Source organism: Rhodnius prolixus, unplaced genomic scaffold (assembly GCF_049639745.1).
Source record: "Rhodnius prolixus isolate KJV_2025 unplaced genomic scaffold, Rpr scaffold_5, whole genome shotgun sequence".
In the NCBI taxonomy this organism is placed as follows: domain Eukaryota; kingdom Metazoa; phylum Arthropoda; class Insecta; order Hemiptera; family Reduviidae; genus Rhodnius; species Rhodnius prolixus.
This window is the reverse complement of record NW_027411624.1, coordinates 22,643,577-23,620,293: the sequence shown is the minus strand read 5'-3', so window position 1 is coordinate 23,620,293 and position 976,717 is coordinate 22,643,577. Positions and strand designations below refer to the sequence as shown.

At 34.2% G+C, this 976,717-nt stretch overlaps 11 protein-coding genes, 4 long non-coding RNA genes and 1 pseudogene across 48 annotated transcripts; 11 read left to right on the top strand and 5 right to left on the bottom strand.

The window, feature by feature from the left end:
* Positions 1-14,193: 14,193 nt before the first annotated feature.
* On the bottom strand, positions 14,194-14,270 carry LOC141459033 (U4 spliceosomal RNA; annotated as a pseudogene).
* An 11,220-nt stretch (positions 14,271-25,490) lies between these two features.
* On the top strand, positions 25,491-584,991 carry LOC141458826 (uncharacterized). Of its 17 annotated transcripts, XM_074137335.1 has the most exons (27): positions 25,504-26,278; positions 544,572-544,642; positions 548,264-548,299; positions 548,497-548,532; positions 553,816-553,851; positions 555,362-555,433; positions 555,830-555,898; positions 558,166-558,219; positions 560,079-560,258; positions 560,827-560,932; positions 561,289-561,377; positions 563,739-563,847; positions 565,269-565,357; positions 565,731-565,820; positions 565,913-565,957; positions 566,062-566,088; positions 567,174-567,215; positions 567,302-567,418; positions 568,633-568,677; positions 569,342-569,404; positions 576,868-576,894; positions 578,024-578,077; positions 578,244-578,270; positions 578,645-578,680; positions 579,803-579,937; positions 581,554-581,707; positions 582,368-584,991. In XM_074137335.1, exons 1-26 carry the CDS (start codon positions 25,993-25,995, stop codon positions 581,695-581,697), a joined length of 2,085 nt encoding a protein of 694 aa, XP_073993436.1. In that variant the 5' UTR covers positions 25,504-25,992; the 3' UTR covers positions 581,698-581,707; positions 582,368-584,991. The 17 variants fall into 17 exon arrangements, with proteins under 17 accessions (XP_073993453.1, XP_073993446.1, XP_073993441.1 ...); XM_074137345.1 differs by lacking the exon at positions 581,554-581,707 and having other exon boundaries at positions 25,492-26,278; XM_074137337.1 differs by lacking the exon at positions 548,497-548,532.
* Positions 47,267-72,535, bottom strand: LOC141457693 (uncharacterized). The gene is made up of 4 exons (XR_012460461.1): positions 72,415-72,535; positions 67,327-67,440; positions 59,242-59,491; positions 47,267-47,485 (listed from the first exon to the last, which is right to left on the bottom strand). It is a non-coding gene; the product is annotated as an uncharacterized lncRNA (long non-coding RNA).
* A 26,767-nt stretch (positions 584,992-611,758) lies between the features above and the next one.
* LOC141458260 (uncharacterized) lies at positions 611,759-612,265 on the top strand. Its single transcript, XR_012460858.1, has 2 exons — positions 611,759-611,791; positions 611,871-612,265. It is a non-coding gene; the product is annotated as an uncharacterized lncRNA (long non-coding RNA).
* Positions 612,266-617,666: 5,401 nt separating this feature from the next.
* On the top strand, positions 617,667-736,622 carry Cad89D (cadherin 89D). Of its 2 annotated transcripts, none has more exons than XM_074136590.1 (27): positions 617,667-617,803; positions 697,477-697,569; positions 706,658-706,788; positions 706,885-707,040; positions 711,572-711,680; positions 715,301-715,506; positions 719,515-719,643; positions 722,405-722,608; positions 722,688-722,867; positions 722,994-723,172; positions 723,285-723,411; positions 723,491-723,734; positions 724,883-725,041; positions 726,277-726,439; positions 726,531-726,801; positions 727,440-727,728; positions 727,811-729,096; positions 730,178-730,436; positions 730,512-730,648; positions 730,945-731,163; positions 731,249-731,337; positions 732,189-732,257; positions 732,339-732,407; positions 732,521-732,742; positions 733,525-733,674; positions 733,757-734,005; positions 734,605-736,622. In XM_074136590.1, exons 2-27 carry the CDS (start codon positions 697,512-697,514, stop codon positions 734,807-734,809), a joined length of 5,559 nt encoding a protein of 1,852 aa, XP_073992691.1. In that variant the 5' UTR covers positions 617,667-617,803; positions 697,477-697,511; the 3' UTR covers positions 734,810-736,622. The 2 variants fall into 2 exon arrangements, with proteins under 2 accessions (XP_073992691.1, XP_073992690.1); XM_074136589.1 differs by having other exon boundaries at positions 733,513-733,674.
* LOC141458519 (uncharacterized) lies at positions 720,045-724,876 on the bottom strand. Of its 2 annotated transcripts, none has more exons than XR_012461040.1 (6): positions 724,532-724,876; positions 724,143-724,196; positions 723,846-724,057; positions 723,576-723,731; positions 721,665-721,915; positions 720,045-721,595 (listed from the first exon to the last, which is right to left on the bottom strand). It is a non-coding gene; the product is annotated as an uncharacterized lncRNA (long non-coding RNA). The 2 variants fall into 2 exon arrangements; XR_012461041.1 differs by having other exon boundaries at positions 721,704-721,915.
* Positions 736,623-738,710: 2,088 nt separating the features above from the next.
* Cals (calsyntenin 1) lies at positions 738,711-811,364 on the bottom strand. The gene is made up of 17 exons (XM_074136591.1): positions 811,070-811,364; positions 810,356-810,519; positions 810,154-810,275; positions 767,544-767,752; positions 767,273-767,419; positions 766,870-767,061; positions 761,606-761,881; positions 761,388-761,515; positions 758,995-759,172; positions 758,721-758,894; positions 758,500-758,632; positions 748,908-749,101; positions 746,923-747,110; positions 745,732-745,848; positions 743,627-743,837; positions 743,362-743,537; positions 738,711-741,917 (listed from the first exon to the last, which is right to left on the bottom strand). The coding sequence occupies exons 1-17, from the start codon at positions 811,158-811,160 to the stop codon at positions 741,738-741,740; spliced, it is 2,880 nt and encodes a 959-aa protein (XP_073992692.1). The 5' UTR covers positions 811,161-811,364; the 3' UTR covers positions 738,711-741,737.
* Positions 811,365-815,988: 4,624 nt separating this feature from the next.
* Positions 815,989-890,386, bottom strand: MFS17 (Major Facilitator Superfamily Transporter 17). Of its 5 annotated transcripts, XM_074136651.1 has the most exons (12): positions 856,993-857,492; positions 851,188-851,316; positions 834,068-834,202; positions 829,987-830,198; positions 824,294-824,530; positions 822,143-822,227; positions 821,124-821,344; positions 820,868-821,017; positions 819,846-819,978; positions 819,602-819,757; positions 819,386-819,471; positions 815,989-818,221 (listed from the first exon to the last, which is right to left on the bottom strand). In XM_074136651.1, the coding sequence occupies exons 3-12, from the start codon at positions 834,153-834,155 to the stop codon at positions 818,012-818,014; spliced, it is 1,578 nt and encodes a 525-aa protein (XP_073992752.1). In that variant the 5' UTR covers positions 834,156-834,202; positions 851,188-851,316; positions 856,993-857,492; the 3' UTR covers positions 815,989-818,011. The 5 variants fall into 5 exon arrangements, with proteins under 5 accessions (XP_073992752.1, XP_073992751.1, XP_073992750.1 ...); XM_074136650.1 differs by lacking the exons at positions 851,188-851,316; positions 856,993-857,492 and adding an exon at positions 890,231-890,386; XM_074136649.1 differs by lacking the exon at positions 851,188-851,316 and having other exon boundaries at positions 856,993-857,491.
* LOC141458539 (venom allergen 3-like) lies at positions 837,208-885,408 on the top strand. 4 transcript variants are annotated; one of them, XM_074136656.1, is made up of 7 exons: positions 837,218-837,328; positions 837,406-837,515; positions 872,592-872,750; positions 876,208-876,292; positions 877,568-877,745; positions 882,256-882,500; positions 885,139-885,408. In XM_074136656.1, exons 1-7 carry the CDS (start codon positions 837,259-837,261, stop codon positions 885,228-885,230), a joined length of 939 nt encoding a protein of 312 aa, XP_073992757.1. In that variant the 5' UTR covers positions 837,218-837,258; the 3' UTR covers positions 885,231-885,408. The 4 variants fall into 4 exon arrangements, with proteins under 4 accessions (XP_073992759.1, XP_073992757.1, XP_073992760.1 ...); XM_074136658.1 differs by lacking the exon at positions 837,406-837,515 and having other exon boundaries at positions 837,208-837,328; XM_074136659.1 differs by lacking the exons at positions 882,256-882,500; positions 885,139-885,408 and adding an exon at positions 881,272-882,182.
* Positions 890,387-891,800: 1,414 nt separating the features above from the next.
* On the top strand, positions 891,801-912,508 carry LOC141458541 (scoloptoxin SSD552-like). The gene is made up of 6 exons (XM_074136663.1): positions 891,801-892,178; positions 895,455-895,613; positions 902,473-902,557; positions 903,329-903,464; positions 909,758-910,002; positions 912,268-912,508. The coding sequence occupies exons 1-6, from the start codon at positions 892,047-892,049 to the stop codon at positions 912,357-912,359; spliced, it is 849 nt and encodes a 282-aa protein (XP_073992764.1). The 5' UTR covers positions 891,801-892,046; the 3' UTR covers positions 912,360-912,508.
* A 3,105-nt stretch (positions 912,509-915,613) lies between these two features.
* Positions 915,614-917,901, top strand: LOC141458543 (receptor-binding cancer antigen expressed on SiSo cells). 4 transcript variants are annotated; one of them, XM_074136666.1, is made up of 6 exons: positions 915,614-915,740; positions 915,871-916,102; positions 916,173-916,344; positions 916,657-916,809; positions 916,893-917,000; positions 917,713-917,901. In XM_074136666.1, the coding sequence occupies exons 3-6, from the start codon at positions 916,192-916,194 to the stop codon at positions 917,875-917,877; spliced, it is 579 nt and encodes a 192-aa protein (XP_073992767.1). In that variant the 5' UTR covers positions 915,614-915,740; positions 915,871-916,102; positions 916,173-916,191; the 3' UTR covers positions 917,878-917,901. The 4 variants fall into 4 exon arrangements, with proteins under 4 accessions (XP_073992767.1, XP_073992769.1, XP_073992766.1 ...); XM_074136667.1 differs by having other exon boundaries at positions 915,718-915,775; XM_074136668.1 differs by having other exon boundaries at positions 915,715-916,050.
* A 1,831-nt stretch (positions 917,902-919,732) lies between these two features.
* Prp18 (pre-mRNA processing factor 18) lies at positions 919,733-936,193 on the top strand. The gene is made up of 6 exons (XM_074136654.1): positions 919,733-919,889; positions 919,968-920,085; positions 920,162-920,331; positions 931,799-932,011; positions 932,098-932,310; positions 935,890-936,193. The coding sequence occupies exons 1-6, from the start codon at positions 919,827-919,829 to the stop codon at positions 936,130-936,132; spliced, it is 1,020 nt and encodes a 339-aa protein (XP_073992755.1). The 5' UTR covers positions 919,733-919,826; the 3' UTR covers positions 936,133-936,193.
* LOC141458542 (uncharacterized) lies at positions 920,339-921,977 on the top strand. Its single transcript, XM_074136664.1, has one exon. It carries the CDS (start codon positions 921,049-921,051, stop codon positions 921,808-921,810), a length of 762 nt encoding a protein of 253 aa, XP_073992765.1. The 5' UTR covers positions 920,339-921,048; the 3' UTR covers positions 921,811-921,977.
* LOC141458544 (uncharacterized) lies at positions 925,405-928,333 on the top strand. Its single transcript, XR_012461046.1, has 2 exons — positions 925,405-927,194; positions 927,446-928,333. It is a non-coding gene; the product is annotated as an uncharacterized lncRNA (long non-coding RNA).
* Positions 936,194-936,332: 139 nt separating the features above from the next.
* LOC141458540 (venom allergen 3-like) lies at positions 936,333-949,822 on the top strand. Of its 3 annotated transcripts, XM_074136661.1 has the most exons (7): positions 936,333-938,938; positions 939,096-939,222; positions 944,457-944,612; positions 945,266-945,347; positions 945,880-946,039; positions 946,546-946,805; positions 949,656-949,822. In XM_074136661.1, the coding sequence occupies exons 2-7, from the start codon at positions 939,100-939,102 to the stop codon at positions 949,742-949,744; spliced, it is 870 nt and encodes a 289-aa protein (XP_073992762.1). In that variant the 5' UTR covers positions 936,333-938,938; positions 939,096-939,099; the 3' UTR covers positions 949,745-949,822. The 3 variants fall into 3 exon arrangements, with proteins under 3 accessions (XP_073992762.1, XP_073992761.1, XP_073992763.1); XM_074136660.1 differs by lacking the exon at positions 936,333-938,938 and having other exon boundaries at positions 939,001-939,222; XM_074136662.1 differs by lacking the exons at positions 936,333-938,938; positions 946,546-946,805; positions 949,656-949,822 and adding an exon at positions 946,182-946,487 and having other exon boundaries at positions 939,002-939,222.
* A 3,594-nt stretch (positions 949,823-953,416) lies between these two features.
* Hydr1 (abhydrolase domain containing Hydr1) lies at positions 953,417-963,814 on the top strand. 4 transcript variants are annotated; one of them, XM_074137648.1, is made up of 11 exons: positions 953,417-953,550; positions 953,899-954,079; positions 954,162-954,272; positions 954,577-954,746; positions 958,287-958,387; positions 958,573-958,688; positions 959,617-959,729; positions 960,660-960,836; positions 960,917-960,968; positions 961,202-961,367; positions 962,730-963,814. In XM_074137648.1, exons 3-11 carry the CDS (start codon positions 954,162-954,164, stop codon positions 962,909-962,911), a joined length of 1,188 nt encoding a protein of 395 aa, XP_073993749.1. In that variant the 5' UTR covers positions 953,417-953,550; positions 953,899-954,079; the 3' UTR covers positions 962,912-963,814. The 4 variants fall into 4 exon arrangements, with proteins under 4 accessions (XP_073993749.1, XP_073993751.1, XP_073993753.1 ...); XM_074137650.1 differs by having other exon boundaries at positions 953,512-953,563; XM_074137652.1 differs by lacking the exon at positions 953,417-953,550 and adding an exon at positions 953,572-953,852 and having other exon boundaries at positions 953,962-954,079.
* Positions 963,815-976,717: the final 12,903 nt, after the last annotated feature.

Here is a 976,717-nt window from a genome sequence, read left to right as displayed (position 1 = left end):
ATAAATCCAATTTTTACCAAGATGCTCTATATCGCTTACAGCCAAGCAAGTCATTTTAAAAAAACGCAAGATTTTTTAAATTTCTTTCTGATATTGGAATAAAAAAAAAAAAACAGATCCAGTTATGTACGTGTCTCATCATTTGCTGTTGCGGTATTAAATCTGCCTTGAATTCACTTCTAACTCTTCTTAGATTGCATCTTATTTCCAAAAATGAAATAGAAAACCTCACAAAATTTTTATACTAATTTATGTAAATTAAATTGATGTATTTAAAATCTAGTACACTACCTTTTCTCAAAACGCCAAAAATTAAATACTATCAGATTCATTAGATTTTTTGTTATACATTTCAAAAAACTCTTAAACAGACTTAAACAAATCTTTCATGATTGAAACTCATAAAAATAATAAACAATTTTCTCCTCTTGTTTTATTAACAGATATTTTCTATTGCCGAATACGTTAAAAGAAATATAAGGCTAACTTTATCATAACAAAAATTATAAAAAATATAATTATTAAAAAGCAATCTAGAATAGCAAAACTGTGCGAAATTTAGTGTTTTAATCCAGCATTTGAATTTCCTGATATTGAAATATGGATTATTATTTTTTTTTCAGTCTAATGCACTTCAAAAAATCACATTTCTTGGTGGCAAAAAGTTGGATTTATTGATTCTGAACCCAAGGCACCTCCCAATAAATGTATTTCGGGTGAGGAACACATTATTTTTCAGCAGATGTTATTTTTTCTTTTGAGAACTAGAAACCATCTGTATCACCGGTTGCAAGTACACTACCTTTTAAAAATAATTACAAAAATAAAAGTTTTTTATCGAATACTTTTTAATTCCTTTCCTGTTTTAGGAAAAAAAGGATAATAAACTAAAAGGGGCACTGAAACTGAAATATGTTTTCGCACGCCTGCGCCTTGAATCCACGAAGGTAGCTTAATAAAAATTTAATATTCCACCTTTTTCTCAGTTTGAACGGTGGTTTACTAAAAACCGTAGGCTGAAAAAGTGTAAGAATTGCATTTTGCATTTTTCAGTTAATGTATATTTGAAGAGTTCTTATGCGAATGATATTTAATTTTAAGCACTAAATATGAGGCAAGAGGCAGCTTCTGTGGTTTTTATTTCCTTAAAAAGATTTTTTGGTTATATATACAGAGATTTAAAAGAAAATATAGAACAACGGTGTACAATCATTGTCAACTCTAACTGATGAGCTAACAGGACTGAGCCTTGTGGTTGTCGTCAGCTATCTCCATGTTTCCGGGCAATGTGCCACGGCAATAGGATGGAGCATGCTTTATGGACGTATATGTCTATGAGTCTGTATCCAATGTACTTGATAGCTTTGCCACTAACGTACAATGTACCGGAAGTGGTTTGTGTATACGTTCCATTACGCACTTGATCGATATCCGGGCGTCCAAATTACGCTGACTGGACATCCACTCCTCGCACCAACGTAACCATTCTAGCGAATACGATAAAATATCTGTCACCCCTCTGCCTTATATAATACCACAAAGAAATAGACCTATCAGCCCTTATTATTAAAATAATTATTATTGAATATAGTAAATAATATTAAGGCGCCACGGTTGCTAGGGGTTTGAGGCGAGACCTGCATATCTATTGATGGTTTTGGTTTTCAACAGTTGTTATTAATTGAATAATTAAATTATTAATTATATAATATAATTATATACGAGGTGTGGCTATTAAATAACGAGACTATTGCCGCAAAACATTTTATTTTAAATTTATACATATTTAGTTATTATCACCTGCAATGTACACCCCACCCCTATCCCTACAACGCTCCATGAGAATTTACCATTGTTCGAAACAGTGCTGGAAGTCTTTTTCTGTGAGCTCCTGCATGACGCGTGCCGCTTTTTCTTACACAGCTTCAACGGACTGAAATCCTGTTCCTTATAATGCAGATTTGACTTTGGGGAACAGATAAAAGTCACATGGAGCCAGGTCAGACGAATAAGGCGGTTGGCCTAAAACTGAGATGTTGTACTTGGCTAGAAACGTCTTGACAGACAATACAGTGTGAGCCGGCGCGTTGTCATGATGGAGAACCCATGACTTGATCTTCCACAAATCGGGTCGTTTTTTCCTTACTCTTTCACGGAGTTGAGCAAGCACCTCACGATAGTAATGTTGTTTAATTATAATCGACATTTTCATCCGTTTTGGACGTGGAAGGGCGACCCGGGCGGTCATCATCTCCGACGTCTTCTCGGCCATCTTGGAAACGCTTGAACCACTCCAAAACTCGCGCACGTGATTAACATTCATTACCATAACTTCTTTTAACAAAAGATAAGTTTCAGTAGCGGTTTTACCAAGTTTCATGTGAAATTTCACGACAATTTGTTGCTCTACTACATGTGTAGTATCATGTTTTCGACAAAACGAAACTAACACCTCTTACACAAAAGACCGTTCCGGCCAGACAGATTTCTCTACAAACTCGTGAGACGCTGCAATCGAAAGAGAAGGCTTTAAGCTGTCGGTCGTTAGGATTTGGCGCATGCATAGATCTTCTGTAGCAGCATCAGTCTCGTTATCTACTAGCCACCTCTTGTATTATATAATTATATATTAAGCGCATTATTAATAATTACAATTGAGGTGCGCTCAATAAGTATTGTAAGCAAATTTCTTTGCTTCCCACCAATGTTTCGGTAAATTTATTACCTCCTTCAGGGTATTATAAAATTGTGAAGTTTAATGTTGAGCTATATTATCATAACAGTTATTTAACAGTTTAACAGTTGATAAAATTTGATTCTAAGATTAGATTTAGAATCGAAACTTACCACCAGTTTTTAGAGCAGGAATTTCATAAATAAGTGTAGTCTACATTAGAATAACTTGTATATAATTAGTTATTTCCTTAATAAAACCATTAAAATTTCATTTTTTTGTATAACATATTATTGATATACATTATTTTTCTTACTTTCGGAGAGTGGAACCTCTAAGTGCTAGGTGCGCCTCTGGTTCTACATAACTACAATAATAACTAATGAATTAAATTACGAATAATGTCACAACATTTGTGAATCGAAAATCATAATAGATGAATATTAAATTTCAATATACTTTTTAATTGCTCAGAAAAAATACTTATTATTAACTTCCAGTACCCCAAGCGAAGTAACTAGCTTCATGTGAAAAGTTAGATCCAAAATTGGGACAACCTAGTAGCAGGGCAAATAACTAAATAGTTTCATATGAGCTGTGAAAGTGCTCTCACTGGTCTTTGAAGGAAGTGTTGGCAGAATGGTGTGCTGGGAGCAGATAAGTGAAAATACGGTTTGGTTGTTATCTCCGAACGGAACGAATGTGATTTAGGGAGCATAAGTTAGCGCGTATGAGCGTGTGAGCGACAGAGTGTGGCATGAATGGTCATCGAAGCGAGACTAGCAGTAGTTCCGGCGGCATCAATATTTCCCCACAAGATTTCACATACACATAAACCTGATTATCGGCTGTCCAGAGATGACCGTACTTACCTCACTAATAGCAATTTTAGAACGTTTTCTGAAAACGACGCCTGATCACTTAAATATTGGCTACTATAACTATTCAAGTAGATAGATTTTTTTTTTTTGAGGAGAAAGGATTAAAATCATTATTCTGATTTTGAAAAGTGATTTAGTGTTAAAAAAAGGTAGGGGTTTCTTCTTGGCAAAACATGTTAAAATTGGTTCACTTATTACTGAAAATTATAACAGCCATATGTTCCGATTTATCGGAAATGTACCTATTTTTTACTCTTAATTAATTATTAATAATTAGGACCGCAAGCCGGGAGCCTGAACATCCATCTGGAATCTAATCAAATTTATCGAATGCCACAGATCTGCTCGTACCTCCTTGGGATCCAGAAACTTGCCCGATAACACCATGAACCATCCTGGAACCATCTTTGAATTGATCATACTCTCCGTCTTATTACCATAGCTTCTCCTTTGCCCTTTGTCCCAGTGTCCCAAGAAAGTTCAATCAGGTCGTTAATTTTCCCGAAAGAAAATAATTTCTTTTAATACTTTTAATGTCTACTTTTATGGTTCATTATACATTCAATTCCGAAACGCGAGTGTATTAGAACCTATTACAACAGTAACTATTTAGGAAATTATGAGAACAAATTTATTCCCTTCGAGTGAAAGTTATTTTTCTCAAACGAAAACCAAACCTCTTCCATTTAAAAACCCTTACTGAGAAATGCTCCTGCAAAAAATATAGTTAAGCCATTTTTAGGGATCTAACAAGGTTTGTTAATTAATGTTAATTTTAATTAATGTACTTTGAAAAATGCATTAAATAAAACCAAGGTTTATGTTATTCCAACTTACAAAACTTAGTGCATAGAACAAAATGTACAGTAATAACTATATAAAGCAAATTAAGAAAACTGTTATCGTTCTAATGATAATATAGAAAAACAAAATTATGGCTTACTCAAATTATTAATTGCAATTTTTTTAAATAATAATAAAGCTAAATCAAATGAAATTATTTAAAAAAAATAGAGCTATAAAATGTAAAGTTGTTTAGAGATTTCAACCATAGATGTCAGCAGTTTGAGACTTAGTATTACATGTATTAGACGGTAGATAGCATATAATGTTTTATCCCAGTTATTATCTATGCAGATAATTGCTGAGTTAATTAATTTACTAATCCTGTATAAGATCCCTTCTTATCTTGATAATTGTATTTCGTCTAATAATACTTCGATTTTCGGTTATTAAGGGGAGAATAATTCTGAGGATAATATGGTAACCTGTTAGCAATAAACCTGGATAATAGAGCTTACTTAGCTTCTACCTAAGGATTGGCACTCTAAATTAACTAGAATATTATTCTGTAGGTTTAGAGCAACATTCTGGATGTTTTAGATAAGCAGCCACTATGAAAACTAAAAACTGTATTCGTCTATGTTACTCTCATTATTTATGAAAAATAAATAGCCGAACAGAATATCTGAAAGGCTTGAGATTTAATATATTTTACTTAAATTTGAATAGAAAACAGGCCAGACGTTACACTTGGATAACACTTTTAGATGGCTGTTTAAATCCACCTCTTTCTTAGAACTACTTTAAGAAGCTATCTCAGGGGAAAATGTGACAAATAGATGAGTGCAATGGAGCATATAAAGATTTAAAAAAAAATCGGAGCCGTTTTAGACAGGGCAAGAAAATCAGACCAATTTAGCGTCACTTCCATTTGCTGTTTTGTTCAAAAATTTATCAGATTGTAAATATATGTATATATTTATTTAGATTTTAATAATAAACAAAAAAATGTTTAAACGGAAGACATGACATGGATAACTATCTGTCAAAAGTGTCCCTGATTAAACAAAATTTTTGATTAGCAAAAACAAAAATAAAGTGAAACTAAACGGCCAAATTATTGACAAATAATAAAGCTAATCAAACAAACGACAAAGATTTGCTAATATTTAGTTATAATTAGATTCTACAATTTAAAAGCTTCCAGAAGAGAAAGCACTTTTGAAAAACCATACAATTTTTCCAATCCTTTCTGAAAAGTGAATCAGTCCTTTCCAGAACGACCTTTCTTGAAGCCATGGTGTAATGTCTTTGATATAATTTGGCAAAAGGAAATGATTATGTCCTCAAGTTTTGGAATTTGTGAAAGAATATGTGCAGGAAGACAGTTGGTTATGTTAATCTTGTTACCATTTTTAAAGATCGGAATTATTAAGCTGTTTTTCTTTTGCAATTTTCAATTCTTTACTAACTTCTTAGAAGTTCTCAGTTGTGGACAATTTTTGAGTAAAAAGCATTGCTATATAATGTATGAATTATTTTGTAGTTTATTATTTAAGTTTGTCTTCCTTCAGGCATATTAGGGTGAATACAAATGCAAACACACTCATAATTTTGTGTCGGTAAGAATTTTAAATACAAATCTAATTCTGACAAAATTTAACAACGTCTATTGCGCTTACAGGCGTATTATATTATTTTAGATTAAGAATGGTAGAACATTTAAGATTTGTCATATGGTATAGGAGGATAATGATATGATGCGGATGTAGATGTGGAAGTTAGAAGTTAACTAGTTAATAGAGCTGATGCCTATGTGTTGTATGCTCTTAAATGTATTGTAGAAGAGGGAAGGGAACACTCGACATCATTACATCCGTCCAATCAAACTTGATCATAGTAACAATGTCTCCTGTGATATTCTCTGAGATAGAGCCGGTGATGTGTCAGTTCTCTAGTTGGTCTGCCTAAGCCAGCGCTAGCTCGTAGCTTTCATTCATTCACTAAATCACCACTAATATTTTTGGCCAATAACCTTCCATTACTATTTACAAGATCGGTGGGAAACTTTCAAAGATATTTCAATTATTAAAACAGACATTCTCATTTAATATAGAATTTTTATTTTGATTTGTTGGATCTTGAGACAAAGAATCTTTCAGAATGTGAATGTATTGCACAACTTGAGTAGAGTTTCAGTTACATTAACAAAGTATACTCTGGCTGCGGTGCGTTGAGAAACAAGACCAGTAATAATTATAATTAACTGATTATCTGGCTCGCCACAGAGATATCGTGGACTACCAAAGTATTGCTAGGAAATCAGGGCTGTTGGAACGAGAAATGGCAGACCAAAACCAGTGGTTGTAAATAGCAAAGCTATGCAGCTGTGGGACGTGTAGTCACCACAGAATGGGCAGTCAAAGTCAATAAGCCATATATAATCTCTGACTGGATGGTTTCTAACGCAAGAATTTTGACAGTAAATAAGTGCTCATGAAAATTAGACTGATAAGCTGGAAAAATCAAATTATAGCAACGCTTATTCGTCCAGTTCTGATCTCAGCTCAGATGCTTGGAACCTTAAAAAAAGATTGATGAGCAATGGCTTTTGGAAATTGAGCTTAAGATCTACCGTCTGATATCCGAGAAAACTATTTGGCGGCGTAAGATTAACGGAGAATAAGACTAATAGCGGCCGAATATTGCAACGTGCATAAAGTCTTTAGATTGAATCGGGCCAGACATGTTGTGAGTTTGGGCCAGTAGATGATCTAGAAATGGCAGGAAATCTTCTAGTAGAAGCTCTTACAGGTAATTCCAGTCCGAAAAAGGAGAATTGAAAATCCTAAACTGAGTTTGGTATGTGTAATGCAGGATCTCTCTGCAACAAGAGAAAGAGATGACTTTCGAAGTATGTACGAAAATCAGTTGATGGTTAGATATTACCTTCAGTTATGAGAAAGACATGATGGACAGGAAATGATATAATAAGAAAAACGTGATCTTATCGGCACAGCTAATAGGGAAGTAACACTTAGTATTGTTAGAGGAATTATCATGGACACTTTGGAAGGATCAAAACTTCTCTTCGACTTTCAGGAAAAGTAAGAAAAATTGTTTTGCAAATATTTGTTGGCCCTATTTAATAACTTTTTCACGAAGCATGGTTTCCTTCATTAACTAAGGTAGGGTTATTGCCAAAACTAATGGTGAAGACTGTTACGACTTAGTAGCGCTGGAACAAAAAAAAAAAAGAACAGGTTGAGTGCTATAGTTAGCGCATGCCCGATGGTTTCATGCAGTAATTAGTAAAGGGAGAGTTGAAGAGTCTTCAGTCCGTTTAAATAAAACTGTGTATCTACGTCTAGGTGCTTCAGCTCTGGAGGACGTGACCATTCTTAGATTGGAGCAATCTTATTCTACCCCTCTACTAACAAAGCAGAAGAGAACTTACACACCTAGAATATACGAACACAACGTTAAAACGTCTCCATGAAAATACTCCTCCTAATAAACCAAGTTCTACTAATTAGAAATAAAAGGGGACTTTTAGAAAAACGAAAAAAGGTTTAGATTTCCCAAGTTATTGTGCCCATTTTTACTGGTCCAATTAATAACCAATGAGACAATCCATCAACACTATGTTTAATTGAATTTTTGGAAACAAGATGAAACACTGTTCTCAAAGGATATTACTCATTGCAAAAATATATTTTTTTGATTAAATTTCCTTAAAAGATTGATTTATTAATTTATTTGGAATAATAAATAAAATTTTGCTCAACCTATCTGTCTTGATTAATTTCTCTGTCATTTTATTAAATTTTAATTTTATTTGAAAATAACACAAATCTAAAACAAAACAAATATCATTCTTTATTCATCGTATGAGTGGAAATTTTGAAACAAAGAGCATATGTAGGCATTTGAATAAAACGTCACCATTTTTACACAATACATTTTTATATTTATTTAGCCAAATTGTGCTTAATATCTAACTACATTTATACTATACATGTGCGCAGAAATTTTATTCCATTTCTTGCGCAGTTTACTGCTTAGATTTTGTATTCACTGACTTCATTTATATAATATGTACTTAACTGTAAGAAATTGTTATATTAAGTGATGTCAAAAAGAAAATTACATTTTATTTTCTCTCTTTCTTACTTCAACTTCAAATACATGATACATGGCTGACAAGTAGAAAGAAAATTATATATTCTATAAAAAAAAAAATCTTCACTATAGTACTTAAATTCATATTGTATTCACAAACAAGGTGCCACAGTAGCCGAGAGGTTAAAGGTGAGGCCCCCAAAGCTAACATGTATGTTGTGGGTAATGGGTTCGATTCCCGGTCTAGGCCTTGGATTTTATTTAATGGTTTATCTGAGAAATTAATAGTAAAGTATGTTTACTAGCCGCCTGCGTACTCAACTAATTTGGTTGTTGGTCGTAAAGACTGCCTGAAAAATTAGGCATTACTTGTTTCTGTGATGCCACTTATGAGGGTAAATTCCCTCTTGAAGTTGCTGCAGCCCATCCCTTCAGAAATGGATCTATCGAACGACTCGAACCGGCAACAGGTTTTTCTTTTTTCTGCCAGATAATTCTCGAAAGTGTATTGATGGTTGTAGATATTACATCAACATTTTTGAGGTTCTGCTGTCGAAATCGAAATTCCTCTTTTTCTCATGAATTGTATTATATAAATTTAGCTATTACAAAGAATATTTTATATTAGGGGAGAATAAGTCTCGAGCGAATGAGAAAGATAATTCAGTTTGATACTTTTCTCGAAGCTGCATGGACAGGTTATGCGGAATTGTCTGGGTTTTAAGTTGGTGATTAGCAGGTTTATGCGTGTTCCGGGTTGTATATCACACAAATAGTGTTATATATAAGAGTAAGAAATAAAATATGTTTTACTAACAATAGTTAGAATAAAAAGTACAGATTAGATCTTTGGAAATTATAGCGAGAAAAAGTCGTTTGAGAGTTCGTAAAATATTTTTGTATTTATTAATTTTTAGTTATTTTCTACAAAATGATTTCATTGACTTCCTCCAATTCATGTAAACTATTTCAGTTATGTCTTTTTTCATTAAAAAAAAAATCGGAGGTGGTGAGAGACTGATTAAGGTCTGAAATTGAAACCATTATCAATGATCGACGTTAGCTCAGCACATGTTAATGTCCGAGACGTAACCTTCAAATTCAGTTAGCCGGAATGTGTGATTTATGGCACGCCCAGCTTATAATAATAATGGAACTATTTGAATTAGATCTGATTATATGCGATTATAACCATAGCTCCGACTACGTCACAGAATTAAAAGTGATGAATTCTCATCAACCCTATTAGATTTTTTTGTTTTCCAGTAGTATTGAAAATACTTGAACAATGAAAAGTTCAATCTTTATCTTGTTAATTTGATAAACAATGTTTAGCAGTATCGATTGTTAGGGGCAATTTTAGTTCGGACTACTAACTTTCCTACAGAACGTATTATCTGGTTAATATGTAAGTGTAGATGTGTTGGGCATTTAGGTTGTAAAGGTAAAAGGGTAAAACCTTACTTTCCATGTTCTACATGTGTAGAATATTTATAGAATCCCTAGTGTACAAGGTTAATGTTAGTTCAGGTAAATGAACACTGTAATTAGTTTAAATCACTTTGGTACCCTTCTGCTAGGTAATAACAAATCTAGAACTCCGAAAAAGGGTAGGAAAATACCCAGTTTATGAAGTTAGTTAGAAGGGTTCTTTTCTAACTAAATGTCTAAGCTGCAGCCTATCTGTAGTTACTTTGTTCGTAATTTACGTGAACTAGGTGATAATTAAAGATGTCTACAAAAGAATTATCACTATTGCATTTAAAACTAGTTTCTCATGCCTTTTTTTTTTTTTTTAATGATTACTTACACTTTTATAACTTTACAGCCTCAAAACTTATATTTTACGTCTGCCTCCGTAATATTTTTACTTCTACAAACTCTGAAGACATTTCTGGTTTGCCCTTTGTTAAAGTTTGCTCTAAATACGTAGAAAAAATAGAACACTTTCAAGTTAAATTCATCAAACTAATTGGCTTCAAATGAAGGTTTTTCTTACTGCATTGCCTAGCCTAGTTAACGACTTTATTGTTCGTCTTGGCGTTGAACCAGGGTGGACTAATGAATACCGTTAGTGGCATTTGTTGATTTTAGTGTTCCTCATCTGTAATTCAAAGTATAAACAATGTGATATTTTCTTCTTTTGTCTGACTTTCTTTTACTAATATACTCGAGGATCTAACTCCTAATTTTGATTACTTCCTTCGTATCGCTTTAGAAGACGGAATCCACCTACTTCTTCACTTAGAAGTATCCTTAATCAAAGTTCCAACAAAATGTTGCGAAGTTTGAATAAATTTGTAGTACCTGTTTGCGAAAGATGTTTAATATAAGGAAAATGTTTTCGAGTTGGATACATGGCTGTCTTCATAATTTTTGATGGGAGAAGATATATCGTCTGGGAAGGCGTTGGAGTGGTAATTATTTTGGCACACCTTATTGCTGCTTCTTCCTGTGGTTACCGTAGAAAGCCTGGGCAGTTAGCAGGGTTAAAGGGATTTACACCTTTCCACTTGGGTGACGTTATAAGGATTTAGTTTGGAATATGTGAGAAGGACGTTGAGGGAGCAACAGGAAGTGATTATCCTTTGACCGTAGGCTGCCCTATAGCAAAACTTTCTAGTTAGGACTAGTTCTCTTAATATGGCAAAGCTATACTCGAAGAACATCTAGAAGAGTGGTGGCTATACTGCTAAGTTCCTTCTTTTCTTAAGGCTTCCTTTTGGAGAGCATGGGTAATAACTAGGTGTTTTGAGAGTACAAACATTATCTACTATCCTTCCAATTTCTTTTGATTTGGGGGAACAACTCCAGGAATATCAGAGGAAGGGATGTTGGCACAGCAGGTGGTGTTTCCTATCTGTAGACTTCCCATCTTTCTTAGGAAACCTGAGTGATTTCATCATGTGGGTGTTCTATGGGATAGGAATGTAAGGCACAATAACTCTATTTTGGTAAATAGAGTATTTACTCAATACAGTAGGGGAGAGGAGGGCACCTTTGAACAGTTTTAATTTCTCGCCAAATATTTAAAACATTTATGATTGGTAATATTCTCCATATTTTGTGGTAGACCTGTAGTATAATTGACAGAGTTACCCTTCGTTTTCATTGTTTGTAAAGTCAGAATTGAGGAATGTTATATTTTGTAAAGTGTGTTGTGAAGATTTGTAGTGTACAAGGTGTAAGTCCATATTAATGTTTGGAATTCGTATTCTTAAATCTAGTATTTACGAAAGTCTATTTGCTTGCAAAAAGGGTTGGATATTATATTTTCTTTTATGGAAGGAGAGGGGGTATTGTATTTTCAACATCACAGTAAAAATGTGCCGTACCGACCTGCAAGTTTGTGACTTTTTTTTAGGTTTAATCGCAGAGAAGGGGAAAGTGGTCCGAACCTACATTAAGAAGCGCAATAAAGCGAATATTTTGTTCAAACTTCCTAAACCCATCATACTTCGGGTATAACATCCCAAACTGAGTCATTCTTGATTTTTGAACTAGATTTCAGTGGTTTAAAAGAGATAGTAATGTAGAAGTGAGAGAAATAACTGATAGAAGGTAGATTCAGAGTAAAGTAATATCATTTCTTTCTATTTTATATTGTGTTCAAAGCTACCCCACCAGTGGGGCAGATATTAACATTTGACACAACATTTTTACATTAAAAAAAATATAGATATGTTTGTAAAATACCAACTGTTTATTGATATAGATCTGTTCAGAAGACTTGAAAGATGTAGAAAACAAAATAAAAAGGTTCAATAATACAGATTCTGTGCACTCTGTAACAGAAAATGTAAATTCTGTTCAAATGTGTCCCCCTCTCCCATACCTTATGTTAAAAAGACAAAAAAACAGAATTCCGAAGCTTTAATGAAAAAGGATAGATGTCCATCTTGTGGCTTTTAGGATCACAAGATCTAACCAAAAAATAATTTTACGGAAATTACGTATCATGTAAAAAAGATTGTAGTGTTAACTTGATAATTATTTTGGGACTTTTTCGATATATTAAACTTGGTTTTCATCTATTTTTACTTGAAAATAAACATCAGTATTTAAAACTACAAAGATAGAAGTACAAAACAATCAAATAAATTTATAAAACCGAAAATCCAAACGAATATATTAGCCCAATAGCTGAAAACTATTTTTAAAGCCTAAATCCCCTCAGGAACAAGAAAAAAATTAGTTTATATATCACTGAACATGAACGTAAATCTAAAGGAACACCAACCAGTCAGTTTGGATATTGGGCAAACTTTATAAACCAAAGAGAGAAGGTGATAATTTGAAAGAAGGATTGTGTCTGGAAGTGAAAAGAAGTCAGTGGCTAAAAACTGGAACTGCTTGTTGGTAATTTAGGAGACACAAGAATTGGTCCCTAGGGACTGGTTAGCCAGTCGTCACTTGTAAGACCTTTAAGCCCCTCGGGACTTCACGAGTTATTTCTTTTTGTATTCCTATCCAGTTAAATCTATTCGTCTTCTTGTACAAGGTTTTTTTCTTCTATTTATTTTTATTTTTTGGGGTCTTTTGTTGAAGAATTGTTTAGAAGTTTTTATTAATGAAAACCATATTTTGAAAACATTTCTCACTTTAGGGGAAGTTTTTATTAATGAAAACCATATTTTGAAAACATTTCTCACTTTAGAGGAAATTTTTATTAATGAAAACCATATTTTGAAAACATTTCTCACTTTAGGGGAAGTTTTTATTAATGAAAACCATATTTTGAAAACATTTCTCACTTTAGGGGAAGTTTTTATTAATGAAAACCATATTTTGAAAACATTTCTCACTTTAGGGGAAGTTTTTATTAATGAAAACCATATTTTGAAAACATTTCTCACTTTAGGGGAAGTTTTTATTAATGAAAACCATATTTTGAAAACATTTCTCACTTTAGGGGAAGTTTTTATTATTCTTATAAACCCATAACTGCTTTATTGCGAAATTTTACAAGTTTTGGTATTGCAAATTAAGAGCTGCAGTCCAATAGGTAATAATAATAGTAAAAAGTAAAGTAATAGCCTATTTTTTTCAGGCGGGGCTTAACGTCCAACTACCAAATTAGGTGTCGTGGACGGAGGCGACTAGCAAACATACTTTACTGTAAATTTCTTTTATTAACCATTAAATAAAATCCAAGACCTAAGACCAGGAATCGAACCCAGTACCACAATACATAATTAGCTTTACAGGTCTCGCCTCTAACCGCTCGGCTATCGTGGCCGATTTTTTTTTTTTCAACACCGAGTACTCATTGGACTCAAGCCAGTCTTCAACTTTCATTAATTTGACTAGGAAGATTCGAAAAAGGATACTTCAGGGTGAAGAGGTACTTATAAACAGTGGTAGGTACACCTTGCAACATCTAAGCGCGGTGTGCAGATGGTCAATCGGTGTCCATCTTGGGGAAGCACAATGTCTAACCCGCAAACATTTATTTTGTACACTCTGCAGTTTATGGTAATTGGTAGAGGCCATTGTTGGGCCTTACATACAGAAATCGCATTATAATAGAACCAAGCAAAGATAATAGTAAAGTAATCGCCTATTTCTTAAAGGCGGGGCTTACTAAATTAGGTGTCATGGACGGGGGGCATAAGCTCATACTTCACTATAAACAATTTTTTCTCACAAATAAAAAGTAGTCATACGCGGGATTCAAACTGGCGATCTCCTAATTACAAAGCCACGCTCTTGACCACTAGACCAACACCCGCCCCGTTAAAAGTTTCAACTAGCAATAATCGCACCTCAGGAGGCCTTCATTGGTTACGATATTGCCACTGCGCAAGGTACTCGCTTCGGCGGTACATATACACCCGCCCCGTTAAGCACAATTAATACGTTAGTTTCTTATTGAGACTTCTACCATGTAAGTTTCTTTAAAACAAAATGAATGAATATCTTAGGCAGTTTATATTTGCACAGTGCTTCAAGATTGATGGTTTTATGAAATTAAAATGGTCGAAAAGCGAATATAGCACACCTGAATTATGCTACGTAGTATATGATATTGGACATACTTTCATTAGCAACAAGTGGATACGTGGATAACGCTCATCACGTTCTGGTCGCCCAAAACATCGATGGCCACCCCCAAAGCTTGATAGAAGTCTCCGCGGAAAACCCAGTGACACTGCTTATATGACATGAATCAAACTAGCAGCTCATGTCTTTGAGTTGGACGCTAAGCAGGTACGTATCCAACACCTTTATGCTGATCAGCTTCCATATTACTTTTCTAATTTCCTTATTACTCTAAGGAGAAATAAATATTTCTTCCGAGAATGTTGGCAAAAATCCAGGAAAATATAGCGGACAGAAGGAAATAAAAGTAGAAAGGAATTTAACCAGTAAAGAAAAAGAGGGGTGAAGGAAAATTGCAGGAAGAATGTAAAACACTTTTCCAGCCAATAAGAAGTTGTGAAAATAGAACTTCTTCTTTTCCTTTCTCAATCCTTCCCCTTGAAATGTACAAGGGAGCAGTTTTTCTAGCAAGTTTAGTCGGTATGTTATCCAGTCACGGATGTAACATCTGTCTCATTTCTTTCTATCCCGCAGCATCCGCTTCTTACACCCTTAGCACTGTCAAACATTACCTCTTCTCCAAAAAACAGCAGGACGAATAACGAACTTTATCGATCGTATAAACGAAGTGAATCCACAACCTGTATATGTGTATATGACTGAGTAGTCAAACGAAGGGAGATCGATTTTTGATCAAGAGAGGGGTTGCGATGCAGGCGTAATAGACCCGACAGGAAAACCCCTATGTCGCTGTTCAGGCGGTATAGTTGTTCTGTGGTATAATATGTTCGTGTGCAACCAAGAACCACACGTGGTATCTGCTACTGCGCACGCGTTCACTCCGCAAAAAAAATAAAAGGGAGAGAACAGACATAAAGCACCCTCCAAAACTCGCTGAAAATCATCCTCTACATCCACTTCCGCTTAAGCATAATAATAATAATGATGATACTGATGATGATGATGTGGTTTTTGTAGGAGTCTGTTGTTTTCATTGTTACCAACATTCTCGAATGTTTTCCCATTATTATTTATTGTTTATATGTAAATAAGGAGAATCGATCAATATTTGTGAACCTTGGATTTCCATTTTGTAAATAAAACGGTTAGATAAAGGGAGCCATCAGTTCAATCTTTACATTCTAATTACGAGATCTCATGAGAACTGGACGGGTTATTTACATAATTTTTTCGTTTTTTCCACTTGACTGGTGCGCAAATTTCTGGAAACGCAAAATCAGCTACACAACTAGCTAATTTTGGATATTTACGATCACTCCAAATGCCAGCTACTGGAGAGCTTCTTGCCAAGTTAAGACAAGAAAAAACTTGGTGTCAGTACTTCCTCCTGCAATTAACTGTTGCTCTTTTCTCTTTAATTGGTTAAGAAAGTGTGGCAATGTCATATCAGATTATCTGGACAACAGGGGCTCTACATTGATCTAGAAGGCAAAGGCTTTGTCTGGTATCTCCACAAATTATACATCGACCTCAAACGGTAGTTGAAAGACTGTTTATAGTTTTGTTTTGTTTACCGCTTGTCTATTTAATCTAAACAAATAGTCGATTATACTATTACATTCTTCAAGTCCTATATAAATAGTTGAATTAAAATTAACCACTTATCATGCACCAATAAATTCAATGGATGCTCCCACCAATGAAAAGAATCAATCTAAAAAATAGATAAATAATTTAAAAAAAAATGAATTACAATATAAGAAGTAACTTTAGCTCAACAGTTTGTGGGTGAATAAAAAAAAAATTATGCATTTTAAAGAAGAGAGAATTTTATCGCAGTGTAAAGATCTTTAAAAAAAATTCTTCTTTTTTCTGATTAATGACTTTATTCCCGGAGGGGGTCTCCTGGTTTTTTAAACCTTCCCTCTTTGTATTTTTCTACAATACTCATTCTTAAGAACGTATAATTTCTTTTATGAATTATTAACCCTTTATCAAACATACACTATTTTTTTTTTAAGATCTTCCTTACTGTATTTTATTAAATTTACATATTGAAGAGTTGCTTGTTTATTATTTATTAAAAGGCTATTAAACCGTTATTTCTTTTAATGACTTAATGAAGTTAGAAATTGCGGGGCTTCTTACTTGAGAAGGGCCTGATGTTCGAACATAACCTGCTCGGAGAGGTTCATGTCAGTTTTGTCATCGATTTAATTAAAGCATTCCTTATCGATAACAATGATTGGAAAAAGTCTAAAATACATTTACAAATTTGGCTTGACTACTCACACGTCTTTCTCTAACAAAATTTTCCTTTAAACTCCAAATATTTGAGTAATTTAATGCTGTCAAGTATTAAGACAAAAGTATTTAATGGCACTAAGGCCTATTCAGGACTTGCTTTACCATCTCTTCACCACTTATCCGATTCGGTGAGTTGGATGAAACATTTGCGCTTTTCAAAATCATGTTTTGATAATTGATAATTTAGGAAGTTCTTTCGCCGAATCACTCAGATTTTTTTGCCAGATTCCTTGCCTAGGCATTGTGTTTTTACAAGTCATCTCTTCACAATGGTATTCATAACAGACTTTTTCCAATAAAGTTTGTGAAGGGGAAGATCTTATCCTCCATTGATCTCTGGATGCTTGGGATTTAAAAAGATAGATTCAAGGTCTCTGATCAGATGGCTTCGTTGAAGAATCTTCCGATGTTTCGTCATAAAGTTCCTATCCGAATCATTTATTATTATTACGGATTGCACATTATGCAGACGATTGGTTACCCAGCTCCTCTTTAACTACGTTCTTATTCAACAACATTTAAGTTAACCGTTTTAATTCAACGCAGTCCACCATATTAGCATCACAACAATGGCCGGGTTTACGTCTCGTGGCCCACATTCAAATAGATTTTATATATTCCTTCTTTTTTGCTAAAATCCCCAATTTTCTTGATCTCTGAAACATAAACAATATAAATCGATAAATATGATTTCATTTAAATTGATATTTACAAATAAAATTTTTTATTGCATAATCTGATCATTTATCAAATACCGACGGGAGAAAAATTAGTAAAAGAATTCTAAACTATATTTTTCTATGAAATAATTAGTGTTAAATTATTAACCAATCAGAATGCATAGGTAGAGGTGTGAAATATGGGCGGTGGGATTGACCAATCAGAAGCTGGAACTTTCATGGCGACCACGTCCACAGTCTCGCCCTCTCCTTTGGATTGCAATGGCTTTAAAAATTATGAGTTTTACAGTTTAAAAATAAGTTTTAAACTATGAATACTCATTCATATCTTTTGTATGACTAATAATATACTCGCTAAATTCATCTGGAGCATCTGTGCACAACCTGCAGCTTAGCAATAGGTTCTCTGCAGCCTACCTTTTTTCGAACTAAATATTGTTAAATCATACTTCATTGATTGATCTTTCAAACCTTATTATTTCCGATTTTCTAGAACTAGTTATTATTGCGACCATGTTATCTTTTCGAAATTAATAATTTTTCGGGAATTGCAGAATTTATTAAGCGTTTTAAGGGCCACCCGGAAACAATTGGATTTTTCGCATGCGATTTTTCTGCTTTTTCCTCTCGAAAATGGCACTAGCGACTTCCTTTAAACTTGCGTTTTCATTACTTCATATTTAGCTGTAATCTTGAGTGTCCTTACTGAACAATTTATTGTTCTGCACTGTTAAAAAAAAACTGTGAATAACTATGAGGTGATCATTTGGCGGTGTTTGGGGTGGCTAAGTGGTTAGTTAGCGTTTATATAAACAGTATTCTCTTAATAGCTAATTGGGGGATGTTATTTACTATTTTGACAACTGGAATGACAATGGGAAAAAAGTAAATAAAAGAATGATGAATGGTGGTCAGGACGTTGATGTTGGGAAAGATCATAATGGGATGAAGAGATGAGAATGGGTGCTGGTGATTATATATTTGCATAAAGGCAGAGCGGACGAAGTACTAGGGCCCCCACTGGCGGTGGTAATAGTAATTTAGGTAGGACCTAGTTCACTCGAGTGGAATCTGTACCAGCTGTCCTCCATACTTTTCAACAAAGGTACCAAACTGTACATGATTTGTACACTTCACTAGCGCATACACAGACAACCTAAGGGGAGAGGGTTCATCCCTATCTTAAAGTTTAGGGAGGGAAGGCAAAGTTGAGTGGTACATTGTTCTGTACGAGCTGGTATTCTGGTCCTGGCAAATATTCGCCCCATGTGTATACTAAGGATGAACGTCTAACTGCATATTTTTACGAGTATAAACGTCCAAGTGAGAACAGACATTACCTTCTCTTAGAGTGAAAAACATTGCAGAAAGTTGTCGAGTAAGGGAGGTTATACTCTAAGGATTGTTTACTTCTTACCATGAGAGAATAATGTGCTTGCAGCTGAGACTAGAAATTGGGCTTACCCACAAAACATTTGAAGTTCACTGTGTTTAAAAAAACCAAAAAACTAGTTTTTAAAAGAATTTGTCGAAGTATAACGATCTTAGTAAATTTCCTATTCCGATTTTTTTTCCAGAAATATCTATTTTGTGGTGAACTGATTTTATTCTTTAATAAAATTATCTTTGGTTGGGTGTTTCAAAAAAAGTTTCAGCAAGTTGGGACTTCTTACTCTTATTTTGATTTAGATCTACCAGTGGACCCTATTTCAATATTTCGCATCTGGATTCGATGCCAGAGAACTCGACTGGAAACTTAGTGACTTAGTGATTAAAATACTTCAAATACTTAATGGATTTTCACTATTTTTAGGAAAAGATTTTATGGAAATTGGCTCCAACGATTTCCTATCAACTTTTCATACATTTTGCATTCTTCTTTGTTTACAAATTTCATTTGATTCTTTTTTCGAATAATCTGAATTCAGTTAAATGGTTTTCTCTAAAGCACTAGTCTAGTTAATATGCCCAGAATTCTGATTTGTACGTCATGAAGAACAGTATTGGCGGGGCTTAACGTCCAGCTACCTTAGGTGTCATGGACGGAGGCGTCTAGCAAACATACTTTATTGTAGAATTCCTTTTATTAACCATTAAATAAAATCCAAGGCCTAAGACCGGGAATCGAACCCAGTACCACAATATATATTACGAGTAGCTTCGCAGGTCTTGCCACTAACCGCTCTGCTACCGTTGCGCCCTATGAAAAACAGTATTAAACCACTAAAATTTTGAATGTACATAAAGCTTTACAAATGGAATTAGCATTTTACAGAATGGATTTCTAATTTTCATAAGATTTCTCTAAATTTATATTCAATAACGTTGAAAGAGAAAATATAGTTTCATGTCTCAAAATTCAAGTAATCCGAATACAAAATTTTTGTTACTGTTACATTAAATTTACTGGATTAAATTTTGGATAATAGATAATCCCTAATTAAAATCACATTAGGATTAATGGATTGCTAACTTTCAAAATGGTGACAGGATAATTAATTACTTTTTAATAGTTTTTTGCACTTCGCTCTGCATTATTCATAATCTTATAATAAGCTGGTCCATGCAGCTCCCTTATTTATTTACTTAAATATGAATAAATTCTTAATGCTTATACTAAATTATGAAAATACCAAAATTATTATGTGTATAGGTAATATTAGACTGAGTTCAGCCTCAGTAAACGTTTAATTCAATGATTTATGAACGGTTAGTCTCCTTAGAAAGTGCTGAAGATTAAAAAACTCTTCGGCTGTTTCAGCAGGTTTAAGAACTGGCCGTTTCGAATTGCGGTAAGCCGAGTAAATCCTTACATTATTAAATTGCTTAAGAAATTCAGTTTTTCATACTCAATTAAAGTTTAAGTATATCGCATAAGTCTAACGAAGAGATGTACTTCTTCAAACGATCAAAGCTATTTGTTTTAGAAATGAGAACAGTTTCTATAATTACTTTAACAAAAGAGAGTCAGTACTATTTGAGGGCTACTTTAGCAGCAATTATCAGGTAACTTGATGGTATTCTGGAGGGATCAATGGAGGGTTCTCCCAGTTTTGTTAATTACAAGTCAATCTCCTCCAAAATGGTCAATTTCTAACACAGAATTTTTGAACTTTTTTTTTCGTTTTGAGTGGATTTCTACCTGTAAGGTGGTGAAGAAACTGCTTTGAGTGACTGCTTCTTAGCAGGTTCTTACATATCTGTCTTCTTATTGGTTAAAATTATGAGAAAGCAACTTAATAAATTTTTAGACGACTTCCAAGTTTACCAGACTAAACTTACTTATTCACTTTCAAAGCCTTAATTCTAGTGTTGCTCTAAATATTAGACATAATGGGGTTATTACAAAGAGATATACCGTTCGTTATAACAACAGACTGACTGAAATGTATCTAGCTATCTTTCTTATGGATTATTTAAAACGTTAGTTTACTTCTAATTGATTTATTAATAACAAATTTCATAATAATTGGGCTAAGATTGACAGAGTTATTTATAATAATTTTATGAGGGGGCTTTACGTATGTGGGGGTTAACTCTTCTCTTTGTCGGACACCCTAAAAAACATAATACAGGTGAAATTTGGTTTGCTGAGAGATATCGATTGCACTACTTTCTTTTAATTAGGTGTAAGAACACTTGGCACTTTGATGTTATATGTTGGGACATAGGGGAACCCAATAACTTCTATTCTAGCTAAATCTCATCAGTCTTGTTCCTATATTTTGTTCGTACAACTGTACCTTCAGTTTAAAATTTCGCTTTTCTTTTACGTAACCTTATTTGGAAACGCATTTCTTACGGAAATTTCCAAAAAGAAAAAGTCAAGTGTTTTGGCAACTTAGACAACCAGGAATCCCAATTTGAATTTATCTCTAAAACGATAAGTTAGCTTATTAAACCAGAATGTATACAGAACCATTGCTGCATAAAATTTCCATAACTAGTTCTAACAATGAAAACTTATGTACGTTTATACATTACTTGCTAATTAGTTGTAGAATGTGGTATATATAATTACCAAAGCTTCATTCTCTTTTAAAAAACAGCATAACTGTAACTAAAATGAACACTAAAAATACAGAGTATTGAACAATAGTTATCTAGTTCGTTTTTGTTTTTTTTAACCAAACACAAATGAATTTGGAACAATAATCGCTCTTCTTACTAAGTTTTAGTTGGATCTTCACATTGCTGCCGGGCCAGTACAAATCTAGAGATGAGAATTTGACCATTTCGAGGAGATAGACGTAATCGAGAGATGTACGAGGGTCGTTTGAAAAGTCCGTGCAAAGTCAGAGAGATAGCACTACTGGCGCGTATCGAGGTTATGTTTAGTTAGTAGCATCTCTTGGAAGAACACACACCAAGTTTCAGCCAGATCGGTCTATTTCTTTGTGTTTGGCATTCGTTTGAATCGAGGAAGTCGAGTGATTTTCCAAAAATGGACGAAAAAGAATTTCGTGTGTTGATTAAACACTACTTTATGAAAGGCAAAACGCCTCAGGAGACTAAAGAGAAGCTTGATAAACATTATGGTGACTCTGCACCTTCGATTAGAACAGTTTATAAGTGGTTTCAAATTTTCGGAGTGGCCATATGGGCACAAGTGACGCTGAACATTCTGGACGCCCTGTTGTGGTTACTACTCCAGAAATCATTGATAAAATCCATGATATGGTGATGGATGACAGAAGAGTGAAGGTGCGTGAGATTGCTAGTGCTATGGGCATCTCGAATGAACGGGCACATAATATTTTCAATCAACATTTGGACATGACAAAGCTATCCGCAAGATGGGTGCCGCGATTGCTCACGCTTGACCAAAAACGAAATCGTGTGAAGTGTTGCAAGGACGGTTTGCAGCTGTTCCAGAAGAATCCGCACGACTTTAAGCGTCGTTTCGTCACTGTGGATGAAACATGGATACATCACTACACCCTCGAACCAAAGAACAATCTAAACAATGGGTTCCTTCGGCCGGAAAGATTATGGCGACTGTCTTTTGGGATTCGCAAGGAATAATCCTCATCGACTATCTGGAAAAGGGTAAAACTATTACAGGTTCATATTATTCATCGTTATTGGACCGTTTGAAAACCGAGCTGCAAAAAAAACGCCCACGATTGGCCCACAAAAAAGTCCTTTTCCATCACGACAACGCACCAGCTCACACCACAGCAGTTGTGGTCGCAAAATTAATGGAAATAGGGTTCCAACTCGTTTCACATCCCCCCTATTCACCAGACTTGGCTCCCTCGGACTACTATTTGTTCCCCAATATGAAGAAATGGCTGGCGGGAAAAAGATTTTATTCAAACGAGGAGGTGATTGCAGAAACGAATGGCTATTTTTCAGCCTTGGACAAATCCTATTATTCGGAAGGGATCAACAAACTAGAGCAGCGTTGGACGAAGTGTATAAGCCTAAAAGGAGACTATGTTGAAAAATAAAAAAGGTTTACCCCAAAAAATTAAGTAATTTTTATTTTTGCACGGACTTTTCAAACGACCCTCGTAATTAATCAATTGAAAAACCCACATTGAACTTCCCTCAATTCAGATATTGGCTCCTGAATACCATCGAGTTATTAGACTTAATTAACACTATAACTGATTAATTATATGTTTTTTTTATAACTTGATCTTTCTGGGTAAGGATAATTCTGAGACCATGTCATATTTTACTCGTATATTACGTTTAGCTAACCAGAGGTCTCGACTGTGATTACAATTCTTCCAACTGAAACAAAATACTATTTAATTATGAGTACTTTGTATTAAAACTTGTTTTTTAGTTTATTAAAGTCCATGGTTCGTTCAACAAAATGGTTTCCTGAGTAGATTGGGCTATCAATCATTAAATAAAGTGGTTAAAGTTTTGAGTTGAATAAGTATCAACCTCATTTTTGGAGTGATTTTTTTTAAAGAAGAAATTTAGGTGTCAAGAACTGAGGCAACTAGCAAAAGTAGTTTACCAGCGTATTCCTTTTATTGACCATGAAATAAAAATCCAAGGCCTAGACCTGGAATCGAAGCCACTAACCCAACAATAAATCGGGCCTTGCCTATAACCACTCGGCTACCGTGATGCTTCATAAAAAATGTTATTTATTTAATAATTCTCCTGCATCTGCAATAGACATGAATCAAACAGTTTTATTCTAGCCCCACACTAGACTTAAAAGAACAGAACTAAACAGACGCTATCGACTACTTAAAAGACTTTTAAATGAAAGATCAACAAAATACTAATTTATACTCGTATATTCTTATATTTTGTCAATGTTAATAATTTGTATTTCATAAATAATATTCTTCTGGGTCCTATTCTTTACTCCATTTACACTTCAGACATACCAACTGATCCTAACACCACACTTCTCACATACGCAGACGACAACGCCTTACTGTATACTAATCATGATCCTGTAATAGCTCACAGAAATCTGCAGTCACATATCTCCTCATTAGAACAGTGGTTCACGAAATGGGCTGTAAAGCTTAATGAAACCAAGTCGCAAAACATCACCTTCACTCTTCGTCGTATTACTCTTCCTCCAGTCATCTATAACTTAACACCTCTACCAGTAGTGAACGTTGTCAGCTACCTTGGGCTTTACTTTGACCAAAGACTTTCTTGGAACCCCCACACTAGACTTAAAAGAACAGAACTAAACAGACGCTATCTACTACTAAAAAGACTTTTAAACGAAAGATCAACAAAATACTAATTTTATACTACTATTTTGAAACCCATCCGGGCGTATGGAATAGAGCTGTGGGGTTCAACCAAACGCACAAATCTCCAAAGGATTCAATCTCTTCAATCTAAAATACTTCGAACTATTATACACGCTCCATTTTATGTCTCCAACCTGACTATACACACTGACCTTAACATTCCTTTTTGTCACACAAGTTGCTAAAACAAGATATAGAAAACTCCACTTCAGCCTGCAATCTCATATCAATCCTCTAGCTCAAAATCTTTCTTTAAGAACTCTTCCTGATAACCCGGAAAAGACGCCTTAAGAGATGGTGGCCTCGTGATCTCCTCTCAAGTGAAGAGAGTGACTAACCATATAATGTTTTGGAGTGTTACCACTGGGTAACTTCTCTACTCGTTTGCTTCATTTGTTTCTCGGTTATCACTGTTACTTATAGCGCCAACGCGCTGATTGTAGCATAAATAAACGCCCCCCAAAAGAAGGCATTCTAAACTTAATATTTTTATCTAGAAATTGGAGTAAGTGTATGATAGATTGTATAAGATTCTGTGAGGACGGCCAGTCAGTCTATTCACTCCAATCTAATTGTGGCACTCTCTAGTTACAGTACCTCCTCTAGTCCAATTTAAATTGATTAGACTAAAGTCTGCGAACATACTATAGAGGAAAGCAACGAAACATTCTTTTCCAAAATGCCATACTCTCAGCTACAGTTCCTTCATACTATCATTGAATCTGTATTCAATAATTGTAGCGCCGTCTCTTCTACTTTCTCTCAAATCTCCACACAGGATAAACCTGGACATGTCCCTCTGCACCCTACAATCAGAGGATCAAAGAATGGCTTTGGAAAGTTCTTGCAATCTAAAGAAATGGTTCGTAAGTGACCAAAAGAAAGTAATGGAGGTGTTAACATCGCTTTTACCCACGAATTACAATCAATTGTTCAGATTGTTTAAATTAAAGGCACGATGAACAGAAAAATTTATTAAGGTTTTTCCTTCACTTGGTGAGGATGGTGCACCTTTTTTTCGGCAAAGTGGACATTACGTTATGTAGTGACGTTACATGGGGGCGTACAAGTGGAGACAGGATGATAGTGTTGTAGAGAGCAGGAATATAAATATATATATATATAAAGAAGTTATCTAAAAGGGTAAACGGAAAAGCTACGGGAAGGTTTTGGATGAATGCGAAGGGACGAACGAACGTACGTACAGACAGACCGACCGACGGAGAGTGCAGCAAGCAGTACATTTTTTTTCTCCGAAGGGGGACTCGCAAGGGAGCACTGGCGGACGGGTGGCGTCAGGAATGTGGTGGGGATAGCAACGTACTTGATCAGTCAAAGCCGAACCTTTGTAACGTGCGTTTGGTTCTCGCTGAAAAGGAAGTTCGTACATGGTTTTGTTGATGTTCGCCGGACTCCGTGCTCGTTCGTTCAACATACGTCGTCTGTCATGTGATTCGTGATTATTTTTTTTTTTGTATTCCATATTCTTTTTTTTTTTTTATTGTTTCAACATAGTCCTTCCTCCTTCAGTGGAGATATATATTTTTATTTTTTGTAAATAAGAATTTTGAAACGGAAGTTGTTTTTTTTGATCAGTTAGTTTACGTTTTTTTTTATTTGTTTTAAGTTGATTATCAGAACAAAATTGTGCGATTTATAAAGAAAATTTTGTAAATTTTTTTTTAAAAATAATCTTTGTTTTTCTTTGTCCAAAATTTACTAATAAATTTTAAACAAGTGGACTTGGACAAAAATCCGGGTACAAAAATTATTAAATCTTTAAAGAAGATTCAGTGGCCATGGGCGCAGATGACGGTGGTATTGTAGCAGACACAGGGGGACGTAAATCGTCTCCCTGCCTGTTAGCAGCCGTCTTAACTTTGATCATTTTCTGTCTACTCGGTATTGGCCTGCTAGCCTACCGGACCGTTATATTGGAAACAAGAATTGAAACATTGGAAAATAAAATGCATCAGCTGACTAGAACTACTATTGCTGCGGAGACTATCCACGGTGTACCATTATACCAACGTATTAAGAGGGATTCATATCCGAACGAAACACCCGAATGTGTTTGTCCTCCAGGTAGGAAAGTGATTAATTAATTTATTTTAGTAAGCTAGAAATGTTACCATCATTTCATGTTTGAAGTAAAAGAAATTTTGTTTCTCTTAATGAACTCTCAAAATGAATTCTTTCCAATTTGTAATATAAGTTTTGACTTTACCTTTTTTGACGGATTTACCGAGGACTCGGTAATTTCTATTCTTGCTTTGGATTATTCTGTCTTAAATCATCTGAACAGTGAAATCGTTTGGAGACGTATTTCTCATTTTCTGCCCCATTCAACTTTCATTAATGCAAATTAAGCCGGTTTGAAAATTGTGCTTTTTTTTTTTTTTTTAATAAAAGGCAGGAATCTTTCGCACTTTCCAAAATTGAGAGATAATCATACATATGTGACTGTAATGTTAATTAATTAGTGGTGGTCTTCATTAATTTTTTTGAGCACTACAGAATTTTTTTGGAAATCCAAAACTTTTGGACAGTATATCTGGTTTTATATAGAAATTAATCGAACTTTATTCTAACTGAAAATGAATTTTATTTCATTAGTTTATCTTATATTTTGAAAAGTTAAGGAAATATCTTAGAAAAATCAAAATTATTCTGACTTTTTTTTCCAATAACAATTTTACCAATTTTAATTCCTTGATATTAAAAAAAGAGCCCTATTTTATTAACACTTTAATGTTTCTCACCCCTAAAATCTTATCGTAATTGATGATGGTGCCGTGGATACATTCAATTCTATAATCTCTTGGTTTTTAATTTTGCCCACTTAAATTGATTTTGATATAATTGGTATTGGATAATGTAGATTTGTTAATTACAAATGTTTTTATGTTGTTTTATTTATACGCTCATTTTATTTCACATCAAAATCATTTTGCATTGTTCCGTTGCTAAAGAAGTTTTATTGAAAATGTTTTAAATTTTATCTAAAGAATTCAAATCCATCCACTCCATTTCCACGTATTAATCACAATTAATATTCCTTCTTGAGTTGATTTTCCTTTAACACAATCATCGGTCGAACTAAAAAACATAAATATTTTAATTTTACTTCATTTATAAAAGATATAGTAATCATCTTAATATTTACTTAATTTAATTTATAGCAGGTCTTGCCTTTATGAAAACCTTAAACCAAATTAAGTAACAGCACTTATTTTTTAAAATACCGAAATTGGTACATGTTTTTAGGTACTTTAAATCTGAAATACCAAAATGTGCCTTTAATAAAATTATGTAATAAAATTCTTAAAAAATCATAAAAATATTCATAAATATCCACTAAGTGCGGTAACTATTTTTTTGTTTAAACGTTTATTTATATTTTTATAGCTGCACAGAAATCAATGCAATAAATATAACTGATAATCCATAAATGAGTGTCTTGATAGGCTTGGCCAACAAGCCCGGACGTGAACGGCGGCCATCCAGCGATAGCAGTCGTAAAATGCCCATAATAGCAGGAGATTCACGACTAGATAGTCGACGCTACATTCGTGGTTGGTAGCGTGGCCACAGACGCTTCAATTGTCGAGAAGGATTAGTTGGAAGGGAGGTTGAAAAGGATTGTACTAAAGGATTCTTGTGAGAGGATTGTTGGGAATGGGAATTTGAGGTAAAGGGATTTGGCGTGGACAGTGACGAAGGGGATTTTAAGGTTATTGTGGATAAGAAGTGATTATAGACGTAGAAAGGAGCGTTGACTAGGGTACGAAGGATGGATTGGATGCGATAAAGATTCGAATGTATGGCTGCCCCGCTTAGTTCTATTCCCTTTGTCCATACAGGCGGCTAGCAGTGAACAGTACAGCTGTTGAGCTGTACATCAGGGTTACAGAGTTGTTGACACCGTTGCAACCTCCCTTGAGCGGAGACCGTATTGTCCGGGAGCTTGCCTAGACAAAAAAAATCTTAAAACGAAGATTTATATTTTTGGAATACTTCCCATACTATTCAGTACTGAGAAAAAGGGAACCTTTTGGTTACGGTTTGCAGTAGCCAACCTTACACGAGTGTAAAGAAGGAAATGTTAAATTTTGTCTGTCACGAATCGTATATAAACGCTAGTGAGGATAAAGGGGACCTCGCAAATTTAAAATGTACCTAGAGGAACGTTGAAGACACTAAATATTCCGTCTTGGATATATTTAACAATAATTATGTAGACAGACTGAAACTAGCTGAACATAATCCAATTTAATAATGTGCAACGATTGCATTATTTCAAGAATAGTTAACAGCGGAACCATTTTCGTTCATTGAGAGTTACTTCAATAGACTAGAAAATGATACAACATTTAAGTAACTTGCCACTACGTACCAGCATAAAATGGATGCCAAGTTTCTACGTTGCCGCCATATATGGTATGCAACTCATGCGAATAAATTTGCACAATTGATTAATTTAAGACTAACGGCATTTTAATTAACTGAATTCCGGTGTGGTGCATTAATCTTTACTGCATTAATTACAGAAAGTACGTATTCACTAATAAATTACACTGACTGCACAGTTTTTGATTGATTAGTTTGTTGCATAGTTTCCATTTTTAAGTTTTCAACCGATATATCGGTTTTGGGTGTCCTCTTAGTCTCGAAAAAATGGTTTTACAAAATCATGTGTCTGTACATAGGTATGTCTGGTTTCGCCCTAACTCAAAACTGAACAATCGCAGCATGCTGAAATTTGGTATTTCGCTTTTGTGCCAACTGAGGTAGCCACAATAAGGTTTTGAGCCTGACCAACCACTTTAATGAATAACTTTTTCAATTTTTTTTTTTAAAAAAAAATAGCTTCAACAATTGAGCTGTTATTTTTGAAAGTGGTATAAGTCCAATTTAAAAAAAAATGAGTTAATGAGTCCAACGCTGCTCTAGTTTGTTGATCCCTTCCGAATAATAGGATTTGTCCAAGTCTGAAAAATAGCCATTCGTTTCTCCAATCACCTCCTCGTTTGAATAAAATCTTTTTCCCGCCAGCCATTTCTTTATATTGGGGAACAAATAGTAGTCCGAGGGAGCCAAGTCTGGAGAATAGGGGGGATGTGAAACGAGTTGGAACCCTATTTCCATTAATTTTGCGACCACAACTGCTGAGGTGTGAGCTGGTGCGTTGTCGTAATAGAAAAGGACTTTTTTGTGGGCCAATCGTGGGCGTTTTTCTTGCAGCTCGGTTTTCAAACGGTCCAATAACGATGAATAATATGCACCTGTAATAGTTTTACCCTTTTCCAGATAGTCGATGAGGATTATTCCTTGCGAATCCCAAAAGACAGTCGCCATAATCTTTCCGGCCGAAGGAACGGTCTTCGCCTTTTTTGGCGCAGATTCCCCCTTGGTAACCCATTGTTTAGATTGTTCTTTGGTCTCAGGAGTGTAGTGATGTATCCATGTTTCATCCACAGTGACGAAACGACGCTTAAAGTCCTGCGGATTCTTCTGGAACAGCTGCAAACCGTCCTTGCAACACTTTACACGATTTCGTTTTTGGTCAAGCGTGAGCAATCGCGGCACCCATCTTGCGGATAGCTTTGTCATGTCCAAATGTTGATGCAAAATATTATGTACCCGTTCATTCGAGATGTCCACAGCACTAGCAATCTCACGCACCTTCACTCTTCTGTCATCCATCACCATATCATGGATTTTATCAATGATTTCTGGAGTAGTAACCTCAACAGGGCGTCCAGAACGTTCAGCGTCACCTGTGCCCATATGGTCACTCCGAAAATTTTGAAACCACTTATAAACTGTTCTAATCGAAGGTGCAGAGACACCATAATGTTTATCAAGCTTCTCTTTAGTCTCCTGAGGCGTTTTGCCTTTCATAAAGTAGTGTTTAATCAACACACGAAATTCTTTTTCGTCCATTTTTTGAAAATCACTCGACTTCCTCGATTCAAACGAATGCCAAACACAAAGAAATAGACCGATCTGGCTGAAACTTGGTGTGTGTTCTTCCAAGAGATGCTACTAACTAAACATAACCTCGATACGCGCCAGTGGTGCTATCTCTCTGACTTTGTACGGACTTTTCAAACGACCCTCATAATTTCAGTAAGATATAGACACATTCTTTCCATATTTATAATCATACATTCAATGGAGTACGATTTTTTTTATAAAGTCAACAAAAGAATTTTGACTATAAAATGTTATCACAAAAATATATTTTTGAAAGTGGAATAAGTCCATTTCTAATAATTATAATTAAAACAACTTTCTTATTGCAATTATTTTTGATTATTGCTACTTCAGTTATTTTTTTATTTATATTTTTAAATTAATTCAAATGCAAAACCTTAAATATCTCGATACATGGAAAAATGGACTTATACCACTTTCAAAAATAACCGCTCAATTTACTATAAACTTGATGCAGTAAGTGCATACATGTAGAGTTAAAACATTTATTCCGGAAAAATCAATTCTTTTCTCCTGTAAAGGATGTCCTGATGGATTCACTCTTACACAAAAATGAATCCTAGATTATTCTTGGCGAATACTAATGGACACATAGATTTGTATGGCTTTGACTCTCATTATTTTTCTTTAAAAATTCGTTAGTATTTGGTGAAGACTTCCCTGATTATTTCCTGTAAGATTACATTTCAGGGTAATGTACGTTTTTTTTACAAACTGTAATGTTGATGTTTATCAAATTCTGGCCAAAATATTCCTAATTTGTAGAACGTTAGTTGGTCTGACAGTAGCTGGAAGAGAAAGACTTACGATATGTTCACTAGATTTTTTTTTTTTTTTAAATTTTAAAATAGTAAATAGTAGTTAGTAAATCTAGGCGTCACGGTAGCCGAGCGGTTAAGAGGCGAGACCTGCGAAGCTATTTATTGTGGTACTGGGTTCGATTCCCGGTCTTTAGGCCTTGGATTTTATTTAAAGGGTTAATAAAAGAAATTTTCAGTAAAGTATGTTTTGCTAGTCGCCTACGTCCACGACACCTAATTTGGTAGTTGGACGTAAAGCCAGCCTGAAAAAAATAGGCAATTACTTTATTACAAGTAAATCTTATATTTTAAACACAAAATTGTTTAATTATGTTGGTTTAAATTCTAAAAGGAGAATATTTACAATGTAACCCAAATTAGCCGTAGAATACAGTAAACCTAAAATTCTATAATAAATAAAAGCCCTAATTTAGTGCCATTCTTTGATCAAAAGTAGCTTTTATAATTAATAACTAAAGAACTCTTGTTATGATAGCTAAACGTTTTCATACTTGTCTAAGAACTCTTTTGTATAATTTTATTAAAGTTATTAATTTATTTAAAGATTTTGAATAAACGTTTTGCAGTTTTAAGTAGTTGTCAAGTCATTCAGGGATTTGCATTTCTTTCTTAAGCTTCATGAAATTGATAACTTCTCGACTTTTCTTTTAGTACAGTTTTACGCAATTTCATTTTCTTGTACTAACAAAATTAATATTATAGATGTTCAACGCCGGTTCGAGGCGAGTCCCATAAAGCTCAGATGTATTGTGGTTCTTAGTTTGATTTTATTTAATGGTTAATATGAGGAATTTATGGTTAAATAAGTTTGATAAGCGTCTCGTTCTGGGATACCTATTCCGGAAGTTGGTTGGTAAAGCCAGCCTGAAAAAAAGGCGTGACTTTACTTTTACTTTTTTAAAATTTTTTATTGATGTAAGGCTGACAACCAAGATAATGCCGAACCATCTCCCAGGCGGCCGATAAGTTCTTTAAAGTTTTCCGAGAAGATGTTTAAAATTGAACAAGTTGAAGAGTTGCATTTGAAACAATTTTTAAAAATTAAATATTAGATTCAGTAAAGAAGAAAGTAATTCTAACAATAATTTTACACTTAATGTCTATAAGCAAAAAATGGCAATAAGTAGTGTTAACGACGTACGAGCAAAAAGGAAATGCAAAAAAGAATTGTGGTCGTTAAATTTTTTGCTGTCTTCCAGGTTGGGACAGACTCGATAGCAGAAAGAACCCAAATGGAATGACGGCAGGGAGGTAAGCAAGAGTGGGCGAAGTAGAGATAGACACCAGGAACTAAGAAATAGAAAAGAGTTCCAGGCTTTGGTTGTGGAGAGAGTGTTTAGCCACGAGGTCAGACTTGACTACCGGCGTTCTGCGTTGTTGTTGTTGTTGCAGTCGCTGCGGAGTGGAGGGAAATAGCCGGCTGTTGCACACGCGATAAACAACACTACTGACTCTGCAGCCTTGCACTCCCTCCACATCTTCACGTGGTATAGCGTTTAACTCGAGTCACCTCCTTGGTCTTGCAGAGGCGTGCGCCCTCGCTTCCATCTCTTAGAACACGTTGCCTTCTACCAGGACCTTACTGCTTACTAACATGAGTTCTCTTTATATTTGATTCCTTGCTACGTGCCATCTTTTTCTTTTGTTTTAGTTGTAGTAGCTCAGGCATGAATAAAACCTGTCGCGACATACCAAAATGACTTTCTTTTGCAATTCTGATGAAGAACTTCTTCATTAATGCCTTAAAAATGGCAAAAAATAACCACATACTTCTCTTCCAAATGAAAGCATTAAATGTGAGTGGTGAAGATGTAGATGGTGCGTGTAGAGCTGAAGAAGAGAAACTGAATCCCCAAGATAGTCTCAGGGCAGTAAGTATTTCATCTTGTAGAGTTGTTGAACGAAAGAGATGTTGAGGTCGTCGTGAAGAGTTTTGATTAGAATATCTGTACAGTCCATATGTCCACATATATTTGAGGATAGTGTTGTATATTAAGCGTTTGAGTTCTATGGGCAATTTGGGAGCGTGGTCCAATTAGTCTGTTAAGCAGTTTTGCACGTTTTGTCATTGCTTGTCTTTTAGGTCTAATGTGTGGGTTCCGAGTGCATAAAGAGCCCAAAGTAGCGCACCAAGAAGAAGGCAGAAGGACAAGAGCCTCGCCGATGAGTAAACGTTGGTGGCATGCTGGCATTTCTTAAGGTTCATTTTATAATTCGCCACCCATTTGCCCAACGTTCTATAACTTGTATGCAGCTGATGTAGGGTTGTCCAGGTTAGTTTTCTGTCAAGTTGTAAACTAGTGGTGGTTAACCTAGCAATGTAATAAGTAAAACTACTATGGTAATCAACCTCCCATCGGGGACCTTAAGAAGAAGAAGAACATTAAGAAGTAGAAGAAGAAGTAAGTACTATGAATCGATTGGAAGTGTAAGAAGACTTTTTTTTACCAAGTTTAGGCTCATCACTTTTAGTTTCGAGCTTTGTTTCGAGAGCACTTATTGAAGGAAGTTCAGGGATTGATAGAACTTAAGTTAGCCGAGTTTTTTGATCTGATAAAACGGAATAATTTTATTGTACGCTTCAAATAATTATACTTAATAAAATATTTACTAAAACTTGGAAGGTAATTTGGTAAATTGACGTTTTAGAGGTAGATATTTGATTCATTCACAGCAAATTAATTATTTTAGTATAAGAAAAATATTATCTACGAATCTTCATAGTACCATTTCCGTGAGATATGGCCAGTACGCGTTATTTATCTGTAATATAGATTACTCAGCGTTAATATTAATGATAATATTGAGTATTGATTGGTTGATTTGTGAAATCGTGCAGTTAATTTGCTTAGTGTATACTTTGGCTGAGGTTGATGAATACTTTATCTCCTCTGAGGTTCTTAGAGGGAGAAAGGAAAAATTCTAGTTTACGACAGCTAAGACAATGTTTGCTTCTGTAATTAATAAAGATTATGGGCAAATTTTGACTGAAATAGAAATTATTTTTGTCGCGTAAGGAATGATATCTCAATTCCTTCTTGACGAGGCTCTTGCTGTCATACCCGTCGTCAAACTCTTCATTCAAGTTGCCATAGAGCTTCCCATCCTTTTCCTATCTCTAAACGATGAAATTAATCAACTTCTTAGACCAATCTCTTCCTACTCATTCGCATCACGAGGAACGTTCCATTACAAGTCTCTTCAGATTTCCGAATTAAGAACTTGGAGACTCTACAGCTTCTTCTTTCTTGATCGCCGATCTTTTGTATGGATTCTTATCTTTTAATATCCAACTGGATTAATTTTCTCCAAAGTGCCAATTTTTCAGAATTTGGTTACCAATTCTGCAGTCCCAGCTGCTGAAATCCAGGAACTTTAACTTGGTACCACAAATGCAAATACCAATCATCTTCAATCATGGTCAGAAAAAAGCCGTCCTGCTTTTTAGACTTATCGACTTTAAATCCTAATACTGAGTAGGTTGTGAACAGCTTCCTCATCATGAAAGGTCATCCTCATCTTCAGCAGCTATAACAACTTGATTGTCCGTAAACAAACTGCTGGCAGCTTAAACAGGGTTTTGCTTTTCTATTTATCATTCTCATTTGATAATCATTTTCTCTTCCATTTTGAGAGAAGTGGGCTACTTCGATGAAGATAATAGAGAGAAAAGGTATGCCACATAGTCTTTTTTTTGGATAGAGGAAACGATTCAGAAATCCAGTTCGCATTTTTACACAAATTGAAATTAAATATTCCCAAATACGCTCGTTTTAACCTGAGTTTCACCTAAGAAACAGTAAGTCTTCTGATGGATCTACAAAGACAATTATAGTACTTAGAAGTTACCGTGCACTTCTCTATTCCAGCAGTCGGGTGATGTGGAAATTTGTGATTCGCACAGGATTGTCTTGGATGATGGTTTGATGCAGTAATATTAGCTCAAACTACGGGATATGCCCTCCAGTTTGAGTCCAACGAGTAGCTCCTTTTTTTTTACTTAACTGGTAAAATTTTAATAATATGAGGGTCAGCTTTAATTCCCTGTCTAGCCACCTATTTTGGAGTTGGAAGTTAAACCCTGCAAAACTAGTTGCGAGCACGAAAGCTATACTGTTTCTCTTTCATCTTCAGAGTCCTCTTTCTTAATTCTACTCGAAGTAGAATGAGATCGGAAAAACAGCGGAGCTTCCTTCCACAGCTAATTTAAATTCGATTATTCCATTTGATTATTAAGTTACCAGTTAAATAAAATGCCCCATCTTGTGTCTTAACTAGGAATAAAAAAAAAAGCAATTATTTACCAAACTAAAGAAAATGCACATAAAAAATCTCATTTTTATTTTATTTTACTAGGAAACCCTTATTTCTAAAAAGGGCCTTTCTTTCTCTATCTTATTTATTTATTTTTTTGAAAACTCCGCCCTTTTTATGGAAAGCTTTATAGTAGTGTTATATTTTAAGTAAGCGTACTTTGGCTGGAAAAGTTTTTTTCCTGTAGCCTCACATCTCTGGCTTTACTGCCAGCGCACGGCTCTAACCATTGCAGGTAACTGCAGCATTACTTTTCTTCTTGTGTTACTTATTTCTTTTCTCAAGTAATTTATTATAGAAAAATTTTATGAGTTTAAGTTTATTATTAATTCTATTTTTTTTTTTTGTATTCTTGATGAACGTGGATTTCTAAACATAGTAGCAAGTTTTAATGGATTTATTTTTATTGCGAAGAAATAATGATAAAATAAATAAATTGGCTTTATACGAGGTGTGTTCAAAAAGTAACGGGAATTTTTAAATTTCGCGGGTTTGGAGAGTCTGATTGTAAAATTTTTTTTTTTATTATGTTGGTACACATGCCCCTGAAGTACGATAAAATTTTCAGTAATATTCATTGTTTACTTCTTAAGTGGCAGCCGTTAAGGTAAGACGTGTTTTTCGAGCTTGGCGATTTTTGTTTGTTAAAAAAAATGGATCAAAGAATTTGTATTAAATTTTGCGTAAAAAATGAAATAAAGTGTGTGAAATGTTAATAAAGGCATATGGTGAGTCTGCTATGAGTAAAACAAGGATTTACGAGTGGTATAAGCGTTTCCAAGATGGCCGCGAAAACGTTGAAGATGACGAACGACCTGGACGTCCAAGCACATCAACAACCGATGAAAACGTGAAAAAAGTGAAAGAAATGGTTATGAACGATCGCCGAATCACAATCAGAGAAGTCGCTGATGATGTTGCCATATCAATTGGCTCATGCCATGAAATTTTTTCGGATGTTTTGGGTATGAAACGTGTGGCAGCAAAATTTGTTCCAAAATTGTTGAATTTCGAACAAAAACAGCGGAGAATGGAAGTTGCTCAAGAGTCAGTCAATGAAGTCGACAACGATGCGGATCTACTGAAACGTGTTATAACAGGTGACGAAACATGGGTTTACGGATATGATGTCGAAACTAAGGCTCAATCGTCCCAGTGGAGGCATTCTGGATCGCCAAGACCGAAAAAGGCTCGACAAGTGCGGTCGAATGTGAAGGTTATGCTCACTGTGTTCTTCGATTTTAATGGCATAGTGCATCATGAATTCTTGCCACAAGGTCAAACAATCAATAAGGAGTACTACCTACAAGTTCAACGCCGTTTGCGTGAAGCAATCGGAAAAAAACGCCCGGATTTGTGGCAAAACAATTCATGGATTTTGCACCACGATAATGCACCTGCTCACACACTTCATTGCTTGTTCGTGAATTTTTGGCCAAAAACAAAACTTTAACGATGCCCCAGCCTCCATATTCGCCAGACATGGCTCCATGTGACTTTTTTCTATTTCCAAACATAAAGAGAAGATTAAAAGGCCGTCGTTTTACAAGCATAGATGACATTAAAAGCGAATCGCTGAAAGAGCTGAAAGCTATCACAAAGATCGAGTTTCAGAAGTGTTTCGAGGATTGGAAAAAGCGCTGGCACAAGTGTATTGTATGCGAAGGGGACTACTTTGAAGGCGACAATATTAATGTAGATGAATAAATAAATATTTTTTTCAAAAAACGAAAATTCCCGTTACTTTTTGAACACACCTCGTATACATATATATAAAAGGCTATTTTATTACGTCTGGTTGAACCAAATAATAAGTTTATCTAGTAATACTTTGGTCGAACCAGAGTACACCTGTCTCGACTAGCTGGGTTCTTTTATTTATACATTTCTGAAGATATTCTGGATTTGGCGAAGACATTGTGAATAATTATTATATCTGTTTAGGCTTGCAGTGAATACATTTCATATTTCCTGTATCCTGAGTGTCACCTGTAGTTACTGAGTAAGAGAAAGCATTGTGAAAGGGTTAAATTATCGACGTCGAGTTGCTAGCGGACATTTTATTTTTGAGTTCTTTTAAGTCCATAAAAACCTTTTCTTTTCTTTTTTTTAAATTCGACTGTTTGAATGTGCTTTCCATTTTTCAAGCGTTAAATATGGATCTTCAATTCCATATTTAAAGAAAATTGGCCGAATATAAGTGCTTTTCATTAAACTTTTGGTACAAATTATAAGTTTAATGAAAATTGAATTAGTAACCTGCGGTAATGTAAATAGTGAGCACTCTAGCTTTTTTAAAAAAAGGACTTATTACTCTATTAAGTCGTAGACTGAGCAGGCTCAGAGCGAACCACGCTGTGTGCGGATTGTATCTTCACAGGATCAACAAAAAGGTCCTCTCTCCTCTTTGCGTAGATTGCAACGAGGAGGAGGATTTCAAACATATAATAATGATATGTCCACGTTATGTAGTAGAAAGGAAACGACTGTTTGACGACATATACAGGTATTTAGATGCACCATTTCGCTACGAAGACATTATATTCTCCACCAACATCTATGTGCTTAAATCTGTAGCAGAACTAACAAAGAAATATGAATGTATTTAAAAGTTATAGAATGAATGGAAGAAAATTATTAGAAGGATTACGTGATTTTAATTTCGGTTAAGCTATAAGGATGGCAGGAATATAGAGTACTGATCCATCCATTAGTTGTAAGTTTGTATGTAAATAGTTGTATATAGTAGAGGGATGAATGTGTGTATTTATAAGTAAGAATGGAGAGTGAGTGATATTCTAGTGATAAGCACCTAGACGATGCTGGCTGTATGGCGAAAGCCAATGCCAAAAAAAAAAGTCTTAGACCAAAGAAAAATAGAATAATAGAAATTTGAAGGAGGAATCGCTCGCGATTATACCTAAAATTTACTATCCTAGATTACCATGATAGCAACATAAAAAATAGGGAGATTTGCTTACCAAATAGCAGAAGTTTCCCGTTTCCTTGCATTATATTGTAATAGCATCAATATATTTATCAAACGGTTTAATCTAATGGAGCGACTAATACAGGGGAAGCATGCAGGCGAATTGGAATTATATATGTAAAGCAAGAGTGTCTATGTAAAGTTGTGTGACTGTGGAAAACGATAGGTAGTATCGTGAAAATATTTTTGAGTTTATCGGCGAGAAAAAAAATAGGGAAGATCTGTTTTGCCTGTGGTGTTAAAGTAGTTGAAAGGATAGAGGCTGTTCAGAGAAAGGGGAAACGATATATCTGAGCATGGCCGTGGCTGTGTAGGAGAGTATTCCAGTTCTATGCGAATCCTGGGAGCTTCCAGGTTAGTTATTGCCTAGTGTTGCAGGAGTTGGCTGCTGAAAGAGTATGAAGGCAAGGTGAAAGCGAACTTCCTTTTTAGTTCTTCTTTTCTTCTTTTTTTTACTTTAACGTGTATTTTCACTGCCTCCTAAATCAAAAGACGTTTGTTATTTGTATATTTAGTAGGCATTTTGGGTGTTTACTATTCTTGTCACATGTATTCAATTTAAAATACCAAATTAATCGATCTTCTGCAAGTAAGGGTGTTGATTTATGTTGTTGATTCCTGAAGAACATGTACAGGAAGTTGACCAGGAAATACTTCCTTCTGTCCTTTACATTCAGCCAACCAAGGAGTATGAAGTACGGGGTAAAATGTTTATCCCTTCTTAAATTCAAAATAAAACTACCACAGGAATTCAGAGACTTTCGCCATTTTTAAATTCAGAGAAAGAAAAGAGAGAATAATTTGTAAAAACCACTTTTTCGGCGTTGGGGGACCTCGGAATTGATATTTTCGAGAGAACTTAAATTCCAAATTCTGCACGATTGCAATGCTGTCTTTTACTTTGTAAATAAGTAAAAGACAGTAAAAATATCTAAAGCGTAATGAAACTATTTGTAAAACTTTTCAGGTAGCAGTGTTTTTCAATTTCTATTCATTCAAATCATATTTTTTTCATCTCTATCTCCCTTTGTTGCGTTTGTATGTTTCATATTTGCTTTTCAGATGAAGTATGCACGCACGTTGGTTGATATGATAAAACGATGTATTTGGAAGGTATGGTAGAGATGATGTTAAAAGGAGAGGGGCGAAAAAATGAAGATGCTGGAGGCAAGCATCGATGGACCCCTAAACTCGCTCTGCCTGCTAGAGAACATATTCTGGAATATTTAATAACTTATCCATTATGCAACGAATAGGCAACCATTTAAAGGGTTCCTCTCATACCCAAAACGCTGGCTGTCACTGTTGAAGACGCTCTACAGACACATGCTGTCTCTCTGACTAACTGACAAACCGTTTTTTTTTATTGAAACATTCTTTTACATTTACCTTATCGCTCTATTTACCATTTCTCCAACATATACATTCGCTCCGCTTTTAGCGATTGCATTTAATTTTTTTAAATAATATAACAGAACATCGGATACTTGAGAATAACATATCCTTTATGGTCGGAGATAAACTCTGCGATTCCTCTTGCGTAAAATGAAGTAAACCTACTTTTCTATTTGCCGCTAGTTTTTCAAAATTTAAATTTAAATAGTATTTTCACTTCTCGACATGCGATCTAAACTCTCATTACAGAATAAACGACTTATCTACACTATGATACTGAAACCTGCCTTACGGAACTTTGGGGCACAGCCAAAGCTTCCAATATCTACGTATAAAATCCAATCCTTCCAGTCAAAAACACTCCGTCGAATCGCAAATGCTTCTTACTTTGTATCAAACTCTACCTTGCACTGAGATTTCCTTGTTCCTTACGTTTGAGAAGCTATAAGAACACTTTATATTAAATTCCACACTTCAATCACCTCACAACCAACTTACTGCATTGCCTGGAAATACTTCAAGACGTCTGAAGCGCAGGTGGCCTCGGGATCTTCTAAATGAAGTAAGAGCCATTTTACATTAGTGAACTGTATACCTCTTTGGGAGTTTCACCAATGGGTGAATTTTCCCTTTGCGGAAAGCGGAATATTTCGGCACGAGTTGACATTTAAACGAGTTCATTTAACAAACTGTCAGCTATAAACGAGTTGTCCTAATAAAATAGATACAGTCACTTGAAATGAAAATTATTGTAATTAAAAACAAACTCCATCTTAACTGTAATTAACGAACTGTAATTACTAACTAACTTACACTTAATTTGATCTCACTTAACTAAATATCTTACTCATAGAAAACTAGCCCAAATGACTTATCATAGCTTCATCGCTGTATCTGTGAAGCTGGTAGTTAAAGAAAAAGCAACCAAAACAGATACAGTGAATTTTTGTGCATTTCACCCGTCAATTTCTTGTGGTATGAATCACAGTAAATGGATTATTGTTTATTTGATTTTTTTTTTTAATTTAAGACACATTAACTTCTGTAGAGATCGTTGGGGCAGGAACCTCGCTCGAGTTTATTTACGGATTGTGTCCTCTCTTTACTGACTAATACGTCCAAATGGTGTCAGAAGTTTCTAGATAGAGGAAATCTGGATTCAAAGCGATAATAATTGCTCCAAGATTTGATTTCTTCTTACTAAAAGAAAAACTAGTCACCTGTTTAACAAATAAATGTTTTCAATAGAGATAATGAAATGTGTAATAGAAAATGAAAGAAAATGTATACTGCTTTGCTTTCCACAAATTTTACTTGAAATCTTCGAAGTATTATTTAGATTCCTGTTTAGAAAAATCAAGTCGCTAGTTTAGAAGAGAAGTTAGAATATTTGGTAAAAGAACTAATTTTATGTGTTAAAAAGAACCCTTCGTCCTATGAGTCAACCATTGAGTGAAAAACATTTGGTTTAACTGTCACATAAAACTGACAGAAATAAATTTCAATTTTTTACCCTCACTTGGAAGAAGGGTCCTCCAAAGAACATTTGTAATCTATTACAATTTGTATACATAGAACTCGAGTGAATAGAAAAAAACCTGCCTTTTTCTATTAGGTTATCTCTGAGACGGATGGATTTAGTATTTCAAAATGATAAATGGAATGATGGTCTAAATTCAGCCAGTTTGATCTATCAACACTGCGGAGTAGACTTGTGGTCATTCTAACTGATGGCACATTCATCTAGCCGAGGAAGCAGGAATTCATTAATGATTTTTTTTTATTAAAATATAAAATACATTCTGGGCTCCATTGTGGGTACGAGTACAAGGTGTGGCTATTAAATAACGAGACTGATGCTGCTACAGAAGAACTATGCATGCGCCAAATCCTAACGACCGACAGCTGTGCAGCGTAAAGCCTTCTCTTTCGATTGCAGCGTCTCGCGTGTTTTGTAGAGAAATCTGTCAGACCGGAACCGTCGTTTGTGTAAGAGGTGTTAGTTTCGTTTTGCCGAAAACATGATACTACACATGTAGTAGAGCAACGAATTGTCGTGAAATTTCAAATGAAACTGGGTAAAACCGCTTATCTTTTATTAAAAGAAGTTTATGGCGATGAATGTTAATCATGTGCGTGAGTTTTTGAGTGGTTCAAGCGTTTCCAAGATGGCCGAGAAGACGTCGGAGATGGTGACCGCCCGGGCCGCCCTTCCACGTCCAAAACGGATGAAAATATCAATTATAATTAATCAACATTACTACCGTGAGGTGCTTGCTTAATTCTATGAACGAGTAAGGAAAAAAACAAAAGGATTTGTGAAAGAACAAGTCATGGGTTCTCTATCATCAAGACAACTCGCCGGCTCACACTGCATTGTCTGTCAAGACGTTTCTAGCCAAGTACAACATCCCAGTTTTAGGCCAACCGCCCTATTCGCCTGACCTGACCCCTATATGACTTTTATCTGTTCCCCAAAGTCAAATCTGCATTAAAAGGAACACGATTTCAGGCCGTTGAAGCTGTGAAAGAAAAAGCGGTACGCGTCATGCAGGAGCTCACAGAAAAAGACTTACAGCACGGTTTCGAACAATGGTAAATTCGCATGGAGCGTTGTAGGGATAGGGGAGGGGTGTATATTGAAGGTGATAATAACTAAATATGTATAAATTTAAAATAAAATGTTTTACAGCCAATAGTCTCGTTATTTAATAGCCGCACCTCGTATTCATCAGTAACGTATCTTTTCGTTACCCTTTTTTTAAAAATATGGCCGTTGGGCACAAACGGTACGAAACGGGCTATTTTTTCCCCAATTTTCCTGGAAGATTGCTTCAACAACTTTAATTAAACAATTGTGGGTGTACTGTCTGCTTGTGGCGCTCCATTCCTAAAAAAAATCTGGACCATCTCCAACAGATTCCTCCATTTTTTTCTGATCGTCGGCATTTCAGCGTCATCTACGCTCTCCCATTCTACTTTTGCCCACTTCTACCTCTTCTAGAAACCTCAATGAGGTTATTCTTGAGATAACCAAAGAATATCCTCCCAAGTGGCACTGAAAAGTAAAGTAAAATAATCGCTTATTTTTTCAGGCGGGGCTTAACGACCAACTACCAATTAGGTGTCGTGGACGAAGGCGACTAGCAAACATACTTTACTGCAAATTTCTTTTTATTAACCATTAAATAAAATCCAACGCCTACAGACCGGGAATCGAACCCAGTACCACAATAGATATCAGCTTCGCAGGTTTCGCCTCTAACCGCTCGGCTACCGTGGCGCCTGCCAAGTGGCTCTGTTCTAGAGCCATCCTTCTTAGTTAGTATGTACCTACCTTGAAAGAAAATTCCCTCTTTTTAGAGGGCAATTGGAACTTCATTAACACAGCCCCTTCAGGATGCATTAATGAACGTTTTTTGTGCATTTCTGAAAACGTTTTCTTTGACTTTTGCAGTTTATGGAAAAAAAATACTTACAAAAACCTATACGCCATAATGCTTCTAAGAGTGGCTACAATTCTTGCGAGACGAAGACAGTGAAAGCCTTCAGTCTGGAGCTTGGAAAGAAATTCTACGAATCATCATACTCTTCTTTAAAAAAACCAAACTTGTTTCAGTAGACCTCGAACCAGTTTGTTTCTTCTTATTTTAGAAGGAAACAAATTACGTCCAATATCGATCTATTGATTGGCGGCCTTTAATGGAACGTTTCTTCAGTTATTTATGTTTTTTTATTAATTTTATTTCTTCTTATTGTAGGAATGAATTAAATAAAACGGGACAGTATAAAGTATTAAATTAGGGCAGCTACTTTGAACTCAGCAGGATACTCCATAGCTTACAGTTAACTTTAGGTGACAACTTAGATCGTTATGAACATTCTATTTTATTAGTTTGTTAGTAAAGTTCTTTTTTTTTATCTTTTTTTTTACACTCACCCTTTTTCTTTTAAAAGTAAGTACTGCACTTGGATAGATTTTTGATTTTGAGTAAAAATATGCATTTAAAGACATTGCAGTACGAAAAAGTGGTTTTAACAAATAAAAATGTGCATGTGGATGAATTTTCAACATAATCAACGTCACAGTTACTACTTTTTTATTTTCGGTTAGCCTAGGAAAACTAGCTACAGTTTTTCAGGTTGAGCTAGCTGCAATTAGGTTCTGCGCTACCGTGATTAGTGGGCGAGGAATTATTAATTCTAAGGTCGTAATTTTCTCGGATAGTCAGGCTGCACTACGAGCTATTAGTTCCTACAAGGTCAACTCAAGGCTGGTTTGGGACTGTCTGGGTGTCCTGAAGGAAATTAGTAACCAAAATAAGGTCTTTCTGGTTTGAATACCTGGTCATACATGACTTAAGGGAAACGAAGCGGCAGATTTATTGGCCCGGGAAAGCTCTGCGGGACACTTCGTTGGCCCGAAGCCCTGTTTTGGGTCGAATAACTCTAGCCTGCCCGGATCATGACTTCGCCACCATAAGTGCTGCTACAAGCAAAGCGTGGGAGTCCCAGAGTTTTGGCTTGCCTATCCGTTGATTGTGCCCAGTTTGAACAGATTCTTTAAAAAAAAAATAACCTAATTTTGACAATAAACTGAAATTTATTTTTCATATTTTAAATTACCATAACTTTTGAATAACCCAACCGATTTCAAAAATTTTTTTTTTGTTTATTTTAGGAGCTCAAATACTATTAAAATATGCAAAAAAAAATATAACGTTCCATTTGAAAAACAAAAGTTGGATGCTGTATCTCGAGATACAGGGGTTTAAAAAAATGGGTCTATCACTGAAAATAAACTAGACTAAAAATGATTAAATACGTGTTTTTTATTTTTTTGAAATTTCCCGCCGTTAAAAAAAAAAGTGGGTGGAGCATATAACTTTGGTCACCCTGTATGTTTCAAACTCCGGCAGACGGTAGAAACCATGCCGATTAAACTGTTTTGGTCTCTGTCAAAAATCTTCTGTCTTGTACTTTTTGTTCATTTAAATAAACTTTATTATTACTATTACTACTATTCTGATTTGTTGAATTTACAAATACAATTGTATGTTTCCTGAATCGTTGATTTAGTGTCCGTTGTGTAATATGTTTGTCGTAGAGGATTTACACTTTTTTTAAAACATAAAAAACTGTAAAAAAATACATGATTTGCATAAATAATCAAAATGAGGCGCAAACATAATTTTGAAATTCCTTTACTTTGCTTATTAATTTTCATTCTTTTATTTAGTAAGCCAAATAAATAAAAGCTACAATATTCTTTTATTATAGTTTCCATTAAATTTAATTAAAGACGGTTCTTTTCATCATTATAGTATATACAATGTGTAATTATATTGTGCTACTCATAATAAATTATTTCGTGTCGTAAGAACAGGCGGAGTAGATATTTACCATCATTATATCTGTATACACAAGGTGGTCTAAGGTGAGGAGGATCTTCTGTTGGATGGTGCTGTGAGACACTTGGAATTCCAGGGCTCCTTTATTCTGATTTTGATTCTTTTGATCAAAAATAATTACTGTCTCAACGCTGTAAAGTTTCGATATTGCCAAGGAAATTACGGGTCCACAAAAAAAATGGTGTCACAATTCTACCACCTCATTGGTTACTCTCAATCTCAAAATAGACTAACCATACATCCATTGCCTGGGCAAGGTGATCCAGAAGTCTCCTGTATTCTGCCTTCAGCTTAGAGTTCCAGCTGGATTTAGCTAAAAAACCTTTTAATACCTCCTGCTAATCACAGAAGATCCTGACCTTCTCCGCATTATTTAAGATCCCCTAGTACCTCTCAGCCTCCGTAGAACTGCGACTGTAGCATATTGCCGTCATGTCTGATTGCGTCTTTAAAGTTATTAACTTGTTATCTCACAATTGTATCAAAACATCTCCGTAATCATAATTTGGACGTTTCTTTATATATATAAATATATATATATACAGGGTGACCAGTTATATGCTCCACCCACTTTTTTTTTTTAACGGCGGGAAATTTCGAAAAAATAAAAAACACGTATGTAATCATTTTTAGTCTAGTTTATTTTCAGTGATTGAGCCATTTTTTTAAACCCCTGTATCTCGAGATACAGCATCCAACTTTTGTTTTTCAAATGGAACGTTATATTTTTTTTTGCATATTTTTATAGTATTTGAGCACCTAAAAAAAACAAAAAAAATTTTTTTGAAATCGGTTAGGTTTTTCAAAAGTAATGGTAATTTAATGTCAAACAGTATAACAGTTTAATGTCAAAATTACCTAATTTTTTTTAAAGAATCTGTTCAAACTGGGCACAATCAACGGATAGGCAAGCCAAAACTCTGGACTCCCACGCTTTGCTTAACAGCAATATGCAAACAGAAAATATTTTATTTAATTTATACTACGTTTAAAAAAAATGTTCTGTTCAATAAAAAACAAAATTTGTTGACACCGGTTAACTGATACTTAAAAATCTGTAATTTTTAAGTTTCATAGAAATTGCATTTTAAAATGACCAGTATAATCAAAGTACCTTACTTTATAATTAAACGTTGACAATAAATGTTATTTGAATTCGTTATTTAAAGCAATGTGTTAACCAATTTCAAACAAGTATATTTTCCAAATATTAAAACTAGGTTAAGAATCTAAAATGGAAGTGTTTATTTTCAAACAATGGGATTCTTTAAATCTCATTACTTTATAATAATGAAATAAAAAATCACCACTTGCAATTTTGACGGAATAATATTCCGCGATTAAATACAAATATTTCAATTTATATTAACTTATGTATTTGGTTTAGGACAACAACAGGAGTTTGTGGTTTTAGAGCACGCTTTGGGATTTAGGATAATCTCCATTCTCTGACTTCGAGCCTAAATATGGAATTTAATTTCCGTTGAAAGTATAAATGTAATGTATAATTTTAGAGTTTAATTTACTTAAATATTTCCGTTTCTTTACTTTCTGTCGGCCCATTTAAACACAGGAAATGTGCACATTCAACTTTCATCGGGAATACTAGTTTATTTTTGTAGTCTCTAAATATTTATTGGGTGGTTTTGCTTGTGTGCTTTCCATTAAAAGTTTATTGATTATATTGTGTTTCTTGAATAGTTTCTTGAAATTCTATCTTGAAATTACAAAAAGGCAGTTCCTTGCAGTTGGTTTCCGCTTGGTTTGTATATCGTTCAGTTTATTCCAAGTCCATCCGCCATATGGGTCATGTTGGTTTTATTTTTTTCTTATTTTTTTTTGTAAGATTTCATTTATTCACTTAGCTTTTTGTTTGAGTGACGATCGATGCAATATAAACTTACAATCTTAGTTTTCTTAAATCTTAACCGTTAAATTAATAATGTGATCTTGAGGCGCCACGGTAGCCGAGCGGGTTAAGAGGCGAGACCTGCAAAGCTAATATGCATTGTGGTACTGGGTTCGATTCCTGGTCTTAGGCCTTGGATTTTATTTAATGGTTAAATGAGAAATAGTAAAGTACGTTAGCTAGTCGCCTCCGTCCACGACACCTAGTAAATGATAGTTGGACGTTAAGCCCCGCCTGAAAAAATAGGCGATTACTTTACTTTACTTTTTAATAATGTGATCTTAAGTTGTACTAGATGCATCGTTAAAAAAAACCTAAAAAGGCATCAGATCATCAGGCATCATTTGATTTTATTAAAAACAGTAATTTCATTTTCTTTATGTTTGGCTCGTGGGCGATACTTTTTGATTTGATTTCTCAAGTAATCGTGATTTTTCGATTTGCCGTTTTCACCTAAAATGTTCGTTTTGAATTAGAAATTGGTTTACAAATAGAACTTAACTGAATCAATTTTCCAGTTATTTTAGAAAACCGCTTCAGAGAATTTGCTTTGAATAAATAACTACTTCATAGCAAAGAACTGTCGCTTCTATTTACATTTTTTTTTTTTAATATTGAATATGTATGTTTACCTAAACATAGTATATTTTCAAACAAGGTACTAAAATAGAATGTTAGTTGCCAGAAATAAAGGTTTCCTACTGAAAATACTCATGATTTTCAAATTTTTCCCTGGTTTATGATCTATGCTTTTTAAAACTAGACGACCTAATTTGTTTAATCTAGCCCTGGCCTTTATATAGAATGCAGAAGACAGAAATTGTGGAACTTTTAGTAAATCAAGCCATTATTGATCTTTTTTTTATGTATTTTATGAAAAAAAAAAATAAATCAAAAACTAGAATTACGTAATAGTATTCTCTTAGAAACATAAAAATGTAAAGTTATTAGCCGGAAATAAAGGTTTTGTACTGAAACTATTCATGATTTTTACATTTTTCCCCTGTTTTCGGATCTTTGCTTTTCATAAGAAAATAATCTAATGTATACGATTTAGCCTCGGTCTTACGATTTGGGAATCAAAAAATATTGTAAAACCAACCTTCTTTACCTTTATGAAAAAGAAACATCCAAAACTATACTAACTATACGTGGGTCGTTTGAAAAGTCCGTGCAAAAATAAAAACTACTTAATTTTTTGGGGTAAACCATTTTTAATTTTCAACATAGTCTCCTTTTAGGCTTATACACTTCGTCCAACGCTGCTCTAGTTTGTTGATCCCTTCCGAATAATAGGATTTGTCCAAGTCTGAAAAATAGCCATTCGTTTCTTCAATCACCTCCTCGTTTGAATAAAATCTTTTTCCCGCCAGCCATTTCTTCATATTGGGGAACAAATAATAGTCCGAGGGAGCCAAGTCTGGAGAATAGGGGGGATGTAATACGAGTTGGAACCCTATTTCCATTAATTTGGCGACCACAACTGCTGAGGTGTGAGCTGGTGCGTTGTCGTGATGGAAAAGGACTTTTTTGTGGGCCAATCGTGGGCGATTTTCTTGCAGCTCGGTTTTCAAACGGTCCAATAACGATGAATAATATGCACCTGTAATAGTTTTACCCTTTTCCAGATAGTCGATGAGGATTATTCCTTGCGAATCCCAAAAGACAGTCGCCATGATCTTTCCAACCGAAGGAACCGTCTTCGCCTTTTTTGGCGCAGATTCCCCCTTGGTAACCCATTGTTTAGATTGTTCTTTGGTCTCAGGAGTGTAGTGATGTATCCATGTTTCATCCACAGTCCTGCGGATTCTTCTGGAACAGCTGCAAACCGTCCTTGCAACACTTCACACGATTTCGTTTTTGGTCAAGCGTGAGCAATCGCGGCACCCGTCTTGCGGATAGCTTTGTCATGTCCAAATGTTGATGCAAAATATTATGTACCTGTTCATTCGAGATGCCCACAGCACTAGCAATCTCACGCACCTTTACTCTTCTGTCATCCATCACCATATCATGGATTTTATCAATGATTTCTGGAGTAGTAACCTCAACAGGGCGTCCAGAACGTTCAGCGTCACTTGTGCCCATATGGCCACTCCGAAAATTTTGAAACCACTTATAAACTGTTCTAATCGAAGGTGCAGAGTCACCATAATGTTTATCAAGCTTCTCTTTAGTCTCCTTAGGCTAGAAACATAGTGGAGCGGCGAGCAAAGCTGCGATGATAGCGAAGAGCAAAGCGACAGAAACAAACACTAGAAATAGATAGAGTTGCTCTATCTTCGCTTTGCGCGCCACTATGCGCGGTCCCATATGTTAACTTGTGTTTGATTTCGCCGCTTTGCTCCTCGCTATCATCGCCGCTTTGCTCGCCGCTCCACTATGTTTCCAGCCTTAGGCGTTTATAATAATAATAATATCTTTATTAAACCAAATTAAAAAGAAATAAAAACAAAACATAATCACTGACAACATAAAGATAATACTTTTGGTTTTATAAACCATCAGAGGGAGCTGGCATTAATAAAAATCAATCAAACATTCTGCATACAAATAGCAAACAGTACTTCTGACTTGGATACATTTTGTATGGATACATATTAATACTAAACAAACAAAAATAAAAAATAAATATTACATTTATAAACAAAACCAATACTAATACTAATGAAAGGGAACGTTTAGAGTTTACTATAATAATAATTAAAAATTAAATTCTTGTACTAGGAAATAAATGCCTGTACTGGCAGGCTGTTTTACAATAATTAATTAGAGCTTTAAAATCAACACCATTTAAATAATGTATTAATTCTTCTCTTGTAAGTACAGCCTTTTCAACCACTTCACGCGATACTCTTTTAGGATTGGACAGATTGGACCTAACTATAGTATATTTTCAAATAAGGAAGCAGAATAGTAAGTTAGTAACCGGAAACAAAGGTTTCCTACTGAAAATAATCATGATTTTCAAATTTTTCCCTGGTTTATGATCTTTGCTTTTCAAAACTAGACGACCTAATTTGTTTAATCTAGCCCTGGCCTTAAAATAGAATGCAGAAGACAGAAATTGTGGAACTTTTAGTAAATCAAGCAATTATTTGACCTTTTATATTTATTGTATGAAATAAATACATCCAAAACTAGCCCATTACGTAGACTGAGAAATGTGGAAGAACAGATTTTGAGTAAAGTTGTAACATTTTTAAAGCTTGTTTCTCTTTGGAATCATGTAATTGGCGAAAGACTATTGGTTGAATCCAAGTGAGATAATTTTGAATAAAAGATTCTTTTATTACTTAAAGTAGGAGGCTTAACTTTTATCCTGACTGTGGATAATCACAAAGGAATCTTCAGGGTTGATGTTCTTTCTTTTTATTTTTTTCTTACATGAGTGTACAGTACCCGGTGGAATCAGTCAATTAGAAGAAGAGACGGTCGACTCATCTTCACGCATGTAACGTTTTGTATTAGGGTTATTATGAACAGTTGGGATGCAGTCTGGCTTAAATATGGATTGATTGCTTTAGTTGCAGGTAAAGAAATTCCTTGGAGAGATTACATTTAGGGTTTTGGAGTTTTACTTCTTTTGGTTGGAGGGGTGCAGGGGGAGAGGGTTGGCGGTCTTAACTGATCATGGTCGAGTGAATAAAGCTGGAAGTTTTTTGTTATTGTTCTTTTTTTCTCCAAAGAGTGGGTGTATCGCACGAAAATATGTATTAGAACAAGGACACTTTTTATTTTAAAAACGAGATGATTCTTACTAAAGATTCTTTTGTTGAAATTTCAATTCACCAACTCCAGTGTACTTGAACTTTGCTTTGTCGATTTTTGCTTAGAACGGCAGAATTTTGCACAGGTAAGAATCTGGTGTGAACACTCCCAATACTTTTTCTTACTTCTTTTCTCATGGAATTATTTCACAGTTTTTCTTTCAACTCTGAACATTTGAATCATATTCAATTCTTCACAACATTGTACTAGTTTGTATCCGAATAAAGAACTGTAACCTTACAGGGAAAGCCTTACTCGGAAAACTGTTCTCAAATGATTGTAGAAAAGAATAATGAAAGCAAATGTAATGAAACTATCTGTTGTGATATATAAAAGAGAAGGTTACAAAAAAAAGTCTAGGTGCTATTTCGGAGTAAAGAGGTACATACTTTTAAAAACTCTAGGAACCGTTAAAGATTAAAGAGGTCCATACTTTTAAAAACTCTAGGAACCGTTAAAGATTAAAGAGGTACTTCTAAAAAGTCTAGGAGCCATTTCAGAGTAAAGAGGTACTTCCAAAAAGTCTAGGAGCCGTTCAGGATTAAAGAGGTACTTCCAAAAGGTCTAGGAGCCGTTCAGGATTAAAGAGGTACTTCCAAGAAGTTTAGGAGCTATTTCGGAGTAAAGAGGTACTTCCAAAAAGTCTAGGAGCCGTTCAGGATTAAAGAGGTACTTCCAAAAGGTCTAGGAGCCGTTCAGGATTAAAGAGGTACTTCCAAGAAGTTTAGGAGCTATTTCGGAGTAAAGAGGTACTTCCAAGAAGTCTAGGAGCTATTTCGGAGTAAAGAGGTACTTCCAAAAAGTCTAGAAGCCGTTAAGGATTAAAGAGGTACTTCCAAGAAGTCTAGGAGCTATTTCGGAGTAAAGAGGTACTTCCAAGAAGTCTAGGAGCTATTTCGGAGTAAAGAGGTACTTCCAAAAAGTCTAGAAGCCGTTAAGGATTAAAGAGGTACTTCCAAGAAGTCTAGGAGCTATTTCGGAGTAAAGAGGTACTTCCAAGAAGTCTAGGAGCTATTTCGGAGTAAAGAGGTACTTCCAAAAAGTCTAGAAGCCGTTAAGGATTAAAGAGGTACTTCCAAGAAGTCTAGGAGCTATTTCGGAGTAAAGAGGTACTTCCAAGAAGTCTAGGAGCTATTTCGGAGTAAAGAGGTACTTTCAAAAAAGAGAAATTTTATTTAAAAGGCATTTGTGTTTGATATCACCAGTTTTTTTCTTTTGTTTACAAGATACTCAGTAGGAGGGGAATAGTAAATTTTAAAATGCAATTTACATATGACAATGTGCAATATTAACAGGTTAGCTTAAGCTGCATAGATGAATCAGTCAAAAAATACTTTGAGATTCGAAAAAAAGAACTTTAAACGTTCATTAAAAGGAAAAATATGCAATGCAAAAACTGATTTTTTGGAGATTAAGAGAAGTATGAACAGACTAGGCTTAAATTGGCTAATACAGTATGATGTGCATATGTATACTTAAAGCCTAAGAGTTACGAAAAGTTTATAAAAAGTCCAAGTATTCAAAAAATATTTAAAAATTTGGTGAAAGGTATGAACAAAGTTCTCGGTAAACATTCTTATATGGCTTTCTTTTTAATGAAGTCATTTATACGGTTTTATTTAAATGAATGAAACAAAAAAAATCCAAATGAAACTAAATAATAAAAATGATTTTACTGTGTTATTTCCTTTAAAGAAATGTTAGAAACGCCCTCCAGAAATTCTTGACTAGAGCACAGTTAATTTTCCAATTTCTGTTGACAGCTGAAATATGCGACAGCGACCCGCCATCTTCTTTGGTAACTAGACAACAACCTCCAGCAGTATTTTAAATATTAGTTGGCTGACATTATTTCTCCAAGACTCTAAACATCTTGCAACACCCTATTGTTTTGAGTTCTTTATCAAATTAAATGTCAATTGTTTCGTAAAAGACAGTTCAGGAAACTGTGGAATGGTAAATGTTTATAGAGTTAGGGGAAGGGATGAAATCTAAGAAATTGGTGAACGTTAAAAAACGGAAGTGAGAAGACAAAGTTGACTATATGTATACGTTTCCATTATTCCATGTGATATTTAGCTGGCTGTGGCTCATTCCCCAACAAACTCACCCATTGAATGGTTCCCCCACAGGAGAGGGCATATTCTGGTTACCCCGTACTATAAGAAGGAAGAAAAAACAGGAACTTCTACAAAAAAAAGAATAAATCAAGCGTACTTCCTTCTATTCTGAATATTATCTCTTCTGCACCAATAAAGACTGTTTCCTTCAAAAAATACACTTATCTATCAGAAAGAGCCTGAAAATAAAATTAGAAAGAATTTTTATATAATTCTAAACACGTATTGATTGAAAAAGAAATCGTAAGGTAGCTTTAAAAAGTACAAATAAATTTTTCTGAATTAATAAAGTTTCAGCCCGCAGATTTCCATCAATAATAATAGATTTATTATATTGTTAACAGAATTTAGAGAATGGATTTAAAGTTTATTACACTCATGGTAAAATACGAGGTCTGTAAATTAAGTAATGAGACTGATTTTTTAAATTTTTTTTTATTCAAAAAGAATTACAATTCTATATTGTCACCTTCAAAATAACTTCCTTCTGAAGCCACATAGCGCTGGAGACGTTTCTTCCACTCCTCATAGCAGTGCTCGAACTCCGATACTGGAATAGCCTTCAGCTGGTCGGTTACAGCCGTTTGAATGTTTTCCGACTGTCCCAAAATGAGTTCCCTTCAGGTGATTTTTCAACTTCGGGAAGAGAAAAAAGTCACAAGTGTCATTACTGGTGACGAGCCTTGGGTGTTTCGAGTACGACCCAGAAACCAAGCACAAGAGCATGGAGTGGCACACTTCAACCTCTCCAAGGCCCAAAAAAGCAAGTATGGCGAAGTCGAAGATCAAATTCATGCTGATTTGTTTTTTTCGATATCCACGGAATCGTCCACAAAGAGTTTCTACCTCAAGGTCACAAACGGTCAATCAACACTTTTACCGAGAGGTTCTTGAAAAACATCGAAAAAGGGTCATTCGTGTGAGACCAAACATCAAGAACAAGTGGGTGTTGCATCACGATAATGCTCCTTGTCACACAGCAATTTCAATAAACTGAGTTTTTTGGCCAGTAAAAACATTCCTGTGGCTCCTCAGCCTCCTTATTCGCCTGACTCGAGTCCTTGTGACTTTTTTCTCTTCCCGAAGTTGGAGAAATCACCTCAAGGGGACTCATTTTGGGACAGTCGGAAAACATTCAAACGGCTGTAACCGACCAGCTGAAGGCTATTCCAGTATCGGAGTTCGAGCACTGCTATGAGGAGTGGAAGAAACGTCTCCAGCGCTGTGTGGCTTCAGAAGGAAGTTATTTTGAAGGTGACAATATAGAATTATAATTCTTTTTGATTAAAAAAATCAGTCTCATTACTTAATTTGCAGACCTCGTATTTGAAATTTCCTTACTTAATTTAAGACATAAGCTCAGCAAATTTTACTTCTTTCGCAAGCAATTATGGCTTCCACAAATTTGTATTCACGATATTGCGCTTTAAACACTTCATTTCTTCGAACAGGTATCAAACTGCACTCGCCGTTAAATGGAACAGAAAATGACATGGATCGCCGTGTAAATAGACGGGCCAATAACTTCTACCAAAACGACTGTACCCTCAGCAATCTTTGGCCTCGCTATCTTGCACTCTTCTTAGACCACTGCCTCATCTATCTTTCAAAAGATAGGCTTTAAGTAATAGGTTTCAGCATCCAAGACGATTGGACTAAATAAAATAATGGCAACCTCTGCAATATGGTTGTTATTACATTCGAGGTAATAATTAGTGCTGTCTAGGTTGTGAAGTTTGGTAATGTGCCAAACTTTCAACCTTAACAGAACGCAGACATTCCAATTGGAATACTTCATTGACGCACTAAAAAAAGTAAAGTAAAATAATCGCCTATTTTTTCAGGCGGGGCTTAATGTCCAACTACCAAATTAGGTGTCGTGGACGGAGGCGACTAGCAAACCATACTTTACTGTAAATTTCTTTTATTAACCATTAAATAAAATCCAAGGCCTAAGACCCAGTACCACAATGCATATTAGCTTCGCAGGTCTCGCCTCTAACCGCTTGGCTACCACTGACGCACTATGTTGCATTTAAAAAACAAAAAACTTTACTCCGCAAACTATTAGCGTACATCACAATAATTCGCTCATAGCAACTTCTTAGGACACGCTCACTACCTGAGAAGAGATTGGAGTAGAAGTGTTTCAGGGATAACTTACGCATCTTTCACTTCAACGCTGGAAAGATGATCAATGGCTTCTCAGGTCGGGTTTTTCGTGTCTTCATCCTCATTTTATGAAGTTGCAATTACCGTGTATTTACAGATTTTCAAAACAGTGGTTTGCACATTAACATGACAATCTCCTACTGCAATTCTTGAGGTTAAAACCAATAATTTTTCTCAAAAACCACAAATCTTAAAGATTATTTAATATTACTAACATTATCTAGATTTTGATGCTGCATTTTGCGCCCAAATGTCACTTTCCAAGGAATCTTCTATCCCCCTTCGTCCTCAGAATGCCTTAAACAGTAACTGGTTGCGTAAAAAACCATATTCAATAAGTTATTGATCTAATAGTCATGTATTGTTTACTTATGGAGGAGAATGATGTGAAAGAGGCTGCAGAGCAACTATTCTTTTGAAACAAATGAATATTGGAAAAGATAGAGCTGATTTTTCCTCCAATATATTGGTAAATTGAGGCATTAGGAGCCAACAGTAGCTGTGAATATGTTAGTTTTTCAGCCCTCGTAAACAGTAGATGGTTAATGTGAAAAAGAAAACAACAAAAACACAGAAAATAAATTAATATTTCTGTTTGAATTTTTTGGGAGAAATTAAAATTCTAAGATACGAGTTTAAGAGGTTCTATATCTTGAAGAGAATATTCAATTAATGATAGCCAAATTATATACAATAGATTCGACATAGAAGGCAATTCAGTATGAAAGAAAAAAACAAATGCCATTTAAATAATATTTAGCCCGTGTTATTTTGATATTTATGTAAGTAAAAGTGGTCTTCGGTTTCACCTTTTCTGTCTTTTTTTGGGAGTACAAATGAATTTTCATCCAAATATTGGAGGTTATATCGTAGACCTTTGTCTTTACGGCCGTGCATCCTTCTTCTTTTATCGTCTTCAATACTAAGGCGAAATTCCGGAAACGATCATTACTACTCGTACTTCTGTGCTATTCCTGTTGCAAATTGTCAAACAACGTTTGACTCATTTTTTAAGAAATAAAAGCGGTTATTTTAATTTAATTTACAAAAATTAAATTTAATTGAATCAAGAAGACAAGATTGTGAGGTTTAAATTAAATCTCTTTATATCAGAAGATAGCAAGGTGAACTTTTGGTTAACTCTACGAGGTGAGTTGGAAATAGTAACGACATTCCTGGGACTGTCACTGAGAGAGATGGAAGAGGGACAGATTTGAGGGACGTAAAACTTGGACCTGAATTGGCGGAAGGTCTGAGGCCCTGGGGGAACTGTCTCTGTACAATTTTCCAAAGCCCGCAAGCGGGGTGGAGTAGTTGTTAAAGGTGTTCCAACGGATCTTACTTCTTCTTCTATGTCTTTGTACCGGAAGGGAGCATTGCCAATATCTAGTCCGTCCACAAGTATGAGGGGGGGGGGCCACGCAACTATCTGCTGCGGGGCAAGTGTGGCATAAAGGAGTAAGGAGTTGGCCCAGGGTATAAGTTCTCTCACTGGGTGCTAGCCTGCTGTTACCATCCCACACCTTCCACAGCACCCTGGGTTTAATCAACTATCTCTGGGCTATATCTTCTAGGGTCATTCTGTCTTTCTGTCCTTTCATTTTGCTTCCCTTTTGTATATAGTACGAGAGGGACATTCACACCCACTTCGCCTTCATCCTCTACACCATTTCTGTCTTTATATCTACACAGCATCCAAAAGGGCAAAGCGACTTTAATTTCGTGACAATTCAGAAAGGCGCCTATCCCATCCTTTTCGTATTTCTATTCCTCTCTAGCCCATCCCAGTGAAACTACCCTTCTGACATACTTAGCCAGCTTCTGTATCAATTCTCCAGCCCAAAACTTTTAGCATATCACGTGCCTCGCTTTTATTTTCTTCCTTTCAGATCACTTGCGCGCGTGGCCCACACACAAAGACATTCTATGTGTCTCAACTCCAAATCATTGATACTTCTTTCTTTTTGCAACATTCTTTACCATTCTCCAATCTTTTTTACCAAGTATGTACACGGCCGATATTGGAAATAAGGAGTCACCCTATCCTCCGATCTAAAGCGCGAAGGAAAGAACTTAACTTTTTACCAATTGATTTCCGCTGTTTTTGTCTGCTTCTTCAAATAACATCACCGCTCCCTCACGTCTTTATTTCTTTCGCAACTGTCGATATTTCTTGCTTTATTTTTTATTTTCTGTTATCATTCTGTTATTAGGTATGGCACGCATTGCGCAGGCTAGAAAGGAAACTGTAGAAGGCAATAAAAATGGAAACTGAGAAGTTTGGAAATTATAAATTGGCATTAATGGGTTTTCTATAAATATCTGATGCGAACACTCCTTAGACTTTCTCTTTCGACTAAAATTAGGATTTAATATCGTTGATGTTTATATTCATTAAATTTCTTTCTACTATCCAAACCTTATACATACCTAAACCTTCATAAAATTAATTTAAAAAAATAAGACGTGATATTGCAACTAAATAATTCATTCGAGTCGTTTTTCAGAAAAGTAGAAATTAAAGACTGCAAAATTGGTTTAGTTGTGCCCTTTCGAATTGAATTTTGTCAGCATCTTGTGAAAGAATCTACAACGGACTCAAAACGTTTGATACTCTCTGATTATCGCAGCCCAAGAAGGGCCTGAGTTTCCACAGTCCTTCGTCTCTGTCCGCCCTTCTTCATCAATCCAACGTTACAACCTTCATCTGCTAAATGACAGAGCCTCAAACAGCGCTGAATACTCCTTCGTTTGCCTGATTTTGACACGTTCCGACTATAGCTTTCCTTTCCTTCGTAATCCTCGCTCATCTTCTTGGATTGAAACCAACGTTTTCTTGACAACTGGCCTCAGTAATGCCTTGTAGTTTACTTTACCACTCTCTTCATATCCCACTTTTAGTCTGATGAGTCCGCAGACACCTTTTCCTTACACAGGCTTCCTCAGCTATTGTCTTCCACTGGTACTGTTTTCGGATAACATAAATTCTTCAACTCCTTCGACGGTTCTTTAACTTGAGAATTATTCTTCTCTACCTTGGGTTAACTGTAATTTCTAAATCAAATTCCTTGAACGCTTTTTCAGCTAAGGTTTGACTTCAGTCGTCCTCAGCATATTCTTGTAGAACTAAGCCAAATCCATCTCTTTGTACACGTTCGATCTACCTCCGATTGGTTCATAAGCCATAAATACTTTTGATCCTGAGGACCTAATAAACAAACCTCTATTTTGAAAATTTTTACATGCATTTCTCCTAATATTCATAAACTAATATTTATTTCTGGTAGGGTTAAAAGGGGATAAATCTTCTACAAAGAACATTCAAACAATGAGTCAGGGTTCTGCGGAAGTTGCGAAATGTTGTAACCCTTCTTCTACTTCTTCATCACTGGCACCACAGCCTATATTCATCCTTGCCCTCCACCAGGAAGTCTCTCCACCTGTCCTAGATCCTGAGCTCTTTTCTTCCAGTCTGGCGCTTCCGCATCCTCATCCACCTATTTCCATCTATTTATGTCTTGGCCTTCTCTCTTTCCATGCTTTGATAGCTTTAAACTCCTGCAATCTCTTCAGCAATTGATCCTTCTCCAATCTCATTATGAGCTTAGCTTTTCCTCACCTTTTTCACTTTAATTTTCATTACAATACGAGCCTCAGGATACAGTGAAAGCTAAATCTTGTTGTGACTTATTTTCTTAAGTATTCCCTTCCTTCATTGGACTATAGATCTTTTTCATAGACTGGAGAAAGTTTATCTCATCCAGTAATAAGGTTAAAAGTATCCCATCCTAACTAGTGTTAGAAGAAAGTCAACAAAAGAAAATAATTAGTATACAATTGACTTTCATTTCATTTCATTTAAATATTTATTTAATTTTTACAATGTAAAGTATGGTATAATTATGAAATCAAACATTAGTATTTATCAGCTTATTGTATCGTAAAAATTCCTAGTTGATTGCAGAGAATTAAGATAAAAAAATACAGACGATCTATTAGAGAAGTAAATGAGTTAATGGTGGATTTACAGTCGGTCGGTCTCTATTGATCACATCTTTTATCTATTGTGCATGTAAGCAATATTATCTATTGCGCTTACTTTATGAGAATATAGTTTAGTTAGTTTCATTCAACTTATATATTTACCTTTAGGGCTTCTGTATGCGCTTTCTGTCTCTTTTACACAGTGCACTCTTGTTAATTCCTAGATGTTTGAAACATTGTTATAGAGGTGAATTCTGAATTGTGCTGTTCACAATTTTAGAATCACTTTGTTACTTCTACAAGCCTTTGGCGATTCTCTGTTTGCATATCAGTTTGGTAAACATTCCTTTTTATCTTCCACTCTCAAGTATTTCCATTCACTTCATCTTTTGTAAGTTACTATTATTTTTGCCTACAATCAAACAGAAAATCGATGTTTACCTCCCGATTACGAGTGCGGAAAATCTCTCATAGATACTTCCCACGCAGGTATCAATAAGCGAGACTCTACAAAATTTAAGTGACTACTAATAATGTAAAGTTTTACTAATTACTAAAGTATACAGTTGGTAGAAGAATCCATTCTTTTTTTTTGTGTAGATCTTTCCTCCAAAACAGTGTTTCCCAACCTGTGGTACGCGTACTGGTGGTACGCGAGTTGCTGGTAGGTGGTACGCGAAAAATAATCAATAATGGAGGGCATAAAAAAAAAAATTAAAAATTATTTTAATTGATAATATTATTCAGTAAAGTTGTTAATAAGTACAGTAATAAGGTTGGTATGTCTCAAGATATATGAGAAAATATAATAGCACATTTAACAGGATTAAAATTGTCTTTCATGGAGTATTTTCCAAAACCCGAAAACACAAATGATAATTGAATCTCAAACCCCTTCTAAAAAGAACATTTAGGAAAAGCTACAAAAATGATAAAGAAAATTTAATAGAATTATCATGTGACAGAACTTAAATGATAACTATATAAAAATCTGCTTAAAGAGACTGATTGTAATGAGTAAGCTCCTATCCAAGGAACATTAAATTTAATTGGTACTTACAGGTACGAGGGTCGTTTGAAAAGTCCGTGCAAAGTCAGAGAGATAGCACTACTGGCGCGTGTCGAGGTTATGTTTAGTTAGTAGCATCTCTTGGAAGGACACACACCAAGTTTCAGCCAGATCGGTCTATTTCTTTGTGTTTGGCATTCGTTTGAATCGAGGAAGTCGAGTGATTTTCAAAAAATGGACGAAAAAGAATTTCGTGTGTTGATTAAACACTACTTTATGAAAGGCAAAACGCCTCAGGAGACTAAAGAGAAGCTTGATAAACATTATGGTGACTCTGCACCTTCGATTAGAACAGTTTATAAGTGGTTTCAAAATTTTCGGAGTGGCCATATGGGCACAAGTGACGCTGAACGCTCTGGACGCCCTGTTGAGGTTACTTCTCCAGAAATCATTGATAAAATCCATGATATGGTGATGGATGACAGAAGAGTGAAGGTGCGTGAGATTGCTAGTGCTGTGGGCATCTCGAATCAACGGGTACATAATATTTTGCATCAACATTTGGACATGACAAAGCTATCCGCAAGATTGGTGCCGCGATTGCTCACGCTTGACCAAAAACGAAATGGTGTGAAGTGTTGCAAGGACGGTTTGCACCTGTTCCAGAAGAATCCGCAGGACTTTAAGCGTCGTTTCGTCACTGTGGATGAAACATGGATACATCACTACACTCCTGAGACCAAAGAACAATCTAAACAATGGGTTACCAAGGGGGAATCTGCGCCAAAAAAGGCAAAGACCGTTTCTTCGGCCGGAAAGATTATGGCGACTGTCTTTTGGGATTCGCAAGGAATAATCCTTGTCGACTATCTGGAAAAGGGTAAAACTATTCCAGGTGCATATTATTCATCGTTATTGGACCGTTTGAAAACCGAGCTGCAAGAAAAACGCCCACGATTAGCCCACAAAAAAGTCCTTTTCCATCACGGCAACGCACCAGCTCACACCTCAGCAGTTGTGGTAGCAAAATTAATGGAAATAGGGTTCCAACTCGTTTCACATCCCTCCTATTCTCCAGACTTGGCTCCCTCGGACTACTATTTGTTCCCCAATATGAAGAAATGGCTGGCGGGAAAAAGATTTTATTCAAACGAGGAGGTGATTGCAGAAACGAATGGCTATTTTTCAGACTTGGACAAATCCTATCATTCGGAAGGGATCAACAAACTAGAGCAGCGTTGGACGAAGTGTATAAGCCTAAAAGGAGACTATGTTAAAAATTAACAAAGGTTTACCTCAAAAAATTAAGTAGTTTTTATTTTTGCACGGACTTTTCAAACGACCCTCGTAGTTGAATGCTTAAAAGAAATTAATTTAGAAGATTTGGGCACAAATATAATAATCCTAAAGAAGAACTTTGTAAATCAATTAATAATTTTGAAGAGAAAAATATGTACGCAATTTTAAATTATTTAAAAAAAGTTTTCAAAATAAAATCTTACACTTTACAAAGTTTATAAAGTGAACTTGAACTCCTTTGTAGCTGATATATTGTATCTCTGTACAAGTAACAATAATAGTAATAATAATAACACTCGGAAGGGAAGGGATTAGCTATGAGGTTAGCATACTGGACTCCCACGCGGAGGTCCCGGGTTCGAATCCAGCAGCTGACCCGTAGATTTTCTCTTCCTAGGAGCTTCTTACAGCTCACTGTCCGGTGATGGACAGTGTTGTCTGTAACGAGAGAACACTTTCCGGAGGCCGGCAGTGCACTGGAAAAAGCTCCGGGCGCTAATAACCTCAGATGTTGATGCGCCAAAAAAAAAAAAAAAGAAAAAAAAAAACCGACCTACAAATTTTACAAAATACAAACATTTTTACGAAGTGGTACAGTGTAGCATGATGCACTACCAAGTATGCGAGCCAAAAATGGTTGGGTGACCCTGCTGTACGAGGGTCGTTTGAAAAGTCCGTGCAAAAATAAAAACTACTTAATTTTTTGGGGAAAACCTTTTTTATTTTTCAACATAGTCTCCTTTTAGGCTTATACACTTCGCCCAACGCTGCTCTAGTTTGTTGATCCCTTCCGAATAATAGGATTTGTCCAAGTCTGAAAAATAGCCATTCGTTTCTGCAATCACCTCCTCGTTTGAATAAAATCTTTTTCCCGCCAGCCATTTCTTCATATTGGGGAACAAATAGTAGTCCGAGGGAGCCAAGTCTGGAGAATAGGGGGGATGTGAAACGAGTTGGAACCCTATTTCCAATAATTTTGCGACCACAACTGCTGAGGTGTGAGTTGGTGCGTTGCCGTGATGGAAAAGGACTTTTTTGTGGGCCAATCGTGGGCGTTTTTCTTGCAGCTCGGTTTTCAAACGGTCCAATAACGATGAATAATATGCACCTGTAATAGTTTTACCCTTTTCCAGATAGTCGATGAGGATTATTCCTTGCGAATCCCAAAAGACAGTCGCCATAATCTTTCCGGCCGAAGGAACGGTCTTCGCCTTTTTTGGCACAGATTCCCCCTTGGTAACCCATTGTTTACGAGTAGATTGTTCTGGTCTCAGGAGTGTAGTGATGTATCCATGTTTCATCCACAGTGACGAAACGACGCTTAAAGTCCTGCGGATTCTTCTGGAACAGCTGCAAACCGTCCTTGCAACACTTCACACGATTTCGTTTTTGGTCAAGCGTGAGCAATCGCGGCACCCATCTTGCGGATAGCTTTGTCATGTCCAAATGTTGATGCAAAATATTATGTACCCGTTCATTCCAGATGCCCACAGCACTAGCAATCTCACGCACCTTCACTCTTCTGTCATCCATCACCATATCATGGATTTTATCAATGATTTCTGGAGTAGTAACCTCAACAGGGCGTCCAGAACGTTCAGCGTCACTTGTGCCCATATGGCCACTCCGAAAATTTTGAAACCACTTATAAACTGTTCTAATCGAAGGTGCAGAGTCACCGTAATGTTTATCAAGCTTCTCTTTAGTCTCCTGAGGCGTTTTGCCTTTCATAAAGTAGTGTTTAATCAACACATGAAATTCTTTTTCGTCCATTATTTGAAAATCACTCGACTTCCTCGATTCAAACGAATGCCAAACACAAAGAAATAGACCGATCTGGCTGAAACTTGGTGTGTGTTCTTCCAAGAGATGCTACTAACTAAACATAACCTCGATACGCGCCAGTGGTGCTATCTCTCTGACTTTGCACGGACTTTTCAAACGACCCTCGTAAAATAACCCTCAAATGAACATTACTATATACATATACAATTATTGAATTCAAAGTTCTAAATTTACGTAAAACTAATATTAGTAATTTTAAAGAAAACCTAACCAATTTATGAACAAGTACTGATAACGATAATTTTCTCTTTCAGATAAGAATTCACTTGAACCTGCAGTAAGATTATAATTTATATGATTCAAAAATCAACTAATAACAATTATCGCTAGTTTAAAAGCAACAATAACACCTTCAGTCAGTCCCTGTGCATGGTTGCAATAATGAGAATTAAATCTTTTATCTTTCAAGTTTATTGTCCCCTTATTGTATGTTAGAACAAATTTAAGAGACTTCCGGATTACTTTTAATAATGAGCACGATATATTCTTAATATGAGACGTATTTTGAGTAGGACGTGCTCAAGGAAATGAGTGATTACGTAGGAGTGTAAATCTTTTTCTCTTTCTTTGTTAAAAAAAATATCAAAAAATCCCATAGTCTGGATTGCTCTTAATTGCTAAATGCACGCTATTTATTATATAAAGATAAAAAATCTATTTTCTGATTCAGCATCATTTGCTAGTAAGTTCGTAACTGTTCTCAGATATTTGTGGCACCTTCTCCAAACTCTTTTATATTGGTAAAAAAAAGAAAAAGTAACAAATATTTTTATCTATTTCAATAAATTAATATAATTAAATGTGGGTTGGTCCGGTCGAATGTAGGCAAGGAACAATAGTAGCTGAGTAATGGCATTTTCAAATGAAGTGCGACATTAATGAGTGACCAATGTTAGAATGTGTAGTGTCACAGCGTGGGTAAAGGCGCCTGGGTGCATTCATATCTTTCAACGGCGCCCCTATGTGAAGTTTTTTTTGTAATTAAGGAATGAGTGTAAAATGTAAATCGGATAAAAATCAAAGTTAAAAAAAAGAATTGCTATCTTGTCAAAAATTCAGCGCGTTTTTTCACTGGAAACAGATGGTACCTACAATTATCGTGTAAAAATTAGGCTGTAATCAGTTTTCTTAGAGAAATGTCAAGAAATCTTTGAAATGATCTTTTTAGGCCCTTTATAGTACTCTGTAGAAAAAAAAAAAAAATTATAAGACACTAGTTTTGTCCTCAGTGCCACTTTTCACACTGGTTCGGCAGACGATTAACGAGGTGGTAATATGGGACAGTCGTTTTTTTACCTTGCATATTTTGAACTCAACTGAATTTAAAATCTACTCTGAAGTAAAATCATAGACATACATTATTTGTCTTTATAAATTTGGAGTCCTTGGAGTGGATCGCAGCAAGGAGTCTGGAGTTATAATGAAAAAAGTCTGTGGTGGTGCCATATTGGGTTTTCAGAAAGTGTGGTCGTAATGTGGGGGCACACATAATAATTATAGTTAGGCTTACCATAATTACGAAGAGCCAAACCGGGACGCAGAGGAGGAAGAGGCTCATTTTCGTTTTGCTTTTCGCTTAATTTGTGTTTTTCATATTTGAAATGCAATCAAAATTATTAAGAACTGAAAACATATTAATAAATGGGCGCGGGGGAACGATCGGCCGGGGTGTCGGTGTTGTTCAAGTTTGACCGGGACGCCGGGACAGGGATCTCAAACCGGGACCATCCCGGTCAAACCGGGACGTATGGTAAGCCTAATTATAGTTAATGTTCTCGTTTCTCTATGAATTGTAAAAATAAGCCTTAAATACGAGGGTCGTTTGAAAAGTCCGTGCAAAAATAAAAACTACTTAATTTTTTGGGGTAAACCTTTTTTATTTTTCAACATAGTCTCCTTTTAGGCTTATACACTTCGTCCAACGCTGCTCTAGTTTGTTGATCCCTTCCGAATAATAGGATTTGTCCAAGTCTGAAAAATAGCCATTCGTTTCTGCAATCACCTCCTCGTTTGAATAAAATCTTTTTCCCGCCAGCCATTTCTTCATATTGGAGAACAAATAGTAGTCCGAGGGAGCCAAGTCTGGAGAATAGGGGGGATGTGAAACGAGTTGGAACCCTATTTCTATTAATTTTGCGACCACAACTGCTGAGGTGTGAGCTGGTGCGTTGTCGTGATGGAAAAGGACTTTTTTGTGGGCCAATCGTGGGCGTTTTTCTTGCAGCTCGGTTTTCAAACGGTCTAATAACGATGAATAATATGCACCTGTAATAGTTTTACCCTTTTCCAGATAGTCGATAAGGATTATTCCTTGCGAATCCCAAAAGACAGTCGCCATAATCTTTCCGGCCGAAGGAACGGTCTTCGCCTTTTTTGGCGCAGATACCCCTTGGTAACCCATTGTTTACATTGTTCTTTGGTCTCAGGAGTGTAGTGATGTATTCATGTTCCATCCACAGTGACGAAACGACGCTTAAAGTCCTGCGGATTCTTCTGGAACAGCTGCAAACCGTCCTTGCAACACTTCACACGATTTCGTTTTTGGTCAAGCGTGAGCAATCGCGGCACCCATCTTGCGGATAGCTTTGTCATGTCCAAATGTTGATGCAAAATATTATGTACCCGTTCATTCGAGATGCCCACAGCACTAGCAATCTCACGCACCTTCACTCTTCTGTTATCCATCACCGTATCATGGATTTTATCAATGATTTCTGGAGTAGTAACCTCAACAGGGCGTCCAGAACGTTCAGCGTCGTATGGCCACTCCGAAAATTTTGAAACCACTTATAAACTGTTCTAATCGAAGGTGCAGAGTCACCATAATGTTTATCAAGCTTCTCTTTAGTCTCCTGAGGCGTTTTGCCTCTCATAAAGTAGTGTTTAATCAACACACGAAATTTTTTTTCGTCCATTTTTGGAAAATCACTCGACTTCCTCGATTCAAACGAATGCCAAACACAAAGAAATAGACCGATCTGGCTGAAACTTGGTGTGTGTTCTTCCAAGAGATGCTACTAACTAAACATAACCTCTGCTAGTACTAAACATAGTACTGTGTAGAAAAAACAAAAAAAATTATAAGACACTAGTTTCGTCCTCAGTGCCACTTTTCACACTGGTTCGGCAGACGATTAACGAGGTTGTTATAGGGGACAACGCTGTCCCATAATACCACCATACACCGCGTACAATATAACCTCATTTTTTTCCCAATATACATTCATATTTGAAATCCATAACACTGGCATTTAAAACTCTCTACTTTCTTCATTTTTACTGTCTAAGGGAAATTATTCTAACTTTCCTCGGTATTAACCAAAAGCAGAGGAAAATCAACCTTAAGAAAACTTTTTAGCATTGACAAAATCAACACGGTCCTCTCTTGTGCAAAGCTGCCACCCGATTGGACGCGCTGCCTTCTGCAGCAGAGAAAGCCTACCCCAGAAGAGTAGTAAGGCACCAAAAACTAACAGCACTACTGGTTTCACAAAAACAGGGGTGTCCCAAATTCCAACCCCGCAGGGGCGGCTCTAGCTCGTGTAGCGCCCGTGTGCAATGAAACCCTGGCGCCCCCTAGGCCTGGACCCCCCCCTCGGCTATAACTATTAACTAAGTTATCGCGTTTGATAACTGCCGCCACCGCGCTGGCTGGCCGCTTCTGTCATATCATTGTTGTACCATGATGGTCCAAGACGATGCTCTTAGCTGTCTCAGGGAGCGCCGCGGCGCCCCCTGAGACGGCGGCGCCCGTGTGCATTGCACATCCTGCACTATAGGTTAAGCCGCCCCTGCAACCCCGTCCCATATTACCACCTTCTCCTCTACTCGTTTTGAAAAAAAGGTTTTTAGAAAAAGATTTGTGTGTGAACTGAATGTTTATGTGGACATTTCAACTCCAAAAGAAAAAAGAAATCACGGGTATTTCTAACTTTACTTTTATACAAAGTAAATGGTGCTTTGAATAAGTTGGCTGGATGATGGTAAGTTAAGATTATTTTCTCTTCGCTAGCAGTATCATTGCAATGTCCGGAAAGAGATAAATACAAGACTCGACAATAAATTTAACAAGAATAATAACCAACACAAAATACCTTCTTTTAAAATAGATACAATAAACTGTTGCACAAATCTTCACTGACTTAGTTTTTATCTATTTAGAGCCGTAAGTGTCTTGAACAGTCGCTTGATCTCTTGACTTGTATTTACTAAATAAAATAAGATATAAAAACTAAAACAAAAATCACAAAAAAAGTAAAGATTTATGTTGAGACTTAGTTTTATAACCTCCACCACCAGTGATTCCGATTCTGATTTCACTAGCTTTTATTATATTATCGTCCATTTTTCTTGGTGATCGCTCTCAGTTCTCAGCAGAGAATTCTATAAGGTTTTTACTCAGTCTATTCTGCAAAAGTTCTATTTATAAATAGCATCTTCTAGCTTCTATTGGTAATGTTTACCAGATACCCGTTACCCTCCTCTTAAACCAGGCATCTTCTTTTTCTTTTTTACATTCCTTCACTTATTGATGTAACCTTTTTTTTTTTTTTGTCTGTGTTATAAACTAGCTCTGACAGTTAATGCGAAGTGGAAATCTAAATTTAGATTTAGATCTGATTCTAATTTGATTTCACACCTGGTAATACAGTAGCAAACAAATACTGCTGTGTTCAACTATGCTCTCCGTGACCAAACTGATCAACTTGAAGACAATTGTATTCGTTATTGCTATGACGTATCCTTAATTAACATAAATGAAAATGTCATTCGTTGCCTTTCCGATTAGATCTCATGTTACATTCATTTTAGCCCCAGACTGGCACAGTTGTTTGTAAAAAAGTTAATCTATTTTCCATAGAATTTAGAATATATTTTTGGTGACATTTTTTTTTTTTTTTTTATTATCCTTTTAATGAAATTTACACCTGTACCTACAGGTACAATAGGTAAATGCGATGAAAGTATGTCAATAGCGTGGCATACGTGAATGACGGTCATCCATTGATGGCCGCCGTTAGTCACCCAGTTGGTCACGGGGCCAACGGCGCCTCAGCCGTCTTCGAGGATTGGAGGGTAGCGTAGTTGTAGACAGGTTTGCAGCTAAAGGGTTGGGATGCAGTGAGAGTTTTTGGTGAAAATTTTTGTATCGAATTTTGGCAAGTTCGGAGATAAGTGGAATTTGGAGATCTGTATGTATAGTGTGGTTGCTTACATAGAATGGAGCGTCTAGTATGCGGCGGAGAATTTTGGATTGCAGTGTTTGTAGTCTATTGAGGTTGGATTTTTTAGCTGTACCGTAAAGTTCGAGTCCGTAAGTCCATATTGGTGTGAGAAGGGCTGTATAGAGTCGTCGTTTGTTCTGTAGTGAGAGTTTTGAGCGTTTGTCGAGTAGCCTGGCTAGAAGTTTGTATCGTTTGTTTAGTTCGGTACGTTTAAGTCTCGTATGGGGGTTCCAGGTAAGTCTCTTGTCTAGGTACATTCCAAGGTACCGCACATGGTCGGCTGGTGGGATAGGTGTGTGATGTAAGAAGACAGGTGGCGGAGTTTGACGTTTGAGTGTGAAGACTATGTATTTAGATTTAGTTGGGTTAATTTTTATACGCCAGTTTTCTAACCAAGGTTCTATTGAGTGAAGGTGGGACTGTAGTGAGCGTACTGCGAGGATAGGGTCAGAGTGTGTGGAGAGAATGGCAGTGTCGTCAGCGAAGGTGTAAATAGAGGTATTAAGGTTAGAAGGTAAGTCGGCAGTGTAGATTGTGTAAAGAAGAGGAGCTAAGACACTTCCCTGTGGCACACCAGCAAGGACGGGATAGATGGAAGAGTGAGTAGTGCCTTGAAGAACTTGAAAGAATCTGTCAGAGAGGTAAGAGCTGAGTATGAGGTAATAAGTGCTAGGAAGGATGTGTTTTAGTTTCCACAGTAGACCTTCGTGCCAGACTCGGTCAAAGGCTTGCGAAACATCGAGGAATACTCCAGCGCAGTACTGTTTTCGCTCGAGTGAAGAAGCGATGGTGTCTACAACACGATGGGCCTGCTGGATCGTCGAGTGGCAGCTTCTGAAACCAAACTGATGGTCCGGTATAATTTCGAGAGATTCTGTAATTTCGTAGAGGCGTGGTAACAGAAGTCTCTCGAATATTTTGCCCAAGAGAGGCAGTAGGCTTATCGGTCGATAGGAAGAAGGTAGTTGAGTCGGTTTGTTGGGCTTGGGTATCATTCGAACTGTAGAAAATTTCCAGAGTATAGGGTAGTAAGTAGTTCTGAGAATAGAGTTGTAAATGGTAGTGAGGAAGACTTGCTTTTTTGGGTAGTTGGAGTAGGATGTTGGCAGTAATTAGATCGTAACCAGGGCTCTTTTTTTTATTGAGATTAATAATGACTTGCTTGACTTGGGAGGGTGTGAACGGTTTTGGAGGCATAGAAAGAGGTAAAGGTATGTCTAAGTCCCTAATAACGTCTTGAGTATGTTGTGAGTTGAGAACGTCAGGATGCGGAATGAAGACAGTTGAAAGGTGCGTTGCAAATAGCTCAGCTTTTTCCGAGTCACATTTAGCCCAGGAACCGTCAGTAGTACGAAGAGGAGAGGAGGTAGGTTGAAATTTTAGAATACGTCTAGTGGCAGCCCAAAGGGAGTTGTCTTCAGTAGTCAGAGATTTGGTATATTCGGTGTATTGTTTGTTGTAGTATTTACGGAGTTCTTTTTTAAGTTGGTTTGTCAGGTGATTAAGTTGTTGTTTATGAGATGGGTATTTTGTACGTTGCCAGAGAGATCTCGTTCGTCGTTTGTTAGTTATGAGTGTGCGCAAATAGAGGGGTAAGTTATAAGGTATGCGAGCAGGTTTTTTAGCGGTGCAGTTAGTCGTCGCTTGCCAGATACTCTGCTGGATGGCGGCAGTGAAGTGATCAACGGTATTGTCTAATTCTTGTTTTGAGAGGTATTTTGAGGTCAATTTTCTTCTCAAGTAAGTCTCTGAAGAAGTCCCAGTCTAAAGGTCCGTTTATTAGCGTTGGTTTTGGTGGTCTAAGTTTGTGGTGGATGTCTATTGTGAGGATGACTGGACTATGATCAGAGGAGAGTTCATTTAAGGTGAATGAGTGAGTATGAAATGATGAGATGTTAGAGCAGATGAAAAAGTCAAGCAAGTCAGGGAGTTTATTGGGAGCAGTCGGCCAGTAAGTTGGTTGAGAAGGTGATATGTATGAGTAGCTAGTTAGAGAGAGTGCATTGTAGAGTAGGCGTCCTCTTGGGTTTGCCACCCGACTACCCCAGCGAGGATGCTTCGCATTGTAGTCCCCACCGCTTATGAACCTGGGACCCAGAGACTGGAAGAAGGATAGAAATTGGTTTTGAAGGATTGTGTGATTAGGTGGACAGTACACTGAAGCAATGTTGTAGTGGAAGGGTTCACTTTGGAGAGAGATCACAGTAGGTTGTATGTAGTTTGAGGCATTGTATGGAATGGGAAAGTGAGATAATGAATTTTTTATGAGAATAGCAGAACCGCCATGTGCAGTACCATCAGGATGGTCAGTTCTGTAGGTTTGGTAGCCATTGATGTAGAAGCGTGTTTTCTCAGTGAAGTGGGTCTCTGTTATAAGGGCAATGTCTATCCGTCTGTCGTGTAGGAGGATGTCCAGCTCTTGTCTGTGGTTAGTTAGTCCGTTTGCATTCCATAATAATATAGTAAGAGAGAACTGAGTTAGAGGCATTAAGGAGCGAGACGGGGAAGTAAGGTGTTGACAACGGTGGTGAGAAGAGTGACGAGAGGAGTAAGGAGCGATTTGAAGTCAGAAAGGAAAGAATTTAGCAAAGTGGTAATGTCGGAAGGAGAGGCTGACTGCTGAGGCGGCGGCGGACCCGCGACCACTCGGGCATAAGATGAACAATCGTTGACGTTGGCTGAAATGTTGTTCCGTGGGAGGTTCCCTGATGAGGCAGCAGGTTGCTGAACAGACGCAGCTACTCTGTTGAGGGCTGAGGGATGGTCGTAAACTGGCGGTCTTCTTCTTGAGCGTTGAAGTTCCCGGTGGACTATGCATCCTTTATAGTTCGCAGGATGTTCTCCATCACAAAGAGCGCATTTAGGACGTTCTATGGTGAGCTTGCCACATTCTTGAGTGAAGTGCTCGCCAGCGCACTTGACGCACCTTGGTCGATGCTGGCAATAACTTTTGGTGTGACCATATTCTTGGCAACGTTTACATTGCACAATAAGCCGCTGTTTGTGTTAGTTCAACTGTTATTCTCGTGTAGCAAAGTAATTCTAGGTCAAAAATATCCTTGTTATTATTATTTGGCTCGAGGTCAACGAAAAAAAGTGGTAATGTTTGCTTTGTAACAGGATGAATAACTGGAGTGATACTGCGGGCAATATGCCCATGTTCCGCTAGTTCCTCTTTTATTAAATCGGGAGGTGTGCTTTGATGCAGATACCTTATTACTACCCGATATGCTTTCTCCTGTTCAAGTTGGTAGGTATGAAATTCTGCTTTTTTCTCCCTGAGGTAGTGGATTATTTGTCTGTAGCCGTCAACTGTTTTCGCCTGTATAATTAAATCAGTTGCTCGGGCTTTGCATGTAAAACAGTTTGGACCAATTAACTGTGTCAGTGCTTTACAAAGATCAGCGTACTTGGTTACGTTTTTTAAATATATTGGCGGTGGTTTCGGTATTTTCTGAGACTGAGTAGGCACAGATGCAGGCATTTCATCTGGAGTAGCTAGGGGAGTGAACGGGTTGTAGGTGAGTATTCCTGGAGCTACTATTGTGTCTGGCATGGAATTTGCAGTTGCACTGCTAGGCTCTGGATTCAGCTCGGGGAACAGAGTGGGTTTGCTTGCTAGGCTTGTTTTCGTAGTTGCTGCAGGCGGAGCATTTTTCTTTTTGTCTTTGGGGGGAGAGCTGTGAGGTGAGATTGTTCTTTTTTTAGTTGTTTTTGAACTTACAGAGGAAGTAGATAAGCTGGCGGGAGATGATTTGGAGTTAGATGTGTTGCTGAGACTCATCTTTAGAGTTGAGAATGGAGAATTGGAAGATAAATAAAGAGGGGTGAGAAATTGTCTTAGCACTTGGTTTTACACTCAGAAGGTCAAATACTTACAGAACTGAAGGTTAGAGGTCACTATGAATGTTTTGCACAAAAACTAAGGAAAAAAAAAAAAAAAAAAATTATATTTACATTGTTCTTGCACACCGTTAAACTGGTTAAAAGTACTTTACAATCATCTATTAACACAACTTAAACTCTTTTAAACTGATTATTTAAGAGAGCAAAATAAAATAATTTTACTATCCAAAACGATCATATGGTTCCTATGTTTAATAATTAAAATGACATTTAAAAAAATAAAAGAATCATTCATGTTTCAGTTTGTAATTTCATCCATTTAGAAATCTTCGAAAAAACTATGTTTTTACTCAAATTTTAAGAAAATTCATCTCATTTAAGTAATTTTACTGCCTTTAATTTTCATTAATATTGTTTAGAATGTATGAGATATCACATGCTGGTTATGCTGGCCATTTTCATCTGCAAAATATTTATTAAGCAAAGTGTAGGGATCTTATTTGCTGTGACATTGACTGCCCGCAGTTTTAATGTGATTAAATTTTTATTGACACAGTTTGTACTAAAAATTAGAGGCTTCAATATTATGCATATTCTTTTTATTGTAAAATAACCATTTTTAAAACAATAATCAAAACTAAAAAATAGTTTTTTAAGGAAAGAGGCACTTCTATTCAGCCAAGTATCTGCTAATCAGAAATTTTGAGTGAATATTTGATTTTCATATACAATATCAAAGTAATCAAATTATATTAAAATGAGACTTTAGAAGAAAACGACCACCATTCTCTCTTAAAAGTGCTTTTTTTCGAAATTTTCCCGGTAAAATGTTAGCGGCCATTTTAAGAAAATCTTAAAGAACTGGAATACATTTGGACTCATTAAGTGGCACCAAATATGAAATTTAAATTTTTCCGCGTTTTGTTTTTGACCATTCACAGACAAGCCTCCAGACACCCTTTTAGAACAATTTAATACAAAGCCTTAAGAGCAAGCCTGGGTGCCCTGACTTCTACGCCGACTAATGCGCTCCTAGCAGAGGCCAAGCAACAACCCTTGGGCAATCAGAAGCAAATTGTTAGCTTCACGCTTTTATCATTGAAAGGTTGTGTTTTAAAAAATGGCCAAGGATGGCCGAAGTCGAAGCATCAAATGCATGCTGATTTGTTTTTTTCGATATCCACGGAATCGTCCACAAAGAGTTTCTACCTCAAGGTCACAAACGGTCAATCAACAATTTTACCGGGAGGTTCTTGAAAAAACTTTGAAAAAGGGTCATTCGTGGTGAGACCAAACATCAAGAACAAGTGGGTGTTGCAACACGATAATGCTCCTTGTCACAACAGTAATTTCAATAAACCAGAGTTTTTGGCCAGTAAAAACATTCCTGTGGCTCCTCAGCCTCCTTATTCGTCTAACTTGAGTCCTTGTGACTTTTTTCTCTTCCCGAAGTTGGAAAAATCACCTCTTGTAATTCTTTTTGAATAAACAAATTTAAAAAAATCAGTCTCATTACTTAATTTACAGACCTCATACTAAAGAAGCTTCCAAAGAAGAATGTAAATGGCTGATTTGCTAGCTCAAGAGGCCAATAACAAAGAGGGAGAGAGAAAAAAAACCTTAAAAACTGATATTTTTCAGCGTTTACTCCAAATTTTTTAGACTGAAAGGTTCATGGGTAATAATATAGTAGGTTCTTAACAAAAATCGTGAGTTTTTTTTAACATTTATTGACATTGTAAAAGAAAATTATATTTGAACTTTATTATTTACAATTTTAGTTTCAACTTTTTCGTTATTTATGTTTTTTTAATTGTAGATGGAGTCAATAACAAGCAGGTATTCTAATTAACAGTGTTGTTCAGGTTTTATTAGTTTTGCGAATTGTCAGAAGAGTAATAGCTGCGGTATTAATTACATGTCATTTTATACCAACTGGCCAATGTTTTTGACAATATTGTTCCAGTTACATGAGACCACAGGAGTGGGTCTTCTACAAGAATGCTAATAAATGATTTTTGTTCCTATTTTGTGAATATACTACTCGTATACTATATCTGAGTTCACTGTGAGCTTTGTCATCCCAGTATTACAGTTTTTCATTTATTTTTGCAGGACATAATTTCAACGCTTAATTGAGATAACCAACGATTGAAGTTTTTTGTGTGTGTGAAAACAATCTGAATTTTTAGTATTTATTATCTGAAACGTTACGTTATTCACACAAAAAGTATAGCGGTCATAGACAATTTTTTTTTTTTTTTTTAAATTTATTTTGTAATTTACAATCTGTATAAATATATACAATAAGTAAATAGGAGGTGAATGACTGGAGCGGGAAGAGCAGGAGGAGAGAAGCTACCCAGCGGTAGCACTCTCTATAGGAGAGAGGGGAATATGAGGAGGTGAGAGGAGAGATAGGAGAGTAATGGCGTTTAGTTCTTCAGACAGTAAGGAAGTCGCGGGGCCACTGGCGATTCAGTCGGCGAGTAGGATTTTTAGGGATGTCAGAGGAGGCGAGAGACTGTACAAGAGGATTTGAGCAAGTAGAGAGAGCAGTATGGAATTTTCGATATTTACGAGGGTCGTTTGAAAAATCCGTGCAAAGTCAGAGAGATACCACCAACTGGCGCGTATCGAGGTTATGTTTAGTTAGTAGCATCTCTTGGAAGAACACACACCAAGTTTCAGCCAGATCGGTCTATTTCTTTGTGTTTGGCATTCGTTTGAATCGAGGAAGTCGAGTGATTTTCAAAAAATGGACGAAAAAGAATTTCGTGTGTTGATTAAACACTACTTTATGAAAGGCAAAACGCCTCAGGAGACTAAAGAGAAGCTTGATAAACATTATGGTGACTCTGCACCTTCGATTAGAACAGTTTATAAGTGGTTTCAAAATTTTCGGAGTGGCCATATGGGCACAAGTGACGCTGAACGTTCTGGACGCCCTGTTGAGGTTACTACTCCAGAAATCATTGATAAAATCCATGATATGGTGATGGATGACTGAAGAGTGAAGGTGCGTGAGATTGCTAGTGCTGTGGGCATCTCGAATGAACTGGTACATAATATTTTGCATCAACATTTGGACATGACAAAGCTATCCGCAAGATGGGTGCGGATGACCAAAAACGAAATCGTGTGAAGTGTTGCAAGGACGGTTTGCAGCTGTTCCAGAAGAATCCACAGGACTTTAAGCGTCGTTTCGTCACTGTGGATGAAACATGGATACATCACTACACTCCTGAGACCAAAGAACAATCTAAACAATGGGTTACCAAGGGGGAATCTGCGCCAAAAAAGGCGAAGACCGTTCCTTCGGCCGGAAAGATTATGGCGACTGTCTTTTGGGATTCGCAAGGAATAATCCTCATCGACTATCTGGAAAAGGGTAAAACTATTACAGGTGCATATTATTCATCGTTATTGGACCGTTTGAAAACCGAGCTGCAAGAAAAACGCCCACGATTGGCCCACAAAAAAGTCCTTTTCCATCACGACAACGCACCAGCTCACACCTCAGCAGTTGTGGTCGCAAAATTAATGGAAATAGGGTTCCAACTCGTTTCACATCCCCCCTATTCTCCAGACTTGGCTCCCTCGGACTACTATTTGTTCCCCAATATGAAGAAATGGCTGGCGGGAAAAAGATTTTATTCAAACGAGTAGGTGATTGCAGAAACGAATGGCTATTTTTCAGACTTGGACAAATCCTATTATTCGGAAGGGATCAACAAACTAGAGCAGCGTTGGACAAAGTGTATAAGCCTAAAAGGAGACTATGTTGAAAAATAAAAAAGGTTTACCCTAAAAAATTAAGTAGTTTTTATTTTTGCATGGACTTTTCAAACGATCCTTGTACAGTCCGTACGTTTGTAGGTTTGGCTGAACCCCACAGCTTTAGTCCGTAGGTCCACATAGGTTTGAGGATAGTATTGTAATATTAAGCGTTTGAGTTCTATGAGCAATTTAGAGCGTCGTCCAAATAGTCTGTAAAGCAGTTTCGCACATTTTGTCATTGCTTGTCTTTCAAGTCTAGTGTGTGGGTCCCACGTGAGTCTTATGTCTATGTAGAGCCCAAGGTAGCGCACCCAGATCTGTACAAGGAAGAAGATTGCTGTTAAAGAGGACAGGTGGACAGGAGCCTCGCCGGAGAGTAAACGTGGCATGCTGGCATTTCTTTGAGTTCATGACAAATTTGTAAAAACAACTTATTTTACACAAGGTAAAGTAATCGATATTTCGGATCTTAAAATCGAAAATCTGCACGATTACAATACCAACGTTTACTTTATGTAGAGCAGGAGTAACGGCTTTGTGTTCCTATTTCGATTAGCAAATTCCACAGCTCGAAATAAACATAATTTCGTTGAATCTACTATCATATTTACACCTGAAACAACTAACGAACATTATTGAAAGTTTTTTTTATTGAAATAAACAGTTTTAAATGTCAAATTGTATATATTATGTACAAGTACAGTGTGTTTCTTTCACTGGCCACATAATTGTAAACCGGTTTGTGATATGCAAATTATATAATTCTGTTAACAGTCTATTTATGCATTAAGAAAACAAAGATATTATCTTGTATACATAACGTTACAGTTGCTGTTATTACCGAAGACATAATTGACACGATGTCAACTTTTGTCCGTGCTAATTAAATCTCTTGTTATAACTCTTACCTGTTTATTTGATCGTCTTATTTTATTTATACTTGTATTTATTATACAGTGTATTGAAACATAAAGCATTATAAAATAGTTACATAACAAGTGGTTGGTTATTGTAATTTAAGAGAAAGGAGTTAAATGAAGAATTTTAAATTAATAATTACTGTGATCAACTATGCTCTCCGTGACCAAACTGATCAACTTGAAGACAATTGTTCTCGTTATTGCTGTGACGTATCCTTAATTAACATAAATGAAAATGTCATTCGTTTCCTTTCCTATTAGATCTCAGTTACATTCATTTTAGCACCAGACTGACACAGTTGTTTTTGTAAAGAAGTTGATCTATTTTCCATAGAATTTAGAATATATTTTTGGTGATATTTAGAAAAAAATGAAAGAATCATTCATGTTTCAGCTTGTAATCTCATCCATTTAGAAACCTTCGAAAAAACCATGTTTTTACTCAAATTTTAAAACAATTCATGTCATTTAAGTAATTTTCATTAAAATTTTTTAGAATTTATTAGATGTCACAGATCCTTATGCTGGCCATTTTCATCTACAAAATGTTTGCTCAGCAAAGTGTAGTACCCATTTAACTTATTGTAGATTGATTGTAATAGGAGGTATCAAAGTATTAATCATTTAATATTTAAGAATCGCTAAATTACAGCTCTATTGGAGGTTTTCAAATACCTTCAAATTTCAAACCTTCGTATCTCTGCTAATATGGTTCAGATTTAAGTGAATTATTTATCGAATTGAAAAGAAACGTTTGGTTATAACTGGTGTAAATTGCAATGTTCTAGTTATAATAGTTAATAAGATATAAAAGGTTAAATTTTGAAGGTTTTCAAATACGTTGAAATTTCAATTTCGATTTTTTTTTTCAAATTTCAAACCTTAGTATTGTAACGAAGTTGACCTGGGCATAGAAGAAAGGCCTAGATTGTTCTAGGGGTTGAGCGATCAAAGTCAGTAACAGGCCGCCACTGCATAAACAAAAGGGCGGTATCTACCTGTGGCAGAGAAGAAAGGCCTAGATTGTTCTAGGGGTTAAGCGACCAAAGTCGGTATCAGGCCACCACTGTGTAGACAAAAGGGCCGGTCTTTACCTGAACTAGAAAGGAAAGGGCTAGATTGTTCAAGGAGTTAGTGACCTGTGTAAAAGCCAGCTAAGAGAAAGACCTCAGTTGGGGTGGTGGCATAAGTGTTTTCCCAGCCAGTGATTGACAGGTAGGAGCGAGACAGAGAGTAGGAGGAGGGCGGCCCCAGCTGAGGTGGTGGCAGTATGTTTTCTCCAGCCAATGAACGACAGGAGGGCGTGGAAACTTATGCTCAGAGAGTTGGAGGAGGGCAGTCCCAGTTGGAGGGGCCCCCGCAGTTAAAAGGAGTTCTTAACGAGTTGTTAATCAGTTTTTAATCGAGTTCTAAGAGTTTTACAGTCTTGTAGTTGTACAGTCAGTGAGTTTTGGAGTTAGTCTTGGAGAGTCAGTGTTGAGACATAGTTAGAGAGAGTCAGTGTTGTGGAGTGCTTCAGTGGTAGCTAGTTGGGCAATTAGTCAGTTGATGAGTAGAGCTGTGTTAGTGCAGCTGAGACTAGTGCAATTCGGTGCAGTGCGGACCAGGGGTCAGTCGTGGAACAGTTTTGTGGCGTTACGTAGTGAGTAAGTAACAGTAAACTGTTGGGACTGTGGTAAATGGTAACTGTAATGAATAGTGTTAGTTGTTAGTAAATGTTAATGTTAATGTGTACATAAATCAGGTTATTAGTTACAAATTTAGCGAGTTTTATTATTTAATCAAACCCACATATTATTTAAAGTAACTAGTGGCAGGCACTAGTTGTGTAAGTAAAGTTCTTTCTTAGTAAAAAGACAAGAAAAACTTTACAGTATCTCTCTTCGTATTTTTCAGATTTCCATGATATCTTTACCGATTTGAAGGGAAAACTTAGCACTATAACTGGTATAATTAGTAATGTTTTAGTGATAATAGTTTATGAGATACTGAAGGTTAAATTCTGGAGATTTTTGAATTCGTTCAAATTTCAAACCTTTATAACTTCTCTTCTTGTTGTTCAGATTTAAGTGAATTCTTTATCGAATTGTAAAGAATAGTTTGGTCTATAACTGGTGTAAATGGCTATGTTCTAGTTAAAATTGTTAACGAGATATAGAAGCTTAAATTTTGAAGGTTTTTCAAATACGTTTAAATTTCAATTTCGAACCTTTGTATCTTTCTTCGTATCTTTGAGATTTTCATGAAATCCTTACCGAATTGTAGAGTATAGTTAGCACTATAACTGATATAATTAGCAATGTTTTAGGATCTGTGGCATCTCAAAAAATCTAAAAAAATATTAATGACAAGTTAATACATTAAAATGACTCAAATGATATGAATGCAGCAAAATTACTTAAATTATATCAATGAAGTATTAATGAAATGTTGGGTACTTGCTGATTTGTGTACCTTTTAGCATTTAATCAACCATTATACTTAACTTTTTAAGCAGTAAGTTTTTGTTAGAGAGATAAAAACTGAATTATTTTTATGTGGATCATATAACATTTAAAAATATTATAGAGCACTCATCTTTGGACTTACCACTTACTGTATTTAATTAATATTTTGAATGTATTAAAACTAAAATGAATACTTCATCCAATTTTTTTCTTTTTATTTGACGTCAGCTATTTAGAAAATAATTTAAATACCACATACCATATATGTTATATAGGTAAGTACATATAAATTTACACAAAGCAAACAAGTGTCTGGTTTGTTAATGAAATTTGATATTAATGATATCAGAACATTAATATGGCGACAAGCAAGCTGATACTCGTGCGAAGTATGTAGCAATGTCGACACTGACATTCTATTCTGTGATTTATGTGGATACTTGGTGTGTTCGTTCGTTCGTTTGGTCGTTTTGTGAAACTCTAGAACGAACAAGTTACTGGTAAACACACCTAGAGTACATTCTATATCTGTCAACAGGTCATTGAAATCACGAAACAAACAGATTTTCCCTTTTTAAAAAATGTATTGTTTTTACTTGGTTATTGTTTTTCTTTTTATATTGAATAGAAGTATTTACTTGTTATTTAGATTGCTTTTGTTCAAATTTCATCGAATTTTACTTCATTTCTAGTTATCTTTATTGTCAATTTTTAAACAAAGATTTTTTTTTTTTTAAAGAACCTTCAGGTTTTAGCAGCTTTTCATTTTCAATAAAAATTATGTTTGTAAAAAGTATGTAGAAATTGAATTGACTGAATAGACAAAATTCTGTAGCAAATAAAGAAAGACGAGTTATCAAACACTGCGTCCAACAAATCAAATTCCAATGCGATTCAAAACTCATTCTCGTATTGTAGTTCTTAACGTTCTCATTCGACTTGGAATTTTCATTAAAGGTTGCTTGGTTTTCTTATAAGAGAAGCTATTTAGAATCTATAACATCAACTGACTAGCGGAATTACTTTGACAAGTATCGATTATCGCGCTGTAATATAGCGTGAAGCAGTATGAAATGATTTAAAATTGCTGAGATACATTTAAATTATTTCATTATAATGTTTGTTACAATAAAGAGGCGCCACGATAGCCGAGCGGTTAGAGGTGAGGCCCGCAAAGCTAAGATGGTATTGCTGGTTTAGTGGGTTCGATTCCCGTTCTGGGCCTTAGATTTTTTTTTGATGTTTAATACGTGAACTTTGTAGTAAAGTAATGTATGTTTGCTAATCGCCACCGTCCATGGCACCAAATTGTGAGTTGTTGGGCGAAAAGCCATCATTTTTACGTGAAATTAGTTTCATCGACGTGATAATAGATCAGTACGTTTGATTACTCTTAGATTTCAGATCTGGGGATATCTAATTTTTGTATTTATTATTATTTAAGGCATCACAGTAGTAAGTATGAGGAAGAATCTCCCTCAAATCCTACCTAAAAGATCGATATTTCAGAGTGAACTGTGGAGCAGCAGACTCTGATATCCATCTAGCCAGAGCTGGTGTTCCTCAGGGCAGTGTCCTAGGTCCTCTTCTTTACTCCTTATATGCAGCAGACATACCTCAACATCCAAATACTATCCTCACCACCTTTGCTGACGATACTGCAACCTTATCTCCTCATTCCGATTCTCTCTTATCGCTACACGAGCTCTACAAACACATATCACCCACTTACAGGACTGGCTTTTTAAATGGAGAGTCAAAACTAAATCAAAGTTAAGAAGTCTAAGTTTATAGTATTTACTCTCAGACGGGAAATCCTACCTCCTATCATCTTGAACCAAACTCCTATACTAACTGTGGACAAAGTACGCTACCTTGGACTGCACCTAGACAAACGGTTGACATGGAATCCCCATACTAGACTGAAAAGACAAGAAACTAACGCAGCGCTACAAACTTCTCGCCAGACTACTTGACAAACGTTCAAACTTATCCTACATAACAAAAGACTCTTATATCTACACTTACTGCGACCTATTTGGTCATACGGCATCGAAGTAAGGGGATCGACTAAACGTACCAACTCACTACGCCTCCAGGCATTACAGTCAAAAATACTTCGAAAACTTCTTAACGCTCCGTTCTATGTATCTAACCTCACTATCCATAATGACCTCAAAATCCCTTTCATTACAGATCTTGCTAACACTAGATTCTTCAAATTTCATTCCTCTACAGCAGCTCATCCTAACCCTCTCATAGAACACCTATCTTCCTCCACATTACCAGGTAATCCTCTAAGGAGATTGAAGAGAAGATGGCCTAGTGATCTTCTCTTATCGTGAGAGCAAAGCACGTTACTGGAGTGACACCACTGGGTGCCTTCTCCACTCATGATTTTCTTCTATTTCTTTTTTCTTTTACCATATTTGCTTGTTGCAACAACTGTTGCAGTGGTAAATTCCAATGAAAGATTAAAAAAAATAAAAGAAAAAGGCATCACAGACAGTGATCTCTCGTTACAAAAGTACTGTCTATCACTGACTGGGCCGTAAGAACCATTTAGGAAGAGAAAATCTACAGGCTAGAGCTGGGTTTCGAACCAGCGATCTCAGCTTGGAGATCTATGTTCTTTCTTATATAGACTTCCAACGCGGAGAACCCGGATTCGTAATCCGGCAGTTAGATATTCTTTTTCTAGGAGCTCATTGACCGGTAATGGACAGTGTTGTCTGTAACAAGAGAACACTGTCCGGATATAGGCAGTGCAATGAAAAAAGCTTCGGGTGCTAATAACCTCAGGTTTTGACGCGCCTTGAGTTAATTAATAATAATGGGCCCATTGTTTAGCGAAAACCGTAAAAGGTATTATTCTTTTTAACTTCTTAAACCCCCTACTTTTATTTAAAAACAAAAATTATGTTTAGACAAAATAATAACCAAAGAAATTAAAAAAGATAAAGTTAACAAAAGAGGCTCTTTCTAATAAAGTATAAGCCACAGCTTGCATGATGCCATTTTTTTTTCCCCACTTGTTTTATATACATTATACGAGATGGTTGACAAAAAGTTGGCGCTAAGCAGGCAATACCGAACGGCTTGATGGCAACACACACATGCTAGGGTAATATTTCATCATATCCTATATTAAAAGAGTGATGGTTTTCAAAGTTGATGTTTTTAGGACCCATCGCTTTGGGCGCTTTTTCTCCCCCTTCTTCGTCTTCACTAGAAAGCGCACTCGCACAAAGTGAAGGAAGTAAAAAGTTGATGATGAGCTTATACAGTTGGTGCGTTACCATGGCAAACTTGAGAACCGTCTCCATGCACAAATATACATGTACACCATATACACTTAATTTAGCTTTCCTTCCGTTTCTTTTCATGTAAATATTGTTTGTTTTTCTCTCATTTAAATATTTTTCTGGGTGTATTTGTTTATGATGTCATTGCCTTAGGCGCACCAAGGGGCGATTTAGGTGGTTTAATCCTTCTCAACAAAAACCTATGGAAAATAATTACTTTTTCAAATAAGAGTAACTAAAGTAATCGTCTAAGACGCCACGGAAGCCGAGCGGTTAAGAGGCGAGACCTGCAAAGCTAATATGCATTGTGGTTCTGGGTTCGATTCCCGGTCTTAGGCCTTGGATTTTATTTAATAGTTAATAAAAGAAATTTACAGTACAGCATATTTGCTAATCGCCTCCGTCCACGACACCTAATTGGTAGTTGGACGTCAAGCCCGCCTGAAAGTAATCGCCTATTCTTTCATGCTTAACGTCTACTAAGTACCAATTAGGTTTTGTGGACGGGGAAACGGAAGGAACTTACTTTACTGTTAACTTTTTTTTCTATCTAATAAAAAGTAGCTACTCGCAGTATTCGAACTAGGCATCTCCGACTTACAGATCTACACTTCATAACCTCTACACCAGCACTCTCCCCAAGTTTTACCATTTTTTTGCTACAAAAAATATCATTGTGAAGTATAGTGCGTACATTATGGAGGAAGTTCTTGTTCTAAGATGTGATCAGATGGATTAGAATTAGAATATTAGATGGGACGGGACCTATGCCCCATGGCACCGCAGCCACAGAAGACTTATTGTGCCAGCCCTCTTCATAGTTCTAGTAAGCGAACCCTTCCCTCCTAAAGAGGTTGAGGACTTTCCCTACTAGTTCTTTTTGCGCTACTATCTCCTTCGGCCTCAACGTTCCAAAGGTTTCATAGCGCAAACGCTCGATTGCAACATAATCGAACAACCGGTGAGAGGCCGTTTCCTCCTCTCCCTGACATAATCTGCACAACGGTTCCGAGCTAATAAAGCCTCATCTTGCGCAGATGCTTCCTGAATCTACCGTGCCCCTGTGAATAGGCCTGTAATCAGAGTAATCTGATTTCTACCCAAGCACAGGGTCTCTTTGGCTCTTTGTTTACACAGCCAAGGCATCATAGTCTTGATGTGTTTAACCCCAGGACACATCAACCAGTACTTTTCTGTGCTCCCTCCAGATCCAATCTCTGAGAATCGCACGAACCGAGCCCCTGGTGATCCCCAGGACAGATCAGATGGTTTAACTTCCATTCATCTGTGTAGAATACATCAGTTGCCTGCATTCTAAACACAGTTCTTTAATCTAAAATTGGGATTAAGTTTAGATTAAACTGCAGAAAAAATGGCCTTTACTCTATATGACCGCGATAAGGAGTTCTGTAGTGGAACTCTAGTCAGAGAACCTTCCCAGTCCTGTTTGTTTGTAACACTGAAGAGTCTTTAGTGGGGCTTCTAATTAAAGTTTGAAGATACCATGTTTTCTTCTCAAAAGAGCCGAATTCAACTGCATACACGCCCTTGTAACAATACACAATACGTGTAGTACCCTTACTCCTTCTTCTTCATACTGTCTTAATCTTCACAGACTACCCTTGGTCAGAGACCAGGGCGATGCTCCCTCCGACTATTCTTGAAGCCATAGTAAACTTACACGATTAGCTTACAATAAACTTTTTTTGGCTCAGTAGTAGGTTTAAACCCACCTCCGTGTGCCCTTGGTTTGCTATATTGTAAATTGCTTAGGTCCTTCGAAGATACAATGGGAACGCTCCTGGGCCAGGAATGGTACCGTCTCATTATGCTCTTTTCCTGGATTTTGCCAAGCATCATTTTCACTTAGTTATTGTTAAATTTTCTTCGTTATTTTATACACGAATGTCTGTAGTTTTTTCTAGGAAATGATTTATGGAGATATCCGGAGGCATCCCTTCAATTCTAAAACAGAAGAAGTGATAGAGGATATTGCGAAATAAGGGAACTTGACGTTCAGTTCCAATCTTGATTGTGTTATTCTAATGCAGTGCTTCCCAACCTTTTTCTGGTCCATGGCAGATTAGTCAGATACCAAACAGTAAACGGCATACCGGAACTGAAATGCTCCCATTTCATTTTAGAATGACGTATTATGCTCAACTAGTGCTGTAATAACAACACTATTACAATCCTACAAAAATACAAGTTTTCGTGGCAGGCTGTAACATTAATAACAAACCCAATAATTACCGTTCTCTGTCAGTACAATTAACTATCGTACATGTATACAGTAGCAGTGAATACAAAGCAATTCTTTATTTTAATGCCCATTACTGATGTCAAGAAGCGTCTGTAATTCATGTAAAATTGTAAATCCGTAACTAAAAGAAAGTGATTAAAAGCACCTCTAAATGAGATTAAAGTTACAAAAACTAAACAGTCAATAAAGAAGAACGAAAGCTGTGACATATTTTGCTAAATCTCTATCTTGAATCCTCTTGAAGCAAGTTAACTCCAGTCTTCCAGTGGTCAAGCTAGATAATGACTAAACTGCATTGCTTTAATTTTTATATTTGACTAGCCTATTTTTGTGTTTATGGAGCGCCACCGCCAGGCAGAACTGAGAAGTGATGTTTGTTTTGTGTAGAAACTCATGGTATTTCCGCATTATTTTATGTTTTATTTCATTATAGGAATTTGAGGTTATACTATTTTAACTTATAATTAATTTTAATGCAACGCCATTATAATTTTTTGTATTTTTTTGCCACGGCACACTTCTACCGTAACCGAGGCACATTGGTTGGGAAGCACTGCTCTAATGTGTGAACAAACGGATTCATTACCTACAATAGTTAGATTTAAAGTTATTAATAAGTTGTGCATATGTAGCTGCATTATATTTAATAACATATTGCACCGATATAATTATATCTACAGTCCAGGTGAAGAAGTCGCAGTTAAAGAAATGTCCACTTAAATGAATGTTTATAAATTTTATATAAATTGTATAAATCAGTTAGGTGACATAATTTACATAAGCAATATTTATTGAGTTAGGCATTGTGTAAATGAACGCCTTCTCGATTCTTGAATAAAAGCTTATTTTTGAGGTGGTTATGAAACCAAAATACTATATATTCACAGGGCTTTAACTACAATAGTGTTTTGTAGAAGACCTTTATGTGCACATGTTTGTTTAGCAGAGATTGGTCTGTCCTTTGGAAATCTAAATGAACTTGATAAAATTTGCTACATTCGTTTAGGGGGAAAAAAAAATTAGTTCAGTCGTTAGTACACTGGATTCCCGTGCGGCGATCCTGAATTTGAATCCAGCGGCCGGTTCTTAGATTTTCTCTTCCCAGAAGCCAATTGACAGCTTATTGTTACGGTGTTGCTCAGTGTTATCTGTAAACAGAGAAATAAGAAAACTGAGACTCAAGTCATATTTTACATAAATCTATCGTGAAATTATTAAAACAAATCAATTTGTGTGATATCAATATTCTTTCTCGCAAAAGCAATGGGGAAAAAAAAGAAGTCTACATGTTTTAAAAGAGACCCGTTTAAGTGGTACAAACTTTAAAAGAGTCTTTTAGTGTTTTCTGTTATTTTCAACCAATCTTTCAGAACGTTCTAAATTATTTAGATTTATGTAGACATTTATGTTTTAGCTTACAGCTCGAATATACATCTAAAAAACTAAATGTCACTAAGCTGTAGGCTGTTAGTAGTCTTGAAAGGCTCAAATGACGTATGACTAATAAATCTATTTAGGGCTCAGCCTCTCTTCTGTCTGCATTTTGCTTTAAATAATTTAATCTTGGATTTTTTTTTGTTTTGTTATGCGCATTGTCTTGTACTAAATTTAATGAATTTACTGCAAGATGGTTTAGGTTAACTATAATGCAATTGAAAGGGAATTAATTCATCAGTTACGTGTAACATTATTTAAATAAAATAATAAACTACTTTTAAACGGAAACAACGCTAATTGGAGTTTCGCCAATCAAATAAAGGAAGTTTTGCAGTGTTACCACCATAAGGATACCGATTTCTTGAAACTTGTGAAGCGTACCATAAGCTGACGGCAAAGTTATACGTCCAACTTGAGGCTGTTTTTTGCTAACAATTCCCTACACATTTCCAATATCTGTTAATGTATGTAGAACATTGCTTGAATACATCGAGAATACTCCTGTGAACCAAGATTCACCAACGCTAAAGATAGTTGATACTTGTATTTCTAGGCGACTTTGAGAATCGCGCTAAGAAATGATTCAGTTAACATTAAAATTAGTTGGGCTTAGATTACAGTTTAATTTTCAGACACTTCTTATTGAATAGAGCATGAACAGCTTTAAAATTGTTGCTTCAAATTGAACAATGCCCATGCCCAGAGTGCATTGAAACCAGTCGGAGTCACAGCTTGCTAACCTGCCGGAAATAGTTGTTCGAAATAAACTATTAACTAGAAATAGAATGCACTAAAACTAGTTGGAATTTCTATTCATCTGGTGATTATGTCCAATACTTTTTAGTTTGAAACTAAAATATTTTGACAGAAAACGAAGCTAATTTGCATACCAAGAATGTATTAATGTTAGCCATATATTAAAATAAATCTGTCAACATTTAAGCACGTTACTTCTATCGTTGACTGTCTGCCACAATATGCAGTCTTCAGATTATGTGCTTTAGCTATTCTGTGAGTGATTTAAAGAACGCAATAAAAATGGCTTTTTCGATTTCTATTTATTTTATTTTTGTTTATTATTTTGTCATTCCAATTAAAGTTTAAAAAAAATAAATTCCCTCTTTCTAATTTAATAGAATCTGTTTTCTAAATATTACTCAATATAACAGGTAGGGAAGGGATTAGCTATGAGGTTAGCATTCTGGACTCCCACGCGGAGGTCCCGGGTTCGAATCCAGCAGCTGACCCTTAGATTTTCTCTTCCTAGGAGCTTCTTACAGCTCACTGTCCGGTGATGGACAGTGTTGTCTGTAACGAGAGAACACTGTCTGGAGGCCGGCAGTGCACTGGAAAAAGCTCCGGGCGCTAATAACCTCAGCTGTTGATGCGCCAAAAAAAAAAAAAAATATATATATAGTATATAACAGGTGGTTAGAAGCACAGCCTTCTATGGTTTACTTTTATTTCAACTTTTGAGATTATAATGCAATTTTTTTTCACAATTGGGAGTTTTACTTAATTATTAGTTCCTCGTAAGAGGGAAATTTAGTGTTATCGTTAATCGAATCATCGGGGAAAAATGTTTTAAAGTTGTATATTTAGGTATATGTTCGTGAACTACTTTTTAGGATGACTCAATTAAATTGTTGCTTCTGTTTTTTGAGAGAATATCAAAAAACTGAAAAATATATTCAGTAAAGTTACCACTTTCGGTTAAATGGATTTCATTAAATATGGAAATTTACTCCTACATTTGATTGTTGTTAAAATACTAAATAATAAAATAATAAACTGCTAGCTTGTTAGTTTACAGTAATAATACTTTATTACTCCAATTCTCCCTTGTATGCCCATTATTTTTCAGGCTTTACGTCCTTCACTACCAATCAGGTAGCTTAGAAGTTGCCTTCTATCCCTTCACTACCAATCAGGTATCGTGGACGGAAGCGACTAGCAAACAAACTTAACAATCCTTATACAACTACCGGACTGGAATATAGTTCTCATATTAAGCATTAAATAAAATCCAAAGCCTAGACCAGGAATCAAACCCAGTACATCACAATAGAACTTTTCAGATCTCGTTTTTTCTACTGTTTCCGGACAATATACTCTCATTGCAGACAAATCTGTCCATTACCGGACTGTGAGTTAGAAGAAGCCTGTAGGAAAAGAAAATCCGAAGGCATCAGTTGGAAATCCAACTTCTAAGCTAAAAAATCCCTTCACTTAAAAGGGAATATTAAATTTGAAGTATTCAAAATTTGCCCTGATTCTTGTAAATACCTACCATTATACTAGCTACAATATTTTCTTTCATCAACTCCATAAATCAGTGGTTCCCAACCTGTGGTCCGCAAGAACTAAAATATGGTCCGCGAAACACTTTACATTTTTAAAATAATAATATATTTATTTGACAGGCGGCCGCGTGTGCGGCGACGTCGCCTAAAAACAAGTCAAGGATCCGACTAAAAGCAAATGATGATGTGCGTGTAGCTTTAAACAATCTCATCAATCCCAGGATTACAGATCTTTTTAAGAAAATGCAAGCTCAAAAAGCACATTAATATAACTGAAAACATAATCACAATGTTAATTGAAGTTTATTTTTAAAATCTAAAAGTAGTTTATTGTGATGCTGAACCTTGTGGTCCCTGATAACAAACAAAAAATATTAAAATGGTCCCTGGTCATGAAAAGAGGTTGGGAACCACTGGTCTAAACAGGGAACCTCAGAAGTACGATATATAATCTTTATCATACACTCAGCTAGTGGCGCTTTTGAAAGCTTTGGAACTTGCCGTTTTGGACTACCATTTATCGCTTAGCAAGGAATGCTGTTCTTTAGAAGGCGTCTAAATATTGTAACATGTAAATATATACGAAAAGAAATGGTTAACAAGGAAACGAAGAAGTGAGAGAGCACTGCGGCATGTTCTGTGATAAGAGAGATGCCCAGTGAAGTGGCCATCTCCAGATTGACTTTGTACAACTTTCAAATAATTACTCTTTTCAAAACAAATAAAGTAGGAGGTTCATATTTTGATATTTCCAACCTTTTTGTTTTATTTTTTTTTAGTTTTCCAGGTCTACCGAGATAATTAAATTTTTTAAAACTTAGTTCTTGAAGAGTTTTCGTTTTTTATTTTTCTTCTTAAATTAAAAAACGAAAAAGTTGGTCAATTTTCTCTTCTTGTCTTCTTGGCACAGCCTCCCTTACCTCCACAGTAAGGCATATCCAAATTGGAAGCGAATTATTAGTGTTATTTTTGTTGACCAGAGGAAGTTCTTGTAGAAGTGGTGCCCGCTACTGGAGAGAGGCTCCAGCTAGTGGCTGGAAAGAGAGATAGATCTCTCTCTGCGGCATTTTAATTAAAAATATCTCATCCTCCCAGTTGTGTTAGTTCTTCTGTTTATGCTCCAAGTGGTATTCTGGACTGCTCTCTAAGGCAGTCCACTGGGATAAATCTTTTCTTCTTCCGTTTCCGCATCTAGTGGATTCATCAAATATTTTTCGCTTGGCATTCTATTCTATTTCTTTTCAAATAGGCTACAGAATATAGCTAAGGTTATTTTAATTAAACTCTCTTGATTTTTCAGAGTTTTCTAGGTTTTCCTATAGCGATATCACCACAGGATGCACAACTTAATCTTTTACATAGAAATAGGAATGAGAAATGCCGACTTTGTGAAACACATTAAAAAAGTAAGATTAAAACTGTCCGGTAGGACAGTTGTATAAGGGTTGATCGTCAAAAACTGCACGAAAAAGCGTAACGTTGAAAAACACCCAAATTTGACAATTTTTTTCTCTTTTTCTATAAAAGATAAAATTCCCAAATTTCTTTAAAATAAAGGGCAAACCCTCCTTTATAACTGTAATTTTTTTGCAACAACCCAGATCTAATAGGTTTCGAGAAAAATTTTGCCAAAAATGAGCAAAAACGGCTTTTTCAAAAAATGTTCTTGTTCTTGTTCTTGTTGTTGTTGTTGTTGTTGTTGTTGTTGTTCTTGTTGCCTTTTTTGTAAACAACGTAGCGCCTAAACGCGCGGACCGATTTTCATGAATGAGGTGTCATTCGATTTGGAATTTTATGTAGATGTGCCTTTTGGGGGTCTCGACGCTGTACATCGAATGGGAGAGGAGTTAGCCCCCTTTATGTAAGGTCCCCCTCCAAAATTATTATTTATAATTTCTCTGTAAAACTTGGCCCGATTTTGATGAAATTTGGTAAGATGATAGAGTTAAAGCTTCCCTATGTACCATTAAAGCGACGATCTGCTCTTACACTTGTTAAGAGGAAGTATAACAATCTTTCAAATTATCGAGACGTGAACCGATTTTCTTGAATAAAGTGTCATTCGAATCGAAATTTTGTACAGATTTGTACTTTAAATATCCTAAAAGAAAGCGAACATTAACTAAGGAACAGATTTTGTCTAAGGAACACATTAGCATTTAATACACAACATACTTGCTGAAGTAAACTGACGAATTAAGCAGAAATAGGACTTAAGAGTGTATTTATTGTGTCTCGATACTTGTGGTATGAGTGCTCAAATTTTAGAAAACTATTTCTCCACAATTTGATATTAGTTACTTTCAAATTGAGTTAAATTCCAGAAAAGTCTTCATTGAAACTTTATTTTTTCGCTTATCGAGGGGAAAATGTACTTAAACGTTTTTTTTTTTTTGATAAATTGGTGCTTTGGCCTCTAAAAGTTTCCCGTTACTAGCCTATGAAATAAGTTATATGTACCATGGTGCACTCTACTTCACTCTACACCCTGTATTCAGCGCTTTAAGCACTGCCAAATCTCGCTTAATTTACTATACATTTCTTGTTGGATATTGTCTATTTCATTCTTCATTCATATATTTCAGCTCAACTATTGCAAACGATTATTTAACATTAAAAATCACGTTTTTTCGGACTATCTAGGCCAGTATTACTACTTTTTCCGCTGTTATTTCAACTTATATTTAGAAATAAGGACTACCCAGATTGTAACATCCAGCTCCGCTCCATTAAATGGATGTTTAACATTAAAAATCACGTTTTCGGACTATCTAGGCCAGTATTCCGACTTTTTCTACTGTTATTTCAACTTATACTTAGAAATAAGGACTACTCAGATTGCAACATCCAGCTCCGCCCCATTAAATGGATATTTAACATTAAATCACGTTTTTTCTGCAAATCTATGCCAGAATTTCGATTTTTTCGACTGCTTTTTGAACTTGCATTATGAAAAATGGACGACACAGTTTGTAACATCCAGCTCCGCCCCATTAAATGGATATTTAACATTAAATCACGTTTTTTCTGCAAATCTAAGCCAGAATTTCGATTTTTTCTACTGCTTTTTGAACTTGCATTATGAAAAATGGACGACACAGTTTGTAACATCCAGCTCCGCTCCATTAAATGGATATTTGATATTAAAAATTAGTTCCTTCTGCAAATCTAAGCCAGAATTTCGATTTTTTCTACTGCTTTTTGAACTTGCATTATGAAAAATGGACGACACAGTTTGTAACATCCAGCTCCGCTCCATTAAATGGATATTTGATATTAAAAATTAGTTCCTTCTGCAAATCTAAGCCAGAATTTCGATTTTTTCGACTTCTTTTTGAACTTGCATTATGAAAAATGGACGACACAGTTTGTAACATCCAGCCCCGCTCCATTAAATGGATATTTAAGATTAAAAATCAGTTTTTTCTGCAAATCTAAGCCAGAATTCCGATTTTTTCGACTTCTTTTTGAACTTGCATTGTGAAAAATGGACGACAGTTTGTGGTTCAATCAATAATTTTTTCTGTAATATGGGCCATTATTTCTTCTTCCATTTTCTGCGTTTCATTTCTGGTGCTTATGGGGCTTGCAACAGTTCAATCAAAACAAAAATCAATCTATTTGAAACTCAGTGATCAAATAGCAGTTTTATCCCATTCTTCTGTTACCAATTGTACCAATCATGAGTGTGGTTACTATGCAAGTTACATATCATGGTGCATAAAAAATACTGCAACTTAAGTTAACATATTGGTTGGTGAACAATGAAGAAAGAATGAGTTTGATTATAGATTTGTGTTTATACACTTTTAGATAGTGCGAAGTTTTTATTGTGGCCTCTTTGTATGTTACAATTCTGTTTGAATGATTCTATCGTACATAAAAAGACTGTAACACATTACATCCTGACTCCCTGTTATAAACAAAACATTGCGCTCTTACATCACCCATCCCTACAGCAGTTGCACATCTCCGTCGAATCTCACATCATTCTGATAGATCAAAAATAGTGCAGTCCCAAGAAATATATATTAACAGCCCTAAATACACACAATGCTGACATGTTTAGGCTGAGAATCTTTTTACAAAAATCTGTTTGGTTTAACAGCTGCGCACAATTATGTTCTGCTTCTGTAAATTTACCTACTTTTGTTTTTATCTAATAACTAATCGCATTTAATGTTCAATGACTTTCATTTTTATTTTCTTATTGCTTTGTTCTTGAATCAGAGACTGTTTTGTTATAAATTGGGTTCTCATCGCTTTAAAATAGACATTACCAGAGAATAAATATTTCTATTTTTAATTACTCAAAAGCTTTTTTGTGCTCTTTGCAATTGTCATAATGCTTATTCAGTGTTCTCGGGATTCTTTAAACTAAAGCCAAAGCTAGATTTATCAGAAATGTAGGAAATAAAATAATTTAAAAGCAAGTAACAATGTAAGGAAGGATTAATTTCATTTAAAAAGTGCTTAGGAAGATTTGTAACATATATCTTTGTTAATATCCGTCAGTGTGCATGTTTATTGTATTTCTGATCGGTTTTGGACCTTCATCCATAATCAGAGATGAATTAATCAGTTTGATATTGAGATTTTGACTTCACTTTCGTTACTTTCTTGAACTACTGTTGCTTAACGTCCGATACCGGTCGGGGATATAAACATGCGTGCAGCACTGCAGACCGAATCACATTTCTCTGCACAATCTTGATACTTCTCCACTAATCAAGGCACCACAAGCAACAGACAGAGGATTGTGACAAGATGATTTAAAGCTCTGGTTAAAGCTCTGACCATTCCATAATGGTGAGGCTAGATTTCTTTTAATGAAATCTCACCACAAATCACTCGTGTTTTTCTAATAAAACTACCTAAGATAACCTTAATCTACATCGTATAAAATAGTCATTAATGTGACTAGTACGAGAAGTGAAACTTTACACACGAATATTGCGACACAAGCCAAAAGTAAGAAACTTTTTGACCATTTTTATGGGAAATGTTGATAGGCTAATGCAACAATAGGATTATCAACAGAAATGCCTCAAAGTGCGGATAATTTTTGTTTTTTGGCAATTTTGAGTAGAGTTAACGACTTCCTTTTAATTGCAAGAGAACATGCAGTGTACTATGCGATTGACTAATGCAAATATGGCAAACATTATTGCACGATGATATTTAATTGGATAATTTCAGGTACATTCAAACGATTGGAGTATGAAAAATTATTTATTAAACTGATCATATTTAGCCAATCTAAATTTAGCCAATTTAACTTTTAATTGTAGAAATTATTTATTGTACAATATTTAATGTATTTAAATTGCCGTCAGTAGCTGTGCATACCAATAGTTTGGTTTTTCCAGCCTTAAAAAATAATGGTAACGTGCAAACAAGATCACAAAAACATTTAAATTTAATATTTTGAGAAATTAAAATATATTGCTATTAACCGTTTAATAAATTACTCCCTAAATTACAGCCAGTTAGATAGTAATAACCTAACATCAATATCAGCTGTTTCAGTTGATGAAGTTAGTATGATGAGGGATATTCAGCATGGGGGCTGAATTATAGCTGTAATAGGCACCTGATTGGTTGAAATTATTGAAATGGTGCAAATGGATTTGCTCTTTAGTTAGCGAGTGAAATTATCTTTGAAATACCAAATCAGTAAAACGTCTGTTAATGATTATGTACTACTAATAATTTTGGGGGGATGAAAATTCCAACTTTTTTTTGGAAAACTTTTCGATTAGGAATTCAGGAAATTAGTTGTTCGATATATATAACGTCGAACTACCAATTAGAAGTCGTGGAAGAGGGTAAAAGCCTTTACTTTTAACAGTTTTTTTTTTTTAAATAAATAAAAAGTAAGCTATATGTGGGATTCGAACTGGGGATCTCTCACTTATTAAGCCGTGTTTCATAACACTAGACTAACATCCGCTCTCTTTACGAGCATACATTATTATTAAACGGTAATGAATTATGCAATTTTTTTTTTAAATGCATTTGTTTAGTTACACCAGCGCTAGATACGCTATTAGTAACAATGACAATAACTGACACCACTACAAACTCACTAACTGAGGGGAGAATTTACCTAGTGATAACACTCCCCTAAGTCGTCTCCAGGATTAGCTGGTCTCATCAGAAGAGAGGAAATCGCGAGGCCACTGTTTAATAGCCTGGAAGGATGATCTGCATGGTGATCGAGATGATAAATGGATGACAAGAGGATTGGAATGAGAGTGCAAGTTCTGATGTAAAGATTGAATTCGTTGAAGATTGGAGCGTTTCGTGGAACCCTACAGTTCAATACCATACGTCCAGGCGGGTTTTAGTATGGAATTGTAAATCAGTCGTTTGTTATTAAGTGAAAGTTTTGAACGTTGGTCTAGTAGTCTTTTAAGAAGTCGATAACGTCTGATAACTTCAGTCCGTTTAAGTCGTGTTTGCGGGTTCCAAGGAAGTCTTTTGTCTAAATAAAGCCCAAGATAACGGACAACATTGGCAGGAGGAATTGGAATTGAGTCATACGAGTTATGGCGACTGTCTTTTGGGATTCGCAAGGAATAATCCTCATCGACTATCTGGAAAAGGGTAAAACTATTACAGGTGCATATTATTCATCGTTTGGACCGTTTGAAAACCGAGCTGCAAGAAAAACGCCCACGATTGGCCCAAAAAAAAGTCCTTTTCCATCACGACAACGCACCAGCTCACACCTCAGCAGTTGTGATCGCAAAATTAATGGAAATAGGGTTCCAACTCGTTTCACATCCTTCCTATTCTCCAGACCTGGCTCCCTCGGACTACTATTTGTTCCCCAATATGAAGAAATGGCTGGCGGGAAAAAGATTTTATTCAAACGAGGAGGTGATTGCAGAAACGAATGGCTATTTTTCAGACTTGGACAAATCCTATTATTCGGAAGGGATCAACAAACTAGAGCAGCGTTGGACGAAGTGTATAAGCCTAAAAGGAGACTATGTTGAAAAATAAAAAATGTTTACCCCAAAAAATTAAGTAGTTTTTATTTTTGCACGGACTTTTCAAACGACCCTAGTAGAAGTTCGGAGGAAGAGTGATGCGGCGGAGAGTAAAAGTAATATTTTGAGATTTTGTTTCATTTAACTTGATTTTCCATTTTCTTGAATCATTCCTCAAGAGAAAAGAGATGAGTTTTTGAGGTTTCTGTGTGAAGTTACTGGATCAATGTGAGGAGAAAGTATAGCGGTATCATCTTCATAAGTTAGGAGGACAGTTTCAGGATGGATTGGTATATCTGCTGTGTATATTACATATAGGATAGGTCCTAAGATGCTTCCTTGAGGAACACCCGCTTCAATACGATGTAAATGCAAAAATTAAAAACAAAAAACAATTTGTATCAAGATATCTGTGATAAATGGATTTATTTTCCTTTTAAGACGCCCTTTCATGAACGAGCTGAAGAAGAAGCATTCGTAAAAAAAGATGAATCAACTACTCTATAAAAATAATTATGGTTCTTTATTGATTTATATACATAAAAAAAGGAAAGCAGGTCAAATATTTATAAAATAAATCGATTGTTAGTTTCGATTTATAATTGTTCTTGCCGAAAGGTTAGTAGTCATCGTACTCTGTTTATTTTTTTTTGTTCTTACTTTCCTTTGTTTGTTTAACGATAATTATTGTTAGGGCTATTTATTTTAGAAAACGATGTACTTGTAGGGCAAAGTTGATAATCAATTTTAATGCATTTACACGATCCAAGCTATTATCTCTCCCATTTTGCTTATTTTAATTATGAAAAAATTCAAATAAATATTTAAGAAGCTTTGCCTTTTTTAATTAAATAATTAGACAAACAGCTTAGAGATAGGAGGCACTTGTTTCTAATATAATTTCCCAACCAAGTGCTACACTTCAAAATAATGATTACACCAGTTTCTGGTTTATTTATTTTCTGGTGTGGTAGTGGTTAAAAAAAAATACTCGTTAAAATTATCTCGATGTTTCGCCGCGACTTTTGTTTTCATTCCATTTTATCATTTGTAGGTTTTCCATTTATTTTAAATTATTTTCTTATTTTTTTAAATTGTAAAAGGAAATAATTCACGGAATACGACGACACAGAAAACCATCATACGGGGGTACATTTGGGTGGAGGTCGTCGTGAGGGCGAATGGAATCTATTAAAGTAGTATTATTTCTTTATTGTTCAATGATTCATTTTAGATAGAAGTGGTAGGTAGTAAGCAGATTGGTCGGTATACCAACTGTGGACAAAGTACGCTACCTTGGACTGTACCTAGACAAACGGTTGACATGGAATCCCCCATACTAGACTGAAAAGACAAGAAACTCTACAAAACTTCTCGCCAGACTACTTGACAAACCTTCGAAACTTAACCTACATAAAAAAGGACTCCTATACCTCCTGCTACTGCGACCTATTTGGTCATACGGCATTGAAGTCTGGGGATCGACTAAGCGTTCCAACTCACTACGCCTGCAGACATTACAGTCAAAAATACTTCGAAAACTTCTTAACGCTCCGTTCTACGAGGGTCGTTTGAAAAGTCCGTGCAAAGTCAGAGAGATAGCACTACTGGCGCGTATCGAGGTTATTTTTAGTTAGTAGCATCTCTTGGAAGAACACACACCAAGTTTCAGCCAGATCGGTCTATTTCTTTGTGTTTGGCATTCGTTTGAATCGAGGAAGTCGAGTGATTTTCTCACGCTTGACCAAAAACGAAATCGTGTGAAGTGTTGTAAGGACGGTTTGCAGCTGTTCCAGAAGAATCCGCATGACTTTAAGCGTCGTTTCGTCACTGTGGATGAAACATGGATACATCACTACACTCCTGAGACCAAAGAACAATCTAAACAATGGGTTACCAAGGGGGAATCTGCGCCAAAAAAGGCGAAGACCGTTCCTTCGGCCGGAAAGATTATGGCGACTGTCTTTTGGGATTCGCAAGGAATAATCCTCATCGGCTATCTGGAAAAGGGTAAAACTATTACAGGTGCATATTATTCATCGTTATTGGACCGTTTGAAAACCGAGCTGCAAGAAAAACGCCCACGATTGGCCCACAAAAAAGTCCTTTTCCATCACGACAACGCACCAGCTCACACCTCAGCAGTTGTGGTCGCAAAATTAATGGAAATAGGGTTCCAACTCGTTTCACATCCCCCCTATTCTCCAGACTTGGCTCCCTCGGACTACTATTTGTTCCCCAATATGAAGAAATGGCTGGCGGAAAAAAGATTTTATTCAAACGAGGAGGTGATTGCAGAAACGAATGGCTATTTTTCAGACTTGGACAAATCCTATTATTCGGAAGGGATCAACAAACTAGAGCAGCGTTGGACGAAGTGTATAAGCCTAAAAGGAGACTATGTTGAAAAATAAAAAAGGTTTACCCCAAAAAATTAAGTAGTTTTTATTTTTGCACGGACTTTTCAAACGACCCTCGTATGTATCTAACCTCACCATCCATAATAACCTTAAAATCCCTTTCATTACAGTTCTTGCTAACACTCGTTTTTTCAAAATTTCATTCCTCTACAGCAGCTCATCCTAATCCTCTCACAGAACACCTATGTTCCTCTACATTACCAGGTAATCCTCTAAGGAGATTGAAGAGAAGATGGCCTCGTGATCTACACTTATCGTGAGAGCAGTATAGCACTGGAGTGACACCACTGGGTGCCTTCTCCAAGCGTGATTTTCACGTATTTTTCTATTAGGTAACAAAATTGCTTGTTGTAACAATCGTTGCAGTGGTAAATTCCAATAAAAGATTAAAAAAAAAAATTATTCATTAAAAAAAAGAATCATTTTCGTAAAAAAATCTTCTTTTTTTCCGGCGCGTCAATATTTGAGTTCATTGGCGCCCAGAGCTTTTTTCAGTACACTGCCGACCTCCGAACAGTATCATTATCGGACAGTGACTACAGTGGAAAGTGAATTTTCGAACCCAGGATCTGGTTGCGTTGGAATCCATTAAACGCTAACCTTTTAATAAGCTTCTCTTTCCTATATTTCAACTATACTAAACGGGAATATCTATTTTGAGCATTCCAGCGTTTTAAAATGGTCGTATATCTGCTTGTCTCTCTTGTGGAATGTATGGTTAGCGTATCTATTAAAACGAAAATCGCTGGGAATTTCAAATTTACATCTGCTTTAGGTTCAACTATTAGACACCTTAATGGACTTTCAGGCGAAATCAAAATCGGACGTTTTCTGAATCTATTTTTCAGTTTTTTGGTCCTGTCCCGCCTCTCAAAAACAGCTCTTTCAATTTTATGTTACACTTGTTATTTATTTATTTTTTTTTAATGTCCATAGCTGCTCCTTTATGCAGTTTTTACAATAAGCAATGCTCGGTTTTTAAAATATCTTTTGTTTAACACGAATCAAATCCTTAAAAGTTTAAAGCGATTTAGTTGTTACACATTTACTCCTGAATAATGTACGATTCGTATTGTGCTTAGTTTTAAACAAAATAATGATCTATTTCTTTAATAATAGTTTGTTTGATTTGTTGCAGGTAAGACGAAGCAATCCTGGAATGTTGCGCATGATCTGTGAAGTATACTTTTTTTAAATTCTTTTATTTCTTCGTTTAACTTTATTTTTGAGATTATAGTGTTTCTTTTGGATAAAATAATACTGATATTCTCAAAAACAAATAAGAAAACGTATACAGTGTGAACTCATTAAGTGTAGAATTGTCAATTATATTTTGTTCATTATAGTGTTACTAATTTAGAAATAATAATAATAAGTTGTTTATTGGCATTTCAAAATATACACATAAAAGTAAGTTACACATTTTTAACATATAAGCATGGACTTCTCGTCCGTCTGCTTGAGTTGCACTTTTGTACTAATAATTACAATTCCATCCCGACCAATAACCAAAATTTAAAATAAAAACAAAAAATAAAAACAAAAAATAAACAAAGAGAGACTACTTTTCCTTTATAAATATCGAACTGAAACTTAAGAACAATTTTAAAAATAATACAAAATTAATAATTATAATTTTCCATGAGAAACTGTCTATATCTTCCAGCGGATGTACAGAATTTATTTAAACTAGCCCAATTCTTACCGTTCAGGTATTCTAAAAATTTCGCCCTATCCAACACTCTCTTTCCAAAACAAGCAATTCTAAATCCAATATGGGGCTATATGCCCCATAATGGTAGACATCTTCAGTTTCTGCTATATTGCACATAGAACACAGGTGTTGTTCATTTGTCCGCCCTATTCTAAAATTTTAAATTCATCAGTTGTCCTCTAGCTCTAAACACATTTTTCATTAACTTAAATGAATGCTCATCTCAGATATAATAGTTAGCCCCTAAATCAAGTCGCAATTCTATGATCTATGATAAATAGATCGACCAGCTTTGATAAACAAATCATGTTTGGATTCGGAATCAATTGCATTTAACAATCTCTCCACCTAATTTAGAAATATGTTCATTACTTTCGTCGTGAGATACTTCTCTACATCGCACAAAATAGATCTCGGATAGTTAGGTAATTCTAAATCTTCCGATCTCTTTTTAGTTTTTTGCACTATAAGAAGTGACGACAGAATTTCGTGACAATGTGCAATTAATTCTGCCTAGAAACTTGATTAGAAAAATATATGTCGTAGTTAATAGATTCGTTTACTCTATTGAAAATTTTTATAGTATAATTGTTGGATAATGTAGTTGTTCCAGCCGATATTGCTTAGGTGTCCAAGCAATATGACTCAACTAGTTAATTGTTTGTAATTTAATAATTAAAAACTGAAGAAAACTACTCGAATTAAAGTTGAAGTTGGAAGCTTCAAAAAATTATTTGGCATAGTTTAGTTGAACGGAGTTGTGAAAGAGTCTTTCTAGGTTTGGGCTAATGAAGTGATTATGGCCATTGTAGGAAAGCTGTTCAGGGCAAAGCCCCTCAAGGGTAGTTCATCTCTTCAGTAAGTTGGGCTGGAACTTATTTACCATCACTCACGCCCTTATTATCTCATCTTTCAGACCTTCTAAGCTCTACGTTCTCTGCCTAAGTCTCGTTTAGCTAGTCCTTGCTTTAGTGCTAATTGGTTAATTTTTTGTTATTATTTATTGTTAAGGTTTTTCTCTACCTCCGTTTTAACAAAAGATTTAGAGTAAAGGGTCATTTGTGGTTATTGCGCCGTTTATCATGTTTAATTTTCCTGCGTTAAGACTTTGTAGAATGAGAGTTTTTCCAGCTACGTAATTCTATTATGGTCTAATGTGAGCAAGGTAGAATTCTTTTGCTTAACAGGGTTTTTTCCCCTTGAAAATATCAACAGTAAATCGATCAAATGATAGACTCTCAAAGAAGTCGATGAGAAAACCTCCGCTACGCGACCCAGATTTTGTCACATAACCGACAAACTAGAGCTTAATCTCCAGATCTGTATGATTAATTAGACACAGAAGGTCAACAAGGAGCTTTTGAGCAATGTCTGATTCCCCTTCAGGGCAAAACTTCGTTGTTAGGTGACGTTTGAGCGGCCTTGATCGTGTAGTATCGTTTTCCAAAATGTGCTATAGTACAAATTATAGTAAATTTAGTTCGTTACCAAGAGTTATGGACCAAATTAATCATCTACCTTCTGATTTTGATTTATTTAATACTAACACGGTCGAATGGAAACGAGACAGAGTTTTAACTATTTTCTCAATTACTATTACTATTAATATACTCGTATTTTATTTCTGTAATTTTGCATTATATTAGATTATTATTAACTATACATTATATCATTTGTTACATACATGGTGTTCATTTTAAGACGGCTCAAATGAATTTCATGCATTGAACGGTTGATCTGAGCAAAAAATGGTAGAGGAAAAATTTGTCGCCCGTAACCTCTAGTTTCAGAATATGTGACTTGATTTTAGATTTCTGCCCGCATACGCGGCTGACGCGCGACCAAAAGTGAGGGTTTGCATTTGACCCCCATTTTCATATACTTAGTTTTAAAGAGTATAAAAAGTTGTGAAAGAAACCAGAAACCGCAATTCGATAAAATTGAAGGTGCTAGGCCATTTCAAAATCTGGTATTTACTAATCATATTTCAATTTTTTAACTTGTTATCAAAGAGAAAGAAGAGCACGCGATAGGTCATTTTTATGTATTTTTTCATCCCCTTTCTCCTGAAAATATTGCCAAGGCAGTAAAGCTAGTATTTTTCTTGTTATCGGGAAATAAGTAGTTTTCCGAGTGATTTTCTAAGAAAAATCAAGTGTTAAGAGCTTTAGTTGTTCTCAAGCGTACACAAAATGGCTAAAAAATAATTTTACATCTGATACAAACCAGAAGGTTTGAAAATGGCTTAAAATGAACACCCTGTATGTTGTATATTACATAATATTACATTTTATTAATTATATTTACTTGATAATTGGGTGACCCGTATAGTTAATAAATAAATAAATAATGCTTCTTCAGGAGGTGTACAACTTTAGCAGGAAATAAAAGTGAAGTAAAATAAATTTGATTCCGTTGTAAGAGAAAGTGATAAGGTTTAATTTCTCTGAGAAAGATTTAATTTGATTGAAGTGGGTTTTAACTTGATTGGAGAAGGATTAATTGATTGAAAAAGTGCCGAGTTAAAAATAAAAAGCCAACCCCTATTTAATCGAAACGAGTGAAAACCATTGGGAAAAGAAGCGTTCACCGTAATATCGGTGCTCAGAAAATCGTCAGCACAAGAAAGGATGTACAACTGTGGGAATAAACGGAAATAAGATGGAGCCGAGGAGTGCCTTCCACCCTCACGAGCTTTTTATTAGCCCTGTGGTAACTTCTTGGTCCCAGAGGAGTGATGTAGGTTGTGTGTGCACAACTCTAGACGGTTAAGAACACCCATTCTCTCTCTTTCTTGCATCTGGAGATATCGATTTTCTTCCGTTTTAACAGGAAGGAACAGCAACATCATTGCTACGATGCGCTTATAAAAACGTTTTCCTGTACAGTTTGTAGTAGACCTACTGCTGTTTTCTTCTGGTTACTCTGCCATGTGCAACTGTCTGCCAAGAAGTTTTGTGTGCTCTTAATTGTTTAAATTTTACGGTACTCTTCATTTTTATCTGTCTCACTCTCGTTAAAATGTCATTTTCACCGTTTCATGCGTTCCATTCTAGTTATTGTTACTAGTTTGGATTTTATTTAATATCATTCTTGCACATTCGTATCACTTGAATGAATGGCTGTTCAGTAAGTTTTAAGCAGAGGCAAAAAAACCCTGATCTCTTACTTTCATCACCTTCCAATACTTTTTGCCATCATGAAAAGCGGAAATCAATTAAACACACTGTGATTTCAGAGTTGGTAACTTTTCTAAGTAATGTTTATCACGCAAAATTGTGCTTAACAATTTGTCTTTAATTTAAGACTTGACATTGACTGGGAGATAAGTTTTCTTAGTTTATTGGTAAAACTTCTTTTTTTTTCACTTAAAAAGACGAGTTGAAATTAAGTTCCCATGATCTAATCTGCAATGTTCTCTTAGCGGTGCCTACCAAGTTACTTCGAGTTTGGAGATAGACTGTATCCCATGGTGTTGGGCAGCTCTAACTAGATCTTTCTACGCCAGGGCATGCCTGGAGAATGTGGACAAACTGTCCTGGATATGTTCTTAGTAAAACTTTCATGATTCTTCTGCTGAGTTTCTAGGACGGTTTGTCTGAGTATCTATGACTTGAAGACTGCATTCAGTCTTCTTGAACTGAGTTTGCAGCAGCAAACAGGTGGCCAAGGACAAGCCAGAGGAGTTTATACGAGGATCCACGCCAAAATTTACAGCAGATCTTCGTAATTTAAGAGTTTACCTGGGACGCATGGCTGGGACCGGCAGTTGGATCCAGAAAATACATGAGCCTATCTGGTCGAAGATAGTCATTGTAGATTTTGCTTAAATGAAGAAGAGACACCGCAAAATGGGTGTAGAGGACATAGGTCATGAGCTTGGCTTTGCAAGTGGGAGATCCCCAGTTTGAATCCCGCGTATGGCTACTTTTTATTTGTTAGAAAAAAATTGTTTATAGCAAAGTGTGAGTTTCCTCCCTCCTCCTCGTCCACCTAATTGGTAGTTGAACGTTAAGCTTCGCCTGGAAAAAATAGGCGATAACTTTTAACTTTACTCTAATTGGGCGTAGAACTCAACGGCGTTGAGCTATTGGAGGCGCCTCTTAATCGGCTTTAGGGCATGCTTGTGAGTATTAGGCTTGCCTAATTACTCTGGGTTTGTAACTTTGGTTAACCGGAGCTTGTTTTTAAATTACTTTTAAGGAGATTTTTACAACTGCTCGGAAATAAACGCAACAAGTAAAACTGATGACTTGTAATGGTCCATAAGTATATCACTGAAACTGGCTATAATCTTTGTCCCCGTCAAAAATGGGTATCAATTAGAATTGCTGTGAGAGAAATTCGTATTCCTTGATTATCCTTGATTACAAGTTTGTTTTTTTTTGTATTCCATTTGGTAGTAATGAGCAATGTAAAAGTCCCTTGTTATGTAGAATTGCTCCTATATAACAGAGTTGGGTCTGTTTTTTTTTTCTCGATTTTTGTTTGTTTTGGCGCTGATGTTGTCCAGGTCAAAGTAGGAGCACCAGAGTAGTTAGCAAGGGAATTGGGGGCGGTTTGTGTTTAAGGGCGGGCTACAATTTTAGATTATATTGGATAAAGATTGTAGATGAGTGTGTGAACGAGTGTGCTATAATAAAATTGGGGGGGACGATGATGCCGAGGGCTCCCTGGATGGGGTCATTAGTGCAGCATGGTGCCTGTGGAGTAACGGGCAGGATAGGATCCTTTTTCTGCCGTCGCCCTATTGTTCTTACGTTCCTTTTACATTAGCCACTTCTTTCTTTTTAATCCAATCCTGCCTTTGTCGAGGAAAAATAAAATTGCTTTCATTTACACTGTAGCCCAGTTTTAGCTACTCTTCTTTGTTAATATTTATTTCTTTAAGTCAGTTTACTTCATTAAACTAAACGTGATTTACTGGATGAATGAATGAATGAATGTTTATTTGTTCAAGTTACATAACCCATACAATGAGTTGAGTTGCACATCTGTATACGAGGTCTGTAAATTAAGTAATGAGACTGATTTTTAAAAAAAAAATTTAATAAAAAAGAATTACAATTCTATATTGTCACCTTCAAAATAACTTCCTTCTGAAGCCACACAGCGCTGAAGACGTTTCTTCCACTCCTCGTAGCAGTGCTCGAACTCCGATACTGGAATAGCCTTCAGCTGGTCGGTTACAGCCGTTTGAATGTTTTCCGACTGTCCCAAAATGAGTTCCATTGAGGTGATTTTTCAACTTCGGGAAGAGAAAAAAAGTCACAAGGACTCAAGTCAGGCGAATAAGAGGAGGCTGAGGAGCCATAGGAATGTTTTTACTTACTTACTCAAGGGCTATAACGAGTCCATGAAGGACCCGAGCCTCAGCCACTACAGCTCTCCACCTCTCTCTATCTCTTGCCGACGTACTCCATCTCTGCTGACCAAGGGCTTCCAAATCTTCCTGCACGTCAGTCAACCATCCTAGTCGAGGCCTACCCCTCGGCCTTTTTCCACCAGGGTGTCCATATAGAGCTTTCCTGGGACCTCTCGTCTCCTCTATTCGGTGCAAATCTCCCAGCCATCGTAGTCTACCATACTTTATAGTGGCTACTATATCAGGCTCACCGAACAGTTCAACGACTTCTCGATTCGTCCTGATTCTATAGCCATCCTGCGTCCTTACAGGTCCGAAAATCCTTCTTAATACCTTTCTTTCCCACCTGCACAACCTGTGTTCGTTCGCTTTGGTTAATACCCATGCTTCCGAACCGTAGGTAACGATTAGACGCAGGGTAGTCTGGTATATTCTTAACTTTATGGCTCGGGACAAGCATTTCCTTTTGAAAATTGGCTTGCAGCGCCCAGAGACATCTATTATCGGCTGCGATTCTCTAACAAATATCTGCCCTAACACTATTATTAGAGGTTAAAACTGCCCCTAAGTATTTAAATCCTTTCACCCCATCAAAAGAATATTCCCCCATCCGTAGGTTCCGGAATATTATTCTTCTCCTTATATTGACCATATACTTGGTTTTTTCGCTATTAACCTCTAAACCGAATTCCTTAGCAGCCACATCCAGCTCCAGAAAAGCTAATTTTAGCTCCTGCTGCATGTTTTACTGGCCAAAAACTCCGTTTATTGAAATTGATGTGTCACAAGGAGTATTATCGTGATGCAACACCCACTTGTTCTTGATGTTTGGTCTCACACGAATGACCCTTTTTCGAAGTTTTTCAAGAAACTCTCGGTAAAAGTGTTGATTGACCGTTTGACCTTAAGGTAAAAACTCTTTGTGGACGATTCCGTGGATATCGTATGTATATATACAAAATTATAAAATGAACTTAAATAACATACAAACTGCTTGTCAATAATAATTAATTAATATTATTATTATAACCTTTATTTAAATAAATACAATTATACAAAAGTGATAAGTGCACAAGGTGTACATCATGGCCAATGCCGTCTGCTGGAGTAACTGCTTATAGAAAATACATGAAAAATACATTCAGATAAATGAATTACTAAGATATTTTAAGAATGTTGTATTAATACACTAATGAGAACGAAAAGAGAGGGGGAAAAAGAGATAATATACAATTATAATATGGGAAAATAGAAGATACTTAGAGAGTAAAAATAAAAAATGGGTTATACCAAAAGCTTTTCAATTCTTGTCTGACAAAGAAAATAAACTAAATATATATACTAAATAAAATTAATAATTGAGGCGCTTTAATCTGTAGTTCCAGGCTAGTTTAGCAAACGTAATGACGGATCTACAATCCGGAGAAGAAAGAAGATCAACTATGTGATGACCTGTAACACCAGATTTCCCTAAACACAGATCGAAGCTCTGTTAATAACGGACAATCAATCAAGAAGTGAAAAAGGTCTTCCTGGACACTTTGGGAGCAAAGAGGGCACAGCTTCTGAGAGTCCGCTTTTTCAATCCAAGGAAAACAACTCAAGGGTAATAATTCCCCTCTGAATTTAAAAAGCCAACGCATATCACTCAACAGCAACTTGCTTTTTGCTTTTTCACCGAAGAACAGTCCAAATTGAGAACTAACTTCCACCAGTGTTCTGTACAAAAGAAAGCGTTCTGTACCCCTGGCCCGCCTAAGAGACTCCTCTCGAAAACTATCTTTAATTTTTATGAGGATATCTGACTGACATTTCTGCCATTTATTAAGATTACTCAATGAGAAATTTACCTCGGGCGAAAACTTCTGAGCCAGTGCTGCCCATTGTCTAAAGAAACCCACATTTTTACTGATAAGTTCTACAGCTACAATACGTGGGAGACGAAACTCCGGAAGAGATAAAATTTTATTACAGTAATTAAAATGTAATCTCAAGGTGTACAGGAAGAGAGGATCTATTGCAGTTTCTATATAAAGCATATAAGAAGGTAGAGAAAAGAGCTTCTTAAGAAAATATCTTTGAAATTTATCGAGAAGGTCAAAATTCTGAAAACCCCAAATCGGAGCTCCGTAGCAAACTATGGTTCTCGAGACCGAATTAAATAGCTGATATTTCATACTAAGTGGGACCTCATTCTGACAGATAAAGGACGACCAGTCTTTGTTTATTCCAACCTTAGCCGCTGAGATTTTTTCACTAAAATGACTGTTTAAGGAGAGACTGGACTTTAAGAGGATCCCTAAATATAATTAATTAATAATTATTATAATAAAAGGAAAAGTATCAAATTCTAATAGTACTGAGCACAAAAGATTTCTCTTATGATTATAAAATAAAATAATAAAATAAATAATAGTCCATAAGTCTTCAATGTTATAACTTGAAAGAGAAAAATAAATGGACAAAAACAAAAATTACTTTTAAGTATATTTGAAAAGAGAAAGAATTCAAACAAATTATTGGCATAAGGACTGCCTCAGTTGTAGTACTTTTTAACATAATTAAACACCTTAATTAGGCCTTCTTTCACCGCAGATGACAATAATAGGTAAAATAAGTTGTGCCATAATGAGAAAGGTAGTTTTCTCTAACAGAATGGTATGCTGGACATTCTATAAATACGAGGGTCGTTTGAAAAGTCCGTGCAAAAATAAAAACTACTTAATTTTTTGGGGTAAACCTTTTTCATTTTTCAACATAGTCTCCTTTTAGGCTTATACACTTCGTCCAACGTTGCTCTAGTTTGTTGATCCATTCCGAATAATAGGATTTGTCCAAGTCTGAAAAATAGCCATTCGTTTCTGCAATCACCTCTTCGTTTGAATAAAATCTTTTTCCCGCCAGCCATTTCTTCATATTGGGGAACCAATACTAGTCCGAGGGAGCCAAGTCTGGAGAATAGGGGGGATGTGAAACGAGTTGGAACCCTATTTCCATTAATTTTGCGACCACAACTGCTGAGGTGTGAGCTGGTGCGTTGTCGTGATGGAAAAGGACTTTTTTGTGGGCCAATCGTGGGCGTTTTTCTTGCAGCTCGGTTTTCAAACGGTCCAATAACGATGAATAATGTGCACCTGTAATAGTTTTACCCTTTTCCAGATAGTCGATGAGGATTATTCCTTGCGAATCCCAAAAGACAGTCGCCATAATCTTTCCGACCGAAGGAACGGTCTTCGCCTTTTTTTTTTTGGCGCAGATTCCCCTTTGGTAACCCATTGTTTAGATTGTTCTTTGGTCTCAGGAGTGTAGTGATGTATCCATGTTTCATCCACAGTGACGAAACGACGCTTAAAGTCCTGCGGATTCTTCTGGAACAGCTGCAAACCGTCCTTGCAACACTTCACACGATTTCGTTTTTGGTCAAGCGTGAGCAATCGCGGCACCCATCTTGCGGATAGCTTTGTCATGTCCAAATGTTGATGCAAAATATTATGTACCCGTTCATTCGAGATGCCCACAGCACTAGCAATCTCACGCACCTTCACTCTTTTGTCATCCATCACCATATCATGGATTTTATCAATGATTTCTGGAGTAGTAACCTCAACAGGGCGTCCAGAACGTTCAGCGTAACTTGTGCCCATATGGCCACTCCGAAAATTTTGAAACCACTTATAAACTGTTCTAATCGAAGGTGCAGAGTCACCATAATGTTTATCAAGCTTCTCTTTAGTCTCCTGAGGCGTTTTGCCTTTCATAAAGTAGTGTTTAATCAACACACGAAATTCTTTTTCGTCCATTTTTTGAAAATCACTCGACTTCCTCGATTCAAACGAATGTCAAACACAAAGAAATAGACCGATCTGGCTGAAACTTGGTGTGTGTTCTTCCAAGAGATGCTACTAACTAAACATAACCTCGATACGCGCCAGTAGTGCTATCTCTCTGACTTTGCACGAACTTTTCAAACGACCCTCGTATGTGAATTAAATCTTCATTCACGCTCATATTATAAATACGATAATAATTTTTTGTAGAATTGATTACATAACTGTTATATTCTTTATAGTGAGCTTTATACAATAATTATTACAAGTTCGAAGCTGTGCAATCACTTTTGGTGATTGAAAATGGAATACTTATTGTTTAAATATTCCTGGTTAGTGTCGCCCTTTAACAGAAGTGTGCTATAAACTCTGCTAAACTGTGTGGCAGCCAACTTATTATAATCTGCTTCACGCAATTTACTGGGTGTAACTTCATGTTTCTAAAATTATTCAATTTATATTTCTAAATTAACGCTGATAGAACATCAAGTAAGAAAATCTGGAACGTACCATGAACCTACTTCTTCTTACTGCTATAAAGTTCTTAAAGTTCTCTGTCCTCATAAATTCTTTGTCAGCTCTGAACGTTTAAATCATATTTAGGATTAAACTAGGGAGGATTCGGTCAAGTAATAAACAGCAGCTCAGTCTTTACGGCCGAATGTATGGTCTTCCTCAGGGCATGGTTACGTGAGTTGGTTTAGTCATAGAAAAAAAAAAAAATCGATTGAACTCGTAGATTTGAAGAAAAATGTGTCCAATTTTACAAGTCAAAAATTCTAGAAACAAGGGTGATTGATAATAAGTAAAAGGTCTAGGGAATTTTGATAGAAAGACGTCACCATAGACAATCAGTTAGCTGTATGACCAGGACCGGTATTGACCCAGCAAAATGGTGTCCTATCACACCATTGAATCACTTGTATGGCCGTTAATTTAGGAGCCATTTATAGGTGGATATTGTGGACTGACGCTTTATGGTGGTGCGCACAATTGGCAAATATATGTTTGCTTGGATTAATCCATTGTTGTGACTTGGTCCAATCTCTAATATGGCGATTGGAAGGGCAATTGTCTTTGCCTTAGATCGGAAAGCTGTTGTGGTTTAGCGCGCTGTGACTGGGGGCCGCCTTCAGTAATAATGTAAGAATCTGATGCTCATATTCAATAGACTGTCTGCCACTGAATACCCATGATTTACCCTCTTGTAACACCCAATTTTGTAAAAAAATTTAATGCTTACTACCCTACAGCTTGTAATAATAATATATGCCGGGTTCGAATCCAGCTGCTGACCCTTAGATTTTCTCTTCCTAGGAGCTTCTTACAGCTCACTGTCCGGTGATTGACAGTGTTGTCTATAACGAGAGAACACTGTCCGGAGGCCGGTAGTGCACTGAAAAAAGCTCCGAGCGTCAATAACCTTGGATGTTAACGCGCCTTAAATAATAAATTAAAATAATAATAATATATGTCGCCATAATGCAACTTCAGAAGTAAGCCTCCTGTTCTATCCATTACCCCAGAATCACCTAGTATGCATTTACCTAGAAAATGATATAGATCTAAGTATTTGCTATGTATATTCGAAGTTTAGAAAAATTTTAAGAGACTTCATCAAGAAAATCTAATTTTTTTGGGGGGTTTTCAACTTGTCTGAGTTTCGATCTGCCAGTATAAGTATTTCTTTTTGAGACAACTGCTCAAAATTTCACACAAACGACACTTACAATTTTATTAAAAACATATAAATGTATTATATTATTTGAAACACATTAAAACTGTCCGGTAGGACTGCAGTTGTATAAGGGTTGATCGTCAAAAACTGCACGAAAAAGCGTAACATTGAAACCCAACTTTGACAATTTTTTTCTCTTTTACTACAGAAGATAAAATTCCCAAATTTTCTTTATAATGTAGGGCAAATCCTTGTTTATACCTATAATTTTTTCTTATTAACATAGATTAATTAGTTTTCGAGAATAACGATGCCAAAAATGTGTAAAAACGATATCTTCAAAAAATTTTCTTGTTCTTGTTGTAGTTACCTTTTTTTTTTGTAAACAACGTAGCGCCTAAACGCGCGAACTGATTTTTATGATCTAGAATGGATGATGCATAGATTCTCTCTACAGTGCCCATTTCCGTGTAATGTACGATCCTATTTCTTGTGTACTGTTACGGAGGGTTACATTAGTTATTTTTTAATTCCTAGTTTGATGGAAAAGCCCCAATCCAAAGAATTTCCTTTACTCCATGCATTGTTCACTTTTGGAGATTTCCTCTAAAATGTCTTCTAGGATTTTTGAACAAAGATGTTTTGAGGGGTAGATTACCGGCAACGTTTCCACGTAATGTTTAACTAACTTTATAATATAAATATTGTTATTCGAATGAAATTTTGTGAGTTAGAACTCGGAGAGTAAGAGCAAGACGTGTGAGTGGGCTCATTAGATCATTTTGTGCGTTCAAAATAAATAGTTAATCCATAGAACAATAAAAAAAAACACTAGATTTTATCGATAAAAAAAAAAAAAAATTGCGCCGAAATATTTGAATGTTTATTTCTAGAGAGAATTGGAAAGATCCTGTTGGAGGGAAAAACAGAGGATGAGTAGTTAAAGTGGTGACGGTAATTCCAGTGGAAGACCTCCTTCCCGCGGAAAAACATCACATCCGCTTGTGAACACCGGCTGCCGGTCTGTAACAAATGGTGGCGGGAAATTCACCCAGCCCCACGCCAACCACCACTTGTATTTCCACTTCCCCTTTTTTTCTTTTTTACAACCACTTTCCAACACTTTTCCTACATACCAAACATTTTATGGATGTGAGGTGGCGGGGGAGAGACAACTTGCCCAAGAGGGAAGTGCGGCGAATGCAAGAAATATTTTGACGTATTATTAGTACCGCAAGGTGCCCGTCTTCGAGGTAATTTTGAATGTAGAACTCTCACTTTTTACATCGATGCTGAGATTGTGACTTTTTGAATTTTCACCTGATATACCCGTTTTGAGGTTCTTTGAGTCCGAAAAAATCGCAACAGTAAGTAATCGCAATAACAGCGGATCGATACCATAATAAGATTTGGTTCAAATTGGTTGATCGGAAGTGTGGCTGAGCTAAATCGATTTTTTAAAATAGTTTTTTCGACTTTACTTTTCTCGAAAACAACTCGTGCGTTTTTTTTGCTATTAAACTATAGTAGTTCCTTTCACCACTTATTGGAAACAAGTTTCCTGTTAAATTCGATTAAGTGCACTTTTGATAAAGAAGGCTTTGCACTATATTGTCGTTACTGTTTTATTTAGAGCGATTTTGAGGTCGTTATGGCGGCAAGTGAGGTTTTTTTAAGAAGAAGAAGAAGAAAAAAACCGAGCAATTAGAATCTCCCGAAATATTTTTGCCTGCAATGACTGGAATGCGCAGAGAGTTGTAACATTTAATCGATTCCTATACATCACCGCCGTATGTAGCAGAAGTTATAAGTGTCTTTCGTTATTTAGGTTGAGCTTTGCGCCTGTATCAAGTGGCCTTGCGAAAAGTTTTTAGCGTTATTTAGTCTAGTATGTTCAGAATAATGGACATTCCAGGTCAACTGTTTGTCTCGGTTAAGTCCAAGATACCTTCGAGTATAAGTAGTTGAGAAAAAGTATCGATAGCTGTTTGCGATAACATCTCGATTCAGTGAAAAATCCACTGTGTAAAGGGGGGCGGTACTTCCGTTACAGGGGTTTCCTCCGAAGTCAGAATTTAAGTGCCTTACTTAATCCTTTTTAATAATTTATAGCGCTAAGATCGTAAATTCCCCTAAAACAGCACTCCAGGAGATAAACCTAACCATCCCCTATTTCCAGGAGTGTCCTTAATGGAACCTCCCTGGGTAAACGTTAATAGTAGTTACGAGTACAATAAATAAATCGATTAAAGAAAATTGTGCCAACCATTTTTGAAAAAAATCTAAAGAAAAAAAAAATGGACTTATTTAAGTGGTACATTTGGATCAGAGATTTAAATCGCTAAGTCAAATCTCATGGTGGCACCAAATTAAAATACAATGTAGTTCCTTGCTATTTTTTAGTTTTGTACGTTTTATGACAAAAACTGATGGTTAAGAGAACCACGATAGATCTCGCACGGGTACATTAAAAACATAATTTAGCATAATTTGGCATGATCCATTTATCTAATAAAAAACAAATATCAGTTGAGGAAAGAGTGATGTCACCCTAACATATCTAATGATGTCGAAATTCAAATCAAACCTCAGCAAGGGAACTGTCGGGTTTTTTCAACTTCGACTCTTTTGACAATTATTATTCTTTCAATTAACTCTCTAATTTTTTTAAACATAAATTGTAACGCAAAAAACTCGCCAGGAATAAAATGCTGACAGTATGGATAATTCAAAATCGAATTCGTCCTAATAATTTCATTTTATTATTTTATGATTAAGAAAAGTAAAGCAATGCCTATTTTTTCAGGCGGGCTTAACGTCCAACTACCAATTTAGTTGTCGTGGACGGAGGCGATTAGCAAACATACTTTACTGTAAATTTCTTTTATTACCCATTGAATAAAATCTAAGGCTTAAGACCGGGAATCGAACCCAGTACCACAATACATATTAGTTTTGCAGGCCTCGCCTCTAACCGTTCGGCTACCGAGGCGCCCATATTATTAAATATTAAAGGTGTATAACAGAAACATACATTCCCTTTACCTGGCATGCGCAGGACGTAAGAGTTGCTGTATTTTTAAAATTTGTCCCAATTTTTGGATTCACTAATTAAAATAAATATTTTCGTCGAATTATTACGGCCTACAGGTTATTATTTGCGTTCTAAAATTACTGTCAGATATACCATCACGTTCGCACGTCCATCAGTAACTGAACTTTTACTCTAAACCATAATTACTCTCGAAGAATGATTTGATCTAAAAATTTAAATAAAGAAAATGAGAATTCAAAATTATTAGTTGATCTTTTATAAAAGTTAAAGTTAAGATAATTTTCATCCAAGAATTTTTGTGCCACCATTTATTAAACAAAGACCAGCCAATCTTCATTCAACGCTTTACTTTACCTCCCTCCGGGATTAGGTAAATAAAAATTTATGTTTTACTGTTATGGTGGATCTCATGTACGAAGTAGGAACTCATAACATTCATTAGAGGACGTGTGGAGAATGTTGACATTATCTTGAGCTTACAGTAAATTGTGATTACCAGTTTCGTTGGCAACTTTCATCATATCGATTTGTTCAGTATTAATTTTGTGCTTCGAATAAAAAGCGAGTTCATTTAAAATTAAACATTGCCGATTTTTGAGAACAACATCCTGATATTTACTTTAAACGCATTAAAATATTGTTTCTTTGCGCTTTATTATTGATACTAATTACCAGAAAAATATTTTCACACCAGTCTCAAATTCTAATAGGTAAATGAATTCTAATAAACCGTGGTACTCCTCATTAATTATTGACATAATTAACTAACTTGAACTGATTATGCACTCTTTTCTTCAACTCTGCTATATCTTTAGTCGTATTCTGACTGTGAGCAATACAGGGTAAGTTTTTCCAACTTTCCGGCCAGAAAATGGAAAATATCTGTTCTCCTAACAAAGAACAGTATGTCTTGTTTTGCTTACTTCATTAAGTGTTTTCTCACTATGGTTAGAATGTTTCTTGCACTGCACCATTACAGCCATAAAGATGTTCAATGTGGCTTTCAGCGATGTTTGCATACAAACTTATTATTGTATTTAATTGGCACTACAGTTCAAGGTGGACTTTAGCCTTCCTGACAATGCATCTCTGTTTAGAGCGGTGTTTCCCAACGTGGGGCCCACGCCCCCCAGGGAAGCAATTTGATAGATAAGGGGGGCAATTCGAAAATGGACTCGACATGACTTTAACCCTTTCGCTCCGGGCCATTTAAATGTAATGCTAGATATCGGTGCCAAATTTAACAAAAGAAGCAAATTCTTAAATAATTGCGGTAAATAATTATTAGGTATAATTCCGTTTGACGAGACCAAAATATCAACTGGGTGATTGGCGTCGTCAAGTAAACTTCGTCCGGGGTTCACCGCGGAGCGTGCAGTCTGCCGCGGGGAACCCCGGACGTTTTAAAAACTCGCTAAACAGCGCAGTTGTTGGCACTTAATTGGCCCATCGCTGCATATCAAATATGCAGTATCAAGAAGAACTCGCAGAATTGCAAAATGATGAGTCAGTTAAAACTTTATTTAATATAAAAGGAGCGATGGCACGGCTTTGTGTGGAAACAGAAATCAAATACCTAAATTCAACCAAATGTGCAAGAAAACTATTGCTACCGTTTTCATCTTCATTTTTAGCTGAATGTGGATTTAGTGCTGTACATGATTTACTGGTAAAAAAAAGAAATCGGCTGGATATAACACAACGTGGAGACTTGAGACTGCAGCTAACCAAATTGGAACCTTATATAAAATCTCTGTGCAGCAAGCATCAAGCGCAAGGATCTCACTAAATTAAAATAATAAATTAATATAGAAAAATCTGTATTAAAATTATTTGGAATTGAATTTCAGTTTTTCATTATATGTTTTGAAATTTTACTTACTGTGTTTTGTTAACAATTTCAGAGTGATTTCTTCCTAGAACCTATCATTTATGTTTCTTAAGTGAACGAATCAATTTTTTAATGTTAAAAATTATATATGTTACATGGGGGGGCATGAAAATTTTATAAAGGTTAAGGTGGGGCATGACACAAAAAAGGTTGGGAAACACTGGTCTAGAGCTTTTCGTCTCCCTTTCGGACACTCCGATTTCAGACAGATCATCTTCTGAGTCTTTTTTACTCCAACATTTTCTCAGGCGTCCTCTTTTTCTCTTTCCAAGGGAATACCTCTCTGTTTTTATTCTCTAGACCAGAGATGGCGAACCTTTTTGAGACGTGGGTCAAATTTTGTTCTTTTTTTTTTCTGTAGTACTAGCTCTTGGGTCACTAATGCCCATTTGCACAAGAGTTAAGTTTAAAAATTTTAAACTGAATATTTTCAAAACTAAACACCTTTAAAATTCAGTTGGCTTAACGGGTAAAACGGGACGAAACAAGTGCTATGGAAGTCTCTTTTTACATAACTGAACAAAACCTTACAAAAGTGTGTTATATCTGAAGAAAAATCTAAATATGGTTATTTGCTTTGGGTTGTCGATTTTTTTAACAAACAAAATATGAGTAAAATTATACATTTTATTTGATATTTTGTAAAACACTTTTGCTTTATTTCAAATACTACAAAAGCATTTATCGTCATTTGCGTTTTAGAACTGTAATGATCAAACTAAAGGTTATAGATAGCATTTAAATTGCTTTTGTAACAATGCGTGTTTGAAAAAAATACAGATAGAATATAAATTATCCACACAATTAGAAAATCTAGTCCATCCTCTCATCTGGTAGCCTTTCTACATGTCCAAGCCAGCTTATTCTTTAGTGAAACGTACTATTATCTTCATGACCTATCAGGTCGTCCAATTAGCTATCTAATTCGTCAAGTACCTTGCGTACATACTGGTCCGAATAGACATCTCATTATTCTCCTGTCGAATATTCTCAAAAACTGGATACCGCTCTAAATGACAATAAGAATTAATTAGGTTTCCAAATTTCGGAGTTTGGAAGAAAACATATATAAGAGTTAAACTTTCGACAATTGTAGTAAATAGTGGGAGTGAGCTTATTAGATATTGCTTAAATTACTCCATTAACTAATTATCTTAAAGTTTGGAAACTACTTTTTAGCTTAAGCATGCTGTGGATTGACCAACCTGTTGAATTTAGGCTCGCTCTATAAGCTGCTTCTAATAAGTAATTGTGTAAAGCTCCAAAGTTGAAGTAGTTATTATTAGAAATCAGTTTGTAAACTTACAAATTTCTTGATTGAAAACAAAATTACAAATCATGTCTAATAAAATTCACATGCTATTTAAACAACATTTTCTCTGTAGCTGCGGAAAAAAAAGAATATCAAAATACTTTTCTTTAATACAGTTTCCAAACTACAAGCATGAAAATTTTGTGACGTTACAGAGTTTTAGAAAACAATGCTATTATTATGAAACCAATCCTAAATTTTATTCATAATTTTTCCATAAAAAGTAATGGAATCTAAGCTTCTAATTTTATAGCAATTTGTTTGTTTAAAGATATATGTTATAATTTATAGACAGAAGCTGTATAATGAGATATGTATAGGTTAGCGAAGGCTTTATTTGTTGATGTTTTGGAATTTACATGAATACATTATTATGTACGTAAATACATTTTGGGTAGGACATTAGCCAGACTTTATTGACTGTTCATATACGTTAACAATATTCTCCAGTCCCGTACACTGTGCGCTTGATTGTGTTTACTGGAATTATCGACGGTAGTAGGGGGTTGAACTATAACACACTGGAAAATTGGTATCTCTACGTGGGGTATCTGCTTTGGTTCAAATTATATCCCAATAAACCACTCATTCCGCTTAGTCAATAAGTGGAGATAAATGTATGGACATTAATTTGAACATTACAAACATTGTCCATTGTCCATTTATTGGGATTGGTGGTTATTTGGTTGGTGGTTTCAAAAGGTATGTTTGTTATAAATAATCTGTTTTATAACAATTTGCTTATGATGAATTCTTGTTTTTTGACGCATTAAACTATAGCAATGACGATTCAAACTTATTGATTTCTGTACTAGGTTTTTAACTTTATAAGAATTTTATAGACTGGAGATGTGACTGAATTGAGACTGACCGTAGGGAGTAGCCGCGCTAGATTTCTTCCTTATCTGTCAAAGTGAATTCGATTCATAATGAAATGGAAACCTTCCATCAGCTTTTTACCTACTCTTACCCAAGCATGATAAGACAGCGTTGTAAATCTTAAATAATTTACTACGAATTCAGTTCTACGAGTGAACGAAGCGTTGGTGTTCAAGAATTATCCTAAGGTTACCATTTTTTTTTGCAGCCTTCTGCACCGGCGCAGTTCTCCTCCACCAGTTGCTTTATATTACTGAAAGGGTTCGAAGGCTAAGACAAACGTGTCTAAAATTATCTGCTTTCTAGCTTTATTGGCACTTTTTACGTTCATGTGGAATTTAAGTTTAAAATAGCTGCAGTACCCGTGAAGACTGGGTTTCTTCAGGGAATCATTCTTAGGACTCATTCTGTTCATAATATTCACTTCAGATTATCCAACTTACGCAGTCGTCATACCCATCCTCTTTTCATCTTAAGACCTGTTCCTCACTCATGTCACTTCTTAAGACAATATTTAAATTTTCTAAAAGTATGCTTTTGATAGTGGAAAATGAAAGTAAACTGTCGGAACTCTCTTAGGGTACGTTCACAACGGAGCTGTAAGCATAGATGATAGCAGAGATGGTAACTGATAGAGTAAAATATAATCGCTGATTATGAGCACAACGGAGCTGTGATACATGCAACTTGTCGAGTAGTGAAGAAGAGTTTTTATGTTCAGCAGCCACGAAATGGTATATTTTAAAGAAAAAACGCTTTAGAAAATATCATGTACATCCCCTAAATAAAAAACGAAGTACTTCGGGTGAATTTCACCATTTATATAAGGAACTTAGAAATTATCCGGATCGTTTTTTTGAATATGTGAGGATGGGTCCCCCCCACATTCGACTATATTTTAGAAAACGTTGGAAAAATTGTCATGGAAATCCTATAACCATAGAAGAAAAACTACTGATTACTCTTAGGGTAAGTAATGGTTTTATTGAGAAAAAACAAATAAATACACATGAAAATAAATGTAAGCACGATTTAAAAAACAAAATATTGTTTAAAAGTAAATAATAACCAAAAATAATGAGTAAAGACAGCACTAATTAATTTTTCTACGTCCATTTTGAAGCTCCGATACTGGAGTTCAGCTAGGAGAAAAATGAAATATTTAATTCTATCATCTATGCTGGTTTATAGCAGCGCGTATGAATCACTAGTCGCAGCTTCGTTGAGCACGCTCACATTCGAATGTATTATGTTTTTCTTTAAGCGCTGATGGAGCACTCCTATCATCTATGCTCACAGCTCCGTTGTGAACGTACCCTTAGACATGCCATATGTCCTGTAGTCTGTACTTCCTTGTGCGGACTATTTACGGACAAAGTTTGACTTGGATCTACGAACTGCAAGTTATTGGCAAAACTCATTGAAATCAAAATGGATGCCAAACAACAAAGTACTTATCCATTACGCGCAATTCTAACCTATTTGGATTCACTTTGTGCTGATTCAGCCAAGTATTCCAATATTTATAGCGTCTCCAATCTTTACAATCGAATATCCTACGTCCATACTAAGTTTCTAACAGAACCATTCACTACGATCTAAAAGTACTTTTTATTCAAGATCTAATCTTCGACCTCTACAAGAATGTTCACTCTTGCCTTTCCTCAGTACATTCCAACCCCACTATTGGCTACCTTTCATCTTTTACTCTTCCTGACCATCTTAACCCTCGACTTTATGCATTTACTTGGCAGCAAAGGTCAAGTTGTGATGTTGCGATAAGTTAGCACTTACCGAGAAGTACAGTAAGAGGAATTTGCTAGATTTTTTGTATTGTATTTTGTTATAAATTCCTCGACGGGATAAAGGAGTGAATTAACCAAAAATATATACATTTATAAAAAGAAAATAAAGAACAACCGATGGCAAAAAAAGAAAATCTGGTTTTATAATGAAGGTAAACGAAGCATTATCTTCCAAATAAAGTATCTAAACGGGAAATAAGGGGAAGAGATATGGCGAACTCAAGAAACACTTAACAACTCCATTAACTAATTTAAAGTTGGAATCAACTGTTTTTGTGTGAGAGTGAGGCAGCCTCCAGCGGCATGCGCTTCTCCAGGCTGTTGAGAGCAAGAAGTAAACTCTACTCTACTTATTGAATCTCCATTACGCTGAATTGCTTTAATATATATTCATTTTTTGTGTTTTGTTTTTGTTTCTTTGCTGAATGTCTTTTGCCATGCGCCATTGAATATTATACAGGCTAAAGTTTAACTACAAAATTTTTATTCAATGTTATTAATTGGGAAATAGAAGCAGTTATAACTAAATTGCTTCTATTTTGGAAGTTTGGTATTATCAGAGATTGCGTAGAACCTTTTTTTTTTTTAAAAAAAAAAAATTAGAGGTTATAGAATTAGAAACTTTCTCCTACCAAAAATAGGAAAAAGTGCATAAGGTTGCGTTAAATTTATCGAAATAATCCAAGGTTGAAATAATCCAGAAGGTTGTGTTAAATTTATCGAAATAATCCAACGTTTCGAATTTTTCGACTCTGAAAAGTGGAACGTTCGAAACTTAACCAACATAACAAAAAACTCTTATATTTACTGTTACTGCGACCTATTTGGTCATACTGCATCGAAGTATGGGGATCGACTAAACCGTTTCAACTCACTATGCCTCCAGACATTACAGTCAAAAATACTTCGAAAATTTCGTAACGCTTCGTTCTATGTATCTAACCTCAAAATCCCTTTCATTACAGGTTCTTGCTAACACTCGTTTCTTCAAATTTCATTCCTCTACAGCAGCTCATCCTAACCCTCTCATAGAACACCTATCTTCCTCCACATTACCAGAGTAATCCCCTAAGGAGATTGAAGAGAAGATGGCCTTGTGATCTACTCTTATCGTGAGAGCAAAGCAGGTTACTGGAGTGACACCACTGGGTGCCTTCTCCACTCATGATTTACTTCTATTTCTTTTTTCTTTTACCATAACTGTTGCAGTGGTAAATTCCAATAAAAGATTAAACAAAAAAAAGGAAAGAAAAGTGGACGGTTTCGAAACAATGATGGCTAGTGCCTAAAAACTGTTGGAGTTGCAGCCTCTAAAATCAGACTTAAGCTTTTTCACTGTTATTTCTAATATTGAAGCATTATTAATCAAATGGAGCATTCAGACTCATTCGAACTTTTTCATTAATAAAACCTTTTCTCAATAATAAAAAAAAGGATTCTATTTGTCTTGCTTTTTCACCAAGTGTGCTATCAAAACATAGCCCAAACGTGAGTCTGCAGTAGATGTCTGGATCATCTTAACTAGAGAAAGATGGTTAGACTCTTCTGGATCCTTGAACTTACTGGGATTGAGGATAACAAAACAACTGTAAAAGAGGCCTTTTCAAAACATTACAGTGACTGAGGTTATTAAGAAGAAGCTCTTGACGGAAATATGAGGATCTCTTTAGGCTTAAGATTCGTTCGAAGCTGTATACTGGATACTACAAGAGGCTAGTTAGATCAAGGTGAGAAACTCCTAGGAATTCTGGTGGAAGTGATGACTGGGCAAGTTTTGGGTGGCTGAATGGTATCCGATTACCAACGGAAGGAAGACCATCGCATTTGATCGTGGTTTGAGGACGGGGTGCCAGGCAATGTGTGTTGCAATAGAACTCTATGGTGTGCATTTTCAGCCATAACTTCTTGAAGCCTAATTTTCGAAAGAACATCGTTTTCTTAAGTTTTACGAGGTGTGGCTATTAAATAACGAGACTATTGCTATAAAACATTTTATTTTAAATTTATACATATTTAGTTATTATCACCTTCAATATACACCACTCCCCTATCCCTACAACGCTCCATGTGAATTTACCATTGTTCGAAACAGTGCTGGAAGTCTTTTTCTGTGAGATCCTGCATGACATGTGCCGCTTTTTCTTTCACAGCTTCAACGGACGGAAATCGTGTTCCTTTTAATGCAGATTTGACTTTGGGGAACAGATAAAAGTCATATAGGGGTCAGGTCAGGCGAATAAGGCGGATGGCCTAAAACTGGGATGTTGTACTTGGCTAGAAACGTCTTGACAGACAGTGTGAGCCGGCGCGTTGTCTTGATGGAGAACCCGTGACTTACTCTTTCACAGAGTTGAGCAAGCACCTCACGGTAGTAATGCTGATTAATTATAATCGATATTTTCATCCGTTTTGGACGTGGAAGGGCGACCCGGGCGGCCATCATCTCCGACGTCTTCTCCGCCATCTTGGAAACGCTTGAACCACTATGGTGATTAACATCGCCATAAACTTCTTTTAATAAGAGATAAGTCGCTCTAGCGGTTTTACCCAGTTTCACGACAATTCGTTGCTCTACTACATGTGTAGTATCATGTTTTCGGCAAAACGAAACTAACCCGTCTTACACAAACCACGGTTCCGGTCAGACAGAGTTCTGTACAAACAAGTGAGACGCTGCAATAGTTCTTCTGTAGCAGCATCAGTCTCGTTATTTAATTGCCACATCTCGTATATCTTTAGAGGACACCTCCAAATAACCCATATCCATCTCCTTTTGCATTTATGAACATTGGTTCATGTAGGGGAATAAGAAGAATGAATCTTACTTGCTTATATTTGAAATATTAAATGAGTCAAAAAACAAAAGAAAAAATTAAGCAAAAAATTAATAACTTTTTGAGGAAGAAGTCGTTTTCCTTTAAAATTGTTAATTATTTACTAATTAATGAACATTATATAATTGAAACGTTTCTATAGTAACTATAATTACTGTTCGGTAACATCTGTTTCTCGGTTCTTAGAAACAGTGACAAATTAGTTTGTTAATTTTCTCTAACAGTCCAATTATTGCTTATTAATTACAATGCTGATAATAATTAATAATTAGGGTTTGTTTTGTAGATAAAATTTACCAGAGTGTAAAATTGTTATATTTGAGTTCCCCTTGATGTGGTTACTGACCGAGAATGTACTGTTTTTGCTTGTAATGTGTTTCTTTTTTTTTAGCTGTACTCGTAATTTAATTTAGATTGTTTCATTCGTTTAACCCATTCAAATTGGTATCGAGTTAATCAATAGCCACCACCTTTCTTCACACACGGTTAAGTTCGTAAAAGTATCAACAAAGTTTTTCTTATTTAAGAATTTCCCAACTTTACAGCAAGTAAAATATATAAATTGTACACAAGAAAATTGCCTTAGCGTCTCAGCGAACATACACTGTCTTTTTGAATGGCGGCCATCCAACGATGACAGCCGTTAAAGGCCATTTAAGACCATAGGGAGCCGACTGTTTAGCCGACGTCAAGCATTCATACGGTCGCACGGCCAGCGGCAACTCAAACGTCTAGGAGGATTTAAATAACTGGGTTTGGATTTGGCGGAAACGAAGGGAATTTCCAAGACGGTATGGATGATGAGTTTTGAGAAACAAAAGGGAGCATTGTCTTTGGTACTTAGGATTTTGGATTGTAAGGATTGAATGCGATTGAGGCAGGTGTAGCCCATAAGTTCATTTTTGAACTAGCAAAGTGTTGTACAGTTATAGTTTGTTTTACAAAGTGAGTTTGGAGCGTTTGTCTAACATCGTTTCACTAACATACTGTATCTGTGATTCAGTTTAGTCCTTTTGAGTCGAGTGTAAAGGATAAAATTAGAACTTTAAAGAACATTAATTGCATCTTTTCGAAGAAAATATTAAATAAAATGAGAATTTAGAGGTTAGTCTACCCAAAACCCTTTATCACAACTGCTTTTAATCGAAATTTCCGCTGAAAATGTTTCAAATAAAAGTTTTATATAAATATCTATGTTTGCAATCACTGTACGATGCTTTTAATGTAGTTTTCAGTGTTATTTATGATAAAATCTGTCTAAAGTATTGAAAAATCTGTCACTAAATTGTAGTGCTGTTCAAGAGCTGAGCTCTCAGGGCTCAATGGGTAGCTCGAGTCAGAGCTCGAGCTGAAGCCTCACAGAGAGCTCGGTGAGCCTCCAAGGCTCGAGCCTTTTTTTTTTTTTGTTTTTTATATGAAGCATTTTATTTGTACTATTAATAAATTCATTTCTTAAAATAAAATCAAGTTATAGCAGCTAATGAATTTTTCAAACATATTTTTGTACAAGTGAATACAATAATTTTTAAAATGTCCGTTGTTCATTGATTACTCGTCATTCCTTAAGAAGTTAAAAAGGCTTGCACTTTGTGAGCCTTCAACTCCAGGTTTGTGAGCCTCCAACTTGAGCTTCGAGGGCTATAAGGCTCTAGCTCAAGCCGTAAAGGCTCGAATCGAAGCTCGACTCTGTTGAGTCTTCAGCTCGAACCTCGACTGAACAACACTACTAAATTTGCTTTTTCGTCAGCCAAATTTTGAAATTACATTACATTTGATTCTTATGGATTTTTGTAGTGGACGACAGTAAAAATAACAGACAGCCTGCCCATCTTCCTCTCAAAGAAGTGCCCTCAAGTGGATTTACCTGGAAGTAAATGTTCCAAGTAAATGTTTTAGATCAAATTTGTCAAAACAACTTCTTTTTGGACTCAGGAATACTGGGGAAATCTCAAAATGGGAAATCGGCACGATTACAATCCCCTCTTTTACCAGTTAGAGTATGAGAGAGTTCCAAAATGGTGATCAATGAAACAAAGCGGGACCTACAGTGGACCTTCCACCTGAGATATCACCTGCCAAAAAACAGGGCTTCTGCTAATCCTGAATGCGAGTTTAGAAGTTGCACTTTGCGCCGGGCTTTATTGCACTATAGCGCCAGCAACAATTGGAAAAAATCTCCTGTCTACATGCTGTAATGATGAAATAGCTGGTAGCCTAACTTGCAAATGTTCCCACTGTTTAATTATTTAATTTAAAATCAATAAAATCTTTAATCAGAAAAAAAAGAGAAGAAAAAAGCCCCTGAATGTTCAAATCATGGTTGCTGCTTTTAAATAAAAAGAATAATTCCAGATTTTGCTTGTTAACAAGTTTCTTTTTTTGGAAGTAATGTGATGTAAATAATGGCCCATTTTTCGTTTAATGATTCCGCTTCCTGTGTAAACAACTAATCCATAATTGAAATGGTAATATTGTTATAATGGAATTGCTACATAGAAATTTGTCAACAAATCGCTAAATGGACATTGTTTTTTTGGAAGAATAAGTTATAGCACTGGAACCGGTTTGAGCATGTTTGTCTTCCATTAGCATGAAATCTTGGATGTTGATGTTGAGAAGAGATTTGCTTAAACCACTTTTTATCATCTCTATCATCCCCTCTCATTTCTCCTCTCTTTTATCTAACTATTTATCCTTCTTCCTTAAATAGGATTCCCACGCTAAAATCCCTGGATCTAATCCAGCTGGTGGCCCTTAGATTTTCTCTTTTACTAGACGGTTTGAACGTTGGTCTAAGTAGTCTTTTAAGAAGTCGATAACGCCTGTTAACTTCAGTTCGATTAAGCAGTGTGCGCGGGTTCCAAGTCAGTCTTTTGTCTAAATAAAGCCCCAAGATAACGGACAACATTGGCAGGAGGAATTGGAATTCAGTCATAGAAGTTCGGAGGAAGAGGGATGCGGCGGAGAGTAAAAGTAATATTTTGAGATTTTGTTTCATTTAACTTGATTTTCCATTTTCTTGAACCATTCCTCAAGAGAAAAGAGATGAGTTTGAAGATTTCTGTGTGAAGTTACCGGATCAATGTGAGGAGAAAGTATAGCGGTATTATCTGCATAAGTTAGAAGGACAGTTTCAGGATGGATTGGTATGTCTGCTGTGCACGAGGGTCGTTTGAAAAGTCCGTGCAAAAATAAAAACTACTTAATTTTTTGGGGTAAACCTTTTTTATTTTTCAACATAGTCTCCTTTTAGGCTTATACACTTCGTCCAACGCTGCTCTAGTTTGTTGATCCCTTCCGAATAATAGGATTTGTCCAAGTCTGAAAAATAGCCATTCGTTTCTGCAATCACCTCCTCGTTTGAATAAAATCTTTTTCCCGCCAGCCATTTCTTCATATTGGGGAACAAATAGCAGTTCCAGGGAGCCAAGTCTGGAGAATAGGGGGGATGTGAAACGAGTTGGAACCCTATTTCCATTAATTTTGCGACCACAACTGCTGAGGTGTGAGCTGGTGCGTTGTCGTGATGGAAAAGGACATTTTTGTGGGCCAATCGTGGGCGTTTTTCTTGCAGCTCGGTTTTCAAACGGTCCAATAACGATGAATAATATGCACCTGTAATAGTTTTACCCTTTTCCAGATAGTCGATGAGGATTATTCCCAAAAGACAGTCGCCATAATCTTTCCGGCCGAAGGAACGGTCTTCGCCTTTTTTGGCGCAGATTCCCCCTTGGTAACCCATTGTTTAGATTGTTCTTTGGTCTCAGGAGTGCAGTGATGTATCCATGTTTCATCCACAGTGACGAAACGACGCTTAAAGTCCTGCGGATTCTTCTGGAACAGCTGCAAACCGTTCTTGCAACACTTCAAACGATTTCGTTTTAGGTCAAGTGTGAGCAATCGCGGCACCCATCTTGCGGATAGCTTTGTTATGTCCAAATGTTGATGCAAAATATTATGTACCCGTTCATTCGAGATGCCCACAGCACTAGCAATCTCACGCACCTTCCACTCTTCTGTCATCCATCACCATATCATGGATTTTATCAATGATTTCTGGAGTAGTAACCTCAACAGGGCGTCCAGAACGTTCAGCGTCACTTGTGCCCATATGGCCACTCCGAAAATTTTGAAACCACTTATAAACTGTTCTAATCGAAGGTGCAGAGTCACCATAATGTTTATCAAGCTTCTCTTTACTCTCCTGAGGCGTTTTGCCTTTCAGAAAGTAGTGTTTAATCAACACACGAAATTCTTTTTCGTCCATTTTTTGAAAATCACTCGACTTCCTCGATTCAAACGAATGCCAAACACAAAGAAATAGACCGATCTGGCTGAAACTTGGTGTGTGTTCTTCCAGAGATGCTACTAACTAAACATAACCTCGATACGCGCCAGTGGTGCTATCTCTCTGACTTTGCACGGACTTTTCAAACGACCCTCGTATATAACTTATAGGATAGGTCCTAAGATGCTTCCTTGAGGAACATCCGCTTAAATACGATGTTCCGATTTGAATTTGAAAATAATGGTCTGACAAATAGGACTTCAAGATGAGGAAGTGAGTGAACGGAAGAACGCCCTTGAGTTTCCAGACCAAGCTCGGGTGCCAAACCCGATCGAAGGCTTGCTTCACATCGAGAAAGACACACGAGCAACACTCTTTCTTATCAAGAGAGGTTGAAATCGTGTCTACCACTCGATGGCACTGTTGTACAGTAGAGTGTTGTCGCCTAAATCCAAACTGATGGTCTGGAATAATCTTAATGAGCCTTAAATTAATTTACAAAAAAAAACAAAAACAAATGTCAAAATTCCTATTTCAAGATTTTACTGGATTTATCCGTTTTGTGAACCCACGAATCCGAAATAGTGTGTTTTTAGTAATTGATTTATGAACAAAATACGGCTAAAGCTACAAATCTCTGGTAACTGAAAACTACAAGTTTAAATTGAGCCTCGGCCATGGGTGAAACATGACTAAAACCTAGTTATGAATCGGGATGGCACAGAGAGTGCGATAATGGAATATTTAAGAATAATGTAAGATTTTGTTCATTTTTTTTTTTTAAATGAATAAAAAACGTATCAATAATCTAATTTACAAAAACAATAATAATGATAATTACGTTAATAATAAAAATATTTCAAAGAAATTGTTGAAATCTGGCTTTATTTAGAAAATTTTGTATATCTGTGCCAAAGAAATCTAAGTCAAAATGATTGGCTGTCCGCATCATACGAAAGGTAGGGGAGTAAAAATCGTAATTATGTTTGCAGTACGGTACATTGAACGTAGAAGAATGTCGTGTAGTTTGGGACGAGATATTAAAAGAAATTAGAGAAAAAAGGTAAGGACAGTCTATACATTATAAATACATTATACATTATAAATATATAAATATACATTATAAATAAGGGTTAAATTTGTTGCTTTCCAAGTTAAATGAAAATTCTATCACAAAAGTAAAGTTTTTTGTTGTCTGTAAACAGTTTGTCTCTGAAATTCAATATCGCTGACAGTATTCGACAGTCAATTTTCAATTAATGAGTCTAAATTTTCAATTAGAGAACCTAATTTTTCCTTAGACACACGATCATTATTCTCTAAAAACAGAAACAGCTATCTCCATTAATAATTTATTAGAGGAAATGACTGTTAACCTTTTTTTGCTGGTTATGATGGAAAAACTTCTAAACTTTAACGTTCTAATTTTCTAAAACATTCCACAGCCTTGGTGTACACGAAGTGAGAACTTAGTGTGCTTAGTTTTACAATGAACTAACTCCATAGCTGATAATGTATAAGTTTATGCTTTCATATCATTAATTTTCTCGACAAACCGGCAAGCCCGCTCTCCTTCTTGACGGACAAAAGTTGAAACAATTATGAACGTTAAACTAACTCGAATGTACAGATATATGGTGAAATCTGTATTAGTTTTCTTGTATTAACAGTCTTTCTTATCTCAACTAGTAATTTTATGATTTAGAGCGCCATATTAAAACTTTCCCTTACCCAGTTTAAAGGCCAGTTAATTTAAATTAATTTAATAGTAAAAAGAGATAATATTCTGGGTAATTTTCTTATTAATTAGGTTTTTTTTTGTAGTATTTCTAAAAATACAATGTTAAATTCGAGTCTTATTTCAAAATTGAATTTTCACAATGATTCAAGCTACTCGCATTTTTTGTTTTTAAATTAAATATTCTACTTAACTACACAATGATTCTAAAACCTGCCTTTGAGGCTCAGCCAAAGCTTTCAATATCTACAAAATCCAATCCTTCCAGTCAAAAACACACCGTAGAATCGCTAAAACTGGGCTATCAAACTGAACGAAACAAAATCTCAAAACATTACCTTCACTCTTCGACGCATCACTCATCCTCCTGTCTTTTACAATCTTATCCCTTTACCGGTAGTCAACATAGTCCGCTACCTTGGGCTTTACCTTGACAGAAGACTTACATGGAATCCTCATACTCGATTTAAGAGAACAGAGACTCAACAGACGCTTCCGACAACTGAAAAGACTACACGACAACAGATCAAAACTCAATCTAGACTTATATATGTAAGTATATTAAAGCCAGTCTGGGCTTATGGCATCGAACTGTGGGGTTCAACCAAACGCTCAAATCTCCACAAGATCCAGGCCCTGCAGTCTAAAATTCTTCGCTCTATAGTAAACGCTCCTTTCTACGTCACCAATCAAACCATTCACACAGACTTCAACATTCCTTTCGTCACCAATCTCATCACAATCCACTTGTACAACATCTATCTTCCAGAACATTTCCAGACAACACTTCTAGACGTCTAAAAAGACAGTGGCCTCGCGTCTCCTCTCTGATGAAGAGAGTCAGTAGAATGTAGAATGTTATTGGAGTGTTACCGCTGGGTAACTTCTCCACTCTGATATGTGTGATATGTTGCTTATTGTTACCCTTGTTGCTTATAACGCAATGCGTTGATTGTAACTAAATAAATGATTTAAAAAAAAAGAATCGCTAATTCTCGTTACTTTGTTTCTAATTATACCTTGCACTGAGATTTCCTTATTCCTTATTTTTCAGAAACTGCAAGATCCCGTTACATTACATTCTCTCTTCACGTTACTCATATTTATACATGTGTCATGTTGTATCAGCTTCATTTGTTGCAGAAATGTACTGCAGTTGTGAAAATAAAGTAAAAAAAAAAAAAAATAAATGTACTTTTGGCATATTTCAATTATTCAGTTTAATAATTGAAGCTTTTCTATTATAACAATGCCATCTAAATATGTATCAAATTTTTATGAAATCGTGTTCTTTTATGAACACAGTTAATTTATTAACTTTGAAAATAGGTAATTTCTACCTCTTATTTACATAATTTGTTTGGACTATTATTTGTCAGAGGGGAGGAAATCGCTCGATATTCGCAGCCACTCTAGGCCAATTTGGCTTCTTTAAAGAGAAAAACAACCAAAACCAACCTAGATGAGAACTCGTCAAAGGCCTGAGCCTCTCAAGATTCACAGCTATCCGAAAAAAATTGAACCACCACCTTAAGGAAAAACATTCAAAGCTCCTCTACTGATGCTAATCCTGTCCATAGATCCTGAATCTAGCCTCTGGCCGCCATAAATAATTGGCCACAAGTTGAGTTGGGTGATTCCTTCACCCATCTCACAAAAAGAGCTCTATTTTGAGTGTTATTTTCTTAAACCACCAAGTCCAGCTAAACTGGTCCTGAATCCACATTTTGGACTTTCTATATCTGGCCACATGCCGTTTAGATTTAATTTTTATTCTTGAAGAGGAATCAGCTGTTTAAAATGTTACTCACTGTCGAATAGTCGTATCAGGGCCGAATCTCTCCTTTGCCGAACTAAATAATAGTGGCTCCAAAAGTGGCAGAATCGCAAAATGATTAATCTTTGTTTCCACTTGTTTTCATCCTTGACCGGCATCGTACTAAATTAATGGTCCAGTAGTGTTGCTAGGGTAATCTATTTCAGTTTGATGAATGGAATCGGAGAAAGAAATAATCTAATAAAAACAAATCCCAGTTCAATCGTGATGATACAAACGTTTGAAATAAGATGATCTGTATTCTCTAGTAAGGCCTAAAGTCGTAGAGAAAACGTCGAGCGAGTATCTGATGATCTGATGATGAAGAGATCCGAGGTAGTCCAACCAGCGGGTTACCACATGATATATTGTGGCAGTTCTCTCAGGTCCTCCTCCTCTTTGCCTAGCTACAAAAGGAACTTGGATGGTGTTCCGGTGACGATGTGGCCCTGGTCACTAATGATAACTCTCCAACCCCTCATCACCAATTCGGGCACCTCTCCACTTCCTCTGGAAGCCCTCATGTCCTATCATCCCCTGGCCACTTTCCACTGTTATAGGACCTCTTTTCTCATCGGTTTTGTTACATATTAATGAGGAGTGGGCTAAACCAAATAGTCTCCCCATTAAATGTGATGTCTGTATCTCCTCCATTTTAAATACCCTGTGAAAAAATAAGAAGAAAAAACCATTGTCTTTAGAAAATAATGCAAAAGCATTTAATTGTAAGAGCTGAACACATGAAACTCTACACATATTGATGGATAACCACACATAAGAATCTGTACAACTCATAAGACTCCTCTTTACTACATAATTATAGTTTTAGTTGACAAATTTTCTACTCTCGTAACATTTATTTACCTAAAGAAAATCAGAGCCATTCTGAGTTATTTTAAGAGAAGTTTTCCTGCATTATTTGTATATACACCTTTATATACGAATATCTTTACTGAATTATTCTGGTTGAAGTACAGGTATTTATTAATCTTAAGGGAAGAAAGATTATTGCAAATTTCAGTTTATATATATATTTTTTATTTGTTTTCGATCTGTAAATCATCTGTTTCTGTAAAGTAATCCCATATCTTTTCAGTTTAGGCTTAACATTCAACTACGTTAATTAGGTATCATGTTCAGAAGCGGTATCAGATACTTTACGATTAACATTTTTTGTTTTTTTTTTATTCTTAAAAATACACACGCGGGCTTCAAACTGGATGAACTCTTGCTTCCAAAACGTATGGCTTTAGCCATCAGCGAAATCAGAAGTTTCTAAAGACATGAATTAGAATTAGAATAGTAGATAGGACGGGACCTACGCCCCACGGCACCGCAGCCACAAGAGACTTATTGTGCCAGCCCCCTTCTTAGGTCTAGTAGGCGAAACCTCAACTACTAAAGAGGTGGAGGTCTTTCCCTAATAGTTCTTTTTGCGCTACTATCTTCCTTGGTCTCAAAGTTCCAAAGGTTTCTTAGCGCAATCGAACAACAGGTGAGAGGCCGCCTCCTCCTCTTTCTGACATAATCTGTACAACGGTTCCGAGCTAATAAGCCCCCACCTTGCGCAGATGTTTCCTGAACCTACCGTGCCCCTGTGAATAAGCCTTTAATCAGAGTAATCTGATTTCCACCCAAGCACAGTGTCTCTTTGGGTCTTTGTTTACACAACCAAGGCATCATAGTCTTGCTGGGTTTAACCCCAGGACACATCACCCAGTTCTTTTTCGTGCTCCCTCCATATCCGAGCCGCACGAACCGAGCCCCTGGTGATCCCCAGGACAGGCTCCGGACCGATGAAAGGAGTGTTAGCTCCACATTCCTGGCCAGATGATCAGCCATCTCATTCCCTTCAATCCCCACATGACCCGTCACTCATTCTAGCCGAACTTTGTTGTACCGAGCCAGTAGTTCTAGAGCCTTTCTGCAATCCCAGACTAGGGAAGAGGTCATTCTGAAGGATACAAGAGCCTTCAGTGCAGCCTGGCTGTCCGAAAAGATGCAAATCTCCCTATTTCTAGGTTCCATTTGCAGGTTTTCTTCTAAAGACAAACTCAAAGCCTAATACGGAACTCACTTTGGGTTAATGAATCAGTGACCAAAAATAGAACAGGTGAACAGTTCATAATTTAGTGGTTATTAAGTTTTCTAGTATCCTACTCCTTGAATCCTGGTCCATTTCTTCCTGCTTTTTGTATCCTTGAGAACATTATTCCACACTTTCCTTGTTTTCCCTTCATGGTTGATCTTATTATAGTAATAGAGTAATTTACATATTTAAAAGTGCTTATAGTTTACAGATTATAACTAATAGTATTATTGTACTTTATAGTATATAGTAAATTGTAGTTTTTCATAAACTATTGGCTATAAAATTACTTTTGAAACATATTTGCGAACTTGATTACGATATTTTGGTACAGTTCCACACTTTCTCTAAAGATGAACGATTATAAAAAAAAACTATCTGTTTAATTGTGTTTGAAAGCACTAACTTGACTGGTTTATTTGAATAATTACTCAGTGCGATATTTCCATTTTGTTTGGACAACGATTTCTAACAGCAAGTACTTAGGTCTGAACTTAGTGCATGCACGCCATTTAGCGTGTTAATCTTACATTGCCCTTGGCCTAAATCATTCAGATTTTAACCTGCACTTGTTTTCTATTGCATCACTTTTTTACTAAGTATATCTGAGAGCCATATTTAGTAATGCATTTTTTGCTTACTTTCTTCTGCATCATCTGTAAGGAAGATCGATTAAAATCGTTTTTAATTTGTGAACTTAAAAGAACCTTTTCTTTTTATTTAATCAGAAATCTGTTCGGATAGACTTCTTACATAGTTTGACTAAATCCAATATCTGCAATTCAATTAAGCAAGACTAGTCCATAATTCTTACATTAAATTGGTGATCCGCGAACTAGTAGATACAGACTTGGCCCTTACTTACTTCTGAGTTGTACAACTTTATTTTATATCTTACAAAAAAAATAACATAGATGCTGCCAAACTACATTAGATTGCTAGACACAATCGTAATGAGCAGTCATAATGATATTATAATTAGCAGTGAAATGAATGATGAATATGAATAAAGACAATAAAGTCTACGTCAAAATGGAAAGTAGATTATAAAAAATCAACGCTATGAAAATAATCTAAAATTATCATATTTGAAATTTTATTACAAATTGGTCCTTGTGTGTATCATTTTTCAAAAATTGGAAAATTAGAGAAAGTTCCAGTTTGATATAAATATCTCTCGAAGACCGTGAACTAAGCTTTGGAAATAACAGCTAATCGGAACTACCGGTTTACAATAAATCGTTTTTACAATTTTGGAGGATTTTATCAAAAACAACTGAAACGATTTCGTTGAAACTTTATATACTCATTTCACACGTATAGATCTAATACTTTGATTTGAAATTTTTTCATACGAAAATGCTTCTATAAAGCATTCTTTTATAGTGGAAAGGACGGGTTAAGTAAGCTTCTCTCTAAAGAATCATTAAAATTTTATGGCCGGTTTTAGTAACTAAATTGTTAAATTTGAGAAAAAAAAAGAAAGCTGTTTGATCTTGTGATTTGTATTTATAAGACACGTAGCCAAGGAGACGAGTGGATATCTATTTAGAGAATTAAATAAACTAAGGAATTTAGAATTTAAGAACCACTATTAAATCCTTCTAAAAGATAGAAGAACGTAATATCATTATTTTGCCGACAGCTATTCTCTGCCTTATGAATCACAAAATGGACAAAATATATATGTTCGTAAAATATATACATATTTATTTACATGTTTTAAGTTTTATGACTGTGGTAATTTAGGTTTAAGTTGTCATCGATTGGCGGTGGGCTGTCCCGATTGGTTGTCTATTCCAGCTTCCGTTGGTAGGTCATCTATAAATCTTTGAGTCGACTTATCTGTAAACGTCTTTTATCAGTGGTATTTCTAACTTCGTGTGGATTGGTTCATTGCGCATGAACCATGTTTACTCCAAGGTGATGCGAAGTACTTTGTTTTGGAAGATTTGTAGTTTAGTTAATTGCTGGTTTTACTAGCTTGTATTGAGTTGCGGTCTATGTTTTGTAATATATAGTAGTTTAGAGTATTGTTGTTTCAGTGGGGGACCCTTTGTTAATTATATTATTGAGCTGTCTAAGGGTTAGCTAGGCATGTCTAAATTATAATGTAACTCTAGACTCGAGTTACCATCAGAGGTATTTCGGGTTTTAGGAAGTTTTCTTTCTCTGTCTGTTGCGTTTTGCATAAAGATATTTGATTTTGTCCTGTGTCTACTTTAAGTCAAACGTACCTTTCTGAAACCGGTCCATTATTTTTCAAAAAAAAGAAAAGAAGTTTGTTAGTAATCTAAGACATCAGTAAGATTGTGATGTCTGGCAAGGAGAAGAGTGCCGGCTGCGTTAGAATATCTGTGCAAGAAGGGTCAAATTTAGGAATGTGAAGAGAATAGGGCTCAGAACTGGAACTTGAGGGACATCACTATTTATCGCTCGTCTGCTGCTGCTGGGAGTCGATTTAATTCTTACCTCGAATGTTTGAACAATATAGAGATGAAGTAAAAATGACTTTAAAGTAAGAAATGTTTGTATTAAGTCGTGTTTACAGAAAAGTCTGTCGTGCTAGTTGGTGTCGATCGAATTTTGCTCTCAACGTCTTTATTATTGTTTTATATTGCAGGGAAGTATACTTGGGCCCCGTTCTCGACATATCAGACATACCTGTACAACCCTCTACACTACTCTGTATATGTACAGATGACAGCCATACTAGCTACAAGTACACATCTTTCATCAGCTTCATACAAATTACAGACACACATATATAAAGCAAAGAAGTGGATAATTAAAATGAATCCACAAAAATGCCAGCATGATTTTTTGTGACTGCTGTTCTCTCAGCGTTCCACTTCCTTGCACAGGATCTGTACTTTAGGCTCTTCCTAGACAGAAGCGTCACGTGGAACTCTCATATTAGTCCTAAAAGACAAGCAATGACAAAACGTGCGAACCTTCTTTACAGATTACTTGGACGACGCTCCAAAATTGCTGTGAGAATTTACGGACTAGAGATGTGGGGTTCAGCCAAATATATAGTTATTCCAATCAATACTACTCAAACAGATAGTTGACGTACGTTTCTTCAACACTAACCTTACTCTCCTCAACGAAATCCAACATCCCCTGCGTACTCCAACTCGCCAAGACAAAATATCATTCGATTTCCTCAAAAGAGTTCTTCTACATTTCTAGTGAAACATGTTTAGTGTCTAACATCGCCGTACATCTTCTATTCAAAACATTTTCCCGGTAATTCGATTTAACATCGCCACTGAGAAAGAACCGCATTAGATTTTCTCAAAAGACTTCTTTCTGTCCTGTATCTTGTTCCAAAAATGATAAAATTAAATTGAACAAGTATTAGTATTGAAGTCAACTACTTTTTAGCCCAAATTACATGCTAAAAGAAAATTGAATTACGTAAACAGCGATAAAAGAAAATCGAGTTTTGGTCCCATACCAGATTTTTCAATTATATTTCCATTAAATTATTTTTTAATGAGATACTAGAGTTTTTATATTGCATAAAATGTGCCCAATTCTTTCAAAAATTAATTTATGTTTGATTCATTACCAAACTGCCCCCGCACATAACTCTGGTTATTGAGCGAGCACTTTGTTAAATGAAAGTGTCACACAACTTGAACGGATAACATTGATGGATGGATTGACCTAAAAAAGAAGAATATTTTGTCCAATTGGTTATAACCTCTCCTTTTTTTTAACCTTTTAGTTTTTAATTTATATTAATTTTTCATCAGCTGTTTTTCTATGTGGGTGTTAAACAATTTTTGTTTTCCTTTAGTTTCCACAATCAAGCAATCTTATTCCACATTGGGGTTGGTGTAGTGGTTTTGAATCGTAGGATTTTGAATGTGGGAGGTCCCTAGTTCGAATTCTGCATTTAAGCACCTTTTTATTTGTTAAAAAAAAAAATGTTATGGTAAAAGATGAGCTAGGACATCTAGTAGGTAGTTGATGCGTTAAGCCTCGCCTATAAAAAATAGGCGATTACTTTGCGTTTATTCTGCGCAAAGACTTCGATAAAAGATTAACAACTCTAAATATTCGAACTCTAATAATTACCAACTATTCAAAATAAGAACCATTTTTTTTTGGTTAGTTGGATAGAAATTTTGGGGGTCATTGCTACTTCGAAATAGCATTTATTCTACTGTCTTGTTCTCTATGCTTCGAACATTCGGCGACGGCACAAAGAGCAGATATATTTGTAATATTCATTGGATATTTTAAGAAGCATTACGCAGATTTACCAATAACTTGTAGCAATCAAGATTTTCTGATTTAAAGCCATTACTTTAGAACGAAAGGATTACATAATTAGATGCTAGAAGTTGAGACCACCATGTAAGAAGATTTCTCTTACGTTAGGAAACAGAAATGTCAAAAATTGCTTAAAATTTAAAAGAAGTAGGAAACATATAGGAACTTCTAGGTACCGTTTCAGACAAAACAACTTATTTTGATATCACTTTTCTTATCTATGGTGTTGATATAGCCGTCTTATCTAGCAACCGTGATTCATTAATTGCAGTACCACTTTACCTCTATAGAAGAATGGGCTATAAAACTGAATGAGACCAAATCTCAACACATTACCTTCACTATTCCTTCTGTCTTTTACATTTTATTTCCTTTACCAATTGTGAACGAGGTCCGTAATCTTAGGCTCTATCTCGACTGAACACTTACTCGGAATCCTCATTTATAAAATGACCATATAAGCTCACTTACAATATTTTTTTTTTTTTTTAATTTATTAAGTTATCTACAATCTGTATATACATATATACAATAAGTAAATCAGGAAGTACTTAGACTAATTGGTACGTGAAGAGCAGGAGGAGAGAAACTACCTAGTGGTAGCACTCTCTACGGGATGTAATGATCTTTAGGTTTCAGACCTCAGGGAAGTCGCGGGGCCACTGGCGATGCAGTCTGCGAGATGGATTGTTAGAGGAGGCTACAGTACAAGAGGATAGGAGCAAGTAGAGAGAGTAGTATGGAATTTTTGATATTTAATCTTGGCGAGTTGGTGTGCGAAGGAGATGTTGAGGTCGTTGTGAAGAGTGACAATAATTTAATTTTCTGTTTTATGTATAAGTATATACAAGTTTTATATACTAGACTGAAAAGACAAGAAACTAACTAACGCTACAAACTACTCGCCAGACTGCTTGATAAACGTTCGAAACTCAGCCTACATAACAAAAGACTCTTATACGTTATCTTCTGCTACTGCGACCTATTTGGTCATACGGCATCGAAGTATGGGGATCAACTAAGCGTTCCAACTCACTACGCCTCCAGACATTACAGTCAAAAATACTTCGAAATCTACTTATCGCTCTGTTCTATATTTCTACACCTCACAATCCATAATGATCTCAAAAATCCCTTTCGTTAAAGATCTTACTAAAACTCGTTTCTTAAAATTTCATACCTTTACAGCAGCTCATCCTAATCCTTTAATTGAACACTTATCTTCTTCCACATTACCAGGTAATCCTCCAAGGAGATTGAAGAGAAGATGGCCCCGCTATCTACTCTCCTCATAAGAGCAGTAAAGTGCATCTGTTCACGTTAATGGAGTGTTACCACTGGGTCGCCTTCTCCAATCTTCATTCATGACATTATATTACAACACATTAGCTTGATGCAAAAACCGTTGCTGTCGCAAATTTCAATAAAAGATTTAAAAAAATATACAAGAATACATAAACAATATTTGTTTTTTTAAAATAATTGTCAAACTGAAAGTTTAATAATCAAGCACACATAGTGAAACAGCGTTTGAACACTTATTTTACTAAATTTTGGTGTGTTTGCCTGATTTTGAATCAGGCCCATTATTCAAATGATACGGGCAAAAGTAATATAAAATAGTATTAGAGAAATGAGTGTTATCTAGTTACTGCAATATTTCACTATTGGCGACAGCGGTAAAAGATTCGTACAAAAGGTAAGCAGTTATTAACCAGCTTTCGTTTTTCTAGTCGAACTAGTTCCATTCCTTACAACACAATCACACTAACATACACTTACATACAGGAACCCACCTTCAAAATTAAATATTAAAAAAAAAATGTACCTATATATTTAAGATGAGACTAGAAGTTGGCGATGTTGCCCTGAGGGTAGATTTTAGTTTTGTTGAAATTCGTTACAGACAATTTAGAATGAGCTTGTAATTGTTAGATGTGAAAGAGTTTTTACTGAATTCTTCTCAGCTTGGACTGCCCACAATATGTCGTAATCATTTGATTTAACTCGTGTCTTCCTTATACAGAAAATGGAAGAGGGAGGAGGGAGAATTATATATAAAACAGGTCTTTGACTTTTAAGAGGTGCCACTCTGTTCTGGAGTGTTTATCTTTTAAGATGGGTAGTACTTCGAAGGTCGCCCAACAAGTGTGTAAATATAAAGGGCATTACTTCATGGTGTTGTGACAGGAAATCCTATTATCCTAAAGAAAGTGGTTAAATACTTGACGAAGGCCAACTTTCCTACCAGAAACCAGAGTTCGCTTTAAAGTATAGGATGCCAAATTTTTACTTTGAGTACAAATGAGTTCTTACTTAGACGATCATTCTGGCAATAAAGGTCAAAATGAGCTTTAAAGATTCCAAGTGAATTTCGGTTCTTAGTTGTAGCACTTATCTTTCCAATTGAAGGTAAACTGTTCTCCCCTTACGTCGTTGAAAAGGTTCTTGGCGTTTCCTCCACTCTCTCCATGACTTACGATTTAGGACTAGGTACTTTTTCCAATTTAGACACAACAGCTGCTCCTCCTTTAGATAATAGTTGATATAAGAAGGAGAGCAAGACATCTTACAAAGGATAGAAAATATTCAAACACGCCATTAACAAAAAACATGAACAATCAAATTAACTCGGATTCATTCTTAAAAGTCATTCCGTACACTAGACTAAAAACATTGAAAAGAGGAATACAGTGGTACCTCGGTTCTCGACCACAATTCGTTCCGGAAGTGCGGTCGAGAACCGAAACAATTTATCCCATAAGAAATATTGTAAAATGCATTTCATATTTGGTATAATTATTTCTTTCTTGAGTTCAATAGTTCTTCTCGCAGCTTTTCTCTTGCCTGTATCTTTACTATTATCACTGCTGGCTTTCTTTGGTCCCCATGTCTAAAGGTTAAAATAAGTTTAATGTAAAGGTAAATACTAAGCTTGTCTGACATGGACTGAACAGACAAGACAGAAGACACACCTACCCTCTAATGATTTAATATAATACATTGTAAATTAGCCCTGAAGATGACCTACTCCCTAGGTCGAAAGCTCCGGCAGAATAAAGTTTATAATGACTGAAACTGGCATTAATTTTTCATCCTATTGAAACTATGATTCAGTCACCAAAAATAATGAACAGTAATAATTTTTTACAAAAAGTTGAAATTTAAGTTTCAAAATGTAGAAACTGGTTTGGTTACTGAATTTGTTTGTAATTCAGTAGTTTTGAATTTCGTAAAATTTTCTATGAATAGTCAATGTTGAGAGAAGTACGTATAAATTAAATGCATTGAAATTAATGATACATTATGCACAGATTTAATGCATTTTGCACTAAAAAAAAAAGTACACATCAAAGTTTATTTTTTAAAACTACAAAAAACTATTCATTGAAATGGGACTTCCGATCAGCAAATAGTGTTCACATTTGGAATTCTTAACAAAAAAATAATCATTTAAAAAGTTAAGCATAATTGTTGATTAAATGCAGGAACACAAATCAGCAAGTACCTAACATTTCATTCATACTTCAGCTCGTAATTTCAGCCGTTCAGAAACCTTCCAAGAAGCTTGTCTTGCTTAATTTTGTTTCACATTTTTTCCCAATTTTTTCTAATTTGATTTAACCAGAAAAAAGATTGGATCTTTATTGAATAGCTCAGTTATAAAGATGTTAACAATATAACATTTATAGTCACATGAATTTTAAAAAATTAGTTGCTTTGATCGCTGATGTCAAATGAATGTAGAGAGAAAACATAGAGACTTAAAATTTTGAGCATGTTTTGAACGATGCAAATTTTAGCTAATACATCGTTAGAGTCTGTATTTCACTCGTACGTAGAGCCTAATATTTTAGAGTGTAATATTGATTCTGCAAATGTAATTTCACACTACTAAGCATCTCGCCACGAAGTCAGAACGGATTGGAAATATACGAGGAATCTAGAGGCTAAATTGTTTTAGTCAAAACTAAATTTATATGTTTTGAAGTAGTGCGCATCTCATCTTTTACCACTATAAAGAGGTGGCAAGAAATAATCTAATTGCTATCTTTGTCGATGGAGACTGTAGCATGGGCCATTTCGAGTGGACATTGTAAAGGTTGTTTTACATTATGAATCAGTAATTGCTTAGCTCGAGACAGATGTCCTTTTTCTTCTTCTTCGTCAAAAATATGTTCATCAATCGATAACTGGCTAATATTACTCCCTCCATCCACACTATAGACATCAATTCATTTTGCTTCTTACTTTGATTCTCAAATATCACAAAGTTACATTCGATGAATATATAGTTTTCGTGACCGCAAATTGTTAAACTTAGGATGGAAGATTTGCGAGGAATCGGTCAAATAAAACAACTCGTCTTTTTGCCAACGTTTCGACAAATATATTGTCCTCTTCGAGAAAAAAGACGACAATTCCACGGCGCTACTCAGACATCAGTTATGTTTGTTGTCAATGTGGTGTCTGAGTAGCGCCGTGGAATTGTCGTCTTTTTTTTTGTCTTTCAATCATACTGATGCTGGTATACCCTTGCCTTGAGATACTGACTTGTCTGGCCTATATAACAACTGTCACAAGTTGATGTGCCACATAGTAAAACAGAACAACACAGTTAACTTTAGGACAGACACGTCGAATTTGGCCAACTGCTACAATTTTGTCATTAAAAAATCCAAATTTTGTACATAATTATTGCTGTTTTTTTTTAAATTTACTTCAAATCTTTTGGTTATTAGTTATTTAGTGCATAAGGGCTATCTGGTTTCTCCTGTGTTTTGTGTTCAACGGTTTGTGTTGTTTAAACAAATTTCCCAATATTTATTGTATTTACTCTTTTGTTGTAACTAGTCTATTGTATCTGTCCAATTGTAATTACCAAAATTCCCGTGTAAGTCTCGCTATATCTGTATATATATATATATATATATACAAGTACCTGCTTCTCCATTTCTGGCTCTTAGTTTCTGTAACTCAACCAACCCGCATAGCCACGTAAGTTTCAATAATTATAAACAATTTATTGTATTTTACTGTTTATTTTTGTATTACTGATTTTACTGTTATTTCTATGTTACTGACTCTGTAAATTGTTTTGTATTTGTAATATCCAGACCCTGAAGAGGACAATATATTTGTCGAAACGTTGGCAAAAAGACGAGTTGTTTTATTTGAACGATTCCTCGCAAATCTTCCGTCCTAAGTTACATTCGATAACAAAGTGCATATATTCAATAATGTTTAGAGATGATACGATTACATTACTCTCTCCATCGTAGAAAGAGATTGCAAAAAGCAAGAGTACAGAATATTAAAGAGTGAGAAAAGTATTTGTTTGGAAGGAAATGGCGTTAGGAAAACTTTTCTAAACAAATGAGAAATGAGTAACCAAATAAAATTTCACAAGTTTGTGCTTTCAAAAAACATAAAACTTACATCAAGTGATAAATGTGTTATTTCTATACTTTAACTTTAAATGTATGTTCTCAATTTGTCAGCGAGAGACGTTCGTCTCGTATTTCTGTTGTTTTTCTTCTTCTTTTTTCTGTTTGTTTCAAGTAAAAGATTTAGGTCGCAGTGACTTCATTTATACAACGGCGACAACTGACACTACTTTTAGTTGTGCTTGAGTTGTTTCTAAAGTCCATCCTCTGTGGACTTCCCTTCAAAGTTTATATTTATTCTCATTTTTCAGTGTTATTTTTGCGATAACGCTAACATATATTTACATTAAAAAAACAAAAAAGGTTTATCTTTTCCAATTTTTCTTAAAATATATCTTTTAAAGTAATAAAGTTCTCTAGTTTTGATGAAAACTGAACCTTGTTTGCCGCTTCCTTGTTGGATCTCATTAGAATACATCTACTGGGCAAACTAAATCCTGAACTTATGCCTAGTACTGGACTAATTGATGTACTCTCACTTCATCATGATCTGTCATCACGATTAATTAAAATTGATGAGTATTTTAGTGGTATCTGCGGTGCTTTTGTATAATATCGTTGTTCTTCTTTCGAGTTCTGACTGGTTTAGTCTATTTTTCACTTTTATGTTAAAGAATTTTCTTTCCACTGTTTCTATGTCACACCCTGAGGTTTCCTAACTACAGTTGTACCTCGGTTTTCAAACGACTTGACTTTCGAACAAATCGGTATTCGACCAAGAAATTCGAGAAAATATTGTCCTGAAATCCGAACAAACATTTGGAACTCGAACACCCCGAGATGAGCCGAATGGCGTTCAGTACCAGTCAATCTGCGATCGGAGGAAGATTCACTTTCGACCTAGGGACTAGGTCATCTTCAGGGCTAATTTTTCAATGTACTATATTACATAATTAGAGGGTTCTTCTGTCTTGTCTGTTCAGTCCATGGAAAGAAGGCACACCAACCCTCTAATGATGTAAAAACAGTATACACTCAAACCTGTTTTTATGCGGTCCTTTTTTATGCGATTTTTTATTTGTGCGTTTCTTTTTGTGCGATCTCATAATTTAATTATTGAACTGACAATAATTTCAATGTCAACGAATAAAATGTGCAATACAATGTTGCGATTGAATTTTTGGGTAGCAATGCAAAAATGCATTGATCGCAAATAAACATTAAAGGACATCTGCAGTTTTATATGTATAAAATAAATACATATGTAATTAAAATATTTAACAATGTTCGCATGTGTTTTTTCTAAATCAGGCTCCAATAGGTTTTGCGAGATTCGAAGAGCTGCCATGCCTCGTGTCTTGATTTCGTTTAAAAAAGCAATCGCTAGTTATGGTTATGAGTTATTTTATAAGTGAGATTTTTTTTTAATATTGTTTCGAAAACTATTTCTTATAGCTACTCGTGAAGTTTTATTATGCGTTTCGCAATTTTTTTTATGCGTTTTCTTTTATTCGGTCCCTATCCACCGCACAAAAACAGGTTTGAGTGTATTGTAAATTAGCCCTGAAGATCACCTAGTCCCTAGGTCGAAAGCTCGGCAGAATAAAGTTTATAATGACTGAAACTGGCATTTAATTTTTCATCCTATTGTAAAAAAATAATAAAATTCAAATAATTTCAGTTTCTATTTAATACAATTTTCAGCTTGGAAAATTTTCACACAGTAGCTGAAATATTTTACATAAATTTCAATTCTGTCATTTACACAAAGTTGTAAACCCTTCTAAAAGTTGTAATGTTTGCAAAATTTAACCTTAATTTAAAGTGGAATGTTTCTAAAATTGGATTAAAAGCAAAGTCAAAATATGTAAATTAAATTTTCTCTTCAATACGCTGTAATGATCGTAATAGATTCATTAATTATAAAATATTGAAATTTCCATTTAATAAATACAATTTTCTGAAAATGAATTGAGAAAATTATCTAAGTTTGTGAACAACTTTACTTTTTTTCCTCCCATGAAAACAAGTTTTTCAATTGTTATATTGTAAATAAATAATTAATATAAAATATAAGATAAATAATTTTTGTAAGCAGTTTTTATATCAAATCCTACATTTTAATATGTACGTTTCTACAAAAAATATGGCTGCAATCTTCTTTCTTGTTTTTGGATTAATAAATCAGTAATCAGAAAAAAATCTACAATAAACTTATTTATTTAAACAAATAGGATTACTGCAACAAGAGACTGTGTGATTTTTTTTAACCAAAACTGTTTTTTCTCACTTTTTAAATATCCCAAAGCTTATAAAAGTTGGCCATAAATATAAAGACGATCGTAAAAAGTTAATAATATACTTAAAGGTATCCTCTCCATATCAAGTAAGCAGTGCACTAGGTTAGTGCTTACTCTAAACCTCTGGTTGAACAGAGGCTTTTTTTTCTTCTGTTTGATTTATTTACAAGGCTAAGCACACTGTTTAGATGAAGCTTTTAACTTAGCCCAAGCACTACTCTAAGTACAGAAAAAACAGGTTAAAGAGGCCGCCTTTGGGGATTCCACTTTAGTTTCTTGCTGTACTTTACCCCCTTTCTTTGCTCTTAACGAGGGGGTGTCGAGGTTTGAATTTTTTATTTAGAATCACACCCAACTTTTTTGCTGCTGTAGTGTGACATCATCAGTGAATAGAAACTTAGTTCTTTTGATTTTACAACCGATCTAGTTTAATTATTTAACTTTAAATTTTCAACAGTTTAACGTGTTAATCATATTATGACTCACATACACTAGACTTAAAAGAGAAGCAATGACGAAATGTGCGAAACTGCTTTACTGACTACTTGAACGATGCTCCAAATTACCCATTGAACTCAAACGCTTAATATACAATACTATCCTCAAAACTATGTGGACTTACGGACTAGAGCTGTAGGGTTCAGCCAAGCCTACAAACGTACGGACTGTACAGAAATTTCCGTCAAAAACTCCTCCGACAGATATTTGACGCTCCTTTCCACGGTGACTAACCTCACTCTTCACAACAACCTCAACATCCCCTTCGTACACCAACTCGCCAAGATTAAATATCAAAAGTTCCATACTGCTCTCTCTACTTGCTCCAATCCTCTTGTACTGTCTCTCGCCACCTCTGACATTCCTGACAATCCTCCTCGCCGACTGAATCGCTAGTGGCCCCGCTACTTCCTTGTCGTCTGAAGTCCTAAAAATCAAATCCTGTAGAGAGTGCTACCGCTGGGCAGTTTCTTTTCTCCTGCCTTTCACGCATCCATTTATACACTGCTCCACAAAACAAGTGGCGCACTTTAAAAATGCGTATTTTTTTTTCTCTGTAACTTTTTTGTTCTGCATTTTATTTTAGTTATTTAAAGTTACGGGAGGGCTAAAATAAAATAAAAAATGATCTAAAAGAAATAAAAACCTTTAATTTAACAAAAAAGTACTTCTCGGCAAAATATGAGTTTGAAAAAAAATGTATTTCTTCTAAGAGAAAAAGAATTTTAGTAACATGTATTGCTCGCATTACTGCATCCAATCTCCTCGGCATACTCCTTATTAAATTTCTCACGAAATCTTGTGTTAATTCCTCCTATATCTCCACCAGAGCACCTCGCAACTCTTCTAAGCTCCTGGGAGGATTATTTCTCCATCTTAATCGCCTACCCAGCTCATCCCAAAGATGTTCAATTAGATTTAAATCCGGGCTGCGTGCTGGTCATCTCAGAATACGAATGCCAGTATCGTGGAGATATTGAACAACACAGGCGGCAGTGTGTGGTCGGGCATTATCCTGCATAAAAATAAAATTTTCCCCAATAAAATGGTGCATAGGGTATCACATATTGCTGCAAAATTTCCCTCACATACAAATCTGCATTCAAAATTGCCCTGTTGAACACGTGGAGCTCAGTCTAAGCCCCCAAAGAAATCCCAGCCCACACCATCACTGAACCACCTCCGAATGGTAGTCTACCAGAAATATTGCACGGAGCGTAGCGCTCCCCAGGCTTTCGGTAAACTCGTCGCCTCCCATCAGGTGCGTAGAGAGCAAAACGGGACTCGTCTGAAAAGAGAACGTTTCTGCAATCGTTCTCAGTCCAGTTGCGGTGTTCCCTAGCGAACTCTAGACGGCCTCTCCGATGGTCTATGGTGAGCAATGGTCCTGTGGCTTGCTTCCTAGAGCGTAAATTCATTTCAGCGAGCCTTTTTCGTACATTTTCGGCACTGACTGAAACTTCACGAACAGTAAGCAGTGTTTGAGCTGTTTCAGAAGCAGTTGATGTACGATTTCTCAGAGTGTGAATTCTAATAAATCGGTCATCAACTGCTTCTGTGGCTCTTGGTCGACCCGAACCTTGTCTGCGAGTGCAAAGGCCTGTCTCCCGGTAACGATGGATGGCTCTACGGACGGTGGTCTCAGGCAACCCTAACATTCGTGCTGCGTAACGCTGACTCCATCCATTCTCAACTAATGCAATAATACGGGCCACCTGCTCTGCTGTAATTGAGAGTTTGCAATGCTTTCGGCTTGAAAAAAGTCGAAACGCAACTGTAGAGGTCAATAAATTTATTTACTGTTGAGGTAAAGTTCATGTTGTTGTTTACACAAAAAGACTGAAGGGGATTAAACGAGGCATTGCTTCTCTATTTACAAGAAACTTTGGGCCTTGATTCGATTAATTGTTCCCAGACAGTTTATGAAAATAATTAAAACTAATAATCTTTCCCCAAAATATGATAAAACAAAAAATAAACGCTTTTTTCAAAGTGCGCCACTTTTTTTGTGGAGCAGTTTACTTCATTCTCCCTATTTACTTATTATATAGTATATTATACAGATTGTAAATAACGAAATAAATTTTTAAAAAAATCTTATTATGAATTTATATTTGAAGAAACTTGAGCTTTGGTTAGTTATGAGAAAAGAAAACAAAAATCTATTTAATTCATCTTCAAGGCTAAATAGCAAAAAAAAGAGATCTGGGTGTTAAAAAATTATGGAAAAATTAAAAAAAATTATTTACAATCTGAGTTAGAAGTTCCGGGGTCACTGGGGATTCAGTTGGCGTAATGGGTTGTTAGGAATGCAAATAGAGGCGAGAGAGTGTGCAAATGGATTAGAGAAGCAATTAGAAAGGCAATTAGAAGCTAAAGGTCACAAGAGCCTCAAAATGGACATTTTAGGTGTCTGCGGATACAATCTATTACTTATAGTAAGAAAGATTATTGCCTATTTCAGCTATATTTTTCTGTTTTTTTGTTTTTATTTCTTGCCGCATGGATTTTCGATCTAGCGACTATACCACCTAACCTAAACAGCCAGGATAGAAAAGACACGTTAACTTTAGAAGTAATAATGTGAAAGGATGACCTAGGTCTTTAGGCCATTCTTTCTCAAAGTGAACGATAATGCCCCCTCTTGTGGGGGCGCTGGGAGATGGTAAAGGACCCAGAGAGATTTTGGGAGGAGTTGACGCAGTTTAGGGGTGTGATGGTTGATTTTGATTAGCGAATGACTAATATTTTGTACTAAAATCAAAACCTGGCCTACTACACTACATCGATTACATCGTTGTTTCGATACCTTTGGGTTGCCAAAGCCTATCCCGCAATTGTACCCTCGCATTGTGGCCGATTGTTCACCGAATTTTTGACAGCATTCCCAATATTTGAACGTGGATTTAGTGCTGTGGCAACGCTGCAAAGAGAGGTCGTTTGCATGTTACTGAACGCGGTGACTTACGGCTGTTTTTTGAGTATATTCGAGCCAGATATTAACCAAACATGTTAAAAATCATCTGATTCGTCCCTTCACATTAGATTAGTTTTAAAATTTAAATTGAAATGTTCGTTTGAATTTGAATAAAGTTTTTCTAAACATTATTTATAAAGTTGCCTTTTATTGCTCTCATTAGAACAGTCTCATTTAAAATGTAAGTTCGAACTGAGAAACAGGATAAGACTCATATGTCACGCTATAATTAAGTTAAAATAATGATTGCGATTGTGATTTTTAAGATGTGGTAAAGTTACAAATTTTAGGGGGCGCTAGAAAATAATTGATTCTCAAAGAGAACCTCTGCTCTAAGCCTAAAGCTTGGCGAAAAATAAATTCAAAAGAAAATGACTGAAATTGGCTATATTTTTACTATCTACTAAATGAATTAGTCACCAAAAACGTCCAAACATTGTCTTACTTACTTCAGTAAGAGAAATAATAAAGGAATAGAAATATTTACCTCTACTGTTCTGTTGGGGACCTCTACTGTTCTGTTGGGAACCTCTACTGTTCTGTTGGGAACCTCTACTGTTCTGTTGGAAACCACTACTGTTCTGTTGGGAACCTCTACTGTTCTGTTGGGAACCTCTACTGTTCTGTTGGGAACCTCTACTGTTCTGTTGGGAACCTCTACTGTTCTGTTGGGAACCACTACTGTTCTGTTGGGAACCTCTACTGTTCTGTTGGGAACCTCTACTGTTCTGTTGGGAACCTCTACTGTTCTGTTGGGAACCACTACTGTTCTGTTGGGAACCTCTACTGTTCTGTTGGGAACCACTACTGTTCTGTTGGGAACCTCTACTGTTCTGTTGGGAACCTCTACTGTTCTGTTGGGAACCTCTACTGTTCTGTTGGGAACCTCTACTGTTCTGTTGGGAACCTCTACTGTTCTGTTGGGAACCACTACTGTTCTGTTGGGAACCTCTACTGTTCTGTTGGGAACCTCTACTGTTCTGTTGGGAACCTCTACTGTTCTGTTGGGAACCTCTACTGTTCTGTTGGGAACCTCTACTGTTCTGTTGGGAACCGCTACTGTTCTGTTGGGAACCACTACTGTTCTGTTGGGAACCTCTACTGTTCTGTTGGGAACCTCTACTGTTCTGTTGGGAACCACTACTGTTCTGTTGGGAACCTCTACTGTTCTGTTGGGAACCACTACTGTTCTGTTGGGAACCTCTACTGTTCTGTTGGGAACCTCTACTGTTCTGTTGGGAACCTCTACTGTTCTGTTGGGAACCTCTACTGTTCTGTTGGGAACCTCTACTGTTCTGTTGGGAACCACTACTGTTCTGTTGGGAACAGAATAGTTTTGGGCAAAAATGAAAATTTAGCAAAATTTCTATATTTTGCTTTTGCTGATTTCTTTTTTGTTGTTTTAATCGCTTATGAAAATCGAACATATTTCATAAAGAATAAACATGTTTTACGTGCTTAACCTTTTTCGTTAACAGTTCTGAAATATTTTTTGTTTTGCTGAGAAAAATGGCTCTAACTGAGAAAGACAAGAGTTTATAAAGAAGTTAAAAGCCTAAAAGTTTTGCGTTTCAACTTTTCGTGCAGTTCCATTATCACGGCTGGGTTGATGCCTAATGGACGATGTTTTGCTAGCGCTGTATACTTTGTTTACATTGTTCAAAGTCAACTCTACTTTCTTCAGTTCCTCTACTTAACTCATTCACTCATCCGTTCGTTGTTGGTCTAGAGAAGCTGCACAATGCTCCAGTTCTTCTCACTTCAAATAAGAGCTAGCTCAAGGAGAAACAACCAAAATTCTCTCCTCTTTTTGATTTACTTCTTCTCTTTCAAAACACTATTCAAAGATTTTGGGATAACTATTTAGATAAAGGTTCGCACTTAGATGAGTCAAAAAGTAGGATGTTCAGTAGAATCCGGGTAATAAGACAATCACATGATCAAATCTGGAATGAACAACGTCACGAAGAGAAGGAATTAGCTCTGTGCATAGAAGATCCCATATTCGAATCCAGCTGCTGGCCTCTCTTTCTAGAAGCTTCTTACAACTGTCCGGTGATGGATATTGTTATCTGTAAAGCTTCAGGCGGCTGAAAAAAGCTTCTGGCGCTAATGACTTCATAAGTAGACGCGCCTTAATTTTTTTTTTTTTTAATTTCTTTATTAAGTTACACCAGCGCTAGATGCACTATTAGTAACAGTGACAACAATTGACACCGCTACAAACTCACAAATTAAGGGGAGAAATTACCCAGCGAGAACACTCCCTAGGTCGTCTCCTGGATTAGCTACTCTCTTCAGAAGAGAGAAAATCGCGAGGCCACTGACGTTTTAATCGTCCGGGAGGATGATCTGGAAGGTGATGAGATGATAAATGGTGTACAAGAAGATTGGAATGAGAGTGCAAGTTCTGATGAAAACTTTTGTGGCAAGTTCGTGCAACCTGGACCTACAAACGGAATTTCCAGGTCTTTGTGGATGGTTAGATTTGAAACGTAAAATGGAGCGTTAACGATAGTGCGGAGAATTTTAGACTGAAGCGATTGAATTCGTTGCAGATTGGAGCGTTTCGTTGAACCCCACAGTTCAATACCGTACGTTCAGGTGGGTTTTAGTGTAGAAGTATAAATCAGTCGTTTGTTATTAAGTGAAAGATTTGAACGTTGGTCTAGCAGTCGATAACGCCTGTTTAATTCAGTTCGTTTAAGTCGTGTGTGCGGGTCCCAAGTCAGTCTTTTGTCTAAATACAGCCCAAGATAATGGACAACATTGGCAGGAGGAACAGGAATTGAGTCATAGAAGATCGGAGAAAGAGAGATGTGGCGGAGAGTGAAAGTAATATTTTGAGATTTGGTTTCATTTAACTTGATTTTCCATTTTCTTGAACCATTCCTCAAGAAAAAAGAGATGAGTTGGAAGGTTTCTGTGTGAAGTTACTGGATGAATGTGAGGTGAAAGTATAGCGGTATTATCTGCATAAGGTAGGAGGACAGTTTCAGGATGGATTGGTATGTCTGCTGTGTATATAACTTATAGGATAGGTTCTAAGATGCTTCCTTGAGGAACACCTGCTCCACTGTGATGTTCAGCTGAATACGATGTTCCGATTTGAGTTTGAAAATAACGATTAGACAAATGCGCCTTAAATTAAAAATAAAAACAAAAATAAAAAACACGATAACCTCTTACTTCTAGTCTCAGTTCCTGAAATCAAATTTTCCGTCAATACTAAAAAATGGGATTAATAATATAATGACCCTAATCTTCTCAAAATTCACGTTAAATCAATAATTTGAAGGGTTATTTTGTCTGAAGCTTAACGAAGTGTTTAAATAGAAAGGAAGCGGTAAAATTAAGAAAACAAGCTCTCTTTAATATTTCCGAGCAGAATAATTAGGAAAATATATTTTATAATTTAAATTAGAGGAATTAGCGGAACGTTGGGGATAAATAAATAATTAGAGTGATTAGCGAGAGATAACAGTAATAAGTTGTATAGAAACAGCGGTTACATCCTTCCACCAGCTTGTTAGAGTGGATGAAGCAGGATGGAAGTTATTACTCAAGAACTAGAGGAAGTTATAGCAAGGAGAGAGTCCGACAGATGATCCAAGGATTATGGGAACGGAAACATTCGAGGGAAAACTTATATTTTGTGCAGGAAACTCGGTTTCCAAATGTGAATTAAGTATATAAGGAAAATTTTAATAATAATTCATGTTAGTTGAAACACTGGAGAGTATTTCTAACCAGACAATTCACTTTGGTTAATCTTCTCTTAAATTAGTATATGTACAACAGATGTTTCGATTGCCATAAGCTCTTATATAACCAATCAGTTTTATGTAAATCCTACAACACGTCGATTTACTGTGCACGTTGTATTCAAATATTTATCTTAGTATTAATGTTATCTTTATTTAGAATAACATTAGTATAATGGCGATATAGAAAGAAAACAAAAAAATTGTGTTGATGATGTGGCCGTTACAGGCTGGCCACTTTAAAAAAAATTAATCCATGTTTAATAAAGCTCTAGTGGTGTGGATGGTGTCCATCCTTACTCGTTGAACAATATACTGTTGGATATCCCTGTCTGCAAAACTATATACAGACACAGTATAAACCCCTGCGTTGATGGTCACACGCACAGTCATGGGTTTGAGTATATCTGAACTGTTTACACAATCCGTCATATGAATATTAATTCTGTAAACATGATGAATAATACATTCACATATACAGTATCTAAAACAGTGTATACTCTTGGGTTAAAAACAAATAACGGCCTCCTCTCTCTTTAGAGATCGCCATAAATATGATTATTGCTTTACAAAATTTTACATTTTTGTTTTGTAAATCCTCTAAAAAGAGATATTACATTCTCGTTAATTCTTTAATTTTGGAATTCACTGAAATTAAATCAAACTTTAAAATGGCATTTGAGATTGCTGTAGAATTGAGTAATAATGAAAATAAATTTAGAGTAATTTGGGTTATTGATGTACCAGCTGTTAAACAAAAATCTCATTGAAAACTAACACCACTTCGTTTTTATAGGTTCCTACCCACGAATTATTTTAAATCTCAAATTATTATTAGTAAATTTATTAATATAATAAAGAGAAGGGATTAGCTGTGCGGTTAGTGAATTAGATTCCAACGCGGATATCCTGAGTTCGAATCCAGCTGCTGGCTCTTAAATTTTCTCTTCCTAGTACATGAGAAGGTGGTAATATGGGATAGTCTTTTTTTAACTTGCATATTTTGAACACTACTTAATTTAAAATCTACTCTAAAGTAAAATCATAGATATACATTTGTCTTTTGTAAATTTGGAGTCCTGAGTGGTTCACAGCAATGAGTCTGTGGAGTTACACTGAAAAAAGTCTGTCGTGGTGCCATATTGGTTTTCAGAAAGTGTGGTGGTAATATGGGACACACATAATAATTATAGTTTATGTTCTCATTTCTCCATGAATTGTAAAAATAAGCCTTAAATATGCCACAAAACTATATTTTACACAATTATCGTATATTAAGGATAAAAATTAGGGTGTAATCAGTTTTCTTAGAGAAATGTTAAGAAATCTTTGAAATGATCTTTTTAGGCTCTTTATAGTACTCTGTAGAAAAAACAAAAAAAATTATAAGACACTAGTTTCGTCCACAGTACCACTTTTCACACTTGTTCGGCAGACGATTAACGAGGTTGTTATATGGGACATCGCTGTCCCATAATACCAACATATACCGCGTACAATATAACCTCATTTTTTTCCCCAATATACATTCATATTTGAAATCCATAATACTGGCAATTAAAACTCTCTACCTTCTACATTTTTAATGTCTAAGGGAAATTATTCTAACTTTCCTCGGTATTAACCAAAAGCAGAGGAAAATCAACCTTAAGAAAACTTTTTAGCATTGACAAAATCAACACGGTCCTCTCTTGGACAAAGCTGCCACTCGATTGGACGGCGCTGCCTTCTGCAGCAGACAAAGCCTACCCAAAAGAGAAGTAAAGCATAAAAAACTAACAGATAGCACTACTGGTTTCACAAAAACAGGGGTGTCCCAAATTTCATCCCCGTCCCATATTACCACCTTCTCCACTAGCTTTTTAAAGCCAACGATGAACAATGTTGTCTGTAATAGAGAACACTATGCATAGGCCAGCAGTATAATGGAAAAAGCTCCGAACGCCAGTAACCTTAGATGCTGATGAGCTTATAATAATATATTATTAATAATTAGCAACATGTTTAGCTCAAAAAGCCGTTTTAAAAAGCTGTAAATATGGTTTTAGTATAACACAGTTTAATAGTTAACCTTCCATGTTTGCAACAATCAACAAGCTTATTCACTAATTTCCTATAATCTTCCTTACGACTTAATCTGTAACAGTCCATTGGGATTATTTAAAATATTGCTATCTCTCTCCCATTTTCTCTGTCCTTGTCGTATCAAACAAACTAAAAGAAACAAAGTGGCCAACACTTTTGGTCGGAACGCCATTTTGTTAGAGTAACAGATGTCCTAGGGTTTTGGACTTCAAGCGCGGTTTGCACATCAAATTAGATGTTTTTCTTAACTGAAGAAAATTATCAATTCACGAATCCAACATAATCAAGATGTCCAGCAGAGGCTTGTTCCCTTTGGTAACATCTAGTTTTTCTTCTACACCTTTTATTGATTCACAAGATCGCCTTCCAGAAAATTACATAATAGAATAAGATAAAAGAATATTCCCTCTGAAATAATACGCTCTAGTGGTTCGCTGACATATTGAAGTTGACAGACTGTTTTTGTTATTGCTGCCAGTTCTTTTGGTTGTGATGTAAACTAGAAAAGATGGAAAGGAAAAAACCTAAAATTGGGTACTAAGAAATATATTTCACTGGAGATGGAGTAAATAAATAGAATCTGGTAAGAAATACTTGGATGTAAAGTATGTAAAGCGACAGTTTCAAGGTCTTGATATTATCCGACATTTGTAGAACGGATCTCTTGCCTGTCTTATTTCCTGTATCATCTGGCGGCTGTCTCTTCAGATCTTGTTTGATACACGATACCATTATTCACTGGACTGTTGTGCTCTTTTAAATGATAATTTCTATGGAGATTGGTTAGGAACTTTGTTATTTATCGAATACGAACTGGGTTCACAAAGTATCCAACTTTTAGACCTTTTATTCGAATAGGTACTAGCAACTAGTAGAATAAAGTGGAATTCAACATTACCTAACTGACCCTGACGAGCAAAAGAAAACTATATACCGTCGTACTTGCCCCAATATGGACGCACGGAATACAACTTTAAGGAAGTGCCAAAAATCGAACATCAACCGACTTCATCCCTTACAGTCTAAAATTTTAAGAACAATAGTTAACGCCCCCTCCTACGTCACCAATCACACAATTCACTCTGATCTAAATATTCCTCTCGTCTCTGAAATAGCCCTAATCTCCACTGAAATCTACACAGTCGTTACAACCCTCTAATCAACAACACGTCTACTACAACAATTCCTTCAAATCCACATCGTGGACTAAAGCGGCGGTAGCCACGCGACCATCTCAACATTCGATCTCTTAGGATGGTTGCTGTGTAAACTTGCCAAAGAGGCGAACTAACTAGCTTCCACCACTGGATGGTCGTCGTTTATTCCTCTCATGTCTCTGGGTGCACATGCATGTGCGCGTGTGTGTAATTGCATATTCCTGACATGCTTGTATATGTATTTGCTCCATTTCCTTACCCTCAACTCTTTTGCTTATTGTAAACTAATTTGTAGTTGCAAAATAAGTTATCAAATAAAAAAAACTACCTTAAGTCTAAAACAAATTATTTTATAAGTTCATTTTCATAAATCGAGTTAGCATAAGATTTTATATTACCTAAAACAAAAAAAAATACAACTGCAGGACAACAATGATAAAAGAGAAATCGTTAGATGATTTTGCAAAAATAATATCTATGCTAAATAGAGTTTAGACAGGATTTAAATGTTGTATAAGCTTCGTTCAGCCTCAATAGTCCATTTTTTTTTCAGTATTGAAACGTTACCGGCCAACCTTGCTTCTATTTTCAGTCTAATGAAGAGAAAAAGATAATTAAGGCCAAAATTTATGGTTTATTTAAACAGTTCATCTTAGTTAAACAGTTAGATCATCTGTAATCATTAATCATTATACATCACCATCGTATAATTAGATTTATTTTGACATTAAACGACCCATTTTGGCCAGCTAAATAGCCGCCATGCGTATGTGACCTTTATAATTTCGCATTATCGTTATTAAATTTTTTAAAAATTCCGTATAATTTTATTCTAAAATTCATGTGTTGGTTTTCGAAGCTTATGGTTAGTAATCTGCTACTTTAAATGATAGAGATTGTTCCATTGTCACGCAGAATCTGAATCGTATCGATGCTGAAAAGTTTTGTAAATGTGGGAAGACCAGTTTTCAGAGACCTGTAACTCAAGAACCAGGGTACAAAACTTGAAAGAAGATATTGCTGGTTTTATCGAAAATTCACTGTTAGTACTGGGAATTTATCTCATAAAATAGGACCGTAGTATAGATATTAAAATTTAAGAGCAGTATTGGTTTGGTTCAGTGTTAGTAGTATTTAGATGACGAAGCCATAAGTGCGTAATTTATGACGTGTCTATTTAACCTGATGAACAATAAAGCCAGTCTAACTGACGTAACACCTAGTCACAGGACCTTCTTCTTGGGAGAAAGCCATTGTTCGCCCTTGTGCTTCTCTTCTCCTCTGAGTTCATTCCCTTAGATTAGAGGATCACCGCTTTATTTGTCCCTTGTCCTTCACAATGCCTCCTTCTCGCTAGACTCTATTCTCATATGATTGTAGTAATAACAAATATAAATTAAAACTGTCCGGTAGGACAGTTGTATAAGGATTGATCGTCAAAAAGTGCACGAAAAAGCGTAACGTTAAAAAACACCCAACTTTGACAATTTTTTTCTCTTTTTCTATAAAAGATAAAATTCCCAAATTTTCTTTAAAATATAGGGCAAACCCTCCTTTATAACTGTAATTTTTTTGCAACCCCCCAGACCTAATAGATTTTGAGAAAAAAGTTGCCGAAAATGAGCAAAAACGGCATTTTCAGAAATTGTTGTTGTTCTTCTTCTTCTTCTTCTTCTTGTTGTTGTTACCTTTTTTGTAAACTACGTAGCGCCTAAACGCGAGAACCGATTTTCATGAATGAGGTGACATTCGATTCGGAATTTTATGTAGATGTGCCTTTTGGGGGTCTCGACGCTGTACACCGAATTAGAGAGGTGTTAGCCCCCTTTATGTAAGGCCCCCTTCAAAATTATTATTACTAATTACTCTGTAAATCTTAGCCCGATTTTAATAAAATTTGGTAGGATGATAGAGTTAGGGCTCCCCTACGTAACATTAAAGCGGCGATCTGCTCTTACACTAGTTAAGGGGAAGTATAGCAATCGTTTCAAATTATCGACAAGTGAACTGATTTTCATGAATGAAGTGTCATTTGAATCGAAATTTTGTACAGATTTGCACTTTAAAAGTCTCGTCGCTACGCCTCATATGGAGGGGAGTTTGCCCCACCCAAGTAAGGCCGTTTCTAAAACTATTATTACCAATATTTCTATAACGCTTTGTCCGATTTTGATAAAATTTATCACGAAGAAGTGATTAAAGCTCCTCTACATGGCTGTGAAGTGCCATCATGCTCTTACGCCTACTAAGAGGAAGTACTGAAATCGTTAAAATTATCAATGGGTGAACCTATTTACATTAATGAATTGTCGTTCGATTCAAAATCTTTGCCTCTTTGCCTTTTAGGGAGAAGTACTGTAATCGCCCGTTTATTTTTCTTACTTCTCTTAAAAGGAAGGTCTGAAATCGCAGTTTAAATTTGCTTTTTACGTACAAATACCTTCCTATTTTATATAAAAAGGCTTTCTCAAAAAAATTGTTATTGAGGATGGTTTGGGGACCGCAACTATAATCATTCTTTAAAAAGATCTCTCCAGTGGTAGTTACGGTTCCTACTTAACACCTTATCAGGTTATAATGTTAGAATTGCTTATTCCAAATTTTAAAAAAACAGTAAAGCAGATATGTAACTTAGCAAAATAGACATAAATGAAAATCTATCCAAAAGGTACAAAAATCTCCTTAACAAAAACTTACAGTTTAAAAAGTTAAGTATAAGGGTTGATTAAACGCCAAAAGGTACACAAATCAGCAAGTACCCAACATTTCATTCAAGCTTAGTTGATATAATTTAAGTAATTTTGCTGCATTAACTTTTCCTTCACATTTTTTAGAATTTATTAGATGTCACAGAACCTTATGCTGGCCATTTTCATCTACAAAAAATTTGTTCAAGTAGCACTGTAGATTGACTGTAATATCTATTAATCTATAATAATCAAACTATTAATTACAGGTTAAAAAGAAAACGTTATAAAAAATAAAAAAAATTACGAGGCTACAAAATTTAAAAACTTTTTTAAAAAAATGCTTACACCAACATACATCAATGATTTCGATTATTTTATTTTTAATAAAAATCGTCTGTTTAAGTTCATTCTTCGATTAAAGTAATTGTTACTTTATGTAGTAGTCAAACGTTTATAATAATAGGTAATAATTATCTGGCTTTATAGAAAATAATATAGTTTTCTTCAATCACACTCTCAATGTAGCTGTTCTTCTCACAATGTTATATATATGTTATGTAATATAAAATAAATAAGTATTGCATACTTTTAGGACAGATAATTATTCCAGTATTTTACTGTAAGTAAAATTAAATTACAATTGAGAAATGAATAATTGTTGAATAATATACTTGTTATTAACTGTGTGTTATTTGTGCTCACGAATATTTCGGTTAGACGAATTCAAGTCTGAAATATTGTTTTAAATCCTCCGTGATTCAAATTTAAACAGTAGCCGACTCTAACTTTGTCTTTTTCTACTTTAACATGCATGTATAAGATGTGACAACTTCAGAATAAAGGGCATATTAAAGATAAATCAGAAGAATAATAATTATTTGGAATAGAGTTAAAATAAAGTACCTATTTAAAAACGAAGATATAATATACATTTTATCATAAGTATAACCAAATAATATTATGAACGAACTGGCCAGCATAAGGGTCTGTGACATCTAATAAATTCTAAAAAATGTGAAGGAAAAGTTAATGCAGCAAAATTACTTAAATTATATCAACTAAGCTTGAATGAAATGTTGGGTACTTGCTGATTTGTGTACCTTTTGGCGTTTAATCAACCCTTATACTTAACTTTTTAAACTGTAAGTTTTTGTTAAGGAGATAATATATTTATGTATTTCATTGTCCGATAATATATTAATGTTAACTCACACAGATTTATTGTGTTTTTTTTTTTCATTTAACACAAAAATGATAAATAAATTGTACCTTGTGGGCTTGAAGCAAGTTCGGAGAAGATAGTTTACTGTAGAAACTATAGCCGTGAAAGAGCTATTATTCCATCCATGTTGTTTACTATCCCATTGTATTCTAATGACGATAATGGTTGCAGAAATTGTTTTGTCTTCTTTCGTTTTGATTAATTTATAGTGATTGTTTCGTTGGTAGTTTTCTATTTAATTTCTTGCTGTAACTAAATTCCATTGGTTCCGGGCGCCATTATCCTGAGTTGTTGACGCGCCTTAAAATAAATTAATAAATAAAAATGTCTAACACTTCCAATTTTCTCCAAATTCTGAACGTTTGGGATGTATTTAATTCTTATCACTTAAGAAAAAATCTACCGCCAACTCCTCTTCTCAGGAGGACCAGTAATTAAATTGTTAAGAAAGAAGTTTCTAATAAAAGTTCAAGATTTGTGTGTTTGCAATCAATGTAAACAGGTACATTAAAAACATAGAAGCCATGAGCGAAAAAAAATAAATATACTGAATAAATAATTCGGTAAAATGTAAATTTTGTTGACCAATTTTGACCACAAACGTTTTCGTAGCATAATTACTTTCTGCACATCAATAAAAACCACTTTTTTGGATTCAGGGTTTCGAAACGGATATTCCCAGTATCTTAACTCAAAATAAAAAATCAGCGCGATTCTAGTACCTTTTCTTACTAGTAGAGTGAGCGGATGTAAAAATTATTGCGAAATTCAGGATCTAAGATTTGGAAATCTAAACTATAAACTGTCAATTACCTAAGATTAATGGAGCGTCTTTAAAATTTAAGCGTCCTTAAAATGCCGGAAATAGATCAAGGACTTTTAAAAAAAAACAACATTTAAAATCACTCCCATGCCCACCCACACTTACAGCGATTTCTCGTAATTAGTTTTACCTTGAATTTAGAACAAATAGATGCCAAGATTATTTGTGTCCACATTAATGGGAAATGAATTTGAAAGAATTAAATGTCTGATATGAGTCACAACGACTTTTGTGAAACCTGCACTTGACTTTTTCCTTCCGATTTAAGTCACAAAAATGTCTTGCAACAATTTCGTGCAAAAAACAATCATTTATTCATTAGATTAGTAATTCCGGGCCACCATTTTATTCAAATTTTTAGTTTTATATTTATATACAAGGTAATCTATTTAAAACGCACAAAATAAACCAGTAACTATTTAGGAAAGTGGAACTCCAAAAAAACCCACGAAGTAAATTGTATGTTATTTTTTGACTAGTTTTCAAATTTTCCTCTCCCAATGCTGTATCTCCATTTTTATATAAACGTTATATAAATATATATATATATATATATAAACGAGATATAAACTTTAAAACATGAAATAATTGAAAAACCAGCAATTTTTAACCTTCTATATCTCAACAATTATTATCAGTAAATCATTGCGATTCATACCACTTATAGAGCTTTCTATTCTCTACGATTCGGTAAAAAAATCATTGAAATCGGAACTGTAGAAAAAGAGATATAGATGTTTGAAATTTGGATGAATTGGAAACTTACATTTAAACAATGAAAATTTTAACCTTCCATATTTCAGTACCTATCATCACTAGAATATTCCCGTTTTGGGCGGTGAGAGAACTAACTATTCTCTACAATTTCATACAGAATTCATTAAAATCTAAACAATACGAAGTGAGATATAAACGTTTAAAATTTGAACTAAATCGATAACCAGCAATATTTAACCTTCCATATCTCAACAATTATTATCAGTAAAACATTGCGATTCATTCCACTTATAGAGCTTTCTATTCTGTACGATTCGGTAAAGAAGTCATTAAAATCGGAACTGTAGAAAAAGAGGTATAGATGTTTGAAATTTGGATGAATTGGAAACTTACATTTAAACAATGAACATTTTAACCTTCCATATTTCAGTACCTATCATCACTAGAATATTCCCGTTTTGGGCGTTGATTGAACTAACTATTTGGGTTATTTGTGACGCAAAGAACAAAACTTATTTTAATTGACGATTTAAAAAAATTAATTGTAATGTAATGGTTTTGGTAGAATTAGGATTAATTTTTTTTTATAATCAAATAAAAGCAACTGTATTTCTGATGGAAAAATTAATATTGAAAACCATTCAGGAAGAGATAAAAATTGTAACTTTGATCTTAAATATTTCGACAAATATTAGGGATATCGTAACGGGTTCAACGTCATTTTTCATAAATTTTTTAGTTTGTTTTCATGATCCTTGTCAAAACCAGTGGTCCTTATCTCCACTTTCCGCTTTCCTAAAAAGTTATTGGCGATTGGTGCGTTTTCAATGGATCACCCTCTATATAATATTTGATTCCTACTTGTAGTTCTCAGTTATTCAAGTCACTCTATTGATTTTTATTTTACTCTAGAGTGGAGGTTAACCAACCTCTCTGACAGAACTGTTTCAAAACGACCACGGAAACGTTTTAATTAAAAAAAACAACAACAACGTCTGCGCAAAAAGGCATTTAAACTTTAAAGAAATTCTTAAAAGCCATAAATGCGACAAAAGAATCGATTCATTAAAGATATTTTGAGATGAAATAGTATGGTTATACATAGCCAGGTTTTTTTTTCTGTAATAAATTAATTTAAAAAAGCTACATTCTCGAGAGAATATAATCTGGTTGAGATTTTGATAGAGAAATACATTCTATGAGTGGGAGAAAGACAATAATTCTTATGGGAGAAAGAATGAAGATGACAAGAAGTGAATCTAGTAAGCGGTGAACGGCCGTCCAGCCCCCACCGGCGGTAGATATTTGATGAAGCTTATCCGGGATGTTGTCCATCCCACCAACAGACCTCGTCCCCACGGCAATTACCTTCACACAGTACAGTGTGCTTTTGATAGCAGTAGTCCCGATGTACACGTGCGTAGAGTTATTTATTTATTTCCTACATTTATAACTTCCTATCTTGTCCATTATTAGCGTTTTTATTAAAATAAAAAGATAAAATTATATAAAAAAAAAAACAATGAAAAAAGAACTTTTCTCTGGGAACCCTTAAGTGCAAGACAGTAACTTGAATGGTTTGCATTTGATGCCTAAATTGACAAATAGAGATCATGCAACATTAATTACAAGTTAATTATCTTTTGTAACTTAAAGAACTAAAAAAGAACTTTAACAACAAGGAGAAAATGTTCCTTAATGTAATTGACAGGATGTGGTGGAGTCCAAGAGATCAGCGAAGCGTGATGCTTTTTCAAGGCACGGCCCGACACCATAGGGAATTAGCACGAACTTGAGAAAGATTTATTGCTGGCCACTATCTTATGCGATGGATTTTAAGGGAGTCTTGAGAACGTGTGAAGGCAGCAGTGCATGAACAGGATTTAAATGGAGGATTGGAGAAGTATGGAGGAGTTGGAAAGATCTTAGTGGTTTTCTTTTTGGGGGAACCTGCTGTAAAGACTCGCATGACTTTTATTCGCATCTTTTTTAACATTATCTTACAAGATAAGTAAAGTGTTGCCATTATGTCAAATTTTTTATTTCGTGTTTTGTGGTTCCCTGAATTTGAATTTGAATTTGTGATTTTCACAAATATATGTATAAAGTATCAACCGGAACTCAAAAACCTCTGGGTTATGTCTTCTGGGCTATGAAACATAATTTAGAGAGGGGAAAATTGATTTAAAAAGATAGAGTACAAAAAATTATTTACTTTACTTATTAAATAAATAAATAAATAACTTTATTGCTTATAAGTTTACAACTTTTTGCAATGAGTCGGCTAAACATAAATAAACTTCAATGTTCTACATGAAATGAATATACGAGGGTCGTTTGAAAAGTCCGTGCAAAAATAAAAACTACTTAATTTTTTGGGGTAAACCTTTTTTATTTTTCAACATAGTCTCCTTTTAGGCTTATACACTTCGTCCAACGCTGCTCTAGTTTGTTGATCCCTTCCGAATAATAGGATTTGTCCAAGTCTGAAAAATAGCCATTCGTTTCTGCAATCACCACCTCGTTTGAATAAAATCTTTTTCCCGCCAGCCATTTCTTCATATTGGGGAACAAATAGTAGTCCGAGGGAGCCAAGTCTGGAGAATAGGGGGGGATGTGAAACGAGTTGGAAACCTATTTCCATTAATTTTGCGACCACAACTGCTGAGGTGTGAGCTGGTGCGTTGTCGTGATGGAAAAGGACTTTTTTGTGGGCCAATCGTGGGCGTTTTTCTTGCAGCTCGGTTTTCAAACGGTCCAATAACGATGAATAATATGCACCTGTAATAGTTTTACCCTTTTCCAGATAGTCGATGAGGATTATTCCTTGCGAATCCCAAAAGTCAGTCGCCATAATCTTTCCGGCCGAAGGAACGGTCTTCGCCTTTTTTGGCGCAGATTCCCCCTTGGTAACCCATTGTTTAGTTTGTTCTTTGGTCTCGGAGTGTAGTGATGTATCCATGTTTCATCCACAGTGACGAAACGACGCTTAAAGTCCTGCGGATTCTTTTGGAACAGCTGCAAACCGTCCTTGCAACACTTCACACGATTTCGTTTTTGGTCAAGCGTGAGCAATCACGGCACCCATCTTGCGGATAGCTTTGTCATGTCCAAATGTTGATGCAAAATATTATGTACCCGTTCATTCGAGATGCCCACAGCACTAGCAATCTCACGCACCTTCACTCTTCTGTCATCCATCACCATATCATGGATTTTATCAATGATTTCTGGAGTAGTAACCTCAACAGGGCGTCCAGAACGTTCAGCGTCACTTGTGCCCATATGGCCACTCCGAAAATTTTGAAACCACTTATAAACTGTTCTAATCGAAGGTGCAGAGTCACCATAATGTTTATCAAGCTTCTCTTTAGTCTCCTGAGGCGTTTTGCCTTTCATAAAGTAGTGTTTAATCAACACACGAAATTCTTTTTCGTCCATTTTTTTGAAAATCACTCGACTTCCTCGATTCAAACGAATGCCAAACACAAAGAAATAGACCGATCTGGCTGAAACTTGGTGTGTGTTCTTCCAAGAGATGCTACTAACTAAACATAACCTCGATACGCGCCAGTAGTGCTACCTCTCTGACTTTGCAAGGACTTTTCAAACGACCCTCGTAATGTAAAAAAATAATAATATAATCGTAAACAAAGATAAATGATACATTTCACTAAAAATTATTGTTTTTTCAATTTATTTTTTTTAAATTAATAAACTCAACTGAGAACTTCACTTGAGCCCTAAAATAACACCTGCTTTTTGCCGCTTTTCCAAAGCTTGAGTAACAACAAGGTACAAATTCTGTAACTCTAATTTAAAGCGGAAAGTCAAAAGGGAAACTATTTCCAATGTATATCTATTTAAATGTAGATACCTTAAGGGACTGTAGTAAGGGCACTCTATTAAGAAATGTTCTAACGTGTCCAGATTTAAACAAGGAACAGGTAAAACAGAGGTTTTCTGGCTTAAATTTAAATTTCCTCCCCATTATGTACAAACTAGGAGATTTATTGCTAACAAGCCTTAACTATACAAGTAATCTTAAAACGGCAATGTTCATGTTAACATTAAGAAAATGCTCCTCGATGTCTAAAGCACTTACTAACTGTTACTTATTAAAGGTTGATGGGCCTTCTGTCTTGACTGTTTGAGTACTGAATATGGTTTTAAATTGTTTTTGTTTGTGTCAGATCAATTGTCAAAAAAATGATGGGTTTTACGTGTTTTGTTGTACACAAAGTAAAGTAATTGCCTATTTTTTCAGGCAGGCTTTACGTCCAACTACCTGTAATTAGGTGTCGTGGAGGCGATTAGTAAACATACTTTACTATAAAATTCTCATATTAACCATTAAATAAAATCCAAGGCCTAAGACCGGGGAATCGAACCCAGTACCACAATGCATATTGGCATTTATTCTGTTTTGATTGTAATGAAATTTAAATTAGGTTTTGTCTTTGATACGTAGATCGTTTCTAGTACATTCTATCAATTTGTGTTTCTTACTGATTTTAGAAAGTGAAACAATTTTTAGTTCTGGCTGTGCTGTTTCTAATTTTAAAACTATAGAAAATCGTCTATTTCTAGCATTATTCTTCTTCTTCTTCATTATTATCAAATCGGTACCGCCTCACTAGTGGTTCTGCTCAACAACTTCCGCAACCGGGGTCTTCTTGTTTCTCTTCTCTTCCTGAGTGGTCAGTGGACTGCCTCCTTGATATTTTCGTCTCCTTCATCCTTTCTAGGTGAACCAACCATTAAGCCTCCCTCTGTTCTACCAATCCAACAATATTCTACTCTTTACTCAGTGTAATTCCAAATTGGATCTAATCTTACTAGTGCTGCACGAGAAACGAGACAAATCTCGGTCTCGGTCTCGGTATCGAGACCGAGACCGAGACCGAGACGAGACTTGAGCAACCGAGACCGAGACCGAGATCGAGACATGATATATATCTCGTCGAGAAATCTCGGTCTCGTCTCGGTTTTTCAAATATTAATTTTTAGCTACAAAATTATAAAATTGTGTTCTTTATTAATAAATAATCATTACGGGTATTGAATTAATTATTAAAAGATACGATTTTATTATATATGTTCAATATTACTACATCTATTTGACTTCGAATTACATAAGTAAAGTAAGCAAAGTAATCGCCTATTTTTCAGGCGGGGCTTTACGTCCAACTACGGACGGAGGCGACTAGCAAACATACTTTACTGTAAATTTCTCATATTAACCATTAAATAAAATCCAAGGCCTAAGACCGGGAATCGAACCCAGTACCACAATACTCATTAGCTTCGCAGGTCTCGCACTATTTTCGTTTTTAAGATACTCTTTGCCTAAGCATTGATACATAAAAGAGCTTTTACTGAATCAGAAGTTAAAGAAGATCTTCTATTGGTTATTATCATCGCAGCTTGCGAAAATAATCTTTCCGATGGCACTGAAGTTGCACAGATACTAAAAATATCTTTTGCCATTCTAGACAAATTTTTGAAGGAATCCTCAAGTATTTTCCACCATTCTAAAATGTCAACGTCTACTGGTGCTTGGTCTAATTTGGTATAATTAATTATTTCTGTCTTCCATGCTTCGGTGATATTTGCTGATTTTTGAGCAAATGGTGCAAAAATATTGATGAAGTCGTCGTCGTCGTCAAAAGGTGAATCATCAGATTCTTTATCTTCACCAACAGCCATAACTAATAGAGCGGAAAGTTTCTTGGGAGGTGTATTTTTTATTTCACGAATCAACTTGTTATAGTAGGCAGATATGTTATTTGGGTCTTTCATTTGGCGCGTTTTTAACATCTTTTTGAAATTATATAAAGATATATAACAGTAATAGTAACATATGATGCATTGAAGTGTAAGTAGTTGTCTTCTTTTACACACATTTTCATTACCAATATATAAATTAAAATAATTATTAGAAAATAATAACATTTTTTGAAAAGATTATTAATAGCAAACCACTTTTAATACTTAAACAAAAATTCAAAAAAACTGAGACCGAGACCGAGATATCTCGACGAGACCGAGACCGAGATTTGAGCGACCGAGACCGAGACCGAGACTGCATAATGTCTCGCCTCGTCTCGGTCTCGTGCAGCACTAAATCTTACTGCTACTGCATTCTTTCAAAGCATCGAAATGTTTGTATCCCAGATTTCCACCTTACCTTCTTCGTATTCTTTAACTATCGAATAGTTTTTTCTTGCTGATAAGTGACAACCGTCCTTAAGATGATGTAAATTATCAATTCGTTTTCCCTTAATAGTTATTTGAAGTTTTTTGAAGCGCAAACTTCTTTGCATTGCCAATAAATATTTATTACCAGCTGATATTCTATCTATTATTATTATGTTACTTAATATACTACATTCACTTCGTTTCCGTTCGTAATGAACTCTAGTCCAGGTTGATTAGCTGCTTCCATGAATCTCTCTACGATCGGGGAGAGAGCAACATCCATCGGCCAACGCCTTAGTTTGGCTAATGGATTATTCAAGCTAAATAATAAAAGCTTCAGTTAAAATGATATTTAGTAAACATTTAGAAATTACTTGTTTATTATCAAATGCCACAACAATAGATGACCCTTTTAATTATGACTTATTGCTTACATAAAATCAGAGTAGGGCCGGCAACTTGCAATTTTGGTCATTTAAAAAAAAACAATGAAAATCAAAACAATAGAAAAACTGAGTCTTTCTAACCTTTACTGGTTTTAGGTGACACAGAATCTGCAGAACGTTGAAATTGTTACAAAATTTAAGATAAATTAATCGGAAAACTAGGTATTTCTTCGTTATATCGTATTTAGAATTTACTAAAAATAAAAGCATTTCTCTAAATGGATTAAGGTCGACATCCACTCGACAGTGAAAAAAATAAGAGGAAGAGTTGTGATTCTAAATAGAAATATTGTGGTTTGAGTGTGGTTAAACAGTTGGGGTCTCTCTGGACACCACTTTGCTCGCACAATAAAACCCAGCTCACGTACTATTGCATGCACAAACATAACGCACAGACTTGGCCTAGCTCTCAATGAGATCTCTTTCTTCAGATTCTCCTTCTGTGATTTTTTTATTTTATTTTATTTATTTTTATGTTACATTAATGCTTGTAACATATCGTGTGTGGGTCTATGTTCTTTATCTTTCTCTATTTATGCAATTTTTAATCTTTTCACTGGCGATTGGACTTAAGTTAAAGACTCCTACAATTCATCTGCAATTGATCGAATGATTAGCAGGTTTGGCGAGATTACGGCTATGGAACCGCGCACAATTCTTTACGTGAACGATAAGGATAAAGCGGTAAAACGTCAAGGGAATCAAGAGAAAGGTCAAATTTATAGAATTCTCTAATTTCTTATGATTATAGTGGATCCGAAGAGTATCATGGATGTAGACGACTTTGTGAAAGATATGAACAATCAGTAGTGACAGCAAACCTCACATACTCTTAAACTGCAACCTCTTTGAATTGTGCACTTTCCTCGTATCGCCCCTATCATAAATCAAAGATTGCCAAAGATGCACATAGAGGACGTAGAAGTGAAGTGTACTAAGCCTAGAAAATTTGTTATGCTAATCATAGCTACGGGGTGAAAACTGAAACATAGAGTACTAGTAGGGAGAAATAAGGGCATAGAAGGAACGTTGTCTCTTGAATAAGGGCTGATCTTGCAGCAAGGGGGAAAATCTACAAGAAACTGTGAAAAAGTACTTAAAAAAGTACCTAAAAAGGGACGGTCGCATGAATATTTTATGCCCTAAAAAAAGAGAGAATAAAAAAGAAGAGTAGCAGAATATTTTATTATTTACAACGCCTTACCATGTCTTCACAATACCGGAAGTGTTGGCTGATTTTATCTTAAAACGTATTTCAGGGTCCCTTTCGTAACACCGATTTGAAATATAAAATTTGAACGGTCTAGGACAGGGATCGGCAACCCTCGGCTCGCGAGCCGCATGCGGCTCTTCAGTCTGCCCAAAATAAATTGTATATTTCAATTTTATTGAAACGAATGAAAATTCCATTTATTAAAGGTATTTTTTCAAAAATTATTTTAAATGTGATAGGATCGAAATTGAGTAGAATTATACAATATGAAAATAAAGTACTTGATTTACATTGTAAGACTGCCGCCTTTTCATTCGTTAAGTTATTATTTATTTGTATATTTACTTTGCAATATGTGAAAATAAATATATAAAACAATTAAATGTTAGTGAATATCATAAAATCATAATTTGTGAATACAAATGATCTACATAGGTTTTTGTAATATCAGCCTTGCGGCTCTTGTTAAGATTTATTAAAATTATTTAAGGAGAAATGGCTCTCTACTTAAAATAGGTTGCCGAGCCCTGGTCTAGGATCATCTGTTTTTAAGTTTTACTGCTCATAAATTAATTTATGGCAAAAAAACTGTTTTTTTTGGGGGGGGGGGGACTCAAGAGACCTCAAGCGGACTTTTTCAGTGAGATTCAAAATCAAAACACAAAACACGTAAGCTCATTACTTTCTCCTACTGCAGTGAAGTGAAAAAATATAAACTGAATTAAGTTTTTTTTTTTTTATATTACTTTTATTTTAAATTGAGTTTGTTTTGTAAATGAATTACAATGTCTAGTAAGCATTGACATTGTCAGCGGGGCTGTTTAAGTCAGCGTCTTCGAGTTCTACACAAATTAATAATGCAAAATATAAAAGAAACTTAGTGAACTTATGAAAAAGATACTTTTATAATACAAATGACAATAAAACTAAAAATCTCTTCATTTATATATAATTACTAAGAGGCTGTCCCTAGAAGTGGACTATTTGAATCTGGGACTGGAGAGGTCGCAAATCTGCAGTTTGATTAAAGTAGAGGGCTGAAGCTCTCAATTTAAATTTCAAACCATTTATTGTTGGAGGAAATTACAACTGCTCGATGTGTGACCTTAAGGAAGCCGAGGATGTTTTCCACTTCTTGGGCCGTTGTAGAATTCTTAAAAAGATAAGATTAAGGTTCTTTGGGTGCACAGTCCTTATCGGAAGATGAAATGTTGAGGTATTTGAATGGCGCAAATTGGGCGGTGTTGGCTGGCTTTATAAGGAGACGCCTATCGTTCCTTTTTGGTTAGCCACTTCAATTACTAATTGCTGGTTGGATTAATTACGGTTAATTTTTTTATTAATTTAATTTTCTTGTTTTCTTATTTACATTTTGTTATTGTACACTTTTCAGTTCAATGTAAAAAAATATAAGGTAAGTGGGGGGAAGATGCCACACTTAACACTTATTTCCGTTTTGTAGGAAACTGGGTTATCGAAAAACAACACCAAATGTATCAACGTCCAGGTTGTTTTTTACTCTTTAATTACATCATATATTAGTATATTAGATTAATTGCAAAACCATTAAAAATGCATTTGAATGAAATTTGTCAAAACTGGTATCTTCCCCCATCATGTGGGGAAGATGCCAGTTGGTGCGGGGGAAGATGCAACAAAATCTTAGGATATACATTGAGAAAGAAAAAATTACAAATTTAATGTTAGGTAAACAGCAAAATATTCTCATTAAACACCGGGAAGGAACACCGAACAAAAGACATTTTTTGTTTAATTTTTAACATTTTTTGCAATGCAAATTGTCTTTGCTGCAAATTTCATGTAGCCATCTCTTGCATGTTATGCATTGAAGCCAATCGCATTTTGGGCCCTTCCTATCATAAAAATATCCTTTACATTCATTACAAAAATCATCGTCCTCCTCTTCAATGTCACTCTCACCACTGGTCATTACCAAATTATCGGGAGCGGAGGATGCTGAAGATGAACTGTCCTTCCTTTTCTTTTTCTGCAGTACTTTTCCCCCATTTTGTCGGCAGAGTAACCTTTCTTCTCAATGCCTCCCGTTTCTCCACTGTCGTAAGGACTTCAGCAGTTTTTTTCTTTCTTCGAGTTTGCTTGGGTTTCTGAAATCTGGGGATAGGACTAATTTCTTCAAAAGAAGTGATGGCACCGCTGCTGCTTGTTGAAGCTATTGCCTGAGGTGCGTTAACTTCTTGTGTGACATTCAAATTTTCTTTCATATTGTCAGAAATGGTATAAGCATGTTCTGGAATTTTTTGCGGATCGTATGGATAAATTCCGCATGCAGAAAATCCCACGCTGCCATTTCCAACAGTGGCTGCCCTATTCCACGCGGCGCTCAGCAAAGACCCAAATTGAAGTCTGGTGATCCTGCGTCCCGGGTTAGAATGGATCCAGTTGTTAAGGGCCTGCTGCCAAAAAGTTTTGTCTTTGATTTCTATTCCCTATAACATGATATTAGTTAGTTTTTCCTTTTTATTTAATAGTTTTTAATGCTGGGACAATATGACCCGAGGTGACGGCTTATAGCACTTCACATAAGGCTCAAGGGTTAATAATATTAATGTATTATACAAAAACTATATTTCGTGAGTCAGTAATTGTTTTATATTGATTTTATATTATAAAATATATCATTATAATGTAGTAATGAATGAGAATCAATATGAAATTGAAACACTTCAATAGGTGGCATCTTACCCCAAGCACTGGAGGAAGACGCCACATAGGTTTATTTTTGTACTAAGGCTTCAGTCATGTTGTTTCAAGCTAATACGTACTCACCAAGATGTACACGACACGAATATCACGGAATTATTACGTTTAATCTAGTCAATCCGTCACCAAACCTTAAGTATCGACAACGAAATATTATAACAAGGGTACTCACCAAGTTCAAAGAGTTGAATTTTCACTTTAATGACGATTAAACTAGATATAAATAGAAATACTCACAAGCACGGTATTCACAGTTGTTTACTACACACTTTAACGTAGGAATCGCTGTCATCCAGTTGTAGATATGCGAAATCTGACGATACTTGCATCTTCCCCCAACTGGCATCTTCCCCCCACTTACCTTACATCCTTATTTGAAATTAGCACTCCTGACAGACAGCCAATGGCTATGTCAGCTATTACTTTTGTTAAATTCTTTCTTTGTATACAATGTATGGTGTAAATAAAAAAAAGTTTATCTATCTATCTATCTATCTATCTATCTATCTATCTATACAATTACTAAAACTTGCCCAAAATATTGCACCATCCGTAACTGAAAGCTGTAAAATTTCATTGATTATTTACCTTAAACTGTGTTGTAAATAATTTAAAATAGAAGAACAAAATGATCCAAATTAAATAAGAAATGTTTGGTGCAAAAATAAATTAATATCTTTTTCTAATTAGTACAAATATTTACCCTTTTTTCAGTCTGCTTCTTTCACTATCTCTTTAAAAATGTAAGCTGACTCTTTGAAGCTTGAAAGCTGGCGACGATCGTGCTTCTAAGGGTGAAATCTTTAAAATGGTAAAGCATTTATAATAAAAAAAAAGACAAATCTCTGGAGTCAGTGAACAATTTAATAGTTAATGATGGAAGTTTTAGAATTTCAGGCAGAAACTACTTTCAGTTATTCCATTAACTGACCATTTTAATAACCTGTTGATGGGTTTTTCAAGAACAGACAAGTAATTGGACTGGTTCAGTTACCTGTTTCTGAATTTGTAGTTTATCTACACGTAATAATCACAAAGAGGATTTCTCATATTTCTGCCATTTTGAAGCACTAAGGAAATCCTGTTGTTGTTGTTTGGGGTGTGGTGTGTCTGTGAGAGCAAGAATACAAGATTTACCTTTCAAAGATGTTTTAAAAGATAATTTTATTTAATACATATACGAGAGTTTCAGACTAAATCCTTTGCAGGCCAAATTTTTGTTGACAAAGATAAGTAATCTTCTTTTTTTCTGAATAAGAGGAAATAGCACATCTCACCTTCAAGTTAAAAGGGGATACAAGGATATAATCTGTGCCATCTTGATGTTGAAAAAAAACATTTTACCTTAGAAAGTGGCAGTGAATTTTGTTTAAAGTTGACAGTTCTTCTTTTCATTGACTTGAAAGGAGTATTAAGTATTTTAGACAGATATATATTCGGATAGAAGAGGACAGAGTATTCATCAAATAACTTCAAGGGTAAATGGCTTCTTGTCTAATATTAAAACAATAAACTAATGTTAAATTACTTAATACTTTAAGGAGAATCTCCTAATTAGTAAAGATGTGGATGCAGCAATTTCCAGTTCTTTTAATTCACTCTATAGAACTTATAGTTTGCTAGGTAATTGTGAAGGCTATTTTTAAAGCGAAGTTTCATATAAATAAATTAAGAATTATTTTCCAACTTTTTATCTCAGGAAAGTACACAAACCACTTTAATTATCAAAATTACTCGTGTCAAATTCTGCCTTGATTCTGTCTGTCCACTATGTAATGATGATTTAGATAACATTTTACATCTACTCTTAACATGTCTGGTACTCAATCATTATGAAATAAGTACATCACTAAGTGTTTCTCTCATTACCCTGTCAGTGATAATAGTGATAAAATTACCGATCTGTTGACAATAGATGATCAAGACAATTAGAAAGTCAATAATATCTTTCTATTTTCCACTAACAGTCGCAAATTTAGAAAAATAGCGCTTCAATGAAACCTACTTGCTCATCTTATCAATTTCCAAACTAAACTATATAATGTAGCCACAATAATGATTTAAAAAATAAATATTTTTTTTTTTTTGACGTTTATTTTTGCTACAATCAGCGCATTGGCGCTATAAGTAACAATGATCCAATAGAGTAGTAAATGATTAGGTAACGAGTGGAGAAGTTACCCGTGGTAACACTCCAAAACATTAGTCTGTTAGTCCACTCTCTTCACTTGAGAGGAGATCACGAGGCCACACTGTCCTTTAAGGCGTCTTTTCGGGTTGACGAGAAGAGTTCTAGAAGAAAGATTTTGAGCTAGAGGATTTATATGAGATTGCAGGCTGAAGTGGAGTTTTCTGTATCTTGTTTTCAGCAACTTGTGGTGACAAAATGAATGTTATGGTCAGTATGTATAGTCAGGTTGGAGACATAAAATGGAGCGTTGACAATAGTTCGAAGTATTTTAGATTGAAGGGACCGAATCTTTTGGGGATAGGAGCGTTTGGTTGAACCCTACAGCTCTATTCCATAAGCCCAGATGGATTTCAAAATGGAAGTATAAATTAGTCTTTTTCTGCAACCATGTAGGGAAGTTCTCATTACTCAATTAAAATCAGCTGTGTAATGCCCAACTTCCCACACTAGTGGGGGGAAATTCCCATTAGTGTCACTTTCCGCACAAGTGAGTGGAAAAACTTTATTGTGCTTCCTTGATATAAGAAGTTTTGTTATTAACATAAATATTTTCTGTAAAACTCTAATAAGCTTATTTAAATTTATTTTATTTAAATAATTGAAAAACGAATATTAAAAAATAAAATAAAAATTGAAAGGAATATAGAAATAAAAATAATACTTTAATAAATAATTAGATATTTTTAATTATAACAGTTAAAAAGGTTATAGTGTTACCTTATAGAAATTTAAAATGGATTCTAGTGATGCCTGTTTAGAAAACACTCCTCCATCAATAAAAGAAACAGCAGAAAATGTAATAAGTAATGTAAATACGTAAGTAATGTAAATAATTGTAATATAACAATAAATGTTTATAATAAATAAATTACTTTTTGTAGACTGTAAAAATGAAATTTTTAATTTTATTAGTTAATAAATGGTTGCAGAAAAAATATAATATTTAACTCTAGTGTAAAGTATTTTCCTCACACTCGGCAATTTGCACTTGCACTCGCATCGCTTCGCTCGCTCGTGCGTGCAAACCCTGCCTCGCGTGAGGAAAAGTACTACTTTCCACACTTGTTAAATAAATAACTATTTCTTGTCCACAGAGAGCAAATAAATAAATAAAAATAAAAAACAAAAAATACAAAAGTCAATAAAAGGATGCTGTTTCAGCCAAAATTCCTATTATTATTAATTGTTATGTTATTTTAAATAGATTAATTTCGTTACTGCAATGATTGTCTTTAGTTACAGTTTATCCTTCTATATCTTGTTCTAATTTTATTCTTACTTATGTTCATGAGATTATTCTGTTTAGTTAGTTACATGATGCTTAATACTTTTTCTTTACTTAACTTTACTAATGTATGCTATAATTAATTATTATTGTTGTAATAAAACTATAATAAATTTCGCAATTATAAATTTTGTAATGTCAACTCTGGCTGCGCGATCTGTAATCTCCATAAGCAATAAATAACTAATATTATTAACGAATTATTATGTATAAAAGATTTTTTAAATAAGTATGTACATATAAGCGAAGTAATTGACTGGTTTGTCTTTATAATGTCCAAATAATGATGAAAATCCGACATAGTGGATATAGTGCACTAAAGTTTACTAACCAATAGTTAATTTAGTTGCAATTATTATTTATTATTTTACAAAGGTAATATAGTTAGAATTTCATTTAGATTCATAGCTATGTAAGTAGATTCTTCTGTAGCCATTTTTTATTTTGTTCATTCTATTTTGTTTTTTTAACTTTATTTTTTGTGTATTGTAATTGTGTTTAACTTTATTTTGTAATTCAAACCAAACTCTTCTGTAAGTATCTATTGTCATAATAAAGTTGAATAAAAGAAGTTGAGAAAGATTTTTGGACTTTTCTGGGGAATACTGACCATTTCAGCTGTAACAGAAAGTAACAGTTAAAGGGGAAAAAAACTGCCCATTTTATTTCAAGCTATTTTAACATCCCACTAAACCGTTCATCCTAATGGTAAAAGGCAACATTCACTGGTGTATTAGATGGTACAATAAAAACATTTCCCTTACTTAAAAGAGGCAATGAGTGATAAAAAGAGTAGGCTATACCCTATTCCCATATTGCCTAACCTTCCACTATCCTCCTATATATAGCCTATCATCACGATTGTTCTTAATCCCTAAGGAATCTTTTTTTTTTTTATAACACTGTCTTACTTTCATCGTTGTTTGTGGTGATGGTTTTCTTTCTTTGAAACGATTGGCCACAAGGTAGCGCTACCATGTGTCGGTAATATGAGTAGATTACCTACAACAGCTTTTACTGTCCTATTATATCTACCTTCTTTTCCATACTTAAAAACCATTTTTAAATTACTTCTAACCGAAAGGTCTTCATCATGAATTATACAGATTCTGTCAGGTATTTATTTTTTATTAGTTATATCCTAAGTTCGAAGGAATGACTACTGTGGAATTCGATCTTTCAACGATTTACTTTTAATATTGGTGTGTATGTAGGATCTGTTAGTTTTTGTAACATTTTCTGTCGAAAATTCTATTAAAGATACCGCTGCGAAAAATGATTGGGTAGATTTCCTTTAAAATGCCATTTCTCTGAAATTTACGGTCGTATTTCTTATGTACAGTCAAGAGGAGTTAAATGTTTTGCTAAAATCGAGTATGAAGAAAATTTACTCTATTGTAAGTGCCTCATTATTCAATGGTTCCTTCATATTTTCAAAATAGTAAAGTAAAAAAAAAGTAAAGTAAAGTAATCGCCTATTTTTTCAGGCGGGGCTTAACGTCCAACTACCATTTACTAGGTGTCGTGGACGGAGGCGACTAGCAAACGTACTTTACTATTTCTCATTTAACCATTAAATAAAATTCAAGGCCAAGACCGGGAATCGAACCCAGTACCACAATGCATATTAGCTTTGCAGGTCTCACCTCTTAACCCGCTCGGCTACCGTGGTGCCTATTTTCAAAATATGTTTCTAGGTTTTTCCGCAAACTTCTTATATATATATTATAAGTACAGATTATAAATTTTTTAAAGGAAAATTGTCCAGAGTTTGAAGAAAATTTTTGTGTTAGATCCTTGAGAATTCGGAACCTAAAGAAGTCGGCGAGTGTTAATTAATTTTCCGATCAATTTAGAAAGCAAGGAAGGGCTAATGGGAACTTGCGTAAAAGGGATACTTCTGCTAGAAAGCAAACTTGAGAGCACTTAATTGCAGGGAATCAAACAGTGTAGAAGAATTGTGGACAATATAAATGGATTCGGAAATAATAGAAAAGAAGTAACGGTTTTTACAATCTGCGGTAAGGCTCAATTAATAACTGTTCTTTACAAAACTAACATCGCTTTCGGCCATTCTATTACAGCCAAATTTCCATAAATTAGTCAATTGATAGTTGTAGATTTTAAAAAAGTTAATAACACTTTTAATTAATCCAATCTTAAGAATTCTGTTAGTCTACAGTGTTAACAACCCTCGATATGAATATACCCTCTGTACGTATAAAAACATTTATGGGATACCCTAATAAAGCGGAAATTAGAAGCTGACGGAATATTCTGAAGCTGTACAAAGATTTACATGGCTTCCGTCTTGGTTGTCAGTTTGGGGAGCTGATAAGCGCTACAGTCTTATGAGAAAGTTTATATCATGTAATCAATGTATATAAGGCAATAATTATAAGTCAAATTTATAAAAAGATAATTGATAATTTTGTGTATTCAAACATTATTTAATAAACAGCATTCCGGACAAACTAGTTTTTCTATTGCTTTTTACAGTCTCTTTTCCAGATGAAGACAACCCTGTGTGTTAATTCCAACGATGTCCTTAATAACTCGCTGACAGAGACAGTTGCTTTTCTGTCTAAGGGTACGTTCACAACGGAGCTGTGAGCATAGATGATAGCGGAGATGATAGCAGTGATGCATCAGCGCTTATAGAATAACCTAGTACATTCTTATGTGAGCGTGCACAACGAAGCTGCGACTAGTGACTCATACGCGCTGCTATAAACGAGCATAGATGATAGAATTGAATTTTTCATTTTTCTGCTAGCTGAACTCCAGTATCGGAGCTTCAAAATGGACGTCGAAAAATTATTTAGTGCTGTCTTTACTCATTATTTTCGGTTATTATTTTATTATTTACTTTTAAACAATATTTTGTTTTTTAAATCGTGCTTACATTTATTTTCATGCGTATTTATTTGTTGTTTTTTTTTCAATAAAATCATTACTTACCTAAGAGTAATCAATAGTTTTTCTTCTATGGTTATAGGATTTCCATGACAATTTTTCCAAAGTTTTCTTAATTTTGACCTTATTTTTTCTAAAATATAGTCGAATGTGGGTGGACCCATCCTCACATATTCAAAAAAACGATCCGGATAATTTCTAAGTTCCTTATATAAATGGTGAAATTCGCCCAAAGTACTTCGTTTTTTATTTATGGGATGTACATGATATTTTCTAAAGCGTTTTTTCTTTAAAATATACCTTTTTGTTGCTGCTGAACATAAAAACTCTTCTACACTTCTCGGACATGTTGGATGTATCACAGCTCCGTTGTGCACACTAATCAGCGATTATATTTTACTCTATCAGTTATCATCTCTGCTATCATCTATACTCACAGCTCCATTGTAAACGTACCCTAAGGCTGGAAACATAGTGGAGCGGCGGGCAAAGCGGCGATGATAGCGAAGAGCAAAGCGGCGAAATCAAACACAAGTAAACATATGGGACCGCGCATAGTGGCGAGCAAAGCGAAGATAGAGCAACGCTATCTATAGAGAGTGGAGCAAAGCGTTATGACATGTTTGATTTCTTCGCTCTCATCGCGCTCAATTTTTAAAGGTTATTTGCTCATAGGTTATGGATATTGATACATTTATTGGTTTAGTTTGTTTAAAGAAACCTCTGTGGGACCATAGTATTTGTGAAGCTACAATAGTTTTTAACAATTAATAATTAATCGTTAAAATTAATTAACAATTAGTAGTTAATGGAGAATTCAGGTAATATTTGCTACATTTAATTGGTTCTCAATCCCTTAATGCTAACTTTCATCTAAATACTAGGCAAAATTAAATTACATTTTCACGTCCTACTACTTCTGATCAGAACGAATTCTCCAATCCTTCTGTAGCGTCCTATTACTCCAGTTTTTCAGCTGAATAACATTAATTTACGACTGATTTAATAATTATTAGTAATAATAAAGTGATTTAATAAAATTATTGTTTTTTTTAATTGACTAATTTCTTTTTATCTGCATATATTTCTATTTTGTTTTTATTTATTCTTTTCTAACCTTAAAGGGACTGCTAGGATTAATGGGGTTACACAGATTTGTATTTAGTTAATTTTTCTATATTGTGCCTAACTTTTGTTGTGAGTTGTATTATTCAAAAACAATAAAATTTGATTTTGATTAATGGGGTTACACTGGGCTAGTATATAATCAAATGTTGATAAGACATTCGAAAATGCGCATGAAACTTGCCAGGATGCTCCCGAAGTTGATGGTACAAGTGATGAAATTCACCAAGTTCATTTCTAGACTTATTTATGTCATGTACACTGCAGCTCCTACTACTAAGCTGCTGCAAATACCAAAGTTTCAACGAAGAATTTTCATATAAAAATAGTTCCTCCATCTTGTTTTGTCAAAAGGAGAACGCGACTAAGCTCGTCACTATGTGCATGCGAATCTTTGCTCGCTGCTCGTCGCTCTCTTTGATCTGAAGCAGCTATCATTGCCGCTTTGCCCGCCGCTCCACTATGTTTCCAGCCTAACTAGAAGACAATGCTGCACTTTATCTTTGTTTTTTATCTTTAATTTTGATGAAGACGATCTTTTGTTTTTCAATCTTGTAGTGGTAAAACTAACAACTGAAGAAAACAGTTCATTTCTTTTTTTCGAAAAGTTTGTATATAATTCAAGTTTTTTTATTGATCGGATCCTCGAAAATATAAATTCACAACTATAATACTAATTATGTTTAATTGATGGCCAAGTTGTTGATGAAGAATGCAAGGGCTATGTAGTATAATACTGATGTATTATAATTTTTTACTCAGCTTTGTAACTCTTTTTAGGCTATTATTAATATTATTATTTTATTGATTAAAATTTAATTTAATTTTTAAAATAGCTTTTAAAAGTTAGTTAATCAGTGTTCTTGGGTCCCGTCTGGTAGCATTTTATTTTTTGGCAACTCTTTTTCAGCTGAAAAATCGGTGAAATGCTCCATTCTTTTGTCAGAGTTGCCTCATAATATATTTCTAAAACTTTGAATCGTTCTGAATTTTAAGATGCTACACACATTTTTCCCGAGCTTGTAGTAAGTAATTTAGATACAAAATGTTAAAACTTTATTTTCTAATATTAATAACAATGTTTTAAATCGGTGTAGGTACCCGAATGCATAACATCTACTGAGCAATCTGGTAACAATTTTTCCTTCTTGGAGTTGTGATGTGCAAACACATTAACTTACTATTTTATTTAAGACCACTTTTTGGCGGAGGAGGGCACAGAATATTTCAAAAGCGATAATTCCGGTAATTACCCGCAATAAAAAAATTAGATGCAATCGATCGATGTCAATGAAAGTATGAAAGGAATATGCAAAAGGTGTAGAAGAAACGATTAAGCTAAACTGGATGCAGGTATTCCCAAGGGCAAGAGGTTTTGGACAGGAATAGATATGGAGGACATTGCAAACATAGTGATTCGTGTTTTTGGAGACAGTTTTCTGACTAAACAAAGCTTAAGAAACAAAGTATACGAAAGTGCGAATATTACCGAACAGGTGTCACAAATAACGGATTCCCACTTTATAAATTATAGAAGCCAAAACATTGATTAAATATTCAGGTTAAAAAACAAAAAAAAAAGTGTATGTAAACAAGTCGCGTAAATTATTCTCACAGTATTTTGTAGCAGTAAAGTTGAGATTGGCCCAAGATACGTTGCAGAAGAGCAGGAAGAAGAAGGTTACAAACAGATGTTACATAATTCAATGAGTTTTCCCGTGTGCGAGTAAGTGTATGTTTGAATAGAGCGACCATTAAGTTACCCCATCCCAAACCCATCCTGGGGTATTCATCTGGAAACCTCCTTATCTTTCATCTACATCCGGTTACCACGCGCCAATCTTATTCCAATCTTCCGTTACTTTGTTTTCTTTGTCCCTTCCTCTTTGCTGCACCCTAACTCTTCTAGCATGGATCTACCTTCTCAGTTCTTATTGTTCTGCTTACCTCCAGCGCTTTTTCTTTTTTATTCAGCTTCAGCATTTTGTCTTTATTTATATATACATATATATTGGTTACAAAGTTTGTTTTCTCATAGCTTAGTCTATTCCTGATATGATTGGGCTTTCGGAAGTATTGCGACCCAATCAATTCAGGCAAACAAAAATAATTCTCTCTTAAAACAGTTTTTCACCTTAATCAAGAAGTTCTCGAAGAGTAAAGAATCTTCTTTCTTCAATTTTGTCGTTTGCTTAGGTCACATTTTCTATTCTAATCTACGTCTAGTCAGGCCCGCATGTCTGTATCCGGTGTAAACCGAGTACCCACGCAAAGTTATTATTATTATTAATATTATTTTTATTTTGTTTATGATTTAAGGCGCGTCAACATCTAAGGTTATTGGCGCCCGGAGCTTTTTTCAGTGCACTGCTGGCCTCCGGACAGTATTCTCTCGTTACAGACAACACTGTCCATCCCCGGACAGTGAGCTGTAAGAAGCTCCTAGGAAGAGAAAATCTAAGGGTCAGCAGCTGGATTCGAACCGGGACCTCCGCGTGGGAGTCCAGTATGCTAACCTTATAGCTAATCCCTTCCCTTATTATTGATTATTAATTAATTATTATTATTATTATCATTATTATTATTATGTAGTTAGGATAGTCAAGAAACCCAAGGATATGAGTCTCTAATTACGCTTTTTCATACCAAAAGAAGGAAAAGGTTCCCTAAGGTCCCTTTCAGTCTGCCGGTCTCAATACAATATCCAAGAATAAGGCGCCACGGTAGCCGAGCGGTTAAGAGGCGAGACCTGCAAAGCTAATAAGCATTGTGATACTGGGTTCGATTCCCGGTCTTAGGCCTTGGATTTTATTTAAAGGTTAATAAAAAAAATTTACAGTAAAGTACGTATGTTTGCTAGTCGCCTCCGTTCGCGACACCTAATTGGTAGTTGGACGTAAAGCCCGCCTGAAAAAATAGGCAATTACTTTACTTTACCTTTTTTTTTTTTTACTTTATCAAAGAATATCGCTGACCTTTAGCTGAACAAGATTCTCCCTTAATATCTGGCCAGTACCTATCTTAAACCTAAATCTGAGGAAGCGAGGACTTTTTAACGATTTTTGGTTTTAAACGAAGACGATTAAAAAACAACTTCATTAATCAATAAGTAGTTTTATATTTTTAATAATTTCTACGTAGGACATTTCGTTCAAAGTTTTGCATTTTGTGAGAATCGTAGTAATTCGTGAAAGTCACACCAGATTTTTGTATTTTTTCATTCCAATACATTAAGAACATCTTAAAGCGATTGCAAAAAATAAAATTAATCAAACAACAAATGAGTATTTTCTTCGAGAAGTTAATTTTATAAACTAAAGAGAAAAACTGTGTGGAGACTTCACCTACCGTTTACTAAATAATTAATCATCAATTATTTATATTTCTCGATTAAAGCAAAATATAGAAACACTCCTGAATTTATGCTTTTCGATTGGCTGGAGTTCCATTAAAAGCAATGCTCGGAAATTGATACATTCACACTAATAGCAGAAAGATACTGATTCTATTTGAACTAATAGAGAACTAATTAAAAGCCGGAAATTGAGTTCTCTAGTAGTTAATAGCATTGGACATTGTTAACTGCTATGTTAGGAAATTAATGCAGTTATTATATCAAGCTATAATTTAGTTCCTGTTGTAGCAATAAATTTTATATTAACAACAATAATAAAACCCGAAAAAAATTGTATTTAATATTTCATTTCCGTTGCAATTCTGAAATTAAGTTTTCGTAATTTGTGAATCCAGCTAGAGAGATTTGAGAAATGTCCAGCCAGCTGGTCCACACTTCCTAACCTCTCTGTCCAGACTAGGCTTGTTGAAGCGGTTTTAAGAACCAGAACCGCTTATAGCTCCTCACAGAACCTTTGATATTCACCGCTAAGACAACATAGGATCAGCACCCTTCAGTGTTAAACGCGCTGCGAAGTACAGGGTGCGTTCCAAAAGTAATGCAATAATTTTTTTAAAAAAGTAATTTAGTGAACAGATTTGCACAAACTCTTAAAATTCTTCAAAGTACTATCCTTGGGCCTCTACACATTTTTTTGGCAGCGACTCTGCCATGACCGGTACGCGCCCTGGAAGACGTCTTCGGGGACCTCTCGCAAGGTCTTCGTCAGGGCTGATTGGATCTCATCTATGGAGGAAATACGGGTTCCCTTTCAGGGCTGCCTTAATCCGAGAGTCTGCTGGGGGGACGTCAGGACTATAGGGGGGTGGGTGGTCAGCGTTGGCACCTGGTGTTTGGCCAGGAACTCACGGACTTGTAGCGCGTTGTCGTGATGGTGTTGCCAGGTAGCGGAGATGTCTTTTCTCGTCCTGATGAAACTTTTTCGGAGCCTTTCCAGCACATCCACGTAGTAGGCTGCGTTAACTGTCTGTCCTTGAGGAACAAACTCTTATGCACCACTCCTTTACTGTTGAAACAGACAATGAGCATTGTTTTCACTTTTGATTTGCTCATTCTTGCCTTTTTTGGGCTTGGAGGACTGGTCGGTGTACCACTCAGAGCTTTCTGGGTCGTATTCAAAAACCCAGGTTTCATCACCAGTGATGACGTTGTCCAAATAATCAGGTTCAATTTCCTCTCGGTTGGTTTTTCGTGACACGGTCGGCGCAGCGGTTTACAATAACTGACGTCCTGCCGCTTCCATAGCTTGGAGAGCACTGAGACCGGTTTCGCGGCCCCCCAACCTACTCCGCTTCGGTCCCACTCCGACCCTGTAAATTTAGAAATACCTTCCATCTGCATGACCTTCGTCCAACCGGGAATCTGCACCCACAGGGCACCACCCTGATTTAGATATCCTCAAGATCAACTTGAGGCTAAATTCCCATTTTGTTAGTCTTAGGTAAAGTTTATTAATCAGGATTAATCTTAGGTGAGTAGGATGACATACTAAGAGTTTTGGCGGGCCAAGGACACGTCAGGCTGGCCAATTGTTTGCACAAGAACCCCCTTGTTTAAATCGTCAAAGGAAGTGACGAGAGAGCTGGGAAATTTAGGCATCTTCACCTTAATCAGTGTTAATTTTAATTGAACTGTTAATAAATATAGCTTTTTATTTTTCTTTCAATTATTGAATACAATGTTAGAAATCTTCATGACTGGATCAGAAGCTCAAGGAGAGAATCTGCCCACTGGCAACACCCTCGCAGATATTTCTTACATTACAGCTGGAGATGATCACGAGGCCAACAGCGTTTTAGAGAATGATCTGGAATCGTTGTGGCACCAGAGGATTTTTGCAGAAAGGAAGAGCGTCAAAGAATTTTCTAGATTTAGATTTTGATTCTTCAGGTACATGTAAGAACTTGAGGTAGTGTTTGAGACATAAAATGGAGAATCCGTTATCTGACGAAGTATTTTTTTTGATTGAGAAGAGGATATATAATTGAACAAATTATAAAATGCATAAAAGTGATTAATAAGAACTGGGTGCATATAACAGATTATTACTGTATAACATCCACTAAGTTCATGCAAATTACGTAATACTATATCCAAAGATAAATGTATTTTCATTTTAATGCTTCGGCCATATTTTAGTTATATATTCATCTCTTTTATTATTTCATGTGATGTCGCAGAGTCTGTCCACTCGTAGCTTAATGCTCGTCCTCTGTTTCTCTTCCTTAGTTTTCATCCTGAATATTTTCTATGAATTTAAAACAGGATAAAAATCCAAAGTACAAGCAGTTTCCTTTACTTCTCCTCCATTCGCAGTTTTTTCTTTTTAATTTATTTTTATATATTTTTATTTTGCTTCTCAACTCCTTGCGTTGTTTCTAGTCATGATTTATTTATTTATTTTTTTGGAATACTCAAATACAGTTTTATACCCATATTATTTAAATTAGCCCATTCAGTTTTATTTTTTTAAAAATGGTAATATTATAATAAAATTTTATTAAATAATGTTTCAATTTTTACTAAATGAAATTCATCGTTAATATTGGCAGAAAATTAATCGTTTTTTTTGCAATAGATATGGTTTTGGACTTGTCTTTTTGCAGTCATTGATGTTTCGCTGGTCATTAATTTAACTGGTCAATTAAAAAATTAAGAGGGATGTTGAATATCTCTGTTAATAGTAGGAGATTTTATTGCTTTTATTCCTTCAAATATTCTGCATTGAATTATCTGTGGAAGTTCAAATTTTTAAATCCCTGAAAAGCAAAATGAAAATATTTTAAGCAAATATTCCGTGAAATATTTACTGAGAAAATTATCTTCAAAATTACAAAATCTTTGCGGTTCACTCGAATAAGTTTCTATTACTACTGGTTTCAAGGTTCTAACTGCCAGATTTTCTTCTAATTCTGAACGTTTGTTTTATGCTTCTTCGAGTAGGATTGAGTTGGAAGCAGCATTGCCTTGAAACGCTAGATTTTATCAACTCTTAAGTTTTTCCTTATACTCCGTTCTTCTTGGATGTACTATTAATCACCCAAACGTCCAAGAGTTGCTAAAAATGATTAGTTATGAATATACGCGATAACCTACGAAAGTGGACCACCCACCAGGCTTGCCACTTTTAAGCCAATACTATTCACTTAGTACTCTATGTGACAAACATAAAATAAAAATAATAATAATTCAAGTATTCTGATGGTTAATGGAACCATCAATTTGACATTGTTATAGTGACTTCTTTTTATAAACTGGGGTACATAGAAATGTTCGGATATTAAAACGTTAGCTTAATATAGTAAATGAGAGGATTATGATGAACTGGTGCGGGAGGAGAGCAGGAGGAGAGAAATACCCAGTGGTAGCACTCTCTATAGGAGAGAGGAGAATGTGAGGAGGAGAGAGGAGAGATAGGAGAATAATGGCGTTTACGTCTTCAGACTACAAGGAAATCGCGGGGCCACTGGCGATTCTGTCGGCGAGGCAGTCGAGACAGTACAAGAGGATTAGAGCTAGTCGAGAGAGTAGTATGGAATTTTTGGTATTTAGTCTTAGTGAGTTGGTCTATGAAGGGAATGTTGAGGTCGTTGTGAAGAGTGAGGTTAGTCACGTAGAAAGGAGCGTCAGCTATCTGTCGGAGGAGTTTTGGCTGAAATGTTTGTACCGTTCATATGATTTACAATCTGTATAAATATACACAAATGAGTAAATAGGAAGAACATACTCGTATGATGAACTGGTGCGTGAAATGAAGGAGGAGAGAAACTACCCAGCGGTGGCAATCTCTACAGGATATCGATATTAGTCATGACGATCAAGGAAGACCTCAAGGAAATCGCGAGGCCACTGGCGATTCAGTTGGCGAGGAGGATTGTTTGGGATGTATCATTAATTAATTTAGATCTATTTATAAAGAGAAATTGTACTCTAAACTCTAACAGTTTTTTAAATTTGTTAAATTATTTACTTACTTTTAAAAAGGTTCCTTGCGCTACTGTTATTTTAATATCTTGGTCTGAGTACATCTCAATATATCTAAATAACTAATAGAATGTTTCAATAAATATTGCTTTTAACTATATTACCAGGATAGCATTCTCATATTATTATAGCGCAGAATAATGGGCCAGCGCAAATTAGAAAATTCATTTACTCCATGAGAGAAACGGCTACAGTATTCCGAGGGATAGTCTAACTCTAGTGGGTCAGTTCTAAACTTCTTCACTTACACCTAGAGTTCTGTGAATTGTTGTCAAACTAAATAGTTTATCGTATCTCCTAAGTGACTAAAACAATATCTCCCTTCTACGCCACTAACAATCTCCTATTCAATCCGAAACCTTCAAGCGATTTCATGTTTACTAAAATATAGTCTGTTTGTCAGTATTTAATTATCCAACAATCAAACCATTGAAAGAGATTTGCATTCAGAGAGTTTTTTTTTAGATGTTCTCTTTGTGGAACTATGATTACGACAACATTCAGCCATTACTATGTTTAATATACTTTTCTAAATAATATAGTGTAGTGGTTAATTTTGTGTTAATTTTGTACGCTTATTTAGAGGAGAGGTACTGGTTTGAAGCATTACTGAGATAATAATCTATCATTAAATGACCATACAAATAAGAACAAGAAATGACTGGTTTAGACAAAAGTTAGATTATTCCTGCACTTTTTATTTCCATTATATATTAAAATGTAGTAGCCAATGGAAGGCAGGGTGAGAACCCAAATGAGAGGGTATGATTGATAAAGTAAGTTGCGCAACAAAGAAGTAGCGAGGAAAGAAGTACGGGGAATAATGACGCCCTGAGTGTGTGCCCGGGTCTACTTGCTGGGTGGTCTGTTCTCCGAGCCGACAGACATCGCCGGCCACCCGCTAGCTCCTAACGGACGGTACGACAAGACCTCTCGCTTCTTCCCTTCTTCTACAAGAGGCCTTCACACTCTCAGACGCACACTACATAAACCTTATCAATGACTGCCATTAGATCCCCTCCTCTATCTCTCTGTCTCTCACCTGGAGACCCCACTCTCTCCAAATGCTTCGGCAAGCGTTTAACTTGCTTGTCCTCAATCTTTGTCCCAAAAAAAGTTAAAATCCCTGACCTTACATAAATTTATCGTAATAATTCCTTCTTCTTCCCCTTCTTTTTCTTCCATCACGTTCTCTAGATTGGTATCATTTATTATACAATAGATTGGATGATTTATTGAAAATATACCTTCTACATATCCCACAGTGATTTTTTTTTTCTTTTCTATTTTACGAACTTCGGATCATTCTTTCCCCGGGCAGCCCCAGTATCTGTTGGCCTTTGGTGCCTAATCACATCTTTTGAGGCAGTTTCTAGGTGCTTGTGGTTTATTTCTGGTTGGATTACTAGGGGTACATGTACCAGCGTACACGACACTGATCATGGGCCGGCTGTTAGCTCCACCACGGGTCATTTTCTTTGGATGGTCAGCCGGTTATAAGTCTGTAGGCTCGGCCTTCTTGTTCCTGCGGCTACTCTATAAACTTTTCCTTCCATCGGGTCTCAACAGACTAGCGATAGACCCATGGCGATGCTTCTTTTATTCCATCCTAGCAACCATCTTAGCAACAACTCATAGCTTTTATTGGCCAATTCTTTCGGATTAGGGTATAACTGCTGGTTTTGTCGATACCAAGACAAGCGCTTACTACTGCCACTTAGGTAGATGTTTGGATAGAACTTTACATTTCATGCTAAGGAGCCAACTTGTGCTACGGAGAATACTCGATGTTTGGAATATCTGATTACATAAATGCCGAAGAGACAATTGCCAAATTGTTCATACTGGCAAAACAGAAGCCTAGGCCAGGGGTCGGCAACCTATTTTAAGTAGAGAGCCATTTCTCCTTAAATTATTTTAATAAATCTTACCAAGAGCCGCAAAGATGATAGAGTAAAAAGATCTAGTAGATAATTTGTACTCACAAATTATTATTTTATGATATTCAATAACATTTAAATGTTTTATATATTTATTTTAACATATTGCAAAGTAAATAAACAAATAAATAATAACTTAACGAATGAAAAGGCGGCAGTCTTACAATATAAATCAAGTACTTTATTTTGATTCAATTCAATTTCTATTCAATTTCGAACCTATCATATTTAAAATTATTTTTGAAAAGAAACCTATAAGAAATGGAATTTTCATTCGTTTCAATAAAATTAAAATATACAATATATTTTGGGCAGGCTGAAGAGTCACACAATTTGGATAAAACAGCCAAATGCGGCTCGCGAGCCGAGGGTTACCGACCCCTGACCTAGGCTGAAGGGCTAGTTCATGCTTTTTAGTTAACGATTCGATACCTTGGGATTGATTTCGCTTCAAAACTATTGTGCGTATTGTTACTGATTCCCTCACAGGGAACTACCGACTTCTTGGGCACTTAAAAAAGCTAAGCCTGAATGTGCGGAGACTGAGGAAACTTCTGCTCTCAGAAGATTCAGATTCCTGAGTAAGTTACCCGGTGTTCTCCGCTGGAGGAGGGCATACTCTTCCAAAAACTTTTCCAGATTCTGATCTTTCTCAGAGATTTTTAATTTAGAGGGAATGTTGTAGAAGACTAATCAAATCAATCCGGCACAAACAGATCTATGAAGGTAAAAAAAAACAAACACTATACCCTAAAAAACTCTCAAAAAGTTAACCCTTACCTGTGAGTAATGATACCTAGTTTCTGATAAGCAGACCAAATGTTGTTAATGAGCATCAGAGTACTGAAACTATGCTTTTATACGAAGACCTCGAAGATGCCTAACGAAGAGGTCGTCCCAGACTACTAGGATCGATGAGGTTAAAGAAACTTGCTGTAGCGCCTTTGTACAGAGCCATGTGAGGGAAACTTTGTGCTATTTAACTAAAACAATTACTAGTTTTCTTACATTATAAAACAAAAAAAGAACTCATAATATTCCGCATTATGACCAAGATATTAAATTATTTAAAGTTAATTTACAAAAAAATTGTTCAACTTACCTTGACCAAACATTCTTCTAAAAATCGCCCCGATCGTTAGCAGCCATTGCCCTGCTCTATCTTTGAAGGAGAAATAAAATATCTCTTACTTGATGATCACCAATATCGTATCCTTAACAAAAACTTACAGTTTAAAATGTTAAGTATAAGGGTTGATTAAACGCCAAAAGGTACACAAATCAGCGAGTACCCAACATTTCATTAATACTTCATTGATATAATTTAAGTAATTTTACTGCATTAACTTTTCCTTCACATTTTTTAGAATTTATTAGATGTCACAGACCCTTATGCTGGCCATTTTCATCTACAAAATATTTACTCAAGTAGCACACCATTTAACTTAGATTGACTGTAATATCTATTTATCTGTAATAATCAAACTATTAATCACAGGCTAAAAAGAAAACGTTATAAAAAATATAAAGATATAATATACATTTTATCATAATTGTAACAAAATAATATTATGAATGAACTGGCCAGCATAAGGGTCTGTGACATCTAATAAATTCTAAAAAATGTGAAGGAAAAGTTAATGCAGTAAAATTACTTAAATTATATCAATGAAGTATTAATGAAATGTTGGGTACTCGCTAAATTGTGTACCTTTTGGCGTTTAATCAACCCTTATAATTAACATTTTAAACTGTAAGTTTTTGTTAAGGAGATTTTTGTACCTTTTGGATAGATTTTCCCTTTTGTCTATTTTACAAAGTTACATATCTTCTTTACAGATTTTTTTAAAATTTGGAATAAGCAATTCTATCATTATAATCTGATAAGGTGTTAAGTCGGAACCGTAACTACCACTGGAGAGATCTTTTTATAGAATGATTATAGTTGCGGTCCCCAAACCATCCTCAATAACAATTTTTTTGAGAAAGCGTTTTGAATAAAATAGGAAGGTATTTGTAGGTAAATAGCAAAATTAAACTGCGATTTCAGTACTTCCTTTTAAGAGGAGTAAGAAAAATAAACTACGATTGCAGTACTTCTCCCTAAAAGGCAAAGAGGAAAGATTTTTTAATCGGACGACAATTCATTGAATTAAATCGGTTCACTCATTGATAATTTAAACGATTGCAGTACTTCCTCTTAGTAGGAGTAAAAGCAAGATGGCACTTCACAGCCACGTAGAGGAGCTTTAACCACTTATTCAGGCTGAATTTTATCAAAATCGGACTAAGCGTTATAGAAATATTGGTAATTAAAACTGTCCGGTAGGACAGTTGTATAAGGGTTGACCATCAAAAACTGCACGAAAAAGCGTAACGTTGAAAAACACCCAACTTTGACAATTTTTTGCTATTTTTCTATAAAAGATAAAATTCCCAAATTTTCTTTAAATCTTACTCCGAACCCTCCTTTATAACTGTAATTTTTTTGCAACCACCCAGATCTAATAGGTTTCGAGAAAAAAGTTGCCGAAAATGAGCAAAAACGGCTTTTTCAAAAAATGTTCTTGTTCTTGTTCTTGTTGTTGTTGTTGTTGTTGTTCTTCTTCTTCTTGTTACCTTTTTTGTAAACAACGTAGCGCCTAAACGCGCGAACCGATTTTCATGAATGAGGTGTCATTCGATTCGGAATTTTATGTAGATGTGCCTTTTGGGGGTCTCGACGCTGTACATCGAATGGGAGAGGAGTTAGCCCCCTTTATGTAAGGCCCCCTCCAAAATTATTATTACTAATAACTCTGTAAATCTTGACCCGATTTTGATAGAATTTGGTAGGATGATAGAGTTAGGGCTCCCCTACGTAACAATAAAGCGACGATCTGCTCTTACACTTGTTAAGGGGAAGTATAGCAATCGTTCCAAATTATCGACACGTGAACCGATATTCATGAATGAAGTGTCATTCGAATCGAAATTTTGTACAGATTTGCACTTTAAAAGTCTCGACGCTATGCCTCATAAGGAGGGAAGTTTGCCCCACCCAAATAAGGCCCTTTCTAAAACTATTATTACCAATATTTCTATAACGCTTAGTCCGATTTTGATAAAATTTAGCACGAAAAAGTGATGAAAGCTCCTCTACGTGGCTGTGAAGTGCCATCATGCTCTTACACCTACTAAGAGAAGTACTGCAATCGTTAAAATTATCAATGAGTGAACCGATTTACATCAATGAATTGTCGTTCGATTCAAAATCTTTGCCTTTTAGGGAGAAGTACTGTAATCGCAGTTTATTTTTCTTGCTCCTCTTAAAAGGAAGTACTGAAATCGCAGTTTAATTTTGCTATTTACGTACCTTCCTATTTTATTCAAAACGCTTTCTAAAAAAAATTGTTATTGAGGATGGTTTGGGGACCGCAACTATAATCATTCTTTAAAAAGATCTCTCCAGTGGTAGTTACGGTTCCGATTTAACACCTTATCAGGTTATAATGATAGAATAGCTTATTCCAAATTTTAAAAAATCTGTAAAGCAGACGTAACTTTGCAAATAGACAAAAAGGAAAATCTATCCAAAAGGTACAAAAATCTCCTTAACAAAAACTTACAGTTTTAAAAGTTAAGTATAAGGGTTGATTAAACGCCAAAAGGTACACAAATCAGCAGTTCCCAACATTTCATTAATACTTCATTGATATAATTTAAGTAATTTTACTGCATTAACTTTTCCTTCACATTTTTTAGAATTTATTAGATGTCACAGACCCTTATGCTGGCCATTTTCGTCTACAAAATATTTACTCAAGTAGCACACCATTTAACTTAGATTGACTGTAATATCTATTTATCTATAATAATCAAACTATTAATCACAGGTGAAAAAGAAAACGTTATAAAAAATATTAAAAAAATATGAGGCTAAAAAATTCATAAACTTTTTTAAAAAATGCTTACACCAACATACATCAATGATTTTATTTATTTATTTTTATTTTTAAATAAAAATCATTGGTTTAAGTTCATTCTTCGATTAAAGTAATTGTTACTTTAGTAGTAGTCAAACGTTTATAATAATAGGTAATAAATTATCTGGCTTTATCGCAAATAATATAGTTTTCTTCAATTACATTCTCAATCTAGGTGTTCTTCCCACAATGTTATATATATGTAATATAAAATAAAGAAAATAAAGATATGCATATTTTTAGGACAGCTAATTATTCCAGTATTTTACCATAAGTAAAATTAGGGGGACTAAATTAAATTACAATTGAGAAATGAGTAAATATTGTTGAATAATCTACTTGTTATTAACTGTATGTTATTTGTGCTCACGAATATTTCGGTAAGACGAATTCAAGACTGAAATATTGTTTTGAATCCTCTGTGATTCAAATTTAAACAGTAGCCGACTCTAACTTAGTCTTTTTCTACTTTAACATGCATGTATATGTGACTACTCAGAATAAAGGGCACATTAAAGAGAAATCAGAAGAATAATTTGGAATAGAGTTAAAATAAAAACCTGTTTAATTACGAAGATATAATATACATTTTATCATAATTGTAACAAAATAATATTATGAATGAACTGGCCAGCATAAGGGTCTGTGACATCTAATAAATTCTAAAAAATGTGAAGGAAAAGTTAATGCAGTAAAATTACTTAAATTATATCAATGAAGTATTAATGAAATGTTGGGAACTGCTGATTTGTGTACCTTTTGGCGTTTAATCAACCCTTATACTTAACTTTTAAAACTGTAAGTTTTTGTTAAGGTAATAGTTTTAGAAAGGGCCTGATTTGGGTGGGGCAAACTCTCCTCCTTATGAGGCACGGCGTCGAGACTTTTAAAGTGCAAATCTGTACAAAATTTTGATTCGAATGACCCTTCATTCATGAAAATCGGTTCACGTGTCGATAATTTGCAACGATTGCTATACTTTCCCTTAACAAGTGTAAGAGCTGATCGCCGCTTTAATGTTACGTAGGGGAGCCCTAACCCTATCATCCTACCAAATTTTATCAAAATCGGGCTAAGATTTACAGAGTAATTAGTAATAATAATTTTGGAGGGGGCCTTACATAGAGGGCTAACTCCTTTCCCATTCGATGTACAGCGTCGAGACCCCCAAAAGGCACATCTACATAAAATTCCGAATCGAATGACACCTCATTCATGAATATCGGTTCACGCGTTTAGGCGCTACGTTGTTTACAAAAAAGGTAACAACAAGAAGAAGAACAAGAAGAACAAGAAGAACAAGAAGAACAAGAACAAGAACATTTTTTGAAAAAGCGGTTTTTGCTCATTTTCAGCAACTTTTTTCTCGAAACCTATTAGATCTGGGTGGTTGCAAAAAAATTACAGTTATAAAGGAGGGTTTGGAGTAAGATTTAATTTGGGAATTTTATCTTTTATAGAAAAAGAGAAAAAATTGTCAAAGTTGGGTGTTTTTCAACGTTACGCTTTTTCGTGCAGTTTTTGATGGTCAACCCTTATACAACTGTCCTACCGGACAGTTTTAATAATTATTAAGGCTATTTTAAAATAATTGCCAACTAAAACAGGAACAGGATAGTAGTTACAGAGAATAGGATAACTGTTGCTCCAAGAGCTTTCAATTAAGCTCCTGTTGTAATTAATTGTAATATTAAAAGCAGAAGGGGGTCCCCCCTTTATTGAGATATTTATTCATCTGAAGTAGAATGCATTTTAATAACTTACTTTGGTACTTTGTAGGCTAATAAAGATTTATTACATAATTAGAATGTTGACCCTCTTAGCTCTTCATTATTCTACATCCCTTCTAGTTCCGAGGAGAATGGGGAATACCCGAGATACTCTTGTTATTATGTTCCCATCAGTAAAAAAGTAACTAAAGAGTATAACCTAGTATAAATTGACCGTACAACAACTTGTTTATGTTCCCTAAACTACAGTTTTACAATATTTAAAATTATTTAAAACTTTATTGAAAAAAATTGCTGCTTGTCTGTCCAACTTTCTGAATGATTTTCAGAACTGCAAGTGTCCTATTTTTATCTGAAATTTTCTTGCATAACCTTTCAGTTTTTCATTGTAATGCAATTTTATTTAAAAGATTGATTTCTTACAAAAATTTAATATACAAAAAAGAACTAGTCAGTCGATTCTGATTAGGTACAAAATTTTGAACATTAAAGCATTTAAATAGTTGTAATTGCTTCCTTTAACTTACTTTATTGGTAATCGTGCATTTGAGGTCCCATGAGTCCGAAAAAATTTACAAACTTCCTCAGTAGTCACTAAAAAAAAAATAACCAACAAAGATATTGAAAGTAGAGGGGTGTTCTAAAAGTCTAAGCCACCATGATTTTGAAAGTAAAATTAAGGCTGTTTGTTTCATTATGTAAAATTTTTGAAATACACTGATTTATTTTAAGAAAATAGATGTTAATAACAATAGACGATTTAATACTCGATTGACCGAGAGAACATCAGGAGGTATCCTGCCGACATAATAGCTAGGGGACCACCTTCATCGAATCGAACGATGCACCTTTCTGCTAGACCCCTGCAGTGTTACTCTACAGGAGTAATGTTGATGCATTCATCAAGACCACACCTGCTGCACTTTGTGGTGGAAATTTTCGCTTTAAAGATTTTAGACTAGGCTGGGGCTCTTAAACATTTTTCTATGGCTGCTTACTCTAATAAAAAGTCAATTTCTGTAATACTTAAATCATAGTTTGATCTTATTCACAAATTATAATAAAATGAACGTTACAGAATCAGAAACTTTACAAAACAACTCTCTCGATCATCATTGTAGATCTATTAGTGATTTTTTTGCTAAAGAATTGCTTGTTCCGCTATTATGGAACGGCCTGCATGTCTTTCATTCAGAATAGTTCCGGTATTTCATATATTTTGAGAAGTTAATCTTCTGTTACATGTATACACACTTCTGATTCGTGGAGGCTTGAGCCTTACTAAAGCATTCTAAGTGGTAGTTAAATTTCTCTGTACAAAGATATTGATTTGATCTCTGAAGATTAGATTAGAAAACCAAAAACAGAAAACATGGGTACTGAGCCGTATTATTGGTGATATCATCGTGCATTGGGTTCCAACTAAGGGCTCAAAAAACCGGGGAACAATAAGTTTAATTGTGGTTTGAATCTTGGTACCTCAAATATTTTTGGATAAAAGAACATTCTGTGCCAGATTCTAGTGGTTCTTGGTCGTTGGGTGATCAGTACCTCCCTAGGAAGTCCTAGAGATTTGTGTTCTCCGTTTCTCTAAATAATTCTCCTACGCATTTGATAAGGTAAATTCTCCTTGGGTCTGTACAGCAGAAACTTCTTAATTAGTGCTTTGTCTTACAAAAGGCAGCGATGTTAACCCTGGATACGAATTTATTCCTTTCCTTTGTTTAGAATATTTGATGATCTCATCCACGTTTCGGTGTAAAGGTTTACCAAAGAAAACCATCTTCCTCTGCAACAACTTTTGAAACTGAACAGTCCTATTCTTCGTTAGTTGGTTTCTATTTTAACATTTACTTTACCTCTTTGCTAATGAATGGTGCTCTGGAATGCCTGCCACAGTTTCTAACCTCCACAGCTTCCTTGTTTGCCGATGTTTCTCCATTCTTCTTACGTGGCCGAACTGTTCAGCTCCGCTCGCTCATTTAATTGAACTAGCAGTATGCATTTTAAAGTGGCCCTGTCCCTGAGTGTTTCTAATACGGTCACTTTCTGGTCTTGCCTCAAATTTTTTCGGAGACATTTCATCCCTATAGCCTGAAGTTGACTACAATCAATTTACTTTAATAAGTATTGTGGCGCGTAAATCTCCACATGGTAGTTCATTCCTCAACCTTATCAAAATTCGTTAAAGCTAACATAAACTTGAGATCATTGTAGACATATCTACTGTTTCTGCATTTATTACTGTTCTAAAGCACTGTTCTGTAAAGTACGGACGTGAATTGAGAGCACAGAACAATTTTGGATGAAATGGAGTAGCTTTTGGAAAGCAAAATCTTAAAAACATCTATTGAAAATCCGTTGGTGGCACACTTTGTTCCTAGAATATGGTAAATCTTGAAATATTACAAGTTTAAATAGTTTTAGTTTTCTCTTTATTTGAAATCGTTCAATTAAGTTTAAAGTTCTTCACAATATAGTTTACTCAGATCATAATCATTTCAGGTAATTGGGAATGATTCTCCTGTACATGTGTTTGAGGTTGTTACTTTTACTTAAAAGTAATTCGACTGCGCAAAATTTTAAAACAATGATTTTATTTTTCACGATGTATTTTTTAATTTCCATTCCTGAAATATAATTTGAGAGAAGGTTTCACAAATATTTAGTACAAAATTGAGTAGTTGACTTTATCATGTAATTGAATTTCAGTTTAATTTCCTGCGACTCCCAGGCAACCTCTTTTAATACCAATCTTATTACTAAGCTCACGAAATTACTCTTGTAATTTTTAATTGAAGTTTGAGCTGTTTGATTTTTTTTGTGGATTTTCTTCCTAATAGTTCCTCCTTTTATTAATTGTTCAAAGTATTATGTTGTAAAGAAAAGAGTTAAGCTAAGTTAAGTTGTTAAGTTGAAATGAGAGATTTAAACACTATGGTATCCTTTTAATCAACATTTTGCCTCCGCAGAATCCATCAGTAAATAAATATCCTTGAAGAAGAGTTTTCGCGACCCTTTTGCTACTCAGTTACTTTTAGCTTTTTGACATTATCCAACTAGATGCCCTCAGGAATTGACTTTTCATTGTTTCCAGTCTTAAGAGGGTAGTAATTCTTGTCCAGCAATTGTAGTAATAATTAATTGAGGAAGGATTTTATCACGAACTTTTAACGTACAAAACTAGTTCTTATGTGATTGCCAACGATTTTAACTTCAAACATATCTTGGAAAAAAAAAAGATTTATTCATTCAAAAACTTACGTTAATATGGCTACGCTGTCCCTAGCCAAAGCATTAAGATCGGTTGTTCTGGACTAGGGTTCCCCAAAATTTTTACACAGGGGGCCAGTTCACTGTCCCTCAGACCGTTGGAGGGCCGGAATATAAATCAAACTATTTTAAAGTAAAAAATAACAAAACGGGAACAAATAAAAATATTTAAAATAAAGAACAACTAAATTTAAATCACCAAACTGCCCAACTACGGGAATTATGGACCTGCTTTTGGCTAATGAGATGGTCAATGTCCGGTTTAGTTAAGAGTGCTTTGCCTTTCTTCCTACTTTTGGCTGTTATTTTACACTGTTTTAGGGAGCCGTGACGCGTGCGTCCCGCGTCATCGGAAGTAGTACTGTACATGAGCGATGCAGCGCTTTGCGGCACCGCCACATATAGTGCTCCTTCTTACTGACCACCAATGAAAGAGATACCTCTTCCGGAAGTGCGGCGAGGGCCGGATAAATTTCCTCAGCGGGCCGCATGTGGCCCGCGGGCCGTAGTTTGGACGATTCTTCTCCTACATCTAAAAAATATCTGCCTGAAATCTTTAAAAAGACCCTTGAAATTTCTAAGACATGGTGTTTAGAATTTCATTAACTAAGGCCTCATTCTATTAATATTTTACTAATTTATTTTTTCTTTTTTGCAGGTAATAATATTATTCAATTATTCGATTGTGGGAGCTGTAAGATTGTAAGTAAAATTATTTATTGTTTTTTATGCAGCACTGTAGACTTAATTTTCAAAAATTGTAATTAAAATAGATGCTGGGATAACAGCATAAGAAAGCATAATTACTTTAAAGTTTATTGCTACCCAAAATAAATAATACTGACTGAAAAAGTGAACACTTAAAATTTTGTGAGCCATTAATTGCTAATATTTATTTATTATTATACAAAGTTAAAGTTAAGGTAATTTATAAATGCTGTAGAATACAAAAAACAAGTATTTTCTTCTGAAAGTAGAGGTTCTTACAATTTTCAGACATATATATATATATATATAAAACGGTTGGCCCCATATTATAACCACGATTGCTTCATACGCACTCTATTGTCTCCACTGTCGAGAGGATGTTCCTGGCAATTGTTTGCAGAACTGGCAGACACCTCACTTTCTTTCTTTTTTTCGCCATTCACACATATATTCGCAATACAATAGCCTATTGAATTTTTCCACATTTCCACAATCTCTGCGAGAGTATAATATTTCTGAAAGTCTAATATTTTTTTTTCACACAATGTTCTTGTGGAGTGAGAAAAAAAAAAAACTCGGCCTTCCATAGTTCGCAGTTGATATTCTTTTCCGAGTTACCGCCATTTTTCTGCGTCCTCCATATATATGTATAAAGAATATATAGAAAAAGTAGATAAATCTACCGCCTCCAAATGTATGAACTTAGCGCCACCTCTTATTTGGAAATAATTTTTGAAAGTCACTTTTTTGCTTGGAGTTAAGATGAATTCGTCTTGAGCCAAAAACCATGGTTTATTCACGAGGATTTCCAAGGACTTAATATTATTCCAAGTTGAGGACTTCTTCTGCTTTGTACACCGGCTACTTACTTGCCTTTCTCTCTGCTGGAGATTTCCTACTTTATTTTTTACCCCGCCGCTTCTCGTACTTTCCTGCCGCCTCCCTGTTCTATCTTATCTTCGTTACGGCCGCCCACTTGTTTCTTTTTTTTTTGTTTTGATTTAGTTTTGTATATTTTATTTATCCATTACTAACTTTTTAAAACGCATTACTTATACTTACTTTGAATTTCATAGAAAAAACATTTGAATACTTTTTAATGATTTCTGTTTTTTCTTTACCTTAACTTTTTCATAAAACGTTTCTTGTCCTTTTTACTTAATAAAAAAAGAAGAAATATCGCAAATTTAAATCAAAATATTTATTTAATAAAAGACGTAAATATTGTCAAGCATTGTTGTTCATTCTTTTTGGTGACTGATTCATAGTTTCAATAGGATGAAAAGATGTTAATTAGTGAACAAGCTTTGCTTACTTGCATCGGAAGTTTTTCGAAGATCGTCTTCCGGTTTTACTTCCGCTTATTCTAGAATGCAAGAGAAAGTTTTGCGGTCACGCAGATTTTTGCCATTTTGAGTTTTGATTGGAAAAACGTCTTTTTAAGTTCCTTAAATAAAAAAAAAGTGCTTTTCACAAATTGGTTATTGTATCAGTGTGTACATGTGACTGAACCGGTGCCTCCATAATATTCGGTAATAAGATTTAGGTGAACATCATCCTACCGGAAATGCCTTTCAAACTAAACCATTTTTTTTTTTTCTCGAAAACGGTTAGAGAAACATTTTGTAAATTTGAGTAGATTCAATATCATATTAAACAAGAAAAAATTTATACTTTAGGAAAAATACAAACACAACAAAAATGTGCAGCAAATCTTATAACTCTTCACTATCATTAGTCCTGGCCCAAGACCCAGTTCCTAATGTCTCTGAAAAAGTCATTGTCACTCAGTCTGCATATATCTACGTGGTAATTTGATTACGGTGAGCAACATATATTGTGATGTGAAGGTCTGTAATGCACGAGCAGAGAAGACCAATCCACCAATCTCAGAAGGTGACGCTAATTCGACCTGCTCAACTTTAGGCTGGATATGCATAAAATAACATCAGTCTAACCACTGCATTATTCGAGGGTAGTTTGAAAAGTCCGTGCAAAAATAAAAACTACTTAATTTTTTGAGGTAAACCTTTTTTATTTTTCAACATAGTCTCCTTTTAGGCTTATACACTTCGTCCAACGCTGCACTAGTTTGTTGATCCCTTCCGAATAATAGGATTTGTCCGTCTGAAAAATAGCCATTCGTTTCTGCAATCACCTCCTCGTTTGAATAAAATCTTTTTCCCGCCAGCCATTTCTTCATATTGGGGAACAAATAGTAGTCCGAGGGAGCCAAGTCTGGAGAATAGGGAGGATGTGAAACGAGTTGGAACCCTATTTCCATTAATTTTGCGACCACAACTGCTGAGGTGTGAGCTGGTGCGTTGTCGTGATGGAAAAGGACTTTTTGTGGGCCAATCGTGGGCGTTTTTCTTGCAGCTCGGTTTTCAAACGGTCCAATAACGATGAATAATATGCACCTGTAATAGTTTTATCCTTTTCCAGATAGTCGATGAGGATTATTCCTTGCGAATCCCAAAAGACAGTCGCCATAATCATTACAGCCGAAGGAACGGTCTTCGCCTTTTTTGGCGCAGATTCCCCCTTGGTAACCCATTGTTTAGATTGTTCTTTGGTCTCAGGAGTGTAGTGATTTATCCATGTTTCATCCACAGTGACGAAACGATGCTTAAAGTCCTGCGGATTCTTCTGGAACAGCTGCAAACCGTCCTTGCAACACTTCACACGATTTCGTTTTTGGTCAAGCGTGAGCAATCGCGGCACCCATCTTGCGGATAGCTTTGTCATGTCCAAATGTTGATGCAAAATATTATGTACCCGTTCATTCGAGATGCCCACAGCACTAGCAATCTCACGCACCTTCACTCTTCTGTCATCCATCACCATATTATGGATTTTATCAATGATTACTGGAGTAGTAACCTCAACAGGGCGTCCAGAACGTTCAGCGTCACTTGTGCCCATATGGCCACTCCGAAAATTTTGAAACCACTTATAAACTGTTCTAATCGAAGGTGCAGAGTCACCATATTGTTAATCAAGCTTCTCTTTAGTCTCCTGAGGCGTTTTGCCTTTCATAAAGTAGTGTTTAATCAACACACGAAATTCTTTTTCCTCCATTTTTTGAAAATCACTCGACTTCCTCGATTCAAACGAATGCCAAACACAAAGAAATAGACCGATCTGGCTGAAACTTGGTGTGTGTTCTTCCAAGAGATGCTACTAACTAAACATAACCTCGATACGCGCCAGTGGTGCTATCTCTCTGACTTTGCACGGACTTTTCAAACGACCCTCGTACAAGAGTAGTTGATTTTTCGGGTCAGATTGGATTCTCTACCAAAACAATGGGAAATAGTGTCCGAATGGCTAGCTTTCCTTAGTTTACATTGGCTTCTGATCGAAAAATCACTTCCAGATATTGTGGCAGTGGTTGATCACGGCAGCAGTTGAACTGACGAACGCCGGCTGAACAGAATAGTCTCAGATTTTGGGTGGATTACTCCTAATTTTCTGACTATTTAGTTCTCCAAATGCGGAAAGTTTTATAATCTACTACAAATTGCCAAAGAGAAATTATCATTCTACAATTTTCCAGTTTCTGATAATTCATATACCTAGATTGTTACTTTTTGTGATCCGATGTCCCAACTGGTATAAACATTTTGAAATGCTTGGTTTACAGATTGTTGGAATTTATTGTAAGTACTGTTGACTAGGTTTTTCTCTTAATTAATTCGTTTAAGCTGCCAGCAAATTTATAAATTTCAATTAAAAAAAAAAACAAAAACAATATCAAACCTCACAGACATCTAAATTAAAAAGTAACAAACGATAAATTAATCTAAAAAAACAAAACAAGAAAGTAAAATACAACACAATTAAAAAGAAACTAGTAAATAAACCTAAATATCGTGTTATCTCCGGAGTTGGTAACAGCTGTACTCCAGCTAGAAAAAGGAGAACATTAATACACCTTTAGGGTTTTTTTTTTTTTATCTGTTTTTATTCTTATTTCCTATTTGCCTGTCCGGACCTGTCCAGTTGGAGTGTGTGTGGGTGTATGTGCGTTCGTACGAAGGCCGTTAGTGCGTGTAAGTTGCCAGGACACAATAAACGATTTCATTAAAATAATAAAAAGTAATACTTAGAAGAAGGCCTTCCACAATGGCTCCTTTTTATCCACAGATGGATTTTAATTGAATCGTTCTTCTTTGCCCTGAGGGTTTTTGACGCACTTGATGACGGGCTCAACGATCGTTACAGAAACTTTCTCCCACTCATCTCTTTGTCCTTTCTGGATATCTACTTATTCTGGTACACATCCTCTCTCTCTCTCTCTAATCGGAACTGAGTTGCTGTTCTATGAACATCTTAAGAGTTTCTTCCTTTTACTTTTATGAAAACCTCCATGATTTCCTATAATTACGATTGTCGCATTCGTAAGTGTTACATTTTCTGCAGATTTGACATTTTCAATAAATATTTTCAGCATTTAAATATCGCTTCCCACTCTTTACTTTCGCACGTCCCACATACCCCCTCTCACCACTTGTTCTAACGGTGCGGAGGGTCCTCATGCTTTCTCTTTCTCTCTGGGAGAAAAGAAGATCTAATGTAACCTTGGTTACACCAACCATCATCATCTTTGTAGCTAGTCTCTAACCTTCCATCTCTTCATAACCTTACTTCATGCGTTTATTATTTAAAATCTGTACTATGATAACATTTAGTGTGGGTGCACCCTTTGCACCAGGGCTGTAGGAGTAGAGACGACGGCGTCCTGTTTTTTCCCAATCAGCCAGGACGGGCCCCGATAACCTTACCCCGCTAACTACACCCAAACACCCACAGTTCTTTGCCTTGCCTAGGAGGTCATAATTTTTAAGATTTATTGAGACATCATGGCGTTATGTAGTTAAGTTTGGGCTGCCCTGTTTGATTTATATTGCTAAATATAATGAGCTATGATAGTACGGCTTGATTGACGTCAATTGGCTCCATAGCACCCCCTGCTATGTTCTTCTTTTTGCTCTTAAGATATTGATGCCGAAATCTACTTCTTGGTATAGTTCTAATCATGTTAAAAGTATTTCATCATTGTCCGCCGAACTTGATGGTATTATCATCTACAACAAGCTGTAATAAATTCTCTTGTATTGCTAACTCAAGATGGAATGAAAGTAAAGAGATTAAAGTTTGTTGAGAACACTCACACGACTGTTAATTACCACAGCTTACCATGTTTCCCAAATCTCTCGCAGCTCCATCCACATCCTAAAGCAGTTTAATGGTTCCCGTCGCCAATTAAGACCCCACAACTCCTAGTTTCCTCTCTTGTTTTCCCTCATTTTGACTCTGGTTGCTTAGTGTATGGCCGGACGAAGAAGACATCATTTATATTGTTGAAGAATCAATTTAAACTAAGTAATAATACTTGTAGTATTTGTAACAGAACAGTTATTACTAATTTTTGCTAAAATCTTTAATAAAAAATTGTATATAATGAAGTTTTCTTACAATAGAAATATAAATTTAAAACTGAATTTGAATTAATCATTTTCTTTCACTCGCCAAATCGATTAACTTCCATAATCACGTAAAAATTGTCGTGATAATAACGATATATGTTCCATCTTAAACTTTTAATATTTGGTTCTACATCGTTTATTTGAATTTATTGTTTAACATGAATAGTAAAAAACAATATACACTAGTTTCTCATTTTTCTCAACTTTTTGTTTCATGGAGTTAATCGATATGGCAAGTGAAGCATTCATTTAATGTATCGCTAACCGGTTTTAGACTTACATTCCGATTAAATCAGTTTTAGAGTAGAGCTCTCGATTTTGATCTATGTTTCCGGCTAATGTTGCTGAATTTGCGAAACGGAAACGTAACTGATGTCGAAATTTATGCACCAAACTGATTTAATTGGCCCGTGGTTGCTGAATAGAAGTCTGTAACCGGTTAGCGATACAACGGCGACAGGTAAAATCCAAGACAATACCTTCTTTCACTTTAGTAGAGTAATAGAATGTAATAAAACCAACTATTGACTGTATCGCTGAACTACTTGTCTAGAAGTAATCTGTCTTCTAGTTGTTGCAATTCCTTCTATCCAATAACTGTCCTTTTTTCCGTTGTAAGTCTATGTCTGGAGTAAACTGTGTCTGTTTTTTTGGTGAATAAGTTTGGAATAAAGTGGAACTTGTGTGCGGTATTCCGTTGGGTAGCTCACCAATATCGACCCTTCTTTCTCTTGGGTTTCTGGCCGCTGTTCGTAGTTACTTCTAGGTTTTTCCACCACTTCTCCTCGCGTTCCGTGATGGCTTTTTTTCCCGTCTATATTGCCACCCCTTCACACATACATATATGTAGGCGGTTGTAAAAACCGCTCTGCTCAGTTAAAGTAGAGGCGTATGTTGTACGTCACGTTCTGCGGCTTGATTGCGCAAACTTTAAATGTTTTGAGAAAGAGAGGTGTGGATGTAAAGGAAATCTCATTTTCTCACATAATGAAGGGTTTTAAATGCTTAGGTTTTAATTTTTCCTCACTTGTTCATTTTTTAGGATAAATATTAAGTTTGTTTTTGAGTTACAATAGATACATGTGCCAACAAAAAATTTAGAAATTCATTTAACCACCTTTAATAGAACACAAGAAACGGGAACTTAGATTATTTGTAAAAAAATTGAACTTTAGGGGAAATCTTTAAGTGAAATTGGGTATTGCAGGTGCCATTTTTTCGTAAATCTCAAAATAATGAAAAATATATTTATTAAATATGTCATGTCAATGTAATGTGCAGTTTTACAGTCTAGATAATGTAAAATGTCAAGCAGGGCTGTGTTTTAAGCCCTACTTTGTTTTCACTATTCTTGAACGACATTGAGGACTACCTAGATGGTGGGGGTGTACTGATTGAGGGTGAGAGGATAAATATCATGGCTTATGCTGATGATATTGTATTACTGGCCTCGGAAACGCAATCCCTGCAAAGGCTGATTAATTGTCTCAATAAATATCTCAGCACTTGGAATTTAAATATCAATCTAAGTAAGTCTAAAATAGTTATTTTTGGTAATGGTTGTAAAAGATCGCGAAAAGAAAATTGGTACTTTGATAATGAAGAAATTGAAGTTGTAAATAACTATAAATATCTCGGGCTTACTCTTACCCCAAAATTATCGTTTAAAAAACACCTAATTGGAAAAGTTAATAAAGCAAAGTTAGGGTTAAATTCTGTCTGGCACGAATTGATTGAAAATAAATGTGTATCATTTGATTCTAAAAGTCGGATATTCAATAGTGTTAATCGATCTGTCCTGTGCTATGGGGCACAGATTTGAGGGGGAACGGAATATGTCGAAGTCGAAAAACTATTGAGGTTCTTCTTGAAAAAACTCTTCAGGTTGCCCAATTACACACCAACAGCCTTCTTGCACTTAGAGACCGGAATACTACCCCTATTTTTGTTTACATTAAAATTGCACCACAACTATATTATTAAGATCATGAACCTTCCTGAGGATTGTCTCACTAGGAAACTGGCGGTGCAAGTGATTAAGCAGGACTTATCTTGGTTTAACCATATTAAAAAAGTAATGAAAAGTATAAATATGGAAACTGTCCTGTCACTTAGTAATGTTTCTGAGTGGGATGGTGTATTCCGGAATATTCGAATACGTTTAGAGGCACGGTTCCAAAACAAATTCGTTGAGGGTGTAGCTGACAATGAATATTATAGGCATTATAGAGTGCTTCAATTCAATTTGGAGGATGGTCATTACCTGACTAGTAATATGTCCTTGGACCATATAAGATGGATCATTGGAGTAAAAAGTGGTACAATAAAATTAAACAACTGTCCATTTAAAGATGAATTCGATGTGTGTCCAATGTGTAATATGGAGGTTGTGGAAGATTTGCATCACTTTTTGATTGAATGTCCAGCGTATGGTGATCTAAGATATAAATGTTATAAAAGAACCAATTTGTCCACCATAGAGATGGTCGGTTTACAGAATGGAAAAGACTGGATGGCACTAGACAATTATTGTAAATCTGCATATTTACGAAGAACTGTGAATATTGTATAGATGTCACATTTATTGAATAGTAACCAAGAAGAAGAAATTTTGATTTTGTTTGTTTTTGTGTTGTTGTTCATTAAAGTGTGTATTTTAGTTTATTATCACCATAAGTTGGTTTATTTTATTTTTTGTTCGTACAATTTACTTATTTCATCTTTTAGTTTGTATTTTTATTTATTTTGAATATAAGTATATGTTTTGTTTTTTTTTCCCACTCTGTAACGGTTGTACAACCAACATAGTGCCTTTATGTACATTCATTACAAGAAGTAATTTTTTGTCAAATTTATGTTATTATAAATAAAGATTATTAATGTAAAATATGTTTACAAATTTTGCAGTTATAATCGGATATAAGATAGAACTTTGGTAATTGTAGTAGAAGAGAAAGTCGTGTGAGTCTACGCACTAGATTTTTTGACTTTCACTTTTGACTTTTTGACTTAAAAGCTGCGCACGCGCTGAAAGTTCCTCACAGTTTATCTCCTTAGTTTATAATAAGTTAATTTTCTCTAGAGTTATAAGTTGTATAATGTTAGACAAATTTAGAAGTGGCATTATGTTTACACGATAAAGTCAAGGTCTGAAATAGACCATCTAATTATTTCCTGGCAATCTTGTATCCTTGCATTGTGGTTTAAGTGATTAAAAAAAAGAAAAGTTTTGATAGTTTTTTTAGTTATTTTCTGTTATAATAGTTTCTTTGTATGTACTCTTAGCTTAACCCACGATTTGATAAAAATCAGTGCTTTATTTGTCGTCAGCAGCTAAAGATTTCTCTAATTCTTCTTCCTGAACTACATACTTCCGTAACTACATACACCGAGTTCCTAACTCAACACTCAACATCGTATTTGGGGCTTGCGCGGTAGTGGATGTTAACAACTATTGTTATTAGATCCGTCAGGCGCGTTGACAAGGGTTTGATTTTTATGCCATGGTTGGATCATACACATGAGATCGGCTCGTTTTCGAAATAGATCAAACTCATCAGTTTCTGCTTTTAACTTTCTATTTGTATGCCAAGGATTGAAAATAACCCAAAGGTTTGCTAGTTAGGATGTAGAGGATCCTAATAAAACTGAACAATTAACAGATAATCATTAGATTAACCAGTGATTCCTTAATTTCTCTCTCTTCAGGCCAGGGGTTGATCATACACATAATTTCAGCTTCTTCTTCTTCTTCTTCTTCTTCTATGGGCACTACAGACCGAGACGGTCCATGGCCTGCTCTATGCGGGTAGACCACTCAACCCTATCATTCACCAGGTGGGCCCTCAATTCTATCTTTCTCATATCCGCTCTCACATTGTCCACCCACCTGGTCTTCGGACGTCCCCGGGGGCGAGAGCCGTGCCACTTTCCTTTTAGCACCTTTGATGCTATCCTTTCCTCGGACATCCGGCATACATGCCCATACCATTTCAGCCGCTAGGCCTTCACAGCCGCTTGGCTCCCCATACAGGGCGTACACCTCTTGATTTGGCCTTCTTTTCCAGCTCTGGTTTTCCCTTTTCGGCCCAAAGATCCGTCTTAGGACTCGCCTCTCGAACCTGTCAATCCTCTCACAAGCTGCCTTATTCAGTGTCCATGTTTCGCTTGCGTAGGTCACGACAGGCCTTATCAAGGTCTTATACATCTGGATCTTTGTTCCTCGGTTGACCAGGCTGCTCCTCATTATTTTATATAGACCGTAGTACGCTCTGTTTCCCGCTGCTATCCTTCTTCTGACTTCTTCTTTTTCGTCGGCTATGTCCGAAATGATAGAGCCCAGGTCGGGGAAGTTGGAGAAACCTCGAATTCGTAATCCCCAAAGAGGTAAAACGTCGCGGGATGCACCTGAGGCTTCCTCCTAGCCACCAGCACTTTCGTCTTTCCCTCATTAACGCGGAGCCCGACGCGCTTGGCTTCCGCTCCAGCGTGACGAAGATACTTTTTACGGCTGCCAGGGAATAATTTCAGCTAGTTTTGGAAATAGAAGTTCCTAAAAAAAAGAGAAGAAATGGAAAAATCTATTTGTTTTACTACAAACTTCTCAATTTCTCCTTCTAACCTACTATTTCTATTCCCAGGTTGAATAATACACTACAGGTTGGTTAGATCGGGTATAGAGCAGGGGTCGCCAAACTTTTTTGATCATAGACCCCTATATAATTTTTCGAAATCTCCATCGACCCCCATAAAAGTAATTTTCAGTTAATTAAAATAAAACTATCTATTAGGTACTGTGTTTGTACATTTATTTTATAATTTTGAAACATTTATTAAAGTAATTTAATAAAGTATTATAGTTTAGATCGCTTCGATAAAGAAATTACGCGTGGTTAGGAGATGCGAATTACCAGGATAAGAAGTTGGAGAACATTATGTAACATTGATATTTAATATCTATTAAATAATAAGTAATTATAAATAAGTAAAGTAACACAGTATTGCTTCTTAATTAATGAGATGGGTGTGCCTAGTGTTTCTTTGCAAGGTTCGCTATATTGGGTTCGAAATTGTTTTTCCTTCAACCCCCTGGCTCAGATCGACCGCTACTTTTGTTAATTAGACCCCTGGGCGTCTGTATAGACCACTTTGGCGACCTCTGGTATAGAGGATCCTAAAAAAAACTGAATAATGAATAGGGAATCATTAGATTTACTAGGAATACTTTATTCTCTCGTTCTAGCCTTCTCTTTTATTGCAAAGCCTGAATCATACGCATTAGGTCGACTAGTTTTAGAAGTAGCACTTCTTAAAAAAATGGAAAAATCTTTTGCTATTTTCAGTAGAAATCCCTTATTTTTATCTTTTAGAGTTCGTAAATCTCATACTTTAAACTCACTCATAATGCTGACAAACACAAATAGCTTCAATTGGTTCATGGTCTGATTAGTAGATTGAATATTGATCTAAGGAAATGGAATGGCTAAGTCACTAATATGATTAACGGAAATGGGATGGATAGGATAAGGCACTAATTGAATATGATTGAATATAATATGATCTAAGAAAATGGAATAGCTAAGTTACTAATAAATGAAGAGGCATTATTAAAATAAGTATCTCCTACCGAACAAGTACCGCTGGACATAAAAAAAGAAGTATTAAGCCACTATGTTTGGCAAATTAGGCTAGAGATCTGCGACAAAATATGAAATCCTGCTATTTTATTCAATTCCTAGTTTATAAAAATTCACTAAATTTCACAAAATACTACTTCATACGTCTGTTATTACGGAATAGTCAAAGTGAAACTTTTTTGGGACACTCAAAAGTTTGGATTGTATCTCGAAACATTTTTACCAGAAATTATTTTGTTTCAATTGAATTATACAATTGATTGCTAGAATTGATTCAATAAGAACTAAGACAGCTTTATACAGGGTGGGGCAAAAGGTATGAACCGGTTTTAAAGGGATATAAAACAAAAACAATTCAACTTACAGAAATTATGTTTATATTGTTTAACTCAGTACAAAATCTAGTTTTTTAAATTATGTTTGAAAGATGATATCACGTAGGTGGTGGCCGTCAGCCGCGATGCACTCTTGAAGGCGAATTCTGAAGTTTTCAACCGCTCTTCTGCACATTTCTGCGATGGGTATTGGCCGTAACTTCCTCTCTGATTCTGTCCTTAAGTTCACAAAAATCACAAATGCTCAAATCTGGTTAACGCGCAGGCCTATGTGACAATGTTGGAAGAGTTTTTTGAACCTGAGCTGGAAGAATTGAGTGAAGCAACTAATCTGGGAGACATCTGGTTCCAACAGGACGGGCCTACATCCCACACTTCTAGGATTTCAATGGCGAGATTGAGACAAGTGTTCCCCCAGCGCCTCGTCTCTTTGAGGGATGACGTGGAGTGGCCTGCGCGCTCGCCAGATTTGAGCATTTGTGATTTTTTTTCTTTGGGGGTACATAAAGGAAAAAGTTTTTAAACATCGTCCACATACCTAGGAAGATTCTGTCCTTATCAGAGAGGAAGTTACGGCAACGCCCATCGAAATGTGCAGAAGAGCGGTTGAAAACTTCAGAATTCGCCTTCAAGAGTGCATCGCGGCTGATGGCCGCCACTACGTGATATCATCTTTCAAACTTAATGTAAAAACTTAGATTCTGTACTGAATTAAACAATATAAACATAATTTCTGTAAGTTGAATTGTTTTTGTTTTACATCCCTTTAAAACCTGCCCCACCCTGTATATCAGGGATACCTTGATCATCAATTCTAGTACAAACAAGCATGAAAGAAACTTGTTGATAACAAACGATACTGAAACTTTTAAGCGATATTTCTTAAAAAATAGTACTGCGCGGGTGAGAACTATATTTCCGGCGGAAAGAACTATATTTCCTTAAAAGTCAAGTCAATTTTGCGCTTTTTGTAAAGTTAAGTTTTTAAGTTTCCTATGTTTTATTTTTTATTATTATTTTCTTTTTAATTTTTATTTTTTAAGTCATGTTTCATGGTTAAATCTATTTTATGACGATCGCACATCTCTTGAAATTCCTTAAGAGTTGATTAATTACTAAATTAAAAAAAATTGTTTGCACAAACATCCATTTTTATTAATCTAGGTTTATGAGCTATAAAAAATAAATAAATGTTTTAGTAGAAAGAAGCAAAATGAAATGTAAAAGAAAGTCTAGTACAAGATAAGTGAATAAATGGTTAAAAAAGGCGTTAAATTATTGTATGTGACATTAATTCAAATAGATTCATTTGGCTCCTCTGATTCTCTACAGTCACTGGAACTTTCTCTACTACCTCTTTGGGGCTTTATAATTAAATGTTCTGGACACGTTTTGTACATTTCAAGGTTTTTCTTCTTAATATTATATTGGCTGTGAGTTTAGCAAGTTTTGGACGAGGAAAAGCCCGGATGATGCTGTGAGCCTTCCCCCTAGTTGACAAGTATTTCGAACAGCAAGGACAGATAGGGTCTCCCTCTTCCATCTCTTTCTTCTAGGACGTCTGGAGTCTTGAAACTAAAGTGAGAACTTTACCAATTACGTGGTTCTATTTCAAAAAAAAAAAAAAAGAAGAAGTTTTCACTTGTCTCTTAGTTGTAACTTGACACAGCCAGAGGAAAATGGTTTTGGCCAGAAATAGTAGTTAAAAAGAAATTAAGCTTTTAACAACATTATTTGATATTTATAAAGACTCAATTAGGCCGACAGTAAATGAATGTGTCAGGTTATAAAATAGAATAAAGTTGTTGTCAAACCAATATCTGCTATGAGCAATATCTGAGATATTGAATAAAAACGTTCACCTGTAAAATTTTGTGTGAAGCAGATTTTTTTTTTTAAATCATTTATTTAGTTACAATCAACGCATTTTGCTTTATAAGCAACAAGGGTAACAATAAGCAACATATCACACATATCAGAGTGGAGAAGTTACCCAGCGGTAACACTCCAATAACATTCTAAATTCTACTGACTCTCTTCATCAGAGAGGAGATCGCGAGGCCACTGTCTTTTAAGACGTCTAGAAGTGTTGTCTGGGAAATGTTCTGGAAGATAGATGTTGTACTAGTGGATTGTGATGAGATTGAATGTTAAGATAGAATTTTCTGTAACGTGTTTTCGCAACTTTTGTGATGAAAGGAATGTTCAAGTCTGTGTGAATGGTTTGATTGGTGACGTAGAAAGAAGCGTTTACTGTAGAGCGAAGAATTTTAGATTGCAAGGACTGGATCCTTTGCAGATTTGAGCGTTTGGTTGAACCCCACAGTTCGATGCCATAAGCCCAGACTGGCATTAATATACTTACATATATAAGTCTTTTGTTGTCCAGAGCGAGTTTTGATCTGTTGTCGATTAGTCTTTTCAGTTGTCGGAAGCGTCTGTTGAGTTCTGTTCTCTTAAGTCGAGTATGAGGATTCCAAGGTAGCGGACTACGTTGACAGCTGGTAAAGGAATAAGATTGTAAAAGACAGGAGGAAGAGTGATACGTCGAAGAGTGAAGGTAATATTTTGAGATATTGTTTCGTTCAGTTTGATAGCCCCATTTTTTGAACCATTTTTCTAAGGAGGTGAGGTGAGACTGAAGGTTTCTGTGAGCTATTAATGGATCTTTGTTAGTAGATAAGATGGCAGTATCGTCAGCATGGGTGAGAAGGGTAGTTTGGAGGATGAGTAGGTATGTCTGAGGAGTAGATAGTGTACAGAATGGGGCCTAGTATGCTGCCTTGCGGAACTCCAGCGTCAGCATGGCTGAATGGAGAAAGAATAGTTCCTACCTTCACTCTAAAATGTCTGTCAGTCAAGTATGATTTCAAAATAAGGAAATAGGTGGCTGGAAGGATGGTGAAAACTAATTTAAATTAAAGTTATATGTGTTATACGTTATTTAATTTGATTTATAGGTATTCAAATGTAAAAATTTAATTAGTATTACCATATTACAGTAATTTGAGCACATATCAGGTATTATTAAAAAAACATGTCTAATTTACATTAATATTAGTATTAATGTTGAATAAAAAACAAAACCTGGCATTAATCAGACTTATACTTACGAGGGTCGTTTAAAAAGTCCGTGCAAAGTCAGAGAGATAGCACTACTGGCGCGTATCGAGGTTATGTTTAGTTAGTAGCATCTCTTGGAAGAACACACACCAAGTTTCAGCCAGATCGGTCTATTTCTTTGTGTTTGGCATTCGTTTGAATCGAGGAAGTCGAGTGATTTTCAAAAAATGGACGAAAAAGAATTTCGTGTGTTGATTAAACACTACTTTATGAAAGGCAAAACGCCTGAGGAGACTAAAGAGAAGCTTGATAAACATTATGGTGACTCTGCACCTTCGATTAGAACAGTTTATAAATGGTTTCAAAATTTTCGGAGTGGCCATATGGGCACAAGTGACGCTTAACGTTCTGGACGCCCTGTTGAGGTTACTACTCCAGAAATCATTGATAAAATCCATGATATGGTGATGGATGACAGAAGAGTGAAGGTGCGTGAGATTGCTAGTGCTGTGGGCATCTCGAATGAACGGGTACATAATATTTTGCATCAACATTTGGACATGACAAAGCTATCCGCAAGATGGGTGCCGCGATTGCTCACGCTTGACCAAAAACGAAATCGTGTGAAGTGTTGCAAGGACGGTTTGCAGCTGTTTCAGAAGAATCCGCAGGACTTTAAGCGTCGTTTCGTCACTGTGGATGAAACATGGATACATCACTACACTCCTGAGACCAAAGAACAATCTAAACAATGGGTTACCAAGGGGGAATCTGCGCCAAAAAAGGCGAAGACCGTTCTTTCGGCCGGAAAGATTATGGCGACTGTCTTTTGGGATTCGCAAGGAATAATCCTCATCGACTATCTGGAAAAGGGTAAAACTATTACAGGTGCATATTATTCATCGTTATTGGACCGTTTGAAAACCGAGCTGCAAGAAAAACGCCCACGATTGGCCCACAAAAAGTCCTTTTCCATCACGACAACGCACCAGCTCACACCTCAGCAGTTGTGGTCGCAAAATTAATAGAAATAGGGTTCCAACTCGTTTCACATCCCCCCTATTCTCCAGACTTGGCTCCCTCGGACTACTATTTGTTCCCCAATATTAAGAAATGGCTGGCGGGAAAAAGATTTTATTCAAACGAGGAGGTGATTGCAGAAACGAATGGCTATTTTTCAGACTTGGACAAATCCTATTATTCGGAAGGGATCAACAAACTAGAGCAGCGTTGGACGAAGTGTATAAGCCTAAAAGGAGACTATGTTGAAAAATAAAAAAGGTTTACCCCAAAAAATTAAGTAGTTTTTATTTTTGCACGGACTTTTCAAACGACCCTCGTAAAACAATCTTAAAATGGATGGTGGTAACGGTCAGCAAACGGTTTAAGTTCCTGAACTTAGATCGAGTTATTTCTAAAGGGCCGTCATACAATGTTGAAGGTTCATGATACTCTCGAGGAAGACGCCTTCGTTTAGGAAGTATGTTATAATCATTTGGATGGTGGAAGTCAGAAGCACATTTCACTATTAGACCTGTATAAAAATCCTCTGTGATATCAGAGGGGATCTCCAGGTCTGACAGACCGAAAATTGGTGGTTAGATGCTCGTTATCATATTTGATGACGTTAGTTTTCTTAGTTATTATTCTGGCTGATGCACAGAGCATATTTAGGGACCATAGTTCACCATATAATGCTTAGAATCACATAGCACTCTTTTTTTTACGAAAATTTGGGTAGCAAATAATGTCGAAATCTCCAAAAAGTGCACAAAGCTGATATTGGTTTAACAACGACGATATGATCAAATAATAAAAACATATTAGCGGGCGGAATTAGACACCAAATTTAGTTCTTAAGTATTTTAATGGTGAAGATGTCCGTCAATATCCGTCTTGAGGTCTCCTGAATAAACAATTGTAGAAAAAACAAACTGCATTTGTGGTTTTTACAAAGTGGCATTTGTGTTTTTGAGCATATGTCTGTAAGTATTCAACGTAAATCAAAAACGAGAAACCACAGAAGCTAAAAATTTGTTATTTCCGCTTAGAAGGTCACAAGTAAAGTAAATACTTATGATATTTTGTTTGTTTATTTGATTTATCGGATTTTATCAATGTATCGATAAGCTTAAATGAGGAAAAAAGAGTGCAAATAATAATAAAAGTAATCAGGCTCACTGTAAATGCAGTTTAATTTAATGTAATTCCTTGTTGATGAGTCGGTTTATTCGGCGTTCCTTAATTCCTCAAAAAATAGGCCTAAATTAAACTCGAAATAGCTACTTAACTAAGAAATCGATGTTTCTATTTTGGTTTTTTCTCTAGGGTAAAAAAAGGGTAGATGAATTTCTCCTGGCCGACTTAAGAATTCAAATCATGCATAGTATGGGATGCTAGTTTGGTTGGCTCTGTTACCCCCAACTGTATCGTGAGCTTGCAAGTATAGCACGCTCTGGTGAAGATAACAGTCTAGGCAAGAAGCCTGAACAGGAAAGCAAAAAGGACAAAAAAGAGAATATCTTGGCCTAAACAGACTAGAATGTCTATACTGGAAGAAATATTATCATTCAAGTCTGGTCGAAGGCTTTTTTTTTACTAAATCCTCTAGGCAGTTTTCCATAAGCTAATACGTGATTTTTCTTTTAAAAAACCTGAGAAAGAGAGAATAAAAATATAATAGTATGTTGAGTGAAGAGAAGAAGGTTAAACCGCTATATCAATCATTATTAGTGATGACGGCCAACGATTTTGTGGTCAGGAAAACAAAAAAAAATGTGTTTTGAAAAACTTGTATACTTCTCGTACTCTTTTTGCTGGTCAAATACTTATAATTGAGAGAATTGTCTGGAAATCTTGTTAGTTTATATTTAATTGACCTAAGATTGATGGAACGACAGAAGTTTAGGTATATATTACATTTTTGGGCAATTTAATGAGAGCCGTCAGTCATTGGTCAATACTTAGCTGTGTCATCAAAGATATTCTGTAGCATATTCACTTCTCATGATTAAATGAAACTGAATGAATTGTGAAATATGTTCCATAGCCCTGAAGATGACCTAGTCCCTCTAGGTCAGGGGTCGGCAATCTCGTATTTTAAGTAGAGAGCCATTTCTCCTTAAATAATTTTAATAAATCTTACCAAGAACCGCAAGGATGATAGTGTAAAGAACTCTGTAGATCATTTGTATTCACAAATTATTATTTTATGATATTCAATAACGTTTAATTGTTTTATATATTTATTTTCACATATTGCAAAGTAAATGAACAAATACGAGGGGGTACCCAAAAAAAACCGGAATTATTTTTTAAAAGCTATTTATTTACAAATTTTTTACAGAACAACCTTATCCCCTTCAAAATACTCTCCATTACAACTAATACATTTGTCCCACCGGTGCTTCCACTGTTCGAAACATTTTTTGTAGTCATCTTTAGAAATGGCTGACAGTTCCTTCTTCGTTTTTTTCTTGACCTCTTCAATGTTGTCAAATCGGTGACCTTTCATGCCTTTTTTCATGCGTGGAAATAAGAAAAAGTCGCACGGAGCCAGGTCAGGCGAGTAAGGTGCGTGGGGCAGCGGAACCATGCCATTTTTAGCCAAAAACTGTGTAACAGAGATGGCTGTGAGTGCAGGTGCATTGTCGTGGTGGAAGAACCAGTCTCCTGTTTGCCACAATCGGGTCTTTTTTGGCGAACACTATTGCGCAATCTTTTCAAAACTTCCAAATACAAGGTTTGATTGACGGTCTGACCTGGGGGGACAAACTCTGAATGAACTACGCCTTTGGCATCAAAAAAGCAAATCAGCATTGTTTTGATGTTTGACTTGACTTGACGACATTTTTTTGGTCGGGGTGAAGATGACGTCTTCCATTGGCTCGACTGTTGCTTTGTTTCTGGGTCATAACCATAGCACCATGACTCATCACCAGTAATGACCTTTGACAGAAAGTCTGGATCAGTTTCAAGCTGTTGTTTCAAAGCACGACATGTTTCAACTCGATGTTCTTTTTGATTGTCAGTCAGAACTCGAGGAACAAACTTGGCAGCAACCCTTTTCATCCCCAAATCTTCCGTTAAAATTCGCTGAACCGAGCTCCAAGATAACCCACTACTCTCTGACAGTTGATCAATTGTCTGTCGACGGTCTGGGAACACCAGCTCTCGAATTTTTTCAACATTTTCGTCAACATTTTAAATAATTAATTTAACGAATGAAAAAGCGGCAGTCTTACAGTGTAAATCAAGTACTTTATTTTGATATTGTATAATTCTATTCAATGGAATTTTAATTCGTTTCAATAAATTTAAAATATACAATATATTTTGGGCAGACTGAAGAGCCACACAATTTGGATAAAAGAGCCGCATGCGGCTCGCGAGCCGCTGGTTGCCGACTCCTGCTCTAGGTCAATAGCTCGGCAAAAACAAAAAATCTTGTCTGAATTTGGCATTATTCTTTTCTTCCTATTGGTTTAATGGATCAGTCACCAAAATCAGTGAACAATACTGAATGAAGATATTTCAAATTTCAGCTTCAGTTTCCTCTAGGAACAACAGGATGCAGGGATAATTTCTTCGTGACAACAATGCAACCTCAATGCTTATAGTGAAGTAACATCTTTCCCCAGCTTCATTTATAAAGTCAGTCAGCTAGTCAACCCGAAAGACGGGAGGAATGAAAGGCACGCTGAACTCTATTATTTACGTAACTTAGAAATGAAAGTATATTTCTATTTGATAAATTACCCAACTTTAGGGAGTGTGTTTCTATCCTTACTTCCTTTTCACCAAGAAATGGCCAACCAGTAGCGGAACTCTCTTGCAACTAGACAGAAAAAGCCAACATCCCGATAGACTGATTTTGTCAAATAACTTATTGTCAAATCCGAATATCGAATTTAAAATTATTAATCGAGACGGGTGGTTTAAGGTTAAAACCTTTAGGCCCTAACCTACACAATAGAATACCCTAACTCTTATACTCATTCCCACATTTAAACCTCAACGCAGGTTTATGTTGAACCTAAAAGTCTGATTATAAAGTACCTTCTCATAGTTTTCAGTTTCAGGTTAATAAACTTGTCTCCCTGTATTAAACAGTAAAGTAAGTAAAGTAGAGTAATGCCTATTTTTTCAGGCGGGGCTTTACGTCCAGCTACTAAATTAGGTGCCGTGAACGGAGGCGATTAGCAAACATACTTTACTATTAAATTTCTCATATTAACCATTAAATAGGATCCAAGAACAGACCGGGAATCGAACCCAGTATCGCAATACTTATAGCTTTGCAAGTCTCGCCTCTAACCCCTAGTGTGTAAAGTTATGCCTACTATTTCAGTCGGGCTTTTCGTCCGATCAGGTGGACCAAAACGGACAGCTAACATCCTACAATAAATTTATTTTGATTCAATTAAATAAAATCCGAGATCTAGACCAGGACACGAACACATCTTATCTTTCCTCGCCATGCCTCTTATGGCTCTGTTTATATGCTTTTCTTCTCTCTATTTATTTTGACAACTGCAGTACATTTCTGCAATAAGTGAAGCTGATCCAACGTGATACATAGTATAAACATGAACAGCATGAGGGGAGTATTCACCCATTGGTGAAACTCCCAAAGTGGTACAGTTCACTATTGTGCACTGGCACTTACTTCATTTAGAAGATCGCGTGGCCATCTCCGCTTCAACCGCCTGGGAGAATTTCCTGGTAAAGTAGTAAGTTGAGCTACTAGTGGATTAGGATGTGAGGTAACTGAAGTATGGAATTTAATGTAACGGGATCTTGCAGCTTCTGAAACTTAAGGGAACAAGGAAATCTCGGTGCAAGGTATAATTAGGAACAAAGTAAGGAGCATTAGCGATTCTACGGAGTGTTTTTGACTGGAAGAATTGGATTTTTATAGATATTTGAAGCTTTGGCTGAGCCCCGTATGTCCAGACAGGTAAATAATTAGGATTCCTTCTGGCTACTTGGAATTGAAGGTAGCGATAAGTATATTGAAGAAGAATGGGTAAGGACTGGAATCAGAAGAGTAACAAATGGTGGGACTCCCAAGAAAGGGCCCTCTGACACTTCATCAAGTAAGAGCACATAGCCACTGGCTCTTCAACCATCTTAGAAAATGTTTCTAGCAAAGCAGTAAGTTAGAAAAACTAAAGGGTTAGAATGTGTGGAAACTGAGGCTTGGAAATCTCGGTGCAAGAAGCGTTAGCAACAATGAATTGATTGGAAGGATTCGATTCTCAAGTTATTGATACCTTTGGCTTAGCCTCAAAGTCCTGTAAGTCCAGACAGGTTTGAGTGTCATGGTGTTGATAAGTCGTTTGTTGTTTAATGAAAGTTTAAATCGTTTGTGGAGAAGTCTAGAGAGAAGTTTGAATCGTCTGTTTAGTTCTTTCCGTTTGAGTCTAGTTTGTGGATTCCAGCTGTCTATATGAAAATCGAAAATCTAATACAATACTAACTCTTCTAATGAGGTGAGAAAAAGTGAAATTATAATGATCATTCCTAGCCCACATAAATCAATAATAACTTTGACCAATTTAATGGCGAATTTGACAGAACTAAACTTGGTTCTCCTAAAAGTTGTTCTAATTGAGCTGAGTTAGCTTTATGGTCAAGAACCAGGCGGTTTGTTAAGGAGTTGGTGTAATCTCAAACAGCCGGAGACTCTTTATCATTTTCTTGGATAATGTCCAACATTTCTGGTGTCGGGAAAGTGTTTTCTTAGCTTTTTTTCTTTTTCACTTAGTAATGGTGTTTAATGGTTTGCTAAGATTTGGTTTGATTTTTACTGGAAAGTGTCCACAATATTTGTGGTAAATAAGAAATGGATGAAATGAAATGTTTTAATCTATAAATAAGTTTATTTTATCATTGAATAACTCATCATGAAAAATATACCTGTATATTAATTACAGGGCTAAGTATAGTTTGATTTAGAATTAGTTTTGTAACCCTTACTATACCACCTTACCTTTGATGTGCCGATTAAGCCCAATGTAGCTACTATCTCCTTTTGATTTGTAGAGTCACTTTGTTATTCTTCATCCCTTACATTGCATAGATTTAGATCAATAAATATTATTAGAATAATTAATATGCTTTATTAATTTTGTTCTTTTTAAATTTACAAAAACACAATTTAATTTTAATCTGAAGCACCTACTGCATGGATCGAAGTCCGTCAGCAGAAGTTGACACCTCAGTTGTACTGTATTTTATTATTAAAACATATATTTCATGTGTACATCATTCAATAATAATATAACTAAATACAAAATGAATTAAATTCTATCGAACGAAAATTTTAATTCTACCCAATTAAAAATTAAATTCCTTAACCAAAAAATTTCTGTATTTGCTAGCCGTTACAGTATATCTGTATAGCTAGCCGTTACAGTATATCTGTATAGCTAGCCGTTACAGTATATCTGTATAGCTAGCCGTTACAGTATATCTGTATAGCTAGCCGTTACAGTATATCTGTATAGCTAGCCGTTACAGTATATCTGTATAGCTAGCCGTTACAGTATATCTGTATAGCTAGCCGTTACAGTATATCTGTATAGCTAGCCGTTACAGTATATCTGTATAGCTAGCCGTTACAGTATATCTGTATAGCTAGCCGTTACAGTATATCTGTATAGCTAGCCGTTACAGTATATCTGTATAGCTAGCCGTTACAGTATATCTGTATAGCTAGCCGTTACAGTATATCTGTATAGCTAGCCGTTACAGTATATCTGTATAGCTAGCCGTTACAGTATATTTGTACAGTTTCTCCAAGTTGTTACCGTTCATATAGCGAATAAATTCATTTTTATCTAATACGCCTCTACCAAAACATGTCTCACTGAACTCTGTCAAATTCGGGCAAACACTCTGTCAAAATCGGGCGCACAATTATTAGAACAATTTTTGGGGGAATTTCTTTTCTGGGCGTTCTAAAAGCGGACACAGTTCTCCGATTAAGCAGTTTTAAAAGCTAGACATTGTTAGCAAGAATTTGAATACGTTTCAAAAATTATAGTTTGAAATAAAAGTGTAAAACTCCAGAAGAGTCTCCAGAATTATACTAAGAAAAAGAGATTAGGGTATTCAAAACATTTTTTTACCAACTTATAACTGGCACTAAGACTTGAAAGTCGTACTTCAATGAAAAGATCCATTTTTACTCTTTCAACAGAAGAAAAAAGAAATGGCAGAACTTTTGCTACAGATCTTTTAAATATACCTAAAACTAAACGTTATTTCATGAACCTAATTTTAATTCGTGAAAAGGAATGAAAGTGAATAGAAATACAAACCTGGATATTATGTGAAAAGAAAATGCAATTATAATTCATTTTTATCAAAGAAATAAGAACCAGACAGTACAGTTCAGTTTTTAAAGAGCCTTGAGCAATACTCGTAGCAGAGGAAAATGTAATAAATCAAGAGAATGGAAATGGAATATTTTTGATCTTTTCAATATAAAAAGATTTTTCATTTAAAAAGAAAAATTAGATAAAGACTTTGTAACTTGTTGGTGTTTTTACTGACTTAATGCCATCATTATATTTGTCATCTTCGTATAAATACCCCTCTTCAAAAATATTTAAAAAAGAAGAAAACTTAACTTGAGAAATAATGGTTTTGAAATAATTTATTGGGGAAAGTTACTTTTTGTTGTCGTTTTTAACTTCCATTTTGTTTTTTTGTTTTCACCCTCATTTAGTTTCACGAGCCTCATCCCAAGAGTCAATTAATACTGATAATTTACAGGACGGAAAAAGGGAGCATTTTGAAACTTTTCCCCAAAAAAAATTGTTGGACGAATTCTTCCAAATAAACTACAAAAACGGAAGTCATCTCAATTTTTCTTTCTTTTTAAAACTAAAAGGTATAACTACTTCAGTTTTCCTTTTAATTTTATCGGATTATTGTCGTGTGTCTAATTAGTAAAATTAAATATGTCGCTAAAACTTTTAACTTTACAAAGACAGTTCTTGTTAAAAAAGTAGCAGCAATATTTGTACTTCGTACTTCGCTCCATTGACTTATAATTGATTGCTTTCTTACGATCACTGGCAGCTGAACACACCTTTGTGTTTATTGTAAGGATTTATAAAAATACACAATAAAGTCTTAGTTATGCAAATTATTAAAAACATCTTAAAAAAAAAAATAAACAAATCTCATTAACTTGTCAACTTCGGAGGAGATACAAAAATTAAATTATTCCTTATCACGATCTAGCCATTGTTATAGCCATATACTTGCATGCCAAAATACATTCTACAATAACCCGATTGATATGCAGTTTTTTCTGGTTTTGATAAGCAAACTGTTCTAGCTCATTTTTTTTTCTTTTAGTAATTGTCTAGTTGTGAAACGTTAACAAGATGTTGGTGAGTTGCGTGTTTGTCAGATTTCAAAATAAAAATCAGTGGTTTGTTCTTGCATGCATACCTGTAGATGTTTTTTTAAAATTAACAAGTAGGCGTTTCTGAATGAAGAATTCAAATTGTCCAGTAATTAGTTTATTAAAATTTAAAGTTAAAATTAAAGTTTATGAATAATAACATAATTCTTTCTTTGTTTAAATATCATTTCTAAAACAGTTTTTCAGACTGTAAAGTAGTTCAAAATGCTATTACAACTTTTTATTATCGCAGTTCTTACAGTTTCTATCAGGAATTAAATAAGATTGAAGAATTTAGGAGAAGGCACGATGTTAACTGTAATTATCCATCGCAGACAAAGCAGGTTATCTTTAAATTAAGATATTTTGTAATTTATTTTGGAGTTTCAGTAACATAATTGGTTGATAACATACGTATTTGTTACTCCAGGCAGTTTCGTTTTGGCTAAATGACAAGCCTAAAAGAGCTATGTTGGGCCATTGTATGTGATAGGTGAGCTATCAGCACTAAACTACTCTCTCGATATAACCTAGATAAAAAGAAGTAGAAGGACGGTAGAAATAAAAATGGACGATTTACTAGTATGGGAAGGAAGTAGCTACAAGATCAAGCAGTGCTGGCAATAGTCCTTCTAACATCTCCACTTTACCCACAGCGGCTGAACGGCAGTACATTGGTTATCCTGTCCTCTATTCACCCTGCCGCTCTTCAATACTTCTAGATCTTCCTTAGAACCATCTGTGTAGAACCAGGCTCCATCACACCCCGCACTGGTCTTGGTTCCTTTAACCTACTCCCGTTTGTCTACCTCATCCCACAGTGTGTTGGTCGCTTATATGTATGTCCATCTGGCGGTTAGCAGGGTACTGGGTTACATCACACACTACATCTTTTATGGATCTCTACTTTGTAACGATTTTGATCACTGGTTTTTAGGAAACATCAAGAGTTGTTTGTGAAAGAACACATCAATCGCCTTTATGATCTAGAATTGCGTTCCAAACTGTTCCACTCTGCTTCACATAACAGAATGTACATTACTTATTTATTTCTATTTTCTCTTCTAGTCTCCATTTAATATTACTTTTAGCGAAATGGTTATAATTATTCCTTAATTTCTACCCATTAATCTTCTAAAGAGTCCTTATGCTTAACATTCTTTATAATTTATTGTCTCTTCGACTTTTTGTGCTCCATTTGTACCAGTCTCCTGGACGGGGCCCAAGAGTTAAGTCGGTGGCATCTCTTGTCCATTTCTTGTAATCCCCCACTCTTTGATTCTCGCAGCCCAATTATTGCCAGAAACTTTGTGCCTTCGAAGGGCTGATAAGAGCCTACTTTTGCCAATTCATCATTTATTTCATTACCTAGGATGCTTTGGTGTCCCAGGAAGCTATAAAAGGCTCGCTGTTTTTTTTACTTTGTCCTATTTCATTCAGTCTTCTTCTACGTTCATTGTCCATCTTTGATGAATACTCTAGCTTCTTCAGGGCCTTCAAAACAGCCCGGTTATCCCGAGAAAATTCTTTCATCTCAAATCTGTTGTTCTATAGTTATTTGCTGCAAACTACCACTAGAATCGCCATGTCCTCTGCTTGAAGAACTGCGATGAGTTATCTTTTTTTTTCTATCTATACACCGGCGTCCGCGAGTCTTATAGCCCACATTTGTTTACTTCTATCTGATCATTAAAGCATCAAATATCCAGATTCCGTACTAAAGTTCAACTTTCAATTTATACTTATTTGCAAATTTGGTAATTCTATATGTAGTTGGTCTTTTTACTCTTTAAGCCTCTCTAGATAAGAGGGCAGGATCAACTTTTCTGATCTACGTTCTTAATCCCTGTGGCTGATCTTTAAAGCTTGCACATTTGAGGATTAATAACAATGCTAAGAGAGTTGAAGAAATTTTTATCCGAACCAATCTATTTTCTCTAAATTAACGTTTTTTATTTGATCACGTTTTCTCTACGATAAAATTTTCTCTAGTAATTTCTGGGTGTAATGTATTATCGTTCTTTTTTAGGTTTTTCTATCCAATTAGGGGGCAGCTTTTTGTAATTGCGAATTACTTAATTTGGTTCTTCAACAGTCTTAAATGATACAACTTGTTTTGTAATTAACATTTGTCATTTCAGTTTGCAAAGAAAACATGCTACATACCATACATAAGTCACAATGAGGAATTGGCAAGTGTTCGGTATTCGAAATTGACGAGATTGCGATAGGCTGGCTTTGTTCTGAGTTAAGTGCTACACAGTGAATCAGAATGGAAACTGGAGGCCCAAAATAAGATGTCTGGAAGGTGTCACGAATGATCAAGACACAGCTAAATGTCCCAAACTGGTTGATCGTGGCTAAGGCTAGGTGTGGAATTCTTGAGCAGATCAAGACCAAGGAATGGCGTTGTAACGTCAAGCAGTTAATTTAAACATGTGTTACTACACCGCTTGCTCACATTTCGAAACTGAAACTGATGTAGAAGTAATGGTCGCTAAACCACTACGAATCGTTTACTTCTTGGTTTTGTTTTCTAACTAACTTGACGACTCGAATTGTTCGTGGATTTTTTTTCAAATAATAATTCTTCACCAGTTAAAAAGACGAGGAAACTTTTGAACGACCATAAGTAAGAATTTTTTGAAACAATTCCAGACAACTTTTAATATTTTCCTCGTTCTCAAGTTTTATGGATTTATTTACTTTTTGTTTCTCACTTCCACCAAGGGTAGCTTTTAAACGTAATTGGACTGTAAATCACTCCGAATTCTTCCTTCAAGTTTAATAAAGAGCCTAAATTTAGCTTCTCATTAGTTTCAATGTTGTAACTATTTCTTAACTCTAATACTTAAACACTTTTTAACAGATTTACTTCATTCTCTTATACAGCATCCCTTGGAAGAGATAAATTAATGTAGAATAAAGTCTAAATACAAATAAGAAAAAGTAACTAATTTTATTAAATCTCGCCTCTTGAGTAGTTCGTTTGTTTGAAATAGTTTTACATTCTATAATATATTAACAAACCTGATGAAGTTTTAGTATTTTGATTGAAGATTTTAGGAAGTTAGTCTAGCCAATGTAGAAATAGAATATTCATTTAAATTATTACTTTTTAAAACGATTAGTCGCGTGTTCTCAATTTTGATGGACAGTCATTCTTTAAATTAGGCAATGATTGCTTAATATTAAGTTGTGCAAATCCTTTTGAAAATACCTTTTTATGCAGGAAGTCATAAAATAAAGCACCAAATTACTAAAAAAAGGTGTTAATTACCTGGTGTAATTAGTTGTAGCAATTTTCCTTGTATTTTTTTGACATGAACGATAAATAGCGCTTCGAACGGTGTTTCATGTTTGGATTAATCAACCTTTCAACTAGGTTTCTATCTCACATTATTCTTAAAATCTCTGCAACTAATTGATTAGTCAATCTCTTATAATGAGTGATGGTCTGAAACCGGTCAGGGATACAAAGGACATACGTATTACGACAAATAAAATTATCTAGCACTGTGAACACATCTTTAATATGTGGTATTGCTTTGAACGGCCCAACTCTACAGTAATTTTCCGCAAGTTTTAGTTAATATGATGTCAAATTAACATTCCCGGGTTTTGGTAACATTTTGTAAAGAATGCTTAACTTTATGGTTAACAGTACTCGTTGAAGGGAAAACAATTATTAGTAGAATTTTAGTTCACGTTAGAAAAGTACTCAAAACGAATTCTTTTTGACAATATTATATAAATAATACGAGATATGGCTATTAAATAACGAGACTGATGCTGCTATAGAAGAACTATGCATACGCCAAATCCTAACGACCGACAGCTGTGCAGCGTAAAGCCTTTTTCGATTGCAGCGTCTCGTCGAATCAGTCTAACCGGAACCGTCATTTCTGTAAGAGGTGTTAATTTCGTTTTGCCGAAAACATGATACAACACATGTAGTAGAGCAATGAATTGATAAAACCGCTACTGAAACTTATCTTTTATTAAAAGAAGTTTATGGTGATGAATGTTTATCACGTGCGCTAGTTTTTGAGTGTTTCAAGCGTTTCCAAGATTGCCGAGAAGACGTCGGAGATGATGTCCGCCCGGGTCGCCCTTCCATGTCCAAAACGGATAAAAATATCGATTATAATTAATCAAACATTACTACCGAGAGGTGCTTGCTAAACTCTGTGAAAGAGTAAGGAAAAAACGACCCGATTTGTGGAAGAACAAGTCATGGGTTCTCCATCAAGACAACACGCCGACTCACACAGCATTGTCTGTCAAGACGTTTCTAGGCCACATGTACAACATCCCAGTTTTAGGCTACATCTACCTTATTCGCCTGACCTGGCCCCATGTGACTTTTATCTGTTTCCCAAAGTCAAATCTGCATTAAAAGGAACACGATTTCAGTCCATTGAAGCTGTGAAAGAAAAAGCGGCACGCGTTATGCAGGAGCTCACAGAAAAAGACTTCCAGCACTGTTTCGAACAATGGTAAATTCGCATGGAGCGTTGTAGGGATAGGGGAGGGGTGTATATTGAAGGTGATAATAACTGAATATGTATAAATTTAAAATAAAATGTTTTACAGCAATAGTCTCGGTATTTAATAGCCACACCTCGTATAATAAGATGTAGCAGATCGGTAACCAAATAGTTCGCCCAAACGCTCTAAATTATAACAGACCAATGGAAAAACAAATCTAAAATTGCCTGATGGAACAACTTATTGCATCTCTAATTGTTAATAAAAAGAGTTTTCTTTTTAATGAAACTTTGAATATTTTTATCAACTTCATACCACATTTACAATAGAATCATCGTGGTCATTATCAATGTGTTGCTTATTTTGTAGTTTGTTAGAATCAGATATATGTTGCAGTATTCAAAAACTCGTTACTGCTCATTGATCTTTGTTTAGTTACCACAATAAGTACAGCAGCTTTGATACTATCACTAACAGTACCTTTTGTTGTTTGAAACAGATATTCTCAAACCTGTCATAACTAACAAGCTTCGGTAGACACTATTCAAATCTCTATTATTCTATTGTTTTATAAAAATTGACAGTCATCGTCAGTTATAAGCGGAACAGGAATTAGGGAGTGTAGTTGTTTCACCGGAAATGGTAAAAGTTTGAAGAATACTGAAGTTAAATTAAGAGTAACCGAGGAGAGGAGGCAATGAATGTTAGTGAATAAACAAAAAAACGGTCTACCGGTATTGTAAGAAAGGCTTGACTGGTTGACTGGTATTGTCGTCAGTGAAATTAATGGTGTAATTACTCTGCACTCAGTGTGTGGGTGATGGAGGAAATAGATTGAAGTTTCAAGTTTATATAAAAGATGGCGCACTCAACCACCTGCGTAGACCACAACTGTTCTTCAATGTTGACATCATTGTCTGCTCTTTTCATTCGACTTAATGTACTGTCACCAAGTACCCTACCATACATTCAATTTGCATACATGTACGTGAACTTTAAATAAAGGGACCTTAACTTTAGGCCTTTTATAACTTGTCCTTATTCTTGATATCTTGCCTTACTTCGAATTATCAAGTACCTCAACTTTACAACAAAGTACGCACTTATACAAAAAAAAATTTTTTTGGCATAAAAGTTTAAATAAGTTCAACTGCAACTATTTCTTCAAGTGGTAAGTCTTGGAAGTGATTTTTTTAATTCTTACTCCCTTATATGTTAAGCTTTTATTGGGAATAGGTTGGTCTACTTAAAGTGGGCGTGGCCAACTAATAATCCCGTCTTTTAATTGGGCAAACAACATTTTCACCCACTCAACTCTTCATAGTGATTGGACAGTTATTTATTCCTAATTAATTCCAGGATTTTGGAGATTTCAAGTTCGAGTCCCAGTATAATTACTTAATATTTGTTGAAATGTTAGCATTTTTGCTTCGGATCCTGGGCAAGATGGCTAATTTGATATTTGGGTTAAGCCTGGCCTGAAAAAAATACGCGAAGATTTTACATTATATTTGTATTTTAAATTATTTCTCTTAGGTGTTCAAGAATGTTGAAAATTTTCTGCCTTCGGTCCTTTTGAAATCAAATTTATTGTTTAAAAATTTGCCCTTAAATAATCCTCCCCCCACACTAGACTTAAAAAAACAGAACTAAACAGACGGTATCGACTACTTAAAAGACTCTTAGACGATAGATCAAAACTCTCTCTGGACAACAAAAGACTAATCTATACTTCTATTTTGAAACCCATCTGGGCGTATGGAATAGAGCTGGGGGGTTCAACCAAACGCTCCAATCTCCAAAGAATTCAATCTCGACAATCTAAAATACTTTGAACTATTGTACACGCTCCTTTTTATGTCTCCAACCTGACTATACACACTGACCTTAACATTCCTTTTGTCACACAAGTTGCTAAAACAAGGTACAGAAAACTCCACTTCAACCTGCAATCTCATATAAATCCTCTAGCTAAAAATCTTTCTTCCAGAACTCTTCCTGACAACCCGACAAGACGCCTTAAAAGAGAGTGGCCTCGTGATCTCCTCTCCAGTGAAGAGAGTGGCTAGCCATCTAATGTTTGGGAGTGTTACCACTGGGTAACTTCTCCACTCGTATACTTCTGTTATTCAATGTTACTCTGTTATCACTGTTACTTATAGCGCTAACGCGCTGAAATGACTACATGGGAATTCGCCATCATAATTGTGATTCCTGAGCCCGGTTAACCATTTCACCTACTCTCATCTCTCCGGCCAATCAGCTTATTAGTTGAATGTCTTCTTTGCAAATTACGCTCTTCTGAAATACACTTATGGACAAAATTAACGCACCACCCTTATTTTTTTTATGATTTCCAATTTGTGTAAATTTTGGACTTTCAAAATATTGTTGGCTGAAAAAATAAGCCATTTATAACTATGGCCATCAGAAGAATTTAGGCCTACTCTTACCTCATTTGTGATGAGAACTCTCTTCCAGTTGTCTAAAGTCCAATTCACATGTTTACGTGCAAAATGAAGCCTGGTCATTTTGTGAACTGTGGTAAGGAGAGGGCCACGAGCAGGATGTCGGGCTCTAAGGTTACTTTCATTGTCTTCTTCTAACTGCCCTGCTGGAGATGGAAACATTTCGGACTTGTCTCATGAGACTTTTTATCTCATTTCCCGTTATTCTCCTGTTTCACAAAGCCAGGTGCCGGATGTACCTATCGTCTCTCTCTCTCTCTCTGCTGTACATCTCTTCTTGAATGACCTCTTGTCTCCCTAAATCGCTTTAGACAAGTGATGTACGTCCAAAACAAAAGCGGGAAATAATTTATTTAATTTTAACTAAACAAAAACTGAGTGGTGCGCTAATTTTGTCCACCAGTATATTTACTGCCCACTCAACCATTCATTAATGCTGCTGCATTGATGTCGCTCTAGAGCAAAAGCAGTCTTGCTAGACTTTGCTCAAGTATTTTGGCTAGATGTGACACCCTGTGTGGTAGAAGTCCCCAGAATAATGTCTTCGCTTCTCTCTCCTGTGTATCTTTTACACTGCAGGTGTTCCCACTCGTCCAGAAATATTTTCCTGAAATATAGAGAATTCTAGTAATGATTGATGCTTTATGCTATCAGCAAGTCCACCTGACTTACAAGTATTTACAGATATTGTTAGGTTGGTAGTGTGCAAAGAAAAGGCATGAAAGCAAACTTATCTCCTATCTTGGTTATTCAAGCAATTTAAGACATTTTGAAATTGACAAAAAAAAAGTTAAAAAAATAACGGCCTAAGAATGTAAACTGTTTAATTAATACAAATAATATATGAACTAAAAAATTATGACAACTGCCACCATAATAGCAGCAATAAACATTATCAATGCTGGCTGTCATGTTTAAATTAGGTTTTTGTTTTTATTAGCATTTTTTACCATCTTATGTTTATCAACTGATCCTAAAATAGATATGACGTGTGAATTTTAAAATTTCCCTTCCTGTAAATAAATTCCATTCTCACCAAAAAGTTTTCAGTTTGCAAAATCTGTTCAAGTTACATTTTTATTTTAGCATCTCAGTCATACTGTAAATAAAGTGTTGATTGTTTACATGAATGATTTGGTTGTTTACTAGCTCGAACTTAAAATAATACGTAAATTTGAGAAAAGAATCTAACAGCAAAGATTGGGCACCAAAAAGAATGTTAAATGGAGAAATCTTGTGGCAAAATTCAGCTGTTAAAACATTAATTTTTTTTTGGATAACCTGTTTCATTTTATCTTGTTCGAACATTGTCGGTATTTCATAATCTGGTGATTTCTTGATCGTTTTTGTGATTACAACAATATCAATACATAGGAAAGGGTTAAGCTCATTGGGTTGTACTCTGGATTCCCATGCGGAAAACACGGGTTCGAATCCAGCTGCCTTAGATTTCCTTTATCTAAGAGCTTCTTAGCAGAAGAACTTGAGATAGTAGCCAACTCCCTCGCTAATGTTTCCGTCCTGTATAATAAATAAATAATACTTCTAGAAGATAAAAAGCGAGGTGCCGTTTGGAAGTACGAGGGTCGTTTGAAAAGTCCGTGCAAAAATAAAAACTACTTAATTTTTTGGGGTAAACCTTTTTTATTTTTCAACATAGTCTCCTTTTAGGCTTATACACTTCGTCCAACGCTGCTCTAGTTTGTTGATCCCTTCCGAATAATAGGATTTGTCCAAGTCTGAAAAATAGCCATTTGTTTCTGTAGTCACCTCCTCGTTTGAATAAAATCTTTTTCCCGCCAGCCATTTCTTCATATTGGGGAACAAATAGTAGTCCGAGGGAGCCAAGTCTGGAGAATAGGGAGGATGTGAAACGAGTTGGAACCCTATTTCCATTAATTTTGCGACCACAACTGCTGAGGTGTGAGCTGGTGCGTTGTCGTGATGGAAAAGGACTTTTTGTGGGCCAATCGTGGGCGTTTTTCTTGCAGCTCGGTTTTCAAACGGTCCAATAACGATGAATAATATGCACCTGTAATAGTTTTACCCTTTTCCAGATAGTCGATGAGGATTATTCCTTGCGAATCCCAAAATACAGTCGCCATAATCTTTACAGCCGAAGGAACGGTCTTCGCCTTTTTTGGCGCAGATTCCCCCTTGGTAACCCATTGTTTAGATTGTTCTTTGGTCTCAGGAGTGTAGTGATTTATCCATGTTTCATCCACAGTGACGAAACGATGCTTAAAGTCCTGCGGATTCTTTTGGAACAGCTGCAAACCGTCCTTGAAACACTTCACACGATTTCGTTTTTGGTCAAGCGAGAGCAATCGCGGCACCCATCTTGCGGATAGCTTTGTCATGTCCAAATGTTGTTGCAAAATATTATGTACCCGTTCATTCGAGATGCCCACAGCACTAGCAATCTCACGCACCTTCACTCTTCTGTCATCCATCACCATATTATGGATTTTATCAATGATTACTGGAGTAGTAACCTCAACAGGGCGTCCAGAACGTTCAGCGTCACTTGTGCCCATATGGCCACTCCGAAAATTTTGAAACCACTTATAAACTGTCACCATAATGTTTATCAAGCTTCTCTTTAGTCTCCTGAGGCGTTTTGCCTTTCATAAAGTAGTGTTTAATCAACACACGAAATTCTTTTTCGTCCATTTTTTGAAAATCACTCGACTTCCTCGATTCAAACGAATGCCAAACACAAAGAAATAGACCGATCTGGCTGAAACTTGGTGTGTGTTCTTCCAAGAGATGCTACTAACTAAACATAACCTCGATGCGCGCCAGTGGTGCTATCTCTCTGACTTTGCACGGACTTTTCAAACGACCCTCGTAACGACTTTGAAATAAGAAATACTGAAAGAACTATTTGCATTAACATATTCTGTAATAGATACCCCTTTGTACCGTTCTGACTCCAACATTGAATTAGTTATTATTATTATTATTCTTATTATTAAAACTGTCCGGTAGGACAGTTGTATAAGGGTTGACCATCAAAAACTACACGAAAAAGCGTAACGTTGAAAAACACCCAACTTTGTAAAATAGACAAAAAGGAAAATCTATCCAAAAGGTACAAAAATCTCCTTAACAAAAACTTACAGTTTAAAATGTTAAGTATAAGGGTTGATTAAACGCCAAAAGGTACACAAATCAGCGAGTACCCAACATTTCATTAATACTTCATTAATATTTAAGTAATTCTACTGCATTAATTTTCATTAATAAGTTATTTTTTAGAATTTATTAGATATCACAGACCCTTATGCTGGCCACTTCATTTATATTATTTTTTTGTTATAATTATGATAAATCACATATACGTACATGCATGTTAAAGTAAAGATAAAGTTAGAGTAGGCTACTGTTTTGAATTCGCCTTACCGAAATATTCGTGAGCACAATTAACACACAGTTAATAACAAGTAGATTATTAAACAATAATTATTCATTTCTCTATTGTAATTTAATTTAGTCCCCCTAATTTTACTTATAGTAAAATACTGGAATAATTAGCTGTCCTAAATATATGCATATCTTATTTACTTTATATTACATATATACAACATTGTGGGAAGAACACCTAGATGGAGAATGTAATTGAAGAAAACTATATTATTTGCGATAAAGCCAGATAATTATTACCTATTATTATAAACGTTTGACTACTTCATACAATAACAATTACTTTAATCGAAGAATGAACTTAAACCGACGATTTTTATTTAAGAAATAAAAATAAATAAATAAAATAAACAAAATCATTGATGTAAGTTGGTATAAGCATTTTTTTAAACAAGGTTTTGAATTTTTTAGCCTCATATTTTTATTTTATTTTTTATAACGTTTTTCTTTTTAACCTGTAATTAATAGTTTGATTATTATAAATAACTAGATATTACAGTCAATCTACAGTGCTACTTGAACATATATTTTGTAGACGAAAATGGCCAGCATAAGGGTCTGTGATATCTAATAAATTCTAAAAAATAACTTATTAATGAAAATTAATGCAGTAGAATTACTTAAATATTAATGAAGTATTAATGAAATGTTGGGTACTCGCTGATTTGTGTACCTTTTGGCGTTTAATCAACCCTTATACTTAACATTTTAAACTGTAAGTTTTTGTTAAGGAGTTATTATTAAGCAATTAATTAAATAAAACTAATTTTATAATTATTACTCTTTTGGTCCTCTCTGTGACACTTTCTTCTTCCACATCGCGTCGTCCTGATTATTTTGACACTGCCAGTGTCGCTGGATATACCGCTGAAACGTTTAAAAGTAAATATTCGTATTTGTTAACATCATTTATTTTTAATACCCCATTAAATACAAATAAGATTTCATGTGGGTAAACATTCTAGAAACGACTTCATTATGCTGTGAATATAAAATAAAGTTGCGGTTACTGATTTAAAAGATAAACTAATTTAAACTTTAGCTTAAAGGTCGTACGTAAGCTGAAGGTTAAGTTAGATTTGCAGAATGTTGAATTCATTGTGAGGTTAGATATGTATTAAGTATTGAAAGTATTTTTGATTTTGTGTGGGTAAATATTTAAGCTTACTAATTGAGAGATTAAATTGATGCTAATTTCAGTCATTCTAAATTAACAGATGAAGTTCCTTCCATAAATTTTGTATAATAAAACCAGTTATGAATTTAACGATTGCAAAAAAAAAAAGAAAAGTTTAAAGACAAGATATTTATTTAGTGAAAACAATATTTGCATACACAATAAATTATCAAACCAGCTACGTCCCCAGATATTAACAGAGTCGATAAATAGCCGTCCGCGTAGCTTTAGAATCTTAGCACTTTAGTAATTTCTGCACAAATTTATGCATATAGACAGAGGGAGGTTATTTCTTCATTCTAGTCTATCCTGTTTTCGAATAAAATAATTATTATCTCAATAATAATCCATTTTTGTTAATATTATCTTTTAAACTAACATTGTGTAAGTACCGTCCATTAAATGTTTTAAATATTAATGATAATTTAGATGGAGACCACCCATTTAAACGTTTGTTTTTGTCTTGTTTTGCTTTTATTAACATGAGGCTTAATAATATTTGGCGCCACATTTCTGCCCCCTCACTAATTTAATAATAAGAATTAAGGTTATAAACTTACTTTATTATTAATTCTATATTCATTAGCATAATTTTTAAATTTCTAAACACTGTAGCGAGTTTTATCAGTTTTTTTTATACAAAAAATGTATTTATATTTATTATAAATTTTATTAAAATAATTTTTTTCGTGTATTTATGTACATATTTATTTATTTTAGGTCATCCTAAAGTATACTTTTACCTTACAGTTATTTAAATCAAAACATCTTTTTTTTGCCTCGATTAAGAGCTTTTTTTTTTAGCATTCTAGATCGCTTCGCATCAACTTTATTATCAAGTTGATCCAGAAGACATGTGTAATATTCGCTAAGTATTGTTTTAAACTTTGCTAGGTTAACCATAAAAAGAATCCTCTTTGCGTCCCAGAAAACATTAGACATCTTTCTTTGGTAGACGAGAATTACGCCATTTTCGGTTCTTCGGCCCATAGTTTTCACCCATTGCATTTATTAATTTTTTTTTTCTGGGTAATTGCGTTTCATTAAGAGTAAAAAAATAGTGCACAAATTTAGACGCATCTTAATATTGTCTTAAATATAATTTATTTCAGTATACTTCCAACCTCCGTACGAGTTTAATTTTTTTCGTTACCGATACTGTTCACCATCTAACAGTGAGCAGTAAGAAGATCTAAGAATAGAAAATCGAAGAGTCGACAGCTAGATACGAATCTGCACCTCCGCGGACGAATGTAGTAGACAGATTGCTTAGCTTGATCAGTTTACTTAACTGAGAAAAGTATAGTGTATAAGCGAACAAAATTTCGTACTAATATGCTGTTTCTTGAGGGAGATATAGCGGGCATAATTTGAGAGCGTGTAATGACCCAAAAAAAGTTTGACTTTTCAATATCTACTCAATTTGTGGATCTGTAATCAAAGAAACTATAGCTCACAACTGGAGTAATGGTAAAGCTTTTTAGCTCGGTGTGTCATAATTTTGAATTTGGATTTTTGTTAGTCCAGAACACAATCGAGAATTAAATTCAAAAACGAGTCGTGATTTTTGCATTTTCATGTGAATAATGGAATTTAAAGATCTCATATAAGTTTCCATTCGAGAAAGAAAAAGTTTAATTCCTCTTTGGCGAATGAAAAGTTAGAAAAGTCTTTTCTATTACAATGTGATGACGACAGGTGGCTGTTCTTCTTTGAAAAACCAGAGGGAACCTTGCTACTTTCACAGTTTTATATTATCGTAAAGTTACGAACAGAAAACATTAAATATTTAGGAACTGACTGACGAGGCACCAAGTATAAAACTGCTCAGTTTAAATTTTCTATTGTAATTTCTTTTAGAAATGTTATAAAATTAAAGTTTTATACTCGCGTAACACACCTTTGATTTTCCGACAAATTCATAACAAAACCAAGAACGGCTCTTGTTACCTGTCTGCCAGTTTGTTAAATCAAAAACATTAAAATTTCTTTGCCCTCTTTTCAACTAGCCTGTCTGACAAGAGTTTATAATTACCATGCGCTGTTATTAAGAATTTTAAAATTTACGATTTCTCACTTAAAAAATAAATGAATAAAGAAGTTGCTAATTTACATAATTTTGCATTAATACAACTCCTTGATCATAAGAGCAACTAGAGAGGAAATACTTTATTATATTATTATAAGTTATACTCCTTAATGAGAGTGTATCATGCTTAAAGAGATATTTGCAAACATAGCAGTCAAAACCTCTCAATAACGGACACTGGCGGGGGAAAGCAAAGTGGCCGCTGTTTGGAGGTGGTCGTTAGAAGGAGGTAGGCAAGTTTCATTATGAAAAAATATGGGGTTTTGACGTGAATACGTCTTTAAATTTGAATCATATGGTGGCAAATCAAAAAACCTAATGATAACAAAATCGGGGGATACAGTTTGGTATTATAGTTTCGAATCTATCGTCTACATCCAAAATTAAATTAGACCACCGGATAGCTAAAGGATCAAAAAATTCATTACGATAAGCGAGGACAGTGATAAATCGCGCGCAGTGGAGGGGGAAGCGTCGCCATTTTGAGATAATTTTGCTGCGTATCGAGATTTGCAATTACTATAACTTTTGACTCGGAGAAGCTACGATGTTCGTTTAAGTTTTAATCGTCAGCTGTCGTCGCAACCTATCGATTGTATATAAAACATTAGTGGAAAATAGTGACAGTGAATAAAATAAAGGTGTTAGAATAAACAAATATTATCAAAAATATAAACTGCTCCACAAAAAAAGTGGCGCACTTTGAAAAAAGCGTTTATTTTTTGTTTTATCACATTTTGGGGAAAGATTATTAGTTTTAATTATTTTCATAAACTGTCAGGGAACAATTAATCGAATCAAGGCCCAAAGTTTCTTGTAAATAGAGAAGCAATTCCTCGTTTAATCCCCTTCGGTCTTTTTGTGTAAACAACAACGTGAACTTTACCTCAACAGTAAATAAATTTATTGACCTCTACAGTTGCGTTTCGACTTTTTTCATGCTGAAAACATTGCAAATTCTCAGAAAATGGTGATTACTGCAGAGCAACTGGCCTGTATTTTTGCATTAGTTGAGGTTGGACTGATTCAGCGGTACGCAGCACGAACGTTAGGGTTGCCTGAGACCACCGTCCGTAGAGTCATCCATCATTACCGGGAGACAGGCCTCTGCACTCGCAGGCATGGTTCGGGTCGACCAAGAGCCACAGAAGCACTTGATGACCGATTTATTAGAATTCACACTCTGAGAAATCGTACATCAACTGCTTCTGAGACAGCTCAAACACTGCTTACTGTTCGTGGAGTTTCAGTCAGTGCCGAAACTGTACGAAGAAGGCTCGCTGAAATGAATTTACGCTCTAGGAAGCAAGCCACAGGACCATTGCTCACCGTAGGCCACCGGAGAGCCCGTCTAGAGTTCGCTAGGGAACACCGCAACTGGTCTGAGAACGATTGGAGAAACGTTCTCTTTTCAGACGAGTCCAGTTTTGCTCTCTACGCACCTGATGGGAGGCGACGAGTTTACCGAAGGCCTGGGGAGCGCTACGCTCCGTGCAATATTTCTGGTAGACTACCATTCGGAGGTGGTTCAGTGATGGTGTGGGCTGGGATTTCTATGGGGGCTTAGACTGAGCTCCACGTGTTCAACAGGGCAATCTGGAATGCAGATTTGTATGTGAGGGAAATTGTGCAGCAATATGTGATACCCTATGCACCATTTATTGGGGAAAATTTTATTTTTATGCAAGATAATGCCCGACCACACACTGCCGCCTGTGTTGTTCAATATCTACAGGATACTAGCATTCGTGTTTTGAGGTGGCCAGCACGCAGCCCGGATTTAAATCCAATTGAACATCTTTGGGATGAGCGGGGTAGGCGATTAAGATGGAGAAATAATCCTCCCAGGAGCTTAGAAGAGTTGCTAGGTGCTCTAGTGGAGATATGGGAGGAATTAACACAAGATTTCGTGAGAAATTTAATAAGGAGTATGCCGAGGAGATTGGATGCAGTAATGCGAGCAATACACGTTACTAAAATTCTTTTTCTCTTTTTTTAATCGGAAGAAATACTTTTTTTTTCAAATTCATTTTTTGCCGAGAAGTACTTTTTTGTTAAATTAAAGGTTTTTATTTCTTTTAGATCATTTTTTATTTTATTTTAGCCCTTCCGTAACTTTATACTTCTTATATTTGCTAACTAAAATAAAATGTAGAACAAAAAAGTTACAGAGAAAAAAAAATAACGCATTTTTAAAGTGCGCCACTTTTTTTGTGGAGCAGTGTATAATGTCGGCCTATAAGCGTCGAAAAGCCAAAACCAAATACAGAGATCGTATACGGTTGGAAAAGGCTTCTCAAGAACAATCGAATGGTAAAAGTCGCAAAGCCGGTGGAGTCGCCATATATCGCAACATCAATAGCTTCACTGATTGTAATAAAGTTAACAATGACATTTCGGAAATTTATTTGGAAATGAAAGACGCAAAAGCTGGTGATGTCTGTCTAGTAAACGTAAAGGCCAATGGCATCTTCAAATTCGTACTCGGGTGTGTGTATATCCATCCGGGCACAGCGTTAGCAGAAATTAAACTCTTTATGTTACGATCGTTGTTAAAATATTCCAAAATCATCTCTAAAATTATACCCGATTACGAGCCTGATCTTACTACACCAATTATGATAGTTGGAGACTTTAATGTTGATGTCTCACAAAACCGCTCATTGCCCGACTTCATGCTCAGCGAGTTCAATTTGTCTTATATTGAAACTTCTCCAACAACGTTAGGTAATACCTATATTGATTTAACGTTTACCAGAAATCTCGATGTATCTTGTATGCCATTTGTGTCGTACTTTTCGTATCACAGACCTATAATTAATAGTTATATTGTAACATAGTAATTATTTGTTTCCTTGATTTCATCCTAAATACATAAAGAAAAATATTTTATATAAAAAATATAACCCGTTACGTAAACGTATTCACGTACAACACACGGCCGTTTCCATGACACAGCACAGTAGAGCTTTTTTTTTTTCTTTTTTCAAACATCTATTTAAAAATTGTTTATTATTAATAGATTTAAAAACGTACATAATTGCATAATTATTTAGCTGTATGATATGTATCAAGTTTTTCTTAATTATCCAAATAATTTATCAAAAAACTACATATTATTGACTTCATTAATAATTTTTATAATAATCATCACATTTGTTCAAAACAATAATAATTTATGGTAAAATTATCATCCTACCATCATCTATTATTAGACAAATAGAACAAACCTTTCGGCAAGTTGACGATGGCTCGATTTGGTTTTTGCAAAATCTTCCAACACATTTATTTTCCCTTCTAAAGTTAACCACTTTCGTTTGAGAGACATATCGGAAAAAATTATATTGTTCGTCCAAAGTAATATTGAAAAATGATTAAAATGGTACAAGATGTATGGAGCTTATATAGGAAACTTTAGGAAAAACCAGAAAAACTTGTGAGGGGATAATTACTTTGATCACCGCGTCAAACGAACTTTTAATAAAAAGGTGTTCGTTGGTGGGAGGTGAAACATTTAATCCGTTCCCCTAAAATCAATGTCCGCGGTCGCAATGTAGAGTGACCGTTAGACGGAGGTTCTTTTATATAGAAAGTGTATAGAGGTAAAACGGGGAAATCCAAAAACTGTCCGTAAATGGAGGTGGTCTCTAGTGAGAGTGTCCTTTATGGGAGGCTCGACTATACTTGCAAAAACCTATTACAGGAAATTATTACCTCCGATTGTTGGCATAATGTGAAATTGAAGAACATCCTCTTAAGGCAGGGTAAGAGATGTGATAACAGAAGAAAAGCAATGATAAAATTCGACTGAACGTTTTTGTAAAACTCTTTCCCCCCCGAACATGCAGAAATCATGGAGTAACTAAGCAAGAGCAATGCAATAATAACATTTGCGCAGAAAACTTCTATTTAGTATCGACGTAAGAGAAGCAAGGATGTGAAGTTTAAGCCGGAGTAGAGAGGAGGCGAGAGAAAGATTGTAACGGCAGGCGACCACCTTTTGGTTCTTTGGGATGAGTTTGAGGAAGTGCGGCCGGAGAGGGTTTGGTTGTAGTGGTCGGGATCAACTTTATCCCCAGGGACAAACTCGGTTTGAGGGGAAATACTGAAGAGGAGAGTATTTGTCCGTTGTCCTGGGTTACCTTATCAGCGTGCATCGCAACTTGGGTAAAACTCCCCCAGTCCTTATTGTTGCAATGTTCTTGAGCAGAGTTGTCTTTCATTATTTTGGTTTTGTTTCAAAAATAAAGCTTTAATTTTACTTTCAATTGCAATTAGAACTGAGAAAGTTATTACTTTATTATACTTCTTAATATGCATTTCAATTTCAGAATTTGCATTAAACTTCGGATGAAAATGAAGACTTTCTATGAAATGGCGAAACTTCTTTGTCGTCCTGCCCTTAGGCATCTTAAACTGGATCATTGTCTCGTGTACCACATCAGATGGTTTCCGTCTTTTTAGATTTTCGCGCGATAGGCGATTGAATTTTATCTCAACTTTGTACAATATAATAATTATAAATTCTTCAATTTATAACTTTTTCGTGGTACATTTTTTGCTAAATTAATGTTAGTTCTGAGAGAGGAATTGTTTGTTAACTCCTTTTAAACTTTTGAGCATGAAATTTAACTCAAATTATCTGATATAAAATAAGCAAATGTGATTTAGAAATTTGAGAATGTGAGACAAGTCTTATCCCAACTTCAGGCTCCTCTTTGTTAAATCTTGTGATAACTTACGCAAAAATATAATTTAGATTTGTGATAACTTAATTATTTAATGGGCTGTGAAAATTTATTGTGCGCCATCATTGATGCGACGGAGAAATCTAAAGTAAAGCTTAGGTGGGGGTGGTCTCAAGGCGATATTTTAAGAGCCTAAGGTCATATCCACATTTTATGCGCCACCAGATTCTCCTATCCTACACCAGCAGAAACTATCTGAAGGGATAGACCCTTCTTGAATTATTACATTCCCACATCTTTTACTTATCAGTTGTTATGTCATACGTGCGGGTTGTCCCTCATCTCCATTCCGGACCGACCAATCTTCTTTTATGCACTGAAACCACACAATGTATCCTTTCAAAAGAAACATATCAATAAAAATTAACTGCAATTACATTATTTCATTTTATACTGTGTCGTAATTTAATTTTAAATTTATAGTGATTGTTCCCCCTAAAAGTTATGATCGATTTTTACGACTTCGTTCCTTCTCTTGCTGTTCTTAATCGATTTAAAGCAGTAATGATTGCTATGACTATCATTACTACTTCAATCAATTCCCAACTAGATGCGTAATAGATAGGTAAATACTCTTCTAATATACCTGAATCACGTTCCAATACTTTTTGGCAGTTGACAATCAACTCACTTGGAATCTCAAACTGGACTCGAACAACTAGATCTCAACTAGAGGTACCAAATGCTCTTTAGATTTCTGGACAAAGGATCAAATGTGACTCTCACCATTAATAAATATTTGAGCGACCAAAACATCCACACCGACCTTTTGAATCCCATTCGCCTCTGATCTTACCAAGTCTCGCTAAATATCAAATTCACTTCACACTATCCACTGTCACTTTCCAGTCGAATCCAGTCTTATCCACAGGTGTGGGCGTGCGATAATTTTTGTATAAGAATTTGGTGACGGTTCAAAAAGGTTTGGAAATCTCTGGCGTTTAAGCTTCTCAGAGAAGAGAGGAGAATAAGTTACAACGTTATTTAGTTTTGAATCATTGTCACTGTACAGTTATCGTGCAAATATTTGGATATTTGTATTCCAATTAGCCATGGATCATAATTAGCAACAGACGGGTCCAACTGAAATCCAAATATCCAAATTTTATTTCCACCAAACATTCGAGTCCTGCATTTTAAATATGTTTTGTTAGGATAGTGTTTTGGAGGATTGTTTTGGTGTTTGAATGGCACAATCTATAGCAGGATTTGTTCGCTGAACGCACTGAAAAAACAGATCTAGTAATAATGGTATCATTTGATATTTCAAATAAACATAACTTTGATTATTATTAGCTTTGGATGGTGGCAGAATTAGTCATAACTTTCTGGCTACATGCCAGATCACAGCCTAATGTTGTACAGTATGGCTCTGGCATAGTTAGATAGCTGGATACAGAGACGGCCCTACAACTATCTCGCCCCGCTGGAAACCTAGGGGTGCCGTTGTTTTGGTTACTGTGTTGTCGTCACGTTGGAGATAGATTCCATGTCCACCATTATTCTGCCTTGCTCTGGGGCTACATGATTTACATATTTTTACATTTATTTGTACATATAGCTCTAATTTCATTTCCACGGAACAGCAAACAAATGTGTGGAGAGAGCTAGCTGGTGGTGGCCTGTGACGTCTGGTAAGGGCTACATTGAACCCACTGTTCTGGAGGTGATTAGTGGAGTTTTAATGGGTTGGATGGAGCTAGAGTGAACCTATGTTTATTGGAACAATCGATTTTTATTTCGAAAATTGTGTTTAAAAACCGTAAATCAACCTGATATAGCAAAGCAACACTTTTTGCTGTTTTAATAGTCGAAATCAAAACATTTTCATCAAAACTTTTATTTTATATTTAATTTTTCACAGAAAGTATCGATTGAACTTATCGAGTCTCTAAAAGTGGATTTTACAAAATTGATCAACGTATGGTCAGTATAGCTTAAAAAAATACGGTGCATTCCAAAAAGTTCATTTGATACTTCTGATGAATGCCACAATGTGACACGTCAATGCGACAAGGTTTTAGAAAAACATTAGCCATTTTTTTAAAATTTGATTCCTCAGTTTAATGCTGTTTTCTTGAAAATGGCTCCAAAGAGTTTCTTTAAACTTTTTTCTAAAGAAATTGTTTCTTTTGACAGCTTCTTTTTTTTAAGGATAGGCAGGTTTAGCTTCTCACTAAATTTTTATTTAGGCATTAATAGGTATTGTGTAAGTAAAATTCAAAGAAACGATTGAAGCGAAAGAACCTCTGTACTGAATAAGTTTTAGTGCGTGTTTTTACCCTTCTTTACGCTACCAGTAAATGAAATTATCGATATAGGATCGATTCTCGAGGAAGTCTTCTGCAACCTGTCACATTTTTCATTCTATCATACCTGCCTGCCATACATTTCATAATGTATCTCTCTATGGATTCATAAAATTAATATATTTACTCATATATCGTGGATTAATGGCAAGCATATAAGAGATAATACCAGTGTAATCCCCAGAAGACTGGAGTTATTAGAGAATTGCAAGAAAGAAATAGAGCAATAACTCTAACCGTACCTCTTGGGGGACCAACTTTTTAAATGAATATTTATTTGGGTAATTTACAATCCTCTTGACATACAATTCTTAACGTTTGTTTACTAAAAACTGAAATCATCATTTTTCTACATTATTTGTCACAAAGGTGTAATTATACGTTAGGTATTATTTGGCTAAAAAACATTTCATTTAAATAAGATAAGGGTTGATAAGTAATTAGTGCACATAAAAAGTACATCAAACTCTGACTTTGACGTAACCAGTAGCGGCTAGTGTCTACAAAAAAAGGACTGGGATTGCCAAGATAAACTAAATTTTAGGCGCCACGGTAGCCGAGCGGTTAGAGGCGAGACCTGCAAAGCTAATATGCATTGTGGTACTGGGTTCGATTCCCGGTCTTTAGGCCATGGATTTTATTTAATGGTTAATAAAAGAAATTTACAGTAAAGTACGTTTGCTATTCGCCTCCGTCCACGACACCTAATTGGTAGTTGGACGTTAAGCCCCGCCTGAAAAAATAGGCGATTACTTTACTTTTTAAACTAAGTTTTGTTTTGCTAAGTTTAGGCAGAAATGGAAATTCTAATGTTGAGAAGAGCTTCATACGAAGTACAAATGAATACCAACGTTTCAAAGTATCCGTCCATTTAGGACATCAATATAAAGAGAGGGCGCCACGGTAGCCGAGCGGTCAGAGGCGAGACCTGCGAAGCTAATATTTATTGTGGTACTGGGTTCGATTCCCGGTCTTTAGGCCTTGGATTTTATTTAATGGTTAATAAAAGAAATTTACAGTAAAGTACGTTTACTATTCGCCTCCGTCCACGACACCTAATTGGTAGTTGGACGTTAAGCCCCGCCTGAAAAAATAGGCGATTACTTTACTTTTTAAACTAAGTTTTGTTTTGCTAAGTTTAGGCAGAAATGGAAATTCTAATGTTGAGAAGAGCTTCATACGAAGTACAAATGAATACGAACGTTTCAAAGTATCCGTCCATTTAGGACATCAATATAAAGAGAGGGCGCCACGGTAGCCGAGCGGTCAGAGGCGAGACCTGCGAAGCTAATATTTATTGTGGTACTGGGTTCGATTCCCGGTCTTTAGGCCTTGGATTTTATTTAATGGTTAATACAAGAAATTTACAGTAAAGTACGTTTGCTATTCGCCTCCGTCCACGACACCTAATTGGTAGTTGGACGTTAAGCCCCGCCTGAAAAAATAGGCGATTACTTTACTTTTTAAACTAAGTTTTGTTTTGCTAAGTTTAGGCAGAAATGGAAATTCTAATGTTGAGAAGAGCTTCATACGAAGTACAAATGAATACCAACGTTTCAAAGTATCCGTCCATTTAGGACATCAATATAAAGAGAGGGCGCCACGGTAGCCGAGCGGTTAGAGGCGAGACCTGCGAAGCTAATATTTATTGTGGTACTGGGTTCGATTCCCGGTCTTAGGCCTTGGATTTTATTTAATGGTTAAATGAGAAATTTACAGTAAAGTATGTTTGCTAGTCGCCTCCGTCCACGACACGTAATTGGTAGTTGGACGTTAAGCCCCGCCTGAAAAAAATAGGCAATTACTTTACTATTTATCTTGAGAAGAGCACCTCAGCTATATTGGCCACCTTTGACAACTACTTCCTGGAAGAGATAATCTTCTTCTACATCTTCCCGCCATCTTAAACTTGGATATCCACTAAGTCTGGCTTCTTCTCTTGGACCATTCATCACCTTTCTGGGTAATATTTCAAAAGTCATTCGCTCCATATAGCCAAGCCATTGTAATCTTCTTTAGTTTATAAAAGTCGTGAGGTCATCTTTGATCCTTGTTTGGAGCGAATATTTTATTTTCCGTTCACAGATTTTGAGTTGTTTGAAAGCATTTTCTTAACATTTTCCCTTAAATAAATAATTAACTTTATTGGTTATAGGTTTACAACTTTCTGCAATGAGTTGGCTAAACATAAATAAAAAATAAAATGATTCATTTCCTTAAAAAATTATTATTATTTTAATTGATTTTTTAATTAATAAACTCAACTGAGAACTTTACTTGAGCCCTAATATTACACCTGCTTTTTGCCGCTTTTCCAAAGCTTGAGTTACAAAATGGTACTAATTCTGTAACTCTAATTTAGAGCGGAAAGTCAAAAGGGAAACTATTTCCAATGTATATTTATTTAAATGTAGATACCTTAAGGGACTGTAGTAAGGGCACTCTATTAAGAAATGTTCTAACGTGTCCAGATTTAAACAAGGAACATGTAAAACAGAGGTTTTCTGGCTTAAATTTAAATTTCCTCCCCATTATGAACAAACTAGGAGATTTATTGCTAACAAGCCTTAACTGTACAAATAATCTTAAAACGGCAATGTTCATATTAACATTAAGAAATTGCTCCTCGATGCCTAAAGCACCTACTATCCTGTAGTGGAAGTTAAACCTAGAATTCAGAACATTATTTACATCTTTACACAAAAGGTTATTCTGAAATGCAATTTTTAAATTGGTTAGGTTGTTCTTTAGTAAGACTGGATCTTGACTGTTCCAAATATCTATGGCACCGATGCTATACAACATATTTTTTAAACCTGAACGAACACCAATTGTAAGGAATATTTGTATTAATTTCCTGAACAAATTTTGGGTAACAGATTTTCTGAATTTGATTATTAGGTAATGTTAACAGTTTGTGCCAGAATGTAATCATTCTACTGAATATATGACATTTTAGGTGACAACTATTTACTTCTAAGCGGATATAACAATTTGGGGTATAGGAAGATAAATGTAGCAAGTAATTGAAAAATAACATTTTCTCTTAGAGGATCACTGGTAGACTGTAAGCTTTACTACTTGCGACAAATTCTTAAAACGAACGATCTTCTGTAAGGCAAACAAAGTGTCGATTTCCAGCTGCTATTCTAGCCATTATGTCCTCGCATACTCGCTGCTTTCCGGCATTACGGATGTACGGGACATAAACTAGACATATATGGTGAATTTATCAATCAAAAAATTCATCTTACTTCTATAAAAATTACTCCCGATTGTAAGCACTGATTGCTCGGTGGTCCTTCGGCTTAAGGAACTGATGTCTTTCTGGTCATAGTTACATTATTACCAGCGGCAATGGGGTTACCTTGCCTCAGTCCTCTTCCAACTAAGTAGCTCTAGGAAGGAGAAGAGAAGCGATGGACTGTCATAACACAAAGGACTACCGATTCCACCGACCACCGATACCCCGTATTAAATCAGGTAAATATTCAATTGACAGCAGTAATACTTAAATATTGGCAGTATGCTTACAGCCTGCAATAGCGTGAAACCCAACGCTGCCTCGGGAGGGAACCCCGCTGAATCTAATAAGGGTTGTTTAAATTCTATCTATTTTACCTGCCTTTATCTAAATTATTCTAATTATATAACTGGTTTGCGAATACATAATTAAATATAAACTTTATGGAATTGTTATTTAAAATAATTAATTTGAATTTTTCAATAATGTGGTTTTAAGTGCTAAAACTTTTCCTTTTATTATTATTGTTATTACATATTAAAAGTAAATTTTCTTATCACGAAGGAGATTGAGGTTTTTAGTAACGAGGAGGTAAGGGTAAATGTTAAAGTTTAACCTGGCAAAATTGTGTGGGTATTACCAGTGAGAGGAGAGAATTAGTAAGCTAAATTGAGAGAATTCTGCCCAAGCTTTGCTTACATAGCGAGAAAAGCTAGCCTTCTCCCCTGGCAAACATTACTTGTAGTAATTGTTCTAATTATGTGCTGCTATATTGTGGTAAATCTCCCATTATTTCGTGTGTAAATGTTAGCTGTGTATTTTTATTTTAGGCTGCACACTATTTTTGTGTGCTTCTATTCTGCTGGGCTCCTTTATAAAGGGAACGAGGAACATGTATATATATATTCTAGCCCATGGCGTCTAATTTGATGGACGTTAAGCTCGAAAAAATATGGGTGATTACTTTATAATGGAAATATATACAGAGAAAGATGAAAATTTCTCTGCCTCACAGAGAGATGATGTTCTTATTATGGTTTTCTGTGTGTATTTTCACTCAGCGAGACAATAACGTAAGTGAAGTCGAAATATCTAAATCAAACTGATTAATCTACTTCTAATAATGAATAAAATACGAAAACGGATTCAATAAACAATGCGTGCTACAACAGATGGAATCAAAGGAAATATCTAGCACTGCGTACCTAACTACATATTCAAAAAATGAATTATTCGCAAAAAAATGGTCTCATATATAAAAGCCACCATAAATTATATTTTTTAAAAAAGCGGTGACTGGAAACAGGTGGCTCTTAATTTAAAATGGCGTCGTCGATTTGATCTTCTGGTAAGTTCACAGTGTCCTTTTTTCCTGTTATTCGAAAAGAATTCTGTATTTTGATTCACTTTGTAAAGAGATTAACTGACGCATATTTCGCAAGTCTTCTGTATTCTAATTGGATTAAACGATTCGCAAAAAAGTAATCCAATTTTTAAAAATAATTTACCCTTTACCATTGCAATTCACCAGCTTTTCAAACATCAAAGGAGTCTGGAGTCTTTTTCTAGTTTAGTGCCAGCCTCTGGGCAGTGTTCACTCGTTACAGGCTCCATAGTTTACTGGATATTGAGCTGTTAGAGGCTATTTGGGATAGAACACCTCTAACGCGAGATTTCCCCATGCACAAGTGCATTGTATCACTCCGCTAAACTCTTCCCTACCTGATAAGTTTTAAGATAAATTTTGTAAATGAGTTCTGAATTGCTGTTTTATTAGATATTCGCTCTGTGCTATTTCATATTTTCATTTCTTTATTAAATTAATTTCAAGTAAGGTTTTTAGAATCCCTCGAAATTATACCGGACCATCAGTTTGGTTTCAGAAGCTGCCACTCGACGATCCAGCAGGCCCATCGTGTTGTAGACACCATCGCTTCTTCACTCGAGCGAAAGCAATACTGCGCTGGAGTATTCCTCGATGTATCGCAAGCCTTTGACCGAGTCTGGCACGAAGGTCTACTGTGGAAACTCAAACGCATCCTTCCTAGCACTTATTACCTCATACTCAGCTCTTATCTCTCTGACAGTTTCTTTCAAGTTCTCCAAGGCACTACTCACTCTTCCATCTATCCTGTCCTTGCTGGTGTGCCACAGGAAAGTGTCTTAGCTCCTCTTCTTTACACAATCTACACTGCCGACTTAACTTCTAACCTTAATACCTCTATTTACACCTTCGCTGATGACACTGCCATTCTCTCCACACACTCTGATCCTATCCTCGCAGTACTTCATCCCAACCCTTTAGCTGCAAACTTGACTTCAACTACGCTACCCTCCAATCCTCGAAGACGGCTGAGGCGCCGTTGGCCCCGTGACCAACTGGGTGACTAATGGCGGCCATCACTGGATGACCGTCATTCACGTCTACCACGTTACATTTATCACATTTACTTATTGTACCCTGTAGGTACAGGTGTAAATTTCATTAAAAGCATAAATAAAAAAAAAGTGAGGTTTTTAACTTTTAGAAAGTGAGAAGTCACCCATCTGTCCACGAGAATTCAGTACTTAATATTTTTCATTATGATTCCATTTCGATATTTCGGGTATCTAATTAAGATTTGTTACTAAATGCTGAAAATACGAATTACGATGACTTTGTCTAATCTCTAGGCCTCAAAATTGCGATGTAATCTTTTCTTTAGATTACAATTGAAAAAATTTTAAACTATTTTTCTACTGTTAACCGCAGACTGTTTCCTGCTGTTCAAAACATAACAGCTAAAGTAATCTAATTAGTGAAACTATTCCAGCTGCTCGCGCTGTTGTTTGTTCAGTATTCAAAGAAATATTTACCCACTTTGTTATCTTGAAAATGTTATTTGTACATTGAATTGTTCCAACCTAAACTGTATTAGCGAGTTCGCAGAATTTTTTTGTTTTATAACAAAACTTCTATTCTTTCTCATTTGTTAAAAAAAGGAGCATAAGAATGCTTTGTTTACCATAATAAGATGGACGACTAAAATGGTCGGACTAGACTAGATAAAATAGTGAACTATATTCCTGCTAGAGATAGTGGACCACCTAGTAATGCCGATACACACTGACAGTCGTAAATAAAGCGGTCTAAATTAATCCCAGACTAAGCGACACTATGCTTTCTCATTCTTCTTCTCGGTCTATATTTAGAGTTCTGGTTTTGGATTTTTATTATTTTGAATAATAATATTCCTTAAATAAAACGAAAATTTATATAACTTTCGTTGTAGTTTAGAAGAAAAAAGAAATGTTTAAGGTGATGAGTTCTGCATCAAATGCACATATCACACGGTTCGCCTAGAACAGGGGTCGGCAACCTATTTCAAGTAGAGAGCCATTTCTCCTTAAATAATTTTAATAAATCTTACCAAGAGCCGCAAGGATGATAGTGTAAATAAACTCTGCAGATCATTTGTATTCACAAATTATTATTTTATGATATTCAATAACATTTAAATGTTTTATATATTTATTTTCACATATTGCAAAGTAAATAAACAAATAAATAATAACTAAACCTGTGTTTGAATGAAAATGGCGGCAGACCTATACATTACGTACTGTATTTTAATATAATTCTATTCAATTTCAAACGTATCACATTTAAAATTCATTTTTGGAAAAATATCTTTACTTTAATAAATGAAATTTTCATTTGTTTTTAATAAAATTGAAATATACAATTTATTTTGTACAGGCTGAAGAGCCACAAAATTTGGATAAAAGAGCCGCATGCGGCTCGCGAGCAGCGGGTTGCCGACCCCTGGGCTAGAACGATTTTAATTGAAAAGTTCACCAACATGAAAAATTTTTCTTTCTCCTTATTATTTGGGTCAAAACTAACCAAAATCCACTGAAAACCAAATCGGTTTACGTTGCGGATTTTTAATTTTACAGGTCAAAAAACGGGAAAAACGGCTTTTTTTTTGCATTGTTAAGCCTAATGATTGGAAAAATAATACAGTTTTTTTTGCAAAACCAATGAATGCATTTTGAAGCTGAGGGAATTTCCGATAGAAAAATTATTTGGGCTCTTTTAATCCAAAAAGTTTCATTAAATGAATTTGACTTGGAAAATTTCCCTTTTCCCAGTGTATAAATATTGTATTTTGCAGGAATTTTTCTCATTTTTGAAAAGTCCCATTCCCTTCCACAAAAAAACGATGATTTATTTGTTAAGTAAGCTTTGAAATGTGAGAAACACCTTGTTTTTGCCTTATTTTGCTCAAAAATGTCTTTTTTATTGATTTTGAATGTCGAAATTTCATTTTTATCATTTATAAAATACATCAATCTATCGGAAATTCCCTCAGCTTCAAAATGCATGCATTGGTTTTGCCAAAAAATTGTATTGTTTTTCCATTCATTAGGCCTAACAATGCAAAAAAGACGTTTTTCCCGTTTTTTGACCTGAAAAATTAAAAATCCGCAACGTGAACCGATTTGGTTTTCAGTGGATTTTGGTTAGTTTTGACCCAAATAATAAGGAGAAAGAAAATTTTTTCATGTTGGTGAACTTTTCAATTAAAATCGTTCTAGGCGTGATTATGCTAGAGCTAATAGAGACAAAAGTAAATCAGGCTGGTAGAATATTGATGAATTGACGCTGAACTTGTAATAAATTTCAGTGCCTCTTTTTTAGTAGACAGCTGAATTAAATTTACTAAGAACTTACTGAGCAAAATAAAAGGAAATCGGTACGTGAGTGGCCAATGGGTAAAACAAATGCGCTGCATCTCTCCCGAGTTAAATTTAAAAAAATAAAAAATAAAATAATGGTTTAGTTCAAACTATAGTTCGACCGTCAACACTGGATAATTTAACAAAATACAATTCATAACCAAACCAGTGTCACGATTTGAACATAAAGGTTGCTATGATTGTAGAATTGAAATAATTTTTGGCAAATGTACTTAAAAAAAAGAAAAAAAAAAAGGTAAACAAATGAGAAAGAATAGAAGTTTTGTTATAAAACAAAAAAATTCTGCGAACTCGCCAATACAGTTTAGGTTGGAACAATTCAATGTACAAATAACATTTTCAAGATAACAAAGTGGGTAAATATTTCTTTGAATACTGAACAAACAACAGCGCGAGCAGCTGGAATAGTTTCACTAATTAGATTACTTTAGCTGTTATGTTTTGAACAGCAGGAAAAAATATACAACCAATTAAAATTGTAAACCACTTCCTCTTTTTCGTACATTTTTTTTGTTTAAATATTCTGAACTCCGTAAGTGCGAACTAGTATTTACAAATAACAAACTAAATAACGCTTACCCGTATTTTATTTTTATTTTTAATGTAAACAAGAAGGCGAGAAACTTTACTACCATTATGAACTGTTCAGACTAAAAATGATCTGCTATGAAAACATTTGCCTGCCATTCAGCCCGGGACTCTAGTAAAAAGTGGTACATTTGTTTAGTCTACAGACTGCCAAATAAATACCTTCCAAAGATTATTAGAGTTTTGTTATTGTTTTTTTAAAAACTAGATTAAAAAACTACGCCTTTGACGCCTAAGTTTTTATTCACGCATAATTTTGGTGGCTTAATGAACTCTTAATATTTTGGTGTTTGGCTACAAAACTTGAAGAAAGAGAATTACTATTTATTATTAGTGTAATTTTTGGCTTTAGCATTTTCTTTAGAGCTGTGGGGTTCCAAAGGATTTAATCACTACAATCTAAAATACTTCGAACTATCGTAAACACTCCATTTTATGTCTCCAATCTGACCTTAACATTCCTTTTGCCACCGAAGTCGCTAAAACACTTTACAAAAAACTCCACTTCAACCTGCAATCTCATATAAATCCTCTAGCTCTAAATCTTTCTTCTAGAACTCTTCCTGATAACCCTTAAAAGACAGTGGCCTCGTGATCTCCCCTCAAGTGAAGAGAGTGACTAACCATATAATGTTTTGGAGTGTTACCACTGGGTAACTTCTCCACTCATTTACTTCTATTGTTCACTGTTATCATTGTTACTTATAGCGCTAACGCGCTGATTGTAGCACAAATAAACGCAAAAAAAAGAAAAAAAAAAACATTTTCGTATTAGACGTGAGTAGAGTAGTGTTTCAAAATGGAATGTTTTAATCTAATAACGTGCGAGGAACAGTATTCGCTGAATGCAATAATTCTAATCTCATCTAAATGGCCTTTTTAATAACTAAACCAAAGAACCTACCGAATGGGAACCTCCCATTCGCAAATCACAAATTTCATGCCCATATTAAACATGGTAGACATTGAATCGAGAACATATTTTTTGGTATTCTTTCCTTCAAAATACCCATCTGGGTGATGACAAGCTAAGCGTTCCTTCAACTTCAAATTCAAGTAGTACTTCTCGAAGGAAAGTAAGCACAGAAATCTTCATCAACAGTTAGTTACTGCGATTTTATAAAAATAAAAAAAACTATTCCAAACAGGTTAACTTGACAAAAATTTGAGTTTAATTTTATAAATCCATTACGTTCGATACGCTAAAGATAACTTTGTTGTATGACTTCCGTTTTAAAGTGAATCCCATCTTGCGAGGAAATCCTTTCTATTAGGTCACCTGTCTAGTTTACAAAAGCAAATTTAATAAACTCCCAACATGCTCTCACCTTGAAGTGACTTGATGTTGTCCTCATCTACTTTTCAAATTGTGGCAGGATTGTTGCGTGGCGATGCTGTCTGTAGCAGTTCATTCACAACCAACTCAATTTCAGCAAAAACCAAACAGGCACATAATTTGATTGAACCATAGAGGAATGTTTTCACGTACATTTGAAAATAAACTAAAACTGTAAAATACGAGGGTCGTTTGAAAAGTCCGTGCAAAAATAAAAACTACTTAATTTTTTGGGGTAAACCTTTTTTATTTTTCAACACAGTCTCCTTTTAGGCTTATACACTTCGTCCAACGCTGCTCCAGTTTGTTGATCCCTTCCGAATAATAGGATTTGTCCAAGTCTGAAAAATAGCCATTCGTTTCTGCAATCACCTCCTTGTTTGAATAAAATCTTTTTCCCGCCAGCCATTTCTTCATATTGGGGAAAAAATAGTAGTCCGAGGGAGCCAAGTCTGGAGAATAGGGGGGATGTGAAACGAGTTGGAACCTTATTTCCATTAATTTTGCGACCACAACTGCTGAGGTGTGAGCTGGTGCGTTGTCGTGATGGAAAAGGACTTTTTTGTGGGCCAATCGTGGGCGTTTTTCTTGCAGCTCGGTTTTCAAACGGTCCAATAACGATGAATAATATGCACCTGTAATAGTTTTACCCTTTTCCAGATAGTCGATGAGGATTATTCCTTGCGAATCCCAAAAGACAGTCGCCATAATCTTTCCGGCCGAAGGAACGGTCTTCGCCTTCTTTGGCGCAGATTCCCCCTTGGTAACCAATTGTTTAGATTGTTCTTTGGTCTCAGGAGTGTAGTGATGTATCCATGTTTCATCCACAGTGACGAAACGACGCTTAAAGTCCTGCGGATTCTCCTGGAACAGCTGCAAACCGTCCTTGCAACACTTCACACGATTTCGTTTTTGGTCAAGCGTGAGCAATCGCGGCACCCATCTTGCGGATAGCTTTGTCATGTCCAAATGTTGATGCAAAATATTATGTACCCGTTCATTCGAGATGCCCACAGCACTAGCAATCTCACGCACCTTCACTCTTCTGTCATCCATCACCATATCATGGATTTTATCAATGATTTCTGGAGTAGTAACCTCAACAGGGCGTCCAGAACGTTCAGCGTCACTTCTGCCCATATGGCCACTCCGAAAATTTTGAAACCACTTATAAACTGTTCTAATCGAAGGTGCAGAGTCACCATAATATTTATCAAGCTTCTCTTTAGTCTCCTGAGGCGTTTTGCCTTTCATAAAGTAGTGTTTAATCAACACACGAAATGCTTTTTCGTCCATTTTTTGAAAATCACTCGACTTCCTCGATTCAAACGAATGCCAAACACAAAGAAATAGACCGATCTGGCTGAAACTTGGTGTGCGTTCTTCCAAGAGATGCTACTAACTAAACATAACCTCGATACGCGCCAGTAGTGCTATCTCTCTGACTTTGCACGGACTTTTCAGACGACCCTCGTATGTTCTCTGATCGGCCTTAAAGAAAGCCACTGCTACTTGAAGAATAGCCATCCCTTTGCTTCAAACAAACTATTAAATCAACGTCAAATTATTCCTTTAAAAGTAGTATTTTAATAGCGCAATATATTTTAAAACAATAAAACTAAAGATAAATTCTTAAAAACAATAAAAATAAAAGAGCAGGAATACTTACATACAAACATACTTTAACATAAATTATTTTCATTGTAAATTCTCTTTAAGGGAGTAGCAATGGACCATATAAGGATTTTCCTATTAGAATTGTAAATAATGGTATATATTCAGATTTTAAGTAGAAGAGGCAAGTTGAAAAATAATTCTATCAAGCTTTAAATGAAAACAAAATTGAATTGATATTTTTAAAATTCATATAAGTTCAACTTTTTGGTATTATTTGAATATCTTCCAGACGATAATAATGTATTGATTTTTCTTTGCTCATAATTCTTTACGATCTTTGTAATTTAAATTTTACCAATGATTTGTGTATTCTGGGAGAAATTCCTTCTTTATTATTTGGTACAATTTGTTTTAGAGAATCATTTCCCACGATTCTGTAGGGAAAATTTATTACGTGTTTCCAAAATGAGAGATCTGATAAATCTGTCACTTTTAGTGTAGATTATTTGTGGTTTTATGTGGAAATTTTTAAAAATAAAACTATACTCTAAATGCAACATTGTCTGTAAAAGATTTAGTGGAGAGTGTTCAGTCGTTTGACACATAGAATTGGTATCGTATCTTTCATTTGCTCTTTTTTCTAGCTTAGACAGTCTTGCCACCGGTTTGTGCAAGGTGAACTACAATTTTAGCATGTACCTTCACAGTCTCCTTATTCGCTGACGACCAAGTCCTGATTGCAAATGATGAAGAGGACATCAATTATATGGTCAGTGAGCTGGCAGAAGAATACAGAAAGTGGGGATTAGAAATAAGTACAGAAAAAACTGAATGCATGACCTGTATCCGCACACAATGAAGGTGAAATTGATGGCCGAAAATGAACTAAAGTCAGCAGTTTTAAATACCTGGGTTTCTATCTTCAAGTGGACGAAACATCCGAAATGGATATGGAAAAGAGAGTGACAAGCGCGAGGAAGGCGATTGGAATGCTGAATTCTACCTTATGGAGCAGCAATGTCCAGATCAGCACCAAGAGGCACATTTATAAAGCTCTAGTTCAAAGGATCTTGCTCTACGCATCAGAAACATGGACAGCAAGTAAATGCAGAATAAGATAGAGGCAACTGAAAATGGATTTCTGGAGGCGTTCCGCGAGAATAGCCCGCAAAGAGAGGAGGAGGAATGCGGATATCAGAAAGATGGTGGAGAAGCACAGCATAGTGATCGAAGAAATGGAAGAGAAGAAACTGATATGGTTCGGCCACGTGTTGAGGAGGATGCCAGAAAGTAGAATGCTGAAGACTGTCATGCAATGGGGCCCTCCAGGTACACGGAAAAGAGGCAGGCCTAGGAAGAACTGGCAAAATGGCATCGAAGAGCTAATGACTGGACGAGGGCTGTGCAAGCAAGACGCGCTGGATAGATTGCACTGGAGAAGTAGTATTGATTGAATATGTTAACAATAATACCTGCAGTAAATTTCAAAAGATGCAAGCCTGCTATGACATTTACAATGTAAGATTCGACCTCTTGGATGCTTTTATCAAGTACTCAGGTAGAAAAAAGAATAATATAGTTACTGAAAATTTACCTAGGCTCCACTGTTGCCGAGCGATTAAAGGAGCGACTTTACTAAGCTAGGGGATTGGGTGATGGACCTGGACTGGTCAATTTATCTGTGCTTGGCGCGATCAGCAATCAACGAGCATTAAATTGCCAAAATAATCTTATGTTTTCAGCTGTTACTAACTAATATCACAATTAGCATGGTTTATTTTTGGTTCAGATTTCCCACTTAAAACCACTAAAAAAATAAATCATTATTCGTTTGTAATTGGCCAAGCTGGTATTTATTCTTAGAAGCCAATTCTGAGTTTTGGCTTCGTGTTAGATTAGTTATAGTGTTTTGAGTCATGATCCTACAAATAGTTAGAATAGATACTAACTCTGGTGTTATGCTCACAAATGACTTTCTTTCTCACTGTAATTTATGTAGTGAGAGTTTTCTCTACATTTGGCATTTTTACCAAATGGTTTAGATGTGTCCACAGTTGAGAACTCTAATATAAGGCAGTTTCTTTGACGAATATTCTGTGTACTTTTAAACCAGTGGTTCATTAAAGAAATTTAATTCGAACCTCACAACCCCTGAAATTTATATTTTGCGGATAAATATAACCTACTAAAAACTCAAACACATGGAGTATATAACAAAGAAAGTATACTTTACAAAAAATAATAATTTCCTTGAAATATGTGCAAGATAATAATATCGAGATTCATACTTCCAAAAGATTGCTAATAAAAACTTTTAATTTTATGACTTTTTTTGTTTCTGGTTTATTGCCTACAAGTTTTTCAAAAAGTGGAATAATGTTACTTGTAGCAACACGCAAATCTCCCTGGGCATTCAAGTGAGTCCTAGATTTTGTTTTAATTGACTCGCAGAGATTACTGAATCCTGACTTGCATAAGTATGCAGTATGGATTCATAATCCATTCATCAGACTTTTAAAGTTTTCCCAACGTCAGAATATCGATCAAATGATAATAACATCCGATTATTTACCTGGACTTTTCTCGCACCCCCTGGAAGATGGTCTCGCACCCCAGGTTTGGAACCCTTGTGTAAAATGATACCCTAGAACGGAACTCCCGCTTGGCCCATTTAAGGACAGGTTGAACTCGTACAACCAATTCAATTGTTCAATTTCAGAGTTTGAAAGAAATTCAATCATCCGAAGAACTGCTTTGGTCATCCATGTTTTTAAAGATTTCTTTTCCTTCCGGAAGTGGATCCAACAATTTTTTTTTTAATGATTTAAGGCGCGTCAACATCTAAGGTTATTGGCGCCCGGAGCTTTTTTCAGTTCACTGCTGGCCTCCGGACAGTGTTCTCTCGTTACAGACGGACAGTGAGCTGTAAGAAGCACCTAGGAAGAGAAAATCTAAGGGCCAGCAGCTAGATTTGAACCCGGGACCTCCGCGTGGGAGTCCAGTACTCTAACCCGAAGCTAATCCCTTCCATGGATCCAACAATTCTCTTTATTTTTCGCATATTTTACTCATGGTGGTCTAGAAAGATTTTTCGAGGGGGATTCGATGAAAAACAGTCTACGGGTTGAGTGGGTGGTTAGACTTCGTTCTAAAGTACCATTTTCTTGTAATGAACTTTCCTTCATGATGTATTATTTAAAAGAGCGCTAAATATATTATTAAATTTACGGCTCAAGTCTGATAGAGTCATGCAGACGTATCTCGACGCGGTGAGAGCCCAGTCTGAAGTTCTGCAAAATAAGAAGCAAATGTTTTTTATTGTTCATTCTATATACTATATATAAGGATATAGGGATAGCTTACCGAACCGTACTGTCCTATCTGACAGAGGCCACCACCCTTGCGAACTAACAGCAGATCGGGAACGTTGATGATGGCATGGCGGAGAGAGGTGTATACGTAACGCTCATTGTCAGTCAGTAGCCGAGCCAATTAGAGCCCCAGTCCCTTGGGGATTGCTTTGGTGAAAGGTTGAATGTTCTTGGTTGTTATATTCTGTGTACATGTCTCCTTTGGGTTCCAGGGTGGGTATTGGTGCGCGTATGGGTTTAGACAAGGAGCTAGTGAGATGAACATAGGCTACACAGCCGGACCATACTATTTCACTGTCCACTCTTTCACCAACCCAACACCAGCTGGCTTAGAGAAGATACCTTACCACAAAAGGACATCCCCCCAAATCCTTGTAAAAGCCGGTTGGCAGTCACTATTTCCTTCTGTACCAAACATTTCGGGATGTTGAATATAATTTGGTTTAGTTTTGATTAACAGTTTCGATTATCAAATCGCTGCCTTTTCGTTTGTAACAAGTCCACAAATATGAAAATATTGTTCAAATTCTATTTTAAAAGTTTCCATTCTTATAATTCTTAAAAATTATAGTGAAAAATCAAGATTTTTAGATGATTTGCATTAAATACTCTTATCTTAAGATGATATACAGCTAATTTTTCTATTTTCACGTAGATCTGTAATTTTATTTGAATAATGTTTTAGCAGAAATCGTTTTACGGCAATTCTTTGCAGCTTCCTTTTAATATGGTTTTGTTTAGTTTCAGTGTGAATGAAATATATTTTGAAGTTCTTTGTTTGTAGAACATATTGTAACGAAGTTGACCTGGGCAGAGAAGAAAGGCCTAGGGGTTGAGCGATCAAAGTCAGTAACAGGCCGCCACTGCATAAACAAAAGGGCGGTATCTACCTGTGGCAGAGAAGAAAGGCCTAGATTGTTCTAGGGGTTAAGCGACCAAAGTCGGTATCAGGCCACCACTGTGTAGACAAAAGGGCCGGTCTCTACCTGAATTAGAAAGGAAAGGGGCTAGATTGTTCAAGGAGTTAGTGACCTGTGTAAAAGCCAGCTAAGAGAAAGGCCTCAGTTGGGGTGGTGGCATATGTGTTTTCCCAGCCAGTGATTGACAGGTAGGAGCAAGACAGAGAGTAGGAGGAGGGCGGCCCCAGCTGAGGTGGTGGCAGTATGTTTTCTCCAGCCAATGAACGTCAGGAGGGCGTGGAAACTTATGCTCAGAGAGTTGGAGGAGGGCAGTCCCAGTTGGAGGGAGGCACGCAATTAAAAGGAGGCAGACACAGCTGGAGAAGTCAGTTTTTTAGAGTTCTTAATGAGTTGTTAATCAGTTTTAAAGAGTTATTAGAGTTTAGAGTTATCAGTCAAGTTTAAAAGTTAGTTTTGAGAGAGTCAGTGTTGCGGAGTGCTTCAAAGTGGTAGCTAGTCAGGTGGTTAGTCAGTTAGTGAGTAGAGCTTTGTTTGTGTAGCAGAGACTAGTGCAATTCGGTGCAGTGCGGACCAGTGGTCAGTCGGGGAACAGTTTTGTGGCGTTACGTAGTGAGTAAGTAACAGAAAACTGTTGTGACTGTTGTAAATGGTAACTGTAATGAATAGCGTTAGTTGCTAGTAAATGTTAATGTGAGTAAAGGTAATGTGTTAATAAATCAGGTTATTTCTTACAACTTTAGCGAGTTTTATTATTTATCAAACCCACATATTATTCAATAACTAGTGGCAGGCGTTAGTTGTGTAAGTAAAGTTCTTTCTTAGTAAAAGGACAAGAAAAACTTTACAATATGTTTAGTTAGAACTATCAGATGTAGTGCTACTGTTCACCGCGAGTCTTTAATTAGAACTTATACCAACATAAAATTAATTCTTTCAAAATACTTAAACATACAATATAAACACGAAATATTTAAAATACCTGGTCTAACTAAGCTGATATATGATACAATTATTTAGAAGAATTGATAAATTACCTGAACGTTATCAATAAATTAAGAAATCCAAACTAAACGCCATAAATAACTTAGTAAAAGAGTAGGAAGGTGGGCAGATAACGAGAAGTAGAAATCTGGAGTGGTTATAAAGTTTTGGTGGGATACCCGACTCGCCTACACACTTCAGGCCCATACTTGAACGAAAACTGATAGCTAAAGTACAGATCCGTGGAGTATGTCCCTAAATAACAACTGATTTACCAGCTTGCGATTCGTCCCTTGTGAAGCACGAAATACTTGTTATGAATTGGTCCAGTACTTGTTTGGTATATGTTTAATTTTCTTTATTGAGAAGTAGGTATAAAATCTGGATTAGTCCAGATGGAAACCTCAGTTGATTTAGCAATAATCATTATCAGTAATTCATACGTACAGGTCTTCTTTTTTTTTTAACAAGGTAATTTTGAACAAATTGAGGAGGCGTTTTTAGTCCCCCACTTATCACGTCACCAGTCTTCCTTATTTTACTGTCTCTCAGAACTAGATAAAAGAGATTTAACATTTTTACAGGAAATATAAAGTCCCCTGATGTTGAATAAGTGATTTTTGTAAATCAATCTATGTGCTTTCAAAAGCTCTCAACCTTTGCTACTCAAAAAAGCTCTACTGTGGCTGCGTCACACGGCCGTGTGTTGTACGTGAATACGTTTACGAAACGGGTTATATTTTTTATATAAAATATATTTATTATATATTTAGGATGAAATCAAGGAAACAAATAATTACTGTGTTACAATATAGCTTTATTAATTATAGGTCTGTGATATGAAAAGTACGACACAAATGGCCTACAAGATACATCGAGATTTCTGGTAAACGTTAAATCAATATAGGTATTACCTAACGTTGTTGGAGAAGTTTCAATATAAGACAAATTGAACTCGCTGAGCATGAAGTCGGGCAATGAGCGGTTTTGTGAGACATCAACATTAAAGTCTGCAACTATCATAATTGGTGTAGTAAGATCAGGCTCGTAATCGGGTATAATTTTAGAGATGTTTTTGGAATATTTTATCAACGATCGTAACGTAAAGAGTTTAATTTCTGCTAACGCTGTGTCCGGATGTATATACACACACCCGAGTACGAATTTGAAGATGTCATTGGCCTTTTTCGTTTACTAGACAGACATCACCAGCTTTTGCGTCTTTCATTTCCAAATAAATTTCCGAAATGTCAATGTTAACTCTATTACAATCAGTGAAGCTATTGATGTTGCGATATATGGCGACTCCACCGGCTTTGTGACTTTTACCATTCGATTGTTCTTGAGAAGCCCTTTTCAACCAATTATCAAGTGGAGATCCTGGCTTCGAATCCAGCTGTTGATTCTTAGATTTCATCTTCCTAGGAGCTTCTTACAGTTCACTGTCTGGGGATGGACAGTGTTGTAACTAGAGAACACAATCTGGAAGCCGACAATGCACTGATTAAAAGCTTCGGACGCCAATAACCTTAGATGTTAACGCGCCTTAAATAAAATAACAAAATACTCTAATAATGAAAGTAATTAAGAAAACTTGCTGTACAAAACAGTGATAACAACTTTTCTTATCTCTTGAAATTAAAACCTTCTCTTAATTTATAACAAATACTTTTGAGTTTTCTAAGAGCATCACTTGAGCATCGGTTAACATTCGTTTATATGTAATCCAACACTATCTAGTTAGACATGGCTATCTATTTAGCATAGTTCATTATTAGTCGAAAACTAGGATATATATTGCCTCAAGTAAAAGTCATGATAATGTTCTAAGGTTTTTCTAACGAGGCCCAGTTGACAGATTGCAACAGAGAATTGACGTCGCGAGCTCATTAAGAATACAAATGTTATTATAGCATTCATAATATCTAATTTAAAAAAGAAACTTTTATACATCCAGTCATTTTTATAATAAAAATAACTACTTAAAGAGGGTTTTTTTGTGAAGAATGGCACCACTGATAGATACATTGTAATGCTTATTATTTGTATTAAACCTATCAAGTATATCTAAACATTAATTTCAATTCAAGAAGTAAGAGAATAGGTGTTGCTGAGAATAATCAACCGCAGCGATGAGCTATTTGAGAACAGAGATCCAGCATCTCAAGTGTAATAGATCGTTCTGTTTCACTAAACTGGCTTAAGTTAATTCTACACAAAGATATAATACCAGAAAAAAAGACAATCTGGTCACCGGCCAAATTGGCAACAAACAGTGTTAAAGTGGATGAGACGTCTTAAATAGATATTGTGCAGCGTTTTAATTCTAAGGCCGACAAATATTTGTAAATGTGTACACAAAATAAATATATCCATAGAGATGATATAAATGTGTGGACAACTTGTGGGTCGTGTTATGAACTAGATGTGGGTGCTTATTTTTTTATTAATGGCTAACACACCTTAGCCGATGGGAGGCGACATTTTAGACATTATGTTTTGGTTTAAGGTTTATTGGCGCGTCTATTTTATTCATTTGTTTTGTTGGTTTTCTAAAAATTTATTTTCTTGTTTAAATAAAAGACTGTGCAAATGGAGATAAATCTTTCATGTATATGATTAAGTTTGGGCGAAATTTTGTTTATTAATTGTAAAGTCTCAGAATGCTTGAATTGAGAGTTTAGTTCATACGTAAAACTTCAGAAGGCAGTGTGGAAGTTTTGTATGACACAAACCAATAAAACCAACTGCTTTGAACACTCACTTGACTTTACTTTAATGTTATTTTGCTACGATTATTTTTAGAAGTGAAAAAGTTACCCAAAAATGGAGCGCTAGGAATTCAATCTATTCACTGTCTTCTCCTAGAAGTACCCCTAATCAAATTGTTTGTAAAGAATGTCTCAAAAAAATTAAAAATTAATGATTTATTATAATAAAAATTATATTAATTATTATGATCTAGATGTGGTTCTTTATTTTTATTAATCGCCAGTACACCTTAGCCGAGGGGTGACGGCATTTTAGACATTATAATTAATGTAATTCATAATTAATAAAAATTAATTAATAAATTGAATTGCAGTAATTAATAATTTAATAGAAGTACAAATAAATACCAGAGTTTCATTTTACGTCCATTAGGACATTTGTATAATAAGGTAGTAACTTTTATTTGGATTTAATCTCTGATCTTTTTCTCCTCTGGCTCGCAAGCCAGGTTAGCCAGGAGGTTATCAACTGCTCTCTATATCTGAGGAGGCACCTTTGAAGGCACAGTACATGCTTCATGAAGTTGAGTAAAGGTGCATTGTTTGATAAATTAAGTAATAAGTTTGACCCTTTACATGAAAGATATTGGATCACTTAAATATGTGGCAGGAGGTTTCCAATTTTTTTTTTGGTAATTAAACGCTACTCTCCCAAAATTACCAAATAATTATTAAACCTTCTTGTTTGTAACAAATATAAAATTAATTTTTAGCCATTTTGTGTATGCTTGAGAACATCTATAGCTCTTAACATTTGATTTTTCTTAGAAAAATCACTCAGAAAACGACTTATTTCCCGATATTAAGTAAAAATACTAGCTTTACTGCCTTGGCAATATTTTTAGTAGAAAGGGGATGAAAAAATACATAAAAATGACCTATCGCGTGCTCTTCTTTCTCTTTGATAACAAGTTAAAAAATTGAAATATGATTAATAAATACCAGATTTTGAAATGGCCTAGCACCTTTAATTTTAAAGATACCGAATTGTGGTTTCCGGTTTCTTTCATAACTTTGTATACTCTTTAAAACTGTGTATATGAAAATGGGGGTCAACAGCAAACTCTCACTTTTGGTCGCGCGTCTGCCGCGTATACGGGCAGAAATCTAAAATCAAGTCCCATATTCTGAAACTAGAGGTGACGAGCAACAAATTTTTCCTCAACCATTTTTCGCTCAGATCAACCGTTTAAGCATGAAATGCATTTGAACCGTCTTAAAATGAACACCCTGTATACTTTTCCGTATTTTTAAATAAAGTAATATTTTTATCATTATTATTATTATTAATAATTTAATGTTTTTGTAATTAATACTTCTAAATTTTATATAAAATTATCGAAACTGTTTTTCAGAAAAAGTCTCAAAATACATATTTTTACCATAACCTTATTGTCGCGTCTAACATTCTGATGGCACCAAAGAGGAAATTTTGAATTAGAACTATCTGTCATAGTTCATTTTTGAACTAATTTGTAAAAAAATAATTTTTTCGAGCCTGAAAATGAAAATTTCTTAAAAATTTTAAATCGGCTCAATAATTTTCCTTTCTTGTAGATTTACTTACAACGGCCGTGTTTTAATTACAATATAACGTTAACCTTAAATATTTCTTTTTTTAAGTTACCTTTGAAAGGCTTTTAGAAGGAAAAGTAATGTTTGAAAGTGGCTTAATTTCTGGTATAGGGATGTTAGGAAAGGTAGTTTTTTATTCCAGTGGATGGTAAACGGCTGTAACAGCGTGTGTTTGACATTCAAGATTTTCTTTACAATAAGATGGAAGATTCTTGAATGTTTCTATTCTGTTCTCTTGCCAAGTTAAAGTATCGGTAGAGTATATGATAGCCTTGCCTAACTTCGTCGGCTTATGTATCCCGAGGGTATCGTTTATATGCCCGTAGTAGATGAATGTATCCTGTATTATGTGTTTGAAAAGTGGTAAGGAGTGTTATACAAAAGTAGTAGCTAGAAGTTGGTAGTGATGTCTGCTTTAGAGGATGGTAGTGGGAAATGTAGATGGACGAAGACCTTTAAAAGGGCAACTTTATCCAAAAATGTGATTTAAAGGCGATAGAAGGTTTCTCTAAAACTAGTATAACCTCGCATAACGCCATTATGGTGAGATGGGTTTTGTGGGAGAGCTGCTGAGATAGGCGTCAAACTGAAAAATAGGGTGGATATTCTTTCAGAGAAATGAGAGAGAAGGACCGCCGTTTTAGGCTCCCCTATTTTGAGGGAAGAACTTAAGGTGCTGAAACGTTTCATTTTTAAAGGGTGACATTTTAAGAAAATTTGTAACTACAGATCCTATCATCCAACTATATAAACAATGAAAGAATTGTAAACAAAAAAACAGTAATGCTAACAATGTAAGCATAAAAGTTACGAGATAAAAACCCAGCAAAACGGGTGCGAACGAAACGGAAGTATTACAAAAAATACTCGTTCTCTTATGAATTCGCGTTCCATTACAAATTTATATCATTCTCTAACGATACGCACGGGATATGATTCACCAATTGGTAACAAGTGGGACATGTAACGTAGGAACGGTTACCTAAAGTTTGGAATAAGGGATTTTGAATTTTAACGAGTATTTAGATCAGAAATAACATCAAAAGTGTGGTTCCACTCGCCTTTGAAATAACAGATCAGAACGATACCCTGTTCATCGTATTATAGATTATAAAAAAAAGGTGTTGAATGTGTTTGTAAAATTTCGAATTTGTAGTAAAAGAGGAAGTTACCATTTACTGAATAACAGTATTGCTTTTCTGAGATACTATTTACGATGTTCTCTAAACTCTATGCAAAGGTAGATCAAAAGTTTATGGAATAATCTCTAAAAATTCAATTTAGGGGCATTTTGAAGTAAAAGTACAACAGAATTCAGCATCTAGAGTATTTTAGAGTGAGTGATTGCGTGTTAGTAACAGATTTTTAACAGTGCCGAGTTAGGATTTTGATTTTTTACTTTAATTATTGTTTGAGAGGGCTGGAAAAACCAACATATTGGTCATCACAGTTATTGTTGGCTTCTAAAGACTTAATTTACCAATATATAGGGTGGAAAAAAACCAGCCCCATCTTTTTTAAAAAGAATAGTTGGTTCAAGGAATAGTTCTCTGCAGCCTCTTTCACTTCTATCTTCTCTATGACTCCCACGAGGTAACAGTGACTCTCTTCCACAACTTTCTTCTTCGTGGCTTCTATGAGCTAAGGATAACTTATCACTTACAAGCTTAATTCCTTCCTAGAAATAACACATTGGTAACTGAATGTGACTTCGCTAAGTGTTGGGTGTTTAGCTGTATAGCAAAGTAATCGCCTATTTTTTCAGGCAAGGCTTAACGCAAGGCGGAAGCCTTTACTTTACTATAAACAATTTTTTCTAACAAATAAAAAGTAGTCATACGCTGGATTCGAACTGGCGATCTCCCTCTCACAAAGCCACGCTCTTGACCACTAGACCAACACCCACCCCTTAGTTGTACAGTGATGATACGTAGTGTTTAGCTTGAGTATATCAGAACTGAATGAAGTCTCTGCTTCGTAAATCCTATATTTTTATTTCATTCCCTCTAACGTATATTTATAAATGCTTCATTACGTATCAGGATTCATTACAGCTAATCTACAACTTTAATTTGGATTTTTTTCTTTGAAAATTCATTTAAAGGTAATCCAGCGAGAAGTAGTTTAACATGTTTTTTTTTAATGCGCGTCAACATTTGAGCTTATTGGCGCCCAGAGCTTCTTTTTCAGCGCACTGTGGGTCTCTGGTTACAGACAACACTGTCCATCAGCGGACAGTGAGCTGTAAGAAGCTTCTAGAAAGAGAGAGGGTAAGAGCAAGCAGCTGGTTGGTCGCATCCAGTATATGCTAGCTACTGAGTTTTCCGCTTCGAGAGAGGTGATTAGATTACTTCTAAACGGGTAAGAATTGGTCACAAGTTGCAATTGATAATAAAAGCCATGATTATCAGTTCCTGGTTCTTTTAATTCGTTTTTCTTTTCTTAGACAGTATAAACTGTCGAAAAAGACGAATGTACAAACTTTTCGTGCTTTAAAAATAATATTATATAACTATTTTATTATTCAGTAGATTTTGTACGCCTTATTTTTGTGGTAGAAAGGGTTTGGAAGGATTCTTGTTTGGTTATAGCCCAGCTATAAGGGTAGTAGAAAAAGAACAAGCGCGTCTCTCGCTTTTTCTGGAATAGCCATTGTCCTAACAATAGCCTTCTTTTTTAGCCACGATGAGCAAGGTCTGTGGTAACTTTACTGTTGCCCAGAGACACTCGCCATGAACGCTAGAGGGAGTAGTACTGGCGGAGAAGGTGGACTAACACACACCCTTAAGTTTACTTGGCAGAAACTGGTGTCTCTTGCCTTTTGAATGATGACCATGGTAAAGACGATCGTTTGTCTCCAAGGATAAGAAGCTGTTCCAGTGACCAATGGGGTCCCCCCCCTGGGATCTGCTGGGATATTTCTCCAAACATTACGCACTACTGTCCTCACTCGTGCACACTTACACAAACTATTGCTACTGCTGTTTCTAGTACAACCTTTCCCGGGACATCGAGTCTTCAAAGTCATTATGGTGCTGTTCTATAAAAAAGATAGCTTGTTCTTTTCTTCGTCACGCCGTGATTTATATGTACGAATAGAACTTCATCGGACATCCCCCATCTTCTATTCTTCTCATCTCATTTTACCCTTACTTTCGAATAAAACATAAACGATCAAGTTGCGTATTACAATAAACAAATACTTTTTATAATCATGTAAATTTGATAAAAAATCAAAGAATTTAAATTATTAGTTGATATCGGTACTAGCTACAAATACACATCCTTCATCAGCTTCATACAAGTTACAGACATACCTACATATAATAGAATCCTGGACAAAGAAGTGGCGGATTAAAATGAACCCACAGAAATGCCAGCATGCTACGGTCACTATCCAGTTGGGCTCCTGCCTCCAGGCTTCTTTAAGAGCAATCCTCTTTCTTGCACAGATTTGGGGCGCTTCCTTGGGCCTTCACAGACAAACGATTCCACACACTAGACTTAAAGGCAAGCAATGTCATAAAGTGTGAAACTTCTTTACAGACTGCGTAATTTAAGGTGAAAGAAAGATATTTATGTAGTACGAGTGTTTCAAATCCATATACAGGGTGGGGCAAAAGGTATGAACTGGTTTCAAAGGGATGTAAAACAAAAACAATTCAACTTACAGAAATTATGTTTATATTGTTTAACTCAGTACAAAATCTAGTTTTTTACATTATGTTTGAAAGATGATATCACTTAGGTGGCGGCCGTCAGCCGCGATGCGCTCTTGAAGGCGAATTCTGAAGTTTTCAACCGCTCTTCAGCACAATTTTCGCTATTGGGCTAATGAAAACCCAAGGGAAATTCACCAGAGGCCACTTCACTCCCCTAAAGTGACTGTATGGTGTGAAGTATCCCAATTTGGGATTATTGGTCCTTACTTTTTCGAGGATTATGGGCGAACCGTCACTGTCACCGCTGAGCGCTATGTGACAATGTTGGAAGAGTTTTTTGAACCTGAGCTGGAAGAATTGAGTGAATCTGGGAGACATCTGGTTCCAACAGGATGGGGATACATCTCACACTGCTAGGATTTCAATGGCGAGATTGGGGAAAGTGTTCCCCCAGCGCCTCGTCTCTTTGAGGGGTGACTTGGAGTGGCCTGCGCGCTCACCAGATTTGAGCATTTGTGATTTTTTTTTCTTTGGGGGTACATAAAGGAAAAAGTTTTTAAACATCGTTCACATACCCAGGAAGAACTTAAGGACAGAATCAGAGAGGAAGTTAAGGCAATACCCATCGAAATGTGCAGAAGAGCGGTTGAAAACTTCAGAATTCGGCTTCAAGAGTGCATCGCGGTTGACGGCCGCCACCTACGTGATATCATATTTCAAACTTTATGTAAAACACTAGATTCTGTACTGAATTAAACAATATAAACATAATTTCTGTAAGTTGAATTGTTTTTGTTATACATCCCTTTAAAACCGGTTCATACCTTTTGCCCTACCCTGTACTTTATTTTGTTTTCTAAATTTTTAGGCGCGTCAATGCTTAAAGTCATGGGCGCCTGGAGTTTTTTTTTTCCAGTGTACTGCCTGCCTCCAGGCAGACTTCTCTCGTTACAAAAACACCATCCATCACCTGGCAGTGAGCTATAAGAAGCTCTTGCAAAAAAGAAATCTTCTAAGGGCCAGCAGCTTGATTCAAACCCAGGTCTTTCGCACTGGAGTCCAGTACACGCTAAAAACTGATCTAATCCTCTCCCTAAGATTTGCTATTAACAAAAATTTGATCTTGTAAAAGTAACTCTCTTCATCTATCAATAAGTTGTTCATATTGTAAGATTGTAACTCAATAAAAGAACCTGTCCGAGATTTTATTAGCTTGCCTTTAAGAATAAGAGGATATTTGGACCCAGTTTCTGTTGCTAAGGGGGTAGTTGCACTCAATGATGGCTTTCGGGGAACTATATACTCTATTCAAGAGGGGATATCCCCAGTGGATGTTCTGTTCACAGAAGGGGCCGGAACCAGACACTAGTGCTTGTTTGTGTTATCACCTGTTTCAATATTATTTATTAGGAGTACGTGTATACAGAGACGACCAGCGAGCAATCTCCCAACTATTTCTATATCTTCCACTGCCATTAAATACACGTATCCTGAGCACTCTCAACCCATTTATTTACCCACCGCTTCCAATTTATTGCCAAACAGGCTTTTTCTGATTTATCTATTCAGTCCTTTTGAAACTTGAATCATCTTTTTTCTAGTTAACAAAATTGTGAACATGAAAGTACATTGAATAATTTCCTTATCTTAATCAGAATGTCACTGCCATCTGATTGTCAATGACAATCTTATAAGCTTACCTTTCTTTACCTAAAGATGGAGGTCTCCTTTGGTTTTAAGGTCCTCCTGGATCAGAACGCGAGTCACAACTGACCCTCAAAAAAAAATTCGACATCTAAAGTAATTAAACTTGAAGTTTATTCATCATTAGCTTAATTCAAAACTTTTTATTGTTACGATTATGCCCATCTTTGTTTACTTTGTGTGAAATTAATCAAGCACATTAAAAAATTTTCTCTGAGAATTTCATTTTTTCCATGTTTGAACTTAATTAAAACAATCTTTTAGGCATAGAAATTAAGCATCTAAAGTATGCTTAGGTATAATCAGCCAGATAAGTTCTTTTCAAACAAGGTACTTATTCACTGCTATAATTGGACTCGCCTTTCTTTAAGCAAACGGCTATTTGTTTTTCTAATTGCCAATTCTAAGAATGTTGCTTAGCCTTTGCCTTTCTTCTACTTGAAGGACATCCCAACCAACTAAGTATAAAGTAAATCAAAAACTTTCTTAGATGTTTATTTTAAAATCTCTGTTTCAATATTTGTAAAAGTATACTTTTCTCATCTTCTCTTTTTACTCTTTCTATTTTCAGACCTTCTTCGTAACAAAGTTTTTCACCTTAAAAGAGATTCAACTCCCCTTTTTTCTTTAAAAAAAATTAAAGCACCCCTTGGGAGCTCTTTTAACTCAAGAAACCGCTTTAATTTTATACTTATTTGCTAGTTATGTTTATATTTTAGGAACTTAATTGTAAAGAGATATCGTTTATGGTTTGATATTTATTGGGAAAAGTTCTCAGCTTTTAAAATACTTTTAACTTTTCTAAAATTGTTTAAATTCTTGATAAACCCAAATTACATGACAGTTGTGGACGAAAACTCTTTTCTGTGCGGTTTAATATTTATATATGAAATTTGATTTTGTTCAATATAGTTCAATATTAGTTTAACGATTGAAAAAAGTTTATGTTGGCAGTGCTGGAAGTGTTTAAAATACTATTAAAAACAAAAAACAAAAAATACCTTTTAAATCTGATTCGATTGTAATAGTTTACAATTTAAATCATAAATAGTTTATAACCTGATAAAACAACCAGGTAGTCTTTCAAAACACATACAGTGACTCCCATTAACATTGGGACACCTATTACAAAATGATTTAAAAGGAAAATGAAAACAACAGACAAAAGTTTGGAATTTTTTTTTTTTTTTAAATTACATTAGCAACATCTGTAGAAATTATATATAAGTATAAATCGATGAAATTCCAAACTGTTAGGTAGCACTTTTTGAAAAAGTGTGAAATAAGGCTCTCAAAAATATTGGGACACCAGAAGTGCTAGAGTTTAAATGTTCAATATTTAAAATCTCCTACTAATTGGTTGTTAATAATTTAATAATTGCTTTTTGACTTACAATAGCCCTCAAACGATCAGGCATAGGTGAAACAAGTTTTTGGTTAATTCAGGTGGTGTTTTTTTCCTACTGTTCCAGGAAACATAGTTTTAATTCATTTTTGTTAGATATTATTCGTTTTTCTTAAAGCACTGGCTAAATATTGCCATAAATGTTCAATGGGATTAAGATCTGGTGACTGCGGAGAGGTTTGGAATACTTTTGGGCAATTGTATAACAGTCACTGACGTATCACCCAAGCCGTAGGTTTGGGGTCGTTATCTTGGTAGAATTTAGAAGACCCTAAAATACCAAATGTTTGGGCACTTTTTTCAAATTATATTTTAATATATTACTATAAACCATTTTGTGCATCATTCCATCAATAACACTAATTCTCCAAATCCTGATGCGGATATCCAGCCCCAAACCAGAACTGACCCACCTCCACCCGGAGGTGCAGCTTTAAAACCCTTTAAAGTTAGCTGTAAATTCTTCTTTTCGAGTTCAGCATTCGCTTTCCTCCAGACCACAACCCTTCCATCTGACTGGAAAACATTAAATTTTGATTCATCGCTAGAGTATATCATTCCAAAAGTCACTATTTTCATTAAAATATTTTTCGGCAAATTTCACTCTCTTAACACTATTTATCTTACTGACAAAAGGATTCTTCCAGGCTACTCTACCATGATAGTCGAGTTTTCTTAGCACTCTCCGAACTGTTTCTGCTCCTTTTTTGCTCTCTGAACATGTCAAAAATTTCACATAGAAGTTTTGGAGCACTAAGTCGGTGATCTTTTTTAATTCTTTTAATATATAACGCTGCTCTCTCTCAGAGAGCAGTTGAGGACGGCCTTTTTGTGGGGTTGAAACAATTCTTTTTTCTTTTTGGTAACGCTGAATGATGTTCCACGCAGTAGATGTTTTAGGTCCGATCAGTTTTTCTGTCTCTCTAACACTTTTTATTGTCTTTGTGCAAAGAAATTATAATATTTCTTTGTTCAATCGTTGTATTTGTATTTTTGCGCGACACGTTACACCTGGCTTGATTTATATAAACTAATTTAATTATTAATTTCATATTGAATATATGCTTAAGGTATATATTTACAAATTGTATAAATATTCGGGCAAAACCTTGGACAAACTATAAATTATAATAGTGTCCCAATATTTATGAGAGGTAGAATTTGCACTTATTATTATATATATTTTTTTTAATCTACCAAAACATTTTTATGTACTTATTTAAATAGTTTTTATTTAATTAATAGTAATTATAAAATGAAATGAATTTATAAAAATTTGAATAAATGGGTGCCACTTTTAATTTTCGTCAATTTTTAACTGCTGTATGTACTGTCCCAATATTAATGGGAGTCACTGTAGTAAATAAATAGAATGAAAATAGTTCGAATAGATATTTTACCTGCATGATGTCGGAGATAAAACTAGAATCTGAGTTGGGAAGAGTCTGCTAATGACAACTACATTTCAGCAGTAGTATTAAGTTTTGAAACTAGCAGCTTGGTTTATACTTAATGGCTTTATATACAATAGTCACTAAAACGCTCAGAAACAGCGCTCTCTTCAAAACGAATAAATCTTTTGCCTTTTACTCGTACCTACTTATATTGTACTTTAAAATAAAATGGTCTTAAAAATAAAATTGGAAATATTAAGTGAATAAAAATTTAATAGAGACGTTTCTGTTTCTAAACTCGACAAAGATATTCTCATTAATAACGAAAGAATTGAATCAACTCCATTTATTGATCAGCAGAAGTGGCTAGCAAGAGGAGAAGAACCACTCTGATGATCAATATCGGCATTTGATGGCTTCTCTGATTTTTAAAAGTGTATAGTGGATGATCAGCTACCGCTGAAGAACATAAACGGCAGGGTAGTTTGGGAAATGTTACGTACGAGCAGGTTGAAGTGTTGGAAATATTAGGAATGAAATAGTTTGATTGTTGACATATAAAGGTGCGTTAACGATGCACAAGGATTTCCGATTGGAGGGATTGGATGCGGTTAAAATTGGGGCGCTTAGCTTTGCCGTACAGTACCAAGTCTGTATGTAAGGTACAACCATGTAGAATCAATATGGTGGATCGTTTTTCGAGTAGTTTTGTGATTATTTGGTAACGTAAGTAAAGTTAATGTCGCTTGAGTCTAATGTAAATAATTACCTGAGATGATTAAACCAAAATAAATGTTAAATTTGAGGAATTTCCGGTGTTACGTTATGTTGGCCATACATACGAGGTGTGGCTAATTAAATAACGAGATTATTGCTGTAAAACATTGTATTTTAAATTTATACATATTTAGTTATTATCAACTTCAATATACACCCCTCCCCTATCCCAACAACGCTCCATGCGAATTCACCATCATTCGAAACAGTGCTGGAAGTCTTTTTCTGTGAGCTCCTGCATGACGCGTGCCGCTTCTTCTTTCACAGCTTCAACGGACTGAAATCGTGTTCCTTTTAATGGAGGCTTAGGGAACAGATAAAATTCACATGGGGTCAGGTCAGGCGAATAAGGCGGATGAGGCCTAAAACTGGGATGTTGCTAGAAACGTCTTGACAGACAATACAGTGTTGTCTTGCGTTGGAGAACCCATGACTTGTTCTTCCATAAATCGGGTCGTTTTTTCCTTACTCTTTCACGGAGTTGAGCAAGCTCCTCACGGTAGTAATTTGATCTGTTTTGGACGTGGAAGAGCGACCCGGGCAGTCATCATCTCCGACATCTTCTCGGCCTTCTTGGAAACGCTTGAACCACTCAAAAACTCGCGCACGTGATTAACATTCATCACCATAAACTTCTTTTAATAAAAGATAAGTTTCATGTGAAATTTCTCGACAATTCGTTGCTCTACTACATGTGTAGGATCATGTTTTCGGCAAAACGGAACTAACACCTCTTACACAAACAACGATTCCGGTCAGACAGATTTCTTTACAAACACGTGAGACACTACAATCGAAAGAGAAGGCTTTACGCTGCACAGCTGTTGGTCGTTAGGAATTGGAGCATGCATAGTTCTTCTGTAGCAGCATCAGTCTCGTTATTTAATAGCCACACCTCGTATAACAAACACATTCAGAAACCAAACGAAGATATTGACAGACAAAGAGAAACGAACCGCCAAATTTAAAAGCAAATTTCGTACATTTTGTGCTAAAAATAATCCACTTTCTGGTAACCATTCTGAATCGGAAACCTTCACAATACACTCTGTGCCCTAAAAGAAAGTATGGTTCAGTTAAAATTGGATTCTTATGTAAAAACTTTTTGTCTTGCCGATGGAAGTGAGAGAAGTATTCAGGGACTTCACAAAGTAATAAAGCAGCTCACTCCCAGTGGGACAATAACAAGCAACTACGTGCTACATTTAAGTATTAGTTCCTCCAGGGCAAGTTCACTGTTCGGTGAATGGGTCCAATTCCCGCTGGACTCGCACATCATTTCACCAATTAGCATACATTCAACTACTTCCAATTTCTCTTGGAAATCTTCCTTCTCTTCTTTTGTTTTCCGCTCGTTAATTTCCGCTCTCTACAGTACTTACTTCTCGGAGTATTTTGACTCAGGTAAAAATAATAAAATGCTCAGGCTGAACCTATGAACTATAACAACATAGACGGCACAACCTTTTTATTATTATTATTTATTTTATTTTTTTAAAATTTCGTGGGCGTCAACATCTCAACTTATTGGCGTCCGAAGCTTTTTCAGGACACTACCAGCCTCAGGACAAGGTCCATCACCGGACAGTTGAACCATAAGAAGCTCCTAGAAAGAGAAAATCTAAGAGCCAGCAGCTGGATTCGATCCCGGAATCTACCACTTCGTTCCTGTCCAGTATAGCTTTTCCCTTCGTTAGAGGCAGTGATGGTAGCCTACCGGTTAGCACCGGTTCGTGCGAACCGTTTTTCAAAATTATGAAACCTTAGGGAAACCGGTTATTAAAAATAAATGAATTACTCTGATTTCAGTTTTGAATCGTGCGCCATGCCCTGCAGTGTTGCAACTGCCTAAGTCGGGAGCCGTACAAAATTTTGCAACCGCACCGTAATCTGTGTCGCGGTAGTGTAGACTGCAGAGGTAAAAGTTAGGGCGAAAGTTCAACGAATCAAAAAAATAAAATATTTTACAAATATAATCTTATACATAAACAATCTTGATGTAAAACTGTTTAATATATTATGTATCTTGTTAACCCTGCAATATCAATGTCTACAATTAATAAATAAAATTTTGTAAAAATCTAGGGATATTTCTTCTTTTCGATCCGTTAAACTTCCGCCGTAGTTAGCAGGGTAGACGTTATTTTTGTAATAAGATTTTATATTTTAATGATATGTTGCGTGAAAAGCAAAGTGGGTTTATAAAAGCAAAGTGGGTTTTTAAAAGCAAAGTGGGGTTAGGTAAGTTATTTATTTTTACTCTTAAAAAATAAAGAATAGGTTCCTCCTAGATATCACTTCGACTTTATGGAACTGGTTCCTAAAAATTTAGGCTGCCATGACTGGGAGCTAGTAAGAAGCAACAATTAAAGGTCCAGCAGATGGATTCGAACCCGTGATATCTGCATTGGAATCTAATAATCCCTTTCTCCTTAAATGTTTTTAAATTAGCAAATGGAGGCTACATTAAGTTTCATTGGTATAATCAATAATTTAGTTATAATTTAAGGTAAGAATAATTAAATTCAACTTATATCTTCATTATATTCATCTTAGAATTCTATAAGTCCCTTTCGTCAAAGATGTGGCAAATACTCGTTTTCTCAAATTTCATTCCTCTACAACAGCTTATCCTAATCCTCTAATCAAAAACCTCGGCAATACCAGGCAATTCTTATAGGACAAGGTTGAAGGAAGAAAGTTTAAGAAAGCTTAAAGTTTTTGTGGATAATGATGAGAAGCATTGGCAATTTCGCGGAGGACTTCTGATTGATGGGAATTGCAGTCTTTAGAGATTTAAGCGTTTAGTTGGTTCTTGTTCAGTACGTTTTTTTTAAAAACAAAATATTGTTGCATTTAAGTCGTTCATTGTTTAAGAAGAAGACTGTATCTGTTGTCCTGTGATCGGCAAAGTAGTCGCTTTTTTAAAGACGTTAAAGTCTGTTGTGAGTTCTTTTTAGTTGTGATTTACAAAGTTGAAATTCTTCTTCGTTCCTCCATACCATTGTAGCGAAAAGCAATTTCTTCCAATAGTACTTGGAAACAGATTCTCTCCCACACTTCTACCCCAGTGGTGGCATTGTTCAAATTTCCTTGGACAAATGTTCAAAGTAAAAATTGTTGAACAAAAAAGTGTTTATGTTGTATTGAACAACAGTTTTCGAGAAATACAAGACGCCTGTTAAGTGGTGTGCGTCTCCAGATAAGAGATTTTGATCGCCAACTTTCTGTCAGGACTATCCGAAGGACTTACTGCGATTTGTGGGGGGAGCTAGTGAATACCCTCACGAAGACTTTTTCCTACCTAGAGGTTTCAAAACGCATAGTTCCGAGGAAAGTGCTTATACCTAAACGTCATAATACTTTCATTACATTTAACGTCAGAATAGTACTTCCGATTTTTTCTGAATTTAGCCTAAGCCTCGTTATCAGTTGGAGATAATGTTTTATTCAATTAAATTTTGATTATTTAAGTAATTACTTTTGTGTTTAAATCAATTTTTCACTTTTTAATTTTTGATTTTGTTATTTCTTTTTTGAAAAAACATTTAACCGTTATTCATACAATATTGTCTTTCTTTTTTCTTTTTTTTGGTAAATTTAAAAAGAATATTTTTATTTAATTAATTTTAAATAGAATTAGGGTTCAATTAGGGTTTTATTCTCATAGAACCATGAAGGTCACTAGCTATAGCGACCGCACAACTTGGCACAATTCCATCCTACCCTATTATTTATGCAATATAATATTTGTTTATTAATAATCGCGGCCGACTTTAAACTGGCTCTAATTTATTATTCTGTAATTATTTTAATTGGTTGATCATTACTTTTAGACTGATTCTGAGCTTAATGTATTTTATCAATTATCATGATTATTTTTATTCTATGGGGTGAAAATTGTTTGCAGAACAATTACTGATAAAACTATAAATAGTTTTTTTTTTTTTAAGTTTAGTAGTTATGGCGCTAGAGAAGCGGAAGTCTTTGGTGCGGATCCAGATTACTAATCTAGATCTCTTAGATTACTAAACTACCTAGAAGCACTTAGCTCACTGGCCCAGAATGGTCGGTCTGTATCGGCAGGACACTGTCCGGAGAGCGACAGTGTATTGTGAAAGCTCCGGGACACCATTCACTTCAGGGCACTGAAAATTTAAGTAAATTAGTTTTTCATCTTTGCTTTAATCGTTTGGAACATTAAAATCAAGATGATGGAAGAATTAATCTAAGTTCCTTTGAAAGAAAAATATCATTTAATGAAATATGTTTTTTTTGCTCGAGTTTGATAAGACTTGATAATATTCAGGATGAAAAGGGTGATGAAGTTCAATTAGGAAAATTAAGAAATTAATTTCTTTTCTGGAGGATATTTTTGTTCGCAAGAATAGGATTTGTCAGGATTGGAGCTCTTCTTCGTGTCCTTTTTTGGAATAAAAGTCATTTTTTTGAAGTAGAGCATGTATAAAGAACATTTTAATAATTATTACTTATACGAGTAAACGATTACTTTTAAATGGTAATGTGATAGTCAAGTAACACGCAGTGTAGACAATGACTGAATCAATCTTCAACAACTGATATCCCGATCTTTTATACAGCTGGCTTCGTGAGGTCCTTTATAAAATTGTATTCTCGATTTTTCACTATTCCCCGGTATTGTGCTACAATGTGTGCAACATTTACATTTAATACGTATGTAGTTGCATTTTAATTTTTGGTAACCACTTATAAAACCTACTTTCGCCAATCTGGACTGATCACTTTCATTGATTTAAAAATGTTCAGTTATTAAGAATTCCACTTATTTTTTGTTTGCTAACTTGATTATAAAATTACTCAAATATGAATCTAAATTGCTGATCAATAAATGTTTACCTTTCTATTATAATGCTTGTTTTGCGGCATTAACTGTTGATTACCTTGAAGGCAGCATTCTGCAAGAATATGACTGGGTATGATTAACTTTTGCTTAGATATTTCTGTTCAGCAGTTATATTATTAACCTTGCGAATAAATAGCTTGTACGTACATTTCTATTGTTTTCTTTTTATCCTAGTTGAAAGGAAGCATTTGTGAGCTAGTCAAATTTAGAATTTCAAATTTTTAGATCATTTGATCATAAAAATAAAAGTTTAAATAAACGAAAAACATTTTGAAAATAACTTAAGAAAAAAAAAAATACTTGGCAATCCGCTAGTTTCGCTTAAGACACTCAAGTGCGGCCAAAATTCATCACCTTGAAATGCTAGTGAGCACCCTGCTTTTGGCTAATGAGATGGTCAATGTCCGGTTTAGTTATAGTGCTTTGCCTTTCTTGTCGTTAAGTCGTACTTCTGCTGTTACTTTTTTCGGAGCTGTGACGCGTGCATCCCGCATCATCGGAAGAAGTATATGAGCGATGCCGCTCTTTGCTCCTCTCATTGACCATCAATGAAAGAGGTTCTCCTTCCGGAAGTGCGGCAGGGGCCGGATAAATGGCCTCATGTGGCCCGCGGGCCGTAGTATGGGGACCCCTGATTTAGACCATTGATCGATCTCATGAGAAATTCTGAGTGAAAGCAAACTTTTCTCTTTTGACTTTGCGAAAATCTCTGTACTGTCAATAAAAAGTAGTATAGCATGCCTGAGGTTAGTATAGCGTGTCAATATTGAAGGAGAACCAACTGTCAATCTTAATTTGCTTGTTACTTTGGTTTTTCGACTCAACCTTGTATTGATTATCCGTCAAGATATGGGCATGGAGTTGACTTTGTCCACCAGCAATATTGCACTTTCTTGAAATGTGTTCTAATCTTGAAGAACTTATGTCAACTACTAAAGAAAAGGTTTATTTAAATAAAATTTATATGTAAGTTCTTGATCATCAAGAAATGCTTATATAAGCATTACTGCAAAGATTTTTCTTAAAATCAAGCTAGAAATTTTGCGTTAGATATTGAATTTGAAGGTTTCTGGGCCACTTGTTCACCTGGAGTTTTCAAGAAGAGTGGTAGATGATAATGAAAAGGAATTATCAGGAGATTTTTCTCCCGAGTGAGTAGAAGACTAGTAGTAGTAGAAGACTTTCCTAACATTCTGGTAAACCATACCGGAAACGAAAGAGATATTGAGGCATTATGGAATTGTCAGGATGTGGACGAAAATTATGTAATTCGGCAGAGGATTCTGGATCAGATGACTGGATGCGACGGTTATTAAAGGCTTGGCTGAACTCTTCAGGTAGATCTTAGTCCAGGTTACCTATTTTTAAGTAAACTAATTTTTGGTTTGTTTTTAGTGAAGTTGAGAACGTTTCTCCTTAAAGAAAAGATGATAGAGTTGCCTTTGGTTTCATTTACCTCAATTCTCCATCTATAAAACTATTCTTCATGTTCCTTAACATCTTATAGCGAGCAGCATCACGTTACAGAATCGTTGTACGAGGTGTGGTTACTAAATAATGAGACTGTTGCTGCTACAGAAGAACTATTCATACGCCAAATCCTAACGACCGACAGCTGTGCAGCGTAAAGTCTTCTCTTTCGATTGCAGCGTCTCGCGTATTTGTAGAGAAATCTGTCTGTCCGGAACCGTCGTTTGTGTACGAGGTGTTAGTTTCGTTTTGCCGAAAACATGATACTACACATGTAACATAGTAGAGCAACGAGTTGTTGTGAAATTTCACATGAAACTCGGTAAAACCGCTACTGAAACTTATCTTTTATTAAAAGAAGTTTATGGCGATAAATGTTTATCACGTGTGCAAGTTTTTGAGTGGTACAAGCGTTTCCAAGATGGCCGAGAAGACGTCGGAGATGATGACCGCCCGTGTCGCCCTTCCACGTCCAAAACGGATGAAAATATCGATTATAATTAATCAACATTACTACCGTAAGGTGCTTCCTCAACTCCGTGAAAGAGTAAGGAAAAAACGATTTGTGGAAGAACAAGTCACGGGTTCTCCATCAAGACAACGGGCCGGCTCACACTGCATTGTCTGTCAAGACGTTTCTAGCCAAGTACAACATCCCAGTTTTAGGCCATCCGCCTTATTCGCCTGACCTGGCCCCCATGTGACTTTTATCTGTTCCCCAAAGTCAAATCTGCATTAAAAGGAACACGATTTCACAGTCCGTTAAAGCTGTGAAAGAAAAAGCGGCACGCGTCATGCAGGAGCTCACAGAAAAAGACTTCCAGCACTGTTTTGAACAATGGTAAATTCGCGTGGAGCGTTGTAGGGATAGGGGTGGGGTGTATATTGAAGGTGATAATAACTAAATATGTATAAATTTAAAATAAAATGTTTTACAGCAATAGTCTCGTTATTTAATAGCCACACCTCGTATCTTGTATTACATATTATTTAAAAACAAAGTACATTAATAAACACAACGAAATTTAAGATATTAATTGGCAGTGGATAAATCAATTAGTATTTAAAAATGTAATAATAAACTGACGTATTCGGAAAGACAAGTATGAGGATGGTTAAAAATTCGAGAAGTTAAGAAGATAATTACGGTCAAGTAAAGCTCTTTAAATTTAAATACTAGAATTTTGTTTTCGATTGAATTCAGCTGAATGTTATCCGTCTGAATATGGGATGGAAATTCAATAACTCGAATATCATGTTGCTCTAAAATGTTATAAACTGAATAGCATGTGTTAAATGTAATATTGAAATTCTCCCTACACAAATATTTATGCAGCATTGTAAAATACATTATGTATTCTCATTTATAATAGAACACATGTTTTCTTTTTAAATGTTATGCTATAATTTTAAATTATAATTTATTTTTTTTTGCTTTGAGTGTTGTGGCGGTTATGAGTCTTGTACGTTTTTATTTTTTTTAGGCATCCAACTTTGTGGAAGAATTTTCAAACCGTCACCTGTTTGTGACTATTATTTCTTCTACAAATGTTATTGTAGCTGCACAAAACTTTTTGTAGAAGTCGCTCAAAACATTTCTTATATCCAATTGTTTTACTTTTTATTAAAGCAGAGGTGTTCTGCTTCGCAATTCTCTTCATCAATATTTACTTTACTTTTCTTAATGGGTATGATGTACTGCAAAACGATCAAAACAGTTCTATCGAGCGTACATAGTTCAGACCGCCCATTCCATGGCATCCCCGGTTTGAAACCATTCACCCAGTTTCTCTAGCGAAGTTCTAGAAAGCGACAACCACTTTAGGCGTCAACAATCCTAAGTACCTCCCAAGATATTATGAAATAGGCTCCGCGGTATTAAAAGAAACTGGATGGATGCTAAGACAAATCATGTTTCCTTTCTATCTGAGCCCTTCGATGGATTAAGAGCCGTCAGGGGTACTACTCCTTGATGCATTCATACCTCCTCCTCTTATGCTCAAAATTAAAATGATACATCCTTCTCGGCCAGCTGCCATACAGTAGGTCAGGAAATCCACTCGACAAGAGACAAGAAATGTCCTTGACTTATTCTGCTATTTCCGTACATTGGAAATGAATATATTTTTTCTGCCATCATTAAAGAATTAAGCGTCTTCATGCTTTCAATAATTACTCTCTAAACTCATAAGGGCAAAAAAGCTGAGCTCGGTAAGTAAAAGCTTAATCACACTCCTGGTGAAATAACTATTTCTCTTTAATAAAATTACCTGTTTTAAAAAGTCACACCACCCAGTAAGGCGGAGTGCTTAGGCACATCGTTTTCGGCATTCTGCTCTAGATTTATAGGAAGAGTTTTGATAATGAACTGAAGAATTATGTCACCTGTTCATGTTTCCTTCGCCAAAAAACTGATCCAATAAGTTGATAACCGACAATAACCATACTCACACCATAAATTTATTCCTAAGACAATCTCTATGTTTTTAGCGTTTGCTCTGTCTTAACCCTTAACTGGTATCCTCAAAATCTCAACTTCAACTGGTATCGTCGGGTCAGCTTTGACCCGAAACTTTAAATGCATATTACTTTTAAAAGGTCATTGATATAATTAAAGTCGATTTAGTTTTTCTTAGAAAATTTATTTAGCAAACGAAAATGATGAATATTTTGTTAAATTTGTTTCATAAGATAAGGAAAAACAAAAAATAATATTTACTGAAAAACGTTATCTTCTTAAATTTAGATGTTCATTTCAAGAAAAGAAAAGTCCTAAAGAAAAACATAATTGTTTTTCCATAATTCTGCAAGTACTGAATTATCATGATGCGAGTATAACATACTTGTTTGGTTTTGGTACAAAAAACCACCGTTTTGTTGCCAGTAAAAACAAACAATGAAGTTCCGACGGTAGTTTTTCTTTATTTGGAATTATATAAGAGGGGTTTTCTTTTTTCGTAATGTCCCCGAGTAAGACAAATTTAGCTTTCCTAGTTCATGGACCAGCGTAACTGAACAGAACCAGTTATCAGCAATAATATTAAATATTATGTAATATTTACTGTATAATATTGAATATTATAGAATAATACTAAAAAATAGAACAGAAAACAAATTCCAAAAGAAAAAAATTAAAAAAATTTTAAGGAAAAAAGTTATAACGTAAATGGTATTGTCGGGTCAAATTTGCCCCGCGCGTTTTTTTTTTCTTTTGTGTGGCATTTTGTAGGAATTAACTATAAACATCTCCCCTTCTCTGAATTCTCCTCTTTCATCCTCACCAACAATCGACCAGACAAATCAGTCGTTCTTGAGCAGTGCAAGTAGGTTTTGGGGCAAATTTGGGACTGTGAAATCGTGTTCCTTTTAATGCAGATTTGACTTTGGGGAACAGATAAAAGTCACATGGGGGCTAGGTCAGGCGAATAAGGCGGATGGTCTAAAACTGGGATGTTGTACTTGGCTAGAAACGTCTTGACAGACAATGCAGTGTGAGCCGGCACGTTGTCTTGATGGAGAACCCGTGACTTGTTCTTCCACAAATCGTTTTTTCCTTACTCTTTCACGGAGTTGAGCAAGCACCTTACGGTAGTAATGTTGATTAATTATAATCGATATTTTCATCCGTTTTGGACGTGGAAGGGCGACACGGGCGGTCATCATCTCCGACGTCTTCTCGGCCATCTTGAAAACGCTTGTACCACTCAAAAACTTGCGCACGTGATAAACATTTATCGCCATAAACTTCTTTTAATAAAAGATAAGTTTCAGTAGCGGTTTTACCGAGTTTCATGTGAAATTTCACAACAACTCGTTGCTCTACTATGTTACATGTGTAGTATCATGTTTTCGGCAAAACGAAACTAACGCCTCGTACACAAACGACGGTTCCGGACAGACAGATTTCTCTACAAATACGTGAGACGCTGCAATCAAAAGAGAAGACTTTACGCTGCACAGCTGTCGGTCGTTAGGATTTGGCGTATGAATAGTTCTTCTGTAGCAGCAACAGTCTCATTATTTAGTAACCACACCTCGTACAACGATTCTGTAACGTGATGCTGCTCGCTATAAGATGTTAAGGAACATGAAGAATAGTTTTATAGATGGAGAATTGAGGTAAATGAAACCAAAGGCAACTCTATCATCTTTTCTTTAAGGAGAAACGTTCTCAACTTCACTAAAAACAAACCAAAAATTAGTTTACTTAAAAATAGGTAACCTGGACTAAGATCTACCTGAAGAGTTCAGCCAAGCCTTTTAATAACCGTCGCATCCAGTCATCTGATCCAGAATCCTCTGCCGAATTACATAATTTTCGTCCCCATCCTGACAATTCCATAATGGCCTCAATATCTCTTTCGTTTCCGGTATGGTTTACCAGAATGTTAGGAAAGTCTTCTACTACTACTAGTCTTCTACTCACTCGAGAGAAAAATCTCCTGATAATTCCTTTTCATTATCATCTACCACTCTTCTTGAAAACTCCAGGTGAACAAGTGGCCCAGAAACCTTCAAATTCAATATCTAACGCAATTTAAAAAAAATCTTTGCAGTAATGCTTATATAAGCATTTCTTGATGATCAAGAACTTACATATAAATTTTATTTAAATAAACCTTTTCTTTAGTAGTTGACATAAGTTCTTCAAGATTTTTTTAGTTAATTCCTACAAAATGCCACCCAAAAGAAAAAAAAAACGCGCGGGTCAAATTTGACCCGAAGATACCAGTTAATGTTAAGTAACTACCTCCTTTATTTAGAAGCACCTAGAGCCCTGAATGATGTAATATTCATTGTCCCAGCCGTCAGTTCTCCTACAGAAATCAAATCAAACACTTAGGTATCTTCTACTTCACTGGTGACAGTAATAAGATTGCGGAATGGATGAAGTAACTTGGGTATGGAGAGTTTGGAATTTCAGTTGCAGTGTTAGAACCAACCAAATGTAATCCAGATAAATCTAGTTGGAAAACTAAAATTTCCTATAGCCTATATTTGGAAACTATAAAATAAGTTCACGTCAATGATATCAAGTGATTTGGAAGTGAAGTTTTTAACTGTAAAATTGGTAATTTAAAGAAAAAATTTTGTTTTTTTGCCTTCTCTTTGACTACAGCTGCAATGTTGTGAATAGGTAGCCAAACAATTGGCCCTCTACCTGATCTCCAAACAACTTTGAAATAAAATAGAGCCGTATTTTACGATGAAAGGTGGTTGTTGGTTAGTGAAACCAAAGGACACTTAACTTTCTATGTGTATAGAGGCCCTTTGTAAACCATCTACCCCCTAACTAAGGGGACAAGACGAAATAAAAAAAGCACATACAAACTCGCACATAAAATAGATATTTCTATTCATCCGTTTTTGTAAGTGTTTCAAGTTGTTTATATGTGTATGCACACATATAAACAAATAAAAACTTCAACGTTCACACTAATATACACTAAGGTTAGTGTGTGTATATAAAGCCAGGTAATAGATTTATAGATGGAGTGGTGGAGGTAAGTTAGAAAGGGCCTCCATGTTGCCAACAGTAAGGTTGTGGAGGGCCAAATAGGGCCGGCTTTCTACAATCTAGCCACCCAGTGACTGTGTCCAGATATCTCATCTTGAGAATAGCAACTTTCAAGATAGAAGAATAAATTTGCCAGATACTTTTCTAAATTTTTAATCAGTTTAAAGTGAAGATAGTGTTATAATTGTAGCAATAAATTGTAAGAGACAATCGCAAAGTAGGGCGTGCTGCTTTTATCGGATTTAATGTTTTTTAAGTTCAAATAAGACTTAAAAGTTACGTTGCTACTTCTTTAGCCTATTAAATAATCAAGTCTTTGAGAGATAAGAAAAATAACAGATACATTCTGCGATGTACGAGGTGTGGTTACTAAATAACGAGACTGTTGCTGCTACAGAAGAACTATTCATACGCCAAATCCTAACGACCGACAGCTGTGCAGCGTAAAGTCTTCTCTTTCGATTGCAGCGTCTCACGTATTTGTAGAGAAATCTGTCTGTCCGGAACCGTCGTTTGTGTACGAGGTGTTAGTTTCGTTTTGCCGAAAACATGATACTACACATGTAGTAACATAGTAGAGGAACGAGTTGTTGTGAAATTTCACATGAAACTCAGTAAAACCGCTACTGAAACTTATCTTTTATTAAAAGAAGTTTATGGCGATGAATGTTGTATCACGTGCGCAAGTTTTTGAGTGGTTCAAGCGTTTCCAAGATGGCCGAGAAGGCGTCGGAGATGATGACCACCCGGGCCGCCCTTCCACGTCCAAAACGGATGAAAATATCGATTATAATTAATCGACATTACTACCGCGAAGTGCTTACTTAACTCCGTGAAAGAGTAAGGAAAAACGGCCCGATTTGTGGAAGAACAAGTCATGGATTCTCCATCAAGACAACACGCCGGCTCACATTGCATTGTCTGTCCAAGACGTTTCTAGGCTAAGTACAACATCCCAGTTTATAAGGCCATCCGCCTTATTCACCTGACCTGGCGGTCCCATGTGACTTTTATCTGTTCCCCAAAGTCAAATCTGCATTAAAAGGAACACAATTTCAGTCCGTTGAAGCTGCGAAAGAAAAAGCGGCACGTGGCATGCAGGAGCTCACAGAAAAAGACTTCCAGGACTGTTTCGAACAATGGTAAATTCGCATGGATCGTTGTAGGGATAGGGGAAGGGTGTATATTGAAGGTGATAATAACTAAATATGTATAAATTTAAAATAAAATGTTTTACAGCAATAATCTCGTTATTTAATAGCCACACCTCGTATGCGAAAAATACGACTGAATTAACTGAATTAATACGACTATATTATTTATAAATAAATAATATAATTTCCTGTTAAGGATTTGATAAATTTTAGAACATTATTTGGTGAATTGTAATTTTCTCCTCGGCGCTGAATGCTTTTCCGCCATTAAAAAACTCAGCCCAATAATATTCAACAATACTGAAATGGCTGTCGTCACAATAAATGTATAACCTGTCTTCAAATCCACCGGGCGTAAGCTCCGCAACCATTGTTCCACCGCGCTCATAACATAATAATTGTTACTGTTCATTATTTTTGGTGACTGAATCATGAGTTTCAATAGGATGAAAAATTAATGCCAGTTTCAGTCATGATATATTTGTATTATGCCGAGCTTTCGACCTAGGGACTAGGTCATCTTCAGGGCTGTGGATCAGATTTACAGTGTGTTAACCATTACATTACCAATTCATTATATTGCAATGAATATGTATAATGTAACGAAATTTACAAAAATATTTACCTAATTTACAATATACTGTTTTACATCATTAGAGGGTTGGCTGTCTTGTCTAAAACACAGCACAGAAAATCATCACACTTTCGATTTCCCAAACACAAAGATACTTAAATCAGAAGTCAACACACCAAAAAAAGGAAAGTGCTAGAAATTATATACATATCTAAGACAGAAAACAGTTTAAACTTCAAAACAGACACGAACAATTTAAACAACATATACGCAAACTTACTACAAAATACTTGACAATTGGCAACACTGACTTCCTTACAATCAAACACAATCACATTCAGTCCATGAACAGTCAAGACAGAAGAGACACTAACCCTCTAATGATGTAAAACAGTATATTGTAAATTAGGTGAATATTTTTGTAAATTTCGTTGCATTATACATATTCATCGTAATATAATTAATGGTAATATAGTAATTGTTAACACACTGTAAATACGAGGGCAGTTTGAAAAGTCCGTGCAAAAATAAAAACCACTTAATTTTTTGGGGTGAACCTTTTTTATTTTTCAACATAGTCTCCTTTTAGGCTTATACACTTCGTCCAACGCTGCTCTAGTTTGTTGATCCCTTCCGAATAATAGGATTTGTCCAAGTCTGAAAAATAGCCATTCGTTTCTGCAATCACCTCCTCGTTTGAATAAAATCTTTTTCACGCCAGCCATTTCTTCATATTGGGGAACAAATAGTAGTCCGAGGGAGCCAAGTCTGGAGAATAGGGGGGATGTGAAACGAGTTGGAACCCTATTTCCATTAATTTTGCGACCACAACTGCTGAGGTGTGAGCTGGTGCGTTGTCGTGATGGAAAAGGACTTTTTTGTGGGCCAATCGTGGGCGTTTTTCTTGCAGCTCGGTTTTCAAACGGTCCAATAACGATGAATAATATGCACCTGTAATAGTTTTACCCTTTTCCAGATAGTCGATGAGGATTATTCCTTGCGAATCCCAAAAGACAGTCGCCATAATCTTTCCGGCCGAAGAAACGGTATTCGCATTGTAACCCATTGTTTAGATTGTTCTTTGGTCTCAGGAGTGTAGTGATGTATCCATGTTTCATCCACAGTGACGAAACGACGCTTAAAGTCCTGTGGATTCTTCTGGAACAGCTGCAAACCGTCCTTGAAACACTTCACACGATTTCGTTTTTGGTCAAGCGAGAGCAATCGCGGCACCCATCTTGCGGATAGCTTTGTCATGTCCAAATGTTGATGCAAAATATTATGTACCCGTTCATTCGAGATGCCCACAGCACTAGCAATCTCACGCACCTTCACTCTTCTGTCATCCATCACCATATCATGGATTTTATCAATGATTTCTGGAGTAGGAACCTCAACAGGGCGTCCAGAACGTTCAGCGTCACTTGTGCCCATATGGCCACTCCGAAAATTTTGAAACCACTTATAAACTGTTCTAATCGAAGGTGCAGAGTCACCATAATGTTTATCAAGCTTCTCTTTAGTCTCCTCAGGCGTTTTGCCTTTCATAAAGTAGTGTTTAATCAACACACGAAATTCTTTTTCGTCCATTTTTTGAAAATCACTCGACTTCCTCGATTCAAACGAATGCCAAACACAAAGAAATAGACCGATCTGGCTGAAACTTGGTGTGTGTTCTTCCAAGAGATGCTACTAACTAAACATAACCTCGATACGCGCCAGTGGTGCTATCTCTCTGACTTTGCACGGACTTTTCAAACGACCCTCGTATGTTCCACAGCCCTGAAGTTGACCTAGTCTCTAGGTCGAAAGTTCGGCATAATAAAGTTTATACCAGCGATAGTGTAATTTAACAATAAATTAATAAAATATATGCCTATTTTCAATTAGAATCGTTCTATTTCTGCGTGAATTTTGAAAGTTATTTCGTTAATTGAACAAAACATAAGCTTGCGTAACAGACGTCAATTTTTTAAATACTTCCAAATGTCAACCTTTAGAGGCAAGCTTTTATAATATATAGTCCAATGAGGAGTAGATTAATTAATTTTCCCGCATTCAGCTGATTTTATATATATATATATATATATATATACACATATATTGACAGAATAATATGCTTTAGGGTTTTGGTTTCAGACAGTATTGATGCCAAATATTCAGTATATTGCCGGCCATGTATGCAGTGGTAGAATCTTTGTCTTCTATTGGCTGTTTTGGTTGGCCACTCATCACATCATCAACATCACAAACAGTCTGCCCGACTAAGTGTATCTGTCAATGACATCATCAGACCACCAATTCCCATCTCCTCCTCCATACGTTCAGTTATAAGTTCAATTAATTATTTCAATACGAGCATTGTACTAAACTTTAAACCACGTCATCTAAATCACACACCAGTGATGTGTTTTGCCCGAGTACTAGTTAGAGTTTTTTACAATTTTTTATACTTTTTATTAAAAAAAAAAAAATACTTATAATCGCATGACAAGCATTCTTTAATTAGAAGCAAAATATCAAGAGTTGATTGAACTTCTCAGTTTCCGTTTACATTGTATAGAGACATGCAATATTGACTTGTTTGCAGTAATTACAGGTTGAGTAGGAAGAAAACTTTTATGATATTTGCATGTCGCTCCTTAATATATCTCTGTTTAAGGATAACGCAAACCAATTTGCAAATATCAATTTTTTTTTTCTTATTTAAGGAGTCTCAAACCGGATATTTAGGGTGTAAACTCGAAAATATAAAATTCCTTCACGTAGTAAAATTTAGAGTAAGAGAAATTAAGAAATCTGGTGCGTACACTAACACGATTTACCATCTACCAGCATTTGTAGTTAATTTGTATTAAATTATCTTAAACTTACAATGTTTACCAAAAAGTAGTTCACTTCAGTATTATATATGTTCATTTTAAAAATTTATTTAAGTTATACCAGCACTAGATATTACTTATACTTGTTATATAAGTATTATATATATGATACTTATTAATTAGTAACCAAGACAATAACTGACAATCTGCATACGCACTAACTGAGGGGAGAAGTTACCCAGTGATAACACTCCCTAAGTCGTCTCCAGGATTAGCTGGTCTCTTCAGAAGAGAGAAAATCGCGAGGCTACTGGCAGTTTTAATCGTCTGGGAGGATGATCTGGAAGGTGATGAGATAATAAATGGCGGACAAGAGGATTGGAATGAGAGTGCAAGTTCTGATGAAAACTTTTGTAGCGAGTTTGTAGCAACCTGGACCTACAAACCAGGAATTTCCAGATCTGTGTGGATGGTTAAATTTGAAACGTAAAATGGAGCCGTTAACGATAGTGTGGAGAATTTTAGACTGAAGCGATTGAATTCTTTAAAGTTTGGAACGTTTCGTTGAACCCCCACAGTTCAATACCATACGTCCAGGGCTACCAATCTGTTTGGTAAAATGCATTCTGATCAACCAATTTCACTTAAATTTAGAAATTTGGTTATATATTTCATTCTTTTTAATTTTTAAGAAGTTGGTATGTCCGTACATTGTACTGAAACAGCACATTAGGGGGAATGCTGAATTCTTTTTCTCTTTCCCGGAAATATTTCCCACGTACATTTTTCGAATAAAAGTTGAATTATTTATGATCAATAGTTGTAACAAGTTGAAAGAAAATTGAATAAGCTGTTATTGAGGTAATCTAAAAACATTTATAAATGAAGTTGTATTTCCAATAGGCTTATTTAGTTTAAAACCTTTTGTGGTTGGTTCCAATAGTGGTTCCTATCAAATCTGAAAATTGTGCATTTATCATTCCTTTACAGAGACTAATTTACAATTATTATTAATTTTTTTAATGATTTAAGGCGCGTCAACATCTCAGGTTATTAGCGCCCGGGGCTTTTTTCAGCGCACTGTCGTCCTCCGGACAGTGTTCTCTCGTTACAGACAACACTTTCCATCACCGGACAGTGAACTGTAAGAAGCTCCTAGGAAGAGAAAATCTAAGGGTCAGCAGCTGGATTCGAACCCGGGACCTCCGCATGGGAGTCCAGTTCGCTAACCGCATAGCTAATCCCTTCCCTTATTATTATTATTATTATTCCTATTATTATTATTTTTATGCGTGGAAATTCAAAACAGATATTTGAAGTTGAATCTTTCAAGTCTGAAATCTGGTGATCAAAATATCATTTCTTGTAAAGTACGTAACTTCTAGGTACATAATATTTCTTTATCGCTGTTCACGCCAACAATTCCATGACATTATTGGAGTAAAGCCCATTTCTGGGTCAAGGCCTCTACCATTTCTTCATATACCTTTATAGACTTAGCTGTTCTACTAAAATTTACTCTACTTCTTTTATATCGTCACACCATCTGGTAAACTATCTCCTTCTCATTGTTCTCTTTCTACCAACAGGACATAATCTACGTTGATATACGTATATCCATTAAACCAGACATCTTCGAGTCTAAGTAGGTGGTCTCAGAGCATTAATATTTCATTTTCTTGGTTTACTACATCTTAATCCAAGAACGGCCTTCTTGCTAAGCGTAGCAGTACGACCTTCATCATTCCTCTTTTCAGAATGTCTGTGGCAGGATAAGATAGCAAAGTGGATTATAATTAGTAATAAGGATAAAAATACTTTATTAAATCAAATATCACCAACAATTCTTAGACAAATAAGCAATAGACATTGACTGAAGGTCCGTTTGAGATAAGAGGCGCTCCATTAAAAAAAAAATAAAATATACTTACTAACTTTTAAAACGAGAATTATCGTTAAACTGATCCTTCCAGGAAGAACGCAAAATCCAAAATTGGGAACGAACGTAATTTCTTCCTTAAGAAAAGGTAAAAACCATGAGAGCTGCATGATTCCTAAAATTTGGGGGCCATAGAATCAATCCTCAACTTCTGTTTTTAGTTAGCCCCTGAAACAGTATCCATGACAGAAATCGGCTTCCACTATGAGGCTTCCTAGTTTTAGCCTTAAAGCCTTTTTGCTATCCTCGTGTTCAATCGGCCTCTGTTCATCTCCCATGACGACTGTCATCTTAAGAACGTGATCATGAACTCGTGTAAAAAAATGACTGAAATATTTATAAAATTAGAGAAATAATTTTAATTTCAGTTCTGAGTTTTCCAGTTTTTCAGTGTGCTTTATTTTATTCACTCTGATTTTATCCCTTGAAGCTTGTGAAGTATTGATTGGAGACTTCAATTCTACTACTCAATTTTTTGATTTAATCAATTGAAAGTTAATTTAATGAATTTTAATTAATAGCTCTGTTTGATTTCAGGTAGGTAAAACACCTCGCTTTTTTCTACATCCTCTGCACAGATGGGTGAGCTGGTTTATATTTCACTTTAATAAATTATTTATCTATTCGAACTTAAATAAACACTTCCTAATCGTTTTTTCAGTTTTATTATTTGTCGTTATCAAAGTGAGGTTATAACTGGTTATACTGAAGTTATTAACTTAATTAAATGCCACCAAATCTTGTTAAGATCACCATTTTTATTTATTTAATAACGTAAATGTAGTAGAATATAAATGTTATTACCCGAGATGTTTTTGGGTGAGTGAGGTGGATATGAAGTGAGAAAGTGAAAGATTGGATTTTCTATTATTCTATAATTGACAGTAATTATGTGTAGAAATATAAACTGCTCCATCTATATCAGATTACTTGGTAAGTTTATTATTACAATGTTGCCAACCTCTTTACATAGCAACCTCTCCCACTCGCTCCTTATATCTCACTAACATTACACTAAATGTATATGTATATGTGAGAAGAAAATGTTTTGTTCCAGTCATGTTCAACTTTGCATAAATTCTTGATTTTCATAATAAGGTGGTTTGAAAATAGACTTTCACTTTAATCTGGACTCTTTATAAGAAAGTAAGTGTTGTTGATCGTTTCGATTTTTAGATATTCAACCGGAAATACGATGAATACGAATTACAGATTGGTTAGTGAGTGTTGTGTGTCAATTTGTCTGTTTTATTTGTTTCCTCTAAAACAAAAAAACAGCACAAAATTACAGGAAGTTTGGAGTTAATAATTCGCTTCTCGAATGCGGAACAATAAAGTTTCGGTAAAAATTCGATCTGTAACTTTGATTAGAAAGAGTTTTCAGTAAAAATTCTATTAAGAATACTCCTCTTAATAGGATAGTGGTTAGTCGTTCCTCGGGAAGTGCCATTTCCGTTATTGTATTGTGGTGCTCCGTGCATAACAATATTTACCAAATTTGGGGGGGGGGGGAAATCAGCCGACCAGAAATGTTCTTTGGTTTAAGTCGCTTTTTTCAGATTTTTATATTTTCTCTAAAATTGCTTCTATTGTTTTCTTAAAAGTTGTATACTTACATTTTGATTGGCATGCATACTATTTGTACAGGGGGAAATTGTTTAAGGACACTTTAGAGAGAAAGATTTTTTTGAATAGTTTTTCACGGCCAACTTGTGTTCAGTTTCAAAAATTTTTCTTCAACCCGAAGTACACACTTATTTATTTATCTACTGTTTTTGAGGGCTGGAAAAACCAACATATTGGTATGCCCAGTTACAGTTGGCTTCTAATGCCTTAATTTACTAATATATTGGTGTAAAAAAAACAGCCTTATCTTTTCCCAATACACAATTTGAGGAATAGCGCAGCCTCTTTCACATGTACACATTGCAGTCCAATATACTCTTGTTTACTTGTCAGATTTAGTAAAAATGAAAAGTAACAAATTGAAGTTAGTTTTATTTTTAAAGAAGCTGAAATGTTATGAATTTTACTTTGTTAGCTGGTCGTTACAGTATCACCAGCTTTTGGTAGTTTTGGGAACTACCTAGTCTTTTTTTTTTTTTTTTTTTGTAATTTGCAATCTGTATAAATATATACAATAAGTAAATAGGAGGTGAATGAGATGAACTGGTGCGGGAAGAGCAGGAGGAGAGAAGCTACCCAGCGGTAGCACTTTCTATAGGAGAGAGGGGAATGTGTGGAGGAGAATACGAAGAGGAGAGAGGAGAGATTTAGTTCTTCAGACAGTAAGGAAGTCGCGGGGCCACTGGCGATTCAGTCGGCGAGTATTGATAGGAATGTCAGAGGAGGCGAGAGACTGTACAATATGACGTTTTGTCATTGCTTGTCTTTTAAGTCTAGTGTGTGGGTACCACGTGAGTCGTTAGTCTATGTAGAGCCCAAGGTAGCTAGCACCAGATTTGTACAAGGAAGAGGATTGCTTTTGAAGAGGGCAGGTGGACAGGAGCCCCGCCGGAGAGTAAACGTGGCATGCTGGCATTTCTGTGGGTTCATTTTAATCCGCCACTTCTTTGCCCAGAATTCTATTTTATGTAGATATGTCTGTAACTTGTATGAAGCTGATGAAGGATGTGTACTTGAAGCTAGTATGGCTGTGTCGTCTGCATATGAACAGAGTAGTGTAGAGGGTTTTTTAGAAATTATTATTAAGTTTAACAGAAATGTGTTTCTTTTTCTACAATAATTGATTTCGAAAGTTACACTAGCGCTAGATGCACTATTAGTAACAATGACAATAACTGACACCACTACAAACTCACTAATAGAGGGGAGAAGTTACCCAGTGATAACACTCCCTAAGTCATCTTCAGCATTAACTACTCTCTTCAGAAGAGAGAAAATCGCGAAGCCACTGGCGTTTTAATCGCCTAAGAGAATTATGTGGAAGGTGGAATTATGAGATGATAAATGGCGGACAAGAGGATTGGAATGAGACTGTAAGTTCTGATGAAAGTTTTTGTAGTGGGTTCCAGCCACTTGACTTGCTAAGTGTGTGTGGATGGTTAGACTTGAAACGTAAATTGGAGCGATAACTGTAGAACGGAGAATTTTCGATTGAAGAGATTGAATTCGTTGAAGATTGGAGCGTTTCGTTGAATCCCACAGTTCAATAACATACGTCCAAGTAGGTTTAGTGTAGAATAGTGGGTTATTATAGTCCAGGTAGTGTTTTAAATAGTCAATAACGTCTATAACGTCGGTAACTTCAGTACGTTTAAGTCGTGTGTGCGGGTTCCAAGTCGATCTTTTGGCAAAATACAGCCCAAGAGAACGGATAACATTAGCAGGAAGAATAGGAATTGAATCATAGTAGATCGGAGAAAGAGAGATGCGGCGGAGATTGAAAGTAATCTTTCGAGATTTGGTTTCAATTAACCTGATTTTCCATTTTCCTGAACCATTCGTCAAGAGAAAAGAGATTGATTTGGAGCTTAAAATAAGATGTTCAAATTTAGTTTCCTTGTTCGGTAATACGGGGAAAAAAGTTTTAACTTAATTTTCTTATATATATTGAATGCCACTCTTCTCTTAACTTGGTCGCTTTAAGTTGGTGAATACTTCTAATCTTAGATATTTTGATTATAATCGAAATGATGTCATAATTCTATTAAACATCCTGTGAAATTAATATCACTAGCTTCTTGACGTCATCAAGGCTTTTCAAGGCTTTCCCTTGGTAGTGATGTCTGCCATGTGTAGCTAATGGTGGTGCCTCAGTATTTCATGTAGAAGAGCAGAACGGGTGGAGGAACAAGATGTTCTCATTTATGTATCTAATTCCACTTCTCTCACTCTCTGGGAAATACAATTTTCCTTTTAATTACTTCGCTAATTTAATTATATTGAAGTGGAGGCACACTATTTTGCAACTTAGGTTCGTTATGAGGTTTCTTGAATTTTATAGTGAAATCGCAGTAGCAATAGCTTTCCATTAGCATACTACAATATACGTACAGTATCAGTAAGCGCATCGATTCCTACTTCATATGCAAATGAAGAAATTTCCATAATTATCTTAAGAAACAAAATAAAAAGATAAACATTTGTGTTAGAACCAAGGAGGATACCGCTGGAAAATTGAAACGCATGGATGAAAGTACTGAGTTTCAATTTCAGTTCTTTATTTTAAGGTTTATTTAACCCTTAACTGGTATCCTCAAAGTCTCAGCTTCAACTGGTATCGTCGGGTCAGCTTTGACCCAAAACATTAAATGCACATCACTTTTAAAAGGTCATCGATATAATTAAAGTGGATTTAGTTTTTCTTAGAAAATTTATTTAGCAAACGAAAATGATGAATATTTTGTTAAATTTGTTTCATAAGATTAAGATAACCAAAAATAAGTTAAAAATTTTTTTATCAACTGCAATGTATAAGTTGTTGTACTATTTGTATCGTAAATATGAAAAAGTTGTTATAAAAATGCATAGTGTGGCTGATAACTTGATTTCAATATTTCACTTTCGCGTTTTTTCTGGGCCAGGAAAATTGATCATGAAAGAATAATATGACTTACTTTTTGCTAATCTATCAATAGCTCGCTGAGTACACCTCGTACTGAAATATAGATAATGCGGCTTATCTACCTACGTAAAAAACAATAATCACTTAAAGGGCCAAAAAACTCACATCCAGGGGAATTAAAAGAACATGGATAATTATTAACAATATTTATTAATTCAAAGTAGCTACAGATAAAGACAGATTTAGAATTTACTTTGTTGCCTTAACATTAATGGGGAAGACTGAGTTTGCATGTCTCTAACCAAGGAATCATAATTAGGTGTATAACCTGACAAAGATAATAATAATGAGTCTTCAGTATCAGTCAGGACAGAACGTTGTTTAGTCTTCGTTAGCTTCAAGTATAAAAACATTGCGAACGATCGACAATCGACCAAAACTAGCCTCGCGATCGACTTGTTGGCCACCCCTGATCTAGAAGACACTGTTAAGACCGATATGGGAATTAGGAGAAGTATGGGGCTCAACCCAAAATTCCAAACTGACACAAGCAAAAATTGTACAGCAAATCCTTAATGCATCATACTACTGCAAACATCGTTGCCATTCACACTGGTCATCAGATGCAACTCTTTAATTGTGACCATCATACACTTTATTATTTGGCAGAACTCTTTTAGAAATAATAAATAGCAGATATATACGTATATAAAACTTCAAAACTCTCTGTCAATTGTAGTGATCAATCTTGAGACATATACCCTTCGATTCCAGTCCGTTAACTACCCATTAAGATTGTAAACTTTTTTCCAGATAACTTTGGTGCAATTTTTAGAGTTGGCCTTTTTCGACGGCGATTTTCGCTGCGCTGGGGATGTAGGGAGGAAGTATGAAAAATAAGGGGAAGACGCCAAATGCAATGTGGCGTGATGTGTTTAATGATTTGGACGGATGGCCACCGCGACCAAGTGTCCGGATGAGACTGCATTTAATGAGCCGAAACGATATGTAGACGCCACGACCCGGTATGCATTTCTATCAATTCGTCATTGTGTATTCAGAGATTTAAATTCAAATATTTTGTAGCGTTTAAAAAGTGATAATTTCCGCTGTAAGAAATGTTGATGTTGTTATTTATGTGCAAAAAAAAACAAATGTAAATCTCAGGATGTAAACCAAACAAACGTAAATTAGTACAAACTTATCTAATGCAAAAATATTCATCATTCGCTTCGTATCGAAAGGAAACCGAAGATAAAAGGTGTATCTCGTTAAATTTTAGAAAAGGAGGTTTCTACAATCTGCAACTTGTGATCGAAAAAATGGGTCACTATCAAAAGCTACATTTTAACGAAACGAACAGTGTTCAGAAAAAGTTGTATTGTGGTACTGGATTTTAATTAGTTGTTAATTGAGATTTTTTTAATAATAAAGTATATTGCTAGTTGCCTCCGTTCACGATATTAGTAAAGTTGGACGTAAAGCCAGCCTGAAATGCTTAAAAAGAACAAGATCTGTATTTCGTGTTCGTTTGGAGTAAAAGGTTATCGTCGTAAAAGTTGTCCTTAAAACGTTTTTGCTATGTATGCTTTTTCGAACATGTCGTTTACTTTAAAATAACATTTTTCTACTCCTCTTGTTGAGGAGTTTAACCTCCTAAAAACCAACATGTTGGATCCTGGAAGTTGTGAGCAGATAAATTTGACCAACTGTAATTATTTAAATTAATATATAAATATCCAATGCTTGAATTACAAATGATTGTTGACTGACGCACTTTATGTTGATAAAATTACAAAAATTTTTTTTACTTTGTCTCACCGTTCCTATGTAGAAGTATTACAAAATTTTGCGATATGCATTTCCGGAAATAATTTCTGGTCCTTGAACATGATGGATGTAGTTACCTTCTATGCGAACGTCTTATTATTATTATTATTACTATTATTTTGTAAGAATGCTGAAATAAAATTAAAGAATCCTAGTAGGTATTTAAGGGATATGCATATTTTGTGCGTAGATAATGTTTTGGAATTATAAAATGGAAGTACAGAGAACGTAAGCAGGTAAAACTGAATCATACCTAGTTTATTTGAACTGGGAAATAATTGTTGTTAAATTAAATATTGATGAATATGTAATTCTGATCGTTTAACAAATGCGTTAATAAATGAAATCTTAAATAGAACATTTTCAATAGTAGAGAACATGCTTCTCGCTCGTTATATTCATGCTTTTTTTTTTTTTTTGTGAGGTTTGCTCAGCTGTGTCGGTGTGTTTGGTACTGAATGACTTTAAAGAGTGTATCTGAGCTATAGTTCATTTGGTCTTTCATATTGTTTTGGGAAATTGCTTTCTGATTGTATATTTTTACTCTTTCTAAGATGTCCGTAAGTCTTCTTTTTTTCCTAAATGTACAGAGTCATTGTGTTGTTGATACTGTCTAGTTGATGACTGTGTTTGATAAAAAGATTTGCGTAATTTGTATTAATTATCAATGAGTCAGAGCGACTAGTTTATGTTGAGTAGGATGGTAGAAACTGTTGTGTATAATAGTTCCAGTGGACACTCTGAATATCCCGAATTCTAAGTTGTTTTTTCTCTACATCTAGTTTGAGTATAAGTGGTAAGTGGTCTACATTAAATGGTCTACAGAAAGGTGCGTAAATTGTAACACCGAATTCTTTCTTCAATTGTGGAACGCACGTTCATGTTGCGTAGATATTTCAGACAATATTGCCGATGGGGAGTGTCCCATCCCTAATTTGTCATTAGCAAGGTAAAAGTTATTGTTAAATCTAAAGTAATTTTGTTTGAAGGTAGTTTCGGTTTGGTTTAGAGCTATTGGTTGGTCAGTGTACTGTAGTGTGTTTTCATCTTTTAGTTTCTGTTTTATAATATTTAAAGAGTCTCTGACAGAGAAGAAGTGTAAAGGTTTGTAATGTCAAAGGATATGAGGAGTGATGAGAATGTTAGTTCTGTGTCTTTCAATAATTGGATAATGTGTTGTGTATTTTTTATATGCAAACTTTAGGAACTGTTCTCAGGTTAGGTGCTGTGGAATTCATGGATACGTATTTGGGTACTCCATTTTTTGCATAGGGCTGTTATTCAATGATTTTTAAAGATTTAGTGGTTAATAGTTTGATACCTCTTATAACATAGATATATTAAAAAGGGCCCCAGCAAAGGGTCTGTGACATCTAGATAATTTTAAACAATATTAACAAAAATTTAATGATTCTGTAAGGCTGAAATTACGAGCTGAAATATGAATGAAGTTTTAGGCACTTGGGTACCTTTTTTCGTTTAATCAACTCTTATTCGTAACCTCTTGAAACCGTAAGTTTTTGTTAAGGAGTTAATGATATACTTTTTCTCAAATAGCGTTGGAATATATTGAAATGAATAGATGTTTTATATTTTTACATGACTGATTGATGACTATCCTTTCTCTAATCAACTTAATTAAGTTTAAACACTTAGTTGATTATATTTTAGATGTAGTACGTATAAAATTATGGCATAATTATATACGGCAGTTTTTAGCTAGAAGTTAATTAAATCTGTTACTAAATTACCCTTGCTACAAACGTGTTTGTTTTGCTAACTGTACATCAAATTAAGTTTTAAAAAAATTACCTTGTAATTATTTATAGTAAATACGGTCTTACCTATCATTTGCATACCTCTTGAGCTCTAAAAAAATTTAGAGTGATTGGCCAATTGATTGACCCTATGACCTTATTTATATGGCGCTTTGTAATTTTCCTTTCATGTTTTCTTCCTGATATTGGAAAAAAGTATTCAAATCTATAGTAATCAATTATTAAAATCAATCCTGAATCAATCCACCTTTGTGGATATATTTGCTTTTTTTTAAAATTTTAATAATCTTTATCACTTTTTCTTTTCTGTTTTAAAAGAATACCTAAAACTATTGATTTCCTTCTAACTTAAAAAAAAAACGTATCGATTTACTGGGTCAAACGGCTCATACAGTTTAATTTTTAATACACCATTTTTGTTTGTGGTGTTTAATAGCTCACTTTTACTTGGGTATTCTGCTTTTTGAAACAATTAAATATTCATTAAGGAAGAATGGCCTTATTTGTATTTTATGTACACCTTTAGTGAATTATTGATAGGCTTCTTCTACATCTTGATTTCCCTTCCGTTTATTCACTTTTATTACCAACCTGTATGAGTCATTGATTTTTATAACTATCATCCTAGTTTTATTAAACGATGCTTATTATGGATATTTTATTGCTGTTTTTTTAGTTAACCGTCAACCTTGAACCATCATTACTGTCTTTTAATTTTTATAGTGAATTTCTCTTTATTCTGTGAAGTTATCAGGAAAGAATATGATCGTGTCAGATTTACAAATTGATCATTCACAGGAAATATAAAGTTTTATTAAGATCTTGAATGAATGAATTATTTTTTAAAGATATTGCTAGTGAAATCCTCTGAGACTTACTTACTTACTCAAGGGCTGTAACGGTCCATGAAGGACCCGAGCCTCAGCCACTACAGCTCTCCACCCACTACAGGGCTTCCAAATCGTCCGGTACATCGCTCAACCATCTCTTTTCCAACAGGGTGTCCATATAGCGCTTTCCTGGGACCTCTCGTCTCCTCAATTCGATGCAAATGTCCCAGCCATCGCCGTCTATCAGACTTCTTACTAGCTACTATATCAGGCTCACCGAACCGCTCAACGACTTCTCGATTCGCCCTGATTTTATTGCCATCATCCGTCCTTATAGGTCCAAAAATCCTTCTTAATACGAGGTGTGGCTATTAAATAACGAGACTATTGCTGTAAAACATTTTATTTTAAATTTATACATATTTAGTATCACCTTCAATATTCAGATTTGACTTTGGGGAACAGATGGAAATCACATGGGGGCCAGGTCAGGCGAATAAGGCGCCTAAAACTGGGATGTTGTACTTGGCTAGAAACGTCTTGACAGACGCAGTGTGAGCCAGCGCGTTGTCTTGATGGGGAACCCATGACTTCTTCTTCCACAAATCGGGTCGTTTTTTTCCTTACTCTTTCACGGAGTTGAGCAAGCACCTCACGGTAGTAATGTTGATCCGTTTTGGACGTGGAAGGGCGACCCGGGCGGTCATCATCTCCGACGTCTTCTCGGCCATCTTGGAAACGCTTGAACCACTCAAAAACTTGTGCACGTGATTAATATTCATCGCCATAAACTTCTTTTAATAAAAGATAAGTTTCAGTAGGGGTTTCACCAAGTTTCATGTGAAATTTCACGTCAATTCGTTGCTCTACTACATGTGTAGTATCATGCTTTCGGCAAAACGAAACTAACACCTCTTACACAAACGACAGTTCTGGTCAGACAGATTTGTCTACAATCACGTGAGACGCTGCAATTTAAAGAGAAGGCTTTACGCTGCACAGCTGTCGGTGGTTAGGATTTGGCGCTTGCATAGTTCTTCTGTAGCAGCATCAGTCTCGTTATTTAATAGCCACACCTCGTATGATCGTGTCAGATTTACAAATGGATCATTCGCAGGAAATATAAACCTTTATTTAGATCTTGAATGAATGAATTAGTTCTTATTGATATTGGTAGTGAAATCTACTGAGACTAAATCGCACTATTTCTTTAACTTTATGTATGCTCAAATGTATGGTACAATAAATGAGTTGCAATATGCAATAGTAGGTTTTACTGTGATGGAAGTCTAGATCTAGTAGCGTGGAAGAGGCCATGTTATAGCTCGGAAGACGCCTTGCCCAGACTGGAGGAGAACGCTCTCGTACGTTTTCTCGAATAAAGGAAGATGACCTTTCAAGATCACATTAAAGACTGATACTTTTCACAGTTTACTGTACTTGCATAGTTCTCCATTACATTGTGATTTCTGCAAGAGTTTAGTGTGAAGGCGGATTTGTGCTTATCTTGTTTAACCACTCTGATTTATTTTGCATAAAAACTTCTCACTTTAATCTGATCAGTCAAAACAAAAAACTCCTCCGTCAGTTCCGGTTATAATTTTGTAACTGCAGCGAGTGGTAATGAATGTAATAAGAGGATGGATTGATTGTGACTAACTGAATCACTAGAGTTCGTAATTGAATTGAATTACAAAACCCGGAGCTTGAATGGTCGTTGCTTGGTAAAGATTGGCATTAGAGTTTTCTTCAGAAATACTTGCTTACCACATAGCCGAAACCAGCGAATGACGCTCTATAATCTTTAAAAAAGATGCTGATTTAAAAAAGCACTTTACATTTAAAGGAACAGTAAAGTAAAATAGTATTTACACATCTGTAAGGTTATAATGAATATAAAGCGAGTCTACGGTGCGACTTTAACAATTCTATTATATTAAGATATTTATATTTTTTATTTTAATAATCCTATTTTTATTATTATTTTCTTGCAAAATAGAATTGTTAAGATAGAGTGGCAAGATATGTAGGGCAACTGCCAGCCGCTGGTCCATCGCTGGTAAACCCACCTGCCGGAGGGGCCCATCTCATTCCCTGGCAAATCCATTTTCCAATAAATTTATTCAAGCCCAATTCACTTGGGTATATTGAACAGAAAGTAACACCTCCTCCGTGGGCTGATATAAATATCCCAACTCGTTTTTTATCCGTTATGTACACTACTTCTTTTTTTTTTTTAGATAAATGTACAATATAAATAAAATCTATTGTGAAACACTTTCGACTTTATCTTGTTTCGTTTAATATAAGTAATTATATTTGATTACTTTTTATTGAACATAATGCTCTTAATAAAAGTGACATCGTAATGAGTAAATAGTTCTTTCTTTTGAGGATGTAGTTGTATATCATGTTATCGAATCCACCAAGTCCTATCAACGACTCATCAGTGGAATGGCTGTATGCTTATGCTGATGGAAAGCAGAATAAAATCATCTATTAAGGTGTTATCTGAGCAATTATATACTTGTAGGAGCCTGACTTGTACTAGTAACATCAAGAAACTCCTGGACAACACAGAAAAAATATCACAGTCTTGTGACAGACTCTCGTCGACGCACTTCTCGAGATTGCATCCATTTTCCCTGGACATTTCTTAATTCAAAATCGTCTGCTCAAACTCCTTTCCATCCTAGACTGTCATCCTAATAATCCATTCTGCCACTTACACATCCTTCTATTCCCTACTGACACAAAAGACTAAAACACATCCTTCTCTAACTTTCTACACAAGCTGCAGGTTTTTCCTTCCTTTTTCCCTGCATTCTGTATCCTTCACATCTTAAGCTTTCCACATACCATTGTTATGAAGGTTATTATGTATTGTACATTGGCACTTCATGTCTGTATTTATTGTACATATTTGCAATTAAGATTATTTATCTATCTATAGACAGCACAGATCTGATAAGCAATTTATCATCCCTTAGGGTAAAGTGCCCAAATTTCGTCCCCCTTAAGTATATTGAATTTTATTGTAAAATAAGAAATAATAACTTCGACAAAATTTCTATTGTTAGCTTGAAGATTCAGTTATTAATTTTTGCAATAATATTGTTAAAAAATTCAAATAAAAAAACGCAAAAAATATAATAAAAAATGTACATTTTAATTTTTAAAAAAAGTGTTCGGTAAATTTATAGGCCAAATAGTAAAAGTAAAGTAAAGCAAAGTAATTACCTATTTTTTCAGGCGTGCATTACGTCCAAATATCAATTAGGTGTCATGGACGGAGGCGACTAGCAAACATACTTTACTGTAAATTACTCATATTAACCATTAAATAAAATTCAAGTCCTAAGACCGAGAATCGAACCACAATACATATTAACTTCGCAGGTCTCGATTATCGGCCAAATAATAATTGTTAGGTTTGCAAACAGATTTAGAAGATTAAAATAATTTTGAAAGTTTTCCACAGGGTTGGAAAATACCGAAGGATGTGGGGAAATGTTGAAAAGTAATTCGAAAAAACAAAGGGTATTCGGGAAAAGTGTAATTTCGAAATGCAGGAGCTGGAGCCTCCTTTTTTGGAACGTTATTTATTGTTTACAGTTCTGTTTTGTTTTTAAACAGTAAATAGATATAAATGCAATAACTTTAATCTGCAGTTGCACTAAAATTGAACGAAATATGGCCTACTTTAATATCAATTTCTGTAATTGAATAACTTCCCAACTAAGTTATTTTACATAAGAAAAGTTATTGATCACTGTATAAGTGACTCGTTAGCTTGGAAATGGCAGTTCCGAGGGCTCATTTTAAAAAGACGCATTCATGAGAGTAACAAAGTAGAAATACGAAATCTCCATAGGGAATCGTAAGTTAGCTGCTAAATAAGCTAAGGAGTGTCAGTTTGTTAAACTTGAATGTGAAACTCGGCTAGTTTAAATAAATTAAAACGTTTCATTCCATTGCTTGCAATATGTGTGTAACCATGCTTTATTACTGCGCTAAACTATGGATCATTTCTCATAGAAATAGTTATTTATTAGTTTGGTTTTGGATTATTGTATTTATTATGTTATTTATGTTAATCAGTCTGATAACCACCAAGAAACACTCAACCACAAAGTAAATCTGATTCGATCACTTCCATAACCTTCTCTTAACTTAAATAATCCAATTTTACTTTATTTCTCTCACTAATAAAGATGAGAAGAATTGCGATCATGTCTATATTACTTATGTTTCAAAAGTCACTGTTGATGAAAACGCTACAGTTTAAAACAATTTGGTTTAGGCTGGAAACATAGTGGAGCGGCGGGCAAAGCGGCGATGATAGCGAAGAGCAAAGCGGCGAAATCAAACACAAGTAAACATATGGGACCGCGCATAGTGGCGAGCAAAGCGAAGATAGAGCAACGCTATCTATAGAGAGTAGAGCAAAGCGTTATGACATGTTTGATTTCTTCGCTCTCATCGCGCTCAATTTGTAAAGGTTATTTGCTCATAGGTTATGGATATTGATACATTTATTGGTTTAGTTTGTTTAAAGAAACCTCTGTGGGACCATAATATTTGCGAAGCTACAACAGTTTTTAACAATTAATAATTAATCGTTAAAATTAATTAACAATTAGTAGTTAATGGAGAATTCAGGTAATTTTTGCTACATTTAATTTGGTTCTCAATCCCTTAATGCTAACTTTCATCTAAGTACTAGGCAAAATTAAATTACATTTTCACGTCCTACTACTTCTGATCAGAACGAATTCTCCAATCCTTCTTCTGTAGCGTCGTACTACTCCAGTTTTTCAGATGAACAACATTAATTTACGACAAATCATGGTGTAGTGATTTAATAAAATTATTGTGTTTTTTTAATTGACTAATTTCTTTTTATCTGCATATATTTCTATTTTATTTTTATTTATTCTTTTCTAACCTTAAAGGGACTGCTAGGATTAATGGGGTTACACAGATTTGTATTTAGTTAATTTTTCTATATTGTGCCTAACTTTTGTTGTGAGTTGTATTATTCAAAAACAATAAAATTTGATTTTGATTAATGGGGTTACACTGGGCTAGTATATAATCAAATGTTGATAAGACATTCGAAAATACGCATGAAACTTGCCAGGATGCTCCCGAAGTTGATGGTACAAGTGATGAAATTCACCAAGTTCATTTCTAGACTTATTTATGTCATGTACACTGCAGCTCCTACTACTAAGCTGCTGCAAATACCAAAGTTTCAACGAAGAATTTTCATATAAAAATAGTTCCTCCATCTTGTTTTGTCAAAAAGAGAACGCGACTAAGCTCGTCACTATGTGCATGCGAATCTTTGCTCGCTGCTCGTCGCTCTCTTTGATCTGAAGCAGCTATCATCGCCGCTTTGCCCGCCGCTCCACTATGTTTCCAGCCTTAGATTCCACACACTGCTGCCATTTGTATCTTATTTCCTTGGTACGTATCTCCTTGAATAAAATTTCCTCTGTAATACTTTGATTTTATTCGAAAATATTTTTAATAAACTACAGTTTGACAAATTTAAATTGACAATCTCAACTACCAATATTACTGTTACCAGTAAAAGCATTTAAAAAAAAGCGTTCAAATCAAGTTTTCAGAAAACCAAAAAAACATCGAATTTCTCAGCTGTCTCCAGGCCTGGGCCGCCTACACTGCCACCATAATATTTAAATAAACACAACGGCACAAATCGAATGGCACAACTGAAAGTATCATTTTGCTGAATGGATTTTTCATTCAATGGATTTCCTTTAAATATTGTACTTACCTTAATCTAGGACTTTTATTCGAAACATTTTTCTACGATGATTTGATTAACGGATTCTTAATGAATGAATTTAAGGTTCTCTGTAATGTACGATTTCAACTTTTACGTTCAGATAGATCGATTATTTTATTTTAAATTCTCAAATCCCACTTTGGCGTAATATGAAGTTTTATGATCTACATAAAGTTAATTACAGATAAATATGTTTTTGAATTCTTACTTTGAAAGATGTAAAAGTTAGAAACTCGAAAATTGTTGTAAGAGGATGTGGTTTTCAGTCGATGATTTTGGAAAACAAAGAAAAATTTTTGGTAATTATTATTTCCCTAGAAACAGCCTTGTGCTATCAGATTTCTGTCAGTCACTGTCCATCGAAACACATCAGTTGCATGTGATGCACTCAGTCGATCACCCCAACTTTTTGTGGCCATACTTTAATGATAGTTATCTTTCTGTGTAAAACAAATATTAGTTACAAACTTTAATACGTCATGAATGTTATGTTAATGAAAATACGGTTCAGTTATTTAGCAGTAAATAGTGATGAATGCCCGTGTGAAATGGAGGAGGCTGTTAGTGGTCCATCAAAGAGGGAGGCAAAAGGTGTAAGCCGCTGTAGGGAATATGTTGATTCATCATGACACCATCTCGCGGTTTTGTACTAGCTGAATTATATAGCCTCGCTCTTTGTGTCATCTCCCACTACACCGTTGCTATTCTGCCCGCTGGAGGACTAAATTACTGTGTAAATTTTGTATACTCCTGTTTTCTCTGCAGACATCTACCACTTGTATGTTAATCTGTGGTCTGTACGTCTGACTATCTGCTAATGTTTACTAAATTGTAATGTATGCCATGTTTTGAAGGTCCTATATAAACACAAACACACCTCTCCCCCATCATGTATTATTATACGGTCCAGGAATTTCTAAAATGTTATCAAAAAGGATGGTTGTTATATTTCAGCATTTTGTAAATTTAATTGGGAATTTATTTCTTAAGAGTTTAAAGAAAACTTCTGGAATTTTGAAAAAGCAAAATTGTTATTAATTATTATTTTTCAATAATCCGCCTAATTCCATCAGATTTCTGTCGTATCTCAAGCCGAACGAAATGAAAATGGCCGTGAGCATAAAGCACCGAAGACGGTCTTATTGACGTGTTATCCTGAGGATTTGATATCTCAAAATGCACCTCTTGAATCGAGTACAATTACTCGATTAATTACTACCTTAATAGGCAGTAAGGTGTTTTCCTACGTAGTAACAAGTAAATAACCTATCGAGAAACAAAAACCAAACAATAATTGAAAAACCACTTTTATAACCCTTTAGCGTCGAAATAGAGAGGAGATGAACAGCTGAAGAAAATCACAAGAAAAGGATTTCCTCAGGAGAATATTGCTACTTTTCAAAACCAAAGAAACTGCCTCAGAAGCAATTCTTATACTTCATAAGCAATACTTAAACATTTTATAATGTGATTTAATTTCTTTAAAATAATTACTAACATAAAGTGTTGGGAAAGAAGTACTATTACAATCTAACCTATAAACATTTTTTTACAGATTGCAATTTAAATACTGCGCACATTAAATAAAATCAAAATATGTTTAAAATAATTGAAAAGGTGTATAAAATAATAATCGTCACAGAAAAAGTGGAAAAAACTCATTCTATTGCAAAAACAAATGTAAGATAAAAAAAAGAATTTTTTTTAGAATTAGTGCTGCACGAGAAACGAGACAAATCTCGGTCTCGGTACCGAGGCCGAGACGAGACTTGAGCAACCGAGACCGAGACCGAGATCGAGACATGATATATATCTCGTCGAGAAATCTCGGTCTCGTCTCGGTTTTTCAAATATTAATTTTTAGCTACAAAATTATAAAATTGTGTTCTTTATTAATAAATAATCATTACGGGTATTGAATTAATTATTAAAAGATACGATTTTATTATATATGTTCAATATTACTACATCTATTTGACTTCGAATTACATAAGTAAAGTAAGCAAAGTAAAGTAATCGACTATTTTTTCAGGCGGGGCTTTACGTCCAACTACCAATTAGGTGTCGCGGACGGAGGCGACTAGCAAACATACTTTACTGTAAATTTCTCATATTAACCATTAAATAAAATCCAAGGCCTAAGACCGGGAATCGAACCCAGTACCACAATACACATTAGCTTCGCAGGTCTCGCACCGTTCGGCTACCGTGGCGGCCCCCTTCGAATTACATAATTTTTACATAAATTCACTAAATTTCACTATTCATATCATTCATTCATTCATTCAATTTCATAAATTTCACTATTAATAATCTAATACTTTGAACTTTGATATTATTTGAATTATATTTTAGAATTTTAGAATTAATGAATTTGAAAAAAAAGACCATCTATGCACCTAAAAAATATTGCCACAAATTTTCGTTTTTAAGTTACACTTTGCCCAAGCATTGATACATAAAAGAGCTTTTACTGAGTCAGAAGTTAGAGAAGATCTTCTATTGGTCATTATCATCGCAGCTTGCGAAAATAATCTTTCCGATGGCACTGAAGTTGCACAGATACTAAAAATATCTTTTGCCATTCTAGACAAATTTTTGAAGGAATTCTCAAGTGTTTTCCACCATTCTAAAATGTCAACGTCTACTGGTGTTTGGTCTAATTTGGTGTAATTAATTATTTCTGTCTTCCATGCTTCGGTGATATTTGCTGATTTTTGAGCAAATGGTGCAAAAATATTGATGCAGTCTTCGTCGTCGCCAAAAGGTGAATCATCAGATTCTTTATCTTCACCAACAGACATAACTAATGGAGCGGGAAGTTTGTTGGGAGGTGTATTTTTTTATTTCACGAATCGACTTGTTATAGAAGGCAGATATGTTATTTGGGTCTTTCATTTGGCTCGTTTTTAACATCTTTTTGAAATTATATAAAGATATATAACAGTAATAGTAACATATGATACATTGAAGTGTAAGTAGTTGTCTTCTTTTACACACATTTTCATCACCAATATATAAATTAAAATAATTATTAGAAAATAATAACATTTTTTGAAAAGATTATTAATAGCAAACCGCTTTTAATATTTAAACAAAAATTCAAAAAAACCGAGACCGAGATATCTTGACGAGACCGAGACCGAGACCGAGACCGAGACCTGAGCGACCGAGACCGAGACCGAGATCGAGACTGCATAAAGTCTCGCCTCGTCTCGGTCTCGTGCAGCACTATTTAGAATGGATATAATAAAACGCTGCATAGATTTCGGTATATACAAATATATTTATATAACTGTTAATAATATGATCGATATATGAATATGAAAAACAAATGGAAGAGAAATTATTACCATTTTTAGACACATTTTTTTACTTAATATTCCGAACTTTCGATCTTAGGACTAGCTCATTTTCAGAGATTTGAAATATATTTTACAGAAAAGCTTACATTTAACAATAGTTTGATTATGTACAAAATAGATTAAACTACTTTGATACAATTATTTGATTATTTACTTAATTATTTTTAATACAAAGACGGTTGTATTGGGAAAAGTGATGGTTTAAAGTGTGGGAGATATTTTTAATTGCTACTTATTCGCAGAGAGATCTGGAAGGGACAGAGTTAGGGATTTATGGATCATGAAGATAGGATGTGGAAGAATGAATGTATTTCATTGAAAGGATCTGGTGAATTACTATGCTTTTTGATTATACTGAAATAAGGAATATAGGTAGAAGGGATAAGAAAGGAGTTTAAGAGGTAATGCCTTTAAAAAGATGGTTTAAGAACCAGGATATCTTATTGAGTACACGCATTCATGGCCAAATTCCTTGAAAATTCCAGAGCAGTAATCAAACTAAGGAAGAATGAAAGAACGAACTGTTTGGCGAGCAGATGATGTAAAAAATAATATCGCGAATTTCATTTTTTAGCTGCGCAAAGATTGTAGAATACACGGCGCGGAGAACGCTGCTAATTTCCTATTTAGCATACATCAAGTAGCTTTGAATTTCTCACTGTGAATATAATTTAATTGAATAAGATTTGATTAACTTCCTTAGCTTTAGTAATGAATCTGTTCGCATCAATGAATGCATTAATGAATCTGCATATTATACGAATTTAATATTTGTCTCTGTATTATTGCCCTTTACTTGAATAGATGTAATAATGCTAAGAACAAAGAGCTGATGCAGGTTGTCTTGTTGCTTGAATTAACTGTTGAAATGAAATTTAGACAATATAATTTTTCTTAAATTTTATCATCAGAATGTGATTTTAAAAATTCATTCATTGGGCCTTTTTAAAACGAATTATCTTTTTCTCTTCCATCTTCAGAGTGAAGTGCTTTATCAATTTATTAATTACTTATTGAATTATTATCTCGGAAAACATAGTATTTTTCTGATTAAATTTTTCACCTTTTCTTTTTAAGGGGCCAAAACTGATGAATCAAACCGAAGAAGATACATGAAAATCCGTAAAAGGGCGGAATATGTGCACTAGAACGGAAGTATCAGACACTGTGGAATGTTTAACTTGTTAATCGATATTTTTATTTTTTTATTTTTTGTGGATATTAGCAGCCCTGAAATTAGAAGAGGCATATTGTTCCATCTTCCTGAAAATTTAGAAGGTAAAACGTCCAATTCGTTTGGAGGTCCAGCGACATAATTCTTTCTGACATATTTTACTTCATGTAATTTTTTTTTTTTTTTTTTTTTTAAATCTTTTATTGAAATTTGCGACTGCAACGGTTGTTGCAACAAGCAAATGCGATTTAATATAGTGTGTTGATTGAAGATTGAGAAGGCCCCCGTTGGCGACACTCCATTAACGTGCTCTTGCTATACTGCTCTCACGATAAGAGTAGATCACGGGGCCATCTTCTCTTCAATCTCCTTGGAGGATTACCTGGTAATGTGAAAGAAGATAAGTGTTCAATTAAAGGATTAGGATGAGCTGCTGTAGAGAAATGAAATGTTAAGAAACGAGTTTTAGTAAGGTCGTTAATGAAATGGATTTTGAGATCATTGTAAATGGTGTGGTTAGAAATGTAGAACAGAGCGATAAGTAGTTTTCGAAGTATTTTTGACTGTAATGTCTGGATGCGTAAAGAATTGGAACGTTTAATCTATCCCCATCAGCACTACAAAAATGGCAGACAGATTACAATAATGGTGATAAAGGTAGATTCTATAAAACTATGGTAGATCAGTTACCTAGACAACCATGGTTTAAAGGAACTGTCACTAATAAATGGGTTGTTACGACAATAAGCAGGCTGAGAGCGAACCACGCGGTGTGCGGATCGTATCTACACAGGATCAACAAAAGGTCCTCTCCTCTTTGCGTAGATTGCAATGAGGAGGAGGATTTCAAACATGTAATAATGATATGTCCACGTTATGTGGTAGAAAGGAAACGAATGTTTGACGATATATACAGGTATTTAGATGCACCATTTCGCTACGAAGACATAACATTCTCCACCAACATTTATGTGCTTAAGTCGATAGCAGAGCTAGCAATGAAATATGAATGTATTTAAAAGCTATAGCCGAATTAGAATGAATGGAAGAAAATGCTTAGAGAAGGATTACGTGATTTTAATTTTGGTTAAGCTATAAGGATGGCAGGAGCACAGAGTGCTGCTCCATCCATTAGCAGTAGTTTATGTAAATAACAGTATATAGTAGAATGATGAATGTGTGAAGCAAATGTATTTGTAGGTAAGAATGGAGAGTGAGTGATATTCTAGTGATAAGCACCTAGACGATGCTGGCTGTATGGCGAAAGCCAATGCCAAAAAAAAATCTATCCCCATAGTTCGTTCGATGCCGTATGACCAAATAGGTCGCAGTAACAATAGGTATAACAGTCTATTGTTTTGTAGCTTGAGTTTAGTTCGTTTGTCTAATAGTCTGGCGAGAAGTTTGTAGCGTTGGTTAGTTTGTTGTCTTTTCAGTCTAGTCTGGGGATTCCATGTCAACCGTTTGTCTAGGTACAGTCCAAGGTAGCGAGCGTACTTTGTCCACAGCTGGTATAGGAATTTGGTTCAAGATGATGGGTGGTAGGATTTTTCGTCTTAGAGTAAATACTATAAACTTCATGTAATTAAAATGATATTTCTTTTGGTACAAATAAAATAAATGTGAGGTAGGTGAAATTATGCGGACTAACCCTTTTATTAGGGGTCTAAAAATGGAATGATAGGTGCTCACTCGCCGACCACACGGACGGTAAAATAAAAATAGGTCGATGGGTCAAAGAGAAGGTACGAGGCTGGTTGGTGCCTGACTGGTCCCCTGAATGTCACTTCCTGTCTCTAGTACGTCTTGAAGTGCACTTACACTGCAATAGAGTTCCTCTTGAGTGATGCAGTGTAAAGTGGCTGGTACTTGTAAGATAAGTGCACCAGGAATATTTCCTTCATCTTCTAGAAATCTCGCAACTATTATATTTTCTTGCCAGATTTATTTATGTGTGGTATATGGTTGTTGTTTCGATATAGTTTTCTGAATTTATAAGTCACACCATCCGAATACAATTTAAAAAAATTATTACTGGAGATTTATAGCTAGCTGATTAATCTTCGTTTAATTACTTATGTTAGCTCATATAGGTCTGCCTCACCTCAATGTCTACTGATTTCCCTGTTGCATTCATTATATTTGAAATTTAATATAGCTTCGACATCTAAGTATTTCTGGACGTTTTGCCTATTATTTTTACTATTTCCTGACACAATGATAGGTAGTCGTCAGTATCTAGAACGTATTTCATGCCCTCAAGCATAGTTTTCTCTTTAGTTCGGAGTTATAACTTATTGAATTTTTATTGACATTTCCATGCGGTTATGAATTGTTGAGTTCGCAAATAAACATGAAAATTGTCCAGCTTAAAGTAAATTCGTTAGTTATATTTTTATTTTTTTTTATTTATTGTTACTTGCTTATAATGTACAATTGTAGCAAGGGGTTTGACCCGTGCCTTTACTCGGATAAAATACATGGAAAAAAGAGAACAAAAATAAATTCACTTTTACAAATAAAACAAAAGCTATTAAATTAATGAAAGCAAATTTCTAATTTTTATAGAATTAATTATAAAAAAATACATATATTTAACTTTATTTACCGATTCGAAACATAAGAGACTCTCCAACACAATTTTAGGTTGAATACAGGGAGAAAAGTTAATGTTTTGCGCTTGTAGATAGATACTTGGATCTTAAGACATCTAATATGGGGCAGATAATTAGGAAATGAATTAGATCATCTTTATTGTTCCCAAATAACGGGCAGGGGGAATCAGTATTATACTTATAAACCCTACTGAGGATTAGAGTTGAGGCTTCTTCTCAGACATTAAACTTAATTGGCTGGCAACTCTGATCATGTCAATGTGACATTTAAAGTGAACGTAATGTTCACCCAAATCAAAATTGCTAATATTCCTAAGGAAAGTGTTAAATCTGGCGTTTAACAGAGATTCAACATCCTTACTGATAAGATTATTGTTAAATCTTGCCATGATATCAGTGAGTTTACCATCAGGTGTATTCTGTTTTTTCCAGACATCATCGGAACCAATAATCTCAAATTGTTTTCGCAAATCAGCGGTCTAGTTAAAAAGGGATGCTAGGGCTATCAATGTTGTCAAGCAGCGCAGCATAAACAGATACGTGGCAATCTATTTTCAGGCATGGCTAAAATTTTCTGCCATAAAGAGACTGTTCGTTTACTTTTTTTTTTTTTTGAGTATGTCCAACCTCCAACCTGAAAAATGCATCTTGGAGTATTTCCTAGATAGTTTTAACAAAAATTTTGAAAAATTTTAAAGGTGTTCTCTCTCGGCAATATCGGCATATTTTTGAATAATTCGTTAGTTATAACTAAGGAACGGATTTTTATGTATTTAAAAATGACAAATATTTAATTAAAATATGCATTTATTTTCGCCAATTATGTGGAAAATATGTGATTTTCTTAAAATATTTTCTGGAATATTTAAGTAAAATGGACATTTTTTTTTTATGAAAATGGAATTTTTTTGGGGGGGGCAAGTTATAATTATTTATTCAAGAAAAGAACATTTTTACAATTTATAATAATTTATTAGGAACAAAATAATTTGTTTTTACAAGTTATAATGATTTATACAACAAAGAACATTTTTACTATTTATAAAAAGATGTGTTAAATTTTCAATTTTGAAAACTTCACTCTTCGAAATTGTTTGCAACCACATGAAATTTCAAATGTTGGAACGTAAAGTGACGACGATCTGGGCATAAGATGGACTTGTAACGACTAAAAGATCGTTCAACATCTACAGATGTTATAGGTGCCTTGCTGAAAGAAGTTATCTCGTTGGTTGTAAAGGGTACACGATGTTCTGAGGTGACTTCTGTTCCACTGATAATATCAGAAATCTGGCAGATGGTCTCCCACCCTTTGTTCTTGCTCAGTACTTCTACCAGTTTTGATCTGATCAGATCTCCCTTACTCCCAGGTATTCTTTCCACCTTTTCGATGACTTTTTTAACGTTGGACACGTTTTCTGTCAGTCGAACATTTTGGGACTCAAGTTGGGTAATGGCTTGGTGCAAGAAATACGCAATTGTCAGAAATGAATGCAAGGTCGTTCCTTAAATTAGGTTTCTCGAATAAAGACTTGGCTGTATTTATCGCTACTGCTTCGTCTTCGAGATGTGAAAGGACATTCTTGATTTTATTGTAGTTTTCATAGTAATACTGAGCTGCTTCCAGCCAAGTACCCCATCTTGTCAATATTGGTTCTGGTGGAAGGCACAAGTCTGGATTGAGATCTTTTAGCATTTTAATGCGACTTGGTGCTTTTAAGAACACTTTTTTAACCACTGTGATTCACAGCCCTACAGTCTGTGGTTCACAGTTCCTGTCAACCACCTCCCAATTATGAAAATATGCCCAAAATGAAAAATATGTACATATTTTGATTAAATATGTAGAAATATTTATTTATTTTAATCAAATATGTATAAATATGCGACAACATCCAAATATGTGGAAATATGTGAAATAAAAGTAGGCTCAAACGGCTTAAAGAGTGTCAGTATGAATACTTCTAGTAGAAAAACGTCTGTAAATTGCCTAGAAAAAAATATGTAAATACATACGAATCCGTTCCCTACTTATAACTGTGCTTTTTTTGTAAGAGAAAAATCATATTAAGTGTTTCCTGTAGAATGGCTTGATCAGTGAGTTTCTGTACACAGCAGAAAATTATGCACCAATATTTGAAGCATTTCCTAGATCTAGATCAGTGATGGCGAACCTATGACCCGCGGGTCAGACACTGACCCACAATTGCTAGGCAACCATTTGTTTGTTTACGCGGGTTGATTAAGATTTTCTAATTGTGTGGATAATTTATATTCTATCTGTATTTTTTTTTCAATCACGCATTGACACAAAAGCAATTTAAATGCTATCTATAACCTTTAGTTTGATCATTACAGTTCTAAAACGCAAATGACGACAAATGCTTTTGTAGTATTTGAAATAAAGCAAAAGTGTTTACAAAATATCAAATAAAATGTATAATTTTACTAATATTTTGTTTGTTAAAAAAAATCGACAACCAAAAGCTAATAACCATATTAGGATTTTTCTTCAGATAAAACACACTTTTGTAAGGTTTTGTTCAGTTATGTTTGTAAAAAGAGACTTCCATAGCACTTGTTTCGTCCTGTTTTACTCGTTAAGCCAACTGAATTTTAAAGATGTTTAGTTTTAAAAATATTCAGTTTAAAATTTTTAAACTTAATTCTTGTGCAAATGGGCATTAGTGACCCAAGAGCTAGTACTAAAAAAAGAAAAATGAACAAAATTTGACCCACGTCTCAAAAAAGGTTCGCCGATCTCTGATCCTAGATCTTTACTTTAAAGTTTGTGAGTTTTGATATCTCGCTGTGTTAAAACAAAATCTTGCTGGCACTTACACCAAAAAAATCGATTCACAAATGTTTGTATTTCTTTTAAGCTAGGACCTTTTCAAAAAGCGAGGCCTTCATCAAAGAATTCCTTTAATTTTTGCGTTAATCCAGCTTAGACTTTGTCTGACGACTTTAAAACCAGTTTTATAAGCCAGTGTATGTTTGTAATCAAACTTTAAGCCGATTTATTATTTATTATTTTTTTTTTTAATTTCATCTCGGACTGGAAATATTTTTAACTAAATTTTGGGGAAATAAAGCGCGGTTAACTCTTTTTTCTTTTATTTTTTGTTTGTGCGTAAACGCTTGTTAAAGACCAGTTTATGATATAAAGTCACTTACAAGAGATAATGGGTTAGTTATGTAAACGGCTTGTGGAACCATGTTTTGATACATGGCTGTTAGGGCCCAATATTTCAAGGCACCCCTTGCTAGTCCAGTCTATAATACATTGAGCTTAGAGGCTGCCCCGTCTGCAGTTCGCTCCTGCTGTTTTACATCCCTTACTCCTCCAACAACTCAACACACGATTTATGGTATTGTTTTCAAGCATTTTTTTTTTTTTTTTTGGAAGGGCTTTAACGTCTATTATTGTTTTAAGTGTTTAGTGTGTCTCAATTTAATGCGGCCCTTTTGTTGAGTTGCCTGATATAATGCTCATGTTGTGTTTCAAAATAATGTTCGTTTAGTTGAACTAGGATCTATGGCTCCAGTAAGGAACCTGTAAACAAAAAGTTGATTCCTATTTGTAAATAGTTGCATGTAAATGCAGCAAGATGCTACTGAGCACAGACTTGTTTAATTTAAACTAATTAAAATGAAATAAAGTCAAAGAAATTGAGGAGAAATCTAAACTGAATACGTTTTTAAATTGAACGGAGCCAGGTCTGTTAGAATTCTCTTAAGGATATAAGGATGTTATGACCTCAGCGAGGTAGATACCTAATTCTGAACAACACAATTACCAAGCTGGACGTCGTTATTTGCATGGCCATCTGCATAATCAAGAGTTTGTTACGTATCAAGTAACGCCATTTACCATCAGATTACTATAAATAATCGATTTCCTAGAACCGAATGTTTTTCGGTATACTTATATTATACGTAAACAATGTAGCCCATATCTGTAAGATAAACTAGAAAGGAAGGATCCATTCTGGACGTATAAGATTATGCTGTTCAGCGGAGAGTTTATTCTCTTAATCCCTCATCACAGATTTCTCACAGATTGAGTATACTCTTATCACAAAGATAGGACTTTCTTTACTTTTGATGTGCATTTATCATAATAAATGTCGAGATATAATAATAAATCTTCAAAATCTTAGGCAATATATTTTTTTGTGTCAACTTTCTGTCCATTTGTTTATTTTAACTAACTTATTTACTTCTATTTCTCTTTTACCCAGAAGAAGTTGCAAAAGGTGCACGAAGGTTCTCTATTCTTAGTTGATGTCTAGGTTATGCTTCTTTATTTTTGTCAAGAACCTTCTCATTTCCTTCCAAGTCATTTACTTGGACAATTGAATGTAAATTTATTTCAAGTAAGACCTTTATTAGCATGCATTAAGATCAGATCTAAAATACGAGGGTCGTTTGAAAAGTCCGTGCAAAGTCAGAGAGATAGCACCACTGGCGCGTATCGAGGTTATGTTTAGTTAGTAGCATCTCTTGGAAGAACACACACCAAGTTTCAGCCAGATCGGTCTATTTATTTGTGTTTGGCATTCGTTTGAATCGAGGAAGTCGAGTGATTTTCAAAAAATGGACGAAAAAGAATTTCGTGTGTTGATTAAACACTACTTTATGAAAGGCAAAACGCCTCAGGAGACTAAAGAGAAGCTTGATAAACATTATGGTGACTCTGCACCTTCGATTAGAACAGTTTATAAGTGGTTTCAAAATTTTCGGAGTGGCCATATGGGGCACAAGTGACGCTGAACGTTCTGGACGCCCTGTTGAGGTTACTACTCCAGAAATCATTGATAAAATCCATGATATGGTGATGGATGACAGAAGAGTGAAGGTGCGTGAGATTGCTAGTGCTGTGGGCATCTCGAATGAACGAGTACATAATATTTTGCATCAACATTTGGACATGACAAAGCTATCCGCAAGATGGGTGCCGCGATTGCTCACGCTTGACCAAAAACGAAAGCGTGTGAAGTGTTGCAAGGACGGTTTGCAGCTGTTCCAGAAGAAACCGCAGGACTTTAAGCGTCGTTTCGTCACTGTGGATGAAACATGGATACATCACTACACTCCTGAGACCTAAGAACAATCTAAACAATTGGTTACCAAGGGGGAATCTGCGCCAAAAAAGGCGAAGACCGTTCCTTCGGCCGGAAAGATTATGGCGACTGTCTTTTGGGATTCGCAAGGAATAATCCTCATCGACTATCTGGAAAAGGGTAAAACTATTACAGGTGCACATTATTCATCGTTATTGGACCGTTTGAAAACCGAGCTGCAAGAAAAATGCCCACGATTGGCCCACAAAAAAGTCCTTTTCCATCACGACAACGCACCAGCTCACACCTCAGCAGTTGTGGTCGCAAAATTAATGGAAATAGGGTTCCAACTCGTTTCACATCGCCCCTATTCTCCAGACTTGGCTCCCTCGGACTAGTATTGGTTCCCCAATATGAAGAAATGGCTGGCGGGAAAAAGATTTTATTCAAACGAGGAGGTGATTGCAGAAACGAATGGCTATTTTTCAGACTTGGACAAATCCTATTATTCGGAAGGGATCAACAAACTAGAGCAGCGTTGGACGAAGTGTATAAGCCTAAAAGGAGACTATGTTGAAAAATAAAAAAGGTATACCCCAAAAAATTAAGTAGTTTTTATTTTTGCACGGACTTTTCAAACGACCCTCGTATCTTTAGTGATTCCAAGATTCAAATCCCGCTTTAGCAGTTTTTGCATTTGAAAGGACTTCGGGGAGTTAACCCAAAATATTTTGCGGCTGTCTAATTATTTATTTTCTAGTGGATTTTCTCTCAATTTGGATTCATGACGTTTTCCAAGAAAATGCTCGTCCTTCCAGCCAAATTTATTTCACTTCCTTCACTAGGAATATCCTAATCTTCCTATCTGAATCTTCAGCAGGAACTTTCACATCATCTCTTCTATATCTGATGATGATGATCTTATATATTTTTCCAGACATTCCTAATAATAAGTGATTACAAAATTAGCAAATACTGACTAATTAGAGGGCGTTGAATTCACTAACCAAAGATGACTAAAAGAGATTGGAGTAGTCATGATACAATGCGAACGATACCTAGATTTAAGCTACAATCCTTCTACCGGATATTATTTAAAAATTTCCTGTATAAAAAATTGTTTGTATCATTCAGATCAGGTACAATTAATTGTCCAATAAGTTAAGTAGGAATTCCAGGGAAATTTGTCTTGAAGAAAATATTCTTTCATGGTGTCACCATTTTATATAGATTGCAGTCTGTAATATTTCTATCCTTCTACGATATCATTACCTTCGAGAAAAGAGAGTGGGTAATCCATCTGTCGTTGAAAAGAGCAGATTACAGATTACAGGGCGAAATAGAACTCTGGGTATTTGATTACTATTTCCTTGATATTTCTTTGTGCAAAGAGGGTGTGTGCTAGTTTCTGTCCTACAAAACGTTGGAAGAACTTAGATTTAAGGAGATTGTTGAGAGAGCGGAGAGGAGAAGAATGGAGGAGGTGGTTAAGAAGACGTCATCCTGGTGAGAGATCACTCCATTCACTAGGCCAGAGCAGGTCTCTGCCATCCCTTATTAAGAAGGGCACTGCCAAGATACTGTTGCCTGCAGCTCTTCTCTCTCTGTCCTCAGTTCTTGCCTCCTTCATCTTTATTCCTTCAATCTTTATCCCCCATACCCAGCCAAGCTTTTTTCCCCTTTATCAAATTATGAATAATATATTCTTCTTCCCTTTTTTTGAAGGACCCTATTTTTCTGCTGTCTCGTTATCTTCTCCGGCTAAGATATCTTAATTTTTCTAATAAATAGAGGGAGTTCTTTCTTGTTGCAAGGCCCTCTAGAAAGGATGAAGCATTTTTTTTTTGTTTTTTTGTTTACGCCCCTCTAAAGAAATCGTTATTTCTTTTAAAAAAAGCGAGAAGTATTGTTTATTTTACTGGATTAAATCATCAAAGTAAAATATTTCCATAAATAACTAGTAGATTTTTTTGTAAATATGGAAATACCGAAAAGTAATTAACAAAGGTGCCACGGTAGCCGAGCGGTTATAGGCTAGACCCGCATAGCTAAGATGTTTTGTTGGTTTTAGTGGGTTCGATTCTCCTGGTTTAGGCCTTGGATTTTATTTAATGGTTAACCAGTTAAGCGTGGAATTTAGTTTTAAAGAAACCCCCACAGTGTGCGGAATTAAAATCAGACAATGACGTGTATACACACGTCGAACGCAGGGCAAAACAACCAAACAACAACGTCATAATAGTCACTGCAAGCACTTTTTCTGCAGTCTCTGAGGCATGAGAGTACAGAGGATTCTGTGCTCATTCAAAATCTTGCACCGCTTCACTACGCATTGCTCTAGTTAACTAGAGACGCAAGAGCTTTTACAAGGAAGAAAAGAGCTTTGAATTCTGTGCAAAATGAAATCATGCTCGTACTGAGGTCTGAACCTCTATCTAAGAGGTAAAAACGGCGTTGCACAAGGGTTGAGAGCTTCTATTTGTGTGCCTAATTCCCAATCTCTAATGCGGAGACCAAACATGTTCCAACCACTTATCATTTGGCTGACTCCCACCACAGTTCTATTGGTAAGATAAAGGAAACATCCTACCAAATAATATTCTTATTGTATTTTATTAAAATTTCGAGTTTTTATAGTTAATAGCAATTTTATATTTTTCACAACGAGTATACACGTCAAACGCGCTTAACTGGTTAATTTGAGAACTTTATAGTTAAGTATGTTTGCTAGTCGCCTCGGTACACGTCACCTAATTTCGTAGTTTGACGTAAAGCTCGCCTGAAAAAATAGGCATTACTTTACTTTACTTTTTATTTTACTTTTGATTAACAAAAATTTGGCTTGAACACACTCATTTTTCTCTTACTTCAATAATTTTTATGTTAATTGAACACTTCTCTTTACTTTAATTCTGGATTTTGTAGGGAAGTAGATCAAACTGAATGAAAAATTTCGCTCCAAGCTTTCCTTGATCCATAACCCCTAAATCACAACCTTTCCGACAAATTCTTCTCGTGGACTTGAGGTGACGATGGCCTCGCAATTATCTAGTCGAACGATAAACTGGGCATCCTTCGAATTCAACTCATTCGGTATTTTCATTAACCAACTTATAACACGAGTAGATGTCCTTAATTTTGATTTTTGTTTTGTTTATGATCTACAGTATTCTGTTTTTTAATTTGATTCTTTGTACATTTATCAAATTTACTTGTTGCGTCAGTCATTTGTTACCATTTATCTTGTAAAACTATATTTATTTGGTCAAATAGTTATTTGAAGTTATTTAAGAGTTTAGTGATGTAGAAAAATACCTTCACTTAATACAATTAGCCGCTTTTTCACTTAAACGGCCTTTCGTTTAAGTTCCACCCCCCTTGTAAAACTCGGCTCAAATCATTGTTGGCTTCACTCTTCTAGGTAGTTAGTATTACTTTGACTTTTAAAAAAGAAATTCACCGTCAACTGAGAGTTTATTTCTAAAGATTTACATATTCAATTTTGTGCGTAGTTTGAAATATCTTAATTGCACTATAATTTGCGTTAAATAATTATTTGGATTGGGTTGATTTTCAACAGTGAGGGAAACGCTCAATTCTAGGGAAGAAGTTTGGCAACAATTTTACATTTAGCTCTAAAAAGTTTGAGTTGCTGCAAAGTAAAACATCGATATACGAGGGTCGTTTGAAAAGTCCGTGCAAAAATAAAAACTACTTAATTTTTTGGGGTATACCTTTTTTATTTTTCAACATAGTCTCCTTTTAGGCTTATACACTTCGTCCAACGCTGCTCTAGTTTGTTGATCCCTTCCGAATAATAGGATTTGTCCAAGTCTGAAAAATAGTCATTCGTTTCTGCAATCACCTCCTCGTTTGAATAAAATCTTTTTCCCGCCAGCCATTTCTTCATATTGGGGAACAAATAGTAGTCCGAGGGAGCCAAGTCTGGAAAATAGGGGGGATGTGAAACGAGTTGGAACCCTATTTCCATTAATTTTGCGACCACAACTGCTGAGGTGTGAGCTGGTGCGTTGTCGTGATGGAAAAGGACTTTTTTGTGGGCCAATTGTGGGCGTTTTTCTTGCAGCTCGGTTTTCAAACGGTCCAATAACGATGAATAATATGCACCTGTAATAGTTTTACCCTTTTCCAGATAGTCGATGAGGATTATTCCTTGCGAATCCCAAAAGACAGTCACCATAATCTTTCCGGCCGAAGGAACGGTCTTCGCCTTTTTTTGGCGCAGATTCCCCCTTGGTAACCCATTGTTTAGATTGTTCTTTGGTCTCAGGAGTGTAGTGATGTATCCATGTTTCATCCACAGTGACGGAACGACGCTTAAAGTCCTGCGGATTCTTCTGGAACAGCTGCAAACCGTCCTTGCAACACTTCACACGATTTCGTTTTTGGTCAAGCGTGAGCAATCGCGGCACCCATCTTGCGGATAGCTTTGTCATGTCCAAATGTTGATGCAAAATATTATGTACCCGTTCATTCGAGATGCCCACAGCACTAGCAATCTCACGCACCTTCACTCTTCTGTCATCAATCACCATATCATGGATTTTATCAATGATTTCTGGAGTAGTAACCTCAACAGGGCGTCCAGAACGTTCAGCGTCACTTGTGCCCATATGGCCTCTCCGAAAATTTTGAAACCACTTATAAACTGTTCTAATCGAAGGCGCAGAGTCACCATAGTGTTTATCAAGCTTCTCTTTAGTCTCCTGAGGCGTTTTGCCTTTCATAAAATAGTGTTTAAGCAACACACGAAATTCTTTTTCGTCCAATTTTTGAAAATCACTCGATTTCCTCGATTCAAACGAATGCCAAACACAAAGAAATAGACCGATCTGGCTGAAACTTGGTGTGTGTTCTTCCAAGAGATGCTATTAACTAAACATAACCTCGATACGCGCCAGTAGTGCTATCTCTCTGACTATGCACGGACTTTTCAAACGACCCTCGTATTTTATCATAACTTATCGTGCAATTGGATTATTTGTTTGTTTGTTTTTTTTAAATTAAGTTGTCCGCAAAAAAAAAATTATTCTTCACGATTTAGATCTCAAAGAAGAGACAGCTAAAAAAAAAAAAAAAATGGAAGAGAGGAACTCAGGGCTGCCACCCGACGCTTCTTCTTCTACATTCCTGTCACAGCTTGCTGTCTGGCCAGTTCAGACTTCATGTTTATGTTGCCAAATTAACTCTCCTAAGCTACTGTCAATCATCCCTGAACATGGCCAAACCAAATTTAACTGGCTTCTAAGTGTGTGAACAGTATGTCTAAACTAGACGTAACAAATTTGATGTTCCGCACGTTTTATTATTATTATTTTATTTTTAATTAAGACACTTCCAAGATCTGAGCGGTTGTTGTTGTTCAGAGAATTTTCAGGGTATTCCCGACTTATTGACAGTGTTCCCTTCTTACTGTCTTACTGACTACTCTGTCCTTCACCAAATAGTGAGATGTCAAGATTTGTTTTTAGGAAGAGAAAAATTTAAAGGTAGCACACTCCTAGATTTGAACCTAAGACCTCCGGCTTACTAATCCTACCGCGCTACTAACTGAGCTAATCCATTCCTTTCACTGTTACTTTTTTTTTTTTTTTTTTTTTTTTTTTTTTTTTTTTTTTTTTTTTTTTTTTTTTTTTTGCTGGCGCATCGACGTCTATGGCCATTAGCGCCCACCACACATTATCTCTTTTCTTATTCAATGGCCACTAGAGCTGGGATGGTACCTATTGGCCTATCGGGCTACCACATACATATCTTGCATAGCAAGGCAAGGTGGAGCCTAGGCTATCGGATATCGGACCGCGCTCCCCTCTTACATCATCGAACTGGTCGACGAGGGGGAATGCGGTTTCGCCGATGGTACCATCCCTTAATTCTTAAACTCACATTTGGTCAAGAATCAATCTATTAAAGTAAATTATTTGGGTTTAGCTTCAACTAAACATATATACTATATAATCACAATGCCTTATCCGCTTCAAGTATATAGTCTATCGTAAGGAGGCTATTTCCGTAGAATCTAACTCGAGTGTGCAGTACTTTTAACAAATGTTCCTGCACACTCTAAAAGTGGGACCTAATCCTAAATGAATTTAAACCTAAGGGGGGTTGAAATACTTTTATAAATTTCTTTCAACCCCGGATTAAAAGCCTAAATCTAACATTCGTACCAACATTCTCGCAATAAATACACTTATACTGATAAAATCATTCACACCAATAAATACATTCATGCCAATAAATACACTCACGCTAATAAATACATTCATGCCAATAAATACATTCACACCAATAAATACACTCACGCTATTAAACACAACATAATACTCAGTCATACAAGGGGAAAGTACTCGATATTCCTTTCCCCTTTAAAATTTCTAAACTAAACTAACCTAATCTATACCTAAATTTTATTATAATAATTTATGTTTTTCAAGAAATCAAATAGCCTCCTTACATAAGGAGAACCCTCTCGAAGAATTGCGCGTTTGTCATGTGGCAGGCCTGCTGATTCCCTCTGAATCCGCAGTGCCTGACACCCTTCCAACACGTGCGACACTGTCAGCCTTTCTCGGCATCGCGGGCACCTCGGCCTTCTTTCGGCAATGAGGAGGTACCCATGTGTCACACGTGTATGTCCAATCCTTAGCCTCGTTAAAATTACCGATTCATGCCGCGGGTAGTTCTCGACTTTGGCATTTCGCACACATGGCTTAAATTCTTTAAGTTTTTCAGATACATTATCCCACTGACTTTGCCACTTTTTATTAATAATATTTTTCATATACATTTGTAAGTCAGTGGGTCGAACAAGGATGGTATGATTAGTGTCTATAGAGGCTGCTTGTTTTGCAGCCTCGTCCGCCCTTTCGTTGCCAGACACGCCAATATGGCCCGGCACCCAGGCGAATACCACCTTTAGACCATGTGCGCTTAACTCAGACAATAAATAGTATATTTTTATGACCATTGGGTCTGTCGAGAATCTATCCCGGAGAGCCATTATTGCACTTAGGGAATCTGTTAATATTAATGCTTTGGTGCAATAATTTTCTTAGATGAACTCTATGGCCTGGCAAATAGCATAAATCTCAGCCGTGTACACGGTTGCACAGTGCGGGAGTGTCCAACTGAGGGTGACTCCCTCCGTGTACAAGGCACTTCCAACTCCGTCGTTTACCTTCGACCCGTCTGTGAAGATCGGTCGGAAATCGTTATAAAAGTTTAAAAGTTCCAAAAGTCTTTGTCTGTAAACGACGTGTGGTGTTTCTTCTTTCTTAAATATTGCCAGGTCCATGCGGACGCATGCGGAAGGTAATGTCCAGGGTGGAGAAGGCGAGAAGCCCCAATCCATCACCGAACATAATTGTATTCCCTCCGCGTTTAAGAGCTCTTTGGCCCGAACTCCAAGTGGGCGCGTCCGCGAGCGTTGTCGACGGAATTCATCTTCATGTCGGCTCTCGAATATGTCGGGAAATAAGGGATTAAATCGTTTCCCCCATACTCCGGCTGTGTAGGTCAGGGTAAGCTGTTCTCTTCTTAGCTGAGGAGGCAGCATCCCCGACTCTACATAGAGGCTTTGTAAGGGACTGGTTCGGAAGGCGCCTGTAAACAATCTAATACCTTCATTATACACTCTGTCTAATAGCTTCAGGCGTGACTTACGCGCAGAACTGTAAACTGGGGCTCCATACTCAAGCTTAGAACGGGTGAGACATGTAAAAATACGTTTCAAAATTTCCCGCTCTGTGCCCCATTTGTAGCTTCCTAGAAATTTCAGGATATCGAGGGTTCTCCTTGCTTTTGTACATGTGTACTCAATATGTTGCTGCCAGGTTAACTTAGTGTCGAATACGAGGCCCAGGAAACGAATACTCTCTTTATATTGAATTGGTGTGCCATCCAAATACAGTGTTGGAGGTATATGCTCGTGTCTTAAACGGCAAAAGTGTTAGCACACTGTTTTGGTTATAGAAAACTTGAATCCGTTTCTGGAAGCCTCTTCAGCCACTTTGTCTATTGCCTGTTGTAGGGAATCTCTCATCTCTTCAAGGTCAGTTCCTGATAGATAGATCGCTAGATCGTCAACATATAATGAAACTTGGGTGAGATCCTCTACAACTTCGGCAAGACTATTTACCGCTATTGTGAACAATGTTACACTTAATACCGACCCCTGTGGTATTCCATTCTCTAAAATATGTGAGTCCGAAAGGACCGACCCCAGACGGACTCGGAACCTTCGTGACTCTAAAAAGCCACGGAGAAATCTTGGCAGTTTCCCTCTCAACCCCCATTCATGACACTTTTGCAGAATCGCATGTCTCCACGTTGTATCATAAGCCTTCTCGAGGTCAAAGAACACGGCCAGCACGTGCTCTCTACGCATAAATGCGTTTTGCACGTAGACCTCAAGGCGACTCACTTGGTCCAACGTGGAACGATATCTGCGAAATCCTGCTTGATGCTGGCTGTATAGTCCTCTCGTTTCCTGCATATATACTAGTCTATAATTGATTATGGATTCGAGGACCTTACTCAAGCAGGTAGTCAATGATATGGGCCTATAATTCGAGGGATCACTGGAGTCTTTTCCTTCTTTAGGGATCGGTATAATTATTGCTTCCCGCCAACCATCAGGATATAGTCCGGTCTCCCATATGCTATTGTACAGTCCAAGAAGGCATTCCTTCCCAGTTGGGTTCATATTTCTTATCATACCATATGGGATTCCATCCGCACCTGGGGATGTATCTTTACTTTTCTTTAGAGCATTTTCTAATTCTTGCATGGTCAGCGGTGCATTGTAGGATTCCTCAATAGCGGTTTCAAAGTCTAGTGGCTGTTGCTCCGCGTCACCTTTTCGCCTTAAGAATTCTGTAGAATAGTTTTGTGAACTAGACACCTTAGCAAAGTGTCTAGCCAAGATCTCGGATACTTCTTTTGGCTCGGTGACGACGACATCGTTATTCTTTAGTACTGGTATCGACGGTGTTCTGCGACCGCCAGAGAGGGCTCTTATCTTGTCCCACACCTCCTTCAATGTCGTTGATGTAGATATCTTTGACACATAGGAGGTGAGAGTTTGCTTTTTTGATTTCCTGATTAAACGCCTCTCTCTGGCTCTTAGTCTTTTAAATTGTATTAGATTTTCCTCCGTTGGATACCGTTTTAGTCTATTAAGGGCTCTCTTTTTTGCTGCATTGGCTGCTTTGCATTCCGGGGTCCACCAGGGAACGGGGTTTCTTATGACTTTCCCGCCTACCGAAGGTATTGTATCCCTGGCTGCTTGGGCCAACGCCTTCCCAAATGAAACAGCATCGAGAGTGGCATCCCCTGTTAGGTTAGGTGCCACCACACTTGCTGCATAAGCACACCAATCTGCCCTTTTGATGTCGTATCTCCAAGGCGTTACAAAATTTGCCCTAGAGATGGAGCTCGACACTAATACTGGAAAGTGGTCGCTATGATACAGATCTTTTAGTGTGGTCCATTCTAAACGAACAGCTAAGGTGGGTGTTGCTACACTAAGATCAATAGCGCTGAAACCGCCTGATCGTGCATTGAAATGTGTAGCCTCACCACTGTTGAGGAGCGTCAAATTAGCATTGTCTAGAATCTCCTCAAGAGAGCTGCCCCGCGTATCGGTTCTAGCTGATCCCCACCAGATGTTATGGCAGTTGAAATCTCCCACCAAAAGCACCGGGGCGGGGAGTTGCAAGAGCAAGCTCTCCAAGTCACTTCTCCGCCAGGATGAGTCCGGCAGGTAACCTTTCACTGTTACTGTTATTATTTTTAATTTTAGGCGTGTCATCATCTAAGATCATTGGCGCCAGTGTTCTGCTGTTGGTCTCTATTGTATTAATATACTGTTCTTCATCAAACTTCAACGGACTATAAAAGACTGGTGAATGAGATAGTTTGCTGCAACCTCTCGCGTGTTTTAAGGTCTTAAGGTGTGATTTCTTAAATTTTCTTCATAAGTCTGCCATTGTTTATTATTATTACCATTATCAGGGTGCCTAAACCGTGTGGGATATGAGCTGCTATAGCTCCTAATCTCTTATTCTCATCTATCTCCCTCTAAAAATCTCTTATCCTCTGCTGAAGTAGTCTTTCAATCTATGTGCAATATTCCCTAAGATATCCACCTCATTAGTGGTTTTCCAAGCTGCCTCATCATTTTTTTTTTTCTCTCTTAGGATCAACTTATCTTTTCATTTTTTTTTATAGACAGTCGGGCTACCTCAAGCGTGCCCATATTTCGAGGCTTCTGGGCTCTACGGACTTTTGATAACCTTCTTCAACCATACTTTGAAGCATACCACGTTTATGTTTCTCTTTTCTTGACTGTAGCGTTACGATTTTGTCAAAAAGTTTGAAAATTCTCGCATAAATGACTATAATTATTGTTATTAGCGTTTCAGTAATATAATATTTTGCAAATTACTCTATTAACTTGCAAAATGATCTATGCGCAAAGTTAAACAACATTCTCTTACTTCTATCCTATTTTCCATTTTGTGGAAGTATTTTCAGAAAACCTCTAAAATTTCACCATTCTCAAAACAATAACCGCAAAAAGTTGGTTATGGAAAATGATACATATTTTCCATAACTCATTCCACTGCCTATATAATCAGAGTTTCCAAAGAGAAAAGTTTCTTGGTGAAGTATGTGTAATAATGATCTTATATATGAAGGAAATTTTCCTCTTATATGTATAATGTAAGTTTAGTGACGCTGAAACCAAGCATTTTATAATGTATTGAAAGTACGTCTTTGTTCGTTATTAATACTAAAATTTGTTTGGCATGCTTATTAAACTTGTCAAAACTTTTTACGAAACTTGTGTAGTGAGCGTGCGATAAGATTCTCGAGATGAGCAAGATTCTACTAAATTATAATTTATTATACCTACGCTGACATACGAGGTCTGTAAATTAAGTAATGAGACTGATTTTTTTACATTTTTTTATTCAAAAAGAATTACAATTCTATATTGTCACCTTCAAAATAACTTCCTTCTGAAGCCACACAGCGCTGGAGACGTTTCTTCCACTCCAAAAAACCTCTAAAGAAGTTTTTCAAGAACCTCTCGGTAAAAAGTGTTGATTGACCGTTTGACCTTGAGGTAGAAAAACTCTTTGTGGACTTCGAAAAAGGGCCAGTCATGTGAGACCAAACATCAAGAACAAGTGGGTGTTGTTGCATCACGATAATGCTCCTTGTCATACAGCAATTTCAATAAACGAGTTTTTTGGCCAGTAAAAACATTCCTGTGGCTCCTCAGCCTCCTTATTCGCCTGAATTGAGTCCTTGTGACTTTTTTTCTCTTCCCAAAGTTGAAAAATCACCTCATGGGAACTCATTTTGGGACAGTCGAAAACATTCAAACGGCTGTAACCGACCAGCTGAAGGCTATTCCATTATCGGAGTTCGAGCACTGCTATGAGGAGTGGAAGAAACGTCTCCAGCGCTGTGTGGCTTCAGAAGGAAGTTATTTTGAAGGTGACAATAAAGAATTGTAATTCTTTTTGAATAAAAAAATGTAAAAAAATCTGTCTCATTACTTAATTTACAGACATCGTAAGTTGTACCAATGTTTACCGAGTGTTTGGGATTAGTGGAATGATCTTGGATTTTATGAAAAATCACTTTTCCGGACTCAAGGGACTTTAAAACGGATTTTTCTGAAATTCTGATTTTTCTTTGTGAAAATTCGAAATCTATTATTTGACATAATTACAAAATACTGTCCTTACTTAGTTGTAGAAAGAAATATTATTGATAGTAAATGATAAAAAACAATTTTACTTCAAGAATCAAGATAGCTTTTAACAAAATTACCTAAGTTGTAAAAATAAGGAAATAGAGTGTAGAATTAGGTTAGGGAAGCCCTGGAAAAAGCCCTAACTGATCACAGTTTGAAAAGAAAGACGGTATATTTCGTGTTGACAGACTGCCGCAACCCTAATGGGCCGATCAACAATCCAGCGATTCCACTAGCCTTTGTTTACATGGATGGCGCACATTTTTACGATCTTCTGCTGGCATTGCCTTCACTCTTGCCTATTTTCTTCTTTTTTCCAACTCACATCTTGTTTTTTTTCTGTCCTCGTTCAAAGCTCACATTTCGTGCTTTCTTTGTTTGGCACAAGAAATGGATTTCACAAGCAATATGTAATGCTTACGTTCAAAGCTCTCTTTGTGTGCATTATTTTTTTTCAATTTTTGTTATTGTTGGTGAGAGCAAATATTGTAATTGTAATTTTCAAAATAATGGTTTAACTTGTTCTAAGGTGAAAATGTCTATTTTTGAAACACTCTTATGTCTTTTTTTGATTTCACTTTCACTTACTTGGGTAAGAAAAGTGTTTCACCATAAAATTCTGGGTTTAGGCCCGCTGAGTCAGGAAATTTGGTTGTTTAATGTTTTTTAAATAATTCATTACCAATTTTAGAACCAACATGTCATTTAGTTGTAAAAGTTAAACAAGATAATTTTTCTTTTTGATTAATTTAGGTTTAGAATCGCGTGCACAGAAAGGAAAGTTGTCATATTAAGGTCGCTTTTTAAGTGGGAAACTATATTATACTGAAATCAATAAATGAGTTTAGTATTAATTTTTGATTTGTGGATTGTGTGATCAAATCCATCAACTATAATTGGAATGACGTATTTAATTTATAATTTTCTCTTGTATGCAATATCACGGTCTAAATTCCTGTTTAACTTTACTTTTCAGTTTTTCCTTTTCGAAAATGAGAACTATTAAAATATAAACTGGCAAGAATTGAATTCTTAGGAAGTTGAAACGCTTGGCAGAACCCCATATTGCTTTAAGTAAACTGTTGTAGAAAAGATGTTTGTTCTGGGGATCTGTTGTCTAATAGTCTTTGAAGCTGTCTGAACTTGTATTCATTTCTTCTCGCTTAAGTCAACTGTAAGGCCTTCGGCACACAGAAAGCGGTCTGACGTTGCGGGCAGCGATCCAGCTGTCGTCGCGGCGATTTGCGATATGGGGACATCACACAGGATGCGATTCTTTTGTTAGAATGGTCCAGTTTGATAGCTTTCTTAATGAGAAGTAGTAGTGCGTTTTCTGCTATTAGCTTTGCAAAGCAAAAAGAAGAAAAGACGAAGTTGGGTGCATGAAATCAATAAGAAGAGAGAACAATTAGGGGAATACCACCGCTTATGTATCGAACTGGAGTCACATGAAAATAGGTTAGTAGAGGGAAAATGGCGATTCTGGCGCACCTAAATTGTGCCAGATCCAAACACCTCCAAATCTGACCAAATCATTGAGTTCAACGAAGCTGTAAGCCATACCCATAAGCACCATTCTACCCCGAGATATCATCGAATTTGACGAGGCTGAAATCCGCAACATCACACAAAAAAATAATCGTTTTAAAAGATCTAAAAATTTAAAAGATTTAAATCGGTATAGATATACTCAGATCTCAGAACTGTTAAATATTAATTTTGTTCAGAATAGTGTTTGAAATAAATAGGTATATGACAGAGAAGTTTAAAATAAACAACAGACTAAAGGGTTATTTTAAGCGCATGCTTATTTTTTTCGAAAAATTAGTTTAAAAAAGCACACACGCAAAACAAATTGAAGGGACCGGCAATTTAGAGCTTAAGAAAAAAATCGAGTTTTGTTTAGAATGACTTCCGTTATTTTGGCTCCAGGTGTTGGTTGGTACAATTGTGCCGCTCCATTAGATTGTATTATGTATTCAGTAAATTCAATTTTTATATCAACCAAAAATTATTACTTTTTTAAAGTATTTTAATGACCCGGTGATTGACATACCTAATTTTCGGGGGTACCAGTGTTTGACATGGGGTGGGACCAGTGATTGACAACCAGAAATTTTTTGATGTGAAATTGGGCCCTTATAATTCCCACAGTAAACAACAGATTATTCGTATGAAATTTTGTGCTCTTACACACTCTGTTTTACTGAGTAGAATGCTATAGTTTTCTTAAGAGCAGATCTATTAGTTGAGAAGGTATTGAGAGTTGAAATTTTTTTGGGTCATGGTTTTGCTGTGAAATGGGGCCCTGATAACTCCCACAGTAAACAACAGATTATTCGTATGAAATTTTGTGCCCTTACACACTCTGTTTTACTGAGTAGTATGCTATAGTTTTCTTGAGTACAGATCCATTAGTTGAGAAGGTATTAAGAGTTGAAATTTTTTTGGGTCATGGTTTTGCTGCGAAATGGGGCCCTGATAACTCCCACAGTAAAAAACAGATTATTCGTATGAAATTTTGTGCCCATACACACTCTGTTTTACTGAGTAGTATGCTATAGTTTTCTTGAGTACAGGTCCATTAGTTGAGAAGGTATTGAGAGTTGAAATTTTTTTGGGTCATGGTTTTGATGTGAAATTGGGCCCTTATAATTCCCACAGTAAACAACAGATTATTCGTATGAAATTTTGTGCTCTTACACACTCTGTTTAACTGAGTAGAATGCTATAGTTTTCTTGAGTACAGACCCATTAGTTGAGAAGGTATTGAGAGTTGAAATTTTTTTGGGTCATGGTTTTCTGTGGAATTGGGCCCTTATAATTCCCACAGTAAACAACAGATTATTCGTATGAAATTTTGTACTGTTACACACTCTGTTTTACTGAGTAGTATGCTATAGTTTTCTTGAATACAGATCCATTAGTTGAGAAGGTATTAAGAGTTGAAATTTTTTTGGGTCATGGTTTTGCTGTGGAATTGGGCCGTTATAATTCCCACAGTAAACAGCAGATTATTCGTATGAAATTTTGTGCTCTTACACGCTCTGTTTTACTGAGTAGAATGCTATAGTTTTCTTGAGTACAGACCCATTAGTTGAGAAGGTATTGAGAGTTGAAATTTTTTTGGGTCATGGTTTTCTGCGGAATTGGGCCCTTATAATTCCCACAGTAAACAACAGATTATTCGTATGAAATTTTGTGCTCTTACACACTCTGTTGTACTGAGTAGAATGCCATAGTTTTCTTTAGTACAGACCCATTAGTTGAGAAGGTATTGAGAGTTGAAATTTTTTTGGGTCATGGTTTTGCTGTGAAATTGGGCCCTTATAATTCCCACAGTAAACAACAGATTATTCGTATGAAATTTTGTGCTCTTACACACTCTGTTTAACTGAGTAGAATGCTATAGTTTTCTTGAGTACAGACCCATTAGTTGAGAAGGTATTGAGAGTTGAAATTTTCTTGGGTCATGGTTTTCTGTGGAATTGGGCCCTTATAATTCCCACAGTAAACAACAGATTATTCGTATGAAATTTTGTACTGTTACACACTCTGTTTTACTGAGTAGTATGCTATAGTTTTCTTGAGTACAGATCCGTTAGTTGAGAAGGTATTAAGAGTTGAAATTTTTTTGGGTCATGGTTTTGCTGTGAAATGGGGCCCTTATACCTCCCACTGTAAACAACAGAATATTTGTATGAAATTTTGTGCTCTTACACACTCTGTTTAACTGAGTAGAATGCTATAGTTTTCTTGAGTACAGACCCATTAGTTGAGAAGGTATTGAGAGTTGAAATTTTTTTGGGTCATGGTTTTCTGTGGAATTGGGCCCTTATAATTCCCACAGTAAACAACAGATTATTCGTATGAAATTTTGTACTGTTACACACTCTGTTTTACTGAGTAGTATGCTATAGTTTTCTTGAATACAGATCCATTAGTTGAGAAGGTATTAAGAGTTGAAATTTTTTTGGGTCATGGTTTTGCTGTGGAATTGGGCCGTTATAATTCCCACAGTAAACAGCAAATTATTCGTATGAAATTTTGTGCTCTTACACGCTCTTTTTTACTGAGTAGAATGCCATAGTTTTCTTTAGTACAGACCCATTAGTTGAGAAGGTATTGAGAGTTGAAATTTTTTTGGGTCATGGTTTTGCTGTGAAATTGGGCCCTTATAATTCCCACAGTAAACAACAGATTATTCGTATGAAATTTTGTGCTCTTACACACTCTGTTTAACTGAGTAGAATGCTATAGTTTTCTTGAGTACAGACCCATTAGTTGAGAAGGTATTGAGAGTTGAAATTTTCTTGGGTCATGGTTTTCTGTGGAATTGGGCCCTTATAATTCCCACAGTAAACAACAGATTATTCGTATGAAATTTTGTACTGTTACACACTCTGTTTTACTGAGTAGTATGCTATAGTTTTCTTGAGTACAGATCCGTTAGTTGAGAAGGTATTAAGAGTTGAAATTTTTTTGGGTCATGGTTTTGCTGTGAAATGGGGCCCTTATACCTCCCACTGTAAACAACAGAATATTTGTATGAAATTTTGTGCTCTTACACACTCTGTTTTACTGAGTAGTATGCTATAGTTTTCATGAGTACAGATCCATTAGGTGAAAAGGTATTGAGAGTTGAAATTTTTTTGGGTCATGGTTTTGATGTGAAATTGGGCCCTTATAATTCCCACAGTAAACAACAGATTATTCGTATGAAAATTTGTGCTCTTACACACTCTGTTTAACTGAGTAGAATGCTATAGTTTTCTTGAGTACAGACCCATTAGTTGAGAAGGTATTGAGAGTTGAAATTTTTTTGGGTCATGGTTTTCTGTGGAATTGGGCCCTTATAATTCCCACAGTAAACAACAGATTATTTGTATGAAATTTTGTGCTCTTACACACTCTGTTTTACTGAGTAGTATGCTATAGTTTTCTTGAGTACAGATCCATTAGTTGAGAAGGTATTAGGAGTTGAAATTTTTTTGGGTCATGGTTTTGATGTGAAATTGGGCCCTTATAATTCCCACAGTAAACAACAGATTATTCGTATGAAATTTTGTGCTCTTACACACTCTGTTTAACTGAGTAGAATGCTATAGTTTTCTTGAGTACAGACCCATTAGTTGAGAAGATATTGAGAGTTGAAATTTTTTTGGGTCATGGTTTTCTGTGGAATTGGGCCCTTATAATTCCCACGGTAAACAACAGATTATTCGTATGAAATTTTGTACTGTTACACACTCTGTTTTACTGAGTAGTATGCTATAGTTTTCTTGAGTACCGATCCATTAGGTGAGAAGGTATTGAGAGTTGAAATTTTTTTGGGTCATGGTTTTGATGTGAAATTGGGCCCTTATAATTCCCACAGTAAACAACAGATTATTCGTATGAAATTTTGTGCTCATACACACTCTGTTTTACTGAGTAGAATGCTATAGTTTTCTTAAGAGCAGATCTATTATTTGAGAAGGTATTGAGAGTTGAAATTTTTTTGGGTCATGTTTTTGCTGTGAAATGGGGCCCTGATAGCTCCCACAGTAAACAACAGATTATTCGTATGAAATTTTGTGCCCTTACACACTCTGTTTTACTGAGTAGTATGCTATAGTTTTCTTGAGTACAGGTCCATTAGTAGAGAAGGTATTGAGAGTTGAAATTTTTTTGGGTCATGGTTTTGATGTGAAATTGGGCCCTTATAATTCCCACAGTAAACAACAGATTATTCGTATGAAATTTTGTGCTCTTACACATTCTGTTTAACTGAGTAGAATGCTATAGTTTTCTTGAGTACAGACCCATTAGTTGAGAAGGTATTGAGAGTTGAAATTTTTTTGTGGTCATGGTTTTCTGTGGAATTGGGCCCTTATAATTCCCACAGTAAACAACATATTATTCGCATGAAATTTTGTACTGTTACACACTCTGTTTTACTGAGTAGTATGCTATAGTTTTCTTGAATACAGATCCATTAGTTGAGAAGGTATTAAGAGTTGAAATTTTTTTGGGTCATGGTTTTGCTGTGGAATTGGGCCGTTATAATTCCCACAGCAAACAGCAGATTATTCGTATGAAGTTTTGTGCTCTTACACGCTCTGTTTTACTGAGTAGAATGCCATAGTTTTCTTTAGTACAGACCCATTAGTTGAGAAGGTATTGAGAGTTGAAATTTTTTTGGGTCATGGTTTTGATGTGAAATTGGGCCCTTATAATTCCCACAGTAAACAACAGATTATTCGTATGAAATTTTGTGCTCTTACACACTCTGTTTAACTGAGTAGAATGCTATAGTTTTCTTGAGTACAGACCCATTAGTTGAGAAGATATTGAGAGTTGAAATTTTTTTGGGTCATGGTTTTCTGTGGAATTGGGCCCTTATAATTCCCACGGTAAACAACAGATTATTCGTATGAAATTTTGTACTGTTACACACTCTGTTTTACTGAGTAGTATGCTATAGTTTTCTTGAGTACCGATCCATTAGGTGAGAAGGTATTGAGAGTTGAAATTTTTTTGGGTCATGGTTTTGATGTGAAATTGGGCCCTTATAATTCCCACAGTAAACAACAGATTATTCGTATGAAATTTTGTGCTCATACACACTCTGTTTTACTGAGTAGAATGCTATAGTTTTCTTAAGAGCAGATCTATTATTTGAGAAGGTATTGAGAGTTGAAATTTTTTTGGGTCATGTTTTTGCTGTGAAATGGGGCCCTGATAGCTCCCACAGTAAACAACAGATTATTCGTATGAAATTTTGTGCCCTTACACACTCTGTTTTACTGAGTAGTATGCTATAGTTTTCTTGAGTACAGGTCCATTAGTAGAGAAGGTATTGAGAGTTGAAATTTTTTTGGGTCATGGTTTTGATGTGAAATTGGGCCCTTATAATTCCCACAGTAAACAACAGATTATTCGTATGAAATTTTGTGCTCTTACACATTCTGTTTAACTGAGTAGAATGCTATAGTTTTCTTGAGTACAGACCCATTAGTTGAGAAGGTATTGAGAGTTGAAATTTTTTTGGGTCATGGTTTTCTGTGGAATTGGGCCCTTATAATTCCCACAGTAAACAACAGATTATTCGCATGAAATTTTGTACTGTTACACACTCTGTTTTACTGAGTAGTATGCTATAGTTTTCTTGAATACAGATCCATTAGTTGAGAAGGTATTAAGAGTTGAAATTTTTTTGGGTCATGGTTTTGCTGTGGAATTGGGCCGTTATAATTCCCACAGCAAACAGCAGATTATTCGTATGAAATTTTGTGCTCTTACACGCTCTGTTTTACTGAGTAGAATGCCATAGTTTTCTTTAGTACAGACCCATTAGTTGAGAAGGTATTGAGAGTTGAAATTTTTTTGGGTCATGGTTTTCTGTGGAATTGGGCCCTTATAATTCCCACAGTAAACAACAGATTATTCGTATGAAACTTTGTACTGTTACACACTCTGTTTTACTGAGTAGTATGCTATAGTTTTCTTGAGTACAGATCCATTAGTTGAGAAGGTATTAAGAGTTGAAATTTTTTTGGGTCATGGTTTTGATGTGAAATGGGGCCCTTATAATTCCCACAGTAAACAACAGATTATTCGTATGAAATTTTGTGCTCTTACACACTCTGTTTAACTGAGTAGAATGCTATAGTTTTCTTGAGTACAGACCCATTAGTTGAGAAGGTATTGAGAGTTGAAATTTTTTTGGGTCATGGTTTTCTGTGGAATTGGGCCCTTATAATTCCCACAGTAAACAACAGATTATTCGTATGAAATTTTGTACTGTTACACACTCTGTTTTACTGAGTAGTATGCTATAGTTTTCTTGAGTACAGATCCATTAGTTGAGAAGGTATTAAGAGTTGAAATTTTTTTGGGTCATGGTTTTGCTGTGAAATGGGGCCCTTATACCTCCCACTGTAAACAACAGAATATTTGTATGAAATTTTGTGCTCTTACACACTCTGTTTTACTGAGTAGTATGCTATAGTTTTCTTGGGTACAGATCCATTAGTTGAGAAGGTATTGAGAGTTGAAATTTTTTTGGGTCACGGTTTTGCTTTGAAATGGGGCCCTTATACCACCCACATTAAACAACAGATTATTCGTATGTAATTTTGTGCCCTTACACACTCTGTTTTACTGAGTAGTATGCTATAGTTTTCATGAGTACAGATCCATTAGGTGAAAAGGTATTGAGAGTTGAAATTTTTTTGGGTCATGGTTTTGATGTGAAATTGGGCCCTTATAATTCCCACAGTAAACAACAGATTATTCGTATGAAATTTTGTGCTCTTACACACTCTGTTTAACTGAGTAGAATGCTATAGTTTTCTTGAGTACAGACCCATTAGTTGAGAAGGTATTGAGAGTTGAAATTTTTTTGGGTCATGGTTTTCTGTGGAATTGGGCCCTTATAATTCCCACAGTAAACAACAGATTATTCGTATGAAATTTTGTGCTCTTACACACTCTGTTTTACTGAGTAGTATGCTATAGTTTTCTTGAGTACAGATCCATTAGTTGAGAAGGTATTAGGAGTTGAAATTTTTTTGGGTCATGGTTTTCTGTGGAATTGGGCCCTTATAATTCCCACAGTAAACAACAGATTATTCGTATGAAATTTTGTACTGTTACACACTCTGTTTTACTGAGTAGTATGCTATAGTTTTCTTGAGTACAGATCCATTAGTTGAGAAGGTATTAAGAGTTGAAATTTTTTTGGGTCATGGTTTTGCTGTGAAATGGGGCCCTTATACCTCCCACTGTAAACAACAGAATATTTGTATGAAATTTTGTGCTCTTACACACTCTGTTTTACTGAGTAGTATGCTATAGTTTTCTTGGGTACAGATCCATTAGTTGAGAAGGTATTGAGAGTTGAAATTTTTTTGGGTCACGGTTTTGCTGTGAAATGGGGCCCTTATACCACCCACATTAAACAACAGATTATTCGTATGTAATTTTGTGCCCTTACACACTCTGTTTTACTGAGTAGTATGCTATAGTTTTCATGAGTACAGATCCATTAGGTGAAAAGGTATTGAGAGTTGAAATTTTTTTGGGTCATGGTTTTGATGTGAAATTTGGCCCTTATAATTCCCACAGTAAACAACAGAATATTCGTATGAAATTTTGTGCTCTTACACACTCTGTTTAACTGAGTAGAATGCTATAGTTTTCTTGAGTACAGACCCATTAGTTGAGAAGGTATTGAGAGTTGAATTTTTTTTGTGTCATGGTTTTCTGTGGAATTGGGCCCTTATAATTCCCACAGTAAACAACAGATTATTCGTATGAAATTTTGTGCTCTTACACACTCTGTTTTACTGAGTAGTATGCTATAGTTTTCTTGAGTACAGATCCATTAGTTGAGAAGGTATTAGGAGTTGAAATTTTTTTGGGTCATGGTTTTGATGTGAAATTGGGCCCTTAAAATTCCCACAGTAAACAACAGATTATTCGTATGAAATTTTGTGCTCTTACACACTCTGTTTAACTGAGTAGAATGCTATAGTTTTCTTGAGTACAGACCCATTAGTTGAGAAGGTATTGAGAGTTGAAATTTTTTTGGGTCATGGTTTTGATGTGAAATTGGGCCCTTATAATTCCCACAGTAAACAACAGATTATTCGTATGAAATTTTGTGCTCTTACACACAATTTTTTTTTTCTGAGTAGTATGCTATAGTTTTCTTGAGTACAGATCCATTAGGTGAAAAGTTATTGAGAGTTGAAATTTTTTTGGGTCATGGTTTTGCTGTGAAATGGGGCCCTGATAACTCCCACAGTAAACAACAGATTATTCGTATGAAGTTTTGTGCCCTTACACACTCTGTTTTACTGAGTAGTATGCTATAGTTTTCTTGAGTACAGATCCGTTAGTTGAGAAGGTATTGAGGGTTGAAATTTTTTTGGGTCACGGTTTTGCTGTGAAATGGGGCCCTTATACCTCCCACATTAAACAACAGATTATTCGTATGAAATTTTGTGCCCTTACACACTCTGTTTTACTGAGTAGTATGCTATAGTTTTCTTGAGTACAGATCCATTAGGTGAAAAGGTAGTGAGAGTTGAAATTTTTTTGGGTCATGGTTTTGATGTGAAATTTTCCCTTATAATTCCCACAGTAAACAACAGATTATTCGTATGAAATTTTGTGCTCTTACACACTCTGTTTTACTGAGTAGAATGCTATAGTTTTCTTAAGAGCAGATCTATTAGTTGAGTAGGTATTGAGAGTTGAAATATTTTTGGGTCATGGTTTTGCTGTGAAATGGGGCCCTGATAACTCCCACAGTAAACAACAGATTATTCGTATGAAATTTTGTGCCCTTACACACTCTGTTTAACTGAGTAGAATGCTATAGTTTTCTTGAGTACAGACCCATTAGTTGAGAAGGTATTGAGAGTTGAAATTTTTTGGGGTCATGGTTTTCTGTGGAATTGGGCCCTTATAATTCCCACAGTAAACAACAGATTATACGTATGAAATTTTGTACTGTTACACACTCTGTTTTACTGAGTAGTATGCTATAGTTTTCTTGAGTTCAGATCCATTAGTTGAGAAGGTATTAAGAGTTGAAATTTTTTTGGGTCATGGTTTTGCTGTGAAATGGGGCCCTTATACCTCCCACTGTAAACAACAGAACATTTGTATGAAATTTTGTGCCCTTATACACTCTGTTTTACTGAGTAGTATGCTATAGTTTTCATGAGTACAGATCCATTAGGTGAAAAGGTATTGAGAGTTGAAATTTTTTTGGGTCATGGTTTTGATGTGAAATTGGGCCCTTATAATTCCCACAGTAAACAACAGATTATTCGTATGAAATTTTGTGCTCTTACACACTCTGTTTTACTGAGTAGAATGCTATAGTTTTCTTAAGAGCAGATCTATTAGTTGAGAAGGTATTGAGATTTGAAATTTTTTTGGGTCATGGTTTTGCTGTGAAATGGGGCCCTGATAACTCCCACAGTAAACAACAGATTATTCGTATGAAATTTTGTGCCCTTACACACTCTGTTTTACTGAGTAGTATGCTATAGTTTTCTTGAGTACAGATCCGTTAGTTGAGAAGGTATTGAGAGTTGAAATTTTTTTGGGTCACGGTTTTGCTGTGAAATGGGGCCCTTATACCTCCCACATTAAACAACAGATTATTCGTATGAAATTTTGTGCCCTTACACACTCTGTTTTACTGAGTAGTATGCTATAGTTTTCTTGAGTACAGATCCATTAGGTGAAAAGGTATTGAGAGTTGAAATTTTTTTGGGTCATGGTTTTGATGTGAAATTGTCCCTTATAATTCCCACAGTAAACAACAGATTATTCGTAAGAAATTTTGTGCTCTTACACACTCTGTTTTACTGAGTAGAATGCTATAGTTTTCTTAAGAGCAGATCTATTAGTTGAGTAGGTATTGAGAGTTGAAATATTTTTGGGTCATGGTTTTGCTGTGAAATGGGGCCCTGATAACTCCCACAGTAAACAACAGATTATTCGTATGAAATTTTGTGCCCTTACACACTCTGTTTAACTGAGTAGAATGCTATAGTTTTCTTGAGTACAGACCCATTAGTTGAGAATGTATTGAGAGTTAAAATTTTTTTGGGTCATGGTTTTCTGTGGAATTGGGCCCTTATAATTCCCACTGTAAACAACAGATTATTCGTATGAAATTTTGTACTGTTACACACTCTGTTTTACTGAGTAGTATGCTATAGTTTTCTTAAGTACAGATCCATTAGTTGGGAAGGTATTAAGAGTTGAAATTTTTTTGGGTCATGGTTTTGCTGTGAAATGGGGCCCTTATACCTCCCACTGTAAACAACAGATTATTTGTACGAAATTTTGTGCTCTTACACACTCTGTTTTACTGAGTAGTATGCTATAGTTTTCATGGGTACAGATCCATCAGTTGAGAAGATATTGAGAGTTGAAATTTTTTTGGGTCACGGTTTTGCTGTGAAATGGGGCCCTTATACCTCCCATAGTAAACAACAGATTATTCGTATGAAAATTTGTGCCCTTACACACTCTGTTTTACTGAGTAGTATGCTATAGTTTTCTTGAGTACAGATCCATTAGTTGAGAAGGTATTTAGAGTTGAAATTTTTTTGGGTCATGGTTTTCTGTGGAATTGGGCCCTTATAATTCCCACAGTAAACAACAGATTATTCGTATGAAATTTTGTATTGTTACACACTCTGTTTTACTGAGTAGTATGCTATAGTTTTCTTGGGTACAGATCCATCAGTTGAGAAGATATTGAGAGTTGAAATTTTTTTGGGTCATGGTTTTGCTGTGGAATTGGGCCGTTATAATTCCCACAGTAAACAGCAGATTATTCGTATGAAATTTTGTGCTCTTACACACTCTGTTTTACTGAGTAGAATGCTATAGTTTTCTTAAGAGCAGATCTATTAGTTGAGAAGGTATTGAGAGTTGAAATTTTTTTGGGTCATGGTTTGCTGTGAAATGGGGCCCTGATAACTCCCACAGGAAACAACAGATTATTCGTATGAAATTTTGTGCCCTTACACACTCTGTTTAACTTAGTAGAATGCTATAGTTTTCTTGAGTACAGACCCATCAGTTGAGAAGATATTGAGAGTTGAAATTTTTTTGGGTCACGATTTTGCTGTGAAATGGGGCCCTTATACCTCCCATAGTAAACAACAGATTATTCGTATGAAAATTTGTGCCCTTACACACTCTGTTTTACTGAGTAGTATGCTATAGTTTTCTTGAGTACAGATCCATTAGTTGAGAAGGTATTGAGAGTTGAAATTTTTTTGGGTCATGGTTTTCTGTGGAATTGGGCTCTTATAATTCCCACAGTTAACAACAGATTATTCGTATGAAATTTTGTACTGTTACACACTCTGTTTTACTGAGTAGTATGCTATAGTTTTATAGAGTACAGATCCATTAGTTGAGAAGATATTAAGAGTTGAAATTTTTTTGGGTCATGGTTTTGCTGTGAAATGGGGCCCTTATACCTCCCACTGTAAACAACAGAATATTTGTATGAAATTTTGTGCTCTTACACACTCTGTTTTACTGAGTAGTATGCTATAGTTTTCTTGGGTACAGATCCATCAGTTGAGAAGATATTGAGAGTTGAAATTTTTTTGGGTCATGGTTTTGCTGTGGAATTGGGCCGTTATAATTCCCACAGTAAACAGCAGATTATTCGTATGAAATTTTGTGCTCTTACACACTCTGTTTTACTGAGTAGAATGCTATAGTTTTCTTAAGAGCAGATCTATTAGTTGAGAAGGTATTGAGAGTTGAAATTTTTTTGGGTCATGGTTTTGCTGTGAAATGGGGCCCTGATAACTCCCACAGTAAACAACAGATTATTCGTATGAAATTTTGTGCCCTTACACACTGTTTTACTGAGTAGTATGCTATAGTTTTCTTGAGTACAGGTCCATTAGTTGAGAAGGTATTGAGAGTTGAAATTTTTTTGGGTCATGGTTTTGATGTGAAATTGGGCCCTTATAATTCCCACAGTAAACAACAGATTATTCGTATGAAATTTTGTGCTCTTACACACTCTGTTTTATTGAGTAGTATGCTATATTTTTCTTGAGTACAGATCCATTAGTTGAGAAGGTATTAGGAGTTGAAATTTTTTTGGGTCATGGTTTTGATGTGATATTGGGCCCATATAATTCCTACAGTAAACAGATTATTCGTATGAAATTTTGTGCTCTTACACACTCTGTTTTACTGAGTAGAATGCTATAGTTTTCTTAAGAGCACATCTATTAGTTGAGAAGGTATTGAGAGTTGAAATTTTTTTGGGTCATGGTTTTGCTGTGAAATGGGGCCCTGATAACTCCCACAGTAAACAACAGATTATTCGTATGAAATTTTGTACTGTTACACACTCTGTTTTACTGAGTAGTATGCTATAGTTTTCTTGAGTACAGATCCATTAGTTGAGAAGGTATTAGGAGTTGAAATTTTTTTGGGTCATGGTTTTGATGTGAAATTGGGCCCATATAATTCCCACAGTAAACAGATTATTCGTATGAAATTTTGTGCTCTTACACACTCTGTTTTACTGAGTAGAATGCTATAGTTTTCTTAAGAGCACATCTATTAGTTGAGAAGGTATTGAGAGTTGAAATTTTTTTGGGTCATGGTTTTGCTGTGAAATGGGGCCCTGATAACTCCCACAGTAAACAACAGATTATTCGTATGAAATTTTGTACTGTTACACACTCTGTTTTACTGAGTAGTATGCTATAGTTTTCTTGAGTGCAGATCCATTAGTTGAGAAGATATTAAGAGTTGAAATTTTTTTGGGTCATGGTTTTGCTGTGAAATGGGGCCCTTATACCTCCCACTGTAAACAACAGAATATTTGTATGAAATTTTGTGCTCTTACACACTGTTTTACTGAGTAGTATGCTATAGTTTTCTTGGGTACAGATCCATCAGTTGAGAAGATATTGAGAGTTGAAATATTTTTGGGTCATGGTTTTGCTGTGGAATTGGGCCGTTATAATTCCCACAGTAAACAGCAGATTATTCGTATGAAATTTTGTGCTCTTACACACTCTGTTTTACTGAGTAGAATGCTATAGTTTTCTTAAGAGCAGATCTATTAGTTGAGAAGGTATTGAGAGTTGAAATTTTTTTGGGTCATGGTTTTGCTGTGAAATAGGGCCCTGATAACTCCCACAGTAAACAACAGATTATTCGTATGAAATTTTGTGCCCTTACACACTCTGTTTTACTGAGTAGTATGCTATAGTTTTCTTGAGTACAGATCCGTTAGTTGAGAAGGTATTGAGAGTTGAAATTTTTTTGGGTCACGGTTTTGCTGTGAAATGGGGCCCTTATACCTCCCACATTAAACAACAGATTATTCGTATGAAATTTTGTGCCCTTACACACTCTGTTTTACTGAGTAGTATGCTATATTTTTCTTGAGTACAGATCCATTAGTTGAGAAGGTATTAGGAGTTGAAATTTTTTTGGGTCATGGTTTTGATGTGATATTGGGCCCATATAATTCCTACAGTAAACAGATTATTCGTATGAAATTTTGTGCTCTTACACACTCTGTTTTACTGAGTAGAATGCTATAGTTTTCTTAAGAGCACATCTATTAGTTGAGAAGGTATTGAGAGTTGAAATTTTTTTGGGTCATGGTTTTGCTGTGAAATGGGGCCCTGATAACTCCCACAGTAAACAACAGATTATTCGTATGAAATTTTGTACTGTTACACACTCTGTTTTACTGAGTAGTATGCTATAGTTTTCTTGAGTACAGATCCATTAGTTGAGAAGGTATTAGGAGTTGAAATTTTTTTGGGTCATGGTTTTGATGTGAAATTGGGCCCATATAATTCCCACAGTAAACAGATTATTCGTATGAAATTTTGTGCTCTTACACACTCTGTTTTACTGAGTAGAATGCTATAGTTTTCTTAAGAGCACATCTATTAGTTGAGAAGGTATTGAGAGTTGAAATTTTTTTGGGTCATGGTTTTGCTGTGAAATGGGGCCCTGATAACTCCCACAGTAAACAACAGATTATTCGTATGAAATTTTGTACTGTTACACACTCTGTTTTACTGAGTAGTATGCTATAGTTTTCTTGAGTGCAGATCCATTAGTTGAGAAGATATTAAGAGTTGAAATTTTTTTGGGTCATGGTTTTGCTGTGAAATGGGGCCCTTATACCTCCCACTGTAAACAACAGAATATTTGTATGAAATTTTGTGCTCTTACACACTGTTTTACTGAGTAGTATGCTATAGTTTTCTTGGGTACAGATCCATCAGTTGAGAAGATATTGAGAGTTGAAATATTTTTGGGTCATGGTTTTGCTGTGGAATTGGGCCGTTATAATTCCCACAGTAAACAGCAGATTATTCGTATGAAATTTTGTGCTCTTACACACTCTGTTTTACTGAGTAGAATGCTATAGTTTTCTTAAGAGCAGATCTATTAGTTGAGAAGGTATTGAGAGTTGAAATTTTTTTGGGTCATGGTTTTGCTGTGAAATAGGGCCCTGATAACTCCCACAGTAAACAACAGATTATTCGTATGAAATTTTGTGCCCTTACACACTCTGTTTTACTGAGTAGTATGCTATAGTTTTCTTGAGTACAGATCCGTTAGTTGAGAAGGTATTGAGAGTTGAAATTTTTTTGGGTCACGGTTTTGCTGTGAAATGGGGCCCTTATACCTCCCACATTAAACAACAGATTATTCGTATGAAATTTTGTGCCCTTACACACTCTGTTTTACTGAGTAGTATGCTATAGTTTTCTTGAGCACAGATCCATTAGGTGAAAAGGTATTGAGAGTTGAAATTTTTTTGGGTCATGGTTTTGATGTGAAATTGTCCCTTATAATTCCCACAGTAAACAACAGATTATTCGTAAGAAATTTTGTGCTCTTACACACTCTGTTTTACTGAGTAGAATGCTATAGTTTTCTTAAGAGCAGATCTATTAGTTGAGTAGGTATTGAGAGTTGAAATATTTTTGGGTCATGGTTTTGCTGTGAAATGGGGCCCTGATAACTCCCACAGTAAACAACAGATTATTCGTATGAAATTTTGTGTCCTTACACACTCTTTTTAACTGAGTAGAATGCTATAGTTTTCTTGAGTACAGACCCATTAGTTGAGAATGTATTGAGAGTTAAAATTTTTTTGGGTCATGGTTTTCTGTGGAATTGGGCCCTTATAATTCCCACAGTAAACAACAGATTATTCGTATGAAATTTTGTGCTCTTACACACTCTGTTTTACTGAGTAGAATGCTATAGTTTTCTTAAGAGCAGATCTATTAGTTGAGAAGGTATTGAGATTTGAAATTTTTTTGGGTCATGGTTTTGCTGTGAAATGGGGCCCTTATACCTCCCACTGTAAACAACAGAACATTTGTATGAAATTTTGTGCTCTTACACACTCTGTTTTACTGAGTAGTATGCTATAGTTTTCATGGGTACAGATCCATCAGTTGAGAAGATAATGAGAGTTGAAATTTTTTTGGGTCACGGTTTTGCTGTGAAATGGGGCCCTTATACCTCCCATAGTAAACAACAGATTATTCGTATGAAAATTTGTGCCCTTACACACTCTGTTTTACTGAGTAGTATGCTATAGTTTTCTTGAGTACAGATCCATTAGTTGAGAAGGCATTGAGAGTTGAAGTTTTTTTGGGTCATGGTTTTGCTGTGAAATGGGGCCCTTATACCTCCCACTGTAAACAACAGAATATTTGTATGAAATTTTGTGCTCTTACACACTCTGTTTTACTGAGTAGTATGCTATAGTTTTCTTGGGTACAGATCCATCAGTTGAGAAGATATTGAGAGTTGAAATTTTTTTGGGTCATGGTTTTGCTGTGAAATGGGGCCCTGATAACTCCCACAGTAAACAACAGATTATTCGTATGAAATTTTGTGCCCTTACACACTGTTTTACTGAGTAGTATGCTATAGTTTTCTTGAGTACAGGTCCATTAGTTGAGAAGGTATTGAGAGTTGAAATTTTTTTGGGTCATGGTTTTGATGTGAAATTGGGCCCTTATAATTCCCACAGTAAACAACAGATTATTCGTATGAAATTTTGTGCCCTTACACACTCTGTTTAACTGAGTAGAATGCTATAGTTTTCTTGAGTACAGACCCATTAGTTGAGAAGGTATTGAGAGTTGAAATTTTTTTGGGTCATGGTTTTCTGTGGAATTGGGCCCTTATAATTCCCACAGTAAAAAACAGATTATTCGTATGAAATTTTGTACTGTTACACACTCTGTTTTACTGAGTAGTATGCTATAGTTTTCTTGAGTTCAGATCCATTAGTTGAGAAGGTATTAAGAGTTGAAGTTTTTTTGGGTCATGGTTTTGCTGTGAAATGGGGCCCTTATACCTCCCACTGTAAACAACAGAACATTTGTATGAAATTTTGTGCCCTTATACACTCTGTTTTACTGAGTAGTATGCTATAGTTTTCATGAGTACAGATCCATTAGGTGAAAAGGTATTGAGAGTTGAAATTTTTTTGGGTCATGGTTTTGATGTGAAATTGGGCCCTTATAATTCCCACAGTAAACAACAGATTATTCGTATGAAATTTTGTGCTCTTACACACTCTGTTTTACTGAGTAGAATGCTATAGTTTTCTTAAGAGCAGATCTATTAGTTGAGAAGGTATTGAGATTTGAAATTTTTTTGGGTCATGGTTTTGCTGTGAAATGGGGCCCTGATAACTCCCACAGTAAACAACAGATTATTCGTATGAAATTTTGTGCCCTTACACACTCTGTTTTACTGAGTAGTATGCTATAGTTTTCTTGAGTACAGATCCGTTAGTTGAGAAGGTATTGAGAGTTGAAATTTTTTTGGGTCACGGTTTTGCTGTGAAATGGGGCCCTTATACCTCCCACATTAAACAACAGATTATTCGTATGAAATTTTGTGCTCTTACACACTCTGTTTTACTGAGTAGTATGCTATAGTTTTCTTGAGCACAGATCCATTAGGTGAAAAGGTATTGAGAGTTGAAATTTTTTTGGGTCATGGTTTTGATGTGAAATTGTCCCTTATAATTCCCACAGTAAACAACAGATTATTCGTAAGAAATTTTGTGCTCTTACACACTCTGTTTTACTGAGTAGAATGCTATAGTTTTCTTAAGAGCAGATCTATTAGTTGAGTAGGTATTGAGAGTTGAAATATTTTTGGGTCATGGTTTTGCTGTGAAATGGGGCCCTGATAACTCCCACAGTAAACAACAGATTATTCGTATGAAAATTTGTGCCCTTACACACTCTGTTTTACTGAGTAGTATGCTATAGTTTTCTTGAGTACAGATCCATTAGTTGAGAAGGTATTGAGAGTTGAAATTTTTTTGGGTCATGGTTTTCTGTGGAATTCGGCTCTTATAATTCCCACAGTAAACAACAGATTATTCGTATGAAATTTTGTACTGTTACACACTCTGTTTTACTGAGTAGTATGCTATAGTTTTATAGAGTACAGATCCATTAGTTGAGAAGATATTAAGAGTTGAAATTTTTTTGGGTCATGGTTTTGCTGTGAAATGGGGCCCTTATACCTCCCACTGTAAACAACAGAATATTTGTATGAAATTTTGTGCTCTTACACACTCTGTTTTACTGAGTAGTATGCTATAGTTTTCTTGGGTACAGATCCATCAGTTGAGAAGATATTGAGAGTTGAAATTTTTTTGGGTCATGGTTTTGCTGTGGAATTGGGCCGTTATAATTCCCACAGTAAACAGCAGATTATTCGTATGAAATTTTGTCCTCTTACACACTCTGTTTTACTGAGTAGAATGCTATAGTTTTCTTAAGAGCAGATCTATTAGTTGAGAAGGTATTGAGAGTTGAAATTTTTTTGGGTCATGGTTTTGCTGTGAAATGGGGCCCTGATAACTCCCACAGTAAACAACAGATTATTCGTATGAAATTTTGTGCCCTTACACACTGTTTTACTGAGTAGTATGCTATAGTTTTCTTGAGTACAGGTCCATTAGTTGAGAAGGTATTGAGAGTTGAAATTTTTTTGGGTCATGGTTTTGATGTGAAATTGGGCCCTTATAATTCCCACAGTAAACAACAGATTATTCGTATGAAATTTTGTGCTCTTACACACTCTGTTTTATTGAGTAGTATGCTATATTTTTCTTGAGTACAGATCCATTAGTTGAGAAGGTATTAGGAGTTGAAATTTTTTTGGGTCATGGTTTTGATGTGATATTGGGCCCATATAATTCCTACAGTAAACAGATTATTCGTATGAAATTTTGTGCTCTAACACACTCTGTTTTACTGAGTAGAATGCTATAGTTTTCTTAAGAGCACATCTATTAGTTGAGAAGGTATTGAGAGTTGAAATTTTTTTGGGTCATGGTTTTGCTGTGAAATGGGGCCCTGATAACTCCCACAGTAAACAACAGATTATTCGTATGAAATTTTGTACTGTTACACACTCTGTTTTACTGAGTAGTATGCTATAGTTTTCTTGAGTACAGATCCATTAGTTGAGAAGGTATTAGGAGTTGAAATTTTTTTGGGTCATGGTTTTGATGTGAAATTGGGCCCATATAATTCCCACAGTAAACAGATTATTCGTATGAAATTTTGTGCTCTTACACACTCTGTTTTACTGAGTAGAATGCTATAGTTTTCTTAAGAGCACATCTATTAGTTGAGAAGGTATTGAGAGTTGAAATTTTTTTGGGTCATGGTTTTGCTGTGAAATGGGGCCCTGATAACTCCCACAGTAAACAACAGATTATTCGTATGAAATTTTGTACTGTTACACACTCTGTTTTACTGAGTAGTATGCTATAGTTTTCTTGAGTGCAGATCCATTAGTTGAGAAGATATTAAGAGTTGAAATTTTTTTGGGTCATGGTTTTGCTGTGAAATGGGGCCCTTATACCTCCCACTGTAAACAGCAGAATATTTGTATGAAATGTTGTGCTCTTACACACTGTTTTACTGAGTAGTATGCTATAGTTTTCTTGGGTACAGATCCATCAGTTGAGAAGATATTGAGAGTTGAAATATTTTTGGGTCATGGTTTTGCTGTGGAATTGGGCCGTTATAATTCCCACAGTAAACAGCCGATTATTCGTATGAAATTTTGTGCTCTTACACACTCTGTTTTACTGAGTAGAATGCTATAGTTTTCTTAAGAGCAGATCTATTAGTTGAGAAGGTATTGAGAGTTGAAATTTTTTTGGGTCATGGTTTTGCTGTGAAATAGGGCCCTGATAACTCCCACAGTAAACAACAGATTATTCGTATGAAATTTTGTGCCCTTACACACTCTGTTTTACTGAGTAGTATGCTATAGTTTTCTTGAGTACAGATCCGTTAGTTGAGAAGGTATTGAGAGTTGAAATTTTTTTGGGTCACGGTTTTGCTGTGAAATGGGGCCCTTATACCTCCCACATTAAACAACAGATTATTCGTATGAAATTTTGTGCTCTTACACACTCTGTTTTACTGAGTAGTATGCTATAGTTTTCTTGAGCACAGATCCATTAGGTGAAAAGGTATTGAGAGTTGAAATTTTTTTGGGTCATGGTTTTGATGTGAAATTGTCCCTTATAATTCCCACAGTAAACAACAGATTATTCGTAAGAAATTTTGTGCTCTTACACACTCTGTTTTACTGAGTAGAATGCTATAGTTTTCTTAAGAGCAGATCTATTAGTTGAGTAGGTATTGAGAGTTGAAATATTTTTGGGTCATGGTTTTGCTGTGAAATGGGGCCCTGATAACTCCCACAGTAAACAACAGATTATTCGTATGAAATTTTGTGTCCTTACACACTCTGTTTAACTGAGTAGAATGCTATAGTTTTCTTGAGTACAGACCCATTAGTTGAGAATGTATTGAGAGTTAAAATTTTTTTGGGTCATGGTTTTCTGTGGAATTGGGCCCTTATAATTCCCACAGTAAACAACAGATTATTCGTATGAAATTTTGTGCTCTTACACACTCTGTTTTACTGAGTAGAATGCTATAGTTTTCTTAAGAGCAGATCTATTAGTTGAGAAGGTATTGAGATTTGAAATTTTTTTGGGTCATGGTTTTGCTGTGAAATGGGGCCCTTATACCTCCCACTGTAAACAACAGAACATTTGTATGAAATTTTGTGCTCTTACACACTCTGTTTTACTGAGTAGTATGCTATAGTTTTCATGGGTACAGATCCATCAGTTGAGAAGATAATGAGAGTTGAAATTTTTTTGGGTCACGGTTTTGCTGTGAAATGGGGCCCTTATACCTCCCATAGTAAACAACAGATTATTCGTATGAAAATTTGTGCCCTTACACACTCTGTTTTACTGAGTAGTATGCTATAGTTTTCTTGAGTACAGATCCATTAGTTGAGAAGGTATTGAGAGTTGAAGTTTTTTTGGGTCATGGTTTTGCTGTGAAATGGGGCCCTTATACCTCCCACTGTAAACAACAGAATATTTGTATGAAATTTTGTGCTCTTACACACTCTGTTTTACTGAGTAGTATGCTATAGTTTTCTTGGGTACAGATCCATCAGTTGAGAAGATATTGAGAGTTGAAATTTTTTTGGGTCATGGTTTTGCTGTGAAATGGGGCCCTGATAACTCCCACAGTAAACAACAGATTATTCGTATGAAATTTTGTGCCCTTACACACTGTTTTACTGAGTAGTATGCTATAGTTTTCTTGAGTACAGGTCCATTAGTTGAGAAGGTATTGAGAGTTGAAATTTTTTTGGGTCATGGTTTTGATGTGAAATTGGGCCCTTATAATTCCCACAGTAAACAACAGATTATTCGTATGAAATTTTGTGCCCTTACACACTCTGTTTAACTGAGTAGAATGCTATAGTTTTCTTGAGTACAGACCCATTAGTTGAGAAGGTATTGAGAGTTGAAATTTTTTTGGGTCATGGTTTTCTGTGGAATTGGGCCCTTATAATTCCCACAGTAAAAAACAGATTATTCGTATGAAATTTTGTACTGTTACACACTCTGTTTTACTGAGTAGTATGCTATGGTTTTCTTGAGTTCAGATCCATTAGTTGAGAAGGTATTAAGAGTTGAAGTTTTTTTGGGTCATGGTTTTGCTGTGAAATGGGGCCCTTATACCTCCCACTGTAAACAACAGAACATTTGTATGAAATTTTGTGCCCTTATACACTCTGTTTTACTGAGTAGTATGCTATAGTTTTCATGAGTACAGATCCATTAGGTGAAAAGGTATTGAGAGTTGAAATTTTTTTGGGTCATGGTTTTGATGTGAAATTGGGCCCTTATAATTCCCACAGTAAACAACAGATTATTCGTATGAAATTTTGTGCTCTTACACACTCTGTTTTACTGAGTAGAATGCTATAGTTTTCTTAAGAGCAGATCTATTAGTTGAGAAGGTATTGAGATTTGAAATTTTTTTGGGTCATGGTTTTGCTGTGAAATGGGGCCCTGATAACTCCCACAGTAAACAACAGATTATTCGTATGAAATTTTGTGCCCTTACACACTCTGTTTTACTGAGTAGTATGCTATAGTTTTCTTGAGTACAGATCCGTTAGTTGAGAAGGTATTGAGAGTTGAAATTTTTTTGGGTCACGGTTTTGCTGTGAAATGGGGCCCTTATACCTCCCACATTAAACAACAGATTATTCGTATGAAATTTTGTGCTCTTACACACTCTGTTTTACTGAGTAGTATGCTATAGTTTTCTTGAGCACAGATCCATTAGGTGAAAAGGTATTGAGAGTTGAAATTTTTTTGGGTCATGGTTTTGATGTGAAATTGTCCCTTATAATTCCCACAGTAAACAACAGATTATTCGTAAGAAATTTTGTGCTCTTACACACTCTGTTTTACTGAGTAGAATGCTATAGTTTTCTTAAGAGCAGATCTATTAGTTGAGTAGGTATTGAGAGTTGAAATATTTTTGGGTCATGGTTTTGCTGTGAAATGGGGCCCTGATAACTCCCACAGTAAACAACAGATTATTCGTATGAAATTTTGTGCCCTTACACACTCTGTTTAACTGAGTAGAATGCTATAGCTTTCTTGAGTACAGACCCATTAGTTGAGAAGGTATTGAGAGTTAAAATTTTTTTGGGTCATGGTTTTCTGTGGAATTGGGCCCTTATAATTCCCACAGTAAACAACAGATTATTCGTATGAAATTTTGTACTGTTACACACTCTGTTTTACTGAGTAGAATGCTATAGTTTTCTTAAGAGCAGATCTATTACTTGAGTAGGTATTGAGAGTTGAAATATTTTTGGGTCATGGTTTTGCTGTGAAATGGGGCCCTGATAACTCCCACAGTAAACAACAGATTATTCGTATGAAATTTTGTGCCCTTACACACTCTGTTTAACTGAGTAGAATGCTATAGTTTTCATGGGTACAGATCCATCAGTTGAGAAGATATTGAGAGTTGAAATTTTTTTGGGTCACGGTTTTGCTGTGAAATGGGGCCCTTATACCTCCCATAATAAACAACAGATTATTCGTATGAAAATTTGTGCCCTTACACACTCTGTTTTACTGAGTAGAATGCTATAGTTTTCTTGAGTACAGACCCATTAGTTGAGAAGGTATTGAGAGTTGAAATTTTTTTCGGTCATGGTTTTGATGTGAAATTGGACCCTTATAATTCCCACAGTAAACAACAGATTATTCGTATGAAATTTTGTACTGTTACACACTCTGTTTTACTGAGTAGTATGCTATAGTTTTCTTAAGTACAGATCCATTAGTTGGGAAGGTATTAAGAGTTGAATTTTTTTGGGGTCATGGTTTTGCTGTGAAATTGGGCCCTTATACCTCCCACTGTAAACAACAGATTATTTGTACGAAATTTTGTGCTCTTACACACTCTGTTTTACTGAGTAGTATGCTATAGTTTTCATGGGTACAGATCCATCAGTTGAGAAGATAATGAGAGTTGAAATTTTTTTGGGTCACGGTTTTGCTGTGAAATGGGGCCCTTATACCTCCCATAGTAAACAACAGATTATTCGTATGAAAATTTGTGCCCTTACACACTCTGTTTTACTGAGTAGTATGCTATAGTTTTCTTGAGTACAGATCCATTAGTTGAGAAGGTATTGAGAGTTGAAGTTTTTTTGGGTCATGGTTTTCTGTGGAATTGGGCTCTTATAATTCCCACAGTAAACAACAGATTATTCGTATGAAATTTTGTACTGTTACACACTCTGTTTTACTGAGTAGTATGCTATAGTTTTCTAGAGTACAGATCCATTAGTTGAGAAGATATTAAGAGTTGAAATTTTTTTGGGTCATGGTTTTGCTGTGAAATGGGGCCCTTATACCTCCCACTGTAAACAACAGAATATTTGTATGAAATTTTGTGCTCTTACACACTCTGTTTTACTGAGTAGTATGCTATAGTTTTCTTGGGTACAGATCCATCAGTTGAGAAGATATTGAGAGTTGAAATTTTTTTGGGTCATGGTTTTGCTGTGAAATGGGGCCCTGATAACTCCCACAGTAAACAACAGATTATTCGTATGAAATTTTGTGCCCTTACACACTGTTTTACTGAGTAGTATGCTATAGTTTTCTTGAGTACAGGTCCATTAGTTGAGAAGGTATTGAGAGTTGAAATTTTTTTGGGTCATGGTTTTGATGTGAAATTGGGCCCTTATAATTCCCACAGTAAACAACAGATTATTCGTATGAAATTTTGTGCCCTTAAACACTCTGTTTAACTGAGTAGAATGCTATAGTTTTCTTGAGTACAGACCCATTAGTTGAGAAGGTATTGAGAGTTGAAATTTTTTTGGGTCATGGTTTTCTGTGGAATTGGGCCCTTATAATTCCCACAGTAAAAAACAGATTATTCGTATGAAATTTTGTACTGTTACACACTCTGTTTTACTGAGTAGTATGCTATAGTTTTCTTGAGTTCAGATCCATTAGTTGAGAAGGTATTAAGAGTTGAAGTTTTTTTGGGTCATGGTTTTGCTGTGAAATGGGGCCCTTATACCTCCCACTGTAAACAACAGAACATTTGTATGAAATTTTGTGCCCTTATACACTCTGTTTTACTGAGTAGTATGCTATAGTTTTCATGAGTACAGATCCATTAGGTGAAAAGGTATTGAGAGTTGAAATTTTTTTGGGTCATGGTTTTGATGTGAAATTGGGCCCTTATAATTCCCACAGTAAACAACAGATTATTCGTATGAAATTTTGTGCTCTTACACACTCTGTTTTACTGAGTAGAATGCTATAGTTTTCTTAAGAGCAGATCTATTAGTTGAGAAGGTATTGAGATTTGAAATTTTTTTGGGTCATGGTTTTGCTGTGAAATGGGGCCCTGATAACTCCCACAGTAAACAACAGATTATTCGTATGAAATTTTGTGCCCTTACACACTCTGTTTTACTGAGTAGTATGCTATAGTTTTCTTGAGTACAGATCCGTTAGTTGAGAAGGTATTGAGAGTTGAAATTTTTTTGGGTCACGGTTTTGCTGTGAAATGGGGCCCTTATACCTCCCACATTAAACAACAGATTATTCGTATGAAATTTTGTGCTCTTACACACTCTGTTTTACTGAGTAGTATGCTATAGTTTTCTTGAGCACAGATCCATTAGGTGAAAAGGTATTGAGAGTTGAAATTTTTTTGGGTCATGGTTTTGATGTGAAATTGTCCCTTATAATTCCCACAGTAAACAACAGATTATTCGTAAGAAATTTTGTGCTCTTACACACTCTGTTTTACTGAGTAGAATGCTATAGTTTTCTTAAGAGCAGATCTATTAGTTGAGTAGGTATTGAGAGTTGAAATATTTTTGGGTCATGGTTTTGCTGTGAAATGGGGCCCTGATAACTCCCACAGTAAACAACAGATTATTCGTATGAAATTTTGTGCCCTTACACACTCTGTTTAACTGAGTAGAATGCTATAGTTTTCTTGAGTACAGACCCATTAGTTGAGAAGGTATTGAGAGTTAAAATTTTTTTGGGTCATGGTTTTCTGTGGAATTGGGCCCTTATAATTCCCACAGTAAACAACAGATTATTCGTATGAAATTTTGTACTGTTACACACTCTGTTTTACTGAGTAGAATGCTATAGTTTTCTTAAGAGCAGATCTATTACTTGAGTAGGTATTGAGAGTTGAAATATTTTTGGGTCATGGTTTTGCTGTGAAATGGGGCCCTGATAACTCCCACAGTAAACAACAGATTATTCGTATGAAATTTTGTGCCCTTACACACTCTGTTTAACTGAGTAGAATGCTATAGTTTTCATGGGTACAGATCCATCAGTTGAGAAGATATTGAGAGTTGAAATTTTTTTGGGTCACGGTTTTGCTGTGAAATGGGGCCCTTATACCTCCCATAATAAACAACAGATTATTCGTATGAAAATTTGTGCCCTTACACACTCTGTTTTACTGAGTAGTATGCTATAGTTTTCTTGAGTACAGATCCATTAGTTGAGAAGGTATTGAAAGTTGAAATTTTTTTGGGTCATGGTTTTGATGTGAAATTGGGCCCTTATAATTCCCACAGTAAACAACAGATTATTCGTATGAAATTTTGTGCTCTTACACACTCTGTTTTACTGAGTAGAATGCTATAGTTTTCTTGAGTACAGACCCATTAGTTGAGAAGGTATTGAGAGTTGAAATTTTTTTCGGTCATGGTTTTGATGTGAAATTGGACCCTTATAATTCCCACAGTAAACAACAGATTTTTCGTATGAAATTATGTGCTGTTACACACTCTGTTTTACTGAGTAGTTTGCTATAGTTTACATGAGTACAGATCCATTAGTTGAGAAGGTATTGAGAGTTGAAATTTTTTTGGGTCATGGTTTTGCTGTGAAATTGGGCCCTTATAATTCCCACTGTAAACAGCAGATTATTCGTATGAAATTTGGTACTGTTACACACTCTGTTTTACTGAGTAGTATGCTATAGTTTTCTTGAGTACAGATCCATTAGTTGAGAAGGTATTAAGAGTTGAAATTTTTTTGGGTCATGGTTTTGCTGTGAAATGGGGCCCTTATACCTCCGACTGTAAACAACAGAATATTTGTATGAAATTTTGTGCTCTTACACACTCTGTTTTACTGAGTAGTATGCTATAGTTTTCTTGGGTACAGATCCATTATTTGAGAAGGTATTGAGATTTGAAATTTTTTTGGGTCACGGTTTTGCTGTGAAATGGGGCCCTTATACCTCCCACATTAAACAACAGATTATTCGTATGAAATTTTGTGCCCTTACACACTCTGTTTAACTGAGTAGAATGCTATAGTTTTCTTGAGTACAGACCCATTACTTGAGAAGGTATTGAGAGTTGAAATTTTTTTGGGTCATGGTTTTCTGTGGAATTGGGCCCTTATAATTCCCACAGTAAACAACAGATTATTCGTATGAAATTTTGTACTGTTACACACTCTGTTTTACTGAGTAGTATGCTATAGTTTTCTTAAGTACAGATCCATTAGTTGGGAAGGTATTAAGAGTTGAAATTTTTTTGGGTCATGGTTTTGCTGTGAAATGGGGCTCTTATACCTCCCACTGTAAACAACAGATTATTTGTACGAAATTTTGTGCTCTTACACACTCTGTTTTACTGAGTAGTATGCTATAGTTTTCTTGAGTACAGATCCATTAGGTGAAAAGGTATTGAGAGTTGAAATTTTTTTGGGTCACGGTTTTGCTGTGAAATGGGGCCCTTATACCTCCCATAGTAAACAACAGATTATTCGTATGAAAATTTGTGCCCTTACACACTCTGTTTTACTGAGTAGTATGCTATAGTTTTTTTGAGTACAGATCCATTAGTTGAGAAGGTATTGGAAGTTGAAATTTTTTTGGGTCGTGGTTTTGATGTGAAATTGGGCCCTGATAACTCCCACATGAAACAACAGATTATTTGTATGAAATTTTGTGCTCTTACACACTCTGTTGTACTGAGTAGAATGCTATAGTTTTCTTGAGTACAGACCCATTAGTTGAGAAGGTATTGAGAGTTGAAATTTTTTTGGGTCATGGTTTTGATGTGAAATTGGACCCTTATAATTCCCACAGTAAACAGCAGATTATTCGTATGAATTTTTGTGCTCTTACACACTCTGTTTAACTGAGTAGAATGCTATAGTTATCTTGAGTACAGATCCATTAGGTGAAAAGGTATTGAGAGTTGAAATTTTTTTGGGTCATGGTTTTGCTGTGATATTGGGCCCTTGTAACACCCACAGTAAACAACAGATTTTTCGTATGTAATTATGTGCTGTTACACACTCTGTTTTACTGAGTAGTATGCTATAGTTTTCTTGAGTACAGATCCATTAGTTGAGAAGGTATTGAGAGTTGAAATTTTTTTGGGTCATGGTTTTGTTGTGAAATGGGGCCCTTATTATTCCCACAGTAAACAACGGATTATTCGTATGAAATTTTTTGCTGTTAGACACTCTGTTTTAATGAGTTATATGCTATAGTTTTCTTGAGTACAGACCCATTAATTGAGATGATATTGAGAGTTGAAATTTTTTTGGGTCATGGTTTTGCTGTGGATTTTGGCCCTTATAATTCCCACAGTAAACAACAGATTATTCGAATGAAATTTTTTGATGTTACACACTCTGTTTTACTGAGTAGTATGCTATAGTTTTCTTGAGTACAAATCCATTAGTTGAGAAAAATCGAATTTACTGAATACATAATACAATCTAATGGAGCGGCACAATTGTACCAACCAACACCTGGAGCCAAAATAACGGAAGTTATTTTGAACGAAACTCGAATTTTTTCTTAAGCTCTTAATTACCGGTCCCTTCACCCTATTTTTTTTTTTGTGAGTGCTTTTTTAAACTTATTTTTCAAAAAAAATAAGCATACGCTTAAAAAAACCCTTTAGTCTGTTGTTTATTTTAAACTTCTCGGTCATAAACCTATTTATTTCAAACATTATGCTTAAAAAAATTATTATTTAACAGTTCTGAGATCTGAGTATATCTATACCGATTTAAATCTTTTAAATGTTTAGATCTTTTAAAACGATTTCTTTTTTTTTTTGATGGTACGGATTTCAGTTTCGTTGAACTCGATGATTACCCGGTCAGATTTGGAGGTGTTTGTATCTGGCACAATTTAGGTGCGCTAGAATCGCCATTTTCCCTCTACTTAGGTTCTACTAGTATTTTCGTATTTCGGGAGAATGAAATAAAAAATTTGTAATAATGTTTCTTTATTTCGTATTACTAGTTAGCAAGGCGGTCACGTTGAAATTTGTAATTTTTTGTACTAGCAGATCGCTGGTCGTCGCGACAAAGACTAGCCCGCCGGCGGTAGACCGCGTTCTGTGTGCCCAAGGCTTAAGGGTTTCCATATTAGTCTATATTAGTGTTGTACACGAAACGATTGGTGATAGTCTAACTAGTTTTTAGGCTGTCTTATCGTGGGTTCATTTCTTGTAGTTTAAGTCGAGTGATTTTCTATGTTTGTTTCTATGGTTTCCATGTTAGACTATATTAGTTGTTGTACAAGAAATGTTTGTTCTCTAAAGATAGTCTGGATCTTATGTTCTAATAGTCTTCTGAGCTGTCTGTATTGTGGGCTCATTTATTGTCGCTTAAGTCAAGTGAAAGGATTCCAATTAAATTCCATTTACAAGTGACCCATGTCACTACAATCGGGAATCACTAACTGAAACACCAATCTTTGAAGATAGATGAAAATCCATAAATTATGTGGATGTTTAACAACCAACAAAGTTATGGACGAAAAAAATCTAGGCTTAAAAAAAATATAAATAAATAAAAAAACATTTGGGTATTATCAATTTACAATCAAGTGAACAGCAACAGAACTTTTTAAACATCAAGCATTTAAAACAAGTATTTGATTTAAATGGTCTCTACTAAATTATGCGTGTTGATAAGTTAGTGTTGATAAGTAAGGAGTAGATACGTTCCTGATGATAAGTCAAGCTTTAGACTTGGCAAGCACGCTAGTCAGTCCACTTTTACCCTAAATTAAACTACTATGTATTTAATAATTGTATTATAATGAGTAGATATCTATTTTTAAACAATCCACGTGTGTAAGTTTTTATACATTTGTTATGTTTGGAAACTGCATCAATAAAATGTGGCCAAGAAAATTCAATGAATTCAAGTTTTTCGTTTTAAAACTATTTTTTTAATTAGGATATAACAGGATATATACGAGGGTCGTTTGAAAAGTCCGTGCAAAAATAAAAACTACTTAATTTTTTGGGGTAAACCTTTTTTATTTTTCAAAATAGTCTCCTTTTAGGCTTATACACTTCGTCCAACGCTGCTCTAGTTTGTTGATCCCTTCCGAATAATAGGATTTGTCCAAGTCTGAAAAATAGCCATTCGTTTCTGCAATCACCTCCTCGTTTGAATAAAATCTTTTTCCCGCCAGCCATTTCTTCATATTGGGGAACAAATAGTAGTCCGTGGGAGCCAAGTCTGGTGAATGGGGGGGATGTGAAACGAGTTGGAACCCTATTTCCATTAATTTTGCGACCACAACTGCTGAGGTGTGAGCTGGTGCGTTGTCGTGATGGAAAAGGACTTTTTTGTGGGCCAATCGTGGGCGTTTTTCTTGCAGCTTGGTTTTCAAACGGTCCAATAAGGATGAATAATATGCACCTGTAATAGTTTTACCCTTTTCCAGATAGTCGATGAGGATTATTCCTTGCGAATCCCAAAAGACAGTCGCCATAATCTTTACGGCCGAAGGAACGGTCTTCGCCTTTTTTGGCGCAGATTCCCCCTTGGTAACCCATTGTTTAGATTGTTCTTTGGTCTCAAGAGTGTAGTGATGTATCCATGTTTCATCCACAGTGACGAAACGACGCTTAAAGTCCTGCGGATTCTTCTGGAACAGCTGCAAACCGTCCTTGCAACACTTCACACGATTTCGTTTTTGGACAAGCGTGAGCAATCGCGGCACCCATCTTGCGGATAGCTTTGTCATGTCCAAATGTTGATGCAAAATATTATGTACCCGTTCATTCGAGATGCCCACAGCACAGTTCACTCTTCTGTCATCCATCACCATATCATGGATTTTATCAATGATTTCTAGAGTAGTAACCTCAACAGGGCGTCCAGAACGTTCAGCGTCACTTGTGCCCATATGACCACTCCGAAAATTTTGATACCACTTATAAACTGTTCTAATCGAAGGTGCAGAGTCACCATAATGTTTATCAAGCTTCTCTTTAGTCTCCTGAGGCGTTTTGCCTTTCATAAAATAGTGTTTAATCAACACACGAAATTCTTTTTCGTCCATTTTTTGAAAATCACTCGACTTCCTCGATTCAAACCAATGCCAAACACAAAGAAATAGACCGATCTGGCTGAAACTTGGTGTGTGTTCTTCCAAGAGATGCTACTAACTAAACATAACCTCGATACGCGCCAGTGGTGCTATCTCTCTGACTTTGCACGGACTTTTCAAACGCTATTTCTATCTATAACGAAAACCAGAAAAATAAAAGTAATTTGTTTTCCACCAATCTTGAATGCAAATCATAGAAAACTGTTTTGTCAGTAAACTCTTGCTAAATGTTTTATTAGTTAAACTCTAACTTGGAATATTATACCAGGAGCTGTTATTCTTCACTGTTCAGGCTGTATTATTGTTTAATAAAAATAAAGTTTAATTTAATAATTAAATGAACACAGAATTAAGACCATTGTCTGCCTAAAATTATAATACATAAAATAACATTGTAGTGTTTTTATTAAGAAAATAATCTCGGTTAGGAATGTTATAATATCCCATTGTGGAGTGTGTAGATGGTTGCAGAAGAATGGAAAATGGGAAGAAGTCGGCTGTTGCGAGGAATAATTCTCAGAATCCTACTTACACAGCCGCCATGCTGATTTTGAAGTCAGCACTCAGCCTCTGATTTATGTAGAAACTTTTACTTCAACATCTTAAGCACGAGGGAGTTTGTAGTTCTCGTACAGCTAACAACTGTCTTTAATCGTTTGAACTTATTTGTCCTTATATGAAAGATAAAGAGTTTGACTTACTTTTTTCTTTTTTTTTATTGCGTTTTTTTCTTAAGAAAGATGTTCTTTGACAATGAACGGAGCAAGTATTTTTTTTTTTTTTACAAAAAGTTTATTGGTGCTCCAAGTTTGTTCTACATTGGTGTCCTTCATCAGGAGGTTCAGAGCTGTGGACATAGAGCTGTGGACATTTTAAGCTAAATAAATACTTTTAATTAAGCCACGGCAATATCCGCGGTTATCTGTAAGACACTCCTAAGAACCAGCAATTGTATTTTTGGACCTGGTATCTCGGCGAGGGAATCCCGTTGGCTAAACACTTCACATATCCCTCTCCTTGGAGGGATTATTATACAGTCGAACCTCTCAATAATGGTCACTGGCGGGGGAAAGCAAAGTGGCCGCTGTTTGGAGGTGGCTGTTAGAAGGAGGTAGGCGAGTTCATAATGAAAAAATATGGGTTTTTTTTCCAAACATCTATCTAAAAATTGTTTATTATTAATACGAGAGATTTAAAAAGATTTTAAAAAGAATTATCCCCTCTCAAGTTTTTCATTTTTTCTGGTTTTTCCTTAAGTTTCCTATATAAGCTCATACATCTTGTACCATTTTAATCATTTTTCTCTTAGATTTAAAAACGTACATAATTGCATAATTATTTAGCTAAATGATATGCATCAAATTTTTATTAATTATTCAAAAAATTTATCAAAAAACTACATATTATTGACTTAATTAATAATTTTTATAATAATCATCACATTTATTCGTAACAATAATAATTTATGGTATAATTATCATCATACTATCATCTATTATTAGACAAATAGAACAAACCTTTCGGCTAGTTGACGATGGCTCAAGTTGGTTTTTGCAAAATCTTCCAACACATTTATTTTCTCTTCTAGAGTTAACCACTTTCGTTTGAGAGACATATCGGAAAAAGTAATATTGTTCGCCCAAAGTAATAAAATTATTAAAATGGTGCAAGATGTATGAGCTTATATAGAAAACTTTAGGAAAAACCCAGAAAAAAAAAAAAAACTTGAGAGGGGATAATTATTTTGATCACCGCGTCAAACGAACTTTTAATAATAAGGTGGTCGTTGGTGGGAGGTGAAACATTTAATCCGTTTCCCAAAATCAGTGTCCGCGGTCGCTATTTATAGTGTCCGTTAGACGGAGGTTCTTTTATGTAGAAAGTGCGTAGGGGTAAAACGGGGAAATCCAAAAACTGTCCGTAAATGGCGGTGGTCGCTAGTGAGAGTGTCCTTTATGGGAGGCTCGACTGTACCAACTGTTTCTTTCTAAGTTAGTGAATTAATCATTCGCCTTAGAAGGAATCACCTTCAATTGAATAAGGGTTGATCGTCAAAAATTGCTTTGAACGAAGTGATTGAATTGTTTTTTCAAATGATTTGTTAATCTAATTTTTGTAATAATTAATTTATACGTCAGGATCGAAAGTCAGAACCTTCGTTACAACGTCAGCATTATATTGCATTTTAGTGAAATTGAGGAGATATTAATATTCCAGCTAACAGACCTCTATAATTTATGTTATCAAGAATCATTAAGAATTACTTTAATTATATATTTAATTAGTTGATCATTATTTAAATTAATATTACATTGAGTCATCGAGATATTATTATTAATATTATTTTAAATGACTCCCATACAATGAGGCTATTAAAGTAATAATAATATTATTATGACGTTACAGTAAAGTAATAAATTATATTTATTTTACGACTTATATATAGTTGCTGCATTCCCTTGGCAACTCCCTCTAAGAGTTAATATATAATTTCATGCTTATTTACCATGACAAAGGAGTTAAGCCTCTATTTACTATTGTATAATCTATGAATAAATAAAGGAGAGCTAAATACACCTACATACCTATATAATATAATAGATACATAACTGTATATGGGTTATATACTAAAGTTCTAAGAGTAATTTCAGACTATGCTGGCCCTCATCTTATTCGTACATCCTTTCGAAGGCCATTTTGTTTTTATTTTACCCTTATTAGTCTATTATAGTCCATATTATTATTATTTTATATTATTAATTGTCCTGCTAATTATACAAATATTTTGGGACAGTATTTTCGACTTATTACTAAGTCTTAGTACCAAAAAGGTGTAATCTCAGTGTACTTAATGGTTTTTACAAACTTGTCTTGGGATAGATTGTAAATGTATACAGAACTACGTCAATTATAGTAAAACGGAATTTTGTTTCACATTTTACTAACAAGGAGTTGCTCTCATTAACCATCTCTCTGAAGAACTCTGCGGTTTATCAGAGTAATCGGATGTCGTCATTAGGCTGAGATATCCGCAATAACGCCAACATCCCGGATGTTAGTCCATCCGTTCCTTACAGTGTAATGATGCGTAAACATTAGGTTGAATTTTATTGAACGTCGAAAGTATTTGCAGTTTATTAAGGTTACTTTACAGTTGGTGTGTTTTCATTCAGTTGGGGGGAGAGATTCCACTCCTGCCTAAGCCAAAAATAATGCTTCCTTGATTAAGCTTAAACTCCTTAATTCTTCCACTTCAATCTTCTTTCCCCAGTCCTCTTCACATTTACTTTCAATGTGAATTAGAAAAGTTAATATCTATTTAATGTAAGATGGCGGTGGCTGTAATTTGTAGTTAGGGCGGAAGAGAAGCACTCATCTCGGTTTGGCGTTTCCCAGTGGGGTAGATAACAAAGTCTTGCTGTTGGAGGAGGCCTACCACCACTATCAAAGATTGCTTCCAGGGCTGAAGACTTTCTTCGAAAAGACCTTAATACCTGGAGATTAGAGGTAAATGTTCCTTGGATTAGTTTTACTAAGTCTTCAGTACAAGCGAACTGGAAGAAGGTACATCCTATTTCTTTCTTCTTTCTAGCACTATTTTGTCCACCATTATTTCGTCTTATCTTGATTACTTCTAAGTCAGCCAATCAGAACTTGTGGATGAACAGAAAAGAGCTAAAGAAAGGGGAAAAAAAAGGTGATTTACCAATTTTGGTACTTTCAACTTTGCTGGATTTTCACTCAGGTCAACAAGAATGAAAGCTAAGGGCTAAAATTTCTGGAAATTTCGCGATGTTACAGTTTCATGTAATGTATCGATTGATACAAAGACCAAACCCAAGCAATCTTTTTGTGGTGACTTCTAGGGCGGCTATTTTGGAATAAAGTTTTGGCCAGCTGTACGAATTAGGTTTAATTACCAACTAAGTTAATGAGGATAGAAATAGCAAGTGTAGATAATTAACTATTCGTGGATTCCCATCTTCAGTAATGTGAAAGAAAACGAGGTCTAACAGGTTGGCCTAAAGTAAAGAACAACTTAATGCAGCCTGAGCAAAATGTTACCTTCCCTTTTAGCTGTTTTGGTAATTGGATGAGGAATAGGGATACTACAGGAAGAACATTCTATCAAGGCAAAACTGAAATATCACGAAATCTGAGGTTTTGCTTAAGATTACCGAATTTCTTCTGATCTATAAAAGGAAGTAAGGAAAACTAATCTCTTTTCAAATCAATTTTCCAAAAACAGGTGACCTCAAGAAGCATCTGGAAAACAAATTAAGTTAATGAGTTCTTTGTTTTTCGTGTTTCCTGAAACATGATGCCCACAGTTACTTTTATTTCGGATTGATATAGTTTATAACTAAGTTTCAACTCGTAAAGGCTTTAGTTTCATCATATAAGGTAATTTAACTCTCCATCAATCTGTAAAGATGTTGTAAAAGTACAAAAAAGTTCAGTGACAATGCTACTTTGTCAGGGCACACCTCAGTAGACTAATAATTATCTAAAGTGAATACTCGAACAACTAATTCACAATGTTTCTTCAAATTCTGAACATTATTGTAGTATTTTATACTTATCAAAGTTTGTAACAGTGTATTACCTTGAAGTTAACTTCAATATTTAAATATTGCAGAGTAGGCAAACCCATCTCTTCAAAAAACTACTCTAAAACGAAAGTATGTATGAATGCTATGTGTTTTAGAACAATAATGATGTAGATAATAACTATCTCCACAATTGAGAGAAATATGAATATTGTGGATGAAATAGTTCTGAAGATATCGCAAGATAAGTTTTACTAATCTTTCATATTACCTAAACTTTGAGTCTTAATATCTCGCTTCCTGAATGTACGGAATTCTCGGCAATTTAGCACAATTGTAGATAATAACTATCTCCATAATTGAGAGAAATATGAACATTGTGGATGCTATAGTTCTGGAGATACAGCAAGATAAATTTTACTAATCTTTCATATTACCTAAACTTTGAGTCTTAATATCTCGCTTCCTGAATGTACGGAATTCTCGGCAATTTAGCACAATTGTAGGCAATAACTATCTCCACAAATGAGAGAAATATGAACATTGTGGATGCATCCGGAATTCTGTGCAATTTTAAAGCCTGTGCCCTGTTACATAATGTAAAACCAACGATATTACCCTACCAAAATTTTATATCACATTAGCTTGACAGTCCTTGCACATAATCGCTGTGCTATCAAAATACACAGCAGTGAGACCAAACTTTCCCGTTTGTGAACTTTACAATGTAAACAACTACATTAAACAATTTACCGCATTTAATGAGGTACATACACCTGACGATAGGCAACATGAGCTTAGGCGGGATTGATTGCCACATGAATTTAGCAAGTATAAAGTTCATTTGAAGTAGTTGATTAAATTTTGTCGCCATTCAAGGTTAATTAAGTGCGACTAACCCTTGGTGAACCCAATGGTCGGTGGTTGTTACCATCATCGACCTTTATCTGCCTTACTGTCCCTCCTCGCCCAAGCACCCACCTAGATTGTCTGCACGGCCAACCTTTACTTCCTTCCGCTTTTCGTTATTTAAGGCCTCAACAAGCTTTTCTTTTCTTTTTCTCTACTTTAATATTTTCAATTTCAAGTACTACTTTGTATTTTCTTAATTAATTAAAAATCAACTTGCAGGACTTTCGCCATTCATGAACTCTATTTTAATTAAAATTAATCGCATAGTTTTTTAAGATTCCTATTTTCAAATGTTATTTAACGAATTTTAGCTTGGGCTATTCTTGCCAGATCGGATTTAGCAGCTGAAACCTTCCTCTCTGGTCCTGGACCAGTGGATTATTTCCTACATTATCTAGTTGACCACTGCTTTCTGTCCTAAATAAAGATGGCCACTAATCGCTATATTTTAGATTAGATTAGATTAGACTAGGGCGGCCTCAAAGCCTTCGCCACTGCGACCCCTTTGGATCTATTGTGGGTTCCCTCACTTTAAAGCCCACCCCCCCCAGACCTGTCCTTTTAATCAGACTCTTAATGCTGGAGAGCGACTCTTGGGTAAAGCTCACCGGCTTTGGTTTTTCCTCCCCCGAGAAGTAACATCCTTAGCCAGAGACAAGCCCCTCACAGTGACACAACACATGCAGTGCCGTTTCCTCCTCTTCCATTACTACCGTGAGGTACTTGCTCCGTGAATGAATAAGGAAAAAAACGACCCGATTTGTGGAAGAACAAGTCACGGGTTCACCATCAAGTCAACGCGCCGGCTCACACTGCCATTGTCTGTCAAGACGTTTATAGCCAGGAAGAGGAGGAAACGTCACTGCATGTGTTGTGTCACTGTGAGGGGCTTGTCTCTCGCTAAAGCGAGATATAGCTACAGAGGCTATCATCCTGCCAGGCCCATGCGATGCATCTGTTTTCTGAGCCTGCCTGTGGCCAGTTAATAGTCCTACAATCATCCTTATAGCCCCACGGCCTTGACGGCTCGCTATATGTTACGAAGTACAATAATATTCATTTTTTATTTTCATTTTTAACCTAAAGAATAATTATTACGATCAAAAAATTATTGTAATAAATTATGAGTTATGTTTGGATCTCTATTAATCATATTCTAGGCCAAAGAATGTATTGTAAGCGTGTCAAATTCACTGAAACTGAAATTTTAGGAAGCGACTCCCGTACAAGTTTTCTGACTTAATTACGGTAAAATCTCGCTGTACGCTTACGGTAAATACTGTAATTGTCACAAAGTTTGAAAATCACTACTTCAATAGATTCGAATCAACTTATGCAGCACCAAATTTATATTCATTGCAATATCTATTAAACTATTGTTCAAGATAATCCAACAGACGACCTGAAATCAGTGAATAGATTCAACCCAAAATAATTCTATTGTAATTAAACGCTTTTCTTAATTAATTTAAAGTAAATTCTGAACTTTAATTTGAGAACAGTTGTTATCTTTATGACTAGAAGAAAGAAGTATAACTAGTCTATAAAGAACAATAGTTAGTCATGAAACACCCACATAGAGTTCCAATTAAAGGTGGGCTACAGTGGGCGCAGAAAACCAGCATCCTACATCTTCTCAGCAGCTAGACTTTTCTCTGCTCTTTAGATTACGTCACTCTGGTTTCAAATAGTGTTCTCCATAAGCTGGAATGTTAATAAATCGAACTTATTTTTTTGTAATCACTTAACTAGGCAAAATGGTTTCCTATTTCTTGAACTCTGATATTTTGATTATAAAATACATAATATATGATTTTGATATTCATTTGTTTTGACTAAAGTTTTATTTAATGGAGCTGTAAAGTTTATCCTGAAATTTCACATGAAACTTGGTAAAACCGCTACTGAAACTTATCTTTTATTAAAAGAAGTTTATGGCGATGAATGTTAATCACGTGAGCGAGTTTTTGATTGATTTAAGCGTTTCCAAGATGGCCGAGACGACATCGGACATGATGACCGGCCGGGTCGCCCTTCCACGTCCAAAATGGATGAAAATATCGATCATAATTGATCAACATTACTACCGTGAGGTGCTTACTCAACTCCTGCTGAAAGAGTAAGAAAAAAACGACCCGATTGGTGGAAGAACAAGTCCAGCTCACACTGCATTGTCTGTCAAGACGTTTCTAGCCAAGTACAACATCCCAGTTTTAGGCCATCCGCCTTATTCGCCTGACCTTGCCCCATGTGACTTTTATCTGTTCCCCCAAAGTCAAATCTGCATTACAAGGAACACGATTTCAGTCCGTTGAAGCTGTAAAAGAAAAAGCGGCACGCGTCATGCAGGAGCTGACAGAAAAAGACTTCCAGCGCTGTTTCGAACAATGGTAAATTTGGCATGGAGCGTTGTAGGGATAGGGGAGGGGTGTATATTGAAGGTGATGATAACTAAATGTGTATAAATTTAAAATAAAACGTTTTATAGCAATCGTCTCGTTATTTAATAGCCACACCTCGTATTGTAGTACGTAGGAAATCACTTGTGTAATCACGCTATATTTCTCGCTTTATATGATGCCATATAATTTGATGTGGTACCAAAAAAACGATACACTATGATAGCCATTGTGAGTTAATTACCTTTTAATTTAGTAATTCTTCAGTTTTTTTTAAATTTATGATTAATAAAATATGTGATTGGTGGTTCTACATCTAAGTATTCAAAGTATGAAACAGATTGTGTAATAGATGTGTGGATTGAACCTCAGTGTTAATTATCTTTGTAAAGGTTCCTGTTAATAAACTAGATGGCGCTAATAGGTCTATTAATATGCCATTCATTAGTTCTGTAAGGCTCTATTCTCACCAGCAGTAGCTGCAATAGAACTGCAATGGACCAAAAATATCCCATCTTTAATATGAAATGTCGTAATGAACTTTAGAAAGTACCGATTTCTTTGAAAGTAATTGAAAAAATATCAGTTTATGATTTAAGGTTGTAATTAAAAATATTAACATTATTTAGGGAGTTAAAAACCATCAAAATGTTCTATCTTATGAAGAGTGTTACACCATTTTTCTCAGCTACCATTTACTGTACTTCATTGGACTATGGGCTATCAGTTATAAAATAGAAGTGGTGCAATCGAAGATTCAAAAAGCAGAGAACTCCAAATTGGCTCGGTTAGATTAAAATAAGGTTAGGTTAGGTAAACATTAAAGAAAAATTAGGTTACTTTCTTGTTTTAGTGGGAATGAGCGGGAGCTGGCTGGTTCTCCTGCTCGAATCTTATGATCCGAGAGGGTTGTAGCTCCTGGTAACTTTCCAGGAGAAGAAATCTTCCTTGTACTGTGGCATCAACAAATTTATTACAATTCCATCTATCTCTGCATAAAATCTAACGAGTTACAAAAATCCACCTTTTTTTTTTGAGAAAAATCATTCAGGTAGAGGAATTTATCTTTTTATTCGGACTGAGACTCGCCTCAGATCTGTTCGTGGGTTTTAGTTCGCCCAGACCAGTAGTTTGCTAAGCAAGGCCAGAAAGGTTGGCCCAGATTCTCTCGCGGAAACTCAGGGTTCGAATCCAGCAGCCTGCTCTTTTTACATTTCTCGCCTAGTAATCTGCAGCTCATTGACCAATGATTGGCAGTGTTGTCTGTAACAAGAGAACACCCTTCAGAGGCTGGTAGTTGCTAAGAAAAATAACTCCAGACGCCAATGATATTTATTAGTTATTCACATAACTTAAATAAGAAAATAAATAAAACAAACTTCCAATCAAAAATTTAGACCGTCTTTATCTCAAGCTCCCAATTCCAAAATCCAAAAATCCCAATCACAAAAAGCTTTTTTCTAATTACTATAGTTAGAACTTAAAGAACATGTAACTTGTATTTCTGTGGAACTTAATTTTGAAGACTTGAAGCGATTGCAGTACTTCCCCATTAGAGGAAGTATATATACTTATGTGGTAGCAAAGTGTATCTTGTAATCGATCAAATGTGTGGCCAACTTATACTCTACACTCACAAGCATATTTGTGAGCATATGAATATATGGTATATGTTTATATATTGTTATTAATTTTGTGTTTAAACAGCCGACTTGGCAAACACATCTTTGCTTTGAAGCAACTGTATAATATTCAGCTTTGCTTTCTTCTATCCATCTGTTTTCTTATTTGGTACTGCTTGATGAATTGTACAGAATTCAGTGTGTGCTAGCCAGATGTGGGAGTTTAGTTTCATTAGCTTATATTTTGGAATTTAACTTACTGCAGGCTTTTAGATCCTGCCTATGGCCTACTTTTCGATTCGATTTCCTATCAAGCGGATTTGGCATTTGGCCGGAAGTTGTCTTTCTAGGGATCTTCTCCCTCAAAATATCCTTAAAAGAATTACGCACGTTTTTGCTGCAATTCGGACAGAAAATCAATTCTAGTAAGAGGTTTTTTTTTGTACCTCGATAAATTCCATGAAAATTATGTAAGTTTATCACCTAAGCATTTAGGCAATAAATGTTGATCATATTAAAAAAGAAACACAATGACTACCTTCAAGTTTTACGATTAGCACACAAATTCGATTCACTGAATCATTATGTAAAGATGAGTGTAGCAACCCAGTTTATTGAGCTTCCCTTTGTACGATACCGCTGTAACATTGGGCTCTTAAAAAGAATAAACATGAATGAATCTTGCTTTCGATTTTCATAATCTATGGAAATATAAATCTTATGACACTCAAAAATATCAAGAGGAAAAATCTCAGAATTCTTCGCGAGGAAGACAGCAGAAGGGCTTGAAGTAGAAGTAAATTTCCCTGTATGGGCAGACCAAATTGGTAATCTGGAGTCAAGATAATAACAGAAAATCTACTTATATTACCAATCAGGAGTCGAAATAACTCCGATATATTTACGTGTAATGCTAATCTGGAGTCAAAATGACTCTTATGATTCAAGTAAACTAATCTGCAAAAAAGAAACTAAGAATTCCACGGTCTTCAGCTCCGTGACTATCGAATGGTGAGAGAGTGGGGATAGCATATCTAAGAGCATTTCGGGATAGCTATGAGATGTGGGGAAACAGAGACCAATCCTATTTTTTTTTTGGAACAAATGAACAAATATAAAATAGAAGTAAAACTACTTTTATTTTGCAAATTATAAGTTTCGAGGAAATTTAGTTATTTTAAATTGCTGTACAGAAAATTCGAGTTTGTTCTCACCATTTTTTATTTATTTATTTTATGGAAAAATTTTCTTTAGTTATAGTTCAAGATGGAATAGAAGTTAACATAAAAACTTATTACTGCGGAGTGTTGGCTAGTACACTTGGTGCATGATGCTGATTTGCATGATGCTTATTCCCTAGAGGATTTCAAGCAGTTGACCAAGTATTATAGCCAACAATAGAGCTAATTACGGTCCTGGTTGATAACGCCAGAATTAAACTAAACAAAGCGTTTCCACTTCAAACATGGCTACACTCTTTAAACATAACCTTCGCCGAGTTGTTTTAGTGCAAAAAGTTTAATTTATAGTTTAGTGTAGAGTATATAAATAGTAAGATTAATGAAGCAAACTCATCTCGCTCTCACCTCGGTTGTAAATTCACTCGGCTCCATAATTAGTAGTGTTGGCGTTAGAGCTTAAATAACAAATCATTTTAGAGTTTTAAAATTCTTTTCTGGTGCATACTGAAGTACAATAAGCGTAAAAGAAACCGTGTCTTGATTTCCCATTAAAGTAAAAGCTTTATTTCTCGGCTTCTGTCGCTTTTCAAAATCTCAATTCTTGCAAAATATCAGATTGGAACTTAACCGCCTTCTAAAAGCTTCCACACTCATAGCGAATTGTAATTAATCACTAAAGAACTAATCCTAATTGAGTGATTTAAATTACTGGCCGAATTATTCCATTCTGTCTTAGCCAGTTAGGAAGAGACAGAAAATAAAACGTTAATATTTCAGTGCTGACATTATCGTAGATTTCTCGCTATATTTTGTTTTCAATGTTTATTGCACTTCCTTCTGGTAGAATACAATCTACCTAACTTCTTTTGTTCCTTTTTCACTGCCTTAAATAAAAAAAGGACTTCAACAAAATTAACTAAATGCTCATAAATATTCAGGTTCATTTAGCATAATTAAGCTCAGATTGGAGCAGTGTGGGTTAAGTAAAGTTTCTTCTGCGTTCATTATTCTTTTACTATAAAAACAATCTGGTAAGTTTGCTCTACTTTGACTTTCTCTTCAATAGAGCTTCGAGCAAGAGCATTTAACTAACTCTTATTTCGTGTTCGTTTGGTGTTAAAAGATATTCATTTAGTTGTTCTTAGAATGTGCTTGCTGAGAACGTTCTTGTAAACGCGCTTTTTTTTTTCTTTTTTTTTTTACACAAAAAGAACCTTTTTACAATAGGATGAAAAAATAACAGCCAGTTTCAGTCATGATAAACTTTATTTTGCCGAGCTTTCGACCTCCTGGGACTAGGTCATTTGGGAGGACCCAAAATTTGTAAAAAGTGTTGTATTTCAAAGTGCAGTGTTTTACTGTAATTTGTGCACTTTACGGATAATTTAAATTCAAATATCCTTATATTTTGTCAATGTTAATAATTTGCATTTCATAAATAATATTCTTCCGGGTCCTATTTTCTACTCCATTTACACTTCAGACATACCAACTGACCCTAACACCACACTTCTCACATACGCAGACGACAACGCCTTACTGTATACTAATCATGATCCTGTAATAGCTCACAGAAATCTGCAATCTCATCTCTCCTCATTAGAGCAATGGTTCCAAGAAATGGGCTATAAAGCTTAATGAAACCAAGTCTCAAAACATCACCTTCACTCTTCGGCGCATTATTCTTCCTCCAGTCATCTATAACCTAACACCTCTACCAGTAGTGAACGTTGCCCGCTACCTTGGGCTTTACTTAGACCGAAGACTTTCTTGGAACCCCCACACTAGACTTAAAAGAACAGAACTAAAATACGAATACTTAAAACACTCTTAGACGACAGATCAAAACTCTCTCTGGAAATAAAAGACTAATTTATACTTCTATTTTGAAACCCAACTGGGCGTATGGAATAGAGCTGTGGGGTTCAACCAAACGCTCCAATATCCAAAGGATTCAATCTCTACAATCTAAAATACTTCCAACTATTGTAAACGTTCCATTTTATGTCTCCAACCTGACTATACACACTGACCTTAACATTCCTTTTGTCACCCAAGTTGCTAAAACACGTTACAGAAAACTCAATCTGCAATCTCATATAAATCCTCTAGCTCAAAATCTTTCTTCTAGAACTCTTCCTGACAACTCGGGCAAGACAGTGGTCTCGTGACCTTCTCTCAAATGAAGAGAGTGACTAACCATATAATGTTTTGGAGTGTTACCACTGGGTAACTTCTCTACTCATTTACTTCTACTGTTCACTGTTATCATTGTTACTTATAGCGCTAACGTGCTGATTGTAGCACAAATAAACGCCAAAAAAAAAAGAAAAAAAATAATAATAATATTCATTTTTAGACATTATACGGAGACCAATAGATAATTAGTGTTCTCCCGGAGTTAAAGGGCTTGCATAGGCGAACTACAAGTGGAAAACGCATCCAATAAAACAATGTGGACATCGACAAGAAGAGCATCATTGCAAGTGCACTTTATGCAATTTTCTAATTAATCTAGTGTTGTGGCGGTTATGAAATCATTTAAAAATGTCTAAGCCAGAAAACAGTCTAAATTTCAAAACTGTCACGAACAATTTAAACAACATATTCGCAAACTTACTACAAAATACTTGACAATTGGCAACACTGACTTCCACACAACCAAACACAATCACACACAGACCGATCACATTCAGTCCATGACACAGACAAGACAGAAGGACACACCATCCCTCCAATGATGTAAAACAGTATATTGTAATTATTTTTTTTTTTTTTTTTTTAATAATTTGCAGCTGTACAAAGCATACATCTAGCAAATTAGTAGTACAAAGAAACATTTGATTGTGCCACAACCAGGATGACGGGATGAGAGAAACCAGCCAGCGCTAGAACTCTCTAGGAACTTATTGGGTTTTAGGAAGCAATGAGGTTACGTGGCCAACGCCGTTTTAAGCGACGTGGAGGATTGTCAGGATGGGACGATGTGGATAGTGATTGAGCCAGAGGATTTGGGTGATCACAGAGAGTTTGCTGTGGAAATGTAGGAATCGGGAGTGGATTAACTCATTTACATAGGGGATATTGAGATCGTGATGGAGGGTGCGGTTGGAGACATAGAATGGTGCGTTAACGATTCGGCGGAGGACTTTAGACTGGAGAATGGTGGATGGTTTAGCGGAGCCCCACAATTCTGCTCCATATGTCCATATTGGTCGTAATAGTGTTTTGTAAAGTGTAAGTTATATTGTAAATTAGGTAAATATTTTTGTAAATTTCGTTACATTATACATATTTATTGTAATATAATTAATTGGTAATATAATTATTGTTACCACACTGTAAATATGTTCCACAGCCCTGAAGATGACCTAGTCCCTAGGTCGAAAGCTCGACACAATAAAGTTTATCATGACTGAAACTGGCATTAATTTTTCATCCTATTGAAACTATGATTCAGTCACCAAAAAGAATGAACAGTAACATTTTTTTCTGTTCAATATTGACCTACAATAACTTCCAGAAAAGCAATTTTCAAATTTGTTTGTTTGCAATCACTAATATGAAGTTCTAGATCGTAAAATCTTAAGATACGGAAAATTGATTTAATAAAGATGAACTTGTGGTTGACCGATATTGATCAAAACTTATTGTAGCATCACCTGGGTTGTACTTAAGCGGGTTATTTGAATTTACTTAAGTTAACTTACTTCACAACAATTACATGCCATCTTCTAGATTGTTTTATCATAAAAGAAAACGAGAGAAAATTAAGAACAATTTCTCCTGCTTAGTTATTGTTAGTCATGTCAATATTTTCTCGAGTCAGTATTTTTCCCGAAACTAGAAGGTTAGTCAAACATAATCACTTTTCTATTTCTTTTATTTGCCGTACTGATTGGATTTCTTTTTATATGTTCTGGTCCGTTGTGTTTCTTTTAGATATATTTCTATTTATTTATTATTATTTGTAACTTTTTTTTGTTCTCCTCATTAGAGTATTTTCCTCTCTCGTAGTATTTTCCAAAGCACCACCTCGTACACAATATTATTTACTACCTCAATAAATAAATGGGTAAAAATAAGATAAAATGCTTTACACAGAACTTACCTGCATTGCAGAAGTAAGAAAGTTTACTTTGCCTTATTCTACCTAGTTTTTTCGTGTAGATTTTCTATTTTGATATTCTAGAGAGTGCTCTCTCGTTATAGGAAACTCTTTCCATCACCGAATAGTTTAAGGAGCTCTTAGGAAGAGAACAATCTAAGGGCCAGCTACTTGATTCAAATTAGGGAATGCTAACCACTGAGATTTCCGTAATATATTATTATTATTGTTGTTGTTATTGTTACTGTTCGTTCGATCAATTTATAGTTTTGATTTAAAAGTTCATTTTAATATTGAATTAACATTGTATGAAGGTAATTGAGGTTGTACTTTACACTTAAATGGCTCCTCTCAGGGAATGTTGATTTTAGTAGAAAGTTACTTCGTTTCAACAATATTATCATAATATTGACTTCTACTAACTTTTCAGTAAAAATTCTGATTTTCAAAGTAAACTAAATTTTATGAGTTATAAAGATCTGCCCACAGATTGCTTGTGAAAACTTAATTTTAAAATTTTTTGGGAAAATAATTCCAGGAAATAAAAGATGGTGGTTTTGAATTTCGTTTTTTACCAATTGGGCCCAGAATAAAAGTACGTTAACGTTACCTATTTTACCAAATCACCCTCCCATAAAACATTTCCAATGTTAAAATAAGTTTAAGCGTCCAAATATTATCAACTCATGATATTACTTGCTATAGCTTATATTATTAAAGTTGGAAAATTGTTCATGGTTATGGCTAAGAGATATTACACAGCAGATTGCACTGTAATGTAGAAGGAGTTGCCTCCTATATCGGCTAAACATAGCAGCTTGGGTACGGGAAATAGACCAGTTGAAGGAGTAAGTGTAGGGCTGATGGTACTTCTGGGCTAGAACCAAACACCACCGTAATAGTACCATACTCAGGCGTTGCCCCGCACTCCTTCTTGTCATTTTATAGCTCCTTCAAGGGACATATAACTGTGTTCCAAGTTAACTCGCTTGGCAGATAATACTTGATAAGAGTTCCTGTCTCTCGTCGTTTCCTTCAAATAAAAGCATACTCCCATTTGCACATCTGAAGTCTCTTTACTGTTACTTTATTCTACTTCTAGTTAGAAAAGATATTTAGTACGTGTAGATTTATTATTTTTGCGTTTTTAACAAGAAATATTCATTTTGGGAGGACCCAAAATTTGTAAAAAGTGTTGTATTTCAAAGTGCAGTGTTTTACTGTAATTTGTGCACTTTACGGATAATTTAAATTCAAATATCCTTATATTTTGTCAATGTTAATAATTTGCATTTCATAAATAATATTCTTCTGGGTCCTATTTTCTACTCCATTTACACTTCAGACATACCAACTGACCCTAACACTACACTTCTCAAATACGCAGACGACACCGCCTTAATATCTACTAATCATGATCCTATAATAGCTCACAGAAATCTGCAATCTCATCTCTCCTCATTAGAGCAATGGTTCCAAGAAATGGGCTATAAAGCTTAATGAAACCAAGTATCAAAACATCACCTTCACTCTTCGGCGCATTACTCTTCCTCCAGTCATCTATAACCTAACACCTCTACCAGTAGTGAACGTTGCCCGCTACCTTGGGCTTTACTTAGACCGAAGACTTTCTTGGAACCCCCACACTAGACTTAAAAGAACAGAACTAAACAGACGCTATCGAATACTTAAAACACTCTTAGACGACAGATCAAAACTCTCTCTGGACAATAAAAGACTAATTTATACTTCTATATTAAAACCCATCTGGGCGTATGGTATAGAGTTGTTGGGTTCAACCAAACGCTCAAATCTCCAAAGGATTCAGCCCCTTCAATCTAAAATACTTGCGAACTACTGTACACGCTCCATTTTATGTCTCCAACCTGACTATACACACTGACCTTAACATTCATTTTGTCACACAAGTTGTTGAAAACACGATACAGAAAACTCCACTAAAACCTGCAATCTCGTATAAATCCTCTAGTTCAAAATCTTTCTTCAAGAACTCTTCCTGATAACCCGGACAAGACGCCTTAAGAGACAGTGACCTCGTGATCTCCTCTCAAGTGAAGAGAGTGACTAATAGTCTAATGTTTTGAAGTGTTACCACTCGGTAACTTCACCACTCGTATACTTCTGTTATTTATTGTTACTGTTATCACTGTTACTTATAACGCTGATTGTTAACGCAAAAAAAAAAAATATTTATTTGCTCACGCATAATCACAGTCAGAGGAGAGTTCACAATCGTGCAAACTTTTGAAATCGTGTTTTCATGGGAGAAAACCCAAATTTCTTGTTTTCAGTAGATAAATCATCTTCAGGCCTTGTCTTGTCTGATTCTACATTTCCAAAACAGGTAAGTGAACTCTCAGAAAATATTTCTACCGCAGGTGGATTCCACTAACTGTGGTAGAATGTCAGCAGGACATTTCGTCCCTTCTACCGCTTCTGTTTTATATTAGCACTAGAGGAACGTCTGTAAAATTGGTGAACAGAAAAGACCATACGCAAAAACGACAAGCGAGGAAACCTAAGATCAAGTGTCTTTAACATTCCTTTTGTCACCCAAGTTGCTAAAACACGATACAGAAAACTCAATCTGCAATCTCATATAAATCCTCTAGCTCAAAATCTTTCTTCTAGAACTCTTCCTGACAACTCGGGCAAGACGTCTTAAAAGACAGTGGCCTCGTGACCTCCTCTCAAATGAAGAGAGTGACTAACCATATAATGTTTTGGAGTGTTACCACTGGGTAACTTCTCCACTCATTTACTTCTACTGTTCACTGTTATCATTGTTACTTATAGCGCTAACGTGCTGATTGTTGCACAAATAAACGCCAAAAAAAAAAGAAAAAAAATAATAATAATATTCATTTTTAGACATTATACGGAGACCAATAGATAATTAGTGTTCTCCCGGAGTTAAAGGGCTTGCATAGGCGAACTACAAGTGGAAAACGCATCCAATAAAACAATGTGGACATCGACAAGAAGAGCATCATTGCACGTGCACTTTATGCAATTTTCTAATTAATCTAGTGTTGTGGCGGTTATGCAATCATTTAAAAATGATTCCAGAGCATCTGTGTAAGAGTAGTGGATGGACCGGAAGCCATCTGAGAGATTCAGTTTACCAGGTTTAATTCATTAATTCGTTTAGTGATTCACTAGATAGATATTACTATAAATAAAGCGCCACGGTGGCCGAGCGGTTAGAGATGGGACTTGTAAAGTTAATATTTACTGTGGTAATGGGTTCGATTCCCGGTCTAGGCCTTTGATTTTATTTAATGGTTAATAAAAGAAATTTACAGTAAAGTATGTTTGATAATTGCCTCCGTCCACGACACCTAATTGGTAGTTGGATGTAAAGCCTTCCTAAAAAATAGGCAATTACTTCACTTTTAATTACTTTAAATAGGCAAAATACTTTATTATTATTTTATAATTTCAATTTAGGACAAATTAACCTTTTATGAATGATAAAGCAATTTGGGTAATCTGAAGATGAAGGCTATACAGGAGCATTTAATGTTCAATGTCATTTCTTAAATGTGGTTATCTAGCTCTAAGGAGATGGATTTGGTTTTGAGTTATTTGTAAATTTAATAAATGAAATATAATTTGGAATTAATTTTTTTATTGTCTGTAATACTGATTTTATTATAATTTTGATTTTTTTTAAATCTAAAATAAGAAAATATGCGATTAGCATCACGTTGAGGAGTAAAGGAAACATTTAACACGCTGTTTTCAAACACATTGGTCACCGTATTAGTGAAGATGGCTACTATTGGTGTAAATCATGCGGTAATAAATTCAGTAGCCCCTATGTATATTCATAGTTTTGGGCCCAAAATGTTCATGTACAAGAACCCAGCTATTTACATGGGGGGAAGTTCTAGTATTGTGTAACGAAATAGACGTAGTTCACACAGAATTACTGCGGATTTCGATACAGTACACAAACCCTTCCCAGTAGTACCCCAGTTTTCCATAGCAATGTCCTCCATCCGCTACACTGTTACCAACCTCATGTATATATATGCTATCTAGTTTTCCTGAACTAGTTGTCTAACTTCCTGTTTTTCGCTAAACTTGTTCCACTTTGCGTTATTCTATTTCTCAGAGTGAGTTTGTAAACGAGTTTTCCCTTTAGGTTCATAACAAACTTCTATCATAGATAAATATCTGCCTCGTGTGGTATTTATAGAATAACATTTATTATAATTCGAAGGAAGTTACTTTAATTGCTTTGTTTACATACTGTTATAATGTCAGTCAAAATTTCGGAAAATAATCTTTCTCATCATCAGCTACGCTTAGGCGTCTTCGTCGAGTTATTAAAATTGTTTTATGCACTGCTTTCGCTAATCTATTTGCAATTCTCAAGTATCACGCCTTGAACTTTGTATTTCCTATTATTTAAAACATCTAGAAATACAAATAAAAGATTTCGCTGTGAACGTGCAGAAAATTTGTTTTCACGTCACGGTTACAAATGTAAAATGTACTTCTTTATGCCATGAACTTACTTTCTACAATGAGTGTCAGGTCTGATGATCAGTCCATGATGAGGTTGAATAGGCTGTCCATATCGAGAGACTTCAGAACGTTCAATATATCAGTGCTAAATCAGCTGTAGATCAATACACTCTAGCATCGGCCTTAATATTAAATATCAGATACAGAAACAGCAGCTATCAGGTCAAATTAGAAGACAATTAGCACTTTTTCCGATGGTTTTTACTTCTTATTTCGCAAATCAGATCAACCTTACATGTACAATCGAGCAATGACCTTAATACTAAATATCAAATACAGAAACAGCAGCTATCTAGTCAAATTAGAAGACAATTCGCTCTTTTTCCTACGGTATTTACTCCTTATTTTGCAAATCAGATCAACCTTACATGTACAATCTAGCATTGGCCTTATTACTAACTATAAAATATAGAAACAGCACCTATCAGGTCAAATTAGAAGACAATTCGCTCTTTTTCCTATGGTATTTACTCCTTATTTTGCAAATCAGATCAACCTTACATGTACAATTTAAATTAGACTCTGTCAAACTTAAACATGACTCTGACAAGTCTAAACAGGGAATCCTTTGCGATTCTTTGGTTTATTCAGTCAGCAGTGGCCGTTCAAGATGTCTAGGATGGTCCTAATGGCTTTCCGGCCTTGTTAGAGTAGTAAAGCTCAGTTACAGGTGGGAATAGTTTAATTAACACTGCTTTTCATTACTTACATATTTGTGTAAGATCGTTTTTGTTGTGGTTTAGTAATTTAATTGGAATATTTGCGGCTAGGGTGTCATTATTTGTATTATTGAATAGCTTTTAATAAACGCCAAAGTAAAGGAATTCCCGATGTCCTCAACAATTTTTCTTTAATGGATAAAAGTTTTCTATTTTTTTCTATTTTTAATGGGTGTAAAAATGGTAGCGGTTTTATTTCATCCATCGTTTTTTTCTTTTTTAAAGGCCAGATGGTCTGTCTCTAGAGAAAGGGCGATAAAGGACTGTTTTGGCAGCGTAATATGCGGTAACCACCCAATGAGGTTACACCATTGGTTGGCACAAAACAGTTTTTGTGTTGTAACACTATTTTAGTTCTAACCTTTCCTCTTTACAGTACATTTTCCTTCTTTCTCTGGGCACTCGCGCGCGCGTGTGTCGGCCTCGGCTTGCCGCAACATCTTTACCAATAAAACAGTTGAGTAAACCTAAAGGATATGGGCCAGACTTGATGGCAGAAGGGAGATATGTTCTGGAACGGAATCCCAGTAGTGTGACATTCTACGCTATTTGCGGTGAAGATGGCCGACACAGACGACTGGACAAGAGGGGGACGGTTCTGGCGGACTACACGGATATTGAACTAGGGGAGACTCGGAGGTCTCTGAACACAATGTGTGTGTGTGTGGTTTGACCATTAAAGGGTACGACCACCGGAACTGCCCTAGAATCTCCCGCCCACACAGCACCTACTCACCGAACCGACCACCGAAGAAAGGCGGGTAGAGAAGTGGCTGACTTGGTCCTAACAGAGCTTACTAGCTTGTGATAGTGAAGAAACTGGTAAGCACATCTAAGCTTGCTCACAATAACCAGAAAATCTTTCTTGTCGCTTACTAACTAGACTTAAGAACTTAAGCTCGACTTTGATAGAGATTTCCAGAATATCTGATAAAATATTTACGATAAATTTTCTGATGTGTCTGAAAACTATTAAGTCACAAGTTTACTTAACTAAGATCAAATTCCTCGCCTTCCATATTATTAGTCCTTCACAGTCGTCCCCTACAATGATCATGATACTATTTTCATTCTCTATGGCTTCTTCTTACTTCCGTAAGAAGTATTATTGCGTTTTTTTCCCCAATCCATTTAATTTTCAACCACCTCTGGTTAGACTGATTGCATTTAAACGGGTTGTAATAATTATTAAGTTTGGAATCAAATTTTGAGTAACAGGTTTGGGTTAGATTCATTCAATAATGAATTTTAAGTAATATTTTTTAAGATGCTTTAATTTTAAATTCAATTAAGTATTTAAATTCATTTATTGGTTGGTTTTTAATTAGTGCAACTCTGCAGATAGACTATGTCTATGCACTTTGTTTATTTAAGGTTTATATTTTATTTATGTAAATTTTATAAATTTAAAATTAATAAACAATTTATTATTATTATTATTTTAATAACAGGACATAATAATTACAGGACTGGCTTTTCAAGTGGAGAATCAAAACCAACGTTACGAAATCAATGTTTATAGTATTTACTCTCAGACGGAAAATCCTACCTCCCATCGTCTTGAACCAAACTCCAACTTGAACATCATCTTGTACCAACTGTGGACAAAGTACGCTACCTTGGACTGCACCTAGACAAACGGTTGACATGGAATCCCTATACTAGGTTCGAAAAGACAAGAAACTAACCAACGCTACAAACTTCTCGCCAGACTACTTGACAAACGTTCGAAACTTAACCTACATAACAAAAGACTCTTATAACTACTGTTACTGCGACCTATTTGGTCATACGGCATCGCAGTATGGAGATCGACTAAACCGTTCCAACTCACTACGCCTCCAGACATTATAGTCAAAAAATACTTCGAAAACTTCTTAACGCTCCGTTCTATGTATCTAACCTCACACTATCCATAATAACCTCAAAATCCCTTTCATTACAGATCTTGCTAACACTAGTTTTCTCAAATTTCATTCCACTCTACAGCAGCTCATCCTAACCCTCTCATAATACACTTATCTTCCTCCACATTATCAGGTAATCCTCTAAGGAGATTAAAGAGAAGATGGCCTCGTGATCTTCTCTTATCTTAAGCACGTTACTGGAGTGGCACCACTGAGTGCCTTCTCCACTCGTGATTTTCACGTATTTGTTTTTATCGTGTACCGCATTTGCTTGTTGCAACAATCGTTGCAGTTGTAAATTCCAATAAAAGATTTTAAAAAAAGATGTTTTAATTTAAGTAATCATTAATAAAATAGATCATTATAAGTATTATTACTCTATTAATTTATTATACTATTAATTATGTATTATTTTATTTAAAACGTAATATTTTTTTAATAATCTAATTGATTTGAATAAATCAATAAAAAAATAGCATAGTTAAGTAGAATTAAATTCATGGAATTACTGTGTTGATTTAGAGAGGTATGTGTTGTAAAGTGGGTTTTAGGAACTATAGGAGGGGATTTAAACCTCTCTGTCGTCCCTTCGGCGGATGGTGGCCAAAGCTGAAGGGGTGTGCGGAAAATACTGAGGGCAATCTAACTGAAACTGCCAGTAAAGGTGTGCCAACTGGGATGTCACTGGAAACGATAGGCTGTACTACAATGGGAGCGGACAGATGTGAAACAGTCTCCACACCGAAAACCAGCCTCGCTAGACAATGGAATCAACGACCATTAACTAGCGGTGGCACGTTACAACAGCCGCTCTCTGACAAACAACCGGCTACAGACTCCCTTTGAGTTTCCACAAATACTGATTAAACAACAACAACAACAACAACAACAATGAAGTAAAAAGAAAATAAATAAAAGAAGTAACCAACAAACTCTACAGTAGAATGTTGTTTAAAGATACATTCATTGAATGAGGTCCTTTTTTTGTACCTAGTCTTCTGTAACAATTGTGTGCAATCAGCAGTCTTTTAAAATACTATAATCAATCATTTTTTTTTTTTAATTTAAATTTAGATAAGAAAATTTTATAGAAGAATCTGTCTTCATAAAGGTGAAAATGGCAGCCATATTTTCATTTATTTATTTTTATTTTTTTGGAGGAATTTCGTTGATGTAGTATAATGGTCTTTGATTATATATGTGAATTTCAAAAACTAAAAATTTCAGAGTGTTCAAATTTTATATTTCGATTACTTGGCACCAGTCGAATTGGCTCTTTACTAAAGGGTCATTCCATGTCAAACCAACACGGGGTCTGAACCTCACCATCTCGGATTTTCTTGAAATTTGGCACATGTGTACTATTGGTATAGACTTGGAAAAATATGAAATTTTACTGTGATATATCAACTGGTTTATGAGTTACAGGGTTGTAAAGTTGCCAAAAATGGGCTGAAAAACAGGGAACCCCGTGTTTTTGAATTACTGTAGAAGCTTTCCTAATTGAGCTACAGACTTGGGATTGGTGTCATTTTATAGCATATATGATGCCCTTTCCTGTGATATGTGACACCATATGGGTTAGGATAAATAAAGTTTGTTAAATTTAAATTTAAATTTTAAATTTTAATTTTTTTTAAAAAGTTCATATTTTAAAATTTTAAAATTAATTCCATGAATAGCTAGTAGTGTTATGAATCACTGGGCAAAATATTAATTTGGGACGACAATGGCTTCATTGTTAAAAAAATTTAACTTAAAGCCTTTTGCCGACTTAAACCAACTTAAAGAAGCTGTTATCTCAGCCAAAGAAGACTATTCTTGAACAAAGATATTGAATTGAATTATTTTTGTATAATTTGATTAACTGCATAATTACATTAAAATAATATATTATAACTAATATGATTACTTACTGTAATCATAATTATTAATTCTATAAATGATTTCAAAATCAATATTTTAAATCTTAATAATTATAAATTATGATTCATTGATTCATTATTACTATTTTCAATTTATTTATTACTTTAATTTTATTAAAATATATTTTCCATGAAAAGGAGCTTTAGTCTTAAATTTTTTTAACAATGAAGCCATTGTCGTCCCAAATTAATATTTTGCCCAGTGATTCATAACACTACTAGCTATTCATGGAATTAATTTTAAAATTTTAAAATATGTACTTTTTAAAAAAATTTAAATTTAAATTTAACAAACTTTATTTATCCTAACCCATATGGTGTCACATATCACAGGAAAGGGCATTATATATGCTATAAAATGACACCAATCCCAAGTCTGTAGCTCAATTAGGAAAGCTTCTACAGTAATTCAAAAACACGGGGTTCCCTGTTTTTCAGCCCATTTTTGGCAACTTTACAGCCCTGTAACTCATAAACCAGTTGACATATCACAGTAAAATTTCATATTTTTCCAAGTCTATACCAATAGTACACATGTGCCAAATTTCAAGAAAATCCGAGATGGTGAGGTCAAAAATGGTCTTTTTTTGTGTTGATTTGACATGGAATGACCCTAAATCAATTTATTCAGTCTTTGTGATTTTCACGAAAACAGAACCAACGATTTTCTTTCTTAAAAAAATTTCTTCTGTTCATTTTGATTTCCGTTTGATTGAACATTTTACTAGGGGAAATGATTGTTCAGCAGCAGTTCTAAGGAGAGGTTTCTCTTAATTGCAATAAATGACCGGTGACATAACCTTTGTCTAACTGGTAACAATGGCTATTTAAAAAAAAAATCCAAATCGCTGGTGCGGAAGTAACACTTTATTCACAAATTTATTTCAATAGGAAGTCATGTGAGTTGTCAGTAGATATATGTATATTTCGCTTCCTCCTCATAATAACTGCCATTGAAATAATAAACAAATAAAAACTGATCAGCTGTTCCAGACTGTCAGATTTTGTTTCCCAATGTTACATTATTTTTACTACTTTATTTTTTTTTTAATTTATTTGTAAAGTTAGACCAACGCTAGACGCGCTATAAGTAACAATGACAATAACTGACATCGAACTAACTAATTGAGGGGAGAAGTTACCCAGTGATAAGAACACTCCCTAAGTCTTCTCTAGGATTAGCTACTCTCTTCAGAAGTGAGAAAATCGCAAGACCACTGGCTGATTTTAATCGTCTGGGAGGATGATCTGGATGGTGATGAGATGATAAATGGCAGACAAGAGGATTGGAATGAGAATTGCAAGTTCTGATGAAAACTTTTATAGCGAGTTCGTGCAACCTGGACCTACAAACGGAATTTCTATGTCTGTGTGGATAGTTATATTTGAAACGTAAAATGGAGCTGTTTAACGATAGTGCGGAGAATTGAATTCATTTAAGATTGGAGCGTTTCGTTGAACCCCACAGTTCTATACCGTACGTCCAGGCAGGTTTTAGTATAGAATTGTAAATCAGTCGTTTGTTATTAAGTGAAAGTTTTGAACGTTGGTCTTAGTCTTTTAAGTTGTCGATAACGTCTGTTAACTTCAGTTCGTTTAAGTCGTGTGTGCTGGGTTCCAAGTCCAGTCTTTTGTCTAAATAAAGCCCCAAGATAACGGACAACATTGGCAGGAGAAACTGGAATTGAGTCATAGAAGATCGGAGGAAGAGTGTTTTACTACTTAATTCAAAACTTCCACTAACACTAAAATTTACTGTCTCTAGCCTAAAGTACACAACAGCGGTAATTAAGTACAGCTAAACTCCAGTAAGGTTTAAATTAAAAATGTGAAAACTTGAGAATTGAAGTTAGACATTAAGTTATATCTGCCAGATTTTTTTTGTTTAAATGAAAAACAATTTATAAAAGTTTAGTTGTTTATTGGATAAAATTAATTGGAAAAGACTGTTTTCGCACGCTTTTAGTTGAACAAACTTAAAAAAAAAGATAAAAACTAGTCGAAAAAGAAACAGTAAAATCATTATAATGTACTTAATAATCATCTTGAATGCTACAGTTTTTCCTTTTCTACTTCCGCCTTCTAATCTGCGGACAAAGTTCCTCTTTTCTGCCCCTGGAGCCTTCGAACTTGCTGGTAAACTTCTTTAAAACGAAAAAATAACAAAAAGGAGCAAGAATCTGATAAAATAATTTATAATAAATGTATAATAATTCTACTTTAAACTGGCCGTAACACTTTAAAATTTCGCTTACTGTATTTAAGTAGTTAAAGGTATTTTAAATAAATAAAAATAGAAAAGGTTAAAGTAAAGAAATACCTATTTTTTAGCAAATTAAATATGGTGGACGGAGGCGACTTACAAATAAACTTTACTGTAAATTTCTCTTATTAATCATTAAATAAAATCCAAGGACTAGGGGAATCGAACCCATTAACCAACAGTACACCTTAGCTTGCCACTCGGCTACCGTGGCGCCAAAAAACTGTATCTACACTCAACAGCAAAAAAAACCGGACACTCAGATTTGGTCTAATAATTTTGTTAAATAAGTTAATCTTTTTAATTTATGGTTAGAATTGGTTTATTTATAAGTTATTTACACAAAATCTGCCACAGATGACTAATTTTTATTACTTATTAACACAAAATTATAAAATAAAGAAAAAATAAGAAATTAACACATTTTTTTTTAAACTTTATTCTTCATTTTTATCAGGTTTTCTGACAAGGGATGTTCTTCTAATAGCGGGTATTTCTCTCTCCTCTATGGCGAAGGGCCCTAATCCTGTCAGGCAGAGAAGAAATTAAATTTTGGACGTACTCCACCGGCAGAGCATCCCATTCTTCACGAAGAGCAATTTGGAGCTGATTTAAGTCACTAGGAGGAGGATGACGATGTCTAACATGCCTTCCTAAATTATCCCATAAATGGTCTATGGGATTCATATCGGGAGTTCGTGTAAGCCAGTCCAGAACTGTGATTCCCACTTGCTCCAAGTATTCGGTAACAATTCTGGCGGTATGTGGGCGAGCATTATCCTGCATCAAAATGAATTGGTCACCAATAAATGGAGCCAACGGGATCACAGCCTGTAGGAGTACTTCCTCAATGTACCTTCGAGCAGTCAGAGCCCCCATTATCAATGAAAATCAGTTCAGTACGGGCGTGGAAATTGATTTCACCCTAAACCATAACTGATCTCCTTTCGAAAGGTCGTGACTCGCGAAGAGTATATTGAGCAAATCGCTTCCCTGATCGTCTCCACACTCTGTCTCGATAGTCTGAGTGGTATAGACCAAAGCGAGACTCATCTGTGAATAAAACTGTTCCCCATTGCACTACAGTCCAATGAAAATGCTGGTCGGCAAATAATCGCCTTTCTCTACAATGCCTTTCCAGGAGTTGGGGCCCTGTCGCGGAGCGCCTTGCTTCAAGTCCACGCTCCCTCAGTCACCGCCATACTGTGTCCGAGCTAACACGCGTATTTCGCGCCACTTGAAGCCTGTCCCGAACCTCAGGAGCAGTTAAATGGCGGTCTCTCAATACTAAGAGCGTGATAAATCGATCGTCAACTTCAATTGTGGCCCTTGGTCGGCCACTGCCAGCCCTCCGTTCATAACTGCCAGTCTCCCGGAAACGCCGAATGCATCATTAATGGCGGACTTCGCTACTCCAAGTGTTTCTGTTTTTCTAGATCGGACGCTCCGGGCTTCTCTTGCCAAGGCATCAGCTCAGGCTACGTCTACATTCGAAAGAACCATTATTCTGGACCAAAATGAAAAAAAATCACGTCTATTAATGACAGAAAGGCGCGGTTAATAAATTAAAGATTTTTAAAGGAGCGAAAACCTGCTTACAGTTTAGAAGAGTTCCGTCAGGTAAAGCAGCCTCAAGACAAATAAGCCACATCTGAGTCTTATCTCATGCCCTACTAATCCTGAAGGGATTAGTTCAATGGACTTAGACCCTTCCTTCTCTGTACTAACCAGATTACCCACAAAAACAAACACATCACTGATAATCAGCTTTTAATATAAAAAATATTATGTGTCCGGTTTTTTTTGCTGTTGAGTGTATTTATCTATCGTAACTCAAAAACTAATATCGCAAGAAAATTCAAATTTAATATTTCACTTATGTACCACTAGAGAATGCCATTAGGGTTTTTTTTTTACTTCTTTTTAGTCTAAAAATGCAGTTGTATAGATTTTTCATTTTAATCATTTTTTTTATTGGACATTTTGATTTTAAAAAAAACATTGTAATCGTTTTCAAGAATCTTAAAGAACTAAAAAAAACGCTTTAGTAAAGAAGTACTTTCGGTCGATCGTTTGTGATTAAAACTCCTTAAGGTGGTATCGTCTGGTGTTCAAATTAACAAATTTTTGTTTTTCGTTTGTGATTAAAACACCTTAAGGTGGTATCGTCTGGTGTTCAAATTAGTTGACAAATTTTTGTAGCCAGGGAATTTTTTATTAGTCTCAAAAAAATGAATCATAAATTACAAAAATGGCAAATCATTTTCTCTTAAAAGCAACATATTATAAAGTGTCACCGCCTTTCCATATCAACATGAATTACATAACTCTGATGTATTTAAAATACAAGTCAATATATTTATAATGACCTCTTATAGTTATTTTATTAATAATATTAACGTTGATCACGATTTTTAACATTGATGATGATTGTAAAAGATGGCTGTTCACTCGTGATTTCTTTTTTGCTTTGTCCGCTTTGATTTAGTCTCGTAAAAGTATTCGGTTAAGTGAGTTCTTCGAGTTAAACGTCACCTCTTTCCTCTCCCCTAAAACAAAAAAAAATCCTTCCCTTAAATGAGAAAATAATAATATACATATTGCTTTTGCAAAATTATATCTTATTAAACTAACCGATTGGAAAATGTATGCATTCAGCCGCGCTCGATTGAGTTTTCCACTTCAATGTACTAGATAGGATTTTGTGGCACAGGAAAGGATTTCCTCTGTCGTACCTTTCGCTAAGGGAGGACGCTGCATGGTGGCAGTGGAAAAAATATATATATATATATATATAAAGTCCCTGTGCCACACAGCATCTCCTACTCTTTGCCTCTTTGATATTATTATTCTTCATATTTTGATATTGGACAAACAATATTGGATATCTAATCTTCAATTTTTTGAAAATATTCCCATTCCAGCCCTAGATTAGATTAGTTTTTTGTCTACTACGTGATTTTCCCTTTTTCCCCCCCCCCCCCCAAAAAAAGAAGCATATTTCCAGGGAAGAGCTGCTTTAGAGGTTATTGAAATCAGCATATTGAGAGGGAATTTTATCTAGATGAGATTTTGTTTGTTCTAAAACCAATTTATATATTTTGAAATTTTCTCCGCAATATCGTAGACCTAATTTAATACGAGGGTCGTTTGAAAAGTCCGTGCAAAGTCAGAGAGATAGCATCACTGGCGCAGCAGCCAGCTAAAATTAACGTAATTTAATTTGGGTGGGGAATAATAGGATAAAGATTTCAGCTACCTTTTATCTGAATATTGGCATCCCTGAATCTATCTCAGTTTAACGATAAGAACAAAACTTAAACTGGTTTATGATTCTACAACTAGAGTTAGTGGGATTGTCATTGCCAAAATTCAGCGATTTACACGCCTAACCTATTCCACTACTTGGAACCATCCGAGACCATATATAACCTTCTTCCTCTTTCACAATCTACCTGGTAATCTCGCCCAGAACCCCCATGGATTTCCTTCTAAAAAATATAGTTATCACTTATTTTTTTTTTAAATCAAATCTATTTTTTACGTTTATTCGCTCGCTTAGTGTAAAAGCTTCTGCTCCGCTTGGTTACTCTTATACAAGCTTCAAATTGTGTGCATGTCTAAAATTGGCAGACAATTTTTTTATAAATGGCTAACACCGGCTCCTGTACCTATGAAAGGTTTAGATGGATCCAAATTTTGCCAGTTTGTCTTCTTTTTCTTTTGCCTAAATTCCCCTTATGACCGTGTATTCAGACTATTATCTTGCTCAATTTCGCTGATAACTCCTTCAGCATTCTCCTGCCAGCTTTGATGAACTCTTTTCTAAGGACACCGTTTATGATGAACTTTGTAGTTATTAACACCGAGATTGGCCCCCATAGTCACCTTAAGTATTTGGCCTTAATATCTTTTCTTTTTTTTTTTCTTTTTTTATTATTGCGTTTATTTTTGCTACAATCAGCGCGTTAGCGCTGTAAGTAACAATGATAACAGAGTAACAAATGATAAGGGTAACAAGTGGAGAAGTTATCCAGTGGTAACACTCCAAAAACATTAGGCGGTTAGTCACTCTCTTCACTTGAAAGGAGATCACGAGGCCACAGTCTTTTTGAGACGTCTTGTCCAGGTTATCAGGAAGAGTTCTAGAAGAAAGATTTTGAGCTAGAGGATTTATTAGAGATTGCAGGCTGAAGTGAAGTTTTCTGTATCGTGTTTCTAGCAACTTGGGTGATAAAAGGAATGTTAAGGTCAGTGTGTATAGGTCAGGTTGGGAGACATAAAATGGAGCGTGTACAATAGTTCGAAGTATTTTAGATTGAAGAGATTGAATCCTTTGGAGATTGGAGCGTTTGGTTGAACCCCACAGTTCTAGGTCTTAATGTCAAAAAGAATTCTTGAATTTTATTAAATGTATCGATAGTCCGATCGATCAAAAAGTATTGCGTTCATTAATAATTTTATTACGTCTTTAAATAAATTAAAATTGAAGTTTAACTATCATCTTTGAAGTAAGTGAGAGATGAGAACATAAAAGGGTATTACTATTGATTACTGGTAGTTCTTATCTCAAAAAAGTAATTATTTAAATTAAAAAAAAACATCAAAGAAGCGCCAAGAACCTTAAATTATGTCCAGAGTTATAAAATACAAAATTAATGAGAAATTTCTAAAAAAAGCAATTAGTGATGAAACTAGATTGCCGAATTGTTTTTATATTTCCTCTTAAATCACGTTCAGAGAGAACAGATTTTTATAAAATTGAACAATAACCTGGAATTCGATTGGTTAATTTTGGGGCAGTTCCGCTTTTAAATAATGGACTTTGTTTATATTACGAGTGTAATAATGGACTGAAATCGCTCTTTACAATGCTCAAGATGTTCATTTTATTTCCGTCGGGGATGCTTGCTACCTGTATTTTGGTTGATTTGGTGAATAGAATGCATCCTGCAGTGGGCGAAGCAACTAACCCTCGGTCTTAGTAGCGATGATCTGGCTACTGTTCCAACTACGACCCTTGGAGTTTAAAGCCAGAAGGAGAAAAATTAAAAAATTGTAACACATTGGATTCCAAGTAAAAAAATCTACCAAATTTTCTTTGAATTAATAGGTTTAACCTTGAGAAAGAGGCTCAGCTGGTTTACTCGAAAAGTTAACCAGGAAAATGATGGCGTCTCCCCTTTTGTTGGAACTTATGGCATCACATGTTCGCTCTGCTGCTGCATTCCATGGGAGACACAATTGGCCACCATTATCAGCTTAAACTGGCTTCATCAATTCCTCTGAAGGGTCTTTTCACAAAGAAAGGGTCTTTTTGCCACCCACATGTGTGGCTGCAGACAAATGTTCCCTTTTGAATAATATATGAATTTTTATTGATATCGCTCATCAAGGAATGTTCGATTAAATGGAATATTGTTCATCTTACCTCTATATTAATACTAGAAACAATTCCTATGTGTTCATCAGCTGCAGATAATTTCAGCTCCCTTCCTAAAAGAGGAACGAAATGACTGGACACATTGCAAAGGCTGAAAAGGGAAGAGGTTAACATTTAGAAATCAGGTTTGCTTGGTTCTTAGAGCTCACTATCCACATTATGGAAGTGTTGTCTGTATCGTCAGAATAATGACCGCAGACAGGCAGGGTTCTGTAAAATGGTTCTGGGTGCGCCATAGACCTCAATTGTTAAAAGGTCTTAATTGAAAGAATATTATAGAAAAGATTCGACGGTTTAAAACCGTTGAACTTGTATCAGGAATTATTCATTAAATTTCGTGAACATTTGATTTAAAAAAAAATGAAGTATTGCTTGCTGCATACCAGTACGAACCCAAATACAAGCCAGAAACAAAAAGAGCCACGGTGAAATTAAAAAAAAGAAGTGAAAATAGGAGATAAATTAGATCAAAGAAGGAATGAACAAGGTCAAAGAGGAGTTAGTGGTGAAATAGAAATGAAGAATCAAGTAAGCAAGGTTAAAACAAAATAGATATTGTCCAAGGAGAAATTGAAGCCATATTGAGATGAAGAATAAAGTATATAAGGTCCAAGAAGGCAGAGGAGCCATAACGGAATGAAAAATGAAATAGACAAGATAACAAAAGAAACGGATATTGTCCAATGAAAAATTGGAGCCAGATTGAGATGAAGAATGAAGTAGATAAGATCCAAGAAAAGATGAGAGCCGTAATGAAATGAAAAATTAAGAAGACGATGTAAAAAGCGAAATTGCAATGGCACAAAAAGGGATTAGAGCCAGGATTCATATGAAGAATGAAGTGGACAAGTTCCAAGTAAAGATGAGTATCTCAAGCTATTGGGTTGTTACGACAATAAGTAGGCTGAGAGCGAACCAAGCGGTGTGTGGATCGTATCTTCACAGGATCAACAAAAAGGTCCTCTCTCCTCTTTGCGTAGATTGCAATGAGGAGGAGGATTTCAAACATATAATAATGATATGTCCACGTTATGTAGTAGAAAGGAAACGAATGTTTGATGACATGTACAGGTATTTAAATGCACCATTTCGATACGAAGACATAATATTCTCCACCAACATCTATCTGCTTAAATCTATAGCAGAGCTAGCTAAGAAATATGAATGTATTTAAAAGTTATAGCCGATTAGAATGAATGGAAGAAAATGATTAGAGAAGGATTACGTGATTTTAATTTCGGTTAAGCTATAAGGATGGCAGGAATATAGAGTACTGATCCATCCATTAGCTGTAGTTTATGTAAATAGTTGTTTATAGTAGAGGGATGAATGAGTGAAGCGAATGTATTTATAAGTAAGAATGGAGAGTGAGTGATATTCTAGTGATAAGCACCTAGACGATGCTGGCTGTATGGCGAAAGCCAATGCCAAAAAAAGGCAAATAAAAAAAAATCTCAAGCAAATGAACAGTAAAATAGACAAGGCCAAAAATGAAATAGACTTCGATTTGAAACTGAAAAGGACTTGGACAAAATGAAGAGAAAGCTAGGCAACGTAAAATTTAGTTTACAGAGCTGGGCCTTCCGTTGAGTGGAAACAACATTCTACTCAAAGAAAAGAGGACAGCCATAGGAGAAGAGAAAACTGAAGAAGCAAAGAGCAAACTAAATTGAAGTGGTCTAACAAAAAATAAATTCTTGGTTTAAACTAACATTTTTCTAAAAATATTCCATTGTGTTTTTTTCACCAGCTGGATAAAAATTAAGTCATCATTTATATGAACTTTAAATTCTTTAGGGTAAGATAAAAAAAATAAATGAATTTTATTAAGAACTGTGGCAAAGAGTATAACACGTTTTTATACTTACTTTTATTTTGAAGTTTTGGGTTTTATATAACTGCAGCCATTTAAACCATTTATCATTTCTTGTAATGGTAAATAACTCATTTGGAAAAATATGTCTTGAAGCAACAGCAATATATAGTTAGTTCGTTAGAACGTGAGACAATTAGTCAAGTAATAATTGTGTCTGTGTGCGTGAGAGGGCTTCGTGACGTGAGAGTGAGACACGCTGGAAGGGAGGGTAGTATATCATACCATAGGGCCCTGTGTAGGGCCTAGGAGGCTGTGCGTTGACATTTCAGTTTGGTTGTAAGCAATAGAGTGATCACTCTTAAACCTTAGTTAGCCCGATGCGTTTCCCTTGTTGACAACGCCGTCCAGCGCTATCTATGGTGCTCTCTAGTAATTATATAAGGTGACGTAGCTTGTAGTAAGTTTGTCTTGTGCACCTGGCTGTTAGTTCTTGTTACGTAGGTAAATGTGTGTATAACGGGCATGTCCAGGGCATATTGTAGTTTAGTCACTTCTACTCTCTACAAGTTTTCAAGTTTTTTGATTCTTTTTTTCTCTTTCTCTTTTTTGAACTTTTGACTCCAATTAGGACTGAAACTCCCCTTTATATTGACGTGTAATATAACACCTTTGTTCAAAGATTTTTTTATTTTAATTTATTTTTGTACCTCATTTTAATTAATGAACATCTACAGGACTTTGTCTTTATTCTCAAAGTAACCAACTCTATCACAATCCATTCCATCTCACAGAAAATGGATTTCTATCTGCGTAATCAGAAATTTTAAATATAATCGTTGGAACCGTTTAAGGGCGAATTTCTTCGGAAGGCATTGGCTTCCGCCATACAGTCAGCATCGTCTAGGTGCTTATCACTAGAATATCACTCACTCTCCATTCTTACTTATAAATACATTCGCTTCACTCATTCATCCCTCTACTATATCGCAACTATTTACATAAACTACAGCTAATGGATGGATCAGTACTCTATATTCCTGCCATCCTTATAGCTTAACCGAAATTAAAATCACGTAATCCTTCTCTAATCATTTTCTTGCATTCATTCTATAATTTTTAAATACATTCATATTTCATTGCTAGCTCTGCTATGGACTTAAGCACATTTATGTTGGTGGAGAATATAATGTCTTCGTAGCAAAATGGTGCATCTAAATACCTGTATAAGTCGTGAAACATTCGTTTCCTTTCTACTACATAACGTGGACATATCATTATTATATGTTTGAAATCCTTCTCCTCATTGCAATCTACGCAAAGAGGAGAGAGGACCTTTTTGTTGATCCTGTGAAGATACGATCCACACACCGTGTGGTTCGCTCTCAGCCTGCTTATTGTCGTAACAACCCATTTATTAGTGACAGTTCCCTTAAACCATGGTTGTCTAGGTAACTGATCTGCCATAGTTTTATAGAATCTTCCATTATTACCATTACTGTAATCTGTCTGCCATTTTTGTAGTGCTGCTTTTGCATTTATACGATAGGACGTTTCCTATTCATCAACAATTCTGGTAATTCTCTTCAATTTTCATCAAATTTTGAAATTTAGCCCCTCATAAGATTCTTATTAATATTATTCAGATAACCAGATAGATTGACATGAAGTACTGATGTACAATACATTTTAACCTTCATAACAGTGGTATGTGGAAAGCTTAAGATTTGAAGGAGATAAGAATGCAGGGAAAAAGGAAGGAAAAACCTGCAGCTAGTGGAGAAAGTTAGAGAAGGATGTGTTTGATTGTTTTGTGTCTTTAGGGAATAGAAGGATCTGTAGGAGGCTATGTCGCGGCAGAGTAGATTAGGATGATAGTCTAGGATGGAAAGGAGTTTGAGCAGACGATTTTGGTTGGATGTAGGAGTTTACGGGGATATTGGATGCAGTCTCGTGAAGTGCGTCGAGGAGAGTCTGTCCCAAAGTCTGAAAAATTTGTTCTTGTGTTGTTCTGGTGTTTCTTGATATTGCCTACTATAAATCAGGCTCCAGGCGGAGCAGGCGTAGAGTAACATCGGCCTGATGGCCACTCGCTTCAGCGCAACATATACTATTCTGCTATCAATGGTAATGGCCATTTTCATGGACAAATTTCTCAAAATGTTTAAAATAAAACTTAGAAAAACCTAATTGTAGCATTCTCTGCTGTGGCAAACGGAATGTGTCAAAATTGAGAATTCTCCGCAAAAAACAAAAACGAATATTTGCAGAGATTTCTCAAAATCGAGACTCTCTACACGATTGCAATTACTGCGCGGTGAGAGAATACACGAAAAAAGAGCTAGCCAGATGCCCCTCAATCAATCCCCAGTAAAGATAACTTCAAACATCACTTCTCATCCATGAAATGAACGGCTTTAGTCCAACTGACATTCTGTTTGCAAATCTAGCATTGCTTTTAATGTTACTTAGTGTTATACTAGTATTATCAGTATACAATACTTAGTATTAGTTTGAATAGAAGCGGTCACAGTATAAACTAATAGTTGAAGTAAATGTGCGATTCTAATTAATTACAGCGCAACTATCTCCGTAGTTGAGAATAACTACTATTGAGGTGGCCATTAATTGATGGTTTGCGCTTTCTTGCGTATTGCCTATTTCATGGTTAAATAAAAAGGGCAAAATCGCTGTTCTTTATTTTCTTTCAGTTGTCCGAAGCACAATCTATATAAAGTTATACATTTTTTTGAAGTTATCTCACTTTTTTTTGTTTTAGCCAGAGAACTATTTCCTAAAATTAAGCAAATTTATTGTTAAGACCAGGTATCTAGTCTAGAACCGCAGTAAACTTAGTTTTTTTTTATGTATACCTCGCAACGTCCTGGCATCTTTTCATTGTATCGTTCGAAGTTTTGTGTATTTGTATTGCCGAAGCGATGGCAGTAGTTTTCCTAATGATTTAAAAAAAAAATGTGATTTTTCTTGAAAAGTTTTTACCTTTTAATTAAGAAATAGTTCGTTCAAGGTTACTCCTAGATCAGTTAGAACGCTGGCTGATTGTTTCGACTTAAATCTGGTAGCAAAACATTATTTAGTCGATTCGGCAGGATATAATTAAATGTACTTTGGTTGAAGGGATGGAAAGAATCCCTCTAAAGTGCTATTTTTGTTAATTTTACGGTCCCCTATCTTTTGTACTATCTAGCTGGGTTAAATATGTTGTTAAAATTGCAAATTTTAAGTAAATTTCACTTTACCCAAAGGAATATTCATGCTTTTACTGGAATAATGGCTCCTAGGGTTTTCTTTACACTTCCTATAATAATAATAATAATAATAATAATAATAATAATAATAATAATATAATAATAATATAGGGGAGGGATTAGCTATGTGGTTAGCGTACTCGATTCCCACGCGGAGGTCCCGGGTTCGAATCCAGCTGCTAACCCTTAGATTTTCTCTTCCTAGGAGCTTCTTACAGCTCACTGTCCGGTGATGGACAGTGTTGTCTGTCTTTCTAAGTTTGAAGAATATTAATGGTTGTTAGAACTTTGAGAATAATAGAAAGAGAATGTCATTTGTGTTCATAGAAAATTTTGTTTTTCTTCTATAAGTTGACGTTAATTTGGTTGTAACTACAAGGTGAATTCGAAATCACTTCATATCTAGTTGAAAAAATTATTCAGACAATGAACATATCTTTAATCAATCGTGAGTTTACAAAAGGGATTTTTAAATTTATTGTACCCTCTATTACAACTAGAACACAATATTTAAATACCAATTCAACATACAATAGACGCTTACATACGTACGCTCACAATTACATTAATATTTTATTTGTGCGTACGTTTGTTATGAAGTACTGAGCCTACAAAATTGAAATATAAAAGAGGCAGAAAGATGACTGATTAGATTGGTTTCCGGAGGGGGCCCTATTGTCACAGATATAGTTCAATCTTCCGCCATATTTATGGCCTGAACTAAACCACAGGAGGACATAAATCTAACTTTGATAATTACCCTCCAAAACAAAATAATAAATAAATGGATGTAGGCTCAAATTTTTTTGTTATAATAATCTATTTTTCAAATTATCACTTGAGTCTCGAGATTTTCAAGGTGTATATCTCATTTTATTCTATTTTTAGACCATGTTTTCTCTTATATTTTTATTGGATGTAATAAGCTCGTAATTCTTTTCTAAAATTTTATTAAAAGAGGTCTTTTAGCCTCTTTTAAAAGACCAGACTGAAAAAGACAAACAATCGAATCTGATATACGAAATTGAATGCAAAGACTGTCACAAAAAAAAAAATCACATCACAGTATTTAAAAGAAAGACTGTACCAACACGCTTACGACACAAAACTAAAAAAGAACACCACAGCACTTTCCTTCCACAGCACAGAAAATCATCACACTTTCGATTTTCCAAACACAAAGATACTTAAATCAGAAACCAACACACAAAAAAGGAAAGTGCTAGAAATGATATACATATCTAAGACAAAAAACAGTTTAAACTTCAAAACAGACACGAACAATTTAAACAACATATACGCAAACTTACTACAAAATACTTGACAATTGGCAACACTGACTTCCACACAACCTAAAACATATTACACACAGACGGATCACACTCAGTCCATGAACAGACAAGACAGAAGACACACCAACCCTGTAATGTAAAAATATTACTTTCTAAACTAGGTAAATAATTTTTGTAAATTTCGTTTTATTATACATATTCATTTCAATAGAACCATTGTTAACAAACTGTAAATATGTTCCACAGCCCTGAAGATGACCTAGTCCCCTAAGTAGAAAGCTCGGCAAAATAAATTTTACCAGACTGAAATGGCAATTATTTTTTCAATCCCATTGAAACTATGAATCAGTCACCAAAAAGAGTGAACAACAATAAGCAATAACATTTACTCTTACCTCAAGTATTATTATTACTTATTTATACGCATTCGGGGTCTAGCCCCACACAATAGAGTTTGGCGTAACAACAATGTTAAGTAAAAATACAAATTTACAAAATTTATACGGAATAATACTACAAAAAACTTCTTTTTTTTTGTCGCGGCACACTTTTAACGATTTCAAAATTTGGCGGTACACTAATAATAAGTTAAGTTTAAAAGTATTTCACTTATCCATAATACACTGTGTAAAATAGTTTATTTTTATTTTCAATATAAAATAAAATAATCTGTACCACAAAAACAACAGTATATGTTTATTAAGGGATTAATTACAAGTTAATAACAAGAATACTTTTAATGAGAAATTTGAGCTTTTTGATAATTTAGTTTATATTTGGTCGTATAAATGATAATGTTACTCTCATATCGTCTTCTATATTAATTTATTATATAATTTTTATTGTATGCATTTCTAAACTTTCGCAAAAAACAATTAGCTCTAATAATAATTCTAATAAAAGTTATTGGTCAAAATGAATGAAATTGTGTAAGAAGTTTAAAGAACATTTTAGGGAGCATTTTCGAAAAAACAAAAATATTGAAAATCTATTCTGTGAAGTGGAAAACTTCTAATTGTAGAATTTTGTTGAAACTTGATATTTTAGCAACATAATTATGATGTAAATAACACAGTATCTGGCTTTATGATGAAGTACTAATTTTAGAAGAAGGCCTACCAATTTCTTTAAAGAAATAATAAAGTGCTCTTAATGGTTGTTATAAAATTATTGAGTAATATAAGTAGAATTCGAGTAAAAAATTTAATGAAAATCATTGGAGCTACTTTCTATAAACTCTAAAAAATTTGAAAAGTCATTTTGAGTTAATTGGTACCTCAAACTTGAGGAATTTTCATCGCTATAATTATGATCCTCTCATGGAATCAAATCTTTTTCGTTTTATTTGTTTATTTATTTTGCGACTGTAATAATTACAATAAGCAAAAGAGATGAGTGATAGGACAGTGCAATTACACATATATGCAATTACATACACGCGCACTTGCGCCAAGAGACGTGAGTGCAGTGAACGACGACCATCTAGTGATGGAAGCCGTTAGTTCGCCACGTTGGCAAGCTTACACCAGCAACCATCCTAGGAGGTCGGCGTTATATGTTGAGATGATCGCATGGCCACCGCCGCTTTAATCTGCGCTGTGGATATGAAGGAAGTGTTGTAATAGACATGTTGTGGATCAGAGGGTTGTAATGATTGTGTAGATTTGAGTGGAGTTTTGTGTATCGACATTAGGCTGTATCAGAGACGAGAGGAATATTTAGATCAGAGTGTATTATATGATTGGAGACGAAGAAGGGAGCGTTAACTATGGTTCTTAGAATTTTTGACTGTAAGGTTTGAAGTCGGTTGATGTTCGATTTTTTAGCGCTCCCGTAGAGCTGTATTCCCTACGTCCCATATTGGAGCAAGTAGAGCGGTATATAGTGTTCGTTTGTTCGACAGGGTCAGTTTAGAACGTTTGTCGAGTAGTCTTTTCAACATTTTATATCTGAGATTGAGGTCAATTCGTTTGAGTCTCGTGTGGGGGTTCCAAGTCAGTCGTTTGTCAAGATGTAGTCCGAGATATCGTACTTGGTTAGTAATTGGTATAGAAGTATTGTGGAAGGAGAGAGGAGGGAGAGTTTTCTTGTTTAGAGTGAACACTATGTATTTAGATTTCAATTCAATCACTTTGATTCTCCACTTTTGCAGCCAAGGCAGAATTGCAGTGTCGTCGGCGAATGTGAAAGTAATTGTAGTCGGGTGAGTTGGTAAGTCGGCAGTATAGAGAATATAAAGTAAGGGGGGCTAGAATGCTTCCTTGAGGAACTCCAGCGAGTATTGGAAGGATAAGAGAAGAACAAGAACCTTGTTTGACTTGGAAGAAACGGTCGGAGAGATAAGACTTAAGAATGAGATAAAAGGTAGAAGACAGTAGGCGTTTCAGTTTATAAAGCAGCCCTGCGTGCCATACCCGGTCGAATACCTGAGATATGTCAAGGAAGACACCTGGGCAATTCTGCTAAAATCAAAGCAAAATATAAATCTGTCTGTGGTTTTCTGTTGCTAAGATATTTATAAAAAAACCCAAACACAAAGACCATTTTGATATAGTGGAACCTCAAAATCGATATTTCTGTTGCCATTTTTTTACTTTACCTTGTAAGAGTATTGGAAATCTATTCTTATGATTTTTTTTTTCTAAACTCCAGTTTACCGTAAAAGCTTTTCCTTTTCTTCAAATGGGACGTAGAGAGATTTTTCATGGAAACTATTATATACATAGAGCTTCATAGCGAATAGAAGAAAATCATTTAATGTGAATAGAATATCTGAAATACCATTTCCTTTCGGTGAATGTGGCGCCCATAAGAAGTTAAAAATTCTCCATTTACATTTGGTGTATTTCCTTATGAACGGTACTTTTAGAATATTTTAGCATAGATTTGCTAGCTGGTGAGGATCCATTTTAATGGTCACATTTCTGTATATTTAAAGGGTGTATCCTTACAGGAATTTTTTAACACTAAGCAGCATGGTATTATTAATGGGACATTTTCTGTAAAGTCAAAATGTAAATAAATGTGAGGCGTGTTTTGTAAGTACCGTTTTGAAATTTGGCCGTTGCAGTGCTGCGGCCAGCTTTTTGGCGTATAGTGTGCAGTTCTAGCGAGGCATTTAGCACTCTTAAGTTCATTTTTAACCCTCAACTGGTATCGTTAATCTTAATTATGAAACAAATTTAATAAAATATTCATCATTTTCGTTTGCTAACTAAATTTTTAAGGCAATGAACCTGGGTGGTTATTATGCCCTTCACCTCTCTGTGGCAGTTCATATGCCAACTTTATACCCAACGTTTTGCTAGGGCAACCACTTACGGAACTCCATTCTTAAAGCTATACACACTATACTTAAAGTTAACTCATTCACACTATAAATTACATTCATACCTATATACAATTAAATACAATATATACATTTTTAAAATTTTTGTATATACATGATTCTATATATTAATTTATTTTCCTATATATTGTTAATTAATTTAATGTCCTTCAAAAACTTTATTACATTGTCTATTCTTTTCTGGTCATCTGCTAAGGCTTCCTCCAGTGAGTGCGGAACACCGTGGCGCTGTCTATATTGCTCATACTCGGAACATTCCACCAGAACATGTTGCACAGTTAAGGGTTCATTACATGAACCGCATGTAGGAGGGCTATCCTGACACATGAGGTAACCATGGGTCAACCGGGTATGGCCGATCCTCAGGCGAGAAACCACTACCTCTTCTCTGCGGTTGTCTCGCGATGAGGAGTCCCAGGCTTGGACGACAGTTTTAATCATCCTAAGCTTATTATTCGTCACCTGGGACCACTCATTCTGCCAGGATTCATAAATGTAGCTTCTAATCTGCTTCGCCACGTCTGCTGGCAAGGACCTTCCCATGGTTACCTCCATGTGTGCGGCCTCTCTGGCTGCCAGGTCAGCATCTATATTACCTTGAATTCCCGAGTGACCGGGTACCCAATTGTCCTTTTAAAAGTAATGTGCATTTAAAGTTTCGGGTCAAAGCTGACTCGATTGATACCAGTTGAAGTTGAGATTTTGAGGATACCAGTTAAAGGTTAATTTTAATGTTACAGATCATTTCGTGTGCAATATCTATTCAAGGGAATTCAATGTGCATTTAAAGTTTCAAATTTAAAGAAGAATCGATTAAGCGGAAACGCCATTTTGCTCAAAAACTTTTCTGCTTTTAGCGGTTATTTGTTTTGTTTTTTTTGCACAATTTGTTAGCGAAATTTGTATTCATCAGAGAAGGGTCTAGGGAAATATAGAGAAGTGCTGGTGCATACTCTAGTTAATGGAGACTCTTCTTGTAAATATCTATACCCTTCTTCACCTTCCATCCGCAGACGAGTGAGGTTACCCTTCTGTTTACATTTTCAATTTTCTTTCCTTCTATAGTAGAGTCAATGGCTGACAAATCATATTTGACAATGTGACGTTAGTAAACGAGAGAGCCTGTACGAGTGGGCGACTAAGAGAAATAGAATAGGGTGAGCAATAACGTTCTGTGGATGCTGTGTGTGATGAAGTGAAGAGGCATCATCAAGAAATATAGCTTAAGTGATAACTTGTGCACACATCGCACATTTAACTTGATCAAGAAGCTTATAGGCGTTCGCATTCACATGCTGAAGGAAAAATGCAGCATGCTCTTTTATCTTTTCAGGGCCATGGCAACCTCTACTGCAAACTCACACTCTGTTACAATTCTACCCCCACTCTTATTGTTTAATTATAAAAGTTTTAGTAGTCTATCTAATTTTCATTGTAAAAAGTGAAATTTCTTACAGGAATAAAATTAATATCATTATGCAGATTGCTTTTTAAAAATCTTTTTAAAGAGAACAATGTGTTTTATCTTCGCCATGTTATAATTTGGAAAATGTCGCTCAAAAACGTAAGAGCCAATCAGATTGCTCCACTTCAGTGATTTCAACCAATCATATTTATTTTAATTTAATTCAGCAGATAAATTTTAATCTACTAATAAATAGTGTGTTGATTACTATCTTCTTCCAGATTAACACAGATACAAATAGAGCGTTGAATCTACTACGAATTGCTGTAAAAATTATCAGCATTTACCAATGAAAATGAAGTGGAATTCCCCTCTCCAAAATAAAAGGGTTTAAAGTAGCAAACGATGGAAAAGAGATATTTTTATTCTTTACTTTATTTATTTTGTTTATCCGACGAACTTGTCAATAATGTTGATGAATGTGTGTAACAAGTGGCTTTAATTTTGTGTGACGAAAAAAGGGCGTGATTAACGCTTTTTAAATATAATCCATCAAACATAAATCATTTTTCAACTCATAGATTTTTAAATAATTGAGTGAAATTTTTGATTAACTAAAATTGAAATCTATTTAAAAAGAGAGTAGAATAATTATGCTGTTGTAAAGGCAGTTGTAGGCCAAAAAGGCACAGAGACTGCAGGCAAGCTGACTAATATCTTAATCTTTTCCAAATGGAAAAGGTCTTGTCTGCTGAAAAATTCTGTCCAATCAAACAAAGCCAGTAACAAACAGATCGAGGAATTTTATCTTGTGGCAGATCTTTTCTGGTCGACAACGATCCTTCCTACGACAGAAACATACGTATTTAGTTGAATCCAAATTATTTTCTACTTTTTAATTGTAAGTGAGCTACACAAATAACCATTTTGTTGGTCAAACTTTGTGAGAATTCCTAATTTTTCCACTGTTTGTGAAGTTACACTTTCAAATTAGAGCAAACCTGTTTGCATTATCCATTATAGCCTTTAAATTGTAAGTGAGCCACACAAATAACCATTTTGTAGGTCAAACTTTGTGAGAATTCCTAATTTTTCCACTGTTTGTGAAGTTACACTTTCAAATTAGAGCAAACCTGTTTGCATTATCCATTATAGCCTTTAAATTGTAAGTGAGCCACACAAATAACCATTTTGTAGGTCAAACTTTGTGAGAATTCCTAATTTTTCCACTGTTTGTGAAGTTACACTTTCAAATTAGAGCAAACCTGTTTGCATTATCCATTATAGCCTTTAAATTGTAAGTGAGCAACACAAATAACCATTTTGTTGGTCAAACTATGTGAGAATTCCTAATTTTTCCACTGTTTCTGAAGTTACACTTTCAAATTAGAGCAAACCTGTTTGCATTATCCATTATAGCCTTTAAATTGTAAGTGAGCAACACAAATAACCATTTTGTAGGTCAAACTTTGTGAGAATTCCTAATTTTTCCACTGTTTGTGAAGTTACACTTTCAAATTAGAGCAAACCTGTTTGCATTATCCATTATAGCCTTTATTTGCATTATCCATTATAGCCTTTAAATTGTAAGTGAGCAACACAATAACCATTTTGTAGGTCAAACTTTGTGAGAATTCCTAATTTTTCCACTGTTTGTGAAGTTACACTTTCAAATTAGAGCAAACCTGTTTGCATTATCCATTATAGCCTTTATTTGCATTATCCATTATAGCCTTTAAATTGTAAGTGAGCAACACAAATAACCATTTTGTAGGTCAAACTTTGTGAGAATTCCTAATTTTTCCACTGTTTGTGAAGTTACACTTTCAAATTAGAGCAAACCTGTTTGCATTATCCATTATAGCCTTTAAATTGTAAGTGAGCCACACAAATAACCATTTTGTAGGTCAAACTTTGTGAGAATTCCTAATTTTTCCACTGTTTGTGAAGTTACACTTTCAAATTAGAGCAACCCTGTTTGCATTATCCATTATAGCCTTTAAATTGTAAGTGAGCAACACAATAACCATTTTGTAGGTCAAACTTTGTGAGAATTCCTAATTTTTCCACTGTTTGTGAAGTTACACTTTCAAATTAGAGCAAACCTGTTTGCATTATCCATTATAGCCTTTATTTGCATTATCCATTATAGCCTTTAAATTGTAAGTGAGCAACACAAATAACCATTTTGTAGGTCAAACTTTGTGAGAATTCCTAATTTTTCCACTGTTTGTGAAGTTACACTTTCAAATTAGAGCAAACCTGTTTGCATTATCCATTATAGCCTTTAAATTGTAAGTGAGCAACACAAATAACCATTTTGTAGGTCAAACTATGTGAGAATTCCTAATTTTTCCACTGTTTGTGAAGTTACACTTTCAAATTAGAGCAAACCTGTTTGCATTATCCATTATAGCCTTTAAATTGTAAGTGAGCAACACAAATAACCATTTTGTAGGTCAAACTTTGTGAGAATTCCTAATTTTTCCACTGTTTGTGAAGTTACACTTTCAAATTAGAGCAACCCTGTTTGCATGATCCATTAAAACCTTTTAATTGTAAGAGAGCGACATAAAGAATCATTTTGTGTGTCAAACTATGTGAAAATTCTTAATTTTTTCATGATTATCCATTGTTAATTGCAATGGATATCAACTTCATTGTCCAGTTCAGCGGTACAACCACTTTTTCAACATATATTTAGTTTCTTTAAGAATACTAGTCCAACAATGAGTCCTTGCCTTGAAAATGATTCTTGCAACAGCGGTACATGCTTGTTTTCTATTTTCAAAAATGTTAAGATACGAAGAAGTTGATCCCAATCGTTAAATTACTTAATAAATGTCTATGTTATTACTGTAACATAATTATAGAACAATTACGATAATGTTAACCTAAAATACATATATGTTAACATATTAACCAAACAATATTGTTGACATTTACCTCTATTTATGTTTGTTTTGTGAGTTAGTGTGTGTTTAATATATTCACTAGAAAGGTTGAATAGTTTAGGCAGAGACAGGAGTTACTAATTATTTTACCTATTAATTACCTAACATTGTTATTAAACTAACCAATACTCTTGATTATATTAAAACAATGATATTTGTCCTCATCATTATTTTGGTTGCGTTCAATTTATCAAGATTTTTTGGAATAAAGTATTTGGCGTTTTAATTTCGATTGTCGGATCGATTCCTTCATTTGATTAATTTTAAATTAAACTGTTTATAAGAATATTGAATTTAAGTGTGTAGCGGAGAGGGGGGCACATTTGAACAGAATTTACATTTTCTGTTACAGAGTGCACAGAATCTGTATTATTGAACCTTTTTATTTTGTTTTCTACATCTTTCAAGTCTTCTGTATAGATCTTTATCAATAAACAGTCGGTACTTTACATACATATCTTATATTTTTTTAATTTAAAAATTTTATGCCAAATGTAAATATCTGCCCCACTGGTGGGGTAGCTTTGAACACAATATAAAATAGAAAGAAATGATATTACTTTACTCTGAATCTACCTTCTATCAGTCATTTTTCTCACTACTACATTACTTTCTCTTTTAAACAACTGAAATCTAGTTCAAAAATCAAGAATGACTCAGTTCGGGATGTTGTACCCGAAGTGATGATGGGTTTAGAAAGTTTGAACAAAATATTCGGTTTGTTGCCCTTCTTAATGTAGGTTCGGACCCACTTTTCCCTTCTCTGCGATTAAACAAAAAAAAAGTCACAAACTTGCAGGTCGGTAGGGCACATTTTAACTGTGATGTTGAAATGTGCCCCTTCTCCTTCCATAAAAGATAATATAATATCCAACACTTTTTGCAAGCAAATAGATGTTTGTGAATACTATATTTAAGAATACGAATTCGAAATGTTAATTTGGACTAACAATACTTATACCTTGTACACTACAATCTTCACAATACACTTCCAAAGCTGCAACCAAAATTTTACTTCCACCTTACAAAATATAAACATTCCTCAATTCTGACTTTACAAAACAATGAAAACGAAGGGAAACTCTGCCAATTATACAACAGGTCTACCACACAATGTGGAGAAAATTACCAATCATAAATGTTTTAAATATTTGGCGAGAAATTTAAACTGTTCAAAGGTGCCTCCTCTCCCCTACTATGTCTTTTATTACCTCCAAATTATCAAAATTCTATAAATAACTACAATTATTTTTGTTCAGGTAATTTCGCTTATTAACTATATAACATTTCAAAAATAGTTTTTTTTGGGGGGGGCTTTTTTTGGCATTGGCTTTCGCCATACAGCCAGCTTCGACTAGGTGCTTATCACTAGAATATCACTCACTCTCCATTCTTACTTATAAATACATTCGCTTCACTCATTCATCCCTCTGCTATATACAACTACTTACATATAAACTTACCAACAAATGGATGGATCAGTACTCTATATTCCTGCCATCCTTATAGCTTAACCGAAATTAAAATCACGTAATCCTTTTCTAATCATTTTCTTCCATTCATTCTAATCGGCTATAACTTTTAAATACATTCATATTTCATTGCTAGCTCCGCTATAGACTTAAGCACATAGATGTTGGTGGAGAATGTTATGTCTTCGTAGCGAAATGGTGCATCTAAATTCCTGTATATGTCGTCAAACATTCGTTTCCTTTCTACCATATAACGTGGACATATCATTATTATATGTTTGAAATCCTCCACCTCATTGCTATCTACGCAAAGAGGAGAGGACCTTTTGTTGAACCTGTGCTGCACACCGCGTGGTTCGCTATCAGCCTGCTTATTGTCGTAACCAACCCATTTATTAGTGACAGTTTCCTTAAACCATGGTTGTCTAGGTAACTGATCTGCCATAGTTTTATAGAATCTCCCTTTATTACCATTACTGTAATCTGTCTGCCATTTTTGTAGTGCTGTTTTTTGCTAATTGTACACTTGATATCGGTGTGTGGTAATTTATAATTAGCCATTTCCCCACTATTGGTGGCTTCCTTTGCAAATTTTATCAACAATTTCATTTTCTTTTATACCACAATGACCCCTTACCCACAAAAAATTAATGCAGACCCCCTTTTCTTTAAAAATGGCTATACTCTGAGGTATACAGAAATAGTTATTTATTTGAATAAGGAGTATACTTCAGTGCTCGCATAGGTAAGATGTACTGTTGAGGCTCTGGTTTTCTGGAGAAACAAGAGTTGGGTTAAGAAAAGGGAGAATTAGTGGAAAAAGCAGAAGTTGAACTAAATGGAACTGAATTAAGCGGAATGAGTTTAAAGTAAGACTCATTGGTGGAAGTGAGGTAGCCTTCGGGGAGACGGTTGTGAAAAAGGGGGATCCTATATATATATATATATTGGGAGATGAAGTCCAGTTGGGAGCATGGAACCCTCGAGGGATATTCACTTGCACGTTCTCTGCTTCCCATGGACAAAGTTTGTTTATTTCTCCCGCGCGACTGGATTTGTAACGTTCCACTGTCTAAGCTCTTCTAGTAGAGCTGTTGGTTCTCTTCTAGAAAGAGAAGGAGATGCTCCTATACTCACCACTCAGTCACTGGCCAAATAGTAGGACGGCCACTCATCCTTTAGTTTTTGGAGTTGTTGTATTTGAGATTCACAAGGTGGACTAGTGGTAGGATTCAGCAGGAGACCCTACTAGATAGAGGAATAGCTCTCTCGAGATTGCCAATACCTCACTGCTTGATGTGTGTAGTTGAGCAAACTGTTATCTACTTCAGCAGTACTATCTCCGTCTCACAAGCCCTCCAGGTTAATCTTCTCTGCTTGTCCACTTGGTCCAAACTATTTTCATCGTCGCCAATTTCTTCTTATTTATTCTTCAAACTCTGAGGTATAAATTACCTCCACAAAATCTTCTCTCTGCAACCTTCAATAGATTTTGTTATATAAATCACTCAAATACACTCAATCACTTTAAATGAAATACCTTCTTTTGCTTCTTCTTCTACGCAATAAACCATAAAAATGTGTAAACAATTCTTTCATGAACTCTACGTGACGCAATTTTTGTAAAAGAATAATAATAAGTTAGGAAGTAGGCAATGAATTAATTTCTTTGCTTACTAAATACGAGGTGTGGCTATTAAATAACGAGACTTATACTGCTACAGAAGAACTATGCATGCGCCAAATCCTAACGACCGACAGCTGTACAGCGTAAAGCTTTCTATTTCGATTGCAGCGTCTCACGTGTTCGTAGACAAATCTATCTGACCGGAACCGTCGTCTGTGTAAGAGGTGTTAGTTTCGTTTTGCGAAAACATGATACTACACATGTAGTAGAGCAACGAATTGTCGTGAAATTTCACATGAAACTTGGTAAAACCGCTACTGAAACTTATCTTTTATTAAAAGAAGTTTATGGTGATGAATGTTAATCACGTGCGCGAGTTTTTGAGTGGTTCAAGCGTTTCCAAGAAGGCCGAGAAGATGTCGGAGATGATGACTGCCCGGGTCGCTCTTCCACGTCCAAAACGGATGATATTATCGAATATAATTAATCAACATTACTTCCGTGAGGTGCTTGGTTAACTCAGTGAAAGAGTAAAGAAAAACAGCTACAACATCTTTTGAAGCAAGCAAATGCGATATAAGATTACAATATCATGAATAAGGTTCGGAGAAGGCAACCAGTGGTGTCACTCCATTAACGTGCTCTTACTGAACTGCCCTTATGATGGGAGTAGATCGCGAGGCCATCTTCTCTCTCAATCTCCTTAGAGGATTACCTGGTAATGTGGAGGAAGATAGGTGTTCTATGAAAGGGTGAGGATGAGTTGAGATAGAGGATAGAAATTTTAAGAAACTTTGTTTTAGCAAGATCTTTAACGAAAGGGATTTTGAGATCATTATGGATGGTGAGGTTAGAAATATAGAATGGAGCGTTGAGTAGTTGTAGTATTTTTGACTGTAAAGTCTGGGTGCGTAGAGTGTTGGAACGGTTTAGTCGATCCTCATACTTCGATGCTGTATGACCAAATAGGTCCGCAGTAACAGAAGGTATAAGAGTCTTTTGTTTTGTAGGTTAATTTTAAATCGTATGTCTGGCGAGAAATTTTGTAGCGTTGGTTAGTTTCCTGTCTTTTCAGTCTGGTATGGAAGATTCCATATCAACCGTTTGTCTAGGTACAGTCCAAGATAGCGTACTTTTTTCACAGTTGGTACAGGAGTTTGGTTCATGAAGATAAGTGGTAGGATTTTTCGTCTTAGACTAAATACTACTGTTTATTTTGCTTTCGTAACGTAAGTTTTGATTCGCCATTTGCTGAGCGCGTCCTGCAAGTGGTTGATGTGTGTTTGTAGAGCTCGTGAAGCGATAAGAGGATCGGAATGAGGAGATAAGATTGCAGTATCATCAGCAAAGGTGGAATGGATAGTATTTGGATGTTGAGATATATCTGTTGTATATAAGGAAGAGGGACCTAGGACGCTGCCCTGGGGAACACCAGCTCTGGCTAATGTTTACTTTACAGTTAATAATTAAGCCTCTTAATCAGGCTTTCCTTCATAGTTTAACTTGGATACGAAGCGAATATATTGAAACCTGAGGGATTTCTACTTCTATTCAAACATATTTTACTTTCTGGTATTTCTAAAAAATAACATGAAACCCTACCCGTCTTGTGGAAACAGGAATGTGAAATACTAATTGCACAATTCTGTCCTATACATAACTCAGATGACTTTATGTCCATTTCTGTTAACTTACCATTTGTATGCCAGTAGAAATAGAGAGGCTGAATATAAGCTGAGCGTAGATTTGAACCACAAGATCTTTTAGCATGATTAACTTGGACTAATTTTGCTTAATGCAGTCTCAGTAGTGCTTTGGTTGAGGCCGTTTTGTTGAGGAAGTGGTTTAATACTGGTCGTCCAGCGTACAAGATAACATTAGTTAGATCTGAGCAAACGAGAACGCGTAGTAGTAAAAGTATAGTAGAGGATAGAACAGAGTGAGCGACACAAGTGTAAGTTTGCTCGCTAAAACTTGTACCAGTCCATCCCCCGGTAGTAACCATCTTACTCCAACCGCCTCCAAAACAACTTAACTCTTCTTAAGTTGTTATTCTATTAGAGCCTTGGTAAGTAGCAACACACAGCGTCACTAAACATACAACCGCTAAAACCACTTCTACACAAACCATCTTGTCAAACCACCAAAAACTTAACAAACTTTAATCTTAATTGAATAATTTGCTAAGGTGGAAGCGATGTTTAAGTAATATCACTTAATTGGGAGGATAATCTGGGATTAATTTATATAAAACCAGCTAATTCCAAATCCACTGGAAAAACTAAAAAAATTTATCCTACCAATTGAAAATATTCTAATAGATTTTTAGTTCTTTTGAGCATTTTTTGTTTTTAACTGTTTTCTATTTATAAACAATTGAACGTGATTTTGGGTACTACGAAAAAATATCTACGAAAAAAGTAACTAATTTTAGGTTATTTGATTAGAATTTATCAAATATGAATATAGGTAACAGCAATATCTATACTATTCTTCTTCCCATTTATAACTGCAATTTTATTTATATATTGTGGACAAAGGTTTGGGTTCTGATCTCCCAGCTAATTCTGCACAAAAAAAGGACTAATTCTACCTGTCTTTGAATTACAAAGTCCCCGGGTTTTACTCGCATGCCATTTTCACAACATGAATTCCTCAACATGCCAAAGAGATCATAGCCGCAGATCGTATCGCGAACAGGGCAAACAGGTAGTCTATACCCACTGTCTTCTTTGACCAAGGTTACCCTGAGAAAAAAAAAGTAGCTTTTTATGAGACTTCTTGTAGTTCTAGCAGATTTACGCCGCTTTTACACTTGATCTTAGGTTTCCTCGCTTGTCGTTTTTGCGTATGGTCTTTTCTGTTCACCAATTTTACAGACGTTCCTCTAGTGCTAATATAAAACAGAAGCGGTAGAAGGGACGAAATGTCCTGCTGACATTCTACCACAGTTAGTGGAATCCACCTGCGGTAGAAATATTTTCTGAGAGTTCACTTACCTGTTTTGGAAATGTAGAATCAGACAAGACAAGGCCTGAAGATGATTTATCTACTGAAAACAAGAAATTGGGGTTTTCTCCCATGAAAACACGATTTCAAAAGTTTGCACGATTGTGAACTCTCCTCTGACTGTGATTATGCGTGAGCAAATAAATATTTTTATTTTTTGCGTTAACAATCAGCGTTACAAGTAACAGTGATAACAGTAACAATAAATAACAGAAGTATACGAGTGGAGAAGTTACCGAGTGGTAACACTTCAAAACATTAGACTATTAGTCACTCTCTTCACTTGAGAGGAGATCACGAGGTCACTGTCTCTTAAGGCGTCTTGTCCGGGTTATCAGGAAGAGTTCTTGAAGAAAGATTTTGAACTAGAGGATTTATACGAGATTGCAGGTTTTAGTGGAGTTTTCTGTATCGTGTTTTCAACAACTTGTGTGACAAAATGAATGTTAAGGTCAGTGTGTATAGTCAGGTTGGAGACATAAAATGGAGCGTGTACAGTAGTTCGCAAGTATTTTAGATTGAAGGGGCTGAATCCTTTGGAGATTTGAGCGTTTGGTTGAACCCAACAGCTCTGTACCATACGCCCAGATGGGTTTCAATATAGAAGTATAAATTAGTCTTTTGTCGTCCAGAGAGAGTTTTGATCTTTCGTCTAAAAGTCTTTTAAGAAGTCGATAGCATCTGTTTAGTTCTGTTCTTTTTTAGTCTAGTGTGGGTGTTCCAAGAAAGTCTTCAGTCTAAAAGTAAAGCCCAAGGTAGCGGGCAACGTTCACTACTGGTAGAGGTGTTAGGTTATAGAAGACTGGAGGAAGAGTAATACGACGAAGAATGAAGGTGATATTTTGATACTTGGTTTCATTAAGCTTAACAGCCCATCTCTTGAACTACTGTTCTAATGAGGAGAGACGTGAGTGTGGTAAGAGTTTGCATATTGATTACCTAACGTCACTAGACGATATGTTTTTATTTAGGCAGAAAAACAAAATCAATCTCTTGGTCTATCTTGTCTGGAATGACGCAAATTGTTCCTTTAGCAGTATATCTTATTATAATTCTGAAAGAAGTGAAATCAAGGCGAATGTGAGGTAGAATCAGTTTCTTGGTGAATTAATTTAAAATTAAGTAAATAAGTTCGAACAATTTAATTTGGCCATGATTACCAGTTAATAAAACTAAATGAACTAAAATAAACATACGAGGTGTGTTCAAAAAGTAACGGGAATTTTTAAATTTCGCGGGTTTGGAGAGTCTGATTGTAAAATTTTTTTTTTTTATTATGTTGGTACACATGCCCCTGAAGTACGATAAAATTTTCAGTAATATTCATTGTTTACTTCTTAAGTGGCAGCCGTTAAGGTTAGACGTGTTTTTCGAGCTTGGCGATTTTTGTTTGTTAAAAAAAATGGATCAAAGAATTTGTATTAAATTTTGCGTAAAAAATGAAATAAAGTGTGTGAAATGTTAATAAAGGCATATGGTGAGTCTGCTATGAGTAAAACAAGGATTTACGAGTGGTATAAGCGTTTCCAAGATGGCCGCGAAAACGTTGAAGATGACGAACGACCTGGACGTCCAAGCACATCAACAACCGATGAAAACGTGAAAAAAGTGAAAGAAATGGTTATGAACGATCGCCGAATCACAATCAGAGAAGTCGCTGATGATGTTGCCATATCAATTGGCTCATGCCATGAAATTTTTTCGGATGTTTTGGGTATGAAACGTGTGGCAGCAAAATTTGTTCCAAAATTGTTGAATTTCGAACAAAAACAGCGGAGAATGGAAGTTGCTCAAGAGTCACTCAATGAAGTCGACAACGATGCGGATCTACTGAAACGTGTTATAACAGGTGACGAAACATGGGTTTACGGATATGATGTCGAAACTAAGGCTCAATCGTCCCAGTGGAGGCATTCTGGATCGCCAAGACCGAAAAAGGCGGTCGAATGTGAAGGTTATGCTCACTGTGTTCTTCGATTTTAATGGCATAGTGCATCATGAATTCTTGCCACAAGGTCAAACAATCAATAAGGAGTACTACCTACAAGTTCAACGCCGTTTGCGTGAAGCAATCCGAAAAAAACGCCCGGATTTGTGGCAAAACAATTCATGGATTTTGCACCACGATAATGCACCTGCTCACACTTCATTGCTTGTTCGTGAATTTTTGGCCAAAAACAAAACTTTAACGATGCCCCAGTCTCCATATTCGCCAGACATGGCTCCATGTGACTTTTTTCTATTTCCAAACATAAAGAGAACATTAAAAGGCCGTCGTTTTACAAGCATAGATGACATTAAAAGCGAATCGCTGAAAGAGCTGAAAGCTATCACAAAGATCGAGTTTCAGAAGTGTTTCGAGGATTGGAAAAAGCGCTGGCACAAGTGTATTGTATGCGAAGGGGACTACTTTGAAGGCGACAATATTAATGTAGATGAATAAATAAATATTTTTTTCAAAAAACGAAAATTCCCGTTACTTTTTGAACACACCTCGTATATTCTAGAGAAACCGTTTAAGGAAATGCACCTATTCAGCTAATCCAGTGGGAAGTCTTGGAAAGAATAGTTGGAGAGAATAGTAAGAAGTAGTTTTCATCTTGGACATACAGTCCAACCCATCTCAAGCAAGGACCGCACGGACGCCCACCGATCCTGCGTTTCCAGTCCATTGAATTTCCACCCAGCTACTGCCTCTGTCCGAGTTCATTAACACTAATCAAGTTACTCGAGGATTTCTGTTCCCTTCGCTTTTACCCATATCTTGTCACTGTCATGAAAAAATAGAACTAATCTCTTATCAAGAAACAATCAACGACTCTTTATTTCTCTCACAATTCTAATTGCAAAATTTCCCTACAACTTCTAAGTTGTATCTATAATTTACTAAATTATTATTACCACATAGTGGCGAATCATATCGTAGAAATAGTACTTTCAATTACAGGTATAAGTTGAAATGTACCTTCATCTTTTTCGAGGTCAGAGCGACTCCTTCGATTCTAAGTTGGATTTATCTTTTCACCCAGGCTCACAGTTTAACTCTCATTTGCAGGAGTCGAAGCAGCGATCTTCAGTTAGCTACAAGTCCCACTTCTCGGGTATTATTTTCATGTTTTCATTGATGTAATGGTCATTTATTTAAAGATGTTCTTTCCGTTTACTCCATATTCCTCCATCTTATTTATGCTATATAAAGTAAAGTAAAGTAATCGCCTATTTTTTCAGGCGGGGCTTAACGTCCAACTACTATTTACTAGGTGTCGTGGACGGAGGCTACTAGCAAACGTACTTTACTATGTCTCATTTAACCATTAAATAAAATCCAAGGCCAAGGCCGGGAATCAAACCCATTACCACAATGCATATTAGCTTTGCAGGTCTCGCCTCTTAACCCGCTCGGCTACCGTGGCGCCTTATTTATGCTATATATTTTAAAACATTCCTTTATGCCTTCTCCATACTTTTATAAGGCGGTGTTTACTCCACTTTCAAGAATTCCAGCTTAGCTGCTATCTTAGTTCCTAGTCCAAGAACTTAGCTTTGTTCACAAGTGGATTATGGATTACCCAAGTTTTCCAAACAGTTAACAGTTTTCTAAAAGCTGTAATAATGAGTGCGTAGAGTAATTGTAAAAAGTCAAAGGAAGCTTTAAAAGAACTAGACGAATCCTTTGCACACACTTTGCGTCAAATTTGCTTTGTAGCTAAAATTCGTAGTTCATTATTAAGATTATAGGTTATTTTTTTGTTTCGTCTTAATACGCATGTTTTCTTCAATTCTTGCCGGTTTCGGACACACATCCACCACCTTATAGCTTTAGCGAAGTTATATTTCCAACTTACTCTTAGAATCACAGAAAACAACCACTGAAAGTGGAAATCATATACTCAGTGGATCTGACTTCAAATTTTATTATTTATTGTCTTAGCAAAAATTCTTATGATTGTAGTCTAGAAGAGGAAACGCTTGAACCACTCAAAAACTCGCGCACGTGACTAACATTCATCGCCATAAACTACTTTTAATAAAAGGTAAGTTTCAGTAGCGGTTTTACCCAGTTTCATGTGAAATTTCACGACAATTCGTTGCTCTACTACATGTGTAGTAACATGTTTTCAGGTAAAACGAAACTGACACCTCTTACCCTAACGACGGTTCCGGTCAGACAGATTTCTCTACAAACAAGTGAGACGCTGCAATCGAAAGAGAAGGCTTTACGCTGCACAGCTGTCGGTCTTAGGATTTGGTGCATGCATAGTTCTTTTGTGGCAGCATCAGTCTCGTTATTTAATAGCCACACCTCGTATAGGGACAAGAGTTAAGTTGGCTACGTATCAAGATTATTTCTTGTAATTCCCATTCTCTGATTCTTCTGGCAGCCCAGAAGCTGCCAGAAATTGGCACCACGGGTTTTGAGCCTACGAAAGGTTGAGGAAGGCCTAGATTCCTAGGTATCCTGGAACCAAGAAAAAAACGTACTACTATTTTCTGTCTAGTTCACTCCACTAACCTATCTCTAATTACCTACCATGAACAACACACTCGGAGGTCTTATGTCTAAAAAAAAAACAAGCGTCAGACGCCCCCTCAGTGGTAAGTTGATCTCTACATCCTTATCTTTAACTTACACACCGACTTCTATGAGACCAGAGCTTTAAGTTAAAGATAATATCTTTAAAGACTGGAAGAATTTAATGGTGACCGGTTTTTGTAAACATTTTATAACTTATACTTTTACAAAAAATTTTCTTTTATAATTATTCAATGAAGATTGCAGCACTGCAAACTTTTTAGGAAGGAAGTTTTCTTTGTCTAAGCATAATTAACTGAAAAAATATCGGTTGTAACTCGTAACTTTTAGCGTTGAAAGTTGGGGTTAAGAGTAAATCGTGTAATTTTACTCCAGCAGATTTCCCTCTTCTGTTGATTGAAATATAATTCATAACAGTTTAAAAACTTAAACCAAGAAAATCAGTTTTCCACTTATTAGGAAAACAAACAAAGAAGGTAAACCATGGAATAACCTGCATAAAATAACCTTCTGTTTAGAAAGATGACGACAATTGTATTTATTTTAGGGGAAAAAAAAAATTCCCCTCGCTTACAACCGGCCATTATCTTGTCGCAAAGAAAATTACATCCTGAGGCGGTGAACCGTTTTTTTTTACTACAAAACTTACTTCCAGTTTCAATTTTTGTTTCGTATTTTATTTTTATTGTTTTAAACTTTAGCCAATTAAATCTTTGGGTCAGTTTGTTTTTCAACCAATTATAAAATTTCTGTTAGTCTAGTAAATACCAGCAAAAAGAAAAACAAACAAAATGAAATAACAAAATAACCTTATGAAACATGAAACCTCTTATAATAAAAATGGCAATTGTTACCGTTTATATTTCTCTCAACTAATTTGCTTGCGCCCTCCGCTTATGCCTCCCTCTTTATTAGTATTATTTTTCCCATTTCAACTCCCTGTTCCCTTTTCCTCGTACAATTTTCATATTTTTGTTTGTTTCATTATTGTAGAATGTAGAAGTCTTTTTGCTATTTTTACCTCCTATCCTTGTATTTTTTATTTAACATTCTCATAGTGTTATTTTTAAAGGAAATAGAATTATTCGAATGCAAATTGTGAATGAAATTTTATTTTTATACAAGAATTCTTACTTATTTTATGTACTTTTAATTAATTTTCCTACGGTCGTGCACAAGATCCAGTGCTTACTAAATAAATAAAAAATAAACCGAGTGTGGAAATTACTTCTTTGCGTCATAAACTTATTTTCCGCATTGATAGTGGTCACTTTCTTGACGCATTTTGAAATTGTGGGTAAAATTAGATTTTTTAAAATATTTTAAACAAATATATTTAGTTCATAAACGTAGTTAATTGTTCAGATATGACATTTAACTACAGGGAGGAACTTTGTAATAAGAGTTTAGACAAAATTGAACCACGGGAAGTATCGCTTTTACGGAGGGTATTTTCAATTCTTTAAATTTTTTTCGTAAACCTCGTCAATTATCCTGGCAAAGCGTGTTATTCATTGACGAAAAATTAGGCGTTAGTTTGTTGGCAACATTGCATGCCATCCTTAATTATCAAACAATTAGACATTTAATACTTTTTTTTTTTTTTAAACTTCAGTTCAGGATCTACTTTTTATAAAACTGCTTCTGTTTTGATGTCCGTGATTGGTGTTCTTTACGGTGATATTTTTTGGACCAAAAAGCTCTTACAATTAATGTTTAATTATTTATTAATTGCTGTTCATTATTTTTGGTGACTGATTCATAGTTTCAATTGGATGAAAAAATAAATGCCATTTTTCAGTCGTGATACATTTATTCTGCCGAGCTTTCGACCTAGGGACTAGGTCATCTTCAGGGCTAGTTAACAAAGTAATATTTTACAATAAAGGATTGGTGTGTCTTCTGTCTTGTCTGTTCATGGATGAATTATTTAATTAATAAATACAGTGTTAGTATTTCAGAGTGCGTCTTTTAATTTAATAATAGTTTCAAAAAGTTGGAAGTCCTCAGGTATGAAGACTCGAAGTTCTCTAGGGTTCGAGTTTAAGTAGATTTCTCATGCTGTTCTTATAAAGCTTAAAGCAGTCAATTAAATTTAGCTCCTAAAGTAAAGTAATCGCCTATTTTTTCAGGCGGAGCTTAACCTCTAACTACTAATTAGGTGTCGTGAACGCAGACGGAAGGAAGCTCATACTTTACTATAAACAATTTTTTCTAAGAAATAAAAAGTAGCAGCTATACGCGGGATTCGAACTGGTGACCTTCTACACACAAAGCCATGCTCTTGACCACTAGACCATCACCCACCCCATTAAATATAGCTTTTATAGAAAGTTTTAATTTATTTCACTTCAAAAATTTGCATTATTCACTTTCTTTTTTTTTTCTTTAGCGTATGGGAAAAATTTAAAAGTTGAGCGTTTATTTTTATTTTTCCCAGTTCATCATTCTATCTCTCTCGCTTCCTCGGTCCCACTCACTCTGCCATCTTTCGACGTTCTTTTCTATGTGTCACTTCCAAACATTTTTCTAGAAGTTTATCATGTTAGTGACATCTCTGTCAGTACTTTTAATGATAGGTTGAAAGTTTTTCTAAGGATGTGTATATAGTAGGTAACTTTTCTCATACTTTACTTAACTCACGGTAAAATAATTTTTCTTTTGTGCGAAAAATGGTTGCTCCTGGCACGAAGTTCAGGAGAGTACGTAAAGATTTTTTTTTCTTTAAGTATAGTGCTGAACTAAATTTTGGTCCATAATTTATGTTTATTTACATTTTAGAATCTAAATGATGAAGAAATAAATTTTGACTTTTAAATTTCTCTATCTTACCTGGAGAATTTAAAGTGGGAACAGAACTTTAAAAGAAGTAAAATTGCGAGAGGAAAGCAGTGAGGTATTGTATAAATAAGAGAAATAGAAAGTCCCCAATGTATGTATAATGTAACCCAGATTATATTATACTTGACCAGGGCAGAGAGTTTACTTTACTAAATGATGACTACAGAAGAATACGATGGGACTATTAAAAGAAAAAGAAAACCACGATGAATAAACGGTATTTGGATGGGATTCTTTCACTTCAACTCCATGAATATATTAGATAAAACAATCGCTTGGAATAAGAATGTGGCTTTACTATGCAAACTGGATAACCTTGCTTTGAGAAATGCTGCAGACACGTAAACTAGAGCGGTAAAAAATATTTAAAATGCGCCAAGTAATTGCTGAGGGCGGGGCCGTGCTAAGAACGGAAAGGAGGCGGCGCCTCTTGGCGCCAAATTTCTGAGAGTGTTCAATTAGTTCGAAAGAAGAATTTTTTATTTTTTAAACATTTTGTATTCAGGTTAAAGATATACAAGTTAATTCAATTCTTCAAAAATGTATAGTCATTGAAAAAGAGAAGTTTGGTGAGAATGAACCCGCTCACCACTTTCTCTTACTGCCATTTGTGAATTGAAGTTTTCTCTCAATTTGGGATTTCTCAGAGAGAGAGAAAAAAATCGCTCAATACATCGTAGTTGATTAAATCAATACCAAAAATAATGATACAAAATTTATAATAAGGAAATTGCTTGACTTTTAGCCGTCTGCAGGAGTTAGCTTTTAGATAAAGTAAGGGAAAAATAAATGAATTGAAAAAAATAAAATAAGGTAGAGCTTTTTTAAAAAAACAAAATAAATCATTAAACTTCTTGAAAATAGAAAAATTATTTATTTAAAAATTAAACACCCCCTCATTAGACTTAAAAGAACAGAACTAAACAGACGCTATCGACTACTTAAAAGACTCTTAGGCGATAGATCAAAACTCTCTCTGGACAACAAAAGACTGATTTATACTACTATTTTGAAACCCATCTGGGCTTATGGAATAGAGCTGTGGAGTTCAACCAAACGCTCCAATCTCCAAAGGATTCAATCTCTCCAATCTAAAATACATCGAACTATCGTAAACGCTCCATTTTATGTCTCCAACCTGGACTATATACACTGACCTTAACATTCCTTTTGTCACACAAGTTGCTGAAAACACGATTCAGAAAACTCCACTTCAGCCTACAATCTCATATAAATCCTCTAGCTCAAAATCTTTCTTCTAGAACTCTTCCTGATAACCTGGACAAGACGCCTTAAGAGACAGTGTGGCCTCGTTATCTCCTTTCAAGTGAAGAGAGTGACTAACCATATAATGTTTTGGTAACTTCTCCGCCTTATCATCTACTACTCTATTGTATCATTGTTACTTATAGCGCTAATGCGCTGATTGTAAGCACAAATAAACGCAAAAAAAAAAGAAAATAAAGATATTTAAATTTTAGGCTCTCCATTTATAATTTTACATCTTACATTCCAGGCTCTCCTGGCAAAAGTAATCAATGGAAGATAATACGAGGTAGACAGCAAATTAACAACATAATGGCCAGAAAGACTAGATCTACCCATTATTCGGAGTAGGAGCTCACCTAGAAAATAGCTAGAAAGTAATACGAGATCCTCCTGTACCTCTAAAGGAGCACAAAGAGCACATACCATCATAACCTTGCCGCTCTAACCAAGGGCCACTATTCAGCCTGAGTAGCTCGGCTCGAATTTTTAATAGCCAGGTCTCTGAAATTAATTTTTGCGTTGGCTACGTAATCTATTTACTTAAGTGGTACTTCCGTCCTACCAAAGTTCCTAAAACTTTTGGTAAAAAGTATCGTTAATATGGACATCCTGTGATGGGATGGTTGATGGTGTAATGGTAATTCAGCTGGATTTGTTAGTGGGAGGTTCCCAGATCGAATCACCTGAATAGATACTTTTTATTTATTAGGAAAAAAAATATCAATGATTATGTGCTTCAGCCCTCGTGATATTATAGTATTTTTTATTTATTTATTGCCTGAACATATAAAAATACAAAAGGCACGTCAAAATATTTCGAGACTTCATAATACAATAAAGTATACAAAATTTTAAATGACTGTGATATTTTGTAAATAATTTAGGCGCCACGGTAGCCGAGTGGATTAAGAGGCGAGACCTGCAAAGCTAATATGCATTGTGGTACTGGGTTCGATTCCCGGTCTTTCGGCCTTGGATTTTATTTAATGGTTAAATGAGAAATAGTAAAGTACGTTTGCTAGTTGCCTCCGTCCACGACACCTAATTGGTAGTTGGACGTTAAGCCCCGCTTGAAAAAATAGGCATTTACTTTACTTTACTTTTTATTGTAAATAATTTACGAACTGAAACGACTATGAACTTTAACCTGACAATAATAATAACAATTAATACTGTAAATTGCGATAATTGAGGATTAAAATCCAGTAACTCCCAAAGGTGATGCCTAAGATCGTCCAAACGGAATGTATAGTTTTAAGCTACCTGGATATTTAATTTTTGAGTCAGGAGTATTCGCACACAATGCTATCGTATTCTCTTATTTTTAATTAGGTGAACATCGGATATCTAAAAGGCACGATCACAGTCCTTCCTTTTTACTTGAATCGGTAGTGGTTGATTAAGTAAAGTAAAGTAATTGCCTACTTTATCAGGCGGGCTTTACTACCAATTAGGTGTCGTGGACGGAGGCGACTAGCAAACATACTTTACTGTAAATTTCTTTTCATTTACCATTAAATAAAATCCAAGGGCTAGAGACCGGGAATCGAACCCAGTACCACAATACATATTCTCTTCACAGGTCTCGCCTCTAACCGCTCGGCTACCGTGGCGCCTGCTATGGTTGATTATTTTACGAATTAATTGTCTTAATAATGTTAAAAGAAGCCATTATGTGATTGGTATTCAACGGAGCGTCAAAATTTTGTACTTCACACAACCTTTCTTGAAATTATAATAAAATATGTTCTACTAACTACAGTATTTACCTCCTTAAACAGACAGAAAAACTGGGAGCAACAATCTTATTCCTTTCAATTATTAATATAAACACATTATTATCTATTATCCATTCATATATACAATAAATATAAAGGTGTCGGTATGTATAATTTGTGTACAATGGTAGTAAACAAAATCAAAGCCATGCATTGTCTGAGTTTGGGCGATATTATGAGGTGCCTCTTTTGTTGAGAAGCGAGCTTGCTGAGTAGAGGAGGTGAGCTTTGTTAAGTTCAGTCCTCTGTGCTTATTGTTACCACTACCCTCATATTGAGCTGAACAATATCCAGTCTGTATAAATAGATATACTCTATATGGAGATCTCCATATCTCCTTACAGTGTGTATCTATATTATTATATAATACATAATACACCATTAATAATCTCCCACTAGACACTTAGTAGTGAAGACTACAGTATGGTAAGTCGGTAAGTCTTAACTTAGAATCTATCTTCTGTATTCTTCTATTCAAAACCACTGTCTATTATACGATTTAGTTACTCCTCACATTAAAGTAAAGTAGTAAAGTAAAGTGATTGCCTATTTTTTTAGGCGGACTTTGCGTCCAAATACCAATTAGGTGTCGTAGACGGAGGAGACTAGCAAACATACAATACTTTACTACAAAGCTCTCATATTAAACATGAAATAAAATCCAAGGCCTAAGACCGGGTATCGAACCCGTTACCTCACAATTACATATTAGCATTGCAGGTCTCGCCTCTAACCGCTCGGCTACCGCGGCGCCTTATTCCTCACATTATTATTTTATTGTATTATTATTATTATTTTGTTCATACAGGTTTTTGTCATTTTTTTTTCAAGTAAACTTCATTACCTAAATTGTAATGACACTAACTTGGATTTATTTTTGTTATTAATGTAAGAATGGCCACTTAGTAATTAACCAGTTAAGCGTGTTTGACGTGTGTACACGTCAAACCAAATCTCTATTACGGAGCGTTCGACGTGTACACTCGTTTTGGAAAATATAAAATTGCCATTAACTATAAAATCTCGAAATTTTAATAAAATACTATAAGAATATTATTTGGTGGGATGTTTCCTTTATCTTACCAATAGAACTGCGGTGGGAGTCAGCCAAATGATAAGTGGTTGGTACATGTTTGGTCTCCGCATTAGAGATTGGGAATTACGCACACAAATAGAAGCTCTCAACCCTTGTGCAATGCCGTATTTACCTTATATAGTGGTTCAGACCTCAGTACGAGCATGATTTCATTTTGCACAGAATTCAAAAAGCTAAGCTCTTTTCTTCCTTGTAAAAGTTCTTGCGTCTCTAGTTAACTAGAGTAATACATACGTGAAGCGGTGCAAGATTTTGAATGAGCACAGAATGCTCTGTAATCTGTAAGCCACAGAGATTGCAGAAAAAGTCGCTTGCAGTGACTATTATGACGTTGCAAACTTTTGGTTGTTTTGCCCTGTGTTCGACGTGTATACACGTCATTGTCTGATTTTAATTCTGCACACTGTGGGGGGTTTTTTAAAAATTAAATTCCTTGCTTATCTGGTTAATTGAGACAATTAATCGATTTAAGTTTAAAGCAACACTGCGTAGTAAGATTGACAATATTTTATAGAGATGGAAAATCTATCTTCCTTAAATTAGGGCACTAATTTAGGAAACTGAATTTAGGGCTTTAATGGGTTCATCTTATAAAAAGATCCAGATAAATTAATTTTATCGATAGAAATTAACTTCAGTTCGAACTATAAATGCCGAAGGAGTAAGCTACTTACGGAGCCACTAGTTTTGGAACTTGGTTTGCTGCAAATCAGAGTTATCTGGGAACATATCAGCTTTTTTAGCAAAAATATATTCTCTCTTGGGATTTTAAGGAATTTAGGAGCTGTAGAGATGTGCAGGCTCAATAGGAGCTTAGTTAACAGCGGGGGAGCTATTTTTACCTCCTAAGATCTTAGGAGAAATCTTTACTCGTACGTCACTAAACTATTAATTCAAAAGAGTGTTTCTGTTTTTACAGAATCTTTTGTGTCCCCGACTGGGTTTTATTTTTGATTCGGAACACAAATCTCAAGTTAATGAATTCTGACAGAAATAAATGTATTTCAATCGCACTTTATGTTTTCAGGTTTCAGGCTTAATGTCTTAACTATTAAATTAGCAGGGTTTACTTTTAAAAATAATTAAAACAAAACTTTGTGGATAGCAGGAAATAAAATTACTAATTTGTAACCTTTTCGCTGATTGAAAAGTAAACACAAGAAACCTTTATTTTCAATCAAAATTAGTCGATATTTTTAATAGCTAACCACATGATCGATAACTTTGATGGTGAGTCACTCGTTCAGCGTTGAATCATTTCCGTAAATAAGTTTTTCCTTTGAAATAATTAACCTACCTCATGAAATGTATGGAAATCGATTAAAGTTATCAGGTCTGATATGCTTCAAATTCGTTTTGTGTAAAAGTGTCTAGATCAATTGATGCCTTGTTGGCAATTTCTTAAATACAAGTGCTGCAATAACTAATTACAATTTGAGGAAAAAACTGTTCTCATGACAAATTTGATTCCTGGTTCTGTATTTAATTTTGTCAGCTCCTTTGTGGTGAATAAATATTATAGAACCCTTAAATTAATTCATTAAAAAAAATTCCATTTCTACAAAATACAAAAGAAGTGTTCCCCTTTTACAAGAAGTAATAACAATAGCTGGTCCTGTAATGATGGCCCTTTCCAGCGGTGAAAATACTAGATATTAATTCCTGATGGCTGATCAAAGGGGGTAGCAGCAATGAACAAGTTGGGACATATTGCCATCATCGGGATCCATTAATGGTGTCTGTGTGCATGAGAGGTGGTGGTCATATCACCACTGCAATTAGCCACTCTTTCCAAAGCCTGGGCTTGGAAAGCCAGAATTTTAGCCGCTCGTACGTTCGCTCGCGTATGTGTGTTTGTTATTTGTAAAGTTAAGTGACACATATGTCCTACCAACTACCGTGCGCAAATATTTCGAACCAAAACTAAAAAGAAATGTGTGATTTTCAAGTTACATTTTAGTACCATTTTGTTCTTGCAGTTATCACAATTTATACTGAAACACTTTTTGGTATTTTTTTTAAATATTTTACATGTGCACGTTTTTAGAGGTTGACATTGCTCTGAGTTTTCAACAGTGAAATGCCGGGCAATTTACAGCTGTAACACTAACCCTGACTGTTATTGAAGATTTAATTTTTATTTTTTTTCGTTTTGGTTAATTTAAGACCCATTTTAATTGTTCTTCTTTTACAACAGTTATTACCCACCTGTATTTTATCACGTTATTAAAAGTGGTGGCAAATAAAGTAATAATTTTGCTTTATATTGCTTATGAATATGTATAGAGATTGATGTGCACTCACTTTTTGCATTGTAAATAGTGCTGCACGAGAAACGAGACAAATCTCGGTCTCGGTCTCGGTCTCGGTACCGAGACCGAGACGAGACTTGAGCAACCGAGACCGAGACCGAGATCGAGACATGATATATATCTCGTCGAGAAATCTCGGTCTCGTCTCGGTTTTTCAAATATTAATTTTTAGCTACAAAATTATAAAATTGTGTTCTTTATTAATAAATAATCATTACGGGTATTGAATTAATTATTAAAAGATACGATTTTATTATATATGTTCAATATTACTACATCTATTTGACTTCGAATTACATAAGTAAAGTAAGCAAAGTAAAGTAATCGCCTATTTTTTCAGGCGGGGCTTTACGTCCAACTACCAATTAGGTGTCGCGGACGGAGGCGACTAGCAAACATACTTTACTGTAAATTTCTTATATTAACCATTAAATAAAATCCAAGGCCTAAGACCGGGAATCGAACCCAGTACCACAATACACATTAGCTTCGCAGGTCTCGCACCGCTCGGCTACCGTGGCGGCCCCCTTCGAATTACCTAATTTTTACATAAATTCACTAAATTTCACTATTCATATCATTCATTTATTCAATTTCATAAATTTCACTATTAATAATCTAATACTTTGAACTTAGATATTATTTGAATTATATTTTAGAATTAGTGAATTAATGAATTTGAAAAAAAAACTATCTATGCACCTAAAAAATATTGCCACAAATTTTCGTTTTTAAGATACACTTTGCCCAAGCATTGATTCATAAAAGAGCTTTTACTGAGTCAGAAGTTAGAGAAGATCTTCTATTGGTCATTATCATCGCAGCTTGCGAAAATAATCTTTCCGATGGCACTGAAGTTGCACAGATACTAAAAATATCTTTCGCCATTCTAGACAAATTTTTGAAGGAATTCTCAAGGAATTCCACCATTCTAAAATCTCAACGTCTACTGGTGCTTGGTATAATTTTGAGCAAATGGTGCAAAAATATTGATGCAGTAGTCGTCGTCGTCAAAAGGTGAATCATCAGATTCTTTATCTTCACCAACAGACATAACTAATGGAGCGGGAAGTTTGTTGGGAGGTGTATTTTTTTATTTCACGAATCGACTTGTTATAGCAGGCAGATATGTTATTTGGGTCTTTCATTTGGCGCGTTTTTAACATCTTTTTGAAATTATATTAAGATATATAACAGTAATAGTAACATATGATGCATTGAAGTGTAAGTAGTTGTCTTCTTTTACACACATTTTCATTACCAATATATAAATTAAAATAATTATTAGAAAATAATAACATTTTTTGAAAAGATTATTAATAGCAAACCGCTTTTAATACTTAAACAAAAATTCAAAAAACCGAGACCGACACCGAGACCGAGACTTGAGCGACCGAGACCGAGATCGAGACTGCATAAAGTCTCGCCTCGTCTCGGTCTCGTGCAGCACTAATTGTAAAAACTGTTAAAATTTCGGTTATTAGTTAGTGTCTCATAAAGGATTAGTTTCACTAATTTTTAGTAATGAATAATACAAAATTCACAGACGCCAGAAGACCCGTGCGATTAGAGGCGCTAACCGCGAAAATGTATTGTGGTACTGGGTTCGATTTCTGGTCTTGCTATTTTAGATTTTATAATAATATTAAGGAAAATTTATATTTAATCATGTTTTCTCGCTACCTTGGGCTTTACATAGACCGAAGACTTTCTTGGAAAGGTGAATAGGTGCTTGCAGAACTTTAAGAAGATATATTGCTAAAGGAACAATTTGCGTCATTGCAAACAAGCTAGACCAAGAGATTGATTTTGTTTTTCTGCCTAAATAAAAACATTTCGTCTAGTGACATTAGGTAATCAATATGCAAACTCTTACTAAGCTATGTTACTTTCAAGAATGTTTCTAATTTATACAAAAATACTCATCAGTTATTTTCTACAGTCACATCTATCCTCATTAGAACAGTGGTTCGAGAGATGGGCTATTAAGCTTTATGAAACCCAGTCTCAAAACATCACCTTCAATTTTCGTCGCATTACTCTTCCTCTAGTCTTCTATAACCTAACACCTCTACCAGTAGGGAACGTTGCCCGCTACCTTGGGCTTTACTTAGACCGAAGACCTTATTGGAACCCCCACACTAGACTTAAAAGAATAGAACTGAACAGACGCTATCGACTACTTAAAAGACTTTTAGACGCAAGATCAAAACTCTCTCTGGACAACAAAAGACTAATTTATACTACTATTTTAAAAACCCATCTGGGCGTATGGAATAGAGCTGTGGGGTTCAACCAAACGCTCCAATCTCCAAAGGATTCAATCTCTTCAATCTAAAATACTTCGAACTATCGTAAACGCTCCATTTTACGTCTCCATCATACTGACCTTAACATTTCTTTTGTCACACAAGTCGCTGAAAACACGGTACAGAAAACTTCACTTCATCCTACAATCTCATATAAATCCTCTAGCTCAAAATCTTTCTTCAAGAACTCTTCTTGGCCACCCAACAAGCCCGTCTTAAAAGGCAGTGGTACCTTGTGATCTCCTCTCAAGTGAAGAGAGTGACTAACCATATAATGTTTTGTAGTGTTACCACTGGGTAACTTCTCCACTCGTTTGCTTCAGTTGTTACGTTGTTATCATTGTTACTTATAGCGCCAACGCGCTGATTGTAACAAAAATAAACGCAAAAAAGAAATATGTTTTCAGTTATTTATTCAATAATCTGAAAAGATTATTGTTATTATATTACTATTTAGTGGGGGAAAAAAAAGCAATAAATCCATGGAACAGTTTTAAGATAATGTATAACTACATTGGCCACCTCATGTTTTACTACTACAGATGGTACCACTAGTGAGGGATGAATGTTAGCTCGACGATCTCCACAGAAATAAGCTTCACTCCCCATGTAAGTGGTTTGCCCATAAATCCACATTTTGTGACTGTGCCACGAAATATAGAGAAATATGGTTTTCACAAGTACTTGTGGGTGTGTGTACACGCGCGCGCGCGTATGGCTGTGTTTATAAGCTCTAAAGTGACATTGTGAGGGAATAATTCAAACTCATGCTTCTATCTCCCTCCTCGGCCTGTACCTCTCACTCTACTGTTGGCTCCCTAAATATAATTACTTATTTATGTTGGCAATAATCTCATGTTGCGACTCTCTCTACTGCTGATGTACCTAGTCGGCGTAATGATAGCGACTGATGTTACTGATGATGATGATGATGATGGTGATGATGTTACTGATGATGACAACTCAATAACACTAGCACAGTTTACTACTTAACATATTAAAACTTAAGAGAAAGCCCCTTTCTTAACACTTCTCATGTTAAAGTTTATTGTCTGCCGAGACATTTGTTGACTTGGTGACGCTGGGTAAATCTAAATTTAGTTTTAATAGCTTTCTTCAGTGAATCCGTTTTAGACTTTCCTATTACTACGAGTATTTTAGATTCTATATTTAGTAACAATAAAGAGGGACAGATCATCTGTTTGTTTGAATAAATATTCTAAATACCAAAATATTACTATTAAAAATAATTCTTTTGTAAAAAAAGGCGATGTGTTCTCCGTATCTTATTACCAAATTGAAAACCTCATAGGTAAATACTGTGATGTCATATTCAACACATGTATTTATTTATGTATTTATTATTGTTAGCACGACACTTTATTGACTCATTATATTCGTTATTCTAGAAAAAGGAAAAGTCATTTCCATTTTTCCACAAGTTAATAGAAAAATCGTGCTACGACATGTAGTTAAATTTTACAATGAGTCAATGTTTATTGTTTTATTTTCAATATTGCGCAACATTTCACTTTGTTTTTCTCGGATAGCTTTTTTTTTTTTTTTAAATTTACTATTTACACAGTTTGCGAAACAGGTATGATGGTGCAAGGTTGAAGTTCATAGTTCAAGAAGTATTAATTAGAAAATTAAACAAAGCTAGTAAATGTTTGTTAGTAAAATAATGACAATAATTATTGTAGAAATTTCTAGTTTTGTCATTAGTTGATTTTAATATTTTTGAGGACTATTACTAGGAGATTTAAGTTGTAAAAAGTTTGAATTGTAATATTAAAAAACAATCTGGTTTGAATACTAAAGGGTTTTCTTTAAACTTTTGCACTTTAGAAGTTCAACGCCAGAAAAAAATGCATCCAAAGTATAGGATAAGTGGGGAATTTCAGCCTAAAAAAATAGTTTGACGCTTCTTTTAAGGATAATTTGATTCTTTTAAGCTTATTGGGTTTTATTTTACAGCAACAATAAGTATTTTATAAACATTATATTATATCGTCTTAGGTTAAGTGCTAAAAATATTTCTTGGTGTCCAAGTTTATGAAAAAGCAAAAATAAAGGTAAACATTTATACTATTGTACAATTAAGTGCCGGCAATTTAAGGCAATATTTGAAGCTAAATCTTTAAAAGTGGCTAGAAACGTCCTTGACAGACAATGCAGTGTGAGCCGGCGCGTTGTCTTGATGGAGAGAACCCATGACTTGTTCTTCCACAAATCGGGTCCTTTTTTTCCTTATTCTTTCACGGAATTGAGCTAGCACCTCACGGTAGTAATGTTGATGAATTATAATCGATATTTTCATCCGTTTTGGACGTGGAAGGGCGACCCAGGCGGTCATCATCTCCGACGTCTTCTCGGCCATCTTGGAAACGCTTGAACCACTCCAAAACTCGCGCACGTGATTAACATTCATTGCCATAACTTCTTTTAACAAAAGATAAGTTTCAGTAGCGGTTTTACCAAGTTTCATGTGAAATTTCACGACAATTCGTTGCTCTACTACGTGTGTAGTATCATGTTTTCTGGTAAAACGAAACTAACACCTCTTACACAAACGACGGTTCCGGTTAGACAGATTTCTCTACAAACACGTGAGACGCTGCAAATCGAAAGAGAAGAAAGCTTTATGCTGCACAGCTGACGGTCGTTAAGATTTGGCGCATGCATAGTTTTCTGTAGCTGCATCAGTCTATTTAATAGCCACACCTCGTATTTAACATAATTTTTATCAAAAACTAAATGTTTTGGAGAAAGAAATAGCTTAAACGTTTTCATTTTGGTTCAAGTACAATTAAATTTAATAATAATACAATATTTGGTAAAATTATTAAGTAGAGGTTACAATTCTATGTTTCCTAACAGTATACAAAAAACAAAACTTAAGAACCATTGCCCAATTACTTTTTTTTAGGCTAAATATTGAAATTTAATTTATTCGTGGAAATTTCGGTGATTCTGATTTTCTTATTAATTTTTAATTCATTCAGTTAGCGCCATACTCCATTAGTACAAAGAAATGTCCCATTATTTTTCATTGGATTACCATAGTAATCAAGTTAAGTGGACGTTATAGTTATTTATTTAACAAGTGTGGAAAGTAGTACTTTTCCTCACGCGAGGCAGGGTTTGCACGCACGAGCGAGCGAAGCGAGGCGAGTGCAAGTGCAAATTGCCGAGTGTGAGGTAAATACTTTACACTAGAGTTAAATATTATATTTTTTCTGCAACCATTAGATTTATTAACTAAAAGAATTAAAAATTTCATTTTTACAGTCTACAAAAAGTAATTTATTTATTATAAACATTTATTGTTATATTACAATTATTTACATTACTTACGTATTTACATTACTTATTACATTTTCTGCTGTTTCTTTTATTGATGGAGGAGTGTTTTCTAAACAGGAATCACTAGAATCCATTTTAAATTTCTATAAGGTAACACTATAACCTTTTTAACTGTTATAATTAAAATATCTAATTATTTATTAAAGTATTATTTTTATTTCTATATTCCTATCAATTTTTATTTTATTTTTTAATATTCGTTTTTTAATTATTTAGTTACGTTAAATAAGCTTATTAAAGTTTTACAGAAAATATTTATGTTAATAACAAAACTTCTTATATCAAGGAAGCACAATAAAGTTTTTCCACACACTAGTGCGGAAAGTGACACTAATGGGAATTTCCCCCCACTAGTGTGGGAAGTTGGGCATTACACAGCTGATTTTAATTGAGTAATGAGAACTTCCCTACATGGTTGCAGAAAAATTACTTTTTTTAAAGGAACCATGTTCAGATTTTGCGTTGACCAACAAAGCCAGATAATTTGTTTTTATGAAGTTAAGTAAAATTGCAGATTTTCCTTAATGTAATTGTTTTGTTTCAATTAATCTGTGAAAAAAGAAACTTTTAAAATTTGAAATTAAATTCTAGGATAGTGTTTTAAAGATTAGGCTGAACTTTTTTGTACGAAAATGTAGTTCTCCGTGTGACTTCTGTTTCAGTTCTTTTTTTAAACTTTGGTAGATTACGCCTAATGATGAATGTCAGTCATTCTTCATAACTTCTCTCTCTTCTAGTATGAGGAGCCTATTTTCGATTTTGTGTTTTCACAGAAAACAACCTATGAACAGCTCATCAAGAGTTCATCAAGTTCATTAAGCTCATCTAGAGTTCTGGTCTAAAAACTTAAAAATTTCTAAATGTTGCACCACTTTTTGAATCTCTAATGCAGAGGTAATCTCTAGAAAAATAAATGTCAAATGATGTAATTTTAAATTACTTTATTTAGGATATTTAGAACGATAAAGGCCCTCATACGATACCATTATTTCGAGCTAGGGATTTTTGTAAGCTTGTTTACAAATACTTAATAAATTACATAAGCTTGTTATTTATAATGTTCGCCTAAGTGTCTGCTTTTAACAAAGATTATGAAGAACCACGTGAAGAAGCCGCCTTCTCTCCAGATTGCTTCATCGAAATGCTCACACTTTTACATCCACATTACATTAATACCTAGATAAATAATATAATTTATTAAGTAGCTATGTATATATAACAGTATATAAGACATTATCTAGTTCTTAATTCGTGTTTTATTGCTGTTTTTAACATATTTCTAGAAGCTGGCCTCTTTTAACGGGTAAGGCCTTAGTTAAAACTGCTCGGTAGGGATGATCGTCAAAAACTGTACGAAAATACTGTAAAAACTATGGTCTAGTGGTCAAGAGCGTAGCTTTGTGAATGGGAGGTCCCCAGTTCAAATCCCGCGTATGATTGCTTTTTATTTGTTAATAAAAAAATTGGTTATACGAGGGTCATTCAATAAGTAACGAGACAAATTACTACTGCTCAAAAACAGCTAAATTGATCCGTATGAAACTTTCAGGACATAAAGTTGGCAACCTTGCAATGACATCTGATCAGCTGTTCAATTATATTTTGTAAACATAACCTCAAATTTACTCAGTTAACGATGGCGAGTCCGCTCGAGAATTGCACCGTGGAAGAACAACGTGCCGTGATCAGATTTTTAGTCGCGGAAGGTGAGAAAGGTAGTAAAATCCACAAAAGAATGTTAAAAGTGTACGGAGACAATTGTTTGAATCGTTCGAACGTTTACAAATGGGTAGAACAGTTTCAAAGTGGCCGTACAAAAGTTTCTGACGAGCAACGCAGTGGACGACCGATCGAAGTTGGGACTTCCTCTCTCGAATCTCGGATTGACGCGTTAATTCGGGACAATAGGCGTATCACCGTTGAACTGATAAGTGAAAAAGTAAACGCGAGTGTTGGAACTGTCCATAACATTATTCACAACAAGCTGCAGTACAAGAAAACCTGTGCGAGATGGGTGCCCAGACAACTCACGGACGCTCACAAAGAAACCCGGCTTCAAATCAGTCAACAGTTGAAAAATCGGTATTCGACTGAAGGAGAAGGTTTTTTCAAAAGAATTGTAACGTGTGATGAAACATGGATCCACCACTATGAGCCAGAGTCAAAACGACAGAGCCTTGAGTGGAAGCATACGACTTCTCCCATTCGGAAAAAATTCAGGACCCAGCCATCTGCCGGTAAAGTCATGCTTACAGTATTCTGGGATTTTCAGGGGCCAATTTATTGTGATTTTCTTGAAGGCCAAAAAACAATCAGTACTACAGTGACATGCTGGAAAACAAGATAAGACCTGCAATTCGAACGAAACGCCGTGGGCTCTTGACTGAAGGCGTGATTTTGCTTCATGACAACCCCCGTCCACATACGGCACAGCTGACGAAAGAAAAACTTCAGAAACTGGGATGGGAGATCCTTCCACATCCCCCCTACAGCCCCGACCTCGCCCCATCAGACTTCCATCTGTTTGGACCCCTTAGAGATGGTCTACGAGGGATACATTTTCGATCCAATGAAGAGGTAAAAAATCAGGTGCAAAAGTGGCTTCGAGATCAACCCAAAGAATTTTATACCAAGGGCATTTTCAAATTAGCAGAAAGATGGGACAAGTGTATAAGTGTTGCTGGGGACTATGTTGAAAAGTAACCAAAGTTTTGTACTGATTCAATAAACCGTTTTTGAGCAATAATAATTTGTCTCGTTACTTATTGAATGACCCTCGTAGTAAAGTATGAGCTTGCGCACCCGTCCACGATAGCTAGTTGGACGTTAAGACCCGCCTGAAAAAAATAGGCGATTAATTTATTGTACTTTAATGTACCATCCATTCCGATTTAAAAATTCCCTTCGTTTCCGTCAAAGCCATCTGAATACCTGACGTTGTCCATCCAGAGAAGTAGTAGCAGTTTCTATCAATCACCTTAAGGGACTATTGCGGCTGATAACGCTGAATGACTCGCCATTCACAAAATCAGACCTGTGTATTTGGAAAAAACTGTAAGAATCGTGTTTAAAGCAATACCTGTTTTCAAAGATTGAACTACATTGTGGTAAAAAAAACATAACCTAAAATAAATGACTTTCAAAACAATTAGAATTGCGAGCACAAGAACATCCTAAAAAATGATTTTTGGTGAATATCGAGGTGCGGTCTTAAATAGAAACAACTTTATAAATACCTCTGCAACAGTTATGATGATATACGAGTACTCGTAGCTCTACATTAAACTTCACAAACTTTTTTATAATACCCTGAAGAAGGTAGTAAAAATTACCGAAACGTTGGTATAAAGCAAAAAAGTTGTTTTTATTCAAGACCGCACCTCGATATTCACCAAAAATCATCTCTCAACAACGGTCGAAAAAAACCATAACCATCATCCTAAAAAATATTCGAAATCTTAAAAACTGCTTAAAGTTAAAGATGCTGCTTGTAGGCATTCAAGAACTGTACATCTAAACAAAAAACAAAAAAATTAACATATAATCACCTTGATCATCTCAAAACAAGAACTATTAAAATGTAAATTGAAGAATTTATAGATAAAAAAAAGGTTTCTGTTCTCATAACTCCTTTATTGTCTTTGACGGCATTTTTCTAAAATTATGTATATAAATAACAAGAACTGTACATGTTGTTTGTAGATATGGATCAGTAAATATTTCATATTATTGATACTGTGTTTACAAACAGAATATGTAAGTAAATATTTTAATAACTAAATTATATTGAGGAGAGATGTTCTAAGGCGGTAATTTGGACACTACAACTGTTACAGAAGGTAAGAATCTACATTTCTTGATGATTATCTGCATTACTAACAAATTGAAGCCTTCCAGCACAGATTTGTTTAAGGGTTTCATAAATGGTAGAAAATATTTACATCTTTAAATTTAACATTTTTTTGGGGTACTAGTTGAAGACTTCGAGGTTTATTTTGACCTAAAAACTTACATAAAATCATGCACATTATATTTTTAGTTCAACAGTCTGGCCTAGTAGACTTTTCTTCGCAGTTGAACCTTTCATTATAATGTGCAGGGAAACTCGAATTCAGCAAATCAACCGTCGATGACCACCTCAAGGCAATTGCGAAGGTGATAAAGCTTTTTTTTTCTTTTTTTTTAAGGGGTGGTCCCCGAGCGCTAGCTCATACTCGCACCACGTACACACCTCTTCCGCTCAACCAAATGACCACAAAATGAGCCCTCAACACAAGCATCAAGTCCCGGCCAACAAAGCAACAAAGCCAACAGGCACAGACAATCACAACAACAACAACAACAACAACAACACAACAACAAATCATCAACAACAATCACATAATTACAATTAAATAAAACAAACAAAATCACCCACTCGCAACACCCAACACAAACTCGAAAAACACGCACCAATCCAAACTCCCAACAACACCCTCCAGCCAACCAACCAGATCTACTTCATCTACCAACCACCGAGGTCATCCGCCTCTCAAAGGCCGCCTGCGCGAATTCGCGGAAAGCCACATACGCAGACGCGTTCTCCAGTAACAAGGGGAAAACGTCTCCAGCTACGAAGAACGGCAGCGTCGGGGACAAAACTAAAGGTTGTTCTTCCCTTAGTTGACGCTCGCCACCTATTCCTCCATTCCCGATTCAATTCCTCTTCCACTTCGCCATACATTCTTTCCCTAAACCGTAACCGGTAATCTTCGGTCATATCAGCCACCGACAATCGTAAGGCTCTTAACATGGGGACACGCACCTCTATGCCCCTTCGCAAACCATATCTCACCGCGGCCCTAACCACCTCCAAGTCTAATGGCAAACACCCCGTGAGCGCCTGCAAAGCCTCCGTGGATGTGGTCCGGCTATACCGCCCCATGAGCAACAGAATAGAACGTTGCACGGCCATAAGATGCATCCTCACAATTGCGGCCCCCTCCCCGACGGGCCCAAACCGACGCACAGTAGGTCACCTGAGCGACCAGAACCCCACGGTATAAGGTACTCACTACCTTCCTTTTCAATCCCCATTCTTTCCTCGTTACCGATCTCAATTGTCTGAAGGTGAAAAAGCTTGAAAGTTGGGTTCCTCACACATTAAACGACCGCCAAAAAGATCAGCAGTATGAAATTTGTGCTGCACTTCTTTGCCGAAACAACAGCGATCCTTTTCTGTCTCCAGAATTGTGACTTGCGATGAAAAGTGAATCCTCTACGACAACAGCAGTCGCTCTGGACAGTGGCTTGACAAAGGAAAAGCAGCACGACATTTTCCAAAGCCCCCAAATCATCAAAAAAAAAAAAGGTTATGGTTACAGTTTGGTGGGCTTCATTTGGTCTGGATTCATTACAGCTTCTTGAATCCTGGCGAAACCATCAATGCCGAATCGTATTGCAACCAAATTGACGTAATGCATCAGAAATTGGCAATAATGAAGCCATCTTTAGTCAATAGAAAGGGGCACATTCTGTTGCATGACAACGCTCGGCCACATATCTCACCGTTTGACATCCCGAAAATTGTTGGAGCTTGGCTAAGAGACTCTCTGCCACATCCGCCCTACTCACCGCACCTTTCGCCTACTGATTACCATTTTTTTAGCCATCTGGATCGCTATTTACAAAATAAAAAATTTATTGACCAAAGAACATTAGAAAATGCGTTTTCTGAATTTATAAATTCTAAGGTTTCCAAATTCGATACAGAGGATATGGAAAAGTTACCCACACGTTGGCAGAAATGTATAGAAAGTAATGGCGACTATTTTGATTAATAAAAACGGTTATAAATCATTATTTTTTTTTTTTTCTTTTAAAAACCATAATCCTGCATTATTTTCCGGACAACCCAATAGCTTTAAGAATGTGGTTCTAAGTGTGGTTGTTTTACTAAAAGGTTTCGCGTGAAGTTGGCATATTCACTGCCACAGAACAGCGAAGGGCATAAAAACCAATAGGTTCATTGTCCTGAAAAAAAGAAAATAAGAATAACCTATTTTCTTATTGTATATTGAATTTATTCTGATCTAATTTAAATTTAGCTCCCTTTTGGCGTTGATGGGCTTGTGTTTGTCAATTCAGTTGTTGTTACAATCTATATTTGTGACCTGAACCTCAGCAGTGTTAAAAGTTTTCAATCCACTTATAAATATATTCACTAGATTTTCTTGACTTTTCTTTTTTTTAGTTTTAGTAATTCAGTTGGCATTACCAAATAAATACTACTTACATGGCATTACCAAATAAATACTAGTTACAAAGTATTTTCTAGAAATGCAGGGATAAAAAGACTGTTTTTTCAAGCACCCAAAAGCTATTCAGTTCTTGAGACCAGATGTGTATTGTCGTCGTCTGCAAACACTACAAACGTCCTGGACAACGATGAAATTTAATCTGGATGTATTTAGAGAGATAGAAATACGAGTAGATAGAGCTTACGAATAAATCAGATTTTATTTATAGAATAAAATAAATAAAAGTTTGCTCGCCGCAAAATGAAAACAAAAAAAAAGTTACAAATACATTTACTACCAGATATTTGCTACCTTCTGCAGCAGTAAACATAGTTTGCTGACAGGTCTTTTACATCAAAGAATTTAGAGTTCTTTGTAATTTACATTGTAAATAATTGACTTATAATATACTATTTCTCTATTTTTTTCTTCTCTTAGGAGAAGTAATACTTTGTAGTGCTGCACGAGAAACGAGACAAATCTCGGTCTCGGTCTCGGTCTCAGTACCGAGACCGAGACGAGACTTGAGCAACCGAGACCGAGATCGAGACGTGATGTATATCTCGTCGAGAAATCTCGGTCTCGTCTCGGTTTTTCAAATATTAATTTTAAGCTACAAAATTATAAAATTGTGTTCTTTATTAATAAATAATCATTACGGGTATTGAATTAATTATTAAAAGATACGATTTTATTTTATATTACTACATCTATTTGACTTCGAATTACATAAGTAAAGTAAGCAAAGTAAAGTAATCGCCTATTTTTTCAGGCTGGGCTTTACGTCCAACTACCAATTAGGTGTCGCGGACGGAGGCGACTAGCCAACATACTTTACTGTAAATTTCTCATATTAACCATTAAATAAAATCCAAGGCCTAAGACCGGGAATCGAACCCAGTACCACAATACACATTAGCTTCGCAGGTCTCGCACCGCTCGGCTACCGTGGCGGCCCCCTTCGAATTACCTAATTTTTACATAAATTCACTAAATTTCACTATTCATATCATTCATTCATTCAATTTCATAAATTTCACTATTAATGATCTAATACTTTGAACTTTGATATTATTTGAATTATATTTTAGAATTTTGGAATTAGTGAATTTTAAAAAAAAGACTATCTATGCACCTAAAAAATATTGCCACAAATTTTCGTTTTTAAACGAAATTGTTTAAAAGCATTGATACATAAAAGAGCTTTTACTGAGTCAGAAGTTAGAGAAGATCTTCTATTGGTCATTATCATCGCAGCTTGCGAAAATAATCTTTCCGATGGCACTGAAGTTGCACAGATACTAAAAACATCTTTCACCATTCTAGACAAATTTTTGAAGGAATTCTCAAGTGTTTTCCACCATTCTAAAATGTCAACGTCTACTGGTGCTTTGGTCTAATTTGGTGTAATTAATTATTTCTGTCTTCCATGCTTCGGTGATATTTGCTGATTTTTGAGCAAATAGTGCAAAAATATTGATGCAGTCGTCGTCGTCGTCGTCGTCAAAAAGTGAATCATCAGATTCTTTATTTTCACCAACAGCCATAACTAATGGAGCGGGAAGTTTGTTGGGAGGTGTATTTTTTATTTCACGAATCGACTTGTTATAGCAGGCAGATATGTTATTTGGGTCTTTCATTTGGCGCGTTTTTAACATCTTTTTGAAATTATATAAAGATATATAACAGTAATAGTAACATATGATGCATTGAAGTGTAAGTAGTTGTCTTCTTTTACACACATTTTCATTACCAATATATAAATTAAAATAATTATTAGAAAATAATAACATTTTTTGAAAAGATTATTAATAGCAAACCGCTTTTAATACTTAAACAAAAATTCAAAAAATCGAGACCGAGACCGAGATATCTCGACGAGACCGAGACTTGAGCGACCGAGACCGAGATCGAGACTGCATAAAGTCTCGCCTCGTCTCGGTCTCGTGCAGCACTAATACTTTGTAAGGGACATTCCATTTTGTTAGGCCATTCATCCATTGCCAGACAGCGTGGGAAGGTAACGGAAGCAACCTATTTTTAGCACTGCTTAAGTGTAAGGCGTGTTTGTAAATTGTAAAAAGATATTTCCGTCTGTGAATGACCTGGTCCTTTTTTAAGTGATCATTTGGCAAAGCTTTTATCAAATAACCAACAAAAATTGAAAAACTGTTTAGGACTTTCTTTTAAGGGAGTAAAAAATTATTTTAGGTCATTGACGTAATCAGTTTGTGGTAGAAAACTTATTTCTGAGCCACTTTTAACGTCAGAGTTGTGGAGCCTTTAGCTGTTCACCTACTTCACATTCTTTCGTCCTGTTCAATTCCAATCTGCTGTTGTCATTTCCATTCCTCCATAATATTTTGAATAGAACTATTAACCGTAATCTAGCGGCATCCACAGTTGTTTTCTTATTGTGATTTTGTGGTAGAACAAAAGTACAGACCATTGTAAGAAATAGTTACAGCTAGTGTTGTTCAGTTGAGGACCGAGCAGAAGGCTCAACCGAGTTGAGCTTCGACTCAAGCCTTTACCGGCTTGAGCCTTCAGAGTTCGAGCCTTATAGCCCTTGAAACTGGAGCCGTGAAGCTCAAGTTGGAGGCTCATAAACCTGGAGTTGAAGGCTAATAACGTGCGAGCCTTTTAAAGTTCTTAAGGAATGACGAGTAATCAGTTTCAATGAGCAACGAACATTTTAGAAATTATTGTACTCATATAAATATAATATATAATTTTTGTGTAAACAAAAATATGTTTGAAAAATTCATTAATTGCTATAAGTTCATTTTATTTTAAGAAATAAATTTATTAATAGTACTTCAGACCTTACAGTCCAAAATTCTAAGAACAATAGTTAACGCTCCCTTCTACGTCTCCAATCATACTATACACTCTGATCTCAATATTCCTCTTGTCTCTGAAATAGCCCCAATCTCGCTACACAAAACTCCACTCAAATCTACACAATCATTACAACCCTCTGATCCACAACATGTCTACTACAACACTTCCTTTAAATCCACAGCGCAGACTAAAGCGGCGGTGGCCACGCGACCATCTTAATACATTACGCCGATCTCCTAGGATGGTTGCTGCGTAAGCTTGCCAACCTGGCGAACTAACGGCTTCCATCACTGGATGGTCATCGTTCACTTCCCTCACTCCCTTGGCGCACATGCATGTGTATTTGCGCCATCCCTTATCTCTCATCACTTTTGCCTATTGTACTAATACAGTTGCAAAATAAATAAACAAATCATTATAAAAAAAAAAATAGTACAGATAAAATGTTTTATATAAAAAACAAAAAAAAAGCTCGAGCCTTGGAGGCTAACTAGATCTCTGTGAGGCTTCAGCTCGAGCTCTCTGACTCGAGCCACCCGCTCAGCCCTGAGAGCTCGTGCGCTTAAGACTAAGAACCTTATAGCCTTATGGCTCAGCTGTTGAACAACACTAGTTACGGCTAAAAAACAAGTGCAAAGTCTAGTAGAAAAATAAAAGACTATTTTTCGACATCTTTGCTTACAACAATGTAGATTTTGGTAGCAGACCAATTCACCAATAATCATTACGAATTACCAATTCAGGGCAACGGCAGTTTTACAGCCAACAGAATGAAGGGGATGGGTAGATAACTTTTTGAAGGGATAAGAATTAAATATTATCCAAACTTTTGCAGTTTGTGGAAAGTTTATGAGAACTAAAACTTTTGAAAGTTGTAGTAGTAAAAGTAAGTTGTGTGTGCTCATAACAGATTTTATTCATAAATCTCAATGCATCTCAAGATCAATGGGTTAAATTTAAACTGTATTAAATGAAATTGAAGAAAAAATTTGACGACAAAACTATTAATTGTGTTTCAGAAAAGATAAATCAGGAACTAATTTGTATAAAAACGAGCCGTCTGTCTCTCTCTAAAGGTGGACGACAGGTTTTTCTATTCAAAGTTGTTGAATTCATTCTGGGCACGTGCTACAAGTTGAAGGTGCACACCCCTTCAGAAGATTGCCACCGTGAGGCTGGGCAAGATAGACAGCGGACAGAGAACAGAAGGCGGCAAGAGAACTGAAGAAAAAAGAAGTGGAAGTAGAAATAAGAAGAAGCAATCCACTTTAATTGAACTTTATTGCTTGGTGAATTTTAACACTCCGCTGCCAACAGCACTGGGAACAGCGTTCGACTTTTCTCCACATCCGCCATCCCATTTGTTTGGCACAAGTGAAATTGCCAACAGCCAACTGATTGTTATTCTTCTCTGGTGAGACAAAAAATAAAAGAACGCTGCAGCCTCCCCTATTTTCCCAAAACGGAAAACTCTGCTATTTTCCACCATTACTTTGCCTTCCTATTATCTCCTCATTCTCAAAGCTTGGGAAATAGGTAACTTTTTTTGTCACTGCAATTAGAAGTTACGTTCAAGTAATATTAACAAAACTTAATCTGCTTCATAAAAAATCACCTTGTTTATTTCTAAAGGTATGAGAGAATATAATCTATTCTCACTGGCAATTTAATACTTTTACATTATTATAAAGTTAGGACAGAAGGTGCACCAACCTTAGAATAACAATGCTAAAATATTATATTGTCTGTGAGCCTCGAAGATAGATCATCTCTCGCTGTACCATCAATGATATTCTGTAGATTATTTACTTCTCATAATTAAATGAAAAAATGATATAATTAATAAATAATAATGAATTAAATGAATGATGAAATATGTTCCACAGTCCTAAAGATGATCTACGAATACAGTTATATATTCAGCTTTTCAATAACGTATTTTTACATCAATCATTTTCCTGTTTGATTGATTGATTGTCCAGAATTGGGTGAAGTAAATTTCTTCTTAATATGAGAGAATTTTAATTAATAAATGGGTAAATTTGCATTTTTTTTAAACAAAAGTTTCATCCAACCGTCAAAATTATTTGTGCCTTTTATTATAGTCTAAATTCAGCAAGAACTTTGGGACTTTATTCAAATTTTAGTAAATTATAGCTTTATTTTATAGCTAAGTATTATAAAATTATTATTAAATTTTCATAAATGGCCACTTTATTATATACAGTGTGAACCAGTAAGTAATGTCCATAGGCCTTCTGTGTGTAGTATCTGAATTGGACTTCAAAGACGTATTGGCCAACTTCATATTTCCCACTGTTCTTGAGTGACATCACTAATTTTTTTTTTCTAAAAACCATTACTTTTTTCCAATAAAAATGTTATTACTCAGAAAGTTTTAGTCCGAATTCGATTCTGATGACACGGTTAGAAAGACAGTTAAATTTTCTAAAAATTGACACCATTTTGTAGCATAAATTTTTCTTCAAACAGCCTCAACCTCCCTCTGGAATCTGGGAAAATAAAATTAATCGAAATTTTTAAGAATTTTAAAATATTTTTTAACATTTTTTCAAATATTTCAGTGAGATCAGAAGTAGTTAAATGTTTAAAGTGTAATTTGTAACCTTTGATTCCTTATTTTAAGACAGCCTACTTTAAAATTGACTACTTGCCCATCTAAAAGAGTTTTCAATGAATTAAACAACTTGATAAACTAACACTGTTGAGTGCTCGTGAACACGTTTTCTTGTAAAACAAACGAAATTTCTCATACGAAGATAAAAGGAATCCTGGAAAATGATAAAAACTTACCTTTTGAAAGCCCATTAGACAAGGAAACTTTTATTAAAAGTGCCAGCACCTAGATCTAATAATGATCACATAAGGGCCTAATGAGTTTTCTTAAGAATTTCTATTACTTTTCTTTTCCCAGTTTCCGGAGGAAGATTGAGGCTGTTTGGAAAATAATTTATGCTTCAAAATGGTGTCAATTTTTAGGAAATTTATCTGTCTTTCTAGCCGTGTCATTAGAATCGAATTCGGACTAAAATTTTCCTAGTAACGTTTTTATTGCAAAAAGTAATGATTTTAGAAAAAAAATTTAAATGTGATGTCACTCAAGAACAGTGGAAAATATGGAGTTGGCCAATACGTCTTTGAAGTCCAGATGTACTTCACAGAGTAGGCCTATGGACATTAGTTACTGGTTCACCCTGTATATCTATTCCTAGTTATTCTTCTCAGAAGAATTTACCTTTTTTTCTGATTTACCTTTATTATTTTACGTTTTTTATTCTGAATTATTATTACTCAAACGCAGATTCAAATAAAATAAGCTAAAGTTAGAATTGGTCTGTTACTATTGTAATTTGAATCCCGAACTTAACTTAATTTAATTCCTTTCATGAATTTGTCTTACAGAAGAATACGAGAGCACAAATTACACTGTTAATAATACTGATGATTATATATTTAATTATACAAAAACCTTGAAGAACAATACTATCTTTAATGAAAGAAAAATAATGATATTATCTAGTAAAATCTATTCTCTGAAGAAGACAATAAATTTGTCAAAAGTTGGCGTAAAATTTAAGTTGATTTATTGTCGGAATCCTTGCAAATATAAAACCAGCTACACAAATATAATTATACGAAACTTTAAGGGTAAGTTTTATTCTTTATAAATTGGTAAAGCTAGTTATCTGTCAGACATTATTATAACCCCTAGATCTTTGGTAAAGAATATGAAGATAATCTTATTAAATTTCTTTACTTAAGAAATGTTATATATGAAATAACTGCTGACAACAGCTCGCTTCAAGTTTTACTACTTTATCAGACAATCTACCCGCCAAATAAATGAAAAAAAACTTAATTACTTAGAAAAGAAGTTCTTCTTACATTAGCTGTTATCACTATCAAAGTATCCCATATTTTTTTATATTATTTAGTACTGGACTCCTAATCAAATTAAGGATTCTTTCAGAATAGAAGTAATATTTAAAGTGGAATTACTGTTGACTGTAATTTCCTTCTATGAAACTATATAATAAAAGTTTTCCTTTTAAATTAAAACTTAAGATAACTGTTTCAAAACTAAATTCAAAGTTTGTCTTATATTTTGCCCCTCTTCGATCCGATGAGAAGTTTGCCTCCTTCATTAAGGGTAACCAGACTCTAAGGTTTTTACGTGTTCTTATCAGCAGTTGCCTGATCCCATTCTGCTCGGACTTATCTTAGAATTGGAGTACCTTGCAATCTTGGAATTGGTTTATATATTAAATACTATCGTAACAATAATAAATATATGTATTAATAATCATTATTCTTATTAACAGTGTAATTTGTGCTCTCGTATTTTTCTGAAAAATGAATTCAATATTGGAACTTCGGGCTATGTTTGTGTTACAAATTTCTGTAGTAACCCACCAACTCTAACTTTAGCTTTCTCTTTAGTTATAACTTTGGCTTATTATTATGTATGTGTGAGTGATGATTATTCAGAATAAACACAGTAATCTGGACCATCCTTGTAGCCTATTATCCGGATCCATATACATATACGAGTATAACAGTTAGGCCTCCTTTGCACTGCCACTCTGTAGCAGAGTCTCAATTTAATTCTAACTGTATGTTCTCCTGATATGAAGTCCTTTCTTGATGTCCTTCAATTCCAAATAGATCTCTTGAACTTTGGCCTAAGAATTCTTCTAAAGAAAAGAATGAAGACAAAATAAGGCGAACCATCTTTCTATTAATTTTTATGTAACCCAGACAACTCTTTCCACAACAGATTGTGTTAAGTACCTAGGACTCTTCATGGACAAACGCCTAACTTGGAATCCACAAACTAGACTCACACGGAAAGAACTAATCAGACGATTCAAACTTCTCTCTAGAATTCTCGACCAGCGATCTAAACTTCATTAAACAAACGATTTATCTAACTCTTCATGGACAAATGCCTAACCTGGAATCCACAAACTAGACCCAAACGGAAAGAACTGAACAGACGATCCAAACTTCTTTCTATACTTCTCGAAAAACGATCTAAACTTTCATTTAACAACAAACAAGTTATCAACACCATGATACTGAAACTTGTCTGGACTTACTGGACTTTGAGGCTAAGCCATAGCTACCAACAACTTGTGAATCGAATCCTTCCATTCAATTCATTGTTGCTAACGCTCCTTGCACCGAGATTTCCACGCTTCAGTTTCCACACATTCTAACCCTCTAGTTTTTCTAACTTACTGCTTTGCTAGAAACATTTTCTAAGATGGTTGAAGAGCCAGTGGCCATGTGCTCTTACTTGATGAAGTGTCAGAGAGCCCTTTCTTAGAAGTCCCACCATTTGTGACTCTTCTGATTCCAGTCCTTCAATATACTTATCGCTACCTTCAATTCCAAGTAGCCAGAAGGAATCCTAATTATTTACTAATAAGTTTCATGTATCAACTTCACTTGTCTCAAGGAATGTACTGGAATTGGGAAAATAAATAAAATTTAAACAAAATATATTTATCTTTAGTTTATGTTTAAAAATTATGAAGGTTGGGACAGAATAATGGAAAAATTTGTTAAATGGTGGCCAGAATTCGCTGGCCGTCCGTTAAACACAAACCATAGATGTGTTGTTATTTAAGATACATTAGATCAAAGCTCGTCTGGAGGAAGCTATGTTACTCGAGCCCTAGATTGTAAGCTTTAAGTGATAGCCCACTACACAAGACTATTTTGGTGCTATTCTGCAAAATAATGCAGATTACAACGATCAGTTTTGAAACTAAGTTTTTTTAAAAAAAATATATATATAAGTCCTTCTACATGTGATTGTTATTAATAGACAATGAATGTTAGAAAATGAATTAAATGTTTATATGTAATTCAGTAATTATTTATTGTAATACAAAGGTCTAATCGCTTAAAATATTTTGCTATACTTTAGTAGGGGAGATCGAAAAACCAGGGGTTTGTTTATTATTTTTATTTATTTATTTATTTCCAAGCTTATAGGTAAATACCTTTAGCAGGGAGTTGTAACAGTAATAAACAAATAGTAAAAAATAAAAGTAAATAAATGAAAAATACAAAATACAATAATAAAATAAAATAAAGTAAAATAGATAAATCAAATAACATTTCAATAATATAGTATTGTAATAAAATAAAGAAAACTATTGCTTGTGAGGTAAAAAAGTGGAAAAACTAAAACATAATCATTGACATATGTACATAAGTGAAAAATATCTTAATTATTTAGGCATAGATTACTCAACAGTTATCACTCTAAGAGCAAAGAACTTCTGAGCTTCAGAGCTTGGTGCATAAAACTGTAAATGTCATTAATTTGGTGTACACTATTTATATTTAACAATTTGAGAAGGTTATCATTTTTAGATGCATTTAAAGAATAGTATGAGTTGAGAAAATGACTTCTGATGGGTAATAGTGTGGTACATTCAAAGAGGAAATGAAGAACTGAATCTGGAGAAAAAGAGTTACAGATGAGACAAAGATTGTTTTCGTCAAATTCATAATAGGTGTCATTAATATAGAATCTTGCCTTGGATAAATTGCACAGCCTTAATTGCACTACCACTCTCACTTTTTTAATATTTACTTTCCAATCCAGATATGGCTCTGGTAATCCGAGTGTAGCTAAGGATCTATATAAACAGTTGTATCTGGAGCTGAGTATGCAATCAATATCCTCACTGACACATTTATTTTTAAATTTGTTAATGAGATTGTGAAATTCTTTCCTCAATACAGCAGCACTTTGACAGTGAAAGAGATCCAACGAACCCACAGAGATAAATATATTTTTCAAATTGGAGACCCAGTTGTTATCCTTACTAGAAAAAGAATTACCTAAATTAAAGAGAGCGTTATAAGAGGTTCTGAGCAAACGAAAGTGAGGCATATCTAAAATTTTAATAAGTAATGAAAGCATAGACTGAAATACAATTACTTTAACTGGGAGAAGATTGAATTCAGAACGTTATACGTGTTAGGAGTGTTTCTATTAAGTAAATAAATTTGTTTAAATAATTGAAGTTGAACAGTTTCTAGCTGATTAGCTGATTAGTGTAATTATAGGCCCATATCCCACCGGCATATAATAAGGTGGTTTTAACTAAGCTATCCGTAAGTTTGATTCTAACTTGGTTCGAATTTGCTCCAGAATTAATTAAAATATTTTTGACTTTAGATGCCGCGGCTTTCCCTTTAGAAATAAAGTAGTGACAAGTTTGGTAAAATTTGCCAGATGAGCAAAAAAGAACACCTAAATAAATAATAGAATTCACAATTTCAACTGTTCTGTTGTTAATTACCAATCTTCTAAATCTCTTAGCACGAGTACTTTTTGAAAAATGAACCACCTTAGTTTTGCTTACATTTACAGTTAGCGAGTTAATTTTGCAGTATTCTTCTAAGACAGAAATTTTCTCTTGCACATCAATAATTGAATTAGCAAAAATCACCACATCATCAGCAAAACACAGCAACAAAATCTTATTATTATTATCTATTGTCACTAAAGAGGCATTTCTGGACTTGAAGAAATCAACCAGATCTGAGAGGTAGAAACTAAAAAGCAAGGGTGACAGGGGTTCCAGGGGTTTGTTTAAGGAGATAATGATTCTTCGCAAAATAGAAATACAGTCTATATGTGGTGGTAAAGAAAAATTATCTACCTCAGACAGATCTCCGACTGGAGAAATACAAGTTTCATCTCTTATTTTTTTACTTCCTTCCTTTTAAATGAACGCATTTAATGTCCTATTTAGTCAGCAGAGGCTGCAAACATCGTATTTAACCATCTAAAGTATTTAAGCTAAACGTTTGCTCTGTTTTCCGTTTGGACATTTGCCAGTTCATTACAATGTCAACTAGATTTTAGGAAAGTAAATCCAGAGCAAGCGATCACAAACTTGCCAACTTTTCTGTTGTACTAAATCTAGAATTGTCATTCATAAAGTTAGATGTTGGGAAATTCCTAAATTAAGTTTAGTTTCGATTCTTGTGTCATTAGAGATTGTTGCCAAGGTAAGATGTCGAAATAAACAAACATGGATGCATCTTTCACCTACCTTAAGAATAGGGAACTGAGGAATATGCAGCTCTGTAAACTGACAGTTTCGCAAGCCCATGCTTAGTTCGAAACCGGGTTATAGAATATTAGAAAAAAAAATCGTTTAATAAAGATGATGAAAGGGCTTCTATCCTTATAGAAGTGGAAGTGATTAGCTTAGTGGTTAGCTACTGGATTCCAGATTCGAATTCAGCTTTTTATTCTGCGGCCTTTTCTTCCTAGGAGCTTCTTACTTAAAAATAAGTTCACTTATTTAAATAAATATTGTCATAAATTTTAAATTTTTGTAGTTTAGTCTAAAGTTGTTTATAGTTGTATTTTCTAGTTTACTTTTCACCACTTTTTAGTGAGCAATATTCTTGCATCAAGAAAACCCTGTCCGTTGGCTGGCAGTGTACTGAAATAGGCTGCGAAGCCCAAAGAACTCAGAAGCTGAAAAAATAGTCTAAAATCTGGTTACTTTATATGGATACTTAAAATCATTAAAAACTGAAATTCCATAGTTAGACAAAGTACTATTAACGCGATTCTCCAGTTGAAATTATTCAATAAAGTAAAATCTATTATCAGTTTCTGTAGCTGGTTATTTATTTAAATTATTTTAAAAAATAAATATAATCTTCTCAAAAAAATAATTGGTTTTTGCAAAATTTCAGTTAATAATTTTTTTGGTTTTAATATTTATTTAGTTACAATCAAGACATTTTATTGCGTTATAAGCAACAATAATAACAATAAGCAACATATCACACATATCAGAGTGGAGAAGTTACCCAGCGGTAACACTCCAATAATATTTTACTTTCTACTGACTCTCGTCATCAGAGAGGAGATCACTGTCTTTTAAAACGTCTATAAGTGTTGTCTGGAAATGTTCTGGAAGATAGATGTTGTACAAGTGGATTGTGATGAGATTGAATGTTAAGATGGAATTTTCTGTATCGTGTTTTTGCAACTTGTGTGACGAAAGGAATGTTCAAGTCTGTGTGAATGGTTTGATTGGTGACGTAGAAAGGAGCGTTTACAATAGTTCGAAGAATTTTAGATTGCAAGGATTGGATCCTTTGCAGATTTGAGCATTTGGTTGAACCCCACAGTTCGATGCCATAAGCTCAGACTGGCTTTAATATACTTACATAAATAAGTCTTTTGTTGTCTAGAGTGAGTTTTGTTCTGTTGTCGAGTAGTCTTTTCAGTTGTCGGAAGCGTGTGTTGAGTTCTGTTCTCCTTAAGTCGAGTATGAGGGTTCCATGTAAGTCTTCTGTCAAGGTAAAGCCCAAGGTAGCGGACTCGTTGTCTGCTGGTAAAGGAATAAGATTGTAAAATACAGGACGAAGAATGATGCGTCGTAGAGTGAAGGTTGAGATTTTGTCTCGTTCAGATCTATAGCCCATTTTTTGAATCATTTTTCTCAGGAGGTGAGGTGGGACTGAAGATGTACATTCATGAACATTTAAGAGTTAATAATTAAATGTTTATTTCATTCACTATCTCAGCTGTTTTCATTGCATTTATCAAATTGTGGGAATTATTGTTTACTTCTTTAAGAGAAAATTGGAGTCAGTCACTGACCCACTTATAGTGTAAATCTATTCAATTGAATAGATCGATATGTTAGTAAGCCACTGTATTAAACAGTTAAAGTGGCTATATTGTGGAAAGCAGCTACTTTAAAGTACCCTCAACAGTTCGACTCAGAAATTGATAAAAGTGATTTTATGAAAAATGATTGTTAGGAAAATTGATTTTGTCTTATAAGCAGCTTAGTTGAAGAGTAGATATGTAGATGGTGCTTTTCTAACTGATTCCAACAGTTAATACCAAATTTACGAATTCATCATTCTCTTGTAGAGTGCTACTTCTAAATACCTCTTCTTACCTACTTAAGTTTGTGAATATAAATACAATTCTTCTACTATTATTCAAACTAGAGCCTCGGAAAAGAGCTTCTACTATATTACACGTTCGTTTCGTGTAAATGGTATTCCTCTAGTTATACTTAAAATAGTCTGCGAATGTTCTCTGTAAAACGAGTAAATACTGGAAGAATATTTTGTTGTTCAGCTTATTCACACCTTTCCAATTACAACTAGGCCTTACAATACCAGGATCTCGGGATCCCGAATACCGGAATCCCGGACGATTTTTGTCCGTAATTAAAAACCGGTATTTTTGTATTACATTGGTTGATAAAATTTGAATTTATACACAATTTATCATTTTTCAGATAAAGAATTTAATTTATTATCTTCAATTATTGCTGCTCTTACTCTGTAAAATTAACAGTTGATGCATTATGCCGAAAAGATGCAAATCTTTTGACGGCTGACGCTTCTTTGACATTTATGTTAAATACTCTTTCCCAGCAAAAATCTACAATTGCATTAGAATTATTGGAAGCATTAAAATCTCGAATTTTACTGCGACGAACTGAATTATCACAAATACTTCAGTATCTGCAAAAAGGCTCACAAGATGTTGTAGAAGTATTCAAACGCATATCCAAATTTACAATCATTAAAAAAATTGTAAGCTTAACAAAACGGCTCACACATGAAAATCTAGAAGGTACAGAAGATATGGAAGTTGTGCAAGAAACATCCCTTCCAATATCTTTTCAAATTAGTAACGAAACAATATTAGAATCTGACAAGGTAAACGTAAACGCATTAAAGAGAAAACTACAGGCAGCAATAGACGAAACACTAAATACTTCACCCGTGCCTGCGTTTAAAAAAATTCCAAGTCTGGAACAAAAAATAAAAGATGAAATTACTTTTTTTGAAAAAACAGGAACCAAAGGAACGTATTTACAAAATGTGTATGATTTCTTAATGACAATAGTGCCGACAAGTGTAGAATCAGAAAGAGCTTTTTCAGCGGCTGGTTATATTTGTACGAAAATTCGGTCCTCGCTTGATGATGAAACGATTGATTGTTTATGTTTTTTAAGAGCATACTTTAATAAACAAAACGCAAGTTATTAATATTGTTTCATAAATACTTTCAATTAATTATATTTTTCGCTTCTTTAATTACATAATGCCATGCGAGCCTATTATATGTAAAATATAACATAAAATTTAATATGTACTTTTTTTATTTGCACGATTTTTTTATCTATTCCTACTCTCTATGTAATAAAATTAATAATATCTACTCATTTCAGAACAATATTTATTAGATTTCAGCAATTATTTGTTAACAAGTCAATATAATATCTGATGTAAGTAAAAATATAACTAGAAAATTTTTTATTAATAATACCGGTTTTAATACCGGTATCCCGATATTTCAAATTTCAAATATCAAATACCGGCATTCAGATTTTACTTCGGTATTGTAAGCCCTAATTACAACCTTCTTTAAATTAATTTTCACAGATTAAAAATATTTAAAATCAAAGCTATTTGTAAGTACATGTATTGACTAACTAAATAAAGATTCTGCTAAAGTTTGGAAGATTGAACTGCCAGCAATATTTTGGCTTATGCAGCTAGAGTGTTCCAGGTGCACTAAAATCACAGCTAATTCTTTAACCAGTTAAGCGTGGAATTTAGTTTTTAAAAAACCTCCCACAGAGTGCGGAATTAAAATCAGATAATGACGTGCATTACACGTCGAACGCAAAGGCAAAACAACCAAAAGTTTACAACGTCTATAATATAGTCACTGCAAGCACTTTTTCTGCTTGAGATTACAGAACATTCTGTGCTCATTCAAAATCTTGCACCGCTTCACGTACGCATTGCCTAGTTAACTAGAGACGCAAGAGATTTTACAAGGAAGAAAAGAGCTTTGAATTCTGTGCAAAATGAAATCATGCTCGTACTGAGGTCTGAATCTCTAAGGTAAAAACGGCATTGCACAAGGGTTGAGAGCTTCTATTTATGTGCGTAATTCAGAGACCAAACTTGTACCAACCACTTATCATTTGGAGCTGGCTCCCTCCACACCCCTCCGTATAAGATACTTGGCAGTTCTATCGGTAAGATAAAGGAAACATCTCACCAAATAATATTCTTATTGTATTTTATTAAAAATGTTAATGGCAATTTTATACTTTTCACAACGGGTATATACGAGGGTCGTTTGAAAAGTCCGTGCAAAAATAAAAACTACTTAATTTTTTGGGGTAAACCTTTTTTATTTTCAACATAGTCTCCTTTTAGGCTTATACACTTCGTCCAACGCTGCTCTAGTTTGTTGATCCCTTCCGAATAATAGGATTTGTCCAAGTCTGAAAAATAGCCATTCGTTTCTGCAATCACCTCCTCGTTTGAATAAAATCTTTTTCCCGCCAGCCATTTCTTCATATTGGGGAACAAATAGTAGTCCGAGGGAGCCAAGTCTGGAGAATAGGGGGGATGTGAAACGAGTTGGAACCCTATTTCCATTAATTTTGCGACCACAACTGCTGAGGTGTGAGCTGGGGCGTTGTCGTGATGGAAAAGGACTTTTTTGTGGGCCAATCGTGGGCGTTTTTCTTGCAGCTCGGTTTTCAAACGGTCCAATAACGATGAATAATATACACCTGTAATAGTTTTACCCTTTTCCAGATAGTCGATGAGGATTATTCCTTGCGAATCCCAAAAGACAGTCGCCATAATCTTTCCGGCCGAAGGAACGGTCTTCGCCTTTTTCGGCGCAGATTCCCCCTTCGTAACCCATTGTTTAGATTGTTCTTTGGTCTCAGCAGTGTAGTGATGTATCCATGTTTCATCCACAGTGACGAAACGACGCTTAAAGTCCTGCGGATTCTTCTGGAACAGCTGCAAACCGTTCTTGCAACACTTCACATGATTTCGTTTTTGGTCAAGCGTGAGCAATCGCGGCACCCATCTTGCGGATAGCTTTGTCATGTCCAAATGTTGATGCAAAATATTATGTACCCGTTCATTCGAGATGCCCACAACACTAGCAATCTCACGCACCTTCACTCTTCTGTCATCCATCACCATATCATGGATTTTATCAATGATTTCTGGAGTAGTAACCTCAACAGGGCGTCCAGAACGTTCAGCGTCACTTGTGCCCATATGGCCACTTCGAAAATTTTGAAACCACTTATAAACTGTTCTAATCGAAGGTGCAGAGTCACCATAATGTTTATCAAGCTTCTCTTTAGTCTCCTGAGGCGTTTTGCCTTTCATAAAGTAGTGTTTAATCAACACACGAAATTCTTTTTCGTCCATTTTTTGAAAATCACTCGACTTCCTCGATTCAAACGAATGCCAAACACAAAGAAATAGACCGATCTGGCTGAAACTTGGTGTGTGTTCTTGCAAGAGATGCTACTAACTAAACATAACCTCGATACGCGCCAGTGGTGCTATCTCTCTGACTTTGCACGGACTTTTCAAACGACCCTCGTACGTCGAACGCACCGTAATAGAGATTTGGTTTGACGTGTATTCATGTCAAACACGCTTAACTGGTTAATAAAATTCTGAAAATCTTGTAAATTTAATCACGTATTAATGTTCTAAACACACGTGTTTTTTTTTTTTTTTATCATTACGTTTTCAGGAGCTTCTACTTGTGAGATAAGAGATTGTGATCGCTCGTTTAGTATAAACGTTTCTTTAAGTGTAATTTCATTGTATTAACATCCCCGTGGATTCTACGTCTGCCATTTTAAGGAAAATTATTCACCCTATAATAATACCTACGCCTGAAATTACATTAGAGGCATGGTTGACCCTGTTGTTCGTCACAGCATGTTTACTGTTTCGAACAAGTACGAGGTGTGTTCAAAAAATAAGGTGAATTTTCATTTTTCTCAAAAAATATTTATTTATTCATCGATTTTTATTTGGTCTCCTTCAAAGTAGTCCCCCTCAGATATAATAGATTTGTGCCAGCGTTTTTTCCAATCCTCGAAACAGTTCTGATATGCACTTTTTGGTATGTCCTTGAGCTCTCTCAGCGATTCGGTTTTTATCTCCTCAATCGTCGCAAATCTCCGACCTTTCATGGGTCTCTTCAATCTTGGGAACAGGAAAAAGTCGCAGGGCGCCAAATCTGGTGAATACGGTGGCTGAGGCATGATAATGTCATTCAACAATTCCTGAGCGATGCTCATGCGACGGTTTTTTTTTTTTTATCAAAATTCAGCAATTTTGGAACGAACTTCGCTGCCACACGCTTCATGCCCAAAATTTCAGAAAAAATTGCATGACATGTGCCAACCGATATGCCGACATCCTCAGCAACTTCTCTAATTGTGATTCGACGAGTCTTCATAACAATTTTCTTTACTTTCTTAACATTTTCATCTGTTGTTGATGTGCTGGGGCGTCCAGGGCGAGCGTCGTCATTCGCATCTTCTCGACCTTCTGTGAAAAGCTTGTAACACTTGTAAACCTTTTTTTGACCCAGAGTACTCTCACCGTACGCCACTGTCAACATTTCAAGTGTTTTTGAGCACTTAATTCCATTTTTTACATCGCCGAACTCGCAAAACACTTGTCTTATTTATGCCTCTCACAAACAAACTAAACATGCTATATAGCTACAACTTTGAAAATATGTTCGAGACAAGTGTACCAACATAAAAAAAAAAAAAAACAATCGAAATTCGAATGTACGTAGCCCGCGAAATTTGAAAATTCACCTTATTTATTGAACACACCTCGTATGTCTCATTTAATAGAAAAAAAAAAAGATTTTTTTTAAAATGTTTAATAAAAAATGAACCCTGCCCAATTCCTTGTCTCGAAAATTATTGGCTGACAGAAAGGAAAAGTCTGTACAATGTTGAAATGGAAAACTCACCAACGTGACGAAACAAATTTTTATTATTTTCTTTTCCCCTTTCATCACATAAAGTTGATATGAAAAGTCTTAACTTTAATCTAGCTAGCATTGCATATTTTAACGTAGGAAATATCTCACCATTTTGCCTCATATTTCTACCATTTACCAACCATCTTCTCGGCTCTTCATCCTCTAAGCGCTGGTTACTTTTCCCATCTACCCTCCACTTAATATATTCCTTTCTTATGTAATAATATTTTCTTACGATATTATGTCAAAAACAGAATATAAAGTTACAAATATGTCTCCATTTTTTTCTCTGCCTGACTTACTTAATTCCAGCATCTCTTCACAGACGTCAATATTCGGGTATGTGTTATGAACGTATACGACCTAATTCTATTTATTTTTTCAAAGCTTTTTACTTTATTTAGAAATAAATATGCAAAGAAGGAATAATAAATTTGAGAGCAGGGGAAGGAGTTTATGATAAAAAGAATTTTTCCCGTGTATCTTTTTATTTTTTTGCAAGAGTTACTTGGTATCTAATTACGTATTTTGAAAGTCATTTATTTTCATTTTTGATTTAAATTAGGCGAAACAAAAGACTCTTATACCTGCTGTAATTGCGACCTATTTGGTCATACGGCATCGAAGTATGGGGATCGACTAAGCGTTCCAACTCACTACACCTCCAGACATTACAGTCTAAAAAATACTTCGAAAACTCATACCCCACCATTCATAATGACAACAAAATCCCTTTCATTAACGACCTTACTAAAACTCGTTTCTTAAAATTTCATTCCTTTACAGCAGCTCAGCCTAATCCTTTAATTGAACACTTATCTTCTTCCACATTACCAGGCAATCCTCCAAGGAGATTGAAGAGAAGATAGCCCCGCGACCTACTCTCTTCATAACAGTATAGTGATCTGGTCACGTTAATGGAGTGTCGCCTCTGGAGGTCTTCTCCAATCTTCAATCAAGACACTATATTACATCACATTTGCTTGTTGCAATAACCGTTGCAGTCGCAAATTTCAATAAAAGATTTAAAAAAACAACAGACGAACTGAAATGCAGTATCATTAGTACTTCCAACTGCAGGTTGATTGCTCTTTATTTCTCATACATTCTGACCCATAAATCCCCCGCATAATTTTGGTAATTTTGATAACTGAATAATCCTGACTTTTAAACTTCAATATCCTGCTTGAAATTGGCACAAATTTTAAAATTTTCCCAAAAATTAAAACTAAACTGCTCGCTGTGAATCGATAGTGAATAGAATTTAATTTTAGCCCCATAGTTAGGTACTTTCAGACACTTTTTGTTTCCTCTTGCTGTTCTGATTAAGTTGCAGAAATGTTATTTTTGCACATGATGGGGCAAAATTGACCTCTAATTCCCTTCGTGTTGTACGACGGACTTCTACTCCTAAGAGGTGGCCGACTTCTGGCCTGTCCAAAAACCACGTTTTTACCCTTTCCTCACCTTGTTCAGGCATTCAGCTTGACCCCTTTCTACGAAACATTCAACTTTTTCGGTAAACCTAGACCAGTATTGTAGTTTTTTTCCTGTATCTTTCTAACTTATATTAAGGAAGGATTCTGTAACCTTCTTTGAAAACTTTCAACCTTTTAATATCGGACCAATTTTGGATTATTTGGGAAAGGACTTGCAGGGAAGGGGTGCAAAAGACACTAGAGAGATAAAATATCTGACTAAGGCTCCTCTCACTTCACAGAACTGTCCTGGAGAGTTTGGTTCCCTTTGAGATGGGAGAGACCCTCTTAGACCATCTGAGGTACGCTGGTGAGCCCCTGCAAGTTCTTGGAGAACCTGGGTAGTTACCATATGTTGTTACTGGGGGAAAATTCCCTAGAATAGAATCCTCTTGTAGGAGCTTTTATTTTCTTGAATATTTGGAAATAAGGATGTGCAGGAGGAGTGGAATCTAAGTTGGCTGAAGGGAGAAGTTAACCAGTAAGGCCGCCTTCTACTCCTACAATAATTAGGCATGTTGTTGTCTCGCCGGAAGTAATGCTGGAATTCTGGTGGTTCTTTAGGTGTACATTTAGATCTTAGTGCAGAATACCTCGTCAAAGAAGGTTCAATTTTGTCATCTTGTCGGCTAATTTCTCTAGGTTTCCGCAAGAGTGGTTGGACCAACACCGCTATCTATTGTTGTAAACTAGGATCTTGATTAGTTCTCTTACTTACTTACTTAAATGGCGCAACAACCCACTAATGAGTCTGGGCCTCCTCCATAAGCCTCCGCCAGGCATCTCTCTTTTGTGCGGCAGCCATCCAGTTTGTGACACCAAGTAATGAACTTGTGTCCGCGGCGATACTGTCAATCCTCCTTGCCTTCGAACGGCCAATCTTTCTTAGACGGTGGATCTCGTCTTTTGGCACTCTCTTGGCTACCTCGCCTTCTTTCATTCGAATGACGTGTCCTGCTCATCTTAGCTTTCCTAATTTTATGAACGATTAGTTCTCTGCATATTTCTTTTTTTTTTTTCAACAACGGTAATCTCAAAAATAAATTTTTACAGCTTTTGCAAGGTGATAAATCTTTACTTCTTGATCCAAAATGGGCACATGTTTTGCGTGTCTTTGGAATAAGTATTATTTTAAAAGAAAAAAGTTTGTGTCTCCCATTCTCCTCAAGCTCAAAAAAAAACTTAATAACTTACTGTTGTATAAACTTGAACAAAATTAGAAAAGGAGGATGGATCGAAAGGAAAAGGGAAGAGATTATTTTCCTGCCGAAGGATTAGTGGCGCCTGGTTTTTAATCCTGCTTTGTTTAAATTAGCATTTATATTTGACCATATTTCCGCATAATCTCAAGGTCATTTAATGGTATTAGAATAAACTAAAAAGTTTTCTCTCCTCCTGCATCTTCTTTGTGCGTTGGTGGGCATTAAACAACTAGTTCTTTTCTTCTACTTCTTCCTCTTCTTGCATTTGTTTCACTTCTCTTAACAATTTGAAAAAAAGAAAGAAAGGGTTTTATAAGTTAATTAGAATAAATTTCTCTTTACAAAAAGAAATCTATTAAAATTTGCGCGGGTGAGTTGGAAAACAAGAGTTCTACGTTGAAAGTTGATAATTTCTAGACAGGACTGGGATGGAGTGTTGGCTATAAAAAGGGCCATTAAATAATGTGTTAATTGATAGGAATACATTAAACATCTTTCTTTCCGCCGATGGCGGCGCAGAGCTTAATTATTCCTGAATAATCAAGAGGTTTTGGCGAGGACCGCGCTTTGCAAGTGGTGCTGTTAGGCGCAGACTTCTTTTCAATATCAGAGACCCTTCTTCTTAACTCTATAAGATATTGCAACTTCTTTTCTTTTATTCTCTCTTTCGTTCTTTTAATATTACTTTGTTATTATTAAATTTTCCCTCTCTCATCGTCAATTATTACAATTTTTATTTTTAATTTCCCCCTTTATGATTTCTCACGTCTGTGCATTATGTTATTTCCATTTTCTTTATTTAAAAAGAAAAAAAAAACATTGAATTAATCTCTAACACGATTCTCTTTCTATATATAATAAGTCAGCTTTCAATTTTAGGATTTTATTAACCAGTTAAGCGTGTTTAACCAAATCTCTATTACGGTGCTTCGACGTCTCGAAACTCGAAATTTTAATAAAATACTATAAGAATATTATTTGGTAGGATGTTTCCTTTATCTCACCAATAGAACTGCCAAGTATTTTATACGGAGTCAGCCAAATGATAAGTGGTTGATACATGATTGGTCTCCGCATGAGAGATTGGGAATTACGCACCTCTCAACCCTTGTGCAATGCCGTTTTTAACTCTTAGATAGAGATTCAGACCTCAGTACGAGCATGATTTCATTTTGCACAGAATTCAAAAAGCTCTTTTTTTTTCCTTGTAAAAGCTCTTGCGTCCCCTAGTTAACTAGAGCAATGCATACGTGAAGCGGTGCAAGATTTTTGAATGAGCACAGAATGCTCTGTAATTTCAACCCCTAGAAATTGCCGAAAAAGTGCTTGCTGTGATTATTTTGACGTTGTTTAAACTTTTGGTTGTTTTGTCCTGTGTTCGACGTATATACACGTCATTGTCTGATTTTAATTACGCAGACTGTGGGAGTTTTTTTATATTTTTTTTATTTATCCTTTTAATGTAATTTACACCTGTACCTACAGGGTACAATAGGTAAATGCGATAAGTGTATATAACTAACATCCAGTGATGGCCGCCATTAGTCACCCAGTTGGTCACGGGGCCAACGGCGCCTCAGCCGTCTTCGAGGATTGGAGGGTAGTGTAGTTGAAGATAAGTTTGCAGCTAAAGGGTTGGGATGAAGTGAGAGTTTTTGGTAAAAATTTTTTTATAGAATTTTGGCAAGTTCGCAGATTAGTGAAATTTGGAGATCTGTATGTATTGTGTGGTTGCTAACATAGAATGGAGCGTCTACTATGCGGCGGAGTATTTTGGATTGGAGTGTTTGTAGTCTATTAATGTTGGATTTTTTAGCTGTTCCGTAAATTTCGAGTCCGTAAGTCCATATTGGTGTGAGAAAAGCTGTATAGAGTCGTCGTTTGTTCTGTAGCGAGAGTTTTGAGCGTTTTTAAAAACTAAATTCCACGCCTAACTGGTTAAGAAACCTTGTGTATTTTGGACATGGAATGCATTGGGATAGATTTACTTTTAGACATGGTATGCCCTTTTTCTGCATATTTCTATGCAAGGCACAGTTGATGCCAAGTTCTTATTACTTTGAGATGATACTTACGGCCTAGCCTTGGCCTCAGTACTAACTATCAAATACAGAAGCAGCAGCTATTTGGTGAAATTAGAAGACAATTCGCTCTTTTCCCAATGGTTTTTACTTCTTATTTTGCAAATCAGATCAACCTTACATGTACAGTCGAGCATTGGCCTTAATATTAACGATCAAATACAGAAACAGCAGCTATCTAGTCAAATTAGAAGACAATTCGTTATTTTTCAAGTGGTTTTTACTTCTTATTTTGCAAATCAGATCAACCTTACATGTACAATCTAGCATTGATCTTAATATTAACTATCAAATACAGAAACAGCAGCTATCTAGTCAAATTAGAAGACAATTCGCTATTTTTCAAGTGGTTTTTACTTCTTATTTTGCAAATCAGATCAACCTTACATGTACAATCTAGCATTGGTCTTAATATTAACTATCAAATACAGAAGCAGCAGCTATCTGGTCAAATTAGAAGACAATTCGCTATTTTTCCAATGGGTTTTACTTCTTATTTTGCAAATCAGATCAACCTTACTTGTACAATCGAGCATTGGCCTTAATATTTTGTACACTCTTCATTATGTTATAGTTAATTAGAGCATTATACCACACATTACATTATACACATTCTCCCGTACCCGATATTCTGAACCATAGGATTGAATCAGACTTTATTAATGAGTTAATAGCATTATTAGCAAACGTTATTATTATATTGGTTCTGTCTTCCCAGTGAGATCGTTCCAAAGTCCCTAAATTATTATTTTATTAGAAATTGCATTTAAACGCGTCCTTATTACAGTAGACTTCTTTTGGTTTTCAGAGAAACCAAAATGCCGTTTTGACATTTAGAAAGAAACTGCATCTAAACTATAGTTGGATGATATAAGTTAGTTATATGGCCACAGTCTATGCGTGCACGTTTAGGAACAGCTGATCTGTTGCATTATACAATCAACACTAAGCCCTCATGTACGTCTAATATCTAGCTGTTCACGTAGCCCTACACTAATTGGACAATAACTGGTTACACCACCAATAACATCAGCTAGCTCAACACGTATTTCTGTTTTGCATCTGCGTTTGTATGGATATGAGCTCAGTTACTTCGCCATGAATGATTAATTTCCCAATTATCGTATACTTTCTCGTGTCAGATTTCCTGCGTACAGTTGTTAATGATGCGTTTGAATCGCCCCATTAAAGAAAATCAATGGCTCTAATTCCCATTAAAATTTTGAAGAGCTATTCACTAGTTAAAATTCAATGGATTTTATTGCAGATTTATTATCGCATACGATATCATTTTCATTCCAAGATATAAAAAAGAAAAAATGTAATTACATGCTACTGGCTACGCCTATTACATTATATCTAGTTACTTTATAAATTGTAATAAATTTCCTAAATTTAGATTTCTACCTTAATAAAATATGCTTGCTTAAAATTAAACACTAAGTTGGTTACTATGAATGCATTATGGGTAACGCCCAGGTGTTTTATGAAATGCCATGAAGAAGAGTAATCAATCTGTGAACAATTTGGGCTTGCAGTGTTTGGACAAACAAATAACGGACTTAGATCAGACCCGAAAGGGATGGATAGATCATTAGGGTTTTATAGGAGACATAATAAGGTAGTTGGTGTCCAATTCTCTACATCAAACTGGCGACGGAAGTTCGAAATCGGTCAAAAATAAAAATAAAAATGCGTACTACGACGGAAACAGATATTATCTTGCACTGCAGACTATATTTTATTAATAAATTATTAGATTAGATTAAATTAGGGCGGCCTCAAAGCCTATGCCACTGCGACCCCTTTGGATCTATTGTGGCTCCCCGACTTTAGAGCTCGCCCTCCAGACCCGTCCGTTTAATCAGACTCTTAATTCTGGAGAGTGGCTCCTGTGTAAAGCTCTCGAGCCTTGGGTTTTCTCTCCCCGAGAAGTAACACATATAGTGCCGTTTCCTCTACTTCCTGACAGAATCTACAGAGGCTATCATCTGCCAGGCCCATGCTTTGCATATGTTTTCTGAGCCTGCAGTGGCCACTTAATAAGCCTACAATTTGTGCTTAAAGCCCCACGGTCTTGATGGATTAATTCTGCAGTCATCCTCGGCGAATAGCCTCTAATGAACTCCTTCGCCTGTCTCTGCCCAGTGGTGGCAAGTAACCACTCCTGAGCCCTACTCTGCACACATAAGTTAATGGCCGCATAACTCACTTCAGAACCCCAAAACAGGGCTCCGGACCAACGATGTGTCCCGCAGAGCCTTCTCGGGTCAATAAATCTGCCGCTTCGTTTCCCTTGTGTCCTGAATGACCAGGTACCCAAACTAGAAAGACCTTATTCTGGTCACTAATTTCCTTCAGTGCACCCAGACAGTCCCAAACCAGCCTTGAGTTGACCTGGTAGGAACTAATAGCTCGTAGTCGTAGAGCATCCTGACTATCCGAGAAAATCACGACCTTAGAATTAATAATTCCTCGCCCGTTAATCTCGATAGCACAGAACCTAATTGCAGCTAGCTCAGCGTGAAAAACTGTAGCTAGTTTGCCTAGGCTAATCGAAAACCTACATTTTGACTTCGCCCAGTACACTCCCTCTACCATACCCTCCTCCGTCTTGGAGCCATCCGTGTACCACATCTAATTTCCCGCAACTGGGGGTCCACGTCTTCAAGCCACCCGGTCTCCAATACAGACTTTGAAAGATTTGTCGAAGTTATATTCGGGAGTCATAAAGTCCGAAGGCAGACCCTTATAAATTATAAATTTTCAATTATTTTTAACCCTAACTTTTGAAATAACATCAGCATATAGAATAAAAATATTTGTCTAACTTTTTACTTATTCTCAGCACGCGTTTTATATTGTTTGTTCATTTTCCTTTCTTTTTACTTTAGAAGAATAATATTTTTGTGGGTTAACTTCAACCTAGTAGTTTTTTGGCTTTATTGATTTGGCAACATACCTGTAGTTCTTTTTTGTGCGTTCGAGCACATAACGGCTTCCTCTTGTAGCCAATAAAAAACCTCAAAGAACTCATTATGCCTCAGGCGGTTTCCATATTTTTCTTTGTTTATATGTAAAGATAATTTTTCTTTATATAAATTCATTTTTTTTGTTCTTTAGAACTCTGAAACTTGTTCGTTAGATTAATCAATCCCAAGAATAATTTTTTTTTTTTTGCATGTGTCACATTATAACCTGTTTGAAAAATTGATTCCTCTGCGTAATGAATCTACTTTCTGTGCCATGATTCCGTGTTTAAATTAGAATAAAATGTAATATTTTTCATAAAATCTATTTAGTTCAGTTCGGCTTTACTTAAACTGTCCAGTAGAACAGTTGTATAAGGGTTGATCGTCAAAAAGTGCACAAAAAAAAGTAACGTTGAAAAACACCCAACTTTGACAATTTTTTTTCTCTTTTTCTATAAAAGATAAAATTCCTAAATTTTCTTTAAAATGTTGGGTAAATCCTCCATTATAACTGTAATGAACCCAGGTTTAACGTTGTTAAGAAAAAAGTTGCTGAAAATGAGCAAAAACCGCTTTTTCAAAAAATGTTCTTGTTCTTGTTGTTACCTTTTTTGTAAACAACGTAGTGCCTAAACGCGTGAACCGATTTTCATGAATGTGGTGTCATTCGATTCGGACTTTCGTATAGATATGCCTTTTATGGGTCTCGAAGCTGTAGGAGTTAGCTTCATGTACTCGTATGTGAGGCCACCTCCAAAATTATTGTTACCAAAAACTCTGTAAATCATAGTCTGGTTTTGATAAAATTTGGTAAGATGAAAGAGTTAAGGCTACCCTAAGTAACTTTAAAGCGGCATTCAGCTTTTACTCTTATTAAGGGGGAAGTATAGCAATCGTTTCAAATGATCGACGCGTGAACCGATTTTCATGAATGAAGAATCATTCGAATCAAAATTTTGTACAGATTTGCACTTTTGAAAGTCTCGACGCTGTGGCACTTAAGAAGGGAAGTTTGCCTCACGCAAGTAAGGCTCACTCTAAAACTATTATTACTAATATTTCTATAACGCTTGGTCCGATTTTGACAAAATTTAGCACGAAGAAGTGGTTAAAGCTTCCTTACGTGACTCTAAAACCCATCTTAAACTTACACCTACTAAAAAGAAGGTTTATAACTGGTATAAATTGAATGTTCTAGTGATAATAGTTGATTAAGATATTGGGTTGATAAGTTAAATTTCGGAGGTTTTCAAATACGTTCAAATTTCAATTCGTAAATTCGTTAAAATTACAAACCTTTGTACCGACAGTTGTATTTTTTTAGATTTCAATAAAATCTCCTCTGAATTGTAAAAATATTAATTTTAAATCTATCTTAATTTACTCAAAGTTTTGGTTTGTTTTCTGTTACAGGTAAGTCGCTGTTTGTCAAATTGGATTTTTCTCTTAAGTATCCAAACTGAAAAGCTTCTTCAAATACATTTCTTGGTGTGGACGAGTAAGTGATTCTCATTTGAGTTTTATTTTTCTTCCGAAATGGAGTTGAAGATCAAATAATAAACTTCCATTTAGATTGAAGCTATCTTCAAATTCTACTTAGGAGGTAAATTCCGTGGCTGAGCACACTGATAACCTAATCTAAAGATTCTTCGAGTATAAATGGACACTTAACTGAAGTGTCGACTACTTAACATATTCTTTTATTTTGTCTTTCTAATTCTTTTATCTTGCGGCTAACGTAAAAGATAATTTAAAAAAAAGTCTACTTAATTTGACCGCTAGAAATGGCCTTGGCTGAGGTGGTAAAGAACGTGGACTTGTAACTGTGAGGTCCCCAGTTCGAGACCCACGAATCTACAAGATTTAAATTCTTTGAAAACTTCAAATTCTTTGAAGACTCCGTGCTGGAAGTCTTTTTCCGTGAGCTCCTGCATGACGCGTGCCGCTTTTTCTTTCACAGCTTCAACGGACGACTGAAATCTTGTTCCTTTTAATGCAGATTTGACTTTGAGGAACAGATAAAAGTCACATGGGGCCCAGGTCAGGCGAAAAAGGCGGATGGCCAAAAAAACTGGGATGTTGTACTTGGCTAGAAACGTCTCGACAGACAATGCAGTGTAACCGGCACGTTGTATTGATGGAGAACCCGTGACTTGTTCTTCCACAAATCGGGTCGTTTTTTCCTTACTCTTTCACGGAGTTGAGCAAGCACCTCACGGTAGTAATGTTGATTAATTATAATCGATATTTTTATTCGTTTTGGACGTGGAAGGGCGACCTGGGCGGTCATCATCTCCGACGTCTTCTCGGCCATCTTGGAAACGCTTGAACCACTCAAAAACTCGCGCACGTGATAAACATTCATCGCCATAAACTTCTTTTAATAAAAGATAAGTTTCAGTAGCGGTTTTACCAAGTATCATGTGAAATTTCACGACAATTCGTTGCTCTACTACATGTGTAGTATCATGTTTTCGGCAAAACGAAACTAATACCTCTTAGACAAACGACGGTTCCGGTCTGACAGATTTCTCTACAAACAAATGAGACGCTGCAATCGAAAGAGAAGGCTTTAAGCTGCACAGCTTTCTGTCGTTAGGATTTGGCGCATGCATAGTTTTTCTGTAGCAGCATCAGTCTCGTTATTTAATAGCCACAAGAAAAATGTCTTTGCGCCCATTACGTCAACACCAGGTTCAGTGAATTTGGAATTGGTGAGCGATTCGGAAATTATCAACTTTAAAAAAATAAACCTAAGATTATAAAATATAAAAGAGTCAATTTTAAATATTATTCCATGTATCCTAGACGAATATTACACTTTTAGTACGTCTCTTTAACGTGTCTCTAGGTTCACTTTAAATTTGGGGGGCTCGCTTTGTCCAGAAATTTTGTTTATCTGGCCCACTGCTGAAAAAATTCGGTTGATGAGAAGTCCTAGAAGCGTTGAAAAACGCTTATTTTATAAAATTTGAATCTATTACAATTTTTATTGCGGGAAAAAGTTACCATTTCCATTAGCGTCCTCATCTGATGGCTCCTAATAAACATTAAAATAAATTAAGTAAATACAGTAACGAACTTAGGATTAATAAGAAAATGAAATAATAGCCTAAATTATATTACTGTGAAAACAAAGGTAAATTTAGAAAATGAACTTCACCCTTATCTTTCCTGTTTGAAAGTGGTATTTTAGATAAGACGAAGCAGAAATAACAGAAGGAGGTCTCATTGAGGTTACAACAGGGATTAGCAATTAGGTAAGGTTTGTTTGCCATTTGATAAGGTTGATATTTATTTGGCCGAGCACTCGAGTGTAGAACAAAACACTCTCAAAATATACCATACCATCTTCACTACTAGAGTTAACTTCGCCTGTTATATTCTCTGTGCTGCCATGAAAGCTTATCGTTAAATTAAAGATGGTTGTAGGTTTAGTGGTCGATGAATATACTTATATATCGATAAAATGATAGCTAAGTGCGACAAACCTGTGTTCCGCTCTAAATTCCACTATTATACAAATATTTGATATTTAATTGAATTGGAAATTAAATGCATTTAATCGTGAAATAACCTTAATGTTTATGGTTTTCACTTTTCTACTTTATATTTCTAACAGAAACCTAAATAAGTTGAATATAATAATCGTAATATTCGAATTATCATCTTTTTATTGATGAAAAGTAAGTATATGATAACACAGATTCTCTAAGCAAGTAATTGAACGGGTTTGCAAGGGTTATGAAATCTATTTTTGAAATTTCTAAGTGTGAATAAAAATATTAATGAATCTCTAGTCAATTACAGGTTATGCTAAATAAAATGGTGCCTTCAAAATTAGACGTGAATGAATACAATAGAAGTTTGTTGAACAGCAGAGGTAAATTAGTTATTGGAACATCTTTCACTGGTGAGACTATGAAACAGCGAGGAGAGGAGTAGATTGACAGATAGACTTCGGATGCTTGGTTATGGAGGACTAATAATCTGAGTTCAGAGGGAAATCTAGTAATCGCTGGAGACGTAGTCTGTTGATGACAGATCATCAAGAACAGTCAGAACCGACTGTCATCTTCTCCTTAGTTAATATGCAGCTCTTTGCTGTTTAGTCCTTGAAAGCTAACGAGCAACATATGGTACTGTTAGCGCTCATTTCACTTTTCTCTTTATGTCTATTGTTTTGAAGGTAAATCCATTTTTTGATTACAATATTTTGTAGTAATATTCCAAGCAATAGAAATGGAAACGTTTGACAAGTTAATACTAAATATTTTTAGATTTTAACAGAACATTTAGAGAGGTTGTCCCTTACAATATTAATTTTTAATAATTTATTATTTGCATTGTCAGAGACAATACTCGAAAAAGGGTTTAAAGAGAGATCTGCGATTCGCTTCATTGGAGAGAGGTGAAAGACTTATAAAGTCGGAGGCATATTTAGCAACAAATGTACTTAAAAAACATTACTTAATACTGTGGTTTCGAAACTTTACTGCATCTTTACCCCCATCCAAAGTTTACAGTAAATATTCGAACCTTTTTATTATGTTGACTAGATGGACATCTTCTGGATTTATGCTTGTTTTCAATTATAGTATTTTTTAACATCAATGGTTGGTATCACTTCTGACCTGACTGTTAAGAAACTGTTTTTATCATTTGTTTAAGAATTTCAGTGGTGATTTTGTTGCGTGTTTCTAAATATTTTCCGTTGTATTTTCTAGTTAGTTAAGCCCAAAGATGGGTTCCACTTCAGTAAAAATGTTTGGTCTTACATTGTAGATACTGTAGCTAAACAGTCTGGAAAAAAGACAGACCAACCATTGATGTTAAAAATGTCAAAAAATGTTGTAATTGTTATTAAGTGTAAGCTCTGAAGATGACCTAGTCCCTAGGTCGAAATATTGCCAAATATAAATATAAAATTGTGATTGAAATTGGCAATAATCTATCTTCCTTCTAAGATTTTAGATTTTAGAATTTTTTTTTAGATTAGCAAAATATTTTTTATGGTAATGCGGATGGAAGTAGGTTTTCCGTAAAAGTCCAGTTCGATGTAATGTGCACTACTGTAATATAGATAATGTTAGTTTATTTATTTAGTAATTTACAATCTGGGTATAAATACGAGGGGGTACCCAAAAAAAACCGGAATTATTTTTTAAAAGCTATTTATTTACAAATTTTTTACAGAACAACCTTATCCCCTTCAAAATACTCTCCATTACAACTAATACATTTGTCCCACCGGTGCTTCCACTGTTCGAAACATTTTTTGTAGTCATCTTTAGAAATGGCTGACAGCTCCTTCGTTTTTTTCTTGACCTCTTCAATGTTGACAAATCGGTGACCTTTCATGCCCTTTTTCATGCGTGGAAATAAGAAAAAGTCGCACGGAGCCAGGTCAGGCGAGTAAGGTGCGTGGGGCAGCGGAACCATGCCATTTTTAGCCAAAAACTATGTAACAGAGATGGCTGTGTGTGCAGGTGCATTGTCGTGGTGGAAGAACCAGTCTCCTGTTTGCCACAAATCGGGTCTTTTTTGGCGAACACTATTGCGCAATCTTTTCAAAACTTCCAAATACAAGGTTTGATTGACGGTCTGACCTGGGGGGACAAGCTCTGAATGGACTACGCCTTTGGCATCAAAAAAGCAAATCAGCATTGTTTTGATGTTTGACCTGACTTGACGACATTTTTTTGGCCGGGGTGAAGATGACGTCTTCCATTGGCTCGACTGTTGCTTTGTTTCTGGGTCATAACCATAGCACCATGACTCATCACCAGTAATGACCTTTGACAGAAAGTCTGGATCAGTTTCAAGCTGTTGTTTCAAAGCACGACATGTTTCAACTCGATGTTCTTTTTGATTGTCAGTCAGAACTCGAGGAACAAACTTGGCAGCAACCCTTTTCATCCCCAAATCTTCCGTTAAAATTCGCTGAACCGAGCTCCAAGATAACCCACTACTCTCTGACAGTTGATCAATTGTCTGTCGACGTCTGTGAACACCAGCTCTCGAATTTTTTCAACATTTTCGTCGATTCGGGCAGTTGATGGACGTCCAGAACGAGGTTTGTCATCAATCGACATGTCGCCATTTTTAAACCGAGTAAACCACTCGTATACTTGAGTTTTTCCCATAGCGTCATCTTTGTAAGCTGTTTTCAACATTAAAACACTTTCAGCAGCATTTTTGCAGAGTAGAAAACAAAATTTCAGAGCTGCACGTTGTTCACTTAAACTTGCCATCATAAAAAACGAAAAAAGAACAAAACAGCGCTGGTAAAAACAATCACTGCAGATGAACAGAACAAGCCAGGCAGACAACACAGGCAGGACTGAACTGGCAAGGAATTGCGCTATACACGTCTAGCGGCAGAAATGCGTACTACATAAGCTCCATGCGCGGCAACGCAATTCCGGTTATTTTTGGGTACCCCCTCGTATATATAATGGGAATCGACCATGATCTTCAGACCTCCAGAATGACTCGAACGATTCGTTCGACATGGTAGATTGTCAGGAATTAGAGCCGAAAGACTGTAAGAGAGGATTAGAGCAATTAGAGAGAGCAGTATGGAACTTGCGATATTCCGTTTTGGCGAGATATTGAACGAATGGGAGATGTTGAGTAGAAAGGAGCGTCCAACTATCTGTCAGAGAAGTTTTGACTGGAATGTCTGTACAGTCCGTATGTTTGTAGGATTGGCTGAATCCGCACAGTTCTAGTCTGTATGTGCAAACAGTTTTGAGGATAGTATATATATATATATATATATATATATATATATATATATATATATATATATATATATATATATATATATATATATATATATATATATATATATATATATATATATATATATATATATATATATATATATATATATATATATATATATATATATATATATATATATATATATATATATATATATATATATATATATATATATATATATATATATATATATATATATATATATATATATATATATATATATATATATATATATATATATATATATATATATATATATATACCAATCGTTTCGAGTTCTATAGACAATTTGGAGCTTTGTCCAAGTAGTCTGTAAAAGAATTTCGCTCTTTATGGCTTGACTTGTAAGTCTAGTTTGTGGGCTCCAAGTGAGCCGTTTCTGTCTAAGAAGAGCCCAAAGTTAGCGTAACAGATCTGTACAAGGAAGAGGATAGAAGTAGGATAATGTTAGTAAGAATTAACTTTGTATTGAAATTTGGAGTTTGTAGAAATGGACTAGAATCTTGTGAACAGAAGTCGAGTGTTCACACCAGACTGGCCGTACAAGACGTGATAATTACCTCTTTAACGCCAAATATCGTAGTGAGAATTAAACGCCATTCCAGTAACGAGGTACGCTTTTTAGAATTATTTAAGACCCACTTTTTTTACATAATACGGATACAAAAACCTTAGATTTTAATTATTAAAAACTATAAAACCCTTAGAATAAATAAAAACATCATATTCAGAGCGCGATCAGTTCGCTTACAAATTACTCGATCAAAAAAATAGGGCTGTTGATTTATTGCTTCCAAATTTTATGCCTATAAGAGATAAAATTTATCATCACCGGCTTTCACCTTATCCATTCTTCCAAGCCTTAGCGAGAGTGTGTGTTTATCCTTCAGGACATACTTATCCTGAAGCCTGTGCGCATTTCTTACGCCAATATCCACTCTCTCTATCTCCAGATCTTCTCCTATCACCATCCAGTTAACCTTCCTATACCATCACATTTTCTTGTACTCGCCACCAATCTTTTTCTCTTATACACTAAAAGTAACCGAGTGTTTTTGTAGACGTATTTGTTCGCCCGAGGGCCACCAGCCATACTGCTAGTTCTTCTTTCCTTTCACTCTATCACTTGGGGAATTTCTTTTCATATATAGTTTATATATTTCTTGTGAAAGTGGCTGGCAATCTAATCTAGCTATTCAACTCCATCTTGAAAATATTTTCATTGATTTCTTTCTCACAATACTTCTAAGTTAAACTGTTCATAATTCTTTATTCTCGCAAGTTTATTCAATTTTTCTTTCTACCACCAATTGTAGAAGCTAGAAGTAGATGGCAATTTATAATTTATGAGTTATTCCAGAGCTACTTTTGAGTTCGATGTTGCCTTATAGTTTCTGTATTAAAGTTTCTCTTTCTTTCCATCTATAGTTTTTGCGCAAGAAAGTTTTTACTAAAGTTCTGCCGGTTTTGAATTTTGGCACGAGTTTGTTTTTTACTTCTTTGGAGTTTTATACGCTTTTGGTGCGCATGCGTAATGAGGAGAGAGGGTTTCGTTTCTGGCCAGACTGCAGATAGATAAAAGTTTTTTGTGAAAAAAAAGAAGGAACGAAGTTAAAATAATTTATCTTTGACTTCCCTCTGCAACTTAAAGGGTTGATGGGTTTAAAATAAGTAATAGATTTACGTACAATGAGCAGCCGCTAAATTTAGTAAAATCTTTTAATTATTTAGGTGTGCCGCTGTCTTCATCGGGAAAGTTTAGAAAAGCTTGCGATTGGTTATTCTTAGAGTAGATTAGATTAGATTAGGCTAGGGCGGCCTCAAGGCCTACGCCACTGCGACCCCTTTGGATCTATTGTGGCTCTCTTCACTTTAAAGCTCGCCCTCCAGACCTGTCCTTTTAATCAGACTCTTAATGCTGGAGAGTGACTCTTGGATAAAGCTCGCAGGCCTTGGTTTTTCCTCCCCGAGAAGTAACAGCCTTAGCCACACGAGCCCCTCACACTGACACAACACGTGCAGTGCCGTTTCCTCCTCTTCCTGACAGAACCTTCCGAGCCTATCATCTGCCAGGCCCATGCGATGCATGTGATTTCTGAGCCTGCAGTGGCCAGTTAATTTAGTCCTACAATTATCCTTCTAGCCCCACGGCCTTGACGGATTAATTCTGCAATCAGCCTCGGCGAGTAGCCTTTAATAAACTCCTTCGCCTGTCTCTGCCCAGTGGTGGCAAGCCACCACTCCTGAGACCTACTCTGCACCCGTAAGTTAGTGGTCGCAGTCTTAACACACTTCGGAATCCCAAAACAGGGCTCCGGGCCAACGAAGTGTCCCGCAAAGCCTTCCCGGGCCAATAGATCTGCCGCTTCGTTTCCCTTATGTCCTGAATGACCAGGTACCCAGACCAGAAAGACCTTATTTTAGTCACTAATTTCCTTCAGTGCACCCAGACAGTCCCAAACCAGCCTTGAGTTGATCTGGTTGGAACTAATAGCTCGTAGAGCAGCCTGACTATCCGAGAAAAATTACGACCTTAGAATCAATAATTCCTCGCCCTTTAATCTCGGCAGCACAGAACCTAATTGCACCTAGCTCAGCCTGGAAAACTGTAGCTAATTTCCCTAGGCTAACCGAAAAGCCACATTTCGGCTTCGCCCCGTACACTCTGTGTACCACATTCCTAGAGTAATGAGCATATTATCTCGCTATAGATCTGATGGTTGGAACTCTAAAGTTCATCTCTTTAAGTCACTAATATTGCCGACTCTACTGTATTCCTTCGAAAAGTGGGCTCTTGCTTACTCGGATATATTAGAAAGAGTACGACTAAAATTTTTCAAATACTTGCTACATTTATCTTCCAATACCCCAAATTATCCGCAGAGAAGTAAATAGTTGTCACCTAAAACGTCATATATTCAGAAGCATGATTGAATTCTGGCACAAACTGATATTATCCAAGAATCTAATTTAGAAATTTTTTTATCTGAAATTAGTTCAAGGAAATTAATAATAAAAGTATTCCTTACAATTGGTGTTAGGTTTAAAAAAATATGTTGTATAGCATCGGTGCCATAGATATTTGGAACAGTCAAGATCCAGTCTTACTAAAGAACAACCTAACCAATTTAAAAATTGCATTTCAGAATAACCTTTTGTGTAAAGATGTAAATAATGTTCTGAATTCTAGGTTTAACTTCCACTACAGGATAGTAGGTGCTTTAGGCATTGAGGAGCATTTTCTTAAAGTCAACATGATCATTGCCGTTTTAAGATTATTTGTACAGTTAAGGCTTGCTCTAGTTTTTTCATAATGGGGAGGAAATTTAAATTTAAGCTAGAAAACCTCTGTTTTACCTGTTCCTTGCTTAAATCTGACACGTTAGAACATTTCTTAATAGAGTGCCCTTACTGCAGTCCCTTAAGGTATTAGCATTTAAATAAATATAGAATGGAAATAGTTTCCCTTTTGACTTTCCGCTTTAAATTAGAGTTACAGAATTTGTACCTTTTTGTAACTCAAGCTTTGAAAATGCGGCAAAAAGCAGGTGTAATATTAGGGCTCAAGTAAAGTTCTCAGTTGAGCTTATTAATTAAAAAATAAATTAAAATAATAATAATTTTTTAGGGAAATGAATCATTTTATTTTTTATTTTTGTTTATATTATTTTATTTTTCCATTATTCATGTAGTACGTACATTGCAGTTTATTTATGTTTTGGCTGGAAACAGTGGAGCGGCGATGATAGTTGCTTCTGATCAAAAATGCCGACGAGCAGCGAGCAAAGAGTCCCATGCCACATAGTGACAAGTTTAGTCGCGTTTCTCCTTTCGACGAAACAAGATGGAGGAATTATTTCTATACGAAAATTCTTTCTTGAAAATTTGGTATTTTCAGCAGCTTAGTGGCAGGAGCTGCAGTGTACATGATATAATCAGGGCTAGACATGAATTTGGTGAATTCCATCACTTGTACCAACAACTTCGGGAGCAATCTGGCAAATTTCTTGCGTATTTTCGAATGTCTATTTCAACATTTGATTACATAATAGCCAGTGCTGAAGGTATGTTAATCAAGAAAAAGACGAATTTCAATGTTATCCTGTCCCATTCCTTATCCAGCAGAAATCGGTTGTGATGTAGAAGATCCTTTTGGTCCCACAAAGGTTTCTTTAAAAAAAACTATACCAATAAGTGCAGCAATATCCATTTTAACCTAGAAAATTGTGCGCGATGAAAGCGAAGAAATCGAACATGTCACAACGCGTTGCTCTACTCTCCCTTGGTAGCGTTGCTCTATCTTCGCTTTGCTCCCCACTATGCGCGGTCCCATATGTTAACTTGTGTTTGTTTTCGCCGCTTTGCTCTTCGCTATCATCGCCGCTTTGCTCGCCGCTCCACTATGTTTCCAGCCTTAGCCAACTCATTGCAGAAAGTTGTAAACTTATAAGTAATAAAGTTATTTATTTATTTAACTTAAAGGGTTGATTGTTCGGGCTGAATAGGCTAACCGGTTAGTTTAAGTATTTTAAGAGTAAATACTAGGAGGAGTGGACGATTTGCGTGTTGGGGGAGTAAAACTGTACAGAGCTTAAGCTTGCAGACAACACTTTCTTACAGTTTGCTATCATCAGGTCATGTCTGGCCACAATTTTAGATCGTACTAGCATAGTTTGTTGCAGCTATCTCTCTTCTTGTAGGGTTGTAGGGTGAGAGGCAGCTACCACCCACTGCAGTTTAGCGTGTTTCACGCAGTTTAATTGACTTGGTCATGCAAAACTAAAACTTGACTCTTCTTCTACAGGATCCCGACCATGGTGGCTGATTTCCTGTTTCCGCCCGCCCAGCACCAACCACCAACCACACAGTTGTTTGTGTATCTCCTCCACTAGTTGGTTGGAGAGAGAGACGGCGAAATTTATTGTTTCAATTGTCTGGCGTTCAACACCTAATCGAAAGAGGTTCATGTTAGCATGCAAATTCCATGGGCAAGCTATTATTTCCGTTTAGAATTATTCAAATTATTCCTTGCATTCTCTCTTCTATATCTCTCACACTCACGTTAGAAAGATGCGTTATTGTTATCACTGCGTTATTATTAGTCCTTTAACACTTGATTCACGTACATTTTAATTACTATTTTTTATAGGCAGTTCCCTAGTTGTTGGTGGTAGACAGTGAATGCAATTTCCACTAGAAAAATTGGGGCAAGACTTCTCTGTTAATCGAGTGGTTGCGCTATTAAACCATTGGAACTTTGAGACCAAAGGAGATAGTAGCGCAAAAAGAACTAGTAGGGAAATTTCTCAGCCTCCTTAGTAGGGAAGGTTTCCTCCACTAGATCCAAAAACAGAAAGGCAAAATAAGCCACTATTCGCTGCGGTGCCATGGGGCACAGGTCCCGTCTTGCTATCTTTAATATTAATCTTTAAAAAAAGACTGTACCAACACTCTTACGACACATAACTAAAAAAGGACACCACAACACTTTCCTTAAATTAGATTAGATTAGATTAGATTAGACTAGGACGGCTTAGAACCCCTTTGGATCTATTGTGGCTCCTCTCAATCTAAAACTCGCCCTCCAGACCTGCCCCTCACACTGACACAACACGTGCAGTGCCGTTTCCTCCTCTTCCTGACAGAACCTTCCGAGCCTATCATCTGCCAGGCCCATGCGATGCATGTGTTTTCTGAGCCTGCAGTGGCCAGTTAATTTAGTCCTACAATTATCCTTCTAGCCCCACGGCCTTGACGGATTAATTCTGCAATCAGCCTCGGCGAGTAGCCTTTAATAAACTCCTTCGCCTGTCTCTGCCCAGTGGTGGCAAGCCACCACTTCTGAGCCCTACACTGCACCTATAAGTTAATGGCCTCATAACTCACTTCAAAACCCCAAAACAGGGCTCCGGGCCAACGAAGTATCTCGCAGAGCCTTCCCGGGCCAATAAATCTGCCGCTTCGTTTCCCTTATGTCCTGAATGACCAGGAACCCAGACCAGAAAGACCTTATTTTGGTCACTAATTTCCTTCAGGGCACCCAGACAGTCCCAAACCAGCCTTGAGTTGACCTGGTATGAACTAATTGCCCGTAGAGCAGCCTGACTATCCGAGAAAATTACGACCTCGGAATTAATAATTCCTCGCTCTTTAATCTCGGCAGCACAGAACCTAACACTTTTCTTACACAGCACAGAAAATTTCGGTTTTCCCAAACATAAAGATACTTAAATCAGAAACCAACACACAAGAAAAAGGAAAGTGCTAGAAATAATATACTTATCTAAGACAGAAAACAGTCCTAAACTTACTACAAAATATTTGACAAAATTGGCAACACTGACTTCCTTACAACCAAACAAGTATCACACATAGACCGATCATACTCAGTCCATGAACAGACAAGACAGAAGACACATCAACCCTTTAATGATGAAAAATCTTAAATTGTAAATTAGGTAAATAATTTTGAAAATTTCGTTACATTATACGAGTACATATTCATTGTAATATAATTATTGTTAACACACTGAATATATGTTCCATAGCCCTGAAGATGATCCTAGTCCCTAGGTCGAAAGCTCGTCATAATAAAGTTTATCATGACTGAAACTGGCATTAATTTTTCATCCTATTGATCTTTCTGTTGTTGCAATTTATTGAATCTTTAGTAGGAACGATTTTGTGTGGAAGAAAAACTCTTCACTAAACTGGGCCAATTTTCTTAGAATTTGGACTTTTCTTTTCTTATTAAATTCCTTTCGATATTACAAAGGTGATGAGACCGTTCATTAAACTTAAATGACCTAGTTAGGGTGACCATTCGTCCTTTATTTAAGAGGATTGTCCTTTATTTCATTGCTCTGTCCTCTAACTGTATTTATTTTCAGGAATACGCCCTTTGTCCTTTATTTTGTATAGAGGTCGTAATGTTTTTTTTAAAAAAATCTGAATATTTTCATTGGTGAACAACAATACGTGGACGAATGAAAAAACCTAGTTAAAGGTAAGCACATTATAAGCCATCAAATACAACTTTCAAATGAACTGTATGGAATTTTATGACTTCTTAAAGCATGAACCGGCGCTATTACCACTGCATTGCCAATCCAAAGTCAATTTGACTCCAAAAAAATAAAGGAATGGTCTCTGTTTCCCCACATCTCATAGCTATCCCGAAATGCTCTTAGATATGTGCTATCCCCTCTCTCTCACCATTCGATAGTCACGAGCTGAAGACCATGGAATTCTTAGTTTCTTTTTGCAGATTAGTTTACTTGAATCATAAGAATCATTTTTACTCCAGATTGGCATTACACGTAAATACATCGGAGTCATTTCGACTCCTGATTGGCAATATAAGTAGATTTTCTGTTATTATCTTAACTCCAGATGATTGCCTAAATGCTTATTTGATAAATTTACATAATTTTCATAGAAAGTAACAAGGCACAAAAAAAATCCTCTTTCTATTTTTTTTTTTTTTTTTTGGCGCATCAACAGCTGAGGTCATTAGCGCCCGGAGCTTTTTCCAGTGCACTGCCGGCCTCCGGACAGTGTTCTCTCGTTACAGACAACACTGTACATCACCGGACAGTGAGCTGTAAGAAGCTCCTAGGAAGAGAAAATTTAAGGGTCAGCTGCTGGATTCGAACCCGGGACCTCCGCTTAGGAGTCCAGTATGCTAACCTCATAGCTAACCCCTTCCCTGCCTCTTTCTAGAATTGATTTTCTGACCGAATTGCAGCAAAAACTTGTAGGAATTGGGTTATTTCCGATCCGTGTCAACAGCGCACAGTAACTGAAAAAATAGTGAATGTAATTTTAAAAAAAATGAAAAAGTCCCTGATCAGAAGCAGTCAATCAGTGTTCCAGAAAATACTGAAATTACTGCGATCCTAAGTTGAAGTTAATTCCTTCTGCGTGAAATGTTAAAGCCGATTTGTGGACAAAATTTGTTTTTTCGTTCTTAATTCCTATTCTTTCTCATCCTTTAATGCAAATATTATTATTAAAATTGAAATCAATATAAAAAAAAGATAAAAATAAATTATGGAGTCAATATGACTCCAGATTGGTAATAACTGACTAAGTTTAAGCATTGGCTATTAAAAGAAACTAATTCTTCTGAAAAGTATCACAATAAATGTTATTTTACTTTTTACAAAGGTTGTTTAGTTGTTTATGTGTAATAATTAAGATTGTTTAAAATTTTAATGTATGCATTGTTGTATTGCACTATTTTCGAAATAAATGTTACAATACAAACATGGATTTTATAAGGTATTCTATTTTCTTCGATATCTCCTTTATTTACCTCTCCCCCCTCTAAAATATGGTCTCCGTACCTATAGATCATGTAGATGATACTTAGATTTAAAGTTGCACAATGAGTATTCGTAATTTTAATAACAATCTTTTAAGAAATGCCAAAAAATTTAAAAAAATAGACACATTAAAGTTTTATTTGACTGACTTTTTCTAAATGATAATTACCGTATTCTGTAGTGGAGTTTTTGAGTTATGCTGCTCGAGCTCGAACTCAGTCTAACTTTATTCCGGACTCAGGCGACGGATCGTTGAAAAAGCCAAGTTACATTCAAGGTTTTACAGCCTAGGAAAGAAGAAAGAGTTTATTTAATCTGTTTCTAATTAATTCAATATCCATTGTCTCTGTGTTGTCTTCAATGTTAAAGATTGCTTAGCTGGTTTCAATCTGTGAGTTTATTGAAGCCAAAATGGCGCAAGACTTTAGGTCAATTTATTAAGATACTGTTATTCTAGTTAAAAAAAAAAAAAATCATTATAAATACAAATAGAGAAAGTCAATTAGAATTAGCTTCTGCGCACCGTTTGTGAAGATAAATAGTGTACCGAAATAGACAATGATAAATAGTGGCTCCATCTTAGTACGGATCTATTTAAAGGTAAAACTAAATTGTCGCAACTTGTCTGTTTGTATTTTGAAGGCGAAGACTTAGTCATTTGTCACCTATAACCCCACACTCCTTTGACTTGCACGCCAAGTTGGATCTAGAAGACAACGTCTTGTCTAGTCCCCAGATACGAACTTAGTGAGTGAACTGTACCAGCTGGCTGAATAAGGTTAATATCATTTATCTTTTCCTCATTTCTCTTTGTTTTTATTAATTGCTTTGAAATAAATGGTAGTTAAAGGTTAAGTTTTAATTATTGCAATAGAATGCGTGTATGAAATGGAAACGGGAAAATGGTGGAATGGTGGAATTGCCGAAACGTGTGACGTGATAGAGAAAGAAATATGACGTAATATTTATAATATTTTTGCTTATTTGAACTAAAAAAAAAAAGAAATAAGATAAGAGCTGCACGCCCTCCAAACGCGGATACATGACATGGTGGCCAACTCTGTATATACAGGATCGACTTTTTCTCTGCAAAAAATTTGTCGCGATCTACTTACTTTTGATATTTAGTGCATACAAACTTGTAATAAGTGATATTGGAGGAAAGGGTATTAAATCAACATAATGTCTTATTAGTAATATTTATTAATTGAGAACTAACTACAGGAAAAATATACGATTTATATTTTATTTTACTGTTCTATCATTAATGAGAAGCCTGTATCTGTATGTTTGTAACTAAAGAATCATAATTTGGTGTATATCCTGACAAAGATAATGATAAGGAATCTTCAGTATGGGAATCAGTAGGTAGAGAATCGATGTCTTCGAAAAGTTCGATTCACATATGAAATGTGTAGATCCAAGACAAGAATAAATAGTTAGTAAAGTAAAGTAATCGCCTATTTTTTTCAGGTGGTATAAACAATTTTTTCTAACAAATAAAAAGTAGCCTTACGCTGGATTCGATCTGATGATCTTCCACTCACAAAGCCACGCTCTTGCCCACTAGACCACAACGCCTAGCTTAAGAAGAATAATTATATTCCCTTCATGTGGTGATATTTGAATTTTTTTTAAAAAAAATCATCTTCGAAATTGCTTGACTTTTAAGATAAGATTAGTAGAGATAACAATTTTATTTTCTAACGCCTTTTTTTCCGTATGAAATACGAGTATTATGGCTAAACTTTTTTCGCATATGTTTCACATTTAAATCCATTTTAAAAGGAAAAGTAAGATAATGCACAACATTTTTAATTTCTTCTCATAACGGCTGTGATCGACCAACAGTCATTTCGCATTCGACTTGTTGGCTATAAATGATATAAGGCATTTTTATATTTTAAACAGAATCATACTTTCGCTGGGCAGACCAAAAATTAGGTAAAAAAATAATACATTTAATAATTACCTTAATACACCTCATTTTGTTGTAAATTACTACCGTAGGTTTGTTACCATCTTATTAAAACTGTTTTCGCGTAAAGAACTGAATTAGTTAAGAGTTAATGAATTTTTAGTACGTGAGTATTGATATGGTGTAAATTAGGGTTTATACCAAAAACGACTTTTTTATAAAACCGGTTTTAGAATTTTAAGTTTTCCATAAATTCAGGTTTCGAATTTTTCCGTATTAAAAACAAGAAATACAATTTAAAATAGAAATTTAAATTTTTTTGTTTATTGTAATTCAAAAATACAACAAAGAATAGATAAAGTACGTATGTACGAGCATACATTATTAAAATAAAACAAAACATTTAAGTAATTATACATTAATACTATTAAAAATTACAGAAGTCAAAAAATGTTTAACATTTAACTTTTTAATATGTAAATTATTAATTTATTTCTTAATCTGTTTAACAAAATATGGCTTCAAACAGCGAAGAACGTCAATAGAATTATTATTTAGTTTTGCCCTTATCAGTATTTTGCTTACAATTTAATATTTTAGAAAATTAATATATAAATGTTATGAATACATGAATATATGAATGTTATGAGTACATTTAAAACCGATCGTTTTTATTTTTTTTTTATTTTACAGAAAAACCGGTTTACGAATTCCAAAATTTTCTTTAAAAAACAGGTTTTTAGAACCCTAGTGTAAATTAAGGGTTTTAAGAGGGAAGAAGTGAAGTGTAAGTATTGAGTAATTAGAATAGACGAACAAAACTGCATTGTACAACCAAGGGGCCGGCACTTGGTTTTAATATTTCAGTACCCTGGGGGCTATTTTCTGAACAATCTACAGAACGTGGGACAGACTGTGGAGTTGTTAGGGGTAGGAATGACCAAAGAGTCGGGCGGATCTACACCAAAATAAGATTTGTCTGTATTCAGTTTCAGTGTGCGCAGACATCTGCAACAGCCTCCACTCGCCATGTTTGGCCAGTATCATAATGATTTAGTCTCCAGTGTAATTCCTGTTCTAGTCCCTGCGTTTTCTATTTATTAACACATCCTTCTACAGCAGTATTGCGGCTAATAAAGTATTAATGTAAAGTGGGGAACAGTTGTATGATCTTTTAAGCATCGCTGCAGTGTTTGAGCTACATTAATAAATCTTACCCAAGAAGAAATGTGCAGTGTTTTAACTGTGCATGATGCTACATTGTTCATCCAAACTTGCTGTGCAATTGCAGTTAAGGAGTAAAAAGTTAACTACTTCAGCCTTCTTTTAAATAAAAGTGTTTTACCCATTAGGCCTCGTGATAATTCTATGAATTCTCTTTTTTAACAAACATCAATTAATTTTACATCTACTTATGTTTCTTTTTGCAATTAGCATATGGCCGAGGATTCTGTTTTGTTATCTCTAAAAGAAATCCCAATAATTGATTAACAGAAAGTGTAACTTTATAGATTACATTGTTAAATTGCTTTTTGCTTGTCCGAGACTGATGTGGAACACAGGACTCAACTATTGTTCTTAGAATTTTGGACTGTAAGGTTTGAAGTCGGTTAATGTTCGATTTTTTAGCGCTTCCGTAGAGCTGTATTCCGTACGTCCATATTGGGGCAAGTATAGCTGTATATAGTGTTCGTTTGTTCGTCAGTGTCAATTTTGAACGTTTGTCGAGTAGTCTTTTCAACATTTTATACCTCAGATTGAGGTCAGTTCGTTTGAGTCTCGTGTGAGGGTTCCAAGTTAGTCGTTTGTCAAGATGTAGTCCGAGATATCGTACTTGGTTAGTAATTGGTATAGAAGTATTGTGGAAGGAGAGAGGAGGGAGAGTTTTCTTCTTTAGAGTGAATACTATGTATTTAGATTTCAATTCGTTCACTTTGATTCTCCACTTTTGCAGCCAAGGCTCGAGAAGATTTAGGTGGGATTGGAGTGTACGGCATGCTATTACAGGATCTAGATGTGGAGAAAGAATTGTAGTCGGGCGAGTTGGTAAGTCGGCAGTATAGAGAATATAAAGTAAGGGGGCTAGAATGCTTCCTTGAGGAACTCCAGCGAGTATTGGAATGATAAGAGAAGAAGAAGAACCTTGTTTGACTTGGAAGAAACTTTTGGAGAGATAAGACTTAAGAATGAGCTAAAAAGCAGTATTAAAGCTGTCCAGCATGTCTTTCTTGACATATCTCAGGCATTCGACCGGGTATGGCACTCAGGACTGCTAAATTTAAAATAAAAATTTCTGGTATAAGATTATTTTAAGGAACATTTTCTCTAAGGCGAATTATTCCTTCTCCCGCATACCTAAGCCTCACTCTTCTTTCTACAACAGATTGTGTTAAATACCTAAGACTCTTCATGGACAAACACCTAACCTTGGAATTCACTTACTAGACTCAAACGGAATGAACTGAACAGACGATTCAAACTTCTCTCTAGACTTCTCGACAAACGATATAAACTCTCACTACAGAAAAAACGATCTACTTAATGATACTCAAAACCTGCCTGGACTTACGGAATGGAACTTTGGGGCTCAACCAAAGCTTCCAATATCTACAGAATCCAATCCTTCCAGTTAAAAACACTCCATAGAATCGCTAATGCTCCTTACTTTGTATATCAAACTCTACCTTGCACCAAGATTTCCTTGATCCCTATGTTTCAGAAGCTGTAAGATCCCGTTACAATAAATTCCACACATCAATCACCTCACATCCTAATCCACTAGTATCCCAACTAACTGCATTGACTGGAAATACTCCAAGACAGTTGAAGCGCAGGTGGCCAAGTGATCTTCTCTATGAAGTAACTGCCAGTCGACGATAGTGAACTGTTCTTCTTTGGGAGTTTCACCAATGGGGTGAATTCTCCCCTCATGCTATTCATGTATTTATACTATGTATCATGTTGTATCAGCTTCACTTATTGCAGAAATATGTGTTACTGCAGTTGTGAAAATAAATTAAGTAAAACAAAACAAAAATTTATACCAATAAATAACTGTATTGATTAGGTAAACTTATAGACTTGAAACTTCGTAGTTTATGTTACTTACATCCACCTTCTTAGTGAACCTTCTTCTAGAGAGGGACGAATAATGCAGCACGCAGTTGCGCTCCTTATGTAGTTTGGTAGTTAATACGAGTATGTATATTCTCTTACATAAAGAGCCAAGTTTAAAGCCTGAATGAAATGATCGATGTTCTATTATGGCACCGCATCTTGGAACTCTTCTCCGCTAAGTGATTGCTGATCGTGCGGAACGTCTTGAGCGTCGATCCATCATATACCCACTATTAGGTTTATGGCGAGAATATGAGCGATCTAAGGTAAACTTTTCTAACTATTCTTGGTGTAGAAAACTGGGACAAATTATTGCAACGTGAGGTGGAGCATTTAATAAAGATGGTACCTGTGATTGTTCAATAAAAGTATCATAATGTTATCTTATGATCAAGACGATGACCAAGAATTTATTATTGCTAAGTTATAATCAGGTACCTGGCAGGATCATATGGGAATGTAAAGTTTTATCTTTATGCGCTTTTTCATTTTAAGGATTTTTGTAAAAAGAAAAACTTCTTCTTTTTTTTCTAAAAACCATTTTTCTGACTCCAGGAACTTCAAAACGGGTTTTTCCTTTTTAGATTTTGAAAATTTGAAACTGAAAGATTGACCAATAGTGCAACAATCAAGGAAAGTAACTCTGGAAAACAGCTTTAATTTTATTGCAATTTTGCGGAATTAGTTGTTGCTTTTATTCAGTTAATGGCGATTTTTTTTTTTTTTTAAGAAAAACACGTGATCAGATCAGTGCAGTAAGAATTTTCTTTGAGTCAGATTGCAATGAGAAAACTGCAGTTTTAATGAAAACTGGTGAAGAAAAGATCTAAGAAAAATAAATGTATCAAGGAAGACAAAAACAGTGATTCCTTTCTGTTGTTCCAGAACATCAAAGAATTCTAGGTTACTGGCAGCAATAGGACAACCAGATACAAAGAATGGATATTACAATAGTGGACATGAGATGGTGCCAGCTTAACTGTTGCTCTTAACCAAAGAAATTGGTGAAGAATATTAAGCCTATGGTTTCTTTTCAGGGTATCACATGGAGCATAAAAGATGTAAAGGAATATTGTAGCGCTGATTGCTGGACACGCACCAGTGGCGAGCCACTTGTTTAATATGGAGGTAAATCAGTGGGCTCAGTGACATCAGTGTAGTCTTAACTGGAATCGTAGCATACAGTTAGTTTATAGGATCGAGACAAGTGAAGACGTGGATGCTCAGTTCAGCTCTGGATTACTTGCGCAAACCCATACGAATTTCTTTAAATTTTTTAAAAAACATTTGACCCAGAAAGAAATAAAATATGAGAAATATCTTTCTTTTAAAGTTAAAAATTTTGTTCGACAATATGTTGCAAATAAAAGAAAAGAACATTATGCTTAGTAGCAAGCCGAGCATACTTTGTGAGTGGAGTGGAGAATATTGAAATGGTTACGCCTTCAGCATGCATAAATATCCAACATAAGCCATCCCTATATGTAGTCTTATGTAATATATTTTATTATTTTTGCCACCTAAAGATTATGTGACACTTGATGAACGTGACAAGTGCCAAACTGTTGGGCACACACACCTCAGAGAATAGTAATTCTAAACTCATACACTTTATGCATGTTACATGTATGTAAGTATATATTTACATAATATCTATGTAAATATATACCTGTGAAAATATAATAAAGCGATCCTACATTAGTGTATTCATTTTACAAAGAGTCTGAAGATTTTGTTACAAAAAATATTACTACCTTGTCCTAGGCATGAAATAATGGTTTTAATTTTGCTGCAAAGTTGTCCTTGTTTTGGGGTTATAAAGAAATCTAGTGAAAAGGACTTTTTCTTGGTACAATTCTCGTGGTCCTAACCTATACATTTTTTTCAAATAAGTAAGTAAAGTAATCGCTTATTTTTTCAGGAGGGGGCTTAACATTCATTAACGGTAGCCGAGCAGTTAGAGGCGAGACCAGTAAAGCTAATATGCATTGTGGTACTGGATTCGATCCCGGTCTTATGCCTTGGATTTTATTTAATGGTTAATAAAAGAAATTTACAGTAAAATATGTTTGCTAGTCGCCTCCGTCCATTTTTTCAAATATCCACATTTTAAATTTGAAAATTCTTAGATTACGTGAAGTGGTATGAAAAGAAAAAACAGTTCACTATCGTCTACCAGCACTTTCTTCATTGAGAAGATCGCCAGCGCTTCATCCGTCTTGGAGTATTTCCAGCCAATGCAGTAAGTTAGGATACTAGCGGATTAGGATGTGAGGTGATTGAAGTTTGGAATTTAATGTAACATGATCTTACAGCTTCTTTAAACACAGGGAATAAGGAAATCTCGATGCGAGGTATAATTAGGAACAAAGTAAGGAGCATTAGCAATTCGACGGAGTGTTTTCGACTGGAAGGATTGGATTCTATAGATATTGGAAGCTTTGGCTGAGCCTCAAATTTCCATTAGCGTAAGCCCAGGCAGGTTTCAGTAACATAGTGTAGATAAGTCGTTTATTGTTTATGATTTATTTAAACAAATATTTTTTTATTTTATTTTAATTATACTTTTACTGAAATTTACACCTGTACCTACAGGGTACAATAAGTAAATGCGATGTGTATATGAATAGCGTGGCAGACGTGAATGACGGTCATCCAGTGATGGCCGCCATTAGTCACCCAGTTGGTCACGGGGCCAACGGCGCCTCAGCCGTCTTCGAGGATTGGAGGGTAGCTAATTGAAGATAAGTTTGCAGCTAAAGGGTTGGGATGAAATGAGAGTTTTTGGTGAACATTTTTATATCGAATTTTGGCAAGTTCGGAGATGATTGGAATTTGGAGATCTGTATGTATTGTGTGGTTTCTAACATAGAATGGAGCGTCTACTATGCAGCGGAGTATTTTAAATTGGAGAGTTTGCAGTCTATTGATGTTGGATTTTTTAGCTGTTCCGTAAAGTTCGAGTCCGTAAGTCCATATTGGTGTGAGAAGAGCTGTATAGAGACGTCGTTTGTTCTGCAGTGAGAGTTTTCAGCGTTTGTTGAGTAGTCTGGCCAGAAGTTTGTATCGTTTGTTTAGTTCGGTACGTTTAAGTATCCTATGGGGGTTCCAGGTAAGTATCTTGTCTAGCTACATTCCAAGGTACCGCACATGGTCGGCTGGTGGGATAGGAAACAAATATTTAAAAATAAAATCTCTAAATAATCAGTTTTAGTGAAAAAGTGCACTGTAATACAAATGCGCATGCATATTAATAGATCTTTGCAAATTATAATTAATATTACTTAATTAAACTGAAATGAAATGCAAATAACTTTTTAATTTCAATGCAATCTCTAAATGTTTATTTATGTTAAACAAACAAAACTATCGGTACAAACAAAAAAAGCTCCAAGGCAGGATGGAGGTTAAAGTGTGCGGAAGCGTGGTTGGGATGTAAAGATGATAACAAGGAAATCAGCTGCTGACTTCCTGTACACAGACAGCTATCCGCAAGATGGGTGCCGCGATTGCTCACGCTTGACCAAAAACGAAATCGTGTGAAGTGTTGCAAGGACGGTTTGCAGCTGTTCCAGAAGAATCCGCAGGACTTTAAGCGTCGTTTCGTCATTGTGGATGAAACATGGATACATCACTACACTCCTGAGACCAAAGAACAATCTAAACAATGGGTTACCAAGGGGGAATCTGCGCCAAAAAAGGCGAAGACCGTTCCTTCGGCCGGAAAGATTATGGCGACTTCTTTTGGGATTCGCAAGGAATAATCCTCATCGACTATCTGGAAAAGGATAAAACTATTACAGGTGCATATTATTCATCGTTATTGGACCGTTTGAAAACCGAGCTGCAAGAAAAACGCCCACGATTGGCCCACAAAAAAGTCCTTTTCCTTAACGTCAACGCACCAGCTCACACCTCAGCAGTTGTGGTCGCAAAATTAATGGAAATAGGGTTCCAACTCGTTTCACATCCCCCCTATTCTCCAGACTTGGCTCCCTCGGACTACTATTTGTTCCCCAATATGAAGAAATGGCTGGCGGGAAAAAGATTTTATTCAAACGAGGAGGTGATTGCAGAAACGAATGGCTATTTTTCAGACTTGGACAAATCCTATTATTCGGAAGGGACCAACAAACTAGAGCAGCGTTGGACGAAGTGTATAAGCCTAAAAGGAGACTATGTTGAAAAATAAAAAAGGTTTACCCCAAAAAATTAAGTAGTTTTTATTTTTGCACGGACTTTTCAAACGACCCTCGTATATTGCAAAGTGACAGAGAGTGAGGTTTGACCGAGATGGTAAGTGCATCTTAATATTCAAGTGCAGTGCATACATTATGTAGTGTATTTATGCAAACCTGAAATGATTACAGTAGAACCAATATCTTCTTGCAAAGGGTAGTCCTCCTACTTGCAAACATGAACACACAAAGCCACCTTGATATAACAAGCTGCTTGCACAGAAAACCTACCTCACATCTGGGTGGGTACATGCTTGTACAAATTCTCCTTTTCCTTTACATTCCGCCTTCTATTTAATAAACTGTTCTAATTAAACGCCATTAATTAAACAAATAGAAACAGCGCCCTCTAAATTAAGTTGTAAATTGAAGTTAAATTAACACCATAATGTATTATTTCTTTGGTGTTTACAGTGTTACTAAACAGTGTCCATCGTCTTTTTACAAACAAATTACAAAAAATCTAAATAAAATACATTTCTGTTTAGCTAATGTTCCTCAAATTAATATTTAATGAGTGATATGTCCCAAATACGAGGTGTGGCTATTAAATAACGAGACTATTGCTGTAAAACATTTTATTTTAAATTTATACATATTTAGTTATTAACACCTTCAATGTACACCCCTCCCCCATCCCTACAACGCTCCTTGCGAATTTACCATTGTTCGAAACAGTGCTGGAAGTCTTTTTCTCTGAGCTCCTGCATGACGCGTGCCGCTTTTCCTTTCACAGCTTCAACGGACTGAAATCGTGTTCCTTTTAATGCAGATTTGACTTTGGGGAACTGATAAAAGTCACATGGGACCAGGTCAGGCGAATAAGGCGGATGGCCTAAAACTGGGATGTTGTACTTGGCTAGAAACGTCTTGGCAGACAATGCAGTGTGAGCCGGACGCGTTGTCTTGATGGAGAACCCATGACTTGTTCTTCCACAAATCGGCTCGTTTTTTCCTTACTCTTTCACGGAGTTGAGCAAGCACCTCACGGTAATAATGTTGATTAATTATATTCGATATTTTCATCCGTTTTTAACGTGGAAGGGCGACCCGGGCGGTCATCATCTCCGACTTCTTGGAAACGCTTGAACCAATCAAAAACTCGCTCACGTGATTAACATTCATCGCCATAAACTTCTTTTAATAAAAGATAAGTTTCAGTAGTGGTTTTACCAAGTATCATGTGAAATTTCACGACAATTCGTTGCTCTACTACATGTGTAGTATCATGTTTTCGGCAAAACGAAACTAACACCTCTTACACAAACGACGGTTTCGGTCAGACATATTTCTCTACAAACGGTAAAAGAAGAGACGGTAAAATTTTAATAAGAATTTATTATATTTCTTTCAAAATACAATAAAAAGTCTTAAGGAATATTGTAAAGTCGAGAGTGTCAGACCAGATTTTGGAAGTTGAGGACATAAAGGGGAGGACGAAAGCATTGTTTTTGAATTTACGCCGAACACTATGAAGGAGAGGCCAGCAGAACAACTTTCAACTTCTAGGGAACAACTAGCTTCCTCTTCGCTTTGGGAATAAGGAAAGAAGTTTTGCAAGGAGAACCAAGTAGATTGCTCTGTAGTAATACATCTTGCCGTTGGAAAAAGAACACTCTTGATTAAAAAGGGAGGGTTGATCACAAAGAGAAATAAGATGTGAAGAATAAAAAAAAAAAAAAAAGAACAAGAAGTAGAAAAAGTAAAACGACCTAGCAAAGAATGAAGAACCTGCAAAGTCCCCGCTCGATCTTCTCCGCAGTGTTTGGGGCTGCCGGTGTCTAGGAGGATCATGCCAAGGAGTTTTCATCGTGGAAACTCGTCTATTATCCCTTGGACAATAGCAACTTGTGCCAACCCATCTACTTCTGTAGTCATAGTAGATAAAAGGGCTTTACACCAAGTTACTAAACTGTAGTCACCATTTTTCTACTGGCTCCTTCCAGACAGATTCACTGATCTAGCTTCTTCATCTTCTCTCTGAATTTTGTTTTATATTGATAATTACTGCACTTTACTGCAGCTAGAGTTCTTCAACTATCTTATGTTCTTCAAGGAAACCAATATGTATTTTCAAATTTATTATATATTCATTTTATCTTTAGGATATCGAAATACTTTAAAATTTTATGAATAGTCCTAAGCAATGTACCACAACACCATCTCTTCGCCGTTCACTTTCATCCTCACCGTACCAAAACTATATTTCATTCCTTCTGGTAGGCCAAAAGTTTGCAGTATAATTTATAATGGGTTGGCAAACACGAGTAAGTTCGTTCGGTTTTTGAGGGTGGAATAAATAACAATTTTTTTGATACACAGAATAAATTTTAATCAATTATAGATTGACCATTCTTATTGATAACTTCTTGCCATCTTTCCACCAACTTCATTATACCACGTTCGTAGAACGTCTGTGGCTTATCGTCGAAAAACCAATCAAAATGTTTTATGACAGTCTCTTCTTTATCGAAGGTTTTTCCGTTCATGGAGTTCTGTAACTATCAGAATAAATGATAATCAGAAGGTGCCAGGTTCGGTGAATACGGAGGATGAGGCAAAACATCTCAGAAGTTTATTCCCAGTGGTCAATGACGTATGCGGCCTGGCCTTGTCGAGATGGGAGACGACACCTTTGCGATTTTCCAATTCTGGACGTTTTGTGCAGATTGCATGGTCCAATTTGGGTTAACTGCTAGCAGTATGCGGTTGAATCAATTGTTTTGCCTGACGGTAACAGCTCGTAATAGATAATACCTTTATAATCCCACCATACGGAGAGCATAATCTTCTTCGGATGCAATTCCGCCTTCGAGCTTGTTTGCGGCAGTTCACTGCAGTGCTTCCATGATCTTTCACACACTACATTATTGTAGACGATCCATTTTTCATCTTCCGTTACCATCCGCTTTAAAAATGGGTCGTTTTCTTGACGTTTCCGCAGCGAATCGCAAATGGATATGCCAGTGGCTAAGTTGGTCTCGGTTACTTCATGCGGTACCCAAACAAACACATCTCCCTAACCCTCGCCATCCATTATGTATACAGGAAGGTTACGGTCATGTTATACTAAATTTCTTCATTACTTCATTACATTGACTAAGAATAGAAAATGTTCGTTCATTCTTGCAATTTGTATTAATAGGTCGTACAAGTAAGGTTGGCCAAATTGGGAACTGCCTGTGTAGAAAAAAAAGATTTAAAATAAGATATTTCCGTGTGATGGCGATGCTACACGTAGTGTAGTCATGTCAAACGTAGATTTCCTCTAGTTAAATTTAAAACTTCAACAACAAATTCAATAATATCTCAACAAAATAAAGTTGAAATAAACATTTTAAAGAACAAATTTCTCAGGATCATCTCTTGAAGCAATTTAAATACCTGTTAAAAAATAACGAATGAATACTCTTTAATCAAGTTAAATTAAAATTTGCAAAATAAGAAATAGAGAAAACAGAAAACTCTGGATAAGTCGGGAAAAACATTTTCCACCCAAGCAGGAGGAAAAAAAAATTCTCATTTCCTAGTTAAATGAAGTGGCCCTTAGACCCAGGAAATGAAGATGAAATTCTATTAAAGTCACTTCATTGGAAGAAATAAACATAATTTTTGCTAAACTTAATGCCTCCATTTTATTCTATCCAGTTATTTATTAGATTTTCTTTTGTTATTTCCTGTTCTAACATTTTTATTAGTGAATCTAATTTTTAAATTAGAATAACCAGTTTTATTTTGTGATTTTTGCCAGTTAGTGATTTTTTGTTTACCTTAAAACATCTGCCACTAAAAATACAAATACTTCTTTTAGAATTCCCAAAACTTAATTTCCATTTATTTTGTTTGATTTGGTCATTTTTTTACTAATTTTGGCTAGGTTTTCATACATCCTCTAGAAACAAGGCATCTATTGCCTCGGTAATGAGAGAACAGAAACTTCTGTCTACCTCCTAACTGTACCAAAATTTCGTCCAAACCTTTACGCGTAACAGTAATAAATTTAAATTCATTAAAAAAGATTTTCTTGTGTTATAAATTTATACAATTAAAGAATAATTAAGTATAAAAGTAAAGACCCCCAAAAGGCACATCTACATAAAATTCCGAATCGAATGACACCTCATTCATGAATATCGGTTCGCGCGTTTAGACGCTACGCAGTTTACAAAAAAGGTAACAACAAGACCAATTTTTGAAAGTACTGTTTTTGCTCATTTTCGGCAACTTTTTTCTCGAAATCTATTTAATCTGGGTTGTTGCAAACCAAAAAATTACAGTTACAAAGGAGGATTTGCCCTATATTTTAAAGAAAATTTGGGAATTTTATCTTTTATAGAAAAAGAGAAAAAAATTGTCCAAGTTAGGTGTTTTTCAACGTTACGCTTTTACGTGCAGTTTTTTGACGATCAACCCTTATAGAAGAGAATAGAATAGAATAGAATATATTTTATTTTGCCTGTACATATGTTTTACATACAATAGACTCGTCATAATAATCACAATAAACTAGTTATAATGAACTTTGAAATGATCCGTCAAACAATGTCTTTGTACAATTTACTTCAGTTCACTCAACTTTGAAGTGAGTAACAGTCCATCTACTGGACAAGAAGTCCTCTATTTTATAAAACATATTATTCAATAAGAAGTCTTTAATAATTTTCTGAAATTCCTTCTTCTCTGTATTTCTTATTGATCGAGGAATTTTGTTGAACATCCTGGCTGCCATCATGCCCGGCGCCTTGTCAGTCCTACACAATCTCCTTCTAGGCAAATGTAAGTCATTTTTGCTTCGTAAATTATATGAATGTTCATCACTTCTTAAAACATTTTTCTCGTTGTTTTTTATATGCATTATATTGGCATAAATAAATAACGACGGTAATGTTAATATTCTATTCTCCTTAAATAGTGGTTTGCAGCTGTCCATTTTTCTTCTATGAAACATGATCCGTAAGGCCTTTTTCTGCATTTTAAAAATGATTTTTGCATCTGAGGCTGCTCCCCATAGTAGCAGTGCATAACTCAGCTTGGACTATTGAATACAACTGTCCTACTGGACAGTTTTAATCCAACGAGGTACATTTTACAAAAGAAGATGTACTAGCATTTTTCTAAATTCTCCGCAAGATTTAGCGTGTAGACACCCTAGTAAAACCTTAATGAATCTATTCTTTTTAAGCGGAAATAAAAAATTTATCTTAAAGACAGAATCGAAAGGGAAATAACGGGCATAGTTGAATGACAGGATTAATGTAATGTCAAAAGAATTTATTGTGTTATTAATTACTTCGGCACAACTAACAAACAGCATTATTTTAGAACTAATAGCTATTAAAACAGCTATTAAACCGTATTTATAATGGTTTCTCTATAAAACCTTTTTATCACTTGTAATTAATTGGGCTAAATGTACAATTTATGTTTGTTTTCTAACATTAAAACGCCTCTTTATTATTATTAAAATTATTTAGTTGTTTTATGTTTGGAATTTACATTTTACAAATTAACATCAATAATTTTTACAATGTAGTAGTTTAGCGCAAGCTTACATACAACGGAAGAAATCTTTTTTTAACATTAGTATCTCTTTGAATTTAATGAAGCTGTTGGTGACAGATGGTGTAGCATACAAAGAAAGGGATCTTCAGGAAGTGATGCACTCGACTGAACAGCTGGTTACTAAATCGATGTCACCAGCAGACGTACTGTAAGTCTTCTGTCTGTTTTTGGGGCTAGAAGCAGAGGTCGGGTTTAGAAGTGAGGACATTGATGAAACAATGGACTTAACTCTTTAGAGTGAGAGGGGGGGGACTTTTTAAATTAATTACGTCTGATGATGACGTAACTTGAGTAGACCCAAATTTACTCACGTAATATAAGCCAGATAAAGGGTGAGTATTAGCTTACGAGATTTCCACGCGATGATCCTTGTTTCGAAGCTTTAAGGCCTGAGATTTTCTCTTTCTAGAAGCTTCTTAAAGCTTACTGCCTTATGGAGTTGTCTGTAAGTTGAAAACACTTACTAGAGGCCGACTCTACAATGGAAAAGGTTCCGGGATCAGATGTTTACACGACTTAAATTTAAAAAAATAAACAAAATTTTGCTTGAGTATTTCAGTGCAATTACAAAAAAAAATGGGGTATTTTAGAATAAAATTTCTCATAGAATGAATAAAACTATTTTTACTTTTCTCAACCCTCAACTGGGTATCGTCGGGTCAAATTTGACTCGCGCGTTTTTCTTTTGTGTGGCATTTTGTAGGAATTAACTATAAACATCTCCCCTTCTCTGAATTCTCCTCTTTCATCCTCACCAACAATCCACCAGACAAATCAGTCGTTCTTGAGCAGTGCAAGTAAATAAAATATAGGTTTTGGGGCAAATTTGTCCCGACAATACCATTTACGTTATAACTTTTTTTCTTAATACGAGGGGGTACCCAAAAAAAACCGGAATTATTTTTTAAAAGCTATTTATTTACAAATTTTTTTACAGAACAACCTTATCCCCTTCAAAATACTCTCCATTACAACTAATACATTTGTCCCACCGGTGCTTCCACTGTTCGAAACATTTTTTGTAGTCATCTTTAGAAATGGCTGACAGCTCCTTCTTCGTTTTTTTCTTGACCTCTTCAATGTTGTCAAATCGGTGACCTTTCATGCCCTTTTTCATGCGTGGAAATAAGAAAAAGTCGCACGGAGCCAGGTCAGGCGAGTAAGGTGCGTGGGGCAGCGGAACCATGCCATTTTTAGCCAAAAACTGTGTAACAGAGATGGCTGTGTGTGCAGGTGCATTGTCGTGGTGGAAGAACCAGTCTCCTGTTTGCCACAAATTGGGATTTTTTTTGGCGAACACTATTGCGCAATTTTTTCAAACTTCCAAATACAAGGTTTGATTGACGGTCTGACCTGGGGGGACAAACTCTGAATGGACTACGCCTTTGGCATCAAAAAAGCAAATCAGCATTGTTTTGATGTTTGACTTGACTTGACGACATTTTTTTGGTCGGGGTGAAGATGACGTCTTCCATTGGCTCGACTGTTGCTTTGTTTCTGGGTCATAACCATAGCACCATGACTCATCACCAGTAATGAACTTTGACAGAAAGTCTGGATCAGTTTCAAGCTGTTGTTTCAAAGCACGACATGTTTCAACACGATGTTCTTCTTGATGGTCAGTCAGAACTCGAGGAACAAACTTGGCAGCAACCCTTTTCATCCCCAAATCTTCCGTTAAAATTCGCTGAACCGAGCTCCAAGATAACCCACTACTCTCTGACAGTTGATCAATTGTCTGTCGACGGTCTGTGAACACCAGCTCTCGAATTTTTTCAACATTTTCGTCGATTCGGGCAGTTGATGGACGTCCAGAACGAGGTTCGTCATCAATCGACATGTCGCCATTTTTAAACCGAGTAAACCACTCGTATACTTGAGTTTTTCCCAAAGCGTCATCTTTGTAAGCTGTTTTCAACATTAAAACACTTTCAGCAGCATTTTTGCCGAGTAGAAAACAAAATTTCAGAGCTGCACGTTGTTCACTTAAACTTGCCATCATAAAAAACGAAAAAAGAACAAAACAGCGCTGGTAAAAACAATCACTGCCGATGAACAGAACAAGCCAGGCAGACAACACAGGCAGGACTGAACTGGCAAGGAATTGCGCTATACACGTCTAGCGGCAGAAATGCGTACTACATAAGCTCCATGCGCGGCAACCCAATTCCGGTTATTTTTGGGTACCCCCTCGTATTTTTTATTTTTAAGTTTTGGAGTTTGTTTTCTGTTCTATTTTTTAATATTATTCTATAATATTAAATATTATATAGTAAATATTACATAATATATAATATTATTGCTGATAAATGGTTCTGTTCAGTTAAGCTGGTCCATGAACTAGGAAAGCTATATTTGTCTTACTCGGGGACATTACGAAAAAAAGAAAAAAGAAAACCCCTCTTATATAATTCCAAATAAAGAAAAACTACCGTCGGAACTTCATTGTTTGTTTTTACTGGCAACAAAACGGTGCTTTTGTGTACCAAAACAAAACAAGTATGTTACACTCGCATCATGATAATTCGGTACTTGCAGAATTATGGGGAAACAATTATGTTTTTCTTTAGGACTTTTCTTTTCTTGGAATGAACATCTAACTTTAAGAAAATAACGTTTTTCAGCAACTTTTGCATTTTTTTTTTTAACTTTTTTTTGTTTTTCTAAATCTTATGAAACAAATTTAACAAAATATTCATCATTTTCGTTTGCTAAATAACAAAAACTAAATCGACTTTAAATTATATCGATGATCTTTTAAAAGTAATGTGCATTTAAAGTTTCGGGTCAAAGCTGACCGGACGATACTTAGTTGAAGTTGAGATTGCGAAGATACCAGTTAAGGGTTAATTAATATAAGAAGCGGACCAAACCACATTTTCAACGTAGGAAACGTTGTGCGTAATACATATTAAACCCAGGTTGCATAAATCTTGTAGATTAGTCGTTTCTAAATTGTACAAAAATAAAGATATTTCTAGACAGCATTAAAACATTCTTTTAAACCTCATTCTGTAGAGTCTAGATAATAATCTTTAGCCATCTTTACCGATATTCTCCTTTAGTATAGTTCTCAAGTTACATAAGTTTCATAAGCAAATTATTTTATGGTTTATAAGATGAAAGCAATGTGCTTGGATTTTTGGTTGATTGGCCTTTATTCTCCACTTCTGGAGAGCCAGGGATCCCAGGATGGTCAAGGTGGGCTTGGAGATGGCCAGTACTCTTGGCGAGATCATTAGTGCTTTGAAAAGTATAGCCGTATCTTGGTTTTATGATGAAGTTTGAGATCTGCCGAGTATAGGTTCTCCTTCGTGTGTTATTTGCAAAGAAAGTGGAATGAATCTTCAACTGTTCAACACCAGATGTATTCTAGTAATCTTTAAAGATATTCAGTTGAAACGTATGCGTATCGTTTATGACGTATTCTTTCCTTTTATTATTTTTCTTTTAAATCCCTTTATAAGAATACACGAAACTTCAGAGTTCTCACTTTATACCAAGATATCTTTCCAAATGAAATACCTGGTGAGCCCTTATATTTGAAATGAAGAGTATCCCAGAAGGGAAAATACTTTATCTAAAGCACTAAACCTCCAAAATCTACACAACATTGGGCCAGTAAAGGTTTATGTATTTTATAGGGCTGTAGGTTTTTTAACTGGGCGGGGCTATCAAGTTATAGAGCGACCTCTACTAGGTGAAGATAAAAACATTTCCTTTTTCACTTAACTCTTTCCTTCCTATCAACCTTCCTAAACTATTAGAAGGAAACCCTCTTCGTACATTTAATAACTTTCCCTTTAAAACCGCTGTACGTTAGATGGCCCTCTCTTAAGTGTGGGTCATCCCTTCAAGCCGTTGGCGATATCAATCAGAAACTCCCACTTCGGCCTAAAGTAGGAAAAAATACCTCTCCTCCTGCCACAGAATGTCCTGCCAATCCTTTACTTCCCCGCAAGGACTTGACCACCCTCCCCAATATCCTTGCTTATGATTTCCTACACTGGTTCACCATCGCCAATAATCTTACCCTCTTGCAAAATGAAAAAAGGCTGGACTGCGGCCAATTTTTTCTCTTGTATTTTTTACTCAGACCTCAACTTTAACTTCTATCGATCTCTTAAAGCTTACAATGGTGCAGTAAGATGGTGAATTTTCATCCCTAAAGCAGTGTGGATGTTGAATACATTTCTGGTTTTATTTATTTATTTTTTTTCAGAACCTGAAGACACTTTTTCATGGACTAATTTCTGAGATCATTTTCTTTGAGTACCTGACTAAGAGAAATTTATTAACGCGAAATTTCTCTGAGACTAAATTTCTCATCGTCTTAGTCTCCAATGGATTCCTTCAGAAGTTGAAATTATTACAATAGTTATTTATTTAACAAGTGTGGAAAGTAGTACTTTTCCTCACGTGAGGCAGGGTTTGCACGCACGAGCGAGCGAAGCGATGCGAGTGCAAGTGAAAATTGCCGAGTGTGAGGAAAATACTTTACACTAGAGTTAAATATTATATTTTTTCTGCAACCATTTATTAAATAATAAAATTAAACATTTCATTTTTACAGTCTACAAAAAGTAATTTATTTATTATAAACATTTATTGTTATATTACAATTATTTACATTACTTACGTATTTACATTACTTATTACATTTTCTGCTGTTTCTTTTATTGATGGAGGAGTGTTTTCTAAACAGGCATCACTAGAATCCATTTTAAATTTCTATAAGGTAACACTATAACCTTTTTAACTGTTATAATTAAAAATATCTAATTATTTATTAAAGTATTATTTTTATTTCTATATTCCTTTCAATTTTTATTTTATTTTTTAATATTCGTTTTTTAATTATTTAAATAAAATAAATTTAAATAAGCTTATTAGAGTTTTACAGAAAATATTTATGTTAATAACAAAACTTCTTATATCAAGGAAGCACAATAAAGTTTTTCCACTCACTTGTGCGGAAAGTGACACTAATGGGAATTTCCCCCCACTAGTGTGGGAAGTTGGGCATTACACAGCTGATTTTAATTGAGTAATGAGATCTTCCCTACATGGTTGCAGGAAAAATTCTTTTCATTTATTTCGTAAATTCGAGGTCTGTAAATTAAGTAATGAGACTGATTTTTTTAATTTTTTTTTATACAAAAAGAATTACAATTCTATATTGTCACCTTCAAAATAACTTCCTTCTGAAGCCACACAGCGCTGGAGACGTTTCTTCCACTCCTCATAGCAGTGCTCGAACTCCGATCCTGGATTAGCCTTCAGCTGGTTGGTTACACCCGTTTGAATGTTTTCGACTGTTCCAAAATGAGTTCCCCCTTGAGGAGATTTTTCAACTTCGGGAAGAGAAAAGAAAGTCACAAGGACTCAAGTCAGGCGAATAAGGAGGCTGAGGAGCCACAGGAATGTTTTTACTGGCCAAAAACTCTGGTTTATTGAAATTGCTGTGTGACAAGGAGCATTATCGTGATGGAACACCCACTTGTTCTTGATATTTGGTCTCACACGAATGACCCTTTTTCGAAGTTTTTCAAGAACCTCTCGGTAAAAGTGTTGATTGACCGTTTGACCTTGAGGTAGAAACTCGTATTTTTACTATTCTTACTTGTAAATTTACTGTTTCATGTCGGTTCACAAGTTAAGTTATTAGTCCGCAATTAGTACTTTTGAGTTACGCTAGTTCAGATATGGTAAAGCACACACGTAGTTACAGCAATCTGCGAATGTTTTTTTTTCTTTTTAGCAACGCAGGCGGCACCGGAAACACCTCCGATCTCTCATTATGTTGTTAGTTCCAGAGCAGTGCACAAGTCCGTTAAGTATTTTTCTATGGAGGCGGTGAAATCAACTGGATTCAAAAGTTTCTGTCAAAGTTCTATCAAACTGCCGAATATTTGAGTCATACCTAATTCTTACAACATTATCCTCCTTCTCATTACCCAGAATCCATCCCGTCTTGAAATCCAGAAAATCTTCAGGGTTCTTTTCTTGTACATTTCGTTAAGTATAATTTTGCGCTTTCTTTTATCTTTTAATTGACCTTCCGGTCTAGTCACGGCTTTCTATTCAGCCTGACTTAATGGACTGATGGATCTTAGGATGACAATTTCAATTTTAAACGTTTCCTTGTATGTATAGATCAAATTTCTGCAAAAGTGGAAACGGTAAAGCTAGTGTTTTGCATAAATTCTTAGTTCTCTTTTAGATGATAGGCATATTATAAATGCTAAAACAGAGCAATCTCTTCAGTGTTCATAATTGCAATTAAAGAGGAACTGGATGAACACTTACTACAGAGAGAGGTTCTTGCGGGTTGTTAAGAAAATGGATTGCATCAAGGTTAAACTAAGCTAACTACTGGCAGATAATAGCACTGCTTTCCTCACACTTTAAACAGGATAAAATGGGTTATCTCACATCTAGCTAGCTGTTTAAAAGGAGCAACCCAGGCTGAGGTAAATGAAGTAGCTAAGTGCTAAGACGTTTACAGGATGCAGGATGAGTTGGTTTCTCCCTTTCGACACCAGACAGCGTTAGTACGTAGTAGAGCGGCCTTGGGTTTTTGATCCACTTAGAGCAACCCTATTTCTAATTAAACGCACTCTACTGGAATGAAATTTAAAGGTGTTAACTTTTTACTAAGTACCTACCTGAACGCACTTGCGTAGCCCCTATCAACTTAAAGAAAAGGTACATTAACATCAGGGCTGGGCCCCCCACTTGGTGATACTGGGTTCCCCTCTTCTTTCAAAATTGAACAGGATACATGTTTAAACCATTTTACTACTTGCAGAATTATTTTTTTCTCCCAAACCGAGACAATCTTGAGAGTTTGTTCGAAACAGGAAGTGACGCCTCCAAACGGATACAATAAACCACATTTGGGCTTACCATACGTAAACTTTGTTTGAAGGTTGTTCGCGGCGTTCCAACCAGTATATCATTTTGTTTCTATTATTCATTTGAGAAAGAATTGAAGTGTAAAGTACAATTTGAGGGCTATAAGCAACATTTGATAAATGAAAGTAAAATGCCACTATTTATTATTATTTATGAAGATTTAATACACATTTTATTATTAATTTAACAAAAACATATTACGAATAAGAATGACTGGCATAGTCTATAACATCTACTAAATTCTAAACACAATTCTGAAACTTAAATGCTCAAAACTACTTAACTTAAATGATATCAATTGTAATAAAATGTCAATTAAACACAGGCTTTTTCGTACGTTTCTAAATAGCTGAAATTACAAGCTCGAAGTATAAATGAAATGATCGTTACTTTCTGAATCGTGTACATTTGGTCGTTTAATCAACCCTTATACTTTAATTTTTATACTTTACTTTTTAGACTATAATGATTTTTAAGGAATCATGAAAACTTGGAAAATTCTAGACTAAATCAAAACTCCGTATTCGAGTAAAATAAATAAATAAATAACTTTATTGGTTATGGGTTTACAACTTTCTGCAATGAGTTGGCTAAACATAAATAAACTGAAATGAGTACAATGTAAAAAATAAAATAATATAAACATAAATAAAAAATAAAATGATTCATTTCCCTAAAAAATTATTATTATTTTAATTTATTTTTTAATTAATAAACTCAACTGAGAACTTTATTTGAGCCCTAATATTGCACCTGCTTTTTGCCGCATTTTCAAAGCTTGAGTTACAAAAAGGTACAAATTCTGTAACTCTAATTTAAAGCGGAAAGTCAAAAGGGAAACTATTTCCAATGTATATTTATTTAAATGCTAATACCTTAAGGGACTGCAGTAAGGGCACTCTATTAAGAAATGTTCTAACGTGTCAGATTTAAGCAAGGAACAGGTAAAACAGAGGTTTTCTGGCTTAAATTTAAATTTCCTCCCCATTATGAAAAAAAAACTAGGAGATTTATTGCTAACAAGCCTTAACTATACAAATAATCTTAAAACGGCAATGTTCATGTTGATTTTAAGGAAATGCTCATCGATGCCTAAAGCACTTACTATCCTGTAGAGGAAGTTAAACCTAGAATTCACAACATTATCTACATCTTTATCAATCACAACATTATCAATTTTTAAATTGGTTAGATTGTTCTTTAGTAATTATTCGAGTAAAATATAAACTTTAACGATGAAGTACTTTAGGCGATAATTACTGTTAATCTGCGACAAAACACATTCTAAACTGAAGTAATACACTGTAGTATCACGCTCTGCCTTCATCTATACCCATGGACCCCTGTTTATAGTCAAAACTTGCCCACGGACCCCCAAGTGAAAAAGTTACATAAATGCATAGTCTAAAAATTACAAATTTATAAAAGAATTTTGTTGAAGAAGTTTATTGAAATTATAACTTTTGTTTAAAATAAACTTTAAAAAAATTAATAATTTGGATGAACGCGATGAGATGTTATGAGTGTATTTATATCCGGCTCAATGTGTGTGAGTAGCAACCGCAAATCCCCACGAGTAATCTTTGGTTCAGGTCTGCATGAAGAGCCGTTAAGTGTTGACAGTGAGCAAGCAAATCTTCATCTCTATTTTGCAATTTCGAAAGATTTGGAAACTGAGAACGTTCTCCTCTTTCCAAGTTTTGTTTTTACAGAAAACTTTTTGCAACAAACAGAAATTACGCTTTTAGTTTTGATTAAATTTAATTGGTCACCTTGTTAGTCTCTAATTTCCATAATAATAAAAATGGATCACAGTTTTATTATTTTATATTGAACCTTGCGCGAACCCCTTGACGTTGTTCAGGGACCCCCAAATCAATTTTAATTTTCCACGGACCCCCTGAATGATACCGGGGACCCCTGGGGGTCCGTAGGGACCACTTTGGGAACCACTGATCTATACAAATCATAACAAAATCCATAACACTTTCAGACTACTCTTAGCATTTACGAGGAAAATATTTACTGTAATGATGAAGAAGTTTAGGAAATAATTGCTGTTATACTTTTCGCAGTTTAAAACTAAGATTAGACAAATAGAAAGAAATGGATACATTGTTTCGAACGCCGTGAGCGACCTTCATATAAGGTACAATGTATGGTAAGCCTAATTTTACGATTATAATTGGGTATTTTAAAGGTACAAAGCACAGTTCTATTGCTTGTTACCAGAGAAAAGTCTCTTTTCAATTAAAATACGACTCCATTCTCAAAATTTCCTTCAATTAGTACCTTTTCGCTAAAGAAACTTACAATATCCTTGCTTTTAATGGAAACTTCATTAACTTTTAAAACCTAATCAGTCCATGAGGAGAGGTAATCCATCAAGATGGTGAAGATCCTGCCATCATAACTAATTAATGTTTGACGCTAGCACACACTTTCAACTTAGTATAAAAGATCTGCTTCTCAGTTTCTCTCATCTATTATGTAAAACCTTATATATCAAAAAATATCTATTTAACATGACTCAACTAGTTTAACTAGACAAGTTACAATATTAATTTACATTGTAATCAAACATGACTAGTATCTAACTATATAAAAACCTATAGTTATCAGAAAAGATTAATTAAAAGTGACAATGCGGGCTAAGACATAAAACACAATCTTTACGCCTATTTTTAATTTATTTTCGGTTCTGAAATAAGCAATTCAAGGATGGCACTTAATGGAAGGAACATTCCATTTTTTTATGTTGGTAATGAGATTTTCTTACAGGATAAATTATAGGTAAATAGGCCAAACATAAATTAGGTACGAGTTTACAAAAATAGTTACATTACAATGATGTGAGATTACCAGTAAAGTTTGCTCTCATCTCTTCTAGAACTATACCAAAACGGATTGTACGAGAGTTATAGGTCTAAGAAATGAGTCGTTCTCTGTGCAAATCGATTAACTTCATTTTTTGAAATATCTTAAATTTAAGTGTCAAAGCACTTGGTTCAGTTATAGTTTTTTTGTATTTATAATAAATTTCCCAAATAACAAAGATTAACACCATTAAAGGACAACAAATTTTTTGGACATTTAATAATAAATAATTAATTTCTGAAGCCATTTTGATTAACTTTGTGCTCTAATGTAAGTCGTTGCAGTTATTCAACTCAAATTCAGTAGCAGGCGCTGAATGATAACCGTAAATTTATTTGAATTTATATTATAAACGGAATGTTAAAAAATTATTTCATCGCATTTCTTCCCTTTTTTTGATTTTTGGAGTTAATCGAGTTGAGTAGTGAACGACTCAAATGTAAAAAGGGAGTTGAAATAATGGTGGAAAGCATTTTCAAGAATTACTCTCAGTAAAAGCGATTTTTGGAACTCAGAACTTTATACGAGTAAAATCATTTAATAGCAATTAGAATAAGCAATCTTGATCGCTAAATTACCGTCAGATCTTCTGATTGGACTAAATCTAATTTTAAAATTTCCAGTTTCCTATTTTTTTAAGTCAAGGGACTTAAAAACTTAATTTTTAATGAAAATTTGGCATATTCTAATTTCTTTCCTTAACTATTAAAGAGTAAATTCAAATATGTAGCCTTACAATGTCTTCAACACATTTTATTTCTCTTACAGTTTTTCTGATTGTGCAGCTTTTCAATTTGAAGTTTTCAGAGGAAATGTCCGTGTTTTTAAGTCCCCTAAAATCGAAAAAGTGTTTTTTACAAAATGGCCTTTGTCGTCTGAGTTTCTCTCAGTCTATCTCAAAAACAAAACAAAAAATATCGGAAACTTGAAATTTGAATATTTAATATTTAGAAGACATGAAGTTATAGTTTTGACTAGAAAAAACGATAAATCGAGAGTACTTCTTTACTAATTTTTTTTTTTCCACTTTATTTAGATTTTCTGTAAAATGGCGGTGGGCGATTTTCTTTCCTCCGGGAAATATGATTAAAGGCATTTCTTGAAGAAGACTGCTGTATAAAGTGTTTTTTGTTACCTCTTGGGTACTAAGACGTTTTTAAGGGGCTTAAATTGGTTGCTAAAATCAAATTTTAGGAAAATCTTTTACCTCTTTAGTCAATGGGCTGTGCACTTTTCTCGAAAATGACTTCTTCACTTTTCTTTAAGCTCCGTAGAGCTTACATTGTATTCAAATTGACTTATAGCTTGTTATTTTTTTCGTTTTTCTAGAATAATTTATTTAGCACTGCATTGCCAATACTCAAACTTAGTCAGTTACTGCCAATGTGGAGTCATATTGATTCCTTAATTTATTTTTATCTTTTTTTTATATTGATGTCAATTTTAATAATAAAATTTGCATTAAAGGATGAGAAAGAATTGGAATTAATTACGAAAAAATTGTCTACAAATCGGCTTTAACATTTCATGCAGAAGGAATTAACTTCAACTTAGGATCGCAGTAATTTCAGTATTTTCTAGAACCCTGATTGGCTGCCTTCTGATCAGGGACTTTTTCATTTTTTTTAATTACATTCATTACTTTTTCAATTACTGTGCCGCTGTTGACATGGATCGGAAATTACCCAATTCTCTGCAAGTTTTTGCTGCAATTCGGACAGAAAATCAATTCTAGAAAGAGGCTTTTTTTTTGGTGCCTTGATACTTTCTATGAAAATTATGTAAATTTATCAAATAAGCATTTAGGCAATAATCTGGAGTTAAGATAATAACAGAAAATCTACTTATATTACTAATCAGGAGTCGAAATGACTCCGATATATTTACATGTAATGCCAATCTGGAGTCAAAATGACTCTTATGATTCAAGTAAACTAATCTGCAAAAAGAAACTAAGAATTCCATGGTCTTCAGCTCCGTGACTATCGAATGGTGAGAGAGTGGGGATAGCATATCTAAGAGCATTTCGGGATAGCTATGAGATGTGGGGAAACAGAGACCATTCCTATTTTTTGGGGGGTCAAATTGACTCCGGATTGGCAATGCAGTGTTAAGGATAGGTAATGGATTGGAGTTACCTTCTTTGTAAGGTTATATTACAGTTCAATATAAGGTTGTGAACTATATAATTTAGAATTAATTAAGTTTGAATTTAATAAATTTAAATATTACTTAAAATATTCGGAGTTAGAAGGAAATTTGCCTTTTAGAACCGTGAGCGATAAATATAGATTATTTTTTTGGGTTTTAGTATTGCAATAAACCCCATCCTCTTGCATTAATTCTGATCTATAATCACATTGCTGCTTCCCCTCGATGCAATTATACTCCAATCCATGATAATGCATTCGCTTCTATCAGTCAGCAGTTTAGTTAGTATCAGGCTGAATCAAATTCTCTGTTCCCTCCCGCTGCTCCCAGTACACTCTTTCATGTCCAATTTCTCGTCTACTCTGACAACTTCAATAGATTGACGTCAAATTGTACAGCACTTGGGATAACTGAATTGTTTAATACAGTGAAAAAGAAGAGCTTTGTATTAGTAAAGAGAGTTGATTGTGTCTGGAAATGATATTTGCATTTACTGTCTCAATTTTTAATTTTAAAGTCCATGATGATGATGATTTTATATTTTTTGCTAACTGCTTTTTGTTATAGGAAATTTGCGGCCATTTAAATTTATTTAAAATCATTTCGCACCAGAAATATTTCACATTATATCCAATAATCCTAACTGGTTTCTGTTATAAAATTGTAAACTTTTATTTATATAACTGTTCATTGTTTAGAAACGTCCATTAAAAGTTGTTGTAAATACAGCCTAACCAGATTTTGTTATCTGTTATTTTCCAAGCTACTTTGCCGCTAGTGCTTGCTCAATAAAAACACACAGATATTGATTTTTTACCCAAATATATCTCCTCCATATTATATTTATTGTTCATCTCAAATCCTATTTTTAATATATTTTTATAAACAAACAATAAAAATATAAAAATGGTTACCCAGAAATTATGTAAATGCAGTAAATTATAAGTGAAAGTGTTGGGATTATTTTATTTGATCCTTTTTTTATAATATAAAAATATAATGCTGATAATTCTACATTTTAAGGGATCAACAGGGCAGGACTTGAAAACCTCATTAAGTGACTAAGTGATTGCTTTATTGGTATCCTTTAAAAGATTAAAAAAAAAAGAACTAAACTTTGTGAGAACTTCTAAATAGTTTTCTATTATGACTATTTATAAGTTACTTTTAAATCCTTTCAAGGTGAAAGCATTGTTCCTGGAGTATAGAATGATAAGAAAGAATTCTTCGTAAGTTGGGCATTACTTCAGGACACTATTTTGTACTTAACTCATGCTTTTGCTCTTATAAACTTGTATCTTTACAGGATATAGAATTCCAATGCTCCTGTGTAGGTCTAAAGGATTAATTTAAAATAAAGGAGGCGCTACTTTTTAAAAAAAAATACTTTTAATCTGCCTAGATGCAAACGAAATTTACATTTTATAAACGTGGATTCTATATTTATTTTCAGGAAAACTTAGGAATTTTATCTTTTAATTCAAAAGAGGTGAAAAATGTAAGAGTTAAGTGTTTTCAACGTACGCTTTTCCGGCCAGTTTTTGACAATCACTTCTTAGTTACTAATATCTAATACAGGATTATACTTTACTTTACTAAATAGCTCTACAGCTCTGGTCGAGCCTTGGCCTTCCTGACTTCGAACCACCTCTCTCTTAAGCAATTATAATACCGGATCATCCTAAAAATAAAGAAGATTGATATTTATATTCAATTAGAAAACCTACTATGCACCATTCTTGAACCTTGATAGACCAACAGCATACCTGTGTTTTTAGATCCCTAGAAGCTTCAAAAGCTGTATCCTACCTAGCTTTATATATACGTCCTTCGAAAGTAATTTTTATAGCACAAAAAAAGGCCTAACTAAAAACTGCTTCGTCAAAAGAAAAACCAATTAACTATAAATTTTTGGACTGGTACTGAAATATCTTTTAGTAGAAGATGGATTGAAGACACAAACTCGACATTTACTGTGCCTTCTTCATTGTCCACCAGCAAGCTTCCTTTCTGAACTTGTTAGTAAATAAATAAATAAAATATTCTCACGTAGACAAATTTACGTCTGAGATAATTACAATGATGGTTATCTGTGGAGTGTGGTGTATAAAGTTTCTTTGTCTCACTGTATTTCTGAAGAGTGAACAACCTCACAAATATACACGCACAAATAAACTAAAATACATAAATAAAAAATTATTTACACATGTTCACTAATAAAATTGATCATAATCTAAATTTTTGCTACATAGAATGTATAGTGTTGTTTTGATTGGTCCCAACCTGGCCAATAATGTTCGTGTTTCAATTTGAATGTTTCATTGGTGAACCGTATTTTGTATTATTTATTTGTGTTCCTGTAATCAATGTGATTGGAATAAATTACTTATTTCTTTATTTATTTTACAGTTTTATTGTTTCAATTAGATGGTTTTTCAGTAACCATTAAAATTTTTTTCTTTTCTTTTTTTGCGTTTATAGCGCTACAATCAGCGCGTTAGCGCTATAAGTAACAATGATACAATAGAGTAATAAATGATAAGGTAACGAGTAGAGAATTTACCCAGTGGTAACACTCCAAAACATTATATGGTTAGTCACTCTCTTCACTTGAGAGGAGATCACGAGGCCACTGTCTTTTAAGACGTCTTGTCCGGGTTGACAAGAAGAGTTCTAGAAGAAAGATTTTTAGCTAGAGGATTTATATGAGATTGCAGGTTGAAGTGGAGTTTTCTGTACCTTGTTTTAGCAACTTGTGTGACAAAAGGAATGTTAAGGTCAGTGTGTATAGTCCAGGTTGGAGACATAAAATGGAGCGTTTACAATAGTTCGAAGTATTTTAGATTGAAGAGATTGAATTCTTTGAAGATTGGAGCGTTTGGTTGAACCTCACAGCTCTATTCCATACGCCCAGATGGGTTTCAAAATAGAAGTATAAATCAGTCTTTTGTTGTCCAGAGAGAGTTTTGACGTACCGTCTAAGAGTCTTTTAAGTAGTCGATAGCGTCTGTTTAGTTGTGTTTAATCATAACTTTAACGGTGACCAAATTCTGAGATACATCTGTACTCTTCTTTATCTCAAGATGAACATTCGCCTTTTTTCTGAAGATACATCTCATCTAATCTGATGCACTTCTTGCAGATGTTATCCTATTTCTTTAATTCTCCATGACCATTCAGTTTTTTTGTAGATGGAACTAATTTTACATTTTAAACTTTTGCATTTTGATTATTTCTGACCGGCCAGGAACATTTACAGTTCGCAGGTTACATTCAGAATGGCTTCAAAACTTGTGATTCCTTTGAAAATCAGTCTCGAAAGTTCAATTTAAATTAGGATTTAAACGATTTAGATATGATTTCTAAATCTCTTTCCTCTGAGAACTGGAAAAATATAGCTTATTTCTATCTTTTTAACTGAAGGCACATTATCATCTAAGGTCGTTGGCGCTTGGAGTCTTATCAGTGCCTCAAGACAGTGTATATAAACATCGCTATCCATTACAGGCTGCCGTGGCTCCTAGAAAGAAAAAAACCTACTCCTAACCTAACCAACTCAGCTAGCTGAAAACCTTGCGTACAGCCTCAGATCTGGAATATTTTCATCTCCCTGGGACTTCTCAATGATTCCAGCACCTTTATCGCTTATCTCGCTTTATTTCTGAATCCATTCTCCAATTTTAAACTTCGCTGCACCTTCTATATCTTAAGTCCCACATCAGAGGGTCTGAAAAATGTAACAAAGAATCTGTCAGTCGATTTTGAACAGCCACAAAGTAACTTGAAGTATAAATAGGCAGTCATGGTAAAAATTCGTTAAATTAAATACCAGCAAAATGAGATTAAAGACAGAAAGTGTTGAAAATCATTAAAAGAAGCAACTAAACTGTAACAATTTTACTGCCAAGACATGTATATAAATGTAAATATCCTAAAGAGTGACTAAAATAAATAATTTAAACGCGAAGTTATCTAGTAATAGAAGAAGTTAATATGAATGAGCTTGCCACCCCCACTCTCGTTAATGCGTTAACGGTTGCAAAATGCATTTAGCGAAGAGAACGGCTAGAGAGAGAGAGAGAGAGAGAGAGAACGCTGACGGTTCTAAATATGCAGATTGCTACGTCTACTCTCATCTTCAATAAATGGATATTGTTTTAGCGAATCATGGTTCCATCCAGTCGTTATAAAAGCTTTTGAATTACACCAGCCCTTGTTATTGTAGCAAAATTGAAAATATGTAAATTCCTTAGATATCAATAATAATCTAAACGGGGTTTTCCTTCGCTGGAAATATTTTACTGGAATTTCCAAGTAATAGATTCGTGGCCTGAAGGGGACATTCTGATTTTAGTCTAAGTCCATCGGAATTAGGCATTCTTCAGACGTTGCTTGTGGAACATTGTGAATTATACGTGTAAGTCTCTTATCATTATTATTTATTTAACTTCTTAGCTGAGTCAACATGGGCGCAGAATATTATTAGGCCATTTTCATGGTCAAAATATCGTTAATAACCCTTTTTATGATCTGTTTTCAGCCATAAAATTGGCCAAATAATATTCGGCTTTTTTTTACAAGTTAATCACTACATTTTTACTTAAATTTTCTTTAATACACTTCAGCTTAGTAATAATAATGCAACTAATGTACATTTTTTAAAAATAACAAAAATATCTATGATTTTTGGTGAATATCGAGGTGCGGTCTTAAATAAAAACAACTTTTTTGCTTTATACCAACGTTTCGGTAATTTTTACTACCTTCTTCAGGGTATTATAAAAAAAGTTTGTAAAGTTTAATGTAAAGCTTCAAGACCGTACCTCGATATTCACAAAAAATCATCTATCAACAACGGTCGAAAAAACCAAAACCATCATTAAAAATATCTATATTTGTCCTTTAAGATTTTAAATAAACATATTGCCATATAAATAATTGTATTTTTCTTAGCAGATGGGCTCAAGGTAGCGTTTCCATTTAAATAATAAAACGAAGAGGTTAATAATTAAATCAACATTTGACTTTGTGATTACTTACATTAAGAGAACTCTACGCCTCTGTCCTCTTTAAGGGACGAAGAGTTTGTCTGGTAGATTAAGTGAGGAGAGCTGTTGTATTAGAGCAGCGTTTCCCAACCTGTGGTACGCGAGTTGCTGGTTGGTGGTACGCGAAAAATAATCAATAATGGCGGACATAAAAAATTAAATCATAAAAATATCATAGATACGTTTTTTTTCCCCTATAATTCATAAAAATTATTTAAATTAAATATTATACAGTAAAGTTATTAATACGTACAGGAATAAAGTAAGTCTGTGTCAAGATATACGAGGAAATATAATAGCACATTTAATAGTATTAAAATTGTCTTTCATGGAGTATTTTCCAAAACCCGAAAATACAAATGATAATTAGATTTCAAACCCCTTCTATAAAGAAAATTTAGGGAAAACTACATCAATATCAATAAAAGATAAAGAAAATTTAGTAGAATTATCATTTGACAGAACTTAAATGATAACTATGTAAAGATCTGCTTAAAGAGACTGATTGTAATGAGTAAGCTCTATCCAAGCAACATTAAATTTAATTTTAATGAAGTTTTAAAGCTAAGATCTTACACTTTGCAAAGTTTATAAAGTGAACATGAACTTGAACTCCTTAGTAACAGATACATTGTATCTCTGTACAAATAAAGATAATCATAATGATAATGACACACTTAGAATTACGAATTTCACGAAATACAATTATTTTTACGAAGTGATACAATTCAGCATTATGTACTACCAAGTGATACGCGAGCCAAAAAAGGTTGGGAAACGCTGTATTAGAGAATTATGATGTAGAACTAGAAGGCTGATGAACACAAAAAAAGATACGAAAGTCTTTATGGATAATATGGTTTGAAATGTAAAATGTATTACGTTATTAGAATTTTAGACTGCATTGTTTTTGTATCCATTTAGAATAAACAGAATTCCATAAGGATCTTTATGTTTGATCTGGGGTCAAATAGACGAGAAAAAAGTTTGAAACGTCTAATACGTATCCTAACGTTTCGGTCGGATACACGTCAGTCTGTTGTAAAACTACAGTCCTAAGTATGATGCTATGTAATCAGTTTTGGTTGTAATGCCGTACAACTCCTCTAATGGGCAAACAGATTTTCTTAATGCGAATGTTACATGTCCAGATTTTGGTTCATTTGGTTTTATTTTCAATTTACGAAACTAAGTTTCAAGTATACTTAAGTGAAATAATATTATCTACACTCGCTTGAACGGATCTCCGTTTAAACTGAAAGGTTCACAGACAACGGAAAATCAATCATTTTCTTTAGAAGGATGTCCTAAATGATTAAAAACAAAGGCCGTTACGAAAAGTTTAAATACCAAGGATAAGGAAAATCGCTGAAAATGAATAAGAAATCAGCAGCGGCTGTTATAGTTAAACTAAGATTGTCAACTCAGACAAGAGGTAGATACGTAATTGAGTTTCTTAGATATTTCTTTTTATAATTTATTCAATATTAATACAATGGTGTAGATTTTATAAATTAGCAAAAATATCTGTTATATTTGTATTTCCTTTGAGATTTTAAGACTGAGTCGTCTTATCTTTAAGAATAATAAATAGTAATTAAGTGAAAATGATAACAGGTAGATTAAAGATTGGCTCAAGGTAGCCCAATTAGATTAGAAAAGGGACACGAACTATGCCCCATGGTTCCGCTGCCACAAGACGCTTATTGTGCCAGCCCCCTTTTTTGGATCTAGTAGACGAAACCTCCCCTACTAAAGAGGTTGAGGACTTTTCCTACTAGTTCCTTTTTGCGCTACTATCTCCTTTGGTCTCAAAGAGCCAAAGATTTCATAGCGTAACCACTCGATAGCAATTGATCAACAAGCAAGAGGTCTCCTTCCTGACACAATCTACACAATGGTTCCGAGCTAATAAAGCCCCACCTTGTACAGATGCTTCCTGAACCTAGCATGCCTCTGTGAATAGGCCTGTGATCAGTGTAATCTGATTTCTACCCAAACTTAGGGTCTCTTTGGCTCTTCGTTTACAAAGCCAAAGCATCATAGTCTGGCTGTGTTTGACCCCAGAACACATCCTCCAGTTCTTTTTATGCTCTCTCCAGATCCAATTTTTGAGATCCGTACGAACTGCACCCCTGTTGATCCCCAGGATAGGTTCAGGGCCAATGAAAGGTAGCCCAAACATTCAATTTAAATAATAAAACGAAATTTGAGACTGAAAAATTTACTGTCAATGATTTTTACCTCTTGGGTGGGGCGTTTTCCCTTTGCTAATCAAGCGAAGATACATCTACCTAATTCATAACATTAACTACTTACAGTTTTATTGCTAAGTTAATATTGCAGTTAAATGAGAAAACAAAAAAAAATCTTAATTATTTATTTAAAGGAAAATTATCAGATCAAGTTAAATAGATGGAAGGTTGCAGAAGGAAGCGAGGCTTGGGTGTTGTCCTGAATTTTGATCATGCGCATTCACTTTCTTAAAGGGAAAACCTAGGGGAAGGATTCCTGATGATGTCTTCGGAGTGGCGAAACTACTTGGCTCAGCACTAATTTGTTACAACTCTTCTTGCCAGTGATGTGGGGCTGTGTATGAATGGGGAAGTAAAGGGCCTTTAGTACGGCCGACGAAGAAGTTCCTTCAATGTCACAGCCGGCCCCTCCTTTTGAAGGGTTCATTCTATACGGAGCTATACACACCAATTTCTTGGACGCCCAGTCTACGTTACATCTCCCACAAAGTCCATAACTCATTAATTGTCATTCGTATTTATATGGGGTTCCGCCCATTTACAACTTGGGGCGGTTGTTGTAGAAGCTGGGGAGAAATCGAGTGAGTGAGAGGGTTATGGGTGGGAAGAAGGAGAAAGCCCGAGTGAAGGTTTCTCCTCCTAACACAATAAGAAGGGAACTGGGAAGGTTAACAGGAAGGCCTCGTTAGTAAATGTCCGCCCCTCCGGGTCACGCTGCACGGGGAAACTGCTCACATCACTCACCTCCGCCCAAAGGCCAAATACCTAAACTGGTTACCGTCGCTAGCTCTCAAAAGCACTGATTACTTGCTTGTACACAATTCTACCTAATGCGGCCTATTTGGGGGGAAACAAGATCTCTCTTACTTCTATCTCCTCCAAAAATTCTTGTTTCTTTTAACAGACGATTCGGGTATCCGGGGGGAATTAGCGTTCTATAAAGGCCTTTAATGATCGCCTTTCATGAAAGTTTCTTTACCAAGAAAGCATCGCTCCGTCTCCGCAGTCATGTAAATTGCGTCGCGCATAAACTGAGAATTATTGCTGCCTTACTTTTAAACTATATTTCTTAGCTTTCTATGATAAGAGGTGTGGCTATTAAATAACGAGACTGATGCTGCTACAGCGTAAAGCCTTCTCTTTCGATTACAGCGTCTCACGTGTTTGTAGAGAAATCTGTCTGACTGGAACCGTCGTTTGTGTAAGAGGTGTTAGTTTCGTTTTGCCGAAAACATGAGACTACACATATAGTAGAGCAACGAATTGTCGTGAAATTTCACATCAAAACTTGATAAAACCACTACTGAAACTTATCTTTTATTAAAAGAAGTCTATGGTGATGAATGTTTATCACGTGCGCGAGTTTTTGAGTGGTTCAAGCGTTTCCAAGATGGCCGAGAAGACGTTGGAGATGATAACCGCCCGGGTCGCCCTTCCACGTCCAAAACGGATGAAAATATAGATTATAATTAATCAGGTGCTTGCCCAACTCCGTGAAAGAGTAAGGAAAAAACCCACCCGATTTGTGATAGAACAAGTCATAGGTTCTCCATCAAGGCAGGGCGTTCCAGTTCACACTGTATTGTCTTTCAAGACGTTTCTAGCCAAGTACAACATCCCAGTTTTAGGCCATTCGCCTTATTCGCTTGACCTGGCCCCATGTGACTTTTATCAGTTACCCAAAGTCAAATCTGCATTAAAAGTAACACGATTTCTTTCCGTTGAAGCTATGAAAGAAAAATGTGGCACGCGTCATGCAGGAGCTGACAGAAAAAGACTTCCAGCACGGGAATCAGTGAATCCTTAACACTGCATTGCCAATCCGAAATCAATTTGACTCCCAAAAAAAATAGGAATGGTCTCTGTTTCCCCACATCTCATAGCTATCCCAAATTGCTCTTAGATATGCTATCCCTATTCTCTCACCATTCGGTAGTCACGGAGCTGAAAACCATGGAATTCTTAGTTTTTTTTTTTGCAGATTAGTTTACTTGAATCATAGGAGTCATTTTGACTCCAGATTGGCATTACACGTAAATATATCGGAGTCATTTCGTCTCCTGATTGGCAATATAAGTAGATTTTCTGTTATCAACTTGACTCCAGATTATTGCCTAAATGCTTATTTGATAAATTTACATAATTTTCATAGAAAGTATCAATGCACAAAAATAAAAGCCTCTTTCTAGAATTGATTTTCTGTCCGAATTGCAGCAAAAACTTGCAGCGAATTGGGTAATTTCCGATCCGTGTCAACAGCGCACAGTAATTGAAAAAATAGCGAATGTAATTCAAAAAAAGGAAAAAGTCCCTGATCAGAAGGCAGCCAATCCAGGATTCTAGAAAATACTGAAATTACTGCGATCCTAAGTTGAAGTTAATTCCTTCTGCGTGAAATGTTAAAGCCGATTTGTGGACAAAATTTGTTTTTTCGTTCTAAATTCCTATTCTTTCTCATCCTTTAATGCAAATTTTATTTTTAAAATTGAAATCAATATAAAAAGAAATATAAAAATAAATTATGGAGTCAATATGACTCCACATTGGCAATAACTGACTAAGTTCGAGCATTGGCAATGCAGTGTTAAACACATAAAATTAAGATAAAAAGAACTCTCAATATATTACATTTAATCAGTTTTTTAAATGCAATATAATTTTTTAAAAACAAGATGGTAGTTTGCAATAAACAAAAGTTGAAGATAGATCATTTATTCTGGATTATATTAAGCAAATATTACGCTTCAAAAACTAAACTAATTGGCTTTTCTATCTCTTGAATTTTCTTTTATAATTAAATTCTTGCGCGATATAGAAAACTTTTGTTAGGTTTTCCCCAAAAATGGAGTTTGCTTACAGAGAAACACATTTTCCGGAAGGATACTAAAAATAGGAGGGAAAAAGAAGAGAAAAACATTTTTCTGTCAAAATAAATCTTTTCTTTCTCGCTGTTTTTAAACCTTACTTTTCCAAGGGTTTTTATTTTTTTCCTCTGGCTCATTATAAAGATAATAGAAATGTAAGCGGAGCTATAAAAACGGCCATACTAAAAGGAAAACTGTAGGCCTACCTATCCAGAGTAGCAATAATTAAGAACAAAAGAGGTAAAACTAAGTGGTCGCTTTTCTCCTTCTCATTCAGGTGAACAGTCAGTCATCTGTAATCTGCAGATAGAAATGAAAGCAGTAGTGTGGAAAACCAGAATCTCCATGAGAAACGGTTGCTTTTCTCATGAAGAAATGTGAAGATAATCAAGAAACTAGATTTTCTTTCTTAGAATCCAGAATTTCTTTTTCCCTTCCAAGAAGTTTTTCTTTTATTTAAATGGTTCTTGAAACTTTAATGAAACATAATTATCTAAACGGCCTAAACTTGTAAAAAGAAAATAACTCGCATAATTTATATAATGTTGAAGAGAGTGAGACAGATGGAACTTTTTCTCTCTTTTGTTAAGTTTATTTATATGAGAGAAAACATAATTAAAAATTCTAATTTATTTTATTTTTAGAAAAAACAAGCGAAATAAATTAGCGTTAGCGATCTTTTTCTTTTCTCTCGCTAAATTACCATTAAAACTGTTTTTCTTATATTTTGTTGATTTAATATTTCATCTTTGTACGTCTTGCTCTGTTAAAATAAGTTTACTACCATTTCCACTTAGCTGTTCTTGTTCTTAATGAGGTCATTTTATTTTTAAAGTTGAACCTTGAGTATGAACTTTATGAAATATGTATTTCTAAAATCAAATTCAAGTTTTACTTGTTTATATTACTGTTGTAAGGCAAGTCAGGGATTTAAAATTTTCTACGTAGAATTTCCATCAGAAATCCAGGGATTGTTCGAGATCTCCTGAAAAGTGTTTATAGAAAACGCTCTTTGTGGATTTGATCGTCTTTTAGCGATCAAAACTCCGAAGGAGGAATTTAATATCCATTCTTGTAAGTGGAATTAACGTTTGTTGTTTTTCTCTTGCCCTACTAGTAAGAGAAATTGTTGTTACAGTTTAAATTTTAGATTTTGAGAATTCACTGGAGAGATACAATCTCTGCTGAATTCGAAAAGGGGGTTTTCAAATATTAGACGGCGTTTGGGTGGTACGTAACTAAAATAACTAAACAAAAACTCGCTTGGTTTTAAAATTAAAATAATTAAGATTGCAATCATTAGTAGGTTTGATGGCTAAACTCAACCGTGTACAGTCGTCTTTTAGGCTGGAAACATAGTGGAGCGGCGAGCAAAGCGGCGATGATAGTCGCTTCAAATCAAAGAGACCGACGAGCAGCGAGCAAAGAGTCGTATGCACATAGTGAAGATTTTAGTCGCGTTTCTCCTTTAAACGAGACGTGATAGAGGAATTATTTCTATACAAAAATTCTTCCTTGAAAATTTTGGTATTTACAGCAGCTTAGTAGCAGGAGCTGCAGTGTTCATGATATAATCAGGACTAGGACATGAACTTGGTGAAATCCATCACTAGTACCAATGACTTCGGGAGCATCCTGGCAAGTTTTATTCGTATTTTCGACTGTCTATTTCAACATTTTATTACATACTAACCAGTGATGAAGGCATGTTAATCAAGAAAAGGACGAATTTCAATGTTAACCCCATTAAACCTGTCCCATTCTTTATCCAACTCAAATCGGTTGTGATGGAGTGGATCCTTTTGGTCCCACAGAGGTTTCTTTACAAAAAACTACACCAATAAATGTAGCAATATCCATTTTAACCTTGAAAATTTATGAGAGCGAAGAAATCGAAACATGTCACAACGCGTTGCTCTACTCTCCCTCTTGGTAGCGTTGCTCTATCTTCGCTTTGCTCCCCATTAAGCGCGGTCCCATATGTTAATTTGTGTTTGTTTTCGCCGCTTTACTCTTCGCTATCATCACCGCTTTGCTCGCCGCTCCACTATGTTTCCAGCCTTAGAGATTTCATGAGAAGAAACTAGATCTGGAACGTGATGCTATACCAGGATTCTGTGAAAAGATAGAGAAAACTGCGATACACTTCCTGGACTGACTGTCGTGCAACTATCGAAGATAGATTTAGAGTTCTGGCCAGTTACTAGCAGCTGGATGGTCCCATCTTAGAACACTCTCAGATAAGCGATATCTTTGAGTGGATATGTACGATTTCGTCTAGCACCAATAAGGAGGACATAAAAGGTCGCGGTGCATTAATATGCAGTATCTGATAAAGACTGTTCCTTAAAGAAAAGAAAGACGGCAACACTAAAGGCATTTCCTCAACGCAGGAGTCATTGTGTACCGTTAATTAGTCGAGGATTTGATACAGTCTTCACTAACTTGATGATGGTAGTGGCGAAAAGTATTTAAGGAGCTCCAATTTGCTTGTACTTCATGGCACTACAAGAGGGTAGAAGAAACCCCCATTTGGACGTTCTCGCCAAAGGGAAGTACAGGGTAGTTGGAAAAAGCTTCTTGATTACGACAATCAACAATCAATTCTCGAGGCACTTGATTGTATTAGTAAGAAATGCAAAATAAACTGAAGGTTTTGATTTACAAGTATATCTAAAAAACTAAGATTTTATTTCGAGTTGAGATTTTAAAAAGAAAAAGCAATAATCGAATGAAATGCGAACATAAGGAATAAAAAAAAAGTAAGTCATATTAGAATGAGAAGCGTATGATACTCGAGCATGTAGTTAGAATGAGGTTCATGACGTTTACACAACTGAACACATATTTCCGCTGGTGTTTACACAAGTACGTGTGTGGTCCTCTCTCTACCTCACCCCTAAACATACTTCGTGAACCTTCACATCGCCCGCTGAACCATTTCAATCTTTCATACCCACGCTGAACCTACTCAAGGGAACATTCACAACTTCTTCTGATTGTATATGAGAGTTCATAAAATTCGTACGTTCACCATGGTGAATCTTCCACAATTCCTCTTCAGCGGGGGATATTTTATTCAGAAGCTAAATCTTACGACTATATCTAGTTTTATCTAATTTGAGATTATCAAAACAAAAAAGTAGTCTCGGAGGATAAGTGAAATTTGAAGTTACATTTAAGTTAAGAACAGAAGTAGTAGCAAACCCAAGGATGCAACAGCGGTTGCTTGCTTACCGAACTTACCTCAAGAAAAACTGTCGCCTTTGCTTTGGTTATCAAGCGAAACATTTCAAGATTCCACTTGATTCTGAAAATGTAATTTTCAAAATATATTCAGGATATCTGTATGTAATGTTTGCATCTCTGTATTTGTGAACAAAATATTTTTAAAACCAATAATCACAGAAAGATTGAAACATTATATTTCCATTAAATCTTACCAAGAGACCAAAATGTAAGTTGGTTAGTACCTAAATCAAAAAAGTATCACCTTATGTGAATTTTTGGCATTTTTTTGATAGATTTTTTTCGAAAATCCATCCTACGATTTATCCAAACTTGGTAACATGTACACTAGTACGAGGGTCGTTTGAAAAGTCCCTGCAAAGTCAGAGAGATAGCACTACTGGCTCGTATCGAGGTTATGTTTAGTTAGTAGCATCTCTTGGAAGAACACACACCAAGTTTCAGCCAGATCGGTCTATTTCTTTGTGTTTGGCATTCGTTTGAATCGAGGAAGTCGAGTGATTTTCAAAAAATGGACGAAAAAGAATTTCGTGTGTTGATTAAACACTACTTTATGAAAGGCAAAACGCCTCAGGAGACTAAAGAGAAGCTTGATAAACATTATGGTGACTCTGCACCTTCGATTAGAACAGTTTATAAGTGGTTTCAAAATTTTCGGAGTGGCCATATGGGCACAAGTGACGCTGAACGTTCTGGACGCCCTGTTGAGGTTACTACTCCAGAAATCATTGATAAAATCCATGATATGGTGATGGATGACAGAAGAGTGAAGGTGCGTGAGATTGCTAGTGCTGTGGGCATCTCGAATGAACGGGTACATAATATTTTGCATCAACATTTGGACATGACAAAGCTATCCGCAAGATGGGTGCCGCGATTGCTCACGCTTGACCAAAAACGAAATCGTGTGAAGTGTTGCAAGGACGGTTTGCAGCTGTTCCAGAAGAATCCGCAGGACTTTAAGCGTCGTTTCGTCACTGTGGATGAAACATGGATACATCACTACACTCCTGAGACCAAAGAACAATCTAAACAATGGGTTACCAAGGGGGAATCTGCGCCAAAAAAGGCTAAGACCGTTCCTTCGGCCGGAAAGATTATGGCGACTGTCTTTTGGGATTTGCAAGGAATAATCCTCATCGACTATCTGGAAAAGGGTAAAACTATTACAGGTGCATATTATTCATCGTTATTGGACCGTTTAAAAACCGAGCTGCAAGAAAAACGCCCACGATTGGCCCACAAAAATGTCCTTTTCCATCTCGACAACGCACCAGCTCACATCTCAGCAGTTGTGGTCGCAAAATTAATGGAAATAGGGTTCCAACTCGTTTCACATCCCCCCTATTCTCCAGACTTGGCTCCCTCGGACTACTATTTGTTCCCCAATATGAAGAAATGGCTGGCGGGAAAAAGATTTTATTCAAACGAGGAGGTGATTGCAGAAACGAATGGCTATTTTTCAGTCTTGGACAAATCCTATTATTCGGAAGGGATCAAACAAACTAGAGCAGCGTTGGACGAAGTGTATAAGCCTAGATGGAGACTATGTTGAAAAATAAAAAAGGTTTACCCCAAAAAATTAAGTAGTTTTTATTTTTGCACGGACTTTTCAAACGACCCTCGTATGCGCATACGAGTAACTTGTACAGTAGAATGGTTCTGCACTGTAGTTAAGCTACCCCTATAAACATATGATTTGTTCCAGCATACATTTGTCTGTGGTTTCCAGGCGGCTAAGATGTAGAATACTTTTGCACTAAATAAATCAACCATTGATATTTACATAGCATAAAACAAAAAAGATATTTGAATTTTTTGGACATTGAATAGTTCTACTTTCAAGGGACAATTTATTTATTATAATTTTTTGTTTTATATCAGGGAAATTTTTGTTTATGGTATTTTGAGGACGATTTATAAAAATTAATTCATTAAAAATGATGAAGTGGGGTTTTAAGCTCTCAAAAATCTCATTTTGTCTTAATTTACAGACTTACCCACTGAATAAAGTTGACCAGTATGAAATAGGTTCCAAAATTCGTAGGTTAAAATAAGATATAGAGGTTAGAATGTTGAAAATTGTACTAACAATGTCGTGAGAGAAAATACAGATTTTTTTCAAGTTGCAGAAACGCCATTGTTGATGAACAGTTGATTTAAATAAAACTAATCGATTCTAAGTGAAGGAATAGTCCTGTTCGATTGGTTTGGTTTGGTTAACCTTTTTTTCTTTCGGATTATTGAAATAAATTCACTTTTTACAGCAAATAATTTAAAGTTATTTGATAAAAAACGAATATGAAGAATGAATTGAAGACAGTTTTGGCTTGCTATGGTTTACGTATGTGGAATAGTTTGCACCAACTTCTGAGCAACGGTTGTTTGCAGTGGTGGTTTAAAATTTTGGACTTAGTTTACTGCTTTCCAAAACCATATATTTTTTTTGTTTATTACATATTTTTTTAATTTAGAGCGCGTCAACATCTGGAGGTAATTGGCACCCTCAGCTTTTTTTCAGTTCACTGCTGACCTCCGGACAATGTTTTCTCGTTACTGACAACAGTAAAAGATAATTTAAAGGATAGCAGCTGATGTGAATCTCAACTCGAATTCTTAGCGTTGAAATCCAGCGAGCTAATCACTGAGCTGTTTCTTTCCTTTATATTGTTAATATTTGTAAATGGTGTTTTCTTCTTGATTGTATTAAACATTACTGTGCTTTACAATAAGTAATGAGTGCAATGTAGTCTTTTCACTTAAATGTTACCTTAAAATGATTTGTTTAAGTGTTTGTTTAATTATATAAATTAGTAGTGAGTCATTTTATTATTAAGACTAATGTTTAGTCCTAATGTGTGGAAGTCGCTGTCTAACAGGCAGAGTAGTTGGTTGCAATAAAGAGTCCCTTGTTATCACCTCGTGAATACACGTTTCACAATGAGACATTCCCTGGCTGTTCACACATATCTCTGTCACATACCTTACACACATATACATATATATATATATAGCCTAGAACAGCACATGAGGATGCTGTAACAGCTACAAAACACGCTGTAGAGCACCTTTCATCTAGCTAATGAAAATGTTGCTCATCCCAGACTTTGCAAGACTCCCCCGCCTCCAACCAAACTGAAACACAAGCTAACATACACATGTGTTATTAAACCTACTCGTTTAAACTAAATATTAAGGTATATGCGCATTTTATTGCTTTTGGCTGTGATTAAAATTATGCAGTTAAACGCTGGTCCCCACGAATCATCTGTCTTAAGTATGGCCATTCTTGTAAATTAGTTGTAAGGCGTAAGACCGCCACTGGTGAATGTCACTAATACCGAGAGAACAACATTGATGAAAATACGCTAGCAATTATCTCAGAAATTTACAAAAGGCTTCCTTGGTCCTCTCCCTTTTTCAAGATATTTCTGGAAGTTTTTGGATGTATTATTGGATGAATCCCAAACTTTTTAGATAATCATTCGTGTCGTTGAAGATAACCAATGTTATACAGCTTTTTAACATAGAAAAAATAAACTTGTACATCAATGATAATTTTTTTTCTGAAAAAGATTGTAATGGTTGTAGAATTAGGTGAATCAATAATTAAAAATTATAAAAACTCAAAACATACTGAGTTTAAAACAAACTTAAAATTCCTTCCTTTTTTCCAAGGGGTATACCAAAAAAGAATGCAAAGAAAGCATTTTGTATATTAGGACTTACTAGCAGAAACAATAGCCTAAATTTAATGGTTAGCCACGCTGTATTTGTGTTAGTTTGCCTAGACATTAAGTAATGCTTACTCTATACTCTTCACCAAACGCAGAACCTCTTTTAATCGACAAATTAGACTCAATAATTCTCTAATCCCGTGGTCTACCCACGTTAAAGTACCTAGGCCTAACATTGACTTTCACTACGCACTTGCAGGACAAAGTAAACTCAGGAAAACTGGACTACAAATACTTATTATTTCCTCTACACTTACGTGACTCCAAAATGACTGTGTCCAGCGAACTCCACCATTACAAAGGGGTCATTTCGGCCGATGTTGCTGGAGCCTGGACTTGTAGTAGCAACATCAAGAAACTCCAGGACAACACAGAACAAATTTCTGAGACTTGCAACAGACTCTTCTCGGCGCACTTCACGAGACTGCATCAATTATCCCCGTACACTCCTATATCCAAAAATCGTCTGCTGAAACTCCTTTCCATCCTAGACTGTCATCCTAATCCACCCTGCCGCGACATAGCCTCCTACAGATCCTTCTATTCCCTACAAAAGAATCAAACACTTACTTCTCTAACTTCCTACACTAGCTACAGGTTTTTTCTCTTTTTCCCTGCCATCTTATCCTTCAAATCTTAAGCTTTCCACATACCATTGTTATGAAGGTTATAATGTGTTGTACAATGGCACTTCATGTCTGTATTTATTGTACATATTTATAGTAAAGATTTATTTATGTATCTATCTAAAGTAATACCTACTTTTCCAGGCGTGCTTTACGTCCAACTACCAATTAGGTGTCGTGGACGGAGGCGACTAGCAAACATACTTTACTGTAAATTTCTTTTATTAACCATTAAATAAAATCCAAGGCGTAGACCGGGAATCGAACCCATTTTCTTGTAGACATCAAATTAATTAATTTAAAAGATTCATAAAGTCAATATTACTGATCTCTTATTAATTCTTCATAGGAAGAGAATATCTAAGGGGCTGGCAGTCAAATTCGAACTTGAGGATCTCCTAATCACTGAGCTCATCCCATCTGTCCTGTTTAATGATTCTGTTTATTTATGTAAATTTGGCTGTAGCTTAACTAAGTGGCCGTTCTAAAATGCATTAAACAATTACTCAGCAGCCAAACTAAAAGATCGCCCACCATTTTCTATTGTCTCGAAACTTTCTAAATCTTGTTTAAGTAAGAGTACCATCAATTGAAACTTTCAAAAGATCCTTAGAGATATCTATCTTTGTCTTTGCCATTTTTACATTTTAATACTCTTTACAGATATTTCAGCCCTTTTAGTTCTTAACTGAATTTATCTTAAACTACTCTAATCTAAAACTCAAGCTTCCGTAATGAAGTACTACTGTAAAAAGCAACTCACAACGGTGCAGGTCCAAGAATGCAAGGGCAGAGACCAAGAGTGACTTGAATCACCTGTTTGGCACCACTTTAGTGCATATTATTCTCTTCAAGGAGATGGAAAAGAATGACATTTTCGGAGCTGCATTTCCTGCCTAGCGGTTCCCACTGCAAGAACTATCCTGTTAACTGGATACGATACTCGATACTTGTAGATTACTAAAGAGATTATCACTTTTCAATGGCATTTTCGCTTTTCTTGAAATGAAACTTTTTTTTTTTTAAATTCATTTTGTGATTTATAATTTGCATACATTGTATACAATAAGTCGAATAAGTAAATATGGAGAGAGTGATGAACTGGTGCGGGAGGAGAGCAGGAGGAGAGAAACTACCCTGCGGTAGCACTCTCTATAGGAGAGAGGAGAATATGAGGAGGAGAGAGGAGAGATAGGAGAATAATGATTTAGGTCTTCAGCCTACAAGGAAGTCGCGAGGCCACTGGCGATTCAGTCGGCGAGGAGTATTGGGATGTCAGAGGAAGCGAGAGACAGTACAAGAGGATTAGAACTAGTCGAGAGAGCAGTATGGAATTTTTGATATTTAGTCTTGGCGAGTTGGTCTATGAAGGGGATGTTGAGGTCGTTGTTAAGAGTGAGGTTAGTCACGTAGAAAGGAGCGTCAGCTATCTGTCGGAGGAGTTTTGACTGAAATGTCCAACAAACACTGTCCGTTTGTTTTGTGGTTTGGCTGAACCCCACAGCTCTAATCCGTAAGTCCACATAGGTTTGAGAATAGTATTGTATATTAAGCGTTTGAGATCTATGGGTAATTTGGAGGGTCGTCCAAGAAGTCTGTAAAGCAGTTTCACACGTTTCGTCATTGCTTGTCTTTTAAGTCTAATGTGTGGGTTCCACGTGAGCCGTTTGTCCTATGTAGAGCCCAAGGTAGCGCACCAGATCTGTACAAGGAAGAGAATTGCTGTTGAAGAGGACAGGTGGACTGGAGCTCCGCCGGAGAGTAAACGTGGCATGCTGGCATTTCTGTGGGTTCATTTTAATCCGCCACTTCTTTGCCCAGGATTCTATTTTATGTAAGTGTGTCTGTAACTTGTATGAAGCTGATGAAGGATGTGTACTTGTGGCTAGTATGGCTGTATCGTCTGCAAATGTACAGAGTAGTGTAGAGGGTTGTACAGGTATGTCTGATGTGTATACTGTGTAGAGAACGGGGCCAAGTATACTCCCCTGCGGTACTCCCGCCTCCACTGTCGAGAAAGAAGATGGAAGATCAAATTACTTACAGGAAGTTATCTTCTGCAAAAGAGGTTAAGCGTGTGAAGAAATGTGTTCATGCAGCGGAAGTCGTGGATAAGGTGAACTGGAAATCTGCAAACAAGATTAACAATACCCAATCTATCTCATAATCGGCAAAGTTCCAACGATTAACTCGCAAGCCTTAAGATTATTCAAGATAGGCAAGAAGTAAGTGATGTCTTAGTTCGACATCGGTTGCTAGAGAATTGAAGAGCCAATAGAAAGAGAATACCATTGTACATTGAGCGCACATAAATCAAAGAGATTGTGTATAAGCTTCTCTCACTGCTGGCAAGATGTCTTCAACTTTGTGGGCAGATAGTTCCCTGTAGTTTATTGTACCAGTACTAACTTTATCCTCCTAGCTGGGGCATCACACATATACCACATGCGGCACCCCAGTATGTACTACCAAGTGCTTGCTGTAAACAAATAAAATATAGTGCAACGTTTTACCCCCAACGGTGACGACAACCATAATGTCATACACAAGTTGGCAAGCGTGTACACTACTTACCCCTTCTACGTCTGGCATATCTTCATGGTATATTTCTTCTGATATCCCTTACTATATAACCTTCTATACATGTCAACCAAGTATGAAACCTCATACACTATACTTATATTAACTTTTTATTTACTCCTGTCACTTTTTATTTTTGTTACTTTAACTGTATATGTACGCACGAACAATATTATAAAAGGTTTACATGGGCAATAAATCTACTATGAACAAACTGATAATGTCCTAAAACAAATACACTATTTATATTCTAGGTAGTGGGTGTATAGAACATTCAATTTCTTATAAATCCAAAATAAAAACACTGTTATTAACTCTAAAAATATTTAATACGTCTCAAACATTTTTCTAACTTACTGAATTGTTTTAAGCCTAAGGTTCAGTGCGCGAAAAATTTCAAAAAAAATAGATTATTGCTGAAAATTGATTCAAATATTGTAGAAAGATTACTATTATCTGTGATGAAGCCCAAGCCTACCCATTGGTTAGCGTGCTCTTAATATTGTCAACAACTAATTTTAATTCACAAGTGCATCAGTGAATCCTTAACACTGCATTGCCAATCCGAAATCAATTTGACTCCCAAAAAAAATAGGAATGGTCTCTGTTTCCCCACATCTTATAGCTATCCCGAAATGCTCTTAGATATGCTATCCCCACTCTCTCACCATTCGATAGTCACGAGCTGAAGACCATGGAATTCTTAGTTTCTTTTTGCAGATTAGTTTACTTGAATCATAAGATTCATTTTGGCTCCAGATTAGCATTACACGTAAATATATCGGAGTCATTTCGACTCCTTATTGGCAATATAAGTAGATTTTCTGTTATTAACTTGACTCCAGATTATGGCCTAAATGCTTATTTGATAAATTTACATAATTTTCATAGAAAGTATCAAGGCACAAAAGAAAACCTCTTTCTAGAATTGATTTTCTGTCCGAATTGCAGCAAAAAACTTGCAGCGAATTGGGTAATTTCCGATCCGTGTCAACAGCGCACAGTAATTGAAAAAATAGTGAATGTAATTAAAAAAAATGCAAATGTCATTGATCAGAAGGCAGTCAATCAGGGTTCTAGAAAATACTAAATTTACTGCGATCCAATGAAGTTAATTCCTTCTGCGTGAAATGTTAAAGCCGATTTGTGGACAAAATTTTGTTTTTTCGTACTTAATTCCTATTCTTTCTCATCCTTTAATGCAAATTTTATTATTAAAATTGAACTAAATGTAAAAAAAAGATAAAAATAAATTATGGAGTCAATATGAACTCCACATTAGCAATAACTAACTTAGTTCGAGCATTGGCAATGCAGTGTTAAACGCAATAAAAACAGTTGGTTACTTACAAATTGTTTTAAAATTGCCTACAAGTGTCTTATATTTACTAGGATTTTACGAAAAATTCTTGTTGGAGGAGTGTTCTGAAACAATTCTGTTTGGCTTTAACCACAAATGAATATTTTCTTTGCTTCTAATGTTGTATTGGTGCTGAATTCCTCTAGATACAACTTATTTACTTTCTTTTTGCCTTAGAGCCAGCTTGTATATACACAGTGAAGGTAGAGTCATGATGTGTAGTCGCTGGAAAAGCGGTTTTCCTCTTTCATATATTTATATATATATATATATATATATATATATATATATATATATATATATATACATATATATATACAGGGTGTCCCAAGCTATATGGATAACGACTTTTTCTCGGAAACTAAGATAGCTAGAAAAAAACTAAAAAATACGTGTTCCCTTAGTTTTTTTTTAGGAATCCAAATTTACTTTGTAATTTTTTTTCGGTGCTTCCAGAAGCGAGATACAGGCACCAACTTCATTTTTTCAAATGGGAAGGTGCGGTTTTTATTTCAGAAATAGATTCCTCTATTTTTTTAAAGAAAAATTTACTTGATCGGTTTTTTTCTGTGAGCGATATTTTACAAGTTATGAATGAAAACATGATTCTTATAAGAAATGTCAAAATGATAATATTATAATGGTTTTTTGATAGAATAAGAAGAAAAGTACTATTTTATTATAAATTTTACTCCTCATTAATATTACAGATCATGCTCGAAATGGCCTCCACCATTAGAGATGCATAGACATGCTCTTTCCTGCCAATTGCCCCTTACTGCCAAAGAAATAGATTCGGCTTTAACCGAGTTACAAGGCATCTATTATTCTCTGCTTTAGTTCATCTACAGATGCAATTCCGGCTTGATTCTGATGCACCTAGATTTAGAAATGCTTTTAGGTAAGCAGAAATAAGAAAAGAAAGAAAAAAGTTATGAATAATCACCTTGTTTTTCAGGTATCCCCAAAGGAAATAGTCCATAGGTGTCAAATCCGGTGAACGAGGTGGACACTGAATCGCCCCCCGAGTTGATATAACACCATCAGGCATGTAAAGAGATATCTCGACAGGCTATTTGATTGGCGTGTTAGATGCAAGCTGGGTTGGCATCTGTAGATGAGCTAAAGCGAAGAATAATCTCGCTTCTGGAAGCACCGAAAAAAAATTACAAAGTAAATTTGGATTCCTAAAAAAAAACTAAGGGATCACGTATTTTTTAGTTTCTTTCTAGCTATCTTAGTTTCCGAGAAAAAGTCGTTATCCATATAGCTTGGGACACCCTGTATATATATATTTGTTTGCAACATCGTTTGAAGTTGTATCAGGTGTAATCTCCATAACTCTGTTCCGTAGATCATTCTTGAAAGGAATAATGTAAATAAACTATTCTCAATACTTGCAATTTCTCAATTTCCTCAATTTTCTCAATAGTTACACTATCTGGGATAGCCTATTACTCGGAGAATATGGGTTTTCCAAGACAGTGACAGCCTAATGTACCTCATTTGAAACAGTGCTCCGTATCACCAAGCCCCGCCATCTTTGCAGAGATGCTGTATGTTACTCTTACGTTCTTTGTCTTTCTTCCATTTAGTTTCAGCTTATTTTTCCCTAACCACTCTTTTAAATATAAAATCTTTTTATGTGTGTCCTTTGTTGCCATGATAAAACCCCTTCCTTTGCGCGTTAGGTGTTATGTCGTCATCTGCGTACAGAATATTTTTAGTTGGGAACAACTATTCCCACGTCATTAATCGGTGCCACGGACTGCCTTTATAAGGTTTACATGCTAGGAAGGGGCTTTTATTACACCCAAGTAATCTCCCCCTTTGGTTGGGATTATAAGTGTTTATTGTGCGTATGTATGCAAAATGCGTGTGCAACAGTACTATACTTGTAAAATTGTGCGGTTAATACCCAGAGATCTCGACCCCCATTGTTACCCTAAAGTGTACTTAGAAAATATAAGAAGCAAGATCCTGGCAAAAATGACTTGCTTCCTTTCTATTCTAAGACTTTTAAGTGCATTACTCAGGCAATGCATAATACGTAGCTATACAGATATGTAGTTGGATTGTTTAAGAAGTACCACTGTTTCAACGTCATTACCGCAAGGCTGTTATACTGAATACGCGAGTAATTAGTATGAAAGAATTCCTCTCTTCTTTGTATTTCAGTTTACTGCTGACACCATTCTGGTTTTTATGTCCTTTGAATATTTATTCCAAAGATAAGTCTTTGTTAATCACTTAGAAACATTGAAATGTACAGATCTGGCATTAAAGCAATATGCTGTTTACTTTTTTACGAACACCTATAGTCATTCGGCACGTACAAGAAAGTTCTTAAGATGTAGATGAACAAGATGCAAATTTATTAGAACTTTCACGGAATGAGAATTAATTTTGAGATACAGAAAATGAAAAAAAAGATTTATTAATAATTATTAGTTCTGAGACCAGACTGAGAAGACAACGTCAACGCTCTGATCGGTATTTTTGTAACCATCAATGTTCTTTTGGCACTGTGCTGTTGGCAGTCATTTACAGAAGGAAGTAGGCTATGATACTTGCGGTGTAGGCATTTTATAGATGTGTAGCAAAATAGGATGTGAAGGTGGTCGTGAATTAGTAGAGGAAGTGGTGATAATGTGGAACCCTGCTGGTATTATGGAACCCAATAATAATTTGGCAGCAAGTGATCGTGTTTTAACAGATCTGACTCAAACTGTAGCTAGATAGCAGTAGTGTGCAAAGCAGGTGGTTGGTTCAGTTGCTGCTGTATGTTCATCTTGAAATTTTCAATTTTGCTTTTAATCGATTCTTGAAAACTTTAAGAAGGCAAGTTCAAACTGTTATTTCTGTTTTTTTATCAAAATAGTGGTAGTTATCCGCACTATATATTGGTTCAAAGGGATGTATTGCAGCGATTTTCATTTGTGAATTAGTTCTTATGTCTCCCAGTTTTTAGTTGGTGACATATCAAATACAAGATAGCGATGCTTGCAATATGGAACCCCATGTGTGCTGGTAATACGGAAGCCTGCTCCATACTACAAGCATTACAAGCAAATCACTTATATTTCTGGGAAAAAAGGAGAAGAATCTAAAATGGGGCTGAAAAAAAACTGCAAAAATATCCATTGTACCTAAAAACCCAAGGCACTACGGCGACTAGCCATAAAAATACTAAGGTGTTCCATATTACCGGCACCTCAAGTCAGAGGCACCACTTTCCACTTTTTCCATAAAATTGAAGGTTGCTCTTCTGGTGGTTGGAGGAGAGTAAATTTGAAGACAATAGTGCCAGACTAATATATAAAGCTAATAATTACCAGAGAAAGCAATACAATTTTTTGAATTGTCTAGCATAAGTAAGTCAAAAACAAAGAAGGGTTCCATATTACCACCACTTCTTCTAAGGTATAGAACAGTAAAATTGAGCAGTAAAGATTTTTCTTATTATTTTAGTCTGCATTATTTGTATCCTTTCAAAATTGGAATGTTTAGATGAGCCCCAAACTTCTGCTCCGTATGTCCATATCGGTCTTAACAGTGTCTTGTAGATGGTAAGACAAATGGAGGTTTAATCCAAATATAGTATGGAACATCCGTTGACATTTGTCATTTCGATCAAGATTGCAGACTCCAGAGTCTGTTATCAATCTACCGCACTATGTCAATTGGTGGCATATTTAATGTGCAAAGATGTTTGTTCTATCTCTTTTCTTTGTTTTTGTTTTTCTTATTTTTCCCCATCTTCGAGACCACATTTTCGGGAAGATTGAAATGATTTTGAATATTCTGGGATAGCTTGGATAGGGTTAGAGTGTGGTAAGAGAGTAGGTGCATCTTCGGCGAATTTCGAAATTAAATTACATTTTGGGTTAAAGGTAGATCAGCAATGTATATTAGAAAAATGATTAAGATCTAGTAGACTTTCTTGAGGGATTCCAGCTTTCAAGGGAATGAAAGAGAGGACCGATCTCTTGCCGATCGTTTAAATAAGATTTGATGATTAAAGTAGTTGAATGGATGATGATTTTTTAAGTTTTTGCAAAAAGCAAGAGTGACCACTCGATCAAAGGCCTGAGCTATGTCGGAAATAAGGAGCATTTATCCTTGATGAGAAAATTTCTTGTAGTGGGCTAAAAACCATTTATGCGATTAAATAAGTATCCGCCCAAATATTCTTTGCGTGAAAAGCCTTCCTTGAGGTTATCCTGTTTCCTCACCAACTCCTGGGTATTATCCTCCTGTGCAGGTTTTCAAAACAAATACTTCTGGCTTAACGCTCACTGTTGAAGCTGAAAGAACATGATCTAATTGGAACTTACTCACCAAACTGAAATTTTAAAACGTTGTTCAAATCAATTCTAACTCAACCTACATGTTATCTCAGTTCTGGGAGTACTGACCAAATTGAGACGCAATAAACGTATTGAAACAGAAAGCTATGGTTTTGTAACTCAAGATGGAGTATCTCTAACGGAAGTATCAGCAGTCTAATTTGATCTACGTCAGGGTAGTGTTTATATGATGGGTTCAGTAACTAGAACTAACCAGCTACCATGTAGCCCTATCTATTTGTTGATCGTCCCCTCCATTAAAGAGCTACTGTATAAGGTAAATCCCCACAACATTTATTCTATTCCCCTATCGATTGGGTCTATAATCTTCATTACGAATTTGTTTCTGTGTCTATCAGCAATTACACTACCAGTCTTTGATATATCAGCTTTATTAAATTTATGATTTTTATCAATTAGTCAAGAAATATTTAATGAGAACATAGAAGGTAGCAGATAGCAATGTGTAAGTAAGTAATTGCCTATTTTTTCAGGCGGACTTTATGTCCAACTACCAAATTAGGTATCGTGGAAGGAGGCGACTAGCAAACATACTTTACTGTTAAATTTTTCATATTAACCATTAAATAAAAATCCAAAGCCTAAGGCCGGGGGAATCGAACTCAGTAACACAAAACATATTAGCTTTACAGATCGGTCTCGCCTCTTAACCGCTCGGCTACCGTGGTGGCGCCTTAATAATGTGTTTTTAATAGAAATTAAATCTTTCTTGCCGCTTTGAATTTCATTTTCTCTTATTTTTGGATTTCGTTCATACGCTCGGCCATTTGTCCGTTTGAAGCACTTTCAAGTTTGTACACTATTACAGTGGCTGTATTTTCACTGCGTCGTATTAGTATTCTGCAACGCTACTCTCTATACTTAGGAACAGATATTTGACAATGAATTTAAAGATTAATAGATAAATATTTAAGAATGTTTGGTGCCCGACTACTCAACGTACTTCGCTCGATGGGCAAACGAATGCGTCCTGATTATGGACAAATGCCGTTGCGTGAGTCTACTAACCACCTCTTCATTCTGTAGGTAAGAATGTAATGCAGGTTGAATAAGACTTCTACAGCCTCAGTAGAGTTAGTTCTCATAGCTCCTGTTGAGACCATACAAAACCTTAGCTTTATCCTTCTATAAGACTTCCGCCATCTAGTCACCCACTCAAGGGTCTAACGAACCTCGATTCACAGAACTATTGGGATATAACTCCTCTGCCAATTATTCCCGCACAGCCTTTTGATAAGATTCTTACAATCTAGACCTAGGCTATTTAGGTAGTTAGATATTTTAATCATATGGTTCTAACATGAACTCAGTCTAAAAGTACTAATTCAAAAAAATATAATAAAAGAACTAAGAATACATAGTACAAAAAAAAAGTTATGTATTTATTAAAAAACATAGTTACTCTTAACTCTACTGAACTCTTAACGTCTACTGAAGATGGACCAGGGTGATCTGAAACGTCCTTTTTCTAAATAAAAAGGATTTAGACTGAAATATGGTTTTAATATAAAACATTCCTTTTATCGCACAAGTTGCTAAACCAAGATACAGAAAACTCCACTTCAACCTACAATCTCATATAAATCCTCTAGCTCCAAATCTTTCTTCTAGAACTCTTCCTGACTACCCGACAAGACGTCTTAAGAGACAGTGTGGCCTCGTGATCTCCTCTCAAGTGAAGAGAGTGACTAACCGTCTAATGTTTTGGAGTGTTACCACTGGGTAACTTCTCCACTCGTTTGCTTCATTTGTTACTCTGTTATCATTGTTTCTTAAAACTAATTAGTCATGTACAAAATCAATAGTGGTACAATTAGTGAAAGTGACGATCACGTTCAGTAGCAAACTAGTTTGAAGTTGGTTTTATTAGAACGAGAAAAATTGGGCCAAAAAGCGCTAACTTAAGATCATCTAGGTCTTAACATTAACATACAAGTGGGCACTATTTGAACGCGATCTATTTTACTCTTCAATGGAGAACCGAAGCAAGTTTATTTTGTGAGATAGAGGTCATTGTTATTGATCTGAAAGAGAGCAATCATATTTGTTTTGTGGAAAATGGCTTCTTTCTTAATGATCTATTCCGTTCAAATATCTTTGCTTGCTTCAGGCTATACTCGAAGCTCGAATTCTTGCTTATTCGTATTAAAGTTGCAGAGTTTCTGTAGTGCACGCTTTGTAACATGGCTGAGTTAAAGGAATATCATTCAGTTCTCTGCACTTCTCTAACTTTGAATGCCTATCATGAAGTTAGAGGCAAAATTATTTAACCTGGGAATTCAAGAATGACCAAAAAAGGCGCCCATATGTGGCTAATCAAAAAGTAGGTTTAGCAACATATTATGCGATTACTAAGCAATTCATGGAGACCTCTATGCGTCGAAAGTTTACTGCAGAAAATTGTACTATATGTCCGTTCTGATATTAGCCTCCTCCACCTTAACGACAGATTCTGCGACACTTGCTGTCCCCAGCAATTACTGCGAATCTTCCTTTCGTCAGCCAACGCGCTAATTGTAGCACAAATAAACGCAAAAAAATATATAAAGCATAAAATATTTTTCTCTGATATTTAATCATCTTTGAAAAGAGATAAAAAGATTCTCACCTCCCATATTCAGCTTGAATGGCTCTTTAAGTTCTTTAGATTTTTATTCTTTTTTTAGAAATTTCACCAAGATAATAAAACTAATTTGTCAAAGAAATTGAATTATTAGGTAAAAGATAAACACAGTTCTCTAAGTTCCATCCGGCTCTGTAGTTATATCAACATCCCGACAAGAATAATGACGAGCTAAGAAAAGACTTCCTATTGCCTCAGGCTGACTGATAATACTTACAACCTCAGTATTCTTTCCCCCTTTTTCTCTGTTCGTTGAAGGGAAGATCCCCCTACAGGGGACCAAGACTGGCTGGGTAAACTTCACTTCCCCACTTTATATACATGAGAAAACACAGAAATAAGGAGAAGGGAAATAAGGAAAAAGGACAGGATTATTTGTTCTTCTCTGGGTATTGTTGGCAATTTCTTGCGGCTTAAACCCAATCTGTGTACACCTTCTTTGCCACCCTAACCACTATTTACATCTAATTTCAGACCGTCCGCCTTGTCCTTCCATTCTTCTAGATGACACTTATTGCCATAGAAGAAGGTATTCTATCTATTTATTTAGTATTTAGGTTGAACTCAGATAACTAATGATTCAAGCAACAGCAAAAAACATTCTCCAGGGAATGTGTAAAATTAAAGTGAATGAAGCAAATAACGAAGCGTTAACATTAAAGATTCTTAAATCAGTTATAAGCTGAGGAAACGAGTTCTGCCAAAAGCGCTAGAGATACTCTATAAAGTGGTATACGAGGTGTGGCTATTAAATAACAAGACTATTGCTGTAAAACATTTTATTTTAAATTTATACATATTTAGTTATTATCTCCTTCAATATACACCACTCCCCTATCCCTACAACGCTCCATGCGAATTTACCATTGTTCGAAACAGTGCTGGAAGTCTTTTTCTGTGAGCTCCTGCAAGACGCGTGGCGCATTTTCTTTCACAGCTTCAACGGACTGAAATCGTGTTCCCTTTTACTGCAGATTTGACTTTGGGGAACAGATAAAAGTCATATGGGGCCAGGTCAGGCGAATAAGGCAGATGAGGCCTAAAATTGGGATGTTGTACTTGGCTAGAAACGTCTTGTCAGAAAATACAGTGTGAGCCGGCGCATTGTCTTGATGGAGAACCCTGTGACTTGTTCTTCCACAAATCGGGTGGGTTTTTTCCTTACTTTTTCACGGAGTTGAGCAAGCACATCACGGTAGTAATGTTGATTAATTATAATCGATATTTTCATCCGTTTTGGACGTGGAAGGGCGACCCGGGCGGTCATCATCTTCGACGTCTTCTCCTGGCCATCTTGGAAACGCTTGAACCACTCAAAAACTCGCGCACGTGATATACATTCATCGCCATAAACTTCTTTTAATAAAAGATAAGTTTCAGTAGCGGTTTTACCCAGTTTCATGTGAAATTTCACGACTATTCGTTGCTCTACTACATGTGTAGCAACATGTTTTCAGGTAAAACGAAACTAACACCTCTTACACAGACGACGGTTCCGGTCAGACAGATTTCTCTACAAACACGTGAGACGCTGCAATCGAAAGAGAAGGCTTTACGCAGCACAGCTGTCAGTCGTTAGCATTTGGCGCATGCATAGTTCTTCTGTAGTAGCATCAGTCTCGTTATTTAATAGCCACACCTCGTATTTGTTAACAGCGGATCTTCTAATGAGGGAAAAAGCACAATCACTGAGACGAATGTCTACAAATTATTTTGCAGTTTGTACCCAGCTCACGGATGAATTTATAAGTTTTGAGGGCAGCGGGTGAAACTTTTTTTTTTAGCAGAATTATCTATTTTACTTCAAAATTAAACTCAAAAATTATTATGGAAATTGTTGTTAAAAAAAAGAGCAAAAACCATTTTAGAATTTAATAAGTAACACTTAGCAGCGGAAACGAAACATTATATGATCTGGAATTACAATTTCTTAAAAATAAACACGAGAAGCCCTCTTTGGAAGGTTAATGTTAGTAGTAGTATTGTTTTATAGGGCGTTTTCTGTCAAAACACTTTCAAAGTCCGCAGCCGTTAACTAGATTGGTTGGCTGGCTTCAGGCGGCACAGCTAATTTAACCTCCTTCTTCCAATTTGTTCTCTCCTCCGCTTGGTTTACTTCCGCTTCCTGCTACTTATTAAGTTCATCTGCATACAAGCGTCTTGATGATGTTCACAGTGAATAAGGCGTACATCTCTTGGTAAACATCCTAAAACAACAGCTACATTGAAAACAAGAAGGGTTAAGAAATTCGCTATACATTCTGACTGCGACAACAATACGCCTGTTAATACAACTATAACAACAAAACAGTTTTTACAAAGGTCAACTGGAATTTGCTTTAAAATGGCTACCTTCTCTCTTCGAATGGTCATGTACAAAATCAATGACGGTACAATTAGCGTAAGTGACGTCCACGTTCAGTAGCAAACTAGCTTGAAGTTGGTTTTATTAGAACGAGAAAAATTGGGCCAAAAAGCGCTAACTTAAGATCATCTAGGTCTTAACATTAACATACAAGTGGGCACTATTTGAACGCGATCTATTTTACTCTTCAATGGAGAACCGAAGCATGGTTATTGTGTGAGCTAGAGGCCATTGTTATTGATCTGAAAGAGAGCAATCAATTTTGTTTTGTGGAAAATGGATTCTTTCTTAATGATCTATTCCGTTCAAACAACTTTGCCTGCTTCAGGCTATACTCGAAGCTTAAATTCTTGCTTATTCACCGTAATAATGTTGCAGATTTTCTATATTACACGCTTTGTAACATGGTTGATTTAAAAGAATATCATTTAGTTCTCTGCACTTCTCTAACTTTAGATGCCTATCATGAAGGTAGAGGCGAAATTTTTTATACTGGGAATTCAAGAAAGACCAAAAAAAGGCCTCCATATGTGGCTAATCAAAAAGTAGGTTTAGCAACATATTATGCGATTACTATGCATTTTATGGAGACCTCTATGAATCAAAGTTAACCGTGGAAAATTGTACTATAAAATGTCCGTTCTGATATTAGCCTCCTCTACCTTAAGACAGATTCTGCGACACTTGCTGTCCTAGCTATTACAGCGAATCTTCCATTCGTCAGTAGATTGATTGCTTTCATTGCTTTTTTAAACGCTTTTAACGAAAAGCGTATAAAAATATCAGCTAAACTTTACCTCTTTCTAGAAGAGAATCAGGCTTTTCATACCTATCTATTTCACAATCTGGGTTCCATTGCTACATCCGCATTAAACTTAATCGCGTAGTCTTCGCAGCAGTGCCTATTCTGTAGCAACAAAAACTACAGAAAGAGTATATTTTTGGAGACAAATCGTCCTCCAAGAAGCCATTGCTTCTAGCACCGAGCATGTTTCATTATTAACTCCTCTAGTTGATTCAAGTTATTGAAATGTTGGTCATATCGAAGTACCATCAACAATTCAAAACAGATTATAACTATCTACCTTAAAGTTTAGCCGCTTGTTGACTTAACTGAATATTTACTTTGCTAATTATTATTTTGTGAATTAGTGCAAAAAAAGGGTAAGCAAATTTCATAACTTTGGTTAGCTGGACTCAATGTTTTTGATTGGGATGTGATGTTGATCTCATTAAGTGATACGATCTTAGGTCTGGCCATCACTGGAAATAGCGACTTTCCCAAGCCTGTTGCTCGAATGGTTTTAGAAACTTAAAAGAGTACAATCGAGGCTTATTTCTCTCTCTCAAAATTCTCTGTAGAACTAGATTTCTAATTTTCTTGGAGTGATAACAAACAAATAGGAGGAGTCTAGAACCTCTTCCATTTCTCCTCACTATTCTTAACATCCAACAACGTGTCCTGCTTCTTCCGTTGCACAACAAATCTGCATCACCTCTGGATAAACTGTTTCCCTCATTACCTTCCGTTATGTTCATAAAACATATGTATAACCTGCCGTCTTAGATTCCTAGAAGAGATTTAAAAGGATTCAAAAAATTGGTTCAGTGATTTCACTTGTTCAGAAAGCTAAATCTTTCATTTATGTAGGGACTATTTTCGGGTTTCACGACATGATTATGGTAATTAGTTTAGCAAAGCATATTAGAGTTTATGTTCAATGAAATGTATTATGAGTCTGTGGCTGTAGATGTGTGTTTTTGAATGGAGCCTCTGGCTAAGTAATGTTAATGTGATTGCGTTCATTTAGAGATTTGAAATCAATCAACTGGAAGACATTAAAGCAACAAGCGAGGGCAATATGGGGAATAGAAATGGAAAATTGGAAACTGCAGAGCACCATTCAGGTCAGAGGTGTGTTTTGGAGGAGCTGTGTTCTGGGTGATGGGGAAAACGTATGACGCGTGTTAGGGGCAAACTTTGTCCAATATCCATTTAAACTATTAATGTAATTACCTTCGCTAATCACCCAGCCGTAATTTGAATAAATTGTTGGTAGTCAAAGTTTTAAAAATGAAAATTCGTGACGTATTTAAAATAGATTGATTGATTTATTAATAATTAAGATAGATTCGTGTTATGGAGAAAAAAAAATAATATACTTTGAACTTCGTTCTGTTTTAATTGATTCTTACTGCTATCTGTCACAACCTGATAAGTTGTGGTGAAATAAATTTTGACATTTTAAAATCTATGGATTTTTGATGTTATTCTAATTAACACTGCATTGCCAATGCTCGAACTTAGTCAATTATTACCAATGTGGAGTCATATTGACTCCATAATTTATTTTTATCTTTTTTTTATATTGATTTCAATTTTAATTATAAAATTTGCATTAAAGGATGAGAAAGAATAGGAATTAAGAACGAAAAAACAAATTTTGTCCACAAATCGGCTTTAACATTTCACGCAGAAGGAATTAACTTCTACTTAGGATCGCAGTAATTTCAGTATTTTCTAGAACCCTGATTGGCTATCTTCTGATCAGGGGCTCATTCATTTTTTTAATTACATTCACTATTTTTTCAATTACTGTGCGCTGTTGATACGGATCGGAAATTACCCAATTCGCTGCAAGTTTTTGCTGCAATTCGGACAGAAAATCAATTCTAGAAAAAGACTTTTTTTTTGTGCCTTGATACTTTCTATGAAAATTATGTAAGTTTATCACCTAAGCATTTAGGCAATAAATGTTGATCATATTAGAAAAGAAATACAATGACTACCTTCAAGTTTTACGATTAGCACACGAATTTCGATTCACTGAATCATTATGTAAAGATGAGTGTAGCAACCCAGTTTATTGAGCTTTTCTTTGTATGATGCCGCTGTAACATTTAGCTCAAAAGAGAATAAACATGAATGAATCCTTGATTTCGATTTTCATAATCTGTGGAAATATAAATATCCCAAAAATATCAAGAGCAAAATCTTAGAATTCTTCGCGAAGAAGACAGCAGGGGGTTTGAAGTAGAAGTAAATTTCCCTGTATGGGCAGACCAAATTGGTAATCTGGAGTCAAGTTAATAACAGAAAATCTACTTATACTACCAATCAGGAATTGAAATGACTCCGATGTATTTACTAAATAGTAATAAGTGTAATGCCAATCTGGAGTCAAAATGACTTCTATGATTCAAGTAAACTAATCTGCAAAAAGAAACTAAGAATTCCATGGTCTTCAGCTCGTGACCATCAAATGGTGAGAGAGTGGGGATAGCATACCTAAGAGCATTTTGGGATAACTATGAGATGTGGGAAAACAGAGACCATTCCTATTTTTTTAGAGTCAAATTGACTTCGGATTGGCAATGCTGAGTTAACGGATTCGAAAGTGCGACTAAAAGGCTGTTAAGCACTTTCTGAAGGGATCGCTTAGATTTGGTCAGGAAGAAGTGATATCCCACAGAGTTAAACTCTTCCAGAATTGAATGCCTTCATATTTGGTCCAGAAGTATACACTCCTAAGAATAATAAAACGTTGGAAAGAAGTGCTGTAACTAGTGGATGCAACAGTAGACTCTTTGTATCACCAAAAGAGCAGCAATAGCGTCGGCTTTCTCGCCAATTCTCGAAGAATCTAATATCTAAAAGATCTATTGTGCTTCTCTTGGTTCTAGATAAGGCCATTTCTGAGAAATCATACAATCTAAAAGAGCTCTAGAGTGTTATTATGCCCTCCTCTAGTTGCTGGTAACTACCCTGACTGTTTGGATAATTTCTAGAATGAGAGAGAAGCCTTACGGTTAAGGGTAACCACATTTCTCCCTTCCAATGAATTCCTTAAATATTCTGTGGTTTGCTCGGCCGTATTTAAAGGAATCTGAGAGGAAAAAAAGCAAATAAGGACAAAGAATTAACTATTACAAAGTTCAATTTAGAATAATATTAAAAAATTTACAAGCGAAGTACAATAATAGCAAACAAATGCTATAATTCTGAACGCTTCAATTAGCAATTGGCAAGGGGGAGAATAAATCTTTAAAACAAACGCAAAAATCTTCTCTACTGAGCTTTCGGCAATCCATGGATTACTGTCCTGATGTTTTATGTATAAACATATTGGTTTATTATTTAGGATTAAAATTAATGTGACGTCTTCGGTTAGTGTTAGTGAGTTTGGATGTTTATGCTCGAATGAGGTTAAGCGAGCATTTCGCTAAGGATTTGTGTAGAATTTGGGAACAATTTATCCGTTGATTTATGGGTAAACTTTTATCAGTAACACTCCTTGTTATAATCAAGATCGTTTTATATTATTCCAACCAGTAATACGTCACAAATGTTGTTGTTGTATTAATCCTATTCAGAAATATACATATGTACGTCCAGCTTTCTTTTGGAGTTTCAGTTTATACCATAATCTCCAAACTGGTTTACAGCTATGGAAGGATCAAAATCAGAAAATTTAAATTAAGGACACAATTTATCAAAAGCCCTAATCATTGGAAGCTCACTACATGACGTTTTTAACCCTCTGATGTCTATACTCAACCCTAACGTTATAGTTCCCTGTGCTCCTACAAAGTTTCTACAAAGCGGGTAAAGGCAAAAACTTGAATTGCAGCGAGGTCGATGATAGAAACTTGAATTGCATTATCTGCAGGCCATCAATTTTGGATTTGCAATTTATACTCTATAAGGAACAAGCATCTAATCTATAAAGTTATTGGACTAATTGGACTAAAAATGAACAAGTCATGTTCTTTCGCTCGATGTCGATATGGCTGTTCATTCTGGCTATAGTCGCTTGTATAGAGATATCAGTTTATTGGGTCTAAGTGAGGATTACATTTATTATAACATACTTGCGCTTTAGACAAACTCAGAGTGGTCAGCCAGATTCAAGTATCTAGTGATGACACTGAGAATCAGGTCTAGAAATGGTTATTACCACATAAACACCAACTCAATCTGTACAATGTGCAATCTAAATAGAATTGAAACCCTGGAGCACTTTCTCTTTGTCTGTCCGCTGTATTCACCGCTGAGGAGACATTACCTGGGACAGTTTCTTCAAAAAGAGCCCCAATTAATAAATATTCTAAAAGCAAACACATATGATCGCCCAAATAAGATCTACCATTAAGTTATAGAATCTTTAAAACTAAGATCATTTGTAAGAAGTGAATAAAGAAATAGAATTTATTGTAGCTCAAATGTTTAATTTACATCAGTATGATTATTATTATCTAATATTTATAATAATAATAATAATAATTATTATTATTATTATTATTATAATTATTATAATTATTATTAATAATTATTATTATTATTATTATTATTATTATTATTATTATTATTATTATTATTTGGTTTATACAGAGCCGTTAAATTAATTTTATTATATTTAATGTTTATATTTTCAATACAGTAGTGGTTATTTAAAATTATTGTACATTTCAGAACCCCTGTAATATGTAAATTACATCAAATTCAGAAATTTATCTATCTATCTTGAGTTAGAGTACTACCTTGTATAACAACAGCTTGTTTCTTGCGGTCAGTTTAGACTATGCAGAATATCGGGAATAGTGCTTAGATCGTCGCCTCGCCTTTGTTAATATGATCCTTAAGGTTACATTCCGTTCGTGAGTGACACCTATATATAGGGCAGAACTTGACTTCGGAAGTGTACATAATTCTTTCCAAAGCATGAATTTATGTTTGAAAATTGAGATGGCTTCAGTTTTGCTGTTGTTAATTTTAATTTTCCATCTTTCGCAATAATAGCTGATGCTGGTCCATTACTTCTAACAATCTGAGCTCTATCGTGTCTTTTCTCTACGATGAAGAATAGATTACAACGTATTCAGCATAAAAGACCAAACTAACAATCTTGAGGTTAGGCAGCGTGTTGAAGAGACTAGAAAAACTGTCGATTTTTTCCCCTATACTGATTAACAAGTTGCACGTTAATTTTTGTTACATAATTTACTATATTATATATTTAACATACTATTTGTAAATTTACTATTTAAATAAAGAGTAAAACTGAATTGATCAGAATCGATCACCAAAAAATGTGTAACAATGCAATACAATTATACTGTAAGACAATAAAGTTGGTTCCATAATAGTACACTATATACATACATCCAAGCAACCGAGCATAGACTACTATGATGCTAAAGAATTTGATATAATGAACTAGGAAATGTTTTATATGAAATAATTAGTGTATGGGCTTGGCTGAAAATATGGTATGATGAATATAAGAGTTGAAATAAACAAGTGATGCAAGTCGTTAGGCGATACAAGTGATCTTCCGTGGCCCAAAGCTGATCCTTTTTGTATATTTTCTAGAAGTGGAGAAAAAGAATGAATGTTTCCTCTCACCTTGGTTTCTAAGAGGTAGTAAGTCTGTTTTCTTAGTCTCCTTTAAGTGTCAATTCTAGTTTACTCACCGTGGATAGAAAATTGCATGTACCATTTCAATACTTACTATTTCATTTTATGTATTATAAATTCATGTTTTGCGATGGTGGCTCCATTTCTAACATTTGCTACCGTCCTATATATCCATCTACCAACCGAAAACCACTCTTCATCTCGTCAAACTAACTCTGAGATTAATACTTATCTTTTGTTTTTCGCAAACATAGAAAAGAAAACCGTCTGCTCCATTTCTACCAATTTTACAGTCCTATATAATAACCATGTACGTATATACCGTTCATCTCGCCAAACTAGCTCACAGTTTCTTACTTTTCTCTTCGCAAAGAAAGAAAATAATAAGTTCTACTGTTACGGTTAGCTTTAGCTGCATCTGTTCATTCCAATCTAAGCAGTAACCTTTAAATAGAAATAGAAAATATATTTGATAGACTGTGACAATATTTAAATTGCAGTTCATATTCCACAGAACTAGTCTGCGTCATCCTGGATAAAAGATAAAAATCAGACATTTAATCGCTTTCCAAAGCATTTGTCATATTGGGTCATCAAATTGCTTTGTTAGTGACAATTTTTCGATTTCATATTTTAACAATGGCAATAAAAGTGTGCTCAAAAGCCTTGTTGGTGATGTTTCATTCTAGTTTTTGTTTCAAAGTCCCACTCATTCTATTTAGAATCCAAGCCTAAATAAATACAGTTTATTATTATTTTTGTAGATTGTTTGATTATTTGAATTGATTTTTTTTTTTAAATATAAATATTTAATATTGCTCTTCTGTTTCTTTGTGTACAGGACCACCAGGTATTCCAGGAAAGCGAGGTAAAAGAGGCAAAAAGGGTGACGCGGGAGAACCTGGACCAGCGGTGAGTAATCGACTCGTAGTCGATCTAAAAAACAATGTTCATTAATATTGTGGTAGTTAACCAAAGTTTTAATATTTTGTAATGATTTGCTTTTTCTTTTCTTTTTAAATAAAAAGCTGTGCTTAGTATATTTAAACATGTTTTTCTATAATAAACAAATATTTGTATAAGTGTTATAATATTATAATTTGTATAAAGAGATTTATTTAAGTAGTTAGTAGACTGTGGTAAAACAATTTTTGAAATTATTCTTTGAATTCACATTTGGAAAATGGTGGGAATATTGATCACATTAACCAGTTAAGCGTGGAATTTAATTTTTAAAAAAACGCCCCACAGTGTGCGGAATTAACATCAGACAATGACGCGTATACCCACGTCGAACGCAGGGCAAAACAACCAAAAGTTTACAACGTCATAATAGTCACAGCAAACGACTTTTTCTGCAATTTCTGGGGCTTGAGATTACAGAGCATTCTGTGCTCATTCTAAATCTTTCACTGCTTCATGCGTATGCATTGCTCTAGTTAAGAAGAGACGCAAGAGCTTTTACAAGGAAGAAAAGAGTTTTTTGAATTCTGTGCAAAATGAAATCATGTACTGAGGTCTGAATCTCTATCTAAGAGGTAAAAACGGCACAAGGGTTAAGAGCTTCTATTTGTGTGCGTAATTCCCCAATCTCTAATGCGGAGCCCAAACATGTACCAACCACTTATCATTTGGCTGGCTCCCTCCACCCCCTCTGTATAAAATACTTGGCAGTTCTATTGGGGGTGCGTTCCACTAAGCGACCACAACGACCAAAACATACTTTCAGGCGTTCCACTTGGCGACCGCGGTCGTTGTGGTCGTGGCGAAAACGTCACTAATGACGTCACTATTTTCGCTCACACAACGACCACAACGCCCCACCTTAAGAGCTGGGTCGAAGTGGGCGTTCAGAGTTGGCGCAATTTTTAAAACAAAATATGGCGACCGAAAAAATTATCTCATGTAAATGAAAGTATTATTTCATGTAAATAATAGAATGTGTTTCTCGAAAGTCTACAATAAATAAATAAATACTTATCCCTTTACATACTAAATCACTGAATAACACAAAATCATTTACCTGAAATAACTTTTAAATTCTTCATCTGAATAAAGATCAATTACTCTGATAGCTAATAATACGTGGCCTAAGTTTTCGCTTTTTATCATTGCGATTTTGTAAAATTGCATTCCACTCTAATCGGAACTAGATAAAGAACATTCTAAAGCATTATTAATAAATATCCAACAGTTGCCACAAAAGACACTTTAATTTTATTTAAACGTAAATTTTATAAATACTCCAAAATGTAATATAAAAAATTGAATTATATATATTCTTTTAATATAAGTCAACTTTACCAATAATTAATAAAGTTTATTATAACTGCTTATAAACGGGGTTAAAATTAAAAAATAACCTCTTCAAGCTTCAAACTTATTTTCGAGGCCGCCATATATAATGTTTACATGAACGGTTAAAACGCCCACAGACCATTCCACTTGGGTTTTCGATCGCAACGCTCACAAGCAAGTGGAACGGCCAAAACCGCGGTCGTGAGCGTGGTCGTTGTGGTCGCTTAGTGGAACGCACCCTGGTAAGATAAAGGAAACATCTCACCAAATAATATGCTTATTGTATTTTATTAAAATTTCGAGTTTTTATAGTTAATGGCAATTTTATGGATGCACGTCGAACGCACCATGACAGAGATTTGGTTTAACGTGTATATACACTTCAAACGCGCTTAACTGGTTAAAGGGCATATATTGAGAATTGACATCAAAAACGGCGAATGCCAGTTTGATTATCAATATCGTAATTTTGGGGAAGGGACTATCTCAGTGTTAGCGTACGGGATTTCCACGCTAAGTTTCCGGGTTCAAAGTCAGCTACTGGCCCTTAGATGTTTTTATTTGTTTCCTTTGGAGCCTCTTATTGATCTCTGACTTTAGTGAGAGAACACTATCCGGAGAACAGCACTGTCGTGAATGAGGCTCCAATGAGCCTTCAGGTGTTTGTGCTTCATTTACTTATTCAAGTTAAGTACTATTGGTTTCAACTTGTTGTGTGAAGAAGTCTGCTTTCAACCGTTCATTTAGAAGGAATGCTTGCTTCCAGGTCGATTTAATGGTGTAATTGAAATATAAAAACATAAGGTTGTTTCAAGCTGTTTTTTACTCTTTGAAGTTCACTGAACTTCAACATTAGTAGTTTTTTGGGGACGCCGCAGTCAACGCATACCTTTCTTTGTTCTGACTTTTTCCGAAGGTTCGCCTGAAAAAATGTTGCAAGTTAGAAAAGTTAGGAAATTAATATTTTGTGATTATTCCACTTCTAACAAAATTGTAAAGTGTGTGGAGTGCTCAACTATTTGGCTGATTGCTAATTATTTTTTTTCATGGGACTAGCAGTCTTTTGATTAATATTCTCAGTGCAGGATCTTGAACAATCCTTTTCTTCTGATAAGGATCTTGCTAAATCAACTTCCTTATAATTCCTTTTAACTAAGTCAAGTAGGAATGCCTTGTGACTTTGACAACGCTATGTACTCTGTTTTAGATTGTTTAACGAAAGCATTAGTTTTAGTCAACACCAATAAAATGATTTGAGATAAAGCTTTACCGTAGTCTGTTGTAAAAATTCTTACATTAAATCAGATTTTACAATTATGTTAATAGTTTTCGTCGTTCTTCGTTGTATACACAGTGTAGTTTCCCCAATTTCTCCGCTGTATCTGCTACTATATTCACGTTCTAGTCCCAGCTTCTTGAAAAAAAAAAAGCCCTCTAATTCGACAAAGCCCCCGTGGATGAAATTACGGAATTTATCTTTGCTCAGGTTGACGCACGCTTTAAGCATATTGTGCTTATGATTTTCCAGCAGTTTGTGTATCGCCTGCTGCAGACCAGGAAGGCTGATTCACAGCGAAACTCTGCCTACTCTCTTCTCCTTCCTCAGGTTACCCCGAAGATAACCTACCCCATAAAAGTGGTTTCTTCTTTTGTTAAAGATACTTCTTTGAGTTTTGGAAGGAATATTCTAAAAGAAACATCTTACCAAGTTGCACATACTTTCTCTCAATGGTTTAATAGGGTAGAAGATGGTGACCAATTCAGTGGAATAATACCTAATTGATCCAAGTATTGTGTAAAGCAACTCTAGCTTAATATTGAAAGACAACTTAACTGATGGCCATCATTTATAGCTTGAAAGGGATGGCTAGCAATAAATGGAATGTTCGTGAAGAACTGCAAGAGTTGCGTGTTAAGTAATGTTCAATTTGTTTTTCTAAAGATGGCTGGACGAATTTGTTTCTATGTCGAACATCTTATAAACTAAATAAGTTTCAAAACTTTCCTAGAAGAGCTCTCTAGTGTGACTTCAAAAAAACAATTAAACCAAAATAACTAATAACATTGTGAATTCAAGGTTAATTTCTTAAGTAATAGATTTACTTCTTTTTTTTCTGTAGGTGTTAATATAAGTAGCCATTTATTTATTGTGTATTTTATAGAATTTTATTTATTTTTGCCTTTATTTAGTAGCGATCATTATTGGTTTGAGTTTTGCTTTTTCTGTTTTCACAGGGACCTGCCGGTCAGCCTGGCAAGAATGGCTTCCCGGTATTTTATTTTTGTTATTCTTATTTTATTTATTCATTTTGTCAAGTATGTGCCAATATTATTTACTGTAGCATGTTTGGCATGTGACTATTATTGTATTTCTTATTTTTGATTAATTATGATCCGATAATAGAAGACAATAGAGGAAAATAAGTTTGCTTTATTTAAAAAATATATAATTTAAAATTATGTTGCAGGGATTCAAGGGAGGCAAAGGGGATAGGGGATTTCTGGTAAGAATTATTTCAAACAAAAAAAAGCAACGATTAAAGTATTTTTTTCTAACCATCTGGTGGTGGACTAACAAGAATAAAAAGTATTAATCGATTAACCCGATTGTAATTTAAGAAAAACAAAAATAATTTGTCCTAAATATTTTTTGTGTTAATGTTATTTGAAAGGGGAATGGTATGATTGGAATAGGAATAATGCAGTAGAATGGTGTATTAATATTAAGCAGGGTCAATTGTCTTGTTTATGATTTGAGATTGAGCAATACAAATATTTTTAAAAATGAGATTTTAATTGTTGGGTTAATTGTTAATATAAAAAAAAGAACAAGCAATCATTCCATTCCAACTAAAACCCGTAAATGGATATTAACGACTAGTACAGTTTGCTAGTTTTTTAAAAGATGGTTACTTTTAGCGATTCGAATTCCTTTAAGGATTTTTTTGTAGGACATGTAACTACTCGTCAAGTTAATATTATCTATAACATTAGTTGTGCAATAACTAAATTTTGTTTTATAGACTCAACTCCCCATTATTGTTTACGCCATTGCTCCGTACTTTTCCTCACAATTTGCAGGCTTCCTGGATAAAGAACCTTTCCACCTGATCTCTTAAGTTTGTGGACAATCTGTGAAGATTCGATACCCAAGCCCGTGCTAGTTTTTTAAAAGAAGGTTACTTCTAGAGATTCGAATTCCTTTAAGGATTTTTTTTGTAGGACATGTAACTAACTACTCGTCAAGTTAATATTATCTCAAAAGTTTAGAAATAGTTGTGCAATAACTAAATTTTGTTTTATAGACTCAATTCCTCCTTTTTTTTGTTTACGCCATTGCTCCGTATTATTCCTTACAATTTGCAGACTTCCTGGATAAAGAACCTTTCCACCTGATCTCTTTAGTTTGTTGACAATCTGTGAAGATTCGACACCCAAGCTGTGCTATCAGAACGCATGCATGACTGCCTTATACGAACCTATGACCCGCGGATCAGACACTGACCCACAATTGCTAGGGGCAACCATTTGTTTTTTTACGCGGGTTGATTTAGATTTTCTAATTGTTGAGGATAATTTATGTTCTGTCTGTATTTTTTTCAATTACGCATTGGCACAAACGAAATTTAAATGCTATCTATAACCATTAGTTTGATCATTTCAGTTCTAAAACGCAAATGACGACAAAAATGCTTTTGTAGTATTTGAAATAAAGCAAGTGTTTACAAAATATCAAATAAAATGTATAATTTTACTCATATTTTGTTTGTTAAAAAAATTCGACAACCCAAAGCAAATAACCATATTTAGATTTTTCTTCAGATAAAACACACTTTTGTAAGGTTTTGTTCCATTATATTTGTAAAAAGTGACTTCCACAGCACTTGTTTCGTCCCGTTTTACCCGTTAAGCCAACTGAATTTTAAATATGTTTAGTTTTGAAAATTTAAAAACTACTCTTGTGCAAATGGGCATTAGTGACCCAAGAGCTAGTACTAAAAAATAAATGAACAAAATTTGACCCACGTCTCAAAAAGGTTCGCCATCCCTAGCCTATACCATCATATTCTTTTCTCCATATATTATTTAATGTGTTTAATCACAAGTCCAATTTTGGAGAAAACTTCTTTAACAAGTTAACATACAATAAGAGAAAGTTTGGTGAGGTTTTACTTCAATTTTGAAAACTTAAAGAACAGTTTTACCACTAAAATCTTCATAAATTTTAATAAAACAGCTTCTACTTTTTTTTTAGTCTAAATTTATCATTACTTGTAAGGCTATAAAATATACATACGCTCAAAATTCACATATTCATGCACAGTTAGAATTTAATCTTACTAATGTCTTCTACAGAATGCGGTAGTGTGTTTATGTTATGTCGGTACATTTATTTATTTGTGTTTAACCGCATTTGGTTTGTACATAAATTTTTCGGTAACCACTTTTAAGCGTGTAAACTTAGTTTACGGTAGAAACATTTTGCATAAATTTGTTATACTACGCCATTAGTTTAAATTTATTTACGAGTATTTGACTGTGATAAAACCCTTACTTGTACTCAACACAAATTAGTGTTTTTGGGTGGGCATTAAACATATTACTTGTTTTTATGTTAGCTACTGTAAGCAATGTTTAGTTTTAAATTACAACAAACAAACAAAAATTGTTGGCGATTTGACGAATTTGAATTAAACTAAGTCGCGAGTATATTTGCGAATTGTGGCTTTAACTATTTTGCACATTTAAGCACTGTTCTTGACGTTCCCTGCTTTGCTAAAATCTTATCAAATTTCTTAATTATACTTTCATATTTTGTGGTTCTTTTCAACTTCCAGCAAGATTTAGTGCAGATTTTGGTTTTTCTTCGGAGATAAGCAGTTGTTTCGTAGACTTTTGAGTAAGAAAAACAATTTTCACGTTGACTTATGAGGGGTCACTCTGCCTGTTTGTTGTTCTTCAAAATTCAAAAATGAAAAGTCTGGTGTACACTCTCACCTAACTTTTTCGTTTTTACAATTCCTTAGGTTGAAGCTTATACATTTTGCATCATTTATTCCACTTTATGGAAACGGAGAAGGCAAATATTAAGTATATACTGTGGCATAAACATCATTGTAACAAAGACTGTGTGCACATGAAGATCTGAAGGCATAATGAACTAGAGAAAAAAGTAGTGCAATTTAACGGGAACTATATCTGGTGCTAGAAAAGTTTCTATTTCCTCGGTGCCTTTGTAATTTGATGTAGAAGTTGAAATAAAAGCTAAAATAGCACCAGATTGCTGATTCTTATTTTGCTTTAAATAAAGTGCTACGCTTCAGGTCCACTCTCCAATGCTGCAAAGTCGTATTTATAAGACTGCCGCTGTTTATCTAAATGAGAGCTTGCTACTCACAGAGAAGAATGAAATGTTCATGAATTTCTGGGATAGAAAATGACTTGAGACAGCTTTTCCAGTAAAAGAAAGTAGGACTTCAAGAATTATTAACAATATAGAGTTTTCTAAGTTAATGGGAGAGCCAAGCCTAGTGGCCTTCGCTAGAAAAGAAAGATTGCGATTTCTTAGAGAACGTCTAGAGGGGGCACCTTTGAACAGTTTTAATTTCCGGTAAAATATTTAAAACATTTATGATTGGTAATTTTCTCCATATTTTGTGGTAGACCTGTTGTATAATTGGCAGAGTTTCCCTTCGTTTTCATTGTTTGGTAAAGTCAGAATTGAGGAATGTTATATTTTGTAAGGTGGAAGTAAAATTTTTGTTGCGCCTTTGGAAGTGTATTGTGAAGATTGTAGTGGACAAGGTGTAAGTGTTGTTAGTCCATATTAACATTTGGAATTCGTATTTTTAAATCTAGTATTTACAAAAGTCTATTTGCTTGCAAAAAGTGTTGGATATTATATTTTCTTTTATGGAAGGAGAGGTGGCACATTTCAACATCACAGTTAAAATGTGCCGCCCTACCGAGCTGCAAGTTTGTGACTTTTTTTCTTTGTTTAATCGCAGAGAAGGGGAAAGTGGTCCGAACCTACATTAAGAAGGGCAACAAACCGAATATTTTGTTCAAACTTCCTAAACCAATCACACTTCGGGTACAACGACCCGAACTGAGTCAGTCTTGATTTTTGAACTAGATTTCAGTGGTTTAAAAGAGAAAATAATGTAGTAGTGAGAGAAATGACTGATATAAGGTAGATTCAGAGTAAAGTAATATCATTTCTTTCTATTTTATATTGTGTTCAAAGGTATCCAACCAGTGGGGCAGATAATTAACATTTGACACAAAAATTTTAAATTAAAAAAATAAAGATATGTATGTAAAGTACAAACTGTTTATTGATATAGATCTCTTAAGAAGACTTGAAAGTTGTAGAAAACAAAATAAAAAGGTTCAATAATACAGACTCTGTGCACTCAGAAAATGTAAATTCTGTTCAAATGTGGGGCCCCCCCTCTCACCTACCTGAAAAGATATAGGCGAGATGGCCTGGTTAAAAGTAAGCCTAAGATAAAGACCGAAATTGAGGATGGCTTCAACTGGATTGGCTGGAGAAGATGGGTGAAGTAAAGCTAAGGTAGGCAAGAAGGCAGTTCTTTCTGGAGGTGGCCCAGACTGAAGCGATATTAAGCAGTAGTAAGCACGTACAAAATCGATATTTCCAGTTCAATATCGAGAATTTTACAAGCTCATCCTCGGGCTAGGGTAATAAGAAAAAGAAAATCCAATTTAAAAGAGGAATTACACAAAAATAATCTAGAATCTCTAACTAAAATAACAAACTATATTTATGTACCCAGTAAATTGCGAATTTTCTACAAACTAGCTAACAGAATGGGTTTACACGGCCAAAGTAACTGGTTATAACAGGCAGCTTTTACTGTTAGAATGCCAAAAAAAAATTCGAACGAATGACAGGCCACTAAGCTATACCAATATACAGATATAGTTGGGAGGTTTTTGAGAGAGTAGAGTAGCCATAGTAAGGGGCCAGTGTAGGGAGTGGCGCACAGGGATGACAGAAACACCTACACATACAAGCAAGCACAAAGATTTATATACTCCTAGCGGAGGCAGCAGCGTGAAGTCTCGTATCCGGCAGTCAGCCGCCTCCGCCGGTAATCGTTGCCGCCTCTAGCTTTCTCATCCATCTGGCAACTTCAACTTTCCTCTCTACCACATTCCCAGAGTTATACCTCTATTCATTTTTTTTTCAACACAATTTTTTTTGCCAGCAACCGACCGTGATTCCACTGATAAGTAAAGCGCGAGCCATTCTCCTTTCTTTACTTTTTAAATGTTACATGTTCCGTAACAACTAAAAGTACTGCAGACACAACCTAGGACAGCTTGTGTTACAATCTCCTGACAACCATAATATAAAATACACCATCACAATTTATTACATACCTTTTTATACTCCTTTATGTATAATTTCAAAAGTAGTATTACTTTTTTCTTTTTTGGAAATTTGCCATTTATTTTTCCTTCTTGTTTTCAATTTCAAAATGTAATAAGTTTTGGTTTTCTGTAAATATTTAAAAAAAAAAAATCTTCATCTAAATTAACCGCACTAACACAGTTAAATTAAAATTTCCTCTTTTGTCTAACTAAGCAAATTTTTGTTGTATTACTCTTTGCATGCTTCGCTTCACTTTATTTTTTATTTTTGTATTTGTTTCATATTTAAATTATTGTATTCTTTATTTTCAGATTTATTTTGATTAAAAGTAATAATTAAATATATTCTCTGTTACCGACTAAAACATAGTTTTCTTGTTTCTCAGGGACCTATTGGTTTAGACGGACCCAAGGGAGATCCAGTGAGTAACATTGCTATTTTTATTTTGTACAATTTTAATGCGCATGCCCTGCAAAACTTATCCAGTTAATTTAAAAAATAAATGGTAATCTTGGATCTATAACTTCATAAACAAACGCTTCAGGTCTAAACTGTAATCCTTCAAAAGAAAAAAATGCAATGTTATTTAAACAATAATAATTAATAAACAATTTAAATTTGTTTATTAGGACGAACACAAATTCTTCATATATCTATTTCAGTGTAAATTACGCTTTGACGAACACATTTAACGAGCTATCGATATAAGTATTCAGTGCTTTGTCTTTGTATCTTTTTTTAAATTATTTTTTGCTACATACATCCAATATTTCACCGGATGAAAATTCAATGAAAACGACCAAGAACTGATGTAAAATTTTTACAAGGGATGTAAAAAACAACCCCCCACTTTTTTTGATTTTTCAAATTTCTATTGAATTTTATATTTATTATGGCGAAATGTTCAACCTGAAAATTGGACAAGTTAAGAAGCTGTCGTTTGCAAACAAACCTCGTGTCCATTCTTGGCCATCAGTCTTGATTGTGGCGTGTTGGTGAGTTCAGTGAAGTTCTTTTCTTGGTTTATTTATTGATAGAATTATTACATAATTATCATGAGTTATGCATTCTCATAATAAAATTTAACACCTCATCAGCCACTTTTTTGCTTTGGCTTTTGTTTTTATGATTTAAAGGCGCGTTAACATCTGAGGTTATTGACGCCCGGAGGTTTTTTCAGTGTACTCCGGAAAGTGTTCTCTTGTTACAGATAACACTGTCCATCACCGGACAGTGTGCTGTAAGAAGCTCCTAGGAACAGAAAATCTAAGGGCCATAATTCGAACCCATAATCTCCACGTGAGAATCCAATATGCTAACTTCATAGCAATCCCTTCCATATCTTTTGTTATTATTACTTTTTTTTTCTTTTAGAAACCTGAAAACTTTAACCAATGTACATTACTCAGCTTTCCAACCAGACCAGCCTTTTTACCAGACACTTTTGATGCATGTTTTAAAAATCTGTTAAAACAATATTTAAATTTGTTTATTACAGATTGGAGGCAGTTTGCATCCAATATATGTTTATATGTTTATAACAAAGGTTGTTACATAAAATATCATTTACTTAATTAAAATCTAAACAAAGCTTGTAAACCAAATTAATTGGAAATAGACTCGCTTTTCCTTCCAAAAATTAAAATTTAAAGAAAAATCTTATTGACGAAAGATAGAATGGTTGGCTGGAGCAACTTTAGAAACTGAAGATAGAGAATGTTATAGTTTTGTGGAAGATGATGATGATGATGTTACCTTCCACATTAACCAGACGTGTCCAAAACATCGTAATTTCTTTAAGGAAATTGGTGTTTTGTTGGCCCCAATCAACCATTAAGTTTATTTTTATAGAGTCAAACTTCGAATTATTTCATTAGAATTTATTGTTTTATCTATTCTATTAGCAACAGTACATTAGTTTGTTTTCACAGGGTAGGCCAGGAGAGAAGGGCCAAAAAGGTGAACTTGGAAGTCCAGGATTTGATGTTTATGCAGCTGTAAAGGTACTAGAATTAATCTTTTCATTTATTTTCTTTAAAGAAATAAAATATAAATATCTATTAAAAAACAAAAAAAAATACTTTGCAGTTATAATTACGATGTTTGTGTGTAAGTTTTTATACTAATAACTAAAAATTAATTATAATTAATTAATTTATTTAAGAAAGTCTGATCAAATTTAACAATTACCTAATAATTCGGGTTGGTTCTACCAAATCTTTATTATCACTAAAAATTCAGGCAATGAGCTGTTGTGAAGGATCGTTAATATACTAAGTATATCTTTAATTAAAGACAGATCTGTCTGTTTAGTGTTAGGAAAGGTGAATAATCATTTTTCTTTCATTTAATACCATACTTTTATATTACATTGGTGTGTGCGTTAATATTGTATATAGGGACTGAAGAGGTCGGTGACAACCCTTCGTGGAGGTACTCTAGGATATGCAGAAATTGTAGCTGTTAAGGTAAAAATAATGATGTCCGCGATCTGTAAATGAAATTATTTTATTCATCGGTGTCCATCGTATTGTCTATTTTGATTATATCTATTAGCTAGTTGATTTATCCATTTTTTGGCACTAAAGTAGTTACTTCTTTTTTTAAAATTTTTTTTTGGCAACTTTTTATGGATTTTACCAAATGTGCATTCAAAAGTTTGAAAAAATGTAGGTCGCTCTGAAAGTGCGACAGCTATATCTATCTCCCCTTGTAAACATATTATTATGTTAGTATGAAATTTTGTTCTCTTATACCCTATACTTTTCTCAGTTATAGGCTATAGTTTTTTTTTTGTGAACAGATCCATAAATTGGGAAGATATTGAGAGTTGATATCTTTTTGGGTCATGGTTTGCTGTAAAATTGCGCCCGCTAGATCTCCCTCTGTCAACAACATATTAGTATGAAATGTTGTTCTCTTATAGACTATACTTTTCTCAGTTAAAAGCTAGTTTCTTTGTGAATAGATCCATAAATTGAGAAGATATTAAGTGTTGAAATGTTTTTGGATCATGACACGCTCTGAAATAGCGCCAGCTATATCACCCTCCATCTATAAACAACATATTAGTATGAAATTTTGTTCTCTTGTATACTATACTTTTGTCAGTTATAAGCTATAGTTTGTTTGTGAACAGATCTATAAGTTAAAAAGATATTGAGAGTTGAAATTATTCCTGTAAAATTGCGCCCGCTAGATCACCCTTTGTATACAAGATATTGCTATGAAACATAATTGTCTTATACATTATTCTTTTCTCAGTTATAAGCTATAGTTTTCTTGTGAACAGATCCATAGGTTTTGAAGATATTAAGAATTGAATTTTTTTTGTGGACATTGCTGTAAAGTTGCACCCTCTAGATCACTCTCTGTAAGAAATGACGGTATTTATTGAGAATCTGACAAATTTTCCCCTCAGATCAGTGATTATAAAGTGGGACATTTAATAATTTGTTTATGAACTATAATTGAAAATATTAAAAAATTGCGAATGTTTCTATACATATGTCACTATACCAGTGATAAGGATTTTCAAAATTTGGACACGTCGAGCTCAATAGGTTCGCCATTATTGATCTAGTTTTTATGTACAGCCTATTTAAGAATATTGTGTCTTATGTTTTCTTCTCAGTAGTCTTACAGCAAGAGATTTGGCTTCAGTGAGTTTTCTCTAGTTTTTAGTCCGCAGTCTTTTCCATTTGAAAATTCGAATAGTTAATGACCAACTTGGTGAACGCTATTTCTCTCTCTAAAAGAGGAAACCTTACGGTTAGTTTATTTTGTCATTAAGCCCCCTTTTTCGACAAGGTCTAGCCACATTTATTCCTTAGAGCTGACACAGTCCGTGGCAAGTTCCTTTAGCGTCAACTGTAGAAGACTGTCAACTCTTCTCTGATAACAGCCCATCTTTCAATGATAAGTCAAATGCTGAAGAATGTAGTTTATGGTTTTGCAAAGAGATGATAGTAGGAAACATTAACAAATCTAATTTCTGTTTGAGCCTCCTCTGTTAAATTATAATTTATTTTTTCTTTTAGATTTTTCAAGCATATTCCAATCCAAAATTTTGTTCATTTATAGATAAGAAATGCCGCCTATTTGCTTTATTTCTTCCACCCCAGGTCCCATCTAGTTTGTGACAGTTCTATTTAAAAGAGCTAGAAAATTGCTTTTAGAGTCTCCTAATTACCAAAAATAAAAAGTCTCATTTAATGTTAATGCATATTGGCCCATTTTGAAGTTTCTACATTCTAACAGAAACTTTTCAGATCAGTCTAGTCAAAAAAATAAATAAATAAAAATAACTGACGAACTATATTCTAGTTCGAGAAGTCCAAATCAATATTAAAACAGCTTTGAAAAAATCCATAAAATGTTAAATCCATCTGTTGTATAAAATTTTCATTTCCTTTGTTTCCATGATTCTTTGCTATTGATGGGGACTTTTATTTTAGAATTAATTTAGAATAGTGGTTACTTTTTTTGATTATTCTTATAGCTTCAATATTTGGTGTATTTGGCATAGATCGGTAGTAAATCCGTTTTTGTAATTTAGTTATATATTCAAAATCTTCAGTAATGTATTATTTATAAGACGCATGCCATATTATTTTATATTAACACTTTCTGTTTTACTTTTCTATCTACATTTTTATTAATTTATTTATAATTTATTTTTCATTTTAATTTTCTTTTTTTTTCTTTTTGTTTCCTATTGCGTTAATGGCTTTAGGGTCTTCAAGAACAGGGCCATAACATTTCGGCGCAGAGTGTCATAATGCTTAAAGTAAGTTATTCTCAAAAAAAAAAAAAAGCAAAAAAAAAACAATAAACTTTAAAATACTCAAACATAAAATTGAAAAAAACAAAGTGAGGCTTGTAAAAAGAACGATCAATTTTCTCACAAATAAAGGAAAGCACACTTTCCAATGCAATTTGAAAGAAAGATCTAAAGAACTAAATAATTAAATATTAGATTGCACTTTTAACACTCTTTTTATGCCAAGTTAGAATTTTTTTTTTTATCTATTTATTATATAATTATGTTTGAATAAAATAATATTTACTTGCTAAGTGCATGAAGTGCATGTCAATTTAAATATTTATAGTGCATGCCATGTAGGGTGATAACAATATTATTGATGTAGGTTTATTGCTTCTTACAGATGTTGTATAATTAAAATGAATGAATTAAAGGCAGAAAACTTGAATTCAGGTCAAATTAGAATTTCTTGATCAAAACTACATAATTCTATTCGTATAAGGAGTATAATCTTCCCAACTGGTGATTAATCACCGCTATCAGCTGAGTGTCTAAATAGAATTTATTCAACCCAGCTTACCATTTTTTTTTGAGATGCAAAAGCGATTTAACCCACTATTTAATGGAAATTTCTTCTTAATTAACTATTAAATTAAACCAGTTAACTAAAAGTAATAAGTATAAGCTGCGTGATGGTTAATTTTCGTAGAGAGGTTATCTTAAAGTTTCTAATTGATTACAATCTAATCCAATAGTTCAAAATTGATAGCAGAAACCACGTTGGCCCACAATGAAAACCATGTTATCTTGGCAGACGACAGATTAGTACTTAGTAGCTTTTAAAGAGGGCTTAAATTATTGTACTTAGCTGGAGGTAACAGTTGGTACTTAAGGCCAATATTGTAATTTAATAATTCTACTTCTTAATTAATAATACGTTTGTTTCTAACAAGAAGACTCTTTCTGAAATTAGGAACAAACCGCAAGATAGAATCGAGCCACAATGAGCTCTGATTTCCTAACTCTAAGATGAAAAATAAAGTCAACCCAAATAGAAGAATTAGCAGCAGTCAAGCAATTTCTTTTTAACTGTGAATATGTAAGAAAAAAAAAGAAAAGACAAAACAAACCAGACTGAATTGCATGAGAATGACAAAAATAAATAAATACAAATAATCAGAAAAAAAAACAGTAGTTTACCACAGTGCTATCTTTGTTGAGAGGTTAGCAATGTTCACATCATGAAATACCAATATTCAATGAAATTACACTGAATGTATGTATTGCAAATAATCGTTATGAAACAATTCACTTTTATGTAGCCAATAACATTCTTTTAACCAATGAATCTCCACTTTGAAATTGATAAAAACTTTCACAGGCATCTGATGTAGACTACCAATACTTACACTCTTAAACTCGCCTCTAATGCCAGGTCTGAATTTTGGTTTTTTCACCCAAAATAAATGAACACAGAATCCGGGAATTCATTGGGGAGAGAGCATCATATAAGTTTTAAAAAAAAGTGTGTACTAATAATTTTCTGGATTTCTAACAAAAACTTGAAAAAGTTTATAACTCTTTTTTATCTGAATTTAAGTTCTGCCATCTGTATGCTTTAATTATATTGATTATTATTGAACGTGTTTTTTTTTAATTTTAAAGAAAAACAATCACAATAGAATAGGATATTTTTTTAAAAATGTTTTAATACTAGTAATTACAAAATGTATTTTTGTTAAAAAAATAATAATTTGAATTTAATAATTTAATAATAGAATCGTAGGAGAACACTTTTCTTAGAGAAATAAGTTTATTTATGTCAAGAAAAAATTGACCATTACTAATTTTTTTTTTTTTTTTTTTACGCGGAATTATTATAGGGAGAACCTGGAGAACCAGGTCCACCCGGGCCACCAGGACCTCAAGGTCCTGAAGGATTGCCAGGACATGACGGACGGCAAGGACTGCCTGGAGATCCAGGCGTGCCTGGAGAAAAGGGATCTCAGGGACCTCCAGGACCACAAGGCGTACAAGGAGAACCAGGACCAACAGGTGCCATTGTAAGTTGATTTGATAAGTTTTTAATTTTTCTGTTTTGAAAAATGAAAATCAACTCTTGCCGTATTATTATATTATTACGTTGAAAAAGATACAGCTGGTTTTTTTCCCCCATCAATATATTGATAAATTGAGGCATTAGAAGCCAACAGTTGAAGTGAATACCAATATATACTTATTAAAAATCTTTTATTTTAATGATTTATTTATTTTAATGTCAAAAAACTACCATTTTACTCAGCTTAGTTAAATATTTTTCTTATATTATGCTTTGAACGTTTGAAGAAACCATTTATTTTTTCTGGGTCTTGGGGATATTTTTTTCTTGTTCATTAAACATTTTTGAAAAGGGCTTTAAAATGGAGTCAATTCTTCACAAACATGGTTAAAGTCAGATTTTGGTTATGGAAGAAAACTACCAACTCAGTTCAGCTTCTTTTTCATTTCATCATAGCCAGTCTAGTTTAAATTCGTTTACTAAAAATGCAAAATGCAAAAACGAAGTAACCAAATTTTCAATATAATTATAAAATGATTTTCACAATTAGTAATCTAAAAACCAAATTTTAGGGTGAGAAAGGCGACAAAGGGGAACGAGGCTTGACAACCACGCTGAAAGGTGACCAGTTTCCCACAGGAATTATCGAAGGACCACCAGGACCTCCCGGACCGCCAGGTCAGTAGTGATCTTAAAAATTCAGCTCACCACTCCACACCCATGTAGAACATCAACTCTAGTGAAAACCTAAAAAAAAAACTTCTTTCTGAATCCTCTAAAAAACAAATAAGGAAGTGAATACAAACTGTTCTGATGCTACTTATACATGTTTTGGAATTTAGATTTACCTTCTTGATTTGATTTATTTATTTGTTTTGTTGGAGTACCTTCATTTATCTTTTTTTCTTTAAGTTTTCTTTATTTTATTTTTTCTTTACAAATCTTTCCATTAAAATCGGTAAAAAGTCCCGCAAAAAACAAATTTATATATCATAAACTGAAACCCCATGAGTGGAAAAATATCTTTTTCTAAGGTGGAAAAGGCGAAAAAGGTGATGTCGGGCCAACAGGACCTCCGGGTCAGCCTGGAGAGAAAGGTGCCAGAGGCAAACGTGGAAAAAGGGTAAGAAAAGCATGATTAGTGTTTCCAATAATTGTTTTTCATATATTTTTTTCAAGTTTTTCTTATAGTTTTCCTCTTTCTCTGACAATCTTATTACTATTATTATTATTATTTCTATACGTATATATCCTTTTTTTTTATCGTGGTTCTACATTGTCATGCATTTTTCTCCAGCATTTGAAATTAATTTATTTACTTATTTTGCATTAAAATAGCATGTATTTGTTTTGTTTTGTTTTTTTATTTTTATTTTTGAAAGCTTATAAATTTTCTTTTTGAAAAGCTGCCTGAGCAGTTAGCTGATTGTATTGCAATTAAGTTTATCAGCACATAATTTATTTTTATCCTTTAATTATTATTTCTACTTTCCTATTTTGTTTTTATATTTCATTTCCCTTTATCCTTAAATTTGTATTTAGATTTATTTTTTTATAAACCAGAAAAATTCATTTTAACATTTAATAGCAAACAAAAGCTTTACATGTAATGTGAGCTGTAAAATTATTTTTGTTGCTTTAATTAATAATAATTTTAATAAAACAGCTTATTTTAATTTATTAATAATTGTCATAAAAGCTCATATTATATTTTGCTTTTAATTAATATTTTTTATAAATGTGATTTTTAATATTGTATTATTTCTTTTTTTTTTAGTAGTAATTAATTTACTGTTGATTTTTATTTTTAATTTTTTTAATTAAATGTAAATTAACCTTGAAAGTAGTTATTGCCTGTATCTCTTGTAAAATAGTATCACATAACTGCTCTAGTTCAACTTTATTTTTTGCTGTTTAATGTTCGGCAAAAAATAAAATATAACTCTTTTGTTGTGGGGGATAAAGTTTGTTGGTGTCATTAAAATTAACGTGCAAAATTTGTCTTAATTTTTTTGTAACAAATAATTAAATCCCTCGGAATATTTAACTAATATTATAATATATATATTTTTTTTTATAATATTATTTGAATTGGGTCTCTTGTGTACATTAATGGTTCGCATATTTTTTAGAATTTTCATGGAATCTCGGTCTGAAGTTCGCATAATGTACTGTAAAGAATATATGAATGTACGTTATTAGAATATAATTTACCTACTTAATAGCTAATCTAGTCAAGCCGCGTCATCGGAAGATCTTAAATCTTCGAACACCGAACTATTTCGTATCCCTCGATATCCCACGGTATTTGGCCAATTTAATTACTATTATTAATTTTCATATTACTGTCTGGTCAAACAGGGATATACCTGGATAAATAATGAAAATATTAATAGTGGACATTTAAATAATTTACTGTGATTTACATGTAAGAATTGTATAAAAACTATAACCTACGTGTATTTTAAAAATTTAAACCGAAAGTTACCACATCTGTGTATTTAACAGATTCATTTCTTCTCAGCAGGACTTTTGTTTTGTTTTTTTGGGATCTTCGTTTCAACATTAAATTTCAATGATCTGAATTTCATTCTTCTTAATGTTTTTCATTAAGAACATTATTTGTATTAATTAATTATGTGTACAAAAAATTCGTATCTCATAGGTTAAGAAAAAATAAGAATGTAGATACTTTCTTATTGATCACTTCTTTGATTGATTTAAGGGAAATGATTTTTTCCTTACAAGACAGATCGGTTGAACAAATAAGATTGGTAACCTCTAAAGTCTTATGCTGGCATTCAAAGTTAAAACCACAGTTCAATGAATTTTGCTGAGTTTATGACGTTCATCTATCTCTGCATCTTAATCAATTTAGAAACAAAGAAATTAGAGCAGTTTTGTGATTAGTAGTATATTGTTATATTTCTTTATTTAATTGTGCTTTATTAACAAAAAAAAACAAAAACAAAAAAGAAAAATGGTAGTATATAAATAAAAGTATAATAATGCAAAAAATAAGAGACCAGAGCACTCATCAACCTGCAAGGTGTGGAAAAAGTTATAACAGTAGAACATTAATTTGATCAAGAAGCTGACAAAGGTAAGAGAGATAGTTATCTCTTTGTTTTCATTTGACTGTCATCTCATCACCTTCACCAATTTTGTTCTCGTTCGATCAACTTTATTCTTTTTCTCTTTATTTATGAAAACAAAAGAAAAACTTTTTTCGAGTTTCTTCGTAAATAGAGTGAAAAAAAACCTTCCTTTAACCTCTTTATCCTTCTTTGGTAACACAAAGGTGATTTGGGAGGCATTTCTTTTACGTTTGATTGTGTTTACAGCCTTAATTTTTTTTAAGTTGTTTTCATATTTAGCATATCTATTTTATTTTTATTTTTATTTTTTTTAATTATCTTTTTATTTGTTGAGTACGTATATGTTTTGAGACAGAAAATATTGTACATGAGAGGACTTTACACAGGGTATAGCTGGGGCTGTGAACGCTAGGGGATTGCCAGGATTTCCTGGGCAGAAAGGTGAGCCTGGCCAAGCAGGTGATAAAGGGGACAGAGGATATGTGGGGCTCCCAGGTAGGGAAATTCCACTTCAAATAAAAACCAACCTGCTCTATATTATTATAGTTCATTATTATTATTGTTTTTGTTTACACTTGCTACACCTGTTCACATGAATAAATTTATTTAATTTTTAAGTAATCCGAACATTTGTATATCACTTCCAAATGATTCATAAGAGACAAAAACTGGTCTCAACTATAAAGTAATGTTCATGTTCTTCTTTTTTTATTTTTACGGCTTTTAAAAGAAACTCTGACTCTGTTCTAAATGTAGGTTTCAAAACCATTTTAACATAATTTAGTTATGATAGATTTAGATCTTAGAAACTATAAATTCGTTCTTCACTACGAATTATTTAACAATGTCCAGTTTATGATGTGAGGTCTTCGTGGAACGAGGATAATGTGGTTAATTTTTTTATCCAGCATTTAATCCTTCTACATTTATTAGTGGCGTTTCTCTCACAAAATCTTTAGGATGGAAGAAAAGCACTTTATTTCTTTGCAACACCAAAAGATTTCTAAAAATAATAATTATTATTATGTGAAGCAATTTTTATCTTTGAACGAATATCTTTACTGTGTGTTAAAATTTGTTAAAATTAATAAAACTGTTTTGTTTTTCCTGGAAAAATGAATAACACAGAACTAAAGTCTAAAAATATGTATATACAAATTTCAGTTGTTCGATTAAAAAAACTGGATATTATAAAAAGCCTCTTTGGCTTCTCTTGACGTCAAGATAATGGATAAAAAATAATAGTGGTTCAAAAGGAGCTTTGAGAACTACTCTGAAAATTTTCAGATATTTACAAAACGCCTTATTCTTCCCGAAAATGGATGTTGTTATCTGCTACGAGTGAGTAGAAACCAATAGACCACTGAGAATACTCCAAGCATCAAAAACTTCAGATAGTAAGTATTTTTTTCGGTCCTGACAATGGGTGATCTTGTTCGAGTTGAGTGAGTTCCTCATAATGGATCACTAATTTCATCTGGGATAAAAATTAAAGGCGTAAAATCTAAAATTGTTTACGTCAGGTTTGATTCAAACTGAATTAAAGTAGTCCGTGCAAAGCTAGTAGAAATAGCAAAAATTGCAGGTTTAGATTCTTCTTTTTTCTCTTTTTGAACTTTTTAATATTTAGAACGGAGTTAAGAGTTCATTAAAGTAAGCTAAAAGTAAAACGAAACCACAGTTGTTATTCCAAAATTTTAATGAGGCGTAAATAGCTGGATAAATAATAAAAAAGTTACAGCTTTTTGTATTTTAAGTAGTTAACACATTTGTGAAAAAAAAAATTAATATCCAATTTGAAATCTTCAATTTTAAAATTTTAATTAAAAAAAAAGAGTGTTTGTTGAATAATTAGAAATATATAATTCATTAAATAGATATAATTTGTAAAATATATAAGAAAACTAATTGCCCAGGTAATAAAGGTGAGATGGGTCCTCAAGGACCTCCTGGAGAACCAGGACTTCATGGAGAACCTGGATTACAAGGACCACCTGGACTTCCTGTAAGTATCCTGTAATTTGGGTAGTTTATTTATGCAACTTTTAATGGCATATTTACGTTTTTATTTTTATACTAAAACAAAAATTATATATCAGAGAAACTTACAGTTTTTGATGGTAACTATTTTTCAAATTGGAAAAGCAAAATATGGAAATACAAACTTATTTTTATCAAAATTTGAAGCTGGTCTTATTTGAAATTTATTATATTTTTATAAAATGAATTGACTAACTAGTAGCGAAAAAAACGAAACGTTATATCAGCTTCGCTTATTGCAGAAATGTACTGCATTTTTAATTATTAAAACCTTTAAATATCTTGAAATCTTGGATATTACGGACTTCGTTAAACGTAAGTTTTACCAATTTGTTAAGGGTATGTACGGTCCTAAAGGAGAAAAAGGTGATTACGGAGATATAGGACCTCCTGGCTTGATGGGCCCTCCAGGGCTTCCTGGGCCCCCTGTAAGTATTTTTTGTTTTTTTATGAACCTCAGTCCTAATTACCTATCTCTCAGATTGTTTTTGATTACAAATGTTCTTCCCATTATTTACAGGGATATCCGGGCCAAAAAGGTGAAAAAGGTGATAAGGGCGAATCGGTAATTTGACAATCCATACTAATTATTACTTATATAATTTTATTTCATTTTCAATATATTTTTAATTTGATTACGTTTTCCATTTTTATATGTGGGGCTGACAGAAGTATAAGAAACTGAGGAGGCGACAGGTGAGATAATTTTTATTTAAAAATCTATTTATCTAATATATTTAATAATTAGTAGGTCAGGATGTTCCTTAGGGAGGTTTTAGGCGTTGAACCTTGTTGCGATACTCTCTAAATAGAGGGCGACATCCCTCCAGTTTGGTCTGATTTGATTTAAGAGTAGTAAAGTAATGCCTACTTTTTCTAGCACATTGACTTAACTGTAAATTTCTCAAATTAACTATTCAATAAAATCCAAGGCCCAGACCGGGAATCGAACCCAGTATCAGTATCTTAGCCTTGCGCACCTCGCCTCCAATCGAACGGCTACCATGGCGCCTTAATGCTAGTTGAGAACTTTTTTGTAGACTTAGAGTTATTGAGGGCTACCTGAATGAATAGAACTTGAAAGGACGAGTTTTTCCTCTACAAAGAGCCGAACTTTAAATCCTTTTTACAATGTCAAGAAATACGTGTTAGACCGCTTTTTATTCTGTCATACTAATCTGTCTGGCTATTCGTACACAAGTCCCTTGTGTTTACTAAGTATGCATTGGTTCTTCAAGATGTCTAGCATCGTCGTAATGGTTCTCCGGCTTTGTTAGAGTAATGACGTAGTAAACTAACACGAGTGGCTGCCAATAACGGAACCTGCCACTGGTAATGGAACGCGTGCAACTGTCCTTGGGTTACAGCTACAATAACTACGACTATTTGTGCCTCATCGCATTGTTGGTACACTACTGCGGCAGTTTCCTTTGCTATGGCTCTAGTTACTTTGAAGTCACTTCATTCTGAAAGCCTGGGCACCAAGATAATGCGTGTCGTGACGAATTAGAAGGTCCATCCAGGCCGTGCCTTGAAGTAAAATACTTAATACACGATAACCAATAAAGCTCTCTGGATAACTGAGAAAGTCATTGATTCTTTTACTTGTCAGATGTACAACTCTTAAAGCAGCTCTGTCTAAAAGAGTTAGTCCAGTTTTCCTAGGTTTACCAAGATGTCTTCCTCTGAATAGCCCACACTCTGGCGTTATATTTATTTTTAATATTTGAAAAGTTCATATTTTAATGAGTATGTGATAGTTTTATTTAAATTTATTACAGGGTGACGGTACATTTGATTCAAATGGAAGCGGTGGGGACACAGTAAGTAGTTGTAAAATTACGTGGAAGTAAGTATTCTTTCAGCATAGTTGAACGAGATGAATAATAAAGATTACGCCATTTTTCAGCGATATGTACAGGTAGTTGGACCCCCTGGGCCGCCGGGTCCTGCAGGTGTACCAGGACTTCAAGGACCACCTGGTATTAAAGGTGACCGAGGCATGGACGGAGCCAAAGGAGAACAAGTAAAAAATTATTACTTTTTACATTAATTGTTAAAGTGGTCAATCTCAATACCATCGCAGCTTGAATTAAATTGAATTGATATTAGCCATTCAATAAGACTGTAAGTCATTTTTCTCTGCACAAACTGAATAAGAAATTCATATAAAGATTGTAATTAGTCTAGAACATCAAGGGTCATTTCTTTACTCTCTGTTCCAAATAACTTAGCTGTATAATTATAATTAAGTACCGCTATTAAAGTAAGCCCCTTGTGAATTACGAATCATTAAAGTTGTAAGCAAAAGAATTAAAACAAAATAAAACAAACTCCTGTTTGTGAAATAATATAAAAAATTCTTGCTGTTAATCAAAAGTAAAAGAAGTAAAATCTAATTAGAGGTAAATGTCTCAATAGTAGTTGATTATTTTTCCTTATTTATTTGAACAACCTGTAACCATCAGTACAAATAAACAATAAAATTCCTCATCAAAATGAAATTATAAAATGAACATATCCAAAATTAAATAACATTACAAGTTGTTTTTAAATCAGAAACAGTTTTTGGTACATAATATGACATATCTTTCCTTCAGTAAGCAACCTTAGCAAATGGCAATCGATTCCTTTCACTAGAATTGATTCTGTGGCCTATTTACTAATAATAAATGATCTAATATTTGTTATAATAATATACATAGTATTATTTACTCTGTGTAAATCTTGATTACATAATACAGATTCCAGACTATTGTCTTATTTTTCTAGTAAAAGTGAGCGAATGATTTTACATAGAACAGAATATAAATAGTGATTTCTAGTTTTCTTGAGGTCACATATGGTATACATCTCTAAACACACAATATAAAAGAGAATATAGCATTGTTAAAGTAGTGTCTTAGTACCATTTTTAAAAGACAATCTAATTTTACAAACAATTCTTTGATTGGTGTTGTTAAAATTCAGTACCTTTAGGTATTGCTCTCTGGTACCAAACCGATTCACTGATCTGTTTAGTTTATTGCACCTGGCATTATAAACACAATCGAATCAATAAATAAGTAATGATTGGCATACATTTTTTTAAACTTGGCAGAGATTTTCTAATAATCCCTGCAGTTCATATCAATTCAATTTCAGTATCTAAATTTTTTTTCAATTTTACTGTATTACAATTCTTTTTACTGTAACCAATTAATTTAATTAGTATTTTATAAATGATATTTTTAATTTCAGGGTGAAAAAGGTTCTAAAGGAGATCCTGGGCCAATGGGCTTGCCAGTAAGTTTCTAACCCACTTTCATGTTTTGTTCAATTCATATCTTTAGATGTTTAAAATGTATCTACTTTTTAGGTATATTTATTTCTTAACAGATTACAATTTTTATTTTTTGAGAATCCTAATAAATTCACTGAATTTGACAGTCAAAAATCCTAATTATTCTTCCAAAAATGAGTGTTTTAGCATCCAGTTAGTGTACTGATTTTGAGCTTCATTCTATTTATTGCCGAAAGCTTGGAAATAATGATTCGAACAGCTTATTTTTCTTTTACCCCGTTTATATTATATCAAATATAATTCATGCTTGAATTATGCTAATATATAGATAACATTATTTTCCGCAGACTTGAATGAAATCTCCGTGAACTCTTTGCTAATTTGCTCAAGAAGTTTGCTTTAGTTTGTGTGATTATGTATTTGTTCTCTTCGGTTCCTGAAGATCTAGATTGAATTCTATTAGTGCTATTTAAGAAAATTCGTGATTTGTTTTCGAAAAACTGTACTCTGCGGCAGATAATATCGCTGATATTATTCAGCACTGCGCAGATACCCGCATTCTGTACACTCTAATAACTTATTCTTTTCTCTTTTACTGCATACTACTAGATGTTATTATAATGTTATTTGACTCTTGTGTTGTCTTTTCATTTTATAATTTTCCAGGGCCCGATGGGTTTAAGAGGAGAATCAGGTGTGCCTGGTGTTGTGGGCAAACCGGGACTAATGGTAAGGCCTGTCTACTCATAGAAACAAATCCAAACAAAATAAAAAAGTTGATTTTTAATAATTAAAAAACAAAAACAAACAAAGCCAACAATTAATTAAAAACCTGCAATTTTCATTACAATTTTTAACTAACCGACTAACTAAATTTAATTTTTATTCGTTCCCCCCCCCCCTAATATGTTTTTCAAAATTCAAGCAGTTTCCATCCCTGATTCTAACTCCTTTTTCCTTAATTTTAACTTATTTTGAATTTATTATCTTCTAGTTCAACTAACATTTACCACTTTATATAAATATTATAAATATAAATAAGATATAAATATTCCCTTTTGTACATATAGCTGCTAGATAGGGCTATTTTTTAAAAATGAATAAAGAATATAAATAAAAATTATATATAAATATATACATATAACATACTCGCAAAAATGAAAACAAAAATAAATAAAGCTAAAAAAAGTAAAAAAAAAAAAAAAAAAATGGTATGCAGTAAGTCCTGCCATATTTTCTAGTAAGTACCATGGTTCCATGTTGCATTCATTCTCTCGACATTTTATCACGTCCTATAAATATTAAAGGTGCCCGTTGAATACTGAAGAAATCTTAGGGTTTTCATCCATTCTAACATGCATGTTTTGTTATCCGGACCGGTTTTCTGATTTTCGTTTTTTTTTTTTTTTTCGAATTTTTGTGTTGAGAATTTCACATCTACTTCAATCCGTTTCTGTTTAGAAATGGTATTGTTTGATAGAATAAGTCAGAATGTGAAACGTCAAAGTATGATATTGCGCATAAAGTTGTTTCGAATTTGTCCATTTTTCACATACTGTTATTAATATTTTCAGAAAATTTTACAGATCATTTTGTTTATCTTATTTTATGATTTACTCAATCAAGATGTTCTTGGAATTATTTTGTTTTTCATATTGAAGTGTTCACGGAGTGGGGTTTATTGTTTTTTTAAGTAACTTTAGATTTAAATTCCCCTTTCTTATTCGTGAGATGGATTTAGATAGATGGATGGATTAGATGGATTTAGTAAGGCCAATACTCCTTTTTCAAATCGAGGAATTATTTTTCTACGTTAAAATATCAATTATCACCTTTCTATAAACATTTTTCTTTAGAATGTCGCCACAATACTGTGACAAGAGAGAAAGGGGAATGGCGGGATTTAGTTTGTAAGCTATGCAGTCCACTAGTGAATCCCAATATTGTTTTGCAGTAGCTATGGCGATTAATAGATTAGAAAAGTACCATTTTACAGCACTTTAAGAACTTTAAGAATTTTAAGCGTGATAAAATGTCTTGATCAACATACCATTGGAACTTAAATCAAGTTTTTTTAAATTTTTTAAATAATATATATTGTACATTTTTTTCTATTATGTATTTCTATGAACAGGATTTGTGAATATATATAAAGTTTTTTTTATATAGTAATTAAGAGATTTAATTTTGTTTTTATAAGTGTATGATAGCATTTTTTATTTTATTTTTTTTAAATAAAAATTAAGAAAAACACTTAAGTGGTTGAATTTACAAATGGACTAACAACAGATGGTGCATTGTGTATGCGAATTTTAATAATTATATTAACTTTATAATGAAGTACTTTATTTATAATATAATTAAAATTATTCATTTAAAATAAAAAATAAAAAAAAAAGAATAATCAAATAATGAAAAACTTTTCTTTTTGAATGGTATTACTGGAGGAAAGATTAATTTCCGTAAAAAGACTGAAATTAGAAGAAAAAAAATTCATAATTCTTTAAATGAAGAAAACGTTTTGTAAATCCTCTTATTTATTTGTTATTATTTTCTTATAAAACTAAAAAAATTTTGATTTTCTCTGTTTTACTTTTATTACATTGTTACTTTGTAGTATTTTTCAACAATTACGAAGTTTGATCAAAAAAGATATAGAGGGAGAGCGTGATTTAAATGCTATGTAGCGGATTAACATCGCGTACAATTTCTATTTCCCGCTTTATTTTTATCAATTTTCAAATATTCAATATCAAATCTTCTTATTGATTTTTCACAAGTTTAACACAAACGGTATAAAGTTTTAATACAAACTTTTTAAGTGAAAAGTTCTGTTAAAATTTAGCAGATGAATGGAGGAGCCATATATTATTATTTGGGAATTTAATTTGCTAGGATCCAGAATCCCTTCTTTTCCTGACTTATTGCAATATTTTTTGAAATGTTGAAGTGATTGTAAACAGTAGTTTGACATCAATATTGGATGCAAATGCGCATTTAATGTGCAATCAAAAAATACATTCTTGTCTCTAGTTTTTCTCCGTTTGATGATACGGTAAAAAATAAATAAATGACTAAAAAAATTTGTTTTTTTTACTCCTAATATATTAATATATGTTTAGGTATTGTTTTGTGACTTTCATTAAAGAAAATTAGAAATTAACTTCAAATTTTGATTCACTGTAACTGAAGTAATCGAATTTATTGTAAAGTATAGGCATGTTTATTTACTCTTGTTTCACTATTTTTGTACCCAAGAGATTATGTGTGTTTATGGCAATAAATATGTTTATTCAATGTTTTCTGTAATTCCCAATTTTGTAAAAAACTGAATTAGTTTTAAAAAGGAGCATTTCAACCCGAAATATTTTGCAATATTACCAACATCTAGTGAAGCGTTATATATGTTATTTATTATTTTTTCAAAGCACGTTAACATCTAAGGCGGCCGGAGCTTTTTTAGTAGACTCCCGACCTCTGAACAGTGTTCTCTTGTACAGACATCACTGTCTATGCTTCACGATTGGAGGAAAGACGTTTTTATTGAGTATGACTATATCTCCATAGAACGATCTCAATTTTTTACTTTATTTTAAACAATCATACTTCAACAAAAATACTAAACATTTTATTTAGCGCTAAATTCCTAGTGAATTTCGGTTATGCAGTCTGCAAAGCGCCATCCCCTATATTCAACTTTTTTTCTTTTTTTGATCAAATTTCGTGAATAAATTTGTAAAAATATTATTTACAAAAGTTGGGAATAGTTATTGAAAAATTCCATAGATTTTAGAGAACCTTTTTATTTCTTCATGAAAAAAAATAATAAATCCTAAAAATACATTAGAAATTTTAAAAAAGTAAAATAGGTAATTAATCTACAATTAAATATATAAATATGTACATTTTAACATTTAACATCGTAAGTAATCTACCTCTTTGATTTTTATTTTTTAAAGTAAATGTAATGAAAATGAAAGAAATAATTTGATCTCCGAAGAAAGGTAAACAAAATAGAGATATAATTAAAATGTAGGTGTTTACACAAAAAAAAAGATGAAAGAATCATTGTTTTCAATTCCATTCAATTGTTAGTCCTATTACTTTTAATCATTTTGTCTGTGTCTCGTAAGAATCCATCCATCTTGTAAAATGTTTTCTTATTTATTATTATTTTAATATGTAAATAGTTTATATATAATTATTGTATTTAGAAAATTAATAGTTGTATTTTATAAATGGAACAAAGTTTCTATTTTGTTATTTCATTTTTTTAATAACTTTTACTATTTCTTATTACTAGTTTTAATTATTTCTGATGTGCATAAAAAAGAATACCAATTTTTATATTTGAAAGATTTGTCTGAGATTTCAGAGTGGCTTAAATTAAGTTGAAAACTGTCAGAACTGAGAACTGAAATATTGTCATTAAACTAAATCGTTTCAATCTAAAAATAATTATTAAATGCAGATTTTTCTTTTTTTTATATATAGGTTTTTAATATATATCAACGATATAGGAAAGTTTTTGAATAAAAATCATTCGGTCTAAATTCTCTGAAAAGCTAGAAACTTTACTGAACAATAACTTGTTATTCCTTTTGTAGTAACTAACAGTTAAAGTTCTTTTCCTCTGATAGAAATTAATTTTCATAATTTCAGTTGAGCAATTTAATTTAAATGAATAATTTAGTTGAATTCATTGCTGGTTGCTTTAAAAAGCTGTCCCGCATACTCATCTTCTGCCATTTTTCATTATCTGTTTATAACAATCTGGAATTCAACAATTTAGTTGAATTTCTTCCGAGTCAATTCACGCAATGCCCCACTTGTAGTAAATCCTGCCCTGACCGACGAAACTCTCAAATGGAGACGATTCTTTATTATAGCTGATTAAACTCGACTTGAATTTTTCAACTCTTTATGTCCACCCCTTTTTTTGAAGACATTACAGATTTTTCAAAAAATTAAAAAGAGATTAACCTTTACACTCTTTGTATGGACTAAGATTGTAATTCCATAAGTCAGCGTGATCATATCGTTTAGTTATATCATTGATTGTAGTAGAATGTAAAATTTGTGTATTACGAAAAATAATTCCAAATTGTTTTTAGATCCAGATTGATTGATTCACTTATCAAAAAGAATCAAATATAATTTGCACAATTTTACCAGAAAATAATCATTAAGATACAGTTCAATAACCTACCTCTGATTATGACTATTCAGATGCGCTGAATATTCTGCTTAATATTTCACGCTGCTTGTTTGTAACAATTTGGTGGATGCAGAATGAGGGAATAGTAACATTTTAATTTTTACCTACTGAAATGTTTTCTATACTTTCACCTAAAACCATTCACTAACTGGTCCAGAATCACAGAATCATGATCAGATTTGTTCCTAATTCACGGGTTTTCATAATTTGTATAGTGAGCAGCGCAGTCTTCTGATAAACATTGAAGTTTTGTTTTAGCTTCAATACTAGAAACTAATCAGCGGTCGATTTTCAATAGAGGGAAAGTGCTCTTAAAATAAGCATGCTCCTTGATTTCCCTATCTCTTCCGTCCCCATAAAGCCGATGTTGTCATCTTAACTAAGCGTTGAATGAGCTGAAATGGTGCAGCTAGTTGGAAATGATCTGTCACGACACCTAATGTTCGTTAGTTGGACGTAAAGTCCTCCTGAAAAAAATGGCATTACTTTTAGATGGAAATGATGAGCGGAATTGATGTTTAAAAGGCAATTCGAGGAAATCTTACTTTTTACGAGTTACAGGCTCTACCGGAAGGTTGGAGTAAACAATGAGGAATAGATGCGACCCGAATAATTCCAGATATTGATTCCACACAACAATTTTTCGACTCTAAAGTTGACGGCAGATCTTTAAAATATATTTCTCAGAGAAGCAGGATTTGGGTTTCATAATTATGTTTTCATAAAACTAAAATGTCTTGAGGCATAGTTAAAATTGGAGATATTAATTTTTTAATTAGAAATACCTTTATCCCATCTTTTTTTCTTTTTCTCTTAATATTAAAGTGTGACTTAGTCTTTAAAAATAGTTTAAAACTCTCTTTTTTCCTTAATTTTTGTTAATATTTCTTTTTCATTAATAAGTTACCGGGAAATCGTTTTTTTTTAATTTAATTCTTCTTATTTACTTTTATAATTATCTGCGTGTGTAATCTGTGTGGTTTATTTATGGAAATATTGGTTAATGAAAAAATTAAAACAAAAAACAGAAGAAAAAGAACAATAAAAATGAATTAAAAAAAAATATTCATAAAACCTTTTGTTTATTTTGGACACTGAAAAGAAATGTTTAAAGATGACTTAAATAATCCCATAAACATTTAAATAAATTAAAATTTTTTTAAATGATTTATTAGTTATATTTATTGTGCTGCCCAAAATTAAGTTAAATTCGGGCTGGTCAAATTATATTCAAAAAATCCAAAGAATTGGGCAGAGTCCTAAATCTAAACCAGTACAGAAATATTGTGTACTCTGCCCACATTTGTATTTACTGGAAAAATTGTAAAGAAATAAACTAACAGAAAGAATTATGTATATTATAGTATTATTATTATTTAATAATAATTCCATTGAAAGCAAAAAAAATGTATTTGTAATATAATAAATAATTTGGTACTAATACTGCCGTTTAATGATAATTGAAGTTTATATATATACACAAATACAAAAATATATATATAAATATGTTTAAAAAACAACTCTTATGTATGTGGATGGTATTTAAATGTGAACAATAAAAAGTTTAGTTATTATTGTCCAGAAAAGATAACAATTTTTTTTTTTCTCAATTTCTTTTCATTTATTTATTGATTTACATTTTGCAGTATAATTTTATTTTTATCACCTTGATTCCTTTTTTTTTAAAAAAAAAAAAAAAGAAAAGTATTTTAATTAGCTAAATAACTAACCATTTTGTAAGTTTTTTTTTTTAATAAATGCTACTTCGTACTTAATTTACCAGCATCGCACATCAAATCGAAAATTTCCTTACAAAAAAGTACTTATCTTAAAAGGTATTCATTATTGTTATTATTATTAGTACCTGAATTTAAATCACGCTTGCATGTCTGTTTTTGCTTCTTTTATTTATTTATCTATTTATATTTAAATTTTCAGAGAGCATGGCTGTTCCAAAATAAAAACAAAAAAAATCTCATACGACTAATAAACAATAATTAAAAAATATTTTTAGTTTTTCTTGTTCTTTTCCTTTATATAAAAAAGCACATTTCCCAAATCATTTTAATTTCTTCAAATAAAAGCTCTCTTTTTTTGTGCTGATGCATGGTTTTTGAACGAATTTTATTTATTTTAATCCTTAATCTAGTTTTTATTTATTGGTAAGCATATGTATACTCTTTTTATTTATTTATTTTATTAAGAAAATTTCTTTTCGTCCGTAATTTTGGCTAAAATTAGTTGTAGGAGTAAAGTGGCATTTTTCCATACTTGAAGTTGATTAAAGTTGCCTTGACTAGAAATGGTGAACAGTTGTAAAACATTTTACTCATTCGTTTAAACTTCTTTTTTTTTTGCGTCAGTTATAGCAATGGAGTAAAAGTAAAATAAAATAACACGAGTTTTTTTTAACTTAAAAAAGTTTTCTTAAAAATGTTGAAGTGTATATACAACAGACTGAATGGGAGACTAGTTTTTGATAGAAGACCATTTTACATAAATTTAAACGTTCCTCTGTAACTATGAAACTTTCATTTTCAAGAAATTACGAACTAAAACAAAAAATATTTCTAAATACCTAAACCAACCTTTGGTTAATGACATAATCTTACTATCTGTTCTTACGCACTGGTGAAAAATTAGTGTTTATTGGAGATAAAACGTGAAATAAATATTCAAGTACATTTAATTACTTAATTTTAATATTTTTTTATTGAAATATGGTAATTGCGAGTTGCAAAACATTTTACTTGTAAAACCTTAGGCATTGAACAAGATTTTTTATTATTTTTTTTCGTGAAATTTATTATTTTAAATTATCTATTATTTTCTGTCTTTTATATTAAGTTAACTCTCATTTCTTTATTAATTCAAGAACAAAATTTTAGATTATCAATTTTGGCATGATTTATTTTCAATTTTTAAGAAATAAATTTATAATTATAGAAATAACATAATTTGTTTCATTTTCCAGGGTCCCCCTGGACTTGACGGCATGAAAGTAAGTTTGTTTACATCATGTGGAACATTATTTTTGGTTATGTTGCAGTTAATTCAATTTATTTATCGGTTTTTAGCTTTTGATTCTGCGAGGTATAAGCTTAGCTTCTTTTTTTTTATAGCAGTTGTTTTAATAACGTTGTGATTCAGTTTTGCAACCAGAATTCAAACTTGGTCAATTGAATTTTTCTTTTGTAACTATCTGAGAAGTTACCATTCCTTGTTTATTTTGTGTACATTCAAAAAATATTAAAGAAGTCGTCCGGAAAAGGCTTACCGTAAGAAATCTAATTGTACACTTGAAATAGAAACTTATCCAATTAATAAATTAAAGTTCTTACATATTTTCCCTCGAGCGGAGCCTTCTAGAGCAACAAAGGATAATTTACTCTATTCGCTTAAGGCTTATTTCTTAATCTCAAGTGTAGATTTTATCCTACCTGGCAAAACAATTCATTGCTAGGGAGATTCCTTAGAGAACCATCAGTAATGTACCTATCGACCAATCTTTCCACAGACCCTAAAAAGAGATGTGTAATAGTGGCAGGTCTGTATGCCTTAAGAGACTGAATAGTCCATTCCTTCCCAATTTGGGAATGAAGACCATCCACTTTTCTCTTTCTCTTTAATGTTGGGTCTAAGTTGATTATCAATCAATCTTTAAAGATACTGAATAAACCAATTGTCAGTAAATTCTTGCCATTTTGAAGGATCATGCGTTAAACACTATTTCTCATAATTTAAATGGTGAGAAACTTTGTCTGTCCAAACTATTTTTGCCAGGGTAACCATATTAATCACAGAGAAGTAACAGTAAGTAAAGAAGGAAGAAATATTTTTTATAACCCTGAAGGAATATGAATCTAAACATTCTATAGCGGATATTGGAGTTAGAAACTTTAATTTTTTATAAAAAGGAATTACCTTTTTTTAAAAAAGTGTTAACACAAAACAGTAGGTGACAGTAGAAAAAATAAATAATTAAAAATGACTATTGCGAGTTCTTTCTGCTGAAATTTCCTCTGCTTGTCAAATTACTGCAACATTTCCAAATATTTTGAGTATGGTTTCTATTTAATCACTAATTATAACATGTTCGAACGCTACCCAATAATGCTTTCTTATTTTAGGGTGGTCAAGGTGAACCAGGGGCTAAAGGAGAACGCGGTGATCCAGGCCTACCTGTATGTGTCCAACTGCTATCTGTGTCTTTTGATAACTTACTTTTTATACAGCTTAATTAGAATGCTTAATTAAAATTTTAAAAATTGTTCCTCTAATTAATCAAATTAATATTCTATACTAATCAATAGCTTTGTTTAATGCCAAACCTTTCTCTCTTTTTTATAGGGTACTGATGGAATCCCAGGCTCCGAGGTAGAACCTTCTAACATCATTAACAATTCAATCAGTAATATTTATTGTCCTTACTAAAATTTTATTAACGTATTGTTTTTTTATGTTGATACTGTTAACAAAAAGTTCATAGAATTCCTTTTTCAATCCCCGAATTATAAGCTATCCCACTTGCATGATACTTATATATTTCTATTTCAAAATAATAATAATGGAAGCTTCAAAAATGCTGTATGGATCAATTTTGTTTTCAATCTTGTTTTCTTCTTCTTCTTTTTTTAGTCCCTTTTTGAATTTTGCTTTGTTGGTGTCTGTATATAAATAAAGGAAAAATGCGATTCATTTTTGTTAATGCACACTGGCATGTATTCATTCACATAAGGCTTCTTTTACAGGGACCTAAAGGGGATAGGGGTCAGAAAGGTGAACCAGTAAGTAATTTTGTTATCTTATAACTTCTCTTAATTTTAAAAATAATTTTCTCACAAGGTTGTGGCAATTTCAATTTTTAGAAGTCCAATGTCAATCTTGTTTGGAGATTTTTAACTTTTTTTGAAACGCGTTATCTGAGCTTCTAACACACTCATTTAAACATTCATTATTCTGTAACGGATGGAATTAAATTTTAAGAGTAATTATGTCATCTTTAAGCCCAATTTTTAAATTTACACCACTGTTTTCTTGCAGGAAGGTTGTCTGATGAGTGTGACATAAACAGTATTCTCTAACCGTGGCGGTAACAATACTTACATTTCATTACAAATAAACTTCGATTGCTACGAGAGAAATGAAGCAAGATTCTTCATGAACATGATGTTTTAAAATTGCGATTATTACTAATTATACGGGCATTAACGTTGTAAAAATTAAACTTAGGATTGAAGATCGACGAGAAATCGGTCAAATAAAAAACAAACTCGTCTTTTTGCCAACGTTTCGACAAATATATTGCCTTCTTCAGCGCGTGGCTATGCGGGTTGGTTGAGTTTCAGAAACTCCAGTTACTTTCAGTTTCTGTTCAATTTCAACCAACCCGCATAGCCACGCCCTGAAAAAGACAATATTTTTGTCGAAATGTTGGCAAAAAGACGAGTTTGTTTTTTATTTGACCGATTCCTCGTCAATCTTGAATCCTTAGTTTAACAATTTACGGTCACGAAACCTGTATATTCATCGTTGTTCCTGTTCATTCATATACTTTCATGTTATAGAAAGTGGCAGAATTTGCAATAAAAATGGTCTAGGTTGATAAACGTTACAATTGTCAAACGTAATTGAATAACAATCGAGTAGCTTAACCTCTTAAAGTTTTTGAACAGCTAATAACTGATAATGTCATCAAAGTGTCAGGGAACCTCAGGCTTCATCTAGGTGATACTTTAAAATATGCTTACATTTCAATAATACCAAGTCGTACCGAGTTCCAGTAAGCTCACAATTTTTATTGCCTAATCTTTTTATTTAGATTCATACAGAACATTATATGAATTTTAATATCATCTTTCTCTGTAGCTAGTAATGATGCTATAATAAAATCTATTTTTATATTGCAGGGCCCGATAGGTAAACGAGGAAGGAAAGGTGACAGAGGAGATAAAGGTGACCAAGGTGTTCCAGGACTGGACGCTCCCTGCCCGATAGGTCCGGACGGGTTACCGCTGCCCGGATGTGGATGGAGGCCGCCTAAGGTAGATTTACTGAGTTTTTCACACTGTAAATTTGTTGTAAATATCAGTATTGAAGTTTACTAAATAATGACACATGTATACATATTTAAATCATATTAGCTCACAAAATCTAACAATAAAAGTGATGCTTCTTATTAACTGAGCACAATTTTAATTTTTTTTTTGTTTCTTCAAATCTGGATAGTTAACTTTTTGTCTTAAAATTATGTGGTTGTTTCCTTGTAGCGTTAAAGTTTCACAGTATTCTTCAAATGATGCGTACTTAAAAGCAAATGAATTGTACGATAAGTGTACTGCTTTTTAGAAAAATCTTCACTGTCTAAAAGAGCTCTCTGTTATGTTCCTCATTTGCAAATTGTCATTGGCTATTTACTAAACAAGAAAAGTCACTGAAGAGATGCATTTGAGATGAATCCATAAAACTCAAAAAGTAAAACTTTGTAGAAAAAGTTTTTATTTGAAAGGATTGACCTGAACACTCATAAAAATGTGGAATAATAAAAAAAAAACATATTTCCAACCATTATTAAGAAATTGGGATATCTGAAAATAACTTTCGCTGAAAGTCTTTGCTTAGAGTAGGTTCTTAAAAGAAGTCTTTATTTGGAAACTTGTTTATCAAACGGCATGGCTCGTTAAAATGATACATGATATCAGTTGCAAAAGTAGGCTCTTAACAGCTGAAATACTACTGGAATTTGCTGTATCAGTTTTAATCAAGTTAGAAGAACTGTCTCCGAAGAAGTGGTGGTTTGCTGCAATCATTATTTTAGTAACCAAATTGATTTAAAATACTCTGGCGATCAAACAATCCATCTGCATTCGATTTGACCTTGAGTATTATTCTAGTGTTATTCATAGATCCTTGATTGGTAGATGAACTCCTCTACCTACATTTTTATAGGAAGTTTCGGCCTAATAAGGCCATCCGCAGCATACTTTGGCCTGTATATAGTATAATATTAATTCTCTCCTCTGGTTTTTGCCTGTTTGGTTATTGGTAGTGAACAATTTTAAACACCTCTTCTTTTTCTTCATAATTATTAAATTATTGTTTTAATTCTCAAAAACACAGTGTAGTAACTTTAAAGCAGTAAGGTTATGATTATAAAAGAAAAGGTAAATGAGAGAAGAGGTTTTTACCAAAGATTTAAACCAATAACCAAATAGGTAAACATCAAAAGAATCTATTGAAGCTTTTTTTATATTCATATAAAAAAAATCATAATAAAAAGAAATCCATCTGGAATAATCTGTTTTTTGGCAGCACACCATAGTTTACCTTATTAGTAGGTTCAATCTGATCATGTTTTAATATTTTTCACAGACTTTCAACTCTAAGTGTACACACATGTACTCTGTGAATTATGAATTAAATATGGCTATCAAATGTTCTCATTCTTATTTGTTATCATTTTCTTGTTAAAAATATTTCTTTATTATTATAAAACTTAACAAAATATTTAAAATAAATAGTAACATCACAAAATATTTAGAAAATTTAGGAGACTAGTCCATAATGGTTAACAAGAGTAATTTTATGTTTTGCTTGTTTTGTGTTGGTGACTAACAACTTTGCTTATTTTGTGTTCTTTTGCGATAATTGCATGATTTAGGAATTACTGGAAGTGCATACCACACCGTCGACTCCTGCACCACCACCGGATGATCCAATCGACGAAGGTGATTATGATGATGGCGGAGATGAAGACTATGAGGAATACGCTGATCCACAGAATAATGGATACCGCAGGAAATAATCTCATTGAGGTGTACAATTTGTACAGTTTGTTTATGCTTAACTACAAGCTTGAATTTGAATTATTTTCTAATTATATTTATTGGCCTAACATTTGTTTATAAATTCTGTAGAATAGTACTCAGGTAGCCAGTGGTGTTACATTTTAATTAAGTAAAGGCATATCTGAGGTCATTAGAGTCGCAATGTGAAATTCAAATATTAATTTAATTTGTTAAAACAGAAAGTAAGATAGTGCAGTGGCTTGTGTTAGAATCCTTGTGGGTGGAAGTCAAGATTCTCTGCACAAAACTAACGCTATTCTATCTCTGAGGATGCTTGAAAAGACGAGACCGGTCAAAATATTTTAGAACGAAGCATTTTATTTACATATTCGATAAATTTTATTCTATTTCTTTTCTAGTGTTTCATGTTGGTTCAACCTTAACTTCGTTGCCAAAAATGCATTGACGGACAGAGTCATTGTTTGCATAAATAACTTCCTTACTTTTCCTAATTGTTATATAAACATGAGTATAATTGGTATACTAACCCCAAACTCAGCGGAATGTCGGCTAGAAGACTTACTTTCATGTCAATCCTAGTAAAACAATTTAATTTATAAAAAGACACCCTTGTGTATTAAAACATTACCTAAGCATTCTTTATTAATTTGAATTTAATTTGTTCAGTTCCAGAAATTCTCTGTGGAGCATAACTGAATGGCGGACAACAAAAATTCTTACAAAATAGATTAAAAAAAATTAAATTATTTTCGACAAGTTTCAATGGACAGAAATTTATGTGAAAGTGTTGTGTTTCATTTTGCCATTGAAAATCTTATTTTGATATCTTGTTATTTAAAAATAACATTCCCGTAAATTATGCGGTGTACCATAAAAGTTAACAAAAAAAAGGTGCCATTTTGTGGGACATTGTTTAATTTTGTTTTTTTAAAAAAAGTATCAACTGTATGTCTTTATTGAAACCAAAAATTACTATTATTTTTTTCTTAGTTTTTAAGTGAATGATATTTTTTTTTTTAATTTAGTTTTTTTGAGTTTTTATCTTTCAGAATTGTGAAAAAAGTAATAAATAATTCGGTGAAGCTTTAAGTAATTGTATTCTATTGTTTGAAACAAAGAAAATAATTTGAATATTGAATATAAATATAACAAAAAAGCAAAATAATTGAATATAAAGCAATGAATATTTTTAATAACAAAGAATAATTAACCATGATATTAAGAAATCGATATTAAGTCTGACGGATTATGAATGTTTTGTGTATGCTCGTGAAGGTTTTTTTAAAAAATTATGTTAATAATTATTTAATTTATAAAAAAGTATTGTAAAAAAAAATTAAAATAATTTTTTATATACTTTATAATATTATGTAAATAATAATAATAGTAGTACCATTTTCAATTTAGCAATAAGTTTTTATAAATATGTAAACTGTACCAAAATTTATATATTCATAAGAAATAAGATTATTAATAAATTAGTGCTTTGTAAAGAGTAAATTGAAAATAAATTACCTTAACTGTTGAGGATTATCTCCATTAAATTCAACTTCACTCTCTTATTAAAGCCTCTTCAATGTTTATTCTTAATTTTCCTATTTTCATTTGCTGCTTTGATTTCAAAAATTACTAATCACCGAGCTTGGTATTAAATAATGTACATTTTCCTTTTCCAGCTCTTTCTCTTTTATTTTATTATTTTAATTTATGGAGCGTATACATCTAAGTTGTATATTCATACCCTAAAATTAAAAAAACACCGAGGCAAAAAAAAATTGTGAAGTTAAAGTTAAAAATTTATTTATTAATGAAGTTAAACCTCAACAGTCAAACCGATTCAACTTAACTTTTATTTTACAAATCTCTGATTTAATTATTTATTATATTTCAATATATAAACATGGAATTATAGAATGTAACATTTTGTTTATCATTATTACCAATTTTCGGAATTATTTTAAACTAGTTGCATAATACAAATTTGTTTACCTGTAAATATTTAAAATTTCTAATTTTAATTAAGAGATCAACTTTGTAATTTTTCTTTGATCAAAATTTTTTTTTTTAAATCTTTTGTCAAGAAACTCCTCAAATGTCTATAGTGTGGTGATCAGATTTGCTTAATGTTACCTATTGTGGCTAATTTCTGTGTCTGTAGTCAGCCTATAAAAAATGAAAAGGTTTGCCTCCATCTCGCAATGGTTATTTATGATAGTGATAATTGGAATGATAAAGTCAATACTATTTGCATATGTTGTTTTCAGAAGCACTTTTTAGCTCTTCTTAGTCATTCTAACTACTGAACATAGCATGCCCTCATGGACTTTTCTTCATTTAAGGGCTCAAGTCATTGGCATCGACAACGTACAACCCAATTGTTGGAATATAAGTTTGGTTGCATTACTAATTAATGCTTATTGGTGTAAGTACCTAACATTTTCAAGATGACAAAACAAAAGGTGGAGGGAATATTAATAAAAAAAAGAGTAATTTAAGCAACCGCGGGTAGCAGCTAAAGGTCTGTAGAAAAATAAAGTCAGATAATGTAAATTATTTTAAGCCAAGACTTAATTTTATCATCTCCTTAAAAATGCGCTAGATGTGCTCATAAATCCTAATCCCACATTTTCTTCAGATTAATATAATTCCGTAAATCTAAAACTGAATAATAAATAATATTTAATTTCGTTAAATATTCTAAATTATATCCTAAATTATAAAACCTAGTATACTATTCTAAATTATATCAAATCTTCTTTAGATTTAGTTAAAATGCTTTTATTAGCATTTGTAGATCTTTTCAAAAATGCTTAGTGTACATATTAGTGTTGATGTCTAAATGTGCAAAATGTTACGAAAATTTACACGATTCAAAATACAATAGATGTTCAGTAACAGGCAAAGTAAATTATTCTCCTAAAATGAAATGTTGAAAGCTACCTTTAGTGTTTACACTGTTCTTTTTTTTAAAATAGTTATGTACTTCAAAATTATACCACTGATTTCATGATCACATTTAATTCATACTACCTTTTACCTAGTCTGCAAACATTCCTAATGGGTTGTAGGTGATGGCTTAAGAATGGTACAGAAAGAATTCTAAATAATCAAAACTACCATAAGTGGCAAATTTATTTATACGGAATATTAATTTATTTGTGTTGACATTTTGGATTTCATAAACACTTGTTAAATTGAACTAATTGATTAAACAATAAATTGTTCCTCTTTACATTGTAATAAATGTAAAAGTTAATCTTGTTAAAATTAGTTGTAGAAAAATAGTTTTATTTTGAAAAAGTTCGATAGATTTTATTTTGAATACTAATGCAAGTGCTATTATCTCAGAGTGCAAAGAAATTATCTACACAGGATAATTTCTATTGTTGAATCAAGGGATGAAATTGTAGCAAAGCTATTCAGAGAATAAAAGAAACGATTTAACTGAATTAGATAATTTAATACTCACAAGCTTTTTCAAAAGAAAAAGTATGTATCCTATTTAAAAATAATTTTAAATGTTTACTAGTTTTCCTTTCTTATTAGAACAAATTAGGTTACAATTTCTACAGATTTTGAAGTCAAAAGTATTGTTAAAGTAATAGTCCATGAATTATCTACACAATAAGAGCCTATCAAAAAGCAAATACCATCGAAATTCATAATTAATTGATAAATATGTAATAAGCAACCGTAGTTACTTGTAAAAACGTTGACGTTGATTACAAAGTTCTTGTAAGAATTTTTTCTTTTTAAATAATAGTATCAAATTAGATGTAAAAGTTTTTAGATAAAATAATCAATCCTAGTAATGAAACGCTAGATTTAATAAACTATAAACTAATGTTTATAATAAGAAAGAATTTTCCTCTTTCTTTAATTAAATAAATTTATATATTATATAGGTATACCTTATTTTGCACAAGGTACAAAAAGAAAACGTAAGAATTTATACGCAAATTTTTATGTTGTTTTTATGTGAAATAAAAATATTTTTTATGGAAATGTAATTTGTGTGTTTCATGTTTCATTGTTTTGAAATTGAAAGGATTTTGAGGTTAGAACACATTTTTCAAACTGAGTTGAGTTGCTTCAATTTTGTTATTTACTAAAAAAAAAAAAAACAACAACAAAAAACGACGTGTTGAGTGAGTCAGTTAGCAACCGGAGTCTTCTCAATGCACTTCTCACTTGGGGCAGTGCACTCTCGTCTCAGACATACTATCCATTACTAGCTACATCACTCCATCTCAGGGCATCCACGTTCGAAACCAATGTACTGCTAACCAGTTAATTTCTTTTCATAAATAAACATCGAATTGGCGCATCTAGTTCGTCTAGATTTCTACTTTTTCCTGTCCTGTCACCTGGTTATATGAGCAAGGCTAAAGTATACACTAAGGGTAACCTTCTTTTGATGAATAAAAGGTAAAATATAATGGAAAAATTCCGAATTGGCTCATTACAAGGCGCGGGCCTGAGAATTTCAGAACAGAATAGAAAAACAAAAAATCTTTGCTAGTTTTACTATAAATTCTTTGTTTTCTTTCTATAACATTCTTTTGCTATGATAGGTTGGAGAACATACCTTGCGTCGGCTAGTTCTGGAGGTGTAGAGGAACAAATAATTAGGCACAGTGGTTAATGTTTGCTATCTTTACTAGAAACTCCTTATTTTCTGCTTCCAGCATTCAGAACTCTTATTCCAGAACTTGATCATAAACGATAGGTCGGCCTTCCATGAAAGTACAAGTTCAGGATTAAAGGAAAACATGGAAAATCCTTATTAGTTTTACTAGTAATTCCTTAATTAACATTCTATTTCTATTCCGGGGTTAGATAATCCACAGTAAGTCGACTAGTTTAAGATGAAGAAGTTGAGAGAAAGGTAAAAAAAATAAGCCTTGGCTATTTTAACTAGAATTTTCTCCTTATTTTCTACTTCCAAAACTCAATACTTATGCCATAGCTTGAAAATACACTTTAGTTCCGAAAAGAAGTTCAGAAAAAATTGAAAATCTTTGCTAGTTTTACTAGAAATTTTATATTTTCTGCTTCTAAATTCAATTCTTACGACAGAGCTTGATTATGTACAATAAGTTAACTAATTTTACAAGTCGAAGTTTAGAAAAAAGAAAGAATTAGGAAATCATTTCTAGTTTTAATAGGAATTCCTTATTTTTAACTTCCAGGGTTCAATTTTTATGCCAAGGTTGGATCATGCACATTAGGTGGGCTAGTTTTTGGAAATGACAGTTTATGAAAAGAAAAAAATGGAAAATATTAGCTAGTTTGACCAGAAATTACTTAATTTTAATTCCCGAGTTCAATTTTTATGCTAAGGTCGGATCATAGACATTAGGTCAGCTATTTTTGGAAATAATGTTTTAATTAGTGTAGTTGCCAACTGACCCAAAAAAACCAAGATCTAATTCGAAAAAATGCCTGAAAGTCCAGGTTACTTTGGGTCTTCTTAACACCAGAAGTTGATGCAAATAAATAAAATGGCAGTTTACTTTAAAGATATGATCAATTTTTCATTTAATCGTTTCCCAATAAAATAAACAATAATCTTAACTTTTTTCCTTCTCTATTACATTATAATGTAAAATGCAGGTACTGTAATATAGGAAAAATCTTTATTTTAAACGTTTTTATAACTTTAATTTTTTATTGCATAAATCGATAATTTATCAAATACCTATGGGGGAAAAATTAGTAAAAAAAATTTAAATAGTATTTTTCCTAGAAATAATTAGAGAAAAGAATTGGGTTATCTCATTGGCGAATTGGAAGTGTGAAACGTAGGCGGTCTAATGGTATTGTTGCCTGATGACGTCGGAATACCGTAAGCCACGCCCTGACCAATAAAAGCACAGCTATCCAGTACATAAAATGGTGCACTTTCACTTCCATTCAATTATCTAGATTTTACTTTCTTTTACTTCAGGATAATATTTCGTTAACTTTTTTAGTTCTGCATTACATTAGAAGTATAAAACCGGAAATATAATGGTCAAAACATATTTATTTTGGACATTTTTACTATATCAATTTTCATGGCTTTATTCTATAATTTGTCAAATACCTATGGGGGAAAAATTAGTAAAAAAAATTTAAATAGTATTTTTCCTACAAATAATTAGAGAAAAGAATTGGGTAATCTCATTGGCGAACGGGATGTGTGAAATGGGCGGACTGTAGCTGATGACGTTGTAAGCCACTCCCTCACCAATAAAAGCACAGTTATCCAGCACATAAAATGGTGCCCTTTCACTTCCATTCAATTATCTAGATTTTACTTTCTTTTACTTCAGGATAATATTTCGTTAACTTTTTTGGTTCTGCATTACATTAGAAGTATAAAACCGGAAATATAATGTTCAAAACATATTTATTTTGGACATTTTTACTATATCAATTTTCATGGCTTTATTCTATAATTTGTCAAATACCTATGGCGGAAAAATTAGTAAAAAAAAAATTTAAATAGTATTTTTCCTAGAAATAATTACCAAAAACGATTGGCTAATCTCATTGGCGAGTTGAAAATGTGAAACGTAGGCGGTCTGGTCTGATGACGTCAGGATACCGTAAGCCACGCCCTGACCAATCAAAGCAGAGTTAGCCAGAAGAAAAGGTAGTCTTTTACTTTTATTTTTTTCTATCTACATTTTACCTTTTTTTACATCTGGAATATATTTTGTTCACTTTTTTGATTCTGGATTACATTAGAAGTATAAAACAGTAAATAAACTGTAGGTTAAACGTTCATTTTTGCCATTTTTACGATATATATTTTTATTGCATAAATCGATAATTTATCAAATACCAATGGGGGAAAAATTAGTTAAAAAAATTAAATAGTATTTTTCCTACAAATAATTAAAAAAAAGAATGAGCTAATCCCATTGGCGAATTGAAAGTGTGAAACGTAGGCGGTCTGATCTGATGACGTCGTGGTACCGTAAGCCACGCCCTGACCAATCAAAGCAGAGTCAGCCAGAAAAAAAATGGTAGTCTTTTGCTTTTATTTTTGTTATCTACATTTTACTTTCTTTTACATCTGGAATATATTTCGTTCACTTTTTTTATTTTGGATTACTTTAGAAGTATAAAATAGAAAATATACTGAAGATAAAAGGTTTATTTTTGCGATATGTATTTTTATTGTATAATTCAATAAAGTATCAAATACCTACTGGCAAAAAATTAGTAAAAAAAAATTAAATAGCATTTTTCCTAAAAATAACTAGAAAAAAAAGAATAAGCTAATCTCATTGAGTTCTGAGTTATAGTGGAGCAGTGGAGAATTATATTTTAATGCAAAGATTGTATCATATTAGGACGGCTAGTTTTGGATATAGAAGTTCAGAAAAAAGGGGAAAATGGAAAATCTTGGCTAGTTCTACCAGAAACTCCTTATTTTTAACTTCAAGAGTTTGATTTTCATGCCAGAGTTGCCAGGGTTAGGTCGGCCTGTTTTTGAAGAAAAAAAGGGATAAAATGGGATATCTTAGCTTTTATCCTAAAAATTCCTTATTTCTAACTTTCAGAGTTCGATTTTAATGCCATGGGTTGATCATACACATTAATTATCTCCTTAACAAAAACTTACAGTTTAAAGTAAATTATAAGGGTATATTAAACGACGAAAGGTACACAAAATAGATATGTATTGTAAAAAGATACGTTATATAAGTGGGTAAGCTCTATATTTTAAAGTAAATTTGGGAATTTTATCTTTTAAGCAAAAGAGAAAAAAAATGGTTAAAGTTGGGTGTTTTTCAACGTTACGCTTTTTTCGAGTACTTTTTGACGATCAACCCTTATACAACTGTTTTAATAACAATCACGAAAACGGTTATATGTACATATATACATTTCTGAGACGAATTTATATAAATTTATATAATACCAAGAAAAATTACTGCTGAAATCTAAAACCAGAGACATATTAGTTCCTACAAACTGCCGCTAGATGGCACGAAAATGAGCTGTGATACCTATAATTGAAATGATTTTAAATGGCTAATTTTAAATGATTTTAACGATTTTCTTTAACCCAGCAATATTTATTTTATCGTGCATATAATAAATACATTAAAATTTCCCAAGGGAAACTTGTCGGCGGGGGGGAGTGGAAGTGGATATGCTCACTCTAAAGTGCTGTACTAGTAGAGTGAACGGTTCTTGGTGTTAAATATTGTTTAAGAGAATCAAATGAGTTGTTTTGTTATTTATCGTTCTATTGGAATTAAATGTTTTTTTTTTAACTTTATTTTTTCTTATGAAGTTTCCAGTGTTATCGTTTATTCCATTTTAAATCATTTAGCCAGAAGATAATTGGAAAAAAAATGGTTTGGATAGCAACCCGTGTAGTCGTCGTTCAAAGCCAAACTATTTTTTTTATTTCTATGTTGTCAATCATCAAAGGTTGAAGTGAATAAATATTGCTAATTTTGTGGTTAGTCATACAGGCTTATTACTGTACTGATAAATGAATTATTTGGAATCTTCTTCATTCATCGACAAATTAGTTACAATCTCCGCTCATCAACAATTATTTTCTTTTTTATGTTAATTTAATCTCCAACAGACAAAATAAAAATTAATTCATACTATCAAACTTATCTACTTTTATTTTAAGGAAGTGCATGCTTGTTAATTGGCAGATAACGTAAACTAGACGGCTGTATGGATTAAAACAATGTTGCAGACGACCGCCCAAGCGAATATCTGAGGACCTGCCTGCCACTACTTTGCGTAGATTTTAATTGTATATAAGTTATTATTTTACTACCGTTTCAATTGAAATGTATAATAGTTTCTTGAGAGAATTTATTTATTGTTTTGATTCGAGTTTTTACAATGGATTCTGGTGCTGGGCTCAGAAGCAAAGAAGCGTAGAAAAGATCCAGTTACATTGATAAGGAAATAATTGATAAAATATTAAAAAAGTTCATAGGATCATGTTAAATTTTCAAAAACTGTTCGATTAAAATAATAGTGATTGTTTAACATAATTTCTATATGTCCACTCATAATAGCCAATCTGTTTAACCGATTCTTAACCACAGTGTTTCGTAGTATGTCGTTATCTTTCACAGAATGCTGAAAGGCTGCTCTACTGTACTGATTGTGGTAAATGACCGGGCGAGCATCATTAAGCGAAGGTTTAGTCTTTTTCTTTCTTTTTTTCAGGATTAGGAGTCTTTACTCTATTTAGCAGAATGCACGCTAAGGGAACGGGTGCCAATTTCAGAGAGCGTTAATAACAATGTAAAGAAACAGTTGTTTTAAAAGGTAATTTATACAGTGTGATGATATATAATTAATTCTACAAAGAAAAAAGAAGAAGTTAAAATCCTCGGCCCCACAAATAGTCGAATAAATTACCAGAAAAAAGTAACAAGTAAAACCTACACATAGTTAGGCAGATAAACAATGTTTGAATGCTTAGCACAATTTTTTTTTTTTTTTTAAAGAAATAACGAAAACTTAACGAATCAGGAAATTCGCACTTCTGATCACTCAGTTTTCCTCAAATACGACATGATAGCAAATAATTTAAGCTTTAATAGAAAATAAGTAATTTAAAAAAAAAGAAGTAAATATAAGTAAATACGCATCCCACGAAAATTAGATTAGAAGTAACCTTAACCACCTCCTCATCAAAAAGTGCCTTTAATCGAATTTACCTTGATAAATATATCAAGTAAAAATTGTAATACTGTTTAAGTCATCATCAATAAATATTCACAGCGAAAAGTGGTATATCCCGTAGAGTTACCTTCGTCGTTACTATACGAGTAGTGTCTCTACCCAAGCAAACAAATGTTTCTACTTTTGAGCTAGAATGTAATTTCAAATTTAAAATGTGTTTCCGGTAAAAAACATTAAATTGAAAATTTGAGGCAACTGCCGTACCTCCTCCTACTTTTGGACTAGAAAAAAAGAAATAAAAACTTGGTACATCTGTTTGGCCAAAAGTATTTGAGTTTTTCCATCTCAACCAACCATGTTTTGCTTTTAATGTAAGTGTAGTTCTATGATATGATGATTATGGTGAGAAAGTATTTTCTTAAAAATGTTTATAGAGCCCAGTGCAGGTGCCATATTATTGATCATTCCTGGGCGCCAATTTTCCTTTGCTCTCTAAGTTACCAAATTCCTTGTATATTAGGAACGCTACTAGAACCACTAAACGGTAGAAGCTATGTAATAAAGCTGTCTCTTCCTTCAATTTATAGAGTGCTACGAATACAGATTGTAAACGTGAGAGTGGCATCATGGCTTTCTCATTGGCAAGCTACTGATAAACTCAAGATAACATCCTGGAGCGAGGTAGTATCATAGGTTATAAATTAACTTCTTAAAAAGAAGTTAAGAATATGAGTTTAGAAATAGGAGAGTTTAAAACGCAATTACTGTACTTGAGGAAGCTAAAATTGCTAAGTATGGGTCTCAGAGTCGTAGAACACATTTTCATTTTAGGAAATTCCAAAATTATCGGCAATTCTAGATAGAACAGGTGGGTGTTTAGGCTAGACTAGGCTGACTAGTTTTTCATTTAAAAAGCAGCTGAAGAAGGAATGCTTTTGGCCTCTTCAGTAGATGCTAGCTTAACTTTGAATAATAATAATAAATATAAACTTAAAAATTATATTATTATAATAATTATAATAAACAAATCTTAATTGGGCAAAGAATAACTGCACAATACTTCAGGATAGATACATTATTAGTTAATATATATTTTAAGTAATATCAATGGCGGAAAAAACTAGCTGCCAAGTTTGGGCATAAATAAAGATTACACTTTCTTTGATTTTCTAATTTCATTTTAGAAATTCGTTTTAAGTAGTACATAAATAAATCTCTTTAACAAAAACTTACAGTTTAAAAAGTTAAGTATAAGGGTTGATTAAACGCCAAAAGGTACACAAATCAGCAAGTACCCAACATTTCATTAATACTTCATTGATATTATTTAAGTAATTTTACTGCATTAATTTTCATTAATATTTTTTAGAATTCATTAGATGTCACAGACCCTTATGCTGGCCATTTTCATCTACAAAATATATGTTCAAGTAGCACTGTAGATTGATTGTAGTATCTATTTATCTATAATAATCAAACTATTAATCACAGGTTAAAAAAAAAATCATAAAAAATATGAGGCTAAAAATTCAAAAACTGTTTTTAAAAAATGCTTACACCAACATACATCAATGATTTTGCTTATTTTATTTATTTATTTTTATTTTTAAACAAAAATATATAAGTTCATTCTTCGATTAATGTAATTGTTACTTTATGTAGTAGTCAAACGTTTATAATAATAGGTAATAATTAATCTGGCTTTATCGCAAATAATATAGTTTTCTTCAATTACATTCTCAATCTAGGTATTCTTCTAGGTATATATGTAATATAAAATAAATAAAATATGCATAAATAAAATTAGGGGGACTAAATTAAATTACAATTGAGAAATGAATAATTATTGTTGCACAATCTACTTGTTATTAACTGTGTGTTATTTGTGCTCACGAATATTTCGGTAAGACGAATTCAATACTAAAATATTGTTTTAAATCCTCCGAGATTCAAATTTAATCAGTAGCCGACTCTAACTTTGTCTTTTTCTACTTTAACATGCATGAACATATATGTGACAACTTCAGAATAAAGCATATTAAAGATAAATCAGAAGAATAATTTGGAATACACTTAAAATAAAGTACCTATTTAATAACGAAGTTATAATATACATTTTATCATAATTATAACAAAAAAATATTATGAATGAACTGGCCAGCATAAGGGTCTGTGACATCTAATGAATTCTAAAAAATATTAATGAAAATTAATGCAGTAAAATTACTTAAATAATATCAATGAAGTATTAATGAAATGTTGGGTACTTGCTGATTTGTGTACCTTTTGGCGTTTAATCAACCCTTATACTTAACTTTTTAAACTGTAAGTTTTTGTTAAAGAGATTTTTGTACCTTTTGGATAGATTTTCCTTTTTGTCTATTTTACAAAGTTACTTATCTGCTTCACAGATTTTTTTAAAATTTAGAATAAGCAATTCTATCATTATAACCTGATAAGGTGTTAAGTCGGAACCATAACTACCATTGGAGAGATCTTTTTAAAGAATGATTATAGTTGCCATCCTCAATAACAACTTTTTTGAGAAAGCGTTTTGAATAAAATAGGAAGGTATTTGTACGTAAATAGCAAAATTAAATTGCGATTTAAGTACTTCCTTTTAAGAGGAGTAAGAAAAATAAACTGCGATTACAGTACTTCTCCCTAAAAGGCTGAGAAGCAAAGATTTTGAATCGAACGACAATTCATTGATGTAAATCGGTTCACTCAGTGATAATTTTATCGATTGCAATACTTCCTCTTAGTAGGTGTAAGAGCATGAAGGCACTTCACACCCACGTAGAGGAGCTTTAACCACTTCTTCCTGCTAAATTTTATCAAAATCGGCATAAGCGATATAGAAATATTGGTAATAATAGTTTTAGAATGGGCCTTATTTGGGTGGGGCGAACTCCCCTCCTTATGAGGCACGGCGTCGAGACTTTTAAAGTTCAAATCTGTACAAAATTTCTATTCGATTGACACTTCATTCATGAAAATCGGTTCACTTGTCGATAATTTGAAACGATTGCTATACTTCCCCTTAACAAGTGTAAGAGCAGATCGTCGCTTTAATGTTACGTAGGGGAGCCCTGACCCTGTCATCCTACCAAATTTTATCAAAATCGGGCTAAGATTTACAGAGTAATTAGTAATAATAATTTTGGAGGGGGCTTTACATAAAGGGGGCTAACTCCTCTCCCATTCAATGTACAGCACCGAGACCCCCAAAAGGCACATCTACATAAAATTCCGAATCGAATGACACCTCATTCATGAAAATCGGTTCGCGCGTTTAGGCGCTACGCAGTTTACAAAAAAGGTAACAACAACAAGAACAAGAACAAGAACAAGAACAACAACAATTTCTGAAAATGCCGTTTTTGCTCATTTTCGGCAACTTTTTTCTCAAAAACTATTAGATCTGGGTTGTTGCAAAAAAATTACAGTGATAAAGGAGGGTTTGCCCTATATTTTAAAGAAAATTTGGGAATTTTATCTTTTATAGAAAAAGAGAAAAAAATTGTCAAAGTTGGGTGTTTTTCAACGTTACGCTTTTTCGTGCAGTTTTTGACGATCAACCCTTATACAACTGTCCTACCGGACAGTTTTAATAAAGCTTCCTCAGAGAGATTAAATGAGGAAATAAGTTCAATATTTTGAGGATATCAGTTAAATTTTAATTTGATTAATAGTGTTTGATAGATAGAAATCTGTGCCATAACTATTTGTGTTGGTCAGGTAAGGTGTGCCAGCAGGTCTGGGCTGAATTAGCAATTAACTATGCGCACCGCACAGGTTAAAAGGTTGCACACATAGAATAGTGTTACAACTACAAAAGTTGGCGACTAACATAGGCGATATATCAAAGATTTCTTTCTAGTGATATTAGAGCTGATTTCTACATATGTACCTACTTAGATCCAACATCATCACATACTATTGTCCAGAGATCAAATAAAAATTTGACCCCCCCTAGTAAGGTGATTTTCACTTCGAAGAACTTCTTCTTGGAGAAGCTACTTTAGGATGACCTCATGAGAAATTAAAGAAATTCCCACTCTTTCTTGGTAATCAGGTCTCAATAAAAATATTTTCACTTTATGTTTCACTTTCTTCAGCATTTATTTTCTTATTTTTAGAGTACTTTTCTTTATTTTTAGAAATATTAGCATTATAGAGCTTTAAATAATGTTGAGCTGACGTTGATTGCAACCAATAATGTCTTCTAAAACATAATTTAGTTCAAACTGTGTTTTTGTATCCTTCAGGTATCTTTATAACGGTTTAAGAGTAATATTTGTTTTTTGTTTTGTAAAACTTCCCAATTTTTTTTTAATAGACGCAGAAAATACGCAATCATAAACATTGCAATATTACTGGTTATGAATGGGATTGAAAAAATAACTGCCTTTTCAGCCTAGAAAAATTTATTTTGCCGAGCTTATAGATAGTTTTCAATCCATTGAAACTATGAATCAGTCACCAAAAAGAATGAACAACAATTATTGGTTATGTTAAGTTATAGTTCAATTAACGATTCCCCACGATTAAGGAGTCCCTCACGATCTTGGGACCCCAGGTGGTCGTCCTAACTGTCTTCAGATGGACTTTTATGAAGCGAGAATTACACTATTTCACACAAGAAGTGAAAGAAGTTCACTTCATTTTCAAACAGAAAGATTTATCTATAATTTGAAACGTAAAAAAGAACGTTAACATTTTTTATTTTTAGCAGTTTCGTAGAGTTCTATTTCTACCACCAAGTTGAGTCCTGACAGTGCAAGGGAAAAGAACCGCCAAGAGAAAAGGAGGCTACCCTATTCTATGACCATTTCCTAGAAGCAAACAATTTTAACTGAACTCAAAGTCAAAGTTTGTGTATTTTTTTTCATTACAAGTGAAAACTAGTTATTAAGAATTACTTTCTTCAAAAAATGTAAAAAGAAAAATTGCCTATACACATGACAAAAAAAGGATTGCTGATTTTCGCTAGACATGAGTCAGACTTAATTTAAAAGAATATAAAATTTTACATCACCACGCTGCATTCCTTCACCACAAAAACAAGTACAAGATTTAAGTACAACCAAAGAGAAATTAACGTTAATTATTCATAATATTAGAGAAAAAAAGTAACGAAATCATGTAATTTGATCTCTCATGAAAATTATTAACATTAATTTGAAGCAGAAGGAGGTGAATCACAGGTGAATAGGTTAATCTTAAACCGGCTATAAAATTACCTCCCGGTTGGGAAAAATGTGTTGTACCTTGTTTTATTGACTGTACTTATTAGGCAGAGATGCATTTCTAGCAAAATTCGTGATTTTTTTTGTTAGTTTTTATTTTGCATCGTGCACTTTCTCTGTAAATCTCAAATCACAGTACTGTCTCCTTGTTTTACAATCAAAGCAATTCTAACCTGCTAGAGAAATACCTTTCCGAAGATTATTGCTTTTAAACTGAGTTTTCCTTTTGCCAAACCCAAATTTCGCTATCTCCGTTTCAGAAATTCTCCTGTATCAACAATTTTGTAATGTTCTTTTTATAGAATTATGCTTTAAGCATTTCCTTTGCACCTATCTTTGCAACGTCATAAAATAAAGCAAGGTGATTTTGTTTAGTCTTGAAATATGAATGGGTATTTTCATGTCGGCTTAGTCCCACAATACAACGCAAGAAGACAGGACATCCTGCTGCAAATTGATACGAACACGATGAGTTGTTTGAAGTCCTCAATAGAGAAAAAAAAAAAAAAAAAAAAAAAAAAAAATGGTAGTCTGAGGACAAAGTTATTTTCAACCCTAGACGCCACGATAGCCGAGAGATTTGAGCCTAAGCCCAGTAAGCTAAGATGTAATGTAGTACTGGGTTCGATTTCTGGTCTAGGCCTTGGATTTTAATTAATATCTAAGATAAGAACTTTAAAGCAAAGGCGGTATGCCTCCTGAAGTAATGAAGCTCGCCTGAAATAATCAACAGAAATACTCCCAAAAATTATAAATTGTAAATATAGGTCTCTTGCTATTATTACATTGTTAGCTTATTAATACTATTTTTCTGTCGAGGCGGGTGTCTAGTCGTCAAGAGCGTGGCTTTGTAAGTGGGAGATCCTCAGTTCGAATCCCGCGTAACACTACTTTTTATTTGTTAGAAAAAATTGTTTACAGTAAAGTAAGAGCTTCCGCCTCCGTCCACGACACCTAATTGGTAGTTGGATGTTAAGCCCCGCCTGAAAAAATAGACGATTGATTACCTTGCTTTACTTTATTTTACTATTTTTCTGTCTCACCTACACTTGCTGACACGCCAAATACTCAGTAGCAGTCAAATTCAATGCTCCAAACTAATTTATCAACCGAAGTCCGAAACCAGTCTGGGTCACAAGTAAAACACGCCAAGATGGATTAAAACAGCGATATTATTCAGCAGTGTGCACCTAACTAAATTTCAAAAAAATTGTCATTTTAATGGCATGTGCATAACTTTATCAATATGTAAAATGACGTAATTTCTTTCTTTATGCCCTCTCTCTTGCTCTATCGCACACTAACCCTAAGCAATAAAAATGTCTTCTCATCCTCAGAAGATCTGCATTATTTTAAGAGATAATTCTCTTTTGGAAATTCGCCACTCTTCCTCCACAAGATTACGTTATGAAATATAATGATTGCACTATCGGAACTGCAAAAATGAGATTCACTGATCCAAATATATTTGTTAAATAAAAGTAGTTTTTCCATTCGATTAAAAGTTACGATTAATTTGAAAATAATAATAGTTCATTGAGGGAAAAAACCACAAAACTGTTCGAATTAATTATTCATGTATAAAATTTAGTTTTTCTTAGGATTTCATCTGTAATATTTACAGCTCATTTAATATTTATCGTGATGACACTGGTAAACAAAAAATAAATAGATAAAAAATACTGTTATATCATTACTTTGCAAGCAACTTTAACTAGTGAAAAGCGTTATATAATATAAATTGACTTTACATCTTTACATTATATTATAAATTTAGTACACATGTATATTGCTTAATATCTTAAACTGATTATGTATACACTGAGCTATAAATTTTATAATTTTATTACTTCAATGTATTGTCAACAATTTAAGGACTATTTTATTTCGTCTCTCAATAAAATAAAACAATATGGCAGAATTATTTAAAGTACTTGGAGCAGTCAATTCTTAGCTCGAGTTTTACTGGAGTAAAAACCAATGAGATAATGTTTTTCAGTGCTTAAATTCGAAGCAAAAATAATAATTTACAACCAAGAATAAAATTAAGATAATCTTAATATGTAGATTCAGATATAAGATAGATTTATTATTATTATTATTATTATTTTTATTATTATTATTGGAGCTGAGCTCTTAAAGGAGTAAGTTGTTCATGACAAATTAAGCAACAAAACAAATCACACAAATATACAACATGTAGCTGGAGAAACAGTCTCATTAAAAAAATAAACTAGATAAAATGGACTGCTGCTAATAAATATAAGGAAAAAAGAACTAAATGTTTTATTATTGTAGAATAAAAAAAAAAGAATAAACACGTTTATGTTTTAGAATAAAGAATAACAATGTAGCGTGCAATTTTTTTAATATTCAAGTAATCACTTACTTATCTCAGATAAACTTCCTTAATTTAATAACATTTTTGCCTTCTCTAATTCTACTTTCATTTCATTTTCTGTGTTAAAAAAGAGATTCAATTGTAAGTAGATAGGATTTGGGGGTTCTGGCACACCTAAAATACAAAATGGCGGCCATCCCCTCCCCTCCCACCCCCTCCCCTAACCCTACCCCCACCCTTCCTTATTGACCAATCATCGATTTCGACGAGGGTTTAAGCCACGCCCCCTACCCCCACCCCACCTTATTGACCAATAATCGAACTCGACGAGGGCTTTAGGCCACGCCCCTTCCCCCACCCCACCCTTTTTAATCGACCAATCAGCGAATTCGATGACACCACCTTTACCCCCACTCCTACCCCCACCCTTCTTAATCGACCAATCAGCGTACTCGACGACATCCCTTTACCCCCACCCTAGCCCTACTCCTATCACATGACACCTACCTTTACCCCCTCCACTCCCACCACCCCTAGGTCGTCGTATTCGTTGGCCTCCTAAGCTCCTCCTACAAGATAGCGTCTCTTCCAACAGCTGTAGTACACAAGATGGCGGACCTCGTACCAGCTGTAGACCACAAGATGGCGGACCTCGTACCAGTCAATGAAACATACCTCCACCCCCCTCGCCCATTGATAGACAGGAGGGTGAATTTTTTTTATTTTAATTATTTTTACTTACCTGGGATTCGATCCTACAACCTTCGTGCTGGTAGACACGTCATCTGCACCAGTCGGCCACAGTGGTAGTCTCGCTTTCTCTAGTTTTGAATGTTCTCTTATGTTTTAACTTGGAATTATTTTTTAAAAAATCTAACCCCCCTCACCAAGAATTTTTTTTTTTAAATTTAAATTACCCCCACTATCACAAAAATATTCAACTTAAATAAAAATGGATAACCTCACATTAGGTAATAGAAAAATTATTTACTTACCCCCCTCCACCTGGACTGCTTCTGCTGCTGATGACGCGACCTACACTCACTGAAAACTAAACCCGAACTGACATTTGGACTGCGATACTAGCTATTACTAGCATTAACCCCCACCACAATTACGTCACACTCTAACTAGCCAATAGAATTGCATCTTTTTTTCCAAATGATTACCTCACTGGACAGGTCTCTGTAGCAAGCCCCCCTTTCCCTTCCACAGCTTTTATCGTACCTGTTAGTTTATATATATATATGCCAACAGCTGTTTTTTAACTAAGAAAAATAATTTACACTGCTAACATAATCATCTGCGCATGCATATAACCACTGCTGTTTAAATAGCAATATGTTTTACACTGCTAACCTAATCAACTGCGCATGCGTAAACCTTGGTCAATTGTACCAGCTGTTTTAAATAAGAAAATAATTTACACTGCTAACTTAATCAACTGCGCATGCGTAAACTACAGTCAATTGTGTGATACCTTAATACAGCAGGCAGTTGCAATATCGATTATTCCTATCGATTATCACATTGACTATATGTATTGATTAATATCGATTTATTTCTTAATTCAAGTAATATATATAACCACTGCTATTTAAATAAGAATATGTTTTACACTGCTAACTTAATCATCTGCGCATGCGCAAACTCCTGTAAATTGTGTGAGATCTTAATACAGAAGGCAATTGCACCCAAATACATATGCGCTGCATTTATTAATTTTTTTTTTTGAAAAATTAAATAAAATTTGAACTTATTATGACGCAACTTGTTGCAACCTTAACTAATTACCATATCTTCCGTTTACATACAAACCTGTATGATCATATCGTTGTAGTCTCAATATGATGACTCATATATTATTTCCGTTTTATTTATATTTTTGAATAAATATAGAAAAAATTAAAACATTATGACACAACTTGTTACAACCGTAACTAATTAGCATATATCTTATTATTTCCGTTTACCAACTATACAAACCTGTATGAACATATCGTTATAGTCTCAATAGTATGACACGTATGATTACCTGAACATGCTCCAACAAGTCTGGACATGTAGCCAGCTGCCTCTTTCGCTTTAACCGTTTTTTTGTTATTATGAAGTTAAAAGTAAGTTGAACTTTGAACTTATTAATAAAATATAAATAAGTTTTAATTAACTTTTCTTTATTTATCTCATTATTTGTATATGGCTTAATATTGCTCAACTTGCTTGTCTGAGCATGCCTTGTTTGTATTGGTCAGTAACTAACTGATATCTCCCACCCTTGGGTATGACGTCATTTATAGTTAGCCAATAGCATTTGATGTTTTTACTAATAATCGATTATCATAATCGATTCTTCTGATGCTATAAAAGTCGCTCCGAATTCTGCTGCGGTCATAAAGTGTTTAGTGTTCTTAGTGTCAACAGTTTTTCCAGCATCCTGCCTTCTTTAAACTGTAAGTACTTATTTTTATTAATTTTTTACAAATATATAAATATATATTCGTATTATTTCACTTTTTTTAGTATTTCATTTTTTCTAAGTTTTCAATTTTTAATTTCATTTTATATAGTTAATTTTACTTCTTGTGTATATTTCTTTAGTAATTTAATCTTAGTCTAGTTTATATTCTTTATTCATTTTTATTCTTAATTTTTACATTCGTGTTTTATAAATATATATATATATATATTTGTATTTATTTTGTGTTTTAATAATTTAATAATAATAATGGAGTGTCAGTATTGTGCAAAAATATTTTTACGGGGGGACTATAAGGAACGTCATGAACGTGCTTGCGCCGCAAATGAGCAATCTCGTCAATGCCCGAATTGTAGAGAAACCAATTCTTCTAGAAAAACGATGCTTGCTCATTTGCGACGCTGCGGTACTGAAACACCAGTCATGGCAAAACGAGCTCGTATTGAGGCAGCTCAAGGCCATTTGTATGAAGTGGAGTCAGCCTTTGGGAGGACTCTTCGAACTTTTTTCCTTCCAAGTTCCGGGGCAGTCGACGCAATGGAATTTCTAACAGGTCAGATAGAAACATTGCGTCGTCTGCTTCAGGAAGTAATGGCAGACAGCGATTCTCCCCTGAAATATAACTTGGTCTTGGAGGCGACCTTTGAAAACATCAAAGGTGAAACTTGTGATCGCGCCTTCAAGACTAAGAACAAAGTAATTTATGAAGACTCCTCCATCGACGACTCTCTTAATGAGAGCTTCAAGAAGATTATAGTAGAGATGGAGGAGTCAACACTAAAGGGGAGCGGCTGGTGCCTAAAAGAGTTCGACGGAGTCCTCTTAAAAGTAAATAAATTTACCCCTCTCGGCGGCTCCAGCTTTACTCCTCTTCCTCCTCACATTGCCAATAAAAAAGCCGTCATCAATGTCCAAAATACAGATGACCGGTGTTTTCAGTACGCGATACTCTCTTGCTTCATCACAAAGAATCCACAACGCGTTAGTAAGTATGCTAATATAGAGCACAGGTACAATTTTGACTGCATTTCCTTCCCCACTCCTCTCCATGAGGTGAAAAAATTTGAAAAGTACAACAACATCACGATAAATGTTTTCACCCTTGGAGAAAAAGGAAACGTGTACCCTCTAAAAGTGGTAAAGCAGGAGAAGGAGGACCATCGAGATCTCCTTCTTCTGACTTTAGAGAATGGCCGAAGTCATTACACGTATATTAAAGATTTTGATAGATTAGTCGTCAGTCAAATAACAAAACATAAAGATAGGGTACACGTTTGTAAGCGGTGCTTTACCCATTTCAACTTGGATGGTGAAAGCATCGCCGAGCGGGTGAGGGAACATATGGAGTATTGTGGAGTAAATAGACCGACCCGGATTGTATTGCCAGCCTGTAACGACGATGGGACCCCTCCAAAAATATCTTTCACAAAAATACAAAACCAAATGAGGGTTCCCTTCGTCGTTTATGCTGATTTTGAGGCAATTTTAAAAAAAATTGATACAAACAGAAACAATCTGGGCCGGTCATACACAACTCCCTACCAGAGCCACCTTCCTATGAGTTTCTGCACTTATGTGAAAGTGGCAGAAGACATATGCCACTGCCTTCCTGCCGATTTTCCTGCGGAACCTTACATCTATACGGGTGAAGATTCCGCAGAGAAATTTATGGCTTACATAAAGGCGGTGGCCGAGAAGGTGGCTCTGGTATACTCCATTAAGCGGCCAATGCTACCCCTGACACCATCTCAGCTGGAAGACTTTAAACGGTCCCAAAAATGTCACCTCTGTAATCTTCCCTTCAATAGCACCGATCCTAAAGTGGCGGATCACGATCACATCACTGGTGTGTATCGTGGTCCTGCTCACAATTCCTGCAATATCCTTTACCGCACTCCTCGTTTCCTTCCCGTCTTCCTCCACAATCTGAGCGGCTATGACGCCCACTTTATTGTTCGCCAGTTGGGGTATGACTCAAGTCGCATTGACGTCATCCCCAACAGCGAAGAGAAATACATCTCATTCAGCAAGCAAGTGGGCGCTCTAACCGTCAGATTTGTGGACACCTTCCGTTTCATGTCTTCTAGCTTAGATAGGTTGGCCAAGAATTTGCCCAACAATAAATTTATAGACACGGGCAAATTCTTCCCCGCCGACAAGATGGATCTGGTCGTAAGAAAAGGAGTGTACCCCTATGACTACACAGATTCGTTCGAGAAACTTAGGGAGACGGTTCTACCCCCTAAGGAGGCATTCTATAGCACCCTTAATGAATGCCACATCTCGGACGAAGACTATCAGCATGCCCAGTCAGTTTGGGAGGCCTTTGAAATTAGAACCCTAGGGGGGTACAGCGAACTCTACCTTAAGGTAGACGTAATGCTCTTATGTGACATCTTTGAAAATTTCAGAGATGTTTGCATAAGAGCATATTCGCTGGACCCTGCCTGGTATTTCACGGCCCCAGGACTGGCTTGGGATGCCATGCTGAAGTGTACAGGGGTACAATTAGATCTACTCACTGATTATGACCAGCTCCTGATGGTTGAGCGGGGCATTAGGGGTGGCATTTGCCAGTGCAGTCTTCGCTATGGTAAAGCTGACAATGCTTATCTGTACCCAGATCGAGATCCTCATAAGGAATCTAGCTACATTGCCTACCTAGATGCAAATAATTTGTACGGGTGGGCAATGTCAAATCCACTTCCTTACGGGGCTTTCGAATGGGTATCAGATCCGGATACTCTAGACTGGGGCAATATGCAGGAAGATGGTCCCTTCGGGTATATTGTCGAAGCCGATATTGAGTATCCGGCCGAGTTGCACGAACTGCACAACGATTTCCCCCTTCTCCCGGAGAATAGGGACAGGTTAATAAGAAATTGTTGGCTCCATTGACCAACAGGGAGAAATACGTTGTTCACTTCGTCAACTTGAGGCAGGCTATGGGTTTAGGTCTGCGGTTGGTACGCGTACATAGAGCGCTACGATTCAGGCAGTCCCGTTGGCTTCGTCCCTACATCGACCTCAACACCCAAATGAGACAACAGGCGACCAACGACTTTGACAAAGACTTCTACAAACTAATGAACAACGCGGTATTTGGTAAATTCATGGAGGACGTACGAAAACGAACAAAAATAGAACTGGTAACTGACGAACGTAGAATACGGAAACTAATAGCGAAACCTACTTTTAAAGACAGGACGATCTACTCAGAGACGCTGACTGCTGTACATCTGGACTTTGAACAGATCACGATGAACAAACCAATCTATGTTGGGATGGCCATTCTTGATCTGTCCAAAGTCCGGATGTATGACTTTCACTACGCTACAATGCTGACAAAATACGGACCTGACAAACTAAAACTTTTATACACAGACACTGACAGCCTCATGTACTTAGTAAAGACGAGAGACTTTTACAAGGACATAACTACAATGATGGACGAGTTTGACACCAGCGACTACCCAGACGGACATCCATGTAAGAGCAACAGAAATAAGAAGGTGTTGGGGAAGTTCAAGGATGAAGCCAGTGGAGAGCCTGTCTCTGAATTCGTGGGCCTCCGCGCAAAGATGTACGCAGTACGCATCCGCGGCCTAGAGAAGAAACGGGCGAAAGGGATAAAGAAGGCAGCCGTAGATAAAAAAATCACCTTTGATGATTATATGGCTGCCCTGTTCGAGGGAAAAGAGTTTACAACAACGTTTAGAACAATAATTTCTAAAGAACATAAACTCTTTTCCGTCGAACAGAGAAAAGTATCCCTTTCGCCCCACGACGACAAACGCCATCTAGTCGATCGCATTCACACTCTCGCCCATGGCCACTTTACCATAGCGGACTAGCCTGTGCAACGTTGTGGATTTTTTGTAAATATATATATTTCATATACTATGTACATGGTTACCTTGTTTAGAGTAGGTCGTTTTTGTTTTTTTTTAATTGTTCTAGTCAATCTTTATTTATTAATTTTTTAAACGTATTTTTGTAAATATTTTTTCTATTTATTATTAGTATATAGTATTAAGTTTTTTCTAATTAATAGTTTATTAAAATAAAAAAAAAAAAAAAAAAAATTAATAAATAAAAAAAAAAAAGGTGGTGGGTATTTTAGTTTTAGTTATTTTATTTTATGTAAATAGGATGTGTGAATGTTGGTGGCGGGTGTGTGAATGCAGTGTAGATAGATTTCCTGTGCCATGTACATAGCTTAGTTATATATATATACAGAAGCGAGAGAGCGTTCCTTATTAGTTCCCATCATGCGCTTGATAAAGCAACATCACACCCTCTCCGTGCAAAACCTTGACGACAGGGCCTCTTCCAAGAAATGTTCCAAACACGGTCCGCTTTTCCCAGATTCCATTAGATGTTTAATATGTGGACCGTCTAATTGTGGGAAAACTAACCTGATGTTGAGCTTAATATACGATCCAAAGGGGTTGAGATATGAAAATATATATTTGTTTGCAAAGTCATTACAACAGCCCAAGTACCGGAAGTTAGCTCAAATTTTAGAACCTTTAAAAGATATTGGGTACTTTGAATTTGAAGACAATTCTCAAGTTCCCCCACCTAAAGAGGCCCTGCCAAATTCAATAATTATTTTCGATGATATAGCATGTGACAAGCAAGATAATGTAAGAGCCTATTTTTGTATGGGGCGCCACAGCGGAGTTGATATATTTTATCTAAGTCAAAGTTATACTAGAGTTCCTAAGCACTTAGTAAGAGAAAATGCAAATTTCCTAATACTCTTTCGGCAAGATGAATTAAATTTGAGAAGAATTTACGATGACCATATCAATTCCGACATGGAATTCAAAACTTTTAGAAAAATTTGCCACTGGTGTTGGAAAGAAAATAGATATGGTTTTCTAGTGTTGGACAAAGATAGACAGATTAATGAGGGAAGGTATCGAAAAGGTTTCGAAGCCTATATAATACCTTAACTACGTACTTGAAGATCATTGTTCATTGAGCCATGGAGGGGTCAACTAGTGACGTTGTAATGCGTGAAATAATCGAAACCAGAAAGGCGATTCAAGAAAAGTGTAATTTATTGAAGAGAAACAGAGAAGAGACCGATGAATATTTGAAAATGAAATATCAACCTTTATTGAGTCCATTGAAAGCATTGGTGGAAAAGCAGGAAAAGCCACCACTTGAATTAATACAATCTCCTAAACCGGAAGTAGCTACTTGTGAAACACCCCTTCCACCTCCAAAGAGACTAAAATTTCTGAGGCTGGAATCAGCTACAACACCACCGTCAAGATTTACAAAAACATGGCATGAAGAACTTTCAACCCCAAAGCGACCGGAAGTTCTAAAGTTATCTTCTTCTGCTTTTGCTGAAGCAACCAGCCCGCTTCAAGAGGTACGAGAACAAGCACAAACGCCTGAAGGGAAGGAAATTTCAGCAAAATATTTGAAGGAAGTTGGAGAAATGTCTTCAAAATATATCAAAAAATTTGTCAAAAATGAGACCAAGGACTTGGATATGATATATGGTGTAGTTTATGACGGTCGGAGATTTAGTATTGGTGACTCAGTGGTCTCCATCAGCAAAGATATTCTATCTGTTGGTGATAATACCTATTTCGGCACACCAGGTCTTTTCGAGTTATTATTCATGACAAATCCAAACTTGTCTATGGTGAAAAAGACGGATTATATCAATTATAAGAGCATACTGCAACAGACGAACGCTCATAGAGAAGGGCACAGCCCTTCCGGACCAATTAAAGTTCTAAACACAAACATGAAATACAAGAATGTGATTTCAAAATTATTTTCAACAAAAAGAGGTGCCGGATATGTAGATCCTAACATGCTCGTAGATCGATTAAGAAGCTTACTTGGCACCAACAATGCCAGCGCGGAAATAAAAAGTATTGAAGCCCAGCTGAGAGATGGAGGTATAATAGCGTAGTGTGGACATGAGCAAGCTTCATTTCATCATGGCCTCTGTTAAGGAACAGATCGTTAACGAGTTGCACAGACCAGCAAGAAGAGTTTTCAAGAGAAGAGCAGTCCTTCTGAAGGGCTTAGATGACCTATGGCAAGCCGACCTGGTGGAACTAATACCCTACGCTAGATTCAATAAAGGCCACAAATATCTGTTGACCGTGATTGATTGTTTCTCCAAATATGCATGGGCGATCCCTCTGAAGAATAAGACAGCCCTGGAAGTGAGTCAAGCATTCGAGAAAGTATTAGCCGATCGGAAGCCAAACAATTTGCAAACGGATAATGGAAAAGAGTTTTACAACAAGATATTTGGCAAGCTGATGAACGTGAACGGTATAAATCACTATTCTACCTATAGTAACTTGAAAGCTTCAATAGTGGAGAGATTCAATCGTACTCTGAAAGCGGCAATGTGGAAAAAATTTAGTCTCCAAGGATCGTACGACTGGTTAACCAGTATTAAATCGCTAGTGAACAAATATAATAACACTAAACATAGAACTATCAAAATGACACCGGCTTCAGTACGGGGAAAAGAAATAGAAGAACAGCTGTTACGTGAAGTATATGCGAAGAAAACTTTGAAAAACGCCAGCATTCCCAAGTTCAAAGCTGGTGATCATGTACGCATATCCAAATATAAAGCGCAATTTGCTAAAGGCTACTGCCCTTCATGGTCTACAGAAATATTTAAAGTTGCTGAAGTGAAAAATACCATACCGGTCACCTATCATCTGAAAGATTATAAGGGGCAAATGATTGCTGGAGGTTTCTATCAAGAGGAACTGCAGCTGGCCAAACATCCCGACAGTTACCTAGTGGAGAAGGTTATTAAACGGAAAGGTGATAGAATTTTGGTGAAATGGTTGGGCTTAGATAATTCACACAACAGTTGGGAGAATGTTAAAAATGTTCATATATAAAGCCAGAAACAACTAACAGCGATTCAGTTTATCATGAGACGTGCTAAAGATAAGAAGAAAAAGAAGAGAATCATCCCCACTCCTAGACGAATGGGTGGCAAATCTTCAAAATTGAGTGGAAAAGCTAAACGAATGCTGGATACGCTACCTCGCCTGCGGCTAAGTAATTTTGATCTAATTAAGTTGGCGAAATCAAATAAAATTCCTCATTTCAGAGGAGTATTCATGATTGATGAATTTCCAAAGAAACCTTGGAAAAATGAACGAGTCATTTTTAATTTGGATAGCAGTGTTGGCAGTGGTACTCACTGGGTTTGTTACAAGAAGAGAGGAGAATATGTTCAATTCTTCGATAGCAGTGGTGCCAATCCCCCTGCTGAATTTGTCCGATATGTAAAGGGAAGTCGAATTTCATGGAACAGGAAGCAGTATCAGAAAGTTGGCACTAACAACTGCGGTCAGCTTTGTCTACTCTTCCTGCTGGATATCTTATAAAAGAGAGGCTCACAACTGAAGTTGGCCATTTGATCACTAGACGGAGATGGGTTTAGACTTTAGAAGAGGGGATAAAAGGACAGTTGCGGAGAAAAAGAGCATCATTCCAGTGAGAACAGTTGCCGAGCGAACATCGCTGACCAAAAGCAGTATTCGATTTCTTCAGTCTGCAGGTTACTACGTTCTATCATCATCATGGAAGTGTTAGATTTGGAAGAGAAATGTCAGTTTGACAATTCAATCGAGTGCATAGAATTGCATTCCCATCACCCATATGCTTCTTCAAAACTACTGTCAGGCGATGAAATACGCATTAGTGTACAACATCAAGACCTATATACGCTACCCAGTCAAAGTTTGCTCTACTTGGAAGGCAAGTTTTTAAAGGAAGACGGCTCTGCAGTTCCTGTTTCATCCAAATTGACCAATAATGCTTTTGCATTTCTATTTGATGAAATAAGATACGAACTAAGTGGAGTTGAAATAGATCGAGTAAAAAACCCAGGAATAGCTTGTACACTTAAAGGGCTGGTTTCGCTTAAGGCAGGCTGCCAGTATATTACAAACTGGGGCTGGTGCTATCCTCAAAGCGATGCTCTCAACATCACTTCAGCAGAAGGATGTTTTAATTTATGCATTCCGCTGTCATCGCTGCTGGGATTTTGTGAAGATTACCAGAAAATTGTGATTAATGTTAAACAAGAATTGATACTTGTTAGAAGCAGACAAGATGGAAATGCCTATAAATTCAACAGATTGAATGAAGAACAAGCGGTGGAGAGGTGTAAAATTGAAATGGTGAAGCTTTGCTGGATGCTGCCCTATGTAACAGTCAACGAACATCAGAGATTGGCTCTTATGCGACATCTTAAATCTGCTAAGGTATTTGCTCTAAGTTTTAGAAGTTGGGAACTCTATGATTACCCTTTGTTGCCGGCCACTCAGAGGCAAATCTGGTCAGTGAAGACTTCTAGTCAAATGGAAAAGCCCCGATATATCATTCTAGCTTTTCAGACCGGACGTGCTAATAATGTGGAAAGCAACGCTAGTCACTTTGACCACTGTTCAATTTCAAATGTAAAACTTTATCTTAATTGTAAAGCTTTCCCATACGGCGATTTGAATGTAGATTTTTCCTCTAACCGTTTTGCCATTCTATATCATATGTATGCTTCCTTTCAAATGTCATATTATGGAGAACAAATGTATCCTCTAAGTTCTTTACAAAATTTCAAAGAGAAAACACCCTTAATTGTAATAGATTGTTCTAAACAGTGTGAATCTATCAAATGTGGCCCGGTAGATGTTAGATTGGAATTTGAATCAAAAGAAATGTTCCCGCCCAACACCACTGCCTATTGTCTTATTATTCACGACAGGGTGGTAGAATATAATCCTTTGACAGGTATTGTACGTCGTATGGTATAAGAAGGCTTGAAGAGCTAGTTCAGTGTTCAGTATGGCTCAAACAGGCATGCTGATAGCTGACTTCCAGTGCTTTGTAGACAGTGTAGGAGGTTATATTGTTAAAGAGCTTTCTCTATTAGACTATAATTTTCAATCAGTCAGACACTGGATATTCAAGCCACCTGCCCAACATAAACAATGTGAAAAAAGTAGAAGAACCAATTATTGGTTAGAAAATTATTATCATAAAATTAAATGGAATGACGGGGATATTGAATATGAAATGATTAGAGATATTTTCAAGTTTATTGATTGTAATTATAAATTTGTGTTTGTTAAGGGTTATGAAAAGAAAAGATTTCTTTTGCAAAATCTGTACAGTTGTTGTGTAATTAATTTAGAAGATTATGACTGTCCAAAACTTGATTCATTAGAAACAGCAGGAAATCAGTGTATTATACACAATACTTGTAAAGAGAAATGTACGCAATATCGAATTAAAGCCATCAATTGCTGGCTCAATAATAAGTTTGGTTGGAATGAGACGGTAATATTTTTGCCTTAAAGAACGAATGTGGTCACTGGCGAATGCATTGAGTTGCACACAAACCTGAATGTTGGTCACTGGCGGGGTGTAAAATCCCCGTAAACCATGAATGGATTTGTGCAGATTCTGTACAATGTATGAATGCGATTGATGCAAGGCAGCTAAAATTCCAACAACCATTAAAATAAACTGATTCGATAGCAAAACATTTCTTATTTATTTCACTTTAATGTACTAATTAGAAATTAAATATTTTATGTGTATTAGAAGTTGATTTTTAAGTTTTTATATATTTTTCTGAGGTATATGTATCTTTTTAAGTTTTATTTCAATAAATGTATTGAAGTTAAATTATTGCTTTATTTTTCAATTATTCCTTTTATTATTATAAAATTATTTAAAAAAAAAAATAAAAAAAAACAATCTTCCTCGATGACCTCCACCTTGACGTGGTGAGGAAGCTTAAGGCGGAAGCCGAACTAAGAGGGGCGCATATACAAAATTTATTTAGTTAAAAAAAGAAAAAAACTAAGCTGCAGTTTGTGCACGTTGAGGATATGACAATGGTATGAGTCATCATTATTTTTCCTTGCCTGTTCAAACATGTTGTGCAAGCGTGTTAACATTTTTTAATAAGTAAGTTTTTAAGTCTACAAACATTCAAAGTTTTATTATTTATAAAACAATAAAAGCTAATAGGGGAAAATTCAGTTTTAAAAATATTGTTTTTTTTTTTTTTTCTAAGAAACATATATGAAGTTAACGGACAGGTTGAGTCCTGCATCAAAGGTGGGAGGTATGATTTACCTTAGAGAGAGAGAGAGAGAGAGAGAGACACTTGCAAGAGAGAGAGGGAAGACAAGCACGCAATTCTATTGGCTAACTATAAGTGACGTCATAGAGTGGGGGGGGGGGACTCCGTAACGGTAAAGTAGTGAAGCTTGTAAGGTAATTCGTCATTTGTTGCCCACAGCTCGAGAAGTTAACTTCATACTTCAAAGGTAAGTAATAATACTTTTTTTTTATTGAAACAATATTTTGATCATGATGTGATACTTTCATGTAATATTCTTCTTTTAGATGTCAAAGTTGGCAAGCTTTTTGAATGATGTGAATACAAGGTCTGCGGGCATTGGCAAATTATCAGATCTAAGAACCGGATACTCATACGAAGTGAAGCAATTCGAAAGAATCAACACTAAATTTGGAGATGCCATCGTTGCCCATTTACATTATATTGGCCCGACAATGGACTACCCAACGAGGATCTTCCTTCCACGCAGATTTGCGTCAGTGATAACTGATGAAATGGTGGAAGATTACCAACAATCAAAGAAAAAACTGTTAATAATGTACAAAGGCTTTAATAATGGAAGATATGACATAGAATTTAAATAAAATTTATACTGTGAAATAAATGTTATTATTTTACTTGTATACTTCCTTTAAATAAAAATAAAATGTTTTAATTAATGTTTGTTCATTCGTATTTTTCCTTTTTACACTTAAAATTACAGGAAAGTTTTATAGGGTTAAGGTAAATAAATTATTAAATATAACCGGAAATAATATGAATCATTCTATTACAAAAAAAAAAAAAAAAAAAAATGATTAAAGCGAAAGAGGCAGCTGGCTACATGTCCAGACTTGTTGGAGCATGTTCAGGTAATCATACGTGTCATCCTATTGAGACTATAACGATATGTTCATACAGGTTTGTATAGTTGGTAAACGGAAATAATAAGATATATGCTAATTAGTTACGGTTGTAACAAGTTGTGTCATAATGTTTTAATTTTTTCTATATTTATTCAAAAATATAAATAAAACGGAAATAATATGTGAGTCATCATATTGAGACTACAACGATATGATCATACAGGTTTGTATGTAAACGGAAGATATGGTAATTAGTTAAGGTTGCAACAAGTTGCGTCATAATAAGTTCAAATTTTATTTAATTTTTCAAAAAAAAAATTAATAAATGCAGCGCATATGTATTTGGGTGGAATTGCCTTCTGTATTAAGATCTCACACAATTTACTGGAGTATGCGCATGCGCAGATGATTAAGTTAGCAGTGTAAAACATATTCTTATTTAAATAGCAGTGGTTATATATATTACTTGAATTAAGAAATAAATCGATATTAATCAATACATATAGTCAATGTGATAATCGATAGGAATAATCGATATTGCAACTGCCTGCTGTATTAAGGTATCACACAATTGACTGTAGTTTACGCATGCGCAGTTGATTAAGTTAGCAGTGTAAATTATTTTCTTATTTAAAACAGCTGGTACAATTGACCAAGGTTTACGCATGCGCAGTTGATTAGGTTAGCAGTGTAAAACATATTGCTATTTAAACAGCAGTGGTTATATGCATGCGCAGATGATTATGTTAGCAGTGTAAATTATTTTTCTTAGTTAAAAAACAGCTGTTGGCATATATATATATAAACTAACAGGTACGATAAAAGCTGTGGAAGGGAAAGGGGGGCTTGCTACAGAGACCTGTCCAGTGAGGTAATCATTTGGAAAAAAAGATGCAATTCTATTGGCTAGTTAGAGTGTGACGTAATTGTGGTGGGGGTTAATGCTAGTAATAGCTAGTATCGCAGTCCAAATGTCAGTTCGGGTTTAGTTTTCAGTGAGTGTAGGTCGCGTCATCAGCAGCAGAAGCAGTCCAGGTGGAGGGGGGTAAGTAAATAATTTTTCTATTACCTAATGTGAGGTTATCCATTTTTATTTAAGTTGAATATTTTTGTGATAGTGGGGGTAATTTAAATTTAAAAAAAAAAATTCTTGGTGAGGGGGGTTAGATTTTTTAAAAAATAATTCCAAGTTAAAACATAAGAGAACATTCAAAACTAGAGAAAGCGAGACTACCACTGTGGCCGACTGGTGCAGATGACGTGTCTACCAGCACGAAGGTTGTAGGATCGAATCCCAGGTAAGTAAAAATAATTAAAATAAAAAAAATTCACCCTCCTGTCTATCAATGGGCGAGGGGGGTGGAGGTATGTTTCATTGACTGGTACGAGGTCCGCCATCTTGTGGTCTACAGCTGGTACGAGGTCCGCCATCTTGTGTACTACAGCTGTTGGAAGAGACGCCATCTTGTAGGAGGAGCTTAGGAGGCCAACGAATACGACGACCTAGGGGTGGTGGGAGTGGAGGGGGTAAAGGTAGGTGTCATGTGATAGGAGTAGGGCTAGGGTGGGGGTAAAGGGATGTCGTCGAGTACGCTGATTGGTCGATTAAGAAGGGTGGGGGTAGGAGTGGGGGTAAAGGTGGTGTCATCGAATTCGCTGATTGGTCGATTAAAAAGGGTGGGGTGGGGGAAGGGGCGTGGCCTAAAGCCCTCGTCGAGTTCGATTATTGGTCAATAAGGTGGGGTGGGGGTAGGGGGCGTGGCTTAAACCCTCGTCGAAATCGATGATTGGTCAATAAGGAAGGGTGGGGGTAGGGTTAGGGGAGGGGGTGGGAGGGGAGGGGATGGCCGCCATTTTGTATTTTAGGTGTGCCAGAACCCCCAAATCCTATCTACTATTGTAGTTTGCTTGCATTCGTTGTATTATTATATTCTTTTAATAGGTAAGGAAAATATTTTTTTTCTTGTTAAACTGGTATGGACTGATATAAAATTTAAATTTGAATATTATTTTAAGAGATAAAAAATTCATTTATTTAGTTTATTTGAATGCTTTAAAGTTAGAAACAGCTTGCAAAAATCTAATTCTGCTTTATAGGCTGTAATTCTCCGATGCACTGTTAATGTTTGTAATAATTTGACATTAGGGAACAGTTAAAACCCCATTTAATGTATACTAATATTATTAAATTATAACGTTCTATTAAATTAAAAGACCAACGAATATAAGACCGTTCAAACGAATAATTTTAATTCATGTTTGTTGAAAATTTCATCGACAATCTTACAATAATAGAAAATGAGGATGAAAAAGTAAGGGAATTGGACACAAATACTAAGTTACTAGTTAATAGGGTCACACGATTAAAGAATCAGTGTGTGTCAATGGGTAAGACACTTTGATTACAAAGAACAAAACATAGATAAGGTCAGCAAGAAGTTCAAAGGCTGGAATTACATTGGGAAGGTCATGACTGAGGGAAGATACTTTTGTCTTCTCTCGTCAAGATGTTTTCTAGGTGGCCGCAAAACAGGCATTAATCATAGACTTGTATTCTAGGAAGTTGGAAAGAGAACGTTTTTGATGTTTGGTCCGGGTCATGAGGGTCAATAGAAAATCTAAAAAGAGAATTTGTAACTTTCTATTATTGACTCAATTATGAGATCAATTCGTAATTATTAGGCGACCGAAAACATATTTTATAGAATAATGAATGAAAGAATCTATAGAACAATATATGTTTTCACCAATTTAAAGTAGAAATACGATGAAATATGTCTAACCAAATTAGAAACGTCAATTACAAATTGCAAATTTTTTTTGTACAATGCTGATAGAAATTGTAATAATTCAGCTTATTTTTTAAGGTTATAAATCTTCAGATAGTAAATTTTTTCTGAAATTTCCCAGGTTGTTTTTAGTCTGATTTTTAACTGAGTAAGTTACTCGAGGTGCACCCAGTTTTATTTCCTTAATTTTGAGAAATAAATTAATTTTTTTTTTATTTTTAAACTTTTCTTTCATTCAATTTTGCAAAACAATCACTTTCTTAATGAGATTATTTCTTTTAATTAATAATTTAGGTTCATGATCTCTGAAAGCTGTAAAATAAACATTAATTAAGTGGCAGTAACCATAAATGTAATTTTTGTATGCTTATTTCTCTGAAAAGTTACCAGACGATAGTAGAAGAATTTAGCTAGCTAATTTTAGCTATGATATCTCTATAAGTCCAACAAATTAGCCAAAGCCTTTTAGACAGAGCATTTTTGTAGCTTACTCAAGTTCTTAAAACTGAGGAGGTTAATTAATAATAGACAAGTAAATTTCTCAGACATTACAGGCTACTAAAGCTCACGACTGTTTACTCATTCACACTGATTACAGCCAATGTTACGATTTTGGCGTGGTTTAGGGCAGGGGTCACCAAACTGGTGACGCCAGTTTTTCAGGCCTTGAATTTACTTGATAAAATGTATGGAACACGAGAGGTTGTGATACAATTTTAATTTATATATTATGTTTAGGGTGCTAGGAGAACTTTCTGGCTGCTGCTATTAAATTTTCTATTTTCAATTTTAAATTATTTAATTGGGATTTTCTTGTTTATTGCAATGTTTGATTATTTTGCATCACCCCTAGATTTTAACACTGCATTGCCAATCCGGAGTCAATTTGACTCCAAAAAAAAAGTAGAAATGGCTCTGTTTCCCCACATCTCATAGCTATCCCGAAATGCTCTTAGATATGCTATCTACACTCTCTCACCATTCGATAGTCACGAGCTGAAGACCGCGGAATTGTTAGTTTCTTTTTGCTGATTAGTTTACTTGAATCATAGGAGTCATTTCGACTCCTGATTGGTAATATAAGTAGATTTCCTGTTATTATCTTGACTCCAGATTACCAATTTGGACTGCCCTTACAGGGAAATTTACTTCTACTCCAAACCCTTCTGCTGTCTTCCTCGCGAAGAATTCTGAGATTTTCCTCGTGATATTTTTGAGTCTCATAAAATTTATAGTTCAATAGATTATGAAAATTGAAAGCAAGATTCATTTATCTTTATTCTTTTTTGAGCTAAATGTTACAGCGGTATCGAACAAAGGGAAGCTCAATAAACTGGGTTGCTACACTCATCTTGATTCAGTGAATCGAAATTTGTGTGCTAATCGTAAAACTTGAAGGTAGTCATTGTGTTTCTTTTTTAATATGATCAACATTTATTACCTAAATGCTTATTTGATAAATTTATATAATTTTCATAGAAAGTATCAAGGCACCAAAAGCCTCTTTCTAGAAGTGATTTTCTGTCCGAATTGCAGCAAAAACTTGCAGCGAATTGGGTAATTACCGATTCGTGCCAACAGCGCAGAGTAATTGAGGAAATTGTGAATGTAATTAAAAAAATTAAAATGTCCCTGATCAGAAGGCAGCCAATCAGAGTTCTAGAAAATACTGAAATTACTGTGATCCTAAGTTGAAGTTAATTTCTTCTGCGTGAAATGTTAAAGCCGATTTGTGGACAAAATTTGTTTTTTCGTCCTTAATTCCTATTCTTTCTCATCCTTTAATGCAAATTTTATTTTTAAAATTGAAATCAATATAAAAAAAGTTCGAGCATTGGCAATGCAGTGTTAAGTATTATCATTTCATTAGGGCTACTAAGGAATGCAAAGTGGACACCGAGTGACGCGTTTTCGATGAAGAATTGTGACTAAAGTACCTCTTATTGTACATAATGTTTTTGCGGCCCACACTCGTCATTTTGTCAGTTATCCAGCCCACTGGGCAAAAAGGTTTGCTGACCCCTAGTTTAGGAAAACCTACGACATCACTTTTCTTTTGACTATGTCATTTTGGTATAGTAAGCATGCATAATATCGATGTATTTTTTGTCGTTTGTAAGTAGAAATTACAAGTCTAAAGAAAACTTTATTTGGTGTGAGAAAACCGTATGTTGTGTTCACACCAGGCGAGAAAAGCTGTTACATAGAAAAGATAAGTATGAAAATGAAGAGGAAGCTGTGACAGATGGGAGAGATGGTAAAAGAGATGGTAGTGCCGTACTGTATGAAGCATTGAAAGAGATTCAAAAGTAGTGGAAGGTAAAGGATACAGTAAACTATCAACTAATATTACAAGAGAACCCGCTACACGAGGAATGGAAAGTGTTATAGCCAAGCCGTAGTGGGGAACAACGCCGACAAACTAACAGGTAGTTGTTCGACATCGCATAGTACTGTGTACATCGTTAGCAACACACTTCTCTGCGCGCTAACTTTTGAATTCGACTTGAGAAATAAACTATCAGCTTGGATTTTATATTAACTATTAATTTTTTCTGCAATATAGTAAGTAAACAATGTGTTTTTTAAATTGCTATCTTCTACAATATTTCATGTTTTTTAACTTTTCTGCATCCGAATTACAGATTAATTACTAATGTATATTTTAATCCACGTACTAATATTTTAATAATCTTAAGAACGATCGATTAATTCTAAAAAGAAGAATTAATTAATGAAATTATATTCTTGTTAACAATAACGACGAGTTCAGTCGTTTATCCATTATTATCCAGCTCATTTGAAATTTGAGACGGCGAGTTTTCGTCTAAAATTAGAATTAAGTTCACGTAACCTAGAGCGTTATTTGTGGGTACCTTTTTTTCTAATTGATATCTTATTTACAATATCGGAAAGGGATTAGTTCAGACGTCAGAGTACGTGGAGATCCCGGGTTTGAACCCAGCTCCTCTTTCTATGATAGCTTCTTATAGCTCGCATTCCCGGTAATGGACAGATTGCTGTTGGTGACAACGAGAACACTGTTTTTGCCGACCGGTAGTGCACTAAAAAAAAAAGCTCCGGGCGCCAATGAATTCAGATGTGGACGTGCCTTAAATTTTTTTTAAAAAAAGGCACACACAATACCGATTGTTTATAACATATCTTGTAAAAAGCCTTCACATATTTGAATAAGCAAATTCAAGTTTGCAAACATTTTCTTCCACACAGTCACGGCGGTCTAAAACGTCTTCTTCTTCGTGATAATTTTGGATTCGTCTTTCTTTGTTTTTGTTTTGCTCAATAACTGGCAAATATAAACTTCTCTCGTTGCCGGCGTGTTCCTTGACTTGTTTATCTTTTTGTTTCCCGAAATCCAATTGAACCTTACCAACTCTTTCTTCCTTATCAAAGCAAAAGAACGGATATTACGTCTTAAATACCGGTAAATAAACATCCTTTACTAATTCGCCATTGTTTTGTAAGTTGTTTAAATTCGTTTTATTTATTTAGGAAACTTTTTCATGTTCTGCCAATCAAGTACTTCCGAGGGATTCTGTTCCCTTTTATTTTATACAATCCTTGAATAAATGAAAGATAAATTCTTTTTCTTTTTTTTCTAAATTTTTCGCATTCTCAGCAGCTGTAATATAATTGAAGGGTAACTTTAACGAGTTTGAGAGCAGGGAAAACCAATTCTGTATAAACATTCTGGAATAGAAGCGTTCTTTTGTTGGAATTTCAGTTATTAAATAATTCCCATTTTAACATGAATGAAGATAAAAGATTTTATTGTTTTTTTTTCTACTTTGCGATTTATTGTTAGATTAACTTTCCTTTTAACATAAGCAAGAAAAGCGTGTGATGAAATAAATATCACTTTTTATTCGTGACGTTCATTATTTGTTAAACAAAAAAAACAATCATTTGAACGGAACTGCCAACTTTTCATTTAAATTTTCCGTGATTTTCATCACATCTTAAGATGATTCGAAAACTTGATCTCGAATTTAAAGCTATTTGGAGCTTTTTATTCATTTTTACAGCATACAATAGTGAATGAGAATGAATTTAAACAAGATTATTTAAGAAATATTTTCCAAATCGATTTCTCCCTCTTGTCACGGTATTAGACACTACATATAAAGGCTTAAATAAAAAATAATAATATGCTTTATGTACAATTTTAAATAATAATTGACGTAGTAATCAACATATTAGATAATTTATTGAATTTTATAAAAAATTATATAAATGACATGATTTCATACTTTGCTGATGGATCATAACATCATAATTTTATAGTTTTGACACGATGAAAATAACTGTAAAATAGAAAGATCATTGTTAAGTCCTTTAATATTAGTCGAGGAATATTTGCAATCGTAAATACAAGCTGATGTATTTGTTAACTAGTTTGGACATTCGATTCCATTTAATGCCTTAATAAGAGGAAGTTTATGCTGTTCAGGTCCTAAGGATATGATTTGTAGATAAAGGCTAAATAGTAAAGTACTCTAATTCTTCTTGGTGGATAGTGGATAGAAGTTGAAAATTATATTAGGCTCATCCTACGATTTCAGGCTTGCCAATCATAATTACACCTGGATATCACAGCCTTTAAACAGTCTGGACTTCACATGTCTCTATCAGTCCCTTGTTTGTCTATGTCCAAACCACGTTGGCCTATTGCATCTAAGTGGTCCTCTACGGGACACAGCTATCTCAGCCTTAGGTGCTTTATCTCACTAGGATGACCATATTGTTGCTTTGTTTCCTCTATTGTCCTCCATTCGGTGTATTGCCCCAACCATAGTAGTCTACCAGATTTTATGGGCAAGATACAAATATCAGATCTGCAAAAGGTTTTCATCCACTTTCTGGTTCGTCCAAAGCCTGAAGCTTACAGATTACAGCCATTACAGATCCAAATATTCTTAAGATTTCACTTTTATACCTGCATAAACTTTGCACATATGCTCTTGTCAAAACCCACACATCTGGGCCATAAGTGGCGCTTACGCAATGTCTTAGAACTAAACACATCACCATTTCTAATCATAATTTGAAAAGACATCTGTATTCAGCAGCCATTTGTCCACAAACATCATCTGTTACATTGTTCTTTGACGTTAACTCTATGCCCAAATTCTTGAAATCTTTTTCATTAATCTTCTATACATTCTTTTCTTCCAAAAATAATAATAATATGTGAAGTTCGAGGTAAAGTTTAATCGATTTCTTCCTCCGTCCTTAACACCTGCTGGTAGATGGACATCAAGCCCTTCAGGCTTTACTACTTTTTTCCCCGATATTTGAACTCATTTTTTATTTAAAAAAACTTATATCAAAAATATATTTGCTAGCTTCCACGTTAGAAGAGATATTTAAAAAATCCAAATCATTCTGAATACCGATAACTAAAAACGCAAGAATTGCATTTATTATCAACTGTTACAATCGATTTAGTACTTAAACGTGATGCTGAGACATGTGCCCACGCTATACGTGAAGTATAGCAACCATTCTAGAATTATTTTATACCCCCCGCCATTGTCCGTTATATTCAAATTACGTGACAGCATGGTCACGTAATTTTCAAAGTCAAGGTGCAATTGAATCCGACTGGAACAACGGACTTTAATATAAACCCTCCGGTATCCTTTTTAAGGATTTACCGTTTTTTTAATTAGACGAGTTAACATTAGAAGTTCGATGTACCGACAAAGTATTCAATATTTCATTTGAAGATATTATCTTTTGGGTATTCATTTTTTGCAAATATTAATCCTTTAATTTATTCATATTATCCTTTCTCTCCTTTATTTTAATTTAAAGTTTGTAGATTTAATAGCTTAAATTGTAATTATTTGAAAGAGCAATTAAGAAAGATATTTAAAAGGACATTATTTACTTAATGATTAAAATAAAAATTAATAATTTTAATAAGTTAATTTTGTAAATCTAAATTAACATCACCGTTACAATTCATAATTAACAAATCTTATAACTAGCAATCAATCTGGAAATGATTAGGACTGCCAGTCTGTCTCTCTTATTGATGAAAACAGAATCATTTCCTAGGTTTAAACTTTAGAATTTGATTAATGGTTGGAAAACTCATTACACGAGTTTTAATCAGAAAGAAAATGCGTTTCAATCTTTTAAAAGAGGTTATTAAACCAAATTAGATTCACACACAGATTGTATTGTCTTTCATGTAAGTCTCTTTCAAGCAAAATCTTTCTTTCGGGAGTAATAACAATATTGTCAGCCAATAACTTAATACATTTATCAAGTTATTCTTCAAGTGAGTTCTAGTTGGAGTATAAGTTGACGCAAAGGCGCACCTAGTGTGGTGGGATTGAAACACTACCAGAAATAGTTTTTACAAAATCAAAATTTTTCACTAATACGCTGCAAAAAAAAATGTATTTGTATCGTCCACTATGTAATACATTATCTAGGACAATCCAGTTTAAAGTCAATACTAAATGGTTTAACTCTCCTTCTTCTGTAAAGAACAATTTCTGTTTTTTGTATTGTTACACTTGCATTTGTATTGTTATAAGTAGCACTGATTGCACTGAATGCATACTTCTTGAATATGCTCACACCGAGCGATGAAGCTACCCAGCGTTGACACTTACTAATTGCTGAGTTAAAACGCTCTTGTCACACTGGTGTTTTGACCGTCTTGAAGGGCCACCTGGAATGGTGCGAGATTAGAAGTTGCAAATCAAGGGATTAGGATAGGATTGCAGGGATAGGTGGAATTTGTCTGCTTACTAAACATAAATAAATCTCAAATCAATTGCTGATTTACCTGTCCCTAACGTGAACCAGAGGATCGTTATGGCCTTTACCTTGTTAAGAAATCCTCTCAAGTAACGTCTGTTTGATAAGACTGAAGTTTCTGAAGAGGAACGGCTGGGAAAACATGAAAACATGAGATTTTCTTCCCAAAAATGCCGTACACATGCATTTTTCCACACTGAAGGGGAATTCAACACCGTTTCTTCCTCTTTTTTTCGACCTTTATAGTGTATCTTTTGACCAGGTTCTTGTGATTTGATATTTGTTCAAGTACACTGGTCCATCAAGAGGTCTAAGATAGTCCACAGTGGCCTCTCAGGCTTCAGGGCTTCTTAGGGCATGATCTTTACTAAAACAGTCACCCAGAATAGAGATGGTTGGTATTCCAATTACATCTAATTGATAATCAGCCTCTATTTCGAAGCACTGCACTGATAATTCTTTTAAAACAAGGTACAGCTACCAAACTGTTTTTAATTTATACTGGGCCGCCAGAAGTCATGCAGCGACATTGACAAGAAAAACCTAATTTGGTAGATGGACGTAAAGTCTGCCTAAAAGAAATAGGCATTACTTTACTTTAACTTTAACAAAAAAGTAAATATTTAAAAAGCGTTACCAATTTCTTTATGTAATAATTATTTACATCGATCAATTTAATTAATACATAAATAATATAAACTCAAAAATATTTTATATATTATTACTGTTCATTTCTTCTTTATTTTATGTAAAACATTTTTTACGACTTATGAAGGCCATAAAATGATCGTATTGGCCGTGGACCAAATCTTCTTTTATATTCTTCTTGTGGCTATAGCAGGAGATCGTGTGCGCTCCGTAACTTTTATTTTAAAGCGCCGATTTATTTATCCCTTTGAACAGTAAATTTTCCAATTGAAATTAACAGTTAGTTCTACATTAAATTACCTTGTTGATTTAGATATTTTATGTTAAATTTATGTTAGTCACCCAAAAAAAAACCTGTTTAACTTGTCAATACCTGGAAGCCTTAGCTGTCAATGTGAAATTCGAGTTAAGGAAGATTATTGTTCCAATTGATCTTTAAAAACGTATCCTTAAAGATCCTTAAAAAAGTATCTAAGTGGAATAGAGCCGCTGCATTGTATTCGCAAGCGATTCTCTAAAGTTTGGCTCTTAGAGTTAAATTGGAGGTTGAATCTTTCACTTGCCTCTGCCTTGGCGTCTTTAAAACCAACAGGGCTGATGGGATCTGTTTTCTACGGCGTAGAGCGTACATTTACGCCCGCTTGAGGCTGAAATAGATATCTTATTTTCTTGTGGTGGTCCCGCTTCTAAAATTATACCAGATTAGATTCATAGTTTCTTGTAACTCGTTACAAATCAAAAGTACCTTAAACGATTGAGAAGATAATTTACGGTAGTTGCAACTATTGATATGTACGCTTCAATCCTTCAGAACTAAATTTAAAAGAGACGGAAGGTGTCTAGATTCACCTTGACAACCTAGACCAAGTAGGAATGTAGGAACCGAAATATTAACAACTCATTATATAATAGAAGACCAGTGGATAATAATACAGCTGGTCAACTGCAGCTAGAGTTTAGTAACTACCGCTAGACAACTTCGTTAAATATCCTGTTTGAGAAAATCTATAAAAACTATAAAAATAAAAAATCTTAAATTCATTTATATCCAATTATATAGTCCAGTAAAGCTGGTTTCATCTCTCCTAAAATCTCTCTCCAGAACCGGTTCTTTATTTAACAAAGAAATAAAAATTATTTAAAGGTCCCTAATGAAGGGTTAGGTTAACCGAAGGGCTTACTAGTGTTTTGAGTATTTCTAAGTTTAGTGATAAGTATCAAAACTTTAGAGCTTTAGCTTCTAATTTTTCGGAGGATCTACACATGAAACAGACGTTGAACAGATAACTTTTTAAGTAAGTGAAGAACTAAACTTTTATGATGGTTAAAATATATGATAAAAAATAAATACATAATAAGTGGGACACAATTCATCACAATGTGACTTCAGATATTTAAACACGATAGTTCCCAAGCTGGGAACAAACATTAATGCAGTCAATTTGATGTTTTACATGTGTTTTCGGAATAGATTATAGGTTCTATATTGGAAGCAAAACTTACTCTTAATAAAAACATTCATACGCGTTTTTGTTGCTGCAATGATCGAACTTCATTCTCGAGGGAAGAATTTTTCACTCTGAACAGTCGAAAATAGATGGTATCGATTACTCTCGAGAAAAGAATCTCCCACTTCACAACCAAAGAAAGATTTTTTTTACTTTTCACTCTCGAAAATAGAATTGTTATTCTTCATTCCCGATAATAGAATAGAGGTTACTCTTCACTGTTTAGAGTATTTTACTCTTGAGGAAGACCAAGGGAAGAAGAGGTGGTGTTCTATGGTAATATCTTCGGTTTGTCCTCAAGGAAAAATTCGCTCTGAAATCCAACTCACTAATTTCTCTAAAATCTGTCATATTGGCAAAAATATTATAAATAACATTTATTTATAATTCTATTATTGGCTAAATGTTACTCGTAAATTAGTTTAATAACCCATTTCCACAAATAATAGAAAGAATGTGTGCGGAAATTGACCAGGCAGTTTTGCATTCTGCATTATTACTGAACTGCCCTCTTTCTTTATAATAAATATTATAAATAACCTCATCTTTTATGTCGTTTATTTAGCTTATATTCGCTCAAAAATGTTCCTAATCGTTCCACGAATGGCCACAGTCTCATCATCTACTCAGTAGCTTAACATTTCACTCCCGATAATAGGAAGACTGGTTACTCTTCACTGAGTTAATTTATCGTAACTTCCCTTTTTTGTAAAGTATGTTCTGTTACAATCACTTAGCTTTTTTGAGAAATTGTTTATCGTTTTTGATGACTGATCCAAAAGGAAGAATAATCATTCTGAAATTGGCAATACTGTTCCTTCGTTTTGGGGTTTTATTGAGAAATCTTTTAATCTTCCAACGTTTTTGGAGGAACTTTCATAATTTTTCTAAATTAATAAATAATAGCATTGAAGAAAAAAAAACTTAAATAATTAAATTATTATTGAAAAATCCTTTGATAGAATAGTTTGTCCATAATTATCGTTAAAACCGCACAAACCTCTACATCTTAGTTCCATGTCATTAACCTGTCACCCCCCTAAACGTCTTGGTTATTTCACAAAATAATCTCTGCATTGCATAGAACAGCAGGAACCGACAATTATTATTAGAATTATTAATTAATTATTGCAATTATTGTCTCTCTCTTTCTCTAATTATACCATGTTTATGCCAAATCGCCAGTATTACAAACCTATATTTTGGGGAGTACTCATAATAATTACAAAGTTCAATGTGTTTATTTAACCTTTTCATTATTAGATTATTTACCTAGTACTCATGAACATGGGAAAAATCAATCATCTTCACCTTCTGTAACCAATTATTTAAACTAATTTATTTTTTTACTCAATTATTTACTTTCCTGTTAACCAGTAAAAATATTATTTCCACTAAAATGTTGAAGTAAACCAAACAGTTAGTATGTACTTTGTGTGGTGACCTGTAACGGCTAAGAATATAATCTTTGAAGGCCGATGTTTAAGGCTGTAATAACATTATTTGACATTCTTGACGTTTCATCCGCAGCTGAGTTGCAATACTCTCTCTGCATGATCGCTGTGTCTGACTTTCTGAAGTTATTTCTTTCTTTTTCACCAGCTATTTTGGTATAGTTATCTATACAAACACCAAATATAGGTAACTATATTGATCAAACTGTTTCGATCTAAAATAGATTTATATTTACATTTTGCTGTATATTTCCCGTGAGAAAAAACATGTATTCAGTTTTATGATTTACAGATAAAAATTAATATAGTTTTGGCTAATTATTTAATGCAACTATGCCGCTTTCTATAGCGGTTATGCATTTGCAATCGGAAATTTATCCCCTAAGAGAAAATGCAGCTCTTAACATGAAGAGAGACTAGCAAGATTGATTACTGGGAGAAAGATAGACCACCTGAAGTCGCAAGGCTAAAAACTCAAGTGAAATTTTCAACTCAAGTAGATGCTATTCGCCGAAAAAATAATTTATCCTTTACTACGAGAGAGCCTCTGTACAATGAGTCGACTGGAAAATGAGGAGAACACCTTTGGTACCATTTTGATACTTTGGTACTCCATCTCACGGAGTCCGTAAACTGGAGGCAACAGTAAGACTTAGTTGAGAGCTCTAGCCCTTGAAATGTTTGGAGAATCTATCCATTTCCTCCTTGGACCCACATCTATATCGACGGTTCAGCAGAAGGTGCCTCTAAAAATGCGAAAGCTGGAGTGTATGGTATCGACTTTCAGTTTTCAGAAATTGTTGGAATGAGGGCTTCAACTTTCAATGGGGAGACCTGGGCTATCCTGATGTGGTCTAAGATATATGGTTGAAAAGAAATTGGACAAACTAATGTTTTTCAATGACTCCCAAGCTGCGTTAATAGTCGTAACGGGAGCTCATAGAGGAATTTCCGCAGACGTAAGAGCGTGCCAGGAAATGGTTGAAAAGGTACTTACAGAAGGGAAGCACCTGGCTTTCCAGTGGATTTCGACACAATGACGATTACCAGGGAACGATCAGGCCGATAACCTTGCGAAGCAGAGGAGTCAATGTGACCAGCTCGACCACGCAATGTGCTTCGCTTCGGCTAGAAGAGTTATAGGTAACCACTTAAAGGGGAAATTACACGCGGAATTCAGGAGCATGGCCACTGGAAAACAGTGGGTAATGCTGCTAGAAGACAGAAAAGATTCTGTCGTCGTGCTCTTCCGAGGAATTACAGGGCACGATTATCACCAAGCACACCTCCACAAAATAGGTATTAGAGACTCGCTGATTTGCCTATTACGCAATAACGGCGTAATGACTTTTCAGCATTTAAACGAGTGCTTGGCATTACAGGGCATAAGTATAATATGAGAAATGTTGGGCTGCCAGGCAAAAAAATGGCTTAACCCCTTTGTCGCAGGATAGGGGGCGAAAAACTAAAATGAGCTTACAATCACAATAATTTTATTCACTCAATGAGCTGAGTATAAAAAAATCTGACGTCAAAAGCTCATAAAATTTTCCGTTTAAGTATTACACACAAATAATCTTCATATAACATGCAAAAGAGTTCTTTTGTGATAATTAAACAGACGATGGAAACATTCAATGAAGTTCCTAACAAGTTATAATAATGATAACATATTTTGGTGCATTTTAACATATACACTGTTTTGGAATAAACGCTAAAATATAAATTGATCTCACAACAGTAAGGCTTCTCTAAAGAGGAAATTAAATATGAAAATCCAAAAAATTACTAAGGGGATTTTCCAAGTTTAGTACTTGCAAAGAGAGAAAACAAATCACTATTATTAATTTAGGCAAACTAAGAATTAAGAAAAAGAAGTGCAATAAGAAACACAAAGCATGTCCGATAAAGTTGTCAAGTTAAATAAGGAATGATCGTCAAAAAAACGGTACCAAAAAGCGGACTGTTGTAAACAGATCTAAAACATATTTATTCACTTTTTCTTCAAAAGATAATATAAAAAGTAGAAAGAATATCATTAGAAAATATCATTATTTTAATTTCTTTAAAATAAAGGGCATACTCCTGTTTGTTAATGAAATTTTTCCCAACAACCAAGATTAAATAGATTTTGAGAGAGACAAAGTGTCAAAAATGTGTATTAACCCAAATTTTCAGAAATTTCGTTTCCTGTTATTACTTTGACTTTAAAGAACGTAGCGGCTAATCGCGTGAACTTCTTTTCACTAATGAAGTGTAATTCAACTGGAAATTTTATGTAGATTTGTCTTTTTAGGATTCTGTGCATCCTAGAAGAGAGAAGAGTTAAGCCTCACATATGCTCCAATAAAATTATTTCTTTTTAATTTAAAGCGCTTCAACATCGCAGGTCAAAAAGCCCCGGATCATTTTCTAAAAGCAAGAACCCAGGATAATCGTTTTACAAAACCTCTCTAATGATTATATCCTTTGTTTTATTTTTTTCCTAACAAGTTGTAAGTTGTGCACTTTTCTACACTTATAAGGTAAAAATAATTCATTTGAAAAGACCACCATATATTGAATGCCAGTCCTCGAGCATGTGCTAAAACCAGTCACAACTAACTTACTAACTTTTAATTTCACATTAATCATACATTACTTTCTCTTTAATTAAATCAACGTTAGACTATTCAGCCATCTTTACTCGATAGCCATCCGTTAATAATCGATTAATTTATAACGTACATTACTTTTAAATATGAAAGAAAACAAATTTGAAAATAACATTAAAAAAAATCTGAAAATTTAAAAAGAAATTAATAAATTACTTGATACAAAAACTATAACTCTTTATGCTGGACATTCACTTTTAGTGAAGTTTTATTTTAGCAGTAATAACTAACTGCACATTCACTTGTAATAATATAAATGTATTAGTGCAGTTACTATGCATGTAATGCATGGGATACGTACATAAATTCATGTCAATACATTGTCTAAAAACAGTTAAAAAAGGTACAATAATCACCAAGCTTTACATAAAATGTTTAGCGCATGTGCACTGGAGAGAAACCAGAACTTTCATTTTGATCTGTTTATCCGATTATCACCTACTTTTACTTTTCCGGGCTCTAGATGTTATTAATTATAATAACGCGTGTCTTTTCTTTAAAAAGTTGTTTTGTTTCCTTAAATATTGTTAAATTATTCAACTGTTTTAAATCAATATTGTAGCCGAGATTGTTTTAGAGAGAGGCTTTAACACATTGTAAACTCCCTGAGTTTCATTCGATACCCTCCGTTGCTGCCTAATTGGAATCTGGAGTTTTTCAAATTGCGTTTGAAATGAAGTAAAAATATAACTTTATTTTGAGTCAGGTTCTCTAAAAATGAAAACACAAGTACATAAAAAGAGCCCTGATCTGGCTAACAAACGGTAATTGAAAAAAAAATTAAAAATGCCGAATCAGAAATAGAAAACTAGTAAAAGTAAATTGCGGTAAAATAACAAACTGTTCACACTTTAAAGAAAAATTTAAAATGCTGCAGAAATGGCAAGCTGGAGTTTGGAAGAGATGATGATTGGGGCTAGTTTTGAAGACTGATGGAGGAGTCACGAATGCAAGCATGTAGAGAGTTCCAAAGTTACTTGGCACGGATTAGGAAGGATTTGTGATAAGGCTGTTGTCCTGTGGGATGGAATGTAAAAGGTTAGAAGGACGAAAGAGGATTTGACATTGAATGCAAAGTGGATTTAAAATGGAGAAATTGAAGGAAATAGAGAGGTTTTTGGTATTTAAAAGCTCGAAACAGGAAGGCTCTTTCAAAACATAATGAAGGAGGGATGCAGAGCCAATTTAAAGATATGTAAGGCTGGGTGACGTGAGCATCCCCGGGGATCCCGAAGATAAAACGTAGAAAACAATTCATCAAATGTCTTAAGCGTATTTGGCGTTTTTGGAATTTCTCAGATCTTACGGAAACTTGAATGACAATAGAGTTGTTAAAATAAGATTGTAATCAGTTTTGAAAAGTAATCTTTGCGACAGAGATATTAAAAGTTTAACTGGGAGTCTCAAGTTGTGCATCTTGCTTTAATTAATAAACTGTAAAGTTGTTCTAATCTAAAATGTTTGGTATCGTTTTCGAAGGAGACGTCCGACTAGCTAGAGGTTTGCTGAGATCTATCTAAAAGATACAGATTCGGATCTTCTTCTGACGGAAGGAACTCAGTCGTATTTATTACCAAATGTGTAATAAATTACATTCGGAATGATTCATCCAGATGGCATTGGCAAAAAAGCTTATGCTAAATTTACTGTAAAGAGAAATAAGCGTATTATTTTGTGTGACAGAAAGTCGAACTTGAAATGTATCCAAGAATATTACTAATTTATTGCTATACAAGATATGTTCTCACAAAAAAGAAATCCCCTCTCTACAATACAGACCCAGAAAAAAAATTTAAGATTTATATCGAAGATAGAAATTATTCAAGATATCAGTGAATTAGTAACCTGTTCATCCACTCCAAGTCCAAAAGGAGCCAAATATAGGAAGTAATTAAAAGCAGTAGCGTAGCTTTCTATTGGGCTCCAAAGCTGAGCCTCCTCAAAGAATTTTTTCGGAACAAAGAATGCATTTCATTTATTAGTTTTTTTTTATTTTTTGTATGACTGTTTTAAAGCCCACACAAATGCAATATTGGTTAGTTGCATAATTTTGAATAACGCGTTTTATGAATATATAAAAGTCGCGAGTGTTTATTACCTACATATTTACATTAATGGCTTTAAACCAATGCAGGAAAAGATTAACTACAGCTGTTTAAGATTAACTCCTCAATTAGTCAGCAGTTATTACAAAGTTTATCTAAAGGCTCGTTCGGAAATCTTTGGAATTTATTTAGGTTTGCTAGAGATTTTCAAATTTACATATTTCGTCTACTGCCCAATTTGAGAATCAATTATTTTCCAGTACCCCCTAAAATATGTAACTTTACCACATCTTAAAATTCACAATCGCAATCATTACTTTAATTTAATTATAGCGTGCCATATGAGTCTTATCCTGTTTCTGAATTCGAACTTACATTTTAAATGAGACTGTTCTAATGAGAGCAATAAAAGGCAACTTTAAAAATAATATTTATAAAAACTTGTATTCAAATGAAAACGAACATTTCAATTTAAATGTTAAAACTAATCTAAGGTTAAGGATGAATCTGATGATTTTTAACAAGTTTGGTTAATATCAGGCTCGAATTTATTCAAAAAACAGCCGTAAGTCACCGAGTTCGGTAACATGCAAACGATTTCTAGACTAGTTGCCACAGCACTAAATCCGAGTTCACACAAATAAAACGATGGGAAAGCTGTCAAAAATCGTTGAACAATTGACCACAATCCAGGGGTACAATTGCGGGATTGGCTTTTGTAGCCCAAAATTAAGGAAACAACGAAATAATCGATGTACTGTAGTAGGCAGGTTTTGATTTTAGTTTAAAATTTTAGAAAAACACAAATCAGCCATCGCCGCCTCCATAAACCGCTTTAACACCCCTCAAATTTTCTCTGGGCCCTTTACCGCCCCCTGCAGGCCTCCAACGCCCTCAAGGAGGCGTTATCGCCCACTTTTATAAAGACTATTGTAAAAAAGAAAAGACTTTTCATCTTTGAGATGTTTTATTAAATCGCACACATACAGACTACGCGCTGAAAGCATTTAGATGGACCGTAAAACATAGACTTCCCGAGAACATTTAGTTTCGAAATTTGACACATCACAATTCCATCTCTTAATAGAAGCCAAACAAAAACAAAAAAAAAAGAGTAAAAAACCTGCAATAACTTTCCTAATACAAAGAACAGAGATTTTTGTACCAAGATAAGCTGTCAAAAAAACAAACAAAATCATAAAGCTGGCAAAAATTGACTTTTTTTTTAATAAAAAAGTATAAAATTAATTATCCATTGTGATCTTATAAATAAATATAAAAGTATTAATATAAAACACAATTCACTTTAAAGGCATGAATAAATTATAGAACTTTCTCAGATTGTAGAAGAAATGAAATTACAATTGAACAGAACGTGAGATCTGTTAAGAATAAACGACCTCACTAGAAATCGATTTACCTTATCGATTGTTTTATAAATTGAAAGTTTTAACTTGCACCCTCACTTTTCCTGTCAGTCTCAGTGTATTTATAAACCTGTACGACAACAAAGTATAACCTTCTTGTCGGATTTCAAGGGTGAAGGTGACCTATTTTGTTTTCAGTAACTTAGTGAATGAAAAACGTGACGAAAGTGTCCTATTTAGTATGGTAACGAGAAGATGGCACTCACTGGGGTTAGAATGGTAAGGTCAAGGGGTAGCTGTTAAGGTTAGCTATCTATAGCCATATCAGGTTTTAGAATCTATTAGTGGCTAGTATAGGATGGTAACAATCCTTAATAGATCCTTTATAAATATGTGATCGTCATGGAATTCAGTCATGCGATGTACATGAGATGTCGCCAGATATTTTTACTTTTTGTTAAATAAATAATGATTGCATTGTATACAGTTACGTCGTTATTTTATCCGAGTTGCTGCGATCAGGATGCTTCTCCAATTTTAGATCAGTAAACTGCGAATGTCAGACTTACGTATATGTGCATCAAGAAAAAACTCACTGTAAATTAGTAATAGCCATTTTGCTGACAGAAATACTTAACTTAAATAGAGATCACAACTTTTAATTTTAATTCCCTTTCCCCCAAATTCTATTGGGTTGTCCGGAAAATAATGCAGGATTATGGTTTTAAAAGAAAAAAAAGAAAAATTAATGATTTATAACTGTTTTTATTAATCAAAATAGTCTCCATTACTTTCTATACATTTCTGCCAACGTGTGGGTAACTTTTCCATACCCTCTGTATCGAATTTGGAATCCTTAGAATTTATAAATTCAGAAAACGCATTTTCTAATGTTCTTTGGTCAATAAATTTTTTATTTTGTAAATAGCGATTCAGGTGGCTAAAAAAATGGTAATCAGTAGGCGAGAGGTCCGGTGAGTAGGGCGGGTGTGGCAGAGTCTCATAGCCAAGCTCCAACAATTTTCAGGGAAGTCAAACGTGAGATATGTGGCCGAGCGTTGTCATGCGACAGAATGGGCCCCTTTTAATTGACTAAAAATGGCTTCATTATTGCCAATTTCTGATGCATTACATCAATTTGGTTACAATACGATTCAGTATTGATGGTTTCGCCAGAATCAGATCAAATGAAGCCCACCAAACAGTAACCATCACCTTTTTTTTTTTTTTTGATGATTTGGGGACTTTGGAAAATGTCATGCTGCTTCTCCTTTGTCAAGCCACTGTCCAGAGCGTCTGCTGTTGTCGTAGAGGATCCACTTTTCATCGCAAGTCACAATTCTGGACAGAAAAGGATCGCTGTTGTTTCGGCAAAGAAGTGCAGCACAAATTTCATACCGCTGATCTTTTTTGGCGGTCGTTTAATGTGTGAGGAACCCAACTTTCAAGCCTTTTTCACCTTCCCAATCGCCTTGAGATGGTCATAGACGGTTGATTTGCTGACTTCGAGTTTCCCTGCCAGTTCTCGAACAGTTGTTCTGGGATTTTCTTCCACCAAAGTACTCGGAGAACATCGTCATCAAGGGCAGAACTTCTTTCACGGCCTTCTTTGTTTTCAAGGCTTTCTCTCGAAATCTCCGGAACCACCGTTTGAACAGTGCACTCACTTACACAGCCATCGCCCCATACATCGTTGATATTTCTGGTCGTTTGGGCTCCGTTCCGACCGAGTTTGAACTCGTAAAACAAAATTATGCGAAAATCACGCTTTGACTTCTTTCTAGACTTTATTATTTCCAAGTAGCAAAAAGTTACAGAGGAAAACAAACATTTTTGTTTGAAAGAGGATTAATAAGTGTTTACATTTATAAAAGTAGATAGGGGAAGGGATTAGCTATGCGGTTAGCATACTGGACTCCCACGCGGAGGTCCCGGGTTCGAATCCAGCTGCTGACCCTTAGATTTTCTCTTCCTAGGAGCTTCTTACAGCTCACTGCCCGGTGATGGACAGTGTTGTCTGTAACGAGAGAACACTGTCCGGAGGCCCGCAGTGCACTGAAAAAAGCTCCGGGCGCCAATAACCTTAGATGTTGACGCGCCTTAAATCATAAATCATCAAAAGTAGATAGATAGATAAATGTTCTGTATTTAGTGTTTAAATATACACATTACAGGGGTTCTGTGCTATAATTTTCCAATACAATGAAATAAAAATCAATATAAACTGCGTGCAATACGTAAACTTAATTAAACTAATTATAATATATACAAGTATATTAAACTAAAATATTAACTAAAATTTAATAACATAAAGTAATACCTATTCGTTAAGGCAAAATGATCTTATCTTTAATGCTTCTATTGTAAACAAATACATTCTATTTAGGTGGTCCTTATTTTCAATACATAGAAATTTATTAAGAGCATTTCCGTTGACAAACTCTGATAGATGGTGGCGCCTAATTGGTTGATAAATGGGACATTCTATTAGAAGGTGTTCTAGAATTTCGTACTTATTCAAATTGCACATTGTGCAGACAGATTGCGTATCAATAGAGTGGTAGCCTCCACTTTTAAACCAGACTTTTATACTTTTATCATTTGCTACACGTAGCTGGCTCACAACCCTAATTTTGTCAATCGCACAATTGAATGTAATGTATTCCTCTATCATACCTAGCCCACTAATATGCCTATAGACCGAACTATACGAGGGTCGTTTGAAAAGTCCGTGCAAAAATAAAAACTACTTAATTTTTGGGGGTAAACCTTTTTTATTTTTCAACATAGTCTCCTTTTAGGCTTATACACTTCGTCCAACGCTGCTCTAGTTTGTTGATCCCTTCCGAATAATAGGATTTGTCCAAGTCTGAAAAATAGCCAGCCATTTCTTCATATTGGGGAACAAATAGTAGTCCGAGGGAGCCAAGTCTGGAGAATAGGGGGGATGTGAAACGAGTTGGAACCCTATTTCCATTAATTTTGCGACCACAACTGCTGAGGTGTGAGCTGGTGCGTTGTCGTGATGGAAAAGGACTTTTTTGTGGGCCAATCGTGGGCGTTTTTCTTGCAGCTCGGTTTTCAAACGGTCCAATAACGATGAATAATATGCACCTGTAATAGTTTTACCCTTTTCCAGATAGTCGATGAGGATTATTCCTTGCGAATCCCAAAAGACAGTCGCCATAATCTTTCCGGCCGAAGGAACGGTCTTCGCCTTTTTTGGCGCAGATCCCCCCTCGGTAACCCATTGTTTAGATTGTTCTTTGGTCTCAGGAATGTAGTGATGTATCCATGTTTCATCCACAGTGACGAAACGACGCTTAAAGTCCTGCGGATTCTTCTGGAACAGCTGCAAACCGTCCTTGCAACACTTCACACGATTTCGTTTTTGGTCAAGCGTGAGCAATCGCGGCACCCATCTTGCGGATAGCTTTGTCATGTCCAAATGTTGATGCAAAATATTATGTACCCGTTCATTCGAGATGCCCACAGCACTAGCAATCTTACGCACCTTCACTCTTCTGTCATCCATCACCATATCATGGATTTTATCAATGATTTCTGGAGTAGTAACCTCAACAGGGCGTCCAGAACGTTCAGCGTCACTTGTACCCATATGGCCACTCCGAAAATTTTGAAACCACTTATAAACTGTTCTAATCGAAGGTGCAGAGTCACCATAATGTTTATCAAGCTTCTCTTTAGTCTCCTCAGGCGTTTTGCCTTTCATAAAGTAGTGTTTAATCAACACACGAAATTCTTTTTCGTCCATTTTTTGAAAATCATTCGACTTCCTCGATTCAAACGAATGTCAAACACAAAGAAATAGACCGATCTGGCTGAAACTTGGTGTGCGTTCTTCCAAGAGATGCTACTAACTAAACATAACCTCGATACGCGCCAGTGGTGCTATCTCTCTGACTTTGCACGGACTTTTCAAACGACCCTCGTAGCTTGAGTTAACTGCTTTTTGAATATCTATAGACCTCACATGATTTGTCCACTTCTCTATCAGATCCGGCATATTTTTCTTAATTACTGCGACGTCTGTTTCAAAAATAACATTTGGCTCTCCGATAACAGTCAGCCATCGCCGCAACTGACTGAACCAATTCCTGTCTGCTCCTCCTGTACCTACTGTTTCTAACTGTTTGAGCTTGTTAAAACACAATTTTGGCAACCTACTCTCTTCCATTGCCAGAACCCTAGTCCAATAGGACAACATTTTCTTAAAAACGGTGACGCTTAATCCTTCCAACCTTCCAACCATCCATTTATAAAAGTAAAAAAATCCAACAAACATAAACAGTTTACTATTTGGAGGGGCATTTTAAAGAAAAAATAAAATCATGCATTATTTTCCGGACAACCCAATAGCACAAACAAAAAACCTTATTATATATTTCCGCAGAAAATCCACTCTAAAAAAGCCACAATAGCTAAAAGTTCGGTTGAAAGTTGAACTGCAGTTGGCAACAAAATAACAATACAGCTAAAAATGTTTAAGACATTATGTAGCACTCATTTCTTTAGAAAAATCCAACTCAAGTTTTACAATGAATTACTTTTACTTTTCTTTTTTTTGTTCAGCAACGTTTTTCTTCAGTTATTTCCGGTTTTATTATGATGATAAACTAAACCATCATCTAACATCCTCACTATAATTAGCTATAAAAATGAGAAACAATTTCAGTTAGACACGGTGTTCAGTTTGTTGAACACAATGCGCGGAGAATCGGTGATAATAACACGTAGTATTGAATGTAATCTTTGCATGTAACTTGTAACCTCATATTGTACTTCAGTTAGCATTATGTACAGATCTACCTACCTTCCTAGTAATTGTGTAATTGTAAATAAATAATAAAAATCTAGATTTAAATTTAATCAACTGCATTGAATGAAAAAAAAAAAAATGCACTTGCAATTTATGTATACATATAAAGGCCATATTATATCACGAAAACATGTCAGGTGTGACGAAGTTTATTTCGTGCCCAAGTGTCTGTAATTTTTCTCATGAGTGAAGGCGTTGATTTCAGTTGTACATCTTAGCCGGAAGTTGTTGGTAGTTATTTTACGTCATCAATTAACATTTAAATGAGTTAACAACCATTAAAAAATACTCGCCATACTGTTTGTTTTCAGTTATTTAATGATTAATTTATATTAAAAAAAAAAAAAACAAATTCTACCAGAAGTAGTACTTTTAATTATTCTAAGTACTGAGTTTATTGACCTGCTTAATATTTGGCTGACTACGCTTTGAGAAGAAGCTTAGTATTTATTATTCAACTATTTAATTGCATTTGAGTCAAATTATGCACTCGACCACTCTTTCGAAGACTGAAGCATGAAGGCACCGTAATTGGGCGGTATGATTAGTAGAGGTCACTGTTTTTATAGTGTACGTATAGTTACAGGGTGTTCATTTTAAGACGGCTCAAATCCATTTCATGCTTAAACGGTTAATCTGAGCAAAACATGGTAGGGGAAAAATTTGTTGCCCGTCATCTCTAGTTTCAGAATATGTAATTTGATTTTAGATTCCTGCCCGCATACGCGGCTGACGCGCGACCAAAAGTGAGGGTTTGCTGTTGTCTCTCATTTTCGTATACACGGCTTTAAAGAGTATACAAAGTTATGAAAGAAACCGGAAACCGCAATTCGATATCTTCAAAATTAAAGGTGCTAGGCCATTTCAAAATCTGGTATTTATTAATCATATTTCAATTTTTTAACTTGTTATCAAAGAGAAAGAAGAGCACGCGATAGGCCATTTTTATGTATTTTTTCATCCCCTTTCTACTAAAAATATTGCCAAGGCAGTAAAGCTAGTAGTTTTCTTAATATCTGGAAAAAAGTCATTTTCCGAGTGATTTTTCTAAGAAAAATCAAATGTTAAGAGCTTTAGATGTTCTCAAGCATACACAAAATGGCTAAAAATTAATTTTACATCTGTTACAAACAAGAAGGTTTAATAATTATTTGGTAATTTTGGGAGAGTTGCGTTTAATTACCAAAAGAATTGGAAACCTCCTGCCACATATTTAAGTGATCAATATCTTTCATGTAAAAGATCAAACTTATTCCTTAATTTATCAAATAATGCACTTTACTCAACTTGTGAAGCATGTACTGTGCCTTCAAAGGTGCCTCCTCTGGCTCGCAAGCCAGGTTAGCTAGGAGCTTATCAACTGCTCTCTGCATCTGAGGAGGCATCTTTGAAGGCACAGTACATGCTTCACAAGTACAGTAAAGTGCATTATTTGATAAATTAAGGAATAAGTTTGATTTTTTACATGAAAGATATTGATCACTTAAATATATGGCTTAAATATATATTGAACGTGGATTTACTCCTGAAGTCCACCGTAAATTAGTAATTGTAGCTGTAACAGTTTTATTTAGTCGCTAGTAGAAATTACGATGTCATGTATTTGGTTCAACTTCAAGGCAGCATTAACCTCTTTATTTTGGTTTTTAATAACATTTTTAGCATTAATAATAAAAATTAACGTATTGTAAGTGCCTAATTCTATCCTTATTTTGGGGGGCTTAAGGAGGGGCTAATTTATTTATAAAACCAATTGTCCTGGCGAACCTTATACGACAGGAATGTACGATAGATAGCAATTCGGTGATGATATTAAGGATTTAATTTTTTAACACCAACCATTTACCTAAACCTCACTCCTCTTCCCACAACAGATTGTGTTGAGTACCTAGGAGTCTTCATGGACAAACCCCTAACCTGGAATCCACATACTAGACTCAAACGGAAAGAACTGAACAGACGATTCAAACAAACGATCTATACTTTCAATAAACAACAGACTACTTATCTACACCATGATACTGAAACCTACCTGTCTGCACTTACGGAACGGAACTTTGGGGCTCAGCCAAAGCTTCCAATATCTATAAAATCCAATTCCTCCAGTCAAAAACATTCCATCGACTCGCTAATGCTCCTTACTTTGTATCAAACTCTACCTTGCACCGAAATCTTCTGTTCCCCCATTTTCTGAAGCTGCAAGATCTCTTTAAGTTAAATTCCAATCTTCAATTACCTCACATCCTAATCCTCTAGCTACCCAACTTACTACATTGTCTGGGAATCCTCCAAGACGGTTGAACCGCAGGTAGCCACGTGGACTTCTTATTGATGTAAGAGCTAATGCACAGTAATACTGTTCTTTGGGCGTTTAACCAATGGGTGAATTCGCCCCTTATGTTTATACTATGTATCACGTTGTTACAGCTTCACATGTTGCAGAAATATACTGCAGTTGTGAAAATAAATAAAGTACAAAAAAAATAGATTATAAATACTGCATATTCTTAAAGCAATTTTTAATAATTGATGATATATTACTAACAGACTGGGGTTTTTTGTCCAGTCAATTTTAAAATACAATTATAACTCTAAAATAATAAACAACTATTTATAATAAAATAAAACTAACACTTAAACTTGCATATTAATACGCTAAAACAGGGGTCGGCAACCTATTTCAAGTAGAGAGCCATTTCTTCTTAAATAATTTTAATAAATCTTACCAAGAGCCGCAAGGATGATAGTGTAAAGAACTCTGTAGATCATTTGTAGTCACAAATTATTATTTTATGATGTTGTATACTAAAGCGGCCAAGGGATGAAGTCCAGTATACAAGCTCTTCTTCTCACCGCTCGCAGGTACAAGTGACTGGATGGCCCTGAAAAGGACCGTTCACAAAAATATGTCGGCGCTTGACTCGCCTATGGCGCTCCCCAGCGGGGAAGCCGTACAGTTGGGTGGCCCTGAAAAGGACCGTTCACACTGTTGGTTGAAGTTACTGCGCCGCTCCGAGAATGGCTTGATCCCAGCGCAAGGCCACAGCCAAAGGGATGTGAGAGGCCCTGAAAAGGGCCGTTCGCTAATACCAGTCAACCGGCTTTGGGAGCCCCGGCAGTGTGGCCAGCACCCCGATAAACCCCGGTACCAATTGGCCTGGTCCTCGCTCGTATCTCACACTGTGGCAGCGCTGGTGATTCGTCTTGCCTTCGTAGCTGGTGACTAAGGCGACTCGTGTGCTGCACTTCCTTCTTTCTTCTTTCTTCAAAATACAGGGGTTAAGTGATCGATTTTTTTGTTCTGGTCCGGACAGTGAGGTCCTTTGGCCGGTACAGAGATCCAGGTTTTGAGAGTAAGGCCAGTCAGCAATCTTCCAGCTAAGGTAGCTATTGTGGATGTCTTCCAGTTGAAAAATTTTCTTAGACTGATGCAGACACGGCCGATTCTGCCCTTTTTATAGCGAAGTCGACCGTGCCGCGCCCTGGCGTCGCGACTGCGTCGCTATCTCTGTACCGTCCAAAGAACCACACTGCCATTCCAGAGTCTTGAGAAAGACTTTTTAAAATGGGCTATTTGCCTCTTTTCCTTTTTTATTTTTCTTTAATAAACAATTCTATATACATATAAAAATTATTTTTTTCCCATTTACAAAAATTATGTAGCTGTTCAATTATGCAGCAAAGTGAAGTTGGGGTTCCAACAATGATATTCAATAACGTTTAATTGTTTTATATATTTATTTTCACATATTGCAAAGTAAATAAACAAATAAATAACAACTAAACCTTGTTTGAATGAAAAGGCGGCAGTCTTATAAAATTACGTACTTTGTTTTAATATAATTCTATTCCAATTACTAACCTATCACATTTAAAATTCTTTTTGAAAAAATATCTTTATTTTATTAAAAGAAATTTTCATTTTGTTTCAACAAAATCAAAATACACAATATATTTTGGGCAGGCTGAAGAGCCACACAATTTGGATAAAAGAGCCGCATGCAACTCGCGAGCCGCGGGTTGCCGATCGCTGCGTTAGCATAAGAAAGATATAATTTCTGAAGGTTCTAGATGCTAGCAAAGTAGACTTGATCACTTGGTCCTTGATATGCCATCTTGTTTGGACACTTTTTCGGATTTCTTTATCATTTTTCAAGGTACGCGATGGACACATGGCTAAGATGGCCCCAGGGCAATCGGACACTCAACCTCTTTCCCTGGTCATTTAGCGCCTGCTTCCCTTGTCAGTAGTATACGATCATAAAGACTCTTAAAGCTTACTTTCTGCATATAAATATTGGCTATTTATCTGCTCGCGATTTATCGTTTCATTCACAACTATTTTACATGAATGAAGCCCAGAGAAAATAAAGGTATAGTTTACGAAAGTGGGAGAGAAATCGCAACAATCACGACCTTTCCTACTACTTACAGACAACACACTTTGCGAGAGAGTTGGCCGAATGTTAACGATGTCTCTGCCAACACAGATACCCCATACAGAACGTCACGCATTACCAGAAAGCTGTTTTCACATATATTAACCTCTCTGACCGTTTTGTTTGTTCGTGTTTGACCTTAGGTCGGTCATGATGCATCGCTCTTCTCTGCTGAAATTGATGTTAACTGGATAAAATAAAAAATAATTAAATTACTGGATTTACCATTCAATCAAGTTCCACCTAATTGTAAAAACTTCCACTTTGTTGTTAAAAACAATTCAATTATGTGGAAATGAACTCGATTGTAGGGAAACATTTTTTTTTAATTCAAATAACAAGTAACATTAATCCATTTATGCAATAATATATGTAGTTAATAATCTTAATAATAACCGCATGTTGAGTTTTTGTACTAACTTATTTGGAAGAGAGTTTCCCATCTTGGAAGGATCTGCTATATTTACAATGAAAGATATAATAATTTAAGTAATCTTTTCTTGAACGCATGTATACGAATTCTCGTAAAAGTAATGAGGGACATTAATGTTGATGTGTATATAGGCATGAACCATATGTTTATACCCAAATCTGGAAGCAAAAATGTCTTTCACACCAAATTTTTGGCACAAATCAAAAAATTGGATTTAGCGCTCACTCATGGCTTTATGAATAAATTTAGAAGGAATTTAATGATTCAAACCGAATATCTTGCTCAAACCTAAAGGGAACTATCGTTTTTCACCAAATATTTAGCCCAAATCTTGGTGACCAAGAGTTTAACAGCATATGTTTTTCAAATCTAGTAGGATCCCAATTTGGTTTGCATGATTAGTTATGATTAATTATTCTATTACTTATATCTTATTAATTGTAAAAAAAATTTCACTTTATTAGTATATTTACAACTGCAACAAATGTTGCATCAAGTAAATTTGATGAAACTGGTTAAGTTCTCATGAATGTCATGTAAGTGCAATCATCCATTGGTGAAACTCTTTCTCAGAGGATTGCACTCATATCAGTAGGTCCCTAGGCCACTTCCGCTTCAAACGACGAGGAGGATTGTCTGGAAGGTGAGGAGAGGAGAGTTGCTGCAAAATAGGATTAGGATGGAGAGAGCTAGGAGGCTGTGAAAGTTGCTGTAGCGAGACTTTATTAGATCAGAGACAAAAGGGATGTGGAGATCAGTGTGTGTTGTAAGGTTAGAAATGTGGTATGCAGCAATAAGGATTTTAGACTGTAGTGTCTGCAGGCGTTTGAAGTTAGAGGATTTGGTTGAGCCCCACACGGGGTCTTAACAGTGTCTTGTAGATTGTGAGCTTGTGATTCGAGTTTGGATCTGCGGTCAATTAGTCTAGTAACTAGCTTGTAGCGTCTGTTCACGTCTTGTCGTTTCAGTCGAGTATGTGGGTTCCACGTGAGTCTCTTGTCAAAGTACAGTCCTAAGTATCTTACTATGTCAGCAGGAGGAATCGTTACACCGTTCAATTGAACTGGTGGACTCGCAGTTTTCTTTAAAGTAAACGTAATGTGTACTGATTTTTGCTCATTAATTTTTATTTTCCATTTTCGGAACCAGGTTTAAAAAAAAAATTAAATGTTAAGTTTTAAAATGCAATTATAACTCTAAAATAATGCACAATTATTTATAATAAAATGAAACTAACACTTTAAATTGCAAATTAGTACGCTAGCATAAAAAAGGAGGTTCCAGAAGTTAGCAAAGTAGATTTGGACAGTTTATCGGATTTCTTTATCATTTTTGCAAGGCACATATTATACCACGATTTCCCAATTATGCCAAACAATAAATGATCTGTTTGGTCAGTAAGATTTTAACAAACATCATGTTTTCACCAAATCACAAAAATTTAAAAATAAAAAAGAAGGAAATTCTTAGCAAAACAAACAGAAGGAAACCCGAAGAGAATTTTGTCCATGTAAGGAAATAAAGAATTACTTTCAGTAAGGAAACTTTACTTAGTAAAGTCAAAACCGTTATCGCATTCTGCTTTTGGATATCAGTAATTATGGTGCTATGCCAACTCTTAGTAGATCCGAACGTTTGCGATATTTTTTTTTTTAATTGCTTCCTTGCGTGAGAAACATTCACACATCATTAATCATCTTACAGCTTACTGTTGACATTTTATACTCGACAAAGTGTTTTCTAGGAATTGTAAACACAATAACCTTCTCCAGGTAAACGACTTTTTGCCTTAATAGTCGCTGGCTTTTAATTTCACTATCGGCTATTACAGCAATTATTCGCAGTTTATTGTTACTTAGTGTTAGAACAATTAAAAATGTAATTTCAAAAACCTTAGTCGAAGAATCTTTCCATTCACTATTAATTTGGACCAAACTTTGGTAATCTTAGAAGAGGTAGTGAACAATGGTGGATTGTGTAGTTTTTAGATATCTTAGTGGAGGAATCTAATGCAAGGCGCCATGCGACCCGTGGTGAACGATGAATGCTACGGCACGGATGTGTCAAAGTTGGATCAAAGAGGTACCGGGCGACCCCTCGAAGTACTTTCCATGTTAACAGAAGCTTTAGACGGCATTTAACTTGTTCAGAAAGCTTTCTAAATAAGACAGTGAGATAGATATACCTTTACTTGGGAAGTACGAGTGTTTTTGGAGGTTTCAAGGACTTGGAACTGCCGATTGCCCTTCTCTTCTTGGAAGTTCTTCAGAGAACTTGAATAGTTTCGAGGTTTTGTGAGATAAATCCTTTCCTAATTCCTTGTGGGGAAGAGTCTGATACCCAAAAGTGGTCTATCTCAATCTGCCGACTCCCTAATCCATGGCAATTTTCTAAAGATCCTGCTAAGTTTCTTTAAAGCGGAGTGTATACCTTTCTTAGCATGCTCCATCCTTTAATTTAGGGAATTTCGAAGAACCTTAACGATACCAAAGTCGACTATTGAAGATATTGGACTAAGAAGAAGCTGAAATTTTAATGTCTAATATCTGGTTTTTCTTGATACTAGCTAATTAAATATAATTCCGATAACTAGACATTTATAAAATCCACATTTATGATGGATAAAATAGTTATTCCTAAACGGATAAAAGATAGATTCATTTACAATTCCTAGCATGATCATAAGAATGACATGTTTTACCTCATTAGAGGTGCCCATCTTTGTATTGGCAATACCAACCTGTTTGCATTGATCTTGACCAAGAACTATTGCTTCCTCATCGAATTGTTCCTTTCTTCTTTCTGATTGTTTCAAAAGGTTCAAAATGGTTTGAAACTATTTTTTTATTTAAAATAATTCAATCATAAGTGCCAGAAATATATAACTTATTTGACTTTACTAAGTTACTTCCGGCTTAATCCTTCCTGATGTGTCCGGATTTGGATTTTATCGATCACCAAAGAGTTGGGCCATCGAATCATACACATAACTCGATTTCCATTTTCAATTTTATTTTATTTATTTATTTTTTTTTTTGGCGAACTTGAAGAATCTAACTCTAGTTAATATAGTCAAAAATTCAAAACTGATCAGCACCATAAGACATAAAATCTAGGATGTCTCTCAGATTTGGGCAATCTCTAAAGCCTAGTAAAATTGGTAATAAAAATGTTAATTTAATTTTGGGAAGGGATTAGCTATGCGGTTAGCGTGCTGGACTCCCACGCGGAGGTCCCGGGTTCGAATCCAGCTACTGACCCATAGATTTTCTCTTCCTAGGAGCTTCTTACGGTCCGGAGGCCGGCAGTGCACTGTTAAAAGCTCCGGGCGCCAATTACCTTAGATGTTGACGCGCCCTAAATCATTAAAAAAAAATTTAATTCGTAGCTATTTAATTTTTATTTAAAATTAATTCTATCTGGACGTTTAGAAATGAGTTCAACCAAAAACGCATCAATCTCTAAAGAATTCAAACTTCGATCTTAGCAAACGCTTCTTTTGGGCGTTTTTAACCAAACTGTACAGAACTAAACATTTTTTTTTTCCTATAACCCAAGCCGCGAAAAACACAATACAGGACACTCCACTTTCATCTGCAATCACACGCAAATCCTCTCTAGCTCAAAATCTTGCTTCCTATACCTGACAATCCAACAAGACAGTGTCCTCGAGATCTCATCTCTAGTGAAATAAGTGACTAATAGTTCAGTATTTTGATTTGTTGTCACTGGCCCAAAACCTCCTTTAAATCGTTTGCATTGTTCAGTTTGATCATTGTTACAGCGCCACTGCTCAGATTGAAGCGAAAATTTGAGTGAAATAAATAATTGAAAAAGTAACACTTTATCAACTAATTATCTAGTTCATAGTTAGATGGTCCTTTAATTATAAGAAGAAAATAGTGTTTAGCATTGCCCAGAGTAAGGGTTTTACAAAGATGTGTTTAATGATGCTCTACGTTTTGGGTACCATCAAAGTTACGCTTCTTCATCAATAACTTTGAAGTTAACGAGATCTGTACCTTATAAAATTACTACAAATTTTCTTTGCAACTGAGGAATGGCAGGAAGTAATGTATCCGTATCACAGCCTTTAGAATAAATATTGTATCCACAACAGAGCAACAATTAGAGGATGTGTTAAATCCTTATCAGAGCAATTAGAAGTTTCTGTAACAGATTATATTAACCTTTCTTTTAACATACAAATTTTTTTGCGTTATAATTGGATCTATAAATGATATCATAAATTTACTATAAAAGAAAAGTGACCAAGTTCTCTTGCGCTATAAAAATGAGAAATACTATAAAATTATCTATAAGTTATAAGAACCGGTTTTTTTTGTTCACATTTGTACAGTATTTATAGCCTTTTTACAAATCGAAACTGTATTTTCATTAGTAGGAAGAAAGATGGTATCAACGTCGTGGCTAAATACGATCCTGGAGGTCAGTGATCCTCATGGCGAAGTGAGAGAATAACGCACCCACTATTATCGGATTCTTTATCTGATCGAAATGCATAAACCTACACTCTGCATATTTGTTATATTTATACATATAAATAAATGTTATAGAGCCATATTGATCCATAAACAAGCGTTAGTAACCCCAAGGAAATGTGTATTCAATAAAAGGATCTAAAAACAGCTGGAAATGGTTAAAAAAATAACGGATATTATAGTCACATTAAGATACTACTTTACGACATATTCTTTAAAAAGAATAAGAAGAAATAAACAAAAATATTCAATGATATTTCTAAATTTCAATTTGATTATATAGTGTAAACTTAATAGCTAAAATTTATTGAGAGTTTAGATACAATTTGAGACACCTAAAATCTACTTTTAAGAATTAAAATACATTAAATAGAATCTCTATTGTCTGAAATCAATGGTTGTATCTAAAAATGTAGTTTTGATTGCGTGCTTTACTTTACGCTCGTTCACTAATCATTGTTGCTAAATCTCGAAACCAGAAGATATTTCTACTTTAGTTTTGGCAACAGAGTAAATTTAGTAGAGTAATATTAACCAAAACTTTACCTACCAAAACTATAACAGAGTTTTGGCAATAGAATAATTTACCAATGTAAGTTTTTTATTAAAACAATTTCTTGACAAATATATAATGCTTACTAGGTTTTTTCGGCAACCATGTAGGGAAGTTCTCATTACTCAATTAAAATCAGCTGTGTAATGTCCAACTTCCCACACTAGTGGGGGGAAATTCCCATTAGTGTCACTTTCCGCACTAGTGTGTGGAAAAACTTTATTGTGCTTCCTTGATATAAGAAGTTTTGTTATTAACATAAATATTTTCTGTAAAACTTTAATAAGCTTATTTAACGTAACTAAATAATTAAAAACCGAATATTAAAAAATAAAATAAAAATTGAAAGGAATATAGAAATAAAAATAATACTTTAATAAATAATTAGATATTTTTAATTATAACAGTTAAAAAGGTTATAGTGTTACCTTATAGAAATTTAAAATGGATTCTAGTGATGCCTGTTTAGAAAACACTCCTCCATCAATAAAAGAAACAGCAGAAAATGTAATAAGTAATGTAAATACGTAAGTAATGTAAATAATTGTAATATAACAATAAATGTTTATAATAAATAAATTACTTTTTGTAGACTGTAAAAATGAAATTTTTAATTTTTTTAGTTAATAAATGGTTGCAGAAAAAATATAATATTTAACTCTAGTGTAAAGTATTTTCCTCACACTCGGCAATTTGCACTTGCACTCGCATCGCTTCGCTCGCTCGTGCGTGCAAACCCTGCCTCGCGTGAGGAAAAGTACTACTTTCCACACTTGTTAAATAAATAACTATTTATTAAAGAAATGATCCTTAAAAATGAAAGTAATTCCTCGTGAAGTTCGCTTTTCCAATAATTAATTAATTGCTGTTGTCATTACAGTTTTTATGGTTGTAAACTAAAGTGTTATGAGAAATTTTCAGTATTCTTCAAATGTCCCAAATGACTAAAATGAAATAAGAAATATTTCTATTGTTTTTCTTTGCTTTCATTTTTTTGGAAGAAAAATTTAGGTTAATTGGAAAAAGATTAATGTATAACAAATGATTTAAACCCAAGACAATAGAGAAATCCATAACTTTATACATAATTAATATCAAATATAAGTTAACGATTGCTTTAGAAAGGTACACATTCCAATAATAAAGAATACAAAAAAAAAAAAAATAAAGTAAAAATACAACAAAAAGTAAAGAATTAATACTTGAAATAAATAAGAGTTAGGGACGGGATTAGCTCAGTGCTTAACGTAAACAGGTTTCCAATGCGAAAAACCCGGGCTCGAATCCAAGGTGCTCCCTCTTAAATTTTCTCTTCCCTAGAGCTTCTTTCATCTCACTGTCCGGTGATGGTCAGTGTTTGTCTGTAACTGTCCGAAGGCTTATTTACTATTTTAATTTTTATTAGATCTATTGTGGCTCCACTAGTGTCAGCTGAGATCCTCCTGCAGCCGCAGGTGCTGAAAAAAAAAACAGTTCACTCAGGAACTCTAAGGTAGTTTTCAAGGAGAAGAAGTGGAGCTACAGTTAGGGATAATTACTCCCTGGGAGCCAAAGCAACCCTCTCCAACATTGCCCATTCAAAATATACTGAAGAAAGCTTTTCTTCTTAACCAGTTAAGCGTGGGATTTAGTTTTAAAAAAACCCTCCCACAGTATGCGGAATTAAAATCAAACAATGACGTGTGTACACGTCGAACGCAGCAGGGCAAAACAACCAAAAGTTTACTACGTCATAATAGCCACTGCAAGCGACTTTTTCTGCAATCTCTAGGGCTTGAGATTACAGAGCATTCGGTGCATTTCAAAATCTTGCACCGCTTCACGTCTTGCATTGCCTAGTTAACTAGGGAAGCAAGAGCTTTTACAAGGAAGAGAAGAGCTTTGAATTCTTGTGCAAAATGGAATCATGCTCGTAGAGAGGACTGAATCTCTATCTAAAGGTTAAAAGCGGCATTGCACAAGGGTTGAGAGCTTTTATTTGAGTGCGTAATTCCCAATCTCTAATGCGGAGACCAAACATGTACCAACCACTTATCATTTGGCTGACTGCCCCCGCAGTTCCATTGGTAAGATAAAGAAAACATCCTACCAAATAATATTCTTATTGTATTTTATTAAAATTTCGAGTTTTTATAGTTAATGGCGATTTTATAATTTTCACAACGAGTATACACGTCGAACACAACGTAATAGAGATTTGGTATGAACTGTATACACGTCAAATACGCTTAACTGGTTAAAAGATTTTAGTTAGGGAACATCCACCTTTAACGTCTAATAACTACGCAGGCGGTTGTTGAATCTATTGGGGAAGTTAACCGACCAAAATCATTCCTGCACTTTCTGCTGAACTTACAGTAACTATAGATAGATATCCTTAACAAAAACTTACAGTTTAAAATGTTAAGTATAAGGGTTGATTAAACGCCAAACGGTACACAAATCAGCGAGTACCCAACATTTCATTAATACTTCATTAATAGTTAAGTAATTCTACTGCATTAATTTTCATTAATAAGTTATTTTTTAGAATTTATTAGATGTCACAGACCCTTATGCTGGCCATTTTCGTCTACAAAATATATGTTCAAGTAGCACTGCAGATTGACTGTAATATCTAGTTATTTATAATAATCAAACTATTAATTACAGGTTAAAAAGAAAAACGTTATAAAAAATATAAAAAAATTATGAGTCTAAAAAATTCAAAACTTCTTTTTATAAAAAACTTACATCAATGATTTTGTTTATTTTATTTATTTATTTTTATTTTTAAATAAAAATCGTCGGTTTAAGTTCATTCTTTGATTAAAGCAATTGTTATTTTATGAAGTAGTCAAACGTTTATAATAATAGGTAATAATTATCTGGCTTTATCGCAAATAATATAGTTTTCTTCAATTACATTCTCAATCTAGGTATTCATCCCACAATGTTGTATATATGTAATATAAAGTAAATAAGATATGCATATTTTTAGGGCAGCTAATTATTCCAGTATTTTACTATAAGTAAAATTAGGGGGACTAAATTAAATTACAATTGAGAAATGAATAATTTTTGTTGAATAATCTACTTGTTATAACTGTGTGTTATTTGTGCTCACGAATATTTCGGTAAGACGAATTCAAGACAGTAGCCTACTCTAACTTTGTCTTTTTCTACTTTAACACACATATATATGTGACTTATCATAATTATAACAAAAAAATATTATAATGAAGTGGCCAGCTGTGACATCTAATAAATTCTAAAAAATAACTTATTAATGAAAATTAATGCAGTAGAATTACTTAAATATTAATGAAGTATTAATGAAATGTTGGGTACTCGCTGATTTGTGTACCTTTTGGCGTTTAATCAACCCTTATACTTAACATGTTAAACTGTAAGTTTTTGTTAAGGAGATTTTTGTACCTTTTGGATAGATTTTCCTTTTTGTCTATTTCGCAATTTTTACAGACTTTTTTAAAATTTGGAATAAGCAATTCTATCATTATAATCTGATAAGGTGTTAAGTCGGAACCGTAACTACCACTGGAGGGATCTTTTTGCAAATCTGTACAAAATTTCGATTCGAATGACACTTCATTCATGAAAATCGGTTCACGTGTCGATAATTTACAACGATCGCTATACTTCCCCTTAACAAGTGTAAGAGCTGATCGCCGCTTTAATGTTACGTAGGGGAGCCCTAACCTTATCATCCTACCAAATTTTATCAAAATCGGGCCAAGATTTACAGAGTAATTAGTAATAATAATTTTGGAGGGGGCCTTACATAAAGGGGGCTATCTCCTCTCCCATTTGATGTACAGGGTCGAGACCCACAAAAGGCACATCTACATAAAATTCCGAATCGAACGATACCTCATTCATGAAAATCGGTTCGCGCGTTAAGGCGCTACGTTGTTTACAAAAAAGGTAACAAGAAGAAGAAGAACAAGAACAAGAAGAACAAGAACATTTTTTGAAAAAGTCGTTTTTGCTCATTTTTAGCAACATTTTTCTCGAAACCTATTAGATCTGGGTTGTTGCAAAAAAAGTACAGTTATAAAGGAGGGTTTGCCCTTTATTTTAAAGAAATTTGGGAATTTTATCTTTTATAGAAAAAGAGAAAAAAATTGTCAAATTTGGATATTTTTCAACGTTACGCTTTTTCGTGCAGTTTTTGACGATCAACCCTTATACAACTATCCTACCGGACAGTTTTAAAACTGTCCGGTAGGACAGTTTTAATAATGTTTAGACACGGATAATATCAAAGCAGATGTAGGTCAGTGTCGTATGAAACTTGCTGCACGAGGAAAATGAAATAGATATTAGTCAACTTCTCCATAAACGTTCATCTGATAAACGCTTTTACAAAAAAAAAAAGAAACGAAGTTACTAAATGATAAACAATGAGTATGCAGCCATTTTATTTTTGTCTGTTTTTAACTTTCTGTTACTGAACTAGATTAGAAGTACTGCAATAAAAACCAAAAACAAAAAACGGAAACTTCAAATTTGATATTAAATTCAGTTTCCACTACCGGAAACGACAGTAAGCTTTTGGAAAAAAAAATTCAATATTTGTGAGAGAAATGTATTTTTTCACCCCCTCGTTACATTTAAATAATACATTTATATAATTATAATTGAAGAAATTTGACTTAATTTATCTTTAAAAGTCGATATTTAATAATTGCCAAAGTTTTAAGCCCGGACATTTACCTTCTTCAATGGTTTGACAATTTAAAATACTTTACAATTGTTTTAAGTGCAACTGCAGTGAAGTGGAAGTGTCACACTAAATTTTGGTTCCGTGGATACCTGTTATAAATATATTATCTCAATAAATATATTAAGCAAATCTCATTATTAACATTACACACAAAAATGTAAAAAACTAACGCATTGTAAGATACAAAAGTAAATACTAGAAAATAGTTATTACTAGGGAACGGATTCGTATGTATTTACATATTTTTTTCTAGGCAATTTACAGACGTTTTTCAACTAGAAGTATTCATACTGACACTTTTTAAGCCGTTTGAGTCTACTTTTATTTCACATATTTCCACATATTTGGATGTTATCGCATATTTATACATATTTCATTAAAATAAATAAATATTTCTACATATTTAATCAAAATATGTACATATTTTTCATTTTGGTCATATTTTCATAATTGGGAGGTGGTTGACAGGAACTGTGAACCACAGACTGTGAATCACAGTGGTTAAAAAAGTGTTCTTAAAAGCACCAAGTCGCATTAAAATGCTAAAAGATCTCTATCCAGACTTGTGCCTTCCACCAGAACCAATATTGACAAGATGGGGTACTTGGCTGGAAGCAGCTCAGTATTACTATGAAAACTACAATAAAATCAAGAATGTCCTTTCACATCTCGAAGACGAAGCAGTAGCGATAAATACAGCCGAGTCTTTATTCGAGAAACCTAATTTAAGGAATGACCTTGCATTCATTTCTGACAATTGCGTATTTCTTGCACAAGCCATTACCCAACTTGAATCCCAAAATGTTCGACTGACAGAAAACGTGTCCAACGTTAAAAAAGTCATCGAAAAGGTGGAAGGAATACCTGGGAGTAAGGGAGATCTGATCAGATCAAAACTGGTAGAAGTACTGAGCAAGAACAAAGGGTGGGAGACCATCTGCCAGATTTCTGATATTATCAGTGGAACAGAAGTCACCTCAGAACATCGTGTACCCTTTACAACCAACGAGATAACTTCTTTTAGCAAGGCACCTATAACATCTGTAGATGTTGAACGATCTTTTAGTCGTTACAAGTCCATCTTACGCCCAGATCGTCGTCACTTTACGTTCCAACATTTGAAATTTCATGTGGTTGCAAACTATTTCGAAGAGTGAAGTTTTCAAAATTGAAAATTTAACACATCTTTTTATAAATAGTAAAAATGTTCTTTGTTGTATAAATCATTATAACTTGTAAAAACAAATTATTTTGTTCCTAATAAATTATTATAAATTGTAAAAATATTCTTTTCTTGTATAAATAATTATAACTTCCCCCCCCCTCAAAAAAAAATCCATTTTCATAAAAAAAAATGTCCATTTTACTTAAATATTCCAGAAAATATTTTAAGAAAATCACATATTTTCCACATAATTGACGAAAATAAATGCATATTTTAGTTAAATATTTGGCATTTTTAAATACATAAAAATCCGTTCCTTAGTTATTACCCTTGATTGAACTTAAGAAATAATCCCTGCTCTCCCATCATAAACATTAGTTAAGATAGATTGAAGTTGTCGCAGAGTATAAAACGGATTCAAGATAGGCGAATAACGGTAAAGTATTGCAGGTATTTTAGATTTATTATGGCCAGCTTGTTGGTTTTAATGGACGGACACACATGGTCGTTGGTAGGCCGTGTATAGCTTGCATGCCTAATACAGCCGTATTTTTCATTCTCAATTCTATGAAATCATGTTAGGGGCATATAATATATATTTTTGGTACTTTTACCATGCCTAGTTTGTTTACATTTTTATACTATAAGCTTATAACGGGCCACCTCATAAATTTTAGAATTTATATCGTACGAGGAAGGTATGAACAAAATCTGTTGTGAACAAAACACGACTTTCTCTTAAAACTATTCTCAAGGTCTTAACTCAGTAATTTTCTCCAAAAAAAACTGCATATTTGCAGTCATATTTAATTCTTACTTATACTATACAGTTTTTGCAAAAATACAACTTTACAGAAATGCCTAGTAAGTCATTTTCAAGAAAGTGATCCATTGAGTGAGTAGATACTCAAATTTGTGAAATTTTCTTCAAATTCGAATGAAAAATGACACTTTCGAGATATTAGAGAAACCAATTATCTTTTATTCCAACATACGTGCGACAATCGCGATACTAACACCAACACTACCATCTTCATAATAACATCTTGAATTGAAATAGATTTAACTTCAGTCTATCTTTCTCCTAGAAGGAGCTGCGTTGATAACAATGACTTCTCAGCCCATTATCCCTGTATCCTATCGACGTTGTAGAACAAAGGTGGAGCAGTGGATTTTGAAAGAACATCGGAAACGGTGGAGATCCCGAGCTGACTGCCGTCACGCTAAGGAAATCCTTGGCCTGTCAAAAACGGCTATAGTTGGTTTTAGCAGGTCCCAGGATCCGCCAGTTGGTTCAGATGTTGAGTGGACATGCGAATTTAGCGTATCATCTTTTCAAATGCGGCCTTATCCAGTCGCCAATTTGTGCTGGCAGTGGTGAGTCCGATGAAACTGGGCGGCACTTTGTAGAGGTGTGTCCAGTTTATTCTAAAACTAGATTCCTCGTCTTCGGAAGGTCAAATGTCAAATGTCTCCCTACCGGAGATTGTAGCATCTGGTAATCTTAACGAATTTTCTAGGTTTATTCATTGCACTGGGCGATTGAGTCGCCATGCTCCCTAGTGCCCTGTTACTACTTTATTGGTTTATTGTATTGGCATCTGGCAACTTTTAGCCGGATTTGTTTCTAAACCCCGGTATCTCCTATGAGATGAGCGGCGGGCAGGGAACAATGGGCATTTTGGAATTGCCTGCGTTCCTTCCCCTTTTTGGTGGAGCCGCCCATCTAAAGCAATATAATTTAATCTTTCTCCTGAATCATCTTTAATCCACTGTTATTCCTGGTTGGAATCAAAGTTGTAATAGAACAACTATCTTTGAATAAAGTCATAACATTTTGCAACCAATTAATTATATGAAAAAACAAAAGCGACAATTACAACGTATTTAACAAGAATTTCTTTTAAAATTGTTGTTAAACAATTACGGTTTAACCATTTGTATGCATCAGAAAAAGTAAGGTTACTAATGGCACCGGTTATCGCATAGTTGAGGAAAAGAAAGATTGTACAAGAGCGAATTCTGTTAATTGTCCTTCTGGTTTGCAGCGTGCAGCGGTTCTGCCACGGCGTATTCTTTACAAGACCAACTACTAGCTGAACTTGTTTTTTCTTGCTCCTTTTCTTTGATTCATCCTTCATCTTTCATTTCTTTTTTTCTAAACATCCCTTATTTTCCTGGTTGTTTTCTAGGAAGTTGATTATAAACGGGAGTTGGTACATTCTTAATAAGCAATAATACAGTTATGAGCTGCAGCTTATTCACAAGCTACAGCCACAGGTATCTTTTCCTCTCTACCACTTTACGATATATACGAGTAAATACTATGGCTTAGAATCGTTACTTTTGAGCATACCACTCACATATTTGGTAATATACACCATTTCAATAATTTCAGCCACACTCAGTGGCAAGTTGCAACAATAATTTCATTTACAAACTTGTCTACCAATCATTTTGCACAATTTCAAGGATTTCGATTAATCTGGTACGTGTAACGGAGATGATTCAACTTTAACCTGTACTTCCATAAAATCAGCTGTAATTTATAGCAATAACTGAGCCTTTAACACTGCATTGCCAATGCTCAAACTTAGGGTACGTTTACAACGGAGCTGTGAGTATAGATGATAGCAGAGATGATAACTGCTAGAGTAAAATATAATCGCTGATTAGTGTGCACAACGGAGCTGTGATACATGCAACATGTCCGAGGAGTGAAGAAGAGTTTTTATGCTCAGCAGCAACAAAAAGGTATATTTTAAAGAAAAAACGCTTTAGAAAATATCATGTACATCCCATAAATAAAAAACGAAGTACTTTGGGCGAATTTCACTATTTATATAAGGAACTTAGAAAGGAAAAGATGAGAACTGCGGATTACAATAATGGTGATAAAGGTAGATTCTATAAAACTATGGCAGATCAGTTACCTAGACAACCATGGTTTAAGGGAACTGGCACTAATAAATGGGTTGTTACGACAATAAGCAGGCTGAGAGCGAACCACGCGGTGTGCGGATCGTATCTACACAGGATCAACAAAAGGTCCTCTCCTCTTTGCGTAGATTGCAATGAGGAGGAGGATTTCAAACATATAATAATGATATGTCCACGTTATGTGGTAGAAAGGAAACGAATGTTTGACGATATATACAGGTATTTAGATGCACCATTTCGCTACGAAGACATTATATTCTCCAACAACAGTTATGTGCTTAAGTCGATAGCAGAGCTAGCAATGAAATATGAATGTATTTAGAAGCTATAGCCGAATTAGAATGAATGGAACAAAATGCTTAGAGAAGGATTACGTGATTTTAATTTTGGTTAAGCGAGAAGGATGGCAGGAGCACAGAGTGCTGCTCCATCCATTAGCAGTAGTTTATGTAAATAGCGGTATATAGTAGAATGATGAATGTGTGAAGCGAATGTATTTGTAGGTAAGAACGGAGAGTAAGTGATATTCTAGTGATAAGCACCTAGACGATGCTGGCTGTAGGGCGGAAGCCAATGCCAAAAAAAAAAAACAGAAATTATCCGGATCGTTTTTTTGAATATGTGAGGATGGGTCCACCCACATTCGACTATATTTCAGAAAAAATAAGGTCAAAATTAAGAAAACTTTGGAAAAATTGCCATGGAAATCCTATAGCCATAGAAGAAAAACTAGTGATTACTCTTAGGTAAGTAATGATTTTATTGAAAAAAAAACAACAAATAAATACGCATGAAAATAAATGTAAGCACGATTTAAAAAACAAAATATTGTTTAAAAGTAAATAATAAAATAATAACCGAAAATAATGAGTAAAGACAGCACTAAATAATTTTTCGACGTCCATTTTGAAGTTCCGATACTGTAGTTCAGCTAGGAGAAAAATGAAAAATTCAATTCTATCATCTATGCTCGTTTATAGCAGCGAGTATGAGTCACTAGTCGAAGCTTCGTTGTGCACGCTCACATAAGAATGTACTAGGTTATTCTATAAGCGCTGATGCATCACTGCTATCATCTCCTCTATCATCTATGCTCACAGCTCCGTTGTGAACGTACCCTTAGTCAGTAACAGCCAATGTGGTGTCATATTGACTCCATAATTTATTTTTACCTTTTTTTTTATATTGATTTCAGTTTTAATAATAAAATTTGCATTAAAGGATGAGAAAGAATAGGAATTAAGAACGTAAAAACAAATTTTAGCGCTGTCCACAAATCGGCTTTAACATTTCACAGGAATTAACTTCAAATTAAGATCGCAGTAATTTCAGTATTTTCCAGAACCCTGATTGGCTGCCTTCTGATCACGGAAATTTTCAAGTTTTTAATTACATTTACTCTTTTCTCAATTACTGTGCGCTGTTAACTCAGATCGGAAATTACCCAATTCGCAGCAAGTTTTGGCTGCAATTCGGACATAAAACAAATTCTAGAAAGAGGTTTTCTTTTGTGCCTTGATACTTTCTATGATGTAAATTTATCAAATAAGCATTTAGGCAATAATCTGGAGTCATGATAATAACAGAAAATCTACTTATATTACCAATTAGCAGTCGAAATGACTCCGATATATTTACGTGTAATGCCAATCTGGAGTCAAAATGACTCTTATGATTCAAGTAAACTAATCTGTAAAAAGGAAACTAAGAATTCCATGGTCTTCAGCTCGTGACTATCGAATGGTGAGAGAGTGGGGATAGCATATCTAAGAGCATTTCGGGATAGCTATGAGTTGTGGGGAAACAGAGACCATTCCTATTTTTTTTTTAATCAAATTCACTTCGGATTGGCAATGCAGTGTTACTTGTAATTTGTAAACATACACTGCTCCACAAAAAAAGTGGCGCACTTTAAAAATGCGTTATTTTTTTTTCTCTTTAACTTTTTTGTTCTACATTTTATTTTAGTTAGCAAATATAAGAAGTATAAAGTTACGGGAGGGCTAAAATAAAATAAAAAATGATCTAAAAGAAATGAAAACCTTTAATTTAACAAAAAAGTACTTCTCGGCAAAAAATGAATTTAAAAAAAAAGTATTTCTTCCGATTAAAAAAGAGAAAAAGAATTTTAGTAACGTGTATTGCTCGCATTATTGCATCCAATCTCCTCGGCATACTCCTTATTAAATTTCTCACGAAATCTTGTGTTAATTCCTCCCATATCACCACCAGAGCACCTCGCAAATTCTAAGCTCCTGGGAGGATTATTTCTCCATCTTAATCGCCTACCCAGCTCATCCCAAAGATGTTCAATTGGATTTAAATCCGGGCTGCGTGCTGGCCACCTCAAAACACGAATGCTAGTGTCCTGTAGATATTGAACAACACAGGCGGCAGTGTGTGGTCGGGCATTATCTCGCATAAAAATAAAATTCTCCCCAATAAATGATGCACAGGGTATCACATATTGCTGCAAAATTTCCCTCACATACAAATCTGCATTCAAGATTGCCCTGTTGAACACGTGGAGCTCAGTCTTAGCCTCCATAGAAATCCAAGCCATCACCAGCACTGAACCACCTCCGAATGGTAGTCTATCAGAAATATTGCACGGAGCGTAGCGCTCCCCCGGCTTTCGGTAAACTGGGTAAACCCATCAGGTGCATAGAGAGCAAAACGGGACTCGTCTGAAGTGAGAACGTTTCTCCAATCGTTCTCAGACCTGTTGCGGTGTTCCCTAGCAAACTCTAGACGGGCTCTCCGATGGTCTACGGTGAGCAAATGGTCCCGTGGCTTGCTTCCTAGAGCGTAAATTCATTTCAGCAAACCTTCTTCATACGGTTTCGGTACTGAGTGAAACTCCACGAACAGTAAGCAGTGTTTGAGCTGTTTCAGAAGCAGTTGATGTACGATTTCTTAGAGTGTGAATTCTGATAAATCGGTCATCAAGTGCTTCTGTGGCTCTTGGTCGACCCGAACCTTGTCTGCGAGTGCAGAGGCCTGTCTCCTGGTAACAATGGATGGCTCTACGGACGGTGGTCTCAGGCAACCCTAACGTTCGAGCTGCGTACCGCTGACTCTGTCCATCCTCAACTAATGCAATAATACGGGCCACTTGCTCTGCTGTAACTGAGAGTTTGCAATGCTTTCAGCTTGAAAAAAGTCGAAACGCAACTGTAGAGGTAAATAAATTTATTTACTAATGAGATGAAGTTCATGTTGTTGTTTACACAAAAAGACTGAAGGGGATTAAACGAGGAATTGGTTCTCTATTTACGTGAAACTTAGGACCTTGATTCGATTAATTGTTCCCTGACAGTTTATGAAAATAATTAAAACTAATAATCTTTACCCAAAATGTGATAAAACAAAAAATAAACGTTTTTTTCAAAGTGCGCCACTTTTTTTGTGGAGCAGTTTATTATTACTCAAAATAACTAACACTCTATTTTTAATCATATCTGCTTGTCAAAGATCAACAATTTAATTAGAACTTCTTTACTCCAATTGTTTGCAAAATTATCCACACTCAAATAACAATCGTGTTTTATTTTTTCATTAGTTATTGGTAATATAGATTGAAAACATAATATTGGAGTATGTGTTGTGTGTAAATAAACGAAAATATCATTTTTTCCCATTAGTTTGTAATTTATCGTAAATGAATTGTATGTATAAAACATAATGTGCAATTAATATATATTTTTTACAAGTTAACCTTGTGAAATATGCAAGAGATTTGCGATCTGTTCAAGGTTGGAGTATTGTCTGAATACACCGTCCAGTGAAAGTACAGAATACTTTCGCTCCCAGACTTACTTCTTCAACATAAGAAACCACAGATTTGTGTCATTCTAATGACAAATCGACAAGTGTTTGACGGCCCAATAGTCTAGTTTGAATAGTGCTTTTATTTCTGCTACCTTTACTTTCACAGCTTCTCAACTGAAGAAGAAGAAAAATCTTTTCTTGAATGGAAGTTTTGGTTTAGTTAGTTTTTTCACAAGAGTTTTAGTATTTCTGAGGTTCATTTACCAACAAATCTTAAATAGGCATTATTACTTCTTATGAAGTTAGTTTTTCGTTAACTTTTACAGTGTCTTTTCTCCTCGTAAAATAAGTATATAATGCACGGATTTATACTGAATGCGAAAAATAAAATTAATTTAAAATCGTAGTTTTTTTTTTTTAACGGACAGTATTTTAACCTACGCCTGAAAATTTTGTAAATTTGAAACTGCATATATTAAAAATTACACGTAAATATATCGAAGTCATTTCGACTCCTGATTGGTAAAATACGAGGGTCGTTTGAAAAGTCCGTGCAAAAATAAAAACTACTTAATTTTTTGGGGTAAACCTTTATTATTTTTCAACATAGTCTCCTTTTAGGCTTATACACTTCGTCCAACGCTGCTCTAGTTTGTTGATCCCTTCCGAATAATAGGATTTGTCCAAGTCTGAAAAATAGCCATTCGTTTCTGCAATCACCTCCTCGTTTGAATAAAATCGTTTTCCCGCCAGCCATTTCTTCATATTGGGGAACAAATAGTAGTCCGAGGGAGCCAAGTCTGGAGAATAGGGGGGGGATGTGAAACGAGTTGGAACCCTATTTCCATTAATTTTGCGACCACAACTGCTGAGGTGTGAGCTGGTGCGTTGTCGTGATGGAAAAGGACTTTTTTGTGAGCCAATCGTGGGCGTTTTTCTTGCAGCTCGGTTTTCAAACGGTCCAATAACGATGAATAATATGCACCTGTAATAGTTTTACCCTTTTCCACATAGTCGATGAGGATTATTCCTTGCGAATCCCAAAAGACAGTCGCCATAATCTTTCCGGCCTAAGGAACGGTCTTCGCCTTTTTTGGCGCAGATTCCCCCTTGGTAACCCATTGTTTAGATTGTTCTTTGGTCTCAGGAGTGTAGTGATGTATCCATGTTTCATCCACAGTGACGAAACGACGCTTAAAGTCCTGCGGATTCTTCTGGAACAGCTGCAAACCGTCCTTGCAACACTTCACACGATTTCGTTTTTGGTCAAGCGTGAGCAATCGCGGAAACCATCTTGCGGATAGCTTTGTCATGTCCAAATGTTCATGCAAAATATTATGTACCCGTTCATTCGAGATGCCCACAGCACTAGCAATCTCACGCACCTTCACTCTTCTGTCATCCATCACCATATCATGGATTTTATCAATGATTTCTGGAGTAGTAACCTCAACAGGGCGTCCAGAACGTTCAGCGTCACTTGTGCCCATATGGCCACTCTGAAAATTTTGAAACCACTTATAAACTGTTCTAATCGAAGGTGCAGAGTCACCATAATGTTTATCAAGCTTCTCTTTAGTCTCCTGAGGCGTTTTGCCTTTCATAAAGTAGTGTTTAATCAACACACGAAATTCTTTTTCGTCCATTTTTTGAAAATCACTCGACTTCCTCGATTCAAACGAATGCCAAACACAAAGAAATAGACCGATCTGGCTGAAACTTGGTGTGTGTTCTTCCAAGAGATGCTACTAACTAAACATAACCTCGATATGCGCCAGTGGTGCTATCTCTCTGACTTTGCACGGACTTTTCAAACGACCCTCGTACATCATTGCAGCCTCTGTGCCTGCCTTGACTGTTGAGGACTGAGCCAGTTGATAGATTCTTTAAACAAACCGCAGGAACGGGATTCCACCAATACAGGATACCAATAGCTGAAACATCTGTGACAAATCTATGTTCAGCTGTGGATAATTAGATTTTCTGTTATTAACTTGACTCCAGATTATGGCCTAAATTTACATAATTTTCATAGAAAGTATCAAGGCACAAAAAAAAGCCTCTTTCTAGAATTGATTTTCTGTCCGAATTGCAGCAAAAACTTGTAGCGAATTGGGTAATTTCCGATCCATGTCAACAGCGCACAGTAATTGAAAAAATAGTGAATGTAATTAAAAAAATGAAAAAGTCCCTGATCAGAATGCAGCCAATCAGGGTTCTAGAAAATACTGAAATTACTGCGATCCTAAGTTGAAGTTAATTCCTTCTGCGTGAAATGTTAGAAGCTGATTTGTGGACAATATTTGTTTTTTCGTTCTTAATTCCTACTCTTTCTCATCCTTTAATGCAAATTTTATTATTAAAATTGAAATCAATATAAAAAAAGATGAAAGTAAATTATGGAGTCAATATGACTATACATTGGCAATACTTGACTAAGTTCGAGCATTGGCAATGCAGTGATAAATAGAAACGTGAGCTGTTGTGTTACATTCAAATGTATGTAATTAATAAATACACCAATGGGGCAGAAAAAGAGGTGAAAAATTTCAAATATGGTGTGGAATTTTGGGGTTAAATGATTATGCGCATAATATTTAATACATATTATACCATTTAAATTCTCTGTCTATCAGAAAAAAGCAAATGTTTGCCGAAAGCAGGCGCTTAGAGGTTATGTGCTGGGCGAGTAGTATATGAAAAAATACGTGTTAGTATGTAACGCTCTGTTCGGTCTCACAATCATGCCCAGGCCGTTACAATATTAGCATAAGTCCATGAACTTGTGCTATTAACAACTAATAGATTTAAAGATTTTATAAAGCAACCTGTTATTAAGAAAGATGGTGGTGAAGACTAAATAATGAGCTTTAATAAATATGTTTATCTAATTAACTTATTAGCATCAGACTAATTTGATTTAAATCAAATTAGTATGGCCAATAAATCTTTGAACTACATACTAACACCTATAATTACGGACTCCACGAACTAAACAACTGTTGCTCTCAAAAATAGGGAGAAAATTACTTTGTAAGATTTACTCATCTTTTTTCAGTCATTTTGTTAAGTTCTAATTTACTAATTTCTTTAAAGTTAGCACATTAATAAACAGTTGTCTAACACATTAAAAACTGGTCAGTTTAATGTCTCTAAATTCACTGAAAAGGAAGTACGAGTATATTTTTTTTAATGATTTAAGGCGCGTCACAAGCTGAGGTTATTGGCGCCCAGAGCATTTTTTTTCAGTGCACTGCCGTGTTATCTTGTTACGCTGTCCATCAATGAGCTGTAAGAAGCTCTGAGGAAGAGAAAAATCTAAAAGGCCAGCAGCTGGATTCGAACCCGTGATCTCCGTGTGGGAATCCAATACTAGCTTAAGTACGAATGTCATGTTGGGCACTTGCTGATTTGTGCACTATTTGTCTTTTGAGTAACCCTTATACTTAACTTTTTAAACTGTTTTTTGATAAAGGAGATAAAGTAGTGGTAGCAATCAATAGAATTCGGTTCGCACGTTAAGGCGCTGCGTTGTTTACAAAAAAAGTAACAACAAGAAGAACAAGAACATTTTCTGAAAATGCTGTTTTTGCCCATTTTCGTGTTTCTCGAAATCTATTAGATCTGGGTTGTTGCAAAAAAGGATGATTTGCCCTCTAATTTAAAGGAAATTTGGGAATTTTATCTTTTATAGAAAAATTAATGAAAAAAATTGTCAAAGTTTGGTGTTTTTCAACGTTACGTTTTTTCGTGCAGTTTTTGACGATCAACCCTTATACAACTGTCCTACCGGGCAGTTTTAATAACCAAATTATTTCTCTAAACTGGTGTCTGAGTTATGGTCTTATTTGACCATTACAGAAAGAGTAGGCTATGAAAAGTAAATCCAAAGATACGAGTATTTTACTTCGTATTTTAACTTCTTTGATAATGATATATCAAGTGAGAAGTTTGATTTAATTTACAATTATACAAATTTTATTGCAGGAATATCCGCACATTCGGAGTCGTTTAACAATATACGGTCTCTTTGATCAAAAGATGCAAGTTTGTGATTCAATTATGTTTGGCGAGTGAAAATAAGTACCAAAATATTTGTTGAAGACAATATGTACCTATTTTCGGACCAAGCGTGTTGTCCAGTTTGTTTTCAGGACTGAGGTGGAAACAACGCGCTTTCCGTTTTACATTCAAATTTATTTAGGACAGAGAGAAATGGATACCCAAAAACTATCTTACTTCTGATAGAAACTGTATGACTTCCTGGTCTTGTAAAAATAGCCTAAAAATAAGAAAGTTACTGACTGTAGTCCAACTTAATTAAGTAATTATCGTGCTTTTTGTTCCAATTTTAGCAGAATGTTCGTTAATACATATAATAATATTGTTAATAATATAGGGTTATATCTTTATGTTTTGATTAAAAGCTTCGTTTTTATTGACTTTCATGAATGTAATCTCTTTATTATTTACAAAGAGATTTGCATGAACTCCTCATTAGCAAACTTTTTACCATTTTAAGAATTAATAATACATATACTGCACATTTATAGAGCCTTCAAAAGTCTTTTAGCAATACACGAAGAAAACATATTATTATCTGACTTTTTAATGAACGTAGTAAAATATGAGGGAAGAGTTGAACCCAATGGTTGCTGAGTCCTTCTTCCTTCAAGTCTATATACATTCATCTTTAATGCTTTACAGGTGAACTAGTGAAGGTAGTTAGTTTGCAGCATCCACCTGGCAAGTTACCATAGTTACCGGTATGAATCTAGTCCCTACTATGTTTGGTACATATGTACAGTTAGTTACATTGCTGGTGACTCGCTAACGCACAGCTATCTCCTCTACACGCTTCGTGCTTTCCTTAACTCCTAGAATCTCTTATACGTCCTGCCTTTCTTTTGCCGCTACCTCACTCTCCTCTAAGTGGTCTTTCCTTCAGGATTTTTTTTTTCTTCTTCCTTGATATAACCAGCAATTATTTATTAGAACGACAACAACTCTTGGGGAATCATTCAGTTTATCTTTCTATGTATATTTATTAACATCAGTCGACCAACCATATGTCTTTTCTCAAAATGGTAATACATTGCGTATGTCATTTAGTTTTAAAATATGTGAACATACGTAATCACTAAATTTTATTATCTCATACCATCCAAGGAAGTTACCAAGATTAACTTCAGATTAATTGCAGGAATCCAGTCACAATATGGAAGCAGCTGCTTTCTAGATCCACAGCTGAACATAGATTTGTCACAGATGTTTCAGCTATTGGTATCCTGTATTGGTGGAATCCCGTTCCTGCGGTTTGTTTAAAGAATCTTTCAACTGGCTCAGTCCTCAACAGTCAAGGCAGACACAGAGGCTGCAATGATGTACTAGGGTCGTTTGAAAAGTCCGTGCAAAGTCAGAGAGATAGCACCACTGGCGCGTATCGAGGTTATGTTTAATTAGTAGCATCTCTTGGAAGAACACACACCAAGTTTCAGCCAGATCGGTCTAATTCTTTGTGTTTGGCATTCGTTTGAATCGAGGAAGTCGAGTGATTTTCAAAAAATGGACGAAAAAGAATTTCGTGTGTTGATTAAACACTACTTTATGAAAGGCAAAACGCCTCAGGAGACTAAAGAGAAGCTTGATAAACATTATGGTGACTCTGCACCTTCGATTAGAACAGTTTATAAGTGGTTTCAAAATTTTCGGAGTGGCCATATGGGCACAAGTGACGCTGAACGTTCTGGACGCCCTGTTGAGGTTACTACTCCAGAAATCATTGATAAAATCCATGATATGGTGATGGATGACAGAAGAGTGAAGGTGCGTGAGATTGCTAGTGCTGTGGGCATCTCGAATGAACGGGTACATAATATTTTGCATGAACATTTGGACATGACAAAGCTATCCGCAAGATGGGTGCCGCGATTGCTCACGCTTGACCAAAAACGAAATCGTGTGAAGTGTTGCAAGGACGGTTTGCAGCTGTTCCAGAAGAATCCGCAGGACTTTAAGCGTCGTTTCGTCACTGTGGATGAAACATGGATACATCACTACACTCCTGAGACCAAAGAACAATCTAAACAATGGGTTACCAAGGGGGAATCTGCGGCAAAAAAGGCGAAGACCGTTCCATAAAGATTATGGCGACTGTCTTTTGGATTCGCAAGGAATAATCCTCATCGACTATCTGGAAAAGGGTAAAACTATTACAGGTGCATATTATTCATCGTTATTGGACCGTTTGAAAACCGAGCTGCAAGAAAAACGCCCACGATTGGCCCACAAAAAAGTCCTTTTCCATCACGACAACGCACCAGCTCACACCTCAGCAGTTGTGGTCGCAAAATTAATGGAAATAGGGTTCCAACTCGTTTCACATCCCCCCCCCTATTCTCAAGACTTGGCTCCCTCGGACTACTATTTGTTCCCCAATATGAAGAAATGGCTGGCGGGAAAAAGATTTTATTCAAACGAGGAGGTGATTGCAGAAACGAATGGCTATTTTTCAGACTTGGACAAATCCTATTATTCGGAAGGGATCAACAAACTAGAGCAGCGTTGGACGAAGTGTATAAGCCTAAAAGAAGACTATGTTGAAAAATAAAAAAGGTTTACCCCAAAAAATTAAGTAGTTTTTATTTTTGCACGAAAACGACCCTCGTAGAAAAAAGAAGTTTAAAAGTTTCCTGCTATTTCCTGCAGTGTGTGAATCTTTTTTCATCCATCTGTTCAGTGTTGGGAGTCCCGGTTGTAGATGTAAGAGATACGAAAATGTGATTCTTTAATAAACTTGCCTACTAATCTGGATTAATTGAAGAAACCTGCTCTGGCCACCAACAAGATAATTCCCGGTCTATCCCCTGCAGAGCCTTCGTTCACTAATCTTTCCGCTATCAATCTGGATTAATCACAGCATTATCTAACTTCCTATGTTACCCTATGGTTCTGCACTTAGCCATTAGACTTCTGCATTCTTCTTCCAGTACACCTTATCTATCGTTCTTTGAGTGGCTCCTTTTTCTAACTAAAAAGTACTCAATCAATGCCGAAGACAATTTGATTTGTCTCTTTTTGTGACCAAAACCTTTTCTTAAAAGTTACTGTCGAATACACCAAGTCTTTATTAATTTCGTTTTCTACTATCAGTCCAACGTTCCAAACGTACATTGCTTGACTAAAGTTTTATACATGTGTCTGTATTTAAGACCCGACACAGGAACTACCGTTACAATCCATAATAACTTCTGTTTGAAACTAGTATATCTGGCATTCTTTTTTTGGATGGACGCCATTACAGCAATTATATAGGAACTTAAATACAGAAATCTGACAACTTTTTAAAAGAATTGCAGATTATTATCAACAGGGCATTTACTCTTCGCTACCTGGTTCTTCTTGGCGTTGAACATAGACCTTTTTAGCTACTTTTGTCTAATGCATTCCAGATCCTACTCATAACATCTACGTAGGCTGCTAATAACGGCACGCTTCCGTAAAAAATATATACCATATCTAAGTAGACCTGAATGGCCGATATCTGTACTCTTTTATAAAGATATGCCCACTTCTAAAATGTACTTTATAACTGGTTTACTTATCATTAGAATAAAATTAACTCCTTATTTTAGCACCATCGGAAAAAAGATCACCTGACACCGAATTCATTAATCAAGTTATGAATGTTAAAACCTTTTAGGCAAACGAGTGGAGTTAATATTCTTGGCAAACCATAAGTAAAGTCAAATCCTGTGCCCCGTTACATTCAAGGTTAGAAGAGCGGTATGGTTAACCAACTTCTCCTTTTTAAACTTTTGTAGAGTGGAATTTGAATGTTTTGCGTTCGAGAAATGACTCACAAAATGTTCCATCTTACAGCCAAAGAACGACTATAAGAGAAAGAAACATCTCCATTCCTTCTGAAGATTATTTGACATCCAGATGTGGATTTTGGCCTTACTCGGAGAACTATGGTGCTACTTTTGTGGACTCCATAAATATCCAAGGAAAGTTTGGACATTTAGAACTTGGTCCCTACCATAATAATTTAATTGTTTTGTATTTTCAAATTCAGTTGAAGAGCGAAAACCAAACATGTACGAGGGTCGTTTGAAAAGTCCGTGCAAAGTCAGAGAGATAGCACCACTGGCGCGTATCAAGGTTATGTTTAGTTAGTAGCATCTCTTGGAAGAACACACACCAAGTTTCAGCCAGATCGGTCTATTTCTTTGTGTTTGGCATTCGTTTGAATCGAGGAAGTCGAGTGATTTTCAAAAAATGGACGAAAAAGAATTTCGTGTGTTGATTAAACACTACTTTATGAAAGGCAAAACGCCTCAGGAGACTAAAGAGAAGCTTGATAAACATTATGGTGACTCTGCACCTTCGATTAGAACAGTTTATAAGTGGTTTCAAAATTTTCGGAGTGGCCATATGGGCACAAGTGACGCTGAACGTTCTGGACGCCCTGTTGAGGTTACTACTCCAGAAATCATTGATAAAATCCATGATATGGTGATGGATGACAGAAGAGTGAAGGTGCGTGAGATTGCTAGTGCTGTGGGCATCTCGAATGAACGGGTACATAATATTTTGCATCAACATTTGGACATGACAAAGCTAGATTATGGCGACTGTCTTTTGGGATTCGCAAGGAATAATCCTCACTATCTGGAAAAGGGTAAAACTATTACAGGTGCATATTATCCATCGTTATTGGACCGTTTGAAAACCGAGCTGCATGAAAAACGCCCACGATTGGCCCACAAAAAAGTCCTTTTCCATCACGACAACGCACCAGCTCACACCTCAGCAGTTGTGGTCGCAAAATTAATGGAAATAGGGTTCCAACTCGTTTCACATCCCCCTATTCTCCAGACTTGGCTCCCTCGGACTACTATTTGTTCCCCAATATGAAGAAATGGCTGGCGGGAAAAAGATTTTATTCAGACGAGGAGGTGATTGCAGAAACGAATGGCTATTTTTCAGACTTGGACAAATCCTATTATTCGGAAGGGATCAACAAACTAGAGTAGCGTTGGACGAAGTGTATAAGCCTAAAAGGAGACTATGTTGAAAAATAAAAAAGGTTTACCCCCAAAAATTAAGTAGTTTTTATTTTTGCATGGACTTTTCAAACGACCCTCGTATATGGTTTTGAGTGACTAATAACTGTCAAATAATAGAAATTACGATAATTAATCTCTGGAAAATAAATTCATTTGATTAAATGTCATAATTAAAAGTTCATATTAATAAAAAACGCTTTACTACAGTAGATAACCTGGTCGTCGCAGGTCTCAGATTATTAATGCGACTGAATTCCACCGTATCAAATAATTCACATACATACACTCCTGTATATTTATAAAAGTATATCTAAAAAATGTGAAAGTTTAACTAATATTATGAATTTCTAAAACTTTTCGAACTTAAATTGCAATTTATTTACAATTTCTTTGCTCTAGTATTTAAAAAAATAAAATATTTTACAAACATTACTCTTTATTCTAAATGCAATTACATTTACGTATAAAGAATTATTTGTAATTGCATTTTGATACTTCACTATTTCTATAAATTGAGAGAGAAAAGAACAAACATAAACATAATTTAAGCAAAACATATTTATTTTCTTTCTTATCTTCAGTGACCATTAACATACAAACCAATGTTTATTATCTAAATAATATGTTTGAAAAATAGTGTTTGATCAAAATTAGAAAACAATTTTAATTTATTAAAATTGTTTAACTTTCACATTTATATTTATATCAATGTAATTTGGCATTTCTTTTTACCTCTTCCTTGAAGCACCATTTATCCTCTTGCTTATCAAAGATTTTGCGTGTAAACCAATTTCTTCTTTCTATAGAATTGATTTTTATTCTAGGTTTCTTGTGTATTAAAAAAAACTTAGAATAACAGGAGTCACAAATGATAATAATTTCAATTCCTTTTTCAGAGATTTTTGGCACTTAGAAAGTAAGCTTAAATATCTAGAAAGATTTAGGTCTTTACTTTCGAAACTTCATTTCATAAAACTTGTAACTTCAGGCAAACAAATATGGAGAAAATGAAGGTAACTTTTCATTCTCAACCAATTGCTTATTTTAGTGGATTTGTTTTTCTTTTACTTTTCCTTCTGTTAAAGTAAAGAGAAATACGGATATTTTTTGGACTTGCTTTACGTCCAACTTCCAAATTATGTGTCGTGGACGAAGCAACTAGCGAACATATTTTGTTATAAATAACTTTTCCAATCATTAAATAAATCCTAGACCACAATACTTTGTGGGCCTCGCCTCTAACCTCTCGGCTATCATGCTGCCCACTTTCCGTTCTGTAGATTGTTCAATAAATGGAAACAAATCCAAATCCACTGTCCATCAGATCTTTCGTGGTTAACTGCTTTATAGAACTTCGCTCATCGTGAATTTCTTGGGTATTAAAAAAGTCTGTTCTAAAATAAAGAAAACTGTTAAGAATCTGTATGGAAGAAGTTACTAGTCTGGTAATGTCTTTTGTAGTCTATTTTTGGAAGCTTCTGATAAAAGAAAAAAGAATTTTTCTGGCCATTGGCGATAAAAACTTACTCATTAAAACTGTCCAGTAGGACAGATGTATTAGGGTTGATTGCCAAAAACTACACGAAAAAGCGTAACGTTGAAAAACAACCAACTTTGACAATTGTTTTTCTCTTTTTCTATAAAAGATAAAATTCCTAACTTTTCTTTAAAATAAAGAGCATATCTTTGTTTATAAGAGAAAATTTTTTTGCAACAACCTAGAATAAATAGATTTTGGGAATATACTTGCCAAAAATGAGCAAATACGGCATTTTCAGAAATTGTTCTTGTTCTTGTAACCTTTTTTGTAAATACAGTCGAACCTCGCTTAACGAGCATAATTCGTTCCAGAACCTTACTCGTTATGCGAAATACTCGTTAAGCGAAACAATTTTTTTATATAAATTAAAATAAAAGGGGATAATTGCTAGATCAGCCACACTTACACCATTTTCTCGTTTCTCAATGATTTTACGTTTCAATTCTAACGTTATTTTAATTCTTTTCGAAGCCATTTTGTTAGAGGGATAACAAAATAAACACAATAATATTTAAACACAAATATCATTATATGGACTTCCCCTATACACCACTCATTCGGTGAAGTTCGGTTTCGACTATACAGTCGATTGATACCAATGCATTAGATACGTGGAGAATATGAAACGCATATGCGTAAACAGGAATGACTAATCGAAGAATGCGCAGTTTTCGATGAGTCAGCGAAAACTGCGCAGTCAGCGAAATGTCATTGGAAAACTATCGTTATGCGAAACATCGCTCGCTATAAGAATCAATTTGTTTTACTCGTTATGCGAATTACTCGTTAAGAGAGGTGCTCGTTATGCGAGGTTCCACTGTAACGTGCACCTAAACGCATGAACTGATTGTAATTATTGAAGTGTCATTCGATTCGGAATTACAAATATAATATTTTAAATTGTATATATGTATATTTAATGTAACTCATTTGCATATTCCTCACTTTGCAAAAAAAAAAAAAAAAAGTACAAGAATCACTCTGTACATTTACTAGTTTTTTAAAGATAATTTTACTTCTAATTTTAATCAGATAATTAAGAATACTTTATCCTGGAGGTTTGTGATTTTTCCACTACTTTCCAGAGCCTAATTCTGAATATTGTACATCTGAATAGTATTAGATAGTATTAAAATCTGAGGTAAATTTGAGACATTAAAATAACTTGTCTTGATCCGATTTAGAATGCGGTATTTTTTTTTTAATGCCAATGGCATGGTACATGTGTTCTCCATAATATTAATTATGGAAATAATTCAAATACATAACATAATACAAATGCAACACATTTTAAAATGTAAAGATGACTGAACAGAATACGGGGCTCCCAAAAACTGGCTTCAAAATATTTTAAGATATTCCTTATTGTGCACAAATTCTAACACATATTTTCAAGAGACTTCTATTGAGGCCACTTTTTGCCAAGGGGGGTGGATTGACTTTTTTTCTAAAATAATATTATGGTCTTAATACCATAAAAGATTAATAATAATAAATATGTAATCAAAAGTCCAAAAGTGAAGATAATTTGCTGACTTAAAGTGTAATTTCACTGAGCAGATTTTTACCAAATTTATCGAAATTGGTATTGCCAGCTGAAGAACAGCGTGAACAGCTGTAAGAGAAAGTATTAAGTGTTCACACCAGGTTTTTTATTTACTTTATAATTGGCCAATTTTTCCAGTAAAACATAGTCCATACTCCATACTTTACATACGTTAAATAGTTGGTGTTGTTTTTTTAGAAATGCAACTGTTAAACTATGTTATTAAATTAAGTTACAGGAAATTACGAAGGATAGTGAAACTATGGAACTTAATTATAGGACACCACACTGTTGGCCAAAGGAAAACGACCGACGTTTCTGTCAATTTCCTAAAAACTTCCACATGATACTGTGCCTTATTTTATTCTTAGTTTTTAATTAAATGACGTAACTTGATGATGTGAAAGTTATGAATTGCAACGATTAATTTTTTTTAATACTAGAAACTGTAGTGGGTGGAATATTAAGGATTTGGAGCATGAATGAACATAAAAATAAAGATAAGTTATTAGTTCAAGAAAATAATATTAATAAAGCAATTTTACTTAATTCTTATTATATAAACGTTTTGTTGTTGATGAGTTTTCACTTGGAAGCATTAAATATTATTATAAAAATATTCACTATTTATTAGAAAGAGGTTAAGTATGATTCGATCTTTAACTAGTTTTATTGATTTACTAAATCAGTTTAATGGACAAGCAAATAAATTTATATACTCGACTGCTTCTTGTGTTTTCCTCACGCTATGTGGCCATCCAGTTTTAGTGTAGCTGAATTTCAATTAGTGTGAATAACTACTCGATATTAATCAACTAGTCCATGTAACTTTTTATGAGTTTCAAGCTTTTCAAGTCGTCCGTTTGTCGTTTCATGAGTTTCATGCCTAATTTGTACTTGATACAGATCAATCTAAATGATCTAAATGCTCAACAGCAGGAGGACATGCAAAAAAAGAGTGGTATTAATTTTAATACAAGCAGAATGTACATATTTATAACTGTTAGGAATCGGGATGCAGTAAGCATGCTTTATTTGTTTACTTTATTTCGGTTAATTTGAGGTGTTGTTTCGAAAATTGTCAGATAGTATTCTTCTTCTCAATTTTTACACACTTTCAAATCTCTTATTCATACTTCTACTTACATGTATACTCTTACAACTTACTGACTAAATTATGTGGAGTACTTGATATCGGTCAAATCTCTACAAACTTATTTTTTTAAAACCTAGTTATAAATTTGATATGTCTATATACAAATCAATTTGTATAAATAATTAATCTAATCTAAAAACACCACGTTAATATTAGGATTTCTACTTCAGTATAAAATTAAGCCAGAGGTGGAATAAATACATAGAGTAGTCAGAATTTTGAGTTACAATTACAAAATAAAAAGAAAAATAAGAAATTTTCGTCTAGTTTCACTGGAAAGAATGAGATTTCTGATTCAGTGTACTAATAATTAAGCAAAAGGTAGATTGTATACTCAGAACAGCCCAGAATTTAATATTACGCCTTGCACACTGTCAATTCATACTATCCACCAATCTCGTAGTTCCTAATGAATTCAGCTAGAGGCTGTACAACCTCGATGTTGTTAGAAAATAAAATATCGTGTTCCAGGTGTTCGTACAGCTATTTTAAACAGATTATTTCTATTTTTGTTGTATAGTGAACAGCCCATAGTTATTAGGTTGAAGTTTTACTCTACATTTCGTACATTTTTGAATAGCGCTTGCAGCTACATAAAAGATAAAATAGTCTGAATCCACGAAAGTCACTTTCAAACCTGTAAACTCATATCTCAGAAAGATTTTACTTTTTCTTAGAAGTATTATTCCAAACAAAAATCAGTGTCAGTACCTTCGATAAATAAATGTTGATTGGCTGGATTTGTTGAATGATATAGACTAAAAATATTAGTCTCATAAATAGCTACAACATTATTGTATATAAATGTAGGATTCCTGTTTCCAATATTTATAACGATCACAAAGTTAGGAAAGAGACAAGCATCTAAAATTTCCTCATTTTGAGAAGTTATGATTCAGTCTAGTAACAATTTTCTTTATAACAATGATTGACAACATAAGGATTTCATGTGTTGTTTCACAAGGGACAACATTAACCAAGAATAATAAAACATTTTATGTTATGTATATCGCATTGAAATTGGTTTTTAGATATCTATTCAGAATTATTTACAATGTCCATAATGTACATTGAGTAGCGAGTGAGTGGTCCATCTATCAACAAACTTGACGTCACAATATTATCCACTTTCTCGTTATACTTTGTCATAATTAGATTTTTGTTTTTAATAATTTCCTAAACAGATCATTATATAAGGTGAACGTAACGTTGGTATTCTAAATACAGAGTAGCCGAGATTAGAATTGTTAATTTTCCCATTTAATATTTATGGTGAGGATGTTTCTGATTTTTCCCGATAGATAACACTGCATTATTAACTCATGGAAAAATGTCTAATTTGACAAGTACCAGTATAAGTATAATTAGTATTACTTTATAATAAGCAACTATTATTTTCCATTCTTTTTTTTACCATCTCAAACTTCTATTTATTTTCATTTCAGGAAATAAATCAACATTCTACCAGTAATTACATATTTATCAGAAATCTTATCTTCTTATCTGATGTTACAGTCCTGCGGTAGGGCTAGATCTACATGCATAAGAATCTGTCACTCCTTCCTACTGGCCTTCTTTATTTGCCATCTCCTTATGCCTGTCCGGCTAAGATCACCATCCACTTGGTGGCCGAGTAAAGTCTAGCTATTGCCGGACTTCCATGCATCATCTTTCTGGGCAATCTATCAAGGGTAATTCCAAGGCCAAGCCGTCGCAAATTTCCTTTTATTTATAAAATAGACTATGTTGTGTTCATTGAATAGTCCCTTTAATTCTTATTTGGAATGAATTTTTTATTCTTCGTACGTAAATACGACACCATTGATTTTCCACGCGTATAGCTTTTAAAACTTTTCTTTCTCAGATATTGAACATTTTTTAAAATTTTTTTATGAACAACAGATAAGTTCTCGCTTACAGGAACACCGGCCTAATTACTGTGCAGATATATTTTATAATAGTTTTTTTGACTCAAGGATTTTTTTAATCTATCGTAAGTTCGAGGGCCGTTTGAAAAGTCCGTGCAAAGTCAGAGAGATAGCACCACTGGCGCGTATCGAGGTTATGTTTAGTTAGTAGCATCTCTTGAAAGAACACACACCAAGTTTCAGCCAGATCTGTCTATTTCTTTGTGTTTGGCATTCGTTTGAATCGAGGAAGTCGAGTGATTTTCAAAAAATGGACGAAAAAGAATTTCATGTGTTGATTAAACACTACTTTATGAAAGGCAAAACGCCTCAGGAGACTAAAGAGAAGCTTGATAAATATTATGGTGACTCTGCACCTTCGATTAGAACAGTTTATAAGTGGTTTCAAAATTTTCGGAGTGGCCATATGGGCACAAGTGACGCTGAACGTTCTGGACGCCCTGTTGAGGTTACTACTCCAGAAATCATTGATAAAATCCATGATATGGTGATGGATGACAGAAGAGTGAAGGTGCGTGAGATTGCTAGTGCTGTGGGCATCTCGAATGAACGGGTACATAATATTTTGCATAAACATTTGGACATGACAAAGCTAACCGCATGATGGGTGACGCGATTGCTCACGCTTGACCAAAAACGAAATCGTGTGAAGTGTTGCAAGGACGGTTTGCAGCTGTTCCAGAAGAATCCGCAGGACTTTAAGCGTCTTTTCGTCACTGTGGATGAAACATGGATACATCACTACACTCCTGAGACCAGAGAACAATCTAAACAATGGGTTACCAAGGGGAAATCTGCGCCAAAAAAGGCGAAGACCGTTCCTTCGGCCGGAAAGATTATGGCGACTGTCTTTTGGGATTCGCAAGGAATAATCCTCATCCCGTATTAGAAGACATGACACTCTGACCAATTATCGGCGGGACCTCTTGGAAATGTGCCGTTTGCCTCGACCAGCAGAGGCTACAATATTGACACTTGTTGAACATAAGAAACATGCTTTTAAAACCTATAGAGGTCCAAATACCGCAAGTGAAAGCGAATCTCATGGAACAGTAGCCGAAACAACGCTTCTTTTGGGATATAAGGTTTCCCAATGAAGGAAGCCCGATGAAGCCCCAGAAGACCACTAACATTGGCCCAAAATTATTTAGCAAGCATCCAAGTGTATAAAAAAAAACCTACTCTACTTTAAATAAACTCACCATAACCTTCCCGAGACATGATCAGTGAAAGAAGAAACTTAAGCATGGTGAGATCAGCTTTAATAATATAAGATTCTAAATAAATTTTACATTTTTTTTTTAAAGTTCTGAATCTCAGAATGGATAAATTCGAACCGCAGACAACATTGAACTAAGTTCACGATTAAAGACACCATTAGCTGCTATAATGTATATATTTATGCATGAGTTTAGATATGCACGTTTAAAGTAAGCGTTTATAAGACTTTTTCCAAGTTTATTTCTAAATTACTGCTATAAAATTGACTTAACATAAACATTTTGCTATTAAACAAAGATAAAGTGAAATCATCCTCATTGTAAAACTAGTGAAACAAAGTATAAAGAAATTAACATATCTTTTTATTCTAAAAGTTGTAAATCTTCACTTCTCCTACACAAACCCCATCATTAATAAAAAAATAGAAATATGGAAGTTTTAAATTGCATATCACCTTTTGACCTTCGACCGGCCATTGAATCGACTTAGCTGTCTTAGTGGCCCATTGGCCCACTAGAAACTCTGGATCTGCGAGAATCAACGAGGATGTAAATATGTTCAAAGTGAAAAGGACCTGTTCAGAAGGATGTACCGTTAGCTAAGATTGATTTTGTGATTTTATTTTCAATTGATTTTTTTTTAAGTTACATTTCCTTTTTAATGGAATCAAGGATAGTCATCTATGGTATTGTAGTTTCTCTAATCTTCGTAATCTGAGGTTAGAAGAGGAATGGAATGTGCATGTAAGAAAGCAGGGAAAGAGACCAAATAGATCAAACAAAAGTATGTGCAAGAGGCATCACATGACCTGTACACAGGTTTGATCACGTATCAAATTAATTACTTGCCTGCGGGATTCTTCGAAAACGGATATTTATAATTCATAAAAGATGATGACCTTTAAAAACAACTACTTATTCTTCTGAAATTTTCTTTTGGTGCTTCTGTTCTATTTTCCATTTATATATATATAAAAAAAAAAATTGTTTGCCTTAAAACAATTGTTGGTAATTAATACATAAACCCTTTTTATAAACTAAAAACAGTACTGCATAATCAAAGAATACCGTTATAGATTTTAAAGAAACCGTAAGTCCATGCGAAGCTGAATGCAACAAACTGAGCAATCATAATAAGAATTATGTGAAAACCATAATATCAAATCCAACGATTTTACTTGGAGCTCCTACTGATTGCTAGGCTAGCATGCCGAGGTTGACTTCGTTATCCCATTCACTGGGTGCACATTTACTAGATGCCAGTATAACTCAACGTTGAGTATTGCTCTAAAATTATTTATTGTAATAAAAAAACACATTATTTGTTTGAATGCTGAAGTATTAGTCGTTATAAAGCTTTCAGCGACCAACAATATCTATTATTTGCTCCTTAGATACATTCTAAGCGGAATGCAGTCATTTGTAAAGTGCATTGATTGTGTATGTGCATACAGTTTGATTATAACAAATATTGGTTTATATATAAACTAACAAGATCGCTGCTTCTATCTTCATTATGGTTCGTATTTGCCTTTCGAGGACGCGAAAATGCACAATCCTTCTTTCCATACTGCTTTAGTTAATAATATCATTACTATTATTTTATTTTTTTAATTGGTTTGCGTTCCAATAAAAATGGCTATTTTGCTAAATTTGATCTCTGATTCGTATAGTTATTTTTTGTTTATAAATTATGGCAATTTGGTCAAAAATAATACAGTGAAAGGTATTAGCTCAGTATTGTGCCAACTTACATAGGGTTCCTATTCGGGAACTCCCTAGGAGCTTCTTACAGCTTCTGGTAATGGACAGTGTTGCCTGTAACGAGAGAACATTGTCTAGTGATAGTCAGTGCACTAAAAAAGATTCGGGCGCTAATAACCTTAGATAACATTAAAAATAAAACACTAACTTTCATAGGTGTTTAGTTTTCTGACCCGTTAAAATTTATAAGTGATTTTTTTTTATTTTTATTTTTATTATTTTTTTATTTTTATTGATCATAATAGAATATTATAGAGTGCAGTCACACTTTCTCTGATAACAATCATTAAACGGTACGCAAATTGTCGCATGTCATTATGACAGTTGCCACACGACACAAACTGTGACTGTTGCCTGTAAAGTACGGAAGCAAAGTAACACATATGTGCACAAAATGTCCTATTGTTCATGCACATACCATTGAAGAGAAGAGTGTGGTCCTGATCAAGAAAAAGTAAGAGCCTTTTCTCATTGTTCAGGATAAATTGATTTCACATTCTAAAAAGAAATCTAGAGCTCATCTTCCTGACATTTGCACAATGAATAATCATCTATGAACTTAAATAAATACTGACTTCATATCAACCTCTCTTTGTGCTACATATGAAACAATTGGGTAATTTTAAATTATGTACTGAATTAGTTGCGAACCATTAATACTAGTATTGTATTTTACTAGGATTATACAATCATTATATTTACAAACTACAGTGGTCATGAATTTATTTTAGAGAAGTACAACTAACTGAAAAAAATATAAAGGAATAATGCCAATAATTTTCACATCGTGTAATTAACTTCTGCATTCAGCTTTACATAACATCTTCTCTTTTTTTATAGATTTAAAATTTACGTATTCTAATTCCATGGTTAATTTAAAGAATGAAGACCACCAGTTACATTCTATTGTACCTAGAACGTTGAAATTTTTGCCTATTTTGTAGCTTAAGTAAGACAAAATTTGAGCAAAATTTTAAAAAGTTCAGATCATTACACTACGATATATCGCGAATCTAAAATAGAATAGAATGAAATGAAAGTTGTACAAAATAACATTCAAAACTCTATAACTCCATTTCTATTAGAACTACAACGTTCAAATTTCTGCCAATTCTGTACTTAAACTTAGTCGTTATTTAAACAAAATTTTAAATATTTCTGATCGTTAAGCGATATCACAATTCAAGGATTTAGAGAAGTTTATTAGGCATTTTTTAAGCTGCTTAAATTTCAAAACCCTATAACTTCGCTTCTATTGCAACTAGGAAGATTAAATTTCTGTCTATTATAAGGCTAAACATTGTCTGTAATTGAGTAAATTTTTAAACTGTTCTGATCATTACAATAAGAGATATCGCGATTCAAAGATTTTGTGAAATAGAAGTTGTTTAAATCTCAAAACCCTATAACTTCGCTTCTATTGCAACTAGGAAGATTAAATTTCTGTCTATTATATAGCTAATCTGTCTGTAATTGAGTAAATTTTTAAACTGTTCTGATCATTACAATAAGAGATATCGCGATTCAAAGATTTTGTGAAATAGAAGTTGTTTAAATCTCAAAACCCTATAACTTCGCTTCTATTGCAACTAGGAAGATTAAATTTCTGTCTATTATAAAGCTAATCTGTCTGTAATTGAGTAAATTTTTAAACTGTTCTGATCATTACAATAAGAGATATCGCGATTCAAAGATTTTGTGAAATAGATGTTGCTTAAATCTCAAAACCCTATAACTTCGCTTCTATTGCAACTAGGAAGATTAAATTTCTGTCTATTATAAAGCTAATCTGTCTGTAATTGAGTAAATTTTTAAACTGTTCTGATCATTACAATAAGAGATATCGCGATTCAAAGATTTTGTGAAATAGATGTTGCTTAAATCTCAAAACCCTATAACTTCGCTTCTATTGTACCTAGAACGTTGAAATTTCTGTTAATTTTGTAGTTAAACTAAGTCAACATTTGAGCAAATTGGTAAAGATTTTTGATAATTACACTTCGATATGTCAAGATTCTAAAATAGGGTGAAATGAAATTTGTTTAATTTTCAAAAGCCAATAACTCCGCTTCTATTGTACCTAGAAAATTGAAATTTCTGTCTATTTTGTAGTTATAGATAGTCGATATTTGAGATTACATTTTATTCTAGTTTCTCATTTGCTTGTTTAAATTCCACAGTAGAAATAAATAAATGGATGATAAAAAAAAGAAAAAAAAAATTAAACTCATCTGAAGTTTACCAAGCATAATATTCAAGATACCGAAACATTTATTAAAATCTTGTTATTAAAGAACATTTGATAATTAGAAATTTGAGAATTTTATTTAAAGAAAATGAAAACCTCTCTCGCTCTTTCTCTTACGCAAGGAACAGTATAAACAAAAAGTAAAAATGTCCGCTCTCAAAAATATTAATCCTTAAATTTATCGAATTGCAGTATATTTAACTGATGGTTGCGTAAGCAAGCGTCTTGATGGCGGAATAAAGTCAGTTAATTAGAAATGTAACCATATCTTATTGAAATAAAATGTCAAGCCGAAACCTTTTCTAATATTTTGTCTAATCTGTTCGAAATGTTAGTTTATTTTATTTCCTGTTATGCATTCAAAACACTGTGGGTCATCATCGGAATTATTTAACATTTTGTTTTACTTTACTATTTCCGATGACTTATTTTTTCGGTTGATTCGTTCTTTCCGTAAAAATTAGTTACCAAAAAAAAACAAAACTTTTTGGTGTTTTGTGTTGTATAACAATGTATACTTCCTTAAAGATTGGAGATGGTCTGTGAGGAATGCAGTAAAATATCTTTAAATTTGTGTTATTCTTTTCAATTTTACATATAGTTTCTTTACCTGTACTTTTTTTAAGTTTTATTTAGAGAATTAGGTAATATTTTATTTTGATCTAAACCTAGTTGCTAACGCCCATAATTTAAAAATTAATTTGAAATCCGATTTAATAGTTTTTTGTATAGAAGTAACTATTTCATCACTGAAGTTTGCTGCTGAAACAAATAGCCGCAAATAAAATAGAATAAAACTGTGATTACCTTTAGGCTCAAGAATATAGATAGCTCTTTGGGTAAATTACTGCTCAGATTACAGTTTTTAACGAGTCTAAATAAAAAAACCTAAAAGGCATTAATAATGATAAAATAAGTAAAACTGCATAAGTTATTTACTTTCTAGTGAGTTAGTTAACTGAAATTAAATTAATAGCAGAAATAATTACGATCTCATCTCGGTTAGAATTTCTTTGTTGTTCCAATATCTAAAATCATTGGTGCCGAAGTCTTTTTTCAGTAGTGCACTCGGCATCCTCCCAGTATTCTCTGTTCATTTAGTACCGTATGCACTATGCAAGAGTTCTGTGGCCCATGAGAAAAAAGTAGAGATTGGTTTCTAGTTTCATTCTGTCAGCAACCCGACAGTTGATCATGTATATCATGCCTTCTCATGCATAACTGTTTGTTTTTGGCACGTTGGCAGACAAAAATAGTAGTTTACACCTAGGTTTGTCCTCTGAAACAAAAGCTAAAATGTTTTAAATTGTTTAAAATTGTTGGAACTCTTACGAGGGTCGTTTGAAAAGTCCGTGCAAAGACAGAGAGATAGCACCACTGGCGCGTATCGAGGTTATGTTTAGTTAGTAGCATCTCTTGGAAGAACACACACCAAGTTTCAGCCAGATCGGTCTATTTCTTTGTGTTTGGCATTCGTTTGAATCGAGGAAGTCGAGTGTTTTTCAAAAAATGGACGAAAAAGAATTTCGTTTGTTGATTAAACACTACTTTATGAAAGGCAAAACGCCTGAGGAGACTAAAGAGAAGCTTGTTAAAAACATTATGGTGACTCTGCACCTTCGATTAGAACAGTTTATAAGTGGTTTCAAAATTTTCGGAGTGGCCATATGGGCACAAGTGACGCTGAACGTTCTGGACGCCCTGTTGAGGTTACTACTCCAGAAATCATTGATAAAATCCATGATATGGTGATGGATGACAGAAGAGTGAAGGTGCGTGAGATTGCTAGTGCTGTGGGCATCTCGAATGAACGGGTACATAATATTTTGCATCAACATTTGGACATGGCAAAGCTATCCGCAAGATGGGTGCCGCGATTGCTCACGCTTGACCAAAAACGAAATCGTGTGAAGTGTTGTAAGGACGGTTTGCAGCTGTTCCAGAAGAATCCGCAGGACTTTAAGCGTCGTTTCGTCACTGTGGATGAAACATGGACACATCACTACACTCCTGAGACCAAAGAACAATCTAAACAATGGGTTACCAAAGGGGAATCTGCGCCAAAAAAGGCGAAGACCGTTCCTTCGGCCGGAAAGATTATGGCGACTGTCTTTTGGGATTCGCAAGGAATAATCCTCATCGACTATCTGGAAAAGGGTAAAACTATTACAGGTGCATATTATTCATCGTTATTGGACCGTTTGAAAACCGAGCTGCAAGAAAAACGCCCACGATTGGCCCACAAAAAAGTCCTTTTCCATCACGACAACGCACCAGCTCACACCTCAGCAGTTGTGGTCGCAAAATTAATGGAAATAGGGTTCCAACTCGTTTCACATCCCCCCTATTCTCCAGACTTGGCTCCCTCGGACTACTATTTGTTCCCCAATATGAAGAAATGGCTGGCGGGAAAAAGATTTTATTCAAACGAGGAGGTGATCGCAGAAACGAATGGCTATTTTTTAGACTTGGACAAATCCTATTATTCGGAAGGGATCAACAAACTAGAGCAGCGTTGGACGAAGTGTATAAGCCTAAAAGGAGACTATGTTGAAAAATAAAAAAGGTTTACCCCAAAAAATTAAGTAGTTTTTATTTTTGCACGGACTTTTCAAACGACCCTCGTACTTGTAGAGGATAATAGAAACATTATTTAATAAGTAAAGTAAAATTGATGAAGAAAAGAAAAAATCTGCATTTATGCAATAAATTTACAATATTATACAAGTATTTAAATGCAAGACATAAAGTTCGACTGCCAAAATTAAAAAAAAAAAATATCCAATGGGATATTTCCATATCCAAACCCATCATTTTGTCTGTTAAGACCAATAAAACCTGCATGAATGGAAGATATACTTGGAACTACTTGTTGCCCCAGTTGATCCTCTAGTCGCAGTAGCTAGGCTTTTTCGGTCATTATCCATTGAATATAATTTACAAAAATACCTGAAATAATTTAACTTAAATATTTAACCAAGATTACTGCTTTACAACGGAGTTGTGATCCAGGAATCCCTCTAAATTATATTTTATCTTTATTTTGTGATATTGTTAAAGAATCGTAAATTTTAGCTAGTCATTTTTTTAAATCCTACATTTAATATTACTATTCAAAGTTTTAATTGGTAACCTATTAAAATGTTAAAAAAGAAACTTTTAGGATTAAATTTTTTTTCGAAATTGTTGTACTGATTTTTATAATTAAAAATTGCAACCATAGCTGATGAAGAATATATTGTTTGAAACGAAAATTCTGGTATTTCGAGTTTTGGTTTCTGTGGAAACTACAGTTTATTTTATTATTATTATTTAGGTAGAGACGAATGTATCCAATCATAAATATTGTTTTAAATGTGAAATGCATTCTTCTTGTTGTTCCATTGATTTTTTCACAATTTTCTAATGAAATTACAACCATCACATATGTAATTGCAGTTAAATTCCACTAGAATGCGTCTAGTTCGCAATTATCTTAATGCATACATTTCTTTAAAATAATTATTATTTGACAAAAAAAGAGTAATAATGGCGGAAGAAAATGGCTAGGTGAAAGCTTTCTATAAATAGTTGGCTATTTTATAAATCTGATAATCTAAGAGGCACATTTCACTTTTTTTAACATGTTTAAAGAAATACATATAATATCCCTAAGTTATAACAGATAGGGAGGGTATGTTAAGAAAGTCGTCGATCCACTTCTTCAGTTCTTCTGTACCACCAACGGAGGTACTGTATATCAATTAACGTTTCTGCTTGTGCAATAAATCGTTTGCTCTAGAGTTGCTAGAGCTTAACTGCCTATTACACAGTAGTCCAACGGTTGCACTTGGTATTTGCTACCTGATCAACTGTTTGTACAGAGTATGGCGGCCCGTTCCTTGATTCAATAAACTGTCATAAAAAAAAAAGATCTAGTAGCTAAGATAAACTGCACGAGTAATTTTTCCTGATTAACATTATCTTTCGTTTACATAAGCAAAATGTAAGCTACTGTTAGTGTCTCGTTTTCATAGACAATTAAAAGGCTTTCTATCTAGACCCTACATGTTTACTAACATGATGAACCTGCCCCATACTAAAATGTACAAATAAAGAAGAAATTAATATAGGATGGCTCTTGTATCTCTGCCGTGGAAGATATTATTTGTTGTAATAAAAATACATTTACTTCGTTCGTCAATTTTGTTGAAGACCTATATCTAAACACCAGTACCTGCTACCTCTTTCTGGCATTACAAAAGTCAAATTAAAGGAAAAACTTGATCGGCTGGAAAAGATTAGCTACTTGCTACCAAATTAAACACTTCTTCTTAACTGGCGCTACAACTCGCTTGCGCGAATCTTGGCCTCCTCTATCAAAGTTTGCCAGTTGTCCCTGTCCAATGCTGCCACCGTCTAGTTTCGGACAACAAGGAGAGTTCTTGCATCCTTCGAAACACCATCACTCCATCGCTACCTCGGTCTGCCCACTCGTCGCCTGCCATATACTTTTTCTTTTATTATCTTGTGTGGTATTTACTCGGGATTCATTCTGCCTACGTGTCCTGCCCAACGAAGGCGTCCAAGTTTCACCACACTCACCATGTCGACTTCCCTGTACAAACTCCTTAGTTCTGCATTACTTCTCCGTCTCCATGTTTCGCCATCCAAAATGGCTCCATAGATCCTTCGAAGAATTTTTTTTCTTTCGAACCTAAGGAGAAAGAAGCTCGTCATTTTTGGTAGTGACCCAGCACTCTGAGGCGTATGTTAAGACGGGTCGGATAAAGGTCTTATAAAGCATTATCTTAGTCGACCTGGAGAGTAACTGACTTTTAAAATGATCTTGCAAACCAAAGTATGTCCTGTTAGCCAGCAGTATTCTTCCATTAATTTCACTGGGCACGTTGTTGTCGGAATTCACCTGCGTGCCTAGATAAATAAAATTATCCACCCACTCGAAGGCGTAATTTCCGAATTGCACAGTATCCTGTTTCTGCTCCTCTCCAGAAGTAAATTAAACACTACTAATCTTTAATTCTTTAAAAACACACAAACAAAACATAGAATACTTCAAAGATGAAATTGTGAACGTAGTTCAAACTAGCCTAATTGCTAATATGCAAGAAAACGATTTATACTTCAATTAGTAAAATGAAAAAAAAAGCAATCTTTCAAGATCCTAAGTTTTGTTGCCCGTAAAATTGCAAGACATTTGCACACGCACTTAGTATTTTACAGTAATAAGGAAGTAAATAGTAACTTACAACATTAAACAGAGAAAACATTACTTGCTGAATACCCATTATGACTCACTTTTTTCTTATTCTTTTTTTTATTTGCCTGTTAAAAAACAATGTTTTACTGTTAGTCCAAAGTACCTTGCCTGAGATAACTAATAGTGTTTTCAAATTTAAATCATCTTTTAAAAAAATAACAAAATAGTATCGTTTTGTTAAAATAAAAAGCACAAAATAAGTATACCACACCTTAAAACAGAATTTTCAAGTTGATCTTTTCCAGTATTCAGACTTAGCACGTACGCTGGGCAATTGTATTTCCAACAATAACATTCTTCTTGTTTCACAAACCTGATCATAAATAATTAATGACTCGCTATACGAGGGTCGTTTGAAAAGTCCGTGCAAAAATAAAAACTACTTAATTTTTTGGGGTAAACCTTTTTTATTTTTCAACATAGTCTCTTTTTAGGCTTATACACTTCGTCCAACGCTGCTCTAGTTTGTTGATCCTTTCCGAATAATAGGATTTGTCCAAGTCTGAAAAATAGCCATTCGTTTCTGCAATCACCTCCTCGTTTGAATAAAATCTTTTTCCCGCCAGCCATTTCTTCGTATTGGGGAACAAATAGGATTTCGTTTTTGGTCAAGCGTGAGCAATCGCGGCACCCATCTTGCGGATAGCTTTGTCATGTCCAAATGTTGATGCAAAATATTATGTACCCGTTCATTCGAGATGCCCACAGCACTAGCAATCTCACGCACCTTCACTCTTCTGTCATCCATCACCATATCATGGATTTTATCAATGATTTCTGGAGTAGTAACCTCAACAGGGCGTCCAGAACGTTCAGCGTCACTTGTGCCCATATGGCCACTCCGAAAATTTTGAAACCACTTATAAACTGTCCTAATCGAAGGTGCAGAGCCACCATAATGTTTATCAAGCTTCTCTTTAGTCTCCTGAGGCGTTTTGCCTTTCATAAAGTAGTGTTTAATCAACAAACGAAATTCTTTTTCGTCCATTTTTTGAAAATCATTCGGCTTCCTCGATTCAAACGAATGCCAAACACAAAGAAATAGACCGATCTGGCTGAAACTTGGTGTGTGTTCTTCCAAGAGATGCTACTAACTAAACATAACCTCGATACGCGCCAGTGGTGCTATCTCTCTGACTTTGCACGGACTTTTCAAACGACCCTCGTATTAATTGAAGGGCTATTCACTTCATTTTTCATTTTATTTTTCTTTTGCATATTTATCTTCTTTTTTACTGACCTTTATTTATCTCGTACCATCTCTTTTAGACATATTATCAATAATTATCTATAGCAAAATAAACCTAAGAGTGGTTTATTTTAACTGAACTTCATTCTTCTATTAGGTATCTATTTGATTAAAACCTAGTTGAATTTATTATGTTCCCTGAAGCTGAAATGACAGATTATATTGATGCCAACTTGTAACCACCATCGTACCTAAAAAAGTGTGCTTCTTTGAAGCTAAATCCTCAAAAGATTAGATTTTTGTCCGAAAATGTATGAAAAAATTATAATTGGACGGTTTTAGAAGAATGGTGAGTAATCTCGATTAGGAAAACTGTCACAATTTTTCAAACAGTGCTTGTTGCAAGAAAATTTCGGCTGCTTAGTTAATGAGAAAAGGATAAACAATTTTAGAGTAGTAATTTTTATCATGTCCTAGGTTAAATCAAGAATAGTGTGGCACTGCCTAGACATCCTGATGAGGTTGGTAAAAACTGCCTAGTCGCTTGTGCATAAGGACATTTGGGTAAAAAGACAGTAGCTTGTTGGGTTCACGTTTCTAAATACCCTTAAAATAAGTATGTCAATAACTGCACATAAAAAATGCATTTGCGTCAACATATCGTGGGTGCACATAAACTCTAAGGTAACCAGAAGCGAATGATTACTTCTGGCAAGAGACAGGCGAAAAGTACACAAGCCACTCTCATAAAGTTTGTTATGGTAATGTCACAACATGGCCGTTTTCGGTTCCAAAAGGTCATTGACTCTTTGTCAGGCTACCGAGTAAACTCCAGCATCGAGTGAGTTAAGCCTGATAACGCTTAGCCTGTTAAGTTTGGTCAAATAACATAGAAAAAGGCTAAATTTGTACAATATCCTGTGTGAAGGAACGTCTTTGACTGAAAGTTCAGTACTTTGACGAAGAGGAACTAGTGACGAAATTTTACTTAAAGGCTCTCTTTCCAAACCCTTTAAGCTACAACTGGAGAGTATCAGAAGAAATCTCTTGAGACACGGTATTAAATACTAAATGACCAACTCTCACGGAATCTAGTCAATCTAAACTTAAGTCTAATTTTTAGACTTAGAGAATTATGTTTAGAATTAGATGGATTCAACTTTCTGCACAAGCACCCTTAATATTAAAGCATCTTTTCTTAGAGCAGCAATTAATGTAATGCACGTCGACTTAAATAGAATTACATGGTTTAAAAATGCTATTCCAATTGCAGTAAAAAAATTTTTATAAAAAGAACGAAATAAAGAAATAAGTGGTTAGCTAATTACATTGCTAACAAGTAAAATGATTGAGCAGCTTCTTTCTATTTTAATAATTTATTTCTTCTTTTTTAGTTTTTCTGGTTACTTTAAGAAATTGTATTTAATAATAATTGTGAATAGTAAATTAATGTAACCATCTATTTAATTAAACTAACCATTAATGGGTATACGAAGTGTGGCTATTAAATAACGAGACTGATGCTGCTACAGAAGAACTATGCATGCGCCAAATCCTAACGACTGACAGCTGTGCAGCGTAAAGCCTTCTCTTTCGATTGCAGCGTCTCACGAATTTGTAGAGGAACCGTCGTTTGTGTAAGAGGTGTTAGTTTCGTTTTGCCGAAAACAAGATATTACACATGTAGTAGAGCAACGAATTGTCGTGAAATTTCACGTGAAACTTGGTGAAACCGCTACTGAAACTTATCTTTTATTAAAAGAAGTTTATGGCGATGAATGTTTAACACGTGCGCAAGTTTTTGTGTGGTTCAAGCGTTTCCCAGATGGCCGAGAAGATGTCGGAGATGATGACCGCCCAGGTCGCCCTTCCACGTCCAAAACGGATGAAAATATCGATTATAATTAATCAACATTACTACCGTGAGGTATTTGCTCAACTCCGTGAAAGTGTAAGGAAAAAACGACCCGCTTTGTGAAAGAACAAGTCATGGGTTCTCCATCTAGACAACGCGCCGACTCACCCTGCATTGTCTGTCCAAGACGTTTCTAGCCAAGTACAACATCCCAGTTTTAGGCCATCCGCCTTATTCGCCTGACCTGGCCCCCATGTGATTTTTATCTGTTCCCCAAAGTCAAACCTGCATTAAAAGGTACACAAATTCAGTCCGTTGAAGCTGTAAAAGAAAAAGCAGCACGCGTCATGCAGGAGTTCACAGAAAAAGATTTCCAGCACTGTTTCGAACAATGGTAAATTCGCATGGAGCGTTGTAGGGATAGGGGAGGGGTGATAATAACTAAATATTTATAAATTTAAAATAAAATGTTTTACAGCAATAGTCTCGTTATTTAATAGCCACACCTCGTAAAAGGTTCTAATTCACAACGTACACTTGAATCCAATTCGGGCTTGGGTCCTCGAACTGTGGGGATCAGCCAAGATCATTCATTAAAGACATCAACTCAGTTAGCTACATTAAATTTTATTCTCACCTTTCAAGTGACTCAAATGCTTAAATTCATCTCTTTTATTTATCCTTTCCAAGCCAACCATTCGTCAACTAAAGTGGCGCTGGCTTATTCCTCGCCGTTAAAGGTCATCACAAAATAAATACAAAGAATTTATAGATGAAACCTCTACTAGCTAAACTGCTAGAGGTGACCCTGGTGGCAACTTTTAGAAACAACCCTTTGGAGCCTATAGTAATCATAAAGCTGTGAATTTATTGCTTTTATCAAAGTGACGATTCTCACAAATATTGTTCAACTTAGTAAGAAATAATTTCTTGATTTTTAGATTTAGGTATGTTCTACGCTAGTTCTGAATTGTCGGACGTGATCCGTATTCAACCTTAGATAGTTCGACTATAATGTATGTTTACTGGTAAAGAAATTACTAAAAATGTTAATAATTTTATTTAAATTTAATATATTTGTAAAAAAAAATTACATTATTTTGATTGCTTACCTACTGTAAATCTTCGTATGCTCATTCAACTTCTTTCAGGATATTTATTTTTTAAAAAAGCGTGAAAAATATGCAGGTTCTTTCTGCTGTTTGTTCACGAAGGTAGATTCATCCGTGACATTTTATATTTATATTATCTTCAATAAAATCATGTTTCTGTAAAAGGAAAATAATAATAATAATAATGAAATAAATATCCGATAATAATTCATTTAGAAAGCGAGCGTTATTAGTGGAAACAAAAGTGAAACTTTGTGGGATAAATTACTGTTTCAGTATTTTTCCTTCCTGCTGAAGCAAGAAGTTTTGGATTTGTCTCCAATGTTCGAATGAAGACTTTGTTGGAACATCATGAATCTGAATGAGATAATAAAGTGAAATACTCGCATGATTTCACTTCTTGTTGTAATCATAACAGTTTCGTAATCAGTGACGTAGTTTACTTTTGAGTTCCAAAACCTCATAGGTAAGGAGTTCATAAAATTAGATAATTAACAGTTTTCAAAATATATCTGTAGAAAGTGCAACTAATACTAACAAAAGGGACGAAATAGCTGATATTATAAATAAAAATAAAAATGAGGACATTCAACATTATTTCTTCCAAATATATCTGAAGAAACAGATGTAACAATTGGAGAAATTTGACAACTGCAGAGCGACAGTCTCGCTAATAGCTCGATGAAACCTTTCTTGAAATGCAAAAATAAATAAATAATAATAATTTGCAAGAACGTCAGCTGACAATTATATTTATCATAAAGATTCTAACTTCAAAAATAAGCCATTATGAGGAATAACTATTAACGAATGGTGGACAGAGATGAAACAGTGAACAGAGATGTGCAATTTTTTTGAAGTCTAATGGCCAGAATTTCTGCACAAATGCAAAAAAGAAGCACTCCAAGGACCTATATGAGCTTATTCCACATAAGTTCATTTATTACTCTTATAAAATTATTAATGAAAACATAATTTAAATAATACGTTGCACATTAATTATTTTTGGATTGCAATCCAGTAAACTGAACAAGGAGGAATGGTGCTGGCCTCTATGTGTGAAATTTGTAACGATGGTAACATTTGCTCGTACTAGGGAGATAGAAAAAGAATGATATAACAATGTTTTGTATCTGATTTGAATGAAAACTGATTTACTCTTTTATAACGGGAAGCCGAAGGAAATAGACTGTTGGGTCCGCAAACCTTGTAAGAAGGACTTATTTCTCCTTCAGGAAGTACAAGTGGTCGGCCCAATAAGCCTGGCTGCATTGCCTGCGAAGCAGCACCCGGCCTTAGATCTTCTATTAGACTAACTTCTTCGTGTTTCTTTATGCCTTTCAAATTCTCTTAAGTAAAAAAAAGAAAGGAAAAAATTAAGTATATTTTATTAAAAGAATAAAATTAATTTAAAGTTTCTCTTAAATAAATTAAAAAATATTATACAAAACTGGAGAGAATAATTTTTAGAAAAGAGAATATTTGTTTCAGTCGGTCCATTGGCTACAAATTTTCATAGCTACCAACACAACCAAACACTGATATTGTACGAGAAAGCGGAAATGAAGGCAGTGATATTGAACAGGTCACACTTTCCTCCAATTCTTACGCCATTCTACACGCTAATAGTGTTTTCACATAGATTGGAATCATATAGGCTTATTGGTTTTTCACAATAATTGGCAAATATACATTGGCAAAGTAATCTAGAAGGCAGAAAAAATAATGCCCATTCCAATCATTAGTTTTTATTTTTTCCAAGTTTCGGACTCAGCAACTAGGTCATCTTCAGAATTTATGCATTATATTTTTACATTGCTGTAAGGTTAGTGTGTCTTCTGTCCTGTCTGCTTATGAGCATTTCTTCTTTCTGGGTTAATAACAATGACTAATAATAATTACCAGTAACGTTAAAATCATTAAACTCATTTAACATTAAAATCATTCAGGAAACATCTGAATCTGTATCGTCTAAACATGATTTATAACTAAACAGGTAGAGCAAACTTGAAAGTTTTAAGTTTTGAGATTAAATGTCGCTTTCGTAAAAATAGCCATTGGAGTATTTTTGTTTCTTGCGTAGCTCACTGCCTGGTGGTAGACTGCATCTCTAGAAGACATTGTGCAGAGCCCGGCCGTGCACTGGTAAAAAGCCACGAACTGCAATTACCTTCAGATGTGGCGCCTCTGTCACAGGTTCAGTCGAGTCAATTGGATAATAAAGCCATGTTTATTTTATTTAAATGGCGGAGACTGGATCAGTTTAGTTAAGTTTATTAATACAGCATCTTCCTAAAGAAATGTTTTAATCACAGAATTTAATCTTTAGTTACAAAGGAATAATTATTATTAGTTTCACGAGTATGCCATTTTGTTCATTTTACTTATGAGTATTACAATAATCTTTTTTCCCTTTTGTTGTTAAATTGGAGCATATTATTTCATTTATTTTATCTTTATTGGATGTATACAGAGTGTCCCAAGCTATATGGATAACGACTTTTTCTCGGAAACTAAGATAGCTAGAAAAAAACTAAAAAATACGTGTTCCCTTAGTTTTCTGATAGAAATCCAAATTTACTTTGTAAATTTTTTTCGGTGCTTCCAGAAGCGAGATACAGACACCAACTTCATTTTTTCAAATGGGAAGGGGCGGTTTTTATTTCAGAAATAGATTCCTCTATTTTTTAAAAGAAAAATTTACTTGAACGGTTTTTTTCTGTGAGCGATAATTTAGAAGTTATGAATGAAAACATGATTCTTATAAGAAATTTCAAAATGATATTATAACGGTTTTTTGATTGAATATGAAGAAAAGTACTATTTTATTATAAATTTTACTCCTCATTAATATTACAGGTGTCCATAGGTGTCAAATCCGGTGAGAGAGGTGGCCACTGAATCGCCCCCTGTGTCGATACACACCACCAGGCATGTAAAGAGATTTTTCGATAGGCAATTTGATGGGCGTATTATATCAACTCGGGGGGGCGATTCAGTGATACCTCTCTCACCGGATTTGACACCTATGGACTATTTCCTTTGGGTATCCCTGAAAAACAAGGTGTTTATTCATAACTTTTTTCTTTCTTTCCTTATTTCTGCTTACCTAAAAGCATTTCTAAATCTAGGTGCATCAGAATCAAGCCGGAATTGCATCTGTAGATGAACTAAAGCAGAGAATAACAGATACCTGTAAGTCGGTTAAAGCCGAATCTATTTCTTTGACAGTAAGGAGCAATTGGCAGGAAAGTGCATGTCTTTGCATCTCTAATGGTGGAGGCCATTTCGAGCATGATCTGTAATATTAATGAGGAGTAAAATTTATAATAAAATAGTACTTTGCTTCTTATTCGATCAAAAAACCATTAAAATATTATCATTTTGACATTTCTTATAAGAATCATGTTTTCATTCATAACTTGCAAAATATCGTTCACAGAAAAAAACCGTTCAAGTAAATTTTTCTTTAAAAAAATAGAGGAATCTATTTCTGAAATAAAAACCGCACCTTCCCATTTGAAAAAATGAAGTTGGTGTCTGTATCTCGCTTCTGGTGGCACCGAAAAAAAATTACAAATTAAATTTGGATTCCTAACAAAAAACTAAGGGAATACGTATTTTTTAGTTTTTTTCTAACTATCTTAGTTTCCGAGAAAAAGTCGTTATCCATATAGGTTGGGACACCCTGTATATTTGTTCCTTATTAATATTACTCGTATATTGATAACAACTTGACAGACGGTCGTAACGATCATTGTCTTGTGATGTTTCTTTATGAACCTGTATAATAAATAATAATAAACATCTTTACCTATCTATCTGTAGGTTCAGTCTTTTTTACTCTTTTATTAGTAAAGTAATTGCCTATTTTTTTAGGCGGGCTTTACGTCCAACTACCAATTAGGTGTCGTGGATGGAGACGACTAGCAAACATACTTTTATGTAAATTTCTTTTATTAACCATTAAATAAAATCTGCTTCGCAGGTCTCGCCTCTAACCGCTCGGCTACTGCGGCGCCTTACTTTTTATTATACTCTTTTACTATAAACTTTTATTATTTACTCTTTATATAATGAACCAGTTAAAATTTTTGGCGAGTGTTGCGATGGAGTTTCGAGGACCTTAAAGAATCCACTTACAAATTGCTCCGTTGTCCTGAAACATCCACAAGTATGTAGCAGCAAGATTCTGTAGCAGATACTTTAAGAAATATTATAAGACAAGGCAACTGTTAAGCGTGTTATCAGTTAATTTTATTTATTTATTTTTTTGTTTTTATTATTATTATTTTGCAAAGAAATGACATGGTTACTCATTAGTTACTGTAATTTATAGAATTTTCTTCTTCGTTAGAGATGGTAAACAAAGTAAGTACAGTCTAAAGTTCAGACAGGCTTGAAGTTCAGAGGTAATACGATATAAGAGTTTTACTTAAGAAACACCGGTACTTGAATAATAAGTAGCTATACAGGGATTTATTTTTTTTATTTTATAAAATTGAATTCTCAGAAAGTGGAAACATGCAGTGCATAAAACACAAAATCGTGTTATAAAAAAGAACTCCCAAAAATAAATAAATTGGTAGCAACGCTTTTGTGTGATAACAATTTGTTAAAATTATAGTAATTTAAATAACTTACCTTGAATTAACATATATTCATGGCCAATTTGGAAATATAATTTAAAAATTGCTAAACAACCAAAAGTAGAAGAATCAAAGAAATGAAAAAAAAAGAAAAGATAAACCTGCTAGAACATCTTAATAAGTGGTGCAAGTCATGTCATCTGAACATATAAAATCAGAAGAAAAAAAAAAGAGGTTGCTCTGGACCATAACGGCAACTGTTACGTGTAATCATAAAAATAACTTTTACTGGTCGGACAAGTTTCAAGAAACACCCCGTGATCTGCGTATTCTACAGGCTTTATAATATAATAGATGAGAGAGCAAGCGGTTTGAAGAGAGAAAAAGTGAGATAGTTTGTGTTTATGTGTGACACAATATACTCGAAGAATATATAATCGATTTAGCAGTGCATATAAACGCTTCGTTATGTTAAATTCTACTTAAATATCACAGTTCCAGTTCCCCATAAATTTACGTAACTTGAGTTTTATTATTATTATTATTACATCTTTTCTGAACTCAGATATCCTGGTATGGTGCTATGTAACAGTATATGGGTTACCAGTCAACCACATTATTTATTAGGGTCACCTTGAAATTTGCGGACAAAGCAGTACGTATGTGCTTTAAGATCGCCGCTTTTTGTAGAAGGATTTAAATATTTCAGTCCATTCCCAAGGCCTGATTACTGGAGTTCAGGTCGAACTCCAGTTGCCATTCTACAGGCACTATCCAGAAAAAAGGACGTCATCCACTTCCCTTTAGCCTCTTTATTTCAAAACCCTAGTTCTGAGTAAGGGAGAGGGGGCACCTTTGAACAGTTTTAATTTCTCGCCAAATATTTAAAACATTTATGATTGATAATTTTCTCCATATTTTGTGGTAGACCTGTTGTATAATTAACAGAGTTTCCCTTCGTTTTCATTGTTTGTAAAGTCAGAATTGAGGAATATATTATATTTTGTAAGGTGGAAGTAAAATTTTTGTTGCTGCTTTGGAAGTGTATTGTGAAGATTGTAGTGTACAAGGTATAAGTATTTTTAGTCCATATTAACATTTGGAATTCGTATTCTTAAATCTAGTATTTACAAAAGTCTATTTGCTTGCAAAAAGTGTTGGATATTATATTTTCTTTTATGGAAGGAGAGGGGGCAGATTTCAACATCTCAGTTAAAATGTGCCGCCCTACCGACCTGCAAGTTTGTGACTTTTTTTTTGTTTAATCGCAAACAAAAAACTCTGGACTGTCACCCGACGAATATTAAAATTTCAACAAACCTCCTCCCCTCTCCGTTCTGCTGACAACTCCTGGGCCAAATCTGATCAAGAGAAAGCTGACTTACTTGCAGCTCACCTCTCTTCCGTCTTCACCCCACATCCTGACACCCAAAATCTACAACACACCCAAGACGTCAATACCGACTTGGACATTCCTTTACCAGTTTCTCTTCCTCCTAAATCATTCACACCCAAGCAAGTCAAGGAGGCCATTATCAATCTTCCCCCTAAAAAGAGTCCAGGTTATGATTTAATCACAGCACACATTCTCCTTCAACTTCCTAGAAAAGCAATAGTCCTCCTTACAACCATCTACAATTCAATACTGAGAACTACCTATTATCCTATTCTTTGGAAATTCTCCACCATCTGTATGATACCTAAACCTTCAAAACCCACGCATCTACCTTCCTCTTACCGCCCTATCAGCCTCCTTTCGATTCTAGGCAAAATTTTTGAGAGACTCCTCCTACCACGCCTTCAAGAAAATTTTGATGGCCTTGGAATTATCCCAAATCATCAATTTGGTTTTCGCAGTTGCCACTCTACAATCCAGCAGGCCCATCGCGTTGTGGACACCATCGCTACATCACTGGAGCTTAAACATTTCTGCGCTGGAGTATTCTTGGATGTCTCACAGGCCTTTGACCGAGTATGGCACAAGGGTTTGCTATGGAAGCTTAAGGGTATTCTACCAAGCACATACTATCTTATACTCAAATCCTATCTCTCCGACCGATTCTTCCTAGTAACTCAAGGCTCTTCTCGATCATCTATTTTTCCTGTCCTTGCTGGTGTACCACAAGGTAGCGTCTTAGCTCCTCTTCTCTACACAATCTTTACAGCCGACTTACCTTCAAATCCCAACACCTCCATATACACCTTCGCTGACGACACTGCCATTCTCTCCACACATACTGATCCTGTCTTCGCTATCCGCTCTCTACAATCTCACCTTCACTCACTAGAACCCTGGCTACAAAAATGGCGAATAAAAATCAACCCAAACAAATCCAAACACATAGTCTTCACACTCAAACGAACAACTCTTGGACCTGTCTTCTTATATAACACTCCTATCCCACCAGCCGACCATGTGCGGTACCTTGGACTGTACCTAGACAAAAGACTAACTTGGAACCCTCATACGAGACTTAAACGGGCTGAATTACACAAAAATACAAACTCCTTGCTAGACTACTGGACAAACGCTCAAAACTAACATTACAGAACAAGCGTCGACTGTACACTTCCCTTCTTGCTCCAATATGGACTTACGGACTTGAACTTTACGGGACAGCTAAACGATCTAACATCAACAGATTACAAACACTCCAATCTAAAATACTCCGCCGCATTGTAAATGCTCCCTTTTATGTCAGTAACCACTCCATACACACAGACCTCAACATTCCATTTATACCAGAACTTGCCAAAACCCGCTACAACACATTCCACCAAAAACTATCATTTCACCCTAATCCTTTAGCTGCAAACCTATTCTCAACCACACTTCCCTCCAACCCCCGAAGACGGCTGAGGCGCCGTTGGCCCCGTGACCAACTGGTAGACTAATGATGGTCATCACTGGATGATCATCATTCATGATTGCCACGCCATTTTTATTGTACGCACAGCGTATTTACTTATTGTACTGCACGAGTGCAGGTGTAAATTTCAAATAAAAGATATAAAAAAAAAAAAAAAAAAATCGCAAAGAAGGGGAAAGTGGTGTGAAGCTACTTTAAGAAGCGCAACAAACCGAATATATTGTTCAAACTTCCTAAACCCATCACACTTCGGGTACAACATCCCGAACTGAGTCATTCTTGATTTTTGAACTATATTTCAGAGGTTTAAAAGAGAAAGTAATGTAGTAGTGAGAGAAATAACTGATAGAAGGTAGATTCAGAGTAAAGTAATATCATTTCTTTCTATTTTATATTGTGTTCTAAGGTACCCCACCGGTGGGGCAGATATTAACATTTGACACATTTTTAAATTAAAAAAATATAGATATGTATGTAAAGTACCAACTGTTTATTGATATAGATCTGTTAAGAAGACGTGAAAGTTGTAGAAAACAAAATAAAAAGGTTCAATAATACGATTCTGTGCACTCTGTAAGAGAAAATGTAAATTCTGTTCAAAATGTGCCCCCCCTCTCAACTACTTTATCTTTCTCTCCTGAAACTGGATGGAGATTGTTAGTGCTGAAGGCAGCTATTTCCACCATTAATACCGTCCGTCCATTTCGGTGCAATTACAGTTTTACTATTTGGGAAATAAATATCAAGTCAGATATCTGTTTTTTTGTGATATTTTGTTCTAATAAAAACCCACTTTCAAAATTTTATCACGATCGCAAAACATTTGGAAAAAATTCATTTTTATCTAATAAGAGAAATTAAAAATAATATACATAGATTGTAGAGAAAACAACAACAAAAAATCGTCGAAGTTGCAGAGTCCACTTTTATTTTCTGAGGATCTGAGGAAAGTTATGGAACTATGATTTAATTGAACACTTTTTTAAAATATCAATTTAATAGCCATTCAAAGAACAGTAATAATTGATTTATTAATAAATGTTACAGGTTCGCTCAGTTATGACTGCCAGACAAAAGTGAAAATGGGCGTAATTATAGTTGCTCTATTAGCTGCAACGTCTACTTTTGCCCTCGCTGAAGGTAAATAGTTTTTTTTTTAAGATAAAAAAAAATTCTAATTACAAACAATTTTTCACTTTATAAATTAAATGTTTACAGTTGTTAATTCACAGGTAATTCATTTAAGTTCATTGAAGTTAACATTTGCTTTATTTGAAGTAATCAATTTGAGGACGACTAATGCTAAATTCTAAACTGTCATATTATTATTAAACAATCTATCACTTAATTTGATCTAGGAATTAAAGAAAAAAAAAAAGCAGTCGTATTTATCATTTAATGGACCTTGTTTTTTATTGCGTTTTGTTGTTTAAATCATTGGTATACTAACAAAGTTATTGGCTCAATACAAAAAGCAATGGGCGAGCAGAAAACGACTGTTTCCTAATTAAATCATTTTCTTGGCGATTTTGGCAAAAATGGTATAATAACATTACATTTTGTAATAATCAGCTTAAAAAATTATATCATCCGACTTTAACGTGACAAAAGTCTCACATAGGCTCCACATACAAGATTAAAAAGACAGTATTTTAACAGAAGTCACCCAAGCCTTTCTAGACTTCTTGACAGGCGCTCGAAACTCATACTTAAATACCAAATACTTCTCTATAAACTAATATTATAAAACCCCTTCAAAAAAACTGAGGCGTGGTTTGGATTCAACCAAGGATTTCAACTTCTATCCCTCCAAGCAATAGTGCTCAGAAAAATTACCAACGCTCTATTATATTATCAAACAACCGTTCATACTGATCTTAAAATTTCTTTTGAAATATCATTCGTTAAACTAAACAAATCTGATGATTCCAAAACCCAACCATATCAACCGTTTATTGACAAACTCTCCTCACTCACAATCTCAAACAAACCTCTTGGAAAACTGAAATTGCTCTCTGGCGTTGCGACCATTTTCTTTAAAGGGATAACTTCAAACAGTCATCTGAAGAAGTATTGAAGGTCCTTTATTGAGTGGCATATCCCTAGACATTTTTAATAAATTTATCTTTAAACGTACCTAGAACATAATCACTTACACTTTTTTAATAATTGTGGATGCCTAAATAAAATTAAATGGTAATAAATCAGAATAGGCTATATAAATATTAAAAAGCAATTAACAAGAAATCTACAAACGAATACTTCTTCCTACTAAGTAGTCAAAGGAGTAAAACATTCATTTTTAAGCGAGGAAAGGTCATGTTTGTTTGTAAGCATTAAAATTTTAGTTTTCCTCCAATTGAATAAATCTATTAGTGTCCATCCTTTCACTCTACTCTCCAATTGGTACAATTATCTTCAAACTCTTTGGCACCCCATCTACAAATTCTTCTTAATGACAGCTAGTTGATGAAACTTAATTAATGGCTGCTTTATTCTTAAACAGACACACAACTTTCTATGCGGATTAACACCATTTTTTGTATCTTATAAAGACAAATTTCATAGAAGCCCAAAATTCTATAAAAATCAATATTTCCTGGTGGCTTCATGTTTAAAGAAATTGTTAACACTTTAGTTTTAATATTCTCACATCTTCCAACAAGTTTGTTTGATGATTCTGACACACCAGGTTAATAAACTTATAATAATATGTAGTAGCTTCAACTAAAGTGCGATTTACTGCATTTGTTTTTTAGTTAATCTTCGTTACCTTTAAAACGAAGTTTATAAATTTTGTCTTTATACAAACTTAAGGCGTTCAACTAGACCTACAAGTTTTATTAAGAACCCTTAGACTATAAATACGATTCAATTGACCAGTAAACATAGGTTCATTAAATACTTAGCTAAAATCCAGTGAATGTATCAGATAGTGAACTATTTGACATGAGTATACTTTTTTTTTTAAATGTAAAAATCAGTTCTTAGAAAGATTGCCCGTTTAATATAATTCAAGTTCTGTTTTCAATACGATGTTCAAAAATAATATCAAGTAAATTTTGAGCTTGTTGTCTCGCTGCATCCATTTCTTTTCACCTTTTCGAAATTGATGTTGGATGGTACAATCTTACAACTTCTTTTTATTACTCTGGCAACAACATAGAAATCTTTTAGAACTCCCTAATTCGAACATTAGACTCGAAACAATTCTCATTTAAAACAAAATCTTTTTTTAAACAAATACGTATAAACCTGATACAATCACACAATACAAAGATACTACAAAAACAAAAACTTGTTACTACTACAACAAGAAGTATGTGACTAAATTTGCAAAATTAGATACTACATAACTTACTTTAAAAATATTGACTCATTAAAAGCTGAACTTAAAAAAACTAAAGTAGAATTACTCTGTTCTTTTTGGAATTGATCCAAAGGTACGAAATTTTTTGTTGGCTGTGAGATTATTGTTTGGTATGGTTCAATTTCTTCTCAAGATATTGTCCAGTACTATACTCTTAATTACTTCAAATGTTTATAGACATACAGTTTACAGTCGTTCATAAAATCTAGGAGAAATCAATCGTTACTTTCTGATGAACATTCTTGGTACAATGTTTTGTAAACATGTTATAAACTAATGTATATATCTGACCCACATCAACGCATTCGCTCCCACCTACAACTCTAAATAGGTATATTGAAAACAACTTAGGGAAAACATTTATTACTTTCACATATCGTGGTTTTGATGATGTTACTGGAATTAAATGAAATTAAAAATTTCACTTTTCAGTTTTAATTTGACACAGGGTCAAGGAGTCTTTCCAAAATGACCCTTTCTCTTTAAATATTGATGAGCTTTTTGCTGGTTTATTTACAGAGATAACGTCCCAGTAATTCCTTACTGAAATAATTTCTAATTTCAATCACCACTACATTGATGTTAGTTTGAAGTCTAAAAGTGGCTTTTTTTTTTCTCTCTTTTTTTTTATGTTCTGCACTTCCAGAATGATGTACAGTACAAAATGTTTTTTTTTGAATGGATAATATGTTAACTAAAAGTTGGATGGATCTTTTATGCAGCTCATTATTTTGATTATATCTCCAGTATTGATGATTTTAGCATAACGAAAAATTTTCATTTTAACAAGTTTCGGATTTGCATCTATAATCAGGGTCAAATAGAGGTTGATTCTTAAATTTAGTCAAAAGAATTTGTCTTCTAGTTTCTACATATAAAACTTTTGTTGTTCACAATCCCATCTAACTGCGTAACACAGTGATAGAAAAGCATTCCAACCGATTAAAAAAAATCTTCAGATGAAAGTAACGCTGTTCAAATAAATTCCATCTAATCTCGAATTGGTTTGTGTTCAGATTATTATAGTAATTAATTATAATTATAGTTATAAACAAGTAAGTGGACTGGCTGCAAAGTTTATTTATTTACGTTGATTTTGCTTGCACATTTACCATTCTTTTCTGAGGGCTATAACATGCTGACAATTCTAATCACTGTTGGCTTCTAATATCTGCAAAAGTCAGCAAACTGATGGGGGAAAAAAAAGCTATTTTTTTCAACTTTATTCACCTTTTGAAGTGGATCTTCAGCCACTTTTGTTTTTGTCTTCTCTTGGATTAAGGGGCACTTGATCATTACAATTCCTTTGCTCACTCTGTTCGTTGCTGGTAATAATCGTCTTTAATTTACCTGAAACAAGAGCTTTGTTAATGAATGTTATTTGGTAATGTACGCTTGTGTGAAATATGAAAGCTCGAGACATGTGGATTTGTGTGTTGACATTAACCTTCTAACACATCCACATCACCTAAATCTATATTTTCTTCCTAATAATTAAATCATGAATACTCAGGCAGCGATTCTGGATTCATGAGGGCTAGAATACTTCTAGCGCTGCAAGAGAAACGTATATTTCCAGACAGATCACGCACAAACTTGACGTGTTTGGTGTTTAGAAGAATTTGAAGGAGTTCAAACTCATTCTTAGTAAGTGGTGTAGACATTCTAGCCTTCTTTTTTTTTTTGACCCTGGAGGTAACAAGAAATTATGTATCAAGTTGATAGCTCGATTCTGCTAACTTCTAACAATTGATAAAACACTCTGCTCTAGTTTTCTTAGCAATGACGATACTGGCCCTTTATTTAGCCTGGTTCTTAGTCGAGTTCCTCACTTTATTACATTTTTGTTTCTTCGCTTTCACGTGCTACATCGCCCGGCTTCGGAGCAGTACTAGAAGACGCGAGTTGTACAGAAGATGAAACATAGGTAGGGTTACCTTATGTCCCGGTTTGGCCGGGACTGTCCTGATTTTAAGCATTTGTCCCAGCAGGTTGTTAAATGTGTCCCGGTTTTTAAAGGTTAAAAACAAAGATTTAATATTTGTTAAATATAAAGAAATCGTTTGCTTGAGTGTAACGTTGGTGACTTATTATTTTGTAAAACTAATCTAAATTTGAAATGTAGTAAATTTTATGATTTAATTAGAAATGACGAAAACTTTTTCAAAAAAGTACAATGTTCTGAGAAATACTCTTGTACAAGTAAATAATATACATATATTACTACTATTAATATGTATAAGTGCATTTTATTACATTTTTATATTTAATACCTACATTTTTTGTGATTTTTTTCGATATACGTTCAGTTTTGTGACACTCAATAATATTAATAATTTGTAATAGCAAAATATTCATAAAAGTGTAAGTTATAGTTTATTAACAATAAAAAAATCTAACAAATTATGATATTTGTTTGACTGTCCCGGTTTGCCGTAAAAAATATATGGTAACCCTATACATAGGTGGGTGTTTTCTTGTGTATTGAAAGACCTGCGAGATTTCTTGTCAGGTGCAATTGGTTCCTTTCTTACTTATCTACTTACTTCGATGGCTCTACAACTCTTGGTCTCCCCAATGAGCGTCCGCCAACCAGCTCTGTCCTGTGCTGCCGCCCTCCACTCAGAGACTCGTAACAGACTCCCAGCGTCCACCCTCACACCGTCTGCCCACCTCAGCCTCGGCCTACCAGCTCTCCGAGTTCGGAACAAGATCTCATCCAGAGTTTTCCTAGGCATCTCGGACTCGTCCATTCTTGCTAGGTGGCCCGCCCAGCTACTTCCTACTTCCTACTTCCTTTCTAACGGGGTTAAAAATCCTGTCCACAGAACCTATTCTTTCATCTCATTCTTCTTCTGGATATCTTTGTAATGTCTTCAGATATCACGATGTGACTACCTTATCTGTATCCACTTCTTTATTTCTCACTTGAAGCTTTATGGAGGCATTATATTCCAAAAAGGAAGGTTTAATAATTTTAATGAGGAAAAGAAAGATATATTATTTATAATTTATAAATTTTAGACATAAAGAAAACACAGGTGGCCGTAATGTAGACAGTCAGTTATTTCAAAAGCATTAACATTAGCTCTCCCCTTTAACTCTTCCAGCCCTCCGCTCCTTATTAAATATTAATGGCCGTTGTGACCCGTTAAAAGTATTCCCTGTTGATAATAATAATATTTAATCCGAGCACGTTAGAAAGTCTCCTCTCTCACCATTGGTTATTTAATCAACTAATTACTATGACCATGCGCGTAAATAAATAAAACAAAACTTTAGCTAATGGTGTTCAATGTGTGATTTTGCCTCGGTGAAAATTGCTCGTCAAAAATAATCTTGTTAAAACTAGAGCACTGTCCAAAGATCTAAGAGAATGTGTTGTTTGTTGTAAACACTAAATTAATAATATGAAAATTTAATTCCAGAACATAACTCACATAACTTACAGCAATTTCTGAAATTGTAACTAGCCAATTCCCTTCAAACTTTTACCAAACTCGATCTCAAATTTGGATCCACACCAAATGCAAGTAGAATACATTTTACAGATTATAGAACATCATGTGCAGCTGATTTTAAATGTAACCAGCTGCAATAAACTTTTGGCACACGTTTGCTATTCTATTAATCCCAAACTGCTATTAAGAGAAGATAAGGTTAGTAATGCCGTTCAAGGGCATTCTTTAAAATGTTTATAACAGTAAAAATGTTTAAATAGTAGTTGTATGGGCATTAAGGGAAGGTTAAAATGCCTACTTTAAAGAAAGAAATCGTTATCGTTGGAGCTATTAACCGAAAAATCAAAATAAGAAACTAAAACCACAATTGGCAAGTGTGGCTAATAGTTGACAAGACCACATTTATCCCTAAGACAGTCTGAAGTCAGATTGCGTATGTGTCTTGAGAATCTTCTTTGGTCCATCTTCTACAAATTCAGCTTAATGAATGCCATTGTTGGTAAACGTACTTTCATCCGTCCAGAGAATATATGTACATATTTATTAGAAAGTCTGCATCTATTGACTTCTGAATATTTATCCTTGCAAGTCCATGATCTGTGGGGCGCAATCTATTTTTTGCGTTGGCTGTAAAGGCTTTGTACGTTCTAAGTCTTCTAGATCTACCAGGATGTACTTAATATCCAAGCTCAAGCTTACTCAATTCATTATTAAATCAACGGACAGGTTTTAAATCATTATGGTGTCTGAAATTTGACTCAACTAATCCAGATGCCTGTTTTTTTTTATCTTTGCTGGATCTAACAAGAGCCTAGCTCCTAGAAATGTAAACGTAAATTGAAAGAGATCAAATTTATGTATTTAGGGTTGCTACATAAAATTGTACATTCTTGATCTTGTATCCAGTACAACGCATTACAAAAAAATAAACCGGACTACAGTCTCTGAAATTTATACAGAGCTCAGTAATAGATCCAATAATGAACTCAATTTTTTTAAGAAAGAGTTACTAAACCTGCAACTTACTATAAGCACGATAAAAATGCACTTGATCACTTGAAACGAACAAAGCTGTAGCTGTAGGTATGGAAAGGAACATATTGTATAAGCTCCTGTAAATTTGTGAACAATACTTAGTAAATGTAATTCTATACGAGTTTTCACTTTCGGGAGATTAATAGTTCTGAATTTCATCGAAGAAACATGTTTTTAGTTATAAGTACTAAAATAGCATAACAGTAAATTTTATCAACCAAACAAATGAATATATTTCCAGCGAATACTATACTTTCCCATTTGAATAAAAGAAGTGATGCCTGAAACTATCTTCAGCAGCAAAAAAGAAAAAAAAGAAGTGTAAGTTGAATTTCTAACAAAAAACTAAGAACACTTGTTAATGAATTTTAAATTGGCTGTCGAAATGATTTAGTATCGTCCGTCATATGATATATTTAGTAAAAATTCCAACTTTGAGACTTTATAAAATAAAGATTAATTGTTTAGTGAAAGGCAGTTATTTCTCATCACTTTTTTTTGTCTATTACGTTGAAAATTAATTCTTTTTTTATTAATTAGTAATGTACAGTATCCGTACATTCGCCTAGGATTATTCAAAAAAGAAAGTAGACGCATTAGTAAATAATTAAAATTAATTAAAAATGGAAAAATTCGTATTCTTTTTGAAAAGAAACTTATTCCAAATAAAATTATTATTCATTAAATATCAATTTGGTATTTTCTATAAGCAATTATTATTTGTTAAATAAAGTTAGAAATAAAAGAAATAGAAATGAAATCAGAGTAAAAGAACTCGCTAAATATGTAGGATACAAGTTTAAAATTAATAACATATATTCGGGCAATACTGTTCCGTAGTGACCGAACGCTGAAGAGTAGGTCATCCATGGCCACCACCTTAAATTACAGCTCTTATATCAAGTAAATCTTAATTTTCTGTATTCGCCTGTTTATTCAATATGTAATTTACTAAGTAGATAACTGATTTATTATTAGGTTTATTATTTTTTATTAAGTTTAAGGATGGATTTTCTTCTGCAGTTAAGGAACTATTTTCATCAAAATAGTTTGAGCCAGTAGGATTAACAAACGTCTTATTAGTGGCTGATCTTGTAGCCAATGTTTTTGGGCAGTTTCCGAGCTCTCAGTAAGATTGGGACTTAATGTAGAGTGAATAGAAATAGGTAATGATAGGGATAGATAATACAGCTTCATCTTTCATCTCAATTATGGACCGGACAAAAATGGAAATAAATAAATAATTTAAAAACAATATTACTTATTATTTTTAATGAATTATAAAATGCTTTTCTCCTATTTTGAGGAAAAAATTTCAATGTCAAAAAACTTTGTATTTCATTTTGGTCTTCCATTGACCTGACAGATAACAAAATCACTCAGTAGTACCACATTCTTAATCTTTTTTTCTCTGAATAAATAAGTAATAAGTGATATAATGATTTCTATACAGTTTCCAAAATGTTTTTTTTTAAAGCAACAAGTCTTGAAATAAAATCCTGTTCTAGGATTGTTCTTCGTCTTATTTTGGACCCAAAACCAATACCTAAATGTGCCACACCCTTAGAACGAGAGAGAGTACTGAAGAAGTATTGGAAGCCCTAAAAATTCGAAACGAATTGTCACAATTTGCCAAAAGAAATTTTACTTTTTAATTTCAGAATGATGAACTTGAAGCATGCCATATAGCTAAAAAAGAAATGGTTGCTTTATAATGGACCAAAAGTAATTGGAACAATAATTCACTCTCGGATTTGACTCCATTTGTACACATTAGACAATATTTATAAATCCTACTGAGAAAAAGATCAATAATTGCAAATAAGAAAATGTTAAAAATAGCTATTTATCAAATTAGAACGGGAGTTATTTTACCAAAAAGTTTGTCCAATCATTTTAAATAATGTAATGCGCAGAGAGTGTGGCTTTCAAAATATTAATATGTATACGTGCATCCGGATATTATTTATTTAATTTTTTTTAATTGGTTGTTCTAGCCATTTTTATAACTCTTTTATGACTCTGTTCAATGTTTATAAAAACTTAATTATTCTGATTAATAAAAGATTCAATGAATTTAACTTAATGTTAATATAATTTGTATTTCTGAACAAATACTTTTTTGCATTTAAAATTCTCGTCACTCCTCGCTATTAATTTATTAGTTTCGCGAGATATTAAATACTTACTGTTAATAGAAAACTTTGATTTCTCACCTATAACCAAGTCTCTCTTTGCTATAATAACAATGTCTAGAGGATTTTCAACTCATACAAACCTAGCAGAGCTCTATTCGAATTAAAATTAAACTTAAGTCGTTGTCACATCAATTTTATTTGACTTTTTTTTAAATTATTTGCAGGTTGTCAATTTTATCCGTTAGGTGAATACCTGCGATTTGTAAGAGTACCAGAATCTTTGCCAGTTGGTGATGAGGTCTTGCTGGTCGAAGTACATCCTCGAAGGAATCTCACCATTCAACCAGTGGATCAGGTGAAATGTTTTTGTTTTTTTTAAAGAATTATTTAATCACTAACTTTTGTCTTTATCTTTTCTAATTACTTTTGTTTTTCTTTAAAAAATATTTAGAAAGAAGATGCACATTTTTTCAAATTTAAAACAGTAAATCGAACGCATATATCATTGAAATTGGCGCAATCTTTAGAAAATTTAGTAGATAATCCTGTACCACAAAATGTGCTTAAATTTAGACTGGTCTGTGATTATCAAGATGGGGAAGATACGGTAAGTTCTTTGGTTCTAATAGTTATTCAAATTTTATCTGTATTCAAATTAATTTTTTATTTACTTTGCAGTAGCCTACCTTTTCCCTACTTATTTTCCTTCCTTGTTACAAAAGTACTTTGATGTAATGGTGTACAAAAAAGTAGTTTGAAAGTTAACCCAAATAAATACACAAGAGAAAGAAACCAAAAGGCCTTATTAGATGGAACCGAATCTTCCATGGCAGTAAAAAATCTACTTAGATTAATAGACATATGGAAAATAGTGTGACTTTGAAAATCATTTTCAGGGGTGAAAAGTACTATGTTAAACAGACCCTAAGTTGCTGAAACTCTCCTACAAAATCTACAGAATCATTTGACCCAATCTCTAAGCAAATCCTCCTTGAAAATCTTGTTTTAATTTATGAGCGTTGACTACTCCTCGCTGATTTCTCCCAAACTCCTATTTTATCGTGGGAAGTAGCGCTGCCTAATTCTTTCTATCACGTAAGCAGTTTATGAAGATGCCAGTAAATAGATTGAAATTTCCATCGTTGAAAGTAATTGTTAACATATTTAACCGAGGTAGTCAATTAATAATTACTTCATTTTTGAAAATTAATTTATTTAGATTTTTCTGAATACAGTGACATTAAGATTGATTATGTTAACTCAGTAACTTAAGAACTTTAATGTTCTTAACAGATTTTTCAGTCAGACTGATGATGCCACCGATAGTAACTCTTGCACAATCACCTAATGCAATCAAAACACTTATTTTACAGTTTTCTTAATATTGAATCATCAAAAAAATGCATTAATACGATTCACATGACGAAGTTATAATGAGCATGATAGACTATAAAGCTTCCACATTACCAGCTTTGTAAGTAGGAAGTCAAAGTACTGTACAACTTATAAATCAATCTCTGATGCTGCTTAAAAGTCTCCAAAACCGGATAAAAATTAAGAAATGGTGTGTGCCACAGGTGATAAAAGCAATGATGAGTTTACCACGTTTTTAATAAAAATTGATGATTGCGTAAAAAGCTACTTGGACTCTTTACTGATTGATTATTCGCTCAGATTTGTAATTTATTATTAAATAATCCCATTTATTCTCAGATTAATTGCAACAGATTGGTGAAAAATTACTCCTCTGTAGAAAACACAGCATCCACTATTGATTAAATTTCCTTCTTGTTCATCTGTCTCAAGATCTTGCTTGAAAAGCGACTGCTAATTTGCTTGTAGAAGTGAAAGTCAGCTTGTCTTTTTTAAAATAGAAGTTGGCATGTATTAATTCTCCTTGGAGTTAGTTCATGCAGCCTTGTACTTATTTGTTCTTTTGAGTTTTCTTACGACGTAAGCGGAGATAGCGGCTACCTTTAGCGATTACCTGTTCCGCAACAAGTGCTGGAAGACTTATGTTTGATTCGACTTAACAGCTTCCATAAAGCTTCATTAAAATTACAGGATATTCACAATGAATCTGTCTTTCTAAAGCCATATTATTCAAGCAATTTTTGAAACCAACAAAGAGCAGTACACTGATCAAGAAGCATTTCCTTTGATCTCATATTGAGCAGCAAATGTCCAGCTTTTTTTTTTTTTTTTGTCCTCACCCTTTCTCTAAGGACGAACAATTTCTAATATATTACAAGATATAGTATTGGTTTTCAGAAAGTGCTTAAATTAAAGCTATTTGAAGATACAACAACTCGCTACACACTAAAGTATACTTTAACCTATGGGTTCTCAAAGTGGATTATACCGTTCTCCTGGAGGTGATGAAACGATATATGATTTGATTGAAGATATTTCTTGTTCCATAATGGCTTAATTGCGACAAAATCTTTATAATAATAATAATAATAATAATAATATTTTTATCCAGCTACTGACCCTTAGATTTTCTCTTCCTAGGAGCTTCTTACAGCTCACTGTCCGGTGATGGACAGTGTTGTCTGTAACGAGAGAACACTGTCCGGAGGCCGGCAGTGCACTGGAAAAAGCTCCGGGCGCCAATAACCTTAGATGTTGACGCGCCTTAAATCACAAAAAAAAAAAATAAAAAAAAATAATATTTTTATTTAAGACTTGTACAGAACAATTATGAAAAAAACATAATATATAGGCAATGGCAAATGCCGTCTGCCAGAGTTTACTGCATGAACAATTAAAGAAAAAATAAGTAAATAATAAGTAAAATAAGTGAATAAAGAGTACAAATAAACAACATAAATTTAAACAATAATAAATTATCTACTACCATTAAACTATACACAAAAAAAAAATTGTAGCAAACTTATTGAGAAGAAAAATCAAAAAAGAAAAACACGTTTGTTCAAAAAGAAAAATAAGGAAGGAAAAAAATAAAATAAATAAATAAATGAAGAAATTACAATTCTAAAATTATCTTATAATGTCTATTCTAAATAATGTCAGAAAGCCAGTGATACCTGACCCTCCAGGCATGGCGAGCATAGCGTAGCAGCGGGCAAGGTTGGACCTGGCCAGACAAGAACCCAATGATCTCCTCCCTGGAGAGAGTAGCCTTTTTGAAATAAATTTGACGAAACTCAGATAGTAGAGGACATTCCCCCAGAAAGTGGTAAATCTCCTCGCGAACATTATAATTACACAGAGAACACTTTTCTTCGTCAAAGTCTCTATCTAACCAAGGCCTATGGTTCAAATACAAAAGTTCTCAAAGTGGATTATACCGTTCTCCTGGAGGTGATGAAACGATATATGATTTGATTGAAGATATTTCTTGTTCCATAATGGCTTAATTGCGACAAAATCTTTCAGACTATTATTGCTAAGAAACCACTAAAATGTAGTATTTTCATCATATCGTTCACTCATAAAAGATACATTTGCAAGGGGTGGTAAGTGATATTTTTTTTTAAAGGAGCGATGAGGGAAAAAATTTGGGAATCTATAGCTTAGAGATAAATAGAACCAAAAGCTAGTAAATATAAAATGTCTATGAATGTTGTTGAAGCCAAGGAAATTCTTCAGTCAGAAAATCTTATTTCTTTTTTCTTTTTTTTAATACTTTTATACAGGCCCTATTATTTATCATCAGCCATACAACTTCAAAGCTGATTTTTGTAGATTATCCGCTACTTTATTGCTAGAACCAAAATTAAAGATAAATTACACTAAGAAAGAAAAAAAACAACACTTTTGATACTGACAAAACATTTTTCTACAAAACAAGATATAAATGACATTACTGGCATGATAACTTGTTAACCGTTATTTCTTGTAATGTGGCAACAATGAAAATCACCTTATTGCTAAAGCGATATCGGTTGATGTGTGTAACAAACAAGGAAAAGACAAAGCAAGAAAGAACTTTAAAGAAAATAAGTGGTAAACTTCTTGTCACTGTATTTAATCGAAGCAAACTACCTGTTTATTGTCAGCATTTTGGAAAATGATGATTTTTATCTTCATGATGACTTAATCGTTATTATCTACTCTTTCCTCATTTCCGATTTTAGTAATGCATTTATTAGAATTATTTTTCTTAAACACTAATCCTAAAAGGAAGTAGTTAGAACAATTTTTATTAAAACAGAACAGTACTTTTTTGGTTTCTAGGGCCAATAAAATTTGAGATTTTAGCCAGATTTTCCTACTAATGAAAACTGGTTATCATTAAGTTTGTTCAAACTTTGAAAGAGTTGCTGATGTAAAATTTCAAAAAATTCTATAGATTTCAAACTCATCACGAGTTCATCCTCAGTTTGTTACTTTATGAATGATACATTGAGTGAAAAATCCTTCCTAAAAATGTATGGACTGTAACAATCTAATTGATGGTTAGCCGAAGTGTGACATACATTACGTATGTTAGCCATTGTCTCTGGTCTCTTATGATTATTCGTCTGCCAGAACCATCTCTCGTTCATAAAAAAATATTCAATATAATTGGTAAATCTTTTTCAAATAACACCTAGCATATGGCCTTGGTTATTCTTGATTATCTTTATTTTATTGTTTTACAAATATGTCTTAAGAGATGATGGCAAATACATCTTAGACCCAGCAAATTGCCTATAGAACACAAACGATTGATATACAATACTATCCTTAAACCTATGTGGACATATAGAGCGTTGAGTGCAAAAAAACATGCGGACTGTACATGCATTTCAATCAAAACTATCCGACTGATATTTAATGCTCCTTTCTACGTTAATAACCTTACTCTTTATAACTACCTCAACATCCCATTTGTACAATAACTCGCCAAGACGAAACAACCCAAGTTCCTTAATGCTCTCTCTGATTGTTGTAATCTTTTCGTACAGTCTCTCGCCTCCATTGTCGTTCCTAACAATCCTCCACGCCGTCTGACGCGTCAATGGGCCTCGAGACTTCCTTGAGATCTGAAGTTCATCATTGATATGTATAGAGTGCTACCACTGGGTAGTTTCTCTACTCCAGCTCTTCATGCATCATTTACATCTTCACTCATTTTGCTAAATATATATGCGTACATACATAGTATTAATTTACAACAAAAATTTCAGATAAATTCCTACCTCTCAGCAACAGTTTATGTGGAAGACGTAAATGACCACGGTCCTACGTTTGTTGATGCCCCATACCATGTGAACGTTGACGAATTAACGCCCACAGGTATGTACCTCATTTATAACTTAATTAACAAAAAATTTATTATCCGTATCAACTTGGACCCAAAACATACTTCATTTTTTATTTATTGTTTCGAACACAGGGGACCTCGGTTCAAATTTTTTTAGGATAAAAATGAAAACTTAATTTCAAAAATTGGACATTACTGTAATACTTTTTCTTACATGTTAGTGAATTTTCTGTCAAGTTAAATGAAGAAACAGGTTTGTAAAAAGTTCATGGCCTGTTGTACTGACCAGGAGATAGATCCTGGATTAATTAATTAATTAATTAATTTTAATTCCAGGGTTACTTAATTTTAACAAATTTACACACAAAATGAAATTCCCTTATTACTTATTGATTAACACTCATTTCAAAAATACCAGCGTGGTTGAAGTAAGAACATTTAGTATGAAATTACCCAGGAAAGAGACTAATTTAATTTGTAATGGAATCACACTGGAGATCTCCGGGTCCACCTATAGTTTTTTGTTGGTTGAATGTAAATTTGGAATTACTTATTTTCAAACTATTGGAAGCATGTTAAAAAAGCTTATCGAGTGCACGAGCATTGCAACGCCTCAAATTAATATTGAATGCATTATTTAACAGGAAACATCTGATTTACAAGAAATTAATATATGATTATTTAATCATAGTCGTATGTAATAAATATGGCATACCTGTACAACATGAACAAGCTGTATATTGGCTATAAAATGTTAGCATGATGGATGCGGGTTATGAACAGACATTCGTAACTGTTACTGCTATATTAAAAGTTACTCTTACGTGTTTAATGTCTTAATTTATAAATTTGTAATAAAGTTACTACTGGCATAATAATCTCTGTAAAAATTATCCCTCTTTAATGTAACATATTTCGTAATTGAGTCAATAAACTGAATAAACTTGGTTGTTTTTGTTGAGTGCTATTCTTTTATATTTATTTTTATAACTAACTGACCAACATACAATCACTAAAAAGTTAACTTACCCAATTTACCATGTAAAATATGGGCAATGTGCAATTTAAACACTTTATTATTGATCATTGTTTAATGTTTAATGACAGAATTTGTTCATGAGTCTGAAACGTGACCATACTTGAATTAATCAAAATTACATAAGTAATAGTTGCTGACATTTACTGAACACTACTGGAAATTAATGTTTCAATTAATGGAATACGCGAAGAGACTAATATTGAACTGGTCGGCTCCATAAGTAAAAAGTTGTCGAGCCATTATTGTTTTCAGTTCTATTCAGTGCATCAATTAGTTATTTATATATTCATATTGCAAAGTATAATTTGTTTGGATGCGAAACTTGGATCGTAGAGATCAATCAGCAATAGAAGCTGAGGACAGCTGATTTAAATTATCTACGAAGATCTGCTATGTAGTAGTGCCTAGAAAAAAAAAAAAAAGAGATGTAAGGTAATTATTTGTAAAATGATGGAAATAAAAGAGGAGGTACTAGCATCAGAAGAAAGAAAGAAAGCTACAATGGTTTGGCTGTGTCAGAATGGATGTAGAAGAAAGACTGTTCGAAAAGTTTTAAAAATCTACGCCTGAAAGAAGAAGAAAAAGTTGAAGATATAATTAAAGGCTTGCAGGATGAGGTTAGGCTGAGGAATGCCAAAACTACTGGAGAAATGCTTCAAGACGTGAAATATCTACTTAAATATTATTTGACGTAAAAAATAATAATAATAAAACTCATAAAATGGAAAATAAATAATAAAAATAGATTACTAATTTCAAAACAAAAAGAATTTAAGGTAAGCCCAAATTTATGTTTTTCTCAGTTCTCGATTAGCCTAAAGGACATCTACTTAAAAGAAAATATACAGTGTAATAAAGACCGAGAGGAAAAATCATTACGACTAACCAGTGGTTTATCCTCCATTATTTGACATTTTTTTATGCCAATCCTGATAAAGTTATTCTTTCAAATGATTTCACGTGATTTATTACATAATTTTTCATTTTGTAACTCAATTAGCTGTTACTTGTAAGTTTGTAACGCAGAATAAAATTACACAAAAAAAGAGAAAAGTAAAATTCTGCTGGCAACATGATCCTTCCTGATATGTGAAATGGATGAACTGGCTTATATATTGGATATACATTTTTGATGAGAAGAAGATACCACCTGACATATCCGTTCCGCTTTCGCTGTTTATGTATCTTCTTACATATATTGTAAACCACCTGATATTAAAATTGTCACCATGATTACAAACAAATGACTGAGGTTTCTAGGGTCTAAAATGTCTACAATGCGTTTTTTTTTTTTTTGCTGTACTCTTTATTATCAGGCACACGGCCATCTCCTTATTTATCCTTTCTTTCCACGCGAATTTCACGAATCTTTTAAGAATCATTTTGTGTTTAGCATAGGAAAAGTGAAAATTTCAATAAGACATAGAAAAACCTTAAAATAATTTTCTCCTTCATGTTGTTAGGATTTTGTTATTCTGAAAAAGTTAGATGTTATTTATACCAATAATATTTATGCAATACTTTCCTTAGTTGGAAAAAATTTATCAAAGCTTCTCAACAGAAATCTTAAAGCGTATTCTCCGCCTGAAGTTTACAATGAAAAAATAATTATTGTTTGTAGGCGCGTTCCGGACCTGTTCTTTTTCAGAACCTCAGGTTATTACCTCCTCAGCTTAGACGAGAACAGCTTAGCCTGACCTACATAGCTAGAGCCATAGATTGCACTCTACGATATCTGAGAGCCAATTAGTTGAAGTGTTCCTCAAATGCTCGCAGATGGAGCCCCAGTGAAGTCTGATCTAAGAAATTATTACAAACGGCAGGAAAAGTATTGAATCCAGCGGTAGGATGAGGTCCCAACCTCTCCAATGTCACCACACTCTGCATGCATTCAGTTACCTGGCAGTTCATAGAAAAGAGGAGACTGCATCCATCGCCTATTGAAAAAAATTTATTAGAATTCTTTGATTCTATCCAGAATCCAGACCTGCTTTCACAGATGTGTAAAAGATACATAGGTGATGGCGTAGGTAGTGCAGTGTCCACAGAGGGGTTTATTCTTAGAAAACTTCCACAGTACGCATCTATATTTATAACTGAAGTACATTCAATCAACCAATCAATCATGCCATTGACAAATCACTTTTGTTTTTCTTATGGCTGGAAGCAAACAATGTTGATGTTTACAATAACTACAAGTTTCTATTTATCTTCATTTACTGTAAGTTAGTGGACAAAACATAACTTATCTTTTCAATGTGACATAGATCTTCTCTAAATTCTTTTTTCTCTGTGAACTTCTACTACTTCTTTCTTGCCTTTATATAAGAAATAAACTGAAATAAGTTAATCTTGGAGACAGTAGGATCTTCATCGTTGTGATTCAGAAATTCATGGATCGCTTAACAATTCATCTGCTTCCTTCAATGATTGAGTTCACAAATGAGAATAGAAACTGATGCTAAAGTTCTCTGTAGCTAATATTTAATATCGTACAACTAAAAAAGAAAAGAGATTAAGATTGAACTATGATTACTATTTTAAACATATTTTTATTGGATGCATAAAATCTAATATTATTCTTTCTTATAATGTTTCTCTTTTGATTTTCAGGTTTAACTGTATTTCGTGGCATACATGCAGTCGATATGGACAAACCGAATACTCCAAACTCAGAAATTATTTATAGCTTGACCGGTGGAAATACTGGCTCTAAATTCTCTTTAGAAATGCAAGGACAAAGACCGGCGTTAGTTTTGAAGAAAGGATTGGACTATGATCAGGGAGATAAGCAGTTTAAGTTGATAGTAACAGCTATGGTATGCATTAAATTTTAGTAATTTTCGTCTTTAATTTAAAGAGTTGTTGATATTTAACGTTTGCTTTAAGTCGTAAACTCCTTTCGCTGCAGAATACATTTAAAATTTAGAAAAATTGGTTGAGATAAAATCGACATTCAAAAGTAACAAACTGAATGTACAATTAACGAAAACAAAAATAAATTAAAATCAACTTGTTTTTGAAATGTGATATTAAAAAGAAAACTAGTGATTATAGGGTAGGGGCATAAGTTCTTCGCCTTAGGGCATCCATCTTAAATAATAATAAACAAACAATTAATAAAAATCAAACTTCATTGGAAAATGAGAAGCATTACTCTATAGAATGAAAAATGTTTCTGTAACAATCTTGATTAATTCATCAAGCACCTGTCAATCAAGATGCCTGTCTTATAATTGTTAAAGAAATGAAACTGATGAATTGCTTTAAAAGGGGAAAACAAATTGTATATATACATGTTTACATTTACGTTGTTACAAAAACTGGTTAGTCAAAACTTTACTAAATATTTCTCTAAACTCAGTTAAGTTGATTTTTTTTTTTAAGTCATTCTATTTAAAAAAAATTCACAGCTCCTACTAATAAAAGCGGATTCTAGAAAAAGAAATTTAATTAAAATATAATTTTAATTATAATTAGGTATTACTTTTTCAGACTGCAAAATGAAGCAGTGCAATATTGCCACGCTTTAATGAGAGAAGATTTTCTCAGCAATTCCTCGAATAAAGTATATCAATTTGTGAAAATTAGGAGTCAGAAAGAAAATGCAGAGAAATGAGTTTTTTCACCGTTTTCTTGTCACTTCCCAAAAATGAAGGGAAAAACATAATTTTTCACAAACTTGATATACTAGCTTTGCTTTTAATGGTCCGAAGGAATTTTATAGATGCAGAATTGTGAATGCAGGAGGGTCAGTTTGGAGAGAAGGTTAGGTTGTGGTTTATAAGAATTTTCAAAAATAAATTTTCCGGGCAAAAGGTTTAAATGGCAATGGACCGACATGTATTCTAAATGAAAACGAAATGTAAAGAAAATAATTACATTAATTTCCTAAATAATTTTTTAATCATTTCTTGTTGGTGAACAAGAGAGGTAGTTAAATAATTAACATGAATCATTCTCGTAAAATCTACAAATAAAATTCTTCTAAAATAAGATCTTCTAAAGATTAATTGTATAACTTTATATTTTTTCTTATTACCTTAATTTGAAAAAAATATCTGGTACAAAGCTAATAAATGGTAAACAGATTCTAAAATTACAGCGTTAACCCCAAAACAAAACAAAAGAAAAAACAAAAATATTTAGAAAATTATGTGAAATATTTTTCTCTTTAAAAAAAGAATGAATAAACCACAAATAAAAGTGTTGAAAAGTGAGCGATAATATCGGTTACGGTGTATGCACAAAGAATAACAGGGAATGGAAGATTTTTTAACAAAGAGATTATTATTACCTATTAAATATTGCGGTTTGTGAATGCGTACGTTTTTTAAGCTTTTTTTTTTAAATCATTATTATTATCCAACATAGAGCGGTTCTTGAATACATGTAAACTAGATCGAATCATTTCTTCGTCTAATGTATACTATCTAGAGGTCATCTCATTTTCTTTCCATCGCTCCTCCATTGGGCAACGCCGTCGCGAGAAAATGAAAACAAATAAATCTAATTTCTAAATAAATAGGTGAAATCTAAGTAGGCATTATAAATTTAAATTTACAATAAAAGTAACTACGTCGAATTTTATTAAGGCTTTGATCCCTGAGAAATCAGTTCTCGTTGTCGGTGTCCATGCTATTTACCATCATATTGTATTTACACGACAGACATTCCTACGTTCAGTGCTTTTGTATTTGCACCTTTGCGTACCATCCTTCTTTCAAAACATTACATATAATTCTAAAACATTAAGTACTACTCGTACATTGCTCGTCTAAATAGCTGTCAGGTTCCATAAGTGGAAAGTAGGCATAAATGTTCAGAGAAGATTTACAAAAACTTATTCACTCCGTAGAATGCATCAAAAGTAAGTTGAAAAATTTAACTACTATGGCTTATAGTGGACCAAGTCGGTACGGAAACTTAAAATATGTTGGTTTAGAACAAACTCAGCATATGTCTGGACAACACGCATAAATTAAATTTAAGACGGACCTGCCTAATGCCATGGGAAGGGAAAATTGCGCCTAGGGCAAAGTTCCTGCCAAAAGAAAATAATAATAGTAGTGACAATATGTATTTTTTAATTAATTATAATCACTAACAATTAATTATTATTTTGACGATTTCATTGATTAAAAAAAATTAATACTTAACATTGAGTGTTTAATTTATATTTTAAATGATTGTCAAATCATTATGATGCATTCCTAATCCAACAATCAGTAATTCAGCTTGTGATGCTCTCTGAAATTCAAATGCGGTGGTCCCTTTCATATCTCTTTGGCGCAACTCAGGACCTACCAGATACCTAGTTAGGTCTAACTTCTGATTAGCCGAACACTAATAAAACTGCAAATGCTCCAGTCTTCGCCTCTACACTTCTAAACACTAACTCTTATTTATATTTTGCTTAGACTTAACTCGTATGGAAAAGAGTTGTAATTGTAATTTTTTTTTTTTTTTTTTTTTTTTTTTTTTTTTTTTTTTTTTTTGGCGCATCAACAGCTGAGGTCATTAGCGCCCGGAGCTTTTTTCAGTGCACTGCCGGCCTCCGGACAGTGTTCTCTCGTTACAGACAACACTGTACATCACCGGACAGTGAGCTGTAAGAAGCTCCTAGGAAGAGAAAATCTAAGGGTCAGCTGCTGGACTCGAACCCGGGACCTCCGCGTGGGAGTCCAGTATGCTAACCTCATAGCTAATCCCTTCCCTTATTATCATTATTATTATTGGATAAGTGGATCCGAGTGGTCCTTGTGCCATTGTCTTCGTTTATTATATTATGGGTCATCACATTATCGTACCTTGCTTATTATTACGATATACCATGTTTATATTATTCGAACTTGGAGTCGGTCTGAACTGTCTAATTCTCCATGGATTTTCTAAGATTCTTTCTAGATTACGCTCTAATACAATAATTTATAAGTTAATTTACTAAATACAGAGAACAGAATTCAAAACTTGTGTAGTTTTACATCAAATGAGCTTTAACCAAAGTTCTTGTACATAACTAATGTTCTCTCAACCAGAACATTACATCAAAATATAAAGAGCATTTTTGCGTCTTCATATTTAAAGAATAATATAAGAGGAAACCTGAAGAAACCCAAATATGCAGATATCTCATTAAGCAACAATATTATATAGAAAAGTTTAATATGGAGGCCAAGGTGATGGCCTTCTTTTCAATGCCACGTGTTACATGCACTTCAATTTGCTATCAAGAAGTACAACCGGAATGTTTGATGGACAAAGTAATGTCAATAGTCTTGGAAAATTCATCTTATTTAAAGCATTAAAGATATAAAACTATTTAAGCAAATTTCTAAGTTTACAAGATAGGGAAATAGCGTTTAATTATCACCATAGTAGAAAGAAAAAATATAGCATTTAAAACTTTAGGCTTTTGCCCAAAAAAAAGAACTACAAAATATTCAAAAACTTTCTATTCGTACTCGGTCATTGAAGGTAATAATTTTAAGATGTACAGTTCTATTTATCTGGGAATATCATCTAAATTATAGACAATATTGTCCCATTTAGGAAATATTGAGATTACTGTAATTCAATCCAAGCACACATCCACCAGCGTGATCTTAAAGAATACAATTTAAGGAAAGTTTTATATGTATAGAAATGGTTTAAAGAATATTTAAAATTTATAGTTGAGTTTTTTTTTTTTTTAGGTAATCTTTATAAATAAATAAATTTATATGAACAGAATTTTTACTGCTCTTACATATTATCTGCAAGGGTACTCTCAATTTTTGTTGTGAATATTATAAACAAAGTGAAATGTGTAAATTTGTTCGTTTCAGGATCGTGGTACACCACCAAGAAGTGCTACGACTACTGTCAGTATCACGGTGAACGATAGCGATGATTTAAATCCAAAATTCACTAAAGAAATCTATAAAACTCAAGTGATGGAATCCTATCCATTAACGGTAAAATTATATTTTTTGAGTTCTAATTTTTTTTTTTTTCTATCAGTAGCAACATCAATGATATTTACCAGTGTCTGTTGCCAAAATTCTAAGGTTTCCTACAGTGTGGATGAAAACATTCTTTTGAATGTAAGGAATGTTTTTTCACTCAACTCTAACTGTGAACTGATTGATATACATACATAGATTGTATATATGATATTTTTTGTTGTTGTTGTATGACCGATTGATACCTCTTCACTGCTATACTATATAACTGTAGTTTCACTTTTTTGTCAAGCTTTCTTAGTGGATAGTTATGAAAGTGAAAGGACAAACATATCATGTTGAAACTGATTTATTTATTTATTAAAATTTATTGCAACTCTAAATTCTAATTTAAATAAGTGAACTCTTAAAACTTTAACTTATATTCCATTTATTTATTTATATATTTATTGTTCTGATTTAAAAAAAAGTCCGCTAGGAATTAGAATAAGCAAATATGACTTGCCTTTCGTCAAGTTGCAAGGTATTTTGCCTTTTCTTTCGTTGATCCATATTCTCTTCCCTATCTCTCAAAATTAGCCTCCATCTTTGAGGAGCGAATCCTTTTTTTGATCGTTTACCTTCTGCCCACCAACATCCTAAGTAATCTTTCCAGACTCGAACCATACTAAGGATTTGATTTCTCCTGCATGTTCCTCTTCACAACACTGCCAACGCTTGTCAAAATACTGTTATCATTTCAGGAATCCAGGCGGATATAGTTCCATATTTATTTACCACAATAGTATGATAAATGTCAGAATTCGATTCTTTTAAATTTTCGGAGCATGTGGCAAATTCCCAGTTCGAAGAAACTTACGTGTAATTACGAAATCTTTTATTTGTTGGAAAAGTTTGAATAGGAAATTGGTTTTTCCATGCCCATCCATGATAATTTGATAGTTTGCATTGCCTAAAAACAAAAAAAAAAAAATAAAGCATTCTTACTGTTTGATTGTTCCAAAAATATTTTTGATATATGGTCTTCGATATCTCTCACTTTCAGTCTCTCTCTCTCTCTCTCTCTGCCAAAACAAAACGTTGAATTATTCATTTTAAAGTTACATTTCAAATGGAACAGTGTATTCTGTAAATGTCATTATTTAATAAATATAATATATAAAGAGTTATCTTTATATTGTTAATTAGCAATTCAGATTTTCTTTAGGTGTAAACAGTATCTCTCTTTCACGCACACATTTATATTATATAAAATGCATTGTACATGTCGATTTATATACTTAGCTAAGTACAATGTAAGAATAGATTTATTTACTTATATACTTAGCTAAGAAATAAGAAATAGATAGTAAAAGAACTCATTACGAGCTGTCTTAATAAGTAATAATTAACGGTAATGTAAATTTTTTTATAAACACAAGCACACGCATTAAGAAAGATAGAAGGATCATTCATTAAAGTGAGTGCAAGGATCCAATTGTAAGAACCGGTAATAAGAGATGACTCAGTACTTTTTCTGTTTTATGTAATATAATGTTTTATAACAATATTGTTGTTCAACTGAAGGTTATTTCACCTTTTCAATTATTATTTTATTTAAACCTTTTTTTTTCTTGTTAATGCATTTTATTTATAAACTATTAAAACAAAAAAAATCACTCTTTGAACCCCGTGGCTAGCAATACATAAAGCATACCGACAGCTCTAAAATTCAAACACCATTAAATGAGCTGTAAGTAATAATAATACAACGTCACGCTGTAGAAGTTACATGAGCCTGCAGAAGGTTTTAAAAGCAATACGGCTAAGTCCTTCATCTTCAGGCGTAATCATGAATGTTATAAACAGCCCTGTAGCGCTTTTATTCAACTGTGAAGAATCATTAAAGAATTTCGTTGGTTCTGTTAAGAGGTTCTGTCTTCAACACAATAACAATTTCAATATGGCGAAGAGAATATTTATGTCTGAAAGAGATGAATCCATTAATTGATTATTAATCAAGAATAATTCATAGTCTCACAATTATTTAATACCTTATTCTAGTATTTGGTGTCCACAGGATGTCCACCTACCTGGTGTGTTCCCTTCTTATTTGTGTAGCTATCTTTTCTCGGTATTATGACGAATTATGACTTGTTAAAGCTGAGAAACTATTACAAAGTTTTGGAGGTTTCCGATCTCCAAGATGCCTTCTATCAATTTCTCCTTGGGTGAGAACGATGAGCGCTTCTTTGGAGTTCTGGGCTACCCTCTCATCCTGGTCTCACGCTTTAGTATTCCTTTTCTGGAAAATCATGGTTATGACTGCCTTTCAAGTAATTCGGTTAGATTTTCGTACTAAGAGCATTTTTAGATTCAGTAGAAATGTGTAGAGATAAACTTAAAGAGAAACTAAATAGGATGCTGGATTGAAAAAAAGGTTATTTTTGGCTTTAAACAGTTCCATGAACTAAGCATAGGATTGGAGGTGTTATAGAAAAGGTTTAGTCATTTTGTAAGCACTTTTAACTTATCTTTTAATTAGTTTCAATTAATAGATTTCCATTTTTTGAACAGTGTTCTAAAAAAAGCTCTGCGTGCTAATGATCTTTGATGTTAGCACTGAAAAAAAAGTTAAAGAAAGAAAGTTGTGCTGTCTACCGAAAACAGTTTTTGACTCTCAAGGAACCTTACAATGATTTATTTTATAGTTTATAGAAACAATAATTTCTGCAAAAAGTAATAATTATGTACCTAATTATTTTAAATTGAGTTTGTTTATTATTTTATACAGGGCAAATCGGTGCATAAAGAATTGAATTTCTCGCCAAAGATCAAAGCCTACGATCAAGATCTCGCTATCAACACATCAGTTAGATACGACATAATAACTGGCAACGAGAGACATCTATTTTATCTAGATCCAAAAAATGGTACACTATTTTTAGAACGTGAAGTTGATTTAGATTCTTTACCAGGGAATCTATTCACTTTGCAGGTATTTGTGATAGAATTAACCTTTTGACTTCTGTAGACAACTTCTTTTTCACTATTTAACATTAAATAATCTACTACAGATTCAAGCGACCCAATTGGACAATCCTTTAAAAACAGGAATATCCAGAGTAGAAGTAGAAATATTGGATTTAAATGACAATCAACCACAATTTGAGGTGGAAATTTACAATATAAGTATTGTTGAAAATCTTCCAAATGGATTCAGCGTGCTACAAGTGATTGCCTCTGACGTGGACCAGGTATTTTAGATGACTAGGTTACAATAAATTAAAGATTTTTTCTACCAGAAATAACAGCAAAAATTTGACTTTCTCAATTAATGTTACAATTTTGTACAATTAGTTATCTTTTCCATTTCTATACAGGGTGACAACGGTGAATTTGTGTACCATTTAGTAGACCCAAGTCAAGCTTTCAGTATAGATAGTCGTTCTGGTTGGTTGACGGTGCGGAATCAAGCGAAACTGGACAGAGAAGTTCGTCCTACACTCAATATGAGAGTATTCGCCAGGGAAAAAATGCCCAGTGTTATATCGTCTAACAGGTAAGTTAGCTATTCTTTTTTTTTTTTTAAAAAAAAAAAAAAAATATCTGTTTTTACAAAATCACCTTACCTAGAACCAAGTAATTAAACCATTCAAAAAAATGTGTTTCAGTGAATCGTTCGCCAATATTGAAGTGACATTGTTGGATGCCAATGACAATAACCCAACGTTTGTTCCCAGTAACTTATATGAGTTTACAATTTCAAATGTAGCACCAGTTGGACACGTCATAGGAAAAGTCAGTTCAGATTTTCAGGCTTTAAAACTCAACTTCCAAGTTAACTATCAAAAACCAATGTTTCTTATTTATTTTTCAGGTTGAAGCCACTGATCCAGATTTAGGCAGAAATGGTATGGTCTTATATGAACTTAAACGAGGCAATAAAACATCACATACAATACCTTTTATGGTTTCACCAAAAACTGGTTTAATTACCGTGGCTGATAGTCCAATATCGATTGGGCGAAAAGCATTGTTTGTTGAAGCTTCTGATCAACCGGCCAATCCCAGCGAAAGGCGTTTCTCATTAGCTGTCGTTACGATTGAAGTTGTTGTGTCTGGTAGGTTAAAAACGAACAAAAAAATGTATTCATATTTTCGTTGAGTTATCTAATAGATTCACTGTTATTTTGTTCTATAATTACGCATTAATTAATTAATATTAAACTTACTTAGAAGTAGGCGCCTCAGGGCCGAGCGGTACAGGCAAAACTTATATGTATTGCGGTCCTGGGTTCGTCTCCCAGTTTAGGCCTTTTACTTAATGATTAATATTTTACTTAATGATTTTACTTAATTGTTAATAAAAGAAATTTACCGTTAAGTATGTTTGCTATCCGCCTCCGTCCGCGACACCTAATCGGTAGTTGGACATAAAGACCGCCTGGAAAAAATAACATTTCTTTACTTTACTTAGAAATACTTCAGCACTTTCTAGTATTTAAAAGAGAAATAAATACGACTCGTACTTAATAAATAAGTATTGTAATGCTGTGGTAAAATCAAATGACTTTCAAAATGTTCTGAAAAAAAACAAAACATTATTACAAAATAAGGAACGTCAATACTCTTTAAAACAGAAAATGCTAGAAAAACCAAAGAAAGTTAAGTTTCTGGGCATTTTGTCTTTTGGCAATACAAAAATATGTTTACTTGATTTTTATGATATTATATTTCTGTGAATCTTTACAAATTATTGCTAAGACTTGCGAAGTTTTGATCCTTCTACCCGTCAAGTGTTAGTTATTAATCTTGTGTGACACAGTCCGGGTTTTCAATATGTTGAAGGTTTATAGATTGGAAGTGGAGTACATTTCATGATAAATAAATCGCATGAATGATGACAAGAATTACTTACTAAACTTTTGGAATTTTTCTATCGTCCAGTTCAATCCACTTACATTACATTCTCATACTGGCGCCATACGCCATATTATCTTTCTAATAGCACCATGTTAAATAACAAAAATATTTCTCCTTTGAATTAATTTATCACTGGTTGTCACCTAAAAAAAAACGAATTAGACATCGATTTTTGAAGATATTTCATGGTTCTGTAGTTTCTCTTCAGAAGAATCTTTCTTCTTTAAATCTCTAACTTCACACATTCCTGGTTAATTTTATTCTTCAAAAACTTTGCTGAAATAAAATAAAAATAGTATTACTTTAAATTATTTTGATACTTCTGCACTCATTAATTAATTTTCAGACAAAATAAATATAACGCCAGATTTTATTGGTGCTCCATATGAGTTTTGGGTGGGAGATGACATACCAGTTGGAACCAGTATTGGCCAAGTAAGAGTGACTGAAGCTGTAGACAGATCAAGAGCTATATACGATCTACTTCACAGCTACCATGAAGGAGGTAAACAATAATTGTTCATTCAAATTGAAACTCAAAAGAAATTTGAAAGCAAATTCTTGTATTGTAGGCTGAGCTAGTAGTTAATTAGCCAAGATCTATATTCTCAAGGATTATCAATATTATTTTGAATTTTTAAGATTTTCAAATTGACATTAAATTGACATCTTATTAGTTTAGTATGCTATTAGAAAATGTGTCCGGTATCATGCCAGTGTAATGCGGTAAGCGATCCTAAGGTGGGTTTTGTTGCCTGTAGAGGAGGATGTTTTTTAGTGGATAATAGTTCTACATACACGGCGAAGAATCTGTCACCAGAAAAAAATAAATAAAGACACTTCAATTTGATATATATGATAACACATAATTTTATTTTTACTATAGAGGGTTTATTTTTCGTAAGATTACATGTGGGTACAATTTCTTGTCAAATGGCTTGTCCTGATGATTAGTAATCTATGAATGATAAAAATAAACCTAATCTTTGAATTAATAGCCGTCCAAAAGACAAATATAATCTCAGAACTATGTCCTCGTTTGGCGAGGAGTTTCCTGATGAATCGTCTGAATCTACAAATACTATATACTATTTCATCCACCTTGCTGACATGTAATTGGCTGGACGACTTAGAAAATGGACATTTTTTGTTTACATTTTCTAGTGCCTATTCTTATTTAAACTTTGCAGAATAACCTGTTTAAGCACGTTTTAAAATAGTATATCCTACGTTCCATCGACCATGTTGATCAAGTAAATGTGACGAGTTGTGATGAGTTCACCGTGTCTTTTTGTAGATTAAACTAAAAGTATTCCATAAGCATACAAGACAGAAGACACACTAACCTTTAATGATGTAAAATATTACATTGTAAATTAGCCTGAAGATGACTTAGTCCCTAGGTCGAAAGCTCGGCATAATAAAATATATCATGACTGGAATTGGCGGTTATTTTTTCTTCGTAATGAAACTATGAATCAGTCCCCAAAAATAATGAACAGTAATTAAAAGTATTCTGTTATTCCAAAAACAATAGAAATTTTTAACATCTTAAAAATGACATAGCTATTATTAATTATAAGAGCACCAAATTAAATCTATAATTCTAAATAAGGGGTTCATTTTAGTTTTATAAATGACTTTAATTTGCTTCAACAGAATAGAAACGCCGTAATCATTGACTGAAAGGCTTTGTTTATTCACTTATCTTCATTCATCAAATTCTCAATTTTCTTGCAGTTCCATTTGCCATAGAAGAAAGATCAGGAACAGTCACTGTTGTGGATGATATAAGTAAGTATGAACAGAATCTGTACGACTTTGAAGCTGTGGTCACAGATGAAAGGACAGTCACTCTAGTCACAAATCTTACTGTACACATTGTCGAAACAACAATGAGCAAGTAAGTTTAATAATTCCTGTCATTGGCTCATTAAAACAAAAACAAAAAAAATCACAACTTTTAAAATTTAAATTTCATCGTTTATTTACAGTATGGACAAACCAAGCTTGCTAGAATTTCGTGTCCGTGAAAATCTATCAGGAGCTATGGTTGGTCGTATTGTTGTCGGTCCAGGTACCAGTAAAGATACTTTGAAGGGACGTCCTCTTAAGTTTTCACTATTGGATCAACAAGATAGTGCAGTTTTTGCTGTATCGCAGGACGGTACCATCTATACCCAGCGTAGTCTGGACAGAGAGCACAGAGATTCTTATTTTATCACTGTTGTGGTACATAATGGCCGAGGTGACAGATATTATCAGGTGAATTACAATATTGTGTATCTTATCCTGAAAGCTATTTGTTTGCATACATTTGTTTTACCGTCTTGACAATTGAGAAAGGTTTCCGAATAGCTGGACATATTTTCAGTTGTTTTGATAAGTTTTTTTTTAAATTGTGTTTCTCGGCATTTGTTAGTTAAAGTTAATTATTTGAATCCCTATTCCAATTTGTCAAAAATATTTTTTCTGACACAAAAAGAACATTTCTAGTGAAATCTCAAAATCTAAATTCTTCATTATCTAGGAACTTAAAATAAAAATTGATCACAGCAACATTGATCGATAATTGAATAAACTGCATCAATTGGCATTTAAATCGCATTGTAGACTCTTATTGATGTGATACTATTAAGTGGGCAATCGCTTCGAAGGCAGTTAGTTTAATAATGTGATTACCGAATTTTCTGGTATTTTAGTGCTGAGTTCATTTTCTAGTCTTACGTTTTATATGTGTAATAATATGTGATTTTAATTTAGTTCGCTCATTATTGTTTATGACTTTCGAATAATGGCTAATAAAGAAAGTATTTCTTTTAAAAACTTGTCATAATTTACTTATTTTACTGGACAAATTTTTTCAAAGAGAATATTTCATGGCATGTTACCTTTCTCTCTAGGTTCATGTGGTTGTAGAAGACGAAAATGATAATGCACCAACGTTTTCAAAAAGTTGGTACGAGGGTCGTGTGAGGGAAAACTGTAGACTGGATTGTGAAGTGATGTTAGATCAAAGAATTAGAGCCACAGATCCAGATAAAGGAGCCCACTCTGAGTTCGCTGTTGCTCTGCAAGGAGATGGTAAAGAATTTTTTACACTGACTCCATCTGGGAAGGTTATGCTGAAAACACCAGTAGATAGAGAAACGAAGGATGTGTATGCTTTGATGATTGTAGCGACTGATAGAGGTATGCTTACTTAAAAACACATTTTTATTTCTAAAAACCTAATCTCACATTGATTAAATCTTTGAACCTTTTCTTTTTCAAGGTAATCTAACATCGCAAGTGAAATTGACAATTCACATTGACGATGAAAACGATAATCGACCACAAATAATGCAAATGTTGGTACCTTTGGATGGACGGATACGGATTTTACCAGGCAGCAAAAGTAATGTGCAAATAGTTCTGGGCAATGAAACTGTGCCTTATCCAAAAGAAACAAGAAGTAAAAAAGAATTTCCAACCATAATTATTCCAGAAACCACTGATATAGGTGTTGTTCTATGTAAATTACTAGCCATCGATAAGGATGCTGGTGAAAATGCCACTATAACGTATGGAATATCCAGCGAAACGTTCATACCAAACGTACCATTCACTAAGGTTTACACTACCCATCACTTTGCTGTACATCCAGTGTCCGGAGATCTAACAGTAGCCGGTGTATTGCCTGCAGAAGCGGAATTCTTGATCAATATAACAGCCACGGACATTGGTGGATATTTAGATCATATGGTGATAAGAGTCCGTGTGGAAGATGTCAACAACAATGCGCCAGTATTTGAAAAATCTTGGTATGATTTTACACTTCCCGAGGGCGCTTATAATAACTTTCACGTTGGTCGCGTGGTAGCTAAAGATAATGATTATGGACCGAATGGCAACCTGACATATTCAATGTTACAAAAACGGGATAACTTTACAAGTTCACCATTTCTAATCACATCTGATGGTGAAATAATTGTTTCTGGAAAAATCGATCGCGAGACTAAAGAAATATATTCATTCAAAGTGCTTGCCCAAGATCATGGGCCGTTGGACAAAAGATTGAGATCTACTGTGGAAGTTATCGTACACATATCGGACATCAACGATAATGCACCAGTATTCTACGGTTACGATCGGATTTTCCAGACTACACCTTCCCAATTAGGCTTGCCTAGTTCTGAAAATAAGTATGAACCTACGCTACTAATACCAGTGTACTTTGCCTCGGTTGTAGAAAATAGTGCACCAGGGATACCTATAGCTAGAATTATGGCTAATGACTCAGATCTACCGGATAATGGCAATGGTTTAATACTGTTTGATATACAGAGAAAGAAAAATCATCGGCAGTTGTTTGCAATTGACAAAGAAGGCATTGTAACAGTTACCACATATCTCGATTTCGAGATGCAATCGTCGCATAATGTCACGATTATTGCATCAGATTTAGGTCAGCCAAGTTTAAGTGCTACAGCTTTACTGATCGTAACCGTGGTTGATGTCGAAGAAACCGTTACTGAAACAGAGAAACCATTGGTTCCCGTCAACTACTATGAATTGGAGGTAAGCAAATCGCTGTTTCTATCAGTAGATGTGTCTAGTAAATTATGAAATCAATTCATTTAACATTTATACTTCCAGAGACGCACTTTTTTGACGTCTTAACAAATACTTTTTCATTTTTAAACTATTCATTTCGTTCAGAATGCTACACACATTCTCTATGAGAATATACCTCAAATGTTTACAAAAATTATGTAGGAAAAATGATTAGGTTAAACTATAAAATAAACTTAAATAATTAGTTATCAACTATTAAGTTTATGATGTGGAGTTCTCTAGGCTTCAAGATAGAAATAGCGGTTGCCGAGGTACTGTATACAATACTAATCCGTGTTATAAAATCTTGGTAAGCTTTTTCCAGAGACTGTCAGGATGAACATTATGATAAGTAATGCTACATATTTTGTTTCGGTACCTGGGCTTTTAGGAAAAAAACCTAATGAGAGGAAAGTTCTTGTCTGGTCCGGTTAGGTTCTTACGATATAGCCTAGCAAAGTACAGCAGTATGTAGTACAGGCAACAAAACGGTTACTGCAATAGTGGGTTATACCCTAGTTCAGGCAGGAGAAGAAGTTCATTCTTACCCTGTCGCGTAAGTTTACTATGGTATTACTCTAACAAGGTTAGGAGATCGTTCAGATGATCCGGTCTCTTGACGGGCCACAGCAGACTGAGTATAAATATATATTGCTGAGTACATCTCTGAGGCTTTCAAACATAATTTATTATTCTCTTCCCACACTTAGAGGTGTAGGCCGCAAAGGTATGATCTATTGTGGTTCTAGATCGCTCTTGAATTCTTATTTAATATGAGAAATTTAAGTATTTTAGTTTTCCACTTCCGATAACGAAACCTGATCAGTAAATGGAAGTCAAGCCCTTCAAAGAGAAAAAAAAATGGCATTACTTTACTTTACGAATTGAAGTTTTTTTTAGTTGTTTCGACATTAATTTAGAGTCATTAAATTTAAATTTCATAAAGTTGGACTGACGTTAGACAATGAGTAGAAAGAATAAATAAAAATGTGTTCCAAATTTTAAGACAATGCGTAATATCTTTGTAATCTATTTTCATTTCCAGGTAGAAGAGAACTGTGCAGTACCATTAGAATTGTTAAAGATAAATGTGTCCAGAGAAGGTGTTGATTATAAATTCTCTATAGTTCCATCACCAGATAGTGCACTATTTAAAATCCACCCTAAGAACGGATCGTTGTATTTAATAGCCAGTCCTGATCGAGAGAAAACCAATTCGTTACAAGCTAAAATCAAAGTAAGCATTGGTAAGCGTGCTAGAAATCTGCCACACATGATTTATCCAGTGTATCCGGATGATTTAGGTAGGTCATTTAAATATCAGTTTAAACAATGAAAAGTTCCTCAGCCAGAACTCTTTATTAAGATATTTTTTTCAGAACCAAATGAAGTGAAAGTAATTGTTCATATTAAAGATATAAATGATAATTCACCAAAATTTACTACTAGTGGAAGACCTTATGTGGCAGCAATTCCTAGTTCAGCTACTTACGGATACCCTGTTATAAAATTACAAGTAAGTATTCAGAAACAGAAAGATTATGCACTAGTGGGGGAACTGAGTAGCCTATGAAATGTTTTAAGAGATAATGCTGCATTAAAGTTGGCTTGTAGCACTCTCAGACTTGAAATTACAATTTAGGTTTGATTACTACAATTGACTACGGTTTGAATTTGAAACTTATTATATTCTACCTTGTTAGTACAAAATTATCAGTAATGATTCGACCACTTCTCAATGTGTTCAAAGCTACTCCTTATTGACGAAAATGCAAATATATTTATTTTTCATATTTTGCGAAATAATTTTAGGCAATTGACGTTGATGAAGGAATTAACGGAGAAGTGCGGTACCACATACTAAATCGTGACAGTACTGAACCAGCAAAGTTTGCCATTGATGCTGTAAGTGGACAAGTTAAAGCTATCGTCAGTTTTGAAAAAGACGCCGGTCGTGTTTATGGATTCGATGTGAAAGCTACTGATAAACGTGGAGCTAACGATGGACGTTCGGCGATTGCAAATGTCTTTGTAAGTTCCTATGCAACTTTTTTTCTTATCTTAAAATGTTTACATTTCTATTATTTAAAAAAAATACCGCACATTATTTGTTTAGGTTTATGTATTGGATGAACAAAAGAAACTTATTATGGTGATGGGAGCCAATCCAAACGATGTAGAGAATAATATTGAGAATATAACTCTGTAAGTAACATTAAATAAGGTTAAAAAAACTTCTTGATAGTTTAATATCCACTTGCTATTTTGTCCCACGTGTTTTGATCAAACTCTACCTATGTCCTTTTTCACTAAACCGTTCGACAGATCTCATACTTCATGTTGGACCAATCAATTAGAATGAATTTTTCTTTAGAAGTTGGTTCATCACTTTTAGGTGAAAAAAACGAGCTAGTTTCGCTGTAGATAGGTTGTCACTCTTAAGTGATTTCTCTTCCTGATGGATTGCACTCCTGTTGAGTTAAACCAGTTAAAAGTTAAACCCAGTTTTGGAAGGCTTACCCTGAAGGCCACAAAAGCTTTCTTATCAAAAGTAAAAATTTCACTAATAAATTTTAAATTAACATTTTTCACAATTTAAACTATGAAATTATTAATATTAAACAGTAAACTATCTTTGTACAACTACAGAGTTAGCAAATTATTTGTAAATGTCAAAATGTAAAACTGTAGTTCTCCTTATTTATTGTAGCGAACCAATAGTTGGATATTTAAGACATTGTAATATCATCACGATAAATACTGTTCCTTTTACAGAAAACTGTTCCAGTTTTCAATCTTTGTTATTGAATTATTAACAACGGTGAAGTGTCATAAGCCGCAATTGTATGATAGTTGAATTAGAATATTAGAAATATTTTAGTTTGGTTTTAAGAAAACAATGCATTGATACCCACTACTCGTAACTAGAATAACACAGTATAATAATTCCAAGTCATACCTGTCTAGTTAAGTAAGGTTTTAGTTCTAAAACGTTGACCTTATATAACTATAAAAGCAATTTTTTATTTTTTTTTTTATACGAAATACATTTGCAGGGCTCTCTCTAATGTAACAGGTTTAGACGTTAGAGTAAGGAAATTGGAACCACATATCAGCAATGAAGCGTAAGTATTTAACCCCAAAGTATTTAAATAATTTAAAAAATCCGACCGTTCAGATGAAAATTAAACAATGTTTGTCTACAGCACTGATATGTATCTGTATGCTGTTGATCCATTGATGAACGTAATCATAGATACGGACACATTTAATCAGTAAGTAGGAAAATTAAATCAATGAAGTTTTAGGCAAAGGCCAATCAACAAAAATCAATTAAATACAGAAGAATTTCTTACATGCATTGTAAAATCTAATATTTTTCTTTTAGTGTTCTAAAAGCACACCCATCAGAAGTTAAAAAAGCCGTAGAACCATACCGTATGCTCTCCATAATGTCGCCGAATCATGATGAAATTTATGTGAAAAAGAAACAGACTGCCAGTTACATTAATCTTTCTGGATTGGAACTCGCAACTATTGCACTCGGCTGCATTGTTTTCCTAGGCGCAGTCACTTCGGCATTTTGTGTTCTCTGCCTGCATAAGCGAAGGTATGTAATAATAATTTTAGATTAGTTTCTTTTGTTACTGGAAATTATAAAGTGTCTGAATAAATTTTTGAAAATTAGACTGGCTAAATTTGAATTTGGTAAGAATCACCAACCAGATTTAAGTAGATTTGACAGACTAACAGGCAAATATTTAATTAATTAATCTATTTATTATTAAATAATTAATTTAATTATTTAACAGGTGATTATTTACAACTCACAAACGTAGACATTTATGTCTTACTTCTCAGAAAGATCTAAATAATAATTTTTCTCTCTATTTAGTTATAAAATACTGGAAACCGGGCTGTTTGCACTAATAATACTGGCTAATCGCTTAGAAGATTGTGTCTTTCTGAACCTAAAACTCATAGTTTTTTTTTATTTTCTTCTTCGTATATTTGTTATTAGGCGCTACTGCAGGTCTTAATTTTTGCTACCTCTTTCAGCTTTAGGTCTTCCCATCTCTTGAACCGACATTGAAGGCTGACAAGGCTTTTTGCTTTAAAGAGATGGCGAGTTTAAATACTGTTACATAATTCTCCGTTTTGAACTGAATTGTGCTGATTTATGTATATAGGTTGCTCCTTTCTTCCAAAAATAACCTCGCCAATATAGTCTCTACTTTTCTGTATTAATTTACATGTAAAACGGACCTAAAAACAAAAATTTTAAAATAAACTATAATTAACTCTGAACTATTTACTTTCTCGCCAATAATTATTAAGGGAACGCTGTAAATAAAAATAAATTAAACATATTACGTTTAGCTATTTTCACAGAAAGAAGAAAGATAGATTTAGCGTAGGTGTGACGCCTCTAAGTGCCGATCTTATGTTCCATACAAAAGATATGATGGAAACTAAACCAAGATCATTGTTTCATCCGAATGCTTTTGTGGAGGATTCAACTGATAGTTATACTTCCAACAGGTTAGTGCTATGAATTCAAAAATATATGTTATTTAAAAAGTTACGTTTCTTAGAGATTTATAGAGTAAAATACCCATTGTAGGTCTGATTGTGGAAGATATCGTAGGCCATCTAGAAGGCACAGACATATGCCAGACTGTCCAAGGCGTAACACTAACGCTAGACGTTGTCCATCAAATGTAACCAACGAAAGAACACCAGCTGTAACTATGCTTAAAACGTCATTGGCTTCTGTACATTCCAGCGGACGAGATTCTGGAATTGTCGAGCCGCACAGAGGGTGCTGTCCTTGTGGACATTCGTCCACGCATTCATCAGCCAACAGTAGCCAGTAAGTACTGCAATTGATTACTGAATATTTCATTATGTCAAATATTTTATTAAACACTTAAATTAGTTTTTACTGAATTTAAAAACAAAATAAAGTGATTTCATATGTTCTCAGTAAGCTACGTCAATTACTAAACTTCAGTTTGTAAGATTTCTTAAATCTTAAATCACTATTGGATTAACTTATTACACTTAATTACTAATATAAATGTAGTGATAGTGATAGCTAAAAAAATTTAATTGCCGGTATTACAGATAAATAAAATTTGATTTTGAAAGATACAACTAGTGTACTGTATAATTAGTTCGAATTTTCAGTTAGATATTTTTACATCACATTCCTTTTTGATTTTCACAAAATCCTTAGTATCAAACAGTCAAAGTTTTTCTCGTGATAAAAAGTTGGGAACTACAACTGTTGTTTCATTTTGGTCGAAGAAGGGGATCTTTATTTATGTTAATTTGTAATAAATAAAATATATGGAGCTCAAAAAACTTTCAAATTATAGAATATTTTAAAATTGTTCAATTTTTTTCTTCACCATTTTGTATAATTTCTTCGTAGTTATCTAATAATTCCCATTACTTTCTTTACTACAGCGGAAGTTATGAAGATTCATTGAAAAGCCTTCATCGACGTCATAGTCAAAGTTCTGGAAGTCCAGGAGGTAGATGTTCACATGCACAAGCCTCCGTAAATAGAAGACGAAATTCTAGAACTGGAGATTTGACCACTTCAGCTTATCCTCCACCAGTGCCACCGCCTATATCAAGACGGCCATCAGGACGGATGTTATTAGGATGACATTCGGCACACGCTCTGTACTGAACCCTAAATATGTTTTACTGAGATAAATCTTCTTTTGTGCAGAGCTGCAAACAAAAAAAATAGTAGAATTTAAATATAGTTAATAATTCTTGTACAATTATTTAAACATAATTTTGCAGTTACTGAAGAAAAAAATCAAACTTAACTTTAAAAAATAAATTTTAGGTTTATTAAGAATGTTAAAGTTGGTCTTCTCTCTCTCATCAGTTATCGGCATTCCCGTAAGGTATATATCAGCAACTGTTTATGTCATAGAAACCACCATGTAAATGTCAAATTCGGGTGGAAAGGTTCAATTCACTCTCCCTGGGAGCGTCAAGCATCCGCTTCTGCGATTTCTGCAAAGTGACGTAAAAAAAATGAGAGAGAGGAAGGAAAAAATTATTTGTTACTTATAAAACATTTAATTCTAAGAAGAAACCCTTTCCTAATTATCTTTTTTTCTCAAAAAACTTTTCTGAAACTGCCAAACTTAATTAGAATTTTGTAAAGTGTAAATAATATTTTAATTTTGGCCAGTACATTGAACGAAAATAGTATTCTGCAAAATAGATGCGCTTAAAAGAAATCTTTGCCAGATATTATTAAAAAACATAAAATATTTTTTTATTTAATAACTTAAAACATAATAATTCAGTCTCATGCATGCGGCTGTGACTAAAGCCCTTCTTAAAAGTATTGTTTGTTTAAGAATTTGCTTAATCTATTACTGATAAATTGCCATCGGGTGAATTCTTTCCTATATTCGTCAGTACTGGAAGTACGTACAAAAGCCTTCCACTTTAAAGAAAAAAAATGGTATTTAACAAAAGGTTCTTAAAATATTTTATTTTAAATTAAAAATGTTTATGCTAAAACAAGTTATCAAAGTAAAAACTAGTCTATAAGTGTTTTTAATATAATGTAAGTTTGTACCTGAAACTATTTTTTATTATTATTGGTTTTTGTTAAGAATCATTTCTAAATGGTATTTACAAGACATTAAAAAAAGTGTACATTTTTCAATTACAAAAATTCTTTTTTCTCATTATCGATTTTCTTTTCTTTTTTTAAAACAATAATACTGGCCTTTGGTAAGAAACATTTAGATTCTGAGGAAGATCCTAGGATGTTGGACCATGTCATTTAGTTAATTAAAGTTAGCAATACAAATTTCTATTATACTAGTTTCGGATTATACTAAGTTGATGACAGTGTTGTCTCTAGAGATTTAAATGGAAGGAAAAGAGATAAAAATCATTTAGCTCAATGTTAGTGCAGTAGGATCATTCCAGCAGACATTACAGATAAGAAGTAGCTGCGGGAAATATCCACTTTCTAGGAGATTCTGCTATTACAGGCTGGCAATTTATACTGGCAGCTTCAGCACCAAAGGTCACAGATGTTGAGACTAATTTAAAAAAAATAAAAATAAGAAAACACGCCAAAAGAACATTGTTTTATAAACAAAAGAATATATTTTGAAAGAGAATACGCGTTTTTTCATCCAAATACAATTAAATCTTGTTTATCGTCTATATTCCAAAATATTCTCGCCAAAAACTCATTTAGGTTTAATTAGATTAGCAAATAAACTAATGTTGATACTGCCAATTTGTAAATACTGATTAATTTTTGTATATTTATAAATAAATAAACGTATTTTATTTGTATATTAAAAAAATGTATTAAACTTCTTTAGGCTCAATTGTATAATTTAAAATAATTAATTTAGGTTGTTGATACAGTATATTTTTGTGTTGCTCCTTAAAAATGTTTATATAATTGTTAATTTTGCCATAAATAAATATTATTGTTAAAATTTCTAAAGACATTTTAATTTGCTCACCTAGAAAATATTCTAATTTAAAATAAAAACAATGCGAAACTACGAATTGAACAGCATGTTTGGCTACAACGTGGCAGATTACTTTAACATCATCTTCAGGCTGGGCATCCACAGAATCGCAGCACTAGTGTATCTTCGTCTCAATAAAATATTTCATTAGTAGTGAAAGTAAAAATTAAACTTCGGTTAATATTCACCAAAAAATTAGTGTGTGGCGCGATTCATTGATTGTGATCTCTTGAAAATAATTTTCTTCGGAAAATCATTACTCCTGCATCTTCAGTCAACTCTTTTTTGTATTTGTCAAATCATCCTTGTATTTTGATCTAGAGAAAGCTAACTGAATGTGCAAAAACTTCCAAGTGTTCATAAGCAAAACTGAAATCTCTGTACTGTATCACGTTCCTAAAATATCACAGTTCAAAAAGAAAAAAGAAAGTAAAGTAAGAGCCTTGAAAGGTTTTAGGGTGGCTTAGTAATTCGTTGGATTAACATATCCAGAGAGGCAGCCAGACTTAAGAAAGTAACGAGCTTTGTTAAGGTAATTTACTAGCTGACTTTGTACAATACAAACTAAGGTCCCATATTCTCTGTCTTCAGATAGGCCTACCCTACGGCGTCACCTACCTCTTACAAAAGTGCATTAAAGGTAACTGCCGAACGTCCAATTCCGTAATGTGCACCTTCTCAAAGTATCTGCGGTTGTGGGCTGGATCTTTACAATGGTTCTCAATGGTGGTAACGTTATTTTTAAATCTGTCTCCTTATAAGCAATCATCTTTCACTAACTTTGGATGAACAGCGAAGAACCGCCCAAAAAGAGAACTTTTCTATTCCAGTTGAAAATTAAACGTGCTTACTTTAAAAAGCCGAATGAAAAAATCTCCGGAAAATCAATTTAATTAAAGGCATAAATAAATAAATTTATTGATAGTATCAGCTCTGTGCAATGCCGATTTCGTTTCACCTAGTTGATAATATTTTCTAATAAACAATTTCAGCCGAAACTTTAACACTAGAAGCTACGCCAAGAACAAAACACCAAACTAAGTTTGAGCTTTCTGCTATTGTTACGATCAAAAATTTGGCTTGACCATAATTCTATAAGAAGTAAATAAAAAGGCAACAAACAAAACGATCAGGTATTAAAAGGTGTAGGTTTATTCTTTTTTCTTTTTTTTTTTAAACAACAATAATTTGTGAATACATCAAATAACTATTACATAGAATATACCGTAAATACAATTTGTGTCTGTGCAATGGACAGATTATCCTTATTTTTTTAATCATTCTTCATTCCTCTTTTTCTTCAAAAAAAAAATATATAATAAAAAATAAAAATAAAATAATAATAAATTAATAAAATAAAAAATCTTTTAAATATATATATTTTTATTTTGTCAGTATATAAAAGGGATGACAATAATACAAGTTCTTTTACAATATTAACATCCCACCTACACCAGGAGTTTTTTTTTATGTATATATATTTTAGTTTTAGACGAAAAGCTGTTTTTGCGTTATGCACTTATAACAAATCACCTTTTACTTTTTTTTTTTATTTTTTCTTCTAGTTTATCAGCACATTGTACTGTTGCAACTAGAAAAAATATATATATTTTTTATAAAGTAAATGAGGGAAAAAATACAAAAAAAAAAAATGGTATTAAGATTAAAATAAAATTTGTTTTCTTGAAAAATACAAGGATATAGTAAGTAAATACTATATATATATATATATATTTATATATTTTAGGATAGTTTTTAATTTTTTTTAAAATTTTTTATTTTGTTTTCTAATTTAATACTAACAGATACTAGACTTTTTGTTTTGTAATCTACTTACCACATTCATTTTACTTTTTGTAAATGTACAATTCTTTATTTTCGTGGAAAACAGCGAAGAAGAGGAAATAATTTAACAAAATAATGCATAAAAGAGACAAGTTAGATTAAATAACAAAGAAATGTTCAAAAAAAAAATAAGACTATTATTATTTTTGGAATGTAAAAAAACTCAAAATTGACAACACAACCGACATTTATTAGTTTTGAAGTTTTTTAATTTGTTTTTTTTTTTTTTTTGAACAACACCTACGTTCAAGCTACGGTGATATGCATGAAAATATATATACTCTTATTCTAGGTAGTCGTGATTATGTATAAAAATAAAAAGCTGGCAACGATTTTTTACTCTATCCTTGGACAAATAATTTGAAAGAAAAAAAAAAAAAAATTCCCTTGTTCTTATTTTATTTAAAAATTATTTTCTACAAAGCTTTTTTTCTTTACGTGAGGATTATTAAAAGAATTTCAAGATTTATACGCTAACCAAAAAAATGTTGGCCAATTAATTTCCTGCCAAAGTTTCAGAACGTTTCTTGTTTATATGCCAATAATATGCTTTTTGTCTTGTTTGCTTTAACAAATAGATGTGCTCTTCAATAGAAACTATTATTGTCATCAAAAACAAAAAAGAAAATCTTCAAAAACGCTTTATTGTTCCTTTTTTTTTTTTTTGCGAATAAGAATTGATAAATAGTGAACATTTTTAAAGCTGTTAAAAAATATTGAATCACGATTATTCAACTTACGTAATTAAAAGTAAATGTTTTCTTGTTTACAAAATTATCTAAATTGAATAAAAGAAAGGTTACAATAGATAACTTTTCTTTGAACTTTTGGCTTGTCAACGTAGGTATCAGATGATGTTTCAAGAAATAAATTCACTATGTTAGTAGTAACTATACCCGGCTCGTAACATCAAATAGTTTTGTGCCCATCATCTTTAATGTTGTACATTAAATAAATGATTTTAAACAAGTAAAGTAATATTTTATTTAATCAGAAAAACAAAACAAAAAAAAGTCGTTCAGAAAGAGAACAAAAATGGCCAATGAATGTTTCAATAAATAACAAAAATCAATAATCATGTTTCAAAATTTTGTTAACACTACAATAGTTACTTCATAAAAGTTGAATACACGCAATCATCAAGAATTGGCCCCCACAGGCAAATACCTAGGAAGGAGTAAACAGAGACCAACATTTTTGGAAGTTTAAATGAATTTCGACCAATTCAATAATAAATCACTTTTTTTCTCTCTCTTGCTTTATTTAGTATTATTATTATTATATTTTTTTCATATATACAATTTTGTAAAAAGTCAATTTGTCCATTTTATTTCATTTAAATTTATTTTATTATTATTTTTTTGTGACGCTTTGTTTTGTATTTTTGTATACAAAATTAATTAAAAAGTATTAAGTTAAACAAAATTTAATTTAAAAAATATTACAACGAGTTGTTTACTCATTTACAAAATCCTAAACAATTAACAATGTGCTTTTTTCACCAGGATGTGAGTTAGTTCCTCAATTTTTCTTTTTTTTTTTTTTTAAAAATATTTTAATTTCTATTTCAATACAAGTTTAGTAGAATTATTTACTAATTAAAAATATATCGAAACTAATAATATTATTAGGGGGAAAAATGGTTAAGGAAAACTTAAACTTAATAGAAAATAAAAAATATTTTCCCTAAATAAAACTAAGCTTAAAAAGGTAGTAATAACAAAAATGGCACTTCTAACATATTTTAATTTTTATTTATATTAATGTATATTGTTTGTAATTCATATTTATATAATTAATATATACCTAATATCTATTAGCAGCATCTTTAAAGTGTTCTCTTGCTTTTGTCTCAATTATTTAATGAAAAAATTAACCAACATCACTAAAGAAGAAACAAAAAAACAGTAATAAAAAAAATGGGGTTAGAATTGCACATGACATCTTCATTAAATATGGACAAGGCTTCCTCATAATTTTTTGTTTATTTTGGATACATTATACTAAGACAACCCCCACGGCGATGGAATGTGGGAAATTTAATAATTTTATTTATTCTTTATTATAAAATTGGATGGACAAATTAAGTACAAAAACCCTGCTTACACCGTACACAAAGTAAAGCACCGTTATTAATTTACTCATCCTAAGCACAAACTTTAACAAATTATAATAAATTAATTTTTTTTTGTTTTTAAATTCGAAGTGGGAAGAGACACAAAATACAGAAAAAAAAAAAAAGATACAAGATGTGTTTGAAAATATGGGGAAATTGATAACAGTGCTAACTAAATGAGTCGATGAATTAGAGCGAATTATGGACTTAAATATAGTTCAAAGATTTTTTTTCATTAAACACACACAAAACAAAATAATACTACATCCATACCGGGACCACAATAATACTGAACTAAAAAAAAAAATATATTTAAAAAAACCAACGTTTTTTTATTAGTTTTTCTTTAATTGATTTATAATTTTTCTTTTTTTTTTTCATCATTTATATATACAGGTGGTAGTTTAAATATTTATTGATACAAAACAAAAACAGTAAAATTCCACGCAGAGATCAGTTATTAATTATTATTGTTATAAACGTACAAAGCCCTTACAAGTATAATACGGGTGAATTTTTTGAATAGTTTTTTGGACTAAAAAATTAAAAAGTCTAAAAATTGAAATTAGTTTTTTAAACAGAGTTCCATTGTTCAGTTTGAATTAAGGAGATAGGAAATAAAAACAGCTGCCCCTAAGTTAAACAATTATGTTGTTCATTATGAAGTGCAGGGAACTCTCCTCTTTAAATTTTATTGTTGTCATTACATAAATATCGATATTATTCACACATCTCTCTCAAAGATCGATTATTCATTATCTCTTTCAAAAAAAAAGTTCCCCGAGTATTTTTTTTTTTTTTTTTATTATTTATAATTTTTTTTTTTTATTTCTCTTATTCACATTTATTTTTTTTTACTTTATTTTGTAATGATGGATTACACAGTGTTCTATACACTTTATATATATACTTCATATTTATATATGTATAAAGATAACTTTTCTTCTTTTTTTGAGAAAATAAAATCATCTAATGAGTTAGATTGAATTTTTTTTTAATTATTATTTCTGAGAACCTGGTGGTGTACTTAAAACTGTTTTTTTTTTTTTAATCTTAGCATTCAATTTTTGTTATTCTTTTATTATTTAAAAATGGATGACGATGGTCTAGGCAAGTGTGGAATTATCCCATTCTAAATCTTTTAATTTGCCCACCGTTATGTTATCATCCTCGTCAGATGAATCAAGTTCATCATCATCTCGATAACTTGAATTATCATCTGATGAATCTTCATCTCTATTTGATCCTCCGCCACTTGTTCTCTTCACATTTCTACCCTCGCTAGCCTGAAATAAAAAATAAATGATTAGTCACACAGTGGTTACGCAAAAACTGGTTTTGTGTAAATTACACAAACGGCAGTATTCTGGGTTATTTAATTAAAGTGCATATGTCTTATTGTTTGTACACAATTTAATAAATATGTAGATTAACATGAACGCTATCTTGTTGAAGTGCTAAAGGTTTAAAAAATAGAAATCAAAACTGTACTACGAACAATTGTACTTACGGTTGTATTGTACTATTCAAATTATTACCAAACCTTAGTATGTTCTAATAAATAATAGAAAAGCTGCTGTTCTTACTCTAAATCCATGCTTTGTTACATATTGAGAAAGTAAACATTAATAATTTAGTACAAACAATACAATCTCCCTCAAACAACAGTTCCGAGCGGTTTAGTGGCGAGACCCGCAAAAATAATATGTATTTGTGGCATTGGTATTGATTACTCAACTTGTGAAGCATGTACTGTGCTTTCAAAAGTGCCTCCTCTGGCACGCAAGCCAGGTTAGTAGCCAGGAGGTTATCAACTGCTCTCTGTATCTGAGGAGGCACCTTTGAAGGCACAGTACATGCTTCACAATTACAGTGAAGTGTATTATTTGATAAATTAAGGAATAAGTTTGATCGTTTACATGAAATATATTGCTCACTTAAATAGATGGCAGGAGGTTTCCAATTTTTTTGGTAATTAAACGCAACTCTCCCAAAATTACCAAATAATTATTAAACCTTCTTGTTTGTAACAGATATTAAATTAATTTTTAGCCATTTTGTATCATCTGAAGCTCTTAACATTTGATTTTTCTTAGAAAAATCACTCGGAAAACGACTTATTTCCGACTTATATTAAGTAAAAATACTAGCTTTACTGCCTTGGCAATATTTTTAGTAGAAAGGGGGTGAAAAAAATACATAAAAATAACCTATCGCGTGCTCTTCTTTCTCTTTGATAAAAAGTTAAAAAATTGAAATATGATTAAAAACACCAGATTTTGAAATGGCCTAGCGCCTTTAATTTTGAAGATATCGAATTGCGGTTTCCGGTTTCTTTCATAACTTTTTATACTCTTTAAAACTGTGTATATGTTAATGGGGGTCAACTGCGAACCCTCACTTTTGGTCGCGCGTCAGCCGCGTATGCGGGCAGGAATATAAAATCAAGTCACATATTCTGAAACTAGAGGTAATGGGCAACAAATTTTTCCTCTACCATTTTTGCTCAGATCAACCGTTTAAGCATGAAATGCATTTGAGCCGTCTTAAAATGAACACCCTGTATACATGGTATTTAAATAACTCTTTTCATATATTAAATAGTATTGTATTGCTTGTAAGAACAACATAATAGTACGTTCGAAGATCATATAGAATCGGTAAGCCAATGAATATCTAATAAAATAATTCAATTGAAAACATTTTGAAAATTAAAGAAAAATCACATACTTCTTCCATTGGATTGACCGTAATGTTGAGAGCAGAATCATCCCATGCCATTTCTGTATCGTTTATTTCTTCTTGTGCTTGTCTCTGATGAGCGGCCCTTATCCTGACTACACCAAGCACTATCATCACTACGAGGAACCCAACGCATACGACCATGATGATAGTCACTGCATGACCTGAATAATTTTAACAATATTTACATAATTTAACATTATAAATTTATCACTCTGACATTTGTATTATTATTTTAAATCTTATTACTTACTGGTAGCCGAAATAACAGGTTGTGCGTGATCTCGTACATAATGTTCAACGGTGGAATGCGGCCTTATTTCAACATGATGTTCAGAAATTTGTGCGTGCGCAACGGGCAAAGCACCTGCAGCAGCGACAGTCGCTGCAGCAGATACGCCTGCCTTTTCACCAGGTGCCAAGGTACCACCTACAGCACTTGTCCTCGGGTGAATTACAGTCAACTAATTAAACAAAAATAAATAAGTAATTCATTTCATTGACTTCGATGGTTAATATTGCGAAATTAAATATTAGTAACTCCAGGGCTAAATATTTAATAATAATATTATTTTTCGAAGGCGCAAGGGGGCTACTGTAAATGGGTCCAAATGTTTACCTTTGAATATTGTAACAAATATCAACAAAGCTCATCTATTTTTCTGACGATCCCTTGTAAAGGGTATATTGATAACTTGAAATAAATGGTTGAGTGATGAGTTGAATGTTCTTCAGAGTGATACGATATGATAAAGAGATCTTCCCCCCCCTTTTTTCACTTTATTTGTACATTTGCAACTGCAACAATTGTTGCATCAAGTAAACTTTATCTAACTGGTTCAGTTCACTTGTAATGTCATGGTTAGAGCAATCACCCACTGGTGAAACTCTTTCACAATGATTTAATCACAATAGATCTCTAGGCCACTTCCACTTCAAACGACGAAGAGGATTATCGGGAAAGTGAGGAGAGGATAGTTTGTTGGACAAGAGGATTAGGATGGAGAGGATAAAGAGATCGATGTAACCTTACGGTACAATGCGACAGATCAAATAGATAATTTACAGATCTATGAAACATGTACACCCTTAGTAATTGAATTAGTTGAACTATAATGCGGATTACTATGGTAATGACCATAATGCTAACCGCTGGCTACTAACTACGCACATAAACTAAGTAAAATAGGAACAATGAAAATAAAGGTATTACAAAATGTGGTTGTGAACTTAATGCTATATTGTTGAATTTATCTGCCGCTGCACTCGTTTTTCTGGTTTCTAGCTAATTTTGGATATTAATCAATCATTTCGAGACTGATTCATCAGTTTAGAGAACTATACTTCCAATACGTTTTTTTTGTATCTTGCTGACTGACTAAAGAACCGGAAATTGGACTAACTAATCCGAAGCATCGTGGAGTACGCCATGTGATTTGCAAGTAATACGGCAATAATAAATTTAAAGACTTAAAATTAATTAATTAAAATAAATAAATAAATTAAAATAAATAAATAAATTAAAATAAATAAATAAATTAAAATAAATCAATTAATTAAAATAAATCAATCAATTAATTAAAATAACATTAATTAATTAAAATAACATTAATTAATTAAAATAACATTAATTAATTAAAATAACATTAATTAATTAAAATAACATTAATTAATTAAAATAACATTAATTAATTAAAATAACATTAATTAATTAAAATAACATTAATTAATTAAAATAACATTAATTAATTAAAATAACATTAATTAATTAAAATAACATTAATTAATTAAAATAACATAAATTAATTAAAATAACATTAATTAATTAAAATAACATTAATTAATTAAAATAACATTAATTAATTAAAATAACATAAATTAATTAAAATAACATTAATTAAAATAACATAAATTAATTAAAATAACATAAATTAATTAAAATAACATAAATTAATTAAAATAACATAAATTAATTAAAATTAATTTAATCCAGCCTTAGGATATATATAAAAAATATGAATTTTAAGACCCTGCAGACGAGGAGGCATTTGAACAGGCTGTCTTAATGAATAACAAAATTAAACGAAGAAACTAAGTGCCCAGGCTATCATTCCAAAATATAACAGCTCGCCGACTGCGCCTAAATCTTTGATTGTTTCTTCAGTAGTGCACGTCTACGCACAGAGATATCTTAAGAATAAGTGCGAATGAAACAATTATGCTTTCTTTGAAGTAGATATTTGTGTTTAAAACTGTATAATGTGTGTTTTGATTATAATTGTAGCCTAGAATTAATTGTAGAAATCAAAAATAAATTATATATTTTTTTTTAATTTAACTTTACAGGTATATACTCACAGTTTGTACGTATTCATTACTTAGAAATCTGCCATTCATTTCTGAGCATATCAATTTAAATACTCTATTAAGATAGTATGCAGGTTTTCTGTTGGTGTACTGAATCTGCCTTAATACCTGTACAAACAAAAGAATTTTAGAATCATCAGCTTTAAAGTTTTTAATATCAGTACAAGCAAATAACGGAGGTGGGGAATCACCAAACCTTTTTCAGCAACGCTTAACCAATTATCAAATTCAAAAAAATAATTTAAGTCTGAAATAGAAGCGCACACGTTTAACAAATTTATATTTGGTTATAAACTAGGCTTAAACCAATCAAATCTTTTTCGGGACCATGTCCATTGTTCTTCAGCAAAAAGGAGTACCAAGAAGGATCGTCCAGCCTAAAAATGCTGGATGATAGTAAATGGCGGAGTATTACTAGCAGATCAGGAATCAAGACGGTCCAGTGACATGTATAAACCAAGAGGGAGGTTCCCTTAACTTTATTGGATGCAACAATCTCTGGCATTGGTGACCCACTAACTTCCCACAGACAAGAAATCTGTTTCGAAATTCAGTACAACAATCCTTTACAATGCGACGTGTAGTTTCATTCATCTTAATAAAGGCTGCAAAGTTATCAGTTTACTATTAGATAAGAGCGTATTTTAAATAAATGGTACGCTACGATAAGTGTGTCCGCTTAACATCTAGCTGGTGGATCTGGGACCTACTAAAAGTGAGCCGTCATTCTAGTCAGGTCTTCTTGGTTTGACGATCGTTCCAATCTGAAATATCCTCTTCCAATTCTTATTCTAGGATCCATTGTTCCACTTCTGTTGATCTAGGCCGATATGACATTGGGACAGCAGGTTGAGGGGTCTTTGTGTCAAACGAAGTTCCTTTAGTATTAACTAAAACGCTATCAACTTTGTATTTACTCGTTATTAGAGTTTAAAAAAAGAGATAGAAGTGTAGACCATAATCTTGACATGAAATTGAACAGTGAAAAATGGACGCTTTCAGTATATCATCAATGGTTAACTCTAACAAAAGAATACGCTCTTACACATAAATAAGTAAAAGATAATAATTAAAAAGTAAAAATTTAAAAATATAAAGAAAAATAGAAATTGGAAAAAAATTAAAAAAGAATTATAATAGAAGAGCACAATCTTTAACAAAAAAACTTTCCAGAATACTCACTTGTTCATAATTGTAAATAATGTTGGATCCAGAAAGAGTAGCACCATCTTTACTAAGTTTTGCGGTAATACCGAATTGAGTGATCATATTGTGCGGTACTGTTAACGTTTCATGGTCAGGGTTTAATGAAGGATACACTGTTACCACGCAAGAATCCAATTTCTTTTCAATTACACCAGTGGTTTCACCTGCGTAAACATGATTTCAATTGTTATTATTACTATAATAACTATTTCACATTGGCCATAATTTGTTAATACTCAGTGATACAGAGTTCTTTGTAGAAAGCACCTAGCCTAGAAAGTACCTAGTTGGTCCACTCTCACAGGTATATCAAAAAGTTTTGGGTGGTAGTGGAGAGGAGACATCTTTGAACAGTTCTAATTTCTCGCCATATTTTTAAATCATTTATGATTGGTAATTTTCTCCACATTTTGCGGTAGACTTGTTGTATAACTGACAGAGTTTCCCTTCGTTTTCATTGTTTGGTAAAGTAAGAATTGAGGAATGTTATATTTTGTAAGGTGGAAGTAAAATTTTTGTTGCAACTTTGGAAGTGTATTGTGAAGATTGCAATGGACAAGGTGTAAGTATTGTCAGTCCACATTAACATTTGGAATTCGTATTTTTAAACCTTTACAAAAGTCTATTTGCTTGCAATAAGTGTTGGATAATATATTTTCTTTTATTGGAAGGAGAGGGGGCACATTTCAACATCACTACCGACCTGCAAGTTTGTGACTTTTTTTTTTTTTGTTTAATCGCAGAGAAGGGGAAAGTGGGTCCGAACCTACATTAAGAAGCGCAACAAACCGAATATTTTGTTCAAACTTCCTAAACCCATCACACTTCGAGTAGAAAATCCTGAACTGAGTCATTCTTGATTTCAGAACTAGATTTCAGTGATTTAAAAGAGAAAGTAATGTATTAGTGAGAGAAATAACTGATAGAAGGTAGATTCAGAGTAAAGTAATATCATTTCTTTCTATTTTATATTGTGTTCAAAGCTACCCCCACCAGTGGGGCAGATATTAACATTTGACACAAAAATTTTAAATTAAAAAAATATAGATATGTATGTAAAGTACCAACTGTTCATAGATATAGATCTGTTAAGAAGACTTGAAAGTTGTAGAAAACAAAATAAAAAGATTCAATAATACGATTCTGTGCACTCTGTAACCGAAAATGTAGATTCTGTTCAAATGTGCCCCCTCCCTCACCACTACTAGCGGTATTAATTAATAGTAAACTTGATTAAACTCTGCAACTTTGCTGGCGACACAATCGCAAATTCATAAAATGATTAGCTATACTTCCTTTACATCTAAAGCGACAATTTAGAGGCAAATATAATTCTAGGCATATATCGTATCCTAAGTTGGGGTATTATTGATTTTTAAAGTTTATTTTTATTGACTTCAACATTTTGTTTACAGTTTTACCGCTGGGTAACTTCTCCCCTCGTTTAGTGAGTAGTAACTCAATTAAAAAAACATTGATTAAGTCGCATCAGTTTGATACGTACTTTAAAAAATTAAAACAGTTTCTGAGGGGTCAGTCCATCACTTCTAGGAAGAGTAAAATTAAGAGCATCCAGCTGGATAAAAAGCTTTACAAAGCTAAACAAAAAATGATGATTTGTGGGAAGGAGCGCATCCACTAATTTTAACAGCGCCGATGATAATGATGATTATTATTGTGATGTTGGAATTCATTCTTTCTAAACGACGATCAATTTAATACTTTTTGCATCATTTATTTATTTATTTAAGAAATAAAGTAAAGTAAGAAAATGCGTTAGCGTTTAACACGAAATTCCTCTCAAGAAGATTTTTTTTTTTTTTTGAACTGATACAAGAAAAGTTATTTAGAAATTCTTCCGTTCCTGTACAAGTGAATTTTTACAATAATTAATTACAATAATCAATTTAAAAAAAATTAAATTGAAAATAAAAAAAATTAAATTTCTACATGAAACCTACCATGCTTCCATGGTTTTCCAGGTGGTGACACTGAAATGTGTACATCTGTGAACACTCGTACACCTTGCCTGAAGTCATGATAATTGCTGGCTAGATTAGTTGTACCATTAATTACTAATGTTGGTTGTTGTGGAGGTAGTACCATTACATAGCTCTCCACATTTGGCACTTTAACTGTTCTACCATGTTCGCATCTAAACAGAAATAATAAAAATTATTAAATAAATAGTTTTTACAAGGTGTGGCTATTAAATGACACGACTGATGCTGCTACAGAAAAACTATGCATGCGCCAACTCCTAACTACCGACAGCTGTGCAGCGTAAAGCCTTCTCTTTCGATTGCAGCGTCTCACGTGTTTGTAGAGGAACCGTCGTTTGTGTAAGAGGTGTTAGTTTCGTTTTGCCGAAAACATGATACTACACATGTAGTAGAGCAACGAATTGTCGTGAAAGTTCACATGAGACTGGGTAAAACCACTACTGAAACTTATCTTTTATTAAAAGAAGTTTATGGCGATGAATGTTTATCACGTGCGCGAGTTTTTGAGTGGTTCAAGCGTTTCCAAGATGGCCGAGAAGATGTCGGACATGATGACCACCCGGGTCGCCCTTCCACGTCCAAAACGGACGAAAATATCGATTATAATTAATCAACATTACTAGCGTGAGGTGCTTGCTCAACTCCATGAAAGTGTAAGGAAAAAACGACCCAATTAGTGGGGAAGAACAAGTCATGAGTTCTCCATCAAGACAACGCGCCGGCTCACACTGCATTGTCTGTCAAGACGTTTCCTAGCCAAGTACAACATCCCAGTTTTAGGCCATCCGCCTTATTCGCCTGACCTGGCCCCATGTGACTTTTATCTGTTCCCCAAAGTCAGATCTGCATTAAAAGGTACACGATTTTAGTCCGTTGAAGCTGTGAAAGTAAAAGCGGCACGCATCATGCATGAGTTCACAGAAAAAGACTTCCAGCACTGTTTCGAACAATGGTAAATTCGCATGGAGCGTTGTAGGGATAGGGGAGGGGTGTACATTGAAGGTGTTAATAACTAAATATGTATAAATTTAAAATAAAATGTTTTACAGCAATAGTCTCGTTATTTAATAGCCACACCTCGTACATAGTTTTTAATAACTAGATAGAAATTAGTATGTTAATTAAATATATCTCTTAATTGTTTTTATTTGGATTGTTGGACACCATTAGTCGACTGAATATATACTGGATATTAACATCTACTGCTTTAGTAGCTTTAGAATTTAGCACCAGTTTAATTTTGTTTTACTTCCTTGTCTATTTGTTGTTTCTCCTAGGAATTTCCATTATGTCAAATCTCACAGATCAAAATAAAGACTCTACTTAACGATTAAAACTTTCTAAAAACGTTATTTGTGAATTATAATTATCTGGCCTTAAATTCCATATTGGACTCCTTAACAAAAACTTACAGTTTAAAATGTTAAGTATAAGGGTTGATTAAACGCCAAAAGGTACACAAATCAGCGAGTCTGTGACATCTAATAAATTCTAAAAAATAACTTATTAATGAAAATTAATGCAGTAGAATTACTTAACTATTAATGAAGTATTGATGAAATGTTGGGTACTCGCTGATTTGTGTACCATTTGGCGTTTAATCAACCCTTATACTTAACATTTTAAACTGTAAGTTTTTGTACCTTTTGGATAGATTTTCCTTTTTGTCTATTTCGCAATCTTTACAGACTTTTTTAAAATTTGGAATAAGCAATTCTATCATTATAACCTGATAAGGTGTTAAGTCGGAACCGTAAATACCACTGGAGGGATCTTTTTAAAGAATGATTATAGTTGCGTTCCCATCCATCCTCAATAACAATTTTTTTGAAAAAGCGTTTTGAATAACATAGGAAGGTATTTGTACGTAAATAGCAAAATTAAACTGCGATTTCAGTACTTCCTTTTAAGAGGAGTAAGAAAAATAAACTACGATTGCAGTACTTCTCCCTAAAAGGCAAAGAGGCAAAGATTTTTTAATCGAACGTCAATTCATTGATTTAAATCGGTTCACTCATTGATAATTTAAACGATTGCAGTACTTCATCTTAGTAGGTGCAAGAGCATCAGCAACGTAGAGGAGCTTTAACCACTTATTCGAGCTGAATTTTATCAAAATCGGACTAAGCGTTTTAGAAATATTGGTAATAATAGTTTTAGAAAGGGCCTTATTTGGGTGGGGCAAACTCCCCTCCTTATGAGGCACGGCATCGAGACTTTTAAAGTGCAAATCTGTACAAAATTTCGATTCGAATGACACTTCATTCATGAAAATCGGTTCACGTGTCGATAATTTGCAACGATCGCTATACTTCCCCTTAACAAGTGTAAGAGCTGATCGCCGCTTTAATGTTACGTAGGGGAGCCCTAACCCTATCATCCTACCAAATTTTATCAAAATCGGGCCAAGATTTACAGAGTAATTAGTAATAATAATTTTGGAGGGGGCCTTACATAAAGGGGGCTATCTCCCTCCCATTCGATGTACAGGGTCGAGACCCCCAAAAGGCACATCTACATAAAATTCCGAATCGAACGATACCTCATTCATGAAAATCGGTTCGCGCGTTTAGGCGCTACGTTGTTTACAAAAAAGGTAACAAGAAGAAGAAGAAGATTTTTTGAAATAGTCGTTTTTGCTCATTTTTAGCAACTTTTTTCTCGAAACCTATTAGATCTGGGTTGTTGCAAAAAAATTACAGTTATAAAGGAGGGTTTCCCCTTTATTTTAAAGAAAATTTGGGAATTTTATCTTCTATAGAAAAAGGGAAAAAAATTGTCAAATTTATGTGTTTTTCAATGTTACGCTTTTTCGTGCAGTTTTTGACGATCAACCCTTATACAACTGTCCTACCGGACAGTTTTAATATCATGCTACTAACTTAAAAAAAAACATATATTTTCTATTTTAATTTTTCCTAACATTACACTTGATACAAAAATATAGACCCCCTCAGAGACACGTATTTCAGTAAAAAACGCACATTCGTGAAGCGTCTAGTTTAGAAGGACAAAAAAGCAAAATCAAGCAATTTTCTCTTACCTAGCATCTCATAATAACACTGATTTAATTAAAACAGTAATAAATCTATGGAAAAATTTTAATATTTGGATAAGATACGCAATAGATAAACACAGAAAAGTAATTATCCGACGAGATAAATTCAGAACATTCAGAGATGGAACTTGTTCATGGCTCGCTTATTTTTCTAAGTTCTATAATTACCTGTAAATAGCTAAAATGTTTTTTGCTGAACAAGCTAATAGAGCGTAAACTAGCTCAAAAACAACTCATACCAGATAAAAATAATAAACAAAAAATAAAAGTAACAAAAATGAGATTATGGGCCTATTTTAGTCACAAATAAAATTAAACTTGACAGTTAAGGCTAAAAAAATAAGAAGAAAATCAAATAAATAGTACAAGAGAGAGGTAGGGAAAAAACCCTTCTCTCTTGACTTTAGAACCTAGATGTTACCTTCCTCTCTCGGAACGTTGTAGAAAAGGTGAGTGGCTTAATGTTCTTGCACAGTAACCCTATCAACCATTAAGCGCTTACCTTAATGGATGTGTGATGGCTAGGGTGCTCTACGGCTTTCGATGGTAGATTTTCCTCATGAGATTGTATAGGAAAAAAAAAGGGTCATGTGAACATTTTAAAATGGGCTTCTCTCTTCTCTATTTTGGTTTAATTATTTTGTTATTGGCAAATTGCTAGTGATTATTTATTTCTCGTATAAGAGATTGCTAGTTTGATGAATCAATAATTCCGTGCAGAATTTTGAACTCGAACCAGACGTCTTTATTTTTTTGCCTATTATCCTCATTTACTAACTGCTTTCTTTATTTATGTAACGGCAATAATTCAAAGATTTTCTTACTAGGGTTGCATTGAAGTAATTGCAATCTGTCGAACTTAAATTTTTCATATTCATCTGTAAATTTTCAATTAAATATTCAAAGAGAATCACTCTCTGTAATGCAGCTATTTCAAAAAACATACTTAGTTATTCTTATTTCACAAATTATTTCATTTAAAAATGAGTATGAATATAACTTTATATGAAGGTAGGGAAAAAAAAGAATTATTCCCTTATCTGCAAGCTTGTGATAAATTCATGGAATACAAATAGGAGGTAGTAGCTGTATGGAGTTAAATCTCATGAATTCTACAGATTTGGAACACGATTTGAATTGCAAATTAGTAGCATTTGTTACCTGCAAGTGGCATGACTCCCGATTTCAATTAATTCCATAAGATAAAAGGAATTCGTTGAGAATAATGTGTTTACATTTTACTATTCCATTTATTTTCCTTTGCTAAGGTTATTGAAAATTGAAAAGAGAGTGAAAGAAATAGTTTCAGTAAGATGGCATTTCTGATTGACCAAATTAGACCAGTTCTTTATTGTGACTTTCTATGATTTTTTACAGTTCTTCAACCAAATTGGAAACTCAAAATCGAAATTGTAAACAAAACAAAACAAAATCCTGTCAAGGGATAATAAGAAAACAGCGACGAACATCCAGAAATTTTTTGCAAACTGTATAACTGTGCTTTGCAGGTTTTCAATACAATGAATTAAAAATCAATATAAACTGAGTGCTATGGGTGCGTTCCACTTGGCGACCACAACGACCAAAACATACTTTCAGGCGTTCCACTTGGCGACCGCGGTCGTTGTGGTCGTGGCGAAAACGTCACTAATGACGTCACTATTTTCGCTCACACAACGACCACAACGCCCCACCTTAATAGCTGGGTCGAAGTGGGCGTTCAGAGTTGGCGCAATTTTTAAAACAAAATATGGCGACCGAAAAAATTATCTCATGTAAATGAAAGTTTTATTTCATGTAAATAATAGAATGTGTTTCTCGAAAGTCTACAAAAAAAAAAATAAATAAATAATTACTTATCCCTTTACATACTAAATCACTGAGTAACACAAAATCATTTACCTGAAATAACTTTTAAATTCTTCATCTGAATAAAGATCAATTACTCTGATAGCTAATAATACGTGGCCTAAGTTTTCGCTTTTTATCATTGCGATTTTGTAAAATTACATTCCACTCTAATCGGAACTAGATAAAGAACTTTCTAAAGCATTATTAATAAATATCCAACTGTTGCCACAAAAGACTTAATTTTATTTAAACGTAAATTTTATAAATACTCCACTAAAATGTAATATAAAAAATTGAATTATATATATTCTTTTAATATAAGTCTACTTTATCAATAATTAATAAAGTTTATTATAACTGCTTATAAATGGGGTTTAAATTAAAAAATAACCTCTTCAAGCTTCTAACTTATTTTCGAGGCCGCCATATGTAATGTTTACATGAACGGTTAAAACGCCCACAGTCCGTTCCACTTGGGTTTTCGATCGCAACGCCCACAAGCAAGTGGAACGGGCAAAATCGCGGTCGTGGTCGTGGTCGTTGTGGTCGCCAAGTGGAACGCACCCTATAAGTAAACTTAATATAGGTTATATAAATAATATATGTACATTATTTATTTATGTATTTTTTTAAATAATGACGTGCATAAAAACTAGAATTTAATAATAGAAAATAGTAATTATTCGTTAAGGCAAAATGATCCCATTTTTAAACCTTGTATTGTAAACAAATATATTCTATTCAAATGGTCCTTATTTTCAATACATAGAAATTTATTAAGAGCATCTCCGTTGGCAAACTCTGATAGATGGTGGCGCCTAATTGGTTGATAAATGGGACATTCTATTAACAGTTGTTTATTGGCCTATGGGTTAGTTCTTTGGATTAATGAATCTAATAATATCTCACTAGATACGTAGATACGTCTCATTAATTTGAAACATTTTTTTGGGAGGGAAATTTGGTTAAATGCAAGTTATTGGGTAATGCAAATTAAAAATGCCATTAATGCACCACTTCGCTATTATGAATAATGTTAGTTTTCGCAATTTTTTGAAAAAAAGGACTATAACCATAATTTTCTAATCTTTGTTTTCAACAATATTCGAGGGTTTTTTTTCCTAAAACGGTACTAAGGTACCACTTGTAAAATTCATTATGAGCTCAGAAAAAAATGGTTTTATAAATAATACCTGACTTAAATTGAAGCATTAGATGAAAAAATTAAAAATGGTTGGCTTTAGTTAACTAATTGTGATGTTAGGCATTAAACATCGTGACTATTAACTAATTCAATTTTGGCTCCTAAAGTAAGACTTTGTAAGTAATATGTGTATATAATTAATAAAAAAAACTGGTTCTCTTCTAATTTGTTTCTTTTTTTGCATTATTTGCTTTTATTTTATTTTTGATTTTTGCGACTATTGGGGGAAAAAAATAATATTATTTAAATAAAAACATGTTTCCACCAATTGGCCACCCACGGACGATTTATGAACTTTTGTATATGATTTGAACAAAGATATTCTATTCTATTCTGGTATCATGAATAGAGGAACTCTTCTTAAGTCTTCATAAAATCATAATTTTCTGTATAAAAAAAAAAGATGGAAAAAACATCGTTGGTGAATAATACACGATAAATATTTCAGAAAACTGAAAAGATTAAAGTTATACTTAAAAAGAAATTTGAGTGTGTTTAACCTCAAATTTTTGGGATAAATTTAATCAGATTCGCACAGCATATCGAACTGGCATTTTAATTCCTTCCAATAACTTCCCCAAAATACATAAAAAAAGCTTAAAATAGTTTCAAACAAAAGTAATACACGTTTAGGTCGGTAAAACCAAACTGAAGTTCAATTAAAATCGTTGAAGCTATTAATAAGAAAAACGCAACAACTGAGAAATCGCTTCTGTAAAGTTGTACTTACAAACTGATAGATTCTGACTGAAACCTTGATGGAATCAACAAAAAATTTTCGAAGGCATAAAGAACGTAAAAAATAAATCTTCCAATGATAAGAATTCAGCTTTATGAGTTAGCAGGATATTCCTTCAATAAAAAGCCCAGCTCCCAAAAATTGATCTATCAATAATGGCTCGCATATAAACGCCTTCTATGAGATAAAACATTACCAGAGAGAAGGAGAGAAGGAACTCCAACTGCTAAGACAATAAGCTGGCAAGAAGTCAACTTATGTCGTTGAACTAGGGTGAGGGAAGCATATCAAATCCAGAAAAGGGAATATAAAATTTGACAGCCAGGTAATTCAATGATTTTGGTTTATTCAAACCACAAACCTTTATAACTTTCAATATGTTTTGGTAGGCCTTTAGGTTTTAAAAAGAGATAAATTTTTATAGTTATAAATAAATACAAAAAATTATTGAATTGCCGTATAAAATAAAAATACTATAAATAATACATCACCATAAAAACTAGATAAATACTAAATGATAACTGTAGTCAGAGCTTTGTCTAGTCTGCCGTATTTCCCATAATTATCCAGTTAATCTGGAACAGCATCGGAATTCATACGAAGATCCGTTAGAGAAAAATTAGGTGCTGCTACACCTTAAGTTTTTAAGTAAACTAAAATATTATCTTTTTTTTCTTAAATTGTCCTATTTCATCAAAATTAAGTGTCGTTTTATCAATATCTACCAGGCTCAGGTACTATTCTTAGTTAGATGACCTATTGAAATTGACGTACATGTGACTCTATATTAGATTCATTTCGTATTTTTCCCACATTATACCATTAGCAGGTAATGGTGTGAACAATCAGTTCTGTAGTTGTTGGATTTTATTGGGGAGCTTTCCTTAAAGTTACAAATGTAACGTGGATAACTATCCAGTCTTTCTTTTGAAAGATCTTATAAATAAATTGTTAAAACCAAATCTGGTCAGTATGCTGTTTCCGCTATTTGCTTTGTTTTGGTTTTTCATAAATGAAGTAAATGTATGTATATACCTCAAAACATGAGTTTCTTTAAAAAATAATAATAAACTTTCATTGCTCCTAAGTTGTTGATCTTCGCTTGTTACACTATTTGCCAAAAAGCTCTTACAGCTTTTTTTACGTAATAATTTCTTGAATATTTCGATGATATTCTGTATGTTGCTCATTAAATATTTCGATGATATTCTGTATGTTGCTCATTAAATACGTCTTGACCACAATCGAAAGACCAAATAATTTATATGTAACTAGTGTTCTTTTACTGAAGGTATTTTAGTTTTACTGAATCCATCTGAATGGAAAACAGACTTCCTCATTAAACTAAACAGATTTATTCTTAAGAGGAAAGATGTTCGACAATGGACAAAGGAAGTCTTACTATAAAATATGTTTTATTAGTGCTATAAGTTTAGGGTACCATTGGTGCCCTTCATCAGGTGCTTTTTGGGAGTTGAAGGATTTTTGTGTACGACATAACGAATATATCCTCATATACCTCAAGTACTTTTATAACTTCTGTTTTTCAGAAGCTCCGGATGAAGGGCTCTGGTGGTGAACCGAAACGTAGAGCATCAATAAAAAAAAACTTTAAATGAAGACATTCACTGACAATTGTAGAACATCCTCTTGTAATTGTCCTGACAAATAACGTCTCATAAAAAATTATAAGAATATTATCGTATCGATTATTATGGGTGCGTTCCACTAAGCGCTCACAACGATCAAAATATACCTTCAGCCGTTCCACATGAGACGACCGCGGTCATTGTGATCGTGGCGAAAACGTCACTAATGACGTCATTATTTTCGCTCACGCGAAGCTCACAATGCCCGACCTATAGAGCTGGGTCGAAGTGGGCGTTCAGAAATTTGGCGCAATTTTTAAAACAAAAGATGGCGACCGAAAAAATTATCTCATGTAAATTAAAGTATTATTTCATGTAAATAATTGAATGTGTTTCTCGAAAGACAAAAAAAAAAATGAAAAATTACTTATCCCTTTACTAAACCACTGAATAACACAAAATCATTTACCTGAAATTTTGTAAAATTGCATTCCACTCTTCATCGGAACTAGATGAAGAACTTTCTAAAGCATTATTACGCTGCATTAATAAATATCCAATTGTTGCCACAAAAGACATTTTAATTTTATTTAAACGTAAATTTTATAAATACTCTTTATTATTATTATTATAATTATATATATATTTTTAATATAAGTCAACTTTACCAATAATTAATAACGTTTATTATAACTGCATATAAACGGGGTTAAAATTAAAAAATAACCTCTTCAAGCTTCTGACTTATTTTCGAGGTCGCCATTTGTAATGTTTACATGAACGGTTTAAAACGCCCCATAGTCCATTCCACTTTGAGTTTTCGATTGTAACGTTCGCAAGTGGAACGGGCAAAACCGCGGTCGTGAGCGTGTTCGTTGTAAACGCTTAGTGGAACGCACCCTATATGTATATGTACTTTTTAACGTGCTGTTTGTAAAGAAAGAATACTGCCCGGTGGCCAGTAATGCACTAAATAAAAGATGGTGCATTATTTTTTATTTATTTATTTTTATTTTTAGGCCTCAAAAGGGTCATGTAAATACTCTAGACAGCACAGTCTCCTTACTCACAAGGTGGTGCAACATTAAATGATAAAAAATCTAACTTACATTATAATGGTAGAGAGATGTAAATTTCTTCTGCCCGGGGTCGGGAATTCCCTTGAATTAGTGTATCCAATTTTCTTGATCAGGACTTCTAGATTAGTTTTATTGTCTCCTTCAATGGTCAGTTCAGTTAAATCTATCATGAAAAATTTGCAATAATTATTATTACTTTATGATTTAAGACTAAAAAAATTATTTTTAACATTAAAAGTAACAAAACAAACCGCTGTTAGTTAAAAGTTCCATGCCAGGTTCAAGAAGTTCCATTGGAGGTACATCAAGACTTTCTTTACATTTGTGCAGACAACTCAAAACTGATGGTTTTTCAACTTTATTTAATAATACTGATAAACCAGCAAGATATCCATGAAGATGATGTTTCATTTTCTTCTCAGAACCTTCCAACAAAATGTTAATTAATTTTTCAAACGAAATTTTTGTTTAAAGATTGTTTTTGTACAAAGGAAAAGAATATATAAAAAAACAAAAAATTAGTACCTTGCCAACAAGCACCCACAGTTAGAGTTGTGTTTATTCCTTTAGTTGGATGTAATGGCCAATCATCTATTACTTCAGGATTTTTCTTCTCAGATTTGAATAAAGTACCATCTACATAAAGTTCCACATTGGGAAATTTTACAGAGACGGCGTAGTGATGCCATTCATCATCGCAAACCTGTTGAATAGTTAGAAATTATATACATTTAATTTAAAACTTAAATAAAAAAAGAAATGTTTGCTCATCTTTGAAATATCAACTAATTCGTAAAAAAACACAAAAATGAAAACGAAACGTTTTGAAACGACCTCCTTTGAAACGCTAAACATTGTATGTGATATTTCTGTAAAAGTCATTATCAGATTTAATGTATTTCGTTTGATTTCATAAAGTTAGTTACAGAGGATATCTTCTTCTAGATGTTCCTCCTCGTGAAAATAAAAATAAGTTCGATTAAAGCAAATTTTACCAAATCTCCTCCAGTATTTTCGCAGCTTAGCTTGATAACCTTCTTTGGAGCTGCCAATGTTCGGTAGTGGTAAAACAAAATTCATTTATGCCATTTTCTTTAGTTTGTTTTTATAATTTCGCCCTTCAATTTGAGCTGAACTTGACTTCAATTTACGTGAAAGTAATATAAGGTCCGGGACAAAAAGATAGCCCATCCACATCTTTTCCATTTAAACATTTAAACCATTGATATTATTAAGATTTTTTTCATTCAAAGCTTATTTTGCTGTGGTTTGAACATATTTTCTTCATTAAATGTTGTAAATAATAATAATTTGTACGAATCAATAAATAATACTTGATTTTGGGTGGGACTAAATGATAGCACATTTATTGTTTATTTACAAATAAAAACAAATCCCTTCAATTAAACAAGACTTAGCCAGTTGTGTTTCTACTTTCTTGTCGATAACTATTTATCTTTGTAAAGGGACGTGCAAAAACTTTGAAATTAGAAGAAAAAAATACCATTCTCCTAATGAAAAATCGAGGATTTTGCATTTCGGAGATTTCAAAAAATACTGGTAGGAGTAGAAAAGTGATCTTAAACTTTTTGAAAGCTCCAGAAAGCTATGGGACGGAGAAATCTCCTGGAAGACTGCCTGCCCTAACATCACGGCAAAAACGGGCAATTCTAAGGGTAGCTTCCAACTCTACTTTAACGGCCTGTCCAATTGCCGCAAGAGCTGGTGTAGAAACAAGTTTGAAAAACGTTCAAAAAGTCATTCGCGCAGCTCCTCACATTCAAAGGGCAAAAAATGAAAGGGATACCGCCCCTAAGTACGGCGCATAAAGAAGGAAGGAAGAAGTTTGTCCGTGAGCATATCCAATGAAAATTGAATGAAAAAAAATCATAATAATATCAATGGTTTAAATGTTTAAATGGAAAAGATGTGGATGGGCTATCTTTTTGTCCCGGACCTTAACTTCCTTTCTGAGCAGACCTACTCTTTTAAATTCAATCGGTCTTGATAAACATTTTTGTATCATCTGTGGTTTGCCGAGACGGAGTCTCATGGATTAAGCACGTTGACTGCAAGCTCAGCTTGTGCATGATATCACCTTTTGGCACCAATCTTGCGGAAAAATCATTGATAAAAAGTGACTTGAACCGTAAAAAGATCAAGGCAATCATATTATCCATCTCTTCTTCCACTTGTAAAAAGTATGACCCCGATGGAGGGCTGTAGAAATATTTATAAAAGTGCTAGCCCCCCCCCCTCAGCATAAGCAATATTCTTAGAATTTCTACACCAATATGTGCGAATGGTCTCGGGTAATAATGAAAATATAAAATTAGTAGGTCCTAATTGTTACAAGCTGGTTGAATACAAGAGGATGGCACTACCATACTCCTATCTGTCAACCAGAGAGATTGAGAGGAAATATGCGACTCATTCAGTCACCTGCGCTCCACCATACCTCGATAGGCAAGATATTGTATCGGATGCTAAACAGGTGGAAAATGATAGAGCCATTTCAAAATAATAACTTCCATAAATAATATTTTACCAAAAATATTTGAACGTCCATTTATTTACACCTATAATAACACACATAAACCCCCTGTAACCTCCTTCTCTCAAGCAGCAAGTGAAGTGTCAGATGGAATCATAATTGAAGTCGTATTTCTCTACACCAACTGACTAACCATATCTCTGGTGATGGATGAAAACCCAAAAACATTTAGGGAGATAAAAAAAAAATCGTGCTACGGCTGATAAAATCAGCGATATTATTCAGTAATACGGACCTAATCACTTTTTTATTTTTCCTTTTGAACGGCGCAGCAAAACACTAACTAAATGTTAAGTAAGCATTTTTTTTGTAACTTTTTACGAAACATTTTTAACTAACACTAGCATTCTAGGAGAAAATATACCTGTGGCAATTTCCATCTCCATTCCGCAGGTCGGAATATATTTAAATCTCCTTCTGCAAAATCTCTTCTTAACAGAAGAATTAATCGGCAGTTGCGCACGAACCATGCGTAGTGATGTCGGTTCATTTCTTTAAAAAAAACAAAAAACAATCAAAATAATATTTCAAAAAAAATTAAGATTACATTTGATTTTTCTTTATTTAATTTTGAAAACTTACTGTGATCATCAGCAGAACATAAAATATGTTCCTTGGCATGTCTATCTTGGTCTGCTCGATGTGCATGCTTCAACCAAGTAGCCATGGTAAATGTTGAAGAAAGACCATGGTCCAATACATCATTGGGCACACTGACTGCAGAGTTTACACCATCGAATTCAAATATCTGATCTCCTTCACGACCTTCATCACTAGAAACTGCAGCCGCTGTTTTCGATGAACCCCACGGGCCAGTAACGGCTGGCCCAAGCAATTCAATGCTGTCAGAACTGGCACCTACCAAAAAATAAATTGATAAAATCACATCTGGAAAATGCAATTATTAACAATCTAAACTAGAAATATAAAGAATAAATACTGAGTACCAAAAAAAAATCCTATTTCGTAAAGCGATAATTTCACTGAAATGACTAAAATTTATACTGTTATAACCCGTTAGTATAGGTTACCCATTACTAGAAATACATATGAAGGAACGTACTCAGTCTTCTAGAAAATACTGTTATAAGCCGTTAGTATAGGTTACCCATTACTAGAAATACACATGAAGGAACGTATTCTCTCTTCTATAAAATTCTAACATCATTTAGAAAAGATAAAAGAATTACTAAGTTCAGCCCATCTATCAGACACAAATCTCATTTAAATTGCATTTCATGCCTTTAGCCAAAACATCACAAAGAAAACCAAAATGGGAATTAATTTTTTTTTTTAAGAAATCATCAGTGCCAGTCCAAAATACGTTGTTGAACCATATTTTACATCCTTTCTACAATAGTTTCAGTGTTCATTAATTACTTCGGATTAATTCTAGCAGGAATAGGTTTCCAGTGATTTTTAATTTAACCCATGTCTCCACGCTTTTTACAGACATTGAAAAATATTAAATCAATTCCTCTAATTAATCACTTTTATAAAATAAACGTAAAGATACAAAATAATTAAAACTCGACAATTTTCATTATCGGTTTACTGATAGTATTCATTCTACAAAATCATTTTAACGGCGTAAATATATTTTACAATAAAATTAAATGAGGTCAATAATATGAAAATAAATTCCAATTACCACTTCAAATACAAAATGCACACTTGATCAAATATTAAGTACGTAAATTTTGTTGGTATTATTAATTAAGCCAGAGATTTTATATTTTATAAATTATTTATCTTAATTGATTTTGTTCTCTTAAATGATAAGATTAATATAAAATGGAAGTAAATAAAGGTACAAATAACTAAGAGAAAAACGGATAGAATTAGTTTTATATTCAAACATTTTTACTAAGTGCCTCTTAAACTTAACCAAGTTAAAGTACAATAAGTAAAAGTAAGCAAAATATTATTTTTTCTTCAAGAAAGCCTCAAAATTTTGAAGCAGAAGCTTTTCCCTTAAAATAATAACTTATTATTAAATGTTTGAAATGAGATGATTCTTAAAATGCATTACTGCTAGCATTCACTGTTCACAATTAGTTCTGAAGAAAAGAAGTAATGAGAAGAATGATTATCGCTTTTCACGGATACTATGGATTTCTGAAACGATGTTAAACATTTTTTATTTATATTGGATATTTTAATTACACGAACAAAACATTTACTAAACTTTATTTGGTAATAATTACAATTGAAATAGTGTATCATATTGTAACCTTCTCGCTGTGGAACCCTTTTTTTTTCTTCATAACTCCCTCCTAATTTTAATTTTAGAGTCGAGGTAGATTTTTAGGTAGCCAATTTAATTGTGAAATAATAATAATAAATAAAAATTGAGGAATAAAAATAAAGTGAAAGAAAAATAATAGATTTATTTGAAGAGTGCTTGTGGGAGTTGAGGGAGTTTATTTCAAGGGCTTCCAGTCAGGGATGCACTTATGTAAAACTGCTTAATTCCCTTTCCTTCTTTCTTCTGAAGATTTATTTATATTCTGTATATATACACACATGAATTATATAGAACTATTACTATTGTTGTTAAATGTGGTTTGTACGGCAACTCCAACTTGTTTTCAAGCACTCAAAAATGTTTTAAATCTCTAATGAGTAAAAAGCAATAAAGAGAAATCAAAATGTGTACTACAATCTGTTTCTATTATAGCACCGCCAGAAATAATTATTATGACCTTGATGAGTTAATTTAAAAGTCAATTTGTTTTGTACTATTTAGTTTTATATTTCATTTCAAAGAATTCCTAAGTAAAATCTCCTATGCTAAAAGGGACATTCCAAGATAGGAATTTTATTCACTAAGGTACTGCCAGGTTCCCCCAACCCAATTTAGCATATTATAGTAACATGGATACTCTCTCCATTAGGAGGATAATTAAAGTCAGGGGTGAATCGCTATATCTCAATAAATAAGTATTCAACAAGGAAATCAAGTTATGTTCTCTGTGTAATTTAGAAAACAGAGAAGAAAATGTATTTCACAATTAATTGCCCAATATTAAGAGAGTTTAGGTCCATATAATTTAAGAAAGATTGTTTAAATGAGCTGGAGTTTATGGACTATTTAGATGGCAAGTATTGGAAAAGTTTGGTGAACTATTGTAAAGCGGCATGGGCACATAGATACGAACTGGTGAAGGAATTTAATTATTAAACTGATTTATCTAATGTTAGATGTATCTGTATCACCTAAATATTCCGTAATAAGTTAAATATTAAGTGGCCTTAATTTAAATTATGATTTATTATTTAATTTCGTTTACAGAAGAAAAGAATATTTTGTTATCTGTATTTTATTTTTTGCTTCTGTCTGCGGTGAGATTATTGTGCCTTATTTTTTTTTGTTTCTTTTGTTGTTTCTGTTTATATTTAATTGTTCATTATAATCTTTGATCATGTAAAGGGTAAAAATAAGTAGGGACAACCCTCACTTAAAATGTGTGTTCTCAACTTACACGGTTGTAATTAAATATTAAATAGGTTAATTTTATAGTTACTTCGATTATTCTCTTTTTACTATAATTATAATATTATAGTTACTCGCGCGCGCTCTTGTGTACGAGTAAAACGTACATAATCATTCACACTTAAATAAATAAAGCTAAACTTCCTTGGAAGCTAAACATGGTTCTTGAACCATGAGTATTTGTCTGTTACGAATTAAAAAAATCTAATTTTTTTAATGATTTAAGGCGCGTCAACGTCTAAGGTTATTGGCGCCCGGAGCTTTTTTCTGAGCATTGTCGGCCTACGGACAGTGTTCTCTCGTACTTTATTATTATTAAAGGCACTTTATTATTATTATTATTATTACTGCCAGGTCCCAATTAGACAAGTTAACGAAATATGAAGTTTAGCTTCCAGCGATTTCGTATTTATTTATTTAAGTGTGAATGATTATGTACATTATACTCATACACACGCGCGCGCGCGAGTAAATATAATATTATAATTATAATAAAAAGAGAATAATCGAAGTAACTATAAAATTAACCTATTTAATATTTAATTACAACCGTTTAAGTTGAGAACACACATTTTAAGCAGCTAGAGACCATGCGAGCTCTTTAGGTGTCTGTTGAAAATGTTTTCCTTTCAGTTCAAAATCTCCTTCCCACTTACTCCAAAAACTACTTCCTTCCCATGAGTTCAATATTAGTCTTTTGTCTAGGAGAAGTTCTTGATCGTATTAGTTTGCGGCCAGTGGTTTGGTGGTTAAACTTTTGGCATCAGATATACATATATATAACAGTTGTAAGGGGAGTTTCCAACAGATTTGCTAAACATGTACTAGCCACCTCTTAAATTACTTGACCGATTTAGTGATCCGTAAGTAGCTTTATCCAAACCAACTTATATTTATTACTTTTACAAAAGTAGAGTGGCAATTTATCTGAGAATTTATATTATTTTGTATCTTACACTAACTATGTAAATTTTATTAGTTAGTTGAAAGGATATCTAGTTAAGTATAAGACATAATTTAGCTTTTGCAAGCTTATATAATACATAAGGTTTCAATTTGGTTATAGAAACTATATTAAACGCCTCAGGTTATTCTGGTAACTTCTTCCATCGAAATTTCTCTACTTGTTTAACAAGTATTATGTTCTTCAAAAGATACCCATAACTCAGAAATTCAACAATTATCTAAACTTGGTTTAAAACTTACTAGATGAAACTGAAGCGGTGCATCAGAAGAAATTTAATCTAAAGTCGGGTAATAACTCTTAGTACTACTTTCACCTGTAGAATTAAATTTTAAAATTTTAATTTTACACGATTGTTTATAGCAGAGTTTCCCAACCTTTTTTTTGGCTCGCGTACCACTTGGTAGTACATCATGCTAAATTGTACCACTTCGTAAAAATGATTGTACTTCGTGAAATTTGTTATTCCGAGTGTGTTATTTCATTATCTTTATCTTTATTTGTATAGAGATACAATGTTGACCAACATTTTGTAATAAGTTTTGAGAATTCTAAAATATATTAAACATAATGTTATTTACTTTATTTAAATCAGTTAAGTACAAATGTTCCCTGTAACTGTCTAAAATTATAGAAATATTATGTTTGTGATAAAAGCATTCATTCTAATGAGGCCAAATCTTCTAAATTAATTTCTTTCAAGCATTCAACTACCTTATAAGTACCAATGAAATTTAAAGTTGCTTGGATAGAGCTTACTCATTACAATCAGTCTCTTTAAGTAGATTTTTACATAGTTATCATTTAAGTTCTGTCACATGATAATTCTATTAAATTTTCTTTATCTTTTATTGATAATGATGTAGCTTTCCTAAATTTTCTTTATAGAAGGGGTTTGAAATCCTCACTTGTCTATTGTGTTTTCGGGTTTTGGTAAACACTCCATGAAAGAAAATTTTAATCATGTTGAATGTGCTATTATATTTTCTCGTGTATCTTGAGACATACTATATTCCTGTAGATATTAACAACTTTACTATTTAATATTTAATTAAAATAATTTTTATGGATTTTAGGAAAAAACGTATCTATGATATTTTTATTATTATTATTTTTTTAAATTTATTATGTCCGCCATTATTGATTACTTTTCGCGTACCACCAACCAGCAACTCGCGTACCACGTTTTACATTTTAAATCCACAAAATTTATGTATTACAAACTTAAAGAAAAATTATGTTATTTCTACGACAATGGTTCTAGGAAAGATGATATGATAAATTGATATCAGATAAACATGACACTAAAGGAGCTAAATATAAAAAACTGAACTAACTTAGAAATAAACTTAACAAGTATTTTTTTTTTTTTTTTTTAATAATTACCGCATATTTTCCTCTGACTAGTAACAGAATATGTATCCCTGTCACAACCTTTATCAATATGTTTTGTAGCTAGCGATAGTTTTGCATGGACAGCATGAACATTGCATGGCATGTCACAAAGTTTGAGTTGGGCAGCCGGGAATAAATCTTCTCTACCACTTCCAGGAACGTAATCAACTCGTTCAGCAATGCCTAAAAAAAAGTTATAAAAATTGATTTCTTTGCTATTTGATGTAAAAAGTTTAAAAAGTATAATATATATATATATAAAACTCTGTAGCAATGATAGTGACAGTAAAAATCAAGAATTAAACAACTTGGTAAAGAAGTGGTATAAAAGTTAAGGGCATGATAATTTTAGCAAACTTTAGAGAGAAAAAAAAATAAAATATGGCTACCTTACCTTTCCAGCCAACTTTGCAGATCCTGTTAACTTTGACAGTAACCATAACCGGTTGTGACTGTTTCATACCACAATCATAAGCAACAACCGAAAGGATATGATTATGACTTCTCTCATAATCTAATGGTTCAGTATTTCTTATTGTGCCTGCAATTTTCAAGAAAGAAGACATTTTAATAAAAGGCAAACAAACAAAGTTAGAATTTTTAGAAACATTTTTAGAAATATTACAGCAATAATTATTAAGAAAAATTAAATATATTACTATTACCTTCGTTATCAATAGTAAATGGCTGATCAGTAGTAAGTATTTCATATTTGCAAATATCACCAAATTTTGGTGTACAATCTCGGTCAGATGCTTCGACTCGTACAATTTCTGAGAAAAGACGACCTTCATCAACTTGGCATACGTAGGACGGTTCTAGGAATGCAGGTGCATATTCATTGATATCAACCACCGTAATATGAACTGTAGCGCTGGAAAATGAAATCAAACACTTATAAATATTTAGAAAAATTATTGTTTCAGTAAATAGAATTTGTTTTTTTTTTGAAATTGATTGTATTGAAATTTACAACTGCTGGTGCAATTGAAGAGCTTGGTGCAAAAAGGAGTTATCTACATTTTTTTCAGAAAATGTGTTTAGTGGCGCCCCCTATTGTACGAGGGTCGTTTGAAAAGTCCGTGCAAAGTCAGAGAGATAGCACCACTGGCGCGTATCGAGGTTATGTTTAGTTAGTAGCATCTCTTGGAAGAACACACACCAAGTTTCAGCCAGATCGGTCTATTTCTTTGTGTTTGGCATTCGTTTGAATCGAGGAAGTCGAGTGATTTTCAAAAAATGGACGAAAAAGTATTTCGTGTGCTGATTAAACACTACTTTATGAAAGGCAAAACGCCTCAGGAGACTAAAGAGAAGCTTGATAAACATTATGGTGACTCTGCACCTTCGATTAGAACAGTTTATAAGTGGTTTCAAAATTTTCGGAGTGGCCATATGGGCACAAGTGACGCTGAACGTTCTGGACGCCCTGTTGAGGTTACTACTCCAGAAATCATTGATAAAATCCATCAAGAGTGAAGGTGCGTGAGATTGCTAGTGCTGTGGGCATCTCGAATGAACGGGTACATAATATTTTGCATCAACATTTGGACATGACAAAGCTATCCGCAAGATGGGTGCCGCGATTGCTCACGCTTGACCAAAAACGAAATCGTGTGAAGTATTGCAAAGACAGTTTGCAGCTGTTCCAGAAGAATCCGCAGGACTTTAAGCGTCGTTTCGTCATTGTGGATGAAACATGGATACATCACTACACTCCTGAGACCAAAGAACAATCTAAACAATGGGTTACCAAGGGGGAATCTGCGCCAAAAAAGGCGAAGACCGTTCCTTTGGCCGGAAAGATTATGACGACTGTCTTTTGGTATTCGCAAGGAATAATCCTCATCGACTATCTGGAAAAGGTTAAAACTATTACAGGTGCATATTATTCATCGTTATTGGACCGTTTGAAAACCGAGCTGCAAGAAAAACGCCCACGATTGGCCCACAAAAAAGTCCTTTTCCATCACGACAACGCACCAGCTCACACCTCAGCAGTTGTGGTCGCAAAATTAATGGAAATAGGGTTCCAACTCGTTTCACATCCCCCCTATTCTCCAAACTTGGCTCCCTCGGACTACTATTTGTTCCCCAATATGAAGAAATGGCTGGCGGGAAAAAGATTTTATTCAAACGAGGAGGTGATTGCAGAAACGAATGGCTATTTTTCAGACTTGGACAAATCCTATTATTCGGAAGGGATCAACAAACTAGAGCAGCGTTGGACGAAGTGTATAAGCCTAAAAGGAGACTATGTTGAAAAATAAAAAAGGTTTACCCCAAAAAATTAAGTAGTTTTTATTTTTGCACGGACTTATCAAACGACCCTCGTATGTTCAATTCTACATCTTTTGGTGCATAAACGAGTCTTTATGCAGACTTGTTTATTATTATTCTCTAACCTAGGTTAGATTTGGAGCAAAAATGAGTTTTCTACTGCAGATAACTATCTTTTGCTCCAAAATATGACGCAATAATTTTTTTTTAATTAGATTTATATAATGTTTATATTAGGTAGATATTATTAATTTTCTTTTTGACAGGCATAATAATATATCTAACATTCGCTTCGACAAGACACAAAATGCCACTTAAAAGCTCAAAAACAAGAAATCTGTTGACTAAAGTACTTAATATTTACTCAAGTTTTACTGAAAATTATGATTTTCAGTGAAAAAAAAAAGAGTTAGCTGCAAAATAATTTTTGCTTATAGCAAGCTTAAAAAATGCCTTAAAAAGTTCAAATTGAGCCTCAAATGACACCATCACATTATATTAACTAATCTTTACAGCAGACACAACATAAGGAATACATCTTAAAGTATATTTAGTTATTTGCCCCTAATAAAAATTTAAAAAAAAAAACTGTAGATCAACTCCTTTTTGCAACAAGTAACTTTAGTTACTTCTACAATAACATGTGAGAAGTTACCAACCGTTAATGGCTAGCCAATGAATCAATTATTGATTCACCGACACAAAGTTAAATCATGAAGCCAATGCCGACTCATTCGACGGTTTGGGTTGTCTGGAAGTGTCCAAAGATGAAAACTGATCAATGAGAGGATTGTGTTTTGCGTAAAGGCGAGAATCAAATTTCTTGTAAAAGCATGGTGTGATTAAGACTTAAATGAAAGGTACAATTTAGATTTGAATAATGAATAGATCTGTTAGAAACGTCATGTAGAGAGCAAACAGTAATGCGACGCAGAATTTTTGGATTTAGTTTAGCGTCAATAGTGATCGTCTATTAACGAGTCTTACCATTAATTAGTTAGCAGAGTATTTTTGAAAGAAATAAAGATAAATAAACTAAGTCGTTAGGTTAATGATGCTCTTCGATTTTAATAAGGGTTGCTTATAAATGAAAAAAAAAAATCTGTGTTCACAATTTTCAAACACAGAGAAGTGTTCAGCTCAGTGGGTATAGTTCAATAAACCTAAACTCATTAAATTTTGCGACAGAACATGTCGCTGCAAAAATCGTAATGCTCAGTATTCCACGAAACACTAATGAACACTATTTTAGAAATAATCAGAAATATCAAGGACCTCTATTCAAATAATTTTTTATATCATCTTTATCAGTAATAATTAAAAATAATAAATCTGCTAACATAATGCACCATCATCACTAAGTACATCATCATAATTCTGGCTGATTAAGTACGTCTAGTCAACTTATTTATTTATTATTATTATTTTTATGACAATCAGCAGTTTACAATTTGTGAACTATTCATTTTTACTGAGTTATTGAATTTATTATTTATTATAAGAACTAACTAATAGTTACGGTAGACGCATTTTCCAGTGTCAACATAATCATAACATTTATTTCTTACTTAGGAATTTACACCGCTTGCATTTCAGTCTAGACCTTCCCAGACCCCTATTATGTTGTAATGATCAAGATGGTATGCTGGAATACAGCTGCGTTTCAAGTGTTCACTTGATTTTAAAAAATAGTCTATATTTATTTTATATGTAAAAATGATGGAACAAAAACAATTTTTTTTATGTTACTTGTAACCAGTAATGGCGGTGGTAGCTTCCAGGCTAAGGCTTCTAGGGTTTATTACGAGGGTCATTCAATAAGTAACGAGACAAATTATTATTGCTCAAAAACGGTTTATTGAATCAGTACAAAACTTTGGTTACTTTTCAACATAGTCCCCAGCAACACTTATACACTCGTCCCATCTTTCTGCTAATTTGTAAATGCCCTTGGCATAAAATTCTTTGGCTTGATCTCGAAGCCACTTTTGCACCTGATTTTTTACCTCTTCATTGGATCGAAAATGTATCCCTCGTAGACCATCTTTAAGGGGTCCAAACAGATGAAAGTCTGATGGGGCGTGGTCGGGGCTGTAGGGGGGATGTGGAAGGATCTCCCATCCCAGTTTCTGAAGTTTTTCTTTCGTCAGCTGTGCCGTATGTGGACGGGGGTTGTCATGAAGCAAAATCACGCCTTCAGTCAAGAGCCCACGGCGTTTCGTTCGAATTGCAGGTCTTATTTTGTTTTCCAGCATGTCACTGTAGTACTGGCTGTTGATTGTTCTTTGGCCTTCAAGAAAATCACAATAAATTGGCCCCTGAAAATCCCAGAATCCTGTAAGCATGACTTTACCGGCAGATGGCTGGGTCCTGAATTTTTTCCGAATGGGAGAAGTCGTATGCTTCCACTCAAGGCTCTGTCGTTTTGACTCTGGCTCACAGTGGTGGATCCATGTTTCATCACACGTTACAATTCTTTTGAAAAAACCTTCTCCTTCAGTCGAATATCGATTTTTCAACTGTTGACTGATTTGAAGCCGGGTTCCTTTGTGAGCGTCCGTGAGTTTTCTGGGCACCCATCTCGCGCAGGTTTTCTTGTACTGCAGCTTGTTGTGGATAATATTATGGACAGTTCCAACACTCGCGTTTACTTTTTCACTTATCAGTTCAACGGTGATACGCCTATTGTCCCGAATTAACGCGTCAATCCGAGATTCGAGAGAGGAAGTCCCAACTTCGATCGGTCGTCCACTGCGTTGCTCGTCAGAAACTTTTGTACGCCCACTTTGAAACTGTTCTACCCATTTGTAAACGTTCGAACGATTCAAACAATTGTCTCTGTACACTTTTAACATTCTTTTGTGGATTTTACTACCTTTCTCACCTCCCGCGACTAAAAATCTGATCACGGCACGTTGTTCTTCCACGGTGCAATTCTCGAGCGGACTCGCCATCGTTAACTGAGTAAATTTGAGGTTATGTTTACAAAATATAATTGAACAGCTGATCAGATGTCATCACAAGGTTGCCAACTTTATGTCCTGAAAGTTTCATACGGATCAATTTAGCTGTTTTTGAGCAGTAGTAATTTGTCTCGTTACTTATTGAATGACCCTCGTAAATATATTTTCCAAAATTGAATTTATTAATTTTTTTAAAAAAAGGGAAGGGATTAGCTATGTGGTTAGCTTATTGGATTCCCAAGCTGGCCCTTAGATTTTTGTTCTTCCTAGAAGCTTATTACAAGTCCGGTGATGGGACAGTGTTTTCTGTAGAATAGAATAGATTAAATTAGGGCGGCCTCAAGGCCTACGCCACCGCGACCCCTATGGATCTATTGTGGCTCCCCGACTTTAGAGAGCACACCCTCCAGACCCTTCCGCTAAATCAGACTCTTAATTCTGGAGAGTGGCCCTGGGTAAAGCTCACAGGCCTTGGTTTTTCCTCTCCGAGAAGTAACATCCCTAGCCCAGACAAGCCCCTCACACTGGCACAACACGTGCAGTGCCGTTTCCTCTTCTTCCTGACAGAACCTACAAAGGCTATCATCTGCCAGGGCCATGCGATGCATGTGTTTTCTGAGCCTGCAGTGGCCAGTTAATAGGCCTACAATTATTCTTCCCTTCCTTAGATTTTCTCTTCCTAGGAGCTTCTTACTGCTCACTGTCCGGTGATGGACAGTGTTGTCTGTAATGAGAGAACACTGTCCGGAGGCCGGCAGTGCACTGAAAAAAGCTCCGGGCGCCAATAACCTTAGATGTTGACGCGCCTTAAATCATAAAAAAAAAAAAAAAAAAAAAAAATTATTCTTATAGCCCCACGGCCTTGACGGATTAATTCTGCGGCCGGTCGTGTTATCTGTAACGAAAGTACACTGTCCAGAGCCCCGACAGTGCACTGAATAAAGCTCTGGGCGCCAATAACCTCAGATGTTGATGTGCCTTAATTCATTTTAAAATGATTAAATAATTCAACACTAAATTTCGGCCTCATAATAGAATTTAGAGTAATAGTTTGGAATTAAATGCTCTATGAATTAATCAAAAGGCAGTACTTCAAAACTTACTAGAACTACAATAATTGAATTGTGAGAGTTTAACACTACATTATTTTCCATCAACTGAGCAGTGTGTGAAACAATCATACCATTTCATTTATTTGTTGTAGGATAATAAGTGAAGCGCCTTGCTACATCAACCCGTCTTTACAACAGGAAAGAATTGTTTATAAGAAGCAATTGCTAAAATTTAATTATTTTATACTACTCCCTTTTAGCATTGTAAAATATTTTTGAGCGCCTTTTTACAATAAACTCTGTTTCATCATTATCTTTACTGGCACTACAGCCCAATAAAGAGCCACGGCCTCCTCGATGCTCTTATGTCAGTCCTCTCGGATTCATTGCGGCAGCCATCCAAATCCTGATGCAAAATAGGTTTTTGACATCCTCTATCGCACAAACTAGGACGTCCAACTCTCTAGCCTTTTCTTCATAACTTTTCTTTTTTTTAGAATCTCGGAAATGTCCATCCTAACAACATGTCCTGCCCATCTTAACCTGTCCATTTTAATGATTCTCATGTTGTCAGGCTTCTTGTACAGACGTATCAACTCCCGGATTTGTCCGCCGTTGCCAGATTGCACATTATTTTAATAAGCCTACTATCCTATGAAGGATTTTACGCTCAAAGGTTATATCAGGAAAGATTTTAACAATATACTATTAAATAACGAGACTATTGCTGTAAAAAATGTTTTTTTAAATTTATACATATTTAGTTATTATCACCTTCAATATACACCCCTCCCCTATCCCTACAACGCTCCATGCGAATTTACCATTGTTCGAAACAGTGCTGGAAGTCTTTTTCTGTCAGCTCCTGCATGACGCGTGCCGCTTTTTCTTTCACAGCTTCAACGGACTGAAATCGTGTCCCTTTTAATACAGATTTGACTTTGAGGAACAGATAAAAGTCATATGGGGGTCAGGTCAGCCGAATAAGGCGGTTGGCCTAAAACTGGAATGTTGTACTTGGCTAGAAACGTCTTGACAGGCAATGCAGTGTGAGCCGGCGCGTTGTCTTGCATTGGAGAAACCCGTGACTTGTTCTTCCACAAATAGGGTCATATTTTCCTTAATCTTTCATGGAGTTGAGCAAGCAGCTCACGGTAGTAATGTTGATTAATTATAATCGATATTTTCATCCGTTTTGGAAGTGGAAGGGCGACCCGGGCGGTCATCATCTCCGACGTCTTCTCGGCTATCTTAGAAACGCTTGAACCACTCAAAAACTTGCGCACGTGATAAACATTCATCGCCATAAACTTCTTTTAATAAAAGATATGCGGTTTTACCCAGTTTCATGTGAAATTTCACGACAATTCGTTGCTCTACTAATACATGTGTAGTATCATGTTTTCGGTAAAACGAAACTAACACCTCCTTACACAAACGACGATTCCGGTCAGACAGATTTCTCTACAAACACGTGAGACACTGCAATCTAAAGAGAAGGCTTTACGCTGCATCAGTCTCGTTATTTAATAGCCAAAGCCTCGTATATTCCCTCGATATATAATTTTTACAACATATATAATTCCCAGTAATACTACGGGTAATGAAAACTGTAAATTCACTGAAATAGTAAATTTCAGGGCAACCAGGTAGCACCAAAAATATCAAATCCGAACAATCAGCGACTTACTTTTTAGACACTAAGTGACGTATTATATAGGTCAACAATAACTCGCACTTAGAACCGTTTGTACGAGGGTCATTCAATAAGTAACGAGACAAATTATTATTGCTCAAAAACGGTTTATTGAATCAGTACAAAACTTTGGTTACTTTTCAACATAGTCCCCAGCAACACTTATACACTTGTCCCATCTTTCTGCTAATTTGTAAATGCCCTTGGCATAAAATTCTTTGGCTTGATCTCGAAGCCACTTTTGCACCTGATTTTTTACCTCTTCATTGGATCGAAAATTTATCCCTCGTAGACCATCTTTAAGGGGTCCAAACAGATGGAAGTCTGATGGGGCGAGGTCGGGACTGTGGAAGGATCTCCCATCCCAGTTTCTGAAGTTTTTCTTTCGTCAGCTGTGCCGTATGTGGACAGGCGTTGTCATGAAGCAAAATCACGCCTTCAGTCAAGAGCCCACGGCGTTTCGTTCGAATTGCAGGTCTTATCTTGTTTTCCAGCATGTCACTGTAGTACTGGCTGTTGATTGTTCTTTGGCCTTCAAGAAAATCACAATAAATTGGCCCCTGAAAATCCCAGAATACTGTAAGCACGACTTTACCGGCAGATGGCTGGGTCCTGAATTTTTTCCGAATGGGAGAAGTCGTATGCTTCCACTCAAGGCTCTGTCGTTTTGACTCTGGCTCATAGTGGTGGATCCATGTTTCATCACACGTTACAATTCTTTTGAAAAAACCTTCTCCTTCAGTCGAATATCGATTTTTCAACTATTGACTGATTTGAAGCCGGGTTTTGTTTGTGAGCGTCCGTGAGTTGTCTGGGCACCCATCTCGCACAGGTTTTCTTGTACTGCAGCTTGTTGTGAATAATGTTATGGACAGTTCCAACACTCGCGTTTACTTTTTCACTTATCAGTTCAACGGTGATACGCCTATTGTCCCGAATTAACGCGTCAATCCGAGATTCGAGAGAGGAAGTCCCAACTTCGATCGGTCGTCCACTGTGTTGCTCGTCAGAAACTTTTGTACGGCCATTTAGAAACTGTTCTACCCATTTGTAAACGTTCGAACGATTCAAACAACTGTCTCCGTACACTTTTAACATTCTTTTGTGGATTTTACTACCTTTCTCACCTTCCGCGACTAAAAATCTGATCACGGCACGTTGTTCTTCCACGATGCAATTCTCGAGCGGACTCGCCATCGTTAACTGAGTAAATTTGAGGTTATGTTTACAAAATACAATTGAACAGCTGATCAGATGTCATCGCAAGGTTGCCAACTTTATGTCCTGAAAGTTTCATACGGATCAATTTAGCTGTTTTTGAGCAGTAGTAATTTGTCTCGTTACTTATTGAATGACCCTCGTATTAACAATTTGTCTTTTTTTGTTCCTTAATAAAGGGCTCAAGATTTACGATTTCAGTACTTCCACTCGCGAGATTTTAAAAATATTTAAGAGTACAAGACGTTCTTGTATCAAGAATTTTCAAATGAAGAGAAATTTTAAAAAAATACTCGCTTGAAAAAAAAAATTAACAACTCTTTCTCCTCTAAAAATTTTAAGACTAAATGTGTGCGTTAAAATAATAGCGTACTATATTTGCTGACTGTGTTGGAATTTGGTCAAAGAATGTATGAGCATAAAAGTAGCATTATAAATATGTTATCAGATAAGGGTTAGATTTATTTAATTTCATGGTAAAAAACCATGTGGGAGCTGAAATAATGAATTCCTTTTTTGGAAAGGTGAAAGTAGAACGCACCATGTGGGTGTCCATTTTTTTTTTTTTTTTATCTTTTTCTTTTTTTTACTTAGAGATCTGTGCATGGTTAGGATGTGCGTTAAACAGATGGAATAGAGAGAGTTAAAGTAACTTAGACATCATTTATTTACTCGAGGATTTCACAATTCCTTCATAAGAATGGTACTACGTTTAGTATCATTAATTTGTATGTAAAGGAACTGTCTTCATGTAAAGACAAAGGTCTTGGTCTTGGTGGTTATAGCTATCCTCTTAAGTATCACTTCAGCTTGATGTACGATCCAACGTCACATGTATTATATAAGGAGGGTTGAAATTATGAAATTAAAGAAAATTCCACAATCAAAAATATTTCTTTACTGAACGGATTTATTTATAAACCATTTTTGATTGATAATTTTCTCCATATGTTGTGGTAGACCTGTTGTATAATTGACAGAGTTTCCCTTAGTTTTCATTGTTTGTAAAGTCAGAATTGAGGAATGTTATATTTTGTAAGGTGGAAGTAAAATTTTTGTTGCAGCTTTGGAAGTGTATTGTGAAGATTGTAGTGGACAAGCTGTAAGTATTGTTAGTCCATATTAACATTTGGAATTCGTATTTTTAAATCTAGTATTTACAAAAGTCTATTTGCTTGCAAAAAGTGTTGGATTTTATATTTTCTTTTATGGAAGGAGAGGGGGCGCATTTCAACATCACAAGTTAAAATGTGCCGCCCTACCGACCTGCAAGTTTGTGACTTTTTATGGGGTTTAATCGCTGAGAAGGGGAAAGTGGTCCGAAGCTACCTTAAGAAGCGCAACAAACCGAATATTTTATTCAAACTTCCTAAACCCATCATCACTTCAGGCACAACATCCCGAACTGAGTCATTCTTGATTTTTGAACTAGATTTCAGTGATTTAAAAGAGAAAGTAATGTAGTAGTGAGAGAAATAACTGATAGAAGGTAGATTCAGAGTAAAGTAATATCATTTCTTTCTATTTTATATTGTGTTCAAAGGTACCACACCAGTGGGGCAGATAATTAACATTTGACACAAAAAAATTTAAATTAAAAAAATATAGATATACGAGGGTCGTTTGAAAAGTGCGTGCAAAGTCAGAGAGATAGCAACACTGGCGCGTATCGAGGTTATGTTTAGTTAGTAGCATCTCTTGGAAGAACACACACCAAGTTTCAGCCAGATCGGTCTATTTCTTTGTGTTTGGCATTCGTTTGAATCGAGGAAGTCGAGTGATTTTCAAAAAATGGACGAAAAAGAATTTCGTGTGTTGATTAAACACTACTTTATGAAAGGCAAAACGCCTCAGGAGACTAAAGAGAAGCTTGATAAACATTATGGTGACTCTGCACCTTCGATTAGAACAGTTTATAAGTGGTTTCAAAATTTTCGGAGTGGCCATATGGGCACAAGTGACGCTGAACGTTCTGGACGCCCTGTTGAGGTTACTACTCCAGAAATCATTGATAAAATCCATGATATGGTGATGGATGACAGAAGAGTGAAGGTGCGTGAGATTGCTAGTGCTGTGGGCATCTCGAATGAACGGGTACATAATATTTTGCATCAACATTTGGACATGACAAAGCTATCCGCAAGATGGGTGCCGCGATTGCTCACGCTTGACCAAAAACGAAATCGTGTGAAGTGTTGCAAGGACGGTTTGCAGCTGTTCCAGAAGAATCCGCAGGACTTTAAGCGTCGTTTCGTCACTGTGGATGAAACATGGATACATCACTACACTCCTGAGACCAAAGAACAATCTAAACAATGGGTTACCAAGGGGGAATCTGCGCCGAAAAAGGCGAAGACCGTTCCTTCGGCCGGAAAGATTATGGCGACTGTCTTTTGGGATTCGCAAGGAATAATTCTCATCGACTATCTGGAAAAGGGTAAAACTATTACAGGTGCATATTATTCATCGTGAACAAAATTTGACCCACGTCTCAAAAAAGATTCGCCATCCCTGCTCTAGGGAGACTAGAGACACTCCCTCCCCTTAAAATTCTCGCATCTCCGCATCTGGGTGTGCGCGCCTACAAAAAGCAATATTCTTTTTTTAATTAGAATGATATTGCGGCAAATAGAAAGTCGTATTGTTGTTCCGCTATAAAGTTTTCCGTAACAAAACGTTATTTTTTGCCCATAAATAAAAGCATTGTTTTAGCGTAAGAGGAAATAAAGAAAATATTTTGATTCAGTGAATGTTAACCCACATGCAAAGACCGAATAAGTTACGTACTTCATCTTTATTCAAATTAAAAAGCTAGGTAACAATAATAAAGAGAAAAAAATGATAACATAAAATTGGTTTCCTTCAGTATGAAGTATGTAAATTAAATCAAACATAACCTCTCCTCTAACTCGCTCTCTTAATGGTATATTTCCATATAGTCTGCACTTCTTATTACTTTCGAGTTAATATTGTTTCCTAATTTTCAACAATAGCTCCATCTTAAAATCGTGAACAACTGATGTAGTGGAAAAAAGGCTCAGTGATTAGATTGTAACAAAGCGCGGATCCCCCAAGAGGGAGAAGGAACGCAGGCAATCCAAAATGACCATTGTTCCCTGCCCACCACTCATCTCTTAAGAGACACCGGGGCTTCAAAACCAACAAATCCGGCTAAAGATGGCCAGATAACTGGGCAATAAACTAATAAAAGTAGCAACAGGACACTAGTGAGCATGGCGACTCAATCGTCCAGTGCACTGAATAAACCTAGAAAGTTCGTTAAGATTACCGAGTCTACGGTAGGGAAACATTTAACCTCCCGAAGACGAGAAATCTCTAGTTTCAGAATAAATACCTCTACAAAGTGCCGCACAGTTGCATTGGCCTCACCACAGCCTGCGCAGATTGGCGATTGGGTTAGGCAGCATTTAAAAAGATGGTACACTAAAGTTAATTCAATGGGCTTAGTGTCAACAGTGTGGAATTTGAAGAGTACAAAGAGTTGGTGGTTCTTTGTGGAATACCTTCGCCGCTTTGTACAATGCAGAACGGAGGGTATTTGGAGTGGAAATACTAACACCTTCTCCGGAGTAGTGTCTGTTACTATCAAAATACAATTAGTGAAACCCATGAAATTTGAACCTAATTGTTTAGAAGTGGGAAAAATAGCAGTAAAAAGAAAACCGTTTTCTCGCCGTTTCCTGGTTTTTAATTTTTTAAAATTTTTATCTGTATAACAGTTCAATGTAGTGAAAGATATTCCATCTGAGGGCACATCCGTCAGCGATGATATCATAAAAGAATTGACGTTATAGTTTCAAGTTACTGGCAATTTAAAAAAAATAAAAAATTGAAACAAATGAGCTGGCAAAGATGGGGTCTTCTCATCCTTCGAAACCCCAAAGTGCCTATTGCTAATTACTAGCAGTGCTGCCACAATCAGAGAGCGGGTATTACGATAGACATGAGATGGTACCAACTTGAACTTTTAGGCCCAGTCGAGGAGATTTATAAAGGAATGTTAAGCCTAAAGATTCTTTCAAGATCATCAAAAAGAGTTGGAAAGAGATCTAAGGATCATTGCAGCATTGATTACTGGTGGACATGCACCAGTGACTCGCCATTAGTTTCAACATAAAGGTAAATTCAGCGGGTTCAGTGTCAACAGTGAGGAATTTTGAAGAGTACAAAGAGTTGGTGATTCTTTGTGGAATATCTTCGCCGCTTTGTACAACGCAAAACTGAGGGTATTTGTTGTGGAAATACAGCAGAGAGATAAATTTTATAAACCTGCCGCTGACGAATTTGAGAAGGTACTATTTTGGGACTGGTAGGTTCAAGTTAAGCCAGAGAGAAGGTTTGAATGTGTGAGTTAGGGTTTTTATATTAGGTAGATTAGGGGGCCACTCGTGGCCTAGGGTCCAATGCCTTAGAGCATCCCGAATATTTATAAGAAGTTTTAAAATTTTACTATATTTATTACAGTAAAAGAATTCAAAAGTTAAACTAGCATCAATATCTATTCTTCGTGATAGTTAAATATTGAAGAATGAGAGTTATTATTTAGGTTGTGAGAATTTGATCAATAAAACAAACCCTAAATTTTCGTCAACGAAATGTTTCGACCAATTTATTGTTTTTCTCAGAATCTAGGTTATAAATAGATAAGGTTAGCACCTTAATTATTATTAAGTTACTGCAATATTCATAATTATTAAAATCAAAAACTAAAAATTAATTAACATTACATTTATAAAATATTCATTGTAATAATTTATCAATAATCCAATTATTATTATTATTAAATTAATTTTTCTAATGATTAACAAAATAATACTATATAATATTGTAATATATGTGTGTAATCAAGGCCCTAAGGAAGTCAATAAATTTGTTTAAAATTTAAGTTTTTTCTTTATTAACCAAATCCTCGGCAAAACACAATCCCAATAATAAGTTAAAACTTTTAGATTAATTTTGTATTTTGTAATCTTTGTTATAAATATAGTTAGCCATTTATTACTAACAACAGTACCAGGGTGAACCACCCACTGAATCTGCGGGTACTTCACTATTGTGAAAACTGTTCCGCCCTACTAAGCCTTAAAGGCAAACTAACTTTGTTCCTCGGCTCGTAATCTTAACACAGAAAGAGATACGTAATAATTCTAAGCATTTTAAAATACTCTCAAAGTGGAAATGTCTTCGGTGAGAGTCCTCATTATTGTTCTATATGTCCAGACAAACTAGAACATAACAATGTTACATTTTGAAACTAATTTTAATTAGTAACTCATAATTATTATAATAATTATTCCCCAAATAATAATGACCTAGTAAATTTAGTGTTGCTTATTTTCAATTATAGCACACCCTTTGTATAAAACACAATTCCAACTCAACGATTCTAAAACATACCCTTAAATACATACGAGGGTCGTTTGAAAAGTCCGTGCAAAAATAAAAACTACTTATTTTTTTGGGGTAAACATTTTTTATTTTTCAACATAGTCTCCTTTTAGGCTTATACACTTCGTCCAACGCTGCTCTAGTTTGTTGATCCCTTCCGAATAATAGGATTTTTCCAAGTCTGAAAAATAGCCATTCGTTTCTGCAATCACCTCCTCGTTTGAATAAAATCTTTTTCCCGCCAGCCATTTCTTCATATTGGGGAACAAATAGTAGTCCGAGGGAGCCAAGTCTGGAGAATAGGGGGGATGTGAAACGAGTTGGAACCCTATTTCCATTAATTTTGCGACCACAACTGCTGAGGTGTGAGCTGGTGCGTTGTCGTGATGGAAAAGGACTTTTTTGTGGGCCAATCGTGGGCGTTTTTCTTGCAGCTCGGTTTTCAAACGGTCCAATAACGATGAATAATATGCACCTGTAATAGTTTTCCCCTTTTCCAGATAGTCGATGAGGATTATTCCTTGCGAATCCCAAAAGACAGTCGCCATAATCTTTCCGGCCGAAGGAGCGGTCTTCGCCTTTTTTGGCGCAGATTCCCCCTTGGTAACCCATTGTTTAGATTGTTCTTTGGTCTCAGGAGTGTAGTGATGTATTCATGTTTCATCCAGAGTGACGAAACGACGCTTAAAGTCCTGCGAATTCTTCTGGAACAGCTGCAAACCGTCCTTGCAACACTTCACACGATTTCGTTTTTGGTCAAGCGTGAGCAATCGCGGCACCCATCTTGCGGATAGCTTTGTCATGTCCAAATGTTGATGCAAAATATTATGTACCCGTTCATTCGAGATGTCCACAGCACCAGCAATCTCACGCACCTTCATTCTTCTGTCATCCATCACCATAACATGGATTTTATCAATGATTTCTGGAGTAGTAACCTCAACAGGGCGTCCAGAACGTTCAGCGTCACTTGTGCCCATATGGCCACTCCGAAAATTTTGAAACCACTTATAAACTGTTCTAATCGAAGGTGCAGAGTCACCATAATGTTTATCAAGCTTCTCTTTAGTCTCCTGAGGCGTTTTGCCTTTCATAAAGTAGTGTTTAATCAACACACGAAATTCTTTTTCGTCCATTTTTTGAAAATCACTCGACTTCTTCGATTTAAACGAATGCCAAACACAAAGAAATAGACCAATCTGGCTGAAACTTGGGGTGTGCTCTTCCAAGAGATGCTACTAACTAAACATAACCTCGATACGCGCCAGTAGTGCTATCTCTCTGACTTTGCACGGACTTTTCAAACGACCCTCGTAGCACTCCCTTTGTATAAAACACAATTCCAACTCATCGATTCTAAAACATACCCTGAAATACATACTAGGTTAATTTTATTTAAAAAATTATCCGCTTTTCATTAAAATTCTTAAAAAAAACTCACCATGTTACACGTTAATGAGCGTAAATATATAAAACAGAAACATAGGTGAAATAAAATTCTCTACACCAAACTGAAGATGATTTAACCTCTGATGACAGATGAAAATCAGAAGACAATTAGAAATTGAAAAAATCATGCGTGCTACGATGTATAAAATCAAAAATAAAAAATAACCTATGTACTTTAACCTAAATAACCTTTCATAACCTATGTACTTTATTAACATTTAAAGAAACGAAAATTTTTCATTTCCAAATGTTCTGAAAAACAAACCAAATCACACTAAATTAATGTACATATAAAAAAATAATTGGAACTGGATAAATATATCTTAAATTCATCTTTTTTCACCGGATATAATTCCTAACTGAAAAAAAAATAGGTTTGAAGGGAATGTCTTTTCAAAAAATAAGAGGAAACGTTTTTATTGAGATCTGTGAAGTGAATATCACAATAAAAGGAAGACGAAAATTAATATGAGACGCTCATCTGGTAAATTTAATTCAGCGAAATGTTTTCTGAAGAGTTGATCATTTTTAGTATGTAATGGGTTGGCAAATAAGTTCGTTCGGTTTTTATTTTGGTATAGATTCATTCCGATTTTCTTTTTGTATTTTCGGCGCAAGCGCACAACTCGACTGTTCATTTGAATGATTATGTTAAGCTTAACCTTTCTATGAATTTCGGTTTAACAAACATTACTATTGTGCTTGCTGCGTAGATGTAAAGATGGAAGAAAATAAAGTGCATTTTCGTCATATTTTGCTCTATTATTTTAAATACGGCAAAGGAGCTGCAGAGGTTCATAAAAAGATATGTTGTGTTTATGGTGATGATGCCTTAACAGAACGCGTGTGCCAAAAGTGGTTTGCCAAATTCCGTTCTGGAGATTTTGACATTAATGATGCGCCCCGCTCCGGTCGCCCGACTGAGATTAATTCAGATGATGTCAAGAGCGTAATCGATAAAGATCCATGCGAATCGGCGAGAAAGATAGCAAGTGCACTTAATATAACATATACGAGCTCCAAAAATCATTTGCGCTGGCTCGGATACGTTTCTCGGCTCAATGTTTGGTACTGCATGAATTAATCGAGGCCAACTTAGCCACTCCATTTGCGATTCGCCGCGGAAACGTTAAGAAAACGACCCATTTTTAAAGCGGATGGTAACGGAAGATGAAAAATGGATCGTCTACGATAATTTAGTGTGTGAAAGATCATGGAAGCACTGCAGTGAGCCGCCGCAAACAAGCTCGAAGGCGGGATTGCATCCGAAGAAGATTATGCTCTCCGTATGGTGGGATTATAAAGGTATTATCTATTACTAGCTGTTACCGTCAGGCAAAACAATTGATTCAACCTCATACTGCTTGCAGTTAACTAAATTGGACCATGCAATCCGCACAAAATGTGCAGAATTGGCAAATCGCAAAGGTGTCCTCCCCCCTCCACGACAAGGCCAGACCGCATACGTCATTGACCACTCGGAATAAACTGCTGGGATATTTTTGCCTCATCCTCCGTATTCACCGAACCTGGCACCTTCTGAAAATCATTTATTCTGATAGTTGCAGAACTCCATGAACGGAAAAACTTTCGATAATGAGAAGACTGTCAACAAACATTTGGTTTGGTTTTTCGACGATAAGCCGCAGACGTTCTACGAACGTGGTACAATGAAGTTGGTGGAAAGATGGCAAGAAGTTATCAATAAGAATGGTCAATATATAATTGATTAAAATTTATTCTGTGTATCAAAAAAATTGTTATTTATTCCACTTTCAAAAACCGAACGAACTTATTTGCCAACCCATTAATTTCCGCGGCCATATTTTACTGAATATCTTGGAAGAAGACTAGCCGATGATCTTAGAATTCTTGACGGTATTCAACTACTTAGTACTAAAACCTTCAAATAACCTGGTTTACCCAGTGATACCAACCAGGACAATATTTACTACCTACAATAAGCACAATATACACCAAAAAACCTTACACAGAGGTAATTTGGTTTATCTTTTATTGCTTAACAAGCAAAATTCAAAACTTGCATACACTTATAGGTAAATATTATTTTACTGATTAATAGCAAGATTCGGTGTTTCGGCGCTTTTAAGTGTATACACATTAATTACACCACAGGTAACCGAGTGGTTAGTGGAGAGGACCACAAAGCTAATATATATTGTGTGGTATTGGGGTTCAATTCCTGGGTCTAGGCCTTGGATTTTATTTTAATGGTTAATATGAGCTTTGTAGTAAAGTATGTTTAGTTAGTTGCCTCGGTTCAGGGCACACCTAATTTTGTAGTTGAACTGAAAGCCAGTCTGAAAAAAAAAAGCCTGCCTCCTCAGATACAGAGAACAGTTGATAACCTCATGGCTAACCTGGCTTGCGAGCCAGAAGAGGCATCTTTGAAGGCACGGTACATGCTTCACAAGTTGAGTGAAGTGCATTATTTGATAAATTAAGGAATAAGTTTGATCCTTTACATGAAAGATATTGATCACAGAAATATGTGGCAGGAGGTTTCCAATGATTTTGGTAATTAAACGCAACTCTCCCAAAATTACCAAATAATTATTAAACCTTGTTTGTAGCAGATGTAAAATTAATTTTTAGCCATTTTGTGTATGCTTGAGAACATCTAAAGCTCTTAACATTTGATTTTTCTTAGAAAAATCACTCGGAAAACGACTTATTTCCCGATATTAAGAAAAATACTAGCTTTACTGCCTTGCAATATTTTTAGTAGAAAGGGGATGAAAAAAATACATAAAAATGACCTATCGCGTGCTCTTCTTTCTCTTTGATAACAAGTTAAAAAAATTGAAATATGATTAATAAATACCAGATTTTGAAATGGCCTAGCACCTTTAATTTTGAAGATATCGAATTGCGGTTTCCGGTTTCTTTCATAACCTTTTTTATCCTCTTTAAAACTGTGTATATGAAAATGGGGGTCAACTGCGAACCCTCACTTTTGGACGCGCGTCAGCCGCGTATACGGGCAGGAATCTAAAATCAAGTCACATATTCTGAAACTAGAGGTGATGGGCAACAAATTTTTCCTCTACCATTTTGCGCTCAGATCAATCGTTTAAGCATGAAATATTTTTTTTTTAACATGGTTGTAAAATTGTGTCTTCTGCCTTGTCTACTTACCTAACTGAGTGTGTTTTTTTTTTTTTCTTCTGCTTCTTTTATAAATTAATAACCGCAAACGATATTAGATGGTCTGAACATATTTTTTAAGGTATTGAAAAGAACGTGATCCGTTAGCCATCCCGATTAGCTAAATCATAAATTGCAAAATACGTGGGTGGATCAAATATGAACCAGACTTTTGCTTTAGAACATTTATTGGTACAGTAAATACAATTTTGAATACACCTTATTTTTCTAAATAATCTCCTCTTTTATTTACACATTTTCCCAATCGAATCAGACGTTTTTTAATTCCGTCATCAAAGAATGAATCTGGTCGTGTCAGTAGCCAATTGCGCACGAACGTTTCTACACCATCGTCGACATCAAAGTGATGACCTCCCAGGGGTGTAATGATGCACCCACGTCTCATCACAGGAGACAATGTGACCTCAAGAAAGCAACTCCCTCTGTTCGATATCGTGTCAAAAATCTTTCACAGACGGCAAGACGGTTTGCTTTCTGCTCTTCGTGAAGAGGCGAGGAACCCACCTTAACGACACTTTTCGGTAACCCAAATCATCGGGAATGATTGATTGGGCACTCCCTATACGATATTCCAACGTGTGCAGCAATTTCCCATATTGTAAGGCCGGCGGTCTCTTTCAATCATCTCACGGATCGCAAGAATATTCGCGTCTCACTGGTGTTTCTTCGAGGTCGGCGTGCAAGGGTCTCATTTTGCACTGACTCTCGGCCATCGGAAAATTTTTTTGTGCCAGTCGTAGACTTGGGTCCCTTGAAAACGTTTTTCCAGCGAACTGTGCAGTTAGTCGACGCAAAATTTCGGCAGGTTTTACGCCCTTCCGGGATAGAAATTTAATAATAATGCGTTGCTCAACAGATATGGGTACCTCTTATTTAGACATGGTGCTACTAACAGCCAAACTGCTCTGGCGAGCCGGACCGAGTTACTCACCTCCACTTCACATAGTCAACCAACATATATTATGACGTCACGTTACTCACTTCACCCTGGGAGCGTCAATAAGAAATGTCCGGTTAATATTTGATTCACCCTCGTAAATTAATTAATTAATTAAATAAAATAACCTGATTTTCCAATCACTTTGAGGATTTTAAAAAATTTGTTTATAAGAACTCTATCCATCATTAGTTATTTAGAAGGTAAGTAAAAGGTAGGACAGTCTATTCTCTCATGAAGTAGTACAGAAAATCAATGGAGGAATTTTCTGCCGACGGTGTTGGTTTCCTTGGACTGGATTTACAATGTAAATGCACTCCATATAAACCAAGCTCCTTTTTTTTATTCCCTTTATCTTCTTGTATCAACATTATATTAACTTTTAATAATAGATCATTAAAATGCTCTAGATTTTTTTTCTTTTTTTTAATATTAAAATTACATTTCATTATTACCAATAAATTAAAGTAACGCATTAGTTCGATGAAGCATGATTGTTGCTGAATTTGCTATTTAAATATCTGTTACATTTTCAACAGTTAAGTTTTCTACTTTCTCTAACTTTAAGTGATATATTGAGAAAACATATAATGAATTTTTCAGTGAAAACACTTTTCTTGTGTTTGGAAATTACAGTCCAGTTTTTCCGCTTCCGAATTCCTATTTTTTATTATTATTATTTGATTTGGCCAACCTTTTTTTTTAGGAACTAGGTTACCTTCAGATCTTTCATTGGGCGCATTCAGCAGACAATTCGCTGAATGGCGCACTTTTAGCATCGCTCTAACAACATGTTGTGGGAGCGGACGCCATCTTATGGAGCGGAAATTTTCTATGCTACTTCGACGGAGCGGTGATCGCTACTAGCAGAGTACGTGTATTTATAAAAACAATTTTGAAATTTTCCCAATTTTTTTGGTAATTAAACGCAACTCACCCAAAATTACCAAATAATTATTAAACCTTCTTGTTTGTAACAGATGCAAAAATTAATTTTTTAGCCATTTTGTGTATGCTTGAGAACATCTAAAGCTCCTTAACATTTGATTTTTCTTAGAAAAATCACTCGGAAAACGACTTATTTCCCGATATTAAGAAAAATACTAGCTGTACTGCGTTGGCAATATTTTTAATAGAAAGGAGATAAAAAAAAAATACATAAAAATGACCTATCGCGTGCTCTTCTTTCTCTTTGATAACAAGTTATAAAATTGAAATATGATTAATAAATACTAGATTTTGAAATAGCCTAGCACTTTTTAATTTAAAAGACGAGTTATTTTTTATTTAACCGATTCCTCGCCAATATTAATTCGAAAAAAGGTTTCAAGCGACGAGAATTGCCTGAGGACATTTACGTAGTTTGTATTATGTAGGGTATGAAACATGATGCGCCCGAAATTTACATAACAGTGGCAATATAAAGGTGGTTGCGAAATAGTGTAGTTTTTGAAACATAAAATGAAGCATTAAGGATTTTTCATAATTTAAAATTGCACTTTATTATTATTATTATTTGTTTTTTTTAATTGGTAGCCACCATAATACAAACAGTATCATAACCTCAAAGCTATTAAATCTTAAAATGAAGATGATCATTGAATGCCAAATAAATAAATAAATAATGAAAATAACAATTAATTTCACAATATTTTAATTCACAATTTCGCCTTTTTTTCTTAAAAAAGAATATTTTTTTTAGAAGAGGCTGTACGTTCAACTACAGATCATGGAATATGGACGAAGGTGAATAGCTAACTTGAGTTTTCTCTTAATACGAGGGTCGTTTGAAAAGTGCGTGCAAAGTCAGAGAGATAGCACCACTGGCGCGTATCGAGGTTATGTTTAGTTAGTAGCATCTCTTGGAAGAACACACACCAAGTTTCAGCTAGATCGGTCTATTTCTTTGTGTTTGGCATTCGTTTGAATCGAGGAAGTCGAGTGATTTTCAAAAAATGGACGAAAAAGAATTTCGTGTGTTGATTAAACACTACTTTATGAAAGGCAAAACGCCTCAGGAGACTAAAAAGAAGCTTGATAAACATTATGGTGACTCTGCACCTTCGATTAGAACAGTTTATAAGTGGTTTCAAAATTTTCGGAGTGGCCATATGGGCACAAGTGACGCTGAACGTTCTGGACGCCCTGTTGAGGTTACTACTCCAGAAATCATTGATAAAATCCATGATATGGTGATGGATGACAGAAGAGTGAAGGTGTGTGAGATTGCTAGTGCTGTGGGCATCTCGAATGAACGGGTACATAATATTTTGCATCAACATTTGGACATGACAAAGCTATCCGCACGATGGGTGCCGCGATTGCTCACGCTTGACCAAAAACGAAATCGTGTGAAGTGTTGCAAAGACGGTTTGCAGCTGTTCCAGAAGAATCCGCAGGACTTTAAGCGTCGTTTCGTCACTGTGCATGAAACATGGATACATCACTACACTCCTGAGACCAAAGAACAATCTAAACAATGGGTTACCAAGGGGGAATCTGCGCCAAAAAAGGCGAAGACCGTTCCTTCGGCCGGAAAGATTATGGCGACTGTCTTTTGGGATTCGCAAGGAATAATCCTTATCGACTATCTGGAAAAGGGTAAAACTATTACAGGTGCATATTATTCATCGTTATTGGACCGTTTGAAAACCGAGCTGCAAGAAAAACGCCCACGATTGGCCCACAAAAAAGTCCTTTTCCATCACGACAACGCACCAGCTCACACCTCAGCAGTTGTGGTCGCAAAATTAATGGAAATAGGGTTCCAACTCGTTTCACATCCCCCCTATTCTCCAGACTTGGCTCCCTCGGACTACTATTTGTTCCCCAATATGAAGAAATGGCTGGCGGGAAAAAGATTTTATTCAAACGAGGAGGTGATTGCAGAAACGAATGGCTATTTTTCAGACTTGAACAAATCCTATTATTCGGAAGGGATCAACAAACTAGAGCAGCGTTGGACGAAGTGTATAAGCCTAAAAGGAGACTATGTTGAAAAATAAAAAAGGTTTATCCCCCAAAATTAAGTAGTTTTTATTTTTGCACGGACTTTTCAAACGACCCTCATAATACATTAAATAATTTATGTAAGAGGGTTGGAATAAACAATTATGGGGTATTAAAAAAAAAAAAAAAAAAAAAGACCTTTTAAAGAAAACCACAAATTCAACATAAATTGTTAATATTGTTGAGTAAGCCATATTCATTAGTGACTTAATTCATTAATCCAAAAATAGAAGATAGAATATTGCCAATTTCAATCACAATTGTTTTGTGATAATAAATTAATTAAATAAATAAATTATGACTGAAATTGGCAATAATATTTCTTCCTTTTATAACCTCCTTATTGTTTTGTTTTATTTCAGTTGGTGTTTTAGAAGAGTGGGGAATGTGGGTAGTTCACTTAATATTTATAAAATGAAGGTGTTTTTATTATTAAGAATGTTGAAAGAATAATTGTGTAAGTTATAATAGGCTATTAAACAAAAGAGAAGTACTTAAGATTGTCTGCAAAATAATAAAAGATGTTTAAAAATCAAGGCCTTGCCTTTTATCATTAATAAAATGCTATAAAATAAGATTCTTGCATATATGACTCATTTATATATATATACATATACAGATGTCAAACATTGTGCGACGTTTACAGTGTAATTATTTATTTATTTTATTAATGCTTTTCTTTTATTTTTAAGGCACTATTTTGTTTTATGTTATTGAGGTTATGAAAGCTAGGAGCTTTTACTGTGCCAGTCTCCGTTCTGTTGTTAAAACCAACACTTTCCTGACAGTAAGTTGTAAAAAGCTTCTAGGAGGAGAAAATCTAAGAAGCCAGCAGCTGGATTCGAACCTGGGATATCCTGCTGCGTGAGAATCCAGCTTGCTAATCACTTAGCTAAAATCTCTTCCCCTTATTAATGCTATCGTTTAAAAAATACATCCACTTGTTTCCATAAATAGAATAATGTAGAATTTATTAAATTCAATTCTCAATTGGGTATCGTCGGGTCCAATTTGACCCGCGCTTTTTTTTTTTTCTGGGTGGCATTTTGTAGGAATTAACTATAAACATCTCCCCTTCTCTGAATGAATTCTCCTCTTTCATCCTCATCAACAATCGGCCATACAAATCAGTCGTTCTTGAGCAGTGCAAGTAAGTAAAATATAGGTTTTGGGTCAAATTGGGACCCGACAATACCATTTACGTTACAACTTTTTTTCTTAATATTTTTTACTTTTATGTTTTGGAGTTTGTTTTCTGTTCTATTTTTTAATATTATTCTATAATATTCAATATTATATAGTAAATATTACAATAATATTTAATATTATTGCTGATTCTCTGGTTCTGTTCAGTTAAGCTGGTCCATGAACTAGGAAAGCTAAATTTGTCTTACTCGGGGACATTACGAAAAGAATAAAAAAGAAAAACCCCTCTTATATAATTCCAAATAAAGAAAAACTACCGTCGGAACTTCATTGTTTGTTTTTACTGGCAACAAAACGTTGGTTTTTTGTACCAAAACAAAACTAGTATGTTACACGCGCATCATGATAATTCGGTACTTGCAGAATTATGGAAAAACAATTATGTTTTTCTTTAGGACTTTTCTTTTCTTGGAATGAACATCTAACTTTAAGAAAATAAGGTTTTTCAGCAACTTTTGCATTTTTTTTAACTTTTTTTTGTTTTTCTAAATCTTATGAAACAAATTTAACAAAATATTCATCATTTTCGTTTGCTACATAAATTTTCTAACAAAAACTAAATCGACTTTAATTCTATCAATGACCTTTTAAAAGTAATGTGCATTTAAAGTTTCGGGTCAAAGCTGACCCGACGATACCAGTTGAAGCTGAGATTTTGCCCAAAGAATTGCAATTAAGGATTAAACTGCTCTTCCTTTTTTGTTTGTGTCAACAAATTATCTAATAATTGGAATTTTAATCAAACAATATTTCAACAGAATGTTCCCCCACATTAGATGGGTCCAACAAAGTGTGAAGATCGGGAACTGATTATTAGTTCTGTGTGAGACTTGAAGAGCATTTGAGATGAGATCTCTTTTTTACAAAGGGTTAGTACATTAAGGCAGATTCAGGTGCGTGCCTAGATCTGTCCTGGCTCTAATCTTATCCCAACACAATCAAGGTAGTGGAACTCCACATTCTAACCAAAGCATCGTCATTAAAACTATAGAAATGCCAAAATTACTAAGAAAAATTTGGAAAAAAACTACTCGTATTACTTTTGGGTGGGGAGGCATCAACTATTTGGCCATTAGCGCCGTTTAGCCTCGTGCTGGAATATCATTTCCTCTCCTCACCATACGGTCTATTACGGTTTCCACTCGGTAGAGCCGAGCGAATCCTGGAGGAAAACTTCCCCTCTTCAGTTCTTTAGCCATCGAATCCAGTCCTAAACCTGCAGGTCCCATCCTTTTTTTTTATTTTCTACTAAACTTCGAGTGGACTGTTACGATAAGCACGTTATCGCCTTCCTATCTCCAATTCAAATTAGCCTCGTTTCTATATTTCTAATTTCCAACTAGTAACCGTGCTTACACATAGTTGAGCGTTTATGTACATTACTTCTAGAAGGATACAATGAAGGGTTTACTCATTTTAGATAGTCATACACCCACCTAATGAAATTAACTTCAATCGATAATTACAAATTAATTATGATGAAAGTTCTAGACAGGATATGAAAAATAAGAAGTGAAAAATTAAATAGATAAGGAAAAATGAATTTTCAGTACAGGAATTTGACAATTGTCTCCAATTTCCCAAACTGTTTTTCACGGCTAAAAACTTTTCCAAGTCCTTTGAGTAAGATAATGAATACTTTTAGGTTAAAGTTTTTTAATAACCTAATTAAAGTCAAATAAAATAATCGCCTATTTTTTCCCCAGGCGAGCTTAACGTCCAACTACCAATTAAAGTTTGTACGAGGTCTGTAAATTAAGTAATGAGACTGATTTTTTTTATTCAAAAAGAATTACAATTCTATATTATAACCTTCAAAATAACTTCCTTCTGAAGCCACACAGCGCTGGAGACGTTTCTTCCACTCCTCATAGCAGTGCTCGAACTCCGATACTGGTATAGCCTTCAGCTGGTCGGTTACAGCCGTTTGAATGAGTTCCCTTGAGGTGATTTTTGGATTCAATTGAAAATCACCCCCATTTTCTGGAACGTGTCATTACTGGTCTTGGGTGTTTGAGTACGACCCAGAAACCAAGCGCCAAGAGCATGGAGTGGCACACTTCAACCTCTCCAAGGCCCAAAAAAAGCAAGAATGACAAAGTCAAAGATCAAATCCATGCTGATTTGTTTTTTCGATATTCACGGAATCGTCCACAAAGAGTTTCTACCTCAAGGTCAAGCAGAGATTCTACTAACACAGGCCAACAATTATACGAGAATATCATAGTTCATTTCTCTAACCGTAACCAGGAATCACCATACTTTATCCCCTTATCAAAGAGATTTTTTTTTTTTTTTCCAGGGTCATCAATTTCTAGGAGGCGCTAAAGAATATAAATTCAATATGCAAAAATTGAACGAGTATTTTACCTCTGTTCAGATTCGTGGCCCATTTAATTGCCTCAGAATCTGCAATGTTCTATATTCGTTCTTTATAACATAAATAGAACAAGCCATTAACGGCTCGAAGCGCCTCTTTTACAAATTGGGTATACATGATGGAGACAATTCGCCGAAGACCAGATAGCACTTGCGCCAGATGCTTCTTTCACCTGATTGCAATGAAGCGTAAACAACTAAACAAAAACTAACTCAGTAGATGGCGTTTGACGCTCTTTCGTTCATTCAAACTTTAAAGTCATTTCGTCAGATTTACAGAAATCGCAAGATTTCAGTCCTGAAAATTCATGGTTTATTCCAGTTAGAAATAAGCGAATTTGCGTTATAAGAAAATACAAAAATACATATTAACTTCTTTATTTGAGAAGAAAACTCAAAATGTGGTTCAGTGCGCTAATATTTCTGTAATACGAGGTGTGTTCAAAAAGTAACGGGAATTTTCGTTTTTTGAAAAAAATATTTATTTATTCATCTACATTAATATTGTCGCCTTCAAAGTAGTCCCCTTCGCATACAATACACTTGTGCCAGCGCTTTTTCCAATCCTCGAAACACTTCTGAAACTCGATCTTTGTGATAGTTTTCAGCTCTTTCAGCGATTCGCTTTTAATGTCATCTATGCTTGTAAAACGACGGCCTTTTAATGTTCTCTTTATGTTTGGAAATAGAAAAAAGTCACATGGAGCCATGTCTGGCGAATATGGAGGCTGGGGGCATCGTTAAAGTTTTGTTTTTGGCCAAAAATTCACGAACAAGCAATGAAGTGTGAGCAGGTGCATTATCGTGGTGCAAAATCCATGAATTGTTTTGCCACAAATCCGGGCGTTTTTTTCGGATTGCTTCACGCAAACGGCGTTGAACTTGTAGGTAGTACTCCTTATTGATTGTTTGACCTTGTGGCAAGAATTCATGATGCACTATGCCATTAAAATCGAAGAACACAGTGAGCATAACCTTCACATTCGACCGCACTTGTCGAGCCTTTTTCGGTCTTGGCGATCCAGAATGCCTCCACTGGGACGATTGAGCCTTAGTTTCGACATCATATCCGTAAACCCATGTTTCGTCACCTGTTATAACACGTTTCAGTAGATCCGCATCGTTGTCGACTTCATTGAGTGACTCTTGAGCAACTTCCATTCTCCGCTGTTTTTGTTCGAAATTCAACAATTTTGGAAAAAATTTTGCTGCCACACGTTTCATACCCAAAACATCCGAAAAAATTTCATGGCATGAGCCAATTGATATGGCAACATCATCAGCGACTTCTCTGATTGTGATTCGGCGATCGTTCATAACCATTTCTTTCACTTTTTTCACGTTTTCATCGGTTGTTGATGTGCTTGGACGTCCAGGTCGTTCGTCATCTTCAACGTTTTCGCGGCCATCTTGGAAACGCTTATACCACTCGTAAATCCTTGTTTTACTCATAGCAGACTCACCATATGCCTTTATTAACATTTCACACACTTTATTACACTTTATTTCATTTTTTACGCAAAATTTAATACAAATTCTTTGATCCATTTTTTTTAACAAACAAAAATCGCCAAGCTCGAAAAACACGTCTAACCTTAACGGCTGCCACATAAGAAGTAAACAATGAATATTACTGAAAATTTTATCGTACTTCAGGGGCATGTGTACCAACATAATAAAAAAAAAAATTTTACAATCAGACTCTCCAAACCCGCGAAATTTAAAAATTCCCGTTAATTTTTGAACACACCTCGTACATTATTAAATGAAGAGTTGACAATTAATTCCACATCTTTGGAGATTAACATATTTTGAAATTGTCTTTATTGAAATATTTACAAAAATTTAATTATTTTTGTTGTTTCAGACGTACATAATTGGTCTATGACCGTATGAGGAATGTTGTATTAGCAATAATAAGCGAATAAGGAGGCTGAAGAGCCACAGGAATGTTTTTACTGGCCAAAAACTCGTTTATTGAAATTGCTGTGTGACAAGGAGCATTATCGTGATGCAACACCCACTTGTTCTTGATGTTTGGTATCACATCAAGAACCTCTCGGTAAAAATGTTGATTGACCGTTTGACCTTGAGGTAGAAACCTCTTTGTGGACGATTCCGAGGTTAACCCAAACCAAACATCAAGAACAAGTGGGTATTGCATCACGATAATGCTCTTTGTCACACAGCAATTTCAATAAACGAGTTTTTGGCTAGTAAAAACATTCCTGTGGTTTCTCAGCCTCCTTATTCGCCTGACTTGAGACCTTGTGACTTTTTTCTCTTCCCGAAGTTGAAAAATCACCTCAAGGGAACTCATTTTGGGACAGTCAAAAACATTCAAACGGCTGTAACCGACCAGCTGAAGGCTATTCCAGTATCGGAGTTCGAGCACTGCTATGAGGAGTGGAAGAAACGTCTCCAGCGCTGTGTGGCTTCAGAAGGAAGTTATTTTGAAGGTGACAATATAGAATTGTAATTCTTTTTGAATAAACAAAATTAAAAAAAAATCAGTCTCATTACTTAATTTACAAACCTCGTATGTTATGTTACTATTAAAATTAGATTTGTGATTCGCTGCCAGAGTTTACTTTCTTTAGAAGCAAGGTTTTTTTTTAAAAAAAAAAGTTTTGACTGAACATGAATAAAGATGATAAACTATAGAAAAGTTTATGAAAACTGACTAGAAAAGTTATTCACAATATAGTCACAATTGAAAAGAGAAACAAATTTTTCCTGGACAAATGTTTTAGACAATATCTTTTTTTTATGTCCCATGGGTGAATAGTTATTTTACGAGGTGTAAACAAAATCAACGCCATAGTCTTCGGAAAAGACAAGAGTAAAAATTATATCTCCATAACTGAAAAAGAATTAGATTTACTTCGATTTCTAAGGTTTCTATTTGAATAGAAAAATTAATATTTTTTCAGCAACTATTGTGAAACTAGACAATAAATTATCTCTGTCAGACCACAATGTAGGCAAGAAATTCGGACAATTATGGACCAACATTGCGAAATGTATTCAGTAATATAGAATGATGTCCATTGACTGGAGATTCGCAGCAGTAATTGGCCCGGCCTGAAGAAGAATTAAGAAGGCTACTCTGGATGAACTTGCAGTCACTAGTATTACGCAAGTAGATTAAATAAAACTGCTTTTCTTTCAGCAGGAACTGTTTAGAAAACTTGTAAATGAAGACTACACGGGAAGAAAGGATTAAGTCCATTTTATAGATTTTTCAGGAGAGCAACTTTGAAGTTTGAAACGTTACAGTTTCAGTGTTTATTGAAATATGCTTTTGTAATTTATACACTGCATTGAATGACCATTTTTTTAGTATTCCTTAGAAGTATCAAACAAAATGTATTTTTAAATTTATTTATTTTGTAATTTACAATCTGTAAACATTGTTTACAATAAATAAATATAGAGAGAGTGATGAATTGGTGGAGGAGAGAAACTACCCAGCGGTAAAATGTGAGAGGAGAACGTGAGGAGAGAGGAGAATAATGGCGTATAAGGCCTTCAGCCTACAAGGAAGTCGCGGGGCCACTGGCGATTCAGTCGGCGAGGAGTATTAGGGATGTCAGAGGAAGCGAGAGACAGTACGAGAGGATTAGAGCTAGTCGAGAGAGTAGTATGGAATTTTTGGTATTTAGTCTTGGCGAGTTGGTCTATGAAGGGAATGTTGAGGTCGTGGTGAAGAGTGAGGTTAGTCACCGTAGAAAGGAGCGTCAGCTATCTGTCGGAGGAGTTTTTACTGAAATGTCTTGTACTGTCCGTTTGTTTGAAGGTTAGGCTGAACCCCACAGCTCTAGTCCGTAAGTCCACATAGGTTTGAGAATAGTGTTGTACATTAAGCGTTTGAGTTCAGTGGGTAATTTGGAGCGTCGTCCAAGAAGTCTGTAAAGCAGTTTAGCACAGTTTTTTTGTCATTGCACAGTCTTTTAAGTCTAGTGTGTGGGTTCCACGTGAGTTTTTTTGTCTATGTAGAGCCCAAGGTAGCGCACCAGATCAGTACAAGGAAGAGGATTGCAGTTGAAGAGGACAGGTGGACAGGAGCCCCGCCGGAGAGTAAACGTGGCATGCTGACATTTCTGTGGATTCATTTTAATCCGCCACTTCTGTGCCCAGGATTCTATTTTATGAAAGTAACTTGTAGGATGTGCACTTGTAGCTAGTATGGCTGTGTCATTTGCATATGTACAGAGTTGTGTAGATATATCAAACAGTATGGTATCAAACAAATATTTTTAAAAATTGGGGGCCTCTGTATCTATTTGTCTGAATGTCTATTTTCCAGTTTCTTAGTATATCCCTCGAATCAGATTGTGAAAATGAGAATATAATGTAACATAGAGATCATATTTCACTTTATAAACTCCATGCAACTCCCACGACAAAATTCTGTTCATCTGTTAGTCTAGTCCGTCTATCATACTAATTGAGTTTCAGAAAATTATAATATTTTCTGCTTTTATTTTGAATGAACTTATGTAAATTATACGAGGGTCGTTTGAAAAGTCCGTGCAAGGTCAGAGAGATAGCACCACTGGCGCGTATCGAGGTTATGTTTAGTTAGTAGCATCTCTTGGAAGAACACACACCAAGTTTCAGCCAGATCGGTCTATTTATTTGTGTTTGGCATTCGTTTGAATCGAGGAAGTCGAGTGATTTTCAAAAAATGGACGAAAAAGAATTTCGTGTGTTGATTAAACACTACTTTATGAAAGGCAAAACGCCTCAGGAGACTAAAGAGAAGCTTGATAAACATTATGGTGACTCTGCACCTTCGATTAGAACAGTTTATAAGTGGTTTCAAAATTTCCGGAGTGGCCATATGAGCACAAGTGACGCTGAACGTTCTGGACGCCCTGTTGAGGTTACTACTCCAGAAATCATTGATAAAATCCATGATATGGTGATGGATGACAGAAGAGTGAAGGTGCGTGAGATTGCTAGTGCTGTGGGCATCTCGAATGAACGGGTACATAATATTTTGCATCAACATTTGGACATGACAAAGCTATCCGCAAGATGGGTGCCGCGATTGCTCACGCTTGACCAAAAACGAAATCGTGTGAAGTGTTGCAAGGACGGTTTGCAGCTGTTCCAGAAGAATCCGCAGGACTTTAAGCGTCGTTTCGTCACTGTGGATGAAACATGGATACATCACTACACTCCTGAGACCAAAGAACAAACTAAACAATTGGTTACCAAGGGGGAATCTGCGCCAAAAAAGGCGAAGACCGTTCCTTCGGCCGGAAAGATTATGGCGACTGTCTTTTGGGATTCGCAAGGAATAATCCTCATCGACTATCTGGAAAAGGGTAAAACTATTACAGGTGCATATTATTCATCGTTATTGGACCGTTTGAAAACTGAGCTGCAAGAAAAACGCCCACGATTGGCCCACAAAAAAGTCCTTTTCCATCACGACAACGCACCAGCTCACACCTCAGCAGTTGTGGTCGCAAAATTAATGGAAATAGGGTTCCAACTCGTTTCACATCCACCCTATTCTCCAGATTTGGCTCCCTCGGACTACTATTTGTTCCCCAATATGAAGAAATGGCTGGCGGGAAAAAGATTTTATTCAAACGAGGAGGTGATTGCAGAAACGAAAGGCTTTTTTTTCAGACTTGGACAAATCCTATTATTCGGAAGGGATCAACAAACTAGAGCAGCGTTGGACGAAGTGTATAAGCCTAAAAGGAGACTATGTTGAAAAATAAAAAAGGTTTACCCCAAAAAATTAAGTAGTTTTTATTTTTGCACGGACTTTTCAAACGACCCTCGTATTATATACCTTTCATAAAACCACACAAAAAGAATTAATACATCTTAGAAGTGCACACCTACAGGACTTCACTCTTTCTGTCCGTGTTTTGGATGGACTTCATCCGTTTTCTCAGTGTATACCATATATTCATCTGGCTGTAACTCATGAGACTAAAACCATTACATTCAACTAAGTTGACCCATCTGAAAGTTTGTATGATGATGCCAAAAACTCAATTTCGCCGAAATTGGACATTAACCCCTTTTTTCCGTGAAGCCTTCAAATGATATAGTGATCATTTCTGCACTTAGTTACTTAAGATATTAAGTCTAAGTAAAAGAGGAATAACAACATTTCTGCTGCATTTAGTTTGCTTGTTCTACAGTGCATTCTTCCATTGGAAGTAACGATCCAACTTTTGAATGAAGAGGGTTCACATAATTATTGAGTAGACGTATTGAACACCAGTGAAAAGAGAATAGACCAAAGAGTATGCTGTGTTCTTTAATGCAGCGCGATTGGAAAGGACATATATATATATATAAACTCCAGGAAACAATTATGAAATATCGAGGGTACAGGATGTGGTCCCTTGGTGAAAAACAAAAGGGCTATTTAAGAGTGTGATGCTGATAGATGCTCTTCACCATTAGTTGCCGAATATCTAAACTGCAGAGTCCGTAACGTCGATATTCTAGGTTTTAATGATGCTCATTAAGAAAAAGTAGAGGAATGGTACGACCATATAAAAAGTATACAGTAACGTAATGCCTATTTTTTTCAGATGGACTTGTACGTCCAACTACCAAATTAGGCGATTGCGGACGAAGGCGACTAATAAGCGCATACTTTACAAATGAATTTTCACATTAAAACCATTAAATAAAACCCAAGGCCTAGACCGGGAATTGAATTCAGCACCGCAAATCATCATAGCTTTACGGGAGTGGCCTCTAATTGCTTGTCAATCTTAAGTTCGAACCAGCTTACTGCTCTAAAAATTCTTCTTTCTTGCCAGTCAATCTTGCACATAGTCCAACAATGAACAGTGAACGACCGTAAGTAGGAAAGAAATCGCATTACCAGGCTTTGACTTCAATAGTTAACGCGCTTTATAATTAAAAACAAAAAAAAAATAATTATAATCTTATACTCTTTCAAAATCCTATACTAATTTATTCAACTGTGACGACCTAGTATTGTTGACAAACAATGCCCCTATTAGATTGTTCGTAATTAATAACTTATACAGGCATTAACTGTACACAATAGAATTTTAATGAAAAAGCAATTTGCTAACTGATATGAAGGCAATTAGTAATCTTGTTTAAGATTAAAGCCTATTCAGTTTTACTATAACAGAAAATCTAAGCACCAAACTAGAGATGCTTAGACTTTGAATCAGCGAAGGATCGTTAAAGTTTCCTAATTCAAATGTCAATTAGAAAAAAAAAAACAAAAATGCGTTTTAACAAGACTTGCTCCTAAAGCCATCTAAATAAACTGCCAACAAACTAGAAATTTGTAATGAAATTTGGTTGACTTTAATCTAGCTAAGCTGAATTATACAGGTACTTATCCTGGAAAAAGCGTGACGTGACGCCTCCAGTTCTAAGAAGTACCTTTATAATCAATTTTATATAGTAGAAAACTTATTTTTTTTTTTTTTTTTAAAAACGTTAATTTTCTAAAAAGATTTTCTGATAAGGTTAAAAAAACTTAAAGGAAATCGCGGACAATTAAAAGGATCCCTTAGGAAATTCGCTTTTCCATATTCACCATAAAAATTTTCCACAAAAACCTAAGAAAATAAAAGAAAAGCACTCGCTCATTCATTTCAAGCTCCATCAAAAGCACCGAAAGCCTTTGGAAGCTACCATCAAGTCTTGCCTGGAGAATGCAAGAAATTTTTGCACTTAGAAGGGTAATGGAAATGAAAGTTCCAATCAATAACCACTTAATTTGTAGGCTCAACTCAATGAATGCCAAGATTTAGAGCTTGGTGTATTAAAAGTTAAGGGTTAATGCTTCATGCTAAGAAGGAGCACGAAAAATCAAAATGAAAACAATTCCAAAGAACACACACCCGATAATAAAAGACAAATGCTCAAACTTTGCAAAACTAGATTTGAGAAAACGAATAAAATTAATAAAAATCCTAATTAGCATACTGTTTTTGGGATTCTTCTTTTTAGCCCAACCTCTATCCAATGATAACACAACAAAACATTGTCCAGAAGTTAGCATTGTATTGCCACGCTTCGAGCCAAGAAATGAACATTTCAATAACAAAAGCTTCTTGCAAAGAACCAACAGTGTTACATAGCACAGAGTATAGGAAATAGTTCCCAGTAATTACCCAGGAGTCCCTATACTGGCAATATCTGGAAGAGAAAACAAGGCTTCCACATTCTATTTGATCCTACCTCAAATAGTGGAGAAGACACTGGTCCTAGTGAAAAAAAAAGAAAGGACATTTAAGAAATTGGGACAATAAACCATCATTTCATCTGCCTTGCCTTCAATACTCAGCTCATGTTTTAATCTAACCTATAAATTTCTAAAAGTAACTATATCTAAACGTGCGAAATACTTTGCAGAGACTTTTGGATTTAAACAACAACACACATAGACTAATATAATATTTTTGAAACGAAGACTTGCGACACGATCTCGAAAAACATACACTTACTACTTTTTTTTTTTTTTTTTTTGCGTTTATTGTGCTACAATCAGCGCGTTAGCGCTATAAGTAACAATGATTCAATGGAGTAATAAATGATAAGTAACGAGTGGAGAAGTTACCCAGTGGTAACACTCCCTAATATTTGGATGGTTAGTCACTCTCTTCACTTGGGAGGAGATCACGAGGCCACTGTCTTTTAAGACGTCTTGTCGGGTTGTCAGGAAGAGTTCTAGAAGAAAGATTTTGAGCTAGAGGATTTATTAGAGATTGCAGGCTGAAGTGGAGTTTTCTGTATCTTGTTTTAGCAACTTGTGTGACAAAAGGAATGTTAAGGTCAGTGTGTATAGTCAGGTTTGAAACATAAAAAGGAGCGTGAACAATAGTTCGAAGTATTTTAGATTGTAGAGATTGAATCCTTTGGAGATTGGAGCGTTTGGTTGAACCCCACAGCTCTATTCCATACGCCCAGATGGGTTTCAAAATAGAAGTATAAATCAGTCTTTTGTTGTCCAGAGAGAGTTTTGATCTGTCGTCTAAGAGTCTTTTAAGTAGTCGATAGCGTCTGTTCAGTTCTGTTCTTTTAAGTCTAGTATGGGGGGCACTTACTACTTAAATTACATAACCTAATACCAATGTTTATAATACTAATGTTTTCAAGTAAGAAGACTGAACCTCAATATGACTCACAAACAATAAAACCATAAATTAAAACAGATCACGAAAATCTCACTACTTAAATTAGACAACCTTATATCATCTAGTGAGAAGATTGAAACTCAATATGACTCACAAACAATAAAACCATAAATTAAAACAGATCACGAAAATCTCACTACTTAAATTAGACTACCTTATATCATCTAGTGAGAAGATTGAAACTCAATATGACTCACAAACAATAAAACCATAAATTAAAACAGATCACGAAAATCTCACTACTTAAATTAGATAACCCTATATCATCTAGTGAGAAGATTGAAACTCAATATGACTCACAAACAATAAAACCATAAATTAAAACAGATCACGAAAATCTCACTACTTAAATTAGATAACCCTATATCATCTAGTGAGAAGATTGAAACTCAATATGACTCACAAACAATAAAACCATAAATTAAAACATTACGAAAAACTCACTTACTACTTAAATTACATAACTTGATACCAATGCTTATCTCATCTAGTAAGAAGACTGAACCTCAATATGACTCACGAACAATAAAAACATAAATTAAAAACAGCACTCAGTATATGAGTATAAACATAAGATATATTTATCATAAAGACAACTCAATAAAAAAAAATCACCATAAAAAAAAGAAGAAAATCTTAGTTTGACAAATAGCAGTGCAATAAACTCTTGGTACGTGATTATGGATCGATAAACTGACTCCAAGACTACAAATCAGCATTTAACTTAAATAAACCTAACACAAATCTGATACACTTTTAGTGTCTGACCTTTAGATTTTAGTTCACACTTTTATTGGACCAACAGATCAAAATAAAAATAAGAAAGGGTCGAAAAAAATTGGTGTTATATTTGATTTCAGTTATTCAACATCTAAGTACAGTAATACAAGAAAAAGTACATATGAATATTCTTATTACTTCCTCAATAGATGCTTGGATAGGGTAAACAATGTTATTATTGTCTATTACTAGTAAAGTAGTAAAGTAATCGCCTATTTTTTTGAGACGGGCTTTATGTCCAACTACCAATTAGGTGTCTTGGATGGAGGCGACTAGCAAACATACTTTACTGTAAATTTCTTTTATTAACCATTAATTAAAATCCAAGGCCTAAGACCGGGAATCAAACCCAGTACCACATATTAGCTTCGCATTATTGTCTATTACTATATTAATCTTAATCTCAATAACTGATACAATATAGGTATGTGAGATTTTATTTAGGTGAAAAAAAAAATTCGGTAAAATATTACTTTGTTGAAAAAATAATTAAAAATAACTTAATGCAAGTCAACATTTAAGGTCATTGGCGCCCGGATCTTTTTCCAGTGCACTGCGGCCTCCGAACAGTGTTCTCTCGTTGCAAACAACACTCTTCATCATCGGACAGTGAGCTGTAAGAAGCTCATGGGAAGAGAAAACATCTATGGGACGCCCGCTGGATTCGTGTCTAGGATTTTGTCCCAGCACGGTTCTTAAAAACGGAAGAAATTAATTAGGTGAATATTTAACCCACCTACGTTTCAACACCTGAATAATTCTTAAAAATTACGGCAAGTGAAAGAATATGACTCGAGCGGTTAGAGTCCTGGCCCGTTAAAGCTATGAAGTATTGTAAGGGTCGTTTGAAAAGTCCGTGCAAAGTCAGAGAGATAGCACTACTGGCGCGTATCGAGGTTATGTTTAGTTAGTAGCATCTCTTGGAAGAACACACACCAAGTTTCAGTCAGATCGGTCTATTTCTTTGTGTTTGGCATTCGTTTGAATCGAGGAAGTCGAGTGATTTTCAAAAAATGGACGAAAAAGAATTTCGTGTGTTGATTAAACACTAATTTATGAAAGGCAAAACGCCTCAGGAGACTAAAGAGAAGCTTGATAAACATTATGGTGACTCTGCACCATCGATTAGAACAGTTTATAAGTGGTTTCAAAATTTTCGGAGTGGCCATATACGTTCTGGACGCCCTGTTGAGGTTACTACTCCAGAAATCATTGATAAAATCCATGATATGGTGATGGATGACAGAAGAGTGAAGGTGCGTGAGATTGCTAGTGCTGTGGGCATCTCGAATGAACGGGTACATAATATTTTGCATCTACATTTGGACATGACAAAGCTATCCGCAAGATGGGTGCCGCGATTGCTCACGCTTGACCAAAAACGAAATCGTGTGAAGTGTTGCAAGGACGGTTTGCAGCTGTTCCAGAAGAATCCGCAGGACTTTAAGCGTCGTTTCGTCACTGTGGATGAAACATGGATACATCACTACACTCCTGAGACCAAAGAACAAACTAAACAATTGGTTACCAAGGGGGAATCTGCGCCAAAAAAGGCGAAGACCGTTCCTTCGGCCGGAAAGATTATGGCGACTGTCTTTTGGGATTCGCAAGGAATAATCCTCATCGACTATCTGGAAAAGGGTAAAACTATTACAGGTGCATATTATTCATCGTTATTGGACCGTTTGAAAACCGAGCTGCAAGAAAAACGCCCACGATTGGCCCACAAAAAAGTCCTTTTCCATCACGACAACGCACCAGCTCACACCTCAGCAGTTGTGGTCGCAAAATTAATGGAAGTAGGGTTCCAACTCGTTTCACATCCCCCCCTATTCTCCAGACTTGGCTCCCTCGGACTACTATTTGTTCCCCAATATGAAGAAATGGCTGGCGGGAAAAAGATTTTATTCAAACGAGGAGGTGATTGCAGAAACGAAAGGCTTTTTTTTCAGACTTGGACAAATCCTATTATTCGGAAGGGATCAACAAACTAGAGCAGCGTTGGACGAAGTGTATAAGCCTAAAAGGAGACTATGTTGAAAAATAAAAAAGGTTTACCCCAAAAAATTAAGTAGTTTTTATTTTTGCACGGACTTTTCAAACGACCCTCGTACTGGGTTCGAATCCCGGTCTAGGCCTTGGATTTTATTTAATAGTTAATATAAGAATTTAATTGTAAAGTATAAATGCTAGACACCTCCGACCGCGACACCTAATTTGGTAGCTGGACGTAAAGCTCGCCTAAAAAAAAATGGCATTACTTTTCTTATTACTTTACATACTACAGTCTATAGGTGCTATAATAATGCAGTAGAGTAGTAGTATACGACCTATATACTAATCACATATTAGTCTATTTTCTGTATACAGGGTGAACCAGTAAGTAATGCCCATAGGTCTACTGTGTGTAGTACGTCTAAAGTGGAATTCAATGACGTATTGGCCAACTTCATATTTTCCTCTGTTCTTGAGTGACGTCAGTTTAAATTTTTTTTTCTAAAATCATTACTTTTTTCCAATAAAAATGTTATTACTCAGAAAGTTTTAGTCCGAATTCGATTCTGATGACACGGTTAGAAAGATGATAAATTATTCTCCAAACAGCCTCAATCTTCCTCCGGAAACTGGGAAAATAAAAGTAATCGAAATTTTTAAAAAAACTCATTAGGCCCTTATGTGATCATTATCAGACCTAGGTGCTGGCACTTTTTATAAAAGTTTCCTTGTCTAATGTGGGCTTTCAAACGGGTATATCATTTTCCAGGATTCCTTCTATCTTCATACGAGAAATTACGTTTGTTTTGCACGAAACCGGGTTCACGAGCACACAACAGTGTTGGTTTATCAAGTTGTTTAATTCATTGAAAACTCTTCTAGATGGGCCAATAGTCAATTTTTAAAGTAGATTGTCTTAAAATAAGAAAGTCAAAGGTTACATTCTTTTATTCTAAGAAGTAAAGACAAGATGTTCTAAAGATAATATAATTCTAAATGATATTATAAATATGTGCTTAGGTCAAAACTTTTGCTGCAAATTATATTCTTAAGCAACAAATAAATTAATTAATAATAACTATCTATTTAGTACAATTACAGGTTTTTTAGAAAATTTATTAACATAAAAAATCCTGTGTATTTGTGCACTAGATTTTATTTAAAGTTAAAACATAAATAAAGTGTTCAATAAGGAAGTATTTTATTTGATTAACATTTATTGTAGTTATCAATAATAAATTAGCAATGTAACGGAACTCCCACATTCCTAAGAGATTTAGTCACGATTATTTATATTGAACAATATTCAACATTCATATGCTATTTACTTATGAACTGCACTTAGTAAGCAACTAAAACAGTTATGTAGAAATTATAAATAAAAAAACCTTTTATGGATGATTAATTTACTCCTAAAACGTTTTTGATGCGCATAGGGATCTGCGCAAATGAGAAACAATAAATCTCTAACGAAATATCTCATAAATCTCAAAATTGGCAATCAATGGAGTTTGCTTCCAATAAAAGTCCAGTAATTCACCATAACGACTGTCTAAAAAAATAGCTCCAACTACTTACTTGAAATGTCATGTATTGTGGATTCACAAAATTTATCACTTATATTTAAATAATTTATCGAAGAGAGAAAAAAAAAATTTTTTTGTTTATTGTCTTCTTCAGATTTTATATTTAAAATTGCATCTAAATTGAATTTAAAGTTGCCAAAATGTCATCAAGATTACATCTGTAACACAGTTTCTGTGAACTGACTCGTTTAGTTTTATTAAAGAAAAAAGCTTGTTGAAAAAATGAACAAGAATTTTATTCAAATTATTTATTTTTCTTTTTTTCATGATTCACAATTAGGATTCAATTTTTTTTAACAAAAAAAAAAAGAAATATGTTTGGCAGAAGGGAAAATGTCAGTTTCTGTAATGGTTTCCGGGTACCATTGTTGCCCTTCAGTAGTAACAGAAAATAAATAATAAGAAATATTTTTTCACTCCACATTCTGGCCGGATAGACTAAACCGCAATGCAAAGATGTATTGCGGTACTCGGTTTGATCACTTAATAATTAAATACAGTTAAATGAAAAGTTGTTAGCAAAATACGTTAGCTATTCCAAAAGCTTAAATGAATGTAAAACCCTAACATTTTGAGAAGCCAATACCCTCTTAATCACCTCTTAAAGAGTGAGCAAGGTTCAGGGTGTTTTGGAGTGTTTCTACTGTTTTAACTTCTCTCGTTTGTATATCTTGAAATTTTATTTCAATTCTAACCTTTTTTTTAAAAAAAAAAAACATGTAATATTATATTTAAGTTTCTTCCTTAAATGTTCATTAGTTGGTCGAGGTTCTGTACATAACTATTTTATTAGTTATTCAGAAAGATATTCATGCAGCTTTTTACTTCTCGATATTCCCTTATTTTAAAATTCTTTTTGCTACATTAATCATGATTTTTTAAATTTTTAATGCGAATATTATTTTTAAAAAATGTATTTATTTAATACATATTTTATAACTTCAATTTTTTTATACAATAGTTATTGACTTTATTTTTCATTATGTTTTATCTCGTTTTTAGTCTGTAATTCTTCACTCAATCTTCTTTTTTCACAATTATATCGATTTCTAAGTTATCTATTTACGATACATCGTATCGTATTATCGATATATTGATATCGTAATATCAAAATATTTCATTTCTCTGCGATGTGTTCAACAAATATAATATATAATGCATTGGTGTCACAAACCGAAAATCAATCGCGATTTTCAAACTTTTGTTTGATTTCAGTTAATCATTTCATGAAATTGATTTCCTTAAGTAGTAGATCAAAAGACGTGTTTTTTTATTAAATATGTTTTATGTATGATTATTATTTATAAGGATTTTGAATGAAAATTCAATAATGGCGGGAGTAAGTTTAAGAAGTGAATATTTATAGAATTCGAAGGGGTGTCCAGGCAGTTTTTGACTGCGATGAATATGTAATAAAGAAGTATATCGAATCATAATTCTTACTGGAGTATTAAACCTTCATACAACGACTTTAACCATAAACAACATGTACCTTTAACTTTGCCTTACATTTATACTCTCCGGAGTTTGACTTTTCCTGATTTATCAAAATGAACATCATACAGAAGATTTTGCAAGGCGACAAATTGGTGAAATACCTGAATTTTCAATATTTCAATAGAATAAGCTAGTAAAGAATCAGAGAGAATTTGTCCATTTTCCTACTATCGAGTCAAATGATTGCACTCAATGAAAAACATTTTCTAAGATTATTCTACTTCTGAAGCAATGTTTGGGTAAAGGCGAAGTTGCTACACCTCCTAAGATCCAAGAGTTAGAATAACTAATACAAGAAAAATCGTTGGTGTCCACAAGGCAGACTATGCTCAACTATGTAATGGTGTGGCCATATCAAGTGATTGAAGGTTAAGAAAAAACCTAAAATTTTGTTCTGTCATCAACCAGTTGAGTGGAAAAGACGAGGACAGAATTGGAAAAAGTGGATAGCAAGAGTAAATATGAGGTATAGAAAGCTCTGGTGCAGAAAAATATCTCTTCGAAGAACGAACATACTTATTGTAAAAAGGAGAAAAGGTTATTTTGATTCGTGTCACGTCATGTAAACTAGTTTTTAGTACTTACGATGATTTTTAGATATTTGCAGTATAAGAATACTTTGATCGAAAGATATCTTAAAGTTGGAGTGAAATATGATAGATATTAGTGATTTAATGCCTTTTACATGTTTTTTTCCTGTAATTTTGGCCGTTTCGGATTTTTAGAGATTGAATCATTACAGGGTTATTTAGATAAATGTGACTTCCACACTTCAGCTTACTGTTTCGATTTCACCACATTATCTGACACTGTGTCACTATCTGAGTCAGTGGCGTTTTAGGCTGGAATGTGGAATTTATTTACAAATTTTGATGTTTCAATCCCTGAAGATGGATTTGAAAACCCGAAACCTGCCAGAAACACAGAAAATAGGCATACTGTGTCAGTTGAAACTATTTAAAATATCACAATTTTATATTTTCAAAAGATATAATAAAACGACAAGGTTATTTGATAGCAGCTTGTTTAAATAAAAGAGTTGATAAAAATATTTGCACAATGTTACAAGAGTTCCGAGTTTTTTTGTTTTTTAGAGAACCATACAACTATCTATCTGGCTTTTAATAGAGCGTAGTGTATGAAATCTAATCAAAACTAGAATATTACTAAAGGCAAAACAATAAAAATTGAAAAACAAATTTTTTTACCACGACTAAATAAAAGACAAAGTTGTACAAAAAAAAAAATACAAGAATTCACTAAGTTAAAAACAATGTCAAAAAATAAAAATAAATAAATCATAGAACATGATAACTGCTTTAAATTGCACTATTAACACCTAATGCTTCTCTGAAAATGGGTGGTTGGGAGCGATCGCCAAATGGAATATTCGATACTCATAAAGCGATAGAACATGTGATTTCTCCTTTAAAGCAATGTAATGCGAAAAAAAAACTTACTTTTCTGACTGCTGTCCAGTGCATGATATTGCTGCAATATCAAATTTATAATTTTTACGTTTTTCACAGTTTAAAACTTTTTTAGCTCTTAATTCAGCCTCTCCACCTTCTTTCAAGATAATCTACAAAATAAATTTAATCATTACGCTCTTTTTTTTAATGACACCATAACAATTAAACATTTTAAGCAAAGCCTACATACTTGAAATGGTGCTTCTCCATGGTGTTTATTAACAATATGGAAGTCACAGATTTTTGCACCAACTCCCCTAATTTTTGGGGTGACTTCCACAATTGTTTCATTTTCTTTTACAAGACCGTGGTATCCTGCCTCCAAATTCTGAAGAGACAGTCTTGGGACCAAATCTTGAAAAACAAAAAGAAAAAAGAATGCGGATTTTAATTTAGAAAAATTTAAAGGATTTAACGTAACTTAAAAGTTGCAAGTAAACAAACCTAACTGGAATAAGTAGCTGTTTAAAAGAAATAAATAAAAAGTAAGAAATTAAAATGAGTAAATTTTAAGCTCTACAAGAGTGGGTGAAAAATATAAGTACAAGTGTGAGGTAAGCAATTCATTCCTTAAAAGGAAACTAACCCGAGCAATAAATCAAAATCTTACGTAATACGAGAGTAAAAAATTAATAACATTGAAAGTTGCAATTTTTTAAACAGCTATTTCACTAAAGATAAAATAAAAGAGAAAAATTTAGATCGCCTTCGGCATTGCTTAGAGATCAAGTAGTACACCAAAATGGAAACTGTGTCACTTAACATCTTTATAAAATGCGCACCCCAACTAAATACAATTTTGTTACAACATGAAAATTGAAATTGAAGTAAATATCTAAGGTATTATTGATCAGCATAATTCGAATTCTAGATACAAAAGATTGTGAATAAGGAAGAGAAGTACCTTCATCTGGGGAAGTCTGTTGCGGAGATACATTAGCTGTGGAGAGGCACACAAGATAAGCCGCAAACAATAAGAATCCTCGGCCTATCATTGTTTATTCATCAACCGAACTGATTAAAATTAGTTTTACACTTAAACCACCACTTTTTTTAACACAGCTAAAACATAACTGATATGATTTATACGGTCTCAGGGCACTAGAAGTGTATGAAAAAGTTATTAAATGCTATAGATTCCGTGAGTCACCAGTCACCAGCACTGCGTCTATCGATTAGCTAAGATCCACTATAGAGTGCGCCACCTGCATTTTGCAAACCTTGTGTAGAGAGAGCATCAAGTTCTCACTGCAGAAATGTTTTTTATTATTATAATTTTTTTGGACGATAGCAAGAAAAAAGTTATTATACAAATAAAAAAGTAAGGAAAAGCTTAAAATAAAAGGAACATTACTAAACATGTTTCTTATGACTAGTAATAACAATTTACAGGGGGGGACCGCAAGATTTCCATTGAAAAAACTCTTCTTAGCATTGCTTAAATGAAACAAGATTTATGTATGTATTCTTGTTTTTAAGTTTTTTTAAAAATATATTATATTTAAATCTAAGCGACCAAATAAAAAACTAACCTAAAGATTCAAGAAACTTTTAAATCATTTATGTTATTGAAAAGTGGGTTGGGCCCCTCTTAGGAGCCAGGTGCACACAGGAACTTGGGTGGTACGGTAGCTACCTGTCCAGTGGCAAAGATTAGAAAAAAGAGAAACAATGTATCAGTTTCATTAAAAGAAATATTGTGCAACAAAAATTACAAACCTTTTACTCCCAGAAATGAGCTTTTTGTCACTATGAAACTGGTTTAATGAGTTAAACCTTGATTTATTATAATTAGTGCACAGTACTGAAGGGAGAATCCTTGAACTAAATGATATTTTTTAGGAGACTATTGAGATTAATAATTTGTTTCGTCTCAGCACCTGTCTTTTTTTAGTTGCTTCTGTACTTGAAGTGATTTTCTCAATTTTCATTATCCTTCACTTACTTACCTTTTAAGTATTTATTTGCAAGTTACCTCAAATTTTTACTTTTTCTTGAACATAAATTATTAAGAAAAGATTTGAGAATATTACCTGAAAGAATAAGTGTTGGGGTAAACAGAAATATCAATTAAAAATCAATTTATAAGATTTATTCTATTTTATAATACATCTACTTACAGTTAATTTTTTTTTTTATTATACTCTTTTTTTATTAAGTAAAAAAATAAAATAAAATTGTAAGGATCTATTTTATATATGCACATTTTTTAGATATTGTTAAGAATTTTTTTTAATTATTTTATTTACTAATATGTTTAGACGGTTTTAAGGACTATTAAATATCATTTGTTACATTACATAAATACAAATGTGCCTCTAAGAAAAATAATTAAAAGCGGAAAACCTTTACAAGGCACAAGTGGTAATAGAAATTCAGATTATTTTAAATTGTTTTATTAACTTTATGCTAAAAAGCGAAATAAATATTTTTTTTTAATAAACTTGAAATAAGAAAACTAAAAATTACAGAATGTAACAAATGATATTACTTATCTAATGTTACGTGAGTATTTTTTACACATTCCTCTTTAAAAATACTTGTCCGCTAAATTTAATAGTAAATTACTTTCTTCATATTTACAATATCACAATTAAAAAACAAAAATAAAATCATTTAAAGGAATGCTATTAAATTTTAAGCGAAATATTCTAAACTTGGAAACTTACATATATTACAAATAATAATAATTAAAAGATAAACGTTGAATCAACCATTTGCAACATTCTGAAGAATCAATTTTACTAGAGTTGTTGATTATTTATTACATTCTGATTTTTCGAACAAGATTTCGAACTTTCTCAACAATTATCATTGTGAGTAATGCCAAGCACCAGACATCATCAGAATATTCGCTATGTTACTAATTATAGCGCTTAAACTAATTTTCTTAGAAAAAAAAAAATATTTCTCAGTTACCGAATTTAATGCAACTCTTCAGTGTAAAGCCAATTATAATTGCTCCATTCTAGCACCGTTTCCCCAGCCATTTGTTTTTAAAATCTAGCAAAGCTTATTTTTGTTGGCAAATAGTAATTGATTATAGATGCAGAGATTCCTATAAAATAATAAATTTCATATTCCAAAAAACTAGGAGCCCCCATTCGATTCAAACATACTTCAAAACGTACTGGTACCCAGGCAATAATAATAAAAAAAAAAAAACAGACTAATGAAGAGTAGCAAAACACCTAAAATGTGGTCCATTACTGTGTACAAAAACATTTAAACAAAACAGAAAATAACACTTCTTCTACTTCAAAGAACCATAAAAAAATATAATTTTCTTTTAAACAAACTAGTTAAAAAGGATAATTTTGTTATTAACATTATTTAAGAATAATTAATGTTATTTTTGAAATAGTATATTTATTTATATATTTTTTTAATGAGGCAAGAATTTCCATGTTGCTATTAAGTTATTAAATATTGCTATTAAAGTCCTTTATAACTAGAATGAAAACTATTGTTTGGAATTATTTTGAATTGGTAAAAAAATCTAAGATTACAATGACTAATTTATGTTCCATAATTGTGCATTTTTACCTTACAGTTTTTATTTATGTATTAAAAAATATTTTCATAGAAAGCCTTTCAGCAAATTTTGAAATGTTTAAAGAATAATTACTTTCTACAAAATAAAAGTTATTCACATAAGTAATTTCTTTTTTATTAATACCAATTAATTTTTATGCACTTGATAATTTATTTTATAACTTACATACTGTTTGATTTAAACTTTATAACATTGTTTTTTTTAATATTTTTAGTCATTTTAATATAGAAACAATATGTGAATTTGGAAAAATTTCTTTACAAAGAAACGCATTCAAGTAAGTAGACTCTTGTTATTAAAACAATACAAATAATTAACTGCAAAAAAAGTAGATTTTCCAGCAACTTTAGTACTACTACAAATGAAAACACATAAGAGCATAGCAATTAGTATATGGCATTTTATAAAAATAAAACGTATGTTCAACTATCAGTAAATTGTTTTAGAATAAAAAACACCTTTCCTTTAAAAAAATTTAAACGCATAAAGATATCATTCTGAAGTGGTTAAACTAAAACTAAATCGAATTTTTAGCAGAAACAGAATTTCACAAAATCACCAAAAAAAAAAAAATAAGACGGTTTAGAGAAAATACACATTTTAAGTTTACTGCCTACGATGGAGTGAGATATAAAACAATTGTAATATTTGGAGTTTAGGATTGTAATGCTTGAGTTTAGGATTAGAAAATTTTTAAAATCCATTTGTAGGCCTTTTAAGCGTATTTCCAAGCCAGTAAAAAAAAACTAAAATTTTTAAGTGATTGTTTATGAATCTACTCAAATTAAAAATCTACAAAACACAGATTTAAGAGGGACTCATTTTAAATAATTGTTCATTTAATATGTAACTTGGTTTATGTTGTAGCAAAATCAATAGTTACTCGACAAAAAAGTTTTCTGGTCGCCTCTTAAGGAGCTACTAATAATTTTTAACCCTGTAATATTTCCTTGTAATATGTTATATACATATGGTTTTGAATAAAGACAACTAGAGCTTATCTACTAAAAACTTGCTTTTGACAACCCAAAAAAAACAAAAAATAATTAAACTACATGGTAAAAACTAAATTATAAACTATTTGTACTGAAAAGAAACAATAATTTTAAAACACCAAATTATTACTACTTTAAGTAACAAACACAGTAAGTCACAAAAGCAGTATTAGATAAGTACCAGACCACCTTAAAACTCGGGCAAACTATACAAAATATTTTAAGAAAAAATTAAACACAATTTTGTTTATTCTGAACTTAATTTGCCATGAAGAAAAAGGATTATACGAATTCTAACTTAAACAAAATTGAGTAAATATAAATATATATATCAGTTTTACAAATAGAACAACTTATTGATTAAAATTAAACATGCACAAAGTACGTGAAATAATAATCAAGGATTTATTCGATCGCTAAAATATAAAAATAAATTTCACAATTAAGGCTTCATGGAGTAAATTTACTTATATTAAGGCATCGCTAACACTATATAACTTTTCGTTTTAACTACATTCTTAATACCCAGCCCTTAAAATTTATTAACAAATATAAATGTCATGTAATGTAACAAAATAATTTGACTATTTAGAGACTAAATAGTAATTATAGAAAGGAATGAAAAAAACTATAAAAATCGTAGGTGCAAAAAGTGTAAAGGTCGACAAGCAAAATTTTAGATGAAGATATTATAGAAAGATATTCAGAGATCCTAGGTCTATGAACAAACATTTGCTCAAAAATAAAATGTTAAGGATTAGAAAATAATATAGAATTCTTGAGACTGGAATTAGATTTCTTAAATTAAGGACACAAGTATCCTAAAGAGTTCTTCTGACCTCTAGAAACTCTGTAGGTCTAGGAAACGTTTTTCTTTTTTATTTGTTAAATATATCTTATTTAGAGAAAACAGGTGCGAGGATTAGTTGGATCAAGAGAAGCAAAAAATTAAAAATACAAACTTTTCTGCTCACAGACTTCTCTGATTTAAAATGCTGACAGGAGTCTGCTCGAGCATTTGTACAAAATGTGCCTACGATTTATCACAATATTGGGGGAACAAATAATTAAAACCTTGAAACTAACTGACGTTTCTTATGTAGGGGTGGACTATATTATTTTATGAATGACAGCAATTATATGCTAAGAGTGATATACTTTTATTCATCGTGATAAATTGCATAAAATCAACTGCACTTTCAGAGGTTAAAATAAGAAAATAATTATACTCTAAAACGTCTAAAACAAAGTTTTTGCTCAACCAACGGGCTGTTTGTTTTTTTTTTTTTTTTTTTTTTTATCAGACAATAAATACAATGGAACCATAAGTTGAAAAAAGAAAATAAATTGTGTCTATTGAAAACAAATGAAGACACGACTTCTAAGAAGGATAACCATTTCAATATAAACTAAAAAGATGAGCGCATATTCGGAATATATTTAATAATGTGAGCATTTGACTAAGACTTTTGACACGAAAGCATGAAACGTCCAAAAGCAGGATAAATAAAAAAACGAAATTCTTGAATAGGGACGATAAATAAAAGTAGTACGGACACTAAGCAAATTTAGCACTTTACAATTAATGAATATATTAGAATCTTAACTGTTGACCAAACAGAAGTAATTCGAATGTATGTTTAAACGGCCCCTTAAAGAAAATAAAGGTTAAAAAAAATAACAAAAATTGGTAGTCGAAATATGATATGTAAGTACAAAATTTATATTTATCATCAAAAAAATTAAGTGTAAAGACTAAATGTAAGTCACGATTCCAAGATTTTTCAAACATGACAAAAGTAACTAAATAATACTGAAAAAAAATTCTACTCCAAGTTTAGAAATCTTCGAAAGTTTGAAGATCTTTAAAAAATTCAATAACATTTCTAGATTCTACAAAATGTACATACATCATTGTATGTTTTAGAACAAAAAAAGAAAAAAAAAAATTTTATATACTAAAATAATTTATCACTTATTAGTTAGGGAAGTTCATGGCATTTTTTTAAACTGATAAAAATATCTCAGACCAAAATGTTTTTTTTGTAATTGTTTCAATATTTTTTGGTAAAACCAATCTTGAATCTTTAAGAATGAGATATGAGGATTTAAAGCAAAAGCTTTTTATACAGGATTCCTGGTGATTGACATTAAAGACCAATTAGTGGCAGCACATCCACAAAAAATTTAATTTTATGCAATAATAATTTCTTTCCGTAGTAACACAGAAATTAAATTTGGAAACAAAACAAAAAATTGAATTAAGCAGTAAAAAATTAACCAATCAAAACATACCTTTTTTTTTTTCTTTTAGTTTAACGACGAGATTTATTAATAAAACTGGCCTAGTTGTGACTTTTTGAGTTGATAAAGAAAAATTAAATTTAAGGAATGAAGGAGCAAGGAGTCCGTCGACTTGGAGTTTTGTCAAAACTTTTTATGGTAACATAATAATTAGCTGCTGTACATTATTAAATATCAGTATTTTTTAAAATCTTATTTCAACATATTTTACAAAGCAAAAGTGTAATTTTTAAAAAACTTACATTATATGTTAATGACATTTTACAGTTTTTATCCAGACTTTCTTATTGAAAAAATAAAAAAAGAAAGTAATGATTGAATGGGTATTAAATTAAAAATTTTACAACCGTTTGCAAATGAAACTGATTTAATTTTTTTTTTATATATATCATGGCTGAATAGAAACAACCAATATTTTGGGAGATTCAGAGAAAATTGAACGAAAAAATGTCCGACCTAGTGTTGGCTGAAAGGAGTAAAAATAAAAAATTCATTGATTAATACATCAACAGAAAGTTTAACTTTCTTGCATATATTCTCTTAATGGAAATAAAAAAATCTTCATTACCAACGATCTTTAATACCATCAACATATAAGTTCTTCATGTGGTAGTTTATATAATTTCCGCAGTAATTGTTTCTTCCAGGACCCTATCAATTTGAAAAAACTATTTTGAATAATAAAATTAAACGATAATTACATATAAAACAATCAACTTGGAATGACATTAAGGAACTTCTTTGAGATTTTAAAAGTTACAATATTAAACAGTTTGGAAAATAACATAAATAAAAAAAAAGTTCGAAGTTTCATGTTTTTTATAATCTGTGTTATTTAAATCAACTTTCCGCTTTTTCTTGATCAATAAAAAATATTCAAGCTTTAATTTATATTTTAACAAGTTCAGTTCAAAAATGTTCACATTTTTGGAATAATCTAATACTGTACTATATATAAATATATTCCTTTACTGGTAAATATTGTCAAAAATTAGGATTCTGGTGTGTTTCCGTTGCATTTCGAAGATTTTTCAGGAGTTTTTGGGGAATGCTGTTGATCAATCATTAAAGGTGGTTCCTCATTATCTGGATAGTTCCATTTCTGCACTTCAGATGTACCAAATGCTTGATAAACAAAATAAGTAACAACGGCAACAACTGATGTTACACCGAATACTTTTCGCCACTGACCGAGAGTAGTCTAGAAAATAAAGAATTATATACTTTGACTTTCTAATTGAAATACTACAAAAATTAAATATGCAACTTTCACTCTCAGTGCATTTCTAATAACTATAACAGGATGTCTGGATGTCCGGATGAAAGTGATGCAATTGTGGTTTAGGCGGCTAAACTGAGATGCTATAGGACTGATTGTTGGGTGGCTTACGGTCTTCAGGCGGTGCTGTCGTAACATAACTATTTTTGCACGGTCAACATTTTATTTTAAGTAAATAATTAATTTCGCGTCTTCATTTTCCCGCACATCCAGGCGGCTTTACAGTACTTTATAGAGGATTGGTAGCCAGTATAAAGTATTTCTCGTATGAGTGCCTGGCCATTCGAGGATACAGGAGCATGAGATATCGGTTAATTTGTTTTCAGGGGACCTGAACTCTTTTTTAGCATCACAGAGAGGTTGTCTTTAACACGGCTATCAGAAAATAGGTGCAGAAGACAAAGGAGAGCGGAAATTTCATCTCAGCAGCAGGCTAAAACTTTTATCAGCAGCTAATTGCCCAACTTACTGCGTCATTATTCCTGCAAGGCCGGACGACCGATAGGGTTATTGTAGGCCTCTTCATGGGCTCTTGTCGTTTGAAGAAATACTGCGAGGACCTGGCAGAGAATAGCCTCAGAGGGTAGGTTCGATCAAGAAGTCTAGTTAAACAGACAGAACTGGAGTAGATGCTTCAGATGGTAGCTGCCAATCTGGCGAAGGGGTTTCTGGCCACCCTTTATCCTAATCCTAATACAGTATCCGAATCTATCCTAGCAATAGCACTATAATGTTGGACATCACGATGAAGTTAAAACATTTTTTTTTTAAATCTCGTAACTGTTTCAAGTGATTACGCAATAATGCGAGTTTCTGAATTATCTTTTTTCAAACTCTCTGACCCACAAGAAACATACATGAAAGTGACCATCAAAATAATGTTAATGATCATCTCTCTTAATACTTTAAGAGCATGAAGATAAGTTACTAAATTTCTTTCTTTAGATGTAAAAGAAAGTTATAATTAGAAACTTTCGTTAAAAATGTCTACCCTCTAGTAATCATTCACTTACACTTCATTCAGTCATTTAATAAATCAAAGCTGTTTCTTAAAAGAATTTCTGTAAATAATTTGAGATTACTAACATTATCTTTCAGTAGTGCGCCAGCAACCAACGGAGATACAAAACTTGCACTCATATGTATCGTTTGAGCAAATGCAAGGATAGGGCCTAAAAATGAAATAAGTACTTTTAACTGGATGATTAATTATTTAAAAGATAATTACAATTTGCTAATCAAAATGGACAAAAAAAGTAAAGAAAAATACTGAATGAAATAATAGAATATATTTAAATTTACCTGCGAAATTTGGCCCAATATCAACTATATTTGCCATTGCGCCAGCATATGAAGCTGTTATTAACGTTACAGCAATAAACCAAGCCACCAAAACTAATGTAATGTTGCATCCTAAATAGCCTATTAATAATACTAAAAGGCCAGGAACAACTTGTGCTAGAAATAATAAGGAAATATTACTTTAATTAACACATTTTTGTTTTTTTTTAATGAGAATTGTAAATAACATTGTTACAAAACTTACACAAGGCTGTGAAGATTTTTCTAACCGTTGTTAATGAAAGAATGTTTTTAGTTACCAACCAATCAGCAACATAACAGAAAATAACCGAAGATAAGTAACTAAGAAGAAAAGGTGCTCCATTTAATACACCATTCTGGACAAAAAAAATAAGCAAAATTATTATTGTACCCCCTGTAAGCATGATTAACATAGTAAATCTCACGTAATAAACCAAAAACACCTAAATTTTGGGATAGCCGGTGCGTTTTTTTTCAGTGTATTTTATAAAATTTTTCGTAATTAATAAATCATATACTTCTTATTAATAAAAATATTGTCGTAAATACAGAAGTGAAATGGAATGGCCAAATATAGCTTATTTTCAAAAATTGTTATTGGTGCTCCAGATTAGGATCATTAGTGCTCTTCATCAGGAGCTTCTGGAAATAACTTTTATTTATAAAAGTACAAAAATCATTAATTTTTTAAATGAAATTATTCCCATTAATCTAAGTTTCTTTTGGTATTTCGTTATTTTCCTTATTTGTTTACATTACCAAATATCAAATGCAAATTAATTAATTCTGTTGCAAATTTCTTGCAGCTTCAGCTGAAGAGCATTGCCAACCTTTTTTACCCATAAATATTGCATTAAACAAAAAACAAAATCTGGTAGCAAACCAACTTTTCCCCAATACTTATAAAGACATTTCCAACTAAGACGGAATTATAAATAAAAAATTAATAAAATGCCTAGTAGCCAAAAATATTACGAATAACCAATGTACTTCTATTTGTCCGATTTAGCAGTTTCTATGCTGCTGCCACCATACATATTTAATATAATATTTAATATTTTTATGTTAATAATATTATACATAATATTATGATGAATGAAGTACTGCAAAATTGATGAAATCGAATTCTTAATCTACATTATAATTTATATTCCATTGAAAGAAAATTGAAATACTAACTAATTTCAAAGCAGAAATGTCAAAATACTAGCTAGTGAAATTAAAAGAATAAATATATTTAGTGACCTTTTGTATGCTGAAACCAAGGACGGTTTTCATATACAGAGGACCAGGAATGATAAAAGTATAATGAACCCATATCCGTCCAAATGTTGTTATACCAATGGCCCAGGCTGGTGGTGAAGTCAGTATTGACATCCACGGTACCTTTGTCATCTTAAAAAAAAAAAGAAAAGAAAAATACAAAATAAAAGTTGAAAAAAATAGGTAAAAATACTTTGGAAATTTATGTTGCATAAAATGCATATGCCATTTGTACCACCTTGCTATTGGCCATGGTGGCACGAGTACATTTTTGTATATAGGCGAGTTCCTGTTTGGATATCCTTGGATGTTCTTGAGGTGTGTCAAATGCTAAGAACCACCAGAAGATGCACCAGATGCAACCAAGACTTCCAGTCACGTAAAAGACAACTCGCCAACCATAATGTGCTATGATGAAACCACACAATGGGTATGTGACTCCAATTCCAATTGTAAAGCCTGAAAATGAATATAAAAACTCAAGTGTGCCCCCAACAAAATCTCTCAAAATCAGGAGACTTTTAGTAATGACTTTAATTATCGAATTTAACATTTTTACGAACGGATTTTGTTATGAAAAGATAGTCCTTTATGATGGTCACTTAAAATTAGTTCGATTTCAAAAACAAACAAAAAGATCAAACAGTGTGCAAAATTTCCTTCTTTTCTTCTGACAAACCTTTGTGGGAACCTTATTTTGTCAACCATAGCTAATAATATTAGCTATAATAACTGATTCTAAATTTTATTAAAATAAAATCTTTAATAATTTCCAATAAATAAGTTATTTTATAAGCGTAAGTACTTAATTCTTATGGTACTTAAACTTATGGTTTCAAAACCAATTTATTAATTTTTATGTCAAATTCAATGTTAAATTCAACCTAGCATTTTTCACAATTACTGAGCCTAAGGCACTTTTTTTAGCACTCTGTAAAGGACTTCACTGAATCATAAAATAAAAATGAACAGGTTGTATCAGTATTATTCCTAAAATTTTTCGTATTTTATGTAGAATCAAATCTAAGTTTACTTATTGCAATTTGTATTAAAACCGACCGTACCCTAAGAAGTCTCATCAAGTTAAGCAGTTAACATAAAAGAAAAGTCCAACATCTAGAGAAACTGAAATCTAAAGGCTGTTTTTACAATTCTAAATATTCTATAAAATTGTAATAATTCTATAAATCTTTCAATATCTGTTTTACTAATAACTATATTAAAAAAATGTGAAGTAAAATAAGTCAATTCATTTACCTTGAAATGATGACATAAAACGACTTCTTTCTGATGGTGGAATCCAGTGTCCTATCATTGCGTACATAGCTGGCCACGTAAAACCCTAAGTATTAAATAAATTCACATAATTAATAAGTACAAAGTTAATTAAATTATAATTTTTTTTATCTCTATATCATTAACAAAATTTTGTTATATCCAGAATCTTTTGTTGCAAAAGGTGAAAGTTGAAGAAAATTTCAAATACAAAAATTAAAAATTGTTAAGACTAATTCGTTATACTATTTTTTAATTCTAATTTAGGTAGTTTGACTTTAATTCTCCAAGACATATAGGGTGCGTTCCACTTGGCGACCACAACGACCACGACCACACCGCGATTTTGGCCGTTCCACTTACTTGTGAGCGTTGCGATCGAAAACCCAAGTGGAACGGACTGTGGGCGTTTTAACCGTTCATGTAAACATTACATATGCCGGCCTCGAAAATAAGTTAGAAGCTTGAAGAGGTTATTTTTTAATTTAAACCCCATTTATAAGCAGTTATAATAAACTTTATTAATTATTGATAAAGTTGACTTATATTAAAAGAATATATATAATTCAATTTTTTTTATTACATTTTAGTGGAGTATTTATAAAATTTACGTTTAAATAAAATTAAAATGTCTTTTGTGGCAACAGTTGGATATTTATTAATAATGCTTTAGAAAGTTCTTTATCTAGTTCCGATTAGAGTGGAATGTAATTTTACAAAATCGCAATGATAAAAAGCGAAAACTTAGGCCACGTATTATTAGCTATCAGAGTAATTGATCTTTATTCAAATGAAGAATTTAAAAGTTATTTCAGGTAAATGATTTTGTTATTCAGTGATTTAGTATGTAAAGGGATAAGTAATTATTTATTATTTTTTTTTTTTTGTAGACTTTCGAGAAACACATTCTATTATTTACATGAAATAATACTTTCATTTACATGAGATAATTTTTTCGGTCGCCATATTTTGTTTTAAAAATTGCGCCAACTCTGAACGCCCACTTCGACCCAGCTATTAAGGTGGGGCGTTGTGGTCGTTGTGCGAGCGAAAATAGTGACGTCATTAGTGACGTTTTCGCCACGACCACAACGACCGCGGTCGCCAAGTGGAACGCCTGAAAGTATGTTTTGGTCGTTGTGGTCGCCAAGTGGAACGCACCCATAGTATTCCTCAGGTACGACATCTTAAAGCAGAATCGAATTGTGATTTACTGAAATAAGTTTGTGTTAAGTACCATTTTGTGGTGTGAACTCTGTTTTTTTAGTATCTTATTTCTTTCTGAAAAATATAATGTTTACTATTGCTGGAGATTTCTACCGACAAATCATAACTCAAAAACTTTTAGGGTTAATTGACAAAAGCGAAGATTTATAAATTTTACGAATACATGGATTTTATGATTCTTAGGGACCTATTCTTAACAATTATTGGTATCATTTTTTATTTGCTCTTAGACTGCTAAGGTGATGATTGATCTTTAATAAAAAAGAAAATTACGTTTAGCGCTTAGATGGTTGTCAATATCAAACTGGGGGATGTCCATATGGGTCACAATTTCAAAATATTAAAAAAGCAGTTCCCATTAGCCAATTTTAACAGGCTTGAACTGATTTTTTTATTTTTTTATTATTTAAAAATTTTAGGTCATTGGTAACAAAATGTATTATTATAAACAATTACCTAAGTGATAATCGTTTTAATAGAATTCATTATAACGAAGTTAACTGTGCCGATAATGTTTATTAATTAAGGTCTCAGTAGGTTTTACATTTGAATTTATTCTCAAATATTCATTGTTTGAATTATGTTTAAATAAGTACAATAAATTACCCAGATAGTTTTTAAATTCAAAGATTAGAACTTTAAAAAAAAAAAAAAAAAAAAAAAGAATATCAATCACTTTAAGTCACAAAAGGTCCATCTTTTTTTACATTATTTATGGCGTTTTCTCATAATATTTGGAAGAAGCTTAAAGAGTGGTTGGACCGCAAAGCTGAGAACTGTCGCAAGGTTTCAACTGTTTTTATTATTCTTCCAGATATAACTTTCTGTTTATCTTCCTTCTGATGCGAGTAGCTTTTACCATTAAAGTTGTTAAAAATAGAAAATAAAAACTATAAAATAACTCACTGAGGCCACGCCTTGTATTGATCTCAATATTATGAGAAGGGAGTAATGAACTTCAGCAGCTTGAGGAATAAGTAAAGATGAAAGTGCAGTAGCTAATTGTGAATAGCCGAACACAGATTTAGTGCCAAATTTCTGCACAAGTATTCCACCAGCAACTTGTGACAGTACATAACACCAATAGAACGAGCTGATTATTGTTGACTGTATGGCTGGATCCCATTTGAATTCTCCAATTTCCTAAAATTAAAAAAAAAAGAAGAAGAAATTACGCTTTTTCATAATCATAAAATAGGAAGTAGGGAGGGTATTTTTGCACATCAATGCTAGCAACTTAAGTAACCCGAAGAAGTCAATTTTTGGGCGATTTGGGCAAACTTAATTATAAAATAATAATACTTATAAAATCATGGTTTTGTTGGGTGTAGATCTCAAAAAACTCGTCTTTTTCAATGTGTAAAACGTTTTGGCACAAATATGAGCCCTTATCTGATATGGAGATGTGCTACACGAGAGGATTATGATCCGTATAGATCAGTTGTAGTTAAATTTGGCTGAAACGGTGATTATTCCGCAGCATAACCCCGTACGATTTTTGAGTACCCATTAAGAGCAACAACCTTCTGCCCAAATGGGAATTTTGAGAAACATCCAAGAAAAAGAAATCAGCGATGAAATTCGCTTGACTTTCTCTTCCAGAAGTAAACGAAATTAAATTTTCTTGGAATTTACAACTGCCATTAAAAAATTATTCCCCTTTAACAGTAATGCATCACTTAAAAAGGTAATATTTTCGAAAAAATCTCTAAAAACTAAGGCGAAAAAACTTTAAAAAACCTTACTACATACAGTTAATTAAAGCAAGATATGCTTAAACCTTTTACGCTCACTCATTTATAAAAAATATAAGCATAAAAGGTTTAAGCATATCTTGCTTTAATTAACTGTATATATAGTAAGGTTTTTTTTTAGTTTATTGCCTTAGTATTAAGTTTGACAGATTTACCAACGTAAATATTAAAGTTGTGGAGAGTATATAGGCACTGCAGCCTGAAACCTTCTTTGTACATATATACGAGGTGTGTTCAATAAATAAGGTGAATTTTCAAATTTCGCGGGCTACGTACATTCGAATTACGAATGTTTTTTTTTTTTATGTTGGTACACTTGTCTCGAACATATTTTCAAAGCTGTAGCTATATAGCATGTTTAGTTTGTATATGAAAGGCATAAATAAGACAAGTGTTTTGCGAGTTCGGCGATTTTCTTCTGTCGACAAAAATGGATCAACGAAGTTGCATCAAATTTTATGTAAAAAATGGAATTAAGTGCTCAAAAACACTTGAAATGTTGACAGTGGCGTACGGTGAGAGTACTCTGGGTCAAAAAAAGGTTTACAAGTATTACAAGCTTTTCACAGAAGGTCGAGAAGATGCGAATGACGACGCTCGCCCTGGACGCCCCAGTACATCAACAACCGATGAAAATGTTAAGAAAGTAAAGAAAATTGTTATGAAGACTCGTCGAATCACAATTAGAGAAGTTGCTGAGGATGTCGGCATATCGGTTGGCACATGTCATGCAATTTTTTCTGAAATTTTGGGCATGAAGCGTGTGGCAGCGAAGTTCGTTCCAAAATTGCTGAATTTTGATAAAAAAAAAACCGTCGCATGAGCATCGCTCAGGAATTGTTGAATGACATTATCATGCCTCAGCCACCGTATTCACCAGATTTGGCGCCCTGTGACTTTTTCCTGTTCCCAAAATTGAAGAGACCCATGAAAGGACGGCGTTTTGCGACGATTGAGGAGATAAAAACCGAATCGCTGAGAGAGCTCAAGGACATACCAAAAAGTGCATATCAGAACTGTTTCGAGGATTGGAAAAAACGCTGGCACAAATGTATTATATCTGAGGGGGACTACTTTGAAGGAGACCAAATAAAAATCGATGAATAAATAAATATTTTTTGAGAAAAATGAAAATTCACCTTATTTTTTGAACACACCTCGTACATATGTATATTTGTACAACAGTTTCTAAATTGTAAATAAACTTTTTCAAATCAATTCAATTCAATTCTAAAAACTACATAAACCAATTTAATAAAATGAAAAGTCAAGTCACCTTTGAATTTAATATTTAGTTACTCATTTAATCCTCACAAATATTTTTTAATTGCTAACCTGCAAACATGATACAGCAATGGCACATTAGAATTAAGCCAAGAAGTGACTTGTAATTTCATTATTCCAATATTTACGTCATAGAACTTTGACCAATAAGTATGCTAAGTTAAAAGAAAATTTTTGGAGCCATTTTCGAGAAAAACAAAAAAATATAGAGAAAAAGTGTTCAGTAAACTGGCACTTTCTGTTTTTTGCAGTTAGATTTCCACCTTCATGCTAGTGAGTAGAAAAAAATTGAACTAAGTTTGAAATTTTCTATCAAATAATGCAAAAAAAAATGGCACGCATTACTTTGTTTTATTCATTTAAACAGTAGAAGTGTGTAGGTTAACAAAGTCTAAGAATGCAAAAGGAAATTCGTTTACTTATACTAGTTGGGAAAGTAACTCATTTAATTTTTTTGCCTGAGAGGAATTTACGTTTAATATTTATTGTGGTGAACAAAAATTTACTTACACCCTGTTGGTTAAACAAAAAAACATTCATACTAACTTATTCTAATTGTTCTATAAATAAAAAAATTTATTGGTTCATTTCTTTGTTTATTCAGTATTTGATAGTATTCTTTTAAAATCGAGACCATTTTTTTTTTGTACTTCCATCTTATTATTAAAGTATATTTATTCGCTCATTGATAAGATGTATACAAAACAAATAATTGAAAAAATAATCAATTGTTTAAATAATCGCTAATAATTAACTGACAATTTCTTCCTTCTGTGAATATTTATTACGCTTTGGATTTATTTAAACACACATGTGTCGGATGGTGGTATGTTAGAATTGGATTCTCAGTAGTAACTCATCCATGTAAGATTAGGCGTGGAAAATCATGAAAATGAATGGGAAAAAAAATAGTTCTACAATAACGTGCACAAAAAAGGAGGTAATGTGGACAATTTTTCTTGCTCAGGTATCATACCTTATTGAATAAATGGATTAACTAACTTATATATGCATAGTAACATGTAACATGGAGAAGGACCAGGTCCTATTGTGGACTGCGTGAACAAGTCCAAAAAAAAACATAGATAAAATAGGTCATTAGAAACGAGTGAACAGAGGCAAGCAAGGCAAGAAAGAGATCGAGTTCACACTGCTCTTGCTCGATCATTAGAAACGAGTGAACAGAGGCAAGCAAGGCAGCGAAGGAATCGAATTCGCAGGACTCAGACAAGACGAACGATACGTACTGATTTGAATTTATGTTGTTTCAATTACAATCCCCTTTACAATTACAGTCTTTATCCAAGTGTAATTATTGGAAAAATGGTATTGTGGTGCTCAAAAATTTAAAAATGAAACACCAGGTATGTGCTGTGCAGGTGCAAAAGTAAAGTTACTAGACTTGCGTTCACCACCTGAACCACTATTAACTAAGTATCAGGTGAAACTAGTCAATCAAACAATTTTTTAAAAAATATTCGCAAGTACAATTCATGCTTCCAAATGACATCGTTCGGGGCAACGAATATCGTTAGCGCAAATTATATGCTAACATTTAAATTACAAGGGCAAATTTTTCACCATGCTGGATCACTACTACCCTTGCCAAATGCTGATCACAAATATCTTCAGATATATTTTATGGGAAATGCTGACGAACAAACTGCCTTTTTGTTCAAACACAGCAACGTGTGAATGGGTACAGCTAGTGTAATAATAAAAATTAGTTTTCAACAATTTAGTGGTGTGGCATTAGCCCAACACATAAGCACACGTTCTTTAAAGGGATATTAAGGGTGAAACAAAATTTGAAAATACTAGCTTTGGAAACGTTCATAAGTTTTAAAAAAATACGTGATATACTTAAAGAAATGTATATTTTTTTTAAAAAATAATTTGAAACCCATGCTATTCCCAGTTTAGGTTTTTCTTACTGGACGAAGTTATAGAAAAAAAAAACGGCTAAAATTGGGTCAAAGAAGCCTCGGATGACGATATACAACAATAAGTTGTGTATTACATGAAAGAAGATGTCTATTGGCAATATGACTTTTAACTTGAAGCAAATTTTATTAAGATATAGTCACGAGAATGTGAACTGAAACTTTTTTTGGCACTCACGGTAACTCAAAGTTGATTTCAAGATAAAAAGGTGTACATACGAGGGTCGTTTGAAAAGTCCGTGCAAAAATAAAAACTACTTAATTTTATGGGGTAAACCTTTTTTATTTTTCAACATAGTCTCCTTTTAGGCTTATACACTTCGTCCAACGCTGCTCTAGTTTGTTGATCCCTTCCGAATAATAGGATTTGTCCAAGTCTGAAAAATAGCCATTCGTTTCTGCAATCACCTCCTCGTTTGAATAAAATCTTTTTCCCGCCAGCCATTTCTTCATATTGGGGAACAAATAGTAGTCCGAGGGAGCCAAGTCTGGAGAATAGGGGGGGGATGTGAAACGAGTTGGAACCCTATTTCCATTAATTTTGCGACCACAACTGCTGAGGTGTGAGCTGGTGCATTGTCGTGATGGAAAAGGACTTTTTTATGGGCCAATCGTGGGCGTTTTTCTTGCAGCTCGGTTTTCAAACGGTCCAATAACGATGAATAATATGCACCTGTAATAGTTTTACCCTTTTCCAGATAGTCGATGAGGATTATTCCTTGCGAATCCCAAAAGACAGTCGCCATAATCTTTCCGGCCGAAGGAACGGTCTTCGCCTTTTTTGGCGCAGATTCTCCCTTGGTAACCCATTGTTTAGATTGTTCTTTGGTCTCAGGAGTGTAGTGATGTATCCATGTTTCATCCACAGTGACGAAACGACGCTTAAAGTCCTGCGGATTCTTCTGGAACAGCTGCAAACCGTCCTTGCAACACTTCACACGATTTCGTTTTTGGTCAAGCGTGAGCAATCGCGGCACCCATCTTGCGGATAGCTTTGTCATGTCCAAATGTTGATGCAAAATATTATGTACCCGTTCATTCGAGATGCCCACAGTACTAGCAATCTCACGCACCTTCACTCTTCTGTCATCTATCACCATATCATGGATTTTATCAATGATTTCTGGAGTAGTAACCTCAACAGGGCGTCCAGAACGTTCAGCGTCACTTGTGCCCATATGGCCACTCCGAAAATTTTGAAACCACTTATAAACTGTTCTAATCGAAGGTGCAGAGTCACCATAATGTTTATCAAGCTTCTCTTTAGTCTCCTGAGGCGTTTTGCCTTACATAAAGTAGTGTTTAATCAACACACGAAATTCTTTTTCGTCCATTTTTTGAAAATCACTCGACTTCCTCGATTCAAACGAATGCCAAACACAAAGAAATAGACCGATCTGGCTGAAACTTGGTGTGTGTTCTTCCAAGAGATGCTACTAACTAAACATAACCTCGATACGCGCCAGTGGTGCTATCTCTCTGACTTTGCACGGACTTTTCAAACGACCCTCGTATAAGTACCTTCTTTCAAAGCTATATCTATCTTAAAATAAAGTCTTTAAAAAAAAGTTAAAAAAGAAAATAGACAGTGTGAGAAAAACAAAAAATGAAAAGTCACCTTTTGAGTCACGCTGTCATTATCATGAGTAGTATTTAAATTAGTATCGTAACAATATAATGGTTCACTGATCGTGGTATTTGGTTCTATAGAAGGAGGCGGTATTTCAACCATAGCAACCATGGCGATGTTGATATCTGTTCTCATCATAAAACTTACAAGAAATCCAGTGAAGGAAAGCAAATATAGTATTACTCTTGCTGGTAATAGATCTGCAAAAACAAAGCAAAAAAAAAAAATTATATTAATAATAAAGTGTAAGTAAAAAAGTAAAGTAATGCTTATATTTTTAGACGGACTTTACGTCCAACTGCGAATTTAAGGTTAACTTAAGGTTAAGAAGTACTTTATTTTCAGTACTTTATTTATTTATGCAAGCCAGTTTTTACACCTAAGGATGCGCTTCATTTATTTATTTTTTATCATGCATTAAAAACAATTTCCCAAGAAATAGTTCCTCTTGCAGATTTAAGAACATTAAAACTACCTCTAGCATTAAATGTTCATTTCTGAATTGGGTAGTAGAAGTGGGAACAAGTTTTTTAACATAAGGAGCAGTGAAATCTTCTATTGCTCCGTTTCTCTCATCTAGAACCTATGATATCTTACATATTCCTCGAAATACTAATAAAACGAACTTTTCAGGAAAAAGAAAGGCCAATATAAGTGGCAGAATTAATTTAAAACTGCTTATAAGATAAATTAGAAAATCTTTTCTGGAAAATCATCCAGCTATTTATCCAATTTTCTTCAAAATTGAAAGTTCTAAAAGAATTGTATATTTTTCTGAATATAATCATACACAGATCACTGTGTATGTACAGGATGTACACGGAGCAGAGGTTGCAACTTTGGGAGATGATACAGCAGCTCAATTACAACAAACAATGTTTTATTCACTTTGTCCCGATTCTCAATAGTGTCCCAAGATATTTGCATTTTCAACTTCTCCGTTGATATTCGCGTTTTCCACCATAAAAATGGCCGTAACTTTTCTATCCTTTAACCTACAACAGATCTGCTTATTCAAAACGAAAGAGCATTAAATTTCCTATAAATATGCTTAACCAAGAGCCTCAAAAAGGTTCCTTATTAACCATGAAATGTTAGCTTTAATGTCTAAAAAATTCGTTCTCGATGATTTTTTGATAAAATTTTCAACTGTATTTTTTTACAATGATTAATGAATCAAGAAGTCACCCAATTACAGGGAAAGTTGTGCATTTATTGAGCTTAAAGATCATATTTTTTTTTTATATATATAACCATAACCCAAACTGAGAAATGTTAATGCAGAAAATTTGGTAGTTGCGTAGCCGACTTTTCACTGATATCAAATTATTAATTTACTCGATTAATAATGACATCTTTATTTACGACTGCTGTCGCAGATCTTACAATTTCTTTTGAAAATCAAGACTTGCAAGCTTAAATCTTTTCTACCTTAATTTCTGTCCCATATTTCAAAGGAAAGGGCACTTTGTATATAAATTGTTCTGCTTGAAGGTCTGATTTTAAAAGATTCCTTCCTGATCTGTTGGTAGGTTAATAAATGTTGGAAATAATGAAAGTCCCTGGCGAATTGCAGTAGCCTGCAGCCGAGATACAAAGTCATAAAATGAAGCAAAAAAGATTGGCAAACAGAGGAGACTCCTGCCTATTTGTTTATTCTCGTACAGAAATGCCTAGACACGTAATTGAAAAAAATCGTTCATATGAAAACATGCTTTTTTTGGGGCGTTACTTGGGAAGATGAGACACTTCAAATCTGAAGGACATAATAAAAATGTATTATTATTATAATTGCATGCTGATCGAGCAGAAATTTCTTTTATTCATGATCAATATTATGATAAGAAAACAAAAATATGTAATACAGATTACACACTTAACAAGCAATGATTAAACCATTTTGTTTTTCTTACAGTACATAATGTTAAAGATAATGAATTTCCACATTTTTTTTTGCTCCATCATTTAAAGTACTTTGATAAATATGGAGTAATTATATTCCTCTAATTAAAATTACTGAAGTCTAGAAAAACGAAGTAAATAGTTTGCGATTGGACATCCTATGCTATAAATTTATACTCGTAAATCGAATTAGAGTACTAGATTATCTGTATTATATCTGCAATACTAATTATAAGTACTTTCAAAGATTCAAGTTTTTTAAAGAGTAGTCCAGATTGCTTTCAAGTTTTTTTCAGTTTAATAATAAATTAAACCAAAGATGATATACGAGGGTCGTTTGAAAAGTCCGTGCAAAGTCAGAGAGATAGCACCACTGGCGCGTATCGAGGTTATGTTTAGTTAGTAGCATCTCATGGAAGAACACACACCAAGTTTCAGCCAGATCGGTCTATTTCTTTGTGTTTGGCATTCGTTTGAATCGAGGAAGTCGAGTGATTTTCAAAAAATGGACGAAAAAGAATTTCTTGTGTTGATTAAAAACTACTTTATGAAAGGCAAAACGCCTCAGGAGACTAAAGAGAAGCTTGATAAACATTATGGTGACTCTGCTCCTTCGATTAGAACAGTTTATAAGTGGTTTCAAAATTTCCGGAGTGGCCATATGAGCACAAGTGACGCTGAACGTTCTGGACGCCCTGTTGAGGTTACTACTCCAGAAATCATTGATAAAATCCATGATATGGTGATGGATGACAGAAGAGTGAAGGTGCGTGAGATTGCTAGTGCTGTGGGCATCTCGAATGAACGGGTATATAATATTTTGCATCAACATTTGGACATGACAAAGCTATCCGCAAGATGGGTGCCGCGATTGCTCACGCTTGACCAAAAATGAAATCGTGTGAAGTGTTGCAAGGACGGTTTGCAGCTGTTCCACAAGAATCCGCAGGACTTTAAGCGTCGTTTCGTCACTATGGATGAAACATGGATACATCACTACACTCCTGAGACCAAAGAACAATCTAAACAATGGGTTACCAAGGGGGAATCTGCGCCAAAAAAGGCGAAGACCGTTCCTTCGGCCGGAAAGATTATGGCGACTGTCTTTTGGGATTCGCAAGGAATAATCCTCATCGACTATCTGGAAAAGGGTAAAACTATTTCAGGTGCATATTATTCATCGTTATTGGACCGTTTGAAAACCGAGCTGCAAGAAAAACGCCCACGATTGGCCCACAAAAAAGTCCTTTTCCATCACGACAACGCACCAGCTCACACCTCAGCAGTTGTGGTCGCAAAATTAATGGAAATAGGGTTCCAACTCGTTTCGCATCCCCCCTATTCTCCAGACTTGGCTCCCTCGGACTACTATTTGTTCCCCAATATGAAGAAATGGCTGGCGGGAAAAAGATTTTATTCAAACGAGGAGGTGATTGCAGAAACGAATGCCTATTTTTCAGACTTGGACAAATCCTATTATTCGGAAGGGATCAACAAACTAGAGCAGCGTTGGACGAAGTGTATAAGCCTAAAAGGAGACTATGTTGAAAAATAAAAAAGGTTTACCCCAAAAAATTAAGTAGTTTTTATTTTTGCACGGATTTTTCAAACGACCCTCGTACATTGATGTGTAATAAATGAGTTACTTCTTAGCCTAAGCAATTTTCGAATTACTTTTTCCAGAATTTATATATTTTAAACAAGTGAGAGCAGCTAAATTTTGTCTTTTAATTTTTTTTTTTGAAAAATAGTAAGTTTCCTCTATCCAATCAACTGTTTTGAATGATGTATTGATAAAAACAAGTTTACCCAGCAGAAATATTATGTTATCCATACAAATTGCCATTTATCTAGCAAAAAAATATTATAGCTGCAATGATAAAGTGTTATCATTTCTTTGAATTTAAACGTGTCGCGTTCAGGGATAACTGCGCTGAGAATTAGAGCTAGTTTTACTTCAGATTGTTCTCAGAAAGAAGCTATGTCTCTGTGCTATTTATTAATAAAATATTAAAAAAATTGTACCTATATTAAATTTTCAACGATTAAAACTGTCGGGTAGGATAGTTGTATTAAATATCTTATTTTTTCTCCCATTTTTAGCTGTCATAATAATTCTAAAATAGAAAGACTGTAAACTTTTACTAAAAAAACAGTATCTACAAACTTCTCAAATTCTTCAAGCAGAAAATATGATTTCCTGGACCCATCATGGTATTTCCCTGATCCTCGCTTGTTCTTATTCTAGGCTCCATCTCTCCACCCGAAATTTCCAGTATTATCCTGAAGCTTCTTGAGCTCCCTGTTAAATAAAAAAAACACATTAGTCAGCTGTATACTGAGTGAACTTATAAAAAAAGACCCTTTTTTTCAAAAGACATATTTTCATAATGTTTAATTTGTATGATAATTGGACCAAGGGTAGTTAGATGTACCGCGTTAAGGACGTAGAGAAATTAATCGAAAAATAAATTAAATTCAATCAAGTTATGAAACTTCAACATAAAGAGACAATTAACTTAATAAGAAAAAAAATACATTACAGATTATGCAAAACTGAATAGTCTCTTGATTTTATTGTTTCAAAGCAGACGACCTTCATCAGATTTTAAAAGGGAATCAAAGTAACTAAGGAAAGAATGTTGCGAACAATTCAAAAATTAATAAGAATATTAATTATGAATAGTAAAGCACAAAAATTAATATAATTGATAGAAATTTTATAAAATAAAATGGGTAAACTCAGTTTATTTGCATTAAACCTGGAAAAATGTCCCATCTTTTTTAAATGTTGCGAATGATTCATAAATAATAACTATGTAGAACCTTAATTATCAGCAAAATTGTTTTTAAGAGAGGATCTAATTATTTTAAGGTATCCCAGATGTATGCCCTAACACAGGGGTCGGCAACCTATTTTAAGTAGAGAGCCATTACTCCTTAAATAATTTTAATAAATCTTACCAAGAGCCGCAAGGATGATAGTGTAAATAACTCTGTAGATCATTTGTATTCACAAATTATTATTTTATGATATTTAATAACATTAAAATGCTTTAAAACTGTCCGGTAAGACAGTGGTAAAAGGGTTGATCGTCAAAAACTGCACGAAAAAGCGCAACGTTGAAAAACACCCAACTTTGACTATTTTATACATTTATTTTCACATATTGTAAAGTAAATAAGCAAATAAATAATAACTAAACCTGTGTTTGAATGAAAATGGTGGCAGTCCTATACATTACGTACTGTATTTTAATATAATTCTATTCAATTTCAAACCTATCACATTTAAAATTCTTTTTGAAAAAAAATCTTTACTTTAATAAATGAAATTTTAATTTGTTTTAATAAAATTGAAATATACAATTTATTTTGGACAGGCTGAAGAGCCACACAATTTGGATAAAAGAGCCGCATGCGGCTCGCGAGCCGCGGGTTGCCGACCCCTGCCCTAACACAATGCTTTGCAACTTCTACTGCTAATTTTGCGGCATATTCTGAAGTTCGTGAGATTGAATGTGTTTCTGGTAAAAAAAAAATAAAATAAAAAAATACTTTTCCTCATTTAAAGGGGCATAAAATTAAATCAGAACGTTATATTCAACATCGATATAATAATATTCAATTGAACAGGCTATTCGATTTGTAAACATACTGAAAACGAGATGCCTGCAAATTGAAAAATGCGTTTATAATAAATGGACGGCAGCGGCTAGGTTCACTCGGTTTAGAACTTGGAATATCTAGGCTTCGTGATCGTAAATTATTTAACTATGGATTCAAGATTGGCGAGGAATCGGTCAAATAAAAAAAACAACTCGTCTTTTTGCCAACGTATTGACGAATATATTGTCTTCTTCAGGGCCTGGATATTACAAATACAAAAATACCAACAATTTAAAGAATCAGTAACATAGAAAATCAGTAAAAAAAACAGTAATATAAAAATAAAATAAAAAAGTAAAATGCAATAAATTCTTTATAATTATTGAAACTTACGTGGCTAAGCGGGTTGGTTGAATTACAGGATCTAAGAGCCAGAACTGGAGAACAGGTACATACGTGTATATACAGATATGCCGGGACTTACTCGGAAATTTTGGTAATAACAATAAAGAGATGGGACAGATACAATAGACTAATAACAATGTTCAATTTGACAAAAGAGAACATAAAATAGATATTGGTAAATTTCTATTAATACAAAAACGTTAAAGACAAACATAGGAAAACCAAACTACCCCTTATGAGCTAAATACCATAAGAACCAAATGATTAGAAGTAAATTTAAAAAACACAGCAATAATTATGTACAGAAGTTAGAGATCTTTTTATTTTTTAATGATAAAATTGTAGCAATTGGCTAAATTAGACGTCTAGAACCGTTTACATTTTCAATTGGAGTCGGAAGATTACAAATCGGCACCTTGCCTTTTGGACAAGCCGATAAGCATATCACATTCCGATTGCGGATTACTACTCTAAACGAACGTCTGACTAATGATATTGTACTACACTTATTCTCAATAAATATAATATTAGTTCAGTAAAAATCTATTTAAACAGTATCATCTAAAAGTTTATAAAAGGTTTTTACTTCCATCATCTAAACATCTGTTATCTATTTATTTAATACGAATAATGTAATCTAAATTCAAACACAGCTTTTACTTACGTCAACGTATCTACTATCTGCATCTTTTTATCTAAAACCGATTTATAAACATTGGCATACTCTCCATCTTTCGATTTAAATTTCGATTTGGGTAAGCGACACTATTTGCAGAGCGATCTCTCTTTCTATGAACTGCGTTGGATTATAAAGGCACGGGTGCTTCAAAATTAATTTTTGGCAAACTCCCTTATTTGCCAAATTTCATTGCAGTATATTCTAAAACTTGAAACCAGAATAAAAAGCAGTAACTTTCCAGAGAGGAGATGATTGATGATGATTAAATGGTAAAGCTGGGAGGTTATTGCAGAAAAATTGCAAAGATGCCTATATAACTGTATTTGCTCGTAATAATTTCAAATTATTTTACTCTGTATTATTTATAATTTATTGTTGTAATTATTATTAATAATTTTACATCATCTAAATTTCATATAATTTAATCGAAACTGTTTTTAGAGTTTATTCTGATTTTCTTTGTTTTATTGTTCAGTGATTAATTAATTCTTATTCATTGCACTCTGCACATGGCTGTTAAGATCTATTATTGATTTTGTAGAGAAATGAGCTCACTAATAGTGTGATTAGATTTCAATCTACTAATTGACGTAATAGCTCTTTTATGCACAGTCTACCATTTGAACCATGGTTGTTTGGGTAATTCGGGCATTCGGACTTATAAAATGCACCTTTGTTGTCGTTATTGTAATCAATTGCCATTGCTGCAAGGCTTGCTACATAATTTTATCTCATGTAAGTAACAAATAATTATAATCTTCTATTTCGCCATTGTTGGTGGCCTCCTTTGCTAACTTTTCTACCATTCGTAGGTTCTTACGCTGCAGAGTCCCTCACTATCCAATCAAAAACTAATATCTCTTCGAATAATTCTCTTCGAGAGCGGCTCAAAAGCTGTACACGACCTCTACGACGATGCCAGGTAGTGTGATTGCATAAATTTGATAATTTTTGCAGAGGATACTGATTGTCTCGAATAATGATGTAATTCTTATCAACTAGCGTTGGAGTACACAGAAATGTTCTTAGAATAGCAATCAATTCGGTTGTGTAAATAGGATTAATACATCTTACAGTATAATAATTAATATGCAGTAATTACAGCGCAGATCGTATACAGCACTACCCACTGGGTTATTGATTTTGGTACCGTCTACCGTCTGGGTAGTGGGTGGAGACAAAAATCTTCGAAAACTGTCCATCTCCACCATAGTGGTACCGTCTACCGAATGCAGTGCTAATGTTTATTTCATTTAATAAGAGATATTTCAAGCTGAGCACCGAAGTTTATTACCAAAGTACACCTTATTCTTAACCAAACCATTCACTTTACAGGATAAACTCTCTTTTTTAACCAGTACTTATGCGAGAGAAGTTTAGTTAGTGTTATACTGTCACATTTTATTGTAGATTTTCAAATCGCAATTTAAAATTTTTAAAACATACCGATCGGACAATAATTCCAAATCAAGAGAAGTAAATCCTCATGTGCCACATCTAGAGGTATACGTACTCTTAAAAAGAAACAGAAGCAAGACTTAAACACTTGTTTAGCAAAACCACAGAAAGCGCATAAAGCTAATTTTTTCTAGCCTGGCCAAAGTAACCTCTCAAAGTCAAGGTCAATAAAAGTTATATGAGTAGTAAGTATTAATTTGTAGAAGTGCCAATTTAGCTAAAGATGATGGATGAACAATTTTGTCGAAAAGAATTAAAGAAATCCAGCGTTTGATCATTCAATAAGTAATTACCAGCAGTTTTTTTAACTTCTTTTCTGTTTCTCTTACTTTTAATTCAATTTCTTCTTCAAATTACTGCTTTGCATTAAGACTCTTCTCATAATGTTTATAAAAATAAATCCTTTGTTTAATACAATGTATGTTAAATCTGTAAAGGTTTTCTATATAATTAGCATTCTTTCTATTATTTTCATTTGACGTCAGTCGCTTGTCTAAACACAAGTTATTCAAATTTATGTGTCTTTCTATTCATGAATAAAGGCTTGCTGTCTGAGATGTTCTACTTCTGTTTCATAGCTACTAAAAAACATTTATTCTCTCTTATTTTATTTGTTTATAGTTAAAATTTGCAATAAAATTATCCAATTTAAGATCATTATGAGGGAATGTTGACTTTTCTTTGAAGGTCCATTCTTAATTCAGACTAATGACTTGTAGACTAATTATTTAATAAAATATTTCCATTTGTAACCCTTACAAAGACGCCTAATTCAGTGCACTTTGGAGCCTCTTGAATTCAGGAAAAATAATAATTTTAAAAAAATAAGAGACATGAGAAACTTACGAGTAAAAAACCGGTACCAAAACTAAAAATCTCTTTTTGATTAGTAATATCCATATGGAGACGGGACGACCACCATGTGGTTAGGTTAGTTCGAAAATAAATTAAACTCGAAGTTTAAATTCACAAACAATTTATTGAACGTCCATTGATGATTAACATTATTAAAATTATTAATGGGATGGATGGGCTTGATGTTCAGTTCACAACTTCTCAAATCTCGGAATAAAATTGGATATGGCTACCCTCATTTCTTGTTCGCCGTTAATTTTCGAGCGATATTTACTTTTTATTACCGCGACCGCCGAAAACCCAGCTTCGCACCAATAGGATGTTGCAAATGGAATTAATATTCGTAGAGCTTTACCACTAAGCAACGGATATCCCTTTTTTACTGATACCCAAAAATCAGAAAGTTCCATGCAACCAAATTTTAACTTTAAAATATTATCGCAAAACAAGTCAATAAGAGATTCTTCTTCTAAAGAAGTAAATTTTGTTGGAGCCTTGGCTCTAAATGGGTCTTGAATCCATGTAAATTTACCATTATCTGCTTCAAAGTATTTTTCGAACTTTCGAGAGTTGGAAATTCAAAGAAAATTGCCTAATTGTTTAATTGAATATTTCGCGGCGTTTCGGGGAGCCACGGCGCACACTGGTCTAGAGGTTCTGCTCTTCTGAAAGCAGACTTCTTTAAGTATTATATGCGAAGCTCATCATCTTCTACAAATGGAGAAATGGAGAGGTTTCACCTTTGAGTTGATATTGATTTATTGGATAAACGATTAAGTTACAGTAAACAAGTTTTTCTATCGTTAAGTGTCATTTAGTCTTCACTTCTTCCAACCATTGACATGACTTATAAGCAGGGCCGGATTTCCCTATAGGCTAACTAGGCTTCAGCCTAGGTCCTCAAGATCAAGAGGGGCCTACATTCAAATTGTTAGCAAAATTAAAATTGCACTTTTCTAAAAACAGTACCAATAACAAAATGTTTCATTTAACATATTGATATACATATATCACAGTAGGGATGTATTTTATCATGTAATTTACAAACTTAAAAATGGGAGGTGAAAGGGCCTCATAAGTAGAATAGCCTAGGGCCTCTTTTCATCTAAATCCAGCCCTGCTTACAAGGTCCTTCCAGTCTTTACTGTGGCTAAGAAGAGTACCGCCTTTAGTGATGGCCCCGTTTTTTGTGAAATGATTGAAAATTGGTGACTAGAAGGTGGTTCCGGGAAACTGTTATAGAAATAGGGTGACATAAGTTCCTCACTAAACTTTAACTGTGGCTGATTCAACGCACATACTATTAAGGGGTGTCTGAAAAAAGAAAAAAATTACTCATTTATTTGGAATAAGCAAATAAATAAGTTGGTCGTTGATTTTGATTAGGCTATCTTTTCTACAGAACCTAGATTGCTGATATATATGCTGTAAATGTTGTGTTGATACAGATTTTGTAATGCCAAAAAAATTATCTACAACTAAAGCTGTTTTGTTTACAAATATGCAGCAGCTTTATCAGAGTTTGTTTTTTCTATAATAACTAGACTATTTATTCAGCAAAAGTCCGACAATTATGTTTCTCTAGTTCCGTCAAAATTACGGTCAAGGATATGAAATTAAGTGGAACACTTATTACAACCACTCCTTCTTCTAAGTATAATTCCCTAAATAATAATTATGTGCCAATTATAATAAAATAAATAATTATTGCAGCAAAAAAAAAAAAAATCGATATTTTCATGGCCACATCAATACCATTATCACTTAATAAACGATAATTACTAGTTAAGCGTTTCAAAAGAAAAAATAATTGCTTTTCTGAGTCTTTTATTTAAACATTTATTTATTTGTTTATTAATATTACAAATAAAGAAGGCGTAGATTCTGTAAAATAATTTAAAGCACTTTAATACAGACAGACCTCTCGTTGCAAGTGTTGCAGATTGGCTAAATTTTTTTTTAATAAAAATATTAGTTCTATGAACTTTAAATTATTAGATGGTCGCTATGGCTACGTGTGACTCATTGTCCTTTATTTCTTCAAGGTTTTTAATGCAATAATATAAAAAAAAAAACAACTCTTTTATCTTTCTCTTTTTGTGAGTGTATGTGTGTGTGTCAGATCGTTTAACAGACTCTTTTCTCTCACATTGTTACTCCTTCTCCTCTCTTTGCTTATATATACTCGTATACATGCGCGCGCAAGAGGAAAGAATCAGCTGTCGTTCGAATTGTAATAAAACACATATACAGGGTGTCCCAAGCTATATGGATAACGACTTTTTCTCGGAAACTAAGATAGCTAGAAAAAAACTAAAAAATACGTGTTCCGTTAGTTTTTTGATAGAAATCCAAATTTACTTTGTAAATTTTTTTCGGTGCTTCCAGAAGCGAGATATAGGCACCAACTTCATTTTTTTCAAATGAGAAGGTGCGGTTTTTATTTCAGAAATAGATTCCTCTATTTTTTTAAAGAAAAATTTACTTGAACGGTTTTTTTCTGTGAGTGATATTTTAGAAGTTATGAATGAAAACATGATTCTTATAAGAAATGTCAAAATGATAATATTATAATGGTTTTTTGATAGAATAAGAAGAAAAGTACTATTTTATTATAAATTTTACTCCTCATTAATATTACTAATCATGCTCGAAATGGCCTCCACCATTAGAGATGCATAGACATGCTCTTTCCTGCCAATTGTCCCTTACTGCCAAAGAAATAGATTCGGCTTTAACCGACTTACAGGTATCTATTATTCTCTGCTTTAGTTCATCTACAGATGCCATCCCGGCTTGATTCTGATACACCTAGATTTAGAAATGCTTTTAGGTAAGCAGAAATAAGGAAAGAAAGAAAAAAGTTATGAATAATCACCTTGTTTTTCAGGTATCCTTAAAGGAAATAGTCCATAGGTGTCAAATCCGGTGAACGAGGTGGCCACTGAATCGCCCCCCGAGTTGATATAACACGCCAATCAAATAGCCTGTCGAGATATCTCTTTACATGCCTGATGGTGTTATATCAACTCGGGGGGCGATTCAGTGGCCACCTCGTTCACCGGATTTGACACCTATGGACTATTTCCTTTGAGGATACCTGAAAAACAAGGTGATTATTCGTAACGTTTTTCTTTCTTTCCTTATTTCTGCTTACCTAGAAGCATTTCTAAATCTAGGTGCATCAGAATCAAGCCGGGTTGGCATCTGTAGATGAACTAAAGCAGAGAATAATAGATGCCCGTAACTCGGTTAAAGCCGAATCTATTTCTTTGGCAGTAAGGGAAAATTGGCAGGAAAGAGCATGTCTATGCATCTCTAATGGTGGAGGCCAGTTCGAGCATGATCTATAATATTAATGAGGAGTAAAATTTATAATAAAATAGTACTTTTCTTCTTATTCTATCAAAAAACCGTTATAATATTATCATTTTGACATTTCTTATAAGAATCATGTTTTCATTCATAACTTCTGAAATATCGCTCACAGAAAAAATCCGTCCAAGTAAATTTTTCTTTAAAAAAATAGAGGAATCTATTTCTGAAATAAAAACCGCACCTTCCCATTTGAAAAAATAAAGTTGGTGCCTGTATCTCGCTTCTGGAAGCACCGAAAAAAATTTACAAATTAAATTTGGATTCCTAACAAAAAACTAAGGGATCACGTATTTTTTAGTTTTTTTCTAGCTATCTTAGTTTCCGAGAAAAAGTCGTTATCCATATAGCTTGGGACACCCTGTATATTTAACATCGAAATATTATTTGCAAAAAAACAAGTAACTAGGTACCAGCGATCAGCTGTCTAAAAGATTATTGGTTCGTCCATCTCACTATTCGACAGAATTAACTGACTTTTTTAAAGTCAAATTTCGGTATTCTAGTTGAAAAGTATTAATATTTAGCAAAATTCATCTGATGAACGGCAAACATATAGTTAAACACACTTAAACTCATTTAAATCAAAATTTATTTTTAAGGTTAGAGCAACTGAAAATGAAACATTCATTGGAAACATTTACCAAACATGAATAAAATATTATTAGAAGACCATGGTTTTTTATTTGCCATTATTTATTTATCACTATGATAGATTCAAAAACCGATGAACAATATTTTATCGCTATTTGAATATTTTTTAAAATATGTAGCCGAATTCCGAAATTGAAGCTGAGTTAATGTGGATTTTTTGTTTTGTTTAACTTTAAGGAACTTAAAAATCAAGTAGAAAATATCCAAATAGTACAATTCCTTAAATTGTTTTAATCTGCTTGATAATTTTCTACGCGATGTTTAAAAATCACCAAAATTATCTGGATTATTTAAAAAAACCAAACCGAAATGTGTGTTATTCTAAAAACACAAAGACGTTGTACGTAATTTCTATTTCACAAAGAATGCAGTAATTAGAAAAAAAAAAGAAAAAAAGCGATAATACTTTTAAAAAAATAATTATTTCAGAGCCGATAAAGATTGAGAAAGCGACAGTGCTCTCTCTCTAGGTTATGGTTTGAAATGGTCTTGGTTTGAACCAAGTCCAAGTATCTCGGCCAACTAACTAGCAAGATATGATTTGACACTTACATGTTCGATCCCCGGAATAAGTTTAAATTTAAAGATGTTCGCGCCCTCTTGCTGGTGAATCGTCCAAGCCAAGAAGGTTGGCAGAACTGTGGTTAGTGATGGAGAGGGGTTCTACCCAAACATTGTGCGCGTCTGTTTTCCACGTGGTAAGGGCCTAAATAACTTAGGTGGTCCATGCAGGCTATTTTTCCAGTCTGCTAGCAATGTTTTCTATATTAAGTCCACCAGCCATTTTCACAAAGGGTCAGTGACTGCAAAATGTTGCGTGCCAGTCTGTGTATAAATTATAAAGAGAATGAAACAGTACGTTTTAATAATTATGTTTTAGGTCTAGACCCTTTATTGTATGTATGTATAGGGGCACTATTTATATTTTGAGCCTATTAATAAAAGAACAGTAATTTGTCATTGAAAATGACTTTATTGTTTTTCAAAATATTCTCCTTTATGATCTATACTCTTCTGCATGCGTTCGAACCACTTGTCAAAGCATTTTTTCCATTCCGCTTGAGACACCTCCAAAACATGGTTTTTGAATGCATCAACGGCTTCTTCTGCCGACGAAAATCGTTGTCCACGTAATTTATTCTTGACGTTCGGTAACAAAAAGAAGTCATTTGATGCCAAATCAGAACTGTACGGCGGATGACCCATTAATTCGATTTTTTGAGCGCTCAAATAGTCGGTTGTTAGACGAGATGTGTGACAGCTGGCATTGTCTTAATGAAGAATGATCCGACGGCGCTTGTTTGTTTTCCTTATTTCATCGAAGACTTCCGTCAAACAAATGGTTGTGTACCATTCAGAATTGACCGTTCTACGTTCCTCTAAAGGCACTGTTGCCACATGACTAGTTTTTCCGAAAAAACAGGCGACCATTTGTTTCGAAGTGCTTCGAGCGCGAACAACTTTTGTCGAATTTGGTTCATCTTGAATCACCCATACAGTCAACTGCTGTTTAGTTTCCGGCTCATACGCATATATCCATGATTCGTCACCTGTTACAAATCTTATACACGTCTTTTGAAGCACCGCCATTGTATTTCTTAAGCATTTGTTTGCTCCAATCGACACGAGCATCTTTTTGAGATTTTGTCAGATTATGTGGGATCCAACGAGAATAAACCTTTTTCACGGCTAAATGCTCATGCAATATTTTATATATGCTGGTGGAACTAATGCCTAAGGTTGCCTCAATCTCACAGTATGTCACGTGACAATCTTGCATTATTACTTTTTGCACAGCATCAATGTTTTCTGACACAACAGCTGATTCTGAACGACCTTCAAGACTTTCGTCGGTGAGCGAACGACGACCACGATTGAATTCGTTATACCAGCGTTTCACAGTGGCAAAGGATGGGGCTTTATAGCCAAAAGTGGAAGTAAGCACTCCTGTCTTGATAATCCACGTCGAAAGTCGTAATAAATCTTTGCCCGAAAATTTTTACGAGTTAATTCCATTTTTTCGCTGAGACACAATTTTCAAGTGACGGTAAACACAAATCGCGTTCAAATAACAAAACGTTCTGAAGAAGGTTATGGTCAAAAATGTCAAACTTTCAAGTGGAAACGTCAGATAGCACCTGACAACACTCAGTGTTGCCAAGGCTCAAAATATAAGTAGTGCCCCTCGTACTTCTGTACTAATTGTAAATAAAAAATTATTTTGTTTGTCTAAAACTATCGGAGAACTTCTGAGTGTTAATTGGCTTCCACCTCTTTAAACATCCCTATTTTTTTTTTTTTTAACTTTCAGCTCTTCCAATTCAATTTATTAATATCCTCTCTTAGGATTTTGCATTTTATTATATAATTCCTTCATTAAAGAGAAATGCATACATTCAAATCTTTTTATATTCAAATTATAAGGAATGTACATCAAATTCCTCCTCCCTCTTAGAAGTGAAATCAATTCAGGGAATTTTGCCAACTAAGGTTCGAGTTTTAAAAATTTCCAGAAATGCAAAGGTCACTTAATGCGGTTTAGTGGTTTTTATAAGTGAACGGAACTGTTTTCTGATATCATTTAGCATATATTGTTGGCAACTGTATTTGACCTTCACATATCTGTTACACTTTTCTTCAATCTGGAAATCTGGTGTGACCACCCACGAATTTTTCTTGGAATCCCACGTATGACTATATTTTATTTGTTAGAAAAAAATTGTTTATAGTAAAGTAAGGACTTCCGCCCCACAACACCTAATTGGTAGTTGGACGTTAAGCCCCGCCTGAAAAATAGGCGATTACTTTACAATCTGATACAATAAGGTGACCATCTTTTTTTTCCCAAATGCTACAAGCAAAAAATATAAAATTGGTATTTGGGGTTATAAAGAATAATGATGTAGTAACGTTGTATTATTCACAAAATGGAATTCATTAAATTTATTTTGAAAGATTAAACAACGTTTTAATAAGGTCAAATGATATCAAAATAACAATTATAGTGTTCAATCCACAAAAACTTGTTTATCTATTTGGATAGTTAAAATGCAAACTATTATTTCAGATAATGTATATATATGAGAATGCGATTTGAATTAGCATTCATCTAGTTTCTTTTAATTTGTGAGGATTATCTGCAGAATATCGGTTGGAAGGGAATTTGTCAGGAAAACGAATGGTGATTTCTAACTGGCAGCTAGCTAAGAGGTGTGACTATTAAATAACGAGACTGATGCTGCTACAGAAGAACTATGCATCCGCCAAATCCTAACGACCGACAGCTGTGCAGCGTAAAGCCTTTCTCTTTCGATTGCAGCGTCTCACGTGTTTGTAGAGGAATCTGTCTGACCGGAACCGTCGTTTGTGAAGAGCTGTTAATTTCGTTTTGCCGAAAACATGATACTACACATTGTAGTAGAGCAACGAATTGTCGTGAAATTTCACATGAAACTGGGTAAAACCGCTACTGAAACTTATCTTTTACTAAAAGAAGTTTATGGCGATGAATGTTAATACCGTGCGCGAGTTTTTGAGTGGTTCAAGCGTTTCCAAGATGGCCGAGAATACGTCGGAGATGATGACCGCCCGGGTCGCCCTTCCACGTCCAAAACGGATGAAAATATCGATTATAATTAATCAACATTACCACCGTGTGCTGCTTGCTCAACTCCGTGAAAGAGTAAGGAAAAAAAACGACCCGATTTGTAGAAGAACAAGTCACGGGGTTCTCCATCAAAAAAACGCGCCAGCTCCCACTGCATTGTCCGTCAAGACGTTTCTAAACCAAGTACAACATCCCAGTTTTAGGCCATCCGCCTTATTCGCCTGACCTGACCCCCATATGACTTTTATCTGTTCCCCAAAGTCAAATCTGTATTAAAAGGAACACGATTTCAGTCCGTTGAAGCTGTGAAAGAAAAAGCGGCACGCGTCATGCAGGAGCTCACAGAAAAAGACTTCCAGCACTGTTTCGAACAATGGTAAATTCGCATGGAGCGTTGTAGGGATAGGGGAGGGGTGTATATTGAAGGTGATAATAACTAAATATGTATAAATTTAAAATAAAATGTTTTACAGCAATAGTCTAGTTATTTAATAGCCACATTTCGTATTCCTTACAGATTGATTCCTTCATTTGATGTAGCCATCCTTAGTACAATTTGGGGGCTTTGAGATTTGTGGTCTTCTCCAACTGTTAGGTCCTTCCTAGAGTTTCCATGGAGTTCCTGAGCAATAACCAGATGTCAGAGGGGTATATCGTATACCTGATCTATCACCCTTCGTTTCTTTTAATTTAGGGTTTTCGTTTTTTTTAATCTAAATCTTGGGGACATTGATGGTGAAGGGAATTATAATAGTACATCGAGTGATGATTCCTGACTTGAAGGCTCCCGCTCTTCTTAGAATGTCCCAAGGGGACCTGGGAGAGTGGTTTCATTACCTGGGTCAGCCATTGAATGAGTGGTATCTTGATTGTAAGACTGAATAGAGCTATTTTGTTCACAGTACAATTCACTTTAAAAAAAATAATTAAAACAAAAAACATTGAATGAATCCCAAAGCAGGTGCCTTCTTAGTCCTGTTCTCTCTTCGATAAAACAGAATATAATGCCACGACAACGAAAAGTAACTGCATTATTTATGTCCCCAAGTATTTCATAAGATCGCAACTAACTTTTTTAAAAGAGATTTTTTTTTCTGCTTCAGTCGTTCGATTTTAGTCTTGCCAAAAGGAATGAAATAAAGTATTTGGTTTGTCATCTGTGGTAAAAAAGATTATGTAACACTGAAAATGAGAAAAAAAAATTTAAACGATAAAAATGTAAATTATCTAATTAGCTTTTACTTATTTAATTGCAGGGTATTTAGTTTGCTTTTATATAATAATATTGTATTCCAATATAATAATTAGGTACTTAATTACCATTTCCATTAATTAATATTTTCTGAAATTTTTGAGCCAATTTAGAGCGAATTAAATTAATTAATTGGAAAAAAGTTTAACTTCAAATTTTTGTGGAAGAAAAATATAATTTCAAAAAATTACCTTTTTCTGCAACCATGTAGGAATTCAAAAAATTCCCATTAGTGTCACTTTCCTCACAAGTGAGTGGAAAAACTTTATTGTGCTTCCTTGATATAAGAAGTTTAGTTATTATTTAAATATTTTCTGTAAAACTTTAATAAGCTTGTTTAACGTAACTAAATAATTAAAAAATAAAATAAAAATTGAAAGGAATATAGAAATAAAAATAATACTTTAATAAATAATTAGATATTTTTAATTATAACAGTTAAAAAGGTTATAGTGTTACCTTATAGAAATTTAAAATGGATTCTAGTGATTCCTGTTTAGTTTTTTTTTTTAGTTAATAACCCTAATGGTTGCAGAAAAAATATAATATTTAACTCGAGTGTAAAGTATTTTCCTCACACTCGGCCATTTGCACTTGCCTCGCTTCGCTCGCTCGTGCGTGCAAACCCTGCCTCGTGTGAGGAAAAGTACTACTTTCCGCACTTGTTAAATAAATAACTATTTTTCGCATATTATTATAATATTATCATTCACCAAATTAATACAACAAATTATATTATAAACTTAGAATCTGGTTTACATTAGTATGTTTACATATACCTTAAGATTACATATTAATCCTCCATCGGACGCAATATGTTTTTAACACCATTGGGCGCAACTAATCTGTGAGATTAATGACCCAATAGCTGTTAATTTAATCAAAAATGTTTTGGAAACGTATGAAAAATTTCAGTTCAAGTTTTTCTTTTAAGAAAAAAAAACTCGTAAAGTGAAACAGAACATTAATGTGAATAGAGAAATCAGTCATCCCTAATTTTGAGGTGCACATTTGGGTTTATTAGCATTATCCAAGAAATTTTTTCACGCATTGGTGCCCGCTATGTTCAGAAGAGCGAAAGAATGACCATGAACCATCTCCGAACGTTTCTGTCGACGTTGTCACCAACTATACCAGGCAAACGCCATAAAATATTATGGCTCCCTAGTCTAACTCTAGAAGTAGGTTTTTTATCCGACAATTTGGTTACTTTATCTGTACATACGCACTCAAAATCATCCGCATCTTGATCTTCTAAAAATTAAAAAAAAAAAGCTCGTTTAGTGTCCGAATCACCTTCTCTTTCTTCTATTCAATATTATTCAACAAAAGACACTCGTTGCAAAAATAGTCAATAAGTAGAAAACTGTCTTTTAAATGATAATATGGTACTTTGTAACAGTTTTTGGTAAGAAAACTTGAAAAATTTCAATACCCAAAGAATAAGACCATCGGGCGCAACTAATCTGACAGATCTACGCGGACGCTAAGTAACACCAGATAACTCACGAGTAAAACTCCGACTGGCCGTTTGGTTAGAAGAAGGTAAAAGAGGAAGCTACTGAGGGCCATGGCTCATTCTAAGAAATACCTGAGTATTACTATCAACAAGAAAATGCCCTCTTCATCTCACAGATTAAATGCGCCCGATGGAGGGTTAAATACATTTTGGAAGTTCTTAATCTCCCTGATCACAGACTGCCTAAAATGATAGCTGAAAAAATTCTCAATATGGTTTGAAGATTGGTCACAATTATGTTCACAACTACAGTTACCACAATATGAAGTAGATGACTTAGTTAGCGGGAAATGTAATTTAAACAACTTTATTAGGGAATTGCAGTTAAGAGAAAGAGCACACTTAGAATCAAGAGCGTGGTAGAGACAGTTCCAAAGGATTTATCCTGAAATACAATGTAAATTATATTTATAACAGATCTTACTCTGATTCCAAACTTATTATCCAGGCCAGATCAGAATCATTTTATCTAAATTACAAACCTCACACTCCAGATGCTTGTCAATTGTGTACCCTTTGCAATTTAAAAGAATACGAAGATATTTTGCACTTTGTCGGAATATGCCCGATACTGGCCCCTTACAGGCGGCAATTAGGTCTCAAGAGTGGTGGCTTGCCACCACAGGGCAGAGACAGGCGAAGGAGTTTATAACGGGCTATTCGCCAAGGCTGACTGCAGAATTAATCTGTCAAGGATAATTGTAGGCCTATTTACTGGGCCATTGCAGGCTCATAAAACACATGCATCGCATTTGGTCTGGCGGATGATAGCCTTTGTAGGTTCTGTCAGGAAGAGGAGGAAACGGCACTGCATGTATTGTGTGATTGCGAGAGGCTTGTCTGACTAAGGATGTTACTTCTCAGGGAGGAAAAACCACGGCCTTTACCCAGGAGTCGCTCTCCAGAATTAAGTGTCTGATTAAGAGCTTTAGAGTGAGAGGAGCCACAATGGATCCAAGGGGGTCGCAGTGGCGTAGGCCTTGAGGGCCGCCCTATTAGAATCTAATCTAATCTACAGGCGGCAATTTAAAAAAAAAAAATTTGCAAATATCTCGATGGCAAGGACTGGACTTTGCTCTGTAAATATTTAAAAGATGTCCAACATTATAGGAAATTGTTGTTGGAATAGTTTATATAATTAACTTCGGTGTTCACCTCCTAACGGTATAATTTTTTTTTTATCAATTTTTTAATAATTATGAAAGTAAAAAGTTGTTTGTAATTATACATAGATTAGCAACTCGGCAGTTCTGTCAATGCTGATAAGTGCTACTGCTTTATGTACATCTTTTTTTTGTATAATGCATACTTTATCTTAATAAATTCACTATTTATTATTATTATTATTATTTCTTTTTTCTTTTTTTTTTTTGGCGCATCAACAGCTGAGGTTATTAGCGCCAGGTGCTTTTTCCAGTGCACTGCCGGCCTCCGGACAGTGTTCTCTCGTTACAGACAACACTGTCCATCACCGGACAGTGAGCTGTAAGAAGCTCCTAGGAAGAGAAAATCTAAGGGTCAGCAGCTGGATTCGAACCCGGGACCTCCGCGTGGGAGTCCAGTATGCTAACCTCATAGCTAATCCCTTCCCTTATATTATTATTAATATTATTATTATTCAACATTTTTGTAAGTATTTGAGTTAAAGTACCGATAATAATAAAATGAAACGAAAGAAAGTGAAAAACCAAATTGGGCCCCTTTTATTAAAAAACTACGTTCGCGTTTGTGTGTAGAGCCAAAGCCAATCTTGACGCAACGTTCGTTTTGCGTTTGCTTTCACTAACGTTAATCGTGGATTAGATTAATTGATTTCAAATTAGCCGAACTTACTTAAAAGTCCACTTAAAACAAATTGCACTATCTATATTTACCAACAATAACTTTGATCAGCGTTAAATAATCGTATAATTTACGATTAGATTCTCACAAATAACCTGGTGTTTTATCAACTTCGCCCTAGAATAACCAATTGCACTTTTACAAACTGCAAATCATGAGATCTGAAAAATAGGGTATTTCCTTAAATTAAGCGCTTTAAGAATTCATACAGACAAGAAAAGAATTCAATAATACTTGTAATTAAAAATTAGCAATACAAAATATTGAAAAGTAAACAATTTGATAAAAGGTTATTTGCTGATTCACTGAAAAGTGATTAAGAAGTCCTCTTATTTGTAATTTATTACAATTACAATTGAAATTGATTTTTGTTTACTTTATCTTCTACTCATAAGAGGAATTATCGCTACCATGCAGATTTTATATTTTGGGTTTTCCCCTTGGAAATACAATTTTTTTGATTATTTCCAAAATAGAAAACAGTAGCTTTTAAAATTTGATTTTTGTATTGATGTATCCATGTACGGAAAAACAAAAAATTTTACTAGATTTTAAAAATTACCAGAAGTCATGACAATAAGGCTTCTCATAAGTGGGTAAGGTCCACTTTACAGTAAAGATTTTGTCTGTAGAATCAATAACTAAACAAGTCAGGACAGAAGACACACCCTTCTTTAATGTTAAAAATTTATATTATAAAATTTATTAATATATACGAGGGTCGTTTGAAAAGTCCGTGCAAAAATAAAAACTACTTAATTTTTTGGGGTAAACCTTTTTTATTTTTCAACATAGTCTCCTTTTAGACTTATACACTTCGTCCAACGCTGCTCTAGTTTGTTGATCCCTTCCGAATAATAGGATTTGTCCAAGTCTGAAAAATAGCCATTCGTTTCTGCAATCACCTCCTCGTTTGAATAAAATCTTTTTCCCACCAGCCATTTCTTCATATTGGGGAACAAATAGTAGTTCGAAGGAGCCAAGTCTGGTGAATAGGGGGGATGTGAAACGAGTTGGAACCCTATTTCCATTAATTTTGCGACCACAACTGCTGAGGTGTGAGCTGGTGCGTTGTCGTGATGGAAAAGGACTTTTTTGTGGGCGTTTTTCTTGCAGCTCGGTTTTCAAACGGTCCAATAACGATGAATAATATGCACCTGTAATAGTTTTACCCTTTTCCAGATAGTCGATGAGGATTATTCCTTGCGAATCCCAAAAGACAGTCGCCATAAACTTTCCGGCCGAAGGAACGGTCTTCGCCTTTTTTGGCGCAGATTCCCCCTTGGTAACCCATTGTTTAGATTGTTCTTTGGTCTCAGGAGTGTAGTGATGTATCCATGTTTCATCCACAGTGACGAAACGACGCTTAAAGTCCTGCGGATTCTTCTGGAACAGCTGCAAACCGTCCTTGCAACACTTCACACGATTTCGTTTTTGGTCAAGCGTGAGCAATCGCGGCACCCATCTTGCGGATAGCTTTGTCATGTCCAAATGTTGATGCAAAATATTATGTACCCGTTCATTCGAGATGCCCACAGCACTAGCAATCTCACGCACCTTCACTCTTCTGTCATCCATCATCATATCATGGATTTTATCAATGATTTCTGGAGTAGTAACCTCAACAGGGCGTCCAGAACGTTCAGCGTCACTTGTGCCCATATGGCCACTCCGAAAATTTTGAAACCACTTATAAACTGTTCTAATCGAAGGTGCAGAGTCACCATAATGTTTATCAAGCTTCTCTTTAGTCTCCTGAGGCGTTTTGCCTTTCATAAAGTAGTGTTTAATCAACACACGAAATTCTTTTTCGTCCATTTTTTGAAAATCATTCGACTTCCTCGATTCAAACGAATGCCAAACACAAAGAAATAGACCGATCTGGCTGAAACTTGGTGTGTGTTCTTCCAAGAGAAGCTACTAACTAAACATAACCTTGATACGCGCCAGTAGTGCTATCTCTCTGACTTTGCACGGACTTTTCAAACGACCCTCGTACAGTGCCTAGAAAAGGAAATTGGTTTGACACTCACACAACTTTTTCTTATTATCTTGAAATTCTTCAACTCATAAATTTTACTAAAACACATTTTTAATTTTTAATTACATTATACTCGTACAGCAGTCATGTCAAACTCATTTGCGGGCCGCATCATAAAAAAAAACTTAAATTAAGTCAAATTTTGATTTACTATTTATTAAATTAAAAAGTACATTGAGAAAATAAAATCAAGTCAATTAATACAAAGTCGTACGAAAAATTATAAAATTCAGCTTTTTTGAAGAAACTTGGCAACGTTTTTCTTTAACCAAATCTTCGAAATTTGGGTTGAATTTCATTGGCAGTTCTGATTTTTAAAATAGATTGAACAGGTTGATCACTGCACGCGTTGTGTCAGTGCGAGGGGCTCGTACGGCTAAGGATTTTACTTCTCGGGGAGGAAAAACCAAGGCCTGTGAGCTTTACCCAGGAGCCACTCTCCAGAATTAAGAGTCTGATTAGGCGGACAGGTCTGGAGGGCGAGCTCTAAAGTTGGGGAGCCACAATAGATCCATAGGGGTCGCGGTGGCGTAGGCCTTGAGGCCGCCCTAATTTAATCTAATCTAACAGGTTGATCTGTTAATCTTGATCTTTCAGGCGTTTTATTACCCAAAGTAATAATTTGTACTTGACACACTGGCCGTACGGTCACAAAGAGCAAGAAGCGAGTAAGTCCACATCAAGTCATAATCTCGTAATGCTAGCTACTGCGCATTTTTGATGGACACTGCTGCCACTCTTCCGATAACGGGCTTGTGGCTGTTTTGGCTGCGATTTGGACTACGTTTGATTGTAAACATTAAATTTTATCAATTAAATTTAAAAATTTCCAAATAGGGGGCCCCATACATTTTTGACATGTCCTTCTCGGAAAACTTCCCTTTAAACGTATTTTCCTAAACAAATAAAAGTAAAAGATGCAAATCTATGTGTGAATTTGTAATGCTCGACAAAACAGAAATCTTAGAGGCTATTTTTAAGAACGAGAAACATCTACTTGTTAAAAAAAGATTGAGAAATTGTCTTTAAACTCGATTTTGGAAACCCTGGGGACGCAGTACGCAATGATTCTGTTGTTTAAACCGATCGTCGGTGCTGTATGTAGGGCGAAAGAGCAATCAAACCATTTTAGTAGCTGGTTCTCTAAGGATGGCTTGCGACTAAATTGTGACAAGTGTCAATTGTGACAGTAGAGCGAATGATTAGAGGCATTAGGGTCGAAAAAAACCTCGGAACAAATTCTCAAAAATAATATGAGATCCTCCCTGGTTGCAAAGTGTCAAAATAGCTAATATCGCAACTAGGGCTTTACAGAGTCAAATAACCTCACCTTTTGAAGACGTTTTCTGAACCTAACTTGCTTTTATAATAAGGCCAGTTACCTGAATAATCTGATTCATATCTAGCTTCAGGGTCTATCTAACTCGATTCGGATTTTACAGATCGGACTACGGTGGTTAAATTTACAGACTAATTAGTAAAAACCACTTCAAAACGGATAATACCCAAAATTTCAAAATCTTCAAGATAACAATATTTCTCCTCCTTACTAGTACTAAGTAAAGAATGGCAAAAATTGAAAAAAATCTAATTAGAAAAGCGAGCAATTCCAGTCAACTAATTCGTTTCAAATTCAAAATTTAACAGGTACAATTAATTCCAGTTAATTTGAAAAATTCTCTAAAATGTGAAAATCAACAAATAAATTCATTGGAGGGTACTTCAAAAATTTGCGTGACTACAAATACGAGGTGTGTTCAAAAAGTAACGGGAATTTTTAAATTTCGCGGGTTTGGAGAGTCTGATTGTAAAATTTTTTTTTTTATTATGTTGGTACACATGCCCCTGAAGTACGATAAAATTTTCAGTAATATTCATTGTTTACTTCTTAAGCGGCAGCCGTTAAGGTTAGACTTGTTTTTCGAGCTTGGCGATTTTTGTTTGTTAAAAAAAATGGATCAAAGAATTTGTATTAAATTTTGCGTAAAAAATGAAATAAAGTGTGTGAAATGTTAATAAAGGCATATGGTGAGTCTGCTATGAGTAAAACAAGGATTTACGAGTGGTATAAGCGTTTCCAAGATGGCCGCGAAAACGTTGAAGATGACGAACGACCTGGACGTCCAAGCACATCAACAACCGATGAAAACGTGAAAAAAGTGAAAGAAATGGTTATGAACGATCGCCGAATCACAATCAGAGAAGTCGCTGATGATGTTGTCATATCAATTGGCTCATGCCATGAAATTTTTTCGGATGTTTTGGGTATGAAACGTGTGGCAGCAAAATTTGTTCCAAAATTGTTGAATTTCGAACAAAAACAGCGGAGAATGGAAGTTGCTCAAGAGTCACTCAATGAAGTCGACAACGATGCGGATCTACTGAAACGTGTTATAACAGGTGACGAAACATGGGGTTACGGATATGATGTCGAAACTAAGGCTTAATCGTCCCAGTGGAGGCATTCTGGATCGCCAAGACCGAAAAAGGCTCGACAAGTGCGGTCGAATGTGAAGGTTATGCTCACTGTGTTCTTCGATTTTAATGGCATAGTGCATCATAAATTCTTGCCACAAGGTCAAACAATCAATAAGGAGTACTACCTACAAGTTCAACGCCGTTTGCGTGAAGCAATCCGAAAAAAACGCCCGGATTTGTGGCAAAACAATTCATGGATTTTGCACCACGATAATGCACCTGCTCACACTTCATTGCTTGTTCGTGAATTTTTGGCCAAAAACAAAACTTTAACGATGCCCCAGCCTCCATATTCGCCAGACATGGCTCCATGTGACTTTTTTCTATTTCCAAACATAAAGAGAACATTAAAAGGCCGTCGTTTTACAAGCATAGATGACATTAAAAGCGAATCGCTGAAAGAGCTGAAAGCTATCACAAAGATCGAGTTTCAGAAGTGTTTCGAGGATTGGAAAAAGCGCTGGCAAAAGTGTATTGTATGCGAAGGGGACTACTTTGAAGGCGACAATATTAATGTAGATGAATAAATAAATATTTTTTTCAAAAAACGAAAATTCCCGTTATTTTTTGAACACACCTCGTACATCCACTTAACATCGATAAAGGGTAGTAAAAAAATGTAAATCAAAGTTGCTCCAATTAAAATTCAAATCACAAAAAAAAATTAGTATGTTATTATTTACACCAAGCAAATTTAACATAAGAGAAAGTATAGTGTCAAATGACAAGCAATTATGTTTAACAGTTAACTTAAGTAGGCACAAGAAACCACGTGTTTGTGGTTAAAATGAATTTCATTTCATTTTATTTTTTCTCGTTGCAATTATTTTTTACAAATTATAGTCCAACAAGTTTGAGATCTAATTTTATAAGCTTGTCACAAATTTTGTTTCAGAACGATATTAAATAAGCAAAGAAACCAACAAAAGCCGGCTTTGTTTTTCCTAGTATGTAGCTCCCTCTGTAGGCTTATGAATTACAAGATTTTTTTTAATACTTTATGAAATTAATTTGTTAATATAAATTTGAAGATTCAAATATAATTAATTAAAGTATGTTAATTGAAAATTTAAGTCATTAAACTGAACTTTAAGAAGTTATCGAGTGTAAAAGAGAATATATAAACTACTCATATTTGGAGTTTTGCCTAGAAAATATAATTAGTTTCATAGATACAATTAAAACATTAATTAATTTTGAAATTACAAATTAAAAGAGCACATTGATACGATACTGAACAGTACTATGTTATCAGGGTCAAGATCACGTAAATGCTCAGATAAAATATATGAATTAAAAATACCAATGACTAACCTACCTTAAACTATAGTTTTTTAAAGTCAAGTTGGTTGCAAATGTGTAAAATAAGTCTTGTGTTTTAGTTCTTCAAACAGAAAATCCATAAAGGTAACTCTATTTTAACTGAAATAACGAAAGAAAAAGAAAAATTAAATAGACGAATCTGTTCACTTAGCTCTAGTGCCGGCCAACTACGCTAACTAAACTAAGACGGCTGTCAGTTAGTGATGGGCTATTTGAGCGGACTCGTTCCATTGGAACGAGTCCGATGGTGGAACGAGTTGATTCAAATCCCTATTTTTAAAAAAAGTGATTCCGCCCCGCCCCAAAAAATTTAGGCAAATAAAAATGAAAATGAGGCAGCAGAAGGTTTGGAACGATTAAACATAAGAACAAATGTCACGCAATTTATTATATTATTATATCATTAAATGTTAGCTTTCCCAGTTAATAACAAAACTATATTTCTTTAACACACATTGAGTACTATCCCTAATTTCCAATTGCTCTGATAAATATAAAATTAACAACGTAATACAAATATTAACACAAAAATAGGCTAATCAAATATAAATTAAAGCAATGCAGTTTTGTCATTATCTAGCTTGACCACTAGAAGACTGGAGTTAACTTACTTCAAGAGTATTCAAGGTAGAGAAACGGAAATGGGTAGGAAATTATTCCATAAAAATTCTAACCCTTCAAAATTATAATTACTCATAATATTTATTTACTAAGAATTGAATATCAAGCTTTTAAAATATTATCTTATTGTTTTACAAAAAGAAAAAGCTGTGTGCTTAATCTTAAACTTAGCGCTGGACACTTACTCTCATCTTCATTGGCGTAAGTTTGAACGTGTACATGTCAGCTAGACGGTCAAAGTAAAACTGGGCCAAAATTTAGTATTACCTAACTGGTTTACTTAGTGTAGTATCCCTCCCACTCTATCACCTATTTCACAAACATTCATCGATTAAAAATATTTTTTAGTTAAATATTCGTTTCATTGGAATACAAAAAACATTATAACGCTTTCTTAAGATGATTTGAATTTTTAAAATTTGTTTTTGTCCATTACTCTTATAAAATACGAAGAATTTCAAATAAAATATAATATACAAACACAGAATGATCTAGTGTGCAGGTGGAGTCAGTCGTAGTTACCATGACAACGGAACCGTTAAACGACTCCGGCCCAGCTCTAGCATTTTCATTGGTTAAATCCACTGGAGTTGGTGGAGTCGAATCCGGAGTGATTTAAATCCTTTTGAAACCGGACTCGTTCCATTTTTTCGTTCACTGAATCTAGCCAATAGAAATTGCTGGAGCTGGAACCGGAGTTGTTTAACGGTTCCATTGCTATGGTAACGAGGACTGACTCCACCTGCACACTAGATCATTGTGTTTGTATATTATATTTTATTTGAAATTCTTCGTATTTTATAAGAGTAATGGACAAAAACAAATTTTAAAAATTAAAATCATCTTAAGAAAGCGTTATAATGTTTTTTGTATTCAAATAAAACGAATATTTAACTAAAAATTATTTCCAATCGATGAATGTTTGTGAAATTGGTGATAGAGTGGGAGGGATACTGCAGTAAGTAAACCAATTAGGTAATACTAAATTTTGGCTCAGTATTACTTTGACTGTCTCACGGTCATGTACACGGTTAAACTTACCCAATGAAGATAAGAATAAGAGTGTCCAGCGCTATGTTAAAGATTAAGCACACAGCTTTTTCTTTTCGTAAGATAATGAGATAATATTTTTAAAGCTTGATATACAAGTCCTAGTAAATAAATATTTCTTTATTTATGAGTAATTATCATTTTGCTTGAAGGGTTAGATTTTTTTTTATGGGAATAATTTCCTACCCATTTCCGTTTCTCTATCTTGGATCCTCTTGAAGCACATTAACTCCAGTCTTCCAGTGGTCAAGCTAGATAATGACTAAACAGCATTGCTTTAATTTTTATAATTGACTAGTCTATTTTTATGTTAATTTTATATTTATCAGTGCAATTGGAAATTAGGGATAGTACTCAATGTGTGTTAAAGAAATATAGTTTTGTTATTAACTGGGAAAGCTAACATTTAATGATATTTTTTAATAAATTGGGTGACAATGTTACTAATGCATAGGGTAAGTACAGAGACCGGAATCGGTGAACGAGTTGTTGGAATCGATTCCAACCCTGGAACTGATTCAAATCCAACGAGTCCAAAGACGGACTCGTTCTGCCCATCACTACTGTCAGTGCCTGGAATTAGTCCAACTTGCAACAATCCCCCACCATCACAGATAGAAACATTGTGGCAGAGCGCGTGGGGACTAATCTCAAATATGAGCACATGATTTCATTTTCTCCTACTTATAGTAAAAGGAATTATTGCAATCCAGTGACGTAGCTTCTCTTTAAGTCCAAAGTTGGGCCTACACAAAATAATCTTAGATCAAAAAAGAAAATACAGCTTTAATTACTGTTTTACAGCCAATTATATTTATTTTATCGTATTTTAGTCCAGAAATGCAGCCTTGAAAAAGAAAACTGAATAATATGCTCTAAGTTAACTGTATTATAACTAAGACTGGCGTTTTTCACAGCTCCACAGAGCGGTGTCGTCCACTCAGTTATGATAACTGATTGATTACAGCTAAATAGAGAGGCCAGTCTATCACTCGGCCACTTCCGTGAGTTAGTCGGAGATATGGCGCTCTTTTAATAACGTTATCATTTTTAACTGACAAACTTTTATTAAATTCAATTGCTCAATTACTGTGCAGTGTCCAGTTTGTCAATTCTGCGCAAGTGTACGAGGTGTGGCTATTAAATAACGAGACTGATGCTGCTACAGAAGAACTATGCATGTGCCAAATCCTAACGACCGACAGCTGGGCAGCGTAAAGCCTTCTCTTTCGATTGCAGCGTCTCATGTGTTTGTAGAGAAATCTGTCTGACCGGAACACGTCGTTTTTGTAAGAGGTGTTAGTTTCGTTTTGCCGAAAACATGATACTACACATGTAGTAGAGCAACGAATTGTCGTGAAATTTCACATGAAACTGGGTAAAACCGCTACTGAAACTTATCTTTTATTAAAAGAAGTTTATGGCGATGAATGTTAATCACGTGCGCGAGTTTTTGAGTGGTTCTTCTATTTTTCCCTTCATCAATTTTCTAGAATCGTATACCTCTTATACGAAGCACTTCAAAGAGCTTCAAACAACAAACTACTCATTAACTATGCAATTGCTTCAAGAGTATCACAGAAGCAATCGTGTTGAACGAGCCTCACCTTTTTTATTTTATTTTTTTGTCTTCTACTCATATCCCAGTACATCCTCCATATTTAATTAAGAGTCATCAGTAGGGAACGGATTCGTATGTATTTACATATTTTTTTCTAGGCAATTTACAGACGTTTTTCAACTAGAAGTGTACATACTGACACTTTTTAAGCCGTTTGAGTCTACTTTTATTTCACATATTTCCACATATTTGGATGTTATCGCATATTTAAAATAAATAAATATTTCTACATATTTAATCAAAATATGTACATATTTTTTCATATTTTTCATTTTGGGCATATTTTCATAATTGGAAGGTGGTTGACAGGAACTGTGAACCACAGACTGTAGGGCTGTGAATCACAGTGGGTACAATGGTTATTGTAATTTACACAGAATGCTGCTAAACAGTGACGGGCACTTGTTAGTTCTTTGAAGTTGTCTGACGTTGTCTGTTCTTTCAGCTCGTTCGTTGAAGTGTCCAATTCATTTTGTTCGGTCACTTAGTGTATTCTTTTTTGGGTGAAATGCCACGAACATCGGCCTCAAACAAACAACTGGTTGCTAAATATCTTCGCGAGTTTCCAGCAGAACTTTTTCGAAGTGATGGAGACATTTTGTACTGCACAGCTTGTGACAAGCGCGTTTCTTGCTCTCAACGTTCCCAAGTCACCCAACATATTGCCACCGGATCGCACATAGAGAATAAAAACAGAAATAAAGAGAGGACGTCCTATCAAGCCTTCCTTACATCTCCATCATCAAGTAAGTCTACTCTGAGTACAGATCTGTGTCGGGCTTTGGTTAGAGCAGATATCCCTTTCCACAAACTTAAAAATCCTCATTTCAAAGGATTCTTAGAGACCTATATTGGGAAAAAAATGCCTGACGAGAGCGCTCTGCGGAAAAACTACCTGGAAGATATCTATAAAGATACACTAACCAAAATTCGAGAACTTATCAAAGATGGACCGATTTGGGTGTCAATTGATGAAACCACTGACGTTGAGGGCAGGTATATTGCCAATGCAGTTATTGGAAAACTTGACAGTGATGCTGATGTTCTTTGTTGTATAAATCATTATAACTTGTAAAAACAAATTACATTGTTCCTAATAAATTATTATAAATTGTAAAAATGTTCTTTTCTCGTATAAATAATTATAATTTGCCCCCCCCCCCAAAAAAATGTCCATTTTACTTAAATATTCCAGAAAATATTTTAAGAAAATCACATATTTTCCACATAATTGACGAAAATAAATGCATATTTTAATTAAATATTTGGCATTTTTAAATACATAAAAATCCGTTCCTTAGTCATCAGAGTACAAGCAACAATAAGCTTTTAAACAAAATCAATCAACCAGAAGAAGAATCATGTATACAATAGTTCAGTTTTTTGAGTTAAAAAAATAAGTAGCTAAAAGCATTTTGTTTAAACTTTGTATTCTACACTTCAGTTATCACATTCCAAGAAAGTTCATCTTACGTGGTTCAAAGGGAGGAGCAACATTAACCGAAGAATATCAGTTGACCGGTTATTATTTACTCAACCTCTTTTCATTGGCATTTTTTGTTTTGTTTTAGTCACAAGCGGTTACTAGATATAGTCTCAAGTTCACTTGAGCTTGGTTCACATACTACATTCTTGATAGATATCAGCATTTTTCGAAGAACATAGATTCTAAAAGAGTTTTAAAAGTGAACTCTGAGATTATGCCCGTTAAACAGTGATTCTGGGTAATATTAAAGTCAATTAAGTTTTTGAATTAAATCTTTAATGTTTAAAGTTTAATGATACAAATCGCAGAATGACTGCTTAAAGTTATGTGTTGAAATCAGTATTTTTTAAATTTATTTTCTATACACTTTTCATGTTTAATAGATTATTTTTACTGCGTAGTAAACAACGTAATCAAAATTGTAAATTACAATTGGAAACACATCTATTTGAACAAATGTGATTTGGTTTGAATGTGTGTAAATAAGAGGTGAGAGAAAAAATTCGCTCAAAAACGAAAAATCTTAGGATGTATTTGAAATTCAGCCAGGTAAAAAAAGTTTCATTTAAACTTAGGGTTTTCATCAAAAGATATTATTATTAAACAATTTTCATCTCTAAAATGTCTGACATGTTCAAAAAACAAAATATTAATATTTTTCTGGGCTGTATAACGACCAATAATTACAATAATTTAAGGCCAAGGTAATTCAATTTTTGTATTATTATTATTTTTAACTAATTAAAGAGATATTCAAGATATTAAAAAGGCATAATGCTGTATTAATTTATTCTAATTTGCTATTTCCAATTACTAACTACCATTATCCTCAATCTTATTCCACGAAAACTATTTCGGTTTTTCCCTGACTGCCCACGCATCATTAATATTACCAGTTAATTATAAATGAAATGAAGATAGCTAGCGAGATTTTATTCTTAACAGTGGATCTATGATGTACCTATCCTCACTCTTTTGGCTGAAATAATCCCGTTTTGAAGGTTTTTTCCTGGCCGGGTAACATTTGCCGAGAAGTTCCAGTTATTTTCCCTGAAGTATACAGGGTGATCCATTTAAAACGCACCAATCGCTAATAACTTTTTAGGAAAGCGGAATTTTGAAAAAATCCACGAAGTAAACTATATGTTTTTTTTGGTCTATTTTTCAAATTTTCCACCCCTGTTGCTGTATCTTCATTTTTGGCGGAGTTACGGTTAAAAACCCGATTTGGGTTTTATAAGGACCACTGGTTTTGACAATGATTATGAAAACTGCATAAAAAACTGTGAAAAATGACGATCACCCCGTTTCGATATCCTTAATATTAGTCGAGATATTTAAGACCAAAGTTACAATTTTATCTATTCGAGAAAGGTTTTAAATATTAATTTTCCACCACAAATACAAGTTTTGGGAGGTCCTCTGACTGCAAAAATATTATTTGTGGCGCAAAGATCAAAAATAATAAAAATTAAACATTTTAAAAATTTGGTGCAATGTAATGGTTATGGGTGAGTCAGAATAAATTTGTTTTATCATCAAATAAAAGTAACCATCACATCATCTTAATGTACCCAGTATGCAAGAGTTCTTGTCCTATGATTACGGTAAGAATATCTTGCCAGGGAGGGGCGGATGTCTGTCTAGTGGTCAAGAGCGTGGTTTTGTAAGTGGGAGATCCCCAGTTCGAATCCCGTGTATGTAGTCATTCTTATTACTTAAAAAATATTAATACCTTTTTTAATAAAGTGTAGTCATACGCAGGATTCGAATTGGGGATCTTCCACTTACAAAGCCACGCTCTTGACCACTACACCAACCCCCGCCCATGACAGGAAAGATATTCTAACCATGATCATAAGTCAAGAAGTCTTGCATACTGGGTACATTAACATGATGTGATGATTGCTTTTATTTGATGATAAAACAAATTTATCCTGTTTCACCAACTACCATTACACTATACTACATGTTTTAAAATCTTCAATTATTATAATTTTTTTACTTTGCGTCACCCAAAAACATTTTTTGCATTCAGAGGACCTCCCAAAACTTGTATTTGTGGTGGAAAATTAATATTAAAAATCTTTCTCGAATAGATAAAATTGTAAATTTGATCTTAAATATCTCGACTAATATTAGGGATATCGAAACGGGGTGATCGTCATTTTTCACAGTTTATTATGCAGTTTTCATAATCATTGTCAAAACTAGTGGTCCTTATGAAACCCAAATCGGTTTTTTAGCAGTAACTCCGCCAAAAATGAAGATACAGCAACAGGGGTGGAAAATTTGAAAAATAGACCAAGAAAAACATATAGTTTACATCGTGGATTTTTTCGAAATTCCGCTTTCCTAAAAAGTTATTAGCGATTGGTGCGTTTTAAATGGATCACCCTGTATATTCAACTATATTTGATAAAATATAGAATACAGAATAAATTTACTACCTGTTATTCATGTTCCCAATAATAAATAACAGGTCTGAAGTATGAGGTAAATTGACTGAAACAATAGTAAAAGATTTAATTTGCTATGATTATAATTGTAATAAACTACGTAGTACTGAATTTATCAACTTAATTAAAAATTATTTGTTAAAAAAAAAAAAGAGTTCAAGCTAGTGTTGAAAAAGATATAAAAATGTATTCTAATAATTATAATCAACTTCTTTTTTTAAGGAAAATGTGTATTTTCCTATCAATCAATTCTTTTTACTTTCAACTCCCATAGATTTTATATTCCGTATGAACTATGGCAATACTTAGCACTTTTATTTTGAAAAACATACAACTTATTCATTGCAGTCTTACTAGTGTAAAAGTCAAATAATGAATCTGATATGGTGTAAGCGAAAAGTTTCTTAAAATAGATGTACGAGGTGTGTTCAAAAAGTAACGGGAATTTTTAAATTTCGCGGGTTTGGAGAGTCTGATTGTAAAATTTTTTTCTTTTATTATGTTGGTACACATGCCCCTGAAGTACGATAAAATTTTCAGTAATATTCATTGTTTACTTCTTAAGTGGCAGCCGTTAAGGTTAGACGTGTTTTTCGAGCTTGGCGATTTTTGTTTGTTAAAAAAAATGGATCAAAGAATTTGTATTAAATTTTGCGTAAAAAATGAAATAAAGTGTAATAAAGTGTGTGAAATGTTAATAAAGGCATATGGTGAGTCTGCTATGAGTAAAACAAGGATTTACGAGTGGTATAAGCGTTTCCAAGATGGCCGCGAAAACGTTGAAGATGACGAACGACCTGGACGTCCAAGCACATCAACAACCGATGAAAACGTAAAAAAAGTGAAAGAAATGGTTATGAACGATCGCCGAATCACAATCAGAGAAGTCGCTGATGATGTTGCCCATATCAATTGGCTCATGCCATGAAATTTTTTCGGATGTTTTGGGTATGAAACGTGTGGCAGCAAAATTTGTTCCAAAATTGTTGAATTTCGAACAAAAACAGCGGAGAATGGAAGTTGCTCAAGAGTCACTCAATGAAGTCGACAACGATGCGGATCTACTGAAACGTGTTATAACAGGTGACGAAACATGGGTTTACGGATATGATGTCGAAACTAAGGCTCAATCGTCCCAGTGGAGGCATTCTGGATCGCCAAGACCGAAAAAGGCTCGACAGAAAAAGGCGGTCGAATGTGAAGGTTATGCTCACTGTGTTCTTCGATTTTAATGGCATAGTGCATCATGAATTCTTGCCACAAGGTCAAACAATCAATAAGGAGTACTACCTAAAAGTTCAACGCCGTTTGCGTGAAGCAATCCGAAAAAAACGCCCGGATTTGTGGCAAAACAATTCATGGATTTTGCACCACGATAATGCACCTGCTCACACTTCATTGCTTGTTCGTGAATTTTTGGCCAAAAACAAAACTTTAACGATGCCCCAGCCTCCATATTCGCCAGACATGGCTCCATGTGACTTTTTTCTATTTCCAAACATAAAGAGAACATTAAAAGGCCGTCGTTTTACAAGCATAGATGACATTAAAAGCGAATCGCTGAAAGAGCTGAAAGCTATCACAAAGATCGAGTTTCAGAAGTGTTTCGAGGATTGGAAAAAGCGCTGGCACAAGTGTATTGTATGCGAAGGGGACTACTTTGAAGGCGACAATATTAATGTAGATGAATAAATAAATATTTTTTTCAAAAAACGAAAATTCCCGTTACTTTTTCAACACACCTCGTATCCTAGAATGCTTTCATTTTCAGATTAATAGTAAAATGAATTGAGACAATGTCCATGGATAGGACAATTAACTAAAATATTTTAATCAGAGGAACTTAAAACATTTGCTTCAAATTGTAAACATATTATAAAAATAATGCTATCTACTATGAACAGGACGATAAAATAAAATGTAAGCATAGGAATGGAGTTCTGAATTTAATAAAAAAAAAAGATTATGATTCATACAGCAATATTGACCCATCTTACCGCTTTATTTTCACTTATTGCAAAGCATGACGACATGGTTGTGCTATCAAAAGCATGGTAGCATGCTCGCTTTATTAAATATAAAAGTTCAATAAAGAAGTGTGGGCTTTAACGATGAGAGGTCAGATCTATGACGTCAATTTAGGAATGCGAGGATCTCGTGGAGACATACATTGTGAAGTTTGATCGATCGTTATTTATTTATGTCAAGATATGCGAGTGTGAAGATTTAATTAGAATCTCTTTCATGTTATTATACTTGGTACTTTGAAAATTAAAAAAGGTTATAGAAATTACTAAATGTATACAAATTACAGCTTAATGATTTAATATTGATTTCTGCCTCTATTCTATTTACTTTCTACTCAATTCATCTATACATGTCAAACTTAATTTATTCTCCAAATTTTTACTAGTTATATTTTTACATTTTGCACTTTACGCTTTGATCATGGATTTGCAATCACCATTAATTATTTTTACTTTCTCTTACTCTAAGATGAAGGGGTGTATCTTATTCTTATCGAGAAGGGATTCTCGTTTTAGAGATTTCAGCAAAAAGTACCCCCAGTGACCAAAAACGCTAAATTGCAGGTAGTTCAAATTTAATATTTCACTTAATTTTTACCACAGAACGCCACTGTTTTACTCAAAATCTGTAGACCCCAAAACCACTGAATGGATTTCATTTTTTTTAGTTACGAGGGTCGTTTGAAAAGTCCGTGCAAAGTCAGAGAGATAGCACTACTGGCGCATATCGAGGCTATGTTTAGTTAGTAGCATCTCTTGGAAGAACACACACCAAGTTTCAGCCACATCGGTCTATTTCTTTGTGTTTGGCATTCGTTTGAATCGAGGAAGTCGAGTGATTTTCAAAAAATGGACGAAAAAGAATTTCGTGTGTTGATTAAACACTACTTTATGAAAGACAAAACGCCTCAGGAGACTAAAGAGAAGCTTGATAAACATTATGGTGACTCTGCACCTTCGATTAGAACAGTTTATAAGTGGAGTGGCCATATGGGCACAAGTGACGCTGAACGTTCTGGACGCCCTGTTGAGGTTACTACTCCAGAAATCATTGATAAAATCCATGATATGGTGATGGATGACAGAAGAGTGAAGGTGCGTGAGATTGCTAGTGCTGTGGGCATCTCGAATGAACGGGTACATAATATTTTGCATCAACATTTGGACATGACAAAGCTATCCGCAAGATGGGTGCCGCGATTGCTCACGCTTGACCAAAAACGAAATCGTATGAAGTGTTGCAAGGACGGTTTGCAGCTGTTCCAGAAGAATCCGCAGGACTTTAAGCGTCGTTTCGTCACTGTGGATGAAACATGGATACATCACTACACTCCTGAGACCAAAGAACAATCTAAACAATGGGTTACCAAGGGGGAATCTGCGCCAAAAAAGGCGAAGACCGTTCCTTCGGCCGGAAAGATTATGGCGACTGTCTTTTGGGATTCGCAAGGAATAATCCTCATCGACTATCTGGAAAAGGGTAAAACTATTACAGGTGCATATTATTCATCGTTATTGGACCGTTTGAAAACCGAGCTGCAAGAAAAACGCCCACGATTGGCTCACAAAAAAGTCCTTTTCCATCACGACAACGCACCAGCTCACACCTCAGCAGTTGTGGTCGCAAAATTAATGGAAATAGGGTTCCAACTCGTTTCACATCCCCCCCCCTATTCTCCAGACTTGGCTCCCTCGGACTACTATTTGTTCCCCAATATGAAGAAATGGCTGGCGGGAAAAAGATTTTATTCAAACGAGGAGGTGATTGCAGAAACGAATGGCTATTTTTCAGACTTGGACAAATCCTATTATTCGTAAGGGATCAACAAACTAGAGCAGCGTTGGACGAAGTGTATAAGCCTAAAAGGAGACTATGTTGAAAAATAAAAAAGGTTTACCCCAAAAAATTAAGTAGTTTTTATTTTTGCACGGACTTTTCAAACGACCCTCGTATTAATGATATTTAAAACGGTTTTTATAGTTTTCTATAAACTAATGTAGGTTCTAATTATATACATATATATTTAGATTCACAATATTTATTTATTAAGGAGCAAAGATTCTTACTTTGTTTATAAACATCAGGAAATTATTAACTTTTTTGAACTCTAAGGTAAAACCATGTACCTTTTAAATATCTAACCAAAAAAGTAAGCTGTCATATCCCGCCTGGCTTAATGCTCAATTATATCGGGAATTTTGATTACTCAGAACTATCCACGGGTTCAATGAGCTCTTACAACGATTTATAATAAATCCAGAACTGTGGTTAATTGCATGATTCTACCCTAAAGAAACTACATATTTAGGTAGATAATTATTGTATTGCCAGTGGCTGGCAGTGCACTGAAAAAAGGCACCAGGCGTCAATGCCTAAAATGTTGACCTGCTTCAAGTTAATAAGTGTATGTAGTAGCAATGCAAGAAGTGTGTGCTTATAATAAAAAGAATAGCTATATAATTCATACGATTTTTTTATTCTAAAGAAATGGGGGGGGAAAAAAATCATGTTTATTTGAAGAACAAGTTAAAGTAAGTTCTGATATAGTTTAGAAACAAATATAGATTATCTAGTCCATAAAGTTTAGGGCAGAAATCAGATAAAAATAGAAATAAGTAACTAATTAAAATTACAATATCTAGAATCTATTTGAGTCCTACCATATATAACTTCATAACAAGTTGTGGGAGGAATTAACGTTTTCATCTGGGCAGTCTCCATGGAGACAATGACGTAGATTTATAATAATCAGCGGCTAACTTGGACAATCAATTGGTTTAAACGATTTAAAACAATTAAACTATCGCAATAAATGAAACATAATTTTCATTTTTTAAATAAGGGAACAAAGTGAAGAGATTAGCTCAGTGGTTAATGAAAAGGCACTTGAAACACATCTGGGAAATATGGTTTAAGTAGAATTCTGAATGAATCAATTGTTAAATTACTGTGCATTTGGAAACAATCTGTTTCTGATAGGACACCTACATGTATCTGACTGTACGATTTTAGTCAGTCAGTTAATTGAAAGCAACACTTTAGCAGATTATTTTCTTCAGTTTCCCAACTAATTTCTAAAAATAGTGGCTCGTCAGACCCACTTAAGGATCAGTTCTTTTATTAAAAAATGTTTTTAAATAAAAATTGATTTTTAAAGTACTGCTCAGACCATAGCAAGTTGATTTGAGCATTGGCATGCTGTAGAATTATTATATTCTTAAGTACCCAACAAAAAAGAAAAAAAAAACATTCTTTTTTAAAATAATCAAGAAGCTGGATGTGCACTGTAAAGACTCCAAGCACTAATGACCGAACATAATATACGCCTTAAAATAAAAACAAAAATAAGAAGGAAGCTATGGCGTTAGATGTTGATGAACCACAAAAAGTAAAAATAGAGGAAACTAGCACTCCAGAGTTACTTTATATTTAGATTGTATTTTGATTGAAAAAAATAAAAGTAATAATAACTGAATACAATTAGTGTTGGAATATATCTAGCATCTATCATGAACCAGAATGCACTTTCTAAACTCCACACTCTTTTTTCTTTACAATAGTAGAAAACAGAAGATTTTCCTTTGGTAGTACGATGAGCCAGTTCTTAAATGAAATAATACCCCTCTAAGAACAACCAACTGATACCAATTTCGCCCAAATAAATATAGATAAAGATAATTTATTCTTATTAATAAGACAATGAATCACAAACAAAAATAATACACAACTTTTTTGAATTTATAAAGATTTTGTAATGAACTTTGCCAGAATTGAAGCAAAAAAACTGTGATGAATAAAAGAACATTCTGGATATTACTAAAATTAGCTAAATTTATTAAACTTGGTCTTAACATTAAATGGAAATTTAGAAGTTGGATTATGAGTTTGGGTTTTTGGAACTTAAGTCTAAGCTTACCCGTTTTGACAGAAACTGTTCTTTGAAAATGGTACCCGGATCAAATTTGCTACTAAATTCTTAATTTGGAGAAAGAGTTATATTTAGGCACAAATCACTTACAAAAGCGCGTTTTTTTTGTATGTGAGATTTTATTTAAATTGGAACCTTAAACTTCACTCTCATACATTGAAAACTCTTTTAGTTCGTCCAATAGTCAGTATTAAAGTAGGCTGTCTTTAAATAAAGAAGTCAAAGGTTACAAATTGCACTTAAAAATAAATTAATTAATTAAAAAAAATCAAAACTTTGAAATATTTGAGAAAATGTAAGGAAATATTTCAAACATGTATTATTTTTAAATTTACTATTTTATTACTAAAATAATACTTGTTTAAAATATTTCCTTACATTTTCTCAAATATTTCAGAGTTTTGATCTTTTTTAATTTATTTATTTATTTTTAAGTGCAATTTGTAACCTTTGACTTCCTTATTTTATGACAGCCTACATTAAAATTGACTATTGGTCCATCCAAAAGAGTTTTCAAAGACTTAAACTACTTGATAAACTAACACTGTTGAGTGCTTGTGAACACGTTTTCTTGTAAAACAAACGTAATTTCTCATACAAAGATAAAAGGAATCCTGGAAAATGATATACCGTTAGGAAAGCCCATTAAACAAGGAAACTTTTATAAAAAGTGCCAGCACCTAGGTCTGATACTGATCACGCAAGGGCCTAATGAGTTTTCTTAAAAATTTCGATTACTTTTATTTTTCCAGCAACCGGAGGAAGATTGAGGCTATTTGGAGAATAACTTATGCTTCGAAATGGTATCAATTTTTAGAAAATTTATCTGTCTTTCTAATCGTGTCATCAGAATCGAATTCGGACTAAAACTTTCTGAGTAATAACATTTTTACTGGAAAAAAGTAATGATTTTAGAAAAAAAAATTAAAAGTGACGTCACTTAAGAACAGAGGAAAATATGAAGTAGGCCAGTACGTCATTGAACTCCACTTTAGATGTACTACACACATTAGGCCTATGGACACTACTTACTGGTTCACCCTGTATACAAACAGAATAAAGAGTTAGATTTTTGAACAGGTGATTTTAAAAAAATCACAGTAATTGAAAGGAGTATAAATATGAAACCATTAGTTGATATTTTAGACATATTTGATTAAACAACCTCAACTTTTTTTATAATTGAATGAAGAACAAAATTTATTATTCTAAAGAATGCTTAAAAAAGTAGCAAAGCATGGAAAATGTACCGAATTAGAAATGCCAATTACATCTAATAAAATTAATTTTAAAAAAATTGCCAATGCCAAAAATAAAAATAAATAAATAGAAATTGAAGTAATTTTAACAATCCTAATCTTCTCGCAGAATATACCACTATTGAAAAACTTATTCCTCTTAAACCTTTCTTCTTGAATAAATTAAACCGAAAAAATGTAAACCAACACCTCCACAAATCTTCCCTAGATTCATCCAATGCAACATATGTTTTTCTTCCTGAAAAAAAAGCCTGTATAAACTATGAAAAATCTACTATTAATGAAGATAATTGTAGCGATACAATTTAAAAATCATATATGTACCAACTCATATACACAAAAAGAAGCTTTCGAAATGTGTATATATTTTGTTCTTTCACAAAAGACTAATTGGTCAGGATGTATTAAGTTTTAAATAATTGTCATAAACCGTGTTAGTGGGATGTTGTAAATATTTGACTCATATGATTTATATGAAAATTGGTGTATCTTGTACGGAGTTAATTTAACTAAGGAAAAATGAAAATAAATCTTTTAGCCGTTTTTGGTGCGATTATCTTCTTTTCCCATGGTGTAATTGCACCGCAGTCTTTTAGATATACATATTGCTGTATGAGATGTGGTATAAACCATGTTATGTGTAAATATCCGGTGAGTTAGAATTTTATAATTTCTTTCTTTCTGTTTGGAAGAAACATAGTTTTACATTCAGTGAAAGTATACGATAAAAAAGTGAGATATTATGTAAAGGGAATCTTATAAATTTCTGAAAATTGCATGAAAATTACATTGATTCAATAGATCTGCTCCTATTTTTTTTTCTTTTTTGACATCAGTTAGAAATTAAATTGAGGTTGTGGGTAATTTTTAATTAAATTAAAAGACTTTTCAATAATGTTAAGTGCCTAAAGATACGAATTCCTACCTACCAACTATTTATGTGTTTATAGAGAAATATTGATTAAAAATAACTTTTTCTAAGAAAACAATAGTTCTAGTAGACAATAGCTAATTTTTATTTTAAATAATAATTACTCCATTTTAATAACTAATAAGATTTTATTATTCAACCATTACATGATTACTGTTTTAGTTATTTGTTGTGAGTTAAATCATCACCATTAACGTTAACAATTTTCTAGCGACCTGGTCCCGGGCCTGCTTGTGAAGAATTTATTCGAAGTGGTCTATCGGATAATGATAAAAAGCTGGTGTTAGATGTACACAATGAATTAAGGAATTACGTAGCAAGCGGAAAAGTACTACGATTTCCAGCGACAGGTGCAAATATGAAACAATTGGTAAGTGACATTTAGAATATTATGATTGGTAAAATGACATTATGTATTATTTGATCAATTTATAAATTTAAGTAACACTTGCTTCCAAAATTTGGAGCATCATTTAGTAAAATTTTAGTAAACTTCTAAAAATAAATTACTAAAACAATTTATAAAATTAAATAAATGATATCAGTCAGGATTGAACATATCTAGAAAGTCAATCGTACTTACATAAAATCCAAATTGTCAACAATCAAAGTTATTTTACTCCTTAACAAAAACTTACAGTTTAAAATGTTAAGTATAAGGGTTGATTAAACGCCAAAAGGTACACAAATCAGCGAGTACCCAACATTTCATTAATACTTCATTGATATTATTTAAGTAATTTTACCGCATTAATTTTCATTAATATTTTTTAAGAATTTATTAGATGTCACATACCCTTATGCTGGCCATTTTCATCTACAAAATATTTGTTCAAGTAGCACACCATTTAACTTAGATTGACTGTAATATCTATTTATCTATAATAATCAAACTATTGATTACAGGTGAAAAAGAAAACGTTATAAAAAATAAAAAATATGAGGCTAAAAAATTCATAAAATTTTTTAAAATTGCTTACACCAACATACATCAATGATTTTATTTATTTATTTTTATTTTTAAATAAAAATCGTCGGTTTAAGTTCATTCTTCGACTAAAGTAATTGTTATTTTATGTAGTAGTCAATCTGGCTTTATCGTAAATAATATAGTTTTCTTCAATTACATTCTCCATCTAGGTATTCATCCCACAATGTTGTGTATATGTAATATAAAATAAATAAGATATGCATATTTTTAGGACAGCTAATTATTCCAGTATTTTACCATAAGTAAAATTAGGGGAACTAAATTAAATTACAATTGAGAAATGAATAAATAATGTTGAATAATCTACTTGTTATTAACTGTGTGTTATTTGTCCTCACGAATATTTCGGTAAGACGAATTCAAGACTGAAATATTGTTTTAAATCCTCCGTGATTCAAATTTAAACAGTAGCCGACTCTAAATTTGTCTTTTTCTAATTTAACATGCATGTATATGTGACAACTTCAGTATAAAGGGCACATTAAAGAGAAATAATAAGAATAATTTGGAATAGAGTTAAAATAAAGTACCTATTTATACGAAGATATAATATACATTTTATCACAATTATAACTATTATGAATGAACTGGCCAGCATAAGGGTATGTGACATCTAATAAATTCTTAAAAAATATTAATGAAAATTAATGCGGTAAAATTACTTAAATAATATCAATGAAGTATTAATGAAATGTTGGGTACTTGCTGATTTGTGTACCTTTTGGCGTTTAATCAACCCTTATACTTAACATTTTAAACTGTAAGTTTTTGTTAAGGAGATTTTTGTACCTTTTGGATAGATTTTCCTTTTTGTCTATTAGCAAAGTTACGCCTGCTTTACAGATTTTTTTAAAATTTGGAATAAGCTATTCTATCATTATAACCTGATAAGGTGTTAAATCGGAACCGTAACTACCACTGGAGAGATCTTTTTAAAGAATGGTTATAGTTGCGGTCCCCAAACCATCCTCAATAACCATTTTTTTGAGAAAGCGTTTTGAATAAAATAGGAAGGTATTTGTACGTAAATAGCAAAATTAAACTGCGATTTCAGTACTTCCTTTTAAAAGGAGCAAGAAAAATAAACTGCGATTACAGTACTTCTCCCTAAAAGGCAAAGATTTTGAATCGAACGACAATTCATTGATGTAAATCGGTTCACTCATTGATAATTTTAACGATTGCAGTACTTCCTCTTAGTAGGTGTAAGAGCATGATGGCACTTCACAGTCACGTAGAGGAGCTTTAATCACTTCTTCGTGCTAAATTTTATCAAAATCGGACTAATCTTTGTAGAAATATTGGTAATAATAGTTTTAGAAAGGGCCTTATTTGGGTGGGGCGAACTCCCCTCCTTATGAGGCATAGCGTCGAGACTTTTAAAGTACAAATCTGTACAAAATTTCGATTCGAATGACACTTCATTCATGAAAATCGGTTCACGTGTCGATAATTTGAAACGATTGTTATACTTCCCCTTAACAAGTGTAAGAGCAGATCGTCGCTTTATTGTTAGGTAGGGGAGCCCTAACCCTATCATCCTACCAAATTTTATCAAAATCGGGCCAAGATTTACAGAGTAATTAGTAATAATAATTTTGGAGGGGGCCTTACATAAAGGGGGCTAACTCCTCTCCCATTCGATGTACAGGGCCGAGACCCCCAAAAGGCACATCTACATAAAATTCCGAATCGAATGACACCTCATTCATGAAAATCGGTTCACGCGTTTAGGCGCTACGTTGTTTACAAAAAAGGTAACAAGAACAACAACAAGAACAAGAACATTTTTTGAAAAAACCGTTTTTGCTCATTTTCGGCAACTTTTTTCTCGAAACCTATTAGATCTGGGTGGTTGCAAAAAAATTACAGTTATAAAGGATAGTTTGGAGTAAGATTTAAAGAAAATTTGGGAATTTTATCTTTTACAGAAAAATAGAAAAAAATTGTCAAAGTTGGGTGTTTTTCAACGTTACACTTTTTCGTGCAGTTTTTGATGGTCAACCCTTATACAACTGTCCTACCGGACAGTTTTAATCAACAATTCTTAAGTATTAGTCTGAATTTCATTAACTGAAACTTTTCATCGGAATCACAGTCGGAATTTAATAATGAAGCTCTAAGTAGAATTGATTACTAATTTGCTACAAATCATTAGAAATTCTCTGATATTAAAATAAACTGATAATAAATACATTCATAGAATCATAGAGATATTTTCAATAATTTTGAAAGAGTTTGGATAGTTTCATTCCGCTGCTAGAAGCCTGATGATGCAAGAGCATTATTATAATTTCGAAGAATTTCGGGACAACTAATTTATTAAACAAAAATAATGAAACCTTATATAAATAGCATTGCTTGTCAACACTTATTATAAAATCAAAAACCATAGTGGACCAAATTTTTTATAAAATATAATTGAAATTTAAACAAAAAATTATACTTTTAACATTTTGTATTATATGTAGATCATAAACTGAGTGGCTACAAGCTGAATCCTCTTCAGCTCAATAGGGAGTGACTCCCTGATGAATAACTGTTTGTGTACGTAGTAAAAGCGTCATTGTCTACAAAATGTTAAAAGTATGTATATGTGGGTAGTGATAAGACCCGAGCGTAGGTACGCTGAGCCTAAATAGTTGCATATTTGGGTTCTGCAAGTATTGCTTAATTGGGTATCAATACAAATGTTACTCTTGGATATCCTTTATCTATCCAAGGATAGATAAAGAAATGGTTCTCTAGTTCCCACAACAAAACTTAATTCAAATGTTATATAATGCCCATGTATCCTATTTGTTTTCGTAGACACATAAAATAAAAGTTTTTGCAGGAATGGGACGATGAACTCGAATTGATCGCAAAAAGACAAGCCGACCAGTGTATTCCTGTTAAGGAAAGAGTGTGCTCTGATTCAAGTAAGTAGTTTTTAGTGAGCTTATTAGATTCATGTTTTCTAAATAAACGGATTTTACGACAATAACAACTTCACTACTAAGATAATTATTCAAAATTTTTAAGAAAAATAAATCTCACAATCACGACCATTTATTTTATTTCACATTCTGAGCCGACAGGTTTCGTGATAAACCCTTCAGTATTCTGGATTTATATTTGGTCAAACCAAAATACGCCTTAGTTTTGTTGTGGTTATTACTGCTGAACAGATCTTTGCCTATCTTGGACTAGGAAGATTCACTGACCCTCTCCGCAATCCTAATTCTTCCAATTCAGCTCCTAACGGGAAATGCCACCGTCTCTACCCCACAAAAGGGGTTCAGGTCCCATTAATAGGGTCCTTAACACCTTGCCTCGGTAAGGCGGTGGCCATCTCAAATGCAGACAATCCCCGGCATCCACATTAGAGTAACTTTATTATCTATACCCATATTATTGAGCTTGCAAGGTTTCTCAAACCATCACTGTCTGATAATAGGTGTTTAGCGCTTCTATGACTGCTGTCTGACGGAGAGGATGACAATCACCCGTCTTCGATAGCCTTTATCCAAAGTAAAACAGAGCGCACTTTCCGATTGAGTGAAATTCTGCGAGGAAGTTAGTAGTGTAATTCCTCTTGGGTTCCGAATGATTGGTTATTAACCTAACAACTCCAGCCCCAGTTCCTTCTCGATCCTCCTGTATACTAAATAATTGGGTGTGACTTAATAAGAGGGAGGGCTGGTCGCTGGCTCCACCCCTTGATCCCTTAGAACTCATCTTGAAGGAAGCATTTTATACTAAATTCTATTTCCAGATCATTCCTGGTGAGGTTCCAAATACGGATGCTAGCGTACTGGGATAGCCACTCTCTGCTGCACATTCTTCCCCTCCCTCCTCTTCTTTTTCTCGTCGTTTTGAGGAGGCTCCTCTCCACATAACTATGTATTGATCAATCAATTTAGTAAGTACGACCACTTGAGCAGTAATTCGCAATGTAATTATTGAAAGATTCATAATAGTTTTACTTTTACTGACTTAAACGATCAGTATATCAATGGACCACTTCATTTTTTCGGTAATGATGGCGAGTGAACGCTTTCATTTGGCTCTAAATATCGCAAGCAAGTAACAATTCAAGGTAGAAAACGTGCACATTAGAAATCAGTTCATTGGGGCAATCAATCAATTAATTATATTTCAATCTATTTAGTTTGAATTAATTTTACTAATATCATTGTGCAATATAATTTCAGTAAGATTTAGGGTTGGACAAAACATTGGAATGGCACAGAATATCGATCAGCAAAATTTAAGATCAATTGAAGATCATGTAAGAGTGTGGTTCAGAAGTAATAAACACTGTGTGGTTAAGCCTATACCGTCTAATGACCCTAATCTACCTAAATATATTAAACCAACATTTTGCAATGAGTAAGTACTTTATATTATACAGGAACGCTCAAATGATTTTGTTATATGATAAAATCTCTGTTGATACTGGTTCTTTCTGAATTTCCTCTTTGTATGATGTGTCAAATGTTCTTTTATCAAGTTGAAGGAAGTGGATTCTTTCAGAAATCTTGGCGACCCCATGTTTATCCTGGTGTAAGAACCATAACAGTACACCAGTGCCCATTATTCACACCATAGGCATATAGCCTGTATAGGTTGCCTTTAGCACTATCCATTGGTAAGTTTAGCACTACCCGTTACCTTTCACACAATTACAAGTACAATCATTGCATCGTTACACTATCAATTATCAATCACTGACATTCAAGGGCGACCCTATAGTACTTTAGATCGCAGGCTTATAGCTGTACAATCCACTGCTTACTCTATTATAAATATTCTTTTCCAAAACTGGATCGCGATAAATCTCTCATTTAAACATATCTATCCAAGGAATTGGGATAAATGAAATCTAGGATAACTTCTGAAGGAATTTCTCGTGAAAAGATTGAAAAGTTCTTCACAAAAATGATTAAGATCATACTCGGAATGTATGATAGTTTATCATAATAAGTAATGAGTGATACCTTCGACATTTTTTCCAACAACATGAAACAAAGGACTAAAATAGCGAACCATTGAGCCTTTAAACTTAAAAAACTACCAGAAATATCATCCCAATGTTCGTGACAAAATCATGGAATTCAGATATCTTTGGAGAGTTCAAATCGACAATTACATGAGGAAAACCCCCAGGGCAGGGCTTCTCAATGAGGAGGTTGCCTTTTTAGAAGAGGCCACAGTAAATAAAAAATTAGTGCCCATGCAATTTCCAAAGGAAGCACTTGATAAAATAGAATAATAAAAACTTATGCTTCCTATAAAAGAAATAAATATTTTATCTGATCAGTCCATACTTATAGGAGGGAAGTCCTAAGTACAAAGTTATGATTTAGCATTGTTTTATCGTATAAATACTTCCAAGTGTGAAACAAATGCTTGAGAAAATAGATGAAATATTATTTTTGTCCAAATCACTTATTTACATACCTCTTCTTTTTCAAATTCTTCACTTTACATCTGCGATTTTGTTGCTTAACATTGTATATGCTTCTTTCCATCAAAATATATTTAATTTCTATTTTCAAAAGAAAGGTCACCAGCAATGGAATATTTTGGTGGAGTACTTTTCCTTTATAATATTAAAATAATTATTATTAAAAATTATTCTTAAATGTTTCATTTTCTAACTGGCCTAAAGTGTCATTTAATAAGATAGATGAGAAATTTAAGTAAAGTATAATAGCAATCGGGTTGTTGAACGAAAAACTAGCCTGAAAATATAGGCAAATTAATAATATATTAATATCGCTTTGTATACCTTTTTCCATCTAACATATTCTTCTAACATTTGTTAGAAACATTCTTAACATTTGTTTCACACTTGGAAGTATTTATACGATAAAACAATGCTAAATCATAACTTTGTACTTAGGACTTCCCTCCTATAAGTATGGACTGATCAGATAAAATATTTATTTCTTTTATAGGAGGCATAAGTTTTTATTATTCTTCTAAGTATTTGGAAGTGCTTAGTTTCAATAATTTCAAGAAAACTAGCATTTTAATTATTGAAAAACCTTTCTATTTTTTTTGTCGTTTATTTAGTTACAATCAACCCATTTTATTGCATTATAAGCAACCATGATAACAATACACAACATATAGCACTCAGAGTGGAGAAGTTACACAGAGCAATAATATTTTACTTTCTACTGACTCTCGTCATCAGAGAGGAGATCGCGAGGGCACTGTCTTTTAAGACGTCTAGGGGTGCGTTCCACTTGGCGACCACAACGACCAAAACATACTTTCAGGCGTTCCACTTGGCGACCGCGGTCGTTGTTGTCGTGGCGAAAACGTCACTAATGACGTCATTATTTTCGCCCACACAACGACCACAACGCCCCACCTTAAAAGCTGGGTCGAAGTGGGCGTTCAGAGTTGGCGCAATTTTTAAAACAAAATATGGCGACCGAAAAAATTATCTCATGTAAATGAAAGTACTATTTCATGTAAATAATAGAATGTGTTTCTCGAAAGTCTACAAAAAATAAATAAATAAATAAATAATTACTTATCCCTTTACATACTAAATCACTGAATAACACAAAATCATTTACCTGAAATAACTTTTAAATTCTTCATTTGAATAAAGATCAATTACTCTGATAGCTAATAATACGTGGCCTAAGTTTTCGCTTTTTATCATTGCGATTTTGTAAAATTGCATTCCACTCTTCATCGGAACTAGATAAAGAACTTTCTAAAGCATTATTAATAAATATCCAACTGTTGCCACAAAAGACACTTTAATTTTATTTAAACGTAAATTTTATAAATACTCCAAAATGCAATATAAAAAATTGAATTATATATATTCTTTTAATATAAGTCAACTTTACCAATAATTAATAAAGTTTATTATAACTGCTTATAAATGGGGTTTAAATTAATAAATAACCTCTTCAAGCTTCTAACTTATTTTCGAAGCCGCCATATGTAATGTTTACATGAACGGTTAAAACGCCCACAGTCCGTTCCACTTGGGTTTTCGATCGCAACGCCCACAAGCAAGTGGAACGGCCAAAATCGCGGTCGTGGTCGTGGTCGTTGTGGTCGCCAAGTGGAACGCACCCTATAAGTGTTGTCTGGAAATGTTCAGGCAGATAGATGTTCTCTAGAAGTGGATTGTGATGTGATTGAATGTTAAGATGGAATAAAATAAAAGTTTCCCACCTGCAACAATTTTGGAAAATAGGTCCTCTGCATGATTTAAAATTTTGAGGGTTCCTTTAATAAGGGAGCGCAGATTATTTGTCTAAAAAAATTTGAATTAAAGATTCACAAATCCAAGTTTTATGATTAGGCGGTAAATTAAAATAAAAAAAAAATCATCATTACTAGTTTTAAAGTTGTCCTTGAGGCCTCACTTTTTGGGGAAGTCTTCTGCAGCTAAATTTGCGATAAACTTTGTCTGGAGAAGAGCTATAATGCCACAACATATTCCACTGAAGTCGAAATTTCATATATTCAATGCCGTGTCGCAAGCCATTCTCTGCTTTGCAGCGCAAGTGTGGTGGTCAGAGTACTTTTATGAAGTTGAAAAAGTTCTCTGGTTTTTCATTAGAAAAGTTATTTGGTTTGCCAAATTTCGCCCCAACTTACATACTTCACTTGGAGACTGGTCTAGAGCCTAGTTTCCATTATAACATTAAATAGTCACTATTTAGTGACGGTATTGAATATGGACCATACAAGACTGCCCCGAGTGATTGCGGAAGAAATTTCTATAGCTAGGGGTATCTTGGGCTTGGATCACTTTAGCTGCACAGACTGGAGTTGCTCTTAGTTTTGATATGTCTGAAAGAGAAGTTCTTCATTTAAAATTCCAATCTATAGTGGCTCACTTAAAAGAGAATTTTAATTTTAATTAAATTGAAAGGGTGCAGAATTCATATCGGTACATCACTTACAAGCTGCTGAATCATGAAGTTAGGTGTGCGGATTTGAGCGATAGAGGTAAGGTGTGCAGTTTGTATTGAGGAAGTGCGTTGGGCGATCAAGCTGAGAGGAGAACTGCTGAACCTCAACCATAAACCTTACAACCCTGATGGTCAGGTAGAATGTTCCCTTTGTAATTATAGGGTTCAGGAGGGCAATTTCCATTTTGTAGCGGTCTGTCCTATTCTCGCCCCTTATCGCCTAGAAGTTTTTGGTGAAAGATTTTTTTCATTCGACTTCTTTATCGCTCACTTGAATGGCCCAAATTGGACTAGACTAATTAAATATGTAATTGGTGCTTGGAAGTACAGGAGGATGCTCAATAATGAGTATAAATATTGATATAATATAGCTATCTGTTCTCTGAGAAGTCCTCAATCACTCAAGAAATGTATATACATTATTATTAATGCAGTTATAAGTATTATTAAATTTAATAAAAGGATGTTTAATTTCTAATTCTATGTTTGATATTTAATTCAGTTTTTATCTATTTTCCAAATGAAGTCAATATTATTTTAAGGAGTATTTATTGTTCTGTAAACCATTTATTTATAAGTAAGGATGTTGCATTCTGATTGGCCTGCTGATTTGTTGATTTATTATTAGTAATAGGTATTTTTTAACTACATATTAATTGTTTAATGATTTTTTTCTCTAGTATAAAAAAAAGGTTTATTTTACATTAAAACAACTCAAAATTGTATTTAATTATTCAAAATGTATAAGCTGTATTTACATGATTTGATTTATATTAAAAACCAAACCCCGGCAGACGGATATCCATGCCGTAAAGTTTATATTTTTATAAACTAAAATCTTTTTTGTATTTTGATTTTTTTTTCAATAAAACTTACTTATTATTATTATTACTTGTTTTAAAGTATATACTTTTTTAAATAGCATAAAATAATAATTTTCATAGTTACGAAACTACCTATGACTTCACCCAATTGACTTGGGGAAATTCTTATAAGCTTGGATGCTCTTATTCTGAATTCAAATCAACTAATGTAATTGAAAAAGTAAAATATGCGACAAATATTTTAATATGCAATTATGCTCCAACTGGAAATGTTAGAGGCGAAAATCCGTTTGTAGTTGGTGAACCATGTTCAGCCTGTTCAAATGGGACCATATGTTCAGAGAAATACCCTTCCTTGTGCACAGGTAACTATGTTATTAAAATATATTATATAAGAAATAGATACTTATTTGTAATTATCTCCTTTACAAAAACTTTCAGTTTTAAAAGTAAAACGTAAATGTTGTTTACACGCCAAAACGTACACAAATCAGCAAGGATTCATCATTTCATTAATACTTCATTGAAATTATTTATGTAAATTTACAGCATAAATTTTCATTAATATTTTTTAGAATTTATTAGATGGAACAGACCCTTCCAGTTCATTCATAATAATTTTTTGGTTCTAATAATGATAAAATATAAATTACATCTTCATAATTAAATAGGTACTTTATTTTAACTCTATTTCAAATTAAACTCCTGATTTATCTTTATTCTGAGTAATCACATATACATGAATATTAAAACAGAAAAAGTTTAAAGTTAGAGTCGGTTACTATTGAAATTTGAATCATGGAGTTAAAACAAAATTTGAGTCTTGAATTCGTTTTACAGAAGTATTCGTGAGCACAAATAACACACATTTAATAACAAATCAATTATTTAACAATAATTATACATTTCTCAATTTTCATTTAATGCAGACCCTTAAATTTTACTTTGATAATTAGCTGTCCTAAAAATATGCATATCTTATCTATTTTATATTCCATATACATACATTGTGAGAAAAACACTGTCAGCGCGTAGGCGTTGACACCCCGAGGCGAAGCGTTGGGCGGGGCGCGATGCGCTTTCGGATAATAGCGGAAGTGGGGTACAGTAATTGTAAATAGTTCACAATTAAATAAATGTAAAATATATGAACAAAGTAGAGTAAAGTTTAGAACATCCTTACAATTTTTCTGTAATAAGTCTCTTAATCTTTTCTGTAAAAATCTTTCTTTAAATAAAGGTATTCTTTTGTTTGTACAATTATAGCACACGGGGGATTTTATTTTGCTCCCTTTCGCTCCAGGTGATTGTCTACAGGACCCTCACTCATCTCACAATTGAGCTATCCCGCCAGAGGCGCCCTTAAGGGTATTTTTCGGTTTGGGGCTGGTTAGGGATATCGTCTCTGATAGCTCCGGCTATCTGGTGCTCTTAAGAAACCGACCTTTAAGAGAGAGGGATCTTTCTCTCTCCCCTAGCCGGTCACAACGTTTACCTTTTTAATCTGTGATTAATAGTTTGATTATTATAGATTAATAGATACTAAAATTAATCTGTTAAATGGTGTGCTACTTGAACAAATATTTTGTAGATGAAAATGTACAGCAAAGGGGTATGTGATATCCACAAAATTCTAAAAAATATTAATGAAAATTAATGCAGTAAAATTTCTTAAATGATATCAATGAAGATTTACCGAAATGATGGGTACTTGCTAATTTGTGTACCTTTTCGCGTTTAATCAACCCTTATATGTACTTAACTTTTTAAACTATAAGTTCCTGGTTAGGATGTTTTTGTACCTTTTGGATAGATTTTCTTTTTCGTCTATTCTGCAAAGTTACATATCTGCTTTAAGATTTTCTTAAAATTTGGAAAAAACGACACTTTAATTATAACCTGATAATAACAATTATCTTGGGAAAACGTATGGATTAAAATTGGTAGTTATTTCTACGTGAATAGCAAAATTAAACTGAGATTTCAGTACTTCCTTTTAAATTTAAGTGCTTTTACAGTACTTCTCCCTAAAAGGCAAAGATACAAAGATTTGGAATCGAATGACAATTCACCGAAGTAAATCGCGTCGATCATTTGAACAGTTTTTCCTCTTACTAGGTGTAGCAGCAGAACGTCGCTTTAATGTTACATATGGGAGCCCTAACCCTTTCATCACTTCAAATTTTAACAAAATTGAGCCAAAATTTACAGAGTTATGGGTAATTATAATTTTGGAGGAGGCCTTACACACATTGGTGAAACTCCTCTCCCATCGATGTAAATCGTCAAGTGCCCCAAAAGGCACATCTACATAAAATTCCGAATCGAATGACACCCCCATTCGTGAAACAACACAAATTTTTGTCCAAAAATCTCCAAAAGACTTTTATTTTCATTAACTATATTCAAAACTTGCGGTCGAAATGAAAACTGCCGGAGATTACGCTATTATTTTTTATTTATCCGCATAGACTGAGGTCATCATCTCTTTTGTGTAACATTGCCATTTTTTTTGTATAAACTTTATAAAGACTCCAGAAATATCATGCCATTGTTTGTGACAAATTACAGAGGCTAGTTGTTTTTTACAGCGTGCAACTTTCCACTCATATTAATTAATATCTACATTCCTATCTTTCAAAGTTCACAAAAGTTTGGTGGGCTAAGGTACAATTGCTCAGGAAATTGATTTCTCGCGACAACCGTCAATCCCAGTCTCCTTCAGATTTAAAGCATATCACGCCACTATATTGCCTTGATTTCTAAAGTTAGCAACAACTCATTAAACAACACTCCTTACAACAAGCAATTTTTCTGATACTTGTGGTCATTTACAACTGAGATATGGGACGCAACATGGTTATAATCTATCTTTGAAAAAAGTTGCTAGTTCATTTCACTGAGACTCTCACAAAGACAAATCAACATTTAGCCAAGATCTACGGCGACTCTTTGTTTGATTGTTTCATTTTTCTTTTGTTTTTAATATAAAAATTGTTTCAGCAAATGCTGTGCGAATCCATCCAAACAGAAAATATTTATTTACGATGGCATCAATTTCTCTAGTTTTAATTACATTGAAGAGTTTTATATGAAACCTATTCTAGAAAAATTATTATGTTTTGAATTTCATTTTTTATGAACAACAAAACTTATTGTTAGTCTATATAAAAGGATCTTTAATTTAATAAGTCTTTATTATTTGTTTTTACCAAGTAATTCTATAATTAATAAAGAATTTATCATGGAGTTCAATACAAAATTCTTATTAATGTTTAAAAGTTAATTAAAGGAATCTTTTGAGATAAAAAGTGATAGATCCCCTTCCTGGAGATCAAACTTATATTTTCAACAAACATTTAAATGCATAAATGATTTTTAAATCAAAAGTATTCCGTCAGGTTACGAATTCTCCATTTTATGTCACTAACTCTACCCTTCATTACGATCTCAAAATCTATTATTTAACTGACGAATCTAATTCTAAATGAAGAAAATCTCTTATTCGAAAACCTTGCCTTCACAACGATTCTTGATCGCCCTCCATGACGATTGAGACGTAGTTGGCCTCGTGACCATCTCCAGCATGTAAGAAACTCTAGGGAGATTATTGCCAGTGGGCAGCTTCTCTCCTCAAGTTGATCCAGTATTGAAATCTTCTTGTATCAGTTTCACTGATTGCATTTTATGCTTTGTAGATTATAAGTAGCAAATAAATTAAAAAAAAAAAGAAGAAAAAAATCTAAAATTGCTTAAGTTTACAAGCAATTACTTGTAATTTAGTTCTAGTGGAACATGCCGCAATTGGTAAACAGGTATTAGATTACATCAATTGTAACGATGCAAGAATGAATATCAAAGAACTTGCGAGTGCATAAATTTAAATAATACGCGAAGACCAATAAGTCGTTGGCTTTGCACATTTACATAAAAGAAGATAATCACAAAAAATAAAGACGCTAAAACCCTTTTGTAGAAAAAAGTTCTAGAAAGGCAAGGGATGGCAAAAATAACATTCCACACTCCTTCTCGTCAATTGGTGCGATGAAGTACGAAGGAATGTCAGGAAAATAACCAATCACCTATGCTTCACCCTACCTTACTGGTCATGGTACTGCTTGTAAAAGCCACTTGTATACAGCATCTCCTTTACACTTCCAGCTAGAGTGGCTCTAGAACAAGGAGAAAACTGGATTTCGGGCGCTATCATCCGAATCATATCGGGACCATCGCAGTTCGATTTATCGACAGGAACACTAGTTCACGTTTTACCAATCAAATTATTTGTGAACGTCAAATAGATCCATTTGATGAGCAAAATTAAGTTAATAAGTAATCTAGACGGTTTTTTTCATAATTTTATTTTTTAAAATTTTTCATTTTCCTCTACTATTTCACTTAATTTTTACCACAGAACGCCACTGTTTTACTCAAAATCTGTAGACCCCGAAACCACTGAATGGATTTCATTTTTTTTTAGGTATTAATGATATTTAAAACGGTTTTTACATTTTTCTATAAACTAATGTAGGTTCTAATTATATACATATATATTTAGATTCACAATATTTATTTATTAAGGAGCAAAGATTTTTACTTTGTTTATAAACATCAGGAAATTATTAACTTTTTTGAAATCTAAGGTAAAACCATGTACCTTTTAAATATCTAACCAAAAAAGTAAGCTGTCATATCCTGCCTGGCTTAATGCCCAATTATATCGTGAATTTTGATTACTCAGAACTATCCACGGGTTCAATGAGCTCTTACAACGATTTATAATAAATCCAGAACTGTGGTTAATTGCATGATTCTACCCTAAAGAAACTACATATTTAGGTATATAATTATTGTATTGCCGATAACTGACAGTGCACTGAAAAAAGGCACCAGGCGTCAATGCCTAAAATGTTGACCTGCTTCAAGTTAATAAGTGTATGTAGTAGCAATGCAAGAAGTGTGTGCTTATAATAAAAAGAATAGCTATATAATTCATACGATTTTTTTATACTGAAGAAATGGAAAAAAAATCATGTTTATTTGAAGAACAAGTTAAAGTAAGTTCTGATATAGTTTAGAAACAAATATAGATTATCTAGTCCATAAAGTTTAGGGCAGAAATCAGATAAAAATAGAAATAAGTAACTAATTAAAATTACAATATCTAGAATCTATTTGAGTCCTACCATATATAACTTCATAACAAGTTGTGGGAGGAATTAACGTTTTCATCTGGGCAGTCTCCATGGAGACAATGACGTAGATTTATAATAATCAGCGGCTAACTTGGACAATCAATTGATTTAAACGATTTAAAACAATTAAACTATCGCATTAAATGAAACATAATTTTCATTTTTTAAATAAGGGAACAAAGTGAAGAGATTAGCTCAGTGGTTAATGAAAAGGCACTTGAAACACATCTGGGAAATATGGTTTAAGTAGAATTCTGAATGAATCAATTGTTAAATTACTGTGCATTTGGAAACAATCTGTTTCTGATAGGACACCTACATGTATCTGACTGTACGATTTTAGTCAGTCAGTTAATTGAAAGCAACACTTTAGCAGATTATTTTCTTCAGTTTCCCAACTAATTTCTAAAAATAGTGGCTCGTCAGACCCACTTAAGGATCAGTTCTTTTATTAAAAAATGTTTTTAAATAAAAATTGATTTTTAAAGTACTGCTCAGACCATAGCAAGTTGATTTGAGCATTGGCATGCTGTAGAATTATTATATTCTTAAGTACCCAACAAAAAAGAAAAAAAAAACATTCTTTTTTAAAATAATCAAGAAGCTGGATGTGCACTGTAAAGACTCCAAGCACTAATGACCGAACATAATATACGCCTTAAAATAAAAACAAAAATAAGAAGGAAGCTATGGCGTTAGATGTTGATGAACCACAAAAAGTAAAAATAGAGGAAACTAGCACTCCAGAGTTACTTTATATTTAGATTGTATTTTGATTGAAAAAAATAAAAGCAATAATAACTGAATACAATTAGTGTTGGAATATATCTAGCATCTATCCTGAACCAGAATGCACTTTCTAAACTCCACACTCTTTTTTCTTTACAATAGTAGAAAACAGAAGATTTTCCTTTGGTAGTATGACAAGCCAGTTCTTAAATGAAATCCGATCAATATAATTAAACCCATACCATCAACAAACTTAATAAACCTACAAACATAATCTCTTAATTTACAAGCACGTATCAAATCTGTAATTTGTAATAATGATTTCTATTTCTTCTTTTCTCAATGTAAAATATATAACTAAGTATGTTCTTTATCTAGAACAAGGTTTATTGATTTAGTTATGTTATAAAAGTCAGTTAAACAGTCATGAACCCATCACAACTAAAAAATGTTTAATAACTAACAAAGTTTTAAGCACGATTAAAATTGATTACCGTAAAGTTTGAATATTTATTCTGAATTGAAAGACAATATTAATTTACCTTTCAAATTTCTTAAAAAAATAGGGATAACAAAATTATTTGATTCATTATGCATGGACTCTATTTTATGCAATAGAGAAGTATAAAAAGAAATTCGAAATTTTTACCTCTTATACGAATATTATTGTATAATCCTTCATGAGATTCTAAAGATAAACCCAAAAATCCCCGTTGGGGAGAAGAAGAATCTTACAAATGTATTTATTAAGAAAATAAATGTATTTATTTACTCCTTATACACATTTAAGTATATACAAATTTTATTAGTTAATTATATTTTATTAACAAGTTTATAATTTTATTTTTTGTACACCAACTAAGATTAAGAAGAATTAATAATTAAGTTGGACGGCAAGCCATTCTGAACAAGAATAAGGTGTGATGGAAACGTTTCTACACCGAAAAATTACAACTTCTAAGAAGTTTTCTGAATTAAATTTGTAAAGTTGTTTATTTAACATATTCCGAACTTACCCTTACTATTTAATTTCCCTTTAACTAGCTTTTTTAAATATATTTTTCAACCCCAAAAAACCCTTTTGGTGGGTTTTTAATAAAAAACAAGTATTATTTTAGATAAAATTGTTTCTCAGCAGGTACCCATTTAGTTTAAATATAGTGATCAACAAATAAAAAGTGAAAGGAAAACCAAGAATTAAATTGATAAAATCAGGCAAAAATCAGCCATGCTGATGTCAAAAAAAAGAAATCCTTATGTCATCCCAACATGCATGTACATCAAATTTGTCGACACCTCAATTAACGAAATATGGCGCAGAAATAGTTTCTAAACATGTATGAGAATAAATTAACAGTTTGAATTCTTTAAAAGGTGGTATCCCAAATAAGTCTGATTCCTTTATGTAGAGGTTCCTGATAATTTCTTCTTCAGTTCATCTCTCGATTAGATAGAAAATTCAAGTATGCAATATTGCATCAACTAGTACTTTAAATAATATTGAATTAGTATTACTTATTGTCACTTTAATTGTTTGTGAACAATTCATCAAATAGTTCTTACTTTTTGTTTTATCTATAGCAGTGACATCAGAACCTTTTCAGAATTAGGAACAGACAGTATCCGCAAGGTCAGCAACCTTATAATACCCATCTCAGAACAACCAACAGACTGATACCAATTTCGCCCAAATAAATCTAGATAAAGATAAATGATTCTTATTAATAAGATATGAATCCCTAACAAAAAATAATACACAACTCTTTTGAATTTATAAAGATTTTGTAATGAACTATTTTATCTAATAACAGTAGTTTTTTGTTTTTACGTGAGGAAATAGTTTTAAAAGTGAAAAAAAAAATAAGGTTGAAAAAAAAACAGAAGAAAACACGTGGAGATAGATCATTTTGTTTCAAATATTGCATAATGAACGGAGGTGAATGCAATAGATAGCAGCACTATCCAGTACTGTTCCCTTATTTTGGAGCTTAGAATAAAAATAATTATAGGTAGTGCTGTTGTCTATTTTAGGAGCAAAAATTATATTTTCCTCTTTCAAATATATGTTTTTCGATTTTCCTATCAATCCTGTCAAAACATATGTAACTTGAGTTATTTCTGTTTGAAATGATTAAGCTTTAATAATGTGTATCTAATATGAATAAACTCACAGTTTATTGGCCTTGCTACGTCCAGTCTTCTAAACTATTGGAGTACCCCATTGTGCCTGCAGGACTAATCGCCTTCAGACACAGACCACACTCATATATGCTACCCTAACAGTAGCTGCGGTGTGTTCATTGATCCACCGTACCACCACCGCACACCAACCCCTTCAAAGGCATAAATAGTGTAGAAAAAATACCAAGTCACTGTACATAAATAATGCATCATTTTGACCAATACAATTTTTTTATTTACTTTTTTAAAAAAGCTCCATTAAAAGTTCTATTGTAATTAGTAATTACTAATGTTCTATAAGTTAATGGTTTTGTTTCAAATTAAAGCATTAACATTAAAAATTGAGAATACACAAGTAAAAAATAACTTCAAAAAATTTATACATTCATAAAATTGTAGTATCTTAAAGTTATAAAGAGAAAAAATACAACATTCAATACCAAACTGAAGTAGGAATTGTGCGGGAAATACAATTTAAGTATCTCTAAGTATAAACGTTGATTTAATTTTCTTTAAAAAGAGAAGTGACGGCAAATAAATGAAACTTATTTTGATACTTAAATACTCAATAACGTTTAGAATTTTTTATGATATACAAATTAAACGATAAATTTCTAGACGAAAAGATTGAACCATTTTTTTTTTTTTTTTTTTTTTCAATTACTGGCAAAGTAGAACAAAAAACTTTGCCAGAACTGAAGCAAAAACACTGTGATGAATAAAAGAACATTCTGGATATTACTAAAATTAGTTAAATTTATTAAACATGATCATAGCATTATATGCAAATTTAGAAGTTGGATTATGGGTTTGGGTTTTTGGAACTTGAGTATAAGATTACCGTACGCCCCGTTTTGACAGAAATAGTTCTTTGAAAATGGTACCAGGATGAAATTTGCTGCTAAATTCTTAATTTGGAGAGAGAGAAAGTTATATTTAGGCACAAATCACTTACAAAAGCGCATTTTTTGTATGTGAAATTTTATTTAAATTGGAACCTTAAACTTCACTCTCATACATCTAATATAACGTAAATTATATATATAAACAGAATAAAGGGTTAGATTTTTGAACAGAACATGTCATTTAAAAAAATTGCAGGGGGTAAAATATGAATAAATACGAAAATATTGAAAGGGGTATAAATATGAAACAATTAGCTGATTTTTTTTAGACATATTTGATTAAAGAACCTCAACCTTTTCATAATTGAAATACGGAAAAAAATTATTATTCTAAAGAATGCTTAAAAAAGTAGCAAAGCATGGAAAAATGTACTGAATTAGAAATGCCAATTACATCTAATAAAATTAATTTTAAAGAAATTGCCAATGCCAAAAATAAAAATAAATAAATAGAAATTGAAGTAATTTTAACAATCCTAATCTTCTCGCAGAATATACCACTATTGAAAAACTTATTCCTCTTAAACCTTTCTTCTTGAATAAATTAAACCGAAAAAATGTAAACCAACACCTCCACAAATCTTCCCTAGATTCATCCAATGCAACATATGTTTTTCTTCCTGAAAAAAAAGCCTGTATAAACTATGAAAAATCTACTATTAATGAAGATAATTGTAGCGATACAATTTAAAAATCATATATGTACCAACTCATATACACAAAAAGAAGCTTTCGAAATGTGTATATATTTTGTTCTTTCACAAAAGACTAATTGGTCAGGATGTATTAAGTTTTAAATAATTGTCATAAACCGTGTTAGTGGGATGTTGTAAATATTTGACTCATATGATTTATATGAAAATTGGTGTATCTTGTACGGAGTTAATTTAACTAAGGAAAAATGAAAATAAATCTTTTAGCCGTTTTTGGTGCGATTATCTTCTTTTCCCATGGTGTAATTGCACCGCTGTCTTTTAAAAAAACATATTGCTGTATGAGATGTGGTACAAACCATGTTATGTGTAAATATCCGGTGAGTTAGAATTTTATAATTTCTTTCTCTTTTTCTCTAGTTGGAAAGGTCATCATGAAACCAGTTAAATATAAGATAAAACCTAACCGCGGTGGAATTAAAATGATTGTTAAGAGTTGAGTTTTTGGAATAAACAATAAATAAATAAAACTAATTTTTATATTATTTAAGAATGCAATAAATTCAGTAATCCAGCGGATTACTTGAACACTCACATAAAACATATGTGGTAATTTGAAAAAATATGAACAGATTGATTAATCAACTTAATTTCCTGCTTTAATACTTTATTCTCTTTTTTGATCCGTTCATTTCCTATTTTATACGTATCAAATTTTAAGTTAATATTAACAAGATCTGTTTTAACAGATCGTAAATCATCATGAACGGATTATTAAGCAGTTTACTAACAAGATCGCTACCCCCACTATCACCACCGCTGGCCATGTTATCAGCGTCACCACTACCACTAGCAGCTAACATACCTGACTAACAAAAATCCACTAAAACGTTCAATTTTATTCTTTTTCTCACGTAATATTTCCTTTCAGAAGCAAAATTACTTAAAACTGTTACTAGAAAGTAATTCTCTAAATTTAACACTTTATAATGATACCAGATTTACCACATATAGTTTACTATAACACTTTCAAATTTAATAAAAATAGCAGAGTAATCACAAGACATGTGCACTGTACAGAGTCACAGACTCAACTCATCTAGTCCCTATAGTCCCTTTTAAAAGAGGAGGTAGATTAAAAAATTTAAAGAAATTCTTTCTCAATAACTTAGAGATTGAGGTACAAAGAAATTATACATATTTAGGTGTGCCGCTTTACTCTTCAGCCAAATTTGCTAAATCTGCTTCAGATTTTTTAACTAAAAGTTCTTTGGCTATTCCAGGAGTGTTAGATATTCTCAAGTCAGTAAAAAGTGACAGCTGGCAATCAAGCATCAAATTGTTTGATAGTCTTGTGGTCAATGTGCTTTTATACGAGGTTGTTCAAAAAGTAACGGGAATTTTTAAATTTCGCGGGTTTGGAGAGTCTTTTTTTTTTTAATTTTTTTTTTTATTATGTTGGTACACATGCCCCTGAAGTACGATAAAATTTTCAGTAATATTCATTGTTTACTTCTTAAGTGGCAGCCGTTAAGGTTAGACGTGTTTTTCGAGCTTGGCGATTTTTGTTTGTTAAAAAAAATGGATCAAAGAATTTGTATTAAATTTTGCGTAAAAAATGAAATAAAGTGTGTGAAATGTTAATAAAGGCATATGGTGAGTCTGCTATGAGTAAAACAAGGATTTACGAGTGGTATAAGCGTTTCCAAGATGGCCGCGAAAACGTTGAAGATGACGAATGACCTGGACGTGTATTGTATGCGAAGGGGACTACTTTGAAGGCGACAATATTAATGTAGATGAATAAATAAATATTTTTTTCAAAAAACGAAAATTCCCGTTACTTTTTGAACACACCTCGTATAGTGTAGAAATTTGGTCCCCTCCATATACTGAAATAGTTGAAAGGGCGCAGGTCCGCTTCATTAAGCTTCTTTTGAGTTTGCCGCGTTCCACTCCTGATTTTTATGTCCGCCTAGAATCTGGTAGGATTCATCTGAAATTTAATGTGTTCAAACGGCTGCTGGGCTGGTGGAGGAAATTACTTGCTATGGGTAATGACCGCCTCCCCAGAATGTGCTACGATAGGCTTTTGCAGCTAAGTGATAGCAAAAAGATGCCCTTTAATTGGGTTACTGAGTTTAGTACCTATTTATTCGAGATTGGGGCACAGGATGTCTGGTTGGCACAAGACTTGAAACTGCTTTGTGATAATTATTCTTCCCTAATCGAAGCGTGTAGAAATAATCTTTTATGTAAAGATATCTCTAAGGCAGAGACTTCTCATTACAATATGTATTTTAGAAATATAAGTACCCTAGGATTGGGAGAAGAGTATTTAACGTATAATATACATATAAATAAACTTAGAATATTTTGTCAGTTGCGGTTAATGGGAAAGAAGGTTAATAGGTTTTTTTATAATAGGGCAGCTTATAAGTTTTCTCCAGAGTCGAGTTGCCCATTGTGTAATACGGGTAGTTTGGATAGCTTAGAACATTTTGTTTTAGAATGTAAATTATTTGATAATTTCCGTAAGCTCCATATTTCCGAATATGTTAGTGGCGTCTTGGATGTGAATTTAGTATTTTGTAACTTGTTGGTACCAGAGTCAGTTTCAAAAATCAATAAAATTTTCTATTATATTTCTAAGGCCCTCAAATTAAGAAATGTTGTGTTAAATCTTCCCTAGAGGCATATCTCTATTTATTTATATTTTTAATACATGCTGAAAGTGTGACAGCTGGTTAATTTTATTTCATTACTTTTTGGTTTTTATTTTTTATTCTTAAGGGTAAATGTTTCTTTTTCTTTTGTTTTTGAATTTGGTTAAACTTGACATTTTGTTTTTTGAAGTATGATGTTATTTTATTATGATATGTTTTATAATGTACTACTCAACTCTTGCTAAAAAATTATATTTTATGAGCAATAAAAAAAAAAAAAAAAAATTTGAAAAAATATTGAGATTTTAATATATCATTTAAAACAATCTTATTGGACAATTTTAAGCTCAAGACTGTTTAATCAGGTTTTTAGAATCTTACTGGAAGAACAGAACAGTTCTGACGGGACCCTCTTATATTAAAATGTATTTCTTCTTTCAATTAAGGTTCCTTTTATCAGAACCTCTCGTGTTTGTTTTTGTATATGTTTTTGAAGATTTTACCCGTCTTATTTAAAGAAGTTTAAACAAAAATATCTTTGGAAGAAACACATTTTTACATTCAATGAAAGTATACGATAATAAAGTGAGATATTATGTATAGAGAATCTTCTAAATATCTGAAACTTGCTCGAAAATGACATAGAGTTAATAAATCTGTTCCTAAATTTTTTTTTTCTTCTCGTTTTTGTCATCAGTTAGATATTAAATTCGGGTTATGGGTAATTTTCCCCATAATTATTTTAAAATAATTTTAAAGATACGAATTCCTACCTACCAACTATTTATGTGTTTAAAGAGAAATATTGATTAAAAATACCTTTTTCTAAGAAAACAATAGTTCTAGTAGACAATAGCTAATTTTTATTTTTAATAATAATTACTCCATTTTAATAACTAATAAGATTTTATTATTCAACTATTACATGATTGGCGTTTTAGTTATTTGTTGTGAGTTAAATCATCACCATTAACGTTGACAATTTTATAGCTACCTGGTCCCGGGCCTGCTTGTGAACAACTTATTCAAAGTGGTCTAATTGATGCTGATAAAAAGATGGTGTTAGATGTACACAATGAATTAAGGAATTACGTAGCAAGCGGAAAATTAAAACAATATCCAGCGAAAAGTGCAAATATGAGAGAATTGGTAAGTGACATCTAGAATCTTGGAGCATCGTTTAGTAATATTTTAGTAAACTTCTAAAATAAAATACTAAATCAATTTACAAAATTTAATGAATGATGTTAGACATGATTGAACATATTAAAACTGTCCGTATTAATAAGGGTTGACCATCAAAAACTGCACGAAAAAGCGTAACGTTGAATCCTTAACAAAAACTTACAGTTTAAAAAGTTAAGTATAAGGGTTGATTAAACGCCAAAAGGTACACAAATCAGCGAGTACCCAACATTTCATTAATACTTCATTAATAGTCAAGTAATTCTACTGCATTAATTTTCATTAATAAGTTATTTTTTAGAATTTATTAGATGTCACAGACCCTTATGCTGGCCATTTTCGTCTACAAAATATGTGTTCAAGTAGCACTGTAGATTGACTGTAATATCTAGTTATTTATAATAATCAAACTATTAATTACAGGTTAAAAAGAAAAAAAAATATGAGGCTAAAAAATTCAAAACTTTTTTTTTATAAAAAACTTACATTAATGATTTTATTTTATTTATTTATTTTTATTTTTAAATAAAAATCGTCGGTTTAAGTTCATTCTTCGATTAAAGTAATTGTTATTTTATGTAGTAGTCAAACGTTTATAATAATAGATAATAATTATCTGGCTTTATCGCAAATAATATAGTTTTCTTCAATTACATTCTCAATCTAGGTGTTCTTCCCACAATGTTGTATATATGTAATATAAAATAAATAAAATATGCATATTTTTAGGACAGCTAATTATTCCAGGATTTTACTATAAGTAAAATTAGGGGGACTAAATTAAATTACAATTGAGAAATGAATAATTGTTGTTGAATAATCTACTTGTTATTATCTGTGTATTATTTGTGCTCACGAATATTTCGGTAAGACGAATTCAAGACAGTAGCCTACTCTAACTTTGTCTTTTTCTACTTTAACATGCATGTACGTATATATGTGATTTATCATAATTATAACAAAAAAATATAAATGAAGTGGCCAGCATAAGGGTCTGTGACATCTAATAAATTCTAAAAAATAACTTATTAATGAAAATTAATGCAGTAGAATTACTTGACTATTAATGAAGTATTAATGAAATGTTGGGTACTCGCTGATTTGTGTACCTTTTGGCGTTTAATCAACCCTTATACTTAACTTTTTAAACTGTAAGTTTTTGTTAAGGAGATTTTTGTACCTTTTGGATAGATTTTCCTTTTTGTCTATTTTACAAAGTTACATATCTGCTTTACAGATTTTTTTAAAATTTGGAATAAACAATTCTATCATTATAATCTGATAAGGTATTAAGTCGGAACCGTAACTACCACTGGAGAGATCTTTTTATAGAATGATTATAGTTGCGTTCCCCCAAACCATCCTCAATAACAATTTTTTTGAAAAAGCGTTTTGAATAACATAGGAAGGTATTTGTACGTAAATATCAATCAATCAATCAATCTTTTTATTGCTTTTAAGATTTTCTTACAGCAAGGGTTGAGTCGATTTAAAAAGTACTAAAGAAAGAAATTTACAAAATAAATTGAAATAATATAAATAATAATAATAAATAATAATAAGTAATTACAAAAATAAACTGACACTTATTGTTGACCAAGAAGAGTAAATATGTAAATGGTGGAGATAATATCATTTTACCTAAAGAAAAGAGAAAAAGAAACAAAATTAAAAAATAAAATAAAATAAAAAGTAAAAATAAAAATAGAAATAGCGAGAGAGTGTATAAAATAAATCAATTAAAATAAAACTACTACTGATTTTGCATAAAATTTTTTAGCTTTAAAGATTTAAGAACGTAAAAAAAGATGTTATTCAATTTGCTATAAGACTCTATTGTAAATAAATTTAGCATTGTATTATCGTCCATGGGGTAAAATATATGGTTGGAAAGATACATTTGTCTAAAGCAATTCAACATAGGGCATGTTAAAAGGAAGTGTTCTAAATTATCACATTCATATGCGCATAAGTTGCATGGTTGGTCAGGATTAAATTTATGTGAAACCTTATCAAGGAAGATTCTGCAGTACTTGTTTCCAAATAACCTCAATTGGCTGGCTACCCTTAATTTGTTTATATGGCAATGAAAAAAGAAATAAGATTCTCCAAGTCCTAAAGTGCTGATATTTCGAAAAACTGGATTATATGGTGATGTGACCGCCTTGGTTACGTCTTTACAGATAAGGTTATTTTTAAAAGATTCTAATAGGTTGGGGAGATAAGAGGATAGGAGGTTGGGATCTTGAGATTTCCATATATCATCAGCTCCTATTTCAAGTAAATATAACCTAAGTTCATGGCACCAATTAAAGGGGATCTTTAAAGGGGTTCACGTGTCGATAATTTGCAACGATTGCAATACATCCCCTTAACAAGTGTAAGAGCTGATCGCCGCTTTAATGTTACGTAGGGGAGCCCTAACCCTATCATCCTACCAAATTTTATCAAAATCGGGCCAAGATTTACAGAGTAATTAGTAATAATAATTTTGGAGGGGGCCTTACATAAAGGGGGCTAACTCCTTTCCCATTCGATGTACAGCGTCGAGACCCCCAAAAGGCACATCTACATAAAATTCCGAATCGAATGACACCTTATTCATGAATATCGGTTCACGCGTTTAGGCGCTACGTTGTTTACAAAAAGGTAACAACAAGAAGAAGAACAAGAAGAACAAGAACAAGAACATTTTTTGAAAAAGCGGTTTTTGCTCATTTTCAGCAACTTTTTTCTCGAAACCTATAAGATCTGGGTTGTTGCAAAACAATTACAGTTATAAAGGAGGGTTTGCCCTATAATTTAAAGAAAATTTGGGAATTTTATCTTTTATAGAAAAAGAGAAAAAAATTGTCAAAGTTGGGTGTTTTTCAACGTTACGCTTTTTCGTGCAGTTTTTGATGGTCAACCCTTATACAACTGTCCTACCGGACAGTTTTAAAAACACCCAACTTTGACAATTTTTTTCTATTTTTCTATAAAAGATAAAATTCCCAAATTTTCTTTAAATCTTACTCCAAACCATCCTTTATAACTGTAATTTTTTTGCAACCACCCAGATCTAATAGGTTTCGAGAAAAAAGTTGCCGAAAATGAGCAAAAACGGCTTTTTCAAAAAATGTTCTTGTTCTTCTTGTTACCTTTTTTGTAAACAACGTAGCGCCTAAACACGTGAACCGATTTTCATGAATGAGGTGTCATTCGATTCGGAATTTTATATAGATGTGCCTTTTGGGGGTCTCGACGCTGTACATCGAATGGGAGAGGAGTTATCTCCCTTTATGTAAGGCCCCCTCCAAAATTATTATTACTAATAACTCTGTAAATCTTGGCCCGATTTTGATAGAATTTGGTAGGATGATAGAGTTAGGGCTCCCCTACGTAACAATAAAGCGACGATCTGCTCTTACACTTGTTAAGGGGAAGTATAGCAATGTTTCAAATTATCGACACGTGAACCGATTTTCATGAATGAAGTGTCATTCGAATCGAAATTTTGTACAGATTTGCACTTTAGAAGTCTCGACGCTATGCCTCATAAGGAGGGAAGTTTGCCCCACCCAAATAAGGCCCTTTCTAAAACTATTATTACCAATATTTCTACAAAGCTTAGTCCGATTTTGATAAAATTTAGCACGAAGAAGTGATTAAAGCTCCTCTACGTGGCTGTGAAGTGCCATCATGCTCTTACACCTACTAAGAGGAAGTACTGCAATCGTTAAAATTATCAATGAGTGAACCTTTATACATCAATGAATTGTCGTTCGATTCAAAATCTTTGCCTTTTAGGGAGAAGTACTGTAATCGCAGTTTATTTTTCTTGCTCCTCTTAAAAGGAAGTACTGAAATCGCAGTTTAATTTTGCTATTTACGTACAAATACCTTCCTATTTTATTCAAAACGCTTTCTCAAAAAAATTGTTATTGAGGATGGTTTGAGGACCGCAACTATAACCATTCTTTAAAAAGATCTCTCCAGTGGTAGTTACGGTTCCGATTTAACACCTTATCAGGTTATAATGATAGAATAGCTTATTCCAAATTTTAAAAAAATCTGTAAAGCAGACGTAACTTTGCTAGTAGACAAAAAGGAAAATCTATCCAAAAGGTACAAAAATCTCCTTAACAAAAACTTACAGTTTAAAATGTTAAGTATAAGGGTTGATTAAACGCCAAAAGGTACACAAATCAGCAAGTATCCAACATTTCATTAATACTTCATTGATATTATTTAAGTAATTTTACCGCATTAATTTTCATTCATATTTTTTAAGAATTTATTAGATGTCACATACCCTTATGCTGGCCAGTTCATTCATAATAGTTATAATTGTGATAAAATGTACATTATATCTTCGTATAAATAGGTACTTTATTTTAACTCTATTCCAAATTATTCTTATTATTTCTCTTTAATGTGCCCTTTATTCTGAAGTTGTCACATATACATGCATGTTAAAGTAGAAAAAGACAAAGTTAAAGTCAGCTACTGTCTTGAATTCGTCTTACCGAAATATTCGTGAGCACAAATAACACACAGTTAATAACAAGTAGATTATTCAACAATATTTACTCATTTCTCAATTGTAATTTAATTTAGTCCCTCTAATTTTACTTATAGTAAAATACTGGAATAATTAGCTGTCCTAAATATATGCATATCTTTATTTTCTTTATTTTATATTACATATATATAACATTGTGGGAAGAACATCTAGATTGAGAATGTAATTGAAGAAAACTACATTATTTGCGATAAAGCCAGATTATTTATTACTTATTATTACAAACGTTTGACTACTACATAAAATAACAATTACTTTAATCGAAGAATGAACTTAAACCGACGATTTTTATTTAAAAATAAAAATAAATAAATAAAATCATTGATGTATGTTGGTGTAAGCAATTTTTAAAAAAGTTTATGAATTTTTTAGCCTCATATTTTTTATTTTTTATAACGTTTTCTTTTTCACCTGTAATTAATAGTTTGATTATTATAGATAAATAGATATTACAGTCAATCTAAGTTAAATGGTGTGCTACTAGAACAAATATTTTGTAGTTGAAAATGGCCAGCATAAGGGTATGTGACATCTAATAAATTCTTAAAAAATATGAATGAAAATTAATGCGGTAAAATTACTTAAATAAAATCAATGAAGTATTAATGAAATGTTGGGTACTTGCTGATTTGTGTACCTTTTGGCGTTTAATCAACCCTTATACTTAACATTTTAAACTGTAAGTTTTTGTTAAGGAGTCTAGAAAACTTTCTAGACGATTAACTAATCGTACTTACATAAAACCAAAATTGTCTTAGACAACAATCATCGTTATTTTATAATAAGTATTAGACTGAAATTTCATTAACTGAAACTTTTCATCCGAATCACAGTCGGAATTTAATAATGATGCTCAAAGTAGAATTGTGAAAAAATGCATCTAAAGCTAACCGAAATTCATTTTGATTTTATAAGGAGACTAGGGATAATATAAGAAAATATGGCCCGCCCCATACTTATTGGCCTTACCTAATTTCGAACAAAGTTAATTATACGGAAAAATGGTCCTAAATTGAAAGGTACTGGCATAAAAATATCTGAATACTATCCCAAAGAAGTTCTACAAATAAGGAAGGCACTTTTACCAAAATTGGTTGAGACAAGAGAAATGGGTAAATACGCGGTTATAAAATATAACAAATTAGTAATAAAAGACAAAATTATCTCTAACAATGAAAACAATTCAGGGCAATTAAAAAAACGAAGCTGTCAAATTCACCCCCTACAGATACAGTAGCACATAATCACATAATAGGAAGATGGATCAGACGAAATCTTCAAAGAAAACTAAGTCAGAAACTGACTCCAGTCTAACAAAAATGAAACTTCAGCAGTTTAGCTACACTCGCAAGAGTTCTGACGAACTAAGGGAGAGCTCTGATTCTCAGGTTACACCTACATCTGTAGGGAAGAAATAGTAGTTAACAAGCTCTCTGGAAATTCTCGCCTATAATATAAGAGGACTTCGCAACAAGAAGCACAACACAGAACTCATAATTTATTTGAAAAATTTATGTAAAAAAAATAAAATAAAATAAAATGAAAAATAAATAAATAATAATAATAAAATAAATAAATAAATAAATATACATGTATGTATATGTATAATATAACATATAAGAGGGAAATCGGTATTAATGAACTGAATTGAATTTACAATATTATATTTGTATGTAGAAAGTAAAATAAGAATTATATATCTCGTAATATATTCTGTTTAAAGTATGCCGTTAATAATTTTTTGCTGTAAAAAGTAAATATTTTGGTTAAATTTTTGTCTAAACATAGAACACGGTCAATGACCATGTTGTTGTCTTAATGGAAAGGTATTCTTGTTTAGTATTTACTATGAAAAAGTATTTTTATGTTGTTAATTTTTTTCTTTTCATATGTATGTGGATTATCTTTTATTTTAAATAAAGACTTTTTCTTCTCCTTCTAAATAGAATTGATTACTAATTTGCTACCAATCTGATATTAAAATAACCTGATAACAAATACATTCGCGGAATCTAAGCCTGATGTACAAGCAAGAGCTTGATTAAAATTAACAAATAAACAAAATTAATAATCTCGAAGAGTTTCGGGACAACTAATTTATTAAACAAAAATAATGAAACTATCAATAAAAAGCATTGCATGGAAGTCAACACTCATTATAAAATTTAAAAAAATCCCTTTTTTGCACAAAATGTTATACATATAATGCCCATGTATCCTATTTGTTTTCGTAGACAGATAAAATAAACGTTTTTCCAGGAATGGGACGATGAACTTGAATTGTTCGCAAAAAGACATGCGGAGCAGTGTATTCCTAAAGATGAAAGTGTGTGCTGTGATTCAAGTAAGTAGTTTTTAGTGAGCTAATTAGATTCATCTTTTCTAAATAATCGGATGTTACGACAATAACAACTTCACTACTAAGATAATTATTCAAAATTTTTAAGAAAAATAAATCTCACAATCACGACCATTTATTTTATTTCACATTCTGAGCCGACAGGTTTCGTGAGAAACCCTTCAGTATTCTGGATTTATATTTGGTCAGACCAAAATACGCCTTAGTTTTGTTGTGGTTATAACTGCTGAACAGATCTTTGCCTATCTTGGACTAGGAAGATTCACTGACCCTCTCCGCAATCCTCATTCTTCCAAATCAGCTCCTCAGGGAAAATACCACCGTCTACCCCACAAAAGGGGTCCAGGTCCCATTAATAGGGTCCTTAACACCTTGCCTCGGTAAGGCGTTGGCCATCTCAAATGCTGACAATCCCCGGCATCCACATTAGAGTAACTTTATTATCTATACCCATATCATTGAGCTTGCAAGGTTTATCAAACCATCACTGCCTGATAATAGGTGTTTAGCGCTTCTATGACTGCTATCTGACGGAGATGATCACCCGACATCGATATCCATTATCCAAAGTAAAACAGGGTGCACTTTCTGATTGAGCGAATTTCTGCGAGGAAGGTAGTAGTGAAATTCCTCTTGGGTTCCGAATGATTGAAATCATCCCTAAAGAGAATGTTCATTGATGCAATCAATCTATTTATTATATTTCAATCTATTTAGTTTGAATGAATTTTGTTAATTTATGCAATATAATTTCAGTAAGATTTAGGGTTGGACAAAACTATGCAGTTGGACGGAGTTTCACCAAGGAAAAGTTAACAACAATTGAACAACATGTAAGAAATTGGTATCACGGTTTTAATAACTGTGGTTCTAAGAAAAATATTTGCACTGAGTAAGTACTTTATTTTATACAAGACAGCTAAGTGATTTTGTTATTTGATAAAATCTCTGTTGATACTGGTGCTTTCTGAATTTCCTCTATGTCTGATGTGTCAAATGTTCTTTTATCAAGTAGAAGGAAGTGGATTCATTCAGAAATCTTGGCGACCCCATGTTTATCCTGCTCTAAGAGCCATAACAGTACACCAGGGCCCTTTATTCACACCATAGGCATATAGCCTGTATAGGTTGCCCTTAGCACTACCCACTGAAAAGTTTAGCACTATCTTTCACACAATTACACGTCCAACCATTGCATCGTCACACTATCAATTATCAATCACTGACATCCAAAAATGACCCTATCGTACTTTAGATCGCAGGCATATGGCTTTACAATCCACTGCTTACTCTATTATAAATCTTCTTTTCCAAAACTGGATCGCGATAAATCTCTCATTTAAACATATCTATCCAAGGTACTGGGAAAAATGGAATCAAGGATTACTTCTGAAAGAAGTTCTCGCGAAATGATAAAAAGTTTATCACAAAAATTATTAAGATCATTCTCGAAATGTATGATAGTTTGTCATAATAAGTAATGAGTGATACATTCGACATTTTTTCCAACAACATGAAACAAAGGACTAAAATAGCGAACCATTGAGCCTTTAAACTTAAAAAACTACCAGAAATATCATGCCAATGTTGGTGACAAATCATGGAATTTAGATGTCTTTGGAGAGTTCAAATCGACGATTACATGAGGAAAACCCCAGGGCAGGGCTTCTCAATGAGGAGGTTGCCTTTTTAGAAGAGGCCACAGTAAATAAAAAATTGGTGCCCATCCCATTTCCAAAGGAAGCACTTGATAAAATAGAATAATAAAAACTTATGCCTCCTATAAAAGAAATAAATATTTTATCTGATCAGTCCATACTTATAGGAGGGAAGTCCTAAGTACAAAGTTACGATTTAGCATTGTTTTATCGTATAAATACTTCCAAGTGTGAAACAAATGCTTGGGAAAATAGATGAAAATAATATTTTTGTCCAAATCATATTGTAAAGTTTTTGTCCTTTTACTAAAAACTTCACAACTATAACTAATGCCTGCCACTAGTTAATTTAATATGTGGGTTTGATTGTTTGATAATAACCTGATTTATTAACACATTACCTTTACTATCATTAACATTTACTAGCAACTAACGCTATTCGTTACAGTTACCATTTACAACAGTCGCAACAGTTTACTGTTACTTACTCACTTCGTAACGCCACAAAACTGTTCCAAGACTGACCACTGGTCCACACTGCATCGAATTGCGCTAGACTGAACCGCACTATTAAAGCACTTCTGTTCAGGTCAACTTCGTTACACTACCCCCCTCTTAGAACTGTTCGTCCCGAACAGAAGTCTCCTTCGTGACGTAGGGCAGTAATCTTTCCACACGTACCACCTTCATTTTGGGATCTGGGCATAAGTTGGATCCGGTTCACCAGGTCGTCGAGCCGACAGGCAATGGTGCAAGATCCTACCCAATAACTCAGGAGGTTTTCTCTTTTTGCGGACACGCTTATAAGACCAAACGTTCCCACCTCTCTGGAACGTTCTTCTGATGACCTGCCTGCCATACAATGTCCTCGTCCGGTCACTGTCCAGTCTTTTTCTGTCGCGTACCTTTCCACATACAGCTCTCAACTTATGGCGAAGTTCCACAGCACAGCTATCCACGTCCGACTCTTCAGCTTCCAGGCTGCCAAATGGTAAGTAAACGGTTAGTCGATGCTCTCTACCACACACAAGGCTAGTAGGTGTTCGGCCAGTGGTCTCGTGAACTGCCGATCGGTACGCCATTATTATGGGAGGTGTATGTTCATCCCAATTCTCCTGATGATCTTTCCCCAAAGTCCTCTGATGGCCTCCTAGGGTCTTGTTGAGTTGCTCCACCATGCCGTCAGGGTACAGCGGCGTTGTCCGTGTACTCCTGACGCCGAGGATCTGGTAGACCGTCGATGCTGCACCTGCCGTTGTCGCGTCCTGATCTGCTACGAAGTGGGCCTCTGCCCACTTACTGAAGTAGTCCATTGCAACCAGATTATAGCGCTTTCTTCTTCTGTAATCAGGAGAAGGTCCTGCCATATCGAAGGCTATCCTTTTGAGCGGTAACCCAACCTTGTCCTGCCTTAGGGCGCCATTGGTTCCTCGGCTGGTTCCCTTTCTTGCTACCCACTCGGTGCTACGACTACCCCAGTCTACACCGTCCTCGTGGTAGCCTACCAAAGAGAACCGCTGTCTCCGCTTGGCCAATGCCCTCTTCACTGCAAGATGGATCCCGGTGTTACCTCCTTGGATGTCCGATAGTCCTTCATCCCTTTTCGATTCTGACAAAAGTACTTGATCTCCCTCTTCTTTCTTCGATGTCCACGCTTCAAGGCTCCCTTCCACTCCTGGTTGAACAAAGGTTCTCTTACCGTGGACTTGCTCTTCCTGTCCGCTGCAGTTTTCTAGCGCTCCTATGCTTTCTTCTTCCCACGCAGCTTCTCGAGCTTCCAAACGGCTATGTCTTCCGTTACCCAGGTCACGTTTACCTCTAAAGTCCGACCTACTACCTGCGTCATCCTTGATGTCTTCGTCTTCTTCTTGGATGTTGTCTGCTTCTTGGACCTTCTCTGTTTCGGCCTTCATTTCTTCTGGTATCTCTTTTTCCCTTTTTATTTCTCCTTTTATTCCGTCAGGGCCTGTTTTCGTCTCGTCCTGCCAGTTTCTCATACCTTCTAACATTTTATCTTGGACCTTTTTCATTTCTCTCACATCTTCTCTCATCTCCTTCGCCAGTGCTATTAACTCCTCCATGTTTTACTTCTCTGCGTAATCACGGGCATACAACACTCGTCGGTTTTCCAAAACTTCCGGCAATTTACCCGAACTAATAAAATAAACATTTGCTCGTGTAGCGGTTTTATCATATCCCACTTCTGACACCAATGTAAAGTTTTTGTCCTTTTACTAAAAACTTCACAACTATAACTAATGCCTGCCACTAGTTAATTTAAATAGGTGGGTTTGATTAAATAATAAAACTCGCTAAAATTTGTAAGTAATAACCTGATTTATTCACACATTAACATTAATTAACATTTACTAGTAACTAACGCTAGTCATTACAGTTACCATTTACAACAGTCACAACAGTTTACTGTTACTTACTCACTATGTAACGCCACAAAACTGTTCCACGGCTGACCACTGGTCCGCACTGCACCGAATTGCGCTAGACTCAACCGCACTATTAAAGCACTACTCACTAACTGACTACCTGCCCAACTAGCTAACTTTGAAGCACTCCGCAACACTGACTCTCTCAAAACTGTCACTTCCAAAGTGTCTCTCCAAACTAACTTTCCAAGACTAACTCAAAAACTATCTGCAAAGACTTCACTAAAAACTCTAATAACTAACTTCTCCAGCTGTGTCTGCCTCCTTTTAACTGCGACTGCCACCACCCCAGCTGTGGCCGCCCTCCTCCAACACTCTGTCTCTCTCCAACTCAGTCCGTCTCACTACTACCTGTCAATCACTGGCTGGGAAAACACATATGCCACCACCCCAACTGAGGCCTTTCTCTTAGCTGGCTTTTACACAGCGGTGGACCGTTACAGGCTACGGTCACTAAACTCCTACAACAATCCAGCCCTTTCTCATCTGGCTCAGGTAGAGACCGGCCTTTTGTTTACACAGTGTCGGCCTGTTACCGACTTTGGTCGCTTAACCCCTAGAACAATCTAGGCCTTTCTTTTCTGTTCAGGTCAACTTCGTTACAATATATTTAGATGCTTCTTCTTTTCAAATTCTTCACTTTACATCTGCGATTTTGTTGCTTAACATTGTATATGCTTCTTTCCCTCAAAATATTTTAAATTTCTATTTTCAAAAGAAAGATCACCAGTAATGTAATATTTTGGTGGTAGTACTTTTCCTTTATACAGGGTGACCAAAGTTATATGCTCCACCCACTTTTTTTTTAAACGGCGGGAAATTTCGAAAAAATAAAAAACACGTATTTAATCATTTTTAGTCTAGTTTATTTTCAGTGATTGACCCATTTTTTTAAACCCCTGTATCTCGAGATACAGCATCCAACTTTTTTTTTCAAATGGAACGTTATATTTTTTTTTCATATTTTTATAGTATTTGAGCTCCTAAAATAAACAAAAAAAATTTTTTTGAAATCGGTTAGGTTTTTCAAAAGTTATGGTAATTTAAAATATGAAAAACTAATTTCAGTTTATTGTCAAAATTACGTTATTTTTTTTAAAGAATCTGTTCAAACTGGGCACAATCAACGGATAGGCAAGCCAAAACTCTGGACTCCTACGCTTTGCTTGTAGCAGCACTTATGGTGGCGAAGTCAAGATCTAGGCTGGCTAGAGTTATTCGACGTTCAGGTTGTTTTTTCTACAAACGTTTGGTGAGGAGTTTTAGGAAATCAACTAATCGGCCCATACTTCTACAGAGAGAACTTAACTGGTGCAAGGTATCTAACTTTTTTTAAGACATTTTGCCAGTTCTGCTTGAAGATGTTCATCTACAACGTCGGCTAGATATGTATTTTCAACAAGATGGTTGCCCGGCACATAATGCGAGAGTTGTTCAAGGTTACCTGAACAGAAATTTCCATGAAAAGTGCTTAGGGACTCATTGTCCCATCCAATGGCCACCTCGATCTCTGGACTTAACCCAAATGGACTATATTTTGTGGGGATATCTAAAAAATAAAGTTTACAGTAACCTTAATCCCGTGGCTTTAGTCGATGATCTGAAACGTCGAATAACTCTAGCCTGCCTAGATCTTGGCTTCGCCACCATAACTGCTGCTACAAGCAAAGCGTGGGAGTCCAGAGTTTTGGCTTGCCTATCCGTTGATTGTGCCCAGTTTGAACAGATTCTTAAAAAAAAAAATAACGTAATTTTGACGATAAAGTGAAATTTGTTTTTCATATTTTAAATTACCATAACTTTTGAAAAACCTAACCGATTTAAAAAAAAAAATTGTTTTTCTTTTTTAGGAGCTCAAATACTATAAAAATGTGCAACAAAAAATATAACGTTCCATTTGAAAAAAAAAGTTGGATGCTGTATCTCGAGATACAGGGGTTTAAAAAAATTGGTCAAACACTGAAAATAAACTAGACTAAAAATGATTAAATACGTGTTTTTTATTTTTTCGATATTTCCCGCCGTTAAAAAAAAAAATGGGTGGAGCATATAACTCTGGTCACCCTGTATATATTTATATATATATTTTTAAATTTATTTATTTATTTTGTAACTGAATCCAATCAACAATCTAAAGAGATGAGAGATAAGGATAGCGCAAATACACATGCACTTATATGTACACGCGCAAATGAAAGTGCGCCAAGGGCATAAGTGGAGTAAACGACGACCATCCAGTGATGGAAGCCGTTAGTTTGCCAGGTTGGCAAGCTTACGCAGCAACCATCCTAGGAGGTCGTCTTTATAATATTAAAATAATTAATTCTTATAAATTTTAGTCAAATGTTTTATACCCTATCTAGACCTAAAATGTCATCATTTAATAAGCTGGATGAGAAATTTAATTGAAGTATAATTGCAATCGGGTTGTTGAACGAAATACTAGCCTGAAAATATAGGCAAATTAATAATATATTAATATCGCTTTGTATACCAATTCTATCTTATTCTTCTAAAGAAGTGTATTTGGAAGTGCTTAGTTTCAATAATTTCAAGAAAACTAGCATTTTAATTATTGAAAAACAAATTTTTTTGTCGTTTATTTAGTTACAATCAACCCATTTTATTGCATTATAAGCAACCATGGTAACAATACACAACATATCACACTCAGAGTGGAGAAGTTACACAGAGCAATAATATTTTACTTTCTACTGACTCTCGTCATCAGAGAGGAGATCGCGAGGGCACTGTCTTTTAAGACGTCTAGAAGTGTTGTCTGGAAATGTTCAGGCAGATAGATGTTCTCTAGAAGTGGATTGTGATGTGATTGAATGTTAAAATGGAATAAAATAAAAGTTTCCCACCTGCAACAATTTTGGAAAATAGGTCCTCTGCATGATTTAAAATTTTGAGGGTTCCTTTAATAAGGGAGCGCAGAATATTTGTCTATAAAAATTTGAATTAAAGATTCACAATTCTAGGTTTTATGATTAGGCGGTAAATTAAAATAAAAAATCATTAAATATTTATCTAATTTGAGTTATGATTTTTTAAATAGCATAAAGTAATAATTTTCATAGATACACCTTTGCCTACGACTTCACCCAAATGACTTGGGGAAATTCTTATAAACTTGGATGCTCTTATTCTGAATTCGAAGTATCTAAGTTAATTAAAAATGCAAAAGTGCTGACGAATATTTTAATATGCAATTATGCTCCACTTGGAAATATGAGAGGCCAAACTCCATTTGTAGTTGGTGAACCATGTTCTGCCTGTTCAAATGGGACCAAATGTTCAGAGAAATACCCTTCCTTGTGCACAGGTAACTATGTTATTAAAATATATTATATGTATAAGTAATGGATACTTATTTGTAATTATCTCCTTAACAAAAACTTTCCGTTTTAAAAGTAAATTATGAGGTAAACCACCCTTGCAAAAAATGAAAAAGGTACACAAATCAGCAAGCACCCATCCTTTCATTAAAACTTCATTGAAATTATTTAAGTAAATTTACAGCATAAATTTTCATTAATATTTTTTAGAATTTATTAGATGGAACAGACCCTTATGCTGGCCAGTTCATTCATAATAATTTTTTTGTTATAATAATGATAAAATGTAAATTAAATCTAAATAAATTATTAGGTTCTTTATTTTAACTCTTTTTCAAATTATTCTACTGATTTATCTTTATGCACTTCATTCTGAGTAATCACATTTACAAGCACATCAAAATAGAAAAATATAAAGTTAGTAGGTTACAGTTGAAATGTGAATCATGAAATTACTTAAAACAAAATTTGATTCTTGAATTCGTTTTACTGAAGTATTCGTGAGCACAAATAACACTCAGTGAAATAACAAATTAATTATTCAACAATAATTATTTATTTCTCAATGGTAATTTAATGTAGTCCCTTTAATTTTACTTACAGTAAAATACTTTAATGATTAGCTATTCTCAAAATATACAAATCTTATCTATTTTATATTCCACGCAAATAAATTTGTAGGAAGAACACCACTAGATTAATAACGTAATTGAAGAAAACTATTAAAACTGTCCGGTAGGACAGTTGTATAAGGGTTGATCATCAAAAACTGCACGAAAAAGCGTAACGTTGAAAAACACCCAACTTTGACAATTTTTTTCTCTTTTTCTATAAAAGATAAAATTCCCAAATTTTCTTTAAATTATAGGGCAAACCCTCCTTTATAATATTATTTAATATTAACCGATATAAATTATTACGTATTTTAATGCTTGACTACTACATAAAGTAAAATAACTACCAATTTAATCGGAGAATGAACTTAAACCGACGATATTTATTTATTTTATATTATTTTTTTGAATTTGTTTATTTATTTTGCAACTGTCATAGAGACATTAATTTAAAAATAAAAATAAATAAATAAAATAAAAAAAAAATTGATGTAAGCTTGTGTAAGCAATTTTTAAACAAGTTTTTGAATTTGTTAGCCTCATAATTTTTTTAATTTTTTATAACGTTTACCTTTTTAATCTGTGATTAATAGTTTGATTATTATAGATTAATTTATATTAAAATTAATCTAAGTTAAATGGTGTGCTACTTGAACAAATATTTTGTAGATGAAAATGTCCAGCAAAGGGGTATGTGATATCCACAAAATTCTGAAAAATATTAATGAACATTAATGCAGTAAAATTTCTTAAATGATATCAATGAGGATTTACCGAAATGATGGGTATTTGCTGATTTGAGTACCTTTTGGCGTTTATTAATTAATTAACCCTTATACTTAACTTTTTAAACTATAAGTTCTTGTTAAGGTTACCTTTTGGATAGATTTTCCTTTTCGTCTATTCTGCAAAGTTACATATCTGCTTGAAGATTTTCTTAAAATTTGGAATAAACCACACTTTATTTATAACCTGATAATAACAATATTCTTGGGAAAACGTATAGATTAAAATTGGAAGGTATTTCTACGTGAACAGCAAAATTAAACTGAGATTTCAGTACTTCCTTTTAAGAGGAGTAATAAAAATTGAAGTGCTTTTAGAGTACTTTTCCCTAAAAGGCAAAGATGCAAAATCGAATGACAATTCACCGACGTAAATTGCGTCGATCATTTGAACGATTGAAGTTCTTCCTCTTAGTAGATGTAGGAGCAGAACGTCGCTCTAATGTTACATATGGGAGCCCTAACCCTTTCATCCTTTCAAATTTTATCAAAATTGAGCAAAAATTTACAGAGCTATAAGTCATTATAATCTTAACTGATTTATCGCGACAACCATCAATCCCAGTCTCCTTCAAATTTAAAGCATATCACGCCACTATATTGCCTTGATTTCTAAAGTTAGCAACAACTCATTAAACAACACTCCTTACAACAAGCAATTTTTCTGATACTTGTGGTCATTTACAACTGAGATATGGGACGCAACATGGTTATAATCTATCTTTGAAAAAAGTTGCTAGTTCATTTCATTGAGACTCTCACAAAGACAAATCAACATTTAGCCAAGATCTACGGCGACTCTTTGTTTGATTGTTTCATTTTTCTTTTGTTTTTAATATAAAAATTGTTTCAGCAAATGCTGTGCGAATCCATCCAAACAGAAAATATTTATTTACGATGGCATCAATTTCTCTAGTTTTAATTACATTGAAGAGTTTTATATGAAACCTATTCTAGAAAAATTATTATGTTTCGAATTTCATTTTTTATGAACAACAAAACTTATTGTTAGTCTATATAAAAGGATCTTTAATTTAATAAGTCTTTATTATTTGTTTTTACCAATTGATTCTATAATTAATAAAGAATTTATCATGGAGTTCAATACAAAATTCTTATTAATGTTTAAAAGTTAATTAAAGGAATCTTTTGAGATAAAAAGTGATAGATCCCCTTCCTGGAGATCAAATTTATAGTATATATATATATATATACTATATACATATATATATATATATGTATATTTTTAATTGTTTTAAAACTTCATTACAACAAGTATTCAATTCAAGGACAATATTAAACTAAAGTTTAAAAAATGAATGAATTATAATTACAAGTATTTTAATTATTTGTTATTAACTGTAATTTTTGCTCTCTTAAGACGAATTCAAGGCTGAAATTTCGTTTTAACTCCGTGATTCAAATCACTACAGTAATAGACTAACTCCAACTTTCCCTTTTTCTTTTTAATATGCGAGTGAATGTGATGATTATTCAGAATAAAGATAAATCACAAGAATAATTTGGAATAGAGTTAAAATGAAGCGCCTTTTTTAATACTAAGTATGATGATGAGACACATCTTTTATTATTCTAGCAGAAAAATATTATGGGTGATAAAAGGCCAGCGCAAGGGTCTGTGACATTTAATACACTCTTTTTAAACAAGGTTACATGAACGAAGTGACCAATTACAGAGGTATCTCTTGTTTAGATAAGGTGGCCACTGTAAGTAAGGTAAGCCACTGGTCTCATGCTTAGATGGTTAAAGAACTTTGTAGTTGAAAATGATTTGCTAAGCGAATCTCAGGCTGGCTTTAAACGAGGTTACTCTACTAATACTCGTAATAATCTTTCCAATTTAATGAATATGAATAATAGCTTGTTGATGTGTACTTTTATTCCTCTTTTCCATCGTCAAAATAGCTGTTCTAACGTTATAGTAGCTTTTCTAACGTTATAGTAGCTGTTCTATCGTTATAGTAGCTTTTCCATCGTCAAAGTAGGTTTTCCATCTTCAAAGTAGCATTTCCATAGGATTAACAGTCTACCTCTCCTCTCCATCTGTATTGTACAGCCCAGTTTGTGTATGGATAAAGCATTTTTAATTGTCGACTCAGATCAGATTTAAAAATTTAGCTTGCTAATAAAATATGTCTAATATGTAAAATATGTAGGTATAATAACAAAATTAGCTTTTGTGATTTTGATCCAACTTGGAGGAACCTACGATTCGTAAACGAATTTATTTAACATTATTTTCAATAAATAATAATAATAGAGCCAATTATTTGCGTATCACTAGCAGTGATTTGATAAAGCGCTCGTTAGATCTAGCAAGAAAAACTTAAATTTCTTTCTAAGAGTCAAAAGCTATATTGCTTCTTTGCTGACTTTAAGGATGCTTTTGACCTTTGACCATGTCAACCAAAGAGCATTATTTTTAAAGTTATTCAATATGGGCATTTCCTCAAAATTTATTTCGATTCAAAGATCCATTTATTCAAACGCTACTGCTTTTGTCCGAGGAAAAGATGGAATTTCTGATACCTTTTCAGTGCAGAATGGAGTAAGGCAGGGCTGCCTTTCAATTCCTTTACTTTTTTCTCACTTCTTTGGTTTCTTGAGGGTGGTATTCGTATTTCTAACTCTTCCATCAAAATTTTAATATATGCTGATGATGTGGTCCTTCTTGCCGACCACCCAAAGAGTCTACAGAAAAATATTAATATTCTAGCAAGTTACTATGACTTATAGAGTCTCTGTGTCAACCTTAATAAATCTATGGTTTTAATTTTCAGATGGGGAGGCACAGTGGCCGCATCAGTAAAATGGTATTTCAAGGGTAATCTACTGGAGATTGTTAATAGGTACAAATACCTGGGTGTAGTCCTGACGCATCGTCTTTCTCTCAATACCTCTCTTGCAGAGAAGATGGCATCCTCGATCTTATAAAGTCGGACTATGTCTCTCAACGTACGATACCTCTCCCGTTAAAATTCCAATTTTTTAACTCCATCTGTTCAGTAGTATGTTATATATACTGCCCAAGTGTGGGGATTGCAAAAATAGATGTTGTAGAGAATCTCCAAAGATTTTTTACAAAAAAATTATTTGCACTTCCCTCATCTTCGCCCAACTATATGCTATATATTGAGACGCTGTGGGCCTTTTAAATGTATTTACTCTAAAACTCCATTTTAAATATATTTTAAGAGTTTTGAATCTCCCCCAGTATCGTTTACCGAAAATCATAGCGCTGGAAAATATCAATAAAAAAATTTCTGGTTTCGACATTGGATAGATTTGGCTCAATATTCCTGCGATTTTGTGGCCTCTGTGGAGAATATATCTGCATGGAAAGATCAATTAGCCTTCTTGTTAATTAAGATGAAAACAGTCGATCAGCAAGAGTTTCTGGACCGTGTCTCTCTCTCGTCCTGCTTCCTTTTATGCAAAGAACTGACCGTTCTTTCAATATTTGCCACTTGAATGAGGATCATTCCTCGGACATAACTCTCACTGAACTCCGTTGGATCTTTAAGTTGTGAGCTAGTCGACCTGAACCATACACCATGTCTTTGGAAATTGAGCTTTTTTCCCTTTGTGTATCGAGGAAGCAGTACACTTTCTTGGCGTCTGCTCAATTCTTTCTGAGCTTTGGAGACTCTATTTCGGGCACTCAGTTCTCACAAGTTCCCAACTTATCTCTAGTTATAGACCTCTAAATAAATATGCTCGTCATGCCTGGACTTATCGATATCATCTTGTAAAAGAAGTTAGCTAAAGTTTGTGTTTTTCTATTTCAAGTATTTTTGTTCTCATTTTTTTTTTTTTTATCTCTCTCTCTTTATATAATGTAATATCAACTCCGGCTAACGGACTAGTCCAAACCGTAAAATACTATTTGATATTATCATTTGTATACTTTTATTAAGAGTAATAAAATCATTATTATTATTATTATTATATATTATATAGCAACACTTTTACCGTCCAACCCGAGTGGCTCTAGAATAAGAAGGAAACTGGATTGCCGGCGCTAATGAACATCGCAGTCGATCTTACGCCAGCATTAATGCGCTAGTTCGTGTTTTACCCATCAAATTATTTGTGAACATCAAATACCGTAACTTTTTCCGTAAAAGTTTTGCGATCCTTTACCTGGCTTATCAAAAAAATAAATAAATAAAATTTTAATTATTGAGTACTATTTCAAATTTTACAACTCAATATACCTTTCGCCTGGTGGAGATAACACACATTTATGGATTGTAGTTCCTTTGATTGTCGCGAGGGTTTAGTAGAACCTTCCCATCACCAGTAGTACGTATTGAAAAATTTACACTCGATTAGTATTTGTTCGTAACCTTGATTTTTTGTGACCATTAATTGTTAACTTTTTTAAACTAAGTGTTTGTTATTTCTAATAAGTAAATTTTAATGAATTTTATAGTAGTTCAATGGGCGAAAACGTGCGCACTTGGAAATGAAAAGAGTTGTATGAAGATAATTTGCTTTTGATTCAACTTCGATTAGAATTTTTTATTTACTTTTGATAAAATGTAAACGAAAGTATGGACATTTATATTGTTAATATTCACCGGTTCTAAATTCTGTATTGAGTTATTTAAAGGTAAAGTTACCTGAAATGGCGATTTGTTTATGTTAATAGTTCTTTTTATAAAGTAAGTACACCTAGTTGAGATGAACACGTTCTAACAGTTCTCAAAATAATGAAGCATTTCTTTATTTTAGCCCACATTGATGCTGTGAAATGTTACTAAATAAACTGAAGACTATTCTAATATTTCTTTTCAATTTATTAAAAAGATCACTGTGCTGTTTTCGTAGAAGGAGGAAGTCATCAGCAGATGTTGTTCCTCTAACAGACATTGGTATTGTACCAAACACACAATACGGCTGTAAGGTAAATGAAGTTTATTAGTTGATTTATTTTCAATTAGTTCAGGATATGTGAAGGTACACAATGTTTCATTAACAAGCGGACGTAACGTTACTCCCAAATGTTTGTAATAAACTGGTGCCATTATTGGAGAATACTAATTTCAGTACTTTAAAAAACTAAATGTGGAAGTCAACACTTCCATACGGTATTAATTCTTGAAGCTGTCGTTAATATGCTTTATTAACCCGTATTTAAATTTGGTACTTAAAATAACTCCTGTATTAAAAGTTGTTTACATTTTGAAAATAATGTTAAATATACATTTGTATCCAGGGCGAGGAACTGCAAAATTGGAACTCATGGGATGATCCCAATGAGATTCAACATCGCCCTCCTCAAACTATTCAAGAACACATTGAACACTACCGGAATAATCTTATGAAGCCTCAGCAATCATTGGAGGAAATACAGCCAAATTTTTTCCAGGTTCTATGAAATTGCTATAATTACTAGTAAATTTGATTTATAATTTCTTACTTAAACTCTTTTTTCTTCTTCATTTATTTAAGGACATGGAACCAACAATTAAAAAACCTCCAAAATTATATTTGAAACCAAAGGAATCTCTAACAGCTGCCTCCCGCCTTGCTTTTTCTCCTGATACTTCGATTCCTACAGTAAGTATGTTTCTAAACTATTCTTACTTTTGATAATCAACTGAAACAATATATATATATATATATGGCGTATATATACATATATATATACATATATATATATATCATATATATCCCTTTGTCTTGTTTTATTTATATTTTATTTAGTATTATAAGTCATCATCCAAGAATCTAAACAATCTTTTTTATTTTTTGTATTGTTAAAAATAAAAGTTGTTTAAAATAATTTACAGAAGTTCTTTTTTCACTAAAATAAAAGTTGTAATTGTATTTTTTTTAAATACGTACATCAATATATACTACCGTACCTATTTTTTTTTTTAATTTTTTTAATAATAATAAAATCTCCTTAACGCAAACTCGGTACAGGGTTATTGACTTGCTGGACGGGAATGGAGTTCTACTTCATTCATTGGTCCTTGGCATTAATAAAAACTCCGATCAAACGGCTCTTAAGCTATGACTTTAAAGAGAGAGAGAAAACTCTTTAAAGAGCGAGAAAGGCTGTTCCAGGAATCGTAGAAGGCGTATGTCTGATCTGTGTGAAGTCATAACTAGGATAGGATCATGCTTTATATGGTTACTGATTTAAATATTCATATATTTTGTCAATTGTCCATGACTGTTGTGGCAATAAGAAAAAATAAGCTGGAGTAAAAGTAAAAAGTATTTAATTCTTTTATATTTTTCTCAATTTATAATCAATTTTTAGGATGCAGCTGAATTGAGATCGTGGGAAGAAGCAGAAAATAGAGATGGCGACTGGGCTGATTCAAATGAATGGAACACTGAAGAAATTTTAAGGCAAAAGAGGAAGGAAGAAAAGAAGAACAAGAAGTTACTTGAAAAGGATCAAAAAAGACCAGTTTTATTATAATTAAATAAAGTTTTTTTTTTTTAATTCCTCTATATTTCATTTTAGCCATAACTCTTCGTATCACCATTCTTATCTACCTTCTAGGGAATTCTTCTTTAATAAGATAGCCTCAAGAGGAAACAGCTGTGAGATTTTCCTTTCAGGCTTCTTCTTTCCGATTGGTCATCCATCTATTATCTTAGTAACTCATTTGGAATTTTCTTTTTTTGTATACTGCAAGCTGCACAGCGCAATGGCTAGGATGATCTTTAGGACAAAATTTGAGTAAACAAATACTTCCTTGAAAGTAGCTTACTAAAGTAAGTTGAGAATCAGACTCTATTTGTGAGCAAGGAGAAAAAGAGTTTAAAAAAAAAATAGGAAAGGAAGAAAGAGGATGAGAAAGTACTACACAATACACAACCTGGAAGACCGTTCCAGAAATAAAATCTAGTCCTTTGTTGTAGTAACTTAACTGGTATGAAATCAGGTCATCTGGTGGAAAGCAAGCTAGTGGAATAAGTGACATAATGTTTTGAAATACAGCTATCTACTGATGTCTTCTTTGATAAAGGTAAAAGAAAGAGGAGTATCAGAAATATTTTCAGCTCCATTTAGGTTATTTCAACCGCTGACAAGTGTCAAAGCAGTTTTTTTTTTTTTTTTTTTTTTTTTTTTTTTTTTTTTTTTTTTTTTTTTTTTTTTTTTTTTCCCCCTTGGCATCGGTAGCACCATACAGCCAGCATATCATTTATTTGTACATAACAGAAATTTAGATTTAAACCTTTATGTTTTTATAATTCATTAGTGCCTAAAATCTGTTAAACTTTAATGCCTGCCTCTACTATAAAACCATATAATATTTCATATATCCTTACATTATTACTGCTCAAAATGCACATATAATTATAAGGGGAAGTTAGCTCCTTTTCAAGGCGGTTGAAAAGCTCTTTTCTTTGTATGTCATGCTTCGCACACTCCATGATGATGTGCTCAGCGCTATCCACCTCATGGCATCTATCGCACAAGTCATTATCCACCTTCCCAATTTTATATAAATATTCACCGCAAATAGCGTGGTTCGCACGTAACCGGCACATACTGCTTATAAATCTTTTATTATAGTTCTCAAAATTTCTAAACCAGAGTTTTCTCTGGCCTGCGACCGGATTATATTTTTTGTAGAAAGCACCTTTTTCGTTTGCGTATAATTGACTCCAACTCGCCACCGCTCTTTGTCGGCTCAATGTGTTAACGTCCTCGTTAGTAAGTCTGTAGTCTGTAGTCTGTCCATCCACTGTGGCTTCCCTAGCCAGATCGTCCACCTTCTCATTCAGTCAAAGCAGTTACTAAAATAATTTTTTGCCATTTCTTACCTATGCAAGGCAATCTTGAGATAACAATTATTCAGACTAGTGAGAAGCGATATGAGCTGAAGGTAGAGGGCAAATGCCGATAGTGGCTAAAAAGAGTTGCTTAAAGTTGAAATTTTTGTTAAAGGAGAAATAATCTAAGTTAACAAAAATGATGAGGTTTGGTTAACAAGTCAAGCCAATTTAGAACCCTTAACTTGTTTCATTTACTTATTCAAAGTACTAGATGTGTTGAATCCATCAGAGTATGGAGTCTTGGGAACGTAACTGATAAAATAATTACAAAAGATTGAATCGGCAATCTACATTATCGAACGAATCAATCTGTAAGATATATGTATATGCAGATTTATGATGCACACAAATGCAAAGGGTTCCGGTCTTTTGCATTTCTGGTTAGATATTTTTATATTTCTTTGATTTAGTAAAGCAGCGACCCCTCTCCACAGTGAATTTTTAAAGCCAATGAAACTGATAAATCGATGTAATCAATCGAGGAACCAAATAAATATGTTAAGCAAACATAACCTAAGTACGGATTACTACTCTTAGCCTTAGTACTTGCATTGTTTTGACGTGAGTGACTGAAGTTGGCTAATGGATATTTTAAAACAAGAAATTGCTAAAAAACGGCAACTTCTTGAAGAAAAAAAGTTGCTTGTAAGTCTATACATATGTTTTATTTTGTATATGCCCATTAACTTAAATTTCTTTATCAACTTTAATAACTATCTTCAGGAACCAGCAAAAAAATATTTTAAAAGATCGGAATTAGTTAAACTAGAAAAAGAAGAATATTATAAGAAGTACGGATGTAGAGAAACTAAGGTCTCAAGTGATGAAAAAAATGAAAATGGTAATTTAAAGAAAGCTGTCTACTTAATTACAAAGCAAAAAAAATAAAATAAAAAACGAACGGTCTTACTTTTTAGGTAATATTTCATTGGAGGATGACGTTATTGACCATGCATCTTTATCTAGGAAAGAGGTGATTAAAAGATTGCGAGAAAGAGGTGAACCAATTTTGCTTTTTGGTGAAACAGAGCTAGAAGCATTTAAACGTCTTAGAAAGTGTGAAATATTGGAGCCAGAATTGAATAAGGTAAACTAATGCTATTTAAAGTAAGTTATGTTCAAAGTTTTTTGTTTTTAGAGTAACATCCTTATATTTGGGTTTTGCCCAAAACATTAATTGATGTTTAAGATATTTTTCTTAATGACGTATTATTCGCCTAGCTCAAAACACTATTGACAATAGTTTTATTTCTAGTATGTAATTCTCTTTGTTGGATTTTGTTTTTACCGCCTTACAACTAGAAAACTTTTGTACAAGTTTATTCTTTCATAAACTTTCAAACTTTTTTACACTATTATGATTTACAAACTATGCACACTTTTAACACTCGAAACTTTCTGGTTTTGAGTAACAATTGAGGAATTCGTTGCTTTAGCATGTGATAATTTATACTTCACTTGGTTTTCATGGAAATGCCATTAGTGTGATGCATTAATTTTTTTTTAATTATATTAATTCAGGGAATATTTTCTAAGTTTCTATTGCTAATTATATTAATTATACTAAAAATAATCCTCATTCTTGAACAATGAGATCTCTGATCAGAAAGAAGAAGAAATCAGTGAAATAAGTACAATTATGTTGCCTTATTTCATAGTGCTGGCCTCTATGTAAACTTGAATCATTTTCAAACATTTTGTTCATTGTTTATTTTACTAATAATTTTTGATGCGTGCCTAAATCGTGGTATTTATTTCCAACCTACTTCAATCATTCAATATTGAGAAGTGAGATTAATATACTATGCCTACTGAAATAAGAAGTCTTACTGAATTAGAATCTAAAATCAACGATGCTGGGGAAAAACTAATAGTGTTGTACTTTGGTGCGATTTGGTGCAAACCTTGTAGAGTAGCAGCGCCTAAAATAACCGAATTAGAAAAAGAGTATCCAGATTTAATGATTTTAAAGATCGACGTAGATGGAGCAGATGAAATTACCTTTCTATTTGGAATTGAAATTTTGCCATCCTTTCTTTTTATAAAAGAGACCCTAATACTTTATGAACTTTATGGTTTAAATGTTGATAAATTAAAAGAAAATACTTTAAAGTATTACAAAGTCGATGTGAAAACTTTGAAGGATAAAACAAAACCATATACCAGCGTCATAGAAGCGGGTTTTAAGAAAATAAAAGATCTCAAAACTCTGTTAGAAGTAGCAGCAACGCAAGGGAAAGATGAAAATCGAAGTTCTAATGTGGAGAAAGAAACAACTAACGAAGTGAAAGGTAACGGAAAACCTATTATACAAACTGGTAGAGAAAAACCTAATTTACAAACAAGTCAATCGAAAATCGTTGAAACAAAAACAGATAAATCGAAAACTAATCAACCGCAAATTGATAAACCGAAAACAGGTCAAACAAAAACTAAAGTACCAAAAACCGATAAATTAACAAATGAAAAAAAAAAAGGTTTACCAAAAACCGAAGTACCAAAAACAGGACAATCAAAGATGGTTCAACCAAAAACTGATCAGTTAAAACCGGATCAACAAAAATGAGGTTCAGGTAGGCCGAATCAGTCTAAAGTGGATGACACGAAAATTGTTAGAATTAAAATGATCAATGGAGAACTGGTTCAGAAATAATGGGTAAAAGTGGTAAGGGAAAGTAACTAACTCTTTTCAAGTAATATAATAAATATAAAGGATCCATTTTGAAATTATTTTATCTGCAGTAGTTTTTATTAATTGCGATAGGATAACGGATTATCCACGAAAAAACATCTTCTATTGAGAAATAAAGTATTTGTATCTAATTCCGGTATTTAAGGATCCATAAGCTTACTTCTTACTGTAGTTTATAGATACCTTTTAAAAGCTCTGGAAAATTGGGTCCTTACTTTAGCTTGAATGATTATTGAAAATTTACCATGATGCACATAGTGCTGTCTTATAAAAGTCTTTTGAAGGCTGGATGTGGAAGTCTCTTATGATACCTAACAAAAAATCTACCATCTTAATAAATAGTTGGAATTACACTATCCGAAAAGTTTGCAGCAAACAACGGCCTGTTGTAGGTTTAATCGATGTATTCACTTTATTTAAAACTCATTTTCTAGAAATGAAATAAAAAATGTCCAACTATGGGCAGCAAATTCAACAATATTTGCATTTGTATGATTAGTTTAGCAGTATCAGGATAAAATTGAATGTATGCCGTGAAAAATGCATGTTAGCGAAAGTCGAGGAATGGGAAATAAACACCAACACCGATAAAGCCTAATATTGGTCAACAAGGAACTTAACAAGATTCAGGTTTAAAAGTTAGACAAATGTAAATGTCTGGACTCCATGATAAGTAGATTACACTAGATTCGACTAGGGCGGCCTCAAGGCCTACGCCACCGCTACCCCTATGGATCTATTGTGGCTCCCCGACTTTAGAGCTCACCCTCCAGACCCGTCCGCTTAATCAGACTCTTAATTCTGGAGAGTGGCTCCTGGGTAAAGCTCACAAGCCTTGATTTTTTCTCCCCGAGAAGTAACATCCTTAGCCAGACAAGCCCCTCGCACTGACAACACATTTAGTGCAGTTTCCTTCTCTTCTTGACAGAATCTACAGAAGCTATCATCCGCCAGGCCCATGCGATGCATGTGTTTCCTGAGCCCGCAGTGGCCAGTTAATAGGCCTACAATCATCCTTATTGCCCCACGGTCTTGTCGGATTAATTCTGCAGTCAGCCTCGGTGAATAGCCTTTAATGTACGCCTTCGCCTTGCTCGGCAAACCACCACTCCTGAGACCTACTCTGCACCCATAAGTTAATGGTCGCAGACTTAACTCACTTCGGAACCCCGGAACTGTGCTTCGGGCCAACGAAGTGTCCCGCAGAGCCTTCCCGAGCCAATAAATCTGCCACTTCTTTTCCTTTATCTTCTGAATGACTAGGTACCCACACCAGGAAGATCTTTTTCTGGTCACTAACTTGTCGAAGCTATATTTGGGAGTCATAACATCCGAAGTCAGGCCCAAAATAGGGTCAGCCTCAAATTATTATTTGTTTAGCAAAAAGATTCCGACCGTCAATGAGTTCGATGTTGACGCGCCTATACGAGGGTCGTTTGAAAAGTCCGTGCAAAAATAAAAACTACTTAATTTTTTGGGGTAAACCTTTTTTATTTTTCAACATAGTCTCCTTTTAGGCTTATACACTTCGTCCAACGCTGCTCTAGTTTGTTGATCCCTTCCAAATAATAGGATTTGTCCAAGTCTGAAAAATAGCCATTCGTTTCTGCAATCACCTCCTCGTTTGAATAAAATCTTTTTCCCGCCAGCCATTTCTTCATATTGGGGAACAAATAGTAGTACGAGGGAGCCAAGTCTGGAGAATAGGGGGGATGTGAAACGAGTTGGAACCCTATTTCCATTAATTTTGCGACCACAACTGCTGAGGTGTGAGCTGGTGCGTTGTCGTGATGGAAAAGGACTTTTTTGTGGGCCAATCGTGGGCGTTTTTCTTGCAGCTCGGTTTTCAAACGGTCCAATAACGATGAATAATATGCACCTGTAATAGTTTTACCCTTTTCCAGATAGTCGATGAGGATTATTCCTTGCGAATCCCAAAAGACAGTCGCCATAATCTTTCCGGCCGAAGGAAAGGTCTTCGCCTTTTTTGGCGCAGATTCCCCCTTGGTAACCCATTGTTTAGATTGTTCTTTGGTCTCAGGAGTGTAGTGATGTATCCATGTTTCATCCACAGTGACGAAACGACGCTTAAAGTCCTGCGGATTCTTCTGGAACAGCTGCAAACCGTCCTTGCAACACTTCACACGATTTCGTTTTTGGTCAAGCGTGAGCAATCGCGGCACCCATCTTGCGGATAGCTTTGTCATGTCCAAATGTTGATGCAAAATATTATGTACCCGTTCATTCGAGATGCCCACAGCACTAGCAATCTCACGCACCTTCACTCTTCTGTCATCCATCACCATATCATGGATTTGATCAATGATTTCTGGAGTAGTAACCTCAACAGGGCGTCCAGAACGTTCGGCGTCACTTGTGCCCATATGGCCACTCCGAAAATTTTGAAACCACTTATAAACTGTTCTAATCGAAGGTGCAGAGTCACCATAATGTTTATCGAGCTTCTCTTTAGTCTCCTGAGGCGTTTTGCCTTTCATAAAGTAGTGTTTAATCAACACAAGAAATTCTTTTTCGTCCATTTTTTGAAAATCACTCGACTTCCTCGATTCAAACGAATGCCAAACACAAAGAAATAGACCGATCTGGCTGAAACTTGGTGTGTGTTCTTCCAAGAGATGCTACTAACTAAACATAACCTCGATACGCGCCAGTAGTGCTATCTCTCTGACTTTGCACGGACTTTTCAAACGACCCTCGTACGTACACAGTCCGATAAAGGGCATCTTTTTGTTTGGGGCACAGACCATAAGGCAACATAAGACAAAGTTATTAAGTAACAAACTTGTTTGGAATGTACGTGAATCAAGAGTAGATAGGAAAATAAACGAGAAAAACAAAGGTTGTTACGAATATTGTATAGAAAAATATGGAAGAAAAAATAATTGAGATGTTTGATCGTGTTAAAAGGTGGGGAGATGGAGAATATCTAAAAGTTCCAGCTCTAGGAAACCGAGAGGAGTGAAGATGGGTAGCACTCAGATTGGGTAGATAACAAAATTTAAAAAAGGGCATCGAAAAAACGGGTTTAGAGGAAGTGATTGAAAGATGCGGTCAGAGAAGTTTCAAGAATTGTTTGATAAGGGAAAATCCGTCATTCCAAAGTAAAATAGGTTTCCTCTTTCACTTTTTGAATAGCATTTGCAGTGGTTATGTATATCATTCATGTATAGGAAAGAAATCCACTGCTGCCAAAACCCATATAACTTCAGTTTAGCTTCAGAATATTTGAGTTTATGAACTAGAATTATGCTAAAACAAACAATCTAAGCCCAGATAGTTGCATATATCAACTAATTATGCTGGCCTAAGATATTTTATTTGGGCTACATTTTTCAAGTTTGCGTTGGGGTGGGATACCCATAGCAATTTGTTTTTGTTTTTTTTTTAATTATTTAAGGAGCTTCAACATCTGAGATGCCCGGAGCTTTCAATCCTGGTGTTGTAGATAGTCCGTCCTGTGAGGTATTGTTAAACGAGAAAAACTTAGAGAGGTGAAGAAAGAAGTACTTCTTTATTAGATTGGTGTTTTGAAGTTGTACTAATTCTACAATGGAAAATGAAGAACTGTTATTAACATATATAATAATAGTGGAGAATATTGACTAAATGCATGTTTATTCGTAAACTTACTCGATATACATATTGTAAGAGAGCTTCCACCGCATCTCATACTTGCACCTTAAAGAACTTCATACATTACAATTAATGAATTGAATTCAATCCAGAAAACAAGTAAAATGACAATTTAAAAGTAATAAACACAAAATGTAAAATGAATTACCTCGTAGTAGATTTATGTTTTCACAATTCATTTGAGTAAAAAAATAAATGGTATTTGGGTGATGGTTTAACTGAGCAAAATTTTACACATGATATAATTTTACTTATTTTTTTTTTGGCTATTAAATCCTGATTATTTAAAGATGACTTATAAAGGACAAAATTATCTTTAAAATGGCAGTTTTATAGATTTTATTCATAAGTGCCTCGGGTTGGTGTTGAGACTCCAAATTAACTTTCACCAAACACATAAACTCAGTGTGCGATAAAGCGGTAGGAATTATGTGCAGTCTCTTTCCTCTTTTGAACCGCAACTCTAACTTAGATTTTCTTAATAAAAAACTTATCTACTATCTCTATATCCGCTCCGTACTACTATATGCAGCCCCTGTGTGGTCCAATACTTGTTGCACCAATTACGGGAAGTTACAAAGAGTCCAAAACAAATGCTTAAGGTTAGTTGGGTCATATCCCCGGTGGACACCCATAGATTACATGCATGCAGCACTTGATGTTGCCAGCGTGTCCACATTTATCTACAACGCTACGGAAAACTTTGTAACTTCCTGTACACATAGTCCCTACCCGCATATAAAAAGTATTATGGACTATAACTTAAGTTCTCTTAATTATAGAAAATACAAACACAAAAGGCTAAAGCATATCTTGCTTTAATTAATCTTATGTAGTAAGTTTTTTTTTAAATTTTTTGCCTTAGCATTAAGTTGGACTTGTACCCAATGTAAATGTTGATATGTTGTGGAGAGGATATAGGCATGCAGCCTGAAACCTCCTTTTATATATATTTGTATAAAAAATTTTAAATTGTAAATAAACATTTTCAAATTCAAATTCAATTCATAAGTGCAATGAGACCTAAAACTACCACCAAGCGTTCATTGTGGAATGGCAAATCAAATAGGAAAATTGTCTGTGTTTCTTTTATATGTCTGATCTTACCAATACTAGGACACATTATTTTAGATCGTCCAATATTAAAAGAATTTAATTTGAGTGCCAACCCAAGGGTGGATGCGAATAATGAAACAACTTTTATGATTTTGCCCACATTTCACAGTCTGACAATGGGTTTTTAGCAATCTGAGGAAATAGATATCTCTTCTGAAGTTCTTCAAGGGGAGGTACTGAGCCCATATGTCCGATTCGGTCATTTTTTTTATTTTTATTTTGAGAGGGTATTAATATTTCTGCTGACTTTAACGCAATTACAGTGTAAATTTCTGTCATGATTCCCAGCATAGATTGAAATTTGTGTAAGTATTGTAAAGAGCATTGATTGGCGGTCAATAAGGATTTCTAAAAAAAATAAAATAAAATAAAAATAACGAAACTAAAGGTATCTAAGGATTTTTATCATTGAGACTTTCTGTTTCAGTTACAAGAAAACCATAATTATATGGTAGTACATTTTACTCAACTGGAAAATTTCTGTTTACGTATGTTGGACTTTTGACTTATATAAATGTACTTAGTAATTTTCTTTCAAACAAAAATGTTTGTTTGCCTTTGTAATATTTTGCTAATTGGAAATAATTCAGTCTTTACTAAGATGTCAAAGCGTGATTTTCGCATAATTTTGTTTTACGAGTTCAAACTCGGCTGAAACGAGGTCCAAACGGCCAGAAATATCATTGATGTCTGGTGCGAAGGCTGTATAAGTGAGTGCACTGTTCAACGGTGATTCCAGATATTTCGAGAGGGAGATTTGAGCTTGAAGACAAAGAAGGCCTTGGAAGAAGTTCTGCCCTTGATGACGATGTTCTTCGAGCTTTGGTGGAAGAAAATCCCAGAACAACTGTTCGAGCACTGGTAGGGAAACTCGGCAAATCAACCGTCGATGACCATCTCAAGGCGATTGGGAAGGTGAAAAAGCTTGAAAGTTGGGTTGCTCACACATACGACCGCCAAAAAGATCAGCGATATGAAATTTGTGCTGCACTTCTTTGCAGAAAAAACAGCGATCCTTTTTTGTCCAGAATTATGACTTGCGATAAAATGTGGATCCTCTACGACAACACCAGACGCTCTGGACAGTGGCTAGACAAAGGAGAAGCAGCACGACATTTTCCAAAGCCCCCAAATCATCAAAAAAATTGGGGATGGATACTGTTTGGTGGGCTTCATTTGGTCTGATTCATTACAGCTTCTTGAATCCTGGCGAAACCATCAATCCGAATCGTATTATAACCAAATTGACGTAATGCATCAGAAATTGGCAATAATGAAGCCAATTAAAAGGAGCCCATTGTGTTGCATGACAACGCTCGGCCACAAATCTCACGTTTGACTTCCCGAAAATTGTTGGAGCTTGGCTATGAGAATCTGCCATACCCGCCCTACTCACCGGACCTCAAAGCCAACAGATTAACATTTTTTTTTTAGACACCTGGATCGCTATTTACAAAATAAAAAATTTATTGACCAAAGAACATTAGAAAGTGCGTTTAATGCATTTATAAATTCTAAGGATTCCAAATTCTATTACAGTGGGTATGGGAAAAGTTACCCACACGTTGGCAGAAATGTATAGAAAGTAATGGAGACTATTTTGATTAATAAAAACATTTATAAATCATTAATTTTTTTTCTTTTAAAACCATAATCCTGCATTATATTCTGGACAACCCAATAGGTTTAATTACTTATAGGTATGTAACCATTTCTCTAATGGGGAAACATGGATATACGAGGTGTGTTCAAAAAGTAACGGGAACTTTCGTTTTTTGAAAAAAATATTTATTTATTCATCTACATTAATATTGTCGCCTTCAAAGTAGTCCCCTTCGCATACAATACACTTGTGCCAGCGCTTTTTCCAATCCTCGAAACACTTCTGAAACTCGATCTTTGTGATAGCTTTCAGCTCTTTCAGCGATTCGCTTTTAATGTCATCTATGCTTGTAAAACGACGGCCTTTTAATGTTCTCTTTATGTTTGGTAATAGAAAAAAGTCACATGGAGCCATGTCTGGCGAATATGGAGGCTGGGGCATCGTTAAAGTTTTGTTTTTGGCCAAAAATTCACGAACAAGCAATGAAGTGTGAGCAGGTGCATTATCGTGGTGCAAAATCCATGAATTGTTTTGCCACAAATCCGGGCGTTTTTTTCGGATTGCTTCACGCAAACGGCGTTGAACTTGTAGGTAGTACTCCTTATTGATTGTTTGACCTTGTGGCAAGAATTCATGATGCACTATGCCATTAAAATCGAAGAACACAGTGAGCATAACCTTCACATTCGACCGCCTTTTTCGGTCTTGGCGATCCAGAATGCCTCCACTGGGACGATTGAGCCTTAGTTTCGACATCATATCCGTAAACCCATGTTTCGTCACCTGTTATAACACGTTTCAGTAGATCCGCATCGTTGTCGACTTCATTGAGTGACTCTTGAGCAACTTCCATTCTCCGCTGTTTTTGTTCGAAATTCAACAATTTTGGAACAAATTTTGCTGCCACACGTTTCATACCCAAAACATCCGAAAAAATTTCATGGCTTGAGCCAATTGATATGGCAACATCATCAGCGACTTCTCTGATTGTGATTCGGCGATCGTTCATAACCATTTCTTTCACTTTTTTCACGTTTTCATCGGTTGTTGATGTGCTTGGACGTCCAGGTCGTTCGTCATCTTCAACGTTTTCGCGGCCATCTTGGAAACGCTTATACCACTCGTAAATCCTTGTTTTACTCATAGCAGACTCACCATATGACTTTATTAACATTTCACACACTTTATTACACTTTATTTCATTTTTTACGCAAAATTTAATACAAATTCTTTGATCCATTTTTTTTAACAAACAAAAATCGCCAAGCTTGAAAAACACGTCTAACCTTAACGGCTGCCATTTAAGAAGTAAACAATGAATATTACTGAAAATTTTATGGTACTTCAGGGGCATGTGTATCAACATAATAAAAAAAATATTTTACAATCAGACTCTCCAAACCCGCGAAATTTAAAAATTCCCGTTACTTTTTGAACACACCTCGTATAAATATAATCACTGATAATTGCTTATTATGAGGGGAACAGCCTGTATATGGGTGAAAAGTGATAACTGGAACATCACAATGTTTTTGCTTGTTTATTATGCTGCTGAGGGCACTCCTTATAGTGCTGAAGATCTGTGCTCTTTCCTACAGGGAGATATTGGGAATGTACCAAGTTAGATTTATTCCATTTGCAAAGGGCAATCCAAGATTTTTAAGTACGACTTGAATCTGGTAAACACCTTTAAAAATTCTTGAAATATTTAAAGAACTTTTATAATGGAAGTGACTTCTCTGCACAGTAAGTAATAAGAACTATTACGTTCATATAGTTTTTTCCTTCTCATAATGTAACACCTGCTTTAGCTACCTCATACTTTATTCTTAGTTTGCCCTGTTTTTAAAAATTTTGAAAATAACAATCCTTTATAATTTAGAAAGTCTCTTCTTTCTAAAGATAATGAACTAAATGATGACACGAATACTAAATGACGATTTCTCTTCTTGTTTTTGCCATATCCAAATTGAATGTATATATACAGGGTGTTCAGCATAAGACTACGGTAACTTCGGGAGGCGATTCTGGGCATCATTTGCAACAAAATAATTCCATATATACTATGGCTCGAGTCGGCTCCGTTTTATAGATATTTTTAATTTTATGTTTTTTCAAGGTGTTACTACTTTTTAGCAAAAAGTTGTCTATATTTCTCAAACTATTAAAGCTACAGCTATTTTAATAAACTCATTAGAAAGGAGGTTAAATTTCCTTTTAAATAAGCTAATTTGTATTCCAAAATAATAATATTAAGTATTTTACTTTGTGGCCCAAACATAAGAAATAGCAAGTTTCTGATTTTTTCCAAAAACTTTGACTTCATTTTTCTCAAAAACATTTTATATGAGAAAACCGTGCACTATTCAGGAAAAACATCTACATACGATCACCTTTCGAATGGTATACAATAATTGGGGTTATGTTAAAAATTGATGCAGAAATCCGCAATTAATTGTAAAAAAGTAGGCCTCAAAACAGCGTCGGCATTATGAAAGGAATTCACCTACCATAAGAATATAACTGATCAAATCCAGATTTTCTTGAACTACTCAATAAACTTTTGGAATTAACAGGTTGTGAAGAGCTAATGAATAATCACAATCTCCTGTTCTTAGCTTATTCATTGGCTCTTCACTTCTGTGATTTATTCACATTATTTGGCATATTTCTTTATTTAACTAAAGAATAACACACAGATCTAACACTTTAAACGAAAATCCTTTCTTTCGAAATTGATACCTAACACCCATTTAACATCATATTCATTTTTCTTCTTTTTATTTTATTTTATTATTTATATTGTAAATATATTTTTGAATGTGGTTCTTAAATTAATTAATTATTAAATTACACGTTTGCAAAAAATCGTACTGGATTTGATGATTCTGATCAGTTATATTCTTATGGTAGGTGAATTCCTTTCATAATGCCGACGCTGTTTTGAGGCCTACTTTTTTGCAATTAATCGCAGATTTCTGCATCAATTTTTAACATAACCCCAATGCATTGGATACCGTTCGAAAGGTGATCGTATGTAGATGTTTTTCCTGAATAGTGCACGGTTTTTTCATATAAAATGTTTTTTAGAAAAATAAAGTCAAAGTTTTTGGAAAAAATTAGGAACTTGCTATTTCTTAATGTTTGGGCCACAAAGTAAAATACTTAATATTATTATTTTGGAATACAAATTAGCTTATTTAAAAGGAAATTTAACCTTATTTCTAATGAGCTTATTAAAATAGCTGTAGCTTTAATAGTTTGAGAAATATAGACAACTTTTTGCTAAAAAGTAGTAACACCTTGAAAAAACATAAAATTAAAAATATCTATAAAACGGAGCCGAATCGAGCCATAGTTTATATGGAATTTTTTGTTGAAAATGAGGCCCAAAAACGCCTCCCGAAGTTACCGTAGTCTTATGCTGAACACCCTGTATATATATATATATATATATATATATATATATATATAAATATTTTTTAATAGGGATTCAGAAATGATTTTCAAGAAGCGATGGAAAGGGTAGATAAAGCGTATTTAGATGAAATCCTAAAATCACAAAATCAAGAAAGTAGTACTCTAAATGAAGGACAACAACAGGAAAAACAAATTTCTTACGAGGAAATTCAGCAAATGTCGGCCAAATTGGGTAAAGGAGATTCTAAATATGATATGGACGTAATTATACATTTCTTACAGGTTAGAATAGTTTTTGTATTTTTTAAATGAAAATTTTTTGTGGTTAAGTGTTCACTTTTCAATTAGTTTCTATTACGTTTTTATAGTTAATTCTAAGATTATGGGGTGAAGAATTAAATAAAAGAAGCGATGCAGAAAAGATGGCCACAAGAGGCAAAATGGCGCTTGCCACATATACACAAACCCAACTTTATCTGAAACCGCTATTAAATAAATTAAGAACCAAATCTTTGCCAGAAGATATTCTGGACAGTCTTAAGGAAATTGTGAGGCATCTGTTAGATAGAAACTACATAATGGTAATTGTATACTTTTCATTATTTTATAAAAGTAGAGGGAAAAAGAGAGATCTGGCGCATGACGTCATCAACGTCGGATCCAAATCCCCTCCTTCCTTCATGTGGGTTGGGGGTCAGGTTAATATAAGAAAAAAAGTTTTTTAAAATACTCCTAAGCTTCGATCCTGCGATCTTTTACTCTAAAGTCAGCAACTCTAACCACTAGACCATCAGTGTTACTGGTAAAAATATGTATTATTTAAGGTCAAAATCTGGTATTTATTAATCAATTTTTTAACTTGTTATCAAAGAGAAAGAAGAGCACGCGATAGGACATTTTTATGTATTTTTCCATCCCCTTTCTACTAAAAATATTGCCAAGGCAGTAAAGCTAGTATTTTTCTTAATATCGGGAAATAAGTCGTTTTCCGAGTGATTTTTCTAAGAAAAATCAAATTTTAAGAGCTTTAGATGTTCTCAAGCATACACAAAATGGCTAAAAATTAATACTTCTGTTACAAACAAGAAGGTTTAATAATTATTTGGTAATTTTTGGAGAGTTGCGTTTAATTATCAAAAAAAAAAAGCTCTACTGTGGCTGTGTCATGGACACGGCCGTGTGTTGTACGTGAATACGTTTACGTAACGGGTTATAATAATAATAATAATAATAATAATAATATTACTTTATTTAAAAAAACAGAACAAAACTATACTCTTGAACAAAATCAAACAAGTAATGTACAGCATGGAACTAGTCCGTCTGCTGGAGGTCGACGTAAAAACAAAATATTGATTCTTATTATTATAATAAAGCAATATACAATATAATTAGAACATAATACAAGTTGGGACATAATACGAATAGATTAATAAATACTCAACGAAGACAAAAATAAAATTAAATGTCTAATAAATTATAATAACTGAACAGAAAAAGAAATCTGAGATTAAAACAAAAATAAAATTAAATGTCTAATAAATTATAATAACTGAACAGAAAAAGAAATCTGAGATTAAAACAAAAATAAAATTAAATGTCTAATAAATTATAATAACTGAACAGAAAAAGAAATCTGAGATTAAAACAAAAATAAAATTAAATGTCTAATAAATTATAATAACTGAACAGAAAAAGAAATCTGAGATTAAAACAAAAATAAAATTAAATGTCTAATAAATTATAATAACTGAACAGAAAAAGAAATCTGAGATTAAAACAAAAATAAAATTAAATGTCTAATAAATTATAATAACTGAACAGAAAAAGAAATCTGAGATTAAAACAAAAATAAAATTAAATGTCTAATAAATTATAATAACTGAACAGAAAAAGAAATCTGAGATTAAAACAAAAATAAAATTAAATGTCTAATAAATTATAATAACTGAACAGAAAAAGAAATCTGAGATTAAAACAAAAATAAAATTAAATGTCTAATAAATTATAATAACTGAACAGAAAAAGAAATCTGAGATTAAAACAAAAATAAAATTAAATGTCTAATAAATTATAATAACTGAACAGAAAAAGAAATCTGAGATTAAAACAAAAATAAAATTAAATGTCTAATAAATTATAATAACTGAACAGAAAAAGAAATCTGAGATTAAAACAAAAATAAAATTAAATGTCTAATAAATTATAATAACTGAACAGAAAAAGAAATCTGAGATTAAAACAAAAATAAAATTAAATGTCTAATAAATTATAATAACTGAACAGAAAAAGAAATCTGAGATTAAAACAAAAATAAAATTAAATGTCTAATAAATTATAATAACTGAACAGAAAAAGAAATCTGAGATTAAAACAAAAATAAAATTAAATGTCTAATAAATTATAATAACTGAACAGAAAAAGAAATCTGAGATTAAAACAAAAATAAAATTAAATGTCTAATAAATTATAATAACTGAACAGAAAAAGAAATCTGAGATTAAAACAAAAATAAAATTAAATGTCTAATAAATTATAATAACTGAACAGAAAAAGAAATCTGAGATTAAAACAAAAATAAAATTACTACCTCGGACTGACTATAAACAGTAAAAGAAATATAAATATCTTGCAATATGAAGTGGCGAAAAGAAAATACAAATAAAATAAATAAATAAAAAATAAATAAATAATAATAAATAAAATTAAATGAGTAAATGAGTAAAATAAATTAATAAAAGGTTAATATCAAATATAAATCAATAGTTGAACTCCAAAACCAGCTGATAACGATAGTGCCAAGCGTGTCGGGCAAATTTAATTAAATTTTTAAAATTATTACTTAGCTGATCAATAAATTGGCTTTTCGTAAAGGAGGCTGAGTTCAAGTGCAACCGACGAATCTCTGCAAGTATGGTGCACTCGGCCATGAAGTGCACAATATCCTCTTTAACACGCGCATTACATAACGAGCAAATTACTACCTCCCTCGTCCATATTGGAGCACCATTGAGATACAATAAATCCCCTCTGATCTTAAAAAGCCACCTTAGCTCAGTCAATGACAGACCCTGAGTCTGATCAGAGATTAAGCTAAACATATCAACGTTATGTTCCAATTGTTTGTAAAATACGAAACGAGAGGAAGAGGCAACTTGCTTGTACTGCTCATTCTGAAACTTAATTGTTAGTCTGTTCAACAAATCATTGAACATCTTTAGCCATTCACTTACATTGTTCAAAGAAAATAGCGAATCGCAAGAGAATTCTGTACACAAAGTGTTCCACAACTTGAACCACAGTGCATTACTATTAATGACTCTAAGGGCGACCATTTTAGAAAGATGGGAATCCGGGAGTTTGAGTAATTTGAATATGTAATTAAAATGTAGCCTAAACGTGAATAGGTTATATTTTTTATATAAAATATTTTTATTTATGTATTTAGGATGAAATCAAGGAAACCAAATCTCTGTATTTGGTTTTGGCTTTTCGACGCGTATAGGCCGACATTATACACTTTTGATAATATTTTTTTATTCTAACACCTTATTATATTTACTGTCTCTATTTTACACTAATGTTTTATACACAATTGATAGATTGAGACGACAGCTAACGATTAAAACTCAAACGAACATCGTAGCTTCTCCGAGTCAAAAGTTATACAAATTGCAAATCTCGATACGCAGCAAAATGATCTCAAAATAGCGGCGCTTCCCTCTCCACCGCGCGCGATGCGTCACAGTCCTCGCTTATCGTAATGAATTCTTTGATCCTTTAGCTATCCAGTGGTCTAATTTAATTTTGGATGTAGACGATAGAGTCGAAGCTATAATGCCAAACTGTATCCCCCGATTTTGTTATCATTAGATTTTTTGGATTGCCACCGTATGATTCAAATTTAAAGACGTATTCACGTCAAAAATTGGAAACCTAAGAGTATAGAAAAACTTGTGGCCCTGTTTGAATTTATGGTAAACTTCTTAAAACAGTCGAGTAGACTAATGTAGATTAATGTAGGAATCATGTATATGGGCACAGATTTTTACATTTTATACATTTATTTCAGATGAGTCAGTAATTTGAGCTAAAATAAACTTAATCTGAAATGAATAAAATCAATTTTTTTCTAAATACTTCCATTATTTTTATTACAGGCAAGCGATGCATATTTACAAATGGCAATTGGCAATGCACCTTGGCCGATTGGAGTGACTATGGTAGGCATCCATGCAAGAACAGGGCGAGAGAAAATTTTCTCTAAAAATGTGGCCCATGTTCTCAATGATGAGACTCAACGAAAGTATATACAAGGACTCAAGAGATTGATGACTAAATGTCAACATTATTTCCCAACTGATCCTTCAAGATGTGTCGAATATTCGCCAGCTCCTTCTTAATAAATTTTTAAAAGATTCGTTTATTAGTATTTTGTAAATATATTGTTAATATTCAAGTATAGATTCATTTTTGTTTTAAATTTTGCATTCTCTTATGGCCAAAAGAATGAATAAGGAAAGAATGAGAGGGCGATTTCGCAAAGTGTACCAGCAGAGCGTTAGTTCTATTCCTAGTGGCCTGCCGCAATATAAACTTAAAATTTAAACTATTTCAATTGAGAGAAACTATAAAATATATTATCATTTTTAAATTTCTCTTCAAAAAAAAAAAAAAAAATGGAAGTGCTGGGATCGAATCTATTTTTCAAAATTGATTTTTTTTTTTTTTTTTTTTTTTACAGAATCCTCAATAATAAGTATTTTACATTTTTTCTTGTTTGAATTACGCTCGAAATGCAGGAAGTTTCAGAGAGGATTTATTTCTATCTTCTTCAAAATTTTGAAATGATAGGGCAAAGAGTTTGGTTAGCATCTTTAAAATACTGCAGCTTCTGCTCTCATACCTGAAAAAAAAAAAAACATCTGGGTGGCTGCTTTGGTATTCCTATCAAAATCACGCCTACTTCTGCCAAGAACACTTTATTTGAAATTCTTCCACTTTTTGTGGAGGTGATAAACCTTATGAAAAAATTGGTTTTTTTAGCAGGAGTAAACTGAACATTTTTGAGGAAGAATAGGTAGTATTCGAAGAATTCGAAAAATGAATACATTTTTATCCAAATTTTAATCGTATTTAATAATAATAATAAAGTGTCTTCAAATTTTTACAGAATTACATATTTGTTTATTTAATTCGTAACAGACAAATACTCATGGTCCAAGAACTGTCTGAGGGTTGTCTCTACTTATCTTTACCCTTTACTTGATCAAAGATTATAATGAACAATTAAATAAAAAAACAACAAAAGAAACAAAAATAAAAAAATAAGGCACAATAATCTCACCGCAGACAGAAGCAAAAAATAAAATACAGATAACAAAATATTCTTAACTACAGTAAACGAAATTAAATAATAAATCATAATTTAAATTAAGGCCACTTAATATTTAACTTATTATGGAATATTTAGGTGATACAGATACATCTAACATTAGATAAATCAGTTTAATAATTAAACGAGACTTTCAAAGTGCAAATCTGTACAAAATTTCGATTCAAATGACATTTCATTCATGAAAATCGGTTCACGTGTCGATAATTTGAAACGATTGCTATACTTCCCCTTAATAAGTGTAAGAGCAGATCGCCGCTTTAATGTTACGTAGGGGAGCCCTAACCCTATCATCCTACCAAATTTTATCAAAATCGGGCTAAGATTTACAGAGTTATTAGTAATAATAATTTTGGAGAGGGCCTCACATACATGGGGCTAACTCCTCTCCCATTTGATGTACAGCGTCGAGACCCCCCCCCCCCAAAAAGGCACATCTACATAAAATTCCGAATCGAATGACACCTCATTCATGAAAATCGGTCCACGCGTTTAGGCGCTACGTTATTTACAAAAAAGGTAACAAGAACAAGAACATTTTTTGAAATAGCCGTTTTTGCTCATTTTCGGCAACTTTTTTCTCGAAATCTATTAGATCTGGGTGGTTGCAAAAAAATTACAGTTATAAAGGAGGGTTTGCCCTTTATTTTAAAGAAAATTTGGGAATTTTATCTTTTACAGAAAAAGAGAAAAAAATTGTCAAAGTTGGGTGTTTTTCAACGTTTAGCTTTTTCGTGCAGTTTTTGACGATCAACCCTTATACAACTGTCCTGCCGGACAGTTTTAATTCCTTCACTAGTTCGCATCTATGTGCCCATGCCGCTTTACAATAGTTCACCAAGCTTTTCCAACACTTGCCATTTAAATAGTCCAAAAACTCCAGCTCATTTAAACAATCTTTCTTAAAATAAATGGACCTAAACTCTCTTAATATTGGGCCTACCGCTATAAAATGAAATACACTTTCTTCTCTGTTTTCTAAATTACACAGAGAACATAACTTGATTTCCTTGTAGAATACGAATTTATTGAGATATAGCGATTCACCCCTGACTTTAATTATCCACCCAATGGAGGGGGTATCCCAGTTACTACAATTATGCTAAATTGGGTTGGGGGTCCAACGTCATTTTAATCGTATTTATGATAAATAAATTTTGATTTGAGTCCCATAAAATTAATTTGATAAAAATTTTATTTTTTATTGGTGTACTAGGATTGATTGATTTCTGTGGAAAGATAAGCCACTTTAAAGGTCATTTTATCATTAATCGATGGATTATTTTTATGTTCTTATCACAGATTTACCTTCTTAGAAAGTGGCAAAGACTTGTACATAATTATTAATTTAGACTGTATTCCTGGGAATGAGGTTATAGATTGTTTGGCCAAATTATTTTCATTTTGTACTACACTTGTTGACTCTGCACTTCCTCTGCTAATGTTTTACGATTTTTAACTATTCAAAATTGACAATTGTGGATTAATGTATTATTTAGCTACTTATTGGTTTATTAATTTTAAGACGTTTGCCAAATTTTAATGATAAGTTTAATGAAAATATTTTAGGAGAGGTACAGGACATTTATTCGATTATTATGGGCAAATAGTTATAGATCAGGTTATTCAGTAACTGTCCAAATTGGCGTACCAAAATTTAAAACAACCATAACATGGACATTATGGGCCTAGTGGAAGTATACAAAAAAACATCTGTGTAGTGTATCAAAGTTATATCGTGAAGGAGCTGAATGCTCAAGTATATCCAGGACTATGCCTTGAAATGTTGAAAATTGAATCCTTTTTTTGCGAAGGTAATTTTTGGGGTAAGATAAACTAGATAATTATGCGTAAAATTGTTCACCAATATTTTTTTATTGTTAACAACTGATTTCTGATCATATGTTTAACATTGACTATTTGTTGCTACAATTATTATTCATGTGGTAAGAACAAGTTATATTCCAACAGGGAAATGAGAATAATACAATATTATTTTCTGCTATATCTGGTGGTACCTGGGGAAAGTGTGAGAGATACTGAATATTGTTGTACTTACTGCTCGCGTAGAAGGACGCACACAGTATGTAAATATCCGGTTAGTAATTAAAATGTCATCAATACCAATAAACACAAAATGTTGATTATCAGAAGATGCAAAGGGAAATTCCACTTTCCAGCAACTAATTAAATGCTCTCTTTTATTTCATGGCGTTAAAAAATTCAGTTTAATAGTAGTATACCCAACCTGGCAAAAGTTTGGGACCATATTTGGCCGAATAAAATCAACCCAAATTCTATAAAATAAGCATTGGAAGGTACTGAACAGAAACAATCCGTATCATGGTGTTTTAAGATGACCGACTACTTTTCTGCCCAAAACTAATTTAAGTATAAAGTTCTTAGATCCTTTCATTTTGCTGACATGATACTTTAGAGCAGGGATCATCATCGTTATCGATATCGACCCCTGAGGGTCTGTAGAATTAAAACTGTCCGGTAGGACAGTTGTATAAGGGTTGACCATCAAAAACTGCACGAAAAAGCGTAACGTTGAAAAACACCCAACTTTGACAATTTTTTTCTCTTTTTCTATAAAAGATAAAATTCCCATATTTTTTTTAAATTATAGGGCAAACCCTCCTTTATAACTGTAATTTTTTTGCAATCACCCAGATCTAATAGGTTTCGAGAAAAAAGTTGCCGAAAATGAGCAAAAACGGCTTTTTCAAAAAATGTTCTTGTTCTTGTTCTTGTTGTTGTTGTTGTTGTTCTTGTTAGCTTTTTTGTAAACTTTGCTAATAGACAAAAAGGAAAACTATCCAAAAGGTACAAAAATCTCCTTAACAAAAACTTACAGTTTAAAAAGTTAAGTATAAGGGTTGATTAAACGCCAAAAGGTACACAAATCAGCAAGTACCCAACATTTCATTAATACTTCATTGATATTATTTAAGTAATTTTACCGCATTAATATTTTTTAAGAATTTATTAGATGTCACATACCCTTATGCTGGCCAGTTCATTCATAATAGTTATAATTGTGATAAAATGTATATTATATCTTCGTATAAATAGGTACTTTATTTTAACTCTATTCCAAATTATTCTTCTGATTTCTCTTTAATGTGCCCTTTATTCTGAAGTTGTCACATATACATGCATGTTAAATTAGAAAAAGACAAATTCAGAGTCGGCTACTGTTTAAATTTGAATCACGGAGGATTTAAAACAATATTTCAGTCTTGAATTCGTCTTACCGAAATATTCGTGAGCACAAAACACACAGTTAATAACAAGTAGATTATTCAACATTATTTATTCATTTCTCAATTGTAATTTAACTTAGTTCCCCTAATTTTACTTATAGTACTGTCCTAACAATATGCATATCTTATTTACTTTATATTACATATATACAACATTGTGGGAAGAACACCTAGATGGAGAATGTAATTGAAGAAAACTATATTATTTACGATAAAGCCAGATTGACTACTACATAAAATAACAATTACTTTAATCGAAGAATGAACTTAAACCGACGATTTTTATTTAAAAATAAAAATAAATAAACAAAATCATTGATGTATGTTGGTGTAAGCATTTTTTAAAAAAGTTTATGAATTTTTTAGCCTCATATTTTTTATTTTTTATAACGTTTTCTTTTTCACCTGTAATCAATAGTTTGATTATTATAGATAAATAGATATTACAGTCAATCTAAGTTAAATGGTGTGCTACTTGAACAAATGTTTTGTAGATGAAAATGGCCAGCATAAGGATCTGTGACATCTAATAAATTCTTAAAAAATATTAATGCGGTAAAATTACTTAAATAATATCAATGAAGTATTAATGAAATGTTGGGTACTTGCTGATTTGTGTACCTTTTGGCGTTTAATCAACCCTTATACTTAACTTTTTAAACTGTAAGTTTTTGTTAAGGAGTATATTTAGGGTCATCTGATGTAGGAGGTCGATGAATATAAAAGCTGTATATACTATTTTCCTATGGAATCTAGCTTCAATTCAAAAATGGATCCGGCTTTAACATATCGATCAAATTTCCTGCCAGAAAATCAGTACAACTTTACTGATTTATTTTTCTCTTTTTTTGAAGTTTTCTTTAAAATTGCTCCAACGATTTTCTTTAAACCATAAATATTAACTGTATACATGATGTTCCTGAACCCTATTTATAAAAAAATATATTTACCCAATTTTTTTTTTTTTTTTTTTTTTGTTATTTGTTTATTTATTTTGCAACTATAATAGATATAACAAACAAAAGAGATGAGAGTAAGGAAATGGCGCAAATACACGGGCACGCACATATATGCACTTACATACACCTGCGCGCACATGCATGTGCGCCAAGAGGCGTGAGTGGAGTGTACGACGACCATCCAGTGATGGAAGCCGTTAGTTCGCCAGATTGGCAAGCTTACACAGCAACCATCCTAGGAGGTCGGCGTTGTGTTGAGATGGTCGCGTGGCCACCGCCGCTTTAGTCTGTGCTGTGGATTTAAAGGAAGTGTTGTTGTAGACATGTTGTGGATCAGAGGGTTGTAATGACTGTGTAGATTTGAGTGGAGTTTTATGTAGCGAGATTGTGCTATTTCAGAAACGAGAGGAATATTGAGATCAGAGTGTATAGTATGATTGGAGACGTAGAAGGGAGCGTTAACTATTGTTCTTAGAATTTTTGATTGTAAGGTCTGAAGTCGGTTGATGTTAGATTTTTTGGCGCTTCCGTAGAGCTGTATTCCGTTCGTCCATATTGGGGCAAGTAGAGCGGTATATAGTGTTCGTTTGTTCGTCAGGGTCAGTTTTGATCGTTTGTCGAGTAGTCTTTTCAACATTTTATATCTGAGATTGAGGTCAATTCGTTTGAGTCTCGTGTGTGGGTTCCATGTTAGTCGTTTGTCAAGATGTAGTCCGAGATATCGTACTTGGTTAGTAATTGGTATAGAATTGTTGTGGAAGGAGAGAGGAGGGAGAGTTTTCTTGTTTAGAGTGAATATTATGTATTTAGATTTACATTCGTTCACTTTGATTCTCCACTTTTGTAGCCAAGGCTCTAGAAGATTTAGGTGGGATTGGAGTGTACGGCATGCTGTTACAGGATCCAGATGAGGAGAAAGAATTGCAGTGTCATCTGCGAATGTGAAAGTAATTGTAGTCGGGTGAGTTGGTAAGTCGGCAGTATAGAGAATATAAAGTAAGGGGGCTAGAATGCTTCCTTGAGGAACTCCAGCGAGTGTTGGAAGGATAAGAGAAGAAGAAGAACCTTGTTTGACTTGGAAAAACGGTCGGAGAGATAAGACTTAAGAATGAGATAAAAGGTAGAAGACAGTAGGCGTTTGAGTTTATAAAGCAGTCCCGTGTGCCATACCCTGTCGAATGCCTGAGATATGTCAAGGAAGACACCCGATTTACCTAATTTAATTAAAAATTTTAATAATGGCAATTCTGGGTTCGGATGGTTGGTTCTTCCCTCTAAGCTTTACTTTATTAGAATGTATATTGTACATATATACATTTCATACTTTCACATATATAGCAGCATTAAATTAGTTGCTGAAATTCATAGTTCTAACAAAATACTTCAACCGAAGGCGTACCAATGAGTAGATTTTTCACTATTGGAGATTGTATCGAAAATGGTCACTATGATTTTGTATGACTTCCTACATACTCGAGTATGTATATACAGGGTGTCCCAAGCTATATGGATAACGACTTTTTCTCGGAAACTAAGATAGCTAGAAAAAAACTAAAAAATACGTGTTCCCTTAGTTTTTTGTAAGAAATCCAAATTTACTTTGTAAATTTTTTTCGGTGCTTCCAGAAGCGAGATACAGGCACAACTTCATTTTTTCAAATGGGAAGGTGCGGTTTTTATTTCAGAAATAGATTCCTCTATTTTTTTAAAGAAAAATTTACTTGAACGGTTTTTTTCTGTGAGCGATATTTTAGAAGTTATGAATGAAAACATGATTCTTATAAGAAATGTCAAAATGATAATATTATAACGGTTTTTTGATAGAATAAGAAGAAAAGTACTATTTTATCATAAATTTTACTCCTCATTAATATTACAGATCATGCTCGAAATGGCTTCCACCATTAGAGATGCATAGACATGCACTTTCCCGCCAATTGCCCCTTACTGCCAAAGAAGCTTTAACCGACTTACAGGCATCTATTATTCTCTGCTTTAGTTCATCTACAGATGCAATCCCGGCTTGATTCTGATACACCTAGATTTAGAAATGCTTTTAGATAAGCAGAAATAAGGAAAGAAAGAAAAAAGTTATGAATAATCACCTTGTTTTTCGGGTATCCCCAGAGGAAATAGTCCATAGGTGTCAAATTCAGAACGAGGTGTCACTGAATTCCCCCCGTGTCGATATAACACGCCCATCAAATTGCCTATCGAGATATCTCTTTACATGTCTGATGGTGTTATATCCATCACGGGGGCTATTCAGTGGCCACCTCGTTCACCGGATTTGACACCTATGGACTATTTCCTTTGGGGATACCTGAAAAACAAGGTGATTATTCATAACTTTTTTCTTTCTTTCCTTATTTCTGCTTATCTAAAAGCATTTCTAAATCTAGGTGTTTCAGAATCAAGCCGGGATTGCATCTGTAGATGAACTAAAGCAGAGAATAATAGATGCCTGTAACTCGGTTAAAGCCGAATGTACTTCTTTGGCAGTAAGGGGCAATTGGCAGGAAAGTGCATGTCTATGCATCTCTAATGGTGGAAGCCATTTCGAGCATGATCTGTAATATTAATGAGGAGTAAAATTTATGATAAAATAGTACTTTTCTTCTTATTCAATCAAAAAACCGTTATAATATTATCATTTTGAAATTTCTTATAAGAATCATGTTTTCATTCATAACTTCTAAAATATCGCTCACAGAAAAAAACCGTTCAAGTAAATTTTTCTTTAAAAAAATAGAGGAATCTATTTCTGAAATAAAAACCGTACCTTCCCATTTGAAAAATGAAGTTGGTGCCTGTATCTCGCTTCTGGAAGCACCGAAAAAAATTTACAAAGTAAATTTGGATTTCTAACAAAAAACTAAGGGAACACGTATTTTTTAGTTTTTTTCTAGCTATCTTAGTTTCCGAGAAAAAGTCGTTATCCATATAGCTTGGGACACCCTGTATACGCAGTTTAAGATGGAGGTAGAAATCCCTCTATTTAGGGCCGTTGCATTGTCTACCAAGCTTCTCCACCAGCCCCCAATCAAACTTAGGGAATAGCATAGAATGTTATTGTAAATCATTATTTTTAATTTGTTTATTAGAAAGCTGGCATTGGAAAAGATTGTGTGAGATTTATACGGGGCTCGTTGATTGATAAAGAAAGAACTTCATTGTTAAATATGCATAATAGCTTAAGGCAATTAATTGCACAAGGAAAGATTAAGCAACAACCTCAAGGCTCAAATTTAGTAGAAATGGTAAGTCATATATAAAAATACTTTAATTTAAACTTAAAAGAATGTAAAATAAGCATGTTACCAAACAAGCTTCCATTGCTCATTTTAGGATTTTTGTTTTGAAATGCATTTTTATGGTCCCATATCTAGAAAGTTAGCGGGCGAGATTTCATTATTCCCTTAAAAAAAATGATTTGAATTGTAATCCACGACTACGGCATAAACAAGCAATGTTCCATCCAGCATTCTTTTGCAAAATTTTGCCAATCTTGCTAGCTAGAAAGTGGAGATTGGTGTTAGCTGTCTTATAATAATTATTCTGTTTTAGCCTCTTTAACAATTGATGATAGGTGGGCGAGGATTATTTTAGTTGATAGCACGACGTACGCGGTGATCTTGAAAAACATAGTCGTGGTTCTTCTTTCGTTTTTTCTTCCTAGGAGGCTAACAGCTTACTGTTCGGTGGCGGCAGGGCAAGGTCCGAACACGAATAACACCATAGAAGTTGCGCTTAAGTTTAAGATTAGTTCAAGGAATATCATACAAAAAAAAGAAAGTCTACAGATTTGTTTATAATAATATTGGAAGCCAAAATTCGGATATGCTGCTTTACACTTTAAAGACACTTGCTTTACTCGCACGTCATCTAAATAAAATGAAAACTCTTGTTGCAGATTTGGGACGATGAATTAGAATTTATAGCTAAAAGATGGAATGATCAATGTATTTATGCTCATGATGATTGTCGCAATTCGTGTAAGTTTCCTAATAAATAAAAATAAATGTATTACTTATTTATAATCTACTAAAAAATTACTACGAAGATAAGATATTAAAAAGAAAAAATCGCATTATATTTAATGGAAACACTATTAACGAAAACATAGTTGGAAAAGAAGCATCATTTTTCATAATCTTACAAGAAGATATATGTTAAGTTATGCCGCAACTACAAAAGTTTATATGAACAATTCACTGCACTGCATTAATACGTTGGAAACAACGATACCAAGTTCTACTTAATCTAAATCCATGTGGATCTCAGTTTTTAACAAAAGTTGATTTCTGTCGAGAACTCGATAATACTTCTGTATAAATAGGCTTCCCCTATATGCTTACTTTTAATGTAATTTATGGATTTACAAATTGTATGGTGTTAATAAATTTAAATGACACAAATGTTCCGAATTTGGAGAAAATGTATAAGTTAGAATCTTGAGATTAATAATAAGAGAATTTTATGTGAATTTTCGCAGCAAATATTTAATAAAATATGAAAATATTCCAGTGAGATTCGTTGTTGGGCAAAATATAGCATACACCTTTTCAAAAACTGCAGAATCAATGACACAATTTTGGTTCGATGAATATCTTATTACACCACAATCGCTTATTAATAATATGACGGAAATTGAAGTGTTTGTTAAACTAAGTGGCGAAATGAAAAAGTAAATTATTTTGTTTAAATTATTTATCTAAATCTACAACTACATTAATGATAATGCGTTAAAATTCGCTTAACATCCAATTGAAAATTAATTTATTTGATTTTATCCGTCCTTGCTTACATGTTTATTTGTATCCTGACAGGTCTTGGACTTTCATTTGTCATCAGAGATAGATGAATCAGTTTAGTACAGAGCTTTCGACTTGAATAGAGTCAGCAAGTGAAGTATTTAGGGATACAATAAACATGCATGCGTTATTATCCAGCAGTGCGGAAAATTTATTTAATTAATTACTTAAAAATAATTTTGAAATTAATTTTCTAGGCTTTTAAACGAAAACAAAAAGTTCAAATCTAAATCTGTGCACCTCCTCTGCTGATATTATTCGATTTTTAACCATTCAAAATTGGCAATTGTGGATTTGTGCATATTAGTTACTTATTGGTTTATAAATTTTTAGACGTTTGCCAAAATTTAACGATATGTTTAATTACAATTTTTTTAAGGAGAGATTCAGGACATTTTACTCAAATAGCATGGGCAAATAGCTATAGATTAGGTTGTTCAGTAAATGTCCAATTTGTTATACCGGACTTTAAGACAACTATAATGTGTGATTATGGACCAGCTGGAAATATACTAAATACGCCTGTGTATAAAATAGGCAAGGGTTGTTCAGATTGTCCTGTAGGAACTGAATGTTCCAAAAGATTTCCAGGATTATGTGCCATGAAATGTTCAAAGTTATATCCATTTTTTTGCGAAGGTAATGTAATTTCTGTTTATGAATTTTGAAAAGCATTCATCTTTTGGATAAAACTGATTTTATTCACGCTTAGGCACTTTATTGGTTTTGCATTAATAATTAAAATTAGATTTTTCTAATCCTGTCAAATCATCGTGCTTGATTATAAAGAAAACTATCAGCCTCCATTAGACATTAGGAGTGCCCGCAGCTTAACCCTTGATTACATCTTATTGTAGAATTGTAAGTAGATTGTCTTAAAATAAGGAAGTCAAAGGTTACAAATTGCATTTAAAAAAAAAATACTGGTTCACCCTGTATAACGATCAATGAATTCTAGAATAATAGGCCTAATCTGAAAAAAGTTTTTATATATTTTTTCATTTTGATACTAGATTTACTTGTCTCTTATTACCATTGCTAAAATCGTGTGCGACATTTTATCCTTTGAGGGAATGAGGAGAAATTTGTTTCGCTATAATTAGTTACTCGTTATCCTACTTTAGTTATGGATTAACCTAATATCTCTTATATTTTATTTATTTTGTTACCTTCCAATCCCAAATTTTAAGAGCACTAATCACAACTTTATTGTCGGACATCTTGTTTAAATATACATAATTGATAAAATAAAACACCAGGTAATCTAAGTGTTTTTTTCTTGTATCAATAGTTTAAAAAGTTTTCAATCAACTACTTAATCTGGCATATCCGGTGAATCGAGGAATACTAGCTCATACCTTGGGCGTTACGTTTAATATCACAAGAGATAACGGAAGAAATAGTCAGAATCCTCCATAACTGGAGCGCTCTCTATGAATCCGAATCCTTATTATTTTAAGGTGGCTCACAAACCTGTTAGGATTTGATCATCTCAAAAAGATCGCTCCTAAATTAATTTAAAAAAAATTGTCAAAACAATAATTATTAGGTGAAAACCAATGGACAGATTTTCAACCGATTGTGCTACTGGAACTGCAAGCAACGATAATCTAAGATCTGGAAGTGAGTCAGCTAAAATGATAGTTTACGGTCCTGCTATTGCAATCCTGGGGAATGCTTCCTGAATAGTAAGCCCCAGCGATAAGTGCCCTAATTTATTGCTCAGATGCAAAAAAAAAAAAAAAAAAAAATCAAGAGTTCATTTCGCCAAGTTTTCTGTATGACTTGTTACAATTGTTTTATGGCTCCAAGACGGAGGAGGGTGTGGGAGCGGGAGTGTACGGGCCGAAGCCGAAATGTGGCTTTTTGGTTAGCCTAGGCAAACTAGCTACAGTTTTTCAGGCTGAGCTAGCTGCAATTAGGTTCTGTACTACCAAGATTAAAGGGCGAGGAATTATTAATTCTAAGGTCGTAATTTTCTCGGACAGTCAGGCTGCTCTACGAGCTATTAGTTCCTACCAGGTCAACTTAAGGCTTATTGGGACTGTCTAGGTGCCCTGAAGGAAATTAGTGACCAGAATAAGGTCTTTCTGGTTTAGGTACCTGGTCATTCAGGACACAAGGGAAACGAAGTGGCAGATTTATTGACCCGGGAAGGCTCTGCGGGACACTTCGTTGGCTCGGAGCCCTGTTTTGGGGTTCCGAAGTGAGTTAAGTCTGCGACCATTAACTTATGGGTGCAGAGTAGGTCTCAGGAGTGGTGGCTTGCCGAGCAAGGCGAAGGCGTACATTAAAGGCTATTCACCGAGGCTGACTGCAGAATTAATCCGACAAGACCGTGGGACAATAAGGATGATTGTAGGCCTATTAACTGGCCACTGCGGGCTCAGGAAACACATGCATCGCATGGGCCTGGCGGATGATAGCTTCTGTAGATTCTGTCAAGAAGAGAAGGAAACTGCACTAAATGTGTTGTCAGTGCGAGGGGCTTGTCTGGCTAAGAATGTTACTTCTCGGGAAGGAAAAACCAAGGCCTGTGAGCATTACCCAGGAGCCACTCTTCAGAATTAAGAGTCTGATTAAGCGGACGGGTCTGGAGGGTGAGCTCTAAAATCGGGGAGCCACAATAGATCCATAGGGGTCGCGGTGGCGTAGGCCTTGAGGCCGCCCTAATTTAATCTATTCTATTCTACAATTGTCTTCGTTCGACTGAAACACATTGAACGTTTTTTGAACGAACTTTCACTAAGCCACATAATAATCTAAAGATGTGTATGTGCAGATCTAGCTTATCAAAAACATATTCGAAATACTTTTCTATATTCAAAAGTTAAGTTCTCATTTAAAGTTTTCTTTTAGATAATGAACGGTTTTGACACTTATGTAATATTAAATGTAATGTCTAAAAGTGTAAGGAGAATATCATTATACCAAACTACGACTTTACAAAAAAGCTTCTTCTTGACTGTTCCCAAAGGAATTCAATCGAGCGTGTGTTTAGACCTATCTATCAGAATCTTTTTTTTTTCAGAGAATGTAGTATTCTGGTTCAAAATCTCTTCAACAATAATATTTTTTTCCAAAAATTCAATATTGAAGTCAATAATTCTTTTAGAACAAACTCTACGTTTACAGAAAATTGCATTGAAAAAGTAAAGTTAGCTGACACCCAGATTTTTAATCGTACTCATATTTGTTTGAACATGGCTTCTTCTTCTTATTATTATTATTATTATAATAATTTTTTTTTTCTATTATTGCCAATAAACCCAGAAGTGGCATTATTAGAAATGCTGCTGTTCATTGGGAGTGACTTGAGATGAATGTTGCTAATCTGTTCCTCCGGAATTCTACTCCAAGCTTTGGATCATTCTATGATTATATTATTAATTACTATAATTACCTTTTAATTAATCAATAAATAAAAAATATTAATAACTAATATTTTCTGATTATATATTCACTACATTAATATCTTATTTTTTCTAGGATATGGAAGTGCTAGTACTATTTTTCCTTTCAGTAAATTTTATGTTATTACTGTTTCTCTGTTTGCTTCGTTAATACATAGTTTTTAGAAATACTCAAAAGTAGAATGTATGAAGCATTTATTAAAAATTGTTACTTTGTTAATTTTATTAAATAATATAATTATTTCATTTTCCAAAGTGTCTTATTTGCTTCAAAATCTTTCAGCTTATTCGTATTTAGCACCTATGTACAGTTTAGACTCTTCGCCTATCTTGTTTATCAAAAAAAACATTTGAAAAATATAAAATATAATATAAATATATCATATAAAAATAAATTTTAGATTCTTGCCAGCATACGCGGCTGACGCGCGACCAAAAGTGAGGGTCCGCACTTGACCCCCATTTTCATATACACAGTTTTAAAGAGTGTAAAAAGCTTTATATGTTCTTAAGCATACTTTCTTGTTTGTAACAGATGTAAAATTATTTTTTAGCCATTTTGTGTATGCTTGAGAACATCTAAAGCTCTTAACATTTGATTTTTCTTAGAAAATTATTCGGAAAACTACTTATTTCCCGATATTAAGAAAAATACTAGCTTTACTGCCTTGGCAATATTTTAAGTAGAAAGGGGATGAAAAAAATACATAGAAATGACCTATTGCGTGCTCCTCTTTCTCTTTGATTTCAAGTTAAAAAATTGAAATATGATTAATAAATATCAGATTTTGAAATGGCCTAGCACCTTTAATTTTAAAGATATCGAATTGCGGTTTCCGGTTTCTTCCATAACTTTTTATACTCTTTAAAACTGTGTATATGAAAATGGGGGTCAACTGCGAACTCTTACTTTTGGATGCCGGTCTGCCGTGTATGCGATCATGAATTTAACATCAAGTCACATATTCTAAAACTAGAGGTGACGGGCAACAAAGTTTTCTTCTACCATTTTTCGCTCAGAACAACCGTTTAAACATGAAATGCATTTGAGCCGTCTAAAAATGAACACTGTATAAATATAAAGGTACATTAACAGAGGACGGCGTTATATTGTTTTTTCGTTATAATGTTTGACGAAAAAAAAATCTTTTGATTAAGGCTAATCTGGGTAACGGAGCAAAAGTCGTAGAAGTAAAAGAGGAAGCCACGAGCTAGCCAACCTAAGAACTTTGCGGGTCCCGAACTGGATTTGGAGACAAATCTACTGTGATAAAGACATATTCTAGAGGAAAACGTATTGAGCTGGCATACCGCGTCGATATAAAGTAACTAATAATTCTGCTTAAAGGCCTACGTCACCGTGACCAACGAATTAAATAATAGATATTACTACCTGAAAGATCCATAAGATAGAGTAGGAGTATATAGTTCCCTTAATTGAATGGAATGCAGAATTGTTGCGAGTTAACTTACGAATGGGCGTGCTGCTATAAAGAGCACCATGTAACTTCAATCCAGCGAAGGGAACTGGATCAAGAAAAAATTAAGCACTATAATAAAACCATGTCATACTTACTGATAAATATAATGAATTGGTTTTTATTTTAACATTGAAACCTTTTTTAATGCAATTCAGACTCTAAAATGATGCATACAATAGATGTGAGACATGCCCTCTAAAACAGTCTAACATAATGTATCTTCTTCCTTTGGCACTACGGCCCTTGTAGGACCTTGGCCTCCTTAAGCAGATTAGACCAGCCCTCTCGATCTACTGCCTTTCTTCTCCATTGGTAAATCTGCATTTTTTGGAGGTCATCCTCCACATCTTGCAGCCAACAGAGTCGTGGTCTACCCCGCGGTCTTTAACCCCCAGGATGTCCTTCAAAAGCTTTGCGTAGGCCTCTCCCACGATCCATTCTTTCTAGGTGCCCCAACCATCTCAGTCTTCCAACTTTAATAGCGGTCACCAAGTCTGCATCCTTATAAAGCTCCTTCAGCTCGATGTTCCTTCTACATCTGAAAACTCCATTGTCGAGCTCCAAACTCGGTCCGTAGATAGTTCTAAGGACCTTCCTTTCCCAGCAATTTAGTCTATTTTCATCAGCCACCGTCAGCGCCCACGTCTCCGAGCCATACATAACAACCGCTCTAATAATCGTTTTATAGATGACCGCTTTGGCCTGCCTGGCCAAGTTTTTGTTCCGGAGCGTTTGTTTTAGCATGCCCAGGCATCTATTCCCAGCTGCTATTCTGCTCTTAACATCGAGGCTCATCTCGTTCTTGGATGAAAGGGTAGCTCCCAAATATTGAAATTCCCTCACTCCTTCGAAACTGTGTTGACCAACTTGTAGCTCCCTAAATTGCCGGGCTCTTAGTCACCATATACTTAGTTTTTTGAGCGTTGACACACAGTCCATTCTCTGCAGCGTTTTCCTCTAGTTCCATAAAGTGACGCTGCGGACAGAGCTATAAGTGCTATGTCATCCGCATAGGCAAGACACTGCACTAGGCGATTGTATACAATATTGCCACCGGATATTGACAACGAACTTCTTATCGCCACTTCCAATACCAAATTAAAGAGAAGCGGTGACATTGGATCTCCTGGGATCTCCTAGGCCCACGTTTACGGGAAACTCCTGGGATAAATTATTCTGCACTACTACCTTGGATACCGTGTCTGTCAGCGTCATATTTATCAGTCTAATCACTTTCGCAGGGACATTAAGGTTCAACAAGCACCTAATTACCCCATGGGTAACCCTAGCTCAGTACACCATGCACACTCACCAGAACAGTACTTAAACCACATGATACACTACTACATAAGCACATTAACATAATACATACCCTAGGGCTACCGTCCCTAGGAAGCCGTCCCGGATGGGAGAGCATGTTTGAAGGCTCTGAGAAGGCAGTCCCTTCATCAGACTCGGGCGGTGAAGGCCAATCACCCGCTCGCCTTAAATAAAACACGATTACGTATCCTAAAACAGATAAAACATAATGTATAGCAGAAAATATTTAAAAATTATATTATGCCTTAAACAAAATATTAATTTTTATTGTAATCTTAAATTACTCGTATGTAAGGTAATAACTTAAAAATACTAAACTATCTTTAAGCTTACTTGGATACTTCCGATTTTCGATAACTTCGACTAACAAAATAAAATTGTTACCATAAAAATGCGCAACAGAAGTTATTGGTTTAAGATTGGTTGAACTTGAAGATCTAAAAAACTAAGAAAGTGAAATGGAAGAATTGAATTATTTTACAATGAAAGTAAATGCTATACCATCTAGTAGCGCTTGCAAAAACTTTACAAAGAGTTTAGTTCCACAAGTCGCCGTTAGACAGCATAAAAATGTACTTTTGCACGTTTATTGGCCAACCCATCGACTCCAATAATAAAATTCAATTAAATAAAATACGATTTTTATAAATACTAATGCATATTAGAATTTTTAGCATTTGAAAATCAAAATATAAACACTTATAAATAGAATAAACATTTTTAATGTAATGCATTTATAAAAGTACATACTTTCAAATAACAACCTCCAAAGTATTGTAATTACTTATGATATTACTCCTGTTAACATTCTCTATAAGCTAAAATAGCCGAAGAATTGTAATATTTTACGCTTTAATGTCAAAAATATCTATCCTTTTATGATAAAAATACTATTTAGATGATATTAATCACAATTCTATTTTCTAATCATTATTTAAGAAATACAATTTTCATCAAAACGGTTCTTCTAATCTAAATAACTTAAATATTAATTATTTTCATTTTAATTTGCCTTAATTTTTTGGGCGGAATTACCTTTGTTAAAACTAGGGATTTGAATCAACTTGTTCCAACATTGGATTCGTTCCTGTGGACCGAGTCCGCTTAAATAGCCCTCCAGTCACCAGAATGTGCGCCAGATGCAAGTATGAAGTATTCATGGTAGCCTAAGTAAGTGTGTTAGGTAATACTTAATAAACGTTTAGTCAAAGTACTGTCCTAAAAATTTCAATGTTGCAAAATTTCTGTGTTAATGTTTCTCTGATGCACCTTTTTCTCGATTAAAATAGGATTTGTTTCAGTCAAATTTTTTCGGCTAACCTTTGTTTTTCATTTACGATTTCTTTAAACTGCAATTTATCAAATTAGCTGAGGCAAAATTAATATAAATGACGTGTATTGAGCTTAGGTGATTGCTCAAGTGAGATTATAATCATCACTCTGAGAAACAACTGAACAAGTTGGGGTTCAAGGTTATTTTACTATTTAAGCTTTATGATAACATTTTTATCTTTATAGATGATGTGTCACCTACTTAAATTAATTTGTTATACGTAATGACTAGTCTTATTTAAAAATCAGGCCGGATTTAAAAAAATGGTAGTTGCTGTTTGAGGTTACAGTTTATTGATTGTTATGCAGAATTCAAAAGTGATTCATTCTGTATCTAATTGATGAAGACTAGGGTTGATTTACAAAGGTATGTTTTTTTTTTTATAAATAAAGGTAGTTTAACAACCAGCAAAGTAGGATTGTTAAATATCAACGTATTTATTTTCTAGATGAGCTGGATAGCATCAAGCTTTTCTTCCTTGTTAAGTCTACCAAGCTGGTGCATTGGAAGTGCTCTTAGTTCTGGCTACATTTTATATTATTTATTTGATGTAGTTAAGGTGAGATTCAAGAAACGTTCTTATTATTTAATAATGTATTTACATGGTTTTCAGTTATAGTCGACTGAATAAATTCCGTATCGAATTTTCCAATCTCATATTGTACTATTGATTTATTAGGCTTGAAATTTAGTTTTTGATTATATTCTTATTTGTACAATTTAACTTAACTTCAACTTAAGCTAATAGAATAAAAGAAGATTAAACAGTGCTCATTTGTTTAAATAGACTGAAAATTTCGCTGCTACTTTGTAGATAATTTCTTATTATCTGGAAATTCATAAATTATATCCTCTTCCTTCAGAAACCTAGCTTGGCCAGTTCTGACGGAAAGTTCAGAGAATTCCTCGAAAAAAATGTGCCGTTATTGAATGAAAAATTTTGGCCTACTGTGTGGTGCATCGAAGCAAGAGCTCAAACGTTGATGGCCAGCTTTGTGCGAGCAACTGTGATTCCTCAAATAACTTATCGCAGGTAAATTTTTCATTTTAGACTTACTTGATTTCTAGGATATTGTTGCAGTAATGTTAGAATTTGGAAAGATACATTTTTTAGATTTCGATTGAAACGGAGCATCCCTCAGTTGAAGAATTAGAAAGCATCGTTTTTATAATTTAGACTACTTAGATTAGTGTAGATGAGGAATAAAGATATGAAGTAGAAAGAGTCTTCGCGAGAAGTGATGAAAAAAAAGTTAAATAATATGTTAGATTTGATTTTTTTTTTCATTTTTCTTACTTCCTTTTTAGGAAGTATTAAGGAGGAATTTTAGTTTGTCAGGAGTATATAGTGTCTCCTAAACACAAAACATAATTTTAGCGAATGTATGGACTTATACATTTGTCATGACCTAGTATATAGGTTTAAAGCTTGTTAGAAAAAAGAAGACAAGTTGGCAATATTCTTTCTTTCTTTTGAATTAATGAAGCAGTCACTAAAAACGATGAACAATGCTTTGCAATGTGTTTACACAAAACATCATGAAAAATCTCAGGAAATTTGGTTTTCTGATAAAGTATTATTACTGCTTTAGACACTAAGTTTGGGTGGAAATCCTTCAAAAGTTAGTGCTTTTTTCCATGCATTTTTTTTTTTTAAATGGCTGCAACCATTTTTTAAAAAGTAAATTGCGACTCACATAAAGCAAGATCACTTTTCAATGCTTTTTCTTAAAAAAGTGTGTGTTTAGGGAATTCAAACTACCCTTTCATTGAGCCACGTGAGTACAGTGTACAGTTAGTATTACTGTTTAATATTAAAAGATACCAAAAGTATTGCTAAGATTTAAATTTGGTGAAAATCAAGTGCGTCAAGATGAACCCATCTTCGTTTGTTTCGAAAGTTTTTTTTGCATAACTAGTGCCGCTTAACTTTTCTTGATAAATTTTCTGTATTTAAGAGAAGTATTTTTGAAGATTAAACATACTTTTAAGTTTTTAGAATGCAGAAAATGTTTTGAAATTTGAATTTGTTTGGTATCAATTTTCTGTATCTTCACAAAAAAAAAAATTCAGAAAAATGACAAAATTCTAAATATTTAAAATTATAAGTAAATTTATTGATATTCATCATCCTATTTTAAGATTAAATTACCACGTCAAAGGTTTGGAATTTTTCAAAAGCAATTCGCCGAAAACGGTAAAATAATGCTGCTGTTTCTCTGAAATATTTGCTTAACTTTTGCCTACTGTGAAGAACTGCTATTTCATCGTAAAGAAATTTAATTTATATTTTACGTCTACGCAAAATTAATTTTATTGAAGTTATTTGCTCATACGTGTTTTACCATTTTTTTTTTTTTTTTTTAATACTGATAAGCTAGGGTTTAAGTGTAAGGGCCTAATATGTATATTATCTTTTTGATAGAAAACAAGAACTCTTGAAATTTAAGAATAAAAAAAAATCTTTAATTAAATATACAAGTGCATTATTATTTTTTTCTAATCATTGAATGAAGTTAAAATTGAAGTTTAATTAAAATTAGAGGATAATTATTCAATTTTATTACCCCTTACAGCTCATTTTCCGGTGATGCGACAGTGTTGTAGCACCAGTACACTCTCCGTAGATCGAGAATACGCTAAAACAACTCTGGGCACTAATAACCCAAAATGTAACCCTCAATGAAGGCATCCATCACAAATTTTTATTCAGTATATAATCATTAATGGTGATAAGAAGTTCCTAGTTTGAAGGACATCTATGATTGTGCCCGCAATATTAATTATTGAAATAGAATTTCTCATTAATAAAGGCACAACACCAACGTTAATATTGATTGAACTTTTAATCCATTTTTACTTAGAAGTTAGTTACTGCGTATGTGACTGTATCGTATGAAGAACTATTTGGTAGATTCGTTCTTTGTAGAATCGTTTCATTTTCGTAGGTGATTAAGAAGTTTTGTAACGATGCTATACGAGGTGTGTTCAAAAAGTAACGGGAATTTTTAAATTTCGCGGGTTTGGAGAGTCTGATTGTAATTTTTTTTTTTTTATTATGTTGGTACACATGCCCCTGAAGTACGATAAAATTTTCAGTAATATTCATTGTTTATTTCTTAAGTGGCAGCCGTTAAGGTTAGACGTGTTTTTCGAGCTTGGCGATTTTTGTTTGTTAAAAAAAATGGATCAAAGAATTTGTATTAAATTTTGCGTAAAAAATGAAATAAAGTGTGTGAAATGTTAATAAAGGCATATGGTGAGTCTGCTATGAGTAAAACAAGGATTTACGAGTGGTATAAGCGTTTCCAAGATGGCCGCGAAAACGTTGAAGATGACGAACGACCTGGACGTCCAAGCACATCAACAACCGATGAAAACGTGAAAAAAGTGAAAGAAATGGTTATGAACGATCGCCGAATCACAATCAGAGAAGTCGCTGATGATGTTGCCATATCAATTGGCTCATGCCATGAAATTTTTTCGGATGTTTTGGGTATGAAACGTGTGGCAGCAAAATTTGTTCCAAAATTGTTGAATTTCGAACAAAAACAGCGGAGAATGGAAGTTGCTCAAGAGTCACTCAATGAAGTCGACAACGATGCGGATCTACTGAAACGTGTTATAACAGGTGACGAAACATGGGTTTACGGATATGATGTCGAAACTAAGGCTCAATCGTCCCAATGGAGGCATTCTGGATCGCCAAGACCGAAAAAGGCTCGACAAGTGCGGTCGAATGTGAAGGTTATGCTCACTGTGTTCTTCGATTTTAATGGCATAGTGCATCATGAATTCTTGCCACAAGGTCAAACAATCAATAAGGAGTACTACCTACAAGTTCAACGCCGTTTGCGTGAAGCAATCCGAAAAAACGCCCGGATTTGTGGCAAAACAATTCATGGATTTTGCACCACGATAATGCACCTGCTCACACTTCATTGCTTGTTCGTGAATTTTTGGCCAAAAACAAAACTTTAACGATGCCCCAGCCTCCATATTCGCCAGACATGGCTCCATGTGACTTTTTTCTATTTCCAAACATAAAGAGAACATTAAAAGGCCGTCGTTTTACAAGCATAGATGACATTAAAAGCGAATCGCTGAAAGAGCAGAAAGCTATCACAAAGATCGAGTTTCAGAAGTGTTTCGAGGATTGGAAAAAGCGCTGGCACAAGTGTATTGTATGCGAAGGGGACTACTTTGAAGGCGACAATATTAATGTAGATGAATAAATAAATATTTTTTTCAAAAAACGAAAATTCCCGTTACTTTTTGAACACACCTCGTATATCCTATTTTAGTTATTATTGATGTAAATATTTTGGTGAAAAAATATTTTATTAATTTTTTATAAATATTTTACTTCATCTGTAACACCCCTGATAGATAGATTTTTATCCTCCATATTTATCTTTCAGTCACTTTAATCCGTTCCTCTTAATTATAAATTTGCCGTTCTAAAAGTAAAATCAAGAGTTAATGCATTTTTTCTCTCTCATCCAACGTCAGTCATTAATGAAATTGAAATTTAAGCGAACTTTGTTGATGATTAATTCATTGTTACTTATAGAGAAATCTTCACATTAAAAGATGGTGGCGATATATGTCTTGATTGGATGGACCCGTATGAAAACTGCCCTTCTAACACTCCAACTATTATTATACTTCCAGGTAGTTCTGATAATTAACTTTTATGTTCTTACCAAATACACCAAATATTTTTTTTGTTTTGTTTTTGTGAATTAAAATGAACGGCTGACAAATATCTTTATCACTACAGACAATAAGACCTTCTTTTGTAAAAGTATTCAAAGATAAATATCGTTTTAAAGAGTACCATTAATAATATTGTGTAGGCTTAACTGGAGCAAGTCATGCTGATTATGTTAAAGGCCTTGTACTGGCTGCAAGAACTATTGGAATCAGGACGGTCGTATTCAACCAAAGAGGAATTGGTGGAATCAGCCTCAAGGTGATTTATTCTCATACGATATTTTTAAAATATAAAATTCAAATTAGAATTATTTTAAATCCAATGTTAGCACCTTAAAAAGGAGGTTCGGTCTTAGCTCGTAAAAATCCTTTTAAACATTTTAAGTCGTGTCAAAGCATTTAAACATTTATGGATATCTAAAGATTCATTTTGTTTGATGTGTGTGATCAGTAAATTTTCTTCGCGTCTCATCAAGTTGTTAAAGAAGAAATTGAGGATTTGTCCGAAAACTTAAATGTATTATATTGTTAGGCGAATCATTGAATTTAGAACTAACCATGAAAAGGTTTGTCCACACTATGACTTGACTGAGCTAGTAAACTCTGAATGTACTCCTGACTACTCAGTGAATGCCTACTCACGGTTGGTACCTGATTTTTATTATTTATTTTTAGAGAATCGTTGTAATCGTTTGCAATTGCAGAGTATCTTTTATAAAACTTCAAAGCCATACAGTAATGAAAATATTTTTCTTTCGAAATACTTTTGCCCTGCCAGCGCTTAGGATACATAACTAAATATCTCATTGGTTAGAGGATTAAACCAAATAAAAGTGCTATAAATTCTGCATCGTCACTTTTATAAATACATAACTTTAAATTTGTAGCTTTTAAAAACCTTCTTTAATGTATTTTATTTTTGTATAAACGTTTTTTCTATAGTTTAGTGGTCAGTTGCATGGTGTAGCCAACTGTGACAACAGTTGGATATGACAATGCATGTTATAGTTAAACGGCTACGGCGGATATATGTATATAGAGATTAGTAGAATATTATTTTACGTTTGCAGTAAAAAAATATAGGTATGAGAGTTTGTATAGAACCTTATTGAAACTAAGCCTAAATTTATTGCAGTGAAATTTACATTTTATATGCAATATCTAAGGGTCTATTATTAATTTTATAGACTCCACGAACTTATTGTGCTTCGAATGTGGAAGATGTGGTAGAGGTAGTTGCACACGTGAAGGAGGTTTGTGAAGGAGCACCACTTGCTGGGACCGGAATTTCAATGGGAGGGTAAGATTCTGTTACCTGCTCTTAATTAATTACTTATTTTAAGAAAGATATTTAAAAAAAAGTAAATAAAAATAGCAAAATAAGTTGAAGTTCATTGTACAAACAATACTAAATTGTACAATTTTATTTTGATTTGATTAAACCAGTTTTTGCGCCTAATATATAATGGTTGATTAACCAACCAGTGATTTAGATCATACTGCCTATAAACGTTCATATGTAAATTTAAAATATCATTTGTATCAATTTAGTTAGAAGATTTCATATTTTTACTGGATCTTATAACAAAAAATGATGTTTTTCAACAATTTTTTACTCAAATCACGATTAACTTGGATACTTATTATTATTCTTCTCCGGTTGGATCTTGTCACAATGTATACAGGGTGTTCATTTTAAGACTGCTTAAACGGTTGATCTAAGCGAAAAATGGTAGAGGAAAAATTTGTTGCCTGACACCTCTAGTTTCAGAAAATATTACTTGATTTTAGATTCCTGCCCGCAGATGCGCGACCAAAATTGAGGGTTTGCGGTTGTGCAGCAAGTACTCTGTGCCTTCAAAGGTGCCTCCTCCCTGGCTAACCTGGCTTGCGAACAAGAGGAGGCACCTTTGAAGGCACAGTACATGCTGCACAAGTTGCGTAAAGTGCATTATTTGATAAATTAAGGAATAAGTTTCGAAAGTTAATGCTCTTTCGTTTGGATTAAGCAGGTTTGTTGTAGAATAAAGGCTAAAAAAGTTACGGCCGTTTTATTTGGTGAAAAACGCGAATATCGACGGAAATGTAAATATCTTGGACACTATTGAGAATCGGGCCATAGTGAACAGAATATTTTTTGTTGCATTTGATCTGTTGAATCACCTCTCGAAGTTTCGACCTCTCATCCGTGTACAACCCGAATAATTGATTATTTTTATTTTTTTCACAGATTGATCTTAGGTAACTATTTAGCCGGCGTTGAAGATTCTGAAAATTATCTTTCCTGTGCCATGCTTATTTCTGTACCTTGGAATGTATTCAGAGGGGCTGAAAGTATCGAACAGCCTATTGTTAATTTGATGCTTAACAGACATTTGGCGTCCTGTCTTTGCAACATAGTTAAAAAGTACATATTGCTATACTTTTTATACGTTTTACTGCTAAAAATCCAAATTAATGATATCTAATATAAGATGTTTTTTTCAGTGTTAGGCATATAATGGAGCCGGGACCATATGTAATAGATGATGTATTAAAGGTAAACATTTTTGTTGTTTAGTTGGTACTATTGTTTATAAAATGAATTTATTAGAGCGAATCAAAAGTCTGCAGTTTTTTTTTAAATCAGTATATTGTTGACCAACATCTTGCTTTTTCTTTCTTTTTGTTGCCTGTTGAGTTGTTAAAAAAGATTTGTGTTTATTTTTTGAATATTTATAAAATACTAATGGCTATACTTTCATATTCATAAACAAAAATTCTGAATTGCAGAGCAAAACGATTAGAGAATTTGATAGCAAATTCACAGTTAAACAGTTCGGCTATAAAGATGTGGACGATTACTATGCTCATGCCAGTATTCATAACAAAATACATAAATTTAAGGTTCCAGTTTTATGTTTAAGCGCAGCTGACGACCCTTTCCAGCCCTACGATGGTGAGTAGTACTTGAGAAGAGTATTTTTATTTAAAAGCAATATCTCAGAATAAAGGAGCATATCTGAATTTAGTGAAGCAATTCTGTATCTTTGATGAACATCTATACTTTCAATTAGGCACCACTACAGCCGAGCGGATAGAGGCGAGTCCTGCAAAGCTAAGAAGTATTTCTGGTTAACCAGTTTAGCGCTTTTGATGTGAATACACGTCAAACCAAATCTCTGTTACGGTGCGTTCGACGTGTATACTCGTGAAAAATAAAAAATTGTCATTAACTATAAAAACACGAAGTTTTAATAAAATTCAATAAGAATATTATTTGGTTGGATGTTTTCTTTATCTTACCAATAGAACTGCGGTGGGAGCCAGCCAAATGATAAGTGGTTGGTACATGTTTGGTCTCCGCATTAGAGATTGGGAATTACGCACCCAAATAGTAGCTCTCAACCCTTGTGCAATGCCGTTTTTTACCTTAGATAGAGGTTCAGACCTCAGTACGAAAATGATTTCATTTTGCACAGAATTCAAAGCTCTTTTCTTTCTTGTAAAAGCTCTTGCGTCTCTAGTTAACTAGAGCAATGCGTAACGTGAAGCGGTGCAAGATTTTGAATGAGCACAGAGAATGCTCTGGTAATCTCAAGCCCCAGAAATTGCAAAAAAAAAAAAAAAAAATAAAATTGCTTGCAGTGACTATTACGGACGTTGAAAACTTTTGGTTGTTTTGCCCTGCGTTCGACGTGTATACACATCATTGTCGTGATTTTAATTCCGCACTCTGTGGGGGTTTTTTAAAACTAAATTCCACGCTTAACTGGTTAATGGGTTTGATTCCCGGTGTCTAGGCCATGGATTTTATGTAACGGTTTATAAAAGGAATTTATATTTAGTAAAGTATGTTTGCTAGTCGCCTCCGTCCACGACACCTAATTGGTAGTTGAATGTGAATCCTGCCTTAAAAAATAGGCTTTACTTTACTTTATATTTTAAATTGTTCTTTGAGCTCATTTGGGATGTGATAATGTTTTTACCTTCGGCAAGATGATGTTACTAAAATGAAATATCATTCATAGGACTGTAACAGTAAATTCGTATTAATACAAAAAGTTGATTGTGAATTATCGCTCTCCCTGGATTTACTCGAATCTTTTTCCCATCGCATTGCTCATTCTTAATATTGTTGAAGGAACATGTTATTTCATATTTTAAACAGATTTGGTTCATTTAAATACTAATCTGTATTAAATCTCTTCGTAGGGTCACTGTTTATGCTCCCCGTAATTAGAATTGAAGTTAAATCATAATATAAAGTCAATTAATGAGGAATATCTTTTAAATTATTATTATTTTTTTCTATAATTAGGTATTCCAGTTGAAGAAGCAAATAAATTGGAAAACATAGGAATTGTGATTACATCAAGAGGTGGCCATATTGGTTTTATGGAAGGAATTTGGCCATTGCACAGAAACCAGTATATGTTTAAATTGTTTGCTCAGTTTTTTGAATCCATGCTTATAAAAGAAGGCTATAAATATTTTAGATGAAGTTCCTTAAATTTATATTTCAAATGAAGAATATTTTAAAACTCTTGTTACGAAAAAATAACAAATTTTATTCGCTTAAATTAAATTTTTAGAGAAAAAAAAAGAAATTAAATAGTTTACTAATTTTTCATGCAGCACATAAAAAAATACACGTAACACTTACACAAAACACACATTACAACTGTTCACGCAATGGTTAAACTGAACTATTTGCTTTATAGCCATTTGGTTGTTGAAACCATTGTTTCATTGTTTAGTTATAGTACAGTGCATATAATGCAATTTTAATTGTATCTAGTAAATTTATTAGTGTAGTTTACACATTGTTTCCTGCGATAGTAACTTTTTTTTTTTGTTTTTTCCCAATTTGAAATTCCACTACCTAAATAAAATATTAGGTAATTGTGATATGACTTATCATTAAGGTGATAAATAGCTCTCTATCTTGAAGTTACCAAATGTTTTTCAACCAAAAATTTTTAACTAGTAAGTAAGTCAACTCTTTAAAACATTCTACTATGAAAGTGTTTTTATACCGAAAAGTATAAATTATTAGTTATTATATTTAAAAGGAATTAATTTTCCATTTATTATGTGATTATTTTTCTGTTTCCATATTTTTAAAAGTTGTTTCATTCCATAGTTTATTTTTTAAATTTTGTTTTACAACTCCTCCGAAAATTGTAGTTGTTCTACATTAATTCGTACTAAAAGATATAAAAAAAAAAAAGCTTTATTTAAAGTTAAATATTTTATAAATTAACTATTTTTATATTGGATTCTGTATAATTAATTCCAAAATGTAAAACTGTTGGAGGATGTTGATAGTAGGTATCTGCCAATTTAACTAACACTGTTTTAGTATTTGTCTTATTAGTTTTAATAAATTAATCTAAAATCTAAGTTTTTATGCCCTTACCTGATCCTTTCATGAGAAATTCATTTCTTTCAGGGTTAAATATTATAAATTCTAGTAGAATATTAAGATAAGTGTCTCTGAGGAAGAACACTAAAAACTTGTATTCCGCATTACTAGATGAACAGAGAACTCAATTAATCTACCATTAACATGAGAAAAGCATTCTAATATTCGCAAACAATGAAGTAATGGATCTTAAAAGTTTTTATTTCTAATATTCGCCATTCCGTCTATCGTGCTTGGATGGCACTACATTCACTAGGCTTCCACTGTAGTATGGAGATAAGAGATCTTAAAGCAGATCGCCTCTTTTCTGCCCATTAGCTAACGAATCGATGGAAGGCTATTGGTTACACTGCCTATTATTATACCATTTTCCAGTTTGCTCGTCCAGAACTAATAAAATTAGATAATATTAAAAATAGATACTTGAATTTCAGTATGTACTATTCTTTTATCTAACTTGGATGAAAATACATAGAGAAATTTAAACTTTCTTAAGGAGCACTGAAAAATTAAACCTTTGTAAGTAAATATCAAGAAAACGATTATTATTTATTTAATGATAAAAAAGATGGTTACTTACAGATGGCTATTTCTGAAATAGGAAAATGAATTTTGTTCTTCCGTTTAATTGGATTCAAGTTTAATTATTAACAATTTTTGGAAAATATTTCCTCTAAACCAAATACTTGCACAAAGAACTTCTAATTTACTTCAAACATGTTTGATTTTAATCGTGATATTGAAGGAGTACGATTTTTTCAGCTTAGTGTTCCCTCTAAGCTGTGCGCGTGTGCGCGCGCACATAAATTTTAAACTTAGCGCACATGAAAAATATTTGCGCGCACCAAAATTTTTGTAAATTTAAGCAGAATGGTAAAAACCAAAAGTCAGGAGAGAGAAGACAAGAGAATAAATGCCATTAATAAAAAATGTAATTCTTAATTCTAAAATTGTTCAATAATAAGTAATTGTGAATTGTTGTACTTGTCTGTTTGTTTTGACAAATGTTTTAATTGAAAAAATTAGAAGCAGACAACGTTATTACATTGTAAGTATTTAAATTTTCTTATTTTTCATTTGAATGGAAAAGGGAAACCACAGTAATCAGCTAAATTCTGTCTTCACGAACTAATGATTTGACTTTATTTTAGGGTAGTTTTTTCACTGTGTTCCGTTGTAATGTGTGGTATGCTGTAAGATCGAGCCAATGCGTATAAATAGGTACAATATTTGGCTGAATATTAATACTAATATTGTATTGTCTTTTGTTTCTATTATATGCACTTTTTTAAATTGCCGCACAAAATTTGGTTTTTTTTTTTGGAAAAACTGCACACACTTAAAAAAGTGCGCATACAGGTCACAAAAATTAGAGGGAACACTGCTTATGATCATTACCAATCTCTCAGTTTGTCCTTGAAAAAGGAAACCTCGCAATAAATTGTCCGTCAAAGGAAGGTAATTGTTATTTTCAGACACCTCCATTAAGACAAACTTGACTATAGTCATAGAAGCAGATTGTTTTCATCAATACACTTAAAATTATACATTTTTTTCTCTTATAAAAATTAAACTTCAGTCATGGTGAAGTTAATCTAGTATAAGTTTTTTTTTTTGTTGTTTATCTTATTATTTAATTTTTATGAATAAAAAGAAAGCCAACTTTTGTGATGCTGTTAACTTTATTTTTTATTCGTTTGACAGAAAAAGCTTTCGTTCAAACACACTGATTGTTCGGCTGGATCCAAGCAACCACTTACGGTTACAACAAAATATTGAAGTAAAGAATATTCTCGAAAATGACAATGACCTGTTTTGTATTAAACCGGCGCTAAATCTGGTATGAAATGTAAAACAACAAGTTTTTTCATAACTTATAGAAATTACAGAAAAAAAAAAAAAAATCAAATTTTGCATTCTCTTAGAAGATGAGTTATTTGAAGCAGCTTCTTATGTAATTTGTTCGGCTCCTTCGATGTTAAATAGTTATTGAATAAAAGTCGTATTTGACTTTCCTAATTGTTTTTTCAAAGCTCCAGATGTGCTAAATTGAACTAGAATTACAAGGTAAGTAGTAGCTGCAGCCAGCACCTAGAATAAAATAACTATAAAATTAATATTTACAATATTTATCAAATTACATGGGCACTTAACAATTCTACCTCACCGATGTAACCAATGGATATCCAATATTGAAAAATCCACATGCATTAAATTGTACTCCTTTATTTAGTGTGACATATAACTGCAGTTCTACCTGAAATTGATGATTTTTTCATTGATTTATTTATTTTGTAATATAATACAAATTTAAAAAAAAAATCTACTCACATATGAAAAAAGGTTTTTGTTTTTATTCATTGTTTGATATAATTGTTCACTAAAGCGAGCAGCCTAAAAAGTACACACTACTCAGTTTTTAGAACAATTAAAAAAAAAAAAACACCCACACACAAAACAGTTTTTAGAACATTTAAAACCGAAATTACAGTCTGTAAAAAAATTAGAAATATTTCACAAAAAGAAATTTTACATTTTACTTGTTGCTAAAAAGAGCTTTAAATTAGTGAAATGATACCAAAAGTTGATGCCCTTAAGAAGATGGTAGGTAATTGAAATGCTGTAATTTATAGTCGCCCTGTACAATAAATGTTTCCAAAAAGTATCACGAGTAATTTATGAAAAAGAATATATTAAGCTCTTTTTCGACTCTGTTGCTTGAAAATGACAGTTAAAAGTCTATCAGATCAAATAATCTTACTTCATTTATATGTGGTAGCAATACATCATAACCATAGCAATTGCATCCAAATAATAACAAAAAATGAAAGCAACTACAACAACAGCCAGCTTGTTTTAGTACAGGAAAAACACTTTTCAATTCTTTCCTAAATTAAAGCAACAAAGCACCTCAGATCCCGGATATGATAACAAATGTCGACATATTTGCAATAATTTGAAGTAAGTTACATTGCTTTACTCACTTAAAAGCTATTTATGTTTAATTTAATAAACTCACCTTCGCCGAAGTCTCAGAACAAGAAGCTGCAATACAAAGCAAAATCAAAAGTTCCATAAAACAATCGCCGACCAGGAATGCCAGTACTAAAATCATTTCAACTCCCCATTTACTATTTTTCAAAAATTGTAATAAAAAAAAGATTTGACATACAATATTTATTGTACACCTCATGCAAATGATCAACAGTTGTAATGAGAAAAAGTCATTGATTTTTTTGCCAAGTTTTAACAAGTCGTAATGTGAAAAAATTTTATTTTGCAATTTAGATTCTACAGGGCTGAGATCTATCGTTAGTGCGGTCAAATGATTGCGAACTAACTCTAGGCAACAGCAGAATTCCATTACAATCATATAGAAGAAAACGTAAGTTGTTGAGTAAGTAAAACGGATCATTTTTTCATAAGTGGTGGAATCAGTAACTAAGATTGCTATCTGCGATATTGCTACCCATAGAAGCCCAAAACCTGTTAACCTTTTCGAAAATATTGTTGTATATTTTAACCAAATGGTATCCAACGTCTTCAATCGCTCTAAAATTGTTCTTAGTTTGTCTCTTTGGAACAACAATTGGATTACATGCGAAATTAAGCATACGTCATTAAGTAAACTTTGAATAATGTATAAGGCTGTATTGAACCCTTCATTGAGAAAATCGCTGGCAGAATAGACTAAATAAACTGCTCTGAATCCATTTACACCAACAACTACAGATGACACGAGTAAAATTGAATATTTAAACCAACTTTCTGACAAGGAAAATTCGTCACTATAGGGAAGGACACCGCAAAGTCTGGCTATAGGAAATAGAGGACTGACTTTTTCTAGAAGAAACAGTCCTGCATTCGTGTGTTGGCTCATCACGACTAAATGAATAAACTTATAATCTTCCAATGGATCATTTAAACATTAATGGCAGAATTGATGCCGAAATATAATAGTGTAATCAATTAAATATTTAAAAATTCGTTAGTTTTTAACTTTCATTTTATGAGAACTACTTTTTTTGTTTTCTCGCTGAAGCCGATAAATTAAAAGGCAGTCTTTATTACGTTATCATAAATCAATTTTTCAAACATGCAACAACTAATGTGGTCCGACACGAATATAATCAGCGCACTTAGCGTAGCTCAATTCCATATGAACATTGAAATTTATCTAACTATGTTATTCTAGTAAAAAGTACTAGTGAAAGTTATAAAATTTATTATGATTTACAATGCATAATAATAATTTTTTCTCGGTACACAGCAGATGAGCAAAATGTTTAAAATCCTCCAAGAAATGTTAGCCCTAACTTGCTTAGAGTAAATAACAAAATATTTGCGGATCGATTTAATCATCTACCCGCTAATTTAGATTTATTCAACACCAACACGATCGAATTGAAACGTTTTTTAAATAACTGATTTTGCAATGATTGGTACTAGAGAAAACTTCTTACCAGTTATTTGTGATATTAAGATTTATTAAATAAGTAAAATATATTTATCTATTAAAATTATTTGCACTTCCCTCATCTTCGCCTAATTATATGTTATATATTGAGACCGCTGTGGACCTGTTGGAGGTATTTACTTTGAAACTCCATTTTAAATATATTTTAAGAGTCTTAGATCTCCCCCAGTGCCGCTTAACGAGAATCTTAGCGTTGGAGATTATCAATAAAAAGATTTTCTGGTTTCGACATTGGATAGACTTGGCTCAGAAGTATTCCTGCGATTTTGTGGCCTCTGTGGAAAATATACCTGCGTGGAAGGATCAATTAGCCTCCCTGTTGATTAAGATGAAAGCAGCTCATCGTCGGGAGCTTCTGGACCGCGTCTCTCTCTCGTCCCGCTTTCTTTTATACAGAGAGCTTGACCACTCATTTAGCCTTTGTCACTTGAATGAGGATCATTCCTTGGGTCTAACTCTAACTGAACTCCGCTGGATCTTTAAGTTAAGATGTGAGCTTGTCTACCTGAATCATACGCCATGGCTGCCTAGGGAGATTGAACTTTGTTCTCTTTGTAATTCAAGGTGAATTGAGGACGTGGTTCACTTTCTTGGTGACTGCTCAATTCTTTCTGAGATCCGGAGACTCTATCTCGGATGTTCAGTACTTACGAGAGAACAATTGATTTCTTTCCTAAATGGAACGCGAAATTGTCAACCTCTTGTTAAATATGCTCGCCATGCCTGGTCTTATCGTTATCAGCTGGTTCAGGAGTTTAATTATTAATTTATAATTCTGTTATATATTGGTTATTTTGTTTTATTTTTATTTCTAGGTCGGTTATATTTTTTGTTTATTATTACTATTATTATTTTTTGGTTTATTTGTTTTTCTTTTCTCTTTGTATTATAGTAACATCGACTCCGGCTGACGGATTTTCCAAGCCGTACAATATTTTCATTTTGTAATTTGTAAATATTTCTTATTTTATGATAAATGTATATTCTATAAATTATTATATGTTGAGTTATTATTATATGTTATTTTATATTATATTTCTTTGTAACTGGGTGATTGCCCGTTTTGTAAATAAATAAATAAATAAACAAAATTAAACTAAAATGTAGAGAGGTAATAATAATAACACTCGCCTAGACTTTAGACTTAATAGCGTTTACTATTATTATAATTGTAAGAATAATGTATAAGATCTGTAGATTGTATATACTTTCGAGAGATAAAGAGCACCAAAGTGTTCATGGACATCATGCCACATGAGATGGTCCTTAATTCAATATGTCAATATAATTAAGTCTATGCTAAAGCAGGGTTGGCAGCTGTAAAAGGGTGCCATTACATAGAACTGAAAGATGGCTGAAGTCGACAAATTATGCCATCTCCCTTTATCTGCGACACATATACATACATACAATATAGTATATACAGATGAAGTGTGTGAGAAAGGAAATGAGAGAAGTAGCAGTTCATCAGGGAATGATTTGTACTTGGGTTTTATGTCATCTACCCTCTTCAATACCGCAGCCAGACACCATGGTTTAGTGGCAGCTTCAAAACACCATGGAGACGAAGAATAGAGTACCCAACCGCACGCAAACTCCACACTCTTGTTCTTTGTCATGATCGGCTCTAGTGACTGCACCAACCACCTGACATATTACCACCCTCCGTATCTAATGAATTTCCCTTTGTCAGCAGCAGGCTTTACTACCACGGCATTTCCTATCGGCTTGCTGAGATTTAACCGCACGAATAAATCTACAGCTTCAACTATTTTCCCCTGTAACAATCCTTTTCTAGAGTCTTCTATAATTTATCTTCATTTCTGTTTACCTTCCGCCCGATACTTTATCATTCTTTAAAGTGTTAATTGATTACTGTTATATTAATTAAGCGATATTAATATACGCCAGGTTGTTATTAATGTTTCTCTATTTCACGAACCGCTTTACAATTGAAGTTTCTAGATATGTTGGAAAATAAGCTAAAACGAAACTTTAGTTAAAGTTAAATGCGTGGCGTTAAGTACTTTCTTGATATTATTAGAATGAAGGTAAGAGACGAGCCATAAGAGATTCCATTAAAATTAAAGTTAAATATTAAATAAAAAATAACAATAACAATATAAAAAGAAATATAAATTAAAACTGTCCAATATGTTATATAAGGGTTGATCTTATAGTACTGAACGAAAAAGCGTACTATTGAAATAGTTTTAATTTTGACATTATTTTTTCTTTTTCTTATATGGTAAATTTCCCATATTTACTTAAACATAAAAGGCATAAAACTGAAGCTATCAAAATAAAAAAAAATTTGAAAACAGACAAATAACAAAACATTTATAAAAGAAATATGGTTGTAAATATACAGACCATTATTTTTTACATACAGTTTTCAAGTATATAACTTATAAAAATAAAAGTACATGGATTTTTTCGTTCAAACATATACTGTTCATATTTAGGCAGAAAGAAAAGAGACTTTTCTTACCAACACTAGTTTTAAGTAGGTCGTTGTCTCAAAATGTTGTTTATTAAAACTGCCCGGTACGACAGTTGTATGTATGAAGGTTGATCATCAAAAATATATTTTCTAATAGCTGTCTTGTACAATAATTAAATGAAGTATGAATAAAGTTATGGTGGACTAATAATAAATGAACTGTAGAGTCATTCCAGAGAATGAAGTTAGAACTGATGGAATGTTATAGAAAACAATTTAGGGTCTCTGTTGATAAAATATTAAGCTTGTTCGAGATGGATAATTAATATTTGCCTCGAAGAATGCTCCACGGAAGCCATAGAAGTGAAGAAGAAACAGAAGGCCCGGTTTAGATGGCTGGACGATCTACTGTACTGTAAGAAGAATTACTTTGGTACCTGACTGATGGATTAGAATAATAGAGGCAGCCAAGGTCCCGATGAATTGTTCTTGAATAAGAAATTACAGATCAAGAGATTTTGTTAAAATATTTTTGACAAATTTATCGAGATTTTTTGTTCAAAAGATAGGAATAAAATTTTAATTTATATGTTAAAAATTTTACTTATGGAGTAGTAAAGAATAATATCTGTCTTATCAACTTACAAACATTTTGTTTTAACGCCGCTGAAATATATATATTTATGTATTCTACTTCGCTCGAGTGACGCTACAATTGAATAGGGAATAAGGTCCTAGCGTTTGGTAGAATGGGGAATGGAAGCTGTAGATAGGATCGCCGAATGACAGAAGTCAGTCAACCAGTAATCCGCCTCTAACATTGCTAAATGATTCATCAAAGTGTCAAACACGGGGAATGTTCCCTACTCTTTTCACCATCATGCATAACATGCGAGAAAGAACATGCACTACGAATCTCAATTATCCACAAACTAACACATTTTTCACAATCCCATATCCACTCACCGTGCCCAAACATCACAAATATACCAAAAAAAACATTCCTTCCGCCACCCTATATCCTATATCCCTTTCTACTCATCCCTTTTACTCTATCTCTCTGTGCCATTTTGGCACATTAAAAATTCCATACCAACGATTGTTAAAACCTGTACCTCCCAGAGGGCATCAACAACATTTTACATTTTTTAAAAGCTCCCCATGTCCATTGTTATGCTCATATATTGCGCTGTCTGCGTTTCAGCAGGAGAATAGTACAGGTATTATGGTAACGAATTTTTTATTGGTTTTCCTCTTTGTCCTGACTGCTAAAAAAGTAGTCGCTGAAAGGGAGGGATTATTCATTTCTATAAAAGAGAAAACATTTTGATTCATTGCAAAAAGGGAAGCAGTTAAATAAATAAAACAAACAACAAAACATGCCAGTCAATGCAGAGAATTTTGTTTTAATGATGTTGTTTAATTGGTAGAAGTAAATTTTTCAACAAGTTTACATGGACTTTTCGTGTTATAAATAAATTTAAAAAATAAAAAACGAGGTTTGATTAAGATTCATTTCTGATTGTTGGGCAACGTATATCCCTTCTTAATTTACAATATAAATAATTGGTTATGTTTACTGACCTTTCAAGGAATTACATCCCACAGTCCTGACTTAGGGCAAGAATAAATTTAAAAAAACAATATTCAAAAGGAAAATGTAAAAACTATAAAGAACATGAACAATAGAACAAAAGGTTTTAGGCTTGTTTAAAAACTATAGCATGACTTTGCTTTCGAAAAATTAATGACTTAGTGTAGTGGAACGGATATTAAGGGTAAGAGATACTTTTGGTATCTTTCAAATCCATTGTATGGTGATCTCCAAGTCATTAAAGCAGAAGATAGATGTTTCTATCTATCTGTCTCGATGAACTGGCTAAAGGTTACCTATTGGAAGAGTTTGCTGAATGCAGACTGGTCAACAATATTGATATCATGCACTAGTCTACTACAATCTGAGATAGAATAGAAGTAGAAACGTAGATACTGTACTACACGATGCAGAAAATTGAGTTCTGAACAAGGTCATCAAAAGTTACTCCAAGCACTAAAAATTGGACTTTTCGGGTGGACAGCAATTTGGTTGAGGAGAAAGAGAGAGAGAATTACGAATGTAAAGATAAGTAAAAGGAGGGGTGTTAGGCTAGGCAGGCGTCAGCCTTCGGCTTACCCGCGACCACATCCCCTGAAGGATCTTTTTAATGCGAATCAAGAACGCCCAAGGTACGATACTTGGCTTTAAACAGTAAGACTGCCAAAGAAGACGACAGCTAAACTTCAGAATAGCGACCAGGGGCGTGGCCTACAAAGTTTTAATCGGTTTATTTACTGTATAATTTTTAATATAGTTGGCTGCTGCCACATGATTTCCACCGCAAAAGAGGCCCGTTGAGGCTCAGTCGCCCAAGGGGCCACAAAAAAACCTGGAGCCGACACTGATACACAGGGTAGTCGAATTACAAATTAAGTCAGAAAATTGAACCGAAAAATAAGAAATTCTCTTCTAGTTTTGAACAAATGAAGGAGAAAGATTGCAAAACAATAAAGAAAGAAATCTCAATCTTTCCCGCCAAACTAGACGAGAATTTTTTATTTATCCATTAATTCTGCAATCGTAACTTCACAAATCCAGGATACCCTGTTAGCAAAATCCACCTTTGCTTAGTTATCAATACTATAAAGCAGAAATCTCGATCTTTGCAGTAAAGCAGGACGAGAATTCATTTTTTTTTCCTATTATTTTTCAATCGTAACTTCAATTTCTGGCTTCCCTGTGAGTATAATCCATCATTGGCTTAGTTACAAATTTGCTGAAGCAGAAATCTTAATCTTTCTAGTCAAACAAGACGAGAATTCCATATTTTACCATTAATTTTGTAATAGTAACTTCAAATTGGGTCTACCCTGTGTGTACAATTCACATCTGCCTTATTTATAAATACACTGAAAAAGAAATCAAATACTTTTGTTCAAAACTAGTCAAGAATTACTTATATTCCCAATTATTTTGTAATGATAATTCAAAATTCAGGCTTGAATTGGATTGTACAAACAGGGTACCATAAATTTTGAGTTATGATTGCAAAATTAATGGAAAAATTAGAAATTTTCGCCTAGTTTGTCCGGAAATATGAGGATTTCTACTTCTGTGTATTAATAATTAATACTTTTCTCAGCTGCGCATCGGAGACGAAGAAAGCGCAAGTTTGAATCTACAATTAACCTGGCAAAGAGATGTGTTTATATCTTCAGTAAAAGTTTTTCTTGCTCATTATTCTGGTATTCTTTTGCGGACTGTAACTTAATATCGCTTCTATTCTTTTATCCTGATCCTTTTCTTCTCTTAATCAGCAACTTACTCGATTTCTTCATGTATTCCTGAAAGTAGACCTATTAAACTTAACATAAAGGCTGTAGCCAGCTTTAGCGTTGTTTTCTTCAATTAAATCTTACTTTTAAAGTGGTTACACCTTTATTTCTCTAATAATTAGAAAATTACTGTCAACATATTTTGCATCTAAATAAAAAAATAAACAAAGCAATAAAAGTCAAGTCAAGTTTTACATGTGTGAATAAATTAAACTTCTAAGAGTTTTTTTGTCTCATTGAAACAGTTTATTGCTGCGATTTGCGATTTCCAGTTAGTCGTACTATTTTTTAATCAACCTGTCATAAACCTAATTAAGAAACTTACGAATTGATAGCACGTTTATAGCAGCCTGTACAGAAAAAGGAAAGGTTATGAATGTTTCTTGTTATTTTTCTTGCAAACTGGGCCGCTAACTAATTAATTTTCCTAAATTCGTAAAAGTTTTAGATTTTTTTTTCCTAGATGAATTTATTTCCGAAAATTTGAAGGAACAACAATACTTGCAATAAGAGTAATTTTAAAAGTTAAAAAAAAACAACAAGAAATTTCTTCTTCTGCTTAGAAAATAGTAATCAACATTCCATTTTGTTCAATTCATTGAAACATATTGAATTCTGTTTGAATGTAAAGCAATTGAATCAGTAAAATTCTAATTGTGACTTGCGGACAAGAGAAGTCATCAGTTGGCCTGGTAGATGAGGAGGCGGTTGCTTGTTGAACCTCCATCCACTCAGAACCGTCACTTCCATTCCTCTTGACAGGATTCATTAGTCTGAAATTATTTTCACATTCAAGTGAGTCCTCTATTTAATGAGTTGTGTTGTATTCAATATAAAAGCCATTATGAACTGGGCGTGTCCTGTATTTCACTCTTCCTTTATGGTAAGGTTGACTGCTTTACTCTTTGAACATACCAAGAAAGATCCTTTTAAAATTTCGCAGATGTATTTGTTCTCTGTTCATTTTGATTTATTGAATTTTAATTTTAGTAGAAGAATTCGTACTTAATTCATTTTTGTTATTTTCAACTAAAGACAAAATATTCTTTTTAAGAAATTCCCACAAAAATAATTCCAATTTTGGAAGATTTATCAATAATATTTTGGTATTTGTAGAAACTACAAGTCAGTCTGTTTCCAAAAGCAATAATATTCTCTTCATTAAATATAAAGCTAAACAGTGAAATATCAATGAAACGATAACATTATAGATAACATAATTAAAGTATATTTGTACAGGTCATGTGAATTCAGAATAAATCACATCAACATGGAGGCCATTCTCCGACTCCAGTGAAAGAAACTCAGTCATAACTAACAGATTATGATATTATGATTATCAATATAGTGAGACGATCTCTCATTCTCTGGAGAATTATTGATAGAAGGAAGAAGTTATATCCTCAGTAATTATTGCTTTAAAACATTTGGAATATGTGAAAGAATAAATATGAGGCGTATCTTATTCTTATTATCATTTTAAAAAACAGTACTAAACATCCACTTTTCCAAAAGTGTAGGAAATTTACTTTTTGTAAGTTAATAATAAAACTTTTTAAAAGCACAAGATTCAAATGTTTTTTTTAACATATTTGCTAGAGCAAGTTTATCATAATAAGTTTCTTGACAAGTCATACTGTTTTGGAATGAGTGCAAAATTTGGTTAGATCTTATTTCCAAAATTTTTAGAATTGATAAAGATATTTTCATGAACTGAAAACAAAGATTTTCATAATATAGTTTACAAATGTTTTCTAATAAAATAAAATGTTATTAAATTGTATTAAATATTAATATTTTTAATATTTGAAAATATAATTATTAAGTAACCCTGATTTCTTGTAGATTTTGCGAGGTGATTTTATTCTCACTTTAACTCTCTGAAGTAACCAAGTATAGTAACTCTTAGATACTTTATAAAACAAAACAAAAGTTGTCTACTACTCATCTATATCTAGATTTTCATTGAATAAAAAAGACCAGTTCTATTAAACAGAGAGAATATTACATGTTGAAACTAAGTTGAACTTATAATAATAAGAAACACTGTACAGAACAGTTACTAATATCAGGGGATTTAGTTAAAGGACATTTAATAACAATGTTCAGGATGATTAAATTGACTAAGGAATCAATAAAAGCGATTACAAATGTCTTATCAATATTTGTGAATAATAAATCTAACATCACATTGCACTTATTGCGTTGCCAAGTAATATGGCATAGATAATGGAATGCACTTACGTCTATGATCATATCAGTTGAAGTTAGATGTTGAAGATGTTATATTTCAAGTTTTGTAAAATTTTTGGAGATTATAATCTTAAACAGCACCTAAATATGATTAGAAAAACCTAGAATTTCGTATACAGCACCAATTAAACTATTAAATTTTATTTTATCTAAAGAAATAAAAATTATTTTACAAACACTTGTCATTAACATTATCATTCATTTTAATTCATAAATATTGTAATCAAAATTTAGATAATTTTGTTTGGAGCTTAAGCAACTTAAATTTCAATAAACACAATTCATAAATAATGAAGTACTCAGTGCTTATCAAGGAGAGGATATTCTGCAGACAAT

Bases quoted from the DNA above. Each gene is read 5' to 3' on its own strand.
- MFS17 (XM_074136650.1), bottom strand. From the start codon at position 834,155: ATGGAGCCTAGAATAAGAACAAGCGAGGATCAGGGAAATACCATGATG. The intron at 824,531-829,986 runs GTGACTTTTCAT...TTTTAATTTTAG, and splicing joins ATGACAGCGTGACTCAAAAG to GAAATTGGAGAATTCAAATG. The intron at 819,758-819,845 runs GTAAGTTTTGTA...TATTATTTCTAG, and splicing joins AAAAATCTTCACAGCCTTGT to CACAAGTTGTTCCTGGCCTT.
- LOC141458543 (XM_074136666.1), top strand. From the start codon at position 916,192: ATGTTACTAAATAAACTGAAGACTATTCTAATATTTCTTTTCAATTTA. The intron at 916,345-916,656 runs GTAAATGAAGTT...ATTTGTATCCAG, and splicing joins ACACACAATACGGCTGTAAG to GGCGAGGAACTGCAAAATTG. The intron at 917,001-917,712 runs GTAAGTATGTTT...ATCAATTTTTAG, and splicing joins CTGATACTTCGATTCCTACA to GATGCAGCTGAATTGAGATC.
- Hydr1 (XM_074137648.1), top strand. From the start codon at position 954,162: ATGAGCTGGATAGCATCAAGCTTTTCTTCCTTGTTAAGTCTACCAAGC. The intron at 954,747-958,286 runs GTAAATTTTTCA...TGTTACTTATAG, and splicing joins CCTCAAATAACTTATCGCAG to AGAAATCTTCACATTAAAAG. The intron at 960,837-960,916 runs GTACATATTGCT...TGTTTTTTTCAG, and splicing joins CTTTGCAACATAGTTAAAAA to TGTTAGGCATATAATGGAGC.
- LOC141458542 (XM_074136664.1), top strand. From the start codon at position 921,049: ATGCCTACTGAAATAAGAAGTCTTACTGAATTAGAATCTAAAATCAAC.
- Cad89D (XM_074136589.1), top strand. From the start codon at position 697,512: ATGGGCGTAATTATAGTTGCTCTATTAGCTGCAACGTCTACTTTTGCC. The intron at 719,644-722,404 runs GTAAAATTATAT...TATTTTATACAG, and splicing joins TGGAATCCTATCCATTAACG to GGCAAATCGGTGCATAAAGA. The intron at 730,437-730,511 runs GTAGGTCATTTA...TATTTTTTTCAG, and splicing joins AGTGTATCCGGATGATTTAG to AACCAAATGAAGTGAAAGTA.
- Cals (XM_074136591.1), bottom strand. From the start codon at position 811,160: ATGATAGGCCGAGGATTCTTATTGTTTGCGGCTTATCTTGTGTGCCTC. The intron at 810,276-810,355 runs GTATGTAGGCTT...TTTATTTTGTAG, and splicing joins ATGGAGAAGCACCATTTCAA to ATTATCTTGAAAGAAGGTGG. The intron at 747,111-748,907 runs GTAGGTTTCATG...ATGTTTACGCAG, and splicing joins TGGAAAACCATGGAAGCATG to GTGAAACCACTGGTGTAATT.
- Prp18 (XM_074136654.1), top strand. From the start codon at position 919,827: ATGGATATTTTAAAACAAGAAATTGCTAAAAAACGGCAACTTCTTGAA. The intron at 919,890-919,967 runs GTAAGTCTATAC...AACTATCTTCAG, and splicing joins TTGAAGAAAAAAAGTTGCTT to GAACCAGCAAAAAAATATTT. The intron at 920,332-931,798 runs GTAAACTAATGC...ATTTTTTAATAG, and splicing joins TGGAGCCAGAATTGAATAAG to GGATTCAGAAATGATTTTCA.
- LOC141458540 (XM_074136661.1), top strand. From the start codon at position 939,100: ATGAGAATAATACAATATTATTTTCTGCTATATCTGGTGGTACCTGGG. The intron at 939,223-944,456 runs GTTAGTAATTAA...TTTGTTTATTAG, and splicing joins ACACAGTATGTAAATATCCG to AAAGCTGGCATTGGAAAAGA. The intron at 945,348-945,879 runs GTAAGTTTCCTA...AAAATATTCCAG, and splicing joins TGATGATTGTCGCAATTCGT to TGAGATTCGTTGTTGGGCAA.
- LOC141458541 (XM_074136663.1), top strand. From the start codon at position 892,047: ATGAAAATAAATCTTTTAGCCGTTTTTGGTGCGATTATCTTCTTTTCC. The intron at 902,558-903,328 runs GTAAGTAGTTTT...ATATAATTTCAG, and splicing joins AAGTGTGTGCTGTGATTCAA to TAAGATTTAGGGTTGGACAA. The intron at 903,465-909,757 runs GTAAGTACTTTA...TAATTTTCATAG, and splicing joins AAGAAAAATATTTGCACTGA to ATACACCTTTGCCTACGACT.
- LOC141458826 (XM_074137335.1), top strand. From the start codon at position 25,993: ATGGGCGCAGATGACGGTGGTATTGTAGCAGACACAGGGGGACGTAAA. The intron at 561,378-563,738 runs GTAAGAAAAGCA...GACTTTACACAG, and splicing joins GAGGCAAACGTGGAAAAAGG to GGTATAGCTGGGGCTGTGAA. The intron at 568,678-569,341 runs GTAAGTTTCTAA...ATAATTTTCCAG, and splicing joins CTGGGCCAATGGGCTTGCCA to GGCCCGATGGGTTTAAGAGG.
- LOC141458539 (XM_074136656.1), top strand. From the start codon at position 837,259: ATGCACCTTTGTTGTCGTTATTGTAATCAATTGCCATTGCTGCAAGGC. The intron at 837,329-837,405 runs GTAAGTAACAAA...TACCATTCGTAG, and splicing joins GCTACATAATTTTATCTCAT to GTTCTTACGCTGCAGAGTCC. The intron at 882,501-885,138 runs GTAACTATGTTA...AAATTGTTTCAG, and splicing joins ATACCCTTCCTTGTGCACAG to CAAATGCTGTGCGAATCCAT.